This window comes from Mastigoproctus giganteus, chromosome 3 (genome assembly GCF_048544385.1).
Source record: "Mastigoproctus giganteus isolate SK-2022 chromosome 3, ASM4854438v1, whole genome shotgun sequence".
Lineage (NCBI taxonomy): Eukaryota > Metazoa > Arthropoda > Arachnida > Uropygi > Thelyphonidae > Mastigoproctus > Mastigoproctus giganteus.
This window is the reverse complement of record NC_143577.1, coordinates 64,424,616-65,578,048: the sequence shown is the minus strand read 5'-3', so window position 1 is coordinate 65,578,048 and position 1,153,433 is coordinate 64,424,616. Positions and strand designations below refer to the sequence as shown.

The 1,153,433-nt window shown below is 37.0% G+C and overlaps 1 protein-coding gene across 4 annotated transcripts; it reads right to left on the bottom strand.

The window, feature by feature from the left end:
- Positions 1-369,745: 369,745 nt before the first annotated feature.
- Positions 369,746-1,027,360, bottom strand: LOC150088051 (uncharacterized). Of its 4 annotated transcripts, none has more exons than XM_090369315.1 (4): positions 1,026,899-1,027,360; positions 803,575-803,625; positions 668,191-668,427; positions 369,746-372,359 (listed from the first exon to the last, which is right to left on the bottom strand). In XM_090369315.1, the coding sequence occupies exon 4, from the start codon at positions 372,200-372,202 to the stop codon at positions 370,121-370,123; it is 2,082 nt and encodes a 693-aa protein (XP_090225441.1). In that variant the 5' UTR covers positions 372,203-372,359; positions 668,191-668,427; positions 803,575-803,625; positions 1,026,899-1,027,360; the 3' UTR covers positions 369,746-370,120. The 4 variants fall into 4 exon arrangements, 3 of the variants coding, with proteins under 3 accessions (XP_090225441.1, XP_090225442.1, XP_090225443.1); XM_090369316.1 differs by having other exon boundaries at positions 803,579-803,625; XR_016546730.1 differs by lacking the exon at positions 369,746-372,359 and adding an exon at positions 477,632-477,723.
- Positions 1,027,361-1,153,433: the final 126,073 nt, after the last annotated feature.

Genomic DNA, 1,153,433 nt, shown 5'->3' with positions numbered 1-1,153,433 from the left:
TTTGAATTTCGATAAAATTAGCTAAATTAATCTTTATAATCCCGGCGAGGTTATCGCTGCCGCTTATTAACCCCTGGCATGGTGCCGTGAAGAGTATTGTAGGGTACAAATAAATAAAGATCTTATTTATTTATTTAAATTCCTATAAATTAATCTATATTTACATAAATATAGATACATTAATAACATAAATAAAGATATACTAATATAATTACATATTTATGAGGATACATTAATATAAATGCATAATATTAATTTATTTACAGTTGGACTCTTTTATATTTAAAATTTAAATTTGAGGAGTTAGGGGCGTATGGCGTAAAGCATGCTTCACTGTACAGCACCTATGTAAATTGGGAAAGCTTGATTTACAGGGACTCGGAGAAAATCACATACTTAGACCTAAAAGAACAAATACTCCTATTAAAATGGAAAACAGGTTTTCGACTTCTAATTCGACTACAGTTAGCAGAAAAGTTGAGAAATGATATACATTAATATCCACAGAATATTTGGTTTTTATAACCATATAAATCAGTATGGCGAGAGCGAACTTCAGACTGAGTAAAAGAGACAAATGCGTCTGGACAACTAAGAAAATAGGACAGGTTAATAGTAATTTTTTAAATTCGTATGTAGCAGGCAGGAGTAATTATTGTTGTAGATGTATAAAACATCTAGGTGCGATTTTGATACTAAATTTCATTCCATATTAAGATTTTAATATTTGTAAAATAATATAAACACCATATAGGCATGCAGAAGGTCATTTCCAAATATTATGATGGATACGAAAGCGCATATAAAACTTAACAACCCTCCGAGATAATATACGTTTTTATGCAGTTGATCATACCCATCAATCTAAATCAGATATTATTAATAACAGCAAATATTTATGTGAGCATACAATTGGTGTCTACTATGCCTATTTATCACACATCTTTATTAAGAAAGAGCGTACTTTCTCATAAAATACTGTTCTTAAAGAAAGGCAATTTTTCAGCATCTCTATCACAGAATATCGTTTTCCAATGTAACATGATTTAAGATATTATCGACATATTCGTATATCAAAAAATCCAAAAAAATTTTAATAAATTTATATGCGGGTATGGAAGGCTAAATATATACATTTTTGAAAATACATTAGAAGGTGGATGCTTTTTTATGTACCGCCACATGGATGGGAAAGAGAGAGAGATTGATTACTGAGCAGCATAAGATGCTCTCATAAAGAAAGTAAGAATTAAATTTAATTGTGTAATGAATACACATTTATTGCTGTACACAACAACGAATTCTATCTCCTTTGAACTAGTCTCTTTGTTCCTATTCTCTTCTTTTCAAAAACCCTCCAGAACATCTGTCATTGTTTTTAAAGTTATAAGTGCATGGTAATATTTCTTCTCTCGCTGAGATTTTCCAACTTAGAGAAATGAAAAACATCGTGATGGAACATCTGACGAATAAGGTGGAAGATTAATCTATATGTTCTTTTCTCTCAAAATGTGTTTCATGGAAAGTGCGTTGTTAGCTGATTTATTTTAATAGAGTACAATTCAGAGCAGCCCGACAAAAAAGTGTCATTAGAATCACCCGAGAACTAACCCATGTGCCCATAAATTGTCCCCTGGTCGATATGCCTGTTTTTCTGGATGAAAAACCCGAGTTTTCGGGACGGCAATCTTGCTATCCAAGCCTGAAACCGACTAAATCACACATGGAACCAAAAAGTCCCCTAAAAGTTCCCAGCATCATTGATGCAATTCGAACCCAGGCCTTTTCCACGCGGTGTGGAGAGATTGGTGATTATAACCACTATTATTCCGGCGCAGACAGAGAGCTTGGACAGATTTTTTTCCCCTTTTGGATTGAATATTTAGAGTCAAATTAAAAATCTGTATCTCATAATCGGCTATGATTTTCTACAATCGATTGCTGTCTCCTTTAACTATTTTTTTTTTTTTTTTTTTCATTTTGTCAACATTTTTCACTCATTCATGGAGTACTTCTGTAGAAAATTTCCGTTGTACCATATTTTTAGTGTAATTTCACTCAAATTAATTATCTAAAAGAAACAGATATGTCACCCTCAGAACATTTTAATTCTCTCGCCATTACATCCTCCTTCACTATTTTAAACTACTTAAAAACCTAATCTGATTTTGACGACTCAAAGGGAAAAATATGGATGCCATTTTCTATTATGTTAGCTATAAAAACATTAATTTATTCCTTGTATGAACATTTGTAACGCACAGTGAAATATATCAAAACATGTGCTGCAGGAGATGTACGCAATCATCTTATAAGAAGTTGCATAATATGATTAGTCTCCATACTTTATGGTCGCATATGTTTTATCCAAAACGGCCTTCAAACTTATCTACTTTATTTGATAAAGACATATTGCACGTTATATTTGCATTTTGACACGCAGATTCATATGAAAACCATTAGTCAATGATAATGTTAGCTCCATATATTCTTACCAGTTATTAATTATTTTTGTCATAGCTCGATTAACTCTTCCATGAATGACTATGTAAACCTCTTAGGTAATCTTTGTATCCCAAATACGGTACAATATTAAAACAGTACATCATTGATGTGTCGCATAGTAGACTCTTAAATATGAATATTAACGAAGTGATGATTTTGTCTTCGCAGCGACCAATGCATCCTCACAATGAATAAATTTTCTACGACTTGTTTCTATTAAAAAATAACAATGCACCATAGCTTAGCTGATATCAGCTTTACGTTTTTTCCCATCAACTATACGCACTACAATAGAAATCTTTTTCTGTTTTTATTTTACAAAAGGCTACAGCAAGCAAAACAAACAAAAAAGAAACATTGGTAGGCAGATTTTCCAGCAGGACGGTTATCCAATTCTCGTTATAGCTTAGAAATGGAAAACGGTGTTCCAGTGGACGCATGCCGGGAATGTTTTATCGCTGTTGGTCAATGCATGCTTCTACTGGTTGGGTCCCGAGGGGTTATTGCTGAGGTGTGTGCGTAGGGGAAACACAATAACTCGGAAGATATCCCGAGTCCCATGTGAAACTAAAGTTGAATAAACTGCACGATGGGGGGTCCCCGTTCACATTCCCTAGCGTTCTACGCTAAGAAGTTGCTATCACTGTTCTGGCCTGTCTGCCAAGTTTCGATGGAGGAACCGAAGCACACATTAAATTTTGTGAACTTTCACTTTCTGTACCTCCATTTCTCTTTCTCTCTCTCTCTCTCTCTGTCTAATATTTTTATTTCTTATTTTTGTCTAGGCTAGTGTCTACCATTCCATATCGTGTTTATCTGTTTTTCTTTCCTCTTTAGTTTTTATTTTTATTCTTTTCCACCTGTCTTTATTTTTTTCTACTCTCCCTCTTTTTCAGTTTCTCTATCAATATTTTTTCTTTTGTCTTCAGTTTTTCCCTAATTCTAATTTTATTTTACTCTATTCATTAGATCTTAGAGCGAATGAAAGGGCACATCTTTAATCAAAGATGCAATCTTACATGTTTCTCTCAATTCGAAATAAATATCAAATTTTAATGCTATAAAAATAACAAAATGATTGCTAGCATTTTGTTGATATTTATACATCATTGTATAAGATAACTGCATACAATAGTAACAATGTATGCGTTGTTGATATGTTTCGTGACATTATGGCTAGGATAAATTCGTGCCTTGCCATTTCCAGCTATTGTTTACGATTCAATGTAGTTCTGTTATTTTGGTCTCCTAAATATCCACTGTTCATTTAAAAACTAACTTAATGAAAGGTATTATACATCTCCAAAACCGCTTATTATCTGTGCTTTAAAATATTGAATAGATGTTTTGTATCTTATGCAGTTAATACATAATTATATACGTTATCAAACACAGTGGGAATTACAACTTCCCAGGTAAAGCATTAAACAGATAAAGGCATTAAAGCATTAAACAGATAAAAACTGTTCTAAATAATTTTTATTTAAAATTTTTAAATTGATAAATTTTTAACCATTTAATTTTAAACCATTAAATCCTCCGCCCCTGGGGAGAATTTTATGATTTGAATATTTTTAGAATTGGATTATTTTAGAAAAGGAATTTATTTTCAGGCACGAATTTCAGATATCTAAGATATTTAAATACAAAATGCTTTTTTTTATAAAAAAAGAATGTTTAACATGCCTAATAGTTAAGGGAGCGAAATTGTGTGCCCTTAGTATTAGTAGTGGCAAATTATGCAAGAAAGCAAGCTTATATAGCATCAGTCAAAAAAACAAAACTACACATTTCACCTATCCGTACACTCCAAGAATTTATCTAACTCTTCCTTGAATGTATTCAAAACACTCACTTCCATAACAACAGGTGGAAGTTTGTTGCAACGATCACAACCCACTGGTTGAAGGCAAACTTTTTCACATCTATCCGGCAACCATCCTTCTCAACTTGAATTTATGCTCCCTCATGTGTGTAGTCTCATCAAGAATGCCATCAACATTTAGCTTACTCAATCAATTCAAGGCCTTAAACACCTCAATTAAATCTTCCCAAAGTGCGTCGTCTTCAGAAGTTGCAATTTGCAGAGTGAAACCTTTTTTTAGTAAGAGTATGCTTTTGTTCCATTAACCAATCTCCACCTGTACCAGCAAATTTACATCTTTCCTAAAATGAGGCCTTCAGACCTGTATACAGAACTGAAGATGCTGCCTAACCATGGCGCTGTACAAGGGGATAATCATCTCATTAACCCTGTTAACAAAGTTTCTGTATATCATTGATAAAATCCCATGAGCTGCCCTGGCAGCCTGCTGTCTGCCACTGCTCAGAGAATTTCATATCTGACTGCACAATTACCGAAAATCTTTTTCATTTTCTATTTTCCTGAGTATAACACCACACTGCTGGTATGTTAATTCTGTGACTATTGTTACCCACATGCTGTACCTTGCATTTGTCAATGTTAAATTTCAACTTCCATTTCTCCGCCCATCGACCTAATTTTCCTAAATCTTGTTGCAGTAAAACGCATAGTGAAAGCATAAGGATCTTATCCGTAATCTCACTGCAGGATGTTTAGCAACATTAAAATGTAATTACCATTTCTTCGATCATTCACGAAGCCAGTCCAAGTAATTCTGAAAGAGTTCACTCTAACTTGTATCGTTATAATCTTTTTAGCATCTTATCGTATGCAGTTTTCAACATCGTACCATTTATTCGATATGGTTCGAAGCAGAGACCACAGGAGTCGCGCCAGCGCTGAACTTTGAAGGAACCACACTTATAATCCTAGTCCACTGTGAAGAGTGACCATTAATAACAACTTTCTGCTTCCTGTCCTTCACTTATACCCCACCCCACCATAGGATCTTATCCATAATCCCAAATTATCCAGAAACAGCTAAGATGTTCCTGTTTTGGTTTATCACGGAATAAAATGCAAATGGAGATTTTTGGCATATATCTGACACTAATTCTGAAAATAAAATAGAATTAAAATTTATTTATATAAGAAAATTTAAATATTAAGCTAGAGGGAAACTAGATTCAAAAAAAAAACGAAACACTTTGCAGTACAGTGGTTATAAAAGCGTAACTGAAACAATAAAAAAGAAAAATTAGGTTGGAGAGAAAAAGTGAGACACAGAGAAAAAGAGTGAAGAGATACTAAGAAATCGTCCCATAGTAAATGCCCACATCACACGTGAAGCAAACATTTCACAAAGACATATCTTCAGTGCAATAACATCCAGAAATTGTAAACGAAACACAAATATTGCGAGAGAAGATAAGATTGGGAGAGTAGCTAGATAAGACAGATGTACAAAAACACTGAGCTTAGGTTTTTGAAGAATCTACAGTAGGCCACCCCTAGGATAATGATAATGGTCACGTGATGGAGTGTATGCGAGCGGGGAGGGGCGATATAGGTAAAACATAATAACGTTATCTGCTTTATGCGCAATATATGCGAACATTTTGGGTGAAGAGATCTGTTCCACATCTAAACCATTTCAGAAAAAAAATAAAGCATTCCATTGTTTTGATAGAGTTCTGTTGGAGCTATTGTATAAAAGAGAAAGTTGTCAGGGTGATGGATTGAAGGGAAAATTCCACCAACAAGTTTCCTAGTATAAGACATTGTTACCTAACGATAGTGCTAATATTCTCCCCTCCTCCCCCACCTCACACATAGTGACACATGATGGATCGAGGTTTCTGGGGCAACATGCTAATAGAAGCAATGTTGCTGGCGTTCAAAAGAAGTATGGAAGAACTACAGTTAATGTATGGTTTGTATACTGCTTTTTCTGAGTGAAAAATGAGAGAGAACCAATGTACACTTTTCCCGTATATTACACATATTTTTCTGTAGCAGAGAACCCTAAGCTTTGTTGCATCGCCTCTTTCCTCACTAAAATGTTTCTGTCTCTTTCCTGCTAAAAATAATTTACAAGAATATGTTTATTTGCGTCAGTATAGTACATAAACATTTAATTGAGCTAATTGGCATTTAAAATTAACATTAAATATTTAAAAAACTGACTTCAATTGCCTTTGAATAATTTCTTTTAGATAATTAAATATTGTATATAGATATTAATTTAATTTTATGATACTCTAAAGCTACAAAAAACAACTACTTCATTGTTTATTGTATTACTGGAAACTCGTAGTTTATTAGTGTCAAGATAGACAGAGAGACTCTAACGAAAATATTTCAAAATATTCTTATTGTTATTTATCAGTAGAAGTCAGAACAGTGCACTGAAAATAATTTGCATGGGAATCTTTATTTGCATAATTGAGATTGGTAATAACATGTGGAGTAAAATGTTTTATTTTTGCTTTAAATAGTTTAATTTTTACATAATATCTTTCTCACAAGCATTCAATTTTGAAATATTTAAACATAGTCATGTTGTGCTCCACTTATGTATATATAACCAACTTTTTAACTGAATTAGAATATAAACTACCATCCCATCTAAGATTCTCATTTGTTAAAAATTTAGTCAAAAAAACTGACGTTTCGAAAGTTTTATTCTTTGAAATTAAATAAAACAAATATAAAGTTGCAATTACCATAAAATATAAACGCCCTTTGTACGTGTGTATGTATATATACAGTGTATATATATTTCTCTTGGGCCTTCAGAACTGCATGCATTGCAACAATGACGTCAGTGTGGATGTCAAAATGGATGCCAGCAAGATATTTTTTTCAAAATTAGCAAATAGGTGAAAGTCTGATGGCATTAGATCTGATAAATAAGGGAGATGGTCCAAGATTCCAAAGTCGCACTCATGCAGTCAGCAATGGCAATGACAGACTTGTGAGAAAGTGTCTTGTCCTGGTGGAACAAGACTCCTTTGCTGAGGTTTCCTTGGCATTTATCTTTGATATTTTTATGAAAAGCAAGCTTCATAGGATCTATGTAATATGACTGTCGGGCTTTCTGAAGGTAATCACTAACAGCATCCCAGAAAAACGATGCCCTCATCTCGGTAGCAGAAGGAATCGACTTGGCTTTTTTTAGAGGGGAAGAAGAGCTGTGATTCCGCTGTTTGTACCGCTCCTTCCTCTCTAGCTGAAAGTGATGGACCCATTTCTCATCCATTGTCACAAACCTTGCAAGGAAATAAGCTGGATCTTCTTGAAAAAGACAAATGTTCATTGATTTGACATCTCTTATGTGTTTTTGATATGCTGAACTCTCATATCATCTCATCTATTGACATCTCTTGGACTCGGTGCATCCCGAGTAACAGCCCTTTCGTATCAACACCAACTAATTACAACTTACTCTATATTTGTACCTTAGCCACTACCATCTAACACAGTTAGGCTTGTGGAAAATTTTACCGCCCCTGCCTGAAGAAGGCTATACTATCTAGATGTTATTTCCATTTTTCCTCTTATTCGTAACTAGTACGTTAATATAACTTATGACAGAACCTCAATTGTTACATAATATAAAATTTCAACTATACTCCCTTTATACAAATAAACCAAACTCCAACTCCTCGATTTGCAATATATACAATAATAAGTAAATAAACTTCGACTATATACGAAGAAATATATAAAATTCTAACTCTACAACTCAATTCCAACCTCCGAACTTTGAACTCATATACAACATTTACAATATCTGCATAAGAACATCAACGGTTTCTTACTTTTCAAGTGAATGGCACTTGGGAAGTCCAGATACCTCTTTTAATTTGCTTAACTGCCAAATAGCTCATGAAACTCCATGCCATTAGTGCCAAAATTTATATTAAAGTCCTGCCTAATTTCATTATATAATGGGCAATGTGTCATTATATGCTCTGTGTCCTCTAAATTGTCAAAAAAAAAAACTTCTGGGGTTCTCCTCAACCCCTATCTCACACAACTTAGACTATAATCCATGCCTAGTCAAAATTATGCAAGCAATAGAAGATGGCAGTCCAGAAGTCTGCCATCTCCTATTGCTTACCCACCCTAGGCAGAAAGATATAGGTAATCCGGCCCTTAACAGAACAATCCCAACGCGTTTGCTAATTTTCAATGACCTGTTTTCGAAATATTTTCTTCTCCTTTTTAAGTTCTGCTTTATCATACACTGCATGTAACTTTGGGGAAGATCGTATACTCTATATTTCTTTTGATAAATAATAATTTGTAGAAAACTCTAAGAATCTTTTAGCTACGATTAAATTTATGGACTCCCGCCCAGTCGGAACTTATAAAGCATCACTGGAGTCCGTTCTGCAAGCCTGGGTCACTCCAAGAAGGGCAAACCTCTGAGCTGAAATTAACACTCTTCTCAATAACATGTGCTTATGTAGATTTTGAGATCAAAATATATTCATAAAAGATGTCAAGAGAGACCTTCCCTTAATCCTCCTCCCATTCAACCCTTACTATTTTTCTTATTTTAGCATATACATTTCTAAATTTTCTCATATGTGTTTTGCATGGGGCAAAAAGGTGTGGTGTTCATCTACAATCATTCCCAGGTAATTGACCAACCTCTCATACGAAACAGGGATCGCAAGGATCTTTACAGCGGTGTGTCTACCGACATTTCACTTCCCTTTCAGCATTATCATCTTGGTTTTATCATGAGATATCTGCATCCAGCGCTCCAAGCCACTCAACGCATTCACATCCCCCATCATTCAACTACTTTCTAGAGTTGCTTAGCACAAGCATAACCAAATGGTCCCCACATGCTGCAAACTCCACTCCACCAAACTGTTCTTGTAGAAAATCATCCATAACAAAATTGCACGAGTAAGGAACGAACGACAGTGAGGCCCTGAGGAGCGTCAGGAATTATATTCTTTCTGATCTCAGCTCGTTCTTACACTTACATTTAAAACTGAAAAAGAATTTTACTTGACTTGACAACTCTTGTGTATTTTGGATCTGCTGTCAACTTTTGCACCCATCGTAATGACACCTTTTTCATAGCGAGAACCTCTGTTATTATGTAGCACACACGTTCAGATGAAACGCCCAAGGCACTGGCAATGTACCGAACTGTTATTCGTCGATTCCTCATCACCAGATCATGCACTCTGTCAATAACTGCTAGAGTGATCGACGTTGTAAGTCTTCCCCAGCGTGAGTCATCTTCCAGGCTCTCCTCCCTCGTTTAAATTCTCCTGCCCACTTCTTAACTTTGGAATAGAAAGGGACATCCTCCCCAATGTTGTAACTATATCCTCATGAATTGCCTATGTCATCAATCCCTTTTTTCCGAAATAGGGTGATCGCACACAACTAATTTTGTCCACCGTTCCTCATTCACGCAACTTTGTTGACTTCAGGACTACAGGTCCTGAAGTCAACAAAAAAAAAAAGACATTATTAAAACTGCGTGAAACTTGGCGATTCACTATTTGAAGTATTATACATTAAGTACAGAAATTTTTAACACTGTACTACTTCCTTTCATATTCAGGCCACGAAATTCCCCTCGTACATATATATAGTTATATATTGCGTTATGAAATTTGCGCTAGGGAAATAAAAATAGGCAGCTAGTAGAGTGCATTTGGAAAATAGGCAAGTTGTATGACCTCATAAAAATATTGACAGCTATAATAATAAAAATAGGCATCAACAACAAAAAATAAAAATCGTCGGATATAATAAGAAAAAAAAAATGGGCATCCACAGCAAAGAATATAAAAATGGGCGGCTATTTTAACACCAGTAAAATAGGCAGCTGAAAATAGGCACTATATTGAACAATAAAACAATAATTACAATACAATAGGCAGTTACCATTAAAATGGAATAATTAACATCATTAACACGAAATGTAAATTCAGTGAATGTCTAGTGTATATTTTTAAAACATATCAATCCAAGAAGCTTGAATTTGAATAAAAAATGCTCGCGGTTTTTTGTTGCATTTAATTTTAGCAATATTTATTGAGAGCGGTTGTTTATGACTCATCAGAACAACGGAAAATGCGTTTTACTTCTTTTATTGCTTCTCCAAAAATAGCGAATCATTTATGACTTTCTTTTGTTTCTCAATAATCGAAATTTTTGTGATTAAAGTAACAAACATTGCACTTACGGTTTCTAATGCTTTCTTGCTTGGGAGGCGGGAATAGTTCACGTTGGAAACACAATGATGGAATTGACTAAAAAAGCAGAAAATAAGCACTTTATTTCTCGCAACAGAAAGAAAAAGTTGGAAAGCAAAAGAAAAATGACCCGCCTTTAAAACTTCCTCCAATCTAGATAATCTCTAAAACCCCTTTCACACACCATTACTTCTATTTCTCTGGAGAGTTTTATCAGTAATGGATGAAGTCGAAGAGTTTCACTGACGAGTCCAGGCGACTGCCGTAAGCCCATATACCAATCATGTGATTACATGTTTTACTCTTTTCCATTGTCCCCACTTTCTAAGAGCACGACAGAGAACCATACATGCCCAACCACACAACTTAAGACACTCATCTTCAATTTCCACGCTTAATATCCAATATTTCCTTCCAGATGAAAGTTTGTTTTCACTTTCGTTCTCCGATACTTTCTAGCGAATCAACGACAAATTTCTTTATTTTCTCTATCGCTTCTATGTGTGTTGGCATGCTTCCGTAGGTTATTTACGACCCTGTCATAGAAAGCCAGACAATTAACAGATCCAAAATGATTACTTGTGGCTTTTTCCGATAAAGAAAGCACATGGGAAGATGTCTTACTTACTTTTGATGCGCTTTAAATTGAAGCATTGTTTCAGGATAATTAAACCACCCTTAAATGAGTTCGGTTACAAAATAAAAAGAAAAAGTTGAAATTACTTCGAGATTCTTAAAGCATGATCGTTCTCCACTGCTATTCACGCATTACACTGTATTTCGAAAACCCAGTAGACCATTCAGAGATATTTAAATGTAAAAGATGCTCGGAATTCATTGAATTACCTAAAAGTAGAAACCAAAGAACCAATTTACAATATTTTAAATTTATAAAAATTCACTTGATTTAATTGGTACTTATACTCTACCAAAGGTATTCAGACACTCCTCTTAATGTGTTGGTAAATACGGTGTAAAAGAGATGTTATGCGAAGCTTGAATGATCTATGGTTGAAAATATGTACACAACAGCAGAGAAGAGATGGATAATGATGATGATTGTGTCTTTCGACGGAACAGAAAATCTGATGGATAGGAATCATCGATCCCTGAAGCAAGTGGGGAGAGAGAGAGATTCCTTGAAAAACGTTACGCTGGAGCTTCAGAGTCCACAGGAATGTGTGTCTAGGTCTGTATGGAAAGGTACAGGAATTTTCATGCAGAGTTGCTGCTCACAAGCCTGCTTCGCATAAACGAATGCTAGATGTCGTTTGTCATTTGTGCGTAGCCTATTGTTCTTGGACTATGGAAAAATATAAACAAGTCCTGTGCAAGTTGTAGTACGCAGTCTTCAGATCAGACGGTAGAATGTGAGTGTGGAGAATGTCTGTCGAACATCATATACTGCAGTGTATCATGCCTATAATAAAGGTGCGCAGTAAGTGGAGTCATGGTGTGGCGCTGCTTCTTGCGATTCAGACTCGAACCATTGATTGCAATACCACAAACCATTAATGCAGAGTTGATAATTCCGTGGTATCTGTTACAGCTCAAACACCACGGAATTATGAAAGATTTCAGTGGAAATGGAGAGCACATTTCTTTAGAAATGGGGCCCCTCCATTCCCAGCATGTTCCTCCCATACAGCGCGAAGTGCAAAAACTTGAAGACAACAGTGTCCATAAAATCCCTTGGCCATTCCAGAATCAAGAGCTGAAATCGATCGAACAACTTTGGAATGAACTAAAACTCTGTATAAGGACGTGGCCACAACCGTCCTTTCTCTTCTACAAGTGAATTAGCGATTGCGCCGAAGAAAGAATTCGCACAAATTCCTCTTGTGTGTGATATAAGAAACTGGTCGAAAGTGTTTCCTGTCGGACTGACGCTGTCATTAGGCCGCAGGTGAGGCCTACACCTTATTAATTTGTTTATTAAAGCTGTTTATCCAAATATGATGGTGTCCTGATAGTTTCGGTAGGGATATATATAAAAAAAAAAAGCTTGGCTTTAACATTCTCCAATTGTTCATTTATTTCTTTGTTCTTTTATTATTGTAGTAAAACAAGTAAAGCTATGAGAGGTTCAATGTATTTTGACTGTAAAATGCATCCATTCTTTGTCCAGTTTGGCTGGAAGAGAACTCCCGGGAAAGCGGGGGAGGGGGCATGCCTTTTCCACATGATATCCAAGTAGAGTGATTATGACCACTGTACGTGCCGCAAGGGACATGGGGATGAACTATGGATGAATAAGTAAAAACACTGATCGTTTATTCTGACTTTTCTTCTATAGATACGAATTAAAAGTATGGACAAGTCGAGCAATATTGGTTATGGTCATGTTGAACAGTTTATTTAACGACCTTCTCTTTCGTAATGCGCAGTAACATCACAGAAAACAATTTTGATTTTCATGTTAAGAAATTCTGAATATTTTTCATAAAATTACGGGTATTTTCTATACATAAATGGAAGTATATTTCAGATGTTTGGGAATTACTGGAGCAGGTAAAGTCAGATTGATAGCAACTTGTTAGAGAATATTCTGCTAGTTCTTGGAAAGGTGACAGGATCAATTTCGATTGGGCTTCCAACCCGTTAGTGTTCTCCCAGCCTTAAAGAAATTTATACTAGTTTCGGATGTTCCAGAATTATGTGAGAAGGAAAAATCTGATCCATGTGAAATTTTTAACACATGTCTCTTTTGTCTCTCTGGAAAGCTTTTAAAGAGAAATATACAACTGCAGTCTCCTGGCTTCCTCTAGAAATTTATATATACGAGTGGTAATCATTAAATTCATGCACTGGTTCAAGATATTATCTTAATTGTCATCATCTGAATTTATGTGGATTTCTTCTTCTTGAAATACTCTCCCATGGATTTTAGACACTTTCGCCACCTTCTTATCCACGTATTAAATGCTTCTTGCAAGCCATTTTTTGAAAGACTGCGAAGTGCTTCTGTTGTGGCTCCGCGAGCATCGTTGTGTCGGACGCGAAACGCTTGCTTTTCAGAGCTTTCTTCAGTCGTAGAAGCAGGAAGAAATCATACGCGGCTAAGTCCGGTGAATAAGGGGGATGTTGCAGAACCTCGGCACCTATGCCAGCGATCACTGCCTGCACAACCAGCTTCATCCTTCAGCCTTGCACTTCGTCTCTGGAGATTTTAATCTTCCTCCTCAACTAGCTAACGTTCAGCAAATGCTCCTATCAAACTTATCTTGTACAGGGTTACAAATGATCAACGATCTCCCGACCAGAGGTAACAACCAATTAGATCTCATCCTTGCTTCTTTTCCTTGCACACCTGATTACCTGCCAGAGACTTATTTCAATTCGGACCACAAGCCAATTGGTGTTCTTTTACATATACCTACTCCAAACTTCAATGTTGTGAATTCGACTAATACCAAAGTAATACTAAGTCCCAGGTTTTTGAGTATTTCTAAATGTGTTGGGGCTGCCTCTGTCATCCCATGGACAGTCTTAGAAAATTGTGATCTAGAAATTGCAATGAATTTTCTTACTAGCTGGCTTAAGACTATTGCGACATTTGCAGCATCAAAGAGAATTTCCACCATGCCTCGGTCCAGAGCATGGTGGACTCCCCATCTTAACATGAGCTGCAAGTTAAAGTGGCATCTGCACAAAATGTGGAAGCAGTCACGCAGTATCCAAGACAGGATAGCCTACTCCAGAGCTCGCGCAACATTTAATAAGCAGAAATCAACAGAAATTAAGTATTGCATGGATAGAACCCTTCGTAGCGGAAAATGCCCCTACTCTGAGCGGCCTTCTGATTTCCCCCTAAATCTTGAACCTGACCAGTGGCTTGACTTCATATCTAGATTTGCCTCGAACACGGAACAATGTCCTGCTCTTCATACTCCAACAACTAGAATCCCGCCTGACACTCTGTCTGCAGTATAAATCTCCAGGGAACAGCTTATTGCTGCCATTAATTCTACATCAGCTTCTGCTACGGCAGGTGCGGACAGAATCCCCCAATTCATTATCAAACGTCTTAGCCCATATATTTTGGATTCCCTTATAACTATTTTTAATGCTGTTTTGTCAAGCCATTTCTTTCTCCAGCAGTGGAACATCTACCTTGTGAAGTCTATCCCCAAAATTCAATCTCCTACACTTCTTAAGCATTACCGGCCAATCTCCAATGCTTCAAGTCTTCTAAAGCTCCTTGAGAAGGTACTTCTCCCCGTTCTAACTAAACAACTTCTTCAACATCAGCCTCCTCAAATCCATTACTCCCTTCCTCATAGATCTACTGTGACTAACCCCTTAGCCACCACCAGCTCTATCCTCTCTGCGTTTGAATCCCAAGCAGAGCTTGCAGTCACCTAAGTAGACCTTGAAGCAGCTTTCGACTCTATAAACGTTCCTGCAATGCTGAAGATACTTTCAGACCACTACCAGATCAAGGGAGACGCTCTACAGTTCCTCACGTCACTCCTTCAAAACAGAATAATCCAGCTTACTGTCCATGGGCACATATACGAGCGAAGTATCTCTTCAGGCGTGCCACAGGGTGGTGTCTTATCTGGGCTCTTGTTCACAGTACTAGTACTTATCTCTCCACTTGTTGAGTCCAAGTATGATATCTTATGTTATGCAGATGATATAGAGCCCCTCACACCGATTTCTCCATTCGATGATCTTCTCATGATAACAGGATCAATTAATAATATACTCACAGAAATTGAAAACTACCTCAACCAGTTCGGATTAAAAATAAACTCAGAAAAATCTGAATTTATAATATTCTCTTTAAAGAAAATGCATTCTTATATTCAGCCCATTCTGTGTAATTCTCCAATTCCCATCGTCAATAAGCATACTGATCTCGGGGTTGTGTTTGATCATAAGCTCTGCTTCAGTTACCACATAGACATGCTCCTCACCCTGGCAGCTCGACTCCGATGGATTGCCAAACAGCATCTACATTATATCAATGAAGTCACAACTACTAGAAAAAATATAAAAACCACTGTATGCTCTCCGCTTTTATATGCTACAGAGGTATGGGCATCGGCTACCACTAGCACAATCAGGCCACTTTTTTCTGCTGAGTTTTGGCTCTTAAAATGGGCTATAAACAAACATAAACTTCCTCCACAGCTAAGGACAACTGAAATGGCCAGCTTGATTCAAATTCACAGGCTCCCCACGCTGATTAGGGTGAAACATCTTACCACGACTATCAAAATGATGATTGGCGAGATTTCGGCATCACTATTCTGGGACCTGTGCTCATGGAGAATCCCTCAGCCTTCCCTCAGAGCGACTCCAACTCCATGCCCACATCTCAACTGTCTCCACCTATCCGATAGGTTCCTGCCTTTTCAGCTACTTTCATGTGCCCAGTCCTTGGATGCTGCTGACCTTAATAAGTTAGCTTCTGACAGGGAATACAGACGTCGCATCCTTGAATTGTACAAATGTACTTCCCTGTCCCTGATTCTTCTCCTCGAAGCTCGTCTTAATGCTGCAAGCCATGAATACCACCCGATGTGAAGACGGCATACTAACTTTTCAGTATGACAGTTAGTAATGATGGACTAACTATGATCACCCCTCGTATATAATATAAAGTTTGGAGCAATATTCAAGAAGGAAAAGTCAGATCGCCACGAAATTATCAGCGCAGCGTATGTTTTTCTAATCCCTGGGGAGGTTTTAGATACAATTCTGTTTCTGTACCCCTATTCTGATTCCTTCCCTCTCCCCGACTTAAACCTATAGATTTGAGAGTCAGTTCTAAATGTTTACCAATTATTCGAAAAGAGCATTCAATTTGTATAGTGAAAATAAATTGGTGTCAAAGTTGATTCTCTTTGCTGTTGTGTGTTACAAAACTGTTTGGGTCATTCGAAGTTAAGAAATAAATCGATCTTTGGTTCAGAGATATATGAAACTAGACAGTTTCTGGGATCTAAGTTTCAGAAATTTAGATTTCTTGAAACTAGCCCATTAGTACATGAATATTACAGTTGTACTGAATGATCCATGTTTTTTTCTAATAGTACTTGTTTCATTTGATGAGCATGTTTAGGAAGCATTGCTAAAATTCTTCAGGAGCTTTTGTAAATGTTCATTCAGAGAACCCGAGTAAAATATTTACGGGTGATACTAAACACAAGGAGAATAGTTCAGCAACAACGCCATCTTAGCGTGCGTACACTGTATTCTTCAAAATTACCTACGGACATCGGCTAGATAGACCCAGGAATCTTATAGCCATCAAGAACATAATGTTACCTTTTATTTTCTATGATTGCATTCTGTCTAGACGTATTTTTGGGCCATTCTTCTGTGATGGGAGGAGAGACATTTCAACAGCAAGAGAAAAAAACAAAGAAAACAAAAGAAAAGAAAAGAAAACAAAAGAAACCAAAGGATGTCGATGTCACGAGATGGGTGTTTACCATTCAAATATGAGCAAACAGACGGAAAACTGTAATTTTTCTCAGTGGTTTCATATTTTTTAGAAGACACGGTAAGACCCATTTACTTGATTCAAAAGTGAAGACGTGCCTACTACTAAGCCTTATAACAAGAGAATTCATGTGGACAGACACGACACAGTGTTATAAAAGAAACTGTCCTTACACTTGAAGGAGCTACTACTCCGGATGTGAATTAGATGGGAGTTTTCGTCCTGTCATTCTCGGAGGCTGTTTATATTTAACTCGATGAAGGAGGCTTAGTGAGTCGTAAAGAGATTATCTGTCTAGTTTCATAATACTGCATTTTGTTATTGGAAAATACGGAAAGTGCCGGTGGTTTTCTTCATGTTGGAAGGCTGCCATCAGTAAATAGATTGCTTGTTGGGCAATCCCGTTTAAGAAAAGAAGAGACAGTTTGTTATATAAGAAGATGCAGCATCTTATAAGCGATCTTACGATGATCGCCTATTTATGAGTAAAATCCTTGATCCCATCAGACCTCACTGGCAGGTATTTAGTCTGTATCTCCAAGGTAGTTGTTAAATGACTCCCTCAGTGGTTCGTGGTACAAACTATCAAACCGAAGAAAAGTTAAGAGCAAACTGCGAAACTTGTCTGGCAATCTGAGAACTCCGAATCTTATCTGGATTTCGATTAAGATAAAGAAAGAAATATAACTACACATGTTCTGAAATTAATTATCCAGGATCTTAATTAAGTATTTCAACATAGTAAAAAGCTTAATTGCGAACTAATTACGCATTTAAATAAATTACCTTTCAAGACAGTAAAGTACGCACCCCCCTTTTCTATCTCGGCTCGCTGCTAAATTAGTCTGACATATTTTGTCAGCTGTGGTCCCAGGCTTCTTCGACAAAGTCGTCTCAACTTGGAAATACACTGTACTTTAATTAGATGCTAAAAGTAGCTTGCAGCTAACGCGATCATTCTTCAACTGGGTTTTTCTAAGTTTTTAAAGATCCTTTTCTGTTGCTAATGAATATGGAAAGTACAGATTTTTAAAGATGGACTTTGATTTTTCCTAAAATGATAGTTATTGCTCTTAATAATTATTGCTAGCCCATTGCTTTGGAAGTGCATGGAATAATTATTCCAAGATAGTGTTTGGGCCATACGAATGTTAAGCACTTAAAGATGAAAAAAATTATCGAAATTACAGGCAATTAGTGATACATTGAGGAAAGCGGTGAAAAATAGGATTTTGCTGTTTATTTTACAGTAAATTGTGACCCATGAAATTACCTCAGGATTTAGCTCCTGAGGTATTAAAAATTCTTTATGAAATGACTTCTAATAAAAGCTGTATTTGGATTAGCGAGGTTAATTAGCATAGAAAGAAATGGAATTCTCTGTATATGAATCTAAATTTTATTATTAATCAGCCAAATATTCTTCAACTTTGTTTGTGGAGATAATTAGCGCAAATTATTGGAAAGAGATGGTAAATAAGGAGGTGGAAGAGTCTTCTCTTTTATGTTAATCTTTTATTGTCGTAAGAAGATAAAGCTCCCTGTGAATTAACAATATTATATCCAAATGTATGGTTAATAACAATGATTATATAACAATATAACCATAGTTATTAACTAGTCCTGTACAGTTATTAACAGTTCTAGTAATGTTAATAATTAGATTTATATTATTCTAATAATTATAATCATAGTTATTAAACAGTGCTGCCGCAGTTGGGTAGGAGACAGGTTGGATTAGGTGTACGTTAAGAGCCAAAGCAACTTAGGTTATGAGCCTTCAGTATATTGTGTCTTTAAATGTGTGTATTCTTCGGTCGGTTTGTCGTTTACTAGAAGAAACCCGAGTTTTAGGGAAGAAAAAAAAGTTATGCAACTCTCGCCTGAGACCGACTAAGTCGGCCGCTTAATTGGGTTCATCTACACCTTTCATGGCTGTGGTTTGTGTCTGCAAATTGTGTTTTTATTGGATGAAAAACCACGCGTTTTGTCAGCGACGTCCATAATAAGATCAATCATCTCTGTTAGTGTAGTTAAAGAACATTCCAATGGGGAATATCCTTTAGCTTCCATCGGTAATAGGAATCGTAATCATAGACTTTCCACTCGGTGCTAAAAGCGACGGCTATAAATACATTGGTGGCCTCTGATGATCAGTAGTTTTATCTCTGCTCATTTTATAACTGAAATTAGCCCGCGATTGTGGAAAACAATTATAGATCATATTTTAATCGTGATTGTGGACACATTTTCTGTGAAATATCTGTATACATAATACGACATCTTGTTCATAACTCTCTTTCTGGTACCATAGTAATGCCGGTCGCTGTTCCTTCCACACCTTGTAACAAAAGGATCTTATCAGTACGGTAAGGAATTTTGTAGGCTTTTCCCATAGTCAGTTGGTCTTGGGCAGGTAAATTGGTTTTGGGTGGGAATCATACAATTCCCTACCGGAAACTCGGGATTTTCTTCTACCAAAACATGCAAACCGCCCATTAAACACACAATTTGCTTGTTGTGGGGATTGAAAAACCTGGAAGAAATCACAGGAGAATCCTACTCCATCTGCGATGGTAGAGCTATAGCTCTAATTGAAGAGGCCTTTAGAAATTCCACAAGTCATCGACGGAATCGAACCAAGATCTCTCCAAACAAGGAGGACACTTTTTAAGCAGAAGTGTACTGTATATGCAGGTGTGCGTTGAGTGGCAGGAGTAAAGTTATATACTAGTAATTATTCTCGTGAAGGAATTATTACTTGACATTATTTCCATCATTTCTAAGTGGGCCTTTTTATTCCTCTCTCGTTTCGCATTCATTACTGTTTCTCTCGAGAGTTATTTGCTAATTTTAATAGACACCCTCACATGTCTCTTCTGAACATATTGCAACAGCCTTAAGCACAGCAGTTATTCCAGCAAAGTCCTTTTTGTTCTAGAACGTTGCCACATTTGTAATCAGGTATCTAAGGACTTACGAACACTCGTTTTTTTTTACTCTGGGAAAGTTTAATTACTACTACTAAGATTGTACTTCTGCTCGTGACACCAGACGAGCACAAGTTGCTCTTATGTACATGGTTGACAAGCCGCCAGGCACATGTGATCTTGGAAACGACCTTTGGGGACCTGTTTGCATAACAGAGAACGCTTCGTGTTTTCTGTGTTGACAGATAACGTATTAATTAGTCGGGTGACGACAATAATTGATAAAGTCAGATTCGTGCCTGAACTTCTCCAACACTTCATAATTTCCTTTCATTGTCAGCTTCCAAGTACTTGCCAAAGACTGCCTTAATTAAAATATGAGAAAGACGGAATGAGTGGGCTTCACTTAGAAATTAATACTTCGTGGAACCAAGGAGGAGGCATGGAGACCGAAATTATCGAGGGGGGAGATAATGTTCGGTTAGGTTGACACAAATTTTTTTTGTCTGTTTTCTTCTTTCCCTCTTCCTTTCCACATGCCATCTCGAATTTCTTTCTTCTACTTCTTTCCGAATTGCCATTGTCTTTCTGTCTTTTTCTTGTACAGCTATCTTAGAAGAATAAATGAACAGCTGCATTTTTGATAATTCAGTCAGCTCTTTCAATTTGGAGCAGATTTTTTGCTTGTGATAAATTATGAAGCTCCTAGAGCAAACAAAGAGGGTTGTTCAACTGAAACACGTTCGAAGCGTGGAAGTTCCCAGCAGGGTTGGTGGGGGAGAGGGGGGGAGGCGCATACGCTTAAACCAGCATGTTGATATGCTAGTTTCTTCGTTTTGTTTGCTCTTTGTTATGGTTGCGTGGGCAGTTTTTTCCATGGTATTTAAAGTATACGGTACAACTAAAACTGATCAGCATGCAGTGATTTAATTTTTAACTGGTGACGAACAAAACAAAAAAATAATAATAACGGAATATTGGTTATGTATAGTGAAGATGGCTGTTCAAACACCAGTGTCGTATCATGGTCAAGAAAGTAGTGGAATGAGGTGGAAGCATTTGCGGTCTTCAAAAGCGAAAAAAATGACTACTTAAGTGATGCTTCAACATTTAGTTTTAGCTTATTCGATCCATTTAAATTCTTAAATAACGAAATCAGACCGACCGATCAAAGCAACCAAAAAATATACGCAATTTACGAACACAATATACTGACGCCTCATACTGTTAGTTGCCTTGCACCAAACACGCATCTAACATCTCACCGGTTAACCAAGAGGAATAACAAACGGATCTATCTACTGTGATATGATGTGTAAGCCTAGGGAGGGGATTATAAGAATGTGGGGGTGAGAAATAGCAAGGATTAAACATTAAATATAAAAATTATTTAACCTTACAGTGATTCGTTTTCTGGAACTTGCTTTCAAGAAAAATTGTGATTTGTGTATTCATAAAAATACAATAAATAGCCTTACTTCATATATTTCTCTTTTTGCCTCTTTCTGCTAGATGCTGTTTCTTAAACCGTGAACAAAAATTATTTACAGCAGCTGCAGTACCATACAAGAAAAATAAATCGCTGCAATTACCATCCAAACCTCTCTTCTCCTCATATTAAATAGAACGACAATAAATAGATCAGCTCCTCAATGCCTTAGTAAATAGAACTGCCGATTGTCACGTTTTTTTTCGTTATAAGTTAATAATTTCAAATTGACCTTCATAATTTCAAGTATGAAGTAAAATTCAGAATCGATTTCAATAGAAGGAATACATTGCTGGTTTAACTGTGAGAAACTTATACAAGAAGTATAAATTATTATGTCTGCGACAATTTACAATGAATTTCGTATACTTAGGAAACTTGAACGTTATTTTTGATCCTTCAACTTAAAGATTACGAAACCCCATTGGTACCTTGTCATAAGGATGTTCTCACGATGACATGGCCAGCGTATCTTAGGTATTCTTCATCTGATCATTATAATTGTACCATTAATATAACCATTACTGAGTGATCTTCGATTAAAATTAGTGGACGTTGCAGAACTTCTTAATTTTCCCGAACATTCAGAGAACGAGAAAGAATACAGATCCAACTCGAAAACTGCAATTAATTAATTAACCGCAGAGTTTTAATTTCTGTTCGTTACTAGATGTCACATGAGACAATGGAAACAATAAGACTTCATCCTGTCTTGACTTAAATTATGTACGCAGGCGTCCATCAACTGTAGAAACTCTTAGGAAGAGTTTTCTATGGGGACTGCCTTTTCTCTGGCACAGACGGAGTAAATTGATGATTAATCGGCAATCTAAGACAGTAAAATAATGAAGATGATGTACGATCGTTCTTAGTTTTCTTACGAGATACTCTAATAGAAAAGAAGTTAACGTTCTATTTGTAAAAATGTTGTACACACACTGTCATAAGTCATCCAAAGTTCTTTCTAAGAGTATTCGCTGAAGTTCGAGTAACGTTAAGCATATAAGAACTGGCAAGTGAAACAATATTTTAATTGCTAAATATGTCGATCTTTAAGGTTACAAGTGTTCTGAAGAAATAATACGGGCGAATGGAAGCTTCCATTTCTAGAAATCCAATGGTGGATATTCGTAATCTATAGTGAACCTGCATTGAAAGATACCAAAACAGACAGGAATTCTAATATAGTAATTTTTGCCAGTTGGAGCAGCAAATATGCATTGAAATTTAAGGGTGCTAGGCTTGAGTTCAGTTGCTTTTCAATTTATACAGAAAAATCTAAGACCAAGAGCCTTCAAGAGATCGTGTTTGCAAATTGCAAGTATTCTATGGTAAGGATACTTGTTTTGTGGGATTTAAATTATGAATTTATGGAAGACCTTGTCTCATGTTCACAGTAAATCCAACAACTAACTCCGTTACTCTGTGAATACGTTTACTAAAGTAGAACGCTCTTTTTATGTTCAATCGAGAATACTGTTCGATTATTGTATGCTTTTATTATTTATATTTGAAACTTAGTAAGGCTTTGGATGTTGTTGAAGCTATATATTGGTTGTATAAATTTAATTTAATTCATTTGATCAAGTTTGACTGTCCTGAATAAGGTGGTGGCCATTGTTTTTGATTGATATTAGAAAAGGAAATGAACTTTGCATGTTTTGTATGATAAAAGTCATAGTTTATCCAAATTTGGTATTTTAATTCGAGTTAAAAAAGTTATCGTATAAACTAAGTTCAATTTTACCTATTTTGAGTTTCCAGCGTGTAATAACGAGAATTCTAAAGCTAAGGTACAATAGAGGAGATCAATATGGAAGAAATATTTTCTTACCAACCCTCCTGGTGAGAGTACGAATTAACCGAAATGAATCGTGCATTATTATTTATTTAAAAATGTCTCTTACTTTTATTATTCAAGTTTTTGCGCAAATGAACTGTTGTTCTATAACTTTTGTTATGGCCTTTTATTTAGGTTAAAACGTTTTATTTGCTCCATCAACTCACGCTTGGCTTAATACAGATCCATATATTGTCGTATGTTTTCCATCAAATGTAAAGGGTATCGACATCACATACAGCGAGTCTAGAAGTCGGTAACCAAGTGGCAACTCACTCTCATTGGCTCTCTCTTCATCAACTAAAACACACTAGTAACGTTATACTGCGTTCGTTGTCTAGGCAACTGAAAGGAGAGCTGGCCAAGGGTGCGTGTTTCCTTTAGGACGTATCCTATGGCTCGGGCAATCGAACAGACAGGCAACAAATGAAAGGCGAACCATCTTAGTAAGAAGAAGTCACCAACCTTGGAGTAAACTTCTGTAACATTTCTTAGAATTACATACATTGATCCGCTTTGAGCGAATTTCATTATAAAAGATTATTAAGTTTATAGGTATACGCTACGAACTTCTCTATGGGACTTTTTTTTTTTTTATTCTTTATTAACAAAGAACAGCAAGCGGCCCCTAGCCAGAAACTGGCAAATCCGCTATGTACATGCATAGATATATATACAATGATATATATATGATACAATATATAATGATACATACAATGATATATACATATAATCGTGTTAATTACAATGTTATAGGTGTGATGAACATGTATCATGTTCACAGAGCAAATCACATCACGTAATTAATCAGAAGTATTACTTGTGTCCCAGGAACCACAAGACAGCAGTCTTTTCCTATCCTAGGAAGAACGAAAACCGCACCCACTGAAGGTAGTGCTGTATACCAATGGGTGTTAGCTAATCCTGTATCCACAGCTGCCCAAACTGGGGTACCAGCTAATAAAAAAAAAAAAAAAAAGAAAAGAGAATAGATGGCAGGCGATATCAGTTTCAAGAGGCTATAGACATTGCAGGTGTTGGGTTGGTTCCTTGTTGTTGATATGTTGATAAACTTGAGAAGAGTTGCTTTCTTTTAGTGAAAACAGCAGAGCAGAACTGTTGTAGAGCTGAGAACGATTGAGAATTTTCAGTCAGCGCCACTTCATTTCCTTCAGAGAAGTTGCTGACAGCAGCTTGTAATGTATTTCTGTCATCGTGGTACAGGTTGCAGCGACACAGAATGTGCGTCCAGGTTTCCTCAGCACCACACAAGCAGAGATTGGTGTCAGACAAGGCAAATTGAAATAGTTTGGAGTTGATGGAGCCGTGCCCAGTAAGTATATACGATGTTGTTAGGCTAGGAGAAAACCATTGGCGGACGCTCTTGTTGAGAGGGAAGGTAACTGCAGGAACAAAAGAGTGGGTGACTTGACCAGTAGTACTGGAATCCCATCGTGATTGCCACACACTGATAAGTTCATTCCAGATTCTCAGTTTCTCGTCTTTGATGTTAGCAGTTAAGTTGCATGAGATGCCGAGAATCTCGCCGGGAACTCCGTGCTTTAGACGATAGCATAGTCCTTTGAAAATTACATGCAGGTCTAGTGGTAAGACTCCAGCAAGAACCTGCAGAGCAGCAGAGGACACTGTCCTGCAGGCCCGGAGCATGGCAAGCAGCATAATCCGTTGAATGGAGATGAGCTTGGAACGGAGTTTAACATTAACGGCTCTATGGAACCAGACTCCCGAAGCATATGTTATTGGTACGAATACTGCTGTATAATATAGTAAGAGAGTCTTCCTGTTTAGTCCCCAGTCCGATTTGGAAATTCGGATAACTGCTGCAGTGAACTTCTTAATCTTCGAGGCGAGGTGATTAATATGAGAGGAGAAGGTTAACCTGACGTCTAAAATTACGCCAAGATGTTTTAATTCAGGAACAAAAGGGATTTGCTTTCCGTCTATCTTTACATTTGGAGGTCTTCTATAATCTAACTTGCCTTTAAAAATCATCAGTTTTGTTTTTGTGGCAGATATTCGCAGTTTATGTATACTTGACCACTTGATTAGCTGAGAAAGAGTTATATTGGGTGATTGTTCTAGTTGCAGACGTGATCGACCTGGAATTAGAAGAACCAAATCATCGGCGTAGGCGAAGGCAGAGATATTGTCAGGTTTTTGCGTGAGCCAGCTGTCCAGAACTATGTTCCAGAAGAGGGGCCCCAGAACTGATCCCTGGGGGCATCCTCTTGAGATGGTCCTTGAGAGAGATTGCTGTTTTTGAGATTACTTGGATGAGTCTATTTTGGAAGTAGCTTCTAATAACTTGGAATAGTTGCTGAGAGCACTTGGCTTTGGTAAGACGATTGAGAGCGCTCTCCCACCAGAGGGAATCGAAAGCTCCCTCGAAGTCAATGAATATGGCCATTTCATATTTTGCCCTCGAAGCTGATATGTGGTTAACTAAAGAGACCAAGGCGTCTTCACAGGATTTTCCCTTCTTGAAGCCAAATTGGGATGGAGACATTAAGTTTTGTCCTTCAATTAAATCTGCTACTCTGGGTGCTAACAGTCTTTCAAATAGTTTGCCAAGGTTTGCCAAAAGAGAGATGGGTCTGTATGCTTTGGGATCAGATTTATTTTTGTCCGGCTTGTGAATAATTTTGATCAGAGCTACCTTCCAGAGATTTGGAAATATCCCCTCAGTAAGGCATTTGTTGTACATAGTTAGAAGTATTTCTGGAAAGATTTCAGCAAATTTGATAATTACAGCATTTTCCACAAGATCTAAACCCGGACATTTATGGATATTTATTTTGCTTAGGGCCAGCTTTAGCTCGGGAAGAGTGAAGAGATCTGTTGCATATGAGGAGTGGTATGTTGAGTTACTATTCCTGATAGATATTTGTTCTGGAGTTTCTGTGGTGAGATCGTCCAGGGGAAGCAAGCGATCCAGGATGGCGTTAACTGAATCATTCCAGTTAGTGGTTTCTGTGTTGTTGTTCACTACAGTGTTGTACACTTCATGAGAGTGATACTTGTTTTTGCTAATTTTATATAATAGACCCCAGGGATCAGAATTTCCTGTGGAGTGAACTAAGTGTTGCCAGTAGGCAAGTTTTTGTTTTGCAATTGTATTTGCGTATTCATTCCGCTGGCCTTTATAGATATTTTTTAGTCTGGTGACTTCTGGTTCAGGCCAGTACCTTCTCCGTTGAAAGTCTCTGCGTGCTTTGTGTACTTTTTTGCGCAGGGTGGAAAGTTCAGCTGTCCACCATGGAACTGTAGTATGCTTGCTAATTTTCTTCTTAGCGGAGCGTTCTGTAGCACGAAGTAAGGCAGCCTGTACATAGAATGCATATTCTGAGGAATTGAACTGGTTCAAAGACCGGCGAGTGTCAACGTTAAAATCCTGGTGAATTGAAGACATAAATAAAGGCCATTTGATGGTTTTGATAGAAAATCTTCTGAGATCTTTTGGAGGAGGAGAAGGAGGGGGAACCTGTAGAATTTGGAAGGAGAGATACCTTAAAAGTGATTGCTCGGTGGTCACTGTTTGTGTAGTCAGTATGTATGGTCCAATCAGAGATCCTCGACGACATGGCGGACGTTGAAATGGTTAAATCAATGTTTGATTCTCCGTGGACGTTTGAGAAGGTATGCGGTTGGTTGGGTAAGTTGTGCAGATTTAAATTGTAGGTGAATAAAAATTCCTCCAAAATCCTACCTCTGTTGTCCAAGACACTGCTGAACCATAAGAAAGATTTTGCGTTTGAATCAGTTGTAATTATTAAATATGTGGGATTTAAAATAGCAAACACCTGTTCTAGATATCTTTGTGATAAATTAATATCTGCTGATGGTGGACAATATAGTGACAGTAAGTAGAACGAGAAAGTTGATGTAGAGACTAAAATACAGGTGGAATTTTGATTACATAAGCCAGAGATAACAGTGATATCCAGCTTGTTGTTGAATATGACGATGGCAGATTTAGGATTTGTTGCAGAGGACTGGATGATTCTTGTAGTCATGGGATATCCCATAACTTTGGAAGATTGCCCATAAATGTGCTTGGAGACATAAGGTTCCTGAATGCATATTATATCAAATAAATTTTCTGTTGCAATGAGCCTGATCTCATCAGCAACGCATCTAGAGTGTTGTGCATTGATCTGCATGATTGTAAGTTGGAAGGGGCAGTCTGGTTCGCTGCCTAGCTATGCAGAGAGAGGCACACTGTCCGTCCTTGGTCTCGTGATCGCTTGTACCGCCGGCTGTTCATTATGATTGCCAAACGATGGCATTACCAAGAGACCTGCGGGCCACATATCTGTGTTTAGATATCTTTCTATATTGGGACTTTTGATCTTAATCCGGAAAGAGGAATAGGACGGATGCCTGGTATGGACCTTTATGGGGGTACCGGGTATGTTGAGCTGCTTCAGAAGGTTTTCGATTTGTTCTACTGTTGTTTCCGGGCATAGTCGACTTATAAAAATGCTGGTAGGCCTTGCCCTCCTTCCTCTACGCTGCACTGTTTTGATACCCAATGTGTTCGGATTAGAGCCAATAACTGCATCACGATTATGGGCTGCTTGGGTGAAGAAGGTCTTGTCTTGCTTGGAAGTAACGTTACTGTTGATAGGTGTTGATTTCATTCTCCATGCTCTTGGTTCAACTGTCTTCTTAGAACTATTTTCAAACGGCATGTTGTGACCATCAGTTGTATTTGTTGCATTACTGTCCATTGTTGGTCGGAAGTAATGCTGTTGTATGTTTTGCTGCAGATAGCTCGATTTGGGCTGTTTGGAATTTTTGTAGTTCAGTTCTGAACCTCTGACGGCCGCTTTAGTTGGTCTTTTGGTGTTCTGATGCGTTATTTCTCCTTGTGCAGCTGGTAACTGGTGTGTAGTCTGATTCGGTCTGTTTAGCTGAGAGGATCTGTCTCCTCTTAATAAGGAATCTGGAGTTTTTCTTTGTGTGATTTTTTTGATAAATTCTAAATAGTCAGAATTCCTCAGCATTTCTTCAAGAGGACTAGAGACCTCAAAAGCAGGTTTATTATTATTATTATTAATCGGCACCTGAGGTTGCTGCGGTACAGTCTCACTGGGCGCGGAAGAGACAGGATCTGATGTTTGAGTACCCACTTCCCTTTTGAGTACGGCTTCCTTTTCTTTTCTTGAGCTATTCGGGGTTCTTGGGTATGTTTCAAGAGTATCGGCTATTCTGTTAATGCCTTCAAGTATCATCTCAATGCCCTTTGTTTCATGCCCTTCTCTGTGTAATATTAAATCCTCAATTTTCTCGAGACGTTGTACCCAGTTTTCTAGTTTTTTCCCATTGGCCGATATATATTTTTTAAAATTATTTATCTCGCTAATACAAGTGACATGAAATTCTGAATTTTTTCTTTTTTTATCTCTGTTTTTGCTACCGGGTTCAAAGATCGCAACAGATCGTGGTTTATGGTCTTCTGTGTGGGTTACTGCTCCGGGCGTCCTCGGTTCAGGTATGCCGTCCGAAGAATCAGGGTGTCCAATAATTGTAATATTATCTCGCGTATTCTTTGCTTTTCCAAGTGTTTTCTTCATTGTGGTTTTCCTGTACGGAAATCTGAAAGTGCTGGTCGGGGAGTTATTCCTAGAAACCCTAGAGCTACATTTAGTTGGCTGAACACCGGAGGCACGTATTGGCCTGTCACTTAGACGTTTTAATTGTGCACATTCCTTTCGTGGGCAGGTAGAAGATTTAGATTTCTTCATTGTTAGGCCAAATGGAAATTTCCAGACAATTGTTTACAAGCCCTAAGGATACTTGTAGGGTAGATCTATACTTGGACTTGGGGGAAAATTCCTAAGGGAATTGATTGGATTATCTCAACTGCAGGGTCTATACTAGCACTTTTAACCTTGGAAGCCTATTGTTCCAGAATTCTGGCGATCAGCAGTAACATTATCGGCCGTCTAATATTAATTTTAAAATTGAAATTGCACTGTACCTGTTACTTGTGGAATTAAGTGGAAAGGATTGACGTATAGCTTACACTTCCCGGATTCCGTAGATGTCAAATATGGATCAGTTTGGTGAAGCTGATACTAGAACATAGTAACTAAACTGGGAGCAAACATGCGACCTGACGCTGGCAAGCACTCGATCAAAGAAGTTTATTTCTTTTCTTCATTCATTTTGCTTTGAAAATGAGAAAGCCTCCAAGACAAGAACATTGGTTACGATCGCTCTCCTTGCCACATCATGTAATCCTGGGATCGAATGCCATCTAGAAGTGATGAACTTTTATGTATTTTTTTCTTTCTTTCTCTTAGTTAATATAGTTAATCGCCTCATATCCTTAGTCGCGCTGCCCAATCAAAAAATAATTTACACAATATTAAACACGATGCTTACTGCGGTGTTTAGTTCCATTATACAAGAAAATTCACTCTTTATTATCCTCCTGAGTAGTGTTCACTGACAGCACTGACATTCACTACTTTTACTATCTCACGAAACGTTGCACGGCGATTTGCCTGCGTCAGGTCATTCACCTTCACAATTGTATCGTTAATGGCTTGATGTGCTTGTTCGGATCGTGGCAGGTCCTCGGTGGACTAACAACTCTCCGTGTATTGTTTGCACCACTTATAAACTGTTGCTTGCCTGCAGGTTGTTTGCTTCCATGCATAAAAACCTTCAGCGACGAAAAGTTCGTCTGGAAATACTCTTTCTGCAGTCAGAAATTGCATTACGGTTCTCAGCGCTAATTTTGACGAATGGACAACGAGCATCACTCAGCTCGTTATACACACTTCATATGATCTGTTTTCTCCTGCATTGCACTGCACCTGTATACTTTTATGAATATCTAGCATATGAAAATTTACACATGGTGTCTATATAAAGTTCATACCAGTCTTTGTTTGATGTTTCTACTTTCAGTTTGCATGACCTTTATACACTGTTCTCCATCATCAATCGTCAAAAAAGAGATTCATGATCAAGAGATCCAACATCAATAAAAATCGTCAGAAAAGAGATTCATGATTTAGCTGATGAAAATCAGTTGGCCATGTCCAGGCTAAGTAAAACAGGAATGGATATTACCATTGTGTTATCCCACCGGACATCATTGTTGATGCAATACAATCTTAGTGAAACCATTCTTTGGGCATTCGTTACACCCAGGCGCATCCACCCTCCTAGAAAAACAATCTGATCCAGATTATTTTTCTAGGTGGGCAATACAGTGATGAAGATGGTGATATATGTGATTAACAGATTGGATTAATATCGTTAAAATACAGTATTTTTTCTAATTTACTCAGGTTCGAGGGATCCCCCTTCTTACTGGAACCGCCACTGCATCCATCTGATGCCTACACGGTGTAACATGATTCACTATTCCATATTATTCCATCATTCTATCTCTAACGTCCAATGCTTCTGTTCTCTGCATCAAAAATAGGCTGTATTGTACATTTCTGTACAATATTCCGTCTATTCTGATTGTGCACGATCATTGCAACCTATTCTGTGAAGAGTTTTTCTGATGGTTGTTAGTCCTGCACTTATCCCACTTCTCGAGTCAGTTCATTAAGGGCTCCTTTGCGATTTCGAAATTCTCTTGGGATTATGGACTGCTTGGCTGGAGAAAAATAGTTGCGTTGTTTTCTGCCTTACATTAGGAACGATGCTTCCAGTACATGATTGTGGATGTCCCACTTTTTTCTACTGCCTGGTGAGCAGACGTATAATGACAACCTGCTATCACACCCCCTGTGTGAAGAGAACTAGGTCCTTTTTTCGTTCCATTATATTTCCTCTACCTGTATCCTGGTGCATGCTTTTTTATGACCTGCTTTTAAGCAGTAAATTGCATTTTCCTGCCTCCTAAATTAATAATTATTTCTCATAGCTCAAATATCTCAATTATGTTGGAAGGTAGTAGAGGCTCTGAGGTATTGATTCGCATCTGCAAATGGCATATGTTCTGGGATCGGTTTATCATTTTTGAGAGATGACAGATTGAAAAGGTCTTAGGGAGTTCTCCAAGTCATCGAAAGGGTTCAAACTCCTAGTTGTGGAATCAGCAGCGAGTGTTAGATCCATAAAGTAGGTAATAAAGAAAGATCTGCAAAGTAATATATTACACTGACTATATTTAGAGTTTCAATATCTGAAGCTAAAATTATAATAATGATATGGTATATTTAAACATCATATCAGTCCCAAACAGCATAAAATAAACAGTAGCCTGTCATTAGAGTTCTTTGTTTATAAATATGTAACGGTTGTGTTCAGGTTCATAAAAGTTAACATGCAAACACAGCAGTCAATTCTTTAATAAAATTGCACCAATTTGTCGTGGCATGATACTATAAAAGATAAGGGAGAAAAAAATAAAGAATTTAGAGGTCATGAAACGAGCCAATGAAAGAAATTTTTCCTTAAGTTACTCTATCTACCAAAACATTAGACTGCAATCTTTATTACTCATAAAATAAAAATTCCATTTCATGGTTGAAACAAACAAAAAAAAAAAGAATTATGTTTCGCCAAGGATGAATTTTTCTTCAATCTTTATTTCAAATAAAAATAGAAATTCACGAGTACTATTTGCATGCGAAGAGATCGTTAGATTCTGTATGATAAGGGAGCCTCTCAGAATTATCTGCTTCAATGGATACACAGCTAAAAACAGTCCATCTAGAAACGAAACAGAATGGAACGCCAATTACAAAGAAAATTGAACATTAAAATAATCATTAGAGACTGAACTCTGAATTCTTTCTTCTCCTCTATGTAGAGTGGTTCCAACATAAAATAGGTCTGAGAACGTGCATAACTAGCCAATACCAGGACACAGTAGTCGTAAAAGCCCTTGCGAAGTACTAGCACTACTAAAAATTGTTTTCTGCGAGCACACAAGAAAGGAAAGCAACTTTTAGCTTCAAAGATCCAAACTATATGGAGTTAAAGAACATTAAACCCCATACTGTGCCATTTTATGACTGTCGTATGCTCGTGCTATTGTATACAATAGTGGGACAATTTAATTTGTTACCCACGTGGACGAAAATGAAAACATCAAGAAGTGATTTATTTTATTCAAAGTTTTGTTTTGATTTTCTCCAGTTTAACATCTTCGTTTACTGCTAGGAAGCTGCAGTTTCAACTGGTATAAAACTATTTTAAATCTAAAATTGCGAAGAGAATTCCGAATTCAAATATTTTGAACATAGAAATACGTAAACAGTCAAAAGGCAGAATACAAAATTCAGAATCCAAAATTGCAAATATAGAACTAAAATTATTTTGAACTGAAACATTTTGAATCTCAAAACGATGGCTCATTAAATATCATATTACTTCTCATTCCAATATTTAGTTAATCTCCAACACGAAAGGTCATTTTAACCTATTATACTCTTGTCCATGAATGAACTGTGGCCCATAAGACATTGACGATGGACTTCAATTTCTGTAGGTTGTAATTTTCGGAAGATTGTTCCAGAAGAAATAATGGAGAAAAGTCAGGGGATGCCTGTTAGCTGATAGGTGTGTCCAGACTGGTTGAGTGAAATTAAAATTGATAATTTTGAAGTGTTTACAGAAATATCTTCAGAAAAAGCACGTGCTTGAATCGGAATATCCATATCACAAGGAACAGTGAAATTTATGAGTGAAGGCTCACGTTCACCGACTGCATTTTTTTAAGGGTGTTGTTGAGGATTTTTAAAAGTTTTCGAGAATGTTATCTCGCCATTTTTTTCTAATTAGATTGAAAACTAATAAGAGTTTGAATTTTTGTAATGAATAGATGAAAGATCTAAGAAAAAATATGTCATGAGTATAGCTCAAAGACTAAAATGCTGAAAGAACACAAGAAAACACTAATTATTTAGAGAAGCTCACAGAAATTGATAAAAACACTTGAAGAAACTTCTTGAAGCATATTTAGAAAAGACTTACATATACTGTAGTTTGGAGGTTTCTGGAATAAACTGTACTTATGGTTTTGCCTATATTTTCTTAAATTGACATAAAATACAAATAATAAAATAACACTTCACAAATATCATAGAGTAAAGAAATCTTGAAATTCCTTGATCACATTAAATAAAATTTGAGGAGCACATTAATGACGCGAAATCAAGAAACTTATCCAAATTTAATCTGTTTATTGTAATGTGAGAATATTAGAATCTCTAAATGGACAAAACCATGGTTCTCAGGAGAACTGAAGCCCGCCATTATAGATAAGCATCGTGACTTCAGGAAATGGAAGAGTTCTGGAACCACACACGATTTTATTAACTTTAAAAAGAAACGTGCATCTTTTCTGAAAAAAAACGACAAGCCAATTATAGATATATAGCTAACAGATCAGTATGCTTGAAACGGCCATTTGCAAAGCATTACAAGGATATTCATCGAATGGGCAGACAATAATTTTGGTGAGAGTTGCGTAAAAGAAGAATCTAATCGTCCCTTCTCCATCCCTTTACGCGATTTGACTCCTCTGTCTACATTTAATATTAAAAAGGAAAATCTGTTGAAAGTAACAAACGAGTTACCGAACAAAGCTATGGTCGGGTCTGATGGATTTCCCTTGTTCATAATTAAAATATCCTGTGTCTGCATTGTGAATGTTCTTTTACATATCTTTAATGAAATTTTGCGAATATCTTCGGTACCTCAAATTTGGACACACCACTGCGGCAAACCCATTTCGAAGAACTCGAGGCTTAAACCTGCGAAGGAGATCTACTACTACCAATCCCCTTCAAATGCTGTTTCACATACAGGAAGCTTGGAATTCTCCAACGCAGCTCGACATTTTTCTTGACGTTAAATCCGCATATGACAGGATTTTCATCACATCTTTACTTAACATCTATTATCAGAGAGCCTGAAGAACTACTTCAGGAACTCCGATAATCTCCTCACTATACTCAAAAGAATTTTTCAGGAAAGACGGCTCCTTGTTGAGCACAGTGATCTCTCATGATCCTTTACTGCCTTCAGAGGGGTTTCACAGGGTGGCGTTTTTTAAACAGAGCTGTTTACAGTGGCTTTGGCACCTTTGGTAGCAAATTTCCAAAACATGATATCGTACCCCAACGATCTGAAGCTCTTCATTCATTCTGATCAGCGGGAGCATGCGCTTTCTGTCCAAAGAGCTGCAACAAAACAAATCTCTGAGCTAAGCACCTTTCTTCGCATTTAGCTTAAGACATTGGTGGTCTTGAGCTAAATGCCGAAAAATCTGCCCAGATGACGAACATCTTCGTCATCTGGGCAGAGAAGAGAAGAATAAATCCAATGCACATCTGTATAAATTGACATCAAATTAAATTTGTCAACTCTCACAAGGACAATCAGAGACAGTCGAATCCCAGACCAATCCTAGGTTTGGTCTGGGATTCGAACCTGTTTTTTCTGGAGTACTTCAAGGAAGCAAGTAACAAATTCTTCGCAGCCCTTTGGTTGGCTCGACAGGAACTTGTTTGTTACGGCAATAGAAAGCTGATAACTAAGTTTGCCCGAAATTTTTGTGGTACCGATGGCAATCTACGCATCAGAAATATGGTCCTCTGCCCCTCCGACCTATCTGCGGTAGTTCTTGAAGATTGAGTATTGGTTTCTTCGATCCCTCAATAGGACTTCAGGACATCCTCTTACTATCTTTAGGGATATACTACATTCGCTGCATGGAATGACCGTTTGGAAGCAAATCATCACCACTCGTAACATAATTACCCACTTCAAACTCATTTCGGGTAGACCGGATACTCCTAACATCGATAGCCTTATCCTGTCCACGAAGAACAGCAAAATAACTAACCGGCAAACGTTTTTGATCAGACCTGCCCTCAACCAAATCAACTCGCTCAGCCATATGTTTCCAGCAAACACGATTGGACTCCTCAACCATCTAAATATCAACATTGAGACGATTTGCGTGGACAAAGCCTACACTTCAAAAGTTTTGCTGATACCTACACAATCTTGCAATTTTAGATCTTTCATTTCACCATCGCTTTACATGGCTTCTGTGTTAGAGGATGCACTCCTTCTCCTGTTCCAGACAGCCTGCAGCATATTGTCAGCATCCCTGTAATCTTCTTGTACAGATGCTGAATGTATTTAGAGCATTTATGTTGAACATAATCTGTCTTAAACTTCAGTAATTAATTGTTGACTTGATCACTATCTTTATTTTATTTTACCCAGTATAGATATTGTATTAATCTTTCATAGTTGTATTTATCATCCTAGCATTTGGTTGCTGTCTAAGGGTGGATGTAATATTCGGCTGGTACGCTGAAGTTAAAATAAATGTCCTGTTTTAGGTTTCAAGTTTTGTTCTTTTTGAAGACAGTGGTTTCTCCAACTGTAACTGATCAGTAGAGGTGTGTCGAGTTCCGTCTGAGACTGGAGGAATTCTTATACAAGTTTTATATAAGGATTTTTATATAAGTGATCTCAGGCGGAGGAAGTAAGGTTTCTTTGTATATCCGGTTTTTTGTAGTGGAAAAAATATTTTCCCACTATTTAAGAATTTCTTTATCTATTGGGAAGATTTATTGTGATGATTATCCAATCATTATCTTTAATAATATTTTACATTTAAAATTACATAAAAAAACAACGCTACATAAATTGAATTTGATTTTATTTCGATTAAAAATAACCTCCACTTCTCATAACATCTAAGTTTAAGCCCTGTGTGAGTTCAGCAGCGCCATCTTAGCGTTCAGTAAACGAGCACTTCCCACTTTGAAAAATTACATTTCTCGCACTACATTATTGAGAACGTGCTACTACGTAAAAGTATTTGAACAGCATGAGATGAGCGGAGGTGAGTGGTTATAAAAGCGTTCTATTGATTCGCAGCGAAACTTTAGGCACCACGAAAGCAGTCGGCCAATCTAGCAAAGGGTGTAATGTCAGCGCGAGTTATCTAATTAGTCCGCTCTGTGGTTCGAGATGAGAGGAGTGATTCGAGGTTATAGGAAATTTGCCAGTCTTTATCCTTCCGCTGAAAGGAAATGTGGGACCTAATTTAGAGCTAGTTTTAAGGAAATTTACGAAACATCTTAGAAACTTTTCGTCTAGATAAACAGTTAACGATTTTAAAGAAGTGGGTTCCTTTCCTTTTAACTAAGAAACAGAGAAAGAGAGTTACTGCTACATGGAGAAATGAATACACCATGCGCTCTCAATGGTTTAACTTTCCCTCGACAATAGTTTTCTATTGAAAAAATTCCAAACCAGCAGGATAAGGAGTTAAATATTACGGGAAAGCGGTCTGAAAAGAAAACGAGACCCCTTATCTATTCGAATATTCGATGGACCTCATAAAGGAGGTAGATGTACAGCAAACTGTTTCCTCTACCAATCACTTAACTGTAGCGAGCAAGGACCATTGTAAGGAAGATGAATTAGTGTCAAATGCGTGATTAATTAGGTTGTCTGTTCTGTTGTTTGCCTTCCCTCCAGTAGCCGGACCTGAATAGAGTCGTCACTTTGATTAACGAGGAGGCCTAGGCTTCCCATTGCCTCCACCATTTGCTTCTTCACCCTCCGTTGTGGATGAAGTTCCACCGAACACGCTGTTCTTTACCATTAGAGTCTTCCTTTCAATTGGACACTGTTCGCTGATTATTTATGTTTCACTCTTGGGAGTTTGTTGGGATTGGGGGGAAGAGAGGATAATGCGTTGACAGCTAGATGATGGGAGCATCCATTTCTTAATGACCGGAAGTTGCTAACAGGAAGTAGGTACACTAAATCGGAAGTTGGTGTAGTGAGCAAAGTTGATACAGACAAACAACTGCCGGTCTTTTATGAAATAAGCAGATGCTATACGTAGTGACCCGAACACAACAAGTTCATAAAAAACTTTCGCTATATATGATAAGTGGGCGACAGCTCAAGACGTGGAAGCTTTAACGCTCTCTAAAACAGAAGAAAGGATTGTTTCTGTCATCGCTTGACACAGTGATTATTTATGATGAGACATTATTGCATGAATTATCTCCTGGAACAGCTTTAGGAAAATACCAGCGCATGGAAATATAAGGGATCATCTAGTAATCTGTTCCCGTAATGCATGTCAAGCATTGTTTTAACCCTTCTTCCCCCCTTAGCACATACTTTGAATGACACTCTAATATTCAAAATTCTTTCTTTAAGAAATAGGAGTTTTCCTCGTCCATTTCCGGATTTAAAGAGATTAGCAACTCTTTTAGTTATTGACGTCAAGTGAATGTGAACAACGGTTCTAATACCTAGTGTTTAATAAAATTACTTACACTAATTAGATGCAGACGCATCACTAATGTTGATAGGTTCCTCATTATAGAAAGTTAAATCTTTTCTTAAAAAATGCGTACATTAATTCACTTTTTTCTCACTAGATGGCTGTAATTCATTTACCACTGGTTTTACCATCGATTCTTGGTGTATTGTAAATGTCATGTGTTATAGAACTCCAGCTGCACACTTATTTTTAAAGAATTATCTTTTCACAAACAATATCTAAGAAACTGTGCTTCAATTTCGTCTAAGACTTAGTTTGCTTCATGTTTCAGCTGAAGTTTGAGAATCGTGTATAATAACTTTTTGTCTTTCCACTGTTTGCAATGGATCATTCAAGAAATAAACTTAAGAAGGCACGCCTTGATTGCATTCAATGTGTAAGCAGTTAGCTTACACATTAGGTGCAAGTACATACTTTCCATAATCATATCATTCTCTGAACCAGAACATAATGGTAAGATTCCATTGACCTCTCGATTTATGGTAGTTGGCTAAAAACTTCTTTAGTATTTGCAACAAGATAAATAAGATATTGAAACGTAATTTACGAGTATATCGTGTCCATAAACTGAGTGCACGTATAACAGGGTTTATATGTTTTGCTGGCTGAAACGTCCCCAAGGTTCTATGTCCTCAATTCCCAAAGGTTCAGAGAACTTTATCTGAGCCACAATAACAGCCATAGAATCGAAATATAGTCGGTCGCTAATAACGATATCAATTTTCCTTCATTTTTTTAAACCCTGCCCTTTCTATTTCTCGTGAATAATGAGAAAAGACAGTCCACTTTTTTGTGAGCTATTTTCATTTACATAAATTCTAAAGTAGATGTCACAGAGCCATTTTCAGATTAATTAGCGGGTAAAATTTATAGGTAACGTTCTTTTAAGTATCAGATACTCAACGTTGCTTAAGGTTGTTTACTAAGAAAGTTTAAAAATTACAAAGCCCCCTCTCATGGAGTACTACAGGCCTATAGCTACTGCATCCACACTCTTAAAAATACTGGAGAAAGCTCTACTTTCAAAGTTGACCGATCAGATACTGGCCAGTCAGCCTCATCAATTCATTATGCAATAACCAAGAGATCTGCAATTACAAACCTCCTCACAGCTCAAACCGAGATACTGAAAGCCTTCCAAGCTCGAAATGAAGTTACTATAATATATGCTGATATAAAAGCAGCCTTCGATAGTCTAAATGTACGCGCCCTGCTGCATCTACTCCAACACTCCTTCCAAATAAAGGGAAACATGCTGAAGTTCTTCCTGTCCCTACTAACCTGTCGTTCCATGTATTTACATACAGAGAATCATATCCTCCAACGCCGAGTCCATGCAAGAATTCTATAAGGTGGAGTCCGAACTCCTCTTTACCGCGATGCTGATCCCATTCTGCAAAGGTAGGGATGATACACTTATCAGTATATGCACTTATCGACATTAAAATTCTAACGACCATCCAATTTTCCATTACCAATAGTGCATTGTGTAACAAGATAAATCATAAGTTTCTGGAGTTCTTTATAGATAGGTTTGGATATTTAGATAGTTTTCGCTTGGCCCTAAATCCACAGAAGACTGTAATGATGGTGTACTCTCTAAAAAGATCACCTAATTGTACAACCAAACTAAATGGCATAACTATTTCAATTGTCAAAGCTCATAGAGATCTCGAGATAATATTTGACACAAGACTTACGTTCATGTTGCATACTGACATACTTGTAAATAGAATGAACTTCTTACGTTGGACAACCAAACCACCTCTTACGCGTGAAACAAGCTACAACAACTGCACGATATATAAGAACCACACTGTATTGGGCCATATCGTATGGTGCTGAATAGTGGGCATCAGCACCCACATTAGGAGACTATGTGCGACTGAATTCTGGCTGCTGAAGTGGGCCAACAATTATCCGTTAAGGACCACGCAGCTTAAACTACCGCGTTTACCAGACATCATTGCCTGGAAACGATTGTTAACCACAATAAAGATGGTGACTGGCGTGATCTCTTCACCTTGCTTCTAGCAACTATGTGAGTGTCACATCCCACCATCTTTAAGAGGTAAGAAATTCCTGCGGATGACAGCCAACAAGCTGAAGATGGCCGACAGGTTCTTACTAGCCAGAGCCTTGTAGTCAATTCACAGCTTATCACATATGGGAATTGGCTTTGATAAGCTTGTAGAAGATGAGAACTATAGAAGACAAACTGCTGTGTGGTTCGCTAAGGCTACTGTTTCCTAGCAGATTTGTGTATTTTTGTGAACAACTGTGTACGCATTGTGTGTAATTAATTGAACAAGTGTATATCTCACATGGATTGTTTCAGTAGATGCGATGTTAAGCTGAATATTTTACTGCAATTGAGAGGATTCTAGACAGAAATGTCGTGATGAGACTTTCATTTTATATTTTAGCTGTTCTGTTATTTTATATTTTATGCCAATCCTCTGGAATTTTCTTCCGTGAGGGGAATTTGTGTCATATCAATGTGCTACTGTATTTATATTTGGTAGGGAAAATAAAGATTCTTTCTTTCTTAAAGTTAAAGAATACTATCGTAATGTAATTTTTCCCATATTAGAACACTGAAAGAAATAAAATTATATTCTTCCTATTCTAGCTCTAAAATTAATTCCAGAATTTTAAATAGGAAAGGCCTAAGTTTTTCAAATAGGCAGAACTCGTATTTTACAAATATCAAAAAGAGTAAGTACTGCTTATATTTCCAGCTTCTTTTCATCCACTTTTGAAAAGAGAATAAAATTCCATGTTAATTATAAACTACCAAGCCATCCTAATACTTGTACAAGATTTCAAGGGATTCCACAGAACATTATCACTTAATGATGGAGTCGTTCCCTGCTATCATCCGGTCAACAATAATCCTAATCAATATCACTTTCGTCTTCGCCAACTATTCCAGTCTTTTATCTGCTCTGTTGACCTCCTGAGATGTCCAGAATTACAGAGCAGGTCTCCCTTTAATGTACGACCAGAGACTCACTTTAAACAGCCGCAAGACTTTTAAAACTTGTATTACAAACAGCAGCATTCTCTAGGACAAAGACTTTCGTCCAAACGATCGATCTGCCGGAAACGAGCCTGAGAGGATAGCCGATTTCCTGTCCCCAGGGTATCAGCTGTAACCGACAACGGTCAGTAGTAAGCGGCACATGTGCCATCTACTGTGCCGTTGGCAAAGTAAAAGGCTGCCTATTATAACACAAATCGGAACCGATTGGTCCTCCGGATCGAATTGCAATTATTGTCATTGGTGGCGTGGTTGTGTTAACTGCCAGTTAAAGTGGTCAGGGCTAAGTCAATTTGGTGATCAAACACTGCCCATATAATGACGTTATATCATTAGTTGGCCTCTAAAGGAAGGAGTTTAACTGCTCGTGGCATTAAGATGTGAATGAATTTCTACTTATTCGTTTAACATAACATACGGGCGCTCAGCATTAACTAGGAAGTCGCAAATTTGCAAATTCTTAATTACTACAGAAGTTCAGCATATTGGAATCCACACAAATATCGCAGTGTAGAATATTATTTGAATCCGAATCTAATGCTGCTATGCCTGATATACTCAGTGGCGTAGTGTTTTATAGATGATTGGGATTTACTTTTCGTCTCAGACAGAATAAATCTGGAACTAAAAGCATTAATTTACTATCTTTGCTATTGTCTGTCTTGCACATTTGTCATATTTAGCGTTTGATTATTCATATCGCAAAAATGCACTTTAAAATACTAGAAAAAATTAATTTACAATTACTAGTTGTGGAGCTAGATTAGGAAACGTAGATTCATTATAGGCCTGATTGATATTCGCTTTCTGCACTTTATTCTTGTTGGAATTTTTTCTCATCCTACAATATCTCTCAGAAACTCCTGTTGTTCAGTTACTGTACATAACTTTGAGTTTTGGCTCTACTTCCTTTTATGCGCCCACATATGTATTTCCTTATGTTTGATTTATAAATGTTTTCTATTTATTATTATATTGTATTATGACTGTTATTCCCTGGCCTGGTGACCGTAAAGGGCAATATTGCAATGTATCGAATTGTATTGCTATTATTATTGCAATAAAGATTTCTAAACTGTTACCAACCTTAACAATACACTCAGAAACCTTTATTAAATATCTATTAGGGCCAGGCTTTACCCAAATTACAGCCCATACACGTAGTGGCATGGAATCCGCTAGGTCTCTGAGGTAGTCTAGCTCCAGACTGACCATTATTCCATCAAGATATTTGTCAGCTCCTGTATTGTAGAGAACTGCAAAGCCCAACTGACCTTTCCAACATATCCCAAACATTTTCAGTTGGATTCAAATCTTGAGAATTTGCCGGCCTGGACAGATGTTGGAAAACTTTCAAATGTTCCTCGAACCATTCAAATACAACTCTTGTTCGTTGAACAGTTGCGTTCTCGCCTTGAATGAATTCCATCGTAAAATGAATCTCTGTAGGGTGTGAAATTAGCCCGATACGACAAAAAGATGTTAATTGGAGGTAACCTGACCTTTTAAGTATGTGAGGTCGTAGTTGTTCATGCCACTACCTCCAGCCGCTTGAGTGGTGGACACGAGAGTCTTTATGCATGGTTTCACGAGGTGTACACCAAACTTTCACCCTAGGATTAGTGACAAAAAGGGTAAATCGAGACGCTTCAAAACATATGATATTTTTCCATTACTGCCCAGTCCAGTGTTGGCGTTGGTGATACCGCTCTAGTGGAAGCTTTCGATTTTTTTTAGAAAGAAAAATGTCCTTCGTATAGGTGCATGACTAGCAAATCCCCAAAATTTTTCGACTAGCAAATATCCAAATCTCCCACTGCACAGTTCGGTTCGAAATGGGTCTTTCTTTGCCATAATTCAGTTTTTCAGTAATTTTCTATACACATTTGCTGGACTTTCTATTCTGACGGCAGTTCGCTTTATATTCCTGCTGTTTATTGCTTGGAGTACCGATTTTCTGCCGCTTTCCTTCCTTTTAGAGCTACTTTTCAGATGTGTGCTTTTAACACATCACTGATTTCATTTTTTTCTCAATCTTCTGCTGAACCTGCTTTAACAACGGTACCTTTCTGAAAATCAGAAGGATCACCTGAACCTTGTTAAAAATGCCTCGAAATTTGAACAGTACTAGAACTAGAAAATTTTAAGAAAACCTCAATTTTGAACGAAACATAGTTTTCCTTTATTTTTTTTAGGCGGTCCTCTTATCCTAAATCTTCCATCGATTTTTACTTCGCAATAAAGGGAAGCAGAAATTTCAAATTTCAAACGGGCGAAGAAATCACGCAGGGTATCCTGGGTGTACGATCAGAATGACTTTCTAAGCTGCCGACACACACCTTACTACGACAACGGAATAAATGTGTCAGCATAAGGGAAGGATATCATTTCTTGAACCACTGTTAGATAAATATGCAGACTATACACAGACCTCTTTTACAAAACGAAAACGCTATTTTGTGACTAGAATATACGATACAAATCTGATACATCTTCCCGGTGATAGAGGATAAGTTCAAGTTTTTATTCATCAACTGAAAATGTGTGCGCTTTAGTAGATGGCAGCATAATCACAAAATTGTAATTGTGGCGAAATTTTGCCTTTTGCGCTTGATGAGTTAACGCGTTTATTCTTTGGAAAAGCTAAGTCCTATGTATCGTGCATATGGACATGTTACTGAATTTTCTTATGTCTCATCTGCAGTATGAAAATGATGGCCACTTTATTTACCAAGAGGATGGAGCTCCGCCACATTACCACAAAGAATGTGGTGCACATCTGAACACAATGTTTCTTGGACAGTGGATTGGAAGAGGACTAATTTTGTAAACCCCACAAACCCCTGATTTGACTCCTTTAGTTTTCACTCTCTGAGAATTGGTGAAAGACCAGGTGTTTGTTTCACCTATCCCATGAACGATTATGGAACTTGATGTATTTGTAAAGCAATCGGCCGCGTTGACAGGGATCTGCTGTGAAAAATATGTGAGGAATTGGATGTTACAGGTGGGAAATCTACAGAGCAACTAAACGTGACCGCATCGAACACCTCTAAACTTGAACATATCCTGTGTCACTCGTACGTCGTGTCAAGTTTGTATTGTTGGGGAGGGAGACTTTTTGTTTCCTCATTTTTTTTATCCTTTTCTTATTATTTATATCTTTCTTTGTCTTATTATATTTTACTCAGATTTTCTTAGGTGCCTTCACACCTACAAGACCCCCACTCTTTGCCACCTGACTGCTATGTTCTGCAAATATCACAGAAGATTCTCAAGCCCTTGAGGGTAATTTCCATTGATTCCCCTTAATCAGAGACCAGGACTGTCTCACCTAATTGCGGGAGAGCAAGCTCTTAACTAGGCAAGCAAGGCGTGTGTTGATTAGACAAACAGGACTCAAGTGAAAACAAAACATGAAATTTATTACATGCACATATAAAAGAAAACACAGTCCTATTATACAAAGCTGACTCAGAGATATCTTGCATAATCATTCTAATTTAATTTCCATTCACTAGATAATCTGAGTTTACCATTATATGAAAACACCTGATTCATTCTTCTTGCTCTAATTAACTCCTAACACTTATACATTCACTATACTCATTTCATTACTCCTGGATACAATTCCGTTTCTTATATTAACACTCAAATATATAATTTCATCATTATGCTCTGTGTTCTCACCACTGTTACAATATGCTTGTAGACTAGTCTTAGCTTTCCTAAAGTCTCTACTTGTCACTAGTCATTCAGATAAACCAACCATCTTCATCAATAAAACATTACATTCAGAGTTTCTCATACAGCTTACTTGTCTATAACTTTAAAACATATTCAGAATCTTTCTTAGTAAGTTTGCTACCCTTCCTAGCACATTATATCTGTTATATCAATCTCATCTACTATTCATTCCTTAGTTTCCCTTCCATTATACACTAACCCCTTTTAACATAATAAACTCTGTTAGTATTTCTATTTCAGAGAGAAAGTTTCCCTTTCTTTACTTTCTAGCACTACCCCCTTTTCGTTAATTATTATACTATTTCACTAACAGTCCTTCTTGTTAACTTAGAGTACTTAACATATATCGCTCAGCTACTTCTATCCTTTTCTTTCCTTTCCTTTCCAGGGAGGTTTCAGGCTACCATCTTAGGCTATCTTCTATAGCTCTCCTTCATCAGCTTTCGCTTGAATCAGCTTCAGATAAATTTCCGGAACTCTAGGCTGCATGGGTCTGGCGTCCTTTCTCCTGTTTGAATGCGCAACTCCTCCTTTACTGAAGATCATTCTGATGCATCTTGCTCCAAGAGGTCGTTACCTTTCCTGGCACACTTAATTGTCTTTCATAACCCCGTTTTCTTATCATCCTTGGCCTTCCCGTTACTTCTACTCTTAACTATTTTCCCTATTACTGTCTAGGGCCCTTTTTGCACTCCCTACATTTCTGTATTTCCCGACTTACTCCTTTCACTCTGCATTGCCCGACTTACTCCTTTCACTCTGCATCTCCACGACCACCCCTTTAGCTACACTCCCTCTTACACTTGCCACTCTTTTTTTGTTTTTCGCGAGAGGATTCTTTTTCTCCTGCGCTCTCTCTTTTTGTTCCCCTGAATTCCATAACGCCCCCTTGTTACTAGCACGCCTCCGTTCGTGACTTCAACCAATCTTCCCCTTTCTATTTAAATTTACGTTGCGTTTCATTCACTAATATCATTTTCCCATGCTGTCCCTTTAGCGCGCGATCCAACCTGCTTTTTTAATATCATTACTTTCTTCCCAGGCCGTATGCCCCTTTGATGTCGACCGGCCACCTCCACAAACACTCAATTTCCATCTCACACCTTGCCTTCTAAAGAATACGAACCTTTCCATTACAGACAGTTAGACGCCAGCCTTAATTTGAAACCGAACATTTGACGTGCACCTACTTCCTGTTTAGTTTGGCGGTCTAACCGATCAAAGGAAGCGCCTCGACTAATCCGATCTCCCATCCTATTGTTTGCTTCCGAGCAACCCTTTTCACGCCTATTTACAAATGACCCCTGCTACCTATTCCTGCTGTCTTGTTTGTTTTCGTTATATTGGGAGCTGCAAGTTTATCCGTCTGCTACTAGTTATTCACACGCTTACCCCATCCCTTCATTAAATTTTCTCCTGATTTAATCTCACCTTGCGAAAAACCCACTATCTTTATTTTATTAAATTTGTAACATTTTTCATCTTTCAATATCACTATATCTAACGTTTTTTTCTAATTGATCTCTTAGTTTGCGAAAGACAACCCCGCTATCATCATTTAAATTAACTTGTAAGATCTTATATCTTACAGTATCATATATTCTATTCACACAATAACGTTTAGTTTTGTAAAGGACGTTCTGGACACCTTGTACCCGTTTGTGAGGATTATCTGGGATACCAAGAGGAAAGTTTAGTATAAAATCCTCCGATGGATTAATCTGAAGCGAATATCCAACTATCTTCCTACCCAACGTTACCAAAATTCATACAAAGATTTTGCATGGCTTTAATAATAGTACTAAGAATGAATAATGAATATCTATTTTTCACTTTGAGGATATACATATGGGCATTGCATGATGTTAAAGATTTTCGTATGAATTGAGAGAGAGAAAGAGAGAATTTAAAAGCACAAGTAAACATTTAGAAAATACTATTTTGTGTCGCATATGTTTATACACGCATTCCGCCTTTTTGTCTCTCCTAACGTCGAAGGTTGATAACGCCCCTTCGATATGTGTTGATCTCTTCTATAAGGAAGGACCAAGTAAGAAGTATCAGAGCGATACAACATCACTATCACTTTAAAGGATCATCAATCTTTGTCACTATGCTGTTCTTTATGTAGCCTCAGATGACAAAAGTGGTCGCCTTATTTTTTTGCACCTTAAAAGTTCAACTGATGTATTCAGATAAAATGGACAAAGACAGGACCAGGTATGCCTACGACTATACACATCACTGGCCCACCTTCTTCCAAGCTACGAAGAGCTGTGCGCATTATTGAGGTTTTATGCTGTCCACGAGAGAAGAGCGATTTGCTTTTTAATGCTATAAATACTGGATCTACAGCTTCTTTTTTTTTTCATGCTTGGGGCTTTTAACTTCACACCGATAGGTGCACGGCTAGAGATGTGTGTGAGCCTCTTGCTACGATACTTTCTTCTAAAGAAGAATAATGGCCTGTCAGTGTAAATTTTGAGATATTGTTCTAAAACACGAGAAATGATACTGTTTCACTGCCTGGAACAATATCAATAACAACTGAACCTTACATAGTCACTAAGCTCGCTTTTGGACTCTGGAGAGAAACAGAAAAATTCTTCCGTTCTATTAAGTAGGCTTTATATATCAAAGCCTACGTGAGTCATAACAATGAGTTCATCAGATATTTATTTATGTTCAAAAGAGACCAACAGAAACTAGCCTCGTTGGTGACGCAACAATCAGAACGCGACTGTAGTCCAAGTTTATTTTACATTGTTGAACCATTGTTGAATCATTGTAGTTAGTCTACATTGTTGAACCATTGTTGAATCATTGTAGTTAGTCTACATTGTTGAACCATTGTTGAATTAGCCTACATTGTTGAAAAATGGACAATGAATAAATTAATTACTATTTCTTTTTAATTTCCGATATACATGAATAAAAATGAATTTTGAAAAACAAAAGTCGTGGAATAATTTTTTAATTTTATTTTATACTATGATTGTTCATCCAGACGGTTCCAAATTTTATTATTAGATTCCTTTTATTAACTTTGGTATTTTACAATTGGCTTTCTTTATTTTAACTGACAGCAACTTGATAATCATTTTCGTGGTTATAAACAAACCTTGTGCCAATTAAGACACCGGATAGTTTTTCGATTATCTAAAGGCATGTTTGCGAGGTTCATTTGAGAGGTGTATTTGAACTAATTTCCTCACTGTTGTGTCTGCTCAGTCTTGCGTAAAATAGAAAGTTTATCTTTCTGTGTCGCAGTTTTAGAATTTATGCCATTTCCGCTCGAAGTGTAAGGAATACGGGATGCCCATATCACAGGCAGCTTGTTAGTCGATGAGAGGGATGTTAAGTATGATGCGAATATCTTCTCGGGCGTAAATGACTTTGCAAGAAATACGACTGGTAGAAAGGGAAATGTTTTGAATACTAATTCTCTGCAATAGGTTGGAAGGTTGTAATAAATGCAATTTTTAGCGTTGTGAGTCAGAAGAGGTTCAAGACAATCTGGCTTACCGTGAAGTTATAAGAAATCGTTCTGATTTTTGGAATAAATTTATTAGGTTAGAATTTTCCCGAAACAGCTACTGCATAAATTAGAGTATTTAATGTTATGTTAACACCTTAAACCAGTGGCATCTGACTATAAACTGAACATGGTATTAACACAATAACAGTGAAAATAAATAAATAAATAAACAAAAGCAAATATTGTTTTTATGTTTGTATTCATTACTGATTTGTGTTTATCATGTATTTATAACACCTGAAGCTGTAAATGATTAAAACTTACGTAACGTTGTTTTAAAACTGGCCTTTTAGCAGATATGGCCAATAATACACGCATGCGCATAGCGTCACTCTGGAACCCATCTCAACATTCAAAAGACGAATGAATATGCCAGAGCAAGACTGGCTCCAGTTTCTAGTCTAACGTACAATAGTTTTTGTACAATTCCAATCGTGTATTGCCAGCAGAGATCCAATGGATCCAAGGCCAACAAAAGATTTTTGGATAAACAATAGATACAAGACATGAGATTGTAGGATGATGGAATGCGATAAAATTGTGATGGGCAGGGTAAAAAGTGTAGCGGAAGGAATAACTTAGAGTTTACATTATTTTTTTTTTAAATTAATTTTGATAATATCTTAATTTTCACTAAGGTTGAATTTGGTGTTTCTTCGTAGGCAGAGAAGTTTATGTAATCTGTTCCGAGGTATATAATACTTCACAGTATTGGATAACACTTGGATATAAGTTTTTTATGTGGACTTATTTTTATAAATTATTCCGAGGTTCAATAATTTTCTAACTACACAATATAGCCGTGAGATTCCCGTAAGATACTACTCCTATAATAATACTATCATATATGTATTTGAAAAACAAATTCCTATTTTCATACACTCCTAGAATAATGTACTTCTATATTTTTCAAATTCTCTGACATTTATGCTCGTACAAAGATGCATTCCTAGAACAACATGCGCGTATCTGCTATGTTCCCATAGTAATATGCTCCCTATCTATGTGTTCACTCCTGCTAATGTATGCTTCTTACCTACACATTCGCTCCTGCTAATGTATGCTCCTTACCTACACATTCGCTCCTGCAACAGATAGCTCTTGTCCATATTATCCTGTATGCTCTTATCCACACATGCAGTTCTATAATAATACGCTCCTATTTTTTCCCCAAATAACGCTTTCATATTCGAAGCAGTTGATAAAAAGAAGGAAGAAAACCAATTCTCTCTGTCCATTAAACGGCAGTAAAAATTGAGTTCTCCGATTACTTTTTCGCTTTTTTTTTCATGTTCGTTTTGGGTGCATGCAAAGGATTTAGCTAGTGTTTATAATGAAATGTTAAATGTATTTTTTAAATTTTTTTTCAGCTTCTAAATGTTGAAAAACGTAATGGAAGAAACTAATTACGAGTTGTAAAAAAACATTCCCAATCTAAACGTTGGGGGCAAAAAAGATGAAACCATCTGGGACCGTAATCTCAAGCTTTGAAACTAAAACTTCTTCAATTTACCTACGCGAGAAGAAAAACAAATTTCAATACATTTCTAATTTGCTGAAAGTCGATTGCAACATGCAGCAACATTCCTCCAATCATGTGCTCTCTTTCTCTCTCTCTCTCGCTCTAATCTGCTTATTTCTCATTTGTGTTGAATTTCTTGATAATCTACTCCTGTTTATTGAACGAGCTCACTTTAAAACACGCACCAGCTCCATCTGTTATCTTCAGCCACTACCATATTGATCATCTTTACTGTTTGCACGAAAAATTCTGGCGTTTCCTTTTCGTGTTTGCCAATGAAATCGCCATCGAAATAATTACTTGCTGTGTTTTCCTGAGATGGTGATGATTACTAAAATTTTCTCTCAGGGTTTTCGTGACTGGGTTTATTTAAGTACATTATTTTACTTATTTAATAAATTTCTGCTATCCACAAAGCGCGCTTTCGTTAGTTTTTCTCATATCTATCGTGTTGATTCTTTTAAATTTTTGTTAGTTTTTTTTATGTAATTCTTCATTCATGAAGTGTTCTGAAAATTGTCACAGCAAAGCGTAAATATTGAATGTTATATCCATTACAGTAGTGCATTTAATCCTTTACTTCTTAAAATAGTAGTTGAAAATGTTTTATTTACAAGCATTAATTTTTTATGCCATCAGTTGGTAATTCATGATGCAGCTTAGACAAATTAGATGAGAAAAATACAATTGAGTATTTATTAATAGTAAAAAAGAAATTTCTCTTCGTAGAATGACAAATCCTGATTTCCCCCGTGAGTACCTTAAGTTATCCTGAATATTTTTCAGTATACTAACTTGATGCTTGTTGTGTTCACGTCGATCTTTACTGACGAAAGGCCCTTATGGTGAGGTTGAGATATATGAAATCAGAAAAAACTTGAGCCTAAAGACAAGTAAGGCTTCTGGAGTTGATAGAACATACCCAGTAATTTTAAAAGAGGGAGGCGGCCTTAGAGTGTATTGAACCACTGAAGGTAATTGTGAGGACATCATTGGATTCGGGAGAGGCTCTTTTGGGTTGCAGAAGTGGCACCGTATCGTCAATACACGAAGGCAGTTCTAATAGTGAAGTCAGTAACCATAGACTGATAAATCTGACTTAAGTGATAGGGAAGATCTTGGAGGCAATGATTAAAAGTGAAATATAAGCATATTTAGAGAGAAATGACATTCTGAAGGAAGGACGCACAACATTTTTTTAAAGGAAAATCATGTTCACCTAACCTGATAAACTTTTGTGGCACAGTTACTAATGAGCTGGACGTAGGAAACAATTTCGACATAGTTTATTTCAATTTCAGCAAGGCATTTGACCAGTCTCTCATGAGAGGTTACTGTATAAGCTGGAACATGTTGAGATGACTGGCAAGATGGATCGCAGGGTGGCTGCAGAGCAGAAGGCAGAGGTTGTGATTAATTGACGCTACACCAATCTGAAGATTGGTGTAGCGTCAGAAGTTATGTCCTCCAAAAAGTTTTTCTTAGACCACTGTTGTTTCTGATTTTATTAAATGACGAAATTTGAAAATGAGGTAAAGATTGGGAGAATCCTTAATGATCAGTGCTAAGCAGTTACCATCTGACCATATTTGAACAGATTTCAAGGATGGTCAGAAAAGTGGCAGCTATGTTTTAATGGACAAAAATGTAAGGTCGTACACTTGAGGAATAGCAACCCCAAAATAATTTATACAACTTGGTGGGGGTTCAATTGCGAACAGTAGAAGAAGAAATGGATCTGTGAATACGAGAAAATATGATTTTCTCTGAGCACTGTAAACAGGGTTTCAGAAAGCCCATGGTGTCCTGTTAAATTGTCAAACAATTTTGTAGAGATAGGGAGATCATCATTCCACTGTATAAGGCAATTGCATGACTGCACTTGGAGTACTGTGCTCAGGTGTGGAGACCTCATCTAAACAAGACATTGAGTTCTTTGAACAGACTACAGAGGTTCTCATTATGTGGACTACAGAGCTTCTCAGCCAGTCGTCTTTAAGGTAGCCGATTATGGTTTATAAGGCTCTTAGAGTGGTTAGTGAAATGAATGAAGGCGAAATTTTCACTGTTATTAAGAACTCAAAACTGGAGCCATGAATTCAAATTACAGGGGTAGAGGCTGTAGTCTAAACCTCGACCTCTGTAATTTCCTGATTATTGGAACAAGTTGTCTTCGGAGGTAGTTGAGGCCGACAATACGTGAGGAGCTAAGCGCATAATTTCTCTATTTTCTTAGCTACTTTTACTTTTTTCAAAAAATATGTAAAATCTTATTAAGAAAAGCCCGTGGCTTCCTTAAATTATATGGCTAATGCAAATATTATTACTAACTACGTCTTGTTCTCCAAATATCAAATTTAATGTTCTGTACGTTGATGGTGGAGAGAACATTAAAGAAATTATGTTATTCGCTTTTCTTTCATTCTCACTTCTGGTTTTAATTAAATGAACTTAGACCTAGAACGTAATGCATAAGGGAAATTCCAGTAAATAGTGTTATAGAAAACAACATTTAGAATGAGTGTCCTTGAACATTTCCTTTATTTCATGTGTGTGATTACCTTTAGTAGTTTAATCTTTATGATAATACGTAAATGTATATGAATGAAATATGTGGGAAAACTATCGTATTAATAATTAATACTAATAAGCAGTGCAAAATTTTGAAACTAAAATTTTGAAACTCTTTGAAACTAACCAAACCATAGTAAAATTCTGGAAGCCGAGAACTGTGCGTAGTACACGGTATGAATGTCATTTACACGATTACCGCCATTATAAATGACACATGTAGTCTATAAATTGTAATGACTAAAACGATATGCAATCAAGGAATGTACTAAGCCCTATAGAACAGTTTCCTGAGCTCTGTATTTAAGAAAACAAAAAAACTGAACCGTGCAATAACAATTTCCCCTATTTACTTACATGAAAACATTTGTTATGCACAGCGTGCATTCTGTCATTACTCAGACGTCCTATTTAGAATATTTCCGGTGAGTTAATGATTGTATGATGAATTACACGAGCATTTGATTATTATAACACGCGATTCTAAGTGTAGTTTGTGGACGGAATGAAGGATAGACGTCATCATATCCGACAAGAAGGAAAAGTGAGCTAAATGAGATGAAGGACGGCAAATGAAATGGCGGGGCCCCTCTTATTGACCGTGGATTAACGGGAGATTTTGGTCCAGAGAATACGCTACGGCTCCATTAAGTTGTCGCGGTGCACCCGGCTTGCAAATGACTATTAAGTGAAGATATTACACAAAGATGATGGCAACAATTGCAGCAGTGGACATGGGAAGAATGCGCATGGATGTTTAGACATTGCTAGGAAATTTGACGGTAGGTAAGTTGCTATTGACCTGGCTTTCGCACAACGTGTGATAAATTGCCACGTGGATAGCCAACCCACTTAATGTTCCTCTCATGGACGGCGACAGGTCGAACACTACGGACTTTCACGTGAATTCGGAACGGATGGGGGAAGTATGACATCATTCCGCAAAGTACCATGGTTACAGGAACGCATCATTAAGGAAGTAATGGCCTGTTTCTCGACGTGAGACGAATCAGTTGGGTGGAAACGTGATGATTTTAGCGAAAACCACTCGTCCTAGTATGATGCCGATCCGTTTCTAAAAGTCACTTAACCTTCAGACAGGTGAAAGAAAGAGAGTTAACACTTTTATACTTGATTCGTATAAATTATGTCCAGGAAATGTTATATTTATCATTAACAATTGCTGTTCAAAAGCATGTCTTAAAACATAAGCTGAAAGTGATGCTTTAATACCCAAAAGAATACTGATAATGAAAAACTGCAGTCAGGCAGAATTTTTATAATTCTAGCAGACATTTTCTTTCTCGTCAAAACTTATTGGTAAGAGGAACACGCAATTTCCACTCTGACTTCTGCTACACATGTCACCAATAGGAGGTTAGAAGATATCGTCTGGGCAATACTTATTTCAAGAAGTGAACTTTCATCTTTCTTCAACTTTTGCTCAATGTTAACAAACATGAAAAACAGAGTTCTTTGTATACTGCAATCGGTCGTATCGTATATATTAAAATACGTATCTTTAAAAACTAGAATCTTTCAAAGTTGTTGCACTAGCTTTTATCAGCAGGAAATCTTTAGATTATTCTAAAGTAGGAAGGGTTTTCGATTATTAAGCGCAGCATGCGATCTATTTTTCTTTTGGGTTAATAAAAGGCACGCAGGATGTATGCTTTATTTCAATATGCAGCATGATATCTGCTTCATAGACATGTGTTCCGTTTTCTGTTCTTTTAACGCATCCGTTAGATCATGAGAACTGAAATAATCGATACTATAAAGAAATCGAATCTTGCTCAAGGTGAAGCAGACTCGTAAACTTAGTGTATGGTAATAAGATTTAGCAAGAAATAAATTTCATATTTCTTTTACTTTTGTATAATGAATACAAACACGAAAGACCAGTCCATTGCACGTAAGGTACAATATCATCTTAGGATATGTATCTTCAAAAAGAGAACTCAGACTCTTCCGATCTTTCTTCTGCTGCTTTGTAACGAAATATTTAAATTCCTTGTTCGGAGACAGTGGATAAAATTTATTTGCATCGTATATCAGGAGAAAAATAAAAGCCCATACAAAAAGAAAACGTTATGACAAAATATAAATCATTATATTTTAAATTTATAATTATCTTAATTAAAAATGAAAAAAAATAGTGAATCAAAGTACCTATTTGATTGACTCAACGTAGGTTTTATTTTTTGTCTTGTATAATGCTTTATATTTTAGGCATTATTCTTTGGTTAAAATTAATATTAAATTATAATTATTATAAATTATTAGAGGTAACCAATTTTATAAGACTTTTATAGTTTTAATAATAAAGACAATTTTTATTAGCGTGTTATACATTGTTTGCCCTCGTGGGCAGTACAGTTGGTATAATCACCATCATATCCACACCGGGTGGAAAAGAAGACCTGGGTTCAAATCCCGTCAATGACTTGAGGAATTTTTAGGGCTTTTTTTTTTTACAAGGTGGCTGAGTTATTCGGTCTCACGCGAGGGTAGCACGGTCCTTTCTTCTGGCAACTCGGGTTTATCGTTCAACAAACAGAAAATCGATCATAGAACTACTCAATTTGGTCTCAGTCGCAGACACGCCTAAAACCCTACAACTACCACCATTACATTGTTTCTCTTATAATTGTGCGCATCCTTTACATCATAGTGGATACGCCATTCTGTCTCTCGTTTGGAAAATATGATGTTCAATTCCAGTCGCAGACTCAAAGAATCATTAGAAAAGCTTTTTCTTGGTCTGTAGTTAGTGATCTCAGGATTTTCCTTTCCCCAACTCCACTTTTCTTATTATATATATGGAAAAATTATCCTAACCTATGTATGGTTGCATATTTATTTAGTAATAATATATATTTCTGATCGTATTCAATTGTTCAAGATTAAATAAATGTTTGTTTATCTAAGATTAATTTTAGAGAATCTGTTGACTCCTCAACCAATAAATTGTTGGCCATTGGAATGAATAATTTTAATTGCATTTTTTAACTATGTTCTAGGGATATTTTGAATGAAATTGAATTCGTTCGCATTTTTATATTATATTCTAAACGCTTTATTTTTTTTCAAGACATAATTTAATAATAACGATACTAAGACGCTTTTCTTTGTGGACGAAATTTCTCTCCATGGCAACTGAAGAGAAATTATGTACAAAGGAAAAGGGGAAAAAAATAAAAGACAAAAAACGATTACGTCACGTTAAATCTGAGAATTTTCCTATTATGTTTTCTTTTTTTTGTTAGAGTAAAACTTCTCTCTAAATGCAGGTAAACCGCAAGACTCATATATCAATGGAATATTCAAATAAATTATGCGAAAGAAATTTATTCCGAACATAGCAATTAGAAAAAAAAACTGAGGAAAACAGTTGAAGAAATAGTCTAACCGTATATGAACCAAAATTCGATTTTCTTCGAGGCAAAGGATTTATTGTCAAACCAATTCTTAGCATATGGTGTCTAATTACTTTCGGGTTTAAGATGAATATCTTTAATCACGTGGAAGTTTACCATTGCGTGGAATTGCTTAAAGGAAAAAGAAAGTAAATTGTAGAATAATGAGATGTCGCCGAAATTAAGTGGCCAGCTCCTTGTGATAGTGCGTGATAAATGTCCACACCAGAAAAGACATTACCATCAGAAAGCACATACAGTGCATTAATGAAGTTCTGGGGGCAATAAATTTTGGGGTCCCAGAAAACTTGCCTAATGAATTTGCGCAAGTGATGCATTCAATATCCATAGATTCCACTCGGAGGTCGGAAAAGTGTTTTATAGCTGCGTCGATGGCTCTTACGGATGCTCTCTCTTTGAAATTTCTACAAACTATGCGTTACTACAAGTTTTCGAATTGTTAAAATTAAATTAAATTAATAAATTTAAAAAAATAACTATTTTAGGCTTAATTTATATTACTTAAGCTTCAAAATTCCACCTTCAGAATTATTTGGGTCACAAATATATCAGTATGCGATTGGACTTAGAAATCTACGCTGTCCTCAAAAGAACTGTGAAATGTCTATAGAAGATGGGATGAAAAACTGGAGCTATAATGATCTTTCGAAGATCATACAGTGATCTTCGAAAATTATGAATTCTATTGCTTTTTAAGTAAAGTACATTGTCTTATATTTTTGTTTTTTGATCAAAATGGCAGGCTCTTGCTTTTTACAACCGCTTGAAATGAATTACTAATCCACTTTCATCTTAATATTTTAATTTACTCTTTATACTATTATTATTCATTATTATACTTCTTATAGAAGTAACACAATTAGTACAGTAATTAAGTGAATGTATCTCACATAAAAGTTCGTCTCTTCATTGATGGAATTCAAACTCAGGCCATTTCACCAGGTAAATAGGAGGATAGTCATTATAAATACTATGCTACAATCGAGGACAGTCCTGATTTAACTTAGTATGATTTTGTTAAGTTAGATCGGATATAATTTAGTTCTTGGGTGGTCCTAATATTGGTAATTTTGATTAAAGATAATGTGTATCCCGTATACTTCTTTTCAAGCCCATAATAGCTGAGTGTTATTATAAACTCTTCCACAAAAGATTTGAGAGATCCATCACGTACATTTTAAGGACATTTTAGATTTTATTGTTGTAACTTAACTTTTGGGCACCCATGTATATTTCGGTAGATTGCAGTTTTAATCATAGCATATTCTTAATAAATATCCATACAGGAAACTGATAGTGTGTTGAAATACGAAGGATTCTTTCTGAAGTCATTTTTATCTATCAGTAAAATCTCGTAGTTAATACCAAAGAATAGTTTCTCAATAACTTTATATTGATTTTTTAAAACAAAATCGCCAAATATCTTGTAACATGTTCTCATATACCGTATGCCCACGTGTATGGAAGTTTTGAATATATTATTTAAAATGTAGAAAATTTAAATTTAAAACTTAAAATTAAATATACTATTTAAAACTTAAATTTAAAATTTTAAAATAAACACTGTTAGAAGCAATATCTCTTTTGAACTGAATAAAAATGAAGCGTTTGTGATTTTAGCTTATTTAGCTTATTATTTGTTTATTCATTTGTTTGTTTATTTCTTTATTATTATTATTAGCTTATTTGTTTGCTTATTTAGAAAGTTGAGAAAGCTATAGGAAAGGAAACATTTGCCATGAAAACTTTCTCATTAAGATTAATCATCGTGATAAACATTTTGAATGTCAAAATTACTTCAGACCTTCATGACTTCGGGAGAGTAATAAATGAATACCATGTGATGACAATCATAATTTTTACGCAAGTCTTAAATGGTGAAGAGAATCATAAATTGTTTTCAATGTATTTTAATAATCTTCTGTTTACTTGAAGGAAATGCATGTTTCGTCAATTTACTATGTACTTCAAAGGCGAGCCGAAACATTGCAATGCCTATGGTAGTTGCTATTTTGGACATAAGAAAGCACAATGTGCTATTCCCAGACCTCTCTTATTCGTGATATCTATTGGGGTTATACAGATGCTCACGTTGGTGTTATCCATTGTGACTAAAAGTAGCCAGTTAAAGTACTACAGCGTGTATTAGCAAAACTGCGTCCATTCTCTGCCTTCAAATAGTCTTTAAGTATAAAGCCAAAGGAAGCACATCTGAAGAAAACAGTACTTCTTTAAAACTTACGCAAATATCCTGAAGGCGTTCGCCTAAATATTGTCTTTAAAGAAGTGGATAGCCAAGCAATATCCCCAGCCGTGTGTAATGTCCGCAGAGAGCTCGTGTTTATAACAGCCTTTATCACTTCTCCTTTTTTAAAGAGATTCTTAGAGATATGAAAGAACCTTCGGAAGAAAAATCTACATAATTGAAGTTATTTATTCAAGACTGATTCTTTTTTTGCGAATTTTAATTAAATCTCAGCATCACTTTGAGCAAGTTGGTTTCTCTTTACATTTTTTATTAATCTTCCAGTATATTCTGGTGCATAATTTCCGGGCACCTGTTTACTTGTTAATGAATTGGATTTCTAATTTACCTCTATGCACTTATCGAGTTAGTTTCTTCATTTAATTAATTTTCCCTTGTGTCACTCTTCCTTTCTTCTTCTTCCCACTTGGTTTTTGTTAGTCAAAACGTGCTTTCACCCATCATTCTAAAAAATTCCTTTTTTATTTTCTTTAGTAATATATACTTTTGCGTGACTTTCAGTCGGAAAATCTAGAAAAAGAAGCGAGTTCTGATTTTACAAGAGTCTCCATAAAGAGGATCATTTTATTGATATTGAAATTCGGATTATTTCAAACATTACAAAAAGCACTGTAATTGTGTGAACTAGAAAATATGCTTCTAAACGAAAGAACGAAAAACCTTTGAAGATCTCCATCCAAAACGATATGAGATATATCTTTGGAAAAAAAGTTTTCTTAAAGAAAGAGAAAGGACTAATTTAGTGAGAAGAGAATGCTCCATCTTCCTTTTGAAAGTAGATAAGTTGATTTCCTTAGAAGTTTTACATGAGCTCATTGAAGAAAATTTATAAGAGTTTCATATTCGTAGCAGAATAAAAAGAAATTTTTTGAGTAAGGCATCTTGGAATATTTCTAAAACATCTCGCAGTTCGTGGCTGCTACTTGAACTTATTAACTTTCTATGCAAAACATTATCTTAGAACAAAGATGAAAAAAGAAAATTTTCTACATGCTGGGAACAATTTTGAATAAGTATTTATGCTGTTTGATAAGGAATATGTAATTTATTGTTTTTATTTTTCACGGTAAGAGTTATTCACTCATTTTATCTAATGTATTGGTATTTTTGTTAACTGCATTGTGATCCACTCATTATTAACTGTAATTTTGATCCACTCATTATTAACTGTAATTGTGATCCACTCATTATTAACTGTAATTGTGATCCACTCATTGTTAACTGTCATTGTGATCCACTCATTGTTAACTGTCATTGTGATCCACTCATTGTTAACTGTCATACATGTTTTATTATGATAAAATAAAAAAAAATAAAAAGGCGCGTGCATCATCTAAGTTGTCCGACACTAAAGGATCCATAATTAATAACACTGGTCCCAACTTTTCTAAAGTTGCAAAAGAATTAACTCTCAGAAAAGCCGATCAGTTATAAACGCGAAGGTACGGAAGTGCACAGCTATTGGACTTCCGGTTTAATGCGGTTCGATATGATAATCTGCTTTGACGTAGGACAAAATTAAGTCTGATATTCTAGTAATTTTCTTTACAATTAATTCGGTACTGAAATTATTTCTATTTAGGGCCTTATCAAATATCAGCTTGTCTAAGCTTTGCCACTTTTATATGTCACTGTTCCGAGAGTGACATATCATATATATCAATTTTCACAGCCTTCCGTTACAGGGCTCAATGAGGGAAAAGTCTGGGGCAGGTTAGTCCCACGTACTTTATCTCCCCTACCCGTATAGACATATGACATTTTATTGACAGCCAATGTTTGTGACAGAGGATTAAGTTTGTGACAGGTTTTCCGAGATAGCCAATAGGTGTCTCTTATTAGGCCTGTGTGGATTAAATGAAATCAGCCATAAAATACAAGAGGATTGGCTGTCCTTGTTGCAGAACTAGGGAGCTTGGAAGGGAGATTCTATCCGTCAGAGTACCAGAGACTAGTGTCCTTAGAGGAATGTCGGATAGTGTTTGTTGTCTGGGGACTTTCGTGTTAGTACTTCACGCTCAGTGATGGGCAGGGGAAAAAAGACCGAAGGATGCTGAGATGGACTCCCATTGAGAACACAAAGCGTATTGATTGATCAAGAAGAAAGTTCGGCAGCAAGGAGAATGAATTCTGGGTAGAGAAGAGAATAAATAATAAAAACGTAAGCTTCCAAAAGCTTGAATTGATTAACTCGGTGCCTGAACGTGTTCAAGCATTTCATCGGCTAAAATGAAGTTTAACGAGATAGGATGGATGCTGCCGCATTCTATCAGCCTTAGAAAACTTGGGAAGAGTAATTGGCTGTATTTCTTTCTTTTTCCGAGAATGGAAGGCGTATTAGCAGAAAATTTCTTATTGCATATGTATATTTATGGAATATAAAAACAAATATTACTTTTTGAAGACAACCGAACAGATGTGCTTTGTATTGGATTTCAAACTTCTCAAAATCATCTTTTGATTTGCTATCTTAAAGTACAACCCAAAACAAAACACCGTGGATTATTTATTTCTTGGATAATGGTTACTAGAATCTAAATATACTTCAACACTGTTGAGAAGATTGGGTACCTGAGCGTATCAGGCAAATTCTCTTTATCCCGTCACTATCTCTTGATTCATTTTTAAATAAAACAGGTATAAATCATTTATGCTGTAACCGAAAGCTTCTTATAAAAGTTAGTGAAAATATCACATATTAATCTAATGCATTCCAATAAATGTACAAAGGTAATTGAATATCTTTGAGGGCGTTGTGAGAAAGGGATTTATAGGAAATAGGAGTAGTCATTAGTATCATTATTTGAATAAATTCAAGTTTTCTGCATTGTTCATGGAGAAAGGAAACCTTATTATATTTTGGGCATTTAAACGACTTCCAATTATTTCGAATTCTTTCAGTTGTTTTATTTTTTCAGTAGACAACGAACAAATCTCTATATACTTTCGGGAATATACTATTTTTCTTTATCTGAGTGTATTTTTATTATGCACTTTGAGCAAGTCATTTACAGAAGGGTGAATCCAATTTTGTGCATTACAATTATGTAATGGGTGAAAGTTATATATACAGGGTGAATTAAAAAAATGAACTTTGCTTTCGAATTTCGTCTACGCCCTATCGTGTATTAAAATAATTTGAATTGTTTTCAAGATAGTTGAAAGAATCTACAGGTGGGAAATTCGAGATAGTCTGTTCAAATAACTGTTCAGAATGAAGCAAACTATAGAGAACAAGAAATTAAATTGGGCCAGACCCTAGACACAAGTGTAGTCTCTTACAGGACAAAACATCGTAGGTACATCTTGCGATTTCGTTGCTAGGGACGCCGATTACCCTATCACTGCCCACCGATGCCGGACCAGACTTTATTTCTATCACATTTTTTTTTTCTTTTTCTTTTTCTTCTTCGTCTTCCTACCACGAGATGTGAACTCCGACCACCAAAAATCTACTTTTTCCACTTAAACCCACGAGCAGTCAGATACAGAGTGGACACTTGCTCCATTACTTCCCCCGAACTTTTCCTTTTCCCTCAAGTTTGGAACGCCTCCCCCAAGGACTCCTAACCAATCCTCATACTCTGTTTAATTTTTAATTCCTTCCTAGTTGCTAAAACATCGGACTACAGCGCACAAACCAACCTTTCTCTAGAAATTTTCTTATTTATTGTTCACCCGGCAGTATGACCTTTTCATATTTGCCGGTAACCTCCAAAACACTCCGTTTCATGTTCATACCTTTTCTGCTAAATATGACCAACTTGCCAAAATATCAGCCATGCTGACGCCGTTTTCCTTTAAAGCGACAACTGGACGTCCACTAATTTCCTGTTTATTTCCTAACGGTGGCTTAGATCAAAAGAGACGCTTCTTAATCCCATTTTACGGTCCTATTGTTCTTGCCATCAGCAACAATTTCTCGCTTGTTCTCGCCATCAGCAACAATTTCTCGCTTGTTCTCAAATGGCACCCCTTCCCTAGGCTGACCGCTGTCTCTGTTTGCTCTCTATATTACTCGAAATTACTTGTTTCCATTTAGCCGCTATTTAACATATACGTCTATAAATTTCCCATCCCCAAATCCAGTGTTTCTTCAAACTTTAAACTTATTTACATTAAAACTAAATATCCCATCTTAATATTTACTATTTATAAACTTAATACGCAGGCATTAATGCTAATTCTCACTTTCCATCGCCCTTCCTGGATTTATTTTAGCGAAACAGATTTCTATTTTATTTGTAAGATCTACTTCTTACACCTTCAAGGGATTCAATATTTTCAAGAGCTAGCCATCCTAAACCTCACAGTTTATGGAACGTAAGCCAGTCCAGAGATGAATATTGAGCTGATGCCCGCTTCCCGTGACGTGAATGAGATCAGCCAACAGCTTTCCTGGTGATTGCTATTAACAGGTCAGTCGCAGAGTATAAAATAATATGACGCTGAACACAAAATCCATAGAAGGCACATCACTGACTCTGCAAAGATGCTTAAAACATCGATGAACAACGCTGGTTGTGAGAGAATCCTTATTTGCTTAGATATGAATGCATACGCATGCAAAATACCATTTACATAAAATGCTAAGGCCATTAAGGAGAAGTTGCAAGCCAGGGTGAAATATAACATTTTCAAATGTATATAATCCACAGCGATCAGATATCCTTTTGGGTCAATGGGGTGGATAGTCATAACCCGAGTATGGCAGCAGAAAGTTGTGATCCAATGCTCACTTAAGGCAATCCAAAGAGACTTCTAGAACCTTTTCATTTTCTCGATTAAATAAAATCTCTCCTATTGTTTAAACGAAAGAGTAGTTCCCTTCATTTATTCTCTTTTATTTTAATATTTAATTATGCCTCTTCGAATTAATCTGATAGCTTGTAAATATGGCCAATCTAGGTACTGATTCAAAGATGTATTCACTGAAAATTTTCTTCTAAATGTGTAGCTTTAAGAAACCAAAGTTAGTCGACAGCGGTCTAGCTGGTGTACGCTCTGGTTGACCGAGTTAATATGAGCTTCTCCGTAACAACATCTTGATGCTCCTAAGTTAGACACTTGGAACAAATCGATGAAGTATGGTGGCCACGGAGCGCAAGAGAACTGCCGCCGGAGATAACGTTGTAAACAGAAGCCCGTGTCATCAGGACGAAACCCTCTGTGCAGGCCAACGCTATCAAATGTTATTAAGTGTGCGCATTGTATTCGTTTCCTCCGAATGCAATGGAGAAGAGGGTAAAGTAACATTGTACCACAAGGATTAGTGTCGAAGGACCTTAAAAATGACTATTAAGAAATTGGATCGTTCGACATATGGAAGATAAATCTTCCGGCTCAGCAATGGACAGGAGGATAAATATCTACGGACAGGCATCTGTAATGATTAATAGAGTACAACGGTAGAGAGAAACTAAACTAAGAAACATCGCTGTTATAACCTGTTACCAGACAAAATGAAAGCTTCCAACCTCTAATGAAACTTAAACATGCACAAAACCAAATATCTAAAGATACTGAAATAAATTATTAATCAGGAGATTTAATGTAAACTCTATTGAACTCAGTTGTGTTTATTTAATATATTTTTTATTAAATAAATAATCTTCCATGTATTAATGTTGTTATATTGGCTATTGTGAAATGGGCAGTTCTTTTTTTAGCGAGTCCAACGTCATGGCAAATATTTAGATCAAATCTTAATGTGACACTGATTTCACGTATCGCATGCATATGAAGATGGCCTGACTGCATAGTGATAGCCATTGACACAGTCTATCCTGAAACTGCAGTTTAAGGAAGTGGGAAAGAAAACAAGCGTAGGCATATTGTTGTGCGAAGAATGTCTGATAATACTAACTTTGGCTGAAAATTTCCTCTGGAAGCCAATAGAGGCTTAAGGCTGGCTAATCTGAAGCAAATGCAGCCAAATAGCTCTATATTGATCTTGTGGTTGTACACGGACTTTTGAGAGGATTCTTAAAATAGCGTGTTACATGGATCCAAGACAAATGGCCCTTTGTATTGTTTACAGATGAGTCCAAAATTGCTGCGTACAGTAACTCGCACCTTCTGTTGTTACCAAAGACATCATCTTGATTGCATGTCGACCAAATGGTCACTACAGGGACGTCTGTGTCTGCCTTTACACGTGATACCCGTATCAAAACGTTGCAAGAGATGATTTTTACAGAAAGAAATTGACTGTGAGTGCACACGTTTCCATCTCCATGTTACATAGGCTCAAGACCAATAGCTTATGATTCATCTGGGAGAGGGAATTTATAAGGTAACATCATTAAGAGAGACACTTATGGGCGGAGGAGCGAGATCAGGTTTGGAATGCATCATCTTTGGATGGACATATTGATTTATGTCTTTTCAGAATAGAATATGCAATGTCCGTACAGAGACGACATTCTCTGTCCCTATGTGAGATATGATCAAAAGTCTGCATATGCAATAGGAACTATTTCATTTTTCAAGACGATATTGCCTAACTACATTTGTCCACATTGGTTCACCGCTGTCCAGAGATACACTATTATCAATCCTTCCTATGACATGGTCAGCGTCATTGTCTTACTTTAATCCTATATAGATACTTGGCATTCTTAAAGCGAGAATGCCAAGAGAATGTTACTACCCTCTAACTATTTCCACAATCTCTTCAGGTACTTATATGTGCTATTATGGACCAGTAGGGCATCACTGCCACCCGGGCTTCATGATAGCGTTATCAACTGCACACAGGACTACTTGTATTCTGTGTTACAACCACGGTGAGACAATTCACCAATTAATCATAAATATACATTCCGTTCATTCCTTTGCTCCTGAGTAGTATGTCTCAATCCATAATGTGTACATGTCTATTCGTTACCATTTTATTATAGTTATCATTAATTAAATTAATTTTCATTTTCTGTTACATAATACTGATTAAAGATTATTTAATTGCGAATAAACATGTAAATATAAATAGACGAAAGATGCTAAATATAAATAGACGAAAGATGCTATTTTCCCCCCTCAGTGGTGCTATTTCTGAGTACTAGCAAATATAGCATAAAATCAGTGCGCTTATAATGCCCATGAACCTGTTAGAATTTGGATCAAACAAGATTCATGTATCAGATGTATACCGTGATATTTTACTCTTTTTCAGTTTTTCTTCAAACGCCTGTTTTTCTCTCCAACTGGTCCTTCAGAAGTTAACATCATTTGTTGTGCGGGATTCTCTTGGCTGTTATTATGGCATGATCCCAATGTAACTTGTGGGTTCGGGTCTGTAGTATGGCCTGGGGGTTTATTATTGTAAGGTTCATTCTTATCAGTCTGTAGCTGGTAGTTTCGACTGACTAATTTCCCCTGATACAATTCGTGGGTCTTGCATTTGTCTAGTCTAAATTCCATCCTGATATTATTGCCGAATTCATTCTTCGGTGATGCGAAGTAGCTGCTGGAGTTGCTTCTCGGTTGCAGCATAGAGGTTGATATCATTCATGAACATCAGGTGTGCAGATTTTTCCTCCCTTCTTTGAGGGTATATGCATACATGTTGTTGTTGAACATGGTGGAAAGCGGGTTGAGTGCTATAAAAAACCATTGTGAGCTCAAGGCATCCTCCATGAAAGATACCTACCTATCCTGATGGAGATCTGTCTAGTTGTGATATTCTCACCTTGATGGTGGTACCCCATTTCGGCATGGTTGCTTTTAGGAAGTTTTTCACTGTCGGATTGGTTTTGTAGATCTTCAGCGTCTTGTTAGTCAGCTATGAGGTACAGAGTCGAGGGCCTTGCGGAAATCGTTGTAGGCCCTCTACAGGTTGTGGTGGTTCTTGTAGACTTTCTCTATAACTGTGGTATCAATGGATAATTGCTCCTTGAGTCCTTTGCTCATCCACCTGCATCCCTTCCGCTGTTCGGCCATAATTCCGCTGTTCGGCCATCTTGTTAGTCGTTGGGAGACAGGTGATCGGCCTATGTTTCGCCGGTTTCCTTGTATCTTCGTCCTTAATCTTTAGGTATTTTTTATGGAGACTCCAAGCATGAGAGGTATTAGAACCTATAGTAGTTAGTACCGTGCTTGGGTTGAAGGTTGAAATGAAATAAGATACTTGTTGATATGACATTAGACTTGAATTACTGTAGATTGTAATTTTAAGAAAATACGTATGAAGGGAGGTTGTTCCAGAAAACGAAGTTGAAGAAATAAATGAGGAAGATGAAAAGTTGTTCTGTGAGTTTGAAGTTGGACAGTAAAAAGATGTTGACTGGTTGGGGCACGTGTTCGGACTGGTTTGGAAGAGAGACCCGCAATTATAGAAGCCAATTCAGAATAGTGTTCATTGAAGTATCTGTAGAAAAGATTGAAACAGAATGTCTATGAGATAGAGAGCCTTTGTTAGAGATGAGGCATTAATTATATAACTTCCCTCTTTTGAATGGAATATGTGGAAGCTTGAGAGAGGTTTTGGGACACTCCCACAGATGTGGGTACAATATTAGATGGTAGGACGGATTTGCATTTTGTACAGAGTGAACAGCTGCTTAGAAGAAAAGTAAGGCTCCAGTGAAAGAGAAAACCTAGTTTTTTAGATGCAGAATTAACAATATTTGTGATGTTCTCGTGACAGGAGAGATTAGAAGTCAAGGTAATACCCAATAGAGAAATGTACTTTGTCTAGAAATTAAAGTATCATCGAAGATAAGCATAGAAGCAGAAGAATCCTTTTTGCGAGATATAAGACAGGGCTGACTTTTAGAAGGATTGGCATCAAATAAGATATCATTGCCTCACTGGAGAATTACCCGGAGAGCGGCATTTAAGGAATTGGTGGTGGATATTCGAGAATAAGAAGCTGTTTGTGCAGAGTAAGGTTTCTCAAACTGGAAGGTGCGGTACATGCAATGTGATATTATCAGCAAAATTATGGACAGGATTTCCGGTCAGTAGAATGAGGTCATTAATACAAAGGGAAAAGAGTGGGAGAAAAAACTGAACCGTGCGGAATTCGCATTAGTGGAGAAGTTGGAACACAGAGAGCCAAAAAAAAAAAAAAAAAAACATTTGGCAAACCATAACATTGAAGCTTATTTAAAAGACCTTTGTGCAAAACACAACCAAAAACTTTTGTATGTCAAGAGCAATGCCCTCGTGGGTAGCACAGTTTGTTAGGATCGTCGCCTTCCTGGGTTATCACTAGCCCAGTTAAAAGCACTTCCAGTTGGTTGGGCTGGATGCCTTTCCCTTGTGGTAGCCATATGGGGAATAGCGCCACTTGCCACAGTCCATCAAGCTGGTAGTCCAGTGTCATATTATTAGAATTATTATTATTATTATTATGCCAGTCTCTCAGCTATGGAGACTCATTCGCTACCGCCAAGGCGGGACTTGAATCCCAGTCCATTAAGCTGGTGGTCTAGTGTCGTAACCACTTAACCATTTCGCACCTTTTTTTTTTTTTTTTTTTCGTTTCAGTGCTAGTACAGTAATAGCAATAATGGGAAATGATGCATCAGACAAAAAAAACAAAAAAATAATCTACACAGTTCACCCATCTGTACCATCCAAGAAAATGTCTAGTTCTTCCTTGAATTTATTCAACCAATCCGCTTACACAACAGACGGAAGCCTTTTCCAACAATCAACCACACGCTGTCCGAAGGCAAACTTTCGCACATCTATCCTGCATTCACCCTTCTCAAATTCAATTTATGTCCCCTCGTGTGTGTAATCTCAGCAAATGGAAGAATGCCATTAGCATTCGGCTTACTCAATCCATTCAAGGCTTTAAACAACTCTGTCAGATCTCACTGCAGGTGCCCAGTCTGGAGACGCCGCAATTTGCAGAAAATGCAGCCTTTCTAGGTAGGAGTGCCCTTTTGTTCCATTCACCATTCTGGTTGCCCTTCTTTGCTGACGAACTATGACCATAGATGCCGATGTGCCTAAAAAATGCCCAAACAAATAAACCCTCTCTCCACCCATTCCAGCAGATTTGCATCCTTCCTAAAGTGAGACCACCAGACTTGTATACTGTACTCAAGATGCAGCCTAACCATGGGCTTATACAGAGGTGATAATCACCTCCTTATCCCTGCTAGCAAAGTTTCTGTATATCATTGACAAAACTCCGTGGGCTGTCCTCGCTGTATGTCTACATCGCTCAGATAATTTAATTCAGTATTTCACATTACTTGAAGAATCCAAAGAACTGTTTTATTTATTTCTGATCACATTCCATAGAGTAAATTTATATTATTACGCATGCGTCATTTTGATCTATTTTTTCAATTAAACATCAAGCGAATTTAATGTTACATCACAATGATCGACGAGAAACAGAATTCCTGTCTTTTGTTTCGTAAAGTTCCCCCTCCCTTCCGTGCTTGACAAAGACAGCGGTGACAATTTCCAGGAGGAGTCGGTGCTACCAGTGTGTTCTTTTACCAATTAAAGAGAATTAAGGAAACACTGCATAACACATTCTTTCTATGTTTAACATAAAAACAACAATCGAATGTCTTAAACACCTTCGAAAGAACGATGGTGGAGTTTTATTAAGTAACACGTTTTTAATTTCAGTAGCTATTTTATTCTGCTGAGCATTTGCAATGGCTTATTGATTCAGGCGAATATAGATGACCTTTCTAATGTAGAAAAAGCTCGGTACAATTTATCTTAATTACTGAACTCATTAGTCAAGTAATTAGCCCAGTGTTATAACCAATAACTTGACGAATTAACATCGGCAGAAATATCTCATTAAGTTCTGAACAACGTTGCGCAGTTTATGACTGTAAACTTGGCAGTTAAAAGTACACGTTAATAAAAACAAATCTTGCATTCCATTAAGTGTCTGAACATTCACTTTGGCAAAAGAACCTGGAAAAAAAGGAACATTCTTTCCCATCAAAAGTGTTTCAAAAAATCGTCTCATTTTTGATGGCGTTTTAATCATGGCAGGTTTAACTAGATTAAGGTGGAGACAGACTATGGAAACTAGATAAAAGATTGTGTAGATAAAAGTACAAAAAATGCGTTTACGTGTTCATCGTTAATACGAAAGAAGAAACTGGCGTAGATGGGTGAAAAGAGAAAAGGATACAAAGGTGTAAATATAATTACATCTGCGGTTAAAATATGATATGTTGTCATTAATAGACAGTTGAATATAAAACGTAAATACGAAGTGAGTCAACTGTATCCTTCAAGAGTAACAAATTCCAGTTACTCTTGATGTAAGCTTTATTGTTTTTATTTATATGGTGCATCAGCATCTAAAACCATATTACACTGTGTGTGTGTTCAAGAGCCAATTTGCATATTGTGTAGGATGAACAACCTCGAATAACTAAGGGGAATCCCATTCCCTTCGCTCGAGACGGTTTACTGCACCTTGATCAAACCACCTATACGAATCCCTCTAGGAATTGGAACCCCGATCTCTCGAAATGAGTTGCAAGTGGAGTAACCAGTATATTGTCACGAAAGACGCAATATTTATGTATCTTTTCGGATCAAAGAGGTACATGAGTAGAGATTTGCAGTAGCGGACATTTCTAAACTTTTCCAAAGAGATGTTCAGAATTATCAATTATCAGAATAGTTCAAAGAAACCGGATGAGAAGATCAAAAACTAGAAAATAGACGATCACAACCCACACCTATCATCAGTGGCAGAGAGTCTTCTGAGATGCTAATGTTCTGATAGGCTGTCTTGATGAGCAGGTTGGCAGAGGGTCTGGAAATAAAATATTGGAGCCTGTTTCAGTCATAATGGTCGATCGAAATGAATTTCTTTGTGTTCACCAACTCTTTCCATCTACGTATGTATTGTAGTTTTCCTTAGTTTAGAACTATAAACACATGCGTTCTGAAGTGGACAGTGCTTAATACTTTGAGTTTAAAACTGTTGTTCCAAGGTGGCATTTAGAAATACAAATAACTCTCTCAGGATAACGAAAAAGATAGCATCACTGCAATTTCCCTCTGTATGATAAAGACCTCAGTTGGTTTCAGTCACTACCTGAATTGAGAAATACTAGGCCTTTGATTCCCAGGCAAATGTCTAAATTATGACCTCTGCCCTCTTGGTCCCTACCTTTCTCAGGAAGCTTAACTCTCCTAAATTCGCTTGCGGTGCTCTCAGTTTGCAGCCTGCGTTGTATTATTTAATGAAATCCTTAATTTATGATACTGTAGGTCCAGTGCATTGTACCGAGTGATCAAGTAATGAAATATATTAAACGGAAAATTGTTAGAAACATTGTAAAATTAAACTATTAAAAGTATAAAATCTAGATATGCATTGAGGCAACAGTAATTAAAAACAAACTCTATCGATAATTTATAACGACTGATTATTTAACAAAAAGTCAATTTTGAACAGTCGACCTTAACCTTTGATCCTCTTCCAGAAACTCATCTTGGCCACCCTTATCCTTTATAATAAGGAAAAGTAATAATAAAAAACCGTAATTATAACCGTATACACGATATAGGAATCCTTAAAAAATTAAATTAACACTCAAAATAACCTATTGATTCGAAATTTTATTGTTCTGGTTAAATTAGTATTATAATACTACTGGAGTCCCTTACTTAGTGAAGATATCGGTTTGGTTTAGATTGTCAAATGCAAGAGGGGTTCGTTATTTAAATACATTGACAGTATTTACTTTTTAATCATGCTAGAAGGTTTTCGCAGATGCGTTGGCTACTGGAACTTCACCACTCACTGGTTTAGCAATCCAGCAGCGCTCCAAATATCGATTTTAACGCGACCAAAATGTAAACTTCCGTATTAAAGTGCTGCACACGATGAATCTTTAAGAGAACGTGGCCAACTACCCCAAGGGAAAGCGCTCATTCTCTTCACCGTACTGTCGGCAACGGTGGTTATTTCTTTGAACTTTAAGGAGGCAATTTTAAGGTATCAGTAAAACAGCTTCTTTTTTTTTCTTTATCCCCGCGGACAAGACAAATGACTTAAGATTTTAAGAGATTAGCTTAAAAGCTGTTAGGGAGTGTAGCGGATTATCGTATTAGATCTCTCTTTAGTCGATATACCGTCTCCTTTCTCTACGACCTTTAAGGTCGCCTTGTTCTATTTGGATAACTTACTGGGAATGTTTATACTGCGTGCCTGTGTCAACTAATTTCAGTCGTTACATTCTCTGTCTCTATCACGAGCTCCTTGAGGAATCTTGGTGACTGTTTTGTTTGAATTTGATACAAGGCCTCGTAAGTTAAGGGTGTTAATGGAGACATATGTTTGGTTAAAGCTGATGAATTCTCCTGACCAAAAACTAGATACAAACGACTTCGCTGCCCCAAACATTAGAAACAATAGAAATCCAGGAGGTTCATTTCAAAACACCTGTCTCGACGTGCTTGTATGGCAGGAATTCTCTTGAAACAACTCGCTGTGAACTTTTCCTTGGCCGAGTGTTTCCTTTCAGAACTTAGAGGCGTTTATTATGTGCGCTTGTTGACTTAAGGAATGTGATTGGAGAGCGCATTACTCACAGGATACGTGTGTCCTGGTCCATAAACAAACACGGTTGACTTCTACCAAATCACCTTAATGGGCACACACCACTTTGAAATGCACAAGAGGAACCATTATGTTTACACTACCTTGCCGTAAGTTTAGGACTGTCTATTCTTTGTTGTTGAGAACAAAAGGGATGCTGCAACTATCAGGGAGTCAAATACAACTTGAAATAATGGAGTCTGTTGATCTGAATGTCTTAAGAATATATACAGAAACTGACTGCTTAGTAGGTCGAGAAATTGAAATGAAGTTACGAACTGCGCGGATATCTTCAGTCAGTTCATTATTAATTAAAGATAAAATTAAAATAAATAAATTAAAACAATTAAACTTACCGAAAGAGAAGCAACACTATGCTAGCAAATATATTAAAATATTTTCTTAAATATGATTTTATCAAAAATTGATGTTTGTTGAACCATAACTGAAACATACATAAAAAGTTATTTATAGTGGTTAGTGAGGGAAAAATATTGATATATATATATAAGGTCAGAAGATGGCTGAAACGTTTTTAAAGTGAAGTGTAATTGGCATTTGTGATGAGCCTAGAAGAGGAAGACCGAGTCAGTCTGCAAAGGCTGAAATCAATAATGAACTCAGTTATTCTAAACAAAAAATTGTAACGGGCGTGTAGTTATAGAAAAAATTTGCAGTAAATGAGTGTCTAAGAAGACGGGGAGTTAATAATCGTCGACAAGAGATTTGCTAAGATTTTCTTCATAATTTCGCTAATTACCAAGACTTTTTTTTACAGAGTAATAACGTGAGATGAGATATTGTGTTATTTAACTTATAAAACATAGAAGGTCTAATGAACCGTCAAAATGTTATCTCTCAAATGAAAAACCAACGTATGAAACCTAAGAATTCTAAATATTTGAGTTATTTGAATTAATTGTAACTAAAACAATGAGTTAGCTCAGTTATTTTCGGTTTCTCAGCTGCACAATATGTAAATCGGTCGGTGAATACTCGCTTCTGCAGATAACTAAATAAAACAGATATGAGATATGAGCTTCGGTCATCATCATCAACTGTCATCATTCCGCTATTCCACGGGTCGACGTACACAAGCCTCGCCACCATGCCCTGTCCGTTTACTTCTCTCCGTTGTTTGTTTCACTCCAGTTTCCACCTCTCTTAATGACATCAGTCCTTATCATGTCCTGCGACTTCATTCTTGGTCTTCCCCTTGGTCTTTTGTCCCGTATTGTAAATCAAACATTCTTCTTGGCAAACGCCTCTCGTTCATCCTCTTGACGTCTCCAAACCATTTCATACGGTACATTTCAATCATATTCTGGAGTTTTTCAACCTGAATTCTCTCCCTAACCACGTCATTTCTGATTTTTTCGCGTCTTGTCTTTTCAGCTAAATTCCTCACAAATCTCATTTCTGCACCCTGCATTCTGCTTTCATCCTTTTTCCTCACAGTGGAAGTTTCAGAAGCATATGTCACAAATGGTACGTAATAGGTCTGGTATATAGCCTTCTTCAGTGGTATGTTCCTGTTCCAGATCAGACCTATTGTCTGCCTACAGAAATTCCCGCCCGCTTGTATCCTTCTAGTTATTTCTTCGTCTATCACTCCAGTCTTTATAATGGTGCTTCCTAGATACTTGAAGTTGTTAACCATTTTAGCTCTTTCCCTACTATTGTAATGTATCCATTAGGCTTGCCACTCCTCTTTAGAACCATTACTTCACTCTTCTCCTGACTGAAAACCAGTCCAAATTCATTGGCCATACAAGCCCACATATCAACTTGCCGTGCACTTTTTCCCTGCTCTCTCCCATGTGCAGAGATCATCTGCAAAGAGCATGACTTTCATCTGGTCTTGTCCAAGTTGTTCCGCCACTCTACATTGCACATCATTCATGACAGCTATAAATAGTAGTGGTGACAGCACGCCTCCTTGCCTCAAACCTGATGTTATTTCGAAACTTTTCGTCAACTCTATCATTGTTTTTACTTTTCTCACTGTATTGATGTACATAATCTCAATTTTCTCCACAAGATGTTCCTCTATCCCCAATTTCTCGAAACCTCCCGCACTTTCTCTCTCTTCACGGCATCAAACGCTTTCTTTATGTCCAAAATGCCATCCATAATTCTTTATTGTGTTAATAACATTTTTCCATTAGTTGCCTAATGCAGAAATGTAGATCCACTACAAGGCCCAAAGCAATACTGTTCCTCAGCCAGCCTACTTTCAATCGTTCCTCTTAACTTCCGCTCTAACACTCTCTCGTACCGCTTACTCACATGTGATGTCAGTGTGATGCCTCTACAATTGGAACACTTTTCCTGTTCCCTTTCTTGAACAAAGGGATGATCAAACCTTCTTTCCGGTCCTTCGGCACCTGTCTCTCATCCCAGATCTTGCGGAACAGTTTGTATGTCCACGCTATCCCTGCTTCACCTGTAGCCTGCAGCATCTTTAGAAATGCTAATTTATTGTTTGGCTCAGTGTAACATATTCCTGATGTACGATCTCATTCATTGACCCGTTTGTGTCAGACTGAATGTATGACAAATTTTTTGCCAAGAAACTACTGACTGTCCATATCCTTCACGACGTTTTTAAAATCTTGAGAATCTTTGAAAGTCCATGGAAATTCGCATGTCACTTGCATCAGATCTCAAAGGAGAGGGCAAAGTATCAATATTACAAACCATTAAGCTAAAAATTTTCAGAATATTTGAATTAATGGTTTCATACATTTCTTCACAACACGTTGAAGACATAAATTAAAGATTTCATGTTTGAACAACAGTTTGCTCGACCCAACAGTTACTTTGTCGACTGGAAATTCCAAAATTCATCAAAGTTTAAATTTTAGATCCATCGGTGGAAAAAATAAAATTCCCTCCACTGATGGATATTGTCGAATATTATTTTAGCTCGCTTAAATTTTGAAAATAAATATTTTCCATCCCTTCATGAACTTCGAAACGATCTTAATCTGTGCAATTAACCAGGTGATAACTGTTCACGGCTGACAGATATTCAACCATTTTTCTGTTTGTTTGCAGCCAGCACGTGGCTTTACAATGTTTCCAAATTAAAGTGGCGAATATTGCCAAGTTCGAAGGAGAAATTTCCCGACGGTATCGGCACTCTTGTGTGGGAGGAAATTAAAGGAAACTGCGGCCATGCACGATTCCAAGAAACGAATTACATAAGTGGGCTTCAATGAAGAGCACAATGGACTGGGAATCAGGTAGCCACTGAAAGATTAATTAACAGCATACTCCTTGTGAGCTGAGTCTTCAAGCGGAGGGGTAGAATCTGACAAAGGAGGCGGAGGGCTGGAATCCTCATTAGCTGCAGCAGTATTCTCGCTCCATGACTGAATGGCGCGGTTGAGCAAGGCGATTATTTATTACACCCTCAGAATATACTCTACGTGCTCTCTTCATCCACCGTAGACAAATGGCCACATTACTACGACCGTTCACAAACTAATCGATACCTCACAAGCAACAGAGCCAGGCTGCAGGGACCAATGAAGAGGGCGGTTTGCTGGTAAATATTTAAAAAGTCGCCACTACGTTAATTACTCTTTCCTAAGCGGTGGTTTTGTGAATTCGTTTAAAATCCTGATAACGTATTATAGCTTTCTGAATTCAATACAAGTACGTTAAAAGTGTGGAACGGGACCTCTTGAAAACGCATAACATAAAGAAAGTGCTCATTTAGAATTAAGCTACATGAAAGAACGTTTATCAGAAATCACAGACTTTTTTAATATTTAAAATATAATCATTTGGAGAGATTAAGTGCTACTAAAATCATAATTCTTATCTGGGTGATTAATTCCAGAGAACGATGATTTTTCTGTTTCTATCTTAAATTGAACTGTAAGGTTTTTGTTATTCTAATGTAATTTATAGGATATATAGGCACCGAATCAAGTATAATAAAGCGTGAAATCTAAACTACATTAAATAAAAGCGTTATTTGCATGTAGACAGACATTTTTGTTAGAGAAAACGCACTCTAGCATCATCAGGGTAGTATGGAGAGCAAAAGAAGATCCTTGAATATACTTCAGAGCAAGAGTGATGTCGCACAACTGGCCAGCTTCTTTAAGGTTTTATTTTGTGATGTCCACGTTGCAACAGAATTCTTAATGAGAGTATTGCACTAAATTCCCTTTCCAATTTGACCTGTGCTTCTGCTCTTCATAGGGTTTCGTGTTTCTACCTTTGGTGGAAGAAAGCAGGATATCTGCTATAAGAAGAGAACTGTCTTTTTACCATATTGTTTATTTATTGTAAAACGCGGTACCTGCCAACTTTGGCAACGCCGTTAGTTCTTCCGACCTCGTCTCATCTACCTACACATCAAAGTCAGGAATTATACAGCCTGATCGCTTGTGTTAGCAGGAGGAACTGGGATGAGGGACAAGAATGTCTTCACTCAAGTGGTGGCTTATGCAGCCGGGACAGGGTACGCTCGCACAAAAATAATCAGTATCCCGAGAAAGCTAGATTCAATAGAAAGATCCATCGTGTAAACAATCACACGTTCTTGCTTCAGAGTGAATACTTTCTTTCGGGTGTGGTGGGCGTTCTTCCCGTGGATCAGGAGGACACACGTCAGGACACCATTATCATTTATAGAAGGGCCTTCCACCCCGCTATCGATATCAAAGCCAAGAAAAATCGCCTTTTTCTGTACCTCCAACAGACCGGGCAGAACCGATGGCTCGAAATAACGGAAGGCCAAATAATGAAGAAGTTTATTCCAAACATCAGCCAAGTTTCCCCAAATCTCCGACCTTGTTCTCTCCTGGTCTCCAGGAAAATATCAGGACGGAGATTTCTTGATAACGGGTCACGGCTCCTTCACGGATAAATTAGCATCAGTGGGAATCATTCAGGATCCACTCTGTCACTGAGCAGCCTGAAGATTTAAACCACATCGTTTACGATTGCCCCATCTACGATCTCAGATGCATCCTTTTTACAGGAATACAAGATATCCCTCGAGGACATGACTCGTGTCCTCGAGGGATGTCTTGTAGACATCAATAATGTATATTTACATTACTGATGTAGATATACTCGTGTGACACGAGTTTATGCACATACCCCGAGTGATCACTGAATTATGACCACCTACCTAATACTCCGTAGGTCCTCCTTTTACCCTCAGTACAACTATCCATCCGACGTGACATTGATTCAACAAGATGTCGGAAGCTTCGGGAGGTATGGCCAACCAAGCTGTGTGTGATGCCGTCAGCAATGCAGGTATGGAGGTGATTGGTGTGTCCAGACGCCTGATATGCCTTCCCATAGTGTCCCACAAGTGATCTATGGGATTGATATCGGTGGAGTTGGGAGGCCAATCGATATGCTGGAAGTCAGAACTGTGTTCCTCAAACCATTCCTGCACAACAAGTGCCCGACGGTTCGGCGCATTGTCATCTTGGAAGACACCATCGCCATTCGGGAAAAACTGTAACATAGCGGGATGTACAGTCAGCAAGCAGTTGACGTTAGGGGGAGACCAGTGATATATTGTTCTACATGCACCAGGGGTCCAAGTTCCTGCCAGTAAAACATGCCCCACACCATACAATCGCCTCCACCGGCCTGCACTTTTGATACCATGCATGATGGATGAAGAGCCTCATTTGTTGACGCCAAATCCGTACACGACCATCCACGGTGTGGAGTAAATAACGTGACTCATCCGACCAGCACACCTTCTTCCAATCTTCTAACCTCCAACTTGCATGCTCTTTGCAGCAGGCGAGTATTTTACGCCGATGAACCTTGGTTAGGAGAGGATGCCGTAGGGGTGGTCCGCTGGTATAGCCCATACGTGCGACGCATGGTCATGCCATATATTGTTCCGGGTTGGCCCATTTTGCATTGGGTAGTTAACTCTTCAACAGTGCTGCGCCCGTTCGCCTGTACGATTCGTCGTACCCTGCGCTCACCTCTAACATCAACCTTTCGTTGACCTTTTGCAATTTTGGCGTCGGGTCGTTGTTTGACCATTTTAAAGCCAATCATGGTATACTTTAACTACGGCTGCCCTCGAACATCCCACCAGTTCAGCCGTTTTGGAAATCGAGGCACCAGTTTGTCGAACACTCACAATCTGTCCTTTATCAAAGTCCAATAAATCCTTCCTTTACCCATCATGCTTTCGAATTTTATTACCTACTGAACCACTGACACCTTATCTATGCTACGTAGGTCGACTAACTTCGCACTGTCGTACCTCACGTGGTCAACCGGTCGCATTAAATTTTTATAGGGGGTGGTCAAAATTCAGTGATCACTCAGTGTACATCGCTACAAAGCTTTCTCCCGTTTTGCACAGAGTCTATTTGAACGCAAAACATCCAAGCTCGCTTGGCCAGAAAATCAAAAAAACGGTGACGATGCCTGAATGTACACTGACTAGACTATCCTCATCCTTGTACCCGACACTCATTGCATCGACTTATCTTTGTACTTAACACCTACTGGACTGACCGGATGCGGTATTTTCTGGATTGAATATATTTCTGTACTTGTTTCTTACTCCGTGAATTGACACCCACAAATCTCAGCTGACCCTGTTTCAGAGTGTGGGACATTGTGGATTGTAGCGTAAATCCACAGCAAAAACGCCAAAGGCAATCACACCCTGCACCCCTTGCTGTGTGGTTGGGGTTATTCACCTTCCCCTTTCGCCTTTTGTTTCACCTTTAACTATGGAAATGCCTTCATCTACATTCCCTCACTTTTACTTTCGCCCTCTCTTATTGTGTTACACTCTGTTCTCCTCACACCGTACCCCCCCCCCTCTCTCTCTCTCTCTCTCTCTCTCTCCCTTTTTTTTTTTTTTTTTTTTTGTCTACGTCCAGGAAGCTTAGGCGACCCTAGTGGAGACCAATGGGCAGCCTGCCTTACCTCCTAGCGGTGTGTACGGGCAACGTAGTGTTTCACCAGGGGCCCTGCGGCCAAAAGCCAGAACACAACAACAACAACAAATCCAACACAACACGTTTTTGGCTTTTACAGTGTATTTCTTCACAAGAGTACTTATGGCGCAGATGTGGAAAAGCTCTGGTTGCGCCTAAACACTAGTGTACATAGTGTATATATATACAAGGCCAACCTGGATAGAATTCGAAGAAAACTTGATTCATTACAACGCTTTATGTTTCTTATAATCACAAGAGCTTGCTTCCCTGTAAGCACCCAGCCCTCCAAATCTTAGCTGGATTTATGCGTTTGTGCCTTGAAGTCATCAAACAAGGAATCTTCTACAGAATGAAGAAAAGCGTCCTACCGGCGTCGCTGGTATCCAATTGGACCTAGCAAACGATCCCAAAAAGGGAGAGGAAAAGAATTTTAGGCAAACTACAAACAACAACAACAACATGGCAAGAATACCTGAATATCACATCTAAAGGTGCTGTCACTAGGAAATTTATCCCTACATTGGCTCTTACTAGCCCAAAGTCTCCTCCCTGGTACACTCCAGGTCTCGAGATATCGTTTATTTTTACTGGGAATGGCTCTTCAGACACAAGTTAACAACCCTAGGTGTTGAGAATGATCCATTGTGTGTCCGTGGTGAAGATGAGACCTGGTAGCACGTCATGTACCTCTGCCGTGAATATGACGAATACCAGACCAGACAGATTAATCTCTAGAATCAAAGATAACCCACGAAACTCTGAGCACCTATTCCTCATGGAAGAACGATACTACACAGCCCTTACAGAGTAAACGCAATGTGATTTTCAAAGGAGACAAACTATCTGGATGAGAAATATTCGAAGTGAAAACATGAATCAAGTTCCTTTACAGGATCTTGATCATCATATTAAGACCAACTGGAGTACCTAAAAACTCTGAGACCGCAGTACTACCACCTAATAAACTTTCTGACACTTCTATCAGAGTATCTTCCAAACTCCTGCTGGGAATCCTCTGGAGTACGGCTTGACTTATCTCGTCCGCTATCTACACAGGGTGTGAAAGGCTCTATTTACTAACTCCAGCAGGAGTAGGATATGAATAACTCCTTCTGGGATAATTTCAACTGCTTACCTCTTGTAGGGTGGGATAAGCTGCAAATCCCCTTCTGGGGTAGGATTGATTCCTACCATGTGGGCCTCATATGGCGCTCTCATGAGAGCATCTGTTTCCCATGACTTTTCTCCCTGGGGCAGCCCCCTTCCCCACTCCTCTCTGTTTCCATCTTTAATATGCTCCCTTCTCCGTGAACTACTGCCACATTCTGACTCACCTTTCTTCACTATTTCCCTACTTACTCTTTTCAAAAAAAAATTTTTGGTCTCCGTCAAGAGGCTCAGGCGATTCTGCGGAGGCCAGCCAGATTGTGATGGACAGCCTAGCTCACTTCCCAGTGGAGGTGGTGGCGGGAAACGCAGGGTCCCACTAGGGGGTCATATTTGTGCTAGATCATTGCACTAGATCATATTTGTGCATTTGGGACACACTTAAATAGAACAGAAGAAATGCCAGAATATTTGCTGATGCCATCGAGGCAGTGATAGGTGGGTCGGAATCTTCTAACTTGGGGGATACACAAACGAATAGATTAACTAGAGTTGCAAGCAGAGATGTTGAATCTTGCACTCCTTCTATTGGAAAATGCAGCAGCCTGGTAAAAAAGGTGTCGGGGATTTCAATCTTTGCTGTAGGTCATCATGGAATCAGTTAATATACACATTCTGTGTGAGGCTAACTAAGATTAAGAACATGTGCATGTACACTTGCATGTTCACTAATGGTAGGAGCATTGTAATTAAATTTGATTTATTTGAAGTACTGATAAAGTCATGAAATGCAGACTTTGTAGGGATAGGAGAGACATGGTGTCACTCAGACACCATGTCTCTCCTATCCGTACAATGTTAAGTGATGCAAAATTTGAATATGTTGAGTACAGCGTACACAGGAAGGACAGGAGGAGTAGAGGGGTTATACTTTTAGTTAAGAAGCATATTAAATCTAAGGACGTGGATCCAGTCAACATGGATGACTAGAGCAATAGTGAGTCATTCCGGTGTGATATAAGCACTGGAAAATAAAATTCAGAGTAGGAGAGTGTTAAAGGCCTAATGAATGTGATGAGTATACCAAACAGCTATACAGAGAAATAGTGGGCCGATAAATCAAATGTCATATAACGGGGGGGGGGGATTTTAACTTTCCAGATGTTGACAGGAATTTGTGGGTTAGTGACTTACACACTAGCAAGACTTCTGTAAATTCTTGGATGACTGTTTTCTACAGCAGCATATTAGACAGGCAACAAGAGGAAGCAATACTTTTGATCTGGTTATCAACAGTGATTCTACCTGCATTAAGAATCTGCAAGTAAAAGACCCACTGGGGGGCAGCGATCACGGTTTACTAATTGTGGAATTTAAATAAAAACATAACTACTCTCAAGGGTAAAGGAAAGGCTTTTCTTTTCGTAAGAGTGGTTACCCTGGTCTCAGACAGTTTTTAAATTCGATGCAGTGGAACCAACTGATGATGAAAATCAAAGAAGCTACTAGACCTTTCATACCAACGAATAAATAGTGTTCAAGGCTTAGACTTAATGGATATCAGATAAACTATTGAGACATGTGGCAGAAGAAAAGTACATGCGAAACATAAATTATCAGGTGATACAGAAGCCTATGGTAGATATAAATTAGTCTGTAATTAAGTCACAAAGAAGGTTAGTCAAGCTAAGAAAAATTATGAGGAATCTCTGGCGAGGAATGCCAAGAAAAGTAGCAAAAACCTCCATGCTTATATTAACAGCGGAAGGAAGGGATTGAATCTCATTAGACCACTTGATATCAACCTGTTAACTGTTGATGATCCTGCTCAGGTTGCTGAAAAATTAAATAGATATTTTGCATCTACATTTTCACATCAGGAATTCTTTAAGGGAGGGGATGTCAGAAGTTTAACAAACTCCAACGGGGAGCTAAATGACTTTTTAATAACTAAATGGAAAGTGGAAGAGAAATTATTAAAGCTTAACATAAAAGAGGCGCCTGGGGTGGGTGGGTGGGATCTATCCAATCATATTAAGGGAAGTAGAAGGGGAGTTAAGCAAACCCTTAGCCATAATTATGAGAGAGAGAACATCCTCGGATTCAGGGGAAGTCCCTATGGATTGGAGATGTGCCAATGTATCCCCAATTCCTAAAGGGGGATCATAAGGTGACATGGGTAATTGCAGACCTGTCAGTTTAATATCCTTTTTCAGGGATAATAATGGAGTCACTGGTTAAAGAAGCAATGAATGACCTTCGGTACAGGAATACAATTATCCTGTAGTCACAGCATGGATTTGTTAAGGGGCAGTCTTGTCTAACCAATCTGATAGGTTACTATAATGGAGTGACGAAGGAACTGGATGCAAAAAACAATTCTGATATCATATACTTCGATTTCGGGAAAACTTATGATACTGTAGCACATAAAAGATTGCTGTAACAATTTGGAGGCGTATGGCATTAAGGGCAAGTTGCTGCTATGGATAAATGGATGGTTGAATGGGAGAAAACAGAGTTTTAATCAATGGACACTGCTTTTCATGGACTAATGTTATTAGCGGAGTCCCCCCAGGGTTCGATGTTGGGACCATTGTTGCTTTCTATATTTATCGATGATATTGCTGAAGGTATATCAGGCTTAGTTTTCAAGTTTGTAGATGATACAAAGGTTGGTTAACAACTTTAATGACGGTAAGCTACTGCAACAAGGTTTATAAAAATTAAGTCTATGGGCTGAGAAATGGCAGTTGAAGTTTAACATTGACAAATGCAAGGTACTGCGTACGGGTGGCAGTAATCCCAGAGTAACTTATTATTTGTGTGCAACTAAAATTAAGGACAGTAGAAAATGAAAAAGATCTGGAGGTCATTGAGCAGTAAGATATAAACTTCTCTGAGCAGTTCACACGTGCTGCCAGGACAATTTTTACTCTATGTTAATATTAAGAGCTATCTTTATCGGAACTGTTTATCTTTGCGTAATTATTTAATCATGGGTAAAGTTCGTGCTTTGCACGTTCGCTGGAGAACGATAGCTAATTTAGAATGCTTTCGTATACGAAACTTTTAACACTTAGATCGAGAAATTTTTCACTCCTCCTTTATTGTTTGACCTTATTAAAGCTTTGATTTCCAGGAATTTGTTCTCCGAGGCCTTTTAGGATCACTTTTCCTTTCACTGAAGTATATTTAGGATTTGTTCCTCAGAATTCCCTGACGATGCTAGACTGCATTTTTCTAACTGGAAGATGCTTGTGTAACATCAAAATAATGCTGTTGAAGATTATTCATTTCATCGCATTATCCATTTACTGATGGGAAATGGATTCACAGTCATTCTGTTCCTCATTTCACTTATTATTTTATCCTTCAAACATTTGTTCATGTAGATAACGTAAGTAGAAATAGAAAGTAAACACATTTATATCACATCACGCGAATTTTGGCAAGAAATGTTTCTCAACAACTTGTTTATCACTATAAAGTTTGTGCATCATAAAGTGTTTACATTTTTAGTGAGTCACAACTGTTTCAGAATTCAGTATGTATGTGAGGAATAGGGTTATTTATTTATTTGTTATTTGGGTTTTTTTTTTAGGAGCATTAGCAACTAAGGCCATATTGCTCCGGTGCGGTGGTCATTCCCTGACCTTTCCGCATGCTCCGTATTTGGTAGTGACGGGCTCGAACCCCGGTCTAATCAAGAAGCGTGTGCTACCACTGCTGCTCCTTCCCACCTGGCTACGGAGGCGCCCAAGAGGAATAGAGGAATAGGGGACCAGTTGTTCAATATTTTCCAATATTCGGAAGGAATTTAATCAGATCGAATTCATTTATCGCATGTATTTGAATAAATCGTTTCATCTCAATTTCATTTGACGATTATGAGGAGTTTATGCAGATATTCTCCATGAAAATAAACGAATGTTTATTTCATAATAGTTTTATTCTCCGGGGTCTTTTTATAAATATTCAAAATGTCTGTAAATTCTCTTATGAAGATCTCGATTTGCTCATTCGATTAAATTCTCTCTTTTAAATTGCATTTCTGTTATTTTGATATGAATAGTCCACTATGCTTAATTATGGTCTCTTTCGTTTCCATTTCTATCGATATAATCAGCGAATTTATCTGCCCGGCCCTGTTCATTCAAACTTATGAATGGCGCTAAAATTTAAAAACCATTTCTCGCTTATAGAAGTGAACTACCAGAAATAATAAGAGAAACTTGTCTGAAATTCCTTCCTGACATAATAACGTTCTGTCCAAATAGAATCATCATGGCTTCTTACTACAAGTAGAAATAATTGGACTTACATAGTGGAAGCGCATTAAATTATATTGTCGGGAAAATCAGCAAAACAACGATTGGAACATTGCAGTTTTTTGAAAAAATAATGTATTCAAGATACTAATTGCATTTTAATTAAGTTATAGTTGCTAATGTCGTACGGGCTGCAGTGTTTATGACACAGGTGAGGACAATATGGTCTTTATTCTCTTTCATTATGAAGAAAGTGGATTTGATGAAATTATTGTCGCTTCTGTTAAATTGAAATATATACATTGAGCTGGCTTTGGATTAGCAACGCCTATCTAATCTTGTGGCTACCTTTTACCCATAATACAGCCCGTACTGATCTTGGCACGGTCTCCACAAAGTGTTTTCAGTATCCTGTGACGGTACTACCTATGCGTTGCATGATATATCCAGTAATGCCCGTACGTTGTCAGGTGGATAGTCGTAGTATCTAATGGGCTTTTTCAGGAGATCTTAAACGTACTAAATTGGATTGAGATAGCTAAGTTGGGCGGCCGTGGAAGGACGAATAGTTCAATGTTGGTGTTACTGAGACCAGTTAGCAACTTGCTATCTCTTGCTGAATGGTGCATTGTCTTATTGATAGACGCAAGAGTTGTCTGGATACGATGTCATCATGAACGGGTGTACGTGGTCGACGAAGATAAAGGTAGGCTTGATTACCTGTGATTAGAGGACCCAGGGAATGCTATGAAATCACTCCCAATCCATAACACTATTGCTTCCAGTCTGCCGAACACCATCAGTGCGTCTAGGTGTCATGGCCTCACGTTGCTTTCTCCAAATGCAGACATGCCCATCAGCATAACAGAGCTCGAAATGTGATTCATCAGACCAGACGACAGATTTTCCACATGTCGGTGGTCCGGTGTTGATGCTGAAGTGCCCGTGCAAGGCGTAGTTTCTTGTGTCTAGCAGTGAGCATGGCTACCCGTGACGGCCATTGACCGCCATAACGTATTCGAGCTAATGTCCGGCGCATAGGACATGTGGATATTGGTCTTGATATTTGTACTTTGTAGTGGCTGGTTATTTTGGGCCACTGTGCTGCGTCGCTGCTGTTAAGAGACGAGACACTCGACGGTCACCACGGGCGTCGATCGAACGCATGCGGCTGTCCCCCGTGTAACCTTTGTTGTTGTTCGATCGCTGTTGAACCAATTACGATAGACTCGTGACATTGCCCCCACAGTCTTTCCATGTTCGAAGTCGGTAAGACCCTCGTGGATAGCGCAGGTGGTATAATCACAGTCCTCTCCACAACGAATAGAAAGGATCTGAGTTCAAATCCCGTTTATGACGCGACGAATTTTTATCTTTATTTTATTTATTTATTTTTTTTTTCACAACGTGGTTGAGTTAATTTGTCTCAGGTGAGGATAGCATGGCTTTCATTCCCGGAAACTGGGGTTTTTCGTTCAGCGAACATCAAATCGATCACCGGACACACAAAAGATCACTTTGGTCACAATTTACAAACATATTATATACAACGAAATATGATCTAAGTTGTTGATATGCTTAAAACAACAAATTGGAAGGGATCTCGACGCCGGTCCATTCTTCCTCGCAGACACTCAAAAACTGATCGCCAAGTATGCGAACTATAATATCATATCAGCAGTTCCCAACTTTGAGCCTTCACCAGCATTACATAGCAGTCCATTCTTACCCCAACTGTGAGTATGCTATAATCCGTTTTTAATAATGAGCGCAAAAACTTTGAAATAGCATCAGTTTTTCTCTCGAATTAGGAGGTAATTTTGAAAGCAATGTGTTCTTTTAAACACACAATAAAATATATACTTAATTAACACTGAATTGCTCATGAGGAAGTTGCAAACTTCAAAGTGTTGTTAATCATCTTCTGAATACTTTTCTTTCATCTTGTAGCAATATGATGCTAAAAATGAATTTATATACTTCCATTCAGATCTGTGAATGGAAGTATATAAATTTTTTTTTAGAAAATTTTTAAAAAATTTTCAAAAATTTTTTTAAAAATCTTCTAAAAATTTTTTTTAGAAGATTTTTTTAAAAAATTTTATGGAGCTTCTTTTTTTTGCCTTCCTCTCATTCTTCGAATTATGAGTACATAGTGGAAGACTTTGTGGTATATAGAACGCGTTTCTCTGTTTCTACTGGGCATGAATAGATTGTAGCCATCCGAAATTGCAATACCTGATTTATGGTCTGCTTCCCAGCCTCAAATAGTCATACTTTAAGCCAGTGTCGTATTGCTATTTCATTTGTAAATCACTTTCAGTAATGGAAAGATGCTTTTCTCATATTTCCTTTTCATCAGGTTTTATCTATAGGCAGACAGATATATATAAAGAGGGAGAGAGAGAAAGCATAAAATCAATCAGATACACAAAAGATAAGCAAATAGTCAGAGTCCTTTGGAAGTTTTCGTATATTGATCAATCGATCAGTTCCTCCGAACGATGTGTAATCCTAAGTGTTGACGTAGAGCAGATGAAAGAAATTATCACTCGCACCGTCTTTAAAACTTCTTCGATGTTAGCACCCGGAAATGTAAACTTATTAGCTTCTCCTTTGATATGGATAAACTGGATCCTGTCTTATGCTGGCGATTGCAAATAGAGAAAAACAAACACGAAATATTTTCAGAAAATACTTCATGCACTTTTTCCTTCTTTTTGCAAATCATGGTGGCATTGTTTCTGTAGTTAAATTCTGCTATACTGAGGAGTATAGAACGGCCGGTGCCTGAGGAAAATCCTTAAAAACCTGACCTTGGAAATTTGTCACTGTCAGCATCAACTACAACAGAGATAACTTATTCAAGGCTAAAATAAAACTTCCTACAATCCAGACTAAACCTGTTTCCATGTAAATTGAATTTATATCACCTAGTTTTAGTATCATTTGTAATATTGACCATTTCACTTTCATTTTGCTATCCCCTCTCAAAGGCTTATACGAGTAGATCTCAATAAAGTCCTAAAGTTCCACGTAATTAAACTCTGTATCCCACATATTCGAAGTCTTTCGTCATACGGTGCCTTTTTGAAGATCTCACTGAGACTATTGGATCCTTAAGCTCAATATCTTTGGATCCTTAAGCTCAATATCTTTTTTATGGACTTTTAGGTATTCCGAGATTTTGTAACTAACTACCTTTATAAAGTGGGATCATGACCTCTCTGTTATACAAGCAAATATTCGATAAACATCGATGGAACACCAACCTCGTTTGATTGTATAATATTACCAAAACGAATTTCAGATATATTTTCAAAAATGACAGAATCGGTAAGTTCGGCTTATTGTTTCAAGGGGTATACTTTGGAGGTGTGATGCAAAATTAGATACGTTAAACGAATCTTCATTTTAAATATATTCTGAAAACTTTTGAGCCTTCTCGGTTAGCTCAAGTATAATCACCTTGATCCAACACAGAGTGGAAAAGGCTTGTTTTTGAATCCTGTTAATAACACGAGGAATTTTATGGGCTTTTTAACAGAGTGGCTGAGTTAGTCGGTCTCAGGAGGGGGTTGCATGTTGTACAGACGCAGTGTACCGACTTTCATAGCTTTAGTCGCTCTAGCACTTGACACACACACACATCAAACACCATGATATTTGAACAGCATCTGGTATATTCATTATGATTAGGGTTTTTCCAGGAAACCAGAAGTGATCCATGTAAATTTTTCGAAAAAAAAATTCCTGAAGAGAAAAGTAAATGTTCTCAGTATGAGAGGGCAAACGTAGTCACGAAATATATACTTACCTAATAGTTTTAAGACGAAAAATATATCTGCACTCATAATTTGTTCACTTTATATGTTTCCATAGCATGAAACTAATCAAATAGGCAATCGATATTTATATACAGCAAATATTCAGGATCTAATCGCTTGCTCACAAAATTCCAAGGTACTTCAATGTTGTTTCGCTTGAGATAAAGATTAAGATCCATCCATTAAAATTCAGAACAGCATAAAAAGCGTTCTCCCAAGGTGGATTTTCATAAAATTTTATATTTGGGCCTATTATAAAGATTTTCAGGGCATCACAAATTTCATTAAAATCGGACCAACAGAAATCTGACAATTATTATTTTTTTGTCCGTCCGTCCGCTCGCATGTAATAAATCTTCTCTCATTGGATAGATTTTAACGAAAGTTTATATTTAGAACTTTCAGAACGATTTGTCTGCCATCCTAAATGTCATTAAAATGGAACCAATAGAAATCCGGCAATTGCTATTATTTTTTTCCGTACATATCATATCGACTATCTATATACCGAATTTTGTAGCTGAAGCACTGGGCATTGTTAGTTACCATGCGTTTGTTAGAGGAATGAAGGGGCAATGTGGCGGATGCACAGAAACGAAATGTTCTCGGTTCACACCTAAAAGTCGTTGCATTTTGCCCTTTTTGTTTTTGTAAATCATGAAATATTACTATTGCCTTACTCGCCTGAAATGTAAATGCACTGCGTACATTACATAACTTGTTTAACGTGAGCACCTACTACGATAAAAAATACAAGTTTTACGTGCCACCAGTTTTATATGGATTTTTAGCTTATTTCTGGTACGGACTAAGATGGTATTATCGCCTCGAAAACCAATTACTTTATAATTTAATCTGTATTTCTCAAGAAACCTTTGCAAGCCATCCACAATTATTTTTAAAGATTTTGTTTCAACAGAGTGAATGTTTCTTTAGCTGTAACTCGGTCCTTTTCCAAGTGGCGAGGAAGAATAGGGATCATAAGCACTATACAGCCGACCAAAGGAAAACCAGAAAAAAAAAAAAAAATTGGGATTGTTCTCTCTCACAAAAAGAGAGAACTTAGAAATATTTTTGTACAGGTTTAGATACTCCAAACCGAGACCCAGTTTAAAGAAAGCCAAATAAATTGCACGGTTAGTAAATTTTCACTATTTTAAAAATTCTATTATGATTTGAAGGATTAATTCAATACAGAAGACAGGAACTGTCTTCTGTATTGAATTTTCCACATTAAAATTGATACAACAAGGTAAAATAGTCTGAAGCTAAAACAGGGTCGCGAAAAGATCGCATTTTGAGTATAGAAGATTATCAAAATTTGTTTTCGATGAGTCTTCATGGAAAAAAATGATCTTCGTCCAGAGGTACAAACTTGAAACTTGGATTTAGCTTCTGAAAAAAAAATCATTGTTTGGTCACAGCCAATCTACAGTAGACACATCATGTCCTTATCACCAGAAGATTCCATTCTCCTTCACGTTTGGAAATAAATGAAAGTCATATGGGCTAGACCTGAAGAAAATGGCGGGTGTTCAAGAAACATAAATCCTGCGTTCCGATGATCAGAGAATTTTTAAAAGTTTTGCGCTTGTTCATATTGTTTCCATAAATACATAAACATGCATTAAGAAAAATTAAAAAAAAGATTATCAAATAGTAAGATCACTTAATTCTCCATAGGAAAAAATGAAAGCTTCCTGAACGAATTTTCTAACATTGGTAAGTGGTTGGAGTACATGCGCAAACTCATTCCCAGAACAGACAAGATTTCAAATAACGTACATTTCTAAAGGATTAGTGAACACATTTATCTTCAACAATCCCAGTTCCTTAAACAGCTAATACCTCAAATGATTCTTAATATCCCCCGAACTTAACCTTGCAGCTCAGTTTGCTTCTAATAATCCCAGCAGTATCCGAAATTATGACACGTAAATCCTCTAACAAGAGAATAGTCAGTCACGCTTATATTGCCACGGGAATAGCGGGTGGTTCAGAAATGAACAAACGTTAGGGGAAAGCTCCCTTTTCAAACCTTCAAATTAATTAACTTGGTCTATTCGTAATGAGAGCCGATCCTTCCTTCACTTGCAGAACGAATCATGGACGTTCACGGGGAACAATGACAACGTTATGGATTTCTAGCACTTTAATTAAGGTATCAGTTGTTCCCTGTTTGACGGATCCCAACGTTTGTCGTGTACCTTTTAATTAGATGCTTTGTTGTTAGGAAGAATGCTAATTACATGCTCTGTGTCAGCAGAGACAAGTAACATGTTAATATTAACCACCTTGTGTTACGTAACAGTTTTTATCCGCAATATATACCGTCCAAAGTGTCACGTGACCACACTGTGTCACCAACTGATTAGTAAATGGAATGAAGAAGAGGACCTGTTCGTGAGTGAGTCTATTATGATAGGGGAAAATGTACTAGAAACAAATAGGAACTCTGAAGGCTATTGTTAAAACCAAAAAAGGTTTTAAAGGTACTTCGGCGAATACGAACTTCGCTTTGTCTTCAGATTATAATCAAAAAGTTTCTTTGAAATGTCCGTTAGGGAAAAACATTTAGGACACTGTTAATGATTCCTTGCAATAAGTAGCAGGAAAGTATTTTGGGTAAATGTGGGGAGAAACTTCACTGGCATCCTCTGGCTGATTCAAACTTGTATCAAGGCAGAACGCTTTTTGAATGAACTAAATCTATTAAACAGGTTCCATTTAAAAGATGATGTAATATAATATAGACTAATTCACTGTTATGTAGCGTATTCAGCATATATCAGATCTGTCTCAAATTTAAAGCGTCACTGATTTCTAAGGTATATCCATCCTAAAAATAATTTATTATAAATCATCTTTAATGTATAATAAATACTAATTATTATTTCGTCTTTATTGCATAATAAATAATCTTTATTAGATATTTGCATGATATACGCTAACATTAATATCCGGACACCCTCCATGGATAGGGAAACAGGTCCTATGCATGCAACACGTCACAGAACCTGCTATAAATATGCACACTGGGCTTCAAACACACAATTGCAAAAGTGGGCATGCAAGATAACACGTTCAACAGAATTACCTCAACAGTTCAACATAATTGATCACCTCGACAAATGCTAGACGCCGATGAACATGGTGTAAGGAGCGCGAATCCTGAACTGCAGAGCAGTGAAAAACAGTCCTATGGACAGACGAGTCGAGGTTCGCACTCTACCAGTCTGTTGGCCGTTCCTGAGTGTGGCAAATGCCAGGGGGATAGTTCCTTCCTGATTATATCCTCCCAACAATGAAATTTGGTAGAGACAATGTCATGGTATGGAGCTCCTTTCATGGTTTGGCTTGGGCCCATTAGTCGTTATCGACAAAACCATGAATTCTGTGCAATACCAGGACAGCCTATACAAATTATGCGCTTCCAACATTATGGCAATACTTCGGGGAAGGCTCATATCTGTATTAGCAAGACAACGCGCCATGCCATACTGCTCGGTCGTAACAGACAGAGAGGTTTGATGATATGGGTGTGGAAAAGTTGGATTGGCCAGCCCAGAGAAGGATGATCTGAACCCTATTGAGCATCTTTGGGATGTATTGGATCGTCGGGTACGTGCACACGTCGAGATCGCCCAAAGAACAAGGCCGAACTGGTGGTTCCGTTAAAGGCCGAGTGGAGGAACATATCACCTGACATTTATAAAAAGTTGGTTGAGAGTATGCCGCGAAGATTGAAGGCCGTCATAAAGGCAAAAGGTTTTAGCACAAAATATTAGATGACATAATAAAAGCTCTTTTTTTGTCTAAAGGCAGGTGTCCGGATATTAATGGTAGGGCAGTATAGATTTAGTAATACTATGTATAGATTTAGTAATGATTTAGTATTTAGTAACTCCGCCATGGACGGTCCCAAGCCCGGCTGCGAAAGGAGGAGGGTGGTCATCCTGCCGAAATGACCAGAACCGGGAAACCGGGGAAACTAGGCAAGAAACCGCATGAAATTCGGAACAAGCTCTTACAACAATGTTACCGCATCCGGGGTAGCCGATGCGCCAGCACTGGGGACCCAGGGTACTGGTGTGAAGTGGACCACTGGCCACAGAACAAGCTGTTATAACAATGTTACCGCATCCGGGGTAGCCGATGCGCCAGCACTGGGGACCCAGGGTGCTGGTGTGAAGTGGATCACTGGCCACAGCAATAAGCTTACTACGCCGAAAAGGACAATTAACATTGGCGAATGGAATGTTCGAACGGGGCACCACGTTGGACAAAAGGAAATCATTGCCCAAGAACTACTTAGGTGCAAGATATCAATCGCGGCATTATCCGAATTAAGACTCACCGGGTCTGGAACGATGATCATCCAACCACCAGCACCTAATGAAGCGGTTATGCTATTCTACTCTGGTGGTGAGAAACGAGAAGCAGGAGTGGGCTTTATGGTCGATGCTCAGGCCACCAGTAGTGTGATCGCTTTCCAACCAATATCGGACCGCCTGGCAGTCCTTACTGTCAAGGGCACCATCAAGACCCATATTATCTCCGCCTATGCGCCAACTGAGACTAGCCTGGACCCGACCAAGAATGACTTCTACAACCAGCTCCAACATACGCTGGATTCAATTCCGCAGACAGAAGTGATCATCCTCGCAGGGGACTTTAATGCCCATATTGGCGTGGACAGATCTGGTTGGGAAACAACAATGGGCAAGTTTGGCCATGGGAAGATCAATGACAACGGCTTACGTTTGTTGTCCTTTGCTGCATCTAACAACCTGATCATTGGAAACAGCCATTTCCAGCACCCTCAAAAACATCAACTTACATGGCGAAATCCATCTGGCAAGGACTCAGCAATCCTGGACTACATTTTGATCAATGCCAGATTTCGCTCATCACTCATGGACGTTCGTGCCATGAGGGGACCTGATTGCGGATCTGATCACTACCTCATCCGGGCTAAGGTGCAGCTCAAATTACGGCATGCAAAAAGATCATCTCGGTCAGCCAAGCTGGACTGGAGGCAGCTAATGAATGCTGCCAACAAACAGGCATATCAGATCGCCCTATCCAACCGCTTCGAGATGCTGGCTGTGCCCGAGGATATAAATGAAGAAGAAAAGCAGATCTCTGATGCCATCCTGGAATGTGGCAAGCCCCTATGTCCACCTGCCCGACGTCGAACGCAACCATGGATATCAGACGAGTGCCTCGACCTCGTGGACAAACGGAAACAGGCAAAGTTGGTCGACTTTGAACGGTACCGGCAGCTAAACCGAGAAGTCCGACAAAGAATGACAGCTGAAAGAGAAGCATACTGGAACCAAGTGGCAGACGATCTTGAACTGGCGGCATCCAAAAACGAGTACCGCACTCTCTACCGCACCCTCAGATGTCTGAGTGGAAAGACCAAATTGACTAGTGACAACATCAAGAATGCTGATGGGACCTTCGTGCGATCACCATCCGAACGCCTGCAACGGTGGAGTGAATTCTTCAAAGCTTTGTATAATCACGACCCACCTCAGGGACCGCTAGCAACAGCACTCTCGATCGACCCCCCTGAGGTCTCCATGGTCGATGTTGAGCCTACAGTAGAAGAAGTGAAAGCAGCCATACAATCCCTGAAGAATGGCAGGGCACCAGGAGTGGACCAAGTCACCACAGAAGCGATCAAAGCCGGGGGAGATGTACTGCTTCGCCGACTACACTCACTTCTCAAAACCATCTGGTGCACTGAACAAATTCCGTTAACATGGAGGAAAGCCATTATCGTACCGATCCACAAGAAAGGTGATAACCGGGACTGCAAGAACTACCGTGGCATCAGCCTCCTTTCCATCATCGGAAAGGTCTTTATGAAGATCATCCAGTCAAGACTGCAAAAACATCGCGAGCAAACCAGTCGAGAAGAACAGGCAGGATTTAGACCCGGGCGAGGATGCTGTGATCAAATCTTTGCCATTCGTCAGCTGATGGAGGAGAGGATCCGGTGTGGACAGCGAACCGTCATTGTTTTCATTGACTTTAAGTCTGCTTTCGACTGTGTCCACCGGCCTGCCTTATGGAAACTACTAGAGGTTGAACATGTACCTCGAAAAGTCATCACACTCCTCCAAACTGCATACAACGGTTTAACCAGCCAGGTGCGCATCCAGAATGATTTATCTGAGGAATTTACCATCCAAACTGGAGTCCGCCAAGGGGATGTAGCCTCCCCGTTGCTTTTCAACATCGTGGTCGACGCCATTATGAGGCAAGCATTCAGAAACAGACAGGGCATACAATATGACAAGGATCACTATGTGACTGACCTGATGTTTGCTGATGATAGTGCTATCCTTGCCGGTAACGACGCTGAAGCCACGGACATCCTCTACGACATTGCCCGCATTGCCCGGCCATACGGTTTGAAGATCAATGCTGGTAAGACAAAGGCCCTGACAACAGATGGGTCGCAAGCCACCATCTATCTCGAAGGCGTCCAGATCGAGCAAGTGCAGGACTTTAAATACCTTGGGTCGCTGGTCCAGGAGAAGAAAGTTGCATCCACCATGGAAATCCACAGCAGAATTGGACAGGCGGCCACTGCGTTCGCCTCGCTCAAATGGTGTCTGTGGAAGAGGACCAACATTTCCACAAAGACTAAAATCCGACTCTTCCGGACTTTGATCCTGCCCATTCTTCTTTACGGATCGGAAACATGGATTTGTCTCAAGTTAGATTTGAACAAACTTGAGGTATTCCAAATGCGATGCCTGCGGCAGATCTTGGGCATCTCTTTCGCGACCACATCACTAATGATACCATCCGCGCCAGATGCCAACAGCAACCAACCATTGCCGACCAAATCCAGAAGCGAAGGCTCAGATGGTTTGGCCACGTATGTAGAATGGGCACGAACAGAATACCATCCACACTCCTTTGGAGACAACGACCCACCCAATGGAGCATCCAACGGACCGCGCCTAGGAAAACGTGGGCCAAGCAAGTGGAAGATGACTTGAAGAGCCGACGTCTCGACCTTAACCAGGCCAGGACTGAAGCCATGGATCGTAAGGTATGGAAGAACATCACAGAGCAAGTCCGAAACCCTGCGGCACCTACAGCAGCATACTGGTTGCGTGGCCAACCGCCTCCCCCAGCTGCCAGCTAAGGACCAAAGAAGAAGAAGAAGAAGTAATACTATAAATTTACAGGACAAGTGCAGCAAAGATTTTGAGAATTTGCAAAGGGTAATTCCTAGTTGGACCGGAAGTGAATACCATTTATATATAAATAGATATGCTTTTAACTCCGACACATGACTTTCAAATTAAATTTTAAGATAAAAAAAACCTCGATATTAAGAAAAGTTTAACTACTTGTACTTATAGATTAATAATTGCAAATAATATGTGTAGGTTTAAAAATAATCTTTTCACTACTATTGGAAATATTTCTTATTTCTAGTATCGTCACAGACTGGAGGAATTTGTGACTGGGGTTTGGCTCGTGTTTCAATTAGTTGGTCTCAAGCGGAAATACAGGTGTGTGGGATAAATACTATTTATCCCACACAACAGGCAAACTATGTTTGAACACATCGACACAGACTTAAATAACGCCTAGGCATCGTTAAAATGATAATAATTAATATTATAACTACAACTCCGATTGAGGATTCTGTAAATGGTTCCAGTCTATGACTGGATTCGAACAATGGGAAATCATTGAGGAAAAGATTTACTTAAATCCCCATACCATACAAAGAGTTTTGTATACAAATAAAAGTTTTATAATAAAATACACCATACTTTACTTATCGGTGGCTTATTTCATTAATGAAAACTTTATTTGTATTTACCGAAGTGTGGTTTGTTCGAATCGAAATAAAGGACATCCTTATCAAAACTAAAGACCTGAAATGGTCTTGGGCAGGAGACACAGCTCGAAGACATGATGACAGATGGACTAAGAAAATAACAGAATGGTAGCCATGAAGAGCTAGAAGAAAACCTCGAAGACAACAACGGAGGTGGACAGATGAAATTCGTGGGTAGTAAATGAATGGACATTGCGGAAAACAGAAGGAACTGGAAAGTTGCTGAAGAGGCCTTCATCCTGCAGTGAGTTGAAAATGGCTTATGATGATGATTTGTTCGAAGTTAAATGATTTTATGATTTTTAAGCACATCAGCAACTCAGGCCACACGGCACCATTGTGTTTGTACAAATATATGTTTAAAAGCCAATTTGCATGTTTTGCGGACTGAAAACCCACACTTCCTCCGTCTGGGATCACTTAACTACAACTGTGGTCCCTCGTGAAGGTAGAGTGGTTTCACCACTTGTCGCTCGTTGGGAGAAGTCTGGGTTCGAATCTCGTCGACGATTGGAGGAATTTCTCAAGTCTTCTTTGAGGCCGCAGTTAGCCGACCTCAAGTGGAGGGAATAGGGTTTCCTCGTGAGTTATACAGGGTTTTTCAGCCCGCGCAGCATGCAAATCGGCCCATTAGCACACATTTCTACAGATACAACAGATATACGGATTTAAGTAACGCCTAGAAACCGTTAAATGATAATTAATATTAGAACTCCAATTGAAGACTTTGTAAATTGCTTCAGTCTGTGGATTCGAACTCCGACCTCCCTTAATGAATGATAAGTAGCAAAACCACTGTAATGTTACAGGACTATTTGAAATGACATATTTCGCCATGAAGTTGTTAACGCACGAGTTTCCATTACAGGGAGAAAAACCCCTTTATATACCTTTCCATGGTACGTCTTATAGTCTTAATAAATTCAAGACAATGTCCAATTTTTAGATTTACTCAGCTTTTGTATCCGTTTATACCAAATATATATATAACAATTGTGTCACTTATGAATTTGCCCACTTATGAATTTGCCATAACACATATGGCAAATTCATAAGTGGGAAATCATTTGAGTAACTATACATCATGACAGAATGGCTGAAACCCTAATATAAAAATCACGTACATTCAAAACTACCGTCCAGATAGGCTAAATTGCACATGTAAATCACTAACCAGTAACTGAAACGACCAGTACTCCTGCTACTACAATATGTTACAGCTATTAAGATTTCAACTGCATCTCTCGTTCATTTAAATAATCCACGCAGTGTTATTGTAAATGAGAACTGGACAGTTAATGTAGCTAAGCAATTTGTGTCGAATTACTATAAAGAAAGCAGCGACTAATACAAATAAGGTTACGTTGCTGTTTTGACTCGACACAGACAGGTGCGTGCTTGCTAAAAATAAAGTTACAGCTGTTATTAAGATAATACATCTTACTTTTCTTTAGCTATTGCAATGTCGTTGCTCTAAAGTCAAATTTCCTTACGTAGCCTTTTTCTTGATAATGTTAACCATTTCGCCACTGTTCTAAACAACGAGTCTTTTTCTTGATAATGAATTCGTTCCTGAAGCTACTTGGAGAGCAGTTTCGTTGTCGTTGACAGCGAATGAACTGTATTATACAGAGCTTTTTCTTGCAAATACTTGGTGAAAATTAGGAACTTCACGATTTATCTAGTATATTAACTTTAGCAGTTATATTCTTAATTTAAGGAGGAAACTTCCCCCATCGTGGAAAGAGCAAAATTGGAGCAATCCGTAAATTTTCTACCATCAGTACAATAATATTTTAATATGAATTTCTGCGAGTCAGAAAATATTATCATGTGCGGCTTACCTTTTTTAATAATATGATAATTAACTTTGGTTTATTTCTTGGTAGTTTATGTAGGATTTGTTGGGAATAAGCCACGTTTAAGATCATTTCTTGCACAACGAAGATCTCACAAAATGACCACACTGGATTTTGTCTATCTTATAACGTGTTTCTAAATTACACTGAAAGATGTATATCGGCAACCAGATTTACAGAATCAAATATCTCAACTGGGACCCACTCCAACTTCTAATCTTTTTTGGTATAAGCCTATCACAAATATTTTTTTTCTCTGCATCAAAAAACTGTTTTCTTCTTCGTTTTCGTTGTTATTTTTCTTCTAGAATAACTACTGATTCTGTACAAATATGAAATCCGGCCTGCCATGGAATATTGCTCTCACAGTTGTGGGGGTGCCTCCAAAATCTCTAACAAGCATCTAAACTTTATTAAAAAGAGGACATTCAGTTAATTAATGTCCTATCTAATAGACGTCCAGTTTCTGTGCATTGCTTTTCTGTGGTTACTTCCACGGGCACTGTTCTTCTGAACTGCCATTTGCAATTCCACCATTACCAGTTAGAATTTGTTCCTCAACCAGACGATATCTATTCGCTGTCTAACAGCAAACTCACTGAACTAACTTTTCTTCTTTCTTGTTTATTCCTTCTACTTCTGTTGTTTGGGACACGTATTTCCTGAAAATTGCAATTTACAGAAATTCAATCTAAAGTTAACAAGTGTAATTTTTTTTCTTCTGAACCTTTAATCTATGCACGGTGTTATAGGTTCTTATAACCTTTCGTGTCTGGGATTTTCATAAAATGACATAGTAGTTCTACATAACCATTCAAGTTAACATAACCGTTCAAAATCAGACGCATGTTTATATGAACTTGTTTACTCGTTTTGGAAGGTATAACTTTATTGGTGAATTAAAAAACACCCTGTATATTAATGATACTCGTGTGGGCGAGTGAACATAATGTGTATGTATGTATGTGCTTGTGAATGTGTGTGCATTCGTCTATATGTGTGAATGTGTATGAGTGTTAGTCTGCAAGTATTAATACATATTATTATGCATGTTTTATGCTGGGTGGAAAAATGAGTCCACTTAACCTGCAAAAAAAAAAAATAAATAAATAAATGTGAGCGCTGTCCTATTCAGGGTATTGTAGTGAGAGCGACACAGCATACAAAAGCGGGAGTGGGGGAATCCCGGTACCCCTGGACAATCAGTACTATGCACTAAATTACAACTCCAGTGTTTAGACTGCACGGTACATTTGTCTCTGTATTAGTGTATAGTGCTAATTGTAATAATGCGGCTCCGGGGATTTTCCCCAACTCCTCTTTGTCTCTGTATTGTGGACATATGTATAGAGCGGCACCTGGACGTCTGTTCAACTCCGTCTCGTGTCTCTGTGAAGAACAGAATCAACTGTAAAAGGACCAGAAATGTGGTTGATGTAGGTTTGTGTGAGTAATGTGTACGTTCTGTCCGCCTGGGTACCCAGAATCATCTCTCCAGGCGACTGATGCTTCTGGGTACTCGTCCACACCACGGAAAGGCGGGCCAGTCTCACTAGGTCATGTACTGTCTCAAAAGAGACTCTGAGCCACCTAGTGTTGCCAGAAGGTGGGCCAAGATCCTGTGGGGACCCATTCCAGAGGGAGGAAAAAAGAAAACCATGGTGCTAGTTTTCTTTTTTTCCTGTTAAAAAAAAAGAAACGAGGTGGTGGTTATGGATTAAAAAAAAAAGACATTGGTGATTAAGAATAATAAAAAAAATTGCAAACTCTAGGTCTATTGGAACGAAATTTTACCGCCCCGCTACTATCTTAAATATAACCCTAAACTGTTGCGATCGCCGGATACATTGACGCAGCTTCTAGAAGCTGTTTTTGTAGTTATAGGGTTTTAGGTGCATCAGAAATTTAGACAATATTGGGCTGTAATAATGTCTGTATATTGCATGTGTTCTGTGGTGGTTTGCTAGACAAAAAGCCGGAGTTTAGGGGACAAAAAACCATGCTGTCCTCGCCTGAGACCGACTAACTCAGCCACATTGTGAAAATGGCCCATAAAACTGCTATCAGTAAAATTAAAAGAATAGACAATTTTCATATTTTCAGTAACTTTTAATATTATCATTAAAATACTGGAAATGTACTTTTACAGTGTTGTAAGATAATGAGGAAATACATATCAGTATTTATTACCAGGTATTATACACATCGGGGATCTTAACAGAAGGAGCAAATCCATCCTCGATATCATCTTGTGAGGAGGGTTGCAAAGTAATTCTCGGGTAATTACATTGAAAATCTAATTACCGCGCTGCCATGTTGTTGTCCAATTAGGGGTGATAATGATTTAATAAGGATGATCAATTTTCTAAAAAATAAAAATTCAGTCTAAGAAATGACATTGCGGAGAAAAATTAAATTTAAATATTTTAAATCAAATTAACGGTTACTTTTCTGTCATCCTAAAAATACATACACCGCTTCCCTTTTTATATTTTATTAAACAAAAGCAGTTTTTAGATTGTCCAACAGCAAAGATATTCATTACATCTGCATAAGAGTATTTTATTCCGCAAATAAAATTATGTTAAATTATTAATATTAATGATTACAAAGTTTACGTGCAATAAAGAAATTTTATTTTATTCTGTCGCAGTTTTAAACTGGTCTAGGCTTTAATTTTTGCAGTTGTTCACGCCACCTCATCTCATCAAATTGCATAGTTGGATGGAAAAAAAGAAAGAAAGCGACAAAAGTAATAAGCGGCTATTTAATGATGAGGATAATCTCCCATTAAAGAAACTTACTCATCTGTGATTAATACTTACATAAAATATCTGAATAATAGAAGAACCATTGGGAAGACCAACTAAATCGGGCATCTTGTAAAAATCGCCTATTAAAGATATTCTCGTCCAGGAAAGATTCAAAACAATCTCGTCAAGATCATCGTGTATCTTTTAATACAAAAACATCGCTTTTGAAGGACGTATACTTTAATTAAAACTAGTCCAACAAGTAATTATACATGTTACAAATTCTATTCTATGGACGTCACACCTATCTGGTGCCATGGTGAGAGTTGATTTCACAGCTAATGTGACCTAATGCCATAGCTAATTGGCCTTAATAGCAGAACAGTAGGGAGACCTAGAGTAGGTCTTTCCACTGCTTTTCGATTAAGGTCAATTATCTCATTATCTAATCTAATTAGAACAAATGTAACAGCTGTAAGAAACCCGACCAATGTGCCTTCGAAGAAACCTTTGAAGACATAAAAGGACTTATTTTAACTTTCTTGAAAGGTTTCGCAGTTGTGTAATGTGCATTGATTACGTGTACAGGTCTTTGATAAAGGGCCCGAAGCACCACGACTAAATGACAGGGTTCACGAAACTTATTGCCAAGCCTTATTGCCAGACGCCTCAATTTATCGAACATTAACCAAACAGAAGCAGATTGTGAGCGTTGTTGATATAACCCAAGTCTCCCTCTAGCTTCCCCTCATCTCTTTAACCAATGACCCAATTTAATTAGTGAAGGCAGGAAATTCTGAGGGAGTTTCGCTCACTGGTCAACAGATTGCTAGCGGCCATAGCTGTTTAGCTGTCACACCTTTGAATGGCAGCTATGTCTACAATAGTGCTCCATCGATGTGTTGGCATGAACTCTACTGCACGGCTTGGAGATTGTTTGCGACCCTCCTCATTCACTCCCATTGTGATTCGATTTCGGCGAATAAATCCGTGTTTATGATTTGTATTCAGTCTGCCCCTGCTTGGTACAATTCGAATTATAACACAGTCAGCAAGAGTGCCAGGTGGTCACTGGTAGAACACGAGGAATATCCAGAATATGTTATTGAGCCTCATATCTCCGGCTACTGCCTCCTTATAGGTGGCTTGATGTACAGTACATTAACTGCTTCTATACAGTTGACGACATTCTGTCTCTCCGTTTATATATCTCGATTAAAGCTGTTTGCTCATTAGAATATCTACGCTGACTGGACACTTTATTAGGCACACCTATCTTTCGCATTAAATGGAGCGCTCCCTCAGCAAAAACATAACGTCTTCGTACCATACAATATGTAATATGCAAGTAGGTACATAATGATATTCACTGTATGCAATTTCTTGCGAGAACGGTCAAAAGAAAGATTCAAGCGATTTAAAAAGTGGCATAGCAGACGTGCTGGGATATGAATATCTCGTCGCAAACTGATTCCTGTTGGGGTTTTCAATAACCAAATAACATTCAGCCAACGACGACCCTGTAGTGGGAAACAGCCTACTGATGCGAGAGGCCAATGAAAACTGACAAGATCTGTGCACAGTAAAAGAAAGCTACAGTCAGTCAAATTAAAAATACAAGTATTAACCAAAGAAGCATTTCAGCATGCGCAAACCTCGGTATCTTATCACAGACGTAGTATCGCAACCGACGACCGAACCGGGTCGGTCCAAATTCTGGCAGCGAAAAATAAGATGCCACAATTACAATGTGTTCAGGAACAGCAACATTGAACAGTGGAGGATTGGAAAAAGTTGCCTGGTCTTGACGAATTCTGGATCCTCCTGTTTCACGCTGATGGAAAGAGCAGGATATGGCGAATACAGCATGAGACCGTGTGGGAAACTGCAAGGTATCAACAGTGCACAGTGCATGTTCATGGTGCGAATGGATTTCGGGTGCCCATTGAGGCCCTTGATTCCAACGGAGTAACATTTTGACGTCACCGGTTATTAGAAAATTAACTGTTTCCGACCAGGCGTATATCCACGTGGGTAGCTCAGTTGGTAGGATCGCCGTCCTCTCCACCCTGGGTGGAAAAGACCTAAGTTCGAATCCTCGATGACGGGAAGAATTTTTGTGGGCCTTTTTCACAAAGTTACTGAGTTAGTCGATCTCAGGCGAAGGTAACATGGTTTTTTCTCCCGGAAATTCGGGTTTTTCGCCCAGCAAATGGAAAATCGACCACAGAACACACACAATTTACAAATAGTATACATGATTAGTATAGCCTTAGTTCCTGATGCTCTTAAAACCCTATACGAACAACCTTTTGCTGTATATTATGGTGATGATTCTGGAAAAATCTGAATATTATGCGAGAGATGTTTCAAAAAGTAAGGCAACAGATGTTTTGGGAGAGAAACTATGCCTTATCCAATAGTGAAAGGTCACATGAATTAAAGTATAAATGGCTGTCCTACTTGAAAAATAAAGGGATGAATGCTGCGCAGTTGTCCGATTGCTGCATGCTAAAGGGGGAAATTCCACAGAAATTCACTTGCAACTGCCAACTGTGCTTATTCCAATCATCATGGTTAAGAAACAGTTGTTCTTGGTGCAATCAGTTTCAACAGACCAAGTGCAACACCACACCCACTACGGTCTCTGCAGGCTTTACGTTTGGAAAATGCTAACTCATCATTGCGTAGTCCTGACGTCCTTCTGCTAAGGACTTAAAAAAAACATGTCAGGAAACAACTGAATGGAAGAGGAATTTAAACAATGTGTTGAGAGTTAGATGAATGGGAATGTCGCTAAATTTTACAATAGAGATATGATGACAAGATAAAAACAAGTACCTGAATGTAATGGGCGACTATTTAGAGAAGTATGAGGAGTTATTCAAGGAGGAGAGGGCCAGATGTTTATCAAACTCTAACAATGATTAAAATATTTTGTAATAACTAAGAGCAAAGTGGGGGAAAATTGTTGAAGTTAAACGTAAGAAACGCACTTGGGGTGGATGGAATCTATCCAGATATATTAAGGCAAGTGACAAAGGAAGTAAGCAAACCCAGCCATAATTATGAGCGCATCCTGGTCTCAAGGGAAGCCCCCACAGAATGGGATCTGCAAATGTATCTCCAATTCACAAAGGGGCATAAAAGGATGACACGAGTAATTACAGACCTGTTAATTTGACTTCTGTTCCAGGGAAAATAATGGAGTCACTGGTTAAAGAAGCATTGCAGGCTGATCTAGACAACACTGCAGTAATAATTCAGACACAGCATGGAGTTGTTAAGGGGAAGTCTTGTCTGACCAATTTGATTGGATACTACGATGAGATCACAAAGGAACTGGATGCAAAAAATAATTTTGATGTCATATACTTGGATTTCAGGAAAGCTTTTGATACTATTGCACATGGAAGACTATTGTACAAATTTGAGCAGTTTGGCATTAAGGGCAAGTTGATACAATGGATAAAAGGATGGTTGAGTGGAAGACAAAGTGGTAATCAGTGGACACAGCTCTTTGTGGACTAATGTTATTAGTGGTTTTCCCCCAAGGTTCAGTGTTGGGACCATTGTTGTTTTGTATATTTATCAATAATATTGATGAAGCTATATCAAGCTTAATGTCAAAGTTTGCAGATCATATAAAGGTTGGCAGAGTTGTTAATGGCAGTATTCTGCTGCAAGAGGACCTGGAGAAGTTGGGCAGATGGGCTGGGAAGTGGCAACTGAGGTTTAACATTGATATGTGAAAAGTACTGCGTATGGGTAGCAGTAACCCCAGACAAATGTACCAACTTGGTGGTGTTACACTTAGGGTAGTGGAGAATGAAAGAGACCTGGGGGTAATTGTGCAATCAGACATGAAGTTTTCTGAGCAGTGCATACAGGCTTCCAGAGTAGGTCATGGGGCTTTGTCAATGATATACAGGTATTTTTCTAACAGGGATAAGGAGGTGATTATCCCCTTGTATAAGACAATGGTCAGTGCACATCTTGAGTACTGAGCACAGGTCTGGAAGCCACATTTTAGGAAGGATGTAGAGTTGCTAGAACGAGTACAGAGAAGGACAACAAGACTGGTGAGGGGAACAAAGAGGTGCTCTTACGAAGAAAGGCTTAAGTTTTGCAAATTGCTGCGTCTGGAGAGTAGGCACCTAGACGCGATCTGATTGAGGTGTATACGGCATTGAGTAGAGTGAGCAGGCTCAATGCTGATGGGATCCTTCCTCTTGCTGAGATTACAAACCTGAGGGGGCATGAACTCAAATTGAGGAAAGACAGTTGTAGAATAGATGTGTGGAAGTTTTCCTTTAGCCAGCTGCTAGTTGATTGCTGGAACAAACTTCCAACTGTCGTTGTGGAAGTTGATAGTTTAAATAAATTCAAGGTAGAAGTAAACAAACATTTGGAACGAATGTATGGGTGATATGGGAAGGGTTTTTTTTTTGGCTGATTCTGTATAAGCTTGCTTTCTTGCATCATATGTCTCTGCTAATGCTAAAAGTACTACACTAATATGCTTTTATATATGTATTGTTTCAATGCTCTGTGATTAATTTTTCTACCTTTTCATCAAAACATCTGTGACCTTACTTTTCAAACAGCCCTCATGCATACCGGAACTCTCTCCTGATATCAGAAGGGTCTATTTCGAACACACCGTCACGTGCAATAATTGAATTTAGACTATATGTACGAATAGATATAAGTGAAGCTTTGGAGTTTTACATTATTATTTTTACTTTTTAATAAATTTCAGATTATTAATTCATATTGTATTATAAATTTTTGCATTTATATTAATGATAACTTATTAATATTATCAAAGTAACAAAATTTTAAAATACGTAATTGATAAACTTTACATTTTACATTCCTTGATACTTCAATAAGAGTAACACGTATATCTTACAATAGGGATACGATAATTTTAAGAACTAGAAATTGAGGAGAAACGGGACTGAAACGCTTAAAAGGATTGCACTTCGTACATTGAGCTCTTTGTCATGTCAAAAATGTACCGGAAATTCGAAGCGATTAACCCATCTCTTTGTAAGCAGAAACGGCAACATGAAAAGATAAAAACGTTGGCAGGGTTAGATGTCATTCGAAAGAAGTCTTAACGATATTGTTATAGACTACCACAGCACAGGAAGTAGGCTATCGGCGCCTTTTAGTAGAGTGCTCTCCCAGATCAGAGAGTTCGGATCCAATCAGTTAGGGAGGAGTAAATAGTGCAGCTGTTACAACCTAGTGGTAGGAAACTTTCAGGAAAAACCAAATAGGAGGACGTTCCAAGAATTTTATTTTTAGTTAAGATTTCATCGTCTTCGGTGAAACTGATGGATTGCAAATCTGGTGATGGAATGAGCTACGTTGATCCAAATACTTTATTTCCGATTTCATGATAAATAAATACAAAAAAAAAACATTCTCTTATTTTAGAAGGCGTATAACTATGCCATTATCACAGTATTTCCTCTTAGGCTGCAGACTGGATAATGTAAAGAAGTTTTAAGGTGAAGAAAACCTGACAGGAAGATAATACACTTCAATGTCTCTGAGCAGCATCGTTCAAAGCAATTTGTAGGGCAATCTTTTACGTTATTGAACTGTACTTATGCTCCTGCAAGTGAAGAATTGTTGCATAGGTATTGTATTCTGATGTGAATTTTCACTTCGCTGTCGGACTAAATCATACGAGCTTTTCAGAGATATTTTTTTCCCTCTGACTTAATTATCCTTCAGAGGTACATATTCATCATTATTACAATGATCATGTCGAAACGTGAAATAAAATATATAAAGCAACTATTATCGGAAAACCTGGTTTTCTATAACACCTGAAATTTAGGAAGTCTTTCAAACGATATCCTTTTCTGATAGAAAGTCAATCATTCACGCTCTGGTAGACATTCTCCATCTTTCGAAGCTGGTCAGATTTCAGAACTCTGTTTCGTGTATAAGATTATTTCCAAGGATATCTATAGAACTCGACTATTAATGCTCACAACACTGAAAGTTATTTTACCATCGGTAAGTTAAAACTCCTACACAGTAGAGCTATTAAGAACTGGCATTTTTGGATTCCAAATTGAATCCAGCCATCAGACTCAATCAAGGCAGGAAAAAGTCGGAAAAATGTACATAGAAAATAAAAAACATTTCCCCCTCCTTTTTCCCCTGTAAATATTTTTTCGATTTTCACTTTTTCTTATCTGGACATGAAAACTAGATTCGAAGTATTTTGTAGGAGTTTCATCTTACTAAAAGTAAACTGCCGTCCTTTCTGAACTTTAAAATTACTTTAAATTATTTTTTGTTTCCCTTCACTATTTGCTTTCACATTAATTCAGTTTCTAAAATCATTAATTTTATCTGCCGCAGGTGCAGGAGCTAGTGCTTCCAATATTAATGCGATAGCTCAGTGTCGAGAGAATCGCATATTTTTTCACTCCCCGAAATTCAAGTTCTTTTTCCTCAAAATAGATAAATCTACCATGAAATACATACAAGCTGCGCATTTTATGGTCATTTTAGAAGCTGTTTAATATCTTCACCTAAATTTACAGAGAATGTGCTGACGCTTGAGTGCATCGCATCGGGAAACATGCTAAAACAGCCCAACGCAGCCTAACCCAAGCAACAGCAACGCGCTTACCCTTGAGCTGTGACTTGGAGACCCAAAATTCTCTTATTCAAAACTAACATGAATTTGTAACCCTCTGCTCATACGCTGTATTATTGAGGTTCTTGCTTAGAGCTAATAGCACAAGTGAGCCGTTAAGGTAATTGATACTATAATCAAACTTCTCTATTTATCTAAAGCTTAAATCCAACAGACAATGGCAAGGACCACATGTAATAGTCTTTGGTAATTTCTAGCCAAAAGCGTATTTAGTTACCTATGATCCTCTAAGCTCATACTATTACTACTGGAAAACTTCTCTCACGACTTGCGTAAAATAGATTTGTAATTAATCTACGCAACCTTAGCAGATCATTGACAGTTAGTAGTATCCGGATACCACTGCACTAGAATTATTGCTGGCTTGTCGATTTGTACAATTTCTGACAGTCTACTCCATAGAAAGTTGACTATTTGTGATGCCATCACGAAATGGAAGTGTGATGCTGCTTCCAACTTCGAGCAGGAAGTCTACCGAAGCACGCTGCACATGATCAGATTGTACTCTAAATAATATTATGGCAATCTCGTCACACATCCCTACAAAAAATCAACTAGGAGTTCAAGGCGTCAAAAGATTTATAACGCATTCCAAACGGAGCTGGAGCTGCAGCCACGGTTTCATGATAGTACGGCGAAGTATACACCAAGTATCACCAACCACTGTCAGCAGTCTCGTCTTGTATGGTATCAAGAACACCATATTTGGTCCATAAAGCAGTGAACATCAGTTCCATGGAGTGACGAATTTGGCTACAACCGTATTTCGATCAGATTGGCAGCTGTGGATGTGGAGAATGCTAGGAGAATGTCTGCTGCTCGAGTGCATTATGTTAATAACGAAGCTAGGAGGAGGTGAAGTTATTTGTCATGATATGCCCTAGGGCCTTTGATGGTTGTGCCAAAACCATGAACTCTGAGTACCTTAAAATTTTGGAGAATGCCATGCTCTCTGAGATGTGGCCGTTCTTTGCTATAAACCCATGCTTGATTCAAAAGAATAACGCTGTGTACTATACTACCAGTGCTGTTTTAAAATGGTTCATTGACATGAATATACGGAAGTTGGAATGGCCGGTGCAGAATCTCAATTTGAACCGTATAGAATAAACTGGAACGTCCGAGAAGAGCAAGACTAGCACGCATGGCATCGACAGCTCAACCAGTCACTGTTCTTTAGGAGGAATGGAGGACTATACCTGTTGCAGTTTAACGCTCGTTGGTAGAACACTTATCCAGGAGGGTGGAGCATAACAGCCAAAGAGGAGGGACCAAATCGCTACTGAAGTGAGCAGCAGTAACTGACGTGTGTGAACAGATATTTTTTGGAAGGTGGTGTATTTTAAAACCGTTTCCTAAATTTATTAAAGTGTGAAGAGATTTTAAAGCAGAAAGCAATATTTAAAAACTTGTTTTTTTAATAATTGTATTCCGCTCGATTAGAGGGTCAGTAAAAAGTCACAAAGTAAGCAGAAAAAAAACAAGACCTGACCTGAACAAAGCGTTTATTTTTCAATATAATCACCCAAATCATTTATGCACTTTCCCATCGCTCTATCAAATTCTGGAAACCCGGTGCGTAAAAGAGAAATCGGTTGCAATCTCAACAAGTGACGCACCTAATTTCCAACCTTCCCATCGTTACAAAAATGATTCCACTATGTAGTTGTTTAAGTGGATCAAACAAATGAAAACTGTTAATGGCTAGGGCAGCGCTGTATAGAGGGCGATCAAGAAATTCTCACTCCAAATGGATAATGGTGTCTTGGGTTGCAAGTGCTGTATGCGGTCTCGTGTTGTCATGCAACAGCAGTAATGCACATCTGAACACCTCAGGCTGTTCAGCTGGACTTCTGAAAAAACTTACGGACTTAATTCGTATAATTAAGTCCTTAAGTTTTTCAGAAGTAGGTAATACGATGGAGCAATCAAGATATCACCAATCTTTGAAATTGGTAAGAACGTTACCTTCCCTTAAGACAGCCTTAAAAGGGTTAGCAAAGAAAAAGCCAAAAAATCTACAAAAATCTACACAGAAGTTTTCAATTTTTAAAATTAAATTAAAACAAAACTCGTTTTTTAAATCGATTTCGTACAATGAAAAGTTTTATTTTTGTGTTATCATTCTTGTCATTACAAAATAACATCAGAATGGTCACGATTACCATTAATTACTATAAGGCTACTTTGTTAGGATATTTTACTTTCCATTTAAAGCATGCAATTGCATTCGTTCCTCATGCACGCAAGTCTCGAGACTGAACACCTACTAATTAACTGACGTCATTATCCAACGATCGTGAAGTTGTTTTACTTTGTGTTGTTTCTCATCTTCAGTGTTATTAAAACTGAGCTGTAATCACCTAAACTAACTGAATTTATTACATGAAGAACAACGATCATTTCAAAACATGCTTTGTTAGTTATAAAACTGCGATTTACAAAATAAATACCCAGAGGGTTCAGAAAATGGACGACAGATTACTTTGTTTTTCACTGATAGGATTATGCTCTTCTTGTCTTTGTATGATACACAGCACATAAATGCTAACTCCTGAAAGTCCACCCTTCACTGAGCTCTACGATGATAAATTCAAAGGAGGAAGTAACTTAATCAATACTCTTGGTAGCAGTGTGTTTTCACACCCTTTGTGTGCTAACTGTGTGGCCAAGTTGGATGTTCAATTAGGTCATGTGTCATTTGAATTTCATTAGTTCGCCTTTGGGGTTTCACTATAAAGCTTTGGCTTTGTGCGAGATTAATTTTTTACAGTAAAATCCAAAATAAATTGCCGATAAAACATATTAAAACCTTGATATTCTTTAAAACGTGAGAGGTTCTGCATGAAAGCCGCTATGATTAAAATTCAAACTGCTAGATCAGTTTTAAAGTTCGCAAACCGAACTAGAACTCAAGGATGAAGTCCAGCTTGCCCTGAATGCATTTATCACGTTCTAAATATTAACTCGAAGTACACTGGAGCGTGTATTAGAAACCTTGTTTGAAGTGTACGTTGTGCTACACAAGAGAAAGTTTGTTTCAATATTTTTCCTCTAACAGAGACAATTTTTCTCTGAACTACATTCACTTAAAAACTGCCAAGGCAGTTTCTATTTTGTCACCGGATTTTCTTCTTAAAATTCTGACTTCAATAAGAACATGAAAAGTAGGTCACCTTTTTCTTTTCTCTGGTAGTCGACACGAAGTCACTCTCGATAGGTACACTTTAATTCTGAGGCCGGAGCTGTTTTTCAGACTGAGATGGCGAATCCATCCGTATTCCTGATAGGTATAAAATGGAATTTTATGTAAAAACGAGCACTGGGAAGTATGTAATGGAATGGTGCTGATTTTTACTGTTTTTATTATTGTTGCGGGCATTCCAAAAATAATTTATAAATTCATGGAATTAATATTTGATTGATGATGTGATTACAGAAAAAATATAGCTTTTCCTCTTGTTCTGGGACTAGGGTTAATATTGAAACTTCTGTCTCAATAGTTTCGAGATTGATGGCAGAATTTTCGTATTCTTCCTTGCATTGATACTGAGATGTCACAGCTGCTGACAACTGAGTATCAAGCATAAAGGCACTGAAATAACTATATAAAGCACTTTCTGGAACACTCGTAATCTCTTACACGGCAGTTTGAATATTCAGTAGAGAGAGAAAGATAGAGAGAACCTTTCATTGCTTATTTGAGTCTCGGGAACCAAAATCGATATTCTACTCATATGTGCGCCTTTCGTGTAGGTAGAGGTTATAATTAACATCCTACAAGACGGGATGGAAAATACCTGGGTTTGAATTCCTTCAACGACGAACTTTATAGGCGTTTTCATGACGTGGCCATGTTAGCCAGTTTCGGGGAATTGTTTCATGAGTTTTATTTTCCGAAAATTTCCGGTTTTTATGCCGCGAATAGCTAAACTGAATATAAATAATACATGCGGCTACAGAAAAATATACTGACACCTCCTATGCGATGAACATTATAATGCTTCATCACTGTTAACTTTATGAAATAGTTGTTAAAGTTATGGCCCCTACCAGTTGTTATGAACCCGTATTCTTTTCACATCATGTGGACTAAACGTAGATTTGATTTCGGTCAGAATTAAGAAAACTTTCATAGGAGTCGGTCGAGAATTGCGTGGGATGAAAAATCGGAAAACTTTGGTTTGGTTTTCGTCCAGCAAAAAGGCCAACTGACCATAGAATACGAAATTTACAGACAATGTGTAAATTTATAATAACACTTCATGGCCTCAGTTTATTATGTGTAAATTTAAAACAACCTTAACTTCATTTTGCTCTTTGCTAAAGAAAACATAGCTGTGGCCTGGGGTGTAAAAAGGGAAGGGCTTATGATTGCCGTGAGGACTGAAAAAAAAAATATCCCGCTTTGTCGCCGAACAAAATATCAGCATCTCTCTCTCTCTCTCTCTCTCTCTGAGCATCCTTTCCCTGTTTATCTATTCTAGAGAAGCAGATCTGCTGAAGACTTTTTATTATGCTCATAAAACGACAAGACGGTTGTTGTATTCAAAGTCAAGAAGGTGAAATGCTGGACTATGAGTAAACATTACGAGGTTGGAGAAAGTCACGTTTCCATCTAATTCCAATGGTTCTTTGTGGAAAACTGCTGCTGCTTGCTGTTAGAACTGCTCAAAGAGGAAATCATGTAGATAGTCGATATTTGCTTTCGCCTAGATCTTGACAGTGGAATGTACAACGAACTGGTTTGAATAAAGATTTTCGTTTCTCTGTGGAGATACGGTGCATATTTGTTTGGCTTTAACATCGCTATTGTGTCCATCCAAGTGTCGGGTTGCTAATTTATTGAAATATTTTTGCTCCTCCAATTAGAGTGAACTATTCAATTAGATTCGAAGGAATTTAATAACTGATTCCATAAATTATGTCGACAATCCTATTCAGATTGTAATATATATTAGAAATCAGTCTTGCATTCAAGTAGACTCGGAATGTAAGTCTAAATACAGGTAGGCATTTTCCAGTTTTGCTCAGATGCTTAAATGTTCTGTAGGTTATATAAAAAGAGCAAGATTTAATAGAAATAACGATATTTTTCACAAATGATGGTGGAAAAAAAGTTCGCGAAAAGCTATGGACGTGGCCATGTGTATTTGTAATGCATTTTCGGTGGTTCCCCACAAATCGGCAAAGAGTACTGCTTGCTGTGTTGTTAGTGTTGTTTGACTGGCCTCTTAGTTACTGGGAGGCACTATCACGAGGAAGGCAACCGTTCAGCATCGCTATCTACTGATCCTAGTCCGGTTTCCCATGGTACGGGGACCGGACCAGGATCAGTAGATAGCGATACGGCAGGACCCCTTTCGCTCTTGTAGAGCGAGAGTGCAGGCCGTCTTTCTGAAAGAAAAGATGAAGGCAAAGATGGAATTTTAGAAGAGGCGTCCTCGAGGCGAGCTGGAGTGTAGGAATCCTAAAGTAGGAAAAAACTATAAAGAAGAGTGAGTACTGGACAAATAAACTTACAAAGAGCAAATTCATAAGGTCACGCTGGTCTGCAGGGCAAACTTCCGAAGTGGTAATCCAGACGCTGAAGTAGAATCAGGCCAAACAAGAGAATTTCTCTTCTTGGGGGGGAGGGACGAAGATGTCGCCTGTAGGAAAATCCCACCTGATTAGCAAACAGACCAGCAGGAAGTGGAAGGTCCCCATTCTAAGAGACCCTAGTTCCACAAGCCCACAGAGGGCAGAGGAAATCCCACGGCAGGTGGAGACCGCCGTCAGCAAGCGAATTCTGCCTGGGAAAGTTCTAGGCCAGCAAAGAAGCTAAAAGAAATCCCAAGACGGGTGAGACCGTCGTCAACAAGGGAGTCCATTGTTGATGATGCCAGACACAGATATGCAAACTGGCGCTGCATTTGAGAGGATATCACGTGACCCGAGTCCAGTATCAGGTGACGGGGATGACATTGACTGACTGCTTGAGAGAAGTAACAGTTGAAGAGATCGAGGTGGAACTACTGTGGAGAAGACATATCACTGGAAGTAAGATATTGATATGGTAGAATTCATCCAACTAAGAGGAGTTATTTGATCTTAAGCGTGGGGCTAGTTCCAAGTGTCCGATGATGATTGAGCTGAAGGAGGTGATAGAAGGCTGCCCCTCTGCTTGAAGAACGTGGTTCGAATCTGGAAAATGCCTGAAATGCTTCTTTGGCTGAGATAAGGGAGTGAAATGCTATATGAAGATAAATAAAACGAAGCAATTATTTTGCAAAACTAGAATTTATTGTTTTTCCTGTTGGCAAAAGTTAGCTTTCAGCTCGTACTGAAAGCAACACTCACACCTAGCTACACTTTACATAATTATTATACCATGATTCTAAATGCAGTACGCGCATTTACGTGCAATTTTATACTCTAAGAATTAGTCTAATAGTGACAAATCAGCGAACGTTCATCGCAGACACTACCAATGGTTGCATCTATAAATGGGTGACCAAGTTTCGGGCTGCACCATCAGCTGGATAAATGTTAACTTTTCGTGGGACAGACAGACAGAATCATAGTGTTTGATTTCTTGACAAATAAATCAAACAATGAGCAGCAGCAGATATCAAAAGGTTGTAAAGAATAGGGTAAAGCTTGCCATCAGGTGCGAATTGCTAATCATGTGTGTGCTAATCAAGCAAATCGCATCGTTCCCTACGACGATATTAACGACCAAGACTTATTGATGAAAGTCACCTCATTCCAACGCCCATACTCTTATGAGTTATTTCACTCTCTGGGAACCTTTATCGGTTATTTCACTCTGTGGCTGAGTTAATGGGTCTCAGGCGAGGATAGCAAAGTTTTCCTCCTACGGAAATTCGTGTTTTTCGTCCAGGCAAACCGACAAGAGAACGCACGTAATTTATAGATACAATACACACGTGTAGATTAGGTAATTCTCATGTGGCCCTAATATGACAGTTTTTTTAATGACTCGGTATTGGCGAATCCTTGGAAATGCACTGAACAAAGGAGGAATGATTATGTTGAGAAATAATGATAGAATTATTGCTAATGTAGAGCAAATAAAGTATATTTTAGCAAAATCATGCTTTCGTTTTATTTTGCTACTGAACAATAAGAGAGACTGCAAAAGCAGCCATATAGCTGCTGTTTCTCTGCATAAAGATAGAATGATACCTAGAGGTACAATAATGTTACAGCCGTTTAGTATCAATCATCAGTTTGTTTATCGGGCTATTAACAGTAGAATGGATACCCAAGGATACAATTCGGTGCAAGAACTGGTTATCGGTGTTTCTACTGTCCAGACTGCCTAAGCTGTTAAACAAACAATATTCTGTGTGCCATGCCACCATTTTATTGTTAGAAGCCCTCTGTAAAAGGGTAACAGCATTTTGAATGATCTCTGGATGTTGCTCTACTAACTGTTCAAGCAAGAAAATACGGTGTCAATAATTTTTTCCACTCTTGCACGATTACTGTACTGCGTTGCTTGTATAATGGGCATTTGTGGACTGTTAAAGGATCTCATATTTTCACTATCAGTGTCTTGTGTAAATTTTTAAAAATAGGCTTGCTAGCGATTCCTATTCAAAATAGTTCCAACACAATTTACAAATCCAGCCTTTTCTGATTTAATGTTAATTCAAAAGTAAAAGTTTACCACCGACAAGAATATCCCATAGAATTTACTGATATGTAAATTATAAAATACACGAATTCCTTCAAAGTTTGTTGGATGTTGGCAATTTTCTTGAAACTGTTGTCTTTCAAAGCTTTTGAGGAAGTAAGTGCTAATATTTGTATATAATTATCTCGCTGAATATATTTTTTTAAGAACACAGAACACGTGACTTTATTCGTCACAAAGAGACGAATTCTACGACAGGACCTCATCTAAGCTGATGGTAAACGCTTCCAGGACTAACATATTATCTAGTTTTAATAAATCAGTTTTCTCTAGCACTGCGAGGAAAAGTTTTAATAAATCAGGAGCGCCCTCGAGCGCGTGCCTGGAATAGAATAGCCTTTACTTAGTAAGAAGCTTAGATGTACCATCTGATTTTAAGTGTTCTCTTAATTTCTATACTCGCAACATCAGGAAGTTTGTGCATTAAGTTTTCCGCATGGGCATCTTAAGATTAAAGTTTAAGTTTGTAAATAGATTTTGTCGCCAGTTCTCCTTCTCCTCTATCTTTTCCTTTTGTAAGACACAAAGTGCGCGCGCCTTACTCCCTCACCTTATTTCTGGACTTACGGCCAAGTTGTTCGGCGGATTACGGCATACATCATGTTAACTGCCTTCACCGTTGGTCACGGTTTAATTTTGTCAGCCAGTGAGGATGAAATATCTTGCCTTGTCAGGAGATGTCTCCCAGTATCGAGGGAATGCTCGTGCCCAAATAAATTACTGTCACTGGATGATTAATTTAATCTTTTGTGAGTCGCGGATGACAGATTTCTCTTGTTGTTTGGCCCCGTTGGCTAACTTGAACTCTAGCATTTCTCCCGGTTTGTGAGCTGGCTAGTCGGCTATATACTTACGGATATTGATATGTTTTTGGTAGCCGTGAATCCACTCTTGTCCTCCTACCTCCTTGCTAGGTCAGTCCATTTCTCACTGAAGCTTTCCCAGAAAAACTCTTACAACGGATAACGTATATTTTATTTGTTTTTGTTGCGAGGGTTTTTAAAAGAAAAAAATGCTATTGTATGAAGTCCAAGCGTTTCATCTTTTGGATTACAAATAAAGAGATGCTCCACAGCGATTTGATTTCTGTATCCTGAACTTTATTTCTGAGATCAGTCCTGTCTGTTAGGCGATTGCATAGGTATTTAATTGGCATATCGGATTTAAATGCAAGAAAATTGTATTCATTTAAATGAAAGTATTTACAATATCATATATCTTTCTATAAATGTATTAAATCGAATATACTTGAATAATAGGATTTTCCATTATTTTATTGGAAAGAAGCCATAATACAGTGAGTTCGTGTATGTGACTCCACGCTTTACTAAAAGCGAGGAGTATTATGTTTGATTTTACAGCTACTAACATGAGGAAAATTTTTATTCGTGATTCTTTGTTCAGTTCTGTGATAGTTCTGCACCGGCCATAGCCAAAGATTCATTCTTCAATGCTTGCCCCTTGCATGTAGCACAGTTCATATAATCACTACCCTCCTCACACCGGTTAGAGGAAAACCTGAATTCTAATCGCGTCAATGATGCGACAAATTTGTATCGGTCTTTTTCCCAATTTGATTGAGTCTTTCGTCCAGAAAACATGCAAATCGACCATTATAGAATACACAGAATTTACAGATATAATATATACGGTGAAATTTGGTCTAATTCGCTGATTGGGTCTTTTTCCCAATTTGATTGAGTCTTTCGTCCAGAAAACATGCAAATCGACCATTATAGAATACACAGAATTTACAGATATAATATATACGGTGAAATTTGGTCTAATTCGCTGATGCGCATAAAACCCTACAACAACTCCAGTTCTTCATTTACAAACCAATCATTTATGAGAATCTACATCAGCACGTAGTTTAAAATTTTGTTCTAAACTGAACTTCACTGGTTGGTTGCTTGTCCGTGTTTTTTGGTGGGTACCTTGGTCAAAATGCTCTCTATTTCATTCTATAATACTCGGGTATGTTTGAGGGAAGGCACACTTTCTGCTCCCGAAATTGGTTAATTACAGTCCCGATTGAAGAGGCCTTAAAGAATTGCCGAACTCCCTGACAGGATTTGAACACAGACTTCTCAAAATTCGAGACAAATGGCGAACGCAATACAGTATACTGTTCTAGAAGACCATAAACTTGAAAACTAAAAATGAAAATAAAGAAAAAAGATATAGAAGTTCTCTAAATATTCACATGGCTTCAGGAGTGTTATATTTCTTTAATTTTGCTACTTTCTGGCTAAAAATTCCATCTTATCTTATGGGCATGAGCCATTTAAAATTATTCCAAAATCTACTACACTAGTAACACTTTACAATCGTATGTATTTTGACTATTGAAGTCGAATGGACCATGAATACTAAATCACCGCTGTTAGACAGAGTCAGTAGACAAAATAGACTAATCAGCTCGAAGATGTTCCAGAAATGCGTCGTTACTATATTACCTTTAGTTTAAATAATAGTTATTATGAATTATAGGTCTGAAAGGCAAAAACGCCAACATTAGAATAGGATTACCATTTTTTTGAAAAGGTTCAAAAGTTAATAAATAATATTCAAGTAATAGTTATAAAATTATATTAAATAATACCATTAATTTTTTTTATATTTTATTCGTCTGAAGTTGAACTCAAATATAAAAATCGCTTAAAAAGAAATAATGCTTATGCAAATGTATTTTACACATATAATATATTTTAAATTTATAAAATAAACTAAGTGGGCAATTTTTTTCAAAAATACTAAAGCTATTTTGGAATTTTTAATTTCATTCGATTTGAAAAAAATAATTTAAAATAACATTGCTATATAATTGCTTAAAAGACAAACGTTTAAATGAAGGCGAAGATTTATGCTTCTTTATGGGCTACCAGATAACTTAAAGGAATCAAAAATTCTCTCCTAGCAGCCTAAAACTTCTTTATGTGTGTTTAACAGAGTTGGTTATCAGCTCCGAATTGGCCTGTTGTTGGGACTGAAAAATGTCTCTTGAAATGCTTTTATATGGTAGCTAGTGTTTCTAGTGAACTAAAAAAGAACTAAAATGGTCTTGGGCAGGACACATAGCTCGAAGACATGATGACAGATGGACTAAGAAAATAACAGAATGGTACCCAAGAGGAGCTAGAAGAAAACCGGGAAGACAAAGGCGGAGATGGATAGATGAAATTCATGAGTTTTTGAGTAGTAAATGGATGGCCAGTGCTCAAAACAGAAGGAACTGGAAAGTTGCTGGAGAGGCCTTCATCCTGCAGTGGATTGAAAATGGCTGATGATGATGATGAGTGACCTGATCACATTCTCAAGGGCAACCTCTACTGAAACCTCGACTACTACTTGGATACAGCAAATAATCAATAAGAATGAGCATAATCTCGTAAAAATGTTATTAGGAAAATTCAATGCACTAAAATTGGAAATGTAATATCAAAACACCACACCTTGTTTAGACATATTGGCGATGATACCTTCTTCTCCCACTCCGCACACCCATCTACGATCTTGGCAGTAATTATTTTGTGGATTTTTACCAGCCAATAGATGGAAAGTTTCAAGGGTATTTCCCCAATTAAAATGAAGAAAAAAAACAATATAATTAGCATTCTTCTACAGGTGTATATGAGAGCAGTTCAATAAGCTAACGAATTTATATTAAAAGAATATATTTTAAAGTTGTGTTCTCTTCAGGAGTTTAACTTAAAGAATCATGGTAATCGATTTTATCATAGATCAGTTATATCATTTTCACATTACAAGAGATAATAAAAATTGATATTATGGAGTGCTCGTACATCCCAAATATAGGGAGAACCGAGCCCTTGTAGGTAGCACAGTTGGTAGGATCACCGTCCTCCTCACGCCGGGTGGAAAAGGCTCTGATTCCAATCCCGTCCATGATGCGAGGAATTTTTTTGGGTCTTTTTCATAACATGCTATATGGGGTAACATGGTTTTTTATCCAGGAAACTTCGGTATTTCGCCCAGCAAACAGCAAATAGACCATAGACCACACGCAATTTACAGGCAATTTAAATATTATGTACGACGCATATGGCCGAATTTCTGATGCCCCTAATACCTTACAACAACGAGGGATAAGATAAAACATGAGAACGCGCTTAATTCCTAGCTCATCTTGCAGTATTTCGATAGTGATTGCAGTCCCAATTTTATAGAGGCTGTAGCTCCATTCTGCACCAAAAAACAGATTGACCATTCCAAAGATTGGGTTCTTTAAAGGCCACTAAGCTGTTCATAGTGTAGATGTCATTGTTGAATCTACAGTTCGCGAATATCTTAGGTCACGTTATATCAATGTCTTATGTCTGTAAAAGGGCGTGTGTTCATGGGCCGATATGTATGCTGTAAGAGTTGATGCTAATCCGGTACAATTACTGATACTACTGCTAATAATAAATCATGTAATTTTACGAGCTAGTTTAATCAATTGATCTGTGCCTATCACAGATCAATAAACCTTATCGGAAACTGGTTTTCTGGTTAAGAAACTGATCAGATTGGTCAAATATCTGCCATTTGGAGACTTATGTACCCATGTGAATCAGAGACCTTCAATAAAAGTTAATTTTATTGATGTAGCAGTATTTACTATTACTTGAAGAAACCAGAAAATTCTTGGACCTAATAACAAAGGATGTCAATAACTATATTCCACGAATGACACTAATGAATAACCCAGTCAGGTTCGATGGTCAAATCAATTACGGCTTCGTAATTAAAGGTAGTTAATGAAAGTGCTACTTTGCCAATTCTAACCAGACGCGCTTTAATTATCTCACGTGACAACGACAAACTGTCACCGCAGGTAAAGACATTTTAACTCCAAGATAAAGATACTCGTATTCCAATTAAATGCTACAACCAGAACTATCCGGATCTGTCAAATACGAATAGTGTTTACTCTCGTCGCTTGGGATGGATGGATGGTTATGGAAAGCCCTGTTTATTGCGCTTTCCTTCATATCACTTGGAAATACTCGATATCAGTAGTAAATAAAAATGACAAATACATATTTGCTAAGAAATTTAAAGTCCGGATCAGTGAATTGCGTGCGTGCTCCCAGAAGATTTTGGTTTAATTTCGACAGCCTAGCTTGTTAGGCCATAAATTCGTTATACCAGACAAGGAGATGCTGTGGAATAGAAATCCCACTTCACAGTAGTCCCCTCTCCGGGGACTTCGGAGAGAACTTGACTGAATGTATGCATCACAGCGTTGGAATTCAGGTATAAAGCACAATAGGCCTTAATCGCGATGAATATTTTTCTATACAGAAAAGGATGCTGATGGAGATTTCTCTACATCAAGAACAGGGAAGAAAAGAGAGCGAGGCTCCTCACGCGGGCCATGTAAGGGTAGAAGCAGAAGCATCTCTGTCGAATGAGATAAGAACAGATCAATAAACCTTATCACAAATCGTTAATGGCGATAATGCCGTAATAGCACTTCCTGTTTCACGCTGTCTGACTTTAGGTGGCGCTGTAGTGCCATCTCTCTATCTTTCTCGCCTGATCGTAGAAGTTGTAAAAACCGAAGTGCGCATATCTTTTCTATCGCCACATATTACAGCGGCACGACACAAATAGGGACGTTTGCAGAAAAATTTAACGAGCTGGTCGAACAACCACACGGAAATGATAACTCCAACTTGGATATTTTGTTCCTATTACTTAAGGGAACTGCCATTTACATAAAATATTACGATTTTATTTGAGAGTTGGGTAATAATAACTATTGCAAAAGATATTTTGAAGTCAACGCACACGTACATATCAGATAAGGTTGTTCGCGAGTGTTCAAGAAGGTGTCTTTCTTAAGAATGAGTCTCCACCATACCAGAATACGAGTGAAGACTTCTTTAAAATAATCACGTGATCCTTCATTTACGAGAGCTCATACTTGTTATCGGAAATGTTTCTTTTCAGATATTCATGATTTATATTCCGTACTGTCAAAAGTTATGGAGCACTAGTAAACGACTGTAAATATGTCAAAGTAATCTGCGTTCAATACAATAAAAGATGAATATAAATTTTCATCTTTTACGATATGAAAAATTAATTTCATCAATTTTCTATCCTGGCAAAGTTAAGGAAACTGATTTTGGTAGCGAAATCATTGCCGGTTGCCACACCAGGCTAATCATTAATTTTCCTGTCCATTCTCAAACAAAAAAAAGTCCTGACGAGAACCGAACCGAGGCCTTTTTCGTATGGCGTTGAAAACTCTTAAGTTCTGTTTGTCAGACTGTTGGTTGAAAACTGGAAGTTTTAGGAAGATTCAAGTTGAATTAGATACTGAATATTCGCTGGAAACCTTACGAAGGGTCCACGTCAATTCGGTGCATGATAGTTCGGAGTACGAGACCATTTGGTGAATTCATGCTGCCGTTTGTTGAACCTGACAGTTTCGTAATAGATAATTGGCGGTCATGCCACTTCGGTGAGTACGACAATTTGTTGTATGCACGACAAGTCGGTGTGTCACACAGAGGTCAGAAATTAACAAAATAAATGAAATTAAACGTTTAGTAAACAAGAAAAATCTTGACAATTTAGAAAGGAGGAATCCATAAATTTAGAGAAACTAAAATAATATTTTGTATCCGTTTATTTTGTATAAAAGGATTCACGCCGATCCCTTTCATAAGCAGATTAGAAAGTGAGTACGTGCCTATTTCAGCCAGTCCATATTGTGGCACCTTTAATCTATATAATATTATTTATTAATTTTCTTAAGATAACCGCTCGGTTGAATCCCACTCTTTTCCAGGAGCACGAATTGGTTGATGATTCGGAAGCTAGAAAGAAAATTACAGGCGTAGAAACCAAGTGAAGGGAAGAGAAATGAAGATTATAATTGTAAAAATTGTTAAAGCCATACGCTGTTTTAGTAACATGACTGATTGAGAGTTGCGAAGCCAGAAGGAACTCATTTATACAGAAACAATAGGAAAGCAAAGTCAATGAAGGTAGGCCACTTTTCCTTTTACGAGAACTCCGAAGCCTGCTCTATTCCAGTAACTTGGATTCATGAGAGCTGGGAAGTTGCAAGAAATTTATTGATTAACAAAGAAAAAAATATATGAATTTGAATTGCAATAATCCATTTTAAACTCATGTAGAGCAATATGATCAAGAAAGAGTTGGACCTTCAAAAAGAAATACCAAAAGAAGAAATATGAATGGCAATTATATCGTTTGTGTGTTAATTTAATTGAATAAAGAGTCCTTAACAAGATTAAGTTTCTAATGAAATTATGGTCAAGTTTGAAGAAAGAAAAAATAATGTTAATAAAAGAAATTTATTTTCCTAATTACAATTAAATCCATATGAGAATAACATTTGCTCCCTAGGCATCAGTAAAATCCAAACACCTCAAAAAGCATCGCCATAGTGCCGACGTCATAATTGCTGGTGGGAAGATAATAAACAACATTTTTCTGTTTTCATCCAGTTACTTGAAAGATTTGACTCGGTTCCAGTTACTAATGACAGATTCGGATTCTTAAAACGAGTTATATACATATTACAATTATTTGTTATAGAACCTTTTAATTCAAAATGTTCGAAAGTTATTTTAATTTTAAAAAAAATATTAACAATTGGAAACAGAGTTCGATGGAAACGTATTATTTCTCAAAGGGTTCATGAGGAGAAAATGATTGGAAACCACGAGCATAGAAGACTGCGATGTGAAGTGAAGGGAAGAAGTTCGGAGGTATTTCTCCTTTAGGGTTGTAGAGAGCTGAGATACGGCTTTGTTCTTGTTGTTCAAAGTTTGGAATTGATTGATTGACCCATAATTTACCCAGTTAACGGTACTATAGACCCCATTTCTTCACAAAGATCTGATCTCAGATAAACGACGTCCGTAATCCGGAATGTGTTTAAAGGCGAAGTAAGCATGTTTTCCATCGGTAGTAGCTCGCTGTTTAGAAAATTTATTATCCATCATTCATTCCCTTTGATTAAAGAACTGATTTAGTGGTTAAGTGCAGTTAACGTGCAAATAGGGATTGAACTCTCCTGCATAGCTTTCATTTTTAAAGTTTTATTTCCAATATGTTGAGATCTAAAGAAAGTTTCATTCTTTAAAGAGATCAAGACCTCATTATTTTATAAATCTTTTATTGCCATTGTCGTTTCTTGTGAAGTCTTATTAGAAATCCATCGCTGAAACTGTCTTACTTCGAAGATAATAATTCGTGGATTATAAAAACACAGTTTACAGATACTTCTGGCTATACTGCCTCCACGCAGAATCCAAAACAACTCAAGAAAATGCCATTTGTGTACTAGCTGAAAGCCATTAATGCTTCTCAGTTCCCCATGATTTAAAATCGTGTGAGGATGTACACTGTATAACATTCACACGATCTCAGGAATTGGCAAGACCTTTTGCATAAAAGATGGCTTTTAACCCGATGATCTAGAAGAATGTATTCTAACACTAATCCGAGAAAGTTAAAGAAATTTATTTTGATCCAAAAATCCACTTCAAAATTTAAGAAACATGAAACAAATCCTCAGATCTGGATGGATGAAGTAAAGCTGCAAAATCTAAATTTATATTCCGGATTTTTCAAAGAAGAGATCGTTATGGAAGTCCCCGGACTACTGCAAAGATTTCGGGAGGACATTTTCCTTACCAAAACACCTCACAGACCTCTAGAAGGGATACATGTTCAGATTATCGGTTACCTAGGTAAGGAACTTCATCCTTTGTACGCCAGGGAGTAGGAGCTGTGACCTGTCACCAGGGCGACAGATAAGTCTGGTCGAAATCTGTTAGAGCGTGCGCTAAAGGAGACCTCGTCGAAGAGAGTAGCTATCGATTGCGTTCGACTCAAAAACACTGCTCTCATATAACAACGTCTCTTTCTGGATGGGAGAAGCCCAGGCAGTCATAAATAACCTTCAAGGTGTTCTCGCGACTGCACGATGTGTTTCGTCCGGATCGAATTTATTCTCCCATCAGCCTATTCTCTGCACACGTAACTTAACTTGGTAGGATGAAAGTAGATTGAAATAAGAATGTCGCCTCTGAGGATTTTCGGGATTGGCCAGATCTTGGACAATCTATCGGTTACCTTCGAGTGTGTGTATATTGGTAGGTGCAGAGGGAGAGTCTCTAAATAAAACTTTTTTTTAAAATTTAGGTGGAGCGAGGGGATGTTTTCAGTTACTGAAATTTAGAACAAACTTCAAATATTGAAAATAACATCGATTAGAGTCTATATTTCACGACAGTGTTCGAATAAATATTGAAATCAGAATAATAGTTATAACTTAGAATAATAATGAGGTAGTTAATTGAGTTAAAGGAATTAGTTAATTGAGTTAAAGGATAACCTCAAGTTATCATTGGCATAATATTTCTTTCATCTGTGCGTGTTTTGTGCTTTTGCTTTTGACACCATAAAGTTCTTAACAATCATTGCAGATGGAAGACCATCATAAATATCCTTATGATGTTTATTTTAAAAATCAATTTCAAATATCCAGTCTTCACATCAGGATCTTCGGAACGGACCATTGTTCAGTTGTTGTAATAGGGTTTTAGGATCATCGGAAACTGAAGCCATATTACTCCGTGTATACAGTCTGTAATTTAAGCGGGTTCTAGGTCGATTTTCTGTTTTGATGGATGAAAACCCGTTTTTCCTGCAGAAAAGAACAATGCTACCATCGTCCGATACCGACTAACTCACCCACTTGTGAAAAAGCCTCATAAGAGTTCTTCACGTCGTCGACGGGACTCGAACTCAGGTCTTTTCCACCCCGTGAGGAGAAGATGGCGATTCTACCAACTGGGCTACTCACGAGGGACTATTACTAACTGAAACTGGATAAGGAATAATACAAACAAATGTAAGCAATGATGCACAGCCATAATTATAATATAATACAATATACGAATGTCAAATTAACGTATTGTCATAAATTAAAAACGAATATTTATCAGATATATTTCTAATTAACGTCACTAATTTCAAGCTAAGCTCTATTTATTGAATTGATAAATCGAGTTTGCCGAAAAATAATAGTTAACAAGTGGAATTAAACAAGAATAGACTAATAATACTGTACTCTACCTGCCAAAATTTATCGGACTCCTTCGTGTACCAAAAAAAAAAGCCTTTATCGGTACAATATTCTATTTTTTTAAATTAAATTATAAATAAAAATTGATATTATAAATTGTAAACAAGATTTTCGAACCAGTTTTTGATAAAAAGAAAGTGGTATTTTAGTTCATTCCTTCTTCAACACAGCGATTAATATACACCGATGAGCCAAAACATTATGACCAGCGAGTCGTTATGCAAATCGAAGCAGCTGAACTACAGCGCGTGCACAGGTCGGGACTCGGTATAAAAACACCTGATACTGAGCTCCGTTAATCAGTGTTACTCTTGTTCTTCAGATGGGAAAGGCAGCGAACTTAACCGAGTTTGACAAAGACCAAATTGGAATGGCCAGACGACTGGGTCAGAGCATATCCGAAACGGCACGGCTGGTGGGATGCTCACGGTCAGCCGTGGTTAGTACCTACCTAAAGTGGTCCGAGGAGGTAAAACCCACAAACCGCTGGCGAGGTGTTGGACGACCACGGCTCATCGATGCTCGAAGGCTCTCCCAGATGGTACGTGGCAACAAAAGGGCGACTGTGGCGCGACTAGCTGGTAATTGGAATGCTGGTGACGGGAGTAATGTGTCACAACACTCAGTACATCAAACTCTGCTGAAAATAGGACTGCGCAGCGGAGGGCCGCTCCGATTGCCCATGCTTACCACGGTTCACCGGCGACAGCGCCTACAATGGGCACGCGAGCATCGAAACTGGACCTTGAGTGAATGGAAGAAGGTCATCTGATCTGATGACTCACATTTCCTGTTGAACCATGTGGACTGCTGGGTACGCGTGCGTCGCTTACCTGGGGGAGTGATGACACCTGGATGCACCGTGGGACGAAAACAAGACGGTGGCGGCGGTGTCATTTGGACGATGTTCTCCTGGGATATCCTGGGTCCAATCATCCGTGTGCTGGGCACTCTGACCTGGTAATTGCCTACCAGGTACACCCCCTTTCATGGCAACAGCCTGCCCCTCTGGTGGTGCCGTCTTTCAGCAGGATAATGCGCCATGCCACACCGCCCGAATTGTTCGAGACTGGTTCGCCGAACATGTGGAAGACTTTTTTTTTTTCTTACAATGGCCACATTGTGCAAGGAAGCATAAAGCGGCTCATACTGCACGAGCCAAAAAATAAATAAAATAATAAGAAAATAATAATAATAAAATAATAAATAACAATAATAATAATAAAAATAATAATAAATAAATAACAATAATAATAAAATAACAAAGAAATAAATAAAATAAAATAATAATAATAAAATAATTAATAAATAAGAAAATGGACAACCTAAGCATTTCCCTCCTCCCATAGGAAATTATCCAGCTGACCTTTGAATTTCCCCACACCCGTCAGCCTCTACCACCCATGTAGGTAACTTATTGCAGTAATTTATAACTCGCTGGCTAAAATAAAACTTCCTGCAATCCAGTCTAAACAACTCCCCCGTAACTTGAAATTATGGCCTCTAGTTCTAGAATCATTTAAAACCGTGAAAATTTCGTCCTTATTCATTTTGCTTATATCTCTCAGAGCCTTAAAGACCTCAATCAAGTCTCTTCTAAGGTGCCTAGTTTCTAAGCTCTGCAATCCACATATTCGAAGTCTTTCCACATACATATGGACGCCCTTTTGCCGATCTCACCAGGCGAGTTGCCCGTCTCTGGACCCTTTGAAGAAGAACAATGTCTTTCTTTAGGTGCGGTCTCCATACTTGAACACAGTATACCATGTGTAGTCTAACAATAGCCTTATATAATGGGGTTATGATGTCCTTATCTCTACTAGCAATTGTTCGATGCATCATCGATAGGACACCATGGGCCTTCCTTGCAACGTGCTACAATGCTCAGAGAACTTCAAGTCTGCCCGTATCGTAACACCCAAGTCCCTTTACTCCACTACCGGCTTTAGTTCAACTCCGCCAAGTGTATAAGTTATTTTGGGGTTACTGTTCCCCAGGTGCAATACCTTACACTTTGGTGGATTAAAGCAAAGCTGCCATTTTTCGGATCATCCCTGATGTCTATCTACGTCATTCTGAAGAAGCTCTGCTTGGCAGCGATCGTTAATTACTGTACCAATCTTTACATATCTGGAAATTTAGACATCAAGTCCTCTATCCCTTCATCGATGTCATTTATAAAATAAAAAAACAACAGTGGTCCTAATACTGATCCTTGGGGAACCCCACTTCTTACATCAACCCAATCTGAGGAATAACCATTTATCACAACCCTCTGTCTCCTGCCCTGAAGCCATCCAGCTATCCATCTAAGGATTTTCCCTGTGTTTCCAGCCTGTTCCAGCTTATAAAGTAACCGCTCTAGCGTCCATTCCTCGCCAGGTATGAGCTATTTTGGCTGCACGTGAAGGACCAACATCATATTAGGTAGGTGGTCATAATGTTTTGGCTCATCGGTGTAGTTACTGATTGTGCCATGTTCGCCTGATGAAAGTGACGTTCAAGTTCATAAAAAATGTTTAGTGGGGTTGAGAGCGATGATGTGGGCCGGCCAATAAAGCTTTTATATGCCCATGTCCTTAAGCAAGGCGCTAAATGATATACAGAATGATATAATATATGTCATTCTGAAACAAAAAAGGGGTCTTCCCCATAGAGTACCCTAGCGGGTAACACAGTGGTTATAATCACTCCCTGGAAAACCAGGTGGACAAGGCTTGGGTTCGAATGATATCAATGATGCGAGAAATTTTATTGGCTTTTTTCCTAACGCGGCTAAGTTGGTATCAGACGTGGGTTGTATGATTTTACTTCTGGAAATTGAACTCGGATTTTCAGTCCAGAAAATTTGGATTTTTCATCCAGGAAACATCAAACCGGCCAGAGAATTCACCTATTACAGCTGAATATCCTTTGGTCAATACATAATATTGACGCCTCATAGCCTTAATTTGCGTTGACGGATAACGTACCATCATTATCATCCCCACATTTGCTGCACTCTAGTATGATTGTCCAGAAAACGTAAATATATCGCCTGGTAGTCATTGTTCCATGAACGATGGCCAATGATCCAATTTCAAACCAGGATAAATAATATCCGATTGTGATAGCACCTCTGTAAATTTATTATACTAACAACAAATTATTATATAAAAGTCATTTAATATTATAACTTGTAATTTCTTACATAAACCTGTATTTGTGTCTGTAAATTGCGTGTTTTCTCTGGTTGATTTGCCTGTTTTGCTAGACGAAAAAACCCCAGTTTCTAAGATGAGAAATCTTGTTGTCTATTCCTGAGACCGACTAACTCGGCCACGGAGTGAAACTAGCCCATTAAAGTTCCTCGCGTCATCGGCAGGTTTCGAACCCGGGCCTTTTCCACCTGGTGTGGGGGAGGACGGTGACGATACCACTGTGTTACCGCGCAGACTGTCAAACTTCACAGTAGGGACGACGCACGCTGGTAAAAACATTCTCCAGATATCTGTCAGACCCAAACACTGTCATAAGAAGGGAAAAACCATGTAGTGGAACTGCAATTTTCCAGTCTATAACACAGTTTTATAAAAATTTTCATGGTCCAACTACGATCGATGTTGTCCTGTTTGACTTTTGTGCTGCAACTCTTCGGTGAAATCCAAAGCCACAGTTCCTTGCTTATCGTTCTCTTGCTAATATAAGTTACTGTACCCTCCCCAAACTCCTGGTTGAAAGTATGTGATGAGGACAGATGGATACCACTGTTCTGAGCACTTTATATTTTGTTTCAATCAATTTGTGAAGTCAACCGGAAACGTTTCTCAGCTATACATATAATGTAACGTTTCCATTTAGTGATTACCTCAACCGCTGTTCATTTGGGGTGTTGCAATGGCACAAACAGATTGATTACTAATATGGCATCCTATGATGACTCCCCGTTGGAAGTCCCTAAACTCACCGCTTCGTCCCATTTAGTGAATTTTTTTGATCTGTGTACTTGTAGTGTGAAGGCCAATTGCCTTTATATTATCTATTTCTGACACTTGGAGGTGTATTAGGTAAACAGTGTGTTGTTAAGCAACAAAACTGTGAGAAGTCAGTGTACTGTGTCAGTAAATTGGGAGAATTGTGCGTGCGATTTGACTGTTTGCTGTACGGAAAAGAACAATTGGTAGATCTGCCGTCCTCCCCCACACCGGGTGGGAAAAATCCGAGTTCGTATCCCATCGATGACGAGGAATTTTCATAGGCAATTTTTCAAAAATTGGCTAAGTTAGTCGGTCTCTGGCAAGGCCAGCATGGTTTTTTTCTCCAGGAAACTCTTGTTCTTCGTCCAACAAAAAGCAAACTGACCACAGAACACATGCACTTTACAGACAGTATGTACGGTGCATACGGCTTTGGTCGCTGATGCTCCTAAAACCTACTTCTCAAATTATACGAGAAAGCTGGTTTTCGGAGAAAAAACATCAAACCCTCTCGAGGGTTGCATGGTTTTTCCTCCAACAAACAGACAAATCGACTGCACAGTTTACAGACCTAATATATACACTGCCCTACCATTAATATCCGAACACCTGCCTTTACACAAAGAATAGACCTTTTATTGTGTCATTTAATATTTTGTGCTGAAACCTTTTGCTTTTATGACGGCCTTCAATCTTCGCGGCATACTCTCAACCAGCTTTATATAATTGTCAGGTAATATGTTCCTCCACCCGGCCTTTAACGCAGCCAACCAATTCGGCCTTATTCTTTGGGCGATCTCGAGGTGCACGCACTCGACGATCCAATACATCCCAAAGATGTCCGATAGGGTTCAAATCATGACTCTGGGCTAGCCAATCCAACTTTTCCACACCCATGTTCTCAAACCACTCTGTTACGACCAGAGCAGTATCGCATGGCGCGTTGTCTTGCTGATACAGGTGGTACCACCTGTATACTTCCCAGAAGTATCTTGCTGATACTTCTGGGAGGTTGCTCTCTAATGCACCTTCCCAGAAGTATTTTCATGATGTTGGAAGTGCATAATTGTCCAGGCTGTCCTGGTATTGCATAGCATTCATGGTTCTGTCGATAACGACTAATGGGCCTAAGCCAAACCATGAAAATTCCCCCACGAAACTTCATTGTTGGGAGGATACAGTCAGAAAGGAACAGTTCCCCGGAATTCGCCATACCCAGGAACGGCCATCAGACTGGTAGAGTGCGAACCTCGATTCTTATGTCCACAGGACTGTTTTCCACTGCTCTACAGTCCAGGATCAGCGCTCCTTACATCATGTTAATCGGCGTATACATTCGTTGAGGTAATAAATTCTGTTGAATGTGTCATCTTGCATTCCCTCCCCTTTGCAGTCTGTTCGAAGCACAGTGTGCATATTTATAGCAAGTTCTGTGACGTGTTGCATAAATAGGACCTGTTTCCCCATCCATGGAGGGGTGTTCGGATATTAATGGTAGGGCAGTGTAGGCGCAATACGGTCTAATTCTCTAATGCGCCTAAAACTCTACAAGAACAGTACTGTGGCAAGTTAGTCGGACTGTGGTGAGGCTACAAAGACGCAAAACGATAGTACAACAGATCTTCTGAATAATTCAGCATTGAAAGTTTAAACGGAGTTAAAACTGAGTTCGGTCCGTTTTGATTTCAGTCAATAATGCTAATATATCATAATTTAAACTCTTGTGGCAGCACTTTGCATTAATCAAAAAATAAAAAAAAAACTACATACGCGATTTGCAGCAGAAATGCTTCTTGGAATGAAAAGGGAGTACAGGATTTAATCTTTGGGTAGCTAAAATTTAATATGTTGACAGACTGTTAAGGATTTACATATTCGAAATGAAACTTGGGAATTATTAGTCCATTTACTTTAACGTCATGCCACAAGAGCAATATGTGTATCGCAAATTACTTCCTAACTTCGAGTTAATAAACAACCAACGACGCTCATTAGGGTAAAATATTCAACGTAACCAGTTCGTATCAAATCTTTTTCTCTTTTTTAAAATTCGGCCTACATTTCCTCTAAGTGCAACAGCTATTGACACTTCAGAATATAATTTGCCGTGGCTCGTGCTCCAACAGAAGCCTATAGGAGCAAATTATTATTGATATACACTGCGCGGTCTCAACTAACAAATAATAATTAATGACGATGGCGAGGTGCAAATAAGCACACACTCACACACACACGCGCGTACACAGACGTGCACACACACACACACTTCCTGTGGATCGCAGCTGCTACTACGTGTATTAATCGTGTAATTAATCATCGCTCTGTACCCTACCCTGACTGATCAGCTGGTGACTGGACCTCACAGCTGGAGCGACACGTCGCAGGGTATCAGGCAGGCCAGCATCTCCGTGCTGCCATAGTAACACCCTGTAATTTTGCCTGCGGGTTTGTCAGTAGAGGCTGAAGAGCTATTTAACTGGCAATAACAACTTTATATGACACCTGCTCATTTTGATGATGGCATGCGAAGCTGTTGCTACTTGGGAACCCCTCGGCAGCCTAAAACACAGTTAAACGCTGTTTCTACAAATTACTATCCTGTAATAACCAATCTATCATGAACGTTTTAATATAAATTACAAGAACTGTACGCCACACAGCTTCGGGCTGTATAGAAACGGGAGTTCGTAAAGAGATCACTGCAATTAAAGGTTAGGTTCATGTGCCGAAAATGAGTCTGCGAAGCTACGTTTCGACTGAGATGAGGAAGGTGGAAAATGAACTACGAGAATTAACAATTCGTGGTAATCAGTAAGCCATGGAAACTCTCATTCTTTACTTCTTTCTCTTTCCTTCTTTTCTTTGTACTCTATCTCTCTGTTTCTCTTTTCTTTCATTATCTATTTCTTTCTCTTTGCCTTTCTTCCTCTTTAATATTCTCTTCTGTCTCTCTTTCTTTTCTTTTACCTGGTTCTCCATCATCATTCTACTATCCGTTGGAAAAGTTCCGGAGTAGAATTCCATTGAAGACACGCGGTTCTAATTGGTGGCCTTTCTACTAGTATTGGGTCAGCCGGTCTCAGGAGAAGGTGTACTACTAATTTTGTCAGCCATTACGCGTGCAGTCAGTCATTGGAACAAGTCTAATTACAGGTAGAAATCGCCAGTATATCCTCGTGATCTATAACGTTGCAAAGCCCAAAGCATTCATCGTAATCCAATCTTGTGTGTTTTTTATTATCTCTATAGAGCCGCTCTGGTTTAAAATATACTCCTGTTACCAACAATAAATAGTAAGAATATATGACAACGTGTTTCTTTGGGGAATTCCGGTGGTGATTCACCTGCGTCGCTTTACGCTGAATAGTTGCTAGCGATACATCTCTGTGTTCAAGATGTAGGGAATGCGATGATCTTAAATCAAAACTTGGCTTATTAATGGGTAGCATTCTGAGAGAGAGAGTAGGCGCCTTGGGATATTCAGGCATTCTAATATCCAGAACCAAGCCAAGGGACATTCTACTGAACGATTGGACATCAGAAATAGAGCGTGGTTCCAAGTGATATAATTTTAGTGGGTGATTCAGTTATTAGTGAAACTAGGAATGTATCCTGTAATCAAAGCAGATGGAATAGAACTAGGCTATGTTTACCAGGTGTTAAAATTGATAATATTACTGATTGGATGTCAGTGGATAGTGTTGGGGGAAAGCCGCCTTCGGTGGTTTCCCACATCTGCGCCATATAAACTCTGTGGAGACAAACAGTATCACTGTGAAAGCCAGAAAGTGTTATGTAATGAAGTATTGTGCTGGGTTCTGTTGGGTGTCCTGGCTTTTGGTCGCAGGGCCCATGGTGAGACCCCACGTTATCCGCACACATCGCTCGGAGGTAGCTAGGCTGCCCATAATTCTCTGGCTAGTTTCCTCCAGGTCGCCTGAGCTTCCTGGAAAGAGACCAAATAAAAAAAAAAAAACGAAGGAAGTATGGCAATACAGCTGGGAACGAATAAAATAGAAGAAAAACGAACTGACTACTTGGTCGATAAATATATTATCATGCTGGAAAAACGCTACTAGATAGGTCAAAATGTTATTGTGTCCGCAGTACTGTTCAGACATGATAGGAGTGATTATATGATGAAAGTCTTGTGGATTAACTCGAGACATGACTGATTCTTCGAAGCTTATGGGGAAAAGCTTTTTCCCAAATTAGCCTTCTGTAGTTAGCAAAATGAATTGATTTTGTAAGTATGGATTCACTTGAAGAGGAGAAACGCAATGGTCTTTTCTGATGCCGTTGAGGAAGCCTGAAGGGTACAGGAACGCTGATAATTGAGTTATTGGGAAGTCACTAAGACTCACTAAGAGTCATTCAAGGATCAACTAAAGTTACACTTGCACCCTCCTCGAGATTACTTGTGCAATACCTTGAAATTCCATATACTTGGAAAGAACCGGTCAATAGACACAACAATCTATTGTAGTTATATACCACAGAGAAAGACAAGGCCTGAAGGTCGGTGATAACAGCCACCGCGTTATTCGCGAGTGCCCTATGAGGAACACTGAATACATAGCAAAAGTCAGTTGAAAATAGTTGAGTAGGATCCGTGGTTTGCGATTTGCAAAATCATAATTGACCGTACCCAGATGCTACACCTTCATTCTCTCAGACATTTAAATCCTCCGTCATTAACTCAGATTTCAGAGATTAAATCATATCACCACTTGGAATGGTTTGATAGTCACAAAATGTATAAAATAATCAGACAGAAGATGAAACACTCAGACATATGAACCTTTTTTTTTGTCGGAAATTAAGGTAGCAATAAAAGGCAAATACAGCTTCCGTTTTCTTTGAGAGATGGTGACTTTTTTTATGCCGCTCGTGTTTCTTAATATCTTAAAAGGATTTCATTAAGTCACGCTACTTACAATTAAGATAATGTAATTGCTTTTGTAGGATTTCACTTGAAATCGGCTGTCTGGTAAGAACTCTTTTGTCTTTCTGAAAGGTTGATTTCTGTTTACAACTGTATGCATCTATAGTGATACGCTTATTATCAGGAATTGCAATGGAACACTATGTACAGATGAACAGTTTTTAATTAAATCCATTGTTCTTTATAAAAGTGGTTTAAATATGGCTCTAAATCACTTGTATCCTAAGGTTGGTTTATATTTTCAGGATGAAAAATCCGATGTTTTTTTCGAGAAAAATTAAGCCCTTGATACTTATTGACGAACTCCGAAACAGTCTCAGAACAACTTAAACGTTTATCAGACTTTTCCCAATATACAACAACAATAATTGTATTGCCTTTTTTATGGACTGGAGAAAGGGAGACCTGTGAGAATTTAATAAGCGTATTTTCTTAGGTATCGTTCTTGCACGATGTTGAAGGATATTTTGTCCATCTAGATGACGTTATTTCTTCTTAATCCTCAACTACATCTAGCTCTTCCTGGCCAAATAGGGACGGTAATCAGAGGGGAATTTCTTACGCTAATTCTCTTGGTCAGGTAGCATTCCTCAGGTGCAACTCAATTCAGAAATGAAACTGTATTTTCTTAGTAAATTGCCTACTGTTCGCGAAATGGATTCTATATTTGCGGCACAAAAAAAAATCCAAAAGTTGCTACGAGATAAAAGATTATTTCACCAATGACATCTAACTCTCGCCATAACAGTTATTACTATGCTTTATATAATATATCGTATAAGCCCTTTCTTTTCGTTTTTGCACCTTCTTAAGGATTATTTCAGTTTCGGTGGGAATAATTTTACGTTGTTAAAATAGATTCCATGGTTATGGTCCTTTATGTGACAGGTTGTTTCAGATTTATCTAATCATGCCTGTTTGACGTCACAGACACGTTTGCTAATTCTGATACTTGAAATTCCACTTTCTCTTGAAAGTGGAAGAAATATGATCCATTTTTATAATGTTAAAGGAAGTGAAATGTTCCATTAGTTCTTATAGCTTTCTATTTTTATGAAAGCTTAATACTTTTATTGAAACTCACCTGAGAATAACATTATCTGGAATTATTAAATCATTAAGTCATAAAAGTATTGGAGATAGTGTACATAGTGCTTGGGGAGGGAGCGCCACCGGTGGTTTCCCACAACTGCGCCAAAATTACTCTTTTGAAGTATACTTTACTCTGTAAAAGCCAGACAAAACTATTGTATGTTGTATATGAGAAGTATTATGTTGGGTTCTGTTGTTGTGGTCTGGCTTTTGGCCGCAGAATCCCTAATGGCACCCCACGTTGACCTTACACCCCGCTAGGAGGTAAGCCAGGGCCAGGCTGTCTATTATTCTTTGGCAGGTCCCGACCTAATTGCCTGAGCATTCAGTGACAGGACACACACACACACACATATATATATATATATATATAAACAGAATGAGATTGGGGGAAATAGTAAGAAATATTGAGGCGTAGAGGAAGTTGTCCTGAAAATTATTAGTTGGAGTGAACTCCATCAGGCGAGTGCGAGTGGGAGAAGGGAATGGGAGTCAAAAGATACCAGACAAGAGAGAGTCTGTTATATTGATCGCCACTTGGCGCACAAGTCATGGTCGAAGTGTAAGATCCTTTTATGTGATTTAGTCATGTCCAAGTAACTATCAAAATTGAAGATATGCAGGTCACGGTTGGGAGACCAAATCCTCTCAGTGGCTTAGTCATTCTAGGTCTTTGTCATGGTCGAGAGGCAAGGTCCTTTCCTGTGGTTGAACCACGTCCAAGTAACTGTCACAATTGAAGGTGTGCAGGTCATGGTTGGGAGATCAAGTTTTCTGTGGTTTAGTCACGACCAGGCATTTGCCATGGTCGAGCGTCAAGGTCCTTATCAGTGGTTTAGTCACGTCAAGTAACTGTCACAAATGAAGATGGGCAGGTCACGGTTGGGAGACAAAGTTCCCTCAGTGGCTTAGTCATGTCCAGGTATATGTCAGAATAGGAGGTTCTCAGTCTTGTTTAGGGGTTTCTGTCTCATCAAGGTATTTAATCGCATCCAGGTGTTGGTCACAATTGGTAGGTTTCGATATATATTAGCAGTTGCGTGTATAATATTCACTATTCAGCAATTGCTCATGAGCATGTATGTTTCTAGGATGGATGTTAGGATTGTTTCTTCGTCTTGCAAAGAGCTCCTAGGCGAAATTTGCAAATGCCGCATACTCCTTTATATTGTCCAGTAGGTGAAACTCCGGATTTCTGGGCAAGTACACGATTTTGATTATTAATACAGAACGAAGGCTCTCGTACAGGGGACAATCATACATAAGGCGTTAGCTTTTCAGCCCCCCCCCCCATCACTGGGCATCATTGAAGACGGATCTTCAATGATGCCCAGTGATGTGTTAGCTTGGCTTTAATGGATCCATGGCCCAGAAAGTAGGTAAGTTATGGACAAACCCGGTGAGAATCATGGGGGAGATGTGGGGAAGATCATGTTTACATTCGACAAGAATTTCAGGGTGATTTCACCCTTTATAGAGTTAGACCACCTAATCTGCCACTTTTACTGCAAGTGGTTAAGCATGCGTTGCTTCTCTTTCTTACATCCATTAGTCGGGTTGGTTGTGTAGTTGAGGATGATATATGAAACTCCTTTTGAGAGCTGGTATAGCAATCTCCTTCTTACCATGAAGGGGTAGAGCACCCGCCAGAATCTGGCGGGCGTGGGTGCTGATTCAGCAGGCGCGGCTAATAACAAGCAGAATGGATCGCTGAATGGTATCGTATCTACCATTTTCCTTGGAGGCCATAACAGCTTTGGTATCCAGCTAAATTTAAATGAAGATCCTAAAAAAGAGAAATCCAGATGGTTTAACGAGCTAATTAGCATCTGGCAGACCAGATGGGACACCACCGCACTTGGAGTGACGACAAGAAAATTCCTGCCTGATGTGACCTTCTTACTCTCTAAATCGGTTAAAACCTGGTGCTCTTTAACTATGCAAGCTTCCTTTCTGATAACAGGACATGGCTCTCTCAATCAAAAACTCTTTCAGTTTCGCTTGCATCACACCGATCTCTGCAGCTGCGGGTATACAGAAGATTGGAGTCACCTGCTCTTTAACTGTGCAATCTACGACGATCTTAGGGTGAAGCTCCGAACTGACGTTCCAGATCTCTCTCCGGGGAAAGAGGAAATGCTTCTGCATAATAAGAATCATCTCTCAGCTCTTCAGAACTTTGTCTCAGAGGTGTTTGCTCGCAGAAAAAGAATCAACGCCAGATTAGCGCACCAAAACAATCCACCACATCCAACTGTGTAAGCGGGATAATAGTTTGCTTTTATGGTTCATTGCACTGATCCTAAAGGTCATCAGTTCCACATTTGAATTATTCTGGATACAAGAGTATTTATTGAAGACTACCCTTTTTTTTTTTTTTTCTTTTCCTCACCAGCGCCAGTCTGTGTTTTTTTTTTCTTTTAATATTAGTTTATTATTATTTTATTTTATTCTTTTATTTATTTAGTATTTTTTTTTATCGCAACGTTTCTTTTTTTTTTTTACCAGCACCACGGGTTGTGTTTACTTTATTATTATCATTATTATTATTTTTTTTATTTTTTATTATTATTTTTATTTATTTATTTTTCTTTTCTCTCTCGCTCCTTCCTTTTTCCTCTGGAATGGGCCCCCGGAGGAATCTGGCCCACCTTTTGGCAACAGTCAGAGTCTCTTTTGAGGCGTTACGTGCTCTACTGGAACTGGCCCACCTTCCCGTGGTGTGGACGAGTACCCAGAATCATTTGTCCAGGTGACTGATGCTTCTGGGTAGCCAAGTGGCCAGAACATAACAACAGAACACACACACAATGCACACAAACCTATGTCACACACACATAGTGTCATCCATGTCATGGAGCGCTGATCGGCATACGCTTATCCATATTTATAGAGCTCTCATCAGATCCCGTTTGGACTACGGTTCTCCAGTGTATGGCTCTGCGAGGAAGAGTACTTTAGAACGATTAAATACCATCCAGCACAGTGCCCTTCGAGTTTCTCTAGGGGCTTTCAGAACCTCCCCAGTCCAGAGCCTTTACATTGAAGCCCACGAACCTCCCTTACATCTTCGGAGGAAAACATTGCTTTTAATATATGCCGCAAAAATCCGCAGTCTTCCCTCCCACCCGAATTGGAGATGTCTGTACAATACCGAATGGGACTCATTTTGCAACAGTAAACCAAATGAAAACAGACCTGCTGCACTTAGACTTAAAGAACTAACTGAAACGTGGAATATTGAAATCGGCAATATATATCAAGACATAACACCGCCTGATCCACCGTGGACAAATATCCCTGCAACTTACGATGACTATTTCCAACAGTGGGGAAAGAACACCTTGTGTCCCTTCAATATGGCACAGTTACATGAAGCTCACTCTGCTTCTAATTCACAGGCCTGTAAGATCTATACAGATGGATCGAAAACTGAGACCCAAGTAGGCGCTGCGGCTATCTTTCCATCTTTCAGCACTTCTGTCTCATTACCTGTAGAATGCAGTATCTTCACTGCTGAACTTTATGCTATTAACTTGGCTCTAGGTCACATTACTCAACTTCTAATTTCATTTTCCTTAATATACACTGACTCGCTCAGTGCTGTCTCTGCCATAAATAGTAATACCAACTCCTCTCACCCTGTAATAAAACAAATCCATTCGAAATTACTTGTGTGTAATGAGTCAAACCAAACTGTGACATTCTGCTGGATTCCAGGTCATTCTAGGATAGCAGGAAATGAAAGAGCAGATCTTGCAGCCAAACAACCAGATACAAATGTACTACTCTTTTGCAGACTTTTCGAACCCCATATACTGATTATAAACATATCATCCGTAAAGCATGTTACAATAGCTGGTCATTAATCTGGAGAGGTTATCCAGGAAACAAATTATACCAAATAAAACCAGAACCAAAGCTGTGGCCCTCCAGCTTCCAGAAAAGCAGACGAGAAGAAACAATTTTAGGAAGGCTCAGGATTGGGCATACTCATCTCACTCACCTATATCTATTAACTAATGACAGCGCACCACAATGTACATAATGTCAAGTACAACTGACCATTCGCCATTTGTTAGTGGACTGTCCCCACTTTCAAAACATCCTCTAAGATACTTTTAAATCAATTGCTAAAACACAGTCATCAATAAATCTATTGCAGATTCTGGGAGATGATCCTAATAAAAAGGAACTATTTACTTTCTTAAACCGGATAGAAATATAGTTATTATTTCATATTCACCATTAGAAGACACAATATGGCCCAAGTAGCCTATGTGTCGTTAAACCCAACAACAACAACAACGTCACACACATATCTGGCCCATTTGTAGTGATACTGTTCTTCACAGAGACACGAGGCGGAGTTGAACAGACGTTCTAGGTGCCGCCCATTACATATACACATGTCCACATAACAGCTTTGGTGAACCAGATTCCTGAGGCATTCGTGAGGCATAAGTATAAAGGCCTATAAAATAATGAGAGGGTTCTTAGCTTAAAACGCCATCTCGGGATGAGACCCTGGCAAAAGAGCAGCATAGTTCCGGATTTTGGTTCGGAGGTATTTCAGATGTGTCTGGAATGAGAAGTTGGTATCAAGCATTATTACAAGGTACTTCACTTGCCTTGACAATTTAATGGTCTTTCCATCTATTTTTATTTAGGGTGGGCTTCCAGTATTTAGTTTGCCTTTCAAAAGTGTAGAGTTAATTTTGGTTGGAGATATTTGAAGGTTATTCTCTTTTGCCCAGCTTTTGATAGTGCAAAGGGCATGATTAGCAAGAGCCTCAACCCCAACCCTACAGTCCGCGGCGACAGTGATAAAATTATCAGCATATGCTTGGGATTTGGCCTTTCGCAAATCACTGTTGAGGAAGTCATCCAAAACAATGTTCCATAATAAGGGTCCCAGGACCGAACCCTGCGGGCAGTCGAGGGAGACCTTTCTGGAGACTGTGATACGGAGCATTAACTACGACGGTTTTGTTGGGGAGATATGATTTGATTGTATCACAAAGATTTTGAGGGATAGAAGCTCTGCGAAGTCTGCCAAGGACTCTCGGCCACCAAAGTGAGTCGAACGCTCCAGCGAAGTCGATAGCAATAATCAAAAAGTACTTCTTGTCTGTGTCGGCAGCCGCTATGAGAAGATTCTCTACGGCATCAACCGTGGAGGAATCATTTCTAAGCCTATATTGTTTTGGTGAAAGCAAGTTGGCACTTTCATAAGATTTTTTGGCACTTTCATAAGATTACTCCACAAAAGAATTTCATAAAATTCTTTTGTGGAGTAATCTTTCGAATAGTTTACTAAGGACTGCAAGAAGTGCGATTGGGCGGTAGGATTCTGGTAACTCTGGAGGTTTTGTGGGATTCTTAAGGATGAGTTTCAAGTTGGCTATTTTCTAATCGCTTGGGAATATTCCGGCTTGCAAACAGAAGTTGAGGAGATTTAAAATGATCTTGGGGGTGTGCTCGACAGTCTTTTTAATTATTTCAGACTGCAACAGGTCTGGCTCTGGGCATTTTCTACCGCTGATCAGAGCAGTTGTAGCGTGTAGCTCATCAACAGTAAATGGGTGGCTCCAGGTTATGCATATCATAGTAAAGTATTGGAGAATGCCTATTGGCGATCACTTCTTTGAAAATTTTAGTTCCTCATTGAAATTGCTCTGCCCTCGAGGGTAGCACAGTTGGTAGAATCGCAGTCCTCCCCACACCCACTTCTGTCTTTCTCCCCGCAGTCTTCAGTCTCCTCCCTCTCTATCTGCTCGCCAGCGTATACCCCACAGGTCAAAATTTAATAGTTCCAAATTAAGTTCGCTCACATTTCGGTCTTTCAATCTAGCGATCAACCCACGCAAACGTTTTTTTATTATTTTTTTTATTTTTAGGTCCTAGCCACTGAAATCTCAGGAAACTGGTGGCAGGACCTGCCACAGTAAACTACAACTACTGGGTACTTTGCCCAGTAGTTGTAGTTGCCCACACTGCCCACACTTCGTGTGGGCGACGTTGCCCACACTTCGCCCCTCCACGGGGCGAAGTGTGGGCAACGTCGGGCCTGAGCTGGGGTCTGGCGGCTAAATGGCCAGAAGAACAACGGTACACGACATCACACACCTCAAGATCCATATACTTTTAAATCTCTGCCCTTTACAGTGAACTGTATCACACCACAATGTAAACTACGCGGAGATGGGGGAAACCCCCTGGTGCCGTTCGACCCTAAACACACTTTACACCCGCTGGAAAGGCCTGGATTCGAATCCCGTTAATGATGAGAGGAATTTTTATAGCCTATTACAAAACGTGGCTAAGTTAGTATGGAGAGGTTAGCATGGTTTTTCGGGATTTTCCCAGCAAGCTGCAAATCTACCACCGAACACCACACGCAATTTACAGACATATTATATACGGCGCAATATCGCCAAAGTTCCTTATGCACCTAAAAACCCTACAACAATGACATGGCTATAGTTCAGAAATGAAAAACTCATGGATGTAGGATCTTATCACAACAATCAGGACCATTGGATGGAAACATATGAATGATAAAAAATTGCAAAAATTAAACTAGACTTCTAAAAAAAGTAAAGGAAATGAATTGTCACTACTTCTGAGATAAAAATAATAAAATGAAAATAGAAAAGTCTACCATCATCATCATTAGCCATTTTCAATCCACTGCAAGATGAGTGCCTGTCCAGCAACTTTCCAGTTCCTTCTGTTTTGTGCAATGGCCGTCCATTTACTACCCACAAATTCATGAATTTCATTTGTCCATCTCAGTCGTTGTCTTCCAGGTTTTCTTCTCTTTTCTTGGATACCATTCTGTTATTTTCTTAGTCCATCTCTTATCATGTCTTCGAGCTATGTGTCCTGCCCAAGACCATTTTAGTTCTTTAGTTTTGATCAGAATGTCCTTTACTTAAGTTTGCTACATAATCCTTGTGTTTCTCTTCTTATCTAACCGTCTGATTCCTAATAAAATTCGTTCCATTCTTCGCTGTGTAGTTCTCTGCTTCTCTTCCATTCTTTTGGTGAGTGTCCAAGTTCCACTTCCATAAGTAATGGTGGGGAGTATACATTGGTTCATTATTTTACATTTCAGACAAATTGGGACAACTCACAACTAGTGACTTGTCCCAGATAAGTATACGACTCCACCTTTTCAATTATTGCTCCTTCAATCATTATGTCCCGTTCTGTGGCATACTTGTTCATCATTACTTTTGTTTTAGCCATATTCATCTTTACTCCAAAATCCTTACTAACTCTGCATAACTGATTCAGATTGTCCTCTAATTCTTTGGGATCGTGGCTTATGACCACAGTGTCATCTGCAAATCGTGAATGGTTTAGGTACTCTCCATCCACATTGACTCCTTTCTGCGACCAGTGTAATCTTTTGAAAGCTTCCTCAAGGGCAGCAGTAAACAACTTCGGACATATTGTGTCTCCTTTCTCAATTTTAAATTTACTACTGTCTTTTTCTAGTCTAATAAAGGAGGTAGCATTCTCATATATTTTCTTAAAAATCATAATCATAATATATGGGGTTTCTATGCCTTGTCTTTCCAGTGCCTGAAACATTGCCTTATGCTGTATGGAGTCAAATGCCTTTTCATAATCCACAAATGCCAGGCATAATGGTGTTTTATATTCATTTGCTTTCTCCCTTAGCTGTGATATTGCGCGAAGGTGATCCCTAGTTGAGAATCCTGTCCTAAAGACAGCTTGCTCTTTCGGTTGATTCTCATCAAGTATTCTTTCTAATCTGTTAGTAATGACCCTTGTGAACAACTTGTAGATGTGGGATAACAAGCTAATTGGTCTATAATTTACAATTTCTGGTTTATCTTCTTTCTTATGCAGCAAAAGTATGATTGCATTATTCCACTCCTTCGGCGTCACACCTCTTCTAATGCACTTTGGGAAGAGCCTTGCCAGTTTTTGTATCATGTTTCTTCCTCCCAATTTTAGGAACCTCTACAGTAACTTCAACTTCCCCCGGGGCTTTCTGATCCTTCATATTCTTCAACGTATGTTCTACCTCATCAGGAAGGATATCGGGTGTATGCCGTATGTGTTACTAATTTGCGATCTATCTTCATAGTAATCTTCTGCTATTTGAATTATTTTCGAAAAGAATTATATTTGAAAAGTCTACCATCTGTACGAAACTCGACTAATTAATTTTTTATTGGGTCTTTGTAAATGTATTCAATTCAGTTTTTGTGAAATGTAAATGAATGTACTGCAAACTAATATATTCATTATGTACATGCATCCAAAGTAATACATTCATAATGCATTAGTATCTTTTTATTCTTTATAGCATATAATAATTAGTTAATAATCCCTTTCTTGTTGCCGAAATTTATTCTCATTTTATTTTCTCCACCCTACTGTATTTTTCTGCTTGAGTAATGGAATCCGACTTCAATTATTTTAAAGAAAATTGATGTTTCGAAAGGGGTAAGTCTCACACTAAGGTTGGACAAGGAATCCCATTTTTCCAATTTGGAATGCAGAAAATTAATTGACACTTGCCATTGCTGGTTCATTGACATCACTCCTTTTACACTTGTTGATTGAAATTAACATATTTCTATGGTAGAAGTTTTCGATGTGTACTGCCAGAACTTCATCAAAGCAAGTTACCAATATAATCCGTTGAACAACTTTCTTCTCGAGCAAAGAGGAAAACTGTTATATGTATCAGAAACATTCTCAAAAAACTGAAAATTGATTTTCGAAGGAATAAGTGCAATATGATTTCCTTCAAACTTTCTTTTTAGAATAAATGAAAGAACTGAAATGTGAAACATCTCCTGTTAGTGGTAATGCTATGTATTGATAATGCCAATGGCCGTTGGAGCATTGACATCCAAACTGAAATTAAAAGATTTTGAGTTTTTATTCTTTAAATGGCTTTGCTTGAAAACTGTAAAAGTCATAAACAAATTAGCAATGCCTGTATTCTCTTATCCTCCTTTTTATTTTTCAAGAATTGTATATACTTGCTTTTACCATGATGGAACTGGATGTTGATGGCGCTGTCTACAAAATAAAGCCATTTGAAACTTGAACCGAAATGATAGTGCAATCAGAAAAGAATTCCAGATTTTTATTTTTCGAATCTTTGGTTAGTAATTGATTGCACCATTTGAAACTCACCCCGTGAAACAATAAATGAAAGGAAATGAAAGATGGTTTTCCAGACAGCAAGCAGTTGTAGACGCCAGAAAAAAAATTACCAATAAATTTCTCGTGATAGATCCAATGATGCAGTTCTCGGAACTCGAATTATGTCGTGGTTTACCACTTCGTTCTGTCATGAGAAAGTGGCAGGAAATTATTTGAAACCAGAGATTTTTAAGGCGTTTATTTGTTCGAGAGGTACAAAATTCCTCCTCTGCCGACTCCAGAGTTCATTCAACTACAGGTAGAGAACGATATGTTTCCATCCTGCAGATATATTTCAGTTACCATAGCCTACAGATCTGTGCCATAGTTATTACCTAGGAAAGTGAAATGACAGAAAATATGTCGGTGGCAATCATTTTCTCTTACGCAAACAAAGCCTTCAGGTCTAGGGGATGCTTATTGCTTCTTCTCTTGTTGATTGAAGCGGTGTATTCCGAAACGGTACATCCAATTTTATCTCGAGAAATTGATCGCTATATAACACCTCCCCTGTTCCCTGGCTTTCCACTTTATCTTGATCCAACGTCAGGGAACTTCACTACACTGTTTTACAGAAATAATCTTACAAATATGCATAAATTTTGGAAGACGGATCGTAACTCTGCTTGGTCTGCTCTCTGCAATCTCCAAGTTTATGGGAACAGCTCTCTATCATCCCCGTCACTTCATATGCTACGGCAGAACTCCACAGCGGCACTTTATAATTGAAGATTTTTTTTTTTCTTATACTTACCAACCGTGTCTCGGTCGGTGGAATTAAGTTCTCGCTTCATCGGTTTTTGGCGTGTTTGATGTCCTAAGAAATTCTTCACAGTGTCGCCTTCCTTAGCATTACATTTAGAACGAAATGTTGGGAGAAAGTATGAGTGATGAATCGAGATTTATAAATCAAAGAAATTGATGTGGGAGAAGGTACAAAGGTAAAATATTTGGAAAAATATATATTTTGAAATAAAGATTGATTTTGATATGCCACGCTTATAGAAAACTTGTTGATGAAAGATTCTTTGCCAATTTTAAATAATTTAAGAATGGTTAGTTTACCGTAAAAATTGCCAAAAAACTATTTGAAAGCATATAGTACTATAGATAGAATTATTACTTTGAAATTAAAAGGTAAATAGTAGAAAATGGCACATGTTGAGAAATGTCTAGTTTGGGTGGCTGAATATGAAAAAAGTGCTGAAACTTTTCGAGTTAATCGTAGTCATAAATGGAGAATGAAGACTTTTACTCCTGGGAATTAATTAAATTGAGAACCTATTCCTTCATATTTAAGGTTCACTGCCAAATGACGCTATTGTTTCAGTCGATGGTATCTTTATACAACTCCTAATGCCACGCAAAAGCTCATCTCAAATTCTCTTCTTGGTGTTTGTATAAAACGAATATGGATTGAATATGGATGGTTTGTATAATACGAATATGAAATATGGATATGATATAAAACGATTATGGAATATGCAGTCAATTCCTATGAATTGACTACAAATGCAAATAGATGCAAAGAGATCTGTGACATTGGGTGATGACGTGTTGCCTCTTTGAGTATAAAGCCTGCACCGGCTGTCCGACTGCAGTAATCTGGTCAAAATGGAGAAAACGCGTGATCTTTCAGACTTTGAAAATGGTCTTATCGTGGATGCACGTTTATCAGCAACCACGATTCAAGGAACGAAAGATATAGGTGGTTTCTCAAAAGAATCTATCTCAAAGGTTTTTAATGACTGACAAGCAAGCGGTTCTTCTGCATTTAAAAGGCGTAAATGAGGCAGGAAAACAACACATCAAAGCGAACCATCGTACATTGAGAAGGAATTTATGGAAAAATAGGACATCCATGTACACAAATAACTTCTGAATTCAACCAAGCCCAGAATTGCCTATTTCAACCCGTATCATGCGCAGGAAACTGAATAAATTGCATGTTCCAAAGATACTTGTTTCAGAGAAAACTGAAAAATCATCTTCTTGAATTGGCACCGAGAACGTCGTGATTGGACAGTGAAACAATGAAAAAAAGTATTGTGGTTAGACTATTTACGATACACTTTGTTTCTGATGGTTGGCAGAAAGTGTGGCGAGAACCTCACGAAGCAATGGAACCTGCTTCCCTTGTAGACAAACCAAGCATCTTGGAAGTGATATCATGGTATGGAGAATATTTTGTTGGCACAGATTGGGTCCGTTGATACCGGTGGACTGTCGAGTATTATCTAGAGAGTACCTGAATTTTGTACCTACTGCACCCTGCAATGTTAGCCTTTTATCCCGAAGGTGATGGCCACTTTATGAATGGTAATGCAATGGAACATCTTGCAAGAATGGTTCGGAGAACATGACACGAATTTTCACCATCTTTCCTCGCCCTTACGTTCACCCGATCTCAATCCTATTGAGAATGCGTGGGATACGCTTTAGACAGCTATTCAGCACTGAAATTCTCTTCCTTCAACTTTGTCGCAGCCACGCAATATTTTGCGTAGAATGGTTGCAATTAGACCGAAATGCAAAAAAAAAAAAAAACACCTTATAGAATCCATACTGCGCTCCATACTACACAATATTGAAACAAAGGCGACCCGATTCGATGCTGATTAAAGATTCGTAACTTTTTTGCCAGTGTGTCTACCTTAAAAGACATCATAGATTAAGAACAAAAAATAACTTCTCAAGTTAAGATTTTATAATATCCAACTCGCATTTTCTCTGAAAAGGGGAGATTTCATTTGAAATTTTATTTCGATATCGTTTCGGATAGTATCGAAATTCACATTTCTTTTCGTGTCGTTATGATCGGACATCATCCTGATCTGTGTTTATCAACGATTAACAATTACTTCAATTGTTGTGTATTAAGAGTAAAGTAATATTTTCGTTGGAGATTATTCCATGTTCTTGAAATTGATTGGAGATATCTACAAGTATAATACTGATTACAGAGATAAGAACTATAGCGGCGGTACGGTGATTTGTGTCACCACTCTCTTACACCACATAGAAAGGTCTCGGCTCAATTTCCAACTTCCGGCAGAAATAATTCCTGTCGGAATGAGAGGAACTGTTTTGAGTACCTTTATACAGCAGACTGAGTGGGTCGGTGTCTGCTAAGGGTTCTACGGCTTTTCCCACAAGAAATTCATGTTCTTCATCCTCCAAAAGAGCTATATCAACGATGGAATTCACGCAGTTTATAGGCAGGATGTACTGCTTCTTGCCCATTCTAGATTTTTCTTGACAATCTTGAATCTTTTAAGGAAAGTCGCTGATTTGTTGCCGTTATACACAAAGATCTGGAAAAAATAAGAAATATAAATATCATAGTTGAAATAAAAAAAAAATCTGCAATAGAGTGCTCGCGAGTAGCAAGTGGATATAACTGTGGTCCTCCCCACACCGGGTGGAAAAGAACCGGGTTCAAATACCGGGTGTCAATAAGGAGGAATATTTATGGCCTTTTTTTCGCAGCTTGGCTGAATTAGTTAATCATAGGCGAGGGTTATGTGGTTTTATTTTTCAGAAGCTGGGGTTTCGAACATCATATAGGCAAATCGACCACAGAATACTAACAGTTTATAGACATAATATATTGACACTTCATAGTCCTAGTTTCTTTATCGCTTAATTCACACACTCGCTGACTTTAATATATTAATAATTATTATAGATTAAATTGTTCTTTTACTATAGCTGGCTGTGACAGCAATTTTACTAGAGGGAGCTTAGGTCGCAGTAAGAAATGATAGCGTTTCACTTCTATGAGCTGACTGTTGTCGTCAGGACTTTCTTTGACAATTTTGAAAGGAAATGTTCCATAGTATTTGTTAGTAATTATGGTAACAGGAAGTTTGGCTTCTGTTCTTTCAACCACTAAGAACGTTTAATTCTTTGAACTGCTCATTTTACAGCTTTCATTACGCTAAAAATTTGCCACCCTTCGCGAAGTGTTTATTTAGTGTCTCGTGTCATTTTAAAATTAGTGCTTTGATGAAAATCGTATTTGCTAATCTATCATAATTTCTTTTAACAAGTAAATGTACTGATGTGTTCAATTCAAATAGTGAATGGTGTCTAATAGTGAATATTGTCAGTGTAGAAGATTGAAAATGTGTCCTACGTATATTACAACTGTAAGCTGCTCTCTACTGAATCCATTATCTTTGCAATGCATTTCCTTTTACAAGGGGTGGTCCGTAACAAGATAAGGTAAGAGATAACATGACCGCTCTTCTTTTCTATACAATTTATTGGTATTAGATGAATAATAATAATAATACACATTAGTCCACTGAGCTTTGCTGATTATACCCTGGCTGAGATTTAAAAGGAAGGAACAAAAAAAGAAGAGGTTTAATTCTGTTACTATACTGCAGAATCCATAATGATTTACCAAGCAGGAATAATGCTAACGACTCTCAGGCGTGTAGTAATAATTTATGCGAAGTTTAGGCACTGTCAGCGAAAGAAGTTAATTATTTAAGTAGCTGAGTTGAAGACTCGACTTAAAAATTTAAGAAATGTTTCTTTATTTTTAAATATTTCACCCCCCCCCAAAAAAAAAAAACAAAAACCTAAATAATATAATGCTCTAAGAACAAATGTTAAAATTATGTTTGAGTTTCAGTATGCTCAAAAATGGCGAACTTGGAAAAGTTCTTAATGTTCGAGCTCAGTTGAGCGAAGGGGGAGTTAAGTAGTGGTAGGGGAGCCGAAATATAAAATTCTGAGTGGTTGAGTGTAATTCAATAGCCTAGAATAAAGCGATAATTTAATTCGAATCATCCTAAGAGGAAAAATACCATAGCATTGAGTAGCCGACCGGGTTAGCCGAGTGGGTAAAGTACCTGCCCGGCAACCCAAAGGTCGCGGGTTCGATTCTCGCCTCGGGCTTGGATCAAAGTACTGCAAAAACCTGGGGAGGTGCAATATGGCCACAGAAGCCGATGCGCCAACAACTACCAAATCAAAAAAAAAAAAAAAAGCATTGAGTATTTTTCGGTTGTAAATTAAGAGTCCAGTAGCGTGTCACCAGCACGTTGACAAGTGGGAAATAAGTAACTTGAGTAAAATCAGCAGGTCAACCGTGCAGCCATGATGGTAAAAATTTATCCAAGACCTTACCTGTTTTGATTATAGCTTTTTTTGTGATTCGTTGCTAATATAGCATATTTCATGCTATAGAGTATTCGAAAAAAAAAAGAGTTACGTAAATAAACACGCAGAACATCATGAAAATTGACTAACGTCCTGTCATGTAATCGAAGTCAATTTAATGTTTTTGAGTATTTATCGGGAGGTGTCTATACGGTTTATGTTAGGTTATATATTGCACCGTGAATAAACCCTTGTTATTAGGTTGTGAATATCAAGCACTAGCAAAGACTTGATAGCATGCGCACCCAATGAACAACCAACGAAGTATGCTTATGAGGAACTGCAGCGGATGTCGGCTGTAAAACTTTACGATATTTCGTGTTATTATCAGAAATATTTTTTAAAATTAGCACTGATAAAAATAAACTAGGACACCTTGAAGAAATGGTGTAGTTCTGGATATTAGTACTATAAGAAAATAGTTTTTTTAATGAAATTTTCTTTAAAACTACTGCAGTAATTTAAAAATTGCGTCTTTAACAAACTTTCTCATTTTCATGAGTGCGTATTTAAATAATAAGATGTAACTGAAGGTTTCATTGTCTTTATATATACAGTATATATATTCTTTTAAAGTGTAGTGTGTGGTTGATTGGGTCCGTTATTTCATGGAAACAAATGTTCCTTAAAAAGAAAGGATGATTTATCAGGTTTAGAATATTTCTTTATTTGTGCGTAACGTCACTGTTTCAGCTTATGGATATAATTTTACGATATGAAGGATTGCATGTCCAAGAACTAAGAGCGTCCTTCATTTTTAACAAGAAAAAATATCTGAAGACAGTTTGGCTGTTCTTGATGCTTCAGCCAGCACAAATACATTTTATTGATAAGCCGTTGTCGCAGAGTTTGGATTATAAATGAAACTATAAACTTAATTAATTAGTTCGTATAATCCTTTGTATTTGTTTGAAATTTCGAAACAATTGTATTTTCACAATTCAGCTATTTACGAGTATTTAGTGTTTGCAAAGTTGGTGGGGTTTTTTTTTTTTTTTTTTTTTTTCGGCTGTGCTTGAAAGAACTTGACTCACTAAATAACAAATTGTCTCTCTTGTACAACATGTTGTTAATTAGGGAAATATCAGGTAGAGCAGGATGCAATTTTGCATCCTGCTCTACCTGACACTTAATATTTATTAAGGGAAAGTAGGTGCAATATTTGCTATACATTGAAATGGATTATAAATGGATTGCAAATATAGCATCTAATTTTCCTTAAGAGGAATATAACAATTTCGTTCATTGCAACTCATTGATGAAGAACATAATTCGATACAAATGGTTGACACAGCTTATTAAAAAAGCATCGAATTTGCCAACCGTACCATTTATCAAGGGATGAGGGTCTGACATTCCAGGCACACCTCTGAACACGAAAACAAAAATGTATTCTGCTATGTGGGCAATCCGCCAGGAACTAACGGGGATACGCAATGCTGAATTGGTCAAGAAATACGTCCTTCGATGTATCTACCCCATTCCTCTTTATGCAGCAACTACTTGGTCATCGGCCCCTACAACACACTAAAAGTTCCTCAGCCCGGAATATTGGCTGCTGAACTGGCTCAACTCTACATCAATCTCGAAGTCACAACCATGGAAACAACGAATTGTAGCAGCTAACCTTCTTGCAGTGGCCAGACTAATCACAGGTCGACTTGACGCCCCTGATATCAGTGACATAAGAAAAACTCCCCTAATTGCTGGAAGAAGTCAAGTGGACACAAGGCTCCCGCTGAGTATCAGTTTCAGCAACCTCAAAGGCCTGAGACGCATGTCATCAGGAAACACGGTTGAGTTGATAAAGTATAACCATCGACCTGGATAAATTCTGCCAGCAGCACACCTACAGACGTCAGAAGCTAATGGACACATATATAAATCTACCGTTATGACTCACTGGAACACCACCAGAAGGAAAATATGGACTGACTCAACCAAGGAAATACCTTTTTGTACATATACTTCACATTTTTGTCCAGCACTTTTGATCAAATTATCTTGCTTATTTTGGGGTACTACGGTATTCCACAATTTTCAAGTATGTAATTAAAGAATTCTGTAAATGCTATTCCTTTCAGGTTAAACACACTTGTGGTTCCATGTAACCCTGGACACATGTCCCTGCCTTAGCCTTTGAATGTAATAACTCCCCCCCCCCCTAGCTTACTGCTGCCCACGGGGTGGCTCTAGCGCAGATCAATAAACAGATAATAATAATAATAATCATTCATAATCTGAATATTTTCTGTTATTAAACATCGGAATTTTTCATATGCACTATGGAAAAAGTACTGTACTTTTAAAATTAAGCAAGGCTAAGTTAGTCTCAGTGATACATTGTTTATCAGTTGGTCTTTTTCATCTGTCTTATGAAGAGCAGTTCCTACACAATACTTTAATTGCGCCGTGTTCCTCTGTCAGGTTAACGGAATTCTCTTAAAGGCCAGATATGTATAAGTGCATATTTGTGTGGGGTCCGTTGGTTAGTTGTACTTAGCCAATTAGGTACCAGAAAGCAGCGATCACCACCTGGAAGTTGCTTCCCGTACTCGTCTCTGCCACGAGGAGGCGGGCCACAACACTGGTTTGATGACAGATGGAAAAAGAAGAAAAAAATTAAATAAAAAAATAATATAAATGAAAAAACTTTCAGATCCTTAGAATCTAATAGCAGTGCCAGCCCTTGGGGAACAACAGAATCCAACCAAAGGGGCGGCCAACATATGTTAAAAAATATTCGTAATAAAGTAAAAATCCCATTCTGGGAGATTCAAGCCTTGCAGAGCGAGCAAAGTTATTTTGTTATTTCCTCCGAAAAAAAAAAAAATTAAGAAAAATTATATATACAAAAATCAGAGAACAAGAATCACGAGTTTTAGGTCAGTCACTCCAAAGGAATGAAGCGAAATAAGTTTGGGAGGTAGCAAGCAGATTCAGAATATTCATTAATTGGTTGCATTATTAAAAGTTAGATGTACATAATAATAAGACCAACGTAAGTATCATATAATAGCATATACGTACATTGGCGCCTCCGTAGCCAGGTGGGAAGGAGCAGCAGTGCGTAGCACACACTTCATGATTAGACCGGGGTTCGAGCCCGTCACCACCAAATACGGAGGATGCGGGAAGGTCAGGAATGACCACCGCATATCCCGGAGCAATATGGCCTTAGTTGCTAATGCTCCTAAAAACCAAATAACAAACAAATATACGTACATTGAACAACTAAAAAAGCATAGTGATGTATAAATAAATACGTATCGTAATACGCACAAATAACGTACCTATGACAATGCATACAAACATACAATGATAATAAAAACATAGATCAATATTGTCCTCAACAGAAGGGGCAAAATGGGTTGACCAGAGATTTGATCTTGAAGGGGATGATCCCGAAATTGTTACAGCTATATTAGGTGGTACATATTCTGAACCTTCTGAATACTGTAGGTTTTTTCATCATAGAATTTGTGGATCGATCTTCGGAGTGTTGTACGATTGGATATTGTTAGCAGAAAAAAAGTCTGCTATGCATGGCTAAATTCGTTAAGGAGCTTATTGTAGGGGTGCTAGAGGGAATGACCTTTTTTATAGAGGAACATTTGATAACATAGCCTTCAGAAGTTGAAACAATTCCGTGATTTTCATAAGTTGCTACTCATTTCTCGGGGCAAAACTTTCCAAAGCCAGCAGCAACAAAAGCCTAAGATCATCATAGATAATATTTCAGTAGAGCACAGGAATCCAGTCTTCCCGTCACCATAGAGGCATTGGTTAATGTCACAAATCTCAAGGCTAAAGAGCTTGACATTGAGAGAGTCGCGTCCGGTCGGGTGGGGGTACGAAAGGTATATAATGCTACAGAACGATTTTCTGTTTTCTTCATTTATAGTATGGTGAACAATAGGAAGAATCCACTGGAAGCCAACCTGCAGAGTCTTACACAAAGTTTAACCTCACTAATTGACCTGACCTGGACATATTTCTGACATTGACCTCTAAACGGATCTCCATGAACCTGACCTATGCAAACCCCTATGTGGGTAGGAATACCGACACTACGTATGTTACCTGCAAACACTCACAACGGTAGGATTTTTCTTTTTTCACAGACACCTTCTGGTGTTGAACATCTATGCATTTGTACACCGTAGGTTGGGTCAGGTGCTGCTGACAGCAAGTGTGGGATGCCAAATGGCGCTCCTGTTTACAGGGTTCTCTGGCCTTGCAAACTTTTACTGTCCCTTGGCTCGGGTGGGCTTCCCGGCCTAGGGGTGCCCAAGCCTTCATTCCTTCCCTGCCTCCCTCATCTGGAGATCCTTCCATCTTCCTACCCGCTTTGACTCCCATTCTTCGACTATTAACCTTGCTCACACTTTTTTTTTCCCTTGGACTTCGTGCAGGAAGCTCAGGTGATCTGGCGGAGGCCAGCCAGAGAATTATGGGCAGCCTGGCTTACTTCCTAGTGGTGGTGGCTGGAAACATAGGTTCCCACTAGGGGTCCTGCGGCCAAATAGCCAGAGAAACAACATAACCCCCAATACTATACACATACAACATGCCACACACACTTTTGGCATTTACAGAGTTCTGTATATTTCACAAGAGTACTGATGGCGCAGTTGTTGGAGATACCGGCAGGCACATTACCCTAAATACAATATCACTATGAACATTAGGAAAGGATTTACTAACAGCACCCTTGCTATAAAGAGAAAAGTGCTGCTGCCATATAACAAGCAGCTCATTCCAGAATCATTTTTTTACTCTTCCTTTGTGTCTGTATTGTTATTTATGGCTATTCCTGGAAACTCGAAACTCTGCCCATAGAGTTACTTTCAGTAACTCTGTGGGCAGAGTTACTGAAAGGACTTGCAGGTTGGGATGTTTGGGTTGATGTATCGACCTTTGATTGATAGCCATAAATTACAGTTAGCTTTGAAAATTCATTAACTATATTCAATTTGGGGTGTTAAAATTCCTTTATCATTCAGGATTACGAGTACGTTACACGCTGGACCATAATTTATTAATTGGGCTGCACTCTTGAAAGATAATGGATCTGTAGTGGTGTTATATTGAAAGTACAGAATGATTTTACAAAACAAAAATACCTTTGGGCAGTGAAATACATTTGAAAGATAAACATCAGAGGGGTGTTTCCGAAAGCGAAAGTGAACAAAATGTGTTTAGTAATGCGAAGTTTTTTTTCTAGAGAATACAAAAAAAAAAAAGATTAAAAAAACCAGATTCATAGCCAACATCAAAAGAGAGGAAATAAGAAAAAATAAATCGATGTTCAGACTTCGATTAATCAAAAATTTCGCTGTCAACCCAATCCTTTCGTGCGTGTAGTTATATTCTAATTATGCATCTTTTCTATAATAAGGATCCTAATTCGTCGATCTTTCGTTTCAGGTTTTCAACATACCCGTTTTCTGAGTAGTTTTCTAAGTAGTAAGCAGTTTTATTTTGTTTCCAAGTGCTTCAAGTTGTGTCGCTAATTCCGTTATAACGGTATCATGTTTCCTGGACGAAGCTATTTAAGGATGCCATAGAGTTTGTTGTAATGAAATTAATGACGCTAATTTAGCGTCCCTTTGCTAGAAGATTGTTTATAATTACAGTGGTCCACATTTCAGCGTCTTGTTCATTAGTAATTGCTCTTAGCCAGCGGTTATTATCCAACTCACGTTTTGTACATTTTGGTAATTAAAGTAGCCCATAATACCACACTTAGAAAACTATTTTCGAATGTTTGCTATGGTAGGATACATTTAATCCATCATGAATTACTGTATATTTATATGAACAATAATTCTGGGCTTAATGGTATATCTTAAATATCTGATATATTCAGAGATGTTATCTTTATTTTGATCTTACAAATGGAGCATGCATTAAAGAACCTTTTTTAAATGTTTTAATATTTTTATGAAAATTTTCTCCGTCTACTCACTGAGGTTAGAGAGTCTGTAGAGTTCTGCAAGTAAACGGAGGAGGTCGGTCAAGTTTGGATCCATCACCCACTTTGTTTCTCGACAAAATAAAATAATTCATAAAAAGCTGAGTACAGTTTAGGAGAAAGTTATAGGTCCTACAATGTCTTCGCAGTGTTATAAGCAATTAAAAGTTATTAGTGTTCAAAGCTCTGTTAAAAGGCTCAGAAGTGCATAAAGTGTAATGTTTGTATTGTTAAGTTCAAAGTGTTGCTTTGGCCACTTGCTACCAAGAAGCAGCGATTACGAGGAATGCTGTTTTAGTACCCTTCCATACCACGAGGAAGCGGGCCAACGCGCTACTGCTGCTACGTTATGCAGAGATACGACAATCTCGAGTCTGTATTTGCCTGCGATTCCGTACCCTTGAGTCCTACGCAGTCGGTACCTTTCTTCATCCTGTTCTGGATGAAGAAATCCAATGTCAGAAATTCATCATCCAGTTTCATCTTCTGTTTTTCATAAATCTAGTTTCAGAATATCTTCCTTTCCTGCTCAGGGTCAGCAGCAGTATGAACTCCAAAATTAAGTTCAATAGTTTTTAGTGTAGAATGTGGTAACAGAATCAATGAATAATTAAGAGAAGAATCCTGCCAGTATTTTAAGAGCTGGACTAGAAATAGCCCTGCAGATTTGCAAAAACAGGAATTTAGTGTTCTTGATGCTAAAAAGTTCCAGAATGCCAACAATTGCTATCGTAGAGGAAATGAAAAGAAAATGTAGCAAATTGATCGCATAATACTCAAGTGTAACAATTCATGAATTACGCATGAACTCTGAACAGTTTTGAAAAATATCGTGTAAAACTACTTTCATATGTATGAAGTTTCTGCCCGATGGATTCTTTTACTACTGCCACTTTTAACGAAGATATAAAGATAGAATTGTGAAAAAGTAGCTTTCATGCAGCAATTACTAGGTTAATTCCTTTTTCCTAATTTGTGACTATGAATAAAACCTGGATTTACATTTTGATTCTGAAACTAAGAAACTTCTTTCAAACAGTGGAGTTGTCTTTCCATCACGCTGACCTTCCAAATTGCGTGGAAAATGCTACAGTTTGGTTCCCTTACACTCATGAGAACTTGCTATTATTCCGTTTGGTTTCATCAGAAGACAAATTGATTATATCCCCATGAAAATAAGTCTGGCCTTAATTATCTCTTTCTGCTTACACTGTTTATAGTTCATATACTAATAAATTCATGCAGTTTCCAATGATGCATCTTTATTATTCATAGCATATGTTATTTTCAAGAGCCTTGTTTACTTTACGCTGCCGACTTTTTAAATCTGTCACTTGTTACAAGGATTTTTTTTCGTGGTTTACTTCTAGACGCTTGTAATCACTTTCTAACGCCTGTGTCGGACAAGTGCTCGTGGAATAGGTATTAAGTGCTACACTACACCAGTAAGCAGCTTTCGCATGTCTATTCCACGTCTTGTGGCAGTTCCACGAGGGATAACAACCATATTACGAGTTTTCTCTACCTGCTGCAGTTGTCTTAGTAGCAAAGATGTCTGTGCTGTTGATGAGAGAAAGGAAACAAGAATAAGAAGCTTTCAAAGTCCCTCTCCTTTTCCAGCGCTCAACTACGTTGCATACTAACTGTTGTACAATGGAAAGCATCCGTATAAGATTATTTTTGTATTTATTGTTGGGTGTACAAATGTGTAGGACAATCATTTATGTAAATAACCAAGCACTAGGTATACTTATAGGTATGGCGTCTGGAAGTCGAGTCACTGTACTTCAAACCAGCTTAAAGTAGTTCTAATAACTACGTTCTAATTCTAATAACATGACCTACGTAAGAGAAGGATCCATTAAAAAACACTGATCAGGGTTTTATAAACACAACGATAAAATTTTAGCCAGTAATGGATAAAGGAGTTTCATGTTTCTTTTTATTATGCAGTCTTCTGTCTACAAAACAGTGTGTAGAATACAAACATCGTGCATAACAATTTGTTTGTTTGGCGAAGGGGGTAGTCCATCGACTGCTAGCAGGGAAAAGGAGGTGATTGTCCCTCTATATAAGGCAATGGTCAGGCCACGCCTTGAGTACTGCGTACAGGTCTGGAGGCCTCATTTTAGGAAGGATGTAGATTTGCTTGAGCGTGTACAGAGAAGAGCAACACGATTGGTGAGGGGAATGAAGGGATTCTCTTACCAAGAGAGGCTTAAGTTCTGCAAATTGCAGTGGCTGGAGACTAGGCACCTGCGCGGTGATCTGATTGAGGTCTATAAGGCCTTGAATGGGTTGAGCACGCTGAATTCTGATGGGATCCTTCCACTTGTTCAGATTACCAACCTACGGGGACATAAGTTCAAATTAAGAAAGGACAGATGTAGAATAGATGTGCGGAAATTTGCCTTTAGCCAGCGGGTGGTTAATTGCTGGAACAAACTTCCATCTGTCGTTGTAGAAGTTGATAGGTTATATAAATTTAAGGAGGAACTGGACAGGCATTTGGAGGGAATGGTGTGATTTTTTTTTTTTTTTTTTTTTTTTTGGCTGATGCTGCATAAGCTCCTACACTTGCTTTCTTGCATCATGTGCCACTACTACTACTACTACTACTCTGGTCATTGTTCGCCAGTTCACAGATTTTTACCTAGAGAATTATGTTTGTAGAAGTGTTTTCGAGTCGATCTGCATGTTGTATGGATTAAAACTCTCAGCTTGACTCAATGGTCATTGACTCAATGACCCTATTCCCTCTGCCTGAAATCGGTAAACTGCATCCCTGATTGAAGAGCCCCCAGAGAATTACTCCAATCTCCCACTGGCTTTGAATTATAAGTGGATATTATTTTATTAAACAATTGAAAAAAACAGTGGTCAAACTACTGAATATCGATAAATGATCATATTCCATTGAATATTAGACTTTTACCCTCCCAGAAGTTTATTCAATGTTTTATTCAAATTATCCATTGCAATTAGTTCCTTTATAAACGAAGCTTAATCTAAAGACAATGTCGCACATACACCCACATGAACTTAACTTTGTTCATTAATGTTTGTGCTGTGACAGACTAATTTATTTGTATAAAATATTCTATTCATATGGGCTTTTCCATGGTAAGTCTGATGCTCCACACAAAAGTCGTGTTTTGGAAAACAAAGAACTTGTTTTCTTCATTCTTCTTTTGACAGGCCACATAAAGATGTTGTCGGATAAGTCTGTCTTTCTGCAAATCTCCGATGTATTTCCAGTATCTCTCCTTTCCTCGTCACCTACCTTAAAGAATGATTGATACACTCCTGGGAATAAGTTGCTCAGCATACCAAACACCTAGATGCAGCAGATGAAGAAACACGTGTCTCCAGCGTGATGGGAAGGAAACAGTCCAAGCTGTATTAGTCACACATATATCACACTTAACTGTCATTCACAGTTTCTTTCTTCTCCTGCTAAGCTCTGCAAGTTGCTTGGCATGTGGGGTACTGAAAGGAGTAAATATCACAAAACACTTGCATATAGAAGGAAAAAAAATGTGGTAAGATAGAAGTAACTTAGAAGTATCTGAACTCTATTTACTACAACAAAACTTGTAAATTTTTGAAATATTTGATTAATGTTATTCAATTATAAACTTGCGTTATCAAAAATGTATGGAAACATTCATAATGATGGACGAAAGTCTTCAAACCGTATTATACAAAATATTTTTCGGTTTGTTTTTTTAATTTGGTATGAAAGAAGCTTTTTATAAATTTCTTTTCTAAAGATAACTTTTCTAAATTTCTAAAGATGCATTTATGGGTATTAAATGTACTCCTTTAGCCTTTCTCCAGCTAAAACGTCTAACAGAATTTGTTGCCATTCCATTTTCTTAGCTTTAAAAACTACGAGAACATAGGTTGACTTTAGCTTTCGAGTCAGAAAGCACGTTTAATCAACATACCCGTTCAGTCCACAGAAGAATTTTCCCTTAATTATATTCAGTTTTTAAAATAATTGTCCAACTGGTCCAGAAAGCATTTGTAGTGTTCATAAAATGCTTTGGCTTGGCTAGCTGGTCTTCCCATCGATTTAGATTTCCCTCGAATAGAAGACAACTTATTTTCTTTCAAAGCTACATTCCTTATCGGTCAGTCGTCAAAATAAATCGGAAAACTCGCTGCAATCACCCCAAATAGTGAAATTTTTAAAGTACCGGTAATACCTATACAAAGCTTTCTTACACCTATGTCTGTGAGGTCAACTACTTCACCATCCCATAAGAAGTAAACATATAACCCTGATGACGACAAGTGATGATAGTTGATATTCTTTAGATGGAATATAGTGATAGTTTATACTCTTTAGATGGTCTATGATTTTCGGAAGCCCCAATAGAATACCACCCAAATAAGTAATTTTTAACTTATGGAAAACTGCGCTTTTTAGATCACCGTGTGGTCTGTGTCCTGTCACCCTCAACTCGTGTTTACATTCAGAGCGAAAAAAAGAGTTGGAAGAGAAGCGCAGAATAGTGCTTATTTCAATCCAATCCCGAAAAAAATTGAAGGTCCCTAAAATTATACACTAGCTTTTCAGAATTAGTATTTGTGTTCTGATTCAAACATATTTTAGATAAGATTGAAATCGGCTTCACTAATTTCTTGTTTCGTTATAAATAAACAAATGCTGATAAGCTCCATTAACTTCTTGTTTTTATTAGTGAAATTATTGAACCAGCGTATATTTGTAGATAGAATAGACGCTGTATAAAAAAAACAACACATTTGTCGAAATATATAAACGTTTGAGAACCAAAGTTATAATCTGCTTAGAGCTGTAGGAAATGAATAAATATAATATACCCTTTTACTAATAATCATCAGTATGCTTTTCTTCCCAGGAAATCAGCTGCTTCAAATCTGGTTTTGTTTTCTCATTTTCTACAAACTAATCTGTCCACATCGATCTCCTACTCTTCAAGCTTTCATCTTATGGTCTACGATCTCCTTTACTGGATTTGCTGGATTCAATGATTAAAAATCCTAAACTATCCATAATAATTAATGATACTTCAATTCCGTTTACTGTTTCGCAAGGTGTTCCTCAAGGAACCTGTCAACTGTATTTCAGGCTGTTAATGTTGAATAGCAATTCCATGCAGATGATATTAAACTTTACAGAGTTATTTATTTTTCAATTGACAGCGATTAACTACGGCCCTGTTTTTCCTTTGATTTCCTCTCTCTGGCACAATAAAAATAACTTGTTTCTAAACCCATTAAAATGTAAATTACGTCGCTCAAATTATGAGCTCCGATTATTATATAGAAACAGTCTAATTGCAAGTACTGATACATTTCAGGACTTAGGTGCCCTATATCGATCTGATATCCATCCCTCTTCCCATGTTGATCACGTAATACCTCACACTTCCAAACTTCTTGGATTAATTAACGTTCTTCCTAGATTTTCAAAAGTGACAGTTGTAATTCTACTCTACAAGCAGCTTATATTTCCCATTTGTGATTATTGTTATATTATCTGGTCCCCACAACAGGAATATCTTTCTCACAGACTTGAGAGAATTCAAATTAAATTCATTAAATTCTTATGCTTTCGAAGTCGATTGCCTTTCACCGTCTAAACTATGGAGCTCTTTGTGGTCGCTTCAGAATCGTTTCTCGTCACTCAAGACGACAACTCCATGAGTCTCTTTTTGTCCACGATGTTATAAACTCTGTTATCGATTCTCCATCTCTTCTTGAACAAATATCTTTCACTCTAACCCCGCTTGAATTCTCGTTATAAAACTAATTTCTCACTGCCTGTCTGATAGTCCTCTGTTTCGTTTCCTTCAGGTATATATTGAATAATCACAATATTGATTTTACACGTAACCCGTCTATGTATAAGATGTTCTACTCTGTTTTGTAATCCAAATTTTGTATATATTTTAATGCTAGTTTTGTATTGATTCTCTAATTCTCAGCGTTCTCGCCATTATCTTGGGTCTGCGTGCCCTGTGGGTGAGAAGTTTGCAAATAAATAAATATACGTAACTTTTCAATGCATATTTTGCTGTTGACCAAAGGCGCGTCACCTTAAAAGGAAGGAATAGGCACTTAAATCTGTTTTTAATAATTATTAAAATTCTATTTATTATAATGTGTGTTTATCTAACATTCGAACAACGGCTATGAAAATTAATAAATTAAAGTAGCATTTATTTGAGACTAGTTTAAAAGCATTGACTTTTACTACTAAATAGCAAACTCATCAAAAATACTTCTTTTTAAAAAGAAGTGGAGAGGATGGTCCCGCGATTGCAGTGGAGCAGGCCCCTGCCCCACCAGAGGGAAAAGATTTGGGGAAGGGGAGGAGTGGGGGAGTGCTTTCTTTCTCCTCCCTTGGGGAGAGGAAATAAAGCACCGTTCAAGAGAGAAACAGTGTATGATGCGTCATATGGCCACCTTGGATATCCTTTAGTCCAGGTGCCCAACAAGGCAAGATGAGGTTCTTCTGTGATGTCTCTGACCGAGTTGAGTCAGTCTTGTTTGTGTTTCCATTGCTCTGGGCCATTGACTGATGGCTGTTGTCTCGTGATTGATATGTCCTATTCGTGGATTTATGAACTTTTAGGATACCTCCACTCAAGGGGATGGTAGAGTCCGTTGTCTTGCCAACAGATTTTGCGCAAAAAGTGACGTCTTTTCCTCTTGCAGAACGATATCCTCCTGATTTCGAAGAAGCGAGTGAATCTTGATGTATAGTTGGCATCCGAAGTCCTCGTAGTGGTCACACTCGTAGACCAGGTGCTCCCAGGACTCCTCCTGTCCAAAGGAGCACTGCGGAGTAGCTGAGATTCCAAAGTCATATAGCCTCTTTCTAAATGAGCCATGTCTTTCTAAATGAGCTATGTGAATAGGTAGGTGGTTTGGAGTCCCGACGAAAACCAGACCGGGGAGAGTGGATAAACTTGTCCGACATCCAGTATAAACCTCTTAGTAATGTAGCCTTTGTTAGTGAGGTTCTAGCGATTTTGCCATAGTGATTTCATGTTTTGTAAAATCCGTCTTTTCTCCTCTGTTTTGGAGTTTGCTGGGTTAGTGGTGAATCCTAAATGGGAGATTATTTTTTTTCCTTTGGAACGTTGGTACATCGACCCTCAGCGCGCAATCTCCAAGTCCAGGGAAAGGCATCCGACCTGGAGCGCTTAAGTGCTCACAGGGCAGCAACCTCTTGTCGTTATGAGTTCTATCGATCGGTGGGTCATCGCCAGTTTTTTCTTTTTCCCGGCACTAGCCTATGCAGGGGCGCCTCCATAGCCAGGTGGGCAGGAGTGGCAGTGCGTAGCACACGCTTCTTGATTAGACCGGGGTTCGAGCCCGTGACCACCAAATACGGAGGATGCGGAAAGGTAAGGGAATGACCACCGCATATCCTCGGAGCAATATGGCCTTAGTTGCTAATGCTCCTAAAAACCAAATAACAACAATAGCCTATGCAGCTGGGGCCTGGTACAGCCCTCAGCTGCATAGGCTAGTGCTGGGAAAAATAATGCTTTATAGAGGACGCAATGGGCCCTCTTCTTCAGGCCCCAATCTTTATTAGTGACTCTGGCCAGTAGACTCCCATATCTTCTTATTTTTGTTCTCAGGTAGCAGAGAAGTGGCGTGAAGGTAAAGTTTCTGTCAAGTATCACTCAGAGGTATTTTATTTCTGTTAGCAACTTTATGGTTTTCCCGTTTATCTTAAACTGCGGAGGTCTTTAAGGGTCAAGGAATCCTTTGAGAAGTACTGAACTTGATTTATCTGAGGAGATAGTAAGGAGATTTTCGCTAGCCCAATTTTGCAAGTCGGTAATGGCCCGGTTTGCTATGGTCTCCAGTCGTTCCCGGCTGTCAGCCTGCAGCATCAGAGCCAGGTCATCCGCATATGCCTGGGTTTTAACATTTGGAATATCCAAATTAAGGAACTCGTCAAGGGCCAGGTTCCACAAGAGCGGCCCCAGGACAGAACCCTGAGGGTAGCCCCTGAGGACCGGCCTAGAAACAAAGGCGTATGGAGTGGTAACAGTGATTCGCCTGTTTTCAAGATAGAATTTGAGGCATCGATATAAGTCTCCTGTGATATGAGCCTTCCGGAGCCTGGCCAGAACAGCAGGCCACCAGAGAGAATCAAAGGCTCCTGTGAAGGCAATCGATATTAGGAGTAAGTATTTTGTGTTGCAGCTTTTAGCTGTTTCAATAATATTTTCCAGAGCCTCTACAGCCGAGCGCCCCTTCCTAAAGCCATATTGATTAGACGACATGAGATTTAATTCTTGGAAGTGGTTCTCGATTCTCTGGTAGAGAAGGCGCTCGAAGAGCTTGCTGAAGATTGACAGCAAGGCGATTGGCTTATACGACCCTGGCATTCCTTGTGGTTTCGTCGGATTTTTTAAGATGAGTTTTATTCGTGCTGTGTTCCATGAGGCCGGGAAGTGGCCCACCGACGAGAGACATCGGTTGAGGAGTCCTAATATTGTGTTCGGCACAGTTTCTACCACCATCTTGAGCATCTCTGGCTCAATTTGATCTGTACCACGGGTCTTTCTAATTTTCGTCCTCGCTGCCGCTATGCTGAGCTCCATTGGTGAGAAGGCAGGTTCAACAGCTGTGGTTGTGTATGCGTTATTGTCCTTCCATAGTTTTCTTTGTTCGTGGGTTTGAGGCTCGGTTGCAGGAAGGAAGATATGGTCCAAGATATTGACTATAGAGCAGTTCCATGTTCTGGTATAGGTTCCCAGAGCTGTCTCGGTTGCCGTTACCACTTCCCCTCTGGGGAGTTTGTTTGTGGTGATCCGATATACCACTCCCCAGGGGTCAGCATTTCCTTCTGTATTTACTAGGTTTTCCCATGAGGCTTTCTTTATTCTCTTTTTTAGTTGTGTAGTCATTTCTGATCTCACGGTACTGTTGAAGTATTACATGACCTCTGCCTGTGGCCAGAATCTACGCACCTTCTGAAATGTTTTGCGGGCACTATTTACCCTTTTCCGGAGATCTGTCTTCTCTGGCGTCAACCAAGGAACGGCTTTGAGTGAAGGCATCTTCTTGATGCTATATCTGCCGCTTCTGTGATTAGTTTTGTTACTTCTCGTATGAGGTGCGCGTCGTGTGGCCAAAGGAACAACACCGGAAGCATTTGGGAACAGGTACATGCTCTCTGAAACGGTGGCTTCCCGAGTTTATATAGATTCTGGACTGTTGGCTCTGCATTCTCCAAGCGGCTGGAGACAGTTCAATGATCGAGTTAGCAGATTTTCCATTTCTGGACTTTGTTTTATACCTCGGTATGATATGTTGTCGTGGCTCATCGCTGGTGGGTAGCTGACGGCAGCTTTTGGTATAGATCTCCTGGTATAGTTCTTCTGGGATCACGTCTTTGTCGACGCCTAATATTAGTATGCTTGGCGGTTCTCCTTAGGCCTCATAGCTGAACCGCCTAAAGAGAAAGGCGGTTCAGTTATGAGGCCTAAGGACGGTATTTTAGGATTTTGTAGTATTCCCCGTAGATCTTCCTCTGTGTCAGTCTGTATTTTAACTCCAACGTTCCTTGTCTTTCTGTCAGATCTAATCTTCGTGTGTTTGAAGTCATCCTTAAGCTTTTCGATTACTGTTTGTTTCACTTCCTCACTCGTTTTGTGGAGTTCGTTTGACGTTTGTTTCAATATTACTAAGTGTGGTTTGGTGATCGGGGTTTTCTTGGGAGCTATTCCAGCCTGACCTGTAAGACTTTCCATTTGTGGCGTTGATGTTGTTCCTCAACGCCTGTGAATAAGTGGGAGCGCGCTGTGGCATGTGGTTTTCCCCACTGTTTTGGAGGACCTCCAATTTTGCTGTGGCAATTTCCTTCTCTAGTTGGGTTTGTACCAGGATGGTCTCCGTTTTCATCCAAATGGAGACGATCTCTGTGCGGAGTACAGCGGTAATCCTGTTGATTGGCTCCTTAGTGAGGCTCTCCAGGGCAGTTCACAAAGCAAGAGACTGCTCCAGGACGGTTCCTTCCGTGATAGCTGGGTCTATAGGAGTCTCTTGTAGTTTATCCCCATGGCTTATAGGAGTCTCTTGTAGTTTATCCCCATGGCTTTCCTGAGACTTTGTCATTTTGGGTGGCAGTTTGCTCTGTGGATTACTTGACTTGTTTTCACTTTGGGAGCGAGTCTCCCTATCAGTGTTCGGTGCAACGTAGTTCTTGTACTTCCGCTTGGAGGCGAAAGCTCCAGATTGCGTGGATTCAGTGTCCTCGTAGCAATCCACTATGACCAGGTCATCACTGTGAGCTGTCTGCGACATAGGGGTTCCAGAATTTCCTGATATCTCTTCCTTTACCATCATTTTCGTGTTATCGGATTCACTTCGGATAACCGAGTCCGTATTGTTTTCAAAAAGAGGAATGAAAGGGACGTCGAATGACACTAGCTAGGTGTTTGTAGTGCAATTATTAGCATTGCAGTAGAGCAATAGGTTTTTGGACTATCCCCCTCCAAAAATAGTGGGGCGGAGGGGAAAGGTTCTTCAAAGATCGGCCCAGAAGGATACTGTTACTTTCTGTATAATGCCCGTGTACATTCGCTTCACAGATAGTGAGTTGCAGTCAAGGTCATAGCTAATATGCGTAAATTTCAGATGACTGATCCCTGCGCGGGAGGGGAATGCTACACTTTCCGCAGTACGGGTCAGTACAGTAGGTTGTCTATGGCAGAGGGAGGGGAGGAGAACTCGATTGTCTGAGAACAAATATAGTTAACTTTGTTAGGTATTTACAACATTATTTCCCATAATAAGTATTTTTTGTCGGTTGTAGATCCACTCAAACCATGGAGGCTCGCTACAGAAAACGTCAGATGGACTCTTTTTAAGAGCTTTTCTACAGAAAATTCACACGTAACGGACGATTTTAATCTCTTGTTTCATATTTAATACGAGTAGAAGCAAAAGAATATTTTAAACCTTAACAGAGATGGAAAATATAAAGAAACCAGGCAGTTAACCAATTTTTTTATTTAATTTCTTTGAATACCATCCGTCCTGTCTCGTCCTTTGATAAATCTGTTATAAATGAGTTGACAGACGGAGTGCACAGTGACCGATCTTGCAACCCGAAAAATTGCAATCGCGATCAGTCTGGGCCCAACACCGCGTGGTTTCTACTGCATCAAATTACTTCTGCCAGATGAATAATTCGAATTCTTTCAACCGCTCTACAGGAATTTCGTGACACGCTATGATTGATTGGTCAGTGATTCTGGGAATAGAATGATTATCATGAACGACAGAAAAATGTATTTTCTTTCTATAAAGCACTTAAATTCCTTCCTACGAATGTCTTTGCAAATGACCAAATCGGTACAGCACGTTTATTTCGTTCGCATTCTCCAAACAAGGATGGGTGTTTAAAGCTTGGATGACGGATGATTGCGAAGGTTTGGAAACACACTCCAGGTAATGTAATTAGCCGTAAGAATGCAATAAGGAACAACTGATCGTTTTAAGAAAACTCTTTCGGGGTAACTGTACAAGCTTGGAAGACTTTTACACGTTGGGAAGGAAAGAGACCAATGACATTCGCTGAGGAGGAACAGTAAAACTGTAATTTCCATCATGAAATATTCATGAGAGAAAGATAAAGTATGTATTTATGCATGGGTGTGAGAAAGAGAAAAAAAAACTAGCGAAGAAAAAAGACTATTACTCTTTTTAAAATTGACAATTCTGATAATTCCATAATACTGAATACGAGTATATAACCTCGTCGAAGATTTCGATAAATTATGGTTATCAGAAGGATCCATCACATGGAGCCTACTTATGAGGAGGGTTAGCTAATGCCTTTTGGAATAAGAATTCTTTTTGGATGGGTGGAGGGAATGACAGAGATAAAATCCCCGTACAAAATAATACTCCATAAATTTCTGTGTACTAATTCAGGATAGCAATATTAAGCGATAGGGTCTGCCTAACCTATGACCAGGAAATGGGCACTAACAAACACGAAGTTACAGAAAACGCGACTCAGCGGAAATGCAGCAGAATGGCACAGATTAACGGCTCCATCAGATGAAAAAATAGAGGGTAGGACACTTCTCAACCTCTAATAAATCATTCGCGCTCATAAATGGGTATCAATTTTTCAGTGTCTAAGAAAGTGTCACATCCGATTATTTTATATCTGCCCGAGAAATTTCTTGAGAGCTGAAAACGAGAAAAAATGAATTAATAAAGACGGTGAAACCACTGCCATCTCTCGACTGGCAGGTATAAAATAGAATTATGAGATGTGGAGCAAATTAGAATACCTATCACGGAAAATAAGCGTTAATTCGCTTATTTATTTCGAGTTGCCATAGTATTAAAATTCAAGTACTTAGCCATTAAAATAGATTAAATTATATATGTTGATTACTTAGTATTTAAATATTTGAGAGATTAAATTTATTATAACATGCTGTTTAAAAATTAAATTGTCCTGTAACTTTTCAGAAATAATTGATTATTATTGGCATCATTAAAATGAAGACGATAGGAAAGGTATATGCAGTTTCTTGTCTGAAGAGAACTCCTTATACTACAAGATGGACTTGTTGAAATTTCAAAATATCTGCAGAATTTTGTTGTTTGTTTTACAGCGAGGAACAAAAAACTTACGGTAGAAACTGACTCGCTGAACAACAGTCTTTGCAGAGGCTGCAAAAGCTATTATGTTGTCCAAGACAGACTTTTTTTGTTACATGTTAATCGTGCCTTACTTGCTGTGCTGTTACCACATTGCATTGAAAAGACTACGCATCCAGAGAAATTGCTTTTCATGTAAAGTGCGTAATCAATCAGCTGTTGTCAAAATAAATCAGAGATATGTAGCTGAAGATCGCGAAAGGACTGATGAACCAAGAAGTATACAGAATATAATGGTTGAGTTCTTTGCAGGATGATACTTACAGAAAGTTAATGTGAAAACGTGGAATATATGTTAAAATGGTTTCTTCTTGCAATTCACGGAAGAAACCATTTTGACTGAGAAAAAAAAATTATCCTGAGTTAAAGAGATTTCTAAGTTGCCTGCTTATCAAGTATAGATCACAATTTTTTAGGGATGGTTCGATCTTTACACTCCACAACTATTCAATTAAGTTTGTATCCAATGTGTCCCCAATGCACAATTTCAAGCCGAATGCTTAATATATACCTACAGTTCGGCATCTCATAGGAATGATGGTAGGAATACGAATGAGAAAATGAAGTTGGACAGCTCTCATTGATGGAACGATGTTTCTGTGTGTCGCTGACCTTAGTGGCTGAAAATTGTAATTCTGAAATGTAAGTTTCTTATAAATGTGAAAAAATGATATAGAAGTCTTAGTATTTCAAATGGAAGCACTAAATCCAGTTTATCCACTTTATCGACTCAGAGTAGTTAGGTTCAAAAACTGGCTTCTTAATTTCTTTACAAGGAACTGTAACGAAAAATGTTCCTGGATATCAAAAATAACTAAATATTCATCATCAGGAATTTAGTCTTGTGACTGGTCAGTTCCTCTGAGCTGTCAGTCTTTGTCCCTCCTGTGCCGTTTGTTTTAAGGCCTCAAGGTTTTGAAGTCCTGCTTCATCCATCAACGTCCCGATGATCTTTTTTTTGTCCCCCTCCATTGCATCCAGAAACAATCCACCATGTCGAATCACGTGGCCCACCCATTTTAATCTAGTTGATCTTATTCTACCTAAAATTTTCCTTTGTTCTTGGACACGTCTTAATACTTCCACATTTGATACTTTTTCAGTCCATTTAATTTTTTCCATCCTGCTCCAGCACCACATCTCGAAGTCCAAGTCTTTTTGTCTCTCTTTGTTAGAATCCATGTCTCTGCTGCATATAGTGCCATTGACCAGATATGTCTTTATTATCTTCTTACTCAATTTTTTTTTACCTCTTCTGTGTAATCGGGGAGAGTTTATTTTTGAAAGATTGTTTTGCCATTGCAATTCTGGATTGAATCTCAGTTTGACATGAAATGTTCTGTGCAAATAACTGCTCTGCCTGTTCTATTCTTTCTTCATTGATATCAATTCGGAAGGGAATTAATCTTTTAGCAATCGTCATTGCCTTAGTTTTCATAACGTTTATCTTCATCCATACCTCAGCGCTTCCGTATTTAGTCTTTTGATCATTTTTTGCAGCGTAGCAGGGTAACCTGCTAGTATGGTCTGTCAATCTGCAAACTTAATACCCTGTACGTACTTTTCACCTATTTTAACCCCCCCCCCCACTTCTTATTCCCAAGTGCCTCCTTTATTATCACTTCGGCAAAAGTATTGAACAAACCAGGTGAAAGTAAGCATCCCTGCCTTACTCCCTTTTTAACTTTAGCTATTTCTGTTAGTTCTCCCCTCACTCTTGCCACCGCATTTTGTCTTCTATATAAGTCATAGATGAGTCCAATAATCTTCGTGCATCCGATTTTCTCTAGCAATGGAAACAGTTCTCTCCAGATTACTCTATAAAACGCTTTCTCGTAATCCACAAAACACAGAGGTTTCTTCCCATGTTACACATTTTCTCACTCAACGTTCCAATAGCAGCTCTCTTCGATCTGCCTCTGCGAAAACCACACTGAGTCATTCAAAAATTGTTCAATATGACTCGCCATACAAACTTTGATAACTTTCAGCAGAATTTTGGATGCATGGGTAATAAGACTTATAGTTCTGTAGTCTTGGCATGCCGTTGGTGACGTCTTGGTATGGGAATTGATTGATGTGCAGAAATCCTCCGGCCAATGCTCGTCCCTGTATATCATTTTTATCAGTTCAAATAAGTCTTTATTCAGATTTCTCCACTGTATTTTAAAACCTCTGCATGTATTCTGTCAATTCCTGGTGCTTTGTTATTGCTAAGGGACTTAAAGGCTGTGTTGAATTCATGCTTAGATATTTCCTCCATGTTTTCTTGTTCTTCTAGTGCCGTGTTCCTCCATGTGTACGCGCTTGAATCGTCATAAAGTTCTTCAACATATATCCTCCATCTTTCCTTTTTTTCTTCGATGTTCAGTACTGTAATTCCCTTTTCATCCGGCATTGCTCTCGTTTGGATTCCGCTACTCTTTCTTGTTAATTCTCTGATTTTTCTATGCGCCAAGTCCACCCGATCTTGTTGTTGGGGCGTTTCAATCTCTTGGCAGTTCTCTGCCCACCATTGTTCTTTAGTCTTCCTACATTCCATATCAATTTCATTCTTCAATATAGTTCCTTTGATAATCATAATATTTTTTGGCCTTTCAGTCTCCTTCTCTCATCCATTTTCTGCAGTAAAAAATCTGTGATCCAAGGCTTCCTCCTAATTTTTTCACTCATACCCAGAGCCACCGATGCAGCTTTACAAGTCATCTCCTTGATTATGCTATAGTGTCCACTTATACAATTTTGCTCTAGATCATTTCGTAGTCTCCTCAGCAGCGATAACATTGGTCAGATCTTGAAACATAATTTTTGCACTCTCCTGCCTAAATTTCTCAACGTCCCATCTAGTGAATGACTTCCTTTTATTCAGGCGCTTCAATTTTAGTTCCACCTTCACGAGTGAGTGACCTGAATAGGACTCCACTCCCGGATAGGACATTTTCTTCACTTGATTACGTTATCTTTGTTTAACTAAGATGTAATCAATTTGGTACCTTCGTGAATCGCCAAGATTCTTCTGTGTAGTGATGCCTTAAACCACGTTTTTGCTGCCATTAGACTCTATTCTGTACAAAACTCCACTAAGCGTTAAACTCTTGTTTCTCATATCCACACCAAAATTCCCCATAGTTTTTTCTTCCCTTCTCTTTCCAACCACCGCATTCCAACCCCCCATAATTATTACGTTGTGACCTGGTATTAATTCCTCTAACTGTTCATATGTCTCCTCAACTAATTCGTCAGACTATTTGAGGTTGGCATATAAACTTGTATAATTACCATGTCGACCGGATTTGCCGCAAATCTGACCATGATAAGTCTGTTCCAATGATTCCGCATCTACTAGTGCTCTCATGAATCTTCTTGTCATAATTATTGCCACTACTTCCACAGTGCGCAACTTTATAGTGTCCACTTACACATTCGCCCAGTTCACTCCATCTTGTCTCCGCCACTCCAAGCTCATCAATACTATTCCTGTGCATTTATCTTTTGACACTCTCTAGCTTTCCACAATTCAACATTGTTCGTAAGTTTCATGTCCCGATTCCACAACAGGAATTTCGCAAGTTGACGACCTAACGACGAATTAAATATTAACGCACATAAATCATCATATACATAGCAGAATGTTTCAAATTTGTAATGCGGCAGTTAATTTGTCTGACGTTATTTTTATAATTTTATATTCTAATAAACTTTGGTTAAATGAGTTTACCTGTTTAAAAATTGAAACTTTGGAAATCTGTGATCAGTTGTTTCTACTGTATTCATTCTTGCTTTGACTCAGGGTTATAAATAGCGAAGGCAAAAACATGGGCAGACCTCATTCATGTCAATTATTTGACACAAAATTAACGCAGTTTTTTGGCAAATGTGGGCATTATATTTAACTATCTATTCAGTTTTGTCAGAAGTCTGCACGAATGTTATGTTCCCATTAAATCTTGAGATAAATTCCAACACAGTCGCAAAAGTGGCTTGTTTGGAATTTGGCTGTGAATACCTTAGCTTCAAAAGCGTACTTCATAACTGTCATGAAATTCCTAAATATTGAGATTCGGTCATTAGGAGCATTCGTTTTTATGTAAATTTTTATTAATTCACAAATCAAAGATTTTAGATTAAAATTCATTCGTCAATAACGACTTTTAAATATGTCACCAATCCCTGGCACTCCATGAAAGTTCTACGTCTGTTTATTAGAATGCCATTTTTTTTTAACATTTGGATCATGGTTTTTTTTTTCCCTTTTCAGAAGCATTTTCAAAGTTTGAGATGTTTAAATATAAATTTCTTATAGGTTATTTTTCAGACCAGCACAAAAATAATTAATAAATAATAATGAATAATTAACTAGGCGCTGTTATATCGACTTCCACAACTTCACCTGTAAAGCTATACTAACGTTGGATTAACAGTCCAGAAATATAAAAATAAAGTTCTAAATAAAATCCCTCAAGTGAAAAAGAATTTTATGTGGTATTCCAACCAGATGTATAAAATGTCTGCAATACTTAAAATACTTATAGAATAAAAATAGTTTATTTTATCCTAAATCTATTGGATAGCTATCGCGAAAAAGATTTTATGTGAAAAGACGACTTCTGGCCAAGTTTTCTACTATATTCTGCGCGTGTATTTATTCTGAAATATGTGCCAAACAAAGGTTAAAGAAAATCCAGATATCTGAAGGTTTACTTCAAGTTATATAAAATTTCTCCATGACACATACAATGCAACACTCCTTTCATAGTGCAGCACCCAGGTGGTAGACTGTCTCGCGATCACGAATACAAAAATACAAACGGTGCACGGTTTAAGGAGGAGAGTACCCTGTTGGTTTCTTTCTTGCAAAGCGATCAAAATCATGTCCACTTTGAATCCATCAGATCTTCTAGGTTTGAGAGCCATTTGTGTTTTATATGGATTCCCCGTGAAGTATATAAATACTCATTACTCCTTCTGAACTTCCATTTAGACTAGTAATTACCGTTTACGACTTCCGTGCGGAAATAACTGGCGCTGTTTGTCACTGACATATTCGGTTTATAAACGTGGACTCAAACAAATCGCTAGAACTTCAATGAACAAAGAAAAATTTTACAGGAAGAAAGAAGAGGTTGTTGATCGGAAGAACATTTTTAGCTTTAGAAATTTCTCTGAGTTTTTTTCTATTTTAGAAGAAAAACCGTTTCGATTCATTAACCTTTCAAGGATATCCAAGCAATGCACCTAAATGCAGGAATTTTCAATATCCCTTAACATTAAGGTGTAGTGTGTTTCTATACCGTTTTATTTCAAAGAAATATTTATCTTTTCTTTACTTTTGCTAATTTTCTATCAGTTAGAAAGAACGCATTTTCAGTTGCATACTTTTATAAGTGGATGAAAATCTTTGCGATGAATTCTCAATTTAGGCCCATTAACTCACCAAATGCTACTAATAGGTTAGACAAACTTTTCAGACTTCTTAGTTACGGATAACTACATGCCCTACGTAGCTCCAGTAGTATCGATTAAGCGTCAGTATACTGGATCTGCAAATTACGTGTATTATATGATCACTTTGCGGTATGAAAAACCCAATAGTTTGCGAATAAATCCATTCAACTGTCGTCCAAGATCCAATAACGCGAGCAGGGTATGGCAAAGAGGCATAAAACTTTCTTCTATTACACTGGATTTGAACCTTTATTTCTGTGCTAGAAGCGAGGGAATCGAATTAAATTTTTCTAAATTTATGCAAAATCAGCTACCCAAAAAAAGGCTTCAAAATTTATAAATAATTGTAGTCATTTTTAAATTTAGAAAAACCGCGATGCTTTTAAAATTAATAACGCAAAAATCTATCTCATCTAAGGACGATCAGCGAAACCAGATAATTTACAGCTAAGATGGAAGATAAAGTTTAAAATATGATTAAAGTTTCATTCTTCTAGAAACTTTGATTATATGAGCGAAGAGGATTATACCTGCTTATATATCTTCCTCGACCGTTTTTATAAATCGATAGCATTGAGGAAATGATGCAGGCAAATATATTTACACGAAAAGAACGTGGAAAGATGCCTTGATGGTTACTGTTGTATATCGCCTCAAATGAATCAACTTGATGATGCTATCTTGTAGTACCGAACTACGTCAACCAAATAAATGGTAGTCTTTAAAGCTGTGTTTTAGTATAGAAGTTTTGAGCATTAAAGCAAAATATATGCACGTATGATTTCCCATGTACTATTTAAAGAGTGGTTCATTGAGTGTATATTGCAAGAAGAAAATCTGGAGTTCATCTACTGGAAAAAATGTATTACTTCATTTTGATATCGAACTATTTTCCATGCATATACGAGGATCATCCCATTAGTAGAGACATTTTAGTATAGTAACTACATTAACTTGATAATTAGTAGCCAACAAACATTAAATTAATAAAAATATTTTCATCTGAAACATAAACACTTCACTGTTTTTTTTTTTAACTTAAAAGGTGTCTGCACAATGTAACCAGTTGTGCATTTTCCAACTAGCCATTTCTCCTTAAAATGATAATACAGGTCAGAACGAAATATATAGAAGTTTACAATTTCTAATCTAAGAATAAAAAAGAATCCATTTTGTGTTTCTGAGATGTAAGCTGCATTATTAAGCCGTTTTTAAAACTGCAAGTTTTAAATCCAACCAGCATTATTTCGACTGCTAGATTAATGTATGGATGAGTTGTTTTTTTTTTGTTCGTGTGTCTGTATGTGTGTCCTGGCAATGCAAGTCCATTATTCTTGAAACGGTCTCAATTTTAACCTCTGGCTGAGTTCCGTAGCAAGATTAAAACGACATGTGACATCAGCGTCGTTCTATTTGATGGACTGTAAGATGAATGTAGGCGTCACTAATCACATCCTAATGGGCTTTGGTGTCATCCAGTCATCGGTAATGAAGGTATTGTGTTGAACCGTGAAAATGAAAGAGGGACGGAGATTTAAGAGGAAAAAAAAAAACCAAAGAATGAGCAACGACGGAAAAAAGTTTCTTTAGGGTGAAAACGGCGTAAATGCCTTTGGCGTCTTGGACCAGTCGCAAAATTAGGGACACAGCGGACTACAACGATAATGACATTCTAAAAGCTGCAAGCATATCAAAGGCCCAACAATCGAATTTAATGCCAGACAAGAAGCAAAAACAGCATTGAAAACTCCAGCGACATTCGGAGATCATTTCTGGAATTTTTTATTGGAAAGGTAATTATGTTTCTATTGTTTGTTCTTCACTGTTTAGCTCTTTCAGAACTTGATGGGAAAAAAAAGAGATTTTATGCACTTTAAACTCGTTATAAGATGGACCACAATTAATTCAGTAAGTTAACTTCAACTCAGTCTGTGGCTTAACACCATAAAATGCACATTAATATTAACGCAGTGCCTGGCAAAAGTATTTCAAAAAAAGCAATGGAATTATAAAAACAAAAAAAAACCTCGAAATTTATGTAACTTTTTATGTATACTATGACACCTAAAGTAAATGCTCACCCACGTTGAAAATAATTCATCCATGAACTTCACTCAGTCCAAGAACTTTTCTGATAATCGTATTAAAATGTCACTTGCGGAATTATTTCGGGAACTCTGTTCACCACCGTTCTTCTAATGCTAAGAATTCCTTTTGAGACTTCATACAGTAAATGCGTTGAGTGATTTCCTGGATCTCTACAATTACAGAAAATTTGCACTTCAAGTACAAAAATTTAATTTTGGGAACAAAGAGAAATCACATGAAGCTTAGATCTAATGAATGAGGAAGTGGTAGAACCAACCTACACTCTTGACGAGAAATTATGGCAAATTGAAACCAATGTGATTAATACCCAAAAGGACACGTTCAAGTTGTTTTTGGCATTGGACTAGTTAAGTTTCGTGAAAGCCTGCATACGTGATAATTTCTGGCCAGCATGAGTATAATCCCTAACTCTTATTTTTCAGATCCATCTTTTCATGATTTATTGTTCTCCAAAACTCTGCTGAAAGCGTAGATTTAACGATGATTCGGTGATCCATGAAAATTACTGAAGAGTAGCAATAACACTAGCTCACTAAGTTTTAAAGAACCTACTTTTCTGATCACTGTTCATTGATATGCTGTGTCTATACCTTAAATAGGAAGTAGTCATCTTATATTGAGGCAATGCTTCTAATATTTTGAAATGGCTAATATGTATTTAATTGATTCAAAAGAAACTTGAAAAAGGTGGGTGAATATTTTCCTCTGAAGTCAATCGAAACTTGGGTGAGATTTAAGAAAAACATATGATATACTATAATTTATGGATTAAAAATTACAAATTCGAGACTTACGTGGTTCATTTTATTATAAAAAATAACTCAAGTAGGTTACCTTATAATGAACTCCGTTAGGAACAGAAAATTATCAAATCTGATACCAAAATAATGCTCTTTGAGCAAAGAGCATTAAAGCCTGTATTACCATCAAAAACCGATATTTTAGTGAAATGCCAGTGACATTTAGCATCCTTTGAGCGCCAGATTTATAAGGCCGAGCTTTTTAAAATATCGAAACAGGAAAAGAATTTTCACTTGAATGTAGTCCAGGACTTTGAGTTTGCATATGTAAAAGCAACGCATCGGAGTTCCTATTAGAACGCACAACCTTAACGCTGTCCCAGTCTGCAGTAAGTTTTCATATATATTTATTTATTCGAATAATGTTTATTTATAATTGATGGTCTCGCCCAGTACATCGCAAAAAATAAATAAAATTTGGATTGTATAAAATACTCCCCTTTTTGTGGTGTAGTCGCATCGCTAACTAGGGCTAAGTAAAACGTATTTGGAACACCTAGAAAAATTCTAACAGCAGCTTGACTTTATTAAAAAAACAATTACTAATTGTGATAATGTAATATGCCGTAGTGATAATATATTCTGACAGCCGACTCTGCTTTCTATAATGGGAAACTTCACAAATAATTGGCATGAGAAAAACTGATTCCATTAAACCAGAAGATACGAGTGGGGGGGATTCAAATCTTACAAGGAATTTCGATTGTAGAGTGTCATTAATTTGTCAAACCGGTTTCATAGGCAGCGTTATTGACATACTCTCCTCTTAAGCGTACACACTTGTCTTTTCGAAACGAGAGTTATAGTAATCTGAGAATTCTTTAAGGCTGGTTTGCAGATGCTGACCATGACCTTGCCAGCAACTTCCAGGTTTTGATTTTTTTTTCTGGCAGAGAAGTTATGTTATTCCATGATTTTGTTAGGTTTACAAAAACTCGTCAACTACTCAATACTTCATCTTCCTCAAAGAAAAATTCTCAAATATTCTAGGAGAATTTGCGTAATTGGACCTCATGCCTGTGGTCAGCAACAGTTATTTTGGCATCCTAGTATTTAAAGCTTGAGTAATGGTAACAGAAATCTGTGAAACTCAGAATTAAGCGTGTTTAATAAAATTGTAAGGAAATACGAAAAATCGTACATTAGATAGTAATGAGATTACCGAGAATTAAGTTGGATTGATGAAGAACTACAAGATTCGCATGTTGGTTATTTAGTGTTTATAAAAAGGTAATATCTGAATGAATTCATTAAGTATTAGTATTAGCAACGTGATGCAAGGTAGCAAAGCTTAATGCACGATAAAAAAATCTTAATTTTTCCATTACTGCCAATAATTTGTTTAAACTATCCATTTCCCCAACACTACGTAGACGTTTATTCCAACAACCAATTGCCCTTTTGCAGAATACATCTCCTTAAATCTATTCTGTAACCATCCTTTTCCATTTTAAATTTGTCCCATTGTTTATCATCTGAGAAAGAGTATAGACGATTTAGTTTATTTAAGTCTTTTATAAAGCCTTATGCACTCCGATTAGGTGCCCTTTTGTGCTTTCCAAACTAATCTTGATGCTCCTCCCTGCACGTTTTCCAACAGATCTACAACCTTCCTAAAACAAGATTTCAAACTTGAGTGTAGTATTCCAGATGTGGCTCATTATACAGTGAGATAATCATCTTTTTCCCTGCTGGCAAAGTTACTGTATCACTGACAAAATCCCAGGGGTTGCTCCAGTAGCATGTTTACTCTGCTCAGATAAATTCATATAAGGCTGTACAGTTATCCCTAGGTCTTTTTCTTTATTGACTATCTCGAGTTTGGAGTTACCTAAATGGTGTTCTATTCTGGGATTAAAAAAAGTAAACTGCAGTCATTATCAATCCACTACCAGGATGGAAGCCTCTTCAAGGATTCATGTTGAGGGAAATGGATCGTAATCTGCAACGCTGGTCCAATGCGAGTTTGGCAGATTGACCGGATTTAGCAGTCAGTGGCTTGAATCCCGGTCTACTCAAAGAGCGTGTGCTCTTTGAGTAGACCGGGATTACTACTGACTCCTACTACTGACCACTCGGCTATGGAGGCCATCATTCCGGGATTACTGCTACCTAAATGGTGTGTTATTTTTGGGTTATTGCTCCCAAATGAAGTTTAGCATTTATTAATGTTAAGTCTCAGTTTATACTTTCAGCTTAATTTATCTATATCTCATTGAAATAACAAACCCTGTTACTGTCATTAAACTTCGTACGTACCTTTGGTCATTAGCAGCCTTAAACACTAAACTATAAATAGTTTAGTGTTTAAGGCGTGTTGTTAAGGACGGGTAAGTCGTCACTTTTCTTGTGATGATCCCCACCTTTGTTTTTTTTACTGGTGAGATCAAAAATTACGTGAAGGTGGTTGTCAGATAGACCAAATTTAATCACATTCTCAGCGGCATGCTTGATCATATTTGACACGTCTCTTATCACGCATTAGGGTGTTGCCCTTAATATAGTTTTACAAATGACTGGTTGTGTGAGATGTTGATCAATTAGTTAATCCATCTGTGCCCTCATGAAGAAAAATTTACTTAAGCAAGACAAGCAACACTGTGTTGCAATCTACCATCTAATCCCTTCAACCACCCCCATTCGTATATACTTCAGATGAAAATCTAGGCCACCTGCGGGTTTAAAAAGAAATCGACAGACCGAGTCTTCATACTGCCACTGTATCTGTCAATGACGGTGACAGTGAAATATTAAAAGGGCGCTAACTTTACGTCCCTGATGATTTCTGTTGGCAGAGTTGTTCTACTTTTCTCCAGGCATGATTAATTATGTAACAAACATCAAAGCTGGCAACCAGTAACTGCATTAGCTTCTGATAAAAGGTGCATAGCTAGGGACTCCTTCCTCTGATTAATAACATGCTTTATCAAGATTATAACATCACTCTATTAAATAGAAAATTTCTCACACAACTTGATTTGTCGCGTTGAATCTATCATGGCATCACCTGTGACGTAATGAAATAGTTTGATAATTTAGCTCCTTAGACATACTTGAAATTATCTAAGGAAAATGTCAATATCATTCTCCCAATCAAGAAGAGCGATGATTAATCCCAAGTTTTTGTTTCTTTCCTAGAGGAGGTAATACCCATCAAATTCACAGGATTACATTGCTAATGAACAGAAATCGAGATTACCCAGCTGACTTGCGAGTACATCTTATTATCATAGCGGAGATAATTGGTTTAAGAAGTTGGATTTAAACTGATCCCAAGAGAAGAGATAATCCATGCTAAAGCAGTTTCAATCTCTTAAAATCGTGATTTTTTTAATAGTTGTACAAAAACTGGTTCAAAGAAGCACATAATGCTAATTTCTCAGACTATGCTTTTTTTTTCTCGCGGGAAAATATTTTATATAATGTTGCAGAACCAAGGTGATGGATTACTTTTGTTTTATGAATAAACACCGATTATCCGTATTTTGCATATGTATTAAATAAAGTGGCTATCAGATGGCGAGATGACTATGCCATTAATACAGTCAAAAGCTGGATTGGTGATGACACTCTAAAAGGAATTATTCGTAAGGTAATTCGGTGCTTTTGTTGAATTTTCCTGTTTTCAAACTCTATCCTTTCCCTACATTACAATTGCAATTAGGCTTTCTGCAGAACAGTTTCAACAAGGAAGGGAAAATAATAATTTAGGCTTTAGCAATGGATTTGCTGGAAAATAAATGTCCATCGTTCAACGATCACTGGAAACGAATTGTTCATCCATCGACAATAGGTTACTGTAAAAATAATTGTTCAGCCTTCAACAATGAGGTGCTGGAAAATAATTGTTCAGCCTTCAACAATGAGGTGATGGAAAATAATTGTTCAGCCTTCAACAATGAGGTGCTGGAAAATAATTGTCCATCCTACAACAGTGGTTTGGTGAAGGAAAAACGCTTGTGTTTATATTGTTAAAACGCATCAGAATTATTTCATTGAAATAAAGGTGATTTGAAACTTGAAAGGCAAACAGTTTTGTGTTATAACGATATTATTTGACGTAGAATATGAAGACAACCTAATTTAGGAAATTTTAATTAAGTTAAAATTTAGTGAGAACGGTAAGGATTTGGCTGTATGATTACTTGTTGAATTTCTCTGTTTTCAAACTCCATCCTTTCTCTGAATTGCACTTGTAAAATGTATATTATATTTCGCATTCGTTGTGTCCCCAAATGTTTCATAAATGAGTACAAGGAATATTGCATGAATTGTGTTTGAAGCTATTTCGAGATGCACCGTATGATATATAACCAATGTGTGTGTGTGTTTATTCCCGAACTACGGTTCGATTACCATCCCTTTATGGAAAGAAGGCGCGATAACCTATTTTCCCGGAATGTCTTATCAGAAACATTCTCTGGAGCTCAAAGCATCCTTCCAGCTGCAGGATTCGCAAAGAAGATATCTCAAAACATTTTTTTCTGCATAGTGAACGGGACAGAGTGCAAAAAAATGCTAATGGATGTTTTCTGTTTATGTATACGTGGGATGCGTGTTACGGAATACGCCATCGTGCAATTAGTGAAGGAACACTTGCATTTTTCTTTGCAAACATAATTAAGTATGCTTAATAAGAAGTTTTATTATTAAATTTGATCGTTTTACTATGGTATGTTTCAAGATTATTATTGAAAGTTGGCTTAATAGTTATTAAATTCTTTTCTGCTCCAAGTGTTTATTTTTTGATATTTGTTTTCTGTGTTATATGTATCATTAAAGATGTTTTACAAAACAGAAAAATAAAATAAATAAATAAAATGGCGTGCTCTTTCAATAGCACGCTATTTTATTTTCCTTCAATTTTTCCTGTTTCTATTTTTCTTCTTTCCTTACGCTTTTTCAAGATAAAGGGAGCAATTCCGCCTTGAGCAGTGATTGATTTCAAAGGTCTGCAATAGGCCAACAGAAATGGCCAGTGACTCGTCCATCCTTATGGTGGACGACAGTCACTGGGCAGCATGAAACAAAACAGATCTGAGGCTTGAGTGCCACACGAAAACCTCCTAGATATAAATACAGCATACAATAGGCAAAGTGTGCCTTTAAACTCAATAGATCTTTATTGACAAATAGTAACATTACGTCCTTTCATTATATTATTGTGTACTCACTGACGTACCTTTGTTTTGGCAAAGTATTGAATCCCGTCGAAGACGCGAGGTACTTCTTGGAGAAATTTTTAAAACGTGGTAAAATTTGTCGGTCTTGGGGGGGGGGGGGTGTGATGCATGTTTTTTTTCTCTCGTAAAGGCTATTTCCTTCCCCCCCAAAAAAACCGAACACAATGCACGCGGTGTAAAGACAGTATACTAACGCCTCAGTTGCTTTGGAGATTTAGCAAACAAGCACAAAAAGTATTTCCAGCTCCATATAGAGACAGAACCCGGTGGAAAGATGGTTTCCAGGCCAAATCGTTTAAGTTCGCATGCTTTTTTTTCTTCTATTCCTCTCAATTTTGTCTTGGTAATCAGTCCCCTCCCGAGGTGCCTCATTGCCAAGTTTTGTAGCTCGTGTCTAAGCCATCTTTTGTGTATGCTCGCTTGACCATTTCAAGAATTTTTTTATTTATGGGCGGTCTTCATACTTAACATCAGTATTCCAAGTGTGGTCTAACGATAGCGTTATACAGTAGGAGTGTGACTTTCATATTTCTATAAGTCACATTTGTTTTCTACTAGTAGTTACGGAACTATATCTGCACCTATCATAATTCCTAAATCCCTTCTACTGTTTCTTATTTAACCCTACCAAGTACACGCATTCTGATCATTTAATGGTGACCCACTGCACAATCGCTCAAGTTCGATGAACTGCCGGTATATGGCAGGAGTGAACGTCAAAGAATACGCTGATACAGTTGCAAGTTCTGATTTGTTGTCCGGTAGATGCAAAGTGGCCTTCAGTTATTTTTAAGTGGCACATGCGCATTAAAGGAGGTAGAGGATCTGTGTCTGACAGCTTGCTGCTTGGACAGTCGAGGACCTCCATTCCTCCAAAGCAAATTGCAAAGATCCAGTTGAGTCCTGATGAAGATAAAAAAACTGCCATACATTAGGATTATTTGAGAACAACCTCGTCCGCCCATATGTATTGTCCATAAATTTCAGTGCGTTTTCTGGTTGGTTTGTCTGTTTTGTTAGACAAAAATAAAAACGAATTTGTGGGGAGGGAGATTATCCTTACTATCCTCGCTCTTAATGAAGACGGGAAAGTGACATTCCGTCAGCTAAGCAGTACGATGTCAGTCTCACATTGCTGCGCACACGCAAATTGTTACACCACGATTTGTCAGCAATACATCCCCAACCTTTAATGCGACCGTGCTACTTGAAAATTGCATATTTCTGACATCTGTCTGCGTAAACCCCTGCCATTTCTCTCACAGTCTGTAACATCCATAACATGTCGAACACACAGCAGCAAAAAAAAAAAAAAGAAAACTTTGCTCAGGCCACTTAAGTTACGTATACAACTTAAGGAGCCTTAAGCTGTACATGTAACATAAGTTTGCAACTACCAGACATGTATTCTTGAATACACTATCCTACCATCTAACAGCAGTTCGCAGAAATTTGACTGGTTTTTGCCATGACGCCACTTCCACGATTTAACCGATCAGCCTGGGTGCAAATTATTTTGGGATTGTTATTCCCCAAGTGTAAAAGACCTTTCGTTCTGCTGCATCAAAAGATAGATGGAACATTTTTGACCATCCTTGAAACCTATTCAAGATTGCTTGAAGGAAACCACTTTTCATTGAATCTTAACCACTTTCCCAATCTTTACTTTTGAAAATTTTGACATCACGCTCTCTATCCATTCGTCGACATCATTTAAGAAAACAACAGTGGTCCAAGAACCGATCATTACCCCACTTCTAACAAATAGCGCAATCTGAAGAGTAACCATTAATAACAACTGTCTGTACTGTGCAGTCACCTGCGATCAATCTAATATCTTACTCGTGATCTTAACGTCTTCAGGCTTACGTATTTACTTCTCACGTGAGACTGATCCAGATGCATTGCTAAAATCTAAATAAACAAAGGTTGGTTAAATGATTTCCATTAAACCCGTATTGTGCATTCTCCGAAATTAATTTTTTTATAAGTGATTCCGTGTTGCACTCTTGATGATTTTTCCCTATCGCCGAAGTCCATACCGACCGATCTGTAGTTACCCACTTTACCCTTAGACCCACCTTTGAGTATAGCGATACATTGGAATTTCTCCTGGGTCCAGTGACGCCCTCACAATTAACCTTAATGTTTTACTGCATTCTCTTGGCTCGAAAGGTATTCTAATAAACAAAATCATCTGTAATTTCAGTTTTGCTAATTTCATACTGCTTAGCGTTCCTTGCATAGCCTCTTCTTACGACGAAGAGTCTTTCATTGGTAAATTATTGAATAACACCCCTCGTGGCGTCTTTCTCAACTCACTTTGCATATTATATTCATATTTCTGGCCGACATACGCTGAACTACTGGAACTCTGATTCATATCAGAAAACAACGTTATCCCATCGATTGCTAGACTTAATGACATGTTCATTAAGCAACATCAACTGAACTTCATATGAACTTTCCTCCCAGACGAGCCTTTTTCCCCTGGCGCTTAGTTTTCAATGCCGTTAAACAACTGACTCCGAGAAATGGTCAATTAATATTCCTCATTGGGAGTGGAAGCTTGTTAATGTCACTGCTAACTTTCCTTGGTATACTCTTCACTAATTCCTTGGATTATTTAGGGTGGGTATCCAATGTAAATTATCATAGAAGGTAATTCAATATTTCAGTAGCAAGATACTTGAGGATTGATCTTAATATCAAAATTATTGTTTCTGTATCCATTAATATCTTTAGTATAATAAAACCTTTCCGGATCTCAGTACAAGATCGAACCGAAGTATAAAGCCACACTCACTGGAATTGATATATAATACACGAAACTTGGAATCGACAGAAACGTACAGCAGAAGTACCTTGAAAAGATGCTGGATATAAAAGGAACAATGTGGGCCGTTTCTCTAACCACAGAGATAAAAGCGGAGTTGGGCCAACTCAGCGCATTTCATAGAAACATCAGCATGCTTCCACCGCCTTAGGAATAAACAGATAGCGTTACTCGCAAATCTTTATCGATTTAATACACGCGCTACTTCCAATATTTCATAACAGCTTCACGTTTCCCGATGCTTTGCTTTACCTCGTTAAAGAAATTGCTGAGACCCACCCAGGTGTGGAACGGGTTTGCTTTCGCTTGTTCTATTTGAAAGGAAGGCAGTTCTTGGTTTCAAAGATTATGCTTCTTTGCGAGATGGGACATTATTTTGATGACATCCTTTATTAGAACATGTTTCGTCTTTCTTGAATGGCTCTCAGCGACTGTGGCGAGGAAAATGAAGATAAATTTTTCTTCCTTAAATCGCTTTGAGATTTAATATCGCCGCCAAGGCTGATGGGATATTTAACAACATTTGATTGCTTTGTGGCGGATGCTATTTAAAATTTTCGTTGTGGAAGTAAGATAAGAAAGGCAGGACCGGCGTTCTTAAGCTTTTACTTAACTACCTTGAAGGGTTTTGTCTACAGGGCACAGATGGCATCGAATATCTTGACATAGATTGGTGCTCCCTTGATGTCTAATGGTCGTTATGCGATGAGACTGATATTAATATTTTTAAAAAAATGATCTACATTTGCCTCTTTGGGACATCAACGAATCGAAAAGTTACTTTGTCTACACCGACTGAACAAATTATTTAACGCATGAATCTAATAATAGAATCCATTCCTTCTAGAATGGATGAAATAAAAGTAAAATATTGAAATGAGCAGAATGTCAACTAGCAATTTTTGAATATTTCAAAAATGCTACTCGACATTCTGCTCATTTCAATGTTCATTCTGACTTTCTTAACATAGCATTTTTGAATCTTTCAATTATTTATCAATGATGATAATCATTTTAGTTTAAAATAAATCAACTCCAATATTTGTAATGGACTAATTAAAATAAATATTTATGAAATTAATGTCATAAATATTTTTGGGCTGTTTTTAATAATATTTTTTTATTATTTTATAATTGACGCTAAAGTTATATGAAATAAAATAAAGCTTTGGTTCATATAGAGAATAATGATAAACCCCAAAACATAGTGAAGTTCTTCTAGAATATGAAGCCACCTCTCCAAGTACCTCTTGGAAATATTTCGACTTTGTGCCACATTCTTAGGGGAAATAAAAGAAAAACAGAATGGATGTTAGGAAACTTTATTACCGGATTATACTATATATAGCTGATTGAAACATTTGTTCCCTCTAATTAAAGATATTTTCAGATCAGTTGCTGTTGGGGGAAATCTCTTCATAAACTGTATGTCTAAGGTAAACTCAAAACTACAAGTACGCTGATGTTAAGTTCTACAATGGTGGAGGCTTTGTGCACGGAAAGTAACTAGAAATAAATCGGAAAATACTCATTAAACATTGATTTGTAGGCCAACATGTGTGGAGGAGCACCTTTTTGAAAATTTGAGCCAGATTTTCCCATTGCTTATCGCTCTTGCACCGCTGGTATGATACCTGGATGTTGCCAATGGTTTGCTTTTTGGTCCTTGTGCTGCTAGCTTCTTTTGAGGAAAGGGAAATTTTTACGAGAAAAATGGATTTGATTTTAAACAAATGGTTCCATGTGTTCATCCACCAGACAAAAAAAAGGATGCTTCACCTGTTCTCAGGATGTTGTTTGGCCACTCCCCGTCCTCGTTCAGTCTGGAAATAAATTATAGCCTAAAGTCAAGAGGCATACATTAGTGATCTGCTTTGAAAAAGATTATTCTAAGGCATTTAAAGTGTTTTTCCAAGTGCCTTCCACACTAAACGCTTCTAATGGCGAAACTTCGCGCGGACACCAGCTTTGAATTTGTAGCGAAGACCTTTTGATACTAGTATGCTATCTGTCACGCGTATCCTCATATCTCTTTATAAAATTGCGCGCTAATGAAAAAAGGACCACCAATATTATGTACACATCCGTATTTCCGTAGCGAAGCTTCTGCACTGTATTCCTTCAGGTACCTCGCCATGTATGACACCTCTCAATGGATAAATGTTTTGAGCTTTGCGATAGTAGCTAACTATTCCAACACTAAAATATATCGAAAGTAAGAATCGAGGAATTGAAATAAATTTACAATCACAACACATTCACAAAGGCATAATTAGTTCTTCAAACAAGGTCTGTTAGAATTGGATTTCCTCTCTTCGTAGTCAATTTGTATCCCGCCAATACATTTCTCAGATTAGTCTTTCTCCATTTCAACTTAATTCTGAGATCTGGAAGTCCACTGTCAACTGGGAAAATTTGTTTTTATTAAACCTCTACTAAAAATAAATGATCTGAAATCTTCTAAGGATTACAGACCAATCTTTATCAGCTGTTCTCTACTCAAATTTTTGAAAAAAAAAAAAAAAACAATTATGTAAAAAAAAATGATCTTGTTTATACTCTGGCACGACCACCAGATCAGTAGAGTTTACAGTAAATCGCTCAATACAAACTGTTAATAATCGTATTTAGCAGTCACGGGCTCGAACCCGGTCCACTCAAAGAGCGTGTGCTACCGCACTCGCTTTCATGACCACTCGACTACGTCAGGCCTCACTCAACATTGCACTGGCCACCGACCACACTATCTGCATAATTATGCAACGTATTGATCAATGCATAATTCTTCTGGTACTCTGTGGACCTACAATATGGTCCTTTGTACCTGTAACGTACATACAATGTTAGGATTACAATATTGGATTCTGAGATGACTCGACAGAGTTTCTGCTGAAGTAATCATGATGAAAAAGAATATGCAGTCTTTTAGAAATTACTATCTCGATAAATAGACGCGCTTTCAGTACACAGATTCTTAACATACTGGAAACTTCCAAAGGACAAAGCTACTTAGTGCGAACATTGAGGCACCTAGACTGTCCAACCAGGTAACCATATAACACCAGTGTGATATTCAATAAAATGAGCACACTGATCCTGACCTGTTTTGTGTCAGTACCTGTTAGGGGAACCGGATTATCGGCAGTCTCTACAAAAAATAAAAAACGAAAATAAAGAGCCTGAACTTGGGACAGTTTCTAATAGATAGGCCAAGCTGTTTTTCAAAATAAGTTTTTTTTAACATTTTGGAAAGAGATCTAACTTTACAACCATATTATTTTATTTGTTGTAATCCAATCCACCGTGTCTGAATTGTAACCTTTGGCCAAGACTGTGAATTGTATTAACTCTACGTATCGGATTCTACCCTTGCTGTAGAATATTTTAAATAACTAATAAGCATCATTCTACACCATCATTCTCCATGTATATTGGAGAACAGTGATGTAGGATGATTATTGCAACATGTATTCAGGAACCGTCCATAAATCACAAATTTAGGGATCGTTTCTGAACTGATCATTCGAAATCCGCTAGTCATGAAACTATAAAGAAGAGCATTCTTTATTATTCCAAGATCATTTTATAGCAGTCAAAAAGTGCTAGATGATCCCCCCCCCCCACACACACACATATGTCTTGATAATAGAGGTTGCAGCACGCCATTGTTTCTGTTATTCAATAAAGGCTTGCTGAGCGAAATGGGCTATTAGACCCGAAATTCTCTAATGGCGAACAGTTGCTCGAATTTAGTTCAAAACATTCGACGAATTATCAGAACATTTTTTATTACTCGCTTGCAAGTTTTACTGAAAATAATGTTCTACAGAGATATAAAGTGCGTTGAATTTTATTACCGGTAACTTTGCCATCTCATAATTTGCCTCTTCTCTTTATCCTCACTGCAGTGGACATTCCTTCATGTAACTAGGATTCGTTAATGATCTCAGAGAAGCTAATGAATGTGGCAGAAACTAAGATTTGCTACTAGATGGATGTATCGATTTACTAATGGTGACTCTTGATTAACTCCGGCGCTAATATCTCGCCAGATAGTTTAACCCTTGGTAAGAGTTTATATCGGTTACTGAAGTGCATTTTTCCGTCTAGGAGACGCACTTTTGCCAAGATTCCTTTGCTACCTTAAAATAATTGAACGATATCAGATTTCGCCATGATTTCTTACCTCATAATTGCAACGTTATTTATTCCTCTTGAAGATGATGATATTACCTGAGTGTTTTCAAGAGATTAAAGCGCTGAATCTGTTGTCGCATCACACGAAAAGGGCTAATAATAAAGATATTACGATGCTTCCACGCTAATTGTCATTCCATTTGTTCTCTCCAGGATCATTTACTTTGTATGTACACGCTCAGTCATAATTCTAGCAGCAGATCGAAATTTAGCGTGAACATAATGCAGTCTCCTGCGATTGGAACGTCTAATCGCTTTCCTGGACTAATGTTGTGTTCTAATTGCTGTCTTTAATATTTCCCTATGTAATGGACGTATTATTCTCTCATATCGGTTAACTATACGCGCTGTGCTTGCTCAACCAAATCTTTAAATATGTCCGAACGACTACGAGAGGTGTTTGGTAAATGTGTTCCTCAGTTTTCCGAGTACCATTTTGTCCTCGACGTCCTTTGATCCGAGTTCAAGATCACTACACGGAGCACCAAACATAATTTGGTTTTCAAATGAGCTTTCTTAGCTTATTCAAAATCTCACTGATGATTAGATGAATTTTTTTGGGTTATTTAAAATGCGTTAAGGCCTCAGGATGTTTTTCTTGGTGTATTTTTGTTTTGTTTTGTTTCCAAGCCTAGCTGGATTTAACACGCTCAAGTTAGGGATGCAATATAGTGATATATCGTGCTCTGATAGTTTAAGCACAGAGCAATGTGATTGAATTAATATAAGTGCAACTACATCATTCACAATTGTATATCAAAAAAGATTTGACCCATTCTCTCCATAAATATTCAGCCTAGATTTCTATGGAATCAGTCTTCTGTGGTGTAAACTCGTGCAGCCTATTCTGCATGCGAAATTTATCTACGTAGATACAAAAATATAAACAAAGCATAGTCAACATTAATATGCTCAGCTTCGTTTAAAGCGATAACCAAAGTCAATGGAATTTCTTCATGCTGCGCAAATATATTATCCTGTCATTTACTCAATCCTTAAACATCATTACTAACGTCTAAATTTCTTTTTTTTGACAGGATCAGATTGTAAGGGCAACTGAAAAAGTAAAGGCAATTTTTATATTAAATTCTGATAACATGTCAGAAATTACTCCGGACATTAAACGTACTACATACTGAGAAAATTTTAAACATGACGTTGGATTGCTGGGTCTTGTGCTGTTACAACACGTAGTTGCCAGTTTCGCTGTCAGATGATTTCTGAATAACGTGTAGTAATTCGATTTTTGCAGGATGCGAGATTCATAAACGAATGCTAGCTCAGTAGAGAGGGAAAACTGCGTTAAGGAAAGATGTTTACGAATGAGTAAAAATGGCATTGGCAAATCAAGTATGGCCAATGAAGACCATTGGAACGTTTTCACTTTTCAGGTGTTGAAACTGATGCCAAGAACTTTGGGTTAGCGAAGGTGAATGACATTTATCTCCAGACGAAGCTACCCTAATCAATGCATAGTGACTGTATTTTCAGATTGAAATGTAATTGCCCTCAGATTGTGTGCGGCTGATGAAAATACATTATCCAGTTGGCATTGAAGTAACAAAAGTTTGTGTGGATCATTTTAAGTTTTGGTCGGATTTCATCTTAAAATGATTTTCTCCTTATCAGTTGCTGTTCTCTCTTACCGTGTGGAAAATTCAGAAATACTTCCAATTAGGACCAAAGAGAATAGAATTTTATGGGTTCCCACACTGTAGCTGAGTTAGTTGGACTTGAGTGAAGGCTCCATGGTTTTCATCTCGAAGATAGAGGTAAAATCGTTGAATACAAGTGATTTACCCACAGGATATCGATACACCGTCTCATGTCCTTAGTTACTTCAGTACAATAATTAACAACTCGTCTCTTCCTTACCTAAAACCATTTAAATTTCAAGGGATGCTTGAATGCAGGACATTGACAGTGTACAATAAAGAGGCAGTTTTTATTGCTTTCTCCACTGAGCCAGACTTGTCACCATCTGTGAGAGCTCATAAAAGGGGAGAATCTCTCCATCGCCTCAAAACAATAGGCATATGCAAACTCCACAGAGCCTTGCTGACATCTTGCTTGGATTTCTTATTTTACTGTAAGAAGATCCATATAGGCAAATCATTTTAAGGTTCGTAATTTTGTATATTATGATGAAATATGTTATTTTCGAAATCAAAGTAAATCGCAACGAAATTGGAGACAACAGTTTTTAACATACAGAATTCTCGTATTTTTTTTTTTTCATTTTGGGTTCGATATAAAAAGGGGATATAGGGATCAATTAGCCAGTTGTAGGGTGCAAATTATTTCTAGTTTTTACAACACTTAAACTGGCCTCAAATACGCGAACACTGTTTTATGACTTCCGTGTCCTTAACATTATTAAAAACATTCCTAAAATCGGATAATAGATTTAAATCCAAAGTTTCTTTCAGCCTGTAATCGCAAATAGATATTACATATAGACGTGGCAGAAGAAACGCACACAAAGCAGGTTACAAAAGGATTCTGGTGACGTAAAACTGAACTTTCCAAACAGCCAATGTTAAAATACGCAATGCAGTTCCGTCCACCATATTTTGTATTATTAATGGCCATCTGGCGTTGACAGATTTATTTCTTGCAGATTTTTGTTTGTTTGTATGTTTCTTGCCACTACTTTTCAGCAAGAGAATTTTGTTCTGAAATGCTAAATTATTCTGAAAAGTTTTGGCTTCAATTTTTTATCTGCTAAGATGAATATCGCTTGTGAGCTTTTTTTTTTTTTATTTCTCGTTTTAGAACTTCCATTAAGTTAAGATATTCTGAACACTGAATATATAATCGCACAAATAGTTCAAAAAATTATTTTTCACGAATCCATAATAGCTGATTAAACTTTAACACTACAGATCATTTTATATAGAATATTTTACTTATTTTGTCTTTCAGTTCTTGTTATAATTTGGATTATGTATATATTTATAAGATAAAGTATAAACAACTACAATAGAATAATAGCATTTTTAATTATTTTTCATATTTAAAAACATTTATGAAATTTGACTTTTGCTATTTTTTAAGCTGTACTGATGAACTATTTTGAATTCATGTTGGAATTGGCCTGTCTTCGTAATGTGTGGTGGTAAAACAAGATTATGAAGACCATCTTTCACGCCTTCAGTTATCGTCTAGTCGATTGATTGTTTTTTTCGTAAAAGCAGCTAAGGCTATGAGGTGCTAGTTAATTATGTTTGGAAATTGTATGGGTTTGATGTGAAGTGACAATGAAGAATGTATTCAGTAAGTACAATATTTTTTGGATTCTCCAAATGCCCAACTTCGTTCAGAGCGAATTTTATCTGGAATTGTATTCCCGATGAGTTTTCAGACAATCTTTATCTCCGATAGCGATTGCATGATCGGATGTCCCAAGGCAATTTCGCTTTCTCGCCTGAAACGAATTAAAAACAACACAGAAAACAAGATAGAAGAGATTGTTCATTGTATTCCAATACAGACAGTATACGAGTATTAAAAATTAAACGGTGATTCTTCGTGCCTGGTGGGGAAGAATTCAATAAGCAGAGTTAGTATTTTGCATATATTGGTCCATTTCTCCCTCTCGCCTTTGCTGAAAACAACAGCTGCTACTGCAGATCTGTTCATTTTGCGTTCAGTCCACACAAGGGAAGGCGCGCTGTAGTAATTTTATTTTCCTTTTACTGTCGAACTCGTACAGTATCGTTTGTTTGCCCACTCCAACCAAGAAGTGTCCATAAAATTGAGTTTTACGATTGATTTGAATACAAATAGAACTAAAGAAAATATTAAAGAAATTCTGTTTCGAGCGACAGAGCGGAATTTTTGTTCCAATAATCCTAACAGAAGAGCTTTCCAATAGCCGTAATGCCGTATGCAGGTCCTGAGGAGGGGAAAAAAATTCTCGCTGAATGGAGCGTCTTGGTTTAACAAAAAAAAAAAAAAAAAAAAGTAAAGAAAAAACTGGTGGGGGAGAAAGAGGAAAGAATAGCGAAGAGCGAAAAAGACACTCAAAATAGTATAAAATATCCATGGTAAGGCGAACGGGTGGAGCAAAGGTATCAGCTTGAATCAATAACTACGCCTTTATGAAAACGCTCAGAGAACTCGATCGAATATGCTTGTCAAGATTTGACTTGAATTTCGGTACGCTGAATTTTCGATGGGAATAAAAAAAAATGATTGGAAGAATTCTCTTTTATAATTTCCATTTGCGCTGTGTAGACGCTGATGAATTTACTTTACTCCAATGAAGTAGTTTCTTTCCGCACCAAAAGAAAGCAAAAGATGTGAACAGTGTATTTACTTTTTTTTTGCTATTAGGAAAATTCTTGAGTAGATGGGTGATGGCTGATTCTTGAATAGATGGTTTCAGAACTCCCCGTTAGGAGTTCTGATTCGGAAAATTGGCAATTGCGTCTGAACACGTATAAGAATTTAGCTTAAGAGAAAATTATTTACATTAAAGTTTATAAAATACCTGTTTGGTTGTAAAATATCACGAGACACTCGCTTCATCCCAAATCTATGACACTACCAAAGCTTCTCTCTCTCTTCGAATATTTTTCGTTATTCAGGTTTATGATGGATTCATATTTCTTGTTGCAATACGAAGGCTATCTCATAAGAGTTTTGGCTTGAGTTCTTAAACAGGCTTGGGTTTGGGGTGTGTGCAAATTTCATAGAAGGTATTTAAAATACGGAAGAAATTCTTACAGTCATTTTCCTTTAAGAGAACGGAATCACTTTATTTTTCTGTGATTTCATTTATTTTGATTTTCTTATATTTAAAGGGACTATTGGAGAAAAGGGGTGAAATATGTTTTTTGATATTCACACATTTTTTTAAATGTGTTAAAGAAAATATACGCAACGCGATTATTTTATTTGCGAACTTAGAATAAGATTTTTCGTTTAAAATGTAGGGAACACAAAGCGTAAAGGTGAGCTTAAGGCGCCTAATATCCTGAAATTTTACTAGGTGCTGAACTGTTTTTAAATTTTATATTAAAACTGCCTCATAGTATTCCAAAAATGGAAATTTATTGTTGCATATTAATTATAATATTTGACAAAACATAGCAAAAATAATTTTAGAGAGAATATGAAATACAAGCGCACATTGAAATAATAGATATCATACAATATTAAAACGCATTAAATAATAATATTAATTTATAAAATATGAACCACGGAAGAAATTTACAATTTGACAAATAATATTCAGTTTATTACATTATGAGTACTCCCCTACCAAAGGTATTCATATGCCATATTTGGAAAAGCATGAGATTTAATGAACAGAAGAGGCCCAAGTTTTTCCCCGATAACATCGATTGGGCAGTGGAAACTTTGACGAGTTCCATGCAGCAGTTAGAAGGAATTCGGACCATTCCTTTTTCTTTTGGGCGCAGTTCGTTCATTTCAGCTGTAGATGGATGTATTGGTCATTCCCTGATTCGGCTTTTCATTTCATTCCGAAGGTGTTTTGAACGATTTAAGTTTGGGCCTCTACTTAAATCAGGCGGGGTGTTGGACGTCATTTTCTCAAACCGGATTTATGCACCGTTTATTGTATGGAATGGAGTAATATCGTGCTGGAACAGAGGGCCCATTTCTATAAGATAGTCAGAGTGGACACTACAGTCTAAAAGGAGCCTCCGTAGCCCGGTGGGAAGGAGCAGCAGTGCGTAGCACACGCTTCTTGATTAGACCGGGGTTCGAGCCCGTCACCACCAAATACGGAGGATGCGGAAAGGTCAGGGAATGACCACCGCATATCCCGGAGCAATATGGCCTTAGTTTGCCAATGCTCCTAAAAACCAAATAACAAACAAACAAACTACAGTCTAAATCTCAATATAAGACCAAGCATTGATGCAAAATCTTATAGAGACACATTTTTCCACTAAAATCAACTGTTCGAATCCTAACAGCAAACCATACCATGACCCACCTTTCTCCGAATTTTATTATTGGAACAATATACTGTAGTAAGTGACGTTTAATCATCTACTCTGGGCGATTTTACGACTGTAACGCGACTCTTTGCTTGATATGGTCCTGTATCCACTGTTCCAAGGATGATACGCTAGGCACTACTACAAGCGATGTAGGGGTTCACTGGCTTGGTGCGGCTTGTGAATACCGGTTCAACCATGAAAACTCATTCAGCTCTCTATTGACTTCAGACGCGTTTTGCCTACTTTTATTTTTGTGAGATTCATTGCGCCGTGCGATCACGGACACAGCTGATGTCCATGTCTTCGAATAATAGTTTTACTTTTATATGCTCTAATTGGATGATCTTCTCACTATCTGAATCTTATTTAGTTAATAGATATTTAGTCTTGGAATAAGTGGTTGATAATGTATATAAATCACACAATTCAGATATTTGGCATAAATAATTAAGAGATGTACTGGATAGTAAGAGCCTCATCCCTTAGCCCATGGATAGAAGACAGGAAGTACGGTATCATGGCCAAATCGTTCATCATACCACATGAATTCCTTTGATTCTTTTCTTTGGGGACATCTAAATTAATTAGCCTACTCTTCGCCGCTGGATACAAAAGCAATATGTAAATAACGTCACTTTAGTCCGTATAGACAGACTACGCCTGGAATTGTTCACCTGTCCCACTGAATTAACTACTTTTTGAAGGAATTTCTACTATTCCACTGCTGTATTGAGAATATTCGAATGGCTCTATTTTGTTAAGGAAGCCTCTCTGAACCAATGTTTATGTAACACTTTTCATTGTTTTTGTCCATACAATACTCTCCAATATGCAGTTTTTATTTCAGATAAATCTTGTATAGTAATGATAGTTTTGTAAATAATATGAATGAACTTGAACTTCTGGTCAGATCATCTAACGCTGTTGCTAGAGGAATAACTGAAGCGTTGTGCCATCTCAAGATAGGGGAAGATGCATTTCATCTCGGTGGGTACAGTGTGTTCAGGAAAGAAAAAAAAAAGTGAAAGTGGGAGAGGAGTTAAGCTGCGTAAAAGTAACAAGATGTTTCCCAGCGTTTAAAGTCTAGGCGGATGTTGAGTCCATGTGGTAGTGGTGAAGAAAGAATGAAAGTTGGGGTGTATATCAGAGCAGTGTGATAAGAATCTGTTTAGACAACTTAAGTGGGCAAGCAAGAGCGAGTGAACCATTATGGGCGATTCTTATAGACTGAAAATCATGGACATGCAGTGCACATAGTGGGAGCAGGCCATTGAATCAACAGGATGGCTGCTATTTATTTCAGCACAGAGAAAGCACAAGGGGAAGTCAAATATCCTTGACGGAGTTCTCATTAAAGATCCGAGCAGCCTAAAATATGGCTGTTCTGGAACCGATAGTGGGAGTGATCATAATGTCATAAAATAGGTAATATCCAAAGAAGTTTTGGTGGTTATAGAAAAAGGTCACGACTTTAATTAGAGGAAGAATGGTTACTACGACGGACTCAAGTATTTCTTGTACTCTATTTATGGGAGTTATTACCGCATTGCAATTTGATACTAATCCATTATGGGAAGTATTTAAGGGATTTATCCTGGAAGCCACAAACACATTCGTTCCAGATAAGTACTACTACGAAAGAATGGTGCCAAAATGAATGACAAGAAAACTGAAAGACTTAATATTGAGCAAAAGATAACAAAAAAAAAAAAACATGTTAGTAACACTGCCTCATACGGGTAACTGTTTCTTTTAAGGTCAAGGTGGTGGTATAATCGACCATCCAGACGAAGTAGCGGTAGCGTTTAACAAAAATTTTACAATAATCTTTACTATATAAACTAAACCAAGGGAGGTTAGTGGAGCTCAGTTGAACAGTTGTTAAACAAGTGACAATAACTGAAAAGCTACTGAGACAGTGTGTAAAGTGGCCGTGGATAGGTAGGAAAGACTTTCCAGTTATTCTGAAAAAGACGACGAGTGAATGCATCCAACCATTAATAATGTTAATTGAGATCATTGTATTCACGAGTCAAAATCGCTCTAATATTAAGGGAGGACGTAAAAAAGTGATGTGCAACTAAACATCAGTAAGTTGAATCTGTGGTTGGTAAGATTATGGAATCTGTGGTGGTGTTAAATAAGCAATACAGGATCATCTAAAAAAATGGCGTTCCAAGTGGATCTCAGCATTGTTTCTTGAAGGATAGATATTGCCTGAGAAATCCGGAAAGTTACTGTGACGAGATTGTAAAGCCGTTGGATTACAAGGAACAACTTTATACAGTATTATATGCGGGTTTTAGTAAGGCTTTTGATATGGTTCCCCGTGAAGTTACTGTGTTAATTAGAGCAGGTCAGGCTAACAGATCCATCAGTAGATTAGGCGTTTGTCAAAGGACGGGTAGTTATAAATGGGTATATTTTTTTAGAGAGCACTGTAGTGAGGCACGATACAGCCGAATTAGCTTTTGCGCCATAAAACAACAAACAACAACAGCAGGACTGTTGTAGGAAGTGAGGATCCCTCAGGGATCCGTGCTCGGATCTTTCTTTCTTGTTTCTTATCTTTCTAAATAATATTGATTAGAGGAAATACAGGGGAGGTCGTCGGAGTTTCCTGACAAATTAAAGGTGGATGGCCGGTTAACGATCACAACCGGCTGCTTGTCCAAAAGGATTTGAACAGACTAAAGTATTGTATAGTCTGAAAAAAAAGTGACACCTTTTGGAGAACAGACACCTAGGAGAAGATTATATATTAGATGGAGAGGAATTAAAGGATGTTCAGGTTTTGAGACTTTGTGATTAAGATACAGAAGGAAAGAAGTTCAACAATCAATGTAATCAGTTGACAAGAAGGGCATGCGATAGTCTGATTTATCAGAATTTTTCAAGTAGAGAAGAGGTCATTGTCCTTCTCCATATGACAATGGTGCGACCACACTTGGAATATGGCATAGAGGTCTGAAAGCTGCATTTAAAGAAAGACTACTTCTGCGGCCTCCAGAGCCGAGTGATTAGGAGCTGGAGTGCAGTAGCATGCACTCTTTGAGTAAACCGGGATTCAAGCCCCTGACTGCTAAATACGGTAGATTTGCCAACCCGCACTGGACCAGCGTGGCAGATTATTATTCCCTCAACATGAATCTTTGAGGAGGCTTCCGTCCTGCAGTGGATTGATAATGCTGCAGTTTACCTTTTACCTTTATAGGACTTCTGTACAAGGTGCAAAGAAGGGGAAATAGATTCGTGAAGAGCAATAATCATTCTCCATATGAGAAGCTTAGAGGACATAGTCTGCAGAGTTTAGCAATTTTACTAATCCTTGAGGGATTAGCAAAAGCAATGAAGGAAGAAATATTCCCACTGGTGAGTGAGACAAGAACCAGAAGGCAAAAATATAAAAAAAACTATGGAGTACCAGTAGACTAGATCTCATGAAGTTCATCATCTGGAATCGTAGATATTCCTCAACTTATTCCAATGTTGTGAAACACCGGAATGGAATGAGTTGCCTGAGAGAGAGAAGCAGAGTCGGACAAAATTCGAGAGATTTGGTTAGGTACTTTGACTATGGAAACAATATAAGGGAGGGTTTTTGTTTTGGCAGATGCGGAAAAAGCTCGCTTCCTTGCATCGCTATGCCATTTTGATACTAATTCTAGAAGGCCAATTAAGAGCGATATTAATTCAAAAGTTAAAAAAGAGTTGCTAAGGCAAGCAGCATTCTTCTATTTGGACTTGATAACAGACACACACATGCACGCACACACTTCCATCTAAAAGATTGGCATCAAGTTTAATTTTTCTTATTTTCAAAGTTATTTATTAAAATAGACCCAACTTGTTTACTGATTTTTATTAAAATATTTTCCGTTATGTTTAAAAATCAAATAAAAGAACTTAAACAATATTTAAGAAATTTCTAAAATATTCGAGAATATTCTAGAAAGTTGTAGAAGACTCCTAAATGTGTAGTAGAATATTAAAGAAGATTCCATTCCTGAATGTGGTAGAACGTTTAGATGGTTCTATAATATCCTAGAAAGTGGGAGTATTGTTGCAATATTGCAAAAAATTGTAGCTGATTATAGTGTTTTGCAATAATACAAATTGAGCGGTAACTTATAAAATCGACTACTGAAATAAGAAAATGAGTGTTGAAAAAAGTGCTACTCTAACTCTATAGTAATAAAGTTATTTCATGAGAAGTGTTGGCAAAACATTAGCTGTTTCATTTTAAGGAATACAAACTACCATTCCACGATTCAAGGAGACTGGCTGGCAGTTTAAATAACAAACCAAGCGCAATAACGGAAGCACAAGATCATAACACTAATTTCTAAACGCAGTCGAGACTTACTGCTCCTGAAATCCGAGCTGAATTCAAAAAGAACAGAGAAATTCCCGTGTTTACATCCACTTTAAAACTTCGTCTAAAACATGCAAGACTTCATGGTCTTGTAGCGGTCCGAATACCTTTGTTAAAACTGGAAAATCGAAAGAAACGGTTGGCTTGGACTAAGAGCCATCAAGATTGGACAGTTGAAAAGAGTGGTAATGCGGATGGAGGAATACAAATTTGAAATTTTTGTATCGAAGGGTAATTTAAGGGACGATTAATTGAAGAAAAGATGGTGCCACATTGTTTAGTGCCTGCAGTCAAACACAGTGGTGGTTCCATCGTGATCTGGGGTTGCTTCTGTTTATCCGGAGTGGGTGATATTGTCCGAATTAAAGTAATTAAAAAAAAGATGTAAAACTTCGTCTTAAACAAGCAGGACTTCATGATCTTGTAACTATGCTTCTGGACTTCGACATTGTGGCAGAAATTTTATATTACAAAGCGATAATGACACGAAGCACAGCTCTAAGCTGTGGAGGGACCTTCTAGCAACTAAACAAAAGGAGGGGTATTGTAAATTGTGTTGCCACCCCAGTCATCTGACTTAAACCCAATAGAGCTTTTATGGAAAACTTTGCAGATCTCTTGGAATAATGTTGGTCAAGACACTATTATAAAATTAATCGCCAGAATGCCACGTCTGTGTGAGGCAGTGATGAAGTCTCACAGGAGATATTTTGATTTAAATCAGTATACTTATTGATATTAATCATTTAAGAATTTTTTTACTGTAAATTTTCAATTATTAATAAAAAATCTTAAACTAGTTTTTAGTATGTTGCTTTTTAGATTAAATTCTTATATTGTCATAGCTAATTAAAAAAAAAAAAAACTGTTGTCATACGTTGTGATTCCAAACTTATGCGGGAGTGTGTGCATATAATAGACAGAGAGATAGGTATAAATATAAGGAGTTGTTAAATTATAATTAAGACATATATAAATGGTCTTCAAATATGCCAAAAGAAGCATAAAAAACACAATCGGAATTTTGATAGGTGACTCCCATTATGCCAATCGCACAGACAATTGGAACTATTAAAACGAAAAATTATGAATATAATCTTGCTGAGTAAAGTAGAATACTCAGATCTTTAAATTCTGAATATCTTTCTAATTAATCTCTTATCGACAAAACCTTAATCCTCTAAGATTAAGTGTGCTTTGCGACTGTTAACAAATATTGCACTTTCAATCCTAGCAAAATTATTCTTCGCGAAAGGATATACTGTACATAGAAAAGGGGAGAGTCCAAGAGCAGAACCTTAGGACGTCCCACAATAGCAAGTGGATCAGATAAGTTAATAGCTGGTGTCTACGGCGTATCCATTTCCAATGTGTGGTCAACGGTACCATTTCTAGTAGTTAAAAAATAAGCAATAGAAATATTAAAGTCAAACCCTTGAGTTGAGATTTTATTCGGGATATGCGTCTCACCCTGTTCCCCAAGTCAAAATACTCGTATAACCTAATGTCTTGGAATTCTTCAGTTCGGATCAATATAATATTTCCATGAGATATAAATTTTCCGGTAGATGTCTTCGACCGCGGTGCAGTAAATCCAGTTTCACAGTAACGAATTGCCATTCTGCCCACACGTGAGTTTGTTCATGAGCACGCAAAAGTGTTAACACTGTTTGAATCCGCACCTCGTTTTTCATCTCCGAGCATTAGAAGAACAGAAAAACCATTAAGAGGGACACGGAATTGTAAGTATGCCCACTCGGGAAAAACAATGAAATGTTGTACATAAAATTCTAGGTAGAAGAATACGATTTATAACAAAGCTCGAAAGCCTAATGATGTGACCGAAAAATAGAAATGGTTCAAAACAGGTCGATTTTAATGATACCATCGCTCTTTGAACCTCCGAGTAGATGATTACATCTTTTCGACGTTTTTCTAATTCTTCGTTCATTGCTTACAGAAAATGTATTGGTTTACGAATTTTAACGCGGTAATGGCTAATAGATTTTGAGGACTGCAGACCTCACAGAACGTGCTATGTTGATGTTAGTTTAATTAAATGGTTAAAACAGTCAGGTTGAAGCTTTGCTTAAGGGATGCTGTTGCTGAAAGTTAAGATTCAAGAATTAATTTAGATTTTCAGCTCCGTGCTGAAAATCCAAAACATAATTCTTAAATAACATCAATAGTGAATATCATACTTCGAAGTGATAGGAAATTGTACTGAAATGATAATGAAAATAGGTAAAAATACACTTTGGTATTTGAAAGAATTTAAGTAGGAAATGTAGAGAAATTTTATTTTTGTTGGTTATAGTAATTTATTGACTTTATTGGTTATAGTAATGCCATGGATTGTCCACTGTTTTATACACTGAGTATCCACTCTATTAGATATATGTACTTAAAAGGGATGAGGTGACTCACCACGATGAGTCAGACTTACCACGATGAGTCAGAACTGCATTGACTCATCGTGGTATGGCCTTAACGATATGGCAAAATCGTGCCATAAAAATGCTGGTTCATGTTGACTCAACGGTTGCAGAGTAGATGGTTGTGGATATCTACTCTGAAGAACCCATTCCACCTCATCCTACAGGTCCTCAGTAAAGCTGGGATTTGGCGGTAGGGGAGGCTATGCACTAGGCCGAATTCAAAGTCGTAATTATGGAACCAATTTTGTACAGTTCATTGTGCGGAACTGGTTCCTTGTGACATGCTGAAAGAACCTATTTACAGTTGGATGCACCTGGTCGGAAACAATTTATAGATGACCTGTAGCGTTCGAACGTTACTCCACTGGTATTAAGGGGCCCAGCGTGCGCCATGGAGCTACATCTCACACCATTACACCGTCACGACCAGCCTGTATTATTGGCACCTGTTGGAGGGATCCGTAGACTCGCGCTGTTTTTGCCATATTCTGGACCTGAAAGCATGAAATAGAAGAAACCGAGATTCGTCAGATTAGGAAAGGTATTTCCAGTCTTCCACTGTTGAGTTTGGTGTTCCTGAGTCACTAACTGCACCTTGTGTTTTGCTGATAGAAATGGAATCCTGTTCGATCGTCGACTGCAATACCCCCTCTGACAAAAGTGTGCATGCGTTCTGAAATGCCTCTATCTACCACTACTGTTTTGAGTTATTTGATTGACAGCAGTCTTTGTGTTCTGGCTACAGACGCTTTGTCAGCCTCCATTGGCCTGTCCAACTGTTTTCGAGACAGTCATATGTGAAAACCCCAGCGGGGTTGCAGTTTCTGGGATACTCAAGCTTGAGTGTCTTGCATCAACTACCACGCCACATAAGTCACCTAAATCTTCCGCCTTACCTTCCTTGTACTGAACTGCGCACCAGCACCAACCTACGTTTATGTAATAACTCCATGGATTATGACTGGGATTGTTGTTGTCCACAATATTGTATGTGATGTGCGATTCATTTCCGCAGTTAAGACTACATTCAAATAGGAGAAACTCAAGTTATAGGCAGAATGCTACTCTGTTAAGTATGAAATGACATCGCCCATTTTGTCTGTAACAGTCTATTTACAGGAACAAGGACTGCCATTTTGTAATGTTACAAAATGCAAATCAAGTTTGGTTCATTGTAGCGAAGGATTTTTGTCATATGGGTGGGTCTTCTTGGATTATAGAGAAAAGAGACATCTGTTTCGAAAATAAATTCATAATTTTTTCCAGAAAAATCTGTTACAACTTCACTTGCAGGATTTGAAAGGGGCATCAGCAGTAGACATCTAGTCCAGAAGCAATTTGAAAGAGAAAACCAAGATTTTCGATTTCTAATGTTGTAGTTTAAAAATAATCCCTGCAGAATAGCAGTTATGCAAAACTAATTAATGTATATTTTTTAAAGTGCCTTGTGTTTGTTTCCTTAGACAAATTATATAGAATTCATATGTTGCTGATCAAAGTTGTTTTTCACAGACAACTTGTATTCAACTTCAGTACACAGTCTAGAGAAATAGCTTAAATATTCTACAAACAACGCAGGTTAAAATAAAAGTTGCAAGTTCCTGTGATCATCCTTCGTTGTCTTTACGAGAACACCATCATCCATCACAATTAATGGAAAACTATGAAATCTGTCACGAGAGAAAAATTGTAGCTACTTGCTCCTCTACTAGATAAGTCATCTTAAGAGTAATCCTCAAATCTGTTCGTTCTATTTGCTTTCTAATGACGTTTGTGGGGTTTTATTCTTGCTGTCGACTTCAAAGTATATAGTGTGAAGGAACATAACATTAAATAACGAAAACACGCAGAGAGAGAGAGAGAGAGAGAGAGAGAGAGAGAGAGAGAGAGAGAGAGAGAGAGAGAGAGAGTGTGTGTGTGTGTATATTGGAAATTACGTTGTACTGCCTAAAACTTCTAAATGGTCTGTACAGTAACGCGTGTTTTTATTCCTGTGGTCGAATTTGAGTTATATGAAGAAGCTCACCAGGCAGAATTTCTTAAACTTTTTGTGGCGATAGTTTTAGTCAATACACCAATATAACCGCGGACTAAAGGTCAGTTTTCAGTAAAGTAATTTAATGCATTGTTTTGAATGGTTCTCAAGAATTTGGAAATTTTTGGACATGAAACATTTTTAAAATACCAATACGCACCTATTGGATAATGACAATATATAGAAATAGTTTAATTGTAATTTCATGTATGTAGGGTGAGCCAAATTACGCGAGAACACTTTATTCTTTATCCCAGAATTCTTATTCAGTAAACAAACTAAAATGGTTTCGAATACCCAGAAATAGAATGCATTACAGCGTTTAGGAAACTTCTGCAAAATGTTTGCAACCGGCACCACCTACATGAACGCATCATTTCTCAACAGCGGGATATACGATCGTGAACATAGCTACAGTTTTTCATGTTCCCTGTTGGATCTTCACCACACAAATCCTGCAATATTACATTTATGGTTCATGATCGTACGCTTTATCTTCTCGGAATCTCCGTGTATAGAAACGTCTAGGGAAGTGTGAAGACCTTGAGGGCTTATTCAAAAACCATTCTCTCTACGATCTGCCCATTGTTCGGGAAGTTCACTGTCCAGATAGATAACGACTTCAGAATGGAAATATGGAACTTAATCATCCTGTACCAATGTGTCTATACACACGTTTCTTATTGTGACAACTGAATCGTTAACAACTCAAAATAACCACCAGGTAAGAGTAGTTGAATTCGAAATATCTGTTTATCCCAGGAGAGGAGAAGGCAGTCCCATCTATACAGTGATCATTGACAAGTTAGCTGCTTTCTGTAGAGTGAAGCGAGGATTTTCGCTGACTCATTAAGCACTCGACCATACGCTCTAATACTTTTACACACACATCAAGTATCATTTCAGAATGCACTTCCTTTCTTAAAATTAGTTAATTATTCTTCATATCATATTAATCATATTGATACATTGTTTTCGTCGGTTCTGAATAAGCAATCGTGGTCTACTGGCTTTCCGTAGTAAGCACAGACCTAGCATATTAGATCTGCACTTCAGTGAAGAGTTTACTGGATATCATTAATACTGCAAAAGTGGCAGTTTATAATAATTAAAATGGTAAATGGAGTGAAGATTATCCTAACAAATAGGACATCTTTGGCTGTGTATATTTATCATTATGCGCCTTATGTCTTCTTAGGATTTATTCCGTTATTACAACCTCAACTGAATATCAAAGTCATTCCTTTATTCTTTTTTTCCATTTTCTTCTATCTTCCCAATCTCAATCCACCAGTCCTATTAATGGCTGCTCTCACACCCTCTATTCACTTCCTTCTTGGTCTTCCTCTCTTTTTCCTTCTCCATGGCTCTTTTGGGCAATCTGTCGTCCTCCATTCTCTTCACATGGGCAAACCACTCCAATCTTTTCTCCTCTATTTTATTAATGATGGTTTTTTGGACATTCATTGTATGTGCAAGTTGAATTCTATTGGGAAGGTGAGAAACTTGAGTCTAATTGAAGTAGCGATTGAACTGGACTTAGCCTTAGTGGTCTGTAGATGTATAGCTTTAATAATCCCTGAAAATATGCAGGAACGTTAATCCTGCCCCAATTTATAGACAAAGAAGCAACCTCTCATGATCTGAGATACTTTGGCGTTAAGCTAGATAAACAAACTGTTTTAAATATCTGAAAAATCTATTTTTTTTAAATGTGTTTTTCATTTTCATGAAAATGAGATATTGGCCGACAGTGGAAAGTAATTTTAAGTTTATTATGCTATCATTTACATAAACAAAGCTTTTTTAGAAATGTGAGTCACGAGTAATTAAAAATCCTTTAATCTATAATAAAGATAACTGAAGAACACATGGTTAAAATTTAGTACATGTTAACTCTAATAATTTTTGCATTTTAAGAAAAATAAAATTTCATAATTTTAAACTGAGCCTTCCCGTACTCTTTTCTAACTAATAATGTACAAGAAATATCGGTATTAGCATTTTGAATATCATTTTTACAAATAAAATAAGTGCGTAGTAAGAACTTGCTTTGTACTAAGGACGAAGATTTTTCTATACTCAATGTGGTTATTCACAATAAAAGTTTTTTTGGTTAAAGCACAGTTCAGCGCAAAAACTACAAAAGCACCTTTGTTCCAAACATTGCTACTTTGTAAGAGAAAGTATTGATTATTGAATCGGCTATTGGGTTCACAAATAAAAGAAGAGGAAATAGTGACAAAGAGACAACGATTTCGGATAAAGAACAAGACGCAATCTAGAAGATAAAGCCAGAGTTTAAAATAGGACAACGCATACAATTACTGAGATTTTACCAGATTGAGGAATTGTCACATTCTTTGAACGATAAAGAAAAATACAAACTGGGGCTATATAATCACATACCTTTCGTATTAGAAATGTATTTTTTGGATTTAATTACATTTTTATCGGGTTCTTAAAATCTTGGGCAGGTCAGCAGTAACCATGATATTCAGTGGTCATCGTAGCAAATGTCTCTGAGGTCACGGAATATCTTTACACGTACATATCACACCTAACAAGAAATACATATCTCCAATACATAAGGGCGGCTCTAAGAGTGAAGTGGGAAATTACTGGCCTGTTAATCTAACTTCAGTAGTAGGGAAACTCATCGAGACTATGATCAAGGATTACATTCAGGATCACTTAGATAGAAATATAATTCTGCAGGATACACAGCATGGTTTTTTAAAGGGAAAATCATGTTTAACTAATCTAGTTAGCTATTTTGACAGGATGACTCAAGAGCTGGACTAGGGAATAATTTCGACGTTTATTTGGATTTCAGCAAGGCATTGACTCAGTCCCACATGAGCGGTTACTTTACAAACTGGAACAGGTTGGAATCACAGGGAAAGTCCTTAGATGGATAGCAGGGTGGCTTCAGAGCAGGAGGCAGAGGGTTGTGATAAGGGGTTATTCCTCAGATTGCTTTGATGTAAGAAGTTGGTTCCCCAAGGATCAGTATTAGGAACACTTGTTTTTGATTTTCATAAACGGCATAGATGAAGGGATAGAGGGCGTGATATCTAAATTTGCAGATGATGTAAAGGTTGGTAGAGTAGTTAACGATTTCCGCAAAGCAGAGCTTCTTCAGAATGACCTAGATAGACTTCAGGGATGGTCAGAAAAGTGGCAGCTATGCTTTAATCTAGCAAAGTGTAAGGTATTACACCTGGGGAACATTAACCCCAAAACAACTTATACACTTGGCGGAGTTGAAGTAAAGCGGGTAGTGGAGGAAAGGGACTTTGGTATTACGATACGGTCAGATATGAAGTTCTCCGAACATTGTAGCCTGGTTGCAACAAAATTTACCATGCCAAGCAGAATTCCTGGCGTTCCATTGTCGAGACTGAGGGGAACCGGAATCCGTGGGGATTCCGGTTCCCCTCAGTCCGCTCTCATGATTCATCTAAGACTACACACTGGGAAGATACAATCAACCGGATTTTGGATGAACTAATATATCAGGACAACTCGGACACTGACATCCACAGGAAGATTGCGGCACAAAATTCCAGCTTTCTGAATGATTCCTCCATTATGGAGGAATCATTCACAGAGGTGTAAATCGATGCAGCAATTAATAAAAAAAAAGGTGAAACTCCTGGTCTGGATTTTATTGAAGGCGAGACTGCGCAACGTCTATGGGCCATAGTTCCAATGATACTTCTTCAGCTCTTCAACACTTGTCTGAGTGAGGGCAACTTTCCGTCACGTTGGAAGCATGCTAATGTGAGGCTCTTGCCTAATGATCCCACAGGTACCTCTAAGGCATACCGCCCGATTGCGCTGCTTCCAATTCTCAGCAAAGTTTTTGAGAGACTCTGCTGCTCTCCCACTTCCAGCCCCGATATGAAGCCAATGGTTTGGTATCCTCGCTTCAATTTGGATTCAAACAAAGGGTGCGCCACAATAGATACGCTATCTAAAACCCTTAAAGTGGCAGAACAGTTGTTGTTGTTATTTGGTTTTTCGGAGAATTAGCAACTAAGGCCATATTGCTCCGGGGATGTGTGTTGGTCATTCCTTGACTTTTCCGCATCCTCCGTATTTGGTGGTCATGGGCTCGAACCCGGGTCTAATCAAGAAACGTGTGCTCCTGGCTACGGGCAGAACAGTCGGATGCAACTTATGTACTGGTAATCCTCATTGACTTTAAAGGAGCTTTTGACAGTATGGTTGGCCGGGCGTTCTCAAGAGGGCCAGAATCTCTAACCGTACCTGGAATTTATACCACTTCCTCAAAATCTACTTCTCTAACCGCAAGTCAGCATCAAAACAAAATATCACTGCATCACCCGACATCTAACCAGAGGCTGTCCCCAGGGCTCCATCCTGGGGCCAGAAGTCTGGAATATGACACTCGACAACTGGCTCCTGAGAGATCACCCACACACTAATCAGCTTCCTTATGCCGATGATATAGTTATCATCGTCCAGGGCCCCACCCGCGCCATCATAGAAACCCGGGCTACAGTTGTTCTTTCTCTGCTCTGTGTATGGGCCATGGAAAATAAACTGTCTCCACTGAGAAGAGCAAAACCCTCCCATTGAAAGGCAAACTGGACTTCTACAGACCCCCCCCCCCTACCGTACGTTTTAATAGCTGCCCACTGAAAAACTAACGATCGGTGAAGTACCTGGGAGTAATTTTGGACAACCGAAGAACTTTCATACCCCATATTCAAGCTATCAAAGAAAAGATATAAAAAATTACATCACTATGTTAGCACGCCTTACCCGCAAGGACTGGGGTCTTAAAGGACCAACTCCTACGCCTTCTTTATTCATCTGTATTTATACCAATGGTCACATGGAGCTGCAGTATAGTACCACCGAATGACTAGTGCATGCACAACGTCAAATTCAGGAAATTCAACGACTTATGCTACTACAAATGACCCGCGCGTGTAGAACGACATCAAATGCTGCCCTTCAGGTACTAACAGGCTGTCTTCCCTTGGACTTCCACGTTGCTTTTATCGAACTCTCATGCCATTAAGAAGAATAAGAAAGCAGAATTCCTCGCTTTTCGAACCCATACCTATATCAAACAGAAACATAAACGTAGAAGCTTAAGAGCTTATTGAAAATATTATTCGCCTATGCGGACATATTGCTTGGATCCATGGATAGGTGTCGTCCGAATTTGGCATCTTTAATGAACGAAAAAAATCCTACAATACATAATGGAGTTTAAAACTGTGAAATTAACCAGGTTACTCTAGCTCCTGGGAAGTTGTTGAAATTATCATGAAGAAAATGGTTATCAGTTGAGGGAGGTTAGTGGGATGAACCAGCTTGGAATTTAGAGTATCCAGAAAGTACCGTCTACGACATCTTGAAATTTCATCCGATTAAACCGCAGTTTGTGTGATATTTTACAGTTGCTGTTGTAGGGTTTTGAGTGCATCAGCAACTTAGGCCAAATTGCACCGTATATGTCTGTAATTTGAGTGTGTCCTGTGGTCCATTTTCTGGACAAAAATCCACAATTCAAAACCACGCTGCGCTCGCCTGAGACCGACTAATTCAGCGACGTTGTGAAAAAGACCCACAGATCCTTCGCGTAATTGGATATTTAATGGAAAATAATCAAAGTGGCAATCAATGTGTCACTAACTTGTCATAACACCGTACAAAACTGTTGAATGACTTTTCACATGGTCTGAGAATAGAAATTTGAATGAATAAAACTTCAGATTAAATCAACCCCAATTAAAGAGGCCTTGAATTTCCCTCTTTATTCTCTGATTCCAACCTGGAAATTTCCAAAAAAAGTCTTATTCACTCTTAACACTTTAAATGTTAAAATTTGTTCTCCCAAAGAGATCTGATAGGATTTAACTTGGATATATGAAATCGGATGCCATTGACAAATGATGTTAAATTTTTATTCTTTGGCTAGAGTTTTTCATGAGGCTAAATGCTTAGGGATAAAATGCTTGTTAACTAATTAATACTTTAAATCTTTTAGGGTTCAATGCTAGGCCCATTGTTCTTTCCAATATTTATTGATGAAAGTATATCAGGCTTAATATCTTAGTTTGTAGATGATACAAAGGTTGCAGGGTGGTTAATGACAGTAATAAATGTAAGCTACTGCAACAATATCTAAAATTTAGGTCAATGGGCTGAGAAATTGCAGTTGAAGTTTAACATTGACAAATGCAAAAGGTACTGCATATGGGTAGCAGTGATCGCAGATTAACGTACCAGATGTAGGGTACTATTCTCAGTGCAAAATGAAAAATACCCGTGAATATTGTGCTGTCAGATATGAAGTTCTCTGAGCCATGTAGAGAGGCTGCTAGGAAGACTCGTGTGGGTTTAGTTATAGGAAATTTCCTAGCAGGGAAGGAAGTGATTATCCCATTGTAAAAGACAATAGTTTGGCTGCACCTTGAGCACACTAGAAGTCGTTTCTTATTTTCTTCAAGTCAGTCGATGACTCCGGAAAGGTCACCTAATTCCGTTACGCGTTCGGCCAGCCTCAGTAATGACGACAGATTTTCTCATCCCCGTCACGAAGAGTAAAGAGGAGGACCAATCCAAGACAATTGGTTTAAATCTCAGTGTGATAGACCACGTGATGGAACGAAATTGATCAGACGGCATAAACAGCCTTTGGGAGGAGAACTTTGGATGAAAATGAAACTAATTGACAGAATTTTTTTTTCATTTTATTTATTTATTTTTTTTTTTAGACTTCTTAGCCTTAGATCCCTGAATCAGCACTTGCTCGCATATGGCCAAAAGGAGCAGATGCATTTTCCGCATCATAACATCTTGGCAGAGATCCAAACGTTTACCGTCAAGGACCACTCAAGGTTATGGCATACAGGTCTGAAGGCCTCATTTTACGAAGGATATAGATCTGCTAGAACGGGTGCAGAGAAAGGCAATACGATTGGTGACTGGAAAGAAAGGATGATCTTACAAACGAAGCTTTCACTTCCGCAAATTGCAGCATCTAGATACTTGGCACCTACGAGGTGTTTAAGGCTTTGAATGGACTGAGCAAACTTATTGCTGATTACACTATTTCACTATTGATCTTTTTCGCAACGTGGCTGAGTTAGTCTGTCTCAGGCGATGGAGGTATGGTTTTTCCTCCCGGAATATTGGATTTTTCGTCTAGCAAACAGAAACTCGACCTCAGAACACAATTTACAGACAATATAGACGGAGCAACACGGCCTTAGTCGCCGATGCTACTAAAACCCAATAACAACAATAAATCTTTCACTTGCTCAACTACGCGCAGCAGGAGGGGACATAAAAAATAAATTGAGAAAAGATGTTGCAGGATAGATGCACGGAGGTTTGTCTTCAACCAGCGGGTGGTTGATTGTTGGAACAAACTTCTGTCTGTTGTGAAGGTGTGTAGTTTAAATAAATTCAAGAAAAACTGGACAAATTATTGGAGGGATTTTTTATTTTGTTTTTTTTTGGCTGATGATTTATAAGCTTGCTTTCTCGTATCATATGCTACTAATACTAAAAATGAGAACAGAGGATGAATCCGAGTTAAGTGGAGGATCTGATTCACAAGTTTCAACGTTGTGACACTACGCTGAAATATACCAGAAATGGTAGTCGGCGTTGTAAGTAACATTTTTTTTTTTTTTTTTTTTTTTTTTATCTCGCATAACCTCTTCAATAAGTAATAGAGAAAATACCCACAGATTTGCACATTAGAAGTCGCTCCTTATTTTCTTTCAGTCGGTCGATGGCTCCGGAACGGTCACCTAATTCCGTTACGCGTTCGGCCAGCCTCAGTAATGACGACAGGTTTTCTCATCCTCGTCACGGAGAGTAGAAGAGTAAAGGAGAGGACCAATCCAAGACAATTGGTTTAAATCTCAGTCTGATAGACCACGTGATGGAAGAAAATTGATCAGACGACATAAACAGCCTTCAGGAGGACTTTGGATGAAAACGAAGCTAATTGACAGAATATTTTTTTCATTTTATTTTTTTGACATCTTAGCCAATCAGATCCCTGAATCAGTACTCTCTCTCATATGACCAAAAGGAGCAGATGCATCTTCCACATCATAACATCTTGGCAGAGATCCAAACGTTTACCCTCAAGGACCACTCAAGGTTATGGCATTACTTGAGAAGCTCGCGTATTCTTTGGTATGTAATAGCTTCAGCCTCGGGTTAGCGAGAAGGCAGTCATCCCTACCGCCCGACTCGTAGTCCCACGAGGCATTAAAAGCGGCCACACATAGCGACACCAAAAATATGAAGACAGAATGTAGAAGAGAGCCGTCTTTAGTGGCCGCATGCGCAGTTCTACCTATGAGACGCGACTATGCAACCAAATGGCAGGGCTGTGTGCACCGTCTTGATAAATTTATCATTGATTTTCCTCTCAGGGAAGAAGAGGAAAGACACTTGTGACCCTGATGTCTGTCGGATTTTGGGTCGGCTCTGGAATTTATTCAGCTACCTGAAACATAATTTTGATCTCAGTGAAAGAAAAGTATGGAAAAAGAAATTGCTCTTTTTACTTTGCATCTTAGTACCATCATTTCTACGTTTCACGCAGATTGCATTTCCTTTTCGTTAATGGGAAAATGCGTGAAAGGAAATGGTGACATTTAGAAATACGAAGGAGCCAAAAACTCGAAGATTGAAGGGAGTGAAATGAGTCAACAGAAACAAAAATAAGATGAGGAAAACTTCAGCACTGTTTCAACATTTTATTCGATTTATTTCAGAAATATAGGAAATACACTTTTCAGTACTCTCATCCCTCTACCAGTTCATTCCATTTACTGAGAAGATTTTTGATTCACTCATTGGATAGGTGTGTTTCGTAAGGTGAAGATTTTCATTTATAGAGCGCATTTCTGGCTGAAAAATTGTTCTTCATATTGTTCTCTTGATGTGTGTCCTCGTAGCTAGCACAGTACGTATGATCGCTGACCTTTCAGGCCGTGTGGGAATAGGCTTGGTCTCTAATCCTATCCAGACCAGAAAAAAAAATGTGGTTAATTTTCAACGCCATGTCTGAATTAGTTAGTCTCGAGCAAGGATTGCATGACTTTCTTCGTGTAAACTGAATCTTCACTCAAGATGAAACAGAAAAAAACTAATCGGTCCATAGAATATACTTAATTTACAACCATTATATAACAACGCTTCATAGCTTTCTTTGCCTCGATGCTAATCTCAAATACCCAACTAATTCTGGAAGTTCTTGCAGTGACCGAAAATTTGTAAAAATGTGAAGTTGGGCAGAACTATATGTTGGATCTCTTTAATAGAACTGAAATTCAATTTATTACGAATTTCATTACAGTTGTCTGTCGTATTAAGCAAGTTCACAACACGCTGAAATCTATTGAATGTTACTACTCAGCGGTGTCAGCATTATGTTCATCTGCTCCACTTGAGTTACTAAGAGGATGTGCTACCAGGAAGTTCGGTCTGGTTCACGCGAATCTGCCGACCTCGTCGTTAAGATAATTAGTTCTTCTTGGTTATTGAATGTGTTGGCATACAGGATCGGCCAAAAGACAGGAAATATATTTATTTAAACATTGCACACAAAGTGTTTCTTGGCTTTAATTACCTCTGATTTTTAACGCCATGCGATTAGTTTTTCTGTAGGCGTGCATGAAGTAAATGTGGTTCATATTCTAGAGAGGATTTAAATAAAAAAAAAATAATAAAAATAAATTTTTCGCGATAGTGATAAAATGCAGGCAGGTCGCTTGGATGCAATAATTGGGATTAGGTTGTTTTGACATGCCCAGAAAGCTTCCATTTTAACCTATCACTATAAAAGAGAAATCCAATAACTTATCATTCTTTCCAATAAGGTTAATCCAGACGCATTTCACTTCTATGATATTTTTTTACATGGATTTCATAGCACAATAATAATAAAATAGTCTATATACTGCCCATATAAGTGATCTTAACAGATTACAGTATTTCTGCTCTTATTAGTTGAAGTTAATTAAGATAGATATACCGCACCTTAGAGGGCTTTAGATTCTTCTCGTTCCGTGAAATGCGCAAAGTTACATTGGCCCTCGCAGTGCATATAAGCACCGATCACGCTGCACGTGGTGAAGACCCGAGTTCGAATCCCGTTAATAACGCAAAGAATTTTCGCAATGCAGCTGAGTTAGTCCGTCTCACTCGAGGGTGTAGCACAGTCTTTCTCCCGGAAACTAAATTTTCAGGAACTTCACAGGAACTTTAATCCTTTTCTATGTACTCTTCATATATAGTAACGCATTTCTCCCATCTATGGATCAATTCTTTAATACCTTGATCATAGAAGTCCGCACTTTTTGCCTGAAACCTCTATTCCACTTCATTGATGACTTTCTGAGACGAATCAAAGCGGTGTCCACGCAATTATGTCTTCATTTCTCGAAACAAGAAGAGGTCTGACGATGCTAGGTCAGGAGAATAGGGTGGGTTCATCCTAAAAAAGTTCTCAACATACGCGTTAGACAGATCCAACGGTTGGCAAGAACATTGCATTCGATATTACTTCTGCAAAGGCATCAACAATCTTGGAACACATCGTACGGAGACCTTATACATGTGCAGATGGTCATGTAAATGCTTTGGGCAGACCCATAACTAATTTCCACTGCATTTGCGATGAAATGAATTGTCATGTCTGTCACTGTCTGTGGATGTTGATGGCCTTCGTTCTCTTGGCTCGTCAAAGACACACTGGATCTCCCGTTTCCACGTTTTTATAGTGGCTTACGATGGACAATTCTGCCCATACGCAGCTTTCATTTCTTCCTCAATTTCCTGAGCTTTCTTGCCTTGCAAATGCAGGAACTTGATCACTGCTCGATACTCCACTCTGTTAACCATAGCGGTCTTCCTCAATATGTGACTGACTTTATATATTATGATTTTTTTCTTATTTTTCCTTGGTTGCATTATGTGCTAAGTCTTTGCTATACCCAAAACTCAACGACTGCTAAGTGACTAGAAACATGCTGGAAATACTATATCTGAACAATTCATACCATTTCTGGAACAAATACTCTATGTTAAAACATAGTCACAAGAATATGTGGTAGTACGTGTATAATGCCGGTGGTAAAGTGAAAGTAAATGTCATTGGTTATAAAACTAAGATGTCAATGAAAATAATTCCGGTTGTTGCTTTGAGATGTACAAGTCTTTATTCGAACGTTCAAAATACATCGAAAGAAGTCGCCAAAGAAAAATATTCCTGACTATGGGTTGCGTGTCTGTATATAAGTATATTATTGGAAACACAAAAGCAAGTTTTACTTCTTCTACTAGTAAGCACGTCTGAAAGATTTAGTATACGTGTTTGGGATTAAACAGCTCCCGAAGGGGCGCTTTCGTAGTGGAGGGAGGGAAAAAGTGATTGTTAAGTAAACGAATGCATGAATAGAGCTCTCCAATGTCATTAGGCAAGGGAACCTCGTAAGTTAAAGGGTTGAGAGGATCGTTTTAGAGGCAATAGCTGGCGAGGAAATGACCGAGACGGCCGTAAAAGAGGGTATGGGTAAACAAGATAAAGAGAAGGGCAACAGCAAAGCCTCAAAAGGCAGTAGACGACAGCTTAAGATGAGTTCTATATCTGATTGCTACTGGCTGTATATGCAGTGCGACATTTATGGGATAGCAAATAGTATCTGCGGACAGAAGTTCTGCTATAAAGCGATTCCAGTAGACTATTGGATGCGTAAATCTGAGAGAGAGGGAGAGCGAGAGAGATTTCAACGAGACAAGCGAAGCTGACATGAATCTACAACTCCGTTTTTGCCATGATCAAAGTGCCAGACTGCATCAATCCAGAACAGTAAGATTGTAGTTACTCATCAGAACATCAAGGAAAAGCCGATCTACATTTTCTGAGTTGCTGAAGCTCTAGATAGAAGATGAACAGCAATGTCTCAGAATTATATGAATAATAAGACCTCCAGCGAAAATTGTTTTTAACGAGGGTAAGTCAGTAAATGTTAATTTTTATTTTCACATGCTTTTTATTACTTCGTCGTGGAGCTGGTGGGTAGCATAGGAACTACGATCCCTGTTATTCCACAGAGTGGAAGATCTTCAATTCAATTTAAGTGTCCATGGAAGAAATATTTTATTGTTTCATACCCCAATGGCCTGACACCGTAGCACATTAGTCCGTCACGGACGGGGATCTCATGGGTTCTCGCTCCTGGCCACTCCATTACAGACACATGTTCTTAGTTACTTTGTCGCTAACAGTAAACATTCTCTATATATACACACACCTTATGACCTTGGCCGCTTAGGTCCTTAATATAAAACTACCATACTTAACCCAACTTCATGATTTGACTGTAGTATTTGACGCAGGACAATTCATAGCAGGACAATAACGCAATTCTATCGCCCTCTTTAATAGAGAAATAGATAATTAAGGTGTCTTTATGTTCATTTACCTGGTCTTCCTCCCTCCAACAAATGAATTTCCTAACAGGATTTTCGACCATTGTATTTCCAACATCATAATTGGCAGAAAAAGATTCAGTTGGTGTAACTGTTAAATTCACTGTCTGGCCACTTTAACACCATAGACACTTGGACTGTATAAGCTGGATAACCAGAGGACTGCCCAAATAAGTTCACCAGCAATGGGAAAGGATCTCGCAGATTTCCGCTGAGGTATAATTGACGGTGTAATTTTACAAGTGCTGTAGCAGAGAAAACCGCTACACTTGAGTGTTCAAAGATCAGTGCCATTCCAGTAGAAAATTGAATAGGAAGATTTCTATAAAACAACCGCAGATGGAAAATTTAAAGTGAAGGGAGAAGTAGTCGACGTCTGGCGCTGATTATGAAGTGTTAATCTACGCCAGACGACGGAACAGTTATCCTGTAATGTGGAAATATCACAAGGCATCCGTACCTGCACCATGCGAAGAATCTGACAAGGAATGCATTACCGGAGAAGAAAATCTATATGGAAGCCATCGATCTCGATGCATTAGTGCCAGAAACGAAAAGGATGGATTCTGGACTGGAGAAAAGTCAAGTGGTCTTGAGTCCCGATTTACACTTTCAGTGCCAACGAGAGTTCATATGGACCCACAAAAGGCACTGGGACTATTTTTTCTTATGTACCAAGATTGCAGACTACTGGATGAAGCATAAGTGTAAGACGTTTCTTGGCAAATCTTTAGCCTCTTAAATCCAGTAGAGGACACTATGAACGCCAGTATATCTGAATGTTGTTGCTGATCAAGTACATCTCGCGACGTTGCATATTTATCCTAATGAATAGGGATACTTTCAATATGACAATAGAATTATCCATCACTCCAAATGCCTGAAAGAGTGCCTCGAGGAAGAAGTCGAGCAACCTGGTCAGCCCAATCCTGGATCGCTTTTACATTTAACATCTGTGGTCATCCCAGAAATCGAAGACAATTTTGTTATATGAATGATTGAATATTTTTCGTGACCCCCATACCAGATTGTGTTGCAATAGTGTTTCCTTCTAACGGTGGTTCAACAAGCTTTTCTTGTTGCTGGTCCTTATTTAGTGGCCAGGCAGTGTATATAGCCTCCTATAAATGAGTTCAGTTTCTTTATTTCTATTTTTGCTGGTAACTTGGTTTGGATTGCCAGGGTATGGAATTATTTGCTGGTACCCACTGGCAATTCCTCCAGTGGTTACGAAATTTTATTTTTTTGCTATCTTGTTAGAGCAGTAAGAGCTGGAGAACAGAGGTTTAGAAGATCGGCCACCTTCACGTGGTATAGACGGCACTGGACCGCTTTTCCACACGATCGCCTTCCTGGTGGTAAAGTGGCCAGAAACAAGTAAACAATGTAAAGAAACTGCACAAACATAACATTGCACACAATTCTGTCCTTTTAACAAGGTTCTGTATTCATAATAGTGTACCAAGGCTGAGTTGAACCGACGATCCGGTGCTGCCTTACATAAGACACAACATATGTGTATCAAGTTCAGGGAGTCTTCGCTGTAGCACAGTGGTAATAAACAATATCCTGCCCACACCAAGTGAAAAAGGCCCGGGTTTGAACCTTGCCATTGGCTCGAGAAACTTGAACGGGCTTTTTTCTCTCCTTAGCTGAGTTACTGTCTCAGGCGAGGATAGGAAAGTTCCTCCTCCTCCGGAAACTAGGGTTTCGCGTCCAGAAAACAAGGCAAACCAAAGAAGAACAGACGCAGTTTAGAGGCATTAGTACATAAGAGTAAATGAGGTAATTCTCGACTGATCGTAAAATGCAAGTTTTATTTTATTATTAAGTTTAGGGATTTCACAAATACATATATAGTTATAGTTATTACCCAGTTTATTAACAAAATATAATAAGATAAAACCAGTAGCTTTCGGGACGCGTGTCCCTTTGTCAACTGACAAGTTAATACAAATTTTTGAATACAATACAACGAGCAAAGTGGCACGTTAATCATGCATCATTGTTGTTGCACGGACGTGTGCATTTAGGGATTTCGGTGATGCATATTTATTAATTTCTTTATTTATATGTATCTATCTGCTTGCCACGAATGTCGAAGCAATTGTTAACTTTGCAGAACAAGAGTAATCGAAGGTTATAATGCGCAGAAGTGGATGCCGTACCCTTTCATATTAAGTAAGTCAAGAATCAATGTGACAAGTTTCTGGTGGCCAAATAGCTGCCATAGTCAAGCTGCGAAACGCAAGAGTACAGTACTACAGACGTTTTTGTATTCTCTCTGTCTTATAAACTCTAGATACTATGTAGCCATTACCGAGTATAAATGGAAATCATTTATTTTATCATACGGCAATAGAAGAATTTATAGATGTATTATGCAGTTGCATTTTGAAGCCTGTGGCTCTCATCTTGTTGAAACGTTTCCATCAGAGTATGCCCATATCTGAAGGGAATAAAATTAGCTTAAAGTCGATTCAGATAATGATGTATAGTTGGTGTATCTCATAGAAATTGGCCTAATAAGTCTGGCAGTTGCAACAGTTCACGATCTTGCAGTTTAAAAGATGAAAAGGCTTCTCAAGAGACTTGACGGTGGTTTTTCTGTAGCTTATATTCATATTATTTGTTTACGTAGCTATTCAGGCAAATAGGCTTCGTCTATGAACTATACTCTGTGGATAACTACGGTCGAAATCAATAAAGAGATTCAAGTCACGGTTTTGGTAGGTAGAGTTCAGTGAACTTCCACAGATAGTTTTGTATATATTTTGAAAGCGTGTTTACATCACTGAAAAGTCAAAACTTGTATAAGTCATTTGAACAGCATCAATGTTTTCTATTTCTCAGTATCCTTCGTGATCACCCCAATAAAGCACATCTAAAGCTCTGCGCTGAAACAAGCCATCTCTAATATTTGATGATTTCAGAAATGCTGAAGGTGCATATTTGATTTGAAACAGTACACAATTTCGTCGAAGTAATGGCAGTTAACTCTGAATGTGCTGCAATGCCATTGAGTAAGGTCGAAAGCAAACATTCTTCCTCAGGGAAAATAAACATCCTATGAATGCTTAAATTCTCTGTGGATTGAACACTTGATGATTATTCAAATGAGAAGTAGACAAATACAAAAGCTATATGAAACGTTAATTTATTTTCCAAAATGAAATATTCATAGCTATCAGTGCCCTACAGAAATGTCTTAATGTTAGGATGCAGTTAGTGAGAACTATAGACTGGTACTGTTGTCCTTACAGTGCCTTAAGCGATTCAAGTCATAAGGGAATAAGTAGACCGAAGAGGGCATGTTCCAGTAAACCAATTCAAATTGGTTTTAGGGTTAGTATGATGGCTTGAAATCGTGTATTGTTGATGCTAGAGGGTAATCATCTCTAGAAAAACGAAATGTTAAAAAAGGCAGATTAATATACTCTTTTTAACGCAGTTTACACCTCAATAAGGTGCTGTTGTTATTGATAGTCTTGCATTTTCATCCTAGATTGCTAAGCAGCGAAAATTAACGAGGCGTCATGGATATGCAAGCAGCATCTGTGGACATGGAGTTAATTTCAATGCACTCGAATACAAGTAAGCCAATTAAGTTGTCATTTCTCCTGTTATATTTCGAAGGAGTTCCCTGCTTGTTCTAATTCCTTAAAGACAACACTTTAATCTCACGTTGTTCTGTATTCCCAGAGGACATCTATTTTAAACTCAGTGCAACCTACAAAGAAGGATAAAGCAATATTGATTGCACTTGCCTTCCCTGTTTTAAACGTAATAACTTCGGAAAGTTAATGATTATCGTTTATCTGATTATTCTCAAACTTGTATACCTTTTTATGTCTCAGAATTTGGTTTACTTAATTCTCTGTAGCAGGTGTTGGATAAGGATCTCTTAAATACAAATTTTGAATCTCTTAATGCCCTCGCCTCCCCTCTTCTACAGTTAGAGGATTATTGTTTTACGCATATCACCATCATTTACTGATGAGAAAATATTTAATAATCCACAAACGCTGGTGGCACATTTTAACGAAGTGGGGGAACCTCATCTCCATTTTATACAAGGAAAGTTTTAATGCTCATCGGCTGTAGAAAATCTGAAGTGTAATTCGTGGAAACACAGTAGAACTTCGAGAAATGTGGAAAGAACTCCACGCTAACCATCTACCACGTTACCCATATTGGTAAGGTATCGACTGAGGGCAGCTGCTTTCAATACTTCGTCTTAGGGAAACGCATGACTAAAGAAAAGAAAAACTTTTTTTTTTTCTTCCTTCTAACGACATCTCCCGCTGCCGTACAAGAGACTGACACCCTGTCTTTAAACTGCGCTGCCAGCAGGTGGGGGAAGTATTGAGTTTCCACCGAATTAAATTCAGGACATGCGGGAATGATTGATGACCACACACTGTAATTCGATATTAGGCTATTCTGCTTATGTAGATAGTTCATTTTTTTATTTATTGATGACTGCCGAAAAGTTTGAATTAACTACGTAGATCTTACGCTATCCATAACATGTCTTGCTCTAATGGGTTTATTGCATGGTGTTAAGGCTACTTCCTTGAGAAGTCTTAAGTTCTACTCCTTTGCAGCAGCCACAATAACCAAACTTGCCAACAAACTACTTTTAAACTGTGATCACCAGTTTACGATTGTCGATAAAGAAAGAGCTTAGGGCAGTTGTTGGGTTTATCCTCTTAATTATCGCTTAGAAATGAGTATTAGCTACTTCACTAAGCTTGACCTTCACTCTAATTAATTAAATATCGAATTATACATGGAAGAGTTCACATGGCATTTCTCCAAATAACTATTTCATCAGAGTAAGATTGTCTATCCATATTTCAAAATGGCGACCCTGTTTCGTGGTAGTCTATTCATGTTTCTGGAGAAAATCCGCTTGCTACTTACAGATTTAGGCAGCTTGCAATGCAGCGATAATGATTTTCCTTTAGAAAACTCGCTCTTTAGTATCTGATGGATTCAAGTGTCTTCGAAAGGTCTCCATCAATAGATAACCCGTATAGTTCAGATTTCTAAGGAATACTCATTAAGGACAGAGAAAACTAATCATACGTAGTTAGTTCTAGTCCACAATCTCTGACACAACTGAGGAAAACAAACAAAAAAAAGTTAATGTATTTACACCTCAGGCGCTTTACCAAATAGTAATTCATGCTTTATAACAAAAAAAGTGAGCAAAACGCAACGACTTGCATGCTCGAACCGAGAAATTTTGGGTTCTGCCCATCGGCCACATTGTACATTCATTTCTCCAACCAGGGTAAGGCAACGAACATATTATCCAGTGCTTCAGCTACAATACGCAGTACGTGAATAGCCTGCGTGATATGTATGAAAAGAATAATAATTGCTCCGATTTTAATGAAATTTTGGGTGGCTCGACAAATCCTCTTAAAAGCCCTAAATATAAAATTTCACGAAAATTCATCTACTGGGAGTTGAGTTGTTACATGCGGACGGACAGACAGACGAGCAGAAGACAATAAAAAAAAAAAAAAAAAAAAAAGAAATGCAAATTTAATTTTCAGGGCTTATCGATTGGTTCCGAATGCACCAATCGATAAACCTGAACTATATAAAAATATGCAACTAGATTTTTTAAAAAAAATCATAGTGGGAAAGCAAAAGACTAAAAATTAACAAAATTATAAGAATACTTTTAAGTATTGGTTGTTTAATAATTATAGAGATAATTGTTTATTAAGAATAAACACTATTTTGTGAAGAAATAAATCTGTTTTGTAATATACTAACTTCATCTATGTTCCTATAAGGTTAATTATATATTTAACAATATGGATGCATTAGATTGGGCAAAAGATTATTAAAATGTACGCTGTTAATAGCTTGAAAAAAAAAAACTTGAATTATAGTCTGCAGTATTTACTACAGATTATATAATCCCTAACAGCAGTTTAAAATAGTGCGTAGAACAGTGCACATCTCTGTATTAAAAACCGTACTTGTTAATACGAACCGTATTCTTAAGAATAAAAAAAAAATCTCATCTGCCCTTGTGTATTATGTCACTAAATTGAGTGTATTCTCGGGTTGATTTGTCTTTTTTGCTGGATGAAAAACTAGTTTCCAGTGGAAAAATTCCTTGCTCCTCACGCCTGAGACTGACTAACTCAGCTACAGAGTGAAAAACCCCTAAAAGTTCTTCGCATTATTGACGGGATTCAAACCTGGGCTTTTTCCACATGGTGTGGGGAAGATTATAATCATCCGATGGTTATAACCACGAGAAAACCAATATTCTAAGAGTAGAGAATATTTTTAATGTTAGCTTTGCATTAGAAACGTAGCAAAAAAAGATCAGAATATGATTTTACATGTCATTCTGGCAAGCTGCCAAAACAATTGCACCTTCTGGGAAGATTAAAAACTCGGTATAGTCCTTTTGTCCTCTCCTTTTCCAAGCTTCTTTCTTTTTCTCCATTGAGCAACTTTCTCCTCTCTCTCTTCCGTACTTAAATAGTCTCCTTTTTTTCGCTTCTTCGTTTGAGCATTTTTCCATCTGGTGTAATTATGAATCGACAATAGCTGCATAAATTTCACTTTAGTGTTCATTGTCGCCTGAACTGGAAAACAAAATTTTATAAAACAACAAATGGAAAAAGAATGGGTACGAATATTAGAAATACCACCACTCCTATGGGTCGAAACAAAGCAGATCACTGTAAAATGTTGCAGTACGCAATTATCGACAACGAACGAGGATGATCTGAAGAATTGTTCAATTACAATCCTGGAGTTACCAACTTGTATTTTAAGAAAGCTAATTTATTACTCAGTGGGGTAGTTCGTGCAATATTTTTACTGGTAACCTTCTAAGATAAAGATGGCGAACGATCCTTGGTGTTACTGTCGATCTGTCAAACACACACCCACGCATGGACATAATTTTCTCACACCTCGCCATTCGCACAGAATACAGTGTGCAGGTTAAGCGGGCACTGCGGTATGGGGTTTGGAGCGGAAGAAAAGGCTGTCGCCTGTACTTAGACAGTAACAAATGGAGATAGTATCGTGTTCCGTGTCATGTCATAAATCATGTCCAAATGTCATGTTCTGCATCACCGCGTCAACTTTATCCGTTGGTTCAAACTTTTCCGAAAACAAAAAAGGCAAAGGCATTCTCTAAGCCTTCTCCTCGAGAGAAACCTGCATCTTCCAAATAATGATGTTAAATATAATAATATAGTCATTAAATTCCAAAAGAACTGCGAAGTTGGTGGGTATTTTTCGTTTTTCTCACCTTTTAGTTGCCTATATATAACCTTGCCATGAAGTCATCCTTAACAGCGCGAGCCAAGATTGCTCCAGCTATAGAGTTGTGGGGTGGGGAGGAAAGGAGTCGCTCTTAGATATCTGCCGTTATTACTCTAACCACCAGAAGTCGGCTATGTATCGTTGAAAGGCTAATCTTTCACGACCACATCCTTTCGCCCTAAGCCATCCTCTTGATATTTATCAAACATTCGGAGAACTGAAGCAGGACATCGCTATAAGATTTTATAAGTTTTTTCCATCTTGCCTGACATTACCACTTATTTTCTTAGTGTTTTCTGTTGCTGCTCATTTTTATTTGGATATTCATCTATTTTACGCTGGTTGAACCAACTGGTGAAATAAAAATGAATAAGAATCGAAATCTACGTGGACCTGATTAACGAGATCAATTGCAAGATTCCAAAGTTTCATTCGCTCGAGTGTATAAATTTTTATTCAGTTGAGCTATCCCGAATTATATGATGGAGAATTAAAATATAGAATATTGTACTTTGAAGAAAAGTTTGACAATTGTTTTTGTCTTTGGGAATTATTGGTTTATTTAGCTACTCAGGTTATAGGTACCGTTTATTATGCTTCTGTACTTGATACTGTTCCTGAGCACACCTTTGTACATCTGTATAAAGGCGTGTTTGTTTATGGGATGATTTAAGTCTTTTGCGAATTAAATAACCTTGAATAACCCACATCTTCAAGATTTTCTCTAGTCGGCGACAGATTTTGAACTTTGGCATCTCCAAACGAGAAATTCACAAAAAAAACAAAGCTCTAAATATAACTGTAAAATGAAATTCTTATAAAAATGTTAATTTTATTCATAAAATAGATTAAATGGCAAATAATATTATTTGTAATCAAAGTTCGAACCAATATAGGTCGTGTACGTGCATCTTCCTGTCGGTCTGCTGTTTTTGAAAGGAAAACCCAGAATTGTTGGAGGACAAAACTGTGTAGCCTCCTCACCCGAGACTGACTAGCTGGGCCACGGGAAAGGTAGCATAGTATAGGCTAATTAAAGGTGGCAATCATGATTTTTACCGACCGTTAAGTTTTAACCTGAGTCTATTGACATAATCCACCGGAATTTTGGTATGCATAAATCATTTTGCTCACATAGTACTATTAATACGCACGCACAAAACACATTTGAGATTCAGTTCAGTCTATTGACACTACTGTGTAACTGAAAGTAGGCTTATTGTGGACGTTTCTTTGAAAGAAGGCAAGAAATTCTACCTTTATTTTTCTTGACATTCATTGAATTATTTAAGGGAGTCAAAATCAAAGGTAATTCATTCATATAGCCCAAAACATCCGTCGGGATTTCTATCACTATGTTGTTTTTCATGCATCAGTAAATAATAGTTGTTGCACATCAGATTTCTTAATTTTTATAAAAAACCGTACCTCCAGAGAGAGAGAAGAAAAAAGAGAACTCAGCATTTCTATCAGCGGGGTAGAAAAGTTAATTAAATTACAACAATTAGGATTTTTGTGGTCTGTTTAAAAAGTTACCTTAATGTAACCCTTAATGTAAACTTCAGCCTTTTGGAACGATCTTCATTTTTCTCTTTGAACTTTTTATGAATAGTTTAAGCATCTTGTTGAACTGAACCACCCTTGCTGATCTGTAAATTATATATATACTCACATAGATATGCACATTTTAATAGTTAGAGGTCGCATGGACTAGTCTCATTAAAAATAAATGTCCAATTTATATTTTTACTGTTGAAGAATTGAACATTTTGGTTAACCCGAGAAATTGATTACAGCTACTCCGATTTTCTTATCTGAGAACTCCGCTGTAAACTTCAACTATAAAACAAATACGGGAGGTCATTCGGGAAAGTTCTAAACTCGCTCGTTACAATCTTTCTTTGCTAGTTAGAGGGTCTTTGTGCCAACTTTGTTCCTGTTCCTCCAACTCAGGTTGCCATTACACTCCTCACTCTTCTGCAACGCTACGTCAATTTCAGCACCCCCCTTTTTGAGCAAGACATTATTGTTGATATGGCGATAACGGTGTGCACGTGGTGGCAATAAGCTCTGTTGGTACCTCATATCGCTTTCTCCGTAGCGGCTCGTTAAGTTTACAAAATTGGTCTTAATCCTAAGGTGTGACGTTCAGAAAGTAAGCAAAGTGTTGGAAATAACGTGTACTACAGAAGATTATTGCGAACAGGTTTCGAGTGTAAGAAAGGTGTGAGATCTCAGGAGGAAGGGTTGCATCTAAGCTGGTGCCAATGAGAACAGTTTTCAGATAATTGGAAATTACTCGGGACTCTTGTGAAAACGTCAACAGTGCAATTTCCAATTATTTTACTTCGAAATAAACAAGCATCGATAAACAGGATTAGTAAGTAACGAAGAGTTGAAATATTTGTTTCAGAAGCCATACGCGGAGGAACTTAATGCATAATATCGGATCTTACATAATGTAAAATTCTTCGTTAACAACTGGGTCTTCTAGAATGTACCGATGCCATAATTTTTTGCTTTGTGTTTTATCTGTAAAATTAGTTGTAAAGTTTCGTTGTCTGTTGTACGGTCCACATTATATTTCATTTTCATAAGATATTAATTTCTTTTTAAATGATCTCAGCAATGTTTACATAATAAGAAACGTTGCAGGGAGTAGATCCATGCGACATATCTGAAATGTGTGAAAGCGCTGGATTGAAAAGTAAATATTTTGAAGAGTTATTAACGTTGTACTTACCACTCGACATCATTATTAACAGGAGTTGTGTTTTTCTTTTTTATTAAAACTTAAAGGTGTTGATAAGTATAGTCGACATCCATGCATAGATTCCCAAAATTAATTTCAGTTCTTTAAGAAAGTTTGAACAGCAACCATACAGGCTGGCTTCAAATAAAGAAAATTCTACATCTGCTTAGATAAATTCTTGGTTGGTAGCCTCGTGGCATATTATTCTGTAGTGCAGCGGCACCAGGGGTCCCTTAAAGTTCCATAAATAATGTTTTTCAGATATATACACGTTTTCATTATAGCTATTTATAAGTTTTCCTGGTGATCAGCAGCTTTTCAGGGATATGCCGACTACACTCTGACATGGAAGATTATTGACTGGTTTCTTTTGATCTTGGACCTCTGGTGCCACTGGTGAATTCTTGAAATCAGAGCTGGGGGGGTGTCGACTTTCCTTAGAACCCTGGAATGATTAACTTGGATACTAATGCCTTTTGTTTTTGACCCCTCATTTGTCATATAGAACCTTAATTCGCTGGTTACTGCAATTTCTTTTTCCGAAATCAGCAAAATTACATCACCATAGAGATTCGTTTAATTCTTTTCTGTATCTGTTACTATATATACATATAAATGTAATTCTACGAAGAAAATGAAATTGAATATGAAGGTTGGAAGAGAAAATCTGAATGAAAATGATATCCAAATGATGCTACATAGTACATAAATAATAAACCTGCAATATCTATAGATCCAACATTGAACTATGAGACATATACAAACATATTGCTGCTTACCACCCCATCTTAATGTAATTTTTCAAGATGCCCTTATATTGTCAAAGGATATAAAAAAAACCTTATCTGCAAGTTATATGAATTTAAGACAAAAAATATTTCATTGTTGATTTTAAATATTAAACGTCTCCTGGCCGTGTCCATAGTCAAAATATATTATGGTTTTGTTGTATGGTTTTTATGCGCATCAGTAAATCAGCCATATTGCGCCGTGTTCAGTAAGTCTGTAAATTGTGTTCTATGCTCAGTTTTATGGACAAAATATCCGAATTTCTGGAAGAACACTGCACCCCTTCCTGAGATCGACTAATTTAGCCACATTGTGAAAATGACCTTTTAAGACCTCTGGCGTCGTTGACAGGATTCGAAGTGTGGTCTTTTAAAGACGCTGTTAGGAGGATGGTGATAACCCATTGAGTAAAAAAAAAACTTCAATAACTAAAGAAAAAATCGCTTAATAATGCATATTCTCGCGAGATTAATTTGAAAGAAAGTACCAGTGAAAGATTAACGAACAGACTGTATGCCAGGCAAGCGCTGCAGAAGAAATTCCGTATAGAATCAAAAGGCTACCAATCTTGTATCTTTAATGAATCTTATATATTGTCTAAAAAGTTCTCAAACGAATGGCATGCGTTGAACAGTATATGACTTAAAGTAGCTTTATAGATATCCACAAAAATAATTAAATAAAATTCATAGTTTAAAAACAATCAAAATAGGAAATTTTTTGAAGTAACGTGGATTCCAAATGCGTTGTAACGATGTGTTCGCGCCTGAAAGTCTGGTTGCTGTCCAGCAGAAGAGTATTCTTTAATTTTTATGGACGTACCAAACAGACAGTTGTGCATATGTTAACAAAATCATTACTCAAAATAAATCCACGTTCAGCTGCACTCAAAATAGCTGGAGAAAGAGGAAAACAGTTTAAGTAGAAGCTTTGACAAACGCCAGGGACCTTGCCAGTAGTTGCAAAAGGCGAAGCATGTGTGACAGGTTAAATCAAGCAGTTAATAGTATTTGAAGAAGAGACTGGCCTCTAAGGAGGTATTCGTTTAAGAAAGACAAAAATCAGTTTCGGGATCGTTCTTTTGGTACTGAGAAAGTGGCCGGGTGGAACAATAGCAACATAAATTGGCGATTGCATCGCATGACTCAAGGTAGGACACCATCCTACCGTGAAATATGACTCGACTCCATGAATGGCATCAATTATTTGTCCAGAAATATCTGTCTGAAGCAAGACATCCTTTTGTCACGCTTCGCAATGCACAGCAAAATACGTAACCAGACCTCTCGGCTGGTAATAAATTCACTTCTGCTGGGACTACCAGGCAGCAGTTCGATTCGTAGGGTCGTACATAAATATAGTGCAACATATTGAATGCACTTCGCAGTTTCCAGCTCTTTAAGAGCAACGGAAAAGAGGTCTAACATTTCATTCACAGTCATTTTAATTCAAAACAATTAGGATTAAAGAGAGCCATGTGATATGTATGAAAAAAAAAATTAAATACCGGATTTTTATCAGTCCGATTTTAATGAAATTTGGGAAGGCTCGACATATATTTTCAAAAGGTCCAACTCTAAATTTTCATGTAAATCCATTAACCAGGAGCTCAGTTATTACATGTGGATGTAATCCAAGAGTATCTTACAGATAAGGGAGGGTGAAGGGTTCGAGAGACTTATGGGTTAAAACACTGATGTAAAGTTTACCGTGCAGTGTGAATACGGGGATCAAAGGCATAGGGCATCCTGTAGATTTATTTGCTACTCCATGAGAGTATAGTGGTTTTGTCATTGTCACTCCTTTGGAGAGGTTTGGTGAGTCCAGCCATAAACTGGAGGAATTTCGAAAGGCTTCTTCGATCGGGCATGGAGTTGGTCGATCTCAGGGGGAAGGAGTAGGATTCCTCCATGTGTGATTCCGAGTTTTTCAGCCAATACAAGAAGGAAATCGGACTATGAACATAATACATTTATACGGACACAATAAACACGGCACATTTGAATTAATTCGCTGATGAGCCTAAAATCGTACAACAGAATACGTTATACATGTGTAAATAGGAAGAAAAATGTCTGTGCCCCTTGTATACGACGACAGCGAAACCACACTTGGATTTAAGTCTGGGAGCTGCAATCAAGAACAGTGAGTTCCAGTCAATATCCAAAGAAGGGCAATCAGGTTAGTATGTGCATTAATGGTTGTCCTTACAAGGATAACTGAGGCGCAGACTGCAAAACTTGGAAGCTGGACATCTAGTGGGTAGGAGGCTGATATAGATGAAAAAGGCCTTGAAGAAATGAAATAAGTGAATGAGGCCCTGAGTGCCAAGCGATCTTTCTAGTGCGATTTATCTTGCGTTTTTCCTAAGGCGAGTACTAGTGCTTTCTTAAACCCTCCACCGCTCGCAACGTTACTGCTTCCCTCGCTGAGCAACGTACTGCTCTCCTAATCTTCTGATCGCTTGGTCACTGGTTGGCACCGCTCCTGCCTCCACGTGGCGGGGTCGGTAACCTAGGAGAAGAATTACCCTCTCCCGGGGCTAAAAGGAGCAAGCATGGATTTGAATAATTTTCCGCCATTAGAGCCTTCAAGATCAGAAATATCTGATGTCAATGACACTAATCAACCGAAAAGAATTCGAAGAGAAGCGTAGTGCAATGAGATGCCAAACTTTCTGGTGATACACTCTCTCCAACCAGCCTGTAGGCAAGTTATCACCATTTGTTATCCAGAGACTTTTGGAATCCATTGCTGGAACACCGAAAATGGTTAAACGTCTACAATCAGGAGACCTCCTGATAGAAACAGCATTGTCCAAACATTGAGTGACTGTTTGGACAATGCTGGACAATAACACAGAATTGAAATATTTCTCTCTACAATAGGCACCAGGTAAAAAATTACTCTCCTCCACCATGGACCACCTATCCTCAACTGAAATATGATACATATTTTCTGCAATGGGGAAAAAGAACTGTCTACCGACTCTAAATGTGCAACAACTCCATGCTAGCCATATTCAAAACTATACTGACTTCCTACCGATATATACGGATGGTTCCAAATCTCACAACTGTTGGAGCAGCAGCAGTGTTTCCCTCTGCTATCATATCAGCTTCTCTTCCACCTGAGTACAGCAGCTTTCCAGCTGAACTATATGAAGAATCCCTTTCATAAGGATCGCCCTGTTATAAATAAGATCAGGAGTTTGATGTTGAAAATTGAAGACCGCCAACAACTAGTAAAGTTTTGCTGGATTCCAGCACACTCAGGCATTAAAGGGAATGAACTGGCTGATATTTCTGCTAAAAATCCATGAACTTTAGACTTAATCTCTGTCTTCATTCCAGCTTCTGATTATAATATCATAATTCAAGCAGCATATCATGCGCAGTGGACAGAGTTATGACATAAACAAACAAATAATAAACTCTTTCAATTGAAACAAGATCCAAAATTTTGGCACTCAAGCATTCAGACAGTTCGGCGAGAAGAAGTGGTACTCGCACGGATCAGAATAGGGCATACTCATCTGACTCACCTCCATCTGCTCACAGGCGATGATCCTCCTCAGTGCTCACACTGCTCGAAACAGCTAACAGCCAAACATATTTTGATTGACTGCGCACATTATCAACAACATCAACTTCGGTATTTCTTTCTCTGGCTAATCTTCGAGGAACGATCACATTAAATCATATCATTGGAAAGAAGGCAAATATTAGTGAACTTTACTGTTTTTTGAAAGAAATTGGAATTTATGAGCGAATATAAATAGTTTCTGAGCTGAAATGAAATTGAGCTGGCTTCATATTAATTATTATGTATAACATTCCTATGAATAGGCGCACTATAGCCACAGCAGCTTGTGCGCCATTAAATATCCTTACCCAAGTATAGGTGAATGAAGGCGTCTTTTAACTATTATAAGAGGCAAGAAAGAGGCAGCATAAATGTAAAACCATAAATGCATGAGCAAAGAAAGATAAAGATCTCTTGAAGTTTATTATTGTAGATAACTGTGACGAACTACTCCCGACGTAGAGGAGAGTTTCACATAGTTGAAGACAGAATTCGGTGGTTATTTATTGATTTTGAGTAGTCCTTTAATCGAACAGAGGAAGTATAGAAAACTAAGACTTTTGACAATGCATTTTCGTTCTTCAGTAAAAACATCGAATACAGGGAAACAAAGAACATATACGCAAAGGTAGAATAACACAAGTATGGAACAAAGGGCTTGATGATCTCTTCAGTGGAATTATGTGATATCACTTGCAGAAGAATGGTTCGAGATTAATTGGAACGGAAGATTATTGAACTTGTTTAACGGAGGCTGCTTTTTATCAACATCCTATCATCTGTGGCAAAGTTGTTCTGTTCAGCCTTGGCTATCTGGTTAGTTATTGCCATCTACCTTTTGCTTGAAGCGATTTAGCCAGAATTCTTGATTTATATTTCGTTATTTCTATTTACTGCCGAAAATCTCTCTCTGAATGAAAAAAATATTTTTATCTTATTTGTTATATTCTTCAGTTAAGTTAAAATTTTCGTTGCGAAATTCAAAGTGGTGCCTTTTAATTCTCAGCTGTATTCTGTTGTTTCTGACTGCAAATTCTTTGTTATTCTACCCCCAGGGGATGCGATGTCATTTTGCTTGACGCATGTACCTTTTCCCGGTCTTAAGGTTATCTCAGTCCTGTTTTTATCGTCGCTGCGAAAGAAAGATTATATTTTTTGGCTGTTAATGATCTAAATATTTTGTTTTCTTCTGTTTTTCTTATTTTTCCCCATTAGGGTAAAAATAAGAAAGAGAAGGTTTCGGGTTGGTTTTCTTTTTTATGTTATAGTACCTTGGATTCTTCATACGAGGTGACTGTTGTTTTGAACAGATCTTTTAATTGTGTTTTTTCGTTAGTCATCATTTTGAAAATATTTTCCTTGAATTTGAAGTATGATTGTTCCATGAAGTAGGTAAGCTACACTTTTGTTCAATGTGACATGTGAATTTGACTTTCTTTCAAGGATATGCTTTGGATTTCTGTCGCTTTCGTCATGCCTTGTAACATTTTCAAGACATGACGTTTATTAACTTCTGGATCTTCTTTCATACGAGGTTACTCTTGTTCTTAAGGGTGGTTTTGTTACTTTTGCTGTTTTCTCGTGAATAACTTTAACAAAAAAATCTTTCTGCAGTCAGTTGACTTCTGGTACTGATCGTAAAATTTTGAGATAATTATCATCGTGAACACTGAAATTTGGAATATTGTAGGGATGACACTTAAATTTCGAAATATTTTTTATTGTTCAGAGCTCAGGTTAAAACGTGATTCTTCTATGATTAGTACTCCACTAGCAATTGCCATGAAGCTTCAAATCAACTTGATCCAAATTTAAGCTACCTTCTGGTTCGAAGAAACGAAATTAAAAGGAAGTGGACACTAAAATGCATTATCATATAATTTTTTTTAATAAAACAAACTAATGCATTAACCGCAATTAACAAACCCCTAGTCAGCTCATGAATGTACGATAAAAAATCTGGCTGGCTGAAAAAAAAGAGCCTTCCCAGTTAGTACATGTGATATAATCACCTTCCTCCCCACACCAAAGAGAAGAACCGAATTCGAATCCTCAATGACGCGAGGGTTCCATGGTTTTTTCACCCTGGAACTCGAATTTTTCGGTCCACCAAAAGGGTCAAATTGATCACAGAACACATGCAATTTACAGACACCATATACTGTTTACCACTCAGTAACTGTTTTTAATCATTTACCGTTGTAAATGGCGGAGAAGAGAACAAAGCGAGAAATCAACCGTTTAGGGATATAGACTTGTACATTCTTAACCAATTTGTACATCATTGAATATAACTGAGATTCTATTAGAAAAAATACATTGATGAAAGTTCAAAATGAGACCTGAAATGAAATAAATACTCTCTTAAGGCTGTAATAAATTGAGGATTTAATATTTAAGAGACTGAAGAAAGAATATCTGAAAGCGTGATGAATCGAGAAGAAACAATATTTGAAAAGAGAGTACTTTTAATAGAATGGTTCCATTTTAATAGAATATTCCATAACTAATGGAATAACTTATTTAAACGAGATGTGATGGAAGTTTGCAAGGAGTCGGAATTAATGAGCTTGGAAATCACTGTGATATGAAAAAGAACTGGCTTCGTATTTAATTAAATTTAGAATTCACAGCACACAGCGAGTTTGTAGAGCGCACACATTTTCTGTTTCCTGAAATACAAATCCCAGAAATGTAAGATTAATGGTGAATTCAGTTTAATGGAATATAGAAAGTTCATTGTTTAAGAATAGAAGGTCGATTTAACAAAATATCTGCTGTCAACTTTCAGCACATGATGCTATTATTCTTTTCCAACATATAAGCATCAGGTTCTTATACTCATAGAGAGGTAACTGATCTTATTTTCATTATAAAGCTGGACCAATATAGTGCATGTGGAAAGAGCCTTAACCCCTATTTCTGCTGATTGTTGTATCGGATTTAATCTAGAGCAAAGATTTGCTATTTTTACTCTTACTGTTTTGATCTTGCAGGGTTAGATAAAAGTTATTTGATACTCGCATCTGAGAATTTCTGTAGTGTAAAGACGTCACGATAAACAGCTGCAAATTTGGAAAGTCGAGCTAATGTCATACTCTGAATTTCGTGGAGTAATAATTTACAAAAATAAAATCTTGTAAATTTAATCTTAAATATTTTCACGATAAAATACATCAGGACTCAAATTGATATGCTGCATGCCATTACCAGGCGCTGAACCTCCATTAGGAGGTTCAGCGCCTTACAAAAATTGCTTATGCTTAAATTATAAGGTAAACCTTGCAGGTAGTTATACAATTGACACATTTCTGTGTGCTCAATTTAGGAAATGCGATGACCTGAAATAAAACTCGGTTGCATTAAGAGATGAGATTACATCCCTGAGAAAGCAAATTTGTTGTTGCCCTGGAGCCGAATGAAGTCTGCTCCAAAACTTCAACCTTTTTCCTGGAGACTGGACAAGGATATTAATTCAGTCTTGTGACTGGTCAGTTCCTTTGCTGAGACGCCATCTTTGTCTCTCCTGTGCCGTTTATTTTAGTTCCTCCAAGTTTAAAGTTCTGCTTCATCCAGCAACGTCCCAATGAAAGTCTTTTTTGGTCTACCCCTAGTGCGGTTTTCCTCCATTGCATTCAGAAGCAATCCACCTTATCGAATCACACGGCCCACCCATTTTAGTCTAGTTGATCTTATTCTACCTAAAATTTTACTTTGTTATTGGACACGTCTTAATACTTCTACATTTGCCACTTTTTCCGTCCAATTAATTTTTTCCATCCTGCGCCAGCACCGCATCTCGTAGACCAAGTCTCTCATATATAGGGTGTCCAAAAATACACGGCATAACTTCAGGAATGAGTTCCCCATATGTAGACAATAAAAATATTTTATGTCAACATAGCTCCGGAAATGCGTGGTTCCCGAGTTATTAACCGGAATATTATTAACTCAAATAAATTATCACCAAAAACACCCGCCCAGATATTGAGGCTGAACCGCTGTTGGTGATGTGATGGAAGAATTGCATGTGGGTTTTCCTCAGCCCATACATGCTGATTGTGAAAGTTTTGGATTCTGTCTCGTGTGAACTGCGCGTCATCTGTGAATATCACTAAGGCAGAAAAGTGATGAGTTGTACCACACTGCTGCAAGAATCACTGGCAGAACATTACTCGCGCAGGATAATCTGCTGGTGACAAGGCCTGTACCCGTTGCAGATGATGGATACAGTTAATGTTCTCGCAACACTCTCCAAATAGTCGAACGTTGAACAGCCAGTTGCATTGCTATTCTGCGTGTGCTGATTCCAGGAGTGGCATGCACAACATCCAAAATCTCCTTCTTTATTCAGAAGTCGTAGATCTTGGTCGTCCTCTGTCGGCAGCACGAGGTGTTAAGGTCCCACGTTCACAAAGGCGGCGATGGATACCTTCAAATGTTTTCCTTTCTGGACATCTTCGTTCTAAGAACATTTCGGGATACAAACGTCGAGCCTCCAGAGCATTGCCGTCCGCCAAACCGTACATAAAGTGCATATCCGCTTGCTCCTGATTTGAGTACATGGTCGGAATGGAAAACCACCAGATTCTGTCAGTACCTTGTGATGGAGGAAATCACCTGCGGGAGATGAGACATTCCGGTTAATAACTCGGGAACCAAGCATTTCCGGAACTATGTTGATATAAAATATTTTTATTGCCTACATATGAGGAACTCATTCCTGAAGTTATGCCGTGTATTTTTGAGACACTCTGTGTGTGTGTGTGTGTGTGTGTGTAAATATATATATATATACACACACACACACACACACTCTGAGTGATCACTGAATTATGACCACCTACCTAATACTTCGTACGTCCTCCTCCTTTTGCCCTCAGTACAGCAGCTATACGACGTGGCATTGATTCATAAAGACGTCGGAAGGTATGGGCAACCAAGCTGTGTCTAATGCGGCTAGCAATGCAGGTGATTGGTGTATCCAAATGCCTGATATGCCTTTCCATAATGTCCCACAAGTGCTCTATGGGGTTGATATCGGTGGAGTTCAGAGGCCAATCGATATGCTGGATGGATGTCAGAACTGTGTTCCTCAAACCATTCCTGCACATCAAGTACCCGATGGCTCGGCGCATTGTCATCTTGGAAGACACCATCCACCATTCGGGAAAAAGTATAACATAGCAGGGTGTACTCAATGAGCAAGCAGTTGACAATAGCGGAGACCACTGATACGTTGTTCCACATACACCAGGGGTGTAAGTTCTTGCCAGTGTAACATGCCCCACACCATAAAACCGCTTCCTCCGGTCTGCACTTTTGATACCATGCATGATATATGAAGAGCCTCATGTTGTTGAAGAGAAATCCATACTTGACCATCCACGGTGTGGAGTAAATAACGTGACTCATCCGACCAGCACACCTTCTTCCAGTCTTCTAACGTCGAACTTGCATGCTCTTTGCACCAGGCGAGTCTTTTAAGCCGATTAACTTTGGTTAGGAGAGGATGCCGTAGAGGTCGTCTGCTGGTATAGCCCATGCGTGCGACGCATGGTCATGCCAGATATTGTTCCGGGTTGACCCATGTTGTATTGGGTAGTCAACTCTTCAACAGTGACGCGCCTGTACGAATCGTCGTACCCGGCGCTTACCTCAATCATCAACCTTTAGCTGACCTCTGCGGTTTTGCTGTCTGGTCGTTGTTTGACCATTTTGACACCATCCTGGTACACTTTAACAACGGCTGCTCTCGAACACCCCACACCATTTCAGCCGTTTGGGAGTTTAGCTCGTCTAACTCCCTTTATCAAAGTCCGATAAATCCTTACTTTTACCCATCACGTCCGAATTTTACTACCTACTGAACCACTGACACCTTATCTGTGTTAAGTAGGTCGAGTAACTGCGCTCTCTCGTACCTCACGTGGTCAACGGGTTGTATTCAGTTTTCATAGCGGTGGTCATAATTCAGTGATCACTCAGTGTGTGTGTGTGTATATATATATATATATATGTATATATATCCACAGGTTGTTCAAAAATATGATGATAAATAATTTAAAGGTGAAAAGTACACACTAAAAATAAGCAAAAAAGTCCCAGTGAACATCGGGCCGGAAATGAACCGTTTTCGAGATGATTCACATTTTCTGTTACGATTCGCCACTGCCTATGGGAGCATTCTGGGAGGGTAGTCTGTATTGCTGAGTCCTTGTACACGCTGTATATGGTATGGGTACAGTAATTGGCGATGTAAAATTTGCCACACACTGCTATGACTGAGTATACGCCCTTGCTGAGCAACCGTTCTTGTCGAAATTCCTGGATTTTGTTTTATTTTTTCTAACGTTCTGCCACCCATCAGATCTGCAGAACAGTCTCCACAGCGGCAACACAAGTCATTGCAGGGGTTCTTCCACTGGACCTCTTTGTAGTTTATAGAGGACTATCCTACAGAATACGGAGGAGGATTCCTGCATCAATCCTAGGTATCCACCTTAACTTAGACACGTACGTGAAAAGGGAGAAGCTGCGCTGCTATAATGAGCTAGTTCATATATAGCAGACGAGATGGGACACAACCAACAAGGGACTAGTCACGAAAAACTTCATACCGGATGTTACCTTTGCAATGGCAAAAAATGTGTCACGAAATGGTTTACTCTCACAATGGAAACCTATCTAGTCACAAGACATGGGGCCCTCAATGAGAAATTGTTTCAATTTAGACTTTCAGAGTCAGAGCTTTGGTTCTGTGGAGTAAAGGAGAACAGGTCCCACATACTCTTCGACTGTGCAATATATAATGAATCCAGAGAAAAGCTGAGGGATAACGTCCAGGGATTCTCCTCAACTGCAGTCGAACAGCTAATTCAAACAAGTAATCTTACAGCACTCCAGGCCTTCGCAAAAGAAGTTTTTGCTCGAAGGAAGAGGCTTATTCTGGGGGCGAACCCCGTTCTGCCCCACATCAATCAAGTCTGAAAAAATTGGACAATAAGATTCGTTTCACCAAGAAGACATTGACACTACTTGGAGTTTAAAAGTCTGTTTTTGATGTTAGAGTTCTTGATAGCCACAATTTTTTAAGATGTGGATGAGTTGCTAGTGTAAATTGTGTTGTTTTTTTTTATTAATTTATATATTTTATGTTTTTACAATGTTTTATTTATTTTATGAAAGATGTAAGATATTCAGTTGAGAGTTAGGCGGATTTGAACTTATGTTCTGGTGCCGACTTTATTTTTAATAAATATAATAAAAAATATTCTTTCTAACGCCCTTTCCTCAACATTTGATGTTATGCTTCTGGGCCCATGTTTTCTTGGGCGTTGATGTACCCTGATGAATGTGCGCCTTTTGGGCTGCCTTCGTCGGGGAAATGCTTCTTGGTACGAAAGCACAGCCGTTGGCTTTGCCGTACATTAAGTGCATGTCTGCATACTCTTCGTTGTTGCTGTAACCTTTTTCCATGTTGACTATCCTTTAACAATTACTAGTATGCTTGCTATGTCTCAGAGCATTGAGAGAGGGGAAACGGAGAAAATGAGCATAACCTAACCTAAACAAACAAGTCAGTGGTGGATCCCAACTGTGTACAATTCACCTTGTCAGTGGTGGATCTCAACTAGAAATGTGCAATATCACGAAAACGTTTCACTTAAGTACCCATGTTTACTAGGTTTTTTTGCATATTGTAGTCTGTATAATTCACCTTTAAATTATACACTATCACTTTTGAAACACCCTATATATATATAGTGCTGAGTTGGTCAGTTCCCATGCAAGGATAACATAGTTTTTTTTTTTTCCTCTGGTAAACTCGGTTTTTTCGTCCAGAAAACAAACAAATCGACCACAGAACACACCGTTAATGGATAACGCAAAATATAGTCAAAGTTTCTTTTGTGTCTAAAACTCTACGACTACGTCAGTAGAGACTGAAGCTTCTACTGCTTTGCCAGATGTGAACTTACTCCATTTCGCAGGGATTGCCACAGGGAAGCGTTCTCTCCTCACTTTTATTTGCTGCAACTCTGGAACCATTTTCTGCATTCCATAAAGACAACTTTATTACATATGCTGATGACCTGAAATTCTTCTCAAATCTAAAGATCTACAACAAGTTAAGCAAACAAGCCAATAACACAAGAAATGAACTGGAATATTACCTCGACTGTATTGGACTACATTTAAACCCAAGCAAATCTGCCCAGATGACAATTATAAAGATAGAGTAGGAACAATACCTCTATATTGGTAAGCGGAGGCGAAGTTCGAAAGGTTAAATCGCACGTAGATCTTGGCATAAAGTAAGATGAGGGACTAAAATTCTCAAAACACTTTAATTGCATCAAAGCAAAAATATATGCAGCGCTCTGGGCTGCCAAACGAGTTACACAGAATTAGAAACACAGATCTTGTTAAAAAGTACTGTGTGTCTTGAAACATATACTTCTCATCTCTGGAAGGTATCTTTGATCAAAAGTAGCTTTGATCCCATCTCTCTTTTGGCAAACTATTTGAAAGATTGTTAGTACCCAGAGTAGCAGATTTAACTGAAGGTCAAAACTTAATGTCTCCATCCCAATTTGGCTTCAAGAAGGGAAACTCCTGTGAGGACGCCTTGGTCTCTTTAGTTAACCACATATCAGCTTCGAGGGCTAAATATGAAATGGCTATATTCGTTGACTTCGAGGGAGCTTTCGATTCCCTCTGGTGGGAGAGCGCTCTCAATCGTCTTACCAACTGTTCCAAGTTATTAGAAACTACTTCCAAAATACTCATCCAAGTAATCTCGAAACAGCAGTCTCTCTCAAGGACCATCTCAAGAGGATGCCCCCAGGGATCAGTCTGGGATCCCTCTTCTGAAACACAGTTTTGGACAGCTGGCTCGTGCAAAAACCTGGCAATATCTCTGCCTTCGCCTACGCCGATGATTTGGTTCTAATTCCAGGTCGATCGCGTCTTCAACTAGAACAATCAGCCAATATAACTCTTTCTGAGCTAATCAAGTGGTCAAGTATACATAAACTGCTTTGTTTATCTGCCACAAGAACAAAACTGATGGTTTTTAAGGGCAAGTTAGATTACAGAAGACCTCCAAATATAAAGATAGACAGAAAGCAAATCCCTTTTGTTCCTGAATTAAAACATCTTGGCGTAATTTTAGATGACAGGTTAACCTTCTCATATTAATCACCTCGCCTCGAAGATTAAGAAGTTCACTGCAGCAGTTATCCGAATTTCCAAATTGGACTGGGGACTAAATAGGAAGACTCTCTTACTATATTATACAGCAGTATTCATACCAATAACAACATATGCTTCGGGAGTCTGGTTTCATTGAGCCGTTATTGTTAAACTCCGTTCCAAGCTCATCTCCATTCAACGGATTATGCTGCTTGCCATGCTCCGGGCCTGCAGGACAGTGTGCTCTGCAGATCCTTGCTGGAGTCTTACCACTAGACCTGCATGTCATCTTCAAAGGACTATGCTATAGTCTAAAGCACGGAGTTCCCGAAGAGATTCTCGGCATCTTATGCAACTTAACTGCTAACATCAAAGATCACGATGGGATTCCAGTACTACTGGTCAAGTCACCTGCTCTTTTGTTCCTACAGTTACCTTCCCTCTGCTTGTATGTGGTGCTGAGGAAACCTGGACGCACATTCTGTATCGCTGCAGCCTGTATCACAATGACAGATCTACAATACAAGCTGCTGTCAGCAACTTCTCTGAAGGAAATGAAGTGGCCTGACTGAAAATTCTCAATCGTTCTCAGCTCTACAACAATTCTCCTCTGCTGTTTTCACCAAAAGAAAGCAACTCTTCTCAATTTTATCAACAACAAGGAACCAACCCAACACCTGCAATGTCTATCGATATTTCTTAAAACTGATATCGCCTACCATCTAATTTTTTTTTTTTTTTTTTTTTTTTTTTAAGCTGGTACCCCAGTTTGGGCAGCTGTGGATACAGGATTAGCTAACACCCATTGGTATAACACTACCTCCAGTGGGTGCGGTTTTCGTTCTTCCTAGGACAGGAAAAGACTGCTGTCTTTTCCTGTGGTTCCTGTGCCACAATTAATACTTCTGATTAGTTGAGTGATGTGATTTGCTGTGTGAACATGTTACATGTTCGTTACACTTATAACATTGTAATTGACACGATTATATGTATATATCATTATATATTTTATCATTATATGTATCATATATATACCATTGTATGTATATATATACATATATCTATGTATGTGCATATTGGATTTGTCAGTTTATGATTAGGTGGCGCCTCCATAGCCAGGTGGGCAGGAGCAGCAGTGCGTGTACATGCTTCTTGATTAGACCGGGGTTCGAGCCCGTAACCACCAAATACGGAGAATGCGGAAAAGTCAAGGAATGACCACCGCATTTCCCGGAGCAATATGGCCTTAGTTGCTAATGCTCCTAAAAACCAAAAATAAAAAAATAAATTTCTGGCTCGGGGCCGCTTGTTGTTTTTGTTAATAAAGAAGAAGTACTCCTCCAAAACTTCACAGATCTGGTCCTATGCCCAACCAAGGAACCTGCAAGCTTACCTCAGTATTAAATACTGGATCTTGAGAGGGCTGAACAGGATCTCGAATCGCCCACGCACTAACTCTAGAGCCATCCTACTTTCCAATCTCAGTATTCCTCCCTGGAAACTGGAAATTAACATAAGAAACATTTTCATATTAGCCCAACTGCTAACGGGAAGATTAGACGCTTCTAGCAAGGATGGCTTATTTCACTCTCATCGAGAAGCCTCCAGGAATGCTAAAACACGATGTCCTCTTCAAAGCAACTTAAAAGATCTGGACATCTTAAGTCGCTTTTTTTTCAGCAAACACGTTAGAACTCTTCAATCGACTAAGAACTGAACTGGGAAAGCTCTGTAACGATAACACCTACAGGTTGCAGGTCTTTGCCGACTCCTATCGTCTCGTGCAACATTAGTGCACAGCCACTCGGCTCAAAACTGCATTTAATTTTGATCCCTTTTAGCTATATTTTCTCATTATTGTAAATGTCAACCTAAGATGTCAAAATTTTGAAATATTCTAATATAAAATCATAATTACAGATGTATTTCAAAAGTTTGTATTCAACCTTTCAGGGTGAACGTCCCATGGACTTTTTGCAACGTTTTGTTCATGGGATCCGCTTTACACCTTAGAATGTAACCACACCCTTCTAGCCAATGGCGTCCCATTAGGAGATTCAGTAGTGAGCGAAGCGGGAAATATACGAGTATTTTGCATGAAAACGGGTAGAATAGAACCATAATGTTTGTCTAGTGCTATGATGTAACTAAATTAGTTTAGCAAACTAATTTTGATTTACACAATGACATTAAATGCGAAAGAACTAAGTTAAAGGGTACATTATATTATCAAAAATTATCGATAGTTAGTGTAAAACGTAAATTGTTTGCCCTCCTGCCCAGGAAGGATTGAAGAATTTTATAATGCTAACCATGTCGATTAATTCTAAGCTTTGAGGGATTGCAAAGCTTTTGGGAGTGTGTAGGAAAACTGCTATTGATGCCTTGGCGGTGGAAATAGTGTTCTTCTGAATTGCCACCAGTAATTCCTTCACCCACTTCCAAACCAGCCTGAATACGTTCCATAACCAGTCGGCATCCGTTCATTGCCCAACTTCAACCTCACGGGGACAACTTTTTGTCTTCCTCATTTATCCCTTCAACTTCTGTTTTGTGGAATAACTTCACACATTTCCTGAAAATTACAGTCTACGGAATTAAGTCTAACGTCAACAAGCATCTTCTGTCTATCTACAATCGATACATGGTATTGAATACTGTATGTTCTAATACCTTTCGTGTTTGGGATTTTCATTAAAACAAAAAAAAAAAAAAAAACCGTAAAATGGCACTGATCCATTTAATCCACTCGTCCACGTTCAAGAAGTGCACGCGACGCATTGGCCCTGCCTGACATAATTTCCAGTGCATAAATTATTCAAGAGAAATTCGCCTCAATAATTATGCACTGGAATTGGAGAATTCTCAACTTTAATAAAAGAATTTTGTTAGCAGTTTATAGTAGGATTGTCTAGAACTTAGATGCTGATTGGGATTGGCATCGAATCCAAATAGGAGTCTCAGAACAAGATCCTTGTGTATTAGAAGAAACGCTGTTTGATAGCGATGTAAATTTTCTCTGTACATTTACGGATTTCCCTCTTTGGGCAGGTCTGGATTCAACACTGATTGGAATTCTTTAAACTTGTTTGTGGATAAAATGAAAGTAGAGAACGTGAAATTCTAAAAATATTGCTTGAAATATTTCCGACTAGAGGAACATTTTTCTTCCGAGTGAAATCCAAGGCGTAAGGGCAGTCACGTGGTCAAGGGCTGTTGGAATAAACTTTTATTTATTCACTGTAAAAGCGCGTCGTTGAGTCTGGATTCAGTGCCCTGGAGATCACTTAGGGATAACCCCGAAACCTTCGCTTGCAGCTGCGTCCATTATGATCTATCGGTTAATAATGGATGTGACACTGAACGGACGGCTCTTGCTTATTTCGGCACAAATAACTGTCACGAGAGGGCGTTTTTATTCCTCACATTGTTTAACCCAGAGTGAGTGCGTGGTTCCGCATTTGATGGAGGGTGTGTCCCTTACGAATGTTTACTTGTTTTCAGACTGTTCCCACCGGAAAACTTTGTTTATAAGTCGCAGTACTCAGGGCATCGCTCGTGCCTACGAGATCAGACCAGTCCCGCCCTTAAATCAGCAGAAAATTCCCCGTTAGTGGATTACATCACGACAAGAACAACACAAATGTAGCGGGGTTGAAGATCTATCTTTGAAGACAGAGTAGGAGTGGCTACTAAAGGAGATTTATTTTGACCTGTGCGGTTGTTTTATGTGTTGGGTTCGAACCTCTCTTCAGAGAGACCAAAAAGAAAAACTGACAGCAAAGTGTCTGCAGTTTCTTTCATTTCACCTATCCAATAAACGACGTAACGTTTATTGATTTCAGAATGTACGTTTGTAATGTCGAGGAACTCGATCATTTCTACTAGCGACATTGGTCATTTCTTATTGAGTTGATTTAAAAGATTCAAATGGCATCTTCTACAGCTGAATATAATAATAACTTCTTGTTTAGTTATTTCTAAAATGCGTTTAATTAATAGAATGTTAGTAGAATTATGCTTTTTCATGTTGGATAATTCTTTACTGTTAGAAATGGGAATAACTTATGGTCAAACCATTTAAAGATATTCGGTGATCGCAGAAAGGCTAATTGGAAATAAGCTATCAGTACTTCTACCAAACTAAACTCGTCGTACGACAGTGGCTACTTTACTTTTTACTCCTTTAAAAACACAGTTTAATTTACACAGACTTAATTTAGAGACAGTGTACTAACGCATCATTTATCAGTAATTCAAAACAATATCAAAAGCAACGAATTCCATGAATTTTCGGGAAGAAAGAAATAAATAGGAAATTTGGAATTGACTTGTTGGGGATCGCCATTATTTCTTTTAGAATGGAGTCCATAAAAGCCTGTAATTCACCTTTATTTGAGGTGAATTACAAGGTTGTCTTAGCGTTTATTCCTCACTAATGCTTTGCAAATGTTCTGAACCTATAGTTATAAAACGTTTAATATCGTTCCTTTTGTGTAATAAACCTGCAATAAGGATTTACATCACATTTATTTTCATTTATAAGTTTCTGTTCGCCGGTGGTAAAAATACCTTCCCAGTGTAATCCACCGTGAAACCAGTTAGTATGAAAGAATAGAATTACAAGTCGAATCCATATGATGTCACAATAGGTAGGGTAATTATAGTCTTAGATAGACAATGCGTACTTGCATCAAAAACAATATTTGTCTGTTAGTTTCTGATGACTTCATTTTGTTCGATTTGGGGCTATTCAATATTGCAACCGAAACTCAAATTGATACGTTTAAGTTGGCTTCTTTCAGAATTTAAGGAAATACAGAAACAATTATATTCGTAAACTTCATTAAGAAGCGAATTAAGAATTGAATTACTAATTAAAATTTCACCACGGAATAAAGTCTTCCCTTCTATTTCTTCTCTTGTTTAAAAAAATCCATTTTTTTTCTCAGCTTGGTTCTTATCAATCCCAATAATAATAGTTTGGTTTTGTTTGAAGGTTCCACAAAGGAGATCTACACACGCAAGAAATAGATTGGGTAGTACATGACATGGCAAACCATTGAAGAGTTGTTACACAACCGAAGAGGAATAATTGCAGTGTCTGTCCCTACACAAAACTGATACCAGGAGACTGTGGTTATCTGCCCTATTAGTGTTTAAGGAGTCTGTTTTTATAGAAGCGGGAGCTGTAATTCGTTGGGCTTTACCCATTACGACGCCACCTGTGTGTGACTAACTCTCCCAGGAACCTGTCACTCGGCTGTCACCACCACACTTGCGTACTTAAGACACAGAATTATAAGATCTCGAATGTTTGTTGTTCCCAGATAAGAACCCTAAACAAAGGCAAGAGCGCCCTCCTTCCTTAAAACGTTCTTTGTAACATATGCTGCCTTCAAGTTTTATCTGCTACACTTTTTAGCCGCACTCGAAGACACTTTTAACGTGTAATGGATGGGACGAGGGTGCTGTCAGTGAAGTGCGGGCAATCGATATCGATTAGTCTGGTTATTAATCATCCCGTTTGCCAATACGCGCGTGTCTTTTCTGTCGTCTTCTGCAGCCACGACATGCATGAACGAAGGCACAAATACTTGAAGGTCTAATGGCAGCTTCTTCTAGGAGGTTGGTACTGTGTAGCGTGCTACAGTTTCGGCTTTACCTAAAAATTCCTCGAAGTAGGCAGACTTTCTTTTCTCTTCATTTATTACTGTCCCCCATTCAGCCCCTGATGTGACCAGTTATCCTTGAAATGATTGCTGCTCTATTGATTGAATAACTTGGGTCTTTTGTGAGAGTTTCTGCTCGTGGAGAATTGCAAGCACGAGTATTTCTTTTCAAGATGCACTGTGTTATCGAAAGCATTGGAACACCAAAGGGAATTCATACGAAGGACTTTGAGTATAATTTTAATATGGTGTGTATACCTATTTAGGCTTTGATAGTCTAACCTGCAAACTTTCCTCAATATTTAGTGGAACTATTTCCTCTCGTCTTTTAGGTAATTTCATTATGTTGCATATAGTAGTCCATGAGAACTTCAGTCTACAAAATCTGTTTAACCCAATGTCAATGTGGGGGCCAACGAAGTGAGTGAACTCCTGCTGCTCCAAGAGGAATTTTTCGTGGCGCTGAATACCAATTATGAAGTTTAATTTTTAGCCATGTCCCATTACAACACCTATGTCATTTGCATAGTCGATTTACTATCATGTGATTATTGTATGATGGCCCAGTACCTTTGATATAATGTTGCATTCACCGAAAGCCAAACATTAGATAAATGTGTCCATGGGTCATTTTATTACTTTGAAATATTGTTCTAATAACCATACCTTTGATTAAATGTTTTTGGACAAAGGCCGCTCTTGTAGTTAATGTCTCTAAAAATGAAATTCTGTAACCAGCCAGAATACTTATGTATATAGGATAACAAAAAGACTTCCGACTGGTAGATATTATTGTTCTCTTATTGGGAGAATTTCCTGAAAATATCCAATTCTTATTCTTAAAATGCTCAAATTGGTTGCCAAGTATAACGTTGTTTGGATAAATGTCCGGTTTCGATCTTATCGACGGGAGAAGTTTAGAATATTTCCGTTGCAACTTGACGAACTTGACAACTGGGTCTTATCACACTGATGCTGAGTTTCTCGGGTCGGTAGTGGATTACATAAGAATATTTTCTTAAACTCCGTTTTTCATCCCATAAAACTAGAAAACCCGCCGCAATTTACAGATACGTAGTTTCAAGCAAACTTTTAACCAGTATGGAGTTTTGTACTTTGTAGGTTCGATCTCGCACTGGCCTATTGAACCATTTTTAAGCTGGATTCGTGATTGCATCTTTTTCGGTATAATATTTCTGAAGGGAAAAGTAATTTTGATAATCAAATAGAGTAAACATAATTCCGATAAGATTTCTAAACTTCGCTGCTTTGTCACAAAATCCATGAGTGGCAGAGCACAGTCTGTTTGTTTATTTATATTAACGAACTCGGCTTTTAGAGGAGGAAGTGAATACCTTTTGAATCCCTCACGTCTCTAATGAGGTAATAATAGAATCAATAAACTTTCAACTAAGTCGTATAAAAGGTATGAATAAGGTTCTTCCTGGTGATGGAGTAACTGTAGTAGGCAAAGAGAATATCAGTTAATTAGGCGTGGAAATCATTAGACTGTTGGTTTCTATTACTGATAAAGATCTAATTCTGGGTAACAACTACTTAGGGATTGAGTGGCGTAATAGAAATACTATCTTTAATCTATCGTTTCTGGACAGAAGCAATTTAATAACGATCGTCGGCCTTATTAAGTCTACCTGTTCTCTTAGCCCCTCACCGAGCTTTTAATTGCCTTAATCAGTAAATGATGAAGAAGACTGCAAGCAGTGTGCTATTGTAGAAAATATCGGTAAGCTTCAAAACCGCTTACAATCAATTTATCGTCGCATCAGTTATTACTTAAACTTCACAGGTGACTAGACTAACATTAGGAAGAGAGGTTATTCGAAGTTAGCCACGCATAAATTAAACGAAATAAATTATTTCGTCATCACCCGCATTCATTTAATATCAAATAATTATTTAACAATGCAGAAATTAAACCGAATAGAAATTATTTCTCTCAATGATCCTCATAATGCTACCATTATTATTATCTAATGTTGTTTCATACTAACAATAATTTATTCGTGTTTTATCTTATTTTTATAATAAGAAAAAAAATATATGAAAAATTTGTAAATTGTAAGTCGCAGAAAAATTGTAAAATATGCGAAAACATATAAGATGTCTTGATTTGATACTGCATCCATTCAGCGGTGGAATTCAGAATGATTTGTGCAGTGGACGTTCTGTTACTTTCAAATGTAGCCTAAAGATGATTGTGATCACATTTTGAATACCTGAAAGCTAATGTAATCGATGTAATAAAACAATAGGAAGGGTCTGTGCTTGCCATGTCAATTTTAACTGAATCCTAAGGTGGACAAACGAAGAAATGAAAAATAAAGAAAATTCCTTCAGATCAAAAATAAAACCAAGTCGAGAAATAAATATAAAAATTTATAAAAACATCTGGTTCCACTGTGGTGATATATTGAACCATAGATTTTTATAAGCTTTAATACTCATCAATAAACTGCTGGTTATTTTTCTTCTTGAAGTTCAAAGTGACAATTTATTGTTTTTTTAATAAGTGGAATGATCAAATTGGCACGCAGCCAAAAATTTTATCTTTTTACTTTAATATCTGTTCAGTATTATGACCCCGTCAAGGCCAATGTTGTGTCCAGCAGATGGGGGAGGGCAAAGAAAGAAATATAATAAAGAAACCTGTCTGGACAATGTTCCAATAACTGGTTGTTCTTATTTTCAGTTTAGTTTCATTTAAGAGTAGACGTAACAAGAGTTAATCTTCGAAACACGTCAAATAGTGGATTTGATAAGAGCTGAAGGGTTTCTTTACTTGAAGTTTTCAACGAGAATGGTTGAAAATATTCGAACCACTTGGATTTTCATTTCATGTAAGTAGGATACAAAAAAGGTTTGGGCGAATTACGAGTATAAAGCTGAACAGAACTTGAATTAAAATTTGTGCTTTTGTATAACTCCGATTTTCCATCTGGGAACTCCTGTGAAAACGCTTTCCTCCTCCCTCTTCTCCTGTCTGTACTCATTGTACTCACCGTATTCAAATTCCGCGTCCATGTTTTCGGTATCTCCACACCCGCATTTGATGACTTAACCAGTACGTACTCACATTCATCAAATTTATTTCCTGTACGCCTAGTATTGGCGTACAAGGTTTTAAGCACTGTAAAAATAATGCAGATCGGGTACTCCCCACCCTTCCTTTTGTGGCTCCCCGAGAAGGGGAAATCGATGTTATTCATTATGCTGTAAGTGGAAGTACCTTGGCCTCAATATCTTTTCAGCAATCTTTATAAGTTTATTCTTTTATATTACACTACTTTTATAATAATTGCAAGTAACTGATTGTTAAGGAGTCAAAAGGTGCTTTAACGGTAAAAGAAAAAGAGATTTTATTCCAGATCTATTATTCGTTTCTTTCTGGACAGAATATCCATAAATAATAGTACGCGTATGATGTTTTATACATTTTTGGGTCACCATTAATCATATTTTGATGACTGTTTAATTCATCAAAATATGATGAAAGTTTATCGTCATATGAATTCATCACATGACATTATATTTTCAACTTTCTTTCTTGTTTATTAATTAGGCAAGTTCCCTACGGATTTATTATGAAAATATAAAAAATATTCTAAAGAATTCTTCTGAAAGTAGTTGAAGAATCCTTGAACTGCATCCGAACTAGCCATAACATAAAGAACTTTTCTGTATTTAATCTTGCAAGTGCATGTTTTACATGAACCTCTCAAAATTTCTGTGGATACTATTCTGCGAATCGCAGTCCAATTTAAGGAACCCTGCACTTCAAAAAGTGCTGAAACCTCTGGAATATTCACCGTAAACTTAATGCTGTTTGTTGATATAGGTACGTGAAGTGGTGGGGGTTAGAGTTTCAGGGGAAACGTGCTTCTGATGCACGCTTTTTGGAAATCCAACCTTGTCTGAGATAGAAAAAATCTGTTTGCATGTGCGTTGAGAACATTTCCAGACAGAAATAAGATTTTTCTTCAATCTGGTTATATTCCAACAAGCATCACATCTTAAGAGTATCTAGGATGTAAAATTTGTAGTGGAAATGTAGTTATGGTAGTAGCGGAGTTTATATATCAGAGCAGGCAATAAATGGAATTTTGTCATTGGCTCTTGTGGGACAAAACCAACAGCCTCAGAAGAACAAACTGACAACAAGAACTTTACGACTAGAAAAAGATGGATTTATAGTTCACCACATACACAAAACAGAAAGACAAAATTGCAGACAATCACCAAAACTTTCAACATTGCACAACAGGAAATAGTTTCCTCCAGCACAGCTCAAAACAATGGTTCTACGCAACTGTATAATAATCTGAAATGACATAGGACGAGAATTATACAACAATATGATATATAGAGACAACCAGCAATATTCAACATCTGCCATACACATGGTTGCCGGACATTAATCTCATTCAGAATCATGTTGGACCGTCTGGAATGACTCATTAGTGTAGGTTTGAATGACCGATGAATCTAAATGTCATTTATCAAAAGGAATACAATAACATCACCAGGAACACCTGCTCACATATAGCCGAATCAGTGCCAAGCAGACTTTTCGCTGCCATTAGCGCTTAAGGTGGAACTACATGCGGTTGCTTACATTGCCTGATATTTTGGTAGGGCAGTATATTTCTTCTTAATAATAGTGTCGCCACTTATCGAATGTGTAGTGAAAAGTATCATCTATGGATAAGATTCTTACTGGTGACTTAATGCCAGTCTACAATCAGATTAATGTGTATTAATTGAGAGACAGCAACCATTCTTGAATCCATTGTTGCGCATGCGCCGCTTTCTATGAACAAAACAGCAAATTCTATGCCAAATGTTTATATAATTAAGTTTTTTTAATAAACCATTGTACTAAGGAAATATATAACTGCAAAATGTCGCTTCTTCTACATCTATCATTTGCTGGGTGATGAATCGAGAAGAAACATTTTAAAATTTCTCCCGGATTCGTTATTTCTTTAAAATAGAAAACCTCGTGTTTTATTTTTTCATAGGATTTTTTTTTTTAAACCGCAAAGCTTACTTTTTCTTGTTCTGTGTTTACTGTAATGGATTATTTCATTGAAAGTAAAAGCTAATGTCGCCCAAACACTTAAAATGCGTTCTTTTCCCGATTAAAAAAAAAAAAATCATTACAAGATGCAAAATATTGTTGAAAAAAGTCGTTTAGCAAAGATAATTACCTTCATTGGTGCGTTCTTAATAGTTAATGGGACTTCTTGCCAAGGACGTCGTGCCACTACAAACAATGCGAAATGCAATTTTAAGCAACCGTTTCTCGCTAAATAATTACCAATTTTAAACGAACCACTACTACTGGTCGATAACTTTTCTGGTCAACTGATGAACAAATACGTTTTTCAAAACTATAATAAGGATGTTACACCCATCAGCTATTAAGAACAACCACTATCTTTTATACAGCTAAGGGGCATTATCCACATTCTTCAGATCATTGGAAAGAAGTGTGGAAAAGGCTATTAGTAACTAAGATTTAGCACTGAAAATTTTCTCCTTCAATCTGGGATTAAGAAACTTTTAGGAGTGATTTTTTTCGTACCATTTTTAGTTTGTTGAAAAGGGTGGCAGTGGTGAGTAAGCGAAAAGTGATCTGTGAATAGTATAAAGTGTGTAACATCTCTAGAAATGCAGTAGGGTACATAAGATCCGACCCTGATAAGTTTTCTTTATATTTTTTTCTTATTACTGACTTTCTTGCATGAAAGGAACGATTTATAAATGTATACACGTTCTTTCACGCCCTGTAGCTGGGATACATTTTCCCTTTAGACTACGCTGATATTACCAATAATATGACAAACACTATAAAAGGTGTGACCTCGGGACAGCACCGTGGTTATGACACTGTGGAAAAGGCCTGGGTTTGACACAGGAAAACTTTATGCGCCTTTTCACTCAGTGGCCGGCCCCAGTTGAGGGTTTAGTGGTTTTATAGTCTGGCAACTCGGGTTGTTTTCATTAAGCAAACCCACCGATAAATACAGGTAATTATGACATCAGCAGCGTTGGCGTTTGATGCATGTGCGGACACATTGAAAGCCTGTTTCTGACATGTAGAAACTTTCCCACATCATCTGCCCTTCCCTCTCAATAGTTTGTCTAGTTCTTTCCATTCATTTAGACTATCCACTTCCATAACAACAGAAGTTTGTTCCAACAATCATCCGCCCGTTAGCTGAAGGCTACATCTATTCTGCAACCATCTTTCCTCAATATGAATAAATCTCCTCATGTGCATAGTCTGAAAAAGGAACCCATCAACAATTTGCTTGCTCAAGCCATTCAAAATTTTCAGTCTTAAACACCTCAGTCAGATCACCTGGCAGGTACCTAGTTTTCAAGATCTGTAAATTGCAGATCTTGAAGTCTGTTGCTAAGAGCACCTCACCAATCTCGTTTTTCTCTGCACCCATTCCAGCAACTCTAGATCTTTTCTCAAATGAGGTCTCCAGACTTCAGATGCAGCCTAACCATTGCCTTGCAGAGTAGGATAATCACTCTGTCTAGGAAATTTCCTGTATATTGTTGATCAAACTCCATGAGCCGTTCTGGAATTTTTTTGTTGTACTGCTCAGAGAGCATTCATATCTGAATGCACAGATCTTTCATTTTTCACTACCCTGAGTAGACTCTTGCCCATATATCTAGGATTTAAAAATAGGAGTACTGCCGCATCCATAGTAGGAAAATGTCTTCTCTATATCACTCAGCTCATGATACTTTGCCAAAACCTTTTATCCCACCTGATCTGACAAAATTAACTTCTCCAGCAGTCCAAACTAACTATTGTACTGAGGTGAATGAATCCCTCAAGGTTCTTCAACTCACTCTAACCTTCAGCCTGAATGGTCCCACCTCTTACTGCAGATATAAAAATTCATACCAACCGTGAAAAATCCCAAAAACGGCAACCTGCTCATCTTTAGTATACGCCACATCAGTAAGCTGAGAGGAGTGTTTACTGTTCTAACTTTTCAAATGCTTAAATAGATTCGACAGAAATTATAAAAAGCTCTATAATTTAAACAGTTTTCAAATTTAGAAAGTATTGCATATTTAAGGTAAATTAAAAACAAGTTCACTTTAACGATATCGGTCTATAAATGTGGCATGAATAATTAACGAAACCAATTCACTGTATCTTAGCTGAAGAAAAACAAATAGAGCAGTTTTTAATAAATTGAAATACATTCCTCTGTGACAGACTGATAACTTAATTTTCGTTTTATAGACAACTTCCACCAAAAAACTAATTTCTTGCGCGTTTCCATTACGAAATCTACTTCATTAAAGTGAATGTTGAAGTCTTAATTATTTAACAGAAATCCCACAGAACCCAGAAAATTAAAAATTTATGATTAATTACTAAAATGTGTTAAAACAATATTACAGTGTGCTCTAAAGTTAATTTCCAGAGACCTAGATGCATTCACTTTTTATCGAAAAAATTTTATTAAGTAGATTCATTTCTCCAGTCTCTAGCGTTTTAAATGAAACTCGGAAAATTGTTGTTGTTTCTGAAGTTTATCAATACTTGATAAGATTATTTTGCCATATGACATCAAGAGAACATTTTCTACCTTCTCACTTTATCAATCTTAACTGGGAACATGCAATCCTAAGTTATGATCCATTTCTGGATTTGGAAACCCACCTGTCTTTTTATTATTATTATTGTGGTGTATTTTACCATTCAACAAGCTGTTTAGATGCTTCTCATGCAGTGTGTCCCCTTTCCTGTTGCATGCTCAGAAGACGATGTGTTGAGGATAAACATGCAATGCCACGTAATACAGAATGGGAGTCCATATTGATGGTGATGATCCTCTCCAGGACAACCTCTCTCAGTTTCCACAGAATAAAATTATGTGGCAGACAACGCTATCAGGGTGGATCGGTATTGCGATAGGTCGCATTGTGGCCACTGAGCTGGACATCAGTCACAGGTTTGTTTACGCTATCACCCCAGGTGATGGGCTTTAATACAGGACAGGGCTACCAAGTACCTTACTGTTGAATAATTGTTTACAAATAAGATTATTGCTGCAGATTAGTGCAATAGTTTATTGGATTGCAGAGCGACTGTAGATGAAAGATGTTGTAGGAACTTTGAGCCAGAGAGCTAAAGATGCAGAGTGCAATGGAAATATCCGTCATCACCATGGCCGAAGAATTTAAGACTTTTGAGAGCACTGGATGGAGATTGATCATTTCACATACAATCTGAACTTTGTTGCCTTACGATTTTCAAGCTTTTGGAAGATGGGTCTTGGCAGAACGCCGAATCCTCGCATATAATGAAGTGAAGGAATCCGAGGAACAGTTGTGCTAACAGAAAATAAAAGAATTTTTATGAGCATAAATATGGATTAGCACCCAAACTGTGGATTTTTTTTAAAACGGACGTATCAGTTATTGCTAACAAATAATTCTCGTTTTAATATGGGTCGCTCTCATATAATTCACTTTACACACAATATATTTATAAATTAGTATTCATTTGACAAGAAATATGTTAGACACAGTACATCAATGCAACTAATACAGAATCCTGATCTACGTACTTGATTGTTTTAGTGGTCCCCGACAAACTATTGCAACTCCCTTATGTGTTATGCAAAGATACTGTACTGATAAAAGCCAATAAGTGTTGTGGTTTTATATGGGTCGTAGTGTGATGTTCGCGTTGGGTGACTGGCTTAATAGCCTGGATGACAGCATAAACTGTCACCATTTGGTTGCCATCCCTGCCAAGTGGAGCAGGATCAGGGATAATAGCTCTGTACATCTGTAAGGAAAGCTACATATCTAGTGTTCTTTACAGATGCACAGCTGGAGCTCAATACCTGACTAGGCAGTTAGGGATTTAACAAATATCCTGCACTCTTTCTTACTAAGACCACAGCGTTCTAATACGTAGGGCACTGCATATTACGTGCTCAATACGACGAAGAACAAGTTTACTTCACACCCTTCTCAGAACATTTCTGTTATGAATGGCCACTCCCGGCGCAGCGGAACAAACAATTTCTTTCAGGTGATAATGTTATGTAGTATATCCATAGTGAAGGCATCTGTAGTACATCATTGTTAAGTAATATTTCTTAAACTTGTAGCTTCGTCATTGGGAGAAAAATGTGGCTAAATAACTCAAGCAATATTTCTTGAGTTATTTAGCCTCTTCGGTCTCAAATTGAAACATTCCTTCAGCTTTGTTCTGTGTGCAGCACAGGTTTCCATAACTAAATTATAGGGACACGTTTCTGCGCTCTGTGTGGTGTTCTGTCATCAGGCCATAAAAGCTTTTTACAAAGCGGGTCGGTGAAAAATGAGGAATACTGCATCTTATCAAATACAGAAGTTTCTCCTTATATTTCATCAGATAATCTAGTTCCCTTCTTTATATTGATGAATGATTATAAACTTGAAGAATTTTTCTTAATCGTTGTATAATTAATTATAAAATTTCATTATTCCAGTATAAAGAAAAAATAATGTAATAAAAGAATTAAAACAAGTTTTGCGCCACCTTAAAGAATTCTTGCTGACGTCACACGTAATAACTACGCTGATGTTCAGCCAAATGTCCCGATTTCGAGTTTCATAATTTGAGTAGACCCTACTTTCTGTTGGAAGCCTTTTGCAGTTTTTTATAGTTTACAAATTGGGGAGCTATTTATTTCAGCCATTGTAGTTTAAGCTATTGTTTAATGTTTTATCACCTTCATAACAAAACATTAATTAGAATTGCTAACAAAGTTCATTAATAGAAATTAATTAATCTGAAATCATTACTCTTGACTCACGACAAAATCTGGATTTTTAAAAGAGAGTAAAAGTAATCTCCTGCAAAGTCTCCCAATATTCCATGCGAAACGAGATAATCGCATAGAAGTGAATTGCTTAATACTGAACACATTGAGTGTGTGCCGGTTCTTTCTGTTATGGATGCAACTCTATTAAAAGTTTTATCGATTTTAATTTGAACTGCGGAAGGGAAATTTTATTAGAAACATATGGAGGAAGTAATTAATCTCTCTGGAACCCACCGTAAATAGTCTGCTTAGTTTATTCTCCCAGAAAGCTTCTCACTGATTGCACCAATTTACTTCCAGTATGGGATCAATTCCAAAACTTTGGACTGAAATTAAATTCGAAATGATCTATCATGCCTGATCAGCTCCCACCCGCCAAATTTTCACCTCCTTGTAAAACTAGAAAAGGTTGTGTTTGCAGAGGATTTAATTATGATATTATAGAGTATAGTGTAATTGAAAATTCGCGCAATCCAAATATTAGTTGTTTGAATTTATTATTTTACTATCGGATTTTTAAGCGATTATCATTAACTATAATGATAAGTAATTATAAAAAAAATGTTCACCTTCTTCTTGGATACATGCATGACACCTTTTATGATATTTCAACATTTGTGTTCGAAATTTCAATTTCTCCGTCGGCTTTCAATTAATACAGGATTTGGGGAAGTAACACCAATTATAGCTTTTTCTTCTAGCGTTATACCCAGGGTGAGTCTTAGCCTTCTCGACGATGTTCCACCAAAAACTCTCCCAGAAGTCAAATTTCTCCAACTTCTTATTCTCATGGTCTTTAAATCCTTTTCTACGTCATCCATCCATCTTTTTTTGTGGTCTTCCTCTCGCCCTCCTCCCTGTAGGTTTTCATTTAATTATACTCTGTTGTTCCGCTATCATCCATTCTTATAACATGTCCCAACCAGGCAAGTCTGACTCTTCACAAATCTAAGTCCCCACCCTGAATAAGATGGTCAAGCTCATTGTTCATTCTGACCCTCCAGGATCCATCCACCAAAATTTTTTCTTAAAATTCTATGCTCGAACACTCAACTGCTTATCTTTATTAGTTAATGTCCAATCTTCACAATTGGTCTAATGAGGCTTTTGTATATTCTTAATTTTAAATGTCTGTTCAATACTCTGGACTTTTAGATTTTAATGTGCATAGAAACATCTGTTCCCATTCAGGATACGGGACTTAAGTTGGGCTGATTTATTACCAATTATAGCTAATTTCACAAATTCGATTGGACGGGAAGTTTTATACTGAAGAATTATCACAGGTTAATTCGTCTGGTTCTTTTAGACTTTTTAATACTAATCTTGAAATATCTTTAAGAAATTAAACACCACCAGCTTCGTCACCCAGTAGGCCAAATTTTGGACGCTTTCTTAGAAGCTGTAAAACCAATAGTTTGCTAACTGCAATGTCACAGCCTTCACAAAAAACGTCACATTTTGTTTGACTAAGAACTATTCAGACCACATATTACTTAACTTATTAGTTTACAATCTTTGTGTCACTCTTTTTGAAGATGGCACGTTATTGATAGACGTACAATACCGATCTCCATTCTCTGCGTGCAATTACCCAAAGAACAGTGTTATGCGGCTAAATTACCAACAAAATTGATATTAATCATTTAAAATGAATTACACGGAATTCTAAACGAGCGGTAAAGAGGTTTATATTAAAAGACTACGTCATTCAAGCCTCTGATAAATAAATCTCCTGCCTGGAAAGTGCAAAGACAAAGCTATTGCAGCGTGTTCAAGAACACAAAAAAATGTCTTGTCAATTGTTTTCCGTAGAAAAATTTGCTTTCACAGGAAGGAAGATTTCTTTTTGTTACGGTGTTTGGATATTTGGCGATTGTTGCCATTAATTTCCAGGTTTTTGTAACGGTGTCTTATCCTCAGTATACGTAAAAGCTTAACTTCCGTCATTCTAGTCTTTTTATTTTCCTTGAAGATTATCCTTGTCCTGTACTTGGCACTGCGCCAACAATCCACTCTGCTGTTATCGGGGACGTGTTAGGTAACAGAGAATTGTGTTCCAGAAGAGCTATGTGTTTCTGCCTCCCTTCTAGATGTGCCTCGCCACTATCGCTACCATATTACTCTCAGCGGCCAACTGCCGAACGCCAGTAATAAACTTGATCCTCGCACATATCTCTTTACCAAGGAGCATTTCAAAGTAGAAATATTATAAGTACTCAGAATCCTGAAACAGGATTTTTCAGGAGGGTTGCGATGGTATAGGGGAAGGGAGTTAAAACTCAGGGAAGGCGATATGTTTAGTTTGTGTTCAGTAACATACATATTTGGTAACTGAAAAAAAAATCAATCTTTTGGGTGCATTAACTGATTTATACTTTGATTAACAAAAACCGATTCTGTTATACAAACGTTCAGAATGAGTTTAGTGAATAAAGCCTTTCAAAAGATTCGTTCACTAAATCAAAATTCCACGATTTGTTTATTAAAGGTAAAAATATCGAAGATTATTGTTGAAATATCACTCATTTATTTTTACTTGCGTTTTCTGGAATAACTTATAAATATACAGGGTGTCTGAAAAGGCTGGAACCAATGGTAAAAATATGTTTTCCTTTACAGGTGAAAAATGGCATTAACATTGGATGAAAGGGTGAAGGTAGGTCCTTCTTTAGTGGTCGTCAGGGATTGACCCAGAGGGAAGTGGCAAACTAGTTTAATGCTAGACAATTCTCTAAGATGACGAGATCTTTGTCATCTTAGAGAGACAATTACCAAGACTTGTGCTGCTGTCGATCCAAATATATTGAGAAGGATCCAAACAAACATGATACGCCGGCTGAGAAAATGCGTGGAGCGTCAGGGTGGACGCGTTGAACACATTGTAAATGAGAGTAAGCATACGTATTGTAAATCTCATTTGTTCCAGAATATATATCTTTATATTTCTTGAAAATTACAATCTACCGAAATTCAATTCTAATGTCAACAAGTATCTTTGTTTAATCTTCTCAGCCTTCAACCCACACACTCTAATAAGTACTATAGGTTCTAACATCATTTTTGTCATTTTGTTTAATGAAAACTCCAAACATGAAAGGTATTTACAATCTATAGTTCTTAGTGCCGTGCGTGGTTTTGAAGGTGGAGAAGATGAAAGGAAATACTTGTTGACATTGCACTTTGAATTTCTGTAGAATGCAAATTTCAGGAAATGCGTGTGAAGGAAGGTCGTTTAGAAAACGGAAGTTGAATGAATTAATGAGAAAAAATTTGGTTGTGTGAGTTTGAAGTTGTACGGTGAAAGGATGTTGAAGGGTAGTGACACGTGTTCGCACTCGTTTGGAAGAGAGAGCGGAAATTATACAAGAAAATTCAGAAGAACATTTCCCATGGAAATATCTGTAGAAAAGGCGTGCGGCAGAAATAAAAAATCTATGAGGCAGAGAATAGAGAAGCTTCATAAGAGATGGGCCATTAATTAACCTAGCTCTTTTTTGGAATGGAGTCTAGAAGCCTAAACGAGGTTATGGAGCATCGTCCGATGTGTGCGAATAATATTCCATGGTAGGGCAGATTTCAGGCTTCTACAGAATGAGTAGCCGTTTAGAAGAAAAGTAACGAAGACAGCGAAAGAGAAAAAAATTAGTTTTTTAGATGAGGAAGCAATATTCGTGATGTAACAGAGGCATGTGATGCAAGAAAGCAAGCGTACGAGCTTATGTAGCATCATAAAAAAAATTCACACAATCATTCTCTGTAAAAGTTTGTTCAGTTCCTCCTTGAATTTATTTAAGCTATCAACTTCCACAACGACATATGGAAGTTTGTTCCAGCAATTAACCACCTGCTGGCTAAATGCAAATTTCCGCACATCTCTTCTACAGCTGTCTTTGTTCAATTTGAATTTATGCCACTCAGGTTCCTAATCTGAGCAAGCGGAAGAATACCATCGGAATTCAGCGTGCTCAACCCATTCAACGCCTTATATACTTCAATCAGATCACCGCGCAGGTGTCTAGTCTCCAGCCACTGCAATTTGCAGAACTTAAGTCTTTCTTGGTAAGAGGAAGCTTCGTTCCTCTCACCAATCTTGTTGCCCTTCTCTGTACACGCTCAAGCAAATCTACATCCTTCCTAAAATGAGGCCTCCAGACCTGTATGCAATATTCAACGCGTTGCCTGACCATTGCCTTATACAAAGGGATAATCACCTCCTTTTCCCTGCTAGCAAAATTCCTGTATATCATTGACAAAATTCCATGACCTGCTCTGGCAACCTGTCGGCATTTCTCAGAAAATTTCATATCTGAATGCACAATTACTCCCAGGTCTTTCATTTTCTAAAACCCTAAGTGTAGTACCACACGGTTGGTACGTTTCTCTGGGGTTAATTCTACCCATATGCAGTAGCTTGCATTTGCCAATGTTAAACTTCAGTTGCCACTTACTTCTCAACCTATCTGCCCAAATTTTCTAGATCCTGTTGCAGTAGCACACTGCCATTACTGTCATTAACAACCCTACCAATCTTTGTATCGTCTGCAAACTTCGACACTAAGCCTGATATACCTTCATCAATATCATTGATAAATATACAAAACAACAGTGGACCCAACACCGAACCCTGTGGGACTCCACTAATAACATTAGTCCACGAAGAGCAGCACCCATTGATTACCATCCTCTGTCTTCTCCTACTCACCACCCTTTTATCCATTGTAGCAAGCAACTTACCTTTAATACCATTCTGCTCCAATTTGTACAGTAGTCTTCCATGCGCAACAGTGTCAAAAGCTTTCCTGAAATCCAAGTATATGATATCAAAACTATTTTTTGCATCCAGTTCCTTTGTTAACCACATCATAGAATCTAATCAAATTTGTCAGACAAGTCTTTCCCTTAACAAGCCCATGCTGTGTCTGAATTATTGCTGCAGTCTTGTCTAGATTATCCTGCAATGCATCTTTATCCAGTGACTCCATTATTGTACTCGGAATGTGCTTATACTAAGGGAGATTACAAGTCTGCGTAACCCCTAATAGAGATATGTGATTTTGTCTATGTGTCAATATCGTCGAAGACAAGCATAGGAGCAGAAAATCATTTTCTCGAGATATAAGCTGACTGAATTTTAGAAGGATTGAAATTAACTAAATTATCTTTCCCCATTGGAGAATTACTTAGTCAGCATTTAAGGAATTGGTAGTGGATATTCGAGAAGTTAGAGCTGTTTGGACAGGACACCCACGGTTTCTCAAACTGGAAGATGGAATGCAATGTGCTATCATCAGCAAAACTATGTATAGGATTTCCAGTAAATGGAAGGTCATGAAAGATATAAGAGGAAAAGGGTGGGAGAAGAACTGAACCTGGGGGAACACCAGCATTAGCGAGGAGTTGAGAGAGAGAGCCGTCTACCATCGGTAAATACACTTGGTTTGTCAACTGTGTTTTGTAAAAACACAGTTGGCAAAAGATGGAAGTTTATTTAGAAAGCCTTTATGTCAAACACAAAAGTCGAAATGTCAAGTGTCTTGATAACCCAAGATGCTTGAGTTCCACCAAACGTTTCCATTGAATTTGTCCATAAATGGATAATATAAGCCAGAACATCAGCAGTGGATAGACGCTGATGGAATCCATATTAGTGATTACTGATCAGATGGAAGGTTTCTAGATAGTTAAGGAGTTGGGGGTTAATGGATTTCACCATTAAGAAGTACAACAGGACGATAATTGGATGTAAGGGATTTGTCATCGTTTTAGGAACCGGCTGGACATAAGGGAAAACACCAGTGTGGTTTTGGAGAGCCCTTGTGGGTAGGACATTTGGTAGAATCGCCGTCATCCCAACCCAGTTGAAAAGACAAGAGTTCGAGTCCCGTCGTTGCCTGGAGGAATTTTATGGGCCTTTTTCACAATGTTGATGAATTAGTCGGTCTCAGGCGACGGTTGCATGGTTTAACCCCCCGTTAACTCGGGTTCTTCGTCCAGAAAATGGAACTCAGAACACACGCAATGTACAGACAATGAGCAGCCATGGCCTTAGTCGCTGATGCTCCTAAAATCCTACAACATCAAACAACTGTTTTTTGAGAACAAGTGGAGAAACACCATCAAGACTTGGTGCTTTCTTGGCATGAAGACTCTTGAAAATTGTTTTGGCATCCTTTTGATGGAAGACCACAGACGGCATTTAATAGAATGAACTGAAAATGGCAGAAAGTGCTTTACCAAGGTCATCAATACATGAGTTAGAAGAAAAGTAGGATACTAGCAGGTCAGCTTCATCTTTAGCCAAGGCGGTAACGGAACCATCCGATTTTGTCAGAGATGGGAATAGAGATGGGCTAAAGTTGCAATCAATAGCTTTGGCAAGAGACCAGAACGCTCGACTAACATTTCGGCAAGAAGCAAGTTTTCTACTCTTAGGTTGTTTTAAATCTAATTTCGACTGATTATGAAGTACTTTGTAATTGTTGCACGCTTTTTGGGTAGGCAGAAAATGAACCTAGAGATTAGGATGCAAGGCTTATTGTGATATGCAACATTCTTATCTTGAACAGGCTTAATTTATTTATTTACGAGATTTTTATTAAGGACGAGATTTTAACGTGAAGTGTGGAATAAAGATTTCATTCCTACAACAATAAATTCACTGACGCGATCTGTGTAAACATCGACATCAGAAGATTTAAAATAGTAATCCAACCAAGGAAAAGAAGAATAGAAATCTCGCGGATCATTCCATTTTGCATTCATGTAATGCCAAAAAATAGGAGGTTGAGAGCGGCCGCAAGAGAAAGGCTCCACTTGAGAAGAGACCATCACCAAGTTGTGATCTGAGGTACTTGGAAAACCATTCACCTCGATCGTGTACTTGAAGGGTTGTTTGTGAGAAAAAGGTCATGCGTGTTGCCTGCATGGTCAGCATTATCTTGTATTCTGGTAGGTAAATCAACAATCTCGGTCCTCACAGAGATTGTTGATTTACCTATTAGTAATTGCAAAAATCTCGACCAGGTGGGTCGGTGTGAATAGAAAACGGAAGCCACATGGAGTTGTGAACATTAAAAATCACCAAGGAAAATTATCTCACCGTTAAGTAAGTTAGACTGGAAAAAGTCAGCTTTCAAAGAGATGAAGGCGGAGTTCCAAGTGATTAGTGCAGTTGGGAGAACGTAGAGGTACCAAATGAATTTGACTAAATGGGGTGAACCGATTTTAAGTCAGAAGATCGAAAAGAGGAGATTCCAATTTACTAAATCTCCGACAAGGAATATCAGAGCGGTCATATGCACAAGTGCCAGCTTTGAGGCGAAAGGAATCATACAGAGAATAATTAGGTCAACTGAGATGAGCAATGGTTGAATCAACCGACAACTGGCATTCTGCAGGAAGAAGTACATGATATTTGGCTGACTATTAGTGAAAATGGACATCGTTGAGATTAGAACTGACACCATATCTGGTGTCAGTGGTGTCGCATATTTGCGAAATGAACGAGGAAGTGTTTGGGCAGTTCAGATCTTTTCGCCATTGTATCCCCCCCCGCATACACACTACTAGGACTCCCTTCAATCACTATCTGGCAGAGTAGAGGCATCGAGGTCATACACTAGCGGATCCGGATGCCTCCTAGAGAGTTACCAATAGGTTCGATTCTGTCAACTCTTTGGTGGCTGGCCGTAGAACACCGTTTCGGAGCCAGACCCTCGAAATGTATGGAAGATTGGATCTTGATATGATGCCCATCATAACTTCAAAAAAAGTTACAGGAGCTCTGCTCTGAAGACTAAGCATTTGGTTTCGCCATTTCAAACCTTCAATAAGCAAAGTAATGGTGGTATTTCACCGATTGGTGAGAGTCATCTACCACCTAGTATTGCCTGGTAACACAGAGGGGTGGCATTCCTCTGTGTGGTGTAGATGCCGCACCTCAACCCCAGCTTACCTCTGTTCACACCTGGGTGGTCACCTGCAGTATGCTAGTGGAGTATTTCAGTTCTTGCTCACAGAGTTTATACTCAGTTACTAACAGTCCCACTACAGTGTGAAGGTGCAGGCAGAGGATTTCGGTTGTCGCAGAACGACTAGACTTCGCCAAAAGATGGCGAAATGTCAACTCAAGTGCTAGCTGAATATCAGTTCCATCAGCGTTTTATCCTCCCATGTAGCAAGCTCAGCTTGTCGCACATTAGAGAACGTCTCTGACAGCCTCAAGGACCAATTTTTTGGATTTTCAATAAAAAAAAAAAAAAGTCCGACCATGGCATTTTCATTTGTTAATTAACTTTATTATATGTTTACTTATGTTGGAGTTTTGTTTTTAGGGTTGATTTGCATATTTTGCGTTTAGTTTAAGGGTATAAATTATCGAGGAGACCTTTAAATTTACATTTCATTTGTTACCTTTTTTATTTAAACTATAGATGGTGTCCATAATATTTCATGCTTTTAAGTTTATTTTGATCGTTTCTTTTCATTTTGTATTTGGATCGTATACTGCCACCTGTTGAATTTTATCGGATAGCGGTTAACGAGTGGTGCGTGTGGATTCCTATCTTTATTTTAGTTCATTTTTTGTGGAAGTTCCACTCTTCCCTTGGTAGGTGTGAGGATGTCTTACTTTAAGAGGGAAGGTGAAAGGTGACACTTGTTGAGGGCAAGTATCAACTTTCTCCTTTTTTATGATTTTATTTCAATTTGATCTTGCACTCAACTTAATGAATTATGCGTGTGATAAAGGGACTGGTACAGATACCGGAAATGGATGCTCTTTTATAAAGGTAATTATCGTGGAGTAACAGTGGTTTAAATTGCAGATTTCTTAAAATTGTTTTAAATTTTCCCTTACATTTTTTTCTTATTTTTCTAGTAGATTTTTATAGTTTCATATTACGAAAATAATCTTAATAATTATAAAATTTAATGGAATAATGTCTTATTTTCTATTTCATAATTTCCTTCTCTTAATTTCAAAATATTTCTGTTTCTAATTTTGTAATAATTTTCTATTTTTTTCTAATATAAAATTTCTTCTATTTCCCCTTTATTTTTAAGTCTTCAAAAACTCCCTAACTATTTATATATATATATTTTAAATTTTACTTAAATTTTTAATTTGTTGAAAATTTTATTTAAACTAACTCTCGATCCTCAATTAATTAATTTACATTTATTTACGATAAAGCACATTATATATTTAATTGGTTATTATTGCTATTATTAGGAGTATCGAAATTGTACTATTATTGAGAGTATTTCTGTTCATGCGTTTTTAGGAATTAAAATACCAATATTCTAGTAATAAAACCGTGAATTATGTGAATGTTAAGAATTGAAGATATTTTAACGAAATACATTTGAAAAGCTTTGACTATAACTAAATTAGTTTTAGTTTTTAGCATTTTAAATCAGATAACCAAAGGTAACCAACGGAAGAGTAAATTATGTCCAGATAGTGAACTCAGTTAACAAGATGAACTAAAATTGCTATCATCTGCTCTTGTAATAAAGGTAAAGTATTAATCTTCGCACAGAGTGCAAAACTGGTATAGTAGAGAATTTCCATGGGCGGGTCAGGGTCATTCTTCAGCTATTCATGACATTCACAATCTAGTTCCATTCCTCATCAACAAACTATTGGTTAAGAAACGCACTGCTGCAGTCAGTCCGTACGTCAATCCACGAATTATATGGATGAAAAGCACGCAGAAGAAGAGTGAAGTGGGCAGCTAACGAATGACATTCAACCAACTAAAGAATTTCTCTCTCCACTATAATTGCTTATTTGCATATAAGCTAGTTTACAATGTCTTTTTTCGTAAAAGTAACATCTGGAGGAATTTCCGAATAGAATAGGACCAAACGCAACAAACACTCAAATGATTTTCGAATTAGGAAGCCAAAAGTGAAGTACTTTATCGTGAAAAAAATCATAAGGCCAACGTAAACATCCAGAGTAACATAGAAATAAAAGAAAAAAAGAATTTTCTCTTTCATTAAGCATCTAATACATCCTGAGCAATCTACATTCTTCTTAATGGAAACAAGCACAGCTTAATTTTTCTGCAAAATCAATTAGTAGTCAGTTAATTAGGATAATTCAGTGTTTTTAAGTTGGCTTTTGAAAAGTGTGGTCCTAATTCATTCCACTGTAGGAAGCCGTCATTTGGTACACAATTAAACGTATTAAATTTTTTATTGCTTTTTCTCCCCTGTCTTTTGCCATTTCCTTTACCTACAAGAGAAACTTTGTTCCTTTCCTGTCTAATGCATTTTCTTTTTTTCCTCCTTATTCCATTGAATATGGTAAACCAATGAGAGTGTAGGGTCAAAGAAAGCCGGGCATAGAAGTCAAGATGTCATTAGAATCAAGTTACAAAATCCTAACCTCACCGAAGTTTCCAAAGATCAATTCTTGACAGAAACTAATTTTCCTGATCTACAAAGTTGTTGAGAATTAATTTCAGAAAAATCAGACATGCGCACACTGGACTTAATCTATATCAGTTTTCTACACAGGTAGATATTTTCAAAGATCTAGAGATCACGAATGGCGGTAGGGAATAGCTCAGCCCTGATCGATTGCTAAAGCCAAAATTTCTGAAAAGACATCAGTTGAAGATTGCCTCAAGGATGAATTGATGCAGGTAAACTAAAGTTCCTGCTTTTCTTGAGATATCCAAAACGTATGCGTAAATGTAGCATTTCAGACTTTTAGAACAAATAATCAATGTAATTAGAACAATAACGGATACCGTTATTTGAGCTATCACCACTAAGATGAGTTTCTTCAGAAAAATCACTTTCTTTTCAAATAGAGACTTATAGAGTTGGCTTTACAATAATTTTAACCATGTTTTTTTCCATGAATGCGAGATACAACATACACTTAGCACAATCAGTTGAATAATATTTAACAATGCGTATATAAATAAGCATTGTTATCTGAAGAACGTTTGATAAACATAATTCGAAACGTTTATACTACTTTTAGAAGTTAAAAACGTATCTGCTAGAGTGAGCTATCAAAAGTGACCTACGAAAGTGCTGGCATATTGACGCAGGCTAATAATAGAAGTGCACTTGTTCTATCGTCTTCGCCTATCATCACGTATTCCAAGAAGCGTTAGTGTCGAGAGGCACCTTGGTCATGACAGGCTGTCGGCAGGCTATAATGACTCTGTGACAGTGAGAACATTAAGTTAATTGGGAAGACTTCAGACTGAAAACATTTGCCAAGTAAGTGCTTTCCCCCGAAGGAGGAAGCAGTGCAGCGGTAGAGATAGCAATGCCGGTAATATGTGTAATTAGAAGCTACGTGGTAATTACAAATTATTTTATTAGAGCTGAGAGGGGGCGTTTCTTTTCCTCGCTTCAACTAATTTTTCTTTATTGGCATTCCTGAAATGAAAAGGAGGTCATAATGACTCGGAAGAGCACTAAGTTTAAATGGAAATTAGAAAATAATTAACTAAAGTCTTAGCGGGATTATTTTTTTAATAACTTGCAGTGTTAACAGCAGTTAAAAACTGTTTGGTTTATCTTCGCAGCTAATAGCCAGAAGGAACTACCAAGAAAGGATTAATTAAACAATTGTGGGAAATAAATTTCACACGTGTTGACTGATTAATTTTACTTTAATTATTATTTAAAAACGAAAATTAGGGAGGGAATTCTGAATGGTGCTCGAATAACGAGTTCACTTGCTATTCAGCTATTAATGTTTGTCAAAGTCGATGGATATCTCATTATTTCTAACCATATACTGGAAATTCGATGAAATGGCAAGAGTTAATCGCTAGAAAATATCTTTATCTAACACAGAAAACGTTTGTACGTGGAGTTAGAAAGGTGCATATACACGCACAGACAACCAGAGGAAGAATTACAACGATGGTAATATTTTCAGTTGTCTGTGCACGTATATACGATTATGCGACTGCTGCATCTTGGGATTCTGGTGGAATTTAGTCCAAAAGTTACTTTATGATCACACAATTAGCTTCTCTAACAAATCTGCCACATGACCTCGTTCGAAGCGTAAGTTTCGGCCTGTAGCAAGGAGTCCTCTAGACCCTAAGCTTTCTTTTCTTTCAGGTGAGCCTAACTTGATTATATTGATAATTTTCTGGCCTTACACGCCCTTTAAAATGCGCCAGTTTTCTCCCTCTTGTATAGATGACTTCCTGGGTTAAATTGAACCTAGTTTGCATAGCAACCCCCTTTACCATTTTTGCTCCTTCCACAACTTTTTTTTAGAATATCATCTGAAGTTTATTATAATAATTTGTTCACAATTATTACAACTCAGGAAATAAACGCCAAAAGCAATCAGTATTAATCTTTAATAACATTTTCTTTATCCGTACACTGTTTATCAAATCAGCTGCGGGTAAACGCACTGAAGAACCTATATTCCCCTCCCCACCCACGTAAGGCCTTTTAATAAAATTTTATTGTATTCCAAACTGGATCGTATTTTAATTAGATAACTCTACATAAAGCGTACTTGTTCGAATGTTATTACTCGTATATAATTGTCTGTTAATTTTCTATACATGAAACACTGTATAATTAATAGAAAAACATCATTGTAACATAAATACAAAAAAAGTAAAGGAATATAATGTTTTGGTCGACTTTTAAAAATGAAATGTGGTTTTTCAGGTATTAAATAATTAATATGGACGTTTCATGTATCATAGTCCTTCTTTTAAGTCTTCAAGTAAAGAAAAATGAAGAAAACGAAGCCATTACGCTAAGCTTTATGCTTGATAAATACAAATTAGTCTACACTTGGCCATTTATAAATACCTACAAATGACTCCTCTTAGTGTTTGTGGCATGGCTACTTGCTCACCAGTGGCGAGATTAGTGTGTCTGTAAGAGCAGAAGATTTGTAAAAATCTCGAGCATAGGAGGTTCGTTTGTAACGATAAATGGCCGAGCGTCTATCCTCGGACCATTGACCTAATGACCCACGTCGAATGGCTCAGTGTTCATGGTACATGACTGAGGTCAGGAAACCTTGTGATTGACAGAACAATCGCGATTGACCGGGAGTTTCCTCACCGTAGCGTCGACTTGAGTTTGATTTAAAGGTTAAACATCCAAGCTCACGAGTTCAGCAAGGTTCGATTCTTCTTTCGGGGTGGATGCGGCACTTTACGATGCCTGGCGAGCATCTGGAGTAATTAGGTTTTAATTGAGGTAATTCATGACACGAACTCACGCGATGGGTTTTGGGACCTGTGCTGCGCGATGTGTAACAAACAAAATAAATAAAAACAAATAAAACGTAGTCGGAAAAGAAAATTAATCTAAAACATTGTATTGGATTAATTCTGTGTGTTTTGTTATTCTCCAAAATCACGCGTTAATTTAATTTAGAAGAATGATCGTGACAATCTTAGCGCTACTGGGTTTACTAAGAGGGAGAGAACTGATAGGAGCATTTTAATAATTCATATTCACTCGGGTGTTCTGTGATCGCACCAGTCACGTGGAATCATCCCCAAATCAGAAACACGATTGGTCGTTTTCGTATCCCGTCTGAGAGCGCCTTCCCAGGAGCAAGAGGGGAGACGCTGTGGCGCCATCTGTGATTTTATAGAAATGGTAAGGTTAAAAAAACCGAGCTTTGGCAGAATCTGCAGTTAAGATGCATCTTAGCAAATGCATTTTATGTAATCCTTTAACGGATAAAGAGGCGTTACATCACAATTACTCATGTTTTAAAAGAAAACAAATGTGTTCGTTAATTCTTTACTTTTTTTAGCCTTAAACCCTTTACGTGCACTTAGCCTTATCGCTGAATGAAATTCAATTAGATTGCAAGTGATTCTGGCTCAAAATGACTGTCAGTCGGTTGACTGCAAAAAATAACTTAGAGAAGTGTTATTTTGGATAATGGATGGGACAGGACAGTACATAGGATTCATATAATGGATAAGACGAGGTGTTTTTAAAGATACTGAACCCATCCAACACATGGCAGTACCCAACGTTTGCATGCGAGGTCACTAGTCCAGTGATGCCATTCACTTATTCAATAAGCCACGGCGTTAACCCTGCAACAGAAATGCTCTACTGTGGACCGATACGTCAAACTAAATTTGTCTGCAGAAATTGGACAGAAATAGAAGCAATACTTCGAGGCATCGTCAGCCATTTTCAATCCACTGCATGATGAAGACCTCTCCAGCAACTACAAGGCATAGGAGTCATTAAGTCAGTCTACATATGGGAATTGACTAAAAAAACTTCGTGAAGTTAGCTGTGCAACTGACACAGGACATGCTTCACGATTATGATGATGGACACTCCCAAACTTACTTATAAAGCATTGTAACCTTATAAAACAGGTCCACACGTCAATCAAGTTGTCCTGTCGGGTAGCACAGTGCTGATTATCACCGCCCTCCTACACTTGGTGGAAAAGGTTTGAGTTCGAAACCCGTCAATGAAGAGAGGAATTTTATGAGCTCCCTCACATATATAGTATATCTTCATTGCAGGAGACCCACTACAGAGAAACAATAATACTAACATCTCGATGTTTGCTGTCCGTATGCTATAATAGTCAATTCTGTATTGGGATTTAAAAATCTTTTAAATTCAATATAGAAATTCTTAAAAGTAAAGCACTGTCTCTCAAACAAACAGCAAAGGATAGGAACCATAATAGTTCCAAAAATTTCAATCCGCGTTTTGTTGTGTGATTATAAGCCCTACATAATCCATTTTTCCAAACTGTTTCGCTGGTTGCTTTATAAATACCACGTAGGCAGAAACTGTGATGAAGTAAACTTGTGTATGACTTTACAATATTTACAGATAGTGTTCGTCTTGCATAGCTAAGACATTTATATGCACAACTACTTCGAGAGGGTACTGCTCTACGTGAACGTATTTCTCAAGGGGAACCTGATATCTCTTATAAAAGCTTCCTAAACTTAAATAGTCGTCTTGAACTTAGAACGTGAATCTAGACTTAGAATTTTTCGAAAGTTTATGCTAAAAAACACTCTGACGTGAGTTGCATAGAGGTCGCTGAAGGATTTTCCTATGATGGCAGTATGCAGCTAATACCGCCCTTCGGATAGACACTGTAGGTTACGACAGAATAAATTTGTTTGCATCAGTCCGGAAGATGGACGTGATCTAGCGTTAAATTGAAGCTCTGAAGGACTCAGAATGAAGCATCGTTTGGAAACGTGGGTTTATTTTTGGGAATGAGTAACAAGGTAAGAAAATGTCAATACCTCCACTACTGGAATCTGAAATACACTATGATCCACGCGCCTCATCTTCCAAGTCCATCTCGTATAAGAGAGTCTTTTAGTTTACTATTATAGGCAACGCTGTAATTCTGTAGTTGCGCAATTCTCCATCGCTTACTTTAAATCCCGATAGAGGGAGTCTGAATCCTCGTCGTTCGTGTACCACAGCGAGTTCGCTTCCCTTTACATTACCGTACCCCTTCCATTATTCTGCAAAACTTATTTCGTTTTCTGCTTCGTCGAATTCCTTGAGATACCAAAAGCGTCTATCAAATTTTAAAGCTTCCTTTCATTCCCACTTTACCTCTTGATTCATTTATACAAACAAGAATAAATGTATACCGGATTGAATGATTTTAGGCATTGATGAAAAACGCAATATAATCGCATTTTATAGCTTCTGGTATTTATTAAGTTATTAAATTGCTAAAGCAAAAATTTTACATATCATGAATTGATCTCTTTAATATTTAAGAGATGCAAAAATCGAAGAAGTTGGGTTAGCGACTATCTCAAAGAAGAAGGAATGCATTGCGTTCTATGTTCATAATTGTAACTGGAAGACAAACATCCGCTTGGGCTGAAATACTTGGGTATTTTTCTGGTATTTAAATATCACCTCTTATTTCTAGACAGTAGTTCAAATTTTCTTTTTCCTTTACTTCATCAGGCACGAGTTAACTATTTATCAGCATAGTTACTTGTTGTTCTATGTACATGAAGTGCTAAGGCGTATCTATGTATTAACCACTGTGTTAAGATGCAACAACCAACAAGCCGGGACTCAACTGCGAATCGTGGATCGACCCAGCTAACGAAGTTTGCATTTGGGTAGTTGAGGTCGTCGTATGAGGAGGTGGGATTATGAAGGCGGGTGTCTAAAAATGAAATTTCGAATATTTAGAGGTAAGGGATTGAATTAAAGATTACTATACAGGGTGATGGAGTAGATATCACAGTAGAGTGTACTTATAAATCTAGTTTGTCTTATAGAAACGTTTTTGAACAGACGAGCTCAAAAATGAACTTTAATTCTTGCTGTAAATATTGGTCATACTTTTACGACCGCTACTGTACATACTTCGTAAAAGTGCAACTTTGTCTTACACCTAATTTCTAATAATCTAATATGCGTGGTAATGATGTGATTACACCACCTCGCCTACCCTCATTAACTGATAGTTTTCGTACAAAATGTCATTTAGAGGTGATCTCTTACATAACCTCGTTAACTACGTATCCATTACCTCTTTCACGGCACCGATGCAATACATTTATACGAGAGCTGTTAAACATTCCCGTTAATGCATATTTGTCAATAATAAATATTCATAATGACTGTACAAATTATAGTCGATGATCGCCCCCTCCTTTAATCATCTTAAAATGCGTTGGTGCAGAACTCCTGGATGCATATCAGTCAAAAGAGAATGTAATCCTTGTGTTAAAGCATTTTTATGTCACATATTCAAATTTATCTGAGGAAAGTTCTAACAACTTTCGCTATTTTGAATTTTTGTCGATATTAAACATTTATATGGAGCCTGTTTGCTATTCCGGTGGCCCGTGTAATGAGGAAAAAATCCAACATCTGTAGAGAATTGTTTAGGAATAACAATATGTGGGTTCAGTTTCGTTGCTTCTTATTTTAATTCCATTACAGCCATCTAAATGGTATCCAACTGCAGAAATAAGAACAAAAAAATCCTTTCCTAATGTTTTGCTTTAATTTATCCATTGGAATCGTTACCTCAAGAGCGGATTAAATGTGGAAAAAATAAAAAGAAGAAAATGCCTTTACTAATTAAAGGGTGGCTCCACCGATGTGTTCGTTTGAATTGAAAAAAAAAATATATATATAAAAACCCAAAGGTGAAAATACGTGTTTGTATGTTTATAAGATCCCTAATGATATACGTCCGGTTCTCCAACCGATGCAAATTAAAGTTAATGAAATTAATTAATTGCAATCAGTAGGAAAAAAAAGGGGTTAAATCTAGGTATTTTAACTTGGAATTAAGAGCACTTGTACTACGGTCTTCTTAAAAATGATTAATACACTGAAGGGGGACTAGATTTCGAAGAATTATCCCCAGAAATTTGTCCTGAACTCACAAAGATAACTGAAGGCAGTGATTGTTTGCCGAATGCCACCATATAAGTAATGCAAATATCTATAAATTGAAATGAATACAAATTCTGACCTGTTCTAAAACTTAGAACAGAATTCATACTATGGACTAGAAACTAGAAGAATTCATATTATGGACTAGAAACGTATGGTTTCATAATAATGAAAAAGTGATATCCAGTCTCCTTGAGGTCCATCATTATTGATGTAACGATTGCCTTAGCGCTCACACCAAAGAGGTCTGTGGAACTACAGTCCCGATAAGGGCCTCTTCGAATCTGGAGGAATTTTTAAGGATATTTGAAAAATTCCTTTAAAATTCGAAGAGGCTTTTATCGGGACTGTAGTTCAGCAGTCTTAGGGTCGTTCAGCCTAATCTAAATGCTTTTGATTTTGCTTCAAAGCAACCAAGGCTATGAGATAGTGTACAGTCTCTGCTACAGCCTTGTTCTTTAAACACTAAACAGAATGGGTGGTTAGTTATTCAACTTAATGTTTTTTGGAGAACGTAATAATGGTTTGTTACTTAATCACAATGGATGGCATTGTTACCATCGGGCTTGAGTTCAATATAAAGTGCTATAGGAACTTAACTAACTTCCTATCATTTATATAGAACTAAGTCAAAATATCATTCGTTTGGATTTATTGAAGAAACATTTGGAAAACAAGTAATCCACGTCAATGTCCCATACGAGATTCAGACTACATGTAATTTGTTTTCTATTACTTGAATGATTGAGAGCATCAGATGTATTCAACGTTTTGGGTATTCTTTTTATAGTTTTGTTACCATAAACTTTTTTAGCACTTTGAAAATTAGGGAGTGGGAAAATTAATTTAGATGAACTAACGTTAATTAAAGCTGCTGTTGGGATTGAAGGATAATTAAACCCTGCAAGGTTTAATCCTCGCTTTGCTTTTAGCGAAATTTGTCAACTAGTTGTTATAAATTACATTATCTAACTCTCCAGTTGATTCTGATGTGTTTAGTTCGCTGCTACTTTAATTATGACAGTAGATTTGATTTTGTTCACTAGAGATTAGTGTGAGAGCACGAGACTTGTTAGTTTTCAGACATAATAAAGAATATCTTAAAAATAAATTCACTGGGGATAAATTACCTTAATATCTTCTACATAACAGCAATCGTAATAAATTTAATATGGTTCAAAAAATCGACTACTCAATGTTTTAAAACATTTTTATATAATATAATTCTAAATATAGAAATATAGGATTCGTAAATTTATTTTAATAACAGGATTTTAAATAATTTCTATATATTGTGTTCAATAAAATAAGTTATGATTTTTTGGGGAAACCCAAATTTAATTTGAGGCTACAAATATCAGGGTGAAAATGTACCCAGAATCGATATGAGCTCCAATCCAAATAATCAGCAGAAAGAAAAGTTGATTCGCGACATATCTTTTTGGATATTATCTCTTTGGTTGTGCAACATCTTCTGGGTCATTTGTAGACGCAACCTTTTAGGTAGCACTTAACCAGGATTCAATTTTGGACTGTGGGTATAAACACTTTGTTTTAAATACTTTCCATGTTTCATACACCAAGGTGTTCTCTTATAAAGATTTTTGCGCCAATAAACACCAAATCAAATCAAATCAAATCTTATAAAGAATTATCTCTAAGGCTAGTTCAAGATCACTTGATACAAATCCCATCTCAGTTCCGGAATGCAGTATTTTCCAACGGATCCTTCTAGGTTCACAGTTAAGAAGTGTCCGTTAACAATTTCCTCAAAAAATGAGGTATAAAATAATGAAAGTGGGTGATAAACTACATCACAGTTACCTTTTCATCATAATGGCATGTCAGTTATTGCGTGTAAGTTTCTTTCAGCCGTCTCTAGTTATGCGTGTTAACAGCACCATGAAAATAAAAGGTGACCATAAAACGCAATCTAGCCATCGTTGGCCATATTCAGTTCAGGCGATATGCAAGCGTGCAAAATTTAGACCGACACGTCTGTTGGAGGGAAAAATAAAAACGATTTCTTTCTTTTAATGATCAGACTGGGAAATGGGACTTAGTCAACTTTTCTGTTGTTTTGAGGAAAGAAGGAATTTATAAGGTAATTAAAAGAAATTTAAGGAAATTAGTCCGCCTATATATGAAGTTCTAAAGTATAAATAATGAATGGAAGAAATTTGAGAAGTGAAACTCCACATATGCCTTGTCTGTGTCTTTACTTTACCAGTTTGGTTATTACAAAGTAAATTGCTAGGAAAAATAGAATGGCCCTCCACTAATGAATTACAGGTGGAATTTGCTCATTGGACATAAAGAGAAACCGGAATTCCCGTGAAGTAGAGAGAAATTCGATTGCCGAACTCTTTAAGTGTTTTCAACTCAAGGATCTTGATCATTGCTTTGAGTATAGATATCTTGTTGATTTTGAAACGTCAGGTCCCCCCCCCACCTCTTGTACCGCATTTTCCTAGATGCGAAGTTGGAGATAATTCGTTTGCAATTCTGCTAATCTCAGAAACTTTCTAGCTGTATCAAGGGACAGTTTTCACTTTAATTAGTGACTCCTCTAAGCAACTATCGATATAAATACCATCAAGGATTAAACTGACAAAAAAAAAACAAAAAAAACTTGTTTTTCTTCATTTTCTCTTCTTTAGAGTTTGAGAACCGTTTAGATAATAGCCTATGGATCAGAATCGTAGATAATGTGGAAGATGGATATTATCAAAATGCAAGCGATGAAAATGACTTTCCTGAGAGATACGTATTGAAAAACCAGAAGAGATAGAATAAAAAAAAAAGCGGCCATTCCGGAGAGAGTGGGAGAAGAACTATTACAAGAATTTGTTGAGAGGAACAGATTGAGATGGTTTAGTCATGTAAAGAGAATGGAGAATGACAGACTGCCAAAGAGGATGTTAGAAGTGAAAATGGAGGGGAAGGCAGAAAGAAAAGATGGTAAGAAGAGGTGAACAACAGTGTGGAGAGGTGAGGCTTTAGCTGGGAGTTGCAGAAGAGAGAGGAATGGTGGGAAGATAGAGCTAAATGGAAAAGACTGGTTTCCCTTATCGTCCTGGCAAGAAGCTACTAACAACAATATAAATGCCATCGAGAATTAAAGTGGGAAAGACATATTTTTCTTCATCTTTTCTGTTATTTAGGGTTGAGGACCATTTAGATAACAGTAGTGAACAACAGAAATGCGTCGTTCCAAACAGGGCATCACTTTTATAACTACGAATTCAACTGCTTTACCCCTCACGCTTTGTTCTCCGTGTCAGTATAGTGGTTTTCACACAGCTGATGGATTTCTAAAGACCTCTTCAGTTGGGGCTGTAGTTAAACGAGCTCAGGCAAAGAAGCTGGATCCTCGCTCTACCCCATGAGTTATTCGGGGTTTTTCAGCCCGCACAAAAATGCAAATCGACATGTGAAAACAGATGCACCTATACTTGGCATAATACATGTCAATCCGTTTTGTTTCATATAAGCTAATCACAGTATACTGTGGGGGTGGGGGTGGTTTTTGCCAATTGTGGGGGTGGCGTTTTATTTATATATCTTCTTTTTTTGTATTAATTTATATCCCCACTTTGCATCTGACTTGTTATCTCACAGAAGAATTCCTGTTCTGAGGGAGTTTCTATATTAGTGCACTCCTCCTTTGGGTTTTGCTGTGTGTTCAGAAATGACCAAACACTATTTGCATTAAGTGAAATACAATCAGTTTATTATACATACTTACAAATAAAAGATAAGACAAATCATTACACATTATTCACTTCATATATAGGTACAGGGCATGGATCCCGTTCCTGGTCATTAGGCTCTCCCATCCATCGTCTTCTTCTTACTATAGGCCCACTAACATCTCGTACAATCAGTTTAATTTAACTCTTTCTTAATTAGAATTGACATTTATTATTTATTTATTTATATCTTCCTTTTTCATTCCTATCTAGCACAATCCTACATTCTTCATCATGGTTGAAACAATTCTTCTTCTGGAATTATGTCCACTCTACAAACTATTCTATTCTATTCTATTCTATCCCCAGCACTTTAAAGTTACATGTTAATGAAATATACATGGGATTATTTATTTCTTCATTCCCTCAGGTAAACTTCAGCATATAGCGACTAATTTCTCTACTTCAGTAACATTATATAAATAACATACAACTGTACCTGCTATATAGGCTAACCCGTCCAAAATTATTACTTTTACTCCATTGATTAATCAGTAAATGAATCATAACTGTAAACCATCCTTCATTAACTATTTCTATGATATTTCCTTACTTATCTATACCTTAACTTAACTCTTAACTGTATGCTTCCCTAAATCTCACTTAATATTTATCTATCTTCCCTGCAGTCCTTTGCAATTACATAGAGGTAAATTCGTTGTTTAACCACTTACTTCTGGGGATTTGGATCTTACCGCTAATACAACGTGTGGCCAGTGACTTTCTGCTCTGCATCGGGTCCTCCATTGGTTTGGGAACGTTCATCTGGAATGCTAAACTCTGCCAGGGACACTTTTCGCTTTGCCGATCATCCTGGTCTCGTATCCTTCTTTGCTGTGCCGGATCATTCAGTAGGGGTCGCTTCCCATCACTTTATTTCCGCAGGACGGTACGGTGTTCTTCTCGCTGTCCTCCTTTCAAATATATCTCTCGGTGGACGCTTTCGGACTTCTATGTTTCATCTCGAGAAAGTTCCCCTTTCTGTAACTCATCTATACTTCATTAAAGCTATCAGAATTTAGTGAACTCACCATAACTGGTTCTACTGGTGGGTCGCTTCCGGGGACTGTTTCCTGGGCCTATCTTTCCAAAAAATCACCCTCGAAGAAAGCTTTATCATCATTCCGAAAAAACTTTATCATCTCCAAAAAACTTCATCACATCTCGAAAAATCATCTCCGAAAAACTTCATCACATATCTCTTTTGCGCGCGCTCTTCCCTTTTTATTTCCCAAAATCACGTACGCCTCTCCTTTCTTTCAACCAATCACTTCTCTTTGACCACCATCATCTTCATTCTCATTTGCCTGTGACCCATGACACGATGGTCGAACCCCTTCCGGTGTAGAGAGGACTTCCGTTTCTAGAGAATTCTCGAATATTCTGGAAGGTGATCGAAATTTCGGAGCTCAGTATCATCCAGAAAACACCTGCGTCCATTTACTTGATTCGTCTCGCCACGCCCGCTCTGTTTGCAGTAAACAAGAGCGCCCCCGCTGGTACCCCTATTGTCATCTCTGGACCAAACCGTCCCTTGCCATACTATCAGTTGACCCCCCACTGTTCCGTCTTGCTATCTTCGCTTGCTGTTTCCGGTGTGGGCACTGATTCAAAACTCTTTCTAATGTTTATTTCCACGGTATATCTGCCTTTACATTAACTATAGACCCCACTTAATTAAATCCCATTAGCGTGAGACCCACTATCTTAAACAATATTTGTGACTTTAAGTGTTTTCTTTTAAGGTCTATAATATCACTCAATCTAGCATTCTATCATAAATTATATAGACATTTAATTTAATTTGTAAGACTTTGTGTCTTTCAATACGTTTACCTTTTATGAAGTGTTCTTAGTATTATCCGTACAAGTTCCTTTGTATAACATCGATTAACGTGGTCCATAATTGATTATTTTTATTTTAAGCTTCCCAAAAAAAACTGGTTGTGTTTTCTTGTATGAAAATTAATGTTTACGTTAAGAATTTGTTTTGCAGTTTGGATTTATAATGGGACCATCCAGCATAATGTTCGCATCTGACAACTTATAACAAACTAAAATAATACGTGTTTGACTTAGATCATGGCATGAACATTAAATTTAGTTTAATCTTTCAAGTCTGCACCCTAGATATTACACTGAGCCTGATAAAATGCACTTTGGGGATAAACGTAGTCTAGAAGACATCTGAATGAAACTTTAATTTGACTAGTCATGAATAAGACTGTAACCAGAAGGGATTTATATCGAAGTAGTGTTAATTTGAGACTAGTATATTTAAGTGCTTTATTAAAAAGTATACGCGTTGCCATACTTGAACTATCGAAATTCATGGGCCTAAATGCACCAGCAATTCGTTCGATTCTGCAAGATCATTTGCACGTGAAGAAACTTTGTTCTCTCTGGGTGCCGCATCAACTGACTGAAGAGCAGATGACACGACGTGTGACTTGGTGCCGGGAGATGTTAAAAAAGTTTGATAAGGGACAATCTCGGTATGTGAACAACATCGTGACAGGTGACGAGACTTGGCTGTACTATTACGATCTGCCGACCAAGGCTCAAAACAAAGTTTGGGTCTTTGATGACGACGACACACCCGTAATTGTCAGAAAATCCCGATCTGTAAAGAAGAAAATGATAGCTGTATTTTTCAAATCGAGTGGAATTGTGGAACGTGTCGTTTTGGACACGCAGAAGACAGTCACAGCTAAGTGGTATACTGAACAATGCCTGCCTAAAGTCATTGGATCTATGAAGAACCTGCGACCAAAGTCAAGAATGGACACCTGGTACCTCCATCACGATAATGCTCCAGTTCACCGCGCCAAAGCCTGCACCGAATATTTGACCACGACAGGACTGAAACGTCTCGAGCACCCTCCCTACAGTCCAGACCTTGCTCCCTGCGACTTTGCACTGTTCCCGCATGTGAAAATGAAGCTAAAAGGGAGGTGGTTTTCCAGTGATGAGGACCTTCTACGGGCTTGGGACAACGAGTGTGCTTTACTCCCTAGTGAAACTTGGCAGAACTGGTTTAAAGATTGGTTTCGGAGGATGGAGAAGTGTATTGAATGTAGAGGAAATTACTTTGAAAAAATTAAATAAACAAAGCTGTATTGCAAAACTTTCCTAGTACCCTTTGTATAACATCGATTAACGTGGTCCATAATTGATTATTTTTATTTTAAGCTTCCCAAAAAAAACTGGTTGTGTTTTCTTGTATGAAAATTAATGTTTACGTTAAGAATTTGTTTTGCAGTTTGGATTTATAATGGGACCATCCAGCATAATGTTCGCATCTGACAACTTATAACAAACTAAAATAATACGTGTTTGACTTAGATCATGGCATGAACATTAAATTTAGTTTAATCTTTCAAGTCTGCACCCTAGATATTACACTGAGCCTGATAAAATGCACTTTGGGGATAAACGTAGTCTAGAAGACATCTGAATGAAACTTTAATTTGACTAGTCATGAATAAGACTGTAACCAGAAGGGATTTATATCGAAGTAGTGTTAATTTGAGACTAGTATATTTAAGTGCTTTATTAAAAAGTATACGCGTTGCCATACTTGAACTATCGAAATTCATAAAACCATTTTGCAGCCTGTATTTCACCATTCTTTTTTTAAAAAAATATTCGGACTGACTTCTGATTTGAAGGCATAAAACGTACTCTGGACTATCGGTAAAGAGAGTGAATCGGCCATTAATTAATCTGTTAAGTAGCTTGAGCTGCTTTAGTTTTAATATTGGGAAGTAGGTCTTAAAAACAGCGATCACTGACAGAAAACGTCGGTCATCGTACGCTACCAATGAGTTCCTGAAAGGGGTTCAAGAACACAGAAAGTGACTGTAGCGATAAGAAACAAGAGATTATGGCGGCAGTGAACAAATGAATGGTCAGCCTTCCCTTGAGTATTGAGCTATGAAACTCGCCTCTGAAAAATGATGTAGACCTGTTGGGTAGAATATAAATCAGAGATGCTGGAATGATTGATAGTTTTAGGAAGTTCCATTATGATGGATGACTCGGGAACCCAGGGTTGTATACGATTGGGATTAGGGAAAGGCGTTGGAGTTTGTTTTTTTTTGGTTGTTGTTTTTTTTTTATTTATTCTTTGAACCCAGTATTTTGTATTATGGAATTCTAACAACTCATTCACAAACTTCGCCATTATAAAACTTCAAATGAAAAAAAAAATAATAATAATAAATTCAACTGCAAAAATACATACAATGTATTACAAATTGGTTAGAAATTGACTGAAACATTTAAATTATGAAAGGAAATAAAAGTATTTTCTAGATTGTATGCAAGAAAATATAATTTTACTAGTGAGAAAAGGAACGATTCCACGGGTGAGAATATTTTCCCCTTCTTGCTTACTCATCCTTTAAATTGTCTGAATCATTTGTGGGGGTACCATCCACATTTCAAGTAACCAGTTTAGAGAAACAATTATTGACATTCTAGTTGACGTTTATCAAAAGAAAACAACCATTATGATCGAGCTCCATATACAGGATTTCACATTTAAGCTCCAGGAGATTGTCTGCATGCCTGTAAAAGCGCGTCTCTATTAATCCATCTGGATTGAAGGGCGTGTTGAGAAATATAATATTATCAATGACTTAGGACTAATATATGATGGTCTTAAGTAATGGAACATATACACTAGATGGAAAAGAAATTAGGAACCTTTTGCAGTGGGGAAAACAGATAATTAATCATACGGTATGCAAATGTCAATTGTCACATCATATGATCACGAGTTCCTTGTTATCACATAAATACTGTACATTTTTCTGGAGCTTCTTAGTCGACCCAGTCATAGGAAAGGCGAAAGGTTAAACTCAATTTAGGAGAAGAAAGATTCATTTTCAGCCCAACTTTGTGACAGAATGTTTATGTATACCTGTCTCACAGTGGTACCAGGACTATTCGTCCATCTCCACCAATTGTCATGTAGAAAAAAAAAATAAATAAAAATACATTTTCCTTTTTTTTTTTTACTGCTCAGCAAGACCAGAAGTTGATATTACAAGGAAAGACATCTGTTTTCGCTTATTAAAGACCAATCTTGCAAAATTTTGCAAGGCATTAAAATACTTTCTATTTGCGAGGTATAACTTTTTCGTTTCCAGGACCTAATTCAATAATAGTATTTCTTAAATTTTGTTTGTATTGCTCATAAATAATTCAACCATACAGTACATGATCCCACGTTTCAACACACGTACAGTAGCAAAACGGGCCAGGTTTTAACCCAAAATAATGCAGCTTATAATTAAAAGATCCATGTCCTGTCATAAAATACAAAGTTTCCGTTTCTGGAAACAACCAGCTATTTCTTTCTTATCACAGACAAAGTTAACATCTGGAAGAAACAAACGGGTAACCTGATCCGTCTCACTGCACCATCTGGCCTGCCACTGATCCATCAAAGCAGTCATTATCAATTTCTTAGCCTTAGACTTAGTTATATCTAAATTATTAGTAATACTCATAAAAGTAAATTCAACCCTTCCTCAAAAAGTAACTCTCCACGCAGCATAGGGATCTAGTAGCGCACAACCAGATATAACCTGAGCAACATTAATGGAAACAGTTCTACACAATTTAAACAAAAATCGTATCGTATAATTTTCCTTTGTGTAGACAATTTCTGTCTGAATTTCACCGTGAGTAATCTTGAATACCAAACATTAACTCCATACACAATGATAGGCAGAAATACTGCTTATTCTACTAATCCTAATAATAGACGAGGAAAAGGTTTTGATTTTTTTCACCTAAAAATGCTGCATAAAATTCAACTTACTATCAATTAATATCCTTAGATGTTTTGTTATCTGAACCAGAGGGATTTGTTTCCTTTCAAGTAATACCTCGGAGGCCTTCCCACATCTAATCTACCTACTTTTACATGACATTGCAGTTTTACTAATAGATATCTTTAACTTATGATCTGATGCCCAACATACTAGATTATCCATTACAGTAGCTGCCTTAATCTCTAAATCCCGTCTTGACATGCCATCAAAACCCAGCACCAAATCATATGCAAACGCAATTTTATGGCATTGCATATCTGTGTTTTGTAACCATAAATTCAATACTATGTTCCAGGAGGTTGGCCCCAAAACAGATCCCTGGGGACAACCTTTGGAAATATACACCAAATGCTGAGATCTTACCAAAATCTTCCTGCCAAGAAAATAATTTAACAAACATTTATATAAAAATTGAGGACATTTCAACAAGCGCAAAGAATAAAGTATGCTTTCGTGCCAGGCATTATCAAAAGCTCCTTCAAAGTCTAAATAAATAACTAACACATATTTACTATTTGAAGAGCCAACATAAGCTACAAAGTCCTTTAGTGTATCTTCAGCGGAACATTTTCGTTTAAAACCATATTGATACTGTAGTGTATAATTACACAATAAACCAATCATTTAATCTGAAGTGTAACAATCTTTCAAAAATCGTAGATATATTTGGAAGAAAGAGATAAGCCTGTATGCGCTAGGTTCTGACAAATATTTGCCAGGTTTAGGTATCAACTTTAACAAGGCAACCTTTCAATATCCAGGAAAGCTACCAGCTAAGTAATACTTATTAAAAAATCTCCAACATTAGATGTGGATAGACCTGAACCGTTTTGAGTATTACATTATTTTCAACAGCATCAATACCTGGAGTTTTATTGATGTTAATACCCGTGCAAACTTGTTTAAGATCATTAACCGTAAATAAAGTATCCGCACCTGAATCAACATAATTCCAATTGATTCATAGTATCATCCCCCACGCTATTGGAAATAAACAGTTAACTATAACAGCAACTGTTGCCTCCCAATCACTTGTTTCACAACTACCTGACTTAATAGAAGATAACAGAGGACTGCTTTACATCTTATTAGTTACTAACTTATATACAAGGCCCCAGAGATCAGAATTTGCGACAGAAGTATAAGAATCTAGCAATTGGTAATCGTGTGCCTATATGAATGACACTTTCCTCTAAAAATCGAGAATTCGACTGAATAGGTGCCGCCAGTGTGGAGTGGACTATGGAACAGAGGAATAATATGTGATTTGATTAGTCTCAATTTACACTCTTTTGCTTAAATGATAGGGTGAAATTGTAGCGTGAACCTCAGGCTGCATTGTATCCACCACTCAAGCGGCTGGAGTTAGTATCATGGTATGGGATTCTTTGTATGGATTGGGTTCACTCAGAGTTTAAAAGTCGTATTACCTCCAACAAATATTTCTGTTGTATCGGACCATCTTCACCTTGAAATGCTTAATTTTTACCAGTACTCAGACTCATTCTTTCAAGACTACAACGCAACTAGTCACCGTGCGAATATTGCATCTGACTGGTTCGAGGAATATTTCCAACATGGCTGGAGTTTTTCACTTCTCAATTTCTTCCAATCATTATTTTTTCTTTTAGAACTTTATATATAGCCGGAATGGAATTATATCCTTAAATTTCCTTTAATTCTCTTATAACTCCTTATTTCCACACAAAAAAATCGGAACGCACATTCTCAGTTGACTTTAAGGTTCATTAACCGTCTGATCATTGGAGGCAAGAATCGCTTTTGTATAGTTAAAGAAATTGCTGTCCTCCGACCCCAGAAGTCAGTCTAAATTTTGCACGCCTGCATATTGCCCAACTTGAATATGGCCAACAATGGCTAAATTCCGTTTAACCCTCACCCTTTCCTCCAGATCTGAATCTGTTTGAAAATGTCCGGGATATGTTGGAAAATGCAGTTCGGCTTCGCGGTTCTCTACAGACCATAATACAGCAGCTGATAATATCCTGATGGAAGAATTGTCAAATCTGGAGCTAAATTTTTTGGAACACCTAGTTAAAATTAAAAGCCTGTAATTTGGAGCGAAAGATGGTTCTTCTCAATATTAAATCCAGGTTTCTAACATTTTGGCCATTGAGGCCAGACCTTTTGGCTAGAGACAGCATAGGGAAAACCTTTTTTTTTCTTTCCATTGTAATGCTCTGCTTTCTCGAAATCACTGGTGGAACTTGATTGTCAAGGCCTGTACTTTGTCATATCTGTTATCTGAAGTATTTTAATATAAATAAAACCACTGTTTTCGATACTTTCTACAACAGCCACTTCATTTACACCGAATGTTCTCCATCTCCAGTAATTTTGATATCCGAGAAAATCGCATTATGTACAAAATACGATGAATTTTAATGGTCCAACACATCATCAGTTGTCCCAGAATTAGAGAGAACGCCACGTTACAAGATTTTTATCAGCACTTACGACGATATGCTTCCTCTGCATAAGCAAATTGAACCGTAAATCTATAGGTACCCTAATCAGCACGCGCAATCTTTTTTAATTTTTTTCCTCCTCTTTTAAAAGACGCTAATCTAAGGAGTTTATCGTGAAACCTAAAGAGCGGCAACCCTGACGGTAACGGATAGCAACTGTGACCTCTCATTTTACTCGTTTCACTACCACTTAAACTGGTTGACGATGCGGGTGGAAGAGGAGGGATGGGAGAGGGGATGTTCTGACGAGAAGAGGCGTTCTGTAAGCTTGATGAATGGACGATAACGAAGACTCGTTATCTGGTGGCCCTGTTATTATCAGTCATTAACTCCTATAGCTAACAAGGTCTAGATGGAACGCGAGGGATGGTGGCGGCTGCGGGGGGGGATATGCCGTAATTCAGGATGGTGTCGCTTCACTCTTCGCTCGTTGTATGATTATGCATGGAGCTGCCGACAAGATAGGATACATCGGCGATCGGCGGGTTGTCGGATTAAGCTTATCGCTAAATAATTCTCCCCCCCCGCCTTTCTTCGTGTCGTAAATGATTGTCCCCCAGGCAAAGAGGTGATAATGTAGACGGTGAACTAAGCACGTGTTACGCGAAATGAAAAAAATCAGTAAGCCGTTTGATTGAAAAGGTGGAAATAACAACAAGACCGTGAATTAAAATTAATTAGGAGAAAGGATATTGTCACGCCTTAGTTGGCAAGCGACACACATGCAGTAGACAGCTCGCGATTGTGGATGCTAATAGACTCTAGCAGGAATTCTCATTAGAAGTTATTGCAGTTGTCTCCATCGGGAAGTGCCATAGCAGCGCTTTTATCAATACTGCGTTGTCGAAAGTTCCGGTGCACTCCCAAAATTATAATAAAATATGAAGAGTTGCCATGGATAACTAATTACTGTAATCGTATTTCCATATTCCAGTTACTCTCGACGGCTCCTAATAACCAGGATTTCTGTGACATTAATCGATATAGAACCCTTGATGCCACAAGTACATACCTATTAAAATTTTTCTATCGACTTTGTTGTTTTTAATTGTAAAACATTAATTCCTTTTAGCTTATTCATTTTTATTTATATTGAAGAAAGAGCTAAAATAGCTACAGGCACGAAGTTTTGGATAAAAGTAGTTCATGTAGGTAGAGGAACGAAAGAAGACGACATGCGATCTGGAGCCTACAAACAGTTAAATATCCATTAGAAACTCATGTCAGCGATGAATCCACGGAAGTCCATCAGACACGAAGGAAAACAGTTGAGTTATGGGAAATGTTATTTGGAGCAAAATATAATACAACTCCAACATATAATCAATCCTTGGTGAATTCTGGAGTTGTATTATAAACGTTCTGTTAAGAATGTTTATAATACATTCTTTTCTGCAATGGCTTTTAGGGTGACCAAGTTTATTAGAGTACGCTTGATCACAGGAGGTTTTGTTTTACAGTGGTAGTTTGTAAATAGACATAACAGCCAGCAGTGGTCAGAAAGCCATCCAAAAGTTAGTGGAAAGCGGAAACTGCCTATTTCGCTGTCATTCTGCATTTGATGTAGAATGGCAGAGAAATTTATCGCTACATATCTTCATGATACAATGAATGGAAACAGGCACTTTAACATGCTCAAGGGGTTTCTTTTTTGTCATAAACAGTAATGGAATAAGGAGCAGGAACTTTATTTTTTGGAAGAAGACGTTTTCTTATTTACAAACTGATATTGGGAACTGGATGGACGCAATTTGTATATGGATCAAACGGAGAGGGCTAACAGAATGACTAGTGAAAAATACTGATTTCAGTCGATGTGATTTTTTATGGTGATGGGCCAAAGAACAAAACTGTGGCAGTAAACCTGTAAATTTATATTAGAGCATGTACAGAATGTAGTAGATACCAATGTTTGGAGATGTCTCGATTCGATTCCTACACTCGTACAGACATAAGGGGCAATATGGATTAATATGCTGATCGTCCAACACATCATTGCCTAAAACTGACAACAGTAAGCTATTTTACTTTTTATGATACATTCTGTGACATAACTCTCTCTCTCGAGATTTCAAGGCGAAATCTCGAGAGAGAGTGTTTTGCCATACACACATACATTCTCTCTCTCATTATAAATGAATTAATTTGATTTTTTTTTTAAAATTCACATGTGCTAGGAACAACGAGATTTAGTATTACAGGACGGGAAACGAACCTTCAATCTTTTAAAACCAAAGACCGCACCATTTCTGCTATCTGACTACATTTATGTTCTGGTACTGTTTATTGCTTTAGTGGAACTTCCTTGGTAGTCCTGACATGGCTCTCCATAAATCTGACTGCTCTCCATCACTTAGCGTTGGCATTCGTTATCACGCTAAATTTAAACCTAGAGGGCTTAATTTACAGCCTTAATACACGATAAACTGTATAAACAAGAGTTCCATAGCAACTGACTCACTGCCCTGGGTAGCTGATGCTCCAAAAATTCACAAGAACAAGGGACAAAAAAAACCCAGAAAGCTTCGCAAGCCACGCAGAGTACTATCTTTCATGTGTCTATGGAAAATACTCTCCATTTATTTATTTCGGTAATTTTCCACAATATATGATATTCATTGGCCAAAATAAAATAAAAAAAAACCTGGTAAATCAGCATAGAAGTCAAATATTCACAATAACCATAAATATATCTTCGAGGATATTTAATTTATTCTAATTATTTCGAAATTAGAATTGTTGACGAGCCTTAGACATTCTCAAAGAAAAATTTGTAGGAGAGCAAAACACTTAGAATTATAAGAAATAAGTGGGTATACAACTTTTTAAATCTACCACAGTTGCCGGTTTTATTTTCCACAAAGAACCTATCGAATGCCAAGCAGCCTAAATCTAAGATCCAAGTTTACATGAGAGGACTCTTGCCAAGATTTAATGAAGAGTTCAAAGACATTTGTACTGACGGAGTGTAGCTAATAACTGTCGTCTTGCCTGGTAGATGTCTGTTTTCTGGAGACCAATAAGCTCCGAAGCAAAGGCAAGCAGGGATAAATAAGCGAAACGCTATACGCACCAAAGGAAGACTTGTACATTGGCCTTGCACCTACTGTAAGTCACAGTAACGGTTAGACCTTGTATTTTTATCTTGGCTTACGAACCATTTAATGATCCGAATTCTTTCGAAATCTACCATTTACTGCATGAAGCCAACGCATCTTTACTGAGGGAAAAAAAAAAGATTTGTTTTCTCTAAATAACTTCGGATTGACTGAAAACGAAAGAGAAATGCTTAAAGTTCTGTTGGTAGCAGTCCAGTGGAAATCTGACTTCAGTACCTCAGTGTAAAACGTGTTTCTAAATCGAATTTAATAAGCGACCAAAAATAACGTTTAAAAATAATATTTTACTAAAAACAATACGACTTGCCACCGAATAATGATATTTTCAATAGTATTATTATTATTATTATTATTATTATTATTATCAATGAAGTTATTATCAATCCAGCAAATCGACCATAAAGCACATGCAGTTTACCTGTGTACTATACACAGATTGGCCAGTTTATTAGGTACACCCTAATCATATAAGAAAGCGACTGCTACGTTAGAAAGAATACAAAGCAGGTAGTTATAACCTGAAAATGTGTGCACACAATTCAGGGAGAGAATATGTCAACAACGTGACCTTAATTGACTTTGAACGCGATATGGTAGTCGGCGCTAGACCTTACTGGTGTAATGTCATTGTTGCTACTTGGTGTTCATGTCCAAGAGTCCAGAAGGAACCATGCTCTCTAATAGACGGGCCACAATCGGTAAAATGACAGCTCAGTACCACGATGGCGTGAAAAGGGACATAACCAAAGGTACGATGCGTCGGATCCACTTGGGCATTGAAATACTGGTTCCAGTTTTTCCATACTGACGGCATGACCAGGTATAGAGTTATCTGCATGAATCAATGGGGCCATCGTGCAAGGTGTCAACACTGAAGGATGGTAGGTGGAACTGTGACGGTGTGAACAGTATTTTCGTGGCTCATGTTAGTTTCCCCTATACCAGTCTAAATGCCACACCCTACTTAAACATAGTTGCCGACCAAATTAGCCCTTCATGCTCATTCCTTATTCATCTGGTACTTTCCTGCTTCCAACAGGATAACTTGCGATGTCTCAAGGCTCGAATCGTTCAGGAACACTTCCAAGAATATGATTGTGAAATTTATCATGTGACTGGCTTGTCCAGCCATCGTATCCCAACCAAATTTAACATCTGCAGGCATTCGCCGTCGTGCAATCGGAAGCAATGCTTTCGACGCATCGTGAAGTTCATGCTCAGACGACCCGATTCTGTTTCATTTGTGAAAGGTGATACTACTGGCATTACGTAGCTATATCTAATCAACTGCTCACCCAGTGTATATATGGACTGTTTATTACCAAAACTTGGTGGCACAGTTATTTTTCGGTCAGTGCCGAATATAGTCTCAAAAATTTCGTACCAGTACCAGCGCATGAGAAGCAGGCTGGAACGTTAAGAACGTTGGTATAGATGTTCGTCAGTATAGACTCCGAACATAGTCACATGAATTATCGAAGGCTCAGTTAGAGCAGATATGCCCTTTCTGATTAGGTCAAATTAAAGACCAAGCCCTCGTAATCAGCATCATCTGAAACCATTCAGTTGGCGGAGTCACTCCTTGAAATATATCGTATCCGTTTTCATAAACCAAGAGATGCTAATGCCTGCAGTCGTTCGTTCTTGTGGAGGATATCAATGAACGGAGCTAGATGCTGATCATTTCTCCCCTGTACCTGTTGAACAGTTATTGATAGATTCGGGAGCATTACGCTTATTGGGAGACCTACAGCAGTATGTGTTCTTTCAAATCGGCGGATGAGGACAGAAGAGCAAACCGAGTTCTTTATTGCTGCGCTTTCACGTTTTTAAAAGTATGGCCGACCGGGCTAGCCAGGTGGGTAAAGTGCCTGCCTGGCAACCCAAAGGTCGTGGGTTCGATTCCTGCCTCGGGCTTGGATCAAAGTACTGCAAAAACCTTGGGAGGTGCATCATGGCCACAAGTCTATGCGCCAACAACTACCAAAAAAAAAAAAAAAAAAATTAAAAGAATGCCATGTTTTGCAGCATCATAACTTTGCTTTTAATAAATACGCCTGGTTTGCATTTGGTTTTTCAGCTCCATCTAGCGTCATTTTCTTTTCTTTGAAAATAAAACCTTTACGTTCTATAAGTTGTTTGGTATGTTTCTTTCCGACATAGATCCAATTTTTGTGTATGTGTATTAGTGCAAATCGTAGAACTTTAAATCGGCCTGTGTTTGTAGATCTTGTCAGAATATGCAGTCTGTCTGTTCGGTGTTCAATATTTATATTTCTATAAATAACAATTTTCGTACTTACTACTCACTTATCCGTTGCCCTCGTGAATCAGTTGCCCAGTTGGTAGAATCGCCGTCCTCCCCACACCGGGTGGAAAAGATCCGAGTTCGTCGATGATGTGAGGAATTCTTATGGGCCTTTTTCGCAACGTGACTGAGTTAATCGGACTGAGACGAAGGCAGCATGTTTTTTCTCCCGGAAATTCGGGGTTTTCGTCCAGCAAAACAGAAAATGGACCTCAGAACACGCGCAATTTCCAAAAAACAAAAAAAAAAAAAAAAAATCAAATTATTATACTAGGGTTATCCGTAATTGATTACATAAACCCATATTTATTTTGTCTACAAGTTGCGTATGTTCTCTGGTCGAATTGCCTGTTTTGCTGGACGGAAAAATCCCAGTTTCTGGGGATAAAATCTTGCCATCTACGCCTGAGACCGACTAACTCAGCCACGGAGTGAATAAAGCCCATTAAAGTTCCTCGCGTCATCGAAGGGATTCGAACCCGGGCCTTTTCCACCCGGTGTGCGGAGGAGGGTGACGATACCACTGTGCTACCGTGCAGACTTGCACCCTATTTTCAGACAATATACACGGAACAATATAACCCCAGTCGCTGATGCTTCTAAAACCCTACTACAATAATAATATTCCAGATAGCGCCTCTTCTCTCCAAATTGTTCTCTACATCTTATTGCCATCTTCTCTGCCTTCCTCTTGGTCTTTTACCCTCTATTTTCATTCCTAACATCCTCCCTTCTCTTTACATGACCAAACCATCTCGGTCTGTTCCTCTCATATAATTATTCTTCTCCCACTTTCTTCCAAAACGCCGCGTTTTTATATTTTCTCTCCTGGTTTTTCCACACACATCTTTCAGAAACTTCATTTCCATCGCTTGCATTCTGATAATATTCTTCTCCCTCATTATCTATGATTCCGATCCATAGGTTATTATTAGGGCATAATGTTTTATAAAGTAGCATATTGCAGTTCTCAAGTTACTCCTTTTTCCGAGATTACACTGTTATAAAACACTCTTCTTGGTCTGCTCTTCTACATATCTGCTTATCAATTCTCCCTTCTTTATCGACTATACTCCCTAAATATCTGAAACTATCCACTTATATCTTCTTCCCCTCAATAAAGATGTTAATCCCCTCCTCTCCCTTCTTCCATGTTATTCTCATTTCGTTACTCTTAGCATCAATAAACTTTAAATTGTATTTTTTTGCTTTCTCCACCCAACTTTCCACCTCCTCCCCATTAATCAACAAATCCTCAGCAGATATTCATTTTCGTTTTTTCTGTACCGATCCTTTTCTCCATAGCAATTTCTATATCATCCATTACTAGTATGAACAATTAGATCCGTGGTCGATCTGCACTTTCTGAAACCACTCTGATCTTCCCGCATCCTACTTTCAACATTTTTTTTGTACTCTCCTCTCTACTCTTCTTTCCCAAATTTCCCTATGTGACTAGTCAGGGCGAGCCCTCTATAGTTCTCACACTTTTTTTCCTGTCCCCCTTTTTTATATATAGGCACAATCAATCCTCTCATCCAGTCGTTCGGTATTCTTTTCTTCCCATACTACTTCCATCACTATGTGTATCTATTTCAGCCTTGTTTGACTAGCATATCTGCTGGCCAAGCTTGAGCTGCAATAGATACACAGAATAATACTATACTCCTTGTACTTCATTCTCAGGCATTTGTTTCTCTGTCTTTTCTCCATACACTTTCTTATACCCTCACATTTCAGCCTCCATAGCTTAATCCACCTCTCTGTCTTCTTTTATTTCACTGATGCTAGTCCCCTATAAATAATATATAATCACGACCTCCTGGTAATACCTTAATATCCTTATCCTTCAATCTCGGCCATAGGTCGCTACTAATCAATACGTAGTCAATTATTGACTTCTGTTTTTCGTCCTGGCTATATCTTGCATACATGTAACTATCCTGCTTCTGGAATCACCCATTCCGAATTCTTAGAACCTTCCAGTATAGATCCTACATGCTTTCCTCTCTTCATTTCTTCCCCCTTTTTCAAACTTGGCCAAATTCTTTTCTATCAATGCCAACTTGATATTAAAATCTCCCATAAAAATTTGACCTTCCTTTAGATACCCAACTCTTTCCTCAAACAAAACTTCTTCCTTACTTTCCTATCCTATTTGTGGTGCATACACCTGCAGAATGTTGATCCCTTTCTGTCCTACCATCAATTTGATCCCCATCATCCTGTCGTTTATTTGGTTAACCTTCACAACTTTCTCCCTCCATTCTAGGAGCTTAGTTCTATACCCAACCCGATTTTCCCTCTTTCTCTTCTGACTGCCAAAGATTAGTTCCTTTTGTCACTTCACCCAATATTAACGCATCTAGTCTTCTTTCCACCGTTACACCTAACTCTTCCTCCTTTTCATTTTAAAATAAAATGTCTTATTGTTAGCGTTCCCTAAACTTTTGACGACTTAGTGTATCTCATTTAAATTCCAGAGTGGGAACTCAACTCTCATCTTTTCAGTTGTTTCCTATGACGAATAATCATATAACGCGTTTTCGCTTCGTGGTACATTTTGAGGAATGCATCTCTCGCATAATATATTGATCCATACAAGAAATGCAAATAGCAAACAAAAAAAAAAATCGTGCTAACCTTTGTAATTCGCCCATTTCCTGTTCGAACATTAGCAAAACACGTGCAATTCGTATGTATCAGTGAGACCAGCAAACCACTTTCAAACTCATTTCTTTTCTTTTTTTTTTCCTTTTTAATTATTCCTGCGTGTTTACAGCTACCACCTGAGCAAGAATTTCTGTTTTTATACTTGCAAAGATAAATTGTTTTCTGCTCTGTGCCGTAATTATTACAAAGCAGAACTGACAACTTTAAAATAACCAGGAACATTTCCTTTGAAAGAAGTAAGATCGATTTCTTATCGTTTTTTTTATTATTCAGGTCATTAACTTCTCATTTAAGAAACGTTTCCTTTTTAACTTATTCTTTTCTAAATCTTAATCTTCATGTTTGGCGTTCAGCGGCCTTCAGACTTATCAGCTGTAGTTTTTGTTTTATTTCTTATTTGTTCATCGAAGAAATACTTAAAAATTTTTGACACGTTATTAACTAATGAAATAATGATACATTTGATCGTAGACATCAGTAGATGGCGTATATTAAAAATGGTTCAGTTATTCCTTTATTTTATTATTTTTTTATAATTAGAAATATTTCTGACTCATCTAAGCCAAGTGAACTTTTATATTTTAACTCTAATTTACTTTTATATTACGAATGTATCTCTATTGAAAACCAATACCTTACGTTAAGATAAAGAAAGAATTAATGAGCCAGAAAATGTTATTTATTTTTGACGATTTTTATCTCCTTTTGAATTCTACTAGTGCAAATCACTCACGTAGTTCAATATACTCTTCTTACTGCAAGAATGTCAACTTAAAAAAAAGAATAAATTTAATTAATATCGTATTTGGAGATCTACGCAAGTTCCCAACAAAAATCAATTTTCAAATGGCCGAAGCAAATTACAGGACTTCGCTTCGAAAAGTTATATTAAAATTATTGCTGGTTAAGTAAATTGTCTGATATTTAAGGTAAAGTGAAAAAAAGTAAACTTTGTTAGTTGTATTAAAATTCCTTGGAATAATCGGCTTTGGTAATCTTAAACTAAACTTTGCTTCATTCAGAAGCAAAAGTTTCAGAATATCCCTAGCGGTAATTTCGTTCATGACAAGACGCTTGCTGATTAAGTGGCGGGAATATCGATTGCTCGCCCTCTATCGGTTATACCGACAAAAGGAGGCTATCAAACTTCTTATTGATGGATTGCTTCTTTCAGTGAAGAGAGCTATTTTCACTCGCATCAGTGAAGAAACATCAGTGATTGTTACTTAGAAGGGACTTTAAGAAATTGTTTGATTCTTTAAAATAATTTAGCTTTTAAAGACGACTACTTATTCGTCAATTAATAGTTCGACTTATTACCGATAGATGGCGGTTAACCGTTTTATTTTTGATATTCGGACGAAAAAAATATTTAAATTCTGCTTATTAAGCCTAACGATTTAATATTGTTTATTTTGCGTGTTTTATAATGTTAGACTTTAATATAGTTTAAAGTTAAATTGCATCTAATGCAAATAACGTTTTTTTTTTTGAAACAAGTTTTGCGTTTCATTGGTTTCTTTCGATAATTTATGAGGGTATAACAAACACTGAAAATATTCAAAGTATACTCTTCGATACTGAAGTGGTAAAAACAGTTTCCCCATTAGAATCATAATGCGTATGGTGTAAGGGGATTCATTTTCAACCCCTGATAGACTTGACGTGACAGGTACTTAATTGCCTCGGCTATTAAGATAACACATATTGCGAAACCTTAATTACATAGCTCAGAACCTAGCAGGGATTGATGGGGGAAAAAACAGAAGGCAGCAGTTTGAGCAACAGAGAAGCGATATTTTTAATTAACCAACGAAGATTATGAAATACCACCTAAGGAATAAGCTTTTGTTGAATTTAAAAGTAAACCTGACCGCCTTTTTGCTTTATTTTTTAGACAATAATAGTAGATTGTCGTTAACATAGGCGGCGTATATAAAACTGAACTTCAGCACAATTGTGGTATGACTGTATCAGGACTTAATTTCTCCAAGGCGCCTAAAGCTATGCTTCAATTGATGGCTCCAGCCCTGCTTTTAATCCACCAGATATTACTTCCCTTCTGCATTTTTTTCCCTAATTTATGCTTCCAACATTTAAAATGCGTGCAAGAAAGTAAATTTCTATGAAAACTTGTAAGCCATGCTTGTAAATTAAACTTTTTTAAATATCCAGTGCTTAGACAGATACTAGACAGATACTTTTTAAAAGTGATTCTGGTACAATGATGGCTTTTATGAAGTTTTCTTTTTTGCCCACCCCTGTTATATTTTTGCGGCTGAACAGTATTTAAACTGCTTATTTATCACAAAGGTCTTAAGATATTTTAAATAAGTTTTTTAATAACAATCTATTTAGTGCGATAGGCTTAATCTTATAGCAAGAAAGAACTTTGCCTCAAGCACGACTTTTCTTGACATTGCACTACTTTCAACAAAATGGAAATGCTAAAAGGTTAATCTTCTCACTTTTTTTTTTAAAACGAAGAGACTGTTATGAGTGCTGTATTCAAAACTTGTTGATGTCTCAATAGATAGTATTAAAATGACATCTGACAGAAGGAAGCAAAGTTATTCCCTATCTACCAAAAAAAAAAAATGTTTTTTTCACATCAGAAAGTGTCTATCCAATTCTTTCTTGATGTTTTCCAAACTTTCTACTTCGGCCACATTTCGGACAATTTATTGCATCGTTCCAAAACACGCTGCCAGACTTCATAAGATCTGGTCTATTGCTACTCCCTAAGATTTTATAATTATGTTATCTGGTCCATCTCCCCATTTATACCAATCCTCCTCAGAACATTTCCATCATGCACTTCCATCAGTTCCTCCGAAAGGTGTCTAGTATAAGTTATGCGACCATATCTAAGCCGTTCTTTATAGAGTTAATACTTCACCAGTTTACTCTTTGCATCATCTCTAGGAGTGCTATATCTTGCTCTATATGCGACCTTCAGACCTGGCTTCCAAATGTGGCCTTCCAATCGTCTTAATATAGAGGAACAATAACCTTCTTTCCACTATAAAATTCAGATAAATCATAGACAACACCGCGTGCTCTTCTTCTTGTCGTCCGTTTTTACTGCATGTCGAAGACCATGCCTTTCTGTATCGTCATCTCCATTTTTTTTCTCTTCTTCAGCATTATTTAATCCCTTCCTCCCAGTGTAGTCTACAAACTACTCCTGGGTTTTTGATCCCCAGGTAAAAATACCTTGTATTTGGTGATGTTAAACTTTTAACTGGTTTCTACCATTAACCACTCTTCCAAGTTTTCAGCAAAATTTGGCAGTATATCCTATATATCATGAGGGCAAACGAAACAGGTCTGATCCCTGAGGAATTCGCTCTAGCGGATGGCACACTACACAAGCACTGTCCTCTCTATACTGGGTGGAAAGGGTCGTCAATGACTGGAGGAATTTTTATGGGCCTTTTTCACAAAGATGCTAATTTATTCGGTTTCGGATGCAGGTGACGTGATATTTCCTCCCAAAACTTGGAGTTTTTCGTCCAGTAGACAGGAAAATTGACCACATGCAATTTTCAACAATATGGTCTAAATCGCTGATGCTCATAAAACCCAACAACAACCTGAGGAATTCCAACGTGATCTGTAGCGACAGTTGACTCATAAAACAATGGTTAAGTTGTTAAATGTGATTTCATTCAGTATATGAAGTAAGAACTACAAAAGCACACCTTCATAATTAGTTTCTTATTCTTGAAAATCGCCATATAAATTAAATTAAAATTCAATGAACGTAATAAAAATTCAGATCTAGAGACTTGACTAGAAAGGGTCTGCTATTTTCATGGTTTATTTTTTCTTGTAGCATTTTCCATAGATACAATTACACACCCGAATGAAATGTTGAATTCTTAGTGTTAATTGTCTTCTGAGCACGCTAAAGTTCTCTCTTGCAAGCAATTAAGATGCCAACAAGAAAGACTTGGAATTATTACTGAAAATGTGCTAGTTATATTCATTTGGAAGAAGCAGCAGAAGCAACATCTGGTATTGAATACATTTGTATGTACGTTTGTGACACCCCTTTTTCTGCCCTCCTGTAGAAAAGAACACTGGGAGGAGGCCTCCTCGGATAATTAAGAAAAGAGACGGCCAATTACAGTTAATACAGTAGGAAAAAAACGCCGTTTTTCACTAAGTGGAGAGAATATATTGCTTTATCTTACCTCTTCCACCGCTTAAATACTCTTGTTGCTTTTCTTACTAAAACGATGTGATGATGAATTTTGTTAATTTTGTTCGTAATGTGTCTTTCTCCCGAACATAATGTTTTGCGTGTTATTACTTAGACTTAGAATTAAACAGGAATTAACTTTGAAAAATTTTGGTTTTTATTGCTATTTCAAGAGATCTAATCCTTTAATTAGTAGATGCAAAAAGCTCTAAATGAAGTGAAAGACAAATTAGGCAGGCTACAAATGCCAGTAATTACTCTTCAAAAAGCTCAGAAGATGATGAGAATAATGTTTGAGAGAGAGGGAGATGAAAATACTGGAGTTCATCTCCTAATGAGACTTAGAAAAAGAGCTCTTGGAGTTTATATAGCATAACTTCGGTAAAGTTTTCTTGTGAAACGTTTTTCATGAATATTGTTAATGTTAATAACTACGCTTACTGGACAAAAATCAGAAACCATTTTTGCAATTGATATCAACAGATAAACGCACAGTATGCAAATGTCAGTTGTCACATATATCACAAGTTCCTTGATATCAGGTAAATATTGTACACTTTTCTGGATTTTTAGGCTACGTCATGGGGAAGACAGGTAATCTTTCCGATTTTCAGAAGGGGTGTTATTTTTTGGAGCACTTTAAGCAGGAGCCGCAATTGAGGAAACAAAGAAAATCGCTGGTGTCGAAAGCAACCATCTCAAAAGTATACAATGAGTGGGAGATGAAAGATGAATGCAACTCTAAAATGAAGAAATGTGGCAGAAAGTTGGTACTCCAAGAAGGCGACTGCAGGAATTTAAACCAAATTGTGCGCCATACTAGAAGATTCTATGGTGCAACAAATGTAAAATTCAAATTTTGTGAAAGAAAAGACCCAATCCACATGAACTATGTGGCAAGAGTTGAAGAATCTCGGATTTGGCGATCGTGTACCTACCTAAAAAATCACTCTTTTTCTGTAAAAAAATTGAAAGGTTCGACTTAAGTAGTGTTGCCAACGCCAAGAATGGACTGTGGAAGCGTGGAAAGAGATCATGTGATCTGATGACTCGATTTGCACCATTTTTGCATCAGTGATAGGATAAAAGTGCTGCCGGAACCTAATGAAGGATGCATCCAGACTGTCACTGTCTTGTGTCCACTACTTAAGTGCTTTGAGGTGGTATTATGGTATGAGGTATATTCTTTTGGTACGGATTAGGTCCTCTTATACCGGTAGAAAATCATTTTCTACACGATTTTCTTAATGAGAAAATCGTGTTGCCACCTAACTGCTCAGTGCAGTGCTTCATTTTACCCGGATTGCGGTGGTTTCTTTCAAGACCACAATGCAACTATCAACACTGCACAAATTGTTTGAATGGTTGGAGAAACATCCCAAGATTTTCCGCATCAACCTTGGTGGCCTAATTCTGCAGATCTGAATTCAATTGAGAATGTCTGGGATATGTTGGAAAGGGCAGTTGGCTTCGCGGTTCTCTACTGACCACAATACAACGGCTGACAAATATCCCGATGATAGAACGGTCAAATCTGGAGCTAGTCTCTGTCAAGCGCCAAATGGAATCCATACCACGTGGTACTGCTGAAATTCGGAGAAAAGATCCTTCTACTAGACACTGAATACAGGTTTCTAATTTTTTTGGCCAATGAGCGTATTAACTTCAGGCTTAAGAAATTACCTAATTTAAAATAGTTTCTAATGGGAACCCCTAACTTAAGGTATTGGAAGTCACTGTGTTCTAGTAATGTGTATTGGTTGAGAAGCAGTACTGTTGTCGTTGGGCTTGAATTTCTGTTGATTGTAATTTCAGGAAATGCATAGGAAGGTTGTTCGAGCAAATAGAACGTGAAAATGAAAAGTTAGTTCGGTGAATTTGGAGCTGAACTTAGGGTGAAGGTCGACTACCTAATGCACAATTTCAGGCTGGTTTGGAAGAGTAAGATAGACTTGCAGATATTAATTTCGAAGTAAAGCGATCATATTTCTGTAGAAGATATATAATATTATCTAGAAGTGATTGCTCTTGAAGATGGTCATCGGAATTTCAGGCTTTTTTTTTTGTGAGAAATAAAATGACATGGGATTTTAGAGGAACTGAAGTAAGCCAGTTTACTCCTTTCCACCGGAGAACTATTTGAAGATCCGTATTTAAGGAACTAGTGGTGGAAATTCCAAAGGTTATAGCTGTTTTTGCAGAGCAGGATTCCGTAGAACACTATCGTCAAAAAAAAACTGTGGTTAAGGTTTCCAGCCATTAGGAAATCTATAATTAGTTGAAGTTGGAATACAGGGAGCCATCCACCATTACAGGTAGTATGTCGTCAGACAGGGAAAGTGACTAAGGATTGAAAGCCTTAAATATCTACAGCAATTGCTTCAGTTTCTCCAAACTTTTCCATGGGATTTACTCAAAAATGGCTAACATAAACCAAGATATCACCAGTGAATCGCCACCGAAGGAATCTATATTGGTCATCGTTAATCGTATAGAAGGTGGTTTTTAGAGATGGTGATTGATAGTTTTCCAACTTTGAGAAAGTTAAGGTAACGGAATAAGACGATAATTGGAAGTAGGGGAATTTTTCATACTTTGCGGGATTTTAATGAATACGAGCAACATTCCTCATGGGAAAACATAAGTGAAATAAGAATTCAAAACGGCGACACTAAACAGGAGTCAACGCTGGAAAAACAAGTGAGGAAGTCGCATCAATACTGAGGATTTCCTGATGTCCAGATTATTCAAGATTCTTCTAAGCTCTATTCTCTCAGAAAACCAAGGGATGCATTGAATACATTGTTTGGCAAGATAGGGGGAGATTTAAAAAGACTGTCAATACAGGAGGTAGGGCAATAAAAAGATTCGAATAAATTATCTTTAGACGACGCTTATAATTATGATATGTTAATTGATAAACGAAATGGATTGAGTTAATTGATTATCTTTGATAAACGAAATCTTATATGTGATAATAATATTTATTATATTATATGAAGTTAGAGATATACGTTATCTCTAACAACTCACATTGGTATTTCAGGTATTTGCAATTATTGCTTCTTTTTGGAAAATTTTTTTTTCAGTCTTGGAAACGAATCCTATTGTCCCTAGAGGTTTAATAAAATCCAGCGCGATTTCTTCTTCAACACAATCCCCTCCCTCTGAACGTTTCCCAGAAATTCTACTTTGTATTCTCAGGTCTTTAATAATACAAACAGTAAAAAATAATCAAACGAGTCGGAAAATGTTTTTATATTAAAATGTACACCAAGAGGACATTGGAATGGGACTACCTGCCTAATACCGAGTCGGGCTTCCTTGAGCTTGCAGAACCTCTTGCACACAAACACCTTGTGGCATGGATGTCATAAAGTATTTGAACACGCCTGGATATATGAATCGCTATGATGTCTGTATAGTGTCTCATAAATGTCCTGCATTAGAACCCGTGGATCTAAAACATTCGAAATCCGTTTGACTTCACTCGAAAGCTATTCAGATCAGAGGAATTGGGGAGAGTGAAATTTCCAGTAAAAAACAACTCTTTGCACGTTTAATTTAATCGTGTTAAACATTCATAACTATAAATTTAATATGTACACTGTCCGTCCATTCCCGGTCATATTCTCTTTTCTTCAAAAAGAGAATATGATCTGTTTTGCTCAACGGAAATGTTCTGTTGAGTAAAAGTGTTGTTATACTGCCATTTCAAAGACCGTTTTCTTCATTTATGTTAGACGATAATTTTTTTGGAATTTCTCGTCAGAATTAGAAAGTTTAATAAGAGTATCGAGGCATCTTTTGCCTTTGTACTGTACTTTCTTCCTTTTATATTTCACGTTACACTTTGGTTGCAGATTTTTTTGCCTTGAAATGCTATTGCCATTTCATCTGGCCGCGTACTTAGATTACATACCAAAATTAATAACCACTATTGCGCAACACTTTTTGACACCCTTCCTATTTGATTCCATCTAAATGAATACGAACATCTTCATTTAATAGCTTTTTCCATGCATTTGCTACTGTACTCATCCATACTTCATGCCGACTTGCTGCCCAACTGTAATTTTTAATATTCTTCTCAGAATCGTCAGAAAAACTAAATATTCTTCAATTGTTTCCGTCGACATAAACGTTTATAGCTGAATGTGACTGAGTCATAAGTAAATTGGTACTGGGAAGCAAGAAAAGACGCTTGATATTTCATTGGAAAGATATGTAAGATCGTTATCAAACGATAAAAATGTCTTAATGTTTTCCTATCTGAATTTAAATTTTCCTTTTCAATTATTGCTGAAATCATTTCGAAAAGAATATCGGAACTCTATCATTAAATTCTTGTTTATTGTGTGCTCCATATGACTGATTATAAATTTAAAGTCATGAAATATTGAGGCCTTATTTTTGAAGGTCGAGGAAGATCTGTGAAAGAACTGTATTATTCATAAATAAAACAGCATTTCCTTTTCTCAACATTGGAAGCGGTACAATAATCGAAATATATATTTTTTTCTTTCTGAACTTTTTTATACGGAACAAATTATTCTTATTTGGTTTGAGTTTTATTCTGGAATGATAGCTTCTTCAAATGATCAAGTGAATACTCGAAACTAGACCCACTGTGCACTCATCTGCCCAGTTCAACCCAACCAACGCTGGAATCCATGCTCCAGCATTATACAACAAAAAGACATCGGCTACAGCAGAGATCTTGATCCCACGGGAAGTAATTATAGTTGGTGACTCCACTGTTAAGGAAACGGGAAATACAAATTTTTTGTATATTGTGCAAAAAAGATAGGTGGAATATGACCAGCGTTTATCTTCCAGGAGCTAAAGTTGACGTTGTAGAGCAGATATCATTTTATAAGCACAAAGATGATACTGCTGTACACGTTGGTAATAATGATATTAAGAGGGGAAGACCTGAGAATTTAACAGATATAGAGAAATGTTGAGAAAAAGTCGCGAGTTAGGATTGAAAGAAAGATACTACAATTCTGCTCAGACAGAATTGGAGAGAGTACATGAGGAGAGGCTTATCAATCAATTCGCCCTGAAGACTTGCAAGGTCATGTGATAGAATTTTCTCAGCGTGGTCTGTGCTTGTTAACTGGGGAGACTTTTTATAGGGTTGGGATACCTTAAAGAGAAAGAGTGCAAAAATGATGCATCGAAGCAGTGTTGTGGGTCTGAAAACTGGTAGCTTGGAGGGATTCGCAGACTAATGGATTAACAAGAGTCGCAGGCAGAAGTGCCTGCTGAAGGACCTCATGGAACAAGCAAATACATGGGCTATGTTATGGTTACTAAGAGTAAAAACAGGTGCGTGTATAGTTGCGTGTACACTAATGCTAAGAGCGTAGTAAATAAACTTACTTAATCAGAAATACTGTCGAGTCATCAAATTCAGACTTTGTGTTATCAAATATGGAGGATGCAGAATTTGAATTTCGGGAGTACAATATGTACAGGAGGGACAGACATGACAGAAGTGGGGGGTTAGGCTCTTAGGTAAGACGGACACAAAATCTAAGGATGTGTTTCTAGTTAACTGTGGTGGCCAGTGTAATGTTGAATAAGTTTGGTGTGACATAAGCACTGAGAAACAAAGAATGGGAGTAAACATGTGTGCCATAGGCCTAATGACTGACTGTGTTGGGTATAACGAACAACTGTATAAACATACATAGTGGGCTAGTAAATTAGAATATCTTATAATGAGATATTTTAAATTTCCCTGCCAAGGCTTCCCTGGATTCACCGATGTGTGTGTGTGTGTTGTTTTTTTTTTGTTTTTGTATTTTCAATCTGTTTTGATTTCTTGTAATTCCAATCAATGTAATCAACTCGAATTTGTATAATGTTCACCCTTCTAGCCGAACCAGGCTGCCCACTGATGTGGAAATCAAATGATGTTCATAATAATAATAACTTTCCAGATATTGACTGAAACTTGTGGTTGGTTATACACACAATCAACAAGATATTTGTGAATTTATTGGATTGCTGTTTACTACACCAACGTAATAGAATGGCAACGAAAGAAAGCAATACTATTGATCTGATTATCAACAGCGACTCTTCCTGCATAAGGATTTGCAGATAAAAGGTCCACTAGTTGGTAGTGATCGCAGTGTACTGATGTGGGATTTACTTAAAGATGTAACTACTGTCAAGGCCAAAGGAAAGGGCTATTACTTTGGTAAAGGTAACTACACTGGTCTTAGACAGTTAAGTTTTCTGCAGTGGTATCAACGTATGGTGTTGCCAACAACAAACGCTAAATGGGAAACATTCAGGGAAGTAATCGTAGAAGCTACTGTGCTTTTCATACCAACTAAGAGATGTTCGAAGCTCAGACATAAATGGATGTCAAATGAACTGATGAATCTCGTGGCGGTGAAAAAATTCATGAGATACATAAATTATCAGGTGAAAGAAAAGCTACAGTATATATTAGCTAGTTTGCATCAAGTGACAAAAGAGGGTAGGCAAGCTAGAGCAGATTAGATTAGAAAGCAGCAAAGACTTTATTTATGCAAACATTAGAAGGAAAAGGATGAATACATTGGTCCACTGGATGTGAATAGTTTAACTGTTGATGATCCTGCTCAGGTTGCTAACAGAATAGGTATTCTGCATCTAAACAGGAGGAATTTTTTTAGCGATGGGGATGCCAGAAATCTCTGAAATTCTAACACGGAGCTAAATGATTTTTTGATAACCGAGGAAAGTGGAAGAGAAATTGTTGAATCTAAACGGAAAAAAGGCACCCGGAGTGAATAAGATCAAATCAATTATATTAAGGGAGACAGCAAAAGGAAGTAAGCACACCTTTAGTCATGTCATAATTACGAAAGCATCCTTGATTTCGTGGGAAGTCTCTGTGGGCTGGAGATGTGCGATGGTATTCCCAATTCACAAAGGGTAACATAAGTAATTACAGTCCTGGTGCAGAGAAAATAACGAAAAAACACCCTTACAAGGTATAGGTACTGAAAGAATTAAAACCTTTGCATTTCCTTCTAATGTTTGCTCACCCGTAAAATTTTTTGTCAAGAAATTCTAACTAAAATGGATCATGATGAAGACTTCATTCACTGTATGTGTGGTTGTCTGATGAAGCGCACTTTTGTCTAAACGGTTTTGTGAATTAACCGAACTTTCGTTATTGGTCGAAAGAATACCCTCGTCAAATCCAACACCTAGTATTGCACAGTGACCGGGTTAGAGTTTGGTTTGCAATTTCATCTCATTGCATTATTGGCTCATATTTTTTCGAAGATGATAATGGAAGAGTAACACCTTTTGATGTCAGGCCATAACGGCCTGACATCAAAATGGACGCCGTACGACTGCTTTTTCATAATCACATCATCTGCAAGAATGGTGACATTCTTTGGCCTCCAAGGTCTCCAGACCTGTCAACATGTGACTCTTTTTTATGGTGGGGCACTTAAAAACCAAAGTGTACTCATCGCCCACACAATACTGCAGAACTGAAAGAAAGAATTCGTGAAGAAATTTCCCGAATTCCTTTGGAGATGCTACGCCGCGTCATGGAAACAATGGTGGAAGATTAGAAAGATGCATGCGCAGAGACACTAAGGTGACCTCTAGGATATTATCTTCAAAAAATAAACGCATGCTGTATACTTTAAAGTGGCATATTTTTAATTGGCAACTACGAATTCTTTATTTACCTACGGAGTTCTCAATTCATCCGCTTTCCTGCCTTACCATGTACTGTCTATCAAGAGAAATGGATCCATTAATGTAACTTATAATTGAATTAGTGTATTGCTTATAAATCGCGTGTGTTCTGATAAGGTCTTTCTGCAATAAGAAAAAACTTGGTGAAAAACATCCTGTGAGACTGGCTAATTCATTATTTTTGAAATTGTCCCAGAGTTCTTCTCGAGAGAACTGAATTTAATATCAGAAACGTTCTAATTCTCTAGGTAGTTTATAAAACATATCTCTTACCTTCGTTTGATCTTGTTCAGATACCTCTATAATCTGCCATGTTATTTCGCACGAAAAGAACCCTTCATTTTTAGAAGTCCTTCTGAATAAGTGTAAGGCTTACCAAGAATATCGTAAGATTTTTGGGTATTAAGTCAAAGTTTGAAACATCAAAGAAGTTTCTAATCCCTCGTGGTTCATTTCCTTTTTGTTGTATGGCTTCAAAGGCAGACAGTAATTAAAAAAAAAATAACTACAAAATGTGATACGTAGACGAATTTCTTTCAATTAGTATATTTCTAAAACCTGTAGTGAGTAATATTATTTGAATAGCATCAGTTTTTGTCTTAAAAGTACATTTTTTTTTTATCATACTCCTTTCATGAAAGACGTGCTTTATAAAGTGTGTATGCATTGCTGCAACAGTTACAGCTTGAATCTTAAAATCGATGAAAACCACTTTCTTTTAGTCCTTGAAAAAAAAAAACCTTTATTTTTTTGCCCTTTTTGTTTCTCCTTTTCAGAATTTTTCCGATATTTAACACCTGATTTTAGGTGTTAAATCGCTGCAGACCCTTGCATGTTTAATGCCGTGAGTTGATTCATGGTGAAATCATTAACTACCTTTTGTACTCGTTTTCCAAAACCAGTCAATAAAGATGCGCTATTTTTTAAAATCATTTTCGCAATGAATTTTTCGATGCACGCAATTAATCGTCATATTTGGAAAGTAAATGCTTGAAATTACAAGTAAATCCACGCATTCCATTAACACATAATAGACATTACTGGAACTAACTTTACCGTAAAATCCTGAATCCTGTTAATTAGATTTCGTTAAATAGCTTGCCCAAGTTGATTAGAATATTCGGATTGACTGCAAGTTTAACTAACTTTGGTCTATTTGAAGTAAGGCATTTATGCTGTGAACTTCGGAACTGCACCATTTTAAATCCAACGCAGTGGCTGCACAAAAAAAAAGAAAAGATTTCTGTGCGTATCCCTAAAGTATACAGTTATAACAATCTTTAAGTAAAATGGGAGACACGGGCATTTAGTGTCTCCCATTTTGACTCCTACAGAGTATGCGCTAGGAGGGTTAAAAGTTTCATATTTATTTTGACTGACAGCCTACGGAATTATTACATTAAATTGTATCGATTAAATGCATACATGATATTTCGCTTTGAGGATATCTTAAATGCGTATAATTATTTTAAATGATTAACCAAGGTATGCGATGATCTTTTTTCATAAAAGAGCAATAGTTCTATGAATAAAAATCACCCTGTACCCTCGCTCGCCATATTTGTAGCAGAACGAAGCTTGCATTAAAGCTCCGGGAAGCTGAGGAACTCAAACTGGCCTTTTCCATCCGGTGGGGTCTTTAGCACATTGGTAGGAAGTTGATCCTACCAATGTGCTACCTACGAGGGCAATAGAAGCCTTCTTCCATTATCCGTCTGCGCGGGTAGCACAGTGGTATCATTATCGCCCCCACACCGGGTGTAAAAGGTCCTGGTTCGAATTCCGTGGATGACGCCAGGAACTTTTATGGGATTTTTCACTTCGTGGTTTAGTTAGTCGGTCTCAAGCGTAGCTAGAAAGCCCCTCCCCTCAGAAGATTGAGGTTTTTCGTCTAGCAAAGCAGGCAAAGAGCCCAGAGAACACAAGCAGTTTACAGACGCAATACACATGGATAATTGAAAGTTATTTTCCAGGTGACCCTAATATAATAGTTTTTTACCTTCCCTTATCCAATTCAGATATTTTATTTTTGATGGTTTAAAAAAGTCTTAAACATGTATTTGGTAATTGGTTGAGCATGACTCGATTACTCCAGATACAAGAAGTATAAGAATATACAGTACTTTAGTACTGTATGGGTTGAAAGTTGAGAAATAGAAGAAATTCGTTGACTTGACTTGAATTTCTGTGGATTGCAATTCTCCAGAAACGCATATGTAGGAAGGTTGTTTCAAAGAACAGAGGTATGAAAGAGGAAAAGTTAGTTCTGTGAGTTCAAGTTAAACAGTGTGCGAACGTTGACTAGTTGAAGCACGTGTTCGGACTGGTTTAGAAGAGAGTTGTGAAATTGCAGATGCCAGTTCGGAAGTACGCTTATGGAAATACAGAAAAGGCATCCACCAGAATCTGAACGTCAATGAGACGTAGTAAAGAGAAGTTGCAAGTGAGGGGTCTTTAATTAACCTTATTGCTCTCTTTTGAATAATTCAGGAGCTTGAGAGAGAGCTTACTGGGGGGAGATACTACCCCAAATGCAAGAATATTCCATAGTAGGACTGATTTTAGACTTGTACAGTCAACAGGTTAGAAGAATAGTAACGTCGAGAAAAATAAAAAAAAAAGAAAACCTAATTTTCTTGATGCAGTGGAAGCAATATTTGTGATGTGCTTATACAAAAGAGATTAGAAGACAGGGAAATCCCCAGTAGAGATACTTGATCTTGCTGAGAAATTTGAGTGTTATCGAAGATGAACAAGGGAAAGATAGATTCGTTTTTGTGAGAAATAATATAGTAAAAGAAAAAAGGTAAGCAGCAGCCATTATCAATCCACAGCAGGATGGAAGCCTGCTCAACAATTCATGTTGAGGGAAATGGACCATAATCTGCCACGCTGGTCCAGTGCGAGTTGGCAGATCGACCGTATTTAGCAGTCAGAAGCTTGAACCCCGGTCTACTCAAAGAGCTTCTGCTACTGTCTTTGCCCCATTTAAGGAATTGGTGGTAGGATATTCTAGCAATTGTACTTGTAGAGCAAGATTTCTGAAAGTGGAAGGCGGAAAATATAGTATGCTATTATCGGCAAACCAATGGATAGAATTCCAGTTAGTGGAAGAAGTCCATTAATTTACAAAAGGAGAACAATGGAAGGAAGAAATAAACCCTCGGAGAACTCTAGCAATAGTTGAAGATACAAGACAGAGAAATCAACCAGTGCGCGGTCAAAGAGAAAGGAAAGGTGGTCGTCCGGTTACAAAGAGCAGAGGGCAAACCATAGTTGAGTTTTACTGATATTTACTATCGAATTTGTCCAACAGATAAGCAGCAGAAGCCAAGATATTACCAGTGCATCAACAACTAAGGAATCCTTATTGATGACTGTTGATCAGATCGAAAGTCTAGAGATTGTATAAGTGTTAGAGGTCGATGGATTTCTTTATTACTCTTTTAAGAGTAGCGGTAAGTGCAGTGGGGTGACAATTGGAATGGAGAGAACTGTCACCATTTATAAGAACCTGCGGGATATGAGCAAGTTTCCATACAAAAGGAAACACGCTTGTGGAATAACAGAAGGTAAAAAGGCTACACAAAACAGGAGCAAGCTCCGGAAAGCAGGTTTTGAAAACAAGTGAAGAATGCTGTATGCTGCGGGAACCACGATTTTCCACTTGAAAATTTTTAGCAAGCTTTTTTTCATTGGTGGGGGAGATTCTTCGATATGTTTACGTAAGTTCTTGCGAAGAAGAGGAATCGATCTCTTAGATAGCAACCGAGGTTCCTTTCTCTTTGCAGCCTTTAACTTTTCCAGCGATATGCAGTATTGCATGTTGTTTATTCTACCGGCTTGCATGAAGTCCTGAGTATTAATCTGTCAACTGGCGATGAATATCAATTTAAGAATTGCCTAGAGATATTTGGCTAACACTTCGATTTCTCCCCGCGTAGACTGCTCCTTCGCTATTTTTAAACAGCTGCCCAACATATCGCCAGAGCTTAAAATTAGTATCGCTCACCTAGAAATGTAATATAATCTTGGATTTCACAAGTGGTTCGTTCATATGTAATGGCAGAAATATTCTGGTTATTTAATAATCCACTTGCTTGTGACAACTCATGAATTAGAGAACAAAAAACAAAATTAGTGAGTTACATTCTGTATCCAAATTTTATAGTTCTGTTGCGCTCATACATTAAAATTAATTCGAATTATGATTGCATAAAGATAAAGCTTTATACAAATTGTATAAGGCGTTTTAGTTAATCGGTTCCAAGTCTGGGTTGCATGAAAAATTTACGTTTTTCATCCCGAAAGCGCACAAACCGACCTTAGAATACAAACAATTTACACGTGGTATATTGAAGCCTTATGGCCTTAGATGCCTCCGAATAAATTCTAATTCTAATTCTGACTCTTTTAAAACAATTCTTGGTAATGGACTACTTTTTATTTAACCTCATGCTTCAATTTACCATAAAAAATATGAACGGTTTCTTAAAAACGTCGCGGTACAATTTTTTTTTTAATATTGACTCTTCTGTATCTGGCCCAAGAAATTAAATTAATAAAATAACTTCAGTTACTTTTCTTTTCGTAATAAAAACCATTCTTCATGTTACTTCTTTTTTTTTTTTTTAAATGACGAAGCCGTTTTTTGGGAGTTATTCTTTTTGATTGTTTTTGTAAGTGTATGTTTTTATAATTCTCGCCACGAAAAAAACTTAACTAAGGTTCCATTGGTCGGTTTCTGTGCTCTACTCGTGTGCTTTGCTCCCAGAGGAGCAAGAAAGAACAAGACAGTAATTACGGTGTGTTGGTGCAACTCTTTCCGTGTGATTTAAAAACCCGTTTATGATCAGGGCCTTTTACATCAATGTTAACTTTGGATGCTTTAAATTTCCCGTCGTAAGTAAAGCTGTAGTGGCAGTGTTCTTAAGCCAGAAAAGGACGTGAGGCGAGTGCACAACATCCTTAAACACGTGTTCTGCACTCTGAATCTTTTAGACTTTAAAGCGCTCTCCACAAACAAAAGGAAACTAAACATTTTGGACTTCACACTACTATAAAGGCAAGTCATGTTGCCTATACTTTGTAAAGTAACTACCAGATCTTTTTTTTCCTTCTTTACTTAGAATGATTTATAGCTTTTCGTGAAGAAAAAAAAGAGTGGGATTGCTCGGGAGAGAATTAAATAAAAGGAAGAGATAGACAGAAGACTAAAATGAAATAAAAATGAGAGCTGCAGTGAGAAAAACAGGACAGTACAAGACATGACGAATAAATAAAATTTTAGGTAGTATATACATTTGTGGGACGGCTATGAAATCCCAATTGAGCCTAAACTTCACAAAGATATCAAAACTTACCAAAATTTTGGTGTTGATCCAACTTTTCCTTATTGAGTAATGTCCGAAAACCCGAAAGTACCGTATTGAGAAAGGGCTCTGGAACGGAAACTCATCATAAATCCCCTTCTCAGGGATTAAAAGAACATGAGTTGAAAATTCATTTCAAAAAACATCTGAAACATACTTCCATTATATAAAGGTGTTTCATAAATGTGGGCTGTACTTCCAGGATCCGTTCAGGAACTGAAAACGATAAAAAAAAAGTACAAAAAAGTTAATAAGCGTCACAAATTTCGGTCTTGAAGAACATATTTAGAAGCCAAACTTGATGGGAAAGAGGCCTTAGCCCTTTTCTTTAAGTAAATAACGTACCTCTAGTACGTTTTTTGTCCCATACAAAAAGTAATAAATCCTGTAAACCTGCTGTGTGTGACGCTTAATAATTCACAGAATCTGCCAGAAATCGGAAATCACCATTGCCGAGTTTATAAGTGAGAGGCGCCAGTGAACTGGTTTGACCGTACCAGTAAGTTCCATAAAAAAATTGGTGGTTTTAAATTAGCTGCATTTATTGGATTAAGGTAACATTACGGGATTAAGATATAATAGCCATTTAGCTAATCAGAAACCGATGTTTTCGTCACATATCTCCACCTAAAGCCTGTCCTGATGCGTACAGTGGAAAAACTAGACCTTGCAACACTGACAGAGGACTAAATGACACTAGTCGACTCATTAGCTGAACAAAAAGGTCTCATATGCCTAAGGAGAACTTGGGTTTGATGAAGGCTACATTCTATGCTTCTTTTAGATAATTTAGATGAATTCCACTGGGGCTAGTTCGTGGAACCATAAACGTTGAAACCGACCATGACAATCTGGGCGATTCTTCCTCAGATCCTCGATTTTAATCGAACTAAAGAGTCTTATGATGTTTTCAAGAGCAACCATTACAATGCACACCAATATGCTTAAATTCTTGTCCTCGTGGGTAGCACAGTTGGAAGGATCGCCGTCCTTCCCACAAAGGTTGAAAAATACTTCGAAGTTCGAATCCTGTCGGAGTTTTATGGGCATTTTCTACAACGTGACTGAGCTAATCTGTCTCAGACGAGGCTAGCATAGTTTTCCATCCCGAAAATTCGGTTTTGTGTCCAATAAACAGCAAATCGACCATAGAACACGCAATTCACAGAAATAATAAGCACGGCACAATATGGCTTAAGTCGTTGATCCCCTAAAACCCTACAGCAACAAATACCTGAGTTCTTACAATGAATTGTCAACTATCATGAGGGATGAATGACGAAAAATTTAATGTCTGTATTCCGCACGATTATTGAGGTCATTCTGAAAATTCTGTTGAAATAATCAGTTATGTCAATGTATCAGAATCTGAATAAGGAAATGTTAGAAGCAACTAGAGTTAACAATGTAAATCTGAATTTTATTTGAGACTAAATTACACCTTTAAAAGGAAATATAGTATTTCCACATTTCGATTAAATATTATTAGTCTCTTTATATTGTCTCTATTGTGAGTCAAATTCTCTCATTACCCAGCAAGTTTGATTTTATCGCTCTCTGCCTTGTGTTAACTTATTGACGTCAAGCCCTGTAGTGCAGGAAGCAAATCTCAAATTTACATTAACCCCACGAGATCTTTAAGTACAGGAGACTTATATATCATGTAAAATTGACTCCCTGCTTCATCTCTGGAAGTTTAGCGGGAAGCAACGTCTTTTATAGCTCCGTCTTTACGAGGTGTATCACACATTAGCATCTAGTAAAGAGAACGATGAACAGTTTTGAAAATTTCTCCGCTACACTGCACTTCATAACGACTTCTGCTTATGACTACTTCCGATAAATGATGAACGTTCGTACCACAAGTAATTGGTTCCTATAACCACTCGTTTGAAAGTAAACGGAAGTATCGAATAGACTTTGAAAACGCCTTCATACCAAGATTGAATCCAGCTTCTATTTATACTTTTACTTCATCTGGATATTTGAAAGAGATCTGGACAACAAATTTAGGAACTTATGTTGGGCATCAGTCACTAGTATTCTCAGATGGGACTAAAAATCCATTCATAGCGCAAACTAGATAACAATTATTCCCCTTGTGAATAAATATCAATTATGTGAAAACTAGAAACTTGAAGAAAATAAAGCCGAACTTGTAATTTAATTTTCGGTATTGATTTTTGTCTTTTGATTCGAAGTTTGTTAAAATGATTATATTGCATTGTATGAACGATTAAGAAATTTCTTGGGAATTTTATCTCCCTAAAGTAAGAAACCCTTTCTGGACGGACAGTTTCCTTGAAGATTGAATAATTAAAAACGAATGCGAGTTCTTTGTAAGTTGGTTAAAATAATAAATTAACTTTAAACAAGCTGACCTAAGTGCGACAATTTGATTTTAGGCTTTCAGTGGGATAAATCTTTCAAGCCAATTTTAATAGTAGCTGCAATCTAAAGATATTAAAACAAGATAGATTTCTTTTTTAGTTTATACTTCTACTGCTTTCCTAATAATTCGAATATCATTTGTTTTCAGTTATCATATTTCATTAAATCTTTTCAATTATTTAAAAATCATTATTTGTAGTGTACAAGTATTTGGATGTGATATTTTGAGTAAGAAATTTGTCATCTAATACACCACTAATTTTCAAAAAGGTTATGTTCAAGAAATGAAAGAATAGAGGAAGAAATCTGTGCAACAAGGAAAAAAATCACTAAGTAAAAAGAAACCCTTCTGGAATTAAGCGAAAAAACCTTTCCTTAAAAATGTGCATTTGAATTTGTCTTTGTCTTTTGTGGTCAGCGATTATCCCGAACCAAAAACCAGATATAGTCGCCTGTCATAGCTTCATTTCACCCTCCTTGGTACCTCTTCTCCATCCACAGTTGGTAGAATCATCAACCTCCCCCACATCGCGTGGGAAACACCCGAGTTCGAGTCCCATCGATGTGAGAAATTTTTATGGGCCTTTTTCACAATGTCGCTGAGTTAGTCGGTCTCAGGCGAGGACAGCATGGTGTTTCCTCCCAGAAACTCGGATTTTTCGTCCAGCAAACAGAAAATCGACCTCGGAACACAAGCAATATGACCTTAGCCGCTTATGCTCTTAAGACCCTACTACAACAACCTCTTTTCCATTTTAAGATCAGGTGAGATCGTTCTCCTTGCTACTCTTTACTACATCGCCCATACGTAGTCTGAAAAAATCCAGGTGACAGGATTTTCATCCAACGTATCAACTAGTTCTTCGTCATTTTTATTATTAAACTACTTTATCAGCTCTGTTTACTATTCTGTTGTTAGGTACACTGTTATTGATTACACGCAGTGTATCTTGTTATCAAAAAATCAGACATAAATAAATAAAATAATTACCTGACAAAAATATGAGCACACGCTCTTTAAGCCAGTTCTTATCAACTGGCGTATTGTTAAAACTTTCAACAAAAAAGGAATTTTAAAATAAGAAATTTTGTTATGGGAAAAACTATGCTTTAACATTTACATAAACATTTTTGAATAATTAAGATACGAAGACAAAAATTAACACTTAGTTTTATACAAAATAGTGCAAGTAATAAATTAACCGTTAATAATATCAATTATGCCTTAACTGGTCTGTTTGTATTAATCCGAATTTATAAAAATAATTGTTTCGATCTGTTTACCTATTCGTACATTCTTAGTGGTTTTTTAAACAGTAATGCGATGCAATAAGCAGCCAGAAAATTGTTTGTTTTGCAGAAAGTACTTTTTACTTTTTTTTTTACACGCGTACATGGAAATTTCTAACAGATAACAGAATTTGTTTTGAACGGAACTTTTCTTTTATACACCTCCTTTGTCCTACACACGCTTTTATGTTTATCGTCTTTGCCCACTGAGGGAAGGCAAACACACCAGAGATAAAGCAAACGAATGTGACAACGAAGAGCTGAGGCATTCTGACTGTTGTTATACAGAATTCGTTGTAATAATTTCTTTTATCGTAGCGAGAGAGAAGTTTCAGTTGGAGTAATTGGTTAAATGCTGTTTTTCTTTTGTACCCTTTAAGTTTGTCACCAAAAAGAAATTACCATAATTCTAGCAGCGTTCCATTAAACTTACAGAACTTAACGATTCTGTTGTGAAAGTTCAAAACAAACAAAAAAAGGTATGTGCTTTTTTATGATATTATATGGATTAAGTCTTAACATTTTACAAATATAATGAAATATATAAATACGAGGCCTTTCCAAAGCTTCTAAATATGCGTGGACAAATTCAGAATTTGAACTCTGAATTAGTTCTAAAGACAACTCAGAATTAGTTCTCTTCATCCAGAACTCTGGATGAATTTTTACTGATTAGTTTATATTAACGTAAAGATATCTCAAGACGCCTTTAGGTAATGCCTTAGGGTGTCCTCTAAATGGAATATTAGGTGGAAAATTGGCTGTTTAACACTGAAAATTGTCTCAGTAATCAGTCTGACTGAGTACAGAATTAAAATCATTGGAGAATCTTTTGCAAAATCCTTAAGTTTAACTAAGATAAGATCTTAATCTTTAATTCGCGGACTGCACCAGTCCGCGAATTAAAGATTAAGATCTTATCTTAATCGTCATCATCTGAATAATCGCTTCAGATGATTCACATGTAACAACTCAACTGCCAGAGAACGGATTTTCATGAAATTTTATATTTTTGGACTTTTAAAAAGATTTATTGAATCCTTTCAGATGATGGCCATTGTCTTGATGAAGATACCACTTCTCCATCAAGACAATGCCAGGCCCCCATACAGCTAATATTGTGTGGGCAGCTCTTGAAAGGCAGGTGTTTCGCTTCCGACAAAGATGCTCGCAGAGCCACAACGGAAGCACTTAGTCTTTCGAAAAGTTGCTTGTAAGAAGCATTTAATGCGCGAGTACGAGGATGGCGAAAGTGTGTAAAGTTCAAGGAAGAGTATTTCGAGAAAGAATAATCCACAGAAGATTCACATGATGACAATTAAGACGAGATCTTTCACTAATCCGAGAATTAAATGATCAACTCTATTATATATGCATAATGCGCCTATTGTCTTCATGTCCGTCTGTTTGTCCGCATGTAACAACTCGACTGCCAGAGAACGGATTTTCATGAAATTTTATATTTTTGGCCTTTTAAAAAGATTTATTGAATCCTTTCAAAATTAATTACAATCGGACCAATATAATTTTTAAAAATAAAAATTATTATTTTTTGTTTTTTCTATCCTCATGTAATTCGATTTTCATGAAAATTTATATTTAGGCTTTTTAGCTTTGTAGAGTCTCGAAATTTCATTAAAATGAGACCAATAGAAATCGGGCGATTAGTTTTTTTAAACACATCACATAGATAATCTGTGTACCTGAAGTACTGGATATCATATTTCTTGTCATGTACTGGTTGGAGGAATGGATGGACAATGCGGCGCATGCGCAGAAATGAAAATTTCTTGGTTTGCTCATAAGTTTTTGGTTTTTTTTTTTTTTTTTTATAAACTCTAAATTATTTTACAACGCGTTTGAAATATAACGCATTGCGTGCATTAAACTAACTTGTTTAAAATTTAAATTGCTCTGGTCGTGTGAGACAAAAAGGCAATAGACAAATGAGGGGAAAAAAAATATTTCTTAACATTTTTCATCTCACTTAAATCACACTTTATTGCATGTTTCATATTTGTTTACTGAACTGTTCAAAATTTAATTAAAAATAGTCTGTTCATATCTAAATTAGTGATAATCGAAATGACCAGAACTAGGTAAATTAATAAAAGGGCAGTAGTTAGGTTCGGGTGAAATAGGAATGAACGAAAGCGGAGCGGGGCATCACTCCGCGTGTCAAGAACATGCCCGAAATTCCTCCCATGAGAAGGACGCGAGAAGAAGATAAGGAACTTGGTAGTTTCATTCCAGCCACCTAACTTCCCACCTGGAATCAACTGAAGTGTGATAATACAGTTTATTAGAGCCATATAAAAGACTGCGTGGAATACAGCAACGTGCGCAATTGTAACAACTGTTAGTACATTTAACTGTACGAAACCTTAGGGGTACAGAACAGATTAAGCCCTTGATATTATTAATTTCAAAGAGCTGGGTATTAACATCATATCAGTCGTCATATGATCAAATCAATTAGACCAAATTAGGGAACTGGCGTTGCACCCTCTACAATGAGATCTGAATAAACTGTTCTAAAATACATACGTCTAGAATAAAATCGAATTAATTCAAATCGAAAAAAACGTGTCTTTGCAGGGAGAAAAATCTGACATCGCTTTTTCCACTGTTAGCTCTTTCCCTTTTGGAATTCCTCATACACTTGGCTGTGTTTCATCGAATCCTCACTATAAGCTTGCTGCAACAATGTAAGCGTTTTAGGTGGATGCTTGAAATATACAGAAAATGTTTATTTAGTACAAAACTAGCTTTTTGTATATTTTTAAGAGCATTTGAATGAAATAAGTTGGCGTTAAAAGTGTTTATTTTAGTGAAAGTAATTTTCATTCTTGTGGAGTAAAGTTTACTTTTGACAAATAAAATTTGTCCGGAGGTAGAACTTTTCTTTTATGCTCATCTTTAGTTCAGCGAATACTTTGTTATCGCTTAACTCACAGAAAGAAAAGTAAACAGACACCGATATAAAGCGAAGCGACTGTGACAACGAGTGAGATATTCTTGGACTGTTTATTATTTATACTTCGTTGAAATAATTCCTTTTTAATCATGCTACAAGAGGTTTTCATCCAAGATTCCATTAGTTCAACCGACCGTTTTTGGAAATAAGTCCTCGTGCCAGATTATTTCTCTCAGAATGAAGTCAATCCCCACCAGTTGCTCGGTATCGCATTATAAATAAATATCACTTAATTTCTCGAATGTACATAGCGCTCAGTTTTTGATAATGTTTTGATGATCCTCAAAGAATCTTGCTAACACTAAACCTTTATCATTTTCGTGAAAAAAATATATTAAAACGTTACTTTGTTTCGAAATTGATATATGAAACAAAAAAACAGAATATCCCATGCAAGTGCATTATGCAAATAATACACTTGCGTGGAATATTTCTGCGCATGATTATGAAATCTATATGTTAATCTGTGAAGATTAATAACTGGTAAATGGGTTTCTGCGTCTGCTAACAACATGCAGACCAAAGATATACGATGTTGTTAGGTGGTATGAATGATAAAGTTTGTATATTTAGAAAGTCGAGGCCCAGTTGTGGATCAAATCTGATTAGGAACATAGACAACCTTTGATTCTATCCTATAATTTGACTAAACTTGGTTATATTGATTTAAATAAGAGCGCTTTTATTATTGTTTGAATTTCAAAAAGGTTATGACCTTTTTGAAATTCAACCTTATGACCTTTGATGGTTGGGACCCGTCACACAAGTGGAAATAAATCTTTCATGGTCATATGGGACAAATACTAGGGTAATTCGGGTAATAAAGTGGCTGTTATATATATTTTTAATCTAATAGTAACTTACATGAAAAAAAAACTTTGTTCATCCAGTTCAAATACCAAATTTTAGATATAGATTCTGTAAGTGTTAGCTCTTTCACCCCAATTTGTGGCTAATGGGTTTTTAACGTACTTTGCTATTGATAGTGTTGGCCTAATTAGCATTTAACTCTTTAGATATATCATGAAGTTTTCGCCTTAATTCACTTCTCATTCGCCAAAACTGTTTTAGCTTATAGAAAGAATGCGATAAGCTGCACAAACTTATCAGCAATTTCTTGATTTATCCCAAAGCTGATGGTCAACGTAATTAACTTTCCAAAAAAATGAATCTGTTCACTTCAGTGTACATAAACGCAAGAATTTCATATTAGAATGGATTTAGCGTGGTATAGCTTTGAATATTCTTTCCGGTATACTACAAATGTTTATGGTCATATTGTAATTAAACATTTGAGTGTTTTGTTATTTTAAATTAGTAATAATTTTATTGTATTAAATGTTCAATTTAAACAATATATTTATGAAGAATGTCGCGTTATTTAATTAAATTATTTTGAAAATTTTTCACTAGATGGCATTAGGTGAAAATCTTAAATATTTGAATTAGGTTGTTTTATGAGTTAGTGTTTTACAACGCAGGGCTGCTGATTTCTGTGTCGAAGGATCTATAAACCGCCATATTGGAACTATATTAGGGATGTTGCTATTTAAATAGCCGCAACTTCAAAGCGCTGGGAGTTAAAAAAAAAAATAATAAAATGATTAATTAAAAATCTTTCCCGGAAGGATTTACACTTGCGACCAATACTGGAAAGGCTAAAGCCGAACGTGAAACCGCGAGCTCGACCGTAATTAAAATTTCATGTGGAAAGAAATGTAAAATAATGAAGTTACTAATAACTACTGCGATTACAGGAACGTTAATGACGGGAGATGAAGATCTCTCTTCATGATGAACTTAAGCCTAACAGCAACGCGTGCACCAAGCTAATATCCGCCCGCACGTCCAATAAATAATACTTTATTTTACACCTGCGATTTTAATTAATGGCGAAAACTATTTTAATAACCAAATGAAATTGAAGAGGTGCTAAGGCAGCTGTGAAATTTCTTTCAAGATAGCAGCCACTTATGAGTGAATGCAAAATTCATAATGTTACTCCGCCTTATCAACACTTCCCAGTGTTGATAACTCTACAATCTGGTCGGTGAGATATCAGAGAAAAATTATTGCGTTGGTGCACAAAAAAGCCCTTTAAAAGTTAAAGCACACTGGTCATGAGATTAGTTACAAAGTTAGTTTATGAATATTGGGGGTTTTAAAATCAATAAAGGGACATCCTTGAGGGAGGGAAAACTGAATGTACTCATAATACAGCTTTTTTTTTTTTTTAATAATGTAATTGCATATTTCAGCATGGGAGGATTTTTTCTAGGTACTCCGATTTTTTTAACTTGATAAATTAACCATTTTTCACCCATATTATCCACTACAGATCAATACCTTGAAAGTGTCAGCTAAAGAGAAATATTTAGGGAGCTTGTTTAATACCTCGTGGAAAACAAGAAAAGCACTTCAACTTTGTGGAAATATAATGCAAGCAAAAGCTTTGAATTTCTAATCACTTTACAAAGACGACCTTGCATCGAAAGTACGTTGTCATTGATAAACCTTAAAATATACACAATCTGATGACGTAAAAGCTATAAAATCTTGGCGACTTTGGCCATTAAAACTTGGATAAAAAGGACATATTTTAGCGTGAACATATCTTACGACAAATAAGCGGAGGTGAGTACGGTTATAAACTGCAAATTGCCTTTCCAGTAATCCTTGATAGAACCTTGAATACGTAGAATAGGGACATGAAGAAGAATAACCAAAATGTTAAAGATACACTGACTCGAATATCAAAAGTAATTAAATTGCTGTAAAAATAGTGTTTTGATTCTGATTGTCTTCTGTCTAAAATCGATTCTTCTTCGGCTTCTTTGACAGTTTTTCTAAATTTTCAAAGATTTTCAAAATTTTGTACTTGAGTACTAACAAACAGGTCAAAGGAATTTACGGTTAGAATTGTAAAAATGAAAATATATCTTGATAAATAAATCAGTTAAATTAATAGACTTGTTTTCTATATAAAAAAATATCTATCGAAAATAGTCTGTGCACAAGAGATCTATTGAGATCTTCAATATGAAATTTCAGTTGATATTTTTGTATAAATTGTAAATCCCTTAGATCACTGTGAAGGTGTACTAAATATATTTTGTATATCTAGTCTGTAAAATATTGAAGTTGAAGTCAGCAACTTCGTCACCGTATTTTAAATTAAGGATTTAAGATTCTGTTTTTATTTGATACTGATTTTCTTAACACTTTTACGTTGTCATAATTTCTGGAAGAATTCTTAGTGCCTGTATATAGTTTGAATTTTGGTTATTTATTTTAGAAATAAATAAGAACGTGCGCTAAGTTCACAACCTGAGATTTCTATGAAGATAAGTTAAAAATGACTATAATTTGATTTATTAATGTCGTTTACAGTAAAAAAAAAAAAAAAAATGCTCCCTCGCAAGCTGTGTGATGCTTCTAAATTATTGAAAACGTCTAACTGGTAAAATTATTTAAAAACAATACCTTAATTTTTTTGAAAAGGCTCGGTGTTACCATTAGTGATAGAAGCTGCTAAAGAGGTGGTACCCGAACTCATTAATTTACAGAGGTTAAGACAGGTGACACAGTTTGATAGCTGTCTTTGAATACATCTGCCAAAAGTTTAATCGATTACTGACACAGAAAAAAAAAGTCCATCCAATTAAAACAGTTTAAACGTGGGAGGATATTTGCTTCACGAAATATCGACATTAGTGAAAGATTACGGGCACTCGCGTTTACATAAAATTATGTATATTTTGATCATAAATGGAGAACTTCAGCGTGTTCAGGTGTGATTGCTAGGAAGTTGGGTTATAGGGCACTGGTATAAAATCTAACAAATTGGGCTCTGTTTCCCATATTCATCGTTCAATATAATAATAATTATTATTAGTCATATGGTGCAAGGAAGCCTGAGGCTCATGCTACTCAGCCAAAAAAATTGAATTACCCTGAGAAAGAGAGAAAAACAAGAGTCAGAAATAGAACGGAATCATCAAGAAGGAAGAGAATGATGATATCCAGCTCAGGACCCTGGGTGTGCCAAGCCTATACTCACCAGAGTAAGTCCCTGGGGTAAGTTTCCTAGTGGTTATTCTGGGTTTTTCGGCCAGCATGTGTGAATAAGTCTGTGCCATTCGCAATGAGCACTGTAATCAAAATTGATGTGCGCAAAGTTCAGTGTTATGCCACGTTCTGTGAAGATTGGTACAATTTAAAAATTTAAGTGATAGACACGAAAGCGGATATGAGATTGAATATTTAATACAGACGGAGATTTGGTGGCTCAGGAGTGATTTTTTTTTTTTTTTTTTTTTTTTAATAGGCACAAACTGATGCATACTCCAAGGAAATTCCTTACTAACCAATCAAAAATTGAGGTACGAGAATTGCCTAAACGTTCAAAAATGCATAACTTTAAGCTGGTGATGCACCAATACTGTTGATACTAGACTTCAAGGATATTTTAACGCATTATTTTCAATCTTTTTCCGCTAAAATTTGGAATTGCGAAAAAAAGTTTTTACGAGTCTCAGATTTAAGCTCAGTACAGTTACGGTGGTTACTAACTAGATTTCTTCTTTAAAACCAGCTAATAATAGTTCAAATTAATACAATGTTATTGAGGTGGTGGAAACAAAATTCCTAGACCGGTGGACAGATAAGGTTTCGTGTATAAATTAAATAGCTACAGTTAAAATGCAGACTTAACACCACTGGCGAAATATACTTGATCTGCCCCAGGATTCTTCAGTCAGTGCGAGCCTACATGAAGGCCAAATATTAAGTATACAACAACTAACACGTGTGCAAGTAGCGTTTGCCTACCAAGTTTCCAAAGTGGATGGCAAAAAAACGTACTGAAAACACATTTAATAAGATCCGGGGAGAAACCAACAACCGGTACGGGAGGTACAGAATTCCATCTGTGAATTATTCCTGTTAACATGCCTTCCTCGGTAGCAAACAGTTGATAGATCGCCATCCTCCCCACGAGGTGGAAAAGATTTCAGTTCGAATCCCATCAATGACGCGAGGAATTTTTATGGGGCTTTTTTCATAATGTGGTTGTTAGTCGGTTTCAGACAAGTGTAGTATGATTTCTTTTCTCCCCGAAACTCGGGTGTTTCGTCCAGCAAATAGAAAATCGACCTCAGAACGCGCGAAAATTTACACACACAATATATCCGACGCAATATGGTCCAAGTTGCTGATGCGCCTAAAACCTTATACTAACCAGCCAGCCAGCCAGCCAACCAACCACACAGCATGCACATCGGCCACCAACACATACGCATGATGCACCATAAAAATCACACCTTGGACCAAGTCAACTGGACAGCTATGACCAAAGTAAGCAACACAACAAAGGGGTTGAGCAAACCTGTATCCGTATTTAGTCTCTTCCAGACAAAATTGTCGAGCTGGGTCCCCTAGATATGCCTACCCAAAGACGAAGGCGCCTCCGTAGCCAGGTGGGAAGGAGCAGCAGTGCGTAGCACACGCTTCTTGATTAGACCGGGGTTCGAGCCCGTCACCACCAAATACGGAGGATGCGGAAAGGTCATTCAGGGAATGACCACCGCATATCCCGGAGCAATATGGCCTTAGTTGCTAATGCTCCTAAAAACCAAATAACAACAACAACCAAAGACGAATAATTAAATATTCCGATAAAAAGTTTTATTGCGGGTCATCACTAATGGTTCTTTTGTTTTCATAATTGGAAGATGAAGACCAGCTTGGTTCTCACATTTGACCTGACCCTATTTTCTTTTTCTCTAGTGATGTTTGTAAAAAAAAAAAAAAAAAAAAAAAAAAATCCAAGATCACTAACGGAAGTATATTTTTGACACACGGTTTTCATCCGCTCATTTCCTAGCAGTCGTGAATGAACAAACTAGACAGAGAAGCACCGCACGTTGCATCTCAATCTCAAAACCTGCGTAATAATTGCTTCCCATGTGACATAAGACATTTTTACTGTTCTGGTAACCACTCCTGTTCTCTCGAAACAAATCCCTCGCTCGATTTACAATGTCCGCAGGCGTTTGTCGTCTTCAACACAAGTTCTTCCATAGGCTTGAAATATAAATCGTTTAAATACTGTCTCAGAGGGAGATTTATCTTTAGAAGTTTCTTGATCTTTCTGCAGCGCTTGTTACTGATGTACAGACCCGATTTTCCCACCCCACTGTGTCCATAATAAATGCAGTGACATTATTTGTTCATTGATTAGACGTCTGCAATTTCATGAAATAAGAAAATAAATCAAAAATAGTTTTCAATATAGCTTTCTATTCCAGAAATTTAGGAATTTATTTTTCAGTATAATAACTAAAGTGGACACAGAAAGCACACATTTTATAGATCCCAATGTGTTGATATCTCAGACCTTAGAGACCTTGAAGTTTATGTAAAACCACTTAAAGCATCTTAAAGTGGTCCGAATATGCCTGGATCAGAATGCGTAACATTAGAATTCATTCACTTTGGACACAGACTAAGTCTTCACACAAAGAAAATTTCAAATGATACCGTGGTCTGACACTCTTTCTTGCTTTCCCCATATTGTATGTCAATGTCAACACCATCGTAGAGTGACTGCTGTTGAGCCCATACAACACGCTGCACCTTTCACTCACCATGAACATCCACCTTCCGTAATCCTTTCAAGTTTTGTCGGCGGGAGATGGTTTGACCCATTCGACACCATCCTTTGTACACCTTAACCACAGTGGGCCGTAAGTTGAAGTAAGGTGTTGAGCAACCGACAAGATGTGCGGTTTCCCACATGGAAACACCGACCCAGGAGCTCCATATCTTTACAAACTCCCATAAATTGCTACTTTATCACACGACCAGGTGCAAATTACCACTGTTCTAGGGTATGAATCTTTCCTGGTTTTTATACTGCGAGCTATGCGGTATAGTCGATACGGATGTGGTGGATGCAATTCAGTGATCACTGAGTGTATATCACGCCACGTGTAGTACAGTCATATGTCAACAGAGTGGATACGCTTCTTGTTCAAATGCATCATCCAGTATTCAGGCTGAAAACTGCGATTTGATTCTTAAGAAAAATTTAAAAATTGCGTGCATTATATGATAAAGTAAATCACAAAACAGGTGGTTGTGACTACCACAGGTTTTAACCCCACCATTTAAACCGATAATTCATATAAATCGTTTATTACCATTTATTAGTTTGAATTGACAATTTACTTGAAAGGCTCTTTAAGCCATTCGCCAATGAACTTTACACAATCTGCTTGAAAATAACGTAATGCCACAGCTTTACTTGAATACAAATTTTGTAAATTATTTATGAAGTTAAAGCTGTAGTAAACAACCACCCTCCATTTAACGCTTATTTCATATTCACGAGCCTCTGATGTGCATATAGCGTTCATCATTTTGATAGGGCTGATTTTTACCGTTTTAAATAATATATTAAAATTAGTTGAATTTACTATCAATATTTAAATTATTTAAAAATAGAAATTGTATTTTTTAACGCAATTAAATTTGTTATATTATTTGATAAACATTTTGTTTTCTTTCAGATATGAATTATTAATGTAATCCAACAGTCTTCAGATTACAAAAACGCTTATGAATTATACATGAAAAAAATTGTTATTATCATTCTGTTTATTCCAGCAAATATTTGCTTTCATCCCTTTTACGTAGCCCAAACGGCTAGAAGGGGTGTTAAAAAAAAAGCAAAAACAGCGATTATTTATAATATTTTCCAAAAGTAGCGGTTCAACAAAGATTTTATGCTTCGTGAGTTTCAGTTGCGTGAAGATTTCGTTAATTGCTTATTATAAATTTTTATATTATATTAGTATAGCTCACTTATTACAGAGTATTGTTTCTGCATCCGATTTTATTTTCTTTAACCAAGGAGTTTCCTCCCGGGGGGGGCTCGTTCTGTAGTTGAAGTAAGGTGTTGAGATTCAGATATATTCACTCTATATTGCTTGTTATGACAGTATTAAAAATAGTTAACTGTTAGTATAAGTATTAGTAACAGCCATTTGGTGCATCTTTGAACCCTTTCAAGAAGCTTTGTCTTTTTTTAGGTGCGGCCTCCATACTTGAACACAATATTCCAAGTGTGGTCTAACAATAGCATTATATAATGGGATTATGACGTCCTTATATCTATTAGCAAATGTTCGATAAATCATCGATAGGACACCATGGGCCTTCCTTGCAATCTGTCTACAATGCTCGGAGAGCTTCATGTCTGAAAGTATCGTAACTCTCCCAAGTCCCTTTCTTCCACTACTGACTTTAGTTAAAATGCAAGTGGTGGAGTTATTTTGGGGTTACTGTTCCCCAGGTGTAAGACCTTACATTTTTCTGAATTAAAGCATAGCTGATACTTTTCTGACCATCCCTGAAGTCTATCTAGGTCACTCTGAAGAAGCTCTGTTTGGCAGTTATCATTAACTACTCTACCGATCTGCAAATTTAGGTATCGTACCCTCTATCCCTTCGAGTCATTTAAGAAAAACAAACAAACAAACAGTGGTCCCAATACTGATCCTTGGGAACTCCACTTCTTAGAACCCAGTCTGAAGAATTAACTATTTATCAAAATCTTCTGCATCCTGCCCGGAAGCCATTCTGCTTTACACCTAAGGGTTTTCCCTGCGATTCCAACCTGTTCCAGCTTATAAAGTAACCGCTCATGTGGGACTAAGTCAAATGCTTTTCTGAATTCGAAATTATTCCCTAAATACAGCTCATGAATGACTCCGTCAAAATAGTTAACCAGATACGTTAAACATCATTTTCCCTTTACAAAACCATGCTGTGCATCCTTCAGAATTCCACTTATATCTAAATGATCCTGAATTCCACCCTTGATCACTGCCTCTGTGATTTTCCCTACTACTGAAGTTAGGCTGACCGGTCGGTAATTTCCCACTTCACTCTTAGAACCACCTTTATGTAGTGGCAATACATCTGCACTTTTACAATCCCAATCCAATGGATTCTCTCCGGAGTCCAGTAATCTCTCATAGTTAGCTTTAATGGTTCAATGCACTCACTTGCCAACTCCCTTAAAATTACAGGGTGTAAATGCCATCAGTCCCAGCGGTCTTACTCGCTTGTAGGCTAGAAAGTTTTTTCCTTAAATAATCATGTGAAATTTCAATATCGTTAATTACATATTTTTCGACTTCGCTCCCATAATTTCTCATTGACATAAAGCGTTTTTCTTATGTAAATATCGATGCAAAGTAACTGTTGAGTTCATCTGCAACGTCAGATGGGGTATTTAATAATATCCCACGTCCGAATGGAAATATGGACGTGGGATATTATTAGATACCCCATCTGACGTTGCAGATGAGATATCTAATACCTCAGTTAAGCGAGACGTGGAATAGAGGAAAGCTGTCAGGACCAGTGGTAGATTTATTGGTAATCTCTCCCCATTTAAGACCTACTCTGAAATACGAACATTATATTAAACTGCACTTTTGAATAACGTAGCGAATGAAAAAATAGATTTGCTCAAGCCACAAAATTAAACCAGGTTAGAAACAGTTTCTAAATAACGCTTCTTTGTGTTAACTTTTATAGTCGACCATCAGGTGAAGCTCTGGTTTCTTCGTGACAATGATCGAGCTTGTGCTCCTTAAAAACTGTCCACCTAGTCAACCTAAGGTAACTTATACATTTTTTTTTAATCGGATAATTACCCATTACTCGAATCCGTTATCCGAGAAGTATTATTTTTGCTGTTTCCAAATATTACAATAAGATTATTGCATTTTAAACTCTTTTTTTTCCCCCTTCATTAATTGTATTTATAACAGTAGCCTCACGAAGCCTTTCTATAGGGGTTTGACATCCAAGCTACATAACTTCCGTTTTCAATTGGAAGTTTTCTTACAGCTTGGCTGCTTGTTTATATTCGACATATCCGTTCACTGCTCAATACAAGGTTTCCAATAGGGCTGTCTGATGATGAAACCAATAAGTTCTGAAACCGGTTACAGAGGTGCCTTCAGTTTTTAATGGTTCACCTGATGGGTGATTTTATCCAAAAAAACGATATTAGATACTAGGTTGATTACATGGACAGCTAGTCGTTTCTAAAGATCACAAGCTCGAGGGCAGTCTCACCATCACTGGAGAGACCACAGAGTCCCCTTACAGTCGACTGAAAAAGTTAAAACAGAGAAGAGTTCTTTTAGAAGCTGTTTCAAATACCTATTGCAATAACCTGAGTTTGAAACGGTTCCTCTCCTTTTTATTAATTATATTATAAACCAAGTTACCTACCGGAAACTGCTGTTGAACGCCCTCACCACGTTAAGCGAGACGTGGAAATTGAAAAGGATGTCTAATCATTGTTTACAATATGGTGAACAATGGTCAAGATTTAAGATTGTACATTTTTCAATTAACAAGGTGGAAATTGCATTTTATAAATTATCTAAACATAGTTAAGAGAAAGGAATTAAATCTGAAACTAAACGTAAATGCATTTTCCACGATTCAGTAGAGCATCAGCGTTTAGTACAGCAAGACCCATTTTTATCATAAAACAAGAGAACAGGTTGAATAACTGCAAGCAAGATAACATCCATTTATCATCCCAGCTTAGACGTGCCTTTTTCACTCTTTAGTTTTAGAACCTTCATCAGACCATGGGCTTCTGATTTAAAATTCCATTGATCTGATAAAAGCTGTCTCTTATAAAGAGTTTTTATGACTTTTTAAATGACTGGATATTTATTTCTAAAAATTAATGAAAAATTTTGAAGGAACGAGTTGCCGATTTTCCAAACAATTCTCATTAATCATTCATCCTAAAAAAAGTTAATTAATAGATTAGCGCGACAGGTTTCTTCCTGCCTTTCCTGCAATATGCGCGTGAAATACGCATATACAAACGGAAAATTAATCGGGCATTTTCATTTTAATATGTTTCTAAACACATTAACGATTTCTTGCCCTTTTTATACATATTAATTTAATTAAAATTCAGCTCACGTTAGATGTATTAATTATGCAAATGAAGTTACTTCTTTTGATGGGGCAAGGAAGACAGAAAGAAGGGTGGAGGGATGACAGGTTGACGGGGAAATAATCTTTCTTCTAACAAATACTTTTTTTCTAAGTGAAGCACAAAAACATTGTACCAACAACTAGAAGAAAAAATATGAACTTTGGGCTTTTATTATTTCAAAAGCAGTATCTTGTCTGTGTGCAGTGTATTAATTTGCTTGAAGGATTGGAAGCGAAATGCTAACAGAGTTAGCCATAAATAACGATATTTTCATACATGAATGTAGATATTTGTAGAAACATTCAAGAAAGTATTGAAAGAGGACGTGGGTAAATTATCCAATGTCTCTCCAGTGATGGTGAGACTGCATCAGGAGTTTATAAGTGGCTATCAACTGAAACCACCGGCTGCCAAGCAAACCAGAAAGAAGATATTCTGTGATCGCATCAGAAGACTTATTTATCAAGTTTTAACAGAAAATCGAATGATACCACATTGAATAATGGTCACCTTGAATTCTAGAAGGAAGGTGCCCATTAAGATAACTATTGTGATGATGTCTTGAACGGCCACAGTGGTTGTTGGAACAGTGACATGGTTTGATGATCATTCCGAATATATCACAGGTGAGATTTCACTCCATTCAAGAACTTGAGGTCAATTGGAAAAACGTATTAAGTGAGAGTGACCAGTTTTGACAAACAAATACAGTATCAGAAAACTCTTAGCGTATACTCTTTAAGAGTGGGACGGTATCGTTTAGAGATACATGCTATATCAAGGGAACTGTTGCTTCTGATGACACATACAAAAAAAAAAAACCTCGCTGTTTAATACATTCGTTAATATTTTTGGTAAATCAACATTGAACTTGAAATGAGTTGAATTATTTGTATATTAGTAAAGGCTTTGTTATTCGGCACTTCAATAACCGAAGTCCTCGAAAGTAGCGCAGTTATTACCAACACCATGCCGAGTGGAAAAGAATAGAGTACGATTCCCTTTAATGACAGGAGGAATTTCTATGAGCAAAGGAATTTGACAACGTAGTTGAATTAGTTGGTCTCAGACAAGGATTGTATGGCTCTATCTTCCAGCAATTCGAGTCCAGCAAAGCATATTTTTGGTTCAGCAAACCGACCAAAGAATACACATAGTTAAACCCAAACCTAACCATAGAATAGGAGTAGCTATATCTTATAAATACCAAAATGAATATAAAAGGGGTTTATATATAATTTTAATTTATTTAATTAAAAACTTTTAAAAATATGAATTAAAATAATACACTTAAATTTCACTTTTAAAGTTATATTATAGAAACGAATAGTAAATTATTTATATTAATATTTGTGTGTTTAGAATATACTTTCACATTCACTTCGTTATAATGAATTCCCCTAGATTTTCGGAAATTGCTTATAAATATTCCGCTAGATGTCGGGGTTTCCTACGCACTTCAAGTGGAATGACTTCTTTTTTTTATTTCAATCAACTGTCCAATCCATCCAACAAGTACAGTGTGTGATTTATTTTATCCGAACACTCTCGCTGTTTACATTATTGGTATTCCCCCAATAAGTGGAAAGTTGATTGAATTACAAACGCCTGTTGTCATGTTCGCCTGGAAGCACTCTGTTTGTTCAGTTGAAATGCTCATTTTATTTCCTTTTGGCGGAAGGGGGAGAAAAAAAAGCGGCTGATTTCCGTAAGCTACCTCTTTTAGCGGAATACATGTTTTATTTTCACCAGATCAAAAGTTTCAGATTGTTCCCAGATGCACGAATATTGCATTACGTGGAACGTTTTCTTCATAGAAATGAAGTTATGTGCTCTCTCTAAACTTGTTTCAGATTTTCATCCCTTCTCTATTGAATTATTAATAGTTTTTTCCACCCTTTTTTAGCTTTTGTGCATGTGAGTGCATGAAACAAAAAAGAAAAGCAGAAATCGCTTTTGCATACCGAAGTTGGCTGCTTCGTTATATTACTAGCGTATTTTATTGATAATTTTTTTTTTATTTGTGGGCATAAGTGGAATAAGTAACTTTGGAGAATAAATTGTTTAGTGGTTAATTGGAAAGCAGCAGGTATGAAAATTTCCACTTTTACTTATTAAGCGCGAGTAAAAAATCTATTCAAAATAATGTAAGCCTAACTACCATTTCATATAAACGCGGTAGGAAAAATAAAAGATTATGTAAATAATCTGGACTAGGCGTTATCAGACAGAGGATCCACGTGGTGACATTTGTTGCACTCGCGTATTAAAAGATGGTGCTTTTAAAAAGATTGTATTAATTTTCCAGCGTTTGCTTATTATTACAAATACAGTTTTTACCAATTTTTATTTAATTGAAAACTTTTAATGAAATTATATATATATATATATATATATATATATATATATATATATATATATATATATATATATAAAAGATTGTTTTTCAGTTTGTTTTTTACATGAATGTGCTGCCTAGGTCTAAAGAGATTGTTGTCAGATTTAGGGATAATTGTGGTCAAGAGCGGGAATGAAATAACACATCCTCTCTTTAAGTAGAACGGGAGGGGGGGGTTAAAGCCCCTGATTGCTAAATACGATCAGTCTGTCAACCTGCACTGGATCAGCGTGGCAGATTATGGTCCATTTTTCTTCAACATGGATTATCAATATTCTTGGATTATCATTTTCTTCAACAGCATTATCAATCCATCTTGCAATGGATTGATAATGGCTGCTGTTTGCCTTTTTTTTTTTTTTAGTCGAGACGATTCGTTTTTCCATGAGCATTTAGTCTCGAGTATGGAGGTTCCACGTTGGCGAATCTATTCTTATATTTATATAACATTAGCAAATCGGTTTTTAAATAGCAAGCCCATTACGAACTGGTGATGCTGTAAACCTATAATCACGATCAATTTGAAAGATTAGGATTAAAGAATTAACTGTTATAAGGCGTATTATGTGTTTTAATTCTGTTGTTATCATTTTTATGATCATTTCGAACATAAGAAAAAAAATTATTGTAAAATTTGAGACTATTAGTGCCAGTTGTATATTTTTCATTTATGGAACAAATCTCACAATCTGTTACAACATGAAAATCAGGTAACCTGATAAAAGCAGCCTGTTTCAAAACCTATATTTGATGCTTATCGCTTGCATTATCCCTTTCAAGTTCACCCTAATTGGGAAAATATCACCAAGTCACCGTTCGGGTTATTCTTCGAGATGGGGATCGATAGGAAGAATTGTGGTAAAACGTAGTCGGTGGAATTGGCTAGGTGGCTGAATGTGATTAGATGCATTTTAAACAGACAAAGAATCGGTGTCATCTGCACAGAAAATTATCGTTAATCTGGCCTAAATGCGAGGCGTCATTGAGACTCATGACATCGCAACTTATCTTTGCGCCTTGTTGGATGTACAGAAGGACCATTTTCCTGACATATCGTCTATACAAGGTCTCACAGAAAAGTTTTTCTCCGCCACTACAAACGTTTTTCTCCTGACTCCTATAACCTTAAGAGTCTGCTTGAATAAAGGCCGACAGCATATCGACTGGACGGAGCAAATGAGCCATGGTGTTATTCACCGATTAGTTCAGATGCAACATCAGTGGATGGAACAGAGAAGAAAAGATCCCATCTCGCTAACATCGTAAAAATAGACGAGTTTGGAGGTTGTGGTTCAATGGTGTTTACAGAATCGCTGTCAATGGCCGTATGCATATCTTCACGTCTCTGGGAAGAACTGTCACAGCAGTGAGATATAGAGTTAAGATGCTCAGTTCATCCTCTCACAGGAACAACTGGTCCATACTTTCTTTTCGTGGGACAATAATGCATGGTCTCACAGAAACCTCTTAATGAACCAATAGCTGGTATAACCTCGTTATCCACATTCCAAGCCCTCACTCCAGTAGAGCATGCCTGTGGTGCTCTAAGTACAAGGATTACCACTCACACAGGCCTCTGAGAAAGATCAATATGCTTCTGTCAGATCTTACGAAAGAATAGTAATCTGTCTTAACTATTAGGGTAAGTTTCCACATGGATTATCGATACGTCATTTTTGGTTACTCGTGAAACTCATATGCATAACTGTAATTTCAGATAATTAGTACATTACTAAGACACATTTAAATGAAATGTCTCTAAAGGCTTGTCATAAAGGAATAATTTATTTATTCATATCCGTTTTTATGTTTGTTCTCAACTTTTGAACACCAGTATAGTTGTATCTGCTTTGTGGATTACGTCGTTATGTAGGTTGATTTCATATAATTCGGAAATGAATCGAACACAGTATGAACAAAAATCAATTCATTGATTGATTCGATTTTTTTCCCTAGACAAATAAATGAAAACTCAGTACATTGCACTTAAAATTTACACATATAATACGGTCAGAATATTTGTCCTCCCTTCTCTATTGGGTTTGAATCCGAGTTCAAATCCCGTCGATGAAGTGAGGAATTTTTATGGGCCTTTTGCACAACGTGTCTGAGTTATTCGATCTCATATGTGAGGGCAGCATGGGTTTTTCATCCAACAAACAGAAAATCGACCTGAGCGCACACAATTTAGAAACGATATACGGTGCAATATGGCCTCAGTTGCTGATGCAGTTAAATCTTAAACAAACAAAAAAGCAAATTGGATATATGAAATATCAGCAATTGAAATGTTTATTTTGAATTTTGTTATTCAACTTTGCGGCCAAAAATACGATATTTAACGGATAGGCACCAACTAATGCGGTATTTAATAACGATAATAAATCGATAAGTAATAAATTACTGCGATATATTGAATCGATAAGTAACAAATAACAAGCCTTCGTTCGAAGGCCAACAGTGAACCGGTTGTATTGCTAACGCATTTTATAATATTTTGTGAATATTTTTCTGAATTCCTATATATATTAGTTAATAACTAACAACAGAATATAAGGAGAATTCTAGGTTTAGGAATATTGAGGTCAGGGAATCGGGAGAAGAAAAAAAAATTCCTCTTTTGTGAGCGGAACTTAACTCTTTGACCTTAAATGTCTACTGGTTTCAAAGGTTATTCCCTCCATTAATGACTCATTGTTGATATCTTGCAAGGCAACAAAAGACTCGCAGGCAGTCATTTGTCAACAGAGGACAAAAGGGAGTGGAGCCGAACAACTCCCAGCCCAAATAACGAGGACTGTTAATTTCTAGCGAGGCAGAGCAAATCTGCTGCCCATAAGTGTATCAAACGATATTCGTCTTCATTATGTGGGAGCAGCGAACGATTCTGCGAAGAGCGATTACCTGACATATATAGTAGGCTTCCTAAATATCTCGACCCGAATTCGACGTTGCCTCCGTTGTTTAACGAACCACACACCTTGGATTAAATTTCGCTAAAGGAAGGTTTACCCAAATAACCGGCAGTACTCATGTACTAGGCCGTGTTACAATGAAGCTGGATATCAGAGTCTTCGGGCAATTATGCCAACTGCAATTAGTCACCTTAACCGGAACTAATTAACTTCCAGGCTAAGAATAACAAGAACATCACAGACTGGCAATTCCTCTGTAGAAGCAAGGTGTTTGGGTCCTATAATAACAGCCAATGACAATCTCACTTTCATATTTGAAGTTTAATTCACTGTTCATTACTTAAAAATGAATGCACGCTATAAATATCGCGGTGAGGTTATCTGATAATGAATGTAGTTTCAATAGTCTCCGTATGAGGAGATTAGTATGCTCGTGTTTGTAATCTGTCCAGGATTTAGATAGTCGCATTGACCATGCGAGTGTTCACATCTTATTCTTCGATACTCTTACAGCTTTTCAACTGCAATGTAATTTCATAAGCAACGTGGAAAATGCGGTATGTGAGATGGTGGATGATATTTGGGTATGCTATGAATTAAATGTGAAAGAGGAAATTCCTGACAGTATTCCTGTCTGTAAACACTCCTTATAAACTTTGGTGTTTGCTGGTTATTGAAATTCTGACGTCTAGGTACGTTCAATTAGAAAATTGAACTCGAATTTCTGTAATATATATAACACATACTGCCACTAGTTGGCTAAAATTCCTGGCACGTGGACCCGGACCAGGTATCTGCTATCTGCGTGCTGATAATACCCTAATCGAAATATAGAAGTGTTCATGTTCTGTAGCCTGCCTTTATTTGGTCTCCTAGTGTTTTTTCTTTTATTTAACAATAATAATAATAATAAAAAAGCGACCTGTAACTGTTCACAAAAACGGACTTTAAAAATTACTACATAACATATGAAACATAACACTATGAAAGGCTATCATATCCAAACTATATATACACTGAGTGATCACTGTATTATGACCACCTGCCTAATACTATGTTAGGCCACCGTTCTCACGGATAACAGCCGCTATTCGCCTAGGCATTGAATCCATTAGATGTGTGAACACGTTCGTAGTGATCCCCAGCGGGGCTTTGCATCTCTATACGCCTCACTTACCGTTCCAAAACATCCCACAGGCATTCAATTGGATTGAGGTCAGGCGTATTTAGAGGTCAATCAAGATGGGTGATATCTTCACTGTGTTCCTCGAACAGTTTGCACAGGTGCTCGCCCGATGATACGGCGCATTATCGCCTTGGATAATCCCGTTGCTGTTCGGAAAAAATGCAACATGGTAGGGTACATATGGTCTCCTAAGCGCTGCCGGTAGACCTCATCAGAGAAATCTTGGTCCATACTCACCAGGGGTTATAATTCTTACCAGCAAAACATGCCCTATATTAAGTAACCACGGCCACTCTGGATAGTGGGACACCATGCAAGATGGTCCATGGGCTCGTGTTGCACCACGCACGAAGGCGTTCGTCGAAGTTTCGCTGTAGGACTCATCAGACCAGCGTGTTGTTGACACCATAGAAATCACTGTCGACAATGATTAGCGGTGAGGAGAGAGTCTCTTGTCTGAGTGTGCGGCCCATAGTCATTTGGGACATTGTTCTTGCTTTCCCCACGTTGCATCGCGATGTCCACTGTCTCACAGTGACCTGCCGTTGAGCCTGTACAATGTACTGCACTCTTTGCTCATATATAATTAATAACTGATAATTAAAAATATTTTAAATTAATTAATATATAATTAAATTTTAATTAAATGAATATAATTAAAAATTATATGTTATACATCGTAGAGCTGAAAGTTACTGAACACTCCACATTTTTGAATGCGGTTGTATTTCAACAATATAATAATGAAGATGGAATAACTGCAAACGTATTTCAATGAAGTATAAGTTTGCATTGAAATATAAGTTTTCATTTCAACAAGAACGCTGCGAAGGGTCTCGATTCTGCTAAGTTCAAACTGCATGGGTTCTGTTTTGTGCTGTATTGCAATCTAGAATGCATATATAATACTACAGTTTGCCTGCAGATCGCTTCCTAAGACAGATTAATTCGCTTTATGAAAGCAGAAGCATACACCAACCAAATACAGCTCATCAGTTTGAAATTTGATTTCTAATAGCATTGCTTGCTCTCGCAAGACGGAGAAGTTTATTACAGCATTTGATCCGTGTATTTATAGGAGGTGGTAAACAGATTATCAGCGCAGGACGGGATTACGTTGTTTACGCTAATCCATCAGAATATGTCCACATTGAAGATTTACGTTAACATCAAGGCTCATGATCTCATGAACTTCTCTGCCTTCATCATTCTCTCCCCTCTAAGCGGGTATTGCTCTTCAATCTCAGTCTCCTCCTTCCCCACAGACCTTCTGTACGGAGTCGCTTGTATCTATATAAAAGGTCAGCTCACTGCTGCTTCAGGTTCGAACTATTAAGTGGAGTAATTGACACACTCGGTTTCCAAATAGTTTTATGGAAAAATGCCCTCTGTTACTGTGGCCAAGTTAGTCGGTCTTAAGCTAGAGTTGCTCCGAGATGTAAGTCCGTTACCTGTAACTAATCTCAGAGACTTGATTAGCTTAAGGTATCCAGTTTGGACCAGCCAAAGTAAAGCAATCAATTTAAAACCACTTCATTAACAACTTTCCGTTAAGTTAGAGGAAGTTTGCAAATGAACATTTAAACGTCATTAGCTCTTTCAAAGAAAATTTACTATATAAGGCAAAAATAATTTTCAAATATTAGATATGTCGAATACTTTTGACAGAGCAGTGCTCGTGCTAAATATCAAATCGTTCTTAATATTATGCATGATCTTTAAGAAATATTTTGACTACAAAACAAATTGAAAAGATACAATTACGTATAGAAAACGTTTTGAAAATGGAGGTAAAGAATTCAAAACTCTACATTTGAATACTCCCATGTTTTACCACAGAATCTTCTACCGGAATCTCTGTTCCTACTTCAATCTTTGGGAACTCTGCGAACTGTTCTCGATTTCAAACTATTGTACCATATCTTCGCTGTTTCAAACTTCCTGCTGGGTCTTCTATGCCATATTGATCTTCACGCTCCAGCGGTGGCTACTAGACACATTCCACATCGGTAACTCTTAGATTAGCAATATCCAGAAACTCCTTCAAAAGAACATTGGCACTCATGAACAAATTTGATCTAGATATGGCTGTGAACAGGAAAGAGTTTCACAGAACTATCTACAGTGAGTTGACTGGCTGACCGATGAGTTCTGGGTTAATGATGTCCTTATTAATTCGTGTGTGTGATGATGTCTCCTAGCAGCAACCTGGTCTCTGCAATTTTCTACATGGTATTGGACTTGCTATCATAAATATCTTTTTTATTTCCTCTTGGACTTTCTCCTTTGAAGGGACTTTCATCGTACAAAATGTTTATTTTATGTTTTGTACAATCTTTGTTCTGTTATCTTTTGTTTTGCTCTGTTATACACTTTAACTGGGCGCATGTCTGTTGTGTATATTATACTGTGTGTTATAAATAAGTACACAAAATTCCTATGAATGTATTTAACCTACGAATGATAACAAAGACAACAATCTGCACTTTATTTCACTGATTTTATTTTTTTTATATAAAATCAGCTAACTGCAACTATTTGCAGAAACGGACTTATGTTACATAAAATGTATTCGAAATTGTATAAAATGTGTGCAAAACCTGTTTGAAACATGTTTTATTTTCTTATGAAGGAGCTTCATCTTTCCAATAGGTTGAAGAAAGTCGTTTGATTCAAGTGAGGGCAGTTGACTAACACTAGTACTCTAAGTATCTACTTTGCTTCTGCTTATTTTTCTAAACAATTTGATAAAACAACTCTCGTTCAACTGTTTACCATTTCCTAGATTGCTTTATCCCCTGTAGGCTGTGTGTGTGGATAAGAAAATGTTATGCAGTATCTCAGGTGCCTTGGTGCCTTTTACCGTGGTTGGCAAATAATGTAAAAATCTTATTATCGTATCTCGAACACAACGTAGAATTCTTGTCGGTTCAATCCTGCCATACTGCTTTAAAAATGCCTAATAGTCCAAGATATCTGTAGTATTTCGTTATTTCATAATACACTGGATAGATATTTTATTAGGTACACCTATCATTAAATGAACTTCCCCTTCAGTAACAGAAACACGTGTTCACACCATGCGATATAAAGCAGATGTATAATTCAGCGAGAGAATTGGCAAGACGAAAGATTTAAAGGACTTTGAACGTGGCACAGAAGTTGGTGCCAAACACACCGGCATTGAATATCCAGAAAACTGCAATCCTCTTATAGTTTTCATACGATTGTGCCTGTTACTCCGGATATGAAGCGTTTACGTGGCCAGACGATCATTGCCTACTTAAACTCTTCCTTGTTTTCTCCTATAGCTACCAATCTTTCTTTTAAGTACTCCTCCTAGAACTTTCTTTCTTACAAGTTCTAGGAGGAGAGCCCAGAAACACGAAAGAACCTTTTTCTTTATTTTTTTTTTTTTTTTTACTCTTGGCCACCGATTGGCACTGCCCCTATCTGTTCGTGGTAGGGCGGTAATAAGAGCGGAAAAGTTAATTTCCAACGGCGAAAGGGAGCTGACAGAGATAAAGAAACACAATTATCATTAGTGCCTTCAAAAATCACATATATAATACCGAATTTGACAATGCTCTACTACGCATGACAAAAGACAGTAACCATTCTGAATATCCACCTTCCTGGCAGTACCATCCTTCAATAATCAAGCAGTAAGTAAGCCAGCCCTCTCCTTTGTAATACAGAGATAACTAGCCGGATAGCCAAATATCGTCCAATGATTGTAGCTGGATGAGTTATTGTTAAAGATTGCAACACATGCCGGAATCAGTGTTAAAATTTCACTCCATACAACACTCAATAGTTCTAAAGGTGTTATCTCAGAGTTCGATCTGTTGAGTGTAACAGAAGAAGAGCTCGTGCAAGGATTGCAAGATGTGATCACGCCACCCAAGGGGAATTCCATCAAGGCTAGAAATGTACAGAACTGGTTCCAGAAACATAAAGGGGTGGCATCCCCAGTCAACAGTTCTCAATCCAGTTGAGCACCTGTAGGATGAGATGATACCGGCCATTTGGAGAAGAGATCCACAACCATTCAGCTTCCAACAACTATGGGAGACAATTGAGTTAACACGGACATTTTCTAAATCTCCTTGAGTCCATACCACTACGAATACAAGTTGTTCTAAGGGCAAAAGGGAGACATATTTGCTATTAGGTTAGTGCACCTAATAAAGTTGGCTACTCAACGCGCGTATGTATCAATAATAATACGCGGTTTTCCCAAATTTAAGCAAAAGCTACTTTACAATATATTTTGCCCATGACCACCGCATATCCCCGGAGCAATATGGCCTTAGTTGCTAGTGCTCCTGAAAACCAAATAACAACAACAGCAATATATTTCTTCAACTGGTGCACGCAGGCAGTTTCACAATGAGAGACTAGTAAACAGGAAAGGGCAAATTAAAAATATCATTTCCTGTTTACTAGTCTATACTATTCTACGTAGCAGTCGAATTTTTCACGAGTTCTTTCGAATAATCCCACTTTGTGACGGTTACTGAAGTTTTGGAAACTATTGTATTTCATCTATCATTTTTATGTTATTTATTCATAGAAATAAATTTTTAATAAACAAACTGCAGTGGCTGATAAATGCAAATTAGATTTACAAGCATGTTTCCTAATGCACAATTTATTTCGCTTGTGGAGGAGTCTCATTTCCAACCTTGGAAAACTGAGATTATTATCAGTGGAATTTCAGATATTAAAATAAAGAAGCACGTGACCATATTGTATATAGCAGCCAAGCGGTTCCCTGCTGTAACCAGCTGACATATGATTTATTACAAAAGGTTCTGCATTTAAATCCGAATTTTTAAACTTAATTGCCGTGAAAAGTGATAAGGTTGGAAACGACTTTTCTTTGTGAGCCTAAGTAGTTAAAAAAATAACAGTACTGACGTTTGAAAACTAAAGAATTTATGGATAACTTATTACGTTATGTTGGGGATTGTGAAAATCGTGAATGCTGTTGTTAGTATAATGATGGCATTCGTTAGAAGTGAACTTGAAGCAGGGAAAATGCACTGGCTGGCATATTTGGTTTCCTTACTCTGGACCGTTCCGCATTTTGTAATGAGGTTTTATGAGAATATTTGTGGCTGCTGTACAGCACAGTTAGAACGTTGCACACGGTAAATGGATGGGCTTAAAAATCCATTCAGATATCTTCCCATAAAGCAACATGGTTATTATCCACAAAGCATTGTGTTGAATCATGGCCGTTTTGTTTTTCGTTTATCTCGTAAGGCACCGTTCATTATTCTCTCTCTCTTGTCATCATGGTAGATATACCATGATGACAAGAGACAGATAGGATGGCTGCTCTGTTATTTACGACCCGACCAGGATTCCATCACTCATGCTGTTTTTCGTGGCAGTGTACGGGCCCGAAACCACACTATAATCACTAACAGTTGCATATTCATCTCTATTCTGTTTTATAAGGTTTTAAAGTTATTTTTAATGAGTTTGGGTAAATCGAAGATAGCCATGAGGCTTAATTGGTAACTTATTATACTGGACAACAAATTTTAAGCTTTGGATTTTTTTCCTTCGGACATATGGACCTCTCGTGGATTTTAATGAGCTGAATTCAAAATTTAACAAGTGTTACAATAAATGGAGTACAAATGTCATTAGTTTATTTTTTTTCCGTTTGATTTTTCAATTGTAATGGTCAGGAGTTTCTCTGATCAATGTTCAGCAATAGTGTGCGAATATTGAGCCTCCACCTTCATTGGTAACGTTTCTCATTGGTAGCGATATCTTGATGAAAACGTTCACCGTGTTCATCGCTAACATATCTAAAGTTATCTGGGAAAAGTCTGAATGGGAATGGAGGAATTGAATTTTTAGAGATGTATTACCACCGACATTTTGGTTTCAATTTCAGTTATGTAAAACCAGCAGTCGTTGATTTAACTGACTGGCTCTCTCCACAACATGGAGAGAGTCTTATGGAGATATATAAGACATGCAGGAAATAGGTGAGGGGTAGAATAGTCTATCCCACCTATTTGCTGCCAGAAAGTGATGGAAACTGATCACTACAGCAAGATTTAGAAACTCATGGCTCCAGCACTTCTCAGTGGGCTGTTCAACTAATATGAATAGATAGACCAAAAGCTAAGGACGTGACGAAAACATTCAGACTCGGTCCTGGGGTTTTTGACTCACCTAGACAAAAATATATTTGGGCCTTTGAGTTACTTTTATAAAATACATTATTATAATAAAAATTTTGGATTTCAGCGCAATCCACAGCTGCCCATTGAAGGAGAGGGCGTCGACGTTTCAACATGGTTGCCACGTTTATCATTGTGCTCCTGTGAGTACAGTGATAAACGTGGAGTTATTATTTAGCTTTGGGTAAAATCCTGCTGTATTCCGAAAACGGTTTCTAAAGTTTTGGTTGCCTGTTAATGGCCACCATGTAATTGCACAGAGTACTCAGAGAAAAAAAGAACAGAAGAGGAGGAAATCCAAGGTTGATTCCAAATCTATAGAGAACACGAGTGCTAGAAAAGAAAAAAAGTGAGACTTCAAAGAAGCCAGTTTGTCCTGTGGTGAAGGGATGATAGTATTAATGAAAGATCTGACTGTGTGGCCTTGGAATACGATAGGGAGGTTTGATCTCGTTTGAGAAATTATTTGTGGGATCCCACTGAAGCTGAAGTTCATTATGGGATGCTTTGAAGTCTAAGGAAACAGATTTTTACTGAGAAATTCCATATTAAAAGATAATTGTAGGAAAGAAGAAAGGTCGAAACAGAATGCAGCATTCTTTATTAAAGGAAATGTAAAGGAAACCGTCTTCTTAAGTCATATTATTTAAGGCTGCTGATGAAAAATATAGAACAAGCGAGGAAATAAAATCTGAGATTTTGAGGTGTGTTCTTCCAATTTTAAGTACTGCTAAGGTGAAAATTATTAGGACTATAAGAGATAAAGAAGGTTTGGTGGAGACGGAAACTGAGGAGGACCTCTATAAAATTAAGAAGTGTTCTAAGATACAAGAGTTAGGATTGATGTATTCTCTTCATAAGCCTATTAACCTGAGAACTTTTTTTTATGTGGAGAAGGATTTCATTTACGGAAAGAGAATTTCATTATATAGTTGTGTTCTAAAAATTTGGAGCAGGATGGATTCACAGTGTCAGATAGAGGAGTTAATTGATGTAATTGGGATTTATAAATCAAATGTGTTAAATTGGATTCTGGAAGTGAAGCCATTATTAATGCAAACTAAGTGAAAAAGACATCTTGTTAAGTGGTCAGCATACAGATTCAAGGAGATTTTTTTTCTGTAAGTCAAGGAGGCTGAAAATCAACCTGATCATCAGCGTATTATTAATGGAAATAATGCTTAATCATCTGGCATAATAGAAGACACGTTTTCTCGTGATGAATTGGTTTGAGCTATGGTTAGGCTGAGGGTACCTCTGCTAGGTTTGAAAAGGTTGTTTCCTTGAAATTAAGAGTCCTGAACGAACATCTACTGCACCAGGTTCACATCGACCCATTGCCCTGCTACCTGTATTGGCAAAAATATATGAAAGGCTATGTGTCAGCGGTTTGGTGATTGTGTGAAAATAACAAGTCCTTGAGGTCCAATATGAATACAAAACGGGAAAATCTGCAGAGGATGCTATATACAGGTTGATGAAACTGTGCAGGAATATTCGGCTCGATATATCGTAGGTATTTTGGTAGATTGCAAGGGAGCATTTGACAGGCTTTGGTGGGGGGGAATTTGGTGAGAATTGGGTGTGTTCAATGTTCAGATAAGTTGTATTATGTGTTTAAGAGTTATTTTTCGAAAAGACAAACTATAGCGAGGACTAAATTTACACAAGACGTCAAATTTTTCGGAGATATCCTCAGTGCTCGTAGGTGGGCCCTTTGCCTGGAACATTGTCTTTGATAAGTTCTTAAATCAGCATTTATAAAATATTCAGTACGCGGCTTATGCTGATGATCTTGCTGTAATGATATTTGACAATTCAAGGTTTCAAATTGAGGCTGTTTTTCAGGTGTGTTCGGTAGATTCCTAAATTGGAGAAAATTGTATAAGTTGAACAATTCACATGATAAGACTGTACAGATGCTGCTCAAGGGCAGACTGAGTTTAAATAGGGCAACTGTTGTAAGGGTAGATGGAGTCTCCCTCAGATATGTAAGAATGTCAAGATACCTTGGTTTATCTCTGGAAGAGCGTTTATATTTTATGGAACTCTCGAGATTTTTAAGGAACAAAATTAGGCTATTGTACTCCAATCTCAGAAGAATATTTTCGGTGAATGGATTTTAGAATTAAGGGTGGATCTCTGAATTTGTTATATAAATGTCTCTTTGTTCCCATTCAGACTTTGGCTTTGGCGCTTGGTAGAATGAAGTCCAAAATTCTGTTGTGCAGAAGTATCTGCTTCAAGCACAACGTTTTGCTCTTCTGAGTAGCACTTCAAGCGATTGCTGGGACCCCTGCTGATTTGAAGGTCCTGTTGAATGGTATGCTGTTTTATACTAAGAACAACATTTCGGTCAGTATTATGGGTATTTTAACTTGTCCTGATGTACAACAGGTATATAAGCTGGATGTAAATATTGAGGAAGAGTTTATTAATTGGATTGTACTCATTATGGCAAGATAGGTGGAACCTAAGTAGTAAAGGAAGAGGAACTTATACCTTCTTACTAAAGGTAGAAATTATAAATAATAAGATTAACCCGTCGCTCCAATTTGGATTGCATGCCGCTTTTTGGTATCTGGCCAGTCTTTCGTTAGGACTTTTTCATCTGAGTTTGTCCAAGAGCAGTTTATGCACATGTGGTCAGGAGGAGCCTTCTTGTCATGTCATATTAGAATGTATTATTTATTTAGATTTGAGATCTCGCTTAGAGAGATTAGTTGGAATGACTTCGAGGGACTAACTCTGAGTCCCGTTTACTAATAGTCGACTGTTTACATATGTTAATATTTCGACGGAGAGCTCATTTGAATGCTAGATAGTATAAACCCACCTCCCAGGGGCAGGAATGGTAACCAGGCACAGTGCATTAGATAAGTTACATTCTAAAATTAGATTTCATTGAGTTTGGGCTAAGTGGTTGCCCTCCAATTTTTAATTACGCGTGTCTATTTTATCTTATCTTTATTTTAATGTTTTAAAACAACAGCTTCGGCTTGCTTGATGCTAAGAATAAGCCATGTAGGGACTTCGGTCCTGATAGTGGTTGCTCTGGTACTTCAAATAGAATGTTGCCCATTGAATGTAAGTGTCATAATAACAATCTGACACCAGCCAATGAGTTATACATTTTGGGTATCACCATTGTTCATAGCAACAGCGATTTCATCCATGATAGCTGTCCTAACTGGATGGTTTTCTCTGCAGGAGCTACAGGCAAAACTTTTTTATTCGAAGATAAAAAAGACTTGCGATGTAGATAAACGTAGTAAGTTCAGTATCATATTTTCAGAACGACCTCTCTCAACCAGTAGATGTCAGTTATGTAGCATCAGACATAACTGACGAGTTTATTCGATGCAATGATTTGCAGCGAAATTTAGCACATGTTGAACTGAGAAGATTACCTAGGTTTCCTATAGTGTGTCAAAATCGAACTCCCTTCTGTACGAAAACCAATTCTGCCATTCTCTTTGGTCATTGTACAGAGTTTTGTGTATCATCACAGAGAACTATGGCGGAGATGAATTAACGTTTACGGGCCGCTTTACATAGACATGACACATGTCCACATTCTGCCATTCTCTAACTCAGATGGACCTAAAGATTTTTGCTCTCCTGCTCAGAGAATCTACTAACAAAATAATATCTATCAAAGACTTTGTAGAATTCTTCATAATTATAATTCAGGGAACGTCATGCCCATTATTCTAACAGATTCTTTTAATTCAGTCGAACTTAGTGGTATCCGAGACCATCCACTGTTAATCAAATTCTTTGAATTATGCGCCATTGAAGAAACAGTGACGAGTAAGAAATCTTTCAGTGAAACCTCTAAAATTTCAGTTACAGGTATGGAAGTGAGTTGATAAGACTCAAACTTCTAGCTATACGTTTTTTGGTGTTGTAGACGCGTCAGCGACTGATGTATTATACCATATATGTTATGTTTGTAAATTGCATGTGTTCTATGGTTAATTTTCTGTTTTGCTGGGCGAAAAACACGACGTTTTTTGAAGAAAAACCCATGCTATTCTCACCTGAGACCAATCAGCCGCGTTAGTAAGTAAGGTGAGGTGTATTTAATGTCAGACGGCACCAGGGGTTTCCCCCATCTCTGCGTAGTTGTCATTGTGGGTATACCAGTTTGCTGTAAATGCCAGAGGTTTAAAAGTGTATGGATATTGTATATGTGTAGTGTTATGTACCGTGTTCATCTGGTCGTCTAGCCGCTGGACCCCTGCTGAGGCCCAATGTTACCCCACCTTCGCCCCGTGGAGGAAAACCAGGAACCCAGTAGTTTTAGTTTCACTCTGGCAGGTCCTGCCACCTAATTTCCTGAGATTTCAGTGGCTAAGACCTAAAAAACAAAATACCAGCGCACTCTTTTATATGCATGTACGTACAGACAGATCCATATATATGCGATACATATATCCATCATCATCGGTTTTGATGACCGTTATGTGAAGGGGATACCGCTTGCATAATAAAGGCCAAAAAATGGGCGAACGGTAATTTTGACACAATTACGTTTTTGTGTGTGGGGCATTCACTGGCATAAAGATAGTGAGTGAGAGACTGAAGGCTGGGAGGTTAAGGTAGAAATATGGGGATCATAATGTAGGCAACCCCAGAAGTCAGTGAGGCAGGCCCATGCCTTACTAGGAGAAAGTAGGGGCACTGGGGGGACCGTCCCACCACCGCCGCAAGGGGAGGGGGTGGGAAGGCACCAGGCAAGGGAGCCCCGTGCGATCGCCCACAGGCGTCTGCAGAAAAACTATACAATGACCCTGTTGGTGGTGTCCAATCTGGTGTCATATCCAAGTTGTCAACCGTGGGACCTGGGTCCCGTCCATGTTAATCCTTTACCTTAGTGTAATTTATTTCCTAAGCCTTCCAGTTCTAAGGAATGTGTCTTGTTCACATAGACCCAGCCGGTGGGGTGTCTAAGTTTGGTAGTCATCTCCATTTGTCATTCATGGGACATGGGTCCCGTCTATGTTAGTCTATTTTGGTATAGTTTGTTTCCTGAGTTTTATAATTCTTGGGGGTGGGTCATTTCTGGTGTCCTAGTCCAAGCGAGCTGAAGAACAGATGTTCTTTGGTTAAAATGATAGTGGGTTGTGGACTGCAGCCATTTGGTTTCTCCTCCTCACGAACAGTGCCTGTGCGTCATCAGAGAAGGCTTGATACTCCTCCTTCGTGTCTAGGCGGTGATGTTCTTGTCCCTGTGGTAAGTAGTGGATTCTGGTGAAAAAAACACCACGTAGGTCTTCATAGAGCCAGCGGTCATACATGAGGTGCTGCCAGCTCTCCAGCCCCCCGCAAGTGCAAGTTGGATCATCCTGAATCCCAAGTAGAGAGAGAGTTTGGCATTAATCGCTCCGTGTCCAGTTAAGAGGTAAGTTACTTGTAGACTTGGAGAGAACCAGTTGGATGAGTTTAGGTAGTTTTGTTCAATATTTGGTAGAAACTTCTTTGTGATCTCTCCCTTTTGAGAGTTTCTCCACCTTTCCTGCCATGCCTGCTGCAGGTAAGTTTGTATCCTCTTCTTTTCCACATTTCTGTTACTGGTTAGGTCAGTAGTGAACCCCAGAAAAGTCCGTGGGGTACCTTTGTCTGGGTAGTACAGTAGGGGCCGCGTCGTATGATTTCTAAGTCTAGCGGGAGGGTGCTGGCGAGCACCTGCAGAGCATGGGTACTCACTGTGCGGCAAGCACGAGTGACGGTTAGGAGGATGGATCTATGAATTTGGTCTGTGATACGTCTGTTTACTGCTGTTGTAGTTTTTTGAAACCATTCGCCGGAAGCGTAGGTGACGATTGGAGGGAAGATAGCGTTGTAGAACAGTTTGAGAATTCGCATTTTCAAGCCCCATTCTTTACGCGTGACCCTGGCAACCATGGCTGCGTAGCGTCTTATTTTTTCACGGAGATATTTCAGATGGTCCTGAAATGACAGATTTTGGTTCAATATCACGACTAGATATTTCAGTTGGTTGGAGAATTTGATTTTTTCCTGCCCAGTTTTTATTTGCGGAGGCCGCCTAAGATCAAGGCGTCCCTAGTAGGATGGAGTTTGTTTTTGTGGGGGCTATTTTGAGTTGATTTCGGTTTGCCCATCCTTGGAGAATGGTCAGGGCCCTATTTGCGAGGACCTCTAACGCGGCTCTTGCCCGTATCGTCAGAATGAGATCGTCCGCAAATGCCTGAGATTGTACTTCATGGAGATCGATGTTAAGAAAGGTGTCCAAGACAATATTCCACAGTAGTGGACCAAGGACTTTGAGGGCAACCCCGATGGAAATGCCTGGAGAGTATGCCATAGGGAGCGGTGACTTTGACGGTTCTGTTGCTTATGTAATTTTTGATGGTGTTATAGAGGTTTTCCGGCATGTTGGCTTTGCGCAGCCTCGCTAGTACGCTCGGCCACCAAAGTGAGTCGAACGCTCCAGCGAAGTCCACGGCTATCACTTGGAAGTACTTTTTATTACATCTGTTTACCTTGGTCAGGAGGTGAGTTAAGGCGTCCACGGGGGAGGTTCCCTGCCTGAAGCCGAATTGGTCTGCTGAGGCCAGGCCTGCCTCATCATAGTAATGTTGGATCCTTGTGTAGAGTAGTCGTTCAAATAGCTTACTGATAACGGTCAAAAGTGCAATGGGCCGGTAGGAGTCCAGAAGGCTGTTGGATTCTTTAGGATGAGTTTAACGTTCGCCATCTTCCAGGAAGTCGGGAAGGTACCTTCTCTGAGACAGAGGTTATATAGGTTTAATAGTAAGTTCTGAGTGTACCCACCGTTTTTTTTTTTTTTTTTTTTTTTTTGATAATTTCGGGTTCCAGAAGATCCGGTCCAGGGCATCTTTATTAGGTCTACTGCATTGCTGATCTCTTTCATGGTGAAAGGGTGCTCTTTTGTTGCCGTTTGATGAATCGCGTTGGCCTATCAAACTGGGGTCTGTTCTGTTGTCATTGTTTGTATCTCTGGATGAAAGGCAGCGTCAAGGATATTGTTGATCGTGTGTACCCAAGTGATAGTCAAGTATCCTTGGGGCGTTTTAGTGGCTTCAACTACTTCCTCTCTGGGGAGTTTGTTGGTGACGAACTTGTATACAAGTCCCAAAGGGTACTTGTTTCCAGTGGTGGAGACCAGGCGCTCCCAGGATTGGTTTTTGCTTTCTCTAATTTGTGCTGTACAGGCGTTTCTCGCCTCTTTGTAGCTCTGTCGTAGGGTTTCAATTTCCGCCGCCGGCCAGGAGCGCCTGGCTCGCTGAGAGGCCTTTCTTCTTTCCTGCGCCTACTTCCTGAGTTGCTAGAGGTTTTGATTCAACCAGGGCACTGCCCCTGGTGGTGGATTTTTCTTCCTGATGGCTGTGTCGCTGGCTTGTTTTATGATTTCAGTCGTTTTAATTTGGAGGATTCTTGGGTTCTCGATACGTTGGAATTCTCTCTGTCGTTGTTGTATGCTATTCCGTAGGGTGGTCTGGAAGAGTTCCCAGTCTGCCTTTACTATGGCATATCTATGAGTGGTTTGTCTGTTCACAGGTACTGTAGCCAGTGATTTGTTTAGACTGAACGTAATGGCGCGATGATCAGACGTTGTCCAGGCCTCACGTACGGTCCAATTGGAAATGTTGGCAGCATACCTCGTTGCCATGGTAACGTCTATAGTGGGTAAGTTTAGTACAGTTAATGTTGAGGTTGCCAGGAACTCTTCCAATCTGGTCCCATTTCTGGTACCCTGTCTGTCTGGGGCATGGCTGTGCCACATTGGCGACTGGCAGTTAACGTCTGCTCCCACGATGATTTTTGTATTTGGGAGCATATTACTAGCCAGACTTAGGTACCTTACTACGAAGTCGATATCCTCACCCGGACGGCAGTAAAGGGCTATGACATAAAACTCTCTCAAGGCCGTGGTGAGCTGGGCACATGCAACCCAAGATGTGCATAGATGAGTGATTTTGGTCACCGTTATATCTGGGTTTCTTACCAAGATCGCTGCCCATGGGGTGTCATCCCCCGTTTGGACTACTTTGTATGTTATGGGATAGCCCCTGACAGCCTTCATATGTACATATGGTTCTTGTACTATTACTACATCAATGTTTTCTTCTTCCGCCTTCTTGCGGATTTGGTCGGCGACCGCCTTGGCTCTATGTGCATTTATCTGCATGAATTTAATCTCTGTGATACTATATTTTTTTAGGACGTGTTCCCATAGTTGTTTTGATTGGAATAAACTCTTTGCTTTGAGGTATGTAGGACATTGACCATCTCTGATTGAATGTGCGCTGTCTAACTTTAAACTCTTGCAGTTTGCACAGGTTGGGTCTGTGAATTTGTTTGGGCAGTCACGGAAGGCGTGACCTTTTGCTGAACAATGCCCGCACGTGGGAATTGTCTGGGTGCATGTGTGGGTTGCATGTCCAAATTTGCAGCACCTGTAACATTTGAGCACAGTCACATGCTCCCCAAAGCGGTGACTGCCCCAGTTAACATAGATTCTGTTCTGGGTGCTTAAAGCCCTCCATGCCCATGGGCGCGAGCTCAACAACCCAGTTCTGGTGGCTTCCGTCCCTTGACTTGGTTATGTACTTGGGCGGCGCTAGGTCTTCCTTATTCCTGTCCGGAAATATGACGTGTAGATTTCTTTGGAATAGCTCCTCTGATAGTTGGTCTGGGGTATGGTCTTTGGGCAGGTCATATATTACGATTGAAGGGCCTCGTTTTTTGGGCGCAGCAGCGGTTAGTCCTAGTTCAGGTATTTTCAGATTTTCTATTATTCTTTGTGCTTCCTCTCGTGTTTCCGTTTCTATCAGTAGTCCGACGTTTCATTGTTTTCATTACGGCCTTTTTTCTTGTTGTCTTAAATTCTTCTTTTAGGTTAGTCATTATTTGGGATTTGAGTTGTTCCCTGCACTGGCTGTCGTCAGGTTTTGTTGGTCGTAGGATCACTAAGTGTGGTTGTTTAGGTAGGGTCTTTCTTTCGAGTTCGGGTGCTTTGCCGGCCACTATCGAGTCACTTGCTGGTATCCTCAGCGCTTGTGCATACGATAGAGCGCGCTGTAGCATTTGTTTGTCTCCATCCATGTTTCGTGCTTCCAATATTGCCTCTGCCTTCTGTAGTTGGCCGAATGTGTTCATTAAGATGGCTTCGAGTTTATTCCATTGGTGTACGATTTCTGCTCGTAGTACGGATGTTATTCTGCTGCTGTTTTCCTTCATCAGATTTTCTAAGGCCGTTCGCAGCAGTAGTGTTTGCTCTGGAACGGTTCCCTTTGGTAGTGTCGGATCGAGTTTAGCATTTACTGAAGACTTGGGTTGGTCGTCTGTCCCTCCTGGGTGTTCATGCTGATCCTTTATTTCGCTGGTACTCCGTGTTTTCCGGTCAGATTTTGGTACTGTTCCATTTTTATTTTTTCTTTTGGCAATTGGTCTATGATCCTCGGCCTCTTCCTGCCTCTCTTCAGTTTGGCTGAGGGTGCCAATCTAAATGACTCCCATGTCGTTTTCATGCATTTTATTTGTTTTTTCGGATAATCGGAATTGTCTGGTTTATCGAGGTGTTGAGTGTTTTCCTACACAGGTCTCTTCAGGAGTCGCTGAATGATGCCACACACGAGTCCGTATGTTAATTTGGAGAGAAACACTACTGTCTGTGTATTTTTCCTTCCCCCAACGAAACACATGAGGGGGAGGAACAGCCGAGGGTAGAAATTCCCCTAGAACGATGGGAAAATTTTCCTTAGCGGTTTCTGAGGACGCTAAAGATGATGGTCAGATCAAAAGATCAAAAAGATTGGTAAATGCACGAGAGAGACTTCACCATGAAAGTTTATGGCAGAGAGGGGGGGGGAGAATAACGGTCACTGTACGCATAGTTTGCAATTAAAGGTTAACTCAGTCACAAGAAAGTTGGGGCTCTCGTTCAGCCCAGGGTACACACTAGTGGTGGGGGATCCTTCCCCAGTCAAGGGCCAGATCCTAGCGCGGCAGCCGCGTTATACCGGAGCACTTCTCTATTTTCCCTCTGCGAGCCGCGAATGGTGACCATACAGTCTCGAAAACAGAGAATAACGCTAGTATCTGGCGTAAATCCCAATAGAATAGCAAAAGTTTCTTACCAAGGCACTCCAATAAAGTTAGTCTTCTTGTGGGAATACATTGTAGCACTTACACTGTTGATTAAACACTTTTTTTCTAATTTACAACGTTCAGTTTCTTAACAGAAATGTCATGAAATCTCCTCAGGCAGAGTAAACGGCTGATACCTATTTTCCTTAAGTAAACAATATTCCCTGTGGGAACGGAGTTATTCTTCAAAGAGATAGTGAAATGAAGGTCAATCTCTGTTGCATGTGCACGAACGTAGAGTGTCTTCGTTCGCACTTTAACCCTTCAGGCAGTTATTCAAACTGCTATTGTACGTTGCAGGGTTATCATGTGGAAGGAATGCTAGCTTCCGTATAGAGAATTTAGAAACAAATATGGAAATAAAATAATACCTGATAATACTAGAGATTCAAGATACATGATCCAATTCAAGGCACTTGAATTGGATCATGCATGACATCGCGATTCTATCAGTATAAAAATTCCATACTATGGAGTAACAGATCACCACTTAAAAACACAAATATGCGGAGCACTGATTTAACCAGCCGCACGCACCATGTCTACCAAGAATCAGCCGCGTTGTGAAAAAGGCCCATAACCTCGCGTCATTGACGGAATTCAAACTAGGGTATTTTCCACCTGGTGTGGGGAGGACGGCGATTCCGCCAACTATGCAACTCACGAGGGCTCCGGAAGAGGTGAAACGAGCTCTTTGAAATAGAGAGCAGCAACCATACAATTTGCAAACACCCGTGGAAGCAATTGACTGCACATGTAACAATTCCCTGTGGTACTCTTTTGACACCTCTTTGAGTTCCTGCCACAGCGAATCCAGGCTGTTTTGAGGATTAAAGAGGACTTGCTAGCCAATCGATTAATGTAAAAAATCTTATATCCATGATAGATATCAGCGGGGTCATCGATAATTGGAAATTTCATAAGTGTTTCCTAAAGAAATTTCTGTTTTGTGTGCAAGTATCGTATTTCCGATGGATTTCCCCTACCAACAGCCCAATTGGACATTGTCCACAATGCAGATTTTGTTAAAATTTTCTGCAGACATAAAAAACCTAAAGAAGGGCACTGAAAGTGACGATTCAAATCTCGTAACACCTTTAATCATAAATACAGACCTATCTTTCCACCTTTCTGGCCCTTAGTCCACATCAACATCCTCATGGTCTCCCGATTGTGGTGGCTGTGTTTTGGAACACCATTTTTCTTGCTAATACTTGTCCATGTGTGTTTTTTTTTTTTTTTTTTTTTATGAAAACCCCAAACACGAAAGGTATCAAAACCTATAGTACTTAGTACCGTGCATGGGTTGAAGGAGAAGTATGGGGGGGGGGATGCCGGAAACTTTGCTCTAGAGACTAAACATGGGTTTCACCACTTCAAGCCTCCAATAAGCAAAGTGGTGGTGTGTTAATAGCATTTGTACAGAGCTCGCTCTGAATTACTGCAGACATTTTCACTCTACCTCGGGACTTGCTAATCTGTTTCCACATTTTGCTGAAATTAAACCATTTCTGATTACAGCCGCAGAAACTATTTTTCTACCCCACTGTTCGCATTCGAAAAATAGTTTTTATCTGAATGAAAGTTAATATTGTTGTACATTAACATTTATTTATGTATCCAGCAGTCAATCGACCCCACTGTATATAAAATATAAAATAAAAATATAGAGAAATAAATGATTATACCATATTGAAGTTCTATATTTAATTTACTCTTTCATTGACAAAAGCGTGTCGATTATTGACACTTATAATTGGTAGGAAAAATTGCAAATATTCATAAATTGCAAGCATTTGCGTATATCTTGGCAAAGACTTCGTGTATATTCTTGCCAGAACTGCGGTAACCTTGGCAGAACTCCTTAAGTGGAGTTTTTTAAAGGATGGAAAGAAGCGGTCAGTACGATGGGTTGTCTCGTATATCGTATAATTAATCCAAAAATCACACCGTTTTATAATGTTTAATTTCTTTAATTATTCATCGCATATCGTCCCTCCTTCCAAGCATTAACTGCTGATGTCCTCGAACTTTGACGAGAATGAGCGGATAGTGGTGTTGATCAACTACCAAAGACATAATTTTATGCTATAATAATGTTGCTTTTCCATCCCCTTTCACTTTAATTGTCATGTGTATCCCCGGATGGTTGGAAACCCGCTTTAAGCATCCATATCATAAGCCTTGATCAACTTCCTGCAGTGACCTTACACTAACATTTACTAACCCTCCGAATTTTAATGGTCACTGTTAGGCCACTTGCAATTAACCCTTGCTAGACTCTTCCTCAGTGGAACTTCAATCCATAACTGTGATTATCTCGCTTGTAGCGATTAACACGGTTTCTGGGTTAAATTTCTGTCCGACGACTAACATAGACTATCTCACTATGTTCTTTACCCTTACTTACTTCAACCATGAAACACATAAGTGTAATTGGCTACATTATAAGAGTAGGCATCCCTAAATCCTAAAAAGAACACTGAAGTTTGAAAAATTGCATAAAGAAATTCGTTAATGAAGGCATTGCTGGTTAATAACATGAATAAGCTATATTTTTGCGTTCTCTCCACTGTTTTCAATTAATCATTAAAAATAATAGCAGATATTTAAAGTGTAATATATAAAGGTATTTTATTATAATTAAATTTAGAGGTATTTTGCTATTTATATCACGGGTACTCTATTTTATTATATTAATTAAAGGATATTTTTTAAGATATAAATATACTTAAATCTTTAGACATTAAGATATTAAATTTTCAACATCTTGCGATTGACATAATAGAAGAAAAAAGAAAATCGGAAGCACTTGGCCACCGACAGGTGTACCAGCGTGTATGGCCGAGTTTGCTTGTAATTCAAGGTTTATTCCATTACATTATGAAAAGAATTTCATTTCTTTAATGCAACCGAAATAAAAAGCAGTTCATTCACTTTAAGGATGAAAAAAAACTTAGTGAAAACAACCAACAAGTGGAAGGTAACCATGAAAGTAAAGAACTGGAATCAGATCGAAAAGACAGTTTCTGAAAATGTGAGGGTTGTCCGAAATTATTCTGGTGGGGAGGGAGGTGAGACATTTATGTGGCCTGAGGGATTCCATCAGAGCTGCTAATGGAATCCTTCTGTTCTTCTGGAAGCGCTGTTTTATGTCTTTGGTTCGTGTAAATTCTTATTATATTTAATGATTCGTTGTCCAGTGACAATTATCCCACCTGTTTAAAAATCGAGTTGAAATAGGTTTATTTTAGAATAATTGTAAATATTGTCTTTATATTTATTCGGGACATAACGCCACATGTTTACTACACTTCTGCAAGTTATCACAGGTAATCTGGAAAATTCTAAACTCGCCATTAAAAACTATTACATGCATTTAAATATGATAAATCATGGGCAAAATAGTTTCACACTATGGCCGATTTAGTAGGTCTCAGTTGAGTTTTTCACGGTTTTTGATTCTATAATATAGACAAAATGGTCACAGAGAACATACTAACTCCTCGTGGGTTTAACTGCCTGTGTAAATTCAAGACAACTCGGCTCATAATATCGTAATAGATTGAGAAAAAGAGGCAGATATATTGTATATCGACCTCTCTGTGGTATCTGCTTCAATGTCCTACAGATTTTCATTTAAATAATTTTATTATATTATATTCCATATCCTATGCTCCCTTGGTTCTGTTCTCATTCGTGGTGGGATGCTTCTACAATATGAGATCGATGCACTGAGTAGCAAACTTTAGCTGAATTGATACGCACAGTCTGAGGCTACATCGTACTCTACAATTCCTTTGCTCGGGTCTATTCTTATTTAACAGATCGTCTATATGAAATCCTTGGTTCAAAGCGTGGTCACAGGAATTGGTGCTGATATTCACTGAATTTCCAATAATCAGGCATGCTTGGCATTAGGGTAAAATAAGCCATATCCACTATCAGATTGTGGGGAATAGGTAGAAAATAAACTATCTTCATGCTAGAAGTAAGCAGATCAATGAAATTCAGTTTAGGCGTTGAGCTTAGCGATTTCCAACGGAGTGTTGTCATAATAGGATTCAATATTAGCAATCAACCTGTTCGCTCTGTTGAAGCAAAACTGCAACCCAGATCAACGGCGACTGACAATCACTAAATGGAAACATTATAATGCTACTATGGTCGTGAAACAGTTGGATAGACCGCAGAAATCAAAGAAAGAGAACGAAGGGATACTCAGGAGAGCGGCATGGAACTTAAGTCTTCACCAAATACTTTTCAACTAAACCTCACGGATGCCACAAGAACTCATAGAAGTGCAAGGTAATATGTTAGGGGATTTTGTGGAAGAGCTGAAGCACAAATCGAACGTCACAGTACGCAGCAGCACGGATTGATGCACAATCCATCATAATTGGTCGCTAGAATGTTGTAAAGCTGTTATTGATAATATCATCCAACTGTGAAGTCTGGCCGAAGTGCTGCCATGAGGTATAGTTTGTCATGATTTGGGTTTAGGTTATTGGTTTTTCCTTTGAAGCAAATGGTTCAAAGGAAACTCATTTTGAAAGATGCCTGTAAAGGGAAACCTATTGACTGAATCCATTCCTTTAAGAAAGAATTTATTTTTTGGTATGTACATAAGTTTTTCCTTTTTTTTTGTTTGTTTTCTTTTTCTTTTTTGTACAATTAGCTTTGCTAAGGATTCCGACCACTATTTTTGGAGAGGGGACCGTTGGCATAGGAGACATTCTCGGATACATGTCTCGGCATCAAAAAAAGTTTAGAAAGCACTGTATTATAAGGTCTCTCCCCGTACATCTCATTAAAATCCAAAATATGGACCACGGATTCCTACGTTGGCCACCCACTATTTCAGAGTCAGTCCTATCCCATTGCAGCAGCTTGTTTCTAGAGACCTCATGATCTTTAGTCGCAACGCCCAGAATGGACACCTCGGATATCTGCAAGCTGGAATCCAATTTTTGGATCCTAGCTTTGATTGGATCAAAATCGGATCCTAGGATCCAATTTTGGATCATAGAAATGGGTGTACTAACCACACTACCCATAACAGGTAGTAGTTCGTCAAATTCAGTAGCTTAGGGCGACTTCGGTGTTTCTTTCCAGCAAATATCATCACTCTCTGCAATTTTCTGCACCCTAATGCTAGCAGAACGTGCCATAATAAAGTATACAGACTGCAAATCGTGTCGGGCATATTCTCGCTGTCAGTTATAAAATTGATTGGGTTTCAGAATTGACGGGGGTATATAGAATCTCAATGTCACACTGAAGAAAAGCTCGCACTCTCATGGATATCATTGTGATAATAATCACTCATCTTACACCCAGTTGGAAAAGGCCCGAGTTCGAATCCTGACAATGACGCCAGGAAATTTAGTGATCTTTTTACACAATGTGGCTGAGAGGACTCACAGGCGAGGGGTGCATCTTTTTTTCGCCTAGAAAATAGCAAACCAACTGTAAAATATAAACAATTGCCCACACAATATACAACCTTAGTTGCTTTGGCGCTTAACACACACCTGACCTGACCTGACCTGATCTAACATAACATAACCTAACCAAGCTTCAGAGAATATCCATCATATGATACACCACTAAAAAACTATAGGTACTCGTAATACGATAAATTTTGAACTTTCATCCAAATTGAAAATAAGTTAACTTATTTATAACACCGTTCCAGTTTTTTCCCAGTATCCTCAGTTCTCAAGATGTTTCATATTTTAATTTTCACACAGATCATATACTTGTTCATATTAATTTGACTGCTGATGTCTAGTCAGGAGTTTTTTCAATCTTGCTGCAGTGGTCAGTTTCGGCAATCGTGACATATTAGTAAATTCGTGCTCTTTTTATAGTTTTTTGTGTCATTTGCAATTGAGATTTCTTTTAAAATGTCATCTCAGTGCCTAAATTCACTAGATAACTTTTGTTATGTGTGCGGTGAATACACAATTACATCTCCCATTCAATAATGTTCCTATTAAAGAAAGCGTATGAACTTTATTTTGGCTGTGAATTAGGTGATCAATACAAGAAGTGAGCAACACTAATTGGGCCACATATTTGAGGAAGTGAAATCTTTGAAACCCTTCAAGTATATATCTTGGACAACAACAGAGCAGAGAACTCAAAAATCTTGATTGGGAATTCGTTACGAGCCTGCTTTTTATGTGAGGTATAAATTTAACAATAGCTCCTGGAAACAAACTTCCTCCATTCCTATTTAGACTTTTTCCCACATAACCTTGAACATTTGTGATGAACATGGTTCAAGTTTTCATCAAGATATTAATATTGTGGAGAAAAGTTACCGAAGAAGGTGGAAGTCAGGTATGCCAGAGACTACTCTTAATACTGGACATTGATCAGAAAGGTATTAGCATTACTAGAAATGATGCAAGAAAGCAAGCTTATACAGCATCAGAAAAAAAAATCCATTTCACATATCCATTTATTCCAAGAGGTTGTCCAATTCTTCCTTTAATTTATTTAAACTATCAACTTCCACAACGACAGATGAAAGTTTGTTCCAGCAAACTACTCGCTGGTTAAAGGCAAATTTCTGCACATTTATTCTACAACTGTCGTCCTCAATTTGAATTTATGCTCTCTTGAGTTTGTAATTCGAGCAAGAGGAAGAATCTCATCAGCATTGAGGCTGCTCAACCCATTCAAGGCCTTATACACCTCAGTCAGATCACGACGCAGGTGCCTAGTGTCCAGACGCTGAAATTTGCAGAACTTAAACCTTTCTTGGTAAGAGCACCCTTTGTGTCCCTCTCGAATCGCGTTGCTCTTCTCTGTACTCGTTCTATCTCTATCATCTGCAAACTTGGACATTAAGTCTGATATACCTTCATCAATATCATTGATAAATGTACAAAACAACAATGGGCCGATCACTCGGGAACTCCACTAAAAACATTAGTCCACAAAGAGCAGCGCTCATTGATAACCACTCTGTCTTCTCCCACTTAACCACCCTTTTGCATACTGCTCCAATTTGTATAGTAGTCTCCCTTGTGCAACAATCCTGATCATTACACAAAAAAGGAAAACGAAAAAAAAAAAGAAGTCCTCTCTTTTTTACTGTAATATTTCTTAATTTCGTAAAATTTTCAATAAAGGCGTAACCTGCATTCCTGCCTAAATCTCTTGAGTGTTAAGAAATATTTGCTCTTCAATTTGTGTTTGTCTTATGATAATGCATACGTATCATATTTCAGGATAACAAAAAATAAAAGCTTAAAATTTGTTGTCCGGTGTAAGTTATGTTTAATTTTTGCCGATAGCATGAAGAATGTTTTAGAATTTGAATATTAACTTTTTTCATGTACACTGTACTTCAAAAAATTGAAAGTAATTGAAGTTGAACATTATATCAAGGTTCTCAAGTCATATAACTTCAGAAATGAAGTCGGTGTGTACAATATTGCACAAAGGGGCTTTAAAAACTTGGTTTGGTGAACTTTGAAATATGTGCAATTTAAAAAAAATACTTTGTTCACTCTGTTTATTAGATTTTGGAGTTTCTAAGTGATCCCACACCATTCTGAAACTACCCACATAAAATCAAAACATCTTATCCAGCACGATGATTTTATTAGTTTTCGTTTCAATAATGCAGTAGTAATTTCGCACAGTGCAGTATACACCGATGAGCCAAAATTTTATGACCACCTACCTAATATAATATGATGTTGGTCCTCCATGTGCAGCCAAAACAGCTTGTACCCGACGAGGCATAGACGCTACAAGATTTCTAAATGTGTGTTGTGGTATATGGTACCAATACGTAACCAGCAGATCATTTAACTCCTGTAAGGTCCGTGGTTCAGACGCTGCGGATAGGAGTTGCTGTTCCAACAGAAACCACAGATGCTCAATGGGATTGATGTCTGGGGAGTTTGGAGGCTAGGGCAATACCTGGAAGTCTTCCTCACGTTCCGCAAACCAGTCTACAACAATTCAGGCGGTGTGGCATGGTGTTTAATCCTGCTGAAAGACGCCACCGCCAGAGGAGACCTTTGCCATGAAAGGGTGTACCTGGTCAGCAATGATGTTTAGGTAGGTGTAAAGTGTATTCGTGTCTGATGGCACCAGGGGTTTCCCCATCTCAGCGTTACTTTCATTGTGGGTTTAACAGTGTTTAGGTAGGTGGTGCTCAGCACATGTATAACTGGACCCAGGGTATCCCAGGAGAACATCGCCCAAAGCATGACACCACCGCCGCCGGCTTATTTTCATCCCATGGTGCATACAGGTGCCATCACTGCCCCAGTTAAACGACGCACACGTACCCGGCCGTCCGCATGGTGCAACAGGAAACGTGATTCATCGAACCAGACGACCTTCTTCCAATCATTCAGGGGTCCAGTTTCGATGCCGGCGTGCCCGTTGTAGGCGCTATCCTGGTGAACTGTGGTTGGCATGGGCACTTGGAGCGACCTGCGGCTACGCAGCTCCATTTTCAGCAGGGTTCGATGTACTGTGTGTTGTGACGCATTACTCCCTTTACCAGCGAGTTGAGTCACAGTCGCCCTTCTGTTGCCACGTACCATCCGGGAGAGCCTTCGGTCACCTCGAGCATCGATGAGTAGTGGTCGTCCAACACCTCGCCTGCGGTTCGTGGGTTCCCCTCCTCGGACCACTTTCAGTAGATACTAACCACGGGTGACCGTGAGCATCCCACCAGCCATACCGTTTCGGATATGCTCTGACTCAGTCGTCTGGTCATTACAATTTGGCCTTTGTCAAACTGACTTTAGTCCGCTGCCTTTCCCATCTGAAGAACAAGAGTAACACTGATTAACGGAGCTCAGTATCAGGTGTTTTTTATACCGTGTCCCGACCCGCGCACGCGCCGTAGTTCACTGCAGTTGCTTCGATATGCATAACGACTCACTGTCAATGTTTTAGCTCATCGGTGTATGTTAACCATAATCATTTCCGATTTGGATATGATAATTTTCATTGCGTCCTATTTTATGTATCATCGGGTAAAGAACTGAGGAAGAATAAATTTATCTTTCACACCTTATGGATTGTGACCAATCCACTTCCGTATTCAAGATACTTATTTTTCAAGCAAAACATGTAAATCAGTTTGTGGATTCAGTTTCTGTTTAAGAAAAAATTAAGAGAATCTATTTTGAATTATACAAGATGTTTCATTTGAAGGGCACTTTGTTCTATCCCACCTTTCCTTCAAGTTTAGGCACTTTGTCCTTTGGACTCTTTTGCCATTTTTGGGCTGACTTGTTGAAATTGTACTCAGTATTACTGATTGGATTTTGTTTTGCGTAATCAGTTCAATTATTCTCAATGGGAAAGTTGTTCCCCGTCTTCACTTTGTTTAAAGAGAAGATCAGAACAATTGTTTTATTCAGGTGAAAGGTTAATAAAAATAAAGGGTTTACGTTCTTTACAGAAATGCATCGATGAACATTCTTAAGCTAAACGTCTGACAAAGAACAACTTTCCCTTTGAGGAAAAATAAAAAAAAAATAATTGGGCAAAATATAAATTTAAAAATTATAAAGCCTAAATGAAAATATTTAGTCTCTTTTTAATATCAAATTAAAAAAACTGCAGCACAAATATGGAGAAAATTCCAGCGACAAAAAACTTAAAATTAAAAATAAGTGAAATAGACTCTGCATTTTTAATTGAAACTCCCCGTGTTTATTTAAATCCTATTCGTCATTCGAAAGCATCTTATAAATGATTCCTTCTAATGTTCCTTCTATAAACCTTATTTTAATACGCATATATTAAAATAAGTTAACAAAGCAACGCACTTTTGTGTTTCGCACACGTATTTGATATTTACAACCACGAACTGGAATATTTGAATCCAAAATCGCAATGTCAGCTCCTGCAAGAATCTCTTTCTGAAGAAACTATTGCAACGCACGGATAATCCGTCCTACAGCCCATTTAGTAAAGGTCTAAGGTTCGATTTCTGTTTGACTAGCCTTAAACTTCTCCCGATATTTATTGGATTTAAACTTTGGGACGTCGTGGAGGCGGCAGTCTCTACCATGTCAATCTCCCCATTGGTTTACCTGTACGGTGTCGCTATCCCATGCTGTTTGGAAATATCCTACGAATTGTGACGTTCTGGGTCACTTTGTTTACTGATTTCTTCAGGGAATTATACTCCATGATGATGTCGCTCACATAAAGACCATATTAGTTTTAGCACCATCTGATACAGTAAATATCCGGCATGCATTGCGGCATTAGCTGTAATGGATACCCCTTTCACGACGGAAGTCAGTCTTCACGATAGCACTGAAGATAGTTGGTACTTGCGACATTTCCCAGATCACTCTCTTCTTCCCTCCCTCCCGTGATGACGATGAGGAAATCGTTCGTCATTACGGAGGCTGGCCAAATGCGTAACGGAATTAGGTGACCTTTCTGAAGAGAAAAGGCATCGACCGACCAGAAAATAGAAAGCTCTCTGAACTGTAGGAAATTGTCTGATGGTAGTGAGACATTATACGAAAGGAGAAGTAAAGTGAAGACCGCACAGAATGTGAAAATTGGCAGGAAAATATTAGTCTGTTTCGTTATACGGTTTTTTGGACATTTTTGTCAACAATAATGGTAATAGAATTCTTTTGGAAAGGTAAATTAATTTTTCCTTAAATTAACAAAAGAAAAAGAAGTTAAATTCTTTTTAATTTCGGTTAATCTTATTTTGTTTATCACTCAGTTAATTCTGCAAACTTTTTTAGTAGGAAGTTCTTTGAAATTAGAGTAAACCAATATCAAGATGAAGTAGTAATTTGGATATAAGCAGTTGATATAAAATTTTCTGGAGCCAATGAGATCTTTCTCTACCCCAGCATAACTGACAGAAAACTTATTTAACTATACATGATTCAGTTATTGATACAACTGCCTTTTTGGACCATGATGTGAAGAGAGACAGAGAGCTAGCCCATAAAAGTTCCTTTTGTATTAACGAGATTAGAACTCGGACCATTTCCACACAGGATGGAAGGGCAGCGATCGTAAGCACTAATATACCACCCACAAGGGTGTCATTTCAGTGGACGTCACTAAAGTACAAACAGTAATAAAAGTCGGGGCCCACACAGGCTCCTTAAAACAACTGTAACCGTTCTTAGAAAGTTAAATGCTTAAGTTTCTTTAAGGTGCCGATTGCTTTCTAATCTTGGGTTGATGTCATTAAAGTGACCCCTTCCGTATCTAAATGACATCATCCATAACTTTGTCAGCTGAAAGCTATGTTTATAAGCGGCGAGGCTGCTGTAGGTGTTAATTCATAGTCTCTAAATTACACATGTTCCAGGACTTGCTTATTTGAAGAAGAAAACGCAGTGTTTTCGGGAAAGAAAACCATGGAACCCTTTTCCATTGTTGAATAATTAGGTCACGGTGGGCTACTTAAAATTTGACAACGAATTGTCCCTGCATTATCTGTGGAATTTTTGGTGGAACTGATTTGAAAGTCTGCAACTGGAAATTAAAATAGAGCTTACAGGTTGCGAATTGACATGGTCTATTGGAATTAGTATGTTTAATTTCATCTGTTTCTTCTAAACAGTTTGGACACATCGGATGAGTATTCGTCATCCCTTGAAACCGTCCAATCTGGCCATCAACATTTCTATCATCCCATTTTCTGTATTTTAATTATTTTTAACAAACCACCTTCGACCTCGTTATCAAAGCGTAACATTAGCAAGTTTATTCTCAATTGTCATCCCCTAAACTATTGAAGATTATAGAGCACTATAAGCTTGCACAACGGACTTTTAATTACAATGCTGCTCTTGAGAATAATCAGAGTTCGTTTATTAAGTGTAACTGCTAAAAGCATAAGCCTTACTGCATTCTGTGATCATTATGCCAATTGTCAATTTGAATTTAGCTGAACGAGAATCAGATCAGATTATTAATATTTAAGTGAACTGCAATCTGTCTGTGAAATCTGTTGTTTTATGGATAGAGAGAATTTAACGAATTTGTTAAACTCTAGCGACAATTACCACTCAGTAATTGAGTATACCATAGATGGCACTAATGTAATGGTTCTTGGAGCAGGACCCTTAATGTCGAAGACAATCTTGTAACACTCAGGTCAGTCTATAGAAGACAACATTAAAAAAGAAAGATGAAAGCTTTTTTTATGATGGTCCTTAATTTAAAAAAAAATAGTTCTCGTGTTACGATCTCTGACTGTGTTTGCCTTGGAGTTCAAGAAAAAGGAAAACAGCTCACCAAGGGGAAGAATCATAAAAACCTTTCGATGCGAGTTATATTAAAAGAAAGTCCTGAGTGCTGCCATCTAGTGAAAAGATATGAAAACCTACAAATGCTGGAAGTGGTTCGCAATTGGATGATTCTAATAAAATGGTAAGCGCATAATTTAATCGTGAATTTCACCATTTTCATCAATCTTATGATAGTTCTCATTGTGATCTATCTATTAGTTATTAATTGTCTTAATTAGTTATTAATCGAGATAGCGAAGAAAGAATTTTAATGAAAAAAAACAAATTATCATTTTGGTTAAATCCCTCTCTTATTGATCGACAAACTGTCCACTGTACAATTACCGAAAAGCTCAAGGTGGTAATTTGGGAGGGGAAAAACTAAGTTTCAAAAATGATAATGTCTTTCTTCATGTCATCCTTGAGCATCAGAAAAAAAAAATGCAAAAGAAAAAAAGAATGGAGCGGAAAGGAGAGAAAAAGATAAGGAGACCTACTGTCATTACTGGAAGTAACGGAACTAAGATTAGACGTTCCACAGACTACTTAATCTTTCTCTTTCCTTTATTTTTCTGATTACTGCATTTTTCTTTAGTTTTTACTTTCTTTTATGCATGCTTAATGACAAAAAGAATTCTGCGTTAATAGGGATGCGTTCATACGGACGAGCATATGGATTTGTTTAGGATAACCAGTCATTACAGTCAATTTAAGACCGGACTCGCAGCGAAAAACTGTAATGGTTTGTGCACAAAATGAACTCTTGGGATGTGAAGTTATAATAATCCAATACAAGAAGCTTACCGAACCACTAAAAAGTGAAAAACGGAGGAAAGTTCTTTCCTAATGAGGTTTAGCAAGAAAGAATTTTTTAAAAGATTTCAGTGTGGCTAAAATTTGTGGCTGTGGTATACAAAATACAAAAAAAAACGAAGTAATTATGAATTGGGTGTGCTTTCACGAGAGATTTCGAAGAAAAGGAGAAGCAGAGTGTAATTGAAAAATTTTGTTGTGGAGAAGGGGCCATTTTAAATGTCCACATCTGCTAATTTCCATAAGGGAGTTCCAATGTGATTTCTGAGGGACATATAGGCAGTGAATCACGTTAAAAGTAAGTTAGTGTTAGCAATACTGCACCACCGTTTCGCTGGAGAACTTGCACTTCAGCATCATCAGTGAAAGTCGGACAGCGGAAGACAAATCTTAAATTTACTTCATGGAAGGGGACCATGATGTTGTGACTAAGGGACGTCATGGTCCTTTGTATTGAGTACGCTATTACCAATTAAAAGTATTGGGACCGTAATTCAAAACGCATTTTATGAAAACTGTCGTTGGTACGATCTTTCCTCTATTGTGCACGGGTGAAATGAAGTCTAAAAAATAATAAAATAAATAGTATAAGCCACGGGTATCAGGGTTTGTGGATGAGCCAGCTACTACAAATCGTTCTTAGCGAAAGTTAATGCAGAGCGATTATCGCAGTAGTGTCATGCTAGGAAGAACTCTTCTCTGGAGGAGTGGAAAAAGATTATATTAAGGGATGGATTTAGATGTACGGAAAAATTTTACTGTGACACCCATATCGGGGAATGTTTTTGAAGAGCATTTCACCCACCTTTGAAGAACGGTGGTAGCAATATAATGAAATTTTACGGCGCAGATTCTTAAGTTTCTCAGCCCAACCCTGTACAAGTGCAATACAACCACTGTGGGATGAATTGGAAAGATGTGCGAGTCATGCAGAGGTCACCATCATTCTTCAAATTAAAACTGTTGGACGAATGTAGAAATGTTTGGCTCGCCATTGAAAGCGACACAAGGAATATTGCACCATCCATGCAATAAACATTTCTTTCCATTTCACCCCACAGATTTTCAATGGGATTGAGATCCGAGGATTGGGCTGATCTGAGCACATGTTGAAATTTTCATCGTGTACCTCAAACCATTGTCATATATTTTGAGCGGTGGATGGGAGCATTGTCATTTTGAAAATGTCATTACCCATAGATAGGTGTAAGTAGCATGCAATATTTCTGGGTGCATTTAATTTCCGACGATTTTCAGGTATGCTCTCATTTTCAGGATGGACGATATCATACATATCGTCCATCAGTGGTATAAAGGGAACCAAAGGTTGTTTATTTGGTTTTTAGGAGCATTAGCAACTAAGGCCATATTGCTCCGGGAACCAAAGGTATGCTACGAAAACGAGCCCTACACCATTACATCTCCTATAACAGCCTATACAGTACTATCGATACACAACAGAACGGTTCCAATTTCATTTGTGATTTCTTCCATGTGCAGTAAATTGCGAGGTGTATTACTTCCTTCCAGCCCTCCTTCGTCCATGCATCAGTTTCGGATTTCTAGCACTTATGCAACCGTACTTTCTGTTGGTGGCAGTTATGAGGTGGCTTTCATGTGATTCTTTCTTCCGTAGTGCATTCTTTGTAGGCGGCTTTGCATGGTGCAGGTGCCCTTTGATGCGCCTGCAACCGGCATTAAATGCAAAGGTTAATTGTTCCGTCATTTGACGAAGGTAATACCTAATAATACGCCCCAAAAATCGAGAACCTAGCTTCATCACCTTAAATGTTTGGCCAAAGTTGCTGTTCACTGATGTTTTATGGGCGTTTTTATGTTCGTTTAAAGACTCAAACCGACAAGTGCAGCCTCCTCTCTGCCATAGCATCTGCTAACGAAGCGTTGGTGTAGACTTATTTATTTGGTAAGCTAGTATAGATTTTTCATTTCTTTATACGTCGATAAATGCTTCTTTCTGTAGAGGATTATTTCAAGCCATTGATTAGAACCTTCATAATGACACCCCCACAATTGTTTTGCAGAGACCGAATCCAGTAAATCTAAATTAGTAAGTTGATTTACATTTTAATCAACGTTTCAATAATTGTGTGTTATCTTTTATTCAGGGTGAATCATTTAGGCACTGTGCACCAGCTTATAACATTCAGGTTCTCATCAAAGTTTAAGAAACGTGACCGACTTTCGTAAGTCTGTTATACATGTAGGCCATGTGTGGTTAGGAATTGACAATGAATACGATTGACAATAATTTACAGAGGATAACTCTAGAAAACTACATACTAGAAATATTACCAATTACAGCACGAATAATCATGGCAAGGAGTTTAATAATTGTAAATAATTCAATTTAAATAATTTTTAATAAAATGCGGTGAAGTTTGTTGATAATTTTACCATAAAATAGCAATGGAAGGTTTGTTTCTAATACAACTGAAACTTACTTTCATGAGAGCGAAGGATGTCTTTTTTAGTGTGCGTTCCTTATGACTAACATTGCCCACAGAGTCGAGAGGTTTTCTTTATATACACCCGAAAAAAATAAAAATGAATCCTCCTTCGAATAATTCGCAATTATTGCCAGAGCTAAAACAACTCATCAACCATTTTCTGCACGTAAGTGTCAAAGCGAGCATGGTTAAAGGATTGCATTCACCTGTAGACTTGACGTATAGACAAATGTAACCGTCCCACCATGACTACCACCTAGTCTGAGGACGTATTGATTGAAGATATTGGATCAACGACCGTTAATGGAAAGATGATTTCATAAGGAAAGAAAAAGAAGGTGGGCAGTAGGGGTATTGATGGCGATCTTGTAATAACCCAAGAGGCACGTGCGACAGCTACTTCACAGAGCTGAAGGACATAAAGATGTTTGTATTGCAAGTCCTTCTTTGCCTTAGCTTCACTTATGACTAACATTGCCCACAAAAAAGAATAGAAATAGAGGAGACGTTGGTCAACAGTTCTTCATCAAAAATTAATGATGATTTGACTATATGGAAGTCTCCCTTTTCAAGATGAAGTTTATGTAATTGAAGATTACGGTTGATTTTAGGAAAAAAAATTAATTACTTTAACACGAGGTGTGAATCTTTTTTTTAGGCTTTATTAAGTTTGAAAGAACTTCATCACTTTACTTTCCACTCCTTGTTTCAGTGGAGAAAAAAAACCTAGAAATTTTTTGTCAAAGTGTGTCATTTTAAAACTTTTACAAATATTCATCTCTATAACAGACCAACTCTCTTTAAAACCTTTGCAAACGCGATGAAATGAGGCAAAAGTTGCCTTGGTTCTAATTAAACCTAATGTGTAGTTAAAGCGAAATGTCTATAAAGCTGAAACCTTCGGAAAACGTTCAAATTTATTTTCAGGAAGTCAGTTGGCCTTCACAGACACTACCAGGAATCCAGAAGGGACAGGGGATAGTTAGAAAGAAAGATGTCAGCCGGTAACTGGAATTTCAGTTTTATAGATTAAAACTGTCTCTTACTTTTTATCTTGGGAAAGAAAAAAACAAATCCATTATAGAAAAATGAACATTAAATACTGTATACCAACGAAACTAATGCAAGAAGTTCATCTTACAGCTAGGGTTGTACTTGGCAAGGTGGGCTTATCCTATTTGAATACCAAGATAACCTAATAATAAATATAAGAAGGAAACGAAGTAACGCTAATCCTCAGTGCAAACACGCGACTCATCATCTAAAAAGATGCATCCCCACACCCACCAAAGTATGAGTGTTTCCTTCACAATGAATAAAATTAAAGACAGGGAATTAAAGGTCATCGTGGATTTCAGAAAAACAATAATTCAGTCATATGAATATTTTTCAGGTTGTAAAATCTGAGGTTGAAGGCTTTCTGAACATTTTACAACCCTGAAAGAAAAACTAGCATTTAGTTGAAATGCGAATTCTCCGAATTATGGACTGTTTAATTTTTGGGTATTGAACTAACAGTTAGTGCAACATCTTGTGTTAAACTTAACCTATGGAATTACGACCAATATAATTTACTCTACTGTATTAAAAATATACATAACCAATTGAAGTAACGTTTATCCTTTTTCAGAAAATTAAGTATAAAGTTGCTTTAGAAATTGCAATTGTGAAGCCACCAGTCTGCTGAAACTATCTGCAACCAGTCTAAAACACATAATCTGCAATAAAATACCAATAAACATTCCTTCAAACTCTTCTAAGACATTTAGGAAATCTGAGAGTATCGCAGATGCATTCCCAAGTAAAGGAATGAAAGAAAGTACATAAGAAAATGGAACTCGGACATTCTTATTGCAATGATCAAGAGCTTGAAGACATCTTTTAAGGGGGTTTTGTTTATGAAGACCTCAGTAAAAAGTTGTCCATGTGTCCCTATAAAGTGAGAGTGGATTTCCTTTGAATAGACCATATCAGCGGTCTTCACTACTGGATAGGTAACTGTTGCTCGTCAGGAGTTACCTATCGCATGGGCCATCTTTTGTACGGGTATATTAGTCTGAGAATTCGTGAATTTGGTCTGCAGACAATATTTGTAAGATCCATGAGACTCCTCCAGTTAGAAAATTCAGTTTGTTGCGCAGTTTCGTGAATTATCACCAGACGAACTCCATAAATATGGTTTCTACAAGACAGTGCTCTCTTGCACTACCTTCAACTGCTTTAAGAGCTTCAGGACTGTATTTCACGGGCAACCGATTTTAAATAGTGTTTCTGAAAGCTACTATGTAATCAAATCGCCTTCAGTAACTAGAAGAGCTATAGTTTGCAGTTTAACAGAGTAAACGCTATATTGAGAGGCACTTTACAGTAAGTGTTCCTTAATATGGTTCTTTACACTTATGTGGACCTTGAGTAATTAGTGTACACTAATGACTCAAGGAACATAATGGCCATCCTCTCAATAATTTCTACAACGTAGATAATGGAGTGTCAGTTTATTCTATGGTTCATGTTTCTTTTTGAGCACAGTGCATATATTCACCCACTTTTCATTTATTCGTCATTAGGCAGTCATCATTTGGTAGCTCTTAATCTTTGCAGGATCAATAAACTCCATTTCGAAATACAAGTCAATAAATGAGGTGAATATTCTTTTCATGGATATAAATATTCATTATGGAAGTAGGTATGTAAACCGATTGGGAGTACCTTTATCGGCCAGTGCCGATATACTGGATGTTAAGGATTATGTTTTGTCCCTAATTGGGTCAAAAGGGAATCCTCTATCAACGAGCTATCCTGCACTAGGAGAGTGCTGCACTCTTAACATAGGAGGACAATGGTTGATGTACCAGGAGTTGCATATTGCATCTGATTTTCACATGTTTTGAAGGGGCCTGAGAAACTCATTTAAATTCAAATATAAAGTTTATACCTCTCTTTATGTACTTCTTAAAGAAGTTATAAAACACTACAGATTCCTAACAGTTATTGCTGGGAATCATTGGCACTTATAATGATTCCAAACCAGTCAAATGTGTTTCAAACTGTTTCCATTAATGTTTTGTTGGATCTATTAAAAAAACTTTCTTGTAGAGTTAGGAACGATCATGTTAACGTATGAGGATTACTTGGGATTGGTGTAAACAAACTTTGTTCGGGATAACACCTGCGTTAATACCTGTTGTGATGGATGTGGGATAAAATGTGGCTTAAATGAATAAAAAAATAGACAATGACACCAAGAAAAATGACTCAGATCCAAGATAACACTTACTAATCCTAATCCTTTATATTTGTGGATTAGGAAAGACGGCATTGACAAGTTCTACAATGGTATAATGAAAGCATCTGTGTGTGTGTGTGTGAAAACAATGGTATACAAAATGTCTTTCACAACAGCTGTGGTATATTTTCCGGGAGCGAGAGAGACAACGTGCTCTGCAAGAAAAATCGCAGTTTAAGCTCTTCCAACCATCTCATAATACTGCAAGCCTACGAGAAAGGCTCTTGGCATAAAAGAATATATTTATCATTTTTGGAGTCTTGTTATTCTTCTTTGTTGGATCCGTATTCTTTCAATACTTTATGAAGAGAGAGAGAAGTTCACATATGTTGCACGTGGTCTTCACATATGATCTTCTCCTAGGGTGGGGCTTGATTTTATTTTATATTACTTTTTGACGGCGTTTCTCTTTAAAAATGGTCGCTGGGTTAGTGTCTTTGTTTTTGTGGACAGAGCCTGAAGTGATGATAGAAACTGCTTATCTTCCACTATATTTCCCCACCCCACAAACACTAATAAACTCTCCCGTGGATACCACTTTTTTGCCGTTTATATTCATCCACAAAATACAAACACAGGCTTATACAAATATTATCTTTCACACTCACTCACTTTTTTTTTTTTTTGATATATAAAAAATGTACATTTATCCATCTCTCCCGGGTCTGATCTCTTTTACCAGTACATCAACTTCGAACTCGTTTCTTATTTTACCAAAGAAATTAGAATCTTCTTATAAGTTTCAACATTAAATTTGTTCTTCCATATATATATATGTATATATATAATTATTCTTTTGAATCGCTCATGTTTTAAATATGTCGACCACTAGGTGTCTCTGTTATCACATGGAGTTCATCAGTTTGAGCAACAACACACCACCAACACATTTTTAAAACAACAGATGGAGCTAACAGACTTGTAGCCATCGTTTCACAGTAAACAGAATCCCTCTTCTCGATATTGAGAAAGGATGGAGAGAAGAAGAAAAATTTTTTTTCAGTTACTTCAAGTATCCTGAGCACCAAGTTAACATAGAAATCTGCATCGCTAAACTGTTTTTTTTTTTCATAATTGGGCTCCAAAAAGGCCTCATGATATTCGGGAAAAATCTTCGGGACCTGAAGAAGGTCAGCAGAAAGTATAACGATGAAAGTCAAACCTCCGTTGCGTTTACATCATTACCTCCACTTGTGCATGGTAGACCAGACCCTGTAGGAATACTTTTGACTTGGGAAGGAGGCCTGTAGTAGGCGGAAGGATGTTCGTACAATGCCCAAGGTTGGGGAGCTGAGGTGTTCCTTGAATCGTCAGAGTCTCTAGACTCACAATGGCTAGAACGTACGTGGTCGATTATATCCGGGCCTTTGTCTTCGGAAACTTTTTCTGGACGAAAAGTCCCAACCTTTCCGATGTTTCTCATTCCTCTTTCCATCTCTCTGAGTGGCAACGTGTCGAAACTTGTCTTTCCGCCTTCAGAGTCCATTCCTTCCATTTCTGAACTCCCATCGCCTCTCTCTCGTTCGACCACTTTTCGCTCTCCTTTGCGTCGTAGTGTGTCCGCTAGCTCGTTGTGCAGTCGGACGTGCAGCTCTTCTGGTGGGACTGGCATGACGATGGGAATCGGGTTCCGACCGTCAGGTCTCTCCGTGAGGATAGGGTGCGGTTGCATCATCTGAGGTGTGTTTCCGACCTCCCACTCGACGTCGAGAGGGATGTGATCTTGCACCATCCACACATGTGGCGATACTGTGCTGTCCATTATGGTAGGGTCATAGTGATCAATTTCGTTAGTAGGAATCTCCTCATAACCCCCGACTCGCGGAGGTTTGCCAATAGGATTAACGCCCAATAACTTTAGATCGGAATCTTCTTGGATTTCTTTGGGCGTTGTAGGAGTCACCGAGTTTCCCAGCTTGTGGTTGGCTTCCATGCGCTTTCTTTGGGCCGATCTCCGTTTCCGTCTGCGACAAAACCAAAGCACAACGGATAAAATAACGAGGGCAATTACAGCTCCAGCGACTACCCCGACGGCCATTCCAGCCACGGAGTTGTTCTTCTCCTCTTCCGGTTCCTTCACCTCTTCTGTTTTCTCTTCCTCCACGATCTTCACCCCTGTGACCGGTACCCTAGACACCATGAGGGTGAAATTTTTGGACGCCTTTCCGGCTAGGTTCTCCGCTGTGCACGTGTACGTCCCAGCATTTGGCTCTTGAACGAAGGAAATTTTGAGCCTCGATACTTTCTCCCGCTCCCAGTGTTCCGTAACTAAAAACGACTGCGCTGACGCGATCCCTTCGGAAAGATTAGCGATCGCCCTCTCCCTCCACACCCAGTGGATAACGGGGACGGGATCGCCGGCTACTTTGCATTCTAATGTGATCGTTGATCCTTCAAAGACGTTCATAGCGCTGGACGTATTCAGAAAAATGGGTGCGCATGCGTAGTCCTCGATATCTACTTCCGTCCACGTCTTATCTCGCAATCGCACGGGCTTGTAACACATAGGGGGGATATAAGGAACATTGTTACTATCTAACCATTGGCGAAGACCTCGTAGTTCACAGTCACAGGTCCATGGATTACCGTCCAGTGTTATCCCGTGCAGGGACTTCAAGGGCAACATAGTCTTACCATGCAACGTCTGCAGGTCGTTGCTATCGAGTTTCAGCACCTCAAGTTTGTCCAACCCCTCGAAGGCTCTAATGGCTACGGTGTCGATTTTGCAATTACTCAACTCCAAAATGGTGAGACTTTTGAGCTCCACAAATGCCTGAGTGGGGACGATAGTGAGGGGGTTACCGTTGAGAATAAGATGACGTAGAAGCGGTAGATGACGGAAGGCAGCACTGGGGATGTAGGAGATGAGGTTGTCGCTTAAGTCGAGTTCTACAAGGTTGGATATTCGATTCAAGGCAAAGTCGTCCAGGTGTTCAATTCCGCAGCGAGACAGGTACACACGCTGGAGGTTCACTAATCCGGCATTGAGGAAGGCGTTCGGAGGTAGGATGGTAAAGTTGTTTCGGGTAAGGTCAAGAACTTGTACTCCAGCATCTAAACCGAGAGGGATCCGTTCAAAGGCTGCTCCAGGACACTCGACAGTTTGCTTGCCCTTCCTCCAGATGCATTTACACTTCACGTGACACGCGACTCCGCTGCACTGAACGCTCACAGACAACAGAAGACAAACAACCACAACCCACCATGGGGAGCCAGTGGCTGGTAGGCGTCTTCTCATAGCTACTGCGTTTTGCAGTACGGGCCGATTTCTACATGCCCTCGGTGGTGACTCTGTCAGAGTAGAGTGAAGATGCCCTGAAGAAACGAAGAATGTTCATACTTTGACTCCGGAGCTAGGGTTGGCGAGGAGCCTGACATGATACGTAATGTTGGATCTGGAAAGAAAACAGAAGGTTTTGAAACAACACGAAATGTTATATAAGTTAGTTAACGTCAAATAATACGATCTAATTTATAATGAATGCAATATTTATGAATCAGAAAACAGTTCCCATCAAAATGACGGATATTTACAAATCCAATAAATTTTTATTTATATTTATTTCTTTTACATATATTTTATTAATTTAATTCTACGTTTCTTAGTGAATATTTTAACTAAACAAAAAAACAACATTGTTTATAATGTAAACTATTTAAAACTAAAGTAATTTTCATTCACCTAAAGAATGATTTTTAAGGGAGTCTGATCTCCCTTCATTTCTTCAGAAACAGTCCGAATTCTGTACATCGTTCTAATAAAACTTACAATTTGTACTGATAGCATAGGATCTTCGGCACGCACTAAACATGGTTTTATCAGTTCTCCTGCAAGTGAATATAATTTCTTGCTTTTAGCAGTTTTAGCCTTTTAAATACAATGACTTAAAGTGTTTTGTGGAAATAAAAAAAAAAAGAAAAACACTTTTTGAAAGCATTGCCACAATTTCATCTTAAATTTTCATTCAAAAAGCGATTGGTGTGTTTCCAGTTGTGAATGCTTTGTTTTTTAATGTCGACAAAGGTATGTTTGATTCATGAAATCAAATCATTTGATGCCCTCCACTCCACACCAGGTGGAAAAGGTCCTAGTTGAGTCCCGTTGATGGCGAGAGGAATTTTAATGGGCCTTTTTCACAACGTGACTGAGTTAGTTGGTCTCAGGAATGGGGTAGCATGGTTTTTTCTCTCGGAAACTCGGGGTTTTCGTCCAGAAATATCGACCAAAGAACACACAATATAAATGGAGCAATATGGCCTTAGTTGCTGATGCTCATAAAAATCCTATTGCAACAACCACCACCACTGGGTAGAAGAGAACTGAGTTCGAAATCCGTCAATGACGAGAAGAATTTTCATGGGCTCTGATGCTCCTAAAACCCCACAACCAATAAATCACCCAACCAACTATCATTTGATAAATTTTCACGAATAATCTACTGCGGTTTGGCAAACTCTTCTGATGCTAACAAAACAATCAAAGTTTTAAATAATCTGTTGTACCTGCGAACATTAATCTGATTTTCACTCTTGGGTAACTCAATTTCTTTTTTATTTTCGTCATCATTTGTGTGTGAATTTAAAGTACTTGGTTCAACGCCATGCAGTACTGCTTGACTGTCCCTCTTTTCTGTGAGTATTTAAACATTAACAGAATGTTGATGAAATGAAAAAGGTAAATCATTAAAGGAACACTAAAGTCAGAACCCGTGGTTGACCACTAATACCTAAACGATTTTATTCACAAGCTGAGAATTGCCATATCAGAATCTCAGTATACTTCATTTATTGCTTTATTACAAGATTAAAAACGTTTCTTTAGAGCAGGGTACTAAAACTGTGACTTAATATTTTCTGTTGATCAGTACGGAAAAGAATGTGGGTATTATATCTGTAGCTGGAATAAATCTGAAATAAAAATACCCATGCCGCTGGACGAGACCAGAGGTGTGCGAATTTTTACAGCCGACTGTAACTGTGTGTCAAAGGTTAATAAAGAATTTTTTTAGTCATCAGCATGGATGGAACTTGTTCGTATTCAAATGAATATCGAGAATAGACTTCGTGTACCCAATGATACAGTGCAACAAGCACAGTCACTGCATCCTCTTTTTCTGTATAAATTAAAGAATAATAAGCATTCATTATATTAAACAAAGGAATCTTTTATCTTGAACTATGCATATACTGAGGGTATCTTTGGGAATAAAATGAAGTAATGAAGAACAAAGAATAATAAAAGCATCTATTGAGGTGCAGAATTAGCGATGATGTCCTGATGTCGAAATTAACCGAGGGATGAAAGAAAAAGGGATTTAAATGTGCTCATAGTGATAAAAATGATAACTATCTTAAACGGCCAAATATTTAAATATTTAATTTTTCTTCTACAAGAAGATGGGAATTTTTAGATACGAAAAGCAATTCGGATTCATTGTCAATAGGTAATTTTTTCTTCTTCTCTGAAACACTAATGAGCTGAAAGAAAACCTTTTATATTCGCCAGTTCGTTGGTTGAATTCTTTAGCATACAGTTTGAAACTGTACTCCTGTGCAAGTTTAAGGAAGTTACACATTTTTAGAAATTTCTCCTCGCCACCTGTCGTTATTCCAACAAAAATTAAGGTATCCATCCATAAATTAATGTCACCAACTTGCCAAAGAGCTATTAATGCGAATGTCATAAAGCAATAATAAATGGAGTGATGTCGATGAAAATCATAATTTATGATCACCACTTCTATTAAACGAGCTATATGTTCTTTACCTTATGGACAAGGCCTAAATTCGAAACTCATCTGGACGGGAGGAATTTTTATCAACTTATTTTCACATCACGTTTGAGGGTTGGGTGGTTTTAAATTTTGGAAATTAAAGTTTCTGTTCAGAATTTCTACCTCGTGACTACAAATCTGATTAAGATGAGATCACACACTCCTCAGATAAAATTGTTCAGTACATTGGGGGGAAGTATCCGTCCATTCCTTTGGGATCTTTCAGTTTCATATCATTGTGTGTTGACGTTATTAAATTCTCCTAACGAATGAAGCAATTAAAGGTCCCCAGGAAATTCTCGAGGATCTTCAATTCCAATAAAGAACTGGAATGGCATTGTGCTACTTGGAAGTTCGTTCTTGCTGCCTAAGTGTAAAAAGATTTATTATAATTAGTGGAGTGAGTTTAAATGAAATTAACACGCCATCTTTGATGGTATCGAGCTTGGAGCAGAAGCGCCCGCCATTGCACAAGTGCAAGCACCAAAAATGGAGATAAACACTTTAACTAATGTAGACCTTGCCACACTTTTAGATATGCAGTTTTCAGGCTGGCTTTCCACCGTAATTAATTACAACTTCGACTACTTTCTTCATTAATTCATTACAACTTTGTAAACATCATCATAGGCCTTTAATTGAAAGTTCCAGAAAGGATGGATAAGTTTATTAAGTTGGGATCTCCCTAATGTTCTCGTGTGTGTGTGTGTAAAATAGTGGAACACCATGGCAAGAAACCTCAAGGATATTTATGAACTTAATTACTGCTTCGCTGCACGTGCGTGTCAGTCAACACTAATGTACCCCCGTCTTATTCTCTACGGCGTCTCTACTTATGCAGTTAAACTGGGCTTACGAAGCCAAAAAGGACGCTGCAGTTAGAATTTCGGATCAAGACCGAGTGATACGGATACTCCGAGTTGTTGCGTGTTATCTCTTTTTTTTCCCACTCGAGATGCACATGCGCAAAATTCGATCCTTTTCCTGCCATGCACTTCTGAGTGATAGATATTACGGAGGTCAAAGTGGTATTTATAGTATGCCTATCTCATATTCTGTATTGAGCATTAATATATCGCTCTAAGGCTTAAGTGAACAGCAGCAACTGGTGTATTACAGTTAGAGAATACGCATTCGACACCTGTGAGCTAATAAGTTTGGATGGCGAGTCTAGAAAGTATTTAGATCGATTAACGCCCTATATAAATCAGTAATTCTCTGCAAGATCGATAAAAGTTATGCGAATTATAAATCGCACTATTTCTGAAACAACTGAGCCTTTATTTAGAATTAAAACAGAAGTTACTGAAAATAAATAACCTGCAATCGATGTTATAGTCGCCCCCATAACACGAACTATCATTTATTCAGGAGGATTTTGTTTGCAGCGTGCAAACTTTAATTTAAGCTTGCGCGCATGCCTAAAATAGACAATGTTTTACGCATGCGCAGCAACCTACTTTGCTTAAGTGCACCGTTAATATTTAATAATAACTTGGCAGCCGATGTGTAACGTAGTAAAGAATAAAGATTAAGATTATCAGTGGATTATTGACTGGTGTACTGAACTGACCTTTAAAATCTATTTTTCGAAATTGCCTTCTTTTTCTAAATAAAGGTTTTATAATTTGCAGTAATTATTTTATCGTGAAAATCCCCAATATTTATGTCACACCAGAAATGATAATAATAAAAAGAACTATATGAAAAATGTGAATGGGAGCAAAACTGCTCATATCAACCCGACTTCAGTTAACCGTGTTATACCCCTTTCGAGATTTGCCATTTCACTCTTTTACGGTACTTTTATCTAAGAAACCGAAGAGAGGCAGTTTTCGCAGGAATAAGAAACAACAGCTTGTTTATTGGTGGCTGCATGAAGAACTAAACATCCTTAAACTACAACCAGAGTCATCACTCAGCGCTAACCTATCAGCCAGTATACGTTATAACCGAATTACTGCCATTTCTCTGGCGATCATGTCGCCATCTCCGAGGTCAAATATCACCGAGTGAAGGAGCACGTAGTGAGTGCCACTGGCGAAACTACCTCGTGTAAATCTTCTTTTATAGCGGCGTGTGATAACCTCAAAAAATCCCACCAACCACATAAATCAGACTGTGGCGATCTTTATATATTAGAAACGAGCCAGTGCAGAAGGCAACGGACTGAAGTAAAAAAATAAAATAAAATAAATAAATAAAATATTAGCATCGTACGTTGCGGTATTAAAGCAATCCAGGAGAGTTCACAGGAGAGCGTAGGAGGAAAAAATCGCTGTCCACACTGCCAGTACCTGGCCACTTACGAGTACTCTGCCCTCGTAGGTTTTCAAATAACCTCACGGGTGAGGGGGGAAGAGAAGTAGCGATGTATACCCGAAACGAAGAGCTCCGTGGAGAACTACGAAGGTAAGCCCCTGCAGCCGCACCGCCATTTAGTCTGTTTACAGCTGCTAAGCCAAAGCGGGAACTCGTTAACAGCGGACGAAAAATCACGGAAAGGCAATATGGATGAACACGCAGCATAGCTGCTGGGAAAAATCAATACCCAACCCAAGTGCGATGCTGCTAAAGTTGATGTTCTTCGAAGCTTTCGAAGTCTTTCCGTCCCTATCCTCTTCCATCCCCTCCCTTTCCCCCCTAACCTCTATGCTCCCTGTCAAGGAACGAACTGTTAGCCGGGCTGAGTTAGGTCTCGAAATCTGATTTTCGGGCATCACTCAATTGTCGGTGGTGGGGCCGCGATATGTGTTAGCGGGTCTGCTAGCGTCACGTGACAGAGAGAGTTGGGACTAAGAATAACAAGAATTCTACAACTTAGACAGCTACAGTTCATTGCTGCAGTGAACGTGTCCAATCCAATCTTCAACCGAGTGGTAAAAATTCAAAAAAAAAGATTTGATGTCGAGAATGAGTAGCGGATACGTAGAAGGGTTTAAGGGGAAAAAAAAGACAACCACCAATCCTTTTTTTTCCAACAAAAAACAAATGGTTATTGCATTCTTACCATCTTGATATTATGGTATTTGTCCCGATCAGGGAATTGGGGAGAATCAAACCATTCTTTACAATGATTCTCATGTACACTGGTGTTATACTACGACTTACAAAAGTTACCAAAAAAGAAGCAATTCATTTTTTGTTATAAACGAATAGGTACCCATTTTTTTTCAAGTGTTCTGTAAAAGTTATAGAAACATTAATAGAAGATAAAATTTGATTATATTTTCTTATAACTTAAGACATCATATTAAATTTCAGAGTGCCTGAAAGCGATCTTTCATATATTGAGACATCCGTTTGCAAAATATAGAAATTTCATTGGGGAAACTCTGATTATATTCAACTCTCCTGTCTTTATCATCCTCATTGAGTACCTCAAGCGGTTTTGGAATGTAAACCTTATATTCTGAATCTTTTAGGTACTGCACTTGGTATTTTTGGTTCGCTTGAAAAAAATTTCGACCAAGAGCTTTCATCACACGTGTAGCTCTATGCTTCCCACGAGCTGAACGTGTTGTTTCTCTTCTAGAGATATTAATAACACATTTATCCCTAAAAGATTTATTTGATAATGTTCTGATGATGTATAATGTTTCAGTCCACACGGATGGTTATGACATTTGAAGGTTTCTATTTGGATTGTTATTTCAACCATTAAGCACATAAATCTTGACTTCTTTCTTTAACAAACAAAATACATTATTATCATTCTGAATGTAATAGTTTTTAAAAATGCTTATGTACTCTGACTCACGGGTTAACCTTTTACAAATAGAACTTCTTATACTTCACAGATCTACAATAAACGGTATCCTACAAGATCGAAGAAATCTTCAGGGAAACTGCACTTCTCGACAGAATTCACAGAATATGTAAAAAAACGTGGTGTAACTATTGCAGCTTGCGATGAAGCAGGGAAAAATTTGGTATGGTGGTGTACCATAGAATAACGATCAAATGAGGAAACAGCGAGAAACTTCGTCAGGTATAAAGGACATGTATAGAGTTGTATAAGAATTACCAAAATGGTCACATCACAGAAGTCGATACAAGGTGCTCGAAAATGTGGTCAAATGACACTAGTACGGCGTCTGAACCCCTCGAACGGCTAAACAGTTGTGGCAGCAGTTACCGAGCTCAATACAAAGGGTGTCTACAAGATTCTATGGCAACAAATCCTATTCTTCCAGTAGCACAAATCTTAGCTTACCAGGTGGCCGTTGCCTTTTAGGAGTTGGCTATCTGTGTGCAATGCGACGCCCAAGGGCGTCCCACACATGTTCAGTGGGATTTTAATCTGTTGATCGTGCTGGCCACAGAAATCGTTCGATATCTTCATTTTAAAGATATTCCTCCACCACTTGAGCTCTGTGGGCAATAGCGTTGTCGAGCATGAAAAGAAAATCTGAATAAATTGTACCCCTAAACGCACATAATGTTCGAGGATCTGGCATCCCTATCAAAAAGATAGAGGGGTGCGGCTGTTGATCATTATTCTGCCCCACATCAGGGCAGTCGGATGCATGAAGGTTCCATATATATCAATCTTCATGCACAATTTCATTTCTCAGAGTAGATGCTATTTCATGTTCAGGATCTGGATGGGGACCGAAAAAATTCTGGTGATGATCGACAAATATACAGGCAAAGAGTCTTCAGTGATTGTCGTCCAAGGTCATCATAGTCATTTCCCAAGACTCACTGATCTGTATCTACAGCCAATTTGTTTGAAGGTTCATGCAGTAGTGCCGTCGAGGAATCCGCCCAATACTTCTCTTCGGATCCATGTTCGACTGCACAATTCCGTAAAGTATCCTCATATTTTAACATTAACTCCTGGCTATTGCCGTGTGGGCTGTTTATAATGACAGTTTGCTGTACAAATTTGCTTTTGCGTGCGTTGTAAAAAGGAATTACTCTGGGATCGGAGAAAATTCAATTAATTGCTATTCGACAAGAATGGTGATACTTTCACTGCAGCTCTTGGAGCGTATCAAAGACATAAAAAAAAACTTTTCTGTCTTTAATATGCTTCTTTAATAAGAAGGATACCTTTCGAGAAGAATACTTAAACGTATTAAATATATGCAGTAACTATTACTAATATAAAATAGCACTAATAATACAATACTATAATATAATACTAATATGTACTAGCACTAGGTGGTAGATGGCTCTCATCAACCGGTGCAATACCACCATTTTGCTTATTGGAGGCTTGAAGTGGGGAAACCCAGGTTTAGTTTCTAGAGCAAAGTTTCCGGCATATTCTCCCATACTTCTCCTTCAACCCATGCACGGTACTAAGTACCAGGTTTTGATACCTTTTATGTTTGGGATTTTCATAAAAAAAAAAAAAAACTCTTGTCCCTTTCTCTGATGCTGGGGGGGTACCGCATTCCTCGTTCTCTACACATGAAATAACGCCTAGAAACTGTTTGTGGGCTAAAATGGTTCCCATCAGCGAACAGAACGATACCCCATTTGTCAGGGCTCCAAGTCATGTTCATGCACCCGTTTCGACAAGCTCTGCGGTGGTTTGAGGTTAATAGGAAACAATCCACTGGCTTCCTTGCGTGGACTCCACTGGAATTGAGCTTTCTTAACACAGTCTGGTTGTAAATGCTTTCACCTGTGGACGCAGTTCTCAAGAGACAGATGACAGGAAATCATAAGGTTCCGTCTTGCTATTAGAACTAGATAGCTCTAACCTTGGCCAGCTGTTCTTGTAATGGTTCGTGTCTCCTGAAACTGCTTCCATAGTGCGGAAACGATGGAATGGGATCTATCCAGTTGGAGTGGTGAAACCCAGGAGGCGGCAAAGCTACTAAGCAAACCCTTAGCCATAATGATGAGAGCATCCTTGGATTCAGGGGAGGTTCCCATGGACTGGAGATGTGCAAATGTATCCCAATTCACAAAGGGGGATCAAAGGGTGACACGAGTAATTACAGACCAGTTAGTTTAACTTCTGCTCTGGGTAAAATAATGGAGTCACTGGTTAAAGATGCATTGCAGGATCATCTAGACAAGACTGCACCAATAATTCAGACACAGCATGGGTTTGTTAAGGGCAAGTCTTGTCTGACAAATTTGATTTGTTATTATGATGTGGTTACAAAGAACTGTATGCAAAAAATAACTTTGATATTATATATTTGGATTTCAGGAAAGCTTTCGACACTGTTGCGCTTGAAAGACTATTTGTACAAATTGGAGCAGAATGGTATTAAGGGTAAGTTGCTACAATGAATAAAAGGATGGTTGAGTGGGAGAAGGTAGAGGGTGGTAATCAATGGGTGCTGCTCTTCGTGGACTAATGTTATTAGTGGAGTCCCACAGGGTTCGGTGTTGGGTCTACTGTTGTTTTGTATATTTATCAATGATATTGATGAAGGTATATCAGGCTAAGTGTCGAAGTTTGCAGATGATACAAATGTTGGCAAAGTTGTTAATTGCAGTAATGGCAGTGTGCTACTGCAACAGGATCTAGATAATTTGGGCAGATGGGCTAAGAAATGGCAACTGAAGTTTAACCTTGACAAATGCAAAGTACTGCATATGGGTAGAAGTAACCCCAGAGAAACGTATCAGCTGTGTGGTACTACACCTAAGGTGGTAGAAAATTAAAAAGACCTAGGAGTAATTGTGCAGTCAGATATGAAGTTTTCTGAGCAATGCAGACAGGCTGCCAGGGCAGGTCATGGGATTTTGTCAATGATATATAGGAATTTTGCTAGCAGGGAAAAGGAGGTGATTGTCCGTCTGTATAAGGCAATGGTCAGGTCAGCCACGCCTTGAGTACTGCGTACAGGTCTGGAGGCCTCATTTTAGAAAGGATGTAGATAAATCTACATCCTTGAGTGTGTACAGAGAAGGGCAACAAGATTGGTGAGGTGAATGAAGGGATCCTCTTACCAAGAGAAGCTTAAGTTCTGCAAATTGCAGTGGCTGGAGACTAGGCACCTGCGCGGTGATCTGATTGAGGTGTATATTTCCTTGAATGGGTTGAGCACGCTGAATTCTTATGGGATCCTTCCACTTGTTGAGATTACGAACCTAAGGGGGCATAAATTCAAATTAAGAAAAGACAGATGTAGAATAGATGTGCGGAAATTTGCCTTTAGCCAGCGGGTGGTTAATTGCTGGAACAAACTTCCATCTGTCGTTGTGGAAGTTGATAGGTTGAATAAATTTAAGGAGGAACTGGACAGGCATTTGGAGGGAATGGTGTGATTTTTTTTTTTTTTCTTTTTTGGCTGCTGCTTCATAAGCTCATACACTTCCTTTCTTGCATCACATTCCACGACTACTACGACACTGCGTTAACATATTAAGCCAACGTACCATCTCCGTCTGCCCGGCTTCAGGTCGTCCAGAGCGACCTGCCATTCTGAGTATTGGAAAGGTGGCTATCCTACTAAGCAAGCGAAAAAAAAAAAAAAAAAAACCCGAAATAAAGTGTTGTTGTCGCAACCCTTGTTTTTATAGGAATGAGTAATTTGCATAATGTAGGCTCTGTAAGGTGGTAGATCGATTTCTATTGGATACTCTGAATTTGCATGCCAGTATGACTATTATATATAAGTTGCCTTCATGGGTGGTAGAGGCCGACAGTTTGGGGAAATTCAAAGGTCATCTGGATAGTACTTTCGGGTAAGGGAAGCACATAGGATGATAGGTTTAATTTCCTTTTTATTTATTTTTTATTTTATTAATTATTATTATTTAGTTATTTATTTTTATTTTTTTGTTTTTATCATTGTTTTGTTCGGATTTATTTTTTTTTATTTATTTATTTATTTTTTTTTTTGGCTGGTGCAGCATAAGCCATAGGCTTTCTTGCACCATGCGGCCGTTACTAATACTATATGAAATACTCTCCTTCGGGGACACTTTTCACAATAATATATTCATGAAAAAAACAAATTTGTTTTGTTAATTTTGTCGAGCAGTGTATACTGATTTCATTTAATACCGTTTCTGAATTAAGAGCCCTCTTGCCTAGCACAGTGGTTTCCTTCCACGCTGTTTTCGAAAAAAAAGTCCTCGGTTCGAATCCCACTTTTATGAAGGAATTTTTATTATTTTTTTCTCGCTGTAGCAGAGTTCGTCGGTTTTTCATCCAACCAAACATTAAGACCGACCATGAGACACGAAATATACAGACATTATACACCGACACTTCGTGGCCTTAGGTTCCTTGAGTTAATTCCGAAAGCAATCAACCACCTGTAATTAAAATAAATCTCGACCCATTAAACAGCATTGCGTAAGCGCCCAGATATTATAAATTGCAAATGAGAATTATTAGCTTGCATAGGTATGAAACATTTCTTCAAGATGCTGAAAACTCAATTAGTAATGATAGATAACGAGGGATGAATTGCTCTCTTTATTTTGAGTCTAGACGAAGTAATAATAAAGCTAGTATGTACACTTTCTGCTAAGAATTTCAACTTAATCTAATAAGCTAAAAACGAAGTGTAGGGTTGGTTACTAAAACAAAAGTTTTAAGCAAGCTTCAGGGATAATTTATGTAGAGGACAACAGATTGCCAATATCAGTTAAAGAGAAAATGTGCAGTTTCTTAAAATACCATTATATGTTATGTTCTGTAGTTTCCAGACTATTTTGAATATTTTTCTTTGCCTCCAGCCAATGAAAGGGGATCGAAAGCCAGCATAAACAAATTAAGGTATACGTTAACTGTCTAGACTCGAGACATAGATGGGAACAGAGCGATTATTTAATACTAATGGGGAAAGATTACTGGTGTTTAAGATTTCGGTTAGATGCTAATTTAAAAAAGTTATACTCCAGGGAGCCTGGAACATTTATTTCGACATTCGTTAAAATTTAGTTTAGTATTCACAGTGTAAAGAACCATTTCGAGCTTTCTGTCTACTTTAATTAGCTTCTTCAAAAATCGAGTATTTCGATAACTCTTTTAATGATTTGTACGATCGGTACAGACATCAAATATAAAGATTCCATGTATAATTGAGAGAAGGAAAAATAAAGAGAACTGTGGAAATGGAGCAGCTTTCTTGTAAATTGGAAAAATACAAGGATTAGTCAACAAATAAGATGAATTTTCAATTTTAAGACTAAAGTATGGAGAATTAACATGACATATTAGTAAGAATAAAATCAGACACGTACCTTAGTGAAATGTTTAGTTCATTCTAGGTACATATCTGAGTACAGTGTGCATTCTTATTTATAATTTTTTTATTCATTAAAAATTCCAGAGCAATATTTTAATTCAAAAAGTCAAAGCTCCATATCTCTTCAGAATTCGACACATATTAGCCCACAGAACACGTTCCAAAATTATTTGCACGTGCTTTTATTTTATTTACACGTATACCAGAAAGAAAGAATGGTCTTGGTATGATATGGATCTGTTTTTCGTGGTTTAGATTTCGTGCACTGGTTATCATCGATAAAACCTAGAAGGAAGCTGTCTATTGTGATATTTCAAATAATTCTAGCCTACTTGTATTTTGGTAATTCTTTGGAGCGAGGAATTTGTATCAGCATAACAACGCTCCATGACAAAAACCGAGGTTATTACAACAGTGGTCAAAGAGAATGGGGTGATGAATCTGTCATTTCCATCTCAGATCAACTCAGTGAACACCTATTTCTTGAACAACAACCGAAAGCAAGAAACGGTCCAAATTGAAGCAGAGAACTACAGGCAAGTCTTACAGAGAATTCTTATTATAAAAAATGTTAATGTGAAGCAATGCCATTAACAACCATTGGATAATTCTCAACGGTTTGTTTTTTTTTCATAACCAGAGGCTGTCTAGTGTCCCAATGTTGTAGGACAATATATATAGTGCTCATACTTGAAATAATTTTTAAAATATAACTATCAATGTGTTCCAACACGTAGAGGGTAATCAAGAGGAGCTGCTTCTGTTTCGTGACTAATTCGACCACTTTTAACAATGACTAATTTTAAAGTGTATAGAACTGTCCTTATCGATTCCAAACTCGATGCAGATCTTTTTAAAAAGGAGTAAGTCATAGTTGGATGCGCTCAAATTGACATTATTGTATCAGGTCCACGCTCTTGGTGTTTACACCCCGATGTTGCTTTTGTGAAACTGCCTTTACAATATCCGAAGACAATGATGGTACATTCTGCCAGTATTTATACATAATGTAGGCAGTCAAGGGATTGATCAAGCCGACAGCCTCTTGACAATGGCAACATGTGTTACTTCCAGAAATTTCAATGACCGCACACAACTATGCTAATTAAGATTTTTTTTTGAAAAAGAAACCTGAACGGAAGGCATCAATAACTTATTAATTGTTCCCACTACAAGTATTAGCTCGGATAGTTCAGATAATCACGATTTTTGGTCATTTGGTTTTTTTACAAAAACTATAGCAGATTTTACGTGCTTCAGTAAGCGATAGAAATACATTTTTGCGCTTTAGGATATTAAAATTGCTAGCTTCTTTCATAATCTTTCTTATAACAACGAGACCATCTCTAATATGTAGGTTTTTACATTTATCTAGCTTTTACCATCGCTATTGTCTAGGTTATGATAAAAATATGCGTATTCATTTATAATAAAATATTCTGCTCTATGTTACGAATGTTTCTGCTGATTTAATAATTAAGTAGAACGAATTATTGCTGGTTTACAACAAAATAAACTTTATTATGATATAAATAAAAACAAATTATATCACGAAGCCGAATACATCGAATGTAGCGAAATTCATGCTGATAAATACGAATACAGAGCGTCCCAAAGAATTCCACTGATAAATATTCACCCGTTTTCTTTTCCTTTTTTTTTTTTAAAGAATTTAAATAATTTCTTTCCATATCATTTTTATGAAACGAAACTAAAGGCATGTAAAATATCTCGCTACCTTCCTGCACTGGTATTTATTAAAGTATGCTTCTCATGAATGCTTCAAACTAATACTACCTTTAGGAGCTGTGAAACTTGTAACGATCTCATTGATCGAAAAGTGGAGACGGCTGTGCAGTTTCTCTTTGGACGCCATTGTTATTTTACTACTCAGCCAGTTTCTGCCAATGTGATACCCCGGTGCGAAAAGTTTAAACTGTTTCTATTTCAGTTTAATCAATGTTTCACGAAATGTTCCTTTTATATGAACTTTGGCGCATCGTTCATAGGTGTAAACATCCCATATCCCAAGCCAATACATTTACAATAATATAGTTGCAGAAGTGCTTCGTTGAAGTATGCTCTTTCACGAAGTCGGAGACTTCATTTAAATATTAAATTTAGGTATTTATAGACAGGGACAAAGATTCTCTCGTTTGTGATATAAAATCTAAATGAGCACTATGCAATATTCATCTGAAGTTAGCTCGTCTACACAGTATAGGTCACAATGTTGAATAGACATTTCAACGACAAAATGAAACGCGCACATAAACTGTGATAAAGCCTCGCGAATTTATAATAAGAGTCACCTAAGATGGTGGCTATCAGAGGAGCAAATGGAAAGTAGATAACACTATGTTTACAGCATTAATTTCGTTTGCAATTTACTGTTCAGTTATGTTTGCGTGTTTTCAGAAAATTACTGTGTTCAATAGCGTGTTCCAATTGTATTTTTGCTAACTACAATTCGAAACCTTTCTATTTACTTTTTAGAAACGTGCAACAAATATTTATATTAATATCCGTTCTGTTGAGAAATTCTTTTTAGTTTTTATTAAGTTTAGGCTGAAAACTATAGAAAATAAGCAAATATGAAGTGCCATACTCTAATCACACCCCTGACAGCTGGCTCACCTTGATCCAGATGAACGGTTGGAATATATTCAAGATTTCTAACACAATTCATCAACACATAATGAGCTAAAGGTCAAAGGAGATAAGTTCCCCCGCAGGAACTGAGGTTGAGGTCGCTACAGATAAACAAGTATCAATAAAGTTTCATTTCATTCTGTAGAACCCCCTATTCCAGTCATCAAAAGGCACAAAGATCTCGGTACCGTTTTTGACCCAAAATGAGATTTGCAAGCCATATTGAGATGATGTTTAAGGGCTAAGCAGACTCTGCTGCAATTCCTTTGTTCATGACGTGCAATCTGCTCCTACACATCTTCGATGCCGACCGGGCTAGCCGAGTGGGTAAAGTACCTGCCCGGCAACCCAAAGGTCGCGGGTTCGATTCCCGCCTCGGGCTTGGATCAAAGTATTGCAAACACCTTGGGAGGTGCAATATGGCCACAGAAGCCGATGCGCCAACAATTACCAAATCAAACAAAAAAAAAAAAAACATCTTCGATCTGTAGTTTTATTTACAATACGTACTGTACGGCGCTGAAGTATGGGGCTCTACTGTTCCCATCTTGAAGAAACAAATCTTCTTTTCCATGGAATATTGGATACTGAAATGGTAACGTATAAACATCGCCCAACCCTACAACAATGTACTGTTGAAATAGCCAACCAAACACAGATGTACTGATTAACGTCATATTTAGTCTTAGTTTCTGGGTAGTAGTCTAGTGGCACACCCCAATGCCAGCGTTGACATCATCATCAGCCATTTTCAATCCACTGCAGGATGAAGGCCTCTCCAGAAACTTTCCAGTTCCTTCAGTTTTGTGTAATGGTCATCCATTTACTACCCAAAAACTCATGAATTTCATCTGTCCACCTCCGTCGTTGTCTTTCAGGTTTTCTTCTAGCTCCTTTTGGGCACCATTCTGTTATTTTCTTAGTCCATCTGTCATCATGTCTTCCAGCTATGTGTCCTGCCAAAGACCATTTTAGTTCTTTAGTTTTGATATGAATGTCCTTTACTTTGAATTTGCTGCCTAATCCATGTGTTTCTCTTCTTATCTAACAGTCTGATTCCCAATATGATTCGTTCCATTCTTCGCTGTGTACTTCTCAGCTTCTCTTCCATTCTTTTGGTGAGGGCCCAAGTTTCACTTCCATAAGTCATGGTGGGTAGTATACAATGGTTCATTATTTTACGTTTCAGACAAATTGGGATATTGCTCCTCAGTATGTGACTATATTTCCTGAACGCTATCCATCCAAAATTTATTCTTCTCTCGACTTCCAACCATTTCTCATTATTACAACTAATGACTTGCCCCAGATAAGTACATGACTCCACCTTTTCAATTACTGCTCCTTCAATCGTTATATCCCTTTCTGTGGCATACTTGTTCTTCATTACTTTTGTTTTAGCCATATTCATCTTTAGTCCAAAATCCTTACTAACTCTGCATAACTGATTAAGATTTTCCTCTAATTCTTTGGGATCGTGGCTTATGACCACAATGTCATCTGCAAATCGCAAATGGTTTAGGTACTCTCCGTTCACATTGACTCCTTTCTGCGACCAGTCTAATCTTCTGAAAGCTTCCTCAAGGGCAGCAGTAAACAGCTTCGGAGATATTGTCTCCCCTTGTCGAACTCCTTTCTCAATTTTAAATTTGCCACTGTCTTTAGTCTAATAAAGGAGGTAGCATTCTCATATATTTTCATCAAAATCATGATATGTGGGGTATCTATGCCTTGTCTTTCCAGTGCCCAAAACATTGCCTTATGCTGTATGGATTCAAATGCCTTTCCATAATCCAGAAATGGCAGGCATAATGGTGTTTTATATTCATTTGCTTTCTCCATTAGCGCTGATATTACGTGAATCCATATTATGTGAATAGTTGAGAATCCAGTCCTAAGGCCAGCTTGCTCTTTCGGTTGATTTTCATCAAGTATTCTTCCTAATCTGTTAGTAATGACCCTTGTGAACAACTTGTAGATGTGGAATAACGAGATAATTGGCCTATAATTTCCAATTTCTGATTTATCTCCTTTCTTATGCAGCAAAACTACGATTGCATTATTCCACTCCTTAGGTATAACACCTCTTCTAATGCATTTTGTGTCTTGCCAGTTTTTGTATCATGTCTCTTCCTCCCAATTTTAACAACTCTACAGTAACTTCATCTTCCCCCGGGGCTTCTGATTCTTCATTTTCTTCAACGCATGTTCCACCTCATCAGGAAGGATATCGGGTATGTCGTATGTGTATTACTAATTTGCGACCCATCTTCCCCACTGCTGGCATCATTCCCTCGCTCCTTATATAATTCTCTATAGTACTTTTCTGTTATTTGAATTATGCCTTCTCTGCTATTTATAAGTAAACCATCGGTATGTTTCAGTATCATTTGTCTTTCTGTATTACTCCTCATGACTGCTGATTTAAATCCTTTGTTTTCCCTTAATGCTTGTTCTACTTTTCTTGTGTTACATCTTCTTATGTCCTCTCTGAGTCTCTTTCTAATGGCTTTACATAGCTCAGCATAATCAAATTTTCTCCTTGTCAGTGTTTATCTTGTTCTTCATTTGTCGTCTTCGGTTCATTATGACAATTGGTTCTTGACTATTTTTTTCTTCTTTCAATTTCTTTTTACTTATAGGTTTCTTGGTCTTTATCACTTTCAGAAAGTTGTAGTATTCCTCGTCGATATCTTGGTCCTGCAGAAGCTCAGACTTGTTCTTAAATTCCAGTACATACCCCTTTTTCTCCTCTTCTGTTATCTAAAAGACCTTCGTATTATTTACTCGAGTCAGTTTTTTTTTCCTTTCTTTTTTTAAATGTGCATCTAACCATTCTGTGATCACTTCCAACGTTTTCCTTGTTCAGGATGGTAATATCATTCACGATATATCTTCTGTTAGTTGAGGATGAAGACGATTTCATTAGTTGTTAATCCATTTGGGCTCTTCCATGTCCACTTTTTGTTCGCCCTTTTTCTTGAAAAAAGTGTTCAATACTGACATTCCTCGAGATTCTGCAAATTCCACAAGTCTTTCACCTCTCATTTCTTTCACCAATTCTAAAATTTTCTATAGTTCCCCTTTCTGCGCTGTTTCGTCTCTTTCCAACCTTAGCATTGAAGTCCCCCCTATCTTCATCTTCTACCTCTCCACAACTAATTAGAAATTGGCTAAGGCTTTCGGATAGATAGAATTCTACAGGCACAAGCTCTTCCGATTATTTGGGCCCTTCAACAACTTACATCAATAAAGTACCTAAAATCGTTGGCAATGTGCCCTTGAAAACGTAGTAATATGAATAATCTTGAGGACTAATTGAATTTGATTTAGTTGATCATATTGTTATGTACACGGATACGAAAAAAACTGTGCACATAATTTTTTATAATTCTCGTCACGCCTTTTATAACCTTTCCTTTCTACCCTTTTTATAATAAACCTGTCAAAGATTATATTCCTTTATTTTCCCATCCAACTGCGCATATTCATAAACATGAAAATATTCTTTTAACTGGCTTATTTCTTTTGTTTATTCTAAGGTCGATATTCTAAATTTATAATTTATTCTACTTCCATCAGACAGCAATAATTTTCACCTTTACTTTTTATTAACTCAACGACTTATACCTCATTAGAAATAAAATATTAGCGAATTTGTATTTCTAACGCTTAATTTTGATTTAGCCAATTAACAGTAACTGACTACTTTCAAATTTGCCATTTTTCTCCATAATTTTTGAAAAATGAGAAACTCTTTTATAATAGATTTTGAATGGGATGTGAAAATAAAAATTGTAGTTAAGCTTATAATTAATAATAATTAAAAATTAATACAAAATAAGATGGAAATGGAACAGCCTATTGTAAATAATTATCAAAATAATGAACTAAATATAATGGATTAGTTCCCATTAAGATCATTTATAACTACATATAATTGATCTTAATGAAAAACGAATATCACCTTTTTTGTCAGCGTCTTGGCTGTCTAAATGCCCAGAATCTCGTTAAGATTTAATAAAGATGTCAGCACACTAATCAAATGATATAATATTGTTATAGTAAGATTGGTTATTTTACTCCTGGTGACGTTTCTTGATGCAGGAAGTGTATTCTTGTCTCTTCTATTTAGCTTCTACTCTGCATGGTGCCAAATTGTGAATATAAAGCTAATTGTTCTTTTTACCCGAGTATTTTCATGGTAATCAATCCGAGTTTCCATCTAAAGTGTCAATTTTCAGCTACATGGAGACCTCCATAAGATGGCAGTGGACAAAAAAAGAATTACCTCATCTACTCGTGTGTATTATGCCCATGAATTACGTGAGTTTTCTTGTCGGTTTGCCTATTTTACTGGACAAAGAATCTGAGTTTCCGGAATAGACAAAGAGAGAAAAAAAAAACTTTCCTTTTCTCGCCTGGAAACCCACTGAGAGGCTCTATCACCTCATATGATCATCACAATGTTCCACCTGTGTAGTCTTCCTAAGAGTTGTAAAATCTATTCATGACTGCCCTTTGCTGCCACTTCTCCAGGGACGAGACAGTATCTGGCTTCCATTACAGAAAGGAAATGATTACGAATAATTGAAATTTATGGACTATTACCGAGGACTTGGTACATTCTCAGTCACCAGGCTGGAATCCGACATATCGATGTTAACTTGTCAGTTTATTATAATCAGTTACTTAATCATTCTAGTTAACTTAGTTTATCCTAAACCTTACTAATCCACTTATTTTATAATATAAATCTCTCGTTGGCAGTCTAGAAGCGATTTCTACCCAAGCATCTGTATGCAATAAAGAGTTGTAAAATCAGTCCACAAATGCAGGCTAATAATATTGACTTTAAAAGAGAGATTGATACTGTTTTAGTTTAATATTCCATCTTTTCCAGAGAATAAATGCAAAAGACATTTGATTTTAAATAAGTACACAAATTCTAACAGACAATTGCTAATTTTAAGCACATAAACGAACTCAGTGTAGTTGTCAAACAGCGTAAAAATAATAGCAAATAAAATGAATGTAGATTTTGTTATCTCGACGAAACGGAAATTTATATAAAACAATAAATGCAGCTACAAATTCGCTGTGGAAGAATTTTACTCATAAATAGTAATTGGCATGCGCAGTTTCATATTTTAATGACATCAAAAGTAGATTTTTTTTAATGGAAAATAACGTAGATAATAAATTCTACCTCACGGCAGAGACCTGGATGCCTTGAGCATTAAAAAAGAGAGTGCATACAACCACGTCCTCTTATTTATTCGAATCTTTCTGCTGGATGCAAATACAAAAGAATGATTATCGCTGAAGGAATCGATTTTACGACAGCGTTTTTTTTAACCCTCCACTAAGAACTCAAGAAAACGGATGAGATAATATTTACTTATTATATTAAGGAAATGTCTTGTGTGTTTGGAAAACATCAAAATCAATAATTTAATTCCCATTTGGATACATCCGCGAATTCCCATGCTCAACTATCAAAGGAAAGAAAAAATATATATTAGTTTCAAGCAGAAAAATTTGTCTACAGTAATAAACGTCATACGTATAATAGAAATATTTCAATTGAAGATTCGTATAAAGGAATTTCTTCTACCAGATTTTTTTTTTCTTTTCAATAGAAGATTGAAAAAAAAAAAAACTGATCTATGAGTTGCATTTTGACTTCTTTAAATAAAAATTCATTTTTTGACCAATTTTTTTTTTTTTTTTTTTACATCTTCGTGATGATGAATTTCTTTTTGACTTCTTTGTGATTAGATATTCCTTATTTTGACGTCTCTGTTATGATTGGCGGTCAAGTTTTATTATTTTGACTTTCTGTATGATTAGAAAGTCGTCTGTTTCTATTATTTTGACTTTCTGTATGATTAGAAAGTCGTCTGTTTCTATTATTTTGACTTTCTGTATGATTAGAAAGTCGTCTGTTTCTATTATTTTGACTTTCTGTATGATTAGAAAGTCGTCTGTTTCTATTATTTTGACTTTCTTTTTTGCATCACAGTCGTAATCCAAAATTAAACTAATCCCAAATGAATTCGTTATTAAATAAGAAGCTTAATCCAGCGGATTATTTTAACTGTGAAGAAGTAGTTTCCGTTTTCAACCTTCAACAAGAAAATAACAACTGATTACACTATTCCGATCTACGAACTACGTTTTTAAAAATCTATAATCGAAACACACGATCACTGCTTGCCCATTTCCAGGCGAGCACAGAGTTTCTAAATCCCCTGGCTGTTCTCCCAAAAACAAAGATAAAAACTAGCGTAACTGTTCCATGGCCAGCAGAAGAGGGGGAAAAAAGAAAGAAAATAAAGATGACATTGCTGACTATTTGGATGGCCGCTTGTACGGAAAACTTTAATATCTTCGAAGTTGGCCAGCAGGATAGAAGGCCTCGGGGATACGGAATCTCTTGTGACACATCTTGCTGCTTCATTGCTCCAGGAATAGTTTACAGTTTTTGCTTTTGTTTTATAAGCAGTAAAGTTTGAGACGCAGAGCAACATGTGCGTTTAATATACACTCTAGCTCCAAAAGGAGTCCGTATAAGATTACAGAATTGTTTACTGTATTGCTGAACACGGAAATATTATTCCGAAAAGCACTTTGTGGAGAAGAACGGTGAAGACAACGCATGCAGATGCAATGTACAGTATGTCGAAAGGGGAGTTTGGTTCTTTCAGTTCTGTCTATAGCTGTCACAGCTGAAGAGTTACTGAAATGTGTCAGTTTATTTTTCAAAGCTGTGGCCTTTCCAATAAGGGTACTGAACTTCAGTTTCCCAAGGTGCATGAATAATAGCTAACGTATAAGCTTATCAAATACGCTGCTAATTTTATCGTGCTTCTTGCTATCTGATCTTTGTTAAACAGGGTATACGCGATACATTTTGCTAGATAAAACGATATATTTGGAGCTGCCTACTTCCAACATGGCATTTGCATAAATGGCGAAAAACAAACAAGGATATTTGGTAAGAACACCATTACTGTTAAGAAAATATGACAACTCAGATCATGAAGATCATCGTATTTCGCGTGTTATATGCCCTATGGGTATTTGAAATATGAAGACATCTTGGAGAAAATTCACGTTTTCATCTATGCCCTTCTTTTGAGAGGCCTCCACGTAGTGCTTTTATGTAAGTCGGTCCAATACTTACTCAATTTGTTATACTTTGCTTATAGCTTCTCCTAAGATTTTTAAGAGGCATGTAAAGAAATATAAGTAGATCAGTTTGTATTTTTCTTACTTTCCTTAAAAATAATAGAAATATCAACAGTTCATAATCCAAAGACATTTCTTCGGAAGTTTACTTAAATTTTTACTACTACCAAATCTATTACAGCAAATCAGTGTGTTTTTTTTATGGCTTTATTTTTTTCTCTAATATTCAAAGATATAACATTAAATAATACAAGGAAGAGAGAAAGTATGTCTGGTTGTTCGTTCTTTATCTAATGGTAACCATAGGAGTGAAACCAATCTTCCCAGAGGTATAATGGTTAACAACCTCGTTGACTAATTTACACAATATGAAAGATGCCAAAAGGTCTGCTTCTTAGACTAATATTTTAGAGCAGAAAGCCTCAAACTGTTGATATTAGTTAATGCATTTGCATCATTTCTTCCAGGGTTATACCACTAGTATGGTGTCTAGCTCCTTCTGCTCATGTGTGTGCTCAAGGTCAGGTTACCCATTTTCGTAAGGGGGTGCCGAAATAACTTACTTCCACTTGAGGTCGTTTTTTTTTTTTTTTTATGAGAATCCAAACACGAGAGGTATTACAACCTATAGTACTTAGTACCGTGCTTGGGTTGGAGGTTGAGAAGACGAAAGAAGATATTTGTTGACATTGCACTTGAACTTCTGTAGACTGCAATTTTCAGGAAATACGTATGAAGGAAGGTTGTTCAAGAAAACGGCAGTTGAATGAATAAACGAGGAAGATGAAAAGTTGGTTCTGTGAGTTTGGAGTTTGACAGTAAATGGATGTTGGCTGGTGGAGGCAAGGGTGATTGTTTTCAAAGAGAGAGGGAGAATTATAAAGCTAATTCAGAAGAACAGTGCCCATGGAAGTATCTGTAGAAAAGGAATGCAGCAGAAACAGTACGTCTATGAGACAGCGAGTGGAGAGATCCTGTTAGAGAGGAGTCATTAATTAACTTAACTGCACTCTTCTGAATGGAATCTAGAAGCCTCAGAGAGGTTTTGGGGGCACCGCCCCAGATGTGGGAACAATATTCCATGGTAGGGTGGATTTGCGATTTGTACAGAGTGAGCAGCTGTTTGGAAGAAAAGTAACGCCGAGAGCGAAAGAGAAAACCAAGTTTTTAGATGCAGAGGAAGCAATATTTGTAATGTGCTTGTGCCAAGAGAATATAAGTCAGGGTAATCCCGAAAAGAGATATATCATTTTGCCTAGAAATCGAAGTGTCACCAAAGATAAGCATAGGAGCAGAAGAATCCTTTTTGTGAGATATAAGACAATACTGAGTTTTTAAAAGGATTGGAATCAACTAAGTTGTCTTTGCCCACTGGAGAATTACCTGGAGATCGGCATTCAAGGAATTGGTAGCGGATCTTCGAGAAGTTTAAGCTGATTGAGAGGGCAAGGTTTCTCAAAGTGGAATGCAATGTGCTATCATCAGCAAAACTATGCATGGGATATCTGGTCAATGGAAGAAGGTCATTCATATACAAAACGAAAAGAGTGGGGGAAAGAACTGAATTACCAGAATTAGTGGAGAATTTAGAAGATAGAGAGCCATCTACCATCACCCTCAGTGAGCGGTCAGTTTGAAAACTGGATAACCAATTACAAAAAACAGATGGCAAACCATAAGATGGAAGCTTGTTTAGAAGATCTTTATGCCAAAAACGATCGAAAGCTTTTGAGATGTCAAGAGCAACTACTTGTGTTTCACCGAACTTTTCCATTGAATTAGTCCATAAATGGGTAACATAAGTCAGAATATTACCAGTGGATCGACATTGACGGAATCCATACTGGCGATCGTTGACGGAAAGTTTCTAGATAGTTTGAGTTGGCGGTTACTTGATTTCTTCATTACTTTAGAAAGAGTAGAAGTAATTGCAATGGGACGATAATTGGATGGGAGGGATTTGTCACCCTTTTTAGGAACTGGCTAGATATGAGCAAATTTCCAAACAGAAGGAAAAACACCTTTGGAATAAGGAAATAAAAAAAGGCGGCACAGAACAGCAGTAAGTTCAGAACCGCAAGTTTTGAGAACAAGCGGAGAAATACCATCAGGACCTGGAGCTTTCTTAGAATCAAGATTTGTCAAAATCCTTCTAACATCCTTTTGACGGAAGACCACAGGAGGCATTGAATGGAGCGTGTTGGGAATGGTGGGAGGTGTTTTACCAAAATCATTAATACATGAGTTGGAAGAAAAATGGGATGCTAGCAGGTCAGCTTTATCCTTGGCTGAAGTGAATATAGAACCATTTATTTTTGACAGAGGTGGGAGCAGAGATGGGCAAAAGTTGCGGTCAATAGCTTTGGCAAGAGACCAAAATGCTCGGCTACCATTAGGGCAAGAAGCAAGTTTTCTACTCTTAGCCTGTTCATGGTCTAGTTTGGACTGATTAATAACTGCTTTACAATTGTTGCGAGCTTTGGTGTAGGCAGAAAATGAAACTGAAGAATTGGAAACAAGCCAATTACGAAATGCAACATTCTTCTCTTGAACAGCCTTAGCACATTTATTGGAAAACCAAGGTTTAGATAAAGGACGAGATTTTAAAGTGGAGTGTGGGATAAAGGATTCCATTCCTACAAGAATAATTTCACTGACACGATCTGAGCAAAAGTTGAGGTTAGAAGTTTTCAAACAGTAATCCGACCAATGTAAAAAAGAAAAGAAATCTCTTAGGTTATCCCATTTTGCATTCTTGTAATGCCAATTAACACATTTGGGAATAGCCATGAGATAAAGCTCCATTGGAGAAGAGACAATCACCAAGTTGTGATCTGAGGTGCCTAAAGGACCACTCACTTCGACCGTGTAATTAGACGGGTTGTTTGTGAGAAAACGATCAAGCGGTGTTGGCTGTATGGTTAGGATTGTCCGGTATTCTGGTAGATAAATGAACAATCTGTGAGAGGTCATTAGTAATAGTAAAAGCCTCAGCATCTCGACTAGCTGGGTGTCTGTGTGACTAATACGGAAACCACCTGGAAGAAACATTAAAATCACAAAGGAAAAATTACCTCACTGTTAGAAAAGTTGGACTGGAGAAAGTCAAGTTGCAAAGAAGTTGACTCATACATGAGTGAAAAGATCATCACATTCCTCTGGTTAATAACAGAATCGAACCCAGATCTTTCCAAGAGGGTGCTTGCTGATACAGAGTCACTGTAGCAGCTATTAATTGAATTTTCCCAGAAAAACGTCGGATACTGATGTAATTAGGCTAAAGGTATGCATTATCATTTTTAAACCCCGTAAAATTTACAATACAGCGAGCTTTATCATATTTCTTACAGGTTGATTTGGCAACTTTCTTACACAATCAGTTATTTCCATCTAAAACTGTTCACTTTTCAACTTAAACTAGTTTATTAATGGCACAGAAATGGAAATGATGTAACCTATTTAGCTTCTTAAAGGAAAATTTAAAGAGTAATTTTTCGGTTAATGTCTGAGTCAGATTTTCTCAGGACTGGCATACGCAATTATACAAGAAAGCGCTATTTTTCAGCCTGCTGTGGTTAGTGAAAAATTTATGATCTCTTTCCTTGCATGACATGTAGAAAAATGCGTGGGTTTGAATTCCGTCAAGACCAGAGGACTTTTTATGGACTTTTCCCACAGTGACCAAGTTATCTCGGTCGAGGGTTACATAGTTTTTTTTTTTTACGATTTTCATCCTAAATCAGTCAAATCTACACGTAATATACAAATTATATACACAATACATTGACTCCTCAATTGCCTTAGTGTAATTTCTATACAATGCAATATAAATAGCAATCAGAAAATCTTGAAATTAACTGCTCCAAAAGAAACTTCTTTGGGTCTGTTGAAGTAATGGTAGAGGCCAATTTCTGTATGACTTTATAAGGGAATCAGAAATGCCCAGTATAGCATGCTTAGCACTGTCATTCTTTTCTATTCAGTATCGTCTTGGCAGGTGAAGAGAAATCTCTCTTCAGAACGGCGAACCTTAATACAGTTGGCAAGCAATAAGCGAGTGCAGTCAAAAATTTTATTTTTACCTCTTCAATCCTGTTTGTTGGTTATTACAAAGTAGAAAAATAGTCTTCTAAATCACTCACTTGTGCAGTCTCTTGCTTCACTTCGTATGAAGTGAGACAAAAACTTGACAGCGGTACAAAGCCTGATGTGACATTTGATGTAACGAAAGAATTTCTTCAAGCGTCCTAGAAAAATGAGTAATCGTAGCAAAAACGTATTTTCATAATATTGCAAAACTTCCAATGGCTCTGTAAATACCTTTCTTGCTTTTTAACTCATTATTAATTCCGGTATCGATTTTAGTCGATACCCATCCATATACTTCAAGTTGATATTTATTATTTGCAAGACAATGGTTAGCTTATACAAAAGAAAACTTTGTCGCGCAGTAGAAGTGATAGGACTAGGTTGTTGACATGCTGTAGATATTATTAGCCACTTAGTGGAAGGAGTGTATTTATTTGCATCTTGAGAAATACAAAGCTTGGCCTTATTATGTGGATATTAAAATATAGCAGACAATAACGTGCCGAAGGAATGGGCAGTAATTCAAAAGTTACATTGAGAAAATAATCCCTGGAGTTATTAGGAATCATAAGGGTGAATATACATAAAAGAAATATGCACTCAAGCTGCCTATTTTTTTATCTAAGTTGTGTTAAAAGGTTTTGAAACGATTGTTATTATTTAAAGACCGAAAATAAAATAATTATGTGTTCTTTTAGTAAGATTACAATCATTACACAGAAAAAAACGTTCTGGGGTTTATGCGAAGAGTGCTCAAATGCACCAGACCTTTCAACGGACATTGCAAATTTGAAACGATATTGCAATTACTTTGACGAGAATATGATGCAATCATTCGGAATGGATTTTCGAGCAATCGTTTCATAAACATTTAATTGCCCTTTTAAAATGAAATGAGTTCCAGCCCCTCTTCAGCAGCTTTAAAATGCATTTAGTTCTCGCCATATTTGAATTTCTGTTTCAAATATGGCTAAAATATAAAATTAAAATATTTATTATACTTATTGGTTCAAGGTCCGTTAACATTAACTGCTATTAATCAAAGCTAATTTCATTTTGCTTCAATTAGAAATTCGTATTATTATGAAAACGTTAACAGAGAAACAATTGGAAAAGCAGTAAATCTTCATAAACTTTCAATTCGAAATGGCAATAAGAGCTAAATGGTCTTTCAATGAAAATATAATTGTTTGCTCCAGGATAAATTAACAGATGCTTGTTCATTAATAGAAACATAGCTTACAAATCCAGAAGGAAACAGTACCGTGTTTTGATATTTTTGATATTGTTAGGGATTAGTTAGACTAAGTGACATGAAAATGTAGTTTTGGGGATGAAAAATTAAAACGTCTCATACTTTTAAGGGCTAATAGTCTTAAAAGTCCGGGAGTCCAAAATAGGTCCAAAAACATTTATAGAAAACTGTTTCTGAAATGAAGCGAGATAATTACTATTATAGGATGGAATGTGGCCAAACTACAGTCTTTAATTATAAATGCCAGTGGTATTTCTGGAATTGTGCCAGATATCGTAATAGCAATAGGATCACGTATCACCATGTTTTAAGTATGAATTAGTGTTGTTAAGAGCGGAATATTGACCTTTTAAGGAGTGAACATTTAAGTTATTTGAGAATTCATTATAGTAGAACTGCTTGAAGTGATAATTTACTGTTTTTAAGGGAGGGATTTGGGGATGAGAGATAACTACTGATCTTCATCCAGGAACAGAAAATATCGGTAGCACGCAGCAGAAAGATTTAGCACTTGGGAAATATGAAACCTTTAACAAAGGTGTCCATATTTTTCTCCAGTTGGTGTTAAATCTTCATGTTTCCAGTTTCAAAACGTATAAAGGACAGTTGCTATAAATCAACACCGAAGAAGTACACGGATTCTCTGGACATCATAGGTTTTGATATCATAAAATTCGATAAAAAAGCGGTATTTTTTTTTTAAACGCGTGCTTATATAATATTAGATGAAATTCGCCATAAAAGACAATAAATTTGAATAAGCACGTGCATTTGCATATTTTACCTTCTGGAGAAAGAAACCGCGGATAATAAAGTAAACCTTTTTCTACAGCTACTTACAAATCGTTTAAAAAAAAGCTATATTCTTCTAATTAACACATTTTTTTTATATATCTTTTAAAAAAATGTTTTTTTATTCCCCTAAGAGTCATGATCGTTAGCAGAAGCATCTGGTTAATTGCAGTTATAAACAAGGTCGCTTTGCTACGTAATTATACCTCGTTAGCTTAATAGTCCTTTATTTTTAATTATAAACCGCGGATTTTTTATGAACTGGACTTCCCACCCCTCCAACATTGTGTTTTTCTTTTTAAAAATATTTCGTATGAGCTAAAAACACTGCTGATTTAAAGCCGAAGCGGAAACAGAATGTTATAAATCCAGCCAAGTCAAATAGCAGATAAAACAATATTTGTAATGGGAAACTTCTCTAGCAGAGAAAAGCCAGTGATTCCAAAACATCTGATATTCCATTTTCTTAATTGTAACCGTAATCTGGTTTCCCTTTTAGCCCAGCGAGCATGCGCAAATCTCAACTACTCAACATCAACAACACGAGCTCAGCTATGTTTTGTATTCCACACAATTCCGATTTCTCTTTTACTGGGAACTTTATGAGGATCATAAAATTCGGTAAAATGCGCTTCTAGAGATTCCAACAGACAAAGGACAGGGAGGTGGAATGCGATGTGTGTACACAAGAAATATTATAGGTTTCCTTTCTATTGCCCTGTACGAAATATGATTACTCAGCAATAACAAACGGTCACACCAACTGTTGCTGAACAAGACTTCAAGGATTTTCTGCAAAAATACAAAAGCGCGAGTGTCTGTTGTTGAGTTTAGAGCCATTCTCAGTTCAACGTTTGTAGTAATTTTAGCAGAGGTTGTTCACCTAAAGATTAAAAACAACAATGATTTTAACTGGAGTGCCGTTTTTTTTATTATAAGGTTTACCAAAACATTGGATATGAACCTTGCCATATGTTGGAGGCGATTTTTCCCAATAAATAGCACTAATATGAGTTTAGAGAAAGATTGAACTTTAATACTACGTATAATACAGTGCCCCGTTGAGAAACGATGCAGTAGTCTCGATTATTCGATGAAAATTTGAATTATTGTAAAAGTGAGAATATACAAAGTGATAACATATTGTATGTCGTAATTATATTCTTAAAAGTAATAAAAATGAACTTTTCTAGATTAATAAAAGAAAGAAAAGAATATTATGTAATTAATGAAAAAAGATAAGCAAAAAATCAAGCACAAAAATGCTCACTTTCCTCTTGACTGACCTCTGTTACAATTAATAAAATTAGTTAAACGTGATTCCAAAATTTTTAAACTCGTTTAAAACAGATTTTCAATGAAAGAAAACAGTTTACTTTTTTTTTTGTCCTGATACCCATACAGTTTCATGACGTTTTACACAGTTCATGTTCCTTGTTTTGCTGTAAATGTTCTGAAACGAAAGCAGAAGTCGGATTAAAGAGTTTCGAATTATCGAGACTCGCGTATTATTTGTTTATGCCAACTTCCACATATTCTCTTGGACAGTCTAGGGATTACCCAATACCGTGGATATTGGGAGGGACAAGGGACATTGGCTTCACCCCCCCTATATTTTGAGCATTCATTTTGAGGCTTAAGCGTCTAATCCATATTATTACTCTAACCCAATGTGAAACCCTTTCTCACAATTGTAAATAAATTGCAAATTTAAAACATTACCGTGCAAACTGAAGAAAATTACTGCCAGTTGCAGAAATTGGTAGATTATAAGCTGATCACGGATCAGATGACTCCGTTCTATAATAACTTGACTAATTCGCTTCCCAGTGGAGTTATTTCCCATTACAAGGAAATGTGTAAAGCTGGTACAAAGGCTTGAGATTAATTCGTTTTCGGAATGAGATCAACTCGATTATAGCCAGCAGAGTTATGTGTGCCTCAAAGTTCATGGAGAAGTACCGCTGGGACCAGACTGAAGTTAACAAGATCACACGAGATTAAGTGAACTTATTATGAGAACGATAATGAGACACTGTGTTCAAGAAAGGTCACATAAGACGGATGAACAGTATAAAAGAACGGACACATCTTTAAAGATAAAACCAAATTGTCTTAGATCAAATGATAAATGAAGTATATAAGATGTTCTATTCAAGGCATTCAAACACTTAATGAGCAATTATATTAAACCAAGCTGCAGTAAAATATTCCGTGGTGTATATCAGAATATTATTTTTAGTAAAACAGATGGGCAGAGCAGATGTGTTCATTACTCTTTTCATTTAGTGTTTTTTATTTTTTAATTAAGGTAATTAACCATTTAAAAGAGCGAATTAAGTGTTAATTAACTGTTGAGCTTTAACGTAAACTGAATTGGAGTTATTGATTATAATTATTTCTTAATTAAGAATTAGTCCGTCTATTGTTGTAGTTAAGAAAAAAGTGGAAACCCGCTTGTTCTTTTATTTGGGAAATGATTTGTTCTTGTATTGTCTTCTAGCCGAGGTTATAAGTTGTTGGTTTACCTTAATCAGCCCGCTGTTTGAGAACAATGCGAAAGGCGAATTTATTTTCTGTCCGCTGTTCACGCCTGAAGAAAGCGGCACAGTGCAGTGGAATTCTGCAGAAATCCCGCACTTTACTCAAATGACAATAGCGGATCTAGTAAGTGTTAGACGCACTCATAATGCCACCAGGAGCCATTTGAGGAGTTTAATTTCTGAGAAGCAATTTATAAGATAAATCTTCTATCCCCTAGCTCTCGAGAAAGTAGGGTTTTTTCCTTTTTATCGCTGTTTTTCAGATAGTAAACGACTCAAATACAGCTTCGTACTTTTATAAGTCTTTTAAGAAAGGAAAAACACAGTCCGGAAAAAAAAAATAAGCAACAGGTTATGGGATTTAGTTTGAAATACGTATCGAAGACCTTAAATGTTGTAAATATAAAAATAAACATTTGTAATAGTTAGTAAGATAAGATTAAAAATTCTTGGTTGTTCAATTAAAGTCGTTCGACACGCTTCTGTTTGCTCTTTGTTGAGGTTGTGTGTATTTCTAATGGAGTTTCGAATATACAATCCCAGATTTCTGTAGGAAAATGCAGGATAATAGTTTTTTTCTATCGCTGATTACACTTTAAAGAATCTGTTGCCAGAATTAATTCTGAAAGGGATGCTAAACTTTGATCAAGCGCAAGCGATCGACAGCCTAAGCTTCAAACGTAGCTCAATCTTCATGCTTTCGTTTGGACAAACAGTAAATGATTGAAGTCCCAATTACGGGGTTCCTTGAAATGCGAAATACAACGAAAGAATACGCCGGCTAGTGGACACTCAAATTGTTATCAAATTGTAATTTTCTTTTCGACATCTTTCCTTCTCTGTTTTCATTTTCTAAGATGATTCTTTTAAGACAGCCGTGATTAACTAAGGTTTATCGGCTTTACGAAGAGACAAACGCATTTAGGATTAAGGAGATTGAAATATCAGGAAATATTGTTGAAATTTAAATAATTTTGATTTTTTTCAACCTAATTGATCTCCAAAATCGTGTATGGTAACCTTACGATCTTGTCTTGTTGACTATGAATGAATAATGGCAAGTTAGACGGATTCAAGTGAAAAAAATTTGCAGGCACTTCTGCTTCCCCACTCACAACAAACAAATCGACCTTAGCAAATTTATAAAAGATTGGACACACATTCTGAGGCAATCTGTTACCTCCAGGATGCGATTAGTATCCAGCTGTGCTTTTGAACTCTCCACGTGGCATTGATTTATTATTAAATAAGCACCTTTCGGTAAATTTCAGAAGAACATAGTTCGTGGGCTATCTTAGGCCATCTCTGTAAGCATAGTCCAGAATACTCAGTGCTGGACTGAAATGCGAGATGGTTAAGATATAATCTAGATGGTTATGATCTATGGGTATGATATAAAAGTATTTCTTTCTTCGCCTATTGAACATCACGACATCATAAATAATAATAACTTTTGTTCAGAAGGAATCCATTGGAGGGTTGTCAATTTGTTTCATTGTCGGGCATTTTTGGTTCATATAATTCTCAACACCTCTTTCAGTAAACAAGGCGAATGTCACGTGAACATTTCTACAAGTGAGTTCCTTTTTTATTTAAGACTTTTTCTGCCCGTTGTGACACCGATGCGACTATTTCATTAAGTAACGTGTCCATGGAAACACCTGCTGCTATATGAATCAAAAGCACCTGCCGTCCTCCGTCAAAGTGCAGCGGATGTTGGCGAAGGCAGCAGGTGCTGTTGAAGCATTATGCAACCGCTCTGTAACACGTGGGAAAACGCAACCTGTGTCCGATGCCATCTGCACACTGGATTTCTCTCAGACGTCAGTCTACCGTGTCTGGGAAAACATCCTCCTATGGTACGAGGATAAAACGTGTCTGGTGTTACAGTGAAGAAAAGACGCATGCACATATTTTTACCGCCCCCAGAAAGAAAAGAAGAAAAAAACGAAATACGAGGATGACATGGGGTCAGACAATGCCGTCGATATATCAAAAATTTTTTTCTTGAAATGCCACGGCATGTTCAATGACCTTCTATCTTATCAGGTCGCTTCTTACACTCTGCATGAAGATATTAGAAACTCTACAAACCCTTCTCTTCTATTTCTCTATAAATTAATGCTCTAGAATTTCATATTTCGAATGAAGATCATTTATAATATCTAAATTAAATACTAAAGCATCTAATTGAGAGACAACTGTCCCTCAATTCGCTGATAAAAACCCTCTTCATGATCCTAATAATGTTAGTTTAATAACATGGACACGCAAAATCTGAAATTTGTGCGAATCTTACTGAAGGTATCAGTCTATCAATAAAAATTCTAGCTACGTTCTTCCTCACAAATAGGAAGTTATTCGAGAGTATTACTAGACCTTTTCCCAAGTGGTTCTTGATACTGAAAGGCTACGGTGGAATCGTGATGTCCACACCAATATTGGATAAGACACTAGACGTCATTGTGCTTACGAACTAAGTGAGACTTTCGCCTAATCGATAACCCCTTTCTTTAACCACTGACATCGGTACTGTATGTCCCAGTATTAGAAATGTCTTGAGTTTAACAAGTGCAAATTTAGACAACTTCTATTATCCTAATGATTTCTTGAAAATCAGTTAATTCTTATTCAGTGTATAGGGTGATCCAAAAAATGTCATCATCCATCGATGAAAATAAACTGCGCGCGCAATTTCTTGTTTACGTGCTCGCACTTCTATTTTTTTTTTAAAAGCCTAATTGAATTATGGTAAGATGATGACCAACTCCTATCCTTCCAACGTTTTTCTATGAAAAATAATATTGTTATTAAAAAAATTGAAGCTAATAAAATATAAACAGTTTTCCTTAATCCATTAACATACCATCCGAATTTACACTTAATTCTCGATTCAAATTAAATTTAAAATATAAAACTTTGTTTTGTCGAGCTTCTTATTGTTGTTCCATTTCGACAAGCTCCATCTAGTTCAGTACCCACTCGTTCCATCTTTCTCCACCCATTTTCTAAGCACCTCAGAGAAGCCGTTGTTGCAGAGACGATTAAAATAATATGAGTGACGTTTATTAGCTCAACATCCCATGGAAAATGGTGACCTGTCAGCAAAACGTTAAGTGGCAAGATCTGAGATATAACTGATACTAAAGGGTAGGGAACTGTTTTGGCCCTTAATTCATATGGCGTTTCCTCAACTGCTGAGGAAACGCTATATGAATAACCTCATGCATTTTCTTGTTGCAGAAGTCATCCGAATATTTTCAAATTAGGTCTTTTGTGGACTACTTTTCAATTTATTTCGAATTGCACTGCAGTATTGTCAGAAACAGTAATTTTTTTTCACAATATGAATGTAATTAATGCTTTCCATATCAAAAAGGTCCTTGAAATTTGCGACAAAGAGCAAATTTCAAGGACCCGTCTTTTTTGGAAGTGAAGATGTGTTATGCTTCTATGATAACTTTGCTGTTCTCATTCAGTATTGTAGTCGTGAACTCAGGGTTCATCTCTGGCAGTTATTCTGCTTAAAATTGGTTATTTGGACGTTGTTGGGCGCCTTTGAGGTGAACACCGATATCAGCTCCAATCTTCTTTTATTCGAGAATAAGAAGTCCAGAAACCAAAGTGGACAAACACGTGCATTCCTAAATGTTTTTCCAAAATGATTTTTTGCACTTTCATACTTAATACCAAAGACCTCAGCAAATTTTCTGACTGTAATTCGTCTATCTTCAAGGGCGAGAGCAGATATTGTATCAATAGTCATATCAGTTGTTCATGTTGACTGACTTCCTGGGATAGGGTCATGTTTTGTGCTGGTTCTCTTCGGGCCTTGAACCGCTTAAGATCCTGAAAACAGTGGATTTGGGCACAGCAGATTCCCCATAGGCTTTGTGCAACAGGTCTGTCTTGGAGACCCCCTAAGAACTACTTATTTGTACAATAACTAACCACATGCACAAGAATCATTAATGATGTATGTGGTCTTCGGTGATTATCACGTGCGTCATTGGCATGCTCGAATGCTAATGGGAAAAATAGGGTTAAGTTCTGCGAATGAACCTCATAAATGAGCATCTGTTTCGCGATGGGAGAAGTATGGTCTTAAATCTTCCGTGTATTGTGAATTCGCTGTTTGTATTTTAAGATAACACACGTAATTAATGTTTTAATTTAATTTTTTATAATGCAAAGTTGATTTCCTGTCGTAATAACATATAGAATGGACTGTTTTAAAAATGAATTGAAAAGGTATAAATCTTACATTTTCTTTTACACCTAGCGTAGCGAAATCAAAAAGAACCACATGAGAAATATGAAAAGCAAGTGTCCAAAAACAACCGAAGTGAATTTTATAAATTGGAATTTTGGGGGATTTAACAAAAAAAAAAAAAAAAAAAAAAAACAACTGTTTGGCTAAATTAAAATTATGGTGGATTCTAATATTTTAGAACTCCAAAATAAAGGAACACGGATACAAAAAAACTCTTTACATTCTTCGTTTTATACGAATGTGGAGGGAGGGGGAGGGTTTGAGAATTGCTATGAGGATGGAATACAAAAGAAAGCTGGAAAGCAATTCGGAAACTTCTGACAAGAACTAAAGATGTATCGTTCCCAAGCGTCCCGTTGAGATTCTTGAACTAGGAATGTAGGTCTGTTTTCGCAGCAAAAACGAATACCGGACAACACATTCGGATTGATATTAGAAATCTTGACGACTCGAGGAGAATTGCATAGCCGTCTCTTTCTTCAAGTGATGTGGTCTGAAAGAATGAAACATGCATGCCATGCAATGGAGCTCAACTACAAAAAGAATGTCTTTTTTTTCTCTTTCGTTTTGTGTTATTTTTTTCCTCGGGGAAATTCCTAAGTATTCAAAACATATTCAGAAAATATCACTTGGGATATGTTTCGCAACGATATTATTTCGATTAGTAAATTTATTTTGATTTCGTTTTAGTTATTGCGAAACATTTCTAGAAAACAGCTAATAACTTGGGTATGGGAATCCTACATTGAGCAAATGAATGCAAGATATGAACGGGTGGGTTAAACATTCGTCTATGACAAGACAATTTAAAAAAAAAAACCACCTGGAATTAAAACAATAGTAAAAACAAGCTTCAGTAACTCTAACCCCCCCCCCCTCCTCCGATGCACTGATGCTGTTTAAGCGTACATAATTGGAGTAACCACCGATCAAGAGTTTTCATTCTTGAAACATTTCACAAACTACAAATTTTGTTCGTATTTATTTAAAAATTGCAATAGTAAGATCATGGAGTTTACATTCCTAAGTCTACTAGATTAAATGCCCGTGGGAAAGATAAGATTAGGTTCTCGGGGACATCATTTTCTCATCTGGACTCGGAATTTTCAAGATGAGAAAATTAAGAAGTGTACGTCTTAAGACTGGAGTTTGGAATGTTCTTAAGAGCAGCTTTTAAAATATTTAATGATATTATTGGATGTGATTTCCATCTTTTAATATAAATATTTTCTGTTTATACTCCGGGACGGCCAGACGAGTTCATAAGATAGAGAGAATACAACAAACAGCACAGTATTTAGCAGATGACGGTCTTTTGAACCCGGTCACTCAAAACACATATAATTATGCATCCTTGTGCATGGCCACTTCGCTACCACGGCCTAATGGATATTATTATACCAGTACATCAAGTCCTGTAAATATAGTTCTACTTAGAATACTTTTTGAACCCTAACCACAAAAGATGTCCTTATCATTCTTCCAAATGATGTGTGTGTGTGTGTGGAGGATTTACCTGTGTGTCTAGAATCATAGTCAATGCCCTTATTCCATCTCCTCGATACCTTAATAGACTGAGATTTTCTCTACTGCAGCTATGATCCATCTTTGATCTCAGTTCCCTTTTCTGTGATCCTCTCATCCGAAATACAGCGCAACAATCAGTAATCTATAAAATAGAGAAGGTTGTAGGCACTTCATAACATTTGGCTTTTGTTTCTCCAAAGAACGAGTATCTTCAAGCAAATAAAAATACTCTTCTTTTACTAGGTAGGATCCACACATTAAATTAAACATTTTAATAAACGTTGTCAATACGACACGCATAACAATTTTCCATTAAGACAGGTTAACTATGCATAAGTCTCTTTCTTAACTTGGTAGCAGTTTAATTCCTTCCGGACTGTTTGCTAATTCTATTGAGAATCTAAGCCCTGTAGAGATTTGGGAGAACTGTTTGCAGACCAATTACCTCTCACTTTATTTTGTTAAATTTAAAAAAAGGCACAGCAGTTAACTGATTTAGAAACCGCGGATTATAGAATTTACCTTAACTGGCATTAAAACATCATACGTGCACTATTTGAAGGCTTGTATTTACATTAAATCATTATAATGAGACCAAGTTTAATCACGGGAGATTAGATTGGACGATTTAATTAGCGAGCGGGCCATGTTTCAGTACTCAAAATATTGATCCAGGGCTCAGTCATGCAAGGTTTTGATTAATGTTGTCTTCATAGAACTGATGAGGTTTGCTCAGACTAAAAGCTTGCCTAGTAATTAGCCCCACTACATATTTATTACATTCAGCATCCTCACGTGCGTCTCCAAGTACACTCGTAATTCAAAACAACGGAAACTTGGTTTCTCAGTCTTAATCATTAACTGAACTACAATAATCTTTGAGTGCTGATGCAGCAACGTTATCGAAGATGAAAGATTTCTTAGGACGAACCGATATTTCCAATTACTTCTCTCAGTCTTGAGAAATCCTTTTGGGACTTTCAGTTGGCTGCATTCTGCAACCAGTTACCGTTAATCAAGAAGTTCGCGGATTAAGTGCAAACATAGAAATGTCCGATGGATGGATTCGTCAGCTATTCATTTGTTTTCGTCTAGAAATGCGCCTTCGAAAGTACCACTTTGGGCCTTTGTTTACATTACGTTTTTTTTTCCCCATTAACAAAAGAATCCGTTTTAAAAGTTCATTTTTTTCTCTTTCTCAGTTTAGTGTTAATTGCAGCATTCGCAACCACCTTTCATTCACAATATCCCTTCCCTGTTTTTTCGAAATGTTTACGTATTAAGGGTGTCAAGCAGTTGAGTCAATTCCTCTCCATCTGATTAGTTTCATTAATTTTAATCCTGTTTTGTGGAAGTACCGTTAGTCACCCGAGTGTAACTTAATGCTCCTATAATTATTCCTTTACATAAAGCATTCGTTGATAAAGAACACTCTTGTGTACCTTTAACCAAGGAAAAGAAAAGAATTTCAATGGATGCCTTAATTTGTAAAGCTAATTAGCCTGTTCAGATCCCTCTACCATAACACTATATACTTGCGAATGACGGGCTCATTGCAAGCTGCAATTAGGAAACGATAAACATTCATTTAGTTTCCCCATCATCCGCCTTCTCTTTCATTCCCCCTCTCCACAGTGGTACTCAACGGAGTTCCACTTTCTTCAGAACGGATAAAGCAAAAGCTCAGTTAGCGAGCACAAAAAGGAAACTTTATTTCTCATTAACAAATGGCATACACCTCGAGGCTTTCTTGTTTTACCAAAGTAATATTATAAAACAGCAAAAAAAGAAAGATTTTGTTGCTAGAGGAGCGTACTTATTTACCAGTAAGAATGCAGCATGACTGAATCAGTATTCCACCATAAAAAAAAATGCTGCTCTATTAGCTAGACGCTGATATATGGGCTGTCATAAAAACAGTTATAATTAAGTTGCAAAAGGGCAAGAGTTGTCAAGTAAAGTGAGAATTTGCATAATTTCCAAGCAGATCTAACAAATTCCTTTGTGAGCATGGAGACATGGGTCTATCACTTTCAGCAAAAGACAGGAGCAATCCATACGGTGGAAACTAGCTCTTCTTTCCTCCAAAGTTAGCCAAGTCGATTCCTTCTGCTGTCAGGATGATGGCATCGATTTTTGGAGATGCTAATGAGGTATTGTTAGTGGACATGGTGTATTTGTTATGCGGTTCTTGTGGTTTCCATAAATCCGCTTTAAATACTCTGTGATGATGCACAACTTTGCAAAGCCAGTTGGGGCGGGTCGTATGGGTTATGTAAGTAGTGTGTTGTTCGACTGATCTCTTAGTTACCGGAAGGCACGATCACCAGTAAAGGACCCCCATCATACGTCCACGACACAGGGAGTCGGACCAGGGACAAAGCGCCTATCGGGCTGCCTACACTCTTGCAATAGCGAGAGTGAAGAGAGCAAGCAGAAAGGAGCATTTTACAGTAAAAATGAAGGCATATGTAGGCAGCAGAACGGAAGGCACCTCCAAGGCGAAAACAGAGGAGAGTAAAATGCTTAGTGCAAGGGGACGTCCCTAGAGAAGGGCTTGTGATGGGGAAGAAAAGAGAAAGTGCCAAAGCGTGAGTAGAAGTTCTGCCTGCTACGAGGAGTCATCTTAAAAGTTTGGGTATCTGTTGAATTTGACTAAGGTATTGTTGGTGGATTACCTTCAAAAAGGCCAAGACAGTCACAGGGGCATATTATGCAGACCTTGTGACGCATTTCTATGAAAACATCAAAGACAAACGCCGTGGAAAACTCAGGGAAGGAATTTTGTTCCATCAGGACAACGCGCCTGCTGCGCTGCGTGAGTGCGGCCTTGAAATATTGGACCATACCCCACATTGACTAGATCTACATGATCTGAATGACATTGTAAATTAGGCTATTACAGTGAGTGATCACTTTATTAGTTACAGCTGCACTTTTTATCAAATGGACCTCTCCTTCAGAAACAGCATAACGTGCTCGTATGGGATATGAAGGGATGCTGTATGCGTGTAATTTCAGTGCGATAATGAGAAAGACGAAAGGTTACATTGACTTTGAACATAGCGTGGCAGTCAGCGCCAGATGCGTAGGGAGAAAATCTTGGAAACTGCTTCCTCTTAGGCTTTCCTCGTATGATTGTGTTTCAGGGAGTCCCGAGATTAGTCCAAAATATCCAACCAACGGCCTGAAACAGATAGCTAATGCCAGAGGCCAACGTTATTTGACTGGCTGTAACTACAGTCTGAAATGCTTCTTCGATTACCCAGTACTCAAAGAAGCATTTCAGAACGCACAACTTGTACCCTGTTGAGGACTCGATATCGCAGCCAGTGACAGAAAGAGGGAGGAGTCTACTCCTGCCAGGAAAAAAAAAAAAAAAAAAAAATATATATATATATATATATATATATATATATGAAGTTACATTATTGGACTCAGAAAAACGTCGCCTGATCACAGTCCCGGTTCCTGCTGTTTCACGCTGATGGGAACACCAGAATATGGCAAAAAACGTGTCCAAGGACGCATCCTGCCAGTTGTCAACAATGTAGTCCGTTGGTGGCGGCTGTTATGAGTGTTTTTTGGCCAACATTGTTCTCCACGATACCAATGGAGCAATATTTGGATGCCACAGATTATCTGGAAATTGTTTTCGACCATTCATGAATGCAGTGCACCCATTTACATACGAGTTCTTCCAACACGACAATACAGCATATTACAAAGCCAGAACTGATTCTAAGGACAAAATAATGAATTCATACCCATGAACGATGATGGGGGATTGAGTACTTGTGGCATGAGGTGGAAAGCTCAACGGAGTAGCGATCTGAAGTAATTTGCAACAACTGTTGGAAACAATTGAATCACCATGGACCAACAACTCTGTGGCATGCTTGCGACATATCATTGAGTCCATTCCATGCAAAATTCGGGCCGTTCTGAGGAATAAACGAAATCTTGCCTACCGTTAGGTGGATGTGGCTAATAAAGTGGCCAGTCTGTATAAGTATAAAAGTAAGAGTTTCATGCGTATCTTTTTTTTGCTTCGGGTATACGTGATGACTGGCTGTAACTACATAAAATATACAGAGCATTACAAAATATTTAAAAAACAAATAGAAATGCCGCGTAGGAAAATTTTAAAACTGAGATCTGATTCACAGTAATCCAGACCAGCAAATATAACCTGTAGTGGATGATAGTTTCGACAAGATCTTGTGGTTGTGACGTGAACGCCCGTGTAAACAGACAACTGTGTACAAGACTGATACTAAGCCCCATCGCTTAGTGAAGAAGCATGGGAATCTTCCAGGTGTTGCACTGGTTGGCTTCAACTATCGTGGTCTTATCGGACTGTTTATCAACTCTCTTAATGATTTTCCCTGTTACCACTTCTCTCTCACAGTGCATCCGATTCATCTAGTGCTCTCCCCACGAAAACAAAAGTTTCTACAAGATTAACTAACCTTCAGCATTTCGCCTAATAAAGATTCAGTTTTACCACAAAATATTTCGCTTAAGATGGCCCACAGTAATCAATAAAAATGGAACTTCAAAAGCAATCATATAAACGTTAAGGAAAGTGACTTTTGGATTATTTGTGGTAAACGTAATCGTACTGGTACTGCAACTTCATAAACGATTAAAAGAGACTTTAGCAATTTGTAACGATATGCCTAGGATTTGATAGATAGGCTTCTTATCGCTTGTCTTACATTGTTAATCTAAGATAAATCCTAAACGACTTGCCATGAAATTTCAGTAATTTATGTTTATTAAATGTGCTGGAAGTATCTGGAAACATAAGGGAGCAGCGGCTGAGCTCGTCTCAGTGGAATTTTGCTTTTGAAAAATCAATGGATGAATGTCGGCGATTATCATTCCCAAAATCTGATTACAAAACCGTTACCATAGGAACAGTCATAAAGAAAACATCCGCGTAAGACATTTATCGTGCAACTTGTAGATGAAGCAACCGTCTCGGTTATTCTTGTGAGGATTTCTTTCACCAATTTCATAAAAAAACTTCCTATCTTTTTCGTAGATGGGAATTTCTTTTGGTGAAAAGATTTTAGTCAATATTTCGTAAGAAAACACGAATCTCAAACGACAAGTCTGCAAATAAAATTGCTCGTAGTATGCGCAATTAAGTTATCTTCTATTAGGTGAGGCAGCCATGTGTGCTTCGTTAACATAATACACAAAATCCCTTAGTTTTCTTCCACGAAAGAGCCCCGGGAAACAAAGGCAAACACTGATGTTTTTAAATTAAAACTGTCGCTGGTGGTGTAACGTAAAACATTTGGAATTCGTCAACTAACTTCTTATCTTAGTCTCTCAAGCAAAGTGTCACTTTTTATGCTAACATAGAAAACAGTGGCTCCTCCAGGCGTCTAATTGTAAGACACTTGTTTTTAGAAGAGACAACAAGCAAAAGAAAAGAAATAAAGAGGAAAATTAGAGGATGAGTTGTCTAAATAAGAGGCAAAAAAGTAAGAGAAAAACATTCCGATGTCGAAGACAATTGATTAAGAAAGAGAAAGGCACGTTTTGAAGATAGTTTTTCTTTCTTTTAGAAGAAACAAATAAAGTTTCCTTGCTTAGTTGCGAGGTTTTCATACCACAAAAGAGGAATAATCACCTTGTTCCATTTCGTTTTTCATTTATTTCCTTTCTCTTTTGGATAAAGGCCAAAATTACTTTGGAGTCTTTTCTCAGTTTCACTCTGCGTGTGTGTGTGTGTGGTAGAACAAATATGATTCAAACTCACGCATTGTTTTTCTTGGTAGGACAGAGATCTCCAACAAGTTTGAAAAAGTGTGGGTTAAGCACTACCAATGTAATAAACACGAAGAGAAAAATACTGAACCTAAAGCAACTACGTTAGAGAAAGATTCTTTTTATATGAAGTAGTGATTTTATTTAGGGTTAGGTAAGGTGTTATTGACAAAAAATATATAAAAAATATTAATAATACACTTTCTCTGATGAAAGAATGTTAAGTATTATATATAAAAAAGCTTTATTTTTATACTGCTTTTTTATGTACTCATATACGATTATTATCTGAATGGTACAATCAAAACAAAAATCGACCAGAATTTCCCAGTGTGCCTTTCTCATTACTTTTTCCAATATATAATAATTTCTGTGGATGGGAAAATGTTTCTAGAATATCCTGAAACGTATTTTTTTATTTATAACCGCCATTTTAAAATGGCTGACTCCTGTCCCATATATTGTTGTTGTTGTTGTAAGGTTTTTAGGAGCATCGGCGAAATTGCGTGTGTTCTGAGATCGATTTTCTGTTTGCTGGACGAAAAACCCGAGTTTCCTGCAGAAAAAAAACATAATATCATCATCTGAGACCGACTAACTCAGCCACGTTGTGAAAAAGGTATGTAAAAAAATTCCTCGTTTAAGATAGCCATAATGGATTCCACTAATCTGATTCGTCAAAAATTTACCTTTGATACCCTTCTATTTAAGCCCGACAAAATGGTCATTGTCCTAAATAATGCGACCATTTCTGGATATACCACATTGTACGATCAAAATAGGAGGATTTAGTTCGGATAAAATGGTGCTGATGGCCAATAAGTTTGGTTTAGCAATTTTCTATAATTGGCTGTGGCTTTTTGTGAAATTAAAGGTCTAATTGCGCCCACAGAGAAGGTAAGAAGCTAAAAGAGGCAATGTGGCGTATTTTCTGAAATGGCAATTGATCTTAATTGGATATTTCGTGCACTTTATCTTTGAAAAGCGTCGGGTGTGAAGTACATTAAAAAAAAAAAAGACACGATTTCTCAGCTATAGTTTAAATTTTTGACAAATTCCCCATTGCACGGTGGAAGATAACGTTCAACAATGAGTTACCATCGAGAGAGTGGCAACAATACATTCAGAACTGTCATTGTTAAAATTACCAAACGACGATAGATCGTCTTCTGCGAAACCTTAAAAACAGTTTAAGATCTGTTGCTCAAAAGGAGGAATTATTAAAAACTTAAAATTTAAAATAGTGCATCGTGTCATATAACACAGGCATTAATCATAGTCCGATTGCGATGGGCAAAAAGAAAGACAGGAATGCTTTTAAAGTGATTTTTTCCTTATTAATCCTATTTCTCAGAGGATGACAGCAATAATTAATCTATCGTTCATGTCAAAACAGAAAAGTGTTGAAAATATTTACCCTCCTAAGTAGAAAATGGTATGAAAATAAAAAAAAAAAATTATAAAATGAAAAAAAAAGTGGCGCAGTTGATTTTTTTTCAAGAGGTTTCTATACTAGGGTAGAAAACAAGAGGAAATATAAGTACATTTATCATTAATTATGACAACGACACCGTACAACGAAGTATGACACTTAAGGCGACGTTGATATATTTTCTCGACTGGCCGCTTTTACGAAAAGTTAAATGTACGCGGCTAACAAAAGAAAATTCCATTAATAATCTCCCTTGCAGGCATAGAAAGCACATTTTGCATTGTCTCTCTTTTCTCTTAACCTAATAAAACGATATTATCGTACACTAAAGAGTTCACCATTAAATAAAGGAGTGCGTAATACGGAAATAAGCCGCTCTGCTTGATTATTCTTTCCAAACTTCTGAAAACTTATATACCCTGCCAGATTAAAGAAACTAAGCAAGTAAGACAGTTGATTAACAGAAGGTAGGGGTGGTAGGGGGGTCAGAATAAAGAGAAGCTTGTTCAATGAGGAAGATACAAAAAGTTGATTGAAAAGACGATGGAGAGGGGGGGGAGGTGCGAAAGAAGAAAAAATCTGCCGATCAAAGCGAAAACGGGCAACTTCCAGAAATGCTGTTCATTAAAGAAAGAAACAACAGTATATTCGATACCCGATGTATAAGGGGATTGTGAATTTGCAATTCTACTTCGTCAATATTTAAATTGAAATGAAGGAAATAAGCCTGCTGCTTAGAAAAGAAATCCTACTCTATAAATTTCTATTGGTGAGTGCAGATAAACTGTGTCCTGTCATGGGTGAGGCATTAAGACGACGGGTTTTCTTGGTTTAGAGTTGTGAAAGATAGATGGCGTTGTGCTTCATACGTGTACTGAGATCACTAGCAGAAATAAGATGGCGCTCATAGAGACAGAAGCGTCCAATACTGTTTATCTCGGTGCATTCCCAGTCGGTATTTCTGTGGATGTCCTGTGACGGGAAATTCGTCGACTTATGTGAAAGGTCATGGACATAAGTAGATAAATCGCGTTTATACATCTGTTGTCTTAGTGATAACCAAGGATACAAAAGATATCATCAACACAGGCGTATTTTGCCATACTTTGATTCTGATATTTGAAATAATGGAAATAGTTAAATTAAATCAAAACTAGTGGTGGTATCTACTACAGAGACTACATAGGAGCAGATAACTGATTCTCGAAGGCCGCAAAGGCAACAAAACCAAAAAAAAATATAGTGCTATCAGGAATCAGCAGAAACAGAGTACTGTATTCATAAGGGATCACAAAGCATTCTTATATGCAGTTGTCGACTTTGGCCTAGTTCTTATAGTCGGTTACATACGGTATATATTCTGAAGCCTATTTGACTACATTAATAGTAAAGGGGGTCCGCGAGGTAAAAACTGTTTTCATAATAATACTAAGACGTTATACTAAGACGTTGGGGTCCGGAATAATTTTTAAATTTATTTTAAATTAATGTTTCGTTGTAATTAAATTAATACTACGAGTGTTAGCTCAGACTCTACACCGCTCAGTGTTATACTTAAATAATTCGTTATGTATCTTCAGTATCCATTTTGTCTTAGATGCTAATCAAATACAATCTCTCTTATAAAAAAAATTAAGTTTATGGTGGAAGAACTATTTATAAGAAAGCCACTTGAAGTCTTTGACTGGAAAGTAAAATCCACTAATACCTTTTAGGAGAATTAAATTAACTGGGATGAAAAATAATTAAAAATTAGTTCCGTAGATGAATAGGGGACACATTTCCTTAACTATCCAAATCCACAGACATATTTACGTTTGCTATGACAAGTGGACAACTTTCATTCTTTTTTTAGTGCCAACCGATGCTCGTTTTTAGTTTCCTCCCGAAGTGTGTGAAAGACAGAGTGCTGTCCACGGTTCCACTTACCAGTAAGGAAAAGAAAAATAAGATGGATACTTACAGAGCGACTACCATCATCGACAAAGCCGAGACGTTGTCACTATCTGTAAGACAAGCTACATATACCGAAAGATAACTCCTACCTCTCTGTCACGTAAGATTAGCCATGACGTGTCAGGAAGCGATGAAAGACCTTAACTTTCTCCTCCCCTTTGCAAAAGCACGCTTGTCTTCTGTATAAACAAATGTTACCGACACCTCTCAACGTTGTCCAACTTCTTTCTCTCACTTACAAGCTGTGTTCCAATAACGGTTCCTCCATGTGTTGACTAACGAAGATCTGAAGTGTTTATAATTCGACTTTCTTGCATTTACATCCGATAATAAAATTATATTTGATGTCCCTGTACGAAGCTTTAAGAAGGTCATGTTTCCACTTCGCCAGTTCTTGTCTTCGCGTCAGGGTAAATGAGCAGCTCTTGTGTTCATTGATTGCCACGCTCTGGAAAAATGGTAAAAGGTCGATCAAACAGTCCAAGGACAGCAAAATTTGAGAAGTAATTTTATGGCTTTTTTGTTTTTTTTTTAGTTGAGAGCGGTTTTAAATGAGAATGTAGTTCAAGAAATACTCTAAGATTTCTTGAACTGCACTAGAGTCCAAAAGTTAAGTAACATATACGCGAATACATTTTTTTTTTATCTAAAATATAACCAAATACTTGTTATTTTTGAAACAAAACAACCTATCTGTGACCCCCGTAAATAAATTTTGCACTGCCCATTACAATATGCAAATCGGGCAAAGATAATCCCCAGAAGCTGATTTTTACATCTTCATTTCTAGTTTATGGCTCGCATTATCGATTTTAAGATACTGTTTATAGACGAGCATTGATGATTCGAGATACAATCTTCAACAATTCAGAAAAATCATTATAGATTAATTAATTATAAATTTTTCGACCGAATATAAAAATTCCGTAACGTATCAGGAATGCGTTGCTAATTTGAAACATGTTTTAAGTATATCATTAAAAAAAAAAAGTCATAACTTTAAAACAACTTTAAAAGTTACACGGGCCATATTGGATAACCTTCTCCCCTGCTCAGCGTGTATTCCTTCAGTATCAAAATGCAATCCGTACTCTAGATGGCGAACATACCATCAAATAGCTTCCTTGAGGTTTGCATTATATGAGGATTGACATTGTACACTCGTGATGTTAGATGGTCGGTTTTTTTAAGATAGCACTCCATTCCATTCCTATTAAGACTACGAAAATGTGAAGCACATGTTAGAGAAGATCAAGTATAACCAGTATAAATCGTTTGTCTGTGGGGACTTCAAGACGCTGGAATTCTCTTTGGGTTCCCAAGATGGTTTCATTAAGTTCCCTTGCTTTCTATGCCTTTGGGACCTTAGAGAAACATATGGGTACTACAGGAGAAGAGAATGGTCTTCAAAAGTTGAGTTACAGCCTGCGCACGCCATATAGTAAACAATTCCTCTTGGTTCCGAGAAATAGTCTTCCATCCACCACTCCGTATGAAGCAGGGAATCCTTGAGGTAAAATTTGTAACATACTGTAATCATCTTTCATTTTCACTTATTAATAAAACGTAAAGACAATGCCAACTACTGCTTATTTTCTGCAAACACCCTTCTGACTTCAGCCCTATCTCATTCTGTTATCGCCATTCTTTTTTCGTTTCTCACAAATTTCCCTGCTCGTGCCTAAAAGAAACGCGCTATCCCTGGAATTCCGTTCTGACAATCTCCTTCATAACACTTTACCCTAATCTGCAGGCTGAGAAACTCTATTCTTTCTACGTAATGTGACAAGCTAGCAGCACGCTGATAGAGACAGCACGCGACCAAGACCGATGGTTTCCAATTAATGCCTGGCATTGATCATCGGACACAGCAGGTATCCTGGGGAAAAACCTTTTTACGGCAGCAAATGTCCGACTTACTAAGCAGACGGTTAGGAGCCGAATTCACGCTGTGGGCAATGGAGATCTACGGAATCGCCCGGGGATTCAGGCGGCCACTAATGTGTTTCCCGTTGCGACCCCAATCACGGGCGAGCCTGTTTAGAATGAACTGCCGCAAGAGCGAAGTGGGTAGCATATTCATTCACTTCTCGGCTTCCTTTATAAAATCCTATTTGTGACATCGTTTGCTTTCCTGGGTTTGGGCAGTGTTTGTGATAAAAGGGCTCTGCTGGGTGTAGATGCAATATTACTCGTAGTTATCATTAGCTGAAAACAAGATTGATTCTCTGCTTATCGCTGATTTTTAATTATTTTGGACAGAACGGATTATTGGAATGCGTTTACAGTGTGTTTGAGTGCTGGGCTTAAATAGAGTTCGTTATAAATAGTTAATACCCACGACCATACCGAGAACCTAACAGTTAATAGGAAGGCTTTGGAGAATTATAGGAAAATGTAATTCTATTTTGTATATTTACCTGGCATTAATTAATCGACAGTAAGCCGGAAATTTAAAGGATTACAGGCGTGTGTACATCATCTTCTTTAATTGGATATGAAAATTAGTTGCTCCACTCATTTACAAGCACGAGCAGTCCATCACCAAATCTGTGATGGACTGTTAAACATGGAGGAAAGAACGATGGTGTTTTTGAAGGTTATTTTTTGCTTTTAGCTTCTCCCTCGCCAAGTTTATGGTTTTTTTTGTCTAATTCAGTCTTTGAATGATGCGCACTCGCATACTAAAAAAAGAAATCGAGGTTATATTCCTGATAATCCCTCCTCAGCGCTGAGTTAGTAGATATAGAAATAACCTACAAAATTCTCTTGTTTTGACATCGCATAATGACTTGCTGCCCTCATAATTCATCCAAGATTATAAAGAGAAAGAAATAGTTTTTAGTGTTACTAATTAAAGCTTATCACTTTCTACCAGACTTGTACACAATAAGCTACATCGTGGCCTCAGTTACCTTAGCGTAATTCGGAACAACCCAAACTAAACTCACCTTAACTTCTGCTTTTTTGATTTGCTATCTATCCAGAATTTAGTTCATTGTTCTGTTTCCATTGAAGCTTATAAAAAAAGCTTACAAATATTTACTACATTTCTTTTAAACATTATTTTTATAATTTCAGTGTATAAATTAATATATTATAATCCAGATTTGAATCCCGTGAAGACGGGAGGAATCTTTATGGACAATATTGATACAACGTATTACTCTACATCGTGTCTAATTTAGCCAGATTTTGGGAGAAGGTTTCATGCATTTTGCTCAGGAAACTCCAGTTTTCATCCAGAAAAATAGGCACGTTGATCGATTATTTTTCTGGATGAAAACTGATAATTCGCGCACAGTACACTGACACATCATAGTCTCAGTTATTTTAGTTTCAAAACAACAGACTAACTTCTCAACATCTTCACTTTAATAATTCCAATGTTAAAGAAGGGTTATAATATCGTTTTAAGTGTTAGCATATATGCATAATACGCCTGTTGTCTTCATGTTCGTACGTCCGTTCTCATGTAATAACTCCACTCCCAGCAGATGGATCATCATGAAATTTTACATTTGGAAAAGCTCCAAAGATATGTTGAGCCATCCCAAATTTAATTTAAAAAAATGAACCAACAGAAATTCGACAATTATTATTTCATTGTCTGTCCGTTCGTCCGACCACATGTAATAACTCCATTCGCACTGAATGGATTTTCATGAAATTTTATAGTTTGCTCTTTCAGAAAACAATTATCGAGCTTTCTCAGATTTAATTAAATCAGACCAACAGAAATCCTGCAATTATTATTATTATTTTCATACGTATTACTATCCATATACCCTATATTATAACCAAAGAGCTACATATTATGTTTGTTAACAAGCTCTCGTTGGAGAAATCAATGGGCAGTGTGGCGGATGCGCAGAAACGAAATTTGTTTGGTTCCTTAATTATTATTATTTGCTAACGTACCTGAAATGTAACGCACTGCGTACATTAATGAACTTGTTTATGTGAGGAGGAACTGCATTTAAAAAAAAAAAGGTTTGCGTAATTTGTTCGACACCTTGTACATAAATGAACCCTACCATTAAATTTTTAAAGCAGTTCCGATCCTAAATTACCAGATATCCAATATTCTTTAAACTGTTTTTCGAAATTTTCAAATGAGGACAGTTCTCTGCTATTTCTAATATACAAAACAAGTCTATTCCTAATTCACAACATTCGTACAACGTCTTTAATTTAGTAAAGAATGTATAACCAGCAAATGCTCTTTAAAAACTCATTTCGAGTCTTAATTTTTCAAAAATAATATTTTACAAGTGTACACGACTGATTTCTCTACTAGATCAGCGATTAAGAGCCATTTCATTTTTGCAATTTTATTTTAATCTTTAATTCCGAACACATTTAGGTTATTGCAAAGTTTCGCTTTTTAATCTTAATTCTGCCGTCTCCTAAGTCACACATCAAGTTTCTTGTTGAAATTGGAAACAAACTCCATTAGAAATTAAGTACCCGATGGTATAATTAAGGAAAGATAATCAACTGGCATTTCGCTTTCTAAGTTGGCTATTAAAAAAAAAAAAACTGCCCGTTGTGAGCAATTTGCAGAAGAAAATAAAAGAAAACACTATCCGATTTTACCATCTAAAATAGATTTAAATAAAAATTCATAAATTAAAACCCAAAAGGACCATTTAAAAGAGAAATAAAAATTAACTGTTCACAACTATCCTCTTTTTCAGTTTAAAAATATTTTTAGGAAAATGTAGGAATACAATTGTTTTGTACTATTCAAAAGCCATTACAAAAGGACCTGTGCGCGCTATGGAAACATACTCGATATTTAGGAAGGATGTGGAGTTGCTAGAACGAATACAGAGAAGGGCAACAAGATTGGTGGGAGAACAAAGGGATGCTCTTACCAAGAAAGGCTTAAGTTCTGCAAATTACAGCATCTGGAGACTAGGCAACTGCGAGGTGATCTGATTGAGTTGTTTAAGGACTTGAATGGGTTGAGCAAGGTCAATGCTGATGGGATTCTGAGGGAACAAAAATTCAAATTGAGGAAAGACAATTGTAGAATAGACGTGCGGAAATTTGCCTTTAGCCAGCGGGTGGTTGATTGCTAGAACAAACTTCCATCTGTTGTTGTGGAAGTTGATAGCTTAAATAAATTCAAGGAAGAACTGGACAAACTTTTAGAGTAAATGGATGTATGGATTAAATGGGAATTTTTTTTTGACTGATGCAGTCAAAAAAAAAAAAATAATAATAATAATAAGCTTGCTTTCTTGCATCATATGCCTCTGCTAATGCCAATATCGCCAAAGTCCTTTATGCCCTTAGGTAAACCCAATTCTGCAAAGACTATTAAAAGCGTACAACAGCAAGAGAACACTGATCCCTTGTCACGATTCCTTCCCATCTGTAGAATAGATACGAAGAAAATGAACTATGAAGGAATTACTTCAACTACCAAGTAATGTTGTCTCTAGATGCAAGAACAGTAGGTCAATGTTGTCTTTAAAGATAAGTTGAGATTCAGATTTGAAAATGAATCTCGAAGTCTTTTCACTAAGGGAGAACGTGGAACATGGTTCCATCCATGGAAAGAAAACACTATCATGGCAGTCTGTGGAGACATAATGATGAAGAGCCACACTATTCATCATATCTTTGAGGGGGGCCGCAGCCTTCATTCTTCATAAATATAGAAACGAGATCCAAGCATTTAGGGCATAAGCCTCAAGCTATGAAAGAGTCTAGACTATGTATAAATATAGTGCAAATGCATCAGAAATACATAGCTATATCTGAATAGATCAGAATATTGGTAAAATGGCATCGTTTTAAGTTATATCTCATATTGTGAATACCTTCACAACGAGTTGCCATGATATTGCACTACTTCGAATAAGTAACGCTTCACCTAAGGAGAAGACTAATGTTACTTATTCTCAGATGGATACCACCACCCAGACGGCACCGTTTCAGAGCTATTTGGCCCTTCTTCGGTGGGTGGGTAGGTACCCGAGTGATGCAACGATGGCAAAACAGTTATGAAGTATAACTCCACAATATGAGAGATGCCTGATGGTGTATCATGTATTTAGACTCAAGCATTTAGGGCATAAGCCTCAAGCTATGAAAGAGTCTAGACTATGTATAAATATAGTGCAAATGCATCAGAAATACATAGCTATATCTGAATAGATCAGAATATTGGTAAAACGGCATCGTTTTAAGTTATATCTCATATTGTGAATACCTTCACAATATGAGAAGGTGAAGCGTTACTTATTCGAAGTAGTGCAATATCATGGCAACTCGTTGTGAAGGTATTCACAATATGAGATATAACTTAAAACGATGCCGTTTTACCAATATTCTGATCTATTCAGATATAGCTATGTATTTCTGATGCATTTGCACTATATTTATACATAGAAACGAGATCCTTAAGTGCTATAGAACTTGAATTGACATTTTCGTCGAAGATAGGGCTCAAATGTAGACTAATTCTTTAGAAGTGGGTATATTCTTCTGATGGCCAACTAGACCTCTGGATCTGAATCAGATTGAGAGTTTTTGCGGTACTTTAGTGATATAAATGGGAGCATACCTCTAATCCTTCATAATCTAATTTTGCAAAGGCGAAATGTATTACTACAAGGCCTTGATCAGCCTTTTCAATAAACTGTATGAAAGCGTGTTGTAAAAGTTATTCAGCTGTCGCGGTTAATCACATTCCTTATTAAATTTGAGATCAATCTTGCATTACGTTTTGAGTGCTAAAACATAGACACAAAACAAAAACTGTTTCATGAAAATAGCGGCATCTTTATTTTCAAACTGCACAAATGAGCCTTGTGGTAAAACTCTTCCCCAAAAGATTTAATAGAATTCCTTTGAGTACATATTCGCTGATGAAGCACATATTTTATGTTTGAATTAGTAGTCGTACAATAAAGATGTCCGTGGTTTAACGCGGCAAAATAATTGAAGGGTGGAAAAGAATATTAGAATTGGAGAAGAGAACTTTCTTTGAGAAAAAGTTAAAACCATACCACAGAAGAATAATAAGCACTCCGTCTCAATCTTTGTTGCAGAGGAATCCAATTAATAAAATCATTTCCCCCGGGATACGAATAATTAACCTCTTTAACAGAGTAATTATTATGATGAAGTCAGATGTAAAATTAAAGGAAGGTTAACAAGAGGTTTGCATTTATATAAATCGGTTTTATATTTTGTAAATTTTAAATCAATGTAGCTATATTTGCAATAATTATCGCTTGACTGAGTCTGAGAAATAATTGAAACATTGGCATTTAGTTTACCAGAATACTACTCGTTTGATAAAAATACATAATTATTTATTTTTTTATTAAACAATGAAATTTATAAATATAAATAGCAAATTTATAAATTTCATCCCTGGTATAGCTTAGTACAATAAGGGGGAACAATACATAAACAAATCCAGGACATGTTGAAGAAATTCAGAATATAAAATTAAAGAGACCATGAGGTTACAAAAATAACATTATTGGGCCCCTGAAGATAACGAGTGTAGGACATTTTTCACACTCATTATCGACCGAGATCCAAGATTCTAATTGGTTCAATTCAAGAATTGAAGTTTAAATTTGAATCTATTAAGAAATAGGCTGACTACAGATATTAGGTTCAAATGTCAAAAGGGATGGAATAGATCCGCCTGTCCCATTTAAGGGAAAGATAAATTAAAAAAGGAAAAAAAACAGGTAATGTTTATATTTTTTTCCCTCAGTCTGAAATTTTAAAAGAACAGGTCTATTGATCCAACGACCACCACTGGGGTTAAAAAATCCAGTTTGGCCAATAGTCGAAAGAAAAAAAAAAACATGATATCCGAACGTTAAAGTCGCATGTTATCACTCACTCAAGTAGATTAAAAAATCGTTTATATTACGCCATCGAGACTCAAAGAATAATGCCAAGACAAATGAAAGGATTAAGAATATAAATGCCCATCAACTTAAACAGCAAAAAGAGACTTCGTTATTTTCCTCCGATTATCAGGATTTAGAAATAATCCGAGGGATTAGATACAGTTTGTAGACTACCGAAAAAAAAAAAATAAATAAAAGGAAAAAACCGAGAAGCATTATCAAAGAACTTAAACGTGATGATGGTGAGAGTAGAAATGTGATCCTTAGAAGGTAATCGGTGTTAAGGTTTAAAAAAAAAAAAAAGAGTTAACGCATCCGTTTCTTGTGTTCAGTTTCTTCTTAAAATATGACCGTAGTGTGATATTTTCTCACATACTTTCACCATTCTGAAGTTATGAGAAGAAAATGTAATTTGGTTTGTAATTTTTAGTGTATAATAAAGTACTGTGTAATTTGCAACAGGGATATACTAAAAGCGCAATGTTCGATTTTACGTGTTTTTTTTATGGTTAAAAAAAGAAAATACTTTTTTTAGCAAATTCCGATTTATAACTATAAGCATATTTATACGTTTAATAAATTTTTGATGTGAAACTACTTTACATGCACCCCGCACCCTAATTTTCGACACGGGAGTAAACTCGCAGCTTGTATGTCACAAAATCGGGTGACGGAAATAATTACGTCATCGCCCCCACCACCTAGTCGGCAGCAACAGCGCGTACCACCAGTCTTCGCCTGGTACCGCTTCAGTGTGGAGTGACTAGCCGGCGTCACCTCTTTTTGTGACAACTCGAGTTGTACCGGGCCGATTTGAAAAATCCGAAGTGTAGTGATTTTCTTTCGGCATTCTCTGGGTAAGAAAAACGTAAAATTTCGAAATTCTAAAAAAGAAAGAATAAAAATAAAACATTTTAGACTGCCATGGCGAAAACCGGCGCTCCAAGGCAAAAAGCTTATAAGGCTCGCTTAAATGCCTCTAAACCGAAGAAGATTGCAAAATCAATTGCAGAACGTCAACGTGAATTCCGAGAACGTCCAAAAATGATGAAAAATTTGCTTCGGCTAAACTAAATCAGCCATTTACAAGTCGAGACCAATGATTGTTTCGGAACCCCAACCATCTGCAAGCTCTACTAGTTCCAATCCACATCCGACGCAACATGTTTTCCCTCGATTAAAACGTTTGGAACTTTCTGAAGAATCCAATCCTGCTTTGCTTTATTTAAATCCCGACAAACGAGATGTTTATAGAACATCGTTTGCGCATGACCGGCACACGCATATTTTTTTAAAGTTTAGAATTATTATTAAAATAAATTTCAGTTAGTTTAGCTAAAAATCTTCTTTATTTTCTTATTGTTTAAATATTTAAATTTACAATTTGTGTTAGTATAAAAGTGATGGAAACCGCGGCAGCCATTTTATAATTGTTATAATATCCAAACCAAAATTACGCGTGTGGTACGTTTTGTTTTGTCTTCTCTAACCCCAGGACATTAAATCAGAACTGTTTTTCACAATGTTGTGCTGATGTAATGTATTAAGAAAAACGCTATGTCAGGAATTGCTTTAGAAGGAAGGAGTTTTGGTCTTAACAGAACGTTTTTTGCAAACACAAGTACACTTGGAAACTTAATAGGAAAAGTGCAGCGGTGTGTAGGCTTGTTATCTTGCTCTTTAATAAATTTAATCTCTACCTTATGTAATTGTATTGCATACAATGCAGAGAAGCACTTGTCAAAAAGACAATTACTTAAAGCACTTACAAGTGTGTGGTGACAGGCTTACAGCGACACACTATGGAAAAATGTGACTATTGTGCCGGGAGGTTGCTTCCGTTATGTTTACACGTCTTCAAGCACGCATTCACACTTTTTCCTTTATTTTCTAAAGGGGAAAAAAAAAATCAACTTTCCTCCCGGAGTGTTAAGTGGTGCTTAAGCTGCAGTGTTTTCATGTTCACATCCCAGAAGTTTCCGTCCGCATTATTAGACTTCTAAGCCATTTTAAGTAGGTGGTGAATACTTCTTAAAAAAATAAAAGAGAAAAAAAAAAATAAAGGAAACTTCGTATGTATAGAATACGTATCGTACTAGAATACAGAAGGATAATCAGCTGACAATAGATAGGAGGGGAACGTCTGACCTTAAAATAAATCACAAATTAGGTTTGATGTCTTACTCATAATGAAAAACTATTGAATTATTTGCAAAACCCTACGATCAAGAGAGTAGAGTTGGTACTTGCACGTAATACCATTAAAAAACTCTTTTCTCTTCATAAATTCAAATTCAGAAATTTATAAAAATCATAATTAAGGAAAAGAAGTTAAATCCGCATTTAGCTTATCAAGTTTAAGTAGTCTAGTGGGCAAACGCGAGGGTATTGTTGGCGTTTCAGTTGACCGGGGTTCGATTACACGTGGCTGCTAAATAAGGTGATGTTCTTGTCTATGTTGTGTCCCTGAGTATAAAAAAAAATGTATTTTTACTTTTATATTCACCATCTTCACTTCTGGTTTAGGTGTCATTGCCCGTTCAGGGTATTTCTTCTGTTTGCATATCATATTCCTTGATTTCACTCTCCCATCGCTAACACCAGCCTGGATTTCTTTCGCCTGTAACTGCAATACTTCTGGATATTGCAGCTCACATGCAAATCCTTCGAGTCCAAACTGCACAACGGTATCAGCATCTACTAAAAACGGACTATAGGGGTCACGCATCCACAGCCTACCGGATATATTAAACCAGCGTGCGCGCGCGCACACATGTTAGAAATGGTTCGCCCGCTACATTTTATCTCTGCATGGGCAGCATAAACGCGCTTCAAACTCGCTGGAGACGCATTATTTTGCCTAAAAGTACTCTGTATAATAATCCCTTACTGGCGTATGGGATAATATATAAAATTTAATTTTTTTATGGAGTCATAGCTATCAGAATATACTGCCCCTTCCTCCTCCTCCTCCGCTAACTCCTTGACATGCCACCAACGACTCGGGTAAGTATTGATCTAATGATATCTGGAATGCAGTCAGAATGTATGGCTTCACCTGCCATCAAGATAATGTTTCCGATGAGAAACATTTATATGCAGATAAGTCTGTAAACGGGGTCATTTATAAGGCATTTTGTTTATCGAACCTCTGGCAATGTAGAGACGAGTTTTTAAAATTAAAAAGACCAAGTGGTCATTAGAAATTCCATTCAAAAGTAGCTACAGGAAATAAGAGAAACTTTCCAGTATATGATCAAGCCTTTGATACTTTAGATGGTGTCAAAGTACCTACGTGGGACAACAGAAGAGGTCGACTGAATTTTCCTTAATACTTAAGTACTGGCTAAGTCCCTTTACGTAAATGGCTTCATCAACAGATGGCCCCGTAGCTGCTCATCATCAAAATGTTCAACTGAACTGGGAGGAGATGGAAATGAATGGAGGAGAGGAAACATTTTGGCCTTACTTTACTAGATTTATGTTCTAAATCCTTTAAGGGCTGGAATATTTGCTCCTGGTAATTTTCTAGCAGAAGACCACAGCCAATAGCGATTGCGTAAAATTCGAGTATCCACCTATTTGTACACTGCCTGACAACTTTATTAGGACCATGAAGGTTGGGGTTATATACAAAAAGTCGTAGAAGTGCTCAGAGGATTCTTATTGATACATGAAAGGATCCAGTGGTCCTCGTGTTAGTTTGTTTCCGATTCCTTGTTGGCCCATAACAAGTAATTTTAGAATTATTATTTGGACCACTGGTGGTCCAACGTGATATTAGCTTGTTCCTAATAAAGTGACCAGATATTGTATGATTCAGCCATGACACTAAAGTTCGTCGCATAGTTAGTATACAGTAATTAGTTCATAACTTGAATTCACTTTATGGATCGTAAGTCACTTGGGAAGTCAACTCAAAAAATGAACTGGATGCGAACGTATGACTCAATAGATATTAATTTTAGCCCCGTTTTATATTATTATTATTAGTGGCGGCCGTAATTATTTTCTAATTAAAATATAAGTGATCTAAAACACTCTGATTCCTTGGCGTTTAACCCAAAATAAGTACTTAAACTCGTGAAACTAAAATGACCAAAGTAATTATCTTTTCATTTTGGGGAAAAAAAAATAATAAAGTGAAATAAAAATGGCATCTAAATGGACTAATGAAGTCAGCCAATAGGTTTTTTAAAGTGAACAGATAGTTGGGATCATCAAATATGCAGTAAACGGTGGATTAAATGGTGCGTTTGAACTTCCCGGTCATTCGAATATCATTACAGCTACGGTTGAGAAGATACAACGGATGAATGCCGCTTAATTCTCAAATACCCGCAAGATTTAGAGGGAAAAGAAATAAAATAAGGTGCACGAGGAAGCGTGCAAGATGTGGGGGAGGAGTGCTTGGTTAGATTAAAAGGCGCTTGTTTGACAAGCGTATCTGTTGTTGGCGAATCGGTACCTTTATTAAAGATGGCCTACCACACACACACACACACACAACTATTTTGTTGTCCACATTACCGGTTATATACACTGATAGTGGTTTTGGTCGGACTAAAGTATGCGAGATTGTTCAATATAGATTAAAGGGAAAATATTCATTTTTCTTCGAGGGACCCATCAATTTTGGAGGCCACCATCCTTTTGTAGAGTTTTCCGGGAACCATGGATTTTCCGCTATGCCATTGAAAACTGCTTGTCCTTCGTTTGTAAAATCTTACAAATATAATAGAAATATCTGTTCTGCTAAAATAAATCTAGAAAGGGCGATGGAAATGGACTATTAAGTTAAAGATAGTAAGTATTAAGATTAAATATTTAGTTTCTATAACTTCCCCATCCCCAAATCCAGTGTTTGAAGAAACACTGGATTTGGGGATGGGGAAGTTATAGACTTATATGTTAAATAGCGGCTAAATGAAAACAAGTAATTTCGAGTAATATAGAGAGCAAACAGGGACAGCGGTCAGCAACCAGGAGGGGGTGCCATTTGCAAACAGACGAGGGGAATCGTTGCTGAGGGCAAGAACAATAGGACCATGAAACTGGATTATGAAGCAGCTGTTTTGATCTAAACCACCATTAGGAAGTAAACAGGAAATTAGTGGACATCCAGTGTTAGCGCCAAAAGAAAACGGCGTCAAGGTGGCCGATATTTTAGCAAGTTGGCCATATTTGTCAGAGAAGGTGTGAACACGAACTGAGTGTTTTGGAAGTGACCAGCAAACATGAAAAGGTAATACTGCCGTGTGAAAAACAGAAAATAAGACATATCTAGAAAAGGGTTAGTTTGTGTGCTAGGGAGACAGCTGAGGTGAGTTGTTTTAGCAAACAGGAAGGAATGAGAAATTAAAGAGTAGGGGGATTGCTTACGAGTCCTTGGGGGAGGCCAAACTTGAGAGAAAAAGAAAAGTCCGAGGGGAGTAATTGAGCAAGTGTCTTCTCTGTGGTCTAAAAAAGAGAAAGTCGTGAGTTGCGGATTGAAGAGGAAGTAGATTTTTTTGGTGGTCGAAGTTCACATCTCGTGGTAGCAAGATGAAGAAGAAAAAGAAAGACAAAAACATGAGAGTTGAAAGCCTGGTCCGGCATCGAAGAGCAGTGATAGGGTAATCGGCATCCCTAGCAACGAAATCGAAAATGTACCTCCGACGTTTTGTCGTGTAAAAGACTACACATGTGTCTAGGGTCCGGCCCGTTGAGAAATGGCCAGTTGTGCAGATATGTGAACCAAGAAGGGAAAGAAAGCCTGGTCCGGCATCGGAAGGCAGTGTGCCCAAGAAATGGAAGAAAGCCTGTCTGCCACAAAGGAGCCTGAGCGCAAGGGAATTGGAAGTAGCGGCCATTCCGGAACGTAAGAGATAATTTGTTATGAATGTAAATGATTTTGAAATAACGTAAGTGTGGTAAAGGGGATGACTAAGAGAATATAATAATAACATTCTTTATTCATAGAAATGTAGGACACGATTCCCTCTACAGGAAATCAGAGGAATCTTACAATTAAGTGGACACATTACATTTAGTACATACAAAACTATGTGGGTACACAGCAATTCCAGACCCTAGAGTATCTTCAGACTGGACATAGGAGCAGCGGACCAAACTTCAATACCATAACTTATAACTGATGATAGACTAAAGTAGCCAGGTGGGAAGGAGCAGCAATGCGTAGCATACGCTTCTTGATTAGACCGGGGTTCGAGCCCGTCACCACCAAATACGGAGGATGCGGAAAGGTCAGGGAATGACCACCGCATATCCCGGAGCAATATGGCTTTAGTTGTTAATGCTCCTAAAAAAAAAAAAAAAAAACCAAAAACAAAGAACTAAAGTAGTAGAGGAGAAATTTTCTGACTGTTTCCTTGTTGTGCGCTCTACAGAGATCAAGTTTCATACTCCAGAAAGCCCATAATGCTCTTGAACGCAGTTGCTGGGTTTGTTCCTTATACGTTGGGTTTTCGTCCATTACCACTCCTAAGAATTTTACTGAATGAGTGGCGACGAGAACATGCCCCGCAATAGAGGGCTGCAGACAGGATTGAGGTCTGCTGCTGGATTGAGGTCTGCTTGTGCTCTAGGTGAGAAGATGACATATTTGGATTTTCAGGGTTTATTTGAAGCCCAAAATAGAATGAAAGTAAATTGCTGTGAACTCTGACCACATCGTAGATGATCTCTGTACATTGTAATCCGTGTTTATTGGCCAAATTAGTTTTAGCGTGTATCGAATCATGTAGAATATTGGTGATTTCTCTATTTCGTGTAAGTGTGCGGTTTATTGACATAGTAAAGCAATCCTTTACTAATTTTCCAGTTGTATCGTAAGCAACTGTTGGGCAAGCAGTTATGGCGAGCAGAACCGACTTTGCTGTCAGAAGCATTTCAAAATTATTACCTTATTAAACAGAGAAAGCGAACATCAACCGAAATCGATGTGATGTTTATTTAACTGAAGCAAAGTCAGACTAGCGAAGTGAGAACAATGAAATGCGAAACGTTAATAAGTCATGCGACCGTCAACGAACAGGTGGCACGGACAGGGCAATTTGCGGACTATTGTCTTCCTATGAATATAATTTACAAATTGAATTAAAGTAATCCCAGTAATAAGTGCTTAGGATTATTTATTGCTTGACGGATTCTTAGATATTGTTCGTAATTCTGGCTTCATCTATTGCTCTGACTGGAAAGGTCAACGCATTCTTCCACCATCTCGACTAACTCGTTGAATTCATTCAAAAAAATCAAGTCAGTCAAGTAGTTATCGAGTAGTCAAGTTCAACAAGGTTATTGCACAGCAGATGTTAGACATCTGTGTCGATGTGTACAGTCGGACAGTTCCAAGAGACAAGATTAATTGATTTGGTGATCTCTAGTGATGGACTGCAGGAATTGTTAAAGTCACGTGACTGGGATCTGATTTGGAAGGATTTAAAAATTTATTTTCATGGTACCTTGATCAGTAGTAACCCAGAAAATTATCTTTCAGAAATAATAGACATTAAAGTGATTGTGATCCCCAGTTCATTCGATTGTGGCATCTAGTGGTAGAAGAATGCGTTGCATTTTTAAACGAATTTAGTTAAGTCTTGACGAAGAATAAGACCAAGACAATCAAATATTGGAGTGATTTCTTCGACTTACATGCCGTGATAGTTTCCAATTGTCTTACTCTATTCTTAGGCGCCTCCGTAGCCAGGTGGGAAGGAGCAGCAGTGCGTAGCACACGCTTCTTGATTAGACCAGGGTTCGAGCCCGTCACCACCAAATACGGAGGATGCGGAAAGGTCAGGGAATGACCACCGCATATCCCCGGAGCAATATGGCCTTAGTTGCTAATGCTCCTAAAAAACCAAATAACAAACAAATACTCTATTCTTTAGTAAGATATACTTATATATTTCTTAAATAATTAGTATCCTGGTGGTTAAATTTTGAACAATATTTTATTGTTCAAAATTGTTTTATTTTTTTGAAACACAGAGCGGTTTTATTGATAGATTCGTTGGACAGTCATGTTTTATGGATCACAGCATTGGATCCAGGTTTCATCTCCAGTCACACTAAGGTTTAAAACTGCATCCTTTTTCGCCTTCAAAATCGGAACCAAAGTTGTTTATAAACTTCACCGCATATTTTTTGAATTCTGGGTTAAAAGATGCTTCCATTTAAAACAATTTAACGTTTAAACGAGCCAAATGTGCACTATAGAGAGGATGCGGAACAGTTACGGACCAGTAGCCTAGTGGTCAGGTGCGCGTGTGCATAAGTACACGTGCCTTGAATGACTGGGGGGTTTCAAGCCCGTGACTGCTGAATACGGTGCTGTTTCTTGTATTCTGTCTATCTTGTGAACTCCTCTGACCGTTTGGTCGTCCCGGAGTATAAATAGAAAATTTATTTATTTACAGAAACGCTATTACCAATCAGACGCTATCAACTACACTTTCTTTTTGATACTTGGTCTGTTGCAAAAGCCAACTGACCACGCTGTTAAGATGTTCCAGTTTATATAGAAAATAATACTCAGAAAATAGTTAATCTGAGGAAAATTGGGAAATGTTCTCTCGCAAAGATATTTAAGATAAATGTATCGCTGAATTCAGTAGTAACATTTCCAATACGTAAATCTTAAATTTGTCTTTTCATCAATAACGACTCACTCTTACAACTTGGGGGATAGACAGAAAAGCTCATATACATATATTCGATGGATATGGATTGTACAGCTTTAAAATTGGCAAGTTACCATGGAGTAAGCCGACTACCAATGTCATTTCTAACCGAACTGGAAGACTTCTCTTTCGCTCAGTCGAGTGAATCACTTACGATACAAATAAACCGATTCGATTTTATTGTTATATATCCCATAATGCATTTTATAATTTTCTTTAGGCTATGTCATTACATGCCACGTTTTAATTTAAAAATAAAATTAAATGAAAGATAATTTTGAACTTTATTTTGTCAACACGTAAAGACGTATTTATATCAGTGAAAACGAGGTTAAAATTGTATATGCTTTGCATTACTGATAAAGGATGCTTGAATTCTACGTTATAATTCAAAATGGCGATTCTTTCCCGAAGAATTTTTTCCCCCTCGATTGTCGAGAGTCCTTTCAGCAGGCTCATTGTGAGCAAGATGGAAGGGAATGACAATATACATGTATAGAACGTCAGGATTGGAGACCGCGATAAAACAATCGTCTATCAATCAAGATGAGCTGATGCATTATGTAAAGCTGCACTCTGGCTGGATTTCCGAACAATGTAGGGAGACAGTCGCAGAGACTGGTAGCAACCTTTGAATTTTAAAGTCAATTCGCTGAATGTATTCAAATGAGATGCCCTTTTAGAGAATAGATGGCGTTAGTGCAGTCGATAAGCCAACATCCAGTTTATGGTATAGGGGAAAAAATGCTAAATATTCTATAGGAAATTTGATCAGGGGGTTGATTCTTGGATTTGTTATTTAAAACCGCGTGTTTTGAAGAGAATAACGAGATAATTATCAAGAAAGGACAGCGTTTTCAAATGAATTATAAAAACAATCGAATAGTCCATAAGTAGCTGTTAACAGCTCTTCATCAGTTTTCAAATGACAATCAAGATTGATAAGCGGACCCATAAATATTGATTTTTAAACGTTATTAAACATCTTTGGCGGCATCTAGTAAATTTTTTGGATTGAAGTAAAACCGATTAGTAACGAAAATGCGAGACGGAAATGACGCAACTTCCTAAATGGCTAACTCAGTCACTAACGTTGATTCGGTAGAGTAAGATTTTAAAAATTTAAACAGTTTTGATTATCACCAAAGATTTTTTCAAATAAAATAAAACACTTTTCGTGCGTACAGGCTACACAGGTTTTTAAACTAACTATTTACTAAATTTGCGATAGTTTATTCTTCATTCTGAGTGTCGCGTGCGCAGATATGATGCTGCAGTGTGCTTTGGGCATATTCATGTCTGCGTAAGCGGGGATATTTACGGAAATGGAGTAGTCAAAAGTTTTTTTCGGCTTACTCGCTCAGTCAGTTTGTGGGGACCGAGAAAGGTGGACGTGTGTGTGCTTTTTGTCGGAATGAGATCATATATTGAGTACGCAAGGTCATATCAGTTAAATGTCTGTTTAATATTTATTTTCTTCAACATAATGTAAAAGAAACACACGCATACTTGGTCCAGTGGTGCTCCATAGCTTGGATTCCACTAAACTCTTCCCTATCGCTTTAACTAAAGTGTATATACTAGTTGGGCGCTTCATTTAATTTAAACAAAGTCAATTCCTGCTTTGCTTACTCGATCGCGAACAGTCTTTGCCATGCATGCATTTTTTCCCGTTTTTCCATTTTTCTTTTGTTGACTCGAAACGTGTCCAATGCCTTCTGGTTACCATAGTAACAACCAGAAGGTCACGTAGCAGATCTTTGCTAACGCTTCACCAGCGAAACTGTCTATGCATCCTTGTTATCTTGTAGCGGTGATTGGTGGGCCTGTTCAAACAGGCTTCTCGTTTTGACGGTAATTTATTCTTCGAAATGTATTTATTAGGGGACGGGCTGTTAAAATGTCCATTTATCACCCGAGTAATTTTAGTCTGATCATCAGCACTGGAAGCACAGGCACCGGGAGACCTCTCCTTCCACCAAAACGACATATTACAGTTTCCCCAAGTAGAAAGGGATAAAAATTTCATAACATTTCTTAACGCCCTCGCAGAACTGTCAGGAAATGGGATTAGTAGATACGAGGCTTGCGAAAGCGGAACACAATTTTATTACAATACACCAAACTGCACGCACGTAATTTCATAAGTAAGCGCCCTCTATCGAGACGAAAAAATCAATGGAATTGTTTACCTGCGCCGATGATGAAAAACATTCGAAATGTGCCCGTTATTAAATCTCTACCGCAGCTGTTTTAGCTTAATGTTTGCTTCTAAATAAGCAACGCTAGCTTTGCTCACCGTTCGACACCGTTAATTTACTGATATACAAAAAAGATTTTATCTGAAACTATCCAAACCCTCGCTGTACGGATTTGTTATAATAAACGATGACATTTTCCTTTTAAAAAGTAATTAAAGAATTAAAATGAGTCATGTAAGGACCTTGACAAAAGTATACCTTTGGTATGTCTCACTTAACTGGTCTTGTTTTGTTCCTTTCCTCCTTTCTTTTCTCCATTTATTTCTTTTACTTTTTTTCCCCATTTATTTCTTTTTCCAATTTCCCCATTTCATGCCTGTATTATATAGTTTTCTTTTTCAATAAAATTCATGGCCCAATTTCCTCAACCGAAAAACTGTGAAATCATTTAGGGGCGGGAACCCTACTCTTTCCACTAACTCAGCCCGACCTGGGTTAGAAGACCAGACTGCAATCGAAAGTACTCCGACTTGTGAATCTGTTTTCCGGCGCAACACCTTTAAAAAAAAGTCGCGTGTGTACCCTGTACGCACGAAATATGTTTTATTTTACGTGAAAGCATCTTTGAAGAAAATAAAACCGTTTAAATTTTTGAAATCAAACAGCTAGAACCGAAGTTATTAACGATGTAATGTTTTATGCTCACACCCGCTACTTACTCTACGGAATCAACGTTAGTGACTGAGTTAGTGTCATTTAGAAAGTGGCGTCATTTCCGTCTCTCATTTTCGTTACCAGTAGGTTGTTCATGAAAAAAAAAAAACCAGTTATTTTGATAAATGTTCACCCGCCGCACACAAAAGTATTAATTACAAGGTCTTCATCATTTACATTAATAGATAAGCCGTGTTTCACCATTAATAGTGAAACACCATTTATCTGGAGAATATATCCACGGTTAGTAAACGTTTATCAGTGTGAAGGTGCAAGTAGAAGATCTGGTTCTGAAGATTGACCGGACTTTGCCGAAGTTACACCCACCCAACTGAAAGAAAAGAAGACTTCAGTTGACCTGAATGTCGTTAAGCAACAGAAAAGTACGAATTTATGCATTACGCCACAATAAATCCGAAATAAATTTCAAGTTAAGAATATGATTCAGGCATATCTAACTTATAGAACCATCACATGATACAACTGATGGCCCCCTTATTATTTATTTAATTTATTTTTTGACAGCCAAGAGGTTGCCCGAAAGTAATTAAGTCCATTAACTTGATGGCGTTAACGTCAAGGAGGGTTGCTTCAATACTAATTATTCAGAGCCACAAAGGGACCAACACTCTTCCATTTGAAGGATTAACTGGAATATACGTTAATTAGATAAGAACTTCTTAATTGAGTGCAGGACGCCACTCTTTTGGGTAAGGTCAAAGCGCTGTAGGTGATTAATACTTCGTGAAACTTTTAGTTGTTTAAATTTCAGCCCTATAATTCACATCAACATTTTATTACACCAATATTTCTTAATTCATAAATTTAAAGAACATTGGTTGGAAATACCAAACGGAAATAACAATAAACGGAAATGACGTAAAGTTAGATAATTGATTCTTATTTAATTATAAAAATGGTGTTTATTTCTAGCTTGTTAATTATTAAATATTAAACTAAAATGTATTTTTAAATTTAATTTTCGATTATAAAATTTATTAATTGTTAATGACTACATTTAATTATTATGCAATAATTAACATATATTAAGACTGCAAGGGTTGTTACTTCCATTTATTTCACATTTTAATTTTACTTTTGAGTAATATCCTTTTCAGAATTTTCAAAACAAATATTTCTTTAAAAGTCAATAACAACAAAAGCTAATGAATGAGTGTGAAAGGAGTAATATGTGGCTTGTACGAATAAAGCGAAGTGTTGATACTAATGTTTCTGATGATGATGTCATTATAAGGAATGGGACCAATCCTAATATACATCATAATATATCTCGGGAATGTATACGCCATGAGCGTAATAAATAATAGAGGTCAACAAAGCGTTGCCGTTCTACTATTTGGAGGGTGGGGAAGGGGCTAAAACTAATATCCCCAGTTCGGTCAGAAATTGTTCCACTCTTCCTCCTGTTTCCGACGTCGCCCTGTGCAACTCCATTTAGAGACCCAGATTTACAGCTTTGCTCCTAATCGTAGACCAGAAAATAACTGCTCCACTCTTAGCACTAGCCGTGGGAACGTGCCGGGTGGTCGTAAGACGTCAGGACTTTACGTCTTTCCTGGCGTACTAGTAGGCTGTGTCTTAATCTTCTGTCACAACGTTCTCAATCAGCTAGCTGGGTTGGATACCAGACTATCTAAGAAAGGACAAACAATTTTTCACTTTGTTCGCAACAGCTCTTGGAGATCACGAATGAGGTTTACTGTTGCAGACGTAATCAGTGGAAAATATTTGTCGAAATCTTGGCCCGGAGTTAATAGAAAAAGTTTGATTTTTATGAGACCCACCCAATACTTTTAAACAAGTTTTTCTTTTTCCAATCCGTTTGGTTTCCCTCATTAAGTTTAGCGATTTGCCTTATTGTTGCGCTTATATAAAACACGTGCAACAAAAACCAAACGATACGCGTGCTTTGCTGTTCATGTCCATTGCAACAATTGAAGCCGGTAGCCAACAATCATTGTACTGTAAATTGTTGCCTATAATAACGCTGGATGCAACAATTGAAGCGTCGTTTGCAATTGTTATATGATAGATTGTTGCATACACTCTCGGAACGCTATGAAACAATGGAAGCAACCACTTATAATTGTTGTATGATAAATTGTTACGTATACTCCCGCTAGATAACTGTATACTCCCGTTAGAAGCGTAATGAACAATTACCATAGCCGGATAGAGAGAAACTCGAATAGATCGAGTGGATAATTAAGCTAGAAAGCAAAATTTATTTAGCAACGATGTATTTCGCATTTCAGATGACTTATAGGCTGTCGTCTTGACATGTATGCAGACACTGTATGTTTGCCGAACATCTTAAACTAGTAGAGCAACGAAGTGTGACCTGTCTCCAGGGTAACTGCGGGAAAACTTATCTAACCCCCATGCTGAAAAGGCGGTCGTGACTAATACCCGATAAACATCCTCTTACGCTTGATCTGCAGGCACGTGAGCACGCCCTCACCTTATCAGACTTCTAGCAGTTGTAAAGGCCAGACGCTGCTGCCGGTACTGGCATCATTATTAGGGTCTAACTGAGCGCGATTCTGCTGCCTAGAAACAGGCGGATTGCATACAAAGAGCGAGCTCCAAACCTTCCTTACTTGGTGTGTTTGAGCTAGACTACGGCCAAGGAGCTCGATATTGGCAGTAGGTGGGGTGAATGATAACCAAGAGACTTTGTTGGCCGCTCAATGGGTTTGTTCTCAGCGCAGATAAGGTTTTAAGGCTAAACTTCGATCCTCACTCTAGCAAAAGATGCAGGCAGACAAGAAGAAATAGATGAAGTCAATATCTGTTTCTTTTTTTCCACTTCTCTTCCGTTTTTATACATCGCATAAATTTTCCACTATAGTGACAGTGGAGGCAACAGTGCGCCATTGACGGAGTGCAATTCACAGAAGTAAAAATATTTCTTTTCTTTTTTTTTTTTTATGAGACACGTTTGGATGAGAATTGGGAGGGAAGAAAAAAGGGAAAGAATATTCTCAACAAAAGCGTTCATATTTTGAGCACGAAAATAAATGGAAAATATTGATAATATAAGTTGGTCCAAAAGAAAATTCATTTTTTATCTGATTATGCATTTGATTATCTCTTGTCTATTGAAAAATCCATCTTATGTTTCTACAGATTCTTCTGACCCTGCTGGCCAAGATAATTGCAATCAGTCTTTGCGTCCGCGAATATAAGCCCTCTATACATACACGGCCCAGCGAATATCTGGTAAATAAATAAGTAAATAAAAGAAATACTTCATTTCTCTTCTGGGAAAGTTTGAGGGACTCAGTTGGTGTATTTTTGGCCTAACGTTCTGGCTGAAAGCCAGACTTCTTTACTAACTATAACTAAAAGAGGAAAACATAGTCTTTCTTTTTGTTTTTATCTGAATTTTCATGTTTTTAGAGTTGTGGAGGGCCTACCGAACATACTTTTTTTTGAAAGAATCCCAATGGGGTGCTTCCTGTGGTTCAGTTAACTTTTTCTTACATGGTGAGGAATAAATTTGCACTGGTTATAAACCAAATCTACAGCTAGAGATGATCATAAAGTTATTCAATTCTTTATTTTTATATTTAGTTGCTATCGTGAAAATCATCGATAGGAGTATACACATTTAGAAATCACAATTGTATTTGAGCTGACTCTTCGATGATGTTATCTGTTACTCATTAAGAATTCATATTTGTGATTCCTAGTTCTCGTTTCTCTTTCTGCAGGGAATATACTTTCCCCATTTATTTTATTTATCCTCTTCGGGAACTTGTATCCCCAGAGATCGGCAAAAGGGCGACCGTATGAGAAACGACTTCGATTATGTGGGCTGCAGAGTTGCAACCCGGCAACTTAGAGGGGACCTGGTTGTGGTTTACATGGTCCTCAGAAGGGTTAGTACAATGAATTAAGGCGGGCTTTTCACTGTTATAGAGAATTCCAGAACTAGGAGCTATAAATTCACATCAACCACTGGCTTGTAGCCGTGAAGGGTATTGGGCACGGCATGTGCCTTTTGTATGCAATAAAGAGTTCTTATTACAAGGGGAGGAGTTTAGATTAGAGGTGATACGAGTGATCGTTCTCCATCAACTCCCGAGGAGTCTAGTTACCAAACTATACAAGTCCGTACCTAAGAAGCTCTCAACGATGTAGCACTTTCAATCTTTGCGCATAGGCCTGAGCATACCCATTATGCCATGCCAAATAGATCTACTATTACCTGTCTACAGTCCTTATCGCAGAAAATAATTCGTGCCTGGAATGACAATGAAGATTTTCACACCATATTTCTGGATATCAAATCTGCATTCGACTCTCTACAAATCATACCCCTTCTTGCCTTAATAGATTCTACGGGATATCCGACAATGTACTCGCACTTCTCAAAAGTCTGCTATCTAGGAGAATGCTCCACTTTACATGTAATAAGAGTACAGTCTGTAAAAGCACAGATGTTGGCATCCCACAAGGTGGTTCCCTCTCTGCCCTGCTATTCCAAACAATATTCGTGCCACTTATGGATCAAATTCCAGCGTTCTTGTCATATGGTGATGATATTGTGTGTTACTTACCATGCCAACGCCAGGTCGTTGATCTCCAAACAAGACAAGCCGTCTCAGAAACTGCAAGCAACTACCTTATTACATTCTGTGAGTATGCTAAATTTTTTGGCCTGTCAGTTAATGTAGAGAAGTCAAGCTATCTAATCTTTTCTCCAAGTCGGATGACGTCCACTGATGCCTTAGTTGCGGAATTAGCAGGAAAGGTTCTGGCTTCCACTGGAAATGTAAAATTCCTAGGCGTAATCCTTGATGCAAACCTCACATATAAACAACAAAGCCAAACTCAGAACTCCAAAGCCTTGCAAGCCTTCTGGGCAATGAAAATAAATCTGTGCAGAAATAACAATAAACAAATAATCAAGAAATACCCCGAAACGTACTTCTCTAGCGTGCTCTCCTATGCCGTGGAAATTTGGTCTGCCGCACCAGCCTCAAGAAACTATGGGGTCTAGAATTCTGGGTGCTGAAATGGGCCAACTTGCGGTCTCACCAGATCTACACGACATCTAATTGTGCACTCTGTTCCAACCTGCAATACACGCCCACAGTCCACAAAGACCATGTGAGTAAAATGAAGGCATTCCTTCATCTGTAGTTATCGAAACATGATCACTTGAACATCTGGAACACGGTTGGTTGGCGTTTGCCAATAAGACACTTTCGCAGTACTCCCTCTTTGTGTTTAAGGCTCGAGAGGTTACAAAGTTTCAAGAGACACTTCCCAAATGTGACTTTGGATACCCTACACTCGCTTAACATATATATTGACCTATAGTGTATTGGCAAATCATATCGAGTTGACAACTTGGGCTATCTTACTGTATGTAAAGGACACGTGTGCAAGTACCGGTCCTAATATGCTGATGTCATTTTATACTATGGTTAACTTGTAATCTTGCGTGATTTAATTATGATTATTTTTATATTCTCATATTTTGTTTCTAACGGTCATTTTGTAGCTGAACTTGATGCTTGGTCACGTATAGTTAGTTTTTGTAAGATTCCTCTGGTTATCTGTGCATGGAATCACAAATGTATACCATTTAACTTATTAAAGAATATTATTATTATTCACATGAATATCGATTAACGCTGCACACCAATCTGGTTGTTCTCTGACCACGCTCGCATCATGACTCCTAAGTCGTTTCCGTTCTGAATCACTTTTAATTCCTCCCTCCCTACTAGCTTACAAGTAAACCCTGGATTTTTGCTCAAGTGTATAATTTTACATTTAAATGCATTAAAATTTAGTTTCTATTTCTCATACCCTGTCGGCAAAGGACTTGAGCCATTTTGAAGCAGTCTATCCTAAGTTCTGGTAGTTATCCGAGTGGTCTAACTCGCATGACTGCTAAATATGGTGATGTTTTTGTATTCTCTATTTTTATAAACTCATCTAACATTATATGGTCTATCCGGAGTGTAAGCAGAAAACAAAAAAAATAATAATAAATTGGGAATTTTTACAGCTTTTCCTTAACTCAGTTGTCAGTGTTATTAAGAGAGCGTAGCAGCAGGAAGAATTGATCTCTGAGAGACTCGGGTTGCTACATTAGTCGACCATGAAAACTATCCAATGGTGACTAACCTCATTTCTCTCCTACTTATAGCTAGCTCTTGATTCAATGAAAAATCTCGCCAGTAGTCCCAGTGTTCTCCAGTATATAAAACAGCCTTTTATAACAAAAGATCATAACAGCTTTACTGAAGTCAAACTAGATAATCCTGAAGTTGTTTCTTGCATCCAGTCGTTTTATGACTTCATTGTACATTGCTCGACAAAATTAACGGAACACGTAGAAAACGTGGTGTAACTCGTGTAGCTTGCAATCACGCTGGACAAAATTTGCTATGGTGGTGCACCATAGAATAACGATGAAATAGGAGACAGCGAGAAACTTCTGACAGGTATAAGGACATTTATAAGGGTTGTATAAGAATTGCCAAAAGGTTACAGAATTCGATGCAAGATGCTCGAAAATATGGTGACATGGTATCAGTACCTGGTATGATCCCTCTAACCGCTATACAGGCCTCAGCGGTGAACTATGCCCGATATAAAGATGTCTATAAAATTCTGTAGCAACAAATCACATTCTTCCACCAGCTTCAGGCCTTAGTTCACCAAGTGCGCAAGAAGTTTGCTGTCAACATGGAATGCAACGCCGAACGCCACACATGTTCCATCGGATTTAATTCTAGTGATCGTGCTGGCCACGGCAGTTGTTGGATACTTTCATTTCCAAGATATTTCTTTACCACTTCAGCTCTATGTGCAGTGGCATTATCGTGCATGAAAAGAAAATCTGGGCCAAACACACCCATAAAAAGTCGCACAGGGGTACGAGTATCTATTCTCGGTACCACTTCGAAAACATAAATAGGGATGCGGCCGTTGATTATTAATCCGGCCTACACGAGATCACCGCCTCCACTACATGTCCTTTTTCTGATATTGGAGAAATAGTACCGCATTCCTCATTGTTTTCAGATGAAATAACATCCAGAATGTGTTTGTAGACTAAAATGGGACCCTTCAAAGAACAGAACTGCACTTCTTTGTCAGGGCTTCAAGTCGCATGTTCATGGCACCAATTTTGACGACCGCTACGGTGGTGTGGGCTTAATGGGATACAAACCACTGGCTTCCATGCGTAGAGTCCACTTAATTTGAGCTTTTCGGTTGGAAATGTTTTCACCTGTGGCGGAAGCAACCTCAAGAGGCAGATGACGGCAGGACATCCCAGGGTTCCATCTTGCTGTTAGAGCCAGATAGCGGTCTATTCTTGTTGTCGTAGCCCTCGGGCAACCTTGGTCAGCTCTTCTTGTAATGGTTCCTGTCTTCTGAAACTGCTTCCATAGTGTCGAGACGACACTGAGTGACACATTAATGCATAGTGCCACCTCTGCCTACGACTGTCCGGCTTCAAGTCATCCAGCGTCCTGCCATCTCAAAGAATCATCTAGGCGACGATGACTTGCCATCCTGACAATTGGAGATATGACTATCCAACTGAGCAAGCCAAAAAAACGGGAATGAAATGATGTGGTCGCAAACCATGTTTTTATACGCACGAATAATTTGCATAATGTGCGCCTCTTTAAGGTGTAAGATCGATTTCTGTTGGATACTCGGAATTTTCATGCCAGGATGCTTCTTATATCAAATATTCGCCTTCAGTACACTGTTCATAATAAAGTATTCATGAAAAACATTTTATCCTGTTAATTATGTCGAGCAGTGTAGTACGTAACCAGATTGGTTACGTACTACACGTGTACTAATAACTCAATAAGAAATTCTTGGTCAGTCTTTATCGGATTCCCAAATCGGATTCGATAATCTCAAATATCGACCATAGCATTCAGGCTACTAAATTTCATTGTAAATTTTCTTATTTATCTACATAAGGGGTGTTTAGAAAGACTTTGTAGACCGACTTCTTCTTTCGGGAAAAAAAAAAAAACCCTTCAAATTGAAATTTCCTACTATCTTTTTCTTTCTATTCAAACCGCAACCTCTGAAATGTCAAAGTTCACGCGTCCACAGGGTAGCTTTTATCGCGGCTTAGTAGAATTCTCGTCAGCAGGAGTCGCCGATCTCTGAAAAATAACCTTAAATTGAAGAAGGAAAGGAAAGAGAAAAAAAAAATTGTCCGAAGAGATTTAAGAAGGTTTAAGAAAATTGATGCGAGATGTCGCTGTTTGGTTTGTACTCGTTACAAGATCGTTATACGGAATAAAGTGGTTAAATGGAAAGGCACTTTTTTCCCCCACGTTTTTTAACTCTCGTAAACTTACTGCATAGCAGAGCGACTGTGTCGAGCATGATTAATGTACGGGGGGCTCGATTTATGCGGAAGCCAATGGCAACCACGAGAAGAGGGGGGAAAGGAAAGATACCCCATAAAAGTAGAGCCGGAAAGACCACTAACTACCAGCCAGGAGGTTCTGTCTAGCATAAAGTGCGCGAACGGTATGATTAATAGTGTGTTTCCAGATAATTTTACAGCCAGCGCCAGCGAAAGATTGTAAAAGGAAGAGGCATTCGTTCATTTAGATGATCCTACCTCACGTGGTCATGCGTATCTAATCACCGTACCACTTCGAAAACACTTTGCCGCTTATATGTGGAAAGACCAGACTTTAGGTCCTGGAACCGAGGAAGGAAGAAGTGGGAGTAAACCTGTAAGTCCCCCTCCAAATTCGCACTTGCTTTACGGTACATTCCGAGGGACGCTTATTATTCTGTGTTGTGCTATTTCACTTCCGCCTTCACTAGCGTTTAAAGCGTGTTGCTGTACCTGGAAGGGCGATAGGCTAATAACGCTGTCGGTTGGAACGTGTTGCGAACACTAAGCAACCCTCCTGAGCTACACTCGGGAGAGTTGGGTTTGCTAAGTAGCAAGTGGTTTTGCATTTAAATGTTTCGTTATTTTATTTCGTATGCAGCGGACTTAGGTTCCAATATCTTGTCTCTGACGGAGGAAAATGTCTGAAAATAGCAAAAAATAAATAAATCAGCATCATTCTTGCTGGGTTATATTACTTGTTAAATGATAAATGTCATTGTGGGATTAAGAGATTCTTTCGTAGTCATTTCGATTCTGGTGTGACTGCAGCCTGAAGATGGTTTCAAGAAATAACTTAATTTGTTGGCTAGTTCAAGTAGTCATCAGAAGGTGTTGGTTAGAAGCAACCAACACCTTCTGATGACCACTTGAACTAGAAGAGAAATCTTAAACAGAGGCGTCTAAAATAATTTAAACCAGATCAATACCAGCGAATTCTATACAGAATGGAAAATACATATCAATCCGCCACTTTAATATGAACATCTGATAACGTGCTTATCCTTAAGTCCAAGTAAAACCCTCGCAACCAGCAGTTCTATGGATTACCATGGACAATGAAACATTACTTGAAGTATATTTCACTATGCAGCATGCAGAACGTTCCAACAGTGATGTTGCAGCAGAACTTCTACTTAAAGGGAATTTGATGAGTTAACTGACGAGAGAAAAGTTTTCAGAATGTTTTCCCAACCATCCTGCATATTTTTGCCAGGTGGTACGATGAATTTTCCTGCTGGAAGTTGCCATCATTATTGCAGAACAACAATTAACGATGTTCTGGATTTTAAACAGCGATTGTAGCTAGTGCCATCAGAGATACAAATCTGGTGTATTTAAGTGTCCAACATATTTGTCAGATCTAGCTCCAAGCGACTTCCAGATATTCCCAAAACTGAAGGAACACCTGAGGGAACGAAAATTTTCTGGTGACCAATATATGGCATCTACTGTAAATAATTTGTTGTTGGATCAGAGAAGTTTTCAAGGTGGAATCAAATCACTCGGCATGTTTTTTTTTTGTTAAAATAGACTTTTCTGAGTTGTTTTTCCAGGTCAATACGTCATGACCTGACTCAAGATCATCAATAATAGATGTGCCTAGACCTGCTTTACCAATGAAAGCAAACACTGTATTATTAACTCATCAAGATCAAAAATAAAATTATCAGCGAAACAAAATAAATTGAACATAAGCGAGATGCCAATAGTAAGGGCCCTTGTTTGGTCTATCGTTCCTCTGGCTCTCATTTCTTTCCTGACAGGAAGTGATGACTTCTGTTTCAAACTATTCTCAATAAACATCGTATTCGTTTAAAACCTGCCATTTTTGTTTCTGTCAAATAGGCACACGTATTATATATAGAGTTTTAGATGTTGTAAATCAGATTCCAAATCCTCAAGCCACGACAATAGCCGCGTAATTCACAGATGTATACCTGGCATTTGGTCTTTAATGTTTCATACAAGAAACATGAAACTTACCTGCTGCAGATCTGCCCCGGTTCTGGCGCTAGCGTTATCGATTATTAGAAACAAAAGTTTCAAATATTGAAGTACATTGGAATATTGATGGTACCAAGATGTCGCAGCAGAAAACTAGCTTAGTCTTTGTTGTATCAGCATTTTCTTGGTTTTAGCGCAGACTTCAATAGGGCTGATGGTAAAATTAAATAAAAATGCTTCTTCTCGAGCATGTCTCTCTGGAGATATATATATATATAAAAAGAAAGAAACTTGTAAATTACATGCTCTTCTTGATCATTTGATGCCTGGTGGCATCTTCCGACAGGTTGTAAGGTGTAATTTGGTTTTCATGGCAGTGACGGGTGTTAATGTTAGTCCTTTAGGTGCTGGAATCGGAGCAAGGTTGTCCAACAGGATATCAATGGTAAGCAGGGAAGACAGCCGTAATTTACCTCCCCACACAGACGGAAGGGAGCATCGATCGCCTTGCTCTTGCTTGCCTGCTTATCTATTGACAACAGGGTTGACAGTATGGCATTGAGAGAGGGAGAGAGAGGTGGCTATTCGCAAAACAAGCAACCCGTTAATGATTTGGAGCGAGAAGTCATCCACTTGGTGATTTCTCTCTTGACATCTTTATCTTACTGTCTGCAGACAGAGTTTAGGGAAGGCAGGTATCTAATATTCTCAGCAAACACTACGGTGCATAAGAGTGCATGAGCACGCAAGAAAGGAAAAATAAATAAAAAAATTGCAATATTTACGTGACACGCTCCGAGTTCAAAAGGTTGCTGTAACTTAAGATGTTTTGAAAGAAGGATAACGATCCTTCGTCCATCTCAGATAGCACTCGTAATTATGAATTCTACTACGTGTACTTCTTTTTAACGAACTGGAGACAGCATTGTGAAAAAAAAAAAAAAAAAAGTAAGGCAAATGAAGAATCTTGGTTTTGCAAGATTTTATTCCCTCATAATATTTCAGTAATTATTTTCGAGGTCTTAATCAGAGCAAATAAAAAAAATTCTTCGGAGTTTATTATAAGGAGTACTGTATTCGCTATCGATGTAGTGAGGGCGTTGATTTTTGTTGACCTTTCATCGCTAGGTGTATCAATATACTTCCCCCCTCTTTCAATTTCTGAGGTAGGTACTTGGAAATCCCTAATAGAAAAGGGTCCAGACCCACGGGCAATGTTTTGTTTGGAGAAAGAAGCTATCGTAAATTTTTGCCTGCGGACTGACTCTCCTGAGATCTCATATCGCGTCTTTGATCGCCACCTGACACAAACATCTCCTCTGGTTATAAAATGTCTGTCGATGCTGTTTAATAAGTCATCGTAGCAGTCAAAAACTCTCCGACTGCAGGCTCAAGGACAGCTGTCAAATTCGGATCAGTCGGTGGGCCACATTTCTTCTTCTTCAGAAGCCCGCGGCCGCAACCGTAATATTTTACTTAAAATTTGGTATTCATTGGGTTTTCAGGGGCTCACTAGAACAACATGTACGAAAGTCTTTTTCAGCAAAAAAATAAATAATAAAAAATATACCAACAAAACCACTCGCTTTAAAAAAAATTTAAATAAATGTTATTTTATACATAACAAGAAATCTCACTTACAGCTATGATAGTCAGCATAGTAGGAAAAAAAAAAAAAAATTGTAAGTTGCAACACCTAATGGAGAAGTGCTAACTACCACTTTCAAGCAAAATCAGGATCCTACACCCACTCAATCAAGCAGGTCACCTGTTTAAAGAATTCCACAACTATTTCCAGATACAAGCAATAAATATTTCCATTGCACCAAGCCCAACGTGCAACTACAAGCATCCACTTGGGTAGGGGGTGGGAGTTTGGGGAGCCACAGTGACTGCTTCTTTAGGTAGCCAACGCCCCTGTCGAGTTTCCAGAACACTGCCATTTCTATCCATGGCCTCCTAGCAATGGAATCGTGGGTGCTCTCATAGTATGTTGTGGCTCACAATCAAATCTTATAAATGATGTCTTAGGGGAAAAAAAAAGGTGTATTGATCAATCTGCATTAATAACCAAATATTTATATATGAAAATTAATTTATTTCATTATTTACAAAAAAAAAATAGAAATTATCCTTATAAATTTATCATTTTTATCAGTACTTCACGAGTAGAAGTGGATATGTAATCAAATCTTGTCAATGATGCGAGGATTTTTTATAGAGTGGACTCCCCCCCCGCAACGTGGTGGATTTAATCGATCTCTGAAAAGATTTCATGGTTTTATCTCTGGATGCTCAGGTTTTACGCCCAGCAAACATCCAAATTGACTACAGAATACAAGCAATTCACAGACACAACATACTGATATCTCATAACCTTCGTTGTTTTAGCACTTAACACAAGCACTCATTTTTATCTTATTAGCAATTTGCATGATTGAGAGATTTGTTCTAGGATATAATGATTAATAACGTTAACTACTTTTACGAATAAATTTGTACAGATAGTAAAGTTTTCTTTTGCAGTAGCTAGAAGAAAGATTTCTTAATCGGTGTATAAATTTCTTAATAAGAAATTTATACACCAATTAAGAAAGATTAAGAAAATTAAGATTTCTTAATTGGTGCGCAAAACGATCTTCCACAAAGTATCGGATTATCGAACTTCGGATTACCGATAGCACAAAATATTCTCTGCACAAGTTAAAGCGTGACATTTTTTACACTAGCGCTCATATTAAAAATTACATTTTCATGTTAATCAGTCAAACATAAAGGGATGCACTAAAGGAGCTCTATTTTTAGTTAAATTCAGTAACATTTAAATAACAATGAATCCAGTATTGTAATTATTAAAATCGAAATTCCAAATAAAACATTCTAGTGTTCCTTTATAACATGTAAAAGTCATCTTAACACACGCATACAGCAAACTACAGCATAAAAAAAAAAAAAAAAAAAAAAAGAGGAGGATAAAAGGGAAGGCGATGTGAATTATCTCTAAGTCAGCAAGCGGGCGTTGCGTGCTTGATTATAATTACATTTATGTATGGTAACTGCTCCAGCCTAACGTGTATTATATCCATTCACGCACATAGAAGGCTTCACTGCACCAATGTTTTTATACGCATGTATTCGCGCGTGCATAACAGCAACACTTGGCATTAAATAGTGGGTAACGGAGCAAAGGTATGTATGGAAATTTGTAAGTTACCAAGCTGCCAGAATTACATAAACAAACTTATTTTAGGTCTGGTAAACATCCCCAAGTGAATACTCGAAACCATTGCTAGATAAAAATATATAAAACTCCATGAGTTTATTTTTATATTTGGATTAATTGTTAATATAAGCAAAGAAGTTTTAATAAAAATCCTCGGAGTACGAGAACTATGTTATATTATTGTGTAATGGCATCTATTTTAAATAAATAACAGTGTACGTTAAGTGGAGTAGTGTTTTTTTATTTAAAGTGTAATAGAGTAGTGTGCAATACCGAGGCAACTCGTGGTAAACTGCCTCCATGATATGCATTTCGCAGAAAACTTAGTTTTGCTCACGTCTACGTAAATAAAAATAAAAACTTACTGTTATCCTGACCTGTACAACAGGGGTGGTCAACCTCTGGCCCGTGGTCGTTTTCAAAAATATATAATAAACGGCCCGCCATTTGTTATATATATTTTTGAATTAAGGAAATTTCTGACGTAAATTTTGAAAATACTCTGCGCATTGCTACGACAAATATCGATTCAGATATAGTCATTGATAAAAATAAACAGTATGAAATCTATCATTAAATATTATAAAAATAAAATATCGATTTTTGTTTTTCTTTTTAATAAAATTAATTATACGTACATGTACGTATAAATATTATAATGAATAACATAAAACTGTTTATGACAGTTTTTTCTTTTCATTATACACCGTTTTAATAATTCTAAAAAATAATTATAAAATACGTGGAAATTTACAAAAAGGGAGAAAAAATAGCACGCGTTATTCTGCCCACCCGTGCCTTGCAAATTTTTTTTATGAAAATAATATTATATTTAACAGAAATAATATGAAGTCTCAGATTTATTTTGCTCATTACACTTTCTTTCCAGATATTTTACTGCGAATTTAAAATTCGTTAATCGAAGTCGACTTTGAGAGACAGAGTTCCTGTTGACTTCAGTGAACAGAATTTTTTAAGCAATGCATTTTTGAAAATAGAGCAGGACTGACTTAAACATTGGAAGCGATAGTGGTTCCAATTGATAACAAAGGTTTAATAATAAAAAAAAAGAAAAAAAAAAGAAGACAGTTTAGGAAGGGAAAAAAAAGTAAACGGAAGACCTCCAATAGCACTCTAGACGTACGTCTAGAAGCGAAGAACAGATTAAAATTTTGAACCTAAACGTTTGACAGCCTCGAGTTTCTTAAAGATTTTTTTTGGGCAAAGTGTGTATGACAAACCAATCGGAGAATGTCAAGCTGTCACTGTAGCACACGTGGCGATCTGTCCGCTTCCTCCGTCAGTTGCTTCGGGTCTTCGGGTCATCACTGAAGGTCAACAACACCGTTCAATGCCTCGGTTGACCGATCGATTTATGCTAGCTGTGGCGGGCCATTTTGCCACTCGCGAGGGAAATGCTACCTCACTGTTCGGAAGTGCAACAACGGAGTTCGGCTCTTGTTATGCGTGTCGGAAAAGGGATGGCAGAAAAGAGGATTTTTCTTGAGAGGAAAAGTCAATTTTTCTCCCTTCGAGTCAGAAGAAAACCGTTGGAAGTTGAAAAATTTCTGTTGGAGAAGAAGCGAAATATAACGTCAGACTGTTTTGATTAACAGAAGGAAAAAGTAAAAGGTTATCTAAATTAAAGTGAAAGTTACAGTTCCTTTCAAGACAAGTTTCAAGAAGGAAAGTAACAAAGAGGGCCTTTGGCAATTGAAAGTGAGCTATGGGAAGCATGCTTGACATAAGGCATGCTGAAGGAATATATATATATTTTTACTCTTTGCCTTTTGCGGTGAATGCAGGTCAAGAAAACGTCAGGATTATCTGACACACGTCTACTTTTCCAAAACATGAACAGAGAATTATAAATCTCCTTTCAATAAATTTTAAAGTTATCGTGAAGAAAACAGATTAATTCCAATCACTGTACAAGACATTAAAGAATTGCTATATTGAATCCAACAGTATAAATCCAGCAGCGTAAATTTTAGTTTATTTAATTGAGAGTAAATATAAAGTATCTTTTGGAATATAAAATATTTATGACGAAATTGCTAATTTGCAATATATTTTTTTAATGATTAAAATAGGCTGGCTTAATTTAAAACTTCTAACCGAGAAATCTCGGGGTTACACTCGATAAATTTTGTTTTATAAATTTATATTGAATTTATTTGTAAGTTCACGTAAATAAATAAATTTATTTAGTCAATATTACTTATTTAGATATTAATTATTTTTAAATTTAATATTAGATTAATTAATAACAATAAATTATTAATAATAAAATAAGTAAATTTAAATATTAAATATTTATTTATTAATATATTTTATTTAATAAATACATTTGTCATAAATAAATTTGTTTAATCCTTAAGTAAAATAATACCATATGAATAAGTAGCGTATGTGCATTCGGATATAAATCCAGTATTGATGTCTTCTTACAAAGTTACATGTACGATATAATAATGTTAACATTATTAATTGTTATTAATATTGTTATAATATACTATTATTAATTAGTATATTATTAATTGTAACTTTTAACAACTCTGTTACAAGAGTTGCATTAAAACCGGGTCCCGAAACTGTTTTTTGAGCACAGGACATGATGTTCAAAATTGAACAGTCCCAAAAAGATAGACAATCTCATCTTAAGTAGATGCTTTTATTGTTATTACAAAAATTATATGAAAGAATATTCAATAAATGCTATAAAATTATTTAGATACTATAATATTCTAAGAAACTGTTTAGGTAGGTTTGCCATTTTTTAGGACATTTATAAATATATCTAACAATTCTAAGAGAACCTGTTTCCGATATTATTAACTGAAGTAAATAGAATAAACACTGTTTGAGTTAATGATATATTTCGTTAATACATCAGAAATCGATGAAGTGTGTTTGAACGCTGTTAAACTTCATTGATAATTTGGTCATTTATAATGTACTTGCTGTATATCAGTACAGTAGTAAGTAACAATTTATGTGTAGTGAATTTACAACGAAGCCTTAAATTTTCAGTTGAGAAATACGCTGCAATGAATTATTTATAGAAAGAAATATTTTTAGATTTATTTACATTTGTTAGCACAAAATGTCCAGATTATAGTTACATAAGTAAGATTAATGTCGAAATCGGATTCTTAAAAATCTACAATTCGTCACATTTATGTAACATTTCGTTACTATAAATCACGATGGTATTAAAAATCATGTGGAATCCCAGAGTCCCGAATTTAAAAGGGGGAAAAACTTTATCATCCCCATTCGTCAAAAAATAAATAAAAATGCCATTCATTACGGATCGAAGTTCTAAAAAGCACCGGGATGCTCACAGGAACAATTTATAGCATCATTCACAGTGCAAATGTCGTTTGAAAAATTGCTGTGTAATTACCGTTACACTCACGAACACACACACACACACACACACACACACACACACACTCTCTCTCTCTCTGCACCCTTGGAAAGTCAAGTTTTCTTTCTTGGCTTTTTATGCTCTCTTGAAGATTTAGGCCGAGAAAATGAAAGATCTGAAAATGGAAGGAATCGAAGTAGCAATAGTAGCAGATGGGCATGAATTTTCTCTCGCACAGAAGCTTCGTTGACTAAGGAAACGAGCGCTTCGCCTCTCTCCGTCCCCTTTTCTTCCCCACTTTCTTATAAGGTTAAAAGTATTGCCTTCGCGTGAGCTGTTATCTATTTTTTTTTTCATTAACAGTTGATGCATGATGTTCAACCAGAACGAAAGACAAAACTCAGCGCTCGCTTGAAAACCATTTTTATATTGTAGTAGTTTGCAAACCCGAGAGTTACATTTTGGTAGAATAACCCTCGCGCTGCGAGTACGTGCCCGAATTCTTGCTCTTAAGAAGAGAAAAGCGAGCCCAAAAAATACCTGTCTGTGAAGATAAGAGTCGCAGAAAAGTAGCGGTAATCATGGAAGAGACGTTTTATAGACCATGTGCTGCAACGGATATTGGAGCCCAGCGGAGTTTAACAGATAAACAAGGAAGGGACAGTGTTGCACACAAAGAAACCCCGGTGATTCACAATGCATTATGCAACTGTTGGCGTTCTGTATATAAATATCGCATTTCAGTCCAGAGACATATTACAATGCATCGAAGCATTATTTTTGTGACTCTGCCAGAGTGCATTTTGATGAAAAGATTCTTCTCCTCCAGATTTTTATTCCATGAATGCGTTCAGATTCTTTGATATGAAAACGTATGAAACGAAGTAATAAGAAGTCAGATAATAGTGGTAGTAATAAAAAAACAAAAAAAAAAATAAATGTGGCAGCAAATTTTAGCTTATCAAAATTCAGCTTAGAGTTGTAAAGATATACGAGATTTCATTTTTATCACCGACAAATGTAAATCAAAAGAGGAACAAGTTTATTCGAATCTCCATTCCCAGTTTAGCCAAGGATCCAAATTAATATTTTAACTTTACTATAAGATCGTTTTCCTCGGCTGTTATTATATATTTCTCAGAATCTCTGTCTTTCTTATAAAACTCTTAAAAAACTCAAAATATTTGTAGTATTCAAAAGAAATCTGTCTTCAGACGATCAGAATTTTACCCAAAAGTGTGCTAACGTATTTTTTAAACTTCATTAAAAACAGGTTTTGATTTATTTTTTGCTAACAGCAACACCTCATCCAACCAGGTGTCGCTGTTACTGCGCAAGCCCAATAGCCACAAGACCGCTGGATTCATAAAATATTGACGTATTATTGAATATTTATCAAAAAATATGTTAATTTTATATTTAATTTCATTTAACTGTTAGGTTATCTAAAAAAATAATTTAAAAAAGCAGTGTTAAGTATAGAAGAAAAATTAATTCATGAAATAATCTTCAGGTTTTTAAAAAAATAACTAGAGGAAGTTTCAGTTCTTTTTTTCTCTCTGATATGACATAGAAGAATTAACTCATTCGTGATAACGTTAATTTTCGGCAACTGTGTACTTTATTCCCGTTTGAAAATATTTGCCGATGTTAATCAAACTCCCATCTGTAGTATAACTTAGATGGCTTGTCGATAATTAAATTTTGCCCAGAAAAATCTTTTAAAAGCTTTTAAATTTCCTGACATGATTAACTTTTTTTTTTAACTATATGCTGAATTGATTATAAATGATAAATTAATTAACATCGGCGTATCGAAGCAATATTGACATATTAGCTTTACTAAGTTTGGCGTTAAAGATGCTTAATGCGCAAGGGGGCTGCCCACTCAGATATTGAGCTTTAACTTGAGAAATAAAATGTTTGGTGGAACTATACAGTGCAGTTTTTTTTTTTTTTTTTTTTTCTGGAAACGGTCGCAGAAAGCCAATGGAAATCCCGCTGTATGTTAAGATACCCTATAGATAAAAGCCAATAAGTATAGTTTCTTGCGTGTACCGAAGAGCAGTGTTGGATTGTGTTGTAAGATTGGTCTCTTAGTCCACGCGACTGCAGAATGTGCAACTAATTGGTTACCGTCCTTGGCACGGTGAACGAACCTAGGGTCCACTATGAAAGCTATCCACTTTTCTTATCTAGGAAGATAAGTAAAGTTAGATTTTCTTCCCATCCAGGAATTTAGGGAATAACCTAAGATAATTACAGGATAAAATAATTGTAAATTCTTCATCTTAGACTACAGTTCAAGATAGCGCAAAAAACTAGGCTTCTCTTGGCCAAGAAACGTCCAGAATATTAAACGTATGTCTATATATAACATTCCATAATTCACATGCAGTTTACACACCGAAATCATAAACGAGAGATCCTCAGGCATTACGTTCCCTCCATAATAAAGGAAAAGTCCAATCCATACTTTTGTGCTTCGGTCCACATATTAGTATTCATAAAGGTATCCTTACAGCAATGTCAAATATATTCCAGCACTTCTTGTACTGAAACATCCATATACAAAGGGTACTGTGGCATCTAATTAGCCTTAATAAGATCATCCACGTATACTACCTGCCTTTGCCTTTTATTCATATGAATGTCTCTTATTCGCACAATGAGAGAAAACAATATCTCTGCTATGATACCGTTGTATGGTACGACCAAACCCTAGAGAAAACACATGGTTACTAAATTTAAATTCGTAAGCGCTCTAGCCAATTAAAACAAGATCCTATTTCTCAAGCAACTCTATGATTTTAAATGAGCTACAATTTTACTCCATTTTCCGATATTCTTCAAATATTCTAATTATCAAGCTCCAGCATTTCTGTATACCTCCATATAAATGATACTCGAGATCTGGCTGCGAATCCTCAGTGTATTCCCATGTGGCTACTGATCATAATCAAAATCCCTACAATTGTCACTCCTTTATGGTGCAATAAACAGCTCCATCATCCAGTAATTCGTAACACACAGCTCTATATATTTCTCATGTCTCGAAGTAAACGTCATTCCCATTATTCAATAAATGCCTCTACTCTTTTAATACAAAGTTACGCCAACCTCAGTTGAAAATCCTTAACGTACAAATCTGACCAATAGGCTATAAGTTCTGACCTATCAAAAATGAACTTAGCCGGTAGATGGGCACTGCTGTCCAGATTTACCTGTTCTTAGCTATATTACCTTCAGAGACTGAATCAACCCCCTGTTTCAACGTAGTGAAAAAATTCACCTTTCTCATAATTCTAATTAACCTAATCATTAAATCGTCGGGTTCATTCTTCCCAACACCAGCTTGTATACCTAGATCGAGGTATACATAACACCAATCTATCACTGTTTTTGATTTGCGCCATCTTGTTTTTTCTTGTCATTGAACCCATCATATCATATGCATTCAACTAATTTAAAATCCAGGTGACGTTGAATTGTGTAAATGTCCTGCTGAGTTAAATAAAACAATATAAATGGTATACTAAGCACCACGCTACAGCAGTGGTAATAAGCATCTGATCGTGCAAATCAAAGTGATAGGATAACAGTTATGGGACATAGTAAAGATATCAAAAGGGCATGATTGTGGGCTCTCGTATGACGGGTGTTTCCATATCGGAAACTACATATCTTGTCGGTTGCTCAAGGCCCACTGTGGTCAAGGTTTACGTAAAAAGAATGGTGTTGAACGAGTCAAACCACTTCCCGCCGATAGAACTGTAAAAGATTACTCAAGTTCGTGGTAAGCGAAGAGTGTAGAGCATTGCATAGACTCAGCGGCAGGTTAGTATGCAACAGCTGACATAGCAATACAATGTGGAGAAGGCAAAAACAATTTCCCAAATTACGATGCACCGCACGCTCAGACGTATGGGATTCCACAGCAAACAACTCCAGAGACACCCTCTCCTCATTGATCATTTTTGCCGGCGAATGCTTTCGTGCCAACAACATGGTAGTTGGACATTGGAGGATTGAAAACGAGTGCTGCTAGTCGGATGAGTCCAAATACCTGGCGTAACACACGCAGACGGAAGCCTTCATGTGTAGCGCGAGTAACACGAGTCCATGGACTCGTCGTGCATGCACCCACTATCCAGGCATGCGGCGGTGGTTGCTTAATGTGGGGCATGTTTTTTCTGGCAAGAACTAGGACCCCTAATAAGTATGGACCAACGTTTCACTGGTGAGTCTCTTAGCAGCTCTTAGGAGATCATGTGTACCCTGCCATGTTGCATTTTTTTCCGGACAGAAAACTGGATCTTCCAAGACGATAATGCCCCTTGTCATCGGGCCCGCACTGTGCACAAGTGGTTCGAGAAATGCAGTGAACATATCACCCATCTTTGTTGGGCTCCAAATTCGCGCCTGACCTTAATCCAACTGAACACTTGTGGGATGTATTGGAATGGGAAGTGGGGCGTATGGACTCGCAATCGTCACTTATTCCGACTGAAAAGACTTGCTAGCAGCATGGCTGCAGATCTCTATGGGCATCTGCAAACATTTTTTGTAGTCAATGCCTAGGAGAATAGCGGCTGTTATTCGTGTAAACGGTGCGCCGACATGGTATTAGATAGGCGGTTATAATTCAGTGACCTCTCAGTGTATATGGTGTTTTTATTATCGATCTCAGCAACACGGCTACCACAATATTATTCAGTGGGCAACTTTGGGTGTTCAATTCGTAAAAATACTGGTGTTATATGTCCCTCATACTGTTCCTCACTGACATTCTGTAACTAGAGATGTGTTCCGCGCTAATTTCTTAAAAACAGGTTACTTTTAGTACCTAAATCGTAATTGCATTTCAACTTAAAACCATTATGGTTGCCCCAATGCTTTCCTAGGTCTCAGCAATCTGGAGTCTCCAGTATTAACAATTATGTTATATCAATAAATATAATTCCACAGAAACACTCATTCGAATGAGGTGCCGCTGGCTGCCTGTCAATTTTTAAATTGACGAAGAAAGACAAAAAATGAATTTGTGAGATTTTTCTATAACCTGCAAACAATCAAAATTTTTGTATAACTCTCTGTCCATAGGACACGATTAAGGGTTTAATTCCAGATGCCACTCTAGTCTTTTTTTTATAAGTTCAACGACATTTTAAATTAAAATAATCTAGGACCCTCAGTGACAAATATACATATCTAAGCGCTGCTGTCCATCGCCCTCATGCAATTTTCAGACACCAGCGTATTTCAAAGTGACTAGTCACACTGGTTAACCAATGAGATGCCCTTCCTGTCACTGAGGTCTTTCGCTCCAACTTTTGAAGCTATATGGGGTGGAAGAGGAAAAATCTAATAAATTATGAATTTTCAAATGATCCTACAAAAAGACAATTTATTTCCACCGATTGAAGGTGTTTTTGGACCAATCTTTTCTTGACTTTTCTTCTTTTGAGTCATATTTTTATCTATATTCTCATTCTATTATTTTTTATTTGCATAAATTTCCATGGAAACCCGATATTCTTATTACGAAGCTAACAGAATTTTAATTAAAATTTTTGGATGTTTAGAATACTGTTGAAGCTTTCTTAAAACTTTTTTCTCATTTCTACCGAAGAACAAACCTTGAAGATTTAATAATATGCTTGTCGAGGCATATATTAAACGTTCAAAATTCAAACATGGAAGGATCTGATGGTCGATTCGATAATTACAATCCGTTACTTAGAATTATATTCAACTGTCATTTGAAATGGCAGATTGCATCAAAATGCCATCTTTCCTCTTACATAAATGCCATTTTAAAAGGCTCGGTATTGCATATATCGAATTTTATTTATACCTTAAACATCACTTCCCACTTTCGAAACCAAAAAAAAAAAAAAAGTCCAGACAAAAAAATGTAATCTGCCTTTGATTAGAGCACAAATAAATTTCCTAACATTAATCTCCAAGATCTAGTCATATGCTGAAGAAGTTTGCATTAAGTAAAGCACTTTTTGTTACCCCAATTAGTGGGCTTTATATCCGACAGTTCTTTCGCTTTTTTTCTTTGCCGTTAAGGATGAATTTGCAAGATGCGGCGGGGAGATTATTCCATTAGAAAAATGGTGAGAGAGAGAGAGAGAGAGAAGAGGAAGAAATAGAGCAGAAACCCAACAAAGATGGTTAGTGGTATTACGGACAATCCATCTGAGGAGATGCATAGAGAGAGCAGATGAAAATTCAATATTCTTAAAGACAAAAGAATAATTCCTCTTTCTTACATACTTTTAATCGTTTTGCTGCATTTACATAAAGATTCCATTACGAGGGATCATTATTTTTTTTTTAGTGCGTCGGCTTGTGAAGTAAAATATTTATTCGAAATGCTTAAAAAATTAAATTGTTCTCGAGTTTTTCTATTTAGAAAGCTTTGGACACTTGAAAGTAAATTAAAAAATCAGTTTTTAAACAATTAGCATTAGGGGTTCGAAATTATTGTAATGATGAGCGAAGGATGATTGGATTGAAATGACTGCTGGGAGTTAGAACAGGGTCGTTGAGAGAAATATGTGGGGTACAGGGAGTGATGGGAATCTGCACTTTATGTGAACTGTCCTTTTTTCATCGGGTCTGTTTTTCTGTTGCAGTGCAGCCGACCAACTGGGTAGGATGCGAAATAATCTGTTCTCTACAGGATTCGAACCTAGGCCATTTTCTTAAACGAAATGGAATTGTGGCGATCGTGGCCACTGTACTGCCGTGAATTTAAGTCTGTAGGGAGCCGCTCCTAATGAGGATGAATGCCACTTTTTTGTGACTAAAGCCAGGCTCTTTAAAGGAAGAAACTGGGGCATTTAAAGAAACATCCCAAATGAGCGGTAAGAAGAAGAATGAAACTGAGTTTCCTCTTCTCAGTACGTATAGAGCGTCAGTATATGCTTGTAAATTGTGCAAGTATTATTCAGTGCTATGGTTTAACAATTTTGCTGCTTCATATGTCAGGCGAATATTTCTGTATAGATGTTGAGTTACTATGTAGATTGTCTTATATGCTATAATACTCGACAATATTGCAGAACAAAATGTTTTTCATGAATATTTTAATGTGAACAGTGTCCTAAGGCGAATATCGAATATTTGATATAAGAGGCATCCTGCCAAGCAAATTCCGAATATCCAATAGAAATCGATCTACCACCTTACAGAGCCGCACATTATGCAGATTATTCGTGCCTGTAAAAACACCGGTTGCGACCACATCACTTTATTCCCGTTTGTTTTTTTTTTTTTTTTTTTTGGTTGCCATCCAGTACTCAGGATGGCAAGTAATCGTCGTTTAGATGATTCTTTGAGATGGCGGAACCATTACATGAAGAGCTGGCCAAGGTCACCCGAGGGCTACGTCAACCAGGACAGACCGCAATCTGACTCTAATAGCAAGAAGGCATCCATACACGATGTACTATTATAAACTGTCTGTTGAGGTTGCTGCAGCCCCAGGTGAAAACATTTCTACCCAAACTGCTTTAAGAAGGCTCAGTTCAAGTGAACTCTACGCAAGGAAGCCAGTGGTTTGTATCCCATTAAGCCCAAGCCACCGCAGAGCTCGTCAAAATTGGTGCCATGACATGTGACTTTGAGCCCTGACAAATAGGTACAGTTCTTTTCTCTGATGTCCCGTTTTAGCCTACAAACAGATTCTAGACGTTATTTCATCTGGAGACAATGAAGAATGCTGTACCATCCTTCCAACATCATCGGGGAAAGGTCATTTATGGTGGAGGCAGTGTTCTCGTTTTGGGCGGAATAATGATCAACGGCTACACTCCTCTTCATATTTTTGATACGGGTACCATAACTGCGCAGAGGTACCGAGAACATATCCTCGAACCCTATGTGGGACGTTTTAGGGGTGCATTTGGCCCAGATTTCCTTTTCATGCACGTCAACGCCACTGCACATAGAGCTCAAGTGGTGGACGAATATCTTGAAACTGAAGATATCCAACGGCTGCCGTGGCGAGCACGATCTTAAATCCAATCGAACATGTGTGGGACGCCCTTCGGCTGTCGCATTGCACTCTGACAGCCAACTCCTCGGTTACTTGGTGAGCTAAGGTCTGCGCTGGTGGAAGAATGGGATTTGTTGCCGCAGAATGTTAGACAGCCATATATCGAGCGTGGTTCACAGCTGTCACTCCTGTTTAGCCGTTGGGGGAGGGATCATACGCCGTACTGATGTCATGGGACCATATTTTCGAACACCTTGTATCGACTTCTGTAATGTGACCTTTTGGTAATTCTTACACAACCCCTATAAATGTTCCTTATACCTGTCTGAAGTTTCTCGCTGTCTCCGCGCATTTGATCGTCATTCTGTGGTGCACCACCGTATTAAATTTTGTGTCGCCTTATCGCAAGCTTAACGAGTTACATCACGATTTTTACGTTTTCTGTTAATTTTGTCGAGCAGTGTACTCGTATGTATTTGGAAAGCATCCATACACAAGCACCTCTCAAAAAATGGATGATTTTTCTGGAAATTGATAATATTTAGGCCAACGTTTGGCCTTGCTGACAGCTGCTATCCTTCTGGGAAATCTTGAAAGCAATTCGTATTATTGCATTTTGCTCCTTGTCTGTTGCAAAATAACTAATCCGCAAGTGTGTAGTCGAAGAGGTGTGTCTACTCTCCCTTCTTCAACTATGCCCTAACTGACCCCGATTGGAATTATACACTATAGTAAGAACCATGTTCGTGATTATTCAGAGTTACGCATTAAATAACTGGTTGAAGCCGTTTTCAGAAATGCCATTCACAGTTCTGGCAGGGAAAAAACAAATTTGAGTATTTTTTGTTGCGATTGACTTTGGAAATATTGGTATTTTCCGGTTTAATTCGTTACTGAGTTTTTAAGTTCAATTAATGATTAACGAGTGGATAACAGGAAATTGCCTCATGAGGAGTTCATGAGGCAATTAATTGGTAGGTGAAATTATAATAGAAACAATATTCAGGAACAGAGAATTTAATAACAAAAGAGTTTTTTTATTATTTACATGTCGCCATAATACCCACAAAACAATTGATAAAAGCTTTATGAATGGTATGTGGGAAAAAAGGGGGAGCCACAGGACAGCATTTGTAATGTGCTTAAAATTTTTGCAGTACTGGAAAACTTTAAACTGGTATGTTCAGAAAATAATCAGGTATGAAAACAAAAAAAAAATTAAATCCATATAGAGAGAGGCTGAAAGAGTTTAATGACGTAGGAAATTTCGCTTGATAACGTACTAGTTAATGAAGCTATGCAAAGATTTAAAACTCTTGAGTACAAACTATTTCTTCTCTTATATAGTTGAATTGTTCGCGTACCTGTTTTTGTGAATGTCACGTGACCAGGAAGGTTCGAAATATCGTAGAGTAGTTCTTTAACAATAAAATGTGATATACAATAGCAATAACTTAATCCACAAAAAAATTATAATAAATAAATGAGTAAAAACATTCTAACCAAAAGAAAAATGCAGTTTAAATGATAAAACTGAACAATTCTAATTTCAACACCAATTTAATATGAATATAAAACATTAAGACCCGTTTCCTGCTCTAAAACAATGGATGTATTAAGAATCTTGAATGCCTGTTGAGAGATTTATATTTCACCAAAGAAGCTACAGAATCTTTTTGATCATAGCGCTGAATTCAATTACTCTAGCAGCTTGGTTTTTTTTTTTGTTTTTTTTTTTAACTTTCCTTTTTGGAGATAAGTTCCTATTATCCTAAAATGTTCTTTTGGTATTTACGAATAGGAAACAAAAAAAAGGAGGGGGGAACTTTCACGGTTTCTATCAGTGAGAACGAAAAACAAAGAAGCAGGATTAATTCTGGAAACCAGGTAGGATTAATTACATCCTAAAGAGGCTTAAACGCCAAGAGTGCGTAAAGAACTTAGGCGAATCATTTATCGAGAGTAGAAGTATCAGAACGGGGTCAAAGAAGAATTAGCAATTCATTTCACGTAATCAGAGCACTGGAGTTAAGTGTATAAAGTGACGTTGGTGTTGTTTCAGGACAATCCATTTTACTACAGGAAAGTGACTGTGGCAGTTTTGAGGAAGGCAAACGTGAATCTTTTATTCCCGATGGAAGATCTCACGCTCCTAACAACTATCAGATCGATAAGTTGATCTGATATCACTTCTACCTTTTGTTCATATAAAAATAAGTTGTATTCATTAAGTTAATTTTTATTTGTAATAATTAAAGTAATTTATTAGTTTAGTAAATAAAAAAAAAAAAACCTTTTCTTTTCTATGATGAGATTTTAATAAAAATATCTCTATATACAGTATTTTAATACAATAATAAATTTATTTTATTATATTATTCCGAACAGATCGTATCATTTACTTGCAATAGTTTTTTATCCGATGAAAAATTTGCATATTTAATTAGATAAATAATTCTGACCTTTGTATGCAGTCATACCATTGGCTGGTGGTTTGAAGCTAGTAATAGATAAGACGTTCCAGAAATAGTTTGTGGCTCCTCAGAGAAACTAAGGGTACCACAAAATGTTGTTGGGATTTACGTTCAGTACTTCAAAAACCATAGTGTTTTTCTTTTCTTATTTTCCTACTAAAATCAAAGAGGGAAGTTCTGCGAAGTACGTATACAGCGATCTTTCTCTCTTTTCTCATCCTCCTTGAAATACCACCAACTGTATGATGTAAAAGGGAAGGGGAAAAAAAGTTCTATTCAAAGTTCTGATATCTTCTAGTTCAAGTATGAGTGACCCGATGCTGTAGTAAGGTTCGCCCAAAAAATAAACTTATTTCCCCAAGGAAGAATAAAGAAATAGAAACTTTTGTTATTGTAGATGTTGGATATAAGGCCAAAGAAGTATACTAAGACGATATTATGATCACGCAACGCCAATAATTCACAAACTTTTACGAAGTTTTTAGCTACCAGGTGAAAAGACAGATATATTACTCCCGTGTATCGACCTGGCCATATATCCCAGCGCAATCATTTCTTACTATAGTAAGGATAAGTTATTCACCATCGACAATCTGTCAACTACCAGAGAAGTATATAGTGCTCCCCATGTCGCCATACGTCGTGTTCCAAAGAACGATGGTGGAACATGCGCCTCGTGAAGTACAATGAAAGTAATTTTATATATTCGTGAAGAATTTCGAATTTATGTTGCATTCGAAGGATTTGAATTTCGCCCTTTTGAAATAATCAAAGGCCCCGAGAAGAAATGATTGTCCACGGGACTGTTCGTTGCAATTATTGAAGTTGACAAAATTTTGTTTCTGCGCATTTGTAGACAAGAGAATTGCAGACTAGACATTTGTAAAGTAAAAGCTACTCTTTGGTTTTTCGTTAGAAAGAAAACTGCTTTTAATTTATGCAGAAAATTCGGTTCAATTCGTGCGTTGGTTTGTTTCTTCTTATTTTTTGAAGCTTAACGCTGTACGCATGTGAATACCCAGCTGCCATGCCAAATGGGACAGTTGTATACTCCCAATACACGAAACAATACAATATTTATGTCTGAAAAGACTTAAAAGATAAGAAAAAACCAGACGGCAAAGTTCTTTCAGAAAGAAAACTAAAAACTTGCTTTAACGAAACCCCAAACTCTATCAGTACTCCAGGAGGCTGATATCGATCACAAGTGCAAATGAACTTTTTTTTTTTTTTGTCTTTCTCTTCTCATCCTTCACGAGGAAAGTTTACAGAGAAAATTAATGTGGACTTGAACATCGCGTACGTTCCATTCTAGCCTTCTCGCCGAGTGGAAAAAAAAAAAAAAAGAGAGAAGGAAATGAATAGGTTAATTTTTTCGAGGGATTATATCACCGTAACGAGGAAATGATCAGCAGCCCGTAAAAGAAATAAGATAAACGACAGAATGATAAGATTTCAATTTCTGTACTTGTAAAAAATGATTAATTTTAGTGGCAGTGTAGCTCTTTTCTCCGTGACGGGTCTCATTTCCACAGAGGCGTACAATTAAATGTCTGTCCTTTCATCATTACTTCGGGGGAGAGGCAAGGGAAAGGAACACCGCTCGCGCTGCTAAATCTCCCTATTAGTTGCTGTTACGTGTATCATTTATTGTTTTCCGATATTTATTTATGCGTGTCGATTTAAAAGAGCCCGAAAAAAAAAATTAAAGCTTAAAAAGAGAGAAAAAAAACTATTATGGAAAGGGAGATGGAAATAAAAAAGTAAATAGTGAGAAAGACAAAGAAAGCTCTCAAGGATAATAGAGAAAGAGAAAGGGAGAGCAGCAGAAAATAGAGAGAGAGAAAACACAAAGTAGACAGGGGGGGAAAGAAAGTGAGAAAGAAAGAACACGAGAAGAGAGAGACGAGAAAATAGAAAGAGGGAAAGAAAACACCAGAAGATAGAGATATAAAGACCGAAAGTACGAGGAAAGAAAAAGCGAGAGAGATAGAGAAAACAAGAGAGAAAGTAAGAGAAAAAAACATGAGAGAGAACATGAAGGGAAGAGCAAAAAAAACACAGAGGTATTAAGAGAGAGAACACGAGACAATAAAGAGTACAAGGGATGAGAGAAAGAAAGAAAATACTTTTGAAAAATCAGTATTAAATTAGCAACATTCCCATTTAGTAGAAGCTTGATAACGTAGATCGATTTTGGATGATTGGAAAAGTAGTCGTTTGTCACTTTCCATCACATCATGGCCGACAAATGAGGTGCGCACACTTTCCATCGCTCCCAAACTGAACTGTCCATTAGTGGAAAGATGCATCTGGCACGAAACCATTTCATATCCGGCCCGCCGGATATTTGAATGGCCATAATTGTGTTTGCGAGAAAATCCACAGTTCTCCAACGAATAATAATAATAATAAATAAATTTTCTGTTTAAACTCCGGGACGACCAAACGGTCAGAGGAGTCCACAAGATAGACAGAATACAAGAAACAGCACCGTATTCAGTAGTCACGGAGTTGAACCCCGGTCACTCAAGGCACGTGTACTTATGCACCCGCGCGCCTGACCACTAGGCTACAACGATCGAAAATGCGGATTAACACAAATCGCGCGAAGATAAAATAGATGTAGTCATGATTTCGAAATAAATAGCGCATCATCCATATTTATCTTAAACCGTCACTCTTCCCAATCCCTTCTTCCCTTTCTGTCGCCTCTTTCATCGTCTGAAAAATGTATCCGACTGCAATCCTCGATACAAAAGCTCCCGCGCAATGCTGCCCGCATATAGCAGTCGGGGAGGTTAAAAAAAAAAAAAAAGAGAAAATAGTTACCGGATTTCTTTGTCACGCTCGGGCTCTGCTAACGCGTTTCCCTTCTGCGAAGAAGCCGTGTCACTATTCAAAGCCACGGGGGTTGCTATGGTAACAAAGCTTCTGTTAGAAAACGAAATCGTTAAAGATGTGTACGCGTGCGAGCGCGCGCGCACTCACTGTACGTCCTAAAAAGCGACTACATCCCTTAACTGCAATTTCCCTTATAGCGAAATAAAAACAGAAACGTATCACTCCCACTGGCTTCCGTAAAACGACCCAGTTCATGCACTACTAAACATTTGTACACATCGCCTTGAACCCCTCGCCCCCCCCCCCCCCAATTAAAAATGAGTCACTGATAACAAGCAATTAACATTGACACAGTTTGAAATTATTTCCATGCTTTCTAAAAGTTATCACTAACGCGCAGAAATTCCATTTTGATTCATTCATCAGAGAGAGAGAGAGAGAGAGAGAGAGAGAGAGAGAGAGAGAGAGAAAAGTAAGGTCAAACATACGAGAGTAATGTTTGGCGGGCGACTTCTAATTTCTTATGGGCATGCAAATCAAATTAGAACACGGTTGCCACGGTAACAGAAATTATATAATCGGCGAGAGAGCTATAATCTTTAACGTTTATGGATGAACAAATTCCATTTTCATTAGACTCAAACGTAGAGTTGCCATGGTTTCTACTCAGAAAGATGCTTACGATAATGTTGTCTCTCGGAGAAGCTGAAAAGTTGGAGGGAGGATTAATGAGTCGCCAAACTGACACCGAAAGATTCCTTGCGGGTGATGACAGCACCGTACGCAGTAAGATCTTTGGATATAAGTACGAGATCTGGTGTTTTGAAGTATTTCGGTAACCTGAACTAGTGGCAGCATTTCCTCTTTACTATGATTATTTTCATGGACTTCCATCAGAAAATTGTGGTGCGTCTTTAATACGACTTTTAGAAGAACCACTTGCGAGGTCTTATACACAACCTAACTTCCCGAAGAATGAGCGAGAGTACGATGTTGTCTTAACCCCTGTTTTTACACCAATTAACCTCCTCACTTAAAGAAAATTAGAGGTCTTACCACAAAACGCTTCCAGCCATTAATTCAACGGTAGGTTTGTAGATCTAATCGCTCCGAAAACAAAGCGTCCAGCATTGCCCAAAGGGAAGTACGAGACACGCACGTGCAATTAGTAGATGTAAACATTTTCGTTAGGTCAAAGAACACCATCGGTAACATCGGCAAACAGATTCAGTTAGGTGATATAAGTTCTGCGTGAGACTATGGCAGGAGTAAATCTTTGATAGAGATCGCATGCAACTTCGTGCCGATTATCAACTCTTGGAAACACTGGACTTGGAGATAATGTTGAATCGAGATTGGTTTGTTGATGCGAGATTCATTTCAAGACAGCGATGGTAAGATTTCAATTAAATGAATGTGGCTTTTGTAAAGATGTCTTTTGTTGAATGCCCTCGTGAGTAGCACAGTTGGTAGGATTGCTGCCCTCCAAATACCGGGTGGAGAAGACTTGAGTTCGAATTACGTCGATGATGGGGGAATTTGTATGCATCTTTTTCACAACGTGGATGAGTTAGTCGGTCTCAGGTGAGGATATATGTGATTTTTTTCCTTCGGAAACTCGGGTTGTTCGTTCAGAAAACAGAAAATCGACCTCAGAATACACCCAATATACATGGAGCAATATGGCATTAGTTGCCGATGCTCCTAAAAGCCAAAACAACAAGCAACATATTTTGTTGAGCTTTCTTTTTGTGGGCAATTATGATGCCTGTCCAGAAAATGAAATCCAATGTGGGGACTGTTTAGATTTTATTTTTGAAGAAGAAATAGTTGAAAGTTGATCATTTGGTAGCTGAACTGTAAAATTGGTGAATATTTAATTCCAAGTCATATTGATTTCAGGACACAATGATGAAAGAGGGTTGAACACTTTTGAAGAAGGCAAAAAAGACGATGTAGGCAAAAAGACAGCATTGTTTGAGGTTATATAGGAGTATTATATTTTTAAGATGTTAAGCAAAATAGGGAGCTTTTAAGATGGTAATCTGCTCCACAGGACTTCAGAAGTAAAATCCAGCTAAACCATACACAAAGAGTTCTGGTAGGAAGTGGCCACAGTTGAAAAGCTGTCTTCATGTTGTCCAAGGTCCGACGAGCCTTGTCAGATACAAATGGAGGGATATACGAGTTCGAATGTCATCAATGATACAAGGAATTTTTTTTTCGCACCATAACTGAGTTAGTCGGTCTCAAGAAACGGTTGCATGATTTGTCTGTTGTAAACAGACCTAAGATTAGAAGCAATTACAGATACCGAATCTGACGCCCATCAGCATGAGACATTTCCGTTTCCATGAAATTTATACACCCAGATGTATGCAATGAAATACATGCGAATAACACATCCTCTTTTGTGCAATTCAGAAGGATAAGAAACCTGAGAACCCGGAGGGAAAAATCACTGATGTGTCCAGAGAAGAACTGATTCTAACCTGAGATGAAAAGCGAATCAAGAGGATAGTAGAAACATATCGAGGGATCTGCTAATCTGCAACGAGGAAGTTGTACTCAGCTGTCGTGATAAATAAACATTTCTTTCGCCAAATGATTGCTGAAACGAAAGAAATGATTTAAAATGCATACAGAATGTTTTTGAAACTACTCCAAATCTATTCTAGAAATAAGAGTGGCGCATTGACTGCAAAAAGTTCTGCTATAATTTTAAATAATCACTAAGCATATCCTGGGGAACCTTTGGCAGTAAAAGAATAAAAACACACAAAAAAAGGGGTAAGCCAGTTGGGATTATCAATAAAGTCAAGCTAAAATATCAGAAGATAAACCTTAGAAAAGAGGATTACGTAGCCTATCGTCTGCATCGAGAAATTGTTAGCAGAAACCGGAAGGAGGGCATCACAGTGATGTGGAATTTTGTATTAAAGAAGACATCTCGGAGGCTTGTACAGCATGCTATCAGAAAAGGGATAGAAGACGTGCAAGGCCTTCTTCTATTCCTTTATAAAAAAATAACAAAAGCAATAAAGTAATAAAACGGGTAAAAAAGGCGAATCTTTGCTCAAAATGACCTAAAAACATGCCTTTATTGGGAAAAAATATATAGATCTTTGAAAAATTTGGAACGGAGTGATGTCGATTTAAAGTAGAGTGAAAAAATCGGAGGTTTAAAAGAAATTCATAAAAAGGTGGAATTCTGAAAGTAGAAATTTTAGTGAGAACAGTAGTAAAGTTGAGAGAAGTTAGAAGATTAATGGAAAGGAAATCTGTTTTAATATTTACAATAGATTTTTAGTTTTAGACTTCAAAGAGTTAATAATAAAATTATTAACTATGACGTTAATTATTAATAACCTAATTTAATTTTTCATGAAATATATTCTGCGCAGAAACAAAAATGTTTGACATAATTTCATCCATCTCCCGCTAATGATATTTAAAGACAAACCACTTAGATGACTACAATGACATACATGGGGTGGACAAAATAATGGAAACACCTGTGATAAGAGTTACGGGTATGCACTAATATGACGTTGGTCACCATTTTCTTTTAAAACAGCTTGTATTCAACAGATTCAGATAAAGTTTGAAGAGAAATACTGGACCATTCTTCAAGGGTTTTTCAATCCTTAAGTGATGAAGGTGGAGGAAATCTGCTCCCTACTCTCCTTTCCAAATATGCCCACAGTGGCTCAATAATGTTTAAGTCTGGTGATTATGCAGCTATGGGAGATACTTGGCCTCATTTCCATGCTCCTCAAATCAAGATTGGACACATCTGGGTGTGTGTAATTGGAGCGTTATCATTTTGAACATGGTGTCGTTTGTGGGAAACAATGTCGGCACCATGGGATGAACTTGATCATCCAGAATTTCAAGGTAATTAGTGGCTGTAATTCGCCCGTTCATCATGATGGTTGGACCTAAAGAATATAAGATACTGCTGCCGAAACCATTGTTGATCTTCCTCCATGATTTACTGTTGGCACAAGACAGTCACGTGCGCTTCCTTTGGTATTTGCCAAACGTAAACTCTCCTTGACGTTGGAAAAAGTGTGGATGATACGTTTCCAGCCATCAGGTATCCAGTTTTTGTAATCCATACACCGTTGCAGTCTTTCTAGCCTTACCATCAGTAACAAGTGGCTCTGCCATAAATAAATAAAACCATCACTGCGCTTTCATAAAGACTCCAATCATCCTCTACAAAGCTATTACCTTTAATATAAGGTGTTTCCATTATTTTGTCCATGCCCTGTATCTCTGGTTGTATATGTACGTTTGATTGAAATACAAATCTGTTCTGCAGGTTCCTTCCTCTAATTCGAACTGACATATAAATCCTCTCTTTCTCTCTCTCTACGGGCAGTTTGCCAGGGAAGAATGGACCCTCCCGTTAGGGTTGCGAGTGTCCTGGTAAATGTCGTTGAACGATCCGACTAGGTAAATACTAGTAATTATCTGCAGTCCTTTTAGTTTTGAATGTAATCCTGGTCTTAAGCTATATTTACGGCTGGGTAGACTAAGCCGCAAGTGTGCACGAGGAAGAGGAGAAGGTCCTCTCCCTCGGCACAAGGGAAGGTGAGAGGGTGAGGCAAACGAACGGATAACAACGCACGGAGGCAGGACATGTCGGAAGATCTAAAAATTCAACTCGTAGCGTGTCGCTCAAGCACGCGCCTTCAGTAGACTTTGCCTGTCTGGACCGCTGAATGTCTTTTGCATAGCAATATAATTAACGGGTGGACTCACTGGGAGAGGATTATGGACTAATTTAATCAGATTTCTCCTTGCCTGCTCCTTCTCATTTCATTAGGCTAAGGTTACATAACGACAGTAATGCGGGGAAAAGGGCAGTGGGGTCGGACTCTTTTGAAGTTCGTAATCACATATCTGTCTGAGTAAACATTTCATTTTTGCACGATCTCAATGAAATGAGAAAGTTCTATATCACTAGGAACTTCGTGCGATGGACGATTTAGAATTTTAAATTAATACATACACACTATTCTTCAAAAGTATTCGGACACTATTCGGAATACGCTCAAAGTTACTTTCGAAGAAATGTGCATTGTATACTGGTGAACAAAAATTAAGGTAACAATCAGAATATGAGACTTTTTTTTTTAATTCAATAAAAAGTTTCTATTAAAAAAAAACAAACAATTTTATTTTTCTTATTTTTAGGTTTCAGCTGTTTGTCATCTGGACATTTTTTGATTGTATTTGGACTTAAATTTTTGAATTTGATGAAACTGGACATAGTATTAACCGTTAAGTTTACTATTTCTGAATTTAAAATTTGTTTAATCAGCTGCGTTTGCACAATGGGAAAGTTATTCTCCATCCTCGGTCAAAAAAATCATCAGTGTACTTTTTAAACGAACGAATGCAAATTTATTTGAAGAAATAATAATAATAATAATTACACAGGGTAATAAGAACGTGAGGACTCAATGAAAACTGCCCTCGTACATCCTGCTGTTGTATCTAAACGCTCGTGATGAAGAACGAACATCGCATACAACTGTTTTGTTTGTTTGTTCTTTTATTTTCTGTGGCTGTCTCGATTCATTGGGACAGCAACAAGTTTTTACAATTCATTTCTTGGCTGTTGACTTTTTAGAGACTTATTAACTTAGATGCAGCTATGCAGGAAATTACCTTCCACTTCAGTATACAAGCATTTAATTCAGTTATACTGAACATTGCAGGGTGAAAAAGAAGAAATTCACGATCAAGGGGCTTTCATTATTTGAAGGGTACCGATTCCTGTATTTCCTGGCTTCTCATTTGCAAACCTCTGCATGATATTTACACCATCAGCGATGCTTCTGTTGCTGAAACCGTATTTGCACCCCGAAATTATGTAATCAGTGACATCATTGGTCATTAACAGTTACTGTTATCTATTTCTAGTCTCAGTAGTGCTAATGAAACTGTCAGGAGAAAAGTATAACAGTTATTAGAACATTATTAATTTCACACTCCAGAGAATGAGCAAAAATCGTTATTGTACAGTGTTGGAAGTCGCCAAGCTAATGTATTTGTAATATGAATGACTGTTGCGAAGTGCGGATTTTGGTTGTCAGACTTCTCTTCAGATATTATGAGTAATTAGTTGTTCCTATACAGTTAATTACGCCAACATCATCTTTGATGCTGTTCTACCCGAGAAGACATTGGTTTCATTTAGCAAAGGCAGAAAATATATTTTAATTGATATAAGAGTTAATTTAAAAAAAAAAATGCAATTTGGATTTAAAAACTGTTCATAATGAGGTTTTTAAACATCTCCATTTTTTTAAAAAGAGTATTTAATAGAGAAATACTTCAAAGTTTGATCGCAGTTGGAAAAATAACAGTTTTGTTGTATTCCAATTCTAGCATCTACAGCAACATCACATCTCTCTTTAGGTATGGGACGAATTGAATGTATTGGCACCAGGGAAAGAAAGCTAAGTTGGGAAGGATATTTTCGATTACAGCAACGAATCCAAGTTGCCCTGGTGATAATAAGCAGAGATAAATGTGCAGAAATTTCTGTTAAAATTTTGTGTTGGATCAATGTAAGATGTAATCTTACATTGATCCAATACAGTACTTGCTGCTTGTACATTCTGGAACATCGACTGGTTGTTGTTGTTATTATTGGGTTTTAGGAGCATCAGCGACTATGGCCATACTGCTCTGTGTATTTGTCTGTAAATTGCGGGAGTTCTGAGGTCGATTTTCTGTTTGTTGGATGAAAAATCTAGTTTCTGGGAGAAAAACCATACTCACTCGCCTGAGATCGACTAACTCAGCCACGTTGTGAAAAAGGCCCATAAAAAATTCCTCACGTCATCGACGGAACTCGAACTCAGTCCTCCCCAGGCTTGGGGAGGAGGGATCCTATCAACTGTGCTACCAACGAGGCCACATCGACTGGCTAGATATGACAAAGTAATGTATTGGCATAAACATGTTGGATTCGTCTCCCCGGAAATGAACTAACTGATTTGCATAGACGTTGAAATGTGGAGTTGGCTTCTCTAATTAATGAATTCAGTTGAAATTTCGGGGTTAAACAATCAGTCAGAACTTTGAGAAACAGACTTTATAAAACTTGGTAAACGTTGATTTTGATAAAGTTTTCTTAAAAGGAATTTGTTTATCGATTGGCAACTAATGTTCATAATGGAGATCTAAAGGTAGTTTCTTTTTATCTTAAGACAACGGGTTTTCTTATAAATCTTTCATCCATCTTTGTTTAAGTAATATGCAGGGATACAAAGGCATAAAACAGTAACCAAAGACCGCGAGGTGACTTCACGACAGTACAGAAGAAAGAAGGCGGAAGTAAATTTTCTCTCTTTTGTGTTCAAAAGTAAGGAGCATTGTACTTGGCTTAGGATGCAATACAAGTAGTACTGGAAGAGGAGAAAAAAAAAAAAAAAACAGTCTTCGCAGCAGCTACAATAATGAAGAGAGATGCAGTTTTCCCCAAGTTGGAGGTGTGAGGTGTCAACAAATGAGGTCGGATAAAAGCTTTCCTGGTATTTATATCAGCTATTCAGCAGAAACGAACCAATCAATGGAAAGAAAGAGCTCTTCGTGAAGTGATAGTTGAAAGGTTAATGTAACAGAGGAGAGTGGGAAACATAAGTTGGTATGGTTGTTGCTAGGTGAGAGACATAAAATTTATACTAAGAGTTAATTTGATTACTGTTGAGGTACCCTCTAGCGAGTACTATCACGAAGTGTGTGACCCTATTGATCGAACTGCTTGACACCATTTTATGTAAAATTCCTTACATGTATTTAGATTTAGGCCTGCGCCTGCTTCAATATCTGTTTTAAAATGAAGTATTTTATGGTTTTATTTAAAATGGGAAAAAAAACTAAATGATTATATTAAAATATTATTAATTATTTTACTAAATAAATTTATTGAACATGTGAGGAACTATTTCTAGGATGAGTCAGTCATAAGCCGGATCGAAACCAGAAACGTTAAACCCTCAGTAATCCTACAACTAATTATATATAAGTTATTGCATCTATAAGGCAAACTACATGTATTGCGTAACGATATAGTAGTTTCTCCACTTGTCACTTCTTTAGAGAGGTCTAGGTTGGAGTCTCATCATAGACTACAGAAATGTTTCAACTTCTCTATCGAGGATACCATTAGGGCTTTTTGGAAGACTTAGGACTTTTCCCAATAATTATTTCTGTTTTTTTCAGCCCGAAAATGTGCAAGTAACAATTTTCTGTGAGTTCCCAGAAAACTGCACTTCAGGCTCGCATAAAAAGCCTGAAGACGGAAAAAAGTGAGTTCCCGAAACGTAGTCAGAATTTTTAAACGTTTGTCATTGTTTTTTAGTCGCTCAAATTGTACCATTTCATTAATAAATTACTTAAATCTACCACGTGATGTCAGAGGGCAGTCTCAATTAATTAGCTCACACTGATGAACAATAACCTAGATCCCACCTTCCAATTAATTACTGGTGATTATTTATAGATAACTCATTTGCACCTATAGCTTAAAATATTATCAGGTGTTATATGTATATACACATACATTAATATCATTAATATTCAAACACCTCCATAATCTACAAAACTTTTATTTACAAGAAAACTAATAAAGCGTGCTTTGAAACCTTTAGCCTTTATGGCAGCCCATCCTATATTTTCGGTGGAGCATAAAAGTAGCGACCAGTTCAGCCTTGTTTTTTTTTTTTTTTTTTTTGGTTAGTTTAATTTCTTCTCACACGCACCGAACTATCCAATTCAATCCGTAGGTTTCAGGTTAGGGCTGTGTGTTGACCAGTCAGTCACAGCGTGAACAGTATGACATGGGGTGTTGTCCTGCTCATATAGATATGACCTTCTTCGACTTGCTGCCAACGTGGATTATCCATTATTGTCCAGGACGTCTAGATAGACTTCAGCATTCATGGTTTTATCTAAAACAATAGTACCAGGCCAAACGAAACTTTGTCGGGATGATAAAGTTTTTTTTTTTTGTTTTTTTCCTTCGGACATCCGCTACACCCAGATACTATTTTCAGACTGGTAGACCCCGTATCGGGACTCGTCACTCTAAAGCAAGGCTTTATATTTGTCTACGGTCCAAGAACGGCGGGCCTTACACCAAGTTCGATGGCGTCTGACATTAATCAAGATGATTAACGGCTTGCGGACAGCTGTACGACTGTGATAGCTCGTATCATGCAGCGTCCTGTGCTGACATGTCCCATCGTCTCGCTGCTGACTTGTGTATGCTGCGACGTTGCCGACTTGCGTTTCGAGCGGATCATTCTTTGTGGGGGTCTCCTGTCGCGTTCCGTTGACTTCAGATACTTTCCGGTCGTCTTGTGACGGTTTCAGCACTAGTACACTTCTACATGCAGATCACATCACCAATTGTCAACCTAGGGATCTTCAGTGCCGTTGAAATATCACGTATACATTGATTGTTTACGTGCCATCCTATTATTACTCCGAGATGAAATTCTGTTAACTCCTGCGATCACGGTATTTGGCATTCACAATCCTACTGCCTTCTCGCAGGCCTGCGAGCATATAGTTGTCTGACGCGTGTTGCTTCTGTAGAACGTGACCAACTATTAACGGGGGGGGGGTGCAGATATTAATGATAGAGCAATATATGAATGCAAAAAAGTTATGGCATTAACATTACAAACGAAAAATTTCCACCCTCCTATTTCCTATTGTTATATTAGGTACTCACTATCCAAAATAGTACAGCGTTTATTATGCATTTGTATATCTCTTGATTTTTAAAGATATTAGGTTTTCGCTGTGGTATTTAATGGTGGTCAGTGAACTTGCTTTCCCACCCCTCAGTTTAAAACTTAGAAAATATGAATTAAAATAAATACGATCGTATCTCCATCTAGTGAGCAGTTTATGCACTTGTTGTTTCACGTTCATGCTATTGCGCATTATTATTTAATATGGTGAGGTTAACAGCTAAGCACCCGGAAGCATATGTCACACTTCTCAAGTGTTCATATTTTTATTGGGAGTATTTATTTCTGGGATAATAAACCTGTATGTATTAAAAAGGCGAATACTATTACTGCATAAATAATTTAGATCGGCATTATATTCTTTCAAAAATGCTATTTTCCTTAGGCAGATACAATGCAGTAAACGGAGAAACAATCTGATAACCCAGCTGTCATGTGATTATTCAACAGTTAATACTGTTCACTTGATTTTGAAAGAAATATTTCTAAAAGAGTGGTTTAGTTATGGTGTATTTCAAAATAAAAGTTTATTTCAAAAAATCTAAATTAAAAATAAAAATAAATACAGCTATAATTAAAATTAAAATAAATATATTAAAATGGTTATTTAGGAAATTTATAATATTTTTACTTACAAAAGTGAAATATGATAATAAAAAAAGATCCTATGAATTCGAAATCAAGTCTGCAGTTGGCTTCATGTCTGGGATCTTGTGTCGTTTCTGATTTTCATCTGTAGAATGATAAAACAACATGCTTAGTAATAAAATCAATAAAATAGTCATAGAGAGAACAGAAAGCAAGCTGAACTTTGTATCTTTATAACATTATTAGATTCGATATTTAAATATTCATGTTTTTTCTTTGTTTTTTTAACCACCTGAAAACTCGGGATGAAAATTTTGGAAAAACCTGAGTATGTATTCTCGCAGAATACAAGCAGTTTCCAGACTCAATGTATTTTAACTACTTCCTCCCACTAAAAGAAAGATAAATTAATGCCTATCATGACGAGGGAATAAATTAAAAATATTTGGCATAAACGTATCACTTCCTTGTCAAAAATACCTGCGTTCGCTTTTAACCCCTTTTAAACTTTGCTAACAATTTATATTATCCCCAAACAAAAAAAATTTCCTTTTAGATTTTTATGAAGAGCTCTCAATTAGAAACTTCTAATTAAAATATGGAATACATCAAAATATTTAACCGAAAATTTTCATTATGATGAATTTATTACGTTAAACACCATTTATGATCTTGTAATTAATTATTATTAAGTTGCTGTAGGGGTTCTGTCCTTTGAGAGTTCTAAACTTTTTTTTTTTTTATTGGTGCTGCATATAAAAGCTGGTATTAAATTGTTAGGAAGAATATTAAATGAGTATCAGTCTGCTATGGTCAAAAGGATCGTTGCTCATCACCCGATAATTTCCTTCTTAATCCGGTAAAACACTCTCGTGAGTCTCATTTCGTCTTCAAGAAGAGATTGCGTGGACAATATGCGTGATATCTCAGAGGTTCATCCACCGTTTTATTTCTCTATTCTACGAGCCACTATAAAAATGTTTTCTTTGTTTGATTAAATTTGATCCCTTATCAAAATCCAATAGATAAATAAAACTGAACCAAAATGAAAGTAGACTGGTATATGTAGATAATTGCAAGCCTATATTATCCTATTTGTCGTCGATGTAATAGACTGAGTGTAACTTTTGGATTTAAGATGAAAATAATGACACGGGTTATGAAATAAACTTTCCCATTCGCTTTAATTTTGAATTAGCAGTTTTTGCAGAAAATTACTCTATTTTTTTTTTTCTTTAAATTGATTTAATACTTTTAAATATTATATCAATAAAAGTTTGTAATTAAGGCCCATGTTTGGGCTTAATTAATTTTCGTTAGAAGGAACAGATATTTTGTCCATTGCTTCATAAACACAAAGGTCATATCCACTGCTGATCGCGACCATTTTGGTCTGCCCCAAAGCTGACGTCCCAGTTCACCCAAAATGTATTCAGCGGGGTTAAAGTCGGTGCTTTAGGCTGGACAATGAAGTTTTTGCAAGCTCATTTCTTCCGTCACTACAGCCTGTAGAGATGAGGCATTTTCATGTTGAAACAGAAAAAATTGCCCTTCTCATATTGTCCAGAATATCAAAGTCTCGTATGGCGTTTATTGTTCCAGGAACGACGACCAATGATCCAAGCCCAAACCACGAGACACTCCTCCACCAAACACAGTTGGTACAACACATTCTGCTAAAATTCTATGGGGCATTCTATTGACCCAAACAGAGCCATCAGGTCGGAACCCGTGTACTGTGATTCTTCACTCCATAACTCAGCGGACTATGCTTTGATTGTTTATTGGCTGTATTGTTCATTAATCTAATTTAAACTACATATATTTAAAAATACTAATATAATAAAGCTTGGTAAGAGGATTTTTTTTATGTTGAAAAATTTTATTAGAAATATAGATTACATTAAAATACTATTGTAAAATATTAATGAGTACTATTCTTTGAAGAAGTAGTATGAAAAAAAAAAATATTTATCTATATCTAAACCAACAAGTAATTGGTTTAATTCTGATATAAATAGTTCTGATATAAACGCAATGTAGTAAAGCTAACATCGGTAAGGTTAGTTTATCGCTTTTTTGGCAATTGGCCCTTGAGAACTTTACCACTGTAGGCACAAAAGAATTTTAAATTCCATCGTAAATATTAGTGAAAGGGTAATAACTTTATAGTATGTTAATAATATCCTATTAATACTTTACTGTCTAACCCAGACAAATGCACACAGCGTTACATCCCTAATCATACGAATTATATTGGTTTCTAAGACGATATTGATCACTCTATGGTTGTTATCAGCATATATAACAGAACTAAATACAGTAAGCGACAAACAGAGCCAATCGGCCATTTTGATACACAATTTCTAAGAATGCAGCAATAATTACATTAGAAGCTGCAGTTACTCGGATAAAGGGCCTGAAACATGAACCGGTGGACTATTCCCTATCGCTGATGTACTAAGGCCTCATTGTCAGAAAATGCTAAGCGTTAGGCGCCAGCTGTGGGTAACATCCCAGAGTGAAATACTACATCCTTTGCAGCCATTCTCTCTTCGGAAAACTAAGTACATAGCAGTTTGCCATCAGCAGTTTCACAAATCATTAGGATGGTAATGGGTTGTGCAACTTTTCCCTCAGACAGGTAACTGTCATATATGCTTTAGCAACGCAAGCCATCTGTAAGGGAGAAAGTGAATGATGTCTGACGATGTCAAAATATTCAGATGCTAAACTAAAATAAAACCGACATGCATATAATTTTTTTGGATGTACGCGATATGAGAGGTGATCAAAAAGTTCTGAAAACAGGATATTAAAATGTATTAATAAATTATAAATACCTTGTATTGATATCTTAATGTCTTATAAAATAAAATGTGGAAATTTGCATGTAAATATCTTATGCAGTTTCTAAAATATAATTTTTTATGTTGGTAGGTGGAAAAAGAAGGAAAATCCAGCATCGTTCAGTAATCAAATTTTTGACCAGAGGACAGAAATGTAAAATCCATGAAAGAATGGCTTAAGTGTTTGGGGAACTATCACTCAGTTAAGTTACTTTTACAAGATGGCTGACAGAGTTCAAAAGAGGGCGGAATCATTTGAGGATGATCCAAGATCTGGTTGGCCATCTGAAGCAGTTAGTTTGAAAGAACTGCCATCGTTGAAAAAAAAGGTTTAGGCAACAGAACTTAACTGTGTGAATTAATATTTTCCATGGAATCATTTTAATCATTTTCTATGGAATCAATAATAGATGAGCATTTGAGAAAGCCAGATTTTAGTGCAAGATGGGTTCCAGAAAACCTTTCCATTCGTGACAAACTTCAGATGGTGGAGTCATCAAAAGAGAATTTAAAATTAATTCTTACTAATATAGATAGATTGTTACTCCCGTTTGGTGGCTAGTAATGGAACCTGGCTACAATTTTATGATCCTGATTCCAAATTAGAAAGCATTCATGGAAACACAAGGAATTTCCAACTCAACCATCAGCTAGAAAACTGTTGGCCTAAATTTCAAACCTAAAGCCACAATAACGAGGGAATTCTAGAAAAATAGGAGGAAAGCTGGGTCATCGAGTTTTGTTCTCCATGACGTGTGTACAAATAAGCAAAACTGAATGCACAGGCTGAAATTTGTGAATGTGCATTTGAACAATTAAACCGCTCCCTTCCGTACAGCCCATATCTACTTATTGACTTATTTTTTAAGAAACCTCAAGTCTCATCTTCGTGGACCTAATTTTAAAGGTGATGAAGAGCTAAAAGCAACTGTGGAAGTCTGGTTTAATGTCCAATTTGAAAACTTTTTTTTTGGAGGATTAAACTCTGCAGGTAGGGGGCAGTTTAATTGTTCAAATACGCATTCAGCTCCTCGTATATTATCAGAAGAAGAAAGGAGTCTTTTCCTCCACCAATAATTTAAAATATAAGGTATATCCATAACCCGAGATTAATTAAACAAAACAAACAAACATAGTTTAAAACTATTTCGAGAGAAAAATAATTTTTGAGAAGTACAGTATCGCCATTAATTAAAGAACTAAAATAATAACTGTTCTTAGCAGCATGAGAGGGGAGAAGAGAAGCCGGAGTGTTTATCAGAATTGATAAAAGTCCCATGAAACAAGCGGTAGCTGACGAGGAGAAGGCGAAAGTTCGGCAGTTTTGTTCCCAGCGGAAATCAAATGCCTCCTTCAAGTGCGGTAAAGCCCACAGGGAAACAGGTTTGATGTATTACACTTCTTTATCTGTTCCTTAGAAAAGCTGCGATTGTTCCACGGATCATTAATTACGGCCGCCCACAAACATAGTTAGAGGAGACCTTATGAAATCTTATCACCTACACGATCCTGTCCATTGTAAACTGATGAACATTCGGTCAAGATGGTTGAAACGTGACTTGGGATTTCATATTTAATACCGAAAGCCTCATCGAGCACACTCTTCTCCTCCCTTTTGCTTGTTCGACTCCTTTTTTGCTAGATAACGGAGATAATTTTAGCATCCGCAACTGCTATTTTGGGGTATGTGATAACAGTTGACGTATTGGATACCAACGTCTTATATTGCAGTTGAAGAAAATGACAATGGTGTAAAGGAGAGTAATGACAGGGGCGGGAGGGATGAATGGAAGGAGAAAAAGAAGCAAATAGTCTTCTGATACATGCATTGTTTAAAATTCGAGTCTGCTTCCTGTGCGACATCAGCTACAGCCTTGATGGTGCGTAAAAGGAGCATTGACCGACTTGTCAATGTGACGAGTCGCACGAATGAGATAAATCTATCAAAAGGGACGAAAGTGTCCAAGAGAAACAATACCTAGAATTTTTCTTTTAACTAATTCTTTAAAATTTGGAACAACACAATAGCAGAACTGATCCAGTAGTTACAATAGTTCTTGTCTGTTTATCAAAACGTGTTAATATTTTATGGACAATTCTTACCGAAAGAAAGGCATTGCTTAATAATTAATCGATCTTCATATTCCATGATTTGCAGTTTGTTTGCCACTCTTGGCATTGCCTTTGAAATACAATGTCCTCCAACGCGTACTGGAAAGCAATGGTTAATTCTTGAGACCGCAGGTAGTAGTTAAAAGTAGGATATAAAAGGCACATACACCCAATGACAGGTGGTAGCGGTCCTTTTTACAGGTTTAGACTTGTTAAAACACAGTTGAGAGCTAGAACAAGAAGTTCTAGTTCAGAACAGAAGCTAGCAGTCTTAAGAAAAGAGTGGGGCAGGGGTCTAGCTTCCATCTACCAAAAGCCTCCAGAAGGTGGCATCCAATAGGTTACTGATATCATTAAAATTCATGGAAGTTGGTTGTGGTAGCTTTTTTTAGGCGCATCGGCAACTTAGGCCCATAATATGTCTGTAATTTGAGTGTGTTCCGTGGTCAGTTTTCTGTGCGGAAAAAACCCAGTTTGTATGTCGGTGACTCTAATATTTAGATCATGAGAAGTTGTCGTTTCTAGGTTGGTAAGTCTGCTACTAAGGTCACGAAAATCCGGTCAGATGATTCTAACGGTGAACTTTACTCAAGCTGAGCTCCGTTGTCTTGAATTGGTATAGCAATAGGATTCTCTCCAAAAAGCAAAACTTGTGAAAAGATGTATAATGCTAATTTTGGAATAATACGTTAATTGTGAAATGTATATCTAACAAATATTCTTCTTGTTAACTGATACGAATTGTAAGATCATGCGAATATATTTCTAGGATGGTGGATGTCCAGTACCTAAAATCATCTCTAGTATTATAAACTGATGAATAAATAAATTTATATCAAACTCAGAACGATGTAGGCGCTCATTGAGATAAAAAAAGAAGGTAAATGCAGCCATTATCAATACACTGGAGGTCTCCTGAACAATTCATATTGATGGAAATGGACCATAATCTGCCACGCTAGGCTAGTGCGGTTGGTAGTCTACCGTATTTAGCAGTCAAGGACTTGAACACCCGTCTACTGCACTCCTTCTACTGGCCACTCGGCTACGGAGGTCGCTATTGAGATACTTAAGCGCATCGTGAGATCTGGAAATTAGGAGTGGTGGTAAGAGTCGGTGTAACACACATTGATCTCATCCCGATAAGTATGACATGTTCGATACCCTCACACAAAAGAATTTTTGAGGATTCAGTCCACAAATTTGTTAAATTGTTGAGTCCTGAATCCACAAATTGTTGATTTCTGTTTAAGCGAACTCTTCTATGAGGTGAAATTAAAAAGAATGCATACTACAAGTCCTATGCATAAATATACTTTTCTTGAATATCTCTGCAAACAGTATTTCGAATCAGTTATTACTATGGCAGCGATAAGCTATAGTTTTCTACATTGCAGTCTCCATAGCAGCATATAAAACATGTTTTCTCATTAAAATACGAATATTTTTCATTGTCATTGTATTCATGAACTTTTAGACACCATTATATTTCCCAATATCCATTTGCTTCATAATAAACTGCCTATTCGGTTTGATTTGAAGGATGCAAAGGAAACGGCGATTTTATTAAACAATCCCAGTTTCTTACCATTGCTATGGCTTATAAAAAAAGCCAGAATATCAGTCCATGCGTAATGTTTCCATGTCATACATATTCCTATCACATACTTTGAATTTGCGAAGAAATCGTGGAGGCTTCAAAATGAAATCAAGGCTTCACGCATAGTGACTGTAGCAACGAAAACAAACTGCGCGCGCGCATCGCAAACATTCCAACAAGGAAGTGTTGTGTGTGCAGGAGGAATATTACCACGCGGATTTGGCATCTGTTTATGGATGAGAGTGAGACAGAGAGGCGATGCTATTGATTGGTCTAAGTGAACGAGGAAGATGGGCAAAAGCGACCTGATGTATTACAGAGAGGGTGTAGCTAGTAATCTTAGTCTTGACTCGGTGTGATATCTCCGAGCGGTGACGTTCTTTCCCTATTCAGAGACCAGCCTGGAGTTTCTTGAAAGGAACTTACGGCCAAGTGAGACTATAGTTCTTTCAGTGGCGCCTGGAAGCGGTGTAGAGTTTGCAGCCCCAGCGACAGATAGCACAGGATAGTTCTCTAACGTTAAGGGTGGGTTTATGTGGGGGGAAGGGGGCTTTAACACTCTTTTCACTTCCTCCGCACCTCCATTCTGGATGATGGAGGGAAGTTTAGCGTTTCACCTACTGTCAAATAGTTTCTCCTTGTAGCTACCAACTGCGATCTGGAAAGATGTTTGCTGGGGTCGAGAGTGAGTTATATTCCCGGGGAAATGTCGTAAAGAGGAGAAATGGAAGTGGAAGAGACTTTCATTACCGTGAAAGGGAAGTCCACAAAGAGAGACATTAAGTATAAAGCACGAGCTTCGACGGAACGCTATTTTGACTTAAAGCGATTTTAGACCGAGAATTCTTATATCTAGTTTTATGCCAAGTGATAGGATATTGTGTAGAGTTATCCGAAAGTTCAAACCAATCAATTGCCTTTCGGGATGTACTTTACAATTCATGATAAAATGTCCCATATTGAAAGATATAACTTGTAGATTATTCTTAAGAATAATTGGTTTTCTTGGTGCAAGTGAACGTCAAGTTAACGATGCAGTTTCTTTGAAGAGTTCAACTTTGTGTTCATTCCTGGTACAGTGGCATTGTGGGCTGCAATCGTTCACTCGATCAAACATTATATGCTGATGGAAGCGCAAGACGCAGCTATTCACAAGTATCCAAAAAGTCGCGAATAACCAGAATATACTAAAATGGTTACCGAACTACTACAATAACGTGTTTTGTACTTCAGTGAAATTTCTATTTAAGGTTTTTCTACATTTAGTGTTTGTTTATTTTTTGTGGTTATAGCAAGAATACGCATATATAATGAATTTTAAAGGGTTTACTCGCATTTTAAGTATCATGAATTTCTACTTATTTTGGAAGATAAACAAAATTCCACATCTTTCATTGCACACTCAGATAGTTGCAAAAGAGGCTTTTAATTCACAAACCTAACGCATAGTTGGGGATAGTTTTTGACTGCATGACAGCCTCAACTTTCCTGAGGCACAACTTTCGATAGGTGTCCATTGGAATTTGTGTTTAAAATCCAAGTAAATCATGGATTTTGGGTTTATGAAATCACCGCTAGAGGACTAAGTAGGAATCCAGCTGAAACACCTCCACACCATCAGACCCCCTCTCCTAAGATTCATGGCGATGAAGTTTAGTGGAAGTGAAACGTTCTTCGGACAATCTGCACTCTCAAAGTCCATCGAATCGAAACATTTCTTAGCGAGATTCACCAATCCATAGCACTTTCTGCCACTATTCTAAAGTCTACGAAAGTATCGGTAAACTCTGCTCCAAACACCGTTTCGCATTGGGGACTGCGATTTTGAGCTTATGGAAGCTGCTCTACCGTTTAACAGAAGGTTATGCAGCTCCCTAAGGATATCTGACATACTGATGGGTGTTTCTGTGGCCTCTTTGACCTGCTACGTGCTTTGCGAAGATGGCATGCGTGGGGCTCGAACTACCGTCATTATTCCAACACGTTCCGCGAGTTTGTAACGCCTGTGGTTCCCATCTTTGAATAACATACGCCAGGGTGGAATTCAGAAGTTTTAGACGAGTCGCTTTTGGCAGGGAAAAGTTACCGATGTGACATACGGCCACTCTGAGTTTGCAGGGGATTTATATCGATATACCTGAGCCGATGTGTGGAGCACTTCTGGCAGAGCACACAATATTCATAGAAATGTCCAAATACCTTTGGTCATATAGTGTATTTCAATATAACCAAACAAGATAGTTAATTTAAAATTTTAATTTTAAATTTTGCATAGCCGATTTAAGGTACAAAAATTAAAAGGAATTTTACTATAGCAACTTGTAATACAATAAAAGTAGGAGGGCTGCGATATATTTCAATTAAATTCAGTATTTTCATATCTACGTTCCTTGCTACATATGAATTAATATTCATGGTTCATCCACACAAACAAATAAGTCTAATTTGTCCACGTGTTATGGGAATTTGTCAAAGATAAGGATGCTATCAATAGAAAGTTGATAAATGATATGTCAATGGTCAAAACGTGACCATTCACATATCATTTATTATTTTGCGTCTTGTTAGTACCAAGATCAATTGATTTTCTCTCAGATGCCGTCGATAGCGCAGCTTTGGGAGGAGCCCCTTTTCTAGATAAGATCGGAAGACTGTTTTAAAACGAAAGTCATCCACTTCAGCACGCACCGAGGAGCTAAAAGCGACCCAATTATAATACTTTTCAAGAGTACACGCTGGCTGAAAAGTTTTGCAATCCTTTGTGTAACAACGTCATTAAAATAGTGGATCTTCCTATTAGTAAGTGAGGGATGAAATATGGTTAAGTGATAGCTGTAATATTTTCTTTTACAGTGATTATTAGACAAACTAACAAAATGGAAATATTCATTCCATAAATATTCATCAGCTTGGCTGACTCAAATGCACCTTTTATTAAATGTAGCATTCATTGTTGTTTATAATCCGTAGTGAGTTCCTTTCTCTCTCTTTTTCACGCTTAAATGGGAAAATCTCAGAACACTTTCCTGATTTGATGTTGCGAGGTGGTTGTTGCCTTCTTTCTTTCTTGAGCACCCTTCAATCCCATGTTGATCATCAACCATTACATTGACTTTTAGAACATGTTAGTGCATTGCAATTGGTCGTACAAAGTCTCGCCAATTCTTGTAATGCCTTGTCGGCAACTGTCTTCATACAGATGAAGACGAGAACGCGCATATTTTGGGATAAATTGTTCCCATGTTGGACATTTGGTTACCATGGACCGCCGTTTTCCAAGTAGTCTTTGTGGTTACTTATTTTTTCTTTCTTTTCCTTCGAAAATACCATTGTGCATCTCGCCTGTTCTGAAATAGTCCATGGTCATCAGAAAATTGTACGCCCACCTTTTGTCTTCAATATTTCAGAAAGGACTTGAATTATACTGCGTAGTAAAGTAGCCAGAATGTACTGGACATTGGTAAATTGTACGTAGTAATGCGCTTTATACAAGACTGTTTAATGTAGTTTGCTTTCTTAGAAATAAAAAAGGTGTTGTAAGTTAAGTGAAAAGAAATGTAATCTTAAATATTTTCTTTTGAGTTATGGACAGCTGTAATTTATTGTTTTTAGCAACATCTGTTTTAAAATTCATGTTTGAAAAAAATAATTTCTCCTCCAGATAATAAATTTTAATAAAATTAATTTAAAAGTATTTCTAAATGTGCATCGAATCTATATTAAAAAAACCAGTCTGGTAATTTAATAAACAAATATTAAAATTGCAAAAATACGCATAAAATAAATAAATGTATATTCAACTACATTATATGCAGATAATGAAATTTGTATTGAAAATAAAATCTAACTTATATAATTTGCAAAATTATAATGAAATCTGAATGGTTAATATTCGTTGCAACTCAGTGAAATTACTGAAATGGTAAAAAATAGATCTTACTTGAAGCGATAGAAAAAGAAACACCAGAATAAATATTTTAAAATGAATTCTGAATGCACGCATCATTGCATCTTGCGTCCATGCATCATTTTAGAGCTGTGAATCTTGAGAGCATAAATGAAAACTATACTCTAAAATAAACAAATTAGATATCTGCGTATATTACCCATCAGTTGTGTTCTTTTTTTGCTGAATTACTGTTGAGATTATTGTTTAAATTGATTTAAATTCACTAAGTGTTGGCTACAACCCGAGATATGCTTAAATAAACAAAACAATCAAAGATATGTACGATTTTTATTTAACACCGTAAAGGATGAATTCCTAAGGACTTTTTTTTTCACATTGTGGCCGAATATGTCGCTCTAAGGTATGGATTTTACAGTTCCTTTCTCTCTGGAAATTCTGGTTTTTCATCCAGCTCTTTGCTGGATGAAAATCCACCTGATTGCGGGTATTCTATGATCGCTGGATGAAATACAGCGATCATTAGAATACACATAATCAGAATGCACGCTGACGCCACATGTTCTTAGTTACTTTTGCCCAAAACAATAGCAACCACCTCCGATGCTCATTAATAGTGCCTCGAATGGTAATACCAGAGCATCTAATAAGTGTACATTAGATGTACACCTATTACAATGTGCGCACGTAGAATACCTGGCTGCCTTGCATTAATCAGACTGCCGAAATTCTACACGCGAAGCTCATAGGTATGACTTGAATATGATCTCCACTTTAGACTTCGAAGTGAGAATTGAAGTTGGATAAAGAATCCGTGCACAAAGCCTGTCATAGGCCTTCATGTTTCCTTTAATTTCAAGCTGAATTATACGCTTTCGGAATACGAATGAAGTTTCACTTCTGCAGAATTTGAATAACCGAATCAGGATTTTTAAACGTGTCAATTAATGCCAGCATCATCGCTGCAACTGCAGAGGTCCACAAAAGCGTTAAGCAGAAGCAAATGCAAATATCTCGCTGAATTCTGAGTGTAATTCTTCTTTCTTTTTTTGCTTCGCAGATGAAATTTTCAGGAGGTAACTTAATATTCGCTTGTTAACTGTAAACACAATTTTAATCGTCGGCCTCTCAGGTGAATACGCTAATCTTTTGTAGAGACCCCGTTTATCATCTCCTTGACATTTTATTACATCCGTGAAGCTAAGGGCGCGTCTACTGTTTGTCTGAATTTTGATAGTTGGGAAAGCAGTTCCGGAAGAAATAAAGACGTTGCATTCCTAAATAAACGTCTCGCATGTACAGAGCAATCCTAAAAGTATTAGAAGCCTTGGGTACACAATGGTATAAGAATCTGCTTTGGAAAAATAAAATTGTAATTAATTGTAAACAAAATTAATTGTAATTAATTGAAGGGATATATAAGTTAGTTAATGTAAGTAATGCGTTAGATTTTTATTTATTAGATTATTTTTTCCTTTTTTGTGATTTAATAGGAAAGAAAAGTAAATAACTATTTTGTTATTAATTAATTAACTAATAATATATAACAGTAATTATTTTCAAAATGCAGAAACATGTATTTCCGGCTCGAACAGTCGTATATTGCCAACACTTTAGCAATGCAGTTTACTTATTTTTGTTCCTGGATTTTAATAAAAATTGAAAACAAAGTTCTATAAAATAATAATGAAAAAATAGCGGATTTCTGTTGGTCCGACTTCAGTAAAATTTTGTATAACGATCCTCAAATGTTTTAAACAGTTAAATATAAACTTTCATGAATCCATCCACTGGGAGTCAAGTTATTACATGCGGACCGAGAAACAGACGGATATGGTGAGTGCAGTAGACAATTTACTCGTATATGCTAACGCGTATAATGAAAGGTAATTTTATTTTTACTCTAAATTATATCCACTAATAGATAATTCATCTCTGATATTATCACAATTAAGTCAAGTTCAGACTTTGTGATCCTTGAAAACGTTTCATGGGTCCAGTCAAAAGTAGGATCATCACCATCACATAAAGAATTTGTTCTATATCTTGAAATATTTCGAATTTTAGTCCGAATTTTATTTCGAAAAGTACTCTATTTCACATAACTGTGTTAACTACAAACTGATGGGTTCATAACAATACCCAACACATAGAACAATCCATCATCGAATTTTAGTCTTCCTCTCGCATTCAGTGTGTTAATGTAAGACTGTTTGGGCGCTCGCCTATTAGTAGTTAGAAACTCTGTTCATGCAGTGTATGGAAAAGGCTTAATTCCATCTGTACAGGAGGGACTTTATTGAGCTTTCTTTTATACCGTTTCTCCAATCCTCCTTTGCTTCCATAATACCCACGCTGCGAATTTTCCGGTTGGTACCCAAAAGCTTTCATGAAGATCTTGTCTTCAATTGTCTCTTCGATTTAGATATTTTTGCATGGTCCTACATCCATGGTCCTAATAAAATGACACTGGCTAGTGGAATTTTATTTGATCAACAGTGATTTAAAAACCAACAAGACTCTCCCAACCATATTAATGGCTGGGAGAGTCTTTTTCTTGTAGAACAGTGGCTGGCTAATATTGACCGCCCCTTAAATGGGTAAAACAGCGAAAAATACAATACATATATATTTTTTTATTACAACTTGGGTATTTTTCTATTTTTAATGCAGCCTGACGAATACTTAAAAGTTCTCAAAAGAAAGTTTTCAAAACTTATACAGTTCCTTCATACCTTTGACAAATATTTATGAAGGTTAAGTTGCTCTGTGTGACACTCCTGCCGAATTTTGCATGAAAAGAAGTGAGAAGGTGCGTTTAGGCGTTTATCTTTTAAAGAAAGAACCGGTCTCCAGGTTTTAATCCCGCTTATGATAAATAACTCTAAGATTTCACATCCTTGGTGAAGACTGCTTTTTCTTCCACATGAGCAAATTTCTTTGGGAAACAATGATTTACATAAGACACTAAGTACAAGCGAAGAGTAACAGAGACAAGAATGTGAAAGAGAGGGGTGGTGTCTCGAAGGAACTGCTGTTTGCTTTCAGCTCCTTCATCCGAGCAAGTAACATATGTATATGGCACGTTTCTGAAAAGGAACCGTTGGATTTAATAATAGAAAAAATTCTTGGTGACTTCAGCATAATAATTGAAAACATACTTAGCATTCCGTGGATGGAAGGAGGCAAACAAGGTAGAAGGGATAAATTCTGTTTATCGAAACAGAAATAAAGATTGTTTTAAAAGTAACATGGTGGGAGACAGAGAGAGGTACTTAAAATATGCCGGAGGCAAAGAGAATCCAAGATGTGGATTCCAGAAAACGTAACAAAAATTACAAATGGGGAAGATATAAAAAGGAATATTAAAAATACAAAGGGATGACATGAGAAGACAAGCAATGTTCGTGGAGAGGAAGGAGACTTGAAAGCAGTCTTATGAAAGGCAGCTATACTGTGTATAAGAACAACAGAAAAAAGGAACACCCAGAAGCTATAATGTAAGGAAGTAATGAAAGGCGAGGGAAAAACATTCAGTTTGTACTCTCTTATCATATATCTTTATACTTAGAGTGAGACATCTTTTCAGTCTCCTTTTAAGTTTGTATGTGTAAAACGCCAAAGCAACTGAAGCTGAGGCGTCAGTGTATTGAGCCTGTAACTGTGTGTATCCTTCGGTCGGGTTGCTGTTTTCTGCAAGACAAACCAGAATGAAAAAAATAAACCACAACCCTTTCTTGAGACCGATTAATTCAGCTACATTTGACAAAAGCCCATAAAAAGTCTTCGCGCTTCGCTGAAGGGATTCGAACTCTGGCATTCTGCAGCCTTTGTGGGAGGATGATTATTATAACCACTGTTCTACTGACAAGGGCTATAATAGAAAGGTATCATATAATACCAGATTTTTTGGACTATAAGAAGCAATTATTTTTCGATGAAAATGGGCCAAAATTATCCTCTGTCTTAGTCTGTAAGTTCGCTTCTGTAAGTATAAATGTTTTTCTTAGCCTTCTCAATAGTCGATACCGTTATTCAATTTTAAAGTGTAGCCTTCCGAACAGGTCAAAAGCTTAGACCTAGCCTTCCGGTAATGTTACCAGAAAGGAAAATTTCCTAACTTTTCATTGGTCAGTTCAACAACATTGGATATTGCATCACTTTGAGTACTATAGTTAATCAAGAACACTAGAAAGAGTAGCCAAGACTTACGTTCAGATATTGGCACATCAAGTTTAGTTATACGTGTTTTTGGAGCCTTCATACACTTATAAATTGGGAAACGGAACTGTAAATTCTGTTGAAAAGCCCTGCTTACAAAACATTATGTAGGAATGAAACTACAAGTGATAAAATAAAAAAGTAATGGGAATAGATGAAAGAAATGATGATAAGCAGAAGATATTTTTGAGGTTCTTCAGCGTATTTATCTCTTCTATTCCGTCCGGATTATTTAATCCAGATATTCTGCTTTTGTTGCTCTTAAAATACGAGAAAAATATTGTACACATGAAGTATATACAATTAAAATATTTCCTCTCAAAACTGGCTAGATAATTTTGTAAAAAAATAAAATAGATGGCGCCATTATGAACGCAGATGAACATTTCAGGTTCATCTGCGTTTTATATAGAAACAAGGAAGTAAGGACAACTTGATTGACTTAATGTACCTTATTGATGATTTTCTGTGTATAAAACATAAGTAATAACACATTCCAGTGTGATCTCTGTTGCTTGGTTACGGTATCTATAGTTATCAGTAACTATTGCGGCACGTGGCAAATGACAGTTGTAGTTGGAATGCTGCAGACGATATTTGCTAACATGGCCAGTTAACCGAGCACATACGTTCCCATAGCATTGCTGCTCCCTAGCGAGCGAATGCACACTAGTGGCCATTACCAAAATTTGGACATAATCCAAGATTATTGGACAGAACATCCCATAATCTTGGATCGTGTCCAAATATGTTGCCAACCCTTGCTTACAGCTGTTGCTTTTCAGAGCCGTTAGTTCAAGTCACCAAGAAATTGCTGTTCTTGAACAAAGAAAGAATAATGATTTTCCAGTATACTGATGGGTACTCCATAACATTCGCGAATTAAGATTTAAGAAATTTTGCAAGTTCAGATGTGTAAATAAGATAATTCTCTCTGTTCTGCGTATTACACGTCTTGATTTCAAACTTCACATGTAATTAATACACAGCGTGATTGGAAAGTTGCCACCTATTTTTAGTTTCTTTGTGGGAGGGCAAAATCATGGAGAATATTTATTAAGGTTAGACAGTTTAGCTGGAGTAGGATTTATAATTTTATTTTACAGCCCAAGAAAGTAAATTAATAAATATTTCAAAGTATGTTTATTATAGAATTTAGTACCATTTAATATCGTACAGTTAAAACCATTAAAATGTGCCACCCAGAAATGACCGCATGATCTATAGATGAAAGAAAGTGCAGATGAATCAACTTCTTTATCAGATCAGAAGATTAAGGCGGTAGAAGATGCCGTTTCACCAAGCCCTAAGAAACTCATTATAGTGTGCATCGTGGTTAAATAAAGGAAACATTGGAAAACACGCCGCGTGCTGGAACTTTATCCAGAGGATTTTAATTGGAAGATGGAATTTGCTGAAATCTTGATTGGTTGGAAAAGAATATTATTTGTTCAGATAAAAGCGATTTTCATGTCGTGGCCTCAACAGCCATTATTGGAGTCCCTATAACCTGCAAGAAATAGTGGATAAGAGTCATCATTCCACACCCCACTGTTCATAAGTGACAATGCGGTGTGGAATGATATGAGACAATTCGATCCACAACAATTTACGAGATACAGGGGATTCAAATAGAAAATTTAGTTTTTCCTGAAGTCATGCGTGACTTAAATACGCATAAAATTATCTTTCTGCAGGACAATATTTCACCACATTTTGGTGTTCCTGTGTGATACTGGCTTGGCATTAATTTCCTTAACAGTTGGCCAAAAGAGTCCACTGCAGGGAACCCTGGCCCTCGCAGATAACAGAGTTGGTAGGATCGCCGTCATCCCCCACACCGGGTGGAAACGACCTGAGTTCGAGTCACGTCGATGACGTGAGAATTTTTTATCGGCCTTTTTCACAACGTTGCTGAGTTAGTCAGTCTCAGGCGAGGGAAGCATAGTGTTTCGTCCAGCAAACAGAAAATCGACTTCAGAACACACGCAATTTACAAACAGTATACACGGAGCAATATGGCCTTAGGCTCCGATTCTCCTAAAAGCCTACTACAACAACAAGGAACCCTGATGTAATTAATGGATTTTTTTCTTCTTTTGGGGTTGGGAAAAAGAAAAAGATTATCAGAGAAAGGTAAGAACTGTTTGCTGAACTGGAGTAAAAGCAAATTCCATTTCAACCATCAGTATTTGATACAGTGGATATTTATTATTGAGTTTTGCCGAGGTAAAAATATTTACCCCTTCTATCTTCAATTAATATGTATAAAATGTAATACACTACCCTACAAAAAGTATGCGGACACACCTGCTTTCAGTCAATTGTATCTTTCTGGAAAAACAAGGGTATATAAGGAAGGCGTATGAGTCACCTAAGTTAGTTTTGTCTGAAAAGACTAACTTGAAATGGTAATTATAGTCACAGAAGTAGAAATAAAGTGAGGAATATGTTAAGAAAGAAAAAGGAACTTATAAAATTTTATATACATTAATGCCTCGAGCAGTATACTTTGCGTGCTTTGGCAGAAATTAATTATAAACACCGCTGTATCGAGTTGCACTTTGTGTTCCCACTAGCCGACAAATTGACAGTTTCTATCAAACATTTCAGCTGATTGACCATCATTGTCACAGAGAGTGGCACACAAAGCGTTGAAAAATCCATGCTATCGACAGACGGTTCGATGTGGACTCATTAGCTATGCTAATCTAATACAGATAAAAACGAACTGAAATGTTAGAGGAAGCACTTAAAAGAATTATCATTGGTGACTGTAAGTCATCAAATGGGTTTTCTTGCTCATTCGAGAATAGCAAAAAAATGGGGGGAAGACTAGGGGGAAAAGGAAGATCACAGGAAACGTGGCGGATCAAATGCTGCAGATTAACTGAGTTCGCAGTGGGTTCAGATAAAAATGACCGGCAGTAAAATAAGTGTCAATATGATATTAGTTTTCTCCTCTTTTAATCATGCACTGAGGATCCCATCGCTGCTCGTGTCCTTGACGCCTTCGGAGGCAAGGAAACGCTGTCAATAAATCGATTGTGCTAAACATTTGTTATCCGAAGACGGGAGAAGGGAATGGCGGCGAGCGCCGTCTGCAGGAGTGCTTAGGAACTAAAAAGTGACAATCGGAAAGCTTGAACTTAATAAGAAAATCTAAACGAAATGAAATTAGGTATAGGTAAAGGGTACATGGATTATTGGACGAAATTAAAACTGTTTGCCATTGTAGAACGCTCTCCCAGGATTTAAATAGAAATATTTTACTCTGACGTATACATAATTCATTTATATTTTATACTGGATGAATTTTAAGATAGATTTCAATTTATCTGATGCTTTTAGATGAATCTGGAGCTGTAGAATTTCGGCATATGTTTATTTATAAATAAAATGAATGTTCGAGTTCAACTGCTGGACCGAATATTGGGGTATTGTTTGTTTTGATCGATCAACTACCTAACGAACTGGTATGAGCTAACGAAGCGATCCCAGAAGAAGCAATGATAAAGTTAGTGCTCTGATTTAGAATTGGGATTTGCGAGATACAGTAGAAGTCGGACTTTTGATGCTTCGATCGATGGATTGATACGAGATGCAATTTTTGCCCTAACCAAACAGGAGGCGCATTCCTCCTTTCCCCATCCCCCATTTTGTGCCCCTGAAATTTAAAGATACCCGTTCTTTTCTTTAATAACGGCCCAACAGCACAAAAATGAATTTAAATCTTTATCGATTTGAAATTCTAATACGAGACATGTTTTGAAAAATGACTTTGAAATTCTATAGTTAATGACTCCAAACCAAGCTTTAAATTTAACCCAAATTTTCCCCAGAATATATTTGAATATATTTTATTAATTTCCAGTAGATGCAGAAACGAGTTAAAGATATTTGAGTTCACCGTATTATCGGAAATAATTTTAAGGTTAAAAAAAAAAATAGCTTGGCTGGATTTTTGAAAAGTACCTTTTTCTTTTAGATGAAAAAGAAAAGCGCTGTTAGCCATCTTTCTCTTTGGTCGTATTTTTATACACAAAATGAGATTGATAATTTAGATAAATGTAAATAAAAATGTGTCATGATTCTAAGAACAACAAAACTTTAAGAAAAAAAAAATTAAATTAACAGATGATTCACTGCGAAGACTGGAAAAATTACAAAATCTACCCAGGAATATTTTTTCCTTGTTTCTTTGTAAATTTGGTAATTTATCACGCCCTCTATCAACACATTGTTCGCACTATATTTCCTGAACTTAATAAACATGCATTTTTTTGCCTTTTTTGTCCTCCAAAAATTTAATTTCATTTTCATTCCAAATTTCAACCATGTTACGTATTTTTTAGTTGGTGACAGCAAAGCATGACGAATTACCTTTGATTGTTGTGAATCTTCTACCACTGGAATAAATAAATAAATAAAGCATGGCTAACCTTTATCACGTAGATTACCGAAAAATCTTTTCCCCTGAATATTCTATAAGTTGATACTTTTTTATATTTAGTACGCTAAGAGATGTATTAATTTTTGGATCAATTCTAATATTGTTTGTAGAGGGCGCCAGTGGTATCTCTTGAAATTTTATCGTCTGTCAGAATCGCTAAGCCATGTTGAGTTGATTGTCAATAAATTGTGTGTTCTAAGGCAGGTTTCTTTTTTTTTTCTGTTTGAGAGAGAGAGAGAGAGAGAGAGAGAGAGAGAGAGAGAGAGAGAGAGAGAGAGAGAGAGAGAGAGAGAGATTCTTCCCCTCCACCTGTGATCAGTGACATTGGTACTACATGCAACTCAAAGGAGGACATAACTCTTAGAATGCTGAGAAATCTGTAAACGTGACAAGTTTAGGTCAAGGATGGTTAAAGATTAAAGTTATTCCAGGTCAAAAAATCTGATCGTGCCTAGAACATTATCAAAGGTAAACAGAGGTGATAAAAATCTGCCCAAAAGGTAAGATGCGTGCGTCACCAACGATTTCGTGCGCTTTTATAATTAACATCGACCTTATGATTATTTTATCGGTTTTCCGACCTTGGGAGAATGAAATCGTCAAGCCAGTGACGAAATAAGAAAAATGTTCCGCACGATTAGAGCTTACCTTTAGGCTGGCACTAAAACTTATGTGGGAAATGGTTCTAATTGACCTGCCATCGGCGCTCTTTTCGCATTAATAGAAAAAAAAAAAAAGACATTTAGAACCACAGAACTGCCCCAAGAAGAACTGTGGACATAACCAGTCTGCCCCTGCCACAAAAATATGGGGAGGGAAGAGAAAAATCGATACACTCCCCAGAGATTTGCCGATGGTCATCTATATTTTTGGTAGGCCATTGTAATTGTCAAATATAAAAACAAACAAAATTACGCTGTTATATCCATCTTGAAAAATATTAAAAGCTCTTTGGGTTTTAACATTTCATTGTTCCACTATCGAATTTCTATTTATAGTAATCTTCCTCTCGTACCTACCCTTAAATCTGCTAAGACTTCAGAGTGGGATCTAAAGCTTCTAAGATTATTTACGTTGATCTTTTGTTTGTCTCTGGTTTATTTATGTATCTAATGTGCTTTTTATGCTTCTCAATGGAAACATTTGTCTCTCTTCAGTAAAATCTAAAAAAAAAAGTCAAAAGAAATGAATCATCCCCAACGTAATACACGCACTGAAAATTGCATGTTTAATCAGCTATTCTCTTTGAATGTCACGAATCCCTTCAAATGCCCCAAGCTACAAAATAATCGTGTACGTGTTCGCAAAGGTGAATCAGACCATGCATGAAGGAAGTAATCAAATAATTTTTGAAAATATCTCTTGGAGGCGGTTTAGGTAAAGTACCAGCTGAAAGAAGGTCGAGTGGAACTCGTGGTACTTCCAGCGAGATTTTCTACCACTTCCCTCAGTAATTTTATTACAAGACATCGGATGTTATATTATAACTAATCTGGAGTACTTGATGACAATCTAATTATATACCTTCGGTCTTCATAATAGGCCTACACGATTGCGCAGTAACCGGAAAGGATTGATTTATGACCAAATTATTAATTGAATTACAGTTTTTATATTGGTTTTTATTGTATGATACGAATTTTTTTCACTGTGATCATTTTGTACACCATTGGCGGGTTGCAATAGGCTGTTTGGTAATTTGAATCATTAAATTATATAAAAAATAAATAAATAAAAGTTAAATAGTTAAAAAATATATTAAAGCGTTTCTTCTATAACTTTAAAGTTAAACGTTTAATTCTGAAATAAACTGAAAAAAATCATTAAATTATAAAAAAATTCAGTTAAAAATAAAAGTTAAACATTAATTTCTAAAGAATTTAAAAAAATATTAAAATTGATTTCTAAGAAATTGAAAAATCATTAAATTCCAAAAACAAGCTCAAATCGAAGCAAATGAAAACTAAAAATCATTTAATTACAAGAATAAGCTCAAATCGAAGTAAATCAAAAACAAATAAAAATTAAAAATCATTAAATTCCAAATTCCAAATTCAAATGAAAACAAAAAGCAAAAATAATTCAATTTCAAAAACAAACTCAAATCAAAATTCTAAATTAGTAAATTCCAAAAAGCAAATCAAAACAAATAAAAATCATTGAACTCCAAAAACATAAATATATATATATATATATCTCCAATCAGTAAATTCCAAAAAAAGAAAAAAAAATCGGAATTCATTGGATTTTTTTAACTACGTCAGGTTTAAACTAAAGTAAGGATACGTTTCCTTGCTGATATGTATCCATTTTGAGAAAGTTTAAGAAGTTCATGTCAGTTTTGTCTAATGGAGCGAAAATATAGGATTTTGCATCGCTAAGAAAGACGGAGTCTCGAGATTTCTTCCCTCAACCTTAATCCAATTGGACGTTTTAATATTAACAACGAAACCAAATGTAAATCCGTAATTTTGCAAATTCAATTTGTAGCCTCTCGCATGCATACAGATGGGTTTCGTGTTCTAGCGGATAAACAGATGGTCGTTCTTTCCTACGAAATGAGTCATTCCCTCAGCGATCTGCATTGCCTAGTGAGAGAGATCGCTCTTTTAAACCCTGACGTATTTCATAAGCGAAGGACAGCGGGAAAGGGGCAAAAAAAAGTAGCTCGAATACAAAGTAGAATTTTATAAATGTCAATAATATAAGGATAGAGGCAGAAAAAGTATCGTTCCCAACGACGTCCCTACAAAATCCGAGTGGAAAATACATTTCGTCGAATGCTGGCGAGTAATTTTCATCTTTCAGCCGTTTAAATCTCTTTTGGTGACTCAGTAATACCTGAGAACAATGGACAGAAGTTTACATTTTAACGGCTCCGTTTCAACAAAACAGGGGGCGCGAGCGAGCTGTCGTTTGGAACCTTCATTGTTAACAACGATTACAGGATAGTAATCGAAAGCCAATTGACAAATAGCTATTATTCACCATTTACTAATAAAGTGACAATGGCATTAAATCACGCTGGCAAATAGGCGGGGCAATTGAAGCGCGAGATCCATTGTTGGGAAGCAACAATGGATTTTTATGTGACTCACCAATGCGTGCATTAATGAAATGGACACGTGCTCAGGGAAACACGCCCATAAATGATGAGCGCCTTTATCCGAAAGCAAGTTTTATTTAACTGAAAGAATATTTTAACAGATTTTTAGTTTCTAGAGGTCTGCTAGTTGTTTGGATTTAATTCGATTGAAAGAGCTGACCTAACAAGATCATTTCGTGGTTCACTAATCCGCAAGAAAACTTTCCACTGCAAGTAACAGAAAGTTAATGTTACCTCGAAAATATTTTGGAGGTCGGTTTAACACGTCTTTCAATTTCCTGTTGTAAACGATCCTAAGGAAATTACATTACCCTTATGACGAGCCTGTCCACCAACGAGAAAAAAAAAAAAAAGCATCCAGGGGTAAAAGGAAGTTAAAAAAAAAAAGAAGTAAATCAACAAGGTGGGCGTGATGTAGATTTTATGACACCAGATATACAGCTTGGCAGTTAATTTGTTCTGAGTCTCCCCTACCAGCTTGTAATATCTGGCTAATAATCTCTGACGGCGAGAAATGAGATTGTACAAAATGATATGAGGTATCAAGTCATATATTTAATTTCCTGCATGCAGACACTCTCCAGTGAGTAGAAGGAACGTTATCTGATCTACTATAGGAAGAAATGATTCTAATATTGGCACGGTTTAAGAAACTTCTTGAAGCTGATCGCAATTTCTGACTTGTAGTTCTGTAAACAAATCCGGACCAGTACAATCTAATTACTGCGCTTTTAATCAATGAAATGTGCATCCCGGATGTGAAAGATGGAAAAATCACAGTTCATGACGCGCCCTCTAGCGTCTTCATTTTAATTTTATACTTCTGAAGTGAGTTCCTTTTTCTCAAAGTGATAAATCCTTTTACAGTGGCGTAAAAGCAAAACTAATTTAATTAATTAACACGTAATTATTTTAATTATATTCGATAGAATGCTAATTAAAAATAATTCATTTATAAAAGAAAGATCAAAACTTTTCTTAATATAAGTGCGTCAGAATAAAATTCCGAAGAAATCTCTAAAGGTTTTGGAAAATTAATCTTTTCGTCATTGCCGCTAGAGGGCACGTGCAGCTTATAATTTGGAGACGCCTCTCTCTTTACTCTGTTCTCTAGAGATCCGTACTAAAACACCGAGCGTATTTTTGTTCTGTTTGTTAAGTACTTCTGTTGTTAGAAGGTGCGAAAAGGGCGCTGAACTTTAAATAGACGCTGTTTTTATGATTTTAATGGATTTTTAATGGATCCTATCCCTCCCAATTCTTACGTAACGTGCCACTGTAGCTCACTGTTTGAGAGAGAGAGCACTTTAGATGCTTCGGTTGAGGGTCGGGGATAGAAATCGTGGTTCCTATTTCTGCTACAGCCAAGGAAGGATTAATTTAAGTTCTTTAGCTCAGCACTAAGTTAGTCATTTCAGATCTTCGGGAAGGCCTTTATGGAAAAGCACTTACAGTATTCCGTTTACTTATCGTATTAAATTTAGCAATGGATTTGTATCAAAATCGAGCTTGCGGTTTTGTGGGAAACCACTGGTACGAGTTTCATGGATATTGCACTATTTTCAAACAAATGCCATTTTTTTAAAAGATCAAACACTGCCGTGACAACTTGTTTCAATGCCTACTGTTCCCTCATCTGACACAAACAATCTCATTAGAGAATAAAGACAACTCGATGTAAAACGTTCCATATATGAAACAGGCCATATAGTTTTTGTTGCATTAAATATTAAAAAGTAGGTTTTATACTTGGATTGAGGGAATCAACCAACCACGGTAGTCAAACAATCGATTGTATTAAATCTTTAGGTCGATCTCTGTGATTGCTATTTCGTTGTAAAGGAAAAAAAAAAAGTTTTATAAGAGTTCTTTCGTTCATATTTCAGCAGTATTAATTGTAACGCTAGTGCAGACTGTTTTCCAAATATCTTTAAAGATAAAGAACCCATTATTATTTCGAATGCTATTTTTTGCTGTGGTCGTAAAAGAAATTATTCAGCTACCAACAACAGTGTTGAGGCCAGTTATTAACCACAAGTTTTTGTTAAAACATCATGTTTTGGAATTAAGAAGAACCACAGCTGGTAGTTCTGAATCTTACTGCATACATGAAAAAACAGATTTTACCATCTTCTTGTTCTTTTTAAGCATAAATATTTTTTCTGCGTGTCTTACCGAAGAAATTAAGACGCTAATCTAGATAAAATAGAAGAAGAGAGGTGGTTAACAACTTCTGTTCCTTGCCTTTTTATTTGCATAGAAGAATACGAAAATAAATGGCACTGAACTTCGAAAGAAAGAATAGGAAGTAATTACGTAGCATTTGTATGATAATTAATGCCTCGTATGGGGGTATGAGGTATTATTCAAAATAGGGGTGGGTTCCCTACAAAGAACAAACTGAATCGCTTTTCTTTTGCGTTTAAGGATTCGAAATATAAGAACTGGGCTTTAAAACTCGATTCTTACACAACTAACCTACTATGGCTATTCAGTAAAGAATGATCGTAATTTTTTTACCACATACGTTTATTAATTATCCATATTTCCATCATTCTTCAAAAACACGGTGGAAGTTGTAGAGACATCAGAATCGTCTCTGATGTCTCTACAACTTCATCTGACGATTGGAAATGTTTTCTTCGCAGCTGCTTTTAACTTTTTAAATAAAAAAAAATCGCAAGGTCAGGGCTGTAGGGCGGATGAGAAACACATTTGACTTTTTAATATTCTAGAAAGCATTTATTTTATATGTAAATCCTTCCCTTCCTATGTGTCGTTGACAGGAAAGACCTTGCAGGCACCCTACCAGTGTGGGGATGAGGCTGTGACTCACCCGATTATCTTAACTATACTGCGGAACCAGAAGTATTCGGATATTCTCGATCTAACGAAAGAGCTATGCCTGGAGAAGGTAATCTACCTCAGTATGAAGCTAAGAACCACGAATTCCCAGTTGAAGTATCCTGGACAAATCAGTGGTCATGGAAAACCGCTCTCCATGTTCCATCAAAATCCAACAACTCGCCTGGCCGGCTCAGAGTCCAGTATATTGAATACGATCGAGCATTTAGACTCCGGATCGGGGAGTAGGCAATGTGTCCCCCACTTTTCAACTAGTGACTGCACTAAAGAGGAATAGAGAAAAAATTTCTGGAGCCTATTGAAAAGAACTGATCGAAAGCGTTTCATTTTTCAAACGTGATGTTGTTCAATTACTTTTGGTACTGTGGTGTACGTGTGCCTTGTCCATCAACACGAAAAGTTGCCAACAGTATTGTATGAAAGATCAAATTAATTTTGTTTATCAAGGTACAATATTCCAAAATAATTTTGAAATACTGCAATTAAAACAAAATGGTGATTTTAATGGATTTTTTAAACTGCATAAACTAGCCCCTGCACATGTGCAACTAAAACGTTTTCGAACTCCATATTTTGTGTAAAATTGTACATAAAAAAATAAACTTAATTTCAATTTCTAAATGAGACCAAGATTATTAATTTGCATATTATTATTTTTTTATCCTAACAGGTGCAATACGATCTCAACCCTTGCCCGGAGTATTGCTGTTTGAGTCATTTTTTTTAGCATAAACCTATTTTCTTGGAAATAAAAAAAAAAAAAAAAACAACCTGTCCTATAGATCACTGTTATAATTAAAAGATGCTGACGCAACAAGATAATTAAATTTGGGTGGTTTAAAAGGGGGGAATGGAATTAGATTGAAAGGATTTTTTATAATAACCTGCTAATGAGAATGATTTTAGAAGCAAATATTATAAATGTCAACTTATAATACTCTTAAAAATAGGCTTAATGCATTTTATGAGGTCGATGTTCACCTTTTCGATCATTATTAGCTTGTGGCATTAATTAAATTTCCTTGATTGATTTTATAAAGAAAATGTCACGTTTCTTTACCATATCCTGGAAAAACTGACTTCGAAATTGCAAAAAAGAAATCGCTTTTTTTTTCTCTAATGATGTTTTTAATCATTTTTTAGTATTTTCGTAATTAAAATTTCCCTTGACTTCTAGTGAAGATAATTAATGTTTCAATAATTTGGAAGCATCCATGCTTGGAGATTAAGAATCTTGGTATATTATCTATCAATTAGTTAACGATAAACTGAATTAATCCGAAAAAGCACCAACCAAAAGTCAATTTTATTCTTTATGTCTTAAGACACCATGTTGTTCGTAGTGAAACCCCCTTTACTGTTAGGGATTTCTTTGTCACGTACCACGTGTTTATTTTCAGCGCTATCCCGATAGCCTAACAGCCACTGTTGGAAAAGAAGGTAAACCGTTGACGAATTACCAGCTAAGGAATCATCGTAGCTGGTTGTTAAGGTCACATATTGCGCCCGTAACCCAACGGTGGGCTGTTGACTGGAGGACGTGATAACACCCACTTTTGCAATGCTTATTGCTGTAATCGAAAAACATTCGGATGGTCTCCGGCTTGATATAATAGTTAGAAGATAAGAGTTGGCCGTTGAAAAATGTATCCAACATTCTTGGTTCAAGGCGAGCCCCTAGGGTGTGGTTTAGCTGCAGCACACCGTACTAAATTGATAACTCCTTCCCGGTGTAATAAAAGATGCCTACGTTGGTTAGGGAAAAGAAAAAATAAGGAAAAATATAAATAAAAGAAAAGGTCAGGGAAGAAAGATTTTTGGGAAATAGGACACTCATTTTTCTTATGGTGTTTGCCACGAGTTTTACTGTAGCGCTTGAATTCAAAATTGTTTTCCTTGTTTTGGCTGAAAGAAAATTACGTTTTAAAGCTAAAAATGTTTTATTGGAGCAGGTTCTTACGATAATCTTGTGGATAAAAATAAACAAGGATTTAATTTTAGAGTTTAGACTTTAATTTAATTAAAGAGATTGATCATCTCTTAGTTTTCTCTTACTATATATACACGGTCTTTGTTTTATTATTATTTTTTTGTGTATATTTTCCTTTTTCTCTATATTATGATTATCTCTGCATGTGAATCGTCTCACTTAAGCTCACGCCCTCGTGGGTAGCACAGTTAATTGACGTTCCCCCCACACCGGGTGGAAAAGACCTCAGTTCGAACCTCGTCGACGATGGGAGGAATTTTTATGGGCCCTTTTCACAACGTGGTCGAATTAGTCGGTCTCAGGCGAGGATAGCATGGGAAACTCGGTTTTTCATCCAGCAATACAGAAAATCGACCTCAGAACATACGAAATTTACAGAAAACATGTCCTTAATCGCCGATGCTCCTCCTACTACAACAACTTAAATTCACAGGCATATAATAACTTGCAACTTCAGCTCAAGATCCTTTGTAGGAACGGACTTGCGATCCCAGGCTTACCCAATCTTTATCTTATAACTTGCATCCCACTTTTAACTATACTGTACTTTCCACTTTTATTTTTCCGAAATTATTAGAGTTATCGAGAACGGAGGAGAAACTATTTCTAAACATACTACTGTATCTTTACTTTCATGGATCTCGGGTATTCTGTCTATCCTACCCCTTCATACTTTTGCACTACTTCTCTATCGCTGAGTGTCATTACGCCTGAACTTAAAAATTCACGTTACTTAATTTCATGCATATTAATACACATTTTACCATCTCCAACACACATGGTTCGCCACTTTCCATGCTTTCAATCCTCCCTAGGGATCTACACTTTATTTAGTCTTCCATTTCTTTTTCGGCTACATGTAGATTCATACGTTGTTATTTTTCTTGGATATGGTAAGATGCTATATTTCTCAATTAAAAGTCTAAAAAAATGGTATTTCCATCTGCATATTAATCAGCACAGAAACAGAGAACCCCTTATCGTTTTTTTTTCTTTTCATTTGACTTGTTTACCCCTGAAGAAATCCTTTTTTTCACCGTTCTTCGCCAAATACTAATACACATATTCAAACAAATAATACTGTATATATTGCCACGGATTATTTTAAATATGATTATAAATAAAATAATCTACAGTTCTAATTATGTTACATAAATGAAACTTATAATTAAAAGTATCGTTTATTTCTCGAAATTAATATAAAAATCGTTGAAAATATTTTAGTACTCGCTTAAAAGAAGCTAAGGTCACGAGGGGTATACGAAAACTCGTTTTTAAATTAATTTAATTAAACTAATTAAATTAAACTTACACGAAGTCATCCATATCGGATCATTCGTGAAAAATCTATTATGGCATATTCCCTGTTTGAACGTGTTTACAGTCAAATAATATTTTAAATAATATTTAAAAAATAATATTGTTTATATAATTATTTTTAAAAATAATTTCAAAATCGGATACAAATATGAAAGCCGAATTTTGAGGAAAATATTACCGATTCATCAGTACTAAATAAACTAACAATTTCACGATTACAAATTTGTTTTCAGAAACTAACCCTGATTGCATAATCTGATAGAAAAAGAATAAATAAATTTTAATTACCAATACCTGTATTTATTAATTTGTTAGTCTTTCATTGCTGAAATTTTGGCAACCGATTTAATGCAGAATGATTTACAAAGCGAATTTAGTTCGCAGAAAAAGTTCAATATTTTGAACTTTTTCAAATGGAGAGTCATAAAGCAATGTTCCTTTTGGCGTTGTCCACTTTCTTCCACTGACTTCATCGTTCTACATGCCATCAACTTGTAGGTGCATTTTAAAGATGAGAACTGTTCAAAGCCTTTCTCGGATCTATTTAATACAACTTCATTCATAATCAATAGGCCACAGAGAGTGTAATCAGGTCAGTTCGCAGCGATAAAGCTTTGGCAGACACGAATCCGTGAAATGATATCCAGCGGATCTTCTCCCAGTTGTCGATGCCTATATTTCTGTAGGGCATTATTTGTAAAGGTGTAAAGATACGTTGATGCACGCATGGAATTGATTTCTAAACCGGCTGTTCCTCATTGCCTTTGGTGATGAGCTTATTACGGGTAGATGGAGCATCAAAACACCTCAGGCTATTCTGAATGAGTTCAATGCTTAGTATACACACAGATAAGCAACTGTTGCAGAATATGAACTGCCAGAGGCATAATTACACTACGATCCATGCTGAAATATATGTGAATAAAGACTGGAAGGATCTCATAGAAAAATTTTTTTTCTTTGAGTTTCTTGTAATTCGCAGTGACCAAGTGCCAATGCATTTTCCGGATTTCTACATCTAAAACTAATCTTTCAATATAAGGTCGATGTTTTTACTATTCTAAGTACTACACCGGTGTCTCTTTAATTATATAAGCTGCGTTTACTATTCCATTTAGAAATTTGAATAGCTGAAAAACAAAACTGGACATTTTTAACAAAATCGATACTTCGCTTATAATGTACATTCTCCAAAATAGTAGTGAGCATACCTCATAGCATGGCGTCCTTTAGCAACAGTGGAAAACCTACTTATTATGGATTCGACGAGACGCAGACAGCTGTTTCTGGCGATGTTATTTCATTCCTGTTCGAGAATGACCTTTAGATCTGCCAGAATCCGTAGTTCTTGTTTATCCTAGGATTCTCGATGTATTTCATGTCTTGTAACTGTTGACCATCCGATGCGGCATATCTCTGAAGTACTCTGCGTACCATTCATGAATAGTTTGTGTCCTGGGGGATGGGGCACCGTGTTTCATGTTCAGGTGTCCCCTTCGGGTGCCAGGTCTCCTCAGATTAATGAAAAAGACCCGTACCGTTTTTCCGAAAGTATTTATTTTCGTTGCTTGTTTTGTAAACTAACCTCAATCGAAGACCTAGACACATGGAAACGTCTATAGGAAAAACATTCAGCAGAGACTGAATTGTGCTCTGATAGCGTAAAGAGTTTGTCAGAGATGGAACAATGATTAACCTGATTTTCTCTCTTTTGGTTGGAGTCTAGAAGCTTAAGAGAGGTTTAGGGGCATCATCCCAGTTGTGACAACAATATTCAACAATGTTATTGCTGATTGACAGCGTTAAATGTCCTTTACAGAAATGTGACGTTGAAAGAGAAAACCTAGTTTTTTGATACACAGGAACCAACATTCGGAATGTTCTTATGTATTAGATTTAAGAGTGACCCCAATAAAGATAGGTGATCTTGTCTAGAAATCTGAATACTATTAATGAACAAGAAAAGGTAGGTTATTTTTTTACTAGAACCAACCCAGGACTCAGTTTTAAAAGGATTGTGAAGTTAAATAAGTTCTTTGTTCATTCAAGAATTACCGGGAGATAATTTAAGGAATTCTCAGGACATAATCAAGAAGTTGGAGCTCTTTGTGCAGAGCACGGTTTTTCCGCCTGAAAAGTAGAATGTATCGTGTATCATTAGCAAAACAACGGATATGATTTGCAGTTAGTGGAAGGAGATTATTAATATATAAATAGTGGCAGAATATAAACTGAACCTTGGGGAACACCGGCATTAGAGAAGAAGTTAGAAGACAGAGCCACCTACCATCACTCAGTACGCAATTAGAGAGAAAATTAGCTGTCCAGTTGCAAGAACAAAACATAATATAAAAGGCTGTTGCGAAGATGTTTATGCGAAACATGATGAGAAAGAAGCCCTGGAACTGTCAAGAGCAACTACTAGTGTTTGATACACGCGCCACCTTTGAAACGAAGTGAATCATAAAGCGAATAATTAGGGATCTGGGATGGGTGGTAGATGAGGAGGCTGATAATTGAGATTCTGTCAAAAAAAGAGTAAGTGAAGCTTAGCATATTGAAGGTGGAAGCGGAGATCGTTGACATTGTATCACGGCCATGTATAGTTGTGAAATGAATGAGGAAGTTATTTTTAGAAGATTAGATCTTTTCATCCATGCATTGGCATAGATGAGGTAGAAGTTGGAAAGGAGCGGCACGTTGAATAAATTGATGAAATTTTTGGATAAGGCGTATACACAGCAAGAATAAACCCAACTCCATGTATGGGTTATTGTAAGGGATATTGGATCTCGTTATGATGCTCATCATAACCTAAAGAGACGTGACTCATGCTGCATGAGAGAAGAGATAGAGAGATACGAGTATTCATACATACGTAATTGAGTAGTGTATAATCTATCCCCCATAAAATACTGACCACAGGAACACTTCCCTCTATCTGGAACACATATTCGATAAAGTCATACCAAAATTAGAAAATCAAAGGACTTTCAGGCAACGTCAATTGGATGTACACTTTAAATGATTCAAAAAAGATCGTTCTGCTGACAGTAAAGCAGATTTTCGTCAGCGACAATTGCACTCTGCAATGCTGCCCTACCACAAATGTGTTAGCTACCTTTTTTTTTTTTATTTAATTCAACAAAAAATCGACCATAAATCCCCATTGGACATAATATTTTTGGTTATCAAAGATGCGTTTGATAACATATCTCTAACAACTGTTATAAATATTGATTCCCCATTAATGGCTTTATCCCAAAATCATCGAAAATACACTTCCAGAACACTAATTATAAAACACGAATCCTTTCAATTGCAACACACCGTATCCTGGGGTATTATCAGCATTACTGTTAGTTACAGCAATAAAAAAACAGGAGGAGCTACACACTGTACAAACACAAATGAACCCTGGTCACAATTATAATGGATAATTTTAACCAAATTTAGAATTTTATATACTTGATGAACAGAGAATTCCCAAGTTCTGTTATAATTTTTCTATCTCTCACTCTCCTATCGAAAAATACTAATGAAGCATGAACATCAGTTACCCCAATAAGACCAGAGACTAATTTCGATTCACGAATGCTTTTAACGTTATTATGCTCATAAGAAAAATCCATCCGGAAAATCGAAGTCGCTACCACAACTATTGGCCACACAGTAGTTTGTCATCCCGTCAGGGTATAACGACAACATATTGGAACTCCGAACTCTAACCGGATATCCTAATAGAACTTCGATGTTTAACGTCACGAGGTCGCATATTAGGTGTCGGGGGAAGAAAACGGGTGTATTAATCACTTACGAAACTCTGTCGATCTTATCGACTTCTTGCTCTCTTTATGTAACAAGAATCTCGTTAATTTCGCATTGAGAAGTGATGCAGTAAAGTCGCTGCGAGTTCTGCTCAAGATGCTGCATTACAACGGAAACAACAGCAAAAACAGGTTGAACGAATCTGCATAAAACTCTTAATTAAACGATAATTAAGACTTATTTCCTACCTCGAGCTCGTAGGCGATCCAATGAGCTTGCTACCAGAGTAAACTTGAAATATCGGCCATTAATTGTGATGATAAGAATGCAATCGTAACGTTTCGGTTCTAATTTTGGACACTATTCAAAGAAGTGTTATAAACACAGCATATGTTCTATTCAACGCAATATGTATTCATTGTTATATTAGGAAGATTTTTTGTTGTATGGGAACTCGTTTTATTTGTTCAATAAAACCAGTCGTTGATTTCTCTTATTCTGTGGAACAAAACAATATAAATCTCTGCATAATATGATCCACAATTATCATACGTCTTCAACACTCTTCCCATTCATTCCTGCAACCAGCATAATGAAAAATAAATAAATAATTGCCAGTTTTCTTTTGGACTGATTTTAGTGAAATTTGGGATGGCTTGATGAATCCTTCTAAAAGGTCCAAATATAAAATTTAATGAAAATCCATCCAGTGGAGTCGAGTCCACTGGAGTACGTCCACATGCGGACGGATGGACGAACAAATAAATAATTTCTGGGTTTCTATTTTAATCAAATTTGGGAAGGCTCAACAGGTGGCAACAAAAGGCTCAAATATAGAATTTAAGAAGGAAGTTGAGTTATTACATGAGGACGAACAAAAATATAAGAATTTCTAGATTTCTATTGATCCAATTTTAATGAACTCTGGGATGGATCAATAAATCTTTTTTATAAGGTCCAAATATAAAATTTAGCGAAAACAATTCACTAGGAGCCGAGTTAAATGCGGACAGATAGATGCCCGTACATGGTGATGAAGACAATAGGCGCCATGCGCATATATGCTAACTCTCCTAAAAATAAGCAAGTTTATCAGATTTTACTCATTCGTGACCAATCTGAAATCCTAACGACAGTCGATCATTTGGAATTGAATCATGGTCCGTGAAAATGTCGACAGAAAATAGTGGATATCATCACTGAAGTGGATGGCATCCACTTCAGTGATTGTATCAACCAGCAGCGCTTTCAAACTGCATTTGGAAGTGGCTCAAAGGTCTCTCTCTTTCTGTTGTTGTGAACTAATTCTGTATTGAAGGTTTGTTCGAAAATACTTAAGAGAATCAATCTCGTTATCAGCCGGCTTTCAACGTGGAGCAGTGTTTGCCCCCAGCTCGACTTATCTTTGGTAAATGTAGTATACATGCGTGTGTGTAAGACAGAAATAAATGACCCTTGCCATTATAAACGTTGGAGAAACGCGATGATGATCACTTCAGGATCGCACAAATGCATGAGGGGGTATCTTGTAAATGAAAGGCGTTTGCAGAAGGACTCTTTCTCTCGCTGCACGTGCTATAATAACACACTCGTCGTTTGGAGAAGTTTTCCTTCGCTACTAACAAGATACGAGACAGTGAAGTGAAGATGAAGCAAGCTTCATGAACAAGAAATATGGCTGCTTCCCTTGGCTCCGTTGTGTTTATATTTGAGAGTGGCTGACGCAGAAATGAGATAGACACGCGTATTTACATTAGCGGGAGATGATTAAGTATTGACCCCTTTTTCTATGTCGGAGAGTGGGGTAGCGCTTATATTGTTCGCTCAAAGATGTGATGACAAACGCTTGATTTTGTTATCATTTCGGTGACATTTCCATAACTTTATCCTTAAAAATCCACGCAGAGAAAGGATGCTCTTTTTTCGGTGTACAAATAATGTGCGCTTCGCTATCTGTTCCTAAGTATTCAAAGATGGTGCTTTTGTTATCTTATGGGAATCCATATTTTTATCCAAGGGAAAGGGATTCCGTTCTAGGTTACTTTTTTTTCAAAAATATTACTGTCTTTTGTGAATTAGTGAGTCATACATGCAAATATGATTATTTTTGTGGACAATTTCAGAAAATAATGGTCAAGATAAATGTATGTACTGTAGTCCAAATAACTGTCTGGAATTAATCAAAATTTTAGGCAAAATGATATTATATCCAAATATAATTCCGCTTTGCTATCGGATATGGGAACCGATCTTTTATTCAGGTGGCAGAATGCAGTTTCATTGTTGCTGCAGTGCTATTACAACCTCATCCACCCATGTGTATCATGTTCATAAATTGAGTGTTTATCTCTGGTCGGTTTGCCTGATTTTCCGAACGAAAAACTTTACTAGCATCCCCTCAGACAGATTAACTTAGCCACGGAGTAAAAAAAAAGCTCATAGTTCCTCTCGTTGTGGGCGGGATTCGAACCTGGGCCTTTTCCATCTGGTGTGGGATGGACGATGATTCAACTACTATAGTGAAGTTTAACGCTGCTGAAAATTATAAGAAAATATCGAATTGTGTGTATGCATTTTTTAATGCATGCATGCAGTTATATTTGGTGCAGGCCTGTGTGGATATTTATTACTGAAAGTATTGCATAAATGATTTTAATGCAAGATAATGTTCTAAAATATATACGTTGTTGTTCTTCTTGTAACATTTATAAAAGACAGATTTGATATCGTAAAACTACATCTAATTGCCCTGATCTGTGCAAAGGCAGTTGTGTCCTGGAAAGCATGTTGAGGAGATTTGTTAATGTCGATCTTTGTTACAGGACACTAAGAAGATGTGAATTATTGGTATGCAGTTGTGGGGGGGAGATTTTTTTTTATTTCTATTATTTATTATTATCCTTCTTTGTCTTATTATACATTTAACTCAGGTTTTCTTAGGTGCCCTCACACCTACAAGACCCCACTCTTTGCCACCTGATTGCTATGCTCTGCAAATATCACAGAAGATTCTCAAGCCCTTGAGGGTAATTTCCATTGATTCCCCTTAATCAGAGACCAGGACTCTCTCGCCTAATTGCGGGAGAGCAAGCTCTTAACCAGGCAAGCAAGGCGTGTGGTAATTAGACTAACAGGACCCAAAACAAACATGAAATTTATTACATACACATATACAATATTATATACAATTGAATAAAATAAAACATACATTCCTAATATACAAAGTCGACTCAGAGATACCTTGCATAATAATTCTAATTACAGTTTCCATTCACTAGATAATCTGAGTTTACCATTATATGAAAACACCTGGTTCATTCTTCTTGCTCTAACTACCTCCTAACACTTATACATTCCCTATACTCATTTCATTACTCCTGGATACAATTCCCTTTCTTATATTAACAATCAAATATACCACTTTCATCAATATGCTCTGTTGTCTCACCACTCTGTTACAATATACTTGTAGACCAGTCTTAACTTTCCTAAAGTCTCTACTTGTCACTAGTCATTCAGATCAACCAACCATCTTCATCAATAAACCATTACATTCAGAGTTTCTCATATAACTTGTCTATAATTTTAAAACATATTCAGAACCTTTCGTTGTAAGTTTACTACCCTTTCTAACATATATCTGGTATATCAATCTCATCTACTATTCATTCCTTAGTTTCCTTTCCATTATACACCCCCTTTTAACATAATAAACTCTGTTAGTATTTCTACTTCAGAGATAAATTTTCTTTCTCTTGCTTTCTAGTACTACCCCCTTTTCATTAATTATTATACTATTTCACTAACAGTCCTTCTTGCTAACTTGGAGTACTTAATATATCGCTCACCTACTTCTATCCTTTTCTTTCCTTTCCAGGGAGGTTTCAGGCTACCATCTTAAGCTATCTTCTATGGCTCTCCTTCATCTGCTTTCGCTTGAATCAGCTTCAGATAAATTTCTGGGACTCTTGACTGGATGGGTCGGGCGTCCTTTCTCCGTTTTGAATGCGCAACTCTTTCCTTACTAAAGATCATTCTGATGCATCTTGCTCCAAGAGGTCGTTACCTTTCCTGGCACACTTAGTGTCTTTCATAACTCCTTTTCCTTATCATCCTTGCCCTTCCCGTTACTCCTACCATTAACCATTTTTTTTTCATTACAGTCTAGGCCCCTTTCGATCACTCCCTACATTTCTACACTGCCCAACTTTATTTTTCTCTCCTCCGACTTCCTCCCCCCCAAAAAACTCCTTCTTTCTTGTTTTTCCAGAGACTCGCCTTTCCTTTGGTTTCGGGAGGTTCACACTTTCTTACCTGCGCTCTCTCTTTTTTGTTCCCCTGAATTCCATACCACCCCCTTTTTACTGGCTCGTCTCTGTTCGGGACTTTAACCAATCTTCCCCTTTCTATTTAAATTTACGTTCCATTTCATTTGCTAATCTCATTTTCCCATGCTGTCTCTTTAGCGTTCGATCTAACCTCCTTTTTGAATATCTTTACTTTCTTCCCAGGCCATATGCCCCTTTGATGTCGACCGGCCACTTCCACAAACACTCAATTTCCATCTCACACCTTGCCTTATAAAGAATACGAACCTTTCCATCAGAGAGCCAGACGGCAGCCTTAATCTGAAACCGAACATTTGACGTGCACCTACTTCCTGTTTAGTCTGATGGTGTAACCGATCAAAGGAAACGCTTCGACTAATCCGGTCACCCGTCCTATTGTTTGCTCCCGAGCAACCCTTTTCACGCCTATCACAAATTACCCCCGCTACCTATTCCTGCTGTCCCTGTTTGCTTTCGTGTATATTGGGAGCTGCAAGTTTATCCGTTTGCTACTAGTTATTCACACGCTTGATCATTTAATCTCACCTTGCGAAAAACCCACTATCTTTATTTTAATAAATTTGTAACATTTTCATCTTTCAATATCACTATATCTAACGTTTTTTTTTTTTTTTTTTCTACTTAATCTCTTAGTTTGCGAAAGACAACCCCGCTATCGTCATTTAAATTAACTTGTAAGATCTTATATCTTACACAGTCTTTTACATAATAGTTCGTTTTCTTTGGAATAGTCTTTCCATGTGATATTAGATTGCTGGTGGTTTTTGTTGCTATTATTTCCTTTCAGGGTTTAAGGGTAATTAATGGTTGCACATAAGCGCTATCAGAGAGGGTGAAAACGTAATTATTCGCGTGCCACTGACCTGGGCGGTTCGTATACTGGTTTCCTCACCTCCAGATTCCTTGAGCCCTTAATGCATTCTGAACGATATTACAAAACCCTCGAAAATCTACCTGATTAATCAGAATTTGGATTGATCATTTTACTATAAAGTATTTACGATGTGTTGTCGGCTATGAAGTTGTCTGATATTACTGAACTGCAGATTAATAACCAAGTGAACAGTGTTTTCACTCACACCTAAAAAAAACATGCTGGCAAAAAAGAGCTTAATTTATTTATGTGGCCAAAGTGGATCTAAGTAGCTTTCTCTATCAATTATTCTCTTTCTTTACTGTGAAAGTCTGTTGAGAAGAAGCGTCTGGAAACTAAATCTCCGCGTGATAGTACCCCGCTTAATTGGAACCAAATCCAATTCAGTGCTTCACAAGGATTCTTCTGGATAAGATGATTGTCTTATTGAGTAAGTTTATGGTACTCTGTGGGTAGCACGCCAATTTCAGCAATTATGAAATAGTGAAATATCTCAGGATTAAATCAAGGGGCTAATCTATTGGAGCCAAATGAAAACGACCAAAGGTAATTCAAATCAAAACCTCGAAGACTTTCTCTAATTTTAATTTAGAAAGAAACTTGTTTGATGAATACGTAGTAAGGGAATTCGTAGCAAACAAAATTTTATTACAATTTTTCACCTACCTTATGATCTGGGCACCCCTACCCCACTATTTAAAAGGAAAATATTTTTAAAAAAGAAAAAGGTGTCTGAACAAATTTGCAGTTACTGACCAAAGGTTTAAGAAATCTAAATTAATTTTTTTCTTATAAAACTTATTCTCTAAAAGGGTCTCCTCATAAAGCAACGCACAGTAAATAAATCACGAAATTCAACAACAAAAATAAAAACAAATGATTCTTTCATCTGGATACAAGTATAACCAGTTCTCGCAAAATCAGCTGCGTCATTCGTAGGGGTAGATCTACCTGTAGCACAACATCCAGAGATTGTGTACCCCTTTGAATGCCCTATTCAGCAACCCAGATATCTTTATGACAATAATAAATATTTTACAACGCAGTGTAATTTTTGTATACAACAAACATAATCCCTTTGGAGTTTCCATGTGTGTGCGTGTTTTGAACAGTCTAATGTTCTCTCAATTAATTATCAAAAGTTTCCAAGTATTGCATTGCCGAAATATTTAGGTCAATCACACCTAAGGGAATACTCTCAGTTTCTGAGTGAGATTAGCAATGAAAATTTTCATTCTTTTTATTGCGTTCCATATTCTGTTGCGTACTACGACGTACAGCAGCAGTTTTAGAATGCTTTATAAAATGTCATCATTTTTACCAATAGAGTAAAAACTTTCCAGCAATCTACTAAAAGAATTTTATTTGATAGTGTAACCCGTTTCCAATAACAATTCATAAATATTTCTTTCTTTCTTCAAATTAATACATATATATAACAAAGCAGTTAAGAAATTAAAATTACTGCTTTGGAGAGTACCAATTGTTTAATCAATAGAATACTGCACGGCAGCGCCACCTGTTTGGAATTTTGGAAAAAACCAAATCCAAATAAAAGAAGGAAAGCCACCTTCTTTTATTGATTTGTTTATTTTTGTTCATTGGCTTACTAACTCTCCAGCCACTTGGTTACTAGGTGGTCCCGCTTTTGCCTCCCTGTGGCGGGGCCGAAAACCTGAAAGGAGAAAATAATCTTTTCAGGGTGAAAAGGAGCAGCAATTGATTTGACTAACCAGTTTTGACTTGGATCTACGTACCAAACTTAAATGCCATTGGCAGAAAGATGATTCTAATCCATTTACTGCCAGGAGGCAAAAGAAAGATGTGAACCAAACACCTCTCTTCCTGATTTTCCACTCTTTAAAAGATCAACCTTTTAGTAAACTTTCTCCCTTTATCATTCAAAGATGTCTAGAACGTATAGCTGGTTCAAGAATTACAAAACAAAAATTTCATACCAGCCAAAGGAATCCTTATTAAAGAGGATGGAAAACGGACACCAACCCACACTATAATTCTCACTCTGAACACTTCAACTCTACCAACATCAGTGAAAGCAGGATACCTCAATTGCCATCTAATGCCGTACGTCTCTAATACAATAAAATGCTTCGAGTGTCAAAAGTATTGCCATTCCTAAACAGTATGCAGAGGGTTAGCTGTTTGTGACACTAGTGACTCAAAAGAACATTCTAATAAAGAATGCTATACATAATCTTCTAGATGCTCGAACTGAAAAGGAGACCGCCCTGCTTTATCTAGAGACTGCAGTATATAGAAAAACGAGAAACAAATTCAGAAATATAAAACTGAACACAAGGCCACATACAAAGAAGCTTAAAAGTCAACACTTTTATCCCCAACAATAAGAACATATGTAGAAGCAACGGCAGTAAATATAGAAAACAAAATCAACTAGAACATAACCGACATCTAAGTTCTTCCCTAACATATCAATAGCTAACTGAGCACGGACATTTCTCTCTCAAACGAAACCGAAAGTTGACCAGGCAAATAACACACCTATTATTATCTCATCAGATGTCGAAGACGCAACACCAACAAAAAGCAATGCAAAAACTACCAAACTTGTATACAAAAAATACAAAAGACCTTAGCTCACCAACTAACCAAGGAGTTGGCTGTGGCATGCAATGCGACCCCAAGGGGATCACACACATATTCAATCGAATTTAAGTGTGGTGATCATGCTGGCCACGGCAGTCGTTGAATATCTTCAGTTTAAAGATATTCTTCCACATCTTGAACTCTGTATGCAGTGACATTGTCGTGTAAGAAAGAAAATTTGGGCTAAGCGTACCGCTAAAAAGTCGCACATAGGTTTCGAGGATCTGTTAACGGCCGGGAGTTGGTTCGGCTGTTGATTATTCTGCCCCACCTGAAAAAACGGTCTTCACCGTAAGTGTGCCTTTCTCTGATGTTGGAGCATGGCAACCGCATTCCTCGTCCTCTACAAAACACATGAAATAACGTATAGAATCTGTTTGTAGGCTAAAACGGGACTCATCAGAGAACAGAGCTATGCCCCTTTTGTCAGGGCTCAAAGTCACATGTTCATGGCACCAGCTTCAACGAGCTCTGCGATGTTTCGGTGCTAATGGAATACAAACCACTGGCTTTGTGTAGAGTCCGCTTGAACTGAACCTTTTTAACACAGTCCAGTTGGAAAGTCAACTTGCCGCCTGCGACTGCAAGGCTTCAAGTTGCTCAACGGCCCACTATCTCAAAGGATCATATAAACGACGATGACTTGCCATCCTGAGTACTGGGACGTAGCTATCTCATTTAGCAAGCCAAAAAACGGGAATGAAGTGATGTGGTTGCAACCCACGTTTTTATAGACATGAATAATTTGCCTAATGTGCGGCTCTGTAAGGTGATAGATCGATTTCTATTGGATACTCGGGATTTGCGTGCCGGGATGCCTATTATATCAAATATTCGCTTTCGGCGACACTGTTCACAGTAAAATTATTAATGAAAAACATTTTGTTCTGTTAATTCTGTCGAGCAGTGTATTTCGTCCAAGCATATTTAGCTGCAGAAAAAACTCCCTGGAGTAATTGCGGTTCTCATCCTGATTGCAATTACTTTTACATTTGTTTCACTCTGTCTCTAATCATTCATATGCATATTGAATTCCATAAATATTACAAACAATGGTGGAATGAAGCATGCATTGAGACGAAGAAATAAAAATAGGATTCAAATCAATTAAGAATATTTGCCACCACTACCAATCTCATAAAATACAGTATAAGAAAGCCAGAGCAAAAGGCCTTCTGGAAAGGTCATGATGTAACCCGAAAAAACTGCAAACCAGTTAGGAGAAATCTTTGTAGAATTATCAGCAACATATAGACTAATATTTCAAAAATATAAAATTCAAGTTGAAAAATACGAAATATATTTCCACATAATTCATGGGATACCATCCAGTGAACCTTTTACAATAATTGTTGCATAAAGTCTTAGCTAAATCTAAAATAAGTGCAGCAGGCCTAGTTGGAATCCATTACCAAATGATTAAATATCTCACCGAAAAGTCCACACACTTGCTGCTTTAAAGAAGAATATACCTTGGGGACACATATACAGACTCTTGGTGGCACTCGTTTGTACTGGTTTTTCCAAAACCAGGGAAAGCCCACTCAAATCCAAATAACTGCCACCCCATTGTCCTCACTAGCTGTTTTGGTAAAACTTTAGAAAAATTGCTGAATGGGCGGTTAGCATAGTTTCTTGATTCGCATAATCTTTTCAGTCCAAGCAGATATGGTTTTCGGAAAAGCAGATCAGCACCAGACATAATAACAAAGGCCGAAGAATATATATATATATATAACGCTTTTCTCCGATATGAACACCTTGTCATGATATGTCTTGACTTTGAGAAGGCTTTCGATATTACCTGCAGATGCGTTATCCTGCACGAATTGCACAACTACGAATGCGAGGTCATCTACCAAAGTTCATCTAGAACTGTGTAAAAGAACTTTTCAAGTGCGTTACCATGATGTTCTTCTTCAAATATACGATCAAGAACAGGGAGTACCCAAAGGCTGTCCTCAGCAGAACCCTATTTGCAATCAAAATCAATCCTATCACAGAAGTTCTTCTAGGAAGAGCTGAAATATCTATATACCAACAACCTCCCTATTTTATGTCACTCGCAGAACACGCGTACAGTAGAGAGACAGCTCGAGTGTGCTATCGTGAATCAACTATAATGGATATTGAATCTCGATGCAAAAGACAGCTGCAATGCATTTCTGCAGAAAACTAAAGGTTCATCCTGATTCAGAACTAAGAATTAGGATGATCAACAAATCCCACTCAAACATGATATTAGACTTCTTGGATTAATTTTGGATAACAAATCGAATAACAAAATCTACATGCAGTCTGTCTAAATACATCAAACATTGTCGAAGCAATATTTGGCATGGGGAGCTGATCATTATGCACATTTATCGTGCAATGATAAGATCCAGATTAGAGGATTGTTCCCCCATTTACTCCTCAGCTAGAAAAAAAATGTCTTAAATTGGTGAGATCATATTCATCGTAGCGCTTTACGTGTTATTTCCGAAGAATTTTGTACATCACTTGTGCACATTTTATACTCAAAGTTCCATAAACTCCCACTCAGTCTTCGTAGACAAGTTCTACTGAACTACGCCGCAAAAATTAATTGCCTTCCGGTACATCCAACAAGGCAACATCTGTATAATCCCAAATGGGAAACTTTATATAATAACAATCCTAGCATATGCAAACCAGCGAATATCTGACTAAAAGAGTTAATTTCACAATGGAACTTAAGTATGATAAAATCTACCATAACTCTACATCCCTTCTGACAACGGAAATCAGTCGATTGCGACATGGACCTCACACAATGGGGACAAAATTCCATCCCAAACCAACTTATGAAACAGCAATATTCTGCTTTCTTTTATTTTTATAATTGAAAAAAAAAAAAAAAAACTGGACTCCACATCCTAGGTGTCTCTCAATGAATGTACGCGGTTTATTTTGGAAATCTGACCTTCGAGCTCACTACCAATAGCACGGATAGGGAGATTAGAAGTGCATAGATATTCGGAATACTGATTTAAATGTGTACCAAAAGAACTACAACTGCTCATCCATCTCGGAGGGAAAATGGTTTTGGTTTGACCGTATTATTGCGAGACTCAGGAAAGGTGCATTAAATTAGGACACACATGCACTCCCCTTCTATTATACTTGCGTCGTAATATATTTAAGTAAGGGTTTTAATATCGACCTAATGATTTCCCCAGCCCTGAACAAAATGTCCCATTTAATACCGAGTATCATGGTGCGTGCATATTTTTTGAATTTATTTTATGCACTTATAGGTACCACGATGCCATGTAAAACTAAGGGCTGTCATAACTTTTCTGTTTTCAAATATCAAATCAGCTACTAAATATGCAAAACATTAGCAACTGAAAAACGCTCACTCGCCCTCTGTGTCCTTCCCGAGTTCCGATCAATAAGAGCACGCACATTCGACGCTACTGAGAGAACGTGGACAAGAAAGCTCATGCTATTCACCGCTTTCAAACGAGGCCCACACACACATACCGTAGCTCAATGCTCGTGCATTAGCTTGAAACTGTAGAGAAGAGATTGCCTTCTTTTTCTCATCGGTAGGTTCCATCTGGAATCTTTCTTCATTGCAGGAAAATGTAATCGTAGTCTTGAACAGAAAAAAAAAGGAGAGAAAAAGAATAAAATAAAAGTGGAATTTGTAGACTGATGGAAGTCCATAGAGGTTTTTTTGTGTGCATTAGAGAATTATAAGCGTTTGTATTTTTCTCTCATTTGCTTTTCTACCTTTATCAGATTTCGGTGAAAAAATGGGCATTCATTAAGTTCTATTCCAATAGCTTCTGTGAGAGTTTTCCCCTTTTTTATAATTATATGTTTCCTTTTCTTTTTTGCCAGTACGAGTGGTGCTTCTTTCCCCCCAACAACTTGAATCTTCATTATAATTTTTGAGGGGAAATGGCACGCTAATGTACATATCCAGTACCACTTTGCTCAAACCATCTGCACGCGACTAACAAAAGCGAATCATCCGCCTGTACAAAATATTTGGATTCCTTGAATTCCATCACGGCAATTGAAAGAGAGAATGAAAGTGAGAGAGAGATATTATGCATCATTTTAATCTGTGTTTTTCTTTCAAGTTTACGACAGAAAGCTCTACTTAGATCAATGGGTCCTAAACTTATTTCTTCTGGACAGAACAGCGAATTTCACCTTAAAGTTATCATCAAATGTTTTTAAGTATTTTAGAGGTGATTCAGTTGTTCTGATATCAAAAGTTATGGTAATAATTACGGTATTTATTTAAAATATACCATCTTGCAATATCATAAACTCAAAGGCACATATATTTGTAGATTAGTTGCACAATATAGTGGTCTTCCTTTTGTCACTCGTTTAGAGAGGCCTGGGTTCGAATCCTCTCATTGATTAGAGGAATTTCTAAATGTCTCTTAGGTCAGCCGATCTTTGTCAGACAGAGTAGGTTTCCCCGCCCTGTCTAGACAGGGCAAGAACTTACCAGGAGATCTGTGCGCATATAATGGACAGAAATAAAAAAAAAAAAACAGAAGAGTGAAAGAAATGAAAATTTATTATTTTATCGAAGAAGAAACGAAACTCAATAGCATAGATTGGTAATCAAGTGTTTTAATTGACAATTTTATCCTTCAGGAGTTTTGACTCATTTGATGCATGGAACAGCAAATTACCAAAGCGTAATATTTCTCGAAATAGACATCCACTTTTAAATATTTCATTGCTTCCATGAAATTGTTTCTTGTTTCATGTAAAAGCCTAGATTAAGTTGACTGACCAGGTATGACTTAGTTCTGAACATTTTGTAATTAGTGAAAGTGTTTGAAATTGGGTTGAATATTTCAGTAGCGTATAGCAGGTAATTTCATTGCATTAAATCCATCTGGGGATTTCTAAGAAAAGGGCAGCACGTAATGCCATTTATATTTTAAAACTTAAAAGTTAGAAGTAGACGATGTTATGTTAAACTTACTTTTTTTAACCCAGATTTCCATCATGCAAAATGAAATGCTTTCTAAATGGTTTAGAACTTGATAATTTAACCAGAAGGAAGCTAAAACTAACCAATGAACGCTGTGAGCTGAGCTACTGTGTACCACGGGCCGAATCCTTTGCTCATGCAAAATAGTCCTAGGCTAAGTTATCTGCCTACCTAAGATTTGGTGAGAAATCAGATAGAAGCAAAAATCTGTTTTTAATTTTCAGTGCAACTCCCCTGAACTTCAATACACTTGTTCCATTTTGTTGGCAATGAGGAAATACCAGACAAATAGAAATCTTTGTCTTGTTCCTCAGAGAACGCAGAAACAGCAGACTTGTTCATTTTCATCAGCAAAGCGACATCCAGCTATTTTTCTTGAGATGTTGAAACAGGAAATAGTCACTTGGGGCGAGATCTGAACTGTAAGGTGCATGAGTAAGTTCTTTAAAGTCACAGGCTCTCAAAGCAGAAGCAACAGCATGTGACCTGTATAATGGTGCGTTGTCACGAAGAATTAGCAAACCTCTGGAAAGTTTTCCACGGCGTTTTTCCTGACTGTCTGTTTGTGTTCCAAGTAGTGAATGGACAAAATTCCCTGAGTATCCCAAAAATGGTGACCATAATCTTGCCAGCTGAAGGTTGTATCCCAATTTTTTTGGAAGGAGGGGGAACAAAGAACCTTTGTGCTTCCATTTCATTGATTCTTGCTTGGTCTTAGGATCTCAGTGATGAACCCATGTTTCATCATCTGTAACAATTCTGGAGATGAAAGTTTCAAGTTACTTCCATAAAGCTCAATTCTTCTCGCAACGCACCTTACTCTGAATTGCTTCTGCTCAGGAATCAGAAATCTGGGGACTCGTCTTGCACTGACCTTACTCATCCCAAATGTTAGTTCCCTCAGATATGTCACATTCCCTAGAGATTTGGGACACCTTTTAAACGTCTATCGTTCAGGACAAGGGTTTGTACAGCTTGGAATGGTCGCTGTGACAGACCTTTCTGGACGTGGATCATCCTCAATGGACTCTCTACCCTACTTGAATTGGTTTCATCAGAATTTCACCTGGTACTCTGAAGGTTGTGTGTTGCCATACACAGCCACCATTCTTTCATGAATGGACTTTTTCTCATTTTCATCTTTGGTGAGAAACTTGATGACTGAACGCTGCTCTAATTTCAGTAAGTCCATAATTTGATGAAGGCCTTCCTTTTTTCTGTCACAGCAGCACAGCCTAAAAACATAGTGGGATCAAAATTGGTATGATTCTAATTGAGATATTTAGAAACACGATAAATCATGGATTTCTTTTGTTTTTTTTAATTTTAATGAAATCTTAATCTGTGCAGTAAAGAATGGCATATTTGGTTACGATGGGAGCGTCCTTTATAGTATAAATCCAGATAAAATGTTTGGAAACGAATTCAAACAGTATAATGTGAAACAAACGGCGACGCATGCGCAGTTATTACCACAGCAATAGTAGTAATCTGAATTATGCAGATTTGTCCTATTAAACTGAAATCTGTATTGTTACGTAACCAACGAAGTATTAATACATCTTGCATAAATAATTTTTTCGAATCAACTCACGCATGCGCACTCATACACACGGAAGGAAATGGATTTCCGTTGATCTTAAGATTCCTTTGCCTATTTTCTCCAGAAACCGTTAGTTTTATTGGCGTCTAACGAGGCAAGAATTTGAATTTTTACGACTAGAAAGAACTTGAGTTGTGCATATTAAGCCTTTTCAGATTGCGAAAAGAATTCATCGGCTATCTAATAAAAATGAGGAATTACGGTAGCTGCACCCAAAGAAAGAGACTTTTTATGTAAATGCAACCACTGCATACATTGTAACACTTCACTTTAATTACCGACATAAAGTGAGCCGTTTTTGCTCCATTTGATCGATTTGGAGATAAAAGATGATTTACAACTCGTAATATTTACGGAAAGAAAGCATAAAATTTTCCCTTCCACCAATTCAGAGATATAAATACACCGTGCGGCCAACTTCCATTTAAAACCAACACGCAACTGCCAGAAAATTCCTCCGAGGTCCAAATTACCAAACGTAGCACGAAACGGAGCCACTCTGCAATTCTTTCCCATTCTACACACATCGAGACCATTAATATAGTTAATGAATAATGCACTGGCATAAATGGACGACTCGGATTTCTCATTCGTTCGCCAGAAAAAAAAAAATAAAAAATAAAGAAAAAGTACACAGCTGAGAACAGAAAATTGAACGTTAAGTATGGCCAGCAATTAATTTAGTAACCAATATCGTGAGCAGCTATAAGCGAAGCATTGGAAAAGACTAATGATTCCATGGCATAATCCCTTCCGTTTGTGTCTTGTTTTCATTGAATTGGCCACAGCAGCTTTACCCAAAGGAGAGTAACCCGTTGCTACTTGAGGTTCACTGACAGTCTAGCCAGAGAACCAAGTCGATCGCGGAGTAGTAGCTTGAGCAAATATTATTTTTATCTTCCCTCTCTCTCTCTCTCTCTCTCTAGCGCGCGTGCTCGTCTGCACACAGTTCCTTAGGGAATAATAGATGCTAGAATGCTTCGTAAGAGTACGGAAGATAAGGCCCATTCCATAGGAATACGTGATGATAAATGAATTAAATGCAATCATTGGTTTTTGGGATTACAGCATGAAATTGTCAACTGGATAATGCGTTGGAATGTTGAACATATTTTAAATTTTGCAATCTCCAAATGAATGCGATTTTATATGAAGTTGGGAGTTGCTGTTTTATTCTTTCGCGTGTTTTTCAGCCTGTAGTTTTTAAACTAGTCATATTCGATTATTTAATTATACGCATGTTCATTCGAATGATTGAATCGATTATAGAAAAACAGTCGATTATATCGATTATAAGCATGTCCATTCGAATGATTCAATTGATTATAGGAAATCGTTATTCCAATGATATAAGCATTCGATTATTCCATTTAATGCAATAATCATTATGGCATTAACTGCCAAGTTAATACAATAAGTTGTCACAGACATTTTCTCAGATATACCAGAAAAGCTGTACTTTCATACCTGGGAATATGAAACGCTGATGGAACTGATATTCGGGCGACATTCAAGTCAAGTGGACCCAATTTCAGCGAAGTCCGGATGGTCTGTGACAGCCAAATCCTCTGCTTGCACTGTCACGATGGTGGGACTGTTAATAATCCTGGGTATAACCTCCATGCACAAGCACACTGTGGGTGACCACAGAGGTGTGAACCAACGTAAGCAGGGGTCGAGGTGTGGCGCCCACACCACATGGAGGAATGCTGCCCTTCTGCGTTACCAGGCAATACTAGGTGGTAGATGACTCTTATCAACCGGTGCAGTACCACCACTTTGCTTATTGGAGGCTTGAAGTGGTGGAACCCATATTTAGTCTCCAGAGCTAAGTTCCGGTCAACCCTTCCCCATCATGGCGAGATCCAATCTTCCTTACACTTGTACGAGGGCACAGCTATAAAACGGTGCTCGCAAGCTGGCTGACAGTTACAATGGTTCGGTCCGGTGTGACAGTTACACACCGGACCGAACCTTTTGGTAACTCTTTAGGACGCCTCCGGATCAGCTAGTGAATAACCTTGCTACCTCTACTCTGCCAAATAGTGTCTGGAGGGAGTCTGAGTAGGGTGTATGGGGGTGGCATTGTAGAGGCCACGTTATGTCAAGGATCTCGGTATATTAAATAAATAAATAAATAAATTTTCTGTTTATACTCTGGGACGACCACACGGTCAGAGGAGTTCACAAGATAGACAGATTACAAGAAACAGCATCGTATTCAGCAGTCACGGGCTTGAACCCCGGTCACTCAAGGCACGTGTACTTATGCACCCGCGCGGCTGACCACTAGACTACTGCGGTTCATTGTTCCCACATCTGGGGTGGTGCCCCCAAAACCTCTCTCAGGCTTCTTGATTCCATTCAGAAGAGGGCAGTTTGGTTAATTAATGATTCATCTCTAACAGAGTCTCCCTACTCGCTGTCTCATAGACGTACTGTTTCTGCTGCATGCCTCTTCTACAGATACTTTCATGCGCACTGTTCTTCTGAATTGGCTTCTATAATTCCCGCTCTCTCTTTCAACAGTCCGAACATGTGCCGCCACCAGCCAACATCCATTTACTGCCCAACTTCAAACTCACAGAACCAACTTTTCATCTTCCTCGTTTATTCATTCAACTGCCGTTTTCTGGAACCTTCCTTCATACGTATTTCCTGAAAATTACAGTCTACAGAAGTTTAAGTCCAATGTCAACAAATATCTTCTTTCGTCTTCTCAACCTCCAACCCAAACACAGTATAAGTACTGTAGGTTCTAATACCTCTCGTGTTCGGGGTTTTTATAAAAAAAAATAGGCTTATCGCTTGCAGCCGAATAAACTTTGGCTTCACAATGAGATGCCATAGCATTGCACTACTAAACATTGGCCCCGAAACTCTTCATATACTTTCAATAAAGCCAAACAACGCTAGCAACATTATAATTTTTGTACTGTTTTGTTTATTGGTTTTATGAATTGCAATAAAGGAGTCAAAGTGACAGCTTCTTAGACGATCCAAAGTGAGATTGTTTAATCTCTAGAATATTTAACAACCTAAATTAAATTTAGATTTGGTATTATTTGGTTTATTTAAAATAGTCATCAAACGACCGTTGTATTTTTATTCCTGTGAAATGTGTTCATATTAAAAGAAAGTTCGCCTAGGTATATTAGATGTGATCAGTTGAACTGTTTGTTGCGTTTAAAGTTTGACAAAAAAAAAATCTATTATTTCAGTTTTACTCTAGGATTATCACGCAACTGGTTAATTAATGGCCACGATGCTGCTGTAAAAATAGATGGAGCATTTTCTAGTAGAAATGGAATAACAGTTAGGATCTAGAATCGCACATAGTGACTGTAATCACTCGCGTTTCTGAACAAATTCCCAAACTGAGACTTGCGAGCAAGTACACATGAGTTCTGTCCACTTAGAAGTTAAAAATAACAGTTGAAAGAGCGTAACTGAGTTTCAAGTGAATTTGTAGAAATCCTCACGCGAAGCGCTAAAACTGTCCTTACCTCCGAATTCTTGGTCATTGCTTACCTTAAACTATCCCGCAATCCACCAAAACGAACTCTGGAGTCTACTTATGGATACGTGCGTGACGGAATGTGAGAATATTTGCAGGTGCTCGCGGGAAAGAACCAGTGCAGCTTCACACAACAGGTGCATAACAGTTTCTTAGTGGGTATTTACGAAAACGCCAGCTGGAGCCTTTACATATTTATGTATCCAGTCACGTATGTTTCAGCCGAAGGGAATTATGAATGAGTATGCAATTGTTACTGTGTGTTTTGTTTTATTTCTTTCTTCTGTCGCGGTAATGTATCCAAAAGTTACATCCCCAGAAATCGGTGTCTCTCGCGGTCAACACATGCCCTTCACTGGTCGTATTCAGCATTAAATCCAATCAAGGTATTTGGTGGAATACTCATTGTAGAGTTAGTTGACCGTAGACTTGAACTTGTCCTGAAGATATTCCAGTTCATACAAGTGGAATATCTTCACTATCACTAAGTTAATTAATTATCGGTTAAAGTATACGGTTATTTTATTGCAGGTTAATTAATGCTGCTTCTCATACTCGCCCCAGATGTTTTCCACAGGCACTGTTAGCTAATCCGCCTCTTTATTCTAAACAACCTTTTCATTTATTATGTACAGAAAGATCCGAACTCGATTCTCGTTGACAGATCGATGTAGAGTATTCGGACAGAGGGGTGGGATTTGGATTTTTACTCCTACGAGACAACCATAACACAAACGCAGTTAATAGACACGATATTCTGATGACTCCTGGTCTGAGCCTATCGGAAACCATCAACCCTACTGTAAATGAATCGGAACACGAATTTCCTCAGCCCGCGTCCATTCCTCATTCGACCCTGAAATCACTGAATTAACTTTTCTTTATTTATTCTCTTTGTAAGTTTTGGAAATAATAAGAGCAATTAAAAATTAAATAAAAACCATGCTCAAGTTTGAAGATATACGAGGGTTCTGCAACAACTTTAGCAAACTTTTGTTTGTTATAGTTGTTTAATTTTACTTGTATTTCAAATGGACGATGCATCCAAAATGAATAAGCATTCAGTGATTCAATTTTTAACCACTGAGGGGAAAAATGCACAAAAAAAGTTTATTTACAACAGAATATTTACTATGTATTGGAGTTTCTATTCAAAAATCGCTGGTGTACAGCGATCAAGAAAACTTTAGAAGAATCCTCGTCTGCGAGAGCTAAAAATGACGATCCCAGATTTTTGCAGAAAAAATGTACCGGTTTCTTTGACCACTGTCTTCTTTGACTGATGGACTTCAACTCAGAAATGAATTAACCTGATTTAAACTCCTGAATTCAGAACGGTATTACGAAACTTTGAACTGCTTGTAACATTCCCACCTCAATTCAGGTCTTGCGGTCTGCGTTCATTCAAGATTTGTCATCATGGGACTCAAGTTTTTGGTACGCGGAAAAGGAAATTAACTATGTCGTTTCTATTTAGTTGTTGATGACAAAACAGCCGTTGAAGAATGGTTTTCACAATAGCCGAAAGGATCTTTTTAAGATTTGATTTGGTTTTTAATGGCGCATTGGCAGCTGTGTCTTTTGGAAGCATTTCAGGTATATAGATTAGTGATGACACGGGACACACATTTAAATGCTAAAAGTTACTTTTTGAAAGTTTTCAAAAATAGTATTTTAAAACTTAGTTTTAATTGAACAACGTTAGTGAATTGACAGTGGTTTTGAGTGTCATCCTGATTACCAGTTTTCTTCGTGAATTACTCCTATAACTTGTTCTGTGGTGGTTTCCCATCCCCAAACAAACAAATCAATCTCAGAACACATTCCATTTACCGACACAATAATTTTCTTCTCGATTTCAAGCACAACTTAGTTTCCAATTTCATTTATTTTGGAATCTGTGTTGATTGACGAGTGTATATCCATATATTTTCTTAATATATCTTTTATTCAGTAAGTATGTATACATTAATAGAGAAATTGAATCTTTTGGGAATACTTGTGGAAAGAAATTACAAGAGATAACCCCTCGCTATTGAGGGAAAACACTTCGGTAAAACATTGATTTGTTACCATTAGAAATGTGTTTTCGGAGTGGACAACTTTCCCTCTACAATATTCTTTTAATGGACCATTGTTAGAGCACATGTTCAGTGCTAACCAGTGTGGTTTTGGTAGAAAGCTGACTTCAACAAAAACCGCTTTCGTGTACGCAGTTCGCACGCATGTGTGTGTTTTCCGGTGGGCTTAATGCTCCTCTAGAAATGCGGGAAACGATTTAATCTACAAACTGCTGAATGCGACTTTTCCGCTTAACAGCACACATAGATCTTCATCAGGGATTAGTCTTGTGAATAAGTTTGTCTATCCGCTGCAAATAAAAGAAAAAAAAGGAGGCTCGAAGGATAAACACAATAGGTTCTTATGGCCACGAAATAAATAACATGTTATGAAGTAAAGTGTGTAATGTTCCTGTATGTAAACGATGAGTTTCGCTGAATTAGAGGGTGAGTTATTTGCACCATAAATAAACAGACCGCTGTAATTGGGACAGAGATGTCACAACCAGGCGGTTACAGCAATACTTCATCTGAATGGGGCTTCTTGGTTTAGAGATTTATTGATATAGTAAAGGGCGCTTGAACAATTTACGATTAAACGAAGAAAAGTGTGTATTAACAGAAAAGATGAATACAAATAATACATAATGATTCAATAATAGCGATACCACGAAATCAGTTCATCTGTAAACAACTTTTTTCAGCAAAACCAGATACCTGCCAAATACCTTATACCATAAATATGGCCTACTTAAATAATGCAATGATCATTATGTCGAAAACTAGAAAACTTTACTTTAACCACCAGTTGCCTTAGTGTTGTACTACTTTAAACAAATGACATCGCCAAAAAAGTTAATCTAACATTCTGAATAACCTTTCTGAACTCTGAGGACCGAAATTACTCAACCTTTTTGAAATGACTTTGGTTCTGAAGGGGCATGCTGTCTGCGGTGGTTTCGTCATCCTCAACAAGTGAACACTGATCGGATCATAGTCGATCACAAAAATAGCCACTCATTTATTGACAGGTCAGACATAAATGAATTGATTGAACACTTTTGTCACAGATGATGGAGTAGGTTTCTCGGTGTTTTATGCTTGTGATTGAACTTCTCCCAAGTACAAGAAATAGAAAATCATTTTCCCACAACCTGATGGCATGTCCTTGAACGAAATTTGATTGGTTTTAGTGAAGCAGAACTGCAACTATCTCGAGAAAAATTCATCAGCTACTCTACTTGGTAAGATAGATTTCCAACTTCGTGATTTTCTTCCTTCGAGTGAAGAATCAAAGAGAGATTCTTCCATTCCTTAGATAGAAATCCACTCATAAATTAAATATGTTGCCTTACAGTTCGCTTCCTGATAAAGGAAGCTTTGCGATGAAAAGCAGGGCTGTCTTCCCCCCGCCTTATTTTTTATGTTTTTTTATGGGAAACCATCTCTGAAATTCGACGACCATGATGGTCAGATTGCTGTTTACCGTGTATATCTTTAGGAAGATCTAAACATAATAATAACCTTATCAATTGAGACTTCGCAGTCGAGAGTAGAAATCTATCATATACATATACAAGTCTCGAACCAAAGTCTCATAGCAACCTAAATTAATTTCTAAATCTTAGCAATCTTAACTCTTTGTCGTGCATGCAAACTGTAGAACAGTATCCAAGGTCAGATTACTTTACACTCTCTCTCTAGATTAACTGATGAGGAACTCGTTGAGCCAATGAAGCAAAACGTCGAGACTGTTTTGGAGAATGCTCACAGTACTGAGGTCTGTTGTGTTAATTGAAATATTCTCAATTTCGTTTACTTTTTATTGGTTATTTTAGTTTCTACAATCCCTGTTAGCAACAATGAGAAATGCAATTTCTTCTATCAGTTACAAAGTTAGTGAGTTTACAACAGCGATTTATTCACTAGGCGGATAAATTGGACCATTTCAACTTGCTTCCAGATGATTTGTACTTATAATGGACACTACCCATGGCAGTAACTTCCGCTCTATCAACAGCTTTAGTGCGTATCTAACATTCTTCTAAACTCGGTGATGTTTTATTTATGCAGCCAGATTACTACGTTCAACCTCTATAGCCCTTAGGTCATCAGGGTGACCTGACAATCATCATACTCCTTCTCAAGCGTGTGTTTTGGATAAGATATGCGCAGAGCGTGAAGCGGAACTAATTATGAATACGCATGCGCGGTTTTTAAAGGACTCTTATGCAGAGAGAAACAAGAAACCCATTGCTTCATTCATTCAACACCACCATCCCCTACTTTTCAAAAATATTTACTTCTGGCACGTGCATTCAGCTTCCCCATCCCCATACAGTCAATTAAAATACCTAGAATGTAGATCCGTCAACTGATTGAACTTTGCTGCACGAGTGATTGAAACTTCATTACAGGTCCCTGAGGGAAAATTGTGCCTCCGTTTGCAGTCAATCCAGTTTTGAAGGGAGGGAGGGAGGGAAGGTGCACAGTCCGCGATATTATCTGTACATACTAAATCTCGTGCAGCTAGACTTTTACAAGAGGGGGGATGGGTGGGATGTGGCACACGTCGGTGTGAACTTTTATTATAGAGTTTTTCTTTTTGGCAATTTCGCTTCCGTATCCAGTGATTTGGTATCTCTTCCAGGTGGCCGAGCACGTGCAAAAATGCAACTTATCTTGAGGGTTGCAGAGACAGTTGGCTGCACTAGGAAGGCGTATTTATGGTCCAAATTTCTTCCCTGTGTGTCCTAAGTGGATTCTGTCAGGTGGAAATGAAACGAATGCTTATCCTCGAGGCATTAATGAACCCCCGCGCGGATAATTTGTTAAATTACGAGACACCGTGAAAAGTAGTCGGCATCATATTTCAAATGAAATGCATACAAAGCTGGGATACACAAATTTAAAACGAGAAGCTAAAGAAAAGGAGGCTGTTTATTAGAGCGGTCGCTAAGTAAGCTTTTATGTCGTTAGGTCTGAATCAATATTTATATTATTAACATCCCCGACAAGTACAATGAGAAGTAATTGTAGTGAGAAAAGGGAAATCCAGAGAATCAAGGTGTACTCAATATGCTGCCAGGCTAATTACTGCGATTTCTTTTTATATAAAAGTCGCGTTAAACTTTTTATAACAGCGTGTTAAAAGTTTCGTGTGAAGTTTTTGATGACATCAACGCCTTTTTAGGGGTCAGGAATGTTACAGGATATTTAATTGTCGACGGATTTTCATCCAACACAATTTTAAACGTGAAAAAAACATTTAAGTACTGTAATGGATTTTATGTGCCTTTTAGAACTCTACAATTAAAGTCACGTAATGACCTTTACCTGATGCGCCATCTTACGGTTGTTCTTAAAAGTGAACACAGAAAATGGCTGCTGCTTCACTCATTCAAACAATTAAACCGAGTAATATAAAATTTCTATGTTTGAAGAGTATTAAAGGATTCTCGATGTTTAGCTGACTAGGACGCGTCTTTTTCTTTTCTTTTTTTCTGTCAACGACATCGAGTTTTCTGAAATTGTCTATTGGTTGCTTTAAACGAACTAAGACAAGTTACTAGCTCATTTGCTGCAAACATCTAACCTAACCTCCAAAGAGAAAGAAAAGAGAGAGATGGAAAAACCAACTTTCTGTTTTAGTGCATTTTATTCGATGGTAAAACAGTTTTTATTCCATTTTATTTTATTTTTTATTTATATTTCATAAAATCACGAATTAAGGCGATTAATTAATTGGCCAATCATGTGAAAGTGTCCAGTGACCTATCATTGGGAAATCAGTTTGCCAACAGAGCAGAGGAATTTTAGAATTAATTTATATATAACTAAATTGCGTGTAAAAAGCTGACTTTTCTAATAATAATAAAGATTTTTATAAACGTGAATAAAACAATGCTTTTATAATTAAAATTGATTTTCCTTCAAAATATCCTGAGGATTTTTCAGTTAAAGAATAATTTATATCTCAGTGACTTCTAATAATGAGTATTAAAATCTGATATTTTTAAGAATAATTTATTTAATATTCATTATTAAATTATTACCACTTTTGCGATATCAGTACACTTACTTTTAGTATTTAATTTTAAGGAGAAAACAATATCGAATATATGAAAACTTCATGCACCATTTTAGAAGTTCGATATTTCAATTATATTTTTCTCCCTCTTATATAAATACAGAAAGTTAAAATAAACTATTTTTTTGGTTTCAGATTAACATTTTTGTTGCTATTCATCTAATCAGCCAATGGCTACCGATTTATTTCCTTTAATATATTAAAGCGGACTTTGGTTGATGGATTCTCCACAAACAGCAAGGAGAGACAGGAAATTGAAAAGCTTCTCGAGTTCCTATTTGTTAAATTTTAATGTTACAAGTAATCATGGTATTGGGAACATATAGTAGCTCTTTCCAAGACATCCAATTCGATAGATTTTTTTCTTCGTTCTTTTCAGAAATGCAAATATATGCGAGGCATCTACAAGTCAATCAGGCATACTAAGAAAGTTTTCCAACCTGAAATTCGTGGTATTCCCAAAGGTTTCCATCTTTTTCGGAGAGAAATACACAAATAAAATCTGTGTCGCAAGTGCCCATTTTATTTTTTATTTTTCACCCAAAATTTGATGCTTTCGCTTCAGAAGAAAGCTTGTAGAATAGTTGTGCCGTATTTTCTGTAGCCTGGATTACCGCCACAGGTTATTACGAAGCTCTGTAAGAAGTTGGCGTACACACAATTCTCTGGGTTTAGTACCCCTGCGAGGATAGAATGATTGAAGAAGGGATTTTCTGCTGGATTCGGAATTGTTTCTGCCCCCCAAACTCTATCTGAACTTTATAAATTTCGGGATAAAAAGAGCGAGAGAGGGTAGCTAAGGTGAGGCAGCACTCGGAAACAATCGCTAGTGTATAAAACATTCGCCTTTACCGAAAATAAAAGCGTCATTTCTCTACTTATATGTTGGTCAATACTCGCTGTCTATCACCTACTAGCTCGTGACTTGAGACAGAGAGCATTCGTAAGGAATGGAATCGATTGTTGTCATCGCATGTCTTGCCTATCCGCGGTGACAAAGAACCGCAGTAAAAATGTCCGAATAGGTTCCGTAAAGCATAGTTCCCCGCGATCACTGTATTGATGGTGCCTTCCACACTGCTACAATATGCTATTTTATGAAAGGCTTAGCAGCCGTTTCAGCAGCTATGTGTTCTCGCGCGATAGTGTGTTTCATTGCTACCACTTCCCCTTTACTGTTTAACTTTAATAAAGATTTATATTTGTTACCCCCGGGGATTGATCGCCATACAAAGTGCTGCTCGCTCGGAATAGGCACTCAACTTCAAAACACTTTAGTCTCACTTAGTGCTTTCAAAATGAACTATCTTTTTAATAAACCGCGTCTTCAAATGAGAAAAGGGGAGGTTATAAGAATTAGTTGACTATTAAATAGTTTATCGCACTCTACATGCACCACATTTAGGCATTTTAGTGGATTTATAAAGCCACTAGGTACGTGTAACAGCAGACAGAGCAAATTTCATTCTTTAGGGCTTCCTATGAAACTCAAATAGTTTTGGATAAATTGTATAGGTACATTCTTGGCCAGAATGACTTTTATAAATTGGCTTTTGCCTCATTTTGAGTTTATGGTGGATACTGTAACTTCATTTGTTTTTATTTTACACTACCTGGTGGTAATCAATAGGCGATGTTATTAGTGGAGTCCCTCAGGATTCGGTGTTGGGCCCACTGTTGTTTTGTTTATTTATCAGTGATATTGATGAAGATATATCAGACTTAATGTCCAAGTTTGCAGATGATACAAAGGTTGGAAGGAGTTTTAATGACAGTATGCTACTGCAGCAGGATCTAGAAAAGTTGGGCAGATGGGTTGAGAAGTGGCAACTGAGGCTTCCAGACCTGTACTGCATACAGGTCTGGAGGCCTCATTTTAGGAAGGATGTGGAGTAGCTTAACCGAGTACAGAAAAGGGCAACAAGATTGGTGAGGGGAACGAAGAGGTTCTCTTAAGTTCTGCAAATTTCAGCATCTGGAGACTAGGTACCTGCGAAGTGATCTGATTGAGGTGTATAAGGCCTTGAATGGGTTGAGCAGGCTCAATTCTGATGGGATTCTTCCTCTTGCTCAGATTATGAACCTGAAGGGGCATGAATTCAAATTGAGGAAAGACAGTTCTAGGCTAGATGTGCTACCTCATATGCTTCTACTGCTACTACTTTATTAGAACAGTAGCGATCAAAGAGTATTTATTCAATCGATTGCTAGTTACAATCGCCCCTTATACAACAAAACTCAAGGATGATTTTACAAGGTTCAAGAAGGCTACTCCCCTCCCAAAATGGCATTCTTAAGATGAGATAGGAAAGCATTTTTGAATGGGTAGTATTTTCGGGTGCAATCAGGAAACACTAACCATTGAAAATGGAATTTATCATTATGAAATTGGATTTTATCAAAGTTCAAAGATCATCACACGCCCATTTTTTTCAGTTTCGAGTTAGGAAATTTGTCGAATTCTTGTACAATTTATTTATTTTTTTTGTGTTATTGAAACAAGCAGCTTCTATTCATTTTATTATTTTAATCTCACGCTTAGTGCCAAACTATCAGAGCCACCATCAGAAAAGCAGTTTGCCAACAGAGCCAGGAACAATTAAGCAACTTGCCTGAGTAGACTGGGTTTCTTAAAAAACTACTCCATCTTGTTAAAAAAAAAGCTGAAATATATATGAGCTATTCAGTTGCATGCAATAAAGTGAAAACGGAAAAGAGATATATATGCTAGCCTCTGTAAATTACACTGGACCATTGCTAATTTTCAAGACCCAGTCCCTGTTAGTTCTAAACGACAGTGGAACCTTAGTTATTAATTTCATTATATGGTAAGCAGAAAACGAAACAGCTTAAGAAGCATCTTTTTAACGACAGCCATAATGACTAATTTTAAATTACGTTTAAAAGATAATTATAAAAGTTACTGCATTGAAAAGCTCTTAAAAGCTTCGTAATATCTCAGTGTTACTCATATTTTAAACTTAGCTTTTATTATCCCATTCTGCAGTTTTCTAGGCAATTTCTGCGAACATTCCCACTTTAATTTAACAAATAAACGTTTGTCCACACACTTGCCACATCAGCAAAGAATTTACATATTCACAGTGTTTCGCTTAATCATTTTTCTGCAGAAAAAAAAGCGAAAAAAAAAGTTCCATAATACGGTGTTGAAACTAAAAGAAGAGTAATGTGTTGCCTCTTGGCGTACCTGTCTTTTACAAACAGCGTACGGTAAACACTTAAAGATAATGGCAAGACATGAACCAAACATTAATGCACAGCGCTAACGATGCATTAATGATATACCATTCATGTCGTGTCATTACTGTAACTTATTGAGTTTCATTAATTAATTCGCATTTCTTTTAATTAGCGGGGTTATAATGATCAGTTTTGGTTCTTATGGTTTTTAAGACGAGCATGAATATTTGCTCTTTTGGCTTAAAAATACGCTAGCATCTGAAATGATTCAATTTCGTAATAAGATATTGAGTTGGGTAATTTGATGACACGAGCAATTAATTACGATATTAATATCGTTGATGAGAACGTGAGAGAATACTTAAAATGATATCCAATTATCAACACTGCATAGCACTAAGACTACGCAAAGAAACTCCATTTTTAGATTCATAAAAACCTTCAGAACGGAAGTGACGCATGGGTCCAATTTATATGGCAAATGGAATTACCACATCTCATATACTGCATTTCCTGGTAAATTAACGGCAATAGCTTGTCACTCATATCCGTATATGACATAGAGTAAAAAATGTGGAGGTCTTACAGTCTCGAAACTTTATTAGACAGTTGGTCAGACAGCTTGAGTAGTCGAGAACCGCTAATTAGGAGTCTCGACTACTCAAGTTGTCTGACCAAGTATTATATCTGTATATTGTGTGAGCTGTCTGTAGAAGTGAGGGTGTTTGCTGGAAAATTAACATGCTTTGCAGATTGGCATGTTTTTTCTCTAATACAATATTGAAAAGAACTTGGCTCGATTTCTCTCTCTCTGCACAGCAAAACTTTTATTGGGCATTTGAAATGGCGGAGTTACTCGATTTTGAGAGAAGATTACATACTTTTTCTCCCATAAATGAGTTTTTCATTCTTCAAAGTATACAAGCAAACTGACCAAAAATATACACAACTTAAACTTATTCTTAACAACCCAATCCAATTATATACTAAGCTGTTTGTGGACAACCAAATCCAACCTCTTTCACGAAGGTTACAGCCTGAAAAAGGCTCTTTACACATGATCAACAAATTCTTCTTTTTGCAGCAACCATCTATGCAAAGAGTATTAATTATCTGGACGTGTGTACTAACAGTTGTAAGGAATCGTTATAAATAAATAAACATTTTGTATTCGTCTTCGTATTCATTTGAACAATCATCTGTTTGGGTGTCCGCCTTCTTTCTGTAATAACTAAGTTGCCAATTTGATGATTAGGTTCTGTTTAGTTTTACCAACCACAACTGGACCAAACTATTACATTGGTATCATGTAGTATGAACCAATCGTTATAAAAACTCAAAAAAATTTGATTTTTATTCCAATTCAAATTTGCTGTGGGAAAGTGTTTAGCTTTTTGGCGCTAGGGATGGTTTTATGACTAAAATGTGGAATCCACAACAAAAGACGTGGACCCAATTCGACAAACCTTTCGATGAAATCCACGGAAATCGTCCTAACAAGGCAGTTGCGAGTTACAATTTGCCCAGAAGTGTGGCCCCTTCTACGCAAACGATTATCGACGAAAGGTTACATGTTGCAATTGGTACAATCCCTAAAATCCGATGACAAAGTTAAACAATACGGTTTTTCCGAACAGATGCAAGTTGACATAGAAGATGACGAATTTGCAATTCTCATGATTTTCAGTAATGAACCGACATTTCACTTAAACGGTAAAATGAATCACTATAATCTGCACATCTGAGTCACTGGAAATACGCATCACGTCGTAGAGCATGGACAGAATTCGCTGAAAGTGAAAGTCTGCGCTATTTCACAACGGAAGATCAACGTTTCTCTTTCTTCATGGAAAACACGATTATCTAGGACATGCTGATGAACTGGCTTTTCCCTCAGTTAGAGGAAGACTCGGATGGCTACATTTTCAAACAGCATGACGCTCCACCTCAATTTCATTGTGAAGTCCGCCGTTACCGCGCTGAAAATCTTCCATACCACTGGATTGGACGCGCTACCGCTACTGACCTGTCCTTCCGCAACTGAGTTCCCATGTCTCCAGACCTCACCCCGTGCAACTTCTTTCTCTTATGGTATAGGAAGGACACCTTCTATAGACCACTACTGCTACATGATCTTCAGGAATTAAGAAGACGGATCATCACAACAGTAGCAGCCATAAACAGGAACATGCTGGTAAACATATGGCGGAATTCGATTATCGAGTCCATTCACTTGGTACTTTGAAATAAACATATAAAATTGTATCATTCTTTTTGAATTGCCCTGTACAATTTATACAACGATAATGGCGTTCAAAATTATGAAGAATAAAAACTAGCCCATTAACATTAGAGAAAAGTACCATAACTTTTGGCAGTGTAGTGTAAGGAATGTTATTGTGATCTTGAAAGTGTTGCTCCGAATTTCATCGTATGTTCCGCTTTAAGAGTGCAACAGCATCTTTAGAAACAAATATATCACAGAATCCTTCTAACGACAGAACAACAAAGTGAGGACGTATTTGTGGTAAAGTAAGTAAAGTTTTAGCCGAAGAAGCTGACAAGAGTACGAATCGCTATCATGAAGATTGTAGACAGACTACAAATTAGACACTCTGCTTCCAGGGTCTTGGAGGCGGTAATGCAAAGAGTAGGCTATTTCTCAGCCTTCTTCTTTCTACCGTTTTATGTTCTACTTAACGTTTGCGTGTGGGAGAAAATAGCTAGTGACGATGGGAATGTATTGCGGAAAGGTTAGTAGTAAGACTGACTACAGCAAGAGGACTTGGGCGATAATCTGTATTACGAAGGTGGATAAGGCCTAACGTTTACAATTTTCTAGAACTGGAGAGAAAGGAAGGCTGTCCATATTGGTAGCACTAAATTATGCGATAGTATGGCGCTCGCATAAAATAGACTAAATGACCGAAGAATAGGGTTAAAATATTGGTAGAAAGAACGCGAGGTGAGGGGCAGTATTTCAAAAGTTGGTAGACTGGACGAAAGCAGTATTGGAACTTCCAGCTAAGCCTAATCTCATGATGTAATAGCGAATCACTTTGAAACCGTTTCAGTAGGCGGAAGGAAACCCCTATAAATCATTTTGAGTTCCACTAAACGTTGTTAATGCGAAACACCATTCCGTCACCATGGTTACAGTTGTTACGCAGCCTCTGATTATAATAACAATAAAAATTATTTGCATTCGTCGTTCGATAAACAATGGCGTAATGGTAGTAAAATCTGAAAGAGGATTAGTAGTCATTCAGCGTCTATATACACCATTATAATTAAAGCTTTTTGATACAATGTGTTTGTAATTTTAACAGCTATTATTTTATGTGCAAGGAGTGTTTAATTCTGTCCCCGCCTCCGATTTCCAGGTTAAATATATAGTATATCCAAAAATATTCGGACACACACACAGGCAGTTACAAAATTGGGCTTTTCAGTCAAAATTTAATGCGTAGTACAGTCACCTTTGATAGGTATGACAGAGTAGTAGCATCTGCCAGAGCCGGTTTGGAAGAAGGTTTTGTTGAAGCCTATTGCTCCCTTCAGTTCTTCTCATAGGTATTCGTTGTGATTAAGCTTCGGACTCTGAGCAGCCCAGTCCAATCTTTTGAAGTCGTTCTAATGCCAGTCCTGTATGACCCTTGCTATTTTGATATGAACTTTAGCGCCTGTTATGTATATAAAACATCCGCTACAGTCGATTGTAGGAGGCTCAAACAGTTCACCGTTGTGCACAGAAGGTTACTGAAGTGGCATTCAACCATCAGCCCACGTTGAAAGTCTGAACTGTTAATGTCCTAGCATTCATTACTTAACTGAAGGATGCCTGAATTTCATATTTAATGTTATTGTGCGGTGAACACTTTGGACAATTAAAGCCCATTTAATAAGACCAACAGCGAAAGGTTCTCGAATGATATAGATTTCTTATGTAATTTCTGATCCTTCTGGACTATGTGAGAGAGAGAGAGAGAGAGAGAGAGAGAGAGAGAGAGAGAGAGAGAGAGAGAGAGAGAGAGTCTGTGTACAATATTAGTTTCTTTATTTCACCAGCCCACTAACTATTCAGTTTTCTGAAAAAAATTCATCGTGGTCAAATATATATTTTATTAAGAGAACCTCATCGGAGTGGCTATTTATACTCTCTACTAATATAGTAGGAATCATTCCTTTTATAACTGTCATTTAATCCTAACTTTTTCGAATGAAAGAACCAACACATATCCTTACCATACAAGTTACTTGTTCCAGATATTATCTGCCCAGTGAGAAAATTGGTTACTAGACTTCTTGCTATTTCTTTCACCAGCTCCCTGCTGGAATATATATATTTTTTTATCCCAGTCGAGGAAGGTGGATTAATACAGAAAAAACAAAATCATAACAGATTATATTTACCAAGACTATTAGACAGAGTTAAGGAAACTTTTGCGAAAAGAAATAAATTGATCAGGAGTCCAAAGAAATGTTATTACCCAAGAAGATTTTTTTTTATTCTAGAAACATAATTGTCTACTATCTTTTTTCCTGCAAGAAGCGACAAACATTAATAGAACTGAAAACACTCTAGACCACCCCGTGGTGCTATCTGACAGGTTCTCTATTACATATATTTGTAACAGCACTCTTTTGAGATTTAATCTCTCTCGAAAATTCAACACATTTTGATTGAACAAAATCTGCTAAAAAAGTTCTTCTAAAAATATCTAATTTATCTGTGGGAATACGTTGTAAATAATTTAAAAATCGGTTGCTGGCTATGTTTATAATAACCGACAAGAATGATGGAAGTAAAAGCATGCGCAATGAATGGCTAGAGGCCAATTTGACATATAACTTCTATAATCTGGTGTAGTTGTGTTATTTATTCATTTTTCCATGGTGTATCGTTAAATATCCATGTCGGAACAATTATTATGCATTTTTGTAAATAAGAAGGAAAATAAACAGAAAAATATACTTTTCTTTTTCTTTTTTATTACTGCAGATTTATCCCAGTACTTCGCACATAAGGTAAAAAGCGAGTTGGGCGCACTATTTTAAGAATCACTTGGAATTTGCATGCTAGGATGCCTATTATATCATAATGACTCTGTGCAATAAAGATAAAAGATATAAAATTAAACTTTCTACAACAGGAACTTGAATTTCAATTATTTCTTTATTTTTAAATTGGCAATATCATTCATTCGCAATTTAGAATTATTTTAAAAACGTATTTTTATACTGTGTACTTGACCTAAACTTAAGGTTGATATTTCAATTTTGAGTAGACTCTACTCAGTGATGTTTATATCTCGTACCAATGGCTTTCGAACACTTTTTCTCCAATAAACATTCAGCTCAAAAGACACTATAAAATAAGCGAAAGTGTTGGTGAAAGAAGCCCAGGGAAATTTTATTGTATTGTTTTCTAGTGACCACCTTCTTCCCAATCCTTGGCATCACGTACAATCGTATCCATGATTGAGCTGAACATTACGTGGGTTTTGTATGTGGAAACAATTTGATGTCACTTACAATGAAGACAAGAACGTGACTTTTCCATGTCCAGAGCATTCTCTCTAGAACTATTTCTAGAAGGTTTTTCTCTAAGACTTGGAAGAAGTCTCATCTATCCTTTGCTCTTTGTGTCTTTTGCTATCAACATTTCGGTGCGCTGACGTGAAGAGAAAACAATGTTTGGTAGTTTTTAGAATTGAAGTGGTTACTAAGGGGTGGTACGTTCACCATCGTTTTTCTGGTGGAAGAAGGCGTTTAAAAAACAAAAGTCCAGAACTGTGTTTGATAAGAAGGAATGATACAAAAAATTCGCTCCCGCCAATGCTGGAATCATAAATTACTGTAGTTTTTTCATTTTATTTTACCCCTTAAATTTACATGAACAGCGCGTTTCTACAAGCTTTCTCCAGACGGCGCTGTTTGTAGTCAACGGATTTATTGAAGCTTATATTTTAAGCATTAAAAATATAGTTATACGTATCGGCATGGGTACAGATAGGGTAGAATAAGTGGGACACTTGTCCGTGTTGTTTCTGACAGCTGTAGTTATTTTCTAAGGAACGTTATAGTTTTCCAACATATACCGAGAGATGGTTTTCTTCACCAATCGTTGCGCTCCTGCCGATATTCAAATAATCTCGAACGTTGTCACAAATACCAATTTTTCAAGGTTCATTTGAAATGTAGTACAGTAAGAAATTCTTGCAATATTGTGTTTCATATCAAGAATATTCTTCGTGGAGTTCTTACGCTTAGATCAATACTTCCAAGGACCGTTGGCAATCTTGTAGCTTTTCTTACATAATTCAGCAGTGATGATGGCTCATCTTTGTACATCCATTTTTTTTCAATAGCTTTCCTCCAGTCACTCTTTCTTATTTCTGCTCAAAAGCCATTGTCCCATTCCATTTCTAGCAACTTGGAGATGGCAGGAATATTTCAGCAACATATAATTCCCCTTTCCGTGTCTTTGACGTCACGGATGTGACATCTACTTAGACCTTAGTCACTTTACGAACACCGTATGCTATTGAAATGCGTAGAGAGACAGAACGAATCCTTAAATAATGGTTTATGGAAATGAGAATCATAAAACATACGAGCTGACATAGGATGGGTGAATGAGAAAGTTATAAAACAGGGTAATTTAATCTGGAACCCTTCCAAAATATCTTTACGTTGAAAAAATGACAGAAACTGTGAACTTTATAAGGAATTACACAAAATGGGAATAAGTTTCTGAAGAAAGAGAGAAGAATAAGAGGTTTTCTATCTACAACAACAAGATACATTTCAAAACGCGGCTGAGTGACTTCCAATGAGTTTGTTGAAGGTTAAAAAGCCATAAAAGTGTTATGCCCACTGGAAAAAAAGGATGTATATGTTATTACATACTTTTGGGTTAAAATAATTCGATATTTTTTATTGTTAAAAGTATTTCGAATTAACCTCGCAGCAGTATTGCCCCTTTTTAGTAACACGAATAATATTGACTATCCAGACAGACCCCAGATTTAACTTTAACATGTGAAAAATGAAAAAGGAATTCGGTTTTCTTGAGTGTCCTTAGAGTGTGTTAATGCGTGACCTTTTACTAGTTAATTGCAATGTTTATTAAAGCCGTTAATCACTGTTTTCCCAAATATAAATATGGATATAACAGCCCCAAAGCGTGCGCTTATAATCGTAGGTGTATTATGCTTACAGAAAAGTGTGTTCTGGCTGATATGCATTTTCTGCAGGCTGAAAAATCTGGAATAAGTCACGGGGACCCATAAATCCTCTTTATCAAATCTGTAACTATAGCTTCTAATGTAGAGTAATATAGAAATTCCTGCAATCGTTGACGTAAATCGAAATCAGACCTGTTCAGGCGAGCGATGTCTCAGGTATCTAAGATGTCACAGAGGGCATTCATTTTCTGTAATACCTCAAGTGATTTCAACCAATAGCCCGGGTCCGCACTAAACACGAGTTATAAAGGTGTGATGCTTATAATATGACTACTGCCATCTTGTTTGAAGAATGGCTGACCGAAATACAAACAGGCTGTCAAGGTTCCCTCATACGTACCTGAAAATTCAGCGTGAACTGTAACTAGCAAGCGCTGTAAGGTATGGAGAACGAATGGAACGACATGATCACGTAAGCCCATTTTCCTTTCCTTGTGTAAAAAAATAAAGTATCCAGGGAATCGGTGTCCTAACAATTTATTACGGAAAGTTCAACTGCCTGGAGAATAATAATGTGAAAGAAACATTGAAAGCAAAATAGCAATTCCATTCATGTTCCGAAATCATCATTATTATCCTTACTTGGACCACAATAAGGATTACGGTTAAAGAAATGTCTCTCTTGGCTCGCCAAAACGTTACCCACAACCATTTACTCTGGTGGCACATGTGAAACATTAATTAAGGTTCGCAACTTTTGATCTTGTGACGTTAATTAAAGTATGCTACATGCTGCAAAGGAATATTCAAAAGAAGAGATCCTAGTGTTGAAATATTTATCAAATTTGCACACTTACATAAATCCCAACTCCAATTACGACCACAGACGTGGTGGATAGACAAGAATGGCAGGCCAGCTATTACTACCAGTTCAGCATTGGTAAATAATACTGTGTGGTAATTATGGCTTCGCTTCTTGAAGGTAATTAAAAGTTGGACACATAACCTCACCTAAATGAAACATACAGAGATCTTTATGCGCACAAGGAAATGCTTTGAAATTCTAATTAAAACCGGTACGACATTTCCTTAGAACCTAGGAAATAACTACTTTAATAGCACACATGACTAACTCATAAAGAACGGTGGGACTTGGTTTAAATTGCAGAAGGAAGACAGATCGCCTGGTTATGTTCGAGCGCGAGGAATATTTTCATACAATCGGAATTCACCAAAGGAAAAAATCAAAGGAACTCAAGTAGGAGTGAATAAGGCAAAATACACTGCCTCCCCAAAAGGAATAGCTCATCACTTTAGAGATAACTGACTGAATTAATTATAGAGTACAAAGAGGTGTTTACGAAACCCAACTTGACCTTCCGAAAACGTGGGGAGCTTTTTTATCACTATCATCGTTATTACTACCAGCGATTATTCAACGTTCAAGAGAACTGTGAAACTCCGTTGCATGCGACTGGATAGTTTGCAGTGACTGGCAAGCGAAAAAACCATTTATCACACCTGTCACTGTGTAGGGTCGTCTGTCTTGGTGTAAGAAATCCAAGAATTTCTGGCTCCTTAGGAACACACGCTGTTATAAACCTTTACTCTAAACGAGTGGATACCCTTCACTATATTGGAAGTTTGATAAACTGTTATGAGCTGGTGAGCTGTTAAGCATGCATTACATAGAATAGTGTTGAATATTTAACGTGAAAAAAAGGTATCCATTGTTACCACAGAGCCTCTAGCGGCTGGTGTGTTCTTAACTCACCAGCCGCTAGAGGGATCAGTGGCGTATGCTTAAACAATACTAGTTAACACTGGATTACAATATTTTGTATTATTTTCATTTAAAATCTATCTCCATATTTAAAACTGATGTATTTAAAAACACGTTTTTCAGTCTCTTAAGGTTTTAAATCCATACATAGCCTCTTTTTTAAAAATTTTAATAGATTTTTATTGTATTCTGTAGTTTTTTTTTTTTATCATCACTGACCAAGGCGAAGTAGTTCAATAAATGCTTTCATATTCTGTCAGTTTAGACTTGTATTGTCCTTTATAAACGAAGTCTCCCTCTGCACACGCCCACATAAAAAAAAAAGTGAAGAAAAAAAAACAGCACCGATATCGCAAAAAACCCTCTTTAATGTTACCTATGAAAAACGTTCCTTTCCTGTTTTAGGACCGAAGATATTGGTTATTGCGATATCAAAGGAGTCCATGTCGCTCGTGCTTTAGTGATAACTGTACGCCCTTTGTCTTCTGCCGCCCACTCTTCGTGATCAATGACGAACATCACTTGTCTGATTGGGACAGTTATACGTGCTCTCTGTATCCATAAATGGCGCGTATGAACAGCGTACTCCATTATTCCTTCTCTTTTCCTTTCAGTGTGCGGTCTGCTCTTTCTTTTAGCAGGTTTCTGAGAACAGCGAAGGTAATATTGATGAAACACCGCCTGTTATTGTCCCGTTTTCATTACACTTTTGTGTACGTTGTCATTTTAGTGTCTCGTGGTCCGTGTTCGATAAAATGATGGTACTACCAGAACCGTTAGTGATTAGTTCTCCATATGGGCAAAATTCTTGTATTATGTGCGTGCTAGTGTATGAAGTGTTTACGTCGCTTTCCTGCTACGAAAGATTTACTGTGTCAATACGATGTGACGTCATCCTAACGAGTTACGGCTAATTGTCGTAACTTTTGTATCTCACATATGACTGGGTAGTCAAGAAAACTTAACGTAACCTTGGGTTTAACAATAAATAAAGATTAGGCTATTTTTAAGCGGGCTGGATCTACAGGCTGTGATGATTATATCTACAGTGTATGATATTTGTAAATTTGGTGTGTTCATAAGCTGGTGTGACTCCATGGGATGAAAAAAAATCGGGAAAATCTATAGGAAAAATTGCATCTCCTCCAAATCCTGCGAGAAAAGTCGGATCCTTTCGCCGTAATTGACTGCGTTCCATCCCATATCTTTCTAGAATGGTGGCAGATGCTTTAATGGGAAAAAAAAGCTGCTGCAATCCAAGAAAATCTTGACCGCACTCTGAGGAAAGGAAAGCCGTTCTGTGCTGACCAACATGGTAGACCCAATCAAATGCTTGATCCTCAAGAATGGCTCAAATTCATCACCAGGTTTTCAAATACAACAAGAGTCCCTATCTACAGCTGTCCAGCCTGACTATGAAAACTCTTCAGATATCCTAGGGACTATCCAGATAACGAAACAGGAACTCATATGTGCCATCAATTCCCTTCCCATAACAGCCACTGCTGGGGGAGGATGGAATTCCGCAATTTATGGTCAAATGCTTGAGCACATTCATCATGGACCCTCTTCACTCGTCGATCTACAACAGATGCCTCACTAAGCATTATTTTCCACCCCAATGGAATAAGTACAGAGTGCATCCCATCCCTAAAAACCAATTTTCCACACACATCAGCCAGTTTAGACCCATCTTCGTTGCCTCCTGTCTGCTAAAACTCTCGAAAAGGCTTTGCTACCGACAATTACTCACCAAATCCTCCAGACGAAGCCACCTGAAATCCACTACGCCATCCCAGGACAATCATCAATCACTAACTTGGCAGCCGCCACAGAACGCACCCTCTCAGCATTCGAACGAAGAGCTCAGCTGGCAACCATATACCTCGACATAAGCGCAGCCTTTGATGCCGTGTCGATCCTGGCCTTGCTCCTTCTACTTAAGGAGAAATTTCATATTCGAGGTGATATGCTGTGCTTTTTGGAATCTCTGCTCTGTCACAGAATACTTATTCTCAATCGGAAACAACACGCCCTATCCTGTGACATTACTGCTGGAGCGCCGCAGGAGGGGGTGTCCTATCTGGTGTCCTGTTCACGGCTATCATCGTGCCTGTTATTGCCTCCATGACCGGTCTCTTATGCCATGCTGATCACATCAAACTGCTGACACAAATTAACACTGGCGACAACCCCGTTCAGCTCAGCAACAGGATCAATTCCCAACTTAAGGATCTTGAATCGTACCTGGCAAGCTTCAATCTAAAAATCAACCCACGGAAGTCCGCTCAGGTTATATTCTCCTTTAAATCCGTGCTAACGCTACTCAACGTGTCATTTGGAGGAGTACCAATATCAAACGTACCCTCACACACAGACCTTGCTGTTCTGTTTAATCAAAAGATGTCCTTTGGCAACCAGCTCGACAAAATCAATATCAAATTTTCTCGTCTACGGTGGATATCAAAGCAGCTGCTACACGTCCGATATCCCCTCACTGTTAAAAAGTTCACCACCTCCATGATCTACCCCGACATTCTCTATGGTGCAGAAATATGGACCTCAGCCGCACCTACAAACCTTAAGCCGGTGTACACCGCTGAATACTGGTTATTGAAATGGGCCAACAACAAGCTTCGTCTGCCTCCTGCTATCATAACCACCATGATGGCACAAGCACTCGAAATCCCGGGGGTGAAATTCCTGATCGTTGAAAAGAGGCTGGTCTTCACAGCCAAACTCATCACAGGCCAGATATCACCTCCGAATATTTAGTACGCTTTCTCCTGGAGGATCCCACAGCCTAGCCTAATATCGTCACCTGCACTTGTGGCTCACCACAACAGGCTTGCACTCACTGACAAGTTTCCCCTCAAGCAGATGCTCGCTACCTTGAGCTATGTGGACGCTAACTTTGATAGGCTAATAAGCTACAAGAAGGACAGATACAACTTTATCAAAGCCCTTGAACCCTGACCTTCTAAAAGAGGATTGTGCTGCTCTTATCTCCATGTTCAAATCAGTCATCATTGGAGCCCTGCTTGAATCATTGCCAAGTTATTAAATGTACCCAGTTTTAGAAGAATTCAGTACAGTCATATTTATTTGGTTTAAACTTTGTTTCTTCGAAGAGTTCGTCGTCTTTAGTGCCATCAAGGACTTTGTCGTTGAATCCATATTTGTTGAAAGGTGTGAGGTTTGTTTCTGGAGAGAACTAGGGTTTAATTTATCTTTCTCTTGGCAACAAAGGACAAGTCTAATGAGACATGCTTAAGGCTTCACTCGGATATGCAAATCAACACACACATAATATCGCTGCGTGCATCTGTCTTCGTGTCCACTTTTGGACCATAAGACGCAAGCACATTTTAGGCAGCATTTTCAATCTTTATTAATAGTACACTAACGGGCAAAAATAAATATGTACTGTCTGTTATTACAGGGCATCTATTCTAAAACAGTAGGAGCAAAAATAAAAACTAAAAATTCATAAAAAGTAAATGGAGATGGCAAGATATTCAGCAATGACGACATTCTGTATAACACTGTGGGGAGGAGACAATTATGTACACCAAGAAAGGGCGTTCACGGTAGTTTCGAAATCATTCATTTCTGTACGAAATTATCAGATAGTTCATGAACCAAAATAGCGCGCACGATCGACAGAATGCATACAGAATATGTACAATTCACGTTACAATTTTTTGTTGGACTGTTATCAAGTAAAGATAGCGACAGAGGACAAAGTATATTTGATTCTCTTTGTACTATTCATTGTGGTAAGAGATACAGAATGGATGCCTTATTTTAGCAACGCCAAAAAAGTTCTCTTTCTCTCTCTGGTACTTGTGAGCGGTACCAGTTTCCGCTCAAAAGCTGATGACACATCATCCACCAAAAATGAAAGTATCGTCTATCACCAAAACAGAAATAAAAAGAGAGAGAGAGAGAGAAAAACATAAATGAAAAGCAAAAAGTCGCTGACATTCGCTTCTAAGGGAGAAATAAGCCACTGACGAAAACAGTCTAACGAGGTAGCAGCTACACAATGTCCGGTTTTTCTGCCTGGAAGCGCGGGATGGGTTTTGTATCATCTTGAATGGCATATTTCCTGTGGGAGCAGAGTAGTGTTACTGTGTACCTTCAGCGAGATGTGATTGTAAGAATGAGACATTTTGATAGTGGGGAGTGTTGTTTGTGGTTGGAAAGAGTTTTACAGATAGAGTTCACTTTTGAGGCGTAATGGAAGAAGAAAAGGCGGCTCATTTAGCTGCTCGAGCTCACCCGAAAGGCCTACTTTTACTTCTTTATTTCGCATTTTTCAACGGATTTTTCGGTCTAATGCGTAAGGCATCCCGTACTTTCTATTATTTAGGATATCAGAGTTGTCGCAAAGTATAAATGGAGAGAGAATATCTCCTTTGTGGTTCCTTATGTAGCATCAGCAGTCTGGTTCCGCTAGTAGAAGAGAAACCCGAAAACTACCAAAAATAGTTCAATAGGATGTATTTCTGCTGTCATATGAATTCAGAATTCCACAGTGGCCACTGGATGACAATCACTTTCCGTTGTGTATTCAATATTTACAAAAAAATAAGCTGTGAAAAGGTGTTAGAATTGTTATTTTTGTGTTTGCCATGTTTTATGACATGGCAAATCTTCCAAAGAAACTTTTCCAAAATTATTTTCAGTTTTATTTTGTGGTTATTTTAATTATAAATAAATTTATGGAAAATTTTGCGGCATATTTAGGAATAAAGGAATTAGATATAAATCGAATTATCTTCATAATTCGATTTTGTTGAGATTCATTAAGAACAACAAATTACGCGGTAATTTTTAAGAACCGACAAATTTAAGATAATTTTTGAGAATAAATTATTTTTCTCAAATATTGATTTCTTAAGTGAATCGATTAGCGAATCACATTATGGGAAGATCTTTTTTTGAAACTATGTTAATTGCTCCTCTGCTTCAAGTAGAAATTATGTTCAAATATAAATTTAAAAGCCCATAGTTCTATTATGTTCCTTACAAACTAGCATTCAATTTAAAGAAACTGAATCAACGGGGTGGTGGGGGAAGAAACAAACTGCGCTACTTCATCTGCTTGGATGACTAACCTTCTAATGATTAAAGGGAGGAAGAGAAGATTTTGATAGAAATTCATTAGGGGCTCGAATTGAAATAAATTCTTCGTACTACTCAATAACCAGCTGTGCCGAATTCATCTAACGATTATCCACAAACAAGGAGAGTCCACGCTGCTGACATCACCGCATCAAAACCTTTTCATTCCTCCTGCATCCTTAACAAAGTGACAGATAAACACTATCGCCTGTGTACTTTCGGACGCTGACTTTCCAGTCGTACACCCCCCACGGCGCGTTCGAACACCAATAAAGTGATGCGCCTAAAATCAGCAGTGAGCCAGCCTTTCTGAAACTGGAGTTTAAACAAGACGAATTGCTACTTTAAACTTATCCCTCAAGGTCTATTGCCTTGGAGATTGGCACAAGACAAATCTTCTCAGGGAGGTAAACCTCGATTTCCGGGAGTAAGGAATCGTAGAAACAAAGCCAGGAACTGCAGCATTTAGAACAATCAATCTTATTTAAGTTGTGGAACTTCGTCTTTTTTTTATGTCACGATGGTATTTTACGGTCAGGCGAACAAGCTTCCAGCATAAAGGGTAAAGATTTACAAAACATTGGTAATATTTCTAAAAAAAAAAAGTTATTCTAAGCTATAAAGCTTATTACAAAGATGATTCCTTTATTGTACTTATCTCCGTGGATCTCTAAATATTTTAAAGTTAGATTTTTGATTTAATAAAAAAATTCAATTCATACAGCAATTCGTGTAGGTTTAATTTAATCAAATTCAGAAGGAAATATTTAGATTTAGCACGAAGCATTTCTTTGAAATGGAGCCTATAAGCATATCATCATACTTTTCTTCTCCAATAGATAGCATTGGCTTTGTCAGAGATGAATTAATAATGGAACAGAAATCAGCAGAATTTCCCAGCATGCATTTTTAATGAAAATTCTGGAATCAGAAGATCGCATATTCTTAAGAAATCTTAAATAACACCAACGCTCCCGAAGAGATGCTCGGCTCACTTCATTAATTAAGCGACCAACATTATTTAAGCATCTGCTACCAAGGTATCGAAAACACTAATAGCTCGTACATCTCCAACTCAAGAGGATTTTTAAGTATATTTCGCTAATAGAGCCATAAGCATTCTTTAATTGCGTATTTTAAACGTTACCAATTATGAATTTAGTGGTATCCCGAACGCTTAGCTGGATTATCGAAGTAGTTTTAGCTTTCACAACACTGCTAATGACTTGTGCATTGGCTTCCCGCATGTATCCTAGCAATATTTGTCTTCATTACACTCCTAGTTTTCTAGGCAACAGGATTAGCTTTTGATCCACTTATCACAGATCCCCGGCTACCCGAAAATCCCTAAAACTCTTTGTCAGCTTACCAGACCTAAACTTTAAAAGTTCGCAGGCGGATGTGAATGTTGCACGTTTATCTGCTTTTCATGTTCCTGAACCACAAGCTGAGCTGTCGTATTAGTTTCCTTTTTATCTACGAGAATTAAAAGAAAAAAGGGAAATCAAATGCAAATCTCACACTCGATACTTTGTCCTAGGATTACCAAAATGCCTTTTTAATCAGAATGCTCACAGTGCTCACAGCACTGAAAAAAACACAGCATGTTCTCCGAACGGAAGTAAACATCAACAACTTCCGGTTTTTCCAGTGAATAAATAAAAGAAGAATATATTAAGCATATAGGTGTAATTTGGTTAATCCATAAAACTTTGTAGTAATTTAAAATAATTAAATTAAAATAAAAATATTTAAAAAACACATTATACATAATTAAATTTCCTATAATGATATTATAATTCATAATTTTTTTATGCTGATATAATCGTAATAATGCTCCTTTTTTGTACTACATAAACAATAAAAAAAATAAGTTATCTTTTTCCCCGAATATGATTCGTTGGATACTGAGTTGTAAATAACTGACACTTGAATACATTAATAACAAATCCCATTAAACTATAAATGTGATATTTATTTTATATTTATGAATTAAAAACGTTTCCTAAAATGGTGTGAATCCCTGCCAGCTGTACAAAGCTTATACTAAAACTACTTTAATAACATTGTACACAGTACTGCAAATCATTATTGTATATCTTCAAAAGTAGGGCTGGCTCTGGTCCAGATTTATCTCAGTTTTCTTTCTCCTTTTCTCGTGTTTATTTTTTATCTACTGTTTTGCAGTATTTCATTTAAAAATAATGATGCTGTTTTGTTTTAATGTCAGTGCATCTAAAATATTAATTCAAGTACGAAGGTGAGATTTAAGAAAAGATAGAATTCCTTAAGATATTCTAAACATAATATGTGAAACTTAAGTTGAATTATGAAAAATATATTAGCAATCCATCTTTTTGAGCATCAAGAGAAGTTAGCTTAAAATTGCGTTCCTAATCAAATGTTAGGGGATATGAGCAGAACTTTTAAAACAGTTCCAGTGAATCCAGGCATTCTACAATGTGTACACAAAAACACTCTCGCGTAAGAGACCGTTAGACTGATCACGTGGTTCATCTCTTTGAATGTGACTGCGATATTGGTCCGTTTAATATATTAGATAGATTTAATGTATGTGATTGTTCAGGGAGAAGAAGAACCAGTAATTTATGTTTTAATCTATCTATAAAACCACTGTCCTCGTTGGGCTAAAAAATCCTGGTTCTTCTACTGGCAAGTGAGTTAATCGGTTTATCGATGCTAAACTATTATTAAATCCGATAAACCGACCAAAGAATCTACAGACAACGCATACCGAATCCTGCCTTATTTGTTTCTGCAAAAATTCCAAACTACCTAATCCGAAATTAAATAAAAATCCATTTCTGGAAGCGAAGTATTTGAAGTAAGTAGAGTTACAATCTCAGAGGGATAGACCGATGGATACATTTTATCTTTCTAATATTGCACTTCCATCCGAATGGGTGGTCTATCTGTTTTGTAATATATACTAACTACGGTATTAATATTTAAATAACTCATGAGTTATGAGAATATCACAAATAAATAATTAAAAACAAAAGAAAGTCCTCTGAAACCTCTGTTTTGTAATATATACTAACTACGGTATTAATATTTAAATAACTCATGAGTTATGAGAATATCTAAATACAAGTGCATTATTAGATTCTTTTTATATAACACACACCAAATATTCATATTCAAAGAAATAATAATAACTGTCTCGCTGTATGCTATTTGACGAATTACTTTTAAAATTTTAAACTTGCAGCCGTTTTCCATCCGGTCTAGTGAAGGAAGTAAATCTCTGGAGCGAATAACTTTCCTCTCAATCTCTTACGGTAAATCCGTATCAAATGATAGATAACATGTGAGATGCGACACTCTGGTGTCACTTGTGTAATGGAATTCTCGTTAACGGTGACAGATTTGAAGGATGTTGATCATGGGACGTCTTCGGTATATTTTGATATGAAAATCATTTTCTTTCTGAAAAACTTTTCCTCAGCTTCGAAAATCAATTTCACTTTGTTTTCCAATGATGAGGCAGGACTCTGTCTTGCAGTTTCATGGTTAATAAACCATCCAGTGGAGGATTGGAAACCAATTCCCGTGATGCTAACATTGAGGAGTGCAGCTAATGCGGCGTAGCTTTGGAACACTATTCATTTTAAAACATGTGATGAAGTTCCATGAAAAAAAAAAAAGAGAACTATTGAAACATGCTTCTACTTAGCACTTTTTAAATATCTGGTACACATGAAGGGACAAAAAAAGAAAACTCGATCAGCGTGTTCAAAAGCGTGTGCAACTCCCACGTTGATTTTTAATTAAATTAAGTTGCGCAACTTTTTGGACTCTGGAGTTGGAAAAGAAGCAAATTTTTTTTGGTTTATTTGTCTTTCTCTCTAAGAGATTTCAGTGAAATTATTTGACGTAATCTTTTTGACATAAAATTAGTTGTTGGCCATAATGAATTATAAGACTCGGTAAGATTTAAACCTTCCATCGTTGGATGGAAAGGAAACGAGGGAGAAAAACTTGTACTTTTGATTTTCTTTAAGTCCGATGTTAATCACGAAGAATTTTTATTTTATAATGATACTTTTAGAAACTTTGAAATAAAAAGGGGGCTCATTTTATCTGTAACAATACAAGTTTTTATATTCTTCTAACATGCAGTACATTCTTAACATGCGGGATTTTCATTTTTAATCACTGTTGGGGGTTTCTGCCTTCGCTCTTTGGAATACTGCCAAATCAGGGTATTTGCCCGCATCACAGACATCCGGTGGATAATTTCCAGTATTTTCTAAAAGCGAAATATAATACCTCTGGGAAAACGGATGTCTGCATGGAACAAATTTCTTGAGAACATTACAGTTTTCGATAAACAGTTCTTAAGTTGATAATCCAAAAAAAGAATTGCCTATAGGGGGTTCCCCCCTCACTTCCTGTCTTCATGTTTTTTGTGCTTGTTTTGTAATGAAAAATGGCGAGTTATTTTAAAGCAAGCACCGACATCAGCAGACCTATATATAGAGAGAGTTTATAAAGCGTGTGTATTCAAGGCTGGTTTGCATGAGTATTCATGGAAAATATGAACAAATCCTCCACCAGCCCATTTTTGAAATGCAAGTTTTTAACATCCATTGGTTTTAAGCGTAAGACGTCGCATATTACAGTATACGATGTCTGACGTGTTTTCGAACATTGTGGATTTAACTGAGTTGAATTTGTCAGCTGAACTGGATGTTTAGGGAAATAATTGCTTCGCGAGTGAGACCAATAAGAGCACTTTCTTCAGGATCGCAAAATAAATAATCTTTTCTAAGACAGTTAATGATCAGCAAGTAAGAAGAAAGAGTTGAAAAAGAACCATCACAGATTAACTCAGTGTAATTTACGCTTTGTGCATGACTGAATTATATATGCTCGTTAACGATGTCTGTGTTCGCTTTCTTGACTTCCTGAAATAGCCGTTAAGACAACAACGATCGTGCTGGCTACAGCAGTCGTTGGATATCTTCAGTTTCAAGATATTTCTCCACCACTTTAGCTCTATGTCCAGTGGAGTTGTTGTGCATGAAAAGAAAATCTGCGCCAACCGCATCCCTAAAAAAGTCGAACATAGGGTTCGAGGATCTGCTTTCGGTAACCTTGCACGGTTACGTTATCCCTATAAGAAACATGAAGAGGGATGCGGCCGTTGATCATTATTTCTTCCCACACACGAGAACAGCGCCCCCACCGTAAATGTCTCTTACTCTCACGTTGGAGGAATGGCACATTCCTCGTTGTCTCCAGATGACAACGTCTAGGATCTATTTGTAGGCTGAAACGGGACTCCTCAGAGAACAGAACTGTACCCCATTTGTCAGGGCTCCAAGTCATATGTTCATGGCACCAGTTGTGACGAGCTCTGCGGTGGTTTGGGGTTAATGGGATACGAACCAGTGGCTTCCTTGTGCAGAATCCACTTGAATTGAGCCTTCTTAAGACAGTCCGGTTGGAAATGTTTTCACCTGTAGCCACAGCAACCTCAAGAGACATTGTAAGGTTCCGTTTGCTGTCTGCACAAATAGCGGTCTGTTCTGGTTGACTTAGCCCGCGGGCGACCTTTCCGGCCAGCTCTTCTTGTCTCTTGAAATCGTGTGCATAGTGCAGAGACGACACTGCATGACACATTAAGCTAACGTGCTACCTCTGCCTGTGACTGCCTCTTCAAGTTATCCAACGGCCCACCATCTCAAGGAATCATCTAAACGACAATATCTTGCTATTCTGAGTACTGGAGATGTGGCTATCCTACTGAGCAAGCCAGAAAATGGGAATGAGGTGATGAGGTCGCAACCACTGTTTTTATAGGCACGAATAATTTGTATAATGTGCGACTCTGTAAGGTGGTAGATCAATTTCTAATGGATACTCGGAATTTGCATGCCAGGATGCCTATTACATCAAATATTCGCTTTCGGCGACATATTTCACAATACAATATCCATGAAAAATATTTTGTTCTGTTACTTTTGTCGAGCAGTGTATTTGCATATATGAGGAAACAAATACAGAACTTCTCGTGTCTCATTTCACTCCACGATACTGACTGAGGGTTGATTCAGGACGATGATTTAGAATGGCTTATTTTGCAGTATTAAAAAAATAGCATCCTGGTTCAAAGAGTAAGTTAGTGTAGTTGTGTCAGATAATATAATACTGTAGTTGGGGTGACGTCATATCTTGGATCAGTAACCTAAGGCGACTGGAATTTTTACACTGAATTTGTTATTTAGAATTAGGATGAGAAATCGGTAGTGTTTAATAAGTCATGATTGTTCTGTGTAAGTGCATAAGATAAGTTCAATTTGATGTGAGGGAGTGCATAAATTGTGTATTTTCTATTAAGAAAAATTTTACTTTAAACATTCTATTAGGATGTTTTCTGGCTAATACACACATTGTTTTGAACGATGAAGAATTAAAAAAAATGAAAGGATGCATATTGACAAATAAAATATCAACAGATAAGTAAACAGAAGAAATCTATTCAGAGAGAGGGCTTAAGAATATTTATAAATAAAACAATGGGATAAAGAAAGTACAAGAAAACAAAAACTACCAAATAGGGCTGATTAATAAAAAATAAAGACATGCTGGTTGATAAATATTTATATTAGAATAAAAAAACTGGAAGTCTTCATTCAATATATAAACAAAGGCCAAAATGCAAGTTAAAAGATAAACAAAAAAAAAATTAAAATTCCTTAATTTAAATATAATTCCTATTTACGGTTTTTTTTGGGGGGGGGGGGGCTGAAGCCTATAAGGAAGGGAGAGATCTATTACACACAAATTAAAGGCTAATTTATCTTTAGCATACTCCCAGTGGATAAATTTCATTAAAATTCCTCTACTGGGACTCTGATTGTTACGTGTGGACGGACAGACGGTTAGTATATGGGAATGTCCGTTAAAAATATCTCTATACAAATAAGCACTCCATTATTAATAAATTCATCTTTGATTTTTTACCTGACTCTTAAAATGAAACCTGATATTTTTATGACCTATTTTCCCGATTCTCTCTGAAACATCAAGCAACTCTGCTTTTGCGGGTACTCTATTCGAAAAGCTAAACAAACACCCTAGAGTACGATAAATAAATAAAAAAAAAAAAAAAAACAACGGAAGTTTTTAGTTTATCCGAAATCCATAGTAAAATAATTTTCAGTTTGCAGCTGTGGAGAGATGTACGAGGACCAAAAGATTACGACATTATTTACGGAGGCAGTCAATGTGACCTTTAAATACGTCTAGAGAGACCTGCTGCAAACATCTCCACATGAGCGGAAGCGTATTTAGCAAAGAAAAACGTATGCCATCAATCTTGGGATATCATTTTATCTACATGCGTTGTTTTTAGTAAGATTTATGGCTTTCTGACAAAATGCGTTATTTTTGTTCTCCGAATGTCGCCCACAGGAGTCGTAAAGTGTCTAATAATTTCTAGCGTTACGATTTGGAAAGATGTGTATAATTTGTGTTCTTACATTAGCTTCCCATTAGACGCAAATTTCTGGAAGCCCTCTGTGAATTCTAATAACGGTGCATACACAATAATTAGCGATATCTGGAATCCGGTACACAGGGGCATACAGCGATCATTATTCTCCTTAACGTATAGGTTTTTCTCGTAAACAAGTGCTTATCAACGGTGCTAATTTAGAAGTTGGGCATACGGTGCCGTTCTGTGCGTGCTTGAACACCTGACCCAATTTGTACAGAGAAACGTAATTACGAGTTTGAAAATTACTGCGCCTAGAATTAAAATATTGAACAAACAAGCGATGTTCAGTTTAGAGAAAACATCCAAATTTAATTCATTAGAGTTGTTATTGGTGTAGAACAGGGGTAATCCGCCCCTGGTCAATGTGAAAACACGTTGTCAGAATGTTGATGAAGTTCAAAATGGCTGACCTTTAATCGTCATGTCCTCCAAAACGGTTAATACTTTTGTTTGACCAAATGACAAGCATTTTTCATTTGAAATTTATTTTATTCCTTTATATGAATTTAGTTTTAACGAATTTTTTCTATTAATTTTTTTAATTTTTAAAATTTATTATTATTAATTAACCAATATAGGTAAATACACATTTAATTTATAAAGATAGTTATAAAATTTAATTTTATAACGAATAACCACAGGAGGTTGTTAGTTTAGAAACTCTAAACTATCGACATCTGATTAGAAATATGATTTAGAAATATGTGAAAGGGTAAAAAAAATCAAAAGATGACTGAAATCTTGGGTTAGAGATGTAGGTGTTTCCATTTTCTTATCTATGCAGTTAAAAGAAACTAATATCTGAACTTAAACTTTACGATGATAACGTTATTATCGACATTCTCCAATTCTCGGTTTCCTTTATTCATTCTCAGTAATGAAATCATTGAGTGGAAGGGATGGAATTGTAGATATTAAGTGTGAAAAGTATTGTTAATGACAGATTTATGAATTATATATATTATATAAGATTGGTATTGCGAATTGCAGGTTTATGAATAATAGGTATGACGTCATGTAGTTTAATTAGACCTTAAAAGTAAAGAATTAATTATGAATCGCGAGTGATTTACTACGTATTGATGAGATTTGGTAGACGTTATGAGGACTGGATTTTAAATTGGAAATATACTGGCTATAAAGATAAGTGTGTTCATTTGAGAGTTGAGGCATTGTGAAATGGAAGTCCATGAATGATTCAATATGTGTAAATAACATTGTATAATAAATGTTTTGTTATACTAGTCCTGCTCAATGTTTGTGAGGAGAATAATCCTCAGCTCTTGGATATTTTGATTATATTGAGGATTAACACAATAGTTAAGTTTCACTGTGTGTCTTAGGGAAGATGTTTCAAAGATTGTCAGAGAACAATACTAAGATAAAGGGTAGGAGATACTAAAGAAAATGATAATATATAGGAAAGATAATGAAGAACAGATAAAAGCAAATAAAATTTGCTACAAAATACATCGATCTCATATGGCAGAGGAACTTCGAGTTGCCTTGGTATTGCACTAGCACTGTAGATAGAAAGCACTGCTCTCTAAAGGAGAAGTCTTGCTGCCATTCTCCAGCCGAATAACTATTTCGGAGCAACATGGCCATTTAGAAAAAAAAAAAAAAAAAAAATAGCATTTTTTAAAGCAAACAGTTTACAATAGGTTTATCCATTTATTGTTCAAGTGACTTCGGCGTGCATCGAAGTTACTATAGCAATATACCTCAATTTCATTGAATATGAAATGAGATATTTTTACAGAAATGTAGAAGGCAGTTTCACTGTGTATTAGCACTATGTGCAACAGTGCTTCATTTATCGTTGCGGTGTGTAAAATGGATTTTTCCTGAAAAAGAATGTGCATTTATTTCCGAACGTTATCTGGAATTTCAAATAATTTCTGCAATGTGAAGAGAGATTGAATAAGAACGTTCAGTCAAAAATTAATTAAAAAATAAGCATAACAAATTCGGCGCTGTTCTAGGTTCAGTCTTTTTCTTTTATTCTCTTGCTGTGGAACTCCTTTGACCTTAAGTGATGGTTTCGAAGTATAAACAGAAAAATGTATTTTTTATTTGAGCTGCTTAAATAATACAATGAATTCTACCTTCATAACGAGTCACAGTGGCATTGCACTAGCTTCAAAGCAGATGACATCGCCATCTGCTTTGAATATTTACGATTTATTAAAAAGAAGCGACCATGGAAAAACGGCAAATTAACCTCTTGTCGATGTAATGACATTTCCAAAGGTTAATCTGCTAATAGTAGTGCAATATCATGGCAACTCGTTGAAGGCAATGCTAATTCTGCTTTGAGTATCCCGAGATATTTATATATTTTGCTTTATACAATAAAATAATAACAATATGCTAATTAATTCAAGAGGTAATCAACAGGGAGTATTAAATACTTTTATTTGGCATTCAACAGAACTTAATTTTAAGATACGATCGAAGTCTTAATTAAGGTAAGGTCTAAGAGAAAATAAAAGACAACAGGAATTTACTGAGAGATTACAAAACCCCATTTCAAAAAAAAAACCTCCTTGAAAATATTTCCTAGTAATGTTACCAGACGATTAATTATTCTTTAAACTAATACCCGCATGGATTGCTATTAAATAAGGAAGCAGCGCTCAGTTTTTTTTTTTTTTTTTGTTGTTTTTTGAAAAGCGTAAATAGGATGCTCAACCAGAAATTTTCTCTTCATAGAAAAAAAGCGAGAAGACACCAGCGATACTTGAAAGAACTCTCATAGTCCTGTATCATCTGGAGGAAGAGAACTGTCATCGGAGACTACAATATTATCTACTTAACCGTGGATATCATGTTGCTTAGTGCAGACACCATGTGACAATGCGACGCCTGTACCACTTCTCTCGCGCGTGTGCACCTTTTTTCCCCTCCATCTCCTACTAGCGTCTGTTGTAGAGGCTCTCTCTCTCTCTCAAGCAAACATACGCCGATAGACCCGTCTTCATAATTTGGCAATAAAGAACGGGCGGGTAGAAGAAGGGGTCATCCAGCTAATGTACAGAAGATAGTGTGAGAAGAACGCAGACTAGACTTGAGTAACAGCTGGTCCAGCGTCCGCTAACAATACCTGCAGCCAGCGCGAGCACGCTCCAGATCCCATTGTTGACGAACTACGACACGAGTTGAACAAGGAAAAATCTCTCTTTGAACATGGGGCTGTGTGCCGACATGGTGAAGCATGCATAAAACAGAGAAAGAGAGATAGAGCAATTTTTTATTTGCCAACGGTAGCATAAAACTGGACAGCAGTCACATAAAAACTGAACAATGTCAAACAGTTATTCAACAGCAGAGGAAAACCAACAGAGGGCGGTCTATGTCAAAGCTAAGTTCACTAGTTTTTCGGAATGGACACACTACTTTCTTTTCTCCGATTCAGCCTACATTAATGTTGTTATTAATACTTAAAAATATAAAATAAATAATTTTAAAAGCATTTGTTATAAAAAAAAAACAAAAAAAAACGTGTGTGTATCTGGTACGCAGGAGAGATGCTTTATTTTATGTGAAAACACCCTTGACTTGGAAGAGGTTAGCGAAATCGAAGTCAATATCCTAATTAGCATTTCATTGTAGCCATTTGTTGAACGGTATGATTGCAACAATACAAGTATTTGTCATATGACTGCAACAATACAAATATTTTTCAACAATTTCTTTTTTCGTCTCGCATTTTCGTTACATTCCATTCTTAGGTGTCGTTATAGATGTTTCACATCGACAATACTGAAAAAAAGTGGAATAATGCAGAAAAATGATTCTAATTATCAAAACATCAGTTTCAAAAACAAAACAAGTAAATTACGTTTTAAAAAAAAAAATAAAACGGCATTTTCTTTTCGACCTCGCTACTTTGCTGTCTATTTTTGACATATGAAACATGGTCTGAACACGCGTTTGCTGATTTTAAAGTGTATTTTTATCGGAAATCTCGCCGAAGCATATCTGCTGTGTTCTTAGCGACTCGCACTCGTTGCTATAGAAACTTGTATTCTTTCCACGTTACACTGTAACCTTATCCGTGGCGATGAAGCTGTTCTCCACATTTAACAAAAATCAAAGCCATAAAGGAATCGGGGCTACTCTCACAGAGGGAGCCGAGAGTGAGATCTCCCCGAGGAGCCAGTTGAATACACGCCGAAGACTAATTAGGGAAGATCGAATACGGAATGTTGTGTGTGCAGTGAAGTGAGACGTTGGAATCGCACTAGATCCTTTCACTTTATTCCCAGAAGGTGACGTTCGCGTCTGTGCCATTGCAATAGACTTATCTTTCCGGAACTATGGTAACGAGGCGGAAAAGTTGGAAATGTTCTCCTTCGCTTAATCCCGACCCTCCCTTGAAACATCTGTGGCTTCGGATACCCACCAAGTGCGCATATGAAATAAATACTTTGTTTACCCGTAAGTTGATGAGGGGGGGGGGGATTAAGGCCATGGTGAACGACCCAGCGGTTGTGAATCACATAATAAAAGTGTGGGGGTGTCATCCGCATTGGGAGGGTGGAGAGTACAAAAATATACAGCTTTCCTCCCACCTGAAACCGTTCTTAGTTTAATTATTCTCTGCTCATTTGATTATCCCTTATTTCCCACTAGTGTTTCTCCTTTCCTTATTCACTCCTCTCTTGTATCTCTCACCTCCCTTAGTATAGTCTACTCTGGTAGTTCTTATCAACCCTTTTTAAGATCGTAAAACTCATTTGAAACCCAAAATATTAAAAATAAACCATTTACTGAAGTCCCTTTTTTGGGACTTCGAGGGGTTTTCTATTATAGAAAACGTGAAGTACACTTAGATGATCGGTTATCAAGGTTTCCAAATGAAAATGTCCAGATACTAAATTGCTCGAGCTATTACGTGTTTGAATAGCCATCAGTGTAAATAACAAAATAAATTAGTTCACTGGAGAGAATCATACTGACCTTTGTTATACAACTCGGAGAATTTTGGATCATGTTTTAAACTACAAATTTCCACAGTGGCGCTGGTATCCAGCTCAAGTCAGTAAGTGGTGACTCGTAGCAGAAAGCAGTGACTGTGTTGTGGTTACATCGAGGGGAAAGTCTTCTACGCTTTTATAGGAGAATGAAAGAAAGTTTATGGAGCAGATCCGCAATCTGAGAATTGGTTGAAGAAGTTTAAAGACGTTGGCAGTGCTTCACGCTCATGCAGCGTATCATACTCTCAGAAAAACATTCAAAATCACCTCTTATCTTAATGTTCTCTGTGGTTTTACATTTGTAGAATAATTTTGATAGAAATGAACTTAAAACAAAATATTAATACTAGACATGGATCTAAAACGTGCAATATTTTGTAAGAACCAGATTATCCCCATTGTTCTGTGGTTTTCTAATTCTCTTCATAAATTATTTTAGGTTTTTAACCAAGAATATTATCTTTAAATTTGTCAATATTACAGTGAAGTCCCAAACAAACTGGAACTAAGTTTTATCTGTAAATTAAGTTGTTTCTAATTATTCAGTGATCTTTATTCATTGCTGACTTGTAAACTCTCACGCAGAGGGCACAGATGTGGCATGCCACAGCTGTTTGGCTCTCAGACTAAGAACAGATACTGCCAATCTCCTGAGAGAGAGGAATACTGGAAGTTATGCAATTTACAATATTAAAGCAATGTAACTAAAAGTGTTCCAGAACTTTTAAAAGTTGGATATACTTTTAAAAACTCCACATACTAATTGTAGAATTAATGCACACCAAGTTTTAATGAGACATACGCAGCAGCAACAATTGTTTAGAAGTTAATTTAAATCTGAAATTAATACTGGTTGAAAATGAATAAATAAGACCTGTACACATCTGATCTGGTATTCTAAAGTCTCGAGTCTTTTATTATTTATTTCCAATTACTGCGTGAAATCTCTATTGAGTTGTCATTTTACTCATGTGAGCAAAGAACTCGAAAAAAGCTTATCCTGTTCATCTACACGATGGATCGTTGTTTTCTAAACTTAAAAGCATCTGCAATTTCGTAAACATTCACTCTCTCTGGAGTTTTATCGAAACGAACGTTGACAAAATCGATTTCTTTGAAGGAAAATCAAATTCGCTGCTTTTTCCAGGAGTATCTTCACTGGTAGAAACTTTAATAATTAAAAGAAAGAGATAGGCAATGCAGAAAAAGAATATAACCAATTAAAATAATCGAAGTAATAAAATGTCGCTTGTGTACGATGTTATAGCAGTAGAGAGGAATTTATTGTTAAAAAAATGGCAAAATCGCAAAAGAAATGGCCTAAACCACGAGATTTCTGGCATGAATAAACCATTGAAGCTTTATACGATTTGCTCCAAGAAGATAAGCAGCCAAGTCATTCTTGGGTAGCAGCTGATACTGCTCATTAAAGAAATGAAGGTATGCTCACCTCTTGCAGGCATCGTATAATCAAGCGCATTTTGTGCCCAACCCGAAAAGTACTTTTAGCACGCACTCTCACAAGTTCTTCGAATAATAAAATACTTCATCATTAGTCCCATAAAGCGACATCGTAATAATCAGCTGTAATGAGAAAAACAAGGAAGCTTCCAGTGTATTGATTGGTCGACATGGCGATGTGTGGTATCAGGTGGCAGTGATTTCTTATGAGGGGATAATGCGAGGAAGGTTAGATGGAAGCTTCTGTAGTAGCAAAGGTAATGAAATGGGTGTTTTGATATAGATTTGCTGTCCCCGATGAACGTGATGTTTTATTTAAAGGCTAAAGACATCTTTCTGATGATTATTTTTCACACTTGTCATTCGTTAACAGAGAAAATAAGTAACAGAAGGTATAAAATGTAATGAAAACTTTGTTATGGAAAAGAAAGACAACGTAAGGAGACAATTAACATCGATACGAGCTGCAACGTTGCCAAATATGATGATATGCATCCGTGGCAACACATGTTGTTGCATGCTATAAGCACATAACGTAGAATATATTTCGCTTCATTGTGCCATACTCATAAAACTGTATCCCCTGAATTTATTCACGCTTGGTTTCTTAACTTTGGTTAAGGCTGAAGCTATTGTTTACTACCAAACACGCCATTTTTGTCTTCCATCTACGTCCGGATCATTTTTCAACACAAGGAACGTAATTGCTTATTATCACGCAAAAATAACGAACAGATATTACGGTGAGCTCTTTCGTTCTCATCTTTCAAAACTTTCTGGAAACGAGAGAACAACATCATATGATGACTGTTCCTAATTAGCATCTTGAAGATACGGACATATAAACATCGTGGCTAATGAGAAAGACACGGGAGACGCAATGGTAGCAAAATTTTCCGCCGAAATAGACAAAGGCAGAAGGATTCACTTATGCACGTGCTGCTAGTTATGCCCTTTATACAGATACTTCGCTAATTAGTTATTAATAACGGAAGTAATGCCAGAATGGGCACTTTAATCGGTGCTTGTGTCGTTGGGACCAGCGGTACTTCGTCTCTCTCTCTCTCTCTCTTCCATCACCGGTTGCTGTGGGCTTTCAGCTGGCTATTGATCTCGATGACCCCACTGACCCCAGATTATAAGCCCCAATAATCTTTCTCCGCCGTGCCTGATATCTGTTTGTTGTGTCCTCCGCTTTTCTTCCGTCGCCAGCTGGAAGTTGCACGTGACGCGTGTCTTGATTCATAGCCTCGCGTCATTCTGTCGAATCTTCTAATCTCCCCGACTTTGACGGTGGACTTGCTGCAAACATCCAACACATATTCTATTTACAGATGTCTCTGACAGCTGTGGATAGAACGCTTCTCCTTTATAACACGCAAGTCTGCCGAAGAAGAGATTTTAGTCTGTTATCCAAACATCGCAAGGAGATGAAAGGCAAAGATGAAGAAAATTTAGCCATATGCGTCGTCCTGTTCGACTTTTGTCGTCAAACCGGAAGCTATTTTTGTACCACTGATCTGCCAGTTTGGACAATAACTGGGCAAGACGAAATTTAAGACGTATTTCCATGAATAGAGTCGAAGATGCATGAGGTGAGAAAGCTCTGAGGAAATTTTTATATTTTGACAATTACAATAAAAATTATGACATAGGGGAAGATTTTTAAATAGAGATAGCCGATACAACTTCTCGGATATCATATAGGGATTCGTTTTTTATGTTCCCATAATCATTGTAAAGTATTGCTTATGGAAAGATAAAATTTCCATTAGCTGTGGACATCCGTACTTTACGCGGATGGTACGGATACTGTTGGAGAGTAAATGAACAGTACAAACAGAAAGCCAAGGTTTCCAGATAGCAAATTGTATGTAAACCTTGGCTTTCCTCCGATGGTTTTAGACACCTCTGAATCCCTCCACTTGGTCCACCAAGTTGAACCAACTTGCAAATTATCTTTGAAATAATAGAACTTAAAATAAATCATAATTAATCGGAAAACTCAAGTTCCAACTAATCGGACTTGAGTTTAAAGTACTTAATGTTTAGGAGAAGTACTACCCCCTTCCCTCGTCTGTCTTTCAACTTATCAGTTGTAAATTTGATGTACCGAATCTACAAAGCTTCGAAGGTTAATCGGTTGAAGATTATTAAACCACACATTTCGAAGTAACGAGAAAAATGGATATATTCTTGATCCAATTTTCCAATCATTGGAGGGTCTTGACGATGCCTTCAAGATATGTCTTTAAAATATGACACTGTTGATTTCGGCAATGAGGATTGTGATCTGAAGGAAGTCTAAGGAGGCAAGTTAGACTCGACTCGTTGCGCAAGGTCTTCCTGGTCTTGAATCATCAAATTATTCGAAAGACCAACAGGTATTTTTATATAATATAAGACCTTTTCGTATGAAGAATGGAATTTGTTAGCTAATTTACAAGAATTTCTGTTTTTTGAAATATAAATAATAATCTTCGATATTATATAGCCTGCAGGATTGCCTGTATATGGATCTATATTTAAATATGAGAAATGGAATTTGATCACAAAGCTGAACAATGATGGATTATTCATTTATTTATTTGAAATAAATTGAAAAGTAGTTGTTATTGCGCGATGGAAGCACAAAACGTTCAGTACGTGTAGCTCATTCCTGGAGAATTGCGAGAGTCGATTCCAATATAAAGAACATCAGTATCAGTTATGCAGTTTTTTTAAGGTCATCGGCCTTTTAATTGAATTACAAGGTGGGTTACCAACTGATAAATCATAAACATGGCTTAAACAACAGAGCATGCGATAGTGTTTAAATGAACTCAACTATGAACACCATAGCCGTGTTCATTCTTTACAATTCGGAAATTATACGCTTTTTTCCTATGCATGTAGGAATAAACAGCTTCCAAATTATAATATTAATGCTATATGGCTAAGGAAAAAAATTAAGACATTTTAACGACTATTTGAAAGTACCACAAAATTAGGGCAACTTATCGTAAAGGCAAAGTTTGTTCTGCTGTTGAACACTATTGAAACTGATTATACGGTTTAACTCCATCTGGCAACAAAAATACTGGGGCAGGATAGTCCTTCAACCTTCAGATAATTTGGATTAAACAATTTCTAAATGAATTAAATCGCTGTCAGTATATAATTAAGACGCACTGAAATTCTTACTACATTATCTTATAACAGAATGTCTGGTGGTGAAACCAAAAGAAGTTTTTCATTCTTCGGTCCCATATTCATTACCTTGTTTTTTTTTTTTTTTTAAAGCGAAGAAAACTGTAGCCAGCCTGACTTCAACTTTGTTGTGAAAAATTCAGATGAAGTGATCCATATCTCTTTCATTTGAAAATACGTTTGGTTTACATTTGGTAGATTGGTAAAGATTGGAGGGTGCCCGGGGAAACGTTGCCACGCTGTAAACCGAGTCTTATGGAAGCTGGAGTTTGTCTGAAATGAATACAAATACTGGTATCCGGGCAGGCAGCCCAGCCTCCAAAACCCACATATCTGATAGCGGTGTTTCGCTGCTTATCATTCGATGAATACATTAAACTATTGGTTTTTGTTACCAGAGCTTTCTTGGGCATCGTAGTCGTGATGCGTTGATGCACAAAACATTCAAAATAAAGAAAAACGAAAACAAAAGTAAGTAGACCACAACAAAATGGCTTTTCTTAATGTAGTCAGTGCAGCAAATACGCTCTTGACGGCTACGTGAATTTGACTTCTGTTCCTCCATTGGTTCCTTTGTACAAACAAAAGGAATGCTCCTCGCAAAGAGTTCAAGAATTGGCAAAGTGCCAAAAACTGTAGTATTGAGCAAAGAGGCTGGCTTTTTATTGTTTTTGAGAGAGGTGTGTTTATGACAGTTTTGTTCAGTTTCTAGCCACGTTCGCCAATGAGGCTATTATTCATTAATGGTAACTATTAATTAAGCTGGTTATTAGACGGTAGCCAAATTAGCGAGTATGGCTACTGTTATAATAAGTTCTAAAATAACAGGAATTATCATAAAGTGCTACAAAATACACTATCCTACCAAAAGTCAAAGGCTACCCCTATACCAAGGAGCTGTGTTCAGCTCCTTGGACGCTGAGATACTTCAGTATGGTTTCATGACTAGATTAAAAACAATTACACATTACCAATTACAATTAGCAATGCTCTTTATTGTAATTATTTTGAATCTTTGCAACGTAAACGTTAAAGATATATTAAAATAATTAAAATAAAGAGCATTGCTTTTTTGATTGATTTAATTCAGCAGTAGACTCATGCTTCTCCCTAGTTGGTAATAATGTTCAATCAATAATTAATATTAAAAGTTCAAAAAACACTGGTCTATAGTAGAGAGAGAAAATTTCCTGGCGGTTGAAGGTCATTCACGTCCAATTCCACCTCTTCTCATCAATAAACGTCGTCAAATTCCATCTTGTTTGTTGTTTTTTTATTTTCCGTTTGCACTTGCTTTCGATATTGTTCTGATTTCTAGACAGAGCCACATTTCTTTATTGGAATAATGTTAGCCTGATAACCCCTGTTCTAACTTAATGCATTGCATTTATAAAACGATTATTAAAACTGCTCATAAATGCCATCTCCACGCTAGCGATTAAGACATGATAGAGTGCAACATCAGAATCACTATGGATCATTATTGTTGGGTTAGATTTTATTATTATTTTAACGGTCCCAAAGCGTTTTACTTATATCCATATGTGTATTATGTCTATGGAAGTGTGTTCACGGAACCTATTTGAACATTGTGGGTGCTGAGAAACTCACGAGGGAGAAAAACCATAATAGCATGGTTTTTCTGCTATAGATTGACTAACCACTACTACAGCCGAGGTTGAAAAAGGACTTCAGAAATCCTCTAGTGGTCGAAGGGAATCGAACCCAGACCTATCGAAACGAGTAGGAGAGGGCGATGACTGCGATGTATCGGGTCGTCTAACCAGCCACGAGAACGTGTCGAATTGGACACTGCGAGAATGAATTTTCTATGGTATGTTTTAGCTTCTCCCTCTATTTAGCTCGGTATGGAGCAGGATTCGATTCTAATTGGAGTCCGAATTTGAGAAATACTTCATCTCGGACGGTAGAAAGTGGCAGTAGTTAGTCGGTCTAGAGTGGGACGGTATGGGTTTTCTCCTAGAAATGTCATGACAGACTGCAAGGCAATAGTGACATTTCTATGTAGGGTAGAAAATCCACGGTTGTGGTGGATGCTTACAATCAAGACACTTCCATACTGCGGGCAGTTTTGCCTGATGAAGTGAGAGAATTATTCAGACACTGGCCTCAATAGGATATTGCTCACTGCATCTGCATTTGCCACTATCTGAATTTAATCAGATTCGAACGTGGTAGTTTTCTTAGTCTCCAAAATGCTAAGTTTTCTCTTTCCTTACCAGAAGTATCTTTCTTGTGACCAACACAATATAAACCTTTCGACCCTTTTGAATAGTATTTCCGCATATGGTGCAGTTCTCCATCTATATAGAAATTTCAAAAATTACCAACAGCTAATAAAAATAGTGATCAATTTAATTGGAATTCGTCTTGATGTCAACATGTTTATTTTGACTTCCCAATTCTCAATATTAGTGTATTACAAGTTCAACAACTTTTTATTATTTAAAAGTAACCGGATTAACCACTGAGTGCACTTCGTGAGAAACCTGGAATGATTTATTCTTAAACAAGTCTTTCGACACGCAGAAATCGAAATAAACACCGACATATTGTAAGTGGCAGATGCTTCAATAACGTGTGCACAAAGCTCACCAGAAGCTATTTCTACTCTTAGGAATTAATGATTCAATATACCTTAGCTCTGTCAGTAATAAGAAAAAAGGCCAATTTTATAGGGCTCTCTGGAGATTACACCATAAAAAGTAGCCTTTCAACGAACTAATATATCATTATTTATCATGTCTCCGAGGTCTGTTCTGTAGGACTTCAATCCATTAAAAAAAAAAAGATTAATTTTTGAAAACGACTTTTTGATGTGTTGGGTGAAACGAATGATGACATTCTTTTTCGTCAACCTTAAAATCCAACACATGAGGGAAAAAAAGATTACTTCCAGATATATATATTGCCTTTCATTTATAATTGATTTGGAAAGAAACCAGAGGTAAATCAATATGTTAAGTAAATGAAACATTTCTTTTCAGAAGTATCTCGGACAGCATTAAGAAATCACTTAGATAAATGTTTTCTTCTCGAATAGTCCATCAAGTTAAACTGATAATGGTGGCATTACAAAAAACGAAGTGAGGAATTAAAATGCCTTTTTAAGAGAGAGCGTCGCGTGGTAATAACGTTTTGGATAATCTGATGTAATGTAGGGAAACAAATATGTACTCATTCGCTTGTAAACTCTTTGGGAATTCTAGTATCAAGGAATCTTTATGATTGAGAATATTAAACCTCTTTAATCTGACATTTTTCCTGAAGTTTTATATTTTCCATGTTTGTTGGCTTTAATAATATTTAAAATACTTTTGAAACTCGTCTCGGATTGTCACTTTATTTCATCCCCTTTTAGAATTCAACAAAATGAGTTTACGTTTATGGTAAGTCAATAAAGATCCACCTCACTCTTCAAGGATTTAATATCTATATTTCTAAGAAATGTCCATTATATACTTATTACTACATGCCTTTATTATTGTATTTTTATGGGTTTTTTAAACAAAAGTTAGTTGGTCGACTAACTCTTGTTTAAGGCGAGTGCATGTTTTTCATCCAGCAAACATAACTGACATTCGGGTTTTATTATATGAAAGAGTCAGAAGTACATTGTTTGAGAACAGATGAACAATATTAATAGCACTATTTTTAGTAAAAAAAAAATTGAAATGTGTACAAGTGGAGTTATGCCATTCAGGAATAGTTGCTTAAGTTTAGAATGATCAATATCTTCTCGTAGGCCAACTGTAGCAGCAACACCTAATTTAATATGCAGATGAACATATTCAAAAGGACCAGCAAGGTTGTTTGGATGAACATTTTTTTGATAAGCTCAATGTCTGTTAGTAATTATGTCGAATAGGTGTGGTTCTCTGTAAATAAGGGTCACTTTTCTAGGACAAAACTCTCCAACTACCTGACTAATGCTGGAAAGCGTCATGGGATCCAAATTTGCGGTATACAGTTAATAATAATTATTAATTAATTAATTTTTATTGTGTGTAAAGATACCATACAATATACCCATCATGGCATACTGCCAGGGTTCAAATCCCATTCGCACCATGCAATTTTGATTTTGTGTATTATTTTAATTTATTTGGGCTTACTTCTGAATTGTCCTCATAGATAGCAAAGTGCTTAAGATCATTGTTCAAACGCGCAAATTTTGGATACAACATACTGAAGACTCATGGTTTTAGATGCTTTGGCGGAAATACTGATGCAAACAACAGGCTTTCGGGGTGGGACTTCAAGCAAAAGATTAAAACTCAACTCATTGTAGAAACTATATCCTTTACCAAACACCTTTTTCCTTATAAAATCTAAGAGCGTTGGAGTCACCAGAATATACGGGTAGGTGGTAATTACAATGAAAATTTAACGTAAGAATATGGGATTAGATGGAATTGAGCTTCTTTTGAAATTTTGTGTTGTTAATTCACCTTGGTTTTCAGTTAAAATAAAAAGAGGAAGTGAAAAAACAAACCTAATGGCTACTTTTTTCAGATTATTTGAAGTCGATGAACATGAGCTGTCCCTGAATTTATTACAGATAGTTAGAGATGTTTCCATCATCGTAATTATTACCTTATAGCAAATAAAAGTTGAAAAATCGGGTCGTCTATTCCGAAAAGCACAAATGCTCTTTGGTATGATGGACAAGCGATGCCTGCAGCAATCACCAATGTCGATTGGGATCAGAGAAGCAAAGAAGAGGAACTTTTCATCCTTTTTTGATGCAAATCACGATCAGATGGCTAAATCTAACGTAGGCACTGTCTCTTTCTTCATCTGTACTCTGGCATTGGCTAGATTCTTGGAAGAAATCCATGTTTTCATCTTGATCGTCTGCTGGCGTTCACTAAAAGGCCTAGATTATCGGACTGCGCGCGAGACAGGGGAGGGAGGGCGAGGCCCAGTAAAGTAGAAGAGAAAGAAACGCCGCAAACAGCATACGGAGTAAGGAAATGACAGAGGCCCAGAGCTTTTCTTTTGTGTCTGAGTAGCGTAGTTGCAATGTGTGTGTGTGTGGGGTTTGCACAATGACGCTCAGAGACTGAGACAGAACGTCGCATCAGACCGAGTCGGGAAATGAAGCTTCAGAAGAAATACATCGGAATAAAATCTGGCGACAAATATCTGCAAGCACGTCAGCAAGAAGAAAATAAGCCGTTTTCTTTCTTTCAACTGACGCTAAATGTTTTGATTGAAGTACTTTCGGAGGTGAAGAAAGGGACCAGGTCGACCATATAAATATAAGTCAGAAAATTTCTATTTCCATAAATGTTACGAAATTTTATCGAAAGGTCTTTACTTTTGGAATTTTTTTTTTTTTTTTTTCCACAAATGAAGTTGCATCTCTTGGCAACAGTTTCCATAGAAACCGAAATTAAAAACTGTCCCAATTTTTTGCCCGTTTTATATTTGCATTTTTCATTTTCTATTTCCGGTTACAGAAATGAAAAATAAAATATACAGGATAAAGGTAAAAATGAGTCAAAATATTTCTTTATATTCTATGCTAAAAATAGACGACAGGACAGCCAAATATGTATATTTTTTTTCTGATTAGTTCTCTGTGTGCAGCAGAGGCTATTTTTCTGTGATGATATAAATTGCTTTGAAAAGCAGAGCAAATCAATTGTTTAGAGGGATAGACTGTAAATCACAGGTAATTTCGATGCATAGGTAATAGAGTGAAGAGTGAAAGATCTATATGCATTAAAGATGACTATGAAAACGAATATTCAGAAACTGAATTTCTTCCAAAGTTTGGTGAATGTTTTAAAATAATTTCGCGATCGATTGGGTAATAAAGATTTGAAATATTCAAATCTAAATGGGTTTTTCTCTTAAACCTTATCACATGTGGTATAGTGGCCCAGGTAAACGACGCACACGTACAGGACCTTCCACATGGTGCAACAGGAAACGTGATTCATCGGACCAGACGACCTTCTTCCAATCACTCAAGGTCCAGGTTCGATGCTCACGTGCCCATTGTAGGCGCTGTCTCCGATGAACTGTAGTTAGCATGGGCACTCGAAGCGGCCTGCGGCTACCAGCCCCATTTTCAGCAGGGTTCGATGTACTGTGTGTTGTAACACATTACTCCCGTCACCAGCATTTCAATTTCCGGCGAGTTGCGCCACAGTCGCCCTTCTATTGCCACGTACCATCCGGTAGAGCCTTCGCTCAGCTCGAGCATCGATGAGCATCGCCCAGCTCCTCGCCGGCGGTTCGCAGGTTTCCCCTACTAGGACCACTTTCGGTAGGTACTAACCACGGCTGACCTTCAGCATCCCACCAGCCGTGTCGTTTCGGATATACTCTAACCGAGTCGTCTGGCCATTACAATTTTGCCTTTGCCAGACTCGCTTAAGGCCGCTGCCTTCACCATCTGAAGAACAAGAGTAACACTGATTAACGGAGCTGAGTATCACGTGGTTTTTTTTTTTTTAAACGGTGTCCCCGCACGCGCGGTAGTTCATCTGCAGTTGCTTCGATTTGCATAACGACTCGCTGGTCATAATTTTTTGGCTAATCGGTGGAAATATAAGGCAAACAATACATAGGATTAAAAGGGAAAAAAAATGTTATTAGGTCTACCCGAAAACGATTTCATGTGTTCTCTGGTCGATTTGCTTCTTTTGATGACCATCATTCGCGTTTCTTTTAGGTATTTTGATTTGTTTATATTGATTAAGAAATAACAACGGAATGCAACGAAAATGCTAGACGAAAAAAAATTTGAAAAATATTTGTATTGTTGTAATCATATGACAAATACTTTTGTTGCATTCATATGATTGTGACGTTATACTCTTTAACAAATGGCTACAATCAAATGGGTAATTAGTCTATTTGGCTTGGATCTTGCGTCTCTGGCTGATGACGTCACTTCCGTGATGCATTTTTCGTGGCTGATCAAATTTACTTGATTGTAGGTGCCCCCCAAGGATGTGTCATATCCAAAAGCTCATAAAATTCCTTGCATCACTGACGGGATTTGAATCCGGTCTTTTTCCACTTGATTTGGTGGAAGAAGGTGAATATAACTACTCTGCTACAAGCGCAATCATTACATAGGATAGCTCCATCCCTGCATTCAATACTGCCAGGAAGCTCCTTGGCATTGAAAATGGAGAGCTTCATGGCGCCCGAAAATTTAACCTAAGGATCTGCTTTATATACATAGACTTAACAGTATATAAAAGATGCGTCTAATTTTCCAATTAATATATATGTTTTATTTTTATTATTATAAGTTACTAAACAAGCAGTAAGCATTATTCTCCTATCATTTCAAGTCGTCACAATGTTTTAAATGAAGAAGGCTGATGAAAGGGGACTGGCATCTTCTTAAAATCCCAGTCCACTTTCATCAGGCTTCTTCATTTAAAGCATTACATATCTATACGAAATCATTAACCTATAAAGAATCCATTTGAAAAACCGCTGACGCCATCTCCCCTTTTCGTTTTCCTTAAAATGGATTTGATCCGAAAATCGAGTAAGACTGGGGGATGTTTAAAACATTCGGCTACGGCGTATGGAAGAAATCATGAAGCAGAAAAAAAAAGAAAAAAAGAGAGAAAATCTACGACATGTTCTTTTAAAGCTGAGACAGGAAATCTCCAGTTACCCGAGCCGTTATTCTGTTGCCAGTGAGGTCCGTAAATTGTGCCAAGTGTTCAGCTTCCCGCCAGAAAAATTTAAGGAGGGACGGTGATATGAATCATAAGTACTGCACACTGGCCCGCTTCTGCCAGTGTTTTACGCGCATCTTGGAAACAACCACATGGTCCTCTGTACTGTGGTCCGAAAGCGAATACGCAAAGAATGTATCTTCGCCTGAGGAACGCTATTTTAAGACGGTTACCCCGCTGTATTTAGCTTTAAGTCAAATAGTTCTATGAAGCATTTTAAAGACGAGCCAAATCTCTTCTGCCTATAAGAAATTTGACGCAAATATTAAATTACATTCCTGAATAGTTCTAATTCTTTTAGCAATATTAATAGTTTTCTTCATTTAGAAAGCAATAATAGATACTTGAAAAGCAAATAGTTTTGTTATCCTCACGATAATATTGTTCATAAATTTTTCGCGGGAATTTCAGATTTGTGGTTTGATATAGCCAAATTTGTGGTTTAGTATAGCCAAAATTTCAATTTTAGGCGCTTAAAGAATGCCACAAATAAAACTTAAATTAAGCAAGCACGTAGGATCTCCATAATAAAAATATTTTGGTTTATTAAGGTAAGCGAAGTGTTTTTATGAATAATTTAGGTTTTTAGGAATTTGGTTTTAAAATTAAAATACAAATTTAAGGAATAATTTAGATATATAGATTATTTTTCTGTTAAAGTAAATATATTAATATAAATTATCCTTAAACAGACCTGGTCATCATAAATTAAAATGCGAATTCGTCATTTGTCAAATTTAATACATTTAAAGTAATAAATATGAATATATGAAGATTTAAATCCGCATTTCTTAATTTCGCTGATTTACTAACAGAAAGTAATTATCAAAAGTATCAAATAATTTCATAATTAAATGACGCAGTTGAAGAATGTAAATAAATTTCGAAACGGATTTAACTCTTTTAGCCAATTCTGTTTTCTCTTTAACGAAATAAAAATGTATTTTAGTTTGAAAATATTCCCTTGATTACATTTTTCGTAATAAGGAACATCGCCGAAAACGTTTTATAGAAATTTAAAAAGAAAGCGTAAAGTGTTACAGAAAGGATAAAAAAAAAAAAAAAAAAAATTGTGGAAAGAAACTTCGCCGAGAAAGAAAGGTCAATCGGGCGGCTACTTTCTCCTGGAAAGGTGTTTGCTTCCATGTCTCCTGTGTATTGTTGAAAAAGTCTCAGTCGTTTATAACACCTTGGGAGTTGAAGCACTTCCATCGGCGGTGTTCTTGGCCGTGGATCGTTATCGGAACACTGAAAATCACGATGCCTTAGGTAGCACTAATAATTGGAGCTCCTTGTGAAAGTTTAAACTGCCAAGAAACATTGGCTATTTTGAAGGGACCAGTTAAATAATTACTTCACTTTACCACCGCACTGCCAACCTTTTGGTAGATAAATATTACCGTGGTAAACGTGAGCTGTAATTAATGAGGAAACAAGTTAATGTAGTGCGTATGACGAAGCCTGGGCACCTAATCCTTCGTCGATAGTTTGGCTACAATTTTCTGCACCATTTTCTTTATTAATCATTTTCGGAATTGGCCATTTTGTACCAGAGAGGAAAAGTTCTCTTCAGCGCGTACTTGTTAAATTCCGAGTTGTATAGCACTAGCGTAGGTGCAGTGCAAAGGTACGAAAAACACATATTGAATTCATTGGTGGATAATTTTCAGTCACAAATATCGAACCCCATTACTTTGATCTTATATATTTCCACAATATGAGAGTTACTGAAAGGTGTGTTTATTCAAATTCCGAATAATTTATATTCGTAGTTAACGCTTCAGGCCGCAAGGTTATGTAACATTAACGCAAGTGTAGTGCAAAATCATTGCTTTTATGAGGCATTGTAAGTCTCAGGAAACTCTTGATTTGCTTCACAATTTGAGAAATTCTTTTGCCACGTACAAAATTATGCTATTGTACTACAAATAGATTACAATTATATATAGCTCTCGTATATATATATATACATAGAAATTATAGAATATATATAGAAATTCCTTAAAGAAAATGCACGCACTTATGGGTAAGGGTAGTGTAGTTTTTATCTGGAATTCTAATGTGGTGGGTTTTTTTGTTTTTTTTTTAAGAATGCCTTTGGAAAAAATGTAAGCATCGAAAAGGATAGGCCGACCTTCAGGTTGGCCTATCCTTTTCCGCTTAACTTTTCCTACTGCTGGAGAACGAATACAATTGCTGTATCAAACGAAGATAATTCAGCAGTTAAACCCGATCTACACTTTTCAATTAATCACTTAGTTAAACCTGATCAATGACTTTTCGAATCATAATACAATCATGCCTTTTTACAACTCCAGTTGTAGCCAAATCGTAGTGGTTGCCATTGATATCCATGGTGTTTCCTGCACTCACTTATCTGCATGTTCTCGTTCACATCGTCTATCATCTTCAAAACGGCATTCTAATTCCTCTGCGAGAATAATGTACATTCTTGAGGATATAACGCAGATGCTCATAAATTTAGTGGAAAATATTGGAATTAGTCAGAGAATTGTAGATATAATAACCTTTTTAAAATCTGGCAACCTATGGGATTGACTGATTTTAGGAAGGTACTTGAACAGTTTTAGAGGAGCACATTTATATAAATGTTGAACACAAAAGCTGAACTTATTTACATCTGTAATCATTTATAATGATTATCTTTTCCTTTTGTTTGTTTTTTTTCAATCAGCAGGACTGCATGGGAAATGTTAATGGACAAAGCTGCGTATAATGCAGTAGTTTTAATTCTTACACCAGAACAAACTTGTCTTTGTTACGAGTTTCCCTGGTATTGCAACTTTTAACATAGCTTTAGTTATATTGCAACACTTTCTGCTTGTTGCTACTAGAAGCCACCTGTTATCTGATGAGGGACCAGTTAGTCCTGAAATAGGTTGTCATAGCAGTCTCATCTTTTAAACAAATGGCCAATTAATCTTTCGAAGAAGCATCTTTGGCAACTGGTGGTAAGAGCAAGTTTCTTCTGCTGGTAGAATTAAAACGATTGCATTATCTAAGAAGTTTAATGCCCGCTGGCAGGAAAATCAGATAGAAGGACAAGGTAGCGCAAACATCTTAGAAAGAAAGAAGCGTCACGCTGTTTTTACATGGTTTCTTAAAATCAGAGCGATCGTTAATACAATTACCGAATTGTTTTCTTAATATTTCCCGATTGTATAATGTTGACTGTAAAATGTGCCGGATTTTACAGAGTTTATTCTATATCGCTTAAAGTTCCGAATATTAAAATTTCCATTAGTTACAGATTTAATCTTGTGTGTAATTTCAGTGTAGAAATGTGTTTCTTAAAATATTGCATTTTGTTTCTATTTCAATTCTGTAAATGTAGTTCAAGGAGATTTTCAGGGCACCACATCTTGAAAAAAAAAAGTGAATTAAATGAGACACTTAGATATCTCGGATTCATCACGAAACTGCCTATTGACTCTTGAAACATAGAGAAGAAAAAAAATTAAGATCGGCATTAATGTTATAAGAAATGTGTGGTTGAACTGGATACTATTTGAGTTGATGTGAAAGCATTGAACTATATGTAATCTACTTATGATGAGCAACATTTGAGCTTCTTTGTATATGATGTGCCTATTATAATATAATACAAACTGTGGGTCAATAATATATTAAGATACAAGGGGAGGGTGGTTCAGAAAAAGGATTTGTATTCACCCAGAAGTAGTTGTGATAAAAGGTTGAAACAAACATCATATATTACTTTTTAAACATATAATCACCAGACAAAATGACACATCTTTTCCACCTCGCAATACATTTCCGCACACCATTTAGGAGAAGTCGTCTGACCGTTCTTCATACCAGGACTCTGCAGCAGAAGTAATCTCATCATCAAAGTGTTTTCCATGAAGAAAGGATTGCAAGACAAAAGAGGAAGAAATCCGAGGGTGCTGGGTTTGGGGAATAAGCAGGATGCGACAATATTTCAAACCCACATTCCTGGGCAGGCCTCACTGCAGCATGCGAGCAATGAGCAGGGGTATTATCGTTGAGCAGACTCGCACATTCTGACAGCTTTCCCCGCCTTTTTTATTTTATAGCAGCATGTAGCTTTATGAGGAGGTTGGGATAACACTTCGCCGCCACAGTACAGCTCCTTTGAAGGTAATCTGTTTGTATTACACGATATTGATCCCAAAAAAACCGACAGCACCACCTTGCCAGCACGTGGTTGCACCAGTGCCTTTTTGGAGTTGATGAATCTGCATGCTTCTATTGTTTATACGTGTTTAGTTTCAGGATCATAGTGATGAATCTAAGTTTCATCCATGGTGACTCGCCGTGAAAAAACTCCTCTTACTTATCCTGGCACATCGACATTTCCTGCGCACATTGTACCCTTTCCTTCTGGTAAGGAGTCAGAAATCTGGAAACCCGTCTAGCAGAAACTTTACTCATATGCAACTGTTGATGGATGATGTTGTCCGGAGACTCTATACTCATTTGGAGCTCTTTAGTTAGCTAATACGGCGATATTCCAGGATTAATGCTTCAATTTTTACAACGCTCTCTCTATTACAGTAGTTCTGGGAGTCACGGGACGTCTTCATCATGCACTAAGGTTCTTCCACATTGGAATTGTTTATTCCAACCAGCAACAGCACTATAATTTTGGGCAGTCTTCTTCATAAACAAGGATCATTTCTTTGTGGATTTTTTTGGATGTTTTCCCTTTCAGAAAGAGGAACCGAATCACTGATCTGTATTCCACGTTCTCCATTGCGATACTTCATGAATTCAGCGCTGCAAAGAAAAAATATCAGATCAAAAATAAAATTTGTGTAGTTGCTATAAGGATTTCAAGGTATCAAACAAAAAAAAAATCATCTTTCTGTCATCAAAACTACTTCCGGTTGAATAGATATTTTTTTGAATCCCCCCACCCCATGCATTAGCTCTTAAAAGTGATTAATCCAGTTCAGCTCCTTTAACCACCATCTGCACCTATTTTACTTAACCAGTATGGTTCCATTAATATGGACGTTGCAAAAAATAAATTATTGAAGCACAAACTTATTCATCATTTCAGTTTATATTGCTTTGTTTGACCATAAATGAATCTAAATGTATTTCTTCATGTCATCTGTTGTTATCAGTAGTTTCTCCAATTTTAATGAACGATTAAAAAGAATACAAGATTACTGTATAGAAAATAATAAATGAAAGAAAAATTTTGCTTTATTATTCCTCGAAAAGTAATCCAAGCCACTTTTATTTTTACTAGCAGTTTACTTCTTATTTTTATGCTTAAGCATTTTAGAGTAAAAAAAAAAAATAATGATTTTAACTATATAATGTAAAAGTAAATATAAAAAAAGTATCCATAAATTAAAGAATATAAGTATATAATTTAAGTAAATAAAAAAATGTTTATATTTAATAAACCAGAATATTATTCACATATGTAATCAATAACAAAATTGCAGCAAAATGTGAATTAAGATTATTTCGTGCATTAGCACGAAGTAATCATTTTTTTTCACATTTGCACATTTTGTTATAGATTAAAAAAATAAAGAGGAGCTGATGATAAAAAAGATTAAAAAAATAAAGAGGAGCTGATGATAAAAAAGAACAAAGGCAGAATACATTAATCAGATATGGAGATCCCTACTTCAATTTTAAATCTCACAGGACGTGGTGACTTTATTTCAAGACAAAATAATTTAAACTTACAATGAGCGAGCTGTTTCTATTTTGTAATCAATGCGCATGGAAACGAATGCCATTCCAATGACAGAAACTGAATGACTCAATAGAGATTACTTCAGCTGCCACTCACCCAATGCTTTCTTTCAGTTCTTTGTTAGGTGAGTACCAAAGTTTATTGAGAGACACCCGCACCAAAATAAAAACAAGTTCAATGACCACGGGAAAAAAATTAAGTTCATCAGTCACTTATTTTGGCCATTCTAAACACAAAGATCTCATTTTGTTTCCTCCGCACTTCTGTAAAAATAGAGCATGGAATTTTTTACGGCTCAACACCTTGCAAAGCCTGCAAATTCCTTCCATCTCAGAACATGACGAGTAGACAACACATTCCTATTTTCTTCAATATCATCGTCAAATATTAATCGCTTTCCACTTCCCCTGACGTGAACCACGAGGGAACACCAAAATAGTTCTTAAAGACCAGACTTCAAAGCAGCATTCCAACTGATAGACAAAAAAAAATGATAAAGATGTCGGAGCGGGCACAATTTGACAGCTGTACATAGCAAGAGGGGCTTTGGCTCAAAAAGCAGACAAAAACAATGCACTTTCTGTCGTACGTGTCATACTTCGCAGGCTTATGATTGTTCCCTTAAGATTATAGGCAAAGTGACGTTGTTAATGACTTAGGGGAATGTTGCCACTTTTGCACGAAATGAAATGAATTACCGACGTGGGTTATTACCTCATGTTGCAATGCTAGCTACACAATTTTCCTGAAGAAAAGTCTGTTGTTTATGCCAAATAAAAGTTCAGGTGACTAAAAATATAGTAAACTAACGTTGAGAATTGGCCCATTATTTTTGTGAGATTGGAGTTCTATGGACTTTTATTAATCCGGATTTATTAGTTGCTTTTGCTTTTTAACTGAAAATCAGCACGACAGTTTTCAGAACAGAAAAATAGAATTTTTACTTTAGAACATACATTAGAATAGAATAGCCAGAAATAGTTATGCCATTTCATGATAGAGGGCGCACTTAGCGTTTTTGCTATTGACGTAGGTGTTTAAGAGTGAAAATTAATAACTTTGGTGCTTTGTTCATCAGAGTTTATATTTAGAGATGGTTTATTAATAAATAATTTAAAAAAAAAACATAAATAAAATAAAATAAAACCGGTTTTCCCTTCTAGGTAAACTGATCTTAAAATGTAGCCAGATAAATACAGATTCAGTAATTCACCCAAAATTGTCGCATACCCGTTTTTTAACTTGTGTATAAGATGCAATCTAGGGGAGATCTCATTCTTCGTAAGATAGGACGGGTTTCTGTTTTAAGTTCCATTTGCCTTAATAACCTTTACGTACTGCTATCTTAAGTATCCCTTCATGCCAAGGATCATTTCTTGTTCGAGGTCTCCAAGGCCTCCTGTTATCCTCTGCGCTTCCTGTTTCAGAGAGATTTTTTTATTCATGCTCTAATTGTTTTGCGATAAGGTAGACGGTTAAATTCACCACGCAAAAAGCTTTCTGAACTTTCCAGTGACTGCTTTAAGACAAACAAAGAGCTCTCCCACTTGGAATCTCTCGTTGTATAAAAATATAATGATGCAAAGGTAAAACAGCTAGTTAACAAAATAAGGTAGCAGTACATCATTGTATAAGTAACACTACTTATATACAAATAACGGAAGAATGATATTCTTCTGTAGTGCTTCAAAATGAAAACATACCTCTGGTTTGTCTTCCTTAAGGCCTCGCGCAAGCTGAAATCCTCTTTGGTACTTTCAAGGCCGCTGTTACACGTAATTACCTTTCTGTTTTGCTACACTGAGCTCCATCCTTCACAATCGTAAATAGTGTTTAGTCTGAGAGAATATAAAGCATTTATTTTTCTCGTTCTTCAAATAGTTGGCAGAGTAGTTGGTCGTCAATAAGTATTTACTCCTCACCTAGAATTATTTGAGTTACGGATTTGAAACTTAGCTTTGAAAATTTATGGAAGAAAAAGAAGTCTGAAGGCGAGAGATGAGATGGGTGTTGGATTTTCGAAGCCACATCTTTAACCTAATAATTAAATTTAATTTTTTACGTTTACTTTGGATGGAACAAATGGTTTGGTATCATGCAACCAAAAAGGTTTTGGTTGTGAAACATTGACAGATTTTACGAGTACTTGTACAATAAGTAAGAAACTAACTTTTGCTCTTTAAACGTTTAAAAATCTTTTAAAGGCAATGTTTTTTTTTTATTTTCCTTCGAGCGATTTGTAATAATTTGCATATAATTAATAAAACTGCCACATAAATATTTCTAAAATTTAAAAAAAAATGCGAAATATAAAGGTTGATAATATACACAGTCCAGTACACTTACTACTTGGAGAGATGGTCTTTAATAAAGTCCTAGTTAATAGAACTAATAACGTTGTATCTTCGTCTATGACAACCGCTAAATTAGGGGGTTTACCAAAGATTCGCTTCGTCATTTATGGTACGTAAAATTCCACTCGAAGCAGAGAAAACGAAAGGGTTCATTTCTGTTTGTGGATATTACTTTCAGCTGAAGCTTAAGACTTAAAAATTTTACGACATTCTGTTGTAGTTTGTCATCATTCAGACAGGGCTGTAAAATTGCAAGACGTGTTGTTAGTAATAAAAAAAAAAAATAAAACGCAATTTCCTCAGCTTTCTCCTCTTGGGCTCATGCTGATGAAAGGTTAGTCTTTTAAAGGTATTTGAAAGCTTAGTGGCTATTACAAAAGGAAAGAAAGAGCAAAAAAAAAAAAAAAGTATCACTAGCCATAAGGTTAGAATCCGTATCGGTGGTGCTGGTGATTGCTTTAGATAAGAAAAGTCCAGAAGGTAATCACAAGTCTTATTACACTGCTCATATCTTTGAGAACTTGGATTTTTTTTTTTTGTCCTGTTCTGGAGAGTTCCCGATCAAAAAAAGCCTTACGAGATTTGAAGTAGATATATTTGTCAGTTTTCTTCCTTTTAGTAAACAATTCGCTTATTAAGAATTTAAAGAGATATAAATATCTAAATGCCATTTTGCACAAGAGAGATTTATCTCCTGGTGCTAATTCGGATACTAATAATTATGTTAATGTCAAATTAATGGAAGACATTTTAACATCCGCGGTATTAAATGTGTTATGTCGTTTATATTCCATTTTTAGCTTTAAAAATTAACATTTACATTGGAATCAGAATACGTAGAATCTTCTCAACAATTAAAATAGAAAATTTCTAAGATGGCTACCCATCTATTATGCCTCCAAATGGTTGTCCGCCACCATCACAAGAAGTTATTCAAAGAACTTGTGAGGTGCAACAACTGTTTTTAAAGATTCCATCAGAAATTTTGAAGTCCGCTGTTGAGAACAGCAGACTCAAGAATGCCCCATCTTGATTACTAATTCGAAAATAATGGTGGAATTGGTGAAAAATTTATCTTTGTATTGTTTTTCTAAATTAATCACTGTCTGGGAGTCAAATTTCAGAGACTATTTTTTATTATTTATAAATATCGCGCATATATTGATTACTATGGAGAAAACCGTTTTTCGATACCACCTACAGTTTTCCAGTTATTCTTTTTTAAAAGTGGGAAAGGACTTTATAATCTGTACGTATACAAACTGAACTCTTTTTTCTATCTCCTGGGAAGATGTACTGTTTGGATTTCGTAGAGGAATTTTTTTTTAACGAATTAAAGATAATTTAAGTTTAATGTAAGCATTGATTTAAACAAACAGAAGATATTAAAAAAATAGAAACACTTTTACTTAAAAACTGTAAGAAACACTCTCTTTCTCTTCGGCAAAATACATTGCACACATTCTTCTCTAGAAATGAGTTTTCTCGAAAAGAAAATTGAAACCCGCTGTTCTCTCAGGAATACTAAAAGCCAAATACACATCCCCTTGCTGTTTCTTTCGAAATGTGGAGAAAGTGAATACCGACATAAAAACACGAAGCAGAACAACAGAACCGGTATTTATTCATTTCGTGGCAGGAGCGTACTGTGAATTAGTTATTTTCATTCTGCCAGCGACTCTGTAACTTGTAAAATAATATTTTCCCAGAGGTATAATATATCTCTGTCAGTTTTTGAAAATTCCATATTTTGATCTTCTCACTTCATGGGTTTCTAACGCAGAAAACCTTTACCAAGACGCGTATGATTGAGAATCTTTTCAAACCATAAGATTCTTTTAAAAATTTAACCTCCCCTCTCCATCTTTTGTTTCCATTTCGATTTGTCGATGACAATTGTATCGTGCCAGGATATGGAAATTGGCAGATATTACTCTTGTCACGTGTTTGGACTCAGTGAAGTGAGGTTTTTGCATTGCTTTATATATGAAAAAAAATCGGTAAAAGAAAAAACAAATAAATAGTAGGATTATTCTGGGCTTAATTCTCAAGTGAGTTTGAAAAAGAGTCTCTCAGGAGTTATAATATCAATATAAAACGTGGCTTTCTGGAGGTCGTTGACCCTCTGGAACAGACCTTGATTGGAGTTCCGTCTAGACGGAAGAAGGAATATTTATTGTTCTTTTTTCCACTTCGTGGTGAGCCATTTGGTCTCGGGATATGGTTGCGCGGTTTTTCATTCTGGAACAGGTACGCTTAGCAACCCAGCCATCAATTACATACCATTTATTCACGAAATACACTGACAGCAAATGACTGTGTGCTGTGTCTTATGTAGGACGGTTCCTGAACGCTACCTCCCACCAAATGATCTGTTTCCTTTACTAAAAATCCAAATTTTCAAATTATGGAGAGTATTACCAACTTTGCCAATCTTACTGAGTGAAAATATTATCCGCCAAGTTCTAAGATTCAATTTGAAAGAAACGTTGTCATAGATTACGCCCTTGAAGAGTATTAATCTTTTTATTAATAAATATAATTTAGTTTAGTGTGGTATAAGATTAAACTGCATTTTTTGGGGTAGGCTAGACAGGCTTCTTCAGAAAAACCAAATTAAAATCTTTATTGAAATCCATATCGTCAAACAACAAACTGCAATAAAAGTTTCTGTTTTACGATGATCTCCGGAAGTCAAACCTTGGTCAAAAAGCCATAAATCAGAACAGGGGGGGGGTTTCCTCAATCGCACTTCATTGCACTACCTCTTCTTTCCACAGTATACACAGAGAAGCATTGGTGTGAGTTGTTCGCCTTACAATCACCTTTCACAGATGGCTGGGCAGGCGCAGTAACCCATCTCATTACATAAGTTTCTCGCACCACCTGCTCTTTCCCTCGTGTGAAAACTGTCCTACCCCTTCGTATATCCCACACTACCCAGAGTCACGTCGGAGAAGTCGATGATATTAATTCGCTTGAGGATAATGTTAGCGACCAAACACATTTTCCCTGTGTGTATTCATCCCTCTTGTCGCTGTATGGTTCACTGGCCTTGGTAGATATCAGAAGGGAGAATTTCGCTGGTCTTAATAAGCGATCGCATAGTAGTATCGGGGGAATAGTTAGGGTTGTCGACAAATTCATAACTATATACGAATGAAACGTAACTATTCATTTCCCCTGATGCACGATGAATATATTGCGCCATTAAATATGCAGTGTATGTAGAATCGCAAATTATACCTAGGAAAAAGAGATAGATAGAAAGAAAACACAAGACATTGAATATATGCAAAATAATAGGGTAGAAAACTGTATAAATAAGCAGACAGAGATATGTGGGTATTTAGAAAATCAATAGAACGATTGGTAATTAGAAAATTACACAAGAGTAAGACGGATGGAGTTTATTACCTTTACCAGTGGAATCTTGGGTCATCTTCAAGTTGCCTAATAAATGCAGTAGTTTTTTGCTCAGAGCAGACAAATTTGCTTTTAACACGAGTCGATATTGCACTACTTAAACTAATGGCATTGTCGATTTGTAACTTACTCTGTCATTTATATCAACAATCTGCTCCTGAAACAAGTTGGTATGGCAGTGTCTCATCTTTTACATAACATTTTTCTGAGTTGCTTTCGCAGGGATGTGCATTCTTGTTTTGGAGAAACGGAGGTGGGAGTAAATAACCGTTTTCCCAGCAACAAAAGTGTAGTTGCAAATTTGATTATATGAGCGCATCAGGTGGAGAAATTTCTCTTCTGTGTACGGTTATGGGTAAGCTTCGCTGTTTTCAAAGCAGAGTAAATCAAGTCGCTGAAAAGAGAGAAAGTGCAATTCTCAGTTAGCCGCAGTTAAATTTTTATGTGTAACGGAAGCGAAGGTGTCCTGATGCCACAGTTTTTAACTTAATATTTGCAACCTTAGAGATATTCAAGGCGAAAGATTCTAGTTAAAATTGGAACGGGGTCGATGGAATAGCACTCGAGTGATTTAAATCACGGTCACAAGTTGTTTTGGTGTCGAAATAACGCGTGAGAAGTTCAGAATATTCTGAACTTTTGATGTTTTGAATAATTTGATGTCTTATAGACCATCAGAGATGCTTCCATCTCTTTCAAAGTGGGACGAATTCCTCCTTTGTCAGTTGTATGATTATTTATAATCAGAATGGGCGTTTCGGAATAAGAGCCTTATGGAGCGAACGAAACCCACTCTTGAAGAGATTGAAACGTCTAACGCCTTCCAGTTAGAAGTTGTAAGGATTGCGGCTTTGTTTTTTTCTAATTGGAAAGACTAAGCTTGTTTCTCATGAAGTTTAATCTCAACGTTAAAGCTTGGTATGTAATATTCCTGTAGGATCCTTCGCTAAGTTGGCATGTAGAGTTCTCTAGAATGGTGCATCCATATTGGACATAATTATTGGCAAATGGTTCAACGAACAGATTAAAGGTCCGTAGTCTAAGATTCTGTCATCACTGTTCTTAGGGTCAGACGACGAACTAAATTATATACAGATACTGGAAGAATAGAAGACAAAAGTCAACTGTGTCGGGATATTTTGTCTTTTATTGCGTGTATTCTTTGGTGGGTTTGACCTGTTTTCCATTAAACTCGAACTTCCAGGTAAAAAAAAAAAAAATCTATGCGCATCTCGTCTGTCCAAAAGATATAACTCTGCAGTGAGGTCATCTAATCTTGGAGAGTTATGGTTAAAGCAAGATGGACATAAGTTGAATGACAAAGGAAATCTCTGGAGAATATCTTCTGAAAATTACATTTCTATTTGAAGTATTCTTTTGGTTTTTAGTAGACGAGCAACTCCTCTATATATATATATATATATATATATATATATATATATATATATTGTCTTGTTGTGCTGAAATTCTATCTTTAAAAAATGACGGACGGGTTCTCTAAAATTGTACCATTTGGCAATACAAGTGGAAGTATAAAACTTCTCGCTTTGGAAATTTTTAAAGACACATATCAGCAAAAGCCTTTGCGAATAGTCTGTTCTATATTTAAGTCTAGATATTGTATGATAATTTGAGTAGTCACGAATTCCAGATAGGAACTAGACGATGTAAGATCGAGAGGTGGTATAGACTTCTTGGAATGGCCCTATTTCTCCGAAGAATTTTCATTCGGAGATTGCAACAATAATTCCGAAGTAAAATCAGTCTCCTAAACTGAAAACCAAATGAATCATTATTTCAAATGAAATATTATTTCATGCAACAACTAAGAACTTAAAAAGTCTTTTCTGTTTGGATACCAGAAAAAATCAATTATATACAATCACGATGGATTAACGACACTGGAGAGAGAGAGAGAGAGAGAGAGAGAGAGAGAGAGAGAGAGAGAGCGAGCCTGCAAAGATGAAAGAACCCTGCAGCTTAAAGACCGCGCGTGATATTATTTTTGCACTAGCAGCAGCGGCAGCCTTAGGAGGAAGTGTCGTGGATCTTTGAGAGTGGAAGTTCAGTAATGTCTTCGGCTGAAACTTTATCGATCGTGGCGTAGAGTGTTAGCACGCCAACCCCATCGTTATAGGGGTCAGTTGGGGTAGTAGTAATAATATTAGAAGAGCTTCGAGGGAGGTTGCTTCCTATTACAGGCGTGCGAACGTTTCAACAACTCCAACTTTATTTAAGGCCATTTTTCTTTTCGCTTCACACTTCTCGCCTTCAGCCTACATGAATTCTGTTCCCAGGCTGTTTTTGGAACGTCTTAAGATTTGTATTACGTGGAGCTTTCTGTGCTTTATCTGATACTACCTGATTCTAGACAATACTGAAGAAAATAGCTACGTAGTTACAAACTGAGATTTGTTGATTACAAAAATATTTGGAATTTAACGCTGAAGAAAGGATGAGAAACTGAAAGAATGAACAGCATAAAGAGAACGAATGGCAGAAGATAAAAGATTAAAAAAAAAAGAGAGATAAATTCCCGAAATGTTAAAAAATGAGATTATATTTTCCTAAGCTTCATACCATTAAAATGCACTTAATTTACTGACAGCCATTATTATTTAGAGCTGTGAACTACGGCTTCATTTTCCTCCTACACTAAAGTTCGCAACAGTTGTAAAAATGTCATTAATTAATCAAAACTCGATTTTGAATAGGCTAAGGGTAGGAAACGTCCTTGTCTAAATGATAGTTAAAACTTTTCATATTTGGCAAACACTGTCGGTTGAAGCTTTTGTACGTCAATAATTCCATCTTTTGCAACCGTATGGTTCTGTTGTATCTTCATCTAAACATAAAGCTGACTTAATACCATGTTACTTTTCCTCTAATCTAATTCTTGCATCAACCATCTTGGTAATTATCTTTATTTCATACCAAATATAGTCCATGTAACGCCTCCCAACGGACTTCCAGCTGACGGTTTTTTAGAAGAATCCTGAACAATCTTTTTTATGCTAAGAAGTCTCCAGGTCCGGGTGGCATCTCTCTACCCTCAACAGCAGCATCAATGGGGAAGGGGAGGCCAGTCAGCTTTCTCCGACTCTTGACGTTGTATTGAGTTGACGAAATTTGAGTTCCAACGGGCTATTTATCACAAGCGCTGTTGGTTTTCTACACAACTGGTTCTTAAAACCTCACCTCCAGAGCTTTCTACCTTTTTGTGTCGCTTTTTTTTTACACTCTCCTCAGTCTACATGGAAATCTGCTCATCTCTAACCACTTTCTATTACACTACATTGAATCCTTCCCTGGGACCAAAGTTTTTCGTCAATGATCACCAAAATGGATTCCGTCAGCCTCGTTTCACCCTTGGTATCTTAGCTTACGTAACTCATCTTCGAACAAATTCAATAGAAAAATTTGGAGAAACTCGGGGGAAAGTTTCTCCTGAAATTTCAAGGCTTTCAATCGTGTCTGGCATAACGGTCTTCTGAACAAAAGTCCTCATTTTACAGAAACTGACGCGGTAGAAATCCAAAATCCGCCCTATCATGAAATATTGTTCCCAGATCTGGTGTGGTACCTCCAAGGCTTCTCTCAATCTCCTATACTGTCCAAAAACGGACAGTCAAATTAATTAATGACCTTTCTCCTACATACTCTCCACTTTCTGTCACACAGCTGTTCAATTTTCGCTGAATGCCTTTTATAAAAATATTTCATCTTTCATATAGCTTTTCCCACTTTCTTCCAAACCCGTGCGAATACACTCCCCAAGCAGTCAACACCCATTTACGTCAACGACCCAACTACAAAATCACAGAATTATCTTTCCTTCACTTGTATCTGGAACAATGTTACCATGTACTTCTTGAAAAGTAAAACCCACAGAAATTTAGCGACGTTGATATCGCAATTGAATAAAGAATTGTAAGTTGCAATGTTCCTTTTCGTGTTTGGGGTTGTCATAAAGAAGTTCTTCATTATTTCCAAGACTTGTTTCTTCGAAATGAGCTTAGAATATAAATAGATAGACAACATCGTGTTATGTTATCAATCAGAGAGATCACAGTAAAGAATAAAGGAATTCATCGGAAAAAATATGTAATACAAAATTTAGGAAGAATGGCAATAAAAAAAAATAAATGAAATGGGATTACACGATTCAAACTATTTCCTAAATAAAACGCACTTGGATACAATGCATGTGAAGCTCGATAGAATAATAACAAAGCCTTTATAGATGCAGACAATAACAGTGCATGCGTGTAATGGTTATCATCTACACTGTAGAAACATTTTAACAATAACTACAGATAAGTAAAGCTAATTACATGGATAATCCTGACGAAGTTCCTTTTGTTTAACTTAAGCTGAGAAACTGCTTTTAACTTATCTTTCTGTGTCTGATATACAAAAGTAATAAATCCAGTTAATTAAATTATGCCTTTTTCTTATTTTTGATTTAAAATGCGATTATTATTTCTCCACGACGAATTACATACATTAAATGTACGTGTATACGAAGTCAAGACTGCATATGCGCACTGTCAACACAGGCCAAAGTGCATTAAACAAATTTCTTTCGAAAATTCGAAAGATTTCACTTCCTTCTAAAATTTGCAATTCGCTTTTACGAAGAAAATCTTATTCTTCTTCTGATCGAAATACGAAACTCCAACACGGTTTTATTTATCCTTCTCCGGGAGCAATTTACGACAGAATTAGATTACATGGAAGCCATAGAAAAATACCTTCCCACACGTCTTAGAAACAGGAGACCCTATCACTATCAGCTTCATCCTTATTGTTGGCGAATATCCCCGATCATGATGTTTACCTCAGCGTGCCAGGTGGCATCGGATGACCGTACACCCTGTTTATCACGTTGCCCAGGAAACAGGTGTTGTTTTATGAAATCCATTCGTGACAATGCAACTAAGCCAGCAGAGACGTGACATGATTCCACGATAAAAATCCTTGCCACTCATCCCAATCACCAGACAGTGTCCCGCGATGCAAATAATATAAAATCGTGCTGCATCAAAATTCATAAACATTATGGAAGCGAAAAATATTCTATCAGATGAAACGACCTTCCACTACGCCATTACTTTATATTTATTTAGCAGCAGACGATGGTGATAAGTTATATTATAAAAATGGATTTAAACAGAATTCTAAGACAGAGGGCGCACTGATTTTCTTATTCCTACCGCTAGGGAAAAGATCGACTATTATGGACTTTGTCGCATGGCTTAGTTTTTCTTGGGAGAAAGAATTTTTCCTCCTGGAAACTGTTTTTCATCCCACAAAAGCAGATTACCTTCCATACGATACATAGAATTTAGACACACGACTCCCGAGTTGTCTCATTACAATTACAAGACTTCATTAAAAGTCCGACGTTTACATTAGATATTATCAGTGTTGCTGCTCAATAAAACATGACGTTTGGTCTTTATCTCGTTAATTGGATGAGTTTTCTCATGAATCCAACACCAAAACAGACTAGAGCTTTCGTATTTCCAAGTAGATCCACAGATTTTTTTCATTAATAACGTTAGGCGCTGTTCTGCATCGTTGAACCGGCTGAACTGTTTTATTTATTTATTTATCCCGGCAATTTACTTGTTTGTAAGTTGGAGGCAAACTAATCTATTCTATCTATTATAGTAAATGTACGAGTATACGAAGTCAAGACTGCGTATGCAGTCTTGACTTCGTATACTCGTACATTTAAATGAAGTCCTACAGAATGACCCTGTAGGATTCAATTATAATATTTGATTTTTCAAAGATATCAGTTGTTTACTAGTGGTTTGCAGAAAGTACAGATTCTCTATAGAATTTATTTCGGTTTCATGCGTGGCTTTCCTTTTGTTTTCGGCACCTATGCCATTACCTTCGTGTAATCACGTCCTCCCCACACCAGGTGGAAAAGACCTGAGCTCGAATCCCGTCAATGTTGCGAGGAATTTTTATGGGCCTTTTTCATAACGTGGCTGAGTTAGTCGGTCTCCGTACGAGGGTAGCATGGTTTTTTCCTCCCGGAAACCCGCATTTTTCGTCCAGAAAACAGCAGATCGAACCCAGACCACACCAAATTATTTACGGATTATTAGTAGACGAAAGAAAGAAAGCTTATATAACATCAGCCAAAAAATAATAATAATAAAATAAAATTCCCTAGTTCTGCCTTGGACTTATTTAAGTTGTTTACCTCCACTACGGCAGATGGAAATTTGTTCCAGCTATCAACCACCCGCTGGCTAAAGGCAAATTTCTTCACATCTATTCTGCAACTGTCTTTTCTAAATTTGAATTTGTCACCTCAGGTTTGTAATCTGAGCAAGAGGAAGAATCTCATCAGCATTGACCTTGATCAAACCATTCAAGGCCTTATACGCCTCAGTCAGATCACCTCGCAGGTGCCCAGTCTCCAGACGCTGCAATTTGTAGAACTTAAGTCTTTCTCGAATAACAGCAACTCTTTGTTCCATTCACCAATCCTGTTGCCCTACTCTGTACTCGTTCCAGCAGCTCCACATCCTTCCTAAAATGAGGTCTTCAGACCTATACTCAAGGTGTACGATATTGAACGAAGGTTTCTAATTTTTTGGCCAGTGGGTATATCTACCTAGAAGAAGATAAATGACGATTATTCAAAACTGATATAAATCTATAAAAATGAAAATGGATCTGCTTTTCATGAGAACCAACGGAGGGAATAATTTTTCTTATTCTCAGTACTTGACTTCTGTGTCGCATTGGAGGGAAAATTAGGACAAGTTTATCCCCTTCTATCTGTTAAGCAGAGTTCCGCCGATAAAAAGCGAACAGTGTATTTTAAGAAGAAAGAGAAAAATGACGCTGTCACCATTTCTAGTTTCACCCAATATCCTTTATAAAAGAAGGGTTTGCAGTTGAAAGAAGTCATGGTAACTGAAGAGATAAGGAAAAATCTGTTTTATTGCATCTGCAAGAATGGTGGGATTAGTCGACTGTCTCAGTAAGAAACGGATGTGAAAACTATTTGTTAATGAAGAAATATCGAAATTATCCGAGGGATGGTGCTCGAGGATTACGTAAAACGCGCAGGGCACGAAGATGAAGAAATGGATTTTGAAACCTTACGTCCACGTAGAATTTTATAATGGGAGGATGGGCTTTTTATGGCTACTTTGTTAAATGACTAATCTGCTATCACGTGGTCAAAAAAGAAAAATATGATTTGATAACTCGCTAGCGCCTATCATAAATCCAAGATAAAAAGAAGAAAAAACTGAAAAGAAAGACACGCCGTATTTTTGTACCACTTTGACTGAACAAACGCCACACATTCCAGTACGGCAGCACCCTATCGGTACACATGTGGAAAGGACTGATAAGAGACTGAGGAGAAGGAGGATTCGGAGATAAAATGGGGAAGAAAAGAAAGCCACTGAGATACAGAAGTACATGGAAGTTCTTGTCCTCATTTTACTCTGATCACCAATAAAACTGTGCAAGAAACGCGGTGAGCAACTTGGCCACATATTTCCTGCCGTAGCGCCGTCGCCTCATCGCCCAAGCGACTGCTGATGGTAGTAGAAGTTGAAATATTGCTCTTCTCCAGAGAAGAAGCTTGATCTTCGAAGGACGTTGCCTAGGAGACAAGAATGATCCGTAAGTGGCTGGCGGAAACCAGATGCTGGGCTGCCTTAGCAAACGCGTGCAGCTAAGGGAGTTACAACACGCAAGTGTGGGAAGATTGCTGATGTTATTACTTCTGGTATTCTGTCTCATTCCTCTCTGTGGTCCTGTTTAGAAGCACTGTTCGAGTACTTGGACTCGCTACTATCCTTTCAGCTAACACCGAGGACTAATATTAAGCTGGCCACCAATGACAGTAACATGCTCCTCGAGACGTCTTCGTTTCATTTCATGTTTGGCCCTACTGCGTTTCGGTAGTGATTCCGGTGGCCAAATATTCTACTTTGGTTGTAAGTATTTGCAAACTTTGCAGATCTTTCAAGTCACTTGAGGTACATTTGCATACAGAAAGAAGCGCGCATACCTGAAAGGCATTCTAATGTTCACATATACCGAAAACGGGGTCACGCATTTGAAGTATTCATTTATCTCCTGTTGGGAGACTGAGATATTGGCATAATTAAACGAAGGAAATGACAGCGTGTCTTACCCACAGTGTGAGAAAGAAACAGTATTTATAAGCGAAGCCTGTAAGGGGTTTTCATCGTCAGCTGGGCACTTCTCATTGCTCAATACGCTTACGGGACTTGCTCTTGAGGAGTTGTACATAGTGAAGTTACTTTAATTATATCATGTACTGAGCGTTTTTAACCTCCTCCTCCGATATTTTTCTATCTGTGTGAAGTCCTCTGCAGTTGAGAGTCTATTCAATATCAGGTGGACAGAGTAGGGATTTCTTTGAATTATTCAGAGTTTAACAGTCCACAAAAATGCAAATCAGCTTGTGAACACACTTCTGAAGACAATAAAAGCAACATGCTTCAGTGCCGTTAAAGTAGTAATTTGAATTTTAAAATGTAAATTCTCATCCTAGTGTTTAGGATTCAGGAATTAAAACCGCTTTATCAGGATGAAATCACACTAAACATTTCTCTAATTTACGTTCTGGGAGAATCTAAAATCCACCCTGTCATTGAATATTGTTCCACATCTGGGATGATGCCACCAAGCTCCCTCTCATGCTTCTAGACTCCAACCAAAAGAGGGAATTAAGCTAATGATTCTTATCATACAAAGTCTCTCCATTCTCCGTCTGATAGAGGTGCTATTTCTGCAATTTGTCTTTTCTATAGATACTTCCACAGGCATTGTTCTTTTGAATTGGCTTCTGTAATCTTCCCCCATCTCTTTCTCTCTTCCAAACCGGATCGAACACGTGCCACAATCAGTCAACATCCATTTACTGTCCAACTTCAAACTCACCGAACCGATTTTGCTTCTTTCTCATTTATCCCTCTCATTTCAGCTTTCTGGAACAGCATTCCTATTAATTGAAATGTATTTTTTGAAAATTATAATCTACAGAAATTCAAGTCTAATGTCAACAAGTATCTTCTGTCTTCCCAACCTTTAACCTACGAAGGGCACTAAGTACTATTGGTTCTAATACCTTTCCTGTTTAAGGGTTTTCATAAAAGAACTAACACAATTCAAACTTGCCTAATCTATTCATATTTAAATATTAAATATGCTCCGAATAAATTCCTACTTTTTATGTGAATAAACGGCGTTATCTGCAGCTCAAAAGTTTATAACTTCGGCGAGTTTACAACATATAAAAATTGTACTTCTTTTTTTTTTGCCTTTTTAATATGGTGAATGTGGTTGGAAAACTTCCGTATATTTCAATGAAGTCTGGTAAAACGTGATGCTCATATAATATATGAAGTTGGGACATGCATTGTTGTGACTATGAAGAATGTGGAACTCTTTTAAAACGGTTTCATCTACATACCAGTTATTCAGACAGCCACCATGGCAAAGGATAAATACATAAGGAATTCTAGGATGGTAATCAGTCTTGGCTAAGCAGCTTGCGTTCTAGAATGCTGAAGTTAATAAAAGTAACAGAGAGAAAGATGGTAGAACTCGCAAGATACTATATTTCCAAGTGGTAGCAGAGCAACGTTGAAGGGATAGATACTATTTAGAACCACATAGGAATCTTTAGACTAGTAGTAGATGGGTTCGTGGAAATGGCGTGTTCTGGTTTGAAGAGATAAAATTTATTTATGCCATTATTATTTGTATTATATATTAACGGATTTTTTTTAAATGTTAGATTCCTATGTTAACTTTAAATGCTAATGCACTGATAATTGTTTATCTTTACTTTGCAATTGACAGGCAACGCCTCTAATGGTGGAGCATAGAAGAACGTGGTTGCTGTTATTAGTCTATAGTGCTAAATTATTTAGTCAATCAAAATATGAGTTAGTAGAGGAAATTAAAATTAGGAAAAATGGGGTTATCGTGAAGATGAAAAGAAAAATTATAATAATAAAAACTGAGAATGGCGGATGTGAGAATGGAGACTTGAAGTGGTGGAATTGTGTCTGTGGATTGATTAAGTCAAGTGTTGTACGATGGGATGTGGGAGTTGTTGTAGGGTTTTTAGGCACATCAACTTAGGCAATATTGCTCCGTATATAATATGTCTGTAAATTGCGTGTGTTTCCGTGGTTGGTTTGCTGGATCGCGAGTTGCTGGATGAAAAACCGTGCTACTCTCGCCAGAGAGCGATTAACTCGGCCACATTGTGAAAAAGACCTATAAAAATTCCTCGCTTCATTAACAGGATTCGAACTCAGGTTTTTACCATCCAGTGTAGAGAATACAATGATTATACCAACTGTTACCCAGCAGCGGGATTAGGTAAGGATTGCAATATCTACTATAATGGTTGCCATACTTCAATACTAGTGAATGTTACGTTTAGTCCTTAATCCGTAAGGCACATTCTTGTTTACAGATTCTTAATGTTCATGTTAAAATAAGTCTTTAACAAATATAATGGGAGAATATTTCGTCTAACTATCGCTACCTAATGCCCTTAATCCAGTCCATTAGCTTTACAACTTCAATATTTTTGCCATACGATTTTCCTCAAGTTGTATTTTTATGTAAACACAAGACAGTAGTTGATCAAAATCTAATGAGAACTCATCAATTTGAATTGTATTCATTGTATATTTTTCACCTAAATCTTAGTCTGAATATAAATTCTCTGCAAAAGTTTCAGTGTAGGCTTCGGATAGTGATTACAGTCACTAAATCATTGTACGGATGGTTGCGAGTTTCAATCTTGCGAGAGAAGTTAGATCGTAGTCTCCAGGGTCCTGACACCACTTCACTGCTAGCAATAAAAGAGGATACACAGAAGCGGCAGTAACGGCACACCTTATCTCTCCTTCCTACAAAAAGGGATCAAGATGATGGAGAAGGATTATATCCCTAGAGATATGACTATGCAAGATAAAAGAAAAAGAACCAACTTCTGAAAGATTTACCCAAACTGAAAAGATATTAGCGAAAGAAAATCGTCTAAAATAATAGTTCAATATTAGCGGCTCTAAATACGACCATCCGTTCATACTCATCTCAATTATGTGCCTTAACTTTTTCCGCTTGGTGTTTATTAATCCTAATGAACGTTTATTATATCCTTCACGCGATCTCATAAATACAAATTTTCACAGTACGAATGTTCCTAATGACAGATTCTATAGAAGCCGACGTCTTGTGCGTCAGTGTCGGAGTTACAGCGAGTTCCGAAGGCGACGGACAGAATATACGTGATTGTAATTCCAAATCAATACTTTTTACTTTACCAAGAGTCATTAGAGCTCTTTTACAGATATGTCAGCCAGGCTGAAGTCTGCGACTTCCGATAAAATTAGGATTCTTTATCTCACTGGGAGTGGGTGGGATTGAGCCATCGAGAAGCTGAATTCATTTCTAATTATTTAGTCTTTCGGTGTTCCGAATGGCAGCCATCGCTTCTTCTTTTCACGCTGATAACGAGAATTAAGAAATGGGAAAATTCTGTTACCGAAAATTAAAGGCCAATTTTCGTAGGTTGTGAATACTAATGATAAGCCTGATTGTCATATTTAAACATCATTAAAATAAATGTCCGCTTGATGACACCTTTTGCGGATAATGCGCGAACGCTGACAGTAAACGCTGCAAACAAAACCGTGTTTTAGCACTTTTCCTGTTGAGGGATGGGTCGATGCAACACCCTTTCTTCGTATAAAACAGGGTCATTATGCGCAATTATTAACCTTAATTCACAACTGCTAAACACCGTTCGCTTATGGCTTCTATTCGGCCTCTTTGTAAGCGGTCGCACGTGAAAAGTAGGGGAAGGGGGAGAAAAGGGTAACCAACCTGCTAAATTACTTCATCATCAGAGATTTAATTATGTTCCCTCACTCCAGTTTCCTGTTACGTGGAGGGTATTAAGGTCTGGGGCTAGAATGATTCATCGCGCACACACTCTTGAACTCTTCGTAATGAAATAGCGAGGGATTGTGTGTGTGTGGGTAGATATTGGAGGTGAAACCAACGTTTTCTTTTGGATTTTTATCCCGCCAAACATCCCTATTACAAAATATAGTCTATCTACAATAAGGCATGGTGTCACGAAATTGGATACATCGGCGCTGGCTAGTAAACAATTCAACCTTTCCAGTTGACAATCCACGTAAATGAATCCATTATACTTTTGTTACTGCATTATTGTTATTATCCTCCTCCTACAATTACAATTGGGTTGTGCTCGTGTTTTTTGTAGTTGGTCGCTCATATCCTGATTGACTTTTTCCGAGATTCAGAAACTATTAGGTTCTTCTGACGATGATCCCTCTCTGGTCTACTATTCGCTGTTGGGTGATCTGAACAGTCGGGAGCCGTTCCAACTACTTTATGTAGTTTCGCTCTGCACACTATCATGTGGGTCTCTGGCTTCGTTACTTCATAGTATGCTGGCATGATTAACGTATTCATTTCGATGCTCCACTTCATGGGTTGGCTTTTTCTTCCTTCCTGGATGGTCACTAGCGCAGTTGCGCAGGAAGCACTTCCAATTGGTTGGGATGGATAGACTTGCCTTTCCCTTGTGGTAGCCATAAGGGTGACACGCCACTGTAGTATGTGCATTACTTTTTTTTTTTCGAGATCATCCATTTATAGAGGTGGACCTCCTTAGTTTGGCTTGCGTCCGGGGTGGTTTTAGTCCTTGGGAATGACAGCAATTGGCGCCACTATCAGCCTCCAGCCGTCAGTTGGGGTCTTCGGAGAGGAGAAGTTTTCTTAGATAAACAAATGAAATGATTTGAGTTTGTGAGCCCCCAAATCCTTTAACATATAGATTAAAACCAAATGTCACGTATAGGTAAAAATAATAATCATATAAATGTAAAAATTATTCATTCTTGTGTTATTTATTATGCATTTATTTTAATAAAATAACTTTAACAATAAAATTGCTTAAATTTATTGGGTATTTCTTGGGTTTATTAGTCATCAAACACACCTCATAAAATATATTTTTCTTTTTGATTTTAATTTCTGCTGTGGTTGCCTTAGCAACCACAATCGTAGTCATCAGGAATATAACACGAAACTCAAAAAGACTAAGCAACATTAAACCCATTGTGCCCTGGGGCTTGTCACAGACATTCCTCCTGGTGAGACAGAAGATCCAGCTGCTATCTGGAAGTCTAAAATGCCGATGGAATAGATATTCAGGTCCCACTTATCAGTTCAATGGACTGAATTTCGGCAAAGTTCGGTTGTGCTGGGACAACCAAATTTTCTGCTTACACCCTCACGATCTTGAGATTGTCAGTAACCCTAGGGGTGTCCTAATGCGGAATGTCAGAAACACTGCAGCTAGTATATTGGATGTGTCCATCCAGGTTGGAGCCAACTAAAGAGGGATCAAGGTGTGCCATCTACATCACAAAGAAATGACTGACCCTCTGTGTTACCAGGAAACAGTAGGTAGCAGATGAGTCATCACTGGTGCAAAACCACCACTTTGTTTATTGGAGACTTTACGTGGTGAAACTCATGTTTAGTCTCCACGGCAAAGTTCCATCAATCCCATCCATCAAGTGTTCTCTCATGTAGTATGAGTCATATGTTGTGAGGTTACGATAAGCATCATGGCGAGATCCAATATTCCTTACAGTATGAGGATGTAGCTTTAAAATGGCTTTTGCAGCTGGCCACTAGATAGTCTACCGGACCGAATATAGTGATAACTCTCTAGGAGGCATTCGAATCAGGTAGTGTATAATTTCGCTCTCTCTACTTTTCCAGCTAGTGACATTCTGAGTAGCACGTATGCAGGGGTGAGTGTTCTTATTCCAATGGTGTTTTTTGCTGGTTGGAAATAAGATAATATCCAGCCGATTGAACATTGAAATGGTGGATTAACGTTGAAATAAGCTCCTTTTATTTCAATGTCGATCCGCTAATTTTTCAATGAGTTCTCCAGATGTGTTTCAATGAGTTGTCCAGTATATCATTGGTGATATATCGGTTTATGTTACTCATCTGTGGATAAATTCGATAAAAAAATCAAATAGGTGAAACTCAGAAAGTTTCTCTTTACATTTCCAAGGCTTTAGATTGCCTTTGACATATGTTTTTGAAATTGGGTATCCAGTTTTTTTCTCTGACCGCTCCCTGCAGGGGATGGTCGCCTCTTCTCTGTCTTCTAACGCTGTTGTACTCCGAGATTCAGTTTTTTCTCCCTCTCTTTTCTTCTTGTATAATTAATGATGAAATTCCATTAACTATAAATCCTATTCATAGTTTTTATGATGAGAGTACACTACACCTTCTATTCTGAGAAACCTTATCCTGCACAAACAGCCTCAACTTTTCTAATATCCACCGTTAATTCTTTAAATGCTACTGATTTACAGGTAATTCTCTATTGGAGAATTACCTGTAAATCAGTACCATTTAGATGAGCTCCTAAAGTCTTAGGAGCTCATCTTCGATGAGCTCCTAAGACTTTAGGAGGATTCGAAGATCATCTCCTAAGCTCATCTTCAATGACACTCAGATTTTGAGATAAGATCACGCGTCTCTATTAAAGATTACCCCAATAGAGATATGTGATCCCACGAGGTCTATACCACAGGATTGCATAAGAGATATAGAACTCGTGTTACAATACTTGCATTAAATAAACTGTTCGACAAAATTAATATAACCTGTGCAACTTGCGATGAAGCATGATAAAATTTGATTTGATATGGTGGTGTACCATAGAAATTAGGAGACAGCGAGAAACTCCGGACAGGTAAAGGGACATTTATAGGGGTTGTATAAGAATTACCAAAGAGGTCACTTTAGAGAAGTTGATAAAAGATGCTCGAAAATATGGTGACATTACATCAGTATGGCGAATGATTGACTCCAATGGCTAAACAGGCGTTGAAACATGCTCGATAAGATTCTGTGGCAACAAATCCCATTCTTCCACCAGCGCAGATATTAGCTCACCAAGTGACCGATGAGTTGGCTTTTGTGCGAGCAATGCGACGCCCAAGGGATGTCCCACACATGTTCGATTGGATTTAAGTCTAGTGATTGCTGGCCACAGCAGCTGTTGGATATTTTCACTTTCAAAAACTGGCCCGGTTCCTCAGGCCGTGGACGGATGCTGGAGTGCCCCTTCCTGGTGAGGTGGCCTTCCAATAACTAAGTAGCCAGATGAATAACACAACAACAACACTGTTCTCACGATACTTGTTCTCGGTACCTCTGCGCATTTATGGTATCCCTGTCAAAAATAAGAAGGGGGCGCGGCCGTTGATCATTATTCCGCCCCACACGAGAACACCGCCTCCATCGCAAGTGTCTCGTTCTGTGATGTTGGAGGGATGGTACCGCATTCCTCGTTGTCTCCAGATGAAATAACGTCTAGAATCTGTTTGAAAGATAAAACGGGACTCATCAGAGAACAGAACTAGATCATGAGTTACCACGTTTTCTACGTGTACTGTTAATTTTGTCGAGCAGTGTAGTTAAAATGTTTTCCATTCGGAAAATCAGCCATCCTGCTTTGACCGAATTTTTTTTTTAAAAAAAGGGGAGATACTTATATAATAGTTAATTTAAGGTTAAAAAGTTCATAATTCTAGCTATTGACTAATATAAAAATTTTAGTAAATAACTAATATTGTTATCTTAGTAAATATACCAGGTATATAAGTATTTACTAATTTAAATCTTGCAGTGTTCTGTATTATAAGAATGAAACATAAATTGATGAAACAACGTAGAGTACGAAAATTAGCTGGAAGCCCTGTCAACAAATCAGCCTAAAATTTAAGCTTGTTTTTCAGAGGTTTGATGAGGGACTGAATTTTCGCAGGTATTTAGTGTTGAGACCACAACACGTAATGAACAGGAACCAGAGTGAAGATTCTGTTCCACCGCTTGTCACACAATACCACGGCACAATAATCTTCACACTAAAATTTATATACCACTGTGCCTTTTATTAGAAAAATGATCCCCTGTATCCTTTCTCAATAGAATTTTATTCTTAGCTATTTCGCCAAAGGGACGTCATATGACTACAATAATCGTGACTCACCTAACGAACTCCAAGGGCGTAAAAGAATTCAATTCCAGCAATAGTTCCTCCTGTGCTTTTGATGTAAATTCTTTGTTTTTATATGTATATACCTTGTTATCAAAAGTATTGGGAACCTCACTGGATAATTACACGATATATGAAATAACGACTATGTTAATGATGTAGAAAGTTGCCCTCTGCATCATTAGCTTCCTTCAGTTTAATGGTGTCATGGAACTTCAGTCCATTAGCGCCATTCTTGCAGAAACTGGGCACAGAAAGATTGGAAATACGTTTTCTGGATTGATGATCTTTCGATCTGAATGAAGAATTTGTGCAAGGTAACAGTCAAGAGGACAGTCTTCCATACGGACTGCATAGCTCCAGTTGTTGAAGTATAATGATGGCGCACACAGAACCGCCAACTCCTGTTTTGTGGGAAGGAGATCAGTCACTGCCTGACTTTCTGCAAAGTTTTGCATGGCTGGAACTTAAATGGAGTTCTACGTACGGCGTCCATTTGGCTTTTAGCACGGTCCAAGTTGAGTCCATCTTCCTACTTTTGGAGAGAATTAGTGGTTTCTCAGGAAATTTTTTGAAACAGAGAGCCCACCGAAACGTCTGAAATACGGTAGGCTGGTGGATTCAGCACTGAACGCATGGGCTTCACTTATGATACACTGAAACCTCCATATATATATATATATATATATATATGTTTAAATAATTTTTCAGACTATGAATGAGATGAAAATGACCGTGATCTTTGTGAATCCGACAACATGTAGAGGAAAGCAGCACTTCACTCTTGTCGAAAGCCAGAGGCCATAATTGGTACTGCATTGTATTGGCCATTAATCTGAACAGTTTGTCAATTCTCAACTTAAACTGCGAGCATATCCTTTTGTGATATTGTGAGTTACGCAAACATCCCAAAGGAACATAGCAGGGTTCGGTTATTTGCATATCAGCATTGATACATTTGAGAAATATAAATTTGTGAGATTTTAAACGTTATGACTTGATTTCAAGAGTACCATATTCCATCACTGGAATGGTCATATGTACGCAGATTTTAACCATGTTCAGCATCTGTGGGATAAATTGGAGAGGCTCGTGCGAAATCCATCGTGGATGTCGACCTTGAAAGTTGCATTACAAGAATTCCGGCTTCAGGAGTAGTGGAAAAATATTTCCACAGAAATTCACCAAAAATTAATCTGCGTGGAAAGTTTGCGACTGCTGTTTTGAAGGTCAAAGGCGCCTATACCACATTGAAATTGTGTTTTTAATCACCAGTATGAATAATGTCCCATTACTTTTGATGTCATAGTGTATATAATTATATTCTATGAAATGCTGATGGGTAAATGATGCAGTATTAATTGATAGATGAAATACCTATTATTGAAGTGAATTTATTATGTGACAAGAAACTAATATGAAGTTGCCGTGAGATTGGAGGGAATTTGATTTTTGAGCGAAATATATTTTGTCTGCTTTTCAGGCGATGAAATTAATGCGTACGCTTTTTCTATTAACATATTTTGATTGAATTCAATGGAAATGTTTATCATATGAGAAATATAAGTGGGCAAGGTGGAGTAGCGAATAAATATGCTAATCCTATTAAGCAATTGCTGGTTTAAAGCTCCCAAGACGACTCGTTTCCTTTGTCACCCTCTTCTTTTTAATCGTGGATTTTTAATATCGATAATTGAGTAAACTTTGATCGAAGAATGTCGTCGCTTGAATCTTCCCATTGAAACGAGCCATTTGAAGAAAAACTTAAAGCATCATTTGCGGGGATAATAGAATAATGCGCGAAAGAAAGAAAGAAAAAAAAACGCACGAACATAGTTTTATATAAAAGATCACATCATCTCAGCATGATTAAGGCTCTGTGTGTATGACAGGGTTGATCACGTGAGCCAGCGCATTTTAATCTCACGCACGCAAATGAAAGATGTTAAAATTGACAACGCTAAAAAAAATGCGTAAAAAAACTGACAGACGGCCCTCACTTCGTATGCACTGCAACACGTGAAAACAGACGATGCACGTGCAGAAAGCGTGGGGGGGGAGGTAGTGAACGCCCTTCCTCTGTTCGCCCTGCCAGTACACATCAGCTTTCTTTTTCTTCCCCTACCCCTACGCTCTGTCAGCTTTGCGCCTCATTACCAGCCATTCCTCAGCCAGTGAGAGGAAGGGGGTGGGGGGGTGGATCCCAAAGAAATGCAGTTTCTGCCAAGTATTATTCTCGCCGTCAGGACGGGAAGAGCACTTTCCGCCGATGCTGGCAGGTACCTGAGGGTGTTCGTCTTCTCATCTTTGGTACACGAAGTTTTGTGCCCCGCTTTCTGTCTGACAGATCCTTTGACACAGTATGGCGGTCGAGGCCCTTATTAGAGTCCTTTCTAAGCGCGTCATTTGACGTTTGGGGGGTTGGAGGTTTGAGAAGTTAAGAAACACATGAAAAGCAAAGAGCTTTTGGAGGGCAGGCAGTAGTGGAAACTATTTTACATTATTTTTTTTTTTGACTATGATCCAGTTGTCAATGATATTACAGATCACACTTTAAATGGTTTAATATACCTTGTAATATTGATTTATACACTCTCCGAGATCCAGGGATACACATTTATTGCAGAACCTATATGGAGTAAAATATTTTTACTATGAGGCAGAAAGTAGTTTCATTGTGACAGCAGTGGTGTTTGAGCAGTACAGCATTTATTAGTTCGGTGCGTATGTGGATTTTTTTTTGCAATGCAAATTCAGCTGTTGGGAAGGGTAACCGACCACATCTCTCATTGGTACAATTTTTCATACGTTTCAGTGGATCCAGCATTCATTTCATGTTTCCTAAATATCGTTAAAGTGTGTTTTATTTTGAACATAAGGTTATCAATAATTTATGTAGTTTAAAGATGATTCCATTCCAAATTGTCAGCTTTATTAACTCTCTCATGTGTGCAACCAAACCCAGTTGAACGATATATATTTCCAGTAATATTTTATTAAAAATACTATTAAAATGTATGATATTACCACAATCTACTAACTGTTCTTTTTACAGAAACGTTAATAAGCAGTGTTAATAATAAATAATTAACAAAAACGAGACGGGTGTGTACACTATTAAAAGTAGTTCACAGTGATGCCACATGTCTGGCATAAATATAAAAATCAGACACAGTACTTTGGAGGAGTGGAGAGAGCGAGCGTATAAAACGGAGCACTCCTTTTCACTTTCAATGTGCATGCCCTGATAACTGAAGAGGGTTTCTACTCTACACCTATAAACGGAGAGGCAGAAGCTAAGAAATCAAGACGCGCTATTCCTGTTATAGGTAAAAGGTGTTGCCTTCGCATGTAGCTAAAGTTTTCTTTTTTAAAATCCTCCCTATAAACAAGGAAATAATGACGATCCTCTTGCTCTTATGACACCTTTCAGAACACAGACAAGGCTCTAAAAAGGGCGCTGCAGATAGTAATGGCTACATAAATCGCTCGTAATGTCTTAAGATAGCGCCAGATACCTTCGTAAAAATCTTAACAGATGGGATGGATGTCGATCGACAGATGGCCTTATAGCCATTAATTTTATTATAAAGGTCGACAAAACGACAAAGGAAAATGCGCAGCAGCCGGTGGATAAGAAATAAGACGCATGAATAGAGATATACTTGCACGAATGCGCTTTCATTTTATATGCGGTGTATCCTTATGAGTTAGCGAATGGTATTGCTATATTCAGTATATTGCAGAAAGTAATCGAATACCTGCGTGTCTCAGAGACCAGTTATTAATGTATTTAATAACGTATCCAGTTATGTTTAGCCTTAATTACACACTTCCTTGTTGGTACACACTTCAATACAGCTACAGCTATTAATTTCTGGAGTATTGACAAGGAAAGCTGATGTTTCAGTCCATCCCCAAACGCGTTAAGTTAGGTAAAGGTTGGTACTCTGCACAGGCCAATGAAACTTTTGCATACCCATGTCTTCACATCAAGAAAGTACAGGCTGCACAGTACGACATGGTGCACTGTCATCCTGGAACAATAAAATAGTCCTCCTCATACCTGCCACAGTATAAAGAGAGCAGAATTGTCCGGATGTTAATGTAACGTCTGACATTCATTATTCAGAAAAAATTAAGTCCAATGGTCCAAGTTCAAACTGCGAGAAATAACTTTTAGTGTACGGTTGGGGAACTTTGTGGTAAATAACGTTCCCCAGACAGTCGCACCATGACCTTGCCATCTGGTGATTGCATCAGAGTTTAGAGTGTTGAACATTTGCTGCAATGGCACGAACAGATTTATAATATGGCATCATATCATGATTCCCCCACTGGAAGTCGCTGAATTCAACCACTCGACCCATTTACTGTGTTTTGTTGATGTGCTAGCTGCTGGATTGATCGCCATCGCGGTAGTACAGTTGATATAATCACCGTCTTCCCCACGCCGGGTGGAAACCACTGAGTTCGATCCCGTCAATGACGCGAGGAATTTTTATGGACTTTTTTCACAACGTGGCTGAATTAGTTGGTTTCAGGCGATTATAGGGTGTTGTTTTCTCCAGGAAACTCAGGTCCATAAGTTTTTAGTCCATAACAGACAATGACCACAGAACATACGCAGTTTACAGACACAGTTTATAAGGCGCAACATGCTGATGTGTCTAAAACCTACAGCGTTGCTTTTATATCCGAGTTACTTTTTACAATATCGTTATACTTACACTCAGTGATCACTGAATTATAACTATCCCATCTGTAATGGGCTGTGCCGCATAACTCGTAGTATAAAAAGAGCCTAACAACTTAGACAGTGGTAATCGGTATCTGGTCATGCAAGTAAAAGTGATAAAGTAACTTCTGGGATGTATTAAAGATATCACGGAGTTTCAAAAGGGCATGATTGCGGGAGATTATGCGTCGGGTGCTTCCATATGGAAACGGCATATCGTGTGTCGGTTGCCCAGGGTCCACGGCGGTAAAGGTGTACAAAAATGGTTTCGAACGTGTCATACCACCTCCTGAAGAACTGTAAAGGATTACGCAAAGTGGATGTTTGTGGTAAGCGAAGGGTACAGCACGTCTTACGTGTTCAATGGAAGGTCATTGTGCGACAGTTTACATCGCAATACAATACGGGGAAGACAGAAACAATATGCCAAATGACGATGCTCCCCACGTTCAGGCGTACGGGGTTCCACAGCAGACAACCCAAAGGACACCATCTCCTCACCACTGATCATCGTCGACGGCGAATGTTGTAGTGTCAACAACACGCTGATTGGACACTGGAGGACTGGAAATGCATATGCTGGTCGGATGAGTCCGAATATCTGGTGGAACACCCCGATGGACACCTTCGTGTCCATTGGCGTGTTGCACCTGTCCATGAATCCAAAGCGTGCATGGCGTCCACTATCCAGGCAGGGTTTTAATTGCTTAATATGGAGTATGTTTTGCTGGCAAGAACTAGGACCCTTGGTGCGTATGAACCAACGTTGTCACTGGCTGAGATCTACCGCCAGCTCTTAGGAAACCATATGTGCCATACTGCGATAATGCAGGAGTGGTTGGAGGAACACAGTGAAGACATCACACATCTTAATTGGCCTTCAAATTCGCCTCACCTCAATCCATTTGATGAACAGCTGTGGGATATTTTGGAACGGGAAGTGAAGAGTATGGACAGCAACTGCTCATCTATTCCGACACCGTGGAAATCCTTGCAGGAAGCATGGGTGAGGATCCCAACGGATCAGACTTTTGGTGGAGTCAGTGCCTAGAAGAATAGTGGCTGTTATCCGGGTGAACCGTGGCTCAACACGGACTTAGGTGGGTGGTCATAATATAGTGATCACTCAGTGTATATAGGCATGACTGTATATGCGGGAACAGTTCCATGGCAGAACACTGGTCATGCAGAAAGAAAGGAAGATCTGATTTTAGTGTTGTGTTCTCATTGGATGCAATACTAGAAATGAAGGTGTGTCGAAACCTGTGTCGTCTGTGACTATAATGTCACAGACGACTTCTGTAAAAGAGTGACCACGTCACTCTTTTAGAAGCCGTAACAAAGGCTCTGGATTCTAAATAACTGAAGAAGTCTTTAAACACATTTGCAAAATCGATTCGCTAATCCAACTCCCTGTCTCTACTCAACAAGCAGCTTTGCCATCTTGGAATTCTTTAATATCTCGCAATAACTAAATATCATGATCTTAACTGAGTTTTTTCCCCCATTGCCTCTTAAGATATTGTGCTGTATTTTTATTAACGTAGTGACGAAGTTTTATTTTTAACTGGCTCTCAATTCCAATCAATATTTCGTTTGATTACTAGCTTATTTCCATCTGACTTACTCCAGCTATTTTTTTTTTTTCTTACAATCAAAGAAAAACTCACTTATATTCAAGAAAAATGGAAGAAAGCAGAGAAATCTTTCAGGAAAACAGCGCAAAATCGATTGAAACTTATGCACTTATTTAACTTGAACAGCAAGAGAGAACTCAAGAAAAGAATCGTGAATATCTCTTGACTACGTCTACATATTTCTCCCTCCCCAAGAATTCTTTTATTTGCCAACGAATGGAAACGTTGAAAATTCAACAGAGTTCGATATTTATGAAGAAGGGAGTGTACATTAATTTAATAAAAAAAGAAATAAGAGAACAGAAGAGCCAGTAATGCAGAAAAAAATCAGAGGACGTGTTTTATCAAAGGTAAAAACTGTTATTTTTTAAAAAAAATCTTGCGAGTAATTTTACACTCCGTTTTCGTACATTATCTCCTTTTAATCTTGGAGGGAACAAACAGTGGTGGAACAAATTTTGAAGGGTCTAGTAAAGCGCTCGTCACGTGCACCGGCTGTCGTCTCTAACGACGGTTTAATATATCTATAAAAGTTGCATTGATGGAGTGCAATTTTAATGGAATCTGTCAGTTTTTGCCACTAATCTGAAAAAGATGCATGAGCTTATCTTTCGTTAAATGAGGGAAACATCGGCTGGCACGTGATAAAAACGACATTTTCCGTTTTCCTGTGAACAAACCTACAAGGCACAATTCAAACTGTAACTCCAATTTAAATAAAACTGCCTTCCCTTTAATCTGGAAATTCAAGAAGAATTTGAAAAATAAGAAATTAGGCTTGCGTCTATCTAATTGGATCTTTGGAGAGCGTTTCTTAAAGGCCTTTTCATTTACGCCAATTCAGGTAGTAGTTTAGGTTTTTCACCCCGCAAAATATTTAAAAAAAACAGGGTATACATAAACCTTGAAGTCTGCACTGCGACTTATCGTGCTCTGTTTGGCAGTAGAATGGTAAATATAATAAAGTACAATGCGAGTCTTGCCAATATATAATTTTGTTTCTGGTCACCAATGAAATAAACTTTGATGCAGTTCATTATGCTAATGTAATATGGATCAGTCTCTTCGATTTATGCTTTGGAGCGAAACCATGGAGAGTATAAAATCCATTTATAATTTGAAGGGGAAAACATGAATCCATTAGAATGCGAAATTACATTTCGAAGGCCAAAACTGTGGTTGTAGAATTATATCTTGATGGATAGAGTGTTTCCTTTAAGTTTTAAACCGAATAAAAATAATTGTATCGTAGAAAGTGAGCAATGGAATTGAAGAAATTGTATTTAGCTTCTCTAAAATATATTTTTGGAGTAGTTCAATCAGACTGCGTGACCTTCAGCAATCTTTGCGTCCGTTCACAACGTCTTTGAAATATTTGAATTAAATGCATTTCCTTAAATGAGCAATAGCCTTCTTGTTTTTTAAATGTCTGACATCTTATCTTGTTTGAGGGACTATTAAATAAATGATCTGTCCCAGAATTTGAATGAAATGTTCAACAGATAGAAAATATTGGCAAACTTTAAGAAGCTGGGCTGCAACATGAGTGTCAAGATAGATTTTTTAAACTACCCCATCGACTACTTCCCAGAAAATCCAGGAAGTGTTAGTGAAGAACAGGGTTGAGGGGTTTCACCAGGACATTAAAGATATGGATGTGAGATACTAAGAGAGATGGAATGTCAAGTGATGGCTGACTATTGCTGGATGCTGAAGAGGGACTGTAAAGTAGAAGGATCTGCAAGAAAATCAAAGAAACGAAAATTTGACCCATTGTAGATCAGTTTGTTTTTTTTTTTAAATGAGAGGTGGTGTTAGTGGACCACACTGCCGTTTTCAATAGGGTTTTCAATATGTATTTAAATATAAAAGTCTGGTAAGAGTTGCATTTTAATATGCGGAGAATATCGGAAAGAAACTCTGTGCAGTGTTAGTTTTTATGCTAATATTTTACTGGTAATGATAATAACAGTTAATAAAACAATAACTTGTGTTGCTTGTTTTGTAAATAAAAGATCGCTTTGAGACATTTTTCTGAATATTACAACTCATGAATATTATTACAGGTAAAATTTACGTAACCATAACGTCATCAACCAGTACATTAACCCTTCCTGTGGCTAAATTACTAGTTGGCTAACCCAGTCTATTGCGATCTTCTGAACAAGCTAAATATTTCGATTTTCGCATTAAAGAATAGAAAAATTTCCTACATTTACATATAAATGAAAAATTAACAGACTTAGAAGCTTTTCATTGATTCTCAAGAGATTAGCAGTAAGCAAAAAGATTAAGGTGTAGCGTTAAGAAGAATACAGCTTTTTTTGTGCAAACCATCGATAGAAGTTGAAGAGCTCTTTTGCAAAAAAGTCTAAGAATGCATTCTTGAAGGATAAACATTTGTCTTTTCTTTGGAGAAGACCTACAAGGATGCTCGTATGCAGATGCACGAAGTAAACTTAATTTTCCCAAGAACCAAGCCATAGGCCATCTTGCATTAATGTTTAATATTAGGGCTTGAAATACTTGGAAGCGTCTCTGGTCTGTTTAGAGAGTTTGGTCACCGCCGGATTGGATCATGACTCTGATGAATTGCTGTACTCTGTGACGTGACAGCATCCCGCTTAATATTTATAATATTTAATACTTTTAAGCCGGGCAACAACTTCCTCGGCAATTTTGGATTACTTTGTCACGTGACGCAGTATCTGTTGCAAAACCTAGGTAACACTATCAAATGCGTGACTCAAAAAGAGTGCGTGCCTATATAGGCTCACGTGGGAGATGTAACATGGGCGTTGCACTACATTCTGCCGAAATTAAACATGAGTTGAATTAAACATCGTAAAACCATTAGAATATAACAAAGTTGGGGTAAAGTTCTATGTACTGAGCGGCGTTATTCCCACTGTGTAAATCTGTGCGTTGACAAAAAGTGCAAATTGATCTTACTACTGGGAATGCGAGAGAGATACAGCCAATATGTAGCGCAAATGGGGTTTAGTGCAATCTTCCAGGGCACTAGAAGTAGCTTAGCGCATGCGCGTAATATACTGATTTTTTTTTAAACTTATTTTTTGAAAAGTGAGAGTATTGTTTCAAAATTATAAAGCAATTACATGAAGTTAGGAGGATTGCTTTGTCATTTCGGACTGCACGATTTAAACTGCCTGGTTAATGGCAATAGCTTTGTCACTCACTGCAGAACAAGCTTTGCCTGCACAATGAGTTGCCGTGGTGTGGTACCACTTTTAAATAAATGGCATCGGCAAAATGTTCATCTGATATACATTTAAAGCGCACCACAATTTTTTTTTCGGCCTGATTTTAAGCATACTATATATCCTACCTACCGACTGTTTATTTGTGATTGTGTATACGGTTTTTTCTATGAATGCCCACCTCCAGTGAAGGTAAATGCTATCTCCTAACTTTTTCACTAATCCTAGTATACCCAAAGGTAGTGGGTTCGTCTCGCTCTTTTCCTCTTGTGTATTAATGACCTTCTTCTAATAACTGGAGATCCAGTTCCTAGTTTTGCTGATGATAGTACACTCATTCCACTTTCTACTTTGGGAAATCATGCCCGGCACGAACAGCTACAACTTCTCGAATATTAACTTTAACTTTCAGTCCTTAAACTCAGTCCTGACTTATTTCTCAAAAAAAAAGTATAAAAATCTGAGTGTAATCTTCGAAGACACTCAGATTTTTAGAAAAGATCACATATCTCTAATAGGAATTACCTTGACTTTTAATCTCTCTTGGAATAAGCACATCACAAATATTGCCTCCTCTTCCTCAAAAAGCGATGTTTTATTTTTCGTTCTTGGTGGTACTTTTGTTCTAAACAGCTATTCTACACAAACTTCAAATCCGCTTTATGGTATATTGTTTTCACAGTTGAGGGTGGTGTCCTCAAAACCTCTCACAGGATTCTGGATTCCATTCAAAAGAGGACAGTCAGAAAATTTCTCCACTCTGTCTCATAGACGTACTTCTGTGGGGACTGTTCTTCTGGTATTTGTAATCTTCCAAAAGCACTCTGAACACATGCCTCAACCAGTCAGCATCCATCCACTGCCCAACTCCCAAAAACAACTTTTCCTCGTTTATTCCTTCTACTTTTGTTTTCTGGAGCAACCTTCCGCCACACATATTTCATAAAAATTGCAATTTACAGAAATTCAAGCTTAACGTTAAGTATCTTCCTCTGGCTTCTCAATCTGCAACCCACGCACGGTACTAAGTACTGTAGGTTCTAATACCTTAATTTTATTGAAGGTAAGCGTCTCAGATTACTGGGAATCAAAGCAATATATCTCTGCTGATTCTGTCGACTTAAGAATAACAAACAAACATACTGCATTGCAGCGTCTGATCTAGTGGACTATAATAACGTCCCATTCTGGCAATAACCTTTCCTTATAAATAGATTCGTTAACAAAACCATGAGCTACTTTGCATAGCCCACAGTGCTGTTATATTACCGAGCTGGGAATAATCGTGATTATCCGATTAGCTTAAATAATTCCTTCAGGAACATTCACGTACTTCCTTGAGATAAAGGACAACCCATTAAACATTCAACTGAAACAAAGGAGAAAAAATTTAATTAAAGCGCTAATTTACAAAATACAACCTTGTAGACAAGATGACATCCAAAGGGAATTGAGAAAGAAAATTATGCTTACAACTTAATTACGCTTATATCAAGCCAAGCGTTGTAGTAAGTGTAATTACTGCGTACAATGTGGAATTTAAACTATTGACAAAGTCATCCGACAGAGGGCGCTTGCTTCGAATTACGATTGAAGAAGGAAGTTTATCTTTCCATCTTGGATTCCTTGTTTTTTTCTTTCCTTTTTTCTTTCTTTAATTTTTGACTTCAATTAAACTTGCTGGGGTGTATCGTAACGAACGGGCCGAAAGTGTGTGTGCAACCATTTGTCCACGGTGTGGAAGTTTCCGACATCCAGAAGTGATAAATAGTCGCGAAGAGAGGGACCGTTTTTACGACCGGAGTGCCACCTCGTTGAATCTTTTGGCTTTGCTAGAACGGTACAACCTCTCAAGTGCCTCATTAACTTCTTGATAAGGTGCCGGCCTTATCACTGCACTTACAAAGGAATTCATATGACTTCAGCTGATTGCTGAATCGTTGGTAGCGACGACTGGCGCGTGACTCACACGCTTAGATATCAGCCACTCAGGGAGCGATGAAATATCTCGCTCATTCAGGGGGGCGCAGTAAATCTGACGACTCGTGGGTCTCTCCTCTATTGCTTCCTGCAATACCTACCTAATTTAGTGGAAATGTTTCACTAAAAAAAAAAAAAAAAGGGAGAAAGAGAGGGCTAGTATGAACGCTTTTCCCTTACACAAATCCATTTAACAAAAGAGAAGATTTCTCTTTGATAATGTTGTGTGCCGCATTTTTTTTTTTTTCTTTCTATTCTCGAGACGGCTTTATCATTGTTTAATGTCAGTGACCAACAATAGATGCACTAGCGCGTGAAATGCCATTCACTCGGTGTATGTTTATTTTGAACCATTTACAGAAATATGAGCCGGTCCTGAAGTAACGCTATAATTATAAAAATTACAAATAAAGGTTATTAGTCACAGCTGAGATTATGCAAATATGCCTAGTAATAGAAAAGAACAAATAACTTCGCTGTCTTGATCGGTAGTAATTAAATTTAAAAAAAAAAATGGCGCGTGTACCTAGCATGCGCGGTAGATGGTTTTATGTGAAACATCCTTCGTGTTTCTTTTAGGTATTTTGATTTGTATATATTAATTAGGAAATAACAATGGAATGTAACGAAAATGCGAGACGAAAAAAGAAATTGTGGACAAATACTTGTATTGTTGCATTCATACTTCCTGCAGTAGTAACTCCGATTTTTAAAAGTCCTGTTCTTTCGAAAGCGCATACACAGCATGAAAGCTTTAGCGGAAGATGTCTTGTTACAAATAAACGCCAATTTATCACCACTTAGAATGAATAGCTTCCGTATTTATAGATCATTCCCATCATGAATTGCGTTATTTACAGGGTATGAGCATATATATATATATATATATCAGAAAATTAAATTCATGTCTCATCAATATTTGTTATGCAGCCCTGACCCTACACCATCGGACTTTTATATGTTTAGACCTGTTGATATATTACCTTTTTACGAAATATTTCTTCTCCAATAGACTCAGATTAAACCTATGCGCGATTGAGACCTTATATATTGATTTCGCTCGTGTTTAAAAACATAAAGCTGCTCACAAATCGTGTCACCTCTATTTCAGCTAACTGATTTGCAGAGTCGCCCATTCGGATACTTGCTTGATAGTTACCGAAGATATCAGAACTCGTGAGATGCCGTGGTAGACCTCGACAGATGAACTGAGGTCAGAATGTATGTATGCAATTACATTGTCAAGCAATAACCAACACAGTATCCTAATGAGAGTCGATTAAGGTTAACATAGGATTGCTAATCTACACGGTCCATTTATGAATAGAAACATGCCACATATATTGTACATAGAGAGAGAGAGAGAGACACACACACACAAAATCTGTAGGTAGTTGTAGCGTTAAACGTTGCCACAATGAATCGGCATCAAAACTGTGATTTCTTTCTGGTGAGAAGTACCGGACACTAACTAATATTCGCTCTTTATTGAAGACCTTCAGTTAGTAGAGTTAGAGTAATGGCTGTTAGGACAAAAGTCAAGGAAAGCTGCTCATTTAGTTGTTTGGGGCCTGACATATGAATTCATTAACACAATAAGCCATAAGCTATTAAGGGAACTTAAAATGAGCATTCAGAATGTTAATTTCCACAGCAGATAACTTGCAATGGCTTATGTTAGGGTTAACAATCAGTCAAAAGGTATGGCTAAATGAATTGCATTTAGGCTTAGAAATCTACTCAGTCGAGAAGTTTAGAACTGTAGCATCTGTTCTTTATAATTAAAACGATAGTGATTTATTGAGTTAAGACAATGAGATCAGGACAGAGACCAGTAAAAAACAAGCTTTATAAGTGACATTTTGGTTTCAGTAATTTTGCAACAGGGCTTCTTTAAAAGGCAGGTTAAAATATATCAAATGGGTCCAGTAAAAGTCATTTTTTTATTGTCCAGATTCATTACGCTGTAGAAAGAACAAGTTAACACTATCACTTGCATTTCTATTTATAACAGCGTACATTTTAAAAACAAATGTATTTTAAATGGAAGTGATGAATCGTGCTGTTCTTTTTAATTTATAGTTTCCACAACGAGGGTAAAATGCTTTGTAAGTATCGACCTCGTATGCAACCACTGCAACATTCATTTTGGGCGCACTATCAACAGGTGGGAAGAGATAAACGAATTTAATGTATTACTGCAGTGTTTGATACAAATTGCTTTTAGATTGTTTCATTCCATCGCTGAACGATCATTTATCACAGTGAATTTTGTTAATAACTAAACGGAAGTCTAAAATTATCCCTGTCCGTTTCCTTTTACCATGCTCTTTTGCTGTTAAACGTTAAAGAATGCCAACATTTACTTGAAATGATGTCCTGAAACTTTGAACAGCCTGCGCCTCAGCATCAAATGTAGACAACTAAAACCAAAGATATCATATTGCTTAATAACCTCTTCGATCCTCTTATGTGGTCCTCAAGAGTGCCTCCTGGAAGATTTTGCCACTTTATCGCGTGGTTACTTTCAAAATAAAATAAATAGCTGAAAATAATCCAACGAATTTGCAAAAGAATCAGATTCTGTAAAAATACAACTCGTTTAGATAAATGCATTATTTTTTTTAACATATTTGTCATGTCTTTTAAAAGGAAATCCGTTTGGTTACTTTTTCCGATATCTGCATTATTCGATCATTCGGTTGGAGAATTTAAGATCGACTTCAATCGGCTGGTATACAAAGCATGAAGATAAATCTGCGGTCTCCCCTGTGTAGGCAGGCGGCATCACCCCCCCCCCCCCTAATACGGATATTGCGCAGCAAATGCTATTACTTGATTCTGCATAGCAATGAAGAGTAATGTCACCTTGTCAAGCAACAGACTTTAGAAAAAATCAACGTAGCGCAAACAGCTGATTACACTCGAACGATTCTGCAGTAAGCAGAACACATTTAACGAAGAAAACTTTAGCAGATATCGACCCCTTAAGGAAGAAGTTTTGATTTCGTTACTCCACTTTGAAATCAAGAAACTTTAGCATCGTCTGTTACAAATGTAAATTTAAACCGATTAAATTAAACCCACCTTCATTTTAATTTAGTCCAAATGATTTTACCGAACCAAATGTCTCCAGAGGATATAAATAGGACGGATAAACAACACGCAGATTAAACCGGCAGGAGATTGAATTGCATATCCACCTGTGTTTACTTTGATTCTTAATTAAAATAATAGCAGCGCCATCCAGTGAATAAATTAGCCGATTTCGAGTTTTCTTGAATTCCAGTGCATGTTTTGAAAAATATCCCGTTCTTCATACCGCAGAATGGATTAAACAATATAAAAGGAAGTCTTTCGCAATTTTCTTGACTGTTTGTGTGTAGTGCAGGCTCGAACCTGCGAAATGCAGACTGCCTTACCTGCACGATTATGGCTGGTCACTTTTTGAGAGTGACTACTAATGGTCATACAAATTCGAGACATTTCTGCTCTTTAATTTTAATAAAATATTCAACGCATAAGTAGTGTTCGGTCTGATTTTGGTGATCAGGAATGTTGATGAAGGATATAAATAAAAAAATATTCCCACCAAGACTGACTAACTTAGTTTCCGCTTGAAAAGCCGTCTAAATACTTCTGCTTCACTAACGGGATCAGTCTATAGCAACGGATGTAGTACCTAGACGTTTCCAAAAGTGATATGCAGTGGCATAGTTATATATAGCGTTGGAGGGCTGCTCGCTCAATAAGCCTATATTTTCATTTTGTACAGTACACAGACAATTTGAAAATACTGTATTATTCCCAGATGCAGGATGGCATATCTGCTTTCCAGGGACAATAATTTAGCATATTTCGGACAGCATATCCTCACAGTAGCTTCCACGGGATAAAGGAAAATCTCTTCATAGTAGCATACGCCTCTTGAGAGGAACTTTTCTTGCCATATTTCGAAAAATGGTTCTGTATGTGCAAACACATCTTCTTACATATGAAATAGTTTCGATCACTATTTCTTCCTTCATATTTGTTCATTTTCTTCAGTTTTATGTATGTTGCAATGTTTGGAGGCAGGAAGCCAATGGAAAGGTAAGAAAGGGAACTTTTATCAAACAACACTGAGCACTAGAGAAAAGTCACGTAACCACCAAAGGATCTTTTTAAGGTGCAGGTATTGGGTGATAGAACAATAGAAAATAAGGAAACTTTATATAAAATAGTTTCGAGATATTAAAATTGTCTAGACGTGTTTTTCTAGTAGATTTTCAGTTCTGAATGCTGGTTATGAATACCCAACTCTATGTCACCTAACTATTGAAAGCAGAGCGCTATAATTATTTTCTCGTTTATACCTAAAATGAAAATAATTTATTTTGATAAAAATTCAACAAGCGATATTACTGTAGGCCCAACAGATTTTATTGGTTGTTTCATAGCCTCTTGTCAGCTGTTGTTGGTTAGCTTAGGTGAGAAAAAGTATGTAGATTTTTATGTTTTTAATTATTACTTTTTTGCTGTAACTGTTGTCTAATAATTGAAAATTTTCCGGGTCATGTGGCACTAAAGCCTTATAAGAAGAAATGCAGTATCTTGGAGTCATTAAAAGAGCACAATGGGAAAGACAGGTGACATAAGTGAATTCATAAAGGGGAAGGGGAGTTCACCTATGTGTCAACTGAAACAGTGCCCAGGGTGTTCGAGTTGGTGCTACAGGCCATAACCAACAACGAGAAGATATAATATTCACTAGTGGGAGCCTTCGTGGGTAGCACAGTTGATAGAATCGCCATCCTCCCACATCGGGTGGAAATGACCCGAGTTCGAGCCCCGTTGATGTGAGGAATTTTTATGGGCCTTTTTCACTAATGGCTGAGTTAGTTGGTCTCAGGCGAGGGTGTTTTCTCCCGGAAACTCGGTTTTTTATGCAGCAAACAGAAAATCGACCACAGAACATACGCAATTTACAGGCTGTATTTTGGTGGGGCAGTCTTTATGAATTTTAAGTAATTTTAATAAAAATTAAAATGAGTTCCAACTTTATTATTGAATCCAAATAAGTTCTAAGGTATTAGACCGAGGACAATACGATATCGTGGTAGTGCAACTTCTTTTTGTTTTCGATTGCCAATTTGTGTTTCTGACTGCATTATTAACTTAAAAAAAGGTCTTTCAAACTTTGGCAATGTTTTTTTTTTTTTTTTTTTTTTTTTTCAGCTACTCTGAAAAGAGTTTAGCCTTTAACAACACCATTTTATACTTAAACACTGTCGGCAGTTACACAAATTGCAAGAAGTATTCACGTCTTGAACTCAAGAAAATACTCGTGGAAGGCCAAAGTTTCAGTTTGGCCCTAGTCACTTGGTGTGATGAGTTTGCATGTTCAGTTACTGTAATTAAGTAGAATGTGAGGCGCTTTTCTGTTAAAAGCATTCTTCTTAATGAGGTCACTGTTGGAGTGAAGAAGAAGAAAAAACAGTAATGAGGTGTGATTTCAGAAACCACCCCCATAATGAGTTTCGTTTATTTTTAGATCACGTTGGGTGTTTTAGGAAAGGAAAAAGGATACTTGTCGCAAGAAAACAAATACTTTTCCCTTTAAGAAAATGTCAGCATGGTTTCTTAAGAGCACAGATTGTAAATCTTATCTTTATACAGGTTGGCAGAGTGCGCATGGTTGGTGAAGTCTGCTAATTACAACGTGAAGTGCTACAGAACATTGGAGGTAAACAGATTAGTCCTTATGCGAATGGTAAAACTGAAAGTGAACACGGTATGAAGAGACAAAATCACAAATTGGAAACGAGGAACCCAAGCAGAGGTTGTCTGAAAGAACTGTGAAGTTGCATAAACTGACTCTGATTAATTTCACCAATGAACAAAGATTGTACAATTTAAAAAAAATAATTTTTAATCAGATTTTAACCCATGATTTAGTAGAGCTTAATTTCCGAACAGATCTTTATTTCCAGAAACGGAAATTAGTACTTCAGCCAATACTTATGAAGGTCGCCTTCAGAGTATTTAACAAACCCTCCTTTTTTTCCCTCTCATTTTAATCCTAAAGTGACAAATAGATCACGATCTTGTTCACTTAGCAAACTTTATGTAAAGGGAGAATTTACCAAATAAGATTACTAACATTCCTTGTGAGTTCTTTACACATGACACGCTCTGATAGAAATATGCTTCCAGAGAATTCTTCTCCTTACAAGGAAGTCATTGCTGCGTTTCTGTGGACATTAGTATACTAGGATACCCTCTCTATCCCAGGAGGCAGAATAGGGAAAAGATTACGCTTTATTTATTCCAAATTGTGTACGAACCACGACAGCCGTTGTCAGGGCAGCAGAGAAGAAATAAAATCAGTCAGAGTTTCGCATCTTAGGGGAAACGCTGCTGCAAAGGAACACCGTGATTGCTTTTCCGCAGGAGAGAATCCAGAACACTTGGTAGTTGACAGCCTTGTAGCTTTAATTAGTTCCTTGGACGTGATCATTCTTATTTGACCAACAGACCGATGTCCGATGTACTGGAAATTCCATAGAGCCTTCCGAATGGATGGACGAGATGAGGGCGGAAATGAGTATTGAAGTTGACCATCCGGTCTCTATGATTTAATTTCAACGAAGGTACGCTATAGGTCGCTCTCGGCTTTCATTCATTTAGGGAAGAGAACTACTTGGGAAGAAGGCAACGGAAGAATTCCACTTGAAACCAGAAGGGTGGTGCAAGGTGTTAAGAAATGTGCACACGTGCTGTTTTACGCTTTAAAGTTCACAGTAAAATCGATAACTATGGGACAGCGGATATTAAACAGGTTGCATTTATTGCTTTGCTTAGAAAAAGTAAAGATGATTAATTATGTTTAAACTTGCTGTTGCAACGAATTGTCCTGATAATACACTACTTTCGAACAGATGGTGAAAGGTTAATTGGCCATTTGTTTAAAAGATGAGACTTATGTCCGTTTGTTTCAGAACTTACTGGTCCCGCATTAGATAACAAATGATCTCTAGTGATAACATACGGACAAAAAAAGTTGTAAAATTGTTTGATGTGAGCTGCCATGCGGCACGAAGAAATTAGTTTTAAAAGTTGTAATATAGCTAAAGCTATTTGTTGAAGAAAGTGCAACGCGAAGGCAACTCGTTACAAAAGGCAAGTTTGTTCTGCTATGAGAATTTAGATCGTTGCATTATTGTTGCATGTGCTTTAAATCTTCCACAAAAACTGATGTAAGGACAAGGTAGTTATAAATGTTTACAGACGTATGTTCGATTGTAAATTAGAGGTACGATATACGAGGGGATTCAAAAAAAAAGATTTGTTTTAACCCAGAAGTAGTTGTGATACAATGTTGAAACAAACACCATGTATTACAATTTTTCGACATAGTCACTAGACAAAATGACGCACTTCGGCATCCCAGTTTTGTAGAATTCCTCTGACTCTCCTTCAAACTACGACTCGGCAGCAGAAATCGCCTCATCATCGGCAAAGCGTATTTCAAACCCACATTCGTGGACACATCTCACTGAATCATGCGAGGAACCCACAGGGGCATTATCGTGGAGCAGGCCCACACCTTTTGACAGCATTGCCCGTCTTTTTTTCTTTTACCACAGCACGTAGCTTTATGAGAGGTTGGAAGAACATTCAGCCATCACCGTTGCAGCCCTTTTGACGATAATCTGTTAGTATTATTACCAATTACACCATGCTGATCCCAAAAAAGCTGACAGCATCACCTTGCCAGAACTTGGTTGGACCTTTTTTCTTTTTGGGGATTAGGGATTCGGCATGCTTCCATTGTTTTGACATTTATTTAGTTTCTGGATCATAGTGAGGGTTCCAAGTTTCATCCATGGTGGATAGTTCTGAATGAAACTTGAAATATCTTACCATTCCGTGAAAAAAACTTTTTTGGTTTTCCTGGAACATCGACAACAATCCAATTCATGTGCACACTGTGCCCTTTCCTTCTTCTGGTAAGAGGATTGGGAACCCATCTAGCAGACACTTTGCTCAAATTTAACTGTTGATGGATGATGTTGTCAAAAGACCCCACGCTAGTCCTTTCACACCAATAGGGCGAACATTCAGGATTAATGACTGAGATTTTGCAATACTCTTCTGTTACGACAGATGCTGGGCGTCCTGAAATTCCTTCATCATGCAGCGAGGTTTTTCCAAATTTGAATTGTTTAAGTTAGTAATCTGTTGGGAAAGCATGATCTTCCCAGTCTTCCTCAATCGGACCAAGTTAAAAGGCCTAAAGACGCGAAAGAGCGAGTTCCCTAAATGTAGCTATAAATAATTTAAGTGTTTGGCATTGCGGTGGTTCGATTCTTTTAAAATTGTACCATTTCTGTAATCAATTACTTTATCTACCACATGATATAATAGTGTAGTGTCTATCAATTCATTAATATAATTTAGGATCTAAATTTTGACAAATACATGAATTCTCCCTTGGATTTTGATATGCAGTATTGCATATTATGAATTTTTAATGAAATATCTATTAGCAACCTCTATATTTAAACTTGACTAGTACAGACATAGTTAATATTTATTCAATTATTACAATTATCTACCAATACAATTATTTTTAAAAGGAGGTGATCATGACACCATATAAGGTTAGCCTCATAAACAGTGGGAGACGACTACAGTTTTACAAATAACTATGAAACATGCGACCGAAACTGGATTAGTGCTGCCACCTAGAAATGTGATTCACATCTCTGATACCTTCTATGAATAGTGAATAGTTCGTTCAGTTAATATATTTTCTTATAATGATCCGTCCTCGTTCAAAGTATCTAATACTTGCTATTTATAGACAATTTCTGAGGCCTGGTGGCCTTTGTTACCTTGTGGTTCTGTATAAAATAATTTAAAGTCGAAGCAGAAATTTTAGTTTTGTTTGGAGTTCCCAAAGACGTGAAAACTAAGGGTTTCCAGTTTGCTTTGAAATATTTTGGTACAAAGTATTTAATAAACTGTGCTTTGAATCATTACTTGGAAAATTAGTTGTGTTTAATAATTTGTTTAAAGTTGCTCAGGGCGTTTGTGTAGAGAATGTTTTCAAATTGATAAATTGCTCAGTTTTCGAAATATAGCGAAAAAAAAATAATATGAGGCAATAATAAAGTAAAGTAGACCACAAGACAATGCAAATCATACCAATCAAGAGTTCTCTTACCTTTAGATAAAACAAAATGTCTGAAGTATAGTTTTTGAAGTTTCGCGTAACTTTAATATAAAATAAATATTTGTAGTTCCAGTAGAATAAATTAAATTAAGATAGCACGTTCTTTAAATTTTAAACTAGTTCTTCGCAATAAAATAAATTTTCCCTTCAGCAAAATTATAATTCTGCAACAGAAGTAAAATGTATTCTACCCTTACCAGCTGCTTTTTTTTTTTTTTTTAGAATTATCGATATACTAAAAAAATGGCGGAAAAATATTTTAAAGAATATCCTTCTTTTCTCTCTTTCTCTACCTTTTTTTGATCCAACAAGGCCAGAATTTAAATTTTTCAGCGATACTAACAACGGCAAAGATACCGGCTGTATGTCACCCTAGGCGGTACTTTAAGATCGGTCCAGCATAACAAGATTTTCTCAAACTACAAACAAACTTCCCGTCAAAATCTGTTTTCTAAGAGAACAAACTAGGGAGACGCGCTGCATAAAAGGACAGACTCTCAAATTCTAGCTTCTGATAATCAGATATTCCTGGAGTGTATAGAAAAGATGTAAGACACAGAACACACCTTAAGTTTGAACCAATCCGTGTGTACCCAATCTGAACTCATTAAAGAAAGAGGGATGTGACACAGAAACCCTAATCTGCTATGACAATAGCGACACGCCATACATAGACTCTCTTAAAGGAAGATCTTTTTCATTATAGGGATGCGTATGCCACAGAAAATTATGTAAAGTTAGGGTTTAAAAACTAATCTAGAATGAAAGTAAAGTGAATTCTAATGGACTGTTATTGTGGAAACTTTAGGCTTCATTTATCAATCAGTTGTTAATTTATTTGGGCAAGTGACCGCGACTTTTTTTGCAGCAAGTGTTGTTTGGGGATAAAGTCCCTTCTTGGACACCAGACGGGCGTACCAGAAAATTCTGAGACTGAAAACACACCAAAGAGTTGAACTCTGAGTATATGTAATATTGGAATTCGGTCACACATAGAGCGGATGTGGAAGAAACATTTCATTTTGGGCTCTATCGTGAATGACCTTTTATTTCTGACTCGATGTAATCAATAATTTGGTAGGAGTGGATCTGTTTGTAATCAATGTATGTATGGTTTTAGGCTCATCAGCAACTGCGTGTGTTCAATGGTCGCTTTGCTGTTTTCTCGACAAAAAACAGGTCTTTTAGACGACGTGTGGGGAGGACAGTGATTGTGTCTACTGTGCTATCCACGAGGGCCTAGGTGTTGGTGGCTGTAGATGAAACATTGGCTCACTAGCGTTGGTTGCTCGATACTTCTGCAAATTTCAAGCATTAAGAAAATAGTGGTAATCAGTCGATATCTTTGGTTTCCTTAGGGGTTCTCTTTGGGAACGGTCTGACGATATATTTATTCCAGCTATTTAAGATTACTGTTTTTGATTTCTAATTTAATTGAAAAGGTGTAGAAGAGGATGTAAGACGAACAGGCTGCGCATGCTTTAGGTCTTCTCTTTTGATTGAAATGTTTACCTTTAACTGTGGTAATGCTATGCCTTTGTATTATCTTTGGTAATCAAAGGAATCAGTTATCTTCTGTTTGAATCCGTAATTAAGGGCTTTGCTTCTGTTCCTTTTCTATTTTCCGTGTTCTATTTTATGTAGTAGTATTCTTGTCTTGGGAAAACTCCCTTTATTCCCCTGTTAAACCTCGGCAAGGATTGTTGGGTGATTATAATAACTTTCAAATAATAGGGGATTTGCATTAAAATAAAACTTTCCATATGCTTCATGAAATCCAGCCAGCTATACATTTCCATGAAGAAGACATAAAAGATTTCTTCCTTCTCTCAATCTGTTATCAGAATTTATATGTTTTACGCTATAAATTTATATTTCTGAAGATTTCAATTTCCTTAAGAAAAGTACGTGTTTTTCTTTTCCGAACGCCGTATAAACGATTTATGTGATCTTTCAAAGAACCCCAAGAAATGCTCCAAATAATAAATTAGGTACTTTAAGAAAATCCATTACTTTGGTCCATACATACATTATGAACAAATGGATTTGCTTACTGTATCTCTGCGGCTGAATTACTTCGAAAGAACCTGTCGATGTTTAAACCAGCGAAGTAAGCAGCCAAAATCCTTAAAAAGACCACACTGAAGTAGACTGTAATAGGGATCAAAAGACCAAACACAGACCTGGAAAAAAATTACATAAAACAATGAAAGAAGGAACACATTTCCTTCCATAATCTGCTTTAACCACGAATGGAGAAATATGTGGACATTTTATTAATATATCGCTCTCTTTCTGACATCTACTAGGCTCCAGTTACAGCAAATAATTTGCTTTTCCTATTCATTCTTCCGCTGGGGTTGTAATGTAGTTCAGATTTTATTTGCTTTGATAAAAGTTTCTCGCGTTAAAATCAACGAATGCAAACTGAGTTCCCTCTATAAAAAGGAGTCCCAGTGAATTAACTAGGCAGTTTCTTTTATTTTTCCCAAGTGGAAATTTGAGACTAATACTTCGCACTCATCCAAACAGTAATTTTCGAGAGAAGTAATTTAAATTTTAATCAAGAATTCGCCTGTGGCTCTTCTCATTTAAAAGCAAAACAGGTTTCACATTATGCGGATAGAAATCCCGAAGTTATGAGCCATTCTTGCTTAAAAATAGTGCGAAGTAGATCTTTCTCTAACGGAAATTTCTAGCTGAAATGTGTGCAGTGTTTCTTTTGCAATTAAATTTAATAAGTTAAGAATTATTAGAAATTGTTTATAACAGTTTCAATCAGCTAACGCTAATTTAACCAGTTTTAAAGATGATTTATTAAGCATCAAAGAGCTTTTTAATGGCGTGGTTTGTAAAAAGACTTCGTAAATAAAAATAACTATTTACAAGTAAAAATATTCCATTTTTTTTTTACAGAGCATCCTTTTAAAATAATAATTCAGTAGAAATCGATAGAAACCGCACATGCGAGTGCTCAGTAAACAGATGTCATATTTTAATTAAATTGAGAAATTACCATTTTATAATTGCACCGAGATACTTCCTATTTCAATAGTCTTCGTAGAAACTGCAAGTTGGGATTTAATGAGAAGTTGTTCATCCATTCTGTTAAATTAACGAAGCTCTGTCTTAGAAACTAATTCACACCATAATCAGAACTTTCCAAAGACGTGCTGCATCAGGTTCCAAAGGGTGTCATCAAATTTTGGCATTAGAAACCACCAAACTTGTTATTTGGGTTTATGCTACATTCAGATGGTTCCATCTGCTCTTTGAACTGTGTAGCGTGTTTCGTACTCCGCATCATGTTCTCGCTGCTGTAATACCAAATGCTTTCGTTTTCTGCGCCAGGATGGGTGGTTTCGTGATGCTCAGGTATATCTGTAATCCATTCTAAGAAGTGATTTTCTGACCGTTGGTCTCACTTATGTCCTTTGTCTCTCAGTGGAGATAAGTGTGGGACCGACAATTCATTAATGATCTCTTTGCGAATTTAACTATGTATTTCAGTTGTTGACATGCTCGTGGTTTGAGATGAGTAGTAGCGTTGCCTTCTGTGTTCCAGTGGAGTACGATTTTTCCAGCAGTTGATTCTGGACGTCCCGCTCTTTCCGTTATCTGGAGAATGGACATGGTCAATATGTGACCACCTACTGTCATGTCTCAGCGCGGTAGCACAGAGGTTATAATCACTGTCCTCTCCCACTAGTTGAAAAAAATAGCAAGAGGAATTTAGGTGTTATTTTTCACAAAGTGGAAGTCTGTCTCAAGGGACAGTAGCATGTTTTTTCTAGTGTAAAATCGGTTTTTGTCCAGCAAACATATCTAAGAATGCACAATATACTGACCCTTCATAGCTTTAGTTGCTTTGGCGACTATACCGAACCAGAAAAATCGCCATAACAGCGTGATTTATCAAATTAGCTGATATGGTTATACAGCCCCGATAAATCGAATCTTTTACATTCGGTTTTTAACCTATACTTTTAAATGTTGCGTGTAGAGGTCATTGAAGTATAGAGTTCGTTTATTCGTAAGAGTAATATTATTACTCGGAACTTAGTGAGATTCTCACTGCTTTTCAAACGATGTCGCGTTTTATATACAGTGTGATCCAAAAATAAAAGAAACTGAAATTTCTGTTACCTTTGTTCCGATTACCTTGTATTATCACGGTATAGGATTATATCTGTAATATCACCTTTTCTGTTTATTATTTAATACTGTTGTTTAACATTTTTATGATGATTAGAAAGCTATTCATAAGGGATGTTAATTTTAATTTATTTTTTAGCATGTGGTTATTAGGAGTCAAACTTCCGCAGGATGTATGGCTTATAAATACAATAAAACATCATATCAATTATGATGTAAATCATAATAAAATATAATTTAAGATAAACAGAAAAAAAATTCATACAATACGCGCTCCTCCATTCATGTATTGGTGCGCGAAAATTTTCACATGTTAGTACTATAGTCTGGATTTTATTCGACCGAAAGAAGACAGTTTATATGATAATAAACACTTGGCGCGGAAGATGAATCTTGATGGACTGCTCTTGACCACCGATGGCTGAAGTGACTCAATTGTCTTCAGAGAACAACGAAATCTGCGTATTGGTGTACTGTATTTTCTTGTAAAGTGAATTTAACTCAGCACAATTCGCATATCATTTCTCTGTGTGAGGAGTTTGGCCGATAACTGAAATTATAGATTATCGAAGCCAATAAACTACTCATTAAAATGTTTACATGACTTGAATCAAGCAGTATTTCTCCAGAAACTGGTATTATTACAACGTGCTCTGACTCCATGTTTTAATTCTTCAACGCAGTGTACTTTTCGATTGCTCAGGTAATCTGTACGTGCGCTTAGAATAACATTTAGCTTTCTTGTTTTGGTGAAAAGACTGGAAGTCAGACCCGCCTCCCAATCACTATATTCTGTAAGAAATAAGCAGTCTAATGACAGTATAGATTTTTCTTTGTTTACCCTTATTGCGAAAGCTAGTTATAAGTAGAGCTTTCTCTTGTTTTCTAAATATTAGCATCGCTGTTTTTCTGCGCCGTACGTTCTTCTAATATCAGAAAGCTAACTTTGACCTTTACTGACGCAGATCGTTTTTATTATTATTTTTAACGGGATTTAAATTAACACCCCTATTCCTATTCGCTATTGCTAACTCGATGAACCACCTGCCGGTGGCTCTGAGGACGAGAGTGCATCTTTATATATAAACAACTAGCCATTTCGTCTTTCTCAACGGGCAAACCGAAGCTACAACGCCACTACTTCATCAAATAGTATCATAGCCGTGGGCTGTTGATTAGCCAGCGTATTGTGAGATACATCGGTGATAGTATATGGTCGGGTTCCAATTTTTGCTGGCAGAAATTACATAATCTGGAGAAAACTTTCTCGTATGAAAGCTCTGGAGTTACTAACTGAGGTGCTCGACAGAGAAAAAGATCCTCGCGGGCATAATCGATTCACGGTGTGGATACTCCGCGTAGAAGGCAGTCCCGAGACTACTGGAAAAATATAAGACTAAACAGAAGTATATGCCAACGGTGTAAGCTCATTGATTGCTCATGTAGCTTTGAAAAACATGAAGAGATACGAACCCTATAGTATTTTTCGTGTGTGTGTGTGTGTGTGTGTGTGTGTGCTCCCTTTTTTTTTTTTTGAATGAATAATCGTATCGAGTACTGGTTAAGGATTCATAAAATCGATAAAAGAAAGTTAAGAACCCGATCAACAAAGTCTCCATTGGCATGGTAAATTTAAAGGTTAGAATACACAAAAGAATTGTCGATTATCAATTTTTTCCCATGGTTTCGTGTATCCCATGGATTTTTTGCTGAAAGAAAAGTAATCAAATCTACTAGAAAAAAGAAAGAATCGCTGAGACCGGTTATATGGGCCATGCTGTTTGTTTCAATATTCTGACAAGGTAGTGCAGTAAGGATTAGGAATTTTTCAAGACAGTGACCTGTAAATGGCTAATTCCTAAAGCATCTGCCTCAATTTGCGTTCACTTTCTTCCTAAAAACGTAATTTGCAAAAGAAAAACACTACTCTTGCTTATAAATGTATTTATATTTCGAACCTGCCCCAACCATCACTCCAAAAAGATATGCACGCAGACAGAGTTGGTCATTGTTGGTAAACACTCTAACTGCCGTTGTTATGGCAACCGTCCTTTTAGTGGCTTTCTATCTCTCTCTGCGAGGACGTACTCTGTTAATTTGCATCTGGCAAACTATGCCACAATTCTTCGCCGCTTGAATGTGGAACACCATTTTAAAGAGTTTTGGACGCGCACATTCGAAAAATAAATAGACTGATAAGTTTTATTACCCTCGTGTAAATCTTCTACAATCCTTTTAACAAGCAGGCTACAAGCAAATCTTTGTCGGGTTTTAACGATCTTTGTTTGAGCATTCCACATCGCGAACTTTGAGAATCTAAAGGCTTAGTACTCGAATTTAACAACGAAGAGATACCGGATCAGCACTGGCGCCATCGAAGCTTTTTAAGAACAACACTTAAATTAAGTGGTTGACATGGTTGTATTAATTATTTTTTTATCAGATTTCTGGTTGTTTTTAGATCAAGGAAGAGTGTAGTTAAAAGTAAAAGACTGTTGTCTTTCTTGAAATATGAGACCAACAAACTTGCAGATAAACAGAAAAAATGTTTTTAAATGATTAAATGAAAAAGTTGTAAAGATTTAATTGCTACTATCACTGGAGAATAAGGATATCAATATTAGTGAAGCGTATTATAGATTTATCCTCCTTGATAACTGACGGTAGATCTGGCATCCAGGCCTAAGGTACTCTTATTGTAATACACAGTTTCGTTGTGTATTACGTGTGCGCGTTTACGGGCTAATCTGCGTGTTGTATAGAATGAAAAACCTGAAATAATTCACTTCCTCTGCCTGCGATCGATTAATTATAACGTCAATTAAAGAGAACTTCAGAAATCTCTCCAGTCGTCGAGCAATCTAACCCAAAACTGCATTGTGCCAAGTAACTTGCCGAGAAGGAGAGGAGAAAACCATATTGGAAATAAAGGCTTACGTTTGCAAATGCATACTTTCTGTCCTCCTTGGCAACTTAGTCAGCATGATACATGTACCATCAGGCGAAAGTTTGGTCAAGCATACATACTATTTTGTGAGATTTTCAGCAAACCAAGGCGCGAATCTCATTGTATCATAAACATTCTCTGTTGAAGGCAGATAGGGTTAACGAAGAAGGTTAATATCATCAAGTTACTGTCATGATTTTTCGCTGTATATGGGCAGTCACTGCTTTGCTGGAATATGGCGCCTGGAGCCTAGAATGGATCATAGAAATGCGGTTCTCGGTATGGTATGAAAGTAACGATGAAAGGTGCGTTCAGTAATATCTGATCTTATCAAAAATCCTATGCATTTTTTTTTTTATTAGCTACGTATTGACTCAATCAAATATTTGACATCTTTGCCAGAAACTCCGTATCGGAACTACTAAACCGAAGTGCCGATGTCGATGTTTGAATTACATCTTTGTATACCATGTATTGATACCTTGATTTAAACTTATCTGTTGCCCTGTCAGCTTCTGTTGTGGGTAATAGCTCTTTATACCAGTATTTCTCAATCACTGGTCCGGTCCGCAATACCCTGTGGAAAGTTGAAGAAAAGCTCTACGACTCTAAAGTCCCTTACTTTAAAACAGAACGACGGAAAGCCCTAAGGCCCTTCACCCTTTTTCCATTTCTTGCCGTCTGACCGCAGCATTTGCAAGCCCAACCTTTCCTCGCCCTTGGCTAATTTTTGGGAACATGTGGTATTCATGTAGTTTTACTCACCCCTTTCTTACCCTCCCAATCCTCGTGGGTAGCACAATTGGTAGAATCGCCGTCCTCCCCCATATCTGGTGCAAAAGACCTGAGTTCGAGTATAGTCGATGACATGAAGAATTTTTATGGAACTTTTGCTCAGACAAAAGATCCATTTTCATGGATCTTTTATCTGAGTTAGTCGATTTCAAGCGAGGGTAGCGTCGTTTCATCCACCAAACAGAAATCGCCCAGAGAACACACTCAATTTATAGCCAGTATACACGGAGCAATATGTCCTTAATCGCTGATGTTCCTAAAACTCTACTACTATATTCCCCAAGGTTTTTCTATGTAGATACCTTCTATCCCTTTCCTTGCCGTGTGACATCAACAGAATGTAGTTTGCTAAATTTTATCGGTCCTCGATAGAATTTTTATAACCTTTACCGGTCTGACACTCGTTTTCTGTTAAGAAGCACTGTTCTGCACCATGACTTTCGTTGTTGTCATGGTATGGTGCAGGGTGCACAATTCCAATGTGAATGCTTCCATGGCTAGCATCGAAAGAGAATCGAGACTTACCACTGCAAATCTCATCATTCAGCACATTGATTGGTTTTTTCCCGACAATACCAGCATGGAGTGAACGGCCCTCTAGGCAATGGATGGATTAAAACTCAGCCCTAACCCTCCCAGTGGCCTGTTAATAGTTATTCTTGATATAGGCCTAACTTGACTTAAATGTGTTAATTTGGACTCGATATGATATTTGAACTCGGAAAATACCTTTGCCTTTTTCGAGTTAAACTTTCTTTCGCTACTCAATTTGTTCAAGCGTGCGTAACATCTCCGAATACACGCAAAAGCCATTGCATTTTCTTAGAAAGATATACCACTACTCAACTGTTATTCCTTGAATTGGAATGAAATAAGAACCATAATAGGAAATTCGTTCCTTACTCATTAAAAATTACTAAGAAATGAGAGTACGTAAACTCTTCCAACAGACTAGAACCCCAACATTTTGAACGACTCCTCCCTTAAATTTCAAGTAGCCACAGCATCAATCTTATCACCGATTTCAATCTTTAAATAACTCAATCTTTCACTTGCGGTGCTTATTGTTTTAGCAGCAAACAGCGATGCGGGCAGACTTGGGAGTCCACGATTTCAATAGAAAACCTAATCTAAATATTGGTTACCATGACAGCATGTTCGAAAACGGTAACCATTGTCTCGAGATCAATAACGACTTCAAATTGTAGAGAAAGACGGAAATTTCATCTTGAAAAACTTTTCCAGATGTGTTCGTTAGTGTTAAAAATCTGCTCTGGTTTTCGGTGGCCTCCAATCTGCAGCATTTTGTGCCTCCCTAAGAGCAGTGGAGGAAACAGATTTCACGTGTACTTGAAACCCATACCCAAGTAGGCACGTCATCAATGCACACAACGTTGACGACGCTACGGATGGGTTAGAGCATAGGTTATTGATCGGCAACCGAGAGAAAGAGCGCTGATGTCATGAGCTACACTAAGGCTTTGCTCTCTCTGCCTCATATGCACATTCGGGTACGAGTTCCGATCAATAAATCAGGTGACTAATTCTCCTAACAATCAGTTTATTTATGAACTCAATTGATCATCGAACTACTCCACGATGTACTAGAGTTCCTCCCATCTGCACACATTTTTTCTTACGTCCAATACTTGTAGATAATTATCAAAGCTATTAATAGCTAAAAATCAGTTCTATTTCGACTGGGTGATTCAACTCAGTCGAATCAGAACCGATAAGTGAATCGATACTGACTCGACTTGCTCAATAGTGAATCGGTAATGACCCGACTAATTCGTTAAATGAGTCACTATTGAGCAAGCTGAACCTAGTGAGTCACAATCTGGAGCTAAGGAGGTAGTCAAAACTCTTAAGTAGGTGTAAACCTATACTAGTAAACGGGTGAATCATAAATAGCGTCACGGCATGTTCAGCCTATCCTCAGTTTGTATTTTGTCGTAAAGAGAGGTCAGTGGTGTTTGACACCCAAGACGAACAGGCGACACTATCGTTTTTATAACTATTTCATCTTAATTAGTTCAGAATCACTATAGAATCGATTATTTGAGTGGGAATTTGTGATTACCCGAGAACAGTTTGGTGTTGAATCCTTTGACTATTAAATGACTTGAGCCATTAGATTTGTTGATGGATCATATGAATCAACTCAATCACTCACTAGCCATCATCCGTACACAGTAATCGTTATTTACAAAATAATAAGGGCCTTGTGGGTTGCACAGTTGATAGAATCGCCGCCCTCTCCACACCGGGTGGAAAAGAACAGAGTTTAAGTTCCGTTGATAACGTTGGGAATTTTTATAGGCCTTTTTCACAAAGTGGCTAAGTTAGTCGGTTTCTAGCGAGGGGACCATGGGTTTTCTTTCGGAAACTCGAGTTTTTCGTCCACCAAAGAGAAAATCGACCACAAAACACACGCAATTACAGACAATATACAAGGAGCATTATGGTCTTAGTCGCTAAGGCTCCTAAAACTCAATAACAACAAAATAATGAAAATTTTTCTGTAGCTTAGGGAGAGAGTTTTTAGGGTTAAAATTGGCCATTATTTCATGCACAGGACAGGACTTTCCCCTATGGAGTAAAACGACTGAAATGTGACAGATGTGCATGTGCTTTTTATATTTACAAGCAATGGACTGCCGACAGCATTAAAGGAAAAATGACAATGCAAAAGTGGTCGATAAAATGGTTCGTCGCTTTCTGTCTTATTTGCTTCTGCGAAATATGATTGGCACTTGACATAAGTTAATGAAAGCTGTAAGTTAAGTAAAGTGATTTCTGACAATCCTGCCTGTTCGATTTGGCTGGATTTTTGGTTAGTAAATAGTACTGACTTTACTTTTTCAGCTGATAGATTTGGGAGTGGGGGAAAAAATTGTGCCTGTTGTTTTTGAAGCGTATGTCAGAATAAATTTTCTTCTGCTGTAGCTGTTCTCTCGCTTAAGGTAGTTCACAAAAGAAAATCTTAACTTTTGGCTATAAATTCTGTCAAACACAGCAAGAAACCAATGCTCTGCTGGCTTTTCTCGATAAACAGAAACAAAGTTTCCATCCCTCACCTCTAGAAAATCGGCATACTTATATAATGTGTTACAAATCGTATTTTAGTCTTAAAGAAAAAAAATATATTTTACAAATTCTTTTTCTGGATCAATAGACCTTAATATTATAAATTTGTAAATAAAACTGACTCACGCCATTTATGATTGTACTCTGTTTTGTTTAAGAGAATTTCGATCACTTCCAATCATTCGCAAAACATGAAACAATCAGTTGGCTTTGGGTTTAACGTAATCTTCAAGAAATAGTATGCAATAATCTATTATGCAATGTTCGTTTGCAAGGCTTAAAGTTTGATCCACCCGCTCCTCATTTCTTGGACACGGGCCCCTGATTACGTGATGCTTTACGATCGAAAGTGGTCTGAAGACAACTTGAAAATAGCTTCATAAGGGTCGTTTTTGAGTTGTAGTTAAACCCACACAACTGAACAGATTCTCTTTCGAATATCTTGGAGCACAAATTGACGATATCTCAATGTCTCGCATATCAAAAATTATAAGAAAGACAAATGTATTTAAAAGGAAGGACCCTTGCAAGTGAAACGATTAATTTTTAAGGTCTGTTTTCACATCTCGGCAGAGTTAGTCAGTTTCAGAAGAGGATGGCACGATTTTTTTCCAGAAAATTGAGTTTGTCATTAAGAAAATAAGAACCATGGAATAGACGACAACGCAATGCACTGATGCTTCCATAGCCTTAGTTGCTTTAGTGCAAGAACAGATTCAAAGGATGGTGGAGCAATGTCTTGCTCCACCATCCATTTGACGAACAGTCCTACTTTACTGCAACCACTGTTGCCAACGTTTAGTCAATATGGTATTGAGGCGACCATCCAGCCTTCCGAAGCCCCCTAATCCTCTCAAGTCGCTGAGTTGATGATATCGGTATAGAAAATGACATCTCTACATTTCCTACAATCTCCTTAGACCACAAAGTCGGTTCCAGAAGCCTGTTAACCACGTCACACGCACGTTGCTTTGAACTCCACGATCTCTACTTCGTTTTTATATTAGCCGAAGTTTCTGCCCGATATGTCCAGTATTCTAATCATTTGTATATCTCGGAGCAACTCATCCGCCTGCTGATTTGCATGCACTTCGGATCATTCCTTCTGGGTGGTGTAATTTCAGTGTCGCAGAGTGTATAAAATAATGTCATAAAGTAACGTATGTAGGCCAAAATTCATCTCAGATGGTTGTTTGTTGTTAATTTGCACAATTAGTATATTTTGTCTTTAAGTTGTGTGTAGTCTAAGAGTAGATTGCCTGTTTTTCACGATGAAAAAAATCGAGTTTCCAGTGGAAGTAACTATGAAGCCCCTTAAGGGACCGGCTTGCTTGTCCATGGTCCCAGGTAGAGTTGACCATAATCATAAAGTTGGTGCTACAATAACGCCAGCTATCTTTCTATCTGCAGTAAATATTTTTGTTGAGGGTAGTGGCAATTTGTACGTGTGTCAATAAAAATAACGAGGGAGCAGTGGTAACTGGAAAAAACAGAAAGTTATAAAAGTAATGTAGTCAGTTCGTAGGAAAGAAGAGGTATCTCTGTAGACAGAGAACTCAGTGTAACCTTTTGCTGAGATAAGCTCATTCTGAAGAACTAGGAAGAAATAGGATGTTTAAGGAATTATGAGAGTTCGGGAAGGTGGAAATGGTATTACGATAAAATTAGACGTAGATGCAGGCAGTTTCGAATTTTGTTGCACTCGGATAACTCGAATTTTTGTTGTACAGATGTAGTGAAAAGTGGATGTTTGCAATGTTGCATCGTTGGTACTGATTATGGATTAGAGCTCAGAAGGATAAAGAAGGATAATTTCTGACGATTGGTGTTATTGTGTCCATACAGATATAGTAACGCCAATTATGCTGGCGTTTAAGTGTTCAGTAAACTCCATTGAACACTTTTAAAAATCATTATTATTTATATATATATATATATATATTTTTTTTTTTTTTTGCTAAAACAAAACAGAACATTCGCTTTTGTTTCTATGTTTGCGAGAATCTTAAGGAATTGGTTGTGTTATAAATAAAATAAAATGCAGTCATGGAGGATTACAATATTTTATTTTTAGGCTCAACTGTCAATAAATGAAGATCTTACACGTGGAACTTTTTCCCACCGTTGGGAGAAGAGATGGATCGATAGAGAGAAATCCAGTTTTATAAATGCTGCCTTCAAAACAATAGAGAAAAAAGCGCTAAGAATTAAATTGCAAACCGCTAAATCGAAAGGGAGAATGCCATAGAACAAGGTGTCAGTACTTTATTTATTAGAACCTAATTTTTCATGGCCGCACTTAATCTCCTTAAGAAATTCGAGGAATCTATTCTGAGATTTTGTGTATTGCTAATAAAGTCACCAGCGTTCTTCTTTTCCCTTCTCGTCTCTACAGAAATCGATCGGACTCAATCTAATTTCCAGAGCGGTTCAATTTCAGAGATCCCTTCTTTGCATATGCAGAAAATTATGGAAAATAAGATGCGGACAAAAGAAAAAGAGAACTGAAATGGATGAACCATAAGAACGGACAGCAGCGAAGGAGGAGTACAGATCTCATTTTTCTATTAGATGCTAATATAGTGACTCATAAATACTTTTATTTTTGAAACTGAATCGGGAAACACTGGGGTGGAGGAAAGACAATGAAAAATTTTTATTTTTTCCATTTGAATTTCATTTTCGTATTCAATTCCCAGCATAATGACAAAAAGCAAATAAACAGTTTCTAGAAAATGCATTTAATAACTTGATTTGTGCGTTGATTGCAAATTTTCACTTTGTCGATTAGTTTACTGCCACATTTAGAATTAAAATGAAAACTTTGTAAAGGTTTCGAATTAGACTGGAGGTTTTGGAAATTACAAACTCGAAACGATTTGGAAATTTTCAAAATTCAGTTTTCATTTTTTAATTGTAATTTTTTTTTAAAGATTATATATAAAATTTTCTGAATTTGAAGTTTCTAAAATTCATATTTTAGCTTTTTACGATAAGTTTTCAAATTTAAATTTATGGATTCGAAATTTTAAATTACTCAATCCTGAAATTCAAAATTACAAGTTCTAAAACATTTACATATTATGATTGAAGGCATTGGGCACTTCTATGGAGTATTGACCTAATTTAAAGGAGTACTAAATAGTTCCTGACTTCTACTTGTTTCTATATTAATGCTAGTAAAGGATGGAATATATTTCCAAATTCTCTTTGAGATCACTGAAATCTTGAGACGTGAAAGAGAAAAAGAAAATACCCCAAAAGTCATTCTGAAATAGAGAAATTCAATTCTAAATCTGAAATTCTTTTTAGGTTAAAAACAGAACTTTTAATAATTTCCTAAAGGTGGCGTTAATGTAGGTTACATTAGCGCCATTTTATGGCGTGTTGGGATGTATATAATTTTTTTCTTCTTTTAGTTGCGTATCAATGTTTTTCCATTACAAAAGATTTATATCTTGTGATTATATATCTTGATAAACCTTTGCACAAAAGATTTATATCTTGTGATTATATATCTTGATAAACCTTTGCGCAAAATAAAGTACAATCGTGTATTTAGTAAAAAATTAGTGGAGAGATACGTAGGTGTCACTTCAGATTCGTGCAATTAAGTAATTACCAATGATCCAGACTTCAGTGAGTGTTGCCAGGGAAAATTAAAACATTTCACTTTCAAGGCTATAATTGAAGGTTTTTTCTCTTAATCCCTTAGTACAGAAAAAGAAAAGTAATTATGTTAACGACTTTTGTGTTTTTTACAGTAAGTATCCAAGGAGTGAATTTGTAGTCTTTCAACTCGGAGTGGTTGCAGGGAAGGCCATGCGAAATCGCTGATTGAAAAATGAGCACCTCCTAAATAACCTCAAAAATTAGACTGCTTGGAGAATGATAAAGTAAAGTCATTGCTGAGCTTTTACAATGAAATGAAGATCATATTGTCTTCAATAAGGAAGCCCCATAGTCATACAGATTCCGGAACCAAATCTATCTTTCCACTGGCCAGGATCATCCAACTCCAAAAGCTTCCAGGATATTTAATTTCAAATATTACCCAACCAGAAGTGATCAGGACAATCTATCGATTGTCTTCTGGTTGGATAATATGTTACACATGTTAATTCCAACGCCTTGAATACTTGGAACACCATGGTGTCGAAAGACTTCTAGGAAATGGCCAAAGTTTTTAACTAACTTGTTATTTACTGATTTCCTTGGGTATTCTCTGCTATCAAATCTAACTCGAAAAGCTTTGAACCTCTACGACACTTTGGTAAAAATAAATACACAAAAACACTCTGATCAGTATCTCACGTCAGTTTTGTTAAACTGCTTATGGAATTTTTCGTTAGAGGGCATCACAGATCAAATACTCAAATAAACATAAACAGTTCAAAGTAGGTTGTCAATTTTCTATTTATCCTGTATCTGTAACATCTCCTTATTTTCATCTTTGATAGATACAAGAAAACAGTGGGTCTCATTTCGGAACTTTTGTTTTTAATATCTGCTGAAATATATGTATATAGCAGCTAAGGATACGACAAGTGGATGTTCTCACCTCATCACGATACAGACTGACAGTTAGAAATATATTTTTTTCGATTAGAAGAGGGTTTTTCCTACTATACCAGCCGTTGGTTGGCAATCAGACGAAGTACATATGGGGAGTCTGTCCTCTTTGTGATCAGCTGCGCAGGGAAAATAAGGGTTTCATCTGCTACTTCCATGGTATCACGTTTAAATTCATGTATGGGAAAATGGCATGTGGAATAGTACAAATGGATTGCGTGTAATCTTATTTATCCAACGATGAATTCAGTATTCAATCGCAAGTTGGGACTTTGTATGTGTTTTGTTCGGAGGACCAGATGACTTTGTCATGTGGTTCTCGGGTCATGACATCTGACAAATGTTCACAAAGGACCAATACATCTTAGCCCTGTGGATATAAAATTATTTTGGAAGAATAATCTTCCACGACTTATACTAGTAGAAAAGCATTTTCTGCAGAGTCATTGTGTTCTTACCTTAGGGTAACAGAGGGTGGCTGATTTCCAGCGCCCGCAAGTTCTAAAGGAAGATTTGATCCTATATCAACTACGTTTAAGACCGCCTGTTCGGTATAGCGTCCAATTTCAATGAGCCCACCAAGTAAATGTATTTGTATGAGGGTTGCTATTGATGATCTTCATTAGATTCTCGGTCAATAACCTTCATAAGTCAAAGTTATGGAAAAGAAGTCGTACCTCGCACCCTCCACTCCAATAGCCTCTGCTTCTTCCAAACACTATGCATCAATTCACTCGACCCATCTTCACTACGTATGCCCAGCGTTGGCGTCATCACACGCGCGACATTCATTTATGTGACAGAAATGTGGTGTGATCAGCAATCTCCTCTCTCTTTCGCACCGAACGCTGCGCTTCAACGGCGTTCGTTTACCCTGTCACGTGAAGGGAGAAGAGTTGGGAGCCGTGGCTCGAGCTTAGCGTTTCTTGATGGTTTGCCTACCAGTATGTTTAGCTTTGTCCATTGTCGGGAAAAACCTGCGCACGAGAGGAGGTTGGGGAAAGAAGGAGGAGGGGGGGAAGTGTTCACGTGCACAGAAATTCGCGATAAAAGTTGATCCTCGCGAATGACGCAAGCTCGGTTTTCAGTCCGCTATTGGTTGTAAATGCGCTGCCATAGAAGATAATGGTTCTGATGCGGGTGCTTTTCCTCTCCTCGATATTCAGCCGTGGGTCATGAAATTCAGATTTCGAACCGGTGCACAACTTTCACAATGGCCCCCATTTGGATGTGGCTCTCCGGGGATAAGGGAAAGGATAGAGTTGCCTCGGAAACAATCAACAGCTTCCGTCTTGGGCAGACTGATTATCATTGCTTTGGGGATTCTGTGAGTGCGTCATGATTTAGTAGTCAAAGAAATCCTGTTTACAGTCGAAGGCGGAAATGTATGGCGAGCGTGCATCGATTTTCTTAAGCTGCGATGTGGTGAGATCAGAAATAGGGAACACTTGCACACACCACAGACACACGCCCGTCAAAGAAAGAATGGAGTTTAATCGTTTGGGGAATAACAGCGTACGGACAAGCTGGAAATCGCGTACTCGGTTTAACTACGCTTGTGAGCGCAGAACCTCCCCTCCTTCCATTGCTTATGCTGGTGGCAGTCTGAAATGAAAGATGTAATACATCTCCAAGCAAATCCTTGTTAATTAATTTAGGGGTTTTATAAACACCTATAAGCGAGCTAATTAGGAGATCAAATGCTATTCTTCCAAGTTTCTATTTACATTGTAAATGTCTTCACAGATACGAACATCCACTAACAAAGATAGTTGTCGTGAACGCGAACCAGGAAACGAATATTTAAATTACGCCAGTTCAATTATCGTGGCTAATTGTGCGAAGGTTTATATTGCCTTTAATTCCGGGTTTGGTCACCAGGGTAACTTTGCTGTTAGCTTCCATTGTTTCCAATCTCTCGCTTTTCAATTGTAGGCTAACATAATTTGGAAGTGAAATTGTGGTATTGTGTAAACAGCAAATTGGTAAGAATAAGAAATGAATTTTAATTGACTTTTCGATTGGTTGATGTAATTATAAACGTTTTGTGTTAGCATTCAACAGATTGATTGTCTAATGTAAGTTGTTATGGATTCTCTGTAAATTAATATCTGGTTAAAATATTCTAATTTAATTGAGTTTGATAGCGTGTTGTTTCAAAGCAGTTCTTCAGAGAGTCGCTTCCACCTTAAAAATGGCTGTTAGCCGCAATAACATATTATTAATATGTTAATAAATACACGTAGTAATTAAATAGTAGTATTACAATTTCAAATATCTAAACAATTTGATTATACGATTATTTCATCACTTTGCAGTTGTATTCACTAGAGGCGCTGCTGTAGGAAAACAGAAAATGGCGTATTTCACGAGTGCATAAACCACAAAGTAATCTTGAAATACAAGACTGATATTGCTATATTATAATAAATATAGAAGGCGGTTGAATTTGACCGCATATCTATGCAGTCACTTTCAATGCCAAATGTTTTCCTTTCGTGTGAAAATTAATCTTTATAAACGGTAAATTCGTTCTTCGCGGAATGCAGATTTTTCTCAAGAAACTCGGGGTTTTCTTGAGAAAAATCCCGAAAAACAAGAAAGCTAAACTATAAATATGCTAAATTAAGAGACTTAACGTACATGAGTCTCGTGCCCTTAGTTTCGTGGCATTTATTCTAAAACAAACAACCCAACTTAAACTTACGTAGGCTGTAGTTAAACTAACTCATTTTTATGGAAATTTGTTTATCCCAACCAGTTTCTTTCTGCGTCTGGGTTGCAGACCAGAGCTGCAAATGGGGTGCTGCTTTTCTAACAACTACTGAAGTAAAGCATCCACCTACTTCTAAGAACTAATTTCCATCCCCAGTGTAGACCCAAGCATATTCAATACGCCTTTAATGGGTGTTGCCCCCTTTCACCTCTACGTACCTCTAAATTTCCTTACTGATGCACAACTGTGAGCGAGAAGCTGGTGTTTTCAATTGAATTATTTCTTCTTTGTCTCTGGACGTTAACGACAATGCCCGAATGCCTGCCTTTATGTCAGTAAATAAAGGAAAAAAAAAAAAAAACAGACGGTCCTTTGTGAGGTGACTACATTTGGGCCCTCTCCTTTGCCGTCAAAAGAAAAAAAGAAAAAAAAAAAGACGGTAACTCACAAGAAAAGCGAAAAGCTGGTAACGAAATTAATATCAGACAATAGCAATGCATTCATTCTCGCTAAGGGCATACTTCTGCAATAACCTTCTCCATTTCCCTCAACTGCATTTCTTAATCATCCCTTTTTCTTGTGAGCAAAACACTTGACTTTATAACGTTAACGGACTGTTTGCAAAAAAGCGGCAGATTTCCCTCATTTATGATTGTTACAGGGTGTCGGAGAAGACAGTAGTCAGCCGATATTGGAAATAAGAAAAACTGTCAGCATGCTCACGGCAAACAATTATGGCTGCTATGTAACGGAAATGGACAGAGTCAATCAGAGACAATTCACTGCGCTCGAGGCTGAGAGTGCCCCCCTCCCTATTTCGAGTTTGTTTTATGATTGTTGTCTTCAAAGGACAAGGGGGACCAAGTGATAAGTGCAATTCAGCTCCCTCTATGCATTTAAACGGGTCATTTCTTTGTAAACTCTCGACCACCAACTTGTATCCTAGTTTTTTCTTCCAAGGCAAAAGGCGACAACCTGAAATTAGGGCTGGAAAGCCAGTTCGACTTCACAATCAAATTCAAGTTTTAATGAGATGTCTCCATTTTAACTTGAATCAGGGAGGTGGGGGGGAGGCAATACCGACTGTGGAATACATTGCGATTGCGCGATCAAAATATCCTCTGTAAATGCATAAATTGTTGAAGGAGCAGTCGATAATTTGAATGGCAGCCATCTTGATTCAAGATGGCGGATCGAAATGAGATAACGTGGATCGAATTGTTGCTTCAGTTGTTGTTAGGAGAACGAACACACACACAGACGGTAATATGAGAAGCTTTATCCGTTCTGGCCCTACCTGTATATCTCTTTCGGCCATTATAGTAACATTGTATACTTGTAAGATAGTATCTATTGCTTATCTCTCAGTCACCTGTGCACACATATACAAACAGGACAATATTTAAATATTTAATCATTTTTATGTATATAATATATGGAGCCAATTTAAAAACTGTTTCCAAGGAGACAGTACACCAAACAAGTGTCGTTTAAATGCGTGCAATCGTATCGTGTGTTCTCTGTGTGCGTAATATTAAGGTGGGCAATTTTGCTTCGAAAACTCTTGTTTGTGTTAAGATTACTGTGGCCACTTTATTGACTAAAATCGTGTTGACTTTGTTAAAACAGTTTATTTTTGATTTCTCCCCAAATGGTTGTCGGCATATTTCTCTGAGCACTGTTCCATGTCTTTACATGTTCCCAATATTACAACAAAATTCACTTATCGTAAATAAGGCTGTATTCTGAAACAGTCAAGGATTTTGACTTAATCCATTTTTATAGAAGCATAAAACAGGTAAGTAGCGGTGGTCTACTAAAGCGTTGTTAAGGCGACTTAATGTCACCCCCTATTGTCTTATTTATGTTATGGGGGCGTACTGACAGAAACTAAATGTTGGATTTCCCATTACAAGGGCAATTTATTTGAGCACCCATTTAGAAGTGGTACGTAGTGCAAGCAAATGATAGTCATTTGTTACCGTGGTAATCCTACCTGCAAAAACTGATACAAATGAACGTACAGCGATGTGGGTTGTCGCTGTAAGTCTTAAGTATATTGCCATCTACGGTTGGGTCTGCATAATGGCGGATGGAGGTTAAAAAGGCTTGCTTTGTCATTCGGTAATATGATAGCTTCTGGTTTCCATGTAAGTGCTTTTCAGAACAAGAATAAACATATGGGACTGATATATAGCTGATATATGCAATTAGATGATACATTTTTGTGTGTGTGGGGGGGGGGGGAAATTCATTGTACAGGAGTCCAATGTAAATTTTACAATCTTCAGAGAGAGAGAGATGTTATTCTTTTCATGAAAAAAAAAAAAACAGTAATATGTTCAATGGAAAAGCAATTTAATATCGATAGTGATGAAAAATATAGAACTGTTTGTTTAAATTAGGAAAAGTGGAACTATATTAAAATAATCAGGATGAAAAAATCGCAAAATAAAATAAAACTCATAAAATAAAAAATAAAAAAAAAACAAATTCAAAATAGGAGCATAATCAGAAAATGGAAGCAATATCAAATTAAAATCATGGTAAAAATGAAAACAATAAAATAAAAATTATGAAAACATAATTAAAATCAGAAAAAACATAAATCATGAAAACAATCTTGAAGTCATAAAATAAAAATTATGAGAATATAATGACCACCATAAAATAAATATCATGGCAAAGTTATAAAAAAAAAATCACAAATTCGCCAATGACTACAGAAAAATAGGATTATTTTTCTAATTAGTTCAATTTTTTTTATTTCAATTTAATCAATTCATTTTTTCAATTTAGAAATGAAAATGAAAAAGCAAAAGCCATAAAAAAATTGAAAAGAACAAAGAATAGAAAGCGAAAACGTAATTTTTTTAATTAAAATAATGGAAAAAATTAGAAAAAAAAATAAGAAATTAAAGAAAATCAGGAAACATCATATAATGAAAATTAAATTCGAAAAATCTAGAATTAAAATCGTAAAATAAAAATAATTTATTTTATGTTCGTTTTTCATGAATAGTTTCTGATTTTTATTTTAATTTTATGGTTATATAAAAATAACTATAAAATATAAATAAAAGTCAGAAACTATTAATGAAAAAGAGATTTTTAAAAGTTTCAAAATAAGACAAAGCCGATTCTATATTTATCTGAATTATTTTAATATAACAAGTTAGAATCCCGCTACGTTTAAAAAAATGTTTTTGAATTGGAAACAAGCTTTCTAAGCTCTTCAACTCTCTTAATAGAGGGAGAGGATCTGTGAGCAGTTGAAACAAACAACAAAAACTAATTTCTTTAATAACCACTTTCAAGAAGATCAGAACGTCATACGTTTACTTTTTCATTACTGAAGTAGTAAATACTTAAATTATCCTCGCTGCCAAGTCCATTCAGATAATTTTCGGAAAATAATTTTCAAATGCGCATCTTTTATACGAGCGAAAGGATTAAACTCATTGTTCTGCGAGGAACATAATTTGTGATGGATGGAAGGTGGAATCTGTAATCGTTAGCCATCTGCGAAAGTCAAAACACAGCTAAGAGAAGGTATCGCTTTTGATTAAGTGTAGAATCATACCAAAAGATCATCAGTCAGGAATGGGAGCCGTGCACACAATTATTCGGGAACTTTCATTTTGCTCGAATTCGAAGCCAAAGGAGTGACCGACAAAAGTAAGAAAAAAAAAATGCTTAAATTGCACATACGCGCCCACCAGGTGTATGAGTGAGAGAGAGAGGATACGAACGTATATTATTTTTCGTTTCGCTTCGGTTATAACGAACTACGAAAGTCAGTCGGCCGTGTTTTCTTTTTTTTTCTCCCTTTACATAACGCGTTCCTGCCATCCCCACATCTCCCTCTCTGCCAACATTTGTTCAGCTGCGTCACTTGTTTCCATCAAGATACTTTATTCGATGATTATATCTGTCGTTTGGTAGCGTGTCGTAGTGAAGCAAACGACGAGAATCACTGTTAGCCGGAAGGGTGTTTTATATAGCCATAAGTGACTTGTATATTTTCCATTTGATACCAGACTCCACGATCTCCCATCTGTGCCGTGCGGTACGAAATGAACTTTGAGTGGTCCTTGTCTGTCTCGATCTGTAAGGTTTTCCTCAAGGGGAATGGAGGAGGTAAATGGAACTACAAGCGGAAGCGCTAACGGCAGGAAAGGAATTCAAATATGTCATGTCTAAGTTCATCTTGGAGTAGTGTGGAGTTGGCTACGGCGGAATTGAAACATTTAAAGTGCGCAAGAAAAAAGAAGAAAAAAAAAAGGCATAATTTACAGGAAGGTTATGCAAGATGAAGTATAGCGAATTCACTAAATGCGAGGGAGGGAAGTTAAAAGATGGAACAGCCTTCTCTGGTTTGTATATGGCTGTAAAGTACTCAAAGACGGCGAGGTTATTTGTCATTGTATGCATGCCACCTGTCAGGATACAACTTGCGTATATTTAGCGCCGCGCTCCAAAACGAGAAGGGGGGGGGGGGAATAGCAGAGAGAGACCGCCAACGTGGCGGTAAATTGCTGCCTCCATTATGAACTGGCAGCGTTTCCTCTTCTGTACAGGTTTCGCTTGGGTGGTTGAAGAGCGACACGGCTGGCCAGGAGTGTGAAAGGCAAGCAGCGAGTGTTGCTGGCTAGCAACCGGGGGGCCAGTTTACACCTTGCTGGAACAGCTGCGACGAGGCACGTGGTGATGTAAATTTTAAATTAGAGGCTTGCTTGCACGTGAACTGGCAGGGATCCATTCTTGGGATGCCAAACGTGACTCCAGAATCGCGACCTATTGTTTGCAAGTGAATCGTAAAGCACTGTTTGCAGTTCACTAGAACAATGGTTCTGCATCGGGGGATGTCGGTCGGAGAATTTATCGTACTGCAAACCGTCGTCAGCTCACTTGGTTGGGAGAATTAATTATTCCGCTTGCGGACAAGTGAGAGTGGAAATTTCTGTCTGTTAGAAGAACAGCTGGGCACGTATTAGGGGGAAATGTTCGGTGACTGTTAAAATGAGTTTAAGGTTAAGTCTCTTTCCTCTTCTAACCTCAGCTCCCTCCTCTTTATTAGAGGCTCCGTTTCGCTTCAAAAATAATAAAAGAATGCAATTTTTTTTTTTTTTTTTTTTACTGAAGTCATTTTCTGTGCTTTGTTCTTTGAACATCATAGATCTAGTTCATCATTAGACGTATAAAAATTTAAATTAATCTTATTTTTACGGTGTTTAAGATTTTAAGTGAATAAATTTGGTAATAGTTTTATTGCAATTATATTCTACATTGATATTGTATGCGTTTTTAAAACTTTCGATTTGATTTTTATTTCGTTGTATGTTTTATATATTATTTTGACATTTCACCAATTATATTTGGTCGCTGGACACAATTTTTTACTGATTTCAAAGAACAAAACAGTCTTAAAGAGTTTTATCTTTTATTGCTACAATATCCGGAAATGTCTATTTTTTTCCTTTAGAGAATGATTTATGGAATATTAAAATAAGAACCGTGTTTATCAGAGTGAGCTAAAACAGAGTTCTCTTATAAAAATGGCATTTTCAACAACAAAATAAACTTAATGGATGTTAAGATATAAGTCTGAGTGGCTTTACAAACCTTTATTTATTTTTTTTTTTTTAAACGAAATAATATATTAAAAGTCAGCGGAATTTTTATCCAAACAAAAATAATATATATAATGCTGGCATTATTTGTAAAATAAAAGTGTTATATGTGAAGATGATTATAATTTTTAATCAAACCTTTAGATTTGTTAAATGTATTAAATTGTTTTGTTGTTAATTCACATTTTATATAATTTTTTATCACATATCATCTTATGATGAAGCCACACGAGGGCGCAGAGTTCGAAGCCAAGAATGAAAACATTTTATATAAATATAAATAAATTACATTGCACGAAACATGAAGCTCGTGATCATACCATATATTAGATAGACGAGGATGGTCAAAAAGTTCTGAGAACGGAATATAATAAACATGGATAGAAAATTCTGTTTTTTTTGCCAATGTGTTCACCTGGAAGTTCAAATACACCTTTGTGTATAATCTGCAAAGTGTTTAATCTTGCAAAAAAAAAAAAATAATAATAATAAAAACTGCAGGTTGGACATCAAATATGGCTTTCATAGCTGTTTTTAGTGTATGGGAGGTGTTTTAATTTTACAAATCCACATTCATGAATTTTTACCAGTGCAACCTTGGGCTTTGTGTACAATTGTGTAGTCCTGCAGAAGCAAAATGTAATGACCAAACTTTTCTTGTTTTTATTCTCGAATTGCAACTTTTAACGAAAGCATAATGCTATCTTAATATCTCCCTGTTATTATGGTTTTAGGTCAAGGTAATCGATTAACAAAAAATCTTTTGGGTCCGGCTAATTGAAGCCAACACTTCCAGCTGATGGGTGGATCCAAAACTTTTCGAGGTTTGTTATCCCTTGTGCTTCAACTGCATGCTTTCTAATTTGGATTCAGGATCATAAAAATGTAGCCAAGTTCTATCTCCAGCCACTAACCGGATTAAAAATCTGTTTGGATTAGCAAGAATTAATTTTAAATTCTCTTTTGGTGACTCCACCATCTGATGTTCACGAATGGTTTTTGGAACCATCTTGCACAAACTTTGGAGATCCTCAGGAAACAATAGTTAGTGTAATATTAACTCAACCGCCCACCATTTTAAAACAGGCCTGATTGAGAACTTTTCGTCCTCCTTTAATTTTATAAATAGTCACATAAAAAGAATGAAAGGTTTCTAAATAAATTTCGTTTATTAAATGACAAGATTAATATGGTTAAAAATAAATAAAACCTTTGAGATAAAATTTAATTTTTCAAATAATTTTATATAGAAAAATGAATATAATAATATTAAAATATATAAAAAAAAACAATAGTGACTGGATTTTTCATGTTACATGATCGATTTTTTTTTTTTTTTTTATAAAAAAAAAATCGATCGTAAAATACAAGTATCACCAAGTTATTGGATTGACTTAATCCTCCTATAGGCTGACTGATAAGCAATCTATGGTACACTCTGTAAAATCTGTCACTTTAACTTTGGGCACATTTTACACCAAAAAGAATTCAACATACAATCCGAAAATATTAAGGAAAGTAATCCGGCACTCGTGTGATGATTAATGGGAAAAAGTGGAGGGGGATCTACATTGCATAAAATGCAATGGTTTTAATTCTTACAACTGAAGAAACTTGCCTTTGCAACAAGTTGCTCAGGTATTGCACTACTTTCAAAGAGATGGTATCGCTAAAACGTTAATTGGCCATTTGTTTAAAAGATTGAGACTGCTATGACAGCCTGTTTCAGGACTAACGATCACTCATTAAATACCAGGTAGTCTCTAGAGACAACACGCAGAACTAAACAGTTGTAAAAGAAAGTTGTTTAATGTGAACCTCATTTTGTATACTACTTTCAACAGATACCAATAACGCTATCTGTTGAAAGTAGTGCAATACCAGGACAAATTCGTTCTGGTGTGAGAATTATGAACGTTTAATTTAAAATCTTACTGCCCGAAGAAACAGATGAATATTTACCTTTGTAAATAAGTTCAGTTCTTTGTGCTTAATATTTATTTGAAAAGCTTCTCAATCCCCGAAGGCTGGATTTCACAGAGTTTACTGTGATATGAATATTCCCTAAATGCAATTGCTCATGCTACTGGAAGGAACTTGTTTATTGCTTACAAATAAACAACTATGAAATTTAAAATATGGTAATTTAAAATATTCTTGGAATATCAGTTTTCTATTCGAGTACGTATTCGGAAAGTCGAAAATATTTGTTTCCTTCCTTTAAGAAATTCTCCCATTATCGAGTCCATCTGAAGTACGGACTTTGGTGCTATCTGCACCACTCTACAGTCCAATAACAGCCCAAAATGATGCTTAATGTCTGAAAATGTCTTTACATGAATGGAAGGTCGAAGCAAGAGAGAAAAGTCTCCCCTACTTTCTTTTCCTCTTCTAAGAAACCTGATTGAATATCTCCCTCCCTTTTCCCCCAAGTATTTCATTGTAATAAATGGTTCGGAAAATTCCCTCTTCAGCGAACAAAATTCACTGCATCGCATTAGTTGAAAAGCAGAATCTGAAAGGTAAAAAGACTTATTGATCTCACTTGCAGATGGATCGATACAAAGTCTGCGTCGACTGTCACCCTCTATAAAATCTTTTGTTCAAAAACAGCAACTACCCCAGCGGCGTCGGTTAAATATCGTTATTATCATGTTCGACTCGCTCTCCAGACCTTCACACCAAAAATTTAATAGATTTTTCTCTCTTTCGTAAACGGTTGTTACAACTCAGCTGGTGCCATAGCGTGATCATCAATGCATGCGCAAATGTAGGCCGATTTTATGTACTTTCGATATGTTTGGCATTCAGAATGGAGTTACCACATATCATCTCGCTCAGAGACCCATGCAGATGTGTTCAGGTATGCATGGCTGTGTTCCACATCTTCCGTCCATTTTCCCCCCTTTCCTTTTTAGTTACGTGACTTGGGACAGCGTTAGAGATATAAAATTCAATCTGACTGTCGTATAGTAATACGATAGTGATCTTAAAGGTATCACTGTAAGAAAACGTTGGTTTTCTTGAGTAGGTTAAGAAGAGTTTAACGGGGTGAACGTGTACGCTGCCTATCAGTAGTGATTTGGAATGGAAAGCGAAATTTTTCGTTATTGGGCATGTCATTCTTATTACACTTTACATTATTCAGCATTATACTGTATACTTTTCCAGAAGCAAGGGTTAATGATTGTTTGGCTTCGAGAATTATTAATTGATTGCTTTCTATTATAAATTCAACTTTATTATTATTTTTTTTATAAGAACTGAATAATTCGCCATTTAGCTTGGACTGAATGACTTAGGGTTCTTTAAACATTTTTCATATCAGGCTGAATAAATAATTTGTTGACTTTTTTACGAAAATCAAAAGCCATTTAATTAACTCGGGTCATGTTTTCGATCTGATGGCAGTCGAGAGATGTCATCTGGTAATTAAACTAATTAATGAACGCCCGTTTTTTGGTTTTTTTTTATTTACGCATCATATTTAATGCGGCGGAAATTAATCCCTATGTAAATTAAGTGTATTTCGTTTATAGTGTCGTATTTATCCTTATTAATTCCAGATATTGGATGAATGACTATAAAATTGATCGGTTGAGGTAGTTAAAGAGAAAATATTGATCACTGTGTCCTCTGGCATTGATCACGGCAGCTGTTATCCACCTGAAGGCAAAATGGCAGATGGGAAAAATCCCTGACAGTCGACACCACCCACATGTTTACTACAGAGGATCAAGGGCGGTTCTACTAATAGGGGCGTAAAGAAACACCGTCCCTACACGCTAGACTGAATGCTGACATGGCTGAATAGATATTACCCGCTTTCCTATCATCTGCCTGCGGACCGGGAGGGGATATTTAGGCACCATTCTCTAATTCACGCTTTTTTTTCTTCAGTATTATTAGAATGATGTGTCGAAAGCTGTCTAATTCTGTAAACGGCTTTCAAAAGGGATTCAACTTAAAATATTTCTAAAATGCATCGGGAAAACATTTAATTTTTGAACTGTAGTTTGGTATTCGCTTTTAAGACGTTTAAAATATAAGGGGTTGTCAAGACATTATCTAGATGGTGTAATAGACAACCCTATTTCAACTACACGGGAAGTCACGTCCTTTTACGCTAGTCGCATGCTAATAATAGCAACATTTCTGCCTTTCCGGGCATATTTCAAGAGGAGAATTTGCCGTGGGTCACTCTACAAATATTTGGGATATTCTGCATGGCTCTCCGTTTTCGGTATTACTTTTGAAAGCAGGAATGGGCAATAAATTATAATAAACTCGCGAAACTTGTTCTACTGTCTCTCTAATATTCAGTTATAAGAGTTTTAGAACTTTGGGATGCTGAATGTCAGTTAAGTATATGGTTGGTATCATTATGGTTATGAATCTTCCTCATTTTACCCTTGGGATATGTCCCAATGCACTGAATGGGACTTTTGTGTGGATTGGTACACGAGCCTTGTAGCAGAAATTGAGATTTATACGGAAAGGAAAGGAAATATTTATTATCAGCCATTGGTCTCATTATAGTAACACTCAGCCATAACGCTCTAAATTTCACATAAAACCAGTTGCATCCGTGCAGGCTCCAACACTGGTGATAGTTGTAAATCAGCTATTATAACTTTGCCTTCATCAAGATTTTTCATCTCTAAATCTGTGGTTTGATTCTAAAAGAGCGAATTTTTGTTCGTATTCTGTTTATACAATAAGTGAACTATTATTTTGTTATATCTTTATATAATCATGCCTTTTGGTAATGGAACACATCCATACACTAGCCGTTTAAACAAAAGAATATGCCATAATTATAGTTCAATATTTAAATCAGATGTTCTTTGAATCCACAGATAAAAAAAAAAAAAAAAATGAAATAATCACCGTTTACAAAAACATTTCAAAATCTTCAACATCTTTATAACATTTATCTGAGATTTATTCACCCAAATATGGATTATCTTAAGATTATATTTCACATTTACAGTAATCTGAAGGATAGATTGTTTAGAACAATCCTTTTCTTACACATAAATTCGTTTTAAAGGAAGCAAAGTAGAATCTCCACGACGAAAGCCTGGAATTACTACTGCAACATAGATATAATCCTTTAAAAGCATCTTTTCAGCCTTCAGATAGAGAAGAGAAGAATAGAAAAACAATGGGGGACATGGATAAAGAAAGAATAAGAGAACACCCATAAGAAACAAATAAAAAAAGGAACCATAACAACAGACAAGCAGATATCACCATCACTGCGACAAATAAAATAAGAAATATTCGTCTTTGCTACCAATAGATAGTTGTTTCTAACACCCAGGTGGGTCATAATGTATCATTTCGTTAACTGTGATTTACAGCAACGAGGACAGATCCAAGACGAGTATTTCGGCAGCTATGTTCGATGGCAAAATCTCATGGGTAATAAAATCGAATGCGCAAGTGTCGCCCATTCCTACAGAAATCTTAAAGTCCCAAAATGACAAAAAAATCATTCCCATTTCCAACAAGCTGAAGGACAACATTATGTTTCAAAAGCTGAGAAAATTATCTTTGAATATTTAAAAATAAAAACTTGTTTTTATACCTCGTTTTCGTGTTACAAAAGGCTTCAAAAGATGCACAGAATTTTGCGAGTGCGTAACTTGTTACTGTGTGTAACTATTCCATCTCATCTGCAGAGAGCTCAGTAAATTAATTTCCCACGCGGAATGTATTTTAAGATGAGTGGAGTGAGAAAAGCAAAGCTGGTTCATTTTAATAAAATCTTCCCAATGTGTAAAGCATTCTCTTGTCAAACAAGACATCCTATTAATGTACACGCTAGAAACTAAGCAACAAGCTTTCTAGTCTGTACGTAGAAACTCTAATTGACAGCTCTCAACTTGGACACTGCGTGCAGGCAGGCAGTGAGGGGATGTACGTAGCAGAAGATCCTGCATATTCGGTAGACTTCGAGAAATGCATCAATTAGTGAAGCCTGCGGTGGTAACGTTTCCTACTTAAGGAAGTACATCGAATGTTTCAAGAAATATTTAATGATCAAGAGGAGCGAGTCGAAAGGGAATATGAATGTGAAACTGATAAATGAACCAGGAAGAGATGTGTTATCTAATACACTTTTCGTTCACTAAGTACTTGGAATAATTATGCTTTTACTAGGGGCTTTTTAGAGCTGTTCGCACTCTTAATAACCTATTAGAGAGAGAGAGAGAGAGAGAGAGAGAGAGAGAGAGAGAAATGAAAACAGAAGTTTCTTCACATAAAGAAAATAAAAAAATATAATCTATTATTGCGAACAACACAGAAATACGCTTCATCTATTATACAGAGTGAAGGATCACAGGATATGTTTTTTAATTCCATCGGTTACTGAACTAGAGCCATGAATACATCGAGGGATAGTATGCTGGAGAAGATTGAGGTCCGATCCGCTAAAAAATTTAAGTAGAAGTAAAGGAAGACCCATTTCGGTCACAAATCCTGCCACATTGACTAAAGTGGCAGAATTCTAATGATGGTTGAATGCTGAGTACATAACTATGGCCCATCAACAAAACAGATCTGTAGACAATGGAAACATTTATCTTTACTAACCCATAAAAATGTCAAGGTTTAATTGTCATTCAACGAGGTTATATACATTTTCAGTCTTCTGGAACTCAAGACGTATAATTTTTTACGGCTTATCGCCCAAAAGGCAACAACACCACTGGAGGAGTACTACAGAAACCTCCTGGGAAAGTTAAGAGAAGCCATCAAGTTGAAGAGACGCGGGATGCTATCCAAAGTTGTTTGCCTCCTAGCCGACAATGATTCTGCTCATAAGACTGCTCTCACAGTGGACTTTGCAATCAGGTGTGGCTTTGAAAATCTGCAATGCCCACCTAATTGTCTCAGCTTCTGACTTCTTCCTCTTCCTTAAAATGAAGAAGCCATTACGGAGCCGTAGCTTTCAGACTAATGAGGGGGGGGGGGGGGCAATTAATGAAGTGGAAGCCTGGTTTTCTGCTCATAGTGAGAAGTTCTATTCAAGTAGCCTGAAAGAACTTCTCTAGTTGAGAAAAAAATGTGTAGCTCTAGAAAGTGGCTGCACAGAAAAAGATGAAATTATCAGTAAAATTTCAAATCCCTAACTCGAATATTTCTAGGTATGGTTAAATATTTATTGATCAACCTCGTATGAATATTCCTTGATACTGAATGAAACCAGTGCTAGAAAATCCTTATACACCAATCAACTGATATTGGATCCAGGGGAAAATGCAACTGGACCAGGAATCGCAGATCTTATTCTTTGAGTGCCATTTTTGCATTAAACTATAAAACATATATACAACTACAGAGTGTATTTATTTCAGTTATTATGAGTGACAATACTGGCGCGCCTCGTCGCTTTAGATGCATTGGCGAAAAATCAAACAACAACAATAACCTTTTTATGTTATTTCCTGTCAATCCTCCACGATCCGTATCTCTTTCTTTCGTTTCTGCTTACGTTTCTGCGAATTTGTCTCTTTCTCCGCTTCCATTGTGCCCTATCTGTACATTCCGTTCCTTTCTCTTAGTGGCGCAACACAAGATGAAGTAATTCTCGTATCGCCTCTAAAGAGACCGGATGGAGCATTCTCTACCAGGAAATTTCCGTGTTGAACGCAGGAAAAGCTTGCAACAGATGTTATACATCCAAACAATTCGCCGTTTTATGATGTCTTCGTCAATAGTCGTCAACGTCAGACAAAAAAAAGTAAACCAACTTTTGACAATAAGGAGAAAAAGAGAGAAAGGTTAAAAGCTGACATCTTAATGCACCCGTTTTTAGGGGAGCACCCGAAGGGTGGGAAGCTCTTACACACCTGTCGATTTTAGATACGTAAAGTGCCAATGCAGCAAATGGCGAATTCTATCCTTCAACAAAAATGGAAGAACTAAATAAGACCAGAAAGAAACATTAAAGGCGCTGTTATATGTGGAAAAAAAATGTGGAAAAAAAATTAGAAATGATGCCTAAGCATCATTTCTCACTAAAGAAGTGACTAAAATCCATAAAATATTCAATGTGTACTTATATTAAGAAATGAGCTTGTAACAAGGCTAGAAAGGAGTTTGAAAAATAAGTTTCTTATTGGACAATATTTACTTTTACAGCTGTCGATATGACAGCTTCTTCCACCTCTCTGTGGCATGCGCAAAACTTCACAACAAAATATTAGCTACTGAGTACACTTACAGAAGGCCTCCGTAGCCGAGTGGTCAGGAGCCGGAGTGCAGTAGCACACGCTTTTTGAGTAGACAGTGGTTCAAGCCTCTGACTGCTAAATACGGCCGATCTGCCAACCCGCACTGGCCCAGCGTGGCAGATTATGGTCCATTTCCCTCAACATGAATCATTGAGGAGGGTCCAACAGTGGCTTGATAATGGCTGCACTTTACATTTTTTTTACACTTACAGACACTGGACAAAAAATTTGTCAACAAATATATCACGTTATTCAAGAATTCAAGGTTAATCCAGGATATCAAGTTACTCAAGGATGAATCAGACTGGTCATTTGTATAGCCAGTTCATTCTTGTTTGGTATTTCAAGTAGGAGACTCAGTTCACAATAGTTAGAACATCCCCAAAGCATCATTGACTCACCACCACACCACCTTGTACGACACCTTGCACACAGTCCGGATGAAATTACGAATTGCTTCCCCTGAGAATGCTATGGCTGTCTTTATTAGCGTATAGACAAAATTTGGATCCGTTAGACCATATCACAGCAGTCCAGTTTTGTTGTCTTTTATCCCACATTAGCAGTGCATTTGCACAGTTTTTTGTCGAATGTCTGTGCTAAGTGATCACGATCACTTAGCACAGACATTCGACACAGTACATTCGTCAATTTTCAGTTGACTTCGCCACGTATTATTCCTTAAAAACTGTTATTACTATTCTTTCTGAAACACTAGCAAATTCAGCTACTTCTTTAACAGCCCTTTTAGCCTTGCCAAACACTATTACTCCTTTTTGCCATTCATCCAACAGCTTCTGTGCGCCCCAACTTCTATATATATATATATTTGAACGCATTCGACCAATCGGTACGATACAATGGCGATCTGTTCTAGTGATATTAAAGATCTACACAAATTCCAGTTGTTGGATCTGTCTTTAAAGTCCAGCTTAAAATTTTATAATCAAAGGGTTCAGCATACATTTTTTTAAAATAATTTCAATCTAATATCGGAAATGAGTGTCTGAAACACATCTATAAAAATAATAAATAAATAAATAAAGAAAAAAATAATTATGACCTCTGCTGGCAGTTACAAATTTTACCTCGATGAAATAATTCACTACCATTATTCTCAGAATAGTCGATAACATTCATCTTCAAAGACCAACACTTACTGAAACGCCTTACGAAAACTGTGTACCATTTTAAACTAAAAATACGTTCGTATTTTTAGTTTATAATGGTTGAATCAATGTTTTATCAATCAAAAGATTGATTGATAAAAGATTAAGTAATAGTTAGAGAAGAAAATAATCATTTCAGTGATTGTATTTGATAGTTTTATAATAAGATATGCTGTGCCTTACATTCAAAGTGAATGACAGAACACATTTGTTGGTTCATTCTACTCCCCGTCTAGAATGGCTCAACTATACTGCTCAACAAAATGATTTCCATGAATGTGTCGCTGAGTGGGAATTCTAATATAATATGTATCATGGCATGCAAATTCCGAGTATCAAATAGAAATCGATGTACCACCTTACAGAGCTCACATTATTCAAATTATTCATGCTTATAAAAACACGGGTTGCGACCACATCATTCCCATTCTTTTGGCTTGATCAGTGGGATAGCCAAATCTCCAGTACTCAGGGTGACAAGTCATCGCGTTTAGATGAATCTTTGAGACAGAGGGACGTTGGACGACTTGAAGCCGGGCATTCACAGGCTGCATGTAGTCTTAATGTATCACACAGTGTCTCCTCGGCACTATGGAAGCAGTTTCAGGAGACAGGAACCATTACAAGAAGAGCTGGCCAATGTTAACCAGAACAGACCACTACATGGCTCTAACAGCAAGATAGAACCCTACGATGTCCTGTCGCCGACTGTCTCTTGAGGTTTCTGCAGCAACAGGTGAAACATTTCCAACCGGACTGTGTTAAGAAGGCTCAATTCAAATGGAATATACGCAAGGAAGCCAATGGTTTGTATCCCATTAACCCAAAACCACTGCAGAACTGGTGCCATGAAAATGTGACTTGGAGCCCTAACAAATGGGGCACAGTTTTGTTCTCTGATGAGTCCCGTTTTAGCCTACAAACAGATTCTAGACGTTATTTCATCTGGAGACAACGAGGAATGCGGTACCAACCCTCCAACATCAGAAAAAGGTTCAGTTAGGGTGAAGGCGGTGTTCCCGTGTGTGTCGGAATAATGATCAACGGCAGCACCGCTCTCCATGTTTTTGGTTAGGGTACCAAGAATAGATCCTCGAACCTTATCCCAGATTTTCTTTTCATGCATGACAACGCCACTGCACGAGTTACACCACGTTTTCTACGTGTTCTGTTAATTTTGTCGAGCAGTGTATGATATGACCACTTAATTGCCCTAAGCCGTTATGTTACAAATACACTGAATGCATTTCACATAAAGAACCATATTTGATACTCATCAGTGAATATTTCTCTAATTCCCATTGTCCTTGAATTGTTAAAATATATTACATACATTTACTGTGTGCGTCATTCCCAGCTAATTACACTGTAAACGTCTTCCTGGAACGATGTCATTGCCAGATATAATTACCCATAATTCTTTGCGATAAACACATCGCTGCCTATTATTCTCTGTAACTGTTGCTCATTATACATACAGTGACATCTTTAAAAATACACGTGAAAATTTCAATGGATGAAACAGATACTGTAGAAATTAATAAACAGAAGGAATTTAGAAGCGAAATTTAAAACCCGGTCCTCCATATTTAACGCAGTGTACCGAAAGAATTGTTAAGTCAAGCAGTTTTATTAATTATTATAATATCAGCAAAAGTTTGATTATTTGATATCACGATCAAAGCATTCTGTTATTTTTGCGAAGATACCGTTGAAATAATTTACCCTGCTATTAGTTTCCTGAATTAACGTACCGCGGCGCTGTCTTCGTATTTCTCTTTGGAATTGTTGTAAAAAAATAAACAAACTTTACAGCTTATTTAGGGTAAAAGCTTAAGTTTCAATAACTTACATAACCGTGATGACTTTCGTAGGATTTCACTATAAAGACAAACGTAGTTTCGTAGTATACTTGGTGTTCTTTTCTGCGCAGCTCTTTGACTCCTAATGGTATTCAATGTCGAGGAACAGACTGCAATGTTTTAGCAATATTACAAAGTTCACTTCCTAAAATAAACCTTTACCCGAACTATGAGGGCTTTGGATATCAGGTTCGTCTACTGCTGGTTTCATATTACGTCTCTGGATTCGCTGTGGTTAGTTTTATCGTATGGAAAATAAGTACTTCTAAAGAAGCATATTAAATGGTTGAATAATTTCGAACACAGAACATAAATCATAAAGATTTATAAATAAATTTACAAATGTAATATTACGAAGTAAAACCATGAATATATGAAACCTTTTAAATTATTTATGTATAAATAAGAAAATATTTAGACGCCAGTAGATTAATACAAAACACTGAAAATAAATAAATGAATATTAGTTTTATCAAAACCATGAAAGCAATCCCCAGGGTGAAAGTTACAAATCCCACTTGCCCAAATAGACAGTGACCGATATGTTGAGCAGCTTCTTTCAGACAATCCTAAATTTCTGAAAGCCTAACCGTGCCTTCCGTGGCGGTTTTAAAAATTACTTTATGCCCATTCTACTTTATACTTCCATAATATGGTCTTTGGCACCTTCCACACAACTTTGTAGGTTCTGTGGATTAGACTACTGGATCCCGAGGAGGATAAGTTAGGTTGCAGAACAACCTTTCACTATATCGAGATTAATTTTATACTTGAGCCTTAAACCCAGCAATAGTGTTGCAGCTATTGCTCAGTTTAAGGCTCAGTAGCGACTTGGATTATGAAGTGGGCAGCAGTGCAGATATTACCAGTCTGGAAAAGTGTGGGTTCAGCTTTCGCAGGAGAAACTTCTAACGCCTCTTCACTTGAACTGAGTTAACTGTTCTCAAGCAGCTGTAGATTTTCTCTCTCCCTCCTTCCCGCCCCGGATTTTTTATCTAGCAATCATGTTAAACCTGCTTTTGAACACAAACCATTCCACTAGCCGGGTGAGCGGTGAACTCTGAAACAAATTCCGACAACAGAGGAGCATGTGTCAAGAGGAACACAAAATATCTGTCCTACGCAGATAAAAAAAATATATATCTCATTATAGTTTATCTGTTATTTTAACGGCTCTCGCCAGCTGGGAAATTTTTGAATATTTAAATGAAGAGTTGTGGTTATGGGAAAGTACAACGGCCAGAAATTTCAAACTTCAAGATATCGCTTTTTCAACTTGTGTTTCCGTTATCTGTGTACCGGATGCTTGATAATTTATATGCATTGAAATTTAGAGATGACACAATTAAATTATTCAACCAAAATTTATTCTAAAAATTTGGCCATGTACAGCAATCAACTTATGATCACGAAGAGTAAAAATTACTTAAAATGACGAGAAATCGGATTGATAAAACATTTAAAATTTAAATAATTGCATAAATTTAGTATTTATATATTTAAGCATCGATTTAATTCAATTACAATCTTCAGGGCACATGCCAATTAATCTTATAGATGAAATTTAATGGGGCGAGAAGAAAATTTGATTAGAAAATTTCATGCATGGCTGGCTTCATTTAATAGAGTCAGTTTTGTCATTTTAAACATTGTACATCCAAAGTTTTACTGAACACGTTTGCGTTGTAATTCTTAAAAATCAGTGTCTTTTCACATGTAATTCAGTAGTAGAAGCCCTAATTTTAAATATCCACTAGGCCAAGGCTCAAGTATAAAATTAATCTCGATATAGTGAAAGGTTCTTCTGAAATCCGCCTCAGGATCCAGTGTCTAATTCATAGAACCTACAAAGTTGTGTGGATGGTGCCAAAGACCATATTATGGAAGTATAAAGTAGAGTGGCCATAAAGCAATTTTTAAAATATTGAAGTGTGATTTTTGAGTTTATCACTACCATCTAAGTACGTGAAAGCTAAAATATTGCGAACTGAGGGTGCCAGGGAGAAAAAAAAACTGCGTTAAAAAACAGACTAAGTCTGCCATATTTCTAGTTAAAACAATTTCGTTGTTGTACGGTGTTATACCTATAGTAAAGACTCAAAACAGAGTTAATAATACGCGTATATCCACAGAATCATCCATAATAACCAGCTTCTACGAAGGCAGTGGGGAATTAAGCCAATTGTGGGATGGTCGGACATAAGGTCTTCTTAATATTAAGATACAAGACGATCGTTAAATACACGTCTTTCGATCTATCAGGGTGAAGGAGGATGATTGCTAAGGTCGAGCACATCCCCCCTCTCCTAATCCGGCAGTGAATAAATCCAAATCAATTCCAAGGAAATAATGTTATGAAAAATCAGTTCTTTTTTTAGATTAGAATCCACACCTATGGGAAATTAATTTTGACTAAGATTTACGACAAACTCTGAATTGGAATTTATTTTACATTGAAAAGAACTCTCCGCTATTAAATTTAGTATAAAGACCACGCGATTAATCCTAAAATTCTATGCGGTATGCTAAAACTGATAACGTTATGCTAAAAGAACCAACAGCGAAACCCTTTTTGACTTCGTATTATCGTGTGTGTGCAATTCGGTAAACACCCGATATGATGTAATGTATATTAAACACGTTGTTAAAATGCATTTCCATGCTTCTGTAAGAACACAGAGGAATAGGAGAAGAGCAAGGTCGAAGAAAATACGGAGACGGTGAATTTATATTGCCTAAGGACGAGATTTTCTAAAAAAATTACAAGAAATGTTCGTTCTATATTATATTTGCATATAAAGAACTCTCTGCGAAGTATTTGTTGTAGTATTCCCGAAAAAGCGATTTATACTGATTTTCCATTTTGTTACTCACTGAAAGCTAATTTTTGATGAATACTTGGAGCCTTATCGATCTGAAAAGTTGATTATTTTCATAGAAAACTATGGTTATTTTTCAGTTAGGGTAAAGGCAATTTTGGACAATTCTTGCGTAAGAGACCTTTCAGAATATCTCTATCAAAACTATCCATTGAATCTAGAGACGTTTGATTTCAAACATCGCTTCTCACAGGATTCTATTGTGTCCAGTGAAAACTTGGAAAGCAAAAATAGACCACCATCTTTGCAGGAGTATTTGAACACTGTTAAAATGCAATGAGTAAAGCGTGTTAATTTAATAAGGATTGCGTATTCCATCAGGTAGGCAGGGCAACTCCATCGAAGCGATTGTTTGAGTAGTGATTGACCAGGTACTCACAACGGCAGACAAATTCGATTAATCTACTTCAAAGGCATGCTTAGGTTTCGAATCTGAATGCAAGCGGATGTGTGTGTGAGACTAAGATGGATACTTAATTTATGAACATCCATTCATTCCCAGGAGAAATGCTCTTCTTCGAGGAGATATTTATGTTCGCAATATATTGCAGGTTGAGTGGTCTATGTCCATTAAGAAACTAAGCCTTATGGGAAAGCACAGCAATAGAAATAATGAAAAATAAGACGCCTAATTTACATTAATTAAGTCTGAAGTGCTCAAGGTATAATTTACTTCTCATAAAGGGTAGGTTGACTATCTTGTGAGAATAAAAATAGTATTAATTATTTAGCATAAAACATTCCTTAATTTTAATTCTCCATTACTTTAAAAGTTGTTTCTTTTTAAATCCAGTCGTTTTAAAATAAATGTCAAGGCAACTAAGTCAATAGTTGAAAGAAGGCAGAGATTTGGAGGACGAAATGTAATCTCAATGTTTGCTGATTTATCAAGCAAAAATCACTGACTGAAACTTAGCTCCTATCGTTTATTGAAATAACTAGTGAACTTGGATACCTTCTGTAAAATATCAAATTCTCTAAACGGAGTAGCTCATCAATATCAGATTTATGCAAATGAAGCAGAAAAAACTAAGTTATTATGAAAAGGAACGAACTATACATTTGTTCAGAAAGAATAATTTACTGTCCCTAGCGGTTCAAGCATACTCATATTCCCATCATCATCATCAGACTATCTGGCCACTGTGGAAACTTATGGGGGCACTTCATCCCGAGTTGCCTTGGTATTGTACCACGCACTTTAAATAGAAAATATCTCCACAAAGAAAGAAATATATAAATCCATTATAGTAGTCCATCCCCATTAATATATCGGGTTAACGGGGATGGACTATGCATCTATCTTAAACTTCAAAAATAGCGAGAGCATGCCTGCTTCGACAGGTAAGATTAATTTTGAGAAACTTTCACGGTTTATAGTGCTAACTTTCAGCAGAAAATATTTAACATTCGATTAGACAAATCAAGGATTCATGCCACTTTTCTCCAATAAGAATTTTTAAATTAAATGTTGTCTTATTAAATATTAAGAATCCTAAGTGGTTTGGTCCTTGCTGTTGCGAATCGGCCACGTTCTTAGAAGATTCTAAACTGTTGCACGTTGACAGAAAATAGTATTCTGTTTATTGGTCTGTTAAGTGCTTCTAACGGTGGAAGTTATTAGGTAGATTGCTGGCCATTAGGCGAATGGTAACGATATGGCAGTTCGCTTGACAGCAAATGTCCAGGGAGTACATATACCAGGTAGCAGAGACAAATCTCGTGCCGAGACACTTGAAATGTGGTAGTGCCTGCACTAAACTAGACACTAATGTGATAACGTGCGATGTTGTCGAAATCTAGCGTTTTACAGGTAAGTAGGCAGCCGTAGTATGAACTCGTATCCGCACTGTCTCTTTGTCTGCCTTAGTTCATGCAATAAAGGTATAATTAACACGTGAATTATACGTTCTAATATGTTAATTAAGTGGCCATAACAACAGGATTATGCATGGAATGGTTAAACAGTTGGAATGAACACCGTATTATAAATGGCGGGTATCAGCAGTGACATCTATTGTTAATATCTTTTTGAATGCATGCAAAGTAGACTGACTCTGAAATTTGGACCAGAACTATGTATCTCCATAATGATTATGAATATGATGTTTCGTTTTGACTCTGTCGATGAATATATTAAAATAACTAACCTTAGTCACAATAAGTAGCTAAACAAGAACTCTGTTAAATCCATAATTAAAACCAATGCATTAGAAGAAATTAGTTAAAGACTGCGTGATTGCTGCAAGATTTTAAATGATGGACATTTCAGTATTCACTAAGTTTAGTAGGAATTTTCACCTATGCTCATATTATTTTCATAGCATATGTTCATATTACAATCACATTATGATAAATATTTTATCGGCGGATTATCTGTTTATAAATTAACGTCGAAAACAAGAGTTGCGATTGCAACATTTTGAAATGTTATGAATGAGTTGCATTAAATTTAATTATGATTCAATAAGTGAATAAATAAAATTATTATTATTTCTGAATGCGTATGTTCTTAGTTCTTAAAATGAATATTGTTGTTTAGTAAACTAGAACGGTTCCCTGTATACACTCGTAATCCAAAACATTATGACACGCACCCCTGTCTCTACGAGTGGACGCATCCAAAAGCGCCTAGGAGTGACGTCACCGACCGGCTCAGCGTATATATAGTAACGGCACAGATAGTCTTTCAGTTTGTCTGTACAAAGCTCATGCAATGTAGAAAGGGATGGACCTCATGGAGTTGCACGAGGGATGATTTGAGACTGCAAGAGAGAGGACTGATCTGATGAATCAAGGTTGTACCTCCATCGTGCCGATGAACGGGTGCATATTCGACGGCAGCAGGTGATCAGCTGCAACCAGACCACACGGTTGGACCAAAACAGGTCGGTGCCAGATGGCAATGAACGTTTTCAACAAGACAACACCCCATATCACAAGACCTGCATCGTGCAGGGATGGTTCAATGATCACATTTAAGCATTTCGTGTTCGTCCCTGGCCTCCAGATTTCCACGACATCAGTCCCATCGAACATTTGTGAGATACTGCGGGATGCAGCTTTCTCCAGCCCACACCAGCGCCTCGCTCCGTTGTCGAACTCCGGGACGTCCTTCTGTCCCGCTAGTCCAGGATATCTGAGAACACCATCCACGGTCTCGTGGATTAGATGCCAGGCGGGATGCAAGCGATTATCACTGCGAAACGTGGCCCAGCACGCTATTAGGTACGTGGTCATAATGTTTTGGCTCATGGTCGTGCACTGGCTGGAACATTTATTGGTAACATTTCTCCCTCTTTCCTGACAAGAAAATTTAAGAGTTCCATATCTACGGATGTGTATATATGCTGATGACATACTCGATAATAGTTTACGGAAAAATGGGCAGATAGCGTGATGGATTTAACCGACTTTTGCAGAATGAGAGTAGGATTCTGAAATTTGACTGCTAGGTCTCAGCAGCAGCAGCTATGGGGACTGATTCTTGCTCAACACTTACTAGGAATGATTCTCTCTCTCTCTCTCTCTCCACAAAACATGATCTATTCACGTTTTTTTTTGAGGGAAACCGAAACCACAGTACTCATGGATCGATTCCTGTACTGTGGTCCAGCACTAAAGCATATTTTTGGAAATGAGGTAAGCAGGACTCGTTAGTTGCATGAGCCCTCCAGTAGGAATAATATGGAGGGATGCTATCATCACTTGGTGAGTTAAATGGAGAGATGAACTCTGTTTATCGGCAGCAAACGAAAGTTGTACTCAAAACTAGGATGATGTTCATAGTTAAATATCCAACCTTTGTATATAGCTACTAAGCGATGTTTTCCTTTTACCATGGCGTCAAAATGTTTCTACAAAAATTGTGGAGGCATTTCATAGCAGTACACAGAAACTCAGGCTGACTATTTCTGCAGCGAAAAACACGTAATCGAAGTTTACAGGAATTTACTTGTGAAAGCAAACATACGTACTGACGACATTATTTATCAGATAGTTTTTAAAGTACATTCATTCGTCTCATGTGATGTCATCAACGACTGTTTCTCGAAACAGTACTCTCTATTCCTTTAGTATTTGTGAGGTGTAAGGCAAAAAGGTTAGAGCTAAAAGAATATCTCACGAAGGCAGTTTATGTAGTCAAAAACTGCTTTTGTGATACAGTATTATCATTTATTACTAAACGCTTGAACTACTCATCCAAGAGAATTTTAAAATACAAACTCAGATGCAACACAAAATATAACTGATGAAGAATTCTGTAAATTTAGTTATAAAACACAATCCTGTTTATTAATTTTTAATTACATGCAAACATACCACCTTGGACACAAAACAAAACAATAAAATATACACTCGTGTAGTTCGTTGATCTAACGATGTATGCAATTCGTTTTATTTAAAAAAAGTTGACATTTTTGTTCTTCCCTTTTAGAAGAAGCATAAAACAAAATTTTAAAATTAAATTAAGTAAATTACTATGATTTATTCGTAAGGGTTTGATTCATGTCACACCTGGCATCCTATATTCCTCATTTATTTGTGACATATACTATGCTTTAAAAAAAACGTATTATTTGATACACTTACATATCATTGAACATTCTTTCCTTATATAAATACATGAAAACCGGCCAGAGTGTTTTATACTTGTCAGCTTCAGTGGAATGTAGTGTTAATTTCCCGCCAGGTGTCACCACATATAATAATGGCTGCCGCTTAGGTGAGTCACAAAACAATGAAAATAAACTTGAGAACTAACAAAAAGCGACATACAAGTAATTTTAGGTGTATGATATTACAATAAAATCTTGGAATGGTAATTATAATACAGCGAATTCGTAAAATTTTAAATCTGCGAATCATTAGATTAACTAATCATCAGACATTTGATATTCGAGTCATTGGACTTAACAGTCGTATGTAAAACAAGACAAAACCTGAAAGGAAGAAACAATAAAACAGAGTTCAGCAAGAAAGATAAAATTCATTTCTCAAAGTAGAACTATTGGAATTGTTCTCTAAAGGTAAAAAAAAAAAAAAAAATGTGGATCGCAAAGGTGGAGTATGGTTAAGAAGATTAAAGATAAAAGGAACAGAGAATGCAACAAAACCGCACGCTCTGTATTATAAAAACTAATGGAGCGGCAAATATTAATCTAGAAATAAAACCAAAATTTTGTTGATAAAGGTACGAATGTTCTAATTGCACTGGTGGCACATTTGTGAGATGTATTTTTCCACTACAGAAATGTTACCTAGTTTTCAGACTCAGGTGTAACACACCCTTGCAGACTGTGATTAACTGTTAAATACCGTGGCCTTATACTCTTCAAGGAATTATTAGTGGAGAGACTTAGTTTTAATGTTTCGTAGGCTTGTTCTTCGAAGCTGTCAGCTACATCTTTTATTACTCTGCGGAAAATCCAATTGATCTAAGGATAACCAGCCCTTACTAGAAACCAGGAAATACATTAAAGTAACCAAATCGTTATATATATTTTTTTACTTCTCTTCATAAAAGAGAATAAAAATAATGGCACCATTAAATAAAGCTCAAGTACTTACATAAACGGGAAGAGAACGAATGATTTAATAGCTGGCCGAGGTTATTTTCCGATCCGAGATTCTTCTAGTGAGCGTAGAACAAATGAGATCTTGTTAATAATTCACACACACAGCACGCCAAATACAGAAATCACTTGTATCAAACCCGTAATACACTCCATCATCGATATCCGTGGCTCGTATACACACCAAACACCGATGAGACGACTCACGAAATAAGAACTGCCCTAGTTGGCCCTGTAAGGAGAAGAAGAAAAAAGTCACTTATAATAACCGTTGGAGTAATTCTTAAAAACAGTTGTATGTAGACCTTAATGACACCGATTTATTATATGATTCTGTGGATTCTAAACTTCCTTGCACTACAAATACAAAAGTCATCGATCTTCTCAACTGCTTGCTGCCAAAGAGAAATGTCTTAAGTCCATATTTATGACAAGAAGCGCACTGAGAAAGGCTGGTATTAAATATATATACACACAGACGCATGCACACACATATACTGAAGGAACCTTGATCACAAAATCGAAACCCAGTAGTCATTTATCTGCACTATCCCCGTTTCTAGAAAGTGGATGTTTATGGAAAATGTATTTACGAAGTAACTGCGCAACCACATCTGGGTTCATGTGACTGTTACAGACTTTTTTTTTCCCTTTGTATTTTCTTCACTGGTATATTCCGATTTTCTGCACAGATGGGAATGTTCCCAGCACGTTTGGCTGTATATTTGGTCAGAATCATATCTTTTAAAAATGTCAGATCTGGTTCTTTTACTCTCTTTTTTTTATTTTTTTTTATTTATTCTGTCCCACTTGAAATTTTCCTTAGAAATGCATTAGCTTGGGTATACGCAATACTTCTACATCGCAATGTTGTAAGTGGCCTAGACCTTGAACAAATACAAAAAAAAGCAAAAAGGAGAGAGAGAGAGGATGTTAGGTGAACAGATGTGGTAACATGTTAGTAAGAATGAATCGAAGTTGTTGAAAAGTTTTGTTTTATATATTATATACTTCGAAAATTTGTTGTTTTGAAGATCTGTCAACGGTGGTAGCATGAAAATAGAATTGAGGCCCATTTTTGGCAGTATTGTTTAATTAAAGATAACAGAATTTACATAAGAAAATAAACACGCACGTCAAAGGTGCGAGAATTGCTCTCCAAAGAAAGTATTAAAAACTTCATAAGTTCTTATAATCAGTTCCTCTTTGTTCATATTAACCTTTTTTCTAGTTTCGTGCACTTTCGATTTATTTGGTTACTGGTAAACACCAGAATTCAGTAGCACGGATGTCTATTAATGCATTGCATATTTCAGCGTGCATACAGATTCACCCAGGAGATCCATGAATACTAAGCTTCAGATTGTTTATTCATATTTTACAAGAATCGTGCTCCTTGTAAAGATCACGTACGCTTCTCATAAAATTACCAAATATATTAAATTGAAATTAATTATAAGAAGGTTTCAGTCAGGGTCAATCTGAAAACATAAATCTTTTTAGAGACTTTAAGGGGTTCATTTTCTTATTCGCATTTTGCCTGTTTATTTTGTTATCTCTAGGGACTTTTAAAGAAATGTACAGCAACTGAACAGTGTTGCTTTTACCGGAAATAAAAGTAGCTTCTTAATTTAAGTGTTTTCTTTGTCTTAACATTATATTAAGAAATGAAGGAAATGTATTTTTTATTCAGTTACAATAATTGGTATCATCTCGATTTCTGTTGGTCTGATTTAATGAAATTTGGGGAGGCTCGACCAATCGCTGAGAAAGAGCGAAATACAAAATTACATGAAATTCCATCCATTGGGAGCCGAGTTATTACATGCGGACGGATAGACGAAGAAGTAATAATTGCTGGATTTCTATTTGTCCGATTTAATTTTTAATGAAATTTATGATGACTCAGAAATTGTTTTAAAAGGCCCAAATTTAAAATGTCATGAAAATTCTTCCACTAGAAGTTGAGTTGCTACATGCGGACGGACAGACATGGTGAAGACAATAGGCGCATTATGCTCCATTGTACATTATGCCTATACAATCTACTTAAACAGGTTACCAGCACAGACTTAAAATTGATTTTACAGAGCTTTCGTAGACTGCACACTTCTCAGGATTATAGCAAGTTTACTCCAAGGCATCAATATACTGGCAGATTAAAACATTCATCACTTAGGACCTTCAGATGGCAGCTTTTTGTTTATTAAATATAATATCATTAAGCTAAAATTGTTTTCATGTTGTTATACACTTCCCCATAAACGCAAACTCGTCTACAGCCCCACAGTACAGGTGATGAGAAACTTCAGCTCGTTTCAATACCCAAGGACGAATGTTGTCAGTCTCTATTCTTTCATTCTGTGATTGCGTGTTGTTTGTTTGTGTGTGTGATGTGGATAAGAAAAAGAATCAATAACAAGATAACTGGAACTACTAGTAGGTCTATATATAATTAATACAGTTGCTATAGTGAACAACCAGGATTTGTATACGGCGGTAGCAGAACATAATAAAACTTTTTGGCGAAGCCTTTTTAGACATGTTCACCTACTTTATCAAGCATGAATTAAGCTTCCTGTTAGTTATTCCTGGTGTGTACAACATGCAATTCAGTCCCAAAACACACACAGACACACTACACTGGTCCAATATGGTCGAAGATACTGACGCCCCTTAAAACCGACAGCAATAATTTTTATAAATATTCAGTTTTTATGATCTAAGGTTATTCCAATGGATATACAAAATTTATTTATTCATTTTCATTATCGACTCAGATCCCTTATTAAATCGAAAACATGTATTACTTATATTAGCATCCTTACCCATTCTCCTCAATCTTTTCCTTATCCATTTTGAAACGAAACTAACCTTGTCCAGATTCTCAGCCAACAAAATTCTTACAAATCTATGTTTGTAAAGCAACGTGGTATTCGCCTTCAATGCAGATTGCAAGATACGAGAAGGGTATTGCTCTCCATTGAAAATGAAAGCGGTTCATGGAAATTCTCCAACGAATTTCCCGTTTCCATTAGAATAAATACGATGTCTCACTTTTCCTTAGATCTCGTCTCTTTTGTACTCAATCCAGACATTGTTATTTTCTGCACCAGGTATTCGTTACCAAATACTCCGACTTCCACTACAAAAGTGGAAATTTCCATCAGCAAGACTTCTTTCTTTATCATGTATAAATGTAAAAGTAACACATCTGAATTATAATGGAGCGTGAGCAGCTAACGATACAAACGGGCATCGTTTTTCTCAGAGTTGTTTACATTAGATATTGAGCATCTAAGGTTATCTCAATAGCCACACTTTTAATTTCTTTACATTGACAATTCATAGAGAACTTGAACCCGATGAAGTAATAAACCAAAGCGGGCAATAATTTGAATACCGTTTTATTTGAAACCCCAAAATCCTAGAAAAAATTAAATAAATCAAATTTATTTACAAAATATCGAGGCTTACAAATAGTAGATACTACAACATTATAGTAAATAAGCAGGAGTTTCGATCCTACAAGAGTACAGGCTACTAATTCCTATTTAAGTTGGATGAAGAGGCAGAGTCTTCAGGATTTCACATCGATACGCCTTTTGTGTAGAAACTTCTGAAAGTCACAGCCCAACTTGTTGATAAATGAGAGATTGTGATAAGGAGGATTTTGCTCTTCAAGGACAGTGTTTATTTGAGTCACTTACAGAAAATTCTTCTATAAGTGATTCGCTTCAATTACAGAAATACTCTAGATACAGAGTGCTGTGCCTAGAGAATCCTCCAGCGAACATTTTTATCGTGAATACTGGTCTGAATTGATGAACTATGGTGTCAACTTTCCTTTCTCTGGCAACAGTAGTTGATGTATTCTCTATTTGAAACGAATTGGCAAATTATTGCATTAAAGTGATACCCTAAAAACACACTACCTTGTGGAACTCCTTACAAGAAAAAAGGGAATGGTTATTAGTTTTAAGAACTGCCGTCCTCCTCGGAGGACGACAGTTCTCAAAAAGATAAAGTAATACAGTGACGTTCGCAGCATCAAAGGCCACATGGATATCTAAGTGGGTGATAATCAATTCTGCCTGAACGATGTTTTGAGTTGTACCAACCAGGTGTTGGTTATGGTAAATCTCCTTGCAACCGCGTAGTGGATCCCTGTTGGCTGATGTGTAAGAATCTGTTGCGTAATTATGGTCACGGCCTTTTCCATACCTTTTAGCAGTGGACAAGCAAGAGACAGTCCCGAAGTGGCCTTGTAGATGCGCATGGTCGATTGGACAAACTGAGATATATGAGGCAGCCAATCCTCAAGATCTAAGTTGTTAATCTAGTCTGCCTTGTTAATTGCATTTTCTCTCCTGAGTTGCAATTATGCAATTATGTCTTCATTGACTCCGACATTATCCATTTATTGTTCATGGCATTGATATCGAAGCTCTGTTTAACTGCCATGTCCACCACATTCGTGAGCGGAGGATGATGGTAACAAACTTTGTTGCTTAATTTGCATGCTACCAGATCGAAACAGAGAATGGATTTAGTAGGCTTATGCTTAGAGGTAATAGGACGACCACGCCCCTAGTTATCCTATTACTAACTTGTGGCTGGGTTAGTAATTGCCATATAGTGCAAGAAAGCCACAGAATTTTGCTACACCGACCAGTTAAAAAAAAAAAAAAAAAAAAAAAAAAAAAGAGAAAATATAAATTACGCGCTTCCCTTCTCTTCACATATGTAACTATCCAGACGGAATTTGTTGGATTTTCGTCCAGCAAGACAGGCAAATCGACAAAGAGCATACGCAATTAATGGACATAATACACATGGGGTAGGATAGCTCTTGGTGGACCTAGTATGACGTATTTTTGCGCCCATGGAGTTATGGCTTCATTTGAGACCCACCGTTCTACAATATTGTGTGAGACTTAATCGATATTAACTTATTTATTAAGATCACTGATCCAGACCAGATATAATTCTTCGGAATCTTGCGTGTGTTAGATTAGATTTAAAACAAGACAGAGTATTGTCTCTGCGTAAACGTATCATATCCATAGTACGTACTATTTTTGAGAAATTTTTTCATAATTCTGATCCTCTGAGCAGTGCTACAATGCTAGTGTAATTAAGTCCAATTAATACAAAAAAAAAAAAAAAAAACAGTAGATCAAATTCACAAAATACATTCACCAATAGCCACATCAGTTTATGAGTTGTGCCAACCAGGCCCAACTCAGAACTTCGGATTTAAATAATATGCAATTTAAATTCCAACATTAAGGATATCAACTGGTGCATTATAATGTAAACTTAAAATAAACAAGCCATTATATAGTTTCATCCTATTGAAAGTCAATAGAAAAACTTGTTTTAATACAAGACTTAAGCCTGTTATAATATTTTAGGTGAAAACTTTAAGTCTCCTTAGGCCATGCATTAAAATGAACATATTTAGTATTAGTATTAGTAATGGCCGCTTGGTGCAAGAAAGCCTATGGCTTATGCTGCACCAGCCAAAAAAAAAAAAAAAAAAAAAAAATCCGAACAAAACAATGATAAAAACAAAAAAAAAAATAAAAATAAATAAATAAATAACTAAATAATAATAATTAATAAATAAAAAAAAAATAAAAAGGAAATTAAACCTATCATCCTATGTGCTTCCCTTACCCGAAAGTACTATCCAGATGCCCTTTGAATTTCCCCAAACTGTCGGCCTCTACCACCCATGAAGGCAACTTATTCCAGTAATTTATAACTCGCTGGCTAAAATAGAACTTCCTGCAATCCAATCTAAACATTTCCCCCCGTAACTTGAATTTATGTCCCCTAGTTCTAGCATCATGTATAATCTTGAAAATTTTGTCCTCATTCATTTTACTGATGCCTCTCAGAGCCTTAAACACCTCAATCAAATCTCCTCTAAGGTGTCTAGTTTCCAAACTCTGCAACCCACATATTCGAAATCTTTCTTCATAAGGCCGCCCTTTTGCCGATCTCACCAGGCGAGTTACCCTTCTTTGCACCCTTTCAAGAAGCTCGATGTCTTTCTTCAGGTGCGGTCTCCATACTTGAACACAGTATTCCAAGTGTGGTCTAACATAAGCCTTATATAATGGGATTATCACGTCCCTATCTCTAATTGCAAAAGTTCGATAGAACACCATGGGCCTTCCTTGCAACCTGTTTACAATGCTCAGAGAATTTAATGTCTGACCGTATCGTAACACCCAAGTCCCTTTCCTCCAGTACTGGCTTTAGTTGAACTCCACCAAGTGAATAAGTTTTTTTGGGATTACTGTTTCCCAGGTGTAATACCTTACACTTTGTTGGATTAAAGCACAGCTGCCATTTTTCTGACCATTCCTGAAGTCTATCTAGGTCTCTCTGAAGAAGCCCAGCTTGACAGTGATCATTAACTACTCTCCCAATTTTAACATCATCTGCAAATTTAGACATCACGCCCTCTATCCCTTCATCAATGTCGTTTATGAAAATTAAAAACAACAGTGGTCCTAATACTGATCCTTGGGGAACCCCACTTCTTACATCAACCCAATCTGAGGAATAGCCATTTATCACAACCCTCTGCCTCCTGTCCTGAAGCCATCCTTCTATCCATCTAAGGATTTTCCCAGTGATTCCAACCTGTTCCAGCTTATAAAGCAACCGCTCATGTGGGACTGAGTCAAAAGCTTTGCTGAAATCTAAATAAACAATGTCGAAATTATTCCCTAAATCCAGCTCGTGAGTGACCCTTTCGAAATAGCGAACCAGATTTGTTAAACATGATTTTCCCTTTACGAAACCATGCTGAGTATCCTTGAGAATTTCAATTCGATCCAAATGATCCTGAATTCCACCCTTGATCATTGCCTCCATGATTTTCCCTACTACTGAAGTCAGACTGACAGGTCGATAATTTCCAACTTCACTTTTAGAGCCACCCTTATGTATGGGAGATACATTTGCACTTTTCCAATCCAAGGGAATCTCCCCAGAGTCTAATGATGCTCGCATAATTAGCCTCAATGGTTCAATGCACTCGCTTGCCGCCTCTCTTAAGATTATAGGGTATATTCCATCAACTCCAGGAGCCTTACTGGTCTGTAGGCTCGAAAGTTTTTTCATTAAATAATCTTGCGAAATTTCAATATCATTAATTACATATTTTTTAACTTCGCTCCCACAATTTCCCTTTGCCACAAAAGGCTTTTCATTTGTAAATATCGATGCAAAATAACTGTTGAGTTCATCTGCAACGGCAGCTGGTGTATTTATTACTATCCCCTTTCCCTTACATAAAGGTCCGATCTGGTTTGTCCTGCTCTTCTTGGCATTTATATATGTGAAGAATTCCTTATCCCCCCTCTTTGCTAGTGATTTCTCATAAACTGCCTTTGCCTGTCGAACCTTTTCTGTGGCTCTATTACACATCACCTTGTAGCTGTTATAGGCTTCAGTACTTTTTATTGTTCTGTAACCTTTCCATGCCACCTTTTTCTGCTCAAGTAATGCGGCAACTTCACTATTCATCCAACTTGGAACCCTCCTCGTGGAGTATTTTTTTAATGGTATATACGCATTCAAGGCATCTGTGATTAATGTTTTAAAAGCGTACCACAGTTCAATTGTATTCATTCTCTGCGCGATATCTACCCAGTTAATAGAGGCCATGTAGTACCTTAAGGCATCGTAATTTCCTTTTCTGAAATTAAAACCCATTCCTTTGCCTTTTACTTCTGCTACCTCTCTCGTCATCATCCACCGTAGAACTCCGTGATCACTTCCTGCTACTGGTTCCTCTACTGTCAGCCCTGTTATGTCATCTGATTCATGTGTGATGATGAGGTCTAGGATATTCTTTTCTCTAGTATTTTCCCTGACATGTTGATACAAATAACAGTCATCTAGTTGATTTAAAAATTTTGTTCCCCATGTCGAGTTTCCTTCCCATTTACTCCAATCAATTAGAGGCAGATTGAAATCACCCATAATAAGGCATTGACGCTTACTTGCCCATTCCATTTGCATGTAGAGGCTTTTGTCATAATCTTCACAATCACCTGGTCTGTAGATTACGCCTACTCGCATTGTACCTTTGTTTCCAACTATCTCACACCATACAGACTCTATACTAGCATGTGAAACGTCTGAATCCGGGAAAGCTATCGTCGCACTCAGGCTGCTTCTGATAAGAAGCATTACCCCACCACCCCTTCTGTCTAACCTATCCTTCCTAAATACATTATACAAGCCGTACTGAAACTCATCATCCCCAATTTCCGGGTGGCACCACGTCTCTGTAAGCCCTATTATGTCCGCGTTACTTGTTTTAACCAGCAGTTCGAATTCGCTCATTTTATTGACGACACTTCTAACGTTACTGTATAAACAATTAAGATTTACTGTTCTTGTATATTTAACAACCCTAACACAACCCTTGAAGTTTTTTAGGCTCTCTTCCCTGGCATTAGCTACCCGTCCACGTGAAACGTTTGTGCCCCCAGTACATCTAGATAATACGTCCAGTTGGGGTAACAGATAAGAACTCTTGAGGTATGTGCAAGAGTTACTTTGACCAATATTATCAGATAAACGCGTGTCAGTATTACCCACATCCCCCCTAACTAGCAGTTTCCCTGAACCTTTAAGGTATCCTCAATAATACTGGCAAAAACTTTTGCACCACCTTTGTTTAAGTGTATCCCGTCTCTACAAAACAAATTCCTTCTACCTACAAGTTTATTGACAGGGTGGGATATAAAATAGGTATAGTATGAATTGTATACATGAGATTTATGAATATTAAATAAATATTTGAGTATGTAAGCTTAAGAAATTTTATCATATCTTTGATAACCTTGGGAACAGATATAAAGAAAATGAAATAAATTAGTACCATTGGCAAGAGATCGGCGATAATAATTAATATGTAAGGAAACAATAAGTAATGTGGCATAAATGAGTTCGTAAACCGAACGTTACTCGAGAAAGACAAAGCTCAATGAGTTCTTCCGTGTTAGGGACCATCATTAGGAGTCACCTCGATATTGCACTACAAGTAAACAGCGCCTTCGTTTAGAAGTGCATTATACATTGTTCTTTAACCACATAGGAGATTGCATAATACAGTTGACTTGCAGAACGTCTTAACATATTTCGATCTACAGCCAAATAAAGAAGAAAAACTGAATTATTTACAATAGACATTGAAGCATTTTGTCCAAAATTTCACATACATCGTCCGTTAGTCATTTTCAGATTTTGTATTTTCTTTGCTTATGATTGGAGCCTAACCGGTGATAGTTTTGTTCAATTGTTCAACATTATATTAATTAGTTATAAATGAATAAAATGATGTTTCAATAAATTACGATTTATTTTCTAAATATTAAAAATATATATATTTTTAAAAAACTTTTAGTTATATTAAAAATAATACTTTTTATATAGAGATAATTATAATGAAAGCAATAGTACTATATCCTATAAAAATGATCGTATACTGTATTTTATCCAATAGCAGGTACTACCAACAGTATTAATTATATATTAGAATTTCTCGGGGCCAAATTATCAGTTTTATTATTAGCATATACGGTATTTAGAATTAAATAAAATAAAACGGGAAAGAACAACCTTTTAAACCTAACGCGAACTAATATGTGCGCTACATTTTATTTGAAACTTTTCATCTATCCTAATCAGAATAAAAGTTTTCAATTTTAAAAGATGATTAACTACAGTTACTTTCTTTCTTTCCTGCAAAATCTGAAGCAGAACAGACAGTGAATTTATTTCGAAATGAATGAGCAATTAATAGGAAGCCGTTTTTCCATAAAATTGCATTGTGTCTATTGGAATATGCTTATCCTACTCGAGTCTCAAGAGAGGGGTTTTTTCCTTCCTGCGCTGGGAGCAGTGACTCAGAGTTTAAAGAACACGTCTTTTCATGCAATTCCCAAATTGTCTCAATGTGCTTTTATGGTATTTTCTTCTTTTATGCAGAACGCATGCAGTATTACAGGGTACTCATTTTGGATGAATGCCAACCGTCTTGGAATTGTAACTGATATTTGAAATATAATGGCAATGTCGTAGGAATACACAGAAATGGCCCACTTCACTTATTTTCCTTCCACCAAGTTGTTTGGGCTTTGGAGTGCACAAGCAATACGTATAAGACATGGCAAATAAGAAGAGCGGTTTGCCGAAGTTTAGAGTTTGTACTTCAGCCGAGGCTTTCAGCTTTCCTGTTTTTAATATAGAAGTTATCCACCGAAGCCATGAATATATATATATATATATATATATATATTTGTCTCTGTTCTCATTGTATATACCATCGTTACTCTTCTTGATTTAATCGATAATTTTCTTTTACAACTCAATTAAGAAAACCATGATTATAATTCCTAATACTAAAAGAACGAAGTGAATATATTAGATGATTGGATTCCCATAAAAGATTAAAAAAAAAAGAAGTATTTGTTAAGATGTTTTTATCAATAATATGAATATGAACTGGATTCAGTTACAGAGTTTATTCTGTGTTTTATCATCCCACAAAAAGAGAAACCAGCCTTGGACCGTACTACAGTCAGACTCGAAGTACTGACGACTAACGGCATGAGTTGTATTGGCACTAATCCAGGTCTACCTAGCTGAAGAAATCGAGTGACATAATGTGTTTTGAAAACAGCAATTTAGGTCGGAAACTCTGGAAACAATTCAAGTTATTTTAATTTCGAACGGTTAAACTGTGATGAGGTTATATTATACACTTCGTAAACCGCCCAAAAACTTTCTCGGTAATTGCCACATATTTCACACTAAAGTGTCTGCCTCAATATTGTTTTCCAGTTGCTGTACAAGTCGAAATAGTTTAATACATGACTCGATTCTCATTTTGTCCACTGGGACATTGTTGGCGTTGTCTTTTTTATGTCTTGAAACAGTTCATTGTCAACAACGGGTAGGTCTGACACAAAATGGGTCTCAGATGATTCCCAGAAGACCATTTATACTATCTGGTCAATGCTCCGTTTCATTACAAACTGTCAAGTTTCACAGAGTAAATCGTATACTACACATTATTTATTTTCTCGGTTTCGCAAGCCACGTGTTCTGTCACTCGCTTGAAAAATGTGGGCTGTCATTTGTTACTCTGACATACCATTAGGTAAAGAACGCTGCGAAGTTCACACCGTTGTGCTGATTTCGGACGGAATTTATTGCAGTTATGTAGCCGCGAGAACTCTGTATTCTTCGTCCTCATTAAGAGCTTCTAGTCTGCTGTCCAGGAGGTATGTACGATTCTGCCATAATAGAAGCATCCTGAGAGTTGGCACAGCACTTTCAAACTCGAAAAAATAAATCAGGTTAGGCTAATGTAAATACAGAGAACAGGAATCCTTTCCTCTAGTGAAAGAATGGTTGCGGTTTAAATTTCGATTACTAAAATGGCAGCAATATGCAACTTTTAGTTGTACATTCGGACTTTTCAACATTCAGTTGTACATCCTTTTCTTCATGTTCGTGAATTTTTGGACATGGACTTTCCAAATCGGTGGATGTGGCCAAAACTTCAAGACTACGGATTTCATTCAATGTTTGAAAAGGTTTTACTATCCTGGACGTACTCGACTAACTTAGAAGATGGAAATGTTTGCTTTTAAGCGAAGAGTAATAAAAAGAAATCAGATGGGGCCAAGTCCAGAGAGTAGGAAAAAAGAACCATACAGAAGGAATATCCTCCTCCTTACTCACCTGATTTGGCTCCATCTGCTTGCCTTTCAATTCATAAATATCAATTTCACTAAAAGGAACACATTTTATGCCTTTGGAAGAAGTCAAGCAGCGTACTTCTAGGGCACTAAAAATCGATATCAGTAAACTATTGCCAGAAATGCTTCCAATCGTGGCAGAAGAAAACGGCATCACGTATAGCTGCCTAAGGGAACTACTTTGAAGAGGACAAAAGCAAATAAATGGTAACTTAAATTCCAACTTACTTATAAAGTCATTCCTACAACTTTCTGTCCACACTCTGTGTACGTTTTTGCGTTTCTCCGAACTATCCCACTTTTCTGAATTTAAATTCGTCTGGTATTTTGTGATTTTTAGGAATTAAAACCATTAATCATTGAAAATGGTTGCGTTGATAGAATGATATAATTGTTGCTTTCTTCGAGAAGATCTGAACTCTTAGTTCGTGTAAATTCATGACTGGTTCCAAACTGGGCATAGAGGGGTTAACGTACAACGCTACTTTTAATCTGTACATTGTACCGACTGCATGTTTTCCTCTAGTGACATTGAAGAAATAAGAAAAATAGGCTTTGGCAAGCTATGCATTCTAAGAGAGGATATTATCGTAGTGCAGTAGTCTTTCATGAAAACCCTGTTGGCTCGAATGCTTTTATGGGTACATAGTACGAAGCACTCTTTAGTGCAGTACCTTGCGTGTTCCAGTGAACCTTCTACGCAATACCACCGTGTGGCAGTTTCACGCAATAGGATGTTTCTGTGTAACATTTCTTCCAGGAATCATTCAGAATGCACCAGTACCATGAAAAATTCTAAAAACATAAACTTTACTGCGCTATCAAATTTTCTGAAGTTATAACTGCTCACGAAAGGGCAAGAAAATTATAAAAATGTATCCATCAAACAGTGCCAAATGTATTTGTGCAAACTGCCGGGGGTGGGGGAATCTTCCCGTGCAATTAGAGCTATTTAATCATGAAAGTATACACTAATCTTATACTTAAAAAATATATAATGACAAGAATTTTAATTTTCACACGCCAAAGAATAAAAAAAAAAAATCTTTGCATAAAGGAAGGAGGACAGGCTACTACAATGAACAGATTTTTTCAAAGGCTAACAACCATTGTTATTTATTGAGATAGCATCCCCACTAAACTGTGCATCTTGCAGTAAAAGAATTTGTAATTTTCGGAGAGAATTTTTCCCTTCGTCTCCATTTTGTTTGTCTTTTATAGAACAAAGAAAGAGAGCAACAATAAAAGGGGTAAAAAAAAAAAGTCAGGCCCTAAAGCAAATGTCAATGCCCGTGACATGGCATGAAGTTATTGTAAAGTCTTTTGTCACTGCGTTGGGTATATTGCTGTAGAGAAAGAGAAGTTGCTCTCCTGCGCTTTTTTCCCCATCTCTCTCACTACTACTCGCTGCTAGTATGCAGAAGGCTGGGTACCAAATAAAAGAGGAATTTTTATTTAATAAAACGCGAAAGAGATTTCTTCTATAGATTGAAGATTTGTTTTTTAAAAGGATTAAAATGAAGCTGTGTACTAGCAAGACATTTTAAATTTGCATAAATAGCACGTAGTGATAATCTTATTGTTAAGTTTTTGTGGTGGATAGTTGAAAACTTCCATAATAGAAATGTCGATGAAAGATATTTGGAAATTAGTAATTATTTGACTTGGAAATGAGGCCAGTGGAAACAGATCACCGCAGTACTAGACTGCTTTTCAAGAACACAAGCATTGTTATTGAAAAAATAATGTATTGATGTTCTTAGCATTTTCTACAATATACGAGTAATTCGTAAAGTGGACCCATGCGAATTACCTTTCTTTACGTTATACATAAAATTACCTCCATTATTAGGAACATTTAATCTCCTACAACAGCCATTGTCCGTGTGGAATACACCTGTATTCGATACCCGTCAGAATGAGAGGAACTTTGAGCTCTTTTGATATTGTGAAGAGCTACCCAGTCTTCAGGGAAGGTTGCGTGGCTTTTTAATCCGCAATCCTGTTTGTTTTACATATTTGAAAGATGAAAATTCAAAACTCATGAGAGGAATAATCTGGTAAGTCTATTTTTTACAGAATGGTAATAGCATCTCAGAGATAGTGCACAAAGAACATTAGAGCTAACAAAGATTGAAATTCCCTGTCATATTAGCTTTCTTCTTTATTTTCTAAATTTATTTGAAGATTCTCCCCCGCATGGGAGAAAGAAGAGACATGCTGCCCATTTGAGTCTGACATTTCAGACTCGCTCCACCCAGAATAATGGGTGGGCAAGATTAATTATAAATTTTTTCTTTGATATATGAGATGCCTGCAATAAATCGGCTGAGCATGTCTCTCGCATTATTACATAAGATGTTTCTTGTAAATCCGATAAATCTCTTCATCAGTACTACAATAAAACAAAGAATTTTAAACATTAATACGTACACAAGATCCAAGAAAGATAACGAAACAAACAAACAGTTCTTTTATTGATTCACGTATTGATTTCTTTAGCTTAAAAATTAATGTAATTCATAATATTGTATTTGTAGAATGTATTATATCCTGCGCATGCTCACTTCCACCTTATATGTATGACAAGGCAAGTGAGCTGCTGAATAATCTTATTCACAATACTTCATGCAGTTTACGTAGATGTTTCTAAGAATTATAAGAATCGCTCTGTGTGGATGTTTGGAACTTCATAAAGTATCATTGAGAGAAATTCAAAAGAACTGTGATGTCACGTAGATCTTCAAAGATAATCTAACATTTTAATTACCTTTCCTAAGTGGTAATAACAGCTGCTACTTGTACCACTATTTGGGGTTATTAAAAGACACCATGCGGCTCTGATGAGATTACGGTCAGCTTCAAACTCGCCATTTGTCATCAAGGAAGCATAGAAGGGGTATTAAACTGGCCAATGTACCAACAATAAATTCAGCGGGTACATCTAATTAACCACTTTAACTTCATGCAAGCTACTAATGACACTAAAAGCGGGAGTCAGTTGTTAGATCAGATAATTAAAACACTCCGAATTTGAACTGGTAAGCCCCACTTCTGTTAGAAGGTAGTGGATATTTATTTGAAAACTTTTTTATCTTAATTTCCTTCATAAATGCATTAAAATCGATTTAATTGTAGTATTTTAAAACTATCTTTGAAATTTCTGAAGTTATTTTTTTCAACTTGAATGGTAAAAATGTAATTGTCGCTTTGAAAAAAAAAAGAATGTTTAAAAAGTCTTATTTTTAGAAAACTAATTTTATATCAAAAAGAAAAAACTCTTATTCTAGAACCTACTTTTATTTATAATAAAATCTAAGATAGAGTAATATTTAAATTTGAAATATTTATTTGTACACTTTTTAATGCTTTTCATAATTATTTTTAAATAATCAGATTAGTAAAATAATTCGCCGTTAGGGGGCAGTAGCACAGCACTTCAGTGGTGTTGAAATTAATACAATATCAAAATCAAAAACAAGAGGAGACCCTAAAAAACGTAATATCCAGACTATTGTTGATGGAGATCTTCAAAAACTTCTTTCTATTGGATGGTGCAAATGCACCTGCTGTTTTAGTGCCATCAATTTCCAACCTCTATCACTCCACCTTTCTCTTGTACCATTGCCATAACAAGTCCGAGTTTTCCTAACAATCTCGATCTGTTACGTTGGCTTTGTGTCAAATCCAAACAGGTTTTCAATTGTGCATATCTTGATAACTGTTTAGAATTACAGCTCCTGCTACACTTAAACCATAGTATACATTACAGTAGAAATTTAAATATACTTGAAGTATTTCTTAAAAATAGTGATGGAGTTTTCTGAGAGTTATTGAATACTCCGATGACGTCATATACACGGCTTCATTAATTAAAGGAAAAAAAAAGCTGAGTTTATTTGGATTGCTAAAATGAAGCTTGGAATACATAAAAGAAACAAATAAGAAACCATATTTAAAAACAACGTAAACATGCTTATTGAGTAAAAGAAAAAAAAAACCTTATTGGATGTCAGAAATGGGTTTTGTTATTTGAATACGTAAGTGCTTCCATTCCAAAGTCAATATTGTCCTCCGAGAGTTTCCACCACAATTTCTTACCGTTAGAATTTCCTACTAAAGAAAACTGCATCATCTGAATAAGTATTATGTTAGACTTTAAAATGAATCTTGCCTTTTTATCGGAATCATGGTATTGAAGCATGGAAAACGCAGACTGGTCCAATCTTTTCTTGTATACAAACGCCATATAATCCCTTATAAATGAACGTGACAGCTTTTTTTGGATCCCCTTAACGGTTTACAGGTATTGAAATACGTCTAAACCCTCACCTTATAAATAGAACATTTTTGTAGAACGTATCCTGTGTAAATATCTAAAAGCGAATAACCTGACTGGCCTTCCTCCAACCGAATATCTGAACCCTGAACAGAGGAATTTAAACTACTGCCGCTGCTGTAACAATAACTAGGTCGCTACGCTTCAGTACCTTTCAGTGGGAGTAACGGAGCACTACCACAGAATGAAGAAAGTTTGTACCTACCTTGGGAAAACTACTTTGCAGAGAAGCAGACGCATGAGAGCTGTCAATCCAACCGTCAAAGGCCCCCTTAGAAAGGCACTTGAACTGCTTCTAGAGGCGACCAGTTCTCTCCAACACGCGCACGCACACACACACGAGCGACGGCTTTTACAGACAGCGTGTCATGAGCGCTACGTTATCCATTGACTTCCACCCCTCTTCCCAGGGTTATCTCGCTTTTCCAACGGCCATTCGATTGGGGCACAGACCCACGTGCGACGTGACCATTTTATACGCGCTTTATGACGTAAGTAGTTCTTGCATATTTGAATCGGCTGTCTGTGTCGTCGCCGCCGACTCTCGGAAGTAATTCTCCACGGCCGAGGTCAAAGGTAAATATCGTATTTCGAGCATCGTACACCGGGAGGTTTCGGGGGGGTTTAGGTCTTGGTGGTGTTACGTTCCGGAGAGAGAGAGAGAGATCGAGAGCGAGTTATCTGCATGCACGTGCACCGTCGGGGAGTGCCGCCTCTGGCCGACTGATTACTTAGGTAAGGGTGGGCTGCGTTTAAAGCGGAAATGCGTGACACTGATGTATAGCGACGGCGAGTTTCACAAGTAAATGAAGTGCCGGTATGAAGGACTGAGGCTGTTCTCGTGCATGCGCTTAAAAAATAAACAAATATCCTTTTCGAGGCACTTGTTTATAAGCTGGAACCTCTGGCATCTTTCGGATAGTGATGAAATGTCCAAGTAGTAACAGGTGAACGTCACTTGTAGCGGTGAGACTGCTTAGGATCGTTAAACGGATGCTACTGACGTGTTTGGAAATACTGGAGGGAAATGTTTTTCGCTCAACTGACATCCATTTACGCTGCTTGGAACTAGCTGGCAAGTTTTTGTTTGCGTGCATGGTTGGTATTGAAGGGGTAGAGAGGACACGCAGATTTGCTCGAATTCAGATTGTATCTTTTTAATCGGTAACTTTTCTTAAATAATGGTTTGGGAGGAGAGCTGTGGATAGTTACCGTATTTATTCCCTTAAACTTTGCGAACTTTAGAATAAATCTCTGCACTTTTATTATTATTTATTTTTGAGGGTTATTTTCATCCTTCTTGAAGTGGGTGACAGAGTTATCCTGGTGATTATTGAATCCCAGTTGTCGACAAAATCTTCTGTCACCAATCACAGGTAAGATCAGAAATCTTCATCAATGGATATATTAATATCCATCGATAATAATATTATTGATACTATCAAATAAAAGTGTTTAACATGACATGGACACGTAAAACATATGCAAGAAACCAGATATCCAAAGTCTATCCTAGAATGGATACCTCCAGGAAAAAGGAGAAGAGGAAGACCTAGGAGGATATGAATGGATGGAGTACGGTAGTGCGTGACAGCCCGAGGTTTAACTGACCAAGACACCTTGAACCACACATTGTAAATGGAAACACTCCACTTGAAGAAGAAGATATATTAATAACCGGGCATATCACTGGCATAACAGACTGTCTGTATTTATGAACCCAGAACGTGGAAAAGATGCTTTATGAAATCTTCAAAAGCAACTGCACAATGCTAATCACATTACTGTAACTAGCAAGTGACGTCACCTACGCCCTCACAGATACCGTTTGGATATCATCAGCTTAATACTCAATTTTTATAAATCAGTATTCCAGACAGCGCTCATTCATACATATAAAAATAGAAAACTATTGTCAATAATTAATCCTTTAATTAATCCAAGGGTTTAGAGAGTTTTAGGGATCATGTAGCCTATTTTTCTACTATTGAAAAGAACGGATATATTTGAATAACTAAGACACTTTAAGAAAGAGCAGAACACTTAAACGCTGATGGAAGAAAATTCACTGGTGAAAAATAGCGTTCATAACCAAACCGGTTCAACACGTCATCGAAGCGTGCCCTGTTTTTGAAGTGGTGATATTTATTATTTTTAAAACAATTTTCTAAGAGAAATGACAGATCATCAACTATGTAGCAGATTAGCAGCTGGATATCATGCGGAAGGAGATTATTTCTTATTAAGGCGCTTGAGGTGCACAAGTAACTCTTTGTTATTTATTGGGGTGTCCTCTATTCCTCCTAAACAGGATTGCAGTACAGCCGGGATCAGATTAATCGCTAATATCCATCGTGCGAGGAAAACAACACTGACGATGTCATTAGAAGCGGAGAACACAGTAATTTTCTCTGAGCGGCTCTTGGCGAAAAGGGGTCATTTTAGAAACAGCATTACCATTGCCAGAAGAAAGGAGGTGGAAGGCAAAATGTGTGTTTAGTAGGTATCGATTATTAGCACTGCTCACCAATGATAGATCTTCCGGAAAAAGTAATAATCCAAGTTTCTAAACATTGCGGAAGTTCAAATTTCTCGCTTTTATTTATTTACATTTTTTATACAGTAATAAGGGTAGACGCTTGATTTACTTTATTAGTGACAAAGGAAACAAAATGCATTTTAAGGAGCTTCTTTCGCACTGTGACTGAGTTAGTGGGTTCTGGGAAAGATTGAATGTAATAAACTACTGAAAAATACAATTCAGGCTAAGAAAGACCCATTGCAAACAAGCCAGCCACTTCTTTCTGTAAAACATCGAAAGATTTTATTGGAACGGTGCCACCAAAGCCAATACTGGATTATGGAACAGGAGCAAAAGAGCATGCGGTCTCGATTTACACTTTCTGGGCCAATGGCAGATTGAATGTGAAGTGTGATCCTTGTGAAATCGTGCATCCAAACTGCCTCGCTTCCACCACTCAAGAGTCCAGAGATGGTATCATGGTATGGAGTGCATTCAGTTGGCACGGTCTGTTTCCGCTCATACCGGTAGAAGGTCGTGTTACATCCAATGAATATCCCTCTGTTGTATCGGACATACTTCACCTTACAATGCTTCATTTTTATCCAGATTATGATGGATTTTTTTCAAGACGGCAACGCGCAAATTTATATTTGAATAGTTCGAGTAACATTCCCAAGATTTCCAACGTCTGCCCTGTCCGCCTAATTCTTGAGATCTGAATCTAATTGAGAATTTATGGGATATGATGGAAAAAGGCATTTTGGTTTCGCAGTTGTCTATCGACCACAATACAGCAGCTGACAAATATCCGATGGAAGAATAATGAAATCTGCAGCTAGCTTCCCTCAGACATCTTATGATCCCACTTGAATAAAAGTTTCTAATTTTTTGACCAGTGAGTGTATAATGTCTATTTTTAAAAGGTTTCAGTCATTTCATTTAACAAATGACAGATTTATTCATATACCTTTTTATTAGTTAAAGTTTATGGCTAGAATATTGTAATTTGTTAATTCTAATCAGATAGTTTTCGCTCATTCATTAATTAGTAACCATAAATCAGCATAGATAAGTACACTAAAGATTCATGATTAAGAAGTATTGTTAGTTAATGAACATTTGCTTTAATTAACTATTTACTGTAATAGGAAAGAGGTCACCTCATCAAACTCCAAGGTCTAATTTGAAATGAAGAAAACTATGCTCTTTAATTAAGCTGAAAAACATCCTTATTAGATGGATGGCCACAGGCCTAATTAAATAGTATTAGGTTGCATTCAGCCACACGATCAAAGAAGAATTATTAATCAAACTTACCTGTTAATAAATAATAACTCTCATAACATAATTGAATTTATTTCTCATGACTCAGGTTCTGTATTTAAATTACAAAAATTTTTGTACCGGAAATCCTCCTGAAAATACACTGTGTGGAGCAAACAAATGGACGTTTAGCATCCAATCAGCCGATGCTATTTTGTCATTGCAGATTAACGATTCTTCTCTTTGCTCTTTTGTTATTTTTCTATCTGTTGTTTTTGGTGATTAACTTACAAAGAGGTTGTTTTTCTGAGCGTTGTGTTCGTGTTTCACTACAGAATCTAAGAAGAAAAGTAGTAAAACGAAATGAGACCTGTATTTCCCTGTCAGTCATCAATCTTAAGGGAGGACATGCGGCACTGTCAAACATGTTGCAACACAGTCATCTGTGTTGTTCTATGTTGGGTTTCTGATCAAAGAAACAACTTGCAAACATCAAATATCCACAATCAATAACGATTGAATTTTTTTTAGTATTCTAGCTAGGGATTGCGAAGGATATTCGCTACACAACTTTTGCGTGCGACTATCTGATTTTTCCTCGTAAAAAAGTTGCATATCTCTGGGCGAAACGAGGCTATTCAGCCAAGAACGCGTGCCTCTATTCTTCAGAATTGTGTGTCTAATAAAGCTGTCTTTCCATGCCCATCTGTCTTACTTTCCTCGAGCAGTTTCTTCGTGTTCGAATGCAAATACTGGCTTCGTGTTTCTTGCATTGCGTTCGTTTAATTTTCTTAAGATACGGACGACGTGTGTTTCATTTTAAGAAACTAAATTACTCTGCCGCGTCTTAACACGGTGCGTATCTATTACTGCCTTTTAAGAATTGTTCATTCCTTCTGGGAAAGGATGAAAACGAAAAGAAAAGATGTCACTTTTCTAGACGAGATGTTGCGTGTTAATGCGCAATAAGAAAAGACTAGAATCTTATTCGGACAAAAACATAAGGAGTGTGCCGGAAATGTTTTAGTTTTTTTTTTTTTTTGCGATCCCGCGTTCTTTTAATCTCAAGGTTAACAAGTTAGTTACTGTTTGCAGTGCACTGGATTTTTATTTTTTAAATTAATTAAATATTCGCTCAACGTTTTTTAATCAAGAAGGTGTGAAATGCAACAAGTACTTCAGGTTCTGTGATTAAAAAAAAATATTAAACAATCGTAGTATACTGTGATCAGCGCTTTCGTAATGCAGTTTACTTATTTATCCCTGGATTTTAGAAAAATTAACGCGAATTTTGCTGTGTTTAATATAATATGCAAATAGTAATAATTCGTGGTTCATTAGTAAAGCGATAACAAAAAATACCAAAATGGAATAACTTTTATGCGAGAGCAAAACATCCAGAACATTTCGTTTCTGCGCATCAGCACGGCAACAGTCATAATATCCAGTGTTTCAGCTACAATACATCATGTGGGTAGTATATGTGATGTGTATGAAGAAAAAAAAAGAAGAAATAATAACAAATGCTGGATGTCTATTGATGAAATTTGGGATGGCTCGTCAAATCTTTCTAGCAGAGCTAAATACAAAATTGCATGAAAATTCATCGATTGGAAGTCAGGTTATTACATGCGGACGGACATTGTGAATCGGATTAATCATTGTATTCTTGTCAGAATGATTAGTTGACAACTCCTCTGAATTATACGGCGTGTCGAAGTATAAAATTTGTATAAGAGATAGATTGGAAGTCTTATTTTGAATAACTTATTGAATTTCGTTTTCCACTCGTATTAATCCCTCTTTTTTTTTATATTTCTTCTTATATTATCCACATTAAAATGCTCAACACATATATAGACTTTTTTTTTTATATATTCCTTCTAAAGGTTACGATGCGAATTCCAGAAGGTGTGCGTGATGCCCAATAATCTTCCATCTCATGTTAAGACTTATTAGTATTTTTCTTAGCTAAAAGGGCTTCCTTTGATATTAAGGTAGATCAAGAGGATATCACTGTGGATCCAATCTGAGTACGTTGTCACCTGATTATAAAACGTCCTTATCATCGTGGCGTGACTCACCCTTCATCAGGGGAGTTTTAAGAATAAGAATTAGCTTATCGTCCAAGTAGCTTATTATGGATTTATAATGACTAGCAAAAGCTAAATATAGATTGGGTGGGTAGCACGACGTTTCTTTTCTAAGGTCACTAATAATTGTTCTCTGAAACATCGCTGTTTGTTAGAAGACATTATAACATAATTATTTCTCTTTATTTTTCTCATCTTTGACGATCGCCTCCTCATCCATGTCCATCAGCTCCCATAAAGCGGCAAATACTCTGTTTTCAAGGGGGGGGGGGGCGTTCCAGCCCTAAGTGGCAGCCTAGTCGGCACGATGCATCGTTCGCTTAGGGGTATCCGCATACTTTTGGTCATATAGTGTATGTTAATTTATCTGTTCTGCTTATACTACTCATTTTGTCGAAGTGGCTGCAACTTCGTCCAAAAATCTGACTTTTCTAGTCAGATTTTTGGACGAAGTTCCAGCCACCAAAGGATTGCTCCAGCAATCCTTTTCTAGGATTGTTGGGGCAATTACTTTAATTGGAAATAAGAAACTCATAGCTGCAGAAGAATAGCTTATTTTTGTATCTACTGACACAAGACAAAGATGGAAAGAGAATTGCTTCTAATAATACCGGATGTCTTCCCTAATAAGCGAAGAAACTGGAGATAAAACAATATTTAAATAGAAAAGACATCGGATCGAGCTTAATAAAATAAACAGTGTCTCAATGGAATGAGAAATGTAGAGGAACACACTTGATACATCGAGTAGAGACAAAATTGGGCATTATTTTTTTTATCCAACCTCCGAAAATTAATAAAACCGAAACAGAGCCACATCCGAATTTTGATCAATCATGAAAAGAAAAAGAAGAAATGTTTCAATAAATTGGAAATATACATCAAATCATGGAAGGTTTTAAAAATAAACCTGATGTTCGAAGAAATGCTCAAAACATGTTAAAGAAACGAAGTGGAGAGAGGAAGATAATTTGCATATTATGCAAAGAAGGGAGGACAATAGGTTTAAGAGAAGTATCGTGTTCAGATAAAATGGAATTATTGAATACAGTGATGGACGACAACAGTATATTCGCCTTATGTTAATCCATAAAAAATGCATGGCATTTCGAAATAATAAAATAATGCACGAAGGCTTAGTGGAAGAAGTACTTTGGTAATGAAAAATTGAAACATAACGTGGGTGTTCAGTTGGTTTGGGGAAATTTTATGAAAACAGTATAAACGGATCGGGGGTAGACAGAATGTTTAAGGCAAAGCCTTCCCCCTTTTATCATATTCGCAGTTTTGATGGAAGATAATGGCTATAATGGATGCGAAAAAGAGATTACAGAACGTTTTGTATTAGTTTGTTTTATAAAATGATTTCTGATGAGGAGCGGAAGGGTTCAATTGTACGTAATCCTTTAGAGGTTTTCGATGAAAAAGAGAAATACCACTCAATAAGCCTGCAATTCTTGCTCCCCATCTGCTGGAGACGTTTATGTTAATGATGACAATTTGTAGACCTTAATGTAGTGTGTATAAATACGTCGCACTGAAAATACCACAAATGGTGTCCCAAAATACCAACAAAAATCTCAGGAGGAATGTACGTTTATCACTCTGAATACTAATTTTAAGGCGATCTTTTTATATGGAACGTGTGCACCCAAACATTAACTTTTAAAGGGGATTATTTCTGTGGATCCATAAATGAACACTAAAATTCGCTACGATGATAAATCCTGGAGAGATTTCTGTTCATAAACATGAATATTCTAAATCTTTATTTAGGCATCTTGCGAGACGTAAGTTTTAACCAAATAGCTAACGTAATAGATAATGGTTATACTTTCTGTGTGTTCGTGCCTGGAAAGCGTTCTTCAAGCAGATGCGCGGCAACAGATTGTTAAGTTGCAGTTGTTGCAAAGCATTACCCGTCATGGTGAAATGATCTTGAAGATTTTAAGTCACGCACTTAATTAGAATACCTTAGTGGATATGCTCGAAGCTAAATGAACACTTCGATCCATTAAACTGGGGATAACTTCAACGTATGGGGAAGGGGAAGAAATAGTAGGGTGGCAAATGAAAAGTATATTTGTGTGTGTGTATTGGTTTGAGCACGTGCAATACAGAGATTTTAGGCTTCGGTCTGATATCTGAAAATTGATCCTCACTAAAGTTGTATAGAACACAGTTTAATACAGAAATACGAGGTTATAAACAGTAATGAATTTGTGGATTATCGCTTGTCCTTACGAAAGGTTTATGGTTATTCAGAGAAATCTCGAGGAAAAAAAAAAAAAACCCTTATTTACCCACCATAATAGTAAATGCTGTAATGTTCTTCAAATAGCTATTGCTGCCACAATGAAACTCCCAGTGTGTAAATATCTCTCTGTTTGATGACAGCAATTCTATGTTGCCATGGTTACCTCTGTGTATATCGCTGACCAGCGGGTTATGTGCTAAACGTTGTATAATATGCGCATTTAACGTTTTCTCTGATAATTCGGCTCGGACTCTGTCTGCAATATGTGAATCCACTGGGAATTAAACAACTCCACGAGAAATTAAACAACTGGCTTGATTTTCCCGAATTATTATTGAATATAATACTTTTTTTGGCTAGATAAACGTATACCCTCGACTTAAATAGGGATATCTATTTCCATAAATCGAGAACCGGAGAAAACTCGCGATAATATTTATTGACATAATCGAGAACCCCCAGGACACTTGGGATAATATTTATTTTCATAATTGAGAACCGGAGTAAAGTCGGGATAATATTTATTTCCATAGTTGAGAACCCATAAATAGGAATATTGTAATTAATTAAATCTTCTTTTCCAACTTAAGACATCTTAGATTCATCAGGTTTCATTCTGATTCTTATTTCACTCTTCGAGGGAAGGGTGAATATAAAAGAAGGCATTCTTCAGCTACAATTTTCCAATTTATTACACAGAAAAGGAAAGTTATGTCCACGTTTGATACGAACGATTTTAATATATCAATCGAAGTTTATAATTTCGTTCAAAATCTCTTGCGTCCTCCAGAGATATTGATAAGGCTATCAAAGGAACTCACAAGACACTTAAGCGATAACGGAAGTTTTAACATCAAATATTTGTAGCAATAAACGTATCTGTATCCAAGATGTGTTATTAAGCGATACACCACAGGTTACTGCAAATTTTAATATGCAGTTGAACCTTAACAGAGAGTTCATGTCACGGGTGTACGTACTTATCAGACGCGCGGATAAGAAGGGAATTCCAAGCATTCATTGGTGCAGTTAGAAGTTAGTATTGAATGAGAAGCACTGAACAGAATTTCGGCATTCCATCTTCATAGTTATTTAAGGATTAAATTTGATGAGCGAATTCAGAAAGGAAATTTCCATATTTCATCTGAAGAAGTAATTGACAGCTATACGCAGCGTTGTGTGCATTTTATGCCTCAACATTATTCCAGAATGAAATTATGTAATATAAATGTACTATGATTGCATAAATATCGAATAAATCTGATTAGAATAGGTGCTTATGTAATTGGTCTTTGTGGGGAAGGGGGACCATTCTCGCTTGGACATAAATTAATTTAATTTTTGTTATAACTTATAATATTGACCCACTTGAAATTAAGCAGACGTTAATTTTTCACGTCTGCTGAAAAGACGTTGAGCAGACGTTTTCGCTTTATAACAATTATACGCGTTAATTGTAATGCCCTATCTATCGCTGTCTGGATGCACGTGCCTGTCTGTTGTCATGGTTCGTGTGCAGCTTTGAACGCCTCCATTTTTCGACGGAACCCTGGCGCATTCGCATCGACAGTTCACTGATCGAGCTTTCAATACAGATTCGTAAACAGGCAGCGATTCGACTTAGGACCACAAAGCGATTTCGGTTAAGACCATCAAAATGTCCATAATGCCGTTCGGAAGAGAAGGTGCTCACATAGAACAGACTCTTGAGATTGGTGACAGCACACGGATGGACTGACAGGAAATGGAATGGGAAAATAAACCGAGTATTAAAGGAATTTTAGACGAACGAGAAGATTGCACGAGACGGCGAACGACTCACGTAAACATAATGCACAGACTCTCTGAACAATTGATTCGATAAATCCAGCGAAGGATCAAAAAACAGACGATGAGACTAGCTGATGTAGAATAAAAAGGAGGCAGTCCATACATAAAACATGAGGAGTGGAGGCTACAATAGCGTAATTGTACTTAATTTACGTTGAAATTGTCTATTTAGAGTTCGCGATAGCGTACGTCATTGTATATCAAAACGTTTTTAAGATTCTTTTGTAACCTTTGTCAGGTGACCCGAAGTGTATCGATGTAATTCCAACAACTTTTCTGAGTGTGAAAAATAATGGTTTATTCAGAAAACTGTTAGCAGCTTGTTTCTAGTTATATAAAATGGAAATGTCAAATAACACGATTGAAAGAGTTGTATGACAGCTATGAAATGTTGGATAAATGCCAAAAAATGAATTCCTAAACAATGTGTGACGCAATAATACGGATAACAATTACTACTGAATCAACAACTCTCAAACAATGAATTCCTAAACAATGTGTGACGCAATAATACGGATAACAATCACCACTGAATCAACAACTCTCTAACAATGAATTCCTAAACGTAATAATGACGCAATAATATGGATAACAATCACTACTGAATCAACAACTCTCTAACAATGAATTCCTAAACAATGTGTGACGCAATAATATGGATAACAATCACTACTGAATCAACAACTCACTAACAAAGAATTTCTCAACAACGTGTAATACAATGTGTGGCGCAACGATGAATTCTCAACAATGTGTGATGCAATAATATGGATAACAAGAGACATATTTATTGTAGCTTACGCTGTCATTCACGTGCATTTCGTCGATTAAAATATCGCGCGTAAAGAAATTAGAATTTAATTTTTTTGTGCACGAGTAATCAGATGACTGCTAAATGGATTATGAGTTCGTTGCAATCTACTCATTTTTTTTCTTCTTTTTTTTTTTAATATTATATATATCAGAAGGTCGCTAGCAGCTTTTGGAATGTGCGTTTAAAGGAATATTTTCTAAGATGGGTTTGCGCTATAAAATACATATTTCCCTAGAAATTTTCCATTCCACTTTTCTCGGTTATATCTTATTTAAGACAAATGACTTCTAATATGTTAAACGAGGAGATGAAATTCCTCCATTAGTGAAGATTACCGTTCGCTGTCTGCCGTGCGCCAATCATTAAATGAAGTGAGTTGAACGTCGGCCATGAAGTTGCACACAGAATGAGCCTGTTGCATCGTTATATTAGGGACCAGACAGTGCGGCGCCTCTCCTACAGTGCAGGCAATGGGTGTATTAAGCTCTGTATTTGTTGACAGTGATTGTTTGATGGAAGATTACGCAACATGGCTTTTGATTACTGCCCAACCAAATCTGGAAAATAAAGCCACGATCCACGCATGAAACAAAAGTAAAGCATAAAGAGAAAAGCCACCATCAAAAGGGGAGAAAGATCTGTATTTAATCGATAAAATGAACGATTCGATGTTAATAGGCCTGTATAATATGCATCAAAACCCTCTACACTTTGGTTGCAGACACCTTCAGTGATTTTTGAGATCCAGGTGTGATATCAAGCGGAAAATTCATATATTTAACCTTGGATTCACTTCATTTATATTGCACACACACACACCAAGAAAAAGTCAACATTTGTGGAGAAGGAGCTTTCAAAGTCTGTGGGCAACCCTGCTACCACCGTGGCAGTGTATACCAAATTTCTCACCCATTAACTTTCCCTTTGCTCTTTTCTCCGTTTCCCCCCTTGCTTCCTGTTCCACAAACAACCGGAGCTGATGTATCTGCAAATATCTTCGTACTGTGTTTACACTGGAGTGTTATTAGGCACGTGGAAGTGTGGGAACAAGCATTGATCTGTCTCCTGCCTCATCAACACAATCTACCAGATGCGGTTGGAGGTGGATAAAGAAGTCTTTCAAGAGAAGAAGACAGAGTGGAAGCATATATGGGGGGGGGATGAGGGTGGCAAAGATGGGGACAAATCGAATTTCATCGCCGTCAGATGCATGGAAGTGTAATGGCGTAGTGATGTTTCATAGGAAAAGCAGGCCTAGTGTAAACTCCGAGGCTTTATGCTTAGTAAATACAATGCGCGGAACTTCCGTGTTCAGTTCTGGGTCACACGATACGCGTGCTACATAAAAGAAGTATGCTTTTAGTCAGAGGGGAGGAGTTTGTGAATGATGTTGAAAGAATCTTGTTTTGGTGATATAACCAGGAAATAATGGCATAGCAGGGTCTGTGAAATGCATTAGCACAATATGAATGCTCAAAGCATTCTTATTAAATCCTCTGATTATTATTTAACCTAAATTAAAAAAAAAAAAAAAAAAAATATATATATATATATATATATATATATATATATATATATATATATATACGGTGTATATATACATGGTCGTGTTTCCTTAATAATCCTTAATAAATGTTTCCTTAATAAATGTTACTATTTTATCATAAAAAGATCATAAATTTAATTATTTTGACGATAATTCAGAAAGAATAGCCCAAAATACACTTTGTATCGCAAAAAGAAGTCTTAAAAATTATTCTTCCTGTAAAATACCAGGTTCTATGAAAAAGAAGCTAGATATTTAAGGGAATATTCCTACTTAAAAGTCAATGGCAAGTCCACTTCATTGACTCAGTAGATAAATAAAAACCTGCATTATATAAATTGAATTGCTTTCGAAAGAATAATTTTTGGCTATAAATATGATATAACGTTTAAAGTTGGCTTATAATGTTTTATCTCAGTGAAGATAAGTCTTGTGTGCTTAATATTTTTTGATCTTTGATAGTCTTTTTTTTTTTTAATCTTTGATAGTCTTTAATTATCTTTTTTTAATTTTTAAACAGTTTTATTTTTAAAAGTTAATAATTACACCTAGTTTTATCCTATATAAATGGAAAACAAATAAGATTCTTCGCATTAAATATATTTTTCAATATGTACAATTCTTAGCACTAGTTAAATTCCGGTTAAGCCAATTAAATTCAAAATTTTGTAGCAAGATTGGCCAAATTAAATAAAAACGAAAAGGAACAGAGCACAAAATGCCAAATGTTTCCCTTTGTGGAACTTCGTAGCATTCATTGCGAAATCATTAAGACAGAAAAATGAAGATAATTCTGTCCTTTTCATTGCTTTTTCCAACGTCCCTGAGTACTCTAGCGATGAGAATCTTCGAAGATATCTTAATCCATGTATGGACTTTGCATTATTCAGCAGCAAATGTCTCTTATATGCAAAAGTTTTTCCATAGAAGGATTTATCATAAAAGACTGTGTACAGAAAGCCGAGAACCTATTGATGATACAATTGGGAAAAATCAAGAAATAGGAGGCCCTAACACAAAGGGACATATCGGAACATAGAGTTAAGAAGTGTGCAATGGGAACACCGTTTATCTTTCCACGGTTGGGTCGTGTTCGCTACAAGTATAGATTCTTTAAATCAATAGACGAACTCAGTTTCCTTCGGTTACGCTTCAAAGACATATACAATCTTGTTCTTTCTCTTACTCCGTAGCTGAGTTTCTCCGATATCAGGAATGCAATCACCCAATTGATTTTCCTTTACGGACATACGGAGAGACCGGGCCATTTAATAATGAACTTGTTCCTACGTGTTATACTTCAACAGAATTCGTTCTTGAAGGATTGTGCGAGTTTAAAATGTTTGTAGATTTTTCCTCTTCTGTCTAGTTAAGAAATACAGCAGCCAGAATGTAGGCAATTTTAATTATCGCAGTAATTATAATTAACTGCAGTTGGTAGTTCCGTTATGCGGGTTCTCGTGGTATTAAAACAAAGCAAAAGTGAATCTTATTGTGTGAGGCACGAATGGGGTTTAAATTAACGTCAGGGTACTCTGGTCTTGTCTTTCGATGTACCGTTGTGTATTTTATGATAAATTAATGGTAAATTCTGGGGGAAAAAAAGTGGGATTTGGCTACTTATGACTGGTCGTCTACTCGGGGTCAAGTCTTCTATATATGAGTGTCCTGGGGAGACTTTTGAAGGTATACGTTCAGATGCCAAGGAGGGAGTGTTGTGTTACACGGTGCGTTAATTGGCTAAGTTGAAAGGTGTAGGCTTCCGTTGTGGTGAGTCACTGAGCGCAGGGCAACCAGTCTTTGCATCTGCTACCAAAATTGGAAACAACCAAAGGACAGAGAAAGAATAAATCCAACGATAGAATGAGAAAGGTATGAAAGTAGAAGGAGAAACTAAGAGGAATGTAACTTAAGAGATAAAGGATGGGATTGCAGAGATGCAAAGCTACAAGAGATTGCCCCGATGAAGAAAAAAAATACTCCAGAAAGCGGTTACAAAAAAGTTTTTATCGACTTCAGTATTTTAAAAGGTTTTCAAAAACTGGATTTATAAATATCAACAAGTTTGAACATGTCCTGGTCTTAGCAATGATCTGATGATTAATTTTCACACAACTTTCCACGTACAGGGTCATCTAGGTTAGAAGTTTGATCGGTCTAGTTTTGTGACAAAATAATAAATGCTTTGTTGTCAGAAAGATGTCCACGAGGACACCTGAAATTACTGCGCGTGTTTAGGACGAGATTATTTGTAGCCCAAGGAGATCTGAGAATGTTAATGGGGCAGTAAGAACTCCCGTGGAGTCATGGAAACTCCATTGCATCATGAAAAATGCACGATGGAGGGGGGGCTGATATCTTTAAGAACTCAAAGCCGAAATCACAGCTGCTGTGCAGAACATCTCTGTAGAACACCCTTCAATTTTGGATGCACAAAGCAGGGATCACCCGAGGAATATGTTTTTGCTTGAATAATAAACTCCCACATCTTATTTGTTTAATGACACCAAACTTCCCAATGCCAGTTCAAGACATCGAAGGGGGGAAAAGAGGCATTCAAGGCTGTTGAAGCTTTCCTTAATGATCTTATACTTTTTATTGGAAGTAAATTTTTCATAAAGTCCGCTTACTAGTCCATACCATTCCATGTCACTTTCCTCTTGTTTTCTAGTACCACTTTCTAGAGATAGGTGACCGAATCGGAGGTCAAATAAGATTATTAATATTTAATTTTCAAGCAAGAAACATCGTGAAGCCCAGTGCAGCTTTTCTAAGCTACTCCCCCTCCCAATTCAATCACTTAGGTGTTTCTCATCTCATTCTTATTTCATATATCTCCATTTTAGAAGAAAAAAAATATCTTTTGATATTTGTTCTTTTTAAAAATGAATGGAAACTGTCCTCAAGCCACTCAAAATCGGGCAGCATATGGCACTCAGACTTCAGTTCCCCCACTCCACATCTCGACCATTAATATGTATCAAAGCCTCCCTAGTGCCTTAGCTGCTCCCCTGATGAGGGTGGTTCGCTCCCAGCCTATCATCAAATAACCAAAAGCTGTATTTACAATCGTATGACAAACACGGACCAAAAATTCTTATTTCTCCCCCCCATCTTTCTGATATCGTATTCTCTTAGTGTAAATGCCAGGAACTAAGATCAATACAGAAATTCGATCAATCTAAAATGAGCTACTTTCGGGATAATAAATACGTCGCTTGGGGAGTTCTCCTCGCCAATTATTTAGCCACTCCCGACTGCCAAGGAACATATTTCTTATTCCCTTTCGTCTGTCGCTATAATCTTTTTGTACGTTGCCCTACAAAAGTTATCTCCTTCCTTCTCCGCCTCTTTTGTACCTCCGTGTGTCTGTGTACCGTAGCGTTTTCTGACCACTTCCACGACGAATGATCCGTTAATTTAACAATATATTTGCCCTCATCTGGGCGTGTCAGAAGGAACGCGTTCCTCCGTTACGGGTGGCGTTCTTTTCGTCGTCTATTTCATTTAGTGAGTGTGCCGTATAAGTTGGAAACATGCCGTTATTGATTTATGGCCCACCGACTTTGTACAACTGCAGCGTGGCATTCGCCTCGGCAAACATTTAATGACAGACAACTCTGGGACAATTTCCATAAAAAGAAAAATCAATAGTAACCAAGAGGTTTTTTTTTTTTTATTATTATTTTTTTTCTGAGAAATGTACTCTACTTCGTGACAAATGAAATAACAGAATTTGGCCTTCTTTAAATAGAATTAGTTATTGATGGCAGTTTTGCAAACTTCAGATGCTAAATGGCGAAATTATTGTAGGTCTTTTCGTATCGGTTTGAATTCTGGTCAAGGACAAGAGTACGTAGCGTTTTTTGTCTGGGATACGACCCATATCTACGACTCAAGATAACTCAATAAGGTATATCGAACAGACGTAATGATAATATAAGGGTGTCCGAAATGTTTGGAACCAATAGTAAAAATATATTTTTTAATTTACAGTTGAAAAATGGCATTAACACTGGCTGAAAGGGTGGAGGTAGTCCTTCTTAGTGGTCTTCAGGGATGGATCCAGAGAGCGAGAGGAAATAAGAGTAAGCATATGGGAGTAAACAAAGTCTGATCCAAATTTTTCGGACACCCTGTAGTGTATGTTTAAGGTGTCTTATTGTTTGCCCACTGATGTATTGTTTAATAACCACTTCTCAGCCCATCTACCCAATTTCTATATATCCCGTTGCAGTAGCACACCGCCATTACTTTCATTAACAACCCTGCCAACCTTTGTGTCATCTGCAAACTTATACATTAGGCCTGATCACCTTCATCGATATTATTGGTAAATATTGAAATCAACAATGAACCCAGCACAGAGCCCTGGGGAACTCCACTAATAATAGCAGTTCACGAAGAGCAGTGCTCATTTAAAATCGCTCTCTGTCTTCTTCCACTTAATCCATCCCTTTATCCATAGCAGCAACTTTCCCTTAATGCCACATTGATCCAGTTTGTGCAGCAGTCTCTTATGTGTAACAATATCCAAAGTCTTCCTGAAATCCAAGTATATGACGTTGAAGTTATTTTTTGCATCCAGTTCCTTGGTCGCCTCATCATATTAACCTATCAGATTGGTTAGACAACATCGCCTCTTAACAAATCCATGCTGTGATTGTAGTATAATTGCATGCCTGTCCAGATGGGTCTGCATTGCTTCTTTACCTAGTGATTCCATTATTTTCCCTGGTATTGACGTTGAACTAACAGATTTGTAATTATCCACGTCGCCTTTTTATCCTCCTTTATGAACTGGGGATACATTCGCACATATGCGGTCCATAGGGATCTCCCCTGAATCTCAGAATGCTCTCATAATTACGGCGGCTAAGGGTTTACTTACCTCCTTTTCTGCCTCTCTTAATATAATTGGATAGATTCCATCCACCCCAGGTGCTTTTTTATGTCCATCTTCAACAATTTCTCCTCCACTTTCCTTTCAGTTGTCACAAGCTCCTCGTTAGAGTTTGATAAACACAGCGGCTACTTTTTTCCTGTTTGGAGTATAGAGAGAGCCTTACAAGATACTAAACACTAAATTTTATTGATGGGTGGATATATGAGGGGATTAACCTTCAAGTTGTTTATTTTTATGTCCCAAATTCGGCTCACTACAGCCTCGATTTAAGAGAATTTCAAAAAATCCTCTTAAGTCTTAGGCGGGAATTGAACTCGGACCTCTTCAAACGAGTGGTCGACCTCAATGTCCCACTGCAATTCAGGTAACACCGAGAAATAAGAATTCATTGCTTAAAACCTTCACAAAAAGAATAATCGAGTATAAATGAAAATACAGGGCGATCATTTTAAATGCGAAACTGTGAAAAATGTCAATAACTTCGAGCAAAAGAACGTCAGAGACAAAATTTATAAGTAACAATATTTTCTGACGTTACTTAATTTGTTATAAAAATGCTAAAAGTGATCATTGCAACATAACTTAGAAGACGAAACATGTTTGAAAAGATTTTCTACAAAACTGACTTTTGGGTTGGGAATGATGTCGGAAGCGTTGTTTTCAGTTCTTCCGGAGTGCGTGGATTGTTTGTTGTAGGATTTGTCTTTGACACAGTCCCACAAAAAAAGAAGTACCAACATGGACAAGATAATGCACTTTGACCATCATGTGCAGATGCACATGATGGTCAACGTGCATTATCTTGTCCAATCTCCTCCTCAATGAGTTTCCTTACGAATTCATGGACTGTCAATGTATGGCTGAGAGGTTATGGTTTCTGTGTAAAAGATGGGCCCAACGATCTTGCTGAGGTTTATTTCACACCATACTCCAATCTTTATAGGGCACAAAGGGGGTTTCATGTACTGCATGGGAATTTTTCCCTTACCATAGACAAGAGATGAAACCATCGGAGAAGAAATTCCAGTCTAACATCTGTGTCAAACTCCATTTTAATTTACTGTTTGTATTACGCATGCGCATTCGTAGTTTTACAGATTTTCGACAAATAGTGACACCATGCGCAAAATAAAGAATGGTACTTATGTCTCTAGCACTCTTTTATTCGAAATTATTCGCATTTTAATTGATTATTATTTAAGAAGAGCACCTTGTGTAATAAGAGGCGCTAACCTGAAGGATACTCCTAACTGTGCACTCTGTGTCCTCGAAAAAGAAAAGGTCTTTTTCGGGTGGGAGTAGATGAGTATGAGATATGTGAAGGAGTTCTTCCATCAGACTACCTCCCAAAATATTTCATGATTTTATTTTAATCCCGAGATCTCTGGTTTATTGACCTCCAACAGATAAGGTGTTTGCAAAACATCAACACTGCGTAGATGAAGGAAACACTAATTAACGTTCAGCTGGGCTAGTTAGTAACTAACGGAGGTCACGAAACACCATTGTATCGCGTCCACAAAAGTCATGAGTTCCAAGGCTAGTTTGCCAGTAGAAACTGGGACAAGAGAAGACATTACTGAAATAAAGTGACCATTAAATATTTAAATAGTCTTAATTTAGATCACCTGTCGATCGCTAAACCTAAAACACTACGCATTAACAATTTAAAAAACTATTACAGTTCCCTCTGAAAGTATAGGCGAGCAAAAGTGCCATTCTTATTGAGCACTTTGAAGTGATACTAAGCAGATCGCTTAACTGTAGCAATGGAGCCTCCCCCTCGCATTCGCCAACCAAAACACTTCCCCAGTTCATTTATTATTGATTTCCACAGAAGCATAAGCACTAAAATGAAGGTGAACCATTCGCTTTATGTTCAACGCTGTCATTAAGAGCAATGCCATTTTTACAAGCGTACATCATTCGGATGTCATTTCTATCTACCCATGCTTCGCGCATCGATTGCAGCAGTAGTAGGGAATACTCTCTAATATCGTGACTTGCTTCATTATCCTCGATGCTTGCCGCAGGAGGGCACAAAGATCGCTGTTGCATGCCGAACGATTTCAACAGTTTTCCACAGTAAAAGGAGAGATAGTAACCATGGCGAAAGTTGAGTAATGATATTTTCTAGATTGCTGTCTACTTTAAAGATTGTGCACTTAGGCATGAGGTGTTATCGTGCGTACTCTTCTGCAGAAATGACACAGTTTTTAACGCTAGCCATCTTTCTTGGGACAGATCTAAGCCTCATCCCCCTTATGGAATGTTAAATAAGATCGAAATTAAGAAAGATTCACTTTAATATCTTAAGAAGGAGCGGGGGAGGGATGGAAAGTAACGGCCGTTTCTCAGAACATTAAGGTTTAACAGTTAGGAGAGCGAATTAGTAAAGATAATATGCAAGAGAACATTTGGGAAAAAGTAATTTGCTGGTTTAAAATATTATCTTTAATACCACGCTGTGATTTACTACATGAAAATAATGCTTTCTGTGGCGAAACGAAATATAATTATGGGAATTAAGCCATAAGATTAGGTCTATAGATGGACGATTATCATAATTAGCAAATTCGAATGGATAACAGGGATTGATTGCAGACTCCATACTCCAATTACAAATTTAATTCGTAATTCCTCTTAATGTTGTATGGAAACTCTGAAGAACGTTTCGGGATAGCTTCGCTGATCTTCTTCTAAGATTATTAAACGAATTTCGGTAAAAAAGAAAGAAAAAAATGAAAGAGAGAAAGAAGAAAAAAAAAAAAGATTAATATTTAGGAAGGAATACCACGTGACTATGAAACCAACTCACTCGCTGTGGTCCAATTATCTAATTTACTGTTTTTGGCAGGTCAGCAATTATGTGTAAAGCGCCAATTGGCTTTACCATATCCATCCGTCTGTCCGTTCACATGTAATAACTCAACTCCTAGTGGAGATATAATTTCATAAAATTTATATTTGGCTCTTTTCAAAAGATATGTCGAGCCTCCCAAATCTCATTAAAATCAGATCAATAGACATTCACTGTTTGGAAGAATGAATGGGCAATATGGCCGATGCGCAGAAACAAATGGTCTCGATTCGCCCATAAAAATCGTTACATTTTGGTCGTTGTTTTGTGTTATAAATCATGAATTATTATTGATTGCTAACGCGCCTGAAATATAACGCATTGCGTACATTAACTAACTATATATTTTTTAATTAATAATAAAACTTTCTACTGAAAAGTGCACATATATGTGATGGGAATTAATAGGAGAGAGTTACCAACTTGTCAAGAAACTTAGCAGCCGATAGAAGATTATCACACGCATTATAAAATTACCTAAAGTCAGTGTTGAATATTTTTTTTTTACTTATCTGTTTAATTAACTAATTAATTTTAACTATTTTTTGCTTGGATCAGGTTTTACCTGATACAAATATTAAATTCCAGCCAGATAAATAAATCAATCCGGCAAACGACACGAGATGCTTCTGCTGCCATCTATGGAAAAAAATAAGCAGCAACTCTCAATAGAGATTTATCACTACTGATCATATCTACCGATATTCAAGAATTACATCAGTAATAATTATAAAAACCTGATCGATTATTTAAATTATAAATAATAAATAATCTTTAGATGTTCAACTTCACTTACATCATTCAACTCTCCAAAGTTTTGAAACTCTGACAGCAGCACGTATAAACTTAAGCTTTAATTAAAATTATATACAAAAATTCCTGTATTATTTATTAACAGAAAATACTGTTTACAAAAATTATAAATATTCTGCACAAGTTTCTTTTTTATCTATTGTTATTTTATTTGATGCGCGCGCATTTTTTTTGCATTGTAAATGCTTCGTTCCAAACAGCTCATAAAGTATTACCAATAAAGGAAGCTCATTACGTTGAAATTTTAATTTTAGAGGTTCTAAGGAAAATAATGGAATTCTCAGTAAATAAAAATAAACCTCTAATGTACCTTAACAGGAGGTAATTATCACTATTGTCCTCTTTGGGTAGTCTGCTATTATCAATGGATTGTTCTATAATGCATTTAAGTTGGGGCATTACTGAGAAGGGCCGCAGTAGAGAGGACACCTGGCTTTAAAGATTTTCAAATATGATCATGATGTTGTTAGAAGGGTTTATTCTCCCTTGGTAAGCTCTCCTTCATTTTCATTAACACCTTTTGAATTATCTTTTAATTAAACGCTTTGTTTGAGATACAAGGGCAAATGTTGGTGCAGCAGCTAAAAGAAGTAATCACACGGTGTAAAGGTTTATAAGCACAACGGTTGAAGATTGCGTGATCGTGATTGGTCGATCACAGTTGATTTACAAGTACTTGTACAATGTACAGTACAGTATATGTGTACATTTGACTCGACTTTGTCTGACCACAATCAGTCAAATAAAAATCCAGTACAACAGTGGTGACCAAAGAGGCATTTCAAAGAGTACAGTTCATAGCATGTCACGGATGGAGTATCGCAGCCGATGATCAAACCAAGTTCCATTATTGTCATCAAAGTCAAAATACAAGGAAGTACAGTTACAAGGGCTGATGAACACTAGTGCCGGGCAGTGGAGGATTGGAAAAGAGTTGCCTGTTCCTGTGGAAGAATAACAATGCCGCTTTCTTCTATTTCACGCTAATGGAAGAAACAGAATATAGCAAAAACAGCATGAGTCCATGGATCCATCCTGGCAAGTTGTTGTTGTTATTTTTGGCTCAAGGGCTGCTTAAGACATATTGCGCCTATCAATGATATGGAAGTTATCAATGGTGACTGTTATGGAGTCAGAGACGATCATATAATTTTATTCGTTTAAGAAAGCACCATCTGGCTAAGATTACTTCTTCCTTTCTGTTTGCACGGAAACTAGAGGTCCATAACTGTGGTTCTGGTTTACTTTGCAATAACTTATTATCCGTTTCAGCTTGCCATAAAAGTGTCCATTGTTCCTTACATATCCTTCGTATCTTAGATCTGTAATCAACATATGGAACGCAAAAACTTGAATATGCTGTCCAGGCAAGTATCAACAATGCAGGCTGATGATGGCGGCTATGCAATGGTGTAAGAAGCGCCATGGCTCCTTACACCATTGCACATTTCGTGGTACACATTTGCCTCCTTGATACCAGTGGACAACTTTTGGATGCCACAGGTCATCTGGAAATTTTCTGTCCACTGCTGCAATGTATCTATCTGCGAATGGGTTTTCTAACACGATAATGCGCCAGGTCACAAAACCAGAATTGTATGCAGAACTAGTTCCAGGAACATGAGTGCATTCAGTGAACTGCAGTGGCCTCACCGCAGTTACCAGATCTTAATCCACTTGAACAACCGTAGAATGAGGTGATACCAGCTGTTCTGACTAGATATAAGCGCCTAATCACTTTTCAGCAACTATGGGAAGCAGTTGAATCATCATGGACTAGCATCCCTGTGACACGCTTTTGTCTTCTTAGTGAGTTCATGCCAGATGCATGCATTCAATCTGAAGCCTGGCTGAATGCATGCCACATCGATATCAGAAGGTGTTGAGAGCTGAAGGGGGACCTACTTATTATTAGGTAAATGCACCTTATAATGTGGCCACTCGGTATATAAAAGATCATAGAAACACCCAATATGAAAGTAGTAGAGTTTGTAATGGCTGTGACATATCAATGACGATATATATTTTTTTGTTATTTGCAGCAGTACTGTGAAGGAAGGATGATGAATGCTGTTGCTTATTTAGAGGTGATGCAAAAAAGTACACGAAGAAAATGACTGATCTCTATGAACTCCAAAGAGGTCAAATTGTTGATGCACGTTTAGCAGAGGCATCGGTGACTAAAAGTGCTGATTTGTTTAATGTATTCAGAGCAAGTGTATCGAAAGTGATGTCTGCATTCAACAATTATGGAAAAACAAAATATGATAGGATGAATTGTGGCAATAAATCGAAGCTGACTGAAAGAGTTCACGGACACTGAAAAGGATTGTAGCCCGAAAACATAAAACTACTGCCTCAAAAATAACTGCGGAACTTAATGTGTATCAGCAATCCACCTTCTAGCAAAACAGCGAAATCTTCATAAAGCAGAAATTTATGGCAGAGCCGCTATTGCCAAGCCCCTCGTTACTGGTGGCAATGCTAGATTAGAGCACGCAGTGGTGTAAGGAGCACAAAAAGTGGACACTTGATGGTTAAATATGTCGCATTTTCAGATGAATCATCATTCACACTCTCGCCGATATTAGGGAGAGTTTACATTTGGCGAATGCCAAGGGAAGCGCATCATCCAGACTATTTTGTGCCAACCGTCAAAAGTGTAGGAGGATTAACAGTAGTTTTGACAGTAGTATCTTTGTATTCTTTAGGTCTTGTCATCATGATGAATGGGTGAATTACTGCCACTGAGTTCTCTGATGTTTTTGGTGATCATGTTCATTCCAAGGAGCAAACATTGTTTCTCACAAACGATACCATCTTTTAAGATTACTATGCTCCAATACACACAGCAGGATGTGTCCAACCTTGGTTTGGGTAGCATGAAATGGAGGCTAAGCATCTTCCATGGAATGCACAATCACCAGACTTAAATAATTTTGAGCCACTGTGGGAACATTTCGAGAGGAGAGTGAGAAAGAGATTCCTCCACCATCGTCAAGGATCTTGAAATGTTCGTCCATGAAAAATGATCGAATATTGTTCTTAAGACAGGTCAAGATTTATCTGAATCGATTCCACTATAATACAAGCTGTTTTAAAAGTAAAGTAAAGGGTTCAGTTGCCCAACACTATATTAGTGCACACCCATAATTCTTATGATAAGTGTTTCCATTATTTTGTCCACCATGTATATATACATTGATTTCACTGACTTGGAATATAAAATGAATTGAAAAGTGAAGAATTTTATTATATTACATATTGTAACTCTTGACAGGCTTCCAAAATAAATGGAATAACTTTTTTATTTAACCAAACTTATGTGAGAATTTTAGTGGCTATTATCTAAACTTAACTTTTTTTATTTTTAAAACTGTCTTTTGACGGGCGATATTTTCAATATTTTAAAGAATTTTTCGTCTTCAAAGTGCCTACTATTTGTATACTACGCAAAAACAACGACCAGAAAAAAAAATTAAAGCTCAAAACTCTGCATGTAATAATGCTATCGGTTTCTTTTGTAGATGTCGCCTTGAAACTCTAAATAAAAAATAGATTTGTTCAGACAGCCATTCGTATCGACGTCTGCATTTACCCTTTTTTTTTTCTTCTTCTTCCCTGATGTTTTCCAAACGACAGGGATGGGGAGACAGGGGTTTTAAAATAAAGCATGCCTCCTGTTCTTCATGTGATTATGCATTGAAAGATTCATGCCTTTCAGATTTTGATTGAAGACACTTCGATACGCTTGGCAGAACGTTTTCTTGATATTCAAAGTTTTCTTTTACTCACGTCACAGCATCGCTATTTCTATCCGAACTGTGGCGTAACTGTATGGTGACTCCTCCGGGGATTTGATGAATGTGCGAGGAATATCTTGATTCTATTTGAGGAAGAATTAGTTTGTAATATACTCGCACAAACAGTCCCTTTGTATGTTCCGATAGATGTTAGCTGTTTCTGTTTATGAGTTCTATTTAGCCCCGGCTTAAATGGCATTGAGTAGAATTTGAATATCAATGAAGTTGAATGGCATCCGATGCACATTTAGGTAAATAATTATTAATATCCTAACCACCATTGCGCGCGGTTGTAAATATGTTTCTTACTTCTTTTATATAAGTGGAAACGAATGGATTATTGGATTCATGCGCTGAGGTAATTCATTTTTACAATTTAAATCTTTATATGGACTTCTATCGAATATGCGTACTATTTAAAATCAATATTCACTTATCTAAAATACATTTTGGTTGGAAATATTTGTGATTTCGTGACTGAGACCATGCCATTGGAGTTCGATTCTCACGAAGATATCTAAGAGATTGTCCCACCCAAGGACACACACATTCTCTCTCCCCCTCCACCCAACGTCTGTTGTTTTTTTATTAGATCATGTGCCAGCTGGCGATTTTCCCGGGGACTGCAGGATTCCAAGAAAGAGCGGTAAAACGTAACTGAGATTTGGGAGAATTCTGTCTTCCTCCTTTTGTCTTGTCTTTTGTTTTGTCACTTTTGTCTTCAACTCTTCGCCAAGTATGTTTTGTGCTCGCTTATGACTATACTTAGTATCATTTTGAAAGGAACTGTTGCTTCAGTAAGTTTTTTTTTCTCCTCAAAATGCATCCACTCAGAGGTTTAAATAAAATACATAAAAGGAGATGTAATATTCTTGGAAAGCATTTTCTTTCCATTGATACGTTTAAATGATTGCATTTTTCGGCTCATGGTCTCAAGGGGGTAGGCATTAAAGAGATCTTTTTTTTATTGGTGCTACTTTTCTTATTTTTATATCTTAAATAAATAAAACGCCAGGCTGAAAAACAGTTGGGGCTATTCCCATGAAAATTGAATAAGTCGAATTTTAAAATATTTGTGGGAAGTGAAGGTAACAATGGTACGAAACTTCTATTTGGAAGAATGAGATGGCCAAGACGCAATATGGTGAACGTGGTTTGAGGAGAGCAGTTGCCATCGATAAATTGGATTATTTTTTTTCATTTCTGTTTTTATCGAGTAGTTAATGTGATTAATGTTTTGATGGTTTCTATGAGTGTCTTCTGCAAGTGGTATCGTTTGAAAAAGTTTCTTTAAAAAAATTCTGTGAATGGTTTATCTTGGACGGCTTGTTCAAGGGAGTTTTGATAGTTTGGCAGGGAAATTTAATTAGTTGTTTATTTTGATAGTTTGAGCAGTTCATGTTGATATTTTCTGATGATCATTTTGAAAATTTGATCAATTAATGTTGATAATTTTCGTCTATATATTTTCATAATTCTAAGCAGTGTTGCCAACTCTTAATAATATTTCCCGCTAGCCGCATACTCAAAATCCGCTATTTTTAGCACTTGACCCGCCAAATTTTTAAAATTTTCATTTGTTTGTACTTTGTAGTGAATAAAAACAAACAAACAAATAGTATATATAAATAGTTATTTATTTTCTGTTTTTAATATAAAATCAATATCTAAAAATCTAAATTAATTTCGAAATTCAATACCTCCTCATCATATGTTTCTTGTGTGCCTATTTTGCGAAGCACTTCTTCAGGTAAAACATAATTTTTACAACACTTTTCAACTCTTTTGAGCCCGTATCGTACTGATAAGATTGCATTAACCGTGCCAACACTCATTCTGTTGCGTGTTTTGTTATTTACTAGATTTATGTTGCTGAATATTCTTTCCACATCTGCATTGGATAATGGCAAAATTAAAATACCCAATGGAAATTCGCTAATTTCTTTAAATGGATTTTTACCGCTTGCATCTCGATATTTCGAAACTTCTGACCAAAACTTCATTGTATTGTTGATGTTTTCCCATTTAACGAGAGTAATGTTTATATACTATTGCTCAATTTTTTCAATTTCTACTTCAGACAATTTTAAATTTTGTAATAAATTTATCAGTGGTTCTTTTTGTTTCTTTAATATATTGTTAACTGAGATTAATGACATTTTTTTCTAATTCTTTTATGTTGTCCGGAAGGCGTTGTTTTAATTGTTGATACAAATCAATCAAGAAATTACGGCATCTCTCTCTTATTGCCATTTCATCTGTTGTTGTTGTGATAAGTTTATTCATTATTAATTCATTTATTTTTCTTTCATTATTTGGTAAAAACATTTTATTGGCAATCATCGACAATAGCATGTTTAAATCATGTAGTAATAATGTAGGATCGGCAGTATTTGATTCAAAAGATTTGTTTACTCTTTGTACTTCAGATAAGATAGGTTTTAAAATAAAAGATATGCTAAATTACTTGCATCTTTGAACATTGAATAAAGAAGTTCTGCAGTATAACATTTGTCAGTCAAACGAGTTATTTCAAAATGGGCTTTTAATTCAATATACTGTTCTAAAATTCTTGTTATAGCAACTTCAATGGATAACCACCTTGTTTGACACGAATGAACTATCTTTTTCGGATCTGCACCATCGTTTATGGCACTGTATAAATATTTGAATTGATTTTGTCGGCTGGTGGATTTACTAAACGCACGATTTTGCATTGCACGAGGGTTTCTAGGAATACAACTATCGTGCTATACGAGGACTGACTATACTAAGATATTATTACACTGTGGTTATTAGAAATAATTATTACTTATTACTCTTATTGCTCTGTGGTTATTAGAAACGTTGAAAGAGATGTCGGTAATTCGGATCGCATTTCTTGGAAGCCAAACAAATACGACGAAGAAAAATTATCCAATGCCATTCCTTCGCTGTTTCAAAAAAAGGCGTCATTAGAATTTTTTCCACATTTTTAGATTTGATTCAACAATTTAAAGCTATGACCCAATGATCAGGTCGTTTGACCGCGAGCGTAACTACATAAAATTGTTGGGGTTCTCCTCAGGGAAATCCAGAATAATATAAAACCGATTCTTCGCTTTATAAAAAAAAAACTATGAAATATGATATCCCTACTATTTCAATTATGAATTATTTTTATTGTTAATTAAATAATTAATCGAACAATTAATTTAATATTTCTTAATATAAATGTTACATTGCCAAAATACATAAAATGCTAAACATTTATACTCTTCCCGCTAAAAAATCCGCTATCCGCTATTTCATATTTTTATCCGCTAAACCTGAAGCAATTCCGCTAAATCTAGCGGGTAAACCGCTAAAATGGCAACACTGATTCTAAGCTGGTGCTATTTTCCATTTTTAGTGTTTATTTTGATAGTTTTAGTTCTTTCTTTCTTTTGGCTCACTAATGTTTATTAGATAGTTTCAACTTTTATTTTGATACATCCAGATGTATTTTCACTGTTTATGCAATTTAATCGGATTTTTCTTTTATTTTGATGATTAGTTTTATTTTTAGATATTTTTTACATCATTGTTAGATGTTCAAATGATTTTTAAATGTTTAATTTTATAATGTTCACGTTCATATTTTCTAATGTTTATTTTGATAGTTTCATCAATTAATGTTGACGTTTTCGGACGTTTGTTTTTATAATTTCTGTTTTGCTGTTGGCAATTTGATGTGTCGATGTTCACAATTTTGGGTGCTTATTTTAATAGTTTTGCTTTTTTATATTGATCATTTGGACAATTTTGTTCGAGGGAGGTTTGATAGTTCCGGTCAAGGCAATTTAATCAAATGTTTATTATTGATAGTTTGATTAATTAGCATTGATATTTTTTCAGGTGTCTATTTTCATAATTTCTGTTTGGTTTTAAACTGTTGATGTTCACATTTTCTGTGTTTGTTTTGATAGTTTCAGCTGTTTGTTTAGGTCGACTAATGTTTACTTTGATACTTTTACCAGTTTATTCACAATTCCTGCAGTTTGGTCGGATTTTTATTTTGACGTTTAGTTTGATTTTTATAGATATTTGTTAGATATTTATTTTCGGTGGTCGGTTTTCATAATATCTGCGCGTTTTAATAATTTGTTGTTGATCTTTACAATTTTAGACGCTCTTTTTCATCGTTTTGGTTGTTTATTTTGATAGTTTGCGCAGTTTATGGATAGTTTCTGCGATTCTCTTCAAAACTTGTGAACTCATTTGTGCATGTTTTATTAAAAGTGCCCGATTACTGAATACAACCAACCATAAGCGAACCTAATTAAAATTGACTACCGTGAACTTAAAGTTTACAATAGATATCGAAAACCTGAACTGAAGTGATTCGTTTTCACTCAAAAATAACTGCGCAAAAGCTGTCTTTCTCAAGAAGGGCGTCATTTCCATTCTTATAAATGATTATTCAGTCTTATAACCGAAAAGATGTACGCAGTTTCTACGCCATGCTTGATTTTTCTTTCCGTTCTGTCATTTATCGTTTTAGAACCCAATTTACGCTACATTGAACTTCTTAATATCTTCGCTGTAATTAACTGTAATCCACGTTGTATCGACTCCTTTCTCCTTTAGAACTCTTCTTTTGTTTTGCTGGAGTGGGTGGCTGTGTATTCATCGTTACTGTCCTGTTTATGACACCTTTGTCAAATGCTATTCTGTTTCTGGGTTGAGTTATTATAAAACACTACAGACCTTGCCATTGTAAGGTGTTACGAACATTTATTACCGACTGTAATGTCGAATTGCTGTTAACAGCGTAGAAACATTTTACGTGATACAAAAGGTTGTAAGAAGGAGCCGCTTATGAAGAACCAAGACAGACATGGGATGGAAAAGTTAGAATGGAGAGATTAAGTTTTCTCTTTTGTTGTTTTTAAGTAGTCAGTTTTAGGAGGCATTCCTTGTTTGATGTTTGCTAATGAAATAAAATAAAGAAAATGATACAAAATATCATTTTTTAAATTATATTTACCCTTCATATTTCTGCAAATCGTATGGCCGGATAAATATACAAGGATTATAGCAGACTTTCGGGATCTTTAGATTAGAATCTTAAACATAATTGTGATTTCAACCGGAAATGGTATGCAGATGTAATGACTGCCGGAGGAATTTTACTTATAACTGACTTTTGAGTTAAGGTCTTTTTCTTTGTTCTTGCTGTTGCACGTGTGCTGAACTTGCTCTTGCATAACTCGGCATAACAATACACCGAATTGCATTTTAAAGTCCTTTCACTTCCTACATCTAGCACACAGAAAAGTGCTAGATGTAGGAAGTGAAACGACTTTAAATTGCAATTCGGTGTATTGTTATGTGCGATTGAGTCTCGGAGAACACCAGTTGATGTCCTAGAGAAAAATCGAACGTGGAAATGGAGAGAGACTCGTGCCTAATTCTCTGTCGAGGTACGTTCTTCCAGTCCGGCCTCTGGACTGAATATTTCAGTGCAGATTTCTCTAATATCACAGGTAGGTTCTGTTGGAGGATTCAATTGAATTGAATCTCGATTTAATGCAATAAAGATAGATGGAACGGAACAAGAGTATGGCCGCCATGTGCAAAAATGAATGTGACTAACTAGTAATCAGTTTTTAATGGTACTAAAGGGTGTACCATGAAAACAGTGATCAGACTTAAGGAATAAACGAACTGACGACCTGGTCAAGAAATATAAAGCCAGTATGGAAAAAATATCACGAGAAGGGATAAAATGGACTCAATTCTGCCCAGATTTTATAGGAGAAAATATGATGAAAGCCTTGTAGATTTGAGGGATTGTGTTTTCTCAGTATGGATGGCCTAGTTCATAGAACAATTCTTTTTTTTAAGAAGATGCAGATCATTTGAACGGAGGAGATGCAAAGGTTTCGATAATATCATTGAGGAAACCTTGGAAATTCAGGGGATTAGGGGAAGTAAAGTCATAAGAATGTCGCAGGCTAGTGATATTGACTAAAATCATATTTGCGCCCTCCTCGCGAGTACTTGTGTCCGACCTGTAATTACCTTATTCACTGGAAGAAATCTTTAAATAGGTACTGAAACCACCAGTAGTCTCATTTTACCGGCGAAATATATGTAAGGGTTGTAAAAAGCCAGAAAATATAAAATGTGAATTCTCTATTTTGTAATAGACACTTTACATTTATTGTGTATTCTAAATCAATTAAATAAATTTGATATACAATATAGGAGAATCTCTGATATGAAGCATATGACTTTCATTAGTATGGAAAAATGTGATTGCCCTTTTATATAAGACGATGATGAGATCTCATTTAGAATATTGTGCTCAGATCTGGAGGGCTGCACTTGAAGAAAGAGCAAGCCCATAGAAAGGGTTCAAAGAGGCGAAATCAGACTGATGAGGGATGCTAATCGACGTCCGTATGGAGAGTAGCTTAAAAGGTGCGGATTGCAAAGATTCGAAAATAAACATCTCAGGGGGAACCTGATAGAAGTATATTAGGCCCAGAAGGAAATCACTAAAATTTATGAGTGAGGTATATTTTCACTGGTAGGAGGACCAAGAACTTGGAGAATAAAATTTTGGGAAATAATAAAAGGTGGAATCTCATCAGGGACAGCGTGCTACAGATCATTGGAAAAAAAAAAAAAACTGGATGCCACAATAGTCGAGGCGGAAAGTTTCTTGGTGACAGGGATTGTTGAGCGATTGCGATTTTTTTTCCTTTTTTCTTTATTTTTTTAACAGGTGCAGATAAAACCCACTAATTTTCATCACTTAGCGGTTATAATACTAATTTAGCATTAAATGGAAGTCCGAATTCGCGTATTAAATATACAATTGCATTCTACTGTATGCTAAATTTTTACTCAAAGTATAGGCGTTTTGTATTGTACTAAAAATCAGTTCTCTATTTTTATATATTTAAAATTAATGTACGATGTTGACAGCACAAATAAAACAAAATTATAATGTAATTTCCATTATATAATCATTGAATAACTATTAAATGACCATCATAATTTTAAGAATCATACAATTATTTAAATATATATTAAAACCAAATTAATGTATATCAAAGTGCTTTTAACGAACAATGTCAACGAATATTGGAATTTAAATTTCAACATCTGTTGTGATCGAGAGTGGATGGAGAAGCGATAAGAGTTCATCAGTGTTGAATTGCAATCATAAACACCTGTTTGTGGAAGTTGCATGGGACACTTGTAAACTCTGTCATTAAAGGATAATTTATCCCTAGCTTCACTTCACTGATGTGAGATGATAAAGGCGCCTGGAAACGCTTGTTCTATTTCAGGGTCTTGCAAGGCAAGCGAAATAGAAGGTTCGAGAAAACCGAAGACTTCCTCAATCTACAGTAGCATCTGACTCGCAACCGATAACACTTCATCCCCGGTTATAGAGAAAGAAAGAATTTCGAGGATTTTTCCTGATGCGCTAAAAGATTTGAATTTCTCCTTTTCGTGAGCTAATACCGTAAAAAAGGAATGGCAAGCAAAGAGGATCTAAGATGGTAATATTTTCTTTACCTTCGCTGTCTTTTCGTATATTTCAAATATCAAATCGAATTACTTCTCTTTTCTGTCTGTAGTTTCTAGAATGAAATGATGTTAAATATGATTTTTCGTTTGCAGTTTTTATCCCTTGATATCGAATGGATGTATTAAATTGTCTAGGATACGGTAAATAGACCTTATGGAGAATATTTTCTTGACATATATTGCTCTCTTTTATGGTAACTGACGTCATACACTGTATTGGCCTGCCGGACTTCTCTTTCCGTGTGGGGAATATATATCGGGGTCTTCATAGCCATCTTATTTTAGTAACGCTAGCGAGATATGTGAAGAAAATAGAAGGATTTACTGTTTAAATGTCTTTTATGCATCTGAAATTAATTCACTACGTATATACTTTTCGAAATCACATTCCTGTTTATGAAAATTAGGATTGCTAGAGGATGCCTTGCTTGGCTGCAGAAGATTAATTTGATTGTTTTGCCATTTTTATCCCTTGATAAAAATGGCAATAGCCGATATTGTATTTAACAATAATTTTAATAATTATTCAGCAAGCCAAAGTTGAACTGCTTTATTTATTAAATTTCTGTGAAAAAAAAATTAATAATTCGTTATTGTGTGTGTTTGCTTCGTCAAATGGATGACTGGCCTTAATCTAAATAATAATAATAATGCATAGTAAATTTATAAGCGTCTACGTGGGCACAAATACAATTCAGTGAATTAATACGCATGATCTATCCAGGTATATTTCGAAACTTTAAGAGCCCCTTTGGGAAAAATAGAATTTGACATACTGCTATCAATTCTATATATAGCATCATTAAACTATTCACAACTTCTGGCATTGGTAATGTAAACTACATCATTAGCTTATGCAATTGTGACAGCAGAGAGGATGCTGTCCACTTAAAAGTTGTCCTGTATAGAGTTCAGCATTATATGTATAATTATTTACGAAATTTGAACCTGAAAAAAAAAATAATCTAAAAACTGTTCTCTCTCTCCCACCCCTCGGAAAAAGCTACAGTTGATTTCTGACTTACAAGTTTCAAAAAAATAATATTATTCCTTTCACGAGTATCCTCAACTGTTCAATAGTCAGCCTAATAATCATAGTTGAATACAATCAGTCTTAACAAAACTAAATCGCGTATAAAAATACAAAATGAGGGGACCGACTCAACAATTTAAGAAACCTAATTAACTGATGGATAATTAATGATTTTGAAATATACGCTGTATATTATCACAAACAAATAGTTTGATTCTTTTGCCACATTAGACTGGATCACATTAGTTCCTCAATTGATTAATTTGTTTTTCATCTTGCTAAATTATACAAAAAATTATTTAAATATTTTTAAAGTAGCTACAACGGTCATTTAAATGAAAACTGCAAAAGTTAGAAATGTTTCATAGTTTATTTGAAGCCATTTGAGCACTGCCTTCTTGATCTTTTTGTCTGACTGGAGGCGATGTCCTCCAAGCGTTCTTTAGTGGCCAAAAGAGATAATCACATGAAATTAAGTCTGGTGAATTTGGAAAAGAAACTCGTTACTTTTTCTTTTCCCTTCCTCCAGAAAATGTTCTAGAATTATCCCTTTATGATCCCAGAATACAATGAAAGTAACACTTTCCGGTCGACTCTTGAGTATGGACTTTATTCGGTTGAAATAAGCCTGTATAGTGCCACTCTGAACTTGCGGATCTACTTTCTGGTGTGTAATAGAGCACCCAGAAGTCATCTCCCGCCACTGTGTCCTAAGAAACCATCTACTTTGTGCTCGTACCATCCCAGAAGCACAGAACACATAAAGTCGTTATTCTTCCAGTTCTGGTGTACGCTGAGGAATCCATCAAACACACACTTTTTGAAAGCGAGACCCCTCACTGACAATACTATGCATTGAACCAAAACTAATCTTGCATGTGGTGGCAATTTCTTCGGTCGATGCTTTGACTTCTGCGATGCTTGATCGGTCAAGGAGAATCCTAAACGCTTTCAGCACCGTTCTTAAACTTATTCACCCACTTGTAGACTTGACATTGATTCGTGCGCACTTCGCCACATTGAACCAACGTTCTACGACGAATTCCAGCAGGTTTTATTCCTTCTGCATTCAAAATCGGATTACAGATCGCTTCTTTACTTTAGTGCTTAACTGAAAGGATGCCGCCAACTTGAAATTTGACTGTTTCCAAATAATGTCAGCAGATGGTCACTCAGTGATGCCAAGAGACTTCGATCAGTAATCTAACACACGATAAGCATCAATTTTTGCATAACACGCATTTTTTGTTGGCTTTGTGGTTTTTATTTCAATGACCTTCGCATATATATTTAAATATTACTGATCTTAACTGCTAATAGAAATCAAATTATATCCAGAATGTAAATAACAATTTTAATCCCTAATTAATAGTACAAAGTTCAGTGGCATTCACTGGGAAATTTCCTCAGAATTCAAACAACGATATCTAATCCCTAACATAATAATAGAAGGAACATTTGGGAGAGAGATTTAATGGTTTCTCGAAAAGATATATATATATACACGAGCAATTAAACATATCAGTTACAAATGGTAACGATAAGCGCTTCAGATGTTGGTAGTAGTTCAAAATAGTGCGAAAACCCCCTACAGATCGACGAATAATTCATATTCGAGAATCAGAATAGCCAGTTGCTGCCCACAGCGACCTCCCTCGGAGTGAAACGAAATACGAGAATATTCGTAATGTTACTCAGCAAGTGGAAAGATTACGACAGCAGTGGTGTGGAGGAAACCCACTTACCACATGCCTGCTTTCCACGACACCGTTAACTTGTTACTGCTTCCATGCTGTATGAACATTAGCAAGTACACCGACCGGTCGTCAGCGTGTACTACACACGCGCACGTGCCGGGTGACACACAGCGTGCACTCACGGATGCGGTGCAATATTAGCCCGTTACAGACCCGTTATATGTCCTCTCATCCATTGGACGTAATATCAAGTTCGTGGGCTACTGGACTTGGCCAAAGCTTCTCGCTTGTGAAAATAAATCATTCATTGACAGACTCTAATTAACACTGTCCGGTTGCTGTTTATAAACTCATTTCCAAATAGATAGTACTGTACTCTAATCCTTAAAAATATTTTCAGTAGAACACAACATCATTGGAGATATCGATACCACAGAGTTAAAAGCAACTAATGGAAGATAAATATACAATACACTGTATGTCAATTTCATATCCAAATTCATTTATTTACTCCTATCCATGATGGAATTTAAATGAATTTATGAACCATTTTCGATAATCTACTTCTCGGTAAATTGCGCCTCTTTTCGATAAAGTGACCAGATGGTCCATCCTGCATGCATAATGCATGCACTGCAGATTCTAGGCCAATGGCTTCCCAGGAGAGAAGCATTCTACAACGTCAACCCCCCCCCTCCCTTCGCCAAATACACTGTAGTTAGAATCTAACTTTAATGGCTGTCTGGCAACATCTCCAATAGCAACATGGGTTTAGAGCTCGGGGCTGATTTTAGAGTCAGGTAAACGAGACGCTACGTTCGCCTGACCCTAAAATCGGCACTGGATGTGTGTGGTAAAGAAACAGAGGAGAATGTTAGAAACGGTAAACTGGGTTGTTTGGATTAGTCAAAAGACAAAACAACTCTGACAGTAAGGCGTCTCTGTACCGTGTTCATGCAACTTGCGAGCGTTCTAAAGACTATTTTATCTTCCACTTCAACACACTTCGCGATTTGCTTAAATTGCAGTTTATATTATCTCGAATAGGCCAGATGTAGCTAAGTGGTTAACACCGGAGTGTAGTAGTAGCAGCATACACATATGAATTGGCTGCAGTCGAGCCCACATCACCTATAAATGTTTCGTGCTAGAGTATAAACAGAATATTCTCTAGATAGAACGCTTCGTTTTCTTCATAACATTTCTGAATAAACTGGACAAATTATTCAGAAATATATGCACATTAGCATCTAAAGTCATACTGCGCTGTTTGTATTATGTCCATGGAGGTGGATGGTCATGGGCAGTTTTGTATGTGTGTGTGGGATGAAACACCCAGAAAAATTCATGGGGAAAGAAGCCATACTCCCTTGATTTATTTTGCCTCTATTGAAGAGGCCTTTAACAGTTCATCCAGTCTCCAACGGGATTCGAACCCAGACCTCTCTAAACGGATGACAAATGGCGAAACCACTGTACAGATACTGAGGTTGTTCCGCACGATTATCTTCTCCATTTTAATTTCTTAGTAAAATTTGCATAAAAGGTTTATAAAAATTTAGGAGCAAAAACTAGTAAGAAAAATCTTCATCCTCTCGTTATCTGTTTTTGGAGTTCTCATTCTTTTATCAGAAATGTGATTATTAATTGATATTTCATTTACATGTAAATCAGAGGCAAATATCTAGCGTTGAACTAGCCCGATTTTCTGGAATCTAATAATTGTGTAGATGCAAAAATGTAAACTGTTTTTGTGACCAAAAATGTAATTTGGCGAATGACTAATAGTCATCACATGGTATTTTTCTGAAATACAACTCAGTTGTTTTACAAGCGACAACTTAGAGATCGCTTATTTAATGAAAACCAAACGAAGGTACGTCTACATGATTGCTGTATGCTTTTCTGGGCTTATTTTTCACTCTTATAATATGAATGATGCGACAGCTTTCCTCAGTGGTTTTCACCATATACCCATATTTTATCAGTTTATTTATATATGGCATTTATATTCGCTGCCAGAAGCTTAACAGTATTTGCCATTTCTCTTTTAGAGCTATCAGTCTCTTGAGTTCAGCTTCTAAGCCTCTTAAATCTTGGTAAGAGAATTCATCTTGCGCAAAGAATACTTTGAGCATTAAATTTCTCCTATTAAATCAGAATAAAAAGAAAACAGTTAATTATACTATTTAAACTATTAAAATTAATCAGTTGTTTCCATAAATTTTAAAAATAAGGAAGAATGAAGCTTAAAATTAAATTTAATTTGTAGAATCGATTTTAGAAATTAATATTTGACTTTATAATTGCAAGAGAAGCCGGTCGTTCGTTGTAGTTGAAAACAAACGATGAGCTTTGGTTTACAAAAAATGGCGCCTGTGATTTAGTCCATTAAAAGAAAGCAAGTATTCAGTGTTGTATATAATTAGAATCAAATGTCCCATGGATAACCGACAGATTTGCGATTCACTTGAATTGCTGTACAAGAATATAGCATAATGAAGGAATTTTCTGTACATGCATGAGAGGTTGCACGTATTCATCGATAAAATATTCAAATTTGAATAGAATACTCTCAACGCACTTAGGTAATTGTAGATTCTATTCTGTAATCGTGCCTCAAGGGTGAAATCTTCCTTCGAGGTATCCGTGAAATTAGCCGCTATTACTGTCTGCTTCTGTGAACAGAGCACACTTAGATCAAGCTTTTTTGTGAGCTCTCCACTTTTAACAAAGGAAACAGAAAATGGAATTCTGTAGTTTAAGTCAAATTAATAGAGTGCAAGGACATAGAAATAGTTGTTGGAGGGATCAAGTGTACTCATGTGAATGATACTATTTTTTCCCTGAATACTGATGAGATTCAATGAAAAATGCAGTTCTTATTCCCATGTCATTACTACTTGTAGCGCAACCTTCACGATGTTACCAGTTTTTAAAATTGTTTTTAACAAATAATAAAAAAGTATTCAAAACGGAATTTAGGTGTGCGTTTTCGTGTTAATAATTTAAACAATTCTGATTATTTTTCGTTTACTTCAGTGAATTCATTCATTGCTCTTAACAGATGATTTCTTTCTGAAATTTAATTTGTTTTACCTTGTGTAAAGGAAAAAAATCGGATAACAGTCGTGTGAATATGTTACGTAGTTTATTAAAATTAGCTTTGTTGCTCTTATCGGATATATAATTTAGAAACTTTGCCAATCTACGCGATCTTCTCAGACCGGAAGTAAACTTTCCACGACTTTCCCTTCATGCAGAGGAAGGTAAATGACTTTGGTTGGATCCAGAATTATCACTCTCTCTCTCTCTCTCTGGAATAAGATATTATTCAACTGGGCTCATCTTTGAACCACTTTGAGATGGAGGGCTGCTTGGATCCCAAAAGGATTCAAACAGCTCTCTAGGGTACTGAATCACGAGGTCGTCATACAGAAATTCCTTTGATCAAATAGTTTCCACTTTCATTTAGAAGCCTAAAGTTGCACAATTAATTCAAAATTTTGAAGATCCGGAATTAAAAATTGCGTCCGATGCCAGAAATTGGTATGCGGTGTTGTTCATTTTGGTAATGCTATATACTGTAGTATTTCCTTATCAATTTTCACTCATTTTGTTGCTTTGATAGCAGATATGTAGAAGAGCAGATCAAGGAAGAATGCTCTATAACTGTAAAAGATCTAGTTTGGAGAAAGGAGGTAGCTAAGGAGTGTATGATGACACTCTATAGAGCTTATTATTTATGAATTAGAAGCGTAGGTAATTCGAGAGAAAGAGGGAGAAGTACAATTACAAGAAGTGATTGAGAGGAAAGCTCTGAGATGGTTTGGACATGTAAAGAGAATGGCGGATAAAAGATTGCCTAAGCGGATGTTAGAAATGAAAATGGAGGGTAAAAGATCAAGAGGAAGGCCAAGAAGAAGAGGTGAAGAGCGATGTGGAGAGAAGAGACGTTTGCTGGGAGGAACTGGAGAGAGAGAGAGTTTTTTTTTTTTTTTTTTTTTTTTTTTTAGGAGCATTAGCAACTAAAGCCATATTGCTCCGGGGATATGCGGTGGTCATTCCCTGACCTTTCTGCATCCTCCATATTTGGTAGTCACGGGCTCGAACCCCGGTCTAATTAAGAAGCGTGTGCTACGCACTGCAGCTCCTGGCTATGGAGGCGCCTAGAGAGAGAGAGAGAGAGATGGCGGGAATGTAGAATGAAATGGAGAGGACTGATTTCTTTATAGACCCGGCAAGAAGCTGGAAGACAACGGATAAGTAAATAAGTTATCGCATAGTATTACTATGCGATAACCCTTATTCCTTTCAAATGACATAAATAATGTATTATGGACAAATGGAATGATGTTTTTTTTTTTTTTTTTTTTTATCTAATTAAACAATGTACAGTATAGTAAACTCATTGGACAAAAAATAAAAACTTTATTCAATATCTAGTAGAGCTACCTTTTATCTGAATGTATAGGTCGTGGGATTAGTTCCACCAGATTTCTGAAAAATGGAAGTATAGCTCCATATTTGACCATTCTTCGATCACGATTTTTGTCAACTGCTGTATTGTAGTCAGTACAGAACTGAGAAGCCGAACCGACCTTTCTAACATATCCCAGACATTCTTAATTGGATTCAAGTCAAGCAAATTAGGTGCCCAGGGCAGATGTTGGAAACTTTGGGAATATTCCTGTAGTCATTCGTATACAAATTTCACAAGATTGATAGTTCTGTTGTAAGAATTTATCAAAATCAGAATGAAGAAGCATTGTAGGGTGAAGTTGGTCCGATGCGAAGAAAGATATTCATTGGAGGTAACAGGACCTTCTAACGGTATGAGTGGAACCTGTTCGTACCAACAGCACATACCCCATACCATGATACTACCCCCATCGGCTTTAGTGGTGGACACGAGACAGTTAGATCCATGGCTTCATGAGATTCACGCCACAGTTTCGCCTACTACTGGTGCGAAAAAAGTGTAATTCGTAACTTGTCAGACCACGTGATCTTTTTCCACTGTGCAATAATCCAATCTTGGCATTGGCGGCACCACCGTATAGTTCGGTTAGAAATGGGACTTTATTTTCAGAAGTTGAAATTTTTAGTCATTTGCTACACACTGGACGTTCTATTCTGAAGCACAATTTCTTTTATATTCCTGAGGTTTCCTTCTTTGATACAGACATTTTGTCGCATTTCTTCCTTTTAGAGCTGCATGCATTCTGCTTTATTCTTCCTCTGTACACTTTTCAGATGGTCGGATTGGACACACACCATGATTTCCTTTGCTTTCTTTATTGTGGCTTCTGTTAAATGGGCTCCAAGAATAACACCTTTCTAAAAGATCACTTGTTTTCCCAATGACCAAATCGACTAAGAAATTCCAAAGCATCAAGTATTTATCTGATACATGGTATGATACTTGTGATCATATCTTGTGAGAACCTACATTCGCATAATGTTCAATTAACTATTTGTCGACGCCAATTGCAAAAGATTTCCAATTTTTTGACCTTTGAGCGTAGAAGCAGTTTATTGAAGCCATTTCTAGAAATATCAAGGACTTTATATAAATGGAACCTGAAAATTAAATACAAGTGGATTTTCTTAAATAGATTTACTGTTTTTTTAAATGCAGAATTATAATTAAATATTTATTAAAACACTTATTTTTTTATAACACAATCCTTTTAAAAATGACTATAGTTGAGTTCATTTGGCATATTTTAAGACACTTAATACAGTTTCAAAAATGAAATCATTTCGTTTTGAATTTACATCATTAAATAGCTTGTTTATATTTCCTTCAATCGGATCACAGAAACGAATTCTTTACTTTTATCCTATCCTATTCAGTGGCGCTATTTTAATTTATTTTATTTTTTATCATGCTATCGATTTCAGTTACCAACTCTGAGCTGGCATTTCGCCCACTAAAACAGCCATAGATCGTTGTATTCAAAGAAATGTCCCTAACTTCATGATCTTGTCCGGTAGACATTTAATTGGATGATCTGATTTTATTTCTCGTCGATTTTGGACTCTAATCCACGGGGGAGCACGTGCCAGACAAGAGGGTAATAGCAAAGTCGGTGCAGGTGATAGGGGTCTACAGAGAATCCGGGCATTAATGAAAAAGGTAGATAGGCGGCGACCTTAACTTCTTTTTTGTTTTTTTCTTTTCTTGTCTTTTTTTCTTCAATGATCGTTAGAAGCTCGATCCTTAATGCAACATAAAATAGTTTTTCCAGGCTTCCTGAACGCTCTTTGAATGCGTTGATCGACGAGGGTATTCCTTTCAGTCGATGTTAATCTTAAAGAGTGAAGGTAAAAGAGCCGATAGATTTTGTAGATATTCTTTTAAAAGAAGCTCCCACTAATATGATAAATATAATTTAGTCGGGGTTTTTAAAACCTTTAATTTTATTTAAAAATAGCAAAAATTTAATTTCTTTAATAATGCCACGTTTAATTTATATTAAATTAAGTTTATATAATTTTACACTATAATTGTATTAATTAACTATGAAATTGAATTTAATATTTAATGATAAATTTTTATCTGAACAAGGAATTTAATTTCTTACGACGAATGTTTTATAGATATTACACATAATTAATAAATCAAAAAGTGAAAATAAATAAAAATTTCAGCTCCTCTGAAGATTTATTTATTTATTTTATTTTTTTACTTTTTATTTTATTTTATTTTACTTTTTTTACTTTATTTATTTTACTTTTTTTACTTTATTTATTTCACTTTTTTACTTTATTTATTTTACTTTTTATAAAATAAATTAATGATTAAATTATTCGAATTTTTAAAATATTTTACCTAGCTTCTTCAGTAAATTTCTTAATAAATTAAAATTTATTTAAAAACACTTATTTTATAAGATATCATTATATATTAAGGTTGTGTTTTGGTAGTTTATTAAGAAAATTGCTACATATTGTTTTTTTATTAAACTACTCGTATTATTAAAATTTAGTTTAATTTCAGTCCGATTAATTAAGTTTGGAACGTTAATTTTTTTTAAAATTTATTTTCAACTGTTTACTATAACTTAATAAACCATTAAACTAAATATATATTTTTTAGCAATATTTAAAATTTTTACATAAATAAATAAATATTTTAAAAGAAATATATTCTTTTCAATAGAAATCCATAAGTTGCTTATAGTCACATTTGATCTCGCTATTGGAAAGATTAACACTGAGAATAAAGGAAAAGAAAGAAGAATGATGAATTACTGTAGTCAGTTTGATGAATGACTGACAACGAAAAAGAATTTAGCGAGGGTGAGAGAAAGAAAAGGCGGCCTTCCACCATGAGTTTTCATTGTATGAATACATTTTATAAGAATTTTACCACAAGGATAGTTAACGAAGCAGAAATTGTCAGCTTATCACGAATACAGTTCGGAGAAAAACAATAAGCGGCTCATGGTTGCTCATTTTGTTTCCTACTCCATACTAACGCATTGGAAGAGGGGAAGAACTGAACGACCTTAAGCCGCCTATTGTTTTCTCCTTACTGTAATAAGCAGATTGTTGGGAAAAAAAAAAGTAATGCTGTAGCACTGGATGTTACTGTATTATTTAGTCTTTAAACTGTAATTTAGTAACTTGGTAAGACGATATTTAATAATAAATGTGAACAATGCGTTCATGTAGAAATCTAGCACGCTTTTAGGAGTGGTTTCATTAAGTTGAAACACTGGTAGACAATTTTGGGACAATGAAATAAAGGACAGTTTCGTGCATGTGAGGCCCGAAAAATTCTATTTAAAAGTGTTCTAAGTTACTAAGTGCTAAATTATTAAAAATTCATACTAGATGTTTGATCTACCATATAATTGGGGAAACATAACTTAATACCCTCCCCTTGTGGGACATAACGCAAATTCTCAGTATAATATGTAGTAAATGTGTAAATTTTAATTTAAAAGCATTTTTCACTTTCACAAAATTCTCAGATAATATTTTAAACTGTATTGCATACAGGCAGGATATCGCAAAGATTCCTTCCAGTTCTTACGATCTCATTCAATGTACTGACTGTCGGTTACCCACAACCCTCCACCGTCTTTTGTTACTTGATTTTTACAGAGCATAAAGATTACCGAAGGAAAAAAAAAAAAAAAACAGATGTTTACAACCCCTATTACCCTAAAAGCTATCAGTGGTGTATTTTGTTGTTTCTAGACGTGAGTGGTTAGCCACTAACATCACAAAAAGAAGCAGTACGTTCACCACGTTCATCCAGCACTACCATGACATGTTTCACCGTTCATTTGCGTCTGGTCTAGCCGGTGGGTAGTGAGAGCTTCCCCCGCCTATTTCAGTCTGAGAACATGCAGGATGTTACCGCCAGATAAACTTTCGAAAATGCTTTTAGGCAGTAAGGGCGACTTATACAGCAAGGGGTAGAGATTTTGTCTAACCCAATAATAAACCCTAAGATATAAGTTAGTACAAGGTTGCACTCAGCCATGAATATTTACGATGCTCTTGAAGTGTTATTTGATACATATTAAATAAAAATACTGGCGTATCATTAGATTTATTAACTCTTCGGCTAAGGATATTAGACATCTCAAAAACCCAATTAAATTGATAGAAATAGGATTAGGAGATTAACAATCATCATTTCGCCCAAGTGTTTACTTCGTCCAACAGTATTTCTGGAAGAATGGGTGGGCTAGTAACTCGAACACCCACTTGCACATCCATCTGTCAGGAATAGATATAAAAGTAACTATGTTAGCACTAGAACAGTTAGCAGAAAGTAAACTTAGCAAGTCTTTTGGGGAATCATCATAGGAATCCATCATAGCAATCCATATTGGTGCGATTACAACCAACTATAACACCCAAGATCAACAGAGGCTGAATTAATCATAAAATGTAAAGGTCATGCTGCTACTACAGCTGGGAAATGTATTGGTAGACAACGGAAAAAGACCGGAGAGTGGTATGCAGAATCCCCTCAGTTGCTATTCGATTATTGTCAATCAGGATACCAGGTTGACCAAAGAAACTGATATTAGAACAAGGACGATAGGTAGGGAGCTGCATCGAATTGGACTTTACGGAAGAGTGCCAACAAACCAAAAAATTACAGCGTCTAACGCACAGTATTGACTTGCCTCTTGCGCATCCCATCTTAAATGCTCAATGGAACGCTAGTAAGCATTATTATGAAGTGTCGAATTACGGTAGATGGTCTTTCCAATTTGATGGTTTTGTTTGAGAGTGGGGGATGACCGGAGAAATAACATTCTCCGGTCATCCACTCTATACGACCCACTAGAGTCGGTCGTCTCAACTTTGAATTTTGGTGGAGATGCTATCGTCTGGAGTTCTGCTCATGGTTTCGGATTGGATTATTGGTCGTTGTTTTTAGAACAATGAATGCCAGTAAATTGAGATTCTGGATATTTCTGCTCTTTCTACACTGTAGTAAGGAGAGGGATCCTTACTCTTCCAGCACGACAATGCACCACATCTTACTACGCAGCCTATAGTGCCTTGGTCTAAAGACAACGGCGTGTAAAAGCTTCAGTCCAGAGTCCGACCTTAACTCCACTGAACATCTTTGCGTTGGACACTGGAAGTTGGCGTCTGGTCGAAACGCAGCAACCAATAGCCTGAATTAACCTCCGTTTCGGAAGGAAAACCCACCAAAATACCATCGTTCTCTTTTAAAAATTAGTTCGGGCATACACGGACAAGTATAATTTACAATGAGGGCCAAAGGTGCGCCGATAGGTTTAAATATGGTCAATAAACTGTTCTTTGAAGTATACAAAGTTAAGGTAACGCTTCGCAATGTGGTGTATTTCTCTTTTACTGGAATCTTAAGACGATATTGAAAAATCAAAATTGTCCAAACTGTGACGCATTAATAGTGCTTCGAAATTCGGTTGATAACACAACCGGATACGCAACGTTGTCAAGTGATGAAAGTTAGGATTGTCTTTCTTATATGGGGGAGGGGGTTTGTCAATCTCTAAAGGACAATAATGATTTAGTCGCATTTTAATACCAATAGACTCGAATCCTTTTGGCGAAATCTATTAAAGTTAGCCAACTTTTAACATACAACGTTTTGTAATAATCGAAAAATCGATAGTCACATAACAAAAATGGATGCTATTTTCCTCCTAAGGATGGAAATTGGTATTATTATCGATAAAAAACATTGCATATCTTTAAAACTATGTTTTTATCGGTCATGAACTTACTAGAATAGAAGAAAAGTCAATACTTGGTAGATGAACAGTGATCGCGTTACAATGGAATATTTCGTTCGATAAATTGAATTTCTTTATGGTAATTGAGTAGCCAATATTTTTAGATAACTACTATTTTCCAAAGATAATTCACAAAATTTAAATAAATAAATAAATAAGAGATATTTAATATACTCAATATTTTGAGTTTCCAGATGCTAAATATTAAATTTAGGGAATATTTTCAGCATTAATAAGTAGCACCCATAAGATATGATACTAGCGGGTGACTTATTCATTTATAATAACAAATATTAGTTTACTATAAGACGTTAGAAATTTTAGACTTTTAATTTAATATTATATTATAGAAGCACGTAATTATAATAAGAAATTATAAAAATTGCAATAAATATCGAAAATGTCCACCTTGTTCTCGAATAAATGTGTAGACTGACTCTTTTCATTTTATTTGATGACACCTTTTGTAATGTTTTAATGTCTATGTTTGCAATTTTGTTCTGTATATTGGCTTTTGGTCCCTCCAGCGAGTGCGGATTATTTTCATATACTTTGCCTTCAACAAGCGCCACAAAAAATAATCCAACAACTACATCTGGGGATTTTGAAGGCCACAGATTTTTAGAAATAAGACGATTGACGAAAATGTCTCTTAGTATTGCAACTGTTTATTGGATGTTGAGTTGTAAGTTGTTCAAAATTGTTCATCTTGCTGAAACCAGAATAATGTTTGCCTGTCACTGGTCTGATCGCGGTATAACGTTCTGTCAACTGTGTTCTCGAAGAAGAAAGGTCCAACCACTGGGTGGCGACGAGAAACGACATAACAGACACCCCAATTTTTTGAGAATGTAAAGGTATTTCATGAAAAACGTGAGGGTTTTCATTACTCCATATCCTGCTGTTTTAACTATTGTATTGCATGAATATGAAAGCGATGGAGGCTAACTTTTGAACGGCCTTTTGTGTATTTGAATAAGTCACACCTGTTTGCGACCCCTCGAAGTGGGCACCTGTAAGTGGTGAGGGGACCTCCCAGTGATGCTGCAGGTCCTCCAGATTAGCATCACTGGGATCCAACGTCCACAGCCTAGGTTCCAAGCTAATATCAATGGAATTTGGTGTGTTTGCCGTGCGCTGCGACGCGTGGAAATTCAGAAAGGGGGATCCTGGTGGATGAGGGGCCCAGCTTCAATACACCACTTTGGCCCCTGCTTCGACAAGACGGGTGGTCCTAGAAGGCCCGGCTAGGATCAATCGGCTAGTAGGCTTGCCTGCGAGGGTCAACTGTGTCACTGCCACGCGCCTACCGTCATGGTCCGAGGGACAGGATTCAGGCTGGCGGCGATGCGGGTAAGGTGTCTGGGAAGCCCTGGCATCCCACTCCCGAGCGCATTTATTTCATGCTGGGTAGTGGGCATCCCTTTGGACTCCGTGGTGGGTGGGGAGCCTGGGCACTGAACCACTTCAAAACTTCTTGAATCCTGATAAACTAATTTCTTCTGGAGCCCCAACCCAGTCCCTAACTGAAAATTTGACCTTAGACCAAGAGAACGTCACTTCTGCAAAAAGACAGAAAAAGGAGGTTATGTCAGGCCCAACACCTCGCTTCCTGATAATTCACTCAATTAAGTGAGAAGCCTATAGGAAAAATGTCATCCTTTATTCAGAAGGGTTTGGAAGGGCTGGCAGGCTCTCCTAAGTCTGTCAAACGGCTTCGTTCGGGCGACATACTTGTAGAAACCAGAAGTGACACACTCAGAATAACTCCTCCACGCTACATCTTTCGGAGGAATGCATATCACTCTCACCCCCCCCCCCCCCCCACAAGACACTCAACACATACCGTGGTATCGTCGCGGAATAGAGATCTGATGGATGTGACTGAAGAGGAAATCTGTTCTGAGTTAAAATCCCAAAGAGTGACAGCTGTTAAACGTATATTCATGCGTAGGGATGGGAAACTTGTTCCCACCAGAAATATTATCTTGACGTTTAATTCACCAACTCTTCCTCACGAAATCAAAGCTGGCTATATTAATTATCCAGTGCGTCCGTATGTCACAAATACAGTGTTTAAAGTGTCAGAAATACAGACACTCACAGATAGCTTGTTGTGGAGTCCTTTCATGCGCTCGGTGTGGTGCCAAGAACCACGAAACAACACCATGTTCAGCTGCAAAACCAACCTGCATTGACTGCCAAGAAGAACACCCTGCCTACTCAAGAGCATACCAGAGATGAAAACAAGAAAAAGAAAAAATTCAACGACTTAAGGCAGAGCTGAACATATCTTATCAAGAGGCAAGGAAAACGGTCAAACCTCTAAATACAAATAAACCAACCTACGCTCAGAAGATAGCATGGAGATGTTCCATTGGAACTCAGACCGAAATGACCATACCACCAAAGGAAATGACATACCATCACCCACCAAAGGAAATGACATGCCATCAATAAAACCGCACAAAAGGACCAATGCTGCCATTCCTATATCTATACCGCCTAAGAAAACAAGTTGCTGCAGAAAAGAATAAAACACCTGACGTACATTCTAGTACTCAAGAATAAAATGGATGTTGAGGAGGAGGTACATGAAGAAACAGTCTTGTAACTCTTTTCTGAGGAAGAAATGGGCATGGGACAGCGTCCATATTTCCCAGAACAGATAAAACCAAGACTGACAAAAGTAAGCCCTCAGCACCTCGGAAGCCGCCTGATGGACCCACCAAGCCAAAATAATGGCTAAATTCCTACAATGGAATTGTGGTGGATTCCGGCGAAATACCGATGACATCAAGGTCCTCCTGCAAAAGCACGAACCGGTCTGCTTTTGCTTGCAGGAGACTTACCTAAAGGCAAATAATGACCCCACCAAGCGTAACATCACAATTTTTCGTAAGGACACAATTGCAGATGGTCCTGCTCATGGAGGAGCTATCCTTATGGGCAACCAGACCCCAGTTCGGCTTTTGATACTTACAACCAGTGTAGAGGCTGTTGCAATTCGCCTTACAGTGCGTTTTTTGTTAACCATCTGCTCTATATATTTGCCACCTGGGACAGACATCTCCCAGGAAGACCTTGATGATCTTGTAACGCAGTTGCCTCCACCTTTCTTACTTCTCGGGGATTTTAATGGACATAACACAATGTGAAGTAATGCTAGTAACAATGGAAGGGGGCGAGTCATAGAGCATATGCTAAATGACAATGACTTCTCCATTCTAAATGTGGGAACAAACACCTTCTTCCACATAGCTATCCGTACGTTTTCTGTCTGCTCTCCTCCCTTCTCTTACCGGGGAGTTGGAGGAAAACCTGTATGGAAGTGATCACTTCCCCGTGATAATCTGCTTACATAGTGGGAGACCATGTCTTCCTTTTAGGTTACCGCGGTGGAAGATTGATCCGGCTGACTGGAATGCCTTTCAAGATCTGGAAATTTTGATTTCACTACAGTCACTGAGGAGCCTATCAATGATGCAGCCACGTACATCACAGAAAGTATCGACCAAGCAGCTGCAATCCCAATTCCAAAAACATCTTTCCGGTTTTCAACATTTCCCAAACCATGGTGGAATCCACAATGCACATCAGCAAAAAAGGCGCAAAACAAAGCCTGGGGTGGAATATTCCGCTGATATCCTACCACAGCCAATTAAATAGCTTTTAAACGTGCAGGCGCCAAAGCACGTTTTATATGACGTCAGAACAAAAAAGAATCCTGATTCAGTTTTACATCGTCTATTAACCAGGCTCTAAGGTAGTTTGTGAAAAAGTGCGGAAAAATGAAGGGAAAGTACAATGCACACCCCTCATCGGTCCTGGAACATAATGGAAATACTATTGCAGACTCTACTGCAATAGCCAATGCTCTTGGGGAAACATTTACGAACACCTCAGCAACATCATCATATTCCTTGAGTTTCTGGTCCTTTAAACACAAAACTGAAAAACAGGCCATTAATTTTAGATCAAAGGGCTGCCACCCATATAATGGGCCTTTTACCATCTATGGGCTGAAAACGGCGCTTGCCTTAACAAAAGCTGCCGCTGTTGGACCAGATGGCTTCCATTATGAAATGATCAAACACCTTCCGCCAAAATCCATGGACCATCTGCTCTTTCTATACAACAGAAGTTTCCTTGAGTAGCAATCTCCGGACGCCTGGCGCAAGGCAATTATTCTTGCTTTTGCTAAGCCAGGCAAAGATCCTAAACTTCCTACAAATTACCGCCCTCTCACTCTCACTAGCTGCGTGTGTAAATTATTTGAGAGAATGGTCGATGATCGCCTTTTATTCTACTTAGAATCAAATGACCTTCTCTCTCAAAAACAGTGCGGCTTCCGAAAGAATAGGTCCACTTTTGACCACTTAATTAGAATGGAAACATCTATTCGAATTGCTTTCCTTGACAGAGAGCACCTGGTATCAATCCTCTTTGATATGAAAAAAAGCGTATGATACTACTTGGAGATTTGGAATTTCAAAAGATATTTTCAACTTTGGTCTTAGAGGCTACCTTCCTGTTTTTATTCAAAACTTTTTATCTTCCCGTTTTTTCCAAGTTCGAATAGGATCCACCCTTTCCCGGCCTTTTTGCCAAGAGGAAGGGTTACCGCAATGATCTGTCTTAAGGGTTACGCTTTTTGCCATTAAAGTTAAGTCAATTACAGAATAACTTCCTTCACCCGTAAAGAGTGCGATCTATGTTGATGATTTAAACATTTTTTCCCAGTCATGCAACATCAGAATCATAAAGATACAACTAGCTGTTGACCGTCTTAACTCCCGGACAATGGCCAATGGCTTCGGGTTCTCATCGGAGAAGACCATTTTCGTTCATTTTTTTCCGCAAGCGTAATCTTCCCCCCCCCCGAACCTGAATTAAGACTTGGACAACGCACTATTCCAGTAGTAGCTGAAACGAAATTCTTGGGAGTCATATTTGACAAAAATCTGACATTTCTCCATCATATCCGTCAGCTACGCACAAAATGCACGAGAGAGCTGAAGCTTCTCCGTACCTTCTCTTCTACCTGTTTGAGTGCAGACCAGTTCACGTTACCTCGTTTGTATCGTGCACTTGTGCGGTCAAAATTAGATTATGGTTGTTAAGTGTGTGCGTCCGCCAGGAACAGCATCCTTCGGTGGCTTGATCCCATCAACCACCAGACTATCCGCGTTGCTGCTGCTGCATTTTTAACAGCTCTGGTGCAAAGTCTGTATGTTGAAGCAAATGATCGCCTTTGTCGCTTCGAAAAACAATCGTCTCTACAATATGCTTTTAAGCTGAATACCCTGTCAAACCACCTCAGGTGGACATCTGTTTTTGAGTCACGATGGGAAAATCTTTATAATACGCATCAAGACTGCCAACCGTCCATTCGGTATACGTGTCCAAGAGCTACTTAGATTGCTGAACCTCATGGTAGACAAGGTTGCGCTACCAGCCCTTTCCACTCTGGCATGGGCTGCTTGCCCTATCATCCAAGCAGCCCTTTCCACTCTGGCATGCTCTAACTCCAGCATGTGACTTGTTTAAAAACTGGACGAAGTCAGATACTCTACCTTCAGCTCTACTCACAACTCCGAGCCGAACATTCTGACTTTGCACCAGTATACACAGATGGCTCGAAGTCAGAATCTTGCGTTGGATCTGCGGCGGCTGGCTTTTCTGACTGTAGTAGCAGATTCCCCTTGAATGTAGCATATACACTGCAGAGCTGCACGCTATAGATTTAGCTTTGGACCACATTAAAACTTGCTAAAACCGACGGTTAATTATACAGTATACACCGATTCATTGAGTGTGCTATAGGCTTTATCTGCGTTGAGACACATTACTCAGGCAATCCTGTCCCGGGTTCTGCAGATGTTACACACCCTCTATGAAGGTGGTTTCGATATCCGCTTCTGCTGGATCCCCAGTCACATCGGGATCCCCAGCCACATCGATATCCACTTCTGCTGGATCCCCAGCCACATCTGCTGGATCCCCAGCCACATCGGGTTGATTTGGCTGCATTGTCAGCCAAATCAACCACCCTATAGAATAATCTTAGCCTGTAAGTCCCCTATACAGACTACAGGCAAATAATCCGTAACAAGATATATTCTCAGTGGCAAGGCTCGTGGCATGGGCAGGTAGCCAACAAACTATATCAGATTAAGCCTGTAATCAAACCATGGCATTCTAGTTCATGCAGGCTTCGTAAAGAGGAAGTTGTTCTACCACCTTAAGTGTAGTACCATACCAACTGTATGGTACTACACTTAAGGTAAGAAAATGAAAAAGACCTGGGAGTAATTGTGCAGTCAGATATGAAGTTTTCTGAGAAATGCAAACAGGCTGCCAGGGCAGGTCATGGGGTTTTGTCAAAGATATATAGGAATTTTGCTAGGGGTAAAGGAGGTGATTGTCCCTCTGTATAAGGCAATGGTCAGGCCACGCCTTGAGTACTGTGTACAGGTCTGGAAGCTTCATTTTAGGAAGGATGTAGATTTGCTTGAGCGTGTACAGAGATTTGCTTGAGCAAATCTCTGTACAATAAAGCAAATATCGGCGTCCTCCCACACCGGGTGGAAAAGACCTGAGTTGGAGTCCCTTCGATGCAGTGAGAAATTTTTATAGGCCTTTTTCTCAGGCGAGTAGCATGGTTTTTTCCTCTCGGAAACTCGGGTTTTTCGTCCATCAAACAGAAAATCGAATGGAGGTATACGGTTTTTGCGGATACGAATTTGTAAAAATTGTGTGTGATAATCAAAATGAGACAAATTAGCCCCTTCCTTTTGGATTTCGCGAGAGTTTTGAACCGCCTTACACTTCACATGACTTACGCATTATGTTGCCTTCGAATTCAATCAAAGATAACAAGATTAAATTTTACTTATCAGATATAGTTTCAACTATTAACAATTTTATATTCTCTTTAGGGTCCATTGGATTTTTAATAATTGTTATAATTAACAATATAAATTATAATTAATAGTAAAGTGCCGCGACAATTTAAAATTATTTATAGATGATTTTAAAGTTCATAATTAAAGTGATAGTTGAAAGGATTCTTTTTTTAGTGACTAAAAGTTTTTTATTCTGTAATTAAAAAAACCAAATATCTACTGAAATCAGAACAAGCACGCAGTAATTTATAAACGTACAAAATTATAAAGTTTATCTTTTTAAATTGCTGTCTAATGCGTGCAAATGTGGCGATAAGGTCGTCATAATTCAAATAACTAACAACCAACTTACAAAACAGACTTCTATTTTTGTTGAAACAATAAAGAGTTCAGAATTCGTGGCTGGTGTTTTCATCAGAGAAAACTTAATACAAAAAGAACTTTTCATATCACGTTGTCTAGGTAACTGCAGCAATGGAAGCGAGATGAACAGTTGTTTCTAACGCATGCCATTTATTTTGTTATGTCATGTAGCCTAAGGGTGCAGCCGAAAAATGATATTTCAGATGTCTGTTGTTTCCATTAAGAGCTGCAAATCTTGGGCATGCATCTTTGGACTGAATGTGGAGGCGTGTACTTGGGGGAAATCATTCCGCTTTTTAATAACCGAGGATATAGAGAAGGACAAAGTACTGTGATTATTTCACGTTGCCAGAAGTTTTCTCTCTGCGTAATTTTCCGCTGAGCAATATTGATTACAGAGGTTTGTTAAAATGAAGGATATTTACAGGCAATTTAAGAAGGTAATTTGTGCGGATATCAATAATTCTTGGACGTTTTGTCTCCGTCTAATTTGTATAATGCCCGCTTATAATGCAAGGCACGTCCATCTTCTCATTTCACCAAAGATATGGAAAATGAAAAATGCTTTTTTATTAAATTAAAAAAAAAAAAAACCTTTTCATATCTGGTATGTATTTTAAGCTGGATTTGTAACGTGGTATTTAATTTCTGGGTCGCGTGTTTTATTCGGAATTTAATAAGTAAAGATCGTGAATTAATTACGTGAAATATATTTGCTTTTTGTTTGAAATTTTATGCCATTTTAAAATAAATGCGAAAGAATTTGAAATAATTTCTGCTCCTTTGCAGATTTCTGTTATGTGGTGTAATAGTCTTTTCTGTTTAATCTGTTCAAGTATATAAGGTTTTTTCAGGAAAATAAGCAAATCTAGTTATTCTTTTTTTTTCCCTGAAAAGTGCTAAACGAAAGTTGAACATTTTTATTTATAAACAAATTATGTTAAAGCCCCATAAAAGTCCAATAAGATTTCTAGGCTCGTTAACATAATTTGGATATTCATTAAATGGTTTTTTATTCTGCAGAACAGACAAACCGAGCATAGAACGCTCCCAATTTACGTATTTACTAACACTTCATGACCTTAATTCTCTCGGTCCAAAATCTACACAACCAAACTCCCTAAGGAGGAATTTTTACTTTGCTTTTATGGCTTCAATTTAGCCTTCATGTTAAGTGCATGAAGGCTCTGTCTCTTGAGAACGTTGTATCGCTTAGTGGTGGACGATTATCAGGTGGACAAACATCATAAACTGAGATTTGTTAGTTAGTGTAAAATTTAGATACATTTTGAAATAACTTATCAAATAATTGGCCAGCCTGATACAGTTATACGTCTTCCATTACAAAACTGAAGCTGCCAACCGGTGTCAGATTGTGTTTTGCGATATTATGGTCAAAGCCGGTTCTAAAAATGTTTGTAATAAGATATACAGTATAGTCATCAATTTCTAGAACTTTTTCTTCACTCTGTTTCTCATTGGGCTTTATGAAAAGTGGGAAATATATAAATAACAAATTTAAATTCGCGATGGGTGTATTTAATCTTGGCCTTTTGTAACAACAGAGATAATACTCTTTTATCATATATTTATAAGTAACTCAAAAATATTTATATGATAATCAGACATAAATAGCCGGTTAAATTTTTTGGTTTTGTAACTGAAATCTGATCGATAATATTATTAAATAATCAATGTACTTGTTTTCAGCTTCGCTGTTTGAATGTGTCATGCCTGTATTTATCTTGCGCTTGCCTGATTTTGACATTGAAATGAGTTATTTTATGGGGTTGGGCTCGTGACATTAACTTATAAAATAAACTCGTACCATCAACGCAACATTTTTTTCCCTCTTTTTTAAAGCCTGTGGCCGTAATGTTTCTCGCATAAAGGACACGAATCTTGTGTTGAACGATGGGAGCATCATAGTTTCCCAGAAAACACGGAGCATTCCGAAAGATGTCACGCCTACGGTGGATATAATTTGTTGCTGTCTACTAGTATATCATTTCCTAACAAGGTATTATCACATTTGTCATGCTGGACTTTGGTCGTTTATCACAAGAAGTTAGGCTCTAGCAGGGAAATTTGGGATTTAGTGATAGGAAAAGTGGAAGAATGAAGTATGGAAGGACAATATCTTAACGGATGTAGTTCAGCAACATTAGATAAACGATAAATATTTGCAATTGCGATGATGCTGTTATAGCAAAAGCAGTATGCTACAAAATAAAGGAAAATATTCATCTAATTTAATGCAAACATTTTCAATATTAATGCATTAAACTTATATCTTCCATTATTTTTAATTTAAGTGGTGTTTGGTGGAATTTGGTTGACAATAATTTCATTAAATTAAACAAGCTTTATTTTATAAATTCATTATATAAATAATTATATTTTATATTGGACTTTTGAGTATATCAAAATAAATGGTAATTTTGCTTATAGGTAGTCGGAGTATACTTATGCGCGTCCAAACGGAAGTTGAGCAGAAGTACTTGAGGAGGAGTTTTTCATAAACGCTGTCGTCCATTTGTCTACAGGTAAATTGATAGTACGCCTACATAGGAGAATATTTACAGTAAATTTATAGATATATATATTCTTCACTACATGGCAATTTCACAGAGTGGGAGGGACAAATCAGTTGAGAGAAAGGATCCGTCTTATAGCTTCATATGAAGTGATTGGTTACTTTTCTTACACTAGTTTGACGCTGTAATTCTTTGCTTGTAGAAATGGAGTAGACAAAGAACAAAGGCACCATCATGGTATCTTCACGTGAAGACCGGTTCAGCGTCTTCGCTTACTGAGACATTATGCAGATGTTGACTATCTGGGAGGATTACAGCTGTTGGCAGTTAGCTTGATTCTTTACTTCTCGAGAACGAGATTAATTAATAAGGACTTGAAATTCTAATGAAAACGGCTTAGAGTTAGAGAGCATAACACGCAGCACACTGCTCGGAAAATAGCGCCATCTGAATTTTTTTAAATGTAATTAAAGCTGATAATTATAGGTGTGCCACAATTCCAAGAATGAAATAAAGTGTATAAAAAAGGAATTAAAAAATGCTATAAATTTTATTGTAGTATAATAAATGACTAATATAAGTATAATTAATCATTTAAGATTTTAATATATAACTGTTCATATTTTAATTTTATTTAAAATACTGATTAATTATACTGGGTATAACAAGGTAATTATATCGAATATTGGATAACCTGTTTGATAATTTTTGTGTGCGGTTTGCATGTTTTATTCTGGTATTTACATTAATATATCAATGTTCACTCTCTCTCTTTGGTGTTTCTGAAGCAACTGCGTATTTTGTTCCTTAGAGAAATAGATGAAAATTTCTCCATTTAATTCGTTCAAAGATTGCCATGGGTAAAAGTATTTTTTTCTGCGAATTTTCCAGCTATGGAAAATTAGTAGGAAAAAATCATCGAAGTTTCCAGATATGGATACCTAAGCACCTCATGTCCTTAGACTGAAACCCTCCATTGAGCAATGGAGGGTTTCAGTTTTATTGTTGTGTTTCTCTTTGTGAATTATCTGACTTTTCTAAGATCGAATGGAATCAAATGCGAAATTCCAAACTTTTGTTTGAAGACCGCTAGACTGCTGAAGACAGCAACATGTTTGAATCAACTAGTGTCAAAGAATTCTTAATTTTGAATTATGAATTTTATATCTATGCCGAATTTGATTCTATATAGATAAAGCACTCACTGTGTGTTTTAGGTAATCATTATTTAAACAACGGATCCTTCTTAGTGCTCTGGTATTGATTTTGACACGCCATAAATTAGAGTTTCATAATTCACAGAGTGGGATTATTTCGTCTCTGTGGGTTTGCCTCTGGTTGGGTTCTTTTGGCCATTTGGCTATGTTATTTGCCACCGTTCTGATTCCCTTTTTGGTTAAACCACAGTTTGCTGCTTCTGCCGATGTTCTGTACCTCCATCCGTGGCTGTCGACAGGAATCTCGTAGATTTTCCCAGTTTTCAGGAGGAATCTTTCAAAAGCGTCTTGGGATTAACAATGTGACTTAGATCACGAGGCGTCAGTGTATCGTATCCGTAAATGGTACACAGTTCGTTATGGAGAATGAAAAAAATCTGAAAGTCGGCATTTATCTAAATGGGGGTGTTCAAAAAGCTTGTATTCAGTCCTTTACTATTTGACGTTTATCTGAACAGCGAACTTTGTTCGTCTCACTGATGTATAGCATGGGCACGAGCGCCGGACACATTCATGCATGCAGCTGGAGAGATAACACATACGGATCATTACCGACGCGCGTTCATTGACAGGAACGCGTGTTCATGACACGAACATGTAGAATAGTAAGTGGTAGTTTGTCACTTTTAAGGGATGTATTCGAAGGATTTATTAAAGACAGTAATTGTCACAAAGCAAATAGAAATGATTTTGTTAACATCAAAGACACCTTCCTACTGCCTGCTAAACCTAATTATTTGGAAAGTGCACTCAAGGTTCATCAAACTCATTTATTATATATTTATATCACAGCCGTTAGCTAAAAGAACGAAGCAGGTGGAAGCCACGCTTGGAGATTCGTATTGCAAATCAATTTTATTCTTCCGTGAGGAAATTTCATGACAAGTTGGCAACTTCTTCGATTTACAAGTAAAATACTTTATGGAAACACACCCTTCTGTGGTAGTTAATAATAAATTAAACCAGAAATTCCATGTACACACTTCTTATTTTTTTGACCAAACTTTCTTGCAAGACGGATCTTAAGAGAATATTTTCAGACCGTGTCTACTGCATCCCCATGTCTTTATAAATTCTCCTTTACTCCTTATCTCCTTCTTACTGCCTTAATCAAAATATGAAAGCGGCGAGCGAACGCAGGACAGGCGACTCAATCAATAGAGACCACTAAAATGATGCCGAAGTAGTCAAGAGAGTGTGTGTGTGTGTGTGTGTGTGTGTGTGTGTGTGTGTGTGTGTCTCACTGTCGATAGCCGCTATGGCGGCTGCTGAGAAAAAGCTTTCAAGAACTACCAGGCCGGGTGCCGGCTTGTAGCAACACACAACCCAGTACTTTTTCCGAAGTTTGCTCGCATCGTCATCAGCAGTGGCGCGCGCCAATTAGGTACCGGTACGTAAATTACAGACGTTTGCTTATAGTGTGTATTCTCGCTGTGAAGCCATTATTTCCTCTCTTAAATAACCCACACCGCACAGACTCTTGGTTTAGAAGGAATTTTTTATTTTTTTTTTTTCGCAGCTCGCTATTCACTTCAGCGACCGTCAGCTTATCCTGGATGTAGGATGTTGTTTATGTTGTAGATTCCAACTGTGGGAGGAGGAGGACGAGCGTACGGGAGCATGCGAAGGGTTTTTAATTGCTTGATGCGATATCAGAAACCAACCGCGGCACTGTAGATTACGAAATGGTAATCGTGAGAATGCGTGCACGATGCCTGAATCCAACCACCCATCTTTTCCAACCACAGCATCTTTCTAACTTTGAAAGAATCCTTAATCTCACACACACACAGTGTTGAAGTGGGATTTTGCTTTCAATTTTGTTTTAGGGATACTCTATAATAAACGATATTTAAAAGTTGAATGCTATTTTATTTTATAATTTAGTATGTAATTTCATAAACAGTAAATCGACCAGAAATATTGGACATAGCTTGTTTAGATCTCGATCCTATGGAAACTGAAGTCTCGGTGACACAGTGATCCAAGATTTTTGACAAGTCATAGTGTAGACTGTCTTGTCAAATAAAACCACTGCACCACACGCGAGGTTGTGGGGCACCAAGTTTTACATAACCCTGTTACACTTGAAGAACAGTAACCCCTGTCTGTACTACTCGGAGAACTTCATAACCGGACAAAGTGACCTTGTCCGGATGTGAAGTTCTCCGATCAATCCAGACAGGCCTAATGAAGGCTTATGATGTCCAATGAAATGAGTTGGAATCGAATCCATTGCTCTCCGAACTAGAGGCAGAGGGCGATATACTGCCGACTAAACTGCAACGCACTTCTTGCACCTAGTGCAGAGAAGTGATTCATCAGTTGTATAATGACTACCTGTAAAAGTGACCTTAGAATACAGTGCACAAACAGAATGTAATTTGTGTATCTCTCGTATTAAGCATAGTTATAGATATGAAATATATAAAATAAAATCTTTTTGTACATAGCTTTGAGGAAACTGGCTTTGACACTTAGCGCATCGAACTTATACTGTGGAGGTACTCGCCACGAGTTGCTTTGGTATTGCGCTGCTGTACCATTTATTACATCATCTCATATATTGTGAATATATCTTGCCACCGAGTGATTCAGATGTTCATAGTTCATGCCCACCCAAGAGATGACTCTAAAGTCTAAAGCATTATACTTTACAAAATAGCAGTGTACTTCTCCATTGGGCAGCTCTTTTTATTTGAAGTAGTTCAGTACCAAGGCAACTCGTCAAGATGTGCCTCCACAGTACAAAATCGATGAACTAACTAGTTTGCTACTTAGTGCAGAAGGATTATGCTCTACATGTACAGTCACTTTTTTATAGATTTCATATCTTGAGGCTTTTCTTCCTAGACTTAACCATAAACAAATAAATAATGAAAGTTAACTTTACAAAATGTTACAGAAATTAACTTACAAAATATGACTTAAAATGCCTAGATGCTCTATCAAATAGCAGAAAATAAGGAATTAAAATTTCGACTGTGAAAACTAGCTTGACTATCGTAGATGACATCCCTAGCGATTGTAATCACCATCGTGCCACACTGGGCGGAAAAGGCACGAGATTGAATCCCGTTAATGACGCAAGAAATGTTTATGGGCTATTTTCAGAGCGTGGCCGAGTTAGTCAGTCTCGGGCGAGGCGTACATGGTTTTTTCTCCCGGAAATTGGGACTTTTATTCCAGCAAACGAGCTGAAGGATACACAATAACAAGCAATATACTGACGCCAACCTCACAGCCTTGGTTGCTTAACGCGAGCACGTACACACACACACACACACACACACACACACACACACACACACACACACACACACACACACACACACGTACCTCAAATCTAAAATATTATATAAACACGCGTATTGCGAAATATAACTATTGATCTTAAGCACAAAAATTCCAATTTATCATCGATTTACAACTGTATGAAACCAAGCGAACTACTAAACTTAGTAAAAGCAGCCTACCTGTTGTCCCAAACGCTTTCAAACACGACTGTCCTCGTCAATGTCCAACTATGAACTCCTACAGAATGCGTACCCATGCTTAGTACAATTACCAGTCCACAAATATTGCACACGTCAGCGTGTAATGAACACTGTCATGGGAGGCTAAGTTCATCCTTTATTAAGTTGGAGCTGTTTGTTCCCCACGTTATGGAGCGTCGTCATATTGCAATGGAACCACGTGTACAATAGCAGCAAATAGCGATTATAAAGTCAGACTTCAGTATATATCTTACAACGAATTGTGCAATACATACAGTGTAGGAGAGAAAAGTCTTCTATGCCATCGTAGTAGTAAATAAATAAATTTATTTACTACATCGTTGTAGTAAACAAATAAATTTATAAATATATTTATTTGATACAAATGTCAAACCACAGTAAACCGATATTTGCATACTGCTTGCGAGATCGTACACGAATTGGATTTTACTCTTGAAATAAATAAAATCGAAAGAATGCGAGAGTTTTATATCTTGTTCTATGTTTAGTACTTAAATACCTATAGAAGGCTATTGTCCTTAAAGGTGGTTGGAAATAAAAATAAGAAAGCAAGCAGTTGTTGGGAAAAAGAGGGGAAGCTTTCTGTGAAACAAAACTACATTTTCAGGTTACTGTTTTCGCACGAGGCCCAAGGTATAATACCCTATTCTTCGGGTAACAAATGCTTCGGACTTTTACGACAGTTTCTTACAACCAGCCTCATTTCATTTGCTCCCCTCATTGTATGGAGCACGGTCCGGAGAACATACAATTAGATTGGTGGCCGACCATTTCGAGTTGGTAGTCTTTTCAGACGATGGCCTCTCAAGTCCATTCTATTGTAAGTATTGCTAGTTTCCGTTTTTCACTAGGCGAAACTGAAAGATGTTGCAGTTTTTCTTTGCCTTGAACGATGGTTGCCCGCGTGTAACGATATGGCTACATGCACTGTAAGTAAGGTGGTTTTGGAAATCTCTTGATCATTGCTTTCAAGATTCTATAGTAAATAAGGTCTTTCAGCTTGTGGGGTATTCATTGGGATTAGCAAACCGTGATCCATATTGGTTCCAGGATTTATTTATTTGTATGATATTACACATTGTAGGGAAAGTAATACTTAAATTGAGTTTCAAATTTCTTTATTTTAATTTTCAGCGGGGAACGAAAATGTAAATAAAACTGAAGTGTGCAAAATTAGGGACACGAAAAATAATAAACAAATATACAAAGGACAGCAAAATAGGCTACGTGGAATCTCAGTTCATTCAGCGAAATTGCATTTGTTTTCAAGAGAATAAATAGATAAAAGTCGCATATGCGCTTTAAAAGGATTTATTTAAATAAAAACCAATAACTGACGAAAATTTTAAAAAAACGTTATTATTAATTTCAAATCTTTTCATAAAATAACGGATGAGATAATATTTATTATCTAGTAATTTAAAAATTTAAGTAACTTTTAGATTTTTACCGATATATGTGGAGGAACCAAACAACAGGAGAAATTTTTTATTAAAATAATGGGAAAAAAAGGAAGAAATTCGATAATCATAAAGGAGAAAGAAACTTGAAAATTAAAAAGTTTAATGACAATATGTTTCCTTAAAATCTCCTCTGACAATTACATAGAGCTCCAGCTACAAGCGTGACAATTTTCATTAAATAATTAATGAGACTTCCTTTCCTATCTTAATGTGGATATTTCTCTGCAGGATTTTTTGATACTGCGAATAGCTCTCTTAGATTACTTTTTGAGGTGAAAGCAGATTTTAAAAGAATTTGCCCACGGATACATCTGCGATTTTCCTTGTAAGTCTGTCTCTTTTCCACCAAGATTTGAAAGAAATAAAGCTCAAAATCTAGCGTGGCTAATTGGATTATACTCTGTTCGGTTTCTTGTCCGCTAATCTTTTTATGTGGATAACAAATAAAAATTACGTCCTTTTGAAGAATTAGCGATCAGTGCTATTTAGTTTAATAAGATCAGACATAAAACCCACTTCATGTTTTTGTTAGCTATTACTGCCAGTTGATAGTTTGCTGTTTTTAGAAAGCTCTAATAAAATCTCTGTGTATTCAAGTCCATAGGATTACTTTAAGATTAAAAGGAAATTTTAAATGAATTTGAATAAAGTTCCAGCCCTCTTATTAGCACTAAAATGGAGAATTATTCTAGAAAGTAAGGTTTATGATTTAATTATTCGATTGTCAAATAATCGAATTAATAAAGTTATTGATTATCAGATATTCAATATTAAATAATGGAGAACGTTATTCGATTATCAAGTAACGTATGTCAAGGGTTAAAAAATATATTTGGTGGGAATTCAGCATTTTCTTACTGAGTAATTTCCGAACACTTTTATTTATGTATACAGCGTGACGGTAATTACTGCCCCCATACCGAGTTGTCTTTAAAGCGATTCATTAAAGAAAATACAAAGAAACTTCCAGCGAGGGTAACCCGTCAGGAGAAAAAGTGGTGCCACAATTACAGACATATTTTTTGTTGCAAGGTCACTGAGAAACGTGGGCTGACTTTACCACACACGACAGCGATTTCGTGAATACAGGCGTCAAGGGGATAATATCAGCCCAGGGCCCCGAAAACTGTCCTATACGCTTATTTCATAAAACTAGCCCTGGGCCCAATCAATGCCAAACATGACTGCAAAGGAATGTTTTTCAACAGCACCGAAAAACATGAACATTCAAGGAAATGGATGTTTTAGTGAAACCAGGATTAGGATGGAAACTGGTACAGCAACCACAGGTGCTAGAAATTGCCGCTGCAGTGGAATTGTCAAGGAATTGCCATATAGTGGTATCACTGTACACGTGGTTGCCAAGAAACGAAACAGCAGACCAAGCAGATAAATAGCGGTCCATTTTTAAATTCAGTTCAAAGTACCACCTGATACCCAAAAAGCAGTAATATATACTGAAAGCAGAGTCCAGTGGTAGCATTTAAGGCAAAAACAACCAGCATGCTATTCAGTATTAAGCTAAAAATTGAAAACTGGATGACCAGTTCTCTACGGCCACCAAGAGGTTCTTCTTACTGGACTAACGAGTCTGGGACACACGTTTTACACGACTTTCTGCACTGAACGGAAGGTTTTTCCCACATGATTTTTTAACTGCAACCATTAATCGTATTTTAAAAGAATGCTCAAGTTATGAAATAAAAAGACGAACTTTGCCGACTTCCCTACGCATTGTAAGATGGCAGCTCATCTTACAAGACATTCTGTAGGCAAACATGACCAACAAACATAGCTGTTTAACCTCATGGAAGCAATAAATCTCCGTTGGTTTTTAAAAGTTCGTTTTATACAATAGTTGAATATATACCAAGCAAGAAAATATTGATATGCTGTAAACAAACTGGACAAGGTAAACTCATAAAAGAAACGACACAATATTGCCTTTTGTTGATGTCCCGAAAAATAAATTTGTTTCAGTAAAACAAAACGTTAATTAAGTTTATAAACAAGAAAGAAAATGGTAGTGGGATAGAACGAAAAGCAAGAGAAAGTCAATTAAATAGACAAGACATGTTTGTAAAAGAAACTAATCAAAGAAACCTTGGAAGTGAGAGTGGAAAAGAAATGCAGGAGAAACCCTAAGGCTATGGAGTAAAATGCAATATATGCAGGCAGACGGATGTGGAGATGATAGAGCAGAAGAGTACACAGAAGGATGGTTTGTGAGAAAAAAACTAGAATGATCTGCGAGTCAGCTGTCAGGACGTAGAAGAGTTATACGCCCAGAGTAAGCCAGCAACAATTTGTCAGCTGTAATATCACACTAATCTACCAAAAAATAAAATATATATGCCCCTTGATTCCTTTTAATGAGTCGTGAAACATCTATCAACAATAACTTATTCAATACGATTAGAAACTTAATTTGCAACTTCATAGAAAATAAAATATAATTAAAAGGAAAGGCGCACATGGACAATGCACAACAAGAAGAGGAAAATATAATCGAATGCCAGAAGAGGTTAATTTCTGGTGCACAACCGGAGAAACAATTCCTCAGATCATGGAGTTACCACGGTGTCCAAGGCCATTAAGCAGCTGAAAGGTGTATAACATCTAGAAAACTAGCGACCGAAACTAAATTCAGTTAGGGCAGACACCGCTGGTCTCTGAACGAGGTCATAGAGCATTAACCGGGATTGTTCTCCGCAGCGGACATCCTGGTGATACAATTGTCTGTCCTTTTCAACCACAAGAACGGTTTAATATCCGCCCTTGACATCTTCCATTTCAGACTGGCGTTGGAATCCACAAGAATCGCACTGTGTGCGTGTCGTTAGCGCACGAGATTTTATTACTGAGGGGAGATTTGTAATATTTCGAAAATTGTGGACGCATTCATATACTACTCGGGAATTTTAATGTTTTCTTTAATATACATTTGTCCACGATATCTCTTCCGTGTTTTGCATCTTCAAAGACGTGGAACTCAGTTTATGATAACCAGATATTAATTTTTTTTAAATACGATATGATATTTGAATAATCGGTTTCTAGTGGAAATATAATTTTCGGATAAATAAATTAACCACTGAATCATAACCGTGGAATCCTGATAATTCTCTGATCAAGTTTATATTCATTATTATTGGAACATACGGCTCAATAGTAGAGCTTTTGTTATATAGAATAGTAACGCTTGAATTTTTAATATCCAAATCCTAAGGAAGGTTGTTAGTCTTTCTTTCTTTCTTTCGATTGTAGTCTCTAGTCTCTACTCCATTAAAATAATTGTCTATTTATGATGCAGTCTGTTTTAGTCAGGGGTTCAATCCCGTGTGCAATACTAGTTAAGTATTTATACGAGTACAAACTTAAACACATAAGTACAAACTTACTTTTGCTCAGAGCACACTTTGCAATCAATGCTGTTCTTCTGTATTATTTATTTACTACCTGTATAGTGTTTACCGATTTTCATTGCTGTTTCTTATTAGTTACCCCAGGAAAGGGAATCGGAAAACTTTGAATATTTCATTACCCGAATGGTAGACTTATGTCTGATGAAAGAAATCTAGCTAAAGTAGAATGTAACAAACAGTTTCTCGTTTGTTTTCGTGGCATTTAGTCTGAAACGCAGAAGTGTAATGTAAGCGGCTACTAAGGCTATGAGGCGTCAGTATACTATGTCTGTAAATTGTATGTTATGTGGTCCATTTGCTAGTTTTTTGGGGGAAAAATCCCAGTTTTCAGTGGAGAAAAACATGGTCCCTCACTCGAGACTGACTAACTCAGTCACGTTGTGAAAAAGGCCCATAAAAATTCCTCCCGTCATGACGGGATTCAAACTCAATTATTTTCTACCCAGTGTGGGGAGGACAGAACCCCTCCTGGCATAATTCACCTCTGTTTAGATAAACAGTTAAACTGAGTTTAGATAAAACTCAGTTAAACACTGGATGGCTTTTATATCGAAGTTTGAACAGAATAGATGAGTTTCTAACGGTTGACTTCGGAAGCCATTGCCGAAATCAGCTGAACTGTAAACGAATTAATCACAACATCACCCTTAGGGGAATGGAATGCAAGAGAGGCGTCCAGGTATTGCAAATACAAAAGCTATCTGTTCTTAAAACAGCAATCAAACCTGGCTGTGATGCTTTCTTTTTTCTTATACAATACCCTACGTTAATATCCGGACACCCCTCCATGGATGGGGAACCAGATCCTATGCATACAACACGTCACAGAACCTGCTATAACTATGCACACTGGGCTTCGAACAGACAATTTCAAAAGTGGGCATGCAAGGTGACACGTTCAAAAGAATTACCTCAACAAATGCTAGACGCCGGTTAACGTGATGTAAGGAGCGCGAGGCCTGTACCGTAGAGCAATGGAAAACAGTCCTATGGACAGACGAGTCGAGGTTCGCACTCTACCAGTCTGATGGCCATTCCCGGGTGTAGTGAATGCCAGGGGAACAGTTCCTTCCTGATGGTATCCTCACAACAATGAAGTTTGGTGGAGGCAGTGTCATGGGATGGGGTTCCTTTCATGGTTTGGCTTGGGCTCATTACTCGTTATCCACAAAACCACGAATTCTGTGCAATTATGCACTTCCAACATTATGGCAATACTTCGGGGAAGGCCTGCACCTGTATCAGCAAGACAAACCGCCATGCCATACTGCTCGGGTCGTAACAGAGTGGTTTATGACATGGGCGAGGAAAACTTGGATTGGCCAGCCCAGAGTCCTGATCTGAACCCTATCGAGCATCTTTGGGATATATTATCGTCGGGCACTGCACGTCGAGATCGCCCAAAGAACAAGGCCAAACTGTTGGCTGCGTTGAAGGCCGAGTGCAGGAACATATCACCTGACATTTATAAAAAGCTGGTTGAAAGTAAGCCACGAACATTGAAGGCCCTCATAAAAACAAAATGTTTCAGCACAAAACATTAGATGACACAATAAAAACTATTTTTTGTCTAAAGGCAGGTGTCTGGATATTAATGGTAGGGCAGTATATGTATATCAAGATGTTTAAGCGAAAACATTTTAAATTTTGTACTCTGCCTTGAGTAAATTTTCTCTCGCGGTGCTAATCAGATGCGAATATTAATTATAAACTCACCAACTGAGCCGACCGGGCTAGCCGAGTGGGTAAAGTACCTGCCCGGCAACCCAAAGGTCGCGGGTTCGATTCTCGCCTCGGGCTTGGATCAAAGTACTGCAAAAAAACTTGGGAGGTGCAATATGGCCACAGAAGCCGATGCGCCAACAACTACCAAATCAAAAAAAAAAAAAAAAAATTACCAACTGAACAGTCGAATTCTTATTTGTTAATATAGTAAAATAAAATTTATTATTTTTTTAAAGATAGAGACAAACTTTTCTCTGGGGAAAGAGAAAAAAATAATGCAAAATTCTTGTTTCAAACGACATCATTGATGCCCTACAGCTTTGTATCTATTCACAATGTCACGGTGAACAGCTAGTTTGAACAGCGGGGAACAAAGACAGCAATAGGGGGATAGACACAGAAGTGAAACTGTCTGAAAATATTGAATGAGGACAAGTCGGGGGTAATGTTACTGCTGAAGCAGTTTGTTGGGAGAGCAGAAAGACATTACAATAAAGTTACAGTTCCGGAATGGTGTTAGCGCTAGAGAGGGAGAGAAAAGTGTAAGAATTCCAGAAATACTTTCCATCGTGAACAGCTGTAGTTTGAAAAATGTTTCAGAGAAGACAAGAAAGAAAGTCTATAGGAAAAGTTTTGCTGCTTGAAGTTTCCAGATACTAGTTTCATGTTTGGTTTTTTGTTTGGGAGGTTTGAGAAATTAGTAAATATTGCATGAAAGGAGAATGGATTCCTCGGGTAACAATTCTCTGCTGCTTCATGGCCTTAGCAACTTTGTTTTAAATACCGAATAATATCCCATGGGTTGTATATTTGCTACTTGGTGCATAAAACAAAAAGCATGATCGTAGTTTCCTTTTTTACTAATAGGCAGTTTATTAAAATAGCTTGGATTACCTTTAAGATAAAGAAAGGAATACGTGGGGGCTTTTTCCTGTGTTAATTGAGCGCAATTTACTTTTTTTGTGATTGAAAATTAGCTATGACCTTCGTTTTTTTATCCTTATTTTTTACGATGCATAGGAGTCTTAGAAGCAGTCATTTAATGCTTTTGAGAGTGGCAAGTAACCCAATTGCATACTTTTATAAAAAAGAAAAGACAGCACCGAGAGATCACCAAATAAACGCTCCTCCCAACATCTCTCTTTCTTAAAGAAGTGAGAAATTTATAATTTACTAGTGCTATTACGGTCAGAAAAAAATAGGTTTGGCAAAGCAAAACCATCGCTTATTTTGAAGAGAACAAAAAATACTCATATATCAGCTTAATAAAGAAAGATGATCCTTTTAATGAGCTCGCTTCAGCGATACAAGCGTGTTTTAGTAGCAAGTAAATCTTCTTCCCTTTTCTCCAAGCAGAAGTCAAAGCAAAGAAACGAGAAATAAGATTCCTATTCTGAAGAAGCCTTGTAGGCGACCTCATATTACAGTTTGGGTGTTTTTGAGTTGGAAATGAGGAATTAACATGTGGATAACTATGAGTATTAGCCACCTATCATCTTATAAACAATAGCAATGCTATATTTTATGATTGCATTTTTAGATGGACGAACTTACTAATAACTGTTAAGTTTTCATTAAATGCTTTTCAACTAATCAACTGATAGTTTCAGAGCTGTAAACCACAAATTGGGTCAATAATGCGAGGATCGTTTAATGTTTTTCTCAACAAAATTTGAAAAGTTTGAACTCTTTAAACAAAAAGTTGTGCATCATACAAAGAGCTCTTTAGTTATGAGACACTAACTCCATTTTGAATTCAGACTATTCTAGTGCTGCCTACCGGAATGTTAAATTCTGCAGTCCAAACGAAGAAAGTTCAGAGTTTTTAAAGGATTCTCCTTTGTTCATATAACACATGGTGAATTCCGACATCATCATGAAAGCAGAAATGAATTTCGTATGTCCACAACGCATTAACTATCCAGTATGCGTTTTCATCTGATAATTATAAACAAAAGTCAGCAGAATTCACTCTATTCACATTATATTCGGAGTTACTGATTGAGTAGATTTGATCCTGTATGGCTATAACCTTAAAATTTGTCTGATGATTTTTAAAAATCGTCTTATTTTGGAATGCCCAGACATCAAGTCCTTGAAAAGGCCTTAAGTTGATATTGAAGCAATTTTATGAGGGAAATAAGTACTTTAATTGAGTGCATATCAGAATCATTCCCTTTCTTCTATAGGCTTCAGCAGCATTCTGCACAATGTTCATCCAATCAACACCCAGAAAGTAAAAGTTTCGTTTCATGGATTGTAGCACGAACATTAGTTGAATCAAGCTAAAAATTTAATTCATTATGGAGTTATTTTATGCTTAGCTTATACATTTTATATTATTTTACGGCTACTGCCATGTTCGTTGTCTGGAAAAGAAAGGGGGAAGTTTCCAAGGAATATTAAAGTTAAGCTTACACAATCAATTTTTCCGGGATAGAAAATGCGTGTGTTAAATTTTATCTGACATGAATTGAAAGCGAGCATATAATTCCTTCAGACAAATGTGTTCCTTTTAATAATTCAATTTTCCATTTCACTGTGTAACATGCCAAAGCCATCAGCTGATACACTTGTCTGGAAAGAGAAATTAGAGCTACCTAAACACAACCTGATATTTCTCCTATTAACTAAAACGTCAAAAAACACACAAAAAGAAAAACACCCAATTTATCCTTACTTCTGACGTTTTTGTATTTACTGTTGGAATGCGAATTTAGTCCATTCCGAGTACTAATAAGACCAGAAATGCTTGTTACGTTCCTTCATCCAATTGAATGGTTCCCCTTAATAAATGTGCTCTCTGAGAAATAAAAAGTACAAGTGGAATACTGCGCTGAATTACATATGCACTTTTCATTTATGTATGTCTTCTTTTATTAAGATCACCGACTGCAAATTTATTTCAGTATTAATATATTATTCCAATTTTTACGTAAGCTTCATTGTAGTATTAGTAAACGGTTCATATCTTTATTTAGATGTCCCTTTCTCTATTTATCAGCTGTAGTCTCTGAGATAAATAATGATCCAATCTTCCTCAACCATATAGAACCTTCTCCCGGCAATATTACACGCTCCAATGTGTTACTGCATCCTAACCATTAGAGCCTACCCTCTGGTATAATTTACATGCATTAAGGTATGTAAATTATACCATCATTAGAGAAAATGTTGTTAGTAACAGATACTGGACTCCTAGTATAATTCAGATGCTCTTTAAACTATTCAAGCACTCTTAAAAGTTACCAAATTTATGGCCATTTGCAATAATAAATTATGGAAGAACTTAGAACGAGTTGGCGTGGAGAAATGAGTTTTAGAAAGTGGCATTTATTTTACCATATATAAATTGCATGCTGCTCTTTCTAGCTGATCTGTAGGTAGTACAAGGCAAGCGATTAGTTCAAACCGACTTGCATTCAGGGGTATAAAAATAATTGCGCAATCTTCGTGCTAAGTGGTCTGCTGTTCTCTCGAAAATAAGAATAGGATAAGGTAATCATTTTAAACAACGGCGATTTTCTAATTCGAAAATGTCTGTTCAAATTAAACTTAATATTTCTCAGTTGGATAACAGATATAAAACTGCCCATCTGTGACGTGCGTGATCTATCTTCATCATCTACCTTGCTCCAGATAAAATATATGTACAAACATAAGTAGAAATATTAACTTAGTAGAGCACATACTCGATAATCCGAATTGATGAAAAACCCAAGAATGTATTTTCGAATAATTGAGCGCTTTTGAAAGATTTATACAGAATTTTATTTTGATAACAGTGATGTATGGAAAGTTATGCAAATATTTGATCATAAGTTGAAAAAATACAGTCTGTTGTATGGAAACTAGCATTCGAAAATTTTCCTTAGAATTCATTGTACACAAAGTAATGTGGCCTATTCACTTGAGCATTCTTATAACACTTTTAGACACACCCTAGATTGACATCAGTTTTATATATTAATTCTGTAAAAGTTTTTAGCCATACGATTTCCAGAGCTTTTTTACAGCGAAAAAGCACGCAATGCATGTTTTAGAACAGCTCATGACCTCCTCTACTCAGTAAAAATACCCGAATTCAAATTTATTTTAACAGAAGTTTCGTGGCTGGTAGAGGGAAATTTGACCTCAGCAATGCAATGTGAATGCCTGGTTTGTTTGTTGGAAAACTCAAACTTCCCGGAGTTAAAAACACCCAAAGCTTGCACAAAACCAACTAGACCTGGGCCACAGTGAAAATAAATCCAGAAAAAATAAACGCGGTTATACAACCTCACAAAAGTATCGGTTAATTGATGGTGTGTCGAATTAACTTGCCATCGTATGGTTAAGGACACGTACAGATCGTAGATGCAATGATAAATCAAAATAAAGACTTAAGTCAGCCATTTTGATTCCGAATAATGTACTTGTTAAGAACAGAAAATAATGTCAACGTAGAAAAAAAGATCCTCTATGATTAAGTAGAAAAAAAAAAGACACTCTTAGAGAAAGAACAGTCTCCTATATATCTATCAAACTTCCTTATCAGTAGGTAACATGACATTTCTAACAGGACAAAAACAAGTCATTCATTTTAGAGTCCAAAAGAACACAACAAATTTATCCGATTCATTAGGAGTTCGTAGTGGAAAAGGAACACGCACGAGACGTCAGCAGAGTATGAAGCAGACGGACCAAGCCCTGAGCAAAACCACAGGAAAGCACAAAGGTCTTCTCTCCCAAGTCGCTAGGTACACATTCTTAACGGTAGAAACAAAACCTTGAGCTCATCAAACTACTAGTAAAGATCTCCCAGAGGGCACAACAACGTTACTTCCCAAACCACCCCGCGTGATTGATGGTGACACCGACGTGCAGTGTGACGGAGATGGGTGGTAACTGGTAAAGGAACTCCTGCTGCTCCAATGCACACCAATATAGTGAACAGTAAAAGAGTGAAAACATAAGCTGTCTTTCAGGTCTCTGGATAGTAGCCAAATATCTCCTTGGCTTAGTAAGTTACGGTGACGAATTACAGCGTAGGACTTAAAGCAAGAAATCAGAAAGCGACATCCTCCATCTCTTTAGACACTAAAATAGGTTTCTATACGTCAGGTATTGTGGTCGACTTGTATTAACGCACCTAACAAAGTTGGCCATCTAGATGACAGAAAGTAAGGCAATAAATCTTGTTGTATTAGGATGCATTGATTCTCTGCCACATCATTGTTCGGTTATGTTTGTTTTCTAGAACCCTCCAGAGGCCAGATTAAAATAAAAATGAAATCAGATAAAAATAGTGAAACTAGAAATTCAGTTTTATAAATAAAATGAAAAGAGACATTTTTCAGATTTAGTTACCGAAGACTGGTTTCTTTGACGTCTGAAAATAGCTTAAATTCGAAGTTTTTTCTTTTTTTTAAAGTAAGTTATTTTATCAAAAATATCGAAAATGGTCCAGTGAAGCTGAATGGCTATGAACATATTGCAAGATCCTTTTACGGTTGAGTTAAAATTGCTACCAGCGAGATATCCTTCTGATATCTCTCAACTGTAAAGATAGCGACAGTTTCCTTCAGATTACGACGTGCATGTATTACGTAACTTCTCATTTATGATATGCAAATCTAAGTGCAGATTTATGTAGTCACCCTTTCAGAAATAGAAAATTCACTTATCATAAAATGACTTGGACAGACTTTACATGATTTTTATGGGATGGATTTGTGTGGTAGAGTTTAACTTGGATTTCTAAGTGTAGATTTATATGCACAAATCGAGTATTGGTAGGAGAAATACGATCAGCACTGTATTTTTCTGGCAACTTCGGAACATAAATAGTGGAGTCAAAAGGTTTCTGGACATTTGAAGCGGCTCCGCATGTACATCTATATGTAGCAGATAATTGGTTCAGGTCTGCGCGCTCAGTTAGTTTATGGAGGTAAGAAAGGTAGACATACGTACGCCCTTTGTTGGAATGATTTGTTTTCATATATAGTATACCAAGACGTTGCAACTCAACAAAGAAAAATCATCAGTAGTCTCCATCACCTTATATTATTCTTAAATAGGCCTATCTTTATTGTTCTCCAGCAACTCAATGTTTTTGGATTCACTCTCAGCCCGTTGTAGTTCCTAATTAGAGTTGAAATACTTAAACAAGCCCAAGCCACCTCTTGTAGGGTGTTTCATCTTTCGATTTTTAGCGACTCTTTTGTGGGTTCCGATTTTTAAGGACACTTGGTAATTCGCTGAAGAATTCAAACGTCAGTTTCGTATCCGATTGGTTCATTGACATAAGCTTTAGATACTGGCTGCGATACAAATTCTTAATATAGGGTGTTGAATTTTTAAATTCTCTTTTACAAAGCAAGTTAGTGATTAGTTTCTAATGGTATTGCTTTCTATAAGCGAGATTAAAACAGGTAAAAACCAAAGTGGTTTTAAATAGATCCGTACGTTTATTTAAATCTAATAATGTATTACTGTACTGCCGTTCATTCATGGTAATTTATATTTAAAATTTGTTCCTTCACATGTCATCTTTTTTTTTTTTTTCATCTTGATCATGAACATTTGAGCTCATGAAACCTTTAAATCTAAGCTATTTTAAAAATGGATAAATTTATTTCTCTGAATGATTCAACAAAAAAGCTCCAACCCAGGAATAGTGACCTCGAGGTTATGGTTATAATCTCTGTTCTTTCACATCGTGTGGAAAAGGTCTGAATCCAGTCCGGTTCCAACCAGGCCTTTTCGAGTCCAGTCCGTTTCAAGTTCCTTGAGTGATTAAGGTGGAAGAAATCTGCTCCTTGCTGCCCTCCTCAAATATGCCCACGGTAGCTCAATAACGTTTAGGTCTGGTGATTGTGCAGATCATGGAGATGCTTAGCCTTAGTTTCACGCTCCTGAAACCAAGTTTTGTCAATTGTTTTCTGAGGAGCATGATTGGCTCATTCTGGTTGTTTTATATTGGCGCATTATCATCTTGAAACGTGGTCGGTTGTGGGAGCCATTTTTGTATCATGGGAAGGATCTGGTCACTCAGAATATCAAAGTAATCAGTAGCAATAATGCACCCATTTGGGATGATGATAGGACCTAAAGAATACCAATATATTGCTACCAAAACCATTGTTGATTCTAATAAAGTTTAAATTCTATTTAATCCGGACAAACTGAAAACAAATATGTTGAGGTAGAATCTTTTAATAAGGTAAACTAAAGCAAAACACAAACAAATTAATACAGAAGCTTTCAAGTCAAGAAGACTCTTCATCAGCTGAAATACGTTAGTATGAAAACAAAGAAGGTCCGATCATGGGCATGTGAAGTGTGGCACGATCATCAAGCAAATATACTAATAAACAAAGAGGATATTTGACGGTTGTGCCAACCACCAAACATCCTCCATGTTTGACGGTTAGCACAAGCGATTAATTCATACTTTACAAGAGATATAATTATGAAATCTCTTTATTCGCTTATTTGTGAATAATATTTAAGTAAGCATACCTACAATTTGACCAATGGAAATAATGAGCCGAACTCACTTTGAAGATTACTTGTGACTAACTCCGTATTATTCATAGACATCTTATACATCATTGATCTGTTGGATAATTCTCTACATCCTTAATGGAAAGTGGTTTAGTTTTTTTTTTAATTTTCTTTTTCACAAGTAATGAATGATTAACTTCCAGTGAAATTGTTTTCTTTAACAGAATCCGGATGAAATTAGAAGTGATTTTACTGCAGAAGTAATACAAATTTTAACAAGTTAGTAATGTACCCAGTGCGTTACATTTCAGGCAAAAATAGTAACATGAGATGATTTATAATTTAAAAGAGAGGAAAAAGCAAATATTTTTAAGTGCAAATCGAAAAATTTCGTTTTTGCTCATCCACCACAATGCGCATTCATTACTCCAACTAGCGCATGGCAACAAATATAATATCCGGTACCTCAGCTACCGTATAGAGCACAGTATATGGACAGCCCATGCGATATGTATAAAAAAAATGCCAGATTTCTATTGGTCACCTTTAGTGAAATTTGGGAAAGCTCGACAAATTGTTTTAAAAGAGCGCAATATAAAGTTTCATGAAACTCCATTCATTATGGGTCGATTTATTACATGCGGATGGACGGACGGACAAAAACTAATAATAATCGGCGTTTTATTGGTCCGATTTTAATGAGATTTTGGACAGTTCTACAGAGGTTTCTTAAAGGCCAAAATCTACAATTTTATTAAAATCTAATCACTGGAAGACGCGTTATTAAATGAGGACGAAAAAATAATAATAATTTCCAGATTTTAATAAAATATGGAGTGGCTCAACAAATCTTTTCTAAATGCCCAAACGTACAGAAGTACAGACATGGTGAAGACAGTAGGCATATTATTCGTATATGCTAACGCACGAAAAAATGTCTGGCTAAATTGGCTAACAACCAGAGGGAGAGGGTTTAAAATAGATGATATTTTAATTCTATTGATGATAGGCACATTTCTGAAAGGAAGAGTGAAATTCGAAACTCCATTGGCAGCTATTTATGTAGAACTTCCCAGTTAGTATTCTTTGTGTTAAGTCTCCAACAGATATAGAAACTGAACAATATTAAATTTCCAATTTGCGCATCACAGATGCATTGTGAGAAGTAAACTTATCTTTAAGACTGTTCTCTAAATATATGCACCATTTGGCCAATTCATTGATCTAAACGGTTTTAATTCTCATATACACAGATTTGAAATTTAAGATATTTCAATTCCTTTAATGTATTTTTAACTTTACTTATTTCAACTCTCACATACTTTAAACCAATAGGTAGGAAGCGTGTCTCGTAAACATCTAAAAACGATGTTAATTATCTAAAGCCCCAAGTCATAACTCTTCTAGACTTAAAAAATTCCATAAAACTGCTTAACTGTATCCCACTTTAGGCATAACTAGCTAATTAACAACACCATCTCTGTTCTGTCCATTGCTCAAGTACACAGTGAGATTAGTTTACGTTTAACATGAATGCTTCTTTAGCTAATACCTCCGAATATTCCAAATTGCTACAGAAATTCTTCGCTGCTGGGTTTCTTATTAGTTTCTTGAGGAAAATTTTTACTCGCCGGGTTATACCGAAGTATTATCGTGTTTGTTCCTATGTTATATATCAGAAATATCCAAAAAAGTTGTATTTTTAAGTTACGTTAAAAGTTAAGCATCAGCTTGAGTCACCATTTTTAAATGCCAAAGGTGACTTGAAAAATTAAAAAAATAATAAATATATTTTTAAATATAAAAATGTTTTAATGGTACTTCAGAGGTGTTTTAATTGATCATCCCTTGAAATACTTGTGCAAGATAATAGTTTAAAACACGTGCAATCCTTTCCTCTGATAGCATCTTAAAGTTTGTTTTTCATTCAGCCCAAGAATTCTAGATTCTATGTACAGTACTTTACAATGCTGTGATGTAATGTACTATATCCTAAAAATTAAACTGCAGTGCCTAATCATTACCTTCTTTAAGAATAAATATCCGTCTAAGTTGCTTCACAACACTATCACAGGATAAAAACAGGTTTCAAAGACCTTGTACATTGAGATAGCCTCTTATGCATATTGCAGCCAATTAGCCTATCATCTTAAACAAATTGTTTCCGGCACAGATACCATTATTTTTGTTTTTTCATATAATAAACTCAGTGCACGGTTTAATAATTATAGAGATTCTTTTAGATACAGCAATCAGGATGCTAACAACATAGCTTTATTTAATCCAGTGCCAATCAAGTTAGTAAAAGATATGGCAATTGAGTCTTGCTTAGTGCCAAAAAAAATATTAAATTCAAACGTGGTAAGTTTTGGCTTCATACGAATCAAATACTGTACCATCAAATGAAACCAAATGAAAAACAGGAAGGGAAAATATTCTGATTGAACTTTGCAGAAGGAACGAAATCCCCGTGTCACCGAAGGACTATCTTACAACGGAAATTGTTTCCAGCTATTGAACGGTCCCTTCTTTAACTGTTTTTTTTTTTTCTTCTTTCTTCCCTAAACGCTGCTAAATTACATTTGTTGATTTTAAGCACCATTTCGTGAGCAACGCCTTGTTCTTCGCTTCAATGGGTGGGGCCGATAATTTGTTTCCCGTCAGTGATCTACACATGGTAACTTACAGAAAAGAGTTTTTAAAGTTTTACAATCCCCTAAACCTACTCCTTTTTTTAAAGTTCGTAAAGTTAGTTGCTGAATTCTAATTTAAAAGACGTGTTCGGAATATTTTGGAGCCTGAGATTTAAAGTCTTCGAAAACCAAACCTACTAACAATTTAAAGGAATGGAAGAAGTACTTAATCTCTCTTATAGTCTTGTTGTTTTTTTCTATTTTAACCCATCCGGAATGTGATTTAAGCGAAGCATTGTACTTGAAACTCATCGGGAAAAAAATTCAATTAGAAAACAACTCTAAAAAGCTAGTTCAACCGTTATTGAATTTTATGGTATAAAGGCTATTAAGGCACGAGGAATTAAAATTATTTCATATTTACAAACAGAGTGGGCTTTCAGGTCACGTCCTCCTTGACAGAGTCACCTTAGCATTCTAAACAACTAAAGTATTCCCACGTTTGTAGCGGATTTTTATGTCATTTTGGGGAAACATCTCCATCAAGAACTCTCGCGCGTTTGTAAGCTCCTGTCTCCGTGTTGTTACTAAGATATACACCTCGGTGAGCAATTTCCCCATTTCCATTCTCCATGCACCTTTTCCCTGACAGAATCGAATGTCCTCTACGAGCCTCGCATGGATAATGGAGTGCCAGCAAAGCAAAGTATAGTAGTGAGTCTCGCTTTCCGAAATTTCATTGTCTTCTCTAGTGTGACATCACCATCTACAGCTCGCGCACATTGTTTGGCCTGTCAGCGAAGCTCTCCTGAAGGCTTAGGGACTTGCTATGCTCCAACATATTGCTATCTTCCCTTCGCGAATAAAGATGCAAAGCTCTTGCGAAAATTTGTATTGACGTCCTATTTCTTTGTCGGGTGCTGTTTAGGCTGTTAAGCTAGGGTTATTAAGGGTAACAGGAAATGTCCGGTGTGCTTCTCCCCCCCCCTTTCTTTTTCCCTCATTTAATGAACTAAATTTCCGTCGGATAAGCAGAAGGTAAAATAATGTAAAAGAACGAAGCCTTCAACTCATTACGAAACACAATGGAAAAGTTTTAGAGTTGGGTCTTTTGAACCAGACCGACGGAATGATAAAATGGAAAGAAATTCTTTAGAGGGATGTTTCCTTTATTTTGGAAATTTCATCGGTTTTTATTCGCGAATAATTTATGCAAAGCTAGTACAAGGATGAAAGGAATGTAGCGTCTAGTAAAGGACTTCAAGGTACTAAAAGCTATGAAAATTGGTTGCATACGCAATCAGATCTTAAAGTAGCTAGGTTCTTATATATTGACAGATATTTTAGTAATGATTCCGTGCTCAGATATTACCGGAATAATAAATTACTAGTACGCATGCGCAGTAAAAAATGGCGATTACGTGATTTTAGGAAGCAGAAGTCACGTAAAATTTTCAATAAAAACTGCAAGATTTTATTTTTTTACGAAACAAAATAGGAGAGAAAACCTATTTGTTGAAATAACCAGCACAGTACGTATATTGGATTTTTTTGGAAACCTATTTGTCGAAAAAAATCCATAAATTTAATTGTTGGCAAAAATCCAGCAGAAACCTAATTGTTGGCAAAAAAATTCCGCATAAACCAAATTGTTGGCTAAAAAAATCCAGCATAAATCTAATTGTTGGCAAAAAAAATCCAGCATAAATCTAATAAAATAAAACAGCAAAAATCTATTTGTTTAGGAGAAAACTAAATAAAAAAAGAGATTTTGTTTAATAAACAAAAGCAGACTTGGAGCAGAGTTTAAGAAGGAATTGGCAATTGTTTCCGATAACATAACCATTAAAAAAATAAAAACATGCATAATCACAAAATATTACAAGAGACTATGAGTTGGTTTACCAGCAGGCTGCTAATATTTTAACAGTAAAGATTAAGTAAGAATATGAATCGAAACAAGAAGGAAAAACCATCCATACAAAGATTATCATTTTATTATTTTGGAGAAAAAAAAAGAAAAATCTTGGCTAAATTTCAAAATTGTTGGTTAAAGGGTCATTTTTATGGAGCGAAGACCATCTTTCCGCTGTAAATTCCAACTGAGTCTCTCTGTGAAAAACCCCTTTGGAAGACAAAGCTATGCACTGATTGATGGATGACTAGACACTCGCGGATTTAAAATTCAGGAAAGTAGACTTGTCCCCTCTGTCTTTCCATATGAAGATAAAGCAGTTTCAATTTGAAGTTCTGTAATGTTTTCATTGCAAGAGGACTTCCACTTGGGTGACATCTTTTAATATGATAAAAATTCACTTGCAAGAAAAATTCTTCCAGAATAAGAATTTCTGTAGGTGTATGTGATATAGTATAACCAGTTTTTTTCGGTTACGTGCAATGTCATTGTCCAAAAAAAGTCAAAATAAATGTAGCCAATCCCCACAACCATTACTGAGGATTGGCTACATTTTTTGTGAAGAATTTTGCAAATTATTCCTATGGATTACAAACAAAATATATTCTCCGTGTTTCAAGATTTCTAGGGTCATTGCAGTCTTGTGAGAAAGTGTTATCGGTGGGTGTGCACAATGCAGTCTCTCCAGATAGCCACATTGGACTTGGGGCAAAGGATAAAAAAAAATGGCTTTACACAAGTACTGTGATTTTATCCGAGTCCTCCTTTAATGGAGAGCAGGGGAAACTACACAGGTGAGCCCCGCTGATTCCATTCGGGTCAATAAAGTTCACTACACAGGTGTTTAATGGAGTTTTGGTTGAGTTTGTATGTGTGTGCGTGAGTCGATAGCAGTTACTTTGGTTGCAGGCTGCAAGAGAGATACGTCTCGCAAAGAAAGAAAGAAAAAATAACGGGAGAGAAGAAATACGTTTGTTAGAATTCGTACTTTTTATTACTTCTTTCGATATTTATTTGAGGTTGAGTCGGCCAAGTTTTTTTGTTTTTTTTTTTTTGTAATCATTGATAGTTTCAATTTACTTTGAGATTTTAGTTATATGCAGTTAATGAGATGTTGTTTTGATTCTAGGGACTTCAGAATGTCAATCCGTTTTTCGGGATGAAAATCTTGTTTTTCATCCTGAAAAACAAGATTTTTCAGGATGCCTTTCAGGCATCCTGAAAAAATCCTTTAAAAGGCATCCTTAAGAATCATTTCGAGGAGTTTGAGTTTTTGAGTGGTGTGAGTTGAAGGAGTTACTGTCTCTTTCATTCTTCTACACCGTTTCTTTTCCTCTTCCACTCCTACTATTACTTTCCTTCTACCTTTTTGCTTTTCTAAGTCTAATAGGGATAAGTGGATAGTCGTTATTATCCCACACATATACAAAATAGCCCTGAAACGGTGCCGTCTGGGAGGTGATATCTATCTGAGAATAAGTAACATTAGTCTTCTCCCCAGGTGAAGCGTTACTTATTCGAAGTAGTGCAATATCATGGCAACTCGTTGTGAAGGTATTTACAATATGAGATACAACTTAAAACGATGCCACCTTATAAATATTTTGTTAATTCAGAAATGGCTGTGTATTAATAATGCTATTGCACTTAATATATACGTAGTCTAAACTTGCTCGCAGCTTGAGGCTTTAGCCCTAAACGCATCTTTGTCTATTTGACCTTACTGGATATCTTTATAGTTTTTACCATTATTGTAGTGTACTAAGATATTTGACTTTATCTGACGAGTATTACGTCCAAATCTTATGATGGTGCTTTATAAAGTAGGCTTCCGTGTAGAAACCAGTGTTCAGGTAAGATCAGCGCTTAAATCCGAACTACATTGTACAGAAACCGTTTAGGCTTCTTAATATTCAGCGAGTGTCATGCCCCTCGTGTTGTTTGTCTTCGGTTATTCCGAATTTTGGCACTCACAGTATAGACAGTTCATAGATAACTGTGCATAAATCTTGAGATGAACCGTTGCTGCTTCGAACTGCCATAAAGATACAAGCTGAGTAGATCAGTGTCGTGAGATTACCATGGGATTGAAGGTATTGTCACTGCATACGTTGGCGGAACTTCAATGAAGTAACTCAGCTCCAGGATATAGATGGAGCTAGTCGTAAACAGTAAGTGTTCTAAGATCAGACTGTATGACCTTAGAACACTCACTGTTTATAAAATCATAGGTTGGGGACTATTCTGCGAAAGGCAAAGAGCTCCTCTCAACTTTAGCTGGTACTTTGCAATGATAATATTGATAGTAACCCAATTATAAATTTATTTACTCTTCTGGTAAAGACCTTTAACTATGCAATATATTTGTTTTTGTTGGGCTTCATTTTGATCATATGGCTGATTATTCTTATACAATGTGACGTCTACTACATTTGTTGTTTTACTTGTGGCAGTCATTGATTAGTACTAATGATCCACATTATTTTAAATAAAACGTTTTCAGTGAATTCTGATGTGAAAATAAATCTGAACTTCTTGATTGCCAATCGAATGGAATTTACAAATGCCTACATCCACCACCTGTGCACCAGCGGAAACTTCGAGATATTTTTGACGGAATTTAGAATAAAAAGAATAGGTTATCCATTCTTTTATCATCTGAATATTTCAATGAAAACATCTCCTATAGGTTTTTTGCTTGTAATTCCCTCCTAGACCAGGATATACGAAGCCTCCTCGAGGTACTCATAAAATTTTGCTCGATTTGGCTCAGAAATAAATATTACTGGCTTAATCCTGCGGTAAATGGTGTACATATGACAAAGTAAAACTTATGTTTACCCAATTTTGATACGGTATCGAATTCTCTCAACCAGGATCGCTCTTTCTTTTGCAAATCCCCACCTAATTAATTAAATTGCCACTGCAGATAAAAAAAAAAAAAAAAAAAAACTCGGCCTTTTTCGTGCATCTCCAGAATCTGCCATAGATGCTAATCCAGAAATTCATTTTACTTCTGATTAATCTAATATTGTATAATGCAGCATACGTCGAAGTACCTATTCAGAGAAAGAAAGTTCTTTAATAGAGTCAAATCAGTTGCAGTTCATGCTAATCTACACAAAAGCTCAGTAGAGGCAAAAAGTACATATAGAGTACTGTAAATAAAACTGAATTCAGTACACTGTTGTAGGGTTTTAGGCGCATCGGAACAGTAGGCCATATTGCGCCGAATATACTTAAGGACCAACACTATTTCTAAATGTCACAATCACAAAAATCTTTACTTAAGGTACTCTTTAGTGATGAGAGTAGATTCAGTCTCAGCAGCGATTCTGGACGTCAGCTAATGTGGCGAGAGGTTGGCACACGGTATCACCCCACAAACATCACTGAAAGGGATCGATATGGCGGTCGAGGTGTTCTCGTCTGGGGAGGCGTTATTTTGGATGGACGTACACCACTCCAGATACTGGAAGGCGGAACTGTAACCGGTGCGCGGTACTGTATTGAGGTAATCCTTCCCCATGTGCGTCTGTTATTAGGTTCCATTGGTCCCGAGTTGGTGTTTATGGATGATAACGCCACACCCCATCGCACTGCAGCTGTTGATATGCTTTTGGAAAGTGAGGACATTGTTCATATGGATTGGCCTGCTCGTTTCTACCGATCTAAATCCCATGGAACACATATGGGACGCTCTGGAGAGATGCCTAGCGGCACGTCCACACCCACCAGAAAATGTTCACCGGCTAAAGATGGCGCTGACAGAGGAATGGACGATGTTACCGCAAGAACTTATCAACAACATTGTTCTAAGTACGGACAGGCGGTGCAAAGCCTGCATCGACATTAGGGATGGCCATATCTTCTACTGAGGACCACCTCTTCCCTTTGTTCCATCTTTGGCAGTGATGCATCTGTATCATGGCAGCCAGTGCTATGTTGACATTTTTGAATAAAGTCCCTCTGTACCGTTTTGTTTCGTTGTTGTGTCGGTGTTGTTTCCTTCATTTCTGTACCCCACTAGGTTCCTTTGATATGCTTTTCCCATATCCGTTACTTCTATGAGAAGCTACAGGTGAAAACCTGACTGGTCCTTAAATTTTACGCACCAGTGTAATATGCATTGTATAGATTGTTGCGTGAATTCTGTGATAATTTTGCTGTTTGCCTGACGAAAAACCAGAGTTTCCGGGAGAAAAATACATTCTACCCTCGTCTGAGACCGACTAATTCAGCCACGCTGTGATAAAGGCCCATAAAATTCCTCCTATTATTGACACGATTCGCATTCAGGTGTTTTCCACTCCGCGTGGGGAGGACGGTGATTATGCCAACTGTGCTATACACGAGGACCTTCCACAAGACCTTCATCCTTCAAACTTTAATTAGGTTCCCGAGCACCAACGTGTACTGGGATGTCTTGAAATCAGTGAGACCTAAGCGATATCCTAGAATCCGTACAGTTTACTAGGAATGAGTTGTTGCCTTTTATGCAGTACTTCTGACGGCTATCACTGATTTTGATGGCATCCCCCAAATTTTCTCAAGTGCGCAAGCCCTTTCATATTAGTTATTCGACTTTTAATGGGATGCTTTCTCAGCGCTTCTTGCCGTTGTATAGATTGTTTGACAGTGTGATGCCTGTTCAAAAAACCAACAAGACCACCATCCAAGGAGGATATTTGATGGTTGGCACAACCGTCAAACATCTTCCACAGTTAGCAAAAGACTGTTTCTAACCTCAGGGAGAGTGTACATTAACATTTGGCGAATACCAGATTAATTACTGTCTATGACACCTATCATACAATATACGCACTTCTTACAGAATTGATTGAGGTTCATTTATCTTAGTTAAGGAAAAAAAATAATAAAAAAATAAATAAGCCCCCCGCTTTGAAATTCATAGGGGTATTTGATAATGGGTTGAATAACGTAAAGTTCAGCTGTGTTCCTTTCTCACTTAACGATTCTTCGCAGATTATCATTATTATCATCAGTGCTCTGACAATAGCAGATCCAGGCATATATTCAACAATCATTCTTCCATATCTCTTGAACTTTAGCCCTCCTCTTCATCTCCCAATAGCTACCATCTCCCTCAATTCATCTGTCATAATTTCTTTCAATATCCCTCTGGGCCACTTCGTCTCAACTTTTCCCTCCATTACATTCTTCACCTTGCAACGTACTGCCCAATCCAATTTCTACCACAACCAAAATTCTTGCAGCTCTAAGATTAGGATAAGGCGAAGAAGGGAATTACCCACTTTGACATCAAATTGGCGTTTTTGATTCGGTAAACGTAGGAACCCTTTTCCACATCTCTAAGACGATCATCATTACACTTACGTTGTACTTACATTGGCCCTTCCCTTCCTAAACGAGAGAGCACTCCTCTCTCTCTCTCTCTCTCTCTCTCTCTCTCTCTCTCTCTCTCTCTCCCCCCCCTTGGCTGGAGATAGTATTATGTACAGATTGGTTCAATGTATCCCCTCCTGTCTGCCATGTTTTCCAAGAGATATCTTGGGCTGTTCTTCACGATCATTTCAAATTCACTCCACATCTCCATTTTTATATTATCTGTTATGCGCATGATGTTAAGATTCTAACCATAACCAAACCAGCACAATTTCCACACTAGTCATATCAACCTAAATTTCCGTCTCTTTCACTAGAAACTTCATTTTTCTGATAAAACAACTTTGTAAGGGGTTTCCATGTCAGAGATTAGTTACTCATATTACCTATGTCAGAATGTGTGTGGTCTAAGGCGGCAACAAAAAACAGAATAAATCTTCTGTTTCTGAAGCACTGACAATCCTCCATTCATAGCGCCAGACTGTGGTTTCTTAAATGGATGAGATATACAGTAAGCATCGGTAGTTTCCAAATTTTCTCATTTCCAAACTTGTATCATGGGCTGTAAGAAATTATAAGCCAGAATCCATCAAACAAGGTTTGTTACCAATTTAAAATATTTAAAACCTCGTTAGATGTGGACGTAGTACTTGGATCGAAGCTATGTTTTATATTTTTGGTCTGAAAGATGCCGCCAAAATCAAGTAGGGAAACCAAATTGTAAAATTTCTTGAAGAATGGTACTTATCGCATCAATTTATAGCAAATTTTGAAATCTGCGTAAAAATCTACAAGAATGACCAAATTTAAGAGCAGGAGCACGATTAGGCCTTTTAAAATTGTTATTTCGTGTTTCCAGCAAGCTTTGAAATAATGAGCTAATAGAAAAACTGTTAGCAAATTGACATAGCTAGAAAATCTTTATAAGTAATGCTTAAAACTTAGCGTTTTGCACGGAAGGTATAATTATGACTTCCGTGCAAAGGATTAATTACGAATTACTGCTTTTATGGTTAATTGATACCCTCGTTCTTAGAATTAGGAGGAATACTGGAGGCGTATATTGGCATGAGAGGCGATTGCACTCCATTTTGGCACCATCTATAATTAACTTTTTATGCTTTATGAATTCGCTGTCCCTCCGCAATGAATAATTCAAAGACATTTGTGTGTAAATCCATGCATGTATGTGTTCTATCCAATCAAATCTTGATTTAAAATTCATCATTAAATTGATTAATTAATTAACTTTAATCGAATATATCAGTACCTTAACTGTATCACATATGATCATATGCGTTTTTGTAGGAGGGAATATTACATAATTACAACAATTATATAATATAATTATATTATATTATTTAAAAATTGACTTATAAGTAGTACTTCAAATTTCTGGAAATTATAAAATATCTAATTCAGTTAAAATTAAAATTAGATAAAATAATTTTATATTTTTAAAAACTATTGAATTTATTTTTATTATTAAAGATTCTTTGTTACGATATAGTTTAGGGCTAAAGCCTCAGGTTATATAAAGAGTTAACTAATGTACAAATTATAACTCTTTAACAAGTTATGCTTAACTAGTTAAGTAGTTGGCTATGTACTGAAATTATGCAATTGCACTAACTTGTACTTTAGATCCTTTGTTAATATTTCTTGGAGGAAAACGTTCTTCCTCATATTAATTCTAATAAAGCCTATCCAAAAGTTTAATTTATTATTGTCCTAATTCCTTTTATAGCTATCTTCATAGCACAGTTTATGTTCTCATTCTAATGCATTAAAACTATTTTATCACATATCTTTAGTATTTCATCGAGATTTGGCATTTTTATCAGATGTCTGCTAATAATCTTTGTGCCTGGTCTCATATTTCTTAAAATTATGATTTTCCCAGTGTTCATTAATAATATATGCAATTACAATAATCAGACTTTGTCTTGATCACATTATGATACTTCCGTTATATGCAAAAAAAGCGACTGCTGCGTAACATCAGTAGCATCTTATTTAATACTGAAGACAGGAATTTAATGAGTACATAAATAATAAATATTATTCCACAATGAATGCATCTGAATCAGGGTTCTTCTGTACGCGGTAGCCTTAATGCATTCATTATAAGTAGTGAACTTTCTGTGTTTGGAAAGATGTGGGTGTAGAAGAGACGTGCAAAGAATTGATTTTTACTGAAGTGATAATGGCATCTAAAGTTCACTGACCCTGCTAGACAGAAGACGCTTTGAATTCGTTAAATATTGATAATGTTCTCCATCTTATTACCCGTTTTCATAGAGGTTGTAAGTACGATATTAACATTTGCACAATATTTGCTTTATTCTTAAAAGAAGACAGCTTTAAGTTAGCCTGATGAATAGATTAGTATTCTAGAAATCCATTTAGGTAGCCAAGAATTGAAAGAAGGATTATTAAAATAACAAACCAACTGCAAAGATGCAAGGAAGTGGAATATGATTTAATCTTTATGGGAATGATGATTCTTATTGTATGAGGTTTCCAGTGATACACTATAAAGCGTAACGGGCTGGGAATTGGGATCTCGCACTTTTAAAATTGTGATAAAAAGGCTCTGCAGATTCATTCCGCTTTGTGTGTATTCAAAACAAGCGTCAGTGATTAAAGAATATATTTAAACATTATTACCCTGAATAAATTAAATCAGTTAATGTGGTTGTTTACTTAGTCTACATTTGCATTATGTAAATATGTATAATGAACTCTTCATACTTTTTAATGGATTGTAGGAAGAATATATAGAAAGTATAAGAGTTTAACACGATCATTTTTATAACGATTATATTTTTCTTTATTTTGATAAATGCTTCCCAGAATCCATGCAAATCCATTTAAAAGTCGATTAAAGGAAAGGGTGGACCGTAGCTTTGGGGATTAAAGAATCACCGGTCTATGCGATAAGTTTTACAAACAGTATCACAAAGTGCAGTAGTAACCCAAGAGGAGTGAACTACTATTCGTGGTCTGCTGGAAAAATGGAACCTTTACTAGAAGTATAGTTAATTTGAAAAATATTGTGCTTGTTTAGGCAGGTCTGTAAAGCATCTATAACTATCATCAAAAACCACATGTAAAATTCCGGAAAGGCTTCAAATATATATTAGTACATCTGAAAATGAAAGATGAAAAAGAAAGCGTTATTAAAGGCTTCTATTGATAGGCCAGTAAGCGCTCTCTCTCTTCTCCGATATCTTAGTGAAGAGCCAGAAACAATTAGAGAAAATGTAAATGGCATTATTAACTTTTAACCGCTAAATGAGCTGAAATTCCAGTCCCCAGTCACTTTTTTTCCCCATTATTTTACCAACTTGTACAGCAGGTACTGCGATCGTTACAACTACTTAAAAAAACTGCTCAGTAGTAAGAAAAAAGCCTGCTCTCTCTCTCTCTCTCCTACCTCCCTCCCCCACCTGCTTCTCTCTTTCTTTCTCTTTTCAGGAATTGCAGGGATAATATGACGCAATACGACAAACTCTAGAACAGTAACCATTACACTGGTTAGTCCATCCCCACTATTGGACTATATATGTTAGTCTGAACATTTTTTTTTTTTTTTGGTTGCTACTTTCAATGACAGGCTGTCTTCATTCCTTTGAGCAGCATAAAATAGTATTCCAGTAGAAACAACCAATCATTCATGCTCTACTTCTTTTTATTGAATATTCACTCGGGCTTTGTATAGGGAAAGAACAAAACTATTCCTGAAAATGAAAGTGAATGCAAATTATATATGTGTAATTACAAGAGAACGTTAATTAATATAATTAATATTTATTCTAAGTATTTACCTTCTCATTACCTTTGAATTAGTTAGTTTTTAGCATTTTTTTCTATAAATAATCAACAATCAGAACAAACAGAAATAATTTATTTAAACAAATATCTGCCAATTAATTGTAGACGTAAGCTTATAAAACTTGAATGGGTTCACAAAGAAGAGTGAAATACACTGATTGCACTCTTCTTTGTGAAGAGTGAAATACGCTGATTACTTAACGAACTTGTTTGCATAGGGATTTAATTTTATTTATTTAAGTCACTTGAAAGCTGTAATGCCTAAGGGACATCAAGTCTCTGATAATGGAAGTGGTATCGCTGTTTCGACTCAGTACGCTTAATAATGTTAGCAGGTATGATAAGAGTATAATCGCAACGAAAATCCGGTTGAGGTATGTGTAAATTGGTCCTGAAAAAGGAAAGAAGATGCAAATCAGCAAGTAACATTTTTAATATAAGTGGCCCAACAAGCACTTAAGTCACCGTATTCAGCTGCAGGATTCGCTGTCATAAACAAATTGTACTTCTCATTTTATGACACCAAGTTCATATATTTGATAAGAGTTTCGTTTATTTATTCATTCCTCATTAGCTGGGCTCCATTCTTGGTATTTCTTTAATCCAAGAAACTTAAAATTGCTGAGGCAAGGATGATGATAAAAAATTATCTGAAATTAATAATAAGATATATTAAATTTTGCTAACTTTCGAAATTTATTTAACATTCAAACTGCATAAGTCGAATTTGCTACTACAAATTCGACTTATTATTCATTCATAGGAATGAATAATTTCATAATGCGGCTCTGTAAGGGTGCCTATTATATCAAATATTCGCCTTCGGTGAATCTGTTCACAGTAAATATACATGAAAATCATTTTGTTCTGTTAATTTTGTCGAGCAGTGTAGTTTCATTAAAATTTCAGGTATCTTTATTTTAATAAATTATATTATTATCTTAAAGGCACCCAAAAGCAACAAAATCTGCGTTCTCGGGCCGATATATAATTCGGGTCCAAAAACCCGGAAAAACTCACGAGACTAATCCTGACTGGCTCAGCCTGAGATCGTCTAACTAAACTAAACTCCTTTAAAGAGTTATTGAAAAGAAGAGTACTATCAACTTCCTTCTTTTCCTTCGATTAATTGGAGATAAAAATAAATTAGATCTGGGTCACAGAAACATGTTTCAATTAATCTGTTAGTGAGCTATTTTTAGACTATTCGATTCTAACAGAATCAATACATTTCGTTATATTAATAGTATCGTAAGGTGTCATCTGGGATTTTTCAAATGTATTGAGAAACATCTTAAAGCAATTCCAAGTTTTGTTAACAAATTTCGAATATAATTCCTAAATTCATGTTTGTTAGTCTTTGAGTTTGTCCTTAGAATGAGACACTCTTTCTGAACCGCATACAGTGCTATACATGAAGTCGTATTTTACTAGCAGAAGAGTAGATCGATAAATAATGCTAAACATTTGTTAAATGGATATTTAAACCATTTGACAAGTGATCAAATACACAATCGGGATATGTGTGAGAATTTATTATAACAGCACGAAAATCTGTAGTTTGAATGAGACTATTAAAGGATTTATCTCGATCTGGGTAAAGAATATGTAAATGGATTTCCACAAGAAATCAATTCACATTTTCTCTAAACCACAATAAAATATAATATCAAAAATTACAGTTTCCATTATTATAATATGCTAGAAATTTATTTAAGAGCCCACCACTGAGCAAATGTGATCAGCCCTGTTTTGGGCTGTTAGTTTCTGCAGGGTTTCTTACAAAGAACGCAGAAAAAGTTATAAAGCGTTGTTCATTTATCTTTTCTAAGGTTACAAGGCGGGAAGAGACATTGAACGAAATAGCCATCATGATTATTATTCATCGAATTCAATGCCTTGGTGTTTCAAAGCGATTCGTCTAGTCGAGGTAAATAAAGGTATCTAGTCTCTAGGTGACAAATATCGCGATAATCAACATCCATCAGTGGCTGATAAAGGCTGATGGGAATCACTCTAGAAAAAAGAGTAAAGGATAATTCATCATTGAATATTGCAGTGTATGCATCTCGTGTAATGAACTCTCTCGACTGTTTCCATTAACTACTCAGTAGCATTCAGGTCATGCGTATGTTACAGGCTTGTTCAGATGAATAGCACTGTCATAAACAAAAAAGGCGAAACATTTTCTGGATCGCCAATTTCTCCTTCTTGAGCAGCTGCCTTTACCGGTCCAATGTAATCAGTCATATTCCCAGAGGTGAAATCACGTGTTATACTCAGTCTGTTACTTGGATGCTTCAACGTTCGACATGTGGTGTTCCCAGTATGCTTTGATATCCATTTGCCGCTAGGAAGTGTTTCAATTGCCATCCTTCTCCCTTAATTCGATTAGGACGTTGTGCAGAGAGAGAAAGATTATATGAAAAAGGGAATCGGGATGTTTTTATAGGAGACTTTTCTTGGATGTTGTGTATTCCATTTATCATTTACTGAAACTGTGAAGTTCTGTACTTAAATCAATCAGTCGTTGTAAATTTAACGTGAGTATGGTAGATTATGCCGAGACTGAAGTACGTTATACTAAAATAGATTATTATATTCCACTGTTTCAACGTCCTCGTCCATCCAATGAGTCCTGTCACTTTTTTGAATTCAATTGTGTAAGGTTCAATGTAAAATTAAATTATTTTCTTGAGAAATATCTGGAGATTTTGTCTTATCTTACGCTGGCCAGCTGACTATCATTTGTGAAATATCATTTATCACGAACTTATCAACTAACTTACCAATAATATAAAAAATAAGAAAATGGAGTGATAGAATTGCTTAGAAGGTTGGTTCAGAATTCGAGGATTCAAATATTATAAGGAAACAAATTTTAAATAACATTTATAAAATATCAGAAATGTTAGTTTTGGAGATAATTAGGAGAATATTGCAACTTTATTTGTTTGCAGAAATGGAGCGTTTTAATAATGGATCAGAAGTTGGCCATCCTTTTCACACACCAGATATTAGGATTGCAATCACCATTTTCCTTTATTATTGGCTAATCCACCTTCATGGAGTATAATCGTTGGCATTTTATGGCTGTGAAAATGACAGTTATCTTGTTGAGATGATCTGTAGCAGGAAATTCTGAGCATGTTGATGCTCTCCACTTCCTTGCTTGAGGCTCTAGACTTCCTGGTTGTGACGTTAACAGTTCATTGACACAAACCACTGTCAACAAGATATGAACTAGTGGGCATTTTAGAGAAGCTTTTAGCAATGGCATTTAATTCATGTACTTAGCAACGCGCGATCGGCTGAAAATCCGATCAACTTGTAGGAGACAACAAACTGTAGCTCTCCTTTCCTTCAATTCAGGTGCACTGATATCCAAAAGTTAGCAACATCCACGAAGAATTCGCTCATTGTATTTTAATGAATATTTGGGACTGATCGATATGCCTTGTTTAGAATTTGTTCCAAGGAGAATAAGACCACGAGATATCAGTATATTATGTGTAAAATGCGTTCTTCCTCATAAGAACGCATTCCTCAGAGGAATGGTACCGAATTTTGTTTTGTATGGCATTTTTAAAGTCCCAATACTCATATAGTAGTATATACACTGAGTGGCTACTGAATTATGCAAGCCTACTCTTTTCATGAAATTGGAGTTCTCCTTTAGGTCTTACATCACACGTTCGTTCCATGCGATGTAAAGCAGTTGGATTGATTCTTAAAGATGCTTCATGTGTAATTCGATGCGAGAATAGACAGAAAAGCTGGTGTAAATGACTTTGAAAGTGGTCTGGTAGTCGATGCCAGGAATGCAGGTATGAGTATCTAGGAAACAGCGACCTTTCTGGGGTTTTCGTGTGCGACTATGTCTCAGGCGTATCGAGATTGGCCCAATAACCAAATAACATCCAGCCAACCTCGATCCTTGGTTGGAAGCAGCTCGTTCATGCTAGAGGTTATTGATTTGTCCTGCAAGATTTGCCTACAAGATTTGTGCTGGGTACCAGAAGGGCTACAGTCTGTTGAATAACAACCCCGTATAAGAGTAGTAAGCAAAAAGGCATTTTAGAACGCGCAACTCGTCGTACCTTGTGATGGGTGGCGTATCGCAGCCAATGACCGAACTGAACCTGTTGGAACAACCCATTCGCAGACTGGACTGATACCTATAGCCATGAAGGGATACGCATGGCCGGAAACAATTTATAGATAACCTGCAGCGTGTCAAGGGGACCCAAAGTGCAACCGCGTAAACAATCTCCAAACCATTACAACTTGCACTGTTGACACTGGGCAGAATGGACTCATGCTGTTTTTGACATATTCTCTCCTCCCACTAGCGTGAAGCAGCAAGAACTGGGATTCGTCAGACCAGGCAACATTTTTCCAATCCTTCACTGTCCAGTTTTGGTGTTTCTTACCTCACCGCAAACCGTACCTTCTTGTATTTTGTTGATAGGAGTGTAACCCGGTTCGATCATCGCCTGAGATGACCCGAGTCAATGTCAGAAGTTCAGAATTATAAAGAATTGGTCTTAGGAACATGGGAGTGAATTCGACCTATTGTGCTGGCCTCCTCGGCAAAAATTAGTTTAAAATATAGCTCCTTAATAGGAAACAAGCCACAGAGTTACTGTGCTAATGACTTCGCATGCGCATGATTTCTGCTGCTATCTGGCCATATGTTTCCAATCTATAAATCAACGAAATTATGTTTCCCTCAAATATAACTAGAGTTATATCGTATGGTTTCAGCAACTTTAATGGATCATAGACAAAATATCCAACTTGAATTATTAACTGCATGTTTGAAGTTAAAAGACTGCAAATTTTAATCAAATATGTGAATATGTTCTAGTACCTCATCAAATTTTCATTGTAGTTTAAAGAGGTTTGATTTTAATTAGCTCCAATGTTGTAACGCAAAGAAATCCACAAAGTAATCTTGTCCCAGTTACATAAAAAAATAAAAATAGAAACAATAATCTTGTCCCAGTTTTTTTGGTAACAGTTAAAACGACATCTATCACTTTAATTATGTAATGGAGTGGTGCGAGTTAGAAAAATGAATTTTTTTTTATTGAGATTGTTTTTCCTACCGTTTAAGGCCTTCAAAAGGTTTTGATGTTACTTTTAAATTTTATTCCATAAAAACTTCACTTTTTATAGTTTTATTTCATGTTTTCCAAACAAAAAAAAAAGTCTTGACAAGAAAACAAGATCGTTCACTAGAGAAAGAGAAAAAGGTAGCATAGAAGAGGGGTTGGGGGTAGAGAAATACCATTCAAGGGTTTCAATCGCTTCAGAATAAAAGTTCTTATCCACTGAAGCAAGTGGAATTGCAACGTCGACTCTCATGGAGTCTTCCATCATTCATTCACCGTGACTCTCAAACGACTGAGAAGGAATGCCCGGAGTGACTGGCTACACATCAATAGAATAAGTGTTCTATAGGAGGTGAGTGAAACCTAACTTCATGGCATGCACTGTAACAACTTCTCTATACAGGGTCTTTCGCGGACATAAAATGCCATGCTACATTACCAAATGCTTATGCGGACATCTCTTGGATTTACAGTCTTTTTTGGAATATAAATTTCTTTTCCTTAGTGCGACATCTATTCACCTGTCGGAGTTGGGTGTTTCTTTTTTCCATTTGAAAAATATAAATAAAATAAAGCTCAGGAGGAATATAAGTGGTGACAGCAATGTGTCATAAATATCCACTTCCTTTCATTGATAATTGTATCCTCTTTAAATCTGTGGAATTCTGAGCTTGAGAGAGAGGAAATTAAGGCTATGAGACTTCGGTACGTTGTCTGTGTAATGACTTGTATTCGTTGGTAGGTTTGTTGTTTTGCTGGAAGAAACACCCGAGGCTCTGAGAGAACCAAAAAAAAAAAAAAACGTGCTAACCTTCCCCGAGACTGACTAACTCAGCCACGTTTGAAGAACAGCCCATAAAATGGGTCGTTTTCCCACTTTCTTGGATTTTGTTTAATTTTGATGATAATACCTAGTAATTAAAACTAGTATACTCTTTCATTTCCATATTGTAGTTAGACCTTGGCATTAAAATATAATTTTAAAACATAGTTTTACAAACGGTGTTCTCCAGATGTATAATTCAGATGGCGTGCTGTTTATGAAAATACGAATTTCCACTCTACTTTACTAAGCCGAATATGATTAATGACCCTCCTGGAATTTAAAATAATATTCTTCCCATTAGCAGAAAAGTAAAACTTTGTTCAAATTAGTATAGTCATTAAAGTTAAGCACCTAATTTCTATAATTAACTTCATTAGTGTTATTCTACTTACACCGCCGGCATATCTGTCTGCTTCTTCTCAAAATTGAATACAGAACATAATGGAATTACATCATTTGTCTTAAAGGGAAAATGAAATTTTAAAATAAAAATTATGATTTAAATAACCCCGGAAAATAAAAGTACACTTAAATGTGGTGACTGAGCATTATTTGAAGGTCGTTCTTTTATTTTCCCAAAGATATTTCGCAATTTATTGGTTAGAATTTTAAGGAATACTAGGGCGAGAGGGAATAACAAATTTATTAATATTAATTCATATTGTGAGTGCTTTTTTTAATTATTGCGTTATATTCGTGCATATTTAGAAAAAAAGGAAATTAAAAAATACTTCTGCCTATTTAACTTTTGGCTGAATGAATTTAACTAACTCCATTATCTCATCACGTGCGCCATTAAGTTTAACAAATGTGTTCAAGAGTTGCTCTCCGCGCAGTCTATCCCTCTTTGTAAGAGACAAACCTACCCTAAAACTTCGTAGTGTACGAAAAATGTTCTTTTAGTAACCTCTCGTGCAATTTTTGCTTCTCGATCAACAGCTTGGCAGTTCTAAAGCCTAATAGCGGACGTGTATATATTGCTAAACTAATTACAGTAATTTATCAGAAGTCGTAACCTGTGTTCAAGGTTTCCTGACAGTTAATGGCGGTCTGCATAGCGAAATACAAATTTAATCGATAAATCACAGAATTTAAAAATCTAACTTAAAACTTCAACGTTGATCCGTTTTTTTTTTTAAATATTCTTAATTTTTTTCTCATCATGCATATCAGAGAATATTATTTGCTAATAGGTTTAATATTAACTCTCATTTGGTTTATTTCGAGGACTATTTATCCGTTCGGGATCAGAAATATTGTGATTTGTAAAAAGTTTCAAATGTCTGAGGAAGTTGCGTATGTATACAAATTGCACGAATACTTCCAATAGCTCGCAATTGCTATTTTTTCTAGAGACAGACTATTTCTTATATCGATGGATAGTTGCCTCGAAATTTTATAAACTTTGGGTAGTCATTGGGAATGCTTAATTCTCATTAGACAGCGAAACGGATGCGCAGAAATGAAACGTTCTCTGTTGGCGAATAAAAGTCTTTGACCTTTGTTGTGTTCTTTTATTATCAGATTACTAAATACATAAATCTTAAATTATTACTGTTTGTGTATTATATTAACCAGAAATATTAAATACGTGTTATACGTCAATTTTTATGAAAATTCAGGAATAAATAAGTAAACTACATTACGAAAGTGTTGCAATATAATCATGGAATTTAAAATACAGTGTTTGTATTTCATCTCTGGGGACTTAGGTGGTTTCAACTTACCTTGGAGATTTGTCCATTGCTTAAAGCATAATATCATTACATGTAAAGTCATGACTCAGAGGATGAAAATAACCATAAGTGAACTGTTATTTTTTGTTTCCTTCTTACCTTCAAATTCTACCTTTGTTTTAAAGCTGATCCTGTCCCATTGCTGAGACTATCTGTTTTATTTTACCCTTGCTTTCCCAGACAGGGTAACAAAACATACGTAGAGCAGAACAATTTCATTTTATTATTTATTCGTTTTTATTTGTAGTTCGGCAAAAAGCCAAATAAAATTCTTTGTGTGTGTGGAAGGGACAGGCAGAAGGTTCCATCGTCGTAAATCTTCCGAAACACCATTCTCTGTCAACGTCAAAAATAATGTTTACAAATATTAAGAAATCAGAAGAGGAAATAGGCTATTCAATGTTCGTAACATTTTAAATTCATAGAGGTGATCATAAGAAGCTGCATCAAATTGTTAAGAAAGGTGAGAACACGCAGACTGGTCACAATGTAGCTCATCATGCTTAAAAGCTGCATTCTAAGGTGAAGCATAACTGAAAATACCTCATAAAACATGCATCTCCAAAAGAGTTATTCAATGAGCATAGCTCCTGGCCTCTGAATAGATTACTAAAGAAATACTTATTTACCGAGATGGATATTAATAGAAATATCTATTTAAAGTACTGAACGGTTTTCTTTATGCAATATTTCTCCTATCCAAAACTTTCATGGCGATGTTTAAGAGCAGAAAGAAGTCAGTTCTCTCCTTTCCTTTTTAATCGATACTGTTATATTTATGTAGCAGAAATCCATTGCTTATTCAGACATGCAAACAAAAATATACCCATGTGCCGGCAGCTGAAATCTTACTAGTAATCTTATTTTTTGTTACTTTTCAAGGATTTATTCTCTAGTAGCAGATAACTATTGGAAATAATGAGCACACTGTCCCCGAGGAAGGTCATTAAATCGAATATGATTTGTATAAAAGCTAGAAATGGGTTTCTTAATTTTGTTTTTTGATGTCAATAAAGCTCATTATTTAAATAAAACGTGAGGCGAATTAAATTTTATACTACCAAGACATTCTACAAAAGTTATCACTGTTTTATTTATAGTTCTTTAGAATATCATATAATTCATTAAAAAATTTCTTTTAGTAAGTTTAGTATTAAACCAGGACGAAATTTGAATATTTTCCATAATTTGGATGAAACAAAGGATTCAAAAAATTATCGTACTCATTTGCCAAATAAGCACTCTGTTGGCTTTAAATATTACTAATTATCTACCTGTTCACTCATGAAGTGCTTAAGCCAGTCAGATGGTAAGTGACTTCGTAAAAATATAAAATCTTCTTTGTCTGGCAGTTTGCCATCAGTTTTCTGTACATGCTATTATCTAGGAAGTTGGGAGAAGCAGGAGAAAGTCAAGACTACACATAAAAAGGAGAAATGTGACCAAGGAATCTGTGCTGTTGCAGATCTAGCTTCGATGCGATTACGCATCATGTCTTGATTAATCAAATAATTGTAGGAAATTTGATGTTTTTCTTTTTGTTTTAAGAGGTTATCGGTTCTGGGGCATCGGTATCTTAAGCTTAATTAGCGAGGACAACACTTCAGATTTCAAATGATGGTCTTCGAAAGGTTAATCCCCTGGGAGAAAAAAAGTTTAATGATCCCTCTAATGAATTTTAATAAATGAATGCATATTTAAGGCACATCCATGTTCGTTTGACAACTGCTGATACTGCAGCCAATGTTATAATCACAAATAGCCTTTCGATGAATATTCAGTACACAATAACAAAGGTTATGATCTTGATTACTTCGGAGGAGCTGTATATCTGGCTGTTTGGAAAGTGATTGAAGCTTATTTCTGAAGTTATTGAGCTATAAATATGATAAAGAGGGATGAAAGCTTATCAGTGTTTGGAATTAGCAGTGAATAAGGGCCGGCATTTTGTTTACGAAGATATCATTCGTACGAAAGAAAAGAGATCATTTTCATCGTAACTACAGTGCATCGCAATGAGTTCCTTCACTGGGCTTTCGATGGAAATCAATAACTCCAGTAGCATCCATAAGCCATTATCAACACGACGGTGCAACGTGTTCAGACTACCAAGGACACTAAAAAAAAAAAGGAAATGTGACACAAAGACAGTCTGAGACACAGTGGATCTTACGGCAGTCCAGGAATCTATTTTGGAAGCGTTCATCTAATGTTGCAGAAACTAAGAGGTTGTGTTCCCTCATCTACAATGTGACTTTCCATTTCTTGACTTTGGTGACATATCCTTGATGGATTTATTCTCGCAATGATACGAAAGGAAAAGAACACAGATTTTTTCATGTAATTAATGAAATGACACAAAAACAGATTATTTTACCAATTTCAACAGCTATGGAAAGTTGAACAACACTATCTCTTACTGTTAATTCAAATGATGACCTCTCATGACCCCTTAAAAAAAGGCAATATCCCTTTTATAATTATTGCGTACTGTACATACATCTTTATATAATCTTTCTGTACACAATAAAGTAATTATTTTTATTATTCGCGCATAACTTGCAAAATTTCACGTTATTTAATATGTATTCAGAGAAACATCTTATTTAAGAAAATATTACAGAACTGAAATCCCTCAACGTAATATACTTCAGTTTTTCTATCGCACCTCTGTTGCCTTAGCTGGAATGAATACACAAACCCAAGCGTTCTTAACTACCTAAGAATTGTAAGCGTCAAGAGAAATCTATTGTTTAGCGGAATAAAATATTCTACACTGGGGGAATACAATAAGCAGAATGGACACAAAGGAAAATTCTCAACCAACGACTGTGCTTCTTTTCGCAACCCCCGTACCTCTAATCTACTGGGAAATTTCATCTTTAGCAATGTGCAAGATTACGGAATGGGATCGTTACGATTACCACAGAGTCAGCAAAACAGAGGAATTCTAGCAGATCTCCATATTTTTCTCGTTTTACCAACTCCTAGTAATGGTAGACTTTTGCCTAGTCAGCAAATAGTGTTGCGTGGAGCGCGCTTCATCAATGTGCCACAGAAGAAAGGTTTCGGCGCTAAATGTGCCTTAAAGAGATGAGCTTCTGAATACCAAGTACTTTGGTTTGTAAAAAAGGTTCCCTGTGCATTTGTAATACCCAACAAATCTAACCTCCACTGACCCTGATGGCCATTTTGACGTATGCCCAGAATACATCCTACTAATGAAGACAGAAGAGAAGTCAGATCCTAAAATAATATAACAATAAATCTGTTCAAAGTGATTATTTATCTGGGCGTTTTGTTTCATTATTTTCGAGAAAGCTTTAAGCAGTGAAAAGCAAAATTTTGTTGAGAGTAGGGGCCCAGATTATTTTACAGATGTTACAAGATGGCGGCTTACCCTAGTGAAGGCTAGATCGTTATAGCAAACCCTTTATTCTAGAATTGAATTTACATCTTGGGGGGGAAAATTCATTATGTACATGTTATAATGACGCACCTGCAAAAGTATTTTAGTGGCAAAGTCCATCTGTTTTCTTTAAGTGTAAAATGAATGCCCGATGAATACTACGTGTATCACACTGTAACTGGTGGTATTGTATTTTAATTTGTGCCAAGGCAACTAAGTTATGAGGTGATGTATTGCATCTATAAATTGTTTGTATTCTGTGATTGGTTCACCTCTTTTGTTGGATGAAAAACTGGATTTTTGGAAGTAAAAAACAACATGCGAAACCCATTAATTTTGCCACGCCTACACTCACAAAGGTTTCTTTGTTTTCGTTTAAGAAATGGTTCTTAATAAATAAGTGGCTGCTTAAAATCAAGAAGAATCTATGACGTTTTATTTCCGTAATTTTTTCTACCACAGTTTTGAGTTTTCCATTCCTCAAAAAGAGACAACTGACCATAGAACACAATTTATAGACAGATTATACTGGTGCCTCACGATCTCAGTTACCTCAGCACAAATTCTAAACAACATAACTGAACTGTGCTCTTTTTCTTGGGAGTTTTCTTCATAAGGAAAAAATCCTGCACCTCTACTTGAGACCTGCTTTGCTAAAATCTTAAAAGATCATAAGAAATTCCTAAAGTCTGTGGCCGGATTCTAAATCACACAGTTATCAGTAACTACCACTAAATTAACGAGGAAGCCCCAAACATGTTAGATTCACGGACATTATACTTTTTTGAATAAGAAATTGAGGAAAATATTGAAATTGAAAGCTTCGTTGAACAGTGGGCTGATGGATGTTGAAAATTAACCAGTAACTATGGCGTAATTTATTTATTTTTTTATCTTGTGAAACTGAACTGTTTCTGTTTTTCTACAGTTCTACCCTATTCGGTGATTTGTCGACTTCTTTTTTGTACAGTAGACTTCTGGTCGTTATCTGTGGTGCACTGATAACTTTATTTACTCGGTTCTTTCTTTAGTTCTAAGAAAAGATAAAAGAGTGCAAAAATAAAAAGAGATAGTGGAGACGTTTGGTTTTAAATGAGCCGCCTTCCATAAGGGAAAACCTTAATTGCAAAGATTTATGATGTAGCGTTGAAATTCCGGTTTCTAGCTGAGAGCTCTAATGATCATTGGAATGAAGCGATGCTCCCCCATCAACCCCCTTCCTAAAGCTTTTCCTTTCTTCACCAACCGGGAAATCTAAGAGTTAGGCAATAAAAGAGTTGTTATGCATATGGTTAACTCGATAATTTCGTCGATATTTCAGTTGGAAGAAAACTGTAGAGGAAGTTGCTGTAGACTATCGCTTACAGGAAAGAAAAAAAAAAAAAAACAAGGGCTGCTTTTAATGAGTTAATGCATTGCTTCCAGGAATACTTTTGGTGTCTTTTAAAGTCTTATCAGTTTGCTACGTGTGCTTTACATTGCTAGGTAGTGTCTAATTCTTTTAAGACTATAAAATATAAATGTTCATTTTCCCAGTCTGTTATTACTTCGCTTCTAGTTCCATGCATATTTTATGGATTGAAAGAGGAAATAAGTTCTTCTTGAGAATGAGTTATTTTACTTCAAAAAGATTTCACGAAATTATTAGAAAAAAAAAATGAAAGTAGTTTTTTTTTTAATCTGAAAGAAAGTATCGAATATTTTTCCGTGTGTCCTAAATTCCTTGTAAAGTTGTAACTTACATTTTAATCTATACTTTTCAAAATGAAAATGAGGCTTATGTGGTTGTGTTCATCTAATAATTTCAATGTTTTTTGGTTCGATTAGACTTAGATTTATATCACACGTAGAAAGGGTCTAAGACCGAAATAAAATTTCTCCTGATGAAGATATTTTATTTCGTTCTATGATCATTGATGCATAATGTTTGCATATATTTATGGAAGACCAGATGTGAATTTTAATATCAGAACTTCCCGCATAGTCACAAAACCAGAACTTCCTGTATGATGTCTTAAACTCTTAATCATAAATAAGGCATAAAAACCAAGTTTAATCGATGTTTGGTGAGAATAGGAATAACATCTGCTTGTATTTTTATTTGTCGTAATAATTAACCAGATTGGTGAGTCAACAATTCTATTTCACAAATCCATGCTCGGATACATTAAGGACACCATTCCTGTCAAGAAGGTCCTGTATTGTAACAGAAGTGCGTTTTGCTCAGACATGAAATGGTTTGGAAGTTGAAACTGAGGTATAAACTGTCCAGATCTTGATTGTTACCTCATTATAGGCTCTGAAATGTTCAGATAACCTGAGACTATCGCTTATTCTTTAACAAATATTAAAAACTCCATCTTGAATAGATAAGAATTGGTTCTGAACGTTAGCTAAAACGATCTGGTTCGTATTGGCCAAAGTTTAAACATTAAGTTAAAAGAACTATTACATTAGTTCACCCGGAAAGTTATTTCATCTACCCACGTGTATTGTGTCTGTAAATTGCATGTGTTCTCTGGTCGATTTGCCTGTTTCTGCTGGACGAACAACCTAAGTTTCCGTTGGGGGACCTTGCTATAAACGCCTCAGACCGACTAACTCAGCCAGAGTGAAAAAACTACATTGATGTTAAAACCCACAAAGAAAGTATTCTAGAACAAGATTTTTTAGTTTATCTGAAGGCTGTCTTAAAGCCCATAAAAGTTCCTCACGCATCGGCGGAATTCGAACATGGGCCTTTTCCACTCGGTGTGGTACTCACTGTGCTACTCGTGTACTCTAAAACATTAAGTTAGTAAGGAAATTACACAATTCTTTGGTAGATAATAAAAAGTATTATCTGTCATATGATCGGAACGGTATGGTTGGAGTCTGGGGACGCTGTTGTCTCTCCAGTGATGGTTACCGTGCTTCAGCTTAGGCTCTTTAGAAACGACTATATTTGTCCATGTAAAGTAATTAACTTAGTCGTTTATAGGATAACATCATCTATTTAAGCACGCGAATCCGTTAAAAAATTCGATACACGAGAGAGATGCCGAAAGCTTTTTCACAACCAACTGGTTTATCATCAGACAGTAATTACTCCTATTAGCATCTTTGAGTCGAGCTGTGATGTATGGAATTTAAACAAGCAGCGAAGCAGTAGATCAAAATAAAACTCTCAATTGGAAACGTAACTAACGTCCTGTGTATGTTAAACCCCTATTAGGTAGGCTGCGTGAGCCCAAAATAGCAATGTGATTAAGAAGCGGGGGTGCTATTTCAATGCAGGCCATTATAAAAATTGAAAAAGTCACTCAGAATAACGCTTCTCTGCGTATGTTTTCAATCGACTGTCTGGGGACGATGTGCCTCCAGTAACAGCGCTGTCACGGTCACTGAAATAGTCACCTCACCTTTTGTCACTATTTCAATTTTCTATCATATGATCTTCTGTTTGTTGATTAATTAGCAAAAGTTTTTTTTTTTCTCATTCTACCTGAACTGGAGTCAAGGTTTAATACTTTGATTACGTGGACAGTCATTGTTCAGTCAGATCAATTTATATTCTGCTTTTAAATATAAAGACGGGCACGCTTGGTGAAATCTGCAAAACGGCATCCGTGTGAGCAAATACTTCGAACATGTCGGGCAACCAGGCACTTTAGAGAGGACCTGTCGTGTATATTAAGCTCTGAGGAGGGACAATAAAATTAAGGAAATGTTTCACTGTTTTAAATGATTGGGGATTGTTATAAATGAACTTGAGGGACCATAAATTCAAGTTTCATTTAGGTGTGTCCAGGAGAGATAGGAAGGAGTGAAGAGATGGGAGTTATGCTAAATTATGGAGAGCTGATGGAAAGCAACAAGTTAGTTCACAGAGCCTGATCACATTCAGACAGAAGTTGAGTCCCTGTGGTGTGAGATTAATGGTAAAGGAAAGATAACAGCGGATTGTGTTGCATGCCAAGCAATTCTGAAGAGTATGATAAAAATTTCTTTGGGCAACTTAAGTGGGCAAGCAAGACAGAGAGAGTGCAATATTATGGGGGAATTTACTTTCCCCCTTGAAGACTAGAAATCGTGGACACATAGCGGGAGTAATTTCTTCAATCAGATGGATGACTGCTATTTATTTCAACACATTAGAGAAAGTACATGGGAGTTAAATAACTTTTACCTATTTCTCCTCATGGATCCAAGTATCAGAAATATGAAAATTCAGGAACTGATAACAGCGAGTGATCATAATGTTATAAAACTGGTAGTATCCAAAGAAATTTGGGTGCTTAAGGAAAGAAAGGGTGGTTTTTAATTACAAGAAGGGTTTTTGGAGGCTCTCTTAACTGCAGTTATAATTGTTACGTGCTATTTGATACAATGCATTATGCCCTACAGTTGGTAGGATCGTCGTCCTCCCCACACCGGGTGGAAGAAACCCGGTGTGGGGAAGGGAAAATTCCTCACAAGTTAGGCTTGTGAGGAATTTTTATGGATCTTTTTCACAATTTGGCTGAGTTAGTCTGTCTCAGGCGAGGGTAGCATGGTTTACTCAACGTGCCTGGAATGTAACGCGTTGAGTTAATATACTCGACGCGTTACATTCCAGGCGCGTTATGAAATAATAATGATTCGTGATTTATAGCAAAAATGAGCAAAAAGCAGAGAACATTTCTTTTCTTCGCATTCGCCATATTCTCCATTCATTTCACAATTCAGCGCTTGGCTACAAACATAAATTCAGTTCTTCAGCTAAAATATACAGTATATGTATGAAAAAATAAATAAATTGTATTAAAATCTGCATTTCTGTTGATCCGATTTTAATGAAATTTGAGAAGGCTCGACCCTCCTCCTAAAAAAGCAAAATCGAAGATGTCATTAAAATCCCCTACTCGGAGTCGAATTTACGAACAACCGAAGAACAAAAATTTCCGGATTTCTATTTACGATTTTAATGAAATTTGGCAGAACTCGACAAACCTTTCTGTAAGAGTCAAATATAAAATTTTATGAAAATCTAATCTCTCTAGGAGTCGAGTTATTACATGATGAAGGATGGAGTGATATGGCGAAGGCAATATACACTTTACGCATATATGCTAATTAGCTTAATGTGATAATAATCAGATTCAGAGATTATTCCCTTGGACTGGAGTGCCAATGTCTCCACAATATACAAGGGATGCGCAATTATGGATCAGTGAGTTTGCTTTTGGGTTGGTAAGATTATGAAGTTTGCGGTTACAGATGCATTAGAGGACAGTCTCGTCAAGATGTGTCCTAAATGGGGGCCAACATCGTTTTGTAAAGGAGAATTCTGGTGTGAAAAATTTGGTGAATTGCTGTGGCGAGTTTTAAAACAGGTGGTTGCGAGAAACAACTTTGTTTATAAGATATCTGGATTTTAATTAAGCTTTTCATACTCTTCCTCAGGTTATTGTATAAATTAGACGGTCGGAATAATGAGGAAGATCCGTTAGTAGAGTAGGGGTTGGTTGTAGGTCATGAGACAAAGGATGATCACAAATGGGTATTCTTCAGAGTGCGGTTGCTCAGGTATCAGTGCTCAGACCTCTCTTATTTCCTGTCTTCCTAAATGATACGGAAGAGGGAGGGAATACAGAGAAAGCTACCATAGTTGGCTGACAACTTAGAGGTTAGGAGGGTGGTTAAAGATCAGAACCAGGCTGTGCTGCTGCAAAAGGATTTGAACCCACTATAAGTGTGGGCTGAAAAATTGCAGCTAAAGTTTAATGCTACCAAATGAAAAGGATTGCACTTGGGGAAAAGAAACCCAAGATTAGGGGGAGATTAAATAATTTTCAGAATTAAAGATGAATGGATTTTTAGGATTAATAGATTAAAGGATTTTCAGGATGAGAGAGACTTAGAAATTACGATACACAAAGAAACGAAGGTCATCATGTCATAATGCAAGAAGGGAATTTTATGATTTGTCTAAGATTTATTTGAATTTTTCAAGTAGAGAGAAGGAGATCATTATCCCTTTCTGTAAGGCGATGGTGCGATCACACTTAATTTTTTTTTTATCTAGGACTGGCAGTTGCACATAGAGAAAGTATAGGACTTATAGAACAGCTGCGATCAAAGGCAACGAGATTAGTGGTGAGTGCTAAGCACTGTTCCTATGAGGAACTGATTAAAAGATGTAATATTTAGAGTTTAGCAAGTATGTACCTTAGGGAGGATTTGATTGAATTCTATAAAGCCATGAGGGTAGAATGAAAGCCATGATTAGAATAAATGAATGACACAGGGATATTCTCAGGTGTGAATGAAAAAAGGGAGCACAAATATGATCAAACAGCTGATGAAGTGTGTTGCGGAACGTTAGAAATAAGTTGCCTAAAAGGGTGGAGGAGTTAAAGAGTTCGACAAAATTCAAGGAAGGATTGGATAGATATTTTTTCAATATGGGTATTATAATGTGACACTCGTTTTTGTGGATGTAGATAAGTTGACTTCCTTGCATCATTATGCCATTTTTAATATCTTCGACAAGCTGAGTTCTGTCGGCGATTCAAGTAGTTTAAGACCTTTTCAAGCAGATCTGGTTTAGCTCTCAGGTAGAAGGATAGGATTTTTTATTTCGCGCATACGGACGAACTAACCTTAGAACACTCAGTTTGCCCTTATCATATACTAATCGTACAGCACACGTTCTTGTTATTTGCTCCTAATTGTTATTTTTAATTTTTTTTTGATATCGATATAAATCTCGATGACATCAACATAAATCAAACTCTAATTGTATTCAATCTTTATATCCGGAAGTAATCGTACCATCATCAAATCATACCATTAAATCGAGTATTAGACTGCAACATAATAGACAAGGACTCATAATTCTTAACCAATAAAAGCTTCACCACCAAGGTTTTATCCAATGTTTGGGCATATTTTACGAAATTAAGAATACAGAGTTATAGGGTTACAAAGTTATTCAGACACCTTTGGATTAATTTGTATTCAAAAATTATGAAAATAACGAAAGAATGCGCAAAAATATTTTGCAATTAATAGCTGACGCACTCCATTTTTAAATTTTCAAATTTAATTAAAAACAAAGATAAATAATTTTAAATATTCTGAATAAAACTATTCCTGATAATTTTATAAATATAAATATATAAATAATTAAATTAATTAATCAATAATAAAATAGCATAAACATCACAATAAATACTTTAAATTTTAAATACTTTAAAAATAATTAATTTCTAATGGAATTTATGAAAAAAAATTAAAAATAAAATTTAAATTTAAATTATTTATTTATTGAAAAATATATAGTAAATAGCTATTAAATGTAAATTCATTTAAACACCATTTTTTTATAGGAATACATTGTTTTATTATATTGATTATTAATAATCCCCACTTTAAATATAGGTAGCATAATTTCCTAGATAGAGGTAGATAATGGGAATATATATCCTAAGGAAAGATATTTTTAATTTTCGAATAACCCCTACATAACCTAATAAACGAGCCAATTATTTGGTGGATCGTCTCACGCGCGATCCTCAGATGAAGTATGTAATGAATGCCGATAACAACAGGAGAATAACCGAAGCTGTTTGTAAATGAGGCCCTGGAGAAATAAAACCGATAGGAATTAGTACGGAATTTTAGGGAAAGATGTAACGCTGAGCGCAATTCTCGTTCACGCCTTTCGAAATGTGGGGCAGGAAATAATGACTCTTAAGTCCTTTTTAAGTGAGTTTGATAATTAAACTCCACCCAGGAACAGGTGGTAACGTTCATGGTTGTTTGTTGGAGATTCTTGGAAAAGTGATGGTTGTGGAATAAAGTTCACCGGCCTGTTGCTAGTTGAGTTAGGGTGTAATGCGCAACTTCGACACTGAAGGTCAAGGAGCCTACAGGGAATGGGGAGTGTGCGTTGCTAAAGTTGATAGTTTTAAGTATAGTTGGAAGTAATGCCATCAAGCGACCTACAAATGTCAGTTAAGGGGTGTGGCCTATGATTTTTACAGATTGTCTTGCGAATGCAAATTATATTGGTCTTCAAAATTATATATGATTAACACTGTGTAGGGAAAAGGGAATGAATAAATAAAATAAAAATATTTGAATATAAATATAAATAAACTATAAAACTGAACGATCAAATAACTAAAATATTGCTTTACTTTTTTAAATTAAGATTAAAAAGATTAAAGTTATTTTGAAAACCATTGTTTTAATCGTGAGAGCTGTTATAAATATAGGTATCCTCATCATTCCGGGAGGTAAAACCAGGAAATCCTTGTCTGAACCGATTAACTCAGCCACATTGTGAGAAAAGTCCATAAAGATTTCATCGTATCATTGACAGGATTGGAACCCAGGCCTTTTTTTTTATTTTTTTTTTTTATGGAAATCAAAGTTAAATTCTCAAGCAATATTCTACTATTTTGAAATATCTTGGGATACATCTTGTTATTCTCTTCGGATTATACTATTTTCATATATTGATTTACATTTTGTTTTCAATTTCTTATGAATTTACGAATTCGACCTAACAATCGTATGCTGTGTCATCCAAAATTATATAAATTTTGTTTTTAGTACGTTCGAATTATATAAAAGGACAGTTTGATAATAAACAATTTTAAACAAGAATTTTCCAGCGGGTTAATGGAGTATGCTTTCTACTTCTTTCTAATAGTAAATAATCGAATTTATTTCAGAAAGCTATTTGTTTCATTGAGTCTATCAGACTGAAAAAACCTATTTTAAAAAGATGGCTGGTATAAAATATTCTCCCCATGGAACCCATGAATTGTAAAATTTTTAGTAAAAGTAGTCATAATTTAATTAGCAGTCGCATTGTTTCAGGATGACGAAAAGAAATTAAAATATTCCCCAGTTAGGATATACCAAGATCTCTCCCCAAGTTCTGTAAAGTTAGCTGGTGAAGATCTGACTGTTTTTAATTTGAGTAGCAAGTGAAGTCCCTCGTGGATCGCTGCTAGGACCACTCCCCTTGCTATTTATAGAAGGGGAGTGGTCCTAGAATTACGAGGAAGCTGGCCAAGTTTTCTGATGATATTATGATAGGAAGCAAAATCAAGGATTTGGATCGGTTGTAGATATGGTGTGAAAAATCGAAAGTAAAGTTTAATGCTTCAAGTGTAAGTTTTCGAACTTGGGAGAGAAGAGAAAAGGAGTTAAATGTGCTTCGGGACGAAGAAGACTTAGGGATAATGATACAACCAGATATAAAATTTACCATGTACTCTAAACAGGCATCTGGAAAAGCACGTGGTATCTGTTTGTGATTTATAGAACTTTGCTAGTAAGGGAAAGGAAGTCATTATCTCTCTATACAAGACGATAACTAGACCATATTTGGAATATTTTATTCGGGTTTTTGGCAGCTGTACCTAGAAGAGCTATAGAGCTTTTAGAGAATGTTCAAAGAAGAGCAACAAGATTGGTGAAGCTCACTAATCGATATCCACACGAGGTACGACTTAGAAGGTGCGGATTGCTAACCTCGGAAACTTGATGAAGGTAAGGGAGTTTAATTAAGGTGTATAAGGTCTTGAAGGGATCAGTAAAATGAAAGAGGGAGGTATATTCTTGCTCGTGAAATATACAAGAACAGGGGACGAAATATAAAATCTTAGGAAGGATTGTGTTGTATATCACTGGAAAAAATCACCCTTCAAAAATTACCTACCAGATTTAAAGGTGTCAATTTAACCTTCATTTAAAGAGAAAATAGAAATTAAAATGCCTCAATTAATTTTACAACATTCATTATCGATTTAGATAGTCGGATACCTCTTATAATTGTCTAAGCATTTCAAGACCAGATCATTGTTTTAGTTAGTATGAGATGAGTCGTAATCTTACATGTTGCTGCGAACGAATCCTACTTAATATTTACTATACAAATTGTATAATTATCAGATAGTACCAAGAGATGAGTGAATATTTACGCACTACACTGTACCTACTGATGAGAGATTTGGTAAAAGTTTCCAAAGTAAGAAATAGAGTTATTTCTTATTTTGATTTTAAGCTAAGAAATGTATAATGGCTAAGTAAGACTTTAACGATATTCTCAGTCAGTTCTTTGAAGTTAAAATCTAGATAGATATGGTATCAGTAGCCATCTCTTCTGGAGAAAACAGTTATTATGCGGCAATGAATCAGAAGACATCTTAAATGCGTTTTAAATACTTTTAAGTTAGTATATTTTATCCAAGCATTACTTATCTCCTCCTGTCAGGAACGAAATGTAATTATTTTTAAACTTCCCCGTCCTCTCTCTATCCATTGTTTAACGGATACCTTTTTTCATGAAATATGATAGTCGATAGGCTCATAACGTACATTTTCTTTTCTAGGAAAAGACACGAACTTCTTGTCGTTATCTCTCAGTTAGACTTTTGATCAAGTTTCTATGACAAGTGTCCTCTTCTGTCTGATTTTCGTGTGTATAACTTGGTCTAGCTTCCGATAAAGATACGCAAGCACATGCGGATGAACGATGTAATTTTATCCGCATCTGCTCTCGCCAGTCGTTCATCATGATGCACAGTTCGTGTCAAGAGTTATTGATGACAGGTGAATAAAAAAAAAAGAACAGAGAGAGAGAGCGTATAATTATCACGGACGTCCCCTCTCGAAATTCCACAGGCCTATCTCTTGAATAGTTGGAAGGGATTCAATGCTTTTTTTTGCTAGCAGTTTAAATACTAGCAGTTAATGGCACCATCAGTAGATAACTGCAAATGGTAGATAACTTAGCACTTCTGGATGCCGACACACAGAAATGTTTCTGTATTAAGAGAGAAAAATTTAGCCAACTTGTATTTATCACCTCCATCTTCATAGAAACGATTTAAAATACTGAAGATCTGAATTCGAATCCTGAAAACGACGCCAGAAATTTTTTCGAAAAAATGGCTGAGTTAGTCAGTCTCAGGAGAGGGCTACATTGATCTTTCTTCCAGAAACCCTCATTGACAAAGAATATACTCAATTATAGACGCACTAAAGCCTCATGGTCTTAATTTCTTCTACACTTAACACATACCTAACATCAATCATAAGAACTAGTTTTTACTCCCTGAGATTTTATAGTTGTATCTGCCTCTTGTTTCGCTCACCAGTGAGAATATTTCGCCCTTATTTTACTAACCCCCGCTATCTCAAGACCTTATATATTTCAGCTAAATCCTCGCAAAGGTGGTTAGTTGCCGAGATTTAGAAACTTCATCTTGTAAGCCGTTTCTCATAGGGATAATGCTTAGGTCTGTTCATCAATCTAGTCTTCTTTCTTTGAACGTTTTATAGAAGTTTCATACTTTTCTTTAGATAAAGCCTGCAGTTCTAGATAGAATTAAAAACAAAACATCTATCCTCTAAGATGGCATTCCATCAGTACTGTTCGCTCACTAGTTTTATATCAGAAGGAAAAGAATCTTTCTGCTATCATCTTAAATGTTTTAATTTGAAGTGAAGATTCCGTTAAGCATTTTAATAATCTAAAGGCTGAAAAACCACAGCATAAATTTTTAAAACAAATACTACAAAATAATAAGCTCTTCTAAAAACATTTTTATCACAGAAATGAAAGGACAAAGCTTGGATTTAAAAACACCACAAAAATAAAATTGAAATTCCTGTGTTAAGTAAAGTTTCGGAATATCAAATGTCTGCTTTAAAGATTTATTGAAACTTTCTGTGACAGCTAAACTACTTCGAAGAATGTGACATTTTATATGTCCACAACTTCTTACAAAGGAGGTCTGAGAAGTACATCTAAGAAGATTGAAAACTTTGTATTCATTAAATCTAGATGAACCACCTGCCATGTACACCGCCCATGGAAAGACTAACCCCGCCCTCGTGATGTTTCCTTTATCACTGTCAAGAGGGCAAAAAAATCTGAAGATATATGGGTTTCTTAAGTAGGATTATACTCCTTTCTTCACCAACAAAACTAACTTTTGTATCACCTCGGGCCATTACACTTATTTTATAGAGTCAAATAGAGGGGCATTGCCCTAAAGAGATGGGGAGCAATGAGGGAGATGGGGAGCACTGCACGAGACAAAATTGCTACTTAGTGCGCAGCTTAGTGCATTTTCAGAGGTGACACCTTCTTGTAGAAAAGTAAAGCGTTTACGTCTTCTACCCATTAATATTTCAGTCCCGTCTTGCCAGGTATAGAGCGCCATCAGTTCAGAGACTCACTAATAATGAAGGGGACAAGGATTGGCTAAAAGGCAGCAGTTTCAAACAGAGGGTGGGTACTGATTTGTTGTATCACCTGGCTTAGCGAAAAGTGGGTTTAGTAGGCGGAGGCGTCGCTAGTAAAGTCAGCCGTAAATGCATCCACAATTTGCCAACACTTAATGCTCATTTAGTGTAATAGCCTGTCGAATTAATCCTCCCCTTTCCCTCTACCCTTCATCTAAATTTGTTGCTTCCACATCGATAAATCTTATAATTAAAGCTGATGTGGTTTACTCCTGAGAAAGTGTAGAGACGTTGCTTCAAAGATGCGTATTTCATCCTCAGGTTATTATCACTTGGACACCGCACTCATGGAATTAAGGCTTGTAAACTGCACGTGCTGTTGATGTATCGTTATTATTTATACTCTGTTCCATAAGCGACTTTCCCAACAGCAGAATTCGCAGCGTTAATGGCATTTGTTAACTTAGATAAATCTAAATCTGATTTCTGTTTTATTAGAAATTAAATTGTATCACATACCTGCGATCTGCGAATTAATTTTTAATATAAGATTCGTAATGACATTAAACAGAATATCTAAAAGTAAAATATAAATAACTTTTTGTTAAATTCAGCAATATAAAAGACTGTTCATCGAGAATACAAAGATGATCTGAATCAAGTTAAAGATGTATTTAAGGATGGATTGGTATAGTACCTCTATACTTGACGTTTTAAACGATCTCTGCTTGGATTGCAGAGTTTTGACATTAAGAAATTGGAAGTTTAGAGATTTCTACAAAGCAATGAACACGATACTCTCCTGTAACTTAATTAGGCGACCCACTAAAAGTTTAATTGGTGACTTGATGCAGAAAGAGCTTCCACTCAGATATTAATTATAACTGAATCGCAATTGTGTTATAATTACAGTACATCGATAAATTGAATAATCTATTTTCAAAGTTTTAATTAAAGTACTAAATTAAGTATGAACATAGTCTTTTCCAGTAAATTTGCATAAAGACAATAAATCAAATTTGCTTTTAGGTTCATTGAAGTGCTGGGTCAACTCCGACACATAATATGCTCAATGCAGACGCAATATACTGAACCCTCATAGCCTTAGTTGTCTTGCCGCTTAACACACGCCTAACCCATCAAAAATTAAATATATAAACCACCTAGTGTGAACTTAAATAATCTGTTTATTAAAGAACACAATCTAAAAAATATTTTCAAAATAAAACACACATTAAGAAAACAAATGCCCCGTTTCTTCAGCATTAATAATCCAATTAATCTTCTTTAATCCATTTCTACATCAACGCATTCTTTACATTTAATGGTGTACAAAGAATGAGTGAGTAACTCCAGTTCGTGTTTGTTCTTTAATTAAGTAAAATCAGAATTAAGTTAAAGAAATTACAAAAACGAATTAGCAAAAACATTTGTTTTATTGTTTTGAATTACAGCTTCGTGTCATATTTCACTGATTAAAGAACTTGTTTGTCATAATTGGATTACCAGGGGGAATAATACATACAATGCAGATTGAATCCAACTGCTAAGAAGATTTTTTTCCCCTCACTCGATTCAGAGGGTTTAGTAGTTGGATGACCTTACAAATGCTAACATATGAATGTAAAAAAGTTTTCTTTCTAATTCCAAGAATAAAACTTCCAAAAATATCTTAAAAGCGTCTTGTGTGATCCTCTTAAACCAATTATATATTTTGGTGTTATTAAAGTACATTTAGTTTCTTTGTGCCATTTTTTAACCGAAAAAACAAAGCAGTGTTCACAAAATTAAATCAATCCTTTCTTGAGTTTAACGCCGTTATTAATGTTTGAATAAAAGAAAAAAATAAAATAAACTCCAACAAGCAAGAATCTGAGAGTTGTTGATGGTTATTTTTAATAGAATTCTAATAAATGAGCTCAACTTGGTTTCCTAAATATTAGCTTAAGGTTTTTTAACAAATAGTTGCTCATTAGTGAAAGAATTCGGTTAGTCAACATCGTGCAGGTTTAGTCCCGTATACACTATCACCAAAAGTATCGGTACCAATTTTTCATTCAAAGTTGGACTGCGAACCTTTCTTTTTAAATAAATTTTCAGCAAATTTTAATATACTTAAAATTAGTAATAAATATCAATAAATTAAAAAACAATAGCATGTGGCGCAAATTAAATAAAAGAACAATGACACTAATCAATGGAACGTTTGCAGTACCTCTGTGAACCCCTGTTCTATGATGCATGCTTCTTATGGCTATTTTGCCTGTGCAAGTAAGATAATATCACAAGAGCGATCGATGTCAGTCATGCTAGGCACTTATAATAAAATAGTTACTGCAAATTTAATACCTGCTCTGTCAAACACATGGAACCTGAATGATAAACACAAGCGTCATAAGTGTTAGAATTCAGCATCTGCGAAATTATATCGCAATACCACGGATTAATGACAGAATAAGGATTTGAATACGCTGACAGCTTCCAAGCTTGATGGCGAGAACAGAAGCAACAACGCTGTTGATATACACCTCAACAAATGTGCATCCAAACTCTGTAACACTGATTAAATTATAATTACACAGCTGTTGTAGTTACTACATTAGTTCCGATTGCTGTTACTCCGGTATACTGTGGGAAAAATCCGATTCCTTCTAGACGAGAATGTTTCTGAAATATTGTGCCCAAGTAAGTCGGTCTCAGGCAAGGAGAGCATAGCTTTATTGCCCAAAACGGGGATTTTCATCCAGATGCAATGTACTGACTCCTCATGGCCTTATTGCACACCACAATAAATCTCTCTCTTTTATGATCATAATCCAATAGTCAAATCTTACGTTTCATCTTTCTAGTTAATAGAAAACAGTCTGAAAATCGGATACAACAATGTTCGCTTTAAAAAAACCCATAGGTATTATAATAATTCATTTCTTATTACACTTCAGTACAAAAACACTCTATTCAGAAAACACATTGATTATGCAATTAATGTCCAAGGACGAAAAAAGAATATTTGCGTCCTCTCTAGGCATAAGGTTGGTTTGATAAGAGTTCTTTTGAGGACGTGCAACTGTTTTTGTTAACTTCTATCTGTGGAAAGTTCTTTCTCCGATATCATAGTCCATTCTTTTTTCGACTTTGTTCAAAGAAATGGAAGAAATTGTGTAGCAGAAAAGATATTATGATTATCTGAGTGAACAACTTACTGTAGGTGGCCTGATGGGGTTAGATGAGATAACATGATGATATAATATTGAGCCATCGTGTCCGAGGGTGTTCGCTCTCTCGCATAAAAAGTGCCATTGAGGTATTTCAGATAATCAATAATTGTGCGGTTCTTTGTTATTTTGAGCAGAACAGATTTTATTTCAAGCACAAGTGATTTAATTGATTATTTTAGGGGATACGTATCCAGTGTTTTGACAAGCACGCGAAGAAACTTATTTTGCAAAGAAATATTGCTCCCATCAAGGATTTATTTGCACTAATTACCACTTAGACTTTAATTCACATATTTGACACCGAGGCCGTTTTTTTTAAAGAGAGTACAAGCTTTTATGTGTTTACCATATTTGAATACATCTACGGTTCGAGGTTTCATTTTTCTCAAAGTATTCGTTGGAAAGAGTTGAAATTTTGGGATGAGTTGAAGATATTAGGTCTTATTTTGAAAATTTTCAATACTGGGTTACCAACTCTCATCAGTTTTAATTCATTAAGTGAAGGCAACTGAGTTAAAAGTAAAAATTAATTTCACTGAAGTTTAAATATTCCTGTTTTTGTATAAAAACGTTTTAATAACCCAACTCCATCCTTCTCTCGTTCTTCAATGAATATTTTACATTCACTTTCCAAATTACAATTTTTGAAGGAGAGAACGTAATCCAGGCTTACAAAAGCCTCAAAATTCATTAGAGGTTTAGCATTTAAAATTTTTTTTGCACTTCCTCTTATCCTATATACTATATTAGAAAACTCATTATACTGCCCATAAAGCCTGTAGTAGTTTCAGGCTCCTAGAAGAGGCAAACATCATTAAGCCCATATAGCCATTAAGATATTTTAGGAATGTGCCAAAAGTTTTTACGAGAATATAATAAAATCATGTACTATCAAAAGAGCTCATCAACGTTCTCTGTCCATACCCTATGAACGCCTCACACATTTTTTATCAAATAATGCACTTTGTTTCTTACATTTGCGGTAAGCACGGATGTTGATAATGAAGTAACCACTCGATTTTTATTCTCTCTGCAAGATCTCAAAGGATGCTAAAGTACACAGAACAAAATCTGTTAAGATTTTGCGTTGGTAGTATTACCTTTTGGGTGTTTAATAGCTCAAAAGGCGATGAGGCTATCGTGCTCCAATTTTATCATGTTTAAGCATAATTCGCACCTTATTATTAGACTGCTATCTTAGTTTTATTGTAGTGGGAAACAGTGTCAAATAACTCATAAAAACTATATTCATGAAAATAAACACAAAGTAAAATCTTTAAACAAGCAAGTAAGTTTAAATTGTAAAAAGTTAAACTTAAATTCAGAATAGTTAAAACAACCTGGAGTTTTAATCTCCACTGGAAGAATAAATCATATATATCATAATAATGTATAACCGCATCTTTTAGTTAGACTGCATTGTATTTCGCCCTCGCGGGTAGCACAGTTGGTATTATCACCGTCTTCCTCAAACCGGATATAAGAACCATGAGTTCGAACCTCGTTAGACATGCGAGGAACTTCTCTGGGACTTTTTTCATAACATGGCTGAGTTCGTTGGTCTCAGGCTACGGTTTTCCATCCAGAAAACAGCAGATCGACCATATTATATACAGCGCAATATTGCCTAAGTTGCCAATGTACCTAAAACTCTACTAAACAAAAGCAGTATAGATTTCAACTAGATAAGTTTTTGGACCGTGGTCTTATTAGCATAGCTCACTTTCCTCCAAAGAACTGGTCCATAAAGCTGCCACTTCAAATGTAAATTAATTATATAAATATATACCATTTATTTTGATGTAGAGTCAAGCTTTGATGGAAAAACTCAGTGTCTTCCCATATAGCATAGAAAAGGCCAAATTTCGAACTTTGCCAATGACACGAAGAAATCCGTGGGCTATTTTTTCAAAATTCGACTGAGTTAGCCGATTTCAGGCAAGGGTTGAATGGCTATTCCTTCCGGAAATTCCGGTTTACAGGTAATTGAAGACATAATAACTCATAGCCTTAGTTGCTTGGTGCTTAAAACGCAGCTAAGTTTTGGCAGGAAGGTTGAATAAGTATGTTTATCATTAGCGCTGTTTATATTTAGATTTGTTTACGTAAACGTGTAATAAACAACCTCCTAAATAATTTCATTATCTGGGCTCTATGTGTAAATCTATCAAGAATGTGAATATATGAGCAGGTCAGAAATATAGAAACTGCATCCGAAAGGAGCCTTTAAATAAAATTGTTAGTTTAATATCGCGTTATTTCTGTGCGATTTAAACCATTAATGGTATTATCATATAAATGCTTTTCCTTTATTCGATTATTTAATTAAGACCACTAATGATGTGATCCCTGGCCTTCTTTCAGCTGAGAAAAGCAACGCACTCATATTTCATATTTAAATAAAGTTGTAGAATAAATAATAATACATGATTATTAGAGGAATAATATAGATAAATAGCCGCGAGCCCGCAGTGTCAATGAAACAGCTGTCGGGATAGTGCCATATTAGTAAAACTGAATTTTAATAATACTTCCAAACACAGAAGTGCTATTAATTTGTGTAATGAAATACATAAAAAAACTTAAGGCTTTGCGTATGCGAGATCTATTATGCAAAAATATATTTTTCTTTTTGAAATGGAACGTTTGGTTTGTAAAGCCAAGCAAAGAGAAAATGAAAATATACCTTTACTATTGTGTTATTGATTTACTTATGTTCTCCAGGCGTGAAGCTTTTTTCCTGGGGAACATAAATTTCACATATATTTTAAAAATTTATGCGAATAAATTAGGCTTGATTTCATTGCGTATTTAAAAGTTATTTAATTTCTAAATAAAGCACAAAGACAAACCTTCAGATAGTTGTTATATGATTCATCCAGGTAATGTTCCTTTTGCGGTTCCTTAGTTGTAACTCACATGGCCAATAAATACGGTAATGGTCTTAACCTTGTGAACTTCTCTGACAATATATTACTGCCATGGGGTTTACATAAAAATAATTAAATAAATAATAACAATTTCATACATATATTTCAAGAGTACACACTAGCAGCTTCTCTGCATGACTACAAAGAAATGCAGGAAAGCTACCTTCACAGTTGCACTACTGTAATAGTAAGTAATATTAATTTTATTTTTCATTGCCCTCGTCTGTTGTACAAGTAAAATTCAAATCGATTTAATTGAAGAAGCTTTAGTTTATTGAAACTGCCCTTTTAATTTTTTTTCCATTAATGATTGTAATATATTTTACAATTCAAATTATGTAGCGGAATCACAATGGTATTAGTTTTCACCGTTACAGTTAAATTTTGTTTTGATGCACAACAAAAGGAGCCACATATTTTGAAAGGGCCTTACGGACGATTAATGCGAGTCCATAGATATTTTGGCACAATGCCAAGTCTTTTTTTTCTGAAGATAGGAAAATGCAATTATTTTGAGAACGTTAACCAGCTCATGTTAACAATATTACGATAATGAAATTTCTTTCATTCAGCCAATTCGCATATTAGAACATGGATTGCTTGTTCTCAATTATAATTCTTTTTATTCGACCGTTTAGAGATGGCGTGAAAAGAATATGTGCATAAACGATAGTGGTAGCTATTCTCAGATGGACTAGCCCTTTTTCATTTCTTCTTTCGAAATCGCTCTCTATATGATCATTTAATACTTTTTTTGAATATTTAATTGCATTTCCACTTCACAAACGATTCTTCGCTCCGTAGAGAATTTTGAAAATTTATTTCAGCGTAATAGTTTCCAGTGCATTAGCACAATGATATCGCCATATATACCAGAAATACTCCATTATTCAGTGAATAGCAATGAAAAATGAAAAAAAAAAAAAAAAAAAAGACATCGTTTCTGATAAAGTAGAATTTATATAATTTGGAAAAGTTTGCATTCAAGTGTTCAATCGAGATGTTTAGTAATGCATACCGTCAGCAAAAGCGATTAACCCTTAGTTTCAGATAAAGCATTTTTAAAAATTTGAATGAGATTTTAATATTTTATTATTTAGAAATCCGCTAGAGAGTTCGTCTAATAATAATAAACCAAATGCATAATACTTAATATAATATACTAGAAAAGAAAACTTTATACACCAAAAACAAAAAAATGAAATTATATATTAATATTAAAAGCTAATGTGATGTAGATTTTAACTTTCTACTGTTTTACACACGGAATTATCTTGGGAGTTTCAGGCAGTATTAATGAAAAATGCAGGAAGTTCTCGTTATGTCCTCTTTCGTTAATTCACGGCCATTTGCCTGTCACGTGCACACCATGGTCCTTGAAGCTCACATCTCAGATATTTAGTTTACTTTGTATATTTATTGAAACTTATTCGAAATTTCTTACACACTTCAATATAACCTTAATGTTACTGTAAATAATTAAAATATTTTTAATAATAATTTTACAAAATCTGAAAATACCTTCAGATGTTCTAATACGTGTCTTACTATTTCTATTGTAATTTGTATAGATAATTATATAATGAATTTAATGTGTGTAAAGCAATAATTTGGTGAAAGGGCAAATGGAGAATCTGGTGATGCCTGTTATAAGTTGGTCATTTTAAATACAATTTATTGTTACTAAGAAAAGAAAATAACAGAATCTAAAACCAGTTCTTTAAGAAAATTGAGACTTCAGTATCTGAGTTCATGCATAAATAAGCAATGCTCTTAAAATCAATCCAGATGTTTATCGTTAAGAAATCAGATATTAACAGTTCAGCATGGGATGATTCTTTCTTGGAAGAATTGTTCTTCCTCTTTGTTGACAAGGAAAGTACTATAACTGAAAACTTTATATTAATTTTATATAATTTCCTTATATCTTTCTGATACCTCATCCCTCTCACGCACGAGATACAATTTACTAGCCACCTTATACACGTTGTTGTAGTTATATGTGAGCGATACCGTCATAATCGGTAAGAATATTTTAACAGGAATTTATTCATAAAATTTCAGATGAAAATAAAAACAGAGTTTAAGTTTATAATTTACCTACTTTTTGCAAATATCCATATAACGCGATGCCTCATTTCTCATTTCATTCTGAAAGAAAACAGAAATTATGTTGAAATGTCATATATGATCCTTATAATTTTTTAATTAAAAAGAAGTGTTTAAATTATTATTATTTTTTTCATATGTAAGTTAGAAGTTCATTACATCCCATAAATGATCCGCAATGTACCAAAAGTGCATTATAGTGGTGGCCAATAAGCCTGCCTATTTAGTTTGTGAAGAGGGCCTCGTTCTGAAGTTGTTTCAGTCGGCAGTTCCAGTTCGTGGGGCCTAAAAGCCCTTGAACCTTCCCGATATTATAAAACTAGTAGTTTATTTCTGAACATCCGAGCTACTTTTACGATAGAGACAACCTACTGTTTATCCTCGATATTCTCCAACTAATGCTGAAGTATCCCGAGGCTTTATTCTTCTTTCATATACACTCTTCGTTTAATATACCAGTCACCTATCCATCCAGTGTAAATCCTATCCAACGCAAAATTAAATTTCCAGTTATGTTATTATTCCTGAAAGGATTATCAGAATTAATAGATGTCGAGGAAAAATAGATTTTTTAGGCAGGTTTTAACAATAGCCTGTAGCATTTTTAATAATACTATTATTATCTGTTTATTGCTCTGCTCTAGAGCCACCCCCCTGGACAACAGTAAGCTAGAGGGGTTATTATTACATTCAAAGGTTAAGGTAGGGACATGTGTCCTCGGTTACGTGGAGCCACAAGTGCGCTTAGCCTGAAAGGAACAGTATTTACAGTATTCTTTAATTACATACTTGAAAAGAGTTCTAAGCAATCTTTAAAGTCTATAGGCTCCTTTCAGTAAAACACCGATGAGCCAAAGCATTATAACCATCTACCTAATATGATGTTGGTCTTCTCCACGTGCAGCCAAAACAGCTCGTACCCGGCGAGCCATGGACGCTACAATATTTCTAAATGTGTCTTGTGGTATCTGGTACCAACACATAACCAGCAGATCCTTTAACTCCTGTAAGGTCCGTGGTTGAGACGCCGCAGGTTGGAGTTGTTGTTCCAACACAAACCACAGATGCTCGATGGGACTGATGTCTGGAGAATTTGGAGCCCGTTGTAATACTTGGAAATCTTCCTCATGTTCCGCGAACCACACTCGAACAATCCAGGCGGTGTGGCATGGCGCATCATCCTGCTGAAAGACGTCACCGCCAGAGGGGAAGACCGCTGATATAAAAGGGTGTACCTGGTCAGCAGTGATGTTTAGGTAAGGTGTATTTAGTATCAGACGGCACCAGGGGGTTCCCCCCATCTCCGCGTAGTTTTCGCTGTGGGTGTACCAGTTCACTGGAAATGCCAGAGATTTAAGTGTATGGATATTGTATATGTGTAGTGTCTTGTACCATTGTTCATCTGGTCGTTTAGCCGCTAGACTCCTGCTGAGGCTCCACCTTCGCCCCGTGGAGGCAGACCAGGAACCCAGTAGACTTAAGTTACTATGGCAGGTCCTTCCACCTAATTTCCTGAGATTTCAGTGGCTAGGACCTAAAAAAAAAAAAAGTAAATAAAAAAATTTAAATAAATAAAAAAAATAAAATAAAATAAAATAAAAAAAAATTCTTATATTGTATTTATATTGCCGTGTATACAAGTACATACATACACACACGCACGTGCATATACATACCAGCGTCAATCATGGGGTTTATGTCGCTTGAGTTGATAGGCCGGGACGTCGGCGAAGATATTTTGGATGTGTTTAAATTTAGGTGTGTGGGGCTTCGCTAGCGTGAAGATAGAGAGGGGGGGGGGAGAAAGACAGAAGTATGGGGCCAATAGGGAAGACAGTCCCAAGTTTCAGTGGGACATGCCCCACTGAAACTTGGAACTGTCTTCCCTATAGTAGAAATGAGGGTGGGGGACGAGAGAATCGTCTCCCCGGGGGAATAGGGTTTAAAGGTGAAGGGGGCTCTTCAGGCTGCCATAAGGCTTTGGGAGCTAGGCTGCAGTTTGTTGTCTCTATTCTTGTCCACTTGATTCAGATTGGGACACTCATGGGGCGATCCCCATCCTTCCCCCCCCTTCTTTTCTTTTCCGCTAATTCTCTTTTCTTCTTTTCTTTATTCCTTTCTTTTTCCGTTCATTTTCTTTTCTTCCACAGTTTTCTTTTCCAGGAGTTGTCTCTGCCTTATGCAATCTGTTTATGTTACTGTACTATCAGTCTCGATGTATGGCAATTAACACCCTTCTCCTTGTGAAGAGGTCCTGTGCGTACTGGGAAAGCGCTCGGTACTTCTCTTCCGTGTCAATGAAGTGATGTTCAAGTCCTTTGGGATTTTCGTGATGAGGGTGAATCTGAGTTCTTCGTATTTTGGGCAGTCGTAAAGCAGGTGGTTCCAGCTTTCGTCCTCCCCGCACGTGCAATTTGGATCATCGGCGAGGCCGAAGCCAAACAGTTTCTGGTTGAAGGGTCCATGTCCTGTGAGTAACGAGGTCAGGTGCAAGCCCGGGAAGAACTAGCCCGGTTGCCTTGGGTATATTTTGTTCAGTTTTGGAAAGAATTTACGAGTGATCTCCTCTTTTGTCGTCTCTGTCCATCTTTGCTACCACTCCTAAAGGAGGTAGGTCTGTAGTCGTGCTCTTTCCGATTTTTGACTTCTTACTGGGTTGATTGTGAAGTCCTGATGATCAGCAGCCACTCCCTTTGAGTGCAGGTAGAACAGTCCTGCTTTCACAGCTTCTAAATCCAGGGGGAGCGCTCTCGCAAGCACCTGCAGTGCAGGTGTGCTTACCGTGCGGCAGGCTCGTGTGGTTGTCAATAGGATGGTCCTAGATGTCATGTCCGGGATTATGTTGCTGTTTTGGTGTACTGCAGCTGCGTGGGTTATTCCTGAGATGAAGGTTGACTTATAATATAGCATTAGGGTTCGTTTTTTCAGTCCCCAGTCCTTCCTCGTAATCCTAGCCACTAGGGCTGAGTATCTTCTTAATATATATATTTTTAATTCTTATGTGTTTTAGGTGGGGTATGAAGAATAGGTTATTATGTAAGATAACTCCGAAGTACTTCATTTGTTTGGTGAGTTTGTTGGTCAGGCCATTTATTTTTATTTGGGACGGACGCTGTACCTGAAGAGTTACTCTCAGCAAGATGGATATGGTTTTCGTCGGTGCAATTTTAGCTGTTTTTTTTGTGGCCCAGTATTGTAATTTCTGCATTGCATGATTACCGATATTTTACAGGTGGACTCTGGAATCTGCCTCAATAGTAACAATGAGATCGTCCGCAAAGGCCTGGGCCTCAGCCAGCCCCAAGTGCTGGCACAGGAAATCGTCCAAAACCATGTTCCAAAGGAGAGGATCCAAGACAGATTCCTGTGGACAGCCCCTATGTACGTTTCTTGTGATTTTTTGATAATTTGTATTTATTTCCACTGTTCTGCCTGAAAGGTAATCTTCCATTGCTTTCTATCAGTTGATGGATACTGCAACTTCTCTCAGTCTGCTCAGGACGCTCGGCCACCAAAGTAAGTCGAACGCCCCGGCGAAATCGACTGAAATGACCAATAGATTTTTTTCTGCACTCCTGTGCCTTCCTAAGCAGATCTCCAAGAGCATCCACCGTCGAGAATCCTGGCTTAAAGCCAAACTGATTTTTAGCTGCCAGGTCTGCCCTTTCGTAGTAGTTCTGTATCCGCATGTGGAGCATCCTCTCGTATAATTTACTGATCACTGAGAGCAGCGCAATGGGTCTGTATGATGGTGGGCATTCTGGGTTCTTAGTAGAGTTTTTCAGAATTAGCTTGGTGTTTGCAGTTTTCCACGCCACAGGGAATTTCCCTGTATCCAAACATCTGTTGTAGAGGGTGAGTAGGATTTGCGCGGAAATTTCTACTATTTTTTCAGTATATTCGGTTCGATGATATAAAGTCCCGGACATTTGCGGTTTCTGCTCCTGGCAGCAGCCGTGCCGAGTTCCTCATGGATGAAGGGGGGGGGGGGCTCAGGCGCAGGGGTGATATATTTTTCATTTTTTTGGCAGATTTTATGTTGTTCTTGCAGAGTTAGGGTCGCAGGGTCCTTGAAAATTGTGTCGAGTATATTACCCATCGATTGCTCCCAAGTGGGTGTATAGTCTCCTTGTGGTGCTGATCACCTGGTCCTGGTGGTGCCGATCACCACACCCGGAGAAGTTTGTTTGTAGTCACCTTGTAAACTACACCCCAGGGGTCAGTGCTTCCTGTCGTGGATACTAGACGCTCCCAGGAACGCTTCTTGCTTTTCTGTATCGTGTCCGTATAGTGATTTCTGGCTTCTCGATAGCGCTGTCTTAAAGCCTCCACTTCATGTGTGGGCCAAGTCCTACGGGTTCTCTGGAAATATTTCCTAGCTTTTTGCATCTGGCGTCGAAGCACGGCTATTTCTAGGGTCCATCAAGGAACAGCACCAGGTTTTGGATTTTTTATTTTGATTGTTCGATCGCTAATGGTTTGTATTAGGTCTGTGGTTCCCCTCAGCAGGTCATCTGGGTCATTCTGTGGATTTATACTGGCTGGGTTGCTTTCTATGGCTGTGATGAGCAGGTTTTTGAATTACATCCAGTCTGCTTTGCTAACTGCATATCTGTTTTTCTGTTGGTTTGTTAGTGTTACTGTTGTCAGTTGTCTGATTATTTAGGTAGGCGGTAGACGTCAGAGTTCCCGGAACATGGATGACTGGACCCAGGTTATGCAAGCAGAACATCGCCCAAAGCATGACACCGCCGCCACCGGCTTGTTTTCGTCCCACGGTGCATCCAGGCGCTATCACTTCCCTGGTAAACGACGTACACGTATCCGGCCTTCCATATGATGCAACAGGAAACGTAATTCATCGGACCAGACGACCTTCTTCCAATCACTCAAGGTCCAGTTTCGATGCTCGCGTGTCCATTGTAGGCGCTGTCGCCGGTGAACCGTGGTCAGAATGGGCACTCGGAGCGGCCTGCGGCTACGCAGCCCCATTTTCAGCAGGGTTCGATGTACTATGTGTTGTAACACATTAGTCCCTTCACTAGCATTTCCAATTACCGGAGAGTTGCGCCACCGTCGCCCTTCTGTTGCCACGTACCATCCAGGAGAGCCTTCGCTCACCTCAAGCATCGATGAGCCGTGGTCGCCCAACTCCTCGCTGGCGGTTTTCCCTCATCGAACCACTTTCGGTAGGTACTAACCACGGCTGACCGTGAGCATCCCACCAGCCATTCCGTTTCGGATATGCTCTGCCCCACTCATCTGGCTATTACAATTTGGCTTTTGTCAAACTCGCTTAAGTTCGCTGCCTTTCCCATCTGAAGAACAAGAGTACCACTGATTAACGGAGCCCAGTATCAGGTGTTTTCATACCGCATCCCGACCTGCATCGTGGTTCACCTGCAATTGCTTCGATTTGCATAACGACTCGCTGGTCATAATGTTTTGGCTCATCGGTGTATACGTATGTTTTTTTTTAATTCCAGAAGTGTTTATAACTTTGCATGAAAAATTAATAAAGTAGAGAGGAGACGCGTTTAACCTTAATCCCAAAATCTCTGTAGTCGTGCAATTATGCTCCTAAATTGTATCTCTCTCATAAAAATGAGCTATTCATTTTAATAATAAAGATATTTTATAACACATATAAAGTATAATGCTTATGTTTTTTCTAAAAAAAAGTTAATTAATAGAATTCGTAGTCACACACGATGATTGTATACGGATCCCCGGAGCAATATGGCCTTAGTTGCTAATGCTCCTAAAAACCAAATAACAAACAAACAAACACAATGATTGTAAATTCTTGTAACTGTAAATTAGTTATGATTATAAATTCCATTGTAAAATTAATCCGAGCTGCTTTTATCTTAGGAAAGTGCAATATATTTATACAAGGCATAATAAGTCAAGTGTTATTAGCATAACATTTGAATGGACTGGAATCTTCAGCATTGTGTCGGTCACACTCATTGATCACTGAATTATGACCACACAGTCCATAATGAACTATCTCGCAGTATAAAAAGCCGAAAAGCTTCCAACTAGAGCAGTTGTAATTTGCATCTGGTTATGCAAGTCAAAGTGATAAAGTAGCAGTTATGGGAAGTACTAAAGGTATCACTGAGTTTAAAAACGGGTATAATTGTGGGAGCTCGTGCGTTGTGTGCTTCCATATCGGAAACGGCATGTGTTGTCATTTTCTGACTACTGTGGTCATGGTGCATAAAGAAGGTCGAACGGGTCAAACCACCTCCCGCTAGCAGAACTGTATAGGGTTACGCAAGGTAGATGTTTGTCGTAAAAGAAAGATTGCAGCGCGTTGTACAGGGTATTAATTGCGATGTCATGTCAATTAATACGCAGTTAACTGCGTATCAATTGACATCGCAATGCAATATGGGGAATGCAAGAACACATCCCAAATTATGACGCGCTGCACATTCAGATTTATGGATTCCACAACAGACGACCCAAGAGATATCCTATTCTCACTGCCGGTCATCGTCTACGGCGAATGCTCTGGTGTCAGCAACACGCTAGTTAGACACAACAGGACTGAAAACGAGTGTACTGATTGCATGAGTCCAAATACTTGGTTCAACACTCTGACGGACTAGCACCGGGTGCCAAGCAACCCCAGTGCGTTCATTAAAGCGAACTTTCTAAAGTGTTTTTGCCATATCCAGATTCTGTTTTGTTGTGAATACCGGTTTCCTTATTTTCTATTTGAGTGGCTCTTATGCTCTACAAGAAGTAGGCAAAGGCTCAGAACGGAAAGGCACGGCACCTTTCTCTTTATTTTTCTTTTATCACTAACGCAAGTAACAACCGTTTGGCACCTCGTGGCACTGATCTTGCCTCCCTGTGGCGGGGCTGGAAACCTGGAAGGAAAAGTTATCCTTCCAGGGCTAAAAGGAGCAATCATGGAAAATGAATAGTTCCCACCGCTAAAGACTGCAAATCAACCTATGGATCTGCACAACCCGATTGTGACAACCTAACCAGAAAGAGGATGAAAACAGATGTACCTCAAACGGAATTTCCAACTTTCCTTATATTGCATTCACTAACAAATCCATCATTCGGGTACCTTTCTATATTCAAGAATGCTTGGAAAGTGTAGCCGGATCTCCTAAAATGGTAGGAAAATTCGAATATGGTATTAATTTATTAGTCGAAACCATCAGCTTCAGACATTGTGACTCTCTTGAAACAAATAATTTGGTGAGGTTCTTACCAAGGTATCTCCTGATGCCGCCCTTAACACCTCCAAAGGTGTCATTTCCGAATGGAGGCGCCTCCGTAGCCAGGTGGGAAGGAGCAGCAGTGCGCAGCACACGCTTCTTGATTAGACCTGGGTTCGAGCCCGTCACCACCAAATACGGAGGATGCGGAAAGGTCAAGGAATGACCACCGCATATCCCAGAGCAATATGGCCTTAGTTGCTAATGCTCCTAAAAATCAAATAACAAACAATTGCTTAATATGGGGCAATTTTTGCTGAAAAGAACTAGAATACCCGTTACGTGTGGACCGTTTCATTGGTGAGGTCTACCGGCAGTTCTTAGTCGTTGTCACAGTAGGATTTTAGGAGATCAGCGACTAAGGCCATATTGGTCCATGTATGCTGTCTTCAAATTGCGTGTGTTCTGTGGTCGATTTTCTGTTTGCTGGACGAAAAACCCGAGTTCTCGGGAGAAAACGCCATGTTACCCTTGCTTGTGACCGATTAATTGAGCCACTTCGTGAAAAAAACCAGTGTCATTGGGCCCGCACTGTGCACGTGTGGTTCGAGGAACACAGTGAAGGCATTACCCATCTCGATTGGCCTCCAAATTCGCCTGACCTCAATCCAATGGAACACCTATGGAATGTTTTGTAAGGTGAAGTGAGGCTTCGTTTTGTTTTGGCGCACGAGCAGCTAAGGCTATAATGTGCCAAGGCCAATGGGAAGTGAGGCGTACGGAGCAAGCATTGTAGGCAGCCTGGTAGCAGATCCGTACGGACATCTCTCGACATCTAATGGAGTCAATGCCTAAGCGAATAGTGGCTGTTATCCGTGCGAACGGTGGCCCAACACAATATAAGGTAGGTGGTCATAATTCCGTGATCACTCAGTGTGTGTAAAGAACTTCTACATTTCTTACCAAACACACTCATTTAAATACAAACTGATTTTAATTAAACAAGTCCCTTTATGGTTGTAATTAAATTTCATGATGTGCATTGTTATTGATAGATGGGGTGTTTATTAACAAGTGACTGAGTTCCTTTAAGAATCTGAGTTATGAGCATCTATATATGTTGTGACATAGTGATCATGAGGAGCAGGCTCGTATGCTTTTCGCCAAACAGATACCGACAATCAACCGTCAGGAGCATCGCAACACGGCGGCCGCCTACACAAACAATGTCACTGAGAGAATCTTCCTTCGCATCAACTTCACCGACAGGAGCTTCTAGAGATCTACAATATTCATGAAGAACTGATGTAAAATTCATAGCGTGCATTCATTAAGAAAATAATTTAGTAGAGTTTAGTGAAAATTTAAGTACGACTGCGTTCTAATTTGTATTTCTTTGTTAATTTAAAAATTTCGTGTATAAGGTTTCAGAGGCAACAATTTAAATTTTAAATCATTATCATACCAAGCCATTTTTATTCATTCCTTTCAGTTTTCTTTAGCTTTCCAATTACAACATAAACAAGTCAGTAAAACGAGACTGCATGTACAGTACCACTTTATCCTTTACATATATAATATGCATTATTTAAAACAAAATTATTTATTATTTATGAGTATAATTAATTTTATAAACTGAGATTACTAAAATATTGTACAGTAAAATAAGTTTTTAGAATATTTAAAGAAACATGATTACACCATACCTATTATTGAATTAATTATATTTTAAATAGACAATTAGATTTCAATGGGGTTTGCTTTACTTCCTACAAAAATTGCATCCTGAGAGCTTGTTAGGCGCCACATCTTAAAATTAGCCGGATTTTAAAGGTAAAAATATAACAAATATAACGATTTTTAAATTTAACGATTTTTTAATTAATTAAAATAAAATTAATTATATTATAATACTTATCTCATGCAGCTTTTCTTTAGTGGTTTAATGTATATGTAACACGTAGATGCTAAACCCCAGAAAAGCTGCATGAGATCAGTATTATAATATAATTGATAAAAATGAATCATTTCAAACTGAAATTATTTAAATAATCTGCGTTTGAAACAGTCCCCTTTTTATTAATTATATTATTCTCCTAAACTATTATTTAAGCGCCTACAATTCATATGTCATTACCTATTTGCTGATATTTTCATTATAATTAAATTTACAGACCCCCATTTCGCTCACTTTAGGAAGCCCCAAGAAAAGAGGAAACTGTTTTTCATCCGTATATATGGATGCCTTGTACACACACAAACATGTTAGACATTTCTGAGTTAATGTTTCAACACAACACCTAATGCTAAATTCGTGATAAATATGTAGCTACTTTAACCGAATTTGTTATGGTGAGAGAAAACAATTTGTAAAATATATTTCTTCTCTAGCTCTCTCTCTGTATATCTATATCCGCCATCTTTTTCAGTCCGATAAAATATCTGCGATGGAAGCTATTGTATGTATTACACACAATGCGTGAAGTAAAATGGGAGCTTATCTGATCAAATTCTTAGTTTTCACCATTTCCGCGATTGCAGTAGATAAAAATTACCTTTGCACTTAAAGTTTTTCGCGCGCATGCACGTGGACATTACAATAGAATGCTGGCTGGATCCAAATAGCTGTTATTCTCTAAAATTTTCAGTCATAAAGTGCAGTGGATTCGCCCTGTGTGTGCAAAAGCCATTTTATATCAATAACCACTAGAATGCGACAGATGGCAGCAGTAGGCATTTTTAAAATTTAACATTCTTAAGAATAACAGAAGGAATGGAAAAAAAAAAGTAGGAAACGAGATTACTATTAAATTGATATCCAAAATATTAAACTTTTACTTTTGTTTTCTCTATCAAGAGAAATATATAAAAAAAAGGTGGAATTTTTTTTAAAAAACTTGTATTAATTATTTTTCAATATTTATTAAAACAATTACTGTTTTTTGCTTTTATATTATTATTATAAAGACAAATCATTTCTACACCATTTCCTTTTCATAAGTATTCTTAATACTCTATATAATTTCTAATAACGGATGTTTGTTTTGAAATTCTATACCATTAATGATTTCCTTATTAAATACTTGTTTTGACGTTGAGCAACCTGACCCGACTTGTATCGGGTGGAACGAACAACTGGGTTTCCAGACACCATTAAAATTAACATTACATTCCTCCATGGAAAATGGAATTGTCTTGAGACATTATTCATCTTAGAGAGAGAGAGCGAGCGACTTTCTGTCTAGAAATATAAAATTATCCACACTGGGTCGATCGTGTCTTGTGTACCTATTGTGCTGCTTTTATACCAGAGACGAAGGGAACATTGGATATTCATTAATTCATCTGAGAATATCTAACTACAATGACACATTAACATTCATATCGTAAGTCAATTTAATCGAAATAGATCATCTGCTGTTCAAACAGCTAATTCAATACAATCAGAGTAGTTTACACCTCGATCATGTTTCAACAGACATATTGCAGGTATATCTATTGAAGGAAGGATGTTTGAGAGACGAGATAGGATTTTCTTCAGCCGCAATGGGAAAATGGATTGGAAATATAAATTATTATATTAACGGACACTGGAGTTTGTTCCTCCTATTCGTGTGCATATTGTCTATAAATGGATTCACACATGACCCTCAAAACCCTAAAAGGAGGTACTCTATCGGCAGTTTAGCCTACTCAGTGACCGCGATTCTTGAAGCATACTTTATTTTCCCACACTGGAGGGAGAAATCTATGTGCAGTAAGGCTAGAGAACGTGGTAGGAACTCCAGTGGTCCACATCCTCCAAAACTAATGAAGAAAAATTTGGTCCACGAATGCCTGAACAGCGCTGTAGTAATTTTGGAAGTGTTCTCTGGCTGTTGTTGTTGGGTTTTACGCGCATCAGCAACTTAGACTATATTGCGCCGTATATAACATCTGTAAATTGTGTGTTCTGTGGTCGATATGCTGTTTATTGGGCGTAAATCCCGAATTTCAGGTAGGAAAAACCATGCTACCTTCGATACAGACTAACTCAGCCACGTTGAGAAAAAGACCCATAAAATTCCTCGTGTCATTGACTGGATTAGAACTCAGGTCTTTCGTAAGGTGAGGGGGAGGACCGCAATTCTACAAACTGTGCTACCCACAAGGGCGTTCTCTGGCTGTAAAAAATGTATTTGTCGAACGTTTTCTCGATATTAAGTACAACGCGTTGCTCAAAGACTTTTTGTAGTGTAACATAATGGAATTCGATGCTAACCAACATTGTAAGCTCCTGTCAGATTCAGATGGTTCTTTATTGAGTGATGCGCGATTAGTCAGCTGTCTAGTAAACAGTTAACAATGTTTACATAGCCACTTAGTTGAAATTTTGCTTGTTCTGACAAGAGTGTCAACAAAGTATATTACCTAGATGCTCAGCCTCATTATGCATTTTTAACCACACTGATGGCTAAGCAAGATCGTGATGAGATCCATCCTTAACTTCCACGTGCACTGTACATTTTCTACTCGAAGGATAGCTTCTCTTGGCCGCCATCTTGTCTATGTACTGATGAGTCTACTCTCTTGACGCTGCCTCACCTGGCGACTTTCAAATCTAATAAGTTTCAACGCGGTAATATTAAATTTACCTTCGCTGGAGTATGCCAAACAGCGGAAATGTTTTACTGGAACCTCCCTTTATTAACTTGTTTTCTGTTTCAAAACATTTTTCTCTTTCAAAATCTGTCATCATCATAGGATTATTCTAAAGCAGAAATAAAATTCCTTCGCGACACAAACGAGAAACTAAAAAGAATGGCAGATAAAACTGCCGCGGACGCAAAGTTTTAATAGTTCAATTTGCTGTTAAGTCAGCATCAACGCTGTCACAGCTTGCTCCCTTGTTAGGGCATCGTTCACTTATGCAAGCGTTTAATTGCCAACCAGTGGAGGCAAAGGGACGGAAAGGGCGAAGCCTTCAGCTACTAACGCAACAGAACGAACATTGACCATATGATCAACACTGAGAAGAGATGTTTACTTAATTAATGATCGTATTAGGACATTTCGTTAATGCTCGAACGTGACCAGAGTGTTGGTAGCGTTTGTTCATCCGCAGGGCGCATAAAAGTCTGAGAGCGTTACTGAAGAATCAACAAACAGAAAAGCGCACACTGAAAAATGGCAAGTGAGCCGTTAACAATGACTGCCAGGCTAGCTCCCTGTTTATAATGCGCCAGCTCTTAGAGAGAGAGAGAGAGAGAGAGAGAGAGAGAGAGAGAGAGAGAGAGAGAGAGAGAGAGAGAGAGAGAGAATGGCTTCTATCTAATGAAGGCTCTTCACTTTAGAAGTAACCTTCATTAGCGGTAGTCGGGTGTGTGTAATTTAAAAGTACAGAAATGCATGCCGATAACTACATGATCTTAAACCAAAACTTTAAATGGATCCCTTGTGCAGGTCTAAGATTGTCATACTGAATGATCGCCATAAACGTTAGGATTCTCAAATGATTTATACTAGCAGGTAGAAATCAATCCTTTTGTTTTCGTCTATGAGGAAATTCAAGTATTATCATTTCCCCACCTTTTGCACATAAATGGACTTTTTATCAGTTTATAATGTTGTTAATATTTTTCCCCTTTTTATGAAATAAGAAGAAATTTAAGAAATTTATCCCCTTTTTATGAAATAAGAAAAAAAAAAAGGTGTTTTTAGAAATTTAGGGGGAAAATAGAAATATTAGATTACGAGAAGTACTTAAATAATATTTAATAAAATAATTTTATAAAATAATCTCAAGTTTTTAAATTATTTTAATATCGTAGTATTGGTCAGCCATAAAATATACGTTCACCAATCCCGTCCTTATCTCAACGTTTAAGCCTAACTTCCTATACTGCTAAATTAAAATTTGCTTTGCTGCTACCGCGCCATATACAATCTTATATTTTATGTCAGAAACAGAGGCCTCATTTCTTGCTATCTTTCTTGTGATTTCGATGGTTGATCCTTGACGAAGCCGTTGAAATTAAGAGATTTTCAGCAGTAAGTGCTTCTTTTTATTTTCCCATAGTCCCATTGCTTGTTTTGTTTTGTAGCTCATTTTCTATTTTAATCCTCTCAATTCACTGAGATTTAAAATTTAAAGAAAAGTATATCTTTAAAAACTTGAAAATGTTCGATTGTTTGGTTAGTAACATTATTGTACAGGAAGGGTATAGCCTAGTCTATAAGTGGCATGGATTAAAGAGAATTTGCTACTGAAGTGTATACTGATTTCACGGTGAAGACAGTTTACTACGAGTTACCTGGTGTTGCACTACACTCTTTAAATAAAAAGAATTTTTCGATACAGATGAACATCACTACTTATTTAAAATGTATTCCATTTTTAAAATTTGTAGCAATATACATGGGATAAACAAAATAATGGAAACATCTGGTATGAAAGTAGTAGTTTTCGAATGACTATAGGATGTATTTATGAACATGCAGTGATAATTTTTTGTTTCTTTCAAGTAGTACTCTAAAGTAAACGCGATAAACCTCGTGTGTATTTAAAGGTGTTATAAAAAGGTACATGATGAAAATAAATGACCTCTCTGAATGGCAGAGAGGTCAAATCTTTGGTGAACTTTTAGCAGGGGTATCGGTGACTAAAACTGCTGATTTATTTAATGTATTCAGAACAACTGTATCGAAAATGGTGTTTGCATTCACCAAATATGGAAAAACAAAGTCTGATAGGGCGCATTGTGGCAGTAAATCGAAGCTGACTGAACGAGACTGCTGGACACTGAAAAGGATTGTAGCCCGAAAACATAAAACTACTGCCTTAAAATAACTGCAGAACTTATTGTGAGTATCAGCGATTCAGTTTCTAGCAAGTCAGGTCGACGAGAACTTCATAAAGCTGAAATTTATGGTAGATCCGCTATTGCCAGGCCACTCGTAACTGATGGTAATGCTAGAAAGAGGATGTAAGGAGCACAAAAACTAGGCAATTGATGATTGCAAACAAGTCACATTTTCAGACGAATCATCATTTACACTTTTTCGGAGAGCAGGCAGAATTTACTTTGGCTAATGCCAAAGGAAGAGTATCAATCTGACCGTCAAAAAATGAAGCAGGATCAACAATGGCTTGGGCAGCTATATCTTGGTATTATTTAGGTTCTAACATCATCCTGAACAAGCGAATTACTGCCACTGATTATCTTGATATTCTAGGTGATCAGATTCACTCCAGATGCAAACAGTTTCCCACAAACAATCTCATGTTTTCAAGATGATATTGCTCCAATATACATAGCCAGATGTGACCAGTTTTGGTTTGAGGAGTATGAAACTGAGGCTAAGCATCTCCCATGACTTGCATAATCACCAGGCTTAAAAGTTATTGAGCCACTGTGGGCATATTTGGGGAGGAGACAGAGAAGAACGTTTCCTCCATCTTCATCACTCAAGAAGCTTGAAACGCTCTTCCATGAAGAATGGTCCAGTATTCCTCATAAGATAATTCAAGCTTTATTTGTATCTGTTCCCCGTAGAATACAAGTTGTTTTAAAAGCAACGATGGCCCAGAACCATATTAGTGCATAATTGTAAATGCATGTATCACAGGAAAAAAAAAAGAAACCGGGCGAAAACCAATAGAATGATCTCCATAAATAAAATTAATCCTGATATAAAACTCCTAGTTCACTGCGTTTATATCAAATGCAGTTTCGCTCTGAACATTTTATCAGTAAAATTTCAAATAATGCCCAGAGGATACCATTAAAACACATAAGAGAGAAGATTAAGTGAACAGATTCTAGTCTGATATTTTATTCCAAACCCATTGAATATTCGGATCCCTCGAGGTACTAACTTCTTGAGAAAATGCAACATCTTCAAACAATTTCAGGATCGCATCAAAGAATTGACAAGAAGACTCTTTTAATCCGTGCACAAGTCTTTATTTGATTCCAATAAATGTCACAAAAGGATGTAATTCTGTGTCTTAAGAGAAGTGGGAAACAGTTCCCAGTTTTATCAATAAAAGCGTCCGTGACCGAATATCTGAAATGTTATTGGAATATATTGTCAGAAGGACTTTCCGAAGATATAGAAAGCTCCCTGGGAAATTCTATCTGCAGTAAATATTTCTCTTAACATTATTCATAGGAAGCTGTATTAATTAAATTCCATAAACCACAGTGACAGTTTGGGAATATACCTGACATATTTGTCACCACCTGCGAAGAGGATGCAAACGAGACTCATGATTGTAATTATAATTGAAGCCGTGATGTCTGAAGTAACTGAGCATTAACGCTTACAACTGCTATTGACTAAATGTCAAATTTTGTAATTTGCCAGAAAAATAAAACCGCCACCTAATTAAAATCAGTACAGAGAAGGACAGCATGGGATTTGCTGCTATATATGAGGTAAGGTTTCGGAATGAGGGAAGATGAAGGTTGCCTTAATATTCTTTTTATCTCGCAAGTAATATTACTTGAGCATTAGAGAGAAACGTAAAAATGGTTTTCCAAATGTCCATCTCTAAATTCAGTTGAGTAAATTTGTTTTATAACGCGTTCAGTATTCATTTTATAAAGATGTTTATCGGATCCCATATGGGAGTAAAAGTAAAAGTAAAAATGGGAGTAATTTTATTTAAATATCAGATTTGGATATATAATATTTAGGCATTTATTTCTTATTACCAGTGTTCAAATTTTTTACAGAGTATTGGCTTATTTTTGTTATGATTTTGAGTGCATTTTTACCATATTAAGTTTTAAACGTACTTTTGTAGAGTAATTTTGCTAGTTGATTTAAAATACGTTCTCATTATTTTTTCTAGCAAGTGTAGTTTTCGTAATACGATTGTGGGTAATATCGGGACAAGCTAATTAACGATTTTATTACAAAATAAATGAGACTAGTTATATTTTATTGCTTTTACGGTTTAAATACAATACACTCTACGCACATAGTTAAAATAATATAGTGCACTGTTATAAAAAAAAAAGATATGTGCAATTTAAAAATGTTGTGTGATGATTTCCTTTGGTACACTTTGTCCGGTATAGCATCCAACGTACTGGATGCTGCACCCCGTAGTCTGGCAATGTACGCTCGTTGCTGACACCGTGGTAGCGATTTTCCTTTTAAGGTCTTAATGGAATCGTTCTGGTCACTCACCGTGCCAAGGTTTTCAGGAAAGAAGTATAAATGAGATTGCAAGAAATGAACTTTGCCATTCTTTTATATGTATCGAGCAGTTTGAACCGGTATACAATGAACTCCATCATTGTATACCGGAGACCTGTGCCTTTCCAAAGAGTTTCCACAAAGCTATTTGAAAGCCTGGCATGCTTTTAGTTCTAATACATTGAGGCATATTTTTTCAAAGCTTTCATTCTGCAGAATCTCTCTGATCTGAGGCCCCCAAAAAGGAATCCGTCTTTCATTTTCGCGGCAGTAATACTTTAAAATTTCTTACTTAATAATGAAATCCTCTGGAATCATCTTACTGCTCGCTTTCAGAAACCTCTCATCATTAGGCCTAGTTTAACGTGGAGAGGTGGAAGGAAAATCTTCACTGGATTCACTAATGAAACATACTGCACAGTATTCGTTCCTGGCTGATGTGTGTTTCTTTCAGGCCAATCACATCTTGCGTAATGACCTGAGGTAGAAAGGCTAGCCATAGGGCACAATATTTCGTGAACCCTTCTTCCATGTCCATTATCATCATGCCGATTATTAACTTTATGGATTCTTAACGTACCAGTGACTTTGAGGTTACCGCGGATATCTCAACTCATGAGTGCTGTATTTAACTGCTTTATGTATTGCCTTCATTTTAGAGTATGCCACCTTTAGATGGACAGAGTGAGCAATGGAGATGGAAGGCTTTAAGTTCCCTTTATTCAAGAGCTTTTAACATCGCCGTTGAGGACTCGATGAAGAGGCGCCATTCAGATGTAATGTACTTCTGACAATTCCCTAAAAACTCGATTGATATCATAGCAGCAGTAGGCAAGACCGGTAATTGTAAGGAATGTTGCCAAAACTTCATACTTCATTTCTTTTTCGATAGTGAGATACTCGGACTTTCTTCTTAACCAGGTGTTTCAGCTTTCGTTTCGAGGCGAGAAGTTTGGCTTTATCTTTCGAGAGGGATAGATATCTAACGAAGTCATCAGCTCCTCATAGATAAACAGCTCCGACTTCGATGACAAATATTTTCAAATATAAATGAAAGTACACGTGGTTCCACACCGAATTTTTTGTATATTTCTCTTTGTTCTGGACTGTTTTCATTCCAAATTCCATACCTGTCTGCTCCTGCTCCGATCTTTCTCAAAATTTCAGAAGATATTTTGAATATCTTCTATACTTTTATACCATACTTCATGTTGATAGTTTAATCTATATCATGTGGTTAGTTTTACTAAATACTTGTTGAGTATGGATAACCTGTTAGGTATCATGTGATCATCAATACATGTCACTGAGGATTTAGAAAAAGAAACAGAAGTATTTCAAATTCCATTATAGGTGAATTCGGATTAAGTCTCGTAGAGTTATGTTACATGTTCGCTTCCCCCACTGTACCGAGTCCCTAATGAATTTCTCGTGACTAAATCTGAGCCAGTACACAGTTATTGATAATTTTACACCATAACAGACATTACAATGAAAGAACAGAAAATGAAGACATTTATTTTACTATATATACGACTTTCTCAATAAAAATACGTTCGAGAGAAGTTTAATCACATAGCTAGAAACGAAATAGCCGTCCAGAAGTAATCCGATATGCAGCTAAACAATTGTATAAATTACATTTTTAAAGGAATTGGATAAAAGTTTTTTTTTTATTTCAACAATGTGGAGAGCTTTTAAATTAAAACTGCAGAACTTTTGTTTATTTTTACTTTTCGAAAAAAAAAAAAAAGAGAAAGAGTGCAGCTTACATGCACGCACGTGAACACATACAGATAGAGTGAAAGAGAGAGAGTATCCGTCACCATTTTTCCAATAAGATTTCGATTTTCTTTTGCTGTGCCCAGACAAACGCTATCGGAAATTGCATTTACCCTTTCCATCAAACTAGGGCCAGCTCTGAAACACCCATTTCGATGCTGGGTTTGTATAGATCTCTTCCTTTTTCCGAGATGGGGCTTCGAAAGAGGAGGGAAAAAAAAAGAATGAGTCATTGATTCCTGTCCGCGGAACGTGGGAATATAACTGTGACAGTTATCTTCCTAAGCGAAATGACAATACGTAAGGTGGGCAGTAAAACTGTCATAGCCTAGCTGAACCCAGCCGTCAACTGTTATTTTAACTTTAACGGTAGTGTGATTGCCATGGCTAACTCCCGGAAACGGTACTGCAAATGTTACCATTATACTATCTCTTTATCTCCTTCCCTAGGTTCAAGCAGTCTATTAGATTGCTCAAAACTTTTGTGCCTTATTTAACTTCGTGTCTATAAAAATAATACCCATCACAGGACCACTGATATATAAAGGGTAAGGCAACAGTTTGAAAAGTGAACTCTCACAAAAAGGGATTCGAAGTTGGTTCTAAAAATCCTTCCAGTATTTTTTATTTTTACCTTGAAGTGTGCTGTAAACATCCGGCAAATTAATTGAAAGTAATTATAGTTTGTAATTCATTTCAATTAATTTGTGTAATTATTTTGTACGTGCACTGGAGAGAGTTTTTATATTAATTTATGAGTTTGTTAATTTCTCTGAAAAGAATGTTCATTCTTCATTACGGTTAGTAAGTTGAATATTAGTGGTTTATGTTATTAAGCAGGAAAAAATAATTTATAAAAGATATTTGCCTAGGCTGGTGCTCTAATTGAAATTTCATCGTTATTGAACACATCTGCGCATGTTTAGAGGCAAAGAATGCAGAATATTTTCAGTTTTTTAAAAGTCGTTGACACCTGGTAATGAATCCTAGAACAGAATTAGTTCAAGTAAAGATCCAGCTTTCCAGTCATTTTCTGAAGAGAATCTCCTGCTTACCATTAATACGTATTAATACCAAAATCTTTATTTAAAGCTTTAAACTAAAACGTTAGTGTTAATTATTTTAAATTTCATTTAATTTACTTCGAATAAGTAATGTTTTCCCAATAGAGAACACTACTGGTACTCAATCTTAGTGTATACCACCACCCACACAGTTTTTCAAATTTTCAATATGGCACCAAAGTTTACCACGAAAGAAAGGAAAAGAAGCAACCAGGCCAGTTCTTGTTGCCCACTCATCCCTGTAAATGAATCCCGCGAAGACCGTTTCAGGTATATTTGGCGCTTCTTCGGTGAATGGATAAGTAGCTGATAACCCAGTTGTGAATTTAAGTCCACAATATGAGAGATGCAAAATGGTGTTTATATTATGAGCTTAATTTCATAACTGGGTTGTCAGCTATTATACCGCAGGGTACCTCCCACCGATGAAGGGCTAAATAACCACGAAACAACCATTTGGGTGGTGGTATTCACTGCGAATAAGTAACAATAGTCTTCTACATTGGACAAACGTTACTTATTCGAAGTATAACCGAATGGGAAACTCGTGGAAGCATTCATAGAATTGTACTTTGTAAAAATTCAATGTTTTTGCGCTGGATTTGTATTAAGTACAATTCTATAAATATTAAAACAAAAATATTAATCTCCAATTAAAATAATTATTATTACAACTCCTTTGATGTTTGACTTTCGAACACCGAAATTTTGTTTTTATAGGTTTAGTATTTATTTCTGAGCGTAAATTGCAAATAATGAATGAGCAAAGAAGCACGTGCACTGTTATGTGTTGGATCATTAAAATTACGTATGGCATGAAATTGCAGTGCTTTTTGAGACTATAAGTGCAGCTTTCAACTAAACGAAGGACAAAAGCAATGATAAAGCAAAGAGTTCCTATTTCCGCCCACTTCTTTCATGAATCGAGTGCCCAAAGGGAAATGTCTGAAAGAAAGACTTGGGCGTAGTGAGGAAGCACATATATAACTGTCATCCACATCTATTCTCCTTCGCGTGAAAGTGAACAGGATTATCTTCTATCGATGGATAGAGTTTCTTCATTCTTTGAATTTATTTCTTATTTTTTTACGTAAAAAGCTGTTGGAAGGAGTTTGAAATATTGAGTAATGCATGACCGGAAGTAAGGGTAAAAAAATAATAAAATAAAAAGAAAATTGGGGAAAAAAAGCAGCAGGTCTGAAACTCTATTAGAAAAATGAATTTGTCAGATTTTTTATTTATTTTTTTTATGTTTTTAACCTTTTTTATTAAGACATATCAAACAGCCAACCACATGATTCTCGGGTTGGGTGAGGAAAGGAAGTTCGGAACCAACAAAAGAGGCCACGAGCAGATCCGGGGCACTTTTCCACTTCGATGCCCAGCAATCAAAGACTTCATCGATTGGAGGAACGCCGCATCGCCTCAGAAAATGGCGCTCCGCTTAGCAGCAAAGGCGAATGGAGCAATATTGAAAATGAAGAACGGTTCTTCTGGCAATCTATCAAATAGTAGGATGCTTAATCAGTAGACGGTGGATGTGATGAAGAGACGTCTCTCTCTCTCTTTCTATCTATTTCTGCACCCCCCCCCCTTTATTTCTTTGCTACTAGGCGAATGTTCATTGTCATTACAGCAAAGTTGAAAGTGCCGAGATAATATGATACCCGCATTTGCTTCTACACACGATTTAAGAGCCATAAAGGTATTGTATTTGGATAATAAATTCGCATTTCCTCTTCATCGTCTGCGGTTTGGAGAAGATAATAAAGTTCACAGGGTGTAATTCTGTAGATAAAGATGTTCGGGTAGGAGAAGGTCAATAAAAGAGCAATAAAAAGTTGGAAACTACATTTCCTTTCCATAGGTAAGGTATTAGTAAGAATTGTAAATAGATGGGTATAAAACTTACCACAGTTTGCGTACAGAGCTAATTGATAGGGACTGTAAAATTCTTTTCCATATGCGAAGAGAGGTTCAGGGAGTTTTCTTTAGCAAAATTTATTACAGGATTTCTTATCCGTTCTATTGTGCACGAGGTCATCGAGTTTTGTACCAAAGCAATGGTCCTAATATTTTTGGCAGTATATACACCTGGAGTTAATTTCTTCGATAACAATTGTCGTACAATTTACAATTAAAAAGGCAATTCTTTAAATGATAGTTTGCTGCATGACAATTCGGTGCACGAGACTATTTGATGCATAACAAAGATAGATTGTTATACACTGAAAGGACAGATTTCATGGGGTTCCTGGGCGACAAGACGCTGTCACCCCTCTCGTAGTGGATGAACCCACCGCTTGGCAGGTATATAGGTACATTGAACTCACGTAGACGGTAATTCAATGTCAGTATGGATAAACATCGTGAGTTAAAAGAGGGATGATAGTGGGTGCCCAGTGCATGGGTCATTGTCTCGCGGAGGTGTACAGAAATTGCACTATCCTCGTTCGACAGTATCAAGAGTGCATCAGCAATACGCCATTTCCGGAATAACATCTCATCGTGGACAGCTCTATGCTCGGAAAAAAGGTGGTTGTGGATGACCGTGGCCGTCATCGTCTGTCTTACATTGTTTCAGCCAACCGGAGAGCGACAGTGGCACAAATCCCAGCCGACTTCAACGAGGGAGGTGCCAGAAACGTCTCCACAAAGATCATCAGGCGATCATTAACCGCAATACGTTTTGGGAACCGCCGACCCACCAGAGTCCCATTGCTAACACCACGCACGACACAGGACTCTACGTGTCAACTGGGTGAAAGAGCATCGGCACTGGATCTTGGATGATTGGAGACGGGTCTCCTCTTCCGATGAGTCCCATTTACATTTATTTCGAGCGAAATGAAGGGTGCATATCTGGCAGAAACCGCACGAAAGTATGCACCCGTCATGTCAACAAGGAACTGTTCATGCAGGTGGACGATGGGTAATGAGGCGTGTTCAACTGGCACACTTTGGGACCTCTGGTACGTCTAGACGCATCTCTGAACTGTCCCGATTATGCGTCCATCGTTGCAGACCATCTTCATCCCTCATCCCTTCATGGTCATCGCGCATCCACAGGACAATGGACTCTTCCAGCAGGACAGTGATGCAACCCACAGTGCCGTGGTGACTAGAACATGGTTCGAAGATCATTCGGCAGATTTTACCATCATGGAATGGCCTTCCCGTTCACCAGACATGAACCCTGTGGAGCATCTTTGGGATGCTGTGCAAAGGTCTGTTCGAGCTTTGGATCCTCCACCCAGGAAAGCGACAGAATTATAGACAGCGATGCAACAAGCATGGATGGAAATACCTGTGGAACGCTTTCGTGAACTAGTGGACTCAATGCCTCGCCGTGTGAGGGCGCCTCCGTAGCCAGGTGGGAAGGAACAGCAGTTCGTAGCACACCCTTCTTGATTAAACCGGGGTTCGACCCCGTCACCACCAAATACAGAGAATGCGGAAAGGTCAGGGAATGACCACCGCATATTCCCGGAGACATATGGCCTTAGTTGCTAATGCTCCTAAAAACCAAATAACAAACATCGCCGTGTGACTGCCCTTATCAGAGCGAAATGTGGGCCTACCCGTTACTAGATAGGTATCCCATGATTTCTATCCTCTCGGTATACAAGAGAACCTTGTTCACACTTTACTTTCTGTTAGTTGCATATTTTAGGAAATACATATGTAGAGGGGGTTGGAAGTTGTTTCAGACGCCAAAGGTAGAGATGATTAATGGATTCCGGCTGTGCAAGGCTCATCTTCTGACTTTCGGCTTCCAACCCGCTCTGTAGATTTAATTGAAAGAAGTTAGTAGCGGGATGATAGCGTTGATGGGTTAAAGGTAGACTTGTATGCTTCCCTCAAAATTTTGTGGGGGTGTTGGAATTGGAGACCTAGTCCTCTGCATGGAAAAGCGTTCTTCCCTAATTATGCGTTTTCACCAGTGTCTGTACACCAAAAGGCACAGTTAGCATGGAGGATGGTAGCTAAAAGGGTGTTTATTTTTGTACAAAAAAACTAAGGTCGTGAGGAGTCTGTATATAATGTTTGGGAATTGGATATATTTTACCTGTTTGCGTTATTTGCTTCATTAAAAACCTGAGTTACAAGGTGGGGAAGGGAACAAAGCATACACCCATAAAAACTCTTCATTTTTTATGGGATTCGAACCACTCACTTTTTAATGATCTAAAGAAATACTTTTAAAATACTTTTTGGAGGTCTTTTGAAGTCCATGTTTTTCAAGTAGTTGGTCTGGTTGGTTGCCGATTGAAAATGATGAGGAAAAATTTATTAACGCAAACAAGAACAAAGGAAACAATTAGGATTAAAAGTAAATACAAAATAAATGGATAAAAAGAGATACTTTCTTTTTTTCTAAATGTCTGCATTCCTGCTTTCTAAGTTAACAAAATTTCTCTTGTTTCCTAACCTTTTTTATCCATTGATTTTGTTAATTTCTTATCTCCGTTGGTACATCGTATTGTCGCGCACACCCCAAATTGTCATGCACAGGAATGTCGCGTACAGTGAATTGCCATGCATCGAACTTCCGTACAAAGAATTGACTTGGACCCAAAAAGTAATCTGTAAACTACATTATTTTGAATAAAAAGTGGGGAAAAAATCGGTCTTAAAACTCCGATTTCAATAAATATTTTATCATGCGCAAGTTAAAGAAATTCTCAGTCTGATGCAACATTAAGTACTTCCCCGTTGCAATTCCGTATCCTGCTATGACTCGTTTGATTTTGTTTTTATCCGACCTCCTTAATTGAAATGCGTAAAAAAAGTTTTTTTTGTTCTTTACAACGAAAGTGCTGGTATAAGTGAGAAGCTCATCGGAACACTCTTTGAAGACCGAACTCTCCATTCAATTATTGTTTCCAAACACGAATATAGCTCTTGTGAAAGGAATTAAGCGTGCTTCTTTAGTGACATTGTAGAACTAAGAACTGCAGAGGGTTATTTACTAGGAATGAGTGGAACACGACGCTAATACTTTGTATTTATAAATCTTTAAACAAAAAAAATTCAAATGACCTTTCAATTATTTAAATAACCCCTGGTAAAAGATGAAATGCAACAGTCTAGTACAGAAGAAAGCTGCTGAATGTATAACGATTGATTTATTAAAGGCAGTGAGGCGTCAATATTTCCGTGTTTGTATTTTTCTTGTAGTGTACAGTCCGTTTTCTATTTTTAGGCATGGAAAACCACGCACCCCTGGTTCTGTTCCACCAAATAAATTCAATTTCTAATAGTAAAACCACAGTTTGAGATCAATCATTAAAATAGTAATTAAATAGTAATATTTGAAATGAGTGAATTAAATTTCTTGAAAAAAAATACATAGACATTGCCCTACCCGACGATCCAGTTCATCCCTTGGGATACTGGGCTGGCCAGTCCATCTGTTCAGAACTCATGTCCTGAAACTAGTCCGCCACAGCGCGAGCAGTATGACGTGGAGTGGTGCCCTGTTGGTACACGTATACTGTTAAAGACGTCTAGATGGACATCAGAATTCCATGTTTTGTCCAAACCTGTCAATGGTCCTAGGCCAAACAAGGATAAATACCCTCAGACCATCACGCTCCCTTTGCCAAACTTCGCTGTTTGAGGATACAGTCCGGTAAGCTGGGAATCTCCGGGCATCTGCCACACCCAGGCTGATAGACATTGCACCATGCTGGTCATTCCAAAGCATTCATTGGTCTACGGTTCAAGCACAGCGTACCTTACACCAAGCTAGTCTGGGAAATAGTCGGGGTTTTTGTCGATGGTTGCACCGTGGTAACAAATATCATGGAGTGTTCTGCGCTTTGTATTTGTGGTGGAATTTGTCCAATCGTCCCATTAAAGGATGATGTGTCTACGATAACGTTCACAACGTTCAAGCGGACGATGATTCTTTGCAGGGCTCCCCTGTCACATTTTGTCGGATTCGGAGGTTTACCGGATCGTTTTCTGATGGTTTCAGTACCAGTTCGCTTCCATTTGCAGATCACATCACCAGTTGTCGACCCTGGGATGTGCAGTACCGTTGAAATATCACGTACAGACCGATAACTTATGTGGAACCCTATTATCACTCCCTTCTGGAACTCTGTTAACTCTCTTGATTTTCGTCTTCTCGAAAGCCTAGCAATATATTTATTGTTGTTTCTGACACGTGGTGCTGTTTTAATACCATTTTAATTAAAGTTAAGAATTAGTCTTATAAGAGAAATACATATTAAGTGACACTTCTTAAAATTAAAATAAAATAATAATAAATAAATAAAAAAACAACATTCCGATTTACGAAGTATTTAAGATACGCAAAATATTTCTATAATTTTTAAATATATTATTAATTACTGTTTAAAATTATTATTATTTAAAAGCTTTTAATTAAAATTTCTGTATTTAATGCTATTTAATTTTAATTTTTAATCCTATTCAATCATATTTTCTGATAGAAACAAAGAGAGAGAAAGAGAAATACTGTAAGAATTATTTTAGCTTTGTTTTCTCTTTTGTCTTTCTTTTTACGCTTTTCATTATCTCTTTGTTTCTCTGGTTTTTCACTTCTCCTATTTTATCTACGATGATTTCCAAAAAAAGTAAAGAAATATTTTCTTATAAAACTAGTTCTTTATTCTCTTCTAAGATTTGTGCCGAAAGTTAAGTCAATGCATTTCATCGATTGTAACGTTATCTATGCATCTAAACTCGGAATGGTTTTCTGTTTTAAATTTTCTTCGATTCAGTCAACCTCTGCTAGCGTCTCCTTTTTTCACTCTGCTTCTTTAAAACGTATGCCTTTCATCTAAGAAAGAGAAATAAATTCTGAATAAATAATTCCCTTCGGGGACATTCTTTTGTACTGTAGGCTGTGGACATGCTCTGATATTTAAGAAAAATTACGAATTTTTAGTCTGGGGAATAAACAGCGGTACAAATATGTTTTTCGTCTTCTTCGGTTAGCTGATGATATATAAAGAGCCAATGCGTTGAATCATCTGGATGATAAAACGCATTGGCTCTTTCAAAGCTCCAATTCATTTAGTAGAACATCCGAATTTCTTGTCCTCCAACGCCAATTTTTCTCATTTAGGAGATAAAAATAAGTTTATTGTAAATAGAATTAAGAGGGAATCGGACCCAAACCATTCCAAATAGCTACAAAATAATAAAACCAATATATTGAGTCCCGGACAAGCCAAAATGCCAAATTTGAATTTTCCACTACCCTAGAAAGAATTCTATTTGATATTTAGGAGATGCAACTCCTAAGAGTAATGGAAGTGGGGCAATGTTTTAATATTTTCAATCAGCATCTTTTCTTTTTGATCCACTTTGGTGCCAAGATGGAGAAAACTTCGTATCTTTCTACAACGTTACGTGAAGGAACATTGGTGTAGTGAAGATAAATGGATTCGTTTCATTATCTTGTTAAAGACAGGGGCATCACCCTCATGAGAAGTCCGTGCCGTCTTGTAAACTGTACAAGCTGTCTAAGTAATAGAGATGCATTCGTCTTAAGATGGAGAAACAAGGAGAAATTCCTTAGAGGCTGAAGTTTTGGATTCCATCCTTTCTATAGATCTTTGTTGACTTAGCGGTCGGCGTCTTTGATCTGAATAATAAGAGTTAATAACATTCTTTAAGACTGGGAATATTTATTAAGAGAATGTTAATTTAATCTTATTTTATCACTGCTTAAAATTTGCGCATCCTGTTAATATTTCCTAAGAAAACCGGGTAAATACTGAAATATACTGTAACTATTAAATAAATTTTAATAGTACACACTGGTTTTGTAATTTATGCCCTTATTTTCACCATATTAGGCACCATCAATCGATAACTAGCTTATTCCGTTTTAGCGATTGCCTTAGAAGGGAAACGTTGATCGTCTGTTTTCCTCAGGTGGCACAAACATATGGAACCCCATGGTAAAGACATCACCTTGATTATTTCCTCTCCGACAGGATTTCTAACCTTTATAACCTCGCGCGCAAAGTAAACATACTGGATCATTAATTATATGAGAACACTGTTTACCTACACCTTACGAGGCAATAAATTCAAAGTCTGACATCTACAGGCCTCCCTCTTCTGGGATTATATTAAACTACCATCGCCATTTTGTTATTTGTTTGTTCTAATTTGATATTCAAAGGAGAACTCGTACGTGCAGAAACAATAGCCGGTGTCTTCTCCTTCGTTGTAACGTATTGTAAATGAGGTGTGTTCGCCTTCGTAACCAAAGGCGCAAGGGAATGGAGATAAGACGCGCGATGTATTATTAAGGAAAAAAAGAAGAGAAATAGATAGTATGTTTATTATACAAATATCCATTTGCATTATTTATATGCAGCATACAAAAAAAAAAAAAATGCACGCACTTAAGAAAGACTATATTTATCCATTACTTGGCAACAACATCAAGCTAACCAGCTTGGAGCTAGACTCGTTAATCCGATACCCGATAATCCGAAGTCATTAACATTCCCTTGGCCATCCCTTAAGGCTACGCGTTGTTTTAATAGCTTGTTCTATTCCACTTTTTTAAATTCGGTGTTTTCTGTCTACCTTCCAGTTCCTAATGAATGTTTATGTTTAGGAATATTGTAGTTCTTTTTTTATTAATCGTGGATGCTTAAGAGTTATGGTTATCTTAGTTGTTGACATTAGTTGATTCCTTAGTGTTTATGTTTGGACTACATTCTGTTTTTTAATTTTTTTCTAGTTCTCATATATACCGAGGTTAAGCAATTTTTTCTTCCTCAGCAGTCTTTCTCAACTGAATTCGCACTGAATTTTTTATTGTAATTTTTCTGCGACCTTTACTTCCCTAATTTCGTTTATTTAATTTATACTCTTCTGTAAGACAAAACCTCCCTCGGTGCTTGTGTTCAGACTTTAGTGCAATTTGTTTCCAGCGTTTTATAATCCTATTTCTTTTTTTTTTTTTTTCTTAGTAGAAGCTACATAGAGATGAGCGTATTCAGTTCACAATTGCTCGCTCTTGTGCGCTGATGTAATGCGACTTTTTGTACGTAGAATATTCTGGATAAAATTAAAGAATGTACTAGAATCGCTTCAAAATGAAATGTCCCTCAGATTTCTTTTTCCTACTGTACCTGTGCATCTCTTCTGCTTCTTACAGGTTGTATTACAATAGCAGTCTCCTTGAATGTCTATCTGAAGACTGAGACGTGTGAGGGAATGATAGGAAACACTTACAAGCCATTGCAGAATATTCTGGATGAAATCACGAAATGTACTAGGATGGCTTCAAACAACAAAGGGCTAGCATCGAGTTTTGTTTGAAGGTTGCAGGATAGTTTCAGAAATACGATGGTATTTTACATCGGCAACTAAGGCCACGTTGCTCCTTGTATATTGTCTGTAAATTGCATGTCTGCTGAGCTCCATTTTCTGCTGTTTGCTGAACGAAAAACCTGAGTTTCCGGGAGAAAAAAACATGCTACCCTCGCCCGAGACGGCCTGAAAAAGATCCATAAAAATTCCTTCGGTCATCGACGGGATTCGAACTCAGGTCTTTTTCACCAGGTGGGGGGGGGGACGGCGATCCTACCAGATGTGCTGCCCACGAAGGTCTTTGGGGATTCTTTTCAGGAGTCAAAGGCAGTTTGTCCGACAGTTTCTAGCTCATAGCCAAATACATGTGGTTCCCTCATCCCCTTACTTCCAGAGATTCTTTTTTTTTGCTTTCAAAGATTAAAATTGAAGCTCAAAAGAAAAGAGATTTAACCATGCCTCAATTACTTGTCTTGAAAGGCGGCCTGCATCCACAAAAGATTACGCTCTACACAAGTATATGTAAAGATATAATAATCATCAGTCAAAAGAACGGATTGAATCTGGGTGATTATAATAGAAGTACAGTATGAAAATATTCCGAACCTAATAATTTATTGAACACGCTAAATATTATTCCATTTAACTAAAAGCGTCATAAATCAATTCACGTGCCTTAACAACAAAAAAAAAAAAAAGATAAAAATATATGAGAATGCCAATAACAGCACGCGCCTTTGTGTGATTCACGTTTAATGTTATTGCTTTGGCACGCATTAACAAAATCAGAGTAATACCAAACACAATGAGTATATTGTAACCAAAGCTTGTCTTTCTTAAACATTGTTTTGGTAAAAATCATGCAACTGAAGCTCTTGTTTAACAACACACGTTAAGTTATTGGTTAATTATTTCAATATATAACTAGATAAGCCGTTAAATTAATACAATATCCTACTACACCAAGCCAAATTAATTGTTTTCTACATCTTTGTTCCAGCACAGCATCCGCTATTGTCAGAGGCAGTAATTAACTACAATGTTTCCACTTATTGCGACTCTTCAAGAACTGTACTAAGTTTATTTATTTGGGCGTACAGGCAAGTGCTGAGTTTGGAAATAATCAGAGTCTTCCACACTAATTATAGCAGCCGTAATTATAAGGAGACAGACGGATCCCTTGTGAACAAATTAGCTTTGTCACTTGCTGGAATACAAAGGGGCATTACCGGAATTCCACATGGTTCCTTCTTTGACAGTTTGCTCACAATTACAGAGACAGACAGTGATACATAAACATGTAAAATGTCTTAAAAGGGAATAATTATTTCACTACACTTGTCATTTCCTCTTAATGTTTTCATTGAAAACATTTACGAGAAGTCAGCCAAGAAATTATCAAAATTAGTTAATATTATTAATTAGAATTAATGAGATATAAAATACAAAAATCATTTGTATTCCAGTTTTTTTTTCCAACCCTTATTTCTTAATATTTTTAAACATTTAGTGAATGTCTTTTTGATTTTATAATTATTACAGCACCGAGGAAGCCCAAAAATAATTCCTAGAAGAAATTGTTTTGCTGGACAGAAATAATAGAAAAAAAGTAATGAAGCAATTTTAATGAAATTGCCAGAAAAATTCTCCAAATAACATCCAGAATCTTGCCACAACAACAGTTCTTTAATGTACACGGATGACTGCTGTTGTCATTAGTTTTATTGCTCACCGTCTACTATCTTGAGAACTTGTGTAACAAGAAGATTAAAGGAGCAGAAGTACTCGGGCCGTTTTTCGAGATTTTTAATTTAGAAAATACCATCACTTAATACCGCTGCGTTAAAACAATTAATCAGACAGAGCGCAGACCAGGAGTGAGCAAGCGACAATGGTTATAGCTTGGGATGATGGTGGTCTTGCTTATGGTAAGCCTGAGCTAAACGTTTGCGCAAAATATTCAATTTTCTATAATAACTCCAAACAGGAAAGGTTTAATGAACTCATTGCCTAATTTTCACGTTTAGTATCATTAATTATCTATATTAGTGCCAGAAAGGAGTAGGGGTTGATTGGGAGGAAGTAAGGAAGGAACTTAACTGGGAAATTCCACTCAATATATTTTGAATTTTCAAAAATTCTGCTTATTATTAAAATAATAATGTGCAAATAAAAAAAGATGTATTTGCAGATAAACTCGTAGCCTAAACCGTGCAGGATTCTCCTTATGAACGCTTGTACATGCAGCTTCTCCACTACTTTTCGAACAACCCTCTTTCTTCCTCATTTAACACTGAGGAATAAAGGTCTATGTTTCTGATATATTTAAATAGACGTAGACTAGATGGTTCTTTATCACGAAAAAAAAAGCCTGAACTTTAACTATTTCTTAAACGCGTACTCAATTTGTTTCTTCCCGGAAAGAACTTCATCGCTGCTACAGAAAATGAAATCGAAAAAAATATATATATATTATGAAACCTTTATTTTTCACCTGTTAAGATAAAATTTCACTGCTTAGAAATATCTTTATTAAAATGCAAGCTCACGATCTGACACCGTGCAGAACCTAATAGATAAATAAATAACGGATAAGTTTTCTCAATTTAAAAATGAATATTTATCTACAAAAATCGATCTCCTAAAATAGACTATTTATGCAGTAAAGACAACTTTTTTTCACCCTTTTTTTTTTGGCAAAGGAAAAGAAATCAGGGTGGTCAGTATTGTGATAGGAAAAACTGCTGCGAAAAGTTTCGTAAGAAATTCCGCAAGGTACTTGAGAGACGTTCAAATTTAATAATTCAGAATCGACATTACACTCTCATCTCGATCGCATCTGGCAAGGGTAGGGGCGGGCTTGAAGGAAGAGAAAGGGGAGAAAACGGAATTGGTTTAAGGACTGAGTAAACCAGGCAGGCTGAAAAGATAATAGGTTTCGGGATGAAAAGGTGGAGACGGACCAGACAGGCAAAGGGCAACGTAATGGAATTGGGGAAAGAGGAGATCGGAAACAAAGCTGGAAAAACAAGTTAAAACTGAAAATCCTCCGATCTCTATCGTAAAGAAAATCGAAAGGGCTTGTGAAGGGAAAAAAATTAATATCGATTGCTTCCGAGTTCGATGTGGTTTAATACGAAAAAGCTGGTTATAAAGGTCGCTGGCATAGGCAAAATGCAAAGTAGAAAGCACGAAAATCTTTTTTGTCCTTTCTTTTCTAAAGGAAAATTTTCAGCGAAAGATTTTAAAGAGATACGCGCGAGTGCAAGGACAATACATCCTAATAAACTGCGCCATGAAGTTCTTCAAAGCATTTAATTATTGCAGAAGAGCGAAAGATAAATTCTGATCAATTTTATTGTTGTTATTATCTTAGCAAAACAACAAAAAAATGTTCAGTTTTGAGTGAGGCTCGCGGGTTTGACAACAATCTAAAACATCTAAAGGTTTGATTGTCGTTGCAGGACGAACACATTGTTTGTTGTAACAATGTTGTCACGCGTTAATTGTTGTCATCGAATGAATGGCTTCCGAACTGCAAACTCCTGCGCTTTCCCAAAGTAATTTGTGAATTATCTCTCCTTCTCCTCCACTGATAACCGAATTTATAATTAATTCGAGCATTTTCTCATTTTTCTGCTCTTCCTTAGCAAATCAGGATCGATAAGCTTCCATCGTACGTCGAAGAGTAGGAATTATGTCGGCATTTTAAGGAGTGCAATTAATACCCTCCCTCCTTTACAAAGTATCTTTAAGCATTAGCATTAATAATTTTAACAGAATCCGTGTATTGGGTTTATGAAATTAATAGCAGAAGTACGATATCCGCATAATTTAATGAATCTAGCTGTGCTCAGTAATTGATTCTAGACGATCTTATTATCAAAGATCAATATGCACTCTTCTCACCTGTTACAATTTCGCCGGTGCCTCCATAATTCTTAGAAAATTCCTAAATTCATCGATGCTTCTCCTAATTAACTATGAAAGCGAGGTAATAAAATTTTGTCTTATCCAGCTGTTGTAGAATCCCACATTCAAAACCATACGTCTAAGGATCCTCTGATAGGAAATATTATATATAGCGCTTCTTATGTTTGGACAACTGGTCATCAACAAATACCCCGTGTACGTTCTCCTCTTTGATTGGGGTTTGGGCTTTTTTTTTTTTTTTTTTCTGGCCACCACGATAGATTATTTGAAGGTGCCTTGTTGTCAGGATACGTGGTTCCCATGACAACATTATACAATAATAGCTTGAAATGAAAATCGGTAACGATTTAAAAGTAGTAATTTGAAAAATATCGGAATGATTTGAAAACAAATTTTAGAAATAATTCGAATAGGATTATAAAATTCGGAATGATTTGAAAAGATAAGTTGGGAACAGTCGAAATGATTCGAATAGGAATCTTAATTTTGGAAACGATTTGAAAAGGTAACTTTGAAACAGTCGGAATGATATGCAAAGAATCTAGCAATACAAAGAATACAGCAATGGAGACTAATCGTGCTTGCACTGCTTCTTCGGACCCAGCACACTGGGTGTTTATCAATGAGGTTCTGGCCCATGGCTAGTACACTCTGAATATGCATTAGCAGCAAGCTCTGCTTCAAAGGATTGATGTTTTTGATGCTTACAATGAATATTAGAAGGATCTTTATATGATTCATCCACGGCCATTTGAAGCTTTTCAGCAATCCAGTTTTCAATTTCATCGGCATCTCTATTGAAGTGTTTGGGATTCATCAAGTTAACTTAGAAACAGTCTGAATTATTTCTGATAAAAGTCTGAAACAGTGGGAATGATTTGAAAAGGTAACTTTGAAACAGTTGTAATGATTTGAAGTTGTAATGTAAAGAAACAATCGGAATGATTTGAAAATAAAAGCTACTTTAAACAATCGGAATGATTTGAAAATAAAAGCTACTTTAAACAATCTGAATGATTTGAAAATAAAAGCTAATTTAAACAATCGGAATGATTTTAAAAGGTAACTTTGAAACAGTGAATGATTTATAAGGTAAAATTGTAAAGGTAACATTGAATAGGTAACAGTGGGAATGATTTGAAAAGGTAACTTTGAAACAGTTGTAATGATTTGAAGTTCTAATGTAAAGAAACAATCGGAATGATTCGAAAATAAAAGCTACTTTAAACAATCGGAATGATTTATAAGGTAAAATTGTAAATGTAACATTGAATAGATAACAGCGGGAATGCTTTGAAAAGGTAACTTTGAAGCAGTGGGAATGATTTGAAAAGATAACTTTGAAGCAGTGGGAATGATTTGAAAATAAAAGGTAACTTTGAAACAGTGGGAATGATTTGAAAATAAAAGGTAACTTTGAAACAGTCGGAATGATTGAAAGGTAACTGAAACAGTGGGAATAATTTGAAATAAGGGGTAACTTCGAAACAGTGGGAATGATTTGAGAAGGTAATCTGGAAACATGAAAGAAAGTAATGAAGCTATTTGAAAATGATTAGAAAAGTAACGAAAATATTTCAAAATGTTCGAAATGATTTCAAAGGTAATTTTATCACGCGTTCGAAGTTTATTCCGAAATGGAAACGCAGAATGAATTGAAGTTTCCTTCGAAATTCTCTTTAACTGATTATAAGAAATGGATGAGTAAATATGGCGAGCTTTCACCATGATTTCGTTAATACGAAATCATTTCTTCTAGATGAATTATTTCTGCACGCGACACCTTACTGATAAAAGTTTCGATGCAGAACTATAAGCAAATAAGAAATTTCTTAGCCTCCTTATTAATATAAAATGAAGCGCATTTTTTCCCTCCTCCGAAGGCGAAGAAAGCTCATTACGTAGCAACATGTAGACTATCGTCTGCTGGCCGCGTGTTTCGTCCACGAGGAGGAGACACCGTTATTGTGCTTCAATTTTGTACTTCGCGTGCCAGCTCGTGACGGTGAATAATAGTTTCCATTGTCTGAAAGCAAAAGAAAAAAGCAGACGGGGGAAAAAGGCACTCATCTAAAATAAAAATGGCCGCTCGTAAAAAAATTAAAAATCTCCAGTTTAGAATGCTTTCTGAAAATTAGAAAATTAGGTCGACAACATACGTGGAACTTATCCTTTTTTTTTTTTTTTTTTGCTTTCTTTTAAACAGATACACGCACCAACCCTTTTAAAGTTGATACACTTCAGAAAACTTATCTAAAGTGGCTCGAAGATCCTCGAGGATTTTTCAAGGGGGTGGGAAAGAAATGATGAGAAAAGTCGGCAAAGAACGCAGGATTTTGTACAAAGGAAAGGAAAGATTCGCTCTTTCGATTTCTTTTGGAAAACCAGCCACGGTTTGAGGGGAAAAAAGACAAACTCGTGTCTCGCAACGAGCTGCTATTATGCCAGCAGACGCGTCTGAAATTTTGCCAAGTTATTTCCTGAATTTCTACCTCCAGCAGTTAAGGTCAATCCGCATTCCGTGGAATATATTTAGAGCAGATATCCAACTAGCAAATGAACCATTACGCATACTTAGCGGTGCTTCAATTCCAACCTTTTAATAATACAAACAGACGAACTTAAATATTTCATCTTGTGCGAAATTAAAGGAGGACATATTTAATATTGCCTAGAGGTCACTGGTAATATATGACGTAGTTGTAGAACATCCCCAAGTTGCTAAAAATCATCTCTCTCTTATTGAAGATTGATGGTTGCGAGTTGAACTTTAAATGTTAATGGTATTTGTGATTAATGAAATGACAGGATTTCAAATGTCAAAATCTGATTCCACTTTTCTTACGATTAAGGTGGTTAGAATTCAGAGTTGCTTGCGTTGTTGTATTTATTAACATATCTGAAGTTTAAGGGGACGAAGTAGGAACTGTGTTTCTCGGTAGGCATGGACCTGGAAGTTGATCTTCTCACCACAAAGAAACTTTTTTCTAAGTTTCATTCACTGCTGCTGCTGTATACGACGTATTCTGATGCACACGAGGATACTACTCGGCACCATTCTTCCGTTAAAGATAAGAAACTGGGTTTCCCCGATTCTACGATGTCTTGTCCATAGTTTCATTGCTTGGTTTTGCGTTAAATCAGAGTTGACGTCTTCGATGTTCCCTTTTGTGACATTTACACGACAGTGGAGGTGAATGACAGATCACTTAACGGCCGTCTGTCTGTGACCCGTGAATGATAGATTCGTCCTTATTCTACTAGTGCAGTTAACGGAATGTAACCACAGATACAGCGCTGGGGAAAGAGATTTATGCTGTAACACAAGCGCTTTATACCGTGGAATACAAGTACGGCTTAGCGGCTATCTCATTCAGGCAGAGAAAGAATTTTGCAGTAAGAGACAAAGATAAAAATAATGTTAGTTCTTCCCCGGAAGAGCTCTGCGTTTAGTTCTTATTAAAGAACAAATTCACACAAAGCGATAAATAATGATTTTTTTTTGACAGTGGACATAGTTTCTAACAGCAACTATGAAGAAAATTATATGCTCTGAAGAATATGCCTATTACATCCTTACAAAGCATCCAATATTACTTCCCTATTACTTTTTTAACTGCCTATTTCTGAGAAATAGGCAGTTGAAAAGAGGTTGGTATTTATTTGTGAAATATCTTTTCTTTGCTTAAATTTATAGATTAGCAACAGCTGTGATAATGTACCATGAAATCAATGAGTTCTCTTTTAAACCATCTTTGATAGAGACAATGTTACTCTGATGACAAAATCTGTTAAAGGAAGTGGCCTATTATTAGGATATAAACATTGGTTACAACTGATATCTGAAATATAACTGCCTGTAGTCTGTGAACTTCAATAAAGTTACAATAGACGGATGGTGTTCATGCACACAATTTTCTCCTCATTTTAAATCAGGATAAATGCTCGTATTCCCACACCAAGATATAAATACACACACCCACCAAAAAGGATTCTCTATATAAAATTCAGTGCCTCACTCCCTACAAGAGAGTACAATTTCTGGCGCGATTCCTGCCATCCTATGATGGATTATGGACACATCTCAAGTGACAGGGTCAGCAAAAGTATCCGAGGGAAATGCGTCGCTGGAATGGCTATATGTAAGATTCGCAAGGAAGTCTCCCTCTCTCTTCTGACAAAACCTGGAAACGTGAAGGCTTAAGAGGAATGATTGTTTCTGAGGGACAACGGTGAAATATGTTACATAAAACTTCAGTATAAGGAAAGGTAAGTTATAGAAACTCGAACGACCACTTCAGCGACTCAGTAGACAAAAAAAAAGAAAAGCTAGAACGGATGTATCAGATTCCAACGCGGTCAATACGACTTGAACAACTTTTGTCAATCTCTTTTCTCTTAATAACATAACATTATTAAACCCATAACACAGAACTACTTCAGGCGATATAATTTTAGCTATTAAACATTAATTTATGATAAAATGCGACAGGGTAACTAAAATAATCAAATTTTCAAATACTGTTACTAGACATTAAAATAATTGGTTAAATTAACCATTCTTCGGCATCTTCTAAAGAGATAACAATATTTAGTGACAGTACTGATCAGCTCGTTTCCATAGCAACTAGGTCGTCTGTATACTGTCCTATTTACTTTGGAAAAGTAACCTCTTTTCAGTGATAAAGCCTAAACATCAAACAAATAAGAAATTCCAACCTCTTTTTCTTAACTGCCTAATTCTGAGAAATAGGCAGTAAAGAAAAGAGGTTGATATTTACTTGTAAAGTATACTTTATTTCCTTTAATTTATAGATTATCCACAGCTGAGATATGGTACCAAATAGTCACTGGGACTTCACAGTCGCACATTGGGATTCATCTGAATGTGCGATTGCAGACATATTTCTGGAATATTCACATTTTATGGTATCGTGTATGAACTAAAGATAAATTATTTCCAGTAAATTATAATATAAGAAGTATGTTTTATTGTTAGTGTATGCTCTGTTGTTATTGTATTATATTTAAAAATAAACACATAGGTTTATTTTTAAATATAATCTCCTTTTCATGATTTAAAATTGGAGTTTGAGTGTCATCAAGATAGAAGAAATTTTTCATTATGATACAGTTAGCTATCATCGAGAGAAGGCTGATGATAGCTAACAGTATCATAATGAAAAATAGCGACTCTATTAACCTTAGGAAAAAACTGCCTTACGTGACTCTGTCCTACGTCATCTTAAGAAACCTGTATTTTTCAAATATTTCCTAACTACACAGAAATAATATTGTACGGTCCAAAGGAAAGAGCAATTGAAGATGAGATCCCTGATAAGAGTTTGAATAAAATGCAACACACATAGGTACAATACAAACACTTTCTTCCTTCATCAAGAAGCAGTGGAGCTGTTTGCTTTGCTTCAAGAGGCATAACATGAAACATCCAGCTTGGGATGAGTTAAACCCAAGGCGAACGAGAGCGATATTTCAATTTAGGATGCTCAAATTCCACAAAGTTATGCTCAAGAAAACATTTTTCTCATATTTGTAAAAGCAATAACGTTTAATAACAGGAAAAGATTTAGTAATAACAGAGACATTCTGTTTTTTAGTATATGTGGGCGAAACCTTAGAGAAGTACATAAGAAAAGTGTATAACCTCTAAGAATAAGTACTGTGTCTGTTCTTCAGGAGAGAGAGAGAGAGCTTGGCCACTCTAGTTCTAGATTAAACATCCCTCATATGGATAGTTTCCATTACAGAAGAAAGGGACCGAATTATTACACACGAACGCACAGATAGGCACGCGTATTTTCAGATACGTGATCAATAAATTCAACTGTCTTATGAGTTCGAAGTTCCGAAAAAAGTTATATAAAGTTAAAAGGATTATTGGCGCAATGCAGGTAGCCGGAATGGACTTCATTTTTGCTTCCAGTAACTGTAATAATGACAGGGGAGTTTATTTTAATCCACGAAATGTAACCAATAGTATTATTAGATAACTGGATACAGATTTCTTTGTTAGTAGCGAATTTATTTAAGTATGTACGGATTTTAATTTTGTCTTATACAAAATACAATTGGGAAAATCAAAGTGGAGACTGAAAAAAAATATAGTTTTATCAGGTAAGAACAGAATTGGATTATACGTGGTGACATTCCAAGGAAATATTTTGCGTCCCATGAAGAGAAACCAGAATATGTACAGATAAAGTACGTATTGAGCCGTTTGTATGTCTTTAAATTGGTTGGGTTCTGTTGTCTGTTTGATGGATGAAAAATTCGAACTTCCGGGAGAATAACCATGCTACCCTCGCCTGAGCCAGACTACTCAGCTACTTTGTGAAAAAGGCCATAAAAGTTCCTCACGTCATCGACGGGACTCGAACTCAGGTTAGTCTTATCCACCTGGTGTGGAGAGGTTGTTATTTGGTTTTTAGGAGCATTAGCAACTCAGGCCATATTTCTCCGGGGACATGGGGTGGTCATTCCCTAACCTTTCCCCATTCTCCGTATTTGGTGGTCACGGGCTCGAACCCCTGTCTAATCAAGAAGCGTGTGCTACGTACTGCTGCTCCTGCCCACCTGGCTACGGAGGCGCCTGTGTCGGGAGGACTGAGATTCTAACAAATGTGTTACCCATGAGGACATATTTTATGGTTCACTCTAATTGGGTTGAGTATTTTATTGCTAGAAGATCGAGCGAGTATTTTCACAGAACTGCGACACATCAACATTGATTTCTGGTAGTAACAGAAATGGTCCGAGACCGAACTACGAGAAGCAACCTCAACTTCACAACCTCAAACCTTCGAACTTCATTGTGGATACAGTATACCGCTGTAGATTGCCCTTAAATATTCACCACAGGGTGTCAACATTTTATTTGGGTATCCGCGATTCCTATCCATCAGTTTTCTGGCCTAGCTGACCATCTGTGCACCCATAAGTCGTCGTCGTCCTCCTATCTTTCACTGAAACAACTAAGGTTAAAATTGCAAAGATCAAACTTGTCTCAGTATGACGAATACGATATCTAGCATCCATTAAGCGGATTTCTTATTTTGGCTGTTTGCAATATCTGTACTATTTCCCCGCATGCTTAGATACCTGTTCTTGCTTTGCATATATATATATATATATATATATCAGTCCCACTATCCACCAAATGGGGTCCGCACGAGTAGCAAACTTATAATCACCGTTCTCTCCACACCGTGTGATAAAGGGCCGAATTTATTAATAAAATATAAACGAATCATCTCTTTGTTTATAAAATATACACGAATCATTTCATTGTACCGAAATGTTGCTTGAAATGCAAAATATATTTCGAGCTCTCTCATTTCAGGTATTAAACAAACAGCAACATATCCTCCGTTCATTCATTCGTGGTGCACTTTACTTTTTTTCTTCCTGGATTTTAATAACATTTGAAATAAAACGCAGATTTCACATTTCTGCTTTGGTTAACATAATAAGCAAACAAAATTCAAATATTAGGGCCACCCATAATTTCTTATATGCCCGTATATGTATTATGTCTGCAAATTGCGTGTGTTCTCTGGTCGATTTGCCTGTTTTTCGGGACGAAAAAACCCCAGTTTCTGGGGAAAAACCTTTCTATCTACGCCTGAGGCCGACTAACTCAGCCACGGAGTGAAAAAAGCCGATTAAAGTTTCTCGCGTCATCACGAGATTCGAACCCGGGTCTTTTCCACCCGGTGTGGAGAGGACGGTGACGATACCACTGTTCTACTCGCGCAGACGTAATAAGCCAACAGTAATAACCCACGATGTGTAAGGTATGTTAGTGTCTAACTGCTCCTGGGATTTCTCCCATCTCCGCGAGGCGCCTCCGTAGTCAGGTGGGAAGGAGCAGCAGTACGTAGCACACGCTTCTTGATTAGACCGGGGTTCGAGCTGGTCACCACCAAATACGGAGGATGCGGAAAGGTCAGGGAATGACCACCGCATATCCCCGGAGCGAATATGGCCTTAGTTGCTAATGCTCCTAAAAACCAAATAACAAACAACAAACCATCTCCGCGGATGTACATTGTATCGGGCCAGAGATTTGAAGGTGTGTGGGGATCATGTGCTGCATATTGTGTTGCGCGATCTGTTTACAACTGTATTGGCCTTCTTGTACCAGACTCTAGATGTATAGGCGATAACCGGGATGAAAACTGTCTTATAGAAGACTGATAGCGTTTCTCTTCTTCAAGCCCCAGTCCTTCCGGGCAACTCTTGAGACTCGGGAAGCATACTTCCTGATCTTAACCCTGAGTTGGTCTAGATGAGGGGTGAAGGAAAGGTTTTTGTCTAAGATCAAACCTAGATATTTAAGCTCTGTTTTTAGTTTAACTGTAACACCGTTGACCTTGATTTGGGTGGTTTTCTCAGATCAAAGGTACCTTTTAGTAGGATCGAATTGATTTTCTCCGGAGATATCATTAGGTTGTTATGCTCTGCCCAAGCGTTAAGGTTAGAGATGGCCTGGTTGGCAGTCGCTTCCAGTTGGGCTCTGTTATTGGCAGAAAAGAGCATGATCAGGTCATCCGCATAGGCCTGGGTCTGTACATTGTTGAGTTTGGTGTTCAAAAAATCAGGGGATGCCCCAAGTGTCAAATTTTGTGAATATCCGTTCAGTGGGAGTAAAGTTATTATAGGGACAAGGGAAAGCCAACAGACAAATACGACAATATACAGGGTGCCTTAATTAAAAGGCAATACAGTCTTTGTGACTATCCATCCAGTGCGAGTCGAGTTCTTATATAGACATGAGGAAAACAATGGGCACAATACAGGGTGCCTTAATTAAAAGGCAGTACAGTCTGTCTCCCTTATTTCTAGGTTCAGGAATTGTCCTTTGGGTCTATTTGGGCTGAAGTTTTTGAATCTGATTTTAAAATTGCACAAAGTATTACCATTGGGATTTTACGATTTCTGAATTTAAATTTGTTCTCAATTACTTTAACTGTTTTTTTTTTATTTTTTTTTAATGGGAATGTTTTTCTCCTTCTTCGTTTATCTTAAATATGTCATCGGTGTACCTCTGCGTATTGGAGTGAGCGATTGATCAATTCAGCACGCACAATACCACACAGATATATTGAAATCGAGAACAAGGAAAGTTGCAGTTGAAACCTAAGCAAAAATGTTAGAAGCATCTGTTTTAAAATGCGTTTGGACGTGATGGTAACCCTAAACCAAATGGAGACTCGTTGAATCGGATGAGAATAGACTTGGTAAAATCACAGAAGAGTAATTTTCGGGGATGATCAAAACTGTTTATGGTCAGTTATGGATTTGAGCACCAGTTGATTTTTCTTAAACCAGACACCAACGAAATCACTCTGGAGTTGAGGACGTGATAAAAATGATTCAGAAAACCAAATTGCTGTCACTGGCATAAAAATGAAATGGATATTGGAGGAAGGGATAATAAAAACTGTTACCTAAACAAGTGTACGAGTGGGAAAGATTTATTCATTGCAGAAGAGTTTAAAGAAGTGTGCTCCAGAATAAGGTTGCCAGATAATGAAAGCATGCAAACTGTTGCTCTAACCCGTCACAAGGCTTCTTCATTCGGTTAATGCAGTGCAATTTCGCCAAATATTGCTCTACCTCAGCAAAGCCAATATTCTTTTTCAGTTATCTTCATTGGAAAAATGATTTTATCCTTCTCTTATACGTCTAATCTCTGGCATTTTTCTTCTAGCATTTTTAATGGAAAAGGAACTAGAGTTAACAATATCTCAGGTGCTAATCAATATATTATATTCCCGTGTGCACGAAAAAAGATCGTTACCTCAAGGTAATGAAGAAGGGGAATCGTTTTATTAATTACTCTGTTTTTGCGCCATAATCATTACAGGGGAATTTGCTATAACTGTTCATCTACCGCAACCATTACAGCAAATGTTATGCATGACTGAGAGACCTGTTACAAACAGATACTCTACAATTAACCTAAAGAAAATTTCCGCGGTCGAAATTTGAATTAATGAATAAACAAACTGGTTTGCAGGTTATTCCGATGACTTCATGTAGGAGAGTTTTAATTAATAGGCATTTCCGTTTAATTAGTGCTGAGCGAATGAATAGAATTTTCTTGTAAACAAGCTCCTTTTTTGTTTAATCAGCCGGCAGTAATTCAGTCTTTAAACTATACAGGGTCATATTTTGACCTGTGCATTTCAATGTCCACAATAATGTACCAATCCATAATGTTAATATCTACATAGCGATTTTTGAATGCAACAACCTTCCTCCAGAGGCGCCTCCGTAGCCTGGTGAGAAGGAGCAGCAGTGCGTAGCACACGCTTCTTGATTAGACCGGGGTTCGAGCCCGTCACCACCAAATACGGAGGATGCGGAAAGGTCAGGGAATGACCACCGCATATCCTGGCAATATGGTCTTAGTTGCTACTGCTCCTAAAAACCCAAATAACAACAACAACAACCTTCCTCCAGAGGTTTGATTGCATGCTAAGTATTCATCAGATTTGTCCTCCCGCCCTCGCGGGTAGAACATTTGGCAGATTTGCCGTCCTCTCCACATCGGATGGAAAATTCCAGAGTTCGAATCCCGTCGATGACTTCAGGAATTTTTATGGGCTTTTATCAAAACGTGGCTGAGTTGATCTCAAGGGAGGATAGCATGGTTTTCTCTCCCAGAAACTCGGGTTTTCGTCCAGAAAACAGAAAATGGACCACAGAACACATGCAATTTACAGACAGTATACACGGGCAATATGGCCTCAGTCGCTGATGCTCCTAAACCCCTACTACAACAACACAACATTGTCCCAGCAATACTTTGTTCTGTAGCTGAAATTTTTTCTATGAAAATCCCAAACACGAAAGAGATTAAAACCTAGAGTACTTAGTACCGTGCTACCGTGCATGATTGAAGGCTGAGAAGACAAAAGATACTTGTTCGCACTAGACCTGAATATCTTTAGATTGTAATTTTTGGTAAAAAACATGGGGAGGAAGGTTGTTCTGGAGAACAGAAGTAAAAGAAAAAAAGGTGGTTCTTTATTTTCGAGTTGTCAAATGAGCGGTTGGGGCACGTGTTCAGACTGATTTGGAAGAGAATTACGGATGCCACTTCAGAAGAACAATGCTCATGGAAATATCTACAAAAAAGGTATGCAGTAGAAACTGAACGTCTATGATATAGAGAGTTAAGAGCCTCTTAAACAAAGCCTCTTAACTCTCTATGATATAGAGAGATTAAGAGGCTTTGTGAAAGATCGGTTGCTAATTGACGTGACCATCCTTTTCTGGATGGAGTTCAGAAGCTTGAGAGAGACTGGGGACACTACATATATGAATAATATTCCATGATGGGATGGATTTGAAATTTGCTGAATGATTAGTTACTTTAAAAGAAACCTAATGCGAATAGCGAAAAATAAAACCGACATCAAGCAGTTTTCTCATACCGAGAAAGCAATATTTATGATGTACTTATGCCAGGAGAGATTAGAAACCAGCGTAATCGGTAGTAGAGATGTACGATCTTGTCTAAAAGTCGGTGTGTCATCGGAGATGATCACAGCAACAGGAAATAGTTTTTATTGCGCGAAATAAGACAGAACTGAATTTTAGAAGAATTGATGTTAACTAAGTTTTTTTAAGCCTATTGGGACGTAATTGCTTGGAAATCTGCATTTAAGGAATTCGTGATAGATATTCGAGAAGTTGTGGATGTTCGTATAGAACAAGATTTCTAAAATTGGAAGGTAGCATGTTGTGTGCTATCATCAGAAAAACTATGGATAAGGTTCCGAATCAGTGGAAGAAAGTCATTGATATCCAAGAGAAAAAGTGTGGGAGAAAGAACAGGAGATTGGGGAATTACCACCATTAGCTGCAGTATGGGCCAGAGAGACGAAATTGGCTGCAAAATTAAAGCAAAACCGTCGACATTTCATAAATTTGAAGTTGTTTAAAAGATCTTTATGCAATGATCAAAAGCTTTAACAATGTCAAGATCAGCTATTTGATTTTGCAGCAAACCTTTCCAATTTGACTAAAGATGAGTAATATAAGCCGATTAAACTGGAATTGATAAGATGATCATTGATAGGATGGAAGGTTTCCAGATTGTTTTAGAGCTTGCCGTTATTATATTTCTCCATTAAGTTGGAAATAGCAGAAGAAGAGGGACGATAATTGAAAGGAAGGAATTTCTCGCCATTTTTTATGAACTTGCTGCCGAAAACAATACACCAGAAGAATAAGAACATGTGAAAAGGCGACAGAAAATAGAAAAATTGGGATTTCAGGTTTTGAAATCTGAAAAACAGGAGATACGTCATTGGGACACAAAACGTTCTTGGCATAAAGATTGTTCAGTATTTCTCCTACATTTTTTTGACGGATGACCGCTGGAGGCATTGAGTGGAAGGTATTTGGTGTGATAGGAGTTGATTTATTAAGAGAGTCGATTCAAAAGTTAGAAGAAAATTAAGATTAAGAAATCTGGGAAATTCCATTAACAGATTCGAGGAAATGTAGGATCCTAATAAGTCAGCTTTATCTTTAGCTAAGGATGGAACAGGAGTGGAATCGAGAAGTTAAACTTATACGCGATTTTACATCTACATAGGTTAGAGACAGTTCTTTCAGAATATGGCACAGCAGAGAATTAACTTTTATGGTAACTGCGGTAGGTAAACGAATAAAGAAAAGAAAAACACTCATTAATCAAAAACAATGTGATGAAAATATAAAATTCACAAGTGTGGACAGATATCAAAAGGAAATTAAGACTAAAATAGAATGTCAGAAGGATATTAAGTCTTAAGTAGTAAACCATAATTTTAATTTGCAAAGTGGTGCGCGTCTACACTTTTCTTACTTAGCACGGTCTTCTTAAGAATTGTTTTGTCTTTCGGATCACTGTCTTCTTTCCGAAGAACCCGTAATCGTTCATTAACCTTACATTATCCCTACTTCGTCTTACAGTGTGTAAGTAGTTCAAGACGTGGGAGCTCCATTAAAATAAAGGGATGCCCTGGGATTAAAAAAGTCTTAGTGCATTGCCAGTTTGAGACTGCATCAGAGAGCTCCGTAGTCCAGGAAACAAAAGCCTAACCCCCCCTCCCCTTACTTCCGCTGCGTTGCATGCACGTGAGACAAGAGATTCCACTCCGCAGGTGATCTCATTACAATGACACGTTCACTTTAGTTCATCCACCGCTTTACAGCTGGGGCATTTTAAAAACGCTTACAATGAAGCAGAGGACTGAAGCTTAATATTTAACGCGTTCTAAATGCACTGGATTCTCCTTTTAAAGCCAGCGGAACCCATGGTGTCACTCACTTCGCTGTTAATGTCTGGAGTTCTTACGAGTCGATAAAATATTTAAATCAACCGAAGAAATGGGTAAATGAAAAACGAACAAAAACAAGTTTGCTTTTTTTTTGCTCTTTAAGCGTTTGTTTCTAAGATAAATGTTAGGTTTAGATGTGCAACTGGGTGTTGTTATTATTATTTTTTCTACGGTTAGTTAATGAAGTCCTGATACGTTCTCTTCACATCTAAATCCTAATGCGATTTCAGCGATCGACAGAATTTTTCAATTTGTCACTTTTAGTAAAGCCTTTTTCATAAATAGATTATTACGTTTATGTGTATAGGAACGGGCTTTTTGAGAAGGGTTGCTACCTAGAAGTCATCCTCTAAAAATTACGAAATAATCAAATATTCTCAAGGATAACTCTTGACACACATAATGTAGATCGACTGGTCAACTGTTAATCGCACCATGTCGATGGAATGTGATTTGTGCTATCTGGTTTGTTATTGCTTGATTTTTAGGAGCATTTAAAATATACGAAGACTCGAACCCAAAACGGAATGGAATCGCTTGTCTCTGCCACGGAGGAACTATCTGGTTTTTATTGCTGTAAAGTTGATTTATTGTTAAATATACTGATAAAGATCCCTTACCATCCTGGTGTTTGACTTTAAAGAAAAAAATCACACATTCCTTATAAGGTTATGGAGAAAGTTTTGATGAAATGTGGACTTTGGGGATTGGAATGCATTTGTAGGTTTTCATGGTTTTACAATAACATATACTAAGTAGAAGTCTCTGTGGACTGGAGAAGTGCGAATATATCCTCGATTCATAAAGTGGGATCAAAGAGTGGCATGGGTAATTACAGACCTGTTAGCGTAACTTCAGTTCCAGGGAAAATATTGGAGCCACTGGTCAAAGAGGTAATGCAGGACCATCTGGACAGGAATGCAATTATACTGCAGTCACAGCATGGATTTGTTAAGGTGCGATCTTATCTAACTAATCAGATTGGATACTATGACATAGTAACAAAGGAACTGGATGGAAAAAATAATTCTGATATCATGTACTGTACTTGGATTTCAGGAAAGTTTTTGGTAGCGTTGCACATAAAAGACTCCTATATAAAGTAGAGCAGTGTGGCATTGAGGGTAAGTTACTGCTATGGGCAAAGGAGTGGTTGAGTATAAGATAGAAAATGGTTATCAGTGGACACGGCTCTTCTTGGATTAATGTTATTAATAAGTTTCTCAGGGTTTGGCCGCATTGTTGTTTTCTATATTGATTAATGATATTGATGAAGACATATCAGGTCTAAGTTGTCAGATGATACGACGGTTCGCAGGGTGGTTAATTGCAGTAATCAGGGTATGCTACTGCAAAAAGATCTAAACAAATTAAGCAGGTGGGCTCAGAAGTGGCAAGTTTAATATCAACACATGCAAGGCACTTCATGTCGGGAGCACTAAATCCAGATAAACGTACCAACTGTGTGGTACTACATCCAGGAAAGTGGAGAATGAGAAGGACCTGGGATAACTGTGCAGTCAGATAAGCTGAGGACAGTTCAAGGAGTTTTGTCAGTTATAAGTAGGTGATTATCCTATTACATAAGGCAGTAGTAAGGCTACATGTTGAGTACAACATACAGGTCTGGAGGCCTCATTTTAGAAAGGACATGGATATGTTGGAACAGATGGAGAAAGGACACCGAGATTACACAGAGGAGCAAAAGAGTATTCTTATCAGGAAAAGATTCAGTTCTGAAAACTGCAGCGTCTGGAGACTAGAACCCTGCGAGTAGATGTGATTGAGGTGTTTAAAGCTTTGAATGGATTGACTAAGCTCAATGCTAATGGAATCTTTTATCTGGCTGAGACTGTACACATGACAGAGGCATAAATTCAAACTGATGAAAGATGGACGCAGGGAAGATGTGCAGAAATTTGCCTTCAGCCATCGGGTGGTCGATTGTTAAAACAAACTTTCATTTTGTGTGGGTAGAGCTGGGTACTTTGAATAAATTCAAGGAAGTTTAGAGAGAAAATATGGATGGCCATGTAATTAGGGAAATTTTGGCTTCTTTTGGCTGATGCTGTATAAGTGTTGCTTTCTTGCATCATTTGCCACTACTAGAACTGAACTCGTCAATTATTTTTTATGTACCTTTCCATGTAGTTTCCTTAGATAATTCTAAATGAAGTCATTCCTTTTTGCATTATGATTGGAGCATTTTTGTAATTTTAGTGGCACGATTATAATGCCTTCAGCATACACTGCTGGAAAAAGAACTAAAATATATTCAGCGAAGTTTTTATACCTGAAAATACAAATAAACCTGTTTGAGAGAACCTAGAGGAGTGAGAAGATTGTTCTTTTTCTTTCAGATGCGATATCTATTTGTATGGCCATAATGTACCATTTTTTGCAATATCTTTTCCATCAAACCTTCATAAGTTGAAGGAAAAATGTGTGGTTGACAATTGTCCTTGATGAACGAATTCTGAAAGGACGCTAACTTTTTTTTAATCAAAGAAAACGATAAGCAAGGTGTTTTTGTCGTCCCAGAAGCAGAAAAAAAAAATGCTTGCATTAGCCGAAATGACCTCACAAAAAGATTTTGGTTGTTCTTAATTTGTTTTTGGATAATGGCGCTTTAAACCCACACATGCTTATAAACTTTCTGCTTATACTTTTGTGGAAATATCCTGATGAAATACTGACCTACATTTTTGAATCGCCCAGTATATAACACATATCTTAAAGAAGTCTGCTAAATACTTCTCTAGGATATATTACAAGTATATCCATATACCGTTTTATTTTCAAAATATTTGGGTGGAATTACAGTCTAGGTTTTGCTATTCACCAACCGCTTTCTGGTCAAAATATCTTCAAAATAATTCGATATTCAAATTTGGGAAACAGCCAAAACAAATGCACCACTACACTCTTTCTTTCTTTCATATATATCACTATGTAGAGCGTTCCAAAAAGCTTCCATTATCTTGACTGATTTCCGCATAGAAATGGTCCTTTATTGTCCATGCAACTACTCTTCCACTTAATTGACTGTTTTCGTTATCTTGGCATCCTTTGAGATTGCTTTTCAATTAAGCCTTCAAGTGAAGTATGCAAGTAGTATCGGATTCCTTTTAATTCTTTCAAAACTGCAGAGAAATAACCCACAAAATACTGCCTAGATTAGTCCATCCAGCTACAAAGTGTTTCCACTATGTCAGGAGAAATAAACTGCCACCAATATATGTGTACGTATAGTACACATATATTGAATTACTCCAGAGCGAAAACATATACATTTTCATTATTAATGCAGCCATTGTTACATATTTCAAATATTCATTTATCTAAAGACAAATGGATGCAGTTTCACGTTGTTTTGTTGTAATAGGATGCCAGCTGTTCGGCATTACGTCCCAACCATCATAATCCTTATTCTTGAAGATTTAACTTGTTAAAAGAGCTAGTATTAATCTGAGAAAGCCATTTTTAAAGGAGGAACTCTCAATTTTAAACCATAGTTGCTTATCCAGTGTCTAATAGATTTTCTAGTCGATCGTACATTTGGTTGTTTTTCAACGTAATGGATGAGAATTATATTATTTTACATTAGTTGTATCCTGTCTGAAGAAATACGTTGTTCATTTGATAAGTAATTCATATACTTGTCTCTCCTGAAAATTTTCCAAACTTCAACGTCCCTCACTGGTATATCAGCAATATATTTACTGTACATTTTATTGGAGTTTCTTTGATATTGACGTAGATAAATTCCCTTTTCGTTTTGGATTCGGTTCTCTCGTTTATTTCCATGTGGAGACTGCCAAAACCGTGCACGCTGCTAGAGGCAAGGAAGTTTTCAAAAAATACCAACGTTTTTAATAATTTTAATTCGATTTAAATTTACGTTATCGTAAAATATTCATGAATTACTCTTAGAGGGAAAAATGGAGAAATATGTGTCTGGATATTATAAGGTGTTTTTGAACATTTAATCATTTTAAGAGCTATGCGTCAAAATTTCTCCTATGAAGGATCGTTGCAGGAAGATAACTGTTTATGTTCATGTTGATCTGATATGTGTATCGGGAAGAAAATTCACGAAACAGTAGGTGAGCTTACACCAAGAACAATACGGTATTTATCTTGAAACAGTATATAAGAGGAACACCTTAAACGTAGAAACAAACATCCAACAGGAGGAAATAAATATTTAAATTTCGCTAGCGCCACACATATTTAACTAGAATTTAGATGCACGTAGAACAGAAAATAACATTCTCCAATAGCGAAGGCAATTCAGTTAATGGAAAATAAATTATGGGTAATCAAGATTGACAAATGTTTCGAGCAGCGGAGTGAATATAGTTATGGGGCTCGCTGAATACGCGTGCAAACATTATACAGCACTGTCCCTAAAGCAGTCAGTTATTGAGGAGAAAAACAAATTATTCAATTTAACATTTCTCGAACATGGGAAAGGGGTTCGGCAGAGAATTTACTGTTTGTAGTGCTTGGGAAAACATTCAGAGAGAAATTAATCGGTTAATAAGAAAACTTATTTCACTCTAGTCCCTCCCCCAACTCACACACTTTATTTACATAAATAGTCGAGAAGTCGAAGTGTTAAGCACTTAGTTGCTTTCAGCTTTTATGAGGTGCCTAAGTAATTCACGGAAACATTTTTTTTCCTGAGTTGGTACACAAGATACGATTACTTGAGTTGGCTCACGACGGAGCTACTGATGCAGGTGGCATATGGCAAGTATTAAGGTGTTACGCTACATTGATTTTTGCTGGTATCCATTTCACTGGAAAAGTTCTTTTATTTAGAAAGAAGCTGATTACATGTTGGATACGGAGATTAAGCTCGAAGTTTATTATAGGGAAAGCTACATCCTTCGCAGAAATTTCGGACATTCTTAGGTACATATGGCAGCTTTCTGAAATTCCTGAGAATTTATTTAGTAAGTTTCAAAAGAGGGAGGAAGGCTAAAAGAAAATAATGATCTTATTCGTATCGATGGATTAGCACATTAATCTTAAATAATTATTATTTAAAAGCACAAACTGGGTGTTTTTTCGGTAAGGTCAAGGTTGTTTTCATGATTAAATCGTTGGAGAATAACATTTGCTATGTTTATATTTAAATTGCAACTTTTAGATTCGAATTTATTTATATATATTCATTTTGAAGTCAAGTTTTGGGACTTTATAAGAAGATAAGTAACATGACATACCAGAGCCTTAAATTTGATGGGTTGCAGAACCTGTTTTAGCAGAGTTTACACTTTTTAATCTGGCGAAACGCTTAAACTTTTGTTACCTGATGAAGATTCTCTACATTAGTTCTAAAGATGAGTTCGTTTCTCAAATTAAAAAGGAGGAAAGAAGCTAAAAAGTGAATCACCTTCACTGATATAAAATGTTGATGAATAGCCAATGCTATTCATTATCATCATCATTATCATCAGCCATTTTCAATCCACTGCAGGATGAACGTCTCTCCAGCAACTTTTCAGTTCCTCCTGTTTTGTGCAATGGCCATCCATTTACTACTCACGAACTCGTGAATTTCATCTCCGTTGTCTTCCAGGTTTTCTTCTAGCTCCTCTTGGGTACCATTATGTTATTTTCCTAGTCCATCTGTCATCATGTCTTCGAACTATGTGTTCTGCCCAAGACCATTTCCGTTCTTTAGTTTTGATAAGGATGTCCTTTACTTGAGTTTGCTGCCTAATCCATATGTTTCTCTTCTTATTCAACAGTCTGATTCCTAACATAATTCGTTCCATTCTTCGCTGTGTAGTTCTCCGCTTCTCTTCTTAGCCAATGCTATATGGCCTTATTGAAATTATATACAGCTGGGGTGGTTAACTGTCTTGTCTTGTCTGTTATTTTTTTTTAGAGAGAGTAAGATTTTAAACATAATGAAACTTTCTTTTATTGTAGTTCACAATAGAATAAACGTTGCCTTCATAACAAGTTGCCTAGGTATTGCACTACCTTCAAATGGCATCCGAATTTGTTTGAGAGCAATATTCGTACATTTGATGAATCAGAAAAAAAAACATAATATAAAACAACTCATATCGAACATAAAAATGAACTCTCAAATTGTATTATTTGATTATATTTAATTATTTTAAATCCCAAATGAGCAAACATGTAGAATTGAGAAAGATTATTATATGATGCGATTTCAAAGTATTGTATTATGATAATGAATCATTTATTGCTCTTATGTGCAAAGTTGCGAAACAGTATGACATTTGTAGTTGTCGCTTAATGGGAATTGCATTTATTTATTAACCTACCCCAGAAGCGAGTATACTCTTTCGTTTAGCACTCCCACATTACTACACCTGAACAGATGGACCCTAATTACAGATAATATAGAAATATCTACCGACTTCATACCATAACTCTTAATTAACACCAAATTAATTACGTAATCGTGCTGAATTGTCACATGATAAATCACATCTCTGCATGTTCGCGATTAATGTATACTCCGTGTTACTCCCGATAATTGTCAAAAGTTTGTATTATCCCTTGGCTAGACCACACCTGGATGACATCATGTCCTTCCATAAAATGGAGGTACGCACGATGAAAAGGTTTTAATTAATGGCTTGGCTTGGAAGTTTTATGAACACCAGTCACGTTGACAGAAAATGGTGATTAATGAATATTACGTGGGTAGACTTGGGAGATTTCGCAATTGGACAGTGTTTTATTGAAGGCAGACTTTGCACACAGTTTGAAAACGGGATTTACGGTTGAACAAAGTTTGCTTGTCCCAAACAATGATATAAACTTTACAGAATATATATTTAATTGAACTATACCGTATTAAAATGTGTTTTATTATTTTAGGGTAAATGAAATTACCCTTCTATAAAAAGATACGAAAATAACTTTTATATATTCATAAAAATTCACTATTAATTATGTTAACTTTTATAAAAAAAAATTAATAATAAAACTTATAAATGAAGTTTGATAAAAAGAAAAAAATGGCCCGAATCAATTTACTTAAAATTGAGATGGATGCCATGGGAATGTTTTCACTCTACGGAACTAATATGGCAAGGTTTCTGGCAATTAAAAAGTGTGCATTTGTATATCATTTACATGATATGCAAATATCACTCTATATAACATACAGATCAATAATATAATCATCACTGAGATGGCTGCAGAAAGTTGTAGATTTTAAAGATTTAATCAAATGGAGATTTTAACGTAATTTGATAATTATTTTATAATCTTACTGATTATAACTGAAATTCTTAATGATGATTCTTTTTCAGTTAACGTACTGCAGTAAAGCTTCAGCAAGTCCATGGAAAATTTAATTGCACTTAATAATCAACCAAAACGAAATAACTTGCATTTAATAATCCTTAATTAACTTCATTCTGACGCTTCAACTGTTTTGGGCTCACAGTATTTAATCTTAGTGATTTCTAAGCTTTGAATTTGGGAACGAATCCTAAAACAAAATAATAATAATAAAAAAGCATCCTCACGCTACCTGCGATCCAATGCATTGATGAAATTTCTTTGAAGTATTCTTAAAACTTCTTGTTTATCCACCCGAATATTCTCTAAATATGCTTTTACAATAATAAGAAACAGGACAAAGGTGGGTCGATGCTATAAATGCTAATTAAAATTGTTAAAAAAAAGTTTTTTAACGTATTGTTGCTAGCGGTCCACTTCACTGTGCATTAGTCAGTGATATGTATAGGGGATGTGCAAAAGAATATTACACTGTTGCTCAAAAGATGAACAACGGAAAAGCGCCAATACATTGTAAATACAAATAAAAAATATTCATTATTTATGAAGTAAGATAAAAACAGCCTGTCTGACCCTAAAAAGAACTTGGGGCTGTCCTTATGTAGTAAGTTTCATGAGACAGAGGTCTTTATATACGAGACAAGATTGTGTACTCTTGACCGCTATATACACAAAAGAGCCGTTTTAATTAGCTCTGATAGCATGTCGACTGGAACAAGGAGCTATAGGTCATGGTGCTCTTCATTGATGAGTCGAAATTGTCTTCAGTGAGCTCGGGACGCACTTTCATTGGGGGAAATGGGATACCAAATCCCATCCCGCTAACATAGCCGAAAGTGCGACACATTTGAAGATGGTTGTTGAATGATAGAGACAAGAACTGCTATTAATAGTTGTACCTCCATGTGTTCTCGCAAGACAGAAAGAAAAATTTTAAAATTGTTTTATATATATATATATATATATATATATATATATATATATATATATATATATATATATATATATTTTTTTTTTTTTTTTGTTGCGATTACACATCTACCACAAGTAAGGGGATATTTCCCTGTTGCTCCATCGCAGTATTCTTAGTACCAAAGTTTTCAACTTGGGATTCAATGGAATATTTTATAAGATAAATTAGTCTCTTAAGCGATAGAATAAGTTTAACCTACATCTGATGGTTTCGCTTCCAGATGGTTCTCCAAATGAATTTTTTTTCTGCTTAAATTACTGGTGGTAAACACGTTTATCTCTAAACAAATCGTGTAGAGATCTTCTCTACCTAATGAACTAATTTCAGTTTTTCAGCTATTGCAAATTACATCCATTCCTCCAACTTTCATATCCTATTCCATGTAACATCTTATGCCAAATCCATTTGCTATAACTAGTTAGATAGCCTCTTTTGATAAACTGAACTACTTCATCGCAATGCTGAGTATATAATTTCTCATACGTTTCGCAGTTGGTAAGGAACTGTCAAATTTGTCAACAAATTTGAAGGTCCCCTACCCCACGAGCAGTAAATTGCCTCGAATACGAAATACACAGCTCAGTTTATTTTTTGTCATCTTCATACATAATGCATTATCAAGAACCATTATGATAACTATATCTGTGCTGCGCATGTACGGATGAATGAAAAATTCAGTACGTATTTTAGCATTAGCGAAGTTAGATTATACTTGCGCGCAGTATTATCGATATTCCATCACTAACAACTCTTCCATTCTATTTATAACTCATTCAGTCTGAAGTAATCCGGGACAGAAAATTATTTGGGCAATGCAGATCTGTAAATATTTAAACCAAGCACTCATCGCTAATGTATTTATAGAGGCACTTTTCCTAACTACTACCTCACTACACTTCTTCAACTCTGAAATGTCTACAGACTATCGCTTGGACTTAACTAATTTACTGCAGCTCTAAAATCAAAGTATTAAATTATAAAGAAACCAGGGAAGTACACGAAATACTCGGAAATGGTACACAAGAAGAATCAGAAAGATAGATCCAAAGAGGCAACGAAGACATTAATAAGACAGTAGGGTTCTTTGGCGAGAAAAGAGTAGCGTGTTTTCGAAGAGGGAACTTAATTTCGAAGCCATCCAGCAGGAAACAACAAATGGAATCAGAGCACACTTCAGGTAGCCCTTCCCTGGCGAGTTAGAGACTGAGTAACTCTAACCAAATTTGTCTTCTTCGCTGCCACTCAAGACACTAGGTTTTGTGCCACAAAAGCAGAACAACACGAGGCAGTAGTTCCTTTTTTTCTGAAAGTAAAGACTGCAAAGATTTAAACCATCAAGTAAACAACATTACCTTAGAGAAGAACTTTTTTCTCCAATTTTTTGTTTCTATTAACGCCGACTCCTCTAACCCTTCTTGCTGCCTTTCTAACAAAAACAATGAGGATCAAACGTCTAACTTCTTATCTTCTGACTCCATAACAACGTTTTCCATTTAAGAGAATATCCGATTATTTTTTTTTTTTTCGATTCCTCCTGTAGAAATAGGTTTCTACTGTAAAATTAGTTACTGTAAAATAAGTTAAGATCATTACTCGTTCTTTCGTGAAATTTAAGTAAAATGGTTTTAAGACAGAGGAATAGAAATCGGTGATATTGTGCAGTTGACATCTTCCAGGAGAAAAAAAGCATCTTGATCTTACCGCTTACAGAGATGGAACTGACCTTACCTTAACTTTAATTAAACCTACATGTTCTCAATTTAATGGCGTAAAACAGTACTCTGCTGTTTGAAACAGTAAAATTAATATTTTAAATATAACAATGATGTTATGTTTTATCTAATTATAAAAATATATTTAATTAGCTATAGCCATACTGTGCCCGAACTGAAACCACTTCGAGTCTAAATTTGAGAAGTGTTGTTTTAGAACTTAAAAATGAATCTGTTTTCGAAATTATTCGAATAAATCCGTATATGATAATATACTGATTGTTGCAGAATGAATGAAATGTTTTATTGGTTAATACGTTAGACTATGTACAGTGACAAATAAAAGTTTAATAAAAATATATTAATAAGTAAGAAAATTTTAATAAAAGGCACTTTGCCACGTGAAATATATATATATTCTTTTAATTTATTGATTAGAAAGAACAGATTAGTACAATTAGACCCAAAAAGTTCTAACTGAAAATTTCTAGCCATGTGAGAATAACAGTTGAATTCATGAGATAACACTATTAGTGTAGCTGGCAGGAAAGATGAAAGAGAATGACGAATGCGTAACGAATGCAATGGTTAGGATTGCCGATAATTCTTGCATTTTTAAGGGATTCGATTATTCATTTAGCCATGATAAATCTTTAAACAGTGGCGTTCGAACAATTATTGTCAACGTTTATTAATATCTGTGAAGAACAAATGTAGAGAGTAAAGATGTGTTACAGAGGTCTCATATTGAACTATTAGTTACTGCGTATTCTCCCGTTTAAATAATATGTATAAAGCAATCACTGAAAGCTATTTTAACGGAAGTTGGCGATTTTGTTCTCTCTGTCGAGAGACTGTATCGGAGATTTTTAGAGAAGATGTGGCAGAAATTTTAAAGAAGATCCAGCTGTGTCAGAAATTTTAAATAGACTGAGTGGAAAAAAAATCAAATTTACAAGCAGTGAAAGATCACTTCCTTGGAAGTTTATATATACACCGATGAGCCAAAACATTATGACCAGTGAGTCGTTATGCAAATCGAAGCAACTGCAGGTGAACTACGATGCAGGTCGGGACACGGTATAAAAACATCTGATACTGGGCTCCGTTAATCAGTGTTACTCTTGCTCTTCAGATGGGAAAGGCAGCGGACTTAAGCTAGTTTGACAAAGGCCAAATTGTAATGGCCAGACGACTGGGGCAGAGCATATCCGAAACGGAATGGCTGGTGGGATGCTCACGGTCAGCCGTGGTTAGTACCTACCGAAAGTGGTTCGATGAGGGAAACCGCCGGCGAGGAGTTGGGCGACCATGGCTCATCGATGCTCGAGGTGAGCGAAGGCTCTCCCGGATGGTACGTGGCATCAGAAGGGCGACTGTGGCGCAAGTAGCCAGTAATTGGAATGCTGGTGACGGGAGTAACGTGTCACAACACACAATATATCGAACCCTGCTGAAAATGGGGCTGCATAGCCGCAGGCAGCTCCGAGTACCCATGCTAACCACGGTTCACCAGCGATAGCGCCTACAATGGGCACGCGAGCATCGAAACTGGACCTTGAGTGATTGGAAGAAGGTCGTCTGGTCCGATGAATCACGTTTCCTGTTGCACCATGTGGACGGCCGGGTAAGTGTGCATCGTTTACCTGGGGAAGTGATGTCGCCTGGATGCACCGTGGGACGAAAAGAAGCCAGTAGCGGCGGTGTCATGCTTTGGGCGATGTTCTGATGGGATACCTTGGGACCAGTCGTCGATGTGCCGGGCAACCTGACGCCTACTACCCACCTAAACATAGGTCAGAATGTGTATGTGTCTGCAATTCCGCCCAGTCACAATAGGGTGATTATTTGCTGAAAGCTTTGTTGATTAACTGAAGGCTTGAGGTACTCCGCAAGGTTTTAGGAGAGAAATTTTTACCAGCGTCGTCCGCACTTCTAGGTAGATGAAATCCATTTTGTAAAGACAGTAATTATGTGAAAAAAAGTAGGGCAAGGGCTTTTGCTATATCATTGGGGGAACTACTAGATAGGAAGAGAAGGGTAATATAGACACGCGGTTATCTGATGGGTGAAAGTAATACTTTCACATTCTCAAAGATTCTTGTTTTGTCTCAACGGCCGATGTTGGCAAAATGTTCTGCGAGTGGCAACGATTCAAATGATTGGGTAAAGAATGCTAGGAAAACAAGCTTAAAAAAAAAACTTAAGGGATGTGTAAGGTTAATAAACTATAGAATACATATTGTTAACTGTGTGTACGGTAATGTCAGGAGTGTTGCCAATAAAATCGGTCCCTAGAATTGATGACAAATAACATATACCCACTAATTTTGAGGGATGATGGCCAGAGAGTTCATTGAGTTATTATCTATTAGAGAGTGAATTCTCTATTACGAGTATCTAAGAGTGAAATTGGTGACTTTAGCAGTAGGGAAAATATTGGACTCAATGATTAAGAGTACAATCCAAGAACATTGAGATAGAAATGGCAAACTGAAGGACACAGTGTGGTTTGGTTAAGGAAAAATCATGTTTAATTGACTTAAGCTATATTTTGATAATGTTACCCCATCAGCTGGACGTTGGGAACAATTTCGACGTAATTTATTTGGATTTTAATAAGGCACTTAACACAGTCCCTCACAATAGGTTACTGTATAAGCTGGAACATCAGGATTGCTGGAAAGCTTCCAAGATGGATTTTACTGGGTGGCTGTAGGGTAAGGAGGCAGAGGGTTGTGATTAATGGATATTCTTCAGATTGGTGTAACGCCAGAAGTGGATTCCTACCAAGGTCTGATTCTTGGACCAATGTTGTTTCTGATTTTCATAAACAACATGCAAGAAGGGATAAAGAGCGTGATGCCAAAATTTGCAGAAGATGTAAAGATTAAGAGAGACATTAATTATCGGTCACAAGCAGGGCTAATTCAGGATGATATTAACGAGCTTCAAAAATAGTCAAAAAGTGGCAGTTATGTTTTAATGTAAATAAAAAAAAATGCTCTTGGGGAACAGGAACCCCAAAATAATTTATACAGTTAATGGAGTTGAATCAAAACAGTAGAGGGATAACCGGATCTGGAAGTTAGGATATGAACTTCTCTGAGTGGTGTAAGCAGGCAGATAGGAAAGCCCATTGTGTTCAATCAATTAATTATCGAACAGTATCTTGTAGAGACAGAGAGATCATAATCCCACTGTATAAGAATATTGTGTTTTTGTAATATTGTGTCCAAGTATGGAGACCGCATCTGCAAAAAAAAGCATAAAGCTTTTGAAAGTTCCAAAGACAGGAATCTCGCCTGGTGAGATCATCAAACGGATGACCGTACGAGGACAGACGTCGATTATGTGGGCTACAGATCTTGGCAAGCAGGCACCTTAGAGGGGACCTGACTGAGAGGTTAGTAAAATGAATGAAGGCAGACTTTTTACTGTTTCAAAGAATTCCAGAACTAGGGGTCATAAATTCAAATTGCAGGGAAAGAAGTTACACAATATTGTAGGAAGTTTTCTTTTAGGCAGCTAGTTTTTATTTTTTACTGGAACATGTTACCTTCGCAGATAGTTTAGGCTGACAGTTTTAAGAAATTCATAGATCAACTTGATAGTCACCTACGCGAGGAGGGAAGCGCGTAATTTGTATTTTCTTATCCACTTTTTATTATTATTATTTTTTCTTTGGCCGGTTCAGCAAAAGCCTATGGCTTCCTTGCACTAAATGACTAATACTTATCTTTGTCTATTTTAAATTTATGAAAATAGAGTTCGTATACTTTCAAAATGACGTGTTTTTAAAGTTGTCTATTCTGTCCAGTCTGTTTTTTTTTTTTAAGCAAATATTGCGCTGGTTTTAGGAACTCAACAGAGCAAATTCGTTTACCAGGAGTTTCATAAGTATTGCTCTACTTTCAAACAGATGACATGGCTATCTTTAATTTACTTACAATGTTTGTAAAGAATTTAACTCAGTATATTTAAAAGTCATTTATTCGTTCATTCGAGCTAAACGAGTTTGCTGCATTGCAAGGCCTAAGGCGTGGGCTCACCAAGAGGCACTAGGTGGGATATATATCATTTTACGTGGTGATGCTTGTAAAAGTTACCAATCTGGACAAACAAGCAAATAAACAAAATGTTTGAGTGTTCTACACTCTAAGACTTTCCGATATTCACTGCAAATTAAATCCTTCTGTCCTTCAAAAAACAGAGAACAAATTAATTAACTTTACAGACTATACAGCTTTTTTTAGGCTAAATATGGAAAATTATTAAAATATTCATTTAAACCTAATAAATAATAGTTATAAAAACTTCTTCATAAAAGAATGCTTAAAATTAAACAAATTTTAGAATACTTACGCATTAGAATGCCAAAATTCAATTCACAATTTTATTTTAACTGTTGAAAGTGTTTATAAAAGAGAGAGAAATGGAGTTTTGCGGCGTAGCTTGCTTATTATTGACACTGTCGCGCTCAAATTCTGAAATAATATTTCTTGATGCTAGCTTGTTAGCAGGGCATCAAATAAGAAAAGTGGCATAATTTGTTTTTTTCCATTAGGTGTCTGATAACATGACTGGTTTCATTACAGCTCTGTTATAAAACGTCTACTACCTCTTGTGTTTGAGTTCTAAGTTACATCCACAATGTAGCTCAACTTCCTGCACGTCGTGCATCTCAGATATCTCGTAGTCCCAAAATTTTCAAATTTCTTTTTCTTACATTTTGACTTGAATATGGATTCTATCGAAGTTTAACAGTAAGTCAATCTTTGGAGTCTGCCATAAAGAATAATACTATTCAAGTACAGTATTTAATATTTATTAAACAAACAAATAAGAAACTGAATTGAAATAAAATGGCTGCTTTTTTTAATTTCAATTATAAACAACACCCATTTAAAACTCTGTGTTTAAAGTTTAATCCAAATTATTTTTTCATTCTATGAAAGAGGATTATAAAGTATTCTAACGGAGTGGTTTTCTGTAATTCTGCTAAGAATGTCTTGTTGATTGTAATTGAAATCACCAACTGTGAAAATTTATTTTAATGAAAGTGTAGTGATTAAATTACCATGGTTAAATTTCCAAATATCCGAGCCATGCCTCCGACTGGATTGTTTGGATCAATACTGGTATTGTGTTTGTCGTAAAACTGATTTATCTGTCTGCAATATTCACAGCAAGTAATCCATTGTACCCTGTATAGTGTTTTGATTACTTTTCGCGCGATGCCAAGGGTGAACACTTTCCAATGGGATGTACACTTGCCCCTTGTTAACAATCTACAAGAAGTCTAACGTCATTGGCAGAGAAATCCTTGTCGATGTTCCTTCGACTACCTCGCTCCTTCCGTCCTGCACTTGACCAAAGAAATGTAACGTCTTATTATAGTAATGTGGTAGAATTTCATCTCGATGGACATTGAGGAATGAAAACGGAACGTCTACACATTTGGAGTGAAGTTTTATTTTTAAGATTATAAAGATAACCTTGCAGAACCTCTGTTAAAGTCCTCCCATATACCTAAATAAGATTATATAACAGAGTTAAATAAATATACTTGTGCATTGGGGGTCTTTGAATAAGAGATAAAATTTTTTCACTTATTCCAGCATATGAAACTCTGGAATTTGCTTATTCGCTTTATAATATTTTGGGGGAATAATTAATCATTTTATAGTTCTTGATCGGCAGCAATCTCGTATCTAAATAAAATTCCACTTCGCTACTTAAAATTAAACTTTAAAAATGCATCCTAATTATAAATATGAAATGAAGCAAACTGAACAAATCATTTAGGCTAAAACTGCCTAAATAATTCTCCACTTCCCAGACTGCATCATTCTAAATCCATCCGATAATAAACAAAAGACAAAGCCTGCCTTTGTTGTGAGTTTTTTTTTTTTTTTTTTTTTAACAAAATTCCATCATCCAGTTTAAGGACGCGTAGATGGAGTTTATTTGAAGACTGAGCTCCATAAATTAGTTTTTTTTTTTTATTTTCTTTGAAGGTAGGGATGCTTGTAGTTAATTTAATTTTCAATTAGTCTTTATCTGCGTGCATTAGCAACCATGTCCCCGTACGCACTGTAGCAGCTTCTGACACATCGGCGCGGCATATTTGTTTTGTTACTTAATCCACGATGGCCATTGTCGTTTGAAGCTCGAGACAAGCTTTCTACATTTGCGTCCTTCACAACACGTGAAAGGTTCTCGTCAAGAACGGGGCACCGATGCACTCTAGCATATATAGAGTGCTCTGCTCCATGGCTCGTTAGAGTGAAGTTTAGTGAACTCTAAAATGATAGATGATGGAAGAGTTAAAGGTCGTTAAGTGTAGTTAAAAATGGGCAGCTGGTGTCAAGCTTGTCTTTCCCCTATTAAAACACCTGAGATCCGTTCCACAAGACTGAGTTCGACAAGGTTGAGCTCAGTCAAGTAGCAGCGCATTTTTTGCATGAGATCCTCACATGATTTACTTTGAAAAAAGGAAAACAGGTCGTAACTCAACCCATCACATGGTGCGCTTAGCATTTCTATAAATAACGCGCTTCTTTTAAAATTACTACTTTAGTGCGGATTTATTTGGTTTAGTGATGTTTTTATTGTTTTCAGGTGTTCATGTTTGGAAGGTAGAAAAAAAGAATGCTTGAAATTAACGCTAAAAATTGTTTGCAATAAAAAAGTTACCTGAAAAATTAAAATCGTGAGAAAACAAAATAAATTGCGATCTTTAAGAAAAAAATGCAATTTAATTTAATACGCAAACTCAGGATCATCTGGTCTTGTACAATTCACTTCATATTAAATCGCAATATCTGAAGTTTCAAAATACAATAACACCTCAAAATTCCAGAATTTTTTGAATATTTTTCCTACAGTAGTCAACCATACAAGTCAAAATAAAAATAGGCTGGTCGGACTTTAAAAAGAGCAGCGGAAGCGCCATTGTTAGTACGTATTTTTAACGCATAAAATAATTCATTTTTCAGATATTCAATACCAGTTCATAACATAATACAGCAATTGGTTTTAGTAATAAGTTATAAGGCGATTCAATTGCTGAACTCATGTTGCACTATTTGTACCTCATACTAACATTTTATCTTAAACCTAGTAACTATCGTTCTTTGGAGTCTATAGAGATCAGAGGAACTATTATCTAATACAATTAAAGAATGTACAGAAACTCATGGGGGTTTGCCAATGATATACAGAAACTTTGCTAGCATGGATAAGCATAACTCCCACAATACTGGAACGTGCTATGCCCCTGAGGATAAGTTGCATTTATTTTTAATAATTTTCTATTAGAAAAAGATTGTTAAGTACTGTATATTATTTGAATGCTTTTGAGCAAACGTTTATTTAATACACATAAATGTATAATAGTTCTCTATAGTTTAGGCATTATGCCTTGAAACAGAAAACTTTCAGAACTATTGAAAACTATTTAATTAATTTTCTTAAATAGTTATCAACTGGAATAGGATTCTGGCTGTTTGAGCATTGGTACTAACCAAAGTTTAAATGTTCGAGCAAGGTATTAAATATATGTTAGGTGGTTTTGATGTGCCTTATAATTAGTGTGGAAAATTTTGAGAAATGTGTTTTATTGCATAATATAACAGGAATAAAAATATACGCACACTAGCCAAAAAATACAAATCTTATTCAGTACCGAAAGGGCTGCTTATGTTTCGAATAATAGCAAGTATGCAAGATGGATTCTGTGAGGTGTTTGGTGCATTTTGGTATAATTGTAACCATTCTTCCAACAAAATATCGCGCAAATGCGACAAAGTTGAAGGAAGAGGACTTCGTTGTCGAATATCTCTCTCCAGCACATCCCACATATTCTAAATAGGATTGAGATCAGAAGAATGTGGAAGCCGGGGAATATGAAGGAAATGTTCTCCGAGCTATTCTGGCACGATACCCTTTTGCATTACCATCCATAAAGTGGCCATCACATTCGGGATAAAAGTGTAACATTGCAGGGTACAGTAGATTGATTCAAAATTATTCAAGTACTTCCTGGATGACTTTCGACCTTCCACAGTTATCAATGGACCTAGTTTGTGCGAACGAAGCAAGCAGGATCCATCGCTTCTTGAGGTTCTCGCCATACGTTTTGCTTACCGTCAGTGCAAAGAAAGTGTATCGTGATTCCTCTGATGAATCCCATGACGTTCTTCGATTGCTCTATTGTCGAATCACAACATTCTCAGCACCACTACCAGCGGATTTTTCTATGAAACAAGAGGCTCCAAAATAGGCAGGCGAGTGGCATTACCCAATTTCTTCAATTCCGTGTGCATGTTGCAGGTTGAAATAGGGAAAGTTCTTGGCTTGGTGGAATTCACATGCCATTTTCTGTAGCAACTGGATGTCCTATTTTTCCATTCCGTACAATCCTCCTTAGAGTATGACTCTTGAAGTATTATTTTTCTGCCACTTTACACCTTTTGGACGTGGAAGAACCGCTTGCTTTCCTGTCATTAAAAACCTTTGAAAAAAAAAATCTTTTGAGAAACCACTTATGTCTTTCGTTTCTTGAATCGTGGCTCCTGAACGTGCACCCATGATAAGAACTTTATCGTGGGTGCACGTGATGCCCAATTCCAGCATCAGATCACTGCGGTCGAACATCCTGCGCAGTCTTTATACTCAACGTTGCAGCACGTTATCACCCATGTCACAGTTTTCTTTGCATATATTTGCGCATTTATTCTCATTTTCTTCTCTTAATATAAAGGGAAAAACACACGTGATTATATACTGTATAACCGTGTACATAACTATAATAACAATTTCATTGGAGAGAGATCATTAACTGATTAAAATTTTTGATTAAAAGCTAAATAGGGTAAATGGAAAAGAATTATTGTAACTATGCCATGACTATTTTCGTTTGGCTGATTGCATCATTGCGGAAAAAACCTGAATTTCTTAACTCAAAGAACTACAGTGAAGATTTTTGAAAGTGGTTATTTGATCGTATAAGAAAAGATAATAGCACTAATGGTCATATGAGAAAGACCATTGGACATCGTTGGGTTTGAATAAAACAGATATTGAAAACCAAAGGTAAATAAGTTGTACAAGACAGATTAATGGTGCATACAAATTAGTAATGCAAGACAAGTAACCATATACACACAAGTGAAAAATAAGTAATACAGAAAATGTAAAAACGAATAATAATACAAGGTAAAATCATGTATACAAATAAAGAAAAAAATTCAAATCAATAATTTAAAAAAACTTTATTATATTTTATTGTGGTGTTTTTGAAAAATGTTCGCATTTAATGATATATATAACCAAATTAAAATGTCTATTTTATTAATTATTAATTAACTCAAAGGATTCAAAGTTCTTTTAGGTATTATGTTTGGCTTTAATGGCTTCATGCATTTGCAAGTCTCCAGAGGAAACTAAAGTCGCTCGAAATTTTTGTCTATATCTTTCTAGTACAGTGCAACTGAGCACGCTATTTCAAAAATTCTACCACTAAAGAAGTTACTAGGCCACAGGAATAAGAAACACTGACAAAAATCATTAAAATTAAGCGTAATTATTTTATTATTACCTCTAGTTAAAGTTTCTGGCTTTTTGTGAAGAATTATTTTGTGTAATTAATTAAATTTACTTAAACCTTTAATAATCCAATCTCCTTTTGATACTTGTTTCGCTTAATTTTAATTAATTCATTGATCTTTCAAACTGCATTTAAGAAAGAAGGGTTAGTGGATTTTTTGTAGTTACAATTAAGATGCGTTTAAATCCTAGCTTTAATTAATTACTGATCGCATTTAATGTTCAAGGAGAAATTTTCTTTTTGTCAGTTTTCTCACGGTTGTACGAATCTTAAATTTCTTAAAATGTACAGCTGTATCGAACAAAGCGCAGACACAGCAACCAGTGAGATAGAAAATGTATACAAGCTGCATATTGGCAGCGTTTAAAAGAATTGTACATAGCGTAAGTTCAAAACGTATTGATAAACACAAGGTTTCACTCGAAGCAGGAGAGAAGGACATGTTCTTTATTTTAAAACCGTGATTAAAAATCATAATGTTCTTTTATCGATTAGTATAATCTCATTAATTTCTGCTCTCGATTTTATTTTCTTCGTTCTGTATGGATCCAATAAAAGCAAATCAACACTTCAGACATTGCTCTTGAAATGATTTTCTTTCGCCTCCTTTTCCGCCTCATCTCTTTATTAAAAGAATTCTTGATCTTTTAGAGTGTCTTTCTACCCCCCCCTCACTTACATATTTGTTGATAATTCCTACCAGCTACCGAGTTCTTTGCCTTCCGTGCAATTACATTTTTTTTTTCCGTTTGGGAACTTTCAACAAATTATTCTCCATTTCCAAATGCTATCAGTCATCCAGCCAATAATCCCTGTTTCTCCTTCTGTCTATTTCTATCGCATGACACAGAATCTAGGGCATTAGAGACGATTTAATCATTTGCTGCATCAGAAACATGTATTCAATACAAACTGTATAGCTTAAAATATAATTTACAAGAAGTAAAAGAAAAAAAAAAACAGAGAAGCAGTGGAACTGCATTAGTATATTCTAGAAAATGCAATTTAACAGTTTAATATTTCCTCCATTTCGGTTTCTAATCAACGTTAAATCAACCCAGTGAGCCATTAATGATTAGAGTTTGAAGTTTGAATCCAACGTCACTGGAAATGAGGCTTGCAACCCTACCTACCTAGATAGGGCAGTAATGGAATCTAAAATCTATGCGACCGAAGAAACGGAAAGAAAGAAATATCAGACCTCATCAATTTCGTTAATGATCTAGTTTAAGAGATATGGTTTATACGCCCCTGTGTGGTAACATTAAAATGGAAGTAATGAGTTTTTAAGTAAACTCAACTTCCGTACTCTGTCTGTTAACCATCTCTATTTCAAGCACAGCAAGTACCTGGAGCGAAAAGTATAACTCAGTAAATGGATGAAATAAATTAAAAATAGAGACATTATTGGAAATTGCAAATGCCTTTTTTGTGGACGGCACCTGGGTGTACGACCCAGAACCATAACCCGTGTATCTATAAATGTTTATAGATACACGCACACATATTCAAATGAATAAAAAAAGATAAGACCTCAGAGGTTGTATGAATAATATGTCAGTATCTTAGATATGAATAGTTCAATTGTATTTGGAGATATTTATTACGAAAGAGGCTGAGTCGAGTTTGTTAGAAGTGTGATTGAATCGAGTTATAGTCTGCTTTCATCCACGATTTATATCAAGATATAAAGTAAGTCCTATTTCTCCTGCTCTTATGGAAGAAACTTCTTTCTGTACTTATAAAATCTGATGGTAAGTTCTTACTGGTATCTATCTCTGTTGAAAATCTTCCGTCATGTAGCTCAAATTTGCCATTCGTTTTACTGCAATCGTGAATCTGGACACAAAGATAAATACACTTGTCAACTTCTCGGCCGGCACGACGTAACGGTCAGCAATTTATTTTGATCATTTAAATACCAGCTACTTTTCGAAATTTTGCCTTCTCTACGAACTCTGTTATTCTTTGACATAGAAGATTTATTGAGTACCATTATCTTTCCTCTTTCTAGCTTAACATCTCTTTATAGAGAATAGAGTTACCGTTTATCTGATCATAAAAAACAAACAAACTTTTTTTTATTATATCATACATTAGGTTCATGAAGGATTTAGAATTACTGTATTATTTTAATTCATGATAACTAACTTATTATTTGATATATTATTATTCTGTCATTCGGAGAATATAACTGGCATAAGAATAACTTGAAATAATTAATATAACTTCGTATAATAAGTATAACTTGATATAAATAAATTCACATGATCCGAATATCTTCATATAAAAAAATTCACACGATCCGAATAACTTCATATAAATAACTTCACACGATCCGAATAACTTTATATAAATAACTTCACACGATCCGAATAACTTCACATAAATAACTTCACACGATCCGAATAACTTCATATCAATAACGTCACACGATCCGAATAACTTCATATCAATAACGTCACACGATCCGAATAACTTCATATAAATAACTTCGCATGATCCGAATAACTTCATATCAATAACGTCACACGATCCGAATAACTTTGCGAAATCAATTTTAATTTTATATAAACTTCAAATTAAAATCATCGACTGTGATAACTCCAAATAATTTAAACCTGAAATAATCAAATGCCATATTGTGTCTTTCTTGTTTTATTCACAGCATATTTATTGTACTTTTAAACACTGCCCTCATTTTGCATTCTAATACGCTCAAAGATTTTAAGTTAAATGCAAAGAACATTATTCATTTCCATCACAACATTCAAGAATTTGCCGTGGGTAACACCTGGTACAAGGATGACTTCGAATAGCATTTGTTAAAAAGATTTCAATAGCTAACAAACTTCTACCAAATGCACGCACACTCACACAGAGCACCACTCAGATATGCTTTCTTAATTTCTTGGATACATATTTCTGTGTCGACATCCATTCCTAATTATAATGGCTCTTTTATAAGATCATCAGATTAGATTAGGAAATGCGCACTAATTAAATAGGATTATAAGGCAACTTCCTGATATGACCTCTGCTGACATTCTCATTAGTAGTCGGGTTACTTGAGAGACTACAGTTCACTCATCTGTTTCACGGAATGTTGATTTTAAAAACGTTTCTCAGAACAATGAACCGGATTTACTGTGTGTACATTGTCAGGGATAAAGTGAATGCATTTCTAGAAAATTTACAAACTCCATTAATGCATTTATTCGACCATGACAGGACTTGCCATTGCGGTTATAACAGGAGGGAACAGCCTTTAAAGGATGCTAATTACCAAATTGCCTGTGTGATCGAATGGGTGGATAGCAGTAAATTATTTCAAAACGCTTGAAACAGGCCGTGTCGATGTCTGTTTTAACACATGCGAATCATTTATTCTAAAAGAAAATTTCCACTACCAAAACTGTTGTTATTTTACTCAAATTGTATCCCATCATTGCTTGAGTATATTCGTTTATTTAACGCTATCCAATAAAAGAAATGGGTGGCTTAAAGGCTTAAAATATTGATAATTTATTGTGTTCCGTTAATTTTTGGGGATCGTTGAAGATGCAGCTCACCTTAACTAGAGAGAGAGATGTTCACCATCATATGGAATTTTGTAAGCGAAGATGATTGGCAAACGATTGGATGGTATAATGCTGATATTCCACTCTTTAAATAAAACTGTAATAACATAAGGGCACGATACCCTGTGGGTTGATTGCAGGATTTAAGCAACAAGAACACTTGGCTGGTTATTCAATATAATTTCTGTGAGTATATGAACTATCATCCAATAAAAGAAAGTCTGGGCCAATTGCTATTAAAAAAAAAGGTATCAAGATGAGACCAAAAATCTCATCTCAATACTTTAAAGCCGTGTAAATTCTTCGCGGAATCACGTGGATTTCAGTACAGCTACTAATAGCGATTTGAGAAGACACCGTTAAACCAGCACCTTCAAATATGTCCAATATAGACGGATTTTGGAGGTGCTGGTTCAATGGTTTTAAACTTATTTAAGAGAACCATGATCTTCGTTCCGGTCGACATGATCTTGCCACTAATTCCAACAGGCTCCTTTGGCCAAACAATCATATACAGTTGGTTGTCGTGCGGAAAGACCACTTTCCATAAAGCATTGTTTAACGGGTCAGACAGAGATTGAATTCCTTTCCCATAAAGACCGACATTTGGTTCTATTTTTATTTGTATTTAAAATATATTCGCGAATGTGTGTCTAATTCTTGGCTTTTGAGTACTAGTATATAAATCTGCTGGGACGGATGGTAGAGATGGATAGTGCACGGTGCAGGGTCCCAAACTAAAAAAACATGGAAATGCTACAGTTATAATGTGGAATAGCTCACTCATTCTATACTGCACATTGGTGGTGGCCTTTGTATTTTTATAGCATGGGCCTCAAGGAATTTTGAACAATTCTTTCTGTCTCGTTTTGGTTGAATTTTGCAGTGAAGGAACGTCCTTGTATCAGCATAACAATGCTCCCTGTCACGTTGGTGCAAGAGGACGGTCTATTTGACAGAAAGAATGACAAGCCATCACTGGTGACATGTATCGAAGCGGATCACTGCCGAGACCCCCTGTCAAAGATGTCCCGACAATGTACTGAAATGTGATAGGCACTTTAGCTCGTGACATGGGTTGGCAAGCGTTTTCTGTCCTGTAGCCTTAAACAGGCGTAGGTGTATTAGACATACAGATTCTTACGAAGTAAGACGAATATAGTCTTAATAGAATGTCTCAGTCATTTTAATGTTGATCAGAAATAGGTTAAATCTAGTTTTAGCATTATCCAGATGATCTCGTTCATATATTACATTAACACAAAATATTGAAAGAAAGATAAAGATGGTATCCTGCATATTCTGATTAACAATATTTAATTATTTACATTATGTCGATATATTTATACAATATACGCATATTTTGAAATTTCGCATCCATTTCGATCGTTATTTGCATTATACGTACAGTTCAGTGATTTAACTGAGTGTATAAAATTAATACAAACTTTTACGAAGCTTAACTTTTCTTGTACGCAGGTTGATCATTTAATTTTTGGAATGGTAGCGCCACCGGACAACCACATAATTTACAGCGAACTGTCAGTAGATGGCAGGAAACTGCATGTCCATGAATACGCTCACACAGTTTCAAGTTTTCGCATGCTGTCTGTGGGGTGCAACGTGACCTTAAGTTAGGCGCTGTTAGTATGAACTGATTTGAAGACAACAAAAAATTGTTATTCGCTGTTGTGTTCGACGTGGTATGGTGGTTGTTGTTGTTATTTTGAATTTTAGGAGCATTAGCAACTAAGGCCATATTGCTCCCGGGATATGCGGTGGTCATTCCCTGACCTTTCCGCATCCTCCGTATTTGTGGATCACGGGCTCGAACCCCGATCGAATCAAGAAGCGTGTGCTACGCACTGCTGCTCCTGCCCACCTGGCTACGGAGGCGCCACGTGGTATGGCTGCTACAGAGACTGTTTGTGAGGGCCTATGCGATATGTATGAAAAAAAAAAAATAAAAAATAATAACTGACAGATTTCTGTTGGTTCGATTTTTATGAAATTTGGACTTGATAAATCTTTCTACAAAAGCAAAATATAACATTTATTAAAATTAATCCAGTAAGATTTGAGTTATTGCATGTGAACGGACAGACGGACGGACACGACGAAAATAAAACAATTTTTTTCTTAATTTAAAAGTATTTTCCAAGTACGTGAATACGGATGCAATTTGGATTTTGAAAAAAAGAAAATGTGTAAGGCAAAATATAATTTGTTCATAAAGTTAGAAATGCGCAAACACATAAAAAGCGAAATATTCACTCGAATTGAAGAGATAGTAGTTGTACTTTTCCACCAATAGGGAATCTCCAAAGTGTCTTTAAAACTTCCCATTGAGCTGCCCAATCCGATTTCACACGAGGAACTTGAGCCATGACTTCTTACAAAATCTGATAGAACGTTCTTTCGCTTCTTCGTCCGAAATCTACGAACCATAAATTGGCTTCACATTGTGCCTACTTCGATTACTTAAGAACATGTCTCGCTGCTTGGTCAGCCAGATGAAATTCAACAAAACCTTATCTATATTACTAGCAGCGGTGGAGAACAATTGCAGCTCAAGCTAAAGACTAACTGGGCCATAACATCATATAGGGTGACAGTTAAGAATTGCCCTAAGAAAGAATGGATCACGTACAACACTGGGCATTGACGATCACTCCTCTACCACGAAGCAAAATAAAACGAAAAATAAAAATTGAATTTATCTACTAAACGTAAATATCGGCTTTAAGAGAATTTTTCTACTCCCTAGTACAAAAACATTGAAATTTTTGCAGACAAAAGACGTTTGCCTTTAAGAATCTGCTGGAAGTGCTCAACCCTCCACCTGCAGTGCCATGAAATGAGCACGGATACCGTCAATTCCAATACTCCACCGCGGTTACTTACATGTCATAGGTAATGATTCCCATAGTACCCAGGGCGAAGTTTCAAATAGTAGTCACAGATTTATGAAGCTTCCTGGGGAAGAATATGAAAGCAGTAGTTATTATTTATGCCAGTGCGTCACCATACTTTACTTACACAGAATTTTATGGGTCCGTCGTTTGCGTTTACGACTCTGGCAATTCCTGTAGTTCAGCTCTCGTCCGTGACGAAGGCGGTAAATCTTTCGACGTAGTTGTGCGACCTATCTGGTCTACCGTGCCTGCTTGATAATGGCTGAGACAAATATGCCAATAAACCAGTGTATATGAAACTTTCATAAAATTTATTTATATCGCCAAGTTCTTGCTTTGTTCTCGTCTTCGATATCCAAGCGAAGGGAACTTAGCTTGGTTATGTGCCAAGGCATACGTTCATGGGATATGCCTACGCTTTTGTGTCTAACAAGTATGAAAATGCCCCCCCCCCACCTTTCATATGGCTGGAGGAGAAGCTGAGTTTAAAGGAAGAAAGCCAGAACAAAAGAAGGGAATAAAAGTCCAAATAACACTCAGAAAGGAAAAAGAAAAGGGAAAAGTTTTAAAGACAAAAAGGGGTTCACGGACGATAACTTCTGTAATGACCTGCATCTTATTTTATTTGCTGAAATACAAGGCATTGGTCCTAAAATTTCAGTGCAGGTTGAAGGATATATTTTTAGGGGAATAGTCTTTATTGGATCGACTGCAGTATAAAATAAGTACAGTTAGTGGGATTCATGCAAAAGAGATTTTCATTGGAATATCCTTCTGGTCAACAGGTGGAGAGAAATATGATGGAATATTCAACCGATGGACTAGCGTTATTCCGATTAAAATATACATTCGAATTATTTATGGTATTTAATTAAATATTCACTTAACTTCGTTTTGTACCAGTTACTTAAAAAGAACTTCTTAATGAATTTCAGTTCACTTTTCTCTGGTTTAGATTAACGTAGGCCAGTACCAAGGTTTAACGTTTTTAGAATTTTGAAATATATGTTTGGTTAATATATAGTTCATATACCTGAGTGTATGATATATGGAAGTTCTTCCATTTTTCACACCGCTTCTAAGATTCCCCTTCTTCTAGCTTCTCCATAATTAATATACACTTTCATGTTTCAATTTAGTACCTACGTACCTCTTGAGTAGACCGGGGTTCAAGCCCCTGACTGCTAAATACGGTGGTTCTGCCAACCCGCACTGGACCAGCGTGGTAGATTATGGTCCATGTCCCTCAGCATCAATTGTTGAGGAGGCTTCCATCCTGCAGTGAGTTGATAATGGCTGCAGTTTACCTGTTTTTTTTTACCTCTAATTGATATGATGGACTAATTAATTGAGAAATTACTTACAAATAACTATTGAGAAATGAAATCTTTGGTTGAATTAACTCCTCCAAAATATGCATTCTTAATGTGGGTTATAGGAATAACGTAAATGATCTAAGACTAAAAATTGATCTGAATATCGTAGAGTAATGTACTTGGTGGCATTCGTTTCAAATCCTTTACGAGATCACGTTATGATAAGCCAATCTCTTTTGGATATAATCCTTTTGGTCTTATATTCTTGTTGAATCTGATATATCTTCTCTTGACTCGATGGACTATGATTTTCTTAATACAAACTGGTCTGTGGCGTAAACAGGAATTCTCATCATTTTACGATATAGTGTCATTGTAAATGGTGCTAACTGTTCCCTTTTATTTACCACACAGGTGTCCCCTAAGATTCCTTTCTAGGTCCATTATTAGTTAATGTTTATGTAATGATTTAGCATTTTGATTTACACCGGTAACTTCGTCCTTGCGATTAGCATAATGTTATTATCACTATCTTCCACACCATGTGGAAAAGGTCCGAGTTCGAATAACGGACGGAAGGAAATTTTACTGGATTTTTCACAGCTGACTTAGCTAGTCGGTCTGGGAAAAGGATTGCATGGTTTCGTTCAACAAAACGACAGAAGAATACACGCTAAAATACAAATATATTGACGCCTCATAACCTTAGCTGCTTTGGTACTTAGTACCCCCACACTCACGAACAGCTGTTCAAAAATATTGATCTATCTTATTGCAAGATTTTGTCCACGACTTCACCATTATCTCTGGTTAGAAAAGCCCTTAAATTGTCCGTTTAATTTAAACAAAATACTTCATAACATATTATCAGTAGTGGCGTCTTACTATATATTAATATCAAACAAGATTTTTAGAAATCAAAATCATTGTACAGAAAAACTTCAAATACACGTTCCGCTGAACTCAGTCAATTATTAAAGATTAACCAGCAGCCAGCCTTCAGGCTTTTACAGAATTCATTATAATATAAATACTTAACATCCAAGAATTCAGTTTTAAAAAAAAAAAGAAGCTGTTTAGATTATATACAGTTGTTATAAAATCATGGTTTTTAGTGAATTTCAAAATTAGAGCTTTTCAGAATGAATCAGTTTGGGTTTGATAGTGAGTATAATTTATGCAGCAACGTGTATGTATTTCGAAATTCTGAGATGGATAATCACATTTTTTGTATTTTCCGCATTGATAATGCAGCCATTAATAAAATAGTCGCTATATATGCAAATGAGTTGCTGGCATAATTTAGGAATAACAACTTTCTTTTACTAACAGCGGGAGGTCAAGGGGGAAATGTGTCACGTCATGGAACTGATCGTTAAGTGGATGAGAAAAAAGTATGATGCCGTATTAATTTCAAGGAATGCGTTCATCTAAATTTAGATGTAAGGAGAGGCTTCTAAAGAAAAACACCTTCACAAATCTAAGGCTTAGTTTTTTACACCCTCGAGCCTCTCTTGAAGTAAAAAAAGTAGTTTGTGTTTAGTTTTAATCTGATAATTCGCTCACTCATTCAAGGGCTTATAACACGGTATTGTTTTTCACGCTAAATGAGATGTAAAAATTATGATGGCTTTTGATACACTTAGAAGGGGATCGCTGAAATGCACGATTGATGCTTCAATTCCCCATTGGTTTGCTAATGATAGCTGGAATGGAGTTTTACGATCCAACTGTCTTCCGATAAATTGCAGTACATAAAAAGCATCAATATATCCTCAACTTTGTACGCTTTTTTTATTATTTAAATAATTGCATTGTGATACAGAATAATATAAACTATACCGAGAAAATAATGGAGCATTACGACAAAAATTGTCACAAATTTAAAACATAAATAAGATACCAGGAAATTTAAATAGATATAAAGCTGAATACCAATTATAATATGTAAAGAATCAGTGACTTTATTGTTGAAACAAGTAGTTTAAGGGTTTAGCAAACCCCTTAACGTCCTTTCTACAGAGATGTGGGTGAAGCAGATACGTCAATACTTAAAAAGTATTTATTTACCTGGAAATCCGATTGCGGAAAAAGATACTGTGCATCACTAGGAGGAACTTTTGAATTAGGAGAATGTCAGCAAAGCAATTGACCTCGATGGTCTGGCTGGACTGTTGCCAGCTGCTTTACTTGCGAGGGCTGAAACGTAAAGAGTATTTGAACCAGACATACAGATCAATTGATCAATTACCCGGACTTCTACCTCAAAAAATGTTCTTTATATAAAATACCAGTAGCGAATTACATTGAACTTGCCTTCTAGTTGTGCTCATCGGACATCGCTAATAGACGAATTTAGGCTTTGGTGGAACTGATGATTCTTAGTTTAAACCAGTGCCTTATTTATACGGTATTCAAGAGGATCGGCTTTTTATAAATGTCATAATCCTCTTTGTATGTGTGTTACAAAATCCCCAAAGGGTTGACTTCAATAGATATATTTACAGAAATGGCAAATATCAAGGGCTGAAGAGCATTAAAGTCTTAAAGAGAAATGAATAAGACGCACAATAGTTACAAGACCAATCAAAATAAGATACGTGACATGCCAAAATGCTTACTGATCAAACATACCTATAATCTTTTACTTTTTTTTAAAGTAATAGTAAAAAAGTAAACAAAACATTGCACAAAATCTTCACCTTCTATACTTTATCAAAAATTATGCCATAAATACGTAGTCTTTGTTCAGATGTCTTTGTAGTATGGGCTTTATTGTGTTAAATATTTAGTGGTCTGAAAGTTTATTAATAAAATTTTATTTAACAATAAAGGGCTTGTATGGTAAATATGATGGTAAGATTTCATTCGTCGAAGAAAATGTTTATATTACTGCTGGAAATGGCCGTAGTACCTTTTATCGATGTGAGAGTCCGAAGAATATAACTGATGCTGCATGGTTGTAAGATGTTTAATGGTTTTATTGATTGTGGATGCTTTTCTTTCTTCAAGGGATTGGTGCTCCCTGAAGGCAAAATTAAGGCTTTATCCTTACCTTATGGAAACAAAAAGACCATAGTGGAGTAGGACAGTGCTTGGGACACATTCATCATGCCGAATATAAACAGGAATTATTTATTTTCTTCGGTGAAGATCACGAAATAATTATAGCAATAGCCATTGGTATTTTACTACGGATTGGGTGGATTTGAATCGTCCTCTGGGCTACTCAGTTCAAAGGTCTTCCACATATCGTGCTTGTCAATTGTGTGTGTGTGTGATAAGACTGGTGTATCTGTGTACAGAATGAAAGAGTAAGATAAGTAATCTGTATATTTACGCCCGAGATTAGATGATTCTCTGGAAAAAGGATCAAGCTGATCTGTAATACGGAAAACCTAATGGACTCTTTGCAATTCTAAGTCACATTCTTTCGATTGTGGTTGGATTTTGAATCTGGTTGTATCAATGGTTTTTCTTCCATTATTAATAGTAGTAAAACTAAATTTCACGTGTATACTGACGACAATAATAATAATGCAATCATTGAGTCAAATTAATACGATGAATTTCTCCGAGTGAGCACTTTAATCATATTTCCCTAATAGACGCATGAAGATTTGAGGTTCTAACTGCATAATAAAATCACGAAAAATAAATGTAGGATATCTTTCATTAAGTAGCCCCTGGTGTAGTAATGAGAGAGTGAAAAAGATAAAATGAAAAGTTCTTGCTCTCCGGCAATGGGAAGTTGAAGCGTCAAGTTCCGACACGGCTTGACTGATGTGAGTTAACTGAAGTCGAACTCTCAAGATTAAACTGACTAACCTAGGAAAGCAAAAACTATCCTGTAGACCAAGCCGGGTACTGTAATCAGTACTTATCGGAAAAGCCGTCAACAGAGAAGAAAATTCACTTCGCTAATGTGAGAAAACTTCTATGCGTTCAGCAGTCGATAACTTTCGCTTTGAGATAGTTTAGGCGGTGAAAGTATGAGCCGTTCAAGTGTCAATTTATTATATTTTTATCATCGCTTTACCCAAGACCACAAAGGGGACTTGGTTTTCAGAAAAAGTAAAAAAAAAAAAAAAAGATATAGCGGCCTTTCTCTGTGCCTTATAACGGGTAAAAAGTCTTCGGTGGATCGCTCTTTGACAATAAAAGGAAAAATTGATAAATTGGTCTCATAGAATCTACTCTATTTTTATTATACATATATAAAATAATAGCCAGAGAAATTTTTACTTCTTTTAACCTGTTTTGTGCGATTGAAAGGCGTACCTGAATCAGATTGCAAGGTGAAGAAACAGTAGATGTAAGCCGATTTATTTTTACTTTTGTTTTAAAATAAGTTAAATGTAAAGCAAAATATCTTAATTGAACCCGAGTCCGATAAGCGAAGAAGATACAAGGAATTTGGAGAAATTATGGATTTTGGAAATTATTTCATTGAAATAATATGTACCGCTGTTCTTTATACAGTATGTGACAGTAGGTAAACCTCGTAGTAGATCCTTGAGTTGCAATAGTAACTGTATCCAAGAAGCAGCTTGAGAAGTTCCTTGAGCTTTATTGGATTCTGGATAATACATTCCTGGTCAGAAACTACCTTTTTTTTTTAACAGGATTTTATTTGATTGATTTTGTGTACACACGCGGTCGGGTTGCCAGAGGTTGGCGGCGATAAACGCTGCTTATCTTTAGAAATTTTGATGCCACTTTTAAGAGTGATATTTCGTTTGCAGCTGACTTTTGGAAACCATCTTGGATTAAAGATGTTTTCCAAACCACATTGCTGTTTTATATAAATTTGTAAGAGTCTACGTGATTGTTCATTACTAAGTTAATGAAGTGGTGGACACCACACTGTTATATCACGTGGTAGATTAATCACTTAAACTGTTTATGGCTACGTTTCGGGAAATCAATTTTTCCCGTCTTCAACCTGTTGAGGTGATGCAGGAGTGGAATCTCTTGGTCCGGTTGGGGGGAAACTGGAACGTTAACCGTGCCGAAGACGGGACTCAGTAAGTTCCCGAAACGTAGCCATAAATAGTTTGTGTTTGGGATTGAGATGGTTCAATTCCTTTAAATTTTATCATTTGGATAATAAATTACTTAATTTACCATGCGAAAGAATAGTATAGTTTCTGTCACTTCATTAACCTAATCCGTTTTTAATTAATACGTACTCAAATGAATTAAAATTATAACCAGTACTTGTCCCGGATGAGAATTTTCAAAATCCTTTTTGAAAAGAATTTTGTAAAACTCTTGTTTTTTGTTTATTTTTAATTTTTTTTTTAGATTTTAATGAATTGGAAAAACTATGAAATATCGAAGGGACTGTTCTCCAGCAGAGTTAATGAAATAGCGATGGAATAAAATTTTTAAACAAGAAAAACCTTTATGCAGTTGCCTATGTGGAAAAAGACAAGAAAAGAAGCGGAAATTTATTTAACTTGCAGTGAGTAATTCGAAATATGATTCTCTTAATCTAAAAGCATGCGCCAAATTTTTATTCTTTTTGCAATATGATTTCCGGAGTTGCCGGAAGAAATCGAACTTACTAAATTTATTCTAAAGGAAAGAGACTAGATTTTACGATTAATCAGTATTAATAGTTGCACGTTCTGACGTTAATCTTCCATTCCCTTAAGTAACGAATAATGCAAAGGCGCCTGAATGCTGGTGGATATTCTCAGTAGATGGCAAATGCATTATGCCCGTTCAGCTTCAGTCATATATCTAATCACGACTGCTGTTATTGGTAAAAAGGAATAGGACTGCCTTGTCTCCACAAAAGGGTTTTGGTGGCTTCAAGGTTCGTTGGAAGAGCAAGCGGCAGAAATGAACCCTCGTGAGGATTTATAATATATATATGAACCTGAACCTGGCAAACAGCAAACGCCACGAACGATAGGACGTTCTAGCTATTAAGAAAGTCCACATATCTTCGTGAAAACATTTCCTGACATATTTTCTTCTGAAGCTCATAAATACCAAAAACATATCTGGATATTTTCCCTGTCTTGATGAAAAGAAAAGATTTTTTTTTCCATTATCTGTAACCGTGGCCTTTTTTTTTCACTTGGGCAAGAGAAAAATAAATTAAAAGGGGTATTAAATTTATAAATTGCATTTTTTAAGTGACAACTTTATAGAAATAGTGGAACCTTGAAGACTGTCCGAATAGCATATTGCTTTTTTTTTCATTTTCGACAAGTTGAATTCCGAAGGGGAATGAGGGGATAATTTCCCTAGAGCTACTGCCTTCCTTCAAAAAAATTAATGCCATACTTACATAACTCTTCTTATTAATAAAATCGTATTATGGTTAAACTACATCTTGTTGAACTAACACATCATTATTGTCAATCACTGCCTTTTCATTCATTTTTTTTTTCATTTATTGAGTGAAGAGGCCCCTGGCCAAAAAAAAAAAAAAAAAAATCTGGCAAATCCTCCATACATATAGAAATAGTATAGTACAGTATACAATTATTAACAATACAAATTTCAAATTCACATTACAAATCAACTAGCAAGTAGGCTACAGCAGAAACCGATCAATAGACACTGTCCACAGATGAGCACAAGCATCATATCATAGAGACTGATCATTACAACGAGCTGGACAAGTAGGCTACAATAGAAACCGATGAAGAGACAGTGAGCACAAGCATCACATCCTAGAGATTGATCATAGGTTTTCTCCAAAAGACAGAGTTCAACTAACAGCCATCTACCAGCAGCCAGAGAGCTCAACAGAAGTTACTCATATTAACCAGCAAAACCAAGCTGGAAGAAGGTGTTATTGCAGGATCAAATCCAGAAAACAACTAAGGCGTCTTGCCAACTGCGTTGGCAGGAGCAGAAGTGGACACCCATCCATTAAGGAAAACAGAATACCAATATCCTGTCCACCTCTGCAAAGAATTTTCTCTGTTCCTATATGAAAAATGACATACTGTTCCATGTAAAGAAGAGGATACAGTACACCACTTCATTCATTATTCAACCTTAACTCTTCCAATTACAAATGTATATTCCTTTTCACGAAAACTGAATTTGCAAAATTTTGAAAGGCAATCAAATTTTCCCTTGTTTTAATATGTAATGGCTCAAACCCATCCACCTAACTAGTTACATTGTCAATATTATTCAGTAAATCCAAACGCAAATCAGCATATTCCAAACAATTAAACACAACATGCTCCCATTTTTCCAGATCACCACACGTACAGTTGCAACTTGCTACGATTCCAAGACTATTCAGTTTATCCATCTTTCTATCGTCATCAGATGCTTATCCATCTTTCTATCGTCATCAGATGCTTATCCATCTTTCTATCGTCATCAGACTTTGATATTAACCTTGTCAAACTCCGTTCATGGTTCCATTAAAATGATTCCAGAACTAGGGCCATAAATTTAAATTACGGAGGGAAGGATTTCAACTGGATTGCAGGAAGTTTACTTTTAGACAAAAGTTGTAATGATTGGAATAAGTTTTATCCGTGGATGGTTTAGGCTAACAGCTTTGGTGAAATTCAAAGCTCATTTGGGTAGATGCGTACGTCAGAAAGTGATCAAATATGTGGTTTATTGTTATATTTTTTGTTGAGTGCAGCAAAAGTTCAGGGCTTCCCTGCACTACACGACTAATACTAATATTGGTTCATGAAGAATGGTGTCTGCTATAACCAGTCTCTATTTTTATTAATTTATTTTGTGGAACAATATCAAAAGTTTTAGTGTAATTTAAGTATAAGATGTAAGAATTATTCTTTTCATCCAGGTCCTTTGGTGAGAACCTCATAATACGTAACCAATCAGATTGATTAGACATGATCTCACCCTTAACGAAGTGAACTTGTGGTTCTATGTTAATTCCATACAGTTTTTCCAGAGAAAACAAGTAATTTAAAGGCCTCTAGTTACTTATTTCGTCCTTTGAACAGTATTTGTGAATAAGTTAGGAGGCAGCCAAAGTATTCAGATCAGTTGGCCATCTGGTGGATGTAAGGAATAAGCAAAACAAGTATCACTGCAATTATCAAACTGTAAATAGTAACGGAGTTTGTTTTTAAAGCAAATTTGAAATAATTTAACAATTGCACTAAGCATTACTGAATTCAATTTCTGTCTTGGAGACACTTTGTCGCTCAGGGACAACATTAGTACAAGCCACGAGATGCACGTATGTTAAGTTTGTATACATCAGACAAAAAAAAAAAAAAAAAAACCAACTTTTCCCGTACAATTTGTGTTCTTCTTAGCACACTCTTCCCACTGTTGAAGATACTGGTCCAGTTTCCCCTTAAAACTCACTAGACTGCCAACTTCAACCGCCCAGGAAGACAGTTTATTCCGGCGGTTGACAACACGTTGGCAAAAAGTAAAATCTACTCTAATAGTGCTGCTCGGTAGTTTATGTTTATGCTCCAGGTTTTGTGTTCTATTTCAATATGAAAATTCCACCATTGTTCAGTTTGCTTCACCCACATTCTCAATGTCTTATAAACCTCAATCGATCCCCCCTGCCCCACCACCACCACCACAAGATACCTTGATTTGAGGCTCCATAATCAACACCTCTGTAATTCTGTCCTGGCGTTGATTCGCAATTTCCCGGGACTATTCAAGAAGCTCAATGCCTTTTCTTAAATACAACTTCCAAATCTGCACACAATATGAGAAATGTCGTTTCATCATTAATATGATACTGTGTGCCTTACTGGCCATCTGCCTGTACCGCAAGCTAATCTTTATGACTGTATCAAAACACCCATTTGTCTTTCTTCATTTACATCTTTCAGAAATACTCCACCTACATATAAGATTTACTCGAGTTATTATTCCACAAATGTAGAACTTTCACTTCGAAGGATTCAAACGTAACTGACATTTCAGCCTTCAGGGCTTGATTTTAGGAAGAGTACTATTATTCATGCGTCGACTCAAACTACTGCTCTCGCGAGTAGCATAGTGCATATAAGCACCGCCCTCCCACCTAATACCGGTTCGATTCACGTCAATGATGCGAGGAATTTTTATGTGCTACGCACAACGTGGCTGAGTTAGTCGGTCTCAGGCGAGGACTGCTTTTTGTTTTTCTCTTAGAAATCTGGGTTTTTCATCCGGCAAACACGCAGATCATATAAAAAACAAAAAAAGCCTAAAATTGCTAATATTGTAGGTTGACAGATTCCTTTCTAATGGCTAACAGATTCCTTTCTAATGTCATAACCAAAAGCCTTGAAGACCGACGTCGGTTTCTGCCGCTGGAGGGACCTAAGTGTACCCAAAACAGAAATTAAATGCAAAATTTTCACCTTCAGGTGTGAATTAAAGCGAAGAACCTGAAACTACATGTACCAAGGTGGATAAAATGTCTCGCAGTGATTCTTTTTCTGTTGACATGTTCACCGTTTGTTGAGCAGTAACAAGATATAATAGATCCAAACTTCAGGTACGCTATACTGGCAACCTTAGAATCTCTGAAAACTAAAAAAGTGGTAATCTTGTTCGATATTTTCGTAATACTATAACCATGTACCGTGTTCAAATGCACGAACCAATAGTCAGTCTCGGTGCGTTTGGGCTCAGCGAATATTATGCAGCCTGAGGCTGGAGAACGTTTTTGAAATAAGAAAGATTAGGATGAAAATTGTTTATTCTGAAACTGTTTGAATTTCTCTTTCTCTAGCAACGTAATACGTTTTCGTATTTCCTGCATTTTCTTATCAGCCATGAAGATAACTGCACTATAAATGATCAGTTATACGAAGATCGTTAGGATTTTTTGCGAATCCATCCATCCAGTAAGTTGTTTTGCTAGAAATATAACGAAGTAAGAAACAAAGTGTATTCGCAGAAGCGCCCCCCATTCTTATAAAGTTAGATAATATATGCACTTCTAGCTTATTGAAAGTTTCTCATTATTTTAGTGAAAAAATAAACGAATATGGTTGATCACACAACCTATTTTCTCAAGGAAAAATGCCTTATTGCAAATAAAAATTCAAAAAGCTGCAGAATTCATTGCTATTGTTTGTTGAACTCAAGCTGTTTAAATTAGGTGCAATTAAGTTTAACAAACCATTAAAATTCACGAAAAGAAATGGGAATGTTCATAAACCATTGACCTTATGTATAGAAATTACACTGTTTTCGTAAAGTATTATTACATAGATCACCTCTAGATGGTAGGGGAGTTGCTTTAGCATAAGAATTACTAAGTTCAGATGATTCGGAGAAACGCACTTTTTCTTCAACATTCACTAATAAAATAAAGGAAAACAGAATATCCATAGTGTTCCCGTTCTCATAAGATACACAACCAATTTCTCTTTGACCTTAGCCAGACTCGCTGCTCTCTTTCTCACTAAGAGGTAACTTATTCCAGCGTGTTTGATAATTCGCTGCCCAGAGATGAGTTTCTGGAGACCCAATCTTCTGTTATTCCCTGAGATTTTATAGTTGTGTCACCCTCAGCTGAAGAGGGAGAAAAGGCCTACCTCATTCATTTTACTCAACTCCTTCAGCGCCTTATGGTAGTCTCTATAATATTTTGCTTATGTCCCTATGTCTGGAACGCTCTTTGAACTTGGATAACTCAATGACTAAACAAGCTTTTTGACCTGATTACTTTTGCAATAGGTTTTATTTAGCAGTAAAATTTCCAAAATATTTTTCGACCGATTTTCAGAATTTCCATTATTTTTCTCCCGGTTTTAAAAATTTCCGTTTTATGACTTTTTAAGTTTAAGAAAATTGAAAATGGCAGGAGAAATTGCTTCTCAAAGAGTTCTCCGACAAGCTGAAGAAGTAAATAAGCGATATAGAGCTCAGCAGAGTGATGCAGAAGCAACTGAATTAAGAAGAAAAGCGGCTGAAAGTAAAGCAAATAGGCGAAGGATTGCAAGGCAGGAAGAAACAGACGTGAGCTTGATAGAGAAAGATTTGCAAATAGAGAAGCTAACGAAATAGAGTAGCTAAAAAAATAGAGTGGCTAAAGAAATTGGTGAGCAAAATCAAATTAGACTTCAAAGTAATGCTGAAAGCCATGCACGAGAAACAACGAATCGTAGATCAGTGCAACAAAAAGTATCCATAGTTGACAACAATTATCAAATTGCATTTTTAATCATTTTATTACTCGTGTCCGTCCCACTGACACCTTAAGTAGCAGGGAGAGGATTTTGCAATTATTTCGCTATTAATCTTTACTTCTTCTCTGAAACAGTTTTGGTGAAATATTCGCCACGTGTATTCTGGTCTCGTTCGGTATTTTTGCACCACCGTTAAGTACGCGCAGTCTTCAGGATTGAATGCAATATTCCAATTAACGAAGATCGTGATAGATTGTGATCTAACAATCGTCTTGTATATAGAGAGATAATGACATCCGTCTCCCTATAAAAGAAGTTACTGTAAATCATAGACAGGACATCTGGTGTCTTCCTAACTGCCTGTCTACATTGTATGGAAAAATTCATGTCACACTGAATTGTAACACCTAAGATTTTTTCGTCTTGAATCGCTTTTAGCTCCTCTCTCCTCCCCTCTACTGTATACGTGACTCCAGAATTTCTGTCTCTCAAATGTATAATTGTAGAAGGTTATGCATTTGAGGAACCAATTAAAGGTTAAGGTTAAGTGCAGCCATTATCAACCCACTGCAGGATGGAAGCCTCCTCAACAATTCATGCTGAGGGAAATGGACCATAATCTGCCACGCTGGTCCATTGCGGGTTGGCAGATCGACTGTATTCAGCAGTCAGGGGCTTCAACCCCAGTCTACTCAAAGAGCGTGTGCTACTGCACCCCCGCTTCTGACGAACCAATACAAGCCTCTAAAGCAACAGGGGCTAGCTCGAATTGTTAATCACCCAGATCATCAGTAAACTTTGACTTCCCTTGATACCCTTCTCAATATCTTTTAGCCAGCCTGCAATCTAACATACGATCTTACCGGTAACTCCAACTTCATAAATGTATATAGCTGCCTTCCATGAGGGAACGTAAAAAAAGCTTTACTTTACTAGATATATAATGTCAAATTTTTAACTACATCCAAATGCTTTATGGCTACATCATAACTAATATTCTGGATTAGTCAGGCATGGTCTACCCTTAGCGAGCCCATTCTGGGATCTATCCAAAATACCATTCTTATATTGAGATGGTTCTGAATGTCATCCTTCACCATATACTCCTTGATCTTCACTATCTGAGAAGTTAAACTCACTGGCCTATAGTTATTCAACTTTTAATTGGCACCACCTTTGTGAATTGGGCAGACATCATCACTTATCTAATCCAAGGGATCTTCGCAAAATCTAAATACACTAATTAACATTCCCAAAGGTTTCATATACTCACATGGAGCCGTTTTAACAGTAACTGAATATACAGTATATACCATCCTCTTCTGGGGGACACTTGATCTACTTTAAGCTCAGTAACTATTTTAACAAACGCTTCTCCAGGATAATTAAGACACTTATTTTACAGTAATCTGTCTGCTTAAATTTCCTAGAGTTCGACCTTGCTTTCGAATATAAATATCCATGAGAAGCATCAGTTCAACTCATCTATCATTTGTGTTTGGATTTCTATGGACTTTCCATTGGAAGCAGTTATGGGACCTATTTGATTTACTCTTTTCTTTTTATATTCTCATAAACGAAGTATTCCCTGCTCCCGTTCTTAGCTATCTTTGCTAGTGCCCTCGCTAGTAATCGGCTTTCGCCTGACTTATCCCTTCTGTGGTTTTGTTAAGCATTCTTTTACTCTGCTCATAAAATTCGAAATCACATGAACGTCAGTAACTGTCCCATGCGTGATTCTTTTGTCCAATTAAAATCTTAGCCTCACAAAACCAATCCAAGCCCACTGAAACGACTGCGGCTGGCTCGTATTCTTTAATCACCCTTGTCACCTTAAAATCATCAATAAATTTTGACGGTTCCCCTTGGGTACCCTTCTTAATATCATTTATGAAAATCAGAAATAGATGTTCCTGACCTTCAGGGACCCTTGTTACGCTTTCCCCTCTGAAAAATGGATATTTATGACACTCTCCTGTCTACTATATTTTAGCCAACCTGCTATTATCCAGCGTAGGATCATACCAGTAACTTCAACTTCATTGTTTTTATAGCAGCCCTTCACGAAGGACGTATAAAAAGCTGCACTAAGGTCTAGATATATAATGTCAGTTTTTTACATGCATCCAAATGCTTAATGACACTGAGTAAACAGAAATCATGGGATTCCTACATATAGGGTAGGCCCACCTTTCCCACGGATAAGGGCAGTCATACGGCGAGACATTGAGACCACTAGTTCAGGAAAGCGTTCCAGAGGCATTTCTATCCATGCTTGCTGCACCGTTGACCAATAATTCCGTCGCATTCCTGGGTGGAGGATCCAAAGATCAAACGGACCTTTTCACAACATCCCAATAATACTCCAGAGGGCTCATGTCCGGTGAACGGGAAGGCCATCCATCTCATGGTGGTAAAATCTTCGGAATGCTCTTCAAACCCTTCAAACTCTTCACCACGGCTCTGTGGGGAGGCGTATTGTCCTGCTGGAAGAGTCTATTATTCTGTGAATGCGCGATGACTACGAAGGGATGTAGATGGTCTGCAAGTATGGACACGTAACCTGGACATTCTGTGATGCGACTAGACGTACCAGAGGTCTCAACATGTGCCAGTTGAACAGGCCCCAGACCATAACCGACTGTCATATCTGACATGATGGATGCATAGCTTCGTGAGGTTTCCGCCAGATATGCTACCTCCGATCCGCTCGAAATAACTGGAAACGGGATTCATCGGACCACGAGACCCATCTCCAATCATCGAAGGTCCAGTGCCGATGTTCTTTCGCCGAGTTGAGGCATAGAGCCTGTGTCGTGTTGTTAGCAATGGGACTCTAGTGGGTCGGCGGCTCCCATAACTTATTGCAGCTAATGATTACCTGATGGTCTTGGTGGAGACGTTTCTGGCACCTCCATCGTTGAAATAGGCGGTTATTTGGGCCACTGTCACTCTCTGGTCGGCTGAACCAATGCGAGACAGACGTCAACGGCCACGTTCATCCGCTCACAGCACTGTCCACAATGAGATGTTATTCCGGAAATGGTGTATTGCCAAATACACTCTTGATACTGTCGAACGAGGATAGTGCAATTCCTGAACCACTTCCGCGATAGAGTGACCCATGCGTTGAGCACCTAAAGTCGGTTAACTCACAACGTTTATGCATACTGACATCGAATACCGTTTACGTGAATGCAGTGTGCCTACATACCTGCCAAGCTGAGGGTTCATTTACTAGCGAGGGGATGACAGCGTCACGTTATCCAAGAACCAGGTTACTCTATGAGTTCTGTCCTTTCAGTGTACATCATACTAATTTGCTGGATTGGTCAGGCATGATCTTCCCTTGGTGAACCCATTCTGGGATCTATCCAAAATACCATTCTTATATTGAGATGGGCCTGAATCTCATTCTGCACCATGCACTCCTTGATCTCCACTATCTCAGAAGTCAAACTCACTGGCCTATAGTTATTCAACTTTTATTTGGCACCACCTTTGTGAATTGGGCAGACATGAACACTTCTCCAATTCAAAGGATCTTCGCGATGTCTAAATATGCTCTAATTAACATTCTCAAAGGTTTCATATACTCACATGCAGCCGTTTTAACAGTAACTGAATATACAGCATATACCACTGGCGGAGATGCACTTATGTTCCTGGAGTCGCTGTACAGAAGATACTATACGTATACCACCCTCTTCTGGGGGAAACATTGTTCTACTATTTCAACAAACGCTTCTCCAGGATAATTATGACACATTTTACAGTAATCTGTCTGCTTTAAACTTTCTAGAGCTGCCGGCTTGCTTTCGAATGTAAATATCCTTGAAAAGCATCAGTTTAACTTATCTGTCATTTGTGCTGGGATTTCTATGGAGCTTCCATTGGAAGCAGTTATGAGGCCTATTTCATTTATTCTTTTATTTTTATATTCACATAAACGAAGTATTATCTGCTCCCGAAATTCAAATTGGAAGTTCTGGTTTTCCAAGTTTTCTAGAACTTCCATATTGGAAAACCAACACGGTATAGCCTCGATCACGCAAAATTCAGAAATTTAAATTGCTCCGCCACAACCAAGTTAACAATCACGTCTTGTTTTGTTAGTCTGTTTGTCGGGATGAAAATCCGAGCTGATTTCCCCATGGGTAAACATTTAACCTTCCTCCTAGATCGAACTAGCTCAGCAAGGTGTGTAAAAGTTCCATGAGAGTTTCTCTTATCAAGATCAAATTCCTTAGCGTCCACGAGGTGTGGAAAGATAATGAACAAAAAAACCCCCCCTATTTTTTTAAGTTTTTAGATTATAAATGTAATTATAAAGATCCCTTAATCCCCCACGAGGGGATTAAGGGGGTCGACAATACCCTTGAAAACGACAAGTATGCAAACTGATATTTTCTCGTCTTATTGGACAGAATTTAACATTCTCCAGTTCTATAATAATTAAATGAGCAATAGAATCATCAGAATAAAGACCTCGATCAATCAAAATTAAGCGTTGTGTTAATCATGGAAAAATTTAATTTAAAATGTATCAATCAAAGTGCATAAAAATAAGAGGAAACTTATCTTCAGATTGTACAATTCAATATAACACGATATACATAAAAATTTGGAATTATTACATTAAGATTTCATTATGTGGGTAAAACATTAAAATAAAAATAAAAACCTCATATCAAATTAATAGCCATTGCTTGGGTATAAGTTTCATTTTATTTTTATCTCCATATAGCTATCGAGAAGTATATAATATAAAAAGACATGAATTAAATAGTCAATAAATTCAGTGAGTTCCAAGGCCAGTTTGTTTTTATACCAGCTTAAAAATTGGTAGAAATTAAGAGAATTTCGGAAAATTTAGAGAATTCTACAGACTTTACTACCAAGTTTAGAGTTTCATCATTTTCCATGCTATTAAAATTAACTCACATGACTTTTTTTTTTTCCTTTTGTTACTATCTGGGCTATTCAGAAGTGTAAAAAAGCATCTTTTATTTTTCTTACTGAACTTTCTTATTCATCGTGATATCATTTTTTTTCTTTAGCAATTTCAGGTCTCACCGAATAAAAGGTGAGCGCGCACATTTCATAACCCAAGCATCAGTATTATGAGTGCACCTATTGTCGGAGAAATCGATTCCTTCCAATCAAAGGTTCATCAGTCTTTTTTGTTGTACTGTTTCTTTCATTCTCTCTTCCGTCCTCTGCAGGAGAGTTCAAACATTGTTTGGCCAAGCTCACACTGTAATGATCTGTGATGACTGTTGACATAATTACACTTCGTGCAGTTGATTACAGCGAGTATTTCCAATAATCCCTGGCTTTTTCTGTCCAAGATGATGAACCGAAAATACAGCAAAAGCCAGAAAAGATAGGATTTACTGAGATTTTAAAATGGGCTATGGTAATGATGAAAAGAAATTAAATCCCTTTTTTGTTTCAGTTTCTGCAAATTATATATGCATAAAGATAGATCACGGAAGGATTCGTATTAGAAACATTCTTTACCGGTATTTTAAAAATTCAATATTACTATCAATTTTAAGTAAAATATTCGAATTATAATATTTACAACAATATTTTATACATTGAAATAATTTACAATTAAACTAGTAGTAATATTCAAAACATTATGTTTAAACTATGGATACTAGTCCAATGGTAAAAACTTAAGATATATGAAAGTGAGAAAAAATAACTTTTGATTGTTCAAATTTGCAGAATATTGTAATAAAATTAAACTACTAATTTAGTCTTTGCAAGAATATACCAGTAATTTAAGAAAATAGGACTAAGAAATGAAAATAAACATATTGTGTTGGTGTTGATGTGAATAATGGTCAACGGCCGCACACCTCTTCGTGGTTTTGATGGGATACCATAACAGATCCTTGAATCCTACGTAGGACGTTTTAGGGGTCCGGTTGGACCAGATTTTCTTTTCATGTACATTGAAGTCTGGTGGCCGTGGTCAGCATGACCATCAGACTTCAATTCGTTCCCATTTCACGCCGACAACCAACTTCTCGGACACTTGACGAGCTGAGGCCTGGGCTGATGGAAGAATGTGATTTTTTGCCATAGAATCTCATAAATACTCGTTTATCGAACATGGTTCACTGCTGTGACTCCTATTTAGCCATTGGAGGGGATCATACGCCATGCTGATATCATATGACCATATTTTCCAGCATCTTGTATCGACTTCTGTAATGCGTCCTTTTTTGGTAATCCAGCGTCATCGCAAGCTGCACAAATTATACCACATTTTCTACGTGTTCTGCTAATTTTATCGAGCAGTGCACTTTGGTCTTTAGTGGAATTAATAAATTGAGAATTCAGCTTTATTTCTTTTTTTTATCTTGAACACAATTATTTATTGGACACAGTGAGTGGAAATCAAAAAGTTCAGTATACAGAACGCTCGTTGGTAAAATATCTTATTTTTACTAAACAAGTATTCATACACTGCAATCGATGCGCGTGAACAACCAGAATGCTGTTCAGGTGTGCCTGTCCAATTTGAGTCCTGACGGCAAAGTGAGAGAACAAATAGAAATTGACTTAATTAAAAATTAATATTTTGGCCAATAGAAAGGGAAGGTTTTAGATAGCGTATACTCTCATGAGCCAAATCGTTATGTCCACCACTTTCTCCACAAGCGGACGCATCCCACGGCACCTAGGAGTGATGTCACCCACCTGCACAGCAGATGTAGTGATGGCATGGATGATGCCTGTCAGTTCATTAATACGAAGACCGTGCAATGGGGAAAGAGAAACTCCTGATGGAGTTTGAATAGAGAATTATATGTCGCATTAAGAAGGCGGGGGCCACCAACTCGCAACAGCGGCATTGTTGGCTCTTTGAGGGCTACCGTAGTGATGGTGTGACGGAAATGGAAGAGGAACATACAACCATCCAAAGTGCCCGGACGAGGAGGCCACCGCTGGTTGACAGTTGAGGTGAACAGCGGTTGGCACGTTCTGTCCCGGACAACAGACTACGTACAAACTCACGATCCCTCATTTAATGACAGACTATAACCAGCGCGCACACAGGACGTTTCCCAGCACACCATCTAGCGAACGCTCTCGCCGATATGATTATGGAATGGGCAACCAGTTTATGTAACTGACCGTCATCGACACCTCCGCCTGCAGCGAGCATGGAAGCACTGTTCCTGGACGTTGGACGGGTAGAAAAGAGTCTCCTGATCTGATGAACAAGTCTTCCAGGTCCATCATGCACAAACAGTTCATATTTGACAACAAGCAGGTAAACAGCTGCAATGAGGCTGCATGGTTGGACGAAAACAGGACTTCGATGGTTGGTATCCTGGTTTGAGGGATGGGATGTCTTCATGGACATCACTGAGTACACTCATTTCCATTGAACACAGCTCAACGCTAGATCCTCCATAAGTTTTGCCCTACATGGTGACTGCGTATCCAGATGGCACTGCACTCTACAACATGACTACGCCCATGTCACAAGACTTGCATTGTGTAGAAATGATTTGAGGATAATATCCAGACATTTTGTGTTCTCCACTGGCTGCCTAATTTCCACGACATCAGCCACATCGAACATTTGTGGAACGCAGCATTTGCCACTCCACGCTAGTGCCAAACGCGGGAACGTGCTTCTGTCCAGCTGGTCCAGGATAATAATAATAATAAAAATCTATCCTGTTTATACTCCAGGACGACCACACGGACAGAGGAGTTCACAATATAGAGAGCATACAAGAAAAATCACGTATTTAGAAGTCAGGGGCTTGAACACCGGTCACTTAAGGCACGTGTACATCATCTCGCTGATCACTCGGGTACGGTGGCCTTTCACCTTCACAGGTCTCATGGAGTTGATGTCAAGCCGGATGTAATCGATTATGACAGCGAAATGCGACTCAACACGCCATTAGCCAGGTGGTCATAATGTTTTGGCACATGAGTGTATATCATTTCAAAACGAAAGGTCAATGATAAATGTACCAGCGTGTTCATGGTCGCGTCAAACAGTTTCTTTAACGACTTTCTATTTCTTTAAAAGAGTTTTGCAGTTCTTTTGGAACCAACTGCATGCTAGCATTAGCATTAATAAAGACAATTTTTGCCCTTTGAAATTTAATCATTAATTTACGCTTAAGGGCCTCCAAAGACAATTAAATTATTCCAGGAAGCCAAGGTTATTGAGTATCGACCTTAAAAATAAAAGTCACCTAGTTTCATTCGCTGGTATCTCGCTAACTGTTTTTTAAAAGTTTAAACTCTGTAGTTCTACAAGATTAGGTGGTAATATCTTCCAACGGTTAATGACCCTTCAGCTAAAAGATACTTTTCTTATATCCAATTTGCAACAATATTTCCTTAATATAAGTACATTTTCTCGTGTGTTTCCATATCAGAACGCCCTTTACACCACGTTGTGAAAGGCTTAGGTTAGAGCACCGTCTTAATTCGTAGAACTTTCTGATGTCTTTTTCACTAGGGTTTGTTATCTGGTCCAAGCTCAAGTGCAATCTTTTCCCTGGAGTTTTCTTCTGGAATAACTCACAGAAAATTTTTATCGAACCTTGAAGGATTACATAAACAAGTACAGAAGGCAATGGGAAAGCACTGCAGCTGTCTGTGTAATTTTCGGGGTTAATTAGTACTTGCTTTCAGGCAGAAAGATTCATAAGAAAGCAATTTGAACGCAAGGTAAGCCGTTAGACTATATATTTCTCACCTGTCGAGGTACTTTCTTTTGTTTCTACATCGTCCATTAGAGGAAAATTGACAGTTCAAAGTGTGTCCTGATATGGATTCGTATCAAGTCCCCATCTCATGCAAACATGCAGATCTCCTGAATTTCAGGCATCGATTATTAAGTGAATGGAAATTATTTTTAAATCATAGTTTTTTAAGGCTATTATCCCAATCATAATCCTTCAAAATATCAATGCACTCGAGATCCATCCCAGTTCGCTACTACCCTTTGGAAGAAACAAGTAACTACAGCAACAACGTGTGTTTCGAATACATTTTTCACTAGATGTACATCGAATTCGATTTACAAGTGAAAACAGTCTGAATCTAATTAGTAGGCTGTAGTAACTCTGATTGTATTCAGTGAACAATCTTACAGAAATTCACGCTTCCAATTATTTTAGTTTCACTGCCACTAAAAAAAAAAAAAAAAAAAAGAACAAAATAGAATGACAGTGCATAACCAGCGAAAACTCAATTCTTTAAATTAACTACTGTCATTTATCGTTAGTGTAAATAAAAATGCTGGAATGGGAGAGATTCGCTTGTGCGTTGATTGAATTTTATGTAAACAAATGAACGATTTTTACAACACTAGTATGAGGGCCCTGTTTTTCATTTTCTGTCTACCACCTAACGACAATGGTAGTTTACTCAGAATAATCTAGTTTCAAATTCCCAGTGAGCAAATTTCTCATTTGCATTTGTTCATCTCTATGCATTCTATTCTAAATAATGCTCAGGTGACATTTGCACGTGAAGGGCACAAAATGTGAAATAAAAAAAAAAATATATATATATGCAAAGCCAGGGTTCTTACTAAAAGGTTGGGCTTTACAACCCCAGTTAGCCTAGTACGTTTAATATCTTTTTCTATACTTTTTATCTTTTTACTTTCAACTTCTACCTTTTTCCGTTCGTAAAGCTGTTAGTGCAATACGAGGGTGATACGAACGTTCCAGCTATCCTCGTTCTATCTCTATTTTCGTCTTTATTTAATTACTCCTTAATCCCTTGCCCTATACCATTTGCTTGTTCTAAATTTAATTCATCAAATTTACATACTTTTTCTACCAAATTCCAACACAAATATTTCTTCCACAATACATAAAACCTACGTAAAATTAAAATTTTATTCCTACTCTGAAAACACTTATTTACATTTTATTTTATCTTTATCCTTATTTTATCTTATTGTGTGTTGGGACTACCTTGCCCATACTGGGTAAGAGTGGTGCTGCTTTATCCCTTCGAATTTTATTCTTTTATGCTTTATTTCGTTTCCTCTTCCGCTGTTATTGACACGTATAAAAACGCAGTTCCTGATTCATGGTCTGGTGTAGGCCCCCGATGAATTACCTGACCATGTATCAATATTTACTTTAGCTAACATCAGATTTTGCTGTTTCTTTTTTTCGACTGATAACTAAATCTGCCCACCCATTTCTGATGATAGCTATCTCACCTTTTATTTTATTTGTTTAATCATTTTACTTACAGTTCCCTCACCCATGATTGGCTTCGCAATTCAGCCTATAATTTTCTTATATATACACTGCCCTACCATTAATATCCGGACATCCCTCCATGGATAGGAAAACGCCGATTAACATGGTTTAAGGAGCGCAAATTGTGGACTGTAGAGCAGTGGAAAAACAATTCTATAGACAGACGAGTCGAGATTCGCACTCTACCATTCTGATCGCCATTCTTGGGTGTGGCGAATGTCAGGGATACAGTTCCTTCCTGATTGTATCCTCCCAAAAATGAAATTTGGTGGAGGCAGTGTCATGGTATGGGGCTGCTTTTCATGGTTTGGCTTGGGCCCATTAGTCGTTATCGAAAAACCCATGAATGCAGTGCAATACCAGGACAACCTGGACAATTGTGCACTTCCAACATTATGGCAATACTTTGGGGAAGGCCCATACCTGTATCAGCAAGGCAACGCGCCATGCCATACTGCTCAGGTTGTAACACAGAGTGGCTTGAAGATATGGGTGAGGAAAAATTGGATTAGCCAGCCCAGAGTACTGATCTGAACCCTATCGAGCATTTTTAGGATGTATTGGATCGTCGGGTACATGCACGTCGAGATCGCGCAAAGAACAAGGCCGAACTGGTGGCTGCGTTAAAGACCGAGTGGAGGAACATATCACCTGACATTTATAAAAAGCTGGTTGAGAGTATGCCGCGAAGATTGAAGGCCGTAATAAAAGCAAAAAGTTTCAGCAAAAAATATTAAATGACACAATAAAAGCTCATTTTTTGTATCAAGATAGGTATCCGGACATTAATAGTAGGGCAGTGTGTATATCTGTATATAAATAATTCTCAGAAAATCTTAAGATCACTCTCATTGTCTTTCATCCTCAAAATTTCGTAGATTAGATAAAAAATACCTCTCAAAATATCCAGCACATTCACACCCGTACGGTGAATTTGATTTAAAATTAACTGTGCATAACAAAGGCACTTTTAATGGATTAAAGTTTATAATTTGAATTGATAAAAATACGCTGGAATCTCTTTACATACCTTGATAAGCTGCTTTTAAACGGGCTATCAATACAAAGATCGGACTGCAGGTGTGGACCTATGAATGAAAAGACCACTGAGCGTAGAGAAATAATCCTCTCATTTGTAGTTTAACTTTGCTTGGATCCAAAGAAAACAAAGATCATTGAAAAGACAGATTTATGTACAGACACTGACTGTCTGTTTAAGAATGGCTATCTATGAATCTATCAATATAATATTAATTGGCCATTTATTGGGGACATATTATTAGTAAAATGTTTTGATTTCCATCATAGCAAACCACAGAAGCTGTTCAGAATATTCATGCGATATAATCGCATTGAAGTTTTGGTATAATTTAATAATTAGGTAAACGGCCATCTTTGAATAAAATAGGTGTTTGGAAACAATTGAATTTTTAACGAAAAAAATTAAAGAAAAGAAAGGTATTTCATTAAAATAATTTAACTGAAAAAATGCAAACCTTATTTTAAAGGACCAATGACATTTCTTTTCATAATAATTGCTTTATCAATATTTTATGATATTCCGATTTATAATCAACAAAATCGCTTCCTGTCTTGCACCTCAAACTGGATCAGCTTCGACAATTGGCCGTTAGAGGCGTTATCTGTCAATGCATGGATTCTACGTATAGCATACATGTACATAGAGATTATTTTATATATCAATCCTAGCCCTAGTAAGTTCAAATTCACTTCACGCTTAGCTATTAATTTACACCACTTCGTCATTTAGCTAATTATAGGAAACACAATATGTAAAACTATCAGTTATCTTAATTAGAGCATTTTAATTACAATATTTATCATTATAATTAAAATACGCCGGAATTACTTTGAAACAGAGGAAGCAGGATATTAGAAATAGAACTGCAAAATAGCGATAGGATAGAGGGCGTGGAGAAAGAGACGTTTCAAAATGGTTTTTGGAATAATAGTCAACTGTCACTGTTTGATGATATGCCATTTTCATAATAAGAGAAGACGTGGGTGACATAGGTATACATGCCATCCTTGTGATAAAAATGTTCATGAAATTTTTTAAGCGGGTGGATTAAGGAAAGGACAGTTGCTAAGGTGTGTAAACACGATGAAGGATAAACTGCAATATTTGTAAGGATTGGGAACTGCACGAGAATGTAAAGAAAGAGAAAGTGACTTATGATGTTTCCACAAGCAAGCGATGGGTAACATCGATTGCCCCTATTGGCGGTCTGTTTTCAGAGAAAATAGAGGACAGACATACTTAGTTTTCGCAGATGTATACACACGCGTGACGCGTCATTCACCGAGGTCTTCAACAAGCTTGTTGATATTTCCGATTCTAATTTCAGGTTTCTTGTAATCATTTTCCAGCCATCTGGATATGTTTTTTATACCATTCTTGTTTTCTTTTATTTTCCCTCTGATCCTGCTACAATAAATTTCGTATATAACTTCTCTTCACAGAGCTTGTCGACGTCAACACATAATGAACTAAAGAGTATTGGTATATAGTTTGGAAATATACACTCATTGGCTAAAAAAATTAGAAACCTTTTGCAAATTGCGTCAACAGACAATTGAACGTACGGTATGCAAATTTAAGTTGTCACATAATGTGATCGCCAGTTCCCTCGTATCAAATAAATACTGTACACTTTTCTGGGGTATTTTAGTGGATTCAAAGAAAATTTTCCCAGTTTTAGAAAGATGTTATTGTTAGAGCACGTTTAGCAGTAGTCATAATTGAGAAAACAAAGGAAATCACTGGTATGTCGAAAGAAACCATGTCAAAAGTATACAATGAGCGGAAGACGAAAGGAAAATACAGCTCTAAAAGGAAGAAATTTTGATAAACATTGTAATCCAAGAAAGAGGATGGAGGAATTTAAAGCGAACTGTGCGTCAGAATGGAAGGTCCAGTGTGCTGCAGATGACTGAAAAATTCAATATTGGCAAAGAAAGATCCATTTCCAACCAAACTATGCGGCGATAGCTGAAGAATCTTGGATTTGATAGCCATATGCCGCTTCTTTCCGTAAAAAAAAATCGAAACAACATCAAGAATGAAATATGGAACACTGGATAAAGATCCTGTGGTCTGATAAATCTTCATTTACAGTTTTTTGCAACAATGATAGGGTGAAAAGAGTGGCTTGAACCTCATGAAACCATGCATCCAGACTATCTTGTGTCCACCACACAAGTGGCTGGAGGTGGTATTTGTGTTATGTTCTGTTGGTACAGAGAAGGTCCTCTCATGCCGTTAGAATAATGCAGCCTCCAATGAATGTCTCTTTGTCGTATCGGACCAACTTCATTCTGTAACCCTTCGTTTTTACCGGGATTGCGAATCATTCTTTCAAAACAACGAAAATATCCCCTGCGCAAAAAATGTATCTCAGTGGTCCGAAGGACATTTTGATTTGAAAAAGAATGTGTAAGTTTCTTCTTAGCATTATTTTTTTTATATCCAAGGTACACCGTTTAGCTTGACTTATAGTATTTCCCTTGAGTCTGTTGCTAATAATAGTTCCTATCAGCTTCAAGATATTTCCAGTGATGCACAAGTCGACTTCTGGATATGTGCTTAAGCCATGCATGTAACAGTATTGTTTGGTACTGTGATATCTTGGAAAACTATATCAAGTTGATATTTATTGCCGAGTGTGTGTACTGGATCCTATCCTAAAGAGAGTTTCTGTTAAGTTGATTTTAGTGGATATAACTTATTTTTTTCTGAATTCTATTTTTGGCAGAATATATCATTTCATAAGATGTGTAAATTGCTCGCTACCTAAACTGTTTCCTCACAGATATCCCTTAAACTGTTATCTTGTAAGTCTCAGTATCGTTATCGATGTAATGTCATTATTCACGCTAAAACAAAAATAAAAATAAATGAAACGAGAAGACCACTTGGTAGCCAAATTTTTGCAACATAGTTTCACAGATCACTTCACAGACTAGAATCACTTCCAATAACCATGTTTTACAAAGCAGAAGCCAAAAGACAAGCCACGATATCTTTGTCCTACATTTTCTGGACCAAGTCCAGTTAAAGAAATCAAAATGCGAGGAGTATTGCTATGCGATATTTAGTTCAACTGAGCAGACTGTTTTAAAATGAGAAACATAAGCGAGGATTGATTAAGCACAAAGGGAGGAAAAATGTCCTTTTTAAAACAACTTGCATCCATATTAGTTTTTCTTTAAACTTTTTAAATTAGTTAAAAAAAGAAAATTAATGAAAAAAATGATATTAATACACCAGAAAATAACTAATATCCAAAATGCTTTTGTGGACTCAATATCGTTATATAAAATAAATTTCCAGTTACTTCAAGACCGTCGGATAGAGTAAGAAGAATTTTAAAAGCGTAACCTTGTGGCATCAAGCGGACTGAAACATGAGGCTTGTGGAACCATGGATTTTGCTTTGCAAGACAAGTTTACATACAGAAAAAGCGAAGTAAATTTTGCATTTCGAAGAAAATAAAAGCCTGTTTTAGTCTTATACGTAAAATAAATAGCTTTCCTGTGAAAGGGGCTATATTACAGAAATTTAATTCATGATAAAGTACCATTTATATGAAGTGCAAGACAAAACTAGTTTTCTTAATGTGACATGATCTTTCGAATTATTTATATACTGTTTAAAAAGATTCTTAACATAATTCATAAGATACTATTTATTATTTATGATAATGATGTATTTTGTTATCTTAAAACTGCGTTTATATCTAGATACATGCATGATGCCAGGGATTGGTATCGGTACAAGTCAAAACCCTATATACATATCGGAGGAAAAAAGTCACAAGGAGTTAGGTTTGGTGAGTGGGGTGCATGTTCACATACAGGGATTTGTTTTTGGTCAGAAACTGACGAACAGAGAGCACGTTGTGGCCTGGAATATTGTAGTAATGGAGTATCCAGACATCCTTCCACAATTGCAGTCTCTTTCTTGGATGATTTTTTCATCAGGGTCATGCTACATATTTTATCATTATTTATAAAAACTATAAAACGTATTCACATCATCATCATCATGAACTTGGTCCGGCTTAGGTCTTTTAAGACCTGTTCTGTTGTAGCTGTTGGAGGTGGTCTTGATCTCGCCATCGTTGTCTTGGTCGACCAACATCTCTCTTGTCTGTAGGTCTGTGGCGCCTCCGTAGCCAGGTGGGCAAGAGCAGCAGTGCGTAGCACACGCTTCTTGATTAGACCGGGGTTCGAGCCCGTGACCACCAAATATGGAGGATGCGGAAAGGTCAGGTAATAACCACTGCATATCCCCGGAGCAATATGGCCTTAGTTGCTAATGCTCCTAAAAACAAAATAACAAACAACAAAATATAACAGCCTCTAGGTTTGTAATTAAAGGCTAATTTTGGGATCCGGTCTGGGTTCATTCTTTCTATGTGGCTGATTCATTTTTCCTGATACCGTGGCGCCTCCGTAGCCAGGTGGGAAGGAGCAGCAATGCGTAGCACAGGCTTCTTGATTAGACCGGGGTTCGAGCCCGTCACCACCAAATACGGAGGATGCGGAAAGGTCAGGGAATGACCATCGCATATCCCGGAGCAATATGGCCGTAGTTGCTAATGCTCCTAAAAAAAACCAAATAACAAATAACAATAACAATCCTGATACCGTTTTATGTCATTTACTATGTTATCTACTTTTAATTTCTCGCGGATATCTAAATTTCTTTGGTGGTCTAGCCTTGTAAAGCCTAATAATGGTTTTAAAAATCTCGTTTGTGTGCATATTTCTTATTTATGACCCAAGTCTCACAGCTGTAGAAGAGGGCTGGTTTTGAAGTGATGTTGTGCAGTCGCAATTTTGTTTCAGTTGTCATTTGTTTTCCGAAGTGGCGTTTAATCGTTCCATTCATTTTATTATATTTTTGTAGTTTAGTGTGGATGTCTTTCCCTTCATTTGATATTAAATTTCCTAAATAGGTGAAGTCAGATGTTTGTTCTATTATTTTATCATCAATAACAATTTTGACTCTTTGTATGTTTTTTCCACATAATCCCATTGATTTTGTTTTTGAGGTGGAGATTTTTATCTTGTACTTTTTACCTATTTTATTAAGTTCATTTGTTGCTATCTGTAGTTCATCTTCGGATTTTGCAATTATAACTTAACGTATTCACAATACAAAGAAATATGTTCATTGAGTTAGTATTAGGACAGAGATACGATGCAAAGAGAAAGAAAAATTGATGAACATGTTGGTATGGAATACAAAGTGTTCAAATCAAATAGAACACCAATGATGTGATTTTTTAAATAATGAATTTGTTTAGTGGCATATACTTTAATAATTTAGTCGGATTAATAATAGCTTATGTTACTAATTTAAATTTAATAGAATAAACATTAATTTTCTCTGCTATCTTACTATGCACAAAAGCTTTTGCTGTTTTAATTATATCTTAAAAATATCCGTCTCTTAGATAGATAAATGGTGTCTAAAATACTTATATTTCATAATAATTAAAATTAGAGAAAGTAGATAAAAAAGAATTTAAGAAAAGAAGAGAAAAATAAATATATTAAATGTCATTTGGTATTAAAGATTCATTTCATTTCTGAATTTTTTTATAAAAGATATTACGAATGACAGCTTCATTACGATGATTTTTAAATTTTTTTCTCATTCACGTGTCATCGTTGTGCTTACTTGCTTTATTATCTTATCTTTTCTACGTTATATTTTTAAGATGAAAGGTAATTGTGGCAAGATAACTTTTATTAAAAGACAACAGTGTCGCTATATATTTTTAAGAAGTGTATGCTTAAATTAATTGACATGTTTCTTATGAATGAAATCAAATTCATCTAGACACCTTTTAGCTTTTTGTCTAGTCTTTGATAACTGATGATAAGATAATTGATAACGTTTACATCGAAAGTAATTTATCAATTGTAATTTCATATGAAAACGCTATTTAAAATATTTAAAAAACAACTCCTAATCTGTTATTTTTTAAACAAACGAACACTAAACATTTCTAGTTGATTAATAAATATTTTAATTTGAAAATCTGTACAATGAAAATGAAATCTGCGTTTGTTTTACACATCTGTGATTTTTCTACAATATTCTTTCACATTTCTTAAACTCACTGACCCATAAATTAACTAATAAATAAATGCATAATATGAATTAAAATAATACAGAAGTTATACAAATTAGACGGTATACAAATTAACATTATTATTTTTATTAGAGCATAAATCGTTTTCAAGATATTAACCCCGAGTAATACAGAATACACAAAAGTACGAAAGGAGGAGTCATTGTAGAATTTATTACAAATATTTTTTTCAATTAATTTGTTAAATTTTATATTTTTACGATACAACTGTCGATGATTTTAATGTTCTGAAATTTTACCAAAGTGTAAAACTGTCCACGCATTATAACTTCATCCTTCAAACGGATGGTGTGATCTGTGTATCACTTTCACAGTTCCCCTTGGAAGAAGTCAAAAAGAGCGCTTGCCTGCTGGCATCTCTTTAAAGATCGTGTAGAAGTTTCGACATCTCTGAGTGGTTGTCTTTGTGTCACAAATCTGCCACATCGCCATGACAGAATACTGTTCTTTGTTTTCAACGCAGCAGTCGAGTTCCTCCTTGGTTATCTGTTTGAAGGCTCACCCATTCAACCGATGACAGCTTGCTGGGTATGTTTTCTACAATTACCTCTTGGTTGGACAAGGAGGGATGAAAGCTATCCAACTGGACTTGTCTCGCTGTCTGATCTCCCGCTGAAACAGCCCTCGATGATATCAAACCTCGTGATGTAATCGAACTAAAGACCAATAGACGCTTTTCACAGTGTCTGACACTCAACATTCTGTAAGAAATTTCTGTGGACATTTACGAACGGCAGCGGAACAAATGGCCCGACGACAGACATTGATATGATTTATTACGCGTCCAAAGTAAGAGAAAGAGACTAGGCGACGTATCGGTAAATATATTAAATCAAAGTATGCATGTAATGAGTGGTTCATTCCCAAACTACCTTTCCGCTATGGAATGCAAATCTTGCATAAACTAACTTTTCAGACGATACACTTTCAGAAACGTTCTGCAAGAGTAACGTTTAAAGGAAGGTCGAATAGCTATTCGTTATGCTAGCCTAAACTTGCTTGAGAAGCCTTGACACTATCAAGGTGGGTCTTGAGTGAATGAAATAAAAGTTTCAACGTCTGTTAGTTTATACGATCGTAATTTATTTATTCTGAGGTTTTATTCAAGTAGATCTGTCATATACAATAAATATACGTGAATTTATTATTAATTCTACTATCGAATTTATTATATACAATAAATTTGATAGTAGAATTTCCTCTAATAATTTACTGCTTTAATTCAATTGGTTTTCTTGTTTTTAAAAATAACCGAACTGAACTGGAAGCTGTCGATGAAAATGTGTTTGTATTGCTGTTGAACCTCAAGTTATTTTTTACCTCATAGAAGAGAGTATTTCTTTTTTTCACCTAATTAGTTTAATATTTAGAATATTAATTGATGAAGCCTTACATCGGCGGCTCAAACCAGCTAATTCAGCACTGAATGAAAACACTATTAGAAGTTAACCATCTGTGGCTCGATTATGATTTGGTGTGTGAGCGCGTTTACAGGAACCACATTTCCCTTGTCCTCCAATCGACAGTCGTTTCTTCTTAAAAGTACAAGCGATACTAACACATGAATCGTATTTAAAGAGCGATGCTGTGTGCCATTTTTTGAGGAGTAGTTAAAAATCAGCAGCTTTACGCAAATTGTCTCTATATCTGAACTGAAACCAATATTATAATTTTATTTATCCATTTTAAAATAGTAAAAATCAAGGCAGTGACGTCTTTGTATATTACTTCAGATGTCTGAAATTCGAATATAAGAACTGAATCTGTAAGTGAAGAAATTAAATTAAATGAAACGTCGTAGTTAAAATGAGGTAAATTGCCAAGTCCTTCCTTGATTTCGAACCGTGGAGCAGAATAAAAGAAGTAAAAAAGGTAGTTAGTGACGTCCATTAGACGGTATATAACTTATAGTTTGAATGGCTGTACTGAACACGCCGAATATGGCCCTGACAGGTTACCTTTATACAGTGATGGGTAACCTCAATCTAACAAGAGTATGTAAAAACAAAAGATTTTTATGCATCTCGGTTCAATTATTCAGAGGATCTTGTTGCGGTTGGAGGAGCATGAGCCAGATAATGAATGACAGTTGAAAGGTCTTGAAAAGGGCATGACGTGATGCATTAGAGCGGAATATTATTATGGTAGATAGGGTGGGCGCAGGATGATTGGTACCGTCCTGATTATAGGTGGGAGTCTTCCATGTGAACTGGAAGTCTAACTTGTGAACTTCTAAAGAACCTCACGATGCATCCTCTAGATGCCTCTTCACTAACAGGTGATCCAGAGCAGTGGTTTAGGAGATCGCTGACGTTTTTCTCTCAGGTTTGTATCAGAGAAATTGAGGTTCCGGTGGAGGGTTAGACAACCACGGTGAGCCTGCTAGATTGCATTGTGCTTCCTCGATGGATGATCTGTGGTGCAGTGATGTTATTGTGGTTACAGAGACTGTACGTAGAGACTGATTGAGGTATTCTGCTTTACTATTAACTGCTGTACTGTTGGGACTCTTTAGATTTGAGGAAAAGTAACTTCATTGGGACCGCAATTCCTGGCTTTTACTTCTACTTCCTGGACTAGGCTTCTACTCCTTTTTGAATCTTCATTGTGGACTACAAGTATCAATTGGATCCTTAGAGATCATCACAACCTTATGTGGGACTTTATAGTGTGTAAGATACTTTCATGGTATTGCATTTTGATATGGACATTACACTGAGAACAAATTGACCTTCTACGAGGGAATCTCAGATAATTGTGTATCACCATTGTTCAGTGGAACAGTATTATAAATAGGTTGCCAGGTGAGCTGGCTGGGACTGCATAGTATAATAAAAATGAGAATGTAAGAAATCGATAGGAGATTATCAACAGACTAAGTATCTGTGGCTCATCCTTCAGGATTTGCACTCTCCTCTGTCTAAGAATGATAAATTCGTCACCTCCTAGAGAAAGCCCGTTTCACCCTGTCATTGAACTTGTTTCTCCTTATAGGTCCCACATGACACTTAACCGTATTTCATGCGACATAAATTATCCAACGATATACGGAGCAAGTCAGATTAAAACTAGATTTCATTTGTGTGAAAATAAATTAAGCTTTGGGACGGGTGGAAGTTCATGGATGTCCACTGCTGCGGGATTCCGCGTGTACAGGTAAAACAGTTAAGTCAATTCGATACTCAAACGGCCTCTTAAGGTGTTTGCGATCACCTACCAAAAGTAAGAGATTCGGACGTTCCCCCGAAAGTGCCATTTTGTTACAGGAAAATATGCAGCTGCACACGGCGCAGAACATTAACGAAACCCTCAACAACATAAGCTAGGGGATGCTCGACCACCCTACTTATAAATAAATGAAATAAATATAGGGGATATTGAAATGGAGCACGTTCGACACATGCCAATAATTAGCAGAAGTGTGGGGAAGGCGGACACTCGTATATCTAAATTAATATGCCAGCAAATTAGAGTCAAGATGAACCTTTTGCGCTTCAGTTGCTCTTTGTAGCAGTTGCTTGTTTGTGTAGATTTTCTTGTGGCCTTTCAAAATGACAGTGCATCCAAAACTGTACTCTGGATATAGGGTAACAACTGTAAGAAATTCATAATAGAATATTGGCTGTGTATGGTAGAGGTTGCTACCAAGAAAGTAGACAAAAAAAAGTGGAAGTATGCTGAGTCCAAGACGTGGAAACGTCAATCCCAAATCTCTGTAGGAAATGCTATGATAACCATTTTATTCGACCATCATGACCTTATGGCAGTTTTAAATTTGCTGTATTTAAAACTTACAGCCGCCTGGGCCTCTGCATCAAAGGCAAGCGACTAGGACATCTGCAAAAATCCTGATTTTTAATAGCGCATAGTCACGCACATCTAATACAGGCTTCTATTATAAAGATTCATAGAGAGGAATTGAAGCATCTTGCCAACACACCAATTTTTCACAATGTGACTTTCATGCTTTTGATAAGTTGAAAGAAGCATTAAAAGGTCATCGTTCGAATGCTGAAATCATACAGCCATCGAAGAATGGCTAAGTGATTTTCGAAGGAATATGTAGATTTTTGAAACAGTGGACGCATGTATAAATTCTATAGAAGATTTTGTAAAATATTTTCCAAAATAATTTTCTGGAAGTTTTAGACATGTTTTAACAGAACAACCTTCGTATACACGACTAATGAGGAAACCTAATCTTAAGAAGGGTTTAATTCGATGAAATTCTCAAGTTTTTCTGCTCCGTTTATAACTTATGTAATATCATCCGAACTTTTTTACTGTTTTTCACACAGATATCTTTTCGTTTCTTTTGACGGAAGTGAAGACAAAAAGTTTCAATGTCCTATGATTTCTTTCGGTGTACCGGAGCATATAACATGCCTGAAGATATTTGTGCTGACAACAGCATTTCTTTCCGAGAAATAGCTATTTCAAAAATCCTAAATCAGCTAAGTGAAAAATTGCATTTTTCTCCTGTGAATGAAATACGAAGCAATTTTTGCAGAAATTTCGCTCTTAAGGAAATGCTCTTTCTATTTTTATTTTAAGGAGTTTTAAAGCCAATATGAAAACTGATTACGAAGTTTGGGCTTTATGCACTCAAGCCTTACTTTTTTTAGCAACCCCATTTGCCCAATAACGTTTTTGTGGATACGGGATGAGTTTTAATCGAAATAGTCAAGAAATTTTACGAGTTTTGGTTAACTTCAGGAACCTTGACTTTTATATAACAGTTGCGTTATTAATACATCAACATTTATTTCGCTATAAAGAAAAAGTAGTTGCTTGCATATTACATCTAGTTATAAATTCATTTATGAGATTTGTTTATTTAATAAAACTGCAGTAAACAAGTTTTCTCCTGCAGGTTTTAAAATAATTCAAGAAGTCATGCATTTCATATAAACCTGGGGCATTTTATCCATCAGCTACACGCTTCAAGTGCAAATCCCGTGGCAAATTACTTAACAAGACTTAACCAGGGAAATAAGAATTTGAGACCTAAACAGTGGAAAGAAATCAAGTATACATAGAACATTGAAACTTTTTATTTTCACTTCCATAAAAAGAAAGGGAAAAGACGTGTGTGAAAAACAATTAAACGTATGTAGGGTTTTTCACAATTTAATTACATTTTAATTTTTAATTAATTAAAACATTTTTATGATAAAGATTTAAGTTTGTCTCGAAGAGTTTGATCAGAAGTTGATTGGTTTTAAGAGTTCATTATTCTTTACCGAGTTAGCATCATAAAAGAGAATTGCGATATTTTTTTATGATATACTGCCAAGGCACCCAAGCCATCAAGAGAAAATGTACTAAGGCTGGTTTGTCTGTCTGTGGAGTGAAAATCAAAGAATAATCCTGGAAGAAAACCTTACAACAGGTACGAGCACCTCATATAATCCTAGACTCTGTTATTTCTTCGTTCACTATTTTGGTATTTGAACTGATCAAAGAGGAACTTTTTCTGTGACACGAAACTGGATTCCCAGAAAAGATATTTAATGGCCAAATGCTACGCATGAAGCGCTCTCCTATATGGATGTGACACCTGGGTCATGCGGATGGCGGAAATCAGGAACCTGGAAGCCGTCAAGATGTGGACGCTCAGAAGAATCCTCAAAATTCGGTGGGCAGATCGGGTCACCAATGAGCAGGTCCTTAAGAGGGCAAGGACCATAAGGACACTACTAACTAAAATTGCAAAGAGAAAGACTGCCTACCTCGGGCATATTATAAAAGGCCCACAATATGTCCTGCAGAGACTAATCCTGCAAGGGAAGATTAATAGGAAAAGAGCAAAAATAAGACAAAGAAAAAAGTGGCTTGATAACATCAAAGGATGGACAGGGAATCTTACGACACAAGAACTATTTCACAAAGTAAGCGACAGAGTTGGCTGGAAAAGTTTGGCCTCCAACGCGTTCAAATTCACAGGGAATCTCCTGAATAAAGCTCTTGAGGCTGTTGGAATCTGTCCAACTATACTCTTATAGTCTGCTCTGGCAGCACAATGGTTATAAATACCATTCACCTCACACCGGGTGGAAAAGATTTGGGTTAGGATCCCCTTAATGACGCAAGGAACTTTTAGCGGCTTTTTTCACTATATGGCTGAGTAAGCCAATCTCAAACGTGGAAACTTGGATCTTTTGTCCAGGAAAAACAAGAAAATGGACCAAAGAACACACGCAATTTATGGACATGTTACACATGGACAGATGAGTTGGTTCTCGGGTGGGTATAGTATGCCATATTCAATCATGTGAATTGGTTCTCGGATGGTTATAATATGCCATATTCAACCAGATGAGTTGATTCTTGGATGGTTATAATATGCTACACTCAATTATATAAAAAGAAGCAGCAAAAGACGTAAGTAAACATTCATCATAATTATAAGGGCACCTTTGGATTTAGAGGAAGAATATATAAACTGGAGATGTGCAAATGCCTCTCCTATTCATAAAAGGGATCAAAAGGAGAAGTAGGTAATTGTAGATCTGTAAACTAGATATCAGTTACAGAGAAACTAATGGAGTCAATTGTTAAAGAAGTATTAAAAGACCACCTTGAGAGGAATGCAGCTATAAGGAAATCACAACATGGATTTATTAAGAGGAGATCTTATCTGACCAATCTGATTATCCTATATGATGCGGTAACAAAGATTTCTTACCGCATCATATCAGGTAAAGTTATCATGAAGGATCGGTAATATAAGTCAGACTTCAGTAATGCTTGTGACACTGTTCCACATGAAAGAATGCTGTACAAATTTGAGCAATATGGCATTATGGATAAGTCACTCAGGGCTGGGTCCCATACTCTAAAATATTTATTAATGCCATTGACGGAGGCAAATCAAGCTTAACGTCTACGTTTGCCGACGATACAAAAATTGCCAGGAATCAGAGGCAAATGGTGCAAAAAAGACAGAAAAATTAGGTATATAGGCTGACAAGTGGCCATTGAGGTTAAAAATTGATACGAGCAAGGTACTGAATATTGGCAGCAGTAATCCCAGAATAACACACTTGAGTTGTGTTGTACCAAAAGCAAGATGGTGGAGAATGAAAGAGATCTAAATATAATTGTACAGCCCGACATGAAGCTTTCTGAACAGTGCAGACAGGCTGCTAGTACAGCTCATGGGATTTTATCAATGATATATAGGAATTTTGGCAGCAGGAACGAAGAGGTGTTATACCTTGTATAAAACAATGCTTAGGCCCCACCTTGAGTCCTGCATACATGTCCGGAAGGCTGATTTTAAAAAGAATGTGCAACAGGTGCAGATAAAAGCAGCAAGATTAGTCAAGGACAAAGAAAGGTATTCCTACCATGAAAGGTATCAGCTCTGCAAAGTATTGCACTTGGAAAAAAGGCACTTTGCTGGGAGACCTGAATGAAGTGCTTAAGGCCTTAAATGGATTGAGTAAACAGGGTGCTGATTTCTTACTTCCACTTTCTCGGACAATGCATGTAAAGGAACATAAAATTAAATTAAAAGATTGTTCAAAGATTGTACAATTCACAACAACAGATAGGAGTTTGTTTCGCCTATCAGTTATTCTCTCGTTGCAGGCAAATTTTTACACATTAAACTATCAACCTCCACAGGGTGAAGGTGGATAGTTTAATACATTGGCGGACAAAAAAATTTGTGAATTTTGCAAATAATGTGTTTTGCGCTGCATTGTGGGTTGCAGAAATGTTCGAAATGCATTTGTTAGATGAGATATATATCTCTGTGAATGAAATTGAATAAAAAGACTCCACCTGATATACCTAACTGCCATAAATATCTTCCCAAAGGTTAAAATGCGTAATTAATGGAAATATGAGAAATCATGCAAATGGCAATCATGACAATGAAACATACATTTTATTGCATCATTTACATGTACGAACTGAAATGACAAGTTAAGGTAACAGTATTATCTACTGTAAATCAGAAAAATAAGTCCTCAATATTTTGTTTTTCCCTCCTCGTACTGCAATTACAGCCTTGCAATGAGCTGGCATACAGTTACCAACTTTATTTTGTGGTGCCACACCCTTACAATGCTCTCCTGCAGCTGAATCTTGCTTGTTGGCTTCTTCTGAGCCATTTTAGACGATATTATGTACTAGAAATTTTCAATATGGTTCTAATCTGGACTATTCAAATCCGGACCAGTCCAACACTGTAATGCCAGCATTTCTGAGGTGTAACTGCACCTTAAGGGAGAAAAATTAGGTAAAACATTGGTGTAAGTATGTTTTAAGCCTTGTGAGACAAGAAGATGAACTCATCATTAAATCTAAACAGCATAAAACTTACCAATTTTGCTGTGTGGCCAAGGTGTTGAGTCCTGTTGAAAAATGCATTTTTAGACGCCTGTGTGGTGATCCCTAATAACGTGTTTCAGGCAATCCTCCAAGATAGCAATATAGGTTTCTGCATTCACCGTTCCGTTAATAAACTTAATTCGTCCCACCCCTTTGCTTGTTATGCATCCCCAGACCATCTGACCTGCGCGGAACTTTACAGTCGGTGTTATGCAGTCAGGATGGTATGCCTCCGATTTTCGTCTTCGGGCATCTCTGTGGCCAGGAGCAGCAATGCGTAACACACGCTTCTTGATTAGACCGAGGTTCTAGCCCTTGACCACCAAATACGGAGGATGCGGAAAGGTCAGGGAATGACCACCGCATATCCCCGGAGCAATATGGCCTTAGTTGCTAATGCACCTAAAAACCAAATATAACTATATTTTCGTCTTCTGACATGTCGCTTCCCATCCGAGCCATGCAGGTTGAATTTCGATTCGTCAGAAAAGATGACGGTGTCCCATTGCTCTTTTCTCCATGAAACATGCGTTTTAGCCCAAGCAAGTCGTTTCTTCCTCATTTTGTTGGATCAACAAAGGCTAATTCTTGTGCCGGCCCGATAGGCATGCAGACCACATTCTGAAAGCTGTCTTTGGATAGTTTTTTCTAGAGCAGAGGCCATCTCAAAGTCCAGTTTTAGATCAGGAGCACTATTTTTTCTTGGTGTCAACTGATCATATGGAGCCATGCTTACACCTGCGCAAAACAGGATACTAATGAGCGTGTATACCCTCTCAACGCCGTATTTATAGAAACAGCTGATGCAAAACTTTGCAATTACTGTCTGATGCAATAGAAACGTTATCTGACGCAATGCCTTTGCTTTGCGACAAACAAAATGACTGTAATCAAAGATATATCTTGTACGTTTCCCTACAAATGTTACCAACATACAATTAAGGAAGGCTCAGACAAATTATTAGAGGGATGGTACAGATGAGGTGGGTATTTTTCTTTTTTTTTGACCGATGCTTTACAAGCTTACTTCATTGCATCACTTGCTACTACTAATATTAATAATTCAGGTTTGCTCGGGATTTCTGAACTCCCAGATCAGCTATAATGGCCCGGAACAATTTTGAAGATTATCTGCAATAAAATGTACGAATTTCAATTTTTCATATTCCTCTACACCTTAGTCTAACAGTGGTTTAAGAACGTGGATCAATTAGCTCCTTGATTGTTGAATGATTCAATAATCAAGGAGATTCAACATTCAATGGTTGTGTTTTTTATGCTGCTTTATTATAGGTGAATTCAATAACTTTATAAAAGGGTGTTTTAACTTACTATATCAATAATTAATAAAAGTTTAAAATTATCAGAATTTAATAAGTGAATTAAATATATAATTAGTATTGAATAACTATTACTAAAAATTTTCCACATTATTGAGTATAAATATAATTTCATAAATTGGACTTTAAGTGAAAGTTATTTATGCAAAGTGTGGTCGTTATTCTGAAGCTAAATATCACCCAAATTTCATAACGCCCCTTGAAAGAAATATAAAATTACTAGAGGTAGTCGACTTAATCGAATTATTGATCTCATAAAGATTTCTTTCGGTGTCTAAAGAGATATTGAAAGCCGATAAATTATATCGATTTTTCGATTACCACGCCGAGCTGATGGCCGAAGTCTGAAATTTTGCTAAACTAGAGTAACATTCTTTAAAGCAATTAATAGTCCCATGTATTAGTTTTCGTAGACTTTGGGTAAATTTTAAAATTTTGGAATGGAAATCAAAAGCATGAGAAAAATATACGATCAGAGTATTCGCTAATGCCAAATTTCAGAAATGAACTTTGTTTTCGTTGTTATTGTAGGGATAGAGTTAAGCTGTTGTGAAGATGAATGTTATTAGGCCTCAGTGGTGGAACCCCGCAAAGGAGATGGCTGCCTGAGAGGAGGTGCCATTTTCTTTTTAAATTTTTTTTCTTTCGAATTATACTTGAAAAATATCAATATTTCATATATTTCTTAATGGATTGCAATACTTACTGCGTGTAACTTTTAGCTTTAAAAATATATATTAAAATATATTTAAAAGTATATTAATATTAAATATATTATATAATTTAATATATTATTTAAATATATTGATATTAAACATATTATATAATTTAATATATTATTTAAATATATTAAAATATATTTTTTTAAAAAACGCAGTGTGTTTTGCATCCTTTGTTTTAAAAATATATTATTTTGCACTAAAATTGAAAAAAAACCCGCATTTAACATAAAACAGAAACAACAGAGTCCCACTCTCTTACATTTTCAATTGTAAAGAACGATAAGTGCGAGAAATTTTCATCTGCTCATGCTCGATAATTTGAAACTACATATTTGCAGTCCCCAAATGATTATAGACTTTGTTAGAATTTATGGATTGGTTATGTGCATTTCTTAAATATTTCTCAGAGTTTTAAAACTTAAATGGGGATCAAAATCGCTGATTTTAAGCAAGTCTTATAGACATTAGAAGATAAAAATGCATTAAATAAACACACCGCGCATAACACAAAACAGAAAAATGGATTCTTCAGAGTCACTAAGCCGTGTGAGGTCTTTTTATACTTAAAAAAATGCTTTTTGAAGCATCTTTAGAGAATATTGAAACAAAGTTGGCTAAAAAAAGTAATATTAATTTTGTTTCGCTTCTGCTGTTTTTTTTTTTTTTTTAAACGAGGGTGCATTTTTCACAAATACGCGTTTCGTATCATATCGTCGCTGTGGGTGCGTAACAAATATTTCAAAATCATTTTTCTCAATTTTAAAACTAAACTGCGCCGCAACACTTGTATGTTTGCTCTTTGTTTGTATAAAACCATTAAACAGCATTTTTATAGGAGAAGGAGAAATGTTATTTCGTTGGAGAGTCACTGAAATCTCAAAACGTGACTGGATATAGAAAGGTTTACATAGAAGAAACATTTTACCATTTCTTAAATATGGAAAATGTTTTCTCTTTCTTTCGAGTAGAAAAGAGCTAGTCCAGTTTTTAGTAAATCAGAGAGAGAGAGAGAGAGAGAGAGAGAGAGAGAGAGCGAGAGAGAGAGATAAAGCAGATCGGAATAAAAAGACAACTACATTCTGATGTTATCCATATTAAAACAAAGAAAAAAAACGGTACTTTATTTTATCTCAGACATTCATAAAACAAACAGGAGCCATATCCGAATAATTGCATTAATTAGGCCTCAATTTCCGAAAAAATGAGTGAAAATAAAAATTGTTATATACGAGAATTATCTAAAAATTAACGCACAGTAGATATCTATCTAATTACTCACATTCAGATGTTATTACACAGCCAAACTATTTTAACAGATAGCTCAAACTGTTTTTTTAAGATATGCTATAAAACCCTAAAATCAAGTAAAAAAAATATTGTACGTGCTACAAAGTTTGTTTACAGTAATACAAAATTTAAGCGGATTCGCCGTGCGTGTCCCTTTGGGCATGCTTGATGGACTCACCATCCCTCAGTATATGTTTGTTGCAACGATAGTGGTTTCGTGGTAAAAGTTTCAAGTTATGAATAAGTCTGCATAATTTGCAACTGGTTGTACGGTTTGAATTACAAGAGACCGGTTTACAAAAATTTCCATAATGCTTATGAAAAGAACTAAGTACCTCTGTGTATTTTATCCCATATTCTTCTGAAATATGAAACTAATAATGTTGTACGATCACATATAATAGTACTAACATGAGCACGAAAGGTTTTCATTATAACATCCAGTATTCATCACCAGTGATCTTAAGATCAAAATAAAATCTCACACTTCGTGAGGTTTAAATAAGTACTTCATTTCTTTCAAATAATAAGAAACCGATATAAAAGAGCCTGCACCAAAAACAGCTATTTGTAGTCTGTAAAGAAAAGTTGTTTTCGTATTTCATAAAATAAACGGCTTTGTAAGATATTTGTATATTTGGTGGACAATTTATTAGGAACAGTTTCCTGCCCTCAGTCTATCAGTAAAAGTGTAAATGCGTTGTTTTTGCAGTTTGTTACAGATAATAGACATCTGTGACCCGGTGAGGAGCGAATCAACTGCTAATTTTCTTTAAAAAAATCCAAAAAAACCCTTTTATTATTACAATTTTTGAATGGTGTTTGAATAATATCAATAGTTTATCTTTTGAAGTGCAGTATTTATTTGAATATAACTTTTTTCATTTTTGAAAAATATACTGAAATTTTTAAAACCAGCTATGTGCATTTACATCTTTTATTTAAAAAAATAATTTTTCTAAAATTGCAAAAAAACACGCATTAGACATAAAATAGAAGCATTAATCTCCTACACTCTAATTTTAAAGTGAATATATATATATATATATATTCGATATTATTAGTTAGTTCCATTTTTAAGCTTATTTCAAAATTTATTTTAAATTTGACGCTCTTCAGAGGATGCTAAATTTGAAACTACGTATGTTGGTTCCTGCAGAGGAGCGGCCATTTTCAGCGAAAATCGAGTTTCGTGTTTTCATCTTTATTGTGTCAAAACAATTATAAATCTTTTAAAACCAACTAAGGCAAATTGGTAGAAGTTTATTGGCCTAGTGGGAGAGGAAAAGCAAGTAAACTAAAACTTTAAACAAACACAGTATCACTGCTTGTCCAGTAATATGCCATTCTTCAAGCAAAATCTAAAGAGTTGTAAAAATGGTAGTTGAGTACCTGATAGGTTTTCGCGCACAGTTTTTATAGCAAAACTGTAAGATATGATTGACGGTTATAGCGGAAACGCTATTTTTAAGAGGCACCTGTCAGGTGCCTACAGCGCTGGCGGGACACCTCACAGGTTTACCATGGACATTATCCCTTAGAATTGATATTTTTCTACTGTATATAGGGTGATCAATTAAAAGATTTCGGGTAATAACACGCTTATTTTTAAGTTTAGGCTATTATTCGCCATTTGTTGTTTTGTTTTATTATATTTGGGCTGAAATATTTGAATATTTCTTATTGAAATGGGGTTGAATATTACTAAATTTAAACTTTGCTTAATTAGCTGCTTTTGTCTCAGTATGAAAATTGTGCCTCGTCCTCTATTTAGTCTTAAAACACCATCGGTGTACTACTTCTGAAAAGCAACTAAACAGATTTTATTTGGAAAAAAAATCATAATAAAATAAACAATATTGTTTGTTTTTGATGTTCTCTCCTCAGCAAAACTCATTTAGAAGGGCTGTAGAAAACATTCGGCTGTATAAGGGTAGTTTGCGTCACGTTTACAAGCGTTGTGTCGTTATTATTAAATTTTTCTTCAAATAAAAGCGGTTTACTTTCGTTTCAGAAGTGCACCGATGACGTTTTCTCACATTATGTTTAAAAAAATAGTTTATTAGGCACAGTTTTAATTTTGGGAAATTGTAAAATCGTATTGAAATCTTATTACAATACTTATTCTCATTTGAATATTACATAAAAAAAATTGCAGCCCAAATACAACAAAGAGAACTGTCACCAGCAAATAGCTTAAACGAGATAGACCTCTATTCCTTTTAATTCAAACACACTGTGTAAACTTACTGCGTTATACAAATAAAGATTATTTATAAAGAACAGTGTGCAATGGGTAACTCAGACAGATTAAACCGAAAATCTTTAACGTTTCAAATGTGAACTTAGCAATACTAATAAAGTGAATTTTTAATTGGACCTTTCTAGAATGTTCATAATAAATGCAACCTTCTTTCGAAGGTGGTAAAAGATGTAAGCTTATCTGCGAAAAGATCTAAACCTCCCAAATACTTACTAATTCATTTCACAAATATACGTGTTCTCAATTGTAATCTCAACGATGTCCATTTCCACTTGCAGTCTGCCAAACCCCATGTACTTTTTCTAACAGAATCTTAGTTATCGGTTGATTCAACTACTGCTCATCTCAGTTTCCCAAATTATTCGCTCTGATTCTTTTCGCCTCAAAGGTGGTACTTGTGCTTTTGTCCGTTCCGATATTCCCTGTCATCTCTGACAGGGAATTCATCTGTTGTCTCTACCGTTCTCCCAACTCCACTAATCACTTGCAGCTTTTTGACTTCCTCTCTTTGCAACTTGACTTTCTCCAGTCCAACTTTCCTAACAGTGAGGTAATTTTCCTTGGTGATTTTAATGTTCACAACTCCAGCTGGCTTCCGTTTTCTAGTCACACCGACCCAGCTGGTCGAGATGCCGAGGCTTTTGCAATTACTGTACTAATGACCGTACACAGATTTTTCATTTACCTACAAGAATACCGGACAATCCTAACCATACAGCAAACACGCTTGATCTTTTTCTCACAAACAACCATTCATTCTAAGTACACGGTCGATGTGAGAGGTCCTTTAGGCACCTCAGATCACAACTTGGTGATTGTCTCTTCTCCAATGGAGCCTTTATCTCATGGCTATTCCCAACCTCGTGTTGTTTGGCATTACAAGAATGCAAAATGGGATGACCTGCAAGATTTCTTTTCCTTGGTCGGATTACTGTTTCAAAACTTCTGATGTCAACGTTTGCTCAGATCTTGTCAGTGAAATTATTCTTGCAGGAATTGAATCCTTTATCCCACACTCCACTTTAAAATCTCGTCATTTATCTAAACCTTGGTTTTCTAATAAATGTGCTAAGGCTGTTCAAGAGAAGAACCTTGCATACCGAATTGGCTTGTTTCTAATTCTTCAATTTCATTTTCTGCCTACACTAAAGCTCGCAACAATTTTAAAGCAGTTATTAATCAGTTCAAACTAGAGTTTGAACAGGCTGAGTAGAAAACTTGCTTCTTGCCCTAATGGTAGCCGAGCATTCTGGTCTCTTGCCAAAGCTATTGGCCGCTACTTTTGCCCATCTCTGCTCACCTCTGTCCAAACCAGATGGTTCTGCTGTCACTTCAGCCAAGGATAAATCTGACCTGGTAGCATCCCATTTTTCTTCCAACTCACGTATTAATGATCTTGGTAAAACACCTCCCAGCATTCCCAACACGCTCCATTCAATGCCTCCTGTAGTCTTCCGTCAAAAGGATGTCAGAAGGAATTCGACGAGTCTTGATGCTAGGAAAGCTCCAGGTTCTGATGGTATTTCTCCAATTGGTCTCACAATCTGCGCTCCTCAACTTATTCCTGTTCTTTGCCGCCTTTTTCACTTTCTTATTCCAAAGGTGTTTTTCGTTCTGCTTGAAAATTTGCTCATATCCAGCCAGTTCCTAAAAAGGGTGACAAATCCCTCCCATCCAATTATCGTCCCATTGCAATTACTTCTACTCTTTCTAAAGTAATGGAGAAATCAATTAACCGCCAACTCTTAAACTACCTAGAAACCTTCCGTCTGATCAACGATCGTCAGTATGGATTCTGTCAGTGTCGATCCACTGGTGATATTCTAAACTTATTGACTCTTGGCATGACGTTTGCCGTTCTTCCTAAGCACCCGCCGATCACCGACATCGCCTTAGGTGTGGAAGCCAGCTTATCACGCCTCCCAGAAGATGTAGCCAACACAATCCGCTTGAAGACTGCAGCAGTTCTACACCGTGCTCGCCCCGTCTCTTCTAACCTCAACCGTACACAGTTCTCTGCCCTCAAGGCATTGAAACAGGATTCGTCCATCGTCATTCTACCGGCAGACAAAGGCCGCCGTACGGTTGTAATGGATCACACTGATTACATGGCGAAAGCGCTACTACTTTTACGGGATACTACTGTATACAAACCCCTGACCATCAACCCCAACAGGGTTTTAGAACGATGGGAATCAGAGGTGAATATCCTCGTCAACAGTTGGCTGAAACAAGGGAAGATCACACAGTCAACCCGTAATCACCTCCGTGCTTCCGGATGTCAGATCCCACGGTTTTACGGCCTACCGAAAGTGCACAAAGAAGACACACCACTGAGACCAATTGTATCCTGCTGTGGATCACCGACTTACGAGCTGTCTAAATTTGTCTCGAGACTTCTTTCTCCTCTGGTTGGCAAGACCACCCACACCGTTTCCAACAGTGTTGAATTCATAAAGAGGATTCGCACTGTATCCATCCCGCAGAATCAAGTTATGGCATCGTTCGACGTCATATCGCTCTTTACCTCCATCCCTGTGGAACTTGCCATTTCTTGTGCAAAACAACTCTTGGACAATGATAGAACCCTCAACGAAAGAACTGGTCTCACACCCGATGACATTTCCACCGCCCTCAGACTGTGCTTAACAGGGGGTGCGATCATATTTAATGACTCAGTCTACCAGCAGATACATGGCACGGCCATGGGTTCCCCGGTCAGCTCAGTCACAGCAAACATCGTGATGGAGGAGTTAGAGGGACGTGCGTTTGCACACGCACCTGATCACATCGCCTTTTGGTGTCGCTATGTTGACGATGTGTTCGTGGTCATCCCTAGAGACTCAGGTCAGCGACTTCTATCATACCTCAACTCACTATCGCCCTTCATAAAATTCACGATTGAGCTGGAGTCGAACAACTCTTTACCATACTTAGACACACTTGTCCGACGTGAAGGCACATACCTGAGGACTACAGTTTATCGTAAGCCCATGTGTGCTGGCCAGTTTACCAACTTCCGGTCAGCACACGCGCGAGGCCACCTCCTCTCCACGGCCCGAACCTTGCTTACTCGCGCCTGGACACACTCCAGCTCCGCTGATGAAAGACGCAAAGAGGTCACTAGGGTCAAAGTAGACCTTACGAGGTGTGGCTACCCCATTGACGTCCTCGACAGGTGTGATCTACAGACACGTGACATCGTGACGACCAGCTACAACACCAACAGTGACGAGCCATCCACAAGGGCATTCATCCCATACTACCCCAACCTGTCACAACAGATCGGTAGAATCCTGAGAACGCACGGAATAAAGTGCATCCAGCTCCCAGGCAGGAAACTGCGTTCTTTCATTTCCAACGTGAAAACACCTGTCCCCACCCTTCTGCAGAGCGGTTTAGTCTACCGCATCTCTTGCCGTGACTGCACTAGCTGCTACTTCGGAGAGACTGGACGTCGACTCGAGAAACGTCTCTCGGAGCACAAAAGAGCGATCCGTTTAGCGGATATAGAACACTCAGCTATCGCCGAACATGTCTGGACAACCCACAACGACATCGACCCACACCGCGATGTCGTGGTGGTAGACAGATCCCACCATTACCTAAAGCGTACCTGGTTGGAATCGTTAAATATAAGATCTTCGGATAAATCCTTAAACAGGAACAGTGGTTGCCAAGTCAACCCGATCACAGAGTCAGTAGTTCTGTCATTGGACAAGCGCTGGCCACGTCATCATGCGTCACAGCCACAGACGTCAACAAACAATTAAACCTCGCGTCTCACGCACCTGGCAGTGCACATCTTCATTCCAACTGCCATTCATGTATTTTAATTCTGACGAAGGCTACCATATAGCCGAAAGCTCATATATTTCTGCTTTATCTGTACGCTCTGTGTTTAAGCTACAATAAATTCCTCAATGAATCCAGAGCGCGTAGGCCTGTTTCGTTATTTTCGTTATGGTGATATTCTAGCTTATGTTACCCATTTATGGATAAAATAAGTTTTATTTCAATGGAAAAGTTCGGTGAAACACAAGCAGTTGCTCTTGACATCTCAAAGGCTTTCGATCGTGTTTGGCATAAAGGCCTTCTAAACAAGCTTCCATCTTATGGTTTGTCAACTGCTTTTTGTAATTGGTTATCCAGTTTTCTCTCTGATCGCTCACTGAGAGTGATGGTAGATGGCTCTTTGACTTCTGACTTCTTCACTAATGCCGGTGTCCCCCAAGGTTCAGTTCTTTCCCCCACTTTTTTCCTCTTGTATATTAATGATCTTCTTCCATTGACTGGAAATCCTATCCATAGTTTTGCCGATGATAGCACATTGCATTCCACTTTCCATTTTAAGAAACCTTGTTCTGCTCAATCAGCTTCAACTTCTCGAAAATCTGCTACCAATTCCTTAAATTAAATTCCGATCTCCAGGTAATTCTCCAGTGGGGCAAAGACAACTTAGTTGATTTCAATTCTTCTAAAACTCAGTCTTGTCTTATATCTTGCAAAAAGGATTCTTCTGCTCCTATGCTTATCTTTAGTGACACTCCGATTTCTAGCCAAAATAATATATCTCTTTTGGGGATTACCCTGACTTCTAGTCTCTCTTGGCAGAAGCACATTACAAATATTGCTTCCTCTGCATCTAAAAAACTTGGTTTTCTCTTTCGCTCTCGGCGTTACTTTTCTTCCAAACAGCTGCTCACTCTGTATAAATCGCAAATCCGCCCTGCCATGGAATATTGTTCTCACATTTGGGGTGGTGCCCCCAAAACCTCTCTCAGGCTTCTTGATTCCATTCAGAAGAGGGCGGTTAGGTTAATTAATGATTCATCTCTAACAGAGTCTCTCCACTCGCTGTCTCATATACGTACTGTTTCTGCTGCATGCCTCTTCTACAGATACTTCCATGGGCACTGTTCTTCTGAACTGGCTTCTATAATTCCCGCCCTCTCTTTCAAAACAGTCCAAACACGTGCCGCCACCAGCCAACATCCATTTACTGTCCAACTTCAAACCCACAGAACCAACTTTTCATCTTCCTCGTTTATTCATTGAACTGCCGTTTTCTGGAACAACCTTCCTTCATACGTATTTCCTGAAAATTACAGTCTATAGTAGTTCAAGTGCAATGTCAACAGATATCTTCTTTCGTCTTCTCAACCTCCAACCCAAGCATGGTACTAAGTACTACAGGCTCCAATACCTCTCGTGTTTGGGGTTTACATAAAAAAAAAAAAAAAAAAAAAGTGTAAGCAAAATCCTTCTCGTATTACTTTAATACCGTTTACATGGAAGGATGCTTTTGACGATAATCCTTTCGGCTATTGAGTTTTTTTCCCGTTTTTTATTTAAGCATTCTGAAGCACAACCTAATTCATAAGTAAGAAATAGATGTTGATGATGCGAACTTCAATTAACTCAGTTTACACCTCTTTCATTATCACAACTAAATAGAATCCTCAGAAGTCTAAATTCAATTAACTATTTTCTTCGTAACAACGATGGCATACGTTACATTCCACCAATTCACCAGTAATTCTTTTCAAATAACCCAATTTCATCCGCTCTAATTTGGCTCTCATCCAAGACAAGTTCTGTACGATTTGTTCCTTTTAGCTGAAACAGAAGGAAAATTTCTTCGAACGATAAATCGAGGCCCCAGTCGCTAGATATTTTTTAGGTGCTTGGCACAGTTTAACGTTCTGTTATGTCCACTATTACTTCGTAAATTTATAGACTTTCTAACGTATGTTTTTAAAAAATTAAGAGATTCAATTTTATTAAAAATCGATTTACGTTTCCTGCTTGTAATAATTATAGAAAAGTTCTGCATTTTTTTTTTTTTTTTTTTTTTTGTTTTTAGGAATGCTATGCTGTTTCATGAAATTGAATTGAATTTTTGGTTTCAGCATTTATAAATATGCTTTTTAATTAAAATAACTAGTATTAGACTTGTAATGCGAGGGGGTGTTTCGAGAGTTGTTTTATTGTCGGATGTCATATTTCTCGCCTGTTGATTCGTGCAATTGCTGTAAGCTTACGCCATCAAAAGCCAACCGTCGATGATGTTATCATGAAATGGAAGTGTGATGGTACCAGCACCTTCCAGCAACGCATGAGACTTCGGAAGCTGATTCCACGTAACTAGAGGATACTCGGAAGGGCAGTACGAAAATCTCATCAGACATTGTACAAAATATAAGCAAAATACAAAAATACAAAGGAGTTTAAGGGGTCAACGAGGGATCAAGTATATACAAGTCTATGATGGAACAATGGTAGCGCATTAGTCAGACATAACCAACCTCAATCTTGGATGGTGCAAAGTGGAAATCAGTTCTCCGCATTGATGAACCTCGCTACACCCTGTTCTGATCAGATGGGGGAAGTAGGCCTGGAGCACGTCTGCTGCCGGAGTGCAGTGTGTCGACAATGGGTTTCGAAGGACGTAGGGTTATGGTGTACAAATGTTTCTCATGGTATGACCTAGCATATTTAGTATTTATCCATTGAAGCATAAACGCCTGTGCCCACCATAACTTTTTGGACAATTCCACGCTCCCTAAATGTTGCAATTCTTTGATTCAGACTCATGTCTGTCTCTTTTAAGAGGATAATGCCCCATGCCATACCGCCGGTGCACTTTTGATTCAGGTGCAATGATTCAGGGGCATGAATGTACAAAAGTTCGAATGGCTGGCGCAGGGGCGAATTGGAACATCCCGTGAGGGCAAGACCAACATGGCCCAGACCGGAACTCAGATGGTCCTGTGCTGCAAGAGGAAGGGAGGAACATTTCTGGCGTCTATCATTCCTTTGTGAAAATCTCTCTCCGTAGGGTAGAATGTGTCGTAGCGGTCACAAGGAGAAGGCGCAACGCTCTGTTCATGTTTTCATGCATTAACCGCTATTTTCATTTAAGAGGGCGAATGAGAATAAAATATTCCTTATGAGCTACCGCTACCATGTGTACTGTAAACATAAATTTCTTAAGGGATCCATACACAACCACAAGCACGGTGAAATCGTAAGACCTCATCCTGAGAAAATATCCCTGAAAAGTGTCATGGCTCATTATTGGTATTATATGCTGAACTTCCGATTAGTAGTACCTACAAAATTGTATATGGCCTGAATTGCCATGACCTTAATCCAGAACAACTCCAACCTCTCTTTCTCTCTTTCTCTTTCTCTAAGTGAGAGGAATACAGAGCATTGTATGAATCTATCTTTGCATTGTCTTTGTTCAAAACTTCCCCCTATTTTTATGTAAATTTTCCATATACTCTTATTTCTGTTGGTTTTTATAAATATAAAACTCTTTCTGTATCCTTCCATATTAACTACCATTTCCAGTGCAGATTCATTACTTTTACAAATTTGTACTTGATAGTTATATTCCGCGGAGTCTCAAAGCATTTGGTTGCCGTAGAATATATTAAAGTAGTTTTTGTTCTCTAGCGACGCTGTATTGTGTATGCATTGCAAATATTTATACCTCGGTAGCTTGTTTACCCTGGAAGCGAGTGAATTATTACGTCATTTCGAAAACGGGCCATTTTCTTCAACATAAAGATATTATTTGGCAAAATGTGTTTGTAGAATTGGTTGTTTCCCTTGTCGACTCTGAAGATTTTAGTTCCAAGACTCTTCAACGAAATTAAATTTGTTTCAACAGAAGTAATATATTGCCCTAAGCGAATAAGTGCTCTATTTCTTTATCTTGATACACCTGCCTTCGAATAAAAGAAGGCACGGACATGTCTTGCTATCTCTCAGTGTTCAGACCTCTCCTGTATATACATAACAAAGGATGTCCTTTGCATTTCTTCTTGTAAACTGTAAGTTCTTCTGGATTTCAATCCGTCAGTGTTTAGAAGGGATTGTATATTTGCATATCTTGTTATTCTTTCATTTTTCGATCACTCTGGGAAATTCTGTCATTTAAAATACTGCATAAGGCACCTATTTGGTGTATTGAACAAATGCTAGCTTGGATAATAAGAAGCATCAGTGGAACATTACGGAGTGGAATAATTACAAGTGAATAGCTTTAATGTATTCTGCATCCGGAGATGAAACCCTTCAGCATGTGCTGCATTTCTCACATTACTTTTATAGTTTTATATAAAAAGTAAACTATCTTACCTAATTTATTCTGTTAAAGAATGATGGCTATCTTAAGCAGGGTTTCAAAGGCGAGTACAATAATAAACATAAAATATGCAATTTTTATTGCTGGTGTAATCAAATTCAAATTGCAGTTGCTGACAACTTTAAAAAAGGAAACCCGAAAATCATGTCTTGTGCTTAAAATACTAACTAGATGTTAAATTTGTTTAAAAAAAACTACTTTACTTCGCTCATTAAACTTAATTTGAGTAAGTTGATTACGTTTGATGAGTTCTACTCATCTTTAAGTTGATTACTATTATTACTATTATTGTATTTATATTATTTGCTAAATCAATACCAGAAACGTTAAATGACTCTTGTTGAATCACTTCACTATCTGTTTCGTTAAATTTTCATAATAAAATACAAACGCGTTTTAAGTTAAGTTGACGCATCGATTTTTTTAGTTTCTTAAAGGGTCCTTAAAGAACTCTTTAAGAAACTAAAAAAAATCAGACCTATATTCAATGATTATGAATATAATCATTGAATATAGGTCGCAAAACATCCTTGATTGGAAAGTGCTGAATGTGCGCGGGAATTGTCATGATATCAGAGAAAATTTCCTGTAGCTCATTTTCTGGTCTTTTTCTCCGAACATCATCTTGCAATGGCGTAGAATCGCTTTGTAGTATTCTTTGTTTGACCATGAGGGACAAATTAAAGATGAACAAGGTTCTGTGCGTCAAAAAATACGATAAGCACGATCTTCGAAATTTGATTGAAATTGTTTGTTTTTTTTTTTTGGTCTTGGAGAAGATGGAGTCTTCCATTTAGAGGGGGTATTTGTTTTCAGATCATAGGCATATACTCATGATTCATAATCCAGTAATTATAGAAGAAACAAAGTGTGGATCAGCAACAGCTCGTTGTTGAAGATACAGATATATGACAACTCCCTGCTCTTTGTGATTACTAGTGAGGACGTGAGGCACAAAACTTGGCTGAAACATGTCTCACTCCCAAATACTGTTTAAAATATTTTGACAAGTCCCATAAGAAACAACAATTTCACAGGCTCGAAGATGTTTAAATGTCAATCACCTCATCAGACCACGAACCAAGTAGACTGAATCATTGACTTTTAAAGTTGAAAGGCTCCAGAGCAAGGATTAACTTCTACGGACAAGTGGCCCTCTTTAAAATCTTCCAATGATAACTTCTTTTCCGAAAGATTCATTTTTTTCTAACATTTCATTGATTACTTTACTCTAATTTGAAACCAAATTTCACTCAGATTCGCTGCTCAGTAATATCATTTTAAAATGCAACCAAACACTTTAAACACGTATTCAAGGAAAACTAATTCAGGCTGACTGTAGATAAACGGGTGGTTCATTTAACAATATATCGTTAAAAGTCGCATTTCACTATGAAGCAGCAAGGTCAGTCTCCGAACTTTTTTATCCACCCCCTAAATATAAATCCAATAATAAACAATTTGGGCCCAGCAGAAAAACGGACAAGAAACTGTATGAAACTGCTGTTTATAACTGTAAGTACACGACGTTCCTGTCTTACATTGATCAATGGAGACAAATTGCAAATTCAAATGATCATGTCTGATCACTGTAGTTATTGATTCCAATGGAAAAGTAAGCGATGAATTCCCCTCTGCGAACGTCAATCTGGAGGTAATATGAAGTGTGTTTATTATTATCCAAGTACTTATTCAGTTTTCCTAATGCATAAATATTTCATTGCAATTCTTTATAATTCAAAAGCGTCCTTTTTATTTCTTTCAAATGCTCTCCATTTTTGTCCAGAAAAGACTCGAAGAAAAATCTAATTTCAAATGTTTAATTCCCGAGGAAATTTGACCAGTCTTTCTATCCTCCACTCATTTTTTCATACGGGTGCTTCAAAGCACATATTCTTCTGCTAGAAAAGAAATCCGGTTATAAAGAGAAAATATGCAAAGCTCCCTGCTTAATCTAATTTTAACGCAGAACATAAAGCGGTGCTTCAGAAGAAACTTAATCTACAGGAAGTAGAAAAGCGACTTCATCTAGTCAGACGCCACTGGGTGATACTCCATTTTGATGAATTGAAACACATGCACAAAGATTACGAGTACGACTGTTACCACGATCAAGTGTAGAAATGTGACGTAAGAAACTTGAAGAGTAAATATAGGGACAGTTGGCTCGGATTTAGTCTCTTTAAATCAAAGAGAAATCAGAATGTGTTGAAATGTCGAGTTGCCATCGAAATGAAAGAAGCGCTAGAGAAGAAGCATTCCAAGTCGATGGTTTTGAGTTTCATTAAGATACGCGCCCTAATATAAACACTTATTTTACTGAGTATACTTTATCGTAAAATTTCTATAGTCATCTTAATTACTTTATTAGTTTAATGTGAATATTTACATGTAACTTGAAAGTAACTAAGATTTCATGATCAAAAGGAGACACCATATATTTTTATTAAATTGTTAACATATAATTATATACACCAAGCTGAACCAGTACATTCATTCTTCCCCATATTATGTGTAAAGTATTAAAAAAAATTGCCAGCAGAGGTCCCAGTGTGCCATTCAACATGGCGGACGGAAGCTGTACTTTAATAGTGATGTTGACGATAAAGAACCTCCCCATCTTAGTTTGTTGATGCTCTACAAATAACTATTTTAGTTTTTTTTACTAAATGTGCTGCTGCCATACCTTCTCATTATCACAATTAAAAGTATTCTATCCACGAAGTACAGTTTTTTCTTTCTTTTTTTTTTTTTTCCAAAATTATGAATGGTCGGAGGCCATGACGTAATAAAAAAACAGAGAAAGAATAAGGATAAAAGATTGGTCTAACATACCAGAAGTAACTGACGATCATTTTAAATTTGGATTAATGCAGCATGAAATAGCCGATCACATACAAGTGAAATTTTACTAAAATTTGCAAAACCCATGAGGGACACCACGGGAAGGAGGTGTCTTATATAAAAAGTGTACTATGTTCGAGTACATTAAGCTTTCTCTTTAGGAATGTTAATTTACACAGCTATCTGGGGAAAAACTTGGTTTTCAAACGCCTCATTGACACCGCAACTGAAATGAAAGCAGTGATTGTTAGAAGAAGAAAAGGAGAAAAAAATGTAACTGTCTGGTTTTAATGGCAGCGTGGAGGTAATGATCCGCGAAGAAAATCTGCAAGTATTCTTATTCTCCAGAAAGTTAGAAGAATGATGTTTTCTAAACAAATAGTTGCATTTACAACAATAAAAAAGTCAAGATTATTCTGCATTGGATAGCTTGACTCGTTCGTTTGTTCAAAAATGTTATTCTACAAAACATGGTGCTAGGTTTTTTACTGAACGAAATTGTTGTCTTCTGCATTCAAATCACTTTTGAAGCAGTTAAAGCCATAGAGGAAATGCGATCAGCAAAAATGGATAATAAAATAAAAGGTTAGTATTAGGATTAGCTATAGGGTGAATGAAGCCCATGCTTTTGCTGCACCAGTCAAAAAATAATAACAATAAAAAGAATAAAAATAAAATAAATAAATTATTAATATAATCCCTCCTCACGGAATCATTTAACCCATCATTTGCCCAGTTGACCTTTGAATTCCTCCAACCTGTCAGCCTCAACCACCCAAGAAGGGAATTTATTCCAATAATTATTGGAATAAATTGGAATAAATAATTATTCCAATAATTATTCTTTTTTTGCCAAAGAGTTGTTAATTTTAATTAACAACTCTTTGGCTAAAAAAGAACTTCCTGCAATCCAATCTAAACTGCTTTGTCCGTAATTTGAATTTTGCTCCCTAGTTCTGGAATCATTTATAACAGTGAAAATTTCATCATCATTTTATTTTCTCCTCTCAGAGCCTAACATAGCAGCGAGGTCAAGCGCGATAATGCAGAAATGCACACGCATTTTTGTTGACTGTAGTTCAAGCTCGCGTGACTGCAAAATACGGTTATTGATTATACTAATTGTCTAAATAATTAATAGTAAAATCCTCTGGCATAGCGGCTTGGTCGGAGTACAAGCAAGAACATTTTACTGACCTCAGTTATGCTCCCTTTAAGGTGCCTAGTTGCCCAACTTTGTAGCCCACATATCTGAAGTCATGTGGGTGCCTTTTTCAGGATCTCATAAGGCGGATTGCCCGTCCTTGAAACCTTTCAAGAAGCTTGATGTCCGTTTTTAGGTGAAGTACCTATGTTTGTACGAACTATTCTTAGTGCGATCTTATATTTGCCTTATGTATAGTAGGATTATGACTACCCTATCCCTACAAGCAATTTTCGAAAAATCATAGACAAGATACAATAGATTTTCCTTTCCAATTCCATATACTGATAGAACTTCATGCCCGAATAAAGTCCCAAATCCCTTTCTTCCTCTGCTGCTTTTAATTCGAATCTACAACGTACAAGAACAAGAATGTTGTTACTATTCTCCAGTCTCTGAATTTTACTACATTAAAACATAGTTCTTTTATGGCCATCCCTGAAGTCTGTTGCTGATAATCAATGACTCTCCCTACCTTGGCACCATCTGCAAATTTTAACCTCACATAATCTATCCCATATTGTGGTTGTCATTTAAGAAAATCAGAAACAGTAGTGGTCCTACTAATCCTTGGGGGACTCTACTTCTTGCGTTAACTTTATCTAAATAATCAAGTCATATTGTGACTATTGGAATAGGGCATCACAAATGAATAATCACGATCCTTTGCCTTCTGCCCTGCAGCCACCCTGCTATCCCAACATGTTCTAACTTTAGTTTTAACCTTTCTGTCTTTGATAAAATTCAAGTATGCATTGTGGAAATTATTATTTCCTACATGCAACTCGTGTAACGCTGTCAAAATAGTTAACCAGCTTGGTTAAACATAGTTTTCCCTTTAAAAAAAAAAAAAATGTTTTGTTTGACTCAACATTTTATATACGTACTTTGATTCATTATATTTCAGCCACAGAATAGACAGTTCGTAGAAAAATGAGCAGGATATCTGAATGCGAACTTAATTTATAAAATCATCGTTAAATTCGATATTTCATTAATAATGAATGCATTTGTATTTTATATGTGTTAAGAGCATTCCTAAAAATGGTCAGTTTAAGATAAAATCAGAAGTGAAACACATTCAATTGGTTAGTATTATTATTAGTATCAGCCGCAGAGTACAAGCTTTTGATGCACTAGCCTTGGCCAAAAAAATAAATAAATAAATAATAATAAATAAATAATAATCATAAAATAAAAACAAAATAATAATTAAATAAAGAAATTGTTTGAATGATTGTAGAAGTTTACTCAATTTTTCAATATTGGTTGTAATAATGGTATATCTACGAAACTACACCATAAGTTTTAAAAAATAATTTTTATTTACTTCGAAAATTGCAATGTTCTGTTAATATTATTTTCATATAAATTTACGTATGTATAATTTTACATTACGTATCAAGGATCTTCATCTCATGAAAGCCTAAACCATTGCAGTTTAATAAAAAGTAATGTAATTTTTTTCTACTACATTTTTACTTTATTCAGAAGAATTGTCATGATTGAGTATTACCACAGATGCATTTTATTGTGTTAAAAAACAAAAATCCGATTATATAAAGCAAAGAGAGTTTTGTAACATTTCTACGATCCCAAAAATATTGAAATAATGTTCTTAAATGTACGCGAAAATTTTCTAAGAAAAGATATATATTCAGTGTCTTTTGTCGTATTTTAACCAAGATTCCAAGCTCTGTTCTTTATTCCATTCTCTCGCGAAAAAGATCTAGCAGTTCTGTGTTTATTTCTTGCCTGTGTTTCTATTCTTTGTGGACCATCTAATTCTTGAAAATTGATGGATTCTCCATACATAACACATACGTCAGACACATCGAATCAATTTGAAGCTTTTCATAAACCCCGCTATTCTTCACAGAATCTTAAGAACGTTTCTTGAATCCCTGTTGCTTACAACGTTGCACAAGTTATCCAATGGGTCACTTATACGTGTATATCAGAGATATTTTTTTTATTTCAAAACTATTTTTTAACGTTTCGATTGCTTTTTTTTATTTGTAACAATCCAGCCTATATATACAAAATTGCCAAAGTGTTTTAAGAAAGTATTTGTATTTCTGACATCCACTTTCTTTCTTTTTTTATTTTAAGATCGTTTGAAAAGATAAATGTGAGTAATAATAGCGATGGATTTTATTTATTAATGGAAACTAACAATATCTGAAATCGAAAATCGCTTTACAAAATTATATTCAGGTCATAAATTATTTATTTTTGGATCCAATTTCTTTGAGTTGGAACCGTATTAAGATAAACAAAAATAATAAATAACTTGATATCTATTTGATGATTATTTCTTAGCATGTAGGTAGACTCAATTTTATTTTACTAAAGCTTATGCAAAGAGGTATATTCTAGATAACAAATAGATGGTTTAGATGATAGATGGTTTATATTCTTTTCAACACTGATGGCAACATTAAACAACGAGGAAATCGAGGACAGTAGGAGCCAGTATATCATCTCTGTAAATTGAAGGTGGCTTATTGTTTACTTGCCGATTTTGCGAGATGAAAACTTGGTTTTCTCCTGGATGAATTTCTTTCAAACTGATGTCATCTCCAGTAAAAGCTGTAGATAATAGTTTTTCCTAATAATTACATATGAAAGAGCAACTATGTCTTATTGTTGGGAAAGACTGGCTGTTTCTGAATAACTTTTTTTAATGTGTGTCGTTCGTGCATCAAGATACTACATGTTCAGGTCTTTCATTATCGAAAATATGAACAAATATTCTAAAGCAAGAAGCGATCTGTGTTTCTAAACAAGATGAACTGGCTGCGACTGAAAAGAAGTCTTTATTATAAATTCTAAAGCAAACTGGAACATTTAATTGACTGGCTGGGTTACTTCCCAAATGAAGACCAGTTTTAAGTGATGATACTCTTCCTTACTACTTATCGGAAGTTTACGTGCTCTTTTCCTTAACTATGTCATCAACTTTAGTTGAGTTAATAGGGACATTGTAATGGGGGGGGGAGAGAGAGAGAGAGAGAGAGAAGGAGCTATCTTCCTGAAGTATATTTACTCCGTCGTCCGTATTTTGCTTTGAATGAGCCATATCGACCGACAAACAGTACCGTGGTTACGGAATTTACCTTAATAATTAATGCTCCTACAGTACTTGTAGACCCAACCAATCTAATGCAATAACAACCAAGCACTTCTCTATTATATTCTATGCACTTTAATCTTCAAGATGTCTATGTTACAGCATGAGATATGAGGAGTCGGGAAAGACATTCATTTCGGGTTATCTATTTGAAGCAGATGAACTCGCGTCCTCTTATTACTAGCGTTGCATCGCCATTAAGTATTTTCTATTTCATGTCAGATGTTCGAAGGCAAACATCTACATCTTAAATCATTTCAGCTGCCTTCCTACCGTTAGTTAACATTAGTGTCTTGGTAAATGTCTTCAGTGTCTTGGGAGTTTTCAGATTACATGCCCCCTCACACATTATTTATAATATTTCCTTAATCGCTTACCAAAGAGAGACAGAAAATAAAATATGGCCCGTAAAACACACTGATGGCACGGTAAACTAGCTTGTTAGTGGAGGTTTTTTTTTATGGATGCAATCATTTTGCTGGCTTCGCTGCTTACGAAGTTCTTGCTTTCCTGACTAAATTCTCGTAGTTAAGATGTTCCGAAATAAGCATCCTTGACTAGCGATGCAACGAACAGTTTTTGAAAATAAATCATATTTTAATTTAGTCTCTAGTATTAGATTACTTTATTCCAAATGAATTGATCATTTCATTAAAGTACTCTCTAGAAGAAAAGAAATAAAAATGGCATGCATATTGTGAATTAGTTGGTAGAAATTATAGGAACAGATTAAACTCAAATTGCCAGATTAAACAGATTAAATTGCCTAAAATTGGGCAAAGTCGACACAAGTCTTTACATTTATTATATTATACATATTATACATTTATGATGGGCTAATTTTCCTTCCTTTCTGTCGTAATCGGTTGGGACAGTCTACTTTTTTTTGGAATGATAAGGAGACGTCATAGTTGGTATGCTGTTTCTTCTACAGAGATGGAATATCCTTGGAATACTGTATATGGTGTTAATGGATAAGCGAAGTATAGTAGAGGAGTTGATAGATGGTGTTAAGATGATTCACTGATCGTCGGTTTTCTCTTGGCAGTTTTAGTGATAAATTTATCGAGATTGTCGATATTAGGTTCTCTTGTGTTGTTTTTCTTTCCTCCTAGCTTTATATGTAGTTAGCTTGTCAGGATCAGTTTGAAGCGGATTGAAGTATTGTCTTCTAGGAATATCCCATTAAAGCACAGAAGATTAGTGAATGTCATCCTAAGAGGCGGGGAAGAGTGGTTAATATTGTGAGTACCTCCATGCCAGGTTCTGGGATTTGTAATAATCTCATTTTTGTAGGTGAGCATCAATACTTTTGGATTAGAACTTTGCCATTTTGGAAATTATTTTTCAAGAACAGTGAGCGATTCATGTCTATGTGATATGTAGTATTGATCTGTAAAAATGGGTTCCTCAATCCTGCCCAATTAACTGTTTCAGGATGTAATTCTCAATACCCTAAAATATTTGTGGTACGTTATGGAAATCTTTTAAGTTTTGTCGGATAGCTTATAATATAACATACATTTTGCTTTCTGTATGATGTAAATGAACTAGAAAAGTTAAATTCGCATTTCTAGTCTGTCGGTGGTCTGCACGGGATGAAATCTTTTTTTATTATATTTCCATTGACGAAAGCCTAGATGTTGCTTTTGCGGCCAGTCAGCCATTGCAAGATATTAAAGAGGAAACAATCTATACTGTGGCAGTTTGGTAGATTTTCGTATTTCTGTAAGGATTATTAGATGTGATAAATGGCTTTAGATCATCCGCATATGATCTGAAGTTAAGGTTAAAGGAGAGGAATAGCTCCCAACCTGCTTCAACGAGTCATTGATACCATATTGCCTCGGGATCATCTGTCTTGGCATTAATGGTTGTGTTATTTGGACCACAGCGGATAATTAATTTCCTCTTTTTAAGCTGGAAGGGAAGGATCCGAAGTTGAGAATTTACTGGAGTAGATGCGTAGCATATAAAGATATGGTGTGGATACACAAGTTATCGAAGGCTTCTCTGACGTCAAAAAAGTAAATAAATCTACGATTTTATTTTACTGTTCGTCTGTTCTGTTCTGAAGAGAGTAAATAGACATTGTAGATCTCTGCTGTATGACTGCATCCAAATTATGGAGTCAGAGAGAGGAGCAGAGGTTAACTACTCTTGAACACATGACTTTTTCAGAGACATTTAGCAAAGTGCTTGCATCCTGTGGAGTAAGAATTAAAAACTTCAATAATTTTGAATACTTTGGCTTTGGAATTGGTTTTAGGTTGTTGGTTCTCCATACGTCAAGCGCCATGGTACAGAAGTACATGGGTTTCCAGTGACCCTGGTTCAAGCTCGCGTGATTAGTAAATAGGGTATGTTCTGGTGTTTCTCTCTGTGTTGTGATTTCCTCTGACTTTGTGTTCGCGCCGGAGTATAAAGAGAAACGGTATTTATTATATACACTAACTTACCGAAATTCATTGAATACCTCTGTGATTGCAAGAAATTGTGCATTACTAAAAAAATGCAAATATTTTGGCCTGTAAAGGTGATGACCCTTATGATGACCCTTTCATATGGCTACGCTTGAGCACAAGAAAAGAGCTATTGAATTTCAGAGAGGAATGATAGTATATGCCGATGGGGAAATATCTGTGCATGCTATTGCTCAAATTAAAAATTCCAAAGTCATTAATTTGTATAATTCCAATGAAACAGATGCCTAAATGTGACGAGTCCAAGAAAGCACCCGTCCAGCTGTGCGGAAAATACTGACTCATAGAAGCTGATACGTTTTGAAATCGTTGATTAGCTCATCTTTCCATCAAAACCCAGAGAATTTGATTTTCTAATTGAAAGCGGCCGCACGTACCGTTGTTATTATGGCAGGCCATAAGTTATCACGGAATAGCTGCAGCCCACAAGTATTTGATAACAAAAACAAATGCGGATTGTCGAGTGACGTGATGCAAGGTGCAATGAACCTTAACTGGAGTAACCGGCCTCAATTACTGATTATTGTAGCTGCCTGATGAACTTTATTACCTCAATGTGTTGTCCCAGCTGTTGAAGTTGGGAGGTGTTATCATATGAGGTCCACTAGTTGCATTACATGGAACCATGAATATGGCGTCATACACTGATGGTATGAATATCTCTGTGTTCCCGGCATTATGGCTATTATATGGAATGGAAGATACTCTCAGATTTTCCAACGCTGCTCCATGTCATAAATCGGTCCTCGTGGGTAGCACAGTTATATTACCTTTCTCCTCACACCGGGTGTAAGAGTCCTCGGTTCGAATCTCGTCAATGGTGTGAGAAACTTTTATAGGCCTTTTTCATAAAGTGACTGGGTTAGTCGGTCTCAAGCAGGAATAACATGGTTTTTTCTCCCAAAAACTCTGGTTTTTCATCCAGAAAACAAAAACCCGACCTAAGAACAGTCAATTTACAGACAGCATACACAGAGCAATATGGCATTAGTCGCTGATGCTCCTAAAAAAAAACTACTACTGTTACAACTACAACAGCAGGGGCCAACCTTATAAAAAGGACTTTTATAAGGTTAGCCCCTGCTTAATCATCACCATGTATTATGGTGATTGAGCCTCCCAATAGCTAAGTGGCTTGAAGAACAACACAACTCACACTCAACTGGCTTCACAGTATTCATCATCGCAATGTCACTTTTGTGGTGAAACTTTTATACTGGTACCGAGTAACAAACACACTATATCCGTTATGTTCATGTCACAGGGTAAAGATTGTGAACGCTTGGTTTGAAATGAATAACATTGGAACATTACAATTTCCAGCAAAGAGCGTAATTTTCAACCTAACTGAACAACTTTGTGATGAATTTGAATATAGAATTTAAAAGAAAGGCCGAGACTGTTCTCTTCGTTATTGAGCGCTCACAAATACTCTCAAGGAGTAATGAAACACAATACCGCTAACTTTCTTTCAGGAAACAGTAGAAAGTTTCCGAACAAAGATATCGACGCGCAGTTGATTTCATCTGGCGCCTCCGTAGCCAGGTGGGAAGGAGCAGCAGTGCGTAGCACACGCTTCTTGATTAGACTGGGGTTCGAGCCCGTCACCACCAAATACGGAGGATGCGGAAAGGTCAGGGATTGACCACCTCATATCCCGGAGCAATATGGCCTTAGTTGCTAATGCTCTTAAAAACCAAATAACAAACAACAGTTGATTTCATTGGATAAAGCATATAATTCTCTGTGATATTTAATAGAACCATATATACTGAGCCGGATCCAGTTTTTGGAAGATATAAAGCTAGAGATCAGTTGTGTGTGTCTGAACAAATTTAAACCTCAGATATTGGGAAGACCCCTTCGATGTGAGGATTTGGCTCTACCTCTTTTATAGGTCTCATCGTCTGCCTTATGATTTCGAATTCAGCAAACTCCTGAAGGATTTCTATTTTGGAGGAAAAAAGCAGCTGGAAAGGCTGAATTGGTGATTGCAATTAGCAAACCTTGCGGTTCGAGGCGAACGTGTTTGTGTGGTCAGGGATAGGGAGGGTAGACGATAGCCAAAGCCGAGTTGGGTAAGTGTTGGCCTACTTTCTTTGCAACACAAACTTCCAAGTCTTAAGAATGTTTTATTGTGTCCCCTTCAAGTTGGTTGTGGTTAGTATCTAATGGCTGACTCATTTTCACTCTTGTCTACTCCATTATTTCCAAAGCTTTTATATTGTGTTTTCCTCAGGAGGAAATCGACCTGCTTTGTTTTAATTCTGTTAGCACACAACAGCATTAATCTGTGAAATAAAATTTATGAACAGAGAGTACAAGAAAGGATAGTTATTCTAGTGAGGGTAGTGCTAGACAGCTTTGCAATTCAGTGGATCAGGCAGCCTCAATTAAACGGACTCACTTAAAATATACAATATTTAAGTCCTTTGAAAGAAAATATAAAAACATAGCTATTCTTGCTCATGATGGTGAACAAGTCTTGTTGGAAAAAAATTAGATATTACAGATATAAAAACAGAAACTTAAAATACAGTTTACTCTGCAGAATTTAAAAAAAAAATAGCTTTATCACTGCTTTAAAAGCGAATAAAAAAGACTGTGTTCGAGATTTTTTCCACTCGACATTTCCAGGTATGAGCAAGTACAATATTTCTCTTTATTCACGAGCTAAATTTCAATTATCTTTGCAATATTTTAACTGAACCAAATAAGCATGAATACAACCAAATTTAGGTGGCGCCGTGTGCCAATTTCTTGGATAGGATAAACCACATTCGGATTATCGGTGCTTCGGATAATTGAGGCTCCACATTCGGAAAATCTAAAAACTGCACATATGTGGTTTATGGACCGCAGTTATTTTAAATAAATCAATTAAAGGAAGTCAAAGGCACCCCTAACATATTCCATATAAATATACATTCCAAATGTTCGAGTATTCATCAGATACTGAGAGAGAAAATTAGCCTGTCGATTGCATTTCATGCGCGGTTTATTAAAGTGCAATTTTTGATAGAAGATCACTTAAGCGGTGGGGGATGAATCTAAAATAATGATTCCGGAATGTTTAATAACATCCTACCATTACCCTAACCTTCGCGAAATGACAAACGCAGAAAAGAAGTATGGTAAAGCAGGAAAATGCCATAATTATTTAATGATTAACTGTCAGCTGTAGTGATTATGAAGGAATTGCAATTAGATCTCCGATTTGCATTTTCTTTCCGTGTGAACAACTTTTGGACACTGCGCAGTTTCGATTATCTGGAATTAATCTATAATTAGAATTATCCACCGGCATTCAAAGATGAGGATTTTAATTAGTTATTATTGTGTTCATAAATTCTCTTTCTACAAGAAGGAAATCATTAAGCACATCACCGCAAGTGGGTAAATAATAAATAGAAATCTATTTCGTCCGCATTTATCATCATTGCCGGAAGTGAATTCCAATATGGATTATAAATATAGCCTTCCAAAGAAGCAAACTGATAAAAAAGGAGACGCGTTATTAATTTTTATTTTAATAATGCAGATGACAGTAAGTTAACAATAAAAATGAATATAATATGTAATACAAAAAAGGAACATCTGGAAGGTATTAGAATTTTGACCTGGCACTTGTAATTTCAATTTTTAAACCAGTCAAAATATACAACAGCAAGCTAGAATCCATTCTGCTAAGCTTAAAACTCAATCATCTAGACCAACTGGGAAAAAAATACGAAAAAGTAGAATAATGGTCGCGAGTTACTCTTCAGATTGAAACAGGTGACCTCTGAAATGCCCCAGAATCTTAACATTGCATCGTTGATACTGATTTCGAAACCAAAACTGTTGGAGGAAAATCTCCAAGTAGAAAATCTTAGTAGATGCTACTTCCCTTTTTGAAATAAACTTTTTCCTAAGATATCGGTACACTTGCTAAAATAGTTTACCCTTTGTTAGGTGACAGGAACAGACTGGCAGGTCTGCTAACAACATACACTTTAAATGTAAATTGCGTAAAGTACTGAAGGTCAGAATATATGCGATAGAACGCATTACACCTTAGCAGATTATAAATAATCTTCGCCTGCAGAAAATCTCGAAGGGTCTTGTTAAAGAAACTTTTCCTAATCCACATGGAGTTGCTGTTTTCGAAGAAACGAGAAATGTACAGATAGTTTCTGAATTTTTCTACAAATATGAGCAGTTGCTTTTTTTAAAAATAAAAATAATAAAATGGAAATTTTAGGAAAAAGAATCCGTTTTAACTGAATATAATGAATCTGACTGGAGATTCCGAAATGGACATCACAGAAGGTGAATAATTGAAAAGATTTGTCACATTAAGGATTTTCGTTCTTTTCTCCGTGAAAATACCTGTTTAATATTTTTAAAAATATCTTTAAATCTATATATTAACGGACTGCCAGACTTAATTTAAAATCAATTTACTTAAATTTAGTTTTTCGTACTTTTCTTTCGTGCTCATTATTCCGCGCTCGTATTTTTCCCCCTCTAGCTCAATTGCCCCCCCCCCCGGATCCAAGAAAAAGTAGGTACTTTTCCTTGTATTCGGACAAATAATGGCCTCCCCGTGGACACGTAACTGGAAACTCGATCGTCAATCATAGGTCGTCCTCCAAGCAAAACGGTCGCTCACAGCTGACAATGTTTAAGATGGAGCTCAAGTGTGCTGTATTACGAAGTCTTCTCTTTCTTCTATCGCAACTACTCAGCATTGCGAATGGCTCTGTTTGACAGCAAAGAGCATCAAGTTAGTTAATGTTTCGCTGAAGACAAAATCTCGGCTTTCAAACTGAATTCCAACTACATACAATGAACAGTTTTGTTAGTGTGTTAGTGTTCACCATATTTCACAATAGATCTGTGTGTGTTTGAAATATGAAATAAAGATCTGGATGTTTTATTTTCTTTTCTGGAATGCGCATTTTGAAAACACTGTAACATATGAAGAAAAAAAGTTCAGCATGCATTTCCTGTATCTCTATTGTTTAAAATATGAATATTGTACAGCGATCTTTATTTATTCATTAGTTTATCTGTTAATTTATTTATAGAAGAATCAGAAAAAAAAGCATTATTACCTCTTTACCAGAAAAAAATATTAATTTTCTTCAAAGCTGAATAAGGTTTAATTATAATGTCAGTCTCTCTCTACTGTTAGAAAGAAAATAAGTTACTTGATTAACCCAGCGTCGATTAAGAAAATTGTTTCTGTGGCATACCATTTTTGAAGCGCAAGGGCTTTGCCCCTAGACATAACGCGGCGTTCGGGAATGTTGTATATATATATTACTACCAGATAGCTAAGTGAATCAGTGTATAGAATTAGTACATCTTGCCAATACAATTAGGCAGATTAATGCAAAATCTAATTGGGAGGTACACTGGTCAATACACAGAGTGAAAACTCATTGCGTAGATTTCCCTTGGGTTTTGTTTCTTCGAAAAATGTGATAGTATAATGGAAGGTTTCGCTTTTGAAATTTATTGCAATTTTTCCTATTTTCCCTTGAATGAAGGCTTTACTGTATGGCTAGTATGTTTTACAGAGAAGCATCCCTTCAGGCATAGTAAAGTCCTATTGTAATAATAAATAACAAATTTATTTATTTGGTGGTGTTATTATACTACAGACAGAGGTTTAAGGAGTTCACAGGATATAGATAATGCAAAAATCTCACTCTATTCAGCAGTCATGCGGCTTGAACCCCAGTGAAATCAAACAGGTGTACTAATGTACTCTGGTGTTTGATCACATGTATAAAACTAACTTTGTAAGCTTTGAAGGGACAGTATCTTTAAAAGTTAATATGTATAATGTATTATCACTCTGTTTTGAATCAACTGTTTAGTCACATTTATCTAAATACAATATAAAAACATGGCAGTCTTAAATCATTCTTATGATATAGTAATGGGAAATATGAATTAAGCATTTGAAGCAAACATAGAATAAAGGAGCGATTTGAAACCTTCTGCAGAGATCAACCAACCTCATCAATTATATATGAAATAGATATAATTCTCATAGTCATGACATTAGTGTCCATTTGCATCATTACTACATAGCTGAAAACTGAAATTTGTACATTGACATCTTTGTTGTAAAATCTCATTGTGAAATCCTTCACAAGTTGTCCTTATATTTAAAATAAGTAACTCTTCCCATTAGAGAAGTATTTTCAATTCATACAACCTCAGATGGCACTGTTTATATATAGATAAGGGATAATAAAGCCTTTTCCACACCCTATTAGACATTAGAATAGCAAAAAGATAGAGGAAAATGACAGTGGAAGAAGACGAGGAAGAAGGAAGTGCTATCGGGAAAGAAAAGGGATAGTTACGGAATTAACACTCGCAGTCACTCGGTAATCATTCAATAATACCTCGAATAAGTAACACTTCCCCAATAGAGAAGACTATCGTTACTTATTCTCAGTCTCCATGGACACCATCCAGATCCTCCAGCTAGCCAGCACTGTTTCTAATGTGTTTGGTTTCTCATCAGTGAACGTGTAGGTACCCCAGCTCACTGATGAGAAACCAAACCTACACTACAGATAAATAACATTATACTTCTAATATCATAGCTTGAAGATTAGATTGCCATTTGCCAATCTAATAAATCATTAGATTGTTATCGTTTGAAGAAATTTGAAGGGGTTTTATTGGAATGAGAGCTACTTTGCCCATATTGCACTATTCCCTTGGCAATTCTACTATAATTTAAAATCGTCCCGAAATAATCAATTGCCACCTTGCTATTCAAGAATTGCAGAAAATTCATTAGAGTCGTCAAACCAATAAATACGCTTGAGGAATTTTGCAGTGTTAACTGTTTACCTGTATTTTACGTCTCATGGCAAGGTAACTATAGGCCTCTTAAATCAACATTGAGAAAATTTAAATATTTATCTTTTGCTGTTGTATTTCTTTTGGTTTCTAGCTCATCCAGCGCTGTAAAATATGAGATCTTTTCTCGTCCCCTTATTTGCGAAATGCAAATTGCTATGCGTATTTACTTTGGAAAGTTTCAAATATAAAATGTAAACAGAGTTTTCTACTTTAGCATAACCTTACATAAGTTTAAAACTTCATCTTATATGTATATACTTTATAACACCATGTATATTTAAGATACCTGATTAAACAGCTATGAAACAGTGTTATTTATGTTAGAACTTTTAAGGTATTTGGTTAAAGCACTTTATCGTTTAAAATTGTTAGTACTGTTTTATTTTATATATTTAAATAAAGTTGGTAATTCCAACATTTTTGTATTGAAATGGTATGTGAGATGAACAAGGATATGTGCATAATGTCGTGAGATGCCCCATAAATTCCACAGTTCGGACCTCTTTCAAATGGTATGATTTAAGACAACACCCCAAATAGCCATTTTTTATTTGCTTAGCCTTTGAGAATATTTCCCGTGCTGAATTTCGATTTAATCATTTTTACAATAAATGCAATCGTTAACCGTATTTAGAGGGCACGCAGACGTCAAAGTTCACGCAAATGCGTGTGGTCATAATCCTGCTGTATAGGGCAGTGGGAATACTGTGTCAAATATCAAGACTCCCCCTGAAAAAAAAAAGACATCAGCTCCTTGAGAGTGTCTGAAGATGGACAACGCGCCTGGTGAGATATATAAAAGGGCACTGGTATAAGGAAACACTTCGAATATGTGGGCTACCACGCACGTCCCCTCTGAGATTCGTGTTTAACTTCAACGAACCTCAGAGGGGACCCGTTGTAGGGGACCATTACTGGAATCAGTTATTTCCGTTGGTAGTTGAGACCGACAACATGGGAAATTTTAATGGTCAATTGCATAGCTATCTACGTTGGAGAAAACATAGTTTATTTATTTACTTTATTTAATTTTATTTTTTGGCTAGTACAACAAAAGCTTTGGGGCTCCTCTGCATCGCGTGACTAATGCAAATACTAAACACAACATTTTCGATTCAGATTCGCCTGATAACCAACCTCCAGAAGTTTTGTTATTATTTTATGAAACATACAGATCTTATGGAGAAACCATCAGTTCCGATACACGTGTCCCCCATTTAATATTTAGAAAATCTTTGGAGAAAACTGCGTGATCGAATAGTGTATTAAAAGATAAAAGATTCTGAATTTTCCATTTCCAAACCAAGAACGTGTATCTAAGAGATTCTTTAATGTCGGAAACCGATAAGGTTTAATTTTGTTAAATTCCACCAACATTTTCTCCAAAACAAGAAAATTCGGCCAACAATTCGGTGGTATGGCATGCACAGCAATTAAATGAACACACTAAACTCCATTTATATACTTAATTGCTTTCAAATACCAGGAATTGCTGATCACCGTGCCTTTGGTTATATAACCATTAAGAATCTGTTGTATGTAACATTTTCTCAGGTAAATTAATAGACCCGTGGCGAGTTTAATGAAGCAGCCACCAACCCACTTTATAAATGGACTGAAGAAGAGTACATTTCTCTGTCTAAAGTTTACTTTACAGTTTGTTACTCTAAAGATCTATTAAAAAAGAGTATATATTTACATATACAAATATATAAATTCTTCGAAGCACTCTTTGGTATTTTTATGTAGACCAAATTAAGAAACAGGAAACGCACACACACATACATGTTTTAGATGGTTTTTCTTATTTGAACTTGAGCCTGAAAACAAAACCATGTTCAGAACTTGTTTATATATTACTCTCCCATTTTCAAAAGAATTTTCTTTCCCTTGTTCCGAGAATTTAGGGCGACTTATTTACAATTTCATTCAGTAACTATTCTCTTTCTCAGATAGCAAATATTACATGGACACGATTAAATATTTAACCACTTATAACTACTAAAAATAAACCTTATAATATACACAATTTATATTTCATGGGCAGTAGGGCAGTTCGCAAATAGACTTGTCATTGTGACTGTCGTAAAACCTGCCAGTGTTTTCCAGGAAAGAACACTTGTATCTAAGCAACCAAAAATAGGACATGAAATACACGTATTTGTGAAAGCTTGGCTTCTTCAAGTTATGATTTCGTGACTTGTTCCCCTAACTGTCAGCCTACCAAGTACCTTGAACACTGGCAAATTATTCATTTTCATTCGTTGATGAAATGGGAAAACTAACCATATGGTTTGCAGTTATCGTTATGGAACCTGTTGACCGCTGCATTAATTCAAGATAGTGTATATATTTTAGTATAGTTGTCTGACATCCTGTATTCAGAGTGCAGCTTCTAATGTATAAATAATATCAGTTTCCTAATTACCCAACCAGTATTTATGTAATCTGAGTTTTGCCAGTCAGCTATTTTATTTTATTTTTATTTTTTGTAATCTTCACTGTACCGGTTCGCTATGTGTTTGCATCTTTCTTTCTGTCTATTTTGCCTTTCGTTTAGAGAGAAGGGTAGGTAAATTTCTGAGAACGTAGTATAAGAGACATAGAATTTGTAATATTTTTTTTTATTTTTCAACGTTCACTCCGAAGAGTTCAATACACTGTTTGTATTTAATTAGTAAAGGTTTTAATCTTTCAAAGAAATTCTTCAGGTTGGGTAAGACCCCCGTATAGCCAAGGTGAGGGTTGAAGTTTCGGAACGAATAATAATCACTTGTGGCCAAATCTCCACATTCATGATTTAGCGTATTTCATCCTGACTTTGGGCATAGGTGTATTGGTCATGGAGAAGCAATACCCGATGACTTATAATAATCTCTTGTTATTGTGTTTTAGATGCAAGCTAATCATAATCAATTTACAGCAATCATTTGGTGTCCAAAAAACTGACGCAAACACTATTATAGCTGGTAGTCGGGTTGAAGATCTCTTGGTCTTCCATTGCATGCTTTCTAATTTGGATTCAGTTACCAGGTATTTAACACCAGCTACCAAATGGAACAAAAATCTATCTGGCTATCTAGATTAGCAACGATTATTTATAAATTCTCTTTTGATGACTCCACCCTCTGCTGTTTGCCATGAATGGAAAGGTTTCTGGGAACCCATCTTGCGCAAACAATGGACACTTCCAAATGTCTATGAATTATTGTTAAAATGCTTCCATGGAAAATCTTAAATACTTATTTTTTTCAAATTCGAATACTTTAATCATCAATAGCATTGTTTTAGAAGTGATTGCTGCAGGTGGCTGGTCAAACCAGGGATAATCCACAAGCGACTCACGTCCTCTTTTGAACTCTACCGACTGTCTTGCAACAGTATCTGGATTTTAAGGATTTCTTTAGAATTCCTGCCCTCCTTGGAAAAAAAAACTTGATTACTGAACAATGCTCGATTCTCTAAATATTCTCCTTCCATCTACCAACATAAAAAATCTGAGAAACTGTGTACGACATTGGCATACAATTTTTTTCATTTTTATAAGACAAGTACAAATAACAAGTACAAGTACTTTAACAAGTTAAGTAAATCGATTCTTTAATTTAAGAAATAAAAATCTATCGATTTTTTATTATTTCTTAAATTAACTGCATTTGTTCTTTTTCTGTGATGAATAGAAATGAAAAGTAAATAACTAATTGTCTTATTACCAATCGGCTACTAGCTAATCAATTAATAATACAAAAAAGTAATTGTTTTGGCTTCGCTACACATACCTCACAAAGTAGTCTTTATTCTATGTTCGATAATACCTTATGTATTTCCTCCTTGATTTTTAATAGAGATTGAAATGCAACGCACATTTCACGGACTTCTTGCGATTTAATATAATAAACAAATATCAAAAAATGCCTACGATCGTAGTATATAGTGAATATTGTAATGTACTTTACCTAATTTCGCCTTGATTTTAATAAAAATTGAAATATGCCACTTATTTTGTTTATATTCTGATTATTTAAGAAAATATAATAATAAAATAGGAATAATTCATAATTTATAGATTTAGTAAACTGATAACAAAAAACGAGCTCATCAAAAACTTCATATGCGCGAACTGAGAACATTTCTTTTCTGAGCATTCACAATATTCATTCTTTCTCATTTATCGTCCGATCAGCGCGCAGCAACAAACAATATCCAGTCTTTATTTATTTAATAAAGATCTTTATTATTTTTTTATTATTATCTTTATTAAGGATGAAATTAATATATTTTATTGTCATTGATTATAGCAACTGACCATTTCCTAACTAGTTTCTTAAGGAACTGGGACATTAGATCTCAAAGAAGCTATTCATTATTGGTAATCAGATTACACATTTGTTCTCTCAAAGCTGTGTGAGAATTAAAGGGACTTTTCTGCAATGCATACAACCAGAATCTGCGCTAAATTAAAAAGAAAATCCAGATTAAAATCAATGCTCCTTTTTAAATCTTCAACACAACCTCAGGCTATTCGTAGCAACCGAATGACCTCTGTTTCAAAACACCTGTTTCAGGACATCTTCATGGATTTTTAATCGCACAATTGATTTAAAATGTAGCAAACAACCAGCATCATTTATTCATGGTAGAGTAGCTTCCTGAAGGAAATTATTGATTACTAAAGGTTTGCTTTCCTAAAAGAGACCGACAGAATGCTCAGCTCGGAATTCGTTTGTGCGTTGACTCTTTCTGCTGCCAACGATGGTGGGAGATCAGAACAGTAAAAGTAAATCAACTCTGAAAACATTTCCAGATAGAGAAACGACAATTATGTAGCTATGAAATAAATTGAAGAAAAATCACTGTATGCTGATAGATCAAACTGAATGAAAACAAAAATATGTTAGAATTGTTCTGGGTGTCAGTGGAAGCGATCTAATAAATAATCCCAATGGATCTGACAATTTCAAAGTTTTATGTATTTTTTTTTCCAGGTCGGAGAGCATCCCTAAATGGGATTATTGACTTTCCAGCTGGAAATATTCCAAAATAGACTTCTGCTTTCATCTACGTCCCTTCTATAGAAAAACAAAGACCGAAAATATACGAAATTTTTGTAACTTAAAACTGTTTGCGTTTGTCTCAAAATATGAAACAACCAGAGCCTAATGCACCTGTAATTTAGCAACTGTTATGATTTTTTCTTTCATCTAAGCCAGCAAAAATATTATTTATAAGCCATAGTGGCTTCTTTAAAGGTAGGTTCTGATAATTGTAGATACATTAAACGGTTGCCTGGCAAATAAAGAACCACATAAAGGTACCTTAGTATCCTATACAATAATACGATGACATACACTCACGAACAAAAATTTAGAAGCCTGTATTCAATAACTAGCTGGTTATTCAATATCCATATGGCTGTAATTAGTAGGAACCCATCGTGGTATGGATTCCACTAGGTATCTAAGGAGGTCTAGCTCCAGACGTGACCATTCTTTCATCAGGACATTTGTCAGCTGTTATATTGTGGTCCTTAGCGATCATTTGGATACAGATCTGGAGAATTAGGCGACCAGTATAGAAGTTGGAAATCTTGGGAGTGTTCCTCGAACAATTCCGATTGAATAGTTAATTTTTGAACTGTGGGTAGTTGCGTCGTATTATTGAAAGACTCCATCGCAATCGGGTAAAATTGGAGCATTGCAAGAGGAGAGGGATTTGGTCTTATACGACAGAAAGATATTCATTGGAGCTGATACGTCCTTGATCACATGACCATTTGCTCCTGTTCCTACAGTCTTGGCGTTTATGGCGCCAGTCCAGTCGACTGCGGCTTTCGTATAGACACATATGCGATTACCAAAACCCAGATTATTCAACTCCCACCGCAGAGTTTGGTTGGAAATTATTCTTTTTTTCGCCTGGATTGTTCATTCAGCTGCTTCACACTGGATCTTCTATTCTGAGCATAATTCTCTTTAAATTCCTGTCTCGTTCTCGGAGTACCGACTTCTGCCACATTTCTTCATTTTAGAGCTGCATTCTCCTTTTGTCTTCTACTCATTGTATACTTTTGAGATGGTTGCATCGGACACAACAGCACCTTTGTGAAAATCGGAAAGATCTCTTTTCGCCATGACCACTTTGACTTAAAAGTTTGGTTGGAAATGGATACCATGCAACAATCTATATTTGTAAAACGTACGTTTAATTATCTTTTGACACCAGTTGCCAAAGGGTTCTAATTTTTTGTCCAGTGATTGTACTTTCGTAATTTATTAACATCAGAACGTTAATAAATTTCATACCAAAATGAAGTGTGTTAATTTGATCTGAAGAGCTTCTAGAAGGGAGGAGTCCCTGGAGATCACTATAACAACATTATTTGTTTGTGTTTCCATGATACACTTTGACTTGCCGTTTATGGAGTTGTCAAAAGAAATTATTTTCTGTTTTTAATTATGATCGCTTTTAATAAGACCTGTAGAAACTTTGTAAAGAAGGTAATAGATGATGAAGGAAGTAAACATTCTGAGAACATATTAAATGCCTTTTAGGTGCTTTATACAACAAGTATAGAATATTTCTCCTTCTTCGGGTTGGATTTCCTGGTAAATGAAAACAGCGGGGAAAGAAATATTGCTTTCGATGTTATCTATTGAAGGAATATAACTTCATATCGCAGTTGCTCTCCGGTTGATTGGGAGCAGCAATTCCTTCTTACTTTCATAAATGTGGCGTCAACGAACTGCATTACTTCGAAATGGAAAGGTAGAACTATTTTGTTCACTCCAGGGAATGAGCTACTCGATCATAAAAACGTAAGAAAAGTAACCCTGAAATAACTGTAGGCTTCTATTGTGTCTATTTCTTGCTTTGATTGGAAAAGGGATTTGGGTTTTACTTGGAAATATTAGTTCAACTCGGGATCTAGTGTATTACCAAATATGAACGAAGAGAGGGGATATATAAAATCACATGTAAGTATTTTTGAAGATGCCTACCAACTTTCGAAATTGAGGTTTACCTGCAAAAACGTCATGGATACTTCTCTGCCAAAAAAATCTTGGATTCGAAGGGAAAATGTTTCCGTTTTTAAATTCTCTGTTTTCATATTCTCTGATTTTAAATTATTACAAATGAGTGTATTTATAAAAAAAGGGTTTTTGAGAAAGGTAGAAAGCCGATGTACAGAATGTTATATCTGAAATTAAAATAATATTTTATCCGACTTATCTTTACGTTCTATCTGTTAATGACCTTGTAAAGACCTTCAAATAAATCCGAAAAATGTGGTCTTTAAAGAGTACGCATCTTATTTTCTGTAATTAGTATGCTTTAAATAAACGTTTACCAAATGCTAAAAACGTTCGAATCTGTTTTTAAACCGTTGGTTCTCATAAAGTTGATAGGACACAAAAAAAGATGGAAGAATGCTCCCTCCTCATCAGGCACATAGCCAAGGAAAAGGCTCAAATGTAATGCTCATGTTTCCTTCCTATTTCATAAGAGAGTAGCTAACTTTTAAACATATCTGCTAAATTTTGTTTGTTTACTTACCCATGGATACTGAAAATACCTTTATGGAAGTGAAAATGTAAATCTAGAATATCTAATAAACCAGCAATTTCTCTTCATTTAAATGCGTGCATATAAATGAAGAGACACGGGTTTTAACTTGAGAAGAGAGGACGTTGATAGTTTAAGGAGCTATATGGCACCTGTGAATTTAAGCGGATTGCCGAGGGATGGCGAATACATTTGAATTATGGAATACTTTTAAAGCAAAAATAACAGAAACCGTGAACGCATACCTATCTTTAAGAAAATATTGCAGGAGGAAGAAGCCGAAATGGATGTATGTGGAGTTGGCTAGTCTAACAGAGCATAAAATATAGCGTGGGACAGTTACAGAGCGATGAAAAGTATTGAAGCCTACAACAGGTACAAAGACGATCTATAATAGTACTATACATAAGGTCAGGGAGGCCAAGGTTGCCTCCCTGACCTTATGTATAGTACTTTTAAGCATAAAGGCAAGCAAGGCTACCGGAGTTGATGCCATATACCCTGTAATTTTGAGGGAGAGCGAGAGGGAATGTATTGAACCATTGAGGTTAATTATTGTGGAATCTTTGGATTGGAGAAGTGCTGGTGTATCACCAATACATAAAAGTGGTTCTATGAGTGAAGCTGGTAACTACAGACTGATTAAGCCTGACTTCAGTGGTAGGAAAAATCTAGACACTACAGAGACATTTAGATAGATATGGTATTCTGAAGGGCACAACATTACTTTTTTGAGAATAAATCATGCTTAACTAACTTAGTAGGTCATTTTGACGCAGTTACTCATGAGCTGGATTTAAGGAATAATTTCGACATAGTTTATTTGGACTTTAGCAATGCATTTGACTCGATTCCTGACGAGAGGCTATTATATGAGCTTTATAAAGTTGGGATTACTGGTAAGCTTCTAAGATGGATTTCTGGGTGGCTGCTGAGCAGAAGGCAGAGGGTTGTGATTAATGTATATTCTTCAGATTGGTGGGCCCTCAATTATCGGTTCTTGGACCACTCTCGTTTCTAATTTTCATAAATGACATCGACGAAGGAATAAAAGGCGTGATGTGAAAATTGGCAGATGACGTAAAGATTGGCAGAGTCGGTAATGATCAGTGTCAAGCAGCGCTTCTTCAGAATAACTTGAACAGACTTCCGAGACGGTCAGAGAAGTGGCAGCTATGTTTTAATGCTGCTCTATCAAGGTATTACACTTGAGGAACAGCAACCCCAAATAAATTGTACACTTGGTGGGGTTGAATTAAAAACAATTCAACCAAATTAAATTAAATTAAGTGGAGGAGGAAAGGGACCAGGGAGTTACACTACTGGCAGATATGAAGGTTTCTGAACAATGTAAACAGGCAGCCAGGAAAACGCATCGTCTCCAATCGATGATTTATCAAACGTTATCCTGTAGAGATGTGGAGATCAAAATCCCACTCTTTAAGACAATTGTAAGACCACAATTGGAATACTGTGTTCAGCTATAGCGGCTTCATATGAAAAAAGACATGGAGCCTCTTGAAAGGGTCCAAAGACGAGCAACTCAGTAGGGCTGACAGTAGAGGAACCAGTAGCAGGAAGTGATCACGGAGTTCTACGGTGGATGATGACGAGAGAGGTAGCAGAAGTAAAAGGCAAAGGAATGGGTTTTAATTTCAGAAAAGGAAATTACGATGCCTTAAGGTACTACATGGCCTCTATTAACTGGGTAGATATCGCGCAGAGAATGAATACGATTGAACTGTGGTACGCTTTTAAAATATTAATCACAGATGCCTTGAATGCGTATATACCATTAAAAAAATACTCCACGAGGAGGGTTCCAAGTTGGATGACTAGTGAAGTTGCCGCATTACTTGAGCAGAAAAAGGTGGCATGGAAAGGTTACAGAACAATAAAAAGTACTGAAGCCTATAACAGCTACAAGGTGATGTGTAATAGAGCCACAGAAAAGGTTCGACAGGCAAAGGCAGTTTATGAGAAATCACTAGCAAACAGAGCAAAGAGGGGGGATAAAGAATTCTTCACATATATAAATGCCAAGAAGAGCAGGACAAACCAGATCGGACCTTTATGTAAGGGAAAGGGGATAGTAATAAATACACCAGCTGCCGTTGCAGATGAACTCAACAGTTATTTTGCATCGATATTTACAAATGAAAAGCCTTTTGTGGCAAAGGGAAATTGTGGGAGCGAAGTTAAAAAATATGTAATTAATGATATTGAAATTTCGCAAGATTATTTAATGAAAAAACTTTCGAGCCTACAGACCAGTAAGGCTCCTGGAGTTGATGGAATATACCCTATAATCTTAAGAGAGGCGGCAAGCGAGTGCATTGAACCATTGAGGCTAATTATGCGAGCATCATTAGACTCTGGGGAGATTCCCTTGGATTGGAAAAGTGCAAATGTATCTCCCATACATAAGGGTGGCTCTAAAAGTGAAGTTGGAAATTATCGACCTGTCAGCCTGACTTCAGTAGTAGGGAAAATCATGGAGGCAATGATCAAGGGTGGAATTCAGGATCATTTGGATCGAATTGAAATTCTCAAGGATACTCAGCATGGTTTCGTAAAGGGAAAATCATGTTTAACAAATCTGGTTCGCTATTTCGAAAGGGTCACTCACGAGCTGGATTTAGGGAATAATTTCGACATTGTTTATTTAGATTTCAGCAAAGCTTTTGACTCAGTCCCACATGAGCGGTTGCTTTATAAGCTGGAACAGGTTGGAATCACTGGGAAAATCCTTAGATGGATAGAAGGATGGCTTCAGGGCAGGAGGCAGAGGGTTGTGATAAATGGCTATTCCTCAGATTGGGTTGATGTAAGAAGTGGGGTTCCCCAAGGATCAGTATTAGGACCACTGTTGTTTTTAATTTTCATAAACGACATTGATGAAGGGATAGAGGGCGTGATGTCTAAATTTGCAGATGATGTTAAAATTGGGAGAGTAGTTAATGATCACTGTCAAGCTGAGCTTCTTCAGAGAGACCTAGATAGACTTCAGGAATGGTCAGAAAAATGGCAGCTGTGCTTTAATCCAACAAAGTGTAAGGTATTACACCTGGGAAACAGTAATCCCAAAAAAACTTATTCACTTGGTGGAGTTCAACTAAAGCCAGTACTGGAGGAAAGGGACTTGGGTGTTACGATACGGTCAGACATGAAATTCTCTGAGCATTGTAAACAGGTTGCAAGGAAGGCCCATGGTGTCCTATCAATGATCTATCGAACTTTTGCAAGTAGAGATAGGGACGTGATAATCCCATTATATAAGGCTTATGTTAGACCACACTTGGAATACTGTGTTCAAGTATGGAGACCGCACCTGAAGAAAGACATCGAGCTTCTTGAAAGGGTGCAAAGAAGGGTAACTCGCCTGGTGAGATCGGCAAAAGGGCGTCCTTATGAAGAAAGACTTCGAATATGTGGGTTGCAGAGTTTGGAAACTAGACACCTTAGAGGAGATTTGATTGAGGTGTTTAAGGCTCTGAGAGGCATCAGTAAAATGAATGAGGACAAAATTTTCAAGATTATAAATGATGCTAGAACTAGGGGACATAAATTCAAGTTACGGGGGGAAATGTTTAGATTGGATTGCAGGAAGTTCTATTTTAGCCAGCGAGTTATAAATTACTGGAATAAGTTGCCTTCATGGGTGGTAGAGGCCGAGAGTTTGGGGAAATTCAAAGGTCATCTGGATAGTACTTTCGGGTAAGGGAAGCACATAGGTTATAGGTTTAATTTCCTTTTTATTTATTTTTTATTTTATTAATTATTATTATTTAGTTATTTATTTTTATTTTTTTATCATTGTTTTGGTCGGATTTATTTTTTTTTTATTTATTTTTTATTTTTTTTTTTTGGCTGGTGCAGCATAAGCCATAGGCTTTCTTGCACCATGCGGCCGTTACTAATACTAATACTAACTCGAATGGTGACATCGGACGACCGTATGAGGAAAGACTCCGATTATGCGGGCTACAGAGCTTGGCAATCAGGCACCTCAGTGGTGACCTTATTGTGGTTTATAAGGCTCTGAGAGGGATTAGTAAAATGAATAAAGGTGGAATCCTCAATATTATATAGAATTCCAGAAGTAGGGGCCATAAATTCAAATTACGAGGGCTGAGGTTTAGATTATATTGTAAGAAGTTTTCTTTAGCAACGAGTCTTTGATTCTTGGAATAAGTTGGCCTTGCAGGTAGTTGAGACTGACAGTTTGAATAAATTCAAATATCTAGTGGATAGTTACCTGTGTGAGGAGATATTTGTATTTTCTTATCTACTTGGTTTTATTATATATATATACATTTTTTGCTAGGGCAGAAAATGCCTGTGGCTTCCTTGCATTATGACGAATACTGTTACCATTACTATTCCCTTAATATATTGCACAATTACTCACCCGTTTCTAAGCTATTCTAATTTTGAAGTAATGAACAGTTGCGCAATCATCCCAAAGATTGAAGTTTAGAAAAGGAAAGGGAAAGAGAAGAAGTTAATGGATTTCTGTCATTTATAAATAAACGTAGTTTTCGTTATCTCAAAACTTCTTATCATGTGAGAGCCAGATAAAGAAACTCAACCTTTCTTTGGCGCAGTAACCAGCAGAAAAATTCTTGCTCCAAAGTTTCATTAAAGTTATAGCGTCAGTTAACGATCAGTTCACTTAACAGTTGAACGTTAGGAAAAGCGCACACGGTAGTATCCAATATATGCATTTCCCTAACAGAACAAATACTGGAATACTCCAAGGAGATCCAGACAGTATTTTTAAACTGAACTGAAGTAATTAGTACCTTCTCATTGGACTGCTTTACAATAGAAAGGGCTGGAAGAATAAGAAATTCCTTTATTTTCCGAAGTTCTTATGCTTTAGGAACATCAAAAGAACGAAAATGGACCAGGAAAAACAGTGGGTCGATTTTAGGGGAAAAAAGTGATTTTACAACATTAATTATCGACTCCATTAAGGGTTGAAGGTTTCACTCACTGCACAGACACGGAAAATCAATAATTCTATCCGCTCTTGTTTGTAGAGGATGCCGAAGACGGCCTTATCCTACTGTCTTCTTCTCTGAACACACCTTAGAGCTAAAGAACAAAACAATCACTTGGTTATATGTTGAAGAAGTAGTTAAGTTACTTAGTGAATTAAATGTTTCTTTGTATAATTTTCTTCAAACACATGGTAGTATTGGATGCTAAATAAAAAAGACTGCGCAATACTGTTTTTTAAAAAAAACTAATAGTGGAATTTTGAAAGTACTTTAATGATCAGTTACGTACTGGTATGTCTTAAAATTCTAATTGGAAATTGAGATGTATTTTGCAATGTTAGTATACATAAAAATTTAGCTTCTCAAAGGGATTTAAATAGATGTCGCTCACCTATTCCTCGCTGCTGGCTGCTGAAATATCAAGAAATTCCCACACACTCTTAATAGCCCATAAGTCTCTCTTTTGACCCAATACGTCTTCAAGGGTCTGTACCCAATGATATATTCTTCATCTTCTAAGTGAGTTTGAATTCTTTCTTTCCAAAATTTCTTCTGAAGTTAAAGCAATTCTTGATAATAACTACTAGAGGAAGAATAATGTTTTCAGTCTGTGCCAAAGGTATTAATAAATGAGTGAAGGGGACAATCTTCTGAGGTTGTTGTTCCCTTACCTCATTTATTAATTTCCTTTAGCCCCATTTGTTATAGTTCGTTCATCATCCGGATAATTTAACCGAATATTTTAAAGCAAATTGTATTAATAAGTTTATTAAAAACATAGTTAATGAATACGAGGAAATTCTTGTAATTTTCTTTTTTTATTTGCGGAAGAGTACATCGAAACATGATTTATAAAATTTAATTCAGCTACCCTCTTTCCTTTAAAGAAGGAACTTTGCTTTGAAAGAACGTTTCCTTAATTTAAAATACACAAAAACATTTCTCTAAATTGGTAAGAAGCAAACAGTTCCTAAATACCAAAGAGACCTCATTTGTTTGTAGTCAAAGGGGAGAAATTTAGGGACCCGCGATTCATTATTAATATCAAAGATTGTGAAGAAATTACCGCAGTGTCGTAGCATGGAAGCATCGCCGTTAAACATAAGTGAGTTTTATGAAGAGTGGGAGGACCATTGCTTATTACGACTGTCATTAATTATTTGCCCTTGACAAATATAATTCCCTGAGAGGCCCATAAAGTTAGTTCCATTAAAAAAAGGGGGTTCCACATCGTTAAATATTCATCTTAATAGGCATTCATTATGCATTCTCAGTGTATATACACGGCAGTATTGGAAGGTGTTGATACAGGAGATTGCGAATAGTATAATGTTATTTCTTTGAGGCACCGAAAGAGGCGAGGAAATTACATTACCTTGAAGTTTATGACCCAAAGGAAGATCTCTCCTAAGTTTCACGGTATTTATTCTCTTTGATACCAGATGACTAGCGCAGAAATAGAGCAGCAAATGGTTTCTCGTGTAATACGCTTCGAAATCCCGTTCCAGTGAAAGAGGCGCTGTCATCAAGCTTATAGGCATATCCACATTAGAATCCCCTCTTAAGCCTTAATTTTCTCTCTTGGAGACCGCTGACTAATTATCTCGTTGTGTAACACACAAAAAAATGTTTCTAACTTGATTAGTCGAAATAACTAGTATGTCATATATATAGAATTAAAATGTAAGCGTGATTAAAATCAATCTGCCATGAATTGTCGTTTAGATATTATAACATAATGGTATAGTCAGAACCGAAAATAACTTTAATTGAATTTTTAGGTGGTTAAATGGATGTGATTTGGCAATAACTTAATATCGCGTTAATCACTGGTGCGCAGACCTCTGTAATTTTAACAGCGGTGTAAATTACTGTTAATTTATATTGTGGAATATTTATTTAAATTGAGCATCATAAACTGAACTAAACACAATAATTAAATAACTTACTGTAAAATAAATAGTACAAGTTTAAAGACATTACTGGTGTCTAAATTATACAATTTTTCGGTATGTAACCAGGAGTATTCTTATAAATAAATATAATAGTTTATTATACTAGTATGTTTTTATTACCAGATTTATATACAGACTGCAACGTTTACTTAAAGAAAATTGTCAGTGTACGCTAGCTAATATCAATACGCTATTTGACATTGCCTAAAATAAAAATTATTTTAATATCTATCTTCGTTATAAAAGGAAGCAAATATTTCTTAAAAATTATAGAGATTGCGTAAATAATGATAACAAATCATATTTCGGATTTATTATGGTTAGTAGTATAAAAAGAAAACTGCTGTTATATAATTTACAACATTAATAAATTTTATTATAATCGCATGTATTTGGCACTAAACGCGTGCTGCCATCTGGTGAAGAGGCTATTTACTGTAATTATAATGAAACAGCCGATTTTTAAAGCATTCTTTTTTTATCATTATGCTTCTGTATTGCATTCATAAGTCAAGATTAAAACAGTACTGAAGGATAATGAATCTCTGAAATTAATACCAGTATAATTTAATCATTCTGAATAGTAATCCTTAAGTAATTAATAAATGCCAGTTTTTAATGGGTATCTTAAAAGTTTGACATTATCGAAAAATATACAGTTAAACGAATACAATTCTAAAGTTAGTTTTATGAATTACAAGGGTTGGTTCTATTATTTCAGGAAATAAATCTCTGGCTCAGTGTATCAACAAAAGATGGAGGACTGGGGTGCTTTCGGAAAACACTAGAGGACGCCAGGTGAGTTTTTCCACTAAAAACTCTCTAAAGAAATAAACCTTGCCATTATGTTTCTAATTTTAGTCATAAGAACAAAATAAACTCTAAGAAGGTATTATAGTTTCGAGAGCTAGCATTAGAGACTCGCTTGAACATATTACTGTCCATTTACTGAATATGGTACGAATGGGAAGAGATAAATATAACCAAAATTAAATCCTTCTCTCAGTATAAGTATTCGCCTATTTCTTTTGAGGAACTCAACAAAGAGGATTATAAAAAAACCTGATAGCAACACATTAGTTTCGAAAATGAACTATTATTTGCATATTCTTTCAGTATAATCTCCGATTCCTAGTCGCCCATACACAACGAATGTGACGAGCTATTCTGTAGCTACATTTCTGTGTCCCGCTAACATGGGTCTGTTTTTCCATAAAGAACAAGGTTTCCTACAGGTACAGAGTCAAATATTCTTCCAACATGGAAGAATACTTGGAAGGTATGCAACTTGTTCGCTGTGTTTTGAACCTTTGAATAGAATACAAGAATAGGAGTTACACTGAATCGAGAGTAGCCTTATTGATATTTCTGAACTTAATTGGTTCTTGAGATTCTGTTCAGTTGGTAGAGTGGCAGGTTTTGAAAGATTTTTACTTTCTGTTCTTAGGAGTCAGAATTAGTGATTCAACAAAATATTACAGCGGCTAGTGTTCCATAGGTAGTGAGCCCTCGGGAGTGTTTCATCATGACTGAATGAGAACTTTGCTGTGTGGCAGAGGTTCCATTGTGAAATATGGCGCACCAAGGTTGTGGAGAGCAGTCCTTTGTAACTGCAGTAACATACTGGAAGTTGGAGTATTTTCCAACTCCACTTACCTGATATCAGCGGCCACAAGGCGGAATACCTCATGGTATAAAACAATTGCTGGATTATCCATAAAATACCATTTAGTTGTGAATTATCCAGTACCAAATTAGCACATTGTCCAATTCTAATACAGTAGAAAAGCAAAGAATTGTACTTGTTATTTATCGGGTACAATTTCACGAGAACGTGGTTCATCATGCATTACACTGAATAGAATTCTGCCATTTCGGACATTCCGATATGGAAATTCACCAAGACCACATACTTTCCGCAGATCATGTTAAATCTCTGCGGTATTACATTTTCTTATGACCTTGATTTCGATCTACAGCCATTGCTTTGTAAACATTTTACTTTGTAAACATTAATGGAATGCTTGAATGTCATCACGAGTTCCCTAATTTAAAATCTCATCGAAAATCTCATTGAAAGTTAATGGTGTAGCAACGCAGTGAGAGGAATAGTGTGCAAAAAGGAAGGAATTCACAGAAAGGGAGAAAATAGATTTATTTATCCACTCTCATCTGTTCTCGCTGCATTGTTTGCGCGGGTAGCAGAGTGGTATCGTCACCTTCCTCTCCACACCGGGTGGAAAAGGCCCGGGTTCGAATCCCGTCGATGACGCGAGGAACTTTAGTGGGCTTTTTTTCACTCCGTGGCTGAGTTAGTCGGTCTCAGGCGTAGATAGCAAGGTTTTCCCTCAGAAACTGGAGTTTTTCGTCCAGAAAAACGGACAATTCGACCAAAGAACAAACACAATTGACAAACATAAGAGACACAACACGGCAAATGAATTTAATTATTCGGGTGACCTAAAAAAATAATTAGTTTTTTTTTTGTTGTTGTTGTTCTCGCTGCATTTTATAGGTCCTTTTACGCATAATTCACAAAATCGATAAATACAAATCCTGCGGATAACTACATGTATTTGATATGACAGTAGTATCCAAGATGACGTCAATTCTTCTAGCAGATGAAATAAAATACGAAACTGAAGATGACAAAAACTTTGTGTTAAAAAAAAGAAAGCGAACTTGAAAGAAAACGAAATAATAAATAAAAATAGTATTCGGGAACATAATAATGTTTCTTCTGAACTCATATTTTAAATATTTACTTAATTTACTTTTTATTTTCCTCAAATAATAAGTAAAAATCACGTGAGATACACTTCCTATCCTTATTTTAAAAATTCTTGCGATCTTCTAGAAGAAAATTAGAACAAAAACATAAGTTTTTATTTATTTTTTAGGTAATATTTGGAGTGTGCTGTTTTAATAAAGACAGTTACAAAATTTAAATAATTCTTCCCTAGTTTAATGTCACTACGTAAAACAATGTGTCCTGGTGATTATTTATGCTCTCTATGCATGCGCATATATTAAACAAGGCTTTTAATTCTGGAGAAGGCAGAAAAATGTGGAATACGTAGTTCCACATGGGATAAATAAATCTCGTGGAGTACAATACAGAACCTGGGAGGATGGCAGGTTATGGCAAGGCCTTTCGCGTAGGAATGTTATAAACATGCCATTAACGATATAAATATAGGTATATGGTAACTGAGTTTCAACGAAAAGGTTCATAATAAAAAGTGTAAGATACTATTAATGAAAAAAAAAATCATAATTTATCTACACTTGAGACAAAATGGCAAGCCTGGATATGTGAAATATGATGGAATTAGCTTGAACATTAAATATTCGCCCGATTAACGTTTCACTTCAGGACTGCAATCAATTATCTGGTATTTTGAATAGTCAATTAAATCTGAAGACTTTTTTTTTATGAGATTCGTTTATAATCATAAATCGTAACGATTTAGGAGCAGAATAGAATTTGATTAAAAAAAATACGAGCAGAGTAGGAATAGAGAATTCTTCCGATAAATTAAAATAATTGCAGGATTTTGTAGTAACTATCCAGTAAAGAATTCATTCTTTACACGGCATGTAATCCATTATGTCTGACCTCAAGAATTCAGAATTAAAAACGATGCTCAAGATATTGATTGCTTTACTGCGCTAGCATACATTCAAGATCATTAAGCTTGAACGGAAAACGAACTGCAACTTAGGTAAAGTAAATGTTTACCCTTATATCTGGGCACTTATCTAACCTCCTGTTTATCATTACTCAAAATTCAAGATCGGTCAGAAGACATTTCGTCCCATGAAAATCTACAATCGACTTTTAATAAGTAAGTCAAGTTTACTTTTGTATGTTGACCCAACATCCTTCAACCAAATTCTTTTTAACAGCCTAGTAGGCAATACGTTATCTGGTTGCAAATATTTCTAGATAACCTTGCCATCCAAATATTACTCCATTGGTATCACGTGGTACACACAGGAAGTGGAACTCTACACAGGCATGCGCAAGTCACGTAACTAACAACTCATCAATGTTTATATGTGAAGTTGATCACAAATATTTATACAAATTCGGGAAAGGTATTTTTATAATAAAAACTTTTATGAATAAAATTTTCATTTATAAAGAATATTCGCAAAAATCCTACTTGATAATTATTCAAGATAAATAGTAATATATAAAAATTCATAACTTAAGGGGAGAGCAAATGACGTCGAGCGAGGGCTCTGCTCAATATGATAAATAGTAAAATATATCTTCCATATTTTATGGTCATAATTGCAGCATAATTCATCTTTCAATAGCTTTTCTTTGTCTGTTTACTACGAAGGGAATATTCAATAAAGAACACCATTCCAACATTTAGAATACAGACTTATATCTTTAAAAAACCGACAAGAAAATAAATTTCATTACTTGGATAAAACTGTATTTCGCATAAAATGAAAATCAGTTTCTGAATATGATTTATTAAACTGGGAGAATTTTTTGCTAAAATTCTATTAAAAGTGATGAAAGGCGTGAATACATCTTGTCTTAGCCTCTTATCGTACTTAATAAATTACTCGGCAGACTAGGTTAGGGTCGCTAGAGGGAGTCGATAAGCAGGCCAAGTGATAAAGGATTCGAGTTTTCTTACAACAGGGAACTGTAATCTTCAATATGGAAGATATATTAAATTATGGCCGATTATATTTAACGGTTCGCAGAAAAATAAGAAAATGAAAGGTTTCTTCGGTGCTAGTATTGCAATTCTTGCTCTGAATAAAAATTTGATTCTTAAGAGAAGGGCAAATATTCAAAGTATATAAAATGGAAATTATGAAATGAGTTTTAGATTTCTGTTTGTTAATCTTTCGCATATTGCAGTACAAATGTTTAAGTCGCTTAGCTTTTGGTGACTAATGAACACTTATATTGATCCAGTGCGGGAATAATAAGTAAGATTTTCACATTTTTAACGCTAAAGTGAACATTTTATTTTACAAATGTGTCCTCATAGCTAGCTTGTGACTGCAGCTGCTTTTCCCCATCGTGTGGAAAAGGACAGAGTTTAATTTACATCAAGACAGAAGGAGCTTATGGGCTTTCTCCACGTAGTGGTAGAGTTATATCAGAGAAGAAACATAGCGGCTCAAGGTAGTTTCGTAGGCTTTCTCATCGGTAGCGTTAGTACAGAGGAGGAAGCCAAGTGAGTGAGTGATCTTTAACCGCCTGTTGTTTATCTCCATATTTTAATCAAAACAGGGCAAAACTGATTATACTGCCACTTGTTTCGTAGGATAAGTACTGCAACAAACATATACGACATCTTGTGAATTATTAAATGCAATTTTACAAACTGCATGGGTAACAAAAAATATCCACCTATGACAACAGAGTTTACAAAGCGATACCTTCTGCGCTCTTAAAGATTTAATAACATGGAATGTCAACTGGGAATGTTTCATGGTCTATTTTTGGTTTCAATAAAGTTCGTATTGCGAGTGTTTGGTTTTACTTAAGAATCAAATCGTCGCAAAATCAAATCAATGAGATGTAAGCTTTTCAGTGAAAAACATTGTAATATTTTACTCGATGTAAACAGCTTTTTACGGACATATCGCCTTATCCATAGATTGCTATGGATTTTGAAAGGATTTATGTTTGCATTATACTAATATAAAACTTCCCAGATCTAATTTTTCGGTGAATATTTTTATATGCGGGCACTAACTGTCCTGATGCTATATTTCACACAGAAAATAAAATAGTTGGATTTTTCTGCTGAAATCTGTTTCGCTATTTTTATCCAAACAAATATTCTTAGATACCATGGAGAAAACAGATGAATAAATACATTTCTTTTTGCTTCCGTTCGTAATAAATCGCGGAGCTGTTGCTGTGGCAATAGATGCACAGATATCAGCATAAGAACAATGCACGATTGAAGGAAAAGTTTGTGTGGATACCTTTTCCTTATTTGATTTAAATGAGTATAGAAATCAGAATTTTGAAAAGATAAAGGAGTGATGCATTTCGCATATTGGCTTGTACCGAACTTTAAAAACGCTCTTTGAACTTGTTTTTAATGATTAAGCTTCCATTTTGAAATTTTCAATATTCGACATTTCCTGGAGTTTGCTCCAGAAAATACTCTGGAGTCGTAATAACCGATGCTTCTGATAACGGGTATTTCACAGTGAAGTGGGAAGGCAGCGAAGTGCAAACTGATATAGGCGGTTACTGCTTGTGCTTGTTAAACCTCTTTTTCTTACTGAATTATGGTATTTTTATAATTTTGGCAATTGGATCACAATATCACTAACTGTTTAAAGAAATATAAGAACATTTTTACTAAAAGTTCAAATGGTAAACCTGTGTTTAGTTTTTAGAGCAAAACTCGGGCAACTCCTCCATCTCTTCAGTCATGCACTATGAATCACGTCTTTTGAAGTTACGATGGACATCATTCCACATTCAGCATTCCTTATATTTCGAGGATACAGATCTAAAATGGATTTCGCCAGCAGGTCGCTAGGTAGGCCACCGGATTAAACCTATTGGTAACACTCTAGGAAGCATCCGAATCAGCAAGTGCAGAATCTCGCTGTCTCTATTCTGTCAGTTAGTGACTGGACAGAGACCAAGTAGTGTGCAAGAGGGACATTGTCGAAGCCACGTTATGTCAAGGAGATGGATATATTCTTGCTATATGTGTACGCCTAATCAATGTCTTTCAACAAGTCAAAGACAATGTAAAGAGAGATGAAAGTTTGAACCGAATAGACCAAAGTATCGAAATTTGATTGTATCGCATATTGGCTTGTACTTTGGGGTGTTTGAATCGCTCTGTGGTTGAAGCAGCATTTCGGTCGCCTAAGTTGGTGATTGTAAGCAGTGTGTTGCCATCAACCAGTGAAATTCGAAGATCCTGCTGTTTCAACGTACCTTGACAAAGATGTGGCGACTTTGTCCAACAGAGATGCCCAATAGAAGAGACGTGTACCTTTGTGGATTTAGCTTTTTGTTATTTCCAGAAAGTAAGAAGAAAACGCAGAATGATAAAGTTTATAAACCTATTTCCTCATTGTCATTATAAATGTTAGCATAGGCAGCCATAATTGACGTTGATTGTAACTTGGTCTGATTCAGCGTGTTATTTGGATAAATTTAACCTTCCAAAAAGGAGTTGATTTTATTTTATTAAATTCTTATTACTGTTTAAAATGTATTATTTTATTATTAAAGTCTTCTGAAAACATCCAGAAGACTTTAATGTTTGCTCACTAAGCTGATAAACCCTTAAGAAGTAAAATATACCCTTATACCCTGAAAAATCGAAGCTTCACTGTCGTCATGAAGGTATATTGACGTGAGATCTTTAACTTGTTTTCTGATGAAAGGTCTACGAATTTGTGAATAAATTCAGAAATGACGTAGAAAGCCATCCGTAAATGCCCTCATGTATTCACTATGTGGTCATTTACGGATGGCTATTTACAGTCCATTCTATTCATTCAATGCTGGAGATGACAGAAATACTCCATACCCACCATACTCTCCAACCATAGTTCCAAAAGACCGTCATCTTTTCTGGCCAATTTCAAATGCTCACTGATGAATCACAAAATTTCAGATTATGGAGATGGTACGTGAATGGCTCGGGAACCAGTTGACGAATTTCAAGAAATACACTCTCATTGATTCAACTGAAGAGTACAGGAGATAATGAGGACACGGTTTGGGGCTGTTTAGATGTAATTTTCGCATAACACATGATTACAACTTTTTATATAACTTCTGTAGTTTACACTTGAATCACCATCCTATATTCATCTCTAATACCATTTATTTTGAAAAGGAGTTGACAAAGGAACTTGGCTTAAATGAATATTTCAAACTGTAAGTTAAAGCAAAATATTATCCAAGCAACGTCAGCCAGGAATACTGATACAAAAGTCATTTTGGACAGAGAATTACAGTCGATGGGAATACTTTGCGAAGAACGCAAATCTAGTTTAATGGGAACCGAAGCAGAGGCAATAAAGATTATACTTCAGAGGAAACAAATTATTAACAATCTTAAATCAGCCCGAATTACTTGAAACTATCCTCTTTTATCCTCGCTTTGCTCGGCTGCATTTCAATAAGTCTGACAACACTAAAACGCTTATAGGATGTAGAATGTGCTAAGATTAACGATCTGGAAATTATACAATCAGCGCTACAAACTTGGATATTGAGTAGTTTAGATCTAACCCGACAACGCGATGAAAACTGCCAGCTTACTCACTCTGAGCACAAGTTTAGCCTTGCATTAAGTCTGATCGCACTAGCAGTTACACATTTTTAAAAAAGCTACAGAACAAACAGAATAATAATAAAAAAGAAATGCTCACTTATATTATCCGCAAATCTTAAGGAAACAGTAACTAGAAATGAAGGGGTAAAATTAATTCTTTAAGACTTCAGATACATCTTAGTGGCAAGGAAAACATTAAACGCATTCTCGTGATTGATCGCTATAATAATAAAACTCATTTTAATTAATCCACTTTCCTTCAGCTCTATAAATCACTTCTCTGCGCCTTTAGCTTTCAAAAGTTCAGCTGCGTAGTATATGATTGCGAGCCTTTTAGTATTAAATTACGAAGAACATTTTCTCGAAATTAATGTTTTCTTTTATGCTTGATTAAACTGTTTGTTGTTCGAATTTAAATTTAACAAAATATTCTAATTGAGAATAAGAACTGGTCGTGGGAGTCAGAGATCGTTCCATGTCAGCAATAGTTTTGTTTCCATGTAATAAACGCACATTAATTTAAATAATATTTCGTTCTTTTCGAAGTCATTTGTTTATTCCTAAAATTACTGAAGAACTAATTGTGACAAGATGAGAGATTAGATTTGAATTAATTCTTCAAAGAAGAATATTGCTGTTCATCATAAACTCATGTATTATGAACAGATATATATATATTTAGCTGTTTCATATATATATTTTTATTAATTATTTATATTCTTCAGTTATTTCTAAAAGATTAGCTCCCAGTAAAAGAACAAACAACCTAAAAAATGAGGTTATGTAATGTTTTTGAGTACCACTATATTTTATCAAATGTGTCAGCTTTCGAATATTAAGATATCGAAATATCAGTGTTGAATTTTTGATGTTTTAGTTTCATTAGTATATCGATATTTAGCTAATTTTATTCACTGATTCAGTGTATGCACTGTTGTACAAATGTTAAGAAACAAAGTATGATGAAATCTTTTTTGGGGACTGAATTAATATTTGGGAAATGATGAAGCTTACGCTATTCGGATGGATTTCCTTCGAAGTAGTTACCTTGGCAATCTATGCACCGATTCCAACCAACTTATAGAAGCATTCCCAACAGGCTTATTTTGGAATTGCTAAAAGTTCCCGAGTTGCGTTCTGATTAATTTCCAATCGTTGCAAATTTGTGATATTTCAAGGGGACTTTAAGTTCTAGAAGCCCAGAAAATCGCAGGGAGTTAAATCCTTTAAGTGTGATGGATCGAGAACCAGAGTGATGGAGTACTTTGCAAGAAAAACTTGAATAGTAAGCCAGGAATACTACAAAGCAGTACGATTGCGCTATGATTTTCGTAGGAAACGGCTGGTTTATTCGTAGCTTTCGGGATCATAGCTATACCCCTACGATCCACTAACAGATGGAATAAACAAAGTGCGGGTCAGCAGCAGCACGTTGACGAAGATCCTGATGTTCTTCGAGAAAGGCAGCTAGAGCGACCGACAGACGACCTTCTTTAAACTTCTCGAATCATTGAAACATTCGAAAGGTACTCGTTCTCGTCCGAAAGGATTTAACATTTCGTGGGCTTCTGTGCAATTTTCCATAATTTGAAACACAATTTCATGCGAATTTAATGCTAAGTAAAATTACTCATTTTAAAATGTGGAGAGATATGTCTGTAAAGAATTATCTGTAAGAATTATTGAACATGTTGCGACAAGTTGTTACTGGCCACGCCATCTCAGTTTCAAGATAGAAAACCAAGCCCCGTACTTTTTTGATGACACTTCGGATAAATGACAAAAGTACAAATTCAAATTATTATTTTAAAAAGCATTCATTTAATATATTTTTAGTCTCAGTAGAATATGTAAAGTATGTGTGCTTAAATGTTGGAATAGCTTATGGAGAAAACTCTTCTTCCTCCGCCTCAGATCAGCTAACTATAGTCTCGAATGAAGAGGACCTCGGAAATTCCTATATACATCGACAGGAATCTAACCCAGACCACTGAAAACGAGTGGCAGGCGCGATCGTGTCAGCCAAGATATCACGAAGGATGTGACAAAACTGTAACAGTTCGATGGGTAAAGCATGTCACTTTTGAAATACAAAAACTGGCTCTTAATAGACACCAAGTCAGGGTACGAGGTGCAAATATATTATGTATATGATAGCGTGTATTCTCATTATGTTTCAAAATATTTCGCAGTGTGGAAAGACTGTGGTCGCGAGTGGCAGTAGAAAAGCGACTGTCTTTTACCAGGGGATATGACAGCTGACAAAATGGCTTCCATATTGCTAATAAGCACCCATACAGGAAATGTATACTTTTACTTTTTTTTTTTGGTTACAAATACAGCAATATTTCGTTATTATAAACTTTATGAAATATACTTTGTTAATTAACATAATTATCGCCAAACATTGCCAACACTTAATAACCAGATTCTCCCTAATGTAATTTAAAAATGATTGAAGCGTTTCACGACACATATATACGCCTTATCTAATTCTAAACAGCTGCCAGTCATTTACTTTACTTTCAGCTTTTCTTTTACGGCTTTCCTTAATCATTTCTCATTCCTTATTTGCTTTCTCAGCCAAATAACACTCCCATTTCCTTGTCTCCGGCTCATCAATCATCACTTGTAGGTCATCCACCTGCTTTGCCGTCCCCTTTTCTCATTGATTTCATTTGCTGACTCAGTTCGCCTTACTCTTAAGGAACCATCAGTTGGCCATCCTTTAAGATGCTCCTTATTTCTTCTTTTAATTTCCATGCTCCGAAATCTTACTTGATATATAATGATTTCCACCTTGTCCACTTCACAAAGATTAAATTTCTTTTTTATTTTCACACTCACCGTATTTGTTATTTTAGAAAGAGGTTACTTGAACTCAGCAGTGTAGAATTTCAGATTTTTATTCATCTTCCGCTGACTCAGGTTGTTTGGAAATTTATTGTATCCTCTGTATCCTGACAATGGTTGCAAATCATTGCATAAAATACACAAACAACTCACTCCCTGATTCTTATTTTAATATTAGAAATGAGATTTGCAGTTAGGGGCTTCCCAACTGAAAATGTGAATAAGTCATAGCTTTGCGCTTTTCTTGTTTCTGTATGAAAACTGCATATTTAGGTTAGTTATGAGGACCGAGAGTAATAAGACTACCGCCAACAGTGTGAATTTTTCCAGCTAGATGGTGATAAGTATGGTAAATATATCTTACCATATTTTTATCTGGTAGATGTTAGAGAGAATATCATTTATTGGTGCTGATTTAATTGTAGTATTTCAAAACTGATGCATCGGAGACCATTGTTTCATCATGGCGTTGAAATTTTCTATGGGAGGATCTCTTTGTGTGGTTTCATCATATATTGTGTTCTTGAGTACTGCAAGGTCATCATAATGTTGCTCGCCGTGTTCTCGCAGTATAAAGGCTCAAATAAACCTTTCTTAAATATACCACTCGGTGATTATTCCACAGTAAACCAGCAATCTCAGGTCGTTGCTTGAACTACTCGTTAAATCCTCTTGATGAAGAAAAAAATGAATAATAAAAATGCTAGCTGACTCCGGATACATTGTTGAAAGGAATAAAGTTCGGAATGCAGTGGTACTCTTCAAGAAAACCTATGTAGAAATAAACTGCCTAGATTTAAGACTTCACAAAAAGGGAATAGTAATTGGAATCTTCATTAAGCATAAGAAGATTAAGCAAACATATTTCAAGAATGAAATGGTTGAAAAAATCAGCTTTTAAACTTTCTACTCATGCTCCCTCTCTCACTATAAGGAAATGCCACTTGGACTCTCTCTTTTCATCAGAAACGCTCTGCTGATTACTTGTGGGTTTTGTTTTTTCTAAAAGAACTCGCCAAAGGTTTCGCACCACCGTTAAAACATTGCTGTAATCGAATATGAAGGAAGAGCTTTACGTAAATATATTAATCAGTTCTTTAAAACTTGAAGGAAACATTAAAATCAACCTGAAAAATATGCTAATTAATCTTTTGCTCTCCAAGTATTAAACAAAATCAAAAATATTTCATGTTCTTGAAATATCTTAATGGGATCTTGTAATTTCTCATTAAGTTAATTAGGTAATCAGTTTAACTGATTTCCAATCGAATGAGTTTTTAAGGAATATAAATGGAAATGCAACCTCCCTTGAAGATTTAAGGTATTAAAATTAATCTTACAGATGAATTTACGAAATTATTGTACAAAACACAACAGTATTCATTCTGCCGGAACTATCAGTTCTGTTTATTTCTTCATGTAAGGGGGAAGACCAGAAAAGTGATAGTTAAATGATTTTTTTACTTAATCATGCACGTACAAAGGACCGAAAATGATAAACAATTAAACATGAACGCGATTCATCGGAATTAAAAATGTTAATCTCTGTTGTTGCAATAAGTTTAATTAGCGTTCATTTTTTGAAATGAAGATGAAAGGATCAGGCTAAAGGGAGATCATTTCATTTTCATAAAGATTATTCCTATCTCCAAATTTTGTTGGTGATAGGGATTTTTGAAGGATTCTTCAATTAGGTGTATATAGCTGGTTTCAGGCAGAGGAAATAGGAATTCTCTCTAATGGGTTACTCAAAGTTTTTTACGCTTCTTTCGAAATAATCACGATTATGAATACTATCATGCTATATGAACTAACGCACTATAATGTTGGTAATTAATCAATCAACCAGAGAGCTCCAAAACGAACAAGCTTGCTAAATGTAATTAAAGAATAGACAATCCTCTCCTCCAAATGGGAAATTTATAAATATTCCACTAAGATTTTAAATATTATTTAGAAGAATTAAGTTTTACTGAAAAGAAATAACCTGTAGAAATATTTTCCCAGATAACGACGAAAATGGGACATTTATTTTGGCAACAAAATATTATAAATGAACATTTATTAACCTCGATGAATTGGTGTCGGTTAGAAATTAGGCTTATCTCCTTTCGCTATAATGAAAACATTTTCTAGTTTGTAACTTCGTTTGGAAAGAATCGAATAAGCAGTTAAGCAGTTTTGGGTTTAAAAAAGCCTTAAAGTTTCACGTTATTAAGACTTTTATATAAAACTCTTTCAAACTAAGAATTAATGAGTCAAGATGGCATTAGATGGCATTAACCAACGTCCCCTTGCAATCACAATTCGCAACGACCCGGCAACAGAAAAGCCTCCATGACGATGTTTTCCTTAACACTTTACGGTCAAATCTATTTTATTCTGTGAATAAATCGAGAGAAAAGACAAAGGGCAGGTCGTTAGCTATAATAGATGCTTGCTAATATTGCCGAGGAACCCCTAAGGGATCAATTATCCCTGCACCGTGATTCCCACGAGTCTAACTTCGTAGCTACACGAGATACTATGGAAAAGAGATGTCAAAATGTGTAACTTGGTAAGTTGTTTCTACCTACCCTACCATAAAGTTAAATAAACCTCATTAGTTGGATCCAAGCATCGATGTAATTAATGATAAAGAAGGGGTGAATGCAAATGATAATAAAATTTTACTGTGTGACTTTTTTTTTTGTCTCCGATGAATATCCAGTCCTTCACTGAGAAAACCAAATTCACAATTTGGAGAATAAAATAAAACTTAAAATACAAAGAAGTAATTATGAGTGTAAAAATATCATTGGATAAATGAGGTTATTTTTTATTGTTTTTATAAAAGAAGATTTTTAAATCCACAAGAATTCTAGTTCTTTGGAAATGAAAAATACGCGGTGAATTAATTTTTAAAATTCTTTTATCAAGTCTACCGAACATTTCCAGGGAATACATTCCTCAAAATACTGGGGAGAATTAAAGAAGTAGATTTTCTAACTGCTTGAAATAGTAAACTTTTGTATGGAAACGATGAAATATGAAGCATACCGAGATAAGATAGTAATAGATTATATTTGCCAAAAGGAATTAAATTTTAAGTCCTTAATCCTATGCATAAATATCCTTTGCATCTTTGTTAATTCAGAATGACTCAGATTAAACGGGGCCTGTTCTTTACTATTATATTTTTGATAGCACTAACCCCAAAGGAGATGGTCTATAATGGTAGATATGAAAGGGGGAGTCTGTCCGGTAATGCCATTACAATTTATCGTGTTCTGGCTGCAGGAAGTATTCATTTAATTTCACGAAACCTAAGAGAAGACATTAAAAATGGCCCCGACTATAAAGGTTTAATATGAATCTCGTAACACTTGTTTCATTAAATGTAATGAAGTTTTCATCCGCCCTTCAGGAAACAAATTAGAATTAATGGGGCCTAATGTAGCAGCAGACAAGACAGATTAATCTTACATTACATGTAACAAATGAAATTCATGAGTGGAGAGCGAAGGGGAATAAACAACCCCCCAGTGGTTGTTGTGAGAACGTAACAGAAGCAGAACCATACCTCGATGTTGTCATTTCTCCTTATTGTATGACAGTGGTGCCTTAACAAGGAGAAAAATTAACCAACGCGTGATGTACTTAGGGGGCCAAAGCTGTGTAAAGGAAGATAAGTGAATATCACTCTTGTTTATACTCGGCGTAATAGTCAAAAGTAAGAATATTACACGTCAGAAATTTGAATACCACTTTATATTTTACTACGAGTATTGTGCCTGTTTTCTTTTGTGAGAAAAACAAACTCTCTCTCTTGAGGGACAAAACGTTTAAGATAATGTGGAAAAAAATTGGTCAAGAAGGCATGTAGAGATCAAGAAACGAGAAAAATTCGTTTAAATTCAACTTTTATTTCTTCTTCGGTGACTTATCACAAAATGCAGTAATTTTGCATAAAACTTGTGAAATTCAGGTTTTTAAGCGAGATCAGGCTTATGGTTTATTTCACAGGAATTATCTTAATCTACACTCGCGCCGGTAACACAGTGTTTGTAATCGCCGTCCTCCCACACAGGGGTACACAAAAAGCCGAGTTCGAATCCCGCAGTGACGAGAGGAATTTTTATGGGCCTTTTTCACAATGTGGCTGAGTTAGTCACTCTCAGGAGAGGGTAGCATGGTTTTTCTCCCGGAAACTATGGATATTTTTAACCTAAACTCGTGAGACAGCCGGTAATGTATTATGGCTTCTCGGCATTTTGGCTAAGATCAAAGGGTAGTCATGTATTCACGTTCAACTCCGTATTCGACTAACTTACTTATCCGTGGCCCTGGCCTGAAAACGGTCCCAAATACAACAGGGAAGAGATCCTCAATCCTGATAAGAGAACACCTCCTTGCTTGCTTTATATGTATTTCACGAGAATTACAACTAAATTTCAAATTTAGTATTAGAATTTCTTCTGAATCCCTACTTTAAACTAACTTTCGAATTGGAATATATTAACAACCGACATACAGACATATTCTATGCGGCGTAATATGGCAGTTGCTGATGCGCCTAAAATTAACCACAAAAACGAGATTTTATATAATCAAATATAAAATCTCGTTTTTGTGGTTTTACTCTACGCATACTTTTCAAGTTAATACTCCCCACGAAAATGTTGGCAGAGCATGAGCACAACAGTTTCTAAGAACATACAGAAAAATAAAAATTATTATTATACATTAAAAGAAGAAAAGGATGAACAAGGGATTCATATGATATTGTTGAATGACTAAGAATTATAAACTACAGAACGTATTAGGCAAAATGGCGAATATTATAAATTTTCTCGGTATGGCGGTAATTGTAATATCCATCTTAATGGGATGCGATACGCATGTTGATCTCGAAGGACTATAAAGTTGATATTAAATATTTGTATAGCTGTTACTTCATTTTTTGAAGCCTTTTTTCTTAGCACGCCAAATCTATGAAGTCCCTCTCAAGAATTAAGGGGAATTAATAAGTCCAAAAATGGATTTATTTATAAATCCATTATTGGACTTATTATCCATATTTAAATCCAAAAACCGTTTAGTAGTAGTAGTAGTAGTAGTAGTGGCACTTGATGCAAGAAAGCAAGTGTAGGAGCTTATGCAGCATCAGCCAAAAAAAAAAAAAAAAAATCACACCATACCCTCCAAATGCCTGTCCAGTTCCTCCTTAAATTTATTTAACCTATCAACTTCCACAACGACAGATGGAAGTTTGTTCCAGCAATTAACCACCCGCTGGCTAAAGGCAAATTTCCGCACATCTATTCTACATCTATCCTTTCTTAATTTGAACTTATGTCCCCGTAGGTTCGTATTCTGAACAAGTGGGAGGATCCCATCAGAATTCAGCGTGCTCAACCCATTCAAGGCCTTATAGACCTCAATCAGATCACCGCGCAGGTGCCTAGTCTCCAGCCACTGCAATTTGCAGAACTTAAGCCTCTCTTGGTAAGAGGATCCCTTCATTCCCCTCACCAATCGTGTTGCTCTTCTCTGTACACGCTCAAGCAAATCTACATCCTTCCTAAAATGAGGCCTCCAGACCTGTACGCAGTACTCAAGGCGTGGCCTGACCATTGCCCTATACAGAGGGACAATCACCTCCTTTTCCCTGCTAGCAAAATTCCTATATATCATTGACAAAACCCCGTGACCTGCCCTAGCAGCCTGTCTGCATTGCTCAGAAAACTTCATATCTGACTGCACAATTATTCCCAGGTCTTTTTCATTTTCTACCACCTTAAGTGTAGTACCACACAGTTGGTACGTTTCTCTGGGGTTACTTCTACCCATATGCAGTAATTTGCATTTGTCAAGGTTAAACTTCAGTTGCCACTTCTTAGCCCATCTGCCCAAATTATCTAGATCCTGTTGCAGTAGCACACTGCCATGACAGTCATTAACAACCCTGCCAACCTTCGTGTCATCTGCAAACTTCGACATTAAGCTTGATATACCTTCATCAATATCATTGATAAATATACAAAACAACAGTGGACCCAACACCGAACCCTGTGGGACTCCACTAATAACATTAGTCCACGAAGAGCAGCACCCATTGATTACCACCCTCTGTCTTCTCCCACTTAACCATCCTTTTATCCATTGTAGCAACTTACCCTTAATACCATTCTGCTCCAATTTGTACAGTAGTCTTCCATGCGCAACAGTGTCAAAAGCTTTCCTGAAATCCAAGTATATGATATCAAAATTATTTTTTGCATCCAGTTCCTTTGTGACCACATCATAATAACCAATCAAATTTGTCAGACAAGACTTTCCCTTAACAAACCCATGCTGTGTCTGAATTATTGCTGCAGTCTTGTCTAGATGATCCTGCAATGCATCTTTAACCAGTGACTCCATTATTTTACCTGGAACAGAAACTAACTGGTCTGTAATTACTCGTGTCACCCTTCGAACCTCCTTTGTGAATTGGGGATACATTTGCACATCTCCAGTCCGTGGGAACCTCCCCTGATTCCAAGGATGCTCTCATAATTATGGCTAAGGGTTTGCTTAGTTGCTTTGCCGCCTCCTTTAATATAACTGGATAGATCCCATCCACCCCAGGTGCCTTTCTTATGTTTAACTTCAACAATTTCTCCTCCACTTTGCTCTCAGTTATTACAAAATCATTAAGCACACTGCTACAATTTGATAACCTTCTTCCATTTTCAAACTGTAATAATTCCTCACGTGTGAATGTAGATGCAAAATACTCATTCAGTTTGTTTGCTATCTGAGCAGGATCATCAACAGTCAAACCATCGATGTCAAGTGGACCAATCATATTCATCCCCTTCCTTTTAGAGTTTATATAAGTAAAGAAATCCTTGCTGTTTTTCTTAGCATGTTTTGCCAAAGATTTCTCGTAATCCGCCTTTGCCTGCCGAACCTCCTTTGTGACCTGATTACAGACTAGCTTATATCTGCTACACGCTTCTGCGTCGCCTGATAATTTATATGCATCCCATGCATTTTTCTTCTCTGTCACGAGTCTCATTAGTTCATTTGATAACCATTTAGGCCTAAACCTTGAACAATATTTCTTCATCGGTATGAAAAGTCTAGTAGCTTCCACGATTAATTCCTTGAATGCTTCCCACTTAGAATTTACTGTTTGTAACATCGTCAGTTGATCCCACTGTACAGAATTTAAAAACTGTCTGAGACCAGTGTACTCCCCTTTACGGAAGCAAAAACCCTTTCCTTTACCCCTGACGGTAGTTACCTCTTTGAGTAAATCCCACTTCAGCACACTGTGATCACTGCCACCTAGTGGTTCCTTTATCTGCAAATTCTTAATACACGAATGATCACTGCTGATAACCAGATCAAGAGTATTACTTTCTCTGGTTGCCTCTCGAACATGCTGCTGCAGAAAACAATCATCCAATAAATCCACAAAAGTCTGACTAGCGTGTGAGTGACCAACCCACAAGTTCCAGTCAATATCTGGGAAGTTAAAATCCCCCATTATAAGACATTCTGATTTACTGGCCCACTCTATTTCTCTGTACAATTGTTCATTGTACTCATTCGAGTCATTAGGCCTGTAACACACTCCTACTCTTATTTTTGCTTTTGCAGTGCTTATGTCACACCAAACTGACTCAACAGTGCACTGTCCATCTCTATCAACTGGATGCACTTCTTTTGATTTTATGTTTTTCTTAATTAACAGCATAACACCTCCTCCCTTTCTGTCCTGTCTATCCTTTCTGTACACATTGTACTCCCCAAATTCCAGTTCTGCATTCCTTATATCTTTGTGACACCACGTCTCTGCTATCCCAACAATATCCGCCTTTGATGTCTTGACCAACACTTCAAATTCATCAAATTTATTTACTATACTTCTAGCATTGGTATACATACAAGCATACATGCTCCTATGCCTATTCCTTGTTACCCTAACACATCCCATATACCCAACTATTCCAGGATGACTGCCATCCGTCCCTGAAACCCCCAACACCCCTCGCTCCAGGTCGCTTCTTATTCTAATAGAAGTTGTGCAAGAATCACCTTCACCTCTGCCTGCGGTTACTGTTAAACTATTAGTCTTTGTATCCCCCTAAGTTTATGTTTAAAAGAGTTAATGCATTTCTCTTATGCTGTTTTAACAATAGTTTAAATGTGATACAGAGCTTATTGAAGACTAAAAAGATGAAAAACAGTGGAACAAAGTAATATAAAGTGCTTGGTTAGAGTAACTAAATGCAATATTTCTGGCAGTTGCGTATATTTAGCTGTTATTTTAAGTATTTCTCTCTAAACTGTCGTTATAGACCCAATTAAATTACAGATGTTTAATAATGGAATTTAATTTCAAATATTTCTTTTTGTACATTTTGTACATTGTTGATGGTAGGCTGTTCTTTTTTGATGAGGTGATTGGGAAACGTATATTGACTTTTTGTTCATGTGGTTCTCCCGAAACTGGATTCTTTCAACCATTTTAATATGTTTTATTGAAGCGACATAGGAATTTAGTACCACGAAATTTTTACGATAAAAACAGTTTCATCAAATTATATCTTAATAGCGTCTTTTATCAGTTTTATTTCTACCATTTCTTACTCAGACCATTTATGTTCTCAACTTTTGATTTCTTTCTCATATACATCAAGGAGAAACCCATTTGATTCCATGTACTGTCTTTGGTATCACTCTCACAAAATATCTTCAAGTGCAGAGATGCTTAAAACTATTTTTGTGGGCAGACATACTTGCGAAAGATACAGAAAATCTTATATCCCAATAGCGATGTTGAGCGCCATCCATATTTCACCTCATCCGGACAGTAATTTCGACATCTCAGGAACTGTTGAGAGCAGCGATTCCAAGTCAATAGCTCCATTTTATAAATGATACCCACAGTGGCCTTGGTGGTCTTCACATCCAGTAACTGGGGATTCATTTTAAGCGCCATCACACTCGCACACCGAAACCCGTCTGGAGTACCATTCGTGACTGATGTCTTCATATATAAGTGCACACGAGAACTGGATAAATGACCAGTAATTTTAGTATATTTAGCAGCTGAATAAATGGTCGTAATCTCATGGAACTTAACATTTAACCCTAGCGCTAATGGTATGCTTCGTTTCGCTAAGTATCCTATATCTATAGGGAGAACAAATAACAATGTGGCATCTGTTTAAAACGGCACCTCACAATGGACGCCGTGTATGATATGCTAATTTTGATTGAGGAATGAGATAATGGATATACCAAGTAGACTTAATTAAAATTTACTGTCCTATCTTAAGTTACGTTTAAGCCCCAATTCTCATCAGCACGCCTATAATGTCTTTTATTTGTTTACCTGAAACGGCCATCAGTAACTGCTAGAATATTCTTGGTTTTATTTAGAATCCATTATATTATCAAAACTGTTCTTGAATATTCGTTTGCTTATGATATTGGCTATGAGTATTTGAACCTACAAAGATAAATCGTAAATCATTTGAAAAATCTCAACTAGGAATCGAGTTTATGATATTATCCAGAATTAAATTAATTAATTTTTAAATGTACTAAAATAAGTAATTGATGGTTTAGCAAAAATTACTGACTGTCGCTGTATATCAGATGCACCAGTGGTGTTGAGGATAAAAATGTTCCATGAGTGCTTTTATTACTTTAAATATAAAATAAAATCGAGGGATAAAAAGTTTTTTGTTTCTTTTTTCTAATTATTCCTTAATTTTTGGAGAGAAAAAGTGAACGAAATGATATAAATAAGAGATATAAATGAAAAATAAATATCACGGGGAACCCAAACATTTTTACCGATTGAATAAACCGGACTTCAAACTGAGATGTTATTTTTGATCTTTATAATGTTAAAATCTTCCATTTTATAATGAAATTTTTTAATAAATTTTACTTAATTGAAAGACATTTGAGAATGTGTATTCTAATGCGAGCAGTTAGTGCAGTGATTATAATTGTAGCATTCTTTAAAAAATGCATATATAAGGTTGCAAATCTTACTCGAGGAAATTATTCTTGTAGGCATGAAATGCTTTATTCCTCTTTCCCCCTAAATTCTCATCTCTGAATCTTCATTTTCCAATAAATGTGTTAAGGCTGTTCAAGACAAGAATGTTGCATATCACAAATGGCCTGATTTTAAATCTACAGCTTCGTTTTCTGCCACATTAAAGCTCGCAACAATTGTAAAACAGTTGTTAATCAGTCCAAACTCGATTTTGAACAGGCTAAAAGTAGACAGCTTGTTTTTTGTTCAAATGTTCGTTGTGCATTCTCATCTCTTTCCAAAGCTGTTGGCCAAAACATTTGTCCACGAATACTCTCACCGTCTCTTACAACCAGATGACTCTATTGCATCCTCAACTAAAGACAGTGGATTTTCTGGCATCCTGTTTTTCCTTCTAACTCTTGTATTTGCGATCTTGATAGAGCACCTCCTCTCATACCCAATACGACTCCTGCTGTCTTATAGGAGGATAATTGCTAAGAAAGCGCCAGAACCTAATGGCATCTTCCACTTTTACTCAAAACCCATGCTCTCGGCTTACTCCTGTTCTGTCGCCTTTTACACTTTTTCATTCCAATGCTGTTTTTCCTTCTTCTACTTGAAAAGTTGCTCAAAGCCAGCAAACTCCAAAAAAAAAGTAATAAATTCCCCCTGTATAATTATCGCACTATTGCACTTACCTCTACTCTTTCCAAAGTAATAGAGAAATCCATTAACTACCAGTCCTATCCACTTTTTTGTTGATGATAGATAGCACGCTACAATCCACTTCCATCTCCTATACTATCTCGAAGCCTTCCGTCTGATCAATGGTCGCCAATTTGGATTTCTTCAGTGTTGTCTATCCTGTCCATAGTTCTGCTGATGATAGCACATCGCATTCCCCCTTCCAGTTTGAGAAACCGTGTCTTGCACGAACAGCCTCATCTTCTCCAATATCCATCACCAGTTCCTTCAATGCCTATCACCAGTTTTGGGGCGAATAAACCTTAACTTCACACCTTCTAAAACTCAGTCCTGTCTCATTTCTTGCGCAAGAGTCTCCTGTTTAATGGTCTCTTCAATGGCAATCAGATTTCTAGTACAAGATCACATATTTCTGTTCCGGTTATATGCACATTGTCATATGCACATCACAAATATTGCTTTCTCTGCATTTGTGTAGGAAATCATTTCTTCCACCTCTGGGTAATCATCAATAAATCATTGAATTTACAATTTGTGGATTTTGTTTTTAACTTCTGAGATTTAATTATTTTTAAATCTTTAAATTATCTTCACTGAATAACAAAATCATTTTCACTTTTGTTATAAACTATATTGTAAATAATATACGACTTTCGTATATTATTTTGTTATTGTTCGTAACCATTACTTTGGCCAGGTGGGCTTAATAGCTATAGAAACTATAAATAAAATTAATTTCACTTTTTATCTTGAGTACAAACTTATTCAAGTATAATTTTTTTAACCTGTCTTTTAATCTCAAAAAATATATAAAACCAATCTTTATAATGCATTAAATATTCTAATTCGGAGTCGGATAGAATAAGTTGGGAATAATTGTGTAAAATCTGGGAAAGATCAGAGGGAGCTTGAGGTAAATGTCGCTGATCTCAGCGTGATATTATGGTAGTCATGCTTTGTTGCAACCACAGAATTCGTTCCATCGTCACATACAACGACCAAATGTCAGTAATTATAAATGAGCCAGTTAATCAGCATTTAGGTCAGACTTGGCATTTTGCCAGAATTACATATAAACAATGTATTAGCCCTGACACAGTGCAAGTGAAATGAGTGAGTGGTGAAACTTGAAATCAGGCGTTCAAGAGAAGGAAGAAAAGGGGGCGATTGTGCTAACATGCTCTATTACAGAAACGCTTCGAGGCCTGATATTCGGTACAACACGGTCCTGCCTTATATCGCTATAATTTATTAGTTGGTGAATAATTCTTTGCGCTGCTCGCCATCTTTATTAACAGTTGCCTTAAATGAAGTGAGTGACGTATGGCTGTAACACGTGAGCACATTTCTTCATAAATTGGGAGCGCTATGTTCATACGTCGAAGAATTGATGATCTACTCTGCTGATCGAGGAAGTCCTTTTCCGAATTCATCACCGTAACGAGACAACTAAAAATAGAGGCCAAGCGGTTTCCACATAAATTTATATTCTCGAGATAAAAATATAACTTTTCCCTTTGGGAGAACAACACTTATCAAGTTTCTTTTCCTTTTCTCTTTTGTTTAATTCAATATTTCATTTAAAGAAAAGGCATTAAATATTATTCTTTTGGTGAAGTGATTTTGTAGTGGGTAGTTCAATACCAAGGCAACTCGTGGCGAAGTGTGCTTCCACAGCGCATAGTGCAATACAAAGGCAACGCCTGGTGAAGTACCAGGCGTTGGTACTTCCACAGTATGAAATTTGGACATTCGTAGAAAGTCATGAGGCTATTGTCCTAAACCAGTAATGCGGCTAGAGCCGCAAACCGATGGTGGTGAAATACGCGCGTACCACTAGAGGCACATAGTAGAAAATATATTGGACCTTAGCCACCCATAATTAGTTCTATCAGCGACATCTAGCGTGTAAAAAAGTGACAGAATTGTACGAAATATTATACCGCCACAAAGTTATCTTTAGAAACTTTCAAGGATTGACACCTTTTGGTAGTACGACTATCAATAAAAATATTTATTTAAACTATAATCACCCTTTTAAGAGGAATTGAGTCTAACGCGAACAGCATTCTTGTCAACATTGACCAGACAGGAAATATGACTTAAATTTTTTAAAGTATTAAAATAAAGTCTATTTATATAGGGGAAAAAGCAGAATAACAAGGGAAAAACTACTCTAGAAATGATCGAAAAGTTCTGAGAATGAGATTGAATCTTGAAATTGCAGCTTGTTGCAACCTATATGTAGTAACACACGAATTCCTAGATTATTTCAGTCTGTGTGAATTAGCAAGACTTGAATAGGTGTTTTATGTGTTTTCTGGTATGAATTGTGGTATCCACAATGGCTACCATTAATCAGATGTGTGATTTTTAAATTATACAATCGTTAATTTTAATGTATTTCTTCCTTACTTTTGGTTAATCTTAACTCATATTGCTTTAAATAATATAATCGCATTTAAAAACAGCCATTGCTAATAAGTAACTGAAAAATTAATTAAAGAACTAGTAAAGAAACAAATACACCTGCTGTAATAAAATATAAAATTCGATTACCTTTCTTTTAAATTAAAGTTGGATGATACTTAAAGAGAAGAAAGTAGTTTTCAAATATAGAATAACTCATCTTGTTCTGGCTTAAGCGAAAATACATTTAAATAGCGTTATTTTCTGGCTGAGGTTTCTATTAATTTAAATGAATTAGAAGCAATTCAAATGGATAAAGAGAAGTGCTACCAACTCAGATTTTTTTCAAACTGGACTAACAGAGCCTATTACTTTCATTGTATTACCAATGAGAAAAAGGAGCATCTTAAAGGATTTAACATTAAATTTTCTTTTGTATGGATGAAAGATCGCCATTTTTTCACAAAGTTTTCCACACTTGCAAAAACTTGCAAAAGGATTCGCTTTCATGGGCTTGAACATTCTTTACAAGCTATATATGGTAACAGTTTAAGCGTTTGTTCTTGTTTAGCACTACCGAGAATCTACACTTTGTTCTAAATATGTGAACCACCTAACATACTTTCACCCTTGACCTCTTATTTTTACTTTTAACTTTGCAGGAACTTGGTTTACTACAGGAGTCAGTGTCCTCTCTCCTGCAGACTGAGGAACTCCGTCAGCTAATCAATCAGCGGGTTGTCAAACCGGGCGGCGGCTTGCTGTGCTAAAGTTTGAAAACATAAATCTCTCCCTCTCGCTATTTTTTCCATCCAAAGCAGTGAGAAATATCTTTAATATACGCGGCAGAAGCAGTTTCATTTCCTTCAACACCATTACTCATTTGTAGATCCATTCGGTAGCAAACAGCGACATGCTATAAACGTATCGCTTAAGTAGCTGAGTTTGAGGAACTGTTAAACATCTCCTTCATTAATTTTATCTAATTCTCCTTTTAAAGGACCAAATAAGTGAATTCTGAAGACCCGTTCTCGTTAGCCAGCAGAAATAAGTTTTAATATTTCGGTTCTTTGTTCTGTTCTGAAGTAAAAACCTAATGGACTTCAGTTAAGGTTATGCATTTCTGATTTCGTTTGGCGATTTACTTCTTTCAGGGAGTCTGGAAGGCTGAGCCAGTCAGTATAAGCAATATACAGAACAGAGAATCGATTGTAGGCTTAATGATTGACAGGGAAAACTAAATTTCGTGTAATCTCTTCAAGTATCTTTTACGTACGTCGGTGGTTATTTTTCAAGTAAAAGATTTTAAGTCAAAACTCTCTCTCGCAATAAATGGCTACAACACGTGAAAATCAAAGGTGCAAGTTGCGAATTATATGACGAGTATGGTAAAGTGCTGAATAAGAATGCACGGGATGGTACCCTACTCCTTTCATTTGAGATCGGTTAACTACAATTTCTTTTGAATAAGTCTTTAAAAATCACTTCATTCTCTGATGGGATTCGAATCCAGACCTTTCCAGCTAGTGAAATGTGGTAAAACCGCTATACTATAAAAGAGGATCGTGTGGTAAGGCCTTAAGTTTCAACTGCTGCATGTATTTTGTTTTAAGCCAAGCAGCATATATATATTTTTTTATTTCCTAATAAATATTTTGTATTTTACTGTATTATTATTATGACTTTTTTTCTTAATGGGATTTTTTCCCGACCATTGACGGGTACTGATACCAGATACGTGATGTGGTTGTTTGTGTCCGGTTACTATTGTTATTATTGGTCGAGGAACTCTCTGACTAACCTACAGGTGCTCAGGATCGCGGTTTTCTGGAGTTCCTTGTTGGTATTCTCTGGGAACCCTACTGCTGCTACTCCCTTATGTAGGCTCTTTGGCACCATACCAGTAATTGACACGGGGTCATTACTTGTTTCATATACACCATTTTTTTTCACTTCCTGTTTTAGGTCTGTGTACTTCCTTATCTGTTACTCGTAGGTTTCCTGCTGGTGGGTAGCACAGTTAGTATAATTGCCATCCTCTCCATACTGGGTGGAAAAACCTAATTTCGAATCCCTATAGTGATGCGAGAAACTTTTATAGGTCTTTTTCGCAACGAGGCTGAGTTAAGTCGGTTTCAGTCGAGAGTAGCATGTTTTTTCCCCAGAAACTCATGGGTTTCGTCCAGCAAACTACAGATCGACCACAGAACACACGCAATTTACAGACAATATACCTATACACGGCGCAATATGGCCTACGTTGCTGATGCACTAAAACAACAACAACCTTAGGTTGTCTTGAGGTTGATGGTGGTGTTGGTCACCGCTATGTCGAGCAGGTCAGTAGCCATTTCCTTCTTGCCTATGAGGGTCATGTGCGGTCTGTTGCGCAAGATCGACTTGTTTGTTATTATGGCGCGGTTTAAGTATAGTTTATGAGTAAGTGTCTAGTACTGCCCGGAGTTCGTATTTGTAATATTGTATACTTTCTTTGATCAACTGATATTTTTACGTTAGCTTCTGATATATTATCCTGGCTACCTGGTCTTGTCTGAGTGTATTCCGTCTGGATGATCGGTCTGTATCCCGCGGTGATGTGCTGGATTGTTTCTGGAGCAACGTTGCATCGTCGACATATGTCATATGTCTCTCTGTGGTCCTTGCGATGTATTTCCTATAGTTTATGGTATTCATCACCCAGTCTTGGATGAGTATTGCCTCCTGTTGTCAGTGTCTATCTTTTCGGTGGTCCAGAGTAGCTGGTGGAGTTGATTCTCGATTGCTGAAAAGGACTTGATGTCATCCATGTATATCAGGTGAGAGATGGTGTACAGTTCCTTCCTCCGTTATTTAAGGGTATATCTGTACTTGCTGTTGTTGAGCATGGCGGGCAATACTATAGTGGGCTCAAGGCATCTCCCTGGAAGACTCTCTTCTGACAGGGTCGGTCTGGTCATGACGTTCTCAACCTTGATAGTGATATTCCAATTGCCCATGTTTGCTTCTAAGAGGTGTGTTAGTGTCGTGTTGACTTTGTAGACCATCGGTGTCTCTTTCAGCAAGATATGGAGCACAGAGTCGAAGGCTTTGCGGTAGTCGTTGTATGCTGTGTACAGGTTCGGTGCTTCTTTTAGGCCGCTTACATTTTGTGGTACTTCTTATAGGCTTGCTCCATAACTGCCGTGTCAATTGCTTCATGCATACGTTGCTCATCTGCTTTATAACACAGTTAAAGTAGATGGCCAAGAGACTCAAGACTGGAAGTCTACGGTGGATTCCATAATTAATAACCTATTTCCCAAAGATTTAACGGATCTCTATTCACCTGAAAAAATCCAAATACGTGAAGATAATGAAATTTATGAAGGACCATTGGACACTGAATCCTTTACACTCCTGGAATTGGCCATTGCAATGGCAAAGCTCAATGGCAAGAAATGCCCAGGTATTGACATGATTTATAATACAGTCATTATAAAGTTTTTTGAAGTTTTCCCACACATTCTTTTAAATTCGATGAATAAGTGTTTACTAGAAGAAATATTCCCACGTCAATGGAAAATAGCTCTACTCAAAATACTGCACAAGCCTGGGAGATCAATATCGGATCCACGGGCCTGCAGACCTATTTTGCTTCTAGCCAAACTGGGGAAGTTATTTGAGTGAATGCTAGTCCCACGAATCCTAAAAATGCTAGAACATCATTTATGCTCAGAAGCATAATACGGCTTCAAGAAAGGGCAGTCGACTCAGGACGCCATAAATCTTCTGATCAACTTTGTGTCCAACCCAACTGCTAAATACGTACTTGCAGTGTTTGTGGACTTGGAGGGCGCGTTTGACACTTTATGGTGGGAAAGTGCCCTCAAGAGCTTTCGATCCGCAGACTGTGATGTGTATATCTACAGTGTTCTGCGATCGTACTTTAGTGATAGAAACATTAAGATTGTGGCTAAAAATCTTACGTATTGGGCTCAGGTTTCCAGAGGATGCCCCCAAGGTCAGTGTTGGGACCTATCCTCTGGAACACTATTCTAGATCAGTGGTTAGCGAAGGGACACAATGGTATCAGCAAGATAGCTTATGCGGATGACTTAGTGATTGTGGCTGATGGAAGCACAAGGAGAATAACTGAAGAGAAAATACAGCCTATCTTGGATAATTTGATGGCATGGCATATTCCTTCATAACTACAGTCAACAAACTGAAAATATCCCCCAGTAAAACCAGTTTTATGACTTTTTTATGACCATTTTAGCCACAATAGAGTCCACCCAGAATCCGACTGAATAATTCCCAAATCCCTTATGTATCCAAAACTATGTATTTGGGTATCATTTTAGATAATAAACTCAGTTTTCTGCCTCATGTGTCAAAACTCAGGGATAAAATCCTTTTATTCACAGCGTTTGTCATCACAGTCTCCAGAAAGGAGTGGGAATTATCAAAGAAAACTTTGAACCTTTACTATAAAACCATATTCTTCCCTATTATATCATACATAGCAAGTGTTCGGTACCAAAAAGTATCAAAGGTTAAAGTAAAACTGAAACTTATCTGCACACAAAGATCAGTTCTTCTGACGATCGATAATATTCCAAGGAATGTTTCAAATAACGCACTCCAAATACTTGGCAGTATGATCCCTGTGGATTTGTATGTTTCTTTCCGGGGTTTGATATACTATCTAAAAAAAGGTCAATCTAAGACAATGCTTGGTGTTACAGGTGACCCAGCCAGTGAATTTAAAAGGGAGAAGAAAAGGATTTGGAAGGAATTCACTATTGTTTGGCAAAGAAGATGGGAGGAGAGCGAATCCGGGCTTGTTACAAGAAAGTATATCGCGCAAGTGGAGTTCACAACAACCCTGGAGTTATTTCGTGGTTTAGGCCTTCTATGACAACTTCTTATCTGCTAAAAGGGCATGGGTCTCTCTGGGCTAAGTTATTTGAGCGCGGTCTGGAGTCTGACCGCGTGGGGAATATGAAATGTCGATTCATGTACTTCTGAATTGTCCACTGTATTCTCAACCTACAGCGGTTCTAATGTTTGTGGTTCCAAACTTAATGAAGAACAATGTAAATATCCTAGTTGAAGGCCGTGTTAATTTTAATGCTCAGCAAATCTTCTCGAGAACTGTCTTTACATTGGGGACTCAGCTAAGAACTTCGGCTTCTCCTGGAGATTGACTTCACAAAAGACAGAAGTTTTATATGAAAACAATATTTATGTAAATTCTTATAGTGTTGATATATGTTAATTAATGTTGTGTTGATTTATGACAATTGGTATTACATACATTTCTGTTAATTGTTATTGTTAAGATTTGTTTCTGTAAAACAAGGTTTATGTGAAATAGTTGGCAGCAGGTTTAAAAATTCTAGCGACGGACTACACAGTTCTGTTAATTGAATGTGCAGATCTGTGGGGAGAGGTTCGTGGAGATTTCCTTGTGGAGTACTTATGTAGTTAAACTTCGTACATTGTATGCAATCTAATTATATATTGGTTTTCATGGTTGTCAGGAATTCTGAGACTGAGCACATTTAAAACAAGTGAAGTAGATATCTGATTTATATAATAATTAGTTTCTCGGTGGCACTGAAGATAATTTGTGGAGGTTTCTCCATTTGATATCAAGATCGCTGGTACCCATCGCTATTGCACTACTTCCGGTGGGTGCGGGAATTGTGCATTTTGGCACGAACAGATAATGTAAAACCAGGCCTAGACAAGGGCATCAGGCAGTAGCTGCCTTGTATTGGCGTTGTTGAGATGGTAATACCACACATACACCCACGTTTTTAGGACTGCTTCGTACAGGTTCTGCGCCAGAACAAAATAACTCGGTGGAGATGGGCCTTTGCCTAGGAGCCACCCTCGATTTTGGGATACACGTATGCAAAGCTCTGCTGTGATGGTCTGGCTCTCCAAGGGGTCTGATATTTTCTTGGTTATGCATCTGATCAGGATCTTCTACATTGTTGGAAGCCAAGTAATCTGTCTGTATTTCGGGGGTTCCCTGATCCAAGGAATCAACTAGCCTTCAGATAGTTGGTTCCTTGGATCAGGGACTCTGGGTTTGTATCAGGGTGAATATTAGACATCTGGGTGAACTTCTCTTCTATGTGCCTGTGTTTGTAACTGAACTTCTTGTACCAGTATTCACGGATGTTTAATATCTTTGGGATTCACCACTCGTGAGACGAAGGAATTTCTGTGGGCCACGTAAAATCGGATAGCTGCGCATATTTCTTCATTTGTCCATGTTGCAAATAGGACAGCCATTTTTGTTTAGACATCTAATTAACAACAGAGGTACGCAGCATTTCGGAAAAAAGAGAAGAGATGCGTTATACTCTACATGGGTTTCTATTCATGCCACAGTTTTGGCGTGGGGAACACGGATTCTTCCTCTGAAAGATACGTTATTCTTCTTTAAAAACAGCCCCCGTATATAAGGTTCTTTTGCTTGAAACGATCTCTCAGATCAGTGTTCTTTCTTCTATGCTTTGACTATTTTCTAAAGAGTTCATGCCAGTTTTACAGCAGTGTGCAATTTTAGACGATAATGAACTGTTTTTATATATGGAGTATGCATTCTACGACACATTTGATTTCGTTAAACTTCTCCAGACAGTAAAAATTGAATTAGACATCGCTGTTCAAGTCTGATGCAACCGAAAGAGCTGCTACCTTTTTTAAATAGCGATTTCTAGCGATTATTGCCAATTTTAACGCTAAAACTATTTATTAACTCACACATAAATGGTAATAAGTAGATAGTGATTATTTATATTCACTAGAAATGAAAATTCATCTCAGTTTACTGACTCGCCATTGTGAGCGGTCGAGTATCATAGTCCAGCATTTTTCCACAGTTGTAATGCAATTCTTCACGCATCTTTCCTACAGCAGAAACCAATTAAAAATGTAATATGAATATAATAAAAGTTAGTTCTTAAACAACTTACTTTTATTATATTCAAATTAGCGCCGCTGCTATCTGTGAAAAAAAAAAAAAAAAATAATAAGTACAGTCATCGTGGCCATCATTGGTAAAATCTGGATTTCCCAGCTGGTGCTATTTGCTGACGTAGTCCACAGAAAGTTAACAGCAGAACCGAAATTTAGAGTTGGTTATTTCGAACGAGGGATTTGGAGGGTTATAAAGTGCACGAGGATATGAAACAGAAAAGGGCGCGTCAGACTTAAAAAGTTTGCTGAGTTTGCATTCTATATAAGTATTTTTTTTTTTCTTTCCTTGATGAAATTAGACTATAAAAGTTTCCGACAAAGAAAGACAGGAATAAGAAATTCAGCAATTTCAAAATCATGAATGACACTGCCAAAGTAGTTCATTTATAAGTCATGCCGTAAAGGGAATTCTAAACAGACACACGGCGCATTCGAAATCAAATGCTAATAAAAAGGAAATGCGTGCATTCGCAGTTATCCTACAGGGAATCAGAGGCAATTTAGCTACGAAGATAGACCATTATTAATAATTAATTCCGAAATTAAAATTCCTTATAGCTATTTCAGCTTTGCGCACAATCTTAGCAGTCGACTGAGAGTTTCATTAAGAGAATAGAAATACTTTGAGAATAATTCCAGTAGCTGTTCTAATAATGAGAATTGTGTCTACTTAAAGTGAATAAAATATAAAGATATACCAATTCATATTGTACACGCTCTTCTGTTTTGTTCGGGCTATCAGAATAAAGAAATCTGTGGTGATCTTATTAAGCAGATTAAAATTAACTTTAAGAAAGTTCTTAAACGCATAATTATTTTACAAAAAAATTACATTTAATAGTAAAATTCCAGCAACTAGTATTGTAATCATAAAATTTAACTAATTTCAATTGTAATTAATCCGTTGTCTTTATGAAATTAGAAATAACAGAAAAACAAAACCAGCAAACTTTTCCTGCTATTTAAAATTACTGCTATGCCAACACATGTTATATTTGCTGTCAGCTTTTTAAAAAGCGATTTTCCTTCATAGATAAATTAAATAATTTATATTTAATATTTCAAGCATCTTCGTTTAATTTAATTATTTATATTATCTCAACACTACATTTTAATTAGCTGGAATTATTACAAAAACTCTTAAAATGTACATACAAGGGCTGTTAAAAAAGTAGTGGCTCACCGCCACCTATACCCGCTTATGAGCAAGAACCGCGTACATTATATAAAAGGAGAGGACATTTGTAAAGTGGTATTAGTAGTTCGTAAAGAGAAGAATTGTTCCGATTAATGGAGAGGTGTCAGTGAGTGCTGTAGCTGCTCCGGTCTGTGTTTACACAGCGAGATCAACTCTCTTGGATAAATATTAAAGTCTCAGTCAGACGAAATGAAAAAGAAAGTTTCCGTGGTGCACATGCGGACATGATGCATTTACCAAGTTTTCTCGTTCCAAAAAAAATTCGGACAATGTGAAACCGATCTTGATGATTACTGTGTGTAACTTTAAAATATTTACAAAACTCAATTTTTGTAACAACGGTGTTGCCACTACATTTTGAACAGCCGTCTTAAAGATACACAGAAGAAGTAAGAACCACGACTACTCTCGGTATGGGACTAATCCGATACGTTAGTCACACAATGGGTATCACCACGTGGATTAAATAATCGATGTAAATGGCCACGTAGTATTTAATCAATAATATGTGGGCGAGCATATGGAAAACGAGGTTTCTGAACCCTTAATGTCGCTGACATGGGTAATAGGCATAATGGGGGCGAATGGTACTAGTTCAGAGTTATAATTAGGAAAGTGGTGCTACTCTGTATGCGCAGAAGTCAGATGATGTGTACGAGATGACATTGCTCTTTTAAATGCATTATCATTTGGCAATCATATTATGTGAGCTTCATATAAACATTTCAGTCAAGACGCTGCTACCAGAATATTTAGTAATCCTACTGCAGAATAAAATCTAATACAATATGCACAATATGACCTGCTCGTAGATCATTATTTAGACTTAAGGATTTTAAATTAAAAGACAGAAGTAAATAAAGTTATTGATCCTTTAACTACACGGACTTCATAAGCAAAGCCTGTTCTTTTGGAATTACATAAGCCCACAGAAAAATGTATCTATTGCAAACATCCCTATAAACTTAAATGTAAAAACTACAAAATGGTAAAAATCATAATCTCTCCCCGTGACTTAGCAGATTACTTAAAACGTCTCACTAAATATTATTCAAAAGGACCGTATGAAACATCTGCCATATTTTGGAAAAATGTCGGAAATTTTTAGAAACCTCTGTTATACACTGAATAGACAGAAATTATTATTAACATCCTTTTATTTCCACATCAGTGGGCACCCCTGGAACATCCTGGTTCGGCTAGAGGGGCGTACATAATAAATATTCAAGGCGATCTGAGTTCATAAGATACCTGCCTAGTAACGGGTAGGCCCACCTTTCGCCCGGATAAGGGCGAGACATTGAGTCCACTAGTTCACGAAAGTGTTCCGCAGGTATTTCCATCCATGCTTGCTGCACCGCTGTCCATAATTCCGTCGCATTCCTGGGTGGAGCATCTAAAGTTCGAACGGACCTTACCACAGCATCCCAAAGATTTTCCAAAGGTTCATGTCCAGTGAACGGGGAGGCCATTCCATGGGGGTAAAATCTGCGGGATGCACTTCGAACCATGTTCTAGTCACCACGGCTCTGTAGGGTGGCGCATCGTCTTGCTGGAAGAGTCTATTGCCCTTTGGGTGCACGTAACCATAAGGGATACAGATGGTCTGCAAGGATGGACACAACTTGGACCGTTCAGAGATGTGTCTAGACGTACCAGAGGCCCCAACGTCTGCCAGTTGAACACGCCCAACACCATTACCGACCGTCCACCCGCCTTAAGAGTTCCTTATTGATATGAACTAGCTTCGTGCAGTTTCCGCCAGATACGCAACCTCCCGTCCGCTAGAAATAACTGGAAATGGGACTCATCGGACCAGGAGACTCGTCTCCAATCATCTAAGGTCGGAAATTTTTAGAAAGCTCTGTTATAAACGTATTCAATACTTCATTCAAAGAATATATATTTCAGAAAACGGCATTCGTATGACTGATTTTCAAAAAAAAAAAGATAAGAAAACTTAAGATCTGCAATAGAATATTTTCATCCCACAGTCCTGCTAAGTTTCGATTATATAATATCGCACAAAAACTAAGCGCACATTTTAAAGCAATACGTTTCCTTGGCAGTTAACACGCGAATGCAAGTAGTTATAATGTACACTGACTTCTCAAGATTCTCCTCTATGCAGATCTGATTCTGAAAATCCTGAGGAATCTATATTTTAACTCATCTCATCTGTTTTGTCTCCCAGAATCTCGTGTTTTAGTCTAGCAAATACGGAACACAGAGTACACGTAATATAGAGAGACACATTTTTTTTTTTTTTTTTTTTTTTTAGATCACATAAATTATTTCATCTGAGATTTTGAACTTAGAGTAATCCTACATGCAGATGTTTAATTTTATCGAGTATTAATTATCTTATCCTTTTTAGCATTCAGCGCGCTCTATTAAATCAATATAATTACCGTTCATTGTAAATTGTACATCTAAATCGTTGATGATTTATATGTGCATTTATAACACTAGTATTGTATATTGTTTTGCGCTCCAGTTTTATAATTTACATAGATTACTTTGAGAAACAATTCATTCCAGAAAAGGAAATCAATCTCGTTTATTTATTTGTTCGGTTCTGAGGTGATAAATTTTAGCAGATCATCAGTCGAAACACTCATAAATCCCAGATCAGAATTCATAAACACTCACTCAACTAACAGAGTTGTTAACATTGTATCAAGTATGATCGATGGGATTTATCCGTTACAATAACAGCTGTTTAGAATCAGTTGCATGTATGCCTGTCATTAAATTAATTAATTTCACTTCATGGAACGAAGTTTAATATCACTCTAATATCGATGTTTACATATGTGAAAATTAATGCGTTGATTTCAAAATCTTGTGCTCGAATCATGGTGAAAATTAAAAACAAAAACGCCCCTGAAGATAAATTTGTACTTTCTAGCTAAAGAAAATGCTGGTTGAATATTGTAGAAAATGAATTTTTCTGTTTTGAGGCTGTACAGACTTTGGATAATTTCCTACGATAACTGAAAACGATGGCAGTTTATCTTCTGAGAAAGAAGATGTTCTCTTCCTTGGGAGAAAACTGATGATCGGTGAATTAGAATGAAGTGAATCGATTTTCCCCCCTTACTGTTAGGATAACTGCAATATTACCAGTGGTTTCAAAAGTTCCGTCCGATACACTGAAAATCGCATAGTCAAATCTAATTTTTCAATAAAATGGAAATATTTTTGGGATGATATTTGGAAGTCAAAACTATTTTGAAGGTATCAGCATATGCCAGTTGTTCTCAAACCTATTTACGGCTGGTATCTCGACATTTTTCCCTCGTATCCCCTACTGAAAATAGTGTTCCAGAAATTCTATATTGTGTTTTCGTATGCAATTAATACTCATACGAAATTCAAAATAATATAAGGAAGTTAAACCATAAAATTAGAGATACAATAGCTTTTGTTAGGTGGTGGAAATTTTGTGTACAACAGTATATTTTCATATACAGTGTATATTATTTAGTGACGCGAATAAAAGTAAACAATTTCTAAAAACATTTTAGAAATTATCGTGTTATCAATGATTATACGTAAATTTGCCAACTTGTTTTTATATCTGCGCCATTAAAGAGTATATACGAATATATATGTTTTGCTTTCTTTAATAAGCATCTCTATGGCATAAAAAACAATATTTTTATACACTATATACAAAATGATTAATGGATATTTTCTAGAGGGGACAGAACTCTTTTATTTTCCAACCCTGTTTGTAAAGGTTTTGCATATGGAGTCAAAAAAGTTAAGTATATTGTGTCTGCACTGCCCTACCTTTAATATCCGGACACCTGCATATCTACAAATAGCCTAATAATAACGTATGCTCGAACTTTTAATCCTTCATAATAGCCTCTAATCTCCATGAAACACTATCCACCAGATTTTTGTGAAGGTCCTCCGATACTTTCCGCCATTCGGCCTTCAAAGCAGCGACCAGATCAGCTTTCTTGTGAGTGGTCTTTCCTTACACACGCCTGAAGCATCCCAGAGATTCTCTCTAGGATTGAATCAGAGTTCTGTTATGGATAATCCAACTTTTTGACTCTCATGTCCTTAGACCAGTCTGTCACAACACGAGCAGTGTGACATGGAGCCTTGTCCTTCTAATACGGGTTTGCGCCTTCCCCGATGTGCTGCCACAACTTAGATAACTGATTATTGTCTAAAACATCTCGATAGTCCTCATCATTCATGGTTTCCTTCAAAAAAAACAAACAAACAAGCAACTAGTCATGGTTTTGTTTCAGTCCAAACAATAAAAAAGCAGCCACAGACTGCCTCCGCGAAACGCCGTTATCGGAACGATACAGTCCGGCAGGTTTACCAGATCTCCCCCCCCCCCACAGACACACCCAAGAACGACCGTCAAGCTGATAGACCATGTACCGTGACTCGTTACTCCAAAGCTCAGTGTTACATTGATCTACGGTCCAAGGATGACGCGCCTTACACCAAGATAAATGGTGTCTGTCATTAGTGAGGGTGATTAGTGGACGGTTACACGACGTGGTATTCTAACCCATATCATGCAGCATCCTGCGCACTTTACTGGTGCTGATGTGTGTCCCAAATATCTCATTAAGGGCCTGTGTGTGATGTGACAATCGATCTGATAGCGCAGTTAATATAATCGCCGTCCTCTCCACACCAGGTGAAAAGACCTTAGTTGAAATTTCGTCAAAGATGCGAGGAATTTTTATGGGTCTTTTCCACAACATGGGTGAGTTAGTCGGTCTCAGAAGAGGGTAGCATGGCTTTTTCTCCGGTAAACTGATATCGATCACAGAACACACGCTGTATAGAAATATATTTGAAGACCGTATCGCCAATCATCAACCCATGGATTTTTCATGCCTTTGGAATGTCACGTGCAGAGCGATTGTTTATGCGGCACCTTATAATTATTCAGCGTTGGACATCTAATTAAGCGGGTGACTCCAATTGCGGCATCTTGCATTCACAGTCATAGTAACGTTTCCTCGAAGGCCTCTAAGCATATTTACAGTTGTGTTTAACCCTTAGTGATTGGGTAGGACGCGACCAACTATCAAAGAAGGAGATTTCCGGATATGTTAATGGTAAGGTAGTGCATCTGTTATACGGCCAGAGAGTTCTGCTGTTTTACCAGTGCAAAAGTTATTGGTCATTGATTGACTCAAATCTTTCCTACAACCATAAGGTTAAAAGTAAAGGTTGTGAACCCTTGCTTCTATGCAGAAATAAATTCGCTGTATAACCAACAACAGTCGTATAATTCATATAAGTAAATAAATTTATATTTAAAATTGGTTTCAATAAGTATTCATTACAATTTCATATTTGTAAGTGATTCTGTAAACGTGTCTCATTTGTTTTATGAAAATCTTGTAAGCTAGAATATATTCCCAATCCTAGCTACCGGACATTTCTAATAAAATAATTTGTGATTTTTCATCAGGGCTGTGTTTTGATTAGTGGTTGAATAATCGGGCTGTATGGTTTTTCTCTCAGGAAACTCGAGGTTTTCATCCATCAAAACGATCAAAAATACATGCCGCTTAAGTATCAGGCTGATTTACTAGTGTAGTCTGTTGTCTCATCAATCAGTTTACCAGTCGTAACCTGCATTTTATACATTCTCTCTGGTGTGTGGTTATAGATTCATTTTAAAATTTGCGCACAAATTTCTGTTCAATCAAGCAATTTGTCAACCTCTGATTTCCATTAATGTTTCCGAACCAAATCTTGATCATTCAAAATACTTCCTAGACTCATTCACGAATAATTTAAAATGACCATTTAGAACAGACCTCTTCAAACGAGTGACGAGTGGTTTCGCCACTCATTCGGAGAGGTCTGGTTCGAGTACTATTGTTGGCCGCAGGAATTTCTAAAGGTCTCTTCAATCGGGGCTGTAGTTACCTATCTCAAGGTGAGAGAGTAGGATTCCCAGGAAAGTTATTCTGGATTATTCAGCCTGCGCAAAACGCACATTGGCCCGTGGACATGTACGTATGCGGATATCATACACAACGAAGCAGCGTAGTCTAAGATGTTGAAGTTCCTAAAACCAACAACAACAAAAATTACCATCATGTTCCGATTAATGTGTTCTCGAACCAAGATATTTGAATTTTCCTTAGATTTCAGATCTCTTTCTTTATTCCTTCTCAATCAAAATTTATATTCTTGCTTTCTTCTCTCTCTCGTTTCCGAAATTAAATCATGAATTCCAAAATTTGAAGAAATTATCATGGCATAGTTAGATACCATGATAATTTTCTTTCTTAAAAAAAAAGAAACAAGTAAACTGCAACCATTATCAAACCACTTCAGGGTGGAAGCTTCGCCAACGATTTATGTTGAGGAAAATGGACCATAATCTGCCACGCTGGTCCACTGTGGGTTGGCAGATCTACCGTATTTAATAGTCAGGGGCTTGAAACCCGGTCTACCCAAAGAGCGTGTTGTACTGCACTCCCGCTTCTGACCCCTCAGCTACGGAGGCCTTTCATTCATTTCATGCAAGTCAATTCTGAGAATATTTTATTCCCAGAGTACTACAGCAAAGTATCTTAGTCAGAGATCAGTGTCTATGTACAAGAACTATGATTATTAGACCTCCAGCCATAAGGTAATCAGATGGCAGTGTTCACAGTGATTCTGCTAGAACAAGCTGGGCATTTCTGAAAGCTAATTAGGCTCCTATTAGAAATTATTTGGATTTACCATCGAGTTCATGTAATCATATAGATTAAACAGTTTAAGCTGCTGAGTATTTATAATGAGTTTAGGATACCATGAATATTTTCTACAATCACCAAAAAAATTTAAAAATCGAACATGATTAATTTTGAATGTCATTAATGCGAAAAAATTAATTCGACAATACAAATGGGTCCAGTTCAAATTAATCTAATAACTTCGTGCATTTTTGCAATTGTTTGGTAGTCTGGAGCAAATATGATTAGATCAGTATATCTATAAAAGTCACGCAGTTAGCGCAACTCTTTCTCAAAAAAGAGAAACGAATCCTCCCCCTCCAATACAGACTCTTAAACATTTGACATTCTATGTTGTGGCCAACTTAGTCGGTCTCTGGGAGAGCAGGCTTTTTTTCATCCAGAAAAATAGACAAGCCAACTATGGAACGTAGAGATACGGTACACTTACGCCTCATAGCCTTAGTTGCATTGACGTAAACTGTAAAACCTATCAATCAAAGCTAAAGTTTTAGTCGATCTCCAAATTATTCGTACCTTTAAAATAGAACTCCATTTTTGTTTTGTTCATTATTCAATTATTTCCTGCACTGATAGTATGTTGTGAGAACATCTTTTATTTTTTGTGTACAGTTTTAGCAAGACTTTAAGCTCTTAACAACACTTTATTTATCATCACGGCAGTTGCTAGACAGCATAATCAACAACATTCATAAATCACGTCATCATATCATAAATCAAAATATACAGTGCTGGAAACAAAGCTAAGTGAAATATTTTAGCGTCGTAAAGTAACTAATTCCATACAATGGACACTTTTTTTATTGCATTTGTACTCAAAAACACCATTTTTCTCTTTATGATTTTGGTAGTTGGCACTTTGCCATGGTGGTCAATACACATTCAGCAGTAAGCGTCAAGGGCGCAGACAACATATTTACCTCAACTGACAAAGTAGCATTTGTTTATAGCGATGCTCAATCTGCGATAACGTTGGTAATTAATCCTGGTCTATTGCATGTAGACGACAAGTACAGGTGCTCTGGAAAGGAGGCCTCGGTAATTTGGTGTGTGAACGTATATTATGGAATGTAGCAGGAAAACACGCTGTTGGAACTCCATGTGTTTGGTTCGGCTTTTAAACAGAAAGGTCACGGGATTTTAAATTATCCGGGAACGATCGATTTCAGCTAAATTTAAAGATTCAAAGAGTGGAAACGGGTAGCTGGAAAGTTTAATATTCTCAATTAGGGGTAGATAACATCTACATCTATCAGTATTAATGCCATAAATCATTAAACGCAAGAATAAAAAGGTGGATATTAAAAGGTCAAGGCGTGAGACCAAATTAATTAAAACTGGCATGATAATAATTTATTTATTTATTTAACAATCGTTGGGTAATAGAGTACACCAAAGACATGAGATGAAAATTAATAAAATAGGCGAACTAAAAATTTGTACATCATTTCAATATTCTAATTATATTAAAATACTTAAGCAGGATTTGCTTATTTAGAAAAATCTAAATTTAAAGAAAGACGCCTAATCTTAATTTAATCTCTCGTAGTAAATTGAAAATGTTTTTTGTTTTTTTTTCATTGAATTCTCTTATATTTTACTAAAAATAAATAAGCAACGAAAATGGTCATAATTATATTAAAAATGAAGTCTGGTGCGTTTCTAACATCTGTTTTGACGTAATAGCTTAAGTGAAAATTTTAATAATAAACAAGTCTATTATATAAAGTGAGAAGTGAAAATGTTTTAAAAAATCTGTAAAGAAAATCGATAAAGTAAATTAGATAAAATCATTTGTGAAAAGTACGGGATTCCATCAATTCTCAGTAGACTCCAATAAATCCTTAAAATGTAAAGGCAGGTGGTTCAGGTTCAGATAAACATAAAGAAAGGGACCAAGCGCGGAACCCTGAGGAATACCTCTCTGTCTCAATAGAAGAGGCCCTCGTTCTTAGCACAGTTGGTAGAATTACTCCTCCCCACGCGGGTGGAAAAGACCTGAGTTTGAGTTCCGTCAATGACAGAAGGAATTTTCATGGGCCTTTTTCACAACGTGGCTGAGTTATTCGTCTTAGAGGGTAGCATGGTTTTTCCTCCCGGAAAATCGGGTTTTTCCTTCAGCAAACAGAAAATTGACTATAGAACGCATAACGATTATGGACAGTGTACACGGAACAACATGGCCTTTGTCGCTGACGCTCCTAAAACCCTACAAACAACAATCAGAAAAAGAGAATACCTCTGAAGTAACTCTATTCAGAAAAGCTTCCAGATTTCTGTTGACTATGAATCCTTAAACCAACTTAGTAAAGGGTTTCTAATGGTATAGGATTAACTGGCATACCTAACTGAGACACAAGGTTCTGATATGTCGACTTAAATCACATCAACTGTGACTGCGGGGTTACTTGAGTTATCTTGTTCATCCTCTAAATATTTATTCGACTTCACTAGAGGTGATTCTGTTGTTATCAAAAAATAGGCTGCCCAATTAACTAATAGTGTTTCACTGATTAACTGCAATAAATTATTTACTACAGTTTTTTTAGTGAAACACTATTGATTATAAATTGAACTGAAACCAAGTTTCAATAGTCATAGAAACTATTGAAACCGTATAAAACAGAATTGCCTTTAAATGGGTTTATATTTAATTATATAAAGTGGATGTGAGTAGGAAAGTTATTTTATATTTTTTTAATAACAATATTTAAATTTTATCAGATCTTACTTTTAAAGAAAACTGCAACACCTCTTAAAAACGAGACTATGAATCGAATTATAATTAATCGAGAGATTTCAGTAATTGAATGAAAAAATCTGTTGAAATGATCTAATTCGGCCCATCACTACTCTATTGACCAATTATTTTTATATCATTTAGCAGCATTATTAAAATACTATTATAGGAATTTAATAGTACTTTATATAGCAAACTTTTAAAAACTCTATATACGTAACTTATATACCTCTTTATTTGATATAAATGCTATATTTATATATTTAAATAGATATTATAAGATATAACTAGATATTATTATTTGTGTCATAAAGTTTTAGACTAAATTCACGGCCACTTTGTGAAAATCACTTCAGCGTTTCTCATTTAAGTATTCCTTTTTTCATTACAGTCGAAGTGCCGCTCAACTCTGTGATCTGAGTGAAAATGCTTCCTTTCATGTCTCGAGGTCTCATGTCATATGAAACTGTGTTTCTTGGAAATTACTCTTTCTTCTGATGTCTTCTACTGTGGCTTTATAAGTCGTAACCCTCTCATTTCCCTCTCAGCATTATAACAGGTTACGACTCTCTCATATCTTCTTCATTAACTACTGTTTGAAACTGAAATTTTATGACCACGCTGAAAGCTTGTTTCTCTTCGCTCCTCGATCTTTTTTTGTCGAAGGAAACATTTTTAAATGATTCGCAAGACTTTCATCTTCTATCGTTATAATGAAGTGGCGTCCCAACTACTAAAAGAACCTAGATTTTTATATTCTTGTGACGGATAAATTGGTTGAAAGTAATAGAGTATACATATTTTGTCGGAGGACTATATCCAGTTATGCAATGTAAAGTGAGTAAAATGCTTTTCCAATGAAAAGGGCTGACGGTTACGTTGAAGTAATGCTGGTTTGTAGTTGTAAAGGTCCTATTTTGGAGTCTGCAGGACCCTGCCTTTTATTTTGAAGTACTTAATGAAAGTATCGCTTTCTTTGAAGAATTTTGTAAGACATCTCCCGCTGCGACACAGAAGTATGGGCTGGCAATAATAGCCATTTTATAAGCAGTAAAAAATTCGGACAATTGCGCAGTTATGATTAAAGAGAAAGCATAATTACGACGCTTCACTTTGCAAATTGAAGTTAAATTATCTACAATGATACAACTATGCGAAGTTCGTATTAAAAATAATAAAACACATTTTTCTGAAAAGAAAATTCGTATGGAACAAAACTGACGTGAGTACCCTATAGTTATCACATTTCTTCAGAATTTCTACATCAATCCGAGTTTAAAATAGCTCTTCGAAAGAGCTGCTCACATCTCTTTCTATTTTTTTTCCATTTTCACCTTACTTGCCTTCGTGTCAGTGGCCTAGAAAAGTGACAGACTTTAGGGAGGCTTGAATTCAGTAAGAAATTTGCGCCTATTCATATAACACAAATATTTAAAGCCTGTAATTTGGTAGGACCCTGATAAATCTCGGTCCGGCTCCTGAATTAATCAGGTTATCATTTGAAATTTGGCGCATACCTTCAGTTTCTTTAGACCACTATACATGCTACAAAAATTGTCACATTAGTGATCCTTGAGAATGCTTCTTTACCGTGTTTTATGTCGGTAAATTTGGCGTGTTCTCTGGTCGGTTTGCCTGTTTTGCTGGATGAAACACCGGGTTTGCAGGGGAGAGGGACGTTTCTTTGCTCTCGTTTGATAGTGGTTTGGATTGCTACCAGCCACAGAGTGAAAAAAAAAAAAAAAAAAAACCAACGATTCCTGGCGTCATTGACCTCATTCAAGCCCTTTTCCACTCAGTGTGTGGTGGGTGGTGATCGTAACCACTATGCTATCCGAAAAGATACTGTACATGAAACAGCTATTTATAGCACGCTTTAAATTAGTGGTTAGAACAATGGTAACTGTAATTTTTTTTCCCACTGCCTCTCCGATATTTTGTCCAGGGCCCACATATTTATAAACTTGTAAACTTGTCAAAATAGTATAAAAAATCAAATTATTATTTAACAGTAACGGAGCTTAGAGCCCATATTCATATCGCATATTTATCTCTAGAAATATGTGTGCGCGCTGGCTGATTAATATATTGTACAAGCTGAAAAACCTGGACTAACTCACCGGAGGAAAGTCTCCTTCCTCTGGCTGAGATCAACTGGGCAGCCTGGCTCACCTGCCAGTGGTTGTGGCGGGCAACGTGGAGTCCCAGTAGGGGCCCCGCAGCCAAGCAGCCAGACACAACAACAGAACAAAGCACAATACTACATTAACCAGACATTACACTTTTTTCTGGCTGTGCAGTAGTTCTGCATTTCATCACAGAGTACATATGGTGCAGATGTGGGAAACCACCGGTGGCGCCTGAACCTCAATACTATGCCACTACTATGCCACTATGACTGCAGCTTGATTGACGAAGACAATATAAAAATAAAAATCACACAAGCCCGCTCAGAATATGCATTCATCTACCCAAGTGAATTATGTTCGTGAATTGCGTGTGTTCTTTAATCGATTTGCTTGTTTGCTCGACGAAAACCCCGAGTTTCCGAGGAGGGGGGGGGACTTGCTTCTACGCCTGAGACGAATAACCCAGCCAAAGAGTGAAAAATGCCCATAAAAGCTTCTCGCGTCATTGACGGGAGTCGAACCCGGGCCTTTTCCACCCGGTGTGGGAAGGACAGTGACGATGCCACTGTGCTACCCACGCAGTCATTGACGAAGACTATAGAAATTCCTCCAGTGATCGACGGAATCGAACTGGGACCTCTTCAAACGAGTGGCAAATGGAGATCTATCGTGTGGACTAAGCTGCCATGGAATGAGAATGTGCCGACCGGGCTAGCCAGGTAGATAAAGTGCCTGCCTGGCAACCCAAAGGTCGCGGGTTCGATTCCCGCCTCGGGCTTGGATCACAGTAAAAAGCAAAAACTTTGGGAGGTGCATTATGGCCACAGAAGCTGATGCGCCAACAACTAACAAGGGAAAAAAAATGAGAATGTACGTTGGTTGTAAATTCTGACTGAGTTTTTACCTAAAGTGTTCAAACAGTTCTGTTTTTAGAGTGACTGAGCTAGTCAGTGAAAATTTTTGTGTGTTGAAGGGAATGCCTACACCACCACCATCCGTTCCCTGGAGGCAAAAATGCCCGAGAAGCAAGCGGGTTGAGAGAATGCGAGATCTTCTTCATTGGGTGACAGCCATGTCTCTGTGATACAAATGATGTCATACAACCTTGACAAGAGAAAAATTTCCATTGTCTGAAGTTTATTTCTCAGACATTTTGATAGAAAATTGTGCACATTAAAGAAGTTTGGATGTATGCCCTTCTTGGAACTCTGATGGCCTTCATCAATCGTCTACGATTCGTTCTGGAGGTAGTTCTCACCTCAATCTTCATATGTCTTCCATTAGGCCTTAGTGGTGGGTGATCATGTCGCTGGCAAGTTTCTGTGAAAGTATTTGAACCTTTAAGAGGGTCCTGTTCGGTATAACCGGAATGTTCCTCCCCAAACTTAGACTTAATGGCGGGTCTGAGTCAGATTTTCCTTTCATTATTTGTGGTTTCAATCGGTTGGAGATACCGCATCCTGGTAGAGGTACGCTTTGTAGTGTAGAAGTGTTTCACTAATGCCCCTGCAGGCCAAAATGATGCAAGGCTGAGTAGTTTTGAATGATGCATAGTATGGTTGTTTGGTCGTGAACCTGGTAACTTCTGCGTCTATACTTAAGTCTTCATTCAAATAAGACCACATCTGTTCAACAGTTGTCTGTGGAGAAAGCTTGGAGACGACAATTTATTTTTCATGTGAAGAGATTTTCAGCGGAACTCATTTGTGCGTAGAAAACGAGTAAATTTTCTAAGTAACAATTCTTACATAACCTTAAATTAAACTCTTATAATTGTTGATAACAATTTAATACGTTTACCAAACTGAGAAAATTATTTCCAGACTTTACTTTTCACCTTCATTGTGTTTCTTGGCATTATATGACTATGCCCGTGTTTTAGCAACGGCCTTTCCTGCCCTCCTGGTGGCAGCATCATATTGCTGTGAGAATCGATAGGTGTGATAATTACGGAGTGTGTAGATCAGGTGTTCCAAGAGTGGACGGATAGCCGGATATGATTCCCATAGAATATCTTGCCAAAGTAATCACTGGAACTTACAAATCAACTTCCATGCTCTTCCTAGATTCCGAAAAGTTAGGAATCTGACTCTGTTTTACCTTGACTTAAAGCATGAAGTTTATCCGCTGAACAGAATTTTTTTTTGTTGACTTTTATTGACTTTTTTTTAAACAATTCTCAATCATGAACTCCGTCCACAAGTATACCTCATCTCTTGGACTTCAAAGTGATTAGGTCTCATTTAATCATTAAAGTTTATTTTTATTTATTTTTTAATTTTTTTGTGTTTTTTTTTTCTCTTCTTTTATTTCTATTATTATTTCTTCTACCTTTAATTAAGCTTTCTGTACACACTTCTGACTGTACATATACTTTTTAATGTTCTGAACACAATTTAATGGTTTATTTTATTGTTGGATTTCTCTCTTATAATAGTTATCAACTCTGATCATTGTTCTGCTCTTAGATACACTGTTGTGAATCTTGTTATCAATAAAATAAAATCTCTGGGATTACGGGGACCGATAAATCCGGTGTGTGGATCTTCCACCACCGACTATTGCAATCCTGGCAACATGGTACAATATGCCTCCTTCAACGTTCAGAGGCCTTGTAGAGCCCATACTTCACCGTGCTGTGGTCCAAGCTGCAAGATGTGGTCTTAACCACTGTTAGGTGAGCGGTAATATTGTTTTTATTGGACAATGTAGATCGGCTATACCATGCTGCTGTGCAAGACATTCATAATAAAATGTATGGCCGTTTCTTTTATTTACGTAATAATTCCTATAAAACGTTTGCACACTTTAAGTTGATTGCGAATATTTAAATAAATCTATATTTTCTTAAAATAACAGTTCTTAAATCTAGATTTATTCAGACACCTTTTATTCTTTTCTAAGATAGTGCTCCTAACAAGTAATTTCAAGAGTTAACAGCATCGTTAAATTCACCTATGTAGCCTTCGCTTACTACATATTAGCTTGAGAAATTGAATGGTAAAGCACTAACGGTTTGTTGATGGTGATTTCATATTTATTGATGAACCAAGTAAGCAGTTACTAGACAACCAATGAAGTTATCTTTTAAATAATTAAAAAATAATAATAAATAAGATGCAGATATTCAAAAACTTTTGACTACCATGACGCCCTAAAATGATAAATGGATCAATGCGAACCTCCGCCACTTCAATACATAAAACTAATGATTCCATTTGGGGTATAGGCAAGAAATATTACAAATATTTCTTTTAATTGTTAAAATTTTATCTATATATGAAATAAAACAGTGAGAAAGCCTTACAAATTTATCAAATAATACCTTTGCTTAAGAAATCCGCGCACACCACACAGAAATGGGAGTTTTTCATAAACTGGCTGAGTTAGTCAGTCTGTGGCGTTGGTTGCATCGTTTTTCCACCATGTAAATGGCTCGAAGAATCAACGCAACAAATACTGACGCCTCATAGCTACAAATATACTGATGCCTTAATTGTGTTGACACGTAATACGTAACCACTACTGTCCATAAATATGTATTTCCACAGCTGATTGTGCAGTAATGCGGATGGCAAATCATAATAAAGATTCTCTCTCTCAAAATAAGCAACCATCTTATTTTCATTTGCACAATTATAATCTTGACAACAGCACTTGCAGCACTTTATTTTAATGAATACCCTCTCCCCCACCAGCAAACTAAGAATAGCAGAGTAAAACGACTGCACCGAAATTGGAGACTTCCTAAGGACATTTTACAGAATACGGATGTTCATTAAATATTTCACATTTATTTTTATAACAAAAATAATGCGTCTCAACTGTTTCCTACTTTTAAGATTGCGTAGACAGATGGAGCCATAAGCTAATACAATTTTCCATGATAAGAACGTGTCATGCGAACCATTAATAACAGTTTTGGCACTGAAAACTGTAATGGAAAGCGTGTGGATTAGATATTAAGTTAGAATTTTAAACGCGCCTTCTGTTTTTCGATAGACTTATTTAGCCAAGTTCTTTGGCATGTTCACAGCAAAACGTCAAGAATATATAAAACATTTCGGCAAGAAGGGTAATAATTAAATCGAAGAAGAGATACCTTCTGTCAAGGTACTACTTAGATCATCATTTACTATTAAATCTTTATAATAATAAATGTTTCTAAAAACAAGTGAAACATTTATTGTTACAAAAATTGCAGAAAGGTGTCTAAAACATTATAAATTATATTATACTAGGACATTTTAGTTCGCCTTTTGTACAAGATTTTCATGTACCTGTTATATTTTGGCAATTATTACTTCCTAGTGATCCAGAGGATGAAAAGTAAAGAGCTAATTTCTGTATTTACTTATGGAGTATACTTAAAATGTCATATATTCAAATATAAAAAAACTACATTTAGGATTTTGGCAGCAGCGTTTTTTTTTTTTTTTTATATAATACATGTCTGGTTGGTTCTTGGTCGTTTAGAATAAGTGCCCAAGGTAACCAATGTCACGAGGCATTATTCATATATTATTTAAGATAGCATCGGATGATATTTGGTATTATTTAATTTGTATGCCCATATTTCTGCCTACAGTTTTTAAAAATATTAAGGCTTCCTAGAAAATTTCAGCTTTGAAAAACGATTCTGCAGCTAAAAAACGTTGAATAATACTGACTTCGACTGAAATTTATTTACAACATTTATCACATTCTATCTACCTCGTTTGTAGGTAGATTGAATGTGACAACAAATTTGTCAAGATAAATAACGAGGCGAATACCCAAAAGTGACAATAAAATAACAAAAACCACTATTATTAGCTTTCTCCGAGTCATTTGGTAGTAGCTTTGACAATTTCGATGCGAATGCTTGGCTGAGTCCAGTGTAATATATATATGTAGCTACTGTCAACCACGGTGGGTGGTTTGTGAGAGAAAAACACTGCTCTTTGAAAACGTGCATAACCGTTTCAATAGTTAGTCTGATGGTGAAAAGTTTTGGCTCCTGGTTTCACACACCTATAGGCAATCTGACGAATGCAGGGCTCTGATCCTGCTTTGGTTAGTTCACAACATGAGTAGCACTTCACTCGAAGAAGTGAGTGGACGCTGTTATGTGGTAATTTAGATAGAAGATCCGAAGATGTCTGTGACTGGGGAATATCTCGTAAGGTGGTATGCGACCAATATGAACTGATGAGACAACTATGAAATTGATCTCGATGGTGAGGTAGGAGGCAGCATTTCGGGAACAGACTTTAATTTGTGATCTACACCCTTGAAGCACACCTCTCGTCTCTGGGTGGCTGGGTTCGTGTCGGAAAAACTAGACACTCCTGTGGAGGATTAGACCACCATAACGATCCTGCCTCTTGTAATGGCGACGGCTGAATAACAGATCGTTGCTTTGCTTCTTGAAGACTGTTGTTCGGACGTGTCAGCTGTTGAGCTGTGTATTCCTTTGTAGTTAGCGTTTGCAGATTGGCGTTTGATGTTGTGGTCAAAGTTCTTGATTTATCCTGATTGTGATTTCATGTAGTGAAAATAAAATCAACTTTCTGCGGTTAGGTGAAACAGCTATATATTTCCTGGTGAGAAAGGCTTATCCTCTGATTAAGACCAGCAGACTCGTGATCAGTTAACATTCACTGGGATAACTCTTGAAATTATTCATTGAGTTAAGAGCATTTTTATCGATTAGTAGTTTAATATTTTATTTGTTTACTCTACAGGAGAAGTGCATTGATGAAAAACTGATACTCCTAGCCAACTAGGTGCCTTTTTCATTGATAATAATAGCAAAATCGTTATCACCATAAAATGCATGCATGTTGTTTCTGAATTTTATATGTATTAATCGAAAGTTAAAAACGTACATGAAAATATAGTACAGAAAAATAATAAAAAGATAGAAATTAGTGACACTGTTTACGAGTGTACATCAGGTCCTTTTTCTGTCTTACTAATTGCTTTTCATCTTACAATATAAGATTACCACTGTTTAATGATTATATATATATACATTCAGTGATCACTGAATTATGACCACCTACCTAATACTTCGTTAGTCTCCTTTTGCCCTCAGTACAGTAGCTATCCGACGTGGCATTGATTCAACAAGATGTCGGAAGCGTTCGGGAGGTATGGCTAACCAAGCTGCGTGTGATGCCATCAGCATTTGCAGGTATGGAGATGATTGGTGTATCCAGACGTCTAATATACCTTTCGATATTGTCCCACAAGTGCTCTATGGGATTGATATCGAGGGAGTTCGGAAGCCAATCGATATGCTGGAAGTCAGAACTGTGTTCCTCAAACTTGTTGTAGGACTGTGGTCCTACAACAAGTGCCCAATGGCTTGGCGCATTGTCATCTTGGAAGACACCATCGCCATTCGGGAGAAAGTGTAACGTAGCCGGGTGTACACAGTGAGCAAGCAGTTGACGATAGCGGCGGAGACCAGTGATATGTTGTTCCACATGCACCAGGGGTCCAAGTTCCTGCCAGTGAAACATGCCCCACACCATACAACCGTCTCCACCGGCCTGCAATTTTGATACCATGCATGGTGGATGAAGAGCCTCATGTTGTTGACGCCAAATCCGTACACGGTGTGGAGTAAATAACATGACTCATCCGACCAGCACACCTTCTTCCAGTCTTCTAACGTCCAACTTGCATGCTCTTTGCACCAGGCGAGTCTTTTACGCCGATGAACCTTGGTTAGGAGAGGATGCCGTAGGGGGTCGTCGTCTGGTATAGCCCATACGTGCAACGCATGGTAATGCCAGATATTGTTCCAGGTTGGCCCATGTTGTATTGGGTAGTCAACTCTTCAACATTGCTGCGCCTGTTCGCCTGTACGAGTCGTCGGACGCGGCGCTTACCTCTAACATCAACGCTCACCCCTAACATCAAAACTGCTGACCTTTGCAGTTTTGCCGTCGGGTCGTTGTTTGACCATTTTGACGCCAGTCCTGGTACACTTTAACTAAGGCGGCTCTCGAACACCCCATCAGCCGTTTGGGAAATCGAGGCACCAGCTCGTCTAGCACCCACAATCTGTCCTTTATCAAAGTCCGATAAATCCTTCCTTTTACCCATCACGCTCGGAATTTTACTACCTACTGAACCACTGACACCTTATCTATGCTACGTAGGTCGACTAACTCCGCACTCTCATACCTCATGGGGTCAACTGGTTGCATTCCGTTTTCATAGGGTTGGTCATAATTCAGTGATCACTCGGTATATTTTATAGCTCAGAAAAAAGAAAAGACAATTTAGTAAACTCTTATTTATTAAGTAACAAATGAAGAAAATGAAAACTATTTACATTATTTTAAACTAACTTAAAGGATAAAAACGTTTAAAAAAGAAATAAAAAAATACCCTATTAGAGAGGATTTAAATAATAGAAAAAATGTGCACAAATCTAAGCAACCAAGGACCAGTCTGCACCAAAGTAGAATGATGATTTTTTTTTTTTTTTTTTTTGATATCGTATCAAAAAACCCGTTCATGGTACTATTTCATGAACTGTACTGCCAGAACAATATAAGGCAAAACGTTACTGGCAGTTTTGTTTCAAAAGATTGTTTTCTACAAAATTAACTGGAACATATGACTTTTTGCCCATAATACTGTTTAAGTAATCTTCTGCCTATATCTTCTCTAAATTAAAGATTGGCGTTTGATGTTTTTGAGAATAATGTTCATTTAATGTGAATTCCTCTGTCCCCGAAAATGATAAGAGAAATATCAACACCGTTAAACAGCTTACATCACCGTCATCCTTATGTTAATGTAAATACATCCTACAGAAGCAAATTCTTTTATTATGTGCTTCTGTCTATAGATGATAGCGGGCATTTAGAGGAACATTTTTGACCGTTATCAACGGACTGGAAATGTTAAGCGATATAAGGCCATCAGCCGAAATGGTTATGGCAGTTAAGGGACAGATAAGTGAAGGTTTTTGTTACTACTGCCTTAGGAAGACAGTCAAGACGAGTGATTTATTATATTCTCTGTCAGGTGGTAGTGATGAGTAATAGCTAAACGACGTAAGATAATTTCTCCAAGCATAATACGCACAAATAGTTTTACTGCTACTTTAGAGATGAGGAAGATTCTGCGAAAACGCCACGTTAATTCCATTTACTAAACACGAGAAGTTTCAATAAATGACCAGAGAATCGTGTTACGGTCTGGTGTTACATCTCACCTGAACAATTGCTTTTCAGAAAGTTTTCCAGAAAAGTAGGAGTGAAAATTATTCCGCAACTGCTTGGTAGATGCATGCTGTTTATCTTCGTAATTGTGAGAGACTTCCATAGAGAGAGAGAGAGAGAGAGAGAGAGAATAGTAATTAAGGAAATATGTCTTGCGTTGTTAATACGTCATGTGAGTTGGTACTTTCAGAAATAAAGTTAATTAAATTTGTTTCAAGTTATTAAGGATTATTCGTTATCATCCCTGTAAGATAGAGTTTTCAATGCCTTTTGATCTTCAAAGAACACAGTGATATAACTTAAAAAAAAAAAAAAACATATTTGGTATCTTGCAAATCAATATTTGTGAATTACAAGTTCAAATCAGAATTATGACATATTTATTTTCATTTAGAACGAAACTCGATAATGCAAACGTATAATTCTTTTCTGTACAATATAAAGTATTTTCTAAATGCATTAAATGTTTTTTTTTTATCAAAATTTGTAATATTTATCCTTCACTATTTTTTTCACCAGAAAGCAACCATGACGGAAAATCGTTAACAGAAAAGAAAGGTGAAAGGTTACACCATTTACGTTAAACCATAGTACATTATGATTTCATTACAAAAAACATGCATCAGAGATTCCCAAACCAGTGAGAGAAAGAAAAAAAAAGTATTTTTTGGGAAACACCTGGAATAATTCTATATTTTTCACCATTGAGTGGAATACTCTGGTACAAGTCACCATATTCGTATTTATTGTTACAGCGTTAGTTTTATAATTCAAGTGCGTGGCCTGCAGGTATCTGCCAAGTGCACTGTAAGTTACTCAAAAGGTAGCGGAAGTCAATACAGAAATGTGAAAGGTGAACAGCAGAGGAACAGTTGAAATCATTCTGCGGTCAAAGATTACATTTTAAACTGTAGCGTCTTCGCAGAGAAAGAACAAATGTTAATTTTCTACAAAGTCAAAGATTATCAGGAACTAGAAATGATAATGTTTTATAAGGGTCCATACTTACTGTTAATAAGAGAAAACCTATAGGTTTGCATCAACCGTTACTTTATACGCACTACAATAAAGTACATCATTTAAATGGAGGTTTACCGTAATATCACAAACTTGCCAACTTGAGACAAACTGCTCATTACATAACTAATTATCTTAACAGCGGATACGGAAGAGCATCGAAAGCTTGCGCGAGGCGGATCAAGCCTGCGATAATTTGTGACTGAACTTTGCAGTAGCACACTGGTTATAATTATCTTCCTCCCACATATTACAATTCAAACGCGTTATCCACTTTTTGGATATGCAATATATCTTGTCAGTACTTTGCCATTTAAATTGCCTTGTTAAGTACTCGAATAATTTATTTTCTTTAAGTTTTATTTATTGCCTTCCTGCATAAAGTAGTTTCTTAAAATGCTGAACTAGTTTCCGTCTCAGATGATAAGCAATTCTTAAGTAAAACGTAATTCTGGGACAAGCCATTTGAACCTACATATTTAAATTCAGCTTTTCCGCTAAATTTTTTCGTCATCCAGAATGCACTGTTGTGCGATGAAAATCGTATAGCTTAATAAATATTTATCAAAAACTCAAAATTCGAAGTCAAAAGCTGGTGTAAAAACGGTTGCCGGTGGCACGTCTCTTTGAATACTAACATAACGGGTACTTCAACCCTCGCTTCTAGGGGAAATTACATAATTTGTATGCATTTACTCTCGCCATCGAATGTCAACTCCATTTTTTTATATATGCAGCATTAATAGCAGTTAATTTTCCTAAATGTATCGTCCTATAATATAAAATACTGTGTTTGAGGACTTGTCTGCCCTCCACATATTTTAACTTGATAATTCGTCATCCTAATTATGATATTTTCATTCGTCCCTCAAAAGTCGATTATAATGGGGTGGAAAGTGAAGTAAATCCTAAATCCATAATAAAAGTAAGATGCAAAGACAGTTCAGGAGCTATTCCATTTTTTTCTATGTATGAAAACATGTTCTGGAAAGGGCTTCTGTGATTTTCTTTACAAAGGAATTCTTTACAATGTTAGTGCTTTGATCTGTGTTCCTGACGAAGAAGAGCTCGTATAACCCCTGGCATATTCGCCAAAGACCAATATCGTTAGCAAAAACACCGGCCCTACGTAGAGTCGTGAAATCTTTTAAAAGCAGCAGTCAGAAAACTGGCCTTTTGGACTGAAACTAGTATCCATGTTTCACTTGTAAAACTGTATAATGGTCATAGCGAGATGGACTTGTTCAATGCCAACAGAAAAACGCATGTAGACTACAACCGGCAAAAGTATTTCTCCAGACGATAATATCCGGTCTGGGTCCGAAACGCTTGGAAGTGATCTGAGGAGTGGGAATATGAAAAAGGAAACTGGTAGTAAGATTTTTTTTTTTTTTTTTTTGTTTAAAGCACCGAAGTGAAATAATATGGAGAACTGCTTTTTTAATGTAGGGCATAAATGAAATTTATAAATAACATAAAAAATCGTCGTAAATCATCAAATTAAATAGATTTCTGAACAGATTTTTGTACCACGTATATCTAAGAGATGTATTTACATTTCATATGATTTATTTTATGAGGTGTACACCAAAGGATCATCCGATTTTATTAAAAGATGTTATTTAATCAATAAACTTATCTAAATTCACAGTGGTGAGCATACCAGAGGATAATATATTCGCGCCGCGTGTTATCTGGAGTATTGACAGAAAATTTATTATTAACTTTTTATAAAGAGTAAACTATTTAAAATCTTGACTACCTTGGTGATTGAGAGAAGGCAGATTTAAAACATTTATATGAATATTAAGAATACACAACGTCTTATTTACAGCTGTAAACATTTATCATAATTATTTTGCCTTCTGTTTTCAGCCAGCAGGATTTAAACAGCCTGGTATACTTTTTCATCTTTACTCGGGTATTAGACCAGCTTACCTGTGCAACGAGTTGGCATGGTATTGCACTGCTTTTAATATATATATTTTTGTAAAACTGTAAAGTGCTGTATTTTACAGTGTTCACTGTACCTAGATTATAAACAGAATATTTATTTATTATTTCTTTATGCATAAAGTTAAACCTGTAGTGGTGGTGGCACCTATAACTGTGATAAAAACGGTGGAGCAACACCTGACACATGTAAACTTTTTTTTTTTAATTTCTGGAAAAAGTTTGTGGATTTTTTAAATTTTTTTAGAGTTTACCAATTATCTTTTCTTAATGGATTGCAACATGTATTGTATGTATGTCTTCATTTTAGTTTTTAAGATAAACTTTTAAATATTTAAAAAGGTGCGTTTTTAAACCTATTATTAAAAAAATTGCTGAAAATTAAAGAAAAAACTTTATAGACATACCCTTCGTAAATATGGACAAAAAATTGTCTACATTTAGTAAGGTACAGAAAATCACTAATTTGTATCTCCAGGCAGCAATTAACGCTGACTGGTTATTTTCGAGATGGACCCCACAGGTGTAGCGCCATTGCTACAGAATTAATAGTCCTCTTGTGTACAAGAATACTCGGGTACGTGGAAGATTATTTCTTTTGGAGAAACGTTTTGAAAGAGAAATTATCGGAATTCACATGCAAAATGAGCATTTCACCTTTCAGTTGATGAACTTTGCTCGTACTGGGTTCCATTTGCCTCTTTTCTTACGGCTCACCGAACACTTTTCGCGAACAACATTGTGCATTAATTTCTTCCCTTTTTCCTAACATTAAATTTCACGAAGTCTGTGTAACTAATGGTTTAATTTCGCTGCAGCCACAACAACAGGATCGTCGTTCAAGACCTTGGAACTAGCATAATGAAGGGAAGGATTGGAAGTGTTTTTTTATTTTTTCGTTAAACAGAGACAATTTAAATTATCTACCGAAGAAAAAAGGATTTCCCAGCTAGATAGTGTTAACTTGAGACTTAACTAAGGAGCACAACTAGAGGCAGCGTTAAAAAATAGAGGGAGTGTACTACCAAACCTTCTTCTGGCTGGCTGGCAGAGAGAGAGAGAGAGAGAGAGAGGAAAAAAGCAAAGCGATGCCCTTTAAGAATCTCAGAAGACAAGTACTGGTTAAAGATCCATTAAAGATTTGCATAATTTAGCGAGAGTTTGTCGTTGCTTGGCGAATGTGATTAAGACGAGTAAAGAATAAGAAGGGGAAGAGGGTGTTTTTAATTAGCCTTTGGGCTCGTCGAGAAAGGTTCCTTTTCACTTTCAGGAATTTAAATCGTACACTTGGCTGTTTATGCTAGACACGTGGGTATGCATTAATCTAATAAGGATGGGTTACGTTACTTCGGAAGTGTAAAGAGAAAAAAAATAGCAGCTTGCCGTTTAGATCATTTTACTTAGTATTGGTTTTCAGCACCTTTCGAATTAATATTTTTTTTACCCTGCCAAGTTTTTTCCCGATTCCCGGTGTTTTAATATTAATGCGGTTTATTTTAAGAGATGTGGCAAAGATTAAAAATCACAAGTTAAAACGAATAGTACGCTATGTACGTTAAAAGTAATATTCATAGGTTTCTGAAATTATATAAGTATATCATAAATAATATATGTATATATTTTTTAATTTTTATTATTATTTTTTTAAATTTAAAGTCATATATTGCGATTTCCCTGTTCATTTAGATCTTCTTTACTCTTAAATGTCGGCTGATTGAGCCATTAACTAAATTAATTTTAACAAAGTCATTAAGGAAGCATTACACACTAAACGATATTAATTTATTTTAAAAGATAAACAGCGTAACTGAACGTGTCAATAACCCAGTGTTATGCCGAATATTTTAAGTAGCCATTATAGAGAATAATATATTCAAATTAATGCTATTTCAGAATCATTTATCAGCACATTTAAGGCATTATGTTCGCAAATAAATACCCTTCACATTTATACGTTTACTTTTCTAAGATTTAAACATTAATTAATCTGATCCAAGCAGTAGTATTTCGTGGAAACGGTAGCATATGGAAATAGCTATTATTGCAGAAAATTGCTTACAACTTATCATTACGTTCAACATTCTAAACACAACTGTAATTATATCAAAATGTTTATCATTCCTTTTATAGAAAATTAACGATTTCATTTGAGAAGTAAAATAATTCATGGTAGCTTCCTGTACAATAGCAAATAGAGAAATTAATAAACTTTTACAAACTATTAAAATAATTTATTAGATTTAAGTGGTTTCTTGCACTGCGTGGCCTTATGTTTCCGAGTCTTATAACCTTGCTATGATCATACGCGCTGATTTGTAAAATGTATTCTGACATTGCCATAAACTGCTTTTCATTTTATCTCAGGCTGATCAACTTCAGGGTGTATACTTAACCATAATATTTGTTTTCTGAAACCATTGCTTAATATTTGTCTGCTGAAATTCTGCCGATGACCCTGAATCAGTTTGACTACCTGTACGAAGTGGCAATGAACTTCTAAAATTTTTATGCAGATGCAAGACAAAATGCTTCACAAATCATCATTAACGTCTCCCTGACAGTGGGGAATTAGACAGACTGTCTCCTTAGTGCATAATTATCATAAAACTGCTACAAATCAGGAGCGTAATGGTCATTTCACCCTTCTTAATATCAGAGTTCCAAACACAGGTCAAGTTCAAGATCAATAAAAGTAACAGATTAGATGGAAATGGAAACAATGACCCTTATGAAGGGATAAAATGTTCCATTGCTACTGTAAAAGGCCTCTTCACGTAAAGTTCCTTGTCTGGGGGATTTGAAAAATTGCTATGAATCTCCCGAAGGTAGCCAACACTAAACACACCCCATGTGTTATTTATCATATAACACACACACACCTCTTTTTTGAAGGATAATTTAAGTAAAAATAACTTCGTTTCTATCATTATAAAAGATGCTAACCAAACGAACTATTTGTGAAAGTGTTATATCATACAAAACGATTGTACCACACTATGTGGAATCACTGGTCAAGGTCTTCCATTTGTTTTTCATTTGGAGAGATCTGGTTTCAAATTCCGCCAGAAAATGGAAAAATTGTTAAAGAGCTCTTCAGTTGGGGCTATATTGAGCCGATATTAGTTTGAGGGAGCATGGATTTCGTTTCGGGTTTCAGCCGCGCAACACGTAAATCAACCGTGAATACATAGTCGTACAGATTTAATATACAATAAAAAAAAGTTGCACCTGGCACCGTATTGATCGCTGCCCTACGAAAAGAGTAATTGATGTTCCAGGGAATTCCACTACCAATCAAGAGTAGCATATTGGACAGCTGTTTGGTAACACAACTGTGAAAGACGAACGAAATGCAAAGTACTGTTGGATTTTTATGGGAGAGTAGGATAAAAGTCTCTTGTAAATTCATAGACATTTGCGCCGAAAACACTTTAGACCCAGGTCCAACAATAAACTCAGCACAGTATTGCGCATAAACTACGAAAAGTTAAGGAAACGTTTTTAGAAAAAAAATGTAAAGACATCATAAATAGGGTCCGTTTTCACGCATGCGGAATTGTAGTCTTTCTTTTATGCAAAAAGAGGCATTGGAACTATTGTGAGGAACAGTATATTTTGTGTACAGATCCTGAGGAGCAGGACAAATGCAAATCAACATTTTAAAACGTTTACAGTTTCAGATCTTAAACTCCAGAGGCTCAACTGGTGAAATCGAGAGATAAACGCCCTGGCTAAGAACATTTTCCTAATGTTCTAAAAGCGAGTTCAAATACCGATTGGGAAATGCAATCACTATTAGTCTTTATGTTCTTTATTAACTGCTTGCTGTACAATGTGTAAACAAGAAAACGAAGGAAAATATTTCTCCGTGGTTTTATTTTTCGACAGAGCCGTGATTTATCTAAGTAATCAATTTTAATTCTTTCATTATAACGAAAGAATATCATAATTTATATCAAAAATTATCGCCAGCTATGTTTACCACGCTTAAAACCAAGAGATAAAAAAAGTAATCCGTGTAAGGTATTACGAAACATGAAAGGAGGTCGGGTTAGTGAGGCTTCCATTTCAAATTTATTATTTCCACAACAGAGGAATGCATTTTAATTAATTCTCATCGGAAAGATGAATTACAGAGGTGCATACTCTGCTTACCTAGCGTTACGAAGAATGCACTAAAATAATGGAAATCCTTATTAAATATGTTACAATATACGTGCACGTTTCTCTGATAAATATTGCTGATATTCTTTAAAATAAAATTTGAATAGAATAGGAAATGATGCAGAAAGTTAAGGTTCAACTTACCGTTAATTAACCCCTGTGAAAACACACTAATAACCTATGCGATTTATATGTATGAGAATCAGGAATAGCTTAATTACTTAGTTTATAATGAATTAGTAAACTTATCTAATGTTGAGTGAAAGGTAACCGCGGTCCAGTATATCATAAAAGGATATGTTTGTATTTTTGTGTTGGCAGGTAGTGAAATTGGCTTCGAAACACGGCAACAGAAGCAGTGATTGGTTACTTAATATCTATAGATGGTTTCTCTTTTAATTTTCTGTAAGAGTAAGAAAGATTTGGCATTCGACCATTTATAAAGATCTCAAAAGGCATAATGAATTACTCAAAGTTATTTTGTTTACTGTTCCGTGAAGAATATTTGGAAACACTGAAGGCTTTACATGCACTTTGTTTGTCGGTTATCTGTGTAGCGAATCCTAGTTTTGATGGGAGAGGGGAAAGACAGTTTTTATTTACTTACATTAAGATAATTTCAGCAATATCACACATGCCTTTAATAAGAAATGGAAAAGACACTAGAGGTGCATAGTACATGCACCTCTCGTTAGCTAGCTATAGTACAAGCGTTCGACCGTGGTTCGAGCTCACCTAACTGCTAAATACGGTAATATTCTTATATTATATATACAAACTGTCCGCGCGAGTAGCAGAGTGGTCATAATCACTGTATCCTCCCCACATCAGGTGGAAAAGGCAGGGGTTCGAATCCTGTCAATGACGCGAGGAATTTTTATGGGCTTTTTTCACTCCTTTGCTGAGTTAGTCGGCATTTGGCATGAAAAGCAAGGTTCCCCCACCCCCGGAACTGGGTTTTTATAACAAAGCAGGCAAATTGACCCGATGCTTGGTTTGTTGGAAAAATGGCTCATATATCTATTGCAATTTATGGACATTTTACACATGGGCAGATACACTTGGGTGACTCTAATATGACAATAGACAGTCATTATAGTGTTTTAAGCACACCAGGGACTATATTATCTGTAAATTGTGTGTATGTTCTCTGGTAGATTTGCCTGCATGCTCGAAAACCTAAGTTTCCCACAGGAAAAACCGTGCTACCCTTCTCCTGAGACCAACTAACTTGGCGAAGTTGTGAGAAAGGTTCATAAAAATTTCTCACGTCAATGATGGGATTCGAACTTAGGTCTTTTCCACCCGTGTGGGGAGGACAGGGATTCTATCAACTACTCAGTATATCACGAATTCCCGGAAAAAAACACATTTTATCTGTTCATACTCCCTCTAATACATTTTTCAATCTTTACCTTTAAATTTATTGAAATTGTCCACTTCCACAGCACCAAGCGACAGTTTGTTCTAATAATCAACCATAATTTTTTAAGTTTAAATTTACGTTCCCTTATTTGCATCGTCAGAGACGGTAAGCAAGCCAATAGCTTTTAGTTTATTCAATCCATTTAAAAGCTTAAAAATTTCAATCTGGTCTCCTCGCAAGTTTCTAGTTTTCAAATGCTGCAATATGCAGAATTGAAATCTTTCTTGGTTGGGTGTTCTTTTGTTCTCACTAACTTCGTTGCTCTTCTGTGTACCCATTCCAACAGTTCCACATCCTTCCTAAATGAGACTTCGAGATCTTTATGTCACAATAAAGATGTGGACTAACGATTGCCTTATACAGCAGCATAATAAACCTTCTTGTCCCTGCTCACAGAACCTCACGCGCAGGTTCTGCATATCACTGACAGAATGCCTTGAGCTATTCTAGCACACTGTCTGCGCTGTTCAGATCACTTCATATCAAGCTATACAATTAGCCCTATGGGTTTTTCCTTCTGAATTACACTGAGTGTCGTCGTACCACCCGACTAGTATGTTATTCTAGGATTAGTGCTACACGTATTCAGTACCTTGCATTTATCAATGCTAAAACCTCGTTTGCCACTTCTCAGCCCATCTCTTGCAGTAGCATATAGTGATTGTCATTAATTACCCTGACAACCTTTGTATTATCTGTAAAATTGGACTTTATCTTCATATGACTTCATTAACATCGTTAATAAATATTAAAAGTTTTAACGGACTCAGCAGTGAGCCCTTCGTGGACTAACCTTATCAATGCAGCCCCTCACATTGCATTAATAAGGTTGGTTAGTTCACCAAAAGCAGTGCCCATTAATAACCACTCTATTTTCAACCATCCCTTTAACCATAGTAGTAACTTACCCCTAATGCCATACAGCTCCAATTTATACACCAGTCTTTCATGCGGCACAGCAACAGAAGCTGTATTGAAATGGAAGTATATGATGTCAGTATTATTTTTTGCATCCCATTCCTTTATTATTCTGTCAGAGCAGCTGATAATATCGGCCACACAAATTCTTCTCTTAACAAGTCCTTGCTGTGATTGTCATATAATTGAATTCATGCATAATTCTGTGACTACTGACTTCATTATTTTCCTTGAAACAGAAGTCAAGCTTATAGGTATATAATTATCCATTCTGCCCTTTGATCGCCCTCCATTTGTGAACAGGGAAGCGATTTGTACATCTCCATCTGGGGAACCTCCCCGGAATCCAATGAATCTCTTATAATTATGGACAAAGGTTTGCCTATCCCTTTGCTGCTGCTTTTAATATAATTTGGTAGATTCCATTAATCCACGTGTTTCTTCATTTTTATCTTCAAATTTTATCTTTTCTCTTCCACTATTTTCTTAGTTATCACACAATAATTTCGCTTCCAGTTATAATTTGGTATACTTTTAGTATCACCATCCTTAAAAATTATTCACCAGTGAATGTAGATGCAAAATATTTATTCATTCGTCAGCAACTTGAAACGGAGCATCAATAGTTAATGCATTCGTATCTAGCGGTCAATGTGATTCATCCCATACCTTTTAGTGTTCAATAATTCTTCGATATTTTTTGCTTGGATTCCTAGTCAGAAACTTTTCATAATCTGTCTGAGCCTGCCTAATCCTTAGTGACTTTATTGCCGACTGCTTTTTATTTACTGTAGATTTCGTGTCCCCTGATAATTTATAAAAATCCCGTGGGTTTTTATCTCTGCCACTACTCTCATCTGATCATCTGACCTCCATTTAGGTCTGAACCTTGAACAGTATCTCTTAGGCGTTATAAAAACCTTCGTATCCTCTATAATTACTTCCCTGAATGCTTTCCATTTAGAATTTGAAGTTGGTACCATAATCAGCAAGTTCCACTGAAAAGAATTTAAAAATTTACAAGCTGTTTAACAATTTGATCTCCCATTATAAGACTTTATGATTTACTGATCCATCCTCTTGTACCGTACAGTTGTTTATTATACGCTGTACAATCATTTGGCTGACAGCTCACTCTCATTTTGGTTTTTTGTTATTATGTAACAACAGACTGATTCAAAGTTACAATGGATTGCCTCGTCATTTGAGTGCGCTGCTTTAGATTCTATGTGCTTATTAACTGAGACAATTCCTCAACCGCCTATATATTTGTACACGTTGTATTTACCATATTAAAATTCTGCCTCACCGGTGTTTGAGTGACATTGGTATCCCTTCAATATTACAATATTTGCATATCATTATGCACTCGGTTCCAGTAAAGTGAGGGTTAACGGGCAAGATATCGAAGAAGTTGATGAATTTGATTACTTTGGGTCAAGAATAAATAAAAATAGTGACTGCTCAAACGATGCAAAGAGACGACAGGCAATTGCTAAAACATTGGTCACTGATCTGACAAAATTTTGGAGAGATCGAGATCTGCCCCTAAAGACGAAACTTAGAATCATTAATTCGTTAATTTTTCCAGTTGCCGCTTATGGATCTGAAGGATGGAATCTGAAAAGAGTTGACAGGAAGAAAATTGAAGCATTTGAAATGTGGTGTTAGAGAAGAATATTGCGTATTTCTTACCTTGATCGAAAAACAGATGAGTAGGTATTGAATAAAATACTCTTCATCATAGCATCAACAAAAGAAAACTCAAGTTTTTTGGACATATAGTAAGAAGGGAAAACTTGCTGTTGAAGAATATAATGGAAGGAAAAATCGAGGGGAAGAGGTACAGAAGTGCATCATTCCATCTGCAACTAAATGGAATGATGGGATTAGTGAATTTCTGGGCATGACACTTTGCGATGCCGCTCGTAGAGCACGTGATCGATGCAGTTGGAGGAATTTGTTGGTGGGCACAACAGCTCCTCAGGGAGCTATGTGACTGGAAGAAGAAGAATGTCCTCGTGGGTAGCACAGTTAGTAGGATCGCTATTAACTCCACACCGGGTGGAAAAGACCTGAGTTCGAATTCCGTCGATGATGGGTGGAATTTTCACAACGTGGCTGAGTTAGTCGGTCTCAAACGAGGGTAGCATGGTCTTTTCTCCCGGAAACTGAGGTGTTTTGTCCAGCAAACATAAAATCGACCTCAGAACATGCGCAATATACAGACAATATGCACAGAACAATATGGCCTTAGTCGCTAATGGTGCTAAATGACTATTACAATAACAGTATATCATTAATCTACAATATCTATCTACAATATTGGCATTGTCTAACTTTGTGCCACTCATGCACAATATACTGGATCCCTTATAGCCTTATATTCTTTGACGAACCGCAGACATACACAAACGCCACGTCACCTCAGTTACCAATTGAGTTCTTCAAAAGCAGTGATAAATCTACAGGCTCTGACATCGGGTATTATTGGAGTATAATGTCACATCAGTCTTGTACCAACCAACTTTAAATTTATATTTCATGATAATTCTAATTTTAATTCATTTTATCTTAAATTTTAAAAGCCATTCTTTGGATATAATTTAATCCAATGAGTTTATTAAAAATTAAGACACCAAATAAAGTTAAAAATTCCATATCGTGTGTGTTATTATTTCTCGATCCACCTGTACACTTAATAGATAATTATAAATTTATGTGTGCTGCGCAGTAGAGATTTATGGTTATTAATTTAAGATCAACGTACTTTAAAAAAAATCGCGTACTAGTTTAAAAAGAATATTTACAATTTTAAAAGATATTTTGAAAGTCTGAACGTTATCGAATAGATTCGCCTATATATTTTAAAAATAACAGATTAAAGATGCATGATACAGGTTATTCCGTCATTTTGATTTCACAGGTATCATTAAACCAGAACATTTTCTAACTATTTCTTAGTTATATTTTCAGAAGATAAAGCTATTTGAAAATCCAAGTTGTTATCTCGGATAAATAAGATTTTGTTTTTCTTGAAAGAAAGTTATAACTTCGTGGGAAGCTAGATTTATTATGCATTTCGGACTTCAAGACGAACATCTTTCTTTAAAGTTTAGAAGTGAGTCTTCACGTGAATAAACAAAGAAATACGAGAATTTTTCGTTGGAGATATTTCTTGGTGACATATATAGAACTGCGCGCTCACACACACATGAAAATTTTATGTAAAAAAAAAAAAAAACCTGCTCATATTTGACAAGAGAAAGCGTATTTCACAGCGTTATAGATATATAGGTAAAATCTACCGGCTAAACCAAACTCGTAAATCGAATGTCCTGTCATTTTTTGTATACTTTACAATATCTGCTCATCGCCAGGGAAATTTAAAGTACAGTTGTATCATTTTATAAGCCAAAGACGAGGCAAGGAATATGATCCAATTGAGCTATATTTCATTTGAAAAGACTTAAATATAAAGAAGATATATTGCTTTTTAAAGACGCGAATTCCTTATACCAAAACTTGAAATTTAGTTTTTATTAGTAATATAAGTAATAAAGTATTCAGTTAGTTAAAAAAAAAAAAAACCTTTTGTTTACTTTTAGTCAAGGATATTAAGATTGGTCAAGTTATTCTTATAGCTGAAGTATTTTAGGCTTAACTAATTTGCAATTGTAGTAAAAATAAATAAGCTGGTTTATTCACATTTAAAACATAAAATCCCTTTTGGGCAGTCTAAAGTATTCAGCATTAATTTCAACTCGTACTACTTGGTAATTTTATTAATTGGCAAGCAGCATATCGATTCTATGCTGTGGTTATTGAGCGTCTACATATCGGGTACGATAGGACCAAAATATATTATGTACATCGACTGACTCACCACAACTTTAGATGTCCTTGCACCAAAACAGAAAAACCCAACCCGCTATTTTTAGGCAAAGTATTTGATTGATTTATTGAAGAATTTTCTGTGAATTAAAGGGGACACTTGATAACACGTTTAATGATGAAAATTGTGTTTATTATTTTCTCTATCTTTGGTGGTAAATCCGTTTCACTTCGGACATAAAATTATTAAATATTCTTATGTAAGTGGTGATGTCACAATTTCCAATAGCATTGGACAGAGAGAACTAGCTACTTACCTGCAATACTGTAAACATAGAGGAATGCTATGTGACACAAATATTTCTTCCAGTAATATAATTTAGATGTAGGGACCAGTTATAATAGATTATATTCGTATAGTGGTCAGTTTTCATTTCAATCTTTTCTTCAGGCTATATGATGCTCTTTTTTTCTATTTAAGAACTCTGTTTGTGAAGAAGAGATAAATTTTGTTTTTAGTTTCAGCAATAGGAACATTTAGGAATGTTTTCTAAATGCTGATACTATACATTAGAAAACAAGAACAGTCTGCAACAGGATATCATCATTAAATGCATTGCTTATATTTTCAAAAAGAGTTATGATAATATGCTATTTTAAGAAAAAGCTTATTATCATATACTTTTTCTTAAAATTTGTAAGCATGTAATATTTCATTAAGTTAATTGCAGAAAAAAACCGAGTGATAATAGCAGTCGCGCGTTTGAATGCAGTAATTAATAGCAATTAAGGAATATAGAATAGGTTTATTCTATATTCCTTAATTTCATAGTTAAATAGAATAAACCTATTTTATAGTATAGAATAGGTTTATTCCTTTATTAACATGAGTCTTACATAACTGTATTTAAGATGGAATGTTTAATAAATCAAGATTGGCCTTAATTCAGGCTGAGGATGGGCAATTACATTCTACATTTCATACAGTAGTTTTACATAAATATCATCGTTTTAAACATACTGGAACCACGTTATAGACATTTAGCTTTTTATCGAACAGTATTTTATATATAATAAATATAAAAGTGTATTTAAAATGATATTGCAATTAATTTTGTTTGTTTTTGGTTTGTTGCACGTTCATAGGAGAAACCACACTAAAAATGTGACTCAAACAGGTGTCAGTTGGTACTACAAGTAGCGCCATCTGTTAAAGTTGACCGAAACTACTAAAGCAGATTACCGCAAATAGCCTTGTTTTTGTTTTGAGACATTATGAACATATCCGTAGTTTATATATCTGTATTAAACAGAGTAAATCAGATGTCTTTGCAAGAAAGTTTCATCGGAATTACCTGTTTCGAATTATTGATCAATGTTACATTTTATAAAATCAGTTCTATGTACCAATACACAGACAAGGTAGAAAGGGAAATAGTGGAGTAGTATTACTGGCAGATGGTTTGAAAATTAGCATTAACTTTTGCATAAAAGCACTTTTTTATTATTATTTAGATTGACTATGAATAAAAAAACAAACTCTTCTCGAATGGCTGAAACTTACCTGATAAAATGAATAAATGCAAACAGGTTATTGTTATCTCCAAGTGAATCTTGAGACATTATCTCACTTATAAATCACCTGAATTGAAACTCATCTCTTAGAAATTATACCCACTATGAATTTCGAATAACTGATTTTTCTCCATAACATCAACATACAAAATGGACACTAAACCATTCAATTTTAAATTGAAATGCGAAATTCATAAAGGGTCTGAGGCCATCAAAAACCATAACGATATATTTGCGAGATAATTACATTATATAATTCAATTTTTATAGGACGAGACAATAAATAACAAACATTTAACAGATTTTTTAATTTCTGTCTATTTCGACACACAGTTATCTGATATTCACACATCCATAAGCTAAATAGACCCTCAAAATTATAATGCATATAAAATATCAAATAACAATATATAGATACTTTTAAATGTAAAATATATCCATATGTAATTGCACTTTATAATGAAACCTTACAGTCTAGTAGAAACGAAGTATGTCCAGAAAAGCACAATTTAATAAGAACAAATACCATTATTATTAATAGTAGATATATTTAAGTTATATACAACATAATAAGTCGTAATAATAAATCAATTATTATAATAATATAATTATAATAAATTATAGTATATTTACAAAAATTACCATTGTAAATAATTTAAATTTTATTAATTTAAAATTTAAGAGAATGGAAATGGTTTAAGCACCAATCAATATTTGAGATAACTTAAGTTATAAAAAAAAAACGAAATTATTATGGTTATTCATGGATATTAAATAAACGTGAATTAATAATCACGTGTTTTTTTGGCGTATTGTACTACTGAACATTTAATTCCATCCCAGCGAGCTATTTGATATTACCAAACAGCCTATTATTTGTCTCTGTCTCTTTATTCCAAATATTTTCTTTTTATTGCTGTTCCAACGAATAGAAAATATTTGAGAGAAAGATACGCGTAAAATCCGAGTTTGAAACTGAATTGCATCTCTAGTAATCAAATACGAAACGATCTAAATGACTAGGACCAGCACTTAAGTTTTCGGTTCAGCACTCACTGGGACAAGCAGAAGTCGTTCACATAACGGGCAGACTTACCTTAGAGTTGTGGCTGTTCCCAAACTTTATCTCTGGAATCTCTTACACAGTGTTAACGATACTAAAACACGGGTGACATCCCTTTCAAGCCCGCGGATTACAAACAGGTGATTGTCTTCCGTAATGAAATTAAGTTTTCTTACAAGCCGTAACGCGAATCCTAGCTCACGACAGCATCACCAACAGCCGGGTAAAGTTGAGAAGATGAGGCTTCGATCAGCTCCCGATGCGGAAAGTGTTCATAGCCTTTCGTCTTGAACACCAATAAACTCCTAGTTAGTAGAAAAGGAAGAAGGCAGACAATATTCTCAACGGCGTTCACTTACTTAGCGGTTCTGGCTCGCCGAATTCCATCTGCTACACATCATCTGAGAAGCAATATGTAAACACTGTTGGCTAACCCTTCTCCACTGCCAGCAGCAACATCCTGGAGCGGAGACGGCTGTCATCCGACAGCGGCTTCGAGCAGCCGCACAACACATCACCTGATCGAGTGCTCCTCTAGTACGACGACCGAGAAAACTGCCGTTGCCGCTACAGGGGGGCGCTGTTGCACAAGGACGGGAGAAACCATCCCTATGTGTGTGTGTGCGCGAAAGGAGGAGTGCGTCTGTCTAGAAAAATGTATTAAATGTGACAAGCGGGCAAATAAAAAATATATATTCTATCGTGCAGTGGCTACTTAACAGCTTATAAGTATCTTCCGATTTCATACACGATTTTCCATTATTTTTTAAGCATTTGATTTAGTGCATAAGCTACTTATTTTATTTTATATATTTTTTTTTTGATGTGCGGTACTGATCGTGATTTTTCTTTTTTTATTATCGGATAGAAAAAGTCTTCCGGCCTTCGAATTTTGTAAGGGTAGTCTATAAAAAGTGGTACAAGGGGTCACTAATATTCGATAACGTCCACTTTGACTCTTATTACTTGTGGTGCATCTTCAGGCTTATATTGTTATTACCACTTACTTTTATTTGGAAAACGTAATTTCAGAGAAAGAAAAGGTGTATGAATAAGTTTTTATTTAATAAATTAAAAAACAAACTGAAATTTTTCATAATGTGTTTATAATATAAACAAATATAAGTAATAATTTGTTTATGAAGATTTTGATATAGTAAATGATTCTTTCCCGGTTTTTTTTCTTTCATTTAATTTAAATATTTTATTTCTAAAAAAAATCCGAGAATGTTTTACTTAAAGCAAGACGAAAGAGAATTTCGTATATACAGTATATCATAATAAAATGGGATACTTTTAAATAAAATCAAATTATTTAAATAGCAATACAATCTCTTGCAAGAACTTAAATTTGTACTTTTTTTTTATACTTATCAATATACGAGGGTATCAAAAAGTTCTTACCCTTACCTAGAAATAATAGCCCTAGAAAGGTGAAACTTCACAGGCACTTTAATCCTTTTCTATGTACTCTCCATATATAATAACACATTTCTCATATCTTTGGATCAGTTGTTTAATGCCTTGATCATAGGAGTCCGTACTTTTTGCCTGAAACAAGATTCCACTTCATTGATGACTTCCTGTGGAGGTGTGCTTCCATTGCTTTGACATGCCTTTGGTCTGCGTATCATACTGGTACACCAAGCATTCGTCATTTGTCACCAACCCATCAAAAATGTTGGCGAGGACATTGCATTCGACATTGCTTCTGTAAAGGCTACAGCAATCTTGGAACCCAACGTACGAAGACCTTAGACATGTGCAGATGGTCATGTAAAATGCTGTGGGCAAACCCATAACTAATTCCCATTGCATTTGCGATGAAATGAATTGCCACACGTCTATCACTCAGCACCAGCTGCTCAACCTTTGCAACCGTCTCACTGTCTGTGGATGTTGATGGCCTTCCTTCCCTTGGCTCGTCAAAGACACTTGTACGACTACACTGAAACTCCGGTTTCTACTTTTTTTACAGTGTCATAGGATGGACAATTCGGCCCATACACAGCTTTCATTTCTTCGTTAGTTTCCTGAGCTATCCTGCTCTGCAAATTCAGGAACTTGATCAATGCTCGATACTCAACTTTGTTAACCATAGCGTCCTTCCTCAGATTCCGGGCTCCACCTCTGGTGTACGATCACCTATGGGGATGAAATTTCACATGTTAGTTATCGAATATGTAGACAACTTATATTAAAAACGGCGTCTTCCTAATAATGTTTTATCTAGGTCACAGACACACACTCAGTAAGCGGAACGTTGAGAAGCATGCTTTCCATATTTTGATATTAGAAAAGAGGAGAAAGAATCTCGGATTTCTGACGTAATTATATGATGGAAAAGATTTTCTGAGGATCTCTTCCTCCATAGTGAGAAGGAAGGCGGTCAAAGATTCCAAAAATTTGTGTGATGACTGTACAGACTGCCCCTTAGTGGTTCGTGATTGTTGTGTACATCAAGAAATATAAATAATACAGTTATGTATTATTAAGTGTAATCATGTCTATTTACTCGTTCGTTTTAAGGCTTTGGAACGTAGAGGTTTGAAGTCAAATATCTAAATCGAAGATGAATTTGCAAATGCGTACGATTACGCATTTGCAAATTTATATTCCCTCTTGTCAAATTTGATAAATTTGAAAAGAGCGAATTGGATCGTAAGCAAAACGGGAAAAAATGCACATCCACAGTTATTCAGTCTCAGTTGAACAATTCTTGCTTCTGAACGAAATCGCTGAATACAATTTTTTGCACAGTCGCCAAGAATTTGCATTCTCTCTGACTAGGAGAGCACTACTAGCAAATGTGAGAAACTCTAAGCTCGCTACTATATTAATATATACTTTATTATAAAGAAAGAACTTTGGCTTTTAGTTATTACAGTATTAAAAAGTATGCTGTTCATAAATTACCTTAAAATTTGAAATCATAATGAAAAAATATTTATTGCTAAATATGATTGCCCTTCATATACTCGAAATCCCACGAAAAATAAAATAAAATACAGAAATAGGGAAATGTTAATTTAATACAGAGTTGGATTAACAGGTACAAATATTGTATAGCAGTTCTCACTGGTTCTGACATTCGGATGTGACGATTAAATGACTTGAAATCGGAAATGACCATCTTACGTTTTCTTAATTTGTCTTGTTCCAGTTGGTAGGTCCTGTTTAGGGCAACTTTTTTTTCGGTTGGCATATCTTTGCTGTAGAAGTCCTTGTACCAAAAAAAGCTTTCATTTCAATTAACCAGCTGGTAGAAGATATTTATTAAATATCAACCTGCAAATTGAGGGAGGAGAGGATTAAGGGATTCATTGGAAATAACAGGATAATTTTCATGGAACAAGGTTACGCTCGAATACGTAATCTATAGGATATTAAACATGGAAAAAAAACTGGCTTTATCGGAAGTACCGGATAGTAAAAGTAAAAAATACAAAACTGTACTAAATTTAATATTTCCAAAAAATAATTCTAGGAGTGTTGTACACAAAATGAGTTTTAGCTTCTTATTCACTATAATTCCAACTGAGGCATCGGATTTTCAAATCAACTGGATGATTTCGATTTATTCCAGAGTGCCAGAGATAGTACAGGGAAATCAAATAACCCTGATCTGTTTTTATCAAGGATCTGAATGATGTTTTTTCCCAGAAGAAAATAAGGTTATCAATCCTCATTGTACTGTGTCACGCAAACTGCCTTGTTTTCTGTGGTTGCCTTGCCTGTTTTTCTAGATGAAAGTTTTGGGGGAAGCGGGCAAACCTCGCAATCCTCTCCCGAGAACGACTAATTCAGTCATGAAGAGAGAAACGTTTATAAAAATAATTCCCCCCCCCCCCCCAAATATCCTCCGCATCTTGTTGGGACTCAGTACCAGGCCTTCTCTACACAGTGCAGAAGGACAGAGATCATAACGCTGTTTCCCACCTATCTTGACTGGATAGGCGCTTCCCAGTTCAGAATCCTTGACGAATAAATTCAAACAGTATCAAGGGCGTAACAGTCATGTGGGATGTGAATGGATTGTGGGAAGTGTTTAAGGAATTTAACTTAAGACATTGAATCCAGTGGAGAAGTACTGCCAAAGAAAGATGTCGAACTGGATGATAAGAAAGAAAAGTTTAATTGAAGCAAAAACAAAACAAAAACATTGGATTGTTATAAAAATTCCAAGACATCGATTGATATAACAATATTATAAATCGAAATGGTAGACTTATCAGAGGAAGTGGCAGTCTAGTTGGATAGGTGCTTTGCAAAGAACTGCCAACTGAAAGAGCGTTTCGAATAGGAAGAAACAGTGAAGAGCAAATGATATAATTATCTCTAAAAGCATCTGTTGTAAATGTCAGTCGGGGGTACAGTGTGCATCCAGTTATACTAAAAAAAGGTGCACGTGGGTGAATAAAACCGTTAATAATGTTAATGAGATAATTGATCAAGGGATGAATACTTGGACTAGAGAAGCACAAATCTTTTTTAATGACGTTGATGAAGGGCAGGAGAAATTCGTAAAAGTTTTTTGATGACCTGAGCCTACTCTCTGAACACTTGGGATCAGGCAGGCTGTGCGCTCTGAGGTGGTTTGGTACTGGTGGAAATATAGTCTCAAAAATAATAACTGAGGTTTTAAGATCTTATTCCAAGGTTTTTGTTCCAATATGTAGTTATTAGGCTTGGAGGCGACGTTATTCGCAACAGCTTAGAAGATGCAAACTACACACCCCTCGGGTATCTTGATTAAGGTGGCCTTGAAACGAAGTTGTAAAATGAATGAAGGTGGTATAGACCAGTGTTTCTCAAAGGGTGTGCCGCGTCACATTAGTGTGCCGCAAAATTTTCCAAGTGTGCCGCGAAATTTAGAAATTTCTTCTTCTATGACTACGTAGGTGTGCCGTGAAATTTTTCTTCTTTGGAAAATGTGCCACGAGAGTAAAAAGATTGAGAAACACTGGTATAGACAACACACAGGACTAGTATATAAAATGTTATATTTAAGTTTTTATATGTTTTAGGTTGTAAGAGTATATTTTGTATTTAATAATGTAATCTTAATGGCATTTTAAAAACCCGTTATGAGAGAAGAAATTTTATATACAGCAGCTGTTATTGTATGCGCAAAGACAATTGTTGTTATTTGGTTTTTAGGAGAATTAGCAACTAAGGCCATATTGCTCCGGGATATGCGGTGGTCGTTCCCTGACCTTTCCGCATCCTCCGTATTTGGTGGTGACGGGCTCGAACCCCGGTCTAATCAAGAAGCGTGTGCTTCGCACTGCTGCTCCTTCCCACCTGGCTACGGAGGCGCCTTGAAAATCCTTAGATGGATAGAAGGATGGCTTCAGGGCAGGAGGCAGAGGGTTGTGATAAATGGCTATTCCTCAGATTGGGTTGATGTAAGAAGTTTGAAGACAGCATACGCATACATGGACCAATATGGCCTTAGTCGCTGATGCTCCTAAAATCCTACTATAACAACGACTAAGAACTGTCGGTAGACCTCACCAATGAAACAGTCCACACGTAACGGGGATTCTAGTTCTTTCCAGCAAAACATGCCCCATATTAAGCAACTGTTTGTTGTTTGTTATTTGGTTTTTAGGAGCATTAGCAACTAAGGCCATATTGCTCGGGATATGCGGTGGTCGTTCCCTGACCTTTCCGCATCCTCCGTATTTGGTGGTCACGGGCTCGAACCCCGGTCTAATCAAGAAGCGTGTGCTACTCACTGCTGCTCCTACCCACCTGGCTACGGAGGCGCCCCGCGCAAAGACAAAGGAATGACTGCCAGACAACTAACTGATCTGTGGAAAATATCGGCACATACGTGGAACAGCTCCATCAAATAAATAGACCATAATCAGAGTGCACCACAACGTTAATAATATTTACTCCATTTGTGAAAATTTTACAGCACTCCAATTCGATTGTCTGTTCTACGTTTACATGTCTTTGAAGAGGCCGAGTTTAATTATGCTCACTCTGTAGTATCTGAGCTTGAATAAACTTGTAAAAAGAAAAGGAATATTTAACAAGAATTTTAAAATTTATGCCGTGTTTCTAATAATGAAAAGGAAACTCCTTAAGCACTTTTTCGAGATCAGAAGAGGCAGCAGTCAGAGCTGTTGAGGGTATTATTAAGATGTCGAAAATGGCTTCTAGCACATCAAGGAGAGGTAGGATAAGTGCATTGAGTTCAGAGGAAAGTATTTTGAAAAGAATCACAGTAATGCTGATGTTGAATAAGTGCAAACTGTTTTGTAAAAAGCATTCACGGATTTACTTGGAATAGTACTCGTAAGTATTTTCCAGATTTGTCTTTGAAGCTAAATTAAAAGTGTAGTTTCATTTAATATATTTTGTTACGTACTCGTAACTGCTTGAGTGCATTGAGAGTATATGTAATAATAGGAAACAGGAAGCATGAAGGAATATTTGATCAACAATTTCGACGGCCTTATAGAAAGGAGTCTATTCCTCATACTAAAATAACCGGCTCTCCTTCAGGTAAATTTAATTATTTGGCATATAATTAATAAATTATTATGTACAAGGGTGGACTAGATTAGATTACTTTATAGTTAGACAAACTCGGTTATCTCTTAAAGAATCTACAGGGTTGTTAAAATTAAAGTATCCCTATGTAGAGGGCTCTGGAGCGAGTTCTAAGGCTCGTACTGAAGAGAAATTTGGAAAACAGGTAAATTAAAGAATATGCTCGCCATTTATTGGGAAAAAATTAGTTACAAAATTTGTCACTGTATGGCGCGCAGCTATCTTAGTTACGATTTTGCAAATAACTTACGTTATTTGCATAATCGTAAGTTATTGCCACAGCGCCATTACTCAGCTCTACTGTACTGTATAAATGCAAAGCAGTCTCTTCAAATTCATACAGTAGATGTTTGCCTGCACTACAGCAGCAATGCCAACAACGTTGCAGAAAAAGGCGCTATTAGTGAAGCTGTACTATCAGAACAGCAACATGCGGCTATCAGAGGATTCCAGCGTCAGAAGCGCATAAGGCATGGACCTATGACTGTTTGTGCTATCCTCAAAATGATTACGAAATTTGAAGCGACATCTTGGTGTTCAACCAGGTAGAAGTCGAAAACGAGTGGACTCCTCTCGTGTTGGAGATGTGGCTATGACTGTTGTGGATTTATCAAGCCAATCTCCATGTGGTAGCAAATGTGTGCCAGCTGTTTCTCGTGAAGTGGACATGCCGTATTCCACGTCAGGTATTGCGGTAATATCCTTGTAAGATGCACATGCTACAGCAGCTAAATGCAGATGCAGATATTCGTTTCACATACGGACTTCAGTTTCTGGCGCGAATGGCAGTGGATATCACTTGGCCATGGAACATCCTTTGGAGTGATGAAGCCCACTTCTGCCTAAATGGACAAGTGAATACGCACAACTGTCGCATTTGGGCAACAGAAAACCTTCGAGTTATCCAAGAAGTCCCGTTGCATTCTCCAAAAGTGACAGTGTGGTGTGGATTTACGGCCACATTCATGATTGGGCCATATTTTTTTTGAACAGGTAACACCGACTGAACCCCGCACCTGTTCCGTCACTGGACAGCGATATTATGAAATGTTGGCAAATTTCGCAATACCAGAGCTGCAACAACGTGGGTGCCTTCAGGATACCATATTCATGCAAGATAGTGCCCACCCCACCCCACATCCACCGTTGTGTCCAAAGATTGCTAAGGCAACACTTTACAGACGAACGGGTCATCAGCCGTTGTTTCCAGACATCTCGGCCACCCCGATCACCAGACTTCACCCCATGCGCCTTCTGGTTATGGGGTTTTTTTGAAGAACCAGGCGTATCGGGAAGGATTTCAAACTGGCAGATCTGAAGGACAGCATTAGACTTCATGTGCTGGCTATTTCAGTTGACACTTTACATTCTGCTCTAGAAAATGCTGTTCTTCGAATGGATTGAAACTGTTGTTGACCAAATGGAGGACACATTGAACAATTGAAGCGCTGTTCAAGTGATTTGTATTGCCACAGCGCCATATAGCGACAAATTTTGTAACTATTTTTTTTTCCCAATAAATGGCGAGCGCCTTCTTTATTGTACCTGTTGTCCAAATTTCTCTTCAGTACGAGTCTTACAACTCGCTCCAGAGGCCTCTACATAGGGATACTTAAATTTTAACAACCCTGTATATATAAAAGTATATTTTGGAAAATAGTGCTTTTTCACGTGCACACTTTTTGCTTTCCGCAAGGCGGGGCTAACTGCTATTGCGTCATACTACAACAAAGTGATTGACATGTCGGTCTCAAAGACCACGCGTAGGCGCGTCACTCTTAAATTAAGCTGCATATAGGGTTGCTAACTTATTTATTTATTTAATATTAATTCTCTTGTTATAATTCAGTTTAATGATCAGCTGTGTGTTTGTATTTGGTTTACATCTATCAGTTTGTTGAGTTCACTTTCAAATTTACATTTTTATAGTGGGCAGTGGCGATGACATACGTTATGATTTGTGTTCGTTCTTTCTTTTTGTTTGAATTGTACAGGGACATCAGTTGAAATTTGGCTGGATAGCAGTAAGACTGAAATACGATCCTTTTCAGAGTTCACAAGCGCTGATGTCCGTTTTAAAAGTTAGTGCTTAAGAATTTCCTGCCTTTGGTCAATTCTATTATTATTATTATTATTTATTTTATTTTATTATTTTTTGAGAAGTGGCACTCGTGCTGTAGTGGTTGTGGTGGTTCGTCTTCTTGGGCCGGGTTTCATATTTGCACTGCAAGAGATGAGTATCCTATGGCCTTTTTCTTTTGCTTATTTCTCGTTTTTATGATTTTATTTTATGTTACTATTGGGATATCTTAGTGTACAAGTAGCGATATAAGCACATTTCTAAGAATAACCCCAATTACAGCATTAAAGTCTAATTTCTTAAAGAAACAGAATATTCCTAAACGTTTCGTAGTGATATTTCCTGTACCACTTCTTCAGTGTCATTGTAAATATAACAAAAAAAAAAAAAAAAGAAGAAACCTTATTTGCTATTCAGGTATTATGAATGGACAATTAATAGTTGATTAATAGACACATCTTAACAATTAACTTATAGGTCGAATGTTAATAAGCAAAAGAAGTAAACTGAACATTAACTTAAATAAATGAAGCGTCATTTTAGTTCGTAGTAAATCATCAAAGTAGTTGAAATGGCATCATTTTTATTGCATCTCATATTGTGAACGCCTTCACAACGAGTTGCCTGTTATTTGCACTAGTTCGAATAAGCAACTCTTCACCAGTAGAGAAGACTAATGTTACTTATTCTCACTTTATTTGGCAATTTAATCTGTTTTTCCAGTCCAGAAACGTTGTTTAAGTTGCCGTTCGCTTAAGGAAGTATTAAGTGGAACTTTAACCAAAATTGTGATTTTCACACATCTTTTGCATATTAAGGACTAAGTAAAGTACTAAATATCTAAAGGGAAGAAAACGGTATCGTAATGATTGCTCAAAGTTGTGCTTTAATCTGAATTAACAATGACATTTATTAGCGTTAACGTTTGTTTCGGTGATCGAAGCTCTGCTTACAGTTTGCAACCTCAATTTCGCTAATTAGAACATTTTTCTGAATTATGGAGGTAAATTAATTAGCATTAGCTATAAATAAATGCGAGACTATCATTCGCGATTCCAAAATCCATTTTAATCACGTCAAATGAAGTTGTTACCTAGTAGAAGCGTAGTGTCACTTAAAGAAATTACGAAGATTCGCAATGACACTCTTTCCTCATTGCTTCCTTAACTTCCAGCTTCATTTACAGAAGCGAGAAGTAAGATTAACAGCTTCTCTACCTGTAATTAAACCAGGAAGCTTAATTGAACCGAGTTAAATAGCTTCTCTATCTGTTTATTTATCTGTCCATTTATATAGTCAACTGATTCTCTATGAATATAATAAAGGAAGTGAATATACCCTGCCCTACCCGGACACCTGCCTTTAGGCAAGAAAACAGCTTTTATTGTGTCATTTAATATTTTGTGCTGAAACCTTTTGCTTTTATGACGGCCTTCAATCTTCGCGGTCGACTCTCAACCAGCTTTTTTATAAATGTCAGGTGATATGTTCCTCCACTCGGCCTCGTTCTTTGGGCGATCTCGACGTGCACGTACCCGTCGATCCAATACAATTCCAAAGATGCTCGATAGGGTTCAGATCAAATTCTGGGCTGGCCAATCCAACTTTTCCACACCCATGTCCTCAAACCACTCTGCTACGACCCGAGCAGTATATCATGGCGCGTTGTCTTGCTGATACAGGTATGGCTTTGCCGATAAAGACTAATGGGCCCAACTCGTCTGTCAATAGGACTGTTTTCCACTGCTCTAGAGTCCTGGATTCGCGCTCCTTACACCATGTTAATCAGCGTCTAGCATTTGTTGAGGTGATCAATGGCTTGTAAACAATTGTAACCCATATAATGGAGTGTCTTTCGTATTGTACTAGTGCTGACATTAGTCCCAATACTCTCAGGGAGGGTTTGTGTGACTTTCCAATGGCAAAGTACGAGTTGCGCGGAAAGTTCTTGGCAGAATTCTCTTATCTTGTTCTGTTAGTTTTCGGGGTTTACCAGGCCGTTTTTTTGGCAGATTCAGTCCTATTCCTCTTTCATTTGCATATGACGCACTAACGTTGACCTAGGAATCGCGAAACTGACTGCGATGTCTCGTACAGAACGCTTGCTTTTGTGGCATCCTACTATCATTCCACGTTGGAAGTCTGTTAATTGTGTTGAAAGCGTCATCTTGCATGCCTACTTTTGCAATTGTCTGTTCGAAGCCCAGTGTGCATATTTATAGCAAGTGCTGTGACGTGTTGCATGTATAGAACCTGTTTCCCCATCCATGGAGGGGTGTCCAGTTATTAATGGTAGGGCAGTGTATGTTGTGCCCTTACCATTGAGGGGAAAAACTCAACCCATATTATTTATTAAATTATATCGGCATTTATATAAACTTGGTCACTTGGTAAATTTTCGCATTAAGCTATACAAAATATCTTTCCAATATGCTGTGGTATCTTGAAATTTTATTGATCCATCGATTACTTTTGTATTTCATAGTGTTTCACTTCATATGGCTTATTATGTATTATGTCTGCACAATGTGTGTTCACGGTCCATTTGCCTAATGACTAAAAATCTGGAATAGCTCATGGAAAAAACCATACTCCCTCCTCTTGAGATGGATAAAATTGCCCGATTTAGGAAGTATTAAGGGTTCCACAGTCTCTAACGGGACCGCAGCTAAACGTCTCCAAACGAGTGACAAGCAACGAACCGACTATATTCCTATTAACGACTCATATTTAGGTGTATGGGAAATGTTCTTAAGAAATATTTTCGTAAACGCGTAATTTTTAAGAAAAACAATTTTTAAGTTTTGTGACATTTCTTCCGGCATCAGAGAAATCGGGCGCGACTGCCAAGCGATCTCTCCAGTGCAATCAGATGAGGAGTAAGCTCTCCTCATCTGATCGTCACTGGTTGGCACTGCTCCTGCCTCCACTTGGCTAGCCGGTAACCTGGAGAAAGCATTGAATCCTCAGGGCGAAAAGGAGCAAAAATGCACATTAATGATTTCCCACGATCAGATCCCAAGAGCTCTCAAAATGACAATCATGAAACTGATCATGACTTCTCGCTGTCGAAGAGACTATAAAAGGATGCAAACAAGAAGGAATCTTTAGCTTTCCTGATAATCCATTTTCTTGCTAGAAAGCTCTCCCCTTTCATCATACAATGATGCCTTGATACAATCATACAATAATGCATTTCATTGTATGATGAAAATGGTGAAACATCTCCAATCCGGGGACTTGTTAATAGAGGCTCTCACCCATGACACTCTGAGCTGCTCTTAAGACGCTTCTTTAAGCGGAATTCCAATTCAAGTTACCCCACATAACACACTGAATTCTTACCAAGGGATCACTGAATGGATCTATTAAACATTTCTGAAGTAGAAATATTCCAGGAAATAAAGGATCAAAATGTAACTCACGCAAAAAGAATCATGATACGAAAAGACAGCACCTTTAGTCCTAACATGTAGCATAACCTCCAACACACCGAATCTACCAGTTTCAGTCAAAGCAGGTTATTTAAACTGCCATGTTCGGCCTTTATCGCGAATCCCCTAGAATGCTACAAATGCGAAATTTGGTCCCTCCCAGACAGCATGTCGTTGATATGCAACATATCCAGATCAACATGTCTGTGGGTGCAAAACTTACACTCAGTCAGAATACAATGCAACTCCGCAGTATTCTAATTGCAGGGGCAACCATCCAGCATACGCTAAAGATTGTAATCTCTGGAAGTTAGGGAAAAAATACAAAAATACAAGACTGAAAATAAAGTCTCTTATCAAGAAGTAAAAAAAAACAAGTTAAATTAAGCATGCCAAAATGCACTTATGATTCGGCTACCCACAGTCGCCAAACAGTAGCATGCTAGACAGAAGTGTCAATTTTTCCAGACATATCGATCGCAGATTGGATTCGATCAGTACTAAATGACCCAGCTTACATCTAAACCGCAGTCAGTAGAATAAAGTAGTAAAACACCACTCACAATTCCATCCCAAAGTCCATGCCACTGTAAAGTAGCAGAAAAATTGCAAAAATCAGATCCTGTTGAGGTGAAGCACCTACACTGAACAAACATGAATACAGATGATACAACCAACCAAGGAGAAGAACTGCTTGAATTACATGCAGATGATGATATGGAAGATAACAATGATTCAGGACGCCCCACTTTTCCCAGAAAAGAAAAATCAAAACTTGACCTTATAAACAATCCATTCATAGAAAGCAGAGAGATTCACCTTCCTGTTAATGGAATACATCATACAATGGAACTGCAGAGGTTTTCTCAATAACGTCGATGATATCCATGAATTAATTCACCGCTACAAACCTTTTAGCAATGTGCTTAGAAGAAACGAAATTGGCACCTCAAATCTCACTTTCAATCAAAAATTATACTACTTTCAGACAAGACAGAGTGCTCATGGAGGAGTAGCAATAGGCGTGGATTCAAGAGTCCCCACTAGACACATCCCATTGCAAGCCTCCTTTAGAAGCCGTTGCCACACGTGTTGTAATTGGTACCACTGTGACACTGGTTTCAATTTATCTTCCGCCTAATCATCCATATACTATTCAGGAAATCGAAGATCTTGTTTTGCAGTTACAAATCTCCACGTTGTTTATTAGGCGACTTTAATGCATACCATCCGTTATGAGGTTCTGCTACCTCAGAAAGACGAGGAAAGTTTATCTAAATGCTGATCGACAGAAGGAAGTTAACGTTCTAAACATTGGCTCTCCTACCTATATCCATTTCCCTACAGGTTTTATGTCTGCAATAGGTCTTTCCATTTGCTCTCCAATCCTCTCTCCAAATATAGATTGGGTAATTCTAAACGATCCGTATAGCAGCAACCATTACCCATTGATATGCAAAATTCAAACATATTCCTTCCCAACAGAAAATCCAATTAAATGAAAATTTTCGCAGGCTGACTGGAGAATATGCAGAACGCGTATCTCATTTGACAACTATATCATGCAGTCCTGTTCCATCAGTAGTGTTACTGAGCACATCACAAATTAAATGCTGAGAGCCGCATCTGCTGCCATCCCGAAATATCAAGTAAGAAATTGTCGAAAAATAAATTACTGGTGGAAAAGGATTGAAACAATGCAAAAAAAGAGAAAAAACAAAGCATGGAACCTATTCCACAAACATCCAGCCACCTCCAATCTTATTAATTATAAACATCTTAGAGCAAAAGCTCGTCAATAGTTAATAAAAATATTTACATCAGATTGCTTTGAAGAAAAATAAAATATTTAAAAGGAAATCCTTTATCCACCCCGCTACTGAACTGGAATAGACAGCAGCTCTCTACTCCTAGAGAAATCTCAAATGAACTGGGAATCGTATTTTCTCAGTTGTCTTCCTCAAACGTTTATGATCAACCATTAAAAAAAATGTAAAGCTATAACAGAGAAGTCCAAACTGAATTTCACTGACACCTGCGCTTTGCCTTATAATCAACCGTTTACCAAATTTGAACTGCGGAATCACTTACCAACCCAAGAAACAGTGCTGCTGGCCCTGATTGGACATATTATGTAATGTTCCAAAATTTAGATAAAAATAACTATCTTCATTGTTACATACTTGAGCCCTACCCAAAAACTTAATAACATCTCAGTTCGCATAAATAGCTCCTTTTGGCTGACCCCTATCTATAACGTTTTTTTTTTTTTTAGGTCCTAGCCACTGAAATCTCAGGAAATTATGTGGCAGGACCTGCCAGAATAAATAACTATAATACTAGTGTACCTGGTCTGCCTCCACTGGGCGGAGTGCGGACAACGTTGGGTTCTATTAGGGGCCCAGCGGCTAAATGACCAGAGGAACAACGGAACACGACACTACACATGTACAAAATCCATATACTTTTAAAACTCTGGCATTGACAGTGTTCTGTTTCATACCCACAATGTATAGTATGCGGAGATGGGGGAAACCCCTGGTGCCGTTTGACGCTAAACACACTCTATCTTCATTGTTGATCTTTTTCAATCGAATCTTCTCTGAGCATACCTTTCCAAGCTCCTAGCGTCATTCTTATGTACTGGAAATCACAAAACCCGGTAAAGACCATTCTTTCTCTTACAACTACAGGCCGATATCTCTTACCAGCTGTCTGAGCGAAACCATCGAGAAAATTATACATTGCCATCTCACTTGGTAACTTGAGGCCCAAAACTTGGTTAACAACCTTCAATTTGGATTCCGAAAAAAAACCGATCATAATTGGATCTCATGATTAAAACCGAAGCAAACATCAGAAATTCATTCAACAAAAAGGACCATCTCGTCATGATCTGTTTGACATTGAGAAAGCCCTTTGACATCACATGGCGTTTCGGCATCTGAAAGGATGTACATTCTCTTGGCCTGAAAGGCCATTTGCCATATTTTATCCAAAATTTCCTACACCAAAGATCCTTTCGAGTTCGTTATTGGGAAACTCTTTCTATAAACTTTGTCCAAGAAAAATGTATTCCACAAGGAATCTGTTCTCAGTGCCACTCTGTTCGTAATTGGAATGAACCTTATAATCGAACTCATTCCGAAAACAGTAGATTCATAACTTTCCGGCGATGATCTTGCAATTTCCTGTCGTTCTCAAAACATGAAGTGCATTGGGCTAAAACTGCAAATATAAATCAATTGCATCCAGATATGGATGATACAAAACGGTTATAGACTATCCAGCCAGAAATCTACGGCTATTTACTTCTGTACCAGACGTAAAATGCATCCTGAACCTGAACTCCGCTTGGATAACCATCGCACAAACCAAAAGCACATTGAACACCTCCGGACTGTTTGTAAAAAAAAAAAAAAAAAAAAAAAAGAAGAACTGTAAGTACTCACAACCTGGGGGAGCAGATCGTTACCGCTTGATTCACTTATATACAAATTTGTAGATCCATAATCAGATCACGCCTGGACTTCGGCGCGTCTGACTTCGATTCTGCTAGGGAGAGTGCAGCTTATCTCGCCTCAACCCTATTCAACATTCAGCATTCAGCTCTTAGGACAGCGCTAGGTGCTTTCCGAACACCTCCAGTGTAAAGTCTATACGTTAAAGCCTATGAAACTCCTTTAAATATCAGGAAAAATATATTATTACTAAACTATATAACCAAGATCCAAAGCCAGTTGACCAATCCTAATTGGTAAATCCTTCATGATCCACGGTTTTAGACCTTTTATAGAAAACCACAGGCTGGTATTAGATTAAAGAACCTAGCAGAAAATTGAAATATACACGTCAATAAAGTCCTCCAAGATCCTATAGATCCTGACCCTCCATGTCCATCATCATGCCGTCTTGTGACAGTTTTTCCACTAATGGGGAAAAACACTCTGTGTTAGACATTAACATCCAACTACACATTGTGCATACACAATGTTATCCCAACTTCGCTAAAATATATTCTTATGGATCGAAGTATGAGAGTGTAATAGGAGCAACCATGGTTCTACTGATACTACCATTTCTATATCACTTCCCACAGAATGTAGTAGTTATACCACTGAATTATATGCCATAAAGCTTGATTTAGAAAATATTTTCCATCTGTCAATCCAAAAGAGCATAATATCCACAGACTCGCAAAATTCCTTATTAGCCATGCAAAACACTTCCCAACCTACTGATCTGTTAATAAAGCTCATCATAACAGAGTTGATTTGTCTCATAGAGCATCAGCAAAATGTTGTCTTCTGCTGGATCCCAGGCCATACTAGAATATCAGGAAATTAAATCGCGAATGATGCTGTCAAACGTCCATCCAGCACAGCCCCAATGTCCTAGTACCGATCACAAATTAAAATATGAATATTCGAAGTATATGTAAAGTACGATGGATACTTAAATGGCAAGGGCAAATTCATAATAAACTCCTTCAAATTAAAACTGTACCAAAATTATGGTCTTCCAGTTTCATACCACTCGTAGTCAAATATAAACTTCTGAAATGTGCTTTATAAAATAATGCCCGTCTATTGACATTCAGCTGTCTTGCAAACTTAGAGGAACCTTTGTTGTTTAGCCGTATCATAGGCGAAAACTCAAATCTCACAGAATTTTTCTCTTTCCTAAAACGAATAGGATTATATAACCATTCTGACTGCTTCCACAGCAACCAACAGGCAGTATGAACCACTTTGATATAAGTAATAACGCCTAAGTAGCCGTTGCAGTTAAAACCCCATTAACAACAACGATAACAACATCAGAGAAATCGATGCAAAACAATATGATTCCACTGGATTACAGTAAATAATTCAAAAACCCACTGCACAAAAATGACGCTTGTTAAAATGGCGGACCAGAGTTACTTCTACTTAAATTATTCATTTATAATAATTCATTAATAAGGTTCTCTTGCCCTTGTGGGTAGCACGAGGTATAAATGTCTTTCCTATCTGTTTATTTATCTGTCTATTTATCTAGAGGCAATTGATTCTCTATAAATACAAATACTGTATATGTATAATCGTGTCAGAAGCGGATTAGTTGGATTAGTAGAGGTGGATTAACTGCATGGCCTGCACACTCGATTTAAATCCACTCTGTTACCTTGTGTACGCTCTCTCAGTTCGTTATACACGATTTCTGCGAGAATGGATCGTAGGCGGTTGTCAAACAAATCGTAACATTCCGGGAATTTTCGAACGTGTTGTTGACAATTTCTGACGAAATTGAATTTTCAAACTGTAAGCAGAATTCAAATGAAAATGCACCTTTGAGAAAGTAAGTATATGTATAAATATACAGTGTATATAAGTAAATAAATGTAAAAGTAGGGCCTTCCCCACAGCGGACGGAAAAGACCAAAAAGGTTGAGTTCGAATGCTGTCAACAACACGAAGAATTTTTATGGGTCTTTTTCACAACGTGGCTGAGTTAATCGGCCTCAGACGAGGGTAGCATGGCTTTTTCTTCAGGAAACTTGGAGTTTCCGATTAGCAAACAGAAAATCGACCACAATTTACAGATATCATATACGGCGTAATGTGGCCCAAGTTGCTGATGCGCCTAAAACACTATAGCAACCAACCGACATAAGGTTCTTATTTGATACCCTTGGTTGCATCGAAAAACAGCTTGTAATTGTCTATCTGTTGTTTTCTAATCTACTTGGGTTAAAATGGTTGCGCACTTTCCTAAGATTCGAATTTATTATACATTTATTTTGAATAAGAAATTCAGAAACTCACGTTTATTAAACACTATCCACAGACGAAAACCTGGAAAGACAACAACAATAAAAGAAAACCTGGAAAACAACAACGGAGATGGACAGATGAAATTCGTGGGTAGTAAAATCAATAGCCATTGCATAAAACAGAAGAAACTGGAAAGCTGCTGGAGAGGCCTTCATCCTGCAGTGGATTGAAAATGGCTGATGATGATCCACACTCGGACCCACTCGCCCAAATCTACCCACCTACTTATGCACATTTAATGTTTAAAGGATATATTTTATTCGTATACACAAATTTTAATTATCTGCTATAGAATGTTCTTGAAATATGTCGTCAAACTTTATGACCTTGTTTTGCTGAGAATAGGCATGGAAACAGTTCAACATGGACGAAATCCTTCCTTTCAGAGTTAAAGGCTATTTGTGCTTATTTCTCACAAGGGTGGAGGGAATCATATCCTGTTAGTAAATTGGAATCATTTGGAGAGAAGCATATCCTGAGGGAAGCATCAGACGCAGCGAGTGAAGGCTCTCTCACAAGACGATTTTCATTCACGAGTCGTATTTTGTGAAAATTCGTAATCGCATCTGTTGTGTATTGGGATTCATCCGTGAAAGGGACATTGTAGAAAAGAAGTCTCAATGCACTGCTTTATATCAGTGCATTACGACTTCTTTTCTCCAATACACAACAGATGCGATTATGAATTTTCCCAACAATCGCAAAAGGACACTGGAAAATCCTCGTGTTGTCACCAAGTCTCAGCGTCAGGAGCAGTTTCATTGGAACATCTGGTCTGGTATCATTGGTGAGCCCATGACTGTTCCATTTTTCCAGTTCCAGCCATTTTTCTCAGTGGCAAAATTACAGTAATTTCTTGGACGAGGAACTACCTTCATTACTGAGGAAAGTTCTATTGGAAACTTGCCGTCAAATGTGGTTCACACAGCCGCCGTAGCCTAGTGGTCAGGCGCGCGGGTGCATAAGTACACGTGCCTTGAGTGACCGGGGTTCAAGCCCGTGACTACTGAATACGGTGCTGTTTCTTGTATTCTGTCTATCTTGTGAACTCCTCTGACCGTTTGGTCGTCAAGGAGTATAAACAGAAAATTTATTTATTTATTTATTTATTTACATCTAATCCTCACTGGTCCCCGGGAATTTATCTGTAATAAGTATACTGCCCATTGGATTAGTAGAGGCGGATTAATTGCGTAGCCTGAGCGCTCTATCGATTTAAATCATTGGCTTACTTTATTTACGCTGTCTCAGTTCATAATGCATGAGTTCTCTGAGAACGGATCGTAGGCGGTTGTCCGAATATTCCAGGAATTTCGAACGTGTTGGACAATTTTTGAGAAGGCGCTCTAAGGAGTGTATTGCTGCTTAAGGGGGTAATTTTAACACTTACTGTGATCTATTAAAACACCCTGTATAATAAGATTCGTGTGCCCTAAAAATAGATAATCTCTATTCTTAAAAACGAGAATATTTAATAGTTATAAAGAGATTGCAGTTTTTCACCTGTCTAGAAGCTAAGAAATGAATTAAGAGGTCGCAGTCATAAGCAGCTTTATGAGAACCGTTTCGTTTCATGACTGCCTAGTCATATAAAATTGTAAATATAATGGTTCGTGACAGTTTAGCCACATAAAAATTATAAATATAAGGTTCTTTATCAATTCTCACAATCTTATTAATGTGATACTTTGTATAGGTTTGTTTTTTCGTATAAGATTTTTTAAATATTAAAGGAGATATATAAATAGTATAAGTAATGTGTATAAGAAAATGTTCTGAAAAAGAAAATTCCTGGACGCCCCAATAGCGTTAGGAGTGGTAATAAAATAGAGATAATACAAGAACATTATCGTATTTACCAGTCATGTGAATAGACTCTCTGTCAATTAAAATACGCTCCCAACTTAGGACTGGAAGGAATAATTAAAGTGCATCAAATAAACAAATAACGAGCTATGAACTGAATTTTAATATATTTTGACCTCAATCTTTATATGGGTTAATAAAACAATGTCGTTTATATGTTTAATGTATTTAATATATGGATATTAAACTTTTTATTATATTATAAGCATCAAATAAAAATTAAATCACTCGATCGGATTATTGATATAGATAATTGCAATTAACGATAAGACAAGATATTTAACTAATGGCAAATGATTTTCCCAGAATCAGCTTTCACACTCTTCTGAGAGTATGTGGTTATCCCCGAACACAAAAAGAAACTTATTTTATTTTTTAAATACCAGTGAAAATCCCCGCACAACAAATTTTTCAGTTCAAAGTATCAGTTTATTGTATAGGGTTATTCAATTATAATGTAATCCTTTGTTCGTTAAAATAAAAACACACTTTTATTAAATATGAAAACAAGATTTAATTTAAAATTTTAGAGAATGTACTGAAAGTATCTGTCTTACGTCTTGACATACAGTATTTGAAATTTTCTCTCTTTGGCGAGAACTTTTTTAAATGCAATGAATGGTGATCCTCTCTGGTAATGGCGTGTTTGTACTGTATACAGCTTTGCCTCGCATAACGCGATATTCAGTTAACGCTATTTGAAAAATGATACCACTTTTCACTTTACATAATGCAAATTTCCAGTTAACGCGATCTTTTTTTTTTTTTTTATGCGATAGTTGAAAAAGATTTGAATTGCGCGTTAAGCTTACCGCGAGTCGTACGGTCACTAAACGTTTGCCTGCTGCTCGCCTCGGTGTGTTCCATCAACCATCGGAAGAAGACGTGTTTGTCTCCTGCTAATAAAGTCAATGCAGACTTGCATTTAAAAATTCAAATTTTTAAATGAGCCAGATGAAAATGTTACCGCGAAGGAGATAACGGTAAAAGAATTAGATGAAATCTTTTGTATCGCATAGAACCTCAAACACAAGGTTTGATGTTCTCTGCGATATTTATTTCGCCAGGGCCCAGAGAAGATTGTTGTCGGCTATCGGAAATTGGTTGATGAAAAGAGAAAGTCAACACTGTTCAAATATTTCCACAACAGTAATTCCTTCACTGTGTATTTTATGTCAGAGGTTCCCAAAGTTTCTCGGTTCACGGCGCCTTTAATGTCTCAGTAATTTTTTCGAGGCGCACCCACATCAAAAGAAAAACATAACAGTTTCGCTTAGTAGTTAGGTCCAAACAACTTAATAAGAAATGCTGAAACTGTGAACCACCTCGAGCTAGTAGTTCGCGCGGTGTCCGACAGATGTCGAGTATCGCTGTGTTTCCCTCGAAAATTTAAAATATTCCGCGGCGCACAGTTTAAGAACCGCTGTTTTATGCAATAAACATTTAATTCCATAATTATTTTCATTACCTTTTACATTATATACAGTTAAAAAGTTATTTAAAAGGTTTTTTAAAATTCTTTATGGACATTCCAGAAGGTCAAGGACCAATTATAATTTTTCCTATTGGTTATAATATTCGATTAACGCGTTTCTGTTTTGCGCGATGCGCTCGCGGGACGAATTAATCGCGTTAATCGAGGCCCGCCTGTATTTAATACATTCAATCTTCCATTGCAAAAAATGGTTTGGATGGAACGCATTGTATTAAAATAAGTACATATTCTCGAGAAAAACCCCAATTACGCACCGCACTAATAAATGCTGTGTTGCTTCTCAAATGTCATTGCTCTCTCATTGAAATCGTCTTCTGCTTCACTAACTAACCCATGACCTTATGTGCTCTGTTGCTATAGTTACCTCGGTACGAATCGCTGACCAGTGGATTGCACGATAAATTGATAACCAGGTATAATAGGTAAAAAATACTATTCATTATATATATATAATTTTTTTTTTCGAAATGAATACCATTGTACGTGGCAGTCTGTCGCTTTATAATTTGCTGTTTCGCTTTCAGGAAAAAATAAATAAAATAATAAAAATTAAATGGAAATAGAAATTTCGAGATGTTTCACACACACACAACATTAGTTTTTGATGCGGGGACTTTATTTAACTATGCGACAACTGCATATCGTGCTAGAAATGAGACGATATTATGTTCCTCCAGACACGTTCGATTGACATGCGCATTACTATCTCTGTAATGCGCATGTCAACAGCTTTCGATTTTGAAATCAGGTCTGCTAGGTTTTTTTTTCAGGTTTTTTTTTATTATATAATGGAAGCCATTGTAAATCAGTCTTTAACACGATGCGAGTTATCAGCACGTGGAAATGAACTTTTATAGCAGGATACTAAAAAAAGATTCGTTTTATATAATTGAGACTATTGTTATTTGTATTATGTCTGTATTTTGCGTGTGTTCAGTGGTGGAGTTACATGTTCACTGGACGAAAAATCCGAGTTTCCAGAACGAAAACAATGTTACTCTCGGCTGAGACCTACTAACTAAGCCACGCTGTAAAAAAAAAAAATGCCATAAAAATTCCTTGCCCCATTGACGAGCTTCGAACCCAATCCTTTTCTACCTGGTGCTTATATGCACTCTGCTACCCGCGAGGACATTAAGGCTATTCCCACACCTTTGCTTGATGTACCATAATACTATTAGGAACAAAAACTTAACTGTTCCTTGGACGCAATCAGGATGAAATTGCTAGACATTTCGCTCATGTACACTTAGTTGCCTTGGAGCTTAAACAAACCTAACATAACCAGTAGATATGCCGCTTTCAATGATAACAGATTCGTTTGTCACGCGTTTGGCTTAGGCTTGAATTTTCGAAGATTCAGAGGAATTTAAATCAACCATGATTTTAATGAGCTCATAATACGTTGGACCAAATGAATTTGGCGCACCATGACCATAGTAACGGATGAGCCAAAAATTCCAAGAAAAAGAAACGGTATGCTATTTGACATATCTATTCTTTTTCATCAAAAGAATCTATACAATCCTGATTCTACCAATGGCAACTTTCCTACTCATGAATGTCAGCGAAATTAATTTCTAAAAACTTGTTATATGTAAAATGATGGAATTGGACCAAATCTTTGGGAGTTAATTTCATTAGTTGGAAAATTCGTTACGTGCTGCACCTTACTACACTCGCTGGACAAAAAATTAGAAACATTTTTGCAATTGGCATCAATAGATAATTAAACGTACAGTATGCAAAATTTAAGTTGTCATATAATGTGATAAAAAGTTCCTAGGTATCAGATAAATATATTACACGTTCTTGGGGCTTTTTAGTCGATCATAATATGGGAAGACAGATGATCTTTCCGATTGTTAGAAAGGTGTTATTATTGGTGCACGTTTAACAGGAGTCACAATCGGAGGTGGTATTATGGTATGGGGGGTCCTACTTGTCGTTTCGGACTGGATTCGTTCATACAATTAGAATGTGCGTTACTTCCAATGGATATCTTTCTTTCTGTTTTCTTTCTTTATCTTCTGTCGCATCAGACCAACTTCGCCCTGCAATGATATTTTTTACTTGAATTGCGATGGACTCTTTCCAGTCAACAACACAACTATTCACTGTGCAAAATTGTGTTTGAATGGTTCGAGAAACATTCTCATGATTTCCAACATCTACGCTGTCCACCTAATTTGGTCATAGATTTTAATCCAATTGAGAATGTCTGTGATGTGTTAGAACGGGAAGTTGGGATTCGCAGTTTTCTACCGTCTAAAATACAGCTGCTGAGAAATATGAGAAATATCCTGATGGTGGAATGGCCAAATCTTAAGCAAAACTCAATCAGACTCCGAGTGAGATCCATGCCACATGCACTGTTTGTAATTTGAGCAAATGATGGCCTTAGTAGGTGGCTGGTGTCATTGTAGTAGAGTTTTAGGAGCATCAGCGACTAAGTCCACATTGCTCCGTGTATATTGTCTGTAAGTTTTGTGTGTTCTGAGGTCGATTTTCTGTTTTCTAGACAAAAACCAGAGTTTCAGGAAGAAAAAAAAATGTTACCCTCACCTGGAACCGACTAACTCAGCCACATTGTGTAAATGGCCCATAAAAATTCCTCTCGTCATCGACTGGACTCGAACCAGTCTTTTCCATTCGGTGTGGGGAGGACGGCGATTCTACCAACCGTGCTAGCCACGAAGGCGCCTTAGTAGGTATTGAATAAAAGTTTCTGATTATTTGGCCTGTGATTGTAGAAGATAATTTAAAGGCATGGATAGCTGAAGAAAAAGTCAGTCTAATTCCTTGATCTCTGTATATAAAGAGAATACAATCACAATTGTTTAACTCATTAACTAAATATTTTTTTTTATATAATGGAAGCCCATTACTGCTGTGTGGCTAGTGAAGATAAATATTCGATGAATCTGTATAAAATTAGAATTTATTATGTGAATTGACAGTGACCTTTCGTCTTCTTGTAATGCATTTATAGCTTCTTTATGGTTTCAACGTTCGAGTTGGGAGTTAGATGGAGTTTGGATACTGTATAGCATTGCAGCTCAGCTCTGGTAGGCTTGTGATGTGTCTTAGGCAGCTGTTCCATGAAAGTTAAATAGCTGTGAGGCGCAATTTCTGTCCATCCGACGAAATCGTGTAAGTTGGATGCTTAAAGATGTTGTTCTTGTACAAGCTGAAGTCATGTGCAGGCTTTCTCGGCGTGTCACATGAATGTATTGACACTCCCAGAGGGTTTGAATTATAATGAAACCAAGATCTCTTTGGAATTCGATTTTATGAATTGGTAAGTTTTGAACAGGGTTATACAATGGTCCAATGGAGTTTTGTAGAGTGAATGTGAGTTGGAAATACTTAATTAATTGCTGGATTTAGGGATTGAAGATGGACTAAGCATATTTTATGTTTTTGGGTTAATAGTGTAGATGTCATCTTTGCTTTTGGAGGTAATGCAAATTTATACAGTATATCCTGGGGGAATGAAAAGGTTGAAGTACTTCAGAGAAAATAGCGGATAGGACTCTTCTTTTAGGTAATATCTCTGACATTGCGCTAATGAGATCTCTGGACAAAGCGTCCATGTTTCTGGCTTAGGAAAGGTAGGATAAAATTACTTTATTTGTATTGAAACAGTCTTGGAGATCAAGTGGGATTCGAATGCTGGGAAAGTCTTGTGTTGTTTTATGTTGAGGGGTATTATATTAGAGGGGTATTATATTATTATATTATATTATTATTATTATTTTTTTTTTTTTGAAATGCTTGTCTTGCCTGGTGGCTGATCCAGAAGAAAGAAAAGAAAGAAAGATTAAGATGCCTATTAGGTTTATAGACGATGAATTTTCTTTCGGTACCATACGATTTTTATTAGGTTCTGCAACTAAGAATAGAAGCTTTATATGAGGTCGATACTATTGTAGTGGAGATTTTCTGATGAAGTAACAGATAATCCTTTGTTTTTAGCGGCATGTGATCAATTCCTCTTGAGAGACAGTAGTGTGCCCTTTGAGTAATGTTTTTTGAGATACATTTTATGCCTCGTTGCAACCAAGGAGGACATTGCCGTGAGAACATTTTTTTGCTGCAAGCTATCAAAAGGATTATCCTGAAGGGTTTTGACTAACTTGTTTGCTTGCATTTCTTCGCGTGAAAGTTTCGTTATTGTTAGTTAATTTAGTGAGGAGACTATTCGCCTCAATTCCTATTGGATGCGGATTTTTTCTTCTAGGAATTCTGAATTGAAAATTAAAAAAAAAAACGTTTGCTTTATGGATGATAAGCTGTTACCAAAGCCTTGGCAAGTTTATTAGAAACGTGTCTGCATCCTAAATACAAGGTGCGGCTAAAATGAAACGAGAATCGTTGCTTACCAATGCCTTACTACACTGGTGTGCAAAACTTAAGGACCAGCACTATTTCTAAAGGTTACAACCACAAGATCTTTACTTAAGGTACTCTTTACTGATGAGAGTAGATTCAGTCTAAGCAGCGATTCTGAACGCCATCTAATCTGGCGAGAGGTTGGCACACGGTATCACCCAGCAAATATCACTGAAAAGGATCGATAAGTGGTCGAGGTGTTCTCGTCTGGGGAGGCGTTACCTTGGATGGACGTACACAACTCCAGATACTGGAAGGCAGTACTGTAACCGGTGTACACTACTGTACTGAGGTAATCCTTCCCCATGTGCGTCTGTTCCGAGGTGCCATTGGCCCCGAGATCGTGTTTATGGATGATAACGCCACAACCCATCGCACTGCAGCTGTTGATAGGCTTTTTGAAAGTGAGAACATTGTTTGTATGGATTGGCCTGCCCGTTCCCTTCGATCTATGTCCCATTGAACACACATGGGACGCTCTGGGGACACGCCTAGCGGTACGTCCACACCCACTACAAAATGTTCACCAGCTGAAGATGGCGCTGACAGAGGAATAGACGATGTTACCGCAAGAACTTATCAACAACATTGTTCTAAGTATGGACAGGCAGTGCAAAGCCTGCATCGATATGGACACCCCTAATGAAATATCAGATTTCATTAGGGGTGGCCATATCTCCTACTGAGGATCACCTCTACCCTTTGTTCCATCTTTAGTAGTGATGCATCTGCATCATGACATCATGACAGCTAGTGCTATGTTGCCATTTTTGAATAAAGTTCCTCTGTACCGTTTTATTTTCGTTGTTGTGTCGGTGTTGTTTCCTTCATAATTTCTGTACCTCACGAGGTTCCTTTGGCATGCTTTCCCCATATCCAGGCCACTCCTATGAGCTACAGGTGAAAACCTGACTGGTCCTTAAATTTTGCACACCAGTGTATTGCGCATGTCAACAACATTCTTATCGTGCTGTAGCTTGTTTTTTCCTGTACAGATCAGGTTTTGTTTCGTTGCAATCGGTAAAATTTTGGTGAATAGATTCTGTTTTCTTTGATGTATTCTCCCATTTCATGCAATATCTGGTTTTCTCTTTCTACAGGAATTATTAGTAACGGTGACAGTTGTTTAGAAATGCTGTTATTATGTGTGATTTTAACAGCCCCTGTTTCAAGTTGCAGCGGATGCATTGGAACTGGGTTTCACTACTGGTGCTTTAACAACGGTATCAGATAGAAACGTGCTAATCGTTTAAGTGATGTTATATCGCTCCAAGCATTCTTGTTCGTTTAAAAATCGAAAACTGGGTACATCTCATAGCAAAACTATCTCCCTCTCTTCCTTTAAGCGAATAAATTTCCAATGAAACCTTTTTAAATTAGTGCTGTTTGAACAGAATCTGAACAAAAATTTGAACTTCCATTTCATTAAATAATATACAATCTTAGCTTCATTTACTTACAGCGTAAATTACTTCAGTTTGTTAAGGTTGTTATATGGCGGTGTTTAAAGGGGTACTTTTTAACCACTGACAAATCTCAATGAATAACTCTGCTCTGAGCTCTTGTGCCTAAGAATATGTCAGTTGTACGGTTTTAGAAAAAAAAATCTGGATCTGAGATTGGTGACTAATGAACAGAAAATACTGACGATTATTGAAAAAAATCGGATAGTTTTGTGTAAATATTTATTTCGTTTTTTTTTTTTTTTCTTGTTTATATTCCGGCACGACCACCAGGCAGGTCAGTGGAGTTTACAATAAATCAATCAATACAAATGTTAATCGTATATAGCAGTTACGGGCTTGAACCCCGGTCCACTCAAAGAGCGTGTGCTACTGTATTCGCGCCCCTGACCATTCGGCAGGTCGACATTTTTATGGATGTTTTATCGCAGTGTGGCCCAATTAGTCGGTCTCAGACGAGGGTTGCATGAATTTTTATGCCAGTAACTCGGATTTTTGTCCAGAAAGCACAAAAACCGGCCAAAGAACACACGCACTTACAGACACAATATACTGACTCTCATAGTTACTTTGGTATAGAACACCCACGAATAACCACCAATAACGAATCAAGTCAGAACCTTAAACAACCTCATGCCAACAGCTCCCCCCCCAACAAAACTTCATGATCGAGACAATACACTCTGGCCACTATCGAAACCAAATCGCATCCGCAGGAACGAAACGAAGCATAGCCACATTTGGCAGTTCATAGCACCTTCTGGCACTGTAACAGAATCCATGATCATCGAGAACGTCGCCCATGGTCTCTTGAAACGCCATTTTGCATTTATAACCGTGATATGGGTTATACAGCTTCCTACGGAAAGTTGGTGAGTATTCCAGTAGCTCCTTGGACCTGATGTTTTACAGTAGCTAACATGCGTAAGGAACGATCTACTTTTGTGATTTTCGAACACGTTCAGTGGGTTTGTGAGGTCCTCCGGAACGTTTTTCATTAGGATATTACCTATGGTGTTCTGCCTTTGAATAAAATCCACTATATTAGTTTTTGAGATGCTTAAATGTGGCACCGAATCACCATCCCAGGCTTCTATCGTATTATAACAGCACAAACAGACCACCGAAATTTATATTTCTACTTCTAAGGTGGTATGTTTACTGCTGGCGTGAATTCTGATATTGCACACAATATTTTCATGGAGGGATGTCCCACTTTTGGTCCTATACATCTGTGATAGACGATAAAGAGTTCTGCTGCAATAATTCCAAATTTAAACAATAAATTAATAAAATAAATCAATCTGAAACACAGCCTTGTTCAACAACACGAATTCGCTCATTTTTCGCTTACTAAATCCAGTCTTATAATCATTTTCACTGATTTCCTAGTTTCAAGCATACTCCTTATTTAAAGTACGGATTATCTTTCTTCACGGTTGAACACAGAGAAAATTTACAAAAAATAAAGATGTATTTGTAAAATGTCGCATAGCCAGTGTTACCATTACAATCATCTGTCTATCGCATCAGATATAGTAATAAATGTGAAAGGAAATGCGAAGTATTTAATCTGCTTATATACATTTTTTGTTGATATTTTTTTCGGAATGAAAGAGATAATTCTAACAAACAAAATCAAATAAACATCACTTAAAATTTACATTATTCAAAACAGTTTTTTTACGTCTATTCTAAGACATTCTTCGATAGCATTCTCTATGATGATAGTGAAGAATGCAGCTTCGTTAAATAAATATAGAATTTAAAAAGGAACTGCAGTTTACTTTAAGAAATAAATTTTTGAGACTCCATTATCCCTTACAACGTTTGTTCTTCTATTCGAAATGTTGGTGCAACATTTCTATACAATTTATAAAGCACTGCTGTTATCAGCATCCATCACAACTTTTCATTTCGGTAAGCCTTTTTACTCAAAATTGTTATAAATCTAGGAAGGATCTACTTTCGATAAATAATGTTTACTACGATCCTAAGAGAATTCTTTTATTACCTACGCCGAGGAGTGTTTATTTACTTAAACGCTTGCTCATTAGTGTTCTCTAATTAGACATAGAGACTCGTATTAATCACGGTACTCGTTCTCATTATTTCATAACTTTCAAACAGCAACTCGTTCCTCCAAGGACATTACGGATATCCTGCAGTTTGAGGAAATCCAAGTGTCATTAGACTGCAGCACCACATATACTAATGGTCTCGCAGAAACTCAAAGATCACGGCATTCCTGCAGACACCGCGCATCTTATCTCCATATGAATGTGTGAATGGAATTCTTGATGCAATTATAATAAGTGGAAATGCAGAGAATATGGATAAGCCGTGCTAACATATTTGTGACGTGTGGAGTTCATCCATAAATTGTGAGGTATTAAAAGGATACAGAAGCTAATCTTGAGTATTTAAAGTGACTCTGAATAAGTGATATCTCATAAGACGTTGACTTAGAGAGAGACAGAGAATTTTTGTTCAGTTTAACTCTTGAAAGACCGTCTGCCGGAAAATATTGCGATATTTTAAGGAATCACCGTATTTTCAGAATATACGACAGAATTTACTCTAAATCAAGCGATAAATTTATATTATCTCCTGTACAATAAAAAATCAAGGTCATACTTTGAACAAAATAAATTAAACGCTGGAATAATAATTATACAAATTTTTAAATGCTTAGTTTGTGGTACTTTTCAATTATGAAACGCATTACTTATCAACTATCGACCAAGTACTAAACTGCCTACGATTATTATCCGGACACCCCTCCATTGATAGTTATTCATGTCCTACCGAAGCACGACGTGTCAGACACATCTAAATATTCTTGTAGGTCTTCGAGGAGACAGCTCGATTGTGAATGCAAGATTCCGCGTTAGACGGAGTTAAGAGACTTCCAGCGCGGAATGATAATAGGGTGCCACATAAGCAATCCGTCTGTACGTGACATTTCAACGGCAATGAAGATCTGTAGGCCGACGATTGGTGATGTGAGCTGCAAATGGAAGCGGACTAGTGCTGAAACCATCACGAAGTGACCCCCAAAGCCTCTGAAGTTGAAGGAACGTAATAAAAGAGCCCACCAAATAATTGTCTGCTCTGAACGCAGCAGACGTTTTTGTAGCACACTTGCCTTCAGTGAGACTATTGGGACACATATTAGAACAAGTACACTGCGCAGGACGCTGCATGATATGGGTTACCACGGTCGTACAGATCTCCAAAAGCCACTAATCACTTCGACTAATGTCAGACGCCGTCTAGCTTGGTGTAAGGCCCGCCGTTCTTGAACTGTAGACTGATGGAAAGCTGTGTTATGGAGTGACGAGACATGGTACACGGTCTACCAGTCTGACGATGTGACTGGGCGCGACAGATGCATATAGCTGCCTGCTGGACTGTACTATCCCGACAATGAAGTCTGGCAGGGACAGCATGATGGTCTGGGGCTGTTTTTCATGGTATGGTCTACAGTAACCACTCAGTTAAAACAGTAACCTCAAACAATACTAAAACTAGTAGAAAACTGCCAATCAAATACTTGAGAGACATTTTCCCAGTGATGACATAACTCTTGGCTCTGCTTACCAGTGGGTAAAGTACCTGCCCGGCAACCCAAAGGTCGCGGGTTCGATTCCCGCCTCGGGCTTGGATCAAAGTACTGCAAAAACCTTGGGAGGTGCAATATGGCCACAGAAGCCGATGCGCCAACAACTACCAAATCAAATCAAATCAAATCAAAATCTGCTTACCATTCTGGAGTTATATGTAGACATATACAACTGCAGAATGGTAAGCAGAGCCAAGAGTTATGTCATCACTGGAAAAGTCTCTCAAGTATTACTGGAAGAAAACTGCTAATCAAATACTTGAAAGACACTTTTCCAGTGATGACATAACTCTTGGCTCTGCTTACCATTCTGGAGTTAGGAAAGATAAGAAGCAATACGATTCGCCCGTTTCTAGTGTTTTGTTTTATATTGAAGAGCTTAAAAATGCTGTTTCTTGTATGCGCAATGCCCAGGTATTGATGTACGAGGAAGCAATTTTCATAAAAGGATATTTCACTATTACGAATGAAATTAGGCCAAACCAGCTTTTGAAACTCTTTAACAAGTGTCTTGAAGTAGGGAATTTCCCTATTATTTGGAAATCTGCTCTCATTAAAATAATCCCAAAAACAGGTAATCCACCAAGTGATCCGAAATCATATAGGCCTGTCCTCTTATTATTATACCATTTAGGTAAGTTTATAGAAAAACTTATGGCATACAGGTGTAATCAACTTCTTTTGGAAAATAATCTATCCTCCTCTCTTTAATATGGTTTTAAGCACGTTTGTAGTTATGATTACACGTTTTTGAATTGAAAAAGCTATTTGATAGTTCTACTCACAAACATACACTTCCAAATTTTATTAATTTCGAAGACATCTTCTACAACGTTTGGTGGGAAGGTGTCCTAAGAGTTGCCTCTTTTTTCCTAGACATCTCTTCTTTCTGTTTAAGGGTTACTTTGCTGAAAGCAGTATCTTCATCCGATCCAAGCATTAGTCGGTATCTAAGGATATTTCTCAAGATGACCCCAGGGTTCAACTTTGCTCTCCTGGTGGAATTTCTTCCTCGATGATTGGCTGTCTTCTACATCTAATGTGGATTACGATCTCCTTACCTTAGTACATGGTAACTCCAGGTTCCATTTGGAACTAATGCTATACTCGATAACTTGCTGAATTAGACTCTGAAAAATAAATTAAGGATGTCACCATTTAAAACTAAGATGATAATAGTTTATGAAAAACTAGACCATAAAAGATCCCCAGGACTCTCTATGCTACTTGTTACGACTCATAAGCATCTTGGGATTATTTTGGATAAAAAATTGTCATTCTCACTACATATTTAGAACCTTTCCAAAAAGTTAAAACTTTTATGGCACTGGTGTTCAGAATCTGGGCAGTATTGAGGTTTTTAAAAGAGAGAACTCTCAGAATTCTATATTACACAGTTTTTATTCCAATCGTCAGTATACAGCTAGGCATATCGTTTTACAGAAACAAACTTGTCACAGTTCAAACTAGATAGTGTCCAACGGACTTTTTTCTTAACTCGCTGAGAACTTGTAGTACAGCTTCAACTACATCTTTACAAGCTATTGCAGGCTTATTACCTCTGAATCTGTATCTCAGTACAAAGATTTAGCTTACTATATTCGTAAACGATACCTGTGATCCCACAGCCCACCCAAAGAATAAAAAAGCGAAATGTTGGACTGAGTTACATAAGAGATGGAATCCCTCGACCAAAGGAGCAGTGACCAAATGTTTTATTCCTGATAGTAAATTCACTGCCTCAAAAAGTAATCGGTTTTGGTTTTATCCAAGCCTCCTTACATCATACATTTTAACTCTCCAAGGTTATTTGAAGCTCGTCTTCTTAAATTCATCTACGTGAGATACCTATTTCTGCGAAGCCTATGAAGATTAGTCATGTTTCATTCTTTTGTCAATTTACCAGATTTAAGACAAACATTATCCAGTACATAATATTTCTTCTGGAAATGAAAGATATCTTATTGCAAATCAAAGTGCCTTCTCAGCAGGAATTTGCTACACAGGTTTTTGACAGATGACGTGGACTATGAAATTGACTTCTGGACTCAAGAAGACTAATGCTGCAATCTGACTCGAAACCCTCCTGTTTTGAAGTTCAGTTTTATTTACTTGGGCGTCATTATTTCCTATTAACTAATTATTATCTCTATATTTTAAATTATTTTTCTTTAATAATAATGATTATTATTTTAATTTATTATCTAGTCTTATTTTTTAAAACTTTAATTATTATTATTTTATATATTTAATTTTATTAATTTAAAATTAATTATTAATTATGCTAGTTTCCTTGGAGACACAATTTTTTTTTTAAATGCTAGTCCCTTGGGGGGTTACGAATCGTTGGTCTCCAGTTTATTAGAGACAGGATTTTTACCTGCTCACAAGACTTGGGCAATCTGGGTGTGGGAACTGCTGGCATCCACTGGTATTGCACTATCTGTATTGGATGCAGGATTTTTTGTTTTTTTGACCACTGTTCATGACCGTAAGAGGCTGCTGTATCCATACAACTTCCCTATGAATGTTGGATACAATCCATTTAGTATAGTACGTGTATAGTTGTGACCAGCCTACTTGTCGCATGGACAGCTACTAGGAATCAGAATCCCTGGCGACTGCCTGGTAGTAAAGTGGCCAAAAATAAATAAATAAACGGCACAACAACACCCACACTGCACAAACTTAGCCCTACACACATTTCTGGCCATTTTATAGAGTTTTGCATATCATCATCGTCACAGAGAACCATGTCAGAGCTGAACTAATGTTTAGGGCCACCATACATAAGACACAACTTATGTTCACATGGTATGATCCGAGACCATTGGTTATTTTGGATAAAACCATGAATTCCGAGGTCTGTTTAGACGTCATTGGACAATAATGCATTACTTAGCTTTACGCTGTGGCTAGTACGTTGGGGAAGTCCTATGCTTGTATCAGCAGGACAGAACTCTATGTCATACTTCTCGTGCTGTGACAGACTGGTTTGAGGACATGAGCGTCGAAAAGTTGGACTGGCCAGCCCAGACCACTGACCACAATCCTAAAAAGAACCTCTGGGATGAATTGGATCGTTGGATGCGTTTGAGGGGAGATGACTACCCAAAAAAACACAGCTGAACTGACTGCTGTTTTGAAGGGCGATTGGCCGAAAATATCGGCAGATAGTTACAGAAAACTGGTGAAGAGTGTTCGTGGGAGAATGGGTGCTGTCATAAATGCTAAAGGTTTCAGCACAAGTTATTGGTTTTCCTATGAATAATGGGTATTTTTAAATATGTAGGTGTCAGGATATTAATGAGCGGACAGTATACACTGAATACAATTGCCAAAAGTTTTCAGTTGCTACTTTCTAAGTATCTTAGTTCCTACCTCCACCCTTTTTAGTTCATACTTCTACCCTTAGTTCCTACCTCCACGAAATTTGGACAAAGGAAATCAGATAGATTCATTATTCCATGTTATTTCGCATGTATTTGAGTCCCTTCAGATCATTCTTCTTCTCTTTGAGTCAGCAATTCCGTTTACCAGATTTACTTGACTCAGTGCCAGCAATACTGAACTATTTGTATGTGTAATGCAAGGGATGCTCGTTATCCGAGGATAATTGGTTCCAAAAAATTCCACTTAAAACGGAGACCTATTTTCGTAATGTTTATTATTTAAACAAAACTAAATGCAACTAGGCGTAATATTTTAAGAGATTAATATTCAATATCTATACAGGGTGTCTCAAAAATATTGGTACAAACGTTTAGAGGAGGTAGGTAACATCTAAAGGAATGTGAATCGCATAGGAACCCATAACCGGAAACGTCACCGTAAGTCACTAGACGGCGCTGTTCATCAGTTCGCGAGAGGAAAAATTTCTGGTTTACTCATTCAAGCAGTAGTCGCCGCACGAAGAGCATGCATCGATATACGAACTGTGAGCTGGCAGACATGCACCTAGTGTATGGATTAGCAGAGGGAAATGGACCAGCCGCTCAACGAATTTATGGAGAACGCTTCCCAGACAGACATATACCGGACCACCGTTTGTTTGCGCGTGTACATCAAAATTTGTGCGATTATGGGTTACTTAGAGGTAACAGAGTAGTGCGGGAAGATCACGTTCGACGCGAACTCCCGTCATGAAAGAAAGTGTGTTGAATGCCGTCCAGAATAATCCTACTACCAGCACACGTGCCGTTGCCTCTGCCTTAGGAGTGTTTCGTTGCAGTGTACACCATGTCTGGCACGAAGATTCCTTACACCCCTTTCATCTCCAAAGGGTTCAGTTACTGCTCCCCCAAGATCATCCTGCACGTGTGGCTTTTGCGCAGTGGTTTCTCCAAGAAAGTGTTCAAGACTCGAATTTTCCAGCCTATGTTTTGTTTACGGATGAGGCTTATTTCACTCGGGAAGGCTTATTCAATCAGCACAATGCTCATGTGTGGGCTCACGACAACCCACACGGTGTGCGTCCCCATGCGGCACAACATCGCTTCGCAATAAATGTGTAGGCAGGTATGGTCGGTGACTGCTTAGTCGGCCCATACATGTTACCATCCCGCATGAACTCCGCTAAATATCGGATCTTTCTTGAACAAGTTCTACCAGGGTTACTTGACGATGTTCCAGCAAATGTGAGACACAACATTTGGTTTCAACATGACAGGGCGCCTGCCCATTATGGAAGGTGTGTTCGTGACCATTTGAACAGGCGTTTTGGGCGTCGATGGATTGGCCGTGGTGGACCCGTTGCCTGGCCCCCACGCTCACCTGATTTATCGAGCCTTGCTTTCTTTCTGTGGGGGGGCCGAAAATCTATCGTGTATGAATTGCCTGTGGAGACGGAAATGGATCTCGTGGCGAGACTCGTCTGCGCTGCTGCTACTGTCAAAGAAACTCCAGGTGTGTTCGACTATGTCCACCAATCCATGCTGCGTCGATGTCACGCATGCATCGCGTCTCATGGTGGAACCTTCGAGCATCTGTTATACATCATGAAATGCATCCATCTCGTACTCCATTGTTAATATTATGTCAAATAAATGTTTGCCACTAATTACTGTCTTGTGCCTCTGCTACTACTTTCCCGTGACGTTTCCGGTTATGGGTTCTTATGCGATTCACATTCCTTTAGATGTTACCTACCTCCCCTAAACGTTTGTACCAATATTTTGAAACGCCCTGTATAATATCGGTGTAGATACACCATAGGCAACTTTTAAAGAAAAACTATGATAGTAGTTGTACATAGTAAAAAGTGGACGAAGGAACGGAAAAATGAGAAAATTATTTTATTAGACATTTTTTATTATAATACGTTACGCAATGTAAGGTTAAGTAAAGTTTATTGAAGTTACACTATTTTTCAGTTGTACGAATAAAGAATGAATCCAGAATTGTTCGTGTTTAGTAGTCTTATGAGAGGAGTGGAGCAAGATTCCGGTTTCACATTCTAGAAAGTGTTCCCAGAGGAGCATTGATGTTATTATAAACATGATGTTATTTCCACAAAATTAAGAATATATTTATTCTTTTATAACTAGTTGTTTTAAGCTGTTAACCTAGAAAAAGGAAATATAAACTATTTTAAGTGAAACATGCTTTTTACTTTCGCAAAACATAAGTTGCTTCCCAGAGAAATATGTTTGATTATGGGCTTTAATTATTTGGATTGAGGGATAACAGATTACGATTAACACTCATATAGACTAGCGTCTTTAAGTGAAAGTTAATAGGATTTAAAGAATTGGGATGAGTGATCCTCAAAACCTCCTTTTGTTAATGAAGACCTCAATCTGATTTGGACAGCACTTTTCAGGGTGAAAGTATATCTATATATGACTTGTCCCCATTATCGGTTAAAATGTCCAACTTGGAGTAAATAACAAGCGAGATCTGTATCTTGATTGATTATTATCGAAATGATTGTGCTACCTTAGAAAGTGAGTTAAATAACGCAGATTTCATTCATAAATGAGCGATTTATTATCTGCTGGGAAGTATTTGTTTTTTTTATACACATATAGAGCTACAACAAACAGCGATCGTCTACTTGAGCAATCAACTTCCATCCTCCAATGGGGTTTTATTTTAAATAGAGAAATAGAAGAGCCCTTGACGCGCAATATCAGAAAGAAATTACCTGTTGTATTTATAGTTATTTCCCCTTGTCTCGGTTAAATGTAATTCTGCAAGCACAACTAATAGATTTAAAGAGGAACCCCAGAGTATATCAAAGTTGCTTGAATCTTCTTAATTAATTGCTTCTGACGATGTTCAACTGGATATTGTGACCAGACGTCGAAGGATAAAACAAAATCCAGAAGTCGTCTGGGAAAGTTGACTTTGGTGAAAGAAGGAATAATTTAAGCAAGAGATTATAGAAAATAATAGATGTCTATCAAGAAAGATCTGGGAAAATGTCGTATTTACTGTCTGTGAAGAAACAGTTCGCAGACATTTCCCGATCTTAATTCTATTACCAGTTTTGTGTTCATGGATAACAACCCACTTTAGATAAGAATTTGTGTAAATATTTTCAATAGCAGCTCCATTAAAGCGAGATAATCCGATTACAAAATAGCTGATAAAAATATGGGTTTCCAAATAATCGGAAGCTCAGTACAAACCATCAGAGAACAACAATTGACTAAGATATTCCCACATATAATATTCATTAGTTTATTATACCAATGTACTCTTAACCACGATGTTATGTAATATTTAAAGCAGTGGGGGTTTTCGTGTTACCTAACTACGCTGTTATTTACTTCAAATAGCTGCGGAGTTATCCAAACCAATAACTCTCTGGACGCTTGCTTATTCCCAGCCACGGTGATTTTAACTCCAAACGAGGAAACGAAGGAAATATTTAGCATCTGTGTCCCATGACTTCCAAAAGAGGCGACACTGTTATTTACTACAGACAAATGAGACGTTTCCGTGTGGATAATAAATATATGCGGATAAGAAAGCGAAATTTTCGTCGACATCAGCCTTAGAAGACGAATAATGTATATTGATTTAAAGCACCCGGAACTTCTGCTCGTTGGATTCTCACGTTTTCCGCATGGCGCCATCGTGACTCTGAGCGGGATGTAAATAGCTGGCATTTGCCTAAATAGCGACTAGTGCCGTGCAGGTAAAAGATATCTGCTTAATGACTAATGACGCACTTATTCTCTGTCGTCAACTTAGGCGAAGACAAAGAAAATAATAAGCTAGGAGGAGGACAGCACCAGGAACCACGTTTTTATCTCTCGGATGCAGCTACTCCTCCGTGTTTTTTTATTTCCCAAGTTGAAATACGAAACAGAAGAGACGGAATTATTGTATACAAGACAGACAAGGATTGCAAAATATGCCCGGACTACTTTGAATGAAAATTTGCTGTCGTGTTATGGTAAAGAAACTGAAATTCATCGTCCGGATTTAAATTTAAAGTACACAAACAGAAGATATATACATATTATTTGTTTCCCAGCATTTAAATTGAAGAAAAGAGGCTAATCGTATACTGGAACTTATAATATTTGAATAGATATTGTGTGTGAAGAACAGAAGTTGAAACATGATGCACTTCCAGTAAAATGAATCAAATAGGGATAGTTTAAATATATCGAGGAAAGAGGAAAAAATTGCTTAGCGCATTAAAGACACAAATATTAAAGATTATAATTCTTGCATTTAATTTATTTTTAATATGAAAAATAGCTTTTGACTTTTGTTCTTTTAATTTTAGGGTATGACTGATTCAATTAAATTACTATAAAACTTGTTAAATTTTATATAGCATCCATTAAATCCATGTTACAATTACGGCCAGTTATAATTTAAAATTTGTAAGGCAGGAAATAACATGATTTACTGAAGCTATAACAATAAATCAATTAAAAATTGAAAACTTTGGCACGCTGTCCTGTTTTATTTGGAGACACCATTAAGGAGACTCTCTGGCATTTATGGAGTGGTGAACCTTCATCAGTTTTTGATCAGGTTGGCTGTCTCTTTTCTGTAGGACATGCTACAGAAAAATTTGTGATAGTCGATATTGAGTTGATAAATTAGTAGAAGTGCAGAGTTGGGGAACAGTTGGGGGATTCACAATCTAAACCACATCGAAACTTTTCACCACTTCAGTAACAGTTAGAGAAAAAAACCTACTTAGCACTATGGAATATCATCCAGGAGCTCGTGGACATTAGGGATAGAAATGTAGTCTCTATGTTTATTAGCACATACCTTCTCGTTATCTCCATGTATTATTCTGAGATTTGGTAATCAGCGCCGGTAAGATACAAAGCAAAGGCCTTTTGCAAAGAATATTGGATCTTGAGATGGATGAAACGGATCTGGATTTTCTGCCAACCATCTTAAGATCTACATCTTGCAAATCTAGCTCTGCAGTCGTGGAATCATACGGTAACGATAAAAAATAAACATCAAGACACTCTTCAAACTAATCATGGGAAGGATAGATTCTCCCAAACGATGTACATCATTATGGCGCCGAAAGAAAAACAGCCGAAACTCCATTAACAACCATTTACCGCTTAGGCTCTTTCCTGCAAACCTCGCTACCATTAGAAGAATGTTTCCAGCAAACACATTGAAAACAGTTAATGCAATGAAAATAGACCACAGTATTTACTCTAATGACTGGAAGTATACAAGGCCAACAGAACATATACAAGCACGTTTCGGAGAAGAACTCCAGAGTCCAAGAACAAATAAAAGAACATAAGAAAGAATGCTGTGACTAATTTAGAACTCAATAGCTTATAAAATTGTAGATGTCTGTTTAAATATAATCACTAAAATTTCGAAGTAAAGTTCTACCCACACTTGCGTTTATTATATTTGCACACCAAGGTGTCCTTACTTTCTGAATACAAAAGGTTGATTATAAAATGGTCATGCATAAGCCTAATCGTATATTACTCCGATATATTACATATGGACAGAACCTTAATTCTCGGTGGGTTACGGAGTTGGTAGAATCATTGTCCTCCCCAAACCCGGTGGAGAAGACCTCAGTTCCAGTCCTATCGATGACGGGAGGAATTTTTATGAGCCTTTTTAGCAACCTGGCTGAGTTAGTGCTCGGGCGACGGCAGCATGGTTCTTTCTCCCAGAAACTCGAATGTTTCTTCCAGCAAACAGAAAATCGACTTAAGAACACCCGCAATTTACAGACAGTATACAGTATGGCCTTGGTCACTGATGCTCCTAAAACCCTACTCAAACGACAACAGCAAGAGAACCTTAAACAGTTTATAAAATACCTAGAATTAGTCGTATCATCAACGATTGATATCACTTCTTTTTAAATCAGTAATTTATTTTGTGAACATGAATTTCAATAAAGGACAACGTCTTCAAAACAAAGTAAAAGAAAGCAACATCTTTGGCAGAACTCGCCGATAATTATCCACAATGTAAATAGCGGCGATAAAAATCGACATTCTTAAAAGAACAAATTAATGCAACAAAAAAACAAAACAAAACTGGAAACTGGCTACCTTTTTTTTTTTTCTGACAGAGCCTCTTATCCCACGCTTAAAGATAATCCTTTAAAAAACTCAAGCGTGAAATTGAGAACGAAATGCGGGTCTGAATAAATGTAATCTGATTACAGGCAAACGATTGCAAGTCATTGCATACAGAAATTGAACCTTGTCCTTCAAGTTAAAATTCCCATAACCGAACCACCCAATACGTCCATATAATCTTAAAAAAAAAATGTCGCAATTGCATATTCTCTAGCGTGAAATTTGTTTTCAGCATTTCAAAGCTTTTAATTATTGATCTCATGACTAATGAGAGTAACCTTCACAATGAATTTTATTGAAATAAAAACAACCACCCCCTTACTGTTCAGCTGGCTAAAGCACTGCCATATTTACTCGCTTGTTCTCCCTTTTTTTCATCAATTTCTTCAAGGAATAATTAGGAACCACAAAACTCTGCAAGTGTAGGTAAACTCTGAAAACTCTGCAAGTTTTCAGGGAGGATTCCAGGAGCCCGTATTGAATTAAAAACCATGAAAATTCTTATAATGGTTACTGCATGCTAACTCTTCTTTTCCACCGGCTAGGAAACTTTGCAGAGTGGGTTGGAAGGAGTTCCCTCACCAAACTGAGATTGGTGAATCTGACAACCCATTCTGCTCCCACTCAATACTGACGCCGAATGTTTTGTGATATGGTGTGGGTTTATTTTTAACTTAGAAACACATACCTTTAATATTGAGCAAATCTTTATGGCTAACACTAGAGAGAAAAGTGCATTTTCCTATATGTATCTCATTTTAATAAGTTGTTTAATGAGGGCAATTCTTTCCAACTCAATTTCATTCTAGCCACATGCAAACAGGAACGAGGTAAGGTCCTTTAAATAAGGTGTTCCAATTCTTTTCGTCAATTCATTCTTGGAACTTAAGGTTACCCATAGCTTTTAAATATGGTGAACTGTGAATCATGTATTTTGTATAAGTCGCTAGCAAACAAATGATGTATGGAAGTACAGCTTCCAGTTAAACGAACAACAGCCTTTAATCATTTAATCATTTAATGCCTAGAACTAGCTGAGTTTTTCTTGCGCAGTGCAACACTTTAGCCACTAGAACAGATCACAATTCATCATTTAGAAGTTAGATGCCCACCTAACTGTTTTTATGTGCTTAAGGGGATGTTTTCGTCCATACCTGATGTTCCGAATGAATTGAATAGGTACTATGCATCGGTCTTTACTGACAAAAGAATCTTCTTGTTGAGAAGAGGCTGTGCGAGTGAGGCTGAGTCATATGAAATTATTGATTTCGTAATCGCAGATGGTTGTTTATTAGAAAAATTTTTAAGCATAAAAACAAGGCTTCTGACGTTAATGGCATATACCTGGTAGTTTTCAGGGAGAATTCCAGGAGTGTATTGAACCATTGAGGGTAATTGTGAAGCATCTTTGGACTCTGGGGCGATTCCTTTTGATTGGAGAAGTGCTAACGTATCGCCAATACATAAAGGCGGTTTTGAGAGTGAAGATGTTAACTATAGGCCGGTTAGTCTGACTTCACTGGTAGAAAATATCTTAGCGGAAATGATTAAGAGTGCAATCAAGAAACATTTAGATAGATATCGCATTCCGAAGGATACAACATCGCTTTGTTAAGAGTAATCAGGCTTAATTAATTTAGTAGGCGATTTTGACACTGTTACTCATAAGCTGGATTTAGGGAACAATTTCAACATAGTTTATTTGGATATTAGCAAAGCATTTGACTCGGTCCATCGTGAGAGGTTACTGTATAAGCTTGAGGAGGTTCGGATTACTGGTAAGATTCTAAGATGGATTGTTGGGTGGCTGCAGAGCAGAAGGCAGCGGATTGTGATTAATGGATATTGTTCAGATTGATGTGGGTACTTCAAGGATCGGTTTTTGGACCAATGTCTCACTTACATTAATGACATTGACGAAGGAATAGAAGGCGTGATATCAAATTTTGCAGACGACTTAAAAATTAGTAGGGAAATTAATGATCAGTGGCAAGCTCCTTTAGGATGAATTGAACAGACTTCAAATATGGTCAGAGAAGTGGTTGCTATGTTTTAATGCTGCTAAATGCAAGGTATTACACTTGGGGAATAGCAACCCATAAATAAACAGATATGAAGTTTTCTGGACAGTGGAAACAAGTACCCAGGAAAGTCCATGGTGTCCTTTCGATGGTTTATCGAATGTTATCCTGTAGAGATAGGGAGGTCATAATTCCACTGTATAAGGCAATTGTAAGACCATATTTGGAATACTGTGTTCAAGTATCGAGACCTCATCTGAAAAAAAAAAAAGGCATTGAGCTTCTTGAAACGGTCCAAAGATCGATAATTCGAATGGTGAGATCGACAAAAGATAAGGCTCTGAGAAGGATTAGTAAAGTGAATGATGGTGGAATTCTCACTGTTCTAAAGAATTCCAGAACTACATGTCATAAATTGAAATTACAGGGCTTGAAGTTTACATTAGATTGTGGGAAGTTTTCTTTTAGACAGCGAGTCATTGATTGCTGGAACAGGTTGCCTTTAGAGGTAGTTGTGGCTGGCAGTTTGAATAAATTCAAAGGTCAACTGGATAATTACCTGTATGAGGAGGGAAGAATATAATTCGTACTTTCTTATTTACTTGATTTTTTTTTTTTTTTATGGTGCCCATTCAGAATAAGATGTAGCTCTCTTGCACTATATGGCGAATACTATTACTAGTGCAATAATAGTTTAGCTATTCACCTACACAATAACAGAAGCCACCCGCCAGCTGACTTTTCTCAATTTTGCATAATTTCATCTTGCTTTAAAACTATGCTACAAGGCCACAAAGCTTTTGTAAAATTAAATGAGAAATGGTTTCGAAATTCGCTATAGACTTTGAAATCGCCAACAGTTTCTTTCAAAAGAAAGATGTACATGCAATGTCTTATACGAGAAGAATATAGAGAACACAAATTTAAAATCAGATATTCATCAGCTATTCAAGAAGAGAGAAAAATTTTGTTACTGCAATTGGTATGTGATTTCAGGAGAAAGACTTGACGAAAAGCCGTGATGAAAGTTCTTTTCATGTATAGGAGGATCTAAGCAGTACAAAGCCACGTCTGGAAATTAGAGGATAAATATTCTAAGATGTTTAGAGATTTGATACAGCAGAAAAGGAAATGGACTGGAAGGTTGTAGAGCATTTAAAAGGGATGTAAATACAGTTGAGTGTAAAGCTAAGTTTAAGGCATCTGATTCTTTTAATGGGAGATTAGAGATGCGAGAAGCAAAACAGGTAGTGTATCCAAATGATGTTTTCGAGAATACCACACCAAGTAATAGGTTTAATTGCGCAGTTTTTTTTTTCCTGTGTAACTGGTATCGGCTTTAGATAATTCTTGGTTTGAGATAAATCTGGACCTTGATGGCGGCTGGAGACATTGGAAGCATGTGAAGTAGGAATTAGGCGGAATTTTGTTCAATGAGATAAAAATTGTTTGATTCAAAGCTGAATTTGTTCAATGAGACTGTGGGAATGGAATTCGAAACCAGACCTTTCCAGTGCTGGCATAGAACTTCTTTCAAGAGATTACAACAAATATAATTAAACCTACGTTTTAAAGAGTTTGGCTGGCTTATTTTTAATATGCACCGAGGCAACTAAGGTCCATGAAGTCCACGTTAGGAACTGACTAAGTTTAGATTTGAAAAAAAAATAAAGAAAAGAAACTGTCGTGGACACTCGTAGAATATTGGTTATTCTTGTGATGTCTGTGTCACAGACATCTTGCTTTGAGAATAACGACTTAGACATATAGCAGTAGTCTGTAATTATTAAAATACCAATTTTATCCAGAATAAGTATTCGTGGGTAAATGAAGGCTAAATACCGAAGTAACTCACTAGGGGAATTCAATGTCCTCCGCGTGATCGGCTAACTACAGCCTTGATTGAAGAGGCGTTCAGGCATCCAATCTCTGTTCGAATTCAAATCCAGACCTCTTAACTGAATGGAAAGTGGCGAAACTGCTATGCTGTCATAGAGGATGGTGATTTATCTAGATAGTCACATATACACTGTCTTTTAAAATTCCATCTTATCTGTTGCTCATCGTTATAAGAGAGAGTGAGGTTCTGGTGCTTCAAAGAAATAATAGCTACCATGGAAAAGCTTCGATCACCTTGTCAGCGCATTATAGTAATTTCTGCTTTAGTGTTTATTCACAGTTTGAAACTGAAAATATGAGCATACTGCTCTTAAATATGCTTATTATAATACCAGACATTCGAGCGTTTTCTTGTAATAAAGAGCATTTTATAGTTGTAATAAAGTTCTAGTATAAGGAGCATTTACCGTTGAGTATAGAACATTCAAGAATGTCTGACATCCAGCATTTTTATTTACAGCACATAAGGAGGCGTAAATAGCAATCCCTACCGTACAAAAAAGTCCGAGTACGCTTAAACCAGCTTTCCTTAGCATAGAAAGGCTTTCTAAGTTTGCAATTTTATTTTTTGTTGTCGTGGCACATAAAGGGTCTATTAGCTTTTTCACTTCACAAAAAACTACGGAGAAGAGCATAAAGCTGTCCTTCATTCTCGACCGAGTATATAGCTTTTAGTAAAATTCTCTATCTCTGTCACTACAAAAATTTAACCTACTCGTTTTAGCATGTGATTTTCATATCCTATTTTATAATTGTTGCCGATGTAATTTATTTATTTTTATAATCGATTTTTTATCTGAAATTTCAATTCTTACTAATTATAGTGTCCCCTTTTTTTATAATCGTGAAACGCTGCTGTTTGATTCATGAATACCTCACCATGCTGAGTTAACATTCTATTATAACTTCTAATATAAAATTTGCCAATTTTAATCTATCTCTGCTGAAAGTAACGAATAAAAATCCAGTCTCAGTTATCGTGTAGTAGAGCCACCAACTTGGATGTTGCTTAAGGAAGATGTAGAAGTATGTCACAATAATTTTACAATTTTTTTGGTCTGTTGTTCCTCCGGCATTTATCCGCGGGGCCCCTAGTGGGACCGCACATTACCCGTCCACCGCTATGAATGGGCAACCAGGTATAGTAGGGAACAGATACAGTCTCTAACTGGGCGAACCCTAAATTGAATCTGAGATTGCCAGGGAGGGTCCAAGAAGAGAACCGCTGGATATTTTTATGGGAAAAGTCAGTGGGAGGGACAATGAAAATAGAAGGGAACAGATGAAGATAAAGAAAGTGCATGATGGGAAGACTTTTGAAGATAGATATAGAGCTTCTAGAAAGGGTTAGAAGAAGGGCAACCAAATTGGAAAGGGGTGCTAATCGATGTCCATTCTATGGTCGATATGTCTGTTTGCTAGACTTAAAAAACGAAACTCCGAGACCTAAACATGCAACCTTCCCCTGAGGCGGCTAACTGAGCTACGTTGTGAAGAAGGCCTTTGAATATTCCTGTCCACAATGACAGGTTAGAATTTTTATTTTTTAGGTGTGAAGAGGACTGTAATTATAATCACCGTGCTGCCCACTAGGACATAGTAGGGGGTATTGAAGGGAATAAAGACGCTGCAGAATTATTTCCAACTGTGGTAAATCACGATTAAACTTGCCCCCACCAAGAAGTGCCCTACTTCTTGGTGGGGACAGCTTTTTTTTTGCTACAATTCGGAATTTTTTTTATAACAGCTCATAGAGTATCGAGAGGTGTAACAGAATGCCAATTCACGTTTAAACTTTCAAAATTGAAATCGATAGGGACTGCTAGTCGATTGGCTGTGCTGTAGTTTGGGAGAGTAAGTCCTAAGGGTAAATGAAGGCTACTAATTATCCCTCTGGAAGTTCTCTAACAATAGTATGGAGAATAATCACGTTCCATTATTTCAATGTAGCACAATTGAGACAAAGAGACAGACATCGAAACATATAAGCACAGGGATTAAAGTACAATGTACATTTAAGCAGAGAAACCAACTAAAGCTGGAGGGCGGTTTCTATTTATAGCGATTGCTCATTTAGAACTTTATTGAGAGCTCCGTTATCCTCGAAGTTAGCCTCACTGGGAGAGTATACATAAGAGATTTTGTACCACACAATAAGGAGGTTTCTAATTATAAAATTGAGAATTATAGGAAGAAGGGGAGTGAAATTGCATTGAAGATTTCAAATTCGTGATTAGTGTTTTGAACAGACAATCGAGTTGAAAGTTAAACTAGTTAACTCTTTACGAATGTTTCTTTGTGGGGCCATATTAAGTAGGTGACGTTATTTTTCAAGTGTTCAGAGAGTATTTTTATGAGAAACATCCTGGACAGCTTGACGAGGCTTCGTTATTACCACCTTCTTGACACTTAAATATATGTTTTTCTCCATTGATGTGCAAATATAACAAGGTACTGAAACCGTGAAGGAATATTGGCATTAATAGCATTGATCAGACCTATAGACCTGTCAGAAATTCCTTAAATCGTCCAGTTGCTCATCCGCTTGGTTTAAGGAAAAAGACAGAATTATAGTTTAGGTATTTGTCACTTTTCGAGAGAGTGAAGTAGAATGTTATCGGAGACTGCAAAAAAAAAAAAAAAAGAAAGCACTCTTTTAGTCGAATTTATTCTCGTTTTCATGGGTTCTCTCAACTATCATACCCTGTACTATCATAATTATAACAATTACAGGCTAAAATCACGTGTAATTTTAATGATTTCATTAATGCTAAGAACCCAATATCGTTAATATGTTAACATTTGAAAGGAAATACCCAAACAGTATTTAAACACTCTCCTTTGTACTGGAAATTCGCTATTATTGAGGAAATCCGATATCTGTTTCTTTTCTTCCTCGTACAATAATTTATAGTTATTCTAAGTACCACGAGATTTAAATGGATACAGTAACATCCATTCAGATAAAATATTAGAGATTTAAAGAGTACGATGGAATGAAAAAGCACTCTCACATAGAGCGAGTCTTTATGGCATTAAAAACCGTAGCTGGGTAAGATTCGGTGCAAATGATATATAGCTTACTCAAAGGCTCGGTGTCAAATAGGTTTATTGTGCTGGAATGATAAAGTATAAATATTGATGCAAAAATCAGTCGTCGTCTTACTCACTGAATGCGGGTCTAGAGAGAGATCTTACTTCATCCGCAACCGCAGACCATTTTCTTCGACACTTGTGAAGATGGATGCTGGTAGGCCATATCTTTAGGTGCCAGTCACACGTGGTAGTCAAGGAGATAAACGACTGTCACCGAATAGTACTAAGTACAGAAAGCACGATTTTTGTCTTGGGATTTCGTGTACGTATGCATTTAGGACCCAATGATGAATGGTTTCCAAACAAGATGTAATTTTAGTTCTCTGCTGACTGCAAAGCATTAGGTAGCAGCTCGAAGCCAAGACTCCCAGCAGTAAGAACGCATTTGTATTTCACGCTGTGCGATAGGTAAATACCACAAGCATAGACATTTCCGCTCCAAGAATGCAGCCAAAGAGATGGAGATGCAGAAGGTTACTGGCCACCCGACCACTTACTGAGAGCATTTATTATTTATTTTTTTCTTTACCACCAAAGGTTAAAAGCAACATTTGTTGTAAACAAAATACGATTGCTTCGGGATGGATTTTTTTAATAAACATGAAGTATCAGGATATTGTTTCTCTTAATCATGTTTTAATTTCTAAATTAAGAAATATAGAACATTTCATCATCGATTATATTTTTGTAATCAGCTGGATTTAAATCGCCTGGCTACTGCAATGGCCTTAAGGCTGACAGCGGAACAACCTTTGTCTTAACCACAAGTTAACTTGATGTTGCTCTACATTTAGGAAAATGGCATCATTAGAGAGTTAAACGAAATCATTTTTTTCATGTGTTTTGCATAGAACATTGCCAGAGTTTACATCGGCTTGTTGTCATTAGGGACCACGCACAATCTGATGAGGAACCAGTGAGAAAATCCGACCTGTTCTAAGACAGCCATCTCTCGTCTCGCCTGTGTTCTATCATTACTAAAAACGTTTTGCAGTTTTTATTTATATGTAAGAGGATTTCAGAATTACGAGTTAATGAATCCCAAAATTAAACAGGTTGTTATAGCAGCATTCTACTTTTTAATAAATGCCAGAGTTGGCTTCCGCTGATGTCTTTCTGTTTTAGAAGCTAAAAATGAAGGTGGAAGAGAAACTATTTCATAACATCAAAACATCCAAAAGAATGTGGCCGACCGTCTCGGGGAGATGCCTGTTTGATCGATTTCCAGAATACTTTCACCGATTATAAGAGAGATGCAACAAGTGTATAGAGTCCCATGACTATCTAAATGGGTTTTCAGGTACAGTGTGTGAAAGTGTATGTTTGGTTGCTTTTCAGTGTTTTTTTTTTTTGCCACCGGAAACTATGCTTTTTCTACCAGAGGGGAAAAAAAAAAGACAAACCATTTATAGAATCGTCAGAGAAGGCCTTTACACCAAGTTATCCTGTAATGTGATCTACTCATAAGATGAAGTTGTTTGTTGTGTTTCGATTCAAGAAAAATAAATAAATAAAAAAAATCCAACACGAGTTTTATTTATACATACTGAACCATTTTATTTCCAATGAACACCCATTAAAATATCTTATATAATCACATACAAATTAGAAAAAGCAATAATAAGAAATGCCATTATTTCTTTTGTATACATATTAGTCTATTAGACTTCGGAAGAATTTCCGTTGAACTCCGCATTGGACTAATCCTCAAATATATCAAAGAATTCAGACATCACTTTAAAAAATGGTTGGTTATTGCAGGATTTTAGGCGCACCAGCAACTGAGGCCAAATTGCGACGTAAACAGTGGCGGACAAAAAAATTGCATCACCTTAAAAAAAGTAACATTTGTAGTGAAATGTATAAGGTATTGTTTGATTTCAGTCAAAGCAAAGGTATTGCGTCAGATAACGCTTCTATTGCATCAGACAGTAATTTCAAGGTATTGCATCAGCCGTTTCTATAAATACGGCGTTGGAAAAAGGGTATACACGCTCATTAGTATCCTGTTTTGCGGAGGTCTAAGCATAGCTCCATATGTTCAGTTGACACTAAGAAAAAAACGTGTAGCTGTTGCTCTGTCCCAGGAAGAGCTTTCTACGCGTGCTATCGCTGATAAAATAGGTTGCCACCAGTCAAAAATATCCTGGGTACTGAAATTAAAGCGTGAAACCGGTGATGTGAAGAGAAGACCTGGATCAGACCGTAAGAGAGTGACTACGCCTTTTCAACATCGATATTTGAAACGGCTATGCCTCGTGCACTTGTTCCAACTGCTGTTGAAACAAGTGCACGAACTATCCAAAGACGGCTTTCGGAATGTGCTCTGCATGCCTATCGGCCGAAGACGATGCCTTTGTTGACCCAACAAATGAGCAAGAAGCGACTTGCTTGCGCTAAAACGCGTGTTTCATGGGCAAAATAGCAATGGAACACCGTCATCTTTTCTGACGAATCGAAATTCAACCTGCATGGCTTGGATGGGAAGAAATATGACAGAAGACAAAAATCGGAGGCATGCCATCCTGACTGCATAACACCGACTGTAAAGTTCATTGCCGGTCAGATGGTCTGGGGATGCTTAACAAGCAAAGGGGTGGGGCGAATTAAGTTTATTAACGGAACGGTGAATGCAGAAACCTACACTGCTATCTTGGAGGAGTGCCTGAAACCCGTTATTAGAGTTCATCGCACAGACGTCCAAAACGGCATTTTTCAAGAGGACCCAGCATTGCCACACAGCAAAATTAGTAAGTTTTATGCTATTTAGATTTAATGATGAGTTTGTATTCTTCTCTCACAAGGCTTAAAACATACTGACACCAATGTTTTTCTCCCCTAAAGGTGCAGTTATACTTCAGTAATGCTGGCATTGCAGTGTTGAACTAGCCCGGCAACAGTGCACATTTGAACCCCATTGAAAATTGCTGGCACATAATGTCGTCTACAATTGCTTAGAAGAAACCAACAAGTAAGATTCAGCTGCGGGATGGCATTGTAAGGGGTGTGGGATCACGAAATTGGGCAACCGTATATACAGAAGTTGATTAACTCTATGCCAGATCGTTGCAAGGCTGTAATTGCAGCTCGAGGAGGAACAATAAAATATTGAGGACTTGTTTTGCTGATTTACAGTACATAATACTATTACGTTAACTTGCCATTTCAGTTTGTACACATAAAAGCAATAAAATATATGTTTGGTTGTCATGATTGCCATTTGCATGATTTCTCATATTTCCATTAATTACGCATTTTACCCTCTGGGAAGATATTTATGGCAGTTATGTATATCAGGTGGAGTCTTTTTATTGGATTTCATTCATAGAGATATATACGCCATCTAACAAATGCATTTCGAACATTTCTGCAACCCACAATGCAGCGCAAAACACTTTATTTGCAAAATTCACAAGTTATGCAGTTTGTTTTGTCCGCCACTGTAAATTTGTAAATTTTTGTTTTGTAAATTTCTTGTGTTTTCTGTAGCTGATTTGCTGTTTGTTGGAAGAAAAACCAGAGTTTCCTGGATAAAAAAACCATTCTACCCTTGCCTATGCTGATTAACTCAGCTATGATGTGAAAAATGCCCCTAAACATTCCTAGCATCACTGATGGGATTCAAACTCGAATCTTTTCCACCCGGTGAAGGGAGGACAGTGATTATACAAACTGTGCTACCCACGTGTGCTTCAGACAGTAACATCGAAGAAAATGGATTTGTAGAAGTGGATACCCCAGGGGCTCACATCTGGTGGTTGCTTCCTTGCACCGTATAATAATAACAACAACAACTATCACAGCACATGTTAAACTGCTGCAGCGCGGTAACTACTTTAGCAGTTTAAGTGAATTGAATTGTGAACTGAAGTTCTAGATTGTCCCAGATGTGGTCTGCGGAATTCACACAAGGATTTTGAGACAGCCGAGCTAATCGTGGAACCTTATTTATCTTCAAATCAAGTGCGTACAAACTTGGATTAATGGGACAGGAACCCTGTTGGGTAAGACAGTTGGTATAATCGCCGTTCTCCCCACACTGGATAGAAAAAACTTGAATTCTTATTCCGTCAATGGCGCGAAGAATTTTTATAGGTGTTTTTCACAACGCGACTTACTTAGCCGGTCTCAGGCAAGGGTGGCATGATTCTTCTCTTGGAAACTTCGGTTTTTCGACCAGCGGACAGAAAATCGCTCACAATACACATGCAATTTACAGACATATTATATATGGCGCAATATGGGCTAAGTTGCCGATGCGCACAAACTCTACAACAAGTAATCAGCCAATGGGAGAGAGATTATTGGAAAATGAAGGGCCCACTTCCATAGAATTGGCAGCGAGTGGGTATTATTGTTTTTCGAACGTTGTATTTGATGATATTTAGTACTATGACCAATCCAGTCAAAGTCACTAAAAACAACCCATATCATGACACTTTCTCGCCCAAATCTTCATAATAGGACAGCCTACGTGCTATTAGTGATATCTCTAACATTTATTATTATTAATTATTATTAAAATCAGTTTATTTCCCAAGAAAACCTTGTGTCACCCCCGGACGGCTCTGTGCCAGAAGGGTGTGAATATTTACAGACTAAGGTGCGAGGAACACATGTACAATAAACAAGAGTACATGCGTGCTCGACCCGAGACATATACAGGATTAAATATACAATAATATACAAAAAATACAGTAATACAGAAAATATATAATTGCATGAAGACAAAAAGTCTTTGTCAAATACCGGATTGAATTTCCTGAAACACTCTAGTTGTTTTTCGTCTACACTCGCTCTACTCAGATCAACGTACTAGCATTCAAAATAAATGACAATTATTATACTTTTGCATTGTATAGCTTTATCATTGCTGTAACAGCCTTTATGAATCACAGTAAATGGCATTAGCTTTTCAGTTTCGCGAATTTACCAACTGCTCTTACAGGGACTTCGAAGATATAACTTTCCATATCTGCAACCACTGAATTTGTTGGTGTTAACGCTTGATGGTTTCTAGTTTTAATGGTGCTCATGCCATTAAAGTCTCGGTCTCTCACTGGGGACTTCAGGTGGCAGCAAGTACCTTATTCATTAAGTCATTGGTGAATGACCAAAGTAGGAAATAGTTTCATGTATATCTATCTTGCCGGATAGATATCCGGCAAGATATTTTTATTTATTTTATTAAAACGTGAACAGTAGATACATTTTCAACAACACCTATTTACATTCTATGTACAAAGCAAAAAAGGAAAGATAAAGAAAACTTTTTAGAATGAAATACAAACGTTTCAACATTTCGATTTCAGGAACTAAGAAAACAGTTTCTTGGCGTTGGATCATTCTCATATTAAGTGTCACACGTCGAAGGTGATGGCCTATTCAGTGATGGTGAAGAGGTGACCGCCACTGTTCCATTCGCTGTTAAGATGATCCACAGTTTCTGTTTTTTTGCTGTGGAATTCGAGTAGAAGTCTGCTCTGCAACTTCCTCCGTAGGCTCCACTTCAGATGTTGCGCCGATGTGTCGACAGGAGGCACGTCGTTACTGCTTCTTGTGTGCTTCAAGTAGAAGTTGTAAATGACGGCCTTGGCCGCAATGAATAGGAAGTTGCAGGTGGTGTGTGCTGTCTGCTCAGAGTGAAATAGGTACCAGTAGTCCTCCGGAGTGTGGGCGTGGTTGCAAGCAAGCTTTGCTGCATCCAAAGCGTATTTGACGAGTTCCTTGTTCACAGGGCATGCCAGGTATATGTGTTCCAGGGTACCTGTAGTGGCGCAGAAGATGCAGTAGTTTGAGGAACGTAACCCAAAGATTTGTAGCTTGACTGGGGTGGGAAGGAGGTTGTGCCACAGTCTCCACTGGATGTCTGCATCCGATTTGGAACGTTTCGTCCTGTACGGAAGGTTCCACTGAAAGTTTGATGGTGGCTTGTGGCGAGTGGAGAGGAGTGTAGGGACAGCTTGGCAGCTGGATGACGGGAAAATCGTGGTTGTATGGCGAGACATGATTAGCTGATAGACTTTTTTGGAGGGTGCAGGAGACAGAGGTACCGTGTCTTCTGGTGATGTGATGACGAAGGTTGGTGTAGGCGAGGATCCAGCGACATTTCCAATCCCTTTAGTTGTAGTGATGTCTGGAAGATCTTGTGTGATCGCTGATTTTAGATGTATGTGTTGCTTCTTTGCATTTATGGTTTTAATGGGCAAATCTTCTGATCCTTTCCATTCAAGGCTTGGTGTCAGGAGGTCGCCTATGGTTCTTATTCCTGCCCAGTTCCACGTAGGGAAGAAGAGAATATCATCATTTGTAGGGTCTATTATTCTTTTATTGTAGAAGAACGGTTCTGAAAGTATTCCGGGAAGGGATGTTCCCTCAAGATTATGGTGAAGGTTTAGCTTTTTCCAGCGGTATAGTGCGTCTTTATAAAACGGCGGTAGTTTGAGTGGTGCTGGTGCCATATCCATTCTCAATATTGTTGAAAGAGATAGTCCTCTAGTGGCTGTTACTAGTAGTTTATCCGTAGTGTCGGAATGTGGGTATTTTGTTTGCAGCGTCTTAAGAAGAAAGGTGATCCGGAATGCTGTGATTTTGTCGTCAAGAGAGATCAACTCTTGACCCCCGTGAGTAAGTGGCTGGCTAAGTTTGGAGCAGGACATCCAGTTGGTTTTGTTCCAAAGGAAGCTTCGGACAGATGCCTGTATTTGGTGTAGGAAGTCAACAGGTGAAGTGAGAATTTTGAAGGTGTGCCAGAGAACGCTTGCCGCCATATGATTGACCACAAGCACTCTTCCTCTCAGCGAAGATGTGGCGCACACGCTTCTCCATTTCCCGAGTACTTTGTTGAAACGACTCAGCAATTCGGGCCAGTTCTTCTGGGAGAAAAGGAGGGTATTGCCGAGGTACACACCTAGGTATTTCTGTCCCTCGCTGGACCATGTGCATTGGATGGGGGAGTCGGTTCTAGTTTTCCAGTTGCCAGCTGACAGGCCACTGATCTTACAGTGGTTGAGTTTTGCGCCTGATGCTTGAGCATAGAGATCATGAGCCTTTTGAATGACTTCAAATTCGCTCTCGTGGCGTATTGCAATTGTGACGTCATCTGCGTATGGTGAGTATGTTATATTTAGGTGGGGTTCTGGTAGCAGCGTTCGTCGGGATTGTATACTGGTGGCAGTTTTGTTAAGGAATGGTTCTATGGCAATTGCATAGAGTTGTCCAGCGAGTGGGCAGCCTTGTTTTATCCCTCTGGAATACGGAAAGTGGCAGGTGAGCTGGTTGTTGAGTTTCAGGTAGAATTTGGCTTCCTTGTATAGCAGATGGATTGTTCCGATGATGTAAGGTCCATATCCAAAGGCTTTCAAGGTTTGAAATAGGTAGCTGTGTTCAACGCTGTCGAATGCCTTTTTCTGGTCAAGGCTAATTAGTGCTATGAATTCTCTTTGGCTGTTTGCAGTGGAGAGGAGGTCTCGGATCAGATGTAGATTGTCGTGAATCGATCTTCCTGGTACAGAGTATGTTTGTTGGTGATCGATGATATCAGGGAGAGTGGCTTTTAATCTATTGGCGATGGCTTTGGAAATGATTTCACAGTCCGTATTCATTAAGGAAATCGGACGCCAGTTTTGTAAATTGGTGCGATCCCCTTTCTTGGGAATCAGTCGAGCGACAGAGGTGGTGACCGAAGCTGGTAGTCCATGGGACTGAGCTTCTTCAAGCATTCGAAAGAGTAACACTCCGAGTTGATCCCAAAACGTTTGGAAGAATTCAGAAGTCAGTCCGTCCAGACCTGGTGATTTATATTTGGAAAGGGCTTTGCATGCTGCAGGTTCAATATTTGCTGACAAGATATGATGACATTTTATGGCTTTAATTGCCTATATGTAAATTTTATACACCTAAAAACCATGGTATTAACTATTCAGTTTCCATAGACTTTTTTCGATCGAAATGCTGACCATTCCAATTCTGGCAGTGAGAGAACCTATTTCCGTCCAAAAAAATTGCTTGTGACTCATAGTTTTCAGTTTAATTATATACTGTCTTTTAAAGGAGAGAAAAACACGTACTTAAATCACCCCGTCTTCCTTCCAGTATATCTTTGTTTTCCCGTGGCATTCATACCCATATTTGATTCTCTAAGCGAGAACAGGCCTACAGCTTTCTGCTGTGTTTGGTATTGACCACATTCCATCGCTTTTGTTTAGAATTCTTTCAACGCTGTTGCTATGACTGTCATGGTTTTATTTCGTTCAGTCTACATAAATAATAGTCATGGTTACTGCACTAGATATACATTAAAGGTAGTACAGGAAATTTATCTCCGGTACAAGGAAACACATACTGGTGATGACAGTTGCATCCACCCAATTTTGGATATTCGGATTTCTTAGCAAGCAAGACTAACTGCTTGTAGTACGCATGACGTAGTAGAGAGAAATTGGGAGAATTTCAAACATCCAATTTTGGAAATATCGGAACTTTCATGGTAGGAGATTACTTCTTTTAATTCAATATTGAGTCCACTAACATTCCAGGAATGTCAGAATCTAATTTTGAGTCAAATTCTGTATCAAAATATATATATTCTGTCTTGTAAGTCAATGCAGCTTATTGGGCTGTAGGAAGTGTGGGGTAAAGTTTTGAAAAATAAATCACACGTGTGAAAATAATAAACCAAAAGTATGCTACCAAAACGGCGATATCTGTCAAAAGGCGATGATGTATTCTTTATTAAATTCTTATGGGACAAAACATTTTACTGAGCAGAACCCGAGGGGAGGTACCAGAAGCACTTTTTTTAGTTTATGAACGCAAAAGTTCTCTACTGAAGTAAAAATTTTATAACAGGTTCCGTGTTGTTGGTTTTCTCAGTTATTTATTTTGCTTTTCTCGTCCCTGTGAGTTGAAAGACAGCAGGGAAGTGGAATTACTGAGAAATACGCTTTAACATGCCAATCAAGATAGTATCCGAGGAGAGACATACATCTCAAAAAAAAATAAGAAAAAATGTCTGTCATGAGTTCGCTGATGTTAGTGAGTTGTGTTATTTTATTTTTAAAATTCCTTTGGGGCAGATAAAATTTCCGAAAGTGTGCATTGACGCTAGAAGGTACTTTAAAGCTTAAAACCACTAAAGGAATTATGGGATGTTTGTAAATAATTTGCGGTCGTGTGCAAAATCTTAATGTTTCTCAGAAATCGGCTGTAGGGACATCTTTATCTCAAGCGTATTGCAAAAGAAATAGAGGAAAGATGCTTTTTGAAGAATTATGACTACTTCAGCGTGCATCTTACCAATATTAGGACGAACCACATTATATCTTAGTTTAGCAGAAATGTATCATATGATGAAATAATCTGAAGAATTTTTCTAATTCAAAATTAAAGGCAACGTATTTTTCCTTTTAATTTTGGATTAGATCGTACATAAGAAAGTTATTTGTGGAATTTTGATGTATTTATTATGTAAATACTTTGTTTTTACTTAAATTATGATTTTAACTGGTAAAGGCACGCATAATTTGTCAGAGGACGTCATGATTGATGGGGGAACTGTCACTGACAATTCACTTGTGACCTTTTTTTGTACTCAGTGTCGCATGTATAAAGACCTTTTTCTATTCGATGGCGATTCTTTTTTCTGTGGTAGATGTACTAGATGCGACGAACATAAATTACAACTCGGTGTTCGGTGAGATTGTATCTCTGAAAACACGAGTGAGTTGATGCCCTAGAGAAAATTCGAACAGGAGCTCGACAAACCTCAAATGTACCGAGCCACACTCTCCCGAGTCCAGCCCCAGGACCAATATCTTTCAGTGCAAAATGCTTTGGTACCACAAGGGTGATATATCCTTGATTACAAGAATATATTTCCAACAGGAAATACATCCTTGTAATAAAGACAGAACCAAAGTGTCTGCCAGGTGCAAAAATAGATAATATGAACCATTATTTTGTCCCAAGAAAGGACAAATTGTTCTTGTGTCTCCAATTCTGTTCAGACGTGATAGAGAACATATAATAAAAGCCTTATGGATTAAATCTAGACTTGTGGGACTGTACAAGGCTTGTGGGGGATGTTTTTCTTAGCGTGGCCTGCCCTATTTAATAGTAGAAATGTGTTTTGCAATGATGGAATTCATTTGAACAGAGAAGGTGCAAGAGTTTTTGCTAGGGTCATTGAGGAAGCCTTAACGGTTCCGGGGGGGGGTGAGGTTAAGGGAGCCATTAGAATGACAAGGAAGTATTTAAGAGATTTTTCCTTCTAGAATAAATCCCTTGAATCAGTGCATTTAGTCCAGTGAAGAAGTTTTGTAAAAGAAAGATGCCCAAGTGGATGACCAGAGAAGTTAATGTTTTAATGAAGAAAAAAAAAAATAAATAGAGCATGAGACAGTAAGAGACTATCGGTAGGCAATGTTGTAACATGGCCTCACTTACCCATGCTCCAAAAAAAAAAAATAATAATAATAAATAAATAAAAAATTAGCGGAGTGTAAAAGAAAAGTTTTTGTGCTACTGAAGAATTATCAGGAGTCACCGAAAATAACAATTCATTCAAATTGCAGGCTAAATTACAGAATCTCCTGAATTTGTTACACACATTGTTAACTGGAATGCATAATTAGTTAAATTAACAAGAATAAGAGAAAACAGAAGTTAATCTTACCTTCCCTCTTTATGCATCATTCATTGAAGAAAGCGATTTAACTTTTTGTGTAATTGGCCATCCATTTTACAGAACATCCCTTTAGCATCCCACTTTATTTCATAAGATTTCTACTACTTTAAATAACTATTGACTTAGGTTTCAGTGTTGATTTATTATTAATATAAAACTGAACCTTTCAATAATGTTCATAGCATTGCGAAAACATTTCTTGATTTTCTGTACTCAACTTTCAAATTAGAACGGCCTATCTTCAAAATATAAACCGCATCACTTACTGTGGCAATATTGTATCTCGTGTTTTCACAACTTTCGCATTTAAACAGTTTGTCATTACACTCTATGGCGTACAATAAATCATTACCTGCTCTGGAATGTTTACAAAGCAAACTAAATTACGTAGAAAGGGTTTCTGCAACTTTCTTGCCATATAAATGCGATTATCTTTCTCTTGAATATCTGGTAATTACATTCGTAAATATTCAGCTTAGTAAAATATAATTTAAAAGAGGTGCTGAGAGTGGTTTCCAAATTAACGTGTCGAAGTGACAAACAAATGGGAAGCAGTTGTTACCTTGGAAACGTGAATGCAAAGCTAAATTACAGGAGCTCCTGTATTTGTTAAATGTACTGTTAACTAGAATAAGAATAAACTGGTTCATTTAGCAGGAATAGGAGAAAATAGAAATTAATCCTATTCTCAATTTTTCGCGTAGCGTTCATACACAAATGCGGATTACTTTTTAAGAAATTGTTCCACTTACGAATTACAAAAGTTACTTAAAGCCTTGCTTTCATAAGAAGTTCTTTAATTATTTTCTATCTGATTTTTTAACTATGAAAGGATATTTTTATTTTCATTTAATTGATAGAGGGAATAACAAATTGGTCATTAACAGGTCTCGACAAATTTATTCTAGTTCTATTTCCACTGCCAAAAGCTGGGTAGACGGCATACTAAAAAAATGAATTGAATTTATATTATTCTTTCTTCAATTAATATAATATTCAGCATATAATGCTGTCAATAGTTTAGCGTCAGTACTAAGAGTCCATCTTACTGTACCTTTGTCAAAAGTCAATTCTTGCACGATAAAGAGTCTAACTCACAGCTATTAGACTGGTCTGTAAAATATAAGTTGCTAAAAAAGTTTTATTCATAGAATGAGATAATATAAATGGAGTGCCCTACTGAAATGACAAGGCAGACCAAGATGCTGCTGCACCTGAGTGTGGAATATCTAAATTAAATATAAACATAACTATTAGGTGTATTAAAATGATTTATATTTGTGCTATTGACTATTAGTCTTTATTAACAGAAGTTTAAAAATAATACAAGATGCATTCTTAGCTACTCATTTAAAAAATTAATCTTAGGTTTCATCCTAACGTACACTGTTAACGCTTTTATGTACGTTGAGGATAAGAGGACGAATTTTTTGTACTTCAAAAAAAGGTCTAGAAATGCTTTAACTACCTCGGGGCAGACAACATATTCCAACTCACTCATAGTCTATTATGTTGGGTATCCCTACGATATTTTCTTGATTTACCAGCATATACTTTCATGATGCAAATATCTCAAGCGATGCCAAACTCATACATATTCATTTGTTATCTGTTTATTAAAGATGTCACCACCTTAGAAAAGATATCAATTTTCTGTCAGGATCAGGGTTACCAGCATCTTTGCTTCGTTGCCAATAAAAGGAATATGGATGCCTCGTACATTTTGAGAGCTATGCATCACTGATTCATCCTCTAGGGATAGTTTCGATACAGAAAAGGTTTTGATGCTTATCGAAAAGCTTATAACGAAAGAGATCACCAATCATCGCGTGTCATCCTTAAGGAGGAAAATGCCATATAAAGAAAACCGCGTCTTCCTTTTCAACGGTTTGGTTTCTTTGGCAGGTGAGAGCAATCCGATAACTGAACAGCACGAGCTGTCGTCGGAGTCACATGTTTCAAAGTCTTTCGAATAAGTGCCCTTTGGTAGTCAGCATTGGTGGGTGACAGTTGTTCTGTCTCTGTGAGAGTAATACGACCTGTTCTGCAAAAGGGGATAACATGTGGATAACCCATTATATTCCTCGCTGACAAAATCGGCAATGAATCTATCAGATGCTTAGAGTATGCGACATCTGGTGGTGCTGGTTCAGAACCACGAGAATAATTGTACGTTTTTCGATTGCTTGCTACTAACGATAATTCGTTCCAGCAATTGGGAACAAATATACGGAATTGCAACAGGGATTTGTAACGTTATTTCCTAAAATGAGATAAACTATTTCTTGTGTCTATGCGTTTTCGATGGACAAGGGAGCCCATGTGACTTCTAAACACCATGGTTATTGTATTCTCTGCCAAAATGATTAAGTGTAAGCTCTTCTGACGTTGCAATTAATTGTAAACTCTTATTTTACAATTTTTGTAAACTTTTTATTTTCCCGGAGTTTATAATGCGACAGTTAATGATTTCAACCCATTTTTCAAAACGAATCTTTAAGCTCCAATTCCCTTCCCTTTGTCAGATTTAAATTAGTGATGAATGAATTTGATGTTTGGCTTCGGGAATATTTTCAAAAATCTCGCTTTATTCAAAAGAGTTTTAATCCATAGTTGGAATTCTCTCATGTGCTCACTGATGTAGTAAAAATTATTTACTCTTTGTAATTTAGCGGTTTTTCCCAGTATTGAAGATGATAATAATAAATAAATATGCTAATGATATTTACTCTTTTTAAGTTCGTGATTTCTTCCAGTATTGACGACAGTTATAATAAATAATTATGCTAATGAATCATGTTAAATCACTTGGATATTTTAGCTTTACATTTTAATCTACAACGGATAGAATAAATCTCTGTTAATACACAGCTCGGCAAAATTAATATAACACGTAGAAAACGTGGTGTAATTAAGCGGAATGGGATGAATTGCAATAAAATTTGGTATGGTAGTGTAACCTCAAATAAAGATGAAATGAGGACAGGTATAATGGACATTTATAGGGGTTGTATAAGAATTACCAAAAAGGTCACACTACAGAAGTCGATACAAGATGTTCGAAAATATGTTCACAAGACATCAGTGTGGTATGATCCCCTTCAATAGCTAAACAGGCCTGACAGCGGTGATGCCCAAGGAACACATGTCCGATCGGATTTAAGTGTGGTGATCGTGCTGGTCATGGCAGTCGTTGGATATCTTCAGTTTCAAGAGGTTCCTCCACCACTTGAGCTCTATGTGCAGTGACTTTGTCTTGCATGAAAAGAAAATCTGGACCAACCGCACCCCTAAAAAGTCTCACATAGGGTTCTCGGTATCCCTATCAAAAACATGAATTGCGGTGCGGGCGATGATCATTATTCCGCCCCACAGGAGAACCCGCCTCCACCGTGTCCCTTTCTCTGATTGGAGGCATGGTGCTGCATTCTTCTTTGTCTCCAGATGAAATAATGTCTAGAATATGTTTGTAGGCTAAAACAGGACTCTTATTTTGAACAGTGTCACCGAATATACTGTTCACAATAAAATGTTCTTGGAAAACATTTCGTTCTGTTAATTTTGTCGAGCAGTGTACTAAAGATAATATCACCACAGATATTTTTCGATAAAAATGCATTTTACCTATCTTTTTATGGATATTCATTTTAATCAGTTTAATTTTGGATGAGGCCCTTTATAACACCAAGACCTCTTTTTCTGTTCATTAATATCTCGTACTGCGTATATCTATATAAAGTTTAAGAAGCAATTTTTATCCAACCCCCTCAAACTTTTCTGATAGCGATTTTGGCTTCTGCTCACTCTCATCTCATCCCATCCCATCTAATCGGTGTGAGAAACATTTGGAACACTGCAAATATGAACAGCTGTAGTTAGCCGGCAGGAGCTTCTTTTTTCCTTAGAGGTCCATTAAGGAGTTAGGCATTCCTCAATCTCTTCCACATCAGTAGAGGCTTAAGAACTTTGTTTGTCTTCATTTATGGGCACTTTATTTGCCTTTTCCTTGTGATGTAACGTCGAGTAACACCTTGAGGGTCATTCTAAAAGTTTCCATTCGTCGTACAGAAAGCTGCTTGTATCTTCGAGGAGAAACTTACTTCAACAGTAGGCACTTAAGAGACAAACTTCATGTAAACATCAATTGGAAGCTGGAAATGGAATGGGAAGTTACGTTGCGTGTAATGTTCGACAGCAGTGTCAGTTACTGTCCTAGAGTTAATTTCATTCAGGATAACCAATATATCTTGTACGGTTCAATAACCAAAACATCGGAATTTTCACGTATGTCATATTTTGGTCATTTTGCACAGCAAGATTTTTAATGAGGTAAACAGTTTACCTTATAATACCTGGAAGACTGAAACCTTCAAATGTCTCACGATAATGATGCAAGAATAATAATAATAATGATGAATGACGCAAAAATGATGCTAGTGATGAATGATATGGCGAGATCTGTTAACAATTTTGAGAAAAATATAATAAACAATGTACAATTAATCCCATAAATACCAATTCTATAAGAACATATGCTTTAGTAATTTAAAATTGTGGCATAGGCGAAATTATCCCTGTACTCAACCACTATACAATCCTGGTTTATAACAAAGACCTTCTGACCCCGACTTTGGGGGTCGTTGTTGGCTGCATGTGAACCGGGCGGCAGGGCCCATGATGCGACTATTTCTTCCGATGTCAGAATAAGTACCACTTATTTGGCCATTAAGGTCCAGGTCAAAAGTTGCCGAATTTAGGAAGTTTGTATATTATTGTGAGAATATCAAATGAAATTGTATGACAACCACAAGGTCATTTTTAGCTTCAGTGCAGCATTGACAGAGATTGTTCATTGTCTTGAATGCAATAAGACACTCCTACACCTGTGCTTCTGACACTGTACCCTTTAAGAAACCGTACTGCCACCTTTCAGGGAATACCAGCCAGTTTTGAGCAATATTTTAGTAAGACATTGAGTGCACATCGTTTTCTTACTAACTTTTACGAACGCCATTTTGCGTTATCGTTAAGTACATGCGCAGAGATGCGATTAATGTAAGGAGGAGAAAAATATGATAGAGAAACAATTGTACATTAGTTTTCAATGGATTGGAATAATCACTTTCATAAGAAAAGCTTCGCAGTTCTGAAGAAAAAAAAAATCCTGAATTTTGGTCATTGTTTAGTCGCCCATTAAACTGATTCCTTCAGATTGTTAAAAATCATAAGAAATAAGGGTTGACTGCTCACCCTCTAATGTTTCAAGGTCTGCTGTAAAAGACAGATATTTTTAAGCTGTCTCTTTGCTGCGTATCTAAATACTTTCATATACGTGGAAAATAAACTCTTATTTACATATCACAATGGAGAGCATCAGCAGATGCTCTCCCTTGCGACTGAGAAAATAAACTATTTTCTGAATATCCAATAGCTATCACTGAAAATTCAGTAGTACTCTTCACAGAATATCTGCATCTTACCCAGGGAATTTGATAACAGTAGCGTCTTTTTATATTCACGAATGAAGCGGAATCAAATCCAGCTATTTTCCTTCGAAGGGAAATTTTCTATTCTCTACACAAACATATGAGTAAATGCATAAATAAATAAAATGCTAATAAAGTAATGCTTTCTATGTGCTGCTAAAAATATCGAAAATTTTAAAATAAATTGCAAATGAACTAAAGCAAACGCACGATAATTTACAAACTGATGAGATTATGTGTTTCTTGGTTTAATTTATATTCATTTATTTATTACTTTTAGATAGGCGAGAAATGTATAAATAATAATTAATTGCTTACATCGTTTATGATGTAAACATTGTAAACATCTTTATACGTGTATTTGCTGCATCGTGAAAAGTCAAATACATTTGTTTTAACTTCAAATTTCAGTATAAATTTCAGTATTTAAAACTAAGTTTAAGCTAGAACATTTAGGATATTTTTCAGTATCTGATTTGAGTTCATTTTTACCGACTACAGCAATCTTATCCAATTTACATTTATTAATCATAAACTTTTTCTTCAACACAGCATGCAATTAACAGAGAGGTAATTAAATTATTTATATGCGCAGGGTTAAGAAATTGCTCTAGTAGTGTTTTGTAGTTCTCAATTTATGCTGTTTTCAATTACTGTTACTAGAGGCGCAAGTGTTTTCTGAAACAACATTACTAACTCGTGGCTCCATCTTTCGGCAGCGTAATATATTCTTAGGTTGTATTAATATCAGTGGCGCTGCAAAGAAATATTAAAACACCAAATATTATCGAAATCACATATATTGAATGAGAATCATTTTTTATTTATATTTTAAAATAAATAAAATTATTAAAGTTTATCGATTAATATTATTAAAGTTACTCCAAAGTATAATATATTAAATTATCAAAAGCTATGAATTCTGACATATTGTCCTCAGTTGTTGAAATTACGCACAACTCTATGAAAATTTGAATAAAATTATTTTATACACAACGTTGGCAAAGGAGAGTGACCCTGTTTTGTTTTACATGGGTAGCATTGACGATTGAAGATTTTAAATAACTAGTTAAACGCGATATTAAAATTCGATAGTGCAACTTTTTTTGGATTATCTAAAACATAAGTGCAATTGAATTTGTATAGGAAAAAGACACCTCTTTGCGATTACGATAAGGATTTGTATAACAGAATACCTACAAATTAAATGGTAATTTTTATCTTATATAATAATAATATTATTATTATTATAATAATAAATCTGTATGGTTTACCTTAAGTGTGATCTGTCATATTCAATGAGAGGAATAAATGTTACTATAAAAAAAACATGAGTTAGCCAAGAGTATTCTTCTTTTAAAAAACTATTTATTAGGTTCTTTCTTCTTTTTCCTTCCTTCCTTTTGAAGCATAATCGATATATATAATCAAAATATCATAGATTCAATTTACAGGAATAATACACCAAAGCCTCTTAACCTTAGTTGCTTTGGGCTTAGTCCACACACACAGTTATGTGTATGTGCGTGCGTTACTGCAAAAGTCAGAAATCGGGTAAATTCCTAGAATTTATCAATTCACGTTGGTTAAAATCTGAAATATCAGTAGATTTAATTTTATTTTTTCTATTATCGCTCGAATACAGTAAATACTAGTTTTAAATAGTTGGCATTGATAAAATTCCGTTTAATAATCGCATTTCCGACCCCCCCCCCCCGATTATAGTGAATATGTTATTAAGAAAACTGAGAATAGGAGATATTATTCAATGTCCTTTAAAAAACGAAAAAGTGAATGAAAAGAAAATATCATTGTTTTCGATGATTTTTTCCCCGAATTTTAAACAAGAGAATGGGGGGGGGGGAATATATCTGCTATCGCTGAAGGGTTGTCTTGATAACATATTCGCTGTATTCTGAATCTAGTCAATATATATAAGACAAACAGTCTTGAGGAGATAGCAGATTTATTCCCCCATACCCTTGTTTCAAAATCTGAAAACAACTGAATGCGGATATTATTATTTTCCTTTTCGAAATTTTAAGAATAATCTTTTGTGGATATAGCGTTCAAGGAAACGTGTCTCTGTCTGGAGGATAAGGATTGCATATATTTCTGGAGGATACGGTTGCTGAAACATATTTCCACGAATATGTTTCAGCAACTAAAAAATAAATAAACTTTACTTAGTTTTAATTGTTGATTTCTAATAATAAAACACCTTCATCCTCTAATAAAAGTGAACTTGCAGTATTTGAGAATAAAATTGATATTTTTGAATTTTTTCCAACACGAATCAGTAAATCCCACAATTTACTGGATTTTGGGCTTTTGCAGTAGTATATACACCTTTTCTGTTTATCAAAAACAGGTCGTCTTCTCTATATGTGTGTCTCTACAAAATATTTGAACACTCCATATAAACATAGAGAAACTCCAATTAAATTTAAATATCGACTTAATTAATTATGCATTTTCTTAATATCTCCATAATTATTAGATGTTAACTTCGTCTCTTTTTAATGTGTCATCTTAATAACAAACTCAAATAGAAATTCCCAAAATCCACTTTTGCGATCGTCTTACAGGAATAGTAGTAGTACTAGTGGTAGAAGTAGCAATGGCAAATGATGCAAGAAAGCAAGCTTATATAGCGTCTTGGTATATATTGTTGCAGTAGCTCACCCTGATGACTGTCTTTGACCACCCTGCCAACTTTTATATCATCTGCAAACTTAGACATTAATCCCGATATACCTTCATCAATATCATTGATAAATATTGAAAACAGCACTAAAGTACTCATTAAATTCCAATTAAAATAGTTTAAAGAGAAATAAAACTTCCAAATAATTTTTTTTATTAATAAATTAAGTTAATCAATCAAAGTACCAAATTGTTAAGTAAGTTTACAAGAGCAATTACTATACACCAATAAAAGAAGACATAACGGAGTTATAAAATGATCTGGTTAATGATTTGGATTCAACGTATTGTAGTGAAAACATAATCTTAAATGTATAAGCCATTAAAGTATGTATCATGTTCACAATTGGTGGGCAGTTATTGTTGTAATCGGCTTGCTAACTGGAGGTACCAATAGGCGCCTGTTTATTCTCTGTCCCAGGTTCCCTTCAAGTTCTCAGCTCATGTGTGCATGTTTCCACACCTAGTAAATAAACTACCGAAGGTTAGATTCTAGCTAGCGATAATAAACGTGGGAGAAGCAGTTGGTGTGCTGCCTGGAATCAAATTAGAAACAAGTGAGCAGGTAATGCATGTCAAGTGCTTTTAATTACACTTGTCCAATACCTGCACTTCGCGGAAGTTGAAAGGAATCAGACGTCCGCTGTCTGTGCAAACAGGATGATTACATTAGTTTCACTTGCACTTGGCGATGACCATTACTCTCGTCAGCAACTGGTCCTGTAAGGCTCGCAACTTCAACAAGTTTTAGACTCTTCTCGCCCATCTACCGTGTCGGTATAACTGGCAGACAATCTCCTGGGAGTGGTCACTTAGCAACAGCAGAAATGGGAATTGGTGATAACGATACGAAACAATGCTTGAAACATTAGCTTTGCGTGTTATGAGAACGTACGTTAGTAGTGATGATTTAAGGACCCGATATGAATATAGTTGCTGTTCTGGCACTGTCTCCCTTTCGATACTTAAATAAATAAACAAGATATTTACATTAGATTCATAATGTCGAGATATAGACACCGATAAAATGTCTCGAACTATTATTACGGATTAGATTAATGTAAATTTAGTGATAAATAAAAGAACCCGATTTGCAATTGCATCTTAACGATAGTTTTTCAAAATGTGGGATGTATAAGGTGATTTGGAACTCTCCTGCCAAATTTAGCGGTGTCGTTTAATAAATAAATAAATAAATGGTGAGGGCGAATCATTTTATATGCGTTGATGGATCAAATAACGTAATGTTCAAGGTATATATTACTTGCTATCAGATGGATTAAATCACATAATGTGAAGCAAATTACCACCTATTGCCTCGGTCATGAGTGCCAAATGAACAGCCCCTCTCCCAAAGGGAAGTACACTGATGCTCAAAAGTTTAGGAACAAACACCTAAACTTAAATTAATCAAAAACTATAAGTTATGAATGATTCGTTTTATTTTTTATTTTTTTTTTTTTTTTGTATTTAAAACTATTCACGTTATTTTATTTTATTTTATTTATTATTATTATTATTTTTTTGTTATTTTCCATAGCTTTGGAGTACCAGTGTATTACTACTCATTTACTATGTTTTTCTATTTTCTTGTTGGTGGTTTAACAGGGTCCTCTTGGTCGTTTTGTTCAAGTGCGAGTTCACAGGTCGATTTTCATGTTATAAGGGATTAAAAACTCCCGGAATAATTTAACGGGAAGAACACTACTCCTCCACTTGAAATCTTTAAGAATTCCTCCAGTCTCTGATGGAATTCGAACAAAGACCTCTCCAAACGAGAGGTTTGGGTTCGAATGATCTCTCAAGGTCTAACGCGCAAGTAATTAATTTTGAGCTTGCAATTCGTAGAAAAAGACTCATGTGGAAAAGTCCTGGTCAGAATTCCGGCTTGGCAGAGGATTATTTCGAGAGACCAGTCTTTTGCTGCCTCCCTATGCAAAACTCAAATTAAAAATTAAAATTATTGATTTGTAAGTTATATTTGGTTTTTATTTTATAGTAGCATATTTAATAACAAAGAAAGGTAAGCTTTCAAATAATTTTAATACTACTATATTTAAAATTCAAGGTACATTGGACATAAAAAAACAGTCTTCCGGTTAATTAGAGTCAAAAACAGTAATATACGGCTGTATTAGCAAAATGGAATCTACCGCATTTTATAGAGTTTAAGACGCATATATTTTTCTAATAAAAGGGCCTAAAATTCGACAAACATTGAAAAACTATCTGGTTTTTTGATATCATGATGATGATATCACCATAATGATTTTTTTTTTTTTTTTTTTTACCATTTACCTATCGGGCTAACCAACGGTTTTGTTGCTTTCACCAATAAACACTACGGAAAATTAATAAGGTGGGAGAAAGGTTGTTAGAATTTTCGTATGCTAGTGAAATTTCCGTTTATTTTAAATATTTTGGAGCATAGTGGCTGATTGTGTTACATTAGCGATGGATCTAGATGGTCGTTCATTATGCTGCCCAAGTGACCTTAGCAACGGATCCTGTATGGCGGCTCATTGTTGCTACCAAGTGACAGTCCAGTGGATGGCTCACTGCTATGGTTACGCTTTGCTGATGGTGGTCCGTTGTGTTAACTTGGTGATTGATCCTGGATGGTGGCTTATTGTGCTGATCCTGGATGGTGTCTCAATGTGCTGCCTTAGTAAATAAGTGATCTATACGATAATGGTGGAATGCCAACCACTGCCATACACAATAAATAAATGTATCACATCGAAAAGGCACGACTATAAAACAAAGGTGGTTCCTATACTATACTTTTTATCATATTCCTTCTGTATTTGGTTTCAAATACAGGAGGAATATGAGGAATCAAATACAAATGCCTTCTTGCTGTAAAATCCAAACTGAAACTAAACAGAAGTCTTTTTCCTTGGCATTGCTACGAACGTGCAAAGTTTTTTAAAAGTTTCGGCTAATATATTAGGAAAGGGTCACCACCTATTGCCTTCCTAAATGTTAATATTGATCCAACTGCTGATCCAAAGAAAGGAAAAGAGAAATGATGGAATCTTCTCACTAACCGTTGGCAATCCAGGTGTTTCTTGTCTACGAAAGGTATTGTCATTAAGTCGTTTATACCTGATATTTCATTTACCTGTCCTAACATTGTACAGAAATGGTCCATCCCCAGATTCTGCACATCACACTAAATACAGGATATGGACCATTGAATGCCAAGCTCCTACAGTTTAATCTTACCTCTACAGATTCTTGCTTATGCAGTGGCATCGAGGACTTGCAACACGTGATTTATTCTTGCCCAATCTACCAAGACCTTCGGCAACAAATAATTGCACTCATAATTTTGCTCCTGGAAATGAATCAATTTTAATTGCAAATAAGGAAACTTTTGAAATCTTCCCAGAATTTACAAAGATAGCTTTAACAAACGGTGCCAGCTAATTTAATTTTTTTTCTTTTGTATTTATTACTTTTATTTATTATTACTATTTTTTTCTTTTTTGCTGGTACCACAGAATTGGACTCTCAATGGTACAGAAACTACTGGCATCCGCTGGAATTGATTTTAACTCCAGTGGATGCAGGATTCTTACCTATCACTTTCATTTGACAGCACGCGTATGTATCGTTGTGGCCCGCCTCCTCATGGCGTAGATGGGTACTAGGGAGTAGCCATCCTGGTTATCGCTGCTCCCTAGTAGCTGAGTGGTCAAAAACAACAGAACAAGACACAATTTGCAGATATAACACCATACGCATTTCTGTCCATGGATAATATAAAAACGCTCACTGAAGCACTCTTCCATCTCTTTGACTTTTTAATTGCATTTAAAAGCTTTGATTTATTTGTGAGGAGTTAACTTTTTTTTAACCTTGAACCCTAATTTTTCTGGATAGATTTTCTGTCTGGTGGTACGCAAATATTTTAGTTTTTGATTTGTTGGTACAAAAATGAAAAATATTGGCAATCCCTGCTGTAGACGAGTGCCTGCAGATGAGTTATTTATTTTTAAATTAGGTCAATAAACATCTGGATGAAATTCCGCGAACTCAAATCGCCTTCTGTGAGTTATCAGCGCCACTGTACTTTCCTCTATCCATTAATTATTACCCAATATTACTTCGCATCTGTTGCTCGCAGAAAAAATTCCTTATAATTGATACTTACACTAAGAGCTACTTATAGGGATTTATGATTCTTTCAACGATGGGTGAGAAATTTCTCTGTTTCAAACTAGTTCCTGGCAAGCGCACCATTATCTTCGGGAAAGGTAGAGTGCCTCCACTTATTTAGGAAGAAGGAAATGAGGCCAGAATGTACTCGGTGTAGATGTATGAATATTTATTAGGCAGCTGACAGATACAATTTTTCTAAGCACAGAATGTGGTATTTATCTGGCCGTGCATATTTTATTTTGGAAAATAACAAATATACGTATTCCCCTGATAATACGTGTTTTGTGGTGAGTGGACCATGTCTGATTAATGCTATGATATCTGTGTTTGATGATGCATTACTTCGTTTTGACTACATCCACATCTCTCTTTCTATCTCTCCAAATTGGAAAAGAAGCATCAAAGCTAAAACGAAAAGGGAAGCTTGCAAATAATAGTCAACGAACTTATAAAATTGAAATAAAGCATCAATAAAAACTAATTCCTTATCTTTTTCATTTCATGCTTCAATAATTTAATTGGCTATTAGTTTCTCGAGTAAATCAATGGAGATATAGAGATATAGCTATTTTAATGATCCGGGACCATAATAATGCTTAATGATTCGAATGAAATTCTGTCATAAGAAGAAGAAAACGCGGTAAATTTTAAACGTGTTATACCATTCACTTGAAGACGCATCAGTTATCTTATTTGCATAGCGTATGAGAGAAATATTTTGGCCCTCCGAACTACTGTGAATATTAGACAAGTGTGGGCATCGTTCTTTAAATCACTTCTTAAATGTTTTTATTAGAATAATTTACGGCACCTGTTTTTCTTTGTAATACTGAAAATAATTAATTCAAATAGGCTGTACGTTTAGGATAAATGATCAGTTTAACTTTTATTTTGCTGAAGGAGGTTAGCCCCTTGTAAAAACGTCCCCATGCCCAGGTTAATGCTTTTGTCATACACGTTCCTAAAATTCAATTATCCTACACCCACCTCCTCGTGTTGTAGGAGTATGAAATTGTCCGTGAGGCGCTGGGCCACACAGTATTAGGGAAATTTCAAAGCCACCTTTTGCAGACCAGATTCATTCCATAACGCTGACGTTGCTGGTAGGCGAGTGACTGTTTCAAGACTCCAATGTCATAGTCCACAGAATCCAAAATGGTATATAGAGCACTCCAGTGGTATTCTTCACCTTTTGTGGCCCTCAAAAACCCACTGCGTGGGTCCTATGAGACATTCGAGAGACACGTTTCAATAATCAACGAATCTGATGGATATAAGGATCAACCTCTAACAGAAATGGATCACCAACGACACCGTGCACATCTAGCGGAATCCATACCACGTAGGATTGCCACTGGCATCTCCGCTCTAGTTTTAGTTGCGTTCTCTAATATTGTTGTAGAGCAGTTTATAAGCAAATTAAAGCCTTCCAATCAACGAGTGGACTTTTGTGAATTCTTCTCACAGAAGGCAGGCGTCAGTCATTTATTCCTCATATTCTCGAACTTGGATGTGTGAAATATCTGGATGGCTTGTGTTTAGTGACACGTCAAAGGTAAACTTTAAATTCGTGAGTAATTTGTGAGTTGATTTCTTCACCTGTACACACGAAATGGCTAAGCAATCCGTTAGTGGAAGAAAACAATGAGCATAACCCTCCCAGCCAGTGGTTTCGAAAATTTTGATTTTTTTCTATCACGACTGATAGTTCTATTGCATGGTGCATCGCATGATGTCTGGTTCCAAGCACTTGCACCGTACCTCATTCATAATCAATATGAGACAATACATAGTTTCCTTCATATTCATATCTATAACACTCTTATCGGCCTGTTAGCACACCCTTATACAAGAAATAAGTCATTAGGATCTCCTAGAGGTCACGGACCTTTGATATTTCTATCAAACAAAACAGCTCGAGCTAGAGACCCAAAACTGAGGCGTATCCTAAGAAGTTACTCTTCATGTTGCAGTCCTTGAATTTTTCTTGTCGCTAAATAAAAACTTTATTTCGTACGCAGATGATCTCAAGATGTTGCCACTTCATGAGCCAACACGCTGCACACATATCAAATGTCATCATCCTACTGGACAGCCTCTGTCAACAGTCACGCATCACCTTAATTATTATGAGTCACCCGGGATAAAAAAATTAGCAATTCTCGCACTACTTTGTAAACACCAAGAAGACCCTTTCAGCCCTCTGGAGAGTAAAGCAAGAATTTAAGTGATTTCATCCAGTCTTCATAACTTAACAGGTCCTGAATTGTACTTCCTCTCTTGGTCACCACACGTCTGTTCTTTGGTCTTCTGCATATGCAGAAGATCAGAGAACAGACGTGTGGAACAGACGTGCAGAAGACCAAACAAAAGTTTTTCAGAAGACCTAGGAAGGGTTTCCTAGCATTGAATATTAGATGGATTCTTCGGAATATTAGATGGATTCTAAAAAGGACTCTCAAAGAACTATAATTTCAAGAAGCATCCAACGTACCACCTTTAACAGAGCCTCCCCTGGAATTAATCATAACCAGAACCAACATCATTAACTTGGCGAAATTACTCACATTAAGGATAGATCTGTCCATAATTATTTCTCTTTTATAGTCTCTCTCTTATAGTCTTATATCGTGATTCTGTAAGATTATTCAAGCAGTGACTACCAACAATTTCACTCCACCCAGTGGAGTTCAAATATGTTCCCATGAAAAGAAACGTGAACTATTTTTAACAGAAGAAAAACGATTTTTTTTCCCATTGATTCATGGAAACGGATTTAAAATTCTTAATGAAAGAAACAGAAATATAAATTAAAAACTTTTGTGCTAGGTTGTCATGGAAACGATTAATTGCAACCTAGGAGAAGATATGGAATGATTACTAACTGAGTGAAGACATCAAGCGGAGATGCAGGAAAGAAATTGCTTTTTTTTCCTTTTTTTTAATCTAAAGGAAAGTTGGAGGTAACAATTGACAACTTAAAAGATATATTGCTCGAGACAAATGAAACAATCAATAAGTACGAAGCCTTAATTAATTCGACTCAGTTCTTCACTCGTTATAAATTTTTCTTTTGAAGAAAAGCACGTTTGCTACTGACAGAGAAATACGCAATAATGAAAGAGAAAAGTAATGAGAGCCAAGTGAAATTATTTACAAGGAGGAAAAGAAGGCGGTACACTAATAGAGAGCACTACTATTGAAACACATAAGAATCAATGATGCCAGTTACAGCCGTCGTGGTAAAGAAATGGAATGTTCAGCACGCACACACACACACACACACGCACAAAGAAATAGTATATATTAAACAAAAAATACATAAAAATAAATAACATAATTTAGGCTTCGGAAATATTAACAAAATTTCGAGATTAAAAACATTCCGGACCACTTAATAAAATAAGGAATTGGGTGCTTGATTAAATGCACATTGTATTAAACGCTGTTGTGAGTGCTGTAATAACGAAAGCGTTTATATCATATTCACAGAGATGGTCAGGTCTAATCCGATGTCCTGAACTCAGCCGAAGAAGTTTAAGATGTGTTTAAGAGGAAATATGATCCTAATTACGAGGGAAACTTGCTGATTTTACATAATATTCCATATTTATGACGGAATTTTCGTTTTACTGAAAATATTCTCTCTTCATATAACGGAACGTTTATGAAATATTAAGATCAGTGCAGTTTTCCAGTATTTGTGGAATATAAAACTATGGTAGATTGGTAAGAGATCTGCTGACTAGTCCAAGTCATATTTATAAAGAAATACAAAATACGGTGTTGGAAATTTATCTTAAAAAATTAAGTGAATTAATGTTCACAGTACACTGAGTTTACTTTGCATTGGCCACCTCCTTGTGTAGAAATCGACTGGTCTGTGGCGCTGGCGTCGAGAACAGTTGATATAAGATTGTAGATCGCACACATAGCCATAAGGTTTTGAGTGTCTGATTATTCGTATTGCGTGTATTTAAGAATTCATAATTATTTTTGATTTAAATTTTGAAATTTCCGCGCTATCCTTTTTATGTTACTATTAGAAGTGAATGTTCCAAGGATTTGAAGACTATATTATTCAAGTTGTGTTCGTTCCGCCCTTAGAACAGCATTAAGTTCTCCGTTCATTATGACAACTATTCGATTTGTGTTCGCTTCAAGTTGATTCCAACCTTACCCGTTGCGACTGTACGTACATCTTGTTCCAATATAAAGTACTTTAAGAAAATTATCACTTGAGTCGAAGTCTCGTTATAGATGCCCTGACTCAAATTTCTACCACAAAAAGTCCATTTTCGAACCACCTACATAAAGTACAAGAATGAAACGAATCCGTAAACGTAAATCATCTATCTCTCAAGAAATCATTGATCAAGTAACTTCTATTTAAACCTCGCCGCATTCTACTAGACTTCCCTGAAGCTCTGACTTACAACCGCAACTTAAATCTTTGGCAGAAGAACTCCAGGAATTTAAAAAGATTTTTTTTTCAAGAAAGGATAATCTCAAGTGAAATTACTTGGACTTAATTTTGACAAGTTGGGCTCTCAAGCTGTTTTAATCAAGGATCTACAAAACAGTTACCGTAATCTAAACGATAACTTCAAAAAAGGTTCCTGATGAGCTAATATCTTGTAAGTCCCAAAATCTTAATCATGTAGCTCAACTTATAAATTTAGCTAGATCAAACTATGACTTAATATCAGATTAGAAAAATATCTTAACCACACCTAAGAAGGTAAATCCTATTAATATTGATCAGGAACCCTCTATAAATATGACAGTCTATCCTGGTTAACAATAAAACTTTAAAAATTAAGACAGTTTACAACTCTCTCTCTAAATTAAAATGTAATTCACCACCCCCGCATCTCAAAGCAGAAAAATGTTATCCAAATATGATAAATAATAAATTAACATTTGAATACAATCTACCCCTTACCCAACTCTAAACACTCTTATTTCTAAGAACACTAAACTACCTTCCCCCTACCTGCAATCTTGTTGATGGTAATGAAACCATTCCAAAAACACTGCAAATTACCACTGAAGAGCTCTCCACCCTTCCTAAGTTAACTATCCCTATCAGCTCCATGGAACTACTACAGAGTGATGTCCCTAAAAAACGTATCCAAAGAAATAAGGCAACTTATTCGCGAATAATAGTTATTACCCTTCGATTACAAAAATTCCCCTAATCCGCCTTGTCCAAAAAATGCAAAACCCGAAATAATAACTTGATAAACTTGCAACATAAGCATAAAATAGTCAGTTCACCCTAAAAGTAAATTTGTTTCTAGGATGGATCCAGACACTAGAAGAGTGTCTAGAATACTTTGATACTCTTCTAGACACTTGATACTGTTCTAGTGTCTAGAAGACACTAGACACTAGAACAGTATCAAATATCTAGCTTCTTTATAGAAGCATTTAACGTCCCAGTATATATTATAAAACTGAAGACAAAATATCCTCATTACAATTCGTTAAGCTTGCATTGTAATCACGGACACTACTATATATTCAGTAACAAACTGGCAGACCTACAGGAAACTTTAATAGATTTAAAGAATAAATTAGAACTAGGAAACCCGCGCGCCATCTTTGCACCCCATAGAATCATCGTATCTAATCAACGTACAAGCCTTGTAACTCAATTGTAGGAGCCTAGTTCGAGAAATCCCTTTCTTGTTAAATCCCAATTATTAAAAGATTGATATTTTACAGAAACATAGTTAAATCCCTCCGCATTAGATAGCGAGATGATCACCCCCCCACAACCGAATACTGTGTCCTTCGTTGAGACCGAAATACCATAGGTGGTGGGGGGGGGGGGGAGATGCGGTATTTTGGCATCAGAATATTAAGGTATTAAACTATGGGTGCTTCAGCAACTCTGAAGGAGTTTATATTGAATATAAAAAGAAAATGAATCTGCATTATTTTTCTTAAGTTATCTACTGCCTCCTATAATATACACTCTTCTTAATGACTGAGAAAATAACCTTGGCAAAGAAATATCATCTTTAAGATTTTCGAACATTATAATTGTATTATGAATCTTCAATCTTCCTAATTTTGGCAAATCAACCGTTACAGACAATTGAACTAAAATAACATTACATATAATGATCACTTACTCCCTTACCTAACAGATAAGGGACCCTACTATAAAAATAATATATAGATTTAATTCTCTCTACTGAAAGTTTAGAAACAGATGGAATATTTGCTTCAGATCATAAAGACATTACATTTGGCATTTTCGTTGATAAAAGTAACAAATAGTTGCAGGGTTTCTATAAATTTACGAAAGGCCGAATGGCTTAACTTAAACAGTTGTCTCAGATTAACTGGAATTCTGTTCTCTCTCTCTCTCTCTCTGAATCTTATGTAAATGACGCCATAACCAAATTTTTAACTTTATGTACAGCATCATCGACTCAAATATACCCAAATTTCACTCCCTAAACTTAGTGACTTATTAAAAGTATCAGAAATTTGTAGGTTTTGATGGTTTTCTATTTTTTTCTTTATTACATATCTCGATTCGGTGGAAAACCAAAAAGGAATATTAAAAATAATGGTACTCGATCATTACAGAATTGTCAATGCAAGCAAACAAAATCTATCAACCATTCTTCCTAAACTTCGGTATAAGCAATATTCTGCCATTAGCCAACAAAGTATAGTTGAATTATTCTCAGTACTTTTAGCAAATAATCAGTAACTTAAATAATCCAAACTACGATATTTCCGATGCTAAACACGTTGATAACCTTTCAAAAATCACATTAAATACTAATGACACGAAAGAAGCCTTTCAAATATTTAAACAACGATTACTCCTACGGTCCTGATGGCCTGCCACTAATTCTCCAGCAGAAGCGCTGTTTATCTACCATACTAAAAGCCCTACTTTTTCTTTTTAATGAATCCCTTACTGATGTGATCTATTACAGTCACTTTAAATCTACTTATATCAGGTGTCGCTGGGAGTCAAAAGCCCTAGAGATGAATGTAAATAATCACGTCAGCCAAAATATATGCAAAAAACAATATAAATTCGAGGTTCTAAACTATCGCACAATGACCATACTAAATATTATTTCTAAAATTCGATAATTGTTCACTCTAAACTAGCATCATACTTTAATCCAATATCGGGCACCGAACTACCGCATTGCTCCCCGAGGATCCGTGACTTGAGTATCTGCAATGTTAAAGTTCAATCGCCACTCCATAGCCCATCTGCCCAAATTTTCTAGATCCTGTTGCAATAGCTTACTGTCATTAACTTCCCTGCCAACCTTTCTATCATGTGAAAACTTGGACATTTAGCCTGATATACCTTCATCATTGATAAATACAGACAATAACAATGGTTCCAACACCAAACCTTGGGGGACTCCACCAATAACATTACTCTATGAAGAGCAATGTCCATTGATTGCTACTGTTTGTCTTCTCCCACCCAACCAACCATAACAGCAAATTGCCCTTGATGTCACACTGCTCTAATTTGTAGACCAGTGTTTTAAGTGCAACAGTATCAAAACCTTTCCTGAAATCCAAATATATGATTTGAAAATTGTTTTTTTGCATCCAGTTCCTTTGTAACCACATAGTATCCACTCAAATTGGCCTGACAAGACTTCCGCCTTAACAAACCAGTGCTTTGTCTGAACTATAATTGCAGTATTGTCTAGATGATCCTGCATTACTTCATTTACTGCTCAAACCGGTATTCCCCCCCCCCCAATGCCCTTCATTGGCCTCCTATTATTTAACAGATATGTCAGTGATCTCAGCCTTAATTCCCGATCCCAAAGGAATTAAATTCTTTCTTTATGCAGATGACAGTTTTGCGCCTCTTACGATAGACCTATTCACAATCAATTGCAACCGCACTCATAATTTTTAAAAACTTGCTGATTTAAATAATCTTAATATAAATGTATAAAATGCAGTATAATTAATTTTATCACTCTAATAAAAATAATTAGGGATTACTTTTAGTGATAACTGTTTTTTTTCTCTGCTCATGTCAAACCGTTATGTCTGTTTATCGAAAAATAGGTTTCGTAAAGTGATTCTTTTCTAGATTACCCTAAACTCATATTCACTTTAATTCTCCTGATATTAGAATTCCCTTGTTCATCTCATGCATAATAAACGTCAAAATAGCTGTTTTCTCTCTGAAATCAAATTCGAAAGAGAAACCCCACCTTCGCACAATCTTTTAGAATGAATATTGATAAATTTAGTCTGAAGTGTCGTTTTAAGTTATCAAGTTTTATCTTGTTATTTTCAATTTACACAAATAATTATTTATACAAATTTACATAATTTATCGTATTCATTATATTGTATTCGCTTTTATTGCTTTAAATGTACTCCATCGCTGAATAATTAGTAACTTTTATAATGTATAAGTATAGTGCGAAAGCATCAATAATACGTAGCCAAATCTGAATGTACAGAATATTAGCAAAGCGGCATCGTTTTAGGTTATATCTCATATTGTGAATACCTTCACAACGAGTTGCCATGATATTGCACTACTTCGAATAAGTAACGCTTCACCTGAGGAGAAGACTAATGTTACTTATTCTCAGATGGATACCACCACCCAGACGGCACCGTTTTGAAATATGGTACGGGATAAAGTTCTCGGTTATCCTCATACTATCCCTATTAGACTTAGAAAAGAGATAAAGATGTGGGAAGGTGATAGTAGGAGAGGTAGAGGAAGGAAATGCCGTAGAAGGAAGAAAGGGACAGTTGCTCCTTCAACTCGCACACAAAGCTCATATATTCCTCGAATAGGCAACGCTTCCCCAGTAGAGAAGATTGTTACCTATTCGAGGAAACTCAGTGGCCATCAGGCCCCCCAGACGGCACCGTTTCAGGGATATTTGGCCCTTCTTCGGTGGGTGGGTAGGTACCCGAGTGATGCAATGATGGCAAAACAGTTATGAAGTATAACTCCACAATATGAGAGATTCCTGATGGTGTTTGATGTATTTAGACTTTTCCATAGCTTGAGGCTTACGCCCTAAATGCTTTATAGTCTAAATACATCATACACCATCAGGCATCTCTCATATTGTGGAGTTATACTTCATAACTGTTTTGCCATCATTGCATCACTCGGGTACCTACCCAACCACCGAAGAAGGGCCAAATAGCCCTGAAACGGCACCAGGGGGAGCCTGATGTCCGGAGTTTCCAAGAATAGGTAACAACAGCCTTCTCCACTGGGGTAGCGTTGCCTATTCACGGAGTTTGAGTTTTTGAGTGGTGTGAGTTGAAGGAGTTACTGTCCCTTTCATTCTTCTACACCGTTTCTTTTCTTCTTCCACTCCTACTATTACTTTTCCTCTACCTTTTTGCTTTTTTAAGTCTAATAGGGACAAGCGGATAGTCGAGTTATTATCCCACACATTATACAAAATAGCCCTGAAACGGTGCCGTCTGGGTGGTGGTATCCATCTGAGAATAAGTAACATTAGTCTTCTCCTCAGGTGAAGCGTTACTTATTCGAAGTAGTGCAATATCATGGCAACTCGTTGTGAAGGTATTCACAATATGAGATATAACCTAAAACGATGCCGCTTTGCTAATATTCTGTTCATTCAGATTTGGCTATGTATTATTGATGCTTTCGCACTATACTTATACATAGTCTAGACTTTTCCATAGCTTGAGGCTTACTCCCTAAATGCTTTATAGTCTAACTTTTATAATTTAAACCAATTTGTATCATACTATGTCATTAATTCTCTTTAATGGTCTTAATAACCATGCAAATTGCTCATTTGAGCATTGTAACTGGGTTCACCGCCTGTAATGTCTTCCTATTTAAATAAATATACAAAATACTTCGAACGTGGAATGATTGTGAGGCAAGTCGTGCAGGTTCCAGCACCTCTACAACAGCCAATTATGGAAATATATGGAAATCTATCGCTTGATCTGATGAATCTCTCTATTATAGTGATGGGCGTATCCGCATTTGGAAAAAATACATGAGGCCATGCCACCTAGACGCACTGTTGGTGTTCGGTAGGGTGGAGGCGGGCGGCGTTATGATGTGTGTAAAGGGTGTTTAGGGTCTAACGGCACCAGGGATTTCCCCATCTCCGCGTAGTCTACATTGTCGTGTGTTGCAGAACACTATAAAGGCCAGAGATTTAAGTGTATGGATATTATTGAATGTAGTGTCATGTACCTTTGTTCATCTCGCCATTTAGCCGCTATATTTGGTAGAGTCAATCCGAGCGGGTCAAATTCGGGTAGTGTCAATCCTGGGACAGACAATTCTCGTCCAGGTAGTGCAGTTATTTCAGTGGTGAGTCAACTTTGTGCGGGGCGAATCGGGAGCGGCAGTCATGTAGATCGAGATTATATTGATGTTGCATTGTAAAGGCACGATTATTGTGCATGTTGAAAGTCTTCACGGGGGACTGCTACGCTGAAGCAAGTAGTGGTCCTGACACATGGCTGATTAGGCCGTATCACTGTCTGGTTGAGTCTGATTCTGAGGTTGTGGTAGGGTTTTCCGCCTCGTGAAGAGGCCCTGAGCAAAGTTAGAAAAGGCTGTATAGGTGTGGTGGTCTTACAGGAAATGTTGCTCCTGATCTCTCGGGATGAAATAGATTTGTGTGATGAGAGAAGATCTAAGGTCATCAAATAGTAGGCAGTCATGCATCAAGTGATCCCAAGTCTCCTGGGCACCACAGGTGCAAAGGGAACTGTCGGAAAGTCCAAGAAGGTTCAGTTTGCTGCGAAAGGCACCATGCCCTGTTAGTAGGTACGTGGTTAGAAGGCCTGGGGAGAACCAGGATGGTGACTTGGGATATAATTTGCATATGTCCGGTATAAATTTGCGGGTGATGGCCCCTTTGGTGGATTCAGACCATCTTGCCAGGTATGTTGTAAGTAGGCTAGGAGTCTGTTTTTTTCACTGGAACAGGTGTTAGCAGGATCCGTGGTAAAATCAATGAAAGTGGTACTGCTTCTGCACATCAAGGTCTAGAAGAAGTACACCGGCGAGGACCTGTAGAGCGTGCGTGCTGGAGATGCAGCATGCTCTGGTTATCGTAAGGAGAATTGGCCGTTAAATGATGTTCAGCTTTCTTCGTCCTACTACAGTGGAGGCTTTGGTGAACAATATGCCAAAAGCGTAGGTGATGGCCGGTATGAATATGGCTTTATAGAGGAATGCTAGAGCGCGCTTTTTGAGCACATAATCTCGGCGGGTCACCCTAGCAACCAGTGCAGTGCAGTGTAGTTTCTTATTTTCCCCTGTAGATAGTTGAGGTGTGGGAGAAATGTTAGTTTGCTGTCGGTGATAACGCGAAGGAGTTTCAGCTGGGTGACAATCTTGATGATTGTGCCATATATCTTGATTTGAGGCTGCCTCTGCGGATCAAGATAGCCCTTCAGGAGAAACAATTAAGTTTTCGTGGAGTAGATGCTCAGGCGGTTTTTCCGGACCCACTCTTGCAGGGTAGTAAGAGCTCTGTTGGCAGATACTTCAAGTTGAGCCCTGGAGCCCTGACCAAGATCAGGGAGAGATCATCAGCGTATGCCAAGGTCTGGACATCGCCTAAGTCACTACTAAGAAGCTCGTAGAGTGCAGAGTTCCAGAAAAGGGGGCCCAGGACAGAGCCCTGAGGGCAACCTCGGTGGACAAGACGTTCCACACTGGAGAAGGGAGTCTGGACCACAATGCTCCTGTCACTGGGATAGCTGGCAATGCGGTTGTAGAGACCTCCTGGGAGCTCAGCGCGTCTCAGCCGTCTGAGGATGCTTGGTCATCACAAGGTGTCGAATGCCCCAGCAAAGTCGATCAAGTTGACGAGGAGGTACTTCTGGGTGCAGTTGCTGGCAGCATTGGTAATGGTTTCCAGCGCATCTATCGTAGACATGCCCGGCCTGAATCCAAATTGATTTCGTGCAGGTAGCTGTGCGGTATTGTAGTGGTTTTCCAGTCTCCGTCTAAGGAGCTGCTCAAAGACCTTACTCAGCACAGAGAGGAGAGCAATAGGTGTGTACGAGTCAGGTCGATCGTGCGGTTTAGTTGGATTTTTGTGTACGAGCCGAATGGACGCAGTTTTCCAATTAGTTGGGAACCATCCCTTTAGCAGGCAATGGTTGAGTAGGTTTAGCCGTGTTTCCGGAGCGAATTCGGCAACTTTTTTAATTATTTCTGGCTCGATTATGTCCAGGCCTGGTAACTTATTTCTCAGTCTCTCAATGGCTATATATATATATATATATATATATATATATATATATATATAGAGAGAGAGAGAGAGAGAGAGAGGATCTGCAGGTTGCTAACTAGTTTCAGGAACATTACAATGAATTGTTCGTTTTCCCATAACTGCTGAATTCTACCTATTTCACCCCGATTGAGCATGCTTGGACCTACTGGAAAAGGATATCGTATGCTGTGATTCCCCCATCTAACAATGTGGGGGCGGCGTCCTGGACCATTGTGAAATGCATGGATAGCACATAAACAGGACACTCTGCAGCACCTTCAGGAGTCCATGCCTTGACGTGCACGAAGTGTAATAGAAGCAAAAGGTACCCCGATAATTTAGGTAGGTATTGCTACTGCAGAGCCAACTGTGTGTATCTACGCTACAGAATGCAAATCGCATAAGACAACTATTAATCAAATAGTTGCCTTCCAGTGCAGATTCAATTAAGCATTTGTTAGGGTTCGTTGAGATTTGCATTTCGTAGTGAGTGCACGAGGAAGGGTCGAAATATTTGTCGAAAACGAAGGTGCATAATAGTCTTTCGTCACTCTATAACTGTTTCATGCTATCTTATTCAATTATATTTATTTGCCTGAATCCTTTTACATTCATCTTGCCATCGTCTGCGATAATTCATCAGTGGGATGATGCACTCGGTGGCTTGATAATACATACCTTGAAAGTTGCTTATAATTCAACTATCTTTCTTCTTGTAGAATATATTTTGTCTCAACTGATGAAGATCCAAGAAGTATTGAGTTTACGATATGTTATGATGTAGTTAACATCGCGTATTTACTGTAAACACTTTTTGCGTGATGCTCTTTGCCAGTCTAATCCCAAGTTTGTACGCCTTTTACACCCATTGGAGTAGCATGATGATTATCACCACCGTGCTACTAGCGAAAGAAATTAAAGCCATAGCTGTTTAATTTTGTATATTATACAATAGTTTTCATGCCATCACATCTGGAACTTTAAAAATGAAATGATTATGCAACTTCTTCGTTTTCATATTTTTAACAGCACATCAACAAGAAATAAGAGCTGAACTTTCCAAAATGCTGAATGAAACTTATCGTGGTCGAAGATTTCTATAAACAATTGACAGGAGATGACACGCAGTATTACTTTTACAATGGCAGAGAAAGGTTAACGTCAGCCATTTGAATAGAAATCGCTAATGAAGTCTTCGAGATTCAAAATAAATCGGATTACCAGGTAGGTCTAAAAGAAAGTACAGCGATAATTAATTTTTCCACTATTTTTCGAGCGATAATTAATTTTTAGGAGATTCTGCTGTTACTAGGACCGCGTACTTAGAAATTATTTAGCGCTTGACAGCTGCAATTAGAAGGAAGAGCCCTGATATGTGGGCATGTAAAATTGGAACGTATTCCATGATAGTGTTTCTGCTTATAGAACAAAGATAATTTATGAATACATTTTCAAGCAATGGTAACTCTTTTACATCACCCTTCCTGTTAACCTGAACTTACTCCAGGTGGTTTTTATTTTTTGCCCAAACTCTTCACCTGGTGAAGAAGTTATGGTAACAACGACTAAACCCAATTATCAAGGAACTTTCAAAAAGGACTGGAACATTCTTTTTTTTGCAACTACATAACCGATGTATAAAATTCGTAAATAGCTATGGTTATTATTTAAAAAAAATCAATGTGTAAATATTATATTTGTTTAAATAAATATTTATTTAAAGTTTTCTGAATCTACCTTTTTAATTGAAAAAGAATTTGGGACCTGAAATTTAAGTTAAGACATCGGATATTCGAGCAAGAAGCAAATCTTGTTCAAAGTGATTATTTTTGTTTTATTAGTGAATTCATGAATTATAATGGTCAACTAGATTATCTTTAATAATAAACCCATAATATGCTGGCTATTAATTTCAAGTTTTTAAATTTATGAACTAACTAGATATTTACTCCATAAGCTCCAAATGCCTGGAAATTTATAGCAAACGCATTCGTACGTCATGTGTGAAATCGATCCAATCAGTGCCCTCGCGGGTACGATCGTTGTACTTCCACAACCTGTGGAAAAGATTCAGTTCGCATTCGTCTCGAATGGACGATCTTCCATACGAGTCGAATTCGAAGGGAAGATCCTTTATGGGATTTTCGGTCTCTCTCGGTAAAAAATTTCCTCTTTTTTTCTCTCTTGGAAATCGGGCTTTTCATCCGGCAAACCGACAACAGAACAGTCATAGATTTGACTAATAAGAGATCCCGAAAACATTCCGCCAATATACAGAAGCAATGCTAAGTTATGAATGCTTAATTCTTCAGTAATTCCCTCACCACAACAACAAAGTCTACAGTACTCAACCCCGAATATAGACTTGTATCTTAGAAGTTTGTCTTATGAGTATAATTCCATCTATATGCCCAGAAAGAAAAATGTATTTTTTTAAGTTAAATTTAAAATTATATAAATGACATCTTCAGTCATTAAATATAAGATTTAGCTGTCCTTCGTTTTCCCCTAAATTCAATTTCAATCCAAACTGTGGTTCATACGGAGAATCTAAAAGAATTATTGAATTTGATGAAAGTTACATTTTTCTGGGACCACAGAATGAGTTCAAGCGTCAACGTAGGGAGCATCTCACTGCAACGCAAACAGTGGCTCCTGAGTTAGATACACCAAATGGGAAAAGAGAAATATGGCGTTTCAGTTTCTTCTGAAAGATGCATTAGTTCTCCTCGTGCGTTTCGTTAATGGGCTGAATTTATTTCCAATATGGATGATTCGAATTTTTTTTTATCCTTGTAATATTTTCATGGTAAGTTAAATTCATTGTTAGGTACAACATCGGGTCTCTAAAATGAACCTGAATTGTTTATTCTGTGCCATTATTTCTTTTTAAGTGAAAACATGCTAAAAAATTTCCATCGAAATGAAGAATCCAAGTATTCGCTTTCCGAATAATGAGGAAAGAGTGCGGAAATGCGGTACACCGAATGCATTCTCTAATAAAAACGCAATTTCAGGAAAGCTTTATGCTCATCTGGGAAATTAATTCTCAACTAAACAGCTCATAGCTCACTGGATTGCGTTGGTATATTGACTGCAATCAGAGAAGTATTCGACAATTAGAGCAAATCCTTTGGTTAATCTGGCTTTTCTGTATACAGAGAATCTTTTTAATGTGCGAAAATGATATTGTATATTATTTTACGCATGTTTATATCAATTCAAGGCCCAAATTGCATAATAACCCACAGCACAAAGCAGTTGTTCATTAGTTTTATCCAGAATCGGCAACTCAACCAACCGTGAGGCGAAACCCACAAGAACTGGAGAAATCCTATTTCCTCCGACTGAATAGGCCTTTTAGAATTAGTTAGGCCAAATTATGCAACGAATCTGGCTTTCTCTGCATCAGCCAAAAGAATTAATAATTATAAATAAATACAGAATAACAGAATATTCATGCTATTCCCATATGAATCGTCCGATTCTGCTTTAAACCTATACGGATTCATCACCTTTGCATTCGACGACTCGCTGGCCATAGGCGAATTTCAAGAGATTAAACCTTCTAGTCCCCGATAATTTATATTTTACCCTCAGGCTCTACTTGGCACATGTCAAGCCAAATTGTGTTTGACTCTGGTAGTTGAAATTTTACATGTCAAACTAAGGCTGGAGTAGATGAGTGGTCAGGTCCGAGGATGCGTGAGTAAACTTGCTTTGAGTTATGGGGATTCAAGCCCGTGACTGCTAAATAAGATGCTGTTTCTTGTATTTTCTGTATATGATGAACTCCTTTGGCCGCGTGGTCGTTCCGCAGTATAAACAAAGTTTCTTTGATTGAAACCTATAGTGTTGTTTTACGAATATAGATGCAGAAAACCCATTGACTTCTTTAGAATCGTCAGGACCTGTTTTGCTGCTCTCTTGTAGTGGAGTATTTGCAAAGTGTTTTTTTTTTTATCTTGCAGATGAAAACCGGATTTTAAACTCAATGGATATCCGTAAGGTTGCATTTCAGAATGCCTTCAAATTTTTTGATATGGACGTTCCAGAAAGTTTATAGCTACCTGTCCACTTTGAATATTTCCCTGGAATTAAATTTAGCGGTGAATATAAGACAATTCAAAATACTAAAGGGATTCTGATAGGCACTCTTGAGCTACCTCATTAGCCAGGATTTAGGTGAGGTGCCTTTATTGGAATCTTATCGAATTTGAAGACTATATTACAGATGCGTTTGATTGTTGGGTACATGGAACTTTGCATATTCTGGATGATCGCCCTAGACGCTTAAAGCCTAGAACTGTATCTCTATTTAGTATATGCAACGTAGCTCGGAGAAATAGATATCTTTGAAGTGTTTTTCACTAATGAGGTCTAAAGCTTTGTGTTTCGGAACTTTTTTCGACTGGGATTCTATTTATAGACTTGAATGTCAGTGTTTTGTTTCCTGTTTTCCTGTTAAAAGTAATCTAATATCTTTTTTAGTATATGCAATTATCGACATGATATGTTACTAATTAGTCTTCTCTAAGTTCATTACCATGGAGACGGTTTCTTTACCTTGAACTGTTTGCTGTACATTGACTACTAATATCCAAAAGTGAAGAGTATAAAAACAATTGTTTTGGAAAGGATATCATTTGATATGAAAGAAATTTAATATCTGGAAAACAGTATTTATCCATTATTTTATATATTTATTTTATTATTGTTGTTGTATTGAAATTTTATTCTGATTATTATTACAATGTTATTAACAACTTATGATATTTTATTATTTTTAACTTATTTTCTCTTTTATCGAATTTTACCGCTCCGTGACGTGTACTGGTACCACTGGTTGGTTGTGCCCCGTTACTATTATTACTGTTGGTTGAGGAACTCTCTTACTATTCTCAGGATCGTGGCTTTCTGGAATTCCATGAAAATATTCTCTGGGAGGGCTATTGCTGCTAGGTTCTTATGGAGGCTCTTTCACACAATGATGCCAGTGGTTGACACAGTGATCGGGATGGTCGTTACTTGCTTGTTCCATATGCCACATTTCTTTGCTTCCTGTCTTAGGTCTGAGTATTTCCTGATCTTTTCCTTCTATGTTTTCTGGCGTTGGGCACCGCTATATTCATCAGGTAGGTACTCATTTCTGTCTTGCCAATGAGGGTTATGTCTTGTCCATTATTATGGCCCGGTCCCAGCATAGTTTCTGGGATAGGTGGCATCGTCGACATGTGTCATCTGTTATTTCAGGGTTCTTGGCAGTTTATTTCCTGTTATTGATTACCAGATCTTGGATGGTAAGCATAAAACCTTCGGTCTCGGGGAAGAGCCTTCCGTTCGTGAGCCAAGCGTTAGAAGCCATCTTATCTATGCAGTCTTGATGGAAGTCATTGTAATAATGTCTGCTCTGGAGTGTCTTCTTTGCCCATATTTATTCTGTGTGTGTGAGTTTGGTTTCCTTATTGAGGTTGTATTGTGTGCCGTTGTTCTATCCATTTCATGGATTGATAGGTGTGTTGTGTTTTCGTGGAAGTAATCCCGATCTAATCTCTGATCCTGAACAGTACGGTACTAGGGTTGCATAGTTGTTTATGGCTGTGACCATTTTCCTACCATTCAGTATTGATTTTAGCAATTTCTTAGTCTCTGATGGTATTTCTCAGTCGGGCAGGCATTGAGCTCCTTGCGTTCTAACTGGTAGGCCTGCATCATCCCCAGATATTTGTAAGTCTGTCATGGTTTCAATCTGTTCACTTGCCTTCATTTAGTAGTTTCCTTTGACTGGATCTCCTTGATGTAATCCGTAATCCATTTGTCTAGGCCAAATTGCACCCTGATACCAGTGCTGAAATCTTCGATGATCCATCTAGCTATTGGAGTTGATTCTCGGTTGCTACATAGTTTGTCATACATATACATCAAGTGAGAGAGCGGGTGTACAGGTTATTCCTCTCTTCTATTAGGGTATATACGTACTTGCTGTTATTGAGCATGGTGGACAGTGGGTTGAGTGCTAGCAGAACGGTAGTGGACTAGGGGTAATTTTCCTGGCAGATTCCTCTTCTAATGGGTATCTATCTGAGCGGGAAGTTCTCGACTTTCATTGTGGCCCTCCATTTTGCCATGGTTTCTTCTGAGAAGTGTGTCAGTGTTCGATTGACGTTGTAGATCTTCATTCTCTATCAGACAGCTTTGAGGCACGGAGTCGAAGTCCTTGCGGTAGTCGGTGTAGACCGTGTTACAGGTTGCAGTGCTTTTTTGAAGGCTTGCTCCATAATTGCAGCGCCAATTGCTCCTTACATCCTTTTCTCATTTGCTTGCATCCCTTCTGCTCAGCCATAATGTTCTGGCTCTCCAAGTGGTCCGATAACTTCTTAGTTATGCAACTGGTTAGGATCTTGTACATTGTTGGGAGACAGGTGATTTGTCTGTACTTTGAATTTTTTTTTTTTTTTTTTTTTGTCCTTAGACTGTAAGTGACTCCTTGAGTGGTAGAGTTCGGGATTATGTGAGGGCGCCTTATTATCTGGGAGAACCGCCGCCCTATGTGCTGTGTGCGTGTGCAGCTGAACTTCTTGTACCAGTAGTTGTGGATGTTATCTGTTCTTGGGGGCTCGCCAGTTGTGGCACTTCCTCCCGAATCTCCCAATTCTTTCATCTCTTGTACGTCCATTATTTATTTATTTTTTTTGTTTTTTGTTTTTTTCCCTTTTCTGGAGCACGGCCATTATAGTTAACTTCGCTGCTCCTCAGGTTGCCCCATAACTACTCAAGTCACTTCTGAATGTGGGAGTCCATTGCCTTCCTTCTTTTCTTGTCCGATTTTCCTGTAGAAGGCTGTCCGGTTTTCATGAAATATCCTGTTGTCTGTTTTCGTATGGGCACTCCCTTGTAACGGTGAAGTCTCTTGGTGAGTGTCAGGAGTTTCTGCTTGAGGGTATCAGGGTATTCTTTGATTCTGTGCTCATAGATCTAATGTTTGCCATGGATGTTGTCTTGCCTTCACTTTTCTCATCAGCTTCTTGCTTTTGTTACCCCGTTGGTACTTGGTCGGTTGGTCTAACTTCAGTCTTCTATCTTCTGTTGTAGCCTTTTCCCTCAGGATGGTGGTTCCTTGTCTTTGTGTTTTGTTGTTCTGTGGTTTCTCTTCGTTCATTCTGGTGGCTACTTCAGCAGCACAGTAAATGTCTGTGCGGATGGTCTCTAGTGTTACTTCGTTGTTGAGATAATCCGATATTATTTGCCTATTGAGGTGGTCTCTAACTTGATATACAGGATTCTAATTAGGTCTCTGCTTCGGTATGGTGTAGGTCTTTGTGGGGTACATTCCCACGAATTCTGCTCGGGTTTTCTTCCACTGTTCTATTCTGGATTTTGCGACCTTGTCTGTTTATGCTTCGGCTGCTCCCGGTTGTGGTTCTTTTACTTGCTATTGTTCCTCCAGTTCGCTTGTAGTTAGGTAGTTATGGGCAGCGACAACAGGTGGCACCACTCTCCACCTCAGCTTCCCCTCCTACTTTGAGGAAGTAGGTCCGATGAAATGACTTTCGCGATGTGATTTTCCTTTCCTGCGATTTTTTTCTTCCCAGTGGGATTCGAACCCGCCTCCACGATATTGGTGGTTCGGTCTCGTTAACCACTGGGCTAATCGCGCCATTATTATTAATAATACAATACAATTTTATTTTTCTTCAAGAGAATTTGTTTACAATAAATGATTATAATAATAATAAATCTAATATACTGTGCACTACAGACGTGCCCAGTTAAAATATAGAACAGAGCCGCATACAGTAGTATAAACATAAGCTGTTTATACAATTACATTAAGTTGTAAATTAAGTTTAAAAGTAAGTAATACGATGAGAAATTGTACAATGATATTAGTTTTATCACGAGATCAGTGCAAGACTAGGAAAAGAATTGCTTAGCAAAAATATTGCTTCTCTATAATCCTTGATGGGGAATAAGTCAATAAATATCACACATAAGCAATCAGATAGTCGGTTCCAAATAGCCTTGTGAAATCTTTTTCTCTGCAGAGAAAGATCAATGCCATGCTGGTTTCTAAGTGCCATTGTTCTTTTAAAGAAATAGATCTAGAAGTCTCTAATCTTTGATCTTCCGATGTGGAAGGTAATCTTCTGTCTCGTAGGGGGGCTGCCTGCAATGAAAGTTGAGATTGCATAAAAGATGTGGAAGATAACTTGCGCCGGAGAAAATTTGATGCAGCAGCATAAGGTTCCAGGACAATTCATTGCTTTCAAAAATTGCAGTTTGAAGTAGGAGCACAATGTGGAGAGAGGATTCGGTGACCGGATATAATCTAGAAAGATAGTGGATGGATTTCGGTCGCAGTGATCCTCTTTGCTGTGTCCAGATTGAACAGTGAGGGTTACATATTGGAGCAGCATAATATGGAAAGGACAGTTGCTTTAATAGAAGCACAGAGAATATTTGAACCTGTATATCTAACGTTTGAGGCCAATTTTTTTTTTTTTTTTTTTTTGCTTGAGTCAACATGTTCCAGATAGGGTTGTCGAAATCGCATCCCAACGTAAATGTGACTCCCAGATCTTTTTATCATCAAAATCTCTGGGAACAGGAATGCCATTCATGAAGTATGGGTTTTCCAAGAACTTTGCATTTTTTGTTCCTGCGAACAACATTACTTAGGGTTGAGGCCTAGACCATTTAAGGCAACCCAATCAGGGAAAGAATTAATGGCGGTCTGAACGTTATTGGGATCGATTTTCCTATTGGTATTTGAGCAAAGTTCTACATAATCAGCAAACATATTGTACACGTTGGCACTAATAATATTAAGAGCAGGAGACCGGCAGAATTACTTAACAAGTACAGTTCACTGTTGAACAAAAGCCGAGAATTAGGGTTGAATTTGAAAGTGTCTGCAATTCTGCCCAGACACGATAGGAGGGAGTATATGATGAGAGCCTTGTCGATCAATTCGGCCCTGGAAAGATTGTGCAAGGCTCAAGGGGTAGAATTTTTTTCAGCCTGGACTGTACTTGTTAACAGGAGAGATTGCTTCTACAGGGATGGGATACACTTAAATAGAAAGGGTGCAAGAATATTTGCTGATGCTATCGAGGCAGTGTTAGGTGGGTCGGAAAACTGCTAGCTTGGGGGGAGACAAAGACCAATAGATTGACAGTAGCCACTGGCAGAGGTGAAAGAGATTCTTACACTGCTTCTATTAGAATGAGCAGAAGCCTGAAAAACAAGATGCATGGTATTTCAGAGACTGCTGGGAGCCATTGCGGTACAAGTAAACACATGGGTTGTGTTAGGGTAGCTAAGAATAGAAACAGGTGCAGGTATACTTGCGTGTACACCAATGCTAGGAGTTTAGTAAATAAATTTGATGAATTTGAGGTATTGCTCAAAACATCAAAGGCAGATATTGTTGGGATATCAGAGACGTGGTGTCACACAGATATAAGTAATGCGGAACTGGAATTTGAGGAGTACAACGTCTACAGAAAGGATAGACAGGATAGGAAGGGGGGAGGGGTTATGCTATTAGTTAAGAAACACATAAAAACCAAAGAAGTGAAGCCAGTCGACATCGCTGGACAGTGCAGTGTTGAGTCAGTTTGGTGTGACATAAGCATTGGGAGATCAAAATTGAGAGTAGGAGTGTGCTATAGGCCTAATGACTCTGATGAGTATAATAAGGAACTGTACAGGGAAATAGAGTGGGCCAGTAAATCTGAGAGTCTTATAATGGGAGATTTTAATTTCCCAGATATAGACTGGAATTTGGGGGCTGGTTACTCACACACTAGCAGGGCTTTTGTGGATTTATTGGATGATTGTTTTCTACATCAGCATGTTCGGGAGGCAACTAGAGGGAGTAATACTCTTGATTTGATTATCAGCAGTGATTCTTCATGCATTAAGAATCTGCAGATAAATGAACCACTAGGTGGCAGTGATCACAGTGTGCTGAAGTGGGATTTACTCAAAGAGGTAACTACCATTAGGGGTAAAGGGAAGGGTTATTGCTTCCGTAAAGGCGACTACGATGGACTGAGACAGTATTTAAATTCTATACAGTGGGACCAACTGATGATGTTACCAACAGCAAATTCAAAATGGGAAGCATTCAAAGAACTTATCTTGGAAGCTACTAGGCTTTACATACCAACTAAGAAATATTGTTCAAGGTTTAGGCCAAAATGGATGTCAGATGAACTAATGAGGCATATGGCAGAGAAGAAAAATGCATGGGATACTTACAAATTAACACATGACACAGAAGCCTATGATAGATACAAGTTGATATGCAACCAAGTTACAAAGGAGGTTAGGCAGGCGAAGGCAGATTACGAGAAATCCTTGGCAAGGGATGCAAAGAAAAACAGCAAAGAGTTCTTTACTTATGTAAACTCTAGAAGGAAGGGGATGAATCAGATTGGTCCACTTGATATTGATGGGTCAACTGTTGATGATCCTGCTCAGGTAGCTAACAAACTAAATGAATATTTTGCATCGACATTCACACATGAGGAGTTATTGAGCAAGGGGAATGCCAGAGGTGTATTCAACTCTAGCAGTAAGCTACAGAATCTTGAAATAACTAGGAGTAAAGTGGAGGAGAAACTGTTGAAGATAAACACAAGAAAGGCACCCGGGGTGGATGGGATCTATCCAGTTATATTAAAGGAGGCAGCAAAGGAAGTAAACAAACCCTTAGCCATAATTATGAGAGCTTCCTTGGACTCAGGGGAGGTACCCATAGACTGGAAATGTGCAAATGTGACCCCAATTCACAAAGGAGGATCAAAGGCTGACACAAGTAATTATAGACCTGTGAGCTTAACTTCTGTTCCAGGAAAATTAATGGAGGCACTGGTTAAAGAAGCACTGCAGGATCATTTAGACAAGACTTCAGTTATAGCTCAGACACAGCATGGTTTTGTTAAGGGGAAGTCTTGCCTGACCAACTTGATTGGATACTATGATGCAGTCACAAAAGAACTGGATGCAGGGAATAACTTTGATATTATATACTTGGATCTTAGAAAGGCTTTTGGTACTGTTGCACATGGAAGACTGCTACACAAATTGGAGCAGTGTGACATTGGAGGCAAATTGCTGCTATGGATAAAGGGGTGGTTGAGGGGGAGAAGACAGAGTGGTAATCAATGGACACTGCTCATCGTGGACTAATGTTATTAGTGGAGTCCCTGAGGGCTCAGTGTTGGGTCCATTATTGTTTTCTGTATTTATAAATGATATTGATGATGGTATATCAAGCTTAATGTCCAAGTTTGCAGATGATACAAAGGTTGGCAGGGTTGTCAAGGACACTACTGACACTATGCTGCTGCAACAGGATCTGGAAAGGTTGAGCAGATGGGCTGAGAGGTGGCAAATGAAGTTTAACATTGACAAATGTAAAGTACTACACATGGGAAACAGCAACCCCAGAGCAACGTATCAACTCTGTGGTACTACACTGACAGTGGTAGAGAATGAAAGGGACTTGGGGGTGGTTGTGTAGGCAGATATGAAGTTCTCTGAGCAGTGCAGACGGGCTGCAAGAGTAGCTCATGGAGTATTGTCAATGATATACAGGAATTTTTCCAGCAGGGATAAGGAGGTGATTATTCCATTGTATAAGGCAATGGTCAGGCCACACCTAGAGTACTGTATACAGGTCTGGAGGCCTCATTTCAAGAAGGATGTAGAGCTGCTGGAACGAGTACAGAGAAGGGCAACGAGATTAGTGAATGGAACAAAGGGGTGCTCTTACGAAGAAAGGCTTAAGTTTTGCAAATTACAGTGTCTGGAGACTAGGCACCAGCGAAGTGATCTGATAGAGGTGTATAAAGCCTTGAATGGTTTAAGCATGCTCAATGCTGATGGGATTCTTCCTCTAGCTCAGAAAAATCACCTGAGAGGGCATAAATTCAAATTGAGGAAAGACAGATGTAGGATAGACGTGCGGAAATTTGCCTTTAGCCAGCGGGTGGTTGGTTGGTGGAACAGACTGCCATCCCTTGTGGTGGAGGTTGATAGCCTAAATAAGTTTAAGGCTCAGCTGGACAGGTATTTTGAACGAACAGAGGGGTGAAGTGGAAGTGGGTTTTTTTTTTTTTATGGCTGATGCTGCATAAGCTTGCTTTCTTGCATCAAATGCCTCTACTAATGCTAATGCTAGTATGTTGATACCGCCTCTCTCTCCACAAAGTACGGCAGGTCATTGACAGAAATGGTGAATAAAAGAGGCCTAAGAGCTTGTCCTTCTGAAGTCCCTTAAGACTGGAAGAACTTTCTCGAGATTTCCTGTACAGTGATTACTCTGTTTGCGAAAGGAGATATAGCTCATCGACCATGATAATATAGGGTCTAGTATTCCATGCCGATTTTTTTAACGAGATGATAGTGTGGGACATTGTCAAATGCCTTGGTAATAACCGTGTATATAACGTCGACCTGTCCACGGCGGTATCTGAAACCTTCTGCCAGATAGTGAGAAGATTGACTATGAATGATTGTCAATCATCGGCGGTATCTGAAACCTTCTGCCAGATAGTGAGAAGATTGACTATGAATGATTGTGTCCATAATTTTGCCAGATAGTTTAGAAGACAGACAGGACGAGAATATTCTAATGAATGTATTTAGTTGCTTTTATGGATTAGGTGGCATTCACTGTTTTGAAGTGAGTGGGGGTAGGTTCCTGCCTTAACAGAAAGAACGAATGTATGCAATATTATATAACATATATTCCAGTTGTGGTAAGCATTTCTTCCAGAGTATAAGCGGAATATTAACTGGGCCAGTAGAGAAGTCTTTTGGCAATTGCCGAAGCGCTTCAGGGAGAGTATCTATGCCAGTTGAGATGCTATTACATCTCAATAGGGATGTTTGATATAATAGGCATGCGAATGCCTATTATATCAAACCAACCATTTGACCTCTTTCAAATCAGGTAGATCAGTAATCTTCTTCATATAACTTTTTATATCACCTCTAAATAAGCATCAGCCTTTATCGAATGCGTCTTTAGCAACACGTTGTTCAAGAAACAAAAATAAATCATCACTGCATGTTTATAAATACGTCATACAGCATTTACAAAAACTGCTGCTTTGATATCAGCTGTTTCCATTATTTTGTCCACCTCCTGTAATCGACGGCTGTGTGGAGTCTTGAACGTTCAATGTATAATGCTGGATCAGCAGTCAAGTTACTTCAAAATCATATTTCGTATATAGCTGGGAAAGAAGAGCATGACGTTGGTACTAAACAAGGAAACAGTGGCCCATGTATTTGGTTCAAAAGGTATTGAAACGAGAATGTGGTGGATCCAACGAAAATCCTATTACCTCCGCATATTAAATTAGAGTTAATGAAGCAGTTCATAATGGCTTTATACAAGGATGATAATTGTATTAAGCGTCCTTTCGCTTAATTTCTCAGTTTTCTTTTTGATGTGGAAGTCGTTTTCTTTGAACCGCGAATAAGAAAGTTAATCTTAGACGAGTAGTTTAAAGAAACTGAAAATGAAGTATAGAGTGCTTTTAAATGTTGTGAATGACTTCATAGGGCATAGGTTTGATGCAAATTAGAAAAATATCCACACATTCCGATGTTTGACACATCGGAATGTGTGGAAACCGTCCCAAAATTGCATTTTCAGGAATATTCTAACCAAAGGAAGATATCCAAATCCCTATAAACAAACTAATTCATTAGTATTATATTCTTTAACTCCATTCCCATAATTAAAATTCCCGATCTCAGCTACACAGTGAGGGGTCTTAATTATTTGTGTTAGATTTTGTAAATGGCAGCCGTTAGCCAGATATACAGAGAATAAATAAACTACATCGACCTCCATCCTAATGTCCCAGTTAGCTGGACCTGTCCCTTAATTGTTGTGCTTTTTCTTCCTATAACTCAGAGGCTCTGATTAAGAAATCCCTTGTTAACACGCTGTCAAGGCAAAGCTTTTTATCGTCAGTAGTTGCCTCTCTCTCTCTCTACATCATTACTTCGTTCTTTTTCTCTTCCAAAATTAATTACTCTTTTTTTTCGTAACACAAACCCATTTTTATCGATGTTTACTTAATTTAAATATCAGGTTAATGATGTTTAGCACAGGGCACTGTCCCACCATTAATTTTCTTGGCCTCTAACGTATATTTACTCCTTCTTAAATGCAGCGAATACATTGAATACGAATATTTGATTTTGTTCGTCTGATGTAATATTTCACCATGTAATTAGCCTCCTGTACTTTACAAAAGCGACTCAAAAACTATAATTCTGTATAAAAGAAATATTTTAATATATAGGACAAATATTAAGTTCGTTTTCCATTTATTTCTGTATTTTTTTTAGCAAACCGTTTGTAAAAACTATAGTAATTTTTAAAGATGATTTGTTAAATAATACTTTTACTTTGATTTGATATCTTACTGATCGGCAGATTTAGGATAATCGATTACGTTGTATTCTATTAAAGAATGATTGAGACGATTAACAGTTAATATATGGATATTATATTCATTTACCTTCTTTAATGTGGCCATCAATAACTAACGGTCACAAATTATCCCCCTAGCTTAATATTGGTATACGACACATTGGTATATGAAAGACGAATCCTGTAGCCTTTCCCTGGAACTTCTTTAAATGTATGGCAACCTTTTTTTTTTTTTCTTATTTATTAAACCAGGCTGTCCCAACCAGCTATCCTGGCATCTCCGCCATCTATTTACAAAACTGTGCAGTTTTTGGAATGAGCACCCAAAGCACTATCGCTCTGTACACTCACATAGCCGTTAAATACAATTTTGAATCAGAAAATACTCACGAAACCCGTTCATCCAGCTGCTCTTCAAACAAAGACCGACATCCCAATGCAACACAAGGAGATGCAACAAAGAACGTGAGAAAGCGGTTTATTCCTTAAAGTACTCTGATCAACAGAGAAGACAGATGTGATGTGCTAGTAAGATTGAGAAGATAGAAGGCCACAAGGAGACACGGTGGCTAAAAGTGATCATGCACAACAAGGATGACCATTGAGTAGTACAGATGTAATGCATTAATAGGATATGCATCCCATTGCACCACAAGGAGATGTGGCAGCAGCGACCATGGATGGATGGATCGATCATGTAGGAAAATTCAGGTCATATGCTCCACTAGGAGATGCATAGCCATGATGGTCATTCTACTCTCTTGAGCTTTAATCTACGTCATCAGGCAGAGAGCTCCTATATATGTCACACAACTCGATGATGCTGACAAGAGAAGACATGAAGTCAGATAATTAGTCTATATGCCCTTCGACAGCCAAGACTAACGTAACCAGATACTTTGCTACTTTGAGAGTACACTGAAAGGCCAGAATTCGTGAGATACCTAGTTCCTGGGCAACACGACGCTGTCACCTCTCGCTAGTGGATCCCATGGCTTGGCAAGTATATAGGTTCACTGCATTCAGGTAGACAGTAATTCGATGTGATTTTGGATAAACGTCGTAAGTTAACCGACTTTGAAAGAGGGATGATAGTGAGTGTCCAACGCATGGGTCACTATCGCGGCGGTGGTACAGAAATTTGACTCAGTACAGAAATTTGACTCGGCAAAGCTTTTGATTCAGTCCCACATGAGCGGTTGCTTTATAAGCTGCAACAGGTTGGAATCACTGGGAAAATCCTTAGATGGATAAAAGGATGGCTTCAGGGCAGGAGGTAGAGGGTTGTGATAAATGGCTATTCCTCAGATTGGGTTGATGTAAGAAGTGGGGTTCCCCAAGGATCAGTATTACGACCACTGTTGTTTTTAATTTTCATAAACGACATTGATGAAGGGATAGAGGGCGTGATGTCTGAATTTGCAGATGATGTTAAAGTTGGTAGAGTAGTTAATGATCACTGTCAAGCTGAGTTTCTTCAGAGAGACCTAGATAGACTTCAAGAATGGTCAGAAAAATGGCAGCTGTGCTTTAATTCAACAAAGTGTAAGGTATTACACCTGGGAAACAGTAATCCCAAAAAAACTTATTCACTTGGAGTTCAACTAAACCCAGTAGTACTGGAGGAAAGGGACTTGGGTGTTACGATACGGTCAGACATGAAATTCTCTGAGCATTGTAAACAGGTTGCAAGGAAGGCCCATGGTGTCCTATCGATGGTCTATCGAACTTTTGCAAGTAGAGATAGGGACGTAATAATCCCATTATATAAGGCTTATGTTAGACCACACTTGGAATACTGTGTTCAAGTATGGAGACCGCACCTAAAGAAAGACATCGAGCTTCTTGAAAGGGTGCAAAGAAGGGTAACTCGCCTGGTGAGATCGGCAAAAGGGCGTCCTTATGAAGAAAGACTTCGAATATGTGGGTTGCAGAGTTTGGAAACTAGACACCTCAGAGGAGATTTGATTGAGGTGTTTAAGGCTCTGAGAGGCATCAGTAAAATGAATGAGGACGAAATTTTCAAGATTATAAATGATGCTAGAACTAGGGGACATAAATTCAAGTTACGGGGGGGAAATGTTTAGATTGGACTGCAGGAAGTTTTATTTTAGCCAGCGAGTTATAAATTACTGGAATAAGTTGCCTTCATGGGTGGTAGAGGCCGACAGTTTGGGGAAATTCAAAGGTCATCTGGATAGTACTTTCGGGTAAGGGAAGCGCATAGGATGATAGGTTTAATTTCCTTTTTATTTATATTTTATTTTATTTATTTTTTTTATTAATTATTATTATTTAGTTATTTATTTTATTTATTTTTTGTTTTTATCATTGTTTTGTTAGGTTTTTTTTTTTTTTTGGCTGGTGCAGCATAAGCCATAGGCTTTCTTGCACCATGCGGCCGTTACTAATACTAAATTGCACTATATCCGTTCGACCTTATAAAAAGTGTATAGGGGATAAGCAATTTCCCGAATAACATCTCGTCGTGGACAGCGCTGTGGGCGGAGAAAAGTGATGGATGAATATGTCCGTCGACGTCTGTCTCGCATTGTTTCAGCCAGCCGAAGAGGGACAGTGGCACAAATCACCATCGACTTCAATGAAGGAAGTGCCAGAAATGTTTCCACCAAGACCATCAGGCGATCATTAGCTGCAATAGTTTATGGGAGCCGCCCACCCACCGGAGTCCCATTGCTAACACCACGACACAGGACTCTACGGCTCAACTGAGCGAAAGAACATTAACACTGGACCTTCGATAATTGGAGACGGGTCCGATGAGTCCAGCTTCCAGTTATTTCGAGCGGATGGGAGGGTGTGTATTTGGCGGAAACCGCACGAAGCTAATTCGTGTGAACAAGGAACTCTTCAGACAGGTGGACGGTCGGTAATGGTTTGGGGTGTGTCCACTAGGCACATGTTGGGACTTCTGGTACATCTAGACGCATCTCTGAACGGCCCAAGTCACGTGTCCATCCTTGCAGATCATCTGCATCCATTCATGATCAATTTGCAGCCACAGGGCAATTTACACTTCAAGCAGGACAATGCGCCTCACCACAGAGCTATAGTGACTAGAACATGGTTCGAAGAGCATTGCGCAGATTTTACCACCATAGAATGGTCTCCCCGTTCACTGGACATAAACCGTGTGGAGCATTTTTAGGATGCTGTGGAAAGGTCCGTTTGAGCTTTGGATCCTCCACCCAGGAATGCGACCGAATTATGCACAACGGTGCAGCAAGTAGGGATGTAAATACCTGTGGAACGCTTTTGGGAACTATTGGACTCAATGCATCTCCGTGTGACTGCCCTTATCCGGGCGAAAGATAGGCCTACCCGTTATTAGGTAGGTATCCCATGATTTATGTCCACTGAGTGTATGTGGATTTTGCCGTAATATCCTTACATTTGCTGCTCTAACTCTAATAGCACATGCCGTCTATTAAAAACCCGAATAGAGAACGCCTGTAAGGTCTTGAAAGGGTCGTTAATGGGTATAAGCTGTTCTTCTCATTCAGTTGCCACGGTAGGTTGGCCAAGTCCTTCCTGAGATAATATTCTTGACACATTATAAATATATGTTCCCAAGTTTCCATACTTCCGTAAATGTAGTGCATACGTTCATAGATTCCTAAGGTATGTAATTTAGAATAAAAAGAACCCATGGTCTGTCATGAAAAAATGAAGTGTGCAAGGTTGGATTAAACCAATGCTGCAGCTTCTTACCTTTTTTGCCACATGTGGGCAAAACGTCCTGGTGATGCTTCCTTTCTCTCTATTGTTACAACGATCTTGCCCAATAACTATCGGAGAATTCCATAGACGTTTCTTTTTTTGTTTATAACCTGTTTCGAACTGCATTGTATAGCAAGTTCGTAAGGAATTGCTCGTGGTAAATGACGAAGCCATGATAAGTTTCAGCAACATTGTTCGCTGTCCAGAGTATACTTTCCTAATATTAAATTTTTTGCAGTGAGCAATCTAACTACACACGCGCTCCATATGTGACAATTGGAATGAAAAATAAATCTAACGACCTCTTACGAATTCCCACTCTTTTCTAGTTATCCTTGTAATCATACATGCAAAATGCCGATTATTTTCTGAAATATGCGTAACATGCGATGCAAATCGTAACTGATGACCTATTTGTGTTCCCAAACAGTTCAGTTTTAAGGTATCTCACGCTGGCTCCACCAATGCAGGTCATGGGGATTCTGTTTATAGACAAGCGTCCTTTTAGGATGGTCGTGCTCTTACTCCGTGAGCTGAACCTATGCAGTTCACTCTGCATAGGTTCACAGTCAACTCGGAGTTCGATGTTTCCTCCAAGTGCAGTCGAGAATTTCCCTGCACCAGTAAGACCAGGTCATCTGCCTTGCCAGCCATCCAGTTGGTAATCTGGTACGTTCTTGTTGGAGATGAATTTCGATTTCTGTCGAACGCGGATGAATAAATACATTTTCTGTTTATATTCCGGGACAGGAACGCAGCATCAGGAGTTTGAGATACAAAGCGTACAAGAATATTAATATTTTTCAGTGTCACGTAGATTTGAAAAAAATCAGCTGGGATTTTTACTTTCAAACTGGCAGATGGCAGCAAGAAAATAACGGGGTTCCAGTCTATAATCGGATTTTGATGGAAACTATCGACTTTTTTTTTTTGAGATGGACTGACATCAACAGTCCCGAGTGAGGGTAGGACTTTCTTCTTTAATTAGCTAACGTAAATACAAATAAAAATCATACATTTTCCTTTGTATAATAATCTTAATATAAGTTTTTCTGAATAGTTTTCGATAATATTTTGATGTATTATGAACTTATTTTCCACGTGATTGAAACTTATCTTCAATTATTCAGAAATATCATGAAAAGATAAATCTTGCGGATCAAAGCAGACATGAGCTGGTTTGCATTTTTCTCCAACAGTTCGTTTTCCTTATTTTCAAAAATTCTAGTACAATTATATTTAAATTCTTAAAAGCTAGCCCTAGAGTGGTTTACCAGTGCACTTTGAATTCCATGAATTTCTGTTTCCTTCTTTCGGTTTTTGTTTCTATTAATTTTTTGTTTGCTATTTGTGTTTTTTGCTCAGTATCTCCTCACACGCACCCGATGATCCAATTCATCCCAAATGTTCTACTGTATATCGAATTGAGGTCAAGGCTCTTTGTCCATATCGTAGTACTGTGTCCAATTGATATATATGGGCCTTCCCTCATGTGCTGCCACAATTTAATTAACGCATTTTTGTCCGATGTTTCTAGAGAGGCTTCAACATTCATGATTTTGTTCAAAACAATGAATGGTCTTAGCCCAAACCATGAAAAAACAGCTTTATACCACCACGATGCCTCCGCGAATCTTAATTATCGAATCGGGACGATATAATCCAATGGGTAGTGGATTATATGTAATCCAATCTAGTGACGACCGTCACACTGCTAAATCATGTTCCATCAATCCAAAGCACAACTTTCTAGGTCCAAGGACAGCGGAATTTACAACAAACTACAACAAACTCTGGCATTAATCTGGGTGATTAGTGGCTCGTAGACAGCTGGTACCACCTTGGTTACCCATATCTTGCGCGTCCAGCGCAATGTACTGGTGCTGATAAGTCTCCATCGCCTGTGAATGCTTCGACAACGTTGACTGTGCCCGGGCGGTTCATTCCAGGGTTTTCCTGTTACGTTTCATCAGCTTCATAGGTTTTTCGGGTAGTCTTTTGTTTTTTTTTTTTTGGGTTTCGGCACCAGATCGTTTCCATATGCATTTCACATCACTAATCGTCGACCTAGAGATCAATTCCGTCGAAATGTTACGTACAGACCGATTGCTTATGTGACACTCATTATTTCGCGCTGGAAGTCTGTTAACTCCATCGATCGTCTACCCAATCACCACGTGTCAGTTGTCTGACACTTGGTGATTGGGTAGAACATATCGATGATAAACAGAGGGATGTCTAGACATGAATGGCAGAGTACTGAAATGCACTGAGGACTGCCGGACTGTTCTCGAAGTTATTCTGCTGATTTTCAAATATTATCTTTAGAGGATATAAACTGGCCTTAAAACACGCACCAGAGAACTAAGAAATGAAATCCCTTCTTTATTCCAACTAATTCTTAAAATAAATTCTCGATCAATATTACATTACTATATGCATTCTGTGGTCTGTCCAAAGCTGTTACATAATTCTGTCTTATCATCTGATAAAGGCATTTATTGTTACAAAAGGAGACAAGACAGAGTATCGTAGTTCCTTTCCACTAAAGCCAGAGAACTACATCAGAGACATTTAAATACATGCCCGGAGCAAACTGTAACAAAAAATCTATCGGCATAATCCCAATATAATTGCAAATAGATTAAATTATGCAGTCTGGACTTGAAAGTCAAATTTATCTGCAGGAATATCTATAGTAATGCAAGGAATTTACCACATTAGAGGACTTTGATCTAAAAGCTTTTAGAGGATCGCTTATAATTAGGATAATGCATTCGGCCAATGAAATGTTTTAATTAAAAGTGATATCCCTACTCGTTTTTATGCTAAGTAAATCAGAACCATTAATTAAAATTTAATTCTAACTAAATTAATCATAGCCCATGAGTAATTTCCAGAACAAATCTCTACAGCATTCATTAGGTTTAAGTCGATGGGTAATTCATTATTTTATTCTTTTTTGCATTCTATTATGGAAAGAGTGTTGAGAGAAGATACTATTTAATTACTTGTTTTGTAGACTGGGAAGTTTCTTTCCTAACTGCAGGCTTTATAAGTACATAGTGTTAATTATCTGGTGAGACTGGGGTTCCCCCCCTCCACCTCCGCTCAGTACCTCTGTGATGCATACAGTTCAGTGTAAAGGAAAGGTTTATGCAGTAGATTATTTTATGGTTACTTCGAAAGAAATATGTAGTAAATTTTGGTCATCTAATTCCATTTCTTAAAAAAGATTCCATTAGCTAACTGCTCACGAATACCACAAGATATTTTGGCAATTTTCTTTCGATGACTGCAAAGCCAGCTTGGTGTATAGTTCTCTTAGTCATCGAAAAAGTTTTTACAAATTTTGTTGATGACTGCAGGAAAGTTTATCACAAGATCCCACATAGCGAATATCAAACAAAAGCAGAAGTGGAATGGCTGTTGTAAGGACCCGTCCTTACATTAATTAATAAAATTTGTTAAATATTATGAGAATTTAACTGTAATACGAATAGTGGTTTTCTGGTAAAAACAACATGGGTTAAGAAGCACTGGAATTCAAAAATACCTTCCAGTCACTCCTTGTTTAGTTGTAGCTTGTTTGTATGGAAGTTCTTTGACGAGTCAGTGAAAGTAATATACCATGACAAATTCCCATTAAGACAGAGGCAGATGCACCATAGTAAGGGCCAAGAGTGCTTAAGCTGACCCTCTTATAAATTTTACGGTGAAACGCTATTAGAGGTGGGCGACGTCACCAGGTGTGCGCGCGTGAGGTCACGGGAGGAGCTGTGACGCTTCTCAGTTGACCGGAACTTCCGCCTCTCTTTCTGTCTGGATTGTTCTCGTATGTTCGAGGCCCACGGAAGTTGGGACACAAAGAGTAAAGAAGACCCGCCCACGGAAGAGGAGAGGAGACAAATGAGAACACAGGAAAAAGGATGTGCAGATCTCCTATTGGCCAGGAAGAAAATAGAGGGAATTTTGAGAGGGAGATTCTGAAAGGGTTTTCGCGGCATTTCTGGAAAGGTTTTCGTGAGATTCGGAAGAAATTTTCGGAGGAGTCGGAAGAAGTTCTCGGAGCGGTCTGGAGGATGATTTGAAGGAGTTGGAGGACAATACAAAGCAGAGCAGTAGTCTAGTTTGGGTGATAGCTGCAGACCTGAGGTAGATGGAAGCAGTGATAGAAATTCTGCATATCCCGACAGCCAGTAGGAATGTTCACCTGTAAACATGGAAGCCGTAGTGAGGAAGAAGGAAGAATCACACCCTGAGAATTATATAGGTCAAGCCAGTCGAATGAGTGATCGAACCATTGACCTACTCGAAAACCCCTCTATCCACGGAAGAAGAAATGCTGACCGGTAAAGAGTATGCGACACTGATTGATTCTAGCCGTGCAGTACCCGGTAGGGAAACACCATAATCACCGAGATCCCCAAATGAGCGCCCCCACATTCCAGTACCTGAATGACCGGTATGAAAGGAAGCCGAGCAGGGAGGAAAGTTCCAGGCCTAACACGTAAGTGCTTGAGAGTTTACCGACATAGGTGTACTTAATTTATTAAGGAGAGGACTTTAGGATAAATAGACTTATATAGTTAAGGAGGGAGGTTTAAGTAATGAATATATGAATAAAAGTGTAAGGTATTTAAGACGGACGTAACCTATAATTTGAAGTGAAGCTCCTCATATTAATGCTTGCTGGAAGGAGAGGTTATAACAGATAACTGAGAATTGTTTAAAGTTGGGAAAGGTTTTTATAATATGTACGAAATTAAAGGTTGAAATTTCAATTTATTATGAGGTAATTTGTGGAGAGTATTTCTGATTTGAGTAGGAGCTAATTAATAAGTGATATATAAAGGTATAGAGGATTAACTGTTCAGAAGGGTAATGTTAAATTGAATTGATTAATATTTCCTGTTGACCTGATTGCAGAAGGGGTGTCTAATTGAATAAAAATGCAATTTTTTTACAAATTGAGACACGAACTTTGAAGGTTTTTGTGAGCCAGTTCTTTGGCTGGTAGTTGTTGGTTTATTATACAGACTGTTCAGAAGAAGAGTGAGAGGAATCTATGTAAAGTATGACACGACCTATTGAAATCCCTGTAAAGAACATGAAGAGACACCATGTCATAATGAATAATAATGTGTATTAGAATAGGATATCTGATGATGAAACAATTGAGTTTGAACAAGATATTTACATATAACGGTTAATGAAATAACAAGTCACCAGCCAGATATAGTTTGACTAAATACTGTTGCTAGTTTCTGTATGATATGTTAATAAACATTGCTTTATTTTACATTCATGTGTTGGAGTCTGTCATTCCGAAACTCAGCCAATCCTGTGGAAAAATACCTAAAATAATTGGGGTCCCCTTTGGGTCTGGTAATCTTCTGAGAACAAACAAGTCAGATGCTAAGTGGGAGGATTGGACTACGGGGATATACATATAAAAAAAAAGGGGGATAAATTACAATAATTAAAATATAAAGAAAATTAGGGCAACCAAGAAAAACAATAATACCCACACCCCCCACAATAAACAAGTACAACCCCCACACTGTTCTTTACCTAGAAATTTTTGATTTTCTCTATGGACACTCAAGTAAGGTGATCTTTCGAACACAAGAAGCACTTTGATCTCGCCACTGCATTCATTGCCTCAATATAAGACAACTGTACACTGAATTGGCTTTGCATTAGAACCTAGTAATGTATAGGTTTGGACTAAGAAAATAACAATGATACCCAAGAGGACCTAGAAGAAAACCTGGAAGACAACGACGGAGATGGACAGATGAAATTCATGAGTTTGTGGGTAGTAAATGGATGGCCATTGCATGAAAAAGAAGGAACTGGTAAGTTGCTGCAGATTCCTTCATCCTGCAGTGGATTGAAAATGGCTGATGATGAATGTATACGATACTAGGTTCTCATGGAAAGTACACATCTTGGCAGGGCTCCACACGCTGTTGCAGGGTGTCATATGGCAGTGCCATCCATGCATTGTACAGTGTCCAATAATGTCCGCACATTGACAGATGGTCGTAGCATAGAATGCCTTTTTCCGTAGGTCCCAAACATTCTCAGTTGGCTTGAGATCGGATGATGTGGGCGGCAAGGAGATTACGTCGAATTTATTTTTATCTTCTTGAAACCAGTTAGCAAACTGCCCTGCCGGGCCATGCCGCGTTCTTTTGTTGATAGACTTCCCTTGCTTACATGTTTTGTTGTTTTATTTGCCTGAAGTTTTATCAGCAGCTCCCCGTTGTTTGTATGCCTCCCTGAATGATCATTGCTTTCTGCTTCAGGCGTATGCTAATACTTTTAAACCGTTATTCGATGTTATTTTCATATAGGACCTCGTATGCAGTGTGAAACTAAGGACACGGCCACTATTGATGTGAAATGTTCTTTTTTAACGACTGTTTCTTTAATGGTGTAAATAAAACTATTGAAACCATTGCCTTCCGAAAACCGGTATATAACAACGATCGACATCACTGGACAGAACAGTGTCGAGTCAGTTTGGTGTGACATAAGCATTGGGAGATCAAAATTGAGAGTAATAGTTTATGCTGTAGGCTTAATGACTATGAGTATAATAAGAAACTGAACAGGGAAATAGTGGGACAGTAAATCAGAGAGTCTTATAATGGGGAGATTTTAATTTCCCAGATATTGACTGGAATTTGGGGGCTGGTCACTCGCACACTAGCAAGGCTTTTGTGGATTTATTGGATGATTGTTTTCTACATCAGCATGTTCGGGAGGCAGTTAGAGGGAGTAATACTCTTGATTTGATTTTCAGTAGTGATTCTTCATGCATTAAGAATCTGCAGATAAAGGAACGAATAGGTGGCAGTGATCACAGTGTGCTGACGTGGGATTTACACAGAGGATAACTGCCATCAGGGGCAGAGGGAATGGTTTTTGCTTTCGTAAAGGCGACTACGGTGGTCTGAGACAGTATTTAAATTCTATACAGTGGGACCAACTGATGATGTTACCAACAGCGAATTCAAAATAGGAAGCATTCAAAGAATTTATCTTGGAGCTACTAGGATTTTCATACCAACTAAGAAGTATTGTTCAAGGCTTAGGCCTAAATGGATGTCAGATGAACTAATTAGGCATGTGACAGAAGAAAAATGCATGGGATACATATGAATTAATGGTTGACATGGGAGCCTATGAGAGATATAAGCTGGTCTGTAACCAAGTCACAAAAGAGATTAGACAGGCAAAGGCAGATTATGAGAAATCTTTGGCAAGGGATGCAAAGAAAAACAATAGAGTTCTTTACCTATGTAAACTCTAAAAGGAAAGGGATGAATCGGATTGGTCCACTGGATATTAATGGTTCAACTGTTGATGATCCTGGTTAGGTGGCTAACAAACTAAATGAGTATTTTCATCTACATTCACATATGAGGAGTTATTCAGGGAGGGGAATGCCAGAGGCGAATGTAGCTCTGGCAGTGAGCTAGATGATTTCGTAATAACTGAAAGGAAAGTGGAGGAGAAATTGTTGAAGATAAACATAAAAAAGGTGCTCGGGGTGGATGGGATCTATCCAGTTACATTAAAGCAGGCAGCAAAAGAAGTAAGCAAACCCTTAGCCATAATTATGAGAGCTTCTTTGGACTCGGGGGAGGTACCCATGGACTGTAGATGTGCAAATGTGACCCCAATTCACAAAGGAGGATCAAAGGGCGACACAAGTAATTATAGACCTGTATAGTTTAACTTCTGTTCCAGGAAAATTAAAGGAGGAAATGGAGGCACTGGTTAAAGAAGCACTGCAGGATCATCTAGACAAGATTTCAGTTATAGCTCGGACACAGCAGGGTTTTGTTAAGGGAAAGTCTTGCCTGACCAATTTGATTGGATACTATGATGTGGTCACAGAGGAATAACTTTGATATCATATATTTGGATCTTAGAAAGGCTTTTGATGCTTTTGCACATGGAAAACTGCTGAACAAATTGGAGCAGTGTGCGACATTGGAGGCAAATTGCTGCTCTATATATAAAGGGATGGTTGAGTGGGAGAAGACAGAGTGATAATCAAGGGACACTGCTCATCGTGGACTAATGCTATTAGTGGAAGTCCCTCAGGGTTCAGCGTGGGTCCATTGTTGTTTTCTGTATTTATAAATGATATTGATAATTGTATATCAAGCTTAATGTCCAAGTTTTCAGACGATACGAACGACACAAATGACGGTACGCTGCTGCAACAGTATCTAAAAAAGTTAAGCAGATGAGCTGAGAGTTGGCAAAGGAAGTTTAACCTTGATAAATAGAAAATACTACATATGGGAACCAGTAACCCCAGAGTAACGTATCAGTTCTGTGGTGCTACACTGACAGTGGTAGAGAACGAAAAGGACCTGGGGTTAATTGTGCAGACAAATATGAAATTTTCTGAGCAGTGCAGACGGTCTGTAAGAGTAGCTCATGTTGTCTTGTCAATGATATACAGGAATTTTTCTAGCAGGTATAAGGAAGTGATTATCCTGTCGTATAAGGTCAGGCCACACCTTGAGTACTGTATACAGGTCTGGAGGCTTTATTTTAAGAAGGATGTAGAGCTGTTGGTTAGTACAGAGAAGGGCAACAAGCTTAGTGAATGGAACAAAGGGTTGCTTTTACGAAGAAAGGCTTAAGTTTTGCAAATTGCAAAACTTAAGGAGACTAGGCACCTGGAGACGCTTCTGGAGGCTAGGCACCTGGGACGTGAGCTCATTGAGGTGTATAAAGCCTTGAATGGTATGAGCATGCTCGATGTTGATGAGATTCGTCCTCTTGCTCAGAATAATCACCTGAGAGGGCATAAATTCAAATTGAGGAAAGACAGATGTAGGATGGATGTGCGGAAGTTTGCCTTTAGCCAGCAGGTAGTTGGCTGGTGTAACAGAATTCCATCCTGTGTTGTGGACGTTGATAGCCCAAATAAATTTAAGGCCTAGCTGGATAGATATTTAGAACGAACGGAGGGGTGAAATGGGAGCGTTTTTTTTTTTTTTTTGGCTGATGCTGCATAAGCTTGCTTTCTTGCATCATATGCCTCTGATAATGCTAAAACCAGATTGCTTTCTCGAGCTCAATATTTCACTTAATTAGGCAAATTCTAGTTTACTGATTGAGCTACTTCATGAAAGATGTGGCTTCATGTTCAACACAGAATATTTTTTTTTCAATTGGAGCTCGAACATTTCAAGAAAAAACCATATACCTTTCAATAAAACAGACATAATTAGAATGCGTAATAATGAGTGATCATCGTCCGGCGATTAAATCTTTGTCAGTAAACCACCAAATTATGACACCCCTTCGAAATTCAGCAGATTCCATTAGATTTAACTCAAGTGTGGACCAAATTAATTTGAGTACGTTTGCTAAAACTCGTGTACCTGAGATTCAACTTGATGTAGTATCAATGTGTATTTTTCTAAATAACTTTGGTCCTTAGCTTTTATAGTTATCTTGTGGGGGGGAGGAGATTTTTAATTTAATTTTGTTTTGTATATATATTTTACATTTATATATTATATTTATATAATATTATTTTATATTATTCGTATATATCCCCTTTTTTTTATATTTATCCCCACTTGCAATCTGACAATTTCTTTACAGAAAATTCCAAGTTCTAGGGGAAAATCTCCTTGAAGTGTTTAATTCCCTTTGGATAGGCTTTTACTCAGAACAACAAAGAGACACACAAATGTTGTATATAAAAAAATCAGTTTATTGGACATTTTTTTACATAGATACATCAAACAAAAGAAATTTATTAAACTCATGACCAAATAGATTTAATTTCATCTTCTTATAACAGAATGTATATGAGCAAGGTATTTTGCCTATTGAGTAAACTCAAGGAGGGCTATTTCCTTTACATAAATCATAATCAACTATCTCCTCTTTTTAACTAACAAAATGTTTCTATTTCCTTACTCCTGAGTTCAATTGACTTTCAAAGAATCTATTAACATTCTCCTTTCATTACAAAACAATTCCTACTCCAAATTGATAAGCTCCGATACTCTTAATTTCAGTATAAATCATTACTCTGTTTTCTAACAGATTATAGCCTACAACCTTCTCTACTCTAGATAATTCTTACTATCAAATTTCTACAATTAACTACTTGCACATTCGGGGGTTACTGACATCCGTCTATCCCCTTCCAAAATTCATACTTAGTCATTCACTTTTTTTTTTTTTTACCAAATATTAACAAGTATCAATCACTTCAAAAATTTTATATCTATTCCCTTCCAAAATTTATTTATATATATATTGACTTGCCCTGGGTAATGTCCTTCAGTTCATAACATTCACTAACTTATTCATTACAATATAGTACTACTTATACATATGTGTTCAATCAAAAGTTCTGATAAATTGGTTATCGGGTGTCTATAGTCGGTGAGATGGTGAGGGTACTTAAGCAAACTAATCACTTACTTACATAACTTGGCAGACTTCACGGTACATCCTTCTCTAAGCGAGTAGGGGATTCTTTCTATCTGGGTCGCATCTCACAATCACTGGGGGAGTTCGACATAAGATACTGGATTCCTTCCTGGGTACCTTTTTTATTTCTTTATGGACGCATTAATTTCATCTGATCAGAATGGCTGTACTCTTTTTGTACGGCTTCGGATTTCATCAGCTCCAGCGTACTTGCTCTCAGAATATCAGGCAATCTCATTCCTTCATAATGGAGTTGACTCCTTCTCATCTACTTTAAGGATCTTGAAAAATTTTCCCTCTTTTCTATGGCACGTGTTCATCTCTCACTTCGAAACTCAGTCTACTTTTGACTGACTGTCTGACCGACTTCTGCGCTCCAACTTCATCTTTCCACTTACTCGACTGCCTCTCTCACTAACTTATTAGATCAACGACTTAACTGTTCACTTAAAGCTTATCTACCCCTCATACTGACTACACATTAAAACTTAGCGACTTTTCTCCACCGGCTACTCTATCTAAAGAAACTCATTCCTTTCTTTTCTTCTCCAACTCTCATCTTACTGCCCCACTCACTGACACTGACCCACTCTCATCTTACTGCCCAACTCACTGACACTGACCCACTCCTCTCCTGTCCGTCTCCATCCACAATTTTTCTTCCGAGTTTGTCACGCCTTCCTACAGTGGTTCTACCAATCTCCTCCTTCCTATATTCATTTTTATCCTTTCATTTGTTGGCAGGTCAGCCAGCCCTGTAGCACGTGATTCACAATACCCCTCTCCTTTTTTATTTCCTACCTGTTGACATCCGTTGAGCTCTTTCATGTAGGCCGAATGTATCAAAACAACTCCTCCTGTGTCATCACAGCTTATCTCAAAAGCACTTCAGACAAACCACAAATGTGTCACTGGAGACCATCGCGTCTATTTTTAGAGGCTTGTGTGTGCGTTTTGCCAAATGCGTTTCCGGTGTGTGACTCCCCATAACTATAAGTGTTTGTTGCGCCGTACCTCCTGCTGGGCTTGCTATAGTATTTTCCGTCAGTTTTCTGTTTTGACGGATGTAAAGCTAATTTTTTTCTGTTTTTCGTTCTTCCTACCTTTTAAGTTTTACAATCCTTACTGGATAATTCTTGTTTATTGAAACTGACGCTATTAACATTTCTCCCAACGGCAAGAATCCAAAAAGGAAAACTAACTTCAGAAGTCAAAAAAAATATTTTATTTTTGTAAGATTTTCAGATCTTACAATCTTAATGTTGACACCTACTAAAAAGATCTTTCTCGATAACAGTACCTTTCCATTCTTCTCTTCGGGCTCGAATGTCAAAGATAACTCTCAGAGTATGCCACCTATCTAATGTGCAGATAGGCTTTTAATATTCCAAAGTTTAGTCAATTTTCTTTTAATAAAGAACTTCCCTTTAGTAAAAGGACAATAATCCTTACCTTTTTTTTATATCATTTTCATGTTTTCAATTAATCCATTACATACTTATTGTTTGTCTCCTCATGGCCGGAAGCTGGTTGTTGTAATAGGGTTTTAGGAGCATCAGTGACTAATGCCATTTTGCTCCATGCATAATGTTTGTAAATTGCGTGTGTTCTGTGGTCGAATTTCTGTTTTCTGCAGGAGAAACCTCAGCTTCCGGGAAGAAAAAGAGCATGCTACCCTCGCCTGAGATCGACTAACTTGGCCACTTTCCGAAAAAAGCCTATAAAAATCCTTCCTCATCGACGGGACTCGAAGGCACGGAGGCTAGTAACCTGGGGCAATAAAGGTCATCTGTTCGGGGTCAAAAGAGCAAATAATGAGCTACACTAATCTAACCCTATCTGGTGGACTATTTCCAGTGTTTAAAAGCAACAGGAGAACAGACAAACCAAACTGTAGAAAGATGGAGAACAGAAATAAAGCTAATATTTCATCCCCATATAACAAGTAAGCCATTTCATAGGAGAACAGAGAACAGAAAGAGTGCGTCTATTCTCTTTAGTAGAGACAAACGCCAAGTATTCAGAGCTGCAAAAATGAATAAATGTGCGAGACAGAGTAAAAGATGAAATACTAGATATAGGAGTTGAAAGAACCTTCATCAAGAGCTGGAACTATTCTCGACCAGAAATTTATTATTGACTTTTAGTACTCCACGATCTTCACCACCTAGAAAAGGAGTATACTATTATGTTGTCAAAACATATATGGTAACCCGAAGAAAAAACAATTAAAATAAATTATGCTCAAATTACACGAAATTGCAATTTAATCGGAATATAAATAAGTCTTTCAAACCCACCAAGCGAGCCATCTGCTCAAGCACAACGAATGGTTCTACAGCATAATCACTACCACAAGAAAGGGAAGCTAATAATCCCGTCTTAATATCGTCAACAGATTGAAATTAAAAACAGGTAGCGTCAGAACAAATTACCTAAGAGCAAAAAGAGATCAAATTGAAGATTTGAGTGCCAGAGATATTCTCTGATTTTTCTATCATTGCATGAGTTCAATAATACAGAGAGGAGTGTCTTTCAAAGACTGCGGAAAGACTTTGCTAGACTGCGGAAAGCAGACAAACATGAGACAGCATTTACAAGAAATGCTAAATTCCTTACAGATTATAAGCAAGTAATTCGGAGCTCCTGTGGAGAAAATGGCGGACAAAGAACAAATTATTCCCAATAAAACGGCTAATTCAACCATGAAAAAGCAGTTTCCGAAAGAAGTTAGGACGTTATCCTTTGCTAGACTGCGGATAGAACATACGTATATAACACACGGCATGCCTACTCAGAGCAGAAGCACTTCTTCAGTGCTGAAACTAATATTCCTTGAACAGTTAAACATTTTCTATCAGAATGTCCTGTCTGCGTAACAGAATGTTGGCTCTCTTAAGTACGAGAAGACATCAGATGTCTTCTCGTACTTGAAAGCTATAACGAGCTCTAATATTGTTTGCAACCAGCTATAGAAAGCCAACAAAAGCAAGTTAAGTTTCTTTCAAGAAAAAAAGCAAAGAAACTATGTCCAGACACTTGAACTAAACCTCAGAATGATTTTATTAATATTTTTTTGAAAAGACTTCAGAAAAAAATTAAATAATATACAGTTTTGTTTCACGCACTCATAAGTGCTTATTTGTTTACTTTAATTTACTTCTATGTCTAAAGTGCTATCAGTCCTGGATATTAATATTTTTGCAAGGAAGTGGACTTAGTACTCAGGCAGTAACCTGAGTACTAAGTCCACTTCGTTTTGCTAACCAAATATGTATGGTTATCAAAACTCTTCGCCAAGTGGCATAAGTTTAATTCCAACAACGTGTTTTGGTGTTTCTTAAAAAGCGAAAAACGCATCGCAAAATTCCTAGCGTTTCTAATAATACTGACATCTGAAATACTTTCTATCAAGGCTAAGATGTACCTAAACCAAAATAAATCACAACTGATGATTTTTAAGCCGTTCCTAGTGTGCGTGTGTTAAGAGACAAACTAAGACTATGAGACTTGGTGCCATTTTGTCTTTGAATTGTGTGTGTATTCTGCGGTCAATTCGCACCAGAATATACGCAATTTACAGCCATACTTACTGGAAGGAAATCACCAAGAGATTTTTACAAAACAGATTTTTAGAGAGTAAAAATCTCTTGGTGACTGGGAAGGACTGAACTCTTGGTACAACTTCGGACTTAGTCCTTAGTTGTAGCCAAAATATCTCGGCTATGATGTTGCATAATTATTATGATTACTAGTAGTAGCAAATTATGGAAGGAAGAAAGCATATGTATGGATGACGCTTGCGTGTCCAAACAACTCGCTTCCCGTTCCTAAACGTACCACAGGTATTCAAATCAATTGAGGTCAGGCGAATTGCAAGGCCAACCAAGATGGGTGATATCTTCGCTGTGTTCCTCGAACCATTGGTGGACAGTCCACGCCTAATGACATGGTGCATTATCATCTTTGGAAAATCTCGCTTCTGTTCGTAAAAAAAAAAAAAAAATGCGACAGGACAGGATGAGCATGGTCTTGTAAGAACTTTCCGGTGAACCACACCAGTGAAACGTTGCTACATGTGCACAAGCGTTCTATTTCTTGCTAGAAAAACATGCTCCATATTAAACAATCACTACTGCCTTCCTGGATGGTGGATACTAAGCACGATGGGTCCATGGACAAGTGTTGCGTACGTCACACTATAGGATACATGCAATTTATAGATAAAATATGCTAAGTCTTTTTTTAACATTTATGATGGTCTTGTTTGGTAAGGTTTGTGCTGAAATCCCGTGAGAGACTAGAGGAATTCTTAGTCATATTCAATCAGAGCTGTAATCAACCGATCTCATGCGGAGGGAGAAAGGGTTTTCCATTTGAGTTATTGATATTCAAACGCTGATATTGAAAAGAAAACTACCAGGTTGCATTTATGAATATTTGTTCTTTCCCGGTATTTCCCATCGCAAAGGTACGACGCATGAGCAATATTAAGTTGACTCGGTCTCTTGTTACTTCAGGTTTACTTAAGTCATTAGTTTCTTATTTTCGTGGTAGATGAATGTTAGAAGTGAATGCTTGTTTGAATCAGACGCTGAATAATTTAGTTAAAAGAGATTGGTAGCGATGCATTATTTGCCGACTGCCCAATGTTGTTTTGCAAGGAGCGCGATGAAGGGGAGAATTCTGCGAAACGTACTTTGTTTCTTAATATTTACAAAGACATCAGCTGCAAAATGGTAAGAACACATGTGCTTACTCTGTATTTTGCAGATTCCTTCAAGCAATCCCACTTTTTGTTGTTATACCAAGCTTTGCTGATGCCGGCGGAACCTTTCTTTGGAAGTCTGAAAGCATTTCTGGGGCCCCTTTTTATGAGAAAAAAATTTTTCACACGGTAATTTCACCATACAGTGAAACAAGTACGGTATATGGGTGCTTGGTTGTGTCCATTTACTACTTTTATTAAGAAGAAGAACAACTCTTAATTATATACAGAAAACACATTGCTGTATACAACTCCCTTCATGGCTACAAGCCAGATGTTTACATAAAAGAAATCACACAACATAATAAACACACACAAAAAAAAAAAGCATTGACTCCTGACAGGTTTGAATATTGGGATGATGGATTCAAGGCAGTGATGAATAGGTCTCCGGAAGCAGGTTCTAATGTCCTCTGACGTGGTCCTGGGAAGGAAGTCGACCGAGTACTTTCTGCCTGTATTCCTTGTCGACTGCGAATTTGTAGAGGTCGCCGTCCAAGGACTGTAAGTCTTGCAGCATTTGCACGGATAGGAACCGATCAGTTAGCTTTAACCGGTTTGGAATGGCCTGTAGTATTGGATTAGGCCTAAGGCTTGGGACCGGGATCCTCCATCCGCAGTTAGCCCAGAAATCTGACACTGAAATAATGCCGACCATTTTGATGGCAAAGGAGAGTTTTCTCTCGTGAATGATGGCAGGAAGACGTCTGATGTTGAGAGCTGCCGCCATCTGGGTGGTCCGGGGTGTAGGGGGAAGCCGAAATTTCCATATGACTCACATCAGTAGCCAGAATTCCGTCCAAGATGGGTCGTAGCAGTTGAAGTCCAGACTTCGGCGCCATAGAGTATGACCGGATAAACAAGTCTTAATATATCTGCACCCAACAGCCTGGCATTAGTTGTTGTTTAATCATCCACCGGAGTTGACAGAACTTTATTTGCAAGTGGTCTATGTGCGGTTGAAAGGAGAGCTTTTGATCAGAAATAATGCTCAGATCTGTATGTTGTTGGATGGCAGAAATCGCGCATCCCCTTAAAATGGGTTGTACTATTGTTGGGCTCCGTTTGAGAGAGAAAGTCAATTGTTTTCACTTCTCAGAATTGATTTTAAGTCCGAAACGGGAGAGGAAGGCCTCAAGGTTCCGGATTTTCTGAAGGATTAAGGTATTGATGTATTCAGCAGTGTCTCCAAGGCTGATGGGAGTAAACAGTTTTATGTCATCCGCAAAGGTGAGGATATCAGTTCGGCCTGTCACAAATGGCACGAGAACAGCTCAGAACAAGATTCCGGACAGGACCCCGCCTTGTAGGACTCTAGCTGTAATAGTCCTGGTATAGCGCATATTGCCATCGCGAACAATAATGGTCCTGTTCTCCAGCATTGTCTGAATAAACCAGAGCACGTCTCCACCAATGAGGTAATACTCACGTATTAGCCTTGCCAACGCGTTAACGGATACGGAATCAAATGCTGCCTGGACGTCGATATACGTAACAGTAATTTCCGAAAGGTGCTCAAATGCCTCGAGGATCTTGGTAGTGGTGGTAACTAGATTTGTAGCAGTGGATCTTGACCGGGTAGCATAGTGGATCTGCGTTAGCTGTTGTGGCATAATTTGGATGGTTAATGTTCTTAGAAGAGATTTTTCAAAGAGCTTTAATAGGCATGATGAGGAAATTGAACGGAAGTGACTGGGCTGAGAAGCAGAGCTTGTTTTCGGCAGCGGTCTTAATAGATAGACATGCCACATAGGAGGAAAAAAATTGATTAAGGATCTTGTTAAATAACGACAGGATAGGATCAACAACAAATGTACTGAGGCATTTCAGCATAAACTGAGGAATTCCGTCGGCACCTGATGCGGCCGTAGGTGCTAAGCTATTCATTGCGTCGATCAGCTGGTATTTGGTGAGTTGAATTGAATTTAAGGGGTCTGTCGAAATCGGATTGATTGGGAATTCCATTGGCGTAGTGGATTTTGGCTGAGCAGCGAACCTAGTTATATGGTGGAGCCAGCTGCTCATATTGAGTGAGTCAATGGCGTCTTCTGATTGGATTCTATGGAAGGGCTTCCCCTTATTTATGGTATTCTCTAGGTGAAGTTTTATCGCCTCCCTCTTGTTCCGAATAAAAAGCGCCCGAGCTCGGGAATAAGCAGTTCTGTCCGAGGGTGAGCCGGAGTTTTTCCACTTTTCGTGCAAATTCTGTTTAACGTGGAAACTTTCAGAGACTTTTGGATTCCACCAGGCCTTTGAATGCTCTGATGGTTCGTTGCAGCACAGAGAGAAACAGTGGCTATCCATCCTGTGATCAGGTCAATCCCGAGTTCGGAACGCATTCCTCAACGACATCCCATGGGATTGCCTGAGCCGCATAAACACTTTTCAGGATTAAGGTATTTGGGCGCTGTACTTGTTTTGGTTGTGACTTTCTTTCTTCCAGAAGTGATGAGCATTTCTGTATTTGCACAGAGAATGATGGGGTTATGATCAGACTGTATGTTGCTTGTAGGGTTTTGATTAGCCACACAATTTGCTGACACGAACACAACGTCTAATGTGCTTTCACCCCTCGTGGGTGGTGTGCTAACCAGTTTGAGACCTAATATACATAGACGCTGACTCAGTCTCCCCTTGAGGTTTCCCGAGTATTTGGGAGATTGAAATCTCCACACACGACGTGTTTCAGTGATGAATGGAGATGGTTAAGCAGCCAATTGAGGAGTTCATCAACTACTTGTGCGTCTGGAACCGGTGGGATATACACTGCTGACAATGTCGAGAGAATTGTTTTGGCTGTTATTGTTTTTAGGTTTTAACGTAACTAGAACTGCCTCGAAAGAGTCAAGACTGGCTCGATACTGAGTGGAGGATAGAAAATACCTGCTCATTGAAAAAAAACTGCAACTACTCCTCCCCTCCACTTTTCTCTAGACGTGCACACCATCTGATACCTGCAGGCCAAGTAGAGGAAAGTGTTTCTTCATTGGGGTCAAGCCAGGTTTCTGCGAAGCAAACCACGTCCATTGAACTGGACAGCAAGAGCTCCTCAACTTCATTCAGTTTATTCCTCGTGGATCGCACATTTTGGAATAGGAGTTGGAATGAAGCTGTTCTCTTTACCGTGGCGAGGGATGTACGCTGTCTTATCCGTCTGTGATGCGCCGCTGGTCTTCGATATGTTGAAACAATGACAGGGATCGCAAAATTCGCGGAGAGAGATGACTGAGATTTTGGGTAATTTCCAATCTCATCATTTTCAATGACCGTTGGGAGCCCCTTTTCCGTGGGTATGTTAAGGGCGAAGCATGGATTTACCTTGTTTTTCCTACGGCTATTCCCATGCGGAGCAGTTGGGCTGTTAGTGGAGAATATAGATACATCGTATAGTCAGTCTGGACCGTTGTGGACACATCTCAGGAGCGTTTATGGATATCACTTCTTTTCTACTTCGTGCTTCATAAAATGGCCTGATGATGGTGCATGTTCCAATCATTTCAAACTGACTTCTATCACAATAGATGCGAAAAGAAGCATATGCTGTGCTTCGAGTGTTCAATCTCTGAATCTTTAATTCTAATTGTAGTCACTTATTAAGTACATCTGTAACGAGTTGTGCTGACGTGTCTGGGGCCAAACGTGAGACAAACAAACTGCTGGGGGGGGGGGCGTCTGGGTGATGAACCATCCCGTTTGAAAGGCCGAAGATTCGAGAGTAGTGCGATGCCCGTCCAAGTGGTTTTCTTCCTGTTCCAACTGTTTCTACTGGCAGTCTTGCACTTGGTAGTCTGTTTATTTTCCGGTTCTGCATCAATCACCAAGTTGGTCACAGGCTTGGCAGTGGTTCGGTCTTGTTTAGGACTAGCTGACGAGTGACTTCCTGGGTGCAGTTCAAGGGCGTTTAATGTGGCATTTTTATTTATGTACTGATCGTAGCTGACTTCGTCGGGTGGCACTTCACCACCTATTGTTTCCTTGGGCAGGTTTAGCTTGAGCGCGATTAGATATGATTTATTTCTCTCAGAAGAGTGTTCAATGAAATCTTCTGTTTCTCTATTACGTTCATAGAGAGTAATGGGCGGCGCGTTCTGGTCGGTTATCAGCTTTAACGCGAGAGCCACTCGTCGAGAAGGATGCACGGTGAACACAACCTTTTTCAAATTGAGAAGATACGGTATCCAGATTTCTGCAAGCTGGTTTTGAGGTCTGAAGACCCCGCAGAGACGATTGATATGCGGATCTCTCCGATAGCATAATATTGCTCTTCAGGTCCATCTGGTTTTTCAAAAAGCTCATTTCCTTTCTAATTTCCTCATTCTGTGCACGAAACCAGTTTCAAAAGGTCCACACACGACCTTTTCAACTAAATTGTGATCCAAGAAAGCAACGGGAAACTACTTGGATTATCCTTCCCTTGAAAACTTCAATGATAGCAAGCAAAATAAACCACGGCCCCGAGTCTCGGCGTCCCTTGAATGGGGCAGGGGTGCTAAGAATCTCCGAGCTTGCGTCGAAGAATTTTCTGAAACTAGCTACATGGAACGTTAGAAGCCTACTATAACCAGGAAAACTAGCCAATGCTTTACAAGAAATGCAACGCATTAACATCAACATACTTGGGTTAAGTGAAACCAAATGGCCTGGAACAAAGAAGTTTATATCAAACGACCACCACGTCTTCTGTTCCGGAGGAGAAGAGAACACCAAGCAGACGTACGGCGTCGCTTTCGTTGTCCACAAACAACTGGCCAACAAAGTCACCAGTTTCACCCCAATATCGGAACGAATCGCACTACTACAGCTAGCAGGCAACAAGATCAACCTGAATGTGCTCCAGGTCTACGCACCAACAGCGGACAAAGACGATCAAGAAATTGAATTGTTCTACGACAAGCTAAGCAACACTTTAAAGTCGCTGAAGAAGCACGACATGACGGTCATCCTCGGTGACTTTAATGCCAAAATCGGTCAAGGAAAGCTACAAAACATAGTCGGAGAACATGGCTTGGGGACACGGAATGAACGAGGCGACAGACTCGTCCAGTTCTGCCAAGAAGAAAAATTTAGCATTGCCAACACTTGGTTCAAACTACCACCTCGACGACTATACACCTGGACCTCACCACAAGACTCTGACAACAATATCGTCAGGAATCAAATTGACTACATCTTAATCAACATCAGATATAAGTCAAGTGTCCTCAATGCAAAAACTTACCCCGGAGCTGACATATCATCAGACCATAACCCAGTAACAGCAACACTACCTCTCAAATTACGAGCAGTCAAACGCACAAGCACAACAAAAAGAATCGACCTGGAGAAACTGAAGAACACCGCCAACAGACGACAAATACAGCTTCAGCTCAACACTACAATCCGATCGATCGAAGCAGTAACAACAGACGTGCAAGCATTCGGGCGTTCACTCAAACAGTGCATCAATGAAACAGCAGAAACCCTGCTAGGACATCAGGCGTCGAAAAAGAAACAACGGTGGATGACCCAGCACATATTAGACCTAATGGATGAACGGAGAATATTCAAAAACAACAACAACCGGGAAAAATACAAAGAAATACAACAAACGATCAAACAGGAAATCCGGAAGGCGAAGGAAAAATGGATGGAAGATCAGTGTGCAGAAATCGAAGACCTAATCAAGAAAAATGACAACTATAACCTGCACAAGAAGCTTAAAGAAGCTGGAAACATCTACAAACCGGCTCCTATCCCAAGTTTATATACGGACAACAATCAACCTATACTAAGCAAACAAGCTAAACTCGACACCTGGAAGAGCTATATATACAATCTGTTCGGCACCAACAGAAAACCGGCAGAAACGCAACAACAAACACAGGAAGACAATCTCCACATATTAACATCTGAAGTGGAACATGCCATCCGAATAACAAAGCCAGGCAAGGCCTGTGGACCTGATCAGATTCATGTGGAACTGCTGAAACAACTAGACTACAGCAACATCCAACAACTAACGAAATGGTTCAATCAAATCTACAACAACAACGACATTCCATCCGAATGGCTCCAATCCATCTTTGTGGCCCTACCAAAAAAGGCTACCAGCCGGAAATGCGAAGACTTCAGGCTGATCAGTCTAATGAGCCAGGTGCTAAAAGTCTTCCTCAAGGTGATTCAGCAAAGGATAAGATGTAAGTGCGAAGGTGCACTAGGAAACACACAGTTCGGATTCTGCAGGGGACTAGGCACCAGAGAAGCAATTTTCTGTTTACAAATATTGCTACAAAGGTGCTATGAACATCAAAAAGACGTGTATATATGTTTTATTGACTACGAGAAAGCCTTCGATTCAGTAGACCACGACCGCCTAATTGACCGACTGAGAAAACTTGGGCTTGAAAACAATGATATCAACTTTATTACAACTCTCTACTGGAATCAAACAGCCCGGCTTCGCTATGACAACGATCTGACAGATCCAATTCCAATAAAAAAAGGCGTCCGGCAAGGCTGTCCATTATCTCCCATTCTTTTTAACATCTATTCAGAAATGATCTTCGACCAAACACTGGCTGACAAGAACATCGGCATAAAAGTTAACGGACACTACATCAATAACTTAAGATATGCCGATGACACAGCACTAATAGCGGATTCAGAACAAGATTTACAGACCATCTTGAACGAAGTGGACATAGAAAGCCAAGCATGGGGGCTACGAATCAACAAAAAGAAAACAAAGGTGATGAAGGTCAGCAGGACTGCAAGCAAAATCACGATCAAACTAAACAACGAAAAATTAGAGCAAATACACCGCTTCAAGTATCTCGGAGTGCTCATTGATGACCAGCTGAACCATGAGGCCGAAATCAAAAGCAGAATTGAACAAGCCAGGCAGGCATTCACCAAATGGAGAACCCTCCTCACCGACAGAAGCTTGAACATCATGCTCAAATTACGCACATTGAAATGCTACATCTGGCCAATACTGCTCTACGGTGTAGAAACCTGGACTCTAACATCAGCCACTACAAAAAAGCTCCAGGCCTTCGAAATGTGGCTCTACCGAAGAATGCTGAAAATTCCGTGGACAGCCAAGATAACCAACGCACAGGTCCTGCAGGACATGCACACGGAACGGGACCTGCTCAAAACCATCATCAGCAGGAAATGCAAATACCTAGGTCACATCGCTAGGAACCAACAAAAATATCACCTACTACCACTCATCCTGGAGGGAAAGATCGAAGGCAAGAAACGCCCAGGCAGACCGAAAATGGCATGGCTAGATAACATCAACACCTGGCTTCACATGACAACAGCACAAATTCTACACGCAGCGCTAGACAGAGAACAATATCAAAACGAAGTCGCAAACGCCATTCGGCAGCATTAAAGAAGAAGAAGAAGAAGTGCACGAAGTTCTTGGTTTATACTGAGTAGAGTAGATAAAGATTCAAAAATATTTGGAAATTTCTCCTCTAAATTGTGCATATACTCTTCAGCCTGCATAGTAACAGGCTAAACAACTTGTGTAAATGCTTCTGCTATTATGCTGCTAAGGCTATTAGTGAGGTTGCTGAGATGTGGGGCGTATGAATGTTCACTCACGGAGCTGACAGTTTGGCAGTTGTTACAAGAGATACAACAACACTATTTGTTTTCATTGATTGTATCGGGCTACGTTTGTGAACTCCCAGCGTTTCCCTTAACATCGTTTGGTGGGTCATTTGCCCGGTCTCGCTCATATTCCAAATGATGTGTAACTTTATCAAAATTGCTTTCTTTTTCCTCCAAGTCATTGTTTTGCGTATCTGTGCAGCGGTGAGGGGTTGCGGAATTGCCCTCTTCCAAAGTATGAAGTACTTCTACGGATGCATTTACTTCTTTTCGTGGAGGAGGGGTATCACCTTTCCTAATCACCGTTGCCGTGGTGCCTATTTGTTTACTCTTTACACATTTCCCCAAGAACTCTCTCCTTTTGCTCAGTGACCAGCGAGAGAGGATTGAATACCCCGAGCATAACAGGCATATTCTTCGCTTTGACTTGCTACAGATTAAGGTTTCTTCTGCCGAGGTGTGGCAAAGGTCGCATGTCCCAGCAGTACTGCGAGTGCTGTGTTCTTAGGCTGAGTCATTATTCAATATAATAACGAAATATTGCTTCTACTGACTTCAAACGGTTTATTAAAATAACCAATGATACAAAATTATAAATTAAAATATGTACAAAATTTTAAATCACTGACTACGTACAATGAAATAAAACAAGATTATATACAATAAAACAACGAAATTAAAGCGTATGTGCACTGTATATAAGACAAGAAGCATTTGATGAGGTTGGTCTCTTCAGCTTCATAAAGATCAACGATAGTGAACTAAATACATATTACACAGGAAAGGCCCACGCATGCGCAAACAATCAATGCATGTACATCGAGATAAGAGAAATGGACGACGTTAACCATCAGTAATTGTAGTAGTAGGGTTTTAGGAGCATCATGTTTGTTGGACAAAAACGAGTTTCCGGGAGACAAAACCATGCTATCTTCACCCGAGGCCGACTAACTCAGTCACGTAGTGTAAAAGGTCCATAAATTCCTCCCGTCGTCGACGGGAATCTAACTCAGGTCTTTACCACACGCTGTGCGAAGAATGGCGATCCTACCACCTGCGTTACTCACGATGACATTAACCATCAGACGTGTATTACAATTGTGGTGCGTAGCAGCTCTTGACTCAATTCAGTGCGTCATCCTTTTAATCATCACCGGAGCCTACTGCACGGTCAGCACACATGCCTTGAAAGTGCTGGCCGCCGTGCTACCTCCAGATCTAGAAATAGTCAAATGTGGTTTGCTTTATATGCTTTCTAAAGGTAAAGCCATCTCCTGTCTCGATTTTACCACTGACCCCTCAAATAACATCAAGGCTGAGAAGAAGTGCCTCACTACATACTTTCAGCAGGTCTGGCAGGCTAGGTGGAAACTCTACAAAAGAAGTCACCAGAAAATTCATTCCTACAATAGCAATAGTATACCCGAAATTTCCCCCATGGTTCTCCACTGGCCTATACGTCACCTTTCTGTTAACTGATCATGGACCTTCTATCAAAGGAAAGCTCCCAGCACTCGGGATCACCGAAAACCCATAATGTCTCTGTGGTTCCCTCGAAAGATGGGACCACCTGATGTAGGAGTGCGAAATATATGAAGACTTAATGCCTCCTCCTGACTAGTATTAGTAATGGCCGCATGGTGTAAGAAAGCCTTTGGCTTTTGCTGCACCAGCCCAAAAAAAAAAAAAAAAAAACGAATAAAAATAAATAAATAGTAATTAATAAAAGAAAAGGAAATTAAACCTATCATCCTATGCGCTTCCCTCACCCGAAGGTACTATCTAGATGGCCTTTGAATTTCCCCAAACTGTCAGCCTCTACCACCCATGTAGGCAACTTATTCCAGTAATTTATAACTCGCTGGCTAAAATAGAACTTCCTGCAGTCCAATCTAAACATTTCTCCCCCGTAACTTGAATTTATGTCCCCTAGTTCTAGCATCATTTATAATCTTGAAAATTTTGTCCTCATTCATTTTACTGATGCCTCTCAGAGCCTTAAACACTTCAATCAAATCTCCTCTAAGGTGTCTAGTTTCCAAACTCTGCAACCCACATATTCGAAGTCTTTCTTCATAAGGACGCCCTTTTGCCGATCTCACCAGGCGAGTTACCCTTCTTTGCACCCTTTCAAGAAGCTCGATGTCTTTCTTTAGGTGCGGTCTCCATACTTGAACACAGTATTCCAAGTGTGGTCTAACATAAGCCTTATATAATGGGATTATCACGTCCCTATCTCTACTTGCAAAAGTTCCATAGATCATCGATAGGACACCATGGGCCTTCCTTGCAACCTGTTTACAATGCTCAGAGAATTTCATGTCTGACCGTATCGTAACACCCAAGTCCCTTTCCTCCAGTACTGGGTTTAGTTTAACTCCAAGTGAATAAGTTATTTTGGGATTACTGCTTACCAGGTATAATACCTTACACTTTGTTGGATTAAAGCATAGCTGCCATTTTTCTGACCATTCCTGAAGTCTATCCAGGTCTCTCGGAAGAAGCTCAGCTTCTTCAGAGAGACCTAAAGAAAGACATCGAGCTTCTTGAAAGGGTGCAAAGAAGGGTAACTCGCCTGGTGAGATCGGCAAAAGGGCGTCCTTATGAAGAAAGACTTCGAATATGTGGGTTGCAGAGTTTGGAAACTAGACACCTTAGAGGAGATTTGATTGAAGTGTTTAAGGCTCTGAGAGGCATCAGTAAAATGAATGAGGACAAAATTTTCAAGATTATAAATGATGCTAGAACTAGGGGACATAAATTCAAGTTACGGGGGGGAAATGTTTAGATTGGACTGCAGGAAGTTCTATTTTAGCCAGCGAGTTATAAATTACTGGAATAAGTTGCCCTCATGGGTGGTA

Coding starts and splice junctions, on each gene's coding strand:
- LOC150088051 (XM_090369315.1), bottom strand. CDS start 372,202: ATGAGAAGACGCCTACCAGCCACTGGCTCCCCATGGTGGGTTGTGGTT.